Source organism: Lissotriton helveticus, chromosome 12 (genome assembly GCF_964261635.1).
Source record: "Lissotriton helveticus chromosome 12, aLisHel1.1, whole genome shotgun sequence".
NCBI classification, from domain to species: Eukaryota; Metazoa; Chordata; class Amphibia; order Caudata; family Salamandridae; genus Lissotriton; species Lissotriton helveticus.
In genome coordinates, this window is record NC_136073.1 from 20,216,242 (window position 1) to 21,222,194 (window position 1,005,953).

Here is a 1,005,953-nt window from a genome sequence, read left to right on the forward strand (position 1 = left end):
TATATCATCCGCAACTAGAAAAAGATCCACAGCCTTTAGCGTCACGAAAGGGCTGCTTCCGAAACTGGAGATTACAGAGAGATCTTGCTGTCTCGGTATCTTTCTTAATGGCCTGAAGGGCCTCATCCACATGTTGGCCAAACAGTGATTCACCATCAAACGGCATATCAATTATCTTTGCCTGAACCTCCTGGCGAAAAGATGTCAATTTTAGCCAGCCTTGCCGCCGTAGTACTGCAGCACCTGCTAGTTGTCTAAATCCTGTAGATGCGACATCCACAGCCAAATCTATGATTTCAGCAGAGGTACGCTCTCCTTCTTGCAGGATTTTTAAAACTTCCGATTTAGATGGTTCCGGCAACATGTCGATGTAAGGAGAGATGTCCGACCACATCTGTCTATCGTACTGGCCTAAAATGGCCAGTGAATTAGCAGCACGGACGGTCGTCGCTCCCATGGTGGAAACCTTTCTTCTAATAGTGTCTAATCGTCTGCCATTCCGATCCGGAGGAGCTGTGACCGGAGAGGAGGGGTTTCTAGCTCGTTGTTGCGCCGCTTGAGCAATAACAGAGACAGCTTTTGGTTAACCTATGAGGCATGCAGGCGAGTTATCTGGTGCCTTATATTTTTTGTCGAGGCGAGGCAGGACTGCAGGAACAGAAGCAGGAGCTTTCATGACCTTCAATCCCTCTTTCCAAATGAAGTCAATGGTTGGAATAGTCTGTACCTGCTTCCTCGGCTGATCTTTAAAGTCGTATAGGAAACACTCATCCTTTTTTGTTTCCATATGCAGGAGGACCCTTTGTGTTGCCCTTTCCATAAGAAGATGAAAACCTCTGATGTCAACTGGAGGAGAATCGACGGGAGCTGGAGTTGAAGGAGACGGAGATTGTATCTGGTAACTGTCCCACTCCGTAAGAAGCGATATGTCATCCAATTCTCCTTCCTCCCTATCGTCGTCCGAGGTGTGAGCATCATGGGAATGATGAGAAGGCACTGGAGAAGGTGGTATGGGTGACATCAACGCAGAAAATGAAGTTTGAGGTACAGGTGTCAGTGGCATGGACGAAGCAGATTCAGATGGAGAGAAACAGCGATAATATTAATCTAACATGCATTGTAGATTGTTTAATAGAGCCAAAGGCATTTGTGCCATCAGGATCGCATCTGGAGCTGGACCCACAGTCTCTGGGGAAGGATTATCATCCTGATCCTCCTTGTGATATTTAATGAATAATTCTGAAAGGCTCCTGGCAGTGTGAAATCTGTCATCCTCTTCGGACTCCTCATCATCCTCCTCATAATCCAGTAATTGTTCAGGTAACTCTAGAGGTACCACAGTAGGGGAAATATGCAGTGGAGAGAGGGCCTCCAATGAAGAACCACGTCTGTGCAGCAAGGAAGATGCTGTTGTCAATGGTGGCAATTGTAGACGTCGTAGACGGTGCAGAGGGTGCCGTGGCCGTAGACGCTGACCAAACCAGCAATTCTGTGCAAGAAGATAACTGTAGCGTCGACGAGTGAGCCGTCGACTGAATCGTCGTCGATGGAGCTGGCGTTAATGAGGTAACCATCGACGACGACGAGGCGGCCGCCGAGATCTTTCTAATCTTCGTCGTCGAAGGGACGTCGATGGTAAATCTAATTTCCTTTGTCGACGAGATTGGCCTCACGGACACGGAAACCAGCGTCGACGGCGATAATGCCAACGACATGATCATCTGTGGTCTCGGAGAAGGTGGCAGTCGACGTCGTCGTAGCGTCGACGGTGTGTTTCGTCGACGAAGAAGTCATTGTGACTTTTTTCTGAGGTAAATCCTTCTCAGAAAGTCGTTTTGAAGCCAGAGACTTTGCAGTTTGTCTCAGGGGCGTAGTAGGCAGAGGCTTACTTTTAGAAGGTGGAGGAGCCTTTTTTGAGGTGGAAGGCAATTCAGCACCTTTAGAGGTTTGCGGTTTTCTCTACACCTTAGCCCCGGGAGAAGACAAATCCTCCTCAGCAATCCTCTTCCTAGAGGACATAGCTGAGCCCGATGCAACACACCCGACATCAGATATGGGGTTGTCTTGATCCTTAACCGCATCGCTGCTAGAGCGATTCTGCTGCTGTGCTGGACAGTAATAAAAACGGGTGTGGTCATGACGAGCTCAGCTCGTCATGAGCAGAGGAGCACTGTACTGCATGACGAGCTGAGCTTGTCATGAGCATGGAAGGGGTTAATCTTCTGTAGCCACAGAAGTAGACGTCCTTCTCTGTCTCAGAGTTTTTGAGGGAAGGTCCTACAGATCTTGCAGTCTCACCTGGTGATCAGAATACAAACAATAAATGCACTTCTTGTGGGGGTCCTCAGAAACAGCCGGAGCTTCCCATAAGACTCACAAGGTCGAGAGAGAGATTTCTTAGATGAAGACATCCTAAAATGAAGAAAATTCCTGAAGAAATAGAAGAGTACTGAGCAGAGTTCAGGGAGACTCCCTTCACCTAACGTGCGGTAGGAAATCTGAGAGCCTGAGCCTCTGAGAACGTTCTGAAGGGTGCGGTCGCCTGATTGGCTGCAGTTTGGACTGTATATAATGACTTGGACAAGTCATAAATGTGGAAGTTTTTTTCCTTGTAGTTTCTGGCTACTTTACTTCCTGGTTCTATGTTACCTATGTTATGGTTATTATGTGCATAAATATTGCTTTTTTTATGTACCATGGGACTTCCACTCCGACGACGGGGAATGATTCAAGCATGTGAATCTATGAAAGATACCCCAATCCTGGAGAATTACTCTTCCACTTCCTGCTCCAATTCCTCCCCAAGTCATTTGTCTTGTTTTTACAGAAATTTAGTAGGAGCATAGTATTTTATCAATGTTATTTTTCGTATAAAAACAACCAACTCCACTTCAGTCTTTATTTTCTGGCTTCAATGGCATTTTCGTCGTCTTTTTTTTTCTTTCTTACCTCCCTCCGAACCTAATCTCCTGTTGAAAGTTAAGTCAGAGATTGAAGCCTTGTCCACACTAGTGTCTTTTTCTTTCAACCCATAGGCCTCCTTATTAAACATTGGCTATAGATAACTTTAGCTGTCTGATGCAGACATATTGTTTCTAATACACAAAACATATCTAACAGCAGCTGGGTTTTGAATCCATCCATTGCTCAGGATCAGATAGCTTTGTTGTCCAGTTCAGATATCGACTCTTAAATTAATGGATTTGCTCTCCTATCTAGTGTTATTGCTGCCCAGAAACATTTTGGTGTCAGTATTCTCACTGGATGCAGCGTAGACTATCACAGCAGTCTCAAGGGAACTATTTTTCTTTGCCTTTCAGCAATTCACATGGTGATATGTCTCACTGATCTCTCCCTGTCTTGGTCCTGCTCCAATCTTAGCACTCCTATCTTCTGTGTTCTCTCTTTACTAACTTACCATACTCCCGATGCTCCACATTTTCAATCTACTTTATTTTTGATGGCTCAGCAGCTGGAAAGTGGTATCATTCAACTCGTTTCCTTTTTATGTGGGTTGGCAGCCATTTTAGAATGATCTTTCTTTAATAGAAAAACTATTTCAAGATGGTCAGTCATGTGTTTACATGTATTGTGATGCACACCCTACATATAAATCAGTCTCTTGATCCTACTTGGACAGCTTTTATGCTCTCAGGGTGTTGGGGATCCCCTTTACACACAACTCTCTGATTCAAAGACTAGTTTTTTTTAGTTATATACACTTACATACTTCGATTTGCAGTGTGTGCATATTTTTTTCAACATATGTATGACCATTGAATCTATTATATCTATATAAATATATATTTATGGTCATGTACATCATGTATAAAAAAAATAGTTACTTGTAACTACAGTTCTCCAGTATCTTTAATGGACTCATAAGCTTGAATATTCCCAGTCAGGATGGAAATCCTCAGTGGTAAATGTTAACATAGTAGTGTGTATACTCTTACTCAAAATACATTAAGAAGAACCATCAACTATCTTTAGCACCTTCACCTCATTATGTGATCTGAACGCTGTCCAACGTGTAGGGAGTCAGAGCTCCAACTACTCACAGAGACTGAACAGCTCAGACTTTCTACTGCAGTCAAGTTGACAACATGGAAATCTTTGAGCTCTGCTCATCACATTAGATGTATACTTTTTACTTGGAATTCAACGGTGTCCTATGGATCCCTTTCTCCGCCATCTGAAAAACTAAGCCGTATTTTCTCCCCCTTTTTGTATTTGGCTGGCTGGCTGGTCACTGGAACTCTGTTGAGAACGACTGACCCCTGTCTACTGACAGAATATTTGAATTTTAACAATCCTCTGATGTCAGGAAGATCTACCTTGACAATCCCCATATAACATGTTTCTCAAGTCTTCATTGGATTTTGAGGTTGTATGGGACGTCATAAACTCTCTTCACCCTGGGTGTAAAACCTCAGATCTTTACCAGGTGTCTGAACTTTTCAGTAGAAGATTTTAAAACTATGTTACACACTGGAAGGTACAGATTGGTCTTTTCCTTCCACAGCAGAGTTTCAGTTAAACAGGTGGACTCTTTGCCTGCTCAGTCACTTAACTGCTGTCAATCGTGCATCCAAAGCATCTGCATGTGGACTCCAACTTGTATTGTTCCAGACATCAGTTTGTTCCTCACCGTCTTACCATAACCCCCCTGATTTAGTCTTCCTAGTCTGCCTCCTTGTGAATCTGTATTTTGAGGATTGGAGGTGGTGTTTCAGTGGTGGAAATAACTGTGCTCTACTTCTTTGCAATTACAAAATTGCCTCCTCATAAGTAAACTTCGGTTTCGCTAAATCGACCATCAAAATAAAAAGTGTTAGGTTTTGATGGTGGATGTTGTACCACACGGTGATCAGTTTCTGTTCATCAGCGTATCCTCCATTTTCTCATTCATTCTAACTATTTATAGTTTTAAGACTAAATTATTTTTGGGGTTGATCTGAAAAATCAATCCTTTGGAGCTCCCTCTTTCAAGAAGGTTCATTGAGTTCTTCAAGAATTTTTATCTCTAGGAACGGGTCTCTCTGCTTCAGAAGGTTAGCTCTGAGCCTCCTTATCCAAATCAATCATAATCAATGGTTCTGTGCCCCTATTCCATATTGACATCTTTCAGTGTTTTGATATTTTTCCTCATACACCCCTTGAGGGCTCTGCTTGACAGTGTGCCCAACATACATGGTTTTTACATTTTATTTTCTTGCACAAAGATGCATGATTACACACAAACATCATCATCTATGTAATCACTTGGCAAGCAAAGCTTGTGATCATCCCAAGGGAAACTTGTGTAGCATGGGGTTTTCAATATTTCCCCAATCTTTGAGGCATTGTCCTGCGACAAAGTTAACATCTAGCATCCAAACGTTCTCAGAGTATCCTCCATAGCAATTTGTTTTTTTATGTCTTTTTTTCCCGTCCATCTCAACATGCCGGTTAATGCACACAAAAAATAATCTGCGATGGAGTCTTTGTCCCTGGACATGCTGGGTTTTAGACCACATCAGCATTCCCAAACACAAGGGAGTCACTAGCAGGTGTAAAAACAAGGTTTTATTACTATGCTTAATCTTTGGCTATACCCCGTCAAACTGTTTTTGGCATTAGCACAGTGGTTGATTGTAAGACATTCAATCAGGTATGTAAAACAAAAAAAAACACCACTTTCTTCAATTTCTATTATCTTTGCAGCTTTCAATGCTGCAGGAACTCACTCTGTCTTCTGCAATGCAGTGGCAACCATGTAAACTATTTTCTAGATCAGAAATGTCTTCAGTTCATCTGAAGAGGATGGGTGCATTAATCGGAGCAAGAGTCACTAAATACAATACTTCAATAAGCGTCTACAATTTCAAGTTCTACCTTTACATCCTGTATCACCTCACTCTGTTTAGCAAAGTCAATAACCCTGAGAAGCGATGACATTGTCTAATATGGAGAATGAAAAGGACAGGTTTAGACCTAGGCAGGAGACATTTGTAACGCATAATCTACAGGCAAGAACATTGCAATTTGGTGACATTTTAATCATCGATTTCTTTGCAAGTAAATATCCAGTTCGAGGTTAATAGTCTGGATCCAAAGTAACCTTTCAGAAATGAAATCTATCGATATAAAAGGGATATTAACAGGATCACATTTGGATCCGAAGCTGTTCAAACAAAGAACTGTGGTAGAGAAGAAACTGGTGCTGTTTGTCACAAATGAATGAATCATGCGGATTATGGCAATGCCATAAAACATCAATGCTGCCGTTACTAGTCATGTCTATGGGCTGAAATGTACTTTGTTAATGTAACTGTGACGCATGCAGGTAATGCATGCAAACCAACTTTTTTTTTTTTTTAAGAACCTTGAAATTGATTTAAATGCTTCAAATTAGCCAGGGACAACGAAATATAAATGATGCAAGTGAAGGCAGACATTTTTGTGCTTGTGAATCAAGTTAAAGTGGACAGCTTACTTAGTGAATTCAAAGCTCAGCGTCAGTAAATTCCGCCTCATTCTGTTCTCTCACCAGTCTTTTCTACCTTTGGAGACGTACCATACTAGAATTCAGGGAGTAGTTCTTGATCTACTATCATCAAAAGAAAAGATTTAACCTCTTCAATCCATAGTGCTGGTGGTCAAATACGGTATAGAAAGCATACCTAATGACTAGGAACTTTACCTATAAAGTCCCTTTACGTTACTTGTCAAGTCTGAGCACCTTAAAGGCATACTCTTTCTACCTGGATAAATGAACATGTAAATTAAGGTTATTTATGGAGGTATTTTCTGACTAAAGCAGATGTAAGCCAGCCCATTTCACTCCACTCAAAACATTGAAATGACACGCATCAACTCTCTAACACGACAGACCTGGCTCATATTTGCACAGGTCCCCTCTAGAAATGAACATAGCAGCTTTCACCATGAGACAAGTATTTTAGTCCAGTAACAAACAACCTCCTTTCAAAAAAAAAAAAAAAATACAACGTGCCTGAATTCTATTAATTTCTCCACTCTGTCAGATACAGTAACGTTTTCTACACATGAAGTGCGGTTTTGTGCAGTATAAGACCTACTATAAAATTCTGCACTCAGATTTCCAATTTACAGCCTCCAGTAGAACGGACTTATCTACACTGCATTGCATTTAGGCTATATACTTTTTCATTTATAAATTCTGGTCTTTACGCTGTACACAAAACAAATTGGAAGGAAGTCAATAGTAATATAGAAATTCTGAAAATGCATTTCTATAAGATAAACATGTACACTCAAACTTAAGTCACGAGAGAACAAGAAGGAAGAAGTGCTGCCTGGCCACTGCCTTGCTCAGCAGGCTAAACTACATTTATCTGACATACTGCTGCTAGGGGCCTTTCTGCGACGTGCTATCTTGGGTGGGGGTGAAATATAATATCTCAGTGCTGTGCGTCTGGTGAGGTTTGAAAAGGATGCATTATTTTCACCCATGCATAAGAAACTCTGCTACGGTCATTTATAATGGGCTGCCAATATAGGACCCATAACGGGTGCTCAAGAAAGCTGACAAAAGCAAATGAGATTTTTGTGATGGACAAAATTTCCTCAAACAACAAAAGGCTTCTGGGATGAAAACTTGCTTTTTATGGCAAGGGCTACATTTATGCGTAACCATGATAGGGCTCCCCCAATGGGCCAGTTGTAACTTGCTAAGTATGTCAAACCTGCGGCTTCCATACAGCAGCACCTCTAATTAATGAGATCCACCCCTATCAAACAACTTTTTCCTCAGGAAGGAAAGCCTAAGTCTTTTTCGCTTTATAAAGTACCTGGAGACTCTTTTCCAAACATAGTAAATCTCAACAGATGCTTCAGAGCACAATGTTTAAATGATTCCCACATGAGTAGCAATTTTTGGAACTCCTTTCTATAGCGGTCTCTTTCACCTTTTAGCAGTGCGACGATTAAAACCCCACATACTCTTAACCTCAGCAGTAAGTGCCTGTGAAGTTTAAAGTCAGCTTCAGATAACAGGGCGAGTTAACCTGGGCATAGAAAGAACAGGCTAGATCCCTCAGGAAACGTGACCCCAATAAGGGGAAGGTGGGTCCAATATAAACTCTTACTTTTGCTCCCTTACCACCAAGGCTGTGACTTCCTCGCAGTGTCATGAAATAGTGCTTTTACACATCAAGGTTTCAGGGGCCATCTCGCCAGGACTTAAAATGTACCGCTATCTAGACTAGTCTGACAGTCAATTCTAACAAGCGTCCAGACAAAGGCAAGTATGCAGCCTTAACAGAATGCCAGAATAACTAGCCATGCACCTTTGGACCGCCCTCCAGTTTTAGTCCCACCAAGCTCAAGAAGGTGTTTTAAGGTATAGCTTAATCCTCCTCAGGCACTACACCCGGTGTCTTTCTGAACAAGAAATCTGCAAGAGTAGAGTTTAGAACACGTGGTACACAGATTTCATCCGGTTTACTATGGTTTCTCGAAGTCCAACTGAATTCTGAAGGATTGCAGGTCATCAGATTCCAAGCCTTCTAATTGCTTCAGGATCCTTTGTACATTGACAGTTTTATCGTTTTCTTCAACTATGATCAGCCTAGGCTGTCTAACAGGAAAACCCAGACAGATGTGCACAATTAGTTTTGTAGTTGGAGGATCGAACAGACGGGTGTAAATCAGCCCATCCAAGAACAGTTTGGCAAATACCACATCAAACGAGTTCCATAATGAAACATGGCCTCCAACCTAAGAAGGTTCCGACATTGGTACTCAGACCGTAAAGGATGAAAAGATCTACAAGTATGGGAGAAGGAATTAAGTCCAATGCAAATTGCAGCGACTCCCTCTTCGAAGAAAGGTTCGCTTCACAGCAGCTCCTGGAATCCTATAACAAGTTTGGCATTGTATTTTTTTTTTACATTCTCCTAGACAGAAAGTCACTTACAGGCCATCAACAATGAAATTCCAGATATGGCAAACATTTCACATGTATCCCCCAAGGAACTACTACTGGCTTGCTGCATATGGCCAGTTAAAAGAGCTGCCAGACAGCAACATATCCCTGATCAGTGTTTCAATCGGTGTCTTGCCAACAAGTCTCATGAAGAAAAGTTGGGAGATTAAAGCAGCTGGTACAGCTCGTAGTGCGGGGAGTCGCAGCAATAGGCGTCCAAAGCGCTGGGGCTGAGAAGGATACTGGGCACGAACATACTCCGTGAGGGCAACTTGAGCTTTCTCCTGCAAACTCTCCACATGTACAGGATCTGTAAGACCGCAAGCATCTGTAAAACAAAAGGTGGATGAACGTGATTTGAAAGAAAATAAATTACACATTTGCTATAAAATTCTACAAATAAAGACATCCATGGCAGAAATATAGCTAGCAGCCATTCCAAGCGATCTAGGAGTTACCAACTATTAGTAGGCAGTCTCTCGCCCCTACAGCCAAGATATTCTTCCTCTCTGCAACAGTGGAAAAATAAATGGGGGTGATACAAGAGAGCAGTTGTGGTAACCAGAGGCTCAATTCAAGATCAGGGCGGAAACGGCTACAAAGTCATAACAAGTGGTAAATGTTTTGTAAATAAAGCACGGCTGGTTTCTAAAGTCACAAAATCGCCAATAAAATTTTCTGTTGTGATTAGTTCTTGCAGGAAAGACAGAGTCCGAACTTTGAACAAGAAAGAAAGGTATCTAATTGCCCATATGCACTCTGGAATTGGGAACTAGAAAAATGCAGGAAGCTATGCTGCCCAGGTGGGATGATATGGGCATGACTGATGGAGCTTCTGCTTATTTCAGACAAATAATTTTTGTGCGTAAAGATTATAGTCATTTTTCCGAAGTAAACACTTGTTAGGAGCATGTCTATCATGGCTCCAAGGTACAGTGTAGTCTGCACTGATTGACGAATGGTTTAGAAAAGTTAATGTGGAAACTAAGCTACCAGACAATGGCTAGGATATTCTCCATGTCCTGCTGATGTCAGTCGTCCAAGTATGGAAGGCAAATGATTCCACTTTTCTGACATACATCTGAGAAAGATCCTGGAGGCTGACCTGACCAAAAAGAAGGACACAAAATTGACAATGAGTGTGCCACTCTGAGGCTCGTAGATGTGGCAGTATGCATCTTGCAGGTCTACTGTTGCCATTCAACCTCCTCTTTTAAGAGGGGGACAAAACTGATGGAGAGACAGAATTCCAAATATCACTCTTTTCACTCATTTGAGATCCAGGAGGGACACAAAGAATAAACAGTAATAATTTAATAATTTCACTTCTTCTTCTGTAACTTTCATAAGAATGAACCTTATCTCTCGAGTCGATCCTTCAAATGCAGATATGTACACATCTTTTGTCGCTTTGCAGACAAGAAAGTACCCAATCTGGTTTCGTAAACGATTTGACAATATTTAGCACCCAGCGGTGAAATGGTTGCAAAGGTCTCCCCACCAGAGCAATCAACGAAGGTGGCAGAGAGAAGGAGTCACAGTTTCGCTGAGAAACCTACATCTGTGAGAAGTTGTTGGGAGCCCCTGCTTGTCTGAGAATTTTGTACTGGAAAAAAAACACAGGTTTTGCGACAGTTACTCTCATCATTGTAATTGCTGGTGTCTTTACCAAGAGTAAACAGGGGTCACCGATAACCCTTAAAACAAACCTTTTGAACTCCCTTCTGCTTTCTAAACCAACAGATTTAAAGAAATCTCCGTTCTGGAACTCGTCATCAGCATGAGAACCAGGGAGAACAGATCCACAAACTGACCAGGAATTTTTGCTGCTCCTGAGTTAACGGTGCAAGTCTAAGCCGGGAACTGCGTATTAAAGAGATGCCTTGCCATAACAGATGTCCCATGCTGCCAAATCAGCAGATTCCTTGGATGCATTGATGATCTGGCCTAGTATGATCATAGTCTCTTGAAGGACATCTTTTGATCCTCCTCAGGAACCTGGTCAAGAACACTTCTAAGCACCATAAAGCTTAGAAGTGTGGTGGAACTTGCAACCCTCAGGTGTGGCTAAAGTTGTACATACTCTCTTTCCAACAGAGTCTACTGTTCTACTTTCTTCGTTGAGTGGAGAATGATGATCCAGGGGCATTAAAGCAATTCTGTCGGGCAGACAATATCAATGAATTAGCAGATGATATTGCTCTTAAGAGGATACAATTCTGGAGGCCTTTTATTTTTTCCATAAGACAGCGGTCAACAGGCTTGGTAGAAATAAGTGCCAGAAAGTTATGCATAGTGAGTTCAAGAATATCTGCCACAAGAGCAACCATAGGGGGTCTTTCGAGTCTAGAAAATAACTGACATCTCAATTCAGTTTTTGAGCTACCCGGTCTATAAACTCATGAAAAGATAAAATAACAAGTAAACTCTGAAAGGTAGAGAGCTGGGCGACCTGACACAGTCCTCGAATCTTCGATCATGAAGAGGAGGAGATTCTTCTTAGAGAGGTGGGAATCTGGAGCTGCATATCCGGTTAGAAGGCTCGCCATTCTAGACACTGTGGAGAGAAGCTCTTTTTTTCTTTGCTGGCTCATCCTGTGATACACTGCAACTGCCATTTCTCTTCTCCTTTTGCACAGCTGTAAAAGGTGGCATCAGAGTTTTTCAAACGTGCTTGCGATTTACTCAAGCAAGAAAAGCCAAGAAATTTCAATGATGAAAATAGTGTTCAGAGTTAGGAGACGCTATGAATAACTGTGCATTGAGTCGAAGGGTGTACAAATAAATGTCAAAACCAAGCTAAGGTCTCATTCGGGCATCACAAACTGTTTGGCAGGGAACAGGTGTCAAACCTTTAATAAATCGCATTGCAACTGGTGATTCAAACAAGGAGACCTTCCTCTTGAACAGGAGTCAAAAAGAGATGGCATTTTGAGATGTAAAAAATGCCTAAAACTACCAAAAAAGGACAGTTCCTTACTTAACAAGGTGGCAAACGTCGAAGTAAGGTAAAAAAGTTGTGAAAAATAAAGGTTATTTCTGACTAAAATCAGAAAGAAATTGAGCTGTGTCACCAGGATCCTTCCTGAAGGAGCCGGAAAGAACAACTGACCTGTCACCCCTGAGGCATGATGGGAAGCTGGGGGTCATGAGTGCCTTAAAGGCACGTGTCAGTTTATCTCTATGGTGCTATGAGTTAGCTTTTCAGTCTTTCTAGACTGTGTGTTTGTAATGCAGCCTGGGAGCTTTCTATGCTTTCAGTCCTTTATGAGAGTTTTCTGCTTACTGCTGAGCATTAAAACGGTTTCAAAACATGTTTTATTGTTGTTTTTCCCTATTTCCAATGCATAATTTCATGTTATGTTGGGAATTCCTTACAGCATTGTTCAGCTCTGATGTGTATGAGGCTGCATTTGCTTATTTTCATATGTATATATATATGGAGATATATATATGTGTGGCACATATATAAGTGTGTTTCTGGGGTCCCGCGCATGGGCGGGAATATTCTAGTGCTTATCACTATTGATGAGGATCCCTTGGAAGAGAACTTAAGGTAACACACTTGTCCAAGCATTAATGGAGTTCATAGGCCAGCGTCTGGCAGCAAGGATGACATCTACAACCTCAGATGGTAACTCAAATGCACTAAGTTGCAGTCGCTAAATCTTCATACATGAAGGTGCAAGCTACAGGGGGTTTGGATGAAGGACCTTGCCCTGTTGCTGAGATAGGACATTCTCTCGAAATGGTAGCCCGATTGGACAGATGCTCATGCTCACAAGTTCTGGTAACGCACTCTCTTGGCCCAGCCTGGGACAATTAGGATGAGCTGGGCCAAACTGTTCTTGATCTTCTTCAGAACTCGGGCAGGAGAGTTAGTTGCGGGAAGTCATACACAAGTCCTCATTACATTTACACTCATTCCCGAATACTTTTTCTCATGGAAGCTCCAATTTGCTAAACCACTGACACTGTGCGTCAGACAGTAAGAAATAGGTCAGTCAGTATACTCCACCAATTAAACATGCCGCACACAACCTTTGAATGCAGTTGCCACTAATGATCTGCTAGGTGACATCTGCCCAATTTGTCCACTCTGGAATTTAGTGACCGAGGCAGGGGGCTGGCCACTAAAAAGTTGTTCTGCTACTCCAGCCAGACCTAGAGATGTAAAGCTTTTTACTACAGAGCTTAGAAGCGCATTATGCCCTGCTTGTTGCCGTTCCACATGGTGGTGGAGCTATCTGTGAAAACCTGCACCAGTTTTCCCTTGATGGATTTGTCGAAAGCCTCCATGGCCAAACAAATTGCCCGAAGCTCCATTAAGTCAGTGCAGAGCTGGCTCTCTGCTGGAGACTAGGAAAATCGGATAGCCACCTCCCCCAAATGACACCCACAATAAACTTAGTAGTGATACGCCCATCACCGCTGTCACTTTTGAGGGGGGAAAAGACAGCAGTGTACAGTAGGATAAATTGCGAGAGGTCAGCCACCCTGTAGATCTTGGGCAGTTTCTTTCTAGACCTCAATAGAGGGAGCCTTGATGCTGAGCCCACTGGTATTTCAGGTTTTATTAGAGAACCCACACGTGCACAGGGCCTAGAGACCAATAACCCCGAGCAATCCTCAACGAGATTGAGGAGTGACTGAAACATTGTATCATAGCCTTCATGTTCAGGACTCGCTGAGGTGGGGTAAAGGCACCTCGCCGCATCCAGGATCGCTGTACTTGGATGCCTCTGTGAGGAAATCAGACAAGACTTTGTCATATTTATGGTGACACTCAACAATGTTAAGGGTTCCACCATCATCCAGAGGTCTATTCCTCCCAGCGCGCACACCGTTAGCAGTCAGTCGGTCATTTAAGTATGGAAATATAGGAACTTCCAACCGCCAAAGTTTGGCAACAACCTCTGCCATCACTCTTGTGAACACTCAACAGGTGAAGGTAAGGCCCAAGGACAGCAAGGAAAACAAAGTGTTTCTGGCTCACAGTATAGAGAAAGCTTCTAAGGAGACTTTATTTGAAACCCTGAGAGGCTACGATGTGCCCTGCACTGCTTATGAAAGGTACTGCACAACTTTCAGCTCAACAATGTGGATAAAGCAATAAGGGGACTATGATAGATGCATTGCTGGAGAAAGTTAATCGTGATATTGTTTGTCTGTATTTGCACTACTTTGCCAGTTACATATCTCAAAGACCTTTAGTGCTAAGTACACAGTTTGGAGTTCTGCTTCTTCCTGTATCATACACCCTCTGATTAATGGAAATTCTCCAAATGTGCACGCCCTCCCTAGAGCGATACACCTGTTGCAATGGTCAGTGTGGAGACTGGGTGTTTGAAATTTCTGCTCTTCTTCATGTGGCGTACTGTTCACCATTCCAGGTCTCTCTACCTTCTTTGTTACGACCACTAGGAATATCACAGTCTCACGACACTTCTGACACTTTATTTAGGAGTGATTCCTTTATGGATCTTGTATAATCTGTCATGAAAGTATAATACCTTTTCAGTTGATACTGTACTAGTATTTGCTCATTTGGAAAAGACCTGTGGCTAACCGGCATCTGCCAGACCAACAAAAAGAGAACCGGTTTGTTTCATTGAAGCAAAAGAGCGCATTTTCAGCTTTGCTTTACATTCGGACCATCAAACTACTCGTCTTCCTTTGTCCAGCCTTGCACAGTTGACCATTGGATTATTCATTGCTCTGGTGTGAGTGGATTGTGCTGTTTTAGGAGTACAATCGCAAATTGGGGGGAAACAAAGGCTAGCATGCATAGGTTATACAGGTGGCCATTGCATATGAGAATGCCAGAATTCATATTTGTATAAAATACATTTCACATACTAATGTGTGGCCTGGAAGGATAAGTTACTTACCTGTAATCCTAGTTCTCTTCCAGGGGTATCCTCATCAAAGTCATAAGCACTGAATATTCCCGCCCACGTGCGGGACCCCGGAAACAATATAAAAAATATATATGTAAAAACACATATATCTCGCTCCACATATATGTACGTACATATATTATTTTTCTCACACCAATGCAGCCCCTAAACTGAGGCTAAACAATGTAAAAGCATGTACATGTACTGCAATTAGTAAGGAAACAAAAAACACATTAGGTCAAATATCCCTTGAACTTTGTGTTTTAATGAGTAAAAACACTCATAAATCCTGAAAATTGCAAATAAATAGACATTGTTAGCCCTCAGGCTGCATTGTAAACCAATAGCATAGAAAATGAAACCATTTTCAACAATAATAATAATAATAATCCACATTTGTAAAGCGCACAATCACCCGTAAGGGTCTCTAGGCGCTTGGGGCCGTTGGGAAGATTAAGCAAGCTATTGCCCAGAGTCACATGGTGCTGGGCTAATCTGCCGCCGGTGCCGGGGATCGAACCGTGATCCCCAGATTCCGGAGTCAGTTGCCCTAGCCGCGGCGCCACACCTCTTCCCACAAAAACTGACACCGTGCCTTTAAGGCAGCCCTGACCCCAGGCTTCCCATCATGCCTCAGGGGTGACAGTTAGGTCAGTTGTTCTTTGCATAACCCTGAAGATAGGGCTCAACCATAAGATTGTAATAGTACCGAATCTCATTTACCTGGGGAGGAGGGTGGGTTGCTTTTGACTTTGATGAGGATACCCCTGGAAGAGAACTAGGATTACAGGTAAGTAACTTATCCTTCTCTTCCAGGGGATCCTCATCAATAGTCATAAGCACTGAATAGAATAGCAAGCCCATCAACCCCCTGCAGGTAAATGAGAAGTACATGACCCAACTAAATCATACCAGCTAAGAAAACTCAGCTGTTAAACAGATTCCTCAGGGAGGCCTGGCCCACCTGGGTATCTGCTCTCGTGTCAGAATCTAGACAGTAATGTCTGGTAAATGTATGGACAGACCTCCAGGTCGCCGCTTTACAAATCTCAGACATTGGCACATTATGCAGGAAAGCCGCCGTCGCAGCTCTACCTCTTGTGGAATGCGCTTTAGGGGAAAAACCCAGAGGTTTTTGCGTCAATTGGTAAGCAAGTTTGATACACGAAACAATCCATCTTGAAATGGAACGTTTCGACGCTGCATGCCCAGTTCTGATCGATCCATAGTTGACAAATAAATGATCAGAATGACTAATAGATTTGGACCTGTCCAGATAGAATTTTAAAACGCTTTTCAGGTCCAAAGAATGCAAAGCCCTCTCAGCTGGAGTAGAGGGATTGGGAAAGAAAGTGGGCAGAGAAATCGACTGATTGACATGAAAATCTGATACCACTTTCGGCAGGAAAGAAGGGTGCGTTCTCAGCACCACTATTCAAATGAAATACTGCATACGGTTCATTGGTACAGAGAGTCTGTATCTCGCTCACCCTACGAGCTGACGTAATCGCTACCAAAAAAAAGCCGCTTTCCAGGAAATATGCTGTAAAGTAGCTTTATGAATGGGCTCAAAAGGAGGACCCAACAACTTTGATAGTATTAGGTTCAGCTCCCAGGGAGGAGAAGGAGGACGTACTGGAGGGTACACCTTTTTCAGACCCTGCAGGAAATCTTTTACCGCTGGCAACTGAAAAAAAGAAGTTTGTGAAGGTGATCGCCTATAAGCTGCTATAGCAGCTAAATGCACCTTAATGGAATTGAACTGCAACCCTGCCTCAGCCAGGTACAACAGGTATGGAAGAACTGTTTCTTCCTGACCCTTCACAGGATTATGCCCATTCTGCATACACCACATATAAAACCGCTTCCACTTGCATGCGTAAGAATGTCTTGTGGAAGGCCGTTGTGCTTCCTTCAGAATGGATATGCAGTCCTGCGGCAGTCCTAGATGGCCGTATTGAATGACCTCAGGAGCCATGCTGCCAAGCTCAGTGACGGAAGGTTGGGATGGTGAATCCTCCCGTTCATCTTCGATAACAGGTCCGGCCTGCATGGAAGCCTCTTGTGAGGAGACACTGACAGGTGAAGTAGGTCCGTGTACCACCATTGTCTCGGCCAGTCGGGGGCAATCAGGATCATTGTTGTGCACGAGTGGTTCAGCTTGCTCACCACCTTCGGGATCAGCGGAAGGGGTGGAAAGGCGTACACAAATTCCCCTGACCAGTCGATCAAAAGAGCATTCCCTCTCGTTCCTGGTCGGTAGAACCTTGAGGCGAAGCTTGGGCATTTGGTGTTTTCGTCGTCCGCGAAGAGGTCTATGGAAGGACGACCCCAAGACTGGAATATGTCTTCTAACAATTCGTCGTTGAGAACCCAGTCCTCTTTGTCCTCGAAGTGCCGACTTAGAGCGTCCGCCCTCACATTCTGTTCTCCTGGGAGATGGACTGCTTGAACGGACAACTTGCGAGCCAGAAGCCAATGCCAGATGCGCTGGGCTTCCAGTGAGAGAGTCCTTGAGCGTGTGCCTCCCTGCTTGTTCAAGTAGTACATCGTAGTGGTGTTGTCCGTTTGTACTAGAACCGCTGTCTCCTGAAGCGAGGGAAGGAACGCTTTGAGGGCCAGGTGGACTGCTCAATTCCAAGAAGTTGATGTGGTAGGTGCTCTCTTTGGAAGACCACAGACCCTGCACTTGGAGAGGGCCCATGTGCGCTCCCCAGCCTTGTAGAGACGCATCTGTGATTATCGTTTGTGCAGGAAGAGGTTGATGGAAGAGAACTCCCACCTGCATGTTCTGTTTCTTTGTCCACCACAGAATGGAAACTCGCGCTACCTCAGACAAAGTATTCTGATCGTCCCAGCGAGCTGATTGTTGGTCCCATTTGTCCTCCAGATCCTTCTGAAAAGGACGCATCCGAAGTCTTGCATTCGGTACCAAGAAAATGCATGACGCCATCGACCCTAGGAGGGAGGCTATTTTCCGCACTTTCTGAGTCCTGCTGCGAAGAACTTGCTGGCACTTTAGCGTTATAGAAAACTGTCTCTCCTCCGAAGGAATCACTTTTCCTACTTCGGAGTCTAGCAGAGCTCCTAGGAAGTGAATCTTCTGAGTGGGTTGGGAGACAGATTTGCTGTAGTTGACATGTAGGCCTAGCCGCTGACAGAGTTCTATGTAGGTCTGGAATTGATTCCTTACGTTGTCTGGGGAAGGACCTTTCAACAGCCAATGGTCTAGGTATGGGTATACGAAGACCCCCCCCTGCGGCGTAGAGCTGCCGCCACCACTGCGACACACTTCGTGAACACCCGGGGGGCCGACTTCAACCCAAACGGGAGGACTTTGAACTGGTAGTGGGAGGTCCCCACCCGGAACCGAAGGAATCTCCTGTGATTGAGTCGTATTGGAACATGAAAGTATGCATCTTGAAGGTCCAGCGAACACATCCAATCCCCCTTCATGAGATGTGGATATATTTGATGACGAGCCAACATGCGAAACTTTTCTTTTCCGATATATAGATTGAGTGTTCTCAAGTCCAGAATGGGCCTGTATTCTGCCTTCTGGCCCTTTTTTCTGACCAGAAAATACCTTGAATAGACTCCTTTCCCCCTTTGAGCCACCGGCACCTTCTCGACGGCTGATTTTTCGAGGAGTGTCGCTACTTCTTTCTTTTGCAGTTGTAGCTGGAGGCTTGACATTGGCATCGGAGGAACGGATGGAGGTAGACGATGAAAACGAAGACAGTACCCATTCTGCAGCGTAGACAACACCCATTGATCTCTTGTAATGGCCTGCCACTCTGTCCTGTGATGTGCAATGCTTCCCCCCACTGGAGTGGACAACGGCGCTGGGGGAAGTAAAGACGCATTGCTTCTGCTGGGATTTATTGAAGTTGTTGCCTTGGCGTTGATTCCCACCTCCTTTGGAATTGCGCTTGCCTTTATATTGTGATTTTTGTTGGCCTTGCTGGTTCTGACCCTTCTGCCAGTGAGGGGTTTGAACCCTCTGCTTCGAAGAGCCCTTGTTGTCCGAGCGGAACTTCTTCCGAAACTCCTTTTTCTTTTCAAGCCCCACGGCTTTAAGGGTGTCTAACTCCATTTTCATCCGTTGCATCTCCTCATCAGCACTCGCCCCAAAGAGAGATGTGCCCGAAAAAGGAAGGTTCAGGATTCTGGCTTGAGCCTCAGGTTTTAAGGCTGTCAGGCGCAACCATGAGGATCTCCTCGCTCTGATCCCATGCGCATATCCATGCGCAGCCAGAGTAGCTCCATCTGCTACAGCCCCTATAATCTGATTGGAGACCTGACTGCCCTCCATCAGAATTTCTTCAAAGTCCTTTCTATCTTACGGAGGAAGCTTTCCTGAAAACTTCTGAAGCGAGTTCCACAGAGATCTATCGTATCTGCCCAGTAGAGCTTCCACATTGGAGACCTTGAGGAAAGAGGCTGAGGTGTTGCACACTCTTCTACCCCATGAGTCTTGCAACTTGCTGTCCTTATCCGGCGGTACCGTGGATGAGGAGGCCACCGCACTGGATTTTTTAGCCGCCGCAATGATTACTGAATCTGGTGGTGGGTCTGACTTGAGGAACAGAGGATCCTCTTCAGGCGAGCGATATTTTTTAAGAATCCTCGCTGGGACAGACTTCACCGTAGCCGGAGTCAGGAAGACCTAATTCACCGGATCCATGATGCCCGGGACCAACGGCAACAAAGGTTTTGGTGCCGATCTGTGCTGCAGGGTTTCAAAGATTACAGTTGTCTTGACCTGCGGAGCGGTCATAGGCACTCCTAGCTTTAGGGCTCCCCTGCCCAATAGGTCTTGAAACGAGAAAATATCCTCAGTTGGAGATATTCTCGATGGTGGGCTGTCTGTTCGAGTCGGAGAGTAATTCCTGTGAGAATGGGTTCTCGATGAAGTGGAAGACCTACGAGAATGACCTGTGCTCCTGGACCTAGATCTTCTCCTACTGGAGCGCACTCTAGAGCGCGACCGCTCTCTGGGGCGGGAGACTTGTCTGTCTCGATAATCCCTCAAACGGTCCGCCACTTCCTTGTCCTTGGCCCAGTGGTGAAGAGGTCTGTACCACCTTGGGGAAAGACGAACAGTAGGAGACTTCTTGGTGCGATCTCTCACTGGCGAACGTGTCGGAGAAGTTTGATCCGCTTGCCCATGCTGCGACCTTGCAGGCGAATGCCTGGACCTCTCGCTGTCCGAGGAGTTGACTTCTCCATCCGAAGATCTGTCACTGCGAGATGCCGAGGAGGATGAAGACAGGCTCACTCGAGACTGTCTAGAAGAAGACCTCGAACGACTTCTTTCGCCTGAGACCCTTTTCCTTTTGGCGGGAGGGTCCACTTGCCTTGGGGACTGTTCCACTTCCGCAGTTGAGGCTGATCTTGGGGACTCATGCTGGGACGCCAGGGCGTGAGGCTGATCAGAGGGTTGACTATCCATCTCTTGTACCAACTGCCTCAAAGGAGACCTTCCCTGTGTTCTTGAAGGGGAGACATGCCCTGAATTCGAGCCACGCTGTTCCCTGGAACCCCGCTGTCCAGTCGACGGTGGCTGCTTCGACGTCGAACGTCGATGTCATGTAGATGACTGACGCCCTCTCGACGTCGACCGTGATCTCCTCGACGCCGATCGCCGGTGTCTGGGCGACGGCGGAGGATGCTCCGACGGCAAGCGCCGCTACTCCGACGTCGAATGTTCCCTTGACCTCGAGTATCGATGACTGTCCCTCGACGTAGAATGTCTCGACGTCGAGTGCTGCTTGCCAGATGTCGCCGGAGGCCGCCTCGACGCCGAACGCCGATGACCAGGCGACGACGGAGGACGCCTCGTCGTCGAGTGCTGCTGGGCCGACTCCGACAGAGGCTGCCTCGACGTCAAACGCCGTTGACTGGTCGTCGACGTGGGCTGCTTTGACGTCGAACGATGACTGATCGTCGACGGAGGCTGTCTCGACATCGAACGCCGATGGCCAGGCGTCGACGGAGAGTGCCTCGACGTCACAGCATGACGATGCTGCTTCGACGCCGGTTGGTTCGCCGTCGAGCTCCTCTGCTCTAACGGTGACCTACTCCTCGACGCTGTATGTAGCGGAGGTACCTTGCCTCTCGATGCTGAAGACTTCTTCTTCGTCGCCGACTGCCTCTTCGACGCCGATCCCGACGCCGATGGTGAACAAGTCTGGATTCCTCTCGACGCCGACCGCGTCCTGCGACTTTTCTGCTTCTTGGGAGATCTTCCTCTCTCAGAGAGCCCATAAATACGGCTTCTCTCTCTGTCTTTGAGAGTTCTGCTAGATAACACCTTACAGTGTTCACAGGAACTTGAAGAATGAGAGTCTGGCAGACACAGGATACACACTAGATGAGTGTCAGCCTTGGCCTTCTTCCTTCCACATGAAGGGCAGTTGTCAAAGAGGGAAGGCATTTTGACAGAAAAAATCACCTTTTTAAGCCTAAAAAAGGTAGCACTAACACCCTAAGTCCAAAGACGTCGAGTGAAGGCAAAAACTGTAGATAAACTGGAATATTTTTTGACAGAAAGTCAAAAAGAAAGGGAGCTGTTTCACCAGGGTCCTGACTGAAGGAGCCGGAAAGAACAACTGACCGAACTGTCACCCCTGAGGCATGATGGGAAGCCTGGGGTCAGGGCTGCCTTAAAGGCACGGTGCCAGTTTTGTTGAAAATGGTTTCATTTTCTATGCTATTGGTTTACAATGCAGCCTGAGGGCTAACAATGTCTATTTATTTGCAATTTTCAGGATTTATGAGTGTTTTTGCTCATTAAAACACAAAGTTCAAGGGATATTTGACCTAATGTGTTTTTGCTTCCTTACTAATTGCAGTACATGTACATGTTTTTACATTGTTTAGCCTCATTTTAGGGGCTGCATTGGTGTGAGAAAAATAATATATGTACGTACATATATGTGGAGCGAGATATATGCATTTTTACATCTATATTTTTATATTGTTTCCGGGGTCCCGCACGTGGGCGGGAATATTCAGTGCTTATGACTATTGATGAGGATCCCCTGGAAGAGAAGTGTTCCATATATACTATGTCCGTTACTATCAATGAATATCCTATGTTTCAGAACGTTACCAGTGGACAGACTATGGTGCAAGATATTACAGAATTTTGTACAAATTATGTTAAGAGTAGAAATGGTTAGCTTAACCGCTAGGAAAAAAACTGCAACGTAGGAAGAAAAATCTTTTAAACTGTTAAGAAAAAGCACAGGAAGTAGCAACCGCGACCCATCCGAAAGGTCAAGACAGACTAAAGCCGTTCTACTTGCGAAAGCTCTGTACTCCAGTGGCACCAAAAACTATGCTCATCGTGTTCCACAGGGGAACAAGTTGGCTCGAAGAGGCAATGTTCCAAATCGCTGCGATCTGGTAAGAGTCAAGAAATAATTATGCGCCGTTCAATTTTTCAGGGCTGCGGGTAGTTCTATAAAGAAGCCACCAGGGTGCGCTGCAGGATTTCCATCTACGTTTTCAAGCGTTAAAGCAAAAGGTGAGCACGAGTTGAGAAGCATGCGTGCTTCTCGGGGCTCCTAGCATTGCGCGATTCTTGCAACTATTGATTGGTGGCACCGGGTTTATATTCAACGATCTGCAGGTGTAAACCAGAAGAATATTTAGAGGACGAACGGATCTAAGTTGACTGAAGTAGAAAGCTCTGCGCGTGACTCAATGAACTTTGCCATACTTACCGTGTCACTTTTGGACAGATGAGCTCACATGATAAACAGATCATAAGTAAACCTTTGGTTTAGACAGTATTCATGCCACGCCTGATTGACTGAGGAAGTGCATTAGTTGCAGCATAAAGACAATCCTAACAGATGTAAAAGTAATTTAAGCAGGGTAGGACGAATGCTTCTTTGGCATAAGATGTTTCGGTGACGATTGAAGCAAATTCATGTTGCACGACAGACTCGTTAACGTAGCAGCCGTTTCGAATTAGCAACCCGAATCGAAGAAAGCCCACATTTGACTTCTCTAGAAACCTTGCAGAGTATCCCACTGAGATGCTTCCAAAGTAGCCTGATCCTGCTGCCAGAGAATGTGCAGCACATTCGGACTTGGTGCTCGACTGCCACCATCATTCCAGTGTTCACTCCACGACCAGAGCGGCTGTGGCACTTAATTCCAAGAGACGGCAGCAGCAAGCACTGACCCGCCTCCCAGCCACAAGCCAGAGGTTAACCATGAAATCTCAAATGAGTTCCATTGATCTATCTCCGTGCAGAGGGTTCACACGATGACGTTTCAATGCCATTGCCCAATAATGTAAATGATGCTTCAGCGACAATGACATTTCAATGCTTATCCCCCATCATACAATACATTTACCTACAATGACTTTACCCAATGATGCTTTAGTGACTTGTCTACCCAATGATGGTTTAGTGACTGCATGGAAATAATTCATAATTTGTAGATTATTTTTTTTAAGGGCATCACTCTTAATTTTAATTCAAAATTCCACTAACCTGGCGTAAAAAGTGCAATGGCTTTTAGGCAGCTGTATTCAGCAGAATCCACCTGCAATCTGTTGAGTTTCTCCACCTGATCCTGAAAGATTCGAATCTGGTCCATAAAAGACACTACACGGTCTGCAGACATAGGAGAGGCATGGAAGCCGGCGGCTGCCAGTAAGGGCGCCATGTGGAGTGGTAGTGCCGACTGTGCCGCATTCAAGACAAACAGCTCGCTCCAGCTCAAGCGCAGCAAGGCCACCTGGTCTGAGACCGACAAGTCAGGAAAGAAGGGGATGTTCCTTGCCCACTCCACAGTACTGAAGAGTAGCCGGGCTGCCAGCTCACAAATATTGTCGATGCCCATCACGCTGCCTTGCTGTGTGTACTGGGTGCCGTAGCGTGCTGCTGGGTAGGGCTCGGCGCGCAGGAGCTGGGATATGAGTTCTGAAACTTGCTGCCCATTGAAGTAATCCGAGCCCGGTATTGGGTTTGGGCTCATGCTGGCATGTGAAGGTGGAATTCGGCCTCTCTGTACAGCTTTGGGAGGGAAACGAGATTTGAAAATAATTAATATATTAAAAAACAAACCTAAAGTTTCTTACAACTTAGCACAACTGACCATGGTTAACAAATACTAAAAATCCTGTTTTGCACAGAGCTTGTCTCACTTGCTAGTAATATCCACCTTTAACAACAGAAGAAAATACATTTACCTATAACTGTAGTTCTCCAGTATTGGAATCCTTCATAGATTCACATGCTTGAATCATTCCCTGTCGTCGAGATGGGATTCTCATGGTATATTATAGTAGCAATGCAAAGTAAAACAGACTAGCAACCCCCCTTAATTTTCCAACATACCATTGTTTTAAAAAGATGCCAAACAGATTTGAACCACACAGGTAGCCTTACCCTCTAGAACACACTGGTGAGAAGCTCCAGTACCTCAGATTTCTAAAGCATTGAGTGTAGGAGATACACCCATAAAACAGAGAGAAATAAGGTGAGCTTCCAAGTGGAGGAGGGTGGATTGCATGTGAATCTATGAAATTCCCATACAGCTACATGTTTAACTTATTTTCTTATTACAGTATTGGAACTTTCATAGATTCAAATGCTTGAGTCAGATTAGATAGCGGTTATCAAGCACATTATTATTTTTTCCAAGTGTCGAGTATGTGCAACATACATAAACATCTTAACTCAGTAAGTACACATATATATATATATATATACACACACATACACACACACATAACTAACTAGAATACAGTGCAAAGAACAAAAAGTGCAAAGCTAGAAAAGGATGGTCGAAAGAAAAGGAAATCTCAGAGTTACTGGATAAGATGTCACAGAACCGCCTGACCCACTGCTGTGTCGCTGCGATCGGCAGAGTCCAAGCAGTAATGCCAGGCAAAGGTGTGCGTATTCTTCCAGGTAGCTGCACAGCAGATCTCCTGGAGTGACACCAGCAAACAGTGCAGTTGAGGAAGAAACAGTTCTGGTAGACAGGGCGTGCCCTAACGCCTGTAGAGGTTTACCCGCCGCTTGATGACGATAGAGAATGGTACTGGAGATTCAATGGAAAGTACCTTACTTAAAAAGAGGATAACCTTTCTGTGGTGCGCAGTAAGCCACAGAGTTTATTAGACTTGTGAAAGTGTTTAGTCCTTTCCAAATATAATTTCAAACATCTCTTTATGTCTAAAGAATGAAAAGCGCTCTCAGCTGGTGTTGCAGGAGCTGGAAACAAAAAATTCAGAGGACGAGAGGCTCATTTACTTGAAAGTCTGAAGGGACTTTAGGAATGAACTTAGGGTTCGTACAAAGAACCACTCTATCATCCGGGAATTGTAGGAAAGATTCCTGAATGGTGAGGGTTTGAATTGCGCTCACTCGTGTGCGTCTGGCAGATTTTAAGGAGAGCAACTTTCCTGGAAATTAACTTCAGATCAGCTCTATAACGGGGTTCAAACTGGTGTATTATAGGCTGTGAGAGAACAGCTTTGAGCTGCCAAAGCGTGGAGTAGGTCTTACTGGTGGAAAAGACCCTGAAGAGACCTTTGAGGAATTGCTGAACAATTCTATCGGACCATGAAGAAGACAAAGTAGATCTCCTAAAGCAGGAGGTAGATGCCAAGTGTGCCTTGATGGATGAGGACGCCAATCCTGATCTTGCCAAGTGCAGGAGATAAGGGAGAATCTCTTGAGGCAAGGAAGAGAGTGGATGTACGTTAGCTTATGGCACCAAAGGCAAAAACGCTTCCACTTAAGACGTTGGGTCTCATTAGTACTCTCCACTCAGGCTCTGGATAGTATTTTCCTGCAGTCTGAAGATAAGCTCAGATGGGTTCTGAAGATAAGTTCAGATGGGTGAACTCAATGTGCTCAGGAGCCAGGCCGATAAATTAAGGGATTTTGGATTCGGATGCAATACTTGGCCCTGAGACATCAGTAAGAGAGATGGAATCAGTTCAAACTGAATGTGTGGTTTCTCCCAAGGAAGGGGTGTGGCCAGGACATGACTATGAGACTCATCCTGCATGGTTCCACCTTTATCTTCATGAGGACTCTTGGGAGGAGAGGAATGGGAGTTAACACCTTTAGTGCTGTGCAGATTTACACTGTGTGCTGAAGATTGCAAAAACCCATTGTTCATGACGAGCTCAGCTCGTCATGAGTGCACGAGAGGTGTACCTCATGACGAGCTGAGCTCGTCATGAGCATGGAAGGGGTTAAGGCGTAAGCAAAGATGCTAGACCACAACATCGAAAATGCATTCCCCCAAGATCCAAGATGGTGACGCCAACTTGCAAAGAACTGCCATTTCGGGGAGGGGGATTGGTAGTAGCTAAAAGGTGGACGCGTGGCTTGCCCCACTTGAGAAAGATGCTGTTGAGCATTTCCTGATCGAGTTCCCATTAATGACAGGATGACCTTTGTCTACTTAATGTGTCCGTTATCGGGTTTTGGATTCCAGGTACATGATCTGCTGTAAGGACACTCGGTTGCAAATAGCCCACTCCCAGATGCACTGCGGCTTGAGAGAAGAGTCATGATCTAATACCTCCTTGCTTGTTGATGTAGTGCATTATGGTTGTTCTGTCCAGCCAGGTGGGTACCACCGAGTACCTGATTCTTGGAAGGAAAGCCTGTAAGGCAAAATGGACTGCCTTGAGCACCAATAAGTTGATATGCAGAAGATGAGGCTTCTGCCAACAGTTATTGACTTGCAAGTCCTGAAGGTATACTCTCCAACCTTCGAGGGAGGCAGTGGTAGTTATGACCAATGGAGAATGTATGCTCAGGTTGAAGAGACAGACTGACACATTTTTTCAAATCATCCACCATGATAGGGCATTAACCATGGCTGGAGTGACGGTGAGTAGATCATCGAAGGGTCCTGTTGCCTGTAGCCACTGCTTGTCGAGTTGCTCCTGGAGAGGAAGCATCCTTAGACCGGGGAATGGAACTAGGGGGAAGCAGGATGACATCATCCCCAATAGGGATTTAAAGCGAACTGAAAGATAAATTTTTCTATCAGCTTTGCTAAGGACATTAGTTTTAATTGTCTCTCCAGAGATGGATATGCTTTTGAGGGTTGTCCCTAGGGAAGTGATAGTTTCTGAAGGATACAAGACTGACTTTTCTGGATTCAGGGTACGGCCTAATTCGTTGAACAGTGTTGTGCAGGGCACAGTAGATGCTTGTGCTGCACAAATGGACAGCGCTTTGACTAACCAATCGTCCAAGTACTGGAATACTTTAGGTCTTTATTTTCTTTGAAAAACTGATACCGGGGGCTAGAACTTTATAAATAATTCAAGCACAGTACTGAAAGAAACAGGTTGCATCGGGTCACTGTTTGTAATTACTCCTTTATCCCATTCCTTTTACAGTCAAAGCGGTTTGCCTAAACACAGGCTTCACCAGGGTGAAGTCCTACGATAGATGGTATATTGTTTACGTCCACCACTTTCGTGTGGTCACTAATCAGCCCAGCAATTATTATGTCACTAAGGCCAATATCAAATTCCGTAGTACTACTATCCTTATTTTCAATCAACAGGTTCAGTACATTTTGCAAATTTGGAAAGTGTCTACCAAACGGCATGTAGAGAAAAGACCGTCTCCCGGACCGCAGTGAGAAAGCCTATGTTTAGGCGAAAGGAGTTGGCTGCGCTTGCTGAAAAGAAATGGAATTAAAAAAAAAAAATTACATATGGTGAACTGATTCAACTATTTCAAGTACTGGTTTGAATTGTTGTGGTGGAGGATTGTTGTTGCCTCTTAATTCAGGTTCTAAAAGTCAGTTATGTGTGACCGATTGGTAGCTGGCCATTTTTGAGGTGGCCCACTGCGGTTTGATAAATTGATTAACACTTCAGGGGGTGCAGCAAGAAATCCCCTGGCATCCATTCTCTGTTCCACATTGTAAATATCTGGGGAGATGGTAATGGCTCCTTGCGATTGTAAACCATAGAAATTTCCTGTGGGATAGGCGGATGAGGATGTGGACACATGCATCGTGAAGGTCAAGGCTCGATTTAAGAGCAAGAGAATGTCCTTTAAAGTCACCACGTGGAAGGACTGTTTCTTGAGACAGGTGTTGAGGAACTGGTTCTAATGCTACTTTTTGGAGGATTGTCATGAATGAGTACTGTGGACAAAATGGTTGTGAGGCAGAAGTGTAAGCGGGGTATGAATATTGCTGGTAACCTCCCCTGTAGGGTGGAAGTCTTCTTCCTCGGGCACCGAAAGGGCACTTTCCTGTACTGAATTGTCCCCCCAGTGACTTAGCTGTGTACCCCTTGTTGTCGCTTCGATTGTAACCTTCATGTTTGATGTGCACATTTGATTTGTTTGGGTTGTTATCTATTTGATGAATGTACTGCAACTTTTACCTTCCTCGCCCTTCAATTGTAAAGCGCTCCGATATCCTTTGGGATCATGTTCGTGCTAAATAAAACTATAAATAAATGTATCTGTTTTGATATCTTGTAAACCCTCCTCCACGTGTTTGTCAAAAAGAGCTTCCTCATCAAAAGGGAGGTCTAGTATCTAGTTTTGGACCTCGGGCCTGAACACAGTAGCCTTCAGCCAACCCTGGCAGCATAACATAGCAGCACCTGCAAGTTCTAAATACTGTAGTGGCAATGTGCATAGCACAGTCAATCACCTCAGATGAGGTGTGTTCTCCTTCCTGGAGAATCTTCTTTGCCTTAGATTTACTGTCCTCCTGAATTTGATCCAGATAAGGTGCAATACTGGAACCACATTTGGAGGTATTAGCAACCAAGAACAGCGCGTGAATTTGTTGCCCTCACTGTAAGCGCCGACATAGATGAAAATCTTTTCCCTGTGTTGACAAGGCACCTACCTTCTTTATCCAGAGGCGTTGTGATGGGTGCAGATGGGTTTTCTGATCTGCACTGGGCTGTCTGTGCGATAAGAGAATCAGGCTTTGGGTGACCAGTCAAGCAAGCAGAAGTCCCACCTCTCTGCTGCAAGCCAGTTGTGGAAACCTCCAATGACTTCTGTGCGAAAACCACTGGAGTTGGAGAAGGAGACAATGGCGTGGGTATGAGATAATCATCCTATACTTGGTAGGGGTCTAGGAGTTCACTCTCTTCCCTGTCTTCAACAGAAGTCACAGGGTCCAGAAGAAGAACAGGTTGTGGTGAATGCCAGATGGAAATAAGCAACAATAGCGGTGTTTGTTGTGGAGTAGATGGAGGTATATTTAGAGATTTTGCTGGTGGAGAGACTGGCATTGTGATAGCAGGATTTGGAGGAAAACGCTTCCTATAATCAGAAAGCATAAATTGTAAATCGGTAACAAGCAAGGAAAGCAGGCATACCGTTTCCTCCTGATATTACACCTGAGGGGCATAACCTTGGCCCTCATTCTTCCTTATCATAATCTTCCTCTGGGCACTGGACGTGTAAATCTGAAGGGCTGTGAGAATACCGAAAAGGACCTTTTTCCTCAGAATCTTCCACCTCTAACAGCTGGGCTGGAATCAGTGGTGACACCTTCCTGGGATGAGGTGTTTAAGGGTCAAATGCCTTTGTTTCTCTTGTTTCTGTAGTATTTGCAGTTTTCCATCGTAGTCGCGGATGTGTCCAATGACAGAGAAACCTGGCGTCCGTCGACAGACAAGACTTCGTCGCTGTCGTGGTGGAAATAAATAATATCAGCGGAACGGCTATAGTCGACAGAAGGTAACTTTGGGCAGCGACGGGTTAGGCACAGGTGTCGTCGACAAGGATGTAATCTAGGAAGCAGCCAAAGGCAGAGACAACTTGGATACAGGATCATCAGTAGTTGTCATCGACTGAATGGATTTCTTCATCCGTGAGCCTCTCATTGGTTGGTGTTTTTTTTCAAGTGGAACTGAAGGTATCTTGAAGCAATGGCACACCCGAGGGTGTGATCTAGGCGCTAAGACTTCGATTTTTCTGGTCTTTTAGAGGAAGTATGCCTTTCCTTCTTGTCCTTTAATTCTTTTTGAGGAGATTTAGAAGGGCTGCACCAGTAAGACCCATGGGTGGTTTTTTAAGGCTTATTTTAGGTCACTCAAAAGAAGAGTGAGGATTATGAGACCTCTCCCTCTTATGTAACACCTGGTGGATGATACTGGTTCCTTCCTTGCCTTAAGTTTGTGAAGCCGTAGGACTAGCCGCCTTTCATAGTCTTTTTAAGGTCTTATAAGAAAAGGAATGACATACTTTACTTTCTTTAGCCTTATGATCCAGATAAAGACAATATATGTATTCTTTATGATGGTCATCTGTATGAATAGGCTCCTCTTCTCCTTATCAGACATAGCAAAGTCCAAATATAGGATAAAAAAATACAGACCCAATATGAAGCAAAAAGTAATCTGTAGATATCTCGAAGTAATAAAAGGTGTTTGAAGCCTTGAAACACTTGAGGAGCAAGATAACTGTGCAGAGCTCAGTGAAGACTCGTAGCACGACATGTGGTAGAAAACCGGGGGTACTGGAGCTTCTCACCGGAATATTCTAGAGGGTTTGGCAATCTGATTGGTTTAAGCCTATGTTTTATCCTTTTTTTTTAACAAAGACTATCTATGGTATGTTGCAAATTCAAGAAGCCCAGGGCCTTACTAGCCTCTGCTTAACTTTGCATTGCTAAAATAAATAAAAAGAATTTGTCTTTCTTTCAATTAACAGAGAACCATGGAAAATGTCCCTAAATAGATGGATGGTGGGAAGATAGGGGTGGCTCAATTGTGAGATTTCATGATTCTTTTACCTTCTCCGTAAGAGCTTTGAGCTCAGGAGTCCACCAAGGATCAATTTATTTTATCCCAACTTCTCTGCAACCTTCATATGATTCATTTGAGTAACCAGAATCAATTTTGTGACTATGATCTTTCCTCTGTCAACCACCATCAGATCTTTCAAAAAAGAAAGCAGAGAGGATGTGAATATCGTTAAGGCTCATTTATTCAATTGTTTGTCACATGCTGAGACCTGGATGAGCTTTCACCATCGGAAATAAAGACCGGGACAAAATGGAAATTCTTTACCACGTCTTGAAACATCTAAATAACATTTCAAAACCAATAGTGGATGTACTTTCTCTGCTGTGGCAATCAAGGTGAACACCCCGCAGTTCTACTTTCAACAGCAAGACAGTTCACTTGAATTCAGGAAAGCATTACAAACTTGGCTGTTACCGTCACTTTGTCTAAACATCTTGTCCTGGATATTTTCTATAGCAGACTGTGTGGATCACTTGGTCGGTCTCAGCACCAAGACACCTCTCGAGGTGAACACTGCAGTAAAGAAGTACCCAACCTAATCTAACAAGACCCGTATTTTCAGAAGTTAGCAAAAGAGTGAAGAATTTTCTCTGACAGATTCATCAAAAAGGAATTGCACAGCGAGTCCGGTTCCCATATTCTGAATGCCAAGTTTGGGCAAATGGCAAACTAGGAGTAGTCTTCCACTCAATTTTACATCTATCTGCCATCCGACACCAACCCAAAAATACGAGCAGAAAGGCGTGCTATCTAAACAGCCTTAAGTGAGGTAAGTAAGTATTAAACTTATACAGCGCGAACTAAGCCCAAGGGCGTCAAGACGCTAATGCAGCTAAACGAAGACAGCAGAGTAGGCAACACACTCATACTGAATTATGTGAGAAAAGCCAGGTTTTTAAGCTCCTGCGAACGATGGAGTGAGAGGGTTGACCAGAGAGTTTTTCCTGGGAGGGAGTTCCACAGCCTTGCCACAGTAAGCGAGAAGGCTCTACCTCCCCGCCTGGATTTTCTAAACTTAGGGAGCACTAGCAGATTTTTATTGGAGGAGCGGAGAGGCCTACAAGGAACATATCGCTGAAACATCAACCTAATGCCATCAGGACCTAAGCCATAAGAACAATAGTTACTTACCTGTAATCTGTGGTTCTCCAGTATTGGTGTCTTTCATAGATTCACATGCCTGAATCATTCCCCGTCGTCGGAGTGGGAGTCCCACGGTACATAAAAAAGCAATAATATGCCTATAGAAAAACCAAAACCTTGGTAATAACAAACCAGGAAGTAAAGTAGCCCTAAGCTACAGTGCACAGAACTTCCACACTCATGACTATCCTAGTCATTTTGTTAGTCCAAACTGTAGCCAATCAGGCGACAGCACCCACCAGAATGTTCTCCGCAGAGGCTCAGGCTCTCAGATTTTCTCGCACAGGAGTGAAACCAAGTAATTGCCTGATCGAGCCTCTGAGGGGAGGGGGGCGGGTGCATGTGAATCTATGAAAGACCAATACTGGAGAACCACAGATTACAGGTAAGTAACTATTGTTCTTCTCCAGTATTGGGGTGTCTTTCATAGATTCACATGCCTGAATCAGAGTAGATAGCAGTACAAGAAAAAACAACATGCTTGTAAGACGCTTACAATATACAGTAGATATGCAATAAAGGTAATAACCAATAACATGTTAGAAGCGTCTAAACAAGAGCATAGAGGAGGAGGGAGAACAGAGGCTCACCTTATCTGAAAAGATTGCGAAGAACTGCTCTTCCCACCGAAGCATATGTATCACTTGCTGAGTCCAGACAGTAGTGCCTTGTAAAAGTGTGCCTGCTGGACCACGTTGCCGCCCTGCAGATCTGAAGAAGAGGCACACCAGCGAATAAAGCGGTGGAAGAGGATACCGCTCTTGTAGAATGCGCTCTTGGTAAGGACTGCAAGGGTCTTCCTGCCTGTTGATGACAGAGTCCAATTGCTGAAGAGACCCATCTGGCTATGGTCTGCTTGGATACAGGGCACCCCTGGAGCAGTCTTCCATAGGCCACAAACAGTTGGTCTGTCTTGCGAACAGTTGCTGTTCTTTGAAGGTAGAACCTGAGACATCTTCTGATGTCTAAAGAGTGTAAAGCTCTTTCAGCCGGTGATTGTGGATTTGGAAAAAATGTCTTGACGATCACCGGCTCATTTAGGTGAAAATCTGATGGAACCTCGGGCATGTACTTAGGATTGGTACGTAGCACCACCAAATCTGATGTAAATTGTAAGAAAGGCCGTTTTGAAGTGAATGCCTGAATGTCACTGACCCTTCTAGCTGATGTTAAAGCCAATAGCAAAGAGACTTTCCAAGTAAGAAACTTGAGATCAATCTTATGGATAGGCTCAAAGGGGTGACGCATGAGTTGGGCTAGCACCACATTCAAATGCCAAGATGGAGGTCGCCGAATTGGAGGGAACATACGAAAAAGACCTTTAAAGAATTGCTGGATTATTCTTGAAGAAAACAGAGAGTTTGACCCGTCCTGACGAAATCTGGAAATGGCCGCTAGAAATACTTTAAGGGTAGAATGTGCCAAACCCGATCTAGCCAAATGCAGAAAGAAAGGCAAGATTTGTTCTGGCCTAGCATGAATGGGATGCAGACCAACAGCTTGACACCAGGCACAGAAACGCTTCCATTTGAGTTTGTAGGTCTTAATCGTTGATGGCGCCGTAGCATTAGCAAGAACTTCTTGACAATCTTGAGGAATTTCTAAATGGGCGAATTCATTGTGTTGAGGAGCCAAGCTGATAATTTCAAAGAAACTGGGTCCGGATGGTATACTTGGCCCTCTTGAATTGTCAGGAGATTCGGTATTTGAGGCAGCTGTATTGGCCTGCACTCCGAGAGGAGGAGAAGCTCGGTGAACCAATATTGTCGGGCCACCTTGGAGCAATCAGGATTAGACGACATGGTTGTCTCCTCGTCTTCCCGATGACCTTGGGAATTAACCACTTGCATGCTAATGACAAGGTGAACTCGTCATGAGGCACACTGGAGCTGTGCTCATGACAAGGTCAACTCGTCATGTATAATGGGGTTCATAAATATGCAGCACAGGAGGGGAAAGCCCCTTAGTAGCCAAGTGGTTAAAGGAATTGGCGGAAAGGCGTATGCAAATATCCGACACCAGTTCATCGAAAGGGCATCCCCGCATGAGTTCCTGTGGGGAATCCAGCTTCCAAAGCGTGGGCATTTCTGGTTCTGACTCGTCGCAAACAAATCCAGGTCGGGATGACCCCACTCCTGGAATATTTGATCCAGGGTAGGCTGATGTAACTCCCATTTGTGATTGCATGCAGTAGACCTGCTGTGGGAGTCCGCTAGCACATTGGCAACCCCTGGAACATGGACCGCCGACAGATTGATGTTGTGATCCAGGGCCCAATTCCAAATCTCTTGTGCTTGATGGGATAATCGGGCCGACCTTGTGCCTCCCTGTTTGTTCAGGTAATGCATGCTGGTTGTGTTGTCTGTTCGAATTAGAACTGTGGAACCTTCTAAAATTGCTTGAAAAGATTTCAGGGTGAGAAAAATGGCTCGTAACTCGTGGAGGTTTATGTGCCACTTTTTCTGCTGCATGTTCCATTGGCCACTGATTGCCATTCCCTGGAGGTGGGCGCCCCAGTCCTCCAGAGAAGCATCTGTTGTTACGATGAATCTGGGTACCTCTGTCAGGAATGCACATCCCACCTGTAGGTTGCACTTTTGCGTCCACCATTGGATGGAGTTCCTCATCCGAGGGGTTATGTTGATAACATCTTCGAATGAGCCTACTATCTGTACCCACTGAAGACTGAGTTCCTCTTGCGAAGGCCTCATTCTTAGGCGACAGTTGGGGATGAGAGGAATACAGGACGAAATCATCCCTAGAAAGGATTTGAACTTGCGAACAGAAACGCACTTTCTTGTTAGTAATGTAGAAGCCATCTTGTGAATCTTTATCTGCCTTTCTCTTGAAATGAAAACTTGGGCGAGCTTCGTGTCCAGCGTCGCTCCCAAGAAAGACTTTCTTTGGGATGGAGTCAGATGAGACTTCTCGAAATTCACTGAGAAGCCCAGGCTCTGAAGTAGTGATAGACATCTTTGAACGTGGGTTCTTGCTGAGACGAAAGAACTGGCCTTGATAAGGCAGTCGTCCAAATATGGATAAGTTTGAATTCCTTCCAGTCGCAGATGGGCCGCTACAGGAGCTAACATCTTTGTAAACACTCTGGGGGCTGAACGCAGTCCAAAGGGAAGAACTTTGAACTGGAAATCCCTGCCAGCCACTCTGAACCGTAAGAACTTCCGGTGTCTGGGAAAAATGGGCACATGGTAGTATGCGTCCTGAAGGTCGAGTGTTGCCATGTTATCCCCTTCTGAAAGAAAGTGGAGGATTTCTTGAAGTGTTAACATCCGGAAGGATAATTTTTTGAGGTATTTGTTGAGGGCACGCAGGTCGAGGATGGGGCGCCATGCCCCCGACTTCTTGCGAATCAGGAAAGATCTCGAATAAAATCCTTTCCCTCTCTGATGTTGAGGTACCCTTTCTATTGCTCCTTTCCGAATCATGGAATGTATTTGAGAGAACAGCTCCTTGAGATGAGCTGGCGGTGGACCCTTTGGGGGAGAATTTGGAGGGGTTTTGACGAATTCTAGAATATGACCCCTGGATACCACGTCCAGGACCCATCTGTCCGTAGTAATGTTGGACCAATTTGAGAAGTATAGGGATATTCTTCCTCCAATTTGCTTCAGGTTGGGTAGAAGTGGTGGCAGGATGTATTTCTCACTTACTCTTGTTGTTGTCTCTTCCTCGATAAGAGGTCTTTCCTCTCGACTGTGAGTAATTACCTCTCCTCTGACCATACGTCTGTTGTCGGTATGGTTGGTATCTTTGGTTACCTTGAGAGTTGTTGTAGGAACGCTGTTGTGAATAACCTCCTCGGTTAGAGAAATTGCCTCTTCCTCTTGCTCCACGAAAGGAAGACTTAAGAAACTGAAGAGATCCCAGCGATCGTGCGGTCTCAGTGTCTTTCTTTATGGCTTGTAAAGCCTCATCCACATGTTGCCCAAAAAGGAACTCTCAATGATAGGCCATGTCCATGATCTTAGATTGGACCTCCAGGCGAAAGGATGTAGATTTTAGCCATCCCGGTCTCCTCAGAACAGCTGCACCCGCCAGCTGCCTGAAACGTGTGGCTGCCACGTCCACTGCTGCATCGATAATTTCAGCTGAAACACATTCTCCCTCTTGTAAAATCTTTCTAGCTTCAGCTCTATCAGGATCTGAAAGCTTTTCAATGTAAGGCGATATGTCCGACCACATCTGCCCGTCATATCTCCCAAGTATTGCAAGGGAGTTAGCGGCACGGACAGTAGTTGCCGCAATAGTTGAAACTTTCTTTCCTATTGAGTCGAGGCATCTTCCCTCTCTATCCGGGGGAGCAGTGACCTGCGTAGCTGGATTCTTAGCTCTCCTCTGAGCCACCTGGATAACCACTAAGTCCGTCTTAGCCTGGCCAATAAGGCATGCCGGTGACTTGGTAGGCGCCTTATATTTCTTATCTACCCAAGGTAGAACTGCAGGGAGAGAGTTTGGCGTAGCCATTATCTTAAGACCCTCCTTCCAGATTTTAAAATCATATAGGAAGCACTCATCCTGTTTTGCCTCCATTGTGATGAGGAACCTTTTTGTTGCCCTTTCCATGATTTGGTGGAATGTCGCAATGTCAACCGGCGGAGAATCCGCTGTAGGTGGGCCAGCTGGAGAAGGAGTTTGTGCTTGATAATCATCCCACTCCGACGATACTGACTTGTCGTCCACTTCGCCTTCTTCTCGTTCCTCCTCCAAAGTATTATCACCCTGTGTATGATGAGATGGCACTGGCGAAGGAGGTATCGCAGATTGTCTCTCCGTAGTTGGCAGCGGAGAAGCTGGTCTTGGAGGTCTTAATGCTGTCTTAGATGGCCTGGGCACAGTTGTAGAGACGTGAGAATCACCTGATTCTGATGGATGAAATCGGCGATAATAATCGCATAACATATATTGGAGATTATGCAAAAGGTCTAGTGGCATTTGCGTGGTAGGCGCAGACACAGGAGCCCGACCAGAGGGCTCAAGGAATTGTTCCTCCTCTTCATGCTCCTCATCCTGGAGCTTGATCAGCAGCTCAGATGGCCTTGTGGCTGCACGGAAAGTGTCATCCTCATAGGATTCCTCTTCCTCAGAATCCAGCAACCTTTCTGGCCAATTTAAAGGAGATAGAGTTGTTAAAGATGAACCACGCCTTTCTAAAAGTGAAGCTGTGGTAGACGGCGAAGGCAGCGGTATTGTGGATGGCTTGGCTGACCATACTTGCATTGCCGTACAGGTTGACAATGGGGGCGTCGACTGTGCCGCCGTCGACGGTAAAAACCCTGTATTCAGCTGCAGAGCAAGAACCTTCGTCGACGGTGTGCCCGTCGACGGTAATGTTATCGTCGACGATGATGTCGTCAACGTGGGTGTCTTCTTCGTCGACGATGGCGTCGTCGACGGGAACGTCTTTTTCGTCGACGATGGGGTCGTCGACGGGAGTGCCTCTTTCGTCGACGAGGATGTCGTCGACGGGCGTATCTTCTTCGTCGATGGTAACGTCATCGGCAAGGCTGTCGTCGACGGTAATAAAATCTTCGTCGACGAGGATGCCGTCGACGGTGGGACTATCTTCGTCGACGGCAAGATATTCATCGACGCTTGTGTCGACGACTGAGTACTCGTCGACGGTACCTTCAGGATCCTCGTCGACGGCGGGGCATCGACGATTGATGGTACTATCTTCGTCGACGAGATGGGTCGAACTTGGACGTTAACAAACATCGACGGTGAGGAGGCTGCAGACATCACCGTAGCTGGTTTAGGTGAGGAGAAAGTCACCGTAGATGTTGAAGAGGTGACAACATGAAGAGATGGCGACGGTGAAGCTGTCTTTGACGCTGAAGTGGTCAAAGGTGTAGTCTGAGGTAACTTATTATGAGAAGCTGCGTTGGAAGATGTAGATTTTCCAGTTTTCCTTGAGGACGTAACAATACCAGATTTAACAGGTGGAGAAACCTTTTTTGAAGTAGGAGGCACGCCAGAATTGTGAGAAGTTGGCCTGATATGCAGTGCTCACTATTCTAGTGATCACTATGTATCAGTCCAAACAACCCTTATTGATGATTGGTTGTAAGTCAACCTTATAGACCAGCTATCCTAGTAGCATGGATACGAGCAGTCTAAGGCTAAGACTCTAGAGGGCGTGTTAAGCCAGCTGTTTTACCATCACATTACCCCTTGAACACCCAGTGAAAGGACACCACACAAGTGTTATGAAAATAAACAATGTATTTATTAGAATCACAACAACCCTGTACTCTTTATGAGGACAGGGTGCTAAGCACACAACAAAACTCTTATGAAAATACTTAAGTTAGCACGTTATACACAAATGCCCGAGGGGCACGAAAAACCATATATTCTAAAAGTGGAATGCGAATTACTAGCAGGTAAGTAACTGTACTAATAGGCTTTGGAATCGCTAGGACTTGACTAGGGAATCGTTAGATTACTTCTAGGAGACCTAGGGGACTCGGGTGCAGAGTGTGCACTCTCACGCGGGATGCGGGACAAAGTCTATGGAGGCTAGTAAAGGCAAAGTTAGTGTTCACGGGCGAACCCGACCTGGTAGGGAGAAAACGACAGTGGATCCTGACCCTTGGATAGTGAGGCTATGCTGGGACACCGAAGTGCCGAAGTTACCTAGCCCAGGGGCTGCAGCTGCATAGGTCTGAAAAGACGTCGGGAATCTCGTTGCCGGACCAGGAGCCTGGAAGAAGGAAGTTGCTGGCAGGCGACCAGTGAAGGAAAGTTCGATGGATCCAAGCCTGGATCAAGGAAGAAGGAAACCTGAAAGCAGAGGGGACCAAGTTCTTGAATCACTAGCCAGTGATTAAGTGGGCACCAGGATGGCACCGGGCGAAGTCACCGCAGTCAGGTGAGTGGGCGCTGCTGGGCTCTGCAGTCTCTCGGACCAGGAGGCGTTGTCGGCGACCAGGATGGAGGTGCGAGCTGCCCCACGAAGGTTCTTGCTGTCGACGTCGCTGGACCCAGGATTGGGCAACAAGTCTTGGCAAATGCAAGGTCCACGCGGTGGACCTAAAATGGCGTCTTGGGCGGACCAGGAGGGTCCAGGGTACTTCTCCGATGGAGGGAAGCAAGGGCCAGTCTGGAGCAACCAGACCAGCAGCAGTGTTGTCGTCGGGCGTCGTTCGGAAGGCCACAAGCCAGCGGGCTAGTAGCCAAACAACGCGGTGAGCAAAGCAAAAGCAGAAGGGCCCCACGCCGATCGTGGAGATGCTGGGGGGCTGCTCTTCGGTGCTGGAGCTGCTCAGGGTGGGGGCTTCTCGGACCCCAAAGCACTCACCAGGAAATTACTCGGTGGGCTTGCTGTGCAGAAGTCGTGCAGTCTTGGCGATGGCCGGTCCCTCGAGGTCTCGTCGCACCCACGGTTCTCAGCTGCGCTGTAGAGGTGGGTAGAGGTCAGAGGTGCCAGGGAAGCCGGGTCTCGTCGAGCTGGGCAGTCGGATTCCGGAGGAAGGACGTGCAGCAGACCGCAGTGTTCTTAGATGGTGCCTGCGGATGCAGGGTGACTACTCCTTAGCCACAAGGGAGAATCTTGAGGAAGAAATCGTGAAGTCCTTTCGTGGAAAGTGGTATCTTGATTCCAAAGATGATCTGATTTGGAAGGGGGCCAGTCCCTACCTTTATCTGGGAAAAGGGGGCTGGCACGCGACTAAGTCCTGCCCTATGGGTGGGACCAGGAGGGGGGTGGTTACACCCACTTCCTTGGCGGGCTTTTCCCCAGCACAGGGTCTGGAGTGTCCCTGGAACTGGTTCCAGCCAGCCTATGCACAGTGAGCACCGGGGTGCCACGTGCAGTCACCTTCCTCTAAAGCCCTGCCTACCTACAATACACAAAACCCTGTCTGGGACGGTGCTGGCACCGCCCCTGGCAGGAAACCCTTTGTCCTTATCTCCTGCTCTGGGAGGACTCCCAGCAGCAGGAGGGCAGACTTGTGTCTCGGTGGCAGCATCCATTTTGTGGATGCTAAGGCTCTGTCTGACTTTTAACCGGGTTATAGGCTACATGCATGTCGTGTCCCTCTAGAAGGGTGGAATGCTAACCCCGTCGCCAGAATTGGCGAGGGGTTAGTATTCCAATTCGTATGACACCTTACTCGACATGTTTTGATAAAGCGATACCAGAGTTGGCATTTAACCGCGAGGATTATAATGCACTTAAGAGTATATGGTATGCGATATCATGGAAACGGCTAAGGGATAGATCCCGAAAGCCGCAGACAGGCTCAGCTCATGCCAGAGCACCATCTCACACGATTCCAAGCACTCTGCCTTCAGGATTGTTAAGGCCTGCCATAGGAGTGACTGATAGGAGATCTGTGTGTCCATTTTAGGGTTAGATATAGGTATACTATATCTAAAGCAAAGGGTGAGTACACCACCTTGCCCCAGCTGTCGTGCAGCCAGTTGTGTCAGTTTTAGTTAGTCAATCCAGGGGTGGCATAATACATGCTTCAGCCCCTGGGAGACTTCTGGGTGCACCTCAGCCCTGGGTACAGGGACTTGGAGAGGGCCCAGTGCCAATTCAGTACCTGAGTACAATTTGGATAGAGAGAACAGCTAGGCTGTGGGTCTGATTAGCAGGCCCACAGCCAGGGAAAGTCGTAAACCAGTGCAGCAAAAAGCAAAAATCTGGGTGATCATAGGATTGCAGACCCTACTCTCCTACATGACCCCCCCCCAAACTTTGGGACAATAAACTAACCTTGACCAGGTGAGTCTTCTTGCTCTAAGTGGAAATACCTGGAGAGCCCATCAGCATTGCTCTGATCAGTACCAGGTCTATGCTCCACTGTAAAATCCATCCCCTGTAGGGAAATGGACCACCTAAGCAGTTTGGGGTTTTCACCCTTCATCTGATTTAGCCACAAGAGGGGCTTATGGTCTGTCTGAATGGTGAAGTGAGTGCCAAACAAGTAGGCCCTCAGCTTCTTCAGGGCCCAGACCACAGCAAAGGCCTCCCTCTCAATAGCTGACCAATTTTTCTCTCTGGGTGTCAACCTTCTACTAATGAAAGCAATAGGCTGATCATTACCATCAAAATTCGGTTGAGACAGAACAGCTCCCACACCCAACTCAGAAGCATCTGTTTGGACAATGAATGGCTTGGAGTAATCTGGACTCTTGAGGATAGGTGCTGTGCACATGGCCTGTTTTAGGTCATTGAATGCTTTCTGACAGCTTGCTGTCCACTGAACTTTCTTTGGCATCTTCTTGCTTGTCAGGTCATTAAGAGGGGTCACTATGGACCCATAATTTCTGACAAACTTCCTATAGTACCCAGTCAGGCCCAAGAAAGCTCGAACCTGAGTCTGGGTGATTGGAGGAGTCCAGTCCTTGATGGCCTGTATCTTACTCTCCAGTGGCTGAACCTGACCTCCACCTACAAGGTGGCCCAGGTATACAACCTGTGTCTGCCCTATCTGGCACTTTGTGGCCTTGATAGTGAGGCCTGCCTTTTGCAGAGCCTCTAACACTTTCCTCAGGTGGACCAGGTGATCCTCCCAGGTGGAGCTAAAGACAGCAATATCGTCCAGATATGCTGCACAGAAGTCATCCAGCCCAGTGAGGACTTGATTCACCAACCTTTGGAAGGTGGCAGGCGCATTTTTCAATCCAAAGGGCATTACCACAAATTGATAATGCCCTCCAGGGGTAGAAAATGCTGTCTTGGGTTTGGCTTCCTCAGCTAACCTGATTTGCCAATACCCAGCTGTCAAATCAAATGTACTTAAGAAGTTGGCAGAAGCCAATCTATCTATAAGTTCATCTGCTCTTGGTATTGGGTGGGCATCAGTCTTAGTGACTGCATTGAGGCCTCTGTAGTCTACGCAAAACCTCATCTCTCTCTTACCACCCTGGGTGTGAGGCTTTGGCACTAGCACTAGAACTACCGGGCTAGCCCAAGGGCTATCTGAGGGCTCAATGACTCCCAGTTCCAACATTTTCTGCACTTCAGTTTTGATGCAGTCTCTAACATGATCAGGCTGTCTGTAGATTTTACTCTTGACAGGCAGACTGTCTCCAGTGTCAACATCATGGGTACACCAATCAGTTTGGCTGGGTGTCAGAGAGAACATATGTCTGAAGGATTGCAGAACTTGCCTGCAATCCTGTTGCTGATGTTCAGTGAGGCTGCCACAAAAGACAACACCATCAACTGACCCATCATCAGGATTCTGAGTGAGCAGGTCTGGGAGAGGGTCACTCTCTTCCTCCTGTCCCTCATCTGTGGCCATGAGCAAGCTCATGTCCTTCCTGTCAACATATGCCTTGAGCCTGTTAACATGGAGCACTCTGAGAGGGCTCCTGGGAGTTCCAAGGTCCACCAAGTAGGTAACCTCTCCCTTTTGCTCAATGATGGTGTGGGGCCCAGACCATTTGTCTTTCAGAGCTGCTGGAGCCACTGGCTCCAGCACCCACACCTTCTGTCCTGGCTGGTACACAGTCAGAACAGCCTTTTGGTCATGCCAAGCTTTCTGAAGTTCTTGGCTGGCCTCAAGGTTTTTGGATGCCTTTTCCATATACTCAGCCATCCTGGAGCGGAGACCAAGTACATAGTCCACTATGTTGGTTGCAGGCTTTTTGAGAGGTCTCTCCCATCCTTCCTTCACCAAACACAGGGGTCCTCTTACAGGATGCCCATACAGAAGCTCAAAAGGGCTGTAGCCAACCCCCTTCTGTGGGACCTCTCTGTAAGCAAACAAGAGGCAGGGGATCAGGACATCCCATCTTCTCCTAAGAGGTTCAGGTAGTCCATGAATCATCCCTTTCAGGGTCCTGTTGAATCTCTCAACAAGCCCATTGCATTGTGGATGATAGGGTGTGGTGAACTTGTAGTTCACACCACACTCTTTCCACATGGCAGTCAGATATCCTGACATGAAGTTTGTACCTCTGTCAGAAACTACCTCCTTTGGAAAACCCACTCTGGAGAACACTCCAACTAGGGCTCTTGCCACCACAGGAGCTGTGGTGGTCCTCAGGGGAATAGCTTCAGGATACCTGGTGGCATGGTCCACCACCACCAGTATAAACTTGTGCCCTGATGCTGTCTGGGGTTCCATTGGACCAACAATGTCAATCCCCACTCTTTCAAAGGGAACCCCCACCACAGGTAGTGGTATGAGGGGGGCCTTTGTTGTGCCACCTGACTTACCACTGGCTTGGCAAGTGACACAGGAGCGACAAAACTCTTTGGTATTCTCATTCATATGGGGCCAGTGAAAGTGTGAGACAAGCCTGTCCCAAGTCTTTGTCTGACCTAAATGACCTGCAAGGGGAATTTCATGGGCCAAGGTGAGAAGGAAACCTCTCAGAGACAAGGGGATGACCAGCCTCCTGGTTGCACCAGGCTTGGGGTCTCTTGACTCAGAGTACAGGAGTCCATCTTCCCAGTATACCCTGTGGGCACCTGTGGCATTCCCTGCAGCCTCAGCAGCAGCCTGCTGTCTGAGGGGTTCAAGGGAAGGGCAGCTCAACTGTTCCTTCCCCAGGTCTGCTCTGAAGGGTCCCCCTGAGCCCAGAAACTCAACTTGATCAAGTTCAAGCTCTTTAGGCTCAGTTTCCCTCAGCTCTTCTAGATCAGCCTCCTCAGAGACTTGATCCTCAACCTGGGGCAAGGGGGAAGGCAAAGCCTTACCCTTACTGCTCTTCTTCTTGGAAGGTGTCTGGTCCATAATTTCAGGATCCAGCACCTGTTCAGTGGGGCATCTTCTGGCCTGTGACCTAGTCACAGCAAGCACATGTGCTGGCAAGCCTAACATCTCCATGTGAGTCCTCTGCTCCACTTCTGACCATTGTGATGACTCCAAATCATTGCCCAACAAACAATCAACTGGGAGGTCTGAACTGACTACAACTTTCTTTTGTCCCTTCACTCCACCCCAGGAGAAAGCCACAATTGCCACACTATGACTAGTAGTGACATTGCTGGCATTGGTCACCAGGAAATCAGTACCTGGCATGATCTGTCCAGGGTCCACAAAGTTAGGTGTCACCATGGTGACACTGGCACAAGTGTCCCTATAGGCCTGAGCCATTTTGCCATTTATTAAAGGTGTCTGTCTGTATTTGCCCAAAGTATTGGGACTGATTTCAGGGGACATATCCATATCCCCTGTACAGACAAGGACAGCCTGAGTGAGTGTGCCAACTAAGTTGTCAGACCCCTCAGTACCCAAGGTTAACCCAACTAATGCCTTGGGAGGTACACTACCACTACTGACTGTACTACGGGGTGCAGTTGCCTTAGGGGCTGTAGTGGCAGGAGTTTGTCCTCCTCTTTTGGTGCACTCACTAAACCAGTGAGATTTACTTTTACAGTACTGGCACCACCTTTTTGACTGGCCTTCTTGAGTCTTCTTCTTCTGGGAAGCCTGACCCCTACCCTCTTTGGTTTTTTGGGGACCTGGTGAAGACTTCTGGTCATTTTGCTCATTCTTAACATTACCCTTCTGGTCTGCTTTCTTCTGACCACCCTGGTTCTGGTTCTGGTTCTGCTTGATCCTTGTCCTGACCCATTTGTCTGCCTTCTTTCCCAATTCTTGGGGAGAGGTCAGATCTGAATCAACAAGGTGCTGGTGCAGCAACTGGTTCTGACAATTGTTTAAAATTTGTTCTCTCATCATTAGATTATACAATCCTGTGTAATCTGTAACCTTGCTACCCAGCAACCAGCCCTCCAAAGCCTTAGTGGCACAATCCACAAAGTCAGACCAGTCCTGAGACTGAGTTTTCTGGGTGTCTCTGAACAGCAACCTGTACTGCTCAGTGGTTAAACCAAACCCATCAACCAGTGTATTCTTCAGGACCTGGTAATTGTTAGCATCCTCTACTCTTGTAGTGAGGAGCTTATCTCTACCTTTACCATCAAAGGAGAGCCACAGTATAGCTGCCCACTGACTCTGGGGAATGCACTGCACAGTGCAGGCCCTCTCCAGAGCAGCCATCCATTTCTGGATATCATCCCCTTGCTTAAAGGGGGGCACTATTTTAGTCAGGTGTTTAGTATCTAAACCCTTCTCTCTATCTCTTGGGAGATTGCTGCCACCAGTGGGTGCTAACCCACTCATCTGCTGCTCTCTAGCAAAGGCAAGCTTCTCTTTGGCCAGGGCAAGTTCTTCCCTTTCAATCCTCAGTTCAGCTTGTCTCATCCTAGCTTCATGCTCCCTTCTCTGAGGGGAAGTAAATCTCCTCTGTGGAGGATTCCTTCTCCCCTGAGAAGAGGCATTAGAGTGCAGAGATCTATTGGAGTCCCTAGAAAGAGATCTATCTCTCCTAACTCCAAGGTTAGGCCCACTTCGGGTTAGTACTGGGGGTCCCCCAGATCCTAGCCCAAGTAAGTCTAAGTTGGCCCTGGTTAGCCTTCTGACTACCTCAAGACCTTTGTCTACCTCATCCCCAGAGAGTTCCTCCTGACCCTCCTCCTCCTCAACTGCAGTATCAGTGTTGGGGAGGTCTGGATCCCCAGAGGTTCCCTCTAAGGCTGGCATATTCTCATGTAACTGAGAAATCTTTCTGGCATCATATGTCTCTAAGAGACCTATCAGAAAGGGAATTGTGGGGTTAGACCCCTGCTTCAGTTTCCTGGAGACACAGATCTGTCTCATCTCCTGGAAGCTGAGAGCTGCATATCTTGAAGTGACCTGTGGAGGGTCATCACTGACCAGGGGAGTCTCAGTAGAGTCTCCCTGAGTCGACATGCTTTTCTAGTGAGGTGTAAGTGGTGCACTTACCTACACTATATGTTTGCCTACTGATCCCTTGCTAGAGTTGTAGTTTAGGGTGTGCTAGGCCCTAGGAGCTACAACAGCTGGTTCAGTAGAACTCAGAGTATTCTAAGCTAAGTTATATGTACCTTTAGTACTTATGTGATCTTTCACAAGATATTCTTAGGGCATGTGTGGTAAAACAACAGCAAGCTCAAATCCCAACCGCTGCTCACCAATGTGAGAAGTTGGCCTGATATGCAGTGCTCACTATTCTAGTGATCACTATGTATCAGTCCAAACAACCCTTATTGATGATTGGTTGTAAGTCAACCTTATAGACCAGCTATCCTAGTAGCATGGATACGAGCAGTCTAAGGCTAAGACTCTAGAGGGCGTGTTAAGCCAGCTGTTTTACCATCACAACCCCTTGAACACCCAGTGAAAGGACACCACACAAGTGTTATGAAAATAAACAATGTATTTATTAGAATCACAACAACCCTGTACTCTTTATGAGGACAGGGTGCTAAGCACACAACAAAACTCTTATGAAAATACTTAAGTTAGCACGTTATACACAAATGCCCGAGGGGCACGAAAAACCATATATTCTAAAAGTGGAATGCAAATTACTAGCAGGTAAGTAACTGTACTAATAGGCTTTGGAATCGCTAGGACTTGACTAGGGAATCGTTAGATTACTTCTAGGAGACCTAGGGGACTCGGGTGCAGAGTGTGCACTCTCACGCGGGATGCGGGACAAAGTCTATGGAGGCTAGTAAAGGCAAAGTTAGTGTTCACGGGCGAACCCGACCTGGTAGGGAGAAAATGACAGTGGATCCTGACCCTTGGATAGTGAGGCTATGCTGGGACACCGAAGTGCCGAAGTTACCTAGCCCAGGGGCTGCAGCTGCATAGGTCTGAAAAGACGTCGGGAATCTCGTTGCCGGACCAGGAGCCTGGAAGAAGGAAGTTGCTGGCAGGCGACCAGTGAAGGAAAGTTCGATGGATCCAAGCCTGGATCAAGGAAGAAGGAAACCTGAAAGCAGAGGGGACCAAGTTCTTGAATCACTAGCCAGTGATTAAGTGGGCACCAGGATGGCACCGGGCGAAGTCACCGCAGTCAGGTGAGTGGGCGCTGCTGGGCTCTGCAGTCTCTCGGACCAGGAGGCGTTGTCGGCGACCAGGATGGAGGTGCGAGCTGTCCCACGAAGGTTCTTGCTGTCGACGTCGCTGGACCCAGGATTGGGCAACAAGTCTTGGCAAATGCAAGGCCCACGCGGTGGACCTAAAATGGCGTCTTGGGCGGACCAGGAGGGTCCAGGGTACTTCTCCGATGGAGGGAAGCAAGGGCCAGTCTGGAGCAACCAGACCAGCAGCAGTGTTGTCGTCGGGCGTCGTTCGGAAGGCCACAAGCCAGCGGGCTAGTAGCCAAACAACGCGGTGAGCAAAGCAAAAGCAGAAGGGCCCCACGCCGATCGTGGAGATGCTGGGGGGCTGCTCTTCGGTGCTGGAGCTGCTCAGGGTGGGGGCTTCTCGGACCCCAAAGCACTCACCAGGAAATTACTCGGTGGGCTTGCTGTGCAGAAGTCGTGCAGTCTTGGCGATGGCCGGTCCCTCGAGGTCTCGTCGCACCCACGGTTCTCAGCTGCGCTGTAGAGGTGGGTAGAGGTCAGAGGTGCCAGGGAAGCCGGGTCTCGTCGAGCTGGGCAGTCGGATTCCGGAGGAAGGACGTGCAGCAGACCGCAGTGTTCTTAGATGGTGCCTGCGGATGCAGGGTGACTACTCCTTAGCCACAAGGGAGAATCTTGAGGAAGAAATCGTGAAGTCCTTTCGTGGAAAGTGGTATCTTGATTCCAAAGATGATCTGATTTGGAAGGGGGCCAGTCCCTACCTTTATCTGGGAAAAGGGGGCTGGCACGCGACTAAGTCCTGCCCTATGGGTGGGACCAGGAGGGGGGTGGTTACACCCACTTCCTTGGCGGGCTTTTCCCCAGCACAGGGTCTGGAGTGTCCCTGGAACTGGTTCCAGCCAGCCTATGCACAGTGAGCACCGGGGTGCCACGTGCAGTCACCTTCCTCTAAAGCCCTGCCTACCTACAATACACAAAACCCTGTCTGGGACGGTGCTGGCACCGCCCCTGGAAGGAAACCCTTTGTCCTTATCTCCTGAACTGGGAGGACTCCCAGCAGCAGGAGGGCAGACTTGTGTCTCGGTGGCAGCATCCATTTTGTGGATGCTAAGGCTCTGTCTGACTTTTAACCGGGTTATAGGCTACATGCATGTCGTGTCCATCTAGAAGGGTGGAATGCTAACCCCGTCGCCAGAATTGGCGAGGGGTTAGTATTCCAATTCGTATGACACCTTACTCGACATGTTTTGATAAAGCGATACCAGAGTTGGCATTTAACCGCAAGGATTATAATGCACTTAAGAGTATATGGTATGCGATATCATGGAAACGGCTAAGGGATAGATCCCGAAAGCCGCAGACAGGCTCAGCTCATGCCAGAGCACCATCTCACACGATTCCAAGCACTCTGCCTTCAGGATTGTTAAGGCCTGCCATAGGAGTGACTGATAGGAGATCTGTGTGTCCATTTTAGGGTTAGATATAGGTATACTATATCTAAAGCAAAGGGTGAGTACACCACCTTGCCCCAGCTGTCGTGCAGCCAGTTGTGTCAGTTTTAGTTAGTCAATCCAGGGGTGGCATAATACATGCTTCAGCCCCTGGGAGACTTCTGGGTGCACCTCAGCCCTGGGTACAGGGACTTGGAGAGGGCCCAGTGCCAATTCAGTACCTGAGTACAATTTGGATAGAGAGAACAGCTAGGCTGTGGGTCTGATTAGCAGGCCCACAGCCAGGGAAAGTCGTAAACCAGTGCAGCAAAAAGCAAAAATCTGGGTGATCATAGGATTGCAGACCCTACTCTCCTACAAGAATCCTGAGAGGATTGGGCTTTCTTCAACACCTTTGCCCCAGGAGAAGCTAACTCAACCTCAGCTTTCCTCTTCCTAGAGGATATAGAAGACCCCAAGGCTATGCTCCCTACCTCAGAAATGGGGTTATCCTGGTCCTTTATCTTCTGGAGCCACAGGAGAAGACAACCCTCTCTGTCCCTGAGGGTTCTCTGAGGAAAGGTTCTGCAGATTTTACACTCCTTCACCTCATGATCTGGATACAGACAATATATGCATTTTTTGTGTGGATCCTCCTTAAACAGCCTTAGCTTTCCACAGGAATCACAAGCCCTAAAAAGGGATTTAGAAGTAGACATCTTTAGAAGGTAAAAAACCAACCAAAGTAAGAAGAAAACTGAGCAGAGTTCAGGGAGACTCCCTTCACACGACGTACGGTAGAACATCTGAGAGCCTGAGCCTCTGGGGAAAACATTCTGGTGGGTGCTGTCGCCTGATGGGCTACAGTTTGGACTAACAAAATGACTAGGATAGTCATGAGTGTGGAAGTTCTGTGCACTGTAGCTTAGGGCTACTTTACTTCCTGGTTTGTTATTACCAAGGTTTTGTTTTTTCTATAGGCATATTATTGCTTTTTTATGTACCGTGGACTCCCACTCCGACGACGGGGAATGATCGAGGCATGTGAATCTATGAAAGACACCCCAATACTGGAGAATAGGCCTTATGAGTCAAACACAGGAACTTGAAAAGGATCCTTTGATCAAGAGGCAACCAGTGCAGTGACCTGATTGCGGCAGTGACTGGATGAATTTTTGGAAGATTCATCACCAGTCTAGCTGCAGCCCTTTGTACCAGATACAGACGTTGCACAAGACCCTTGTTAATGCCCAGGTATAGGGCATTACAATAGTCCAATCTGGACGTTACCAGTGCTACCACAGCCTGCTTGCATGCTTCAAAGGAGAGGAAGTGAAAACATTTCCGAAGGACCCTAATAATGCCAAAGTAGGTGGAAATGGTCTAACTAACCTGGCGCTCCATGGAAAGAGAATTATCAACAATGACACCTAGGTTTTTTCCATGAAAAACAGGACAAGGGCAGGCACCTAGGCTAACAGGTCACCAGTCCGTAGACCAGATGTCCTGTCTACTACCGAAGACAAGTACTTCTGTCTTGTCTCCGATTAATTTCATGTAATTTTCCACCATACAGGAGGAAACAGCCTGCATGCAGAGTTTGAAATTAAGGGCAGAGTCCCTGATGTTATGGGATATGGAGACCATGATTTGGGTGTCGTCCGCATAGGACAACACCTCAAGTCCAAATGATCTCATGACCTTTGCCAGGGGTGCCACATAAATGTTAAAAAGGGTTGGGCTCAAAGAAGAGCCCTGAGGCACACCACAAGACAGGGATTTAGAGGCGGAGTAGAAAGGGCCAAATTTCACGGTTTGGGCCCTATCACTGAGAAAGGAGGAAAGCAACCTCAAAGCCGAGCCTCCGATCCCAATCTCCCTGAGGCGTTGAACCTTCATCTGGGGAGACAGGGCATCGAAGGCTGCGGTGAGGTCAAGACGAACGAGCAAGGTTGTGTGCCCATCATCCACTTTAGTACAGATAGTATTAAAGACAGGAGTAAGTGCAGTTTCCGTACTGTGATGGTTTCTAAATCTGTGCTGAGAGACATCCAGCAAAGAATGATCCTTAAGAAAAGTACTAAGATGGGCGTTTAAATGAGTCTCCAACATCTTAACAGGGGCTGGCAGGAGAGAAATCGGTCAATAATTTTTCAATTCTCCCGGGTCTAAGGAAGGCTTTTTTAGCAATGGCTTTACTAGCACTGTCTTCCATATGGTGGGATACAGCCCTTCGGAAATGGCCTAATTGAGAACAGCCGTAAGGTGTGGAAGAATGAATCTGCAGGCAATTTTTAGCACCTTAAGAGGGCAAGGATCCAATGGAGAGCCTGATTTGACTAAGTCTGGGAGGCAGTCCGTCTCCTACCGCAGCAAACTAGGAAAAGTAAGGAGCCTAGGAGAAACTTCTGACAGACAGACAGACTTTGCTAGAATGAAAGGCAATCTGAACAGAAGGGCCGACCCTAGGGTTGGAGGCTTCCAACAACGAATAGATGTCTGTGATCTTAGATAGGAAGAAATCCGATAATTTATTGCAGAACTCTTGGGAGAATTCAGAGGGATCTGCCACATCAGGAGATATAAGGGAGTTAATTATTTGAAACAGATCCCTAGACGATTTCAGGGACCCTGTGATCTTTGAGTAGTATTTTCCTTTTTAGAGCCGCATCTGCCTGTTCATAAGCGGACTGTATAGTTTCACTGCGAAGGCGGGAGACCATAGCCTCCACAGGAAGTGGAGTGCCAAGAAGTTACGGTAAATTCTGACCGACTGCAGGAGATCTCCGCCTTTGGCCGCATCATGGAGAATTTAAGCTTTTGTGGTTGGGCAGCACTGATCGGAGCCTACGTAGGCATAGAGCATGTTATGTCCACACAACAATAACCGAGAGCCGAGCCACTATAAAAGAAATTACACAAGGTAATGGAATCCTTGTAGCGAGGGCTTCTTTCTCATTCTACCTGATCAGAGCTAACCATCTCCCTCTCTCTGATCTTGATTCTAGACAGTCCGGTTCACCAGTCTCAAGATACACCACGTTAGTAAAGTTAATGTTAACTTCTCTGGAATACACACAGTGGAGCACCCAGGGAGAGTCGGTAGCGAATGGTACAAATGTTGCTTGTTTTCAGTGACTGGTGCATGGCTGATCCATCAAGTCTATCCGGGTATTGGATGGGCTACATTTTGGAATGAATAAGATAGAAAGTGCCGCTTTTGAAGCTATTTTTTAGCGGATTACTAAGTGCCCCAATATAACTGAGCTTCAAAGATATGTAAACATCTACAGACCTTATGAGGGAGTAAGACCTTGCACTTCCTATCTATCTCCGAGCGGTCTCTTGAGGGCCATTAAAGGGTGTCTTAAAGTACAGCCTTTACCTCCAGAACCGGCACTTCAGCAATTTGCCGTATAAACCACTGTGGTTCCTTTTTCCTGCAGATCACCAAGGAATTCCAATGACGCCGTCTGTGGTCCTCATAGGCAACATCGCAACCCCTCTAAAAGCATGCCCTGGTCAGTCTCGCTGCCTCCAGCATCAGCAACTTGAGGGGAAGTACCTCTCAGACTACTGTTGGCCAGTGGATGGCCCATCAACAAATCCCAGAATCATCCAATGCAACTTTTGCCACATGTTTTCCACTTTAACAGTTGACACTAACACTTGGCAGCAGGCATCTTGGTACAGCCTGCTGCTCTCCAACAAGACGAAGAGAGGCATCTCTTACTTTGCTACTTTATGTGGCGGACTCGTGCCAAATCATTGATAAAGTAACACGTGGGAAGTACAAGTAGGGATTAAGGGAATAATGCAGCCTGCATCGGTTGGGGCACAAAGACACGTATATTAATACAAAGATTGTATTAGTCATGGCGCTTGCGAAGGAAAGCAAACGTGATTAACAAATTAACCAGTGGGTTCCAGAACACCTATATTTACTTTTTCCAATCTATGACTGGTGCCACTGCACTTTAGAGCATTCCCTAGCTCTGGCCACGCCCAATGGTTAGACAGCCATTTCCATCCATGGCTCCATAACACTGAGGCGTTTGCTCCTTTATCTGGAGTCTGCGCTGACCAGATACGTCACGCAAGACAAAAGTGATGAAAGAGTTGGAGTCCGTCAGACCTGTTCGTCAAGAGTGCAGTGTGTTTACACAACTATCCAGCCGCCACAGCTGTACTCTGCTCACATTACCTGCTTTATTTATTCATGCACTACGAGTGGGTGTCAGTGCGCTGTACATACAAGAGACTGAAGTTACACACTTCAACAACACACATAAAGACGCTCCCACGAATCAAGCATGGGTGATTATTATTATGAGAACAAGCTGAGGCAGGGAGATAAGCGAAACAGAAAGCAGCTTAGTATCCGGGCTGTGAGGAGACCTGGGAGGGCGGGGACTGCTCGCGCATGCGCACCATTTCTAACTTTCGTTATGAAGGGGGAGCCCCGGCGCCAAAGCGAAGTGTGGGAGCTGAAGTCCCGGGTCCCAGGAGGGTGCCCAGGGGAAGACCAGCTGATAGGCATGGGAGCCCCGCAGTGATATCCACTAAGGGGTGGGGGTATGTGTGTGTATAGATGTGTGTGCATGTGTGTTAATGTGTGTGTGTGTATGCATGTATGTGTGTATGCGTGTATGTGTGTGTATGCGCGCACGCTCTATTGCAGGAGGCTGACTTACCTCATAAGCGGGACAGGATGGGCACAGCGCGTGGGTGTGCGTGCGAGTGCCCATCCCCTGTCCCACTTCCAGAGCAAGTCGCTAACAATAGAGGCTTCGCTTACACCAGCTCGACCTAAAAACTTTCCCACTAGCATGCAATTTTACTTATAAAACTATATAGTGTATAAACAATCTGCGGAAATAGGGTTTCAGCAAGTATATTTATCATTTGTACATCATGAAGTAAATTGTGCAAATTTGTTTATACTATTGAAATACTTTTTTTATCACACAGAACAACAAAACAAGGGCTTCATAACAACTGGAATTTATTTTGAAATGCTTGTTCAGTTCCCTTTTTAGCTATTTAAACGTGTGTTCGAATAAAACATGACATCCTCCAGACTTTCATTTCACACTTTTTGTACAGCACGTTTTTCAGACAGTTCACTTAACAAAATTCTTGAACTTTGCAGAGAACGAAAAGATATGGTAGATATAAACTGACTTTTGACCTCTGTCTTGGACACAGAATAAATGTGACAAGATAAAACAAGATTTAAAGGCATCTTTAATGCTCTACAGAGGTGAACAGAACACCTGTTTCTCAGCTTACTAGTTACTGAAGGCAAATTCTTAGGCGCCAAATAATTGACTTATTTTGTTTGGTGTCAACAGTCCCTGATGACCTCATGGAAGTTGAGGGAAGGGGGTTAGATTTGACAGCAGCCCTTACTGGTACATGGTGTAGAGATGAGCTTCGGCTTAGTGAAGTCCCTTGGGTGTGCGTACGTGCAACCTTTACCTGTGGCGGCTCAGCGGCCTCTCCGTTGTTTTTCTGTGAGCTAAAGGTTTGTGGGTCACTAGGGAAAAGGTAAAAAACTGATCCTCTGTGGTGACGTGCAGTTCACAGGTCATCCACACCAGGCAGGTGTGCAGGAGTGCGCGGCAATGTTGGATCAGGAATCATCATTCCGCGGGTATCTAGAGTTTCAATCTATGACCTTTAAGTTACATACATGTTTTTGTGGTCCACAAGCTCCGGGTGAGTCACATGATGCTTCAAGCCACAAAGGGCTCTGTACTCTAAATAAACAGCACCTGTTTAACCAGCGTGACAGCTGCCTCGGGCAAGGTGGAGCAGGACAGGAATCTGCAATTCGCAAAGACACCACCCTCGCTGTGCAGGCCGAGGACATACATAAGCTGTATTCCCAACAGGTCTCCAGGATGAAACACTGGACACCAGCAGTACATCTACAGCAAAAAGAAACACTGCTACATTAGCCGCTACTGAAAGCGGGATTCTCTCTTAGGAGGCTTTTACCCATGTACTCCAAAATGTATCTGGAGTATGTTTTTATTCAGCGGGATAGACATCAGGTGGCTGAACTTTTAGGCAGGTAATTAAAAAATACATAAATAAGCATCAAGATGCTCAAACACCAGTAGTAAACACCTTTTTCCAAACCCCCTGTAGCTGCAACCTCAGAACGTTCTTTGAATACTTTAAAGTCTGTTTGTTTTGCCCATATTTACTCATTCTGTTTGTACATCATTTAATAAATTCAAGTAATTTAAACAAGAGATTACTTTACTCAAAACAACATTCTTGGTTATAGTTTTCCCCACACTTATTGATTTGAATGTTTTACTTTTTTCACTTCTCTTCGCACCCCTGCCGACTCCAGCAGAAACATTTGTCTACAAGTCTTCGTATAAAGCAGGCTTCTTAATAAGTAACCACGAGAGGCCAGAAAATAGAGTTCTGCGTGAACAGATTATCCCAGTCACTTAACTTATGTGATTGACCAAATATAAGTTGGTTTCTTCAGGAGGTGAAATGGAGTAGGATACCAAAAAAATTAAAAAAGCACTAGCAAAAGCCAAAAGGTCTGGCTCATCAATAAAAATGCCCTTTTTGTCATTGATGGGCTTAGGTACTTAATAAGTCATCATACATGCACCGTTTCATTAATCTTTGCAGGCATGCATCGAGGCATTATACGGATTACCCTTCTATCCTGACTGCGAGAATGTGTTAAATGGGAAGGGACCCAAAAATCCGTACCTCCCCCCTTGCTAATAATCACACTGTGGATACTTTCACACGTTAGTGAGGCGTACTAACAAGAATAGTATGTTTGGTAATCATGTATTTGGTCGCATTGTTTTAAATGGTAACAGAATTTACCTGCAATGTTTAAATAACTGTAGACATTTAAACATGCTTGTTTAATAAAATATTTGGGAAAATATTTTTCAGGGGGCCCAAATGAATTGTTTTTCACGGGTTGAGCCGCACTGAAAAGTTTAAAGACCACTGATCTAGAGAGATTTATTTTCATTACAGTGGAACTCGTCAACCCTTAGAATGCCAGCAAGGGTAATCATAACCAAAACTTCCCTGCAAAGATAATCTGTGGCATTTCATGCTACAAAATACATCTCTGTAGGCTTGAATATAGAGTAACAAACAATTCGTTAAATGCATGCAGACTTTAACACATGTTTTCACAATGTATGGTTTACCGAGAAATTCAGTGCAACAAACTACCTGCCTACAGGCTTTCCAAACAATCCACCCCTAAAAGGCCGATTGCCTTTAACCACATCGATGCTCAGCATATTCCCCTCCTGTGCTGATATTTGTTGATTCCCATTGTTTCATGACGAGCTGGGCTCGTCATGAGCGTGCGAGGAGGCTACCTCATGACGAGCCCAGCTCGTCATGAGTGTGGAAGGGGTTAAAACATGATTTTAACAATATATATGTCAAACAGACCTCCAAGGAATCTAGACCAATGATTTAGAATAAACATATAAAGCCTATGGCTTTTACCACAGGCTTGACGACATAATCAACACAGGCTTAATGAAGTGTGCATAAACTGGCAACCATCATGCAGCTATAAAATTTCAACCATTTTCAGAATTGTTGGCAAAACAATAGACAACCCCTCTCACTAGGACTCAACGAGAACTGCAGTGAAAAGCTTCTACTCTCGGAGTTTGACAGTGTGTGAACAATACCAAAAGATTTGCTTTCTATGGTAATCGGGAAACGGCCTTTACAACGAGGCCGTTTCCACGAAATCTTTAACCACGCATGCAGTACAACGCATGCGTGGTTACCACTAATGCCTTTACCACGCATGCCTTTACTACGATGTTTGTAGTAAAGGCATATGTGCTAAAGGTTAAAAAAAAAAAGGGGGGGCTTGGGGGGGTCTCCCCCCCAAATAAAACAACTCACCTGAAGTCACGTCGGCATCAGAGTCGATTAAGAGAAATCGGGAAAAAATGCCGTTTTCTCTTAAGGACGTATGACGTCACCACGCAAATAGTCGAGGAAATGTTTATGCGTGGTAAACGAATTCCGTTGTAACGCAAGCGTGGTAAAGGCATGCGTTGCAACGGAATTAGTTGTATCGTCATATATTCATGGTAATCCATGAGATTACATGTACCCAAATACCTTTCTATGGCCTGTAATAAAGTGATAACAACCCACTGCTGGAGGCTTACGGTGTTTAGCAAAATGCTGGTCGCAATATATAAGCCAGGACTACTGCTTTTGTCATAACTCTTCATAATAAACAGACGAGACCTATGGCACCTGGCATAATTTTCCTCAGGTACGCCAATTAGGTCTTTGTGTTTTTTATTGGCTTGTCGATATAACCAACTTCTAGCTTGATCACTTACAGTGTCGGCAGCACTGTCAAGCCAGACCTAACAAGGCGTGGCCTGTGAGAAGCTGGTTATAAACCGATTATCTCATAAGAAAGGCAGCAAACAATGAATAGAGTATCAGCTCTTCACAGTGGGCCTTTGACTGCCTAAGTTTGATAAAAACATCAAATCCTAATTGCACAATTATGTCCAATAAAAGTCAGAATAAAACCGGCATAAAAACTCCTGAAGTAGGTCATAGTTTGAAAAAGATTGTAACTAGTCAGGGATACGGAGCTTGGAAATGCTGAATATCGATGCAATTCTCTAATAAGCCTGATCAGCAGTTTTCACAGCAGCTACAATTCTTCAGTTAGATTTATTCTTATACAGTTGGCAGGTAGACATCCTTTAGCAGTCTGTTTGTGAAAGAACTATGGTGCACCATCCCAAAACTTTACAGAAGGCTCTGGGCCAGCAAACTGATTCCTACTAGATTGCTTTTTTCTGTATCGATGGTTTTGCTTCGTCTGTTTTTGTTTGTCCTGCTCCTGGAACATAGCGTCTTTAACAGGTTTGACTTAGGTACTTGCTCGGCTCTTATCCAGGTACTACTGTTTTTCCTTTAAGGTTTCCATAGCAGTGGTATCTTGCCGTCTCCTGCTTCCTCTCACCTCTCCACCCAGCCACATTGTTTCTCAACTCATCTGTTGCTACTCCTGTGCCTCCGTCTCATTCTACATTTTCCCTCCTAATGCCTCCCCTCGTCTGTATTTTCAAAAGAAATAAGTTACTTGCCTTTAACTGTAGCTCTCCAGTATTGGAAACTCTTAGATTTACAAGCTTAAATGCTTCCACGTCGTCGAGATGGGAGTCAGCCGGTACCTTAATAAAGCAATGTACTGATAGTTCTAGCCTAGAAAAAGGCCTAGGCCTCTTAGTTTAGTAACCAATCATAGTATTTTTTTTTTATAAAGAGACCAACCTTAGACCTTTACCAATCAGGATGTATCACCCTTTAGAATTCTCCTGTGAGTAGCTCCGGTCCCTCAGATGTTTAGAGCAAAAGTGCAAAACATAAGAGTGAAAGGTGAGATTCCTAGGGGAGGAGGGTGGGTCGCATGTGAATCTAAGCACAATTCCAATACTGGAGAACTACAGTTTCAAGTAAATAACGTATTTCTTACTCCAGTATTGGAACTTTCATAGATTCACATGCTTTTCACAGATTAATCAGCAGTTGAATGGTACATTTGTAAGACAAACCAACGCGTACCAAATAAAATGCATATACGTAAGAGACGGAGACCAAAGTTATGAAGAACATAGCAGTATAATAAGGAAATTAATTTGTCTTTTTTTCACTAAGCATAGAGAACCATGGAAAATGTCCCTAAATAGACCGATGTGAGAAGACAGGGGTGGCTCAATTTTTTAGGAAAAGATGTTGAAACACTGCTTGGCCCACTTCCTCATCTTTGTGAACTGCTGAGTCCAAACAGTAATGATGAGTAAAAGTGTGTCTGTTCTTCCATGTCACTACCCGGCAGATTTCAGGAACTGACATCCTTGCAAACAATGCCATAGAAGTAGAAGTCAGTCAAGGGTCTGCCATCCTTCCGGTAATAAAATTGAATGATGCTAGAAATCAATCAGGAAATGCTTTGCTTGGAGAGTGGAAATCCTTTCCTCGGAGCACTGCAAGCGGCAAATAGTTGAGGATTTGCGGAAAGCTTTAGTCTTTGCCAAGTAAAATGTTAGGCATCGCTTGACGTCTGTCACAGGGTTCAGAAAGAAAGTCTTGAGAATCACTGGCTCATTCAGGTGAAAGTCTGCAGGGACCTTAGGAATGCATTTAGGGTTTGTAATGAGAATAACCCTATCATCCCTGAAATGGAGAAAAGGATGTTGCATGCTAAAGGCCTGAATCTCACCAACTCTTCTGGCGGAGGCCAAGGCGAGAAGAAGAGCCAGCTTCCAGGAGAGAAATTTGAAATCTGCTTTGTGGATGGGCTCAAAGGGAGCTTTCATCAGCTGAGATAGAACAGTGTTCAGTTGCCACAGCGGAGGCCTTTTACGGGACGGAATGTACTGAATAAGCCTTTGAGGAACTGTTTACTAATCCTGGAAGACCATAGTGATTGAGAAGTAAGAGATCGCCTGAAACGGGAAATTGCTGTCAAGTGGACTTCGATGGAAGCATGAGCTAGATTAATTTCTTCCGGAGAAGAGGAGAGAGGATGTATGTTAGCCCAGTGACACCAGATGGAAAATCTTTTCTATTTGAGGTGATAGGTTTTGATGGTATTATAAGCACAGACCCTGGCTAAGATGCCGGACCACGCAATCGGAAAGGTATTCCCCCATGATCCCAGTTGGGGATGCCAGCTTGCATAAAACCAACATTTGCGGTTCTGGGGGGTTGCAAAGAGATCTAGAATCGGCTTGCCCCAGCGGAGAAAGATGTTGTTCTCGGCATACTGGTGTAGCTCCCACTCGTGGCAGGATGTTGGCAGCCTGATGAGTGTGCCTGCTATAGTATTCTGTTTCCCAGGATTATGTTCCAATTTGTGGCCCAAAAAGAAACTGGCCATCATAGGGCATATCCAAGATCTTCGTTTGTATTTCAGGTTGAAAATAAGTTGCCTTCAACCAACCGTGTCTTAATACTGCTGCTCCAGCTAGCTGACGAAATCCAGTCGACGCGATATCCATCGCGCAATCTATTATTTCCGATGCTGAGCGTTCACCTTCAAGCAACATCTTCTTTGCCTCCTCCTTTGAGTTTTCAGGCAAGGCTGCCAAATATGGGGCTATGTCTGCCCATAACTGCCTATTGTATCGCCCCAATAGTGCTAAAGCATTGGACGCTCTTACTGTCAAAGCGGACATTGAAGAAAAACGCTTTCCGATGTTATCCAACCTTCGACCTTCCTTATCTGGCGGAGCTGTTAATGGGACAGAAGGATTCTTGGACTTTTTCTGAGCCGCCTGTGTTATAACCAAGTCCGGCTTGGGATGTCCTACTAAGTAAGGTGGAGCAGTATCAGGCAGTATCAGGCGCTATGTATTTTTTATCCAGGCGAGGCAATACCGGAGGCACCGAGGAAGGATTATGCATAATCTTGACACCCTGACCCCATAAGTATTCTATTATGGGTATAGATCTGACCGACTTCTTGAAAGGCTCTTTAAAATCATACAAGAAGCAATCCTGTTGATGGAAAGTCATGGGTATTTGAAAACGTTGAGCTGCTCTCTCAACAACGTTATGGAGCCCCCGATGTCTTCAGGTGGTGAGTCAGCTTTGCAGGCACTGGAGAAGCAGGACAGGGAATGACGTAGTCGTCCCATTCATCATGGTTAGACTGGGTGTCTTGAAGTTCCCTCTCTTCATGCTGATCTTCCTCCTAGTCATCATCAGTAGATGGAGGATGCGGCAAAATGACCGGTTCCGGCTGTAAATTTAAAGGTGGTGGCCGTGGTCTTGGTGGTGGAGATACCGCTGGAGGTTGAGGTTTAAGAGTTGCTGGAAACCTCTGTTTGTAGTCTGCAATGAGTTATTGTAAGTCCGAAACCAAGGAGGCTGGAAGGCAAACCATTGGTGGAGGAGGCGGTTGATATTCTTCCTCCTGATCCTGGTCCTCCTCATCTGAACTTTCTTGATATTTTACATTAAATTCAAAGGGGCTTGTCACTGTTTGAAACATGCTACCCTCATCCGAATCCTCCTCTTCCAGAGACATGCTGGAGGCAGTGGTTGGACCCTACTTGGAGATGTTAGGGCCGGCGTCAAAGTTTTCTTCGTAATTTTTATATGCACATATGTGCTTTTCAGATTTGGATCCGTCGTAGTCGTCGAGACCGTCAACGGTGAAACGTCGACAGGTGTCGTAGCGGATTGAGTTATCATCAACGGAGCAGTCGTCGACACGGTCGTCATCACAGGTGGAGATGGAGTGGACGTTGACGGGGCGGTCTTCATCGTCGAGCTAGTCAACGACCCAGTCGTCGGCGATCGCAGCGTCGACGGTTGCTTCAACGTCGACAATGTCTTTTTGATCTTTATCGTCGACCACGCGGTCTTACCTGACGTCGACGATGGAGTCGTTGTCGTCGACGAGGTTAATGACGACGACGCCACAGACGTGGTGACAGTTGTCGTTGACGAAGTGACACATAAGGCCGTAGACACAGATCTTCTCGTCGCTGAAGTTGTCGTCGACGGAGTGGAAGAAGGCTTTTTGAAGGTGGGAACTTCCTGAGAGAACACCTTCGATGGTAGAGCCTTATAATGGACCTCTGAAGACTTTTTAAGTGTTTTCTTTTGAGGAGGCTGTGACGAAGGGCCTGAAGAAGCCACCCTTGGTATTTTTTGAGAGGATTTAGAGGATATTGAAGAGCCTTCACTCTCCTCCGAAAACTCCCGTTGGTCTCGGTCTTTAAACCTTTGTAGCCATATTAAAAGGCGTCCCTCCCGATCTTTGAGGGTTTTAATGGAGAAGGTACGGCATACCTTGCAATCTTTAGAAGAGTGGTCCGGATAAAGGCAGTAGAGACAATCTTGATGTTGGTCATATACATGTAGTCTCTTTCCACAGGAACCATAAGGGCCTAAAAAGTCCTTTCTTAGGTGTCTCAGCCATGAGGATACCAAGGAACTTCAGTCAGAAAATGAAATATAAAGCCAGAAAAACACTGGAAAATCAGATGAGAAGTAAACTGAGCAGAGTTCAGAGGAGACTCCCTTAGCACAACGTGCGGTAGAAAATCTGAGAGACAGGAGCTCCCTCCAGGAGGGCTCCAGAGGGAGGCGACAGCTGATTGGCTCCTCTCCAGAGCCCGGTCCTTTCCACAAAAGGACAGAGATACATCACCAATGTGGGGCCCTTGGCCCACCACTATACATGTCCAATGGGACACCACTTCACCTATGTACCGGGGACTCCCATCCCGACAACGGGGAACGACCCAGGCATGTGAATCTATGAAAGACACCATACTTTCATAGATTCCCATGCTTGATTCAGAGTAGCAAGCAGTCATAAGCATATTTCTTTGTGTATAACAAATTCATCTTAAACCAACAATGCATTAATAAGAGTAAATTAAACATTGGTTCAATAAAAATTGTAGGCTGGCTAAAAACACCCTGATAAAGGAGGTAAAAATTGTTTCTACTATCGACCAACTGTTTAGATTACAGTTGGTCTACTAGGAGACGGTTTCTATTGGGCTGGTAGCTTGTATATGATCTTTGTGGACCTCCGGTCTGCATTTGACCTGGTTCAAAGGGATAAGCTTTGGGCAATATTGTTGGAGATGGGTGCCCCGGCCTACCTGTGCCATCTATTCAAATGTATGCATCAAGGTACATACGCAAGGGTGAGATATGGGAGGAGTGGGGAGTTGTCGGCTCCGTTCCCGGTGGAAAAGGGAGTGAGGAAGGGGTGCGTCTTGGCCCCCACGCTCTTCTCCCTCTTCCTCAACGGGCTGACAGACCACCTATTGGGAGCAAGAGATCTGGACTCCCCTAGTTTAGCGGGGCGCAAGATACCTGCCCTAATGTTCGCTGATGACACCCTTTTACTGTCAAAATCATCTACGGGCATACAGCGTACATTAGAGGCATTCTGCTCCTTCTGTAGACTGAGGAACTTGGAGATTAACCTCTCTTAAACCAAGTTCATGGTTTACAACACCAAACTAGCCAATTGTCCCCACCCCTACTTGGATGGAACAGTGTTGGATCGAGTGTCCACCTTTGACTACCTGGGGGTTACATTAAGCGACAGAATGGACTGGGGGTCTCATATGGTTAAGGCTAACCTAAAGCTGGCTCAATCATCTGGCGGGATTTTAAAGGTTTTTAATGACACCCCGCTTAAACTGCTGGGTCCGCCTGTGGAAATGTATAAAGCTCAGGCGAGAGGGGGAGCGCTTTATGGTGCAGATGTATGGGGTTATGTTAGTGCTGCTCCCCTATCCCTAACTGAGAATAGCTTTATTAGGCGTCTCTGAGACTCCCCATGAGCACCCCCCCGACACCCCTTCGGCTGGAGATAGGTTTGGTACCTATCCAGGAGATTGTATCTAATCGTCCCCTCCTGTATTGGAGACGTCTTTGGTCGACCCCCGAGCACTTGAGCTATAGGGAGGATTTGGGGGATCTTCTGTCCATGGGGCGTGTGGGGAAAATCCCCTGGCTAAACCACATCAAGCAACTCTGTCACGCCTTAGGAAGGGGGGACATCTGGTCGTCCCCCGAGGAGATCTGTGCCCTGTATTCCAAGAAATCATAGAGTGTGGAACTTAAGCGCTACCGAATGGAACTTATAACAACAAACTCTTCCATGGGTAGGCTGACCAACACTTTTCTGGATATCAAGGCCTATCCCCATTTTGAGAAATGTTTGGATGATATCCAGCCCCCTCTGGCTAAGAAACTATACATTCAGTTTAGACATGGTTCATTGCCCCTTAGGGGCGTAACACACAAGTGGTCAAATGCCCTATACACCGCGAGTTCCTGCCCTGGGTGTGTGAGTAGCAGAGAGACAGATCTGCACGTTCTGCTCTTCTGCCCCTCCTACTCTAAGGCAAGAGCTAAATGGATCATCCAACTTTGTGTCCAGGGGACTTAGGGACTACAGGGAGGTATTCAGAATCCTCAAATACAACATCACGCCCCTGATAGTCTTCGCAACTGCTAGATTCCTTTTGTCCATGTGGTACTCAAGGTGTGCAAAACTATAAATTGAAAGCCCACAAACTACCAACCCTGTAGTAGCTTAATCACTGTAATGAACGTGGTTCCCTATTAACACTATGGCTAGGGATTGTTAATTGGGAGCGCTATTTCATTTTAACGCATTTAAATAATCTCTATGATTTACTTTTAACTATTTTATGAATTTACTGTGTTCAAGGATTGTAATGTATGATCTCTTAAATATCCTCCTTTTTTAGCTGCACTTGTGTATTTGTATCTGTAACCATGTATATATGTCTTTATATGGTTTTTTACCGATAATAAAAGCTTTTGACTGACTGGGTAAATCAAACAAATATCTAGTAAATATCAGTTTAGACTTTACCGCTTTTTTTTTTTAAGATGATAATCTTAAAATCAGAGTAAATAACATCTGTATGCATTCAGAAATAAGTATTCATATTAAAATCCAACAAAATGTGCAAAGAAAGCATAACGAAAAAGGAAGAAATAGGTTCCTCAGGACTGCTTGACCCACTACAGCGCCGTTGCGCATTGAAGAATCCAAGCAGTAATGTCTTGTGAAGCTAGGAGTGTTCTTCCAGGTTGCTGCCCTGCAGATGTCCCAGATAGGCACTCCCGCAAAGAAAGCTGTAGAAGAAGAGATCGCCCTCGTGGAGTGAGCACGGGCCTTACCCTCAAGGGGCTTCCCCACTGCTTGATGACAATATTTGATAGATCTTGAAATCCAACGTGCAATGCTCTGCTTGGATTGGGGAAATCCTTTACAAGGAGCACAATAAGCCACAAAGAGCTGAGGTGACTTTCTAAAATCCTTAGTTATCTGAAGATAGAACTTCAGACAACGTTGAATATCCAACGAGTGAAGAGATCCTTCAGCCGGAGTCGTAGGCGGAGGGAAAAAAGACTTAAGTATTACTGGTTAATTTAAGTGAAAGTCTAAAAGGTACCTTTGGGATGAACTTGGGGTTGGTACGTAGTAGAACTGTTTCATTCTTGAATTGAAGAAAGGGCTCTTGACTAGTGAGTGCCTGTAACTCACTGACTCTTCTAGCTGAAGTCAAAGCTAGAAGAAGAGTCCCCTTACAAGAGAGGAATTTCAAGTGTGATTTATGTATAGGTTTGAATGGATGCTTCATGACCTGGAACAAGACAAGATTTAGATGCCATAGTGGTGGAGGATGCTTCACTGGAGTGAAAGCTAAAAAAAAGGCCATTCATAAACTGCTTAACAATCCTTGCAGACCAGAGCAAAGAGCCGGAGGATGTTCTCCTGAATCGAGAAATGGCTGCGAGATGAACTTTAACCCCTTAATTGCTGCCGTCGGCCAACGGTCGTCACGGCCACTACCTCCCCAGTGCTGCGTGCGACCGCTGGACGTCCAGTTCAGCACCGGATAATGGACAGCGCAGCACTGGGGAGGAATTTACAACGCTCCTAAGGAGTTAATAGATGAATGAGCCAGACCGACTTTCGCCAAAGAAAGAATGTGCGGAAGAATTTCATGAGCAGAGGAAGAGAATGGGTGAACCCCCCAGACATGGGACCAGTGGCAAAACCTCTTCCACTTCAGCTTGCAAGTCTTGTTTGTACTTGGAGCACAAGCTTGAGAGGGGAGGTATCTACATTCCGCAGAGTCTTACATCGAGAAATTCTCTGCTCAGGAGCCAAGCCGATAATTGCAGGGATCAGGTATCCGGATGCAACACTTGGCCCTGGGACATTGTCAACAGAGATGGGATCAGCTCCAAAGGCACTGGATGCTCCCTGGATAGAAGCAGCTCTGTGAACCAGTACTGGCGAGGCCAAGACAGCGCTATTAGAATCATCTTGCATGGCTCCGTCCTCAACTTCTTGAGAAGTCCTGGGATCAGCGGGATGGAGGGAAAAGCGTAAACAAAGGCACCAAACCATGCATCGAAAACGCATTCCCCAAGGATCCCCGATGGTGATGCCAGCTAGCATAGAACCAGCATTTCTTGTTCGCCGGAGTAGCAAAGAGATCTATGGCTGGACGATGACATAGATGAAAATTTTCCTCTAGAGTCTGCTGATCCAACTCTCATTCGAGGCTGACTGATTTCAGTCTGCTTAGTGAGTCTGCTGTCTCGTTTTGTGTCCCTGGGAGATGCTCCGTCTTCAGTGCGACTCCATACAAGATCGCCCATTCCCAGACGGCTTGAGCCTCCCTTGATAGCAGACAAGATCTTGTGCCGCCCTGCTTGTTGATGTAATGCATGGCCGTAGTATTGTCTGTCCTTATTAAGACTGATGAATTTATTTTCCTTGGGAGGAAAGCCTGCAAGGCCAGGCGAATTGCCCTGAGTTCCAGTAATTGATGCGTAACCGCTATTGGTGGTCCAACCACGGCCCACTTACCTGGAGGTCCTGGAGGACCGCTCCATAGCCCTCCAGCAATGCGTCTATTGTTATAATTTGAGGAGCTGGGGTGACCATGAAGGAGACCTTAGCAAATATTCTCCTCACAAGTCCACAATGAGGCGGCTTCTCTCATTGGCGCAGTGACAGTGATCACATCTTCCAAAGATCCGTCCACCTGCCCCCACTAAGTGCAGCTGTCCTTGAAGAGGGTTCATTCGTAACCTGCAGTGAGGAATCAGAGGAGTGCAGGATGAAATGGATCCCAGGAGCAACCTGTAGAGGTGAACTGAAAGTGACCTTTTTTGAAGCAGGTGGGCCATTGATCTTAGCTTTGCTTGCCTTTCCATTGTAGGGAAAGCTTTGTTCTGAGACATGTCCAATATGGCTCCTAGAAATTTGGGCATTTCTCGAAGGGAACACATTTAATTTTTCTGCATTGAGTGAAAGACCCAGGCTCTTGAACAGCTGTGTACAAGCTGTGACCGACTCCTCTGCTGCTTCTTTGGTAGGAGCCTTTAGCAGCCAGTCATCCAGGTAAGGGAAAACCTGGTACTACTGTTTTCTCAGAAAAGATGCCACAGTGGCTAGCATCTTTGTAAAGACTTGGTGTAATTATGAGGCCGAAGGGGAGGACCTTGAATTGAAAGTGGCTCTTGGCTACTGTGAAGCAAAGGAACTTCCTGTGGGATGGATGAATGGGAACATGAAAATATGAATCCTCTAGATCTAGATTGGCCCTGAAATCTCCTGAATTTAAAAGACGAAGAATGTCCTGTAAGGAGACCATTCAAAACGGCTGTTTGATGAGATAGGTGTTAAGCTCTCTCAGATCTAGAATAGGGCGCCACTTCTCCAGTCTTATGAACCAGAAAGAACCGGGAGTAGAATCCCTTTCCCCTCTGCAAGATGGGAACCGGTTCTATCGCCTCTTTCTGGAGCATCTGTTGGACCGCCAACTGCAGGAGACGAAGATATTTTGTTGCTGGGTTTCGAGGGGGTTTGTGGAGGAGGATGGACAACTCCAATGTGTAGCCAAATTGGATGACATTGAGAACACAATCATCTGATGTTATTTGTTGCCATTCCTGCAAGTATTGCGATATCCTGCCCCCCACAGGTGTTACATGAGGGGAAGGGCAAGTAGATAGAGCCAGGCAGCCGCTATTGGCGCCTAGAGGACTCCTTCCCCTGGCATCCTGCTCTTCCTTGGTTCGTGGATCTTGAGTAAGAAGAAGACTGACCCTACCACTGGTTATATTGCAGACGGTAGGACTGCGAGGCAGGCGTATATGAGGAGTACCGGTATTACTGGTAACCTCGTCTGTACGAGGGAAGGCCTCCTCTTGCACCCCGAAAGGGGACTTTGTGGTATTGCAGCGTCCCGAACGAATGCGCAGTGTGTCTTTTTTTATGTCCTGCAAGGCACCATCTATATGTTTACCGAATAACGCCTCACCATCAAAGGGAAGATCTAAAATCTTGCTTAGAACCTCCAGTCTGAAAGATGTAGCACAAAGCCTTCCTTGGCGTCTAAGGACTGCTGCTCCTGCCAGGGAACGGAACGCAGTTGTTGAGATCCATTGCACAGTCGATTACCTCCGATGAGGCTCTCTCTCTCTCCTTGGAGAATCTTCTGAGCTTCAAGCTGGTCTAAATAGGGGGAGAGGCCACAACACATCTGGCGGTAGTAGCGCCCTAAGATGGCTAAGGCAGTAGCTGCCTTGACAAGCAGACTGGACATCAATGAGAACCTCTTGACAGCATTGTCCAAGCATCTGGCTTCTTTATCTGAAGGCGTTGTTGAAGGTGCCGCTGGATATCTGGATTTCCTCTGTGCTGCCTGGGAAATAACCGAGTCTGGCTTTGGTTGGCTCACCAGGCAAGCGGAGCTGTCCTCCAGGGCCCTTGTATTTCTTTTCCAAACGAGGAAGCACCAGGACTACCGTAGCCAGGGTCTTCATCACCTTGAGCCCCTATTCCCAAACGTGACCAACAATAGGGACTGTCCTCTTTTGAAAGGCTCTTTAAAATCGTACAGGAAACATTTCGACTGTACCGATGGCATAGGCAAATCAAACCTTAGCAGCCCTTTCCAACAAATTATGGAAAGCACCAATGTCCCCAGGTGGAGAATCAACTGGCACCAGTGAAAGTGAAGCTATTAATTGCAGTGAAGGTGGTGGTACCCGAGGAGTGGAAGGCAAAGCTGGTGGAAGAACGGGAACTGAAACAAGCTCCTGAACCGGAGATGATGTTGGAAACCTCTTTTTATAGTCAGAAAGCATGAACTGTAGGTCCGAGATCAAGGAGGATGGCATACAGATCCATTCCTCCTCATAACCTCCATGATAGTCTTAAGGAGGATCATACTCCTGCTGGTCATCATACCCTTCCTCGGACTCCAAGTCCTGGCACTTAACGTGCAGTTCAGAAGGGCTATGAACATAGCCATACAGACCATCATCTGAATCTTCCCCCTCTAGAAGGTGGGTCGGCAGAAGAGGAGTCACTTTGCTTGGGGAAGGTATTCTCCGGAGTAATGTGCCGCTATCTGATGGTTATAGCAGAAATTGTATCCGTCAACGGTGTCATCAACAATGTAGATGTTGTCATAGACGGTCCCGTCGACGATACTTTAGTCATGACTGTCGAGGCAGTTCGTCGGAGTCACAGCAGTCGACATAGTCAAAATCGTCGACAATACGGTCAGCGTCATTTTCGCCATGACTGATGCCGCCGCATCAGACTTCACCACCGTCGACGATGAAGATAAGGAGACTCTCGTCGACGATTCAGTCAGAGTCAAAGAAGAATGAGATTTTACCTTCTCGCTACGTGTTGACGAAGACTAGGATGAGGATTTACTAGTCGACGCTGTTGTTGGCAGGGTCGTCAATGGCGGAATTTTCTTCACATGTTTTTCCTCAGATGGAACAGAAGAGGGCTTTTTGAAGTTCTTTTTTTCTGTGAGAAAATGGAGGAACAGAGCTAGTTTTCCTCACTGCAGTTTCCCCAGTAGGAAGTCCTTCCCTTGCCTTTACACTTCGGTGAGGAGATTTGTCTGGACTTTGCTGGTCAGACCCCAGAGAGTTCTTTTTAGAGGCTTTCCCAGGACGGTCTTCAGAAGAAGGGTCTGATCTCACCCTTTTTAGAGAACTTCTAGAAGACGCAGCTGATGACCCATCACGGTAGTCGCTGGAAACAAGCTCGCTCCTGTATTTCAACTTCTGGAGCCAGGTCAGGAGACAACCCTCACGGTCCCTCAAGGTCTTTGTTGAAAAAGTACAGCATATCTTGCAATTCTTGGCCTTATGATCTGGATACAGACAATAGATGCAGTCCTTGTGAGGGTCATCTACATAAAACCTCTTTTGAGAGCAGGTGGCACAAGCCCAAAAATTGCCTTTTTTCTCCTTCTCAGACATGTTAGATAAAGATGAAAAAAAGCTCTTGAAAAAACTCTAGTAATAAAATTAATGGAAAAAACTGAGCAGAACTCAGTGGAGACTCCCTAGCACAAAGTGCAGTAGAAAATCTGAGGGTCTGAGGTGCTCTCAGGAAAGTTCTACAGGGTGAGGCTAATCGGAATGGTTGTTACAAAACTAGGCCTAGTTTCTGAATTGTACTACTATTTTTATATATACCAGGGACTCCCAGCTCGAAAACGGGGAATGATTCAAACATGGGAATTTATGAAAGTTTCAATACTGGAGTAACTATAGTTCTCCAGAATTGGAATTTTTAATAGATTCGCATGCTTAAATCCTTCACTGTCGTCAAAATGGGAGTCCCCTGTATATCAGAACAGCAATGCAAAGTTACAATAAACTAGAAAAATCTGCCTAGGCACATTTCAGTTTTAAAACATATCCATCTCATTTTTGTAAAAGACACCAAAAGAAGGCCTTAGCCAAACAGAACACCCCACCTTCTAGAACCCTTGAACCTCAGACCTTCCGATTTTCACAGCACTAGTTCAATAAGCATAACCGTAAGGTCTCAAAAGGTGAGCTTCTCAGGGGAGGAGGTTGGGTCACATGTGAATCTATGAAAGATTCCAATACTGGAGAACCACACCTTTACCAGGCACTACTGCTTTGACTCCTCGGTTTGCAGTGACACTGCGGTGGGCCATGCGGTACTAAGGAACCTATTTTAATGACTGTGAGCTTTCTTTTTCACCCCTCCTTCCTTTACGTATTAAAGACCTCGCACATTCTATCTTAAATTATTTTTCTTATTCTATTCTTTCCTTTTTCATCACCACTATGGGTATTTTGACAGTTATATATCGAATATGCTACTTACCAGTATGCATCTGTTCTTGGCATGTAGGGCTGCTGACATTCATATCTTGTGCATAGATTGCCGCCTAGTGTTGGGTCCGGATGATTGCACATTGTTGTCCTGGAAGAGTCTTCGAAGTATCACGAGATAGGTGGCTCCTCCCCTGGGCTACAGTGCGCATGGGCATCGACTCCATCCTCAGATTGTTTTTCGCCATTGTGGCAAAGATGGAGTGCAACACCGTGAGTGATGACCATGCTAAGAGTAATTGTAAGTGCTGCAGCCGCTACAGGCGCCGGGGAGGAGGGCGGGCGATATGAATGTCAGCAGTCCTACATGCCAAGAACAGATGCATACTGGTAAGTAGCATATTCGGTTCGAGGCATGTGGGCTGCTGAATTCATATCTTGTGCATAGAATACATAGCAGTCCCTCCATTAGCGGCGGCCGCCCGTGCCAGCTGCAGCAGATTGAAAAAGTGTTTTTAGAACAGCCTGCCCTACAGCTGCCTGCTGTTTGGAGTGCACATCTACACAGTAGTGTTTTGTAAATGTGTGTGTGGTAGACCATGTGGCTGCTCTACATATGTCTTCTAAAGGAATATTTCCAAGGAAAGCCATGGAGGCCCCCAACTTTCGCGTGGAGTGGGCCCGTGGGGGAACCGTTAATGTGCGCTTGGCTTTGTGATAGCAAATTTGAATGCACTTAACGATCCACCTGGCTATACCTGCTTTGGAAATGGGGTTGCCTTTGTGTTGTGGCGAAAAGGCAACAAACAGTTGTTTCGTTTTCCGAAAATCTTTGGTCCTATCTATGTAGAACATTAGAGCTCTCTTGAGTGTGTGGAGCTTCCTCTCTGCCACTGACTCTGGATTTTGGAAGAACACTGGTAGTTCTATAGTCTGACTGATATGGAACTGTGAAACTACCTTAGGAAGAAACTTAGGGTTAGAACAGAGTACCACCCTGTTGGAGTCAATCTGTATGAATGGCTCCTGGATAGTTAGTGCCTGGAGTTCACTAACGCGTCGCAGCGATGTGATTGCTATCAGGAAAGCCACTTTCCACGTCAAGAACTGAATCTTGCATGAGTGTAGAGGCTCAAAAGGTGGACCAATCAGTCTGGTGAAGACCACATTTAGATTCCATTCCGGAGCTGGTGGATTCCGGGGAGGAATAACCCGTTTGAGTCCCTCCAGAAAAGCTTTAATGTCAGGTACACTGAAAAGCGAGAGATGCTGCCTGTTTTGGAGATAAGCTGCTATTGCGGACAAATGTATACGAATGGAAGCATAGGCGAGATTGCATTTGTATAGATGTAACAGATAACAAATGATGTTGTGAGTAGAGGCATCTAGCGGGTTGATGTTGCGGTCTGCACAATAAATGACAAACCGCTTCCATTTTGCCGCATAACATGCTCTGGTGGTGGGCTTTCTTGCCTCTCTTATGATATTCATACAGTCGGGAGGCAAGTTGAGGTAGCCAAACTCTAAGACCTCAGGAGCTAGATCACCAGGTTTAGCTGTTGCGGATCTGGATGCTGAATGTCGCCATGGTTCTGCGTCAAAAGCCTGGGTGTGAGGTGCAGCCTTTGATGCGGTACCACGGATAGTTCCAGAAAAGTGGTGTACCATGGTTGGCGTGCCCACGTTGGAGCAACCAGGATGAGTGTCATCGAGTGTTGCTTCAGCTTGCGTGCCACCAGCGGTATTAGAGGTGCTGGGGGAAAAGCGTACGCAAATCTGCCTGACCAGTTCATCCATATCGCATTTCCCTGCGACTGTGGGTGTGGAAACCTGGCGGCAAAGCTTTGGCATTTGGCGTTTTCCTTTGTGGCGAACAGGTCTATCTCTGGATGACCCCACTGCTGGAAGTACGGGTGGAGTACAGATGGATGTATCTCCCACTCGTGCAGTTGGTGGCTGTGCCTGCTGAGCAGGTCCGCCATCTGATTGTCCTTGCCCGGCAGGTGTTCCGCCATGAGGAAGATGTTTCTCTGAATGGCCCACTTCCACATGCTCTGAGCCAGATGAGACAACTGTGGAGAGTGTGTACCTCCCTGCTTTTGTATGTAGTACATGGTCGTCATGTTGTCCGTCCGGATCAACACAACCTTGTTGCACAGATGTACTTTGAATGCTTTCATTGCCAAGAAGATAGCCATCAGTTCTAGAAGGTTGATGTGCATCTTCTTCTGCTGCGCTGTCCATAGTCCCTGCACTGTGTAGTGGAGTACATGAGCTCCCCATCCCTGGAGAGATGCGTCCGTAGTCAGAATAATCTGTGGCACAGGCTCCTGGAACGGTCGGCCCTTGCAAAGGTTTTGTGGAGTCCACCAATGCAAAGAGATGTATGCACGACCGGTCACCAACACTAGGTCTTTCAACTGTCCGTGAGCCTGGTTCCACTGACGTGCTAAGCACTCCTGAAGCGGACGCATATGTAGTCTCGCGTGCGGGACTATGAAGATGCAGGAGGCCATCATGCCTATCAACTGCATGAACACTCGTGCCGGAAGCGAGTGTTGTGGTCTGAATTTCTGTATCAGCAATTGAATGATGTTGATTCTCACTGAATTTGGCTGTGCTTTGGCTGCCAGAGTATTTATTGTCGCGCCCAGATACTGCCGTACGTGGACGGGCTGAAGGTGGGACTTTGGATAATTCAGTGAAAATCCCAGATCGTGAAGAAGGTGAATGGTGTGGGACATGTGGGCGGCACACTGCTTGGCCGACTTCGCCTGGATAAGCCAGTCGTCCAGATAAGGGTAGACGTGAACATTCTGTCTCCGTAGGTGTGCAGCCACCGTCGCCAGGCACTTTGTAAACACCCTGGGTGCCGTCGTTACTCCGAAAGGGAGGACCTTGAATTGATAATGTTGATTTTGAATGGTGAATCTGAGGTATTTTCTGTGTGACGGGTGTAGCGGAATATGGAAATATGCATCCTTCAGATCTAATGTTGCTAGGAAATCCCCCTGACTGAGTAACGGTAGAACCTGCTGCAATGTGAGCATGTGAAAGTATTCTGATAGGATGTACTGGTTGAGGGGCCTGAGGTCTAGTATGGGTCTGAGGGACCCGTCTTTTTTGGGGATTAAGAAGTACAGCGAGTACACCCCTGTACCTCTTTCCTCCAGAGGCACGAGCTCTATTGCTCCTTTTTGCAGCATGACGAGTACCTCCTGCTGCAATAAGTGCAAATGCTCTGTGGACATAGGACGGTGTCTTGGGGGTATGTCGGGTGGAGTGGATGTTAACTCCAGACAATAACCGTACCGGATAAGCTTTCTCACCCACCTGTCTGTAGTGATGGATGTCCAGACAGGTAGGAACTGTTGCAGTCTCCCCCCGACTGGTGTGGCATGGTCGGGGGGCAGTGACAAGGCGTCACTGTTTGTTAGTGGCGGAGGATCGGGAGCTGTTGTTTCCACGACCTCTACCCTTGGTGCTGTTTCCATGATAGCCACCTCTACTTTGTTTGGTGTAGGTGGTCTGTGTGCCTCCTTTATTGTATTGTGTCTGCTGTGACAGCTGGCCTCTGGAAACTCCTCTATTGTTTGAGCGACGAAAAGAACCACCCCTGAACTGCTGGGACTGTAGAGCCCCCATAGACTTTGCAGTCTCAGTGTCCTTTTTTATCTTTTCCAAGGTGGTGTCCACCTCTGGTCCAAATAAGTGGTCAGGGTTTACAGGCTGATTTAGTATGGTGGTTTGTATCTCGGGCTTGAAACCGGAGATTCTCAGCCAGGCATGTCGGCGCAACATTACACTGGTGTTAATTGCCCTGGCCGCGGTGTCTGCCGCGTCCAGCGCACACTTGATAGATGCATTTGATATAAGCTTCCCTTCCTGAATGAGCATCTCTGCTGCCTCCTTATATTCATCTTCAGAAAAGGGGGTGGTGATGAACAGAGCGTCTGCCAAGCCAATTCTTCACCAGAAAGGAGACAAGCTTCCGGGGACCGGTTTCTGGCATTTCAGCCGTCGTCGGCCCGGCTTGCTTGAATCCTGATGGAGCAGTGAGCAAGGGACTCATGTCTGAGTATACCCTGCCACACCTATAGTGGCCAAAAACGATTCAGAAAAGGGGGTGGTGATGAACAGAGTGTCTGAATTAAGCAGACCACTCTTACCCAGTCCAAAGATCAGGGCTTGATCCATCACCGTTATTTAGCTCACTGCCCCATCCCAGCTCAGAACCTGGCTATATGCAAATTAGTCTGTCCCTGGCCCAGTGCATCATGGGAACAGGGCAGACCAAACTACCAAGCCAATTCTTCACCAGAAAGGAGACAAGCTTCCGGGGACCGGTTTCTGGCATTTCAGCCGTCGTCGGCCCGGCTTGCTTGAATCCTGATGGAGCAGTGAGCGCCAAGACACTGCTCCTATCTCGCCAACTTACTCGGATGTGGAGACAGGGGAAGGTGACAATGAGGAGTACAGTTATCCTATAGACACTGATCCTGAAGATCACAATGAACCCTGGGCAGACGCTGCTGACCCAGGAGATCCACACACTGCCCCAGACAGTCAGATGTATGCTGTGAAAACCTCGCCTACTGAAGACTCAGCAGCGTTTAATGCGCTTATTGAAAGGGCAGGCAAAAATCATGATGTCCCGCTCCATGCTGACCCTATTGAAGTGGATTTTTTGTTTGACACCTTCTCCACCTCGGAGAGAACTGTCAAGACTCTACCAATGCTAAAGGGTGTCTTAAAACATGCTGGAGACATTTTTAAGGAAAACACCAGAGCAAGGGTGATAAACCCCAGAATTGAAAAAAGGTACAAACCAGCACCTGGGGACCCCACCTATATCAAGGGACAGTTGCCGTTGGACTCTCTAGTTGTTTCTAATGCCCGGAAGAGGGCAAACTCGCAAACAACGGGTGATGCTCCTCCTCTGACAAAGAATCTAAAGTGCTAGAAACATCAGGGAAAAGGGTGGCAGCTCAAGCGGCCAATATCTGGTGCATTTCCAACTCTCAAGCACTCTTAGCCAGATATGACAAGGCTCATTATGATACACTTGAAATCCTGTTACAACACTTGCCAGATGAATATAAGGATTCAGAAAAGGGGGTGGTGATGAACAGAGTGCCTGAATTAAGCAGACCACTCTTACCCAGTCCAAAGATCAGGGCTTGATCCATCACCGTTTTTTAGCTCACTGCACCATCCCAGCTCAGAACTTGGCTATATTCAAATTAGTCTGTTCCTGTCCCAGTGCATGATGGGAACAGGGCAAACCAAACTACCAAGCCAATTCTTATACTGGGAAGGAAACAAGCTTCCGGGGACCGGTTTCTGCCATTTCAGGCGTCGTCGGCCCGGCTAATTTGCATATAGCCAGGTTCTGAGCTGGGATGGGGCAGTGAGCTAAATAACGGTGATGGATCAAGCCCTGATCTTTGGACTGGGTAAGAGTGGTCTGCTTAATTCAGACACTCTGTTCATCACCACCCCCTTTTCTGAATCGTTTTTGGCCACTATAGGTGTGGCAGGGTATACTCAGACATGAGTCCCGTGCTCACTGCTCCATCAGGATTCAAGCAAGCCGGGCCGACGACGGCTGAAATGCCAGAAACCGGTCCCCGGAAGCTTGTCTCCTTTCTGGTGAAGAATTGGCTTGGTAGTTTGGTCTGCCCTGTTCCCATGATGCACTGGGCCAGGGACAGACTAATTTGCATATAGCCAGGTTCTGAGCTGGGATGGGGCAGTGAGCTAAATAACGGTGATGGATCAAGCCCTGATCTTTGGACTGGGTAAGAGTGGTCTGCTTAATTCAGACACTCTGTTCATCACCACCCCCTTTTCTGAATCGTTCTATCTCCAGGCATGAAGGTGTAAGCTCTGGAGGTGGGGGTGTAGAACCTGCTCCTGCGACTGCGACTGGAGGTCTGCCCTGAGAGGGAGACGGAGCGGAGGGTGCGATGAGAGGAGAAGTAGGTCTGAGTACCACATCCTTCTTGGCCAATACGGGGCGATCAATATAACTTGGGCCCAGTCTTGGCGAATCTTCCTCAGAAGCTGAGGAATCAAGCGTATTGGAACGCGTAAAGGAGTTGTGAACTCCAATCTATCTGAAACACGCCCCCCAACGTTCCCTGCATCGGATACTGGAGACTGCCGAACGGGCAGGGCGCGTTCTCACGAGTGGAAAACAGGTCCAACCGAGGAAATCCCCATATCTGAAAGATGCGATGGACCACCTCCGGATGAAGCCGCCACTTGTGATCAGCCAAGTAACGCCGACTGAGACCGTCAGCATGAACATTTAGCACACCGGCCAGATGATTTGCACACACACAAATCCGTTGGCCCTGAGCCCAGGACCAAAGTCACAGAGCTTCTCGGCAGAGACGATACGACCTTACACCTCCCTGCTTGTTGATGTACCACATCGCGGTAGAGTTGTCTGTTAACCCCTTCCATGCTCATGACGAGCTCAGCTCGTCATGCAGTACACTGCTTGTGTGCTCATGACGAGCTGAGCTCGTCATGAACAATGGGAATCATGGATCTGCAGCACAGAGGATGAATTGCTGTAGCATTCATGTGGTTAAGGTTCTGAACTGACTGACCGCGAAGGGAAGGAAGGAAAGCCTTTAGTGCCAAACGTATTACCCGCAATTCCAACAGGTTGATATGAAGCAACCTTTCCTCTGAAGACCAAAGATCTTTGACCTCCAGATTCCCCAGATGAGCACCACATCCTTGAGTGGAGGCTTCCGTTAACACTGTGGCCACTGGCGGGGGAGACTGAAAGGGCTTTCCTTGCGAAAGATTGCCCTGCACACTCCACCAAGTCAGCTCCAGTGCAGCTTCTCTGGAGATTCTGATCTTCTCCACGAGATCTCAGTTGTGATGATACCACTGCCTGCGGAAGCACCACTGGAGTGCCCTCATGTGCTAGCGTGCATGGTTGACCAACAGAATGCAGGACGCAAACAGACTGAGCAGGCGTAGAACCTTCAGGACTGGAACAACCGCTCCATCATGAAATAAAGGATTCATCTCCTGAATGTCGAGAATCCTCTGCGGAGGCGGGTATGCTCGACACACAGTAGTGTCCAGTCAGTATTGCCCCTATGAACAGGCTGAACTGAGAAGGCAACAGGTGAGATTTGGGTACATTTATCGAGAAACCCAATTTGAACAACAGATGAGGTGTTAGCTTTAAGTGACGTGAAACCAACTCTGGTGACTGTGCTTTCAGCAGCCAGTCATCCATGTAGGGGAAAATAGGGACCCCTGACCTTCTGAGATGAGCCGCTACCACTGCCATCGCCTTTGTAAAGACTCGAGGTGCGGAAGTAAGAACCGAAAACTGGTAGTGTTGCAACCCCACCGTGAACCGGAGATACTTCCGATGCGACTTCAGGATGGGAAGATGAAAATACACATCCGGTAGATCGATGGACACCATCCAGTCTTCCTGGAGCAGCGCAAATAGAACCTGAGCCAAGGTCAACATTTTGAACTTCTCCTGCCTTAGGTATTGGTTCAAAATGCTGAGGATCAAGATTGGTCTCAAACGACCGTCCTTTTTGAGGGATCAGGAAATACCGCGAGTAGCAACCCTGACCCCTTTTCTGCTCCAGAACAACCTGGATCGCACCTTTTTGAAGCAATATAAGAACATCCTGCTGTAAAAGCAGTAAGTGGTCCTCTGAATAACCACCAAGGAGGGTATGGAGGAGGATACTCCAAAAAGGGAAGGGCGTACCCATTCTCTACAGGATTCAAGACCCAATCTTGTAGAAAGTGGGACACCCGACCTCCAACTGGAAAAACATGTTCTAAGATGGGGGATCTAGAACTGCTTCCCTGTTGTACAAACGGTGGCGGGGGGGGGGGGGGAAGAAGAGGAGGATTGCTGACGATTTGCTCCCCTGAGGCCTCTTTTATTCTGCCCTCTGTATGATTTGTACAAGGGATTCTGTTGTTGCTGGCCCTGTTGAGATTGCTGGTGGCCACGAAAGGAAGCAGATCTCCCAAAACCATGATACCGCTTGTAACCATATCCTCTGGACTGCACCTGGAGACCTAGAGACCTTGAAGTAACTCTTCTGTCTTTAGAACATTCTAAAGCGGAATCCGCCTTTGAACCAAAGAGCTTTGATCCATCAAAGGGCAAATCCAGCAAAGTTGCCTGAACATCAGCTGAGAAACCAGATGATCTAAGCCATGCCCGTCTCCTTTCAGCCACAGAAGACCCCATCACACGAGCTACAGAGTCAGCAGTGTCCATGCCCGATTGAATCACCTGACGTGCCACAGCCTGAGAATCCGTAAGGACTTCTAGAAAATTGGCACTATCATCTTCAGGCAATTTAGGGGCCAATTGCACAACTGAGTCCATCAAAGCATGGATATATCGTCCAAGAAGGCAAGTTGCATTAGTGGACTTTAGAGCCATACTTGCAGAAGAAAACCTCTTCTTCGCAGCTTGCTCCATCTTCTTAGAATCCCTATCACCCAGAATAGTAGGGAAGGAACCAGTAGACTGCGTCGAACAAGCATGAATAACCAAACTTTCTGGCGTAGGATGCGATGACAAAAAAGCCGGACCTCAAGGGGCAGGACTGTACCTTCGAGATAGAACGAGAAATAGCCTTAGCAGATGAAAGCTTCTGCCACACCTCCAAGATTGGTTCTGTTAAAGCATCCGTAAAAGGAATCAATGGCTCAGAAGTTAATGAAGACGTGTTTAAAACTTGTTCGAATATTAGACTTTATCTCAGCTGAGGGAAGCTTGAGACCCAATAAATTAGCTGCCTTCCTTATAACCACATGGTATGGAGCAATGTCCTGTTCAACACCCCCACTTGCAGATTGATTATATTCAGGAGAAGTATCTAGGCCACTAGCTTCATGCAGGCCTTCGAACTCGTCCATAGAGTCCACAATCTCCACTTCCTCCTGATTATGTAAACATTACTCTTCAAGGAGCCTCTGCGCCTCTCTCCTAGAGCATTGCTTAGGTAACGGCGTCGGTGGAGCCACACGCGGCACCGGTGACAACGTCAACGGAGTCGATGGAGGAACCTAGCCTTCGATCGAACTAGAGGCAGCGCCGACTCAGCAGCCGAAGGAGTTCGAGGAGCCGGAGTGGAGGATCTCGGCGCCAGGAAATGCTAAGCAGGAGTCGACAGTAAAAATGGTATGAAGGGAGCCTGGGGATAAAATTGAGGAACACCCAGGTTAAAAGCCAAAGGTCCCACGGGGCCCGAAAGGGCAGGTTGGAGCCGAACCCAAACATCTCATTGAGGAAATGCGTAGCAACAGACCCAGGAGCAGGAAAAGGAAGATATGGATCCGTACCTTCCTGAATAGGAGTCACCTGAGGTCAAACTGGAGCCTGCGGAGCCGGCACCTGCACAGGTGAAGCCACACGGCCTGGAGAGGACTAACCAGGCGCCGGTGTAGTCGCTGAAGCCTGTGAATCTTCATGTTGTGAAGAATCATTCAGAGCCGGCAACGCCGCAACCGGAGATGGAACCTGCGTCACTTGAGGAGATGGGGATAGAGAGATAAAGTCCTTCCTTCGAGGTTGCTCAGTCTGAGTCGGCGACCTCGAAGCCCTGGCCTTTAAAGAACGATGTAGAGAGCCATGTCTTCTCTTGGACTTCTTATGCTTCTTCGACCTTGAAGAGTGAGAAGACGAAGACTTCTCCCTCTTCCTACCCCTCTTCTTCTTGGCTTTGGCCATGAACAACTTGGCCTCACGTTCCTTAATTGCTTTCGGATTCATCTTCCTGAAGCTTCGCCATTCCTTGACATTGTGATCTGAAGATAGATATCAGAGGTAGTCATCGTGCGGGTTCGTGATTTACATATGCCAGCCAAACACCCTGCAGGGTTTAAATGCCGGCTTCCTAGAAGTAGCCATCAGGAACAATCAAGAGATACTGATTCACATATACCCACCAAACACTCTGCAGGGTTTAAATCCCGGCTTCCTAGAAGTAGCCATCAGGAACAATCAAGAGATACAAAGTTTTCTTTGAAGAAAATGGAGAGCCCCTAGAAAAAACGTTAAGCGTCGGCGGCGCGGAAAAAAGGGAACAGACATCAGCATGCCGACAAGGTCCTTTTGTGGCTCCAATGACGTAAAACGGTGCTGCGAGCGGAGCCTGTCCATTGTGACGTTTTAGTCGACGTGGGAGAGCTAGAAAATAATGTTCCTGCGGAATGCTGGCGCAGGGGGTATTCAAAAGGTGATGAATCCACAGGCAGTAGTATCCATAAGAAATTACTCTTTAATCCTTGAAGAAAAGACTCCTGGATATTGAGAGCCTGCATTTCACCAATTCTTCCAGGAGATGTCAAAAGCCAGAAGTAGAGTCGGCGGTACTATAACCGCGGTGCTTGAAGTCTTCAACGACGATCCTGTAGTCGATCGTGTCTACGTAGGAGGTAAAGACGATGACTGTTTCTTGACTGCAGATACCTGGGAAGCATCACTTCGCGTAAACGATTACTATGGTCTCTTCGTCAACGACAATGATTTAGTCAACGGTAAAGCTTTCGTCTGCTGTTTCTCCTCAGGGGGAACAGAAGGCCTTTTGTAGGCTTTCCTGCCCTCAAGAGGTTTTGAAGGAGGCACAGAACTTGCCTTTTTAACCCTGCTGTCCCTTGTAAGATTTTCCTTTCATCTCCTTCTTACCTCGGTGAGGAGATTTTGTAGGACTACGCCTGTAAGACCCAAGGGTGGTCTTTTTTCAGGCTTTACGAGGGCGCTCACCAGATGAATGAGGTTCAGATCTTTCCCTCTTGTGAGACATTCTGGAAGACGAGGCCTCATCACGATCAACACTAGATGTAGGCTCTTTTCTGGTCTTCAGTTTTTGGAACCAAATGAGAAGGCGCCGCTCCCGATCCCTCAGCGTTTTGGTGGAGAAGGTACGACATACCTTACAATCCTTCGCCTTGTGGTCAGGGTACAGGCAGTAGATACAGTCCTTGTGAGGGTCATCAACATGCAGTATTTTCTTTGATCAGGTGGCACAGGCTTTGAAAAGACCCTTCTCCATGTCCGACATCAGGATTGTAGATCAAGCAAGCCAAATAACTAGAATTCTGAAGAAAAGGTTAGAACAACTGTGCAAGAGAGTAGATAAGGAAAAAACTGAGCATAGCTCAGTGGAGACTCCTTAGCACAACATGCAATAGAAAATCTGAAGGTCTGAGGTTCTCTCAGGAGTGTTCTAGAGGGTACGGTGTTCCGATTGGCTAAAGCCTAGTTTTTGGTCTCTTTTACAAAAAGATGGATACGTTACAAAACTGAAGTGGGCCTAATCCTGTTCAGTATTACATGACCCCCCTCCCCCCCTCCCCTCCTGCCCAGTCTTTTATGTTATCACATCAGGACACTCATGAAAGGTATACACCTGGCAGTTCCATTTGCTTCACTTCATTCAGCCTTATTTTCTTCCTGTGGCCCAGCGCCAAATGCTACGGTTACATCCTGAGTACTGGACTTATGCCTGTTATTTCATGTACTTAACGTCAATTGTATTTAATGACATTGGTGTACACATCATTCAACTGCTGGGTGTCAGATGTTTAATCTTTTCTTCTCCCTCCTTGTTTCCTCTGTATTACTTATAAAAAAAATTGAACTAATAGTTTCTGAACAAAAAAAAGTCACAAGCAAATAAACTATTTTTTAATGAGGGCAAACGTACTGTCAAGGAAAAGACGACGCCAGACGGTACACTGTGTTAAAACAAAGTGTAAGTAGACCTTGAAGTACAGATGCACTCGCAAATTGTTATGTCAAGGCAGACAATTAGTATAATGTATCAAGCTCTTGTTAAGTAGTTTTTGAAGTCACAAGAGCCTATGCAAGATGGCTGCCCCTAATTGGTTATTGATTACAATCGCTTTTTTTCAATGATGGAAGATTCTGAGCAGTTGTTGCCAGTGTGAGTCTACGGAGGCTTCCAAGCAGGGCAATCCCAGAGCTGCAAAACTCAGCATCAATGAACTTAAAGGCTTACTCAGTTCACCAACTAGGCCTCCCACTGTTACAGACAAAACAGCCCAGAATCTGCTTTCAAAAAACGGTATTTGTTCTACCACAACTGCGGTAAAGATATTCTAGCATTCACCAGCCTTTTTGCGATTACGTCCTGCAAGCCCTCACTGTCACCCTCAAAAATCAAACATAATTCACGAGTCAGTTTTCTTCCAAACACCACCTTCCTACCGAGAACTTAAGACAGTGAATATCCATTCTTCTCTGCCACACACACTTGTCACATATGCAAGTGCTTACATCTCTAGTCAACGGCATTTGAGATGCTGCCCCTGGTCTCTCAAATATTTAACTTTTTGCATATTTTATGGGGAACTTTGCCAGAGACGTTATTTTGGTGATCTAAGATCAGGCTCTCCCCTTTTTAAACCTTCACTGTTGTTTTTAGCTGCCATAAGCCCAATGGTGTAGATTTCAAGAAATATTACTCCATTAGGACAGGTTTAGGAAGCAGTCAGAGCTCCGGTAATAGGATATTGAATAGAATTAAAATGAACTGGACAGCCTTGATCCACAGCACCCAGTGTGAATGAGGGAGGCTAAAAAACTTGATCAGATTTCAAACAGAAAATTAAGCCCTGCGTTTCAGAAGCGAAACGGGGCCTTACACAGCTAATCAAAGCTACAAAATATTGAAATAAAGGGGAAATGTTGCAAGCTTGTCACAGAAACAATGTGTATGCCTGTTACCCAAACCAATTAGATAGGGTGAGGAAAGATACCTTCTTTGCGCATCCCTACACGAAAGCATTTCTTCAGCCGGCAGTACTGGCACTGATTGCGATGGTGCTGATCAATCTGGCAGTCACGGTTGGACCTAAAAGGAAAGCATGAAAACAAATAACTAGAGCAGCTCCATATGCCCACAGAAACACAGCACAGCAAAAATGTTTCTATCACCATCGTTGCTTGTCATCGGAAAGTCAAAGAACAGATACACAAAATCGGCCAAAGATGGGACAAATACCTATAAATTATCAACCCAAGGTTTCCGCCAAAGGATTGGACAGGTTTCTGCATTTAGGGGATTAAAAAGACATGCCCAGAACCACATACAAGATTCTATTTGAATTGAAGATTTCCATGCATACACTTCCAGTCTTATACTTGCTCAATACTCAAAAATTCCTTCAGGTCTACTTCCAGAAAATAACGGGAGTTGGGAAAGGGGCAGATGGGGCGGGGGCACACCAAATTTCAACTTTCTTGATATTAAGATTAGTCACTAACTTGGTGTGGGAAACCACTGGAAAGTTGCATGTACACCAACAAGAAAAACAAGTTACTTACCTTCGGTAAAGCCTTATCTGGTAGAGACTAAGATTGGTTACCTTTTGAGTTTACCCCCAGGAATCAAAGCTGGATACGGAAACGTTTGTGAGCAGTACCCCTGTGCGCCAGTAGGTGCCGTGTATCGGCTCTGCGTTAGTCTTTGGCCGCACCGGAAAGTGCATTGAAGTACAGCACACCCTAGCATGCCGTAATTTTTTTATTTTTTTTTACGACTTTCCACACTAGAATTGTGTACCCATGAAGAACACTTACCACTAGAGTGGAAAACTAGGGCCCTGAAAGGGTTCAGCCCTATTCCTAGGAATTCATTCGCAAAACAGGGAGGATGGGTGGGTCAGTAAGGAATCTGTGGCTAGATATAGTCACTACCAGATAAAGCATTACCAAAGTGGAGTACCTCGTCCATTTGATGGAGACTACTAGCCGCAGATTACTTACCTTTGAATAGATACCCAAGCAAAACCATCCCCAGTGGTGGGTGTTCGGACAAATTTCATACACGAAATCCTGCAGGACTGAACAGTAAAAGTGCCCATCTCTACAGACCTGCCTGTCCAGACAGTAATGTTTGGTGAACTTGTGCAAGGCAGAACATGTTGCTGACTGGCAGATATCCAGGACCGGAGCTCAGCGTGCTATCGCAGTGGTGGCCGCTTTAGCTCTGGTGGAATGAGCCCACAAACCTTCGGGAGGCTGCTTCTTGGCCAGTGCGTAGCAGATTTTGATGCAGAGTATGACCCATATGGAGATGATCCGCTTCTGCACTGCCGGACCCTTCCTCACACCAACATACCACACAAAGAGGTGGTCACCACCTGGAACTCTCGTGTGCAGTCAAGGTAGAATGCGGTTGCTCTTTTTGGGTCCAGATTGTGGAATCGCTCCTAATCATGAGAAGGATGTGGAGGAACATAAAAAGGTAGGCATGGTGATAGATTGGCCTACATGAAAAGGAATGACCACTTTTGGTAGAAAGGAGGCCCTTATGCAAAGCACCATCTTTTCAGGATAGACTGAGCGGTAAGGCGGCTTAGATAAGGCCTGCACCTCACTTAGTCTGCAAACAGATGTAAATTGCCACAAGGAAGGCTGTTTTCAAGGTGAGAAGCCTGAGGGGACAATTGTGTAGAGGCTCAAACCCTCCCCTGCTGCTGTGAAATAAGATCTTCCCAAAGGAGCAGCCTGACCAGAAGATTGATGGCCATGCTCAGTAACTCAGGATACCAGACTCTCCGCACCCAGCCCAGTGCCACAAGGATAACTTGGGACCAGTCACTTGAAAACTCTGGGTAAGAGTGGTATGGGCAGAAAGGAGTACAGGAAGACTGAGCTCCACTCGAGACTAAAAGCATCTCCAAGCGAGTGCTGCCTTAGAAAGTACATCAAGCAAAATTATTGGCATTGCACATTCTCGGTGAAGACAAAAAAATCTAACCAAGGCTCTCCCCCATGCTCAAAGAGACCGTGCGCCACCTCCGGGTAGAAAGGGCATTCATAATCCGCTCTAGCATTTAGAGAACCCACCAGGTGCTGAACCACCAGGAATATGCCCTGTAGCTCCAGCCATGTACAGAGATGGAGTGCCGCCTGACAAAGGGTACACAACCCCACCCTGTTTGCTGCAGTACTACATGACGGTAGTGTTGTCTGAACACTTGTACCAGCCGTCCCCTGATCGAGGGCAGAAAAGCTTTCAATGCCAGTAGGATCACACAGATCTCCAGAAGGTTGATCTGGACTGTGGATTTCCCCGGAGACCAGAGTCCTCTGAGCTCCACCTCTCCCAGATGGCATCCCAATCCTAGGAATGACGCACCTGTCACTACTGTGCGATCTGGTTGGGGAAGGGAGATGGGTCTGCCTCTGACCCACCAGCGGTTCGTTAGCCACTACTGCAGACCGGTCGCAGTTCCCTCCGAGAACTGAACCAAGTTGGAGAGATTCCCCTGATGCTGCACCCACTGGAACTTAAAGTCCCACTGCTGTCACTAGCAGGATGCAGGAGGCCATGAGGCCCAGAAGCCTCATGTCAGGAACACCACCACATGCATCATGAAAAGCTCACCAAGGAAGAAGATCCGTTTTGCCCTTTACCCTCTCTGGTATTTGCGGCATTCTCCATTCTAAATTGTTATTGCAGAGACTAATGCGTAAAACTGCCTGCATAAGGTTTTCAACCCCTCAAGATGGCGCCCGCCATTGTAATCGCCTTGGGCATTCTAGTCTTTCGTTCAGTCCTCGATCTGAAGTGTTGTAGTGTAGTTCCTATTATCCCAATAGGCTCTGCGCATTGGAATAATACCTTCAATAGTATAGGCCTAGACCAGACGTTAACTAGGTCTACTACTGTCGATATTAGACTTAAAGTTTTGGGTTTGCCAGCTAGCTCAGAGTTCACTAGAAACTTTCTCGAATAGGCAAGGAGGAGTTGAACCTCCCTGGATAGACAAGAAGGGATTTAGTTTCTGACAACCATAGAACATGACAACTTTGCTCTCCCCTAATCAAGAGTGTATCTCTAGAGTCGTGTGAACAAAAGGCAATCTATTTTACTCAGTCAGTACGTGCATTCTTAGTCTCATCAGATTGTAGAGAAAAGGAAGAGACGGGCGTGTTCAATAAAAGATGTTATTTATTGATCAGTCTCTTTTCTCATACAAGAGAAATGGATCGATATTATTGCAATACTTATGGTTAAGTAAAGTGCATACATTAAAAGCAGAAGTATAAAATAATACTGTAAAAACATTGATATGGTTTCTAAGCCATAAGATGGTTTAAAATGAATAAAATATATACATACACATTTACATTTGACTAATCGTACTCAACTGGTGTTTCTAGCTACGCCTACCCCGTGTACCTGACCTAAGCCTAATACGTGGGCGGGAGTAGAAAGTTACAGTTTAAGTTAGGTTTGTTTTGCCAAGTGACTGACTAAAGAATTCTCTGCGAGGGGTTATTCAGTTCTGTACCTGGAATCTAGGATGAATGAGGGATTGTATCTCTCGTCTCTGGTCTCGATATTCCAGGCTGCCTGCGAGGGCTACCCGGAAGCGCCGGTGCTGGATTTCTCGGCAGGAGAAAAACGGCTTCTCGTTCTCAGCGCGTCAGGAAGGCGGGGCTGCGCCAGCGGGGTCTGCTCTGCTCTGGGCTTCGGCAAGTCTGGCTGCTCCGATCTCGTCACCACCGCGTGTGTTTGCATAGGGCAATATCGGTAATATTTATACCTTTAAGGTGCCGAGATTGACGTAAGGATGGACATAGATACGTCAATAAGGATGTCATACGACCAGGTCGTTAGCACATTCTTTTGCTGAAGTTCTCGGTGAAATCAAAACAATGGCCGCAGGGTTTTCCCCAGGTCTGTCATAGGTTTGATTTGTTTTGAGAACTCCGTATGCCTTATCAGGGGCTGGAGGAATATCGCTTGTCTAATTAGATGGCAAGCGTTATGACCTAATCAGATAACACGTTCCTGTGCCGTAGTGTGGCTTTATCAGATAACGGTTCCTGCATCATGGGGGTTTTCTGCATCATGGGCTGGCTGCTAGTTAACTTGTTAACCAGAATAGGGTCAGGAATAGGGGGATCGATTCAGAACCTATAGGAATACATCACAGTGTATTAACCTGCCCTAAAAGCCGTGCACTTCGACTGATTTCCTTGTCGAGTGAGCAGCGTCCAGTAACGCGCTCTCTCTGAGGAGAATTTTCATGAGGAGAATTTCGTCATCCCAAGCTTTCCTGGTAACGCCGCCCTTTTTCTGGAGTGGTGTGCACACCGGGAATCTCCTCCTTTTGGAGGTTAGTGTTCCTTTAGTCTTTTCCTGTATCGCGGCTCAACGAGAAGATTTCCTGTGGAGAAGGCTACAGGACGGTAAGAATCTTCTTGTTTTTTCTGGAATATTAAATATAGTGGTCAGAACTAAGGATAATTAGACAACCTGAACTAAAACACGTCCTCGTGGAAAAAAAAACACTATTCTGATATTCTTTGGTTTAAACTAACTTTCTTCATCAAGTCTTTCAACCTAGTAAATGAAAATCGAGAGTAGAAATTATAAGAAAATAAATTAAATAAGATACTCTCAACCCTTGAGGCTTTGGCTAGTCTTTCAAGAGACAATGGTCCCAAACTTCAATTCAAGTATCAAAACAAAAATGAATATAGACCAAAATTGAAATCTATATTAAATGTCCAGCCGGACAAATTTAATGGTTGTTATAATCAGATGTGGTAAAGTTATTCAACAATTTCCAAGTGGGACACAGCCTGTGTCCAACTACAACATGAGTGGAAACATATAAATGCAAGGCAAAAGAAAACAGTGTGTAAATTGTTCACAGTTAAAACAGACAATTAATAATTAGGTACACTTTGTGTGATTTCGTAATAAAAAGATTTTCAAATCATCAAGTGTAAGCTGTCGACGACGTTTCGATCCCTTTTTAATATGGGATCATCATCAGGACATATTGATTAATGCCTTTACTATTTTAGAGAGATTGCCAAACATGGTACATAACATAAAAGTTACATGAAACAAGCAAAAACAATTATAATAGGAAAAACAGAATGGGTAGGGAAAAAAGGAGGGGAAAAGAATTACATGTTAATACAATATAAAAATATACGTTGGACACAATACTAACGCAAAAGAGATCACTCCCTGTGAGCTTTAGTCTGTACACCTCAGAATTTGTGACCAAGCAGCGACCAATATTTCAAAGCGCGTTGTGGCGAGGGCTCATGCAGCGTATTTAGGTGATCTAGCAAGTAAGTTGTGGGCACTGTGGGAAAGATGATGCAGCGTATTTAGATGATCTAGCAAGTAAATTGTGGGCACTGTGGGAAAGATGATGCCACACACGGTCAACTAAGGATCTCGTTATAATTATGGGCATCAGTGCAACAATGGTGATAAAATGGTTTAAGACAGATCATAATTACAGGCGCCTTACCTCAATGTGGAACAGAATCATCTGTACGTGCATGGCAGAAAGACCAGTGCATACAACAATCTGGAAAAATTGGACATAAGACATTAGGGCCTTAAACCTAGAAAGAGTGGGAAATCCAAAGGAGCTGCTTACCACTAATAAGATCTAAATAATACGTAGGAATCAACAAGGGTAAGGCAGATGATGGTAAAGATTTACCTATAAATAAAAATGAGGGATCGAAAAGGGGTGTTAACCTTTATTATATTTTAATAGTAACAGTCATTCTAATGAAGCCAGATTTAGGGAGGTACTCACCAGCGGTTAAAAGTTGCTGGTAGCTCTTAGGTCAGTTCCTGCAAGATAGAACAAGGTATTGCTCAGTTTGTGCAGAACGGAAAGGTAGCGGCTATAACGATATGTATAGCAAGGCGTCTTACCAATAGGTCTTCATAGAGGCTCCGAAATAGGGAGTCTGGCGCGGCGTGCGAGTAATTACTCGGAGAATCCAAATGGAGAATGTGGTGAGCGCCCGAGTCAGTGCTCGATCTAATCAGGGCGGAAAGTATGTCCACCATAAAAACGCCGTAGGTACTAAAACAGTATCACACGATCATGGTCATGTGATCGCCAATGTGGCAGCGATTCTATAGCAAATCTGGGGGCCATCTTGAAAGGGAGGTTGATATACCATAAAAATAATAAATGGAGAACCTAGTATCAACCGCATAGGTCACTCAATAGCAAAAAATATATAACAAATATATAAACATAAAACAATGTCTATGTATGGGCCAAAGACGACATCTTAATTTATTTAAGAGTCGAGTAACTGGCGATCCTAATTTATGCGAATATAATCGCTGTTTTGCTAGGGTGAAATGTGCATGAAGGCTGGGTGCTTCTAAACTAAAAATACGGTTTACAGTAAGCAAGCTCCATAGGTAAAAGAATACAATGTGTAAGCAACAATGTTGTTTACTTAAAGGTCCGGTAACTAGAAGACATAATGTGTCCAAATGCGGTGGCCATTTTGAAGAGGTAAATTAAACATGAAAGCCCGATTGACATGCCTTCAGAGAATACAATTCTACAATCACAAGGAACAGTTCCATAAAGAAAACAAGTTCAAAAATTGTATCAAACAATAATTAACGTCATAATCGGCTAGCTGCACGAGAAAAAAATCAAATAAAGCACAATAATTCAAATAAAGCACAATACTAGTAAAGAACTAATGCTTACAAGAGGACCTTATTTTTGTATCAAAAATCCATAATCACAGTGGGTCGGTGAGCATACCCTTTTCAATAAATTAGTTAAAAACCAACCTCATGAATACTATTTCAACAGTACAACATCCCATAGCTTATATAAGTTACATACTAACAGTGTAACTGAGAATTGATTCATAGGGAGCAGAATTAGAAAGCAAACTCATGTTAAGCTTAATATCAGACAATTAAGTCCAATAGATATCAGAGCAATGAGGTCCAGTCCTCCATGCGATTCAAGCCAGTATGAATACTTTTGGTCCTCAGAATCCATTTGAATTCTTCTTTATTGAGCAGGGTGCCCACATCACCTCCTCTTGGGGGGCTTTTGACTGTGTCGATAATTGTCCATTTGAATTCAGAGTCACTGTGATTTTTCTCAGAAAAATGGTCCACAAGGGGTGCATTAGGTGTCTTGCACCGAATTCGGCTCTTATGTTGTCCAATACGGAGGCGTGCCTTTAGTGTAGTTTGTCCTATATATATTAGTTCACATGGACAAAAAATAGCGTAAATTACATTCGAACTGTTGCAATTTGTGAAATGTTGTCTGCGAAAGACCACCTGTTGAAACAAAAAGTCTTTTCCTTCAATTGTGTTTACACATACACTGCAAGAACCACATTTTATATGGCCTGTTAATCGTGGGAGGCCCCATAGGTCTTCCAGTGTGTTTCCAGTATTTACAACTGGCAATGCTGCCCTCACTAGATGCTCTTTAATGTTTTTAGATTTTTTTAAAGCAAATAGCGGACGCTCTAAATTTAGGACACCTGCATTAAGTGTATGCCAATGTTTACTAACACTTTTTTTCAAAGCATTTGAAATGGGTGAGAAATTGGTAACGCATACAATGCGATTATGTGTCACTTTCTCTTTTGGCTCAAGCAAGGATTCTCGTGGGCAGTACCAAGCCCGCTTAAGAGCCACATTCTTCATTTGGATTCTCCGAGTAATTACTCGCACGCCGCGCCAGACTCCCTATTTCGGAGCCTCTATGAAGACCTATTGGTAAGACGCCTTGCTATACATATCGTTATAGCCGCTACCTTTCCGTTCTGCACAAACTGAGCAATCCCTTGTTCCATCTTGCAGGAACTGACCTAAGAGCTACCAGCAACTTTTAACCGCTGGTGAGTACCTCACTAAATCTGGCTTCATTAGAATAGACTGTTACTATTAAAATTTAATAAAGGTTAACACCCCTTTTCGACCCCTCATTTTTATTTATAGTTAAATCTTTACCATCATCTGCCTTACCCTTGTTGATTCCTACTTATTATTTGGATCTTATTAGTGGTAAGCAGCTCCTTTGGATTTCCCACTCTTTCTAGGTTTAAGCTACGCACTGGCCCTAATGTCTTATGTCCAATTTTTCCAGATTGTTGTATGCACTGGTCATTTCTGCCATGCACGTACAGATGATTCTGTTCCACATTGAGGTACGGCGCCTGTAATTATGATCTGTCTCAAACCACTTTATCACCATTGTTGCACTGATGCCCATAATTATAACGAGTTCCTTAGTTGACCGTGTGTGGCATCATCTTTCCCACAGTGCCCACAATTTACTTGCTAGATCATCTAAATACGCTGCATCATCTTTCCCACAGTGCCCACAACTTACTTGCTAGATCACCTAAATACGCTGCATGAGCCCTCGCCACAACGCGCTTTGAAATATTGGTCCCTGCTTGGTCACAAATTCTGAGGTGTACAGACTAAAGCTCACAGGGAGTGATCTCTTTTGCGTTAGTATTGTGTCCAACATATAATTTTATATTGTATTAACATGTAATTCTTTTCCCCTCCTTTCTTCCCTACCCATTCTGTTTTTCCTATTATAATTGTTTTTGCTTGTTTCATGTAACTTTTATGTTATGTACCATGTTTGGCAATCTCTCTAAAATAGTAAAGGCATTAATCAATATGTCCTGATGATGATCCCATATTAAAAAGGGATCGAAACGTCGTCGACAGCTTACCCTTGATGATTTGAAAATCTTTTTATTACGAAATCACACAAAGTGTACCTAATTATTAATTGTCTGTTTTAACTGTGAACAACTTACAGGCTGTTTTCCTTTGCCTTGCATTTATATGTTTCCTTGTTTGTACTCATGTGGTAGTTGGACACAGGCTGTGTCCCACTTGGAAATTGTTGAATAACTTTACCACATCTGATTATAATAACTATAAAATTTGTCCGGCTGGACATTTAATATAGATTTCAATTTTGGTCTATATTCATTTTTGTCTTGATACTTGAATTGAAGTTTGGGACCATTGTCTCTTGAAATACTGTATAATCCCAAGGTCCCAGGCCTATTGCTACTTTGGGTTTCCCTTGTTTTGTATAATATCATAGTCTTTCAAGAGAGTCAGGTGCGTGGGTGTGAAATTATAGAGATATTGATGTTAAATCTTAATGTAATGAAATGTTTAGCTCTAATGTTGATGTACTAATGTGTTATATAGGTCCTAATATTTCTCTACTTCTCTACGTGATTGAAGGAAGAACCCAAACTAGACAACAGAAGTTACAGACGGACCACTGGATCTGGAGGGGGTCTCTCTTTCTTCCACTTCCCCTTTCTCCACCGTGGAAGAGTTGTTTAGATTTTGGATACAATCAGGGCATTTGCCTTCTGAGGGGAGTTGGGACCTGGCATCTGCTCCTGTGGAAAATTGGGTCAAGTCCAGTGTGCCTTCTGATACCTCAGAGTCACTCACTAAAACCAAGGATAGTGGCTGAAATATCAGTATCATAGCCTGAATATCCTGGGCTCGCCGTTAGGGAGGATAAGCTCGAAACTGCACTTAAAGAGAGCATCAGAGAGGGAGTAAAGTGTTATTTTGGCATGTTGATAGTAAACCCAAGCGAGTGCAGGTGGTTTGCTGTAGTTTGGAGGTGGAAGACAACAGACTGGGGTGAGCCAGCCTTCAGCAGCCATCGAGGTAGGGGAAGACTGACACCTCTGACCTCCGCAGATGAGCTGCAACTACCGACATCACCTTGGTGAACACACAAAGGACGCTGGTAAGGCCTAAAGGAAGCATGGTGAACTTAAAGTGCTCGTAGCCTACTGTAAACCACAGATTGAGCATGGTGGGCGAGCATGATGGCAATATGAAAAAAAGTATCCTGCAAGTCCACCGCTACCATCCAGTCTCTTCGGTTTAGCAGACAAGACCTGAGCTAGAGTGAGCATCTTGAACTTTTCCTTTTTAAGGAAGAGATTGAGAGTACAGAGACTGAGAATAGGGCGAAGGCCCTTGTCCTTTTTGCAAACCAGAAAGTAGCAGGGTAATCACAGCCTACTTCTGGTACTGGAACCCTCTCTATTGCTCCCTTGGCTAAGAGAGCTGAGGCCTCCTCACGGAGAAGGGACAGATGATCCTCCATCAGCCGATCATGAGATGGTGGCATGGTGGGGGAGGGGTTGTCTCGGAGGGAAGTAGCCAGATCGGACAATCGGCAAAACCCACCTGTTCGGTGTTATGGACTGCCAGTGGCATGTGATGGAGACTCCTGCAAAGTGGGTGCCCATTGTGGTAAAGGGGCAGACTAGGAGGGTTTAGAGGACACTGCAGTGGGGGTGAGGGCGGTGGACTGGCCACACCGCTGGCCACATGACCTACAAGGTTTGTGGGTACTGCTCCTTCAGCCAAACAGAGGTTGGGGGAGCCTGCAGTGCACAGTTGCTGGGCGGGAACTAGCACAGCATGAAGCCCCTTCTATAGCTGTGAAAGGCAGATTAATGTGGGAGTGGGGTAGTAGAGAGACAAAAGGATCTGGCAGTAGCACAAGAATCCTCAAAGCGCACAAGCGCCGAATCTGCCTCATCTCCGAAGAGAGTGGGGGCCATCGAAGGGCATGTCCATATGGAAAGCTTGGGCATCCCCTGAAAAGCCAGTAGTCTTGAGCCAGGTGTGGCTCCTAAGGGCCAGGGTGATGGAAACGACTGTGTCTAGTGAGTTGATAGTGTTAAGAACTCATTGAATAGTGAACTTTGCTGCATCTCTACCGTCAGTGACCACTTGGGAAAGTACAGCCCAGGACTCCTCCGGGACCTGTGGCAGCACTTGCAAAACTGTATCACACAATTTATTAGAATAATGGCCCAAAAGGCATACAGCGTTCACGGCCCACAATGCCAGGCAGGCAGAAGAAAACATCTTCCCAAATGAGTCCGGGCTCTTGGATTCTCTATTGGGGGGAGTGGTAGGGAAAGCGTCTTGGGAGGTGGAGGCATGGACCACCAAGCTCTCAGGGGTAGGGTGCTGCATGAGGAAGTTTGGGTCCCTTGGTGTGGGGAGATTGGGGCAGGCAATCGTCCTATTCACAGGACCGCCTGTGCTGAGTTTGGACCAGGTAGCCAACAGGATGTCGGTGAGGGTATCATTGAATAAATATAAGGATTCTGATGTGGGGATTTTTGGTTGCAGCTCCTTTCTCAAGAGATTAATTTTGACTGCCACCATGGGTAGGTGAAAGTCAAGGAAATCAGCCGCCCTATGCGCCACCACTGAGCAAGAAGCTCCTTCCAGCGTAGCCACGGAAGGAGGAGCAAGACCAGCATCTGGGGACATATCCAGGCCGCGAGCCTCACTCCTTGCATCAGCCCACACACTGTCCTTTCTCATAGGTCTGGTATTCTAAAGGGTCCAGCGAAAAATATTTTCAGGGCCAGATTCTGGGATTAAGGATTCTCCATTCACATCAAGACCGATTGAATGGGGAGAAAAAAAACTTTTGATTTTTTAATTGGGATTTCAAATAGTAGAAAGCATCGGGTGGGACAGGCATGGCATTAAAATACCAACAATTACAATGGTAGCAGAGGGAAGGAGAGTTGCACATCCCATAGGGAACCGTATGGCTAAAGTCTTGTTTACACCGTATAAAGATCAATAACAGTAATTGTGTTATAGAAGTGCTCACCATGCAAACAACCTGCTACCCAAAGGTGTTAATGTTTGAACCGATAAAACAAGATGATATAATAAACGGAAATGAGCACAGCAAATATCTAAGACGGAGCAATTGATTCTTGAAAAGCCCATAATGAGCCAACAGTGATTTCTCAGTGAGCAGAAACCGGAGGTCACAGGTAATGTCGACTGTCGGAAGGCCTTTCGTACCGGCTGTTGAAAGAGAGGTCAATACCAAAAGAGCATCAAACAGATGTTCCTGGCTAACAATGCTGTTCAAACGCGGATGACGCAACATTACCCTGACCTCGAGATTGGACTAAACTTCTTGGCTGTTACGAGAGTGACTATTTTTCACTTGGATACGTGATCTATGGCCATCAAGAATCATTAAATACCCAAGATAAATCGCTTTTGGCTTATTATTGACTTTTCAAGAATCAACTGCTCCATCTTAAACATTTGCTGAGCTGCCTTCTGTTTGCTTTGTATGAAATTAAAGTACTGCACAAAATCATGCACGAACATTTAAGGGAGTTCGAGAACAATTGTGGGAAGTAACCGCATTGTGGCAGAGAAGGTGGAGACACTAGTTGGAGAGTTGTGCAATGCTTCCAATATGGCGTACACGTGAACACATCTTCATGACACATGATGGTTATCTTTCCACCACAAACCAAATTCTAGCACAAAAGCTGGAATTATCAGGAGGGAGTAGACCTTCTCGGAGTGCTAACTCTCTCATCCTGAAACCACAGATCTTTCACAAAAAGGGAACGTGTCAAGAGCCTTCTCTGGCTCTGCACCGAAGATCTGGAACTCTCTCCCACCGGAAATACGCAGAATCTCCTCCAAGACTACCTTCAAATTGGAAGCCAAAAGATTCCTCATGAACAAGTTCCTACCTTAAAAGTTTTTAGATCGTCTGCTCTAATGCTTTGGACCTTCACCCTAAGGCCTGCGTTTGATATTATTCTGCTCTACTATTCACTTGCTCCCCTCCCAGTTCGCTATGTTCCAATCATTATCTTACCCTTGTTGTCGCTTCGATTGTAACCTTCTTGTTTGATGTGCATATTAGATTTGTTTGGGTTGTTATCTCTTTGATGATTGTACTGCAACTTTTACCTTCCACGCCCTTAAAGTGTAAAGCTTTGATATCCTTCGGCACCATGTTCACATATATATAAAACTTTATAAATAAAACAAAAATAAACAAAATAAAAGGAAATTGATGGGGTGTGGGGAGTCAATGCTGCGTGCTATGCAACACAACACAGTAGAGTAATCTGAAAATAGGCAAGAAATAGGTCAGAACAAAAAAGAATTTGTTCAAAAGCTAATGGGCCATCCTTTTGTGCCCAACCATTCTTTGCTGGCTACCTGAAGTACTGAAGTTATTTCCAAAGCACAACATGAGCCATTTCCAGGCACACGACATGTGAGCCTCCAGCTTGCAAAGCTAGTTTAACTGCAACACAAACACACACAAAATTGTCCCACGGCGTCGGTTTTATTTACTTATTTCACAATGTTCCTTGATGAATTCAGCATTACGCCAAGCGGCCATTTGTCTGCACAACAACAAACAAGAGCGGGGTCAGCTGCAGCTTTCCTCTCGGTCCGAGAGGGTGAGGCACGCACAACACAGTTAGCTGGCATGAAATAATCACCCGTTTATTGTTGCTTTTTGCTCTCAGCTCATCCCTTGCTAAGGGTCTGTTTCAACAGAAATGTAATAATGAATGCCTCAGAATGGGTATGTGCACAAGATGACGGCCAACTCCAAACTAAAACATTGCAAAACTAACTGTATGTTGGAAGCCCCTAAAACGACTGATTGTAAGGCTTGTAAAGACACGGAGAAAAGCAAAACTGCAACTTAAAAACAAACTACAAAAGGTTACGGGTGCAGAGCATTATTAACCGTTGTGTGGAGATTCAAATATTTGGAGCTTTCACAAAAGCATTCCAACAGGATGCCACGGAGTTGCGAAGGAGAAAATTAGATTAACGAAGCAAGAAAACGAAAAACAATCTTTAGCAAGACCCCCGATGTTTGTATGCAAAGAGCCTTACAGCTGTGAAAGAAAAATATCCAGGGGTTTAAAGATACCGACTGAGCAACTCACAAAAGGCTTTGCCGAAGAAAAGTCGCAGCGGAAGAATGGAATTAGCATGAAAAAACGCTTCTCCAAGACACTGCTACCAGTAATCAGTAGCCAACGCAATGCCCAATTATTCCAACTCGTGAAATACCCGATTAGCGCTTGGTTTAACCCGTGTCGAGAATGGATAGAGCTTCTAGGGCCCCCACTCTTCATCGAGGGCTCTGAAAGGCGCCCCTTTCCATGATAGGCAGGATGGGGGCTAACTCTCAGCCTACCCACAACCACGGCCAGGTTAGTTTTTTGTGAATAATTAAAACGGCAACTTCTGTAAAGTGTCTTTTAAGAGGGATACTCCGTTGTCTTTCAGTCTTCTTTACGGACTCTTCCCACCACCCATCCCATCGAAAGATATTGAGACCTCTCCAATGGCTCTGATCACAAGAGAGCAGCAGCAGATCTTAAATGTCTGAGACACGACTTGGGAAGAGGTCGCGGCAGTGCTGGTCTACGCAGATCACACTATTCACAAGAACAGAAGGATTCACTGGAAGACCCGGCTCAGACAGAGTCGAAAGCAGAATAGATGGAATAAAAACTGCAGCTTGCTGGGTGATGGAGATTTACCAAGACAGTTCTAAAAAGAGGTTTGCCACCGGCTCCTACACCTGAAGATTCGGGCCTGTACACAATCGGTATTAGCCACCTAACATATGAATGACCTCTTAATGAAGCAAACAAGTCTGAAGTCAACCTGTACAAAAGTTCATCCAACTACCAATCAATGACCAATGATGCATTTTTGCTGAAGAATGTGTGGAAGCATTGAGCTTGTATTTGTACAATTCAGGACCCAGCAAGATCCTCAGCCTTCAAGCTACTCATACGATTGAAGTGAGAGTTTTGTCATATTCCGTTGTGTGATGCTAGGAACCACCCTGCACACAAAAAAGGAGTATCCAGTTTGTTACCCTCGACACACGCCACTGCTCTGAGGCTTGGTGTTGCACCACTTGACCCTGGTTCAATTTGAGAACATGTGAACTGATGAGCCTGCATAGGGCGATGGCTACACTTAGCAAGCTCACTTATGTTTTGCTCCCTCAAGCAATCGCATTGCCACTTTTACTGTTTATATGCTTGGTTTATTCCAGCCATTATGTGGATGAAGCTGGCATATCACACCCATTGTAAATGAGCGCTCACAGTTTGGTTCTCCCACCCAACACCATCACCACAATGAATTTCAGTCCAACACTACATATGCACGTAAATGCTACCACTAGGACCATAATGATTGGCTGTTGCCTACCGATTGAAAGTGTGCCTTCAATTCGGACCCCGCCATCTTGGTATGAAGAGTAGGTCTCTGGTGCTTAGAAGTGGTGTTTCTAAATACCCATCTTCAAAGATTCAAAACAGTTAAGATCCTGGTGCCCAATTGTCTACTTCACACATCTGCCTTAAGGATGACATGCAAATCATGTGGGCGCTTATGCCCTGGTCTCGACTCAAAAGCACCCGTATTCAAGTATTAATAAACATTAGGAACCAAAGGTTCACATTGTTCATTTATAGATACCAAATCTAGTGCCAAAAAGGAACAAGAATCTTTTACCCATGTTGATCACTGCAATTTCCTGGTAACCCTAAACCACACTTAGTTTTATAGACACTAATAACACCTAAATAGAATCTCTGCATGGCCTGCTCGATCCAGCATACAAAAACAAACAAAATAATATGCAACCATAACGGTGCATGAATGATAGAGACATGTGAAAGGTACGAACCAGCTACGCAGCTTTATTTAGTGTGGATGTAGCAGCTATACGAGGCTTGTCACCATAAAAGGTAGAATGCATCGAGCAGTGGAGTCAGAGTTGAGTATACCTGTTCTGACAGAGCAAGGCCAGGACGAACAAGGCCTGGATGAAGAAGACCTGGAACGCTAAATGTACCTTAAACAGTGATATCCTATACGCAGGACGATGAGGTGCTAATAACGATAGGAAGTGCAGGCCTAAAACCAAAACTATGTCAACGGTGCTCAAAAGGCAACAAATCCCCTCCCACAAGCATTCTTTATTTGTACGCTTAATAGTTGCCTCACTTCCCATCTCTCCCACCCTCATACTTCCCACTCTCGCTTCACAGAATTTGCACCACAGGTATAACAAAACAAGCATTGGCATAGCCAATAGGTCTCGCTTTTTGGACCTTATAAGTATTTCGTTATGCAACATAATATCCTTGGTGCAACAATATTAATCGTTGCATGGCTAAACAGTTATAATGTCCCCAAGGCGAGACCTATTGGCTATGACGATGTTTTTTTTTTGGGTGGGCATAAAGAACAGGACGGTGAAGGTTCGTTAGATATTTAGTTAAGAGTGTGTGAGAAAGTGAGTGAGAAAGTTAGTGAGTTATTTAGTGTGAGAGTTAGTGTTTTAGTGAGAGTGAGAGAGATAGTGAGAGTTAGTCAGCAAGTAAGAGTTAGAGAGCGATAGTTATTTAGTGAGTGAGGCATTTAGTTATATAGTGAGAGTTAGTCAGTTAGTGAGAGTGAGTTAGTTATTTAGTGAGTGAAAGAGTGAGTTAGTGGGATAATAAGTTAGTGAGTGAATAATTGTTTATGCGAGAGTGAGTTAGTTTTACCGATAATTATTTTTTTAAGCGAGTGTCATTTTTTTTGCAAGAGTTAGTGACAGTTATTGAGAGAGAGTCACTGATAGTCAGTCAGTGAGAGAGTTTGTTAGTGAGAGATTTAGTAAGTTCGAGAGTGATTTAGTGAGAGATCATTAATGATTTTTTGAGAGTGAGTTAGTTATTGAGAGTGTTTTGAAAATGTAGTTAGCGAGAGTTTGGGAGAATCAGAGAGTGAGAGGGAGTTTATTAGTGAGAGTATGTTAGTGAGAATGAGTGAGCCATTTAGTAATTGAGAGTAAGTGAGTGGGTGATTTTGTAAGTGAGAGGCTGTTACTGTGAGTGAGTAAGGGAGAGTTAGTCAGTTAGTGAGAGAGAGTGGGAGAGTTAGTGAGAGAGAGTGGGAGAGTTAGTGAGAGAGAGTGGAAGATTTAGTTAGTTAGTGAGAGAGTAAGTAAGTACAGTAGTCCTCGTTATTATAGTATATGTTTAATATTAGAAACCTGAGCAGACCACGAGGGAGTAGGTTCAGTGATTAGTGGTGTTTTTCACAGATGAAACGGGGCAGTCGACAGAATGAAGAGCAAAGAACTGCCATAATCCTGAACTGGGTACATGAGCTGCTCGATATTTCGCAAACATTTGTAAAGACAAAATAAGCAAAACCAGTCCTAGTAATTAACGCCTTAAATGAAGACTCTGCAATCCTGTAACACAGCTCAGTGGGTTAGGCATGCGCGGTTATGATCTCCGTGCTGCATGCTGGTTTGAATCTCAACAGAACTCATTCAGTGTCTATATGTTCATTAGTATCAAGGTGTCAAGCCCTATATTAAAAACACCTCGCAACAATTTAAAAGTAATCGTAATACAAACAGAATGAATACTACATGAAAAATTAGAGTAGCACAAAGAGGAAACTGCCAGAAGACAGGTCTTCTCAAACTATGCACCTAGCTTCCGGAATAACAAACTTCCGGCGTTAGAGCAGTTTGCCACGTCTCTGCTGCTCCTCAGAATGGAGATGGCAACTCAGCCCTCTGAAAGACATCTCGTCCACCATCGCCCACACCGTCTATTCGGGCGGGAAGAAAACTAGTTACTTACCTGTAACTGTAATTCTCCAGTATTGGAAGCCTTCATAGGATTCACATGCTTGAATCATTCCCCGTCGAGACGGGAGTCTCCGGTACATAAAATAGCAATGCTTAGTAGTATAGCAAACAGAAAAGAGGCCTAGGCCCATTTCCTTTTGGCAACCCATAACCTTTGTTATGTAAAAGAGACCAAACTTGTCCCTGAACCAATCTGAGCTCCTCACCCTCTAGAACACTCCTGAGAGAACGTTTTGCCACTCAGATTTTCGTGCACTTGTGCCATAAATACCTTTTGTGCTAAATCCAAGGTGAGCCTCTCAGGGGAGGAAGGTGGGTTCGCATGTGAATCTATGAAAGCTTCCAATACTGGAGAACAACAGTATTGGCCTACCAAAACAATGTTCAACTGCCAGAGAAGTGGTGGCGGTCTTATGGGAGGGAAGATCCGAAATAATCCCTTCATGAATTGTTTTATAATTCTTTCCGACCACAAAGATGGACCTGAAGAAGTCCTCCTATATCGAGAAATCTCCGCCAGATGCACCGTAATAGAGGCATGGGCCAAACCAAATTTCGCTAGCATCAGAATATATGGAATAATTTGATGTGCCGCTGAATTCAGAGAATGGATATTGTTTTCCTGGCACCACAAAAAGATTCTTTTCCATTTAATCCTATACGTTCTGTTTGTAATTTCCGCCCTGGCATTTGACAGTATAACCCTGCATTCTGCAGAAATATCTAAGTGGTGAAATTCGCAGTATTCAGGAGCCAGGCCGCTAAGTGCAGCGATTTCGAGTCTGAATGGAGCACTTGTCCCCGGGACATTGTCAAGAGTGATGGTATCGGTTGCAGACGAATTGGATGATCCTCCGACAATAGGAGCACCTCTATGAACCAGTGTTGCCAGGGCCACCACGGAGCTATCAGTATTACTTTGCACAGTTTCTTCTTTATATTCGTGAACACCCATGGCAGGAAGGGAATCAGAGAAAAGACATAGGCAAAGACACCAGACCATGCCATCAAAAAATCATTCCCCTAAGACCCCAGTTGCTGAGGCCAGCTTGCGAAGAACCAGCATTTTTTGTTTTGAGCTGTCGCAAACAGATCCACTGTCGGTGCTTCCCATTTGCAGAAAACACTTTGTAATATGCTCTGGTTCATTTCCCACTCGTGGCAGGTCGATTTCAGTCTGCTGAGTGTCTCTGCTTTGATGTTCTGATCTCCAGGAAGGTGCTAAGCCTTTAGAGATACCCCGTGCTCTACAGCCCACTTCCATATCTTTTGGGCTCTCACGACAGGGAGAGTGATCTTGTACCTCCCTGCTTGTTGCGATAGTGCATCGTGGTTGTGTTGTCTGTCTTCACCAAGATGGACGCTCCCTAAATTCTTGGTAAAAAAGCCAGTAGTGCTAAGCCTACTACCCTGAGCTCCAGCAAGTTGATGTTAAGTTGTTGTTCCTGCAATTTCCATCGACTGCTGAACTGCAGATCCTGAAGGACTGCTCCCCATCCTTCCACAGACACATCCGTGGTAATTACCAATGGAGCTTGTTCGGTCAGGAAGGAAAGACCCACCGAGATGTTCCTGCCTTGGATCCACAATGTTACTGCTTGCACCATAGCCGGCGTGACTTTCACCTTGTCCTCCAAGGATCCCTCTGCCTGGTGCCATTGTCGATCCAGCGCCTCCTGCAATGGACGCATTTTTAGACGGCAAAAAGGAATAAGAGGTATGCAAGAGGACATCGTCTCTAGCAGCGACTTGTACTTGCGTACTGAAAGACACGATCTTGCAAGTCTAGGGAGGTCATATGTTCCCCTGGGTTTAAGAGCACCAGAATGTCTTAAAGGGTCACCATCCAGAAAGACTGCTTCTTGAGGTAAGTATTCAGAGATCTTAGGTCTAGAATTGGAAGCCATTAGAGTGCTTTCTTCTGGACCAGGAAGAAACGGGAATAAAATCCCTTTCCTTTTTGGGAGATCGGCAACGGTTCTATTGCTCCCTTTTGAAGCATTATCCGAATTTCCAGACGCATTTGAGATGAATGTTTGATCTCTTGATAATAATTAACAAAAGGGGGGAGGGAGAGGGAATAGTGGATTCTGTCTCCCCTGGCAATACTCATAAACAAAATGGAATCCACTCGGTGGAGTACGGTTGTTACCACAATGGTGGGGAGCAACCATTGTTGTATAAATACCCCTCACACACCAACAGGCCCCTTGGTGTCATGCTTCATCATCGGGGTCTTCGCAAACCTCTACGGGATGCGGCGTGCTACGACTCACGGCTACGTAGGAGCACTATCTGTGAACTATGTGTTGGTGTGTGTGGATAAATAATGTGAGTGGTGAGGTGAAAGTGAAAAATTAAAAAATACCTGGCACGTGAGTACTGAAATTTTTTTTAATTAGTCTCCGGCTGGTTTTGTTAAAAGAGTGCTAGAGTGGTTGTTATCTACTGGTTAGGGTAAAACAACCATGTTAGTGCGTCAACATGTTTCGGAGTTAAAAAACTCCTTCTTCAGGACGAGGATGTGCACTACTTATCCCCACCTTAGTCACATGTATGTAGATATAAAAGTGTGCTCTACAAAAATAAGATTAGGTGAAAATGTACCTATCTGTGTTAAATGTTGTAAGGTCCGTTGCGCCCAATTGGCGGATAAGGACACCTGTAAATAGAAAGGGTCTGGTAAACCATAATGTAATACACTTATTAAACTAGTGCTGTGTAAATACACAGAAGGGTAACAAGGAAAAAAAAATGAAGGTCCAGGAACCCTATAAAGAAAAAAGAAAAAACGAACAACAAAAAGACTGGGACACACATTCATGATCTCTGGTAAGGCCCTTAGAGGAGAAGATATGACACTGATGTATTGCTTACTTATAGTAAAAGGTCAAATGGCCTCATGAGCCAAAACGTTCAGAGGGGGTCCGTTCTACCCGTTATGGCAACCTGTGAGGTATTCAAGGAAATGAGTCAAAGCATTGTAAGTCCTCGATCATAATAAAGGTTTTCACACCATCCATTGTTCCCATACATTCAAACACACTCACGGTTACTTCTAGGGCTGTCTGGCTTCCTACCCCTCCACGCGGCTCCGACGAGTGATTGTTTGGTCAGAGGTGAGCCTTTTTTATAGTCTTCCTTTCTCCCCAATTAACCACTAATTGAAAGCGGAATGAGACCATATCAGGGCCTAACCCTTCGTTTCTATTCCGCATCTGCGCGCATCGGGTAGGGCGTTCCCGTGAAATGCGCATGTGCGGAAGAGCGGTGACAGCCAACAGCGCCTGTGTATCACGGTGGTGTCTCTCTGAATGCGCCGGCACAGTGTCTGCCGTTAGCGCATGCGCGAGAGAAGTTAGTACCTCGCGTGTGTCGGCCAGGATGTTTTTAAATGGTCATAATCTTGGATATAAGGGCTAGCTGCCAAACAGAATAAGGGCTTGAAATGAGGCTTTAAAAATATAATCATTTTGGGGGAATTATGATCATAAATTTCCTCGTTATTGAAAAGATCTCTTTAAGTAGCAAGAGTAGTTATCACTGCATGGTGATTTTTAGGTTGATATCGAGGGCATTTTGATTGACAGGATTTTTTTGACACAGGTCACTTACAATAGGAAAGTGAAGAGAGGAGTTGCCTCATATTGCTCATGGTGGGGAAAAAAAGGTTACAGAAGTTCTAGAAAATGGGATATAATGCAATATCAGAGTGGTTTTGACCATAGGGTATCAGGGGGTTTTCAGTTATTAACGTAGTTGGCTCCATGGAATGGAGTCGTTCAACCCAGTTACATCTGAGCCCAGACGGAACACCCATCTCTGTTCTTTCTCGAATAAGCCTCTTTCTGAAGGCAGTTGTTCAATAACCGTCCAATGTATATCATTTACACAGTGCTGCGCTTCAAGGAAATGGGATGCCATTTTTGTTGTCTGTTTTTTGCATCTCACATTACTCTTGTGTTCATTAATTCTGATTTTTACAGCCCGTGTGGTCATTCCCACGTACTCTTTTCCACAAGGGCATGTGATGAGATACACCACATTGCGGCTGTTGCAATTCGTGACAGCACGTTGTTCCCACTTTGTGCCGTTTCTGAATTCAAGACTCAAGCTTTTTTCAGTCAGGTGGCAGTTGTTGCAATTACCACACGGGTAATGCCCATGTAGACCTTGCAGCCTTGTTTGCTGTATTGCATTGGTTTGGGGTCTTGTATGGACCAAGATGTCTTTCAGGTTCCTCCCTCTCCTGTGAGCAAAGATGGGTTTCTCCAGATCTAGATTCCCACTTGTCAGGATACACCAATGTTTATTCACCAGCTTAGATACCTGGTTCGACACAGGGCTGTATGTTGTGACACAGACTGTTCTCTCAGTTTCCTCTTTTGGTGGATTGTCATCCAAAAGAGCTTCCCGGTTGTTGTTCCGGGCTCTTTTCATAGCCTGGTTGATGATCTTATTTGGGTATTTCCTTTGTTGCAGTTTTTTACTCAGATCCAGTGCTTGGATTTTGTACTTCCCCACATCGCTGCAGTTACGACGCAGGCGTAGGAACTGCCCATATGGTAAGTTTTCCCTTAGGTGACGTGGATGAAAACTGTCGAACCTAAGGAGGCAGTTCCTAGCTGTCGGTTTAAAGTGTGTCTCGGTTTTCAAAAGGCCTGCTTCATGATAGATGTTTAGGTCTAAAAAGACCATTGACTCATTGGACATTTGGTGGGTAAACTTCAGGAAATCATTCTGGCTGTTAATCCATTGCATGAAATCCATGACAGATTGGTTATTTCCTTCCCATATGACCAAAACGTCGTCAATATAACGTCTCCAGGAGAGAATCTTACTCCTGAACGGATTGTCTTGGTGAAGGATTTTAGTGGTCTCCAGGTGGTGTACATAGAGACCTGCCAGGCTTGGAGCAAATGTGCTCCCCATGCTGGTCCCATGGCGCTGCAAGTAAAGGGTTCCTTCATATTCGAAGAAGTTCTTAGTGAGGGCCATCGAGATACATTCCATCACTACGCCTCGTGGGGTATGGTAGTTCCACTGTTTGCTGTATAGTACTTCCTCAATGATGTTGAGAGTTTCATCGTGTGGGAGACTGGTGTAAAGGCTCTCCACATCGAGGCTCAGTAAAATTTGGGAGTCAGGATTGAAAGGGTGGTCTTTTAGCAATTGGAGTACGGCTTTAGTATCCTTAAGATACGTATCGGTGGCCTGTACCAGTGGTCTCAAGAAAGCATCTGCAAACTTGGAGAGGGGTTCCAGTATAGACGCGATGCCAGACACGATGGGGCGACCCGGGGGGTTCTCTAGATTCTTGTGAACCTTGGGTATCGTGTAGAAATAAGGTACTCGCGGGTTTTTTTGTGTCAGGAAAAGAGCCTCCTTCTTCGAAAGCCAATCATGGCTGAGAGCTTCTTCCGTCATTGCTCCTACTCGGATGCGTATGGACTCTGTGGGGTCCCCATCAAGAACCTGATAGTTCCTTCTATCTGCGAGGAGTCTCCTGCATTCTAGGTCGTATGCCGTCGTTGTTTGGATCACGACAGCCCCGCCCTTATCCGCGGGTTTTATGACGATCAGTTTGTTTTTAGATAATTCCCTCACAGCTTCGTTCTCTAGTCTGCTCATGTTTTGATAAACTCTAGAGTCAGTATCCATTTTGCCTAACTCCGACATGACTGCTTTTTCAAAAGCTAAGACCTCCACTGGAAGCTGATTATCCTGTGGTGTGAAGGAAGACTTTGGTTTCAGGCCAGTGTCGGATGTCTCGACTCTGGGTGCTTGGTTGTGGAAGAAAGCCTTTAGCTTAATAGTCCTGACAAAATCCTGGACCTCTTTGTGTAGGAGGAATATATCTGGCTTGTTCGTAGGGACGTAGCCTAGGCCTTTGTTCAATACTTGTTTCTGCATGTCAGTTAATGGCCAAGGGGATATGTTTATAACTAGGTCCCTCTCTTGCTGGTTGACGCTTGACCCGCTGTCATGCTCCTGGTGTGCATTCTGGGGTCTGACTCGGTCACCGGTTGCCAGGTGACGTTGTTCCCTCTCTTGTTCCTGCCCCTGTTGGATCCTGGGCCCCACGATAAAAAAGGCTGTTGATTTTGTTGTGGCATGGTGGACTGGTCTTCTCCCCATTGTGGGTACATTGGTCCCATTTGTGGTGGGCCGTACTGGTATTGAGGGAACTGAAAAGGGCCCTGGAAAGGGTTGAACATGGGTGGCCCTTGGAAACCTCGCCATCCTCTCTGGCGTGGATACTGGTTTCTTTGTTGGCGGTAACCGCCCCTTTGTTGTCTTTTGTTCCTGAAACCCCCAGAGTTGGTACTAGATGAGCTTCCGTCCGAGTTGACGCTGTCGGCATCACTTACGTTCCCACTAGCCACATAGTCTGCTTTGGTGTATGGGTAGGCCCACTCAGCTGTGAAACGGTCTTTGTCTTTTTTAAATTTATTAAATTTACTTTGTTTCAAAGTGGCCTCAAATTCTGACATTTGTTTATTGAGTTCTTCCAACCCTTTCTTTAGATCAGCGGGTTGGATATATCCTTTTAGTTGGACCTCTAATCTCTGTATCTCAATCTTCAATTCTTGGGATTTTTTACTTGCCGTCTGTACTATTAGTACTAACCAGTCCCTGGTACAATGCCAGGAAATCAAGGACCAGGCTTTTTTGAAGGCGAGGTCATCTTGAAAGATAAAAGGTTCATTTTTCACCAGCAAACCCTGAGGGGCTAGTTTGTTCCTTAAGTACTCCCTCATTAATAGACCATGTAGGGCAGCTCTGATCTGGACTTTCCGTACGTTCGTCAATTCATCCCAATCCCCTACAGTAGGAGCTGGGTTGTCAGTACTTAAACCCTCGAATGGATTATCCTGCGCCAAAATTCTGTCAATCTCATCCTCAGTAAAGGTTAGCCCATGTTCATCCTCCATGATGGTTTCGGTGGATGGTCAATACAGTGTTGAGTGTGAAGTGTGTCGCCAAAAAAGTGTTGCTCAGTAAGGGAGGGGCTCCCACAGCTATGCGCTGTCTACAAATAATAATTAACAAAAGGGGGGAGGGAGAGGGAATAGTGGATTCTGTCTCCCCTGGCAATACTCATAAACAAAATGGAATCCACTCGGTGGAGTACGGTTGTTACCACAATGGTGGGGAGCAACCAGTGTTGTATAAATACACCTCACACACCAACAGGCCCCTTGGTGTCATGCTTCATCATCGGGGTCTTCGCAAACCTCTACGGGATGCGGCGTGCTACGACAAACGGCTACGTAGGAGCACTATCTGTGAACTATGTGTTGGTGTGTGTGGATAAATAATGTGAGTGGTGAGGTGAAAGTGAAAAATTTAAAAATACCTGGCACGGGAGTACTGAAATTTTTTTTAATTAGTCTCCGGCTGGTATCGTTAAAAGAGTGCTAGAGTGGTTGTTATCTACTGGTTAGGGTAAAACAACCATGTTAGTGCGTCGACATGTTTCGGAGTTAAAAAACTCCTTCTTCAGGACGAGGATGTGCACTACTTATCCCCACCTTACTCACATGTATGTAGATATAAAAGTGTGCTCTACAAAAATAAGATTAGGTGAAAATGTACCTATCTGTGTTAAATGTTGTAAGGTCCGTTGCGCCCAATTGGCGGATAAGGACACCTGTAAATAGAAAGGGTCTGGTAAACCATAATGTAATACACTTATTAAACTAGTGCTGTGTAAATACACAGAAGGGTAACAAGGAAAAAAAAATGAAGGTCCAGGAACCCTATAAAGAAAAAAGAAAAAACAAACAACAAAAAGACTGGGACATGCATTCATGATCTCTGGTAAGGCCCTTAGAGGAGAAGATATGACACTGATGTATTGCTTACTTATAGTAAAAGGTCAAATGGCCTCATGAGCCAAAACGTTCAGAGGGGGTCCGTTCTACCCGTTATGGCAGTCTTTTTGTTGTTCGTTTTTTCTTTTTTCTTTATAGGGTTCCTGGACCTTCATTTTTTGTTCCTTGTTACCCTTCTGTGTATTTACACAGCACTAGTTTAATAAGTGTATTAGATTATGGTTTACCAGACCCTTTCTATTTACAGGTGTCCTTATCCGCCAATTGGGCGCAACGGACCTTACAACATTTAACACAGATAGGTACATTTTCACCTAATCTTATTTTTGTAGAGCACACTTTTATATCTACATACATGTGAGTAAGGTGGGGATAAGTAGTGCACATCCTCGTCCTGAAGAAGGAGTTTTTTAACTCCGAAACATGTCGACGCACTAACATGGTTGTTTTACCCTAACCAGTAGATAACAACCACTCTAGCACTCTTTTAACGATACCAGCCGGAGACTAATTAAAAAAAAATTCAGTACTCACGTGCCAGGTATTTTTTAATTTTTCACTTTCACCTCACCACTCACATTATTTATCCACACACACCAACACATAGTTCAAAGATAGTGCTCCTACGTAGCCGTGAGTCGTAGCACGCCGCATCCCGTAGAGGTTTGCGAAGACCCCGATGATGAAGCATGACACCAAGGGGCCTGTTGGTGTGTGAGGGGTATTTATACAACACTGGTTGCTCCACACCATTGTGGTAACAACCGTACTCCACCGAGTGGATTCCATTTTGTTTATGAGTATTGCCAGGGGAGACAGAATCCACTATTCCCTCTCCCTCCCCCCTTTTGTTAATTATTATTTGTAGACAGCGCATAGCTGTGGGAGCCCCTCCCTTACTGAGCAACACTTTTTTGGCGACACACTTCACACTCAACACTGTATTGACCATCCACCGAAACCATCATGGAGGATGAACATGGGCTAACCTTTACTGAGGATGAGATTGACAGAATTTTGGCGCAGGATAATCCATTCGAGGGTTTAAGTACTGACAACCCAGCTCCTACTGTAGGGGATTGGGATGAATTGACGAACGTACGGAAAGTCCAGATCAGAGCTGCCCTACATGGTCTATTAATGAGGGAGTACTTAAGGAACAAACTAGCCCCTCAGGGTTTGCTGGTGAAAAATGAACCTTTTATCTTTCAAAATGACCTCGCCTTCAAAAAAGCCTGGTCCTTGATTTCCTGGCATTGTACCAGGGACTGGTTAGTACTAATAGTACAGACGGCAAGTAAAAAATCCCAAGAATTGAAGATTGAGATACAGAGATTAGAGGTCCAACTAAAAGGATATATCCAACCCGCTGATCTAAAGAAAGGGTTGGAAGAACTCAATAAACAAATGTCAGAATTTGAGGCCACTTTGAAACAAAGTAAATTTAATACATTTAAAAAAGACAAAGACCGTTTCACAGCTGAGTGGGCCTACCCATACACCAAAGCAGACTATGTGGCTAGTGGGAACGTAAGTGATGCCGACAGCGTCAACTCGGACGGAAGCTCATCTAGTACCAACTCTGGGGGTTTCAGGAACAAAAGACAACAAAGGGGCGGTTACCGCCAACAAAGAAACCAGTATCCACGCCAGAGAGGATGGCGAGGTTTCCAAGGGCCACCCATGTTCAACCCTTTCCAGGGCCCTTTTCAGTTCACTCAATACCAGTACGGCCCACCACAAATGGGACCAATGTACCCACAATGGGGAGAAGACCAGTCCACCATGCCACAACAAAATCAACAGCCTTTTTAATCATGGGGCCCAGGATCCAAATGGGGCAGGAACAAGAGAGGGAACAACGTCACCTGGCAACCGGTGACCGAGTCAGACCCCAGATTGCACACCAGGAGCATGACAGCGGGTCAAGCGTCAACCAGCAAGAGAGGGACCTAGTTATAAACATATCCCCTTGGCCATTAACTGACATGCAGAAACAAGTATTGAACAAAGGCCTAGGCTACGTCCCTACGAACAAGCCAGATATATTCCTCCTACACAAAGAGGTCCAGGATTTTGTCAGGACTATTAAGCTAAAGGCTTTCTTCCACAACCAAGCACCCAGAGTCGAGACATCCGACACAGGCCTGAAACCAAAGTCTTCCTTCACACCACAGGATAATCAGCTTCCAGTGGAGGTCTTAGCTTTTGAAAAAGCAGTCATGTCGGAGTTAGGCAAAATGGATACTGACTCTAGAGTTTATCAAAACATGAGCAGACTAGAGAACGAAGCTGTGAGGGAATTATCTCAAAACAAACTGATCGTCATAAAACCCGCGGATAAGGGCGGGGCTGTCGTGATCCAAACAACGACGGCATACGACCTAGAATGCAGGAGACTCCTCGCAGATAGAAGGAACTATCAGGTTCTTGATGGGGACCCCACAGAGTCCATACGCATCCGAGTAGGAGCAATGACGGAAGAAGCTCTCAGCCATGATTGGCTTTCGAAGAAGGAGGCTCTTTTCCTGACACAAAAAAAACAGCGAGTACCTTATTTCTACACGATACCCAAGGTTCACAAGAATCTAGAGAACCCCCCCGGGTCGCCCCATCGTGTCTGGCATCGCGTCTGGCATCGCGTCTATACTGGAACCCCTCTCCAAGTTTGCAGATGCTTTCTTGAGACCACTGGTACAGGCCACCGATACGTATCTTAAGGATACTAAAGCCGTACTCCAATTGCTAAAAGACCTCCCTTTCAATCCTGACTCCCAAATTTTACTGAGCCTCGATGTGGAGAGCCTTTACACCAGTCTCTCACACGATGAAACTCTCAACATCATTGAGGAAGTACTATACAGCAAACAGTGGAACTACCATACCCCACGAGGCGTAGTGATGGAATGTATCTAGATGGCCCTCACTAAGAACTTCTTCGAATATGAAGGAACCCTTTACTTGCAGCGCCATGGGACCAGCATGGGGAGCACATTTGCTCCAAGCCTGGCAGGTCTCTATGTAGACCACCTGGAGACCACTAAAATCCTTCACCAAGACAATCCGTTCAGGAGTAAGATTCTCTCCTGGAGACGTTATATTGACGACGTCTTGGTCATATGGGAAGGAAATAACCAATCTGTCATGGATTTCATGCAATGGATTAACAGCCAGAATGATTTCCTGAAGTCTACCCACCAAATGTCCAATGAGTCAATGGTCTTTTTAGACCTAAACATCTATCATGAAGCAGGCCTTTTGAAAACCGAGACACACTTTAAACCGACAGCTAGGAACTGCCTCCTTAGGTTCGACAGTTTTCATCCACGTCACCTAAGGGAAAACTTACCATATGGGCAGTTCCTACGCCTGCGTCGTAACTGCAGCGATGTGGGGAAGTACAAAATCCAAGCACTGGATCTGAGTAAAAAACTGCAACAAAGGAAATACCCAAATAAGATCATCAACCAGGCTATGAAAAGAGCCCGGAATAACAACCGGGAAGCTCTTTTGGATGACAATCCACCAAAAGAGGAAACTGAGAGAACAGTCTGTGTCACAACATACAGCCCTGTGTCGAACCAGGTATCTAAGCTGGTGAATAAACATTGGCGTATCCTGACAAGTGGGAATCTAGATCTGGAGAAACCCATCTTTGCTCACAGGAGAGGGAGGAACCTGAAAGACATCTTGGTCCATACAAGACCCCAAACCAATGCAATACAGCAAACAAGGCTGCAAGGTCTACATGGGCATTACCCGTGTGGTAATTGCAACAACTGCCACCTGACTGAAAAAAGCTTGAGTCTCGAATTCAGAAACGGCACAAAGTGGGAACAACGTGCTGTCACGAATTGCAACAGCCGCAATGTGGTGTATCTCATCACATGCCCTTGTGGAAAAGAGTACGTGGGAATGACCACACGGGCTGTAAAAATCAGAATTAATGAACACAAGAGTAATGTGAGATGCAAAAAACAGACAACAAAAATGGCATCCCATTTCCTTGAAGCGCAGCACTGTGTAAATGATATACATTGGACGGTTATTGAACAACTGCCTTCAGAAAGAGGCTTATTCGAGAAAGAACAGAGATGGGTGTTCCGTCTGGGCTCAGATGTAACTGGGTTGAACGACTCCATTCCATGGAGCCAACTACGTTAATAACTGAAAACCCCCTGATACCCTATGGTCAAAACCACTCAGATATTGCATTATATCCCATTTTCTAGAACTTCTGTAACCTTTTTTTCCCCACCATGAGCAATATGAGGCAACTCCTCTCTTCACTTTCCTATTGTAAGTGACCTGTGTCAAAAAAATCCTGTCAATCAAAACGCCCTCGATATCAACCTAAAAATCACCATGCAGTGATAACTACTCTTGCTACTTAAAGAGATCTTTTCAATAACGAGGAAATTTATGATCATAATTCCCCCAAAATGATTATATTTTTAAAGCCTCATTTCAAGCCCTTATTCTGTTTGGCAGCTAGCCCTTATATCCAAGATTATGACCATTTAAAAACATCCTGGCCGACACACGCGAGGTACTAACTTCTCTCGCGCATGCGCTAACGGCAGACACTGTGCCGGCGCATTCAGAGAGACACCACCGTGATACACAGGCGCTGTTGGCTGTCACCGCTCTTCCGCACATGCGCATTTCACGGGAACGCCCTACCCGATGCGCGCAGATGCGGAATAGAAACGAAGGGTTAGGCCCTGATATGGTCTCATTCCGCTTTCAATTAGTGGTTAATTGGGGAGAAAGGAAGACTATAAAAAAGGCTCACCTCTGACCAACCAATCACTCGTCGGAGCCGCGTGGAGGGGTAGGAAGCCAGACAGCCCTAGAAGTAACCGTGAGTGTGTTTGAATGTATGGGAACAATGGATGGTGTGAAAACCTTTATTATGATCGAGGACTTACAATGCTTTGACTCATTTCCTTGAATACCTCACAGGTTGCCATAACGGGTAGAACGGACCCCCTCTGAACGTTTTGGCTCATGAGGCCATTTGACCTTTTACTATAAGTAAGCAATACATCAGTGTCATATCTTCTCCTCTAAGGGCCTTACCAGAGATCATGAATGTGTGTCCCAGTCTTTTTGTTGTTCGTTTTTTCTTTTTTCTTTATAGGGTTCCTGGACCTTCATTTTTTGTTCCTTGTTACCCTTCTGTGTATTTACACAGCACTAGTTTAATAAGTGTATTACATTATGGTTTACCAGACCCTTTCTATTTACAGGTGTCCTTATCCGCCAATTGGGCGCAACGGACCTTACAACATTTAACACAGATAGGTACATTTTCACCTAATCTTATTTTTGTAGAGCACACTTTTATATCTACATACATGTGAGTAAGGTGGGGATAAGTAGTGCACATCCTCGTCCTGAAGAAGGAGTTTTTTAACTCCGAAACATGTCGACGCACTAACATGGTTGTTTGACCCTAACCAGTAGATAACAACCACTCTAGCACTCTTTTAACGATACCAGCCGGAGACTAATTAAAAAAAATGTCAGTACTCACGTGCCAGGTATTTTTTAATTTTTCACTTTCACCTCACCACTCACATTATTTATCCACACACACCAACACATAGTTCACAGATAGTGCTCATACGTAGCCGTGAGTCGTAGCACGCCGCATCCCGTAGAGGTTTGCGAAGACCCCGATGATGAAGCATGACACCAAGGGGCCTGTTGGTGTGTGAGGGGTATTTATACAACACTGGTTGCTCCCCACCATTGTGGTAACAACCGTACTCCACCGAGTGGATTCCATTTTGTTTATGAGTGTTTGATCTCTTGACCTGTAAGTGGAGTCAAAGGGGAGAATTGATGGAATTCTAGAGTATGTCCGAATTGTATGAGATTGACGACCCATCTGTCCGTTATTTTCTGCCATTGATGTAGATGGGAGGCAACTTTTCCACCCAGGGGAAATTGTGGAGGGGAATGAATACATGAGGCCAGATACCGGAGGTTGTCATTGTCTCCTACCATTGTCTTTTCCCTGACAACCTCCTCGTCCTCTAGGAGCAGCTTTAGCATAGCTCCCTGACTGTCTTTGCCCATACTGTTGACGGTATTATTGTGATGAGGAATAAGAGGGCTATCTTCCCTGTAGGTAACCCCCTCTATAGGATGACTGGCCTCTTCCTCGGGTGCCTCGAAAGGGCACTTTACGGTACTGTAATGTACCAAGGGCCTTCTCAGTGTCTGTATCTTTGATACCCTGAAGAGCCTCATCTACTTGCTTTCCAAACCAATCTTCTCCGTCGATTTGGATATCTAGAATTTCATTTTGGACTCCGGTCTAAAGGCAGTCGCTCTTAACCAACCTTGACGTCGCAGAACCGCCGCACCTCCCAGCAATCGGAAGGCTGTGGTCGCGATATCCATTGCACAGTCAATGACTTCAGCTTAAGTCCTCTCTCCCTCCTGAAGAACCATCTTCGCTTCTAATCTACTGTATTCCGGAATGAGGTCTATGTATGGTACCATATCTGTCTGTTGTATATGCCCGCAAGGTCATTCGCTGCTTTAACGAGGGGAGCATGGAGGAGAACCTCTTTCCCGGATTGTCTAAGCGTCTCCCCTCTGTCAGGAGGTGCAGATATAGGTGCCAATGGATTTTTTTATTTCTGTTGCGCCGCCTGAGAAATTACTGAATCCGGTTTAGGATGGCCCAGTAAACACACTGGTGCATCCGATGAGCCTTATATTTCTTTTCCAGTCTAGAAAGCACAGGTGTGACCGTCGCTGGTATTTTCATCACCTTTAAGCCTTCTTCTCACACATGGTTGACAATTGGTATAGCTCAAACTGCCTTCTGGCATGGCGCTTTAAAATCATATAGGAAGCATTCAGTCTGTGTTGTAACCATTGGAAGCTGGAATCTCTTTGCAGCTCTTGCCATTAAATTATGGAATCCACCAATATCCACCAGCGGAGAATCAGCAGGTACTGGTGTGGGTGATGCCGGAGATGGAATCAGTTAGTCATCCCATTACCTTTTGGGTCCTGTTATTTCCTGCTCTTCCTGGTCATCGTCGTCCGTGGTGACAGGGTCCCCGTGGTGCTGAGTTTTGAGGAGTTGGAGGCGTAATTTCCAGTAGCGATTCCCTTCTTCTAACTGGAGTAGCAGGGATGGAACGTGGATGCGAGACAGGGATTTCTAGAGTAGCTGTTGTCGGTGGAAATCTCTTATAATCCACCAGCGTAAACTGCAGCTCCATCATCATGGAGGATGGCATAGCAACCGTCTCCTCCTGGTACCCTTGGCAGTAGTGTTGTTGCGGGGGGTTCTGGTACTCCCCATATCCCTCTTCATAATCATCCTCCTGACATTTTACATGTAGTTGTGAAGGACTACTGGCATAACCAAAGGGTCCGTCATCCTCCTCTTCTGAATCCTCCTCCTCCTCTAGCAGGTGTGATGACACCAGAGGAGTAATCTTGCTAGGGGAGGTGACCTCTGGCATAATGCCCCTCTTTCGGACAATCACCAGTGTTTCCGGAATTTCCTTCATCGACGAGATAGCTGTCGACAGTATTGCCGTCGATGCCGTCGTCAACACCAGTTTTAGAGCGCTATCAGTCGTCGACGACATAGTAACCGTCGATGACCCCGTCGTCGACATTGTCGACATAGTCGTCATCACGGTCGTCGTCGATGCCGTCATTTATGTTACCAGCGTACACCACAGCCTGCTATAACGCCGTCGATGGAGAGGATTCTGCAATAGGCAATGATGGTGACTTTGAAAGTTTCTTTACCTCTATCTACGTCGTCGACAATGATGGTTTCTTTGTCCCGTCGACGATGCAATTTTCTTAGATTTTTCCTCAAGAGGCATAGAAGACGGCTTCCTGAAGGATTCTCGGACCTGAGGTGACTGATGGCGCAGAAGTAGATATTTTAGATGATTTTTTACAGAAGTATGTCCTTTACTCTCCTTTTCCATAGATTGAGGAGATTTTAAAGGACTACGCCCAGAAGACCCAGAGTTGTCTTTTTGAGAAATGAGTATGAGGAGATTTTCTGCTCTTGAGATCTCCTAGATGTAGAGGATGCATCATCACTGTCGATAACCTCCTTTCTGGTCTTTAGCTTTTGAAGCCATATCAAAAGGCGTCCCTCGCGATCTCTCCGAGTCTTACTTGAGAACGTCCAACATACCTTGCAGTCTTCGGCCTGGTGATCCGGGTATAGACAGTAAATGCAGTCATCATGAGGGTCATCAGTGTAGAGCCTCTTCTTTGAGCAAGTGGAAGAGGCTCTAAATAGACCTCTCTTGTCTTTTCCAGACATTCTTTAAAGAATGTACTTGAAGACAGTCCAGAGTATTACACAATCCAGGTGAAGATGTAAGAACAAAGTTCCTGAAAAGGGTTGAAATTATCAGAATTTGAGCAAAGCTCAAAAGAAGACTCCCTAGCACGACGTGCGATAGAAAATCTGAGGGGCAAAAGGTTCATAACCTACCATCAATAAGGGTTGTTTGGACTGGTGCAAGGTGCCCACTAGAATAGTGGACATCATATACCAAGCCAACTTCTCACAATACCCTCCCCACGTAGGGCGACAAAAGCAAAAGAAACAAATGATGGACAGAATGCTGAACAATGCAAACATTCACCCTCAGTCACAAAGAACTGGGTTGAATCCATCGTTCTTTTGCTCACCATGCCACCCCAGTTTAGACCCAGCCATATGGAAATCAGTTTTGACCCTGTTCGAATGGGAACAGTCCAGCCCGAACTTCCAAACCAGGTCCCCACTGGACCTGACACAAGCATCCTAGGACCAGTTTCGGAGCATCATCCCACACCAACCAGGCTAGCTTGAATCCAGTGGCGCAATGAGCACGGGAACCACGTCTGGGCCTCCAAAACAAAAAAAAGTCTAAATCTTTTACACGTCTATCTCTCCAATATTCTTTTCAATGAAAATAACTGATTAACATGTCAACTTCTCAAATTTCATTGTACTAATTAACCACTAATCCTTTATGGGTTCCAGGGTGGAGTGCTACTCGCCGAAAAAGCGCTTCAACATCTCATCAGGGGTAGCAAGCACTTTATAAATGCAAAACGTTTCCCCCTCTTCTATCGCTCAGCTACCCATCTCTATCCAAATAACTAAATAACATATCCACCACGCAAATTACTTTCATATTTCACTATACTAATTCAACACTAATCCTTTAGGGGTTCAGGAGTAGCGTGCTACTCTCCAAAAAAGCGTTTGAACATCCCATCAGTGTTAACAAGCGCTATATAAATGCAATTACAATGATTAGGAGGTGTCTGGGTCCTGCAGCTGCAAAGCAGACCCAGACCACATCTCCTCCATCATCATGTTTGGCGGCTGGCACAATATATTTTTGATAAGTTTTATTTTTGTCAAATGCCATGCATTACGGCCAAACAACCCACTGAGGCCTTGATCTGCGACAGGGACATTGTTACAGAAGTACTGTGATTCATAGAGGTGCAGTTCTACAAACCATGTAGCAATGATTTTTTGGATAATAGTTTCTAAAGGTAGGATCAAGAGCTATAATGTTCACCGTATTGAGAAAAACCTGCAGACCCTTGGATGCAGCTTTCACATTATTTGATCTCTAGGATCGTGATACTCTGATATGCAGATGCCGGTGACGCCCACACTTGAACTTTCACCGATTAAAAAAAATAAAAAGGTGTTTTACTATGGAATGACGGATTTATCGTTTGGAAATTGTTTGAAGCTCAGTCCCAGATCGATGAGCAATTCTTTCTCTGCGACGGTCACATCTCTTTCGACTAGGCAAGTTTACAAGAAACTCAAATTCTCCAGATCAAGCTGAAAACATTTCTGATTTGATATACAGATGGAGGTGATCGTAATTTCCGGCAAACTAGTAACCATGTGCACTTGTTTGGCAGAATCAGATCCAAATAACAAACATGGGTGCAATAAACGTGAATTTTTCTACAAGCCTATTGAAGTGGACTGATTTTTTTTAACAGATCATGAATGCCATGTGAAATTTATATTGTGGTTACACTTTTCCGTTAGTACTTACTTTGGGATGGCAAGATGAAGTCTGGCGCGGTCTTACTATGTAAAATCATAGAAACTTAATGGTGCTTTAATTTTTACAGCACCTTACATCAAATCTGTTTGGATCAACTGAAAAGCAAACAGGACATATCGAGATTGAAATCAAATTTTCACTAAACTTGTCAACTATGGTGCTAGGAATATGATGGAATATGACGGCTGAAGCAGATGGTTTGACGACCACCTGAAAGAGCTTAAACTGAGCACCCGACGGGCGGAGAGGCAATGGAGGAAAAATTACTGTCCTTTATCTAAAACTCACTTCCTCACATCACTGGCTAAATATAAAATAGCAATCCTCGCCGCAGACTACCTACTTCTCTGCTAAAATAGCGTCTGCTGAAAACAAACCAAGGGCAATTTTTGGCATAGTAAATGACCTGGCATTCTCAGCTCGAACCTCATCCCAGATCCCTCCCTCCCAGCTTCTTTGTGATCAACTTAACGCCTATTTTCTGGACAAAATCGTCACCATTAAGGCCAACATCCCACCACCCTCACTTGCATTTATCGATCCTTCCTCCCCTCCTGTTCAATGCCCCCTCACCTCCATTCCCCCCTTACTCAGGAATCTTTTCTGGCGATCCTCCCCAAAGTGAAGTCAGGGTCTCCGGCGGATGTCTGTCCGGCACGTATCCTGCAGCAAATTTACTCCTGCTGCCCTGAACCCCCCATTGCCTTTCTCAACAGCTCCCTAGCACAGGGAGTAGTTACCCCTGCGCTAAAGGCAGCCGCTATAGTACCCATCTTGAAGAAACCTGGCGCGGATCCTTCCATCTTGGCCAACTACCGCCCCATCTCCTTGCTGCCCTTTTTGGGCAAGGTGATGGAGCGCCACGCCACTGCGGTACTCAGCGCCCATATTGAGACAAATGGGGGGCTGGCATCTTGCCAGGCCGGTTTCCGTCCCAGGCACTCAACCGAATCGGTTGTGGTCTCAGTCCTAGACAACCTCAGAAAGGGTATGGATGATAACAAATACCAGGCTCTGGTCCTCCTTGATCTATCCGCCGCCTTTGACACGGTGGACCACACCATCTTACTGTCCCGTGTCAGGGCGGCCGGAATCGGGGGATCAGCCTTGGTTTGGCTCTCCTCCTTTCTGAGGGACCGCACCCAGGCAGTGCGACTAGGCAATTTCTCTACCACCCCCCTCCCAGTCACTTGTGGTGTTCCCCAGGGTTCCTCTCTCTCCCCCTTACTTTTCAATCTCTACATCTCTCCTCTTATTTTCACGCTCCAGCAGCTGGAGGTCACCGTGTACAACTACGCGGATGATCTCCAGCTCATCTTCGATCTGTCCTCCTCTCACCTTTCGGTCTCTAATTTTCAGTCCACTATGACATTCATCAGGGACTGGATGAACCACAACCACCTTAAGCTGAACCCGGACAAAACCGAATTGGTCCTCACTGGTGGTTCATCCAGCCCCTGGAACTCTCTCTTTGGGCCCCCCTCTCTTGGGCCTGCACCTTCCCCCTCAACCACGGTCAAAACACTGGGTGTTAAAATGAATCATCAGCTCACTCTCCATTCACAAATTAGCTCCGTGGTCTCCTCCTGTTTTCTCACTCTCCGCACCATCCGCTCTGTTTCCCGCTTCTTTTCCACTCAGGCACTCAAGATTATCATGGCCGCCCTGGTGATATCTAGGCTGGACTATGCCAATGCTCTCTATCATGGCATCCCAGCATACAGCCTGCGAAGACTCCAGTCGATCCAGAACCAGGCGGCCCGGTTGGTGTATGGCCTCCCACGCTATCACCATTCTACCCCCCTTCTCAGGCAGCTTCACTGGCTTCCCGTAAAAGAACGTTCCCTTTTTAAGACGGGCTGCATGGTCTTCCAGGCCCGTCAGGGCACTGCCCCCGTTTTTATTTCTTCTTTAATAAAACCCTATGTTCCCACAAGAGAGCTCCGGTCCTCCTCTAAATCTCTTCTTCAGACCCCCCGCTTCAAACGTAAAAAGTGGGGTGGGGCCAACTTCTCCACCTTGGCCCCAACATTCTGGAACTCCCTCCCTGACCATCTCCGCTCTGCTACCCAGTATCTCTCCTTTCGGAAAGATTTAAAAACCTTCCTCTTCAATCAGGCTTTCCCCGCTTAGTTTTTCATTCTTACCACTCCTGTCTTGTCCCTCAGTTGCCAATCCTATTTTAAATTAGAAATTAGAAGCAGGAAGATGGTGTGAGGGGGCGAGAGTAAGCTTGCTGGAGGCCAAGTTGGGAACACGAGGATGGCATGAGCAACCAAGAAAGCAGTGCATCAAGGAGTCAGTGAAAAGATATCAATGGGGCAAGTCGGAAAAGGTGACTGATTTTCACAGATATGTTTCAGACTCTTGCTTTAGTGGTCTTGTAAGAGTTGGAAACAAAGCAGCAGAGACTCTGCAACATATAGACTCTTTAAGGCAGGCATAACATACAGCTGTCTGAAATACTGATGCATCAGTAAGCATTGCATTGTAGTCTTTCCCCTGCTACGGTGCATATAAATTACCAGCAGCCTGATCCTATTTGTTCATGGATTCTCTAAATCAAAAGGCAAAAACTCAATTCACTAACTGATTTCTGCACAACAAGGTAAAATAATGGTGTGGATAAAAACATAATCAAGCACTAAGTCGCTGCTATTAATCAGTTGTTCCACTCTCCCTTATTCGCTTTGCTTCCAACCTAGAGGCTACAGCCGTGCAAACAAGCCTTACTTTTTAAAGACAAACCTCCACAATGTAAGCAATGCTCGGGGAACGTACCTTTACAACGGTCAACTTGCAAAAAACACCTTATATAACTTACCTAACTTGAGCATCACTCCGGGACACTACGGCTGTTGGTTGAAGGTAAAGCATACCGAGATCAAAAATGTGACACAAGAGTGAAGATCACAACAGCCCATGCTTTATTAGGTCTCGCCTATTCTATCCCGTAGGGGTTGATAGGCGAGTAATATAGTAGGCAGTCCGAAAAGTCTACCTAGCTGCGTATCGCGTATAGTTCATGTGAGGCAGGTGCGTGCACATCATCACCAGCCACATCCCACACCATGCCTCGGCATCAGACTTCAAAGGAAGCCGCTCCCACACCACCATTTGTCTGAGCCTCGGCATCAGACTTCAAAGGAATCCGCTCTCAAGCTGCTTCCCCCCCATCAGATTTCAAAGGAATGCACTCCCACTCCCCCGCCCCCACCACAGCAAACACAGTCTCAAACTTACTTTCCCATTTGGTGTACTCTAACACTGTTCTCATGATGATGTAAAATGATGTTTCCGGTGTTGTGATGTGGTGGTGTGTGCACCGAACAGTCTATGCAGAGAGCTTATCTCCTTTCTTTAGTAAACTGAGTATGCCACTGAATGCACTAACCCATTATAGAAATGTATCCAGCGTGGCTTTTAACCCCTTCCTTCCTTAGAGTTGGTCTGACTGCAGGAGACTTCCAGTCCACAAAGGCGAGGGACTGCTAAAGTCCAGTAGGACTGGCGCAAAGTCAGTCATAAGCACAGTCTGCAACCGGCCTCTATGATTAGAGAAATGCAACAACTGATCATGCGAGCCAGCTGGCCCTGTTTCTAAGACACTCCCACTTTGAGACCTGAAACTGCCTTATAGTTCACTAGTGAACACGTGTTTACTAATGAATTCAGTATGCCATCAGTTTTTATTCCAGGCAGTTATCCTTCCGCACGTCTTAATGCACTTCGTGTTTATTTCACAAGAGTCCATTTTTAAATTGCACACTCACGTCAGTACTTGACAATGCTAAATATGTGATATTGAAACAATGCTAAATATGTGACATTGTGCATAATGTGACGTGTCCTTGAAACAAACAATGCTGCATATGTCAGTGCCAGGACCCTCATCAAGAGGTCACTGCAGCCTGCACCACACATTGCCCCAGCTCCTTTCTTTAGTAAATGAACTGAGTCCGCCTCTGAATGCACTAACCCGTTTCAGAAATGCCTTTGTGTTGTTGTCCTCCCCCTCCCTGTCTGGGCCTCAGTCACCTCCCTCTCTCGGCATCGCTGCCCTTTCCCCTCCCGCTCTGTTATGTGCTCCTGATGTGTCTGAGCAGCTCCCCACCCCCTCCGTCTATTTCTCTTTCCAGCCAGTCACTCTGCATGTCCCAGGCGTACAGCCTCTCCCCCTCCCAATCCCACATGTCTTTCCCTGCTGCTGAGCTCTTTGGGTCCAGCAACGTGGGTAATCCACCCATGGTAAGCAGGAAACCCCTGCAAGGTGTTTTCCTGCCCCACTACACACAAAAACAATCATTCCTTATCGATCCCATAACCCCTCTCCTAAAATACTTTACACGATTTCTATCAAGCCCAAATGATCATGTTTTTAACCTAAAAAGACAAATGCGCGCCGCCTGAGTGATACCTTACGAACTCCACGTTTGTGTGTGCCAACACCCCTAAACTGCTCTACAAAATACTTTCATCTCTCCATTTAACTTCTTACTGGCTCTGTCCATGGTCCAGTGCTTCAAAGCCTCTCTTCACACTCTTTTAGGCTGAGCAGAGAGGAAGCCGGTTCACGCGGGGCAGCCCTAAAAAGGCTTTGATGCTGGATCCTCATTGCACCGCCAGGGACCCCAGGAAGATAGTCCGCGCGGGCCAGAGCGGGCCATGGCTTTGGAGGTTCTGGGGCTGCAGACCCGGGGCTACTCCTGATACTTTGATTACTAGGCAGCCCAGCTTGTTGGTTTGGAAGGAAACTATGCCTGTTCCAGGAGAGACGGACCAACCTGTGTCCCAAAACATCAGTGGTGAGAGACCATGCTCTGGGTCCTTGAATGCAATGGTCGCGCTTCCAGTGGCAGCACTACAGCTAACGGGGCTTTAAAAGGACGAGCACTCCGAGGCAAACTGATCTTTTACTGCAGTTTGGAGCCTCCAACCCCCTCGGATCTCAGATAAGTGCCTCTGCACTCCATTCTCACACTGCGCTATCAAGGCTTTTCCAGAGACTAGTGCCACTATATAGACCGGGCCCCCTCACATTGGATGCTTTATCTAGATACTGTACACTGGGCGGATGGCTCAGGCCCGGGCCCGCGCACACAATTCAGCGAACCCATCGCCGACTTCATCAGCCCGCACGCCCTAGCCTCACCAAAATACATCCTCCTTGGGGACCTGAACTTCCACCTGGAGAAAAACAGCAACAACAACACCACCACCACCACCCTGCTCGACAACCTCGCCAACCCCATCTTCTCCGCCAGCAACCACGACTCCTTCAGCCACTCCTCCTGACTACACTGGACCGACCACAGATGCATCCACTTCACCTTCAAAAAGACTACATCCCACCACGGCACACAACAAATCCCCCGCAGATGCTGGAGCAAAATCACCACAGACCAGCTCCACTCATCGCTGAACCAGAACCTGCCAGCCGTAACCGCCGACACCAACGACGCAGCCCACAACCTCGCACAGTGGATCACCAACTGCGCCGACGACCTCGCACCACTGAAGAACCCCCCCAGGCACGACCAGCAACAGGAAAACTTCATGGTACACAGACGCCCTCAAAGAATCAAAGAAAACCTGCAAAACCCTCGAAAAAACCTGGCGCCACGAACGAACCACAGAAAACAGAACAGCCCTCAAGACCGCCACCCGCAAACACCACCAGCTGATCCGCACCACCAAAAGAACATCATTGAAAGAGCGACTAGACGACAACAACACCCACAACAGCAAAGAACTCTTCAACATCGTCAAAGAGCTCTCCAACCCCAGCAACAACGACATCACACAGTCACAAGAACTCTGCAACTCCCTCGCCACGTTCTTCTACCCAAATATCGCAGATATACACGACAGCTTTGGACCCCAGACTCCGCCTCCGGTCACCAAACCAGTGACCCCCACCATCACCCTCAACGCCTGGACCCCCACCAGCACTGAAGACACCGTCATGAACTCCATCCACTCCGGCTCCCCCTCGGACCCTTGCCCCCATCATATCTTCAACAAAGCCGACATCATCATTGCACCCCATCTCCGGAACGTCATAAACATCTCATTTGCGTCAGCATCCTTCCCCGAAAGCTGGAATCCCGCAGAAATCAACGCCCTTCTGAAGAAACCCACAGCAGACCCTAAAGACCTCGAACTTCCACCCCATCTCACTTCTTCCCTTCCCGGCCAATGTCATCGAGAAGACAGTCAATAAACAGCTGACAGCTTTCCTCGAGGCAAACAACTCGCTCGACCCATGCCAGTCCGGATTCCGAGCCAACCACAGCACCGAGACTGCCCTCATCACAGCCACCGACTACATCAGGACCCTGATGGACAACGGAGGAGAAACAACCGCCCTCATCCTCCTAGACCTCTCAGCAGCCTTCGATACCGTATGCCATCGCACCCTAAAGGCCCGCCTCTTCAACACTGGGATCCAAGGAAAGGCCCTGGTCTGGATCACCTCTTTTCTCTCCAACAGAACCCAGAGAGTCCGCCTCCCTCCCTTCCGCTCGGAGGCCACCAAGATCTGCGGCGTACCCCAAGGCTCCTCGCTCAGCCCAACATAAACATCTCCTACAACACACAGCTGATACTCTCTCTCACCAAAGACCCAGCCACCGCCAAAATAAACCTACAGGAAGGAATGAAAGATGTCGCAGAATGGATGAAGCTCAGCCGTCTGAAATTGAACTCAGACAAAACGGAGGTCCTCATCCTCAGACAATCCATCCGCCTGGGATGACTCCTGGTGGCTCTGGGCTCTGCGCCAACACCCTCGGAGCACGCACGCAACCTAGGATTCATCCTGGACTCCTCCCTCAGATGACCAAGCAAGTCAACGCCGTCTCGTCATCATGTTTCAACACCCTGCGCATGCTCCGAAAGATCTTCCGGTGGATTCCCACCGAAACCAGAAAGACAGTCACCCAGGTCCTCATCACCAACCTTCTGGATTACGGAAACGCCCTATACGCAGGAACCACCGCCAAACTTCAGAAACGACTACAACGCATACAGAACGCCTCCGCACTACTCATCCTCGACATCCCTCGCCATAGCCACATATCCGTCCACCTGAAAAACCTGCACTGGCTCCCCATCAACAAGAGGATCACGTTCAGGCTCCTCACCCACGCACACAAAGCGCTCCACGACATGGGCCCCGAATACCTCAACAACCGCCTCTCGTTCTACACTCCCACCCGCCAGCTCCGCTCAGCCAACCTCGCCCTCGCCACCGTCCCACGGATTCGAAGAACCACCACCAGAGGATGATCGTTCTCCTACCTGGCAGCCAAAACATGGGACTCCCTCCCCGCACACCTACGTATGACCCAGGACCATCTCAACTTCAGGAAACACCTCAAGACCTGGCTCTTCGAGCAGTAGCAGCACCCCCCCCCCCCCCCCCGTCCCGTCCCAGCGCCTTGAGGCCCTCACGGGTGAGTACCACGCTATATAAATGTGTTGATTGATTGAGGCAACAGGGACACTAGCTTTAATCTAGGCCCTTCTACAGAAACAGAATGCCCGCGACTGGACCGGAGCATCAAGGCACTAATTGGCAAAGCTGAACAGCCCAGAGGACCGGAGGCTTGTGGTACATATTACCCAGACTGATACTTGGAGAGGTAAAAGTGAGCACCTGAACATTTCTCCTGCTCTGCACACTAACAACGCTCCTCTTTCAGCTAGCACCTACAGGGGTTGGGGAATTCTCCCTTCCACAGGGCCCCATACGTCACTAGCTACAAACTATCCGAGATATCTTTTTCAATGATTTCGCCTATCTTTCAAAGAAAAATCAGGCAGGATAGACTGGGGACTTTAACTTACGATGATCCTGTAGCTGCTTATGAGGTGAAGTCATCATGGCCACTGGAAAGGGGAAAAATAGACCGCACGCTAAAGGACATGCTCATTAAAACCCCAGGATCCCAATTGGAAGGGTCCCCCAGTGACCTTGGGTACAGACCTCACACCAAATTCTGTAGGACATGATGATCGCCAGGCTATAAAAAAAATGTGCTCTAATGACTTAAGGGAGGTCCACCGCGACAGACAGCCTTGGTGACAAAGTCTCAACACTTGAAGATCAAGAATCAAGCCGGGGAGGGGGGGCCAACAGCATGGCCGGTTAGGACGCTTACCTCTACAGCTCCGGAGAGCTGATCATCATCCAACGTTTCTATCACCTTGGAAGGCCCAGATTCCTTGAATATCAGGCAGCGGAAAGTCCAGGTATCACTTAGAGAGTCGCCGGAGCTCTCGGCCAGGAACAGCGCAAGCACGGCTGCCCCGAAATCCAGCTCTGGCGCGGCTGACAGGCCAAAGATGGCAGCGAGACGCTAGGAACGAAGGGAAGCTCCAGGCCCGGACGCACCTGTAAAGAAGACTACACTTTGCGAGTCCGGCCTCACCATCTAGCAGTGATAAAGCGGTGGTGCCCCAGAGACAAAGCCAGGGGGACGAAACAGCTGCTCCGGAGCCATAAGCAGAGCTGGAGACTCGAGTTGCGCCCCGGGAGCACTACACGGAACGGAAGCAGCCGGAGCGTGCGGCAGGCCCCAGACACCCTAGTACAGATCGGAGAAGCGGCAGAGGTCAGTGGCTGGGCCCAGACACGCGGGGGCAGAGGGGCTGCGGCAGCGAGTGCGGTCCGGAGGACGCCCCATCAGGAGACTGAGGAGAGGTGATCCGGCAGAGCGCCCCGGGGTCACAAGGCGGCGAAACCTCCCGACGGCAAGAAAGACCCAGGGAAAAAGCCCGGCGGACAGACACAACATCCCTGTCCCGGGCAGGCGCCCTACAGCCACGTCGGACACGGTTCCACGGCGGCGCCTGGGTGGGGACAGGCGACCCACTCCTCCGAGCTACATAGTGCATTGCCACCAAGCAGAGAGGCCCGGGGACCGGAGGCTGGGCATAGAGGCACTGATGTGTGGAGCCACAAGAGAGGAGGTGCGCACTGGGGACCCCGGCCTTCACGCCACAGGCGCAGCCTAAAGAGGCCCCAAATGCCCGCAGGTGGGATTGGGTCTCGGCAGGGGGGCACACCGCTAACGAGAGGTAAACGCCACAGACCTCTGCCCTCTGGGGACCCCACAGGGCCACATTTGACGGTCAACCTAGAGAGCGAGAGGAAGGCGGGCGGGGACACTGGGGCATACGTAACTCGGACCCCGCCCCCTCCCCCCACTGAAGGATCGCGGAGGGGGCTGCCCCCGGATTCGGAGGGGACGCACGTGGGGAAACTGTGGGACCTGGCCGCAACACCAGATTCGTGACACCCCCGCAAAAGCCACCGCGGGACTGTGAGAAAGCGATGGTCGTGCAGCCGGACATACGCGGGCTCTGACGCTACAGGCAGGCACACTGAGCGACTGCACAAACGAGGCCAACTTCCTGTCGGTGCCAGACAGACTCTTGTGCACGCCTTGGTTATATCAAGATTGGACTATTCCAACCTTCTCTATACGGGAATAACAGCAAAAAGCCTCAATCGCCTCCAGGTACTGCAAAATGCCACAGCCCGGCTGGTGCTAAGGCTCCCAAGAAGAACTGCCTCTAGAGTCGCTTTGAAATCCCTCCACTGGCTTCCGGTAAAGGAGAGGATCACTTTTAAAACATTATGCGTCTGTCATCGTATTATCAATGGCAAGGCGCCTAATCCTCTACAATCCCTCATCACTCCCTATAGTCCAGGTCGCAGGCTTAGATCCTATGGTACCGGGCTACTTGTAGTCCCCAAAATTCATAAAACCCGAATGGGAGGTAGATCCTTCAGGCTACTGGCGGCCAAGAGCTGGAATACGCTTCCGATGGAGATGCGTCTCGAACCTTCTGAAGCAAAATTCCGCAGAGCTCTAAAAACGTATCTTTAAAGGCTCAGCTCTGATGTAAACTCCACGTTTGGTCTCCTCGCTCTCTCTCTCAGCGCGGGGGACACGCCGGTGTGCGTAATGCCATGCGCTTTATAAAACTCCTAAATAAATAAAACAGGGACGATCAAGATGGGGAAAAAAGACCCGGCCCCCAAAACGCCGCGCCAAGAAACAATGGACCACTATGCCGAGACCCACACCCCTGCGGGGACGGCCCTCCCAAGCCAACGCTCGGAACGCCTACTAGGAGCCATACAAGCATCGAGAGAAGATATACAGGCGTCCCGAGCAGCACTGGAAGTTAAAATCGGGGAAGTGGGCTCGGAAGTCACGCTGCTCCGACAGGACTTCTGCAACCTGACCGAAAGGGTGACCACGGTGGAAAGCAGGGTCAGTGAGACGGAGGACTCCCTCTCTACCCTCAAGAAAGACATGGCGGAACTACAAGCTTCCCACCGCCAACTGCAATGGAAGGTGGATGATGCTGAAAATAAGGCCAGGCGAAACAACCTACGCTTTGTGGGCTTTAGGGAAGGACTCGAAAAGGACGACATGGTCGCGTGCCTATACTCATGGATTACAAAAACCTTCCCGACGACGCATTTCTCCAACTGCTTCCTGATTGAAAGAGCCTACCGTGCGCTGCTGGCGAAACCACCAGTGGGGTCAAGGCCGAGCCCAGTCATTGCAAGATTTCTGAACTTTGCTGACCGAGACATGCTGCTGAGAGAGGCTAGAAAGCTAGGAGAAATACGGCTTGAGAATGCACAAATGATCTTCCCGGACTACAGTCAAGAGGTACAAATACAGAGACGCTCGTTCGACCCGGTGAAGGCCAAGCTGAGAGAACTCCATCTTCAATATATGCTGCTCTTCCCGGCGAAACTCAAAGTAATCTACAAGGACAAGGTACATTTTTTCACACACCTGGATGATGCATGGCAGTGGATAGAGGAACGCCCTGCGCCTCGGAGACCAGACGGGGAAGGACACGTGGTGGCTACAACGCCTCCCGATGGCGGATCCCAATGGGGGCAGCATAGGACTCAAAGATGAAGAGGCCTGAGAAACAAAGGCACCTGCAATCGACACCATACCCCCCCTCGGGAAGCAGTGGGCAGGCAAAGAAAGGACTATCTCACTGGGAAACAACGGTACGGCGGGGTCCAGATTCCGCTGCCTAGAGAAAGCAGCACGATCTGAAGGAGAGGAAGAAATGGAGGGCCACACCTCTGGCGATGAGGCACTGGACGCACCATCCCTGCATCCCTTGGTAGTGGCAATCCACGAGTTGGAGCAGGACAAAATGCAACGGCCTGGGAGCACGCAGGATGAGACCCAGGACTCGCACTCTAAATCTGGGACAAACAAGGTGACGGAGATTCCAGCTCGTCTCCGGACTGCACGCAAGTTAGAAACAACCCTCTTTTTTCACTGTTACACTAGGGGGGCGGCTGTGTTCCATGCTTCATCCCTAGGTTGTTGAAAGAACTTTGTAGGGAGGGTACTAGTGGGGGGCGACAGACCTTCCTTCACCAGAAAGTCCTAGAGGCAGATAGGGTAGCTGATGGGACTGGAAAGGGAGGGCGGTGGGGTGGGGGCAGTTGGGGAAACAACAGAATTTATGGGGGGGGGGGGGAGAAGGGGGAGGCGGGGGGTTTGTTTTACCATGTCATGCCAAGCACACACACGCCTTTCATAACGACTCCCACCACAGGATGCGAGCTGCCATCAGATTTCATTCCAAGATACACTCATGGGTAGCCCAGAAAGAGGAACTGTGCCTACAGAAGGTTTTAAGGTATTGACCTGGAATGTAATCGGCCTGGGTTGTAAGATAAAACGGGGACTAGTTAACAACTACGTGAAAAGATCCGGGGCGGATGTGATATTCTTCCAGGAAACGCATCTACAGGGCACTAGATGTGCCTTCTTGGCAAGAGGGCAGTACAGGGTCCTGGCTCATGCAGGGTTTACCTCGGGCTCCAGAGGGGGGCAATTTTGATTAAAAAGCATCCTCCTATGAAAATAGCGCAGGTATGGACGGATCAGCAAGGGACATATGTAGGAGTGCGCGGACAGTGGGGAAGGAAGGAATACACATTTGTCTCAGCCTACGCACCACCTAAACTTCAGGCAGGTACACTGAGGGGAGTCCCCGATATTTTCCTAAACACGATTCAAATCCTTGGAGGAGACTTTAATGACGTAATGAACCCCACAGTGGATAGGACAGGTGAACGTGATAGACCCCAGAGTGTGACGCCGCTAGCCAAATCTATGACGGCGCTCGGTCTACTTGATGTCTGGAGATGACTCCATCCGGAGGCCAAGGCATTTTCCTTCTTCTCCGGAGCACGCAAAGTGTTCTCCCGACTGGACTATATCTCTATCGCGCGGCAGACGTCCGATACAGCAGAGTTCTGTGCGCGTGGTGTGTCCGACCACTCACCATTACTGCTGGTGGTGGGTAGGAAGAGGAGGGAGGGGCCCAAGACGCTCAGACTGTCGGCATGGGACCTACAAAATGCGGAAATCCCAAGGGGCCTAAGAGCGGACGTGAAGGTATACCTGGCAGAAAATATAGACTCTGTGGACTCACGGGTAGTCCTTTGGGAAGCACTTAAGGTGGTACTCCGAGATAGGGCACAGTGTAGACTGGCGGAGGATAGGAAAAAAGTACAGGCTGAGATCCAGGAACTGGAAGCACAGATACTGACGATTGAAAATGCACACCTGCTTACCAGGGACTCGGGGAAACTTAGATGTCTCTCCTATCTGCAAGCCCAATATAAGCATTTAGTGACAGGGGAGGCAAAGTCACAGGCGTTGGCGACTCTGCACCGTCTTTACGACATGGGAGACAAATCCAGGAGGCTCCTGGCATGGTTAAGCAGGAAGGAGAGGGATGACCAGTGGGTGGAAAAGGTGAAAGATGGCCGAGGGGGATGGGCCCACACAGACGCCAGGATAGCAGATACACTCGCTGAGTTCTATAAAGCCTTCTATGAGGAACGAGAACCAGGGTCGAAGGAAGATGCGTTGCAATACATGGCCAATATCAACCTCCCGAGGCTGGAGGAGGCAGACCAGAAAGACTTAGAGGAGGATATAACTGAGGAAGAAATTAGGATGGCACTGACCAAGCTCCGCGCGAGGAAGGCTCTGGGCCCAAACGGCTTCCCGGCGGAATTTTTCAAAAAGATGGCGGATCTTCTGACCCGCCACCTACTGGGCCTCTTTCTAGATGCTGAGGAGGAGGGACAATTCCCGCTAGACCTCCGACAGGCCACAATCGTCCCAATCCACAAGCTGGGGAAGCCAGCAGATGACTGCTCGTCCTACCGTCCCATCTCCCTCCTAAATGTGGAGGCGAAGCTTTATGCAACGATTCTGGCTCTCCGCATGCGACGGGTCATAACGGGGCTGGTCCACCTTGACCAAACGGGGTTCATCCCGGAAAGGGCAACTAGATATAACCTGCGGCGGACACATAACTGGCTCCAAGAGGTAAGAAACCGGGCGGGACCACATTGGTTTCTATCCCTAGACGCAGAAAAGGCATTTGATGCTGTCCACTGGCCTTTCCTAGAGGGAGTGCTAGAGCACCTGGGATTTGGACCCAAGTACAGACACAAAATTAGTCTACTATACAACAGCCCTAGTGCTAGAGTCAGGGTTAACGGGACACTGTCGGAGGCCTTTCCTATACTACGGGGCACCAGATAGGGAGGCCCCATGTCTCCCCTGTTGTTCGCCCTCTCTATTGAAGTAATGGCATGTGCAGTTAGACAGAATGTAGGGATCACTGGATTTCGGATAGGGCAAGCAGATGAAAGCAACGAAAAACTGTCCCTCTACGCGGACGATGTCCTGCTTTATATTACGCAGCCGGAAACTACTATACCGGCACTGTTTACTGAACTGGATCGATACGGAACCAGGTCTGGATACCAGATCAATTGGCACAAGTCGACACTGTATGACCCTCAAGGAGGAGATGAATGGCCCGCGTTGCCTGAGAGACTGCAGACAACTAGAGAGCGCTTCATGTATCTGGGGATCTTGGTCACGGCTGATGGTGCTCTCTCATACGAGAGAAACGCAAGCCGCGTCATACGCAATTTTACAGAAGACGCAAGCAGATGGCAGTCGCTACCCCTGACGATACTGGGACAGGCAGCTAGGTTTAAAATGATCTCACTTCCAAGATTCTTATATGCCTTTCAGAATGAATACTTCCCCATGAAGTGTAAAGTCTTCTGAGACATCCATGCGGAACTGAGGTCCTATTTATGGCTGGGAAAGCAACCTAGAGTGGCGCTCTCGACCCTACAGAGACACCAATAGGTTGGGGGGATTTCGCTGCCCGACCTAGAGGCCTACTACTGGGCGGAACACCTGGCCCCCATTAATGAATGGATACACGCGCCCACCGCACACCCCACCTACGCACTAGAAAGACACACTATGGGCACCCACACATGCATACATTACATATATGGAGGAAGGGGGCAAGCCAGACTGTTACCGGCTGCTAAAATCACGCTGGGAGCATGGAAAAGGGCGACAAAGGCAATTAAATGGGAACACAAACCAACGAAGCACACCCCGCTGTGGAAATGCACTTGGCTGAAGGAACGTAGCTAGTTGAGAGGGTTCCAGGGATGGGACACCATAGGTATCTCTACTCTAGGAGATGTAACTAAGAATGGGACACTGCAATCCTTCCCATCACTACAAAAAGAATTTGGGCTCCACCGCTCCCAGTTTTTTAAATATATGCAGTTGAGGCATGCATGGCGGGCAGAGGGGGCACTCCCTGAATACGCCCGCTGGAAAGCCGCCTGCTACAGGAGCAGATCCCCAGGAAGGCAGTGTCTCTGACATATAAAACTATCATGAATAACAGACCAAACAAATGAGAGGGCCTCAGGGCCACGTGGGAACGGGAAGTAGGGGACATGGATGACGTGGACTGGGGTATGGTACTCCTGCACCATAGGGAGGTAGCGATTAAATCACGCTTCCATTTGATCCAGTTTAAGATCCTACATAGGTCCTATTTTGATAGAATACGGTTGCATAAAATAGGAAACATACCCGACCCCTGCTGTCTGCGCTGCGGACACGATAGAGGAGATTTCCTGCACACGATCTGGTCATGCCCTCGCATTCAATCATATTGGGGGAGCTCCTTGTCGAACTAGGAGAGGTACTGGGGGCGGACATTCCTTCGGACCCAAAGCTAGTACTCCTGAGGATGACCAATGACGTAGACTTGGCCCGCCCACTGCTGATTTTTCTAGTACTAGCCTTGGTAGTGGCCAAAAGAGACATAGCCAAGAAATGGGGGGCGCCAGACGTACCACAGATAGAGGAGTGGAGGAGGGGAATGGACCTTTACTTGGCAGCCGAAAGGGTCAAATACAAAGCGAGAGGATGCCCACAGAAGTTCCGCAGAGTGTGGGGCAAATGGCGACAGTATCATGGATTGGATGGGGGGCTCAAAGGGGTCGCAAACGCTTGAATATATGATTGCCATGGGAGGGATGGGCCTACGAGACTTGGAGACATTGCCGCAGTGGACTTGGAGGACTGCAATGGCTGTTCATTTGAACGATGGTACTTGGGTCCTGGACCATGAGGGAGGTGGGGAGGGTGAGGAGTTGGGGACGTGGGAGTGTTGCTCGATAATGACATGCTTGTATGTTTTTCATTGCTGCAAAAATACTAAAAATGGTTTAAAAAAAAAAAAGAATCAAGCCAGAATGAAGAAATTGAAAAACTTCAACAGAAGTCAATAGTCTCCATGACCAACATTTAGACCTACAAGCCCACGCAGAGGATTTGGAGAATAGGTCAAGGCGCAATGATATATGCAGAGACATACCATCAAATGCAGAGGGATCACAAATTACATATTTTGTGACCAAGCTTTTTCGCTCCATACTAGTGGTGTCTCCAGAAACTGAAATCAAAGTAGACGGCACTCACCAGGTAGACCAGAAAAGACCTGCTTCAGCACCTCCAGCTTCTATCTTGACATGTGTCCACGAGTTCCTGCTGAAAGAATGTATTCTCCAAGCGACTCAAGACAAACATCCGTAGTTTCAGGGACAATCCAGATTTTTTAATCAGGTCCTCGCAGTATCTACTCTCCAGAAACTCAGTGTCTTTCACCCAGTTACTACACACCTCAGCTCAGCTGACTTATTGTAATCATGGGGCCACCTCTTTAAAATAATCTTTCGTTTTGATGGAAGATTATACCAGCTCAGTTCACTGGAAGAGGCGTGTCAATTGCTGGACATTAAGAAAACCTTCCCAAAACATTCGCAAACAGACAGGCACGATCGTGGAGGCCGGAGAGATTGCAGATGGCGGAACACATATCTTTATCCCACAGAACTGCACCCAGAGACTATGACCAAAAAGGTTTGAATCTGGTATTTGATTAATGAGCTTGAAAGATCGTCTCAGCGTCATTTTCAAGCTGGAGTACTTTGGCTGAGCGACATAGGTCTAACGGACATCTGGAGAACCCTCCATCCACAAACATGGGATTACACATTGCATTCTCATGCACATAAAAAAATGCTAGACTACACTCTTTTTTTGGGTTCGCCAGAGATTACTTCTATGGCCCTGGCCTATGAGATTGAACCCTGCTCCTTGTCAGATCATGCAGCAGGGACGATTACACTGGCCATTCCCCATCATGATCATTCCCCAGAACCTGGTGGCTGCAGGAAACCCGGTTACAACATCCTGAGGTTGGTAAGATAATAGCTAAGGGGATAGAGAACTTTCTAGCCATCAATAGCACATCCGAAGTTTACATCTTTACTTTATGGGAAACTCTAAAGGCTATAATTATGGGTGAGCGGATAGCAATTTCTGCTTCAGACAATAAGATACGAATGGACAAATGGGAGTCCTCAACCAGTTCGGTCCAAGAGCGTGAACGCATTCATACATGTACAGATACCTCTTCCTCCCCACCAGAATATGGCGACAACTAGAAGCAGACGGTTCTCAATTAGCCGGTATCAATTTAGACAAGCGTGCGAGTATGCAACACTTCATCTCCTCCACATGTATTACATTGGCAGAGATAGATGTGGATGCCTTCTTGCTAATAGGCTAGTTTGCAGCTCCAGGCGATGGGAGTCCAGACAGTGCAATTCTGGTGGTCAGGAATGGCAAGATGATTCGCACATTGCAGAGACTTTCCGAAATTTCTATAAAGAACTCCACACGGAACAAACCTTGGTCACAGAAAAATTGCGTGCATATCATCAGGGCTCGAAAAATCCACTCGACCGCTCGCATATGCGAGCTAAATTTAACAAGGTCGAGCTGCTTTTAGGTCCTACTCGCCCTTTCTGGCAAGTAGGAAGACAAACTAACTTTTGTCCTCTGTGAAAATGGAGCAAATGTGACAAGATGACAAGATTTAAAGGCATTTTTATTGCTCACAAAGGTAATGAGCAATAAAGATGCCTTTAATTCTTATCTTGTCACATTTGCTCCGCTTTCAGAGGCGGAGGTCAAGTAGGTAGGAGTTAGGTCGAGGAGATTTTTCAAGGTACTAGTCCTGCAGGACTAGTACCATTTTTGGGATTTTTCGAGCCCTACTCCAGGAGGCCTTAACTCAAAAATTAACATTGGACAAGCGGCTGACCTTGACCGCCCTATTCAAGTGGAGCAAGTCATATCAATTATAACCCAGCAAAAACCACTCAAATCCACAGGTCCAGATGGTTCCACGCAGGACAACTCACACCTTTATATAAAATATTCTATAATGTATTCTAGCTTCCACCCATTGAGAAGACAAGTGTCAGCAGATGACAGGATAGGACTCATGCAGTATGACGAACCTTTGTATACCTCCACAACAGTGCATGATTAAGCTTGCAATTGAGGTGTACTGTGTGTGCTCATGCTGAGGGGGTGGGATGGGCAAAGCATAAGGACAAATGTCAGCCAAGTTTTTTTTTTATTTGTATTCAGTTTTCTAAATTATATGACAAATATTACACTAAAAAAATGTATTCTTTTTTTTAAATGACGAAAATCAATATTTACAGGACAGACATGCCCATGGCTTCTAAAGCTTATTTGGTCCACGCGTCTTAGATCTTATCTGTTGAGACATATATACTGTGTTGGTCAGTCATAAATGGAAGCACGAATCTTCTTTTGTTCATCCCACACTGCTCGAGGACCAATCACTGAGTGCCCCTTCTACGCTATGAATGGCCTCATACCCTCAGATCTACAGATGCACCTTTACTGCTCACTTTCTGCCACACGGCCTTCCTTCCCGGTTGGAACTTGGCTTACCCTAAAGCATTATAAAAACGTATTCTACCAACAAGGTGATTCTTAACTCCAAGTCAGGCCTTGTCTAGCTGCAGATGTGTGCCTGCTGGCTGTTCCCATTCCCTGAACATTGATTGGTATACCAATACTGGAAATATAGCACCAACCAAGAGCAACTGAAACAAGCACTGGTAACGAAAATAGGTCCGACCTTGACCTAAGGAGTTGCTTTTTGCTGCAGGTATTAAAAGTGAAATGGTGACATGCACATTTGCAAATGTAAAAGTAAAGAACGGACCATTACAAGAGGCAAGAATACATATTAAAGAAACCATTAAGTGAAATCAGAAATTGCCCTACCAGCCCTGGCACTTAAGTGGACAACTACTACTTTTTTTTTTTAGGTGGCTGTGAAAGAGTAAAATGCTACCACTCACAGAGAAAAGAGCCAATGGCTGAAGTGGGCCAACACACTGCCCATAAACTGTGAAGGCAGAATCGAAATGCGAATGCCCTCTTCAGTCGTTGATCAGTTTCAGTGCCAATCAAAATCCCATCTTTACAAATAACATAAAAACACAACAAATATTAAACTTAACTCATAGTTAGGTGTTTATATGAGACCCGAGCCAGTAGTGTTAAGAACTGAAATACAGTTATACTTTAGTCAACTAATTCAACTTGAGCTCCGATTGTGCACTGCTTATGACCTCACATACTACATCAGTTATGACATTAAACATCATTGCTGACACCCCTAATTATATTTGAATATCACTGGTGATATTACCAGTGAAATCTTTAAATAATTTTGAGAGCAGGAGTAATACAATATACACTCATGGTTAAACAATCAGCTAGGCCATACACCAACCCTAGCTGTGCACAGCAGCGGTTGGCCAAAACACCCTGTATGCAGCTAACACAAGCTGTGAATGGCATTCAGCAAGGCCCTGCACCCAATCCATCATGTATAGCCAAAAACCACCACATTGTGTGTATGCCCAACCTGTTTGGCTCTGCAGAGGAGGGGTTAGCCACTGGACTTTGCCTTCGAGCAGGAACTGTGCCCCCACTTATGCTTGCAGCCATGTGCTGCATGGGTTACCCACAGGATCTTGCATTTGGCCGCGCCCCGATAACCTTTACTCCACAAGCATCCAACTCGCATTCTTCTCCTTAACATGTCATAGGTAAGGCAATATGTGAAGTCCTAAGCAGTACACAATGGGGGGCAAATTACAGTTAGTTGACTAAACTACAGCAGGTGCATTTCGGTGGTTTTTGTCTTTTTAATGGTTACCTCACCTCCCATACCAACACTGAACTATGTCACTTTAACATCTTTTTTGTAAGCGATTTATTTTTATTTTATGTAAATTAAGGCCTTTGAGACTAACCTAACTATAACGTCGATTTAGCCTGCCTTCGGCTGTAACCATCCCCCTACTCTTCCACCCCACCCCCCTTCGTGTGACCCACCATGTAATCATCCAACAAATGGTGCGGAGGTACTATGCACACTTCCTCAAGCTGGCATGCACAGTGGGTCCCGGAGTACCTTAGAGGAGGTAATCAAGGGAGGTGGGATAAGATCCCACAAGAGAAGCCCAGTACCCACACCCCCATTTTTTTATTTTTACTCTGTGGGTCCCACTTGGTGATGGGAGAAAAGGCTCTCTCAACCGATGGGATTGAAGTCATATCAGTCCTCAAATCAGTAACTTTACTAGACGAATCCCCTTATGAACACAAATTCTCAACAATTACTGAACCTGCACCAAATAATAAAAAGCACGCTTTCCGAGTAAAGTTCCAACATTCTGTCATATCTGATATAATACTGGTCAGCCATTTTTTTTCTATATCAAAGTTTCCTATGGGAAACGAAAGATAACTTTTTCCTCCTGGAGTTTTGTGCAGATTCTAACATCGACAAAGTTATTAGTTGCTAAGTCAGACCGAATTGCAAAAGCTTGAAAAACAAACACCACAAAAAGAGTTATTGTCTGGCTCAAACAAGACAAACCACAGAAATGTATCAAGTATTATTTCTGGGGAAAGCATACCTCGTGCCGCTTCTTTGTGCTATATTTGATATCATACAACATAATTGATTACATAACAAGTGTCACGCACTATATCCCATAAATAAATTCCCATAATCCACATCATTTAGTTGGTGTGCACTGCTGTACTGTTTTCCCACCTTCATTTGAAGTTTCAGCAGGTCTGAAACCGCGACTAACAATGGTGCTACATCACTCGAAGGCACATGGGGAATTATCTGCGCCCCAGAGCAGTCCTTTACGTGCAGCCTAACTTGAAATAGCTGCCCACAGCACACTATCCAAATGTACTTGCTTTCAGAAAGTGCTCTGGAAGATTCAGATAAGACTTACGCCAAACTAAGCGTATTTGCTTCCAATAGTCCATGGCACTGAGAACCTTTAGACATGTGCTTGTCTTTGTCCACCAAGTTCCTACTTTAGCCATGCATGAGGAACTTTAGGGAGCACCTTGAAAGAATCCTTTGCTAACCCCCTCCGGTACTATAAATGCCCCTCTTACTTCTTTTCCACTCAGATAAAGCCGGATTAAGATGCTGGACCAGTGCAAGCAAACTTTGTAACCGTGTCTTAAGTAGCAAATGCAATACTCCTACCCCCCAAACAACAACAAAGCTATGCCATCACAAAATGTTCAAACGCTCTTGTTCCACACCTGCCCCTTCCGTTGCATCATTAGCCTAGCTTTAACTATCTGCAAAATCTAGCTCTCCATAAGTTTTTAAACCTCATCCTTTTCCGTTCTGTGAGTATCATCACCCTAACTCGCCAATTTCATCTTGCGTCTTGCATATTGCAAACCTCAGCAATGTTCACAATGAAAGCACTGCTTGGTTACCCCTAGCCACACAGTCCAGTCTGGGGCCCGAAACCCTGTCATCTGTACCTTTGATTTCAAACACCATCCCCTGGATATATGGACACCAGCATTTCTGCCCCAGTTAAGGGGTCTCAATCACCTGGAGGTGCACCTTGCCCCACAACATCCACTCCCACACTCGGAGAATCAACCTGAGTTCTGCTTTCACCAGTACAGAGGCGGATCAATATTAAAGGACTTTATGTTGCCCCAAACTGTTCAGTTGCACGACCCTCCCCTCTCTCACTCCAGCACATTCAATGATTTAAAAGGAAATACAAAGTGATGGCACTCTTCTGCTCAGAGTACCCAATTGCTTCTGTGAAGTGTAGGTACTCTCCCACCAAATGTCGCAGCAGTGCTAAGAAGTACAGGTACTTTCACTTTCAAATTTAAAAAAGGTGCAGCTACTCTGTACCTGCCCAATTAAAGCACTTGAGTATACACAGTCAATGTCAGGTATTTAAATAGTGAGTATCTTCTATAGACAATGCATTTCTTATAGAGATGCACCTCAAACCAACTAAATACAAACACAAAGCACGTATCTGGCGCTTCACGTCACCTGAAATAAAATGAAGTTACAGGCTTCAAGCACAAAAGGCCGTGAAAGTCGCCAAAGACCATTATAAATTGTTTGTGTAATCCTGACCTTTCCAAACAAGGAAATGCAAGGTACTATTGTGCAGTTAGAGATATGGTGTACTGGACTGAAATGTTCCACACTGCATATTAAAGCAGCCTGGATGGGTTCAAATCCCCCTTAAGAGAGCATGCTGGAGCTTCATACTTGAACTCGGCCTTTCTTGTTTAGTCAATATTTACTGTACAATGAACATAGTGGGGGGGGGTCACTGTGGCTCTTGCAGCCAGCAATGAACATATAACAAACGGGGTGACTCAATATAGGAGCTCATAGGCCGGAATCATATACTAAAATTCATAAACAAAATAACTAATTCCATTGATCACACTATTTCTTTTGGCCACAGAAGTCCTTTTTATTGACTTGGGGCATCAATTCGTATTTGTTATTTACTTCATAAACTTTTTTACTTTTGGAGAATTTCCTTCATCAAATATATTTACACTTCTATTGTTGTATTGACACATGAAAACATTTATGTACAAAAACACATATATAAAACATACAAATATGTTTTAGACACCAAATTAATTGGACAAAATATATATACAAAATATTTGGTTCACAAACTAAATTATCATTCTCTTTTGTTGTCCTATACTCTTGAATTTTCACAAGCTAGTGTGTGTGTGTGTGTGTGTGTGTGTGTGGGGGGGGGGGGGGGGGGGGGGGACACAAGATGATTTCCACTGGACTGCCCAGAAATGATCAGTCTCTCCTTTTCCTAGTTTGCTCCGAACCGCTATCTAATCAGTGCCGACGCGTTTCGACCTCGTGTGGGTGGGACCAAACACTTTGTCATAAAGGTCTTCTTCAGGGCTGGACTTTATTTGTGATAGTACATCTTTTGCACCCGGTTAGTACTACAGTACATCGATACAATGGCTTCCTGCCAGGCTGTTGTAGATTCAATCCTTCCAGTATTCGTGCTTCTATTCTGGGATGTACTTCCTTTTGTCTCGGACGTTTAGTTTGAGGCGCTTTCCTTTACTGCTCCGGGTAGCTGAATTCTTCGGCGTCTACGCAAACAGTCGATTCCTCAGGCGGCGGAGATGGCGTGTAAATATATTCGATTAAGGAAATTCTCAAAAAGTAAAAAAGTTTATGAAGTAAATAACAAATTTGAATTGATGCCTCAAGTCAATAAAAAGGACTTCTGTGGCCAAAAGAAATAGTGTGATCAATGGTATTAGAGGTATTTTGTTTATGGTTTTTCTAGCAGCCACCAAGGAACTGCTCCACCAAAGCTAACGTTCAGGAACATATTTAAATGTGTGTGTATATGTGTACATAAATGCATTTATTATACATACAGAATATTGACTCAAATATTTTTTTAACCACCTCTCCCTTCACTCTAGGCCTCCTAACCATGCTTATGTGACATCAGTCTTTCCCGAAGTAGTTATCCCTCCAACAGCCGCACACAACTTTCAATAACATCCTACGTCTCCCCTTTTATTAAACCGCTTCAATTAAACAAACCCTGTTCAAAAGAGTAGGGTAAATGCACAAGATGTTGTCAGGTTTGTGCCCTCAAATCCTAGAACAACTTATCCTACTAGGAAAAGGAACCCGAGAATCTGGAGTAATGTGCTACTCTGCTAGTAATCACTATGTATACACCATTTAAAATAGAAGCAAATTAATGAACTCATCAAATGCTAAAAACCTATCAAAACAGTTCAGATTTTAATGTGGTTCAGCAAGTAGCATCCTTTGTACTGCGAGATGACAAAACGCATGTCTGTAATAAGTGGCAAATCAATACTTCAACTCAGAGTAGCTTTCCAAACCCCCAATATGCAATTTTCACAAGAAAATATGAGGATGAAATCAATGCCTTGTCCCTGGGGTGAGGGGCGTCAGCTGTTAAGTATACAACAAGCTTAGTGCCCCTTCCCTGTGAAAGGCCTTTGTATTCACTTAAAGAACCAACGATGTGCTGTCAAAATAAAGAGTTGAGCTTTCCAAGCCACAGGAATCACCTCCTGTAACGAAGATAACATTAGTTACGAAATCAAATTAGAAGAAGTGTTAGAATTACTGCATTATCAGGTAAAAAGTGTTTTTTAAGTGAACTCAAACGGGAACAAAAACCAAAAAGCATACTCGTCGCAAGCAACAGTATCATTGTAGAAATGTCTAGAAAACACTGGCAGCATGTTTAAAAGATATGCACGTGCTGCTCTTTGGGGTTTTCATTTAAAAGAACATCCTTCATTTGCACACCAGCAACACATTACTGAAGTGCCCTGTTGTACTGCGCCATTTACAGGAGCTGCTTAACTGTAGCTCAGCCGCTGCTTTAACACATCGGAGATCAAAACGGGACGCATGGATGCACAAAAACAAAAGCGGCCACTCTTTTGTGCTCGAGTGAGGCCCATGCAGCGGAATTGTCAGCTGGACAAAACAAAAACGTGCTCTAAGCAGCCGGAAGACTCCCAAGTACTGCCAATCTCCTGGAAACCGGCAGCACCAGGATTCAAAATACTTAAAAATGAATCAGTCTTCTGTAAGCTCGAATTAGTAAGGGTTTGTGCTTCTGTCTCTTGATCCTCGACTGCATGGCTCTGTACCCCGCCTCCTCCTCCTCACTAACTTTTAACTCCACTAAATCTGCTTACAATAGAAACGCTCTTCCAGTCAGCGCTCAAAATCAGGATGAGGGAGAGTGGCATATCTGAGACTAAGACATCATTTACTGCCACAGGTCATGGCCAGCATGGATTGAAGCCAAACCCTATATCCAGTCTTAAGAAGCCAAGAGGCAGACCTGTGGCTACTGCACGGTGTCATGGCATGGGCCATAAACTGTGCACCGACAGGTGTGCCAAGATCCGCACCGACATGTGTGCCAAGATCCGCAAACATGTATTTTTTAACCGGTGGAGGTTTAACTACCTCGTGTAAGCAGCGGAGTAAATTGCACTTCGCTAGGTTGGGTATAAATAAGAGTGACCTTCGCACAACTCCTGCTGTAGCGTGAGGAGCCCATCATCCGATTGACTTGTGCGTCCTGCCGTCGCCCCGCTGATGCTCGCGGTGTATGTCCGTCTGAACGACAGCATGCGGCACCGTTCGAGAGGTCGGCCCGGAAGGTGAAGGACGGGCCCGACTCCGCAGACGCAGCTGAATGACCTGCAGCATAACCCCGGCCTCTGTGCTTCGGAGCCCCGCCACCTGTACAAATGGGCAGAAGTCGCTTCATGCGGAGGCGGAACAAAACATACAATCCAAGGCCGCAGCACTTCCACAACCCAGCAACGGGATTTACCCTCTTACAAATTACACATTACCATTCCTTACTGATGCTAATTTATATGTATATATTTTCCAGTGTGCGATTCGATAGTAAACCAGGATGTCATTTTTCTTGTGAAGCATAAGGTCTAGTGCCTTGGTGTATTCTATACCGCATGTGACAAAAACCAATGAAATGCAGAAAAAAAATGTTTAATGGGTGATATCTTCTAACAAACCCTAGCACACGCCGCTACTGGTGTCCATGTTGCACAACAGAAGCTTTCTGTTAAACACAAAGACAGTTCCCTGCTGCAATATTTAGAGAGCGTAATTTTGGTGTACAGAATGCGGTGCAAAACAAATATCACGATGGTGGGGAGGTGAAGTAAAAAACTGTTACTCTGGAGAGGAGCTCCCACATCTCAGGCAGACCTATTCAACCCCACAGGTTTGGGTTCAAATCCGAACTTGCTAATTTGACATTGCTGGTCGTTCGGGATGATCTCTGGTCTGCCACGACTGTGGGAGCCTAGACACGGCCCTGGCAGAGATAGAAACACTGAATCTAGACAAACACGGCATGATCCTGGTCCACTCAGTGACACACACCCCCCCCCCCCCCCCCCAGTGCCCCATCTCGGTCGCTCCATTACCAGCACTGCATTTCCAGGTCCGTTACCTGCATTGTATGACCACCGAGGGCCCTGCCATGGTCCATTACCTACAGGACCCCTGTCGGCACTGCCATGACCATTACCTGCAGGACACTCAGGGCCCATCCCTAGCCCATTTCCAGCAGAACACTCGGGGCACCTCCCTTGCTCATTACCTGCAGGGCACCCGGGGCCCCTGCACTGCCCATTACCGGCAGGGCACCCGGGGCCCCTGCACTGCCCATTACCGGCAGGGCACCAGGGGCCCCTGCACTGCCCATTACCGGCAGGGCACCAGGGGCCCCTGCACTGCCCATCACCGGCAGGGCACCAGGGGCCCCTGCACTGCCCATCACCGGCAGGGCACCAGCGGCCCCTGCCTTAACAGGCCCATTACCTGCAGGGCACCAAGGGCCCTTGCACTGCCCATTACCTGCAGGGCACCAGCGGCCCCTGCCTTAACAGGCCCATTACCTATGACCCTGCGAGGTCCATACCCGAGGACCCCGGACTGCTCCATTACCTGCAGGTGTAGCTGAGGTTCCTGCGGATGCTCCTCTTGAAGAAGCTCTTGCAGCCCTCGCAGGTGAAGACCCCGTAGTGCTTGCCGCTGGACTTGTCCCCACACACCACGCAGTCCACCTGGATGCCGCTCTTGTCCTCGTCCCCGTGCTCCTGGTCGCTGGCACCGCCTTGGGGGGAGGTCTCCTCCTCCTCGGAGTTGCGGGGGTAGCCCTTGCCCATGCCGTTGGTGTCCCCGTTGGGGTCTCCCCAAGCCACCATTGCCATATCTCCCTGGACCACCAACTCCCGGAGAAAATGATGTGGCCTCGCTTCAGGAAAAAAAATATACCCGGCGGTGGGCGGGGATTTCTGCACGAACTATTAATGTTCAACTCTGGCAGCACAGTCCGGCCGCTTTCTCTCCGAGGTGAAAAAAGTGTATTAAAAGGTGAAAAGTTCACAGATGAAAAACGTGCTCCTGGAGGCAGAAGGGATCGAAAAGGGCGCTGCAGCAGCAAAATAAGCTCAACATTTTAGAAGTGAAGGGGTCTCTCGCCCGACAGGCTTCCTACACGCTTCCAAAAGAAACAGTGCATAGGGGAGGGAGGAGGCCACGAAAGGGTGAACAAAACAGGCTCTCAGGCCATCGGTGTCAGGTCCCAGAAACACGTCCGACCAGTTCCTGTGCCTGGGAGCGAAAACTCGTCGAGGAGCTGTTGAACCGAGGAGAGAAGTCACAAAAACAAGTTCCTGGAGCAAAGGGAAGAGGGGGCAGGCTCAAGGGGGGGCAGAAGCATTCTGTAGAAAGAAACTGGAGCAGGCTTGCGCGATCCGAACAGTAGGGATGTGGGTCGAAAAATAATGCACATTTTGGGGTGACCAGTTCTGGTGTGGGTAAGAAAACGAGCAGAGCTGAAGATCATGGATGAGGGAAGGTCACGTCACCCGTTTCGATGCACCCACAGCACCTCAAGGAGATATTAGAAAACAACACAGTGCCAAGGGGCTGGCAAGCGTCATCACATGTCCCAAACTCCAGCCGTGGCAGAGGTTTCCAGTGACTAGTTCGGTTCAGACCTGGCAGATTCCGTATCAAATTAGTTCCGATCTTAGTACCATCACGAGTATTACCTTTCACGGGACTGCCCGATCGGCATTCACGGATTATGTGGGTACATCCTTTAAAGTTCTAGGTCCCTCCTTTCTTTATGGATTTCTGCCATTCGTTCTCCTTATTCCTTCTCCGACACTAGTTGACTCCAGGTTGGCACGCGTGTCCTTTTCCCTTTCTGCTACAGGTTGTGCTCGATTCTGGTCTGAGATGCACCCCTACTTTGTCCACACTACGGGGATCGAAAGGCAGTTCGGTTCTGATTAACCTGCGGCACTGGGACAAGTTCTCACCGCTTTCGGCCGTCCTTTTAGAGGTTAGATTTTTGGGTAGTCGTCCGTCTGGTTTTCGATGCCGCCCCGTTGCACAGTAGGATGTGGGCGCTGCGGATCCTACGTGTAGACCTACATGTAATTTCAGAGCTCACATCTCCTCGGGGTTGATGGGCATTTTCCCAATGTTTGTGCCCGGAATTCCCCCCATGTTCTGGGTTGGAAATGCGTTGCTTCTGTGCCCTTTGCCTGTTGCTTCGCAGGGCCCCTCCAGCAGCCCTTCCTGGCCCGTCCTTACGCCTTCTGCGCGAGGGGAGTCTGGCCTGCCCCGGGGAGTGACACTGGACACCCCCGAGAGGGCGGGAGGAGGCGAGGAGAGGGAAAACAACCCTGTGCGCAGCTCTCCCGGGCAGCGAGGAGCAAAGTTCAGACCAGGCCCCCCTCCCGCCCCGGGCCCTGAGAGGAGGGGTGGGGGTGAGAGCAGGGAGGGGCGAGTCAGAGGGCAGGGTGTGTGAAGGGCGGGAGAAAAGGGATACAAGAGAACCTATGAAGAACAAGGAGAGGGACTGGGCAGTGTGCAGGGAGACCACTCTTACCGGTGGGGATTGGAGGGAGTGGAATATGACGGGCCAGATATTTAATGTTTGGCGTCTGTGGAGGGGGTTTTCAGTCGTGTACGTGGGCACAGGGTGGTCCGGTAAGCAGGCCAAGCAAGGATGTGTACCTGGACAGGTGTGGTCAAGCTGGGTATCTTAAGTTTTCAATTGGGCATGAAATATGAGCTTTCAATCAAAAAGGAAAAGCAGTCGAGGCGGAGAAAGGGAGGAACCAGCCCCCTTGACCAGCTGAGTAGGACATTATACAGAGGACAGGTAGGAAGGGCTGAACCAAGAGTGACCTGTGCCCTCTGAACGTCCTTGGCTCTACCATCACCAGGGAAACGTCAGACTTGAGACAAAGTGGGAACTTTTAAACGGTTAAGAGGGCAAGCGTGCAGACACCAGCAGTAGCATGGGAAGGAAGGATAAAGGCCCAGAGTAGTGTGGGGAGATACAGAGTACTGCTCCATGGGCCCAGCAGGCGCCTCTTACAGAAGGACCTTCACCCTAATGCTTAGAAGACCTCCCCAGAGGAGGGGGGGCAGAGTTACCAGAGAGAAGCAGGGCCCAGAGGCCTCCCCCCGAGGACAGAGGGCTCGAGTCATACCCCACGGAGTAGGAGGGCGGGTCAAGGGACTGTGTTGGGGGCCCCTAGTGCTCACAGTGCTGTGCGTGTGACCATGTCTGGGGTATTCGCGGGGGGGGGGCTGTCTGGGCCTTGGCCGAAGTTAACCCCTGTGGTAGGAGTCCGCCAATCTAGCTAGCTTTGGCCTTAAGTTATGTGTGGAGAGGGGCTTCTGCCTCTAAATAGCGTGGGGGGGTGGCTCCCTCCGGGTCCCCTCCTCAAGGCCCGGGCAATAAGCGCGGGAGTCGGTCAGGGCTGCGGGGCAGGGAGAGGCGGCCGGGCCTGCGTTCCCTTTCGGCGCTGCTGCTGCGTGCGCTGCCCAGCTCTCCCTCGGCCCCCTGCAGGAGGCTGGGAAGGGCGGACAGTGCCGCACCGCCCCCTCTCTGACGCCGGGTCAGGCCCCGGCCGCCTCTCCCGCCCTCCTCCTCCTCCTCGCCAGAGCGCGCGCCGCCCCCCCCCTTCACGAGGTAGTGAGCCTGCGCGCGCCACGGCTAACCGCCTCACAGGGCCCCAGCGCCTGCTCACAGGGCAGCGCACGCAGCCTCGCGCCAGGCAGCGGACGCCTGACGTGTTGCGTCAGCTGAGTGCGCAGCCTCCCCGTGCCACTTGTCACCCAACAACTTTCCTGTTCTAGAAACGACCGAACGCGTTGGGGGTTACAGTGGCCGCCATGTTGGAAAGGAGTGATTAGAGACAGCGCCATTGATTTATTCCCACCGTCTCAACGTGCAATGTCTGTGTTGAGATGGCATACATGCCAACATTTTGGAGCAGGTAAGTGGGAGATTAAAAAAAAAAAGTCTTCAGAATGCATTTTCTTCACTGACCTACTGGAGTGACAGACCATCAGCATTTCAATTTTGGCAGTTTAATAACAGAGCGCAAACAAGCATTTACAATGCAATGGTCTCGGCATTATTAAAGGTAGAGCTATTGGCATTGCTCATGACATTTATTTTTATTTATTTTTTAAATCATAAATAAATGGCATTGTACTAACTTAATCGTTAAATAAATGGCATTGTCATTTACAATGCCAATAGCTTAATAGCTCGCAAATGCATGACCTATTGCATTTACACCCACACAGAGCCACACATACAGAGCCACCCACACAGAGCCACATACACACACACATAGCCACACACACAGAGCCACACACACACACACAGAGCCACACACACACAGAGCCACACACACACAGAGCCACACACACAGAGCCACACACAGCCACAGCCACACACACAGAGCCCCACACACACAGAGCCACACACACACACAGAGCCACACACACACACAGAGCCACACACACACACAGAGCCACACACACACAGAGCCACACACACACACACAGAGCCACACACACAGAGCCACACACCCAGAGCCACACACACCCAGAGCCACACACACACCCAGAGCCACACACACACACCCAGAGCCACACACACACACCCAGAGCCACACACACACACACCCAGAGCCACACACACACACCCAGAGCCACACAGACACACAGGAGAGCAAGCACAGCCAGGGGGCAGGGAAGCAAGCACAGCCAGGGGGCAGGGAAACCAGGGGCGGGAGAGCAAGCACAGCCAGGGGGCAGGGAAGCAAGCACAGCCAGGGGCAGGGAAGCAAGCACAGCCAGGGGGAAGGGAAGCAAGCACAGCTAGGGGGCAGGGAAGCAAGCACAGCCAGGGGGCAGGGAAGCAAGCACAGCCAGGGGAGCAAGCCATGGCAGGGAAGCAAGCACAGCCAGGGGGCAGGGGAGCAAGCACAGCCAGCAAGGGGGGGTCAGGAGAGCAAGCACAACCAGCGAGGGGGGGCAGGAGAGCAAGCACAACCAACAAGGGGGGGGCAGGAGAGCAAGCACAAGCAACGAGAGGGCAGGACAGCAAGCACAACCAACTAGGGGGCAGGACAGCCAGCACAAGCAACGAGGGGGCCGGACAGTAAGCACAAACAACGAGGGGGCAGAAGAGCAAGCACAAGCAACTAGAGGGCAGGACAGCAAGCACAAGCAACGAGAGGGCAGGGCAGCAAGCACAAGCAACGAGGGGGCAAGACAGCAAGCACAACGAACGAGGGGGGGAGCAAGCACAGCGAGGGGGCAGGGGAGCAAGCACAGCGAGGGGGTCTGGAAAGCAAGCACAACGAGGGGGCAGACGCACAACGAAGAGACAGAGGCAAGCACACGGGCACAATCAAGGAAGAGAGACAAGAAAAGCGAGCACTCACCGGAGGACTCGCCAGCTTTTCGACTTCTTCCGGCGGCAGTCGGGCAGAAATGGCGTCAGAAAAGCTCCGCCATTTTCGCATTCGGGGGCGTGGTTTTTGCTGATGAATGACGAATGACGTCACAGAGTTAAAAACTGCAAAAAACACACCCCGAATCCGAAAAAGACGGGGCTTGAACGGAGTGATGCCCCTCTCCTCCAATGGCTGGCCTCCGTTTAGGAAGCCAGCCAATGGAGAAGAGGGGCAGGGTTCAAGCCCTCAATACTGTTAACATAAAATCTCAGCTGCGCAACACTGCTGCGCAGTGTACGCTAGGCCGAGACCTAAACATGGGTACGAGTCAAACTCACGCAGAGTACTGCGACAAAAAAGGTGTATACGAATCAAGGGCTTAAACAAAGTGATGTATTTTGGCACCTCTACTTTTTAACTTATATACTAAAGACCTGGGTAACTCCTTATCATCTGCTAATTTGTTTATCCCAAAAATCGGGCGGACTAGATTGTTTTTAATTCAGTACGCAGACGACATGGTCCTCATGGACCACACACTCGATGGGGCTGCAGAAAGCACTTCATGCGGTAAGCAAATACAATATTGCTAATGAATTAATGGCCAATGCGAATAAAACAACGTTTGTGATTTTTGGAACATTTGCTAACAAATTCAAGCAGCACTGGAGAATGGGCAATCTGAAAATCAGTACCACCTCCAAGTACAATTACTTGGAATTGTGGTTTACAAGTAATGGTACGCCCAACCAACACATCACCTCCATAGAAGCCTAGGCCAAAGCTCTGACTTACGTCATGTGCAAGCTGAACGCTAAAATGTACAGCCCATATACTGTAGCAATGCGAAAAGTAATAAAGGCCAAGTAACTCTCCTCAATTGCATATGGACAATTGGTTTTTCCAGAGGCATTGGCAAATAAGATGGTGACTGCCCAAAGCCGTACATTCAAAAGGATTTTTCAAATCCCCCCCCATACCGCCTTGGTAAGATTAGAGTGCGGCTTAAATAAACAATCGTATGAATACTGGTGCTTCCATCATCCGATATTATCGCAGAATCTGTGCTGCTCCACCAAACAGAATGAAAGATATTTTGAAGTAATCCTTTACAGAAGGTCAAAAACCCTGGCCAGACTACTTGTCAACCGCCAGCAGTAAATTAAATCTTGACATGGCAAATTGGAGTACCTTCATCTATCAACCAGGAATATTAAAAACAGTATTGAGGAAACAAATGAGAATTTTATCCAGGCAAGAAGACATGCGCCTAATCTGAAAGTAATATCCAGGTTATAATAATTAACTCCTACAGAAATAAATTATGCCAACCTTATTTAAATAGTGCACTGAATAAATCAATTTTAAAACATATTTTATTAATTAGGCTCATGGCGCTCCCGATAAATGACATAAATGCCCATTGGAAACATCTTGAGATAGTTACCTCTTGCAGACTGTGCAACCTATATGAGGAATCCTTGGCCCACTTTGTCTGTATTTGCTCAAATCTGAGGAATGCACACTGCACTTTATTAAAACCACGTTTTTTAAAGTATGGCATTCACACTTGCACAGAAGCAATGGGCTCCATTTTAACCTAGAAATTCCAATGGAACTGGCATGGCTAGCCATATTTGCACGACAACTCCAAAGGTCATTAACTGAAAGACAAGCCCATACTGATGAACTCTGATGTAATTTATCTGTCATTTTAGGATAGTATATAAACCCATCGTTTTGACGATTCGATTCTCGAAATATTGTAATTAGTATGACATGAATCAAATTAATTGAAATGTTGACATTTTTAGTAATAATATAGAATGCGTAAATATGATAAATTATGTAGCTTTGTAACAATTTTTATTAATTGAAACAAATAAATTCATTCACATATAAAGAAAGCCACGTGTAACTTTCTGGTTTAAATGCGTTTTGCTTGCAGTAAATGCAAACACATTATTGTGGTAACAAGTAAAGCAATACTCCATAACATTAGAACATTTGAAAGAAATATATTACAACAGAACTTGAATTGAAAAAAAGAGGATTATTGGGTGTCTCAAAAGGTTAGGGGTATGCCAGAACTTCGGAATAGTCATTGCTTGATTGCCAGGATATAGCCAGTATGATGGCCACATCTCGTTTGTGATGTTTCCTAGATGTTGGTGCTTGGAGTCACATGGTCTTCTTAATGCACAAATCCCTCACAGACACAGAGATATGGGGTTGGATCTCAGTTAGATCTTTACTCTGAAACTTCGAACATAAATCTCCTTGGTGATATTTTGACCAAATGTTTGCTTTGGGCAAAAGCTGTGGCTTGGTTTTTTAGGTTTTGAGGAGGGGGTGAAAGTGTTGATTTCCCTAAGGCAGGAAACATAATTTGCCACAGCTTCCTTTGACGTGTCAGTGTGGCAGAGACCGTAGGTATGAAGGGATCTACAAAGAAGACACACCCTCTACAAGCACAGATGCAGCCAAAAGTCACTCCAGTTACCACTGTACATCTACTTTAAAATTATGTTATTCCACTGGGGGTTGCGAACAGTGGCATACGGACACTCTCCTGCATAAATGAGACGCATGCTTCCAAAGAGAACGTATTTGTGGGCCGAACAAGGCTTGTATAATTGAACACGCTTTCATAACCGAAGATTCCAGACTGTGGTACCTAAACCTTAATTGTACCTAAACCTTAATTTTAAAAACGAACTATACGCTCTGGTCCACACACCTCACATAGCTGCCAAGGTTTCAGATTGCTATGTGTGACATTTTCATAATGTCAGTGTAATTATGAGTGACATTTCAACCACTATGAGTGACACTTTCTCGCAAGCAAAATCAAGCAATGAAGATGAAGGAAACATAAATATCAGACATTATACCTATTTGAGCAACGAGGAACTCTAAGAAGATCTTTAAACGGCTGCAAAGCACCTGGGATGGAAGGGCACTACACTAATCTAGTGCCCTTATAACCTGATTGTATGTACTGGTACTGTTCAATCCGGTAAATATCAAGATGGTCTCCACAACTCAATGCTGGACTTCCCTCAAGCCTACAAATAGCCTCCGTAGAGCCTCTGCCATCCTGTTTCCGCCACTTTACCCTGTGTTTGGAACAGACTTTCTTTCCTTCCATCATTCAGATGTCTCCCCTCCTCTCCACCACGCCCCACCGCGACCGCTCGAGCCTGTTCCAGGTGAGGTTGCCCCACCTCCGCTGCTCCTGCCCGCCGTGGCCAGGACCCTGCCCTGGTGAGTGCCGCGCACTGCCTTCGCACACCCCCGCTTTCACCGCTGCTTGTCTGCTGCGGCGTGCCTGTTCCCCCCCTGTGTTTTCTGTGCGCCTGCTGCTTTGTACTGTCCACTAGCTCCCCTGGTATTTTCTCCCGTTTTTGCCTCCACTCGCATCTTCACCTATTCCCCCCGCTGTGTATCTTGCCTCCTCTTGTTATTTCTCCTGTCTCCCCCCCGTTCCTAACCTGTCCCCCCTCGCCTTTGCTCACTTGCCTCCCCCCCTTTTGCCTTCTGTACCCCTTGCCCCCTTACCTCCTGTCCGCTCCCTCGAGCCGCCCTCCTTCCCGCCACTGCCCCCGGCGTCTCCACCCCCCCCCCTGCCCATTGGCCGCCCCGCTCCCGCCACCCAGCTGACCCGCCCTCCCGGCTCCTCACTTATGACGCCCCCAGAGCGACCGCGCAGCGGACGCGCGCAGCGGGAGCACCGATTGAGTGCCGAAGGTGCGCCAAAGGTAAGCCCGTCTGCGCCCGTCCGCGCCTGGACCGCGCCTAGTGCCAGGACCCCTGCCCTCCACCGCCGGAAGCCGACCCGATGGACCTACGACGCCACCGACCTCAACGCACTCAACACCGGCCGAACCCCGGGCTGTTACCGAGCCACACCGAGACGCACCCACGGACCCTTCAGCTGCCACTCCTGCAAGTTCACCTGCAACCGGACCCACGCCACACCAGCACCCACCAAGCCGACCTCCAGCAGCACCCACCTGAAGTGCATCCTGCTCAACACCCGCTCCGTCCACAGACACGCCGTCGAGCTCTGGAACCTGCTCGACACCACAGACCCAGACGTCGCCTTCCTCCTCACGGAAACCTGGATGAACGCCTCCTCAGCGCCCGACATCGCCATCGCCATCCCAGAGGGCTACAAGATCACCCGGAGAGACCGCGCCAACCAGACCGGAGGAGGCATCGCCATCATCCACAGGAACACCATCTGCATCACGGCCAACACCGACGACACCCTCGCACCCGCCGAACACCTGCACTTCCAGATCCACGTCAACCCCAAGACCACCCTCAGAGGCACCCTCATCTACAGGCCCCCGGGACCACGCACACAATTCAGCGAGGACATCGCCGACTTCATCAGCCCGCACGCCCTCCTCTCCGCCGACTACATCCTCCTCGGGGACCTCAACTTCCACCTGGAGAACAACAACGACCGCAACACCACCACCCTGCTAGACAACCTCGCCAACCTCGGACTCAAGCAACTGGTGACCACTCCCACCCACTACGCCGGACACACTCTCGACCCGATCTTCTCTTCCAGCAAGGACACCGCCTTCAGCCATGCCACGGGACTCCACTGGACGGACCACAGCTGCGTCCACTTCAGCTTCAGGAGGACCACGCTCCACCATCACCAGCAACAGGCTCCCCGCAGAAGCTGGAACAAGATCACTGCAGACCAGCTCGCTACTTCCCTGAACAAGAACCCTCCCACCAGCACAACAAACCCCAGCCAAGCAGCCACCAACCTCACGAAATGGATCAGCGACTGCGCAGACGACCTCGCCCCGCTGAAGACCCCGCCGAACAGACCCGGCAGCAAGAAAGCCCCATGGTTTAACGACGAACTCAAGAGCTCCAAGAAGAACTGCAGAGCACTCGAAAACCTGGCGCAGAGACCCAACACCGGACAACATGACTGCCCTCAAGCTCGCCACCCGAAAACACCACCAGCTGATCCACGCCACCAAGAAAACCGCATTCAAGGAACGACTGGACAACAACGCACACAACAGCAAGGAACTCTTCAACATCGTGAAAGAGCTCTCCAACCCCAACGCCGGAAACAACGACATCACCCCTTTGCAAGACCTCTGCAACTCCCTCGCCTCCTACTTCCACAACAAGATCGCGGACATACACAACAGCTTCAGCACTCAACCGACGCACGCCACGACCGAACCACCTCCCCCCACCACCACCCTCTGCACCTGGACCCCGATCAGCACCGAAGACACCATCCGCACGATGAACTCCATCCACTCCAGATCTCCGACAGACCCCTGCCCTCACCACGTCTTCCACGTCTTCAACAAGGCCGACGCTGTCATCGCACCCCACCTGCGGGACATCATCAACACCTCCTTCGACATCGCCACCTTCCCGGAGAGCTGGAAGCACGCCGAACTCAGCGCCCTACTCAAGAAACCATCAGCAGACCCAACCGACCTCAAGAACTACCGCCCCATCTCGCTGCTCCCGTTTCCGGCCAAAGTCATCGAGAAGACCGTCAACAGGCAACTGGCCGCCTTCCTCGAGACGAACGGTTCCCTCGACCCCTCGCAGTCTGGCTTCCGGGCCAACCACAGCACCGAGACCGCCCTGATCACAGCCACCGATTACATCCGAGCCCTGCTCGACAACGGAGAAACAGCGGCCCTCATCCTCCTGGACCTCTCCGCGGCCTTCGACACTGTCTGCCACCGTACCCTAGTACAGCGCCTCAGCAACGTCGGCATCCAGGAGAAGGCACTGGAGTGGATCACCTCCTTCCTCGCCGGAAGGACACAGAGAGTCCGCCTCCCCCCGTTCAGATCGGAAGCCACCGAAGTCATCTGCGGCGTTCCTCAAGGCTCCTCGCTCAGCCCACCACTCTTCAACGTCTACATGAGCCCCCTCGCAGCCATCGCACGCCAGCACAACCTGAACATCATCTCCTACGCCGACGACACCCAGCTGATCCTCTCCCTCACTAACGACCCCGCCACCGCCAGAGCCAACCTGCACGAAGGGATGACAGACGTAGCCAAATGGATGTCGAACAGCCGCCTGAAACTGAACTCGGACAAGACGGAAGTCCTCATCCTGGGATCCTCACCCTCCGCCTGGGACGACTCCTGGTGGCCCCCCGCCCTGGGCAGCGCACCCAAACCAACAGACCACGCACGCAACCTGGGCTTCATCCTGGACTCCTCCCTCTCCATGACCAGACAAGTCAACGCCGTCTCCTCGTCATGCTTCAACATCCTGCGCATGCTACGTAAGATCTTCCGATGGATCCCCACGAGACCAGGAAGACGGTCACCCAGGCCCTCGTCACCAGCCGTCTGGACTACGGCAACTCCCTCTATGCCGGAACCACCGCCAAACTCCAGAAGAGACTCCAGCGGATCCAGAACACCTCAGCACGACTCATCCTGGACATCCCCCGCCGCAGCCACATCTCCGGACACCTGAGAGACCTGCACTGGCTCCCGGTCAACAAGAGAATCACCTTCCGGCTCCTCACCCACGCACACAAAGCCCTACACAACCAAGGACCAGGATACCTCAACAGCCGTCTCAACTTCTACGCTCCCAAACGCCAACTTCGTTCGACCAGCCACGCCCTCGCCGCCGTCCCCCGCATCCGAAGAGCCACCACAGGAGGAAGGTCCTTCTCCTACCTGGCTGCCAAGACTTGGAACTCCCTTCCGACCCACCTCCGCCTGACCCAGGACCACCTCGCCTTCAGGAAGCAGCTCAAGACCTGGCTGTTCGAGCAGTAGCGGACCCCCCCCCCCCCCCCAGCGCCTTGAGACCCTCCGGGTGAGTAGTGCGCTATATAAATGCTCTGATTGATTGATTGATTGATTTACCTTATGAGACTTCCCTTATATTCGGTTCACTTCCACCTCTTGGCAGACCTGGTAAGTATTTCAACAAGAACTCATTGCTACAAACATTTTCGAACAGGCTCTCATTTAACCAAATTCACAGCTGGGCTCAGGCATGGTAACAATGTTCAGCTCCCAGAGCAAAATGATGTTTATGCCCTTAGCCTTCATATTTGAGTCTCTTAATGCTCACCAAAATAACAGTTTGCATTTCCTTTCGTCTAACATTTCAATTTCACATCCTGAAAAAATATATCCATCCTGGCTGTCTGCGGAGCACTGCCAGTGTCTGGGCAAAAACAAGAGAAGCTCTGCCAGGCTCTGGGGGCATTGAAGGGAGAGGTAATGCCAGTATCGGAGCAGAACAAAAATATGATGAGTTGAGAATGCTCCAGTCCATCCTTGCTCGCCCTCGCTACAAAGAGTCCAGTTAATTACAAATCAGCCTTGGTGCTTTCCCAAAGGAAACAGCCAGGCCTAGAACCCTACAGTTGGGAGCACACCTAAAAGTGACCTGGCCTGGCAGTGAGAGGAGCGGCTCTGTCATGGTCGCTTGGAGAGAGATAAACTATTCTGCCAGGGTGTCCCCAGAGAAAGAAGAGCTGTGGTGGATTCTGGGGCTCATAGAAGCACTTCCACAATGTGTGCGGTGAGAGGAAATGCTCTGCCAGGCTCTGGGGCCATAGAGGGAGATGTTATGTCTGTACCGCCGGATTTAAATAATGTCAGCCACAGGTAAATTACTCGGGCTGTATTCCAATCCATTTTATGCCCATTGTACACAGAGTTCAGCCATATGTTGGAATGGGAGGTCCCAACAACATGAACAGTTGCACACGGTCTAATCCACCTGTGTCACCTGCGAAGTGTTAGAGTAACTAACACGACCGCCCCCCACTGACTGCAGGCAGCCTCCTGATCCTGCGCTGCCTTTCAGGAATTTGTGTTATTAACACACACACACTTGTCTCGGGGGCTGGTGGTAACTTACTTCAACTTCATTGCTGCTTGACTCACCTGTGCCAAACCAGAAATGACTGACCGGGATGGCTGAGTCAGTAGATAATCACGTTCTGCAGTGCACCGATAGTAATAGTGTGTGTGCAGCCCTTGAGTGTCAGGCTTCACTGCAGGCTGTTTTCTAGAGTTGCTACCAGGCCCCAGTAAGGTCACAGTAACTGCAGTGGCCGGTGTGACTGTCTGACAACCAGCCTTGCGGCGCTCATAATTCTGCAACATTATGGATTCCAGAATTCTCTCAACCTACATATAAACACATGGCTGGGTTTCGTTTCCAATAGTTGCCTCTTAGTACACAATATAAGTTGCAAGCTGCATTGATGCAGAGCACGACGTGCACTGCAGTGACATTTACATAAAAAATAACTAAGTGCTGCCACCGGCGTCGCGTGCGCAGCGCTGCGTGGGGGGTGCTCGACTGTTACTTGACTGACCTGCTGCCCAGCCACGATTGTGCAGCACAGACACTGCCTGCTGCCACCATACTGCCAGTCAGTGGCTGTCTTCATCCACTCTGAGGCTGGCAGTCAGAGCTCAGGTCAGCTGCTGTGGCAGTCCTCCACTCTAGTCCTCGCTGGCTTCTACTACCGCAGCGCGGCTCCCCCGCTGCAGCCGCGCTCGTCCACCTGTGGAGACATTCGCCGGCTCAGCGCAGTGGTGCCGCACATGGGGCCGGACGGTCGGGACCCCCGCTGCGGCCGGCCCGGCCTGCCTGGTGCCATGATGATGAGCGCCGACCGTACTAACTTCATGTTTGGCGGCAGGTCCTCAAACGAAAGTGTGATCTTTACAGATTAAAATGCATTTTACAGCATTTGTAAGATCGGTGTGCACAAGGCAATGTGAAAATCTGCCAGTCAGATGTGCATAATGAACCATTTCGTTACCAATGACTTCTAACCCTCAAATCCCGTCCCATGCTACGTCATCGTTTACCTGGTGCCACGCGCGCTCCGGTGCAGGAAAGGCCGCGAGAACTCGCTGGGCGTGTAGTGCGCATGTAATATTAAATCCAAGAGTTCTGCGTTCCTCGAGAGTCCCCTGAGGCGTGAAACGAGCGGGACAGAGGGAGAAAACATGGAATCTCCACATAGCAGCTGGTAGAGCTCATTTCACGCAGAGGAGCATCGAGAGCGCGATGGGAACCGGCGGCAGTAATAACGCGCCAGACTGCACTAGGTTCGTTGGATTTCATCCACAGAGGTTCAGCTCTTTAATATATTTACACTTTATCTGCACCAAATTTTACCTGTTCCTGATAATCTTGATAACTGTAGAACCCCATTTCTCGAACTTTGCAGCCAGGGCTGGCCTTTGCAATGAAAATTGGCGCCTCCGCTCTCCTGCCGTCTTAATTGTCTGCATGTTAAAAAATTGTAGGGGTGACGGGGCACATATTAGAAGAGTCAGGAGAAGAACAAGCCGTGAGCGTGCAAGCTCCCGAACTTCCGGTTTCGGGATGTGCACGCTCACCGCTGTGCTGGGGCGGGACTTCCGTCTTTGCGAGAAGCCCACGGTGGATGGCTCAGAGGACCGGTGAGAGCAGAAGTCAGGAGTGGCGTCTGAGGCCGCTGATGCGGTAAGTGGGGCTTGGGGGGCTCGTGTGTGTGTGTGTGTGTGTCTGCGCGTGTGTGAGTGTGTGTGTGTCTGCGTGTGTGTGTCTGTCTGCGAGTGTGTGAGTGTGTGTGTGTCTGCTCGTGTATGTGCGTGCCTGTGTGCGCGTCCACAGACCCTGGTCGGCTCGTGCACCGCTCTGTACTCCCTTGCGAGCTTACTCGGCGACAATAGTTCTCGTTGCCGAGACCTAACAAAAACTGGGTTCTAAATTCTGTTTTTGTTTGCGCTTTGTAAATAAAATGTCTTGGCTTGTCAGGTGCTCTAATCTCTCCTCCAAGAATTAAGGTCAAAGCGGTAACCTTTGATGTCAGAGGTAATTCTTGGAGCGGGAGATTGGAGCATGTGTGGCTGGTATCAACATTTTATTTCTGGCAGCGTTACACAACTTCAAATCGGGTTTCTGCATTCAGGAATCGGGAGGCGGGAGACTAGCCTTAAAATCTTTAGTTTCCCACCTGAATCAGGAGAGTTGGCATGTATGAGATGGGTCCACTACAGAAACGTCATATTTCAAAGTACGTTTAGTTCTGAACTTTTTCATTGCTCTTAATTATTGTATAGTGAGTAAAAATAGTTTTATAAAAACTCTGTTTGCGTGGGGGCAAGATGACCGCTGACGGACCGTAGGAGGACAGTCGCACACTCCTCTCCCGTCATTGACTGAAACTATGCTCTGAGTACCATGAGCACCCTACAAAACCCAGGCACTGATGTGTAGTATACAGAGTATGCAGTACGTTTTACAGTGGAATGCAGAACGAAGATTCAGGCTACAAAATTTTAACCGAATAAACGCTTACCTGAGAGCAGCACTCCGAGGCTGGGAGTGCCTCGTAGCAGGCAGATCACGGCTGTGGTCGGAGGCCAGCAAACTGTGGAAGCGGAGTAGGACTAACAAGACGCAGACAATGGCGCCTCGAGGAGCAAAGCCGAAGGAGTCTAAGGAGCAGACGATGGCTACTGGAGCGGGAGCAGGAACTGTAACCCCAGTGTGTGCCGCCGTCCCTACACGAGTAGGAGCAGTGAGTAAGAAACCGAAGGCCAGTGGCGAAGCTCTGAAACTCGCAAATCGCGGCACTGAAGGAAAGGAGGCAGCGCCCGAGAACATCAGGAAAGGCGTGAGAGGTCGGGTACCTGCAGCTGGGAAGACCGCAATGGGAAAAGACGCGCTCCGGCAACCGACGCTGCATGAAGCCTTCCCTTCTGCCAGAACGCTGCCAACACTAAACCCAGGGGAAAAGTCGGCTCAGAATCGGCAAGGCATCGAGAAAGAAGCCAGACAAGAGGAGCAGAGCGATGTGGATGATGATTCTAGGGATGCCGATGCGGAGAGGCTGAATGAGCCACATCCTGGGGAGGAAACAGAAGTGAGAGCAATGGTAGCGGAGGCAACAGACCAGCGGGAGCAAACGGGAGAGTTAACTCAGCAACAAGAGGTAAGGGGGGCTGCAGAGGAAACAGAGACTGATAAAACAGGTGCATTCAGAGTGCAGCAAACCCCACAGGTGCAGGAAGATGAGCAGGAGCAGGCCCTGCCAGCAACCACAATAGAACTACCCCGGGTTAGCGAATCCACATGCATAACTCCCCAAGTCCAGACATTAACACAGGGGAAGCCAGAGAACAAAGGCACCAATTTAGAAAAGACAAAGACAAAGTTCTAGACCCCACTGAGTCCGGAGAAAGGGTGCACACGAAGTTAAAGGAAGTTGCTAACCGCTTGGGGGTCCTTGTAGGCAAAAACACGTGAGCTCAAAGGCTATAACAAACACAGTGCCTGGAAATAAGGAGCCTGGGGGAAGGCTGGGGAAAACAATACCCGGTTCACCGAGCGATGACTGTTTTTACTCAGTAAATGAGGACACAGGTACCTCAGTCTCTAGTAGGGGTAGCTATACGGGGGAGTCAGAGTTTGAGTCTGAGTCTGGTACAAATTCTGACCCCGAGACATCCACTGAAGAGAGCGGCTCCGACCATAGAGGGTCTATTGGGACAAGACAACATCGAGGAGGGTCCAGGCCTAAACAGAGGAAAAGGATCAGCCTACAGCAAGGAGATGTTGCTAAAAAACTGGATTGGGACTACGCTGCTACATTTCAGCTGTATGTAGAGAATGGAGGGGCGGACCAAAAGCAGAGCGCTGCCAATAACACTCCCAATAATACTGCCAATAATGAAGCCACAAATTCAGCCTCAAATCCAGCTACTTTAGATCTGTTGTTTGTGACCCTTAAACAAATGCAGGGCGAAGCCAGGGCTGAGTCAAGAAAAGCTAGACATGAGTCGAAGAAAATACAGGGGGCTATCAGGAAGATGAACAGACTCTACACAGAAGTGGTAGGAAGAGTAGACCTGGTGGAAGAGCGAACAGGAAATCTAGAAGACGAAGTATCTAAGTGGCAGCAGTTTAAGGAAGACCAGGAAAAGTTGGCTGAAGATATGAGGTGGAAGCTCGAAGACTTTGAGAATCGCCAAAGGCGAAATAATGTAAGACTCTTGGGAATAGCCGAAGGAGTGGAGGGGCAAGATGTTATGGCTTTCGTGATCAACCTACTGGAAAAAGCGCTCCGTGAACTGAAAAACTGGAACTGGGAAAGAGAGGTACAGAGGGCGCATAGGTTCCCCTTGTTTCAAAAAAGATCTCTGCCGGCGCCGGTGGCAGCAAGCCTAGGGCAATCTTGGTCTTTCTCGGGAACTACATTCTGCGACAGGAGGTAATGGATAGAGCAAGACCAGAAGCAAAAAGAACAGTTGATGGGGTTACCTTTTTCGCATGACCGGACTTCTGTCATGCGACGGTTGAAAGGAGATGGAGACTAAGACAGATGATTCCGACGTTCTAGGCTTTGGGACTCGAGGCTTATTTACTATTTCCGTCAAGGCTGAAGGTTTTGATAAATGGGTAGACAGCATTTTAGTAAAATTGACATAAGGAGCTCAAGTAGGATTAAAACAAGAGGACTTGGTAGGGTACACATATGGTACAATATGGTATCAGGGACTCAGGGATCTGAAATGGAAATATAGATTTTGACGGGAGGGGGGATGCGACTACCTGCGGATACACAGCAGCTACACATAGGTCATGTATGACCTATTTGTCCGTAGGGGGTGGGGGCTCTGTGGGTGGGGGGGCCGGAGGGGAGGGGGCTGCATGGCACATTTTTGGGGTAGGCACTGGAGGGGTTGAACACTTCACAAGTAAAAAGATGCTCAGCAGAAGGACACTAAGGGGTGAAACAGGGGCAAGAAGAAGAGAAGTGTCGGAAGTACTAAATGGCTGGACAAGACGCAGATGGGTTAAAAAAAAGGGAAACAAAGATGAGTACTAGAATACTTACTATTAATGTATGTGGGTTGAATGACCGTGTGAAAAGACAGCGTGTGGCCGCCTATCTAAGAGCATCAGGAGCGGACATTTTGTGTCTACAGGAGACACATATAGAGGGTAGCAAGGGGTATCTTTTGGATCAGCTAGGTTTTCAGGTGCTAGCATGTTCCAAACAAGGCGCAAAGACAAGAGGAGTGACAATATTGGCTAAAAGAAACCAAATCGCAGTCAGGAAGAAAATAGAGGATGTATGGGGCAGGTGGGCTTTAGGGGAATGTCAAGTAAATGGGGAATGGATCACGATAGGCTCGATTTATGGATCAACAGAGGATGACCCAGAGATATTCTCATTCTTAGACACTGAATTACCAGCATGGGCCCCAACAGTAATCTTGGGGGGCGATTTTAACATCAATGGCATAGGAGGGCTAGGTCTAGGGGGGTCAGGGAATTACCAGGGGCGGAAGAAGATGATATGTAAGGCAATTGTTGAGATGGCAAAAAAATAACTCTCTGGTAGATGTCTGGGATACAATCAATCCATTGGATGATGGACCAACATACTTTTCTGCACCACATAGAGTTTTTGCAAGACTAGACTACTTCATAATATCCAATAGGTTGATAGGGAACGCTAAGGTGGAAAGGGCACCCCGTATTGTATCAGATCACAACCCGTTGTCACTTATATTAGAGAATACAGTAAACGCCGGGTTGATACGAAAATGGACATTCAAACAAAGATTATTAAAAGATAAGCATTATATTGAGCACTTGGAAAATTGGATAGAAACTTATTGGGAGACGAACTGGCACAGCACTACCACGGCCTTTACCTGGGATGCTTTTAAGGCGGGGGTACGCAGAGAAACTCTCAGCTATAGCTTGAAAAATCAAGAAAAAGAAAGGGCCAAGGTGATCAGCCTACATCAGAAGGTTGCAGAAGTGGAGGCAGAACTAGTGGCACGACTTAGGGTAGGGGCAACAGTAGAGCAGACCCTGATAGATCTAGCTAGAGCAAAGGCAGAAGCAGGGGAAAATATGGCAGCAAAGGCAGTAGAGTTATATACGGCAAAAAAGGAACACTGCCATGAGTATAGTGAAAGAGTAGGACACACATTGGCGGTTAGAACTAGGCAGATTGAGGCAAGGGGGGAGATAAAGGAGATTATGGATAGCAACGGGAGCTTGATTACTGAAGCAGCTGGAATTAGAGAGGTGTTCAGGCAGTACTATACTAGACTATATAATGAGGATCAGGAAACAGATGAGGATTTAACCAAGGAATATCTGGCAAATGTAGTAGCGCCATATCTCACCCAGGAAGATAGGGATGATCTGGACTCACCAATACGGGAAGAAGAGGTGAGGGATGCTCTGGCAAGCCTACCAGCAGGGAAAGCCGCAGGACCGGACCAACTGCCAGTGGAGTTTTATAGAACTTTTCAAACAGGAATTTTTAAGCACATGGTGGAAACACTTCAGCAGGCACAGAAGGGTCAGTCAATACCAAAATCATGGGCAGGGGCAGAAATTGTAATTATTCTTAAAAAAGGTAAGCCACCTACAGAGGCAGGCTCGTATAGGCCAATTATATTGTTAAATGCAGATGCCAAAGTATATTCCAAGGTTCTGGCCACTAGGCTCTCAAGAGTAATAGATAGCATAGTGACTCAGGCGCAGCATGGTTTTATCCCAGGGAGGGGCACGACGGAACATATACAAAGAGTAATTACACTCTTCGATGCCACAGAAGTCACAGGGGACCCGATGTCGGTTATGCTTCTAGACGCAGAGAAAGCGTTCGATCGAGTCTCCTGGGACTATCTGTGGACATCTTTGCGGTGGGCTGGCATAGGGAATAACTTTATAAAGGCCATCCTGGTGCTTTACCAAGCCCCAACTGCACGGGTGAGGGTTAACGGAGACTACACAAACATGTTAGAAATAAAACGGGGCACCAGGCAGGGATGCCCATGTTCCACGCTGCTCTTTGCTGTATATTTAGACCCACTATTGCGTAGGTTAATAGGGAATAGGAGAATTGCACAAGTTAAGTCTATGGGGGGCGAAGACAAAGTATTGGCATATGCCGACGACGTTGCGGTTATCTCATCAAATCCTACGGAGGCAATAAGGGAAATAGAGGGAGAAGCCGCGCGGTTTGGTAAAATAGACGGCTATTCTTTAAATAAGGCAAAAACACAGAATATTATAAATAAAAAGGTACAGTGTTTAGATAACAGAGTGGTAGAATCAGGTATATATTTGGGGATAGAGATAACAGCGAACCTAGATACAGTGGTAGAAAGAAACATTGCACCAATAATTAAGAAAGCCAAAAGGGATTTAGACAGATGGCATAACCTACATTTTACATTAATAGGGCGAGCCAATGTAGTAAAAATGATGTTGTTGCCAAAATTGTTCTACATCTTTCGGGCAATTCCATTAACATTTGATCAAAAATGGTATGTCTCTCTGGAACAGATGGTAAATAGGTTCCTATGGGCACATGGGAGTACGAGGCGAGCCCAGAGATTTATGGCACTCCCTAAAGATAAAGGTAGATTGGGAGTCCCAGATTTTAAAATGTATCATTGGGCGGCAGTTTTTCAATATATGGTGGAGTTAATTGGTGGAGTATCAGCGCAAGTGGGTGGGGGTAACTCGGTATATGCAGTACTGTTAGGGGTGGATGATATAAAAGACTTGTTTTTAAAGTACACTGAGTTTAGCTATTATAAAAGAACGAAATTTAAAACCCTAATCGCGGCATACAAGATATGGGCTGCATTTAAAAAGAAATATGGATTAGGAAGATACAGCGCATACACACGATTATCAGACAATAAAACGCTACCTCCGGAGATATTTGCGGATTCATTATTCAGAGAATGGATACAGAAGGGCATTGTAAGAATCAAGGATTTGATGGGGGAACATGGTATATACCAATTTGCGGAATTACATCAGAAATACGGGGTGGAGACAAGAAGTTTCTATAAATATCTGCAAGTGAGGAGCTTTCTTGCTACAAAAAAGGGTGGCCCAGCTGGATTTAGTGAGAATGTGGTGATAGAGTATGTGGAGAAGCAGGGGGGCTGTACGATTAAAAGAATCTACTTTGAATTGATAGAAAGTAGAGAGGATGATTTAATGAAACAAGGAGACAAATGGCTAGGGAGACTGGGGGTAGGACAGGAGCTCTTTCAGATATCACTGGAATTAGGCAGAAACATCCTATGCTGTGCAGCCTTGCAGGCACGGCACTACAAAACCATCTTCTCACTCTATTACACACCAGCAAAAATTGCGCAATGGGGAGGCACATCTGGAATCACATGCCCGCGCTGTAATAGTTTTGAAGCTGGGATGGTGCACATGTTCGCAACCTGTCCAACACTGCTACCACTACACAAAGAAATAGAAACGTTTTTGGAGAACGCTATGGGTATCATTACAGAATTGAAACCAGCAAGGCTGATCCTGGGAGTGGATGGGCACTGTGTAGCTGATACATTTTTGTTCGTAGCTATGGCGGTGTTGAGACTTTGTGTGACATCAGCTTGGAAAGATCCAGCACCACCCACCTTTCATCAATGGCTGGCAAGGCTACTTTATATATATAATTTGGAGAGGGAGATATATGCAAGGAAAGGTAAAAGAGGGAGAAAGCTAGGTTTAGAAATATGGGAATCTATGGAAATTTGGAAGAAGGGATGAAGGAGGGCAATAGGGTATGGGTCTATTAGTAGCCTTCCCGTTCCCTTACCGTTATCTACTAGGAAAATCTCATGTATTTTTTTTTTTACTAATTTCTTTTTTTTTAAGTTTGTATCTTCTTTTTCCTGTCTTCACTGAGCTTTTTCAATAGAAATACTGAAGTTTGTATATGTAAAACAATAATTGCGATATGTTACTTGTAAAGTGTCATGCAGTCAGGGGGGAGGGGGGGAATGAGGGGTAAATATCTAATAAAAATATATATTTTTTTAAAACTCTGTTTGCTATTTGGGTATTATGCATTGTGTATTTTCTTGTCACAAGCCCTGAGGTCAATTAAATTGCAGGGTTTGCAACAAGAAAATGTGGTTATCAAAAGTACTAAACCAATTTAGCAATTTGGTAACGTTACTGAATCGCCAAATGGGTTTAGTTTAGGAAATCATGAGGAATCACTATTTGGAAGGGATGTGTTTAGGGCATCCTTTCCAAATAGCAATTCCCTATGGTCTGTAATAGTGTTTTGTAACCGAAATGAGGTCACAAAACATTAATATTTTACTGACAACTCAAAGGTGGTGGTAATCCATTCGTATACGAGTAGGGGTCCCCAGGGGCCCGTTCCCCTTTGTGTATGATCCAACATCAGCGCTGCCAAGTACCACGCATCAGGCATAAGACAAACGCATTTCAGTGTGGTGGTCCACATCACAGCACTGAAATGCATAGTCACGCATAATAGTTATAGCGCATTGGCTGTCAAGCCGTTATCGCTACTATACTGACTAAACAAAGCTGGAGTGGCTCGTAGCGCTGCTCTCTGCACTGGGCTTTGGGGATGACTGAGCTAGAAGCTGCTAACTGGCGGCTAGTGCTACAATGTATCAATAGAAATGTTTAAGAATCCCCCCACGGTGCTGCATTATATTCTGATTGACGGCATTGGTGCCGGCGCCACGCCTCGTTATGTCCGGCTGCCTGTAGTTAAGTTTGTGGGAGGCAGGCCACCCTAGGCTGCATTATAGCAGCCCTGCTCGTACTGCCGTATAGCGATAAATTAAAATCAATCATGACTGCGCAGGACCCAACCCCACAGGACCGCAGCGCATGTGGAGCCCACTGTGCAGCAGTGGGGCCTGCTGCTGAGCCTGAGTGAATATGATGCTGGGGACGGCGCATGGTGCACGTTTGCCAAGGGAGTCTTGAATGACTGTTTCAGCGGCCAGGAGTCTGAAGAGATGGGCGGGGGCAGGGCCGCCTTAGGCATGTGCAAGCTGTACACCTGCACAGGGCCACCAAACCCCAGGGGCCACCACACCCCAGGGGCCGCCACGCCAATATGACCCTCCCTCTTCACTGGCCTCTGCGCCTCTTCCGGGGCCTCCTCTTCCGGGGCCCCTTACCTACCTCCCTGCCCAGGGCTACCATGAGCCTAGAGCCGCCCCTGGCGGGGGCTAGCCCGTAAACCGAATTGCGGTGGCAAGCCTCACAAGTAAGTGACAGTGTCACTGTGAGACTCAGTGCCACCCCAGTGTTAATCCACAAATTTGCTTTTTTAGCCGCAGCGCAATCATTTGCCTGCGGGTCAGTGTCTGGACTGGAGTCTTCATTTTCTGTTTTAAACAAAATGAAGACTCCAGTACAGACACCAACCCGCAGTCAGCTGATCGCGCTGCTGCTAAAAATGCGAATTTGTGGACTAACACTCGGCTGTCACTGAGCCTCACAGTTCATGTAAAATAGTCAGAAAATGAGACTCCAGTCCAGAGAGGTCTGTGACCTTCCATATATCGTCTTTCTGAAATGTTTTCCCATTAATGCTTTGCAGCTACACACAAGCATTTATGCATATCCAATTAAAAAGCGAATTCATTATTTCACTTTCTCTGTTTTTAACTTGTCTGTAAACATAAAAACTATTAAAGTTTATAACTTAATCAGAATACAAAGAAAATTACACATGTCCAGGATGAAAAGCAAGGTAAATGCAACTGACCACACACCAAAACATATTAAGAATTATCATTGTTTTTAACCATTCGTCTAAAAAAATGCGAGATTTTCAGTAAAAAGAAATATTTAAAAGTATTTATTTCAAGGTAATATCTTTGTATCTTAACCCGTTCCTTGCTCCCGTCGGCTCACTCCCTCCCTGGTACTGCGAACGACCGTTGGCTGACGCAGCCCCGCCCACCCTTTAGAACGCCTGCACCGCGGCAGAATTGCTGCCGCGGTTAAGGCGTTAATCCTTTCGATTTGTAATTTTCAATAGTTGTATTTTATTTTGGCTCCTTGCAACTGCACTCTGTTTCCCTTGTGGGGGTTGCTCTGCAGAGATACTACACTTTTGTGTTCATTGTTTGTTAGAACAAGACACAGTACCATAACATACAAACACCATGGCCACCAACCTGGGTTTAACCTTCACAGAAGATGAAGTTGCAAACATCATGTCATCATTGGGCACCTTTGAGGGTCTTAACACAGCAGAGCCCTCTACAAGTAACAGCGATTGGGATGAAATAGAAGAACTGAGAAGAACCCAATTAAAGACTGCCCTACATGGGTTACTAATGTCAGAATACTTGAAAATCAATGCTGCCCCACCGGGCTTGATAGTTCGCAATGAACCTTATATTTTCCAAAATGACAAAAGTTTCAAAATCGATTGGTCACAGATATCGTGGCATTGTACGAGAGACTGGATCGTGTTGATCATAAAAACTGCGAGCAGATTGGCTCAAGAATTAAAAATCGAAATACAGGCAATCGACGTATGCCTGAAGAGTTATGAAACACCTGCCAACTTGAGGAAACACCTGGAAGAACTGAATAAAACCCTTAACGACTTTGAAGCAACTCTCAAGCAAAGCAAATGTAACAAGCTCAAAAAGGATACCAGTCGCTGGAGCCATGAAAAAACATATCCATATATCAAAGATGACCACAGACCAGCAGGTGGAGAAGCAACTGACGATGAATCATCTGATACAGGATCTAACAGTTCTGACTCTAGTAGAGGCAGAAGCCCGAAATACCAAGGCACGCGCAACAATTACAGACGTCCATATCAACACGGACCAAGAGGATGGAACAATTTTCAAAGCCAACCAATGTATCCACCACAACAATATGGACCCCCTCCTTTTTCGCACCCCCAAGAAATGTATCCACCCTGGGCCTATTCGCCTCAAGAATACCCCTATTATGACCAAATTCATTTTTTAGGTTCACGCCAAGGGAGGAACAAAGGCAGGATTCGGAGAGGAACAAACGTACATTGGACACCAAGAGAGGACGACCAGCGAGAGTATCAACCAGGAGCATGACGGGGGCGTCAACAAGCCGAAAATGAATCTAGTAGTAAATCTAACCGATTTCAACATCTCTGATGCACAAATCACTATGTTAGAAAAAGGTCTGGGATATGTACCCACGTGTAAGATGGACAAGTTCCTACTCTTCAAGGAGGTTCAAGAGTTTATGAGAAGACTCAAACTACAAGTCTTTTTCAAAGACAAAGAAACAGAGACACAACAAGGCGTCACTACCCATAGAATTGCTCGCTTTTGAAAAAGTGGTGATGAAAGACCTCAATGACCTTGACTCACAGAACAAACAGATCTTTCAGAACATCACCAAAGAAGAAAGAAAAGCCATACAAGAACTCAGCAGCAATCCCAAGCTAGTAATCAAACCAGCGGATAAGGGAGGGGCAACGGTCATACAAACTAGAAAACAATATGACCGGGAATGCAAACGACTCCTACAAGACCAACGCAATTATGAAGTTCTCAGAGATTATCCCACAGAAAGGCTCAAAGTCAAACTCACCACAATGGTGGAAGAAGCACTAGCACACAACTGGGTAACAAAAAAGGAGGGTGAATTTCTGTGCCAAGAAAATCCTAAAATACCATACCTATATACAATACCTAAGATTCACAAGCGCCTAGACAATCCACCGGGACGCCCAATTGTATCCGGCATCGGATCAATCTTAGAGCCTGTATCTAAATTTGCAGATGCTTTTCTAAGGCCTATGGTACAAAGAACGTTCACCTACCTCAGAGACACCAAAGATGTCCTGAATCTTCTGGATGATGTCACATTTGATCCCGACATCCAACTATTAATTAGTTGTGATGTCGAAAGTCTTTACACAAGCCTTCCCCACAACGAGACATTGAGCATCATTGAAGATGTCCTATTTGAGGATGACTGGGAATATCAAACCCCAAGGAATGTTATCATGGAGTTCTGCAGTCTGGCCCTCAAGGAAAATTTCTTTGAATATGAGAACACCTTATATCTTCAGAAACACGGGACCAGCATGGGGAGCACATTTGCTCCCAGTATTTCTGGTCTCTATGTCCACCATCTGGAAACAGCAAAAATATTACACCCCAGCAATCCCTTCAGAAAACACATTAATACCTGGGAAAGGTATATCGATGACATTTTCATCATATGGGATGGGGAAGAAACCACTGCACAGCAATTCACCACCTGGCTCAATTTTCAAGATAACTTCCTCAAGTTCACCAGCACTATTTCCAACAGCAACCTAGTATTCCTAGACCTCAACATTTTGCCAAAAAATGGAAGATTCTTGACAACAACCCACTTCAAAACCACATCGAAGAACTGTCTCCTTATGTATCAAAGCTTTTATCCCAAACATTTGAGAGACAATCTTCCTTATGGTCAATTTTTGCGGTTGAGGCGCAATTGTACGGAGATTGCCAACTTCAAATCTCAATCAAAAGATCTGCGGAGAAAACTAGAGATACGCCAATACCAGGACAAAATAATCAACCAGGCTTACAAACGGGCACGCAATAACTGCAGGGAAAGCCGACTCGAAAAGGCCCAGCCAAGAGAAAAAGAAAAAAGGCCATTTTGTATCACCACATACAATACCAACTCCAACCAAGTGACTAAAATGGTCACGAAACATTGCAAGATTCTAAACATTGGGGGTCTAGACATCCCAAAACCCATGTTCTCGCACAGAAGAGGTAAGAGCATTCGAGACATGTTGGTTCACAGCAGACAGTGTAAAAAGGAAGACACACCCCTATCAATTGGCATGGGGAACCTACAAGGACACCATCCCTGCGGGAGGTGCAAAGTCTGCAATCTCACGAAAAAGAGCAAGGAACTGAAATTCCAAAATGGTACCACATGGGAGCAAAGGAAGTTCACCACATGCAACAGCCACAATGTGGTTTACCTAATTACATGTCCATGCAGACTAGAATACGTCGGCATGACCATCAGACCTGTAAAAACAAGAATAGGTGAACATAAAATCAGCATCAAATGCAAGAAAACTAGCACAAAGATGGCCACCCATTTCCTAGAAAAAGGCCATAAACCAGACGATATTTCTTGGACTATCATTGAGCAAGTGACCAACGACAAATACCTTTTTGAGAAAGAACAGAGATGGGTGTTCTGTCTCAAAACTAATCTCCAAGGTCTAAATGATGAAATACCGTGGGGACAACTATAATCCACATGAGCGTACTGTGAAGAAAAAAACAGCTCCCCCCGTGTACAACATCTGCACCAGATCCACAAAAGGCAAACACCAGCATCAGCCCTGCACCGTGATGGTTGCCCTTTTTTCTTCAGAATTGTACTTATCAACAGCATTAAGCCTAACAGCCTATACAAGTCACCAGCCACGTGCAAAAACAAAAAAACACAATTAAGATTGGAACAATTTTTGATGTAATACTAATGTGACCGTCCTGACCCCTCTGAATAAATGCACAGCCCTGAATATGATAGGTGAAATTAGCCCCCCCGACCCCTACCCGTTTTTTATTTTATGAACATACGCACTTCAGGGCAAGTTACACTTTACGGGCCACCAACCAGGTGCCTTTTGGAAGTGATTGATCAAGATTGAGCCCAACAAGTACAAAAACAAAATCACGTGTTCATTTCCGTGAATTTATGTGCTTTCTCTGATTGAAATAATCACCTTTATTTAATTTTTAGAACTAAAATCCCACTTCGACTTTTTTCGCCTTTTTTCCATCATAGTAACGATAATTATTTTATCATCGTGACGATATTATTTCGTTTACTACCGTTTTTAAACACATAGTTTTTGGGCAAGTTACAACTAACAGGCAGCTTAAGTTTGATCCTATTGACATAGAAGAAAGATTCACGATGTTGACAACCCAAGTGTTGCCAAGAACAGCGGCCATTTTTGTTACCGCACCAGCTCTTTAGGTGAATCAATATACTTCCGGTTTTATCAGGAGCAGAGCCCCCTCCGATGCCGGCAATTTCGCGGTCTTTTCCGATTATCTAAATACTATAAATATCCAAGTGCTAGACACTCCAAAGTATCCCACGGAGCAGCACAGAGGTGGAATGGAGAGGTATCGTCAGCGGTAAAGTGAGTAAGACTACGGGCAGAAGTCTCTAATATATGGCCATTTCTAAACGTCGCTAAGACTGAATCTAGACCCTTATTTTTCACAGTGACCGTAAGAATACACCTCTGATGCCGAGCTCATGGGGCACAATAGCTTTTGAAAAATGTATGTATATTAAAAGACTCCCTTTTCTAGATTGCACAATAAGATTGCATCGTGACATAGTTGTCTCTTTCTACCACCGCCTTACTTTACTATGTGCAGCCATTTGAAGTAATACCGTCACAAAAAGCACGTAAGAGTCTGTTGTTATGGACAGTTATAATACTGAATATGGCAACAATCGTCAGAACTTGTATTGATTACTTTGCAACAACAACCATTACCAATTCCTTTTTTTCTTGTTCCTAATAAGTATGAATGAACCATGTGTGTGTGAATGCTTGGATGCAATTTCTTACCGACAAATATATCACCAACAATGACGAATATTGCAAATTGAAATATATGAATTATACAAACAGGAAATCCATAGCAAGAAAGAAAAAAGACTATGAGAAAAATATATCACGTCTCTCCACAGGTCTAATTGAGAACCACATAACAGGGATGTGTCACTTGGAAACAAGTTTCAGAATATTGTTTTTATTCTGTGTTTTTCTATTTTTTCCTTTTCATTCCCATTTCTTCCAGAGACCAGACTGGGTCATCATTTTTTCTTCATAGGGCCAACTCAAGCATTGGTTTAAATAGACTAGCCTATTTTTGCTAATCTATTTTAGGAAAGTAGGTATAATATACAATATTTAGTTTCTTGAGTACAGTTGGGATTAACAGAGGTCCTGATGAGTAAAGCAGTGGGGGACTGCTTACGAAACATGTTGACCAAGTAGGGCACAATGCATACCCCTACCACAACCACTTTTTAATATTTCCAGCAAGAGAAGTGAATGCATTATTTTTTCTACTGGCCAGGAAATTTAAAATGTTTCATATTTTGCACTTAAATCCCTACACCCCCTACCACTCACTCATTTGTCACACCACACATAGCCTATCTTCAAAATAAAAAGTGCTCCCACGTAGTTCGTAAGAATCATAGTGTGTGAGGGGTATTTTAAAAACACATAGTGCTTGTTTTTGTCATCCACAAGGACCAGTAAACACACACTGGATTTACTTCACATTATATACTAAAAATAAAAATACCATTTGATAGAATCCTATTGTTTGATTAACTAGTACGGGAGGTTGATTCTATCACCCTAACCTCTACCCTCCCTCTTTTGTTTATTTAATTGAGATACTCGGTGTGAGAAGTTGGCCTGATATATGATGCTCACTAGTTCTAGTGATCACCTTATATCAGTCCAAACAACCCTTATGGTGATTGGTTGTAAGTCAACCTTATAGACCAGCTATCCTAATGGTAGCATGGACAAAGCAGTCTTAGGCTAAACTCTTTTGGCATGTGAAGCCAGCTGTTTTGCCACATATAACCCCTTGAATACCAGAAGAAAGGACACCATACAGGTTGTTATGAAACTAAACAATATATTTATTAATAACAAAACACCTCTGAATTCTTTATGAGATCAGAGGGCTAAGCACATGACAATCTCTTAGGAAAAATACGATAAGCTGCACAAAATTACAATGGTGCCCTAGGGGCACGGCAAACCATATACTAAGTAAATGGTATAAGGAAATCGATAGAAGGAATGGAGCTGTCCAGAGGCTGTAGGTTCGCTGGGACTACACTACCCTAACTTTAGGTAAGTAATAGGAGGCCCACGGAACGCGTGTGCAGAGTGTGAACTCACACGCGGGATGCGTAACAACGTCTATGGACAGTACAGTTCAAAAAAAAGGTGAGTACGGACAATCCTGACTGGTTAGGACTAAAACGACTGTGAATCTAGACACTAGGCGAATCAATCTACCCTTGAGCACCGAAATGCTCTTGTTACCTCACCCACGGGCTGCGGGTGCATCGGTGCGAAGTCGTTTCGGGTTTCTGCGTTGAAGTCTATGGAGCCTGAAAGAAAAGATGCTGCAGGCGACCAGGAGGAAGATGTCCGGTGTGATCCAAGGGTGGATCTGGAATGCTGAAGACCTGAAAGCAGAGGGGACAATGTTCAAAGTCACTAGCCAGTGACGGGAGTGGAACCAGGAAGGAACCAGATGTCGTCGTCGCGATCAGGTGAAGAGTGGACGCTTGTCTCTGCAGCCACGTGGACCAGGAGGTGTCTTCGACGACCAGGATGGAGGCACGAGCTGTCCCACGCAGGCTCTCGCTGTCGGCGGTGTCGGATCCGGATTAGGAGTCAACAGGCCTTGGCAAAGGCAACCCACGCGGTGAGTGGAAACGGCGTCTGGAGTGGACCAGGAGGGTCCAGGGTACTTCTCTTTTGGAAGGAAGCAAGGGCCAGTCCGGAGCAACCAGACCAGCAGTGTAGTTTTCAAAGATCGTCGTCTAGGAGCTCACTAGCCAGCCGGCAAGTGACCAGACAACGCGTCGAGCAGCAAACAGGCAGAAGGGCCCCACGCAGATCTCGTGGATGCTGGAGGGCTGATCTTCGGTGCAGGAGCTGCTCGGGGCTGGGGCTTCTCAGTCCCCAAAGCACTTCGTCGAGGTTACCTCAGAAGTCGTGCTGGAAGTGAAGTGCAGTTTCTCCAAGATGGCCGGTCCCACGTGTCTCGTCGCACCCACGGATCTCAGCTGTGCTGCAGATGTGAGTTGAGGTCGGAGAGGTCTGGGAATCCGGGTCTCGTCGGGCTCTGAAGTCTGGATCCTCGAGGGAAGACGACAAAGTGAAGCCGCTGGACGCTTGATGGTGCCTGCTGGTGCACGGTGGACACTCCTTGCCCACAAGGGAGATTTCTTCAGTCTTCTGTGGAGCAGAACGTCGAAGTCCAGAGTTTCTTCTTGTAAAGTTTCAGGTCAGGATTAATCTAATCTGGAATGTGACCAGCTCTTACCTTTATCCTGCTAAAGGGGGCTGTACTACGACTAGGTGCCTCCTATGGGTGGGACCAGGAAGGGGGGTGGTTACACCCCCTATCCTTTGTCCGGTTTCGCGCCAGATCTGGGGCTGGAGTGCCCCAGCAACTGGTTTGAACCGGTGTATGCACAGGGACACCTTGTGTGCCCCAGGCATGTCTCATTCCTTTCAGGCCTCCCTACCTCAATACACAAAATCCTGTCTGGGGTGGTACTAGCACCTCCCAAGGCAGGAAACCCTTCGTCCAGGCCTCCCTCGCTGGAAGGTCTCCCAGCAGCAGGAGGTCAGACTTGTGTCTGTGGTGGCAGCATCCATTTTGTGATGCTGAGGCTCGGGTTAACTTTAACCGGGCTTCACAGTTACATACATGTCGTGTCCCTCTAGAAGGGTGGAATGCTACCCCCGTTGCCAGAATTGACGAGGGGGTAGTATTCCAATTCGTATGACACCTTACTCGACATGTTTTGATAATGTTATACCAGAGTTAGCATTCAACCGCGAGGATTATAATGCACTTAAGAGTATATGGTATAGCGTTATCATGGAACAGCTATAAGGACTTGGTTCCGCAAGCTGCAGACAGGCTCAGCTCATGCTAGAGCACCATCTCACATAATTCCAAGCACTCTGCCTTTAGGATTGATAAGGCCTGCCATAGGAGTGACTGATAGGAATATATGTGTCCATTTTGGGGTTAGATATAGGCAACTATATCTACAGCAAAGGGTGATTACACCACCTTTCCCCAGCTGTCTTACCAGCCAGTTGTGTCTGTTTAGATGGCCAGCCAGGGGTGACATAATACATGCCTTCAGCCCCTGGTAGGCCCTGGGTACACCTATGCCCTGGGTACCTAAGGTACACTGTACAGGGACTGATAAGGTGGCCCAGTACCAATTGGTAAATGCACCTAAAGTACATGGATGTCAATTTAGAGAGGGAACAGCTAGGCTGTGGGTCTGATTAGCAGGCCCACAGCCAGGGAAAGTCGTAAACCAGTGAAGCAAAAAGCAAAAATCTGGGGTGACCATAGGATTGCAGACCCCACTCTCCTACATAACCCCCCCCCAAACTTAGGGACATTAAACTAACCTTGACCAGGTGAGTCTTCCTGTTCTAAGTGGAAATACCTGGAAAGACCATCTGCATTGCCATGGTCAGTCCCTGGTCTGTGCTCCACTGTAAAGTCCATCCACTGTAGGGAAATGGACCACCTAAGAAGTTTGGGGTTTTCACCCTTCATTTGATTTAGCCATAAGAGGGGCTTATGGTCGGTCTGAATCTTGAAGTGAGTTCCAAACAAGTATGGCCTCGTCTTCTTCAGGACCCAAACCACAGCAAAGGCCTCCCTCTCAATAGCTGACCAACGTTTCTCTCTAGGGGTCAGCCTTCTGCTTATAAAAGCAATGGGCTGGTCATGACCATCAATATTCAGTTGAGATAGAACAGCTCCCACACCCAACTCAGATGCATCTGTTTGGACAATGAAGGTTTTGGAGTAGTCAGGACTCTTGAGAATAGGTGCAGTACACATGGCCTGCGTTAGGTCATCGAATGCCTTCTGATAGCTAACTGTCCACTGAACTTTCTTTGGAATTTTCTTGCTTGTCAAGTCATTAAGTGGTGTCACAATGGACCCATAATTTTTGACAAACTTCCTATAGTAACCAGACAGGCCCAAGAAAGCTCTGACCTGTGTCTGGGTGGTTGGAGGAGCCCAGTCCTTTATGGCCTGTATCTTGCTCTCCAAGGGTTGAACCTGGCCTCCACCTACAAGGTGGCCCAGGTACACAACCTGACTCTGCCCTATCTGGCACTTGGTGGCCTTGATAGTGAGGCCTGCCTTTTGCAGGGCCTCCAAAACTTTCCTCAGGTGGATCAGGTGATCCTCCCAGGTGGAGCTGAAGACAGCAATATCATCTAGATATGCTGCACAAAAGTCATCCAACCCAGTGAGGACTTGGTTCACCAACCTTTGAAAAGTGACAGGTGCATTTTGCAAACCAAAGGGCATCACCACAAATTGGTAATGACCTCCTGGGGTAGAAAATGCTGTTTTGGCCTTGGCATCCTCAGCTAACCTGATCTGCCAATAACCAGCTGTTAGGTCAAATGTACTCAAGAAGGTTGCAGAAGCCAACTTGTCTATGAGTTCATCTGCCCTAGGTATTGGATGGGCATCTGTCTTAGTGACAGCATTGAGACCCCTGTAGTCTACACAAAACCTCATCTCTCTCTTACCATCCTGGGTGTGAGGTTTTGGCACTAGAACTACAGGACTAGCCCAAGGGCTCTCTGAGGGTTCAATGACTCCCAATTCCAACATCTTTTGGACTTCTTTCTTTATGCAGTCCCTGACGTGGTCAGGTTGCCTGTAGATTTTACTCTTGACAGGCAGACTGTCACCAGTGTCCATCTAATGGGTGCACCAGTTTGTCTGACTGGGTGTCAGTGAGAACATTTGTCTAAAGGATTGAAGAACTTGTTTGCAATCCTCTTGTTGATGCTCAGAGAGTCTGTCAGAAAAGACTACACCATCAACTGGCCCATCATCATGGTTCTGAGTGAGCAGGTCTGGGAGAGGGTCACTCTCTTCCTCCTGCCCCTCGTCTGTTGCCATGAGCAAGCCCATGGTTTCCCTGTCGACAAATGCCTTGAGCCTGTTAACATGAAGCACCCTGTGGGGGCTCCTGGGAGTTCCAATGTCCACCAGGTAGGTGACCTCTCCCTTTTGCTCAATAATGGTATGGGGTCCAGACCATCTGTCTTGGAGAGCTGCTGTGGTCACTGGCTTCAACACCCACACCTTCTGTCCTGCATGATAAACAGTTAGGACAGCCTTTTGGTCATGCCAAGCTTTTTGAAGTTCTTGGCTGGCCTCAAGGTTTTTGGATGCCTTCTCCATGTACTCTGCCATCCTGGAGCGGAGACCAAGTACATAGTCCACTATGTCAAGTTTAGGCTTTTTGAGAGGTAACTCCCATCCTTCCTTTACAAGACATAGGGGTCCTCTTACAGGATGCCCAAACAGAAGCTCAAAAGGGCTGTAGCCAACCCCCTTCTGTGGGACCTCTCTGTAAGCAAACAGGAGGCAGGGTAAAAGGATGTCCCATCTTCGCCTAAGCTTTTCAGGTAACCCTTTTATCATCCCTTTTAGGGTCTTGTTGAATCTCTCAACAAGCCCATTGCACTGTGGGTGATAGGGTGTGGTAAATTTGTAATTTACACCACACTCCTTCCACATTGCAGTCAAGTATCCTGACATGAAGTTTGCACCTCTGTCAGAGACAACCTCCTTAGGAAACCCCACTCTGGAGAAAACTCCAAGTAGGGCCCTGGCCACAACAGGAGCTGTAGTGGTCCTAAGGGGAATAGCTTCTGGATACCTGGTGGCATGATGCACTACCACCAGTATAAACCTGTGCCCAGATGCTGTTGAGGGTCCATTGGTCCAACAATGTCTACCCCCACTCTCTCAAAGGGCACCCCCACCACAGGTAGTGGTATAAGGGGGGCCTTTGTTGTGCCACCTGATTTGCCACTGGCTTGACAGGTGACACATGAGCGACAAAACTCTTTGGTGTCTTCAGACATATGAGGCCAGTGAAAGTGTGGGGCAAGCCTGTCCCAAGTCTTGTTCTGGCCTAAGTGACCTGCAAGGGGAATCTCATGGGCTAAGGTGAGAAGGAAACCTCTAAGAGACAAGGGGATGACCAGCCTCCTGGTAGCACCAGGCTTGGGGTCTCTTGCCTCGGAGTGTAGGAGTCCTTCATCCCAGTATACCTTGTGGGCACCTGTAGCATTCCCTGCAGCCTCAGCAGCAGCCTGCTCTCTGAGGGGTTCAAGGGAGGAACAGTCTAACTGTGCCTGTCTCAAGTCTGCGCTGGAAGGTCCCCCTGTCCCAAGAAACTCAACCTGTTCAGGTTCAAGCTCTTCTAGGACAGTTCCTTCTGGGATCTTTGGGTCGGCCTCCTGAGAGGGCTTATCCTCAACCTGAGGTGGGGGGAAGGCTCTGCCTTAACCCTACTGTTCTTCCTCTTGGGTAGTGTGAGAAGTTGGCCTGATAGGTGATGTTTCCAATTCTGGAACCACCTGTTATCAGACCAAACAATCCCTTATGGTGTCTGGTTGTAAGTCAACCTTATTAGACAAGCTATCCTAGGGGTAGCATGGACTAAGCAGCCTAAAGGCTTAACTTAAGAGGTCGTGTTAAGCGAGCTGTTTTACCACATACAATCCTGTAATATCAAATGAAAGGACACCACACAAGTATATATTATAAAAATATATGTATTTATTACTAAAAACAATCCCCAGTATTCTTTATGAATAAAGGGGCACAAGCGTTAAATCAAAAGCACAGTTTAAACATACAAAGTTGCACAATTATGGATGAGGGCGGGGGGCCACTCAAACCATATACTAAACAAGTGGTATAAGAGATACCAATCGAACAGTGGTTAGGCCTAGGGCCTAGGGAATCGCTGGGAGCAGTCGGGACAAGCAATGCTGAAGTCGGGAGAGGCCCACGGGATTCGGGTGCAGTGCGGAAAGCGCACGCAAGCACCAATGTTAACCAATGGTGCGTAAAAGTTGTAAAGTTAAAGTTTAAGGACACTTCCGCTGAACCTAGAGGAACAAAACTTAAGACACAGACCCTAGAGATGTGTACCAGTGTGGGAACACCGGCGGAGCAAAGTTACCTCACCCACAGGAAGCGGGTGCACAGGGTCGAAGTTGAGTCGGGTTTCGTCACGCAGGCTCTTGGTGCTTGAAGCTGAAAGGGCTGCAGGCGGGGTGAAAGAGAAGTGTCCGGTGGAGTCCAAGGGTGGACTCAAGTCGAAAAGTACCTGAAAGCAGAGGGGACAGAGTCTGGGTCACTCAGCAGTGACCAGGGTGGAACCAGGACGGAACCAGGCAATGTCGGGCGCAATCAGGTGGTCGTCGAGGAGCTTCTCTCCGCTGTCACGTGGGCTCTAGGGCATCTACGACGTCCAGGAGCAGGTCACGATCTGTCCCACGTAGGCTCTCGCCGTCGGCGCTGTCGGCTTCAAGATTGGAGCAAACAACACTTGGCAAAAGCAATCCACGCGGAACCGGGAGATTGCTTCTCACTCAAACCAGGAGGGTCAGAGTGGGGGCTCCTTTTCAGGGGAGCTGGTGCAGATCTGGAGCAACCAGATTCGCAGGTCGAATTTCAAGTTTCGTCGGCACAGGGGCCACTAGCCGGCTGGCAAGTGACCGGGCCAACGCGTTGAGCCAAAAGAAGCAGAAGGGCCCCACGCAGCACTCGTCGAGTGTGGAGGGCTGAACTTCGGTGCAAGTGTGGCTCAGGGTTGGGGCTTCTCAAACCCCGGTGTACAGCTTCGAGGGTCACTCGTGGGCTACACGGTCAGCGTCTCGTGGTCAATTCAAGATGGCGTGCCCCACGCTTCCGGTCGCCTCCACGGGTCTCAGCTCTCCAGGGACTGTGCATCGGGCTGTTGGAAGGCAGGCAAGCTTGATCTCGTCGATCTCTGTCGCTCGAGTTCCGGCGGGAACTGCAACAAAGTAGACGTCGATGGCTGGATGGTGCCTGTTTGCACAGGGTGGTCACTCCTTGACCACAAGAGAGATTCTTCGGGCTTCTACATCGAGTAGGATGTCGAAGCGTCCAGAGTTTCGTTTCTTATGTTTCATCAGGATAATCTGAAGTGCATTGGCACTGCTCCCACTCTTATTCGAATCTGGGGGGCTGGATTACCTGCTAGGTCCCCTCCTATGGGTGGGACCCAGGAAGTGGGTGGATACACCCCCTTCCTTTGATCCAGGCCGCCCTGGCACGAGGGCTGGAGTGCCCAGAACCGGTTTGGCCGGATTATGCAAGGGGCAGCCTTGTGCGCCCCAAGCAGTGTCTGGTTTCTTTCAAACCTCCCTGCTACACTCCACTATCTCCTGTCTGAGGGGGTGTAGCACCTCCCTGCGACAGGAAACCCTTTGTCCAGGCCCCATTTGGCTGAGTTTCGGTCAGCTTCAGGGGGTCAGACTCGTGTCTGTGGCAGAGGCATCCATTTTGTGGATCCAAGGTCCTTTTAGAAATTAACCGCATTTAAGTAAAGTAACATGTCTTACCCCTCTAGAGGGGTGGAATGCTATCCCCGTCGCCAGAACTGGCGAGGGGATAGTATTCCAAATCGTATGACACCTTACACGACATGTTTTGATAAAGCCAAACCAAAGTTGCTATATAACCGCGAGGATTATAATGCACTTAAGAGTATATGGTATGGCATTATCCTGAAACAGCTTAGGGAGTTGTTCCCGACAGCTGCAGACAGGCTCAGCTCATGCTAGAGCTCCATCTCACATTAAACCACGCACTCTGCCTCCAGGATTGATGAGGCCTTCCATAGGAGTGGCTCACAGGTTAATATGTGTCCAGATATAGGTTTAGATATAGGTATACTATATCTAAGTAAGGGGTGATTACACCACCTTACCCCAGCTGACTGATCAGCCAGTTGTGTCAATTTAAGAACCAGCCAGGGGTGGCAAAAGATATGCTGCAGCCCCTGGTAGGCCTTGGTGGCCCCTATGCCCTGGGCACCTATAGTGCATTACACAGGGGCTGACAAGGAGTCCATTTCCAATTGTGGTATGTACCTAGGGTACATGGAATCCATTTTACAGAGAGAGCAGATGGTCTGGGGCCCTGATTAGCAGGGAACCAGGCCAACTAAGTCGAAAACCAGCTAAACACAAGGAAACAAATCTGGGGTAACCATAGTCAGGTAGCCACCTTTCTACAGGTAGTGTCTGGTCCATTCTTCCAGGATCAAGCACTTGTTCAGCTGGGCATTTCTTGGCCTGTGACCTGGTCACCGCAAGGACATGTGAGGAGAGACCTAACATTTCTACATGAGTCCTGTACTCCACATCTGACCACAGTGAGGATTCCAAATCATTGCCCAAGAGACAATCTACTGGGAGGTCTGAACTAACTACAACCCTTTTGAGGCCAGTTACCCCAGCCCAGGAGAAGTTAACAACTGCCATACTGTGATTGGTAGTGACGTTGCTAGCATTGGTCACTAGGTAGTCTGAACCAAGCATGATCTGATCAGGGTCCACAAATGTTGGTGTCACCATAGTGGTACAAAAGGGGGTGGTGATGGACGGAGCATCTGAATCAATCAAACACTCACACCCAGTCAAAAGATCTGGGTTTAATCCATCACCGTTCTTTAGCCCACTCTGCCACCCCAGTTCAGACATGGCTATATGCAAATCAGTCTGACCCTGTGCCTCATGGGAACAGTCAAGCCCGAACTGCCAAGCCATGTCTTCCCTGGACCGGAAACAAGCTTCCGAGGACCGGTTTCTGGCATTCCAGCCGTCATCAGCCCGGCTTGCTTGAATCCAGTGGCAAAGTGAGCAAGGGACTCATGTCTGAGCATACCCTGCCACACTTATGGCGGCCAAAAGCGGTACAAAAGGGGGTGGTGATGGACGGAGCATCTGAATCAATCAAACACTCACACCCAGTCAAAAGATCTGGGTTTAATCCATCACTGTTCTTTAGCCCACTCTGCCATCCCAGTTCAGACATGACTATATGCAAATCAGTCTGACCCTGTGCCACTGGATTCAAGCAAGCTGGACTGAAGACGGCTGGAATGCCAGAAACCGGTCCTCGGAAGCTTGTTTCCGTTCCAGGGAAGACATGGCTTGGCAGTTCGGGCTGGACTGTTCACATGAGGCACAGGGTCAGACTGATTTGCATATAGCCATGTATGAACTGGGGTGGCAGAGTGGGCTAAAGAACGGTGATGGATTAAACCCAGATCTTTTGACTGGGTGTGAGTGTTTGATTGATTCAGATGCTCCGTCCATCACCACCCCCTTTTGTACCGCTTTTGGCCGCCATAAGTGTGGCAAGGTATGCTCAGACGTGAGTCCCTTGCTCACTTTGCCACTGGATTCAAGCAAGCTGGGCTGAAGACGGCTGGAATGCCAGAAACCGGTCCTCGGAAGCTTGTTTCCATTCCAGGGAAGACATGGCTTGGCAGTTCGGGCTGGACTGTTCCCATGAGGCACAGGGTCAGACTGATTTGCATATAGCCATGTCTGAACTGGGGTGGCAGAGTGGGCTAAAGAACGGTGATGGATTAAACCCAGATCTTTTCACTGGGTGTGAGTGTTTGATTGATTCAGATGCTCCGTCCATCACCGCCCCCTTTTGTACCGGTGTCACCATAGTGACACTGGCACATGTGTCCCTGTAGGCCTGAGCCATTTTTCCATTGATTAAAGGCGTTTGCCTGTATTTGCCTAGAGTACTAGGACTTACAGTAGGGGCCATATCCATGTCCCCAGTACAAACAAGAACAGCCTGAGTAGGTATTCTGACTAAGTCAGAACCCACCTCAGTTCCCAGGGTTAACCCTACTATAGCCTTGGGGGGTACACTACCACTACTAACTGTACTAGGGGGTGCAGGTGTCTTAGGGACAGTAGTGGTAGGAGTTTGGCCTTTCTTGGTGCACTCACTAAACCAGTGAGTTTTACTTTTACAGTATTGGCACCATGGTTTCTTTGGACCATCATTCTTCTTCTTTTGGGAATTCTGGGACGCACCCTCCTTAGATTGTTGGGGCCCTTTTGAAGACTTCCGGTCATTTTGCTTATTCTCATTATTACCCTTCTGGTCTGCTTTCTTTTGGCCACCACCCTGGTTCTGGTTCTGCTGCTTGGCCCTTGTTCTGACCCATCTGTCTGCCTTCTTTCCCAATTCTTGGGGAGAGGTCAGATCTGAGTCAATCAGGTGCTGATGCAACAACTGGTTCTGACAATTATTTAAGATTTGCTCTCTCATAATTAGATTATACAATCCTGTGTAATTAGTAACTTTACTTCCCAGTAACCAGCCTTCCAAAGCCTTTTTTTTTTTTTTTTGGAATATATTTTTATTGCAGAATCAGGAATAAACACTTCCAACAAGCCAACCCATACACCATCGGTACCCAGCAGACAGTGCAACAGTAATACAATACACAGCCGATTAGCCCACATCCCGGAGGCTGGGCGGCGCTTCAATGAGTCAGTTCACTGGAGGTACCTCGGGACACAGGTCTAGTGTAATACTTCGTATCCGCGCATTCGTAACACACTCTCACAGCTCGACCACTTCACCAGTTCATTCCTCCATCTCCGTACAGACGGCCCCTCTTTAGACTTCCAATGCCAAGTGATTTCACGCTGTGCCAGTACCAGTCCCATCCCAATGAATTTGCTCGTAACCTTGGTCTTTTTGGTATGCGGGAACCAAAGAAGCAGACATGCGGCCATGTCAAAGTCCACTTCCCGATCCGTGACCGCATTCAAGAGGTCCCCCACCTCAGACCAGTAGTCCCCCAACTTTGGGCAACCCCACAGCATGTGGTCAAGATCCACCTCAGGCTCTAGACATCGCGGGCACATGGCGTCCAGCACCCGGAAGTGTCGACGTAACCTCTCCGGGGTCAAATATGCCCTATGGAGCACAAAATAATGCACCTGTTGGAATCTCGCATTCCTCGTCCCCTTCCAAGTCCGGTGTAGCACCTGACCCCATACGGAATCCGGGATTCGTCTTCCGATGCTGGTCTCCCAACGCGACTTCAACTCAACCAACGGGGCCAGACCTTCATTTAACATCCTATTGTGGAGGCAGGTCACCGCCTTGACGGTGCCCGCTGCCATCACCACATATTGGCACACCGTCGTCACCTCCGGTTCAGCCAGTCCACCCCCCCAATGTTTCTGCAGAGCCGCGACAACCGCCGCATGCAGCAAGAAAGTGCCACTTGGCAGGCCGAACTGCTCTCGTAGGGTCTGGAACGGGGCCAGCGTCCCGTCCACATAGAGGTCTCCTACCATCTGCAAGCCCAGGTCCTCCCACTCTAACAATTGGGACCAATCACCCCCGTGCGGTAAGGCAGTGAGCATTCCCAGCGGAATCTCCGGTGCGTATGGCCGGCGCTTCCCAGCCCTCTTCAGGTTCCTGTTCCAACACAACCTAAGCGTCCATTCCTCCATCGTGAGGTCCCTACTGGCCAGTCTCTGTTGCATCACGATAGACGACAAGACATGCCTCTGAATGCCGATCCCCCGTCCTTCTACAGGCCCCCTGAATTCTCTGGCCACGTTCTGCGTCAGGACCTGGAGCTGCGCTGCCAGATAGTATAGCTCATAGTCCGGGACAGCCACCCCTCCCTCACACTTGGGTCTCAGCAGGGTGGTCAATGCCACCCGTCTGCGACCGTGGCCCCAGAGAAAGCCAGTCACCAACGTCTGCAGTTCCCTAAAGATACCCTGCGGGATCCACACCGGCAGCGTTCTAAAATAGTAGAGGAGCCTCGGGAGTGCCACCATTTTCAGCAGCGCCACACGGCCCAGTACAGACAGCGGAAGAGTGGCCCAGAAGTCCATACTGCCTCTCAGCGCCCTAATACAGCGCCCCACATTCCCCTCAAGGATGTCTGCCGCGTCATGGTAGATACGCACTCCTAAATAAACAAAACAAGAGGGCTCCCACACCACCGGCCTCGTGAGCCGCGGGCAGAGTGTGGTCTTTCGCAACGGAAACACACAAGTCTTAGTCCAGTTCACCCTGAGGCCTGAAAGCCTCCCGAACCTGCCCAACATGTCCACCGCGCTTTCTAGAGCTCTTCCAGAGTCCGCCAGGTACAGTAACAAGTCGTCGGCGTACAACGAGATATAATGCGAGTCAAGTCCCTGCGCAATCCCGTCGAAAACAACTCCCGTTCTCGCCTGTGCCGCTAGTGGCTCCACCGCTAGTGCAAAGAGCAGAGGGGATAGCGAGCAGCCTTGCCTCGTGCCCCTACAGACCGGATAAACCGAGGAGACCAAGGTCCCCAGCCGCACCCGCGCCTTAGCCGAGGAATAGAGCACTCTCGTCCAGCCCCGGAACCCCTCCCCAACCCCGAACTTCAACAGCACGCCATCTAAAAAATCCCATTCCAAGCTATCAAACGCCTTTTCAATGTCAACCGTCAGCACTACCGGGCCTGGATCCGCCATGGCAGCACTATCAATGACCCCAATCAGCCGACGGATATTCATCGAAGTGCTCCTAGAGGGGATGAATCCCGCTTGATCCCTATGCACCAAAGAGGTCATCAGTGGCAGGAGCCGGGTGGCCAAGATGCGGCTCAAGATCTTATAATCTACAGTCAGCATAGACAACGGACGAAAAGAAGAGACATCTAAAGCGTCTCTGCCCGGCTTCAGCAGGGGCACCACCAGCGCTTCCGTCATAGAGTCAGGCAACCGTCCCAATTGTTTCGCCTCCGCATACACAACCTGCAGTCTGGGCGCCAGCACGTCCATAAATTTGGCGTAGAACTCGATCGGCAACCCATCCACCCCAGGGGTTTTGTTCCTCGCCATATGACTAATCGCCCCTCTGATTTCTGCCAGGGTGACAGGGCCCCCCAGATCCCGGGCCTCCCCCTCATCCAATATCGGCAAAGGGATCTGATCTAAATAATCGCCAATGTCCGTGGCTTCCACTTCAAGGTGGCTGGTGTACAGACTCGTGTAGTAGGACTGAAAGCGCCCCAGGACCGCTGACTGCGAATAAACCACCTCCCCATCTTCCTGTCGCACACTCATAACCGGACAACCTCTAGGGTTCGGATCAGCCAACTTCGCTAAAAGCGTGCCCACCTTATCACGCTCCTCATGCACTTTCACCGCATACAACTTGTAATCATAGCACCGCAATCGCTCCGTCTCAGTTGCCACCGCCTCCTTGGCACGTAACAAGCGGTCCTGCAGCTCCGGCTTCTCTGGTCGCTGCTGCTCCACCCCTCTCAACACTTCCTCCGCCTTCGCGAGGTCATTCAGCACTGTTCCTCTCACAGTCAGAAACCGTCCCATGCATACCCCCCTCACCACCACTTTCATCGCATCCCATTCATTCGCTCTAGTCGCTGTCGACCCAGCATTGATCGTGAAATAGTCGTCTATGCCCTGTCGGACCGTGTCACAGAACGCCGGGTCTTCCAGCGTCTCCGGACGAAGTCTCCACGTAGGGACCGCCGATCTCGCCTGCTGCCATTGCATAGAAATCAGCAGTGGGTTATGGTCCGAGATGGTTCTAGACAAGTACTCAGAGTGAATCACAACCTTCGCTAGAGACTCGCAACACAGCACCGTATCCAATCTAACATGCAGATCATGCAGCGCCGAGAAGTAGGAGTAGTCTCGAGTTTCGGGGTGCTGCGCCCTCCATACATCCACCAAGCCCCACTTCTTTTGCCAGTCCCGCCTATGGGTCGCAAGCCTGCGCACTGGGGAGTCTACCAAGGGCGGGTGTGACCTGTCCAAGAGCACATCTGAAATGGAGTTAAAATCCCCCGCCAGCAATATAGGGCCCGCCAAATAATACGCCAGTGAGCGCGACAAACCCTCAAAGAAACGTGCTTGATCAGCGTTGGGGGCATAGATGTTACACAGCACCACTTCCCTACCACACAGCCTCCCTTCCACCACCACATAACGACCCTCCGGATCAATCCTCTGGCTCGTGACTTGGAATGGCGTGCCCGCTCTGACCCATATTAACACCCCTCTAGCAAACGCTGAGTAAGTCGTGCCAAACACCTGACCCCGCCACCTCCTCTGTAACGCCCCACATTCCTGCTGTGTTAAGTGAGTCTCTTGAAGCATTGCTATCTGGACGCCCCGCCTCACCAAGTAGGCATGTACCTTGTGGCGCTTAACCATAGTACGAATACCCCGGACATTCCATGTGACACATTTCAAATTAGGTAACGTCCCCATAGAGCATCAATCCCAACAGTGGCGTACACCAATAAATGTGACCCGCATCGCAGCAATCGTACAACCCCTTCAAAACATACCCCACAACTCCCACCCACCCCCTCCCCAGGACAGGGCCTAGTAACCCAGCTTCAGCCCCGTTCCAAACCTCAAACACCCAACACATCACCCTAATCTGTGGTCGACACCACAGAAGACCTTAAGGGTCTATCGAGGACTATGGAGCCCCGAACCAGGACGACAGAGCAACCACCCCGCGCCCACAGCCCCATACTGCCACTGCAGCCCCATACCTGGCAGTCCAATAGATGTCAGGAGCGTCCAGGCCTTACAAAAAGTTCAGCGGCCACGAGCTTCACCCATTAAAGATACCATCTGATGTTTGTGGGGTAACCTCCGGCCCCTGCGCTCCCCCCACCTCCGAGTCTTCATCGCCGGTCTTCTCACCTTCGCCCTCCGAAGCCGAGCCCCTGGAGGCGTCCTCTCGCTGCGAGCCCGTGATGTTCGCCGTGGCCTCCAACGCACTCTGTCTATCGGCCAGCATTTGCGCCTCTCGCTCGGCCCGTTGGCGCCTATTCCGGGAGCGGATACGCTGCGATTTCCTGACCCTGACCAGTTGCTCACGATCCCTGGCGGGCCTGTGTGCTCGATCCGTCCCTGCACGATACAGTTCCAGCCAGGACCATGCTTCATCAGGTGTTTGGAAAAAGTGGGTCCGTTCGTCAACGATGATCCGCAGCTTGGCCGGAAAAAGCAAGGAGTATTGAATCCCTTCCTCTCTCAGCTCCTTTTTCACCGACAGAAAAGAGGCCCTGCTCCGCTGCACCTCCTGCGTATAGTCCGGAAATATCGTCACCTTGCTGTTGTCCACCTGGAAGGGCCCACGATCTCTCGCCCTTTGGATCAGCAGGTCCCGATCCCTATAGTGCAGCAGCCTGGCCACCAGCGGTCGGGGCAGTCGGCCCTCCAGGGGCGGCTTCGCGGGCACCCTATGCGCTCTTTCCAGGGAGAAGAAGGGGGAAAGGCCCTCCGGCGCCACCACTGTGCGGAACCAGTTCTCCAAGTAGGTCACCGCATCATCCTTCTCAATTTTCTCCGGAAGCCCCACCACCCTCACGTTGTTCCGGCGGTTGCGCCCTTCTGCGTCCTCCACGCGACGCTCCAGAATCGCCAGTCGATGGACAACGTCATCAAGTTGATGTTCCGCCGTGACCACCGCTGGTTTCAGCTCCTGGAGCAGTTGCTCGTTGGACTTCACACGGTCAGAGAGCTTGGCATGGTCCGCCCTCAGCAGGCCGAGCCCGGACGCCACCTGCGCAATATCCTGGTGCAGCTCATCCTTCGTAGCAGTGATCGCGGCCAAGATGGCATCCAGGCGGAGGTTCAGCCTCTGTTCTTGTGTTGTGGGCTCCGTTGGGAAACCGCCATTCGTGTCTTCCAGCCTCCGGCCTCCCCTTTCAGGCGGTTCGGCGTCGCCATTTCCCTGCGCGGCCATCTTGTGTGCAGGTAGTCAGCTACTCGGGCAGCTCCCTTGGACAATGGCCAGGCCCACCTGAAATGCCCAGCGGGGTATCCCAACCAGCGCGGCTCACCAATCCCCAGGTCAAGCGGGAATCCGCGGCGCCAGCTGTACCCCACACTCGGACATCCGACAATATCCAGTCCGGAAGTGCCCTCTGTGCTGCCCCACAGTTACTCGTGGAACGCCCTCAAACCCCACCTGGGCCAGGGGGAGCAAACTCCACTGAAGAGGTGGCCAGTAAGTCAATCAAGGTCCCGGGCAAGCTGAGCCCACTGCCCCCGGCAACACTGGTCCCCGTGATGCACAACGCGCGGTGGGGCCCAGTACCACACTGTATCCTCGCCCTCCACTGGGCGGGTCCCCTGCCACGGATCGGGCCGACTGCCACCTCCTTGTCAGCCCGCGTCCCGGGATGTGCAGGCGCTTTGGGCGGCCGCCCCCCTAGTGTCCCACCGTCTCACCGCACCTTTCTGTGTCCCGTCGGCCCCCACCGCTGTTCAGCCAGTGGGTGGGCGGCCTCTCAGTCCGACAGTGCCGCCGCCGGCGCTGCGCAATGCCAGGCTTCGCTGTCCCAGGGATCGGGTGGGGGAGGGGCGCCACTCCTGCCGGTAAATCCCGGCCGCCCTCCACCGCAACTCGGGGCCCGCTCCTACGGCTCACCGCTCCACTCGCCGCAGCACTAGGGTCCCGCAGGAGCCTGCAGGCACTCCGGCACCACACACCGCTCCGCTCCCGGAGCCCTTACGCTGTCGGCGCCGCCATCTTCCTTTGTCTGTGCGCCAAGGCGAGCCGAGCACCAGGGTCACCCGCGCTCACCAGCCAGGGCTCCGACCGGGGTCAAACGCTCCCCAGAACGTCAGCGGCCCCTCCGGACCACGATTCCGGCCGCCAGGCGACACGGGGCGACAATCAGCAGGAGGCAAGACGGGACCTGGCGCGGAGCAACTCGCTCACGCAGCCATCCCGGTCGGCGCTGTAGCCACGCCCCCCAGCCTTCCAAAGCCTTAGTGGCACAATCAACAAAGTCAGTCCAATCCTGAGCCTGAGTTTTCTGGGTGTCTCTGAACATCAACCTGTACTGTTCAGTTGTTAAGCCAAACCCATCAATCAGAGCAGTTTTCAGGACTTGGTAATCATTAGCATCCTCATCTCTAACAGTGAGGAGCTTATCTCTACCTTTACCTTCAAAGGAGAGCCACAATATTGCTGCCCACTGACTCTGGGGTACCTGCTTTACTTTGCAGGCTCTTTCCAGAGCAGTTATCCACTTGTGGATATCATCTCCTGTCTTATAGGAGGGCACTATTTTAATCAGGTGTCTATTATCAAAACTCCTGTCTTTATCCTTAGGGATATTGCTGCCACCAGTGGGTGCTAACCCACTCAACTGTTCCTCTCTAGCAAAGGCAAGTTTCTCTTTGGCAAGGGCAAGTTCTTCCCTTTGAATCCTCAGATTAACTTCCTTCATCTTTGCCTCATGCTCTCTCCTCTGAGGGGAAGTCATCCTCCTCTGAGCAGATGCATGAGAGGCATGGAAGTGAACAGATCTGTTGGAGTCCCTAGAAGGAGATCTATCTCTCCTGACCCCAAAGTTATGCCTGCTAGTGGATGGCACTGGGGCTCTCCCAGTTCCTTCCCCATGTAGGTCTAAGTTGGCCCTGGTAAGTCGACTGACTAAAGGTTGGCCATTTTCTGCCTCATCCTCAGACAAGTCCCCTTCTTCCCTACCATCTACATTCTCTGTTTCCGGGAGGTTATTTCTGGGTCACCTTGTTCACCTTCTAAGGGGGGCATTCTCCCATCTGGATTAGAGGGGCCTGTATTAGCAGCCCTTCTAGCTTCATATGTCTCTAAGAGACCTAACAGAAAAGGAGTGGTAGGGTTAGAACCTTGTTTCAGTCTCCTGGAGGTACACAATTGTCTCATCTCCTGGAAGCTGAGGGCTGCATAGCTGGAAAGGACCTGTGGAGGGTCACTAACCACAATGGGAGTCACTGAGGTCTCTCCTGTGGTAGACATGCTTTCTAGTGAGGTGTAAGTGGTGTACTTACCTACACGATGGGTTTTCCTACTGATCCCTTGCTAAGAGTTGTAGTCAGGGTGTGCTAGGCCCTTTCTACTACAACAGCTGGTTCAGTAGAACTCAGAGTATTTCTAAGCTTGTTATATGTACCTATGGTACCTTATGTGATCTTTCAAATGATATTTCAAGATTATATTTGGTAAAAACAACAGCAAGCTCAAATCCCAACCGCTGCACACCAATGTCAGAAGTTGGCCTGATATATGATGCTCACTAGTTCTAGTGATCACCTTGTAGCAGTCCAAACAACCCTTATGGTGATTGGTTGTAAGTCAACCTTATCGACCAGCTATCCTAATGGTAGCATGGACAAAGCAGTCTTAGGCTAAACTCTTTTGGCATGTGAAGCCAGCTGTTTTACCACATATAACCCCTTGAATACCAGATGAAAGGACACCACACAGGTTGTTATGAAAATAAACAATATATTTATTTTTAACAAAACACCTCTGAATTCTTTATGAGATCAGAGGGCTAAGCACATGACAATCTCTTAGGAAAAATACGATAAGCTGCACAAAATTACAATGGTGCCCTAGGGGCACGGCAAACCATATACTAAGTAAATGGTATAAGGAAATCGATAGAAGGAATGGAGCTGTCCAGAGGCTGTAGGTTCGCTGGGACTACACTACCCTAACTTTAGGTAAGTAATAGGAGGCCCACGGAACGCGTGTGCAGAGTGTGAACACACACGCGGGATGAGTAACAACGTCTATGGACAGTACAGTTCAAGAAAAAGGTGAGTATGGACAATCCTGACTGGTTAGGACTAAAACGACTGTGAATCTAGACACTAGGAGAGTCAATCTACCCTTGAGCACCGAAATGCTCTTGTTACCTCACCCACGGGCTGTGGGTGCATAGGTGCGAAGTCGTGTCGGGTTTCTGCGTTGAAGTCTATGGAGCCTGAAAGAAAAGATGCTGCAGGCGACCAGGAGGAAGATGTCCGGTGTGATCCAAGGGTGCTGGAATGCTGAAGACCTGAAAGCAGAGGGGACAATGTTCAAAGTCACTAGCCAATGACTGGAGTGGAACCAGGAAGGAACCAGGTGTCGTCGTCGCGATCAGGTGAAGAGTGGATGCTTTTATCTGCAGCCACGTGGACCAGGAGTTGTCTTCGACAACCAGGATGGAGGCACGAGCTGTCCCACACAGGCTCTCGCAGTCGGCGGTGTCGGATCCGGATTTGGAGTCAACAGGCCTTGGCAAAGGCAACCCACGCGGTGAGTGGAAACGGCATCTGGAGTGGACCAGGAGGGACCAGGGTACTTCTCTTTTGGAAGGAAGCAAGGGCCAGTCTGGAGCAACCAGACCAGCAGTGTAGTTTTCAAAGATCGTCGTCTAGGAGGTCACTAGCCATCCGGCAAGTGACCAGACAACGCGTTGAGCAGCAAACAGGCAGAAGGGCCCCACGCAGATCTCGTGGATGCTGGAGGGCTGATCTTCGGTGCAGGAGCTGCTCGGGGCTGGGGCTTCTCAGTCCCCAAAGCACTTTGTCGAGGTTACCTCAGAAGTCGTGCTGGAAGCGAAGTGCAGTTTCTCCAAGATGGCCGGTCCCACGTGTCTCGTCGCACCCACGGATCTCAGCTGTGCTGCAGATGTGAGTTGAGGTCGGAGAGGTTTGGGAATCCGGGTCTCGTCGGGCTCTGAAGTCTGGATCCTCGAGGGAAGAAGACATAGTGAAGCCACTGGACGCTTGATGGTGCCTGCTGGTGCAGGGTGGACACTCCTTGCCCACAAGGGAGATTTCTTCAGTCTTCTGTGGAGCAGAACGTCGAAGTCCAGAGTTTCTTCTCGTAAAGTTTCAAGTCAGGATTAATCTAATCTGGAATGGGACCACAGCTCCTACCTTTATCCTGCTAAAGGGGGCTGTACTACGACTAGGTCCCTCCTATGGGTGGGACCAGGAATGGGGGTGGTTACACCCCCTATCCTTTGTCCCGTTTTGCCCCAGAGCTGAGGCTGGAGTGCCCCAGCAACTGGTTTGAACCGGTGTATGCACAGGGACACCTTGTGTGCCCCAGGCATGTCTCATTCCTTTCAGGCCTCCCTACCTCAATACACAAAATCCTGTCTGGGGTGGTGCTAGCACCTCCCAAGGCAGGAAACCCTTTGTCCAGGCCTCCCTCGCTGGAAGGACTCCCAGCAGCAGGAGGTCAGACTTGTGTCTGTGGTGGCAGCATCCATTTTGTGATGCTGAGGCTCGGGTTAACTTTAACCGGGGTTCACAGTTACATACATGTCGTGTCCCCTAGAAGTGTCCTAGAAGGGTGGAATGCTATCCCCGTCGCCAGAATTGGCGAGGGGGTAGTATTCCAATTCGTATGACACCTTACTCGACATGTTTTGATAATGTTATACCAGAGTTAGCATTCAACCGCGAGGATTATAATGCACTTAAGAGTATATGGTATAGCGTTATCATGGAACAGCTATAAGGACTTGGTTCCGCAAGCTGCAGACAGGCTCAGCTCATGCTAGAGCACCATCTCACATAATTCCAAGCACTCTGCCTTTAGGATTGATAAGGCCTGCCATAGGAGTGACTGATAGGAATATATGTGTCCATTTTGGGGTTAGATATAGGCAACTATATCTACAGCAAAGGATGATTACACCACCTTGCCCCAGCTGTCTTACCAGCCAGTTGTGTCTGTTTAGATGTCCAGCCAGGGGTGACATAATACATGCTTCAGCCCCTGGTAGGCCCTGGGTACACCTATGCCCTGGGTACCTAAGGTACACTGTACAGGGACTGATAAGGTGGCCCAGTACCAATTGGTAAATGCACCTAAAGTACATGGATGTCAATTTAGAGAGAGAACAGCTAGGCTGTGGGTCTGATTAGCAGGCCCACAGCCAGGGAAAGTCGTAAACCAGTGAAGCAAAAAGCAAAAATCTGGGGTGACCATAGGATTGCAGACCCCACTCTCCTACACTCAGAAGTGTATTTGTCTTTTGAAATGACAAATACGCAGTACACAAACCCTCCTAATGAGGTGACATTTGTGTCAAAAAGGTGGCTTTGATTGCCACATGGTACAGGAGGGGGATATACTGTTTGTGATGGTTCCTGATGGGGCATCTCAGCACAGTTTGATCAGTTCATGCAGAGGGAGGATGAGACATGTGGTTTTGCTTAAGTCCATCCATAGGAGATCTATCCTGTTTTTGTGGATGGTGGAGTGGACGGGGCGTTATGAAAGATGAGGATCATTTGCAGGCAGTATGGCCTCTCATCCTGTTTGGTATAGTCAGGTCCCACTGTGTCCTTGCATTTCTGGTGTTTTACTGTGGTTTTATAATCTTCTTGGAGTTTCTCATTGCTCAAATGGGTGTAATTTCTGATATTAATAGGTTTCCCTCGTCTTCATTGCTTGATTTTGCTCGCGAGAAAGTGTCACTCATAGCTTTTGAAATGTTACTCCTTATTAAACTGAAATTAGGAAAATGTCACACATAGCAAGCTGAAACCTTGGCAGCTATGCAACATACATTTTTTAGCAGTAGGTAGAGGTCCATGGGATGCCACACCCTACTTGGAAAACAGTGTTTCTAGTTGCTATAACAACAACACATAGAGTCAGTAAAATCCAGGCTCTATGTACTAAAGAACCATATCTGATATTTCATGCGAAAAGGGTGTTCACAAGGACACATCCAAGTTTTCTTCCCAGGGTGATTTTGATTTCCAGATTAATCAGACCATTTCTCCTCCACCATTCTTCCCTAGCCCTTCCAAGCCAGCGGAGAGGGCTTTACACTCATTAGATCTTAAGCGAGTCCTTAAGTTCTACTCAGACAAACCAAAATATATGTGATCATCTGTTTATCAACTATTGTCCAATGAGAACTGGTATAGCTTCTTCCATGCAAATCATTTCTAGGTGGATAGTTTCCTGTATAGAGCTTGCCTGCCAGTTAGCCAACAAACGCTTAACTTCTAGACCCAAGGCCCACTCTATGAGGGGTAAGGCAGCTACTGCTGCTCTGCTAAGAAATGTATACAGATAATACAGTATCCCAAAAGGTAGGATTCAAAAGACAATTTTTGTTGCATGCACAAAGCATTACACGGACAAGAGAAAAAGGAGACACTTGTCCAGATAATTTTCAAGTAGAAATTAATTTTGTATTGTAATATTTAAAGGAGGGTGAGGTCATATTTGAACAGTTTGTACAGCACAAAGTTAGAAAATTCATATGACAACCGACAAGACTGGGTGCTCAATATGTACAAGTGGTATGTGGCGACGCAAGTGAGAGCGTGAACAGCGAGAACGGCGCAAAGTGAGCAAGGTGAAGTATTTATACAGTGAGTGGCTCGAGATGTGACAAAGTTATAGTGACTATTCTTCACAATTCACAATTTCAATGGAGCCACAACGAAAGATGCGCCTATAGTTGCGCTGTGGAGTCGACGACGTTTCGGTCCTTGATCAATGTGGACCATCTTCAGGACATAGTTATCTCGTTTTCAGTGCTGTGGGGTGAAAAGGAAATGTAAGGGGGGCGTAGGGAAGAAGGTACGCAATGGGCAGCGGGGCTGTGGGTGTAGGAGGGGTAAGAGGGGGGAGGGGGGAAGGACCAGGCCTAATGCGGAAGGCCTAAGGTAGTGAGCCAGTGAGCCCGGTGTGGAGTCTAACGCATAGGGCGGGGCAGCTCTGGAGGAATAGCAGGACCTCGAGTGGCGTAACTAAAGGAAGTGAGGCACGATTAGACAGTTAGGACCAGGATAGAATGAGGGTCTAAAGAGAGGCTGGGTGCCGGATGACTCCAAGGGAGCTAGTGGACCGCAATGAGTGAAAGCGGAAAGAGGTAGTCGCGGTGGAGATTGTGGTACGGGACCGGAGTCTGTGAAGTGGTGGGCGCACAAGTAAGGTCACGTGCGTGTGCCGGTAATGCCCATCCATGTGTCCACTGAATCGGGACGTCCGGGGCGGAAAGGGGGGGATTGGTGGGGGTGGCGAGGCGGGAGGGAGTGATGGAAGAGTCGAAGGGGCGGCGAGCAGGGTAACTAGGGCTCATAGGAGTGGGAACGTGCTATAAGGCTATCAAAGGAAGACCCCCGGTGGAAGCGAGCATGAGGAAAATATATGTGATCATCTGTTTATCAACTATTGTCCAATGAGAACTGGTATAGCTTCTTCCATGCAAATCATTTCTAGGTGGATAGTTTCCTGTATAGAGCTTGCCTACCAGTTAGCCAACACACGCTCAACTTCTAGACCCAAGGCCCACTCTATGAGGGGTAAGGCAGCTACTGCTGCTCTGCTAAGAAATGTAGCCATTGCAGAAATTTGCATGGAAGTAACATGGGGATGAGTACATACGTTTGCTAAGCATTATTAACTTTACTCAGTAACTCAGGAAAGTGCTCAAGGAGAAGAGGCTGTCTTAAGAAATCTGTTTGTAAAAAAATTTTCAGCTGCTATTCAATTGTTCTCTTCGTCCGCAGGGGTATGAGATGAGCTGGCTATTCTATTCAGTGCTTATGACAATTGATGAGTATCCCCTAGAAGAGAAGGGTATGGTCCTTACCTGTAATCCTAGTTTTTTTTCCAGGGGAATACTCATCAAAGACATAAGCAACCCTTCCTCCTCCCTGGATGAATACTTAAAACAGCAGCTGTTATATGGTTTATCCTCTAAATTTTCATGTGACCGTAAAAAAAGACCTGGCCTAACTGTCACCTGTGGGGCATGATGGGATTCAGGAGGTCTAGGAGGTCTTAAAGGCACAGTGCCAGTTTTCTCTGTTATGGTTTTCAGTGCTGCCTATTGGCTAACATTGCCTTCCATTCACTTGCTTTTTCCTTTCAAATAAAGACTATGGTTTACACTTTAAAGTTTAATTTTCCTAATTGCAGTTTAATCACCAGACTGGGACGAGAACAGGCCCCTCTGAAATCCCCGAGACCCCCGGCCACACGCACTATCATCCCCACTGTCCCCCGAACTAAATACCCCACAACAGAGACGTCCCCCACAAACTGCATGCTCATAAACTGCAGATCAGCCACCAAACATGCCACAGAGCTAGCGGAATCCATCCTCATCCACGACATAGACATAGCATTCATCACTGAGACAAGGCTTAATGATTCCTCATTTCCACTCTTGGATACTCTTGTCTCCCATGGCTTTGTAATCACCAACAAGGATAGAAAAGATCAAGGAGGTGGAGGCATAGCTAACATCCACAAAAACAATATTTCCGTGACGGAAATAGGCTTTTTCAACTACAACACCTTTGACTGCCTAAAGGCCAACATCAACACAAGCAACAACAAAACATTTATCTGCCACCTTATTTACCACTCCCCAGGCATCACCACCACCTTCACTAAACACCTGTCCGACCTGATTGCCCACTGCTCTCTCCGGGACACGAACAACCTTATTCTGGGCGACGTCAATCTACACTGGAATGAACCAATCAACCTGCTAATCCAGAACCTGAAGGAGCTGCTTCATAGCAACAACATTACCCAACACTGCTTAGAGGAAACCCACAACAAAGGAACGATCCTAGACACCATCATCGCCCAGCACAACACTGTCACGATAGACTGTACCCTGCCCGTGGACTGGTCCGACCACCACTTAATCCTTTTCCACCTCACTCAGCCAATCACACTTAAACCCCCCACCCATGACCCTCCAAAATGGACTAGAAACTTCACTCAAATTAACATGACTGCCCTAGAGGGAAGGGTTAACTCTCTCCTCACTGCCTCCATGGATGATCTTTCCACAACATAATTCACCTCCCACTACAACACAAACATGACATCCATTCTAGATCAAGTAGGCCCCTTGAAAATAAAAAGAACCAGGAACATCCCTTCCAGATCTTGGTTCAACACGGACATTAATAACTAAAGAAGACAACCAAGAGCTACAGACAGAAAGACTATGGAGGAGCAACACCTCATCAAGCCTACTCAAACAACTCAAAGCAGCCTGAAGGAATTACAAAAAACACATCAGCAGCGAAAAATCCACCTTCTTCTGCGCCGCCCTGGACAACGCAAAAAACAGGCCCAACAAACTGTTCAAAATCATCAGGCAACAAACCTCGGAATCCTCCCTGCAGGCCTCCAAGGACTTGTGTGAAAACTTCGCCAACTTCTTTGATGAAAAAATCACCAAGATTGAGCTCTCACTGGATCATCAGCGTCAACCCCGTCTGCAAAAGCCTGCCCCCAGTGATAGTAGATAGCACGCCCAAGCTCCCCACAAAAACCTGGAAGTCCTTCAACCCCATCCCGGAAACTGAGATCCTCAAACTGAACTCCACCTCCAAACCAGCCTCTCACGTTCTTGGCCCGATACCCACCAAACTAACTAAAACACTGAAACTCTCCATAGCCCCGTTCTGGTGCAAGATCATAAACAGCTCCCTGAGATCCAGCATCATACCTGAATGCCTCAAAGTTGGCTAAGTCACGCCACTACTAAAAAAGCCAGGCCTTGACTCCAAGGAACTGAATAACTTCAGACCTGTCTCCAATCTCCCCCTCCTATCCAAAATCCTTGAAAAATGCGTCCTCCGACAACTGACTCAGCACATAGATAGCATCAACCTTCTTGACCCCCACCAATCGGGTTTCAGAAAAGGCTATAGCACCGAGACAGCGAACATTAACATCACAGATGACATTCACAAGTCCCTCGATATCGACCAATGTTGCCTCCTCATTCTCCTAGACCTATCGGCAGCCATTGACACGGTTGATCACCAACTTCTCATCAAGGCTTTACAAGAAAGGATAGGAGCTGATGAGGTGGTCCTTCGATAGTTCTCCTCCTTCTTACACAGCCGCTCACAAAGGATTAAAAAAAAAACTTTACCTCCAACCTACACCCTGTCAACAGGAGTGTCCCCCAAGGTTTAGTGCTCTCACCTCAACTCTTCAACATATACATGGAGCCCCTCACCACCCTACTGAAAAATGCCAACAACCCTTTCCACCTCTATGCAGAGGACACCCAGATCTATCTAGAAACCTCCTCTGTTGATGACATTCACAGACTAAATGTCACTCTTAAAGAAATCCAACATTGGCTGTCGCTTAACCACTTAAAACTCAACCAAGACAAAACTGAAATACTCCTTATCTCCAACAAAGAAGAGAACCCTCATATTGCAGAATGGCTAAAAGCTTTGGACGCTCGTAACAGCAATCACACTCTGCCCCACTCTGTCAAATCATTAGGAATCACCCTAGACTCAAAACTTGACATGGCCAAACACATCAAGAACTCTGCAAAGAGTGCCTTCCTCAACCTGAAGCTACTTGACAAAATAAAACCATTCACCCCAATCAATGACCTCAAACAAGCCACCCAATCACTGGTGCTATCCAGACTCGACTATGGGAATGCCACCCTCACTGGTACAACAAAATCTTACCTAGCTTCCCTCAAAACTACTCCCAACACAGCAGCTAGAATGGTCACTGGAATCAGGAAATACGACCACATCTCACCACCACTTACTTTTAATCTATTATATTGACAAACACATTTATACATAAAACAAGATCACATTATTGTTTCAATTAGAAAAAAGACATTCTTTAACTTTTCTTATCAGTGATTTGAACTATAGCAACCCCCAAATTTACACCATCATCCTTCCATTCTCACCTTTCATTCTACTCATACATACCAACTATCATACCACACAAACAAATTCACAATTAAAACCCTCTGAACAGGAGTCCTACTTGCTATTTCTGTTTGTCTTAGTCATCAAGTTCAACAATTTTGACAAACACAAGTCCATCAGTTTAATTATGGCTAGTTCTTCTTTTGGCTTTGTTCTTGAGTAGGGCTCTCAGATGCGTGTCATTGGCCTACGTACGTATTGGTGAAAACAATTTTGTATCACCTTCTTCAGGAACAAAGAAGTACATTTTTCATCTGTGTAGTGGTCTGGGGGTCTATATGTCTCTCAAAGGGCTGGAGGTATTTTTAATCCTCAAGGGTATAGAGCAGTCCAAGCGGTTATTAAGTACAAAAATGATTCCTTAAAGGATGTATTCTTCTATTTTAGACATGGAATGTTGAAAACCAGGTATTAAGAAGCTACAATCAATGCTTTTCCTCCCTATTATGAGGTTGTGATAGCTCCATCTGCAACCTAGTTTTAAACGGTGTCTGAAGGTATCTTGATATCGTATTTATTACTGTTTTGTCTTGGGAAGGTTTAAAACTCCTGGGTATGGTATTCGCAAGGAGCCGATCAGAGTCTCTTTGCTCACGCTTGAGGATTAAAAATACCTCCAGCCCTTCGAGAGAACCAAGCCAAAAGAAGAACTAGCCATAATTAAACTGATGGACTTGTGTTTGTCAAAATTGTTGAACTTGATGACTAAGACAAACAGAAATAGCAAGTAGGACTCCTGTTCAGATGGGTTTTTATTGTGAATTTGTTTGTGTGGTATGATAGTTGGTATGTATGAGTAGAATGAAAGGTGAGAATGGAAGGATGATGGTGTAAATTTGGGGGTTGCTATAATTCAAATCACTGATAAGAAAAGTCAAAGAATGTCTTTTTTCTAATTGAAACAATAATGTTATCTTGTTTTATGTATAAATGTGTTTTGTCAATATAATAGATTAAAAAGAGTTTGAAAACAAAAAACAAAGATATAAAAATATTTTTGATAAATAAACAAACCTAAAAAGAAAGGTATTTTTGTGTTGCGATTCTATGCTATGAGAAAATGTTCTGATTGAAGTTATTACCGTTTTAGAAATAAGAAAGGCCAGGTAAGACGTTGTTCTCTTTATAAACATAGACACATGCAAGATGAAACAGGTGAAATTATTTCTAATGCTATCTAGATTATCCCTAAACCATTTGTAAAGCAAATAGTGCAGTGATGCTGGGACTAATATTAGATTATGGGAGCTGGGAAGTAATGTGACCTGGCACAGGGGATATGTGTCAATCTGTCTTTGTAAACATTTGAAATGTTGATAGAAGAAACACAATTGAATAGCCCTTTTATTGTTCATTCCCATCTGAACTTCTTCAGTTTTGATGGGGGTGCTGCAGCACCCCTTGAGGTTCAGCACCACTTCAAGAAGGGCAGACTTGCTGTGTCAGAAAACAACGCAGAAGATTTTCAAAAACGTATATTCAAGTAGCTGTTTCCACACTCAACTTCAGCGCTGCTGAAGCTCTGTAGGCAAAGAACGGGGATCCCCATTTTCACAAGCTGAGGATATTTGTGGGATCAGACCTGATGAGGTACAGGGAACCCCATTTTCCCGCTAAGTATACGAGTTATCTACATGTTATCGGGGACACCACTTACCAGCCCTATTCTGCCCTCTAGCAACCTACGGTATTATTCCGACCCTCCAGGATATTGCAGCATGTATTAGCAAATTTTGCGGCACAAATATGCAAATGCATTTTTTCCGGCCTTTTATTGTGGTATTTCGATTAAAAATAAATTCCCCCAGGGCCTACCGTTTGCACCGTGGGCGGCGGGCCCTAGCCAAAAAGAATATTGCCCCAACACATGCACACAACATTTTTTTTTACAGAAAGTTCAACACTGGAGCCTCGTATCTCTGATGCCGTGGTCATTTGGTATCCTACCCATGGATACCACAGTGCTGGGATGATTGAGGCACTGGAATCAGTTTCAGACCAGGACCCTCCCCTAGAATAGGGGCTTCTCCCTAACACATTCACTGAGTGTAGCTTGAGTGAACTTTGGGTGCTCAAAGCCTAAATTGTCACAATGGATGCTTCTGGAGAGCTGTGTCCTCGGGTAAGAAAATTGCAGGACAAACAACCCTTCGCGTTTCACCAGAGGTTGCATGATGGCAGATGTTCGAGACCTACTCTTTTGGCTTCTGGCACTGGGGTAGAAAGGGGGGCAGTGGAGCACCATTCCAGATCACATAGGTCCTTCTTCACTCATTTCAATTTCATTACATTTGGAGGAACAGCCATTATTTATACTCAGGATGTCTTATTGTATAGCATTTTAGGACCCTAGTGTAATTTTCCGATTCATGCCCTTATATAGGTATAAATCACCATGTCCTTATATAGGCATAGAAATCATAAACATATTTAGACATAGCTCATGCAGTCCAAATACGGCATGGCTACTTCCACTAGTTCTGAAAATCTACAACGATTTCCTGGAAAACTCGGCTTCAGCAGTTAGGGACTTCCCCTTACTTGAATATTTATTTGTCCAAGAACTCATGGAGTTTTCAAAGAACTGAGACTATTTGATGACGTAATTATGTCCACCTTTACGTCAAACTCGGCAACTTCAAGGTATACATTTGCCCACACTTGCCATAGCAAAAACACGGTGGTTTGGAGCAGTTCGACTATCTACTTGCCCGACGCATCTCGCTACAGCAAGTTATAGGAGAGTAGGGTCTGCTTCCTATGGTCACCCCCACTTTTTGCCCTGATTCACTGGTTTTTCAACTCTAGTGTGGCTGTGGGCCTGCTAATCAGACCCACAGCCCAGCTGTTCTCTCTCTAAAGTCATACCATGTACTTTAAGTACATATCCAATTGGGTATTGGGTCACCTTTGTGAGCCCCTGTATAGTGTACCATAGGTACCCAGGGCATAGGTGCATCCAAGGCCTACCAGGGGCTGCAACATGTATTATGCCACCCCTGGCGGCCATCCAAACTGACACCACAGGCTGATCACTGAGCTTGGGCAAGGTCATGTAATCACCCCTTGCTTAGATATAGTATACCTATATCTACCCTTATATATAGACACATATATACCTATAAGTCACTCCTATGGCAGGCCTTAACAATCCTGGAGGCAGAGTGCTTGGTTTTATGTGAGGTGGTGCTCTAGCATGAGCTGAGCCTGTCTGCAGCTTTCAGAACCATGTCCTTATAGCTGTTCTATGATATAGCCATACCATATACTCTTAAGTGCATTATAATCCTCGCAGTTATTGCTAACTTTAGTTTGGTTTTATCAAAACATGTTGTGTAAGGTGTCATACGCTTTGGAATACTACCCCCCGCCAGTTCTGGCGACGGGGGTAGCATTCCACACTTCTAGAGGGAGAAGACATGTAAGTTCTACTTTACCCGGGTAAAGTTAAACAGAGCCTCAGCATCACAAAATGAATGCTGCTGCCATAGACACGAGTCTGACCTCCTGTTGCTGGATGAAACTCCGGCAGGGGAGGCCTGGACAATAGGTTTCCTGCCTTGGGAGGTGCTAGCACCTCCCCAGACAGACTTAGTGTATTGGGGCAGGGTGGTTTGAAAGAAATGAGACTCTGCCTGGGGCACACAAGGTGGTCCACGCATAGCCCGGTTCAAACTAGTTGCTGGGGCACTCCAGCCCCAGCTCTGGCGTGAAACTGGACAAAGGGAAAGGGGTGTAACCACCCCCTTCCCATGTTCCACCCACAGGAGGGACCTAGCAGGTAATCCAGCCCCTTAATTTGGTATAAAGCTAGGAGCTGAGTCTAGAGACTTTAGATTTATCCTGGAAAGAAACTCTGACACGAACTCTTGGACCTTCAACGTTCCATATCGACTGGAAGACTGAAGACATCTCCCTTGTGGTCAAGGAGTGACCACCCTGTGCAAACAGGCACCAACAGTAACTTGCTGGTTTGCTTTGTCGCCGCTCCAGCCGGATCCCGAAGACTTAGCGACACAGCCTCTGGACTTCCAGACTTCTCTGACTCCGATTCACATCCACAGCAAAGCTGAGACCCGTGGCAGACACAAGAGACGTGGGACCGGACATCCTGCAGTACCTGCTTTTTGCTACTTGTGCAGCTTCTGAGGCGTCCTTGAAGTTGTGCATTGGGGATTGAGAAGGCCCAGCCCTGAGCAGTAAGTGCACTGAAGCTCAGCCCTCCACACTCCACGAGTGCCGCGTGGGGCCTGCGCCTGCATTTCTCCTCGACGCGTCTTCACGGTTGCTAGCCCGTTGGCTAGTGGCCCTTCTGAAGACATCCTTTTGAAACAACACCACTTGCCTGGTTGCTCAGGGCTTGCTCCTGCTTTCCTGTAAAGGGGAAGCTCCCCAGACCTTGCTGGTCTGAGCAGAAGCCGATCTTCCCTTTCTGCGTGGGTTGCCTTTGCCAAGGCTTGTTGGGTCCAATCCGGATTCCGACACCGCCAACAGCGAGATCCTTTGTGGCACAGTCGATATCCAGCTCCTGGTTGTCGTTGACGCCTCCTGGTCTACGTGGCTGCAGAGACAAGCTTCACATCCTCACCTAATTGCATCTCGACATCGCCTGGTTCCTTCCTGGTCACTGGCTAGTGACCCAGACTCTGTCCCCTCTGCTTTCAGGTTTTTCACTACTCTGATCCACCCTTGGATCCATCCGGACATCATCTTCCTGGTCGATTGCAGCTCTCCATAGGATTGATCGACGAAACCCGACACAAAAGAACACCTATGCACCCGGCTTCCCTGGGTGAGGTAACTCGAGTACTCCGGTGCTCCCGTGGGTAACAACTATCCAAGTGTCCTAGATTAACAGAGTTTTCCCGTAGTCCACCCAGAAGTGTCCGAAATCAACTACTTGGTAACTTTTATGTTCCCATTGATTCTCTATGGTAACACACGTGTGTGTTTAGACACTGCCCACGCATCCTGTGGGTCTCCTACTTCCATTCCTGTGGTTGATCAGCATAGCCCCAGCGATTTCCTAGGTGCTAGGCCTACTCACCTTTCCTGAAGTGGTTCTTATACCACTTCTTTAGTATACGGTTCGTGAGGCCCCTAGGGCAGAATTGTATTTGTGCAACTTATAGTATGCTTATTGAGTAACTTGTGCTGTATCTCGAACTCTGACCTCATAAAGAGTGCAGAGGGGTTGTGTTAGTAATAAATACATATATATTTGATATATACCTTGTGTGGTGTCCTTTCATTTGGTATTCAAGGGATTATAATTGGTAAAACAATTGGCTTCACATGCTCTCTGAAGTATTAGCCTAAGACTGCTTTGTCCATGCTACCACTAGGATAGCTGGTCTATAAGGTTGACTTTGCAACCATCACCATAAGGGTTGTTTGGACTGGTGCAAGGTGCTCACTAGAATAGTGAACATCATATACCAGGTCAACTTCTCACATTGGTGTGCAGCGGTTGGGATAAAAGCTCGCTGATTGTTTTACCATATAATCTTGAAATATCTTTTGAAAGATCACATTAAGGTACCTACAGGTACATATAAATCAAGTCTTAAATACTTAAGTTCTATTGAACTTAGTTGTTGTAGAGCAAAGGGCCTAGCACCCCCTGACTACAACTCCTAGAGAGGTTTAGTAAATAACACTTAGTGTAGGTAGGTGCATACACCACACCTCACTAGATCATGTCTCTGAGAGCAGAACCAAGTGGATCTCTCCCAGTGGAGGTAGATCCTTTCAGGATACCTTCCAGAAATGATACCCTTACCTTCCTTGAGTTGAGACACCTGTGTAAACTAGGAAGTTAAAACAGGGTTCAAACCCTACCCTTAAGAACCTGATATGTCATGGTCTGGGATGTTTCTACCTGCAGGCAGCGTTCTGGCGTCCATACGGAGAGGACGCTACTCCGTAGTTGGGCGATGCACACTTCCAGCGCTTCCGGGTCTTGAAGTCAGCAGTCTAGCTGTTCTTCGAGGCGGCCTGCATCACAGAAGTGCTTCCGGAGGAAACCACTTAAGACCCGTGGTTTCCGCCCGCTCAGCGCTTTGGATTCAGGATCCCTCGGCGTCGGAGCTCCGAAGCCTTCGTTCTTGTCCTGGACCGGCCTCATTTCACCCACGCTGTCGGGTGAGGCTCTCTTGAATTCCCCACCGCAGGAAGCGTGAGTACCCGACTGCCCTCAGTCGAGCTCGCGCTAAGGGAACCGATTGTGCTTCGCCCCTTGCTGGTGTCCTCTTCTCACACCACTTCTCGGGGGCCACTGTTGTTTGTTTATACGCGCTACATGCGCTCTGCTGATTTTTGGTCACAGTGCAAACGCGCAGGAGCGCTTTCTTTTACATTAATTCTCCTTTCTGATTTTGTTTATGGGCACAGTACAAACACGCAGGAGCGCAGCTTTATTTCCTTTCCGCGCCATTGACGCTTTGCTGATTTTTTCTTCTGCCACGCTGGGAGCCTTATTCTGGCGGTCTCCTGGACTTCCACTACAGGTACTTGACAATTGGGTATATGTAAGCAAACAAGAGGTTTGACTGTATGCTGGTGTCCTATAGTAACAGGAGGCTCTTGTTTCCCTATACAGTGGTCGTGTACATGGTGGTACTCAAACAGAGGAAGACTCAGTCTCAAGTCGCCCAGCTCATCCCAGTGTACATATTTGGCTGCTTTCCCCGTGCCCATCAACGTCCATAAACCTGTGGTTAGCCAGTTTGGGAGATCAGGTGGGTACTGTGGTGGTAGCTCGTATCGTCTCTGCAGGATTACCTTACAAGTCACAGGTAAGACCTGTGGGGCCATTGACTTGATAGAAATAATTGAAGAGTATGATGCCAAGAAAGCATCTAACCAAGGTCCTTCAGGTAGTGCAGAAGAGGGTCAGCCCTCAGCAGAAGATTCCCCTGACCTCCATCTAAATGATGATAGTGAAGTGGATGAGGATGCTGAAGAGGATGAGGACCAGGTCCAAGTAGGAGTACTTAACCAGGTCAACCTAAGCTCACATGGGGCTGGAGAGGACTTAGCCTACTTCAGACCCCTAAGCAGGCTTAACCCTGAGGCCAGAAGGAGGAGATCCCTGTCCAGGGAATCTCACCATTCTAATGTCTAATTAGGGTCTGATGCCTCTGCTCAGAGGAGGATGACTTCTCCTCAGAGGAGAGAGCACCAGGCCAGAATGAGAGAAGTCAATTTGAGGATTGAGAGGCAGGAACTTGCCCTCACCAAATAGAGACTTGTTCTTGCAAGAGAGCAAACGTTAAGTGGGTTAGAACTCACTGGTGGTAGCATTATCCCTAAAGATAGAGAGATGTCTTATGACCATAAAAATCTAAATAAGATTGTCCCTCCCTACAAGAGTGGGGATGACACCCACAAGTGGATAACTGCTTTGGAGAGGGCTTGCAAAGTACAGCAGGTACCCCAAAGTCAGTGGGCAGCAATCTTATGGCTCTCCTTTTCAGAAAAAGGAAGAGACAAGCTCCTCACAGTTAGTGATGAGGATGCTGACAACTACACTGTCCTGAAGAGTGCTCTGATTGATGGGTTTGGCTTAACCACTGAAGAGTATAGGTTGCTCTTCAGAGACACCCAGAAGACACGGACTCAGGACTGGACTGACTTTGTAGATTGTGCCACTAAGGCTCTGGAAGGCTGGTTACTGGGCAGTAAAGTTAAGGACTATACAGGATTGTATAATTTGTTCATGAGAGAACAAATACTTAATAATTGTCAGAACCAGTTGTTGCACCAACACCTGATTGACTCTGATCTGACCTCTCCCCAAGAATTGGGAAAGAAGGCGGACAAATGGGTCAGAACCAGGGTGAGGCAGAAAACCCAGAACCAAGGTGGTGATCAGAAGAAGCAAGACCAAAAGGGTGGGGATCAGAAAGCAAAAGACCAGAAGTCTTCACCAGGTCCCCAAAAAGCTTCTAATGAGGGGGGTTTCAAGAAATCCAAGAAGAAAGAAGGTCCAAAGAAACCCTGGTGCAATTTTTGTAAAAGTAATACTCACTGGACCAGTGATTGCACCAAAAGGAGGCAGCTCCAACCACCATTGCCCCTAAGGCAACTGTTCCCCCTAGTACAGCTAATAGTGGTGGTTCTCAACAGAAGGGTGTAGTAGGGTAAACCCTGGGAACTGAGATGGACTCTGGCCTAGTCAGAGAACCAACTCAAGCTGTCCTTGTCTGTGATGTGGACATGGCTATGTCATCTACTGTGAGCCCCAGTAACCTGGGCAAGTACAGACAGACACCTTTAATCAATGATAAAGTGGCTCAGGCCTACAGGGACACATGTGCCAGTGTCACCATGGTGACGCCTAACTTTGTGGACCCTGGACAGATCATACTAGGTGATAATTACCTACTGACCAATGCTAGCAATGTCACTACCACCCATAGTATGGCAGTTGTTAATTTCTCCTGGGGAGGGGTAACTGGCCTCAAAAGAGTTGTTGTAGGTTCAGACCTCCCTGTAGAGTGTTTGTTGGGCAATGATCTAGAATCTTCAGTCTGGTCTGAAGTGGAGTATAGGACTCATGCAGAGATGCTGGGCATATCAGCACATGTCCTTGCTGTGACCAGGTCACAGGCCAAAAAGTGCCAAAGTGAACAGGCCCTGGATCCTGAAACTAAGGACCAGTTGCCTACCAAGAGAAAGAGCAGTAGGGTTAAGGCAGTGCCTTCCCCTCTGCCTCAGAGTGAAGATAAGCCTTCTGAGGAAGCTGATAGTGAGACCCAAGAAGGAACTGTCCTAGAAGAGCTTGAGCCTGATCAGGTTGAGTTTCTTGGGACAGGGGGACCTTCAAGTGCAGACCTGAGGCAGGCGCAGCTGGACTGCCCCTCTCTTGAACCCCTCAGACAGCAGGCTGCTACTGAGGCTGCTGGGAATGCTACAGGTACCCATAGAGTGTATTGGGATGAAGCGCTCCTTTATTCAGAGGCTAGAGACCCCAAGCCTGGTGCTTCCAGGAGGTTGGTCATACCTTTGACATTTAGGGGCTTCCTTCGTACCTTAGCCCATGATATTCCCTTAGCAGGACATCTTGGCCAGAACATGACTTGGGACAGGCTTGTCCTTCGCTTTCACTGGCCATACATGTCAGAAGATACCAAGGAGTTTTGTCGCTCCTGTGTCACCTGCCAAGCCAGTGGCAAATCAGGTGGTACCACAAAGGCCCCCATTATACCACTACATGTGGTGGGGGTACCCTTTGAAAGAGTTGGGATTGACATTGTTGGTCCAATGGATCCCCATACAGCATCTGGGCATAGGTTTAGTCTGAAGGTAGTGGATCATGCCACCAGATACCCAGAAGCTATTCCCTTAAGGACCACAACAGCCCCTGTTGTGGCAAGAGCCCTCCTGGGAGTTTTCTCAAGAGTGGGATTTCCGAAAGAGGTTGTCTCAGACAGAGGTGCAAACTTTATGTCTGGATATTTGACTGCTATGTGGAAGGAGTGTGGTGTAAACTATAAGTTCACCACACCCTACCATCCACAGTGCAATGGTCTAGTTGAAAGGTTCAACAAGATCTTAAAGGGCATGATCAAGGGACTCCCTGAAAAGCTTAGGCGAAGATGGGATATCTTGCTGCCCTGCCTTTTGTTCGCTTACAGAGAGGTCCCACAAAAGGGGGTTGGCTACAGCCCTTTTGAACTTTTGTTTGGGCACCCTGTAAGAGGACCCCTGTGTCTTGTGAAGGAAGGATGGGAGTTACCTCTCAAAAAGCCTAAGCATGACATGGACTATGTACTTGGTCTCCGCTCCAGGATGGCCGAATACATGAAAACGGCTTCTAAAAACCTTGAGGCTAGCCAGGAACTTCAAAAAGCCTGGCATGACCAAAAGGCTGAGCTGACTGTGTACCAGCCAGGATAGAAAGTGTGGGTGTTGGAGCCAGTGGCCCCAGCAGCACTCCAAGACAAATGGTCTGGACCCCACACAATTGTTGAGCAAAAGGGAGAGGTAACCTACTTTGATTGACCTTGGAACTCCCAGGAGCCCCCACAGGGTACTTCATGTCAACAGACTGAAGGCATGTGTTGACAGGGCAGACATGGACTTGCTCATGGCTACAGATGAGGGACAGGAGGAGGAGAGTGACCCTCTCCCAGACCTGCTTTCTCAGAACCCTGATGATGGTTCAGTTGATGGAATGGCCTTGGCGGGCAGCCTCACTGACCAATAGCAACAGGACTGCAGACAAGTTCTACAGGCCTATAGACATATGTTTTCCTTGACTCCTAGTCAGACAACCTGGTGCACTCATGAGGTGGACACTGGTGACAGTCTGCCTGTAAAGAGTAAAATCTACAGGCAACCTGACCACGTCAGGGACTGTATCTGGACAGATGTCCAAAAGATGTTGGAGTTGGGAGTTATTGAGCCCTCAGAGAGCCCCTGGGCCAGTCCAGTAGTCCTTGTGCCAAAGCCTCACACCCAAGATGGTAAGAGAGAGATGAGGTTTTGTGTGGACTACAGAAGTCTCAATGCTGTCACTAGCACAGATGCCCATCCAATACCCAGGGCAGATGAGCTCATTGACAGATTGGCTTCTGCCAAGTTTTTGAGCACATTTGACCTGACAGCAGGCTACTGGCAGATCATACTAGCTGATGATGAAAAGCCAAAACAGCATTTTCGACCCCAGGAGGTCATTACCAATTTGTGGTGATGCCCTTTGGCTTGAAGAATGCACCTGCCACTTTCCAAAGGTTGGTGAACCAAGTCCTCTCAGGTCTGGATGACTTTTGTGCAGCTTATCTAGATGATATTGCTGTCTTCAGCTCCACCTGGGAAGATCACACGATCCACCTGAAGACAGTTTTGGAGGCCCTGCAGAAGGCAGGCCTAACTATCAAGGTCACTAAGTGCCAGATAGGGCAGAGTAAGGTTGTGTACCTGGGCCACCTTGTAGGTGGAGGTCAGGTTCAACCACTGGAGAGCAAGATCCAGACCATAAAGAACTGGACTCCTCCAACCGCCCAGACACAGGTCAGAGCTTTCTTGGGCCTGTCTGGTTATTAAAGAAAGTTTGTTAAGAAGTATGGGTCCATTGTGACACCACTTAATGACTTGACCTCAAAGAAAATGCCAAAGAAAGTTCAGTGGACAGTCAGCTGTCAAAAGGCATTTGATGACCTGAAGCAGGCCATGTGCTCTGCACCTATTCTGAAAAGTCCAGATTACTCCAAAGAATTCATTGTCCAAACAGATGCTTCTGAGTTGGGTGTGGGAGCTGTTCTTTCACAAATGAATATAGATGGTCAAGACCAGCCCATTGCTTTTTTTTAGCAGAAGGCTGACCCCTACAGAGAAACATTGGTCAGCTATTGAGAGGGACGCCTTTGCTGTGGTTTGGGTCCTGAAGAAGCTGAGGTCATACTTGTTTGGTACTCACTTCAAGATTCAGACAGACCATATGCCCCTCTTGTGGCTGAATCAGATGAAGGGTGAAAATCCCAAACTACTCAGGTGGTCCATTTCCCTACAGGGGATGGACTTTACAGTGGAATATTGACCTGGAACTGACCATGGCAATGCAGATGGACTCTCCAGATATTTCCACTTAGAACATGAAGGCTCAACTGGTCAAGGTTAGTTTAATGTCCCTGCGTTTGGGGGGGGGGGGGGGTTGTGTAGGAGAGTAGGGTCTGCTTCCTATGGTCACCCCCACTTTTTGCCCTGAATCACTGGTTTTTCGACTCTAGTGTGGCTGTGGGCCTGCTAATCAGACCCACAGCCCAGCTGTTCTCTCTCTAAATTCATACCCTGTACTTTAGGTACATATCCAATTGGGTATTGGGTCACCTTTGTGAGCCCCTGTATAGAGTACCATAGGTACCCAGGGCACAGGTGAATCCATGGCTTCACATGCTCTCTGAAGTATTAGCCTAAGACTGCTATGTCCATGCTACGGATCACTGAAAGAATATCGACTACCAAAATATCGACTACCCAAAATATCGAGGAAAAAATATCTACAGCAAAAATATCGAGTTTGTATGTACAAACAGGTAAGTACAAAAATATCGAGTACAAAATATCATTTACAAAAATATAGTTGTAAAAAATATCGTATTTACTAAAAACAGTGTTAAATTAAATTAATATTAATAATTAATTACTAAAATATACTTAAAATTACTTAAATTAACTTATAATAATTAAATAATTAATGAAAGTTAAATAAATATTTTTTTATTTCATATTTATTAAACATATATATATAGTAATAAAATATAATAAAATAATACCCAAAAACTGAAAACTGACCCTGAACCCTAAAAATACCCCTTTACCCAAAAACTGAAAACTGACCCTGAACCCTAAAAATACCCCTTTACCCAAAAACTGAAAACTGACCCTGAACCCAAAAAATACCCCTTTACCCAAAAACTGAAAACTGACCCTGAACCCTAAAAATACCCCTTTACCCAAAAACTGAAAACTGACCCTGAACCCTAAAAATACCCCTTTGCCCAAAAACTGAAAACTGACCCTGAACCCTAAAAAATACCCCTTTACCCAAAAACCCAAAACTGACCCTGAACCCTAAAAATACCCCTTTACCCAAAAACCCAAAACTGACCCTGAACCCTAAAAATACCCCTTTACCCAAAAACCCAAAACTGACCCTGAACCCTAAAAATAAAAACGATATTACTTCACTTACCTTAAAAACGATATTACTTCACTTACCTTAAAAACGATATTTTGGCTGTCGATATTCTGTCCTGTAGATATTTTCTCCAAACGATATTTTGGAGTCGATATTATGTCCAAACGATATTATGTAGTCGATATTATGTCTGTGCACCCCATGCTACCACTAGGATAGCTGGTCTATAAGGTTGACTTTACAACCATCACCATAAGGGTTGTTTGGACTGGTGCAAGGTGCTCACTAGAATAGTGAACATCATATACCAGGCCAACTTCTCACACAAGTGCCGAAGGAAGCCGACCCTCCTCCAGACGCACTGAGAGACTCTGTCTTTTCTCTTGCCGAGAAATCCAGCTCCAATGTTTCCAAGCTACCCTTGCAGGTTGTTGGGAAATCGCGTCCTGAGACTGACCTCCTTCATTCTAAACCAAGGTACGGAGCTGATTAGACCTTAAGAGAAATCTTGGATAGATTCTTGGCAAAAGAATAGTAAACTTATGCTACACCACACTTACATCTTCCCTCATACTAGGCTTAGGTTAGGTACATCGGGGTAGGCGTATTTTAGAAGCACCAGTTGAGTACTTTTTAGTCTTTATTTATTTATGTATGAATTGTATGGCTTAGAAACCATACCATGCTTTTACAGGATTATTTTATAATACTCTTCTTGCTGTACGCATTATACTTTACAGCCAGTATTACGATTGTAGCAGTTCATTTCTTCTGCATGAGAAAGGAGACTGTTCAATAAATACTTTTATTGAAAACGCCCGTCTCTCTATTTCTCTGCACCTCTGATGAAATTAAGCATGCACGAATGACTGAGTAAAATATCTATCTATTGTTTCCACGACTCTGAAGATCAGTTTTATCTTGGGGAAACAAAAGTTGTCATGTTTATGCGGTTGTCAGAAACTAATCCCTTCTTGTGATTTCAAGAACGTTTCTAGTGAACTCTGAGCTAGCTGGCACTCACAATTAAGTTTAATATATTCGATAGAGACCTAGTAGACATAAGTCCTACGTCACATCTATATAATATATTATTCCAATGCGCAGAGCCTATTGGGAATATAGGAACTACACTACAGTCTGACAATTCATCAAAGCCACGGTAAACGTCCAGATAGTCACTTCAAAGACAAAAGACCAGTTTGTCTGCCCAATCCGTCCATACTCTCATGTTGGACGTGGCTACCTTTATGTTGTCAGGACCCCACAAGTCTCACCTGTTACTTGTGGAGCTATCTTGTTGGGACGACGTGAGCAACCTCCTCCGTCCCCCTCCCTACCTGATCCGATTTAGAACGTCCAGACCTAGGCAAGGATGGGACCAGGGGAAGCTGTCATTGGCAGGGTAGGGATGTCGTAGTGAAGACCGGAATGGATGTCCCATCAGACCGAGGACTTACCCTGGGTGTCGCCAGCTGGATAGGGATAAGCAAGCGGGTTTAGTAAACCTATAGCCCTACTGCCTGGGTCACACACACAACAACATACAATAAGACAAGAGCGTAAACAAGAATTGCAGTCACCTGGATTGTAGGCGTGTGCTCTTGATAGAAAACCGTCCAGGAATTGTATAGGATGAGCAGGTAACTTCTGCTTTAGAGGCTCCCCATGGAGGAAGGATAGATGCCAGTACTTCCTATGTGTAGATGCTTCACAAACAGTGGCTAGAACGCGATCACGCTTCCCTGTGCGTGTCGCTGTTCTTGAGAATAAGGCGCTCCTGCGCTGGACCAGACAGCATCCAAAAAAGAAAGGAACACAATCATGCTTCCCTGTGCGTGTCGTGGGAAAAAGGAGGCACTCCTGCGCCGAGAACAAGCAAGCCGTGCCCACGCTATCCTAGCGTGACACGGGAATGTAGGGGAGGTAAAGCGCTCCTGCGCTGTGACCAAAGTAAGCCGCATCCACGCTATGCAAGCGTGACGCAGTAATTGAACAGAAGGCGCTCCTACGCTGTGAACAAAGTAAGCCGCGTCCATGCTATGCAAGCGTGACACGGTAAATGAACAGAAGGCGCTCCTGCGCTGTGACCAAGCAAAGCCGTGTCCACGCTAACCGTGCGTGACACGGGAATTGAGGAAGGCCAGGTGCTCCTGCGTGGGTAACCAGCAAGGTCGCGTCCACGCTAACCCAGTGTGACGCGGAAGAGTGAAAGGCAGCGAGGCGTCTCTGCCGGAAGAACACAGGTATTTGTACAGGCTCGTCGGACTCTGGAACATACGGTGAAAGGCAGCAGCGCCAGTTATGAACAGTACGAGAAGCAATGACGGGTCTGTGCGCCGCGGCTTTAAGCGGTCCACCCGGAAGTGCTGCTCGAGTACTGGTGCGCTTCCTGTTGAAGACTAGACTGCTGACTCGTCTAGCGGCGCCAGCTTGCATACAAACCGGAACTCACTGCATGCACACCGTAACCTAGGGAGAACCATGACATATGTGTTGTGAACTCCTCGTTCTATTTTCTACCACAACAAATAAGGGTTTCAGTGTTTTTAGGTTTTGGATCAAAACCACAACAACGCTAGAAATCAAGTTTTTTCAGGGACGAGGTATGTAGTGTTGCAGATCTTTGTGGATTTAGGTACAGGCCACCAACATATATAAGCAAGATGTTCAATTGAGTTGGTGCCCTACGTTATCAGTTTTAGGGATGTTTAAAACTAAATGAAAACTAGTTATTACTTCTGAGTCTTTGTTAGTGTTTATTTATTTATTTATTTATTTTGAAAGTTTTATATAGCGCGAACAAGATCTTTGCAGATATCAGAGCGCTTTACAAAGCCGGGAATGCCAGCAAGAGAGTGGGGTTACACATAATGAGTGGGAAGGGTAGGTACGTGAGGGAGCAAAGTAGTACAGCACATCAATAATACAAATATAACAGTTAAATGTGTGCATAGATAGTCAGTAGCGTCAATAATACAGGTGAAATAAATAGTATAGAGTTCGAACAGAGTAATACAGGTCGGTGTAGAGTCTTTCCAGGTCCACGCTAATAGGTCAAGTGTATTTGGCCATAAAAATAGCTTTTACTTCTTTCTTAAAAAGTGTGAAGGAGGAGATGAGCCTGGTTTCAGGAGGGAGGGAGTTCCAGATCCTGGGTGCCATTCCTGAGAAAGAGCGTTTATAAGTTTTTACCTTCCGGAATCTTCGAGGTTTTAGCAGAAGATTGTTTGTGCCTCTAGTGTTTCTAGAGCCGCCGGAGATTGACAGCTTCTGAGTGAGGTATCCGGGAGAGCTCAGATGTAGAGCCTTGTGTGTCATGCAGGCGATTTTCAAATGTATTCTGGCTTCAAAAGGCAGCCAGTCCAGTGTTTTCAAGTCAGGGGTGATGTGCGAGTGTTTTTTTGATCCAGTGATGAGTCTGGCTGCAGCGTTTAGAGAGGCTCTTAGGGGTGCAGTGCTGGTTAACGGGAGACCGCAGAGGGCGGTGCTGCCGTATTCAATTCGCGGGATTACTAGTGCTTGTACTGCAGTTTGGAAGTCTTTGGCTGGTAGGAAGGGTTTGAGTTTCCTCAGGGTATTGATTTGGAAGTTCGCTCCCTTAGTAGCCTTGCTGATATGATGCTGCATGTTGAGGTTGGAGTCGAGGGTTATGCCTAGGGATTTCGCTGAGTCCACTATGATGGGTTGGACATTGAGTGCAGTTAACTGTTTAAGCCAAGTTTGCGTGGTGGGGATCTTCGCGGGAGGTGTGATCAGCAGGAATTCTGTTTTCAGAGCATTGAGTTTGAGATGATTATCAGCAAGCCAGGATTGGGTGCTTCTGATCGTTGAGTTCAGTAGTAAGATGTCATTGGGGGATTGTAATTTGAGATATAGTTGGGTGTCATCTGGTTACATGTGAAAAAGTACATTGGATGCTTGAAGCAAGGTGGTGAGAGGTTCCATAACTAGGTTGAACAAAGTTGGTGATAGGGAAGATCCTTGGGGGACGCCTAACGAAACAGGTATTGGAGAGGACATCAGGTTGTTACTCTTGAATTTCTGCGACCTGTTGTGTAAAAAGGAGGTGAACCACTTGAGAACAGTCCCAGAAAGACCCATTCTTGTGCTCAAAAGATCGAGTAACTTCTCATGTTTGACAGTGTCGAATGCTGAAGAGAAATCAAGCAGGATGAGGAGGCAGGTATCACCTTGATCTAGGATTTGAAGGGCGTCGTCAATTATGTGAGTCATAGCAGTTTCAGTGCTGTGTCCTGCTCGGAAGCCTGATTGATGAGGGTTGAGGAGATCAAACAGATCGATGTGTTTAGTCAGTTGAACCAGCACTGGACCATTGTAGAGGATGAGTGAAAGCTTTAATGTGCGTAGCCTATTCTTTTATTTAACGGTCTGTGCCATTATTTATACCAAGGTGCCCTATGTAGGTCCAAGCCTGCCAGATCCATGCCTGATCTTGAGGATGTCCAGATGAGATACATTTACATGCAATGGCTCCATGTGAGACTATTCTGCATGGTGAGGGTTGTTTGTTAAATCTGGCAATGCATTCCAATCAGCAGCAGTGCCTGGGGGCTTCTGGGGTTTCCAGGTGCTCTGAACCTGCTTTGGCCTTCTACAGCGGTGTGAATGTCAGAAGTAGTGACAGAAGAGAGGGAGCGATCAAGACACCCTGGGAGTATTTGTCTAACACACTCCTTCAGACCACATTAGCACCTGTGAAGCAGTGGCCTCTTGTCTGCCTTCCAGATCAGTAATACTTTGGCTAAAATCTATGTTTTTCATTGTTTTCGCTGAATTTGGCTATCACTGAAGATTTATAAAGCCTGTAATTTGAGTGATGTTGATTCTTTGATCGATTCATGCATGTCACATCAAACTGATGAATACGAAAGGCACTAGAACAACATCAGGCGGGCAACTAGAGCCAAATTTCCAATTCCGTGGGGGGGTGGGGGGGGGCGCTAATTCTTCCAACCATAGACAGGGTGGCTGTAAAAAGGGGTGAACACACAACAAAAGCCTCATTTACAAGTAAATGGTCTTTTAAAGACCTGTTAAGTACTCGGGTGCGGCTGCAATTAGATGCTCGCCAGCCCGCGAAGCTGTCTCCGCCCGGGCTGACACACGACGGGCGGCTGAAGCCCCATGAGCCCAATGGGTGTTGCGCGCCTGAACAACATACCACCCATAACTCACTTGCTTGCTTTCGTGTGACTGCAGTCCTCTGGTCTGAAGTCTCAGCTATGGCTTGTAGGCAAAGACAGAGCATTCCTGAGACTCCGGACTCTGGGCCTTTAGTTCTAGGTCGGATTCACACAACCCAAGAAGACTCTTGACTAGTTTCTTCCTCACCAGAAACTAAAGGAAGATTCATTTCCCCTTACCTTCCATTTTTAACCTTTCTCTCCCTTGTCCTTCTGATCCCTTAACTCCCCCCTCCCACCCGACCGCACCCCTTCTCTTTGCTTGGATGAGGTTGTGAGCGGAGCACTGTGGGATTTAAGGTTCTGTGTGTATCTCTGTTCGCGTGAATCTCCTAGTTCTTCCTGAGGGCAGTCAGGTTACACCAAGATACTTTTGCATTGTTTTGAATAATAAGACACCTGTCAAGGCTCCTATGCGGTAGTTCCCATGATTTGCATAACGGGTTGACCCAGGGTTCAAGGACCTTATTTGAGGTACTTGGACCTGGCGTGAAAAAAATATTCACCAAGGTATTTTAGGACATAAACATATCTTTATGACTGAATATATGGACATTTCCACCTTCCAGGAATTCACAAGGATTCCTGATAATTGTCAATGAATCTGCTAAGTGGATTTCTCCACCACACGTCTGGATAAATCAGTATTTATAAATCCCAGACGGCCTTTGGAGGGGGCTTTACAAGGCATAGTTTCCCTATGACATTGGGGAAGGGCTCACAAATGTAAGTAAGTGGGCATTCGCAAACTCCTCTTTAACCCCTTCACACCCTGAAAATAGTCGTAAAGTCACTTCAACCAGTGCTGGGCGTAGCTCCACTTCCAAGGAGAGATGGGAACGGATCACACCTACCCGCGTCTCAGTGCTGGGTTAGCTCCACTTCCAAGGAGAGATGGGAACGGATCACACCCACCCGCTTCTCAGTGCTGGGCGTAGCTCCACTTCCAAGGAGAGACGGGAACAGATCACACCCACCCGCGTCTCAGTGCTGGGTGTAGCTCCACTTCCAGGGGGAGATGGTAACGGATCACACTCACCCGCGTCTCAGTGCTGGGTGTAGCTTCACTTACAAGGAGAGATGGGAACAGATCACACCCACGCGCGTCTCAATGCTGGGCATAGCTCCATTTCCAAGATGAGAAAGGGAACGGATCACACCCACCGCGCCTCAGTGCTGGGTTAGCTCCACTTCCAAGGAGAGATGGGAACAGATCACACCCACCCGCGTCTCAGTGCTGGGTGTAGCTCCACTTCCAAGGAGAGATGGGAACGGATCACACCCATCCACGTCTCAGTGCTGGATGTAGCTCCACTTCCAAAGAGAAATGGGAACAGATCACACCCACCCCCGTCTCAGTGCTGGGCGTAGCTCCAGTTCCAAGATGAGAAGGGTAACGGATCACACCCACTGCGTCTCAGTGCTGGGTTAGCTCCACTTATTTATTTATTTTATTTTGAGAGTTTTATATAGCGCGAACAAGATCTTTGCAGATAACAGAGCGCTTTACAAAGGCAGGTGGAGGGTAGGGGGACAAGGGGGCATAGTAGGGAGGTAGATCAACATGATCATGTACATAGCACCAATATAGTATATAACATAGTACCAATATAACGTATAGTACAGGTATGAGGTAGCAGGCATAGTTGGAGCGTAGGTCATCAACAAGTTCATGTACATAGCACCAATATAGTATATAACATAGTACCCATATAACGTATAGTACAGGTACGAGGTAGCAGGCAAAATTGGAGCGTAGGCCATCCACACGCTGTAAATAATACAGAGTAATATTATTATACAAAATAGTATGTATAGTACGCATAGTACAGGTATGAGGTAGCAGTGCATAGTTGGAGCGACGGCCATCAAAACGCTGTAAAAATAAAGAAGGACTAAAATACGTCAAAGCACACGTGCATAGGAATATATAGGCAATATCATAACACAATACTGGTAATACTGTTCTTAATGTAAATCAAGCGAAATTGTTCAAGTGTGAGTCTCAGTGCTGGGTTAGCTCAACTTCCAGGGTGAGAAGGGGAATGGATCACACCCGCCCGCATCTCTGTGCTGAGTTAGCTCCACTTCCAAGGAGAGATGGGAACGGATCACACCCACCCGCGTCTCAATGCTGGGTTAGCTCCACTTCCAAGGAGAGATGGGAACGGATCACACCCACCCGCATCTCAATGCTGGGTGTAGCTCCACTTCCAAGGAGAGATGGGAACAGATCACATCCACCCGCCTCTCAGTGCTGGGCATAGCTTCAGTTCCAAGATGAGAATGGGAACTGTAAAAACCAGGTCAGGGACAATCAATATTTGCCCGGCGGTATCGCCTCTTTAACCCACAAAATATTAATCAATGAAGAGGCAGGCGCTGGAGACGGGAAGGCAGGAAACAAGGTTTATTCTCTCCGGAGGAGAACACATCAGTTCAGACAGCCAGTATCGTCACGAGGTGCTCTAACCGCATCTCTGAGGCCTGGCCTCTTATACACATTTTCATGATCTTTATTGTAGGTAACATATTCTTGTAATGTTTTGAAGTATGAAAGGACATCCTCTGAATCTCCCCTTCAGGCCCGTTCCCACACACATTTACAGTTGAAGTCCCCACCCCGGTCACAACAGGTGATGATTATCGCGCAGCTGGACATTCCGCCGATTCACGGAATGTGGGGGTTTGATCGGATCTCATAGGGTGGGGGCTTTGATCAACTCGTGGGTCCTTTGATGAGGGAAGCTTCCTACTGTACGGGGGGGGCAATAAACAGTATCCGCAGAGCTAGGTGGCGGCCTGGGAACGAGGAAGACAAACGGGCACACAGGAAAAGGGGGTTTGTATCAAAGGGCCTGGGACCATGAAAGGAATGAAGGGAGGTGTCGCGCTGGGAACAGGATGGGGTTCTGAGGCAGAGCTGCGCTGAAGAGGGGTTTATGACCCAAGGCATGTGCGAGCGGGGGGTTGTCAGCGCGCGGCCTTTGTGAGGGCGAAGGGCTATGCTGGGGGCCAGTGGCGTGCAGAGGGTGGTTCTGATCGAGGCACCTAAAATGGCGGGTGCGCACGACAAAAAGTGTGGCATCAGGGGAAAAGGCAAGATGGCGCAGATAATGTTTACCAAACCGTACTAATTTTCCACAGTCCTCCCTTTAACATATCCAAGACATCTTGCTGGCCTATTTCCTATCCATGTCTACTGTGGTGGTCATAAGTAAAGATGTAGGAACCCAGGTGAAGGAGCTATAAACATTACATTTAAAATCTTTCGTCTTCGGAGGCGGGTCTATCGATAAAACTCGTTTGCAGGAAAGTCATAGTAATGCAATATCGGACAAAAACGATTCTGTAGTGAGAGCATTGAGTACATTTCATAGAAGCTTATAATCATTCGGAATATGAACTGATAGGCTATTGCATATGTAAATTCTTTTCGCATTCGGTTGGAGTATAATCAATACAATGGTGGCTGGGAGAGAAATGAGACATAGTAAAAAAACGATAATCAAGGGTGTCATTGTTCGAAGTTAGTGAGTTCTCCGCTTTCTTTGTCGTCCTCTGTTGGCACTGTGGAGCACGGGCGGTGGAGCTATGGGTCCAGCTCTATTCTAGGTCCCGCGTTGCAGGGCATGACCTTTTCCTCGCTTTTCTGGTCAAAAAGGTCCTTTTCGCCCTGTGTCCTTTTGAGTCGATTGTCAAAAAGTTCAGGTGGAAGAAGTGTGTGTGTGAGTAGTCCTTAGGGTAGGTCGGAGAAAAAGGGGGATGGAGCAGGGCCAGATCGGGAACAGACCAGGGGGACGGAAAATTTCAGGTAGGCGGGCTCATGACCGAGTTCAGAGAGCGGGGACTTTTCGGCACACGTTGAACATCGAGCAGGGGCATCAGGTCAGCCCTTTCCTCTCATTTTGTCGGAAACAGTGCCTCGTCCTGCAACTCCTTACTGTCGCGGTCTCGCCTTGGCCAATGTCGCAGATGTTCCACGGTCTGTAGTCAGGCCGCGTGCTCCCACATCCGGTCTCTTTCTCCTCCGACAGTGGTACCCTTAAATGAGTTTGAAAAGACAGTCTTTAGAGAATTGGCAGAGGAAGGTAATCACATAAGTCTATTTCTCTCCCAGCTCCAAGCAAATGAGAAACATCCGTTACATTGGGGTTCACAACCAACATATAAATAATTGATGATGGGCTTGTTGGATTTCCTATAACTTTCCTTCGTAACTATTTCTTCGGTGTTTGTTGGTGTTACATTCATTGTCGAGGTACGAGATCTGGTACCTTTTCATTGCATCTTGTTTATCACAGTTACGTCAGTTCTTCTGACAGAGACCCACCTTCCTAGTACGAGCTTTACAAAGCTATACCGTTCTCCAGGGCTTTATATTTTACGAAAAAGTGCAACGTGCTATCACCATGGTCTGATAGGTATCTTTCTGAGGGACGAACATAGGCTAAACAAATTTCCATTCTATCAATGCATCCTACCTTTCAGCTAAACATTTTACTTTCAACAGGGTTTATTGCAACAATTTCTTCATTTCGGTCTAATCTTAACTTTGCAAACATCATTCTAGTTCCTACATAGCCTCTTATAACCTGACTACTTCATTAAAAAATCGGGGTCTTATGGAAAACAACTAGGGACATAGCAAACTGTGGTAAGGGACTATCGTCTTGCTTTATGTCATAAGGGCGTTATTTAGCAGAAGGCCACAGTTCAGTTGGTAAGCGTTCAGTGACATTTCTCGAATTCTAAACTCTGTAGCTTGCTTATCAACAAATCATTTCTAGGAACAACGGTTGGCCTGTGTTAGTCGTAAGTCGACCCATCTCTTGCAACCGGGGGTGAGGGACATTTTAAAAAATCTCGTCTGGGGCAGCTGATACAAAACTGGGGGCGTTCTGGGAAGATGGGGATGTTTTGATCACCTTTACTGTTTGGGGATTGCAACAATTCGGGACGGGGAAGGTCGCGTTATCTGAGACATTTTTTTTTTTTATCATAGAAGCCGCTGACATGTAGTTCCCTTATTACGGGTCAGATTAGGGAACCTCAGTCGTCTTACCTGTCCTTTCCCTTTTGGCCAATTCTCGGTTTCATCAATTTTTAGCAGAAAGGAGAGGTAGTGACACGGCATCAGGGTGATTTTATTTAAGACAAATTTGGTGCAAATACTTGCGGTATTTGGAGCCAATTGGGTGGTGCACTAGGGGTGGCGGTTTGCCAATTTAGGTGCTAGTCGTTTGGAAGAGTGAGAGAGAGAGAGAGAGAGAGAGAGAGAGAGAGAGAGAGAGAGAGAGAGATGTGCAACAATAGGCTAAATAGTACACGTGCGATATTGGGGGTGGCAGTGTATTAAGGTAGGCTATTCAGCGCATTACACAACACGAGACATTACGGGTCTGTGTTAGAATTTCGAAAGCATGCAGTTTGGGACGGACGAGCATTAGGCCGGGTACAGGGGACATGCATTGAGTAAAAAAAAAAAAGGGCACCATTGTGTCGCACTTCTTGCATTCTCGGTCCTTTGACCAGTTAAGTCAAAGCTTCAGTCACACAAAAACATTTTCTCATAGTTTCAGACATACGTGGCATGTGCCCATTCACGCAGCGCGGATTAGGGGTGATCGTGTTTCATCATATCATACAACTTATGGGCTCTTTCGTTACAAGAGCAGTTTGTGGGTGTGCTTAGGTGCCACCTTGCAGCGTTAGTCCGCTTCGTGTATCAGACATGGCGAGGCTTCAGATCTTCACCATACCTCAGTCGCGATTCCAATGTAACCTGCAGAGGGAGAAAGAGAGGGGAAGGGAGGGGGACAACATTCGAGCATATCAAATGCATGGGTACGAAAGTCCTTTACTTACCTCATACTCGTCTTATCTCCTCGGGATAGAATCCCTGGGGTCTTGATTTCTGGAACCAGGGGGGGGTCGTGTGTAGGGAATCGTAAAAAGAATCAGAGGCACTTAGTGAGGTATCTAGTTGGTAGATGTATCTAGCTATCGCGGGTCCTTAAATCTTTTTCAACGCTGTGATGTTCTAAGGCTTATCAGTTCTTCGGTCAACTCTGTTCCCTAGTACCTTTGAGTGCCGTACCTTTATAACATTCTATCATTTACACCGCTTCACTTTACCCATCCTCAGAAGTCGGGGTCCTTCTCCATGCGTTAGTTCCTGAGCCAGTCGCATACTTGGAGGCAGAGTATCGTGTCTTAGATTCGATCCTCCATCCGGGGCTGGGCAACCATCTTCTAATAACCTTAAAGAGAGAGCAAAGCAGGGTGCACAGAAAAAAACTCTCCCGCTGATCCCACATTTAAATAAAGCATGCAATACCTGTTCATTGTTTGGAAAACCTTTATTTGCACAATCGTTCAGCATGTAGATATGAGGGTGCAATCGTATTTGGCCGGACATGGCGATGGCTGAAGTACGTACAGTAAGGGGGGGCTATTTTGCAGCATTAAAAAACATTAAAAAGGTTTTATTTAGTCATTTTGCAGGAAACTAAAAAGGTCTATCAAAAGGTGAGGGATCAAGGGGCATTTATTTCATAATTGGAAGCACAGTCAGGCTAGTTGCAATAAAATTTCCTATATGCATACCGTGGGCGTGTGTCACCAGCGAGGTGATGTATCGGCTACAATAATATCATAATAAATCGTACATTGAAAACAACATTTTTCACGGGGTCCTTTTACATGTTCGTCGAGTGAACCCTCCCTCGTTTTCGTCAAGTGTACAAAGGATCACATATATATATCTCAGAACATCGAGTCTTTTTAGCTAAAAACACCACGAGGTGTTCGTAAGTTCTCATTGATACCGGCGCCATTTTGGGCGTGTAGGAGAGTAGGGTCTGCAATCCTATGATCACCCAGATTTTTGCTTTTTGCTGCACTGGTTTACGACTTTCCCTGGCTGTGGGCCTGCTAATCAGACCCACAGCCTAGCTGTTCTCTCTATCCAAATTGTACTCAGGTACTGAATTGGCACTGGGCCCTCTCCAAGTCCCTGTACCCAGGGCTGAGGTGCACCCAGAAGTCTCCCAGGGGCTGAAGCATGTATTATGCCACCCCTGGATTGACTGACTAAAACTGACACAACTGGCTGCACGACAGCTGGGGCAAGGTGGTGTAATCACCCTTTGCTTTAGATATAGTATACCTATATCTAACCCTAAAATGGACACACAGATCTCCTATCAGTCACTCCTATGGCAGGCCTTAACAATCCTGAAGGCAGAGTGCTTGGAATCGTGTGAGATGGTGCTCTGGCACGAGCTGAGCCTGTCTGCGGCTTTCGGGATCCATCCCTTAGCCGTTTCCATGATATCGCATACCATATACTCTTAAGTGCATTATAATCCTCGCGGTTATGTGCCAACTCTGGTATCGCTTTATCAAAACATGTCGAGTAAGGTGTCATACGAATTGGAATACTAACCCCTCGCCAATTCTGGCGACGGGGTTAGCATTCCACCCTTCTAGAGGGACACGACATGCATGTAACCTATAACCCGGTTAAAAGTCAGACAGAGCCTTAGCATCCACAAAATGGATGCTGCCACCGAGACACAAGTCTGCCCTCCTGCTGCTGGGAGTCCTCCCAGAGCAGGAGATAAGGACAAAGGGTTTCCTGCCAGGGGCGGTGCCAGCACCGTCCCAGACAGGGTTTTGTGTATTGTAGGTAGGCAGGGCTTTAGAGGAAGGTGACTGCACGTGGCACCCCGGTGCTCACTGTGCATAGGCTGGCTGGAACCAGTTCCAGGGTCACTCCAGACCCTGTGCTGGGGAAAAGCCCGCCAAGGAAGTGGGTGTAACCACCCCCCTCCTAGTCCCACCCATAGGGCAGGACTTAGTCGCGTGCCAGCCCCTTTTTACAGGATAAAGGTAGAGACTGGCCCCCTTCCAAATCAGATCATCTTTGAATCCTGAAACTACTTTCCACGAAAGGAACTCAAGACTTCTTCCTAAGATTTCTCCCTTGTGACTAAGGAGTAGTCACCCTGCATCCGCAGGCACCATCTAAGAACACTGCGGTCTGCTGCAAGTCTCTCCTCCGGATCAAGACTGCCCAGCTCGACGAGAACCGGCTTCCCTGGCACCTCTGACCTCTACCTGCATCATCAGTCACGCTGAGATTCGTGGGTGTGACGAGACCTCGAGGGACCGGCCATCTTCAAGACTGCACGACTTCTTTCCAGCAAGCCCGCCGAGTAATCTACTGGTGAGTGCTTTGGGGTCCGAGAAGCCCCCACCCTGAGCAGCTCCAGCACCGAAGAGCAGCCCCCCAGCATCTCCACGATCTGCGTGGGGCCCTTCTGCTTTCCGCTGCTCACCGCGTTGTTTGGCTACTAGCCCGTTGGCTTGTGGCCTTCCTGACGACGCCCGACGACATTTCTGCTGCTGGTCTGGTTGCTCCAGACTGGCCCTTGCTCCCTTCCAGAAGAGGAGCACCCCGGACCCTCCTGGTCCACTCAAGACGCCATTTTGAGTCCACCGCGTGGGCTTGAATTAGCCAAGGCTTGTTGCCCAATCCTGGGTAACTTCGACGCCAACGACTTCATCCTTCGTGGGACAGCTCGCACCTCCATCCTGGTCGCCGACAACGCCTCCTGGTCCGAGAGACTGCAGAGCCCAGCCGCGCCCACTCACCTGACTGCGGTGACTTCGCCCGGTGCCATCCTGGTGCCCACTTAATCACTGGCTAGTGATTCAAGAACTTGGTCCCCTCTGCTTTCAGGTTTTCTTCTTCCTTGATCCAGGCTTGGATCCACCGAACTTTTCTTCACTGGTCGCCTGCCAGCAACTTCTTCCTTCCAGGCTCCTGGTCCGGCAACGAGATCCCCGACGTCTTTTCAGACCTATGCAGCTGCAGCCCCTGGGCTAGGTAACTTCGGCACTCCGGTGTCCCAGCATAGCCTCACTATCCAAGGGTCAGGATCCACTGTCGTTTTCTCCCTACCAGGTCGGGTTCGCCCGTGAACACTAACTTTGTGAATTCTAGCTTCCATAGACTTTGTCCCGCATCCCGCGTGAGAGTGCACACTCTGCACCCGAGTCCCCTGGGCCTCCTAGTAGTAATCTAACGATTCCCTAGTCCAGTCCTAGCGATTCCAAAGCCTATTAGAACTGTTACTTACCTGCTAGTAATTCGCATTCCACTTTTAGCGTATATGGTTTTTCGTGCCCCTCGGGCATTTGTGTAACGTGCTAACTTAAAAGTATTTTCGTAAGAGTTTTGTTGTGTGCTTAGCTCCCTGTCTCATAAAGAGCCAGGGTAGTCTTGTTATAAATAAATACACTGTTTATTTTCATAACAACTTGTGTGGTGTCCTTTCACTGGGTGTTCAAGGGGTAATGTGATGGTAAAACAGCTGGCTTAACACGCCCTCTAGAGTCTTAGCCTTAGACTGCTCGTATCCATGCTACTAGGATAGCTGGTCTATAAGGTTGACTTACAACCAATCATCAATAAGGGTTGTTTGGACTGATATATAGTGATCACTAGAATAGTGAGCACTGCACATCAGGCCAACTTCTCACAGGGCGGGGCCGGGTTAGTCCGGAAGTAGCATCAGGGACAAAAATGTTTCCTACAACCGGCGGTTGGACCAGAGTCCTTTTCGGCAGTTCAGAAACTCGTGCTAACAGAAGGGGTGGCTATGTCGTGGTTATTTCGTTAGCGACCAAGGCAGTTGTTCCTCACCGGAAGCCTGCAGGGGCCGAGGGCTCCGGGGACTTTTGTAGAATCTTCAAGGCTGTGGAGATGCTGTCGGAGGTGGGGGCTCGTGCCCCGGTGGGCAAGCGTCCGAGTTACATTGCTGGTCAAAGTTACTCTAGCGGCCTAGACCCGCCTTCCAGGGGGCCCAGACGCCATTTTGAGGCCCTGCAGCAGCCGCCCTTCGTCGAGTCTGCAAGAGTGGAAGAGACCTTTTGGGGTGAAAGAAATGGAACTCCGTGTTGTGGGAGCAGGACATTCGGCTAGGGTGCAGCTGTGGCGCCCCCACCTGGGGGGGCGAGGGAGACTCATTCGCGCCGTCTCCCTCTCCCGGTGCACTCCACGCTGCCCTCTTTCATGGGCATGCATGATGGCCACTCTACATCCCGTGCTCCACAAGTCCCATGTCCCGTGCTGCGGAAGTATGGCCGCCTGCAGTGCACGTCCTGTACTGCGGAAGTATGGCCACCTGCGGCGTATGTCCTGTACTGCGGAAGTATGGCCACCGTTGCATGTTCTGTGCTACGCAAATATGGGCGCCACCGTTGCATGTTCTGTGCTGCGCAAGTATGGGCGCCGCTGTTGTATGTTCGGTGCTGCGCAAGTATGGGCGCCGCTTGGCTGGAGGAGTTCGGCGCCGGGCCGGGGGCTGGGAAACCTCCTATCCGGGGAGGTGGGAGAGGCCCGTTCGCGTCGCCTCTCCCTCCCAGCCCACCCTGTACCAATTTCAGCAGAGGTATTTGTGATGGCCGGACCGGGGCTGGGAAGCCTCCTATCCGAGGAGGTGGGAGAGGCCCGTCCGCGTCGCCTCTCCCTCCCAGCCCACTCCGCGAAGAAGAGGATGGGACAGCCATTTCATGCCGGGCCCGTGGTGCCTCCTGGACATCCCACTGGCGATTCGATCGACGGTTGTCAGCAGGCCCCGCCCCACACGTGCTGTGTGGTTCACCTTCCGGATGGGCGTGACCGGTGACCTGCGGCATTTCGGGAACTTCCGGAGTGGGGGTAGGTATTTTGTTTGGACAGGCATGTCTGGGTAATGGGGGGTTGTCTATGCATGCCTGTAATCGCTCCTTTCTTTTTACAGAGTGGGGGGGGCAGCAGAGAGTAATCAGTCCCATTGCACTCGAAGTTTGAGTTCATTAATGGAATGTATACTAATCTGTCCGAGACTACTCTGTGTATTGTTTCTGTAAGTTATCTGAAAAGGGTGGCTTTTCCTTTTTTTTTGTTAGGGAACAGTAGCGGTAGTACAGGGTTCGTCACCGGGTAATTTAGAGCTAGACTGGGTTTTCCGTCTTAGCGTTGTTTGATCTATGAGGACTCAAACATGTCGCTAAAATTGGTCTGGCGAAATCTGTGCCATCGGGCATAATCAAACGTGGTGGTTCTATCTGGCCTGTCCATGTCAGTCTGATTCATCTTTGTCTCACGCCTTTTCCCTTTCTGCCGGCCTGTTTTTCCTGTCGGCCCTCTGCTCTTACCCTCGTTCAGTAGAGTCGGGCATTGGGCTTTCCAGTGCCCGGCATATTTACAAAAAGCACATTGGTTTTGCCCTAAGTCTGGTCGTCCTGTGCGTAGTGTCGGGGGATTACTTTCGGGTCGTTGTGTCCTGGGGTTGTCCTGTCGATATATTCGTTTACCTACTCTGTCCTCGTCTCTTTTCTTTCGTTGTATTGCTTCTTTGTGCCACATACCGAGACTGTCAAGCATAATAGGCGTTGTCTTATTATTACGAAGGGCTATTTCTAACGTTTCTATTTTATCAAGATCGAAGGATCCTATCAGTGGCCACTGTTTCTCTTGATTTTCTTTGGTATACCTGTGCCACAGCTTACTATAGGCTATGGTAACTAATCCATAGTTTATGAACATGTCTTTATTAGGGGTGCCTTCCAGCGGAGCTAGATGGTCCACCTCTAATAAACGGTCCGGGCTGAACCAACTACCAACCAGTGGGGAGAAGACAGACATGACGGCTCGCAACGAGGACAAAAAGTCAGCACTGCCTATCTTATCACTGCGTGCAAAGACTAGACAGAATATTTCTATTCTACGTTGATTGCAGGCAGTGAATACCTCATGAACCAATATCAAATAATCAATAAACAACCAGTGGGGAGAATAAGTAGGCCCGCAAAAGGTCTGCGTCCTCTACCCTTTCACTATCTGCAAAGGGGAACCTGTTCTTTCCTGTTTGCAGACAGAGAATCTCCAGAAAACAATCCGCGAACAGTAGTTCGGGGTAAAAACAATTAATCAGTGTGGGAGAGGGAAATCTCCCAAAAACAATTCGTGAACAAATGATCAATCAGTGGGGGAGAAAGATAGGCACGCTGGCTGCGTTACCTATCCTTCACTGTTTTCAAAGAGAAAGAGCCTATTATTTCTCCGTGTGCAGACAGTGAATCTCCAAATAAGTCAACAAAGAGTAATACTAGTATTTTCCGGTCAATTAAACAATTATTTCGCAATTCGTCGTGTTTACACGACCTTACCCGGACCGTATGGACAGTTTCCTATCTTCCGAATCCAGCGCCCGATCGTCCTCTTTTCCTCGTATTCCTCGCGGCACTCCTGATGGTTCCCAGTCAGGACCGTAGATCACTCGAGAGAGGTCTGTTCGGAACTAGTGAAGTTCGGATGATCGGCTGCCAGACGAGGGTCTATTGGGCAAGAGCTCTCCCGATCGTTGCAGTCGTTCACTCTGTCGTCAGGACCTCTCCCACTGGATCCACGTGTCGCTGATGGGCCCCACGCTTGGGACGCCAATTGTAAAAACCAGGTCAGGGACAATCAATATTTGCCCGGCGGTATCGCCTCTTTAACCCACAAAATATTAATCAATGAAGAGGCAGGCGCTGGAGACGGGAAGGCAGGAAACAAGGTTTATTCTCTCCGGAGGAGAACACATCAGTTCAGACAGCCAGTATCGTCACGAGATGCTCTAACCGCATCTCTGAGGCCTGGCCTCTTATACACATTTTCATGATCTTTATTGTAGGTAACATATTCTTGTAATGTTTTGAAGTATGAAAGGACATCCTCTGAATCTCCCCTTCAGGCCCGTTCCCACACACATTTACAGTTGAAGTCCTCACCCCGGTCACAACAGGTGATGATTATCGCGCAGCTGGACATTCCGCCGATTCACGGAATGTGGGGGTTTGATCGGATCTCATAGGGTGGGGGCTTTGATCAACTCGTGGGTCCTTTGATGAGGGAAGCTTCCTACTGTACGGGGGGGGGCAATAAACAGTATCCGCAGAGCTAGGTGGCGGCCTGGGAACGAGGAAGACAAACGGGCACACAGGAAAAGGGGGTTTGTATCAAAGGGCCTGGGACCATGAAAGGAATGAAGGGAGGTGTCGCGCTGGGAACAGGATGGGGTTCTGAGGCAGAGCTGCGCTGAAGAGGGGTTTATGACCCAAGGCATGTGCGAGCGGGGGGTTGTCAGCGCGCGGGCTTTGTGAGGGCGAAGGGCTATGCTGGGGGCCAGTGGCGTGCAGAGGGTGGTTCTGATCGAGGCACCTAAAATGGCGGGTGCGCACGACAAAAAGTGTGGCATCAGGGGAAAAGGCAAGATGGCGCAGATAATGTTTACCAAACCGTACTAATTTTCCACAGAACAAACCACACCCACCCGCGTCTCAGTGCTGGGTTCGCTCCACTTACTTCATAGATGAGAAGGGTAACAGATCACACCCACCGCATCTCAGTGCTGGGTTAGCTCCATTTCCAAGATGGGAAGGGGAACGGATCGCACCCACCCGCGTCTCAGTGCTGGGTTTGCTCCACTTCCAAGGAGAGATGGGAACAGATCACACCCACCCGCGTCTCAGTGCTGGGTGTAGCTCCACTTCCAAGGAGAGATGGGAACGGATCACACTCACCACGTCTCAGTGCTTGGTGTAGCTCCACTTCCAAGGAGAGATGGGAACGGATCACACCCATCCGTGTCTCAGTGCTGGGCGTAGCTCCATTTCCAAGATGAGAAGGGTAACGGATCACACCCACCGCGTCTCAGTGCTGGGTTAGCTCCACTTCCAAGGAGGGATGGGAACGGATTACACCAACCCGCGTCTCAATGCTGGGTGTAGCTCCACTTCCAAGGAGAGATGGGAACGGATCACACCCACCTGTGTCTCAGTGCTGGGTTCGCTCTACTTACTTCATAGATGAGAAGGGTAACAGATCACACCCACCGCATTTCAGTGCTGGGTTAGCTCAAGTTCCAAGATGGGAAGGGGAATGAATCACACACACCCGAGTCTCAGTGCTGGGTTAGCTCAACTTCCAGGGTGAGAAGGGGAATGGATCACACCCGCCCGCATCTCTGTGCTGAGTTAGCTCCACTTCCAAGATGAGAAGGGGAATGGATCGCACCCACCCGCATCTCACTGCTGAGTTAGCTCTACTTATTTAATAGGTGAGATGGGGAACAGATCACCATCATCACATCTCAATGCTGGGTTAGCTCCACTTCCAAGATGACAAGGGCAACGGATGACAACCACTCACGTCTCAGTGTTGGGTTAGCGCCACTTCCAAGGTGAGAAAAAGAACGGCTCACACCCACCGCGTCTCACTGCTGGGTTAGCTCCATTTCCAAGGTGAGAAGGGAAACGGATCATACCCACCCGCATCTCAGTGCTGGGTTAGCTCCACTTCCAAGGTGAGAAGAGGAACAGATCACACCCACCCGCATCTCAGTGCTGGGTTAGCTCCACTTCCAAGGTGAGAAGAGGAACAGATCACACCCACCGCGTCTCAGTGCTGGGTTAGCTCCATTTCCAAGATGAGAAGGGGAACGGATCACACCCACCCATGTCTCACTGCTGGGTTAGCTCAACTTCCAAGGGGAACAGATCACGCTTATCCGCCTCTCACTGTTGGGTTAGCTCCACTTCCAAGGTAAAAAGGGATACGGATCACTTCCACCTGGGTCTCAGAGCTGGGTTATGTCAGAAGGGGATGGATCAGACCCACAAGTGTCTCAGTGCTGGGTTAGCTTCACTTCCAAGATGAGAAGGGGAACGGATCACAACCACCTGAGTCTCAGTGATGGGTTAGGTCAGAAGGGGACCGGATCATTTCCACCCCTGTTTCAGTGCTGGGCGCTGCTCCATTTCCAAGGTGAGAAGGGGAACGGATCACACCCACCCGCATCTCAGTGCTGGGTTAGCTCCACTTCCAAGGTGAAAAGAGGAACAGATCACACCCACTGCGTCTCAGTGCTGGGTTAGCTCCATTTCCAAGGGGAACAGATCATGGGTATCCGCCTCTCACTGTTGGGTTAGCTCCACTTCCAAGGCGAGAATGGATACAGATCACACTTACCTGTGTCTCAGTTCTGGGTTAGCTCCACTTCCAAGGTGAGAAGGGGAACGGATCACACCCACCCGCATCTCACTGCTGGGTTAGCTCCACTTCCAGGGGGAATGGATCACACCCACCCGCGTCTCAGTGCTGGATTAGCTCCACTTCCAAGGTTAGAAGGGGAAAAGATCACACCCACCCGCCTCAAACCAAGGGTTTCTCTACAAAGGAAGATGTATTTCATGTAGAGAAACACAATGTGTGCATGTGCAACAGGGATACTGGATACCATGGAAGACACATTAACGTCATAGATGTTGAAGCAAACATGAAAACCTTCAGTTTCTACAGCTTTCTCCATACACTTCTGGGAATGTTTGTAAATTGACAAAAAATAAAATATAAGTATGCTGAGAAGGAGTTATTAGTCTCCCCCCCCTACTTTTATACGTTGTTTGTGTGTTTCTTTTCCTGACAGCGTGGTGTTTTCACCCAGGAAAAAAATCCGAAATGAGGTCCAGGGACCTTCTTAGGTCTCGCCTAGCTATCGCGTAAGCGATGCTTTGCGAGATATTAAGTAAGGGGCTTTTAAAAGTGCTCCCAAAGGCTGCAGGCGGATCAGGTACAGTGCATGTGCGCCGGGCGTGCGCACCATTTGTCAGCCTGCGTGATCACTTTCGCGGCTGCTTTGATGTTCTCAGTGAGCCGCGCGGCCACTGAGAACATCAAAGGGGCCGCGAAAGTGATCACAAACAAAGTGTATCCCCAAACGATGAGGGCAGCCTTCGCCTAATCATTGTCCTGAAATATTCAAACCCAGCATCCTCAAAAATGGCTTGGTTTTTTTTCCGCCCGCCTCCCATGGTCCGTATTACCTTTGCTCCTGCCCGTGTTGTCAGTGTTATCTTTCTTACACCATGCCTGTTCCTATACGGAAATGACCGCTGGAACCCCCATCGACCTCCCTTCATAAAACCCTTATGCCATCGTATCCTACTAACACTCGGTGTATTTGCACATTAAAATGTGGAGCCCGTCTTACCTGACTATTCACGCCAATCACACTCGGAATTCCTGTGTAGTCACTATTTTGTCATCTTTAACTTCCTAAAATGCTTATGCCGCCTTATCCTAATAACACTGGATGTATTTGCACATTAAATTGTGGAGCCCGTCTTACATGACGATTCACACACTCACACTCTGAATTCCTGACGTCATCACGCAGGCACGCATACGTTTGAAGTTGCTTCAGAATAGCCAAAGGAGGAGTATGCCTCTTGCTGCGACTCACCCTTACTCTGTTTGTCTTCAGAAGAGAGTGAACAACGTTTAAACTGTTGGATACCCACACGTATCTCTTCTTTTTGCCGTTTTCCCAAGCTGGTTTGGCAAACGTTTTTGGACTAGTGAGCTCATAAAACTTTCGTATGCCACATTCATCACAGAATACCCTTGCACATGTTGTCCTGTTACAAGCTATCTCTCCTGATTTTTTGGCGAGCTTCTTCAGCAATTACTATTGAGAATTATGACAATGACGAGAAGGCACTAGGCAATACAGTCTTGGTGCTCTGTAAATATACCCGTTATTTAATCCTTCAAGCCGGAAATGTGGAGTAGTGAAAAGTGTTTGTGCATATTTTTTTTTATGACGCACGCCATCGTTTCACATGTATCTCTTCTAAGCAATGTATTCTCTACATGTTCATTTTTGGGAGTACTTCATGAGAAATGCGTTACTTACCTGTAACTGCAGTCATCCAGTATTGGTGTCTTTCATAGATTCACATGCCTGAATCATTCCCCGTCGTCGAGATGGGAGTCCCCGGTACATAGAAAAGTAATGTCCTATAGACATACATAGAGAAAAGTAGGCCTAAGGGCCTTGCCTTCGTAGCCTATCTATGTCCTTTTGTAAAAAGGACCAAACTCCAGAAAGTAGCCAATCAGCTACCACCTCCCTCTAGAACCTTCCTGTCAGGAGCCTCAGTCTCTCAGATTTTCGTACGCACCAAGCTAGGTAGGCGTAATATATGTTAGAGAGAGAGATGAGACCTTCCAGGGGAGGCGGAAGGGTTGCATGTGAATCTATGAAAGACACCAATACTGGATAACTGCAGTTACAGATAAGTAAAGCATTTCTTATCCAGTTTTATGGGTGTCTTTCATAGATTCACATGCCTGAATCAGAGTAGCAAGCAATACATTATGCACATTTCTGATGGAACATCATATAGCAGTCTGTAGATAATACATATCATGTGACTAAGAACCATCAACAAATAACAAGAAATAAGTAAATAAATTTGCCTACCAGAAAAGGATGGTGGGAAGGAGGAAGACTCATCTTACTGGAATAGATGGCGAAGCACAGCCTGGCCCACAGCTGCATCCTGCATCAGTTCCGTATCCAGGCAGTAGTGCCTGGTAAAGGTGTGCGGCGACTTCCAGGTCGCTGCCCTGCATATGTCCAGAATTGGCACCCCAGCGAATAGTGCTGCCGATGTGGACACAGCTCTTGTAGAATGAGCTCGTACTTTGGATTGTAATGGCCGTCCGGCTTTGTCATGGCAAAAGGCAATTGCAGAGGATATCCATCGTGAAATGCTTTGTTTGGAAAGTAGTATAGGCAAAATTGCTTACAAGGGAATTTTTTAACAGAGAATTTTTTTGAAAATGTATTGTGAAACAGGAGGTTGATCAATCTTAACTGAAAGAAACTTAGGACCAACTTAAAACAATTAAAACCTGTTTCTCATACAGTTCAACACTTGATTAGTCAATAAAGTGGTGACAACTCACTGTAGAAAAATGCTACACGGGAAGTAGTTTTTATGAAAAAAAGTTTTTATGTATCAAATTTTCATTTCATGGGGTACAATTTCATAAAAAAACAGTGAAAAAAATCAACAATAAACAAGTGGATAAGACATAGATTAGTTGTTCTTTAAAATCCACTTGCGTCGTAGTCCACTCTTTTAAGTAATATCACAACGAAACGTATTCACTGTGTAATCTTCCCAGGACCTCGGGATCGAGGATACACAAATGACCACAAACAACAATGTTTAAAGTAGGTTTCCTTGCCACCTTTATTAAGGAAAGAATATAGAAAAACGCAATCAGCGATAAACAGTCTCGTAATTCAGGGGAGCCCCACTATCGGTAGTCAACCAAGAACTAAAATATAAGCATAACGATACCCATTAGCCACCCTGTTCCTTCGGTAGGGCTTTGATCCAACCGTCCTCGGCATGAATATCGGTCCCGGTATTCCCCAACGGAGGGCACTGTGCAGATCAACGGCCGACAATACCGTTCGAATGGCTATGGTGGGGACAAGGACTCGTTACACCGAACAGTAGCGCAGGATGTCTTGGCTACACCCCCTCGGGAATGCCCAGCCGGGCACTCGACCGTAGAGCACAGCGAGCAAGGAAGGGAACAGCCACTCTACCTTCAACCAATACTCACTGCGACTTGAGTGCGTTGGTCTTTTCAGTGTCATGCGCTACTCCAGTGTACACCGAATCCGAAAACCCAAGCAGAGACGCTGCAAACACCTCCTCGGTGTGCGTCTCTGCTTAATCCTGTCTTGGGAGCGTAGAAACCAACACTCTACCAAGACTCCTCGTAATTGTCGGGAAGACGTGCAGCCGCGCGTCTTACCTTGGTCAAGAATCTGTTGCTTCGAAGAACGGGTTCATAGGAAACACGAACAGCAACGGTCCGGCGTTCAAGCCAGCAAGGTCCAAAACAGGAAACAAGGAGGCCGGCAAGGATCTCAATATCCGACGCCTTCCCTTGCTCCTGTGCGCCTTAAGTAGGCGTCTCCAGTTCGCTCGTCGGTCGCGCTACGCATGCTGGTACTGGTAGTCCTGGATCCACGTACTACCTCCGGTCTTCTCCGCCTATCTTTGCGTCAGTACCACCTTTGTGCCACTGGTGACCGGGAGTTCCTTGACACACTGTCACCAAAGATAACATTGTATGAAGTTAATCTGACAAACAAGGAGAGATGTGGACTGATATGTCGGCGTTTCGGCCTTATTATTGACAAATCCTCAAGGCCATCCTCAGGCCTTTCAATCTTTTGTATAGTATGACCCCCTGAGTCTCCAACTGATCGGCTTCAAATATGTGTTTAGTACGGGACCTTTGGTTCAACCGTTCCTTAGCTGTTGAAGCTTGTATTTGACAATGGTTTTATGGCGTCTTTTATCCGCTTCCACAATAAATGCTTCTTCTTACAGCAAAACTTCGTACGGCGTGGCTCAGTCTCATGGGAAAAAGTTAGACTGAGCCACGCCGTACGAAGTTTTGCTGTATTGGCCTCTCTTTACAGGCTTTTAGAATGACTGGGAAAGAGGTTGTTAGTTCCCTTATTATTAACTTATACAATAATGCTTCGAGAGTTGACCAATCACTTTTTATAGAGCTTCTGTCCAAACTTATAAAGAAGGGCATGGGAGGGTCCTGTTTGGATAGACGCATAGTGATTCTAGGAGATTTTAACTGTCACTTATGCCCACATAGTGGAACAAGGGTCTGTGATCTAAGAGCCCCCAATGGTGATTATACCACCCACTTTGAGCATACAACCGCGGGTTCCCAATTGAATAACCTATTACACGAGTGGGATTTGGGCTTTTTTAATGATTTAACTGTGCCCTCGACTGTCTTCTTACCCACATTTCACGGTAGGGGGTCGCTTACGACAATAGACTTCATCCTGTTGTCCAATAGTCATCATGGCGACGCTCTGGAAACCAGGAGAGAGGACCTAGTCATGAGCGATCACTATCCGATCAGTGCTAGAATACACACCCCTTCCAGTGGAAACAAACCCGGGAGCATAACAGGAAATCTCTATTCTCACTCAGTATCCCTATCATCGAGTAACAGCTACACCATTAAATGGGCTAAAGTTGACACAACCAAATTCCTGGAAAAACTGATAATGTCTGACCCCGACCTATTCCAGATCTGCCTTGAACACCCTCCCAATTCACAAGCAATCATTCGTGCTTTTGACCAAATTGCAATACAAATTAGGAAAAACCTAAACAGAAGACATAACAAAAGTACTGTGTATAAGAGTCCCGGTTGGTTTGACCATGATTGTTCAAAAACTCATAACATTTTAAAGACTACATTACACAAATCTCCAAAAAACCTATTGGAATTAAGATCCGCTCGTGCCGCCTACCAACAGGCAATTAAAAACAGGAAAAGGGATCTGAAAAATGCCGCCTGGGAGGCATTGCTAAAAGCAAGCACCTTAAGGGACAACACGGCCTTTTGGAGGGAGGTCAATGCCCCCTTCTTCAATGACAGGACGTCTGACCGCATAGAAATCGCGATTACGGAGGAAGTTTGGACCAACCACTTTACTGATCTGTATAAACTAGATGAGCAAATTGAACCTCTCAACCCTGAAACTCTACCAGTTGAGAGTAATGTCACTCGAAGAAGCCAGCCAGAGTCCTTTCCGCTTCTCATCCATTTTAATTATTCAGATGTGGAATTGCCCATTCTTGATAGCTCCAACGCCAAAGCTCCGGGCCCGGACGGAATTCCTATTGACTTATTCAAAGATAATATTCAAGTGTGGGCACCAATTATTACAAATGTTCTTAACGCTTATGCCCTTGAAGGATTCCCAGTAACATGGCAAGAAGCTATAATAATACCTATTTTTAAAAAAGGTGAAAGAATGGATCCAAAATGCTATAGACCAATTTCCTTACTGGATTCTATGATGAAGGTGGCCGGGAGAGTCCTGCTGAACCAACTACAAGCATGGGCTCAGGAAAATGACGTTTTGTCCAAATTTCAATATGGTTTTGTTTCTGGCCTTGGGACAGTGGAGCAATGCCTCAATTTAGCCCTGATCATCGACAAATATCTAATGGCAAAGAAGAGTAACATATTTATGACCTTCGTAGACTTAAGCTCTGCTTTTGATTGTCTCAATCACAGCATACTCTGGTCCACCCTCACCGACCTGGGAGTCGACCCTAATATACTTGCTTTCATCATGGAATTGTATCGAGGAGCTGGGGCCAAGGTTCGTTATGGAAAGGATGGAACCTGTACGAACAAATTTCCTATCAGAAAGGGGGTTAGGCAGGGCTGCATCCTCGCCCCCTTTCTTTTTAACCTCTATATTAACAGTGTTGCTGACTGCCTGGCGAAACTGGGCGTTGACTATCCCAAAATAAATGGCCATGCAGTACCAATTCTTTTATATGCGGACGACGCTGTTATCATGTCCAGGACCCAACTAGGTCTACAAAAAGCGTTGTCAGCGTTTTCAACATTCATGGCCGCAAGAGGCCTTAAGATCAATGTGAGCAAAACTTTCACTATGTGCTGTAGCAATAAAAAGACCATTTCATGTAACACCTTTATCAAAACAAATAAGATTAGCCTTACGAAAACTTTCAGCTACATGGGCGTTCTTTTTAACAACAAAGGGACATGGAACACTGCTATTCATACTCGCAATTTGGCTTTCATCAGACAAATCGGAGCCCTAAAGAAATTTGCCACAAAATTAGGAGGGAAACCGGTTGGGATTTTGCTGGACATTTATGTAGCCAAATGTGTTTCCACAGCAACATATGGAGCTGGAATCTGGGGCGTGGGGGACTGTCGAGAGATACAAACCAGCGAGAATGCTTTTCTGAGATACTTGCTGGCCGTCCCTCGTTCCATCTCCACTACAGTCTGCCACAATGAGCTTGCCCGGCCTCACATCTCGGATATAATTTAAGTCACACCAATTTTGTTATGGCACAAAATATGGACTTCGGAAAAGACAGTCCTCAATCGAGATGTTATCAAGGACTGCATGGCTTTAGCTAATTCAAGGAAAATACCTTGGCTTGCTTACGTCAAGAAATTTCTAACATCACTGGATTTAGCTGATCTATACGATAATCCGATCCAATGTCAATCAATTTCTAAAAAAGACCTTAAGTCTCGTTGTCTAGGTCTACTTGTAGATAGGCGATCCTACCTTGAAGGTAACAAATCAACGATTGCCCACCACAATCTTTTACTCCACGATTCAGGCATTCCCTTTTATCTTTCGCCGACCCTTTCAACCTATATGAGAATGCTGCTAACAAGGTTGAGGACAGATTGTTTCTTTCGCTTACTAACATTCCCCACTACAAACGACTGGTCTACCAACCTGGTGGCCTGTCCTTGTGACAATGTCTCCAAGCAATCCAACATACACGTTGTTTTGTTTTGTAAATTTTATGACTGGGGAAGAAAGAAACATCTACTTCCACTTCTGAAGTTGTGGGGCTTAAGACAATGCAGGCCAGCCCTACTCAAGCTATCCATGCTCGAGGAAGAACTCACGATTACTGCAGCTGCCAGTTTTTTTAAATTTGCAGTAAGGTGCAGAGCGTCCATGAATTGACTACTTTTTTGATCTCTGATAGTCACCTTTTAAACAGTTTAAAGATTTTTTCTTTCTTCGTTCTTAAGCTTGAGCTCTGAACTCAATTTTATGTTGTATTAACTGCGCTTTTATGATTTTCTTTTGCAAAAATCGAATAAAGCTATTTTTGAATCTTGAATCTTGAATTGAATTCCAATGAATGTCCGTATTGGATTAATTGGAGCACCCACCGATCCGTTGTTATTGATTTCCAATTGTGGAGGAAGTGTGTTAGTTTTCCTCCAATTTTGGAAAAACAAGATGGTGGACGGACTGGCTGCTGGAAACGGTCATTGGCGTCCGCCAGCGGGTTTCCTTTGGTTTTTTCCCCTGAAGTTTGATCTCCCGTAAGAGGTCTGGCGACCTTGCTGCTGTTGCCTTTGCTGGTATTGTGATCGGCCTTGGGTATATGAGTATGAGGATTTGCCCTGGTATGATCCTCTGTAAGAGGGCTGACCTCTACCCCTGTTCCCTCGAAAGGACTGGTTTTTGAACTGCAACGTGCCAAGAGCTCGTGCCGTGTCTGTATCTTTCTTGATTGACTGTAAGGCCTCGTCTATTTTTTCACCAAATAGGTGTTGGCCGTCATAGGGCATGTCGAGAACTTTAGTTTGGACTTCTTGGCGGAAGGATGTTGCTTTGAGCCACCCTTGTCTTCGTAAGACCGCGGCACCTGCCAGCTGTCTGAAGCCCGTCATTGCGACATCTACAGCACAATCAATAATTTCTGATGCTGACGTTTGTCCCTCCTTTAGGAGTGATTGAACTTCCTCCTTTAAGTCTTCAGGTAGTTCGGTCAGGTATGGGGCAATGTCCTCCCACAATTGTCTGTTGTATCGCCCTAGTAGCGCAATGGCGTTGGCTACTTTGATGGTCATGGCTGACGTGGTTGAAAAACGTTTGCCAATTCCGTCTAGTTTCCTGCCTTCCTTGTCTGGTGGTGCTGACAATGGAGAGGACGGATTTCTAGAGTTCTTTTGAGCCGCCTGGGTGACCACAGAATCTGGCTTGGGGTGCCCATTAAGGCAGGTTGGTGCATCTGTGCTTTGGCATTTTACAATGAGATCTGAAGGACTAGTAGTCTGACCGTACTGGTCATCATCTGATTCGTCGTCCTGCAGAAGAAGACAAGATGGGGGTAATTTTTGTACCCTACTTGGAGATGTTAGATTTGGCGTAATTGGATTTTTAGTACTCTTTTTGGGCGGAATCAAATCTGATTTTTTCCATGGCGTCGACGATGTCGTCGTCGACGGCGTCGTCGATGGTGCTGACGTCGACTGTATTCCTATTGGCGATGGTGAGGTCGTCGACGGTTCCTTCGTCGACGGTCCCTTCGTCGACGGTCCCTTCGTCGACTGTCCCGTCGTCGACGGTGCGGTCGTCGGCGGTGTCTTCGTCGTCGACGGTGCGCTCGACGACGATGTTTTTGTCATAGATGTAGCGGTCGACGACGGTGTCTTTGTCGTCGACGATGTCTTCACCGTCGTCGATGTCTTCGTCGACGGTACGCCAGATGTCGATGGCGTCTTCGTCGTCGGTGTTGGCATCGACGGTTTTGGTTTTGCCGTCGACGCTGTCGTCGTCGTCGACGTCGTCGACGGAACCTTAAGCAACGTCGATTGCTTTTTTATGAGAATAATCAACGACACAGGCTTACCCGCCGTCGACGATGGAGTAGTCGTCGTCGTCGATGAAGAAGCTGACAACGCCATCGTCGTCGATACCGTCGTCGTCGATGTGGAGACATAGACTGTAGAGACTGTTTTTCTCAGCACTGATGGAAGCGTCGACGACTGCGCTGGTTTCCTGAAGGCAGGAACCTCCTTGTCAGACGTGGCAGATTTTACCTCAGAAGACTTTGTGGCAGTCTTTTTAGGAGGAATGTCTGTAGGGCTAGGGGAAGCAACCGTTGGCCTCTTCAAGGATAATTTTGAGGAAACTGAAGCCACTTCACTGTCCTCAGAAGACAAAACGTTGTCTCTGGTTTTAAGTCTGTTCAACCAGAGGAGCAGTCTTCCTTCCCTGTCTTTAAGTGTCTTTGTAGAGAATGTTCTACAAATTCTACATTCCTTTGGAGAATGATCAGGATAAAGACAGTATAGGCAAGTCTCATGCTTGTCATCGACGTGTAGTCTCTTCTTACCACAAGATGAGCAGGCTCTGAAGAGACCTTTCTTCTGCTGATCAGCCATTGTTGATTTTTGAAGGAAATGTCCAATTTCTGTGAGGAAAAGAGATAAAACTAGGAAACCTGAGGAGAACTCAGGTGGAGACTCCCTAGCACAACGTGCGGTAGAAAATCTGAGAGACTAAGGCTCCTGACAGGAAGGTTCTAGAGGGAGGTGGTAGCTGATTGGCTACCTTCTGGAGTTTGGTCCTTTTTACAAAAGGACATAGATAGGCTACTAAGGCAGGGCCCTTAGGCCTACTTTTCTCTATGTATGTCTATAGGACATTACTTTTCTATGTACCGGGGACTCCCATCTTGACGACGGGGAATGATTCAGGCATGTGAATCTATGAAAGACACCCATAATACTGGATAAGTGCCGGCACTCGCATGGTAATAGTGTACGGTACTGGTGTTTACATATGCAGAGTTTCTACCCTGCAAGTTGTAGGAAGGACCCAACTATTCCTTTCATCTATACATTTTCTTAAGTGGTACATGAGTGGTAATACTTGCATCAATCCCTTCAGTGTAATGTGTATTGTTTATATTGCATTGTTTTGTGTGTGCTAAAACATGATAAATGTTTTTCACAGAAAGCGATATGTTTATCACTGTAACATAGTTCATGTAAACATTTGTGTTAAAACCCGGAATAAAGCCACAGATATTTAGAATGAAAAAGGTTATTTCATTTTAATTTATTCTCATTCTTATTTGTTTCCCTCAAATTATTTGGCTCCATCAGATCCAAGCTAACCAACTAATTCATTGCATATTCACATGAATTATTGCAAATTAATTTGGAAACAAAATCAATGAAAATATTTTAACCGATAAACGGTACCTAACCCGTGGGTAACAGGAAAAATGCCCTGCGCTTCACTCTCAGTACACTGGTACCCAACCAATGTTGATATGTACTATACATAAAAATTATACATAGAAAAGAATAACTGTGTGTGACAGCAGAATTTCTTGTGATAGACTTTTATTCATACATGGTTTACATTCTTGAACAGCCAACACGTGTTTTGCGCACATTGCGCTTCTTCAGGGCTGTTACAAACATAGAAAATATGTACATCAGTATTTTTATATAAGAATACTTATCTGCAATTTGCTATGCATTCTTATCGAATGCATTCATGAATTCCAAATCAAAATATAGAACTGTGTCATTCTTAAATGCCAGTGTATGAGTAGAAGGTTTTACAATGAAATGTGTACGATATAATGTAATGTGTCTGTAATGAGATTTATGCAATGAAATCAGCTATATGCTAAATTCATAAACGTCACATCATAATCCCGGTCACTGGAATTATGAGGCAGGGTTGGACCAAATTATGCAATAAGAAAACACAAATTATGCAGCGTTATGCGGCGCGTAGTTTTTTATTGTATTACTTAATTTTCTTGTTTAAATTGATTCTTTCCCAAACCCATCAACTTCTTACATGCTACTTATTTCTAGCCCTCATGGCTTTCATTGGCTAGCTCTACTATATGGGAATGTTTAATAATTTCAATTTGGGAATATGCCTTTGCCTACAAATAGGTACATGGATTAATGGTACCACAAGTATATTTATCGATCTGCCTCTCAAGGGTTACATCAATACACCTCATACATCGCAATCTGCCTTGCAGTATTAGACATAAATGCTAAAAAAATAGATGATGTACTCGTGTCCAAAATGTTGAACACTTTATTTTGTACAAATATTCTACACCACGTCACTAAGCTGATGTTATTTAAAGCACCAAACCTAATTTACTTTGTGTTCTGTAGCGTAATTGTTAATGATAAACTAATTGCCCGCTGCACTTTCTGTGTGTGTGTGTGTGCGTAGCAGTAGAGGGATACTGCACCCCGGCTCCACCCGCGCTTTTTAACACAACACAGCATTATGCTGCTGTGCAAGGTGGTGATGCAGAACCCATTTGTCCTCAAGGAGCCAAGGCACATACATAGTTACACTGCTCATTAGACATTAATACATAATTACACTCCACATATATCCACTTGTCCCCAAAACACACAACTACACTCAACAAAATTCAACTCAGCAACGCGCCCCATATTTACACTCCACATAATTCCACACCATGCCACACAGTTCCACACAATGCCACACCACACAATTTAATGCCACAAAATTCCATACCATACAACAAAATTACACTCCACTCCATAGCACATAATCACACCGCACATAAATCTACTCCATGGCACACATCAACACTCCACATAAACACACTTCTCACCGTGCCACATAATTCTACTCAACATAATTTAACTCAGTCCCACACAATTCCATGCAACACAATTCAACTCCACACAATTCAATTCCACAGCACACAATTCCACTTCACAACACAATTCCAATACACACCGCATACATCTAATCCACACCACAGAATTCCACATCATGCCACATAATTAAATACCACGTCACATAATTCCACTCAATACATGACACTTCACAATGCACAATATCACATTAGTCCACTCCAGTTAATACCACATAATTACTATCCACATAATTCCATTGCACAAGCATACTATCAACCGACATTTCTCATATTGGTTCACTTCAGGTCTTACAGCACAGTTTCTTCACCATAACTTTTCGAAAAATCCAAACCGCAAACACACACTTTCCTCCACTTCTTTCGGTGTGTACACAAACACAGCCTCTTTATGCGTCTATAACCTTCTCTCCCATTCATTCTCTCTAACACACTCTTCCTACTACTCTATCTAGTCTTCATTCACCACTTCATACACAAACTACCTATTCCTCTCAATCTTACTTGCTATCTATTTTATATAGCTCTCACCCCATTCTATTCACCATACCACATAATTCCACGACATAAATACACTACACATTACACAATTCAACCCCACACTATTTCAAAACTAACAATTCCAATCTAAACCACATAATTCCACTACAAACAACATACATCCACTCCACTACAAACAAAAAACATAATTAAAAAACAATGCCATTAACAATGCCAATAGCTCCAACTCTTGCAAAAGCGAGACCTATTGCATTGCAAATGCTTCTTTTAAAGGTCCTCGCAAGAACTTCATAAGCGAAAATATGTACTTTCTGGCTGCCAACCAGATGACCAGACCAGATTCAGAGTTTGTATGTATAGAACTAGCATCCATTAGATTTTTGCACTGTCTTAAAAAAAATCCACTTAAAAATTGTTTTGATGCCCTTATTTATAAAAATTACATAATTACTATAGGAATTTGAATGTGAGTAATAACTTTTGCCACTCCATTCCCACTGTTGGCCAATCAACAGGTGCAAACATAGGCGAACACATTTGTTTTTTTTGGAAAGTTTTGTGAAGTTTCGTTAAGATTGTATTTAATGAGGCACCGAGTCATCAGAACATCCCCTGAACGCATATGACAGGAGATGCTGAAGCGGCTTGCAGGTAAATTGAGCTGCTGATACAAGGGTGTAGCTGAAAATAGACAAAATGTGATGTTGGTGTGGCCTTTGCAGCAAACAAAATGAGTGTGGGAGACACGGAGGGTACGTCCTTGTATCCCCTCATATGATCCTTTGCATTGACCTGCGTGCAGGACGCTACCAGCTAGTTAATAGTTAACCAGTTCAACCTAGCCTCTGTAAACACCTCTCTGTCTAATACCGAGGTTTATGAGCTCAAATAAAAACTGAACTTGGAAACTCATTAACCAGCACTTACTGTGTACATTTGACCAGCCAGCAGAGGAATTCCTACAACCTGTGACTTCCACGCAACGACCTGCCCTTAAAAGCCTGCTGACATGGCCAGTGCCACGTTAGGGCAATTCGAGGCCATCGACTGGTGAACCGGGGCAGAGGCCATGCGTCGTGACCCTCCTCCCACGTTAGTGAGCGGAGGAGGGCGGAAAGAGACTCTACCTAGGGAAGTAACTGTAGGAAGGTAGATCCCTGACTATGGTTGCCCCCAACTTTTTGCCTGGTGTTTAGCTGGTTTTCTGACTTAGTTGACCTGGGACCCTGCTATTCAGGGCCCCAGGCCTACTGCTCTCTCTGTAAAATGGATTCCATGTACCCTAGGTACATATCCAATTGGATACTGAGTCACCTTATCAGTCCCTGTACAGTGTACCTTAGGTACCCAGGGCATAGGTGTACCCAGGGCCTACCAGGGGCTGCAGCATGTATTATGCCACCCCTGGCTGGCCATCCAAATCTGACACAACTGCTGCTTGACAGCTGGGGCAAGGTGGTGTAATCACCCTTTGCTTTAGATATAGTATACCTATATCTAACCCTAAAATGGACACACAGATCTCCTATCAGTCACTCCTATGGCAGGCCTTAACAATCCTGAAGGCAGAGTGCTTGGAATCGTGTGAGATAGTGCTCTGGCATGAGCTGAGCCTGTCTGCGGCTTTCGGGATCCATCCCTTAGCCGTTTCCATGATATTGCATACCATATACTCTTAAGTGCATTATAATCCTCGCGGTTATATGCCAACTCTGGTATCGCTTTATCAAAACATGTCGAGTAAGGTGTCATACGAATTGGAATACTAACCCCTCGCCAATTCTGGCGACGGGGTTAGCATTCCACCCTTCTAGAGGGACACGACATGTATGTAACATATAACCCCGGTTAAAGTCAAACAGAGCCTTAGCTCCACAAAATGGATGCTGCCACCAAGACACAAGTCTGCCCTCCTGCTGCTGGGAGTCCTCCCAGAGCAGGAGGCAAGGACAAAGGGTTTCCTGCCAGGGGCGGTGCCAGCACCGTCCCAGACAGGGTTTTGTGTATTCTAGGTAGGCAGGGCTTTAGAGGAAGGTGACTGCAAGTGGCACCCCGGTGCTCACTGTGCATAGGCCGGCTTGAACCAGTTCCAGGGGCACTCCAGCCCCTGATCTGGGGAAAAGCCCGCCAAGGAGAGGGGTGTAACCACCCCCCTCCTAGTCCCACCCACAGGGCAGGACTTAGTCGCGTGCCAGCCCCTTTTTGCAGGATAAAGGTAGGAACTGGCCCCCTTCCAAATCAGATCATCTTTGAATCCTGAAACTACTTTCCACGAAAGGAACTCAAGACTTCTTCCCAAGATTCTCCCTTGTGACTAAGGAGTAGTCACCCTGCAGCAGCAGGCACCAACCAAGCATCGCGGTTTGTTGCCAGTCTCTCCTTCGGATCAAGACTGCTCCAGCACGACGAGAACCGGCTTCCCTGGCACCTCTGACCGCAACCTACATCATCAGCCCAGCTGTGATCCGTGGGTGCGACGAGACCTCGAGGGACCGGCCATCTTCAGAACTGCACGACGCTTGTCCAGCACAACCGCCGAGTGACCCTCGACTGAGTGCTTTGGGGTAAGAGAAGCCCCGACCCTGAGCAGCTCCAGCACCGAAGTTCAGCCCCCCTGCATCCACGAGATCTGCGTGGGGCCCTTCTGCTTTTTGCTGCTCACCGCGTTGTCCAGGTCGCTTGCCCGTTGGCTAGTGGCCCCCTCACGACGCTCCACGACGACAAAGACTGCTGGTCTGGTTGCTCCAGACTGGCCCTTGCTTCCCTTCTTCAGAGAAGCACCTTGGACCCTCCTGGTCCACTCAAGACGCCATTTTAGGTCCACCGCGTGGGCCTTGCATTTGCCAAGACTTGTTGCCCAAATCCTGGGTCCAGCGACGTCAACAGCAAGTACCTTCGTGGGACAGCTCGCACCTCCATCCTGGTCGCCGACAACGCCTCCTGGTCCGAGAGACTGCAGAGCCCAGCAGCGCCCACTCACCTGGCTGAGGTGACTTCGTCCGGTGCCATCCTGGTGCCCACTCAAATCACTGGCTAGTGATTCAGAACTTGGTCCCCTCTGCTTACAGGTTTCTTCTTCCCTGATCCAGGCTTGGATCACCACGAACTTTCTTCACTGGCCGCCTGCCAGCAACTTCTTTCTTCAGGCTCCTGGTTCTTCAACGAGGGTTTCCGACGCAACTTCAGCCCTATGCAGCCGCAGCCCCTGGGCTAGGTAAACTGAGTACTCCGGTGCTCCAGCATAGTCCAACACCCTAAGTGTTCGGATCCACTCCCGTTTTCGACCCACCTAGTCGGGTTCGCCCGAGAACAGTAACTTTGCAATTACTAGCATCCATAGACTTTTTCCCGCCTTACGCGTGAGAGTTCCCACTCTGCACACGACGTCCACAGGCCTCCTGCTCCTAACTTAAGTGTTTATTATTGTAGGCCTAGCGATTCTAAAGTCTAGAAAAGTATTACTTACCTGCTAGTAATTTCGCATTCCACTTACTGAGTATATGGTTTTTCGTGCCCCTCGGGCATCTGTGTAAATTGTGCGACTTTCAGTGTTTCTTTAAGAGTTTTGTTGTGTGCTTAGCTCCCTGTCTCATAAAGAGCCAGGGTAGTCCTGTTATAAATAAATACACTTTATTTGTGTGGTGTCCTTTCACTTGGTGTTCAAGGGGTAATGTGATGGTAAAACAGCTGGCTTAACACGCCCTCTAGAGTCTTAGCCTTAGACTGCTCGTATCCATGCTACTAGGATAGCTGGTCTATAAGGTTGACTTACAACCAATCATCAATAAGGGTTGTTTGGACTGATACATAGTGATCACTAGAATAGTGAGCACTGCATATCAGGCCAACTTCTCACAGTAACCAATCTTCCGACCTGCAGAAGGATGGGTGCCCACGCAATGCTTCATGATAATAAGCCAAGTATTGTATTGTATTGTATTGTATTGTAATTGCATTTATATAGCGCTTACTACCCCTGACGAGGCGTCAAATCGCTTTTTCGGCGGGTAACACGCTACTCCGGGACCCACAGAGGATTAGTGTTGAATTAGTATAGTGAAACATGCAAGTACATTTTAAGTGGTGGATAGGTTAGTCAGTTATTTGGATTTGGAATGATAGCAGAAGGATAGAGTAGGACAAAGGTTTGTATTTATTTATCGCTCGCTTGTTGACGCATTAATGCAAAGGTTACTCTTGCCTCTTACATGTCTACAAGAGCCACCTCCCCCCAGGTCATTATAGACGCTGTTTCCAGTCCCGGGCTTCTGTGTTACAGCCTAATGCATTCTGGGTGTTGTACTCTAGTTTTGCTTCAACTGACTAACACGCCTGAAAGCAATCATTTGCAGATGAAAAGTTCAGGACCGGAGACCGTGTCTGTAATGGGAAACAATGGGTTTACACCGCAATACCTTTACAACGCGGGTATTACAACGTATGTCATTACAATGACTTGCGCTGGATGGCGCTCTAACCTAAGGGATAGTGTGATTTACTATTCCAACACCTTCCCTACGGTACGTAGATGGAGTTGGAATAGTAAACCATACTATTCCTAAGTCCAGCGCCCTCCAGCGCAATTCGTTGTAACGACTTGCGTTGTAGTGCCTGCGTTGTAAAGTTATCGCGGTATAAACACCGTGATGTAACGTCATATATTCGTCTGTAATGCCTCGAGGGAGATGATCACTCTAAACATGTCTGCCATTACTTGGAAGGTGTTTCTAGAAGAGTGAAATTGTACTAAAATAGCTGCCTGTCAAATGTAGGCCCAGGAATGTTGAAAAAACAACAATTGATGGAGCGAATCAGTGCTTTAAAGTACCAGCACTTTTTTATTTTGAGAGGGAGTCTACCTGCACTTCACAAGAGTGACGTAATACTTTAATAACATAACATAACAGGTGTATTTGTATTGCGCACGTTCACCCAGAGGTATCTTGGCACTGAAGAAAACAAGTTACTTACCTGTCTCTGTAGTTCCCATAGGCACAAGTTACTACTTGTGTAACAATATATCTGTAAGAGACATTCGTTAGTGATAGATTCCTTACCTTAGAATATCCCCAGGTGTCAGACTTAATACGGAAACTTTTGCGTAGCAGTACCCTTGCGCGTTGGTGGGCGTCGTCTGCGGCTCCGCGTCTGTCGTCGGCGTCGTTGGCGCCGGGATGACGTCGCCGGAGTACTTAGACGCCGCCCTCGCGCGCTGACGTCAGTTCTTATACATAGCTTTTCCGCGCCAGAAACGCAGAGCCATGATAAAAACCAACCCTGGTGCCATGAAACTAGGGCCCTGAAAGGGGATGACCTTAACCATAGATATCGGTTCGCAGAACGGGGAGGATGGGTGGGGCGGTAAGGAATCTATCACTAACTAATGTCTCTTACAGATATATCGTTACACAAGTAGTAACTTGTGCATCTGAAAGAGACACGTTAGTGATAGATTCCTTACCTTAGAATAGATACCCCAGCAATACCAACCCCGGTGGTGAGTCTGCGAACCAATATTCACACCAGAAAATCCTGGAGGACGGAACGGCCAAAGAAGCCATCCCTCCGGACTTGGCTGTCCAGGCAGTAGTGTCTTGCGAACGTGTGAAGCGAAGCCCACGTAGCTGCCTGACATATGTCCTGCAAGGGGACCCCCCCGGCCCAGGGCAGTAATAGCCGCCGTGGCCCGAGTGGAATGGGCCATCAGCCCAACAGGAGGTTCGTTCTTAGCCAAAGAGTACCACGTCTTGATGCACAACACGACCCACCGAGAGATGGTCCGTTTGTGCACCACCCGTCCCTTTTTAGCGCCCACGTAACCAACAAAGAGTTGGTCATTCACCCGGAACTGGCGTGTGCGATCCAGATAGTATGAGAGCGCACGTTTTGGGTCCAGACGGTGGAGCCTCTCTTCCTCTTTCGAGGGATGCGGAGGCGGAAAGAAGGTGGGCAAGGTGATGGACTGAAGGCTGTGGAAGGCTGTGACTACCTTGGGCAGGAAAGAGGGTCTTGTCCACAACACAACCTTGTCCGGATGGACAGAAAGGAAAGGAGGCTTAGAGGAAAGAGCCTGGAGCTTACTCACTCTCCTGGCAGAGGTGATGGCAACCAGGAAAGCAGTCTTCAGAGTAAGAAGACGGAGAGGACAGTTATGAAGCGGCTCAAAAGGAGCGCACATCAGGTAAGTTAGAACCAGGTTCAAGTCCCACTGGGGCATCACAAAAGGAACAGGGGGGAACATATAAGTGATACCCTTCAAGAATCTGTTAACAATCGGGGACTTGAACAAAAAAGGCTGATCAGGTAGCCTCAAGAAGGCGGAAAGGGCAGAAAGGTAGCCCTTGATAGTGCCCAGAGCAGAGCCCTGCTGGGCAAGAGAAAGAAGGAAGAGGAGAACCTCAGAAAGGGGGGCAGAGAGTGGATCCACAGCCTTTGCCGTTGCACCATGCCACAAATCTGTTCCACCTGCAGGCGTATACCGACTTTGTGGAGGGACGCCTGGCTGCCAGAATCACATTACAAACTTCAGGAGGCAATCCAATGGCCTCAACTGTCGCCGCTCAATCTCCAAGCATAGAGGTGGAGACTGGACAGGTTCGGGTGGAGGACCGTCCCCTGCTGCTGCGACAGAATGTCACCCTGAAGAGGCAGACGAATCGGGGGATCGACAGACATGCTGAGTAGCTCGGGATACCAGTACCTTCGTGCCCATTCCGGAGCCACAAGGATAACCTGGGCCCGGTCGCACCTGATCTTCTTCAGCACTCTGGGCAGAAGTGGTATAGGCAGAAAGGCGTACAATAGACCGCAACTCCACTCGCGACGAAAAGCGTCTCCGAGCGAGTGCCGCCTTGGAGATTCCAACGTGCAGAACTGATGACATTGCGCGTTCTCTTCTGTGGCGAATAGATCTAACCCAGGCTCTCCCCACTGCTGAAAGAGGCCTTGCGCCACGTCCGAGTTCAGACGCCATTCGGGATCCATCATGCACCGACGGCTGAGTTTGTCCGCCCTGGCGTTCAAGGATCCTGCCAGGTGTTGAACCACCAGGGTCACGCCCTGATATCCCAGCCACTGCCAGATGCGCAGAGCCTCCTGGCATACGGTCCACAACCCCACCCCACCCTGTTTGTTACAGTACCACATGGCGGTGGTGTTGTCCGTGAACACTTGCACTACACTCCTGCCTTCTACAGAAGGGCGGAATGCCTTCAATGCAAGCCGGATCGCGCGCAGCTCCAGAAGGTTGATGTGGAGCCGGGACTCCGCCGGAGACCAGAGGCCTCTGATCTCCACCTCTCCCATGTGGCCCCCCCAGCCCTAGAGGGACGCCTCAGTCACAACCTACGTGCTCCGGTTGGGGTAGGGAGAGGGATCTGCCGCTGACCCAATCGCGGTCCGTGAGCCATCACTGCAACTGTCTTGCAGTGCCCTCCAAAATCAAGACATGGTCGGACAAGCTGCCCTGATGCTGGGCCCACTGAAACTTCAGGTCCCACTGCAGAGCCCGCATCCGCCACCGGGCGTGATGCACCAGAAGGACGCAGGAGGCCATCAGCCCCAGAAGCCGCAGCATCAACCTGACCGAGACTCGGGATAAAGCTTGAAAGATCGGAATCAGAGCCTGAATATCCCGAACCCGCGGTTCGGGAGGATAAACCGGAAACTGCGCCAAGTCTAGAACCGCTCCGATGAAGAGGAGCTTCTGAGAGGGACACAGGTGTGACTTTGGCACATTAATGGAGAACCCCAGCAGGTGTAGGAGGTCGGCTGTAGTCTGGAGGTGGCTGACGACTGTCTGGGGCGAGCCCTCCTTCAACAACCAGTCGTCGAGGTAGGGGAAGACAGAAACCCATAACCTGCGCAGATGAGCTGCGACCACTGCCATCACTTTCGTGAACACCCGTGGGGTGCTGGTAAGGCCGAAGGGGAGCACGGTAAACTGAAAGTGCTCGTGGCCTACCGTGAACCGCAGGTAAAGCCGGTGGGCCAGCAGGATGGGGATGTGGAAATAGGCGTCCTGCAAGTCCAACGCTGCCATCCAGTCTCCTGGGTCTAGGGCAGCTAAGACCTGAGCCAAAGTCAGCATCTTGAACTTCTCCTTCCAGAGGAAGCCGTTGATGTTCCGTAGGTCCAAGATAGGGCGTAGGCCCCTTTTGACCTTCTTGGCTACCAGAAAGTAGTGGGAGTAACAACCACACCCTACTTCTGGCCCAGTAATGCGCTCGATGGCCCCCTTGGCCAAGAGGGCTGTAACTTCCTCTTGCAGAAGTTTCAAGTAATCCCCCGACACGCAGTGGTATTGAGGTGGCATGGCTGGAGGGGACGCCTCGAAGGGGAGGGAGTAGCCTCTTCGGACGATTTGCAGCACCCACCTGTCCGATGTGACAGTGCGTCACATGGGCCTGAAAGCACGGACTAGGAAGGTTTTGAGGTGGATGCTGCAGGGGCAGGTGTGGACTGTCCTCGCCGTTTGCTGGCGCGGGGCCGAGAGGCCCAAGGACTTGGCCGTAGCCCTGGAGTCCTTAAAGCGCTCAACTGCATGGTCTGCCTTGTCGCCAAAGAGGCGACGGCCATCAAACGGCATGTCCATATGGGTGTTTTGGAAATCAGCCGAAAAGTTGGCGGACCTCAACCAGGCGTGGCGACGAATCGCCACCGTCGTTGCCATCGCTCTTCCCAGTGAGTCTGTGGTGTCCAGTCCACACTGGATGGAATACCGCGCTGCATCTCGACCCTCCGCAAGGGCTTGGGTGAGTTTAGTCCGGACCTCCTCCGGGCATTGTGGCAGCACGTCCGCGACCGTGTCCCACAGAGAGTGGGTATAACGGCCCAAGAGGCATGCGGTGCTGACTGACCGCAATCCCAAACTCAGGCAGGAGAATACCTTTTTTCCGTATTGCTCATACCTCTTGGATTCCCGATCGGGGGAGCCTCCGGGAATGCGGTCTGGGAGTTAGAGGCCTGGATGACCAGACTCTCGGGAGTGGGGTGGGTGGACAGGAAGCAAGGGTCGCCCGGAGCCTGGCCATGTTCCTGTTTACAGGCGGACCTGTAGCGGGCTTGGACCAAGTGCCCAGAAGAACTTCTGACAAGACCTCATTAAACGGCAGCAGAGGCTCGGCCGAGCTTGCCTGCTGCTTAAGGACCTCAGTGAGGAGTTTAGTCCTCACGGCTGCGACGGGGAGCTCAAGGCCCAAGGCATCGGCAGCCCGCGTCAGCACCACACTATAGGTAGCCCCCTCCTCCGTTGCCACGGTAGGAGGGGAGACAAAACCAGTGTCGGGTGAAGTGTCCAGACCACTGGCCTCCCCAAGCTCACCTGTCCAGTCCTGGGAAAACTGGCACTCACGTGCCAGAGGGTCCTCGGACTCCTCCCAATCCCCCTCGTCACCCATCGCCTGGTATTCAGGTGCAAAGGATGGGGCCGGGTCGTAGAAATAGAAATCTCCAAGCGGCATTGAATGTGGCGCCGAGCGGCGCTGCTCCGACGCCGGACCTGAATCGAGGGTAGGACCAGGGTGTGAGAAGTTGGCCTGATATGTGATGTCCACTATTCTAGTGGGCACCCTGTATCAGTCCAAAGAACCCTTATGGTGATGGCTGTAAAGTCAACCTTATAGACCAGCTATCCTAGTGGTAACATGGACAAAGCAGTCTTAGGCTAAACTCAAGAGGGCATGTAAAGCCAGCTGTTTTACCATATGTAACCCCTTTAATACCAAGTGAAAGGACACCACACAGGTTATATATAAAAATATATATGTATTTATTACTAACACAATCCTCTGAACTCTTTATGAGGTCAGAGGCATAAGCACATAACAAGATACTCAACTATCATACAATAAGTTGCACAAAATACAGTAGGGCCCTAGGGGCACGTAAAACCATATACTAAAATAGTGGTATAAGAACCACGTCACGAACAAAGGATAGGCCTAGGGCCTTGGGAATCGCTGGGGCTACGCTGTACTAACCAGAGTTAGGGAGCAGGAGGCCCACGGGAGGCGTGTGCAGTGTCTTAACACACACGCGAGTTACCAAAGAGTTAGAATGGGAAAGAAAGAAATGGAAACTAGTTCTTTTAGGACACTTCCGGATGGACTAGGAGAAAGCTACTGAAAACTAGGACACTAGGATAGTCAATACCCACAGGAGTACCGAAATACTCGCGTTACCTCACCCACAGGAAGCGGGTGCATAGGTGTCAAAGTGTGCCGGGTTTCGTCGCTGAATCCTATGGAGTCTTGAAGAAAGATGCTGCAGGCGACCAGGAGAGAAGTGTCCGGGTGGATCCAAGGGCGGATCGTGGATGAAGAGTACCTGAAAGCAGAGGGGACAGAGTCTGGGTCACTAGCCAGTGACCAGGAAGGAACCAGGCGATGTCGCGAAGCAATCAGGTGATGTCGTGAAGCTTGACTCTGCAGCCACGTGGACCAGGAGGTGTCGACGACAACCAGGAGTTGCATACAGACTGTCCCACAAAGGATCTCGCTGTTAGTGGCGTCGGCTTCCAGATTGAAGTCAACAGGCCTTGGCAAATGCAACCCATGCAGGAATCGAATATTCACTTCGGGATAGACCAGCAAGGTCTATGGGGCTTCTCCTTTGCAGGGAAGCAGGGGCCTACCTGGAGCAACCAGGCAGGTGGTGTAGATTCAAAGGTTCGTTGTCACAGAGGCCACTAGCCAACGGGCAAGTAACCGGACAGACGCGTCGAGCAGGAAAATGCAGAAGGGCCCCACGCAGAACTTGTGGAGTGTGGAGGGCTGATCTTCGGTGCAGTTGATGCTCGGGGCTGGGGCTTCTCAATCCCCAATGCACAATTTCGAGGGTGCCTCAGAAGCTGCACAAGTAGCAATGAGCAGGCTTTTCAAGATGGCCGGTCCCACATCTCTCGTCGCCTCCACGGGTCTCAGCTTTGCACGGACTGTGGATCGGGGTCAGAGAAGTCTGGAAGTCTGGCTCTTGTTGGACTCTGTGCTCGGGCTACAGCGGGAGCGTCGACAAAGTAAACCGCAGATTGCTGGATGGTGCCTGTAGGTACAGGGTGGTCCCTCCTTGACCACAAGGGAGATTCTTCAGTCTTCTAGTTGCAGTAGAATGTCGAAGGTCCAGAGTTTCGTTTCAAGTTTCAGTTCAGGATAAATCTAAAGTCTCTAGACTCAGCTCCTTCGTATATACTAATCTGGTGGGCTGGATTACCTGCTAGGTCCCTCCTATGGGTGGGATCAGGGAAGGGGGTGGTTACACCCCTTTCCCTTCGTCCAGTTTCGCGCCAGAGTTGGGGCTGGAGTGCCCCAGCACCGGTTTGAGCCGGACTATGCATGGGACACCGTGTGTGCCCCAGGCAGTGTCTCATTTCATTCAGCCCTACCTGCCCCAATACACTATGGCCCGTCTGGGGTGGTGCTAGCACCTCCCAAGACAGGAAACCTATTGTCCAAGCGTCCCTCGCTGGAAGGACTCCCAGCAGCAGGAGGTCAGACTTGTGTCTGTGGCAGCAGCATCCATTTTGTGATGCTGAGGCTCTGGTTAACTTTAACCGGGATTAATAGGAACAACATGTCTTCTCCCTCTAGAAGGGTGGAATGCAACCCCCGTCGCTAGAACTGTCGACGGGGTAGGATTCCAAAACGTATGACACCTTACACGACATGTTTTGATAAAGCCAAACCAAGGTTAGCAATAACCGTGAGGATTATAATGCACTTCAGAGTATATGGTATGGCTATATCATAGAACAGCTATAAGGACATGGTTCCAAAAGCTGCAGACAGGCTCAGCTCATGCTAGAGCACCATCTCACATAAAATCAAGCACTCTGCCTTCAGGATTGTTAAGGCCTGCTATAGGAATGACTTATAGGTGCGTATGTGTCTATATATAAAGGTAGGTATAGGAATACTATACCTAAGCAAGGGGTGATTACACAACCTTGCCCCAGGTGAGTGATCAGCCAGTTGTGTCAGTTTGGATGGCCAGCCAGGGGTGGCATAATTCATGCTGCAGCTCATGGTAGGCCTTGGATGCACCTATGCCCTAGGTACCTATGGTACACTATACAGGGGCTGACAAGGTGACCCAACATCCAATCAGGTATGTACCTAAAGTACATGGAGTCCATTTTACAGTGAGAGCAGATAGCCGGGGGCCCTGATTAGCAGGATCCCAGGCCAACTAAGTCGAAAACCAGCTAAACACAAGGCAAAAAATCTGGGGTAACCATAGTCAGGTATCCACCTTCCTACACAGGGATGGCATCGTCCTGTGATGGCGCCGGGGGTGACACCCTGAGGGCCAGTGTCGGCGAGGACGTAAGGTCGACCGGCGACGACTCGGGTCCGGAACCGGACCCGGCGGGACCCTGCGGCGTCGGGACCTAAGTCGCCGATGGCGCCGGGGCTGAAGCACCCGACGGCACCGGGGCCAAAGCCCCCGGCCCGCGTGGGGACCCAGTTGGGACCGCTGGGCCCGAACTCGCCTCGGAACTCGACGGAGGAGTGAGCAACCTCATGGCCATGAGGAAGGCCTCGATCTCCTCCGACGTTGCGTCCTGCCCAGGGACTGGCAGGTGTGGAGCAGGCCGCGACACCTGCGGCTCCGGCGTTGTCGCCCGAACCCCCGGCCGCGTCGCGTGAGCATCGGGGGAGTCGGAATAGCGATGACGCCTCTTCGACTTCTTGTGCCTCCTACCTGAGGACTTCGAGCCCGAAGACTGGTGACGACTCCCGGAGCTATGATGACTCCGACCCCGTGACCGGTCCCTCGACCTCCTGGTGGACCGGGACCTCGAGGGGAGCGGGGCCGACTGCCGGAGCTCGAGTCGCTTGCGGGACCGCTCCTGTCTAGCTTTGGACGTCAGGGCCCGGCAGTCGGAGCAGGACTTGTCCTCGTGGTTGGGGCCCAGACAGTGACGGCACCGGCGATGGGGGTCGGTAACCAACATCAGTCGGTTGCAGTCGACGCAGGGTTTGAACCCGGGCATCCCTATCGGCACCCTCGGAGTCGAGAGACTTCGAAAAAGGATCAAAAAGGATCGAAAAAGTTAGTCATAAATTGACTAAGGGTACCACTTTTTCTGGATCTGAGCTTGCTGGCGCAGAAAAAAGAAGAACTGACGTCAGCGCGCGAGGGCGGCGTCTAAGTACTCCGGCGACGTCATCCCGGCGCCAACGACGCCGACGAGGGACGCGGAGCCGCAGACGACGCCTACCGACGCGCAAGGGTACTGCTACGCAAAAGTTTCCGGAACCAGTCTGATGCCTGGGGATATTCTAAGGTAAGGAATCTATCACTAACGTGTCTCTTTCAGATCCTTTGTTATGTAGAAAAGGCCTAAACTTTTCCCTGAACCAATCAGAGCTCCTCACCCTCTAGAACACTCCTGAGAGAACCTTTTGCACCTCAGATTTTCGCGCACCAGTAACGGTGAGCCTTCTTTCCATCCCTCCATCCTTTTTTCTCTTGTTTTACAAAGTTACATTTCTTGTATTTTACTATGCTTAATATTCATGAGGTATTACATGATGCTGACATGTAAGAGATTAATGTGCTTTGTAATATCACTGCTCTCTATTCTGATTCAGGCATGTGAATCTATGAAAGCTTCCAATACTGGAGAACTACAGTTACTGGTAAGTAACTTGTTTTCTTACTCCAGTATTGGAACTTTCATAGATTCACATGCCTGAATCAGAATAGAGAGCAGTGATATTACAAAGCACATTAATCTCTTACATGTCAGCATCATGTAATACCTCATGAATATTAAGCATAGTAAAATACAAGAAATGTAACTTTGTAAAACAAGAGAAAAAAGGATGGAGGGATGGAAAGAAGGCTCACCGTTACTGGATGATATTTCGCAGTACCGCCTCTCCCACCGCCGCATCCGATTCTGCAGCTGCTTCCAAGCAGTAGTGCCTGGTGAAGGTGTGTGGAGATACCCAGGTCGCCGCCCTGCAGATATCCTGGATTGGCACTCCTCCAAACAAAGCAGTGGATGTGGCCACTGCTCTCGTGGAATGAGCACGAACTCGTGCATTTAGAGGTTTCCCAGTAAATCCACCTGTCAATCCCCCTTTTTGATAAAGGGAAACCTTTCCTGGGTGCGCTGAAAGCGACAAAGAGCTGTGAAAATTTGTGAAAGCTCTTTGTTTCCTTTAAATAGAATTTGAGACATCTTTGAACGTCCAGTGAGTGTAACACTCTTTCCGCCGCTGTTGTTGGTTGAGGAAAGAAACGCTTTAACACCAATGGCTCATTCAGATGAAAGTTAGTTGGTACCTTAGGAATAAACTTTGGACTAGTCCTAAGAATCATTTTGTCTTCCTGAAACTGTAGGAAAGGTTTGTGAACTGTGAGAGCCTGCAGTTCTCCTACTCTTCTCGCTGTAGTTAGTGTAATGAGAAGAGCCACCTTCCAAGACAGGAACTTAAGGTCTGCCCTGTGTATAGGCTCAAAAGGTTGTTTCATCAATTGTGACAGCACTACGTTGAGATTCCAGAGTGGTGGTGGAGGCTTTACTGGAGGAAAAACCCTGAATAATCCCTTCATAAATTGTTTGATGATCCTTGATGACCATAAGGACTGGCCTGAGGAAGACCTCCTGTAGCGAGATAATGCAGCTAAATGCACCTTAATCGAAGCGTGAGCCAATCCTGACTTGGCTGAAAGTAAGATGTATGGGATAATTTGATGAGGTGCTGCAGTAAGAGGGTGAATGTTATGCCTCTGACACCATAGACAGAACCTCTTCCATTTCATCCTGTAGGTTTTGTTGGTACTATCCGCTCTAGCCTTGTACAAGATTCTCCTACATTCGTCCGAGATATTCAGGTGACTAAATTCACAGTGTTCAGGAGAAAGGCCGCTAATCGCAAGGATTTCGGGTCCGGGTGGAGCACTTGTCCCTGGGACATTGTCAGAAGTGATGGAATTGGTCGAAGATGATCTGGACGGTTCTCCGACAACAGCAGGAGTTCTGTGAACCAGTGTTGTCTGGGCCATCACAGGGCTATCAGGTTCAGTCTGCACGGTTCTTTTTTGATCTTCACAACCACGCGGGGCAGAAGAGGAATTGGAAGAAAAACGTAAGCAAAGACGCTGGACCATGCCATCGAAAACGCATTCCCCCAAGATTCCCTCTGGGGAAGCCAGCTTGCGAAGTACCGGCATTTCCTGTTCTCGCTTGTGGCAAAAAGGTCTACTGTTGGTGTCCCCCACCTTTGAAAAATGTTGTCCAGGATCCCCTGGTCCAGCTCCTACTCGTGGCAGGACGATTTGAGTCTGCTGAGAGTATCCGCCTTGATGTTCTGATCTCCCGGGAGATGTTCTGCTGTCAGTGATATCCCTTGCCGTAGTGCCCATTCCCATATTCTCTGGGCCTCCTGAGACAGGGAGAGTGATCTTAGTCCTCCCTGCTTGTTTAAGTAGTGCTTTGCCGTAGTGTTGTCCGTTCTTACTAACACCGGCGAGCCCCGTATTCTTGGCAGGAAAGCTTGCAATGCGAGGCGGATCGCCCTGAGTTCTAGCAGATTTATGTGTAATTGCTGCTCGCGTACCTTCCACCGACCGCTGACTTGAAGGTCCTGAAGTAAAGCTCCCCATCCTTCCAGGGACGCATCGGTTGTCACCACTAATGGAGCTGGTCTTGAAAGAAACGACAGACCTTGAGAGACATTTTCTTTTTGTGTCCACCATGTCGCTGCTTAGCCCATAACTGGTGTCATTTGGACTGTGTTGTCGAAGGATCCGTCCGCTTGACGCCACTGAAGATCGATCTGTTTTTGCCGCGGGTGCATTCTTAATCTGCAGTGAGGCACGAGGGGAATGCAAGATGACATCATGCCTAGCAAGGATTTGTACTTGCCCACTGAAAGATACTTTCTTTTTACAAAGTTTTGAAAGAGAGATATGATCCTCAGTTGCCTTTCCTCGGAGGGAAACGCCTTGTTGCTGTCCGTGTCCAGTATTGTTCCCAGAAATGTGATCAGTTTTGTCGGTTGAAGGTTTGATTTTCCTCCGTGAAGGTTTAGATGGTCCTTCCCTCTCCTTTACACCGTGGTGAGGAGATTTTACAGGACTTTGGCCCTCAAACTCACAGGGGGTCTTTTTTTAGGCCTTAACTGGACGCTCCACAGAAGGTGAAGGGGAAGCCCTACCCCTTTTGACTGACCTTCTGGATGATGTTGCTGAAGAAGAGTCCTCACTGTCGCCTGACACCGTGTCTTTTCTGAACTTCAATTTCTGGAGCCAAGTGAGGAGGTGACCCTCACGGTCCCGGAGGGTCTTTGAAGAGAATGTGTGGCAGATCTTGCAGTCTGCAGCCTTATGATCCGGATACAGGCAATATATGAATGAATGAATGAAAATATTTGTAAAGCGCGCGATGGCCAAAACGGCTTCCTGGCGCTGGGAGCTCTAAAGAACCGGACAGACAGGGCCAGGAGGATTAGCGGGGGTAGGCCAGGGCAAACAGAAAAGTTTTTAGCGCTTTACGGAAGTGTGAAAAGATAGGGATCGAGCGCATAGAAAGAGGAAGAGAGTTCCAGAACCGGGGGGCAAGAACAGAGAAACGGGTTCCACCAGTGCGAGATTTGCGAAAACGGGGAACAGTGAGGAGGGCAGAAGATGATGAACGGAGAGTGCGGGCAGGGGTGTGAAGGGAAATCAGAGAATTGATGAAAGCCGGTGCAGAGTGATCAAGGGCCCGATAAACAAGGCACCCCAATTTGAACAAAGATCTCTGAAAAATGGGCAACCAATGAAGGGATTTGAGGACGGGAGTGATGTGATGGGTTTTGGGCAAGTGAAAGATGAGACGGGCGGCCTGATTTTGGATAGCTTGTAAGCGGCGGGATTCATAGGCAGGAATGCCAGTGAACAAGCTATTACCATAATCAAGGCGGGAGGTAATAAGGGCAGAAATAATGATTTTAAGGGAGTCAAAAGAAAAGAAACGAGAGATTTTCCGGATCATCCGGAGGGAGAGAAAACAGGAGGACACCACGGCACTGACCTGGCCATGCATGGACAGGTCCTGTCTGACCTTGATGCCCAGAGTTTTAACGGAGGGGACGGGGGTGGGAGGAGGGCCAAGAATGGAAGGCCAGAAGGCAGGGGACCAAGGGCTGGATGAGCCGCCAATCAGGACAAGCTCAGTCTTATCTGGATTGAGCCTGAGGTGGTTGGCGCTCATCCACCCAGAAATAAAGACCATGGTGGAGTGAAAAAAGGATAGAGAGTGAGAAGAAGAGGAAAGATCGAAGACGAGCTGGAGGTCGTCAGCGTAGTTATACACAGAGACCCCCAGCTCAAGAAGGGAAGAGATAAGAGGGTGAATGTAGAGGTTGAAGAGAAGGGGAGAAAGGGAGGAACCTTGGGGAACCCCACAGGGCACCGGGAGGGGGGAAGCAGAAAAGCCAGGAAGGTGGACGGCTTGAGAACGACCTGTCAAAAAGGAAGTGATCCAGGAGAGGACAGAGCCTCGTATGCCCGCTGCGCTGACACGGTCCAAAAGAATGTTATGGTCGACCGTGTCAAACGCAGCGGACAAATATATACAGACTTTTCTTGCCACAGGTGGAACACGACTTGAAAAGGGCCTTCTTCTCCTTGTCAGATATTTCAGAAGAAACACCTAACAATCCCGAAGAAAAAAGTTGAAGAAATTCTCAAAAGAGTAGAAAAATGAGCAGAGCTCAAAGGAGACTCCCTAAGCACAACGTGCGGTAGAAAATCTGAGGCTCTGAGGTTCCTTCAGGAGGGTTCTATGGGGTGAGGCTCTTCTGATTGGCTGATGCTTAGTTTTGGTCTCTTTTACAAAAAGAGGCGGATATGCTACAAAAGGGAATGAGGCCTAGGCCTTTTTTCTTTCTCTTTTGTACCTACTGCTATGTTATTTTTGTTACCGAGACTCCCATTCCGACGACGGGGAATGATACAAGCCATGGGAATCTATGAAAGTTCCAATACTGGGGCAACACTAAGTTCTTAGTTCAGTATATGAAAGAGTACTCAGTTCGCAGAGCGTGGTGGATGGGAGGGGCATAAGGAATCTGCGGCTAGGTCCTGCCTCTATCAGATAATGTGTTACCAAAGGTAAGTAACTTGTTCTTCTAATAGAGACATCTAGACGCAGATTCCTTACTTAAGAAGCAAATACCAGAGCATACCATCCCCGGAGGAAGGTCTGCGAACTGAGAACACTAAAAGCCTCTAAATAAAACAAAACCAGTCTAGAACCAGAGAAAAAAACAGACAATCATAATAATGTAGGCTAGTAATAACAAACTTTACAAGTTAAAAAACTGTGGAAGAACCACAGCTAAGTAAAGTCACAAGACATTCAAAAAGTATAGGAATACAATTTTCCATGTTAGCATAGCAACTGTGGTAAAAGCCAACCAACAAGATGAATAGAAAACTAATTGCATCCTTAAGTGGAACCGAACCCATGCATGCTCACTGCATAAGCACTGCAGAAGGGACCGCAGTAAGAAAGGTCATAGGGCCAGATGTATGACCAGTGTAAATTTCCACTCGCAATTTGCAGTTGATTGTGAGTCGCAAATTGCGAGTCACAAGTTACAATGTACAACAGTCTCGGAGACACTGATTGCGATTCCCAATGGGGTAGCAAAATTCGAGCCTCATGTATATTAATGAGGCACTCGCAATTTGCAACCCCATTGGGAATGGCTGGCCCTCACAGGGATGGTGGCCTGCTGGGCTCAGCAGACCTCGATGTCTGGGACTGCTTTTAAATAAAACAGATTTTTTTTAAATGCAGCCCGTTTTCTCCCCTAAATTGGTTAAGGTGAGTACTTGGGTACATCCCAGATTGGCTACTGGTGTACCCTTATAAGTCCCCGAACGGCAAAGGTACCCCAGGGGTCCCCCATGGGCCAAAGCATGCATTATGCCACCCATGGGAGATCACTCGATCTATAGCTACAGGCCTGCCATTGCAGCCTGTGTAAGCTGGTGCTAGCACCACTTATGACACATATAGGTTTCCCTATAACTATGGTCACTGCACTTAAAACCAATAAGTCACCCCTAAGGCAGGCCTTTTAATTCTGAAGGCAGGGCACTCGGTTCTAAGTGTGAGGGTGCCCCTGCATGTGCAGGACACCCCTACAACCTTCAGAGTTCTTTCTCCCGGGTTGTAAGTGCATCAGCCATTAAGATACATGGAGTGGTCATGCATCATTAGGCAATGACCATCTCTAAAATGGCTGTAACAAACCCTGTCATGTTTGGTATCAAACATGTTGGAATCATCCCCCCGTGGTATGGTTCCATGCACTGTAAAGCTCCTTCGGGAGGCCCTCAGTGCTCCCAGTACCGGTCTTCCAGACCCAGACAGCCAGCCAGGGCTGCTGCTTACCAGAGACACAAGTCTGCCCTCCTGCTGCTGAGCCAAGCTCAAGCAGGAGTAAGCAGAAAAATAGATATCCTGTCACCTCCCAGACAGGGTTTTGTGTATAGGGGCTGGGTGGGAGCGCTTGCCAGTGCAACTCAGTCTGCTTGAGGGGCACATTTGGTGCCCTCCTTGCATAGTCCAGTTCAAACCAGCTCGGGGAGTCGTTGTCTCCTGCTTTAGCGCGAAACAGGACGAAGGACATGGGAGTATCCTCTCCACTGTCCAACCCCTGCCCTGGGAGGGAACCGTGAACCGTTCCAATCCTTTCTTTAGGGTACTTCAGGGCTTACCTGTAGGTGGGACCCTAGATTTGTCGTGGGACAAGATTAATTTCAAGATACCACTTCTTCGACGGTCTTGGCCCTTTGAACTTCGCTGGACCTTGCTCTGGACTCTGAGACTGCAACTAGGAAAACTCCTGCTGCTCCTGGTCTCGTCGTCCTGCAAGTCTGCTGCAACGTCTGTGCCCATGCTGCATACGGGAACCTTCCAAGGTATGTGGACATCCAAGACACCTGAAGGAATCTCCCTTGAAGTGAAGGAGTCACTTCCCTGCATCTGCAGGCACCGCAACAAAGCTGACCGGTTTGCCGATTTCGAGCTCCCACAGAGTCCGAAAGGCTCAGCAATACAAGTGGTGATTCTTCACATCCCTCGAGGCCTGAACTGTCCTCTCACCAAGTTTGAGGCTTGTATCCCTCGTCGGAGCTGCAGGAACCGAACCATGTCGACTTGCCGTTGCAAAGGCTTGATGGCTTCCTTCCGCCAAGATTTTCTGGCTTCCAAGAGCCCCAGCCTCAAGCATCTCCGGTGACCAAGATCTTTGTCCTCACTACATCACTTGCACCGTGGGCCTGCATCTTTGGTGAGCTGCTCGAGGTCCTTTTGTGACTCCAGTGCCTCCGGCATGTGGGTCCTCTTAAGGGTCTTCTTTGATTTCTGCGGGCTCCCCTGATTGCTTTGGGGCCTAAGGTTGTCTAGGACTACTACAATCACCACAAGGGTTGTCAGGATTAGTGCATGGTGCACCATATACTAGGCCAGCTTCTCACACATATGGTCACCGCAAGGGTATCATGGCACTGAATAACAGATGTTTCATGTTTTCCAACTAAAAGGTTCTCATGTTATTGTCCTCAGGATGATGAAAGTTGAGTCGCCAAGATATGAGCCTGTGACCAAATGGGTAATCACAGGCCCCTACAGTGGACGCGTAGTCCACTAAGCCACCAGACCCAACAACAGCAACTAGTGGCATGGAAGCAGTTATATCCCTAGAGAGATAATACTAAGACCGCTAGGGTATCTCTAAGAAATGCACTGACATAGGAGTAAAATAAATAACCACCTATGTACAGACCAGAGAAAACATAACACATAGAAATAAAGTAAAACCGAATAATCCGCCAGACAATGTGGACATAATCGTATGGAGACCATTGAAGCCATTATACCATGTAGGAAAGCAACAGCAATCCAAAACATCAGCGTATAGCAAATTGCCTGAGATAGCATCAGCAAGCAATAGAGTATAAAGTTGAGTAACATATAAAGTATGAAAAAGAAACCTTGAAGCTGAGCGAAACTCAAGGTTAGTAAGTGATCTTACAACATGAATAGACACCCATCTAGAAATTATGTAGAATAAATCTCTCATGCTGAAACCGGAGAATTGTAAAGGATTCCATAATAAAAGAATCAGAGCGATCTATAAAATAAACATCAATATATATGCCATCTTGGGACCACAGTTTGCAAAGTGCGAATATAACTACAACAACTAGAGTTAGCTAAATGATGACAGGAGTTGTACCCTAGAAGAGCAACAATCCAGTAAGAAAATAATAAAAGCCATGTACACAAAGTAGAAACTATGAGGCAAACGTCTAGTCCCCTCATGGTTACGTGTAGGAATACCTTCATAGAGAAGAAAAGGTACACTATTAGAGGGAAATGAGCTTCAGAAAGAAGAAATCTTTAGCAATAACACAACTCGTTATAACAACCCCAAAAGAGTCAAGAGTATTAAGTGCTCCTCATAATAGAAGGAACAGAATCGATGGAGAGACATGTTTCCCTGGAGGTCAATAATAGCATGACATAATCCCAGCAAAAGAAACAATCATGACCAAGAGACATGTACAAACCAACCTTGTCTTAATTGGAAAAAGGACAGCACTGGGCAAACGTGCTACATATTCATCTGTGCAGCAATTGTATCATAGATATCCAAACATAAATATATTTCCCACATGTATATTACAAAAATATATCTTTTTTATTTCTTTTTTTATCTCAAGGTTTATAGTTGATATCAAATTCTATTAAAAAAACGCACATACATACAATATTGGAGTTCTATGTTTGGTAAAACCTTCACAAATCTTTTTCCATATGAATATAACCACACAAAGAAATTAACAAGAATAGCATCTGTTTGTAAAGTAATAGGAAATAGTCTTTACAATAATGAAACTAATTGTAACTTCCAGATATTCAAAGGAAACACTGGTTATAAGACATGGTTGTCACCATGGAAGAGGAGGTGGAAGAGGTGTGGCGCCGCGGCCAGGGCGACTGACGCTGGAATCTGGGGACCACGGTTCGATCCCCGGCTCCGGCGGCAGGTTAGCCCAGCACCATGTGACTCTGGGCAATAGCTCGCTTAATCTTCCCGACGGCCCCCAGCGCCTAGAGACCCTTACGGGTGATTGTGCGCTTTACAAATGTGGCCTTTACCTTTTACTTTACCAACGCGTTTCGGTGTTTAACCTTCCTCAGGGTGTTCCTACCAGTGAGGTACTAAACAGAAAAAGAATCAATTTAGACATATATCCATGATACAAAAGCAAATATGTCTACAGGAAGGGGTGTAAGAGTCAATCAAACAGCAATGGCTATAAGACAGAACCTGAAGAGCAAAACAAAAAAGTGTCCTAAGGCTCACAAGACGATAATGTTGTAGCCAACAATGATCATATGTACTGAGACTCCCATGGAGATATAAATATCAAAGGTACCTCACAAGGGGTACCAAACTTTATGAATGTATGATATTATAAGTCAGAGAACATCAGAGAAGTAACCCAACACAGAGGGTGGAACTCTGGACCCTCAAATGAGGGTCCCATAGTGCACAAGCTCGGAATCCCAATACTCACACAGCATACAAAAAATACTCCATATAGAGTAAGAAACGTACCATGAAGGTATCGGCTCTTGAGCTTGAGCTCTTCTGCATAATAAAGCAAACTGCATACCTGTGTATCAGGTATCAATCAAAAACCAACCACAAATAAACAGTTGAAAAACTGTCAACGACAGATCTGAAGGAGAAAGGCACAATGTAGGAAGCTGGCACTGCATATACTATACCAAAGTAAGGTATATTGTGCACAGAGTCTAGGGGATCCCCAGCGGTATAGCAGTGGCTAAATTAGATAATCACTAACAGCTCTATTTGTGGTAGTGTGGTCGAGCAGTTAGGCTTACCAGGAGTGTGTGCTAAGCATTCATTGTATTCACTCAATCAAGGCTGATGTCACACACTCAGAGACAGAATCCAGACCAATTAGGTAAGTATAAAAAAGGTATATTTATGGCTTATTTATAGAACCAAGCAAGACTTGGTACGGGTAGGTACTAAGACTGTTCAAGGAAATGCAGTTGTTTTTATAATTGTAATAGTTACAGGTTGATATCACTTTTCAGAATACTTGACATAATAATTACTCTTGATTGCTTTCGGATTATGTTACAATAGTGCTGACTTTTCCCCATACAATATCAATTCTACATGGAAGACTTTCTAGACCCAAAATCTCATATTATGAGTCCCTGTGGAAGTAAAAATGGTTTTCAAGGTCGGAGTTGGAGGGTGGAGTTGGAGTTGGAGGGTGGAGTTGGACTTGGAGGGTGGAGTTGGAGTTGGAGGGTGGAGTTGGAGGGTGGAGTTGGAGTTGGAGGGTGGAGTTGGAGTTGGAGGGTGGAGTTGGAGTTGGGGGTGGAGTTGGAGTTGGAGGCTGGAGTTGGAGGGTGGAGTTGGAGGGTGGAGTTGGAGTTGGAGGGTGGAGTTGGAGGGTGGAGTTGGAATTGGAGGGTGGAGTTGGAGGGCGGAGGTGGAGTTGGAGGGTGGAGTTGGAGGGTGGAGTTGGAGGGTGGAGTTGGAGGGTGGAGTTGAAGTTGGAGGGTGAAGTTGGAAGGTGAGGGTAGAGTTGGAGGGTGGAGTTGGAGGGTGGAGTTGGAGTTGGAGGGTGGAGTTGGAGTTGGAGTAGGAGGGTGGAGTTGGAGTTGGAGGGTGGAGTTGGAGTAGGAGGGTGGGGTTGGAGGGTGGAGTTGGAGGGTGGAGTTGGAGGGTGCAGTTGGAGTTGGAGGGTGGAGTTGGAGGGTGGAGTTGGAGTTGAAGGGTGGAGTTGGAGTTGGAGGGTGGAGTTGGAGTTGGAGGGTGGAGTTGGAGTGTGGAGTTGGAGTTGGAGGGTGGAGTTGGAGGGTGGAGATGGAGGGTGGAGTTGGAGGGTGGAGTTGGCGTTGGAGGGTGGAGTTGGAGGGTTGAGTTGGAGTTGGAGTTGGAGGGTGGAGTTGGAGTTGGAGTGTGGAGTTGAAGGGTGGAGTTGGAGGGTGGAGTTGGAGTTGGAGGGTGGAGTTGGAGGGTGGAGTTTATTTCTTCGGTGAGAAGTGTGTATGTACCTTTAAAAGCGTCACGAAAGACCTACTGATATCCAGTGCACTTTAAACTAGCTGGGAGAAACAAGAGGGTTAGACATGAGGAGAGTCAGCTGGTAACGGTAAGGCAACCTTTCCAAAGTAGTGGTGAACAGATATATATTACAACAGTGAGCGGCAAGTAATTTACGTTTCTTTTATTTATGGAATGAAGTTCGGCGTTTGAATCTATGTATGAACGGTACGGAAACACCCTATTGGTCAGGCATGGTCAACGCAGAACACAGTGTTGATTTGTAATGCCTGTATAAACTACGATTAAAAACATTGTTTGTTGGTAATGTTTTTAAATCACTCGTGGTCAATGTCAAAAATCCCCTCGCTCTAATCTATGAAGCAAATTTTGTGGCGGCCATTTTAATCCCAGTCAATTCTATTACATGGGTTGTTAATTTTGCACAGCAAAACTCTCACAGGCGTGCTAATCTGGAGCTGGTTTGGGATGAGAATGAAAGCTCCAGGTAAAAGTAAATAAAGGCTCACGAGAGCGAGGCCAGCAAGTTCGGGAGCGCATTCCTTTGAAGTCTGATGGGGGGAGCGGCTTCCTTTGAAGTCTGATGCCGAGGCTCAGACAAATGGTGGTGTGCGAGCAGCTTCCTTTCAAGTCTGATGAGCGAGGCGGGGGAGCAAATGCGCGCCGGCGCACATGCACTGGCCATAGTCCGCATTTCAAAGCCCTCTTGTTAGGCTTTCCTGGAGCACCTCTATTTCTCTCGCATAGCGATTGCTTACGCAATAGCTAGGCTCGACCTAAAAATAGGGTTCAGCAAAAATCCAGTGTACCCTGCAGAACAGGCAAATTTCCAACAACTATCTTATGATGCAATTAATACATGTGCTGCTACTTACATCACCCATTGGGTACAATTTAGTTGTGTAACCCTTGTAAGGTTGCAATTCTCTATCCAGCGATGTGCTTAGTGGCACAGTGCTCACTTTGTAAAGGGGTACTAGTTGTGAGGAAAGTGTGCCCCATTTGTTTTGCATCATCGCTCTGTGTGTTGAGTACCACTGCATAAAGTATTGGCCTGCACAAGAATGTGTCTGTATACAGCAGAGAACTTACAGTTCTACCTTGCACGTTGTCTCTCCAAGCAGCCCTCCCACCAGCCTGTGCATAAGCCTATGTGTGCACGGATAGTGTCTTCACTGTTAATTATTACCACCCACTTCTGGGTGCTGGTATACTACTAACAGTTTTTTTACCACAATTCCAGTTGCAACCCATTGTCAGAGTCCATTGCAACACCTTATGAAGGGGAGAAGCCTGTTTGACACCCTTTTTTCGCAATTATTTTCAATAGGCTGCAGGGTGTAGAATGAGACTTCGAAAATCATTTTCAAATCACAGTGAGTATTTCATGCATTACCATATTTCTTTAAAAAAAAAAAGAAGTATGCAAAACACAGGCTCTGCGACCAAAACCCCCATTAGTACATCAAGCACTATTTTGATGTTCTCTCCTCAATTTCTCAACGGTGCACATATCAAAAGAAACAAAGATGTATTTCTTGAAAGATGCCATTGATTTTGTTATTATTAGGAGCAAGCTGATACTCTGTCTTAAAATAAAATGTAGCAACATGATATTCGATTACTTATCAGAAAAATAATATCCGTAAGGAATTTTTGTTTTCTGTGTTTGTACGAGGGCTAACTGAGATGTAAGTTCCTAGAATCAGTGAGAAGAGGTACTTCATTTCCATCTTTTCTCTCTGACTATAACATATTACCCATCTCTTGCTTCATTGCAGCTGGTTCTGATTGTAGCACCTTGAGACAGAGCAGTGGCAGAATCCATCACTCAGGTTGATGCACATATGCAATCTGTCATGTGCTCAGAATGCAGAAACCTGGCCTACAAGTTTAGGCTGGACTGTTCCCTCTGGAGCAGGGCCAGGGGTGATGCAAGTTTTAACAAAAAGATGAGAGGCGGCAATGCAATCATAAGAGAGGTTCAGGGCTGATATGCATAGGGATGGTTCCTGTTGTGCAGCGATGGTGTGCAGAAAACAATGCACTGGGTTGTGTCCCAGTGGCGGGCAATGAATTTGAGCAGTCCGCTCTTCACTTTTCTGTGTTCTTCAGAATCCAAGGGAAGCAGTGCACTCACCCCTCCACCTCTCACCGCCTTCACTGGTGGCTCCACTTGAGGGAAGGAATATAAGGGCCAGTGATAGGGATGGGAATATGATAAGGGACGGAGGAAGCAGAGACACTGGTCTTCCTCCATGGGAATCATCCTTGCTGTTGATCAAAGATGTCTGCTGGATGTAGTGAATCTCTACTAGGTAAGGAGATAACTTAAGTTACTTGTCACATATAGTTCTGCACATTACTGCTCCCTGGAGAGGTGCAGTGTCTTCCGGCGTATGGCCCAATCCTTCTCAGGCAACGCGGTGAGAATCTGGAACTCACTTCCGCCTCAACTCCGGACCACCACATCCTCCCAGGCCTTCAAAACGGACCTCAAAGTTCTCCTCCTTCAAAGACACTTACAAATTTAATTCACACCCTCTCTATTGTCTGAAGGAAGAACTTCCAATATAGAAAATTCTATTGTCCTTTGACTCTGAAAGTGCCTTCCCAGTGTGTTCTTGCGGTTTGAGCGTCTGCCATTTATTGCAGTATTATCCTTCTACCTGTGTTTGCTACTCTTTTGTAACATGCACACGTCACTTTTCTCCTGTAACATGCTGGTTGCTACCTCTTACATTTTGTTTTCTTTAGACACTTGCACAAGTGCCCCCATTGCCTACGTAACGTTTGTTCTTGTGCTTGAGTGTCTGCCATTTATTACAGTATTATACCTCTACTTGTACTTTGTACAAGTTTGTAACTTGCACACAGGCCACTTTTTCCTTCTGTAATGTACCGTTTGCTACCTCTTGTATTTTGTTTGCTCACAATTGTCACTTTTGCCTCATGTAACTTAACGTTTGCTTTTGTGAAATTTGTTCTCATGTATCATTACTGTTCCTACTGTTCAGCGCTCTGACACCTTCGGGTAAAGTCCGCGCTATATAAAAACGCATAAAATAAATAAATTAAATAAATAAATAAAAAGACAGACTGACAGACACCTTGGGTGGTGTGTGCGATGTGACGGTTTGAGTACTCTGGTCTCCTGCCCGGGGACCTGTCCTGTGACTGTGCACACTTGTGTGCCTCTAGAATTCGGGAAAGTAAAGAAAGTATTTGTCCTGCAGCCATGGCCTCTTTTCGTCGGACCCGGCAGATACCCTGCCGCTGGACAGACACACTGCCCCGTTTTGCAGGGGAGGCCTGAGTCAGTGCCAGTGCAGGAGGCAGGGACGTGGACGGGCCTCATCTGCTCTCAACATGTCTGCTCTTCTCGAGTTACAAAAACAATTGGGTCGAACGAAGCGTGGAGGCCCGTTTGGAAATGCTGAGAGCTGTGGGGTCTGTCGCCCCTCCTGGTGAGCCTGCGTCTGGGACTTTTGCTGTTTACAACATAAACAATCCTTGGAAGAAACTGGATCCCACCCCGCAGCAGCCCGTGTTTATTCCCGGCTCTGCTGTCCAGTGGGCCGTGCTGTTTGATCTTTGGCTGGGCGCCTGCTGGTCAGCGCTCTCGGGGGGGGGGGGGGGGGGGGGGCAACCCCTGGGACCTTCTCTCGTCCTAGAGACCTTTGGCCCCACGGTGTTGTTTTTCCTACACGCGAGGGCTGCATTCTTGCCACAGTCCAGCCTGGTGCTACCTTCCCACTGGAGGATCTGCCTGTGAAACAGCAGGAGACAGAAATGCACAAAATGACACGAGGGGCAGCACGGCTAACATTCAGACAATGTACAAATTGTACATCATAGACGGTTTGTGGAGGATTTATATGATAACAAGGCCGATCATCCTTGATGAGAATTGGAAACTCCCCAAATAGTATATTAACCTGTTTGTGCAATTTCCATATCGTCTAAATTAAGAGGTGGCTGTCTTTGAAGGAATTCGGGCATGTACTCCAGGGCGGTGCATAACTTGAGACTGACTGTATCTCAGCCTCACCTTTCTCCAAGCCTTTATCTTGTCATGAAATCTCCCAATTTTCTCCATGTTGAGTGGTATTGTATTTGCATTTATATAGCGCTTGCTACCCCTGACAAGCTGTTGACGCGCTTTCTGGCAGGTAGCACACTACTCCGTAGCCCAAAGTTAGTGGTTAACCAAGGGAGTGTAAATGATTGTTGTGGCGTGTTTTCTGTAGCGTCTTTAGGCACTGTTGGTGTCTTTGTGCTTTACTCCTAATGAAGGTCCTTCCAACTCTAACAGGATTTACAAATGACCCCCCTGCTCGACTGGTTGTTGCTACAACCAGTTTGTCCCTCAATCAATCACTCAGGTGACCGCTCAGCCCTCCACAGGGCTTGGTCGCCCCACTCACTGCTGCCGCTCCTGCCTGCCTTTGCCGCCTCCTGCCTGCAGATTCCTTCGCTCGCTGCCCGCTGCTCCTGGGAATTTCCCGCTCCTCCTGGGAATTTCCCGCTGCCCGCTGCTTCTTGGAATTTCCCGCCGCTGCCTCCCTGCGGCCCCGCCCCCCTGTGATTCCATTCGCCGCCCCGCTCCCGCCACCCAGCTGCTCCTCCCTCCCGGCTCCTTACTTATGACGCCCCCAGAGCAACCGCTCAGCGGACGCGCGCAGCGGGAGCGCCGATTGAGCGCCGAAAGTGCGCCAAAAGTAAGCCCGTCTGCGCCTGGCCCGCGCCCAGCGCCAGGATCCCTGGCCCTCCCTGCCGAGACAAGACAACCCGACTGACCTACGACGCCGCCACTCTCAACGCACTCAATGCCGGCCGGACCCACGCCTGCTGCCGAGCCACCCCGAGACACACCCACGGACCCTTCACCTGCTGCACCTGCAAGTTCACCTGCCTCCGAACCTGCCCCGCACCCGCCAAGACAAACACCAGCAGCAACCACCTCAAGTGCATCCTGATCAACACCCGCTCTGTCCACAGACACGCCGTGGAACTCTGGAACCTCCTCGACGCTACATCACCGGACGTCGCCTTCCTCACGGAAACCTGGATGAACGCCTCCTCTGCACCCGACATCGCCATTGCCATCCCGGACGGGTACAAGATCATCAGGAGGGACCGCATCAACCAGACCGGAGGTGGCATCGCCATCGTCCACAGGAACACCATCCGCATCACGACCGACGCCAACGACTCCTTCGCCGCAGCCGAACATCTCCACTTCCAGATTCACACCAACCCTAAGACGACCCTCAGAGGCACCCTCGTCTACAGACCCCCGGGACCACGCACACAATTCAGCGAAGACATCACAGACTTCATCAGCCCGCACGCCCTCCCCTCCACTGACTACATTCTCCACGGGGACCTCAACTTCCACCTGGAGAACAACAAGGACCGCAACACCACCGCCCTGCTGGAAAACCTCGCCAACCTCGGACTCAAGCAACTGGTCAACACCCCCACCCACTACGCCGGCCACACGCTTGATCCTGTCTTCTCTTCCAGCAAGTACATCACCTTCAGCCACGCCACCGGACTCCACTGGACCGACCACAGCTGCGTCCACTTCAGCTTCAAAAGATCCACGACCCACCACCACCCGCAACAGGTACCTCACAGGAATTGGAGCAAGATCACCGCAGACCAGCTCACCACCTCCCTCAGCCAAAGCCCACCCGCCAACACAACGGACCCCAACGAAGCAGCCCGCAACTTCACACAGTGGCTGACCGCCTACGCCGACGACCTCGCGCCACTAAAGGACCCTCCCAGCAGACCCAGAAGCAAGAAGGCATCCTGGTTCACCGACGACCTCAAGGACTCCAAGAAGACCTGCCGCACCCTCGAGAAAGCCTGGCTCCTCGACTGGACCACCGACAACATGACCGCCCTCAAACACGCTACCCGCAAGCACCACCAGCTCATCCGCACCACCAAGAAGAAATCCCTGAAGGAACGACTGGACAACAACGCCCACGACAGCAAAGAGCTCTTCACTATCGTCAAGGAGTTCTCCAACCCCAGCACCGGCACCAACGACATCACTCCGTCACAAGACCTCTGCGATTCCCTCGCCTCGTTCTTTCACCGCAAGATCGCCGACATCCACAACAGCTTCGGCGCCCCACCCACGCACCCAACCGTCGAACCAACGCCCCCCACCGCCACCCTTCGCACCTGGACCACGGTGACCACCGAAGACACAGACCACACGATGAACACCATCCACTCCGGATCACCGACCGACCCCTGCCCACACCACGTCTTCAACAAGGCTGACTCCACCATCGCACCCCAACTCCGGAACATCATCAACGCCTCCTTCAACACCGCCACCTTCCCGGAGAGCTGGAAGCACGCCGAGATCAGCGCCCTCCTGAAGAAACCTACAGCGGACCCCACCGATCTCAAAAACCTCCGCCCCATCTCGCTCCTCCCTTTTCCTGCTAAAGTCATCGAGAAGATCGTCAACAGACAGCTGACCGCCTTCCTCGAGACGAACGGATCCCTCGACCCCTCGCAGTCCGGCTTCAGAGCCAACCACAGCACCGAGACCACCCTCATCGCAGCCACCGACGACATCCGGACCCTACTCGACAAGGGGGAAACAGTGGCCCTCATCCTCCTGGACCTCTCCGCTGCGTTCAACACGGTCTGCCACCGCACCCTAGTCCAGCGCCTCAGCAAAATCGGTATCCAAGAGAAGGCACTGGAGTGGATCATCTCGTTCCTCGCCGGAAGAACACAAAGAGTCCGCCTCCCCCCGTTTCGCTCCGAGGCCACCGAAGTCATCTGCGGCGTCCCGCAAGGATCTTCACTCAGCCCCACCCTCTTCAACATCTACATGAAACCTCTCGCAGCCATCGCACGCCAGCACAACCTCAACATCATCTCTTACGCCGACGACACCCAGCTGATCCTCTCCCTCACCAGAGACCCCGACACCGCCAGAACCTGCCTACACGAAGGGATGAAAGACGTCGCTGAGTGGATGAAGGACAGCCGCCTGAAACTGAACTCGGACAAGACGGAAGTCCTCATCCTGGGATCTTCGCCCTCCGCCTGGGACGACTCCTGGTGGCCCCCAGCCCTGGGCACCGCACCCAAGCCAACCGACCACGCACGCAACCTGGGCTTCATCCTGGACCCCTCCCTCTCGATGACCAGACAAGTCAACGCCGTCTCCTCATCGTGCTTCAACACCCTGCGTATGCTTCGCAAGATCTTCCGCTGGATCCCGACCGAGACCAGGAAGACTGTCACCCAGGCACTCGTCACCAGCCGACTGGACTACGGAAACGCCCTCTACGCCGGAACCACAGCCAAGCTACAGAAAAGACTCCAGCGCATCCAGAACGCCTCCGCCCGACTCATCCTGGATGTCCCCCAACGCAGCCACATCTCCAGCCACCTGAGGAACCTGCACTGGCTCCCCGTCGACAAGAGGATCACGTTCCGGCTCCTCACCCACGCACACAAGTTTCTCCACGACCTGGGCCCCAAGTACCTCAACGACCGCCTGACCTTCTACACGCCCACCCGCCAGCTACGGTCCACCAGCCTCGCCCTCGCAGCCGTACCACGCATCCGAAGAGCCACCGCCGGAGGAAGATCCTTCTCTTACCTGGCTGCCAAGACTTGGAACTCCCTCCCCATCCACCTTCGGCTGACCCAGGACCATCTCGCCTTCAGGAAACAACTCAAGACCTGGCTGTTCGAGCAGTAGCATACCCCTCCCCCCAAGCGCCTTGAGACCCTCCCGGGTGAGTAGTGCGCTATACAAATGGCATGATTGATTGATTGATTTATAGAGCGTAAGTTGCTTTCCCGGATCGGGTCTTAAAACGCTGAGGGAAAGGGGGTTGGCGGGTGGGGCGCCGCTTCTGGAGATCAATCAATCAATCAAAGCATTTATATAGAGCACTACTCACCCGGAGGGTCTCAAGGCGCTGAGTACCATCGAAAAGCCAGGTCTTGAGGTCCTTTAGGAACTTAGGGAGCAATGCAGTCTGTCGGAGGTGGAGAGGTAGGGAGTTCTATGCCTTGGCCGCGAGGAGGGAGAAGAGGCGCCCTTCTGTTCTGCTTTTCTTGATCTGAGGAACCGTTGCGAGCAAGAGCTGGGCAGAGTGGAGAGAACGATGGGGAGCGTGGAAGGCGATGCAGTGGTTCAGGTTGGCAGGTTCAGTGTTGTGGAGGGCCTTGTGTGCATGGGTGAGAAGCTTGAAGGTGATTCTCTTCTCGACGGGGAGCCAGTGTAGGGTCTGGAGGTGTTGGTTGATGTAGCTGTGATGCAGTGGGTTGAGGACTAGTCTCGCGGGGACATTCTGGAGTTTGCGGGTGAGGCTCTTGTCCATGTCGAGTTGAAGGTAGCTGTTCTTCATCCATTTGGCGATGGCTTCTATTCCATCTTCAAAGTAGCGTTTGGTGATGTTGGGTTCGTCTGTTAGGGAAAGGATGAGTTGGATGTCGTCTGCCTACAATGTGATGTTGAGTCCGAGTGCTCTGACCATGGACGCGAGTGGGGCCGTGTAGATGTTGAAGTCGGATCTGAGAGAAAAGGAGGGAGTCAGACTCGTTGCGATCTGCCGGAGAGGAAAGAGAGGATCCAGTCGAGGGCCTTGTTCCGGATTCCCACGTTGTGGAGCCTGCGGGCTAAGGTGCTGTGAGAGACAGCGTTGAAGGCCGCGGAGAGGTCTAGGAGGATGAAGGCCACAGTCTTTCCTCTGTCAAGGAGGGTGCAGATGTCATCTGTTGCTGCATGAAGTGTGGTTTTGGTGCTGTGGTTCTTCCTGAAGCCTGATTGGGAGGAATTGAGGATGTTGTTTTCGTCGATGTAGGCGTCGAGCTGGCGGTTGATTGCTTTTTCCATGACTTTGGCCGGATACAGGAGAAGGGAGAACAGTCTGAAATTCTTGAGGTCGGTGAGGTCCGCTGAAGGTTGTTTCAGGACAGGGTTAATCTGGGCGTGTTTCCAGTCATAGGGAGGGGAAGGAGGCGGTTTCAAAGGAGCGGTTGATGATACTTTGAAGCTCAGGGCGATGATGTATGCGGCTTTGCAGTAGATGTGGTGGGGGCAGGGGTCCGTGGGGGCCCCGGAGTGGGTGGACTTCATTATTCTCAGAGTGTCTTCGATGCTGAGGGCGGATCAGCTGTCTAGTGTCGGCTGCGTGGTTGAAATGGGGTGAGATCACCATCACCAACAAAGCCACATGAGGAATTCTAACGGGTAATTACCAACTGAAACCAATGGAATTCAACTAGAAAACACATTTACTGTTAGTACAAATCAACGAGGACTTGCAACAGAAGTCAAATGGGAGTATCCCAGTTTGAATATTATGGTTCGAGAGACAGGTGGGGGCTTTGTACCGGCAGGGTGGGACCATTCACCAGTTGTTTACTTTTTCCGATTTTGTAATTATCAGTAAAATCACAAGATCTGTCAGAAAAATGAAGAGATTATTCCATTTAAAATCCTTTTTTTTTAAATTTAATCAAATTCCAATAATCTGTGTTTTGATTCAAATCAATATTTACCATATGCTCAATTGCTTTTTATATTTATGTTTTTGTGTTGTTTTGTATAACTATCTTAACTGCATGTGTTGTACGTCAGATACATGGCTTAGAAGGATACTCAGAAAGCGATAACTTGACGAGTAGGCGAATTTCTAACAATGCTTCGAGAGGTAAGGGTGCCACTCGATTTTGTGCAAAAATATCAGGCATTCTGCACCCACAACCAATTTGAGAATTCAATCTAAACAATTTCCGCCATGTGTTACCTGCTCAATGTGCCTTTTGACCAGGGTTCGAAACGACAATGAAAATACTCATCATCTTGAGTCGACCGTAATGATCTTCGAGTGGAAATCGCAATATAACCTACGAAAAGCCTGGCATCACGAGCAGGCAAGCACTTAGCTAAAAAGGCACATCTGACACCTAGATAGTCTTGCCTGAATTCGTGGCTTCTTGTCTGAAACAATTGTATCTCATCTGGAACTGAGGAAGCCCAGTTAAATCAGCTTTGAATCCAACATAAGAAAGCACAGCTCGAGCAGAGCCCTCTGGTTGGCCAAAAATACACTTTTTTTGTTGGCAGAATTTCCCCAACGTCCAAACCCTTGCAGAAGATGCACACATTTGAAATCCTCAGCAGTCGGTTCAAGCTTCTGAATATTGTTGTAGACAGGACATTTAAATAATCCGCTGCACGCCTGCACCCATGGGCTTTTGATTATAAACATTAGCCTAGATTGGCTCCTTACATATTTTGAATGGTGACGTAGACTGGCCCCTTGCTGTCAAGACTCCACTAACCTGAGGGTCCAAATCTGCAGGTGCGAAGATGGACCAACCAATCTCCGGCAGAGCAAGTCCCAACACACGACTCAAAATGAGTTTTGGCAAAAGTTCCCAGGTAGAAAAGAATTAAACGTGGGACAGAAGGACATCTCTGGACGGATAGGGTTCTTTGGATATCATCACTACCAAACATCAAGCTCCTCACTCTATGATTCCCCCCTCATTCCTGTATAGGGACCCTAGAGTAACAGAAAGACACCCATTAGTAATCAATTGAGTTCATAAAACTAAATAACCAAGTTAAAATATCTCCGTGCCAGATCCCTCCAAGTTGCACTGAACAAATAAAGACTAACAAAGCCATTACAGAGAGAAAAGTTAATATCACTCGCCAAACCACAAATTCAGGAATGATTTATAGTATGAATTTTGGTAAGGCTTCACTAATACAAATTCTCCACAACTTGATCGGCGCAATATCAACAGAAATAATAGCTCCATTTGAGCAGGGGGAGAAAAGAAACAATAATACAGTCATGGATATTCCTCTCAAGCTTCCACAATCCATTCATCAGCGCACTGAACTTTATGTGGTGGAGATCTGAATATCCAAAAGAGGGAATAACTAATATAACAAAGTAAAGAAATGAGGGAGATGTGAAACGCCAATGCACGACTCACCAGAGCCGAGAAATGCCGTCAGGAAAGCACTGGGGCTCCGGCACAACACGGCAAACAAGAAAACAAGTTACTTACCTGAAACTGTAGTTCTCCAGTATAGGAAGCTTTCATAGATTCACATGCCTGAATCATTCCCCGTCGTCGAGACGGGAGTCTCTGGTACATAAAAAAGCAATGCTTAGTAGTATAGCAAACTGAAAAGAGGCCTAGGCCCATTTCCCTTTTGCAACCCATAACCTTCGTTATGTAAAAGAGACCAAACTTGTCCCTGAACCAATCAGAGCTTCTCATCCTCTAGAACACTGCTGAGAGAACCTCTTGCCCCTCAGATTTTCGTACACTTGTGCCTTAAACACCTTTTGTGCTAAATCTGAGGTGAGCCTCTCAGGGGAGGAGGGTGGGTTGCATGTGAATCTATGAAAGCTTCCAATACTGGAGAACTACAGTTACAGGTAAGTAACTTGTTTTCTTACTCCAGTTTTAGAGCTTTCATAGATTTACATGCCTGAATCAGAATAGCGAGCATTAGAACAAAGCACATTTATTTATTTATTTATTTAAATCAAATGCAGATCTAGTATAGTTACATAAGACATCATCTTTCTATACATATTGAATTTGAAATTCTGCATATTAGTATTGTAACCACTCTTACCAAACATAACAATTAAAAAAAGTGCATCTGTAACCAAGAAACAAGGACGGAAGGATGTAAAAGAGGGCTAACCGTTACTGGATAAGGTTTCTCAGCACCGCTTCTCCCACCACCACATCTCTCTCTGCGGCTGCATCCAAGCAGTAATGCCTGGTGAAGGTATGTGCACTCTTCCAGGTCGCTGCCCTGCAGGTGTCCTGGATCAGTACTCGCGCAAACAAAGCAGTGGAGGTGGACACTGCTCTTGTCGAATGGGCACAAACTCGTGCATTCAGAGGCTTTCCAGCTGCCTGATGACAGTACTCTATCGCACTGGAAATCCATCTGGCAATTCCTCTTTTTGACAAAGGGAAGCCCTTCCTGGGTGCGCTGAAGGCGACAAAAAGTTGTGAAGACTTGCGGAAGGGTCTAGTCTTTTGTAAATAGAATTTGAGACAGCGTTGGACATCCAGCGAGTGGAGAGCTCTTTCCGTCCGCTGTTGCTGGTTGAGGAAAGAACTATTTGAGAATTAGTGGCTCATTCAAATGAAAGTCAGTTGGTACTTTTGGAATACATTTCGGATTAGTTCTGAGTATCATTCTGTCCTCCTTAAATTGTAAGACAGGGTCTTGAATCGTGAGAGCCTGTAAATCCCCCACTCTCCTGGCTGAAGAGAGCGCGATGACAAGTGCCACTTTCCACAATAGGAATTTTAGAACTGCCCTGTGTATTGGCTCGAAGGGCTGTTTCATTAATTGAGAAAGAACAATGTTCAAGTGCTAGAGAGGTGGTGGAGGCTTTACTGGAGGAAAATCCCGGAACAATACCTTCATGAATTGTTTGATGACTCTTGCTGACCACAGAGATGGTCCTGAGGAAGTCCTTCTGTAGCGTGATATTGCGGCTAGATATACTTTTATAGATGCATGAGCCAAACCAAACTTTGCCAAAAGTAAAATGTATGGAATAATCTCATGCGCTGCAGAATTCAGAGGATGAATGTTACATCTTTTGCACCATGAACAGAATCTCTTCCACTTCATCATGTATGTTTTGTTCGTACTATCTGCTCTGGCCCTCGATAGGATGTCTCGGCACTCCACTGAAATCTTCAGATGTTGAAATTCGCAGTGTTCAGGAGCCAGGCCGCTAAGTGCAGTGATCTCGGGTCCAAATGGAGCACTTGTCCCCTGGACATCGTCAGAAGTGACGGTATTGGCTGGAGGCGATTCAGATGGACCTCCGACAGTAGCAGAAGCTCCGTGAACCAGTGTTGCCTGGGCCACCAAGGGGCTATCAGGATTATCTTGCACTGCTCCTTTTTTATCTTCGTAAGGATGAGTGGCAGGAGGGGAATTGGAGGAAAGGCGTAGGCTAGGACGCCTGACCATGCCATCAAAAATGCATTCCCCCAAGATCCCCATTGGGGAAGCCAGATTGCGAAGAACCGGCATTTCTTGTTCTCTGCTGTTGCGAAGAGGTCTACTGTCGGTTTCCCCCATCTTTTGGAAGTTGCTGTCTAGAATCCCTTGGTCGATCTCCCACTCATGGCAGGTGGATTTGAGCCTGCTGAGGGTATCTGCTTTGACGTTCTGGTCTCCTGGGAGATGTTCAGCTGTTATGGATATCTCGTGTTGCAGCGCCCATTCCCTTACCTTCTGGGCTTCTCGAGACAGGAAGAGTGATGTTGTACCTCCCTGTTTGTTTAAGTAGTGCATCGCTGTTCTGTTGTCTGTTCTTATTAATACAGCTGATTCTTGGTAGGGACGCCAGCAATGCCAAGCGGACGGTTGTGAGTTCAAATAAGTTGATGTGCATTTGCTGTTCATGCAACTTCCAGCGGCCGCTGGCTTGGAGGTCCTGAAGGAATGCTCCCCAGCCTTCTAAGGACGCATCTGTAGTAATCACCAGTGGGGCTGGCTCTGTAAGGAATGAAAGACCTTGCGAGAAGTTCCACTTTTGGGTCTACCATGTTGCCGCTTGGATCATGATGGGCGTTACCTTGACTACGCCATCGAAGGATCCCTCCGCTTGATGCCATTGTTGATCTAGTTGCTCTTGCAACGGATGCATCCTTAACCCGCAGAAAGGTACGAGGGGAATGCAAGAGGACATTGTTCCCAGTAATGACTTGTACTTGCGTACTGAAAGATACTTTCTTCTTGTAAAGCCCTGGGATAGACATATTATTCTCAGCTGCCTTTCCCTGGTGGGGAACGCTTTGTTTACCTGTGTGTCCAGTATTGCTCCCAAGAAGGTGATGTTTTGTGTCGGCTGCAGGGATAACTTTTCTTTGTTTAAAGTCAGAACTAACCTGGCGAACAACTCCACGCAAGCCGCTGTTGACGACCGGGCCAATGCTGCTGATGGAGCTTTGACCAACCATTCGTCGAGGTAAGGAATTACTTGGTGTTTCTGTTTCCTTAGAACAGCTGCCACTGGCACCAGGCATTTTGTAAAAATGTTCGGGCCATCCTTGCCGGCGTAGGACTGCCACTCCACCCAAAGATCTGAAGGCCGTGGTCGCGATGTCCATCGCGCAATCAATGACTTCAGCCGAAGTGCTTTATCCTTCTTGGAGAATCTTCTTGGCCTCCTGTCTATCCGCTTCTGGAATGCGGTCTATGTAAGGCGAGAGGTCACACCACATCTGCCTATCGTACCTGCCCAGAATGGCCAGGGCATTCGCCGCCTTAACTAGAAGGCAGACATGGAGGAAAACCTCTTCCCCGCACTGTCCAAACGCCTACCCTCTCTGTCAGGAGGTGTCGTAATAGGAGCTGATGGATTCTTCGATTTCTGCTGAGCCGCCTGGGTTATAACTGAGTCCGGCTTGGGTTGGCCTAGTAGACAAGCTGGAGCATCCGAAGGCGCTTTATATTTCTTGTCCAGTCTGGCGAGTACTGGAGTCACCGTTGCCGGTGTCTCCATGACCTTTAGGCCCTCTTCCCATAGATGACTGACAATCTGGAGAGACTGAACTGCCTTGCAGTATGGCTCCTTGAAATTGTACAAGAAAAGTTCCGTCTTGTCAGATGACATGGTGAGCGCAAATCTGCTTGTAGCTCTCTCCATTAAATTATGAAACCCCCCCGATGTCCTCCGGTGGTGAATCACAGTTTTCGGTGAAGGAGATGAAGGCGACGAAATGAGATAATCGTCCCAGTCCCTGCTAGGGTCCGTTATCTCTCCCTCCTCTTGTTCATCATCAGTGATCACTGGTTCTTGTTGAGATCTTGGTAGTAGTGATCTAGGCAAGGGCTCTGGTAAAATCTGGCGTACTTGGAATAGAGCGTGGGTGAGGCGTAACCACCGGTATCGCTTGAGAGGTATGAGGTACAGGATGCCTCTTTTTATAATCCTCCAGCATAAACTGCAGATCCTTTAGTAATGAAGACGGAACGCTCACCATCTCCTCCTGATACTCCTGGCGATAGTGTTGCTGGGGATGATCCTGATACCCCTCATATTCGTCCTCCGAGTCATCCTCTTGGCACTTTACATGCAACTGCGACGGGCTACTGGCGTAGTCAAAAGGGCCGCCATCATCCTCCTCCTCCTCTGACTCTTCCTCCTCTAACAGGTAGGATGGTACCAGAGGTGCCACTTTACTTGGAGAGGTAAGTTCCGGGGTAATTCTCCTCTTCCTGGCAAATTCCTGTTTTTCTGTTTTTTTTTCTCTCTCGTCGACGATATTGCAGTCGAAACCTCTGACGAAATTATCATCGTCGATGCTGCTGTTGACGCTGCTGTTACTGTTGTCATCGTTGCCGTCGACGATACCGTTGTCATCGACGATCCCGTCGACGAAGTGATCATAGCTGTTGTAACTGTCATCGTCAAAGATCTCGGCGTCGACGCTGTCGTCGACAGTGACACCGTCGACGGAGATATAGCTTTAGAAGTAAGTTTTACCTCATTTTTCGTCAACGACGACACGATTTTCCTCGTCGACGCTCCCGTCGACAATGCAGAATTTTCCAATTTTCCCTCAGGAGATGTAGAGGCCGGCTTCTTTAATGAATGTTTGACCTTAGGGGGTGATTTTGAGGGGTCTGAGATTGTCCTCTTTGTATGTTGTACCCTTGAAGCATTACCCTTGATCTCCTTTTCTTTACTTGGAGGAGATTTAGAGGGACTGCACCCAGAAGACCCTAGAGTGGTCTTTTTAAGGGCCTTCTCAGGTCGTTCCCCTGAGGTATGTGCCTGAGGAGATCTGCTTCTTTTCTGAGATCTCCTCGAAGTTATAGACGCCTCATTACTGTCACTAGACATGACTTCTTTCCTGGCCTTTAGTTTTTGAAGCCATTGTAAAAGCCTTCCTTCACGATCCCTCAGTGTTTTATTTGAAAAGGTATGACATACCTTACAATCCTTTGCCTGATGGTCTGGATAAAGGCAGTAGATGCAATCCTTATGAGGGTCATCTGTATAGAGCCTTTTCTTAGAACAGGTGGCACAGGCTCTAAATAAACCTTTTTTCTCCTTGTCAGCCATTCTCAGGAGTTGGTGAACAAGTAGGCAGTAATCAAAATTACCAAATCAGAAGAAGAACTATCAAATCCAATCCAGATTGAATAGAAACTGTAGAATTTGAGCAGAGCTCAAAGGAGACTCCCTAGCACAACGTGCGGTAGAAAATCTGAGGGCAAGAGGTTCTCTCAGGAGTGTTCTAGAGGATGAGAAGCTCTGATTGGTTCAGGGAAAAGTTTGGTCTCTTGTACATAACCAAGGTTATGGGTTGCAAAACGGAAATGGGCCTAGGCCTCTTTTCAGTTTGTTATACTACTAAGCATTGCTTTTTTATGTACCGGAGACTCCGGTCTCGACGACGGGGAATGATTCAGGCATGTGAATCTATGAAAGCTTCAATACTGGAGTCATTTGAACTGTCCGGGGATGAGAGGGGGGTGCTAACAAATAAGTGCAGTACAATGTAGTTAACACAGGACCGGAGCAGGGAAAATCACAGACGTGGAACTGTATCCTCTGCACCGGAGAAAATACAGGAAGTCCTGTAGAGCTGCCAAAGGCTAGACCGCAGTTCCAACATGGAAGTACAGCAGGAATTCAGAAGAGCAAAGAACAATCATACAGCAAGGTGGCAGGGACAAGGTGAACAAGAGACTTGACGCCAAACACAGCTACGAGCATGGGCACAGCTTAAATACTGAGCTGCTGCCCTCCCCCCAGGAAGCCACACTTCATGACTCTGTTACCAACAGGAGACTTACTGTGCAAGAAGCACGAGGCATAAAACTTACATATTCTGAATGGTGACCTAGACTAGCTCTTTAAATATTCCTTTAACCCCTTCCATGCTGGTGACGAACCCCAGCCGTCACGCGCCACGGTGCTCGTGTGCGGATGACGGCTGGGGTTCGTCACGGCCCCGCCCTGTTCGTTCGGCGGCCGCACACGAGGGAAATCGCGGCCGCACGGAAGGGGTTAATATTCTGCTTCAGATTCCATGTTAGAAGTGTGCAGTGTGTATTGTAGGTGGTTGGAGTACGTACTGAGGATGGAGGCCAATGGATGAGAAGAACCCGATAGAAGAATCTGACTCTACCTCCTTGGGTAGACGGAAGAGAGCAAGGTAGGACTGGCCTATAGAGCAATCAGGCAGTTCCCAATGGGCTGGTCTGACGGACAAGTCTGTGGGCCTTTTTTAGGTCGAGCATAGGCAGCCCGCATGTGCCATCTCTCAACATGCGGTAAGTACTTCTGTGGGCTTTCACCACGCCCATCACACGCCCATTGCTTTCACTTGTTCCTTGGCGTGCACATATCCCAGAGAGTGAGTGAGTGAGTGATCCAACCGACTGTAAATGCAAATATTGTAAAGTCACAACCTGTGAATTAAAAATATATTTTCAATGTTTACAGTCTACAATAATGTTTTTTCTATCATCCAATTGCTAAGGAAACCTCTATTTATGTTACAGATATAATTCAAAGATAACCATTAATGAGCAAACCATGCATAAACAAGCATTGGCCATGCGGCCAGGCCGCAAAGAACAAAAAAAAACGCGAGAAAAAAACGCGAGTGGTGTGCACGCGCATCACCGCAAATGCTACTTTGCCGGCGATCAGCTTGCATGCGCACGCGCTCTTGTGCTCGTTCTAGCAAGCTGATCGCCGGCAAAGTAGCATTTCTGAGAGCCCCAAAATGTCTCGGCCGAGACCAGCGCATGCCTTGGATCAGGCCGAGTACTAAAAACTGTTTCATAGAGACATCAGAAGAGGCACAATAGTCATAAAAAGCATGACAAATGCTTATTATCAACGAGCTGGCAGAAGGGTCTGGATTAAAGAAGGAAAAAGATAACAGGCATGGTTCAGGTCAAAAACACTTAGGCAAAGCTTCACGGGGCTTCAAACTGTGAAAGACTGAAGGAAGGTCCCTCGCTCTTAGTGAGGAAACTAATTCTCCTCCATCCCCAGGTTCCTTTGAAGATGGTACTGCGAAAGGACGTGATATTCACACATGAGAAAAGCAGGTACGGCGTTAAAAAAAAGAAAACAAGCCGTGAGCGTGCACATCCCGAAACCGGATGTTCGGGAGCGTCATGCCTGTCGTGGGGCGGGACTTCCGTCTTCTGCGAGAAGCCAGCGCCCACGGAGTGGATGGCCCAGGAGCAGTGGTGACATGGGCTCCCATGCCTGAGGGAGAGCCCCGCGGTGGCAGCAGAACTCAGGAGTGGCAGGTGAGGCCGCTGATGCGGTAAGTGGGGCTTAATTGTGGGGGGGAGGGGGCATGGGGGGCGGCGGTGTATGTGTGTGTGTGTGTGTGTGTGCGTGGGGGGGGCGGCGGCGGTGTGTGTGTATGTGTGTCTTGTGTGTGCGTGTATGTGCGCGCGCGTGTGTGTGCATCTGTCTGTGTGTTTGCGCGTGTGTGCGTGCCTTCAGCCGGCCACAGTAACGCTGTGTGTGTGTGTGCGCGCGAATCGCGTCCACAGACCCTAAGCGGCTCGTGCACCGGTCTGTCTCCCTTGGGAGGCAAAACAACAACAATAGGTCTCGCTGGCGACAGCGCTTTCGCGCTGGAACGCCAGGCGAGACCTAAAAAAGTGGCCCCTGTTTGCAATTTGGGGAAGTTTTGAACTTGTAAAGACAGGCTTGTGCACAAAGTGGAGAATGAACTCCAGACTGAGGAGCAGAAAGAGTGAGAAAGAAAGAAAGAAAGAAAGCAAGAAAGAAAGAAAGTAAGAAAGAAAGAAAGAAAGAAAGGGAAACTGTGCTCGAAGACCTGAAGTAAACCAATATGAGAGAGACAGGAAGAGTGCATGAGAGAGCAAGAGAGAGTTGTGAGAGAGATTATCAGAAAGGGAGAGACGAGTGGGAGGGACACCTGACAGGGAAGCAAACTAATTCCCTCACTCCCCTCTTACCTATGTAACCTGTGGACTCCTGGAGGGATTCTGTTCCCATTTCTAGCTCAGGATGTGAGGAAGTGGAGGAGTCATTGAACAGCCTCAGACTGGCATGCTGCCTCCTCTGAGAAGAGTAAGGTGGGCTGTGGCCAGAAGATGCTCATGAAAGAGGCACTGTTTGTGGTGCGATACATCAGCGGATCTACCATATGTCAGGTGTGAGGGTCAAACCATTGGAAGCTAAATGCCTACGAGTAAAAGATGGATCTCCGAAGGATCCAGAGGCCGCGAGCTCGGAAACAGGACCTAAGGAATGCAAAGAGATGCTCCTAATAGCTGCAGCCAGGGCAACTGACCAGCTCGAGCGTGGGGACCAGGCCGGCAGAGGAGACTACTACAGAATGAAATTGAGAACGAGCTGTTGGTGAAATCAGTGATGACATTTCACCTCTGTAGAATCGTCCATTTATTTATTTATGTTATTTATAAAGGTTTGCATAGTGCAAACATGACCCTAGAGGGTATCTGAGCATTTTACATGAGAGGATGGCAGGATATAGTTGTGAGAACAAAAACTCCTCATATATATGAGCGGAGAATAGTAAGTTTGACATCAATAGAGGATCATCAATGTAGTAGTCATACACCAAACCCGAGTAGTAGGCAGGTATATAGTCAATAAGATATACGCTGTTATCAATAGAACATAAGGTGATTGTCTTAGGGCAGAAATGTGCTTATCAGAAGAGTTTTCAAATTGTTTTTGATGGAGGAGGTAGATGAGATTCGGCATACATCCAGCGGCAGAGAGTTCCATATCGCCGGGGCGATACCCAAGAAGGCTCTGAAGCAAGTTGTGGAAAATCTGTGGTTTCAATAGCAGGGAGCTCGCTCTTCGTGAAGATCTGCCCCCTCACCCCAATAATTCTAACTTTTGTGCCAAATATCTAGGGGTCTTGAAATGTAGGGCTTTATGAGTCGTGCAAGCAATCTTTAGTTGTGTTCTTGCCACATAAGGGACAGTTCAGTGATTTTAGGGCCATGTAATTCCCGCAGCTCTGCACGCATCCCAGACGTGCACTTGGGGCTGCAGATCCGTGCAGACTGGAGTGGTAGTTAGAAATCGTTGTGCACCTAACTGTATGTCTCACTCGGCAAGGGTGCTGCCCAACAGAACACAATAGACAGGAAACAGAACTCGTACAACACAGCTCTTTGTAGTTATCACCAAGATCACAACAGTACCAACCATGGTGACAATCACAACATCCAACACATTAGACAACATAATGTGCTCACCTCCGGAGGCACCATATACCAGCATCTCACTGGGCTCACAGCTTCAAGCCACTCTTCTGAACCAATACACCTCCCTGAAGAGAACACAAGCACGGTAGTCCAACACCTCACAGCTGGACTGACTCAAAGGGAGGCTGTGGACTCTAAAAGGACACCACATCCTGAGCCATTTTAAGGCACGGACAAAGTAGGCAATTGCCCAGGACCCCCACCTTCCAAGGGCCCCCCTGGGAAAGTGAACGTTCCTTCTTTTCTGCTTTTTCCTTATCGTAACTCCTCTCCTTCTGTTCAGGCTGCTCCTACCCCTGAATCTGTCTTTCACTACCTGGTCTCATCTTAAGTATTTTGTGACTTGGGCAAGACATATACTAACTGTTTTGTGTGACCCTTATACTGAACGTTTGACATAGGATTAAGCGTTGTTTGGCATAATGTGGGCTTGTTTTTTGCAGAAAACGGGTAATACAATTCAAAGTCGTTGTGCACATCAGCCTTTAGAATATCCCTTTCTAGGACCCCACCCAAAATCCTTGAGAGGTCACTGGCCACACCCCCATTTACTTCATGTAGGCAGGGCACAGTCTAATCCTTGTGCTAAAGATCCGCGTATGCGCAGACCACACCAAACCACCCTCCACCCAAAGTTATGCAGAAATATTAACAGACCCCACAGGTGACGTGATCAACTTAAAACAGGAAACAGACCCGGTCTGTGACAGAATCATCGCCATGTTGGTATGGGTCAGCGCTGCGTGGGGACGCAAAAGGCCTTACAGCGCTATACACGTCAAGTACGTGAGGTATGTGTGTCTGTGAGTGGTGTGTCCTGGATGGAGCAGCCCGAGTGACTTCTCTCTGACACCGCCTGTCTGTGTGCTGGGCCGCCCCTTTAAGTATTCTGCACGTTTCACTGGACTGGCCCCTGGACTTGTTTCGCAGCCACTTAGCCAAATTCCTGAAAGGGCTTGGCTCTGGAAGGAGGGGGGGGGGGGGTACACAGGCCTCTTTCGCCCCCACCCTCGCCCTTTCCGCAGAGCTAGGTCAGCTCAGGTTTGCTACAAGATTAGAAACATGGGGTGAGGCAGGTGACACGTGTTAAGGGACGTGCAAGCAGCAGTTGGGGCGTGGGAGGGGTGGGCGCAGGGGGTCTGCGGGGGCTCGGCTGAGAACTCTACGCTCTAAAGAAGATCACGGCTCCTATCCAACATTTGTGCTTGGCCGAGCCTGGCGGAGCCAGTGGGGCTGGAGCAGAGTCGGTCACTTGGGCTCTTGGTAATAGCGAACGATTTTATCAAAATATTCCAGTGAGCGCGGCCTGCAGCCTAGGGTTGAAACCCTCATAGCACCTACTCAGGCTCTTCTTTCAGCAAGATAAAAGGAGTACCACTCGGCAGCTAAAAGTAGCGCCAGTCACTTACATTGCTTCAAACAGCACCAGAAAATTGCTATTTTTTAGCGATTTCTTGATATTCCTTAATTGCGAATTCGCCAAGAGGCCCATAGGAATGAATGAGAAGTTATTCTCAATTTGTGATTTGCAATTTGCTAATCGCAAATTGAGAATAATTTCAAGGGTGCAGGGGTGTCCAAAGGACTCCCTGTTGCACCCCTGAAATATGCATGGGTGCACATGTGGCGCACATACATGCCCTTTGTGCGTCACATGGCACTTTGAAAAATGCAAAAATGTGCATTTTTCAAGGAATTCGCAACTACCTCCAACTAGAAGTTGGTGGTAATTTACGATTCCTTAAGGTCATTTAGCAAATTTTTTTGGCTTCTTACATTGCATTTAAGGAATCGCAAAATTTGCGATTCCTTAAATGCAATCGCAAAATAAGGAATCGCAAATTTTGCAATTCCTTATTTTGCATGCAGATTTGGGTGATACATACCATTTTGCGAATTTCGGCGTTTGCAAATGCATTTGGGCATGATACATATGGCCCTATGTCTGTAGGAAGCACAATTTTAACAAAAGATTAAAAGCAGATTACAGAATTTTTTTTTTTAAAGAACCAGAAGAGTTGCTGGATGAAAGGCCAAGACGGGCTCTAGGTGACACACAGGACATTGGGCCAGTTGGAGGCTACGTTTCTGTCTTCTTTATGGCTCCTTGACGCAGACTTTCCAAGCCCCTGCTGGTTGCACCAAAGGCCACCCTCAAACCTGCCACTCTCCTGCAAAACCCATGACAGCAAGTTCAGGCCTGAACTCCAAGGGCACGGGAGAGGGCCCTACCTGCTGCACATCTGTCACTGGCCGACTCGTCACCAGGAGATCAGGTCCCCAATCCTAGTGTTTCAGCCAACAGCACAAAGCATGGTGGTACTTGTAGGCCCATCCGTATAATAATAACATTGAAAAAGTCCCATCATGCTTGTGCCTTTACTATATGGTCCAACCTCACTCCAGTGGGTCTCTCAGCCAATCTGGTGTCTCTCGGTGACAGTCCAGCGGAATGAGGACTACCCAGGGGAATCGCCGTAGGAATTATTGACTTTCCAGTAATTCGTAATTTCTCAGGGAACGCTGAGGGTCCTAAATTTGAAATCCAGAAAGAACACCTCTCTTGGAAGGGCCCATGCCCTAGTATAAGTGGTTACCAGGGCACTCCGAGCGAGGTTCTTCCTGTTGAACAAGTTACTTACCTTCGGTAACTCCTTATGTGGTAGAGACAATATCTAGCCGTAGATTCATTACCTTTGAATTTCCCCAGGTGTCAGACTGCATATGGAAGATTTTTCATGAGCAGTTCCCCTGTGTGCCGGTGCGTGGTGTGGATAGGCTCCACACTGCAGCGGCAGAAGTGATGTCCGCATCACCTATGGAGGCGCCAACTCGGCACGCTAACCTCAGTTACTTTTCAAGACTTTCCACACCAGAAGCGTGGATCCATGAATTGCAATGACAGTGTTGAGTCCAAGCTAGGGCCCTGAAAGCGATCACTCCAGACCGCAGAAATCTATCTTCAATGCAGGGAGGATGGGTGGGTCGGTGGGTCGGTAAGGAATCTGTGGAAAAGTAAATTTTGTCATGTTCTGTGTCCCTACGTGTCATCCATCATATGTTATGTGTGCATGACCAATATGCATATGTTATTCCCCATGTCCGATTCAAGACGCAATTATAGTTGTGTCCACCTCTGATATGCCATTTCCTAGTCCTCATGAGTAATATGAGTGTCAGGCCTATGTAAAGTTATGTTGCCACGTTTCTTAGTGTGCACGTTATTTCATTATAAAGTCCCCGTTTCTAGGCCTCAACAGGGCCCGGACATCAGATTCAGCTCCTGTCTCCTGAACCCTCGCTGAGGAGCGATCCAGCCCCCACCTGTATCCTCAACCTTTCACTTACTTCCTGCCTCGCAGTGCCTGGTGCAGCTTGGCTCTGCCTCTGAGTCTGCCAAGACTATGTTATGATTCCAGCTATCAGTTTAGTCCTCCTTCTCTGCATTCCTAAGCTACTGAACTGCATCAATAGTTTCCGTCATTGTCTAGCCTATTCGGCTCCATGTAAGAGAAATACTGGATTTAATGGTTATTTAATATTCTTCATCACGCACTACATGTAGAATAAATGCATGCTCTAGCCTTAGAGTCTGTTAGCTTCTCCCCTCATGACTTCTAGTTTATATCAACATGTTTCCCTAAACATTAGATACCAGATAGGGTCTAGGTACATGTCGCTCCGACCCTCCAGACTTTAGTCTCTGCTCCTAGCACAGAGTTCATAGCCCCCAGCTTCTCCTAGTAACACGTCATTGTCAGTTTGCGCGCACCACCAGGTTAGAGGTCCCGGCTCCTTAGGTAGCCCCCTCCAATGTTTCCGCCCATTTCATGACATATTCTATTACGTTTGCATCACATGTCTATGTATACGCCCTGTTACACCTCCTTTGTACCCTTATCTTTCGCGACTGCTACACGTCACACCTACTGCTCCACCCACTGCTACGCCCATTGCAATGTAATGCTATGTGTTTGCGTTATGTATATATGCTCATGTAATGTTATTAAATGTTAGAGCTAGCCATTCCAGATCCGGTCCCCGGCAGCTGCCGGGCCATGCTAGTCCTTGCCATTCTGTTCCTATGCAGGTTATCCTGTCCCTGTCCTTTATGCTGTAATAAACCTGCAAAACTCCTACTACCTCGAATCTTGACTCTTATTTTATTGAGCTATCTGTTATTCATTCATTCATTCAAAAATAGATCCGGTATTATTTATTTATATACCACATAATGGCGCCCGAACAGGGACTTGCCCTTTCCCCACGCGTCGGTGAAGCCACGCCGACCCCCTGACCCTCTGCAGTCGTGACGGAACTCTTCTGCGCAGTGGCAGATATTTCTGCTCAAGTATCCCTCAGGCCCACGGAGGAGACGGAGGAGGCGGTCCAGCATCCAGACGAGACGGTGGAGGAACGCGGCGAGTCCCGACCAGAGCCCAAGCCAAGAGTCCAAGGTCCGAGGTATCCGGAGGTCCACCCGTAACTGAAGTCCGAAGTTCGTCGTCCGTCGTCGTAGCAGTGCAGTCCAGTCCGAGGCCTTCCGTTCTTGCTGCCCGGTGAGTACCGTTACTGGGGTGGTATCTAGACAGGGTCAATTTAATTGACTCTGGTCTGTGGGTTGGTGGTACACAGTCCCACAAACGAAGTGTCCACTTCGGTGGATGCGGGTCCTGACGTGTCTCATTAAGAGACCGGTAAGTTTCGTACTGTTTCAGCAGTGCATCTAGTTCCTGTTCTAGTCAGTTCTGTTCTCGAGAAAATTCATGTATTCTGTGTTCCGTATTCCAGGTAGTATTCTGTTCGAACTGTTATTTTAAATGTTTTTCATGTATTTCAATGTCGTGGTATGAATGGGGTATAAGTATCGTGTTTACTGTGTATTATATTGTATTGTATTGTGTATTGTATTGTGTCTAGATTACAGTTCAGTCATGCCCATATTTTCCAAGTTACGTCAGTTAAAAACTAGAAAGGGTCTGCTGGAAGCAGCAGTTCCCGTCCCGCCTAGGGACAGTCCAGGTCACTTTATGTATCAGAAACATGGCATAAGTGCCATATTGTATCTAGATTTATGGGTAGAGTATACCAAACAGTTAGAAGAAAAGTATAGATGGCCCGTATCAGGTACGTGGGATGCCGAGTGCATCATGAGAGTAGAGGAGGCATTATGGAAAAAGAAAGCCAGACAATCACAGAAAGACGCCATCGAGCTATGGCGCAAAGAAGCTCATAAAAGAACCGAAAAAGAAATCAGAAAGTCAGAACTAAGTAGAGAATCCCAAGAACGAGCCCAAGAAAGAGAATTAATCGAGATAGGTGAACGAGTCAAAGCTGAACAATCAGACAGACAGAGGAATGCCCTCATTAAGGGTATGTATCCTCTTCTTGCCGAGGGCTTGCCAAAAGCGACCCTGGAGGCATCCAGTAATTTTCCGCCACCATTAGTTCCGACCAAGCTACGTCACAAACCGACCGCAGCTGATATTTTTATTTCGTCCTATCTGGACGACACAGTCCCAGAATATGCAAATCCTGTTCGCACTCCGCCCGTCCCTGTAAATCAGGTAATTCCTGCTCCCCCAGACACCGGGGTGCCCTTAACAGCCCCCCCGGGTCAGCCCGCCATACAAGTCCAGCCCACGTTACAATTACCCACCCTGCCAGGACGAAAAGCATCAGTTGATGATTCTAGTTTAGGGGCCGCAGGAGGAAGTCTTCCTCAAACCCCGCCGCCATACAAGCGTTTATCAGCACTCGAATTACATGCTCAAGCATCACAGCGTACTCCTAAGAATAATAAGTCCGTTGCAGAGATCAGGCAAACCCTTGGCGAATGTGCCTATGACCCAGTTCCAGGCGAGTTTAATATGGTTTTATATTCAGTACGCGTAAGGAGGGTGACCGAGTATCTAGTCACCCTACCAAACATGAAAGAAGATCTAGACAGAATATATCGTTTCATCCGTACAGGGGATGACCCACAAAGTATTAGTGATGCCATGTCTCAAAGGAAAGCCGAGATTCAGCGCATGATATTAAAGTTCTTAATTAACTGTCTAATAAGAGAACAGGATTACCCGTCTAAAGACCCGGAAGAAATGAAAACTCTAACAAAGTGGAGTGATAATATAGCCGAAGGAAAGCACAATACCATTAGTGCCATGGAAAGTATGTACAGGAAAATCCGTAGAGAGATAATAAAGATACACGAACAGCGTAAAGCAGCACAAGTAAGCGAGAAAGAAAGTACCTCTGATCCTGAAGAGGAAGACGACGAGAATACCGCCAGAATAGCGTATGTAGGAAAACCTAGATTTCCAGATCGCCATTTACGCCTAGAACACAAGTCCATTTTCCATCATTCAGCACCAGAACAAGGTTCCATAGAACAAGTATTCCAAGCTACCGATCACATTCTGAAATCACGAATCGGTTACAGTGAGTTAAGTACCATGCATGAACAAGAAATAGTTCGGTCAGCAGTCCGATGGATTACTGATTCTACCACTTTTCCAGACGAAATAGTGGCACAAATGTTTCTGAAAATGCCCCCAGCCGCGCAGCGACTGGTGGGTATGTATATGATCCAGCACCTCATTATTCTGTATGAGGGTCAACATTCTGATCCAGGCCCGCTACATGATATCCTGAACGAGTTACTCCAGTATAGATGGAGAGGTCTAAGTACCGATTTAATTAGTGTAATTCTAGAACAGCGCCATAAATATAGAATGTTTTTGAACCCGCATTTTGTCCATGTCCCACCCCCAGAAAGTAAACCCTTTTACATAGACAGACAGAATCCATTACGAGAAGTCCACCCAGTCAGAGGAGCGGGTGGCGAAATGCAGCGAGTGTTTGTATACACTCCGATCACAAAGATGGAACTTCTAGAGATGAAGAAATTAATTCCCTGTCATGATAAAGATCCAGCAGGGTACCATAGAGAATTAAAAGACATGCTCCGTATGGGAGAATACACATACCCGGATATAATTAAGATGTTAAAGGTCCTGTTGCCCGCAGGGGTGTATGAAAAGCTCAAAGAGAAAGAATGGGAGGTGGGAGAGAAAAAGATAGATTGGGCAGTCCTAGAAGCAGAAGATAAGATACGTGTACCAGGTACTGGTCTCGGAGATAAATGTAAAGAATTACCAGAATTATTGATTCAAGTTTTACCAAGATTATTAACAACGAAAAAGGAAGACTGGGATGCAATCTCAGCCTGTAAACAGAAACAAGATGAAGATATTAGTGATTTTTATTCTAGGTTTGAAAAGTGCTTTAGTATCAACAGTGGCCTCAAGACCAGTAGTGAGTCATACCCTCACCTGTTTGTTACTAAATTAGTCGAGAATTCAAGTCCACCAATTAAAAACCGAGTTCTGAAAGTCGAAAGTACCTGGCAAGCAAATACTCCGTCCCAGATGCTCCAGATGCTTCAGTATCACCAGAATAGAATCAGGGAAGAGCAAGAACACGAGAGAAAACGTATGAAAGACACGAAAATGAAAGTGCTAGTTGCACAATCTGTTCCTCAAGACAGTCAGAAGAGGGGTCCAAATCAAGCCAGTCATCCTGCAGCACCCGTTAAAGGGAACTGCAATTATTGTAAACAGCCAGGTCATTTCATAAACGAGTGTACAGTTCTGAAACATAACATAGCTACTGGTAAGACTAAAGAAAGACCACGTCCGCCCAGACAAGAACAAGTTACGCAGATTCCTCAGTCACAGAATGCACCACAGACAGTTACAGCACCGCAGCCTGTTGCTGCAACACAGCATGTTACATCGCAGATGTACCAGTATGCACAGTCTGAGTATCCAGAGTACCAGCCATATTCATGAAACAGCCTAGAGAGGGAGGTAGGCTTGCCTCTCATCGAGATACCTGTAGATCAAGAGGGTCCCTATGTTCACAGTCAAGTATTAGGGAAAGACAGAAAGTTTTTGATTGATACAGGGGCAAGTAGGACCACAATTAGTCACGCCGAAGTTCCAGGGGCTCCGCTCTCAGGCTCTAGAAATGTTTCCCTTGGATTTTCAGGAAAGCCTATCGTGAATGAGATTTCAAAGCCAGTCACTCTAGAAGTAGGTCCATTGTCCCGCACTACTGATCTGTTACTTACTAAGTCATGTCCAGAAAATCTATTGGGCATTAAGACATTGAAAGAGTTAGGTGCAGTTATTTGTTGTTCCCCCGAGGGAATACGACTGTTCCTACGTGACTTTAAGGGTCACTATGTATTACGAGATTTTGATCCCAGACTGTCTAAAGTTCCGCAGCATTTATGGGCGCAAGGTCCAACTGATGTAGGTTACATGCAAATCACACCCCATCGTGTGACTCTCAAGCCAGGTGTAGTGTTACCCCGAATCAGACAGTATAGATTGCCACCTGAGGCTGTAGCAGCCTTATCCAAAATTATAGACGAGCTCATGGCTCAAGGAGTAGTTGTAGAAACTGACTCCAATGTATGTAACTCTCCGATCATTCCAGTCATGAAACGTACTGATCCAAATGCACCCCCAGTATATCGATTAGTGATTGATTTACGAGAGCTTAATAAATGTATTATTCCTCAGTACCCAGTTGTCCCAGATATCTCTTCCCTATTGACAGCCATTGATTCCGAAGCCATGTTCTTTACTGTAATCGATCTTAAGAATGCATTTTTTAGTGTTCCAATTCATCCAGACAGCCAGTTTCTTTTCGGATTTTGTTTAAATGGAAGGAGCTATATGTTTACACGAGCTCCTCAAGGTTTCACAGAAAGCCCTAGTATTTACAGCCAAGCACTTAAGAGACAACTTGACAACATTCATATGCCAACTGACACTGCCCTGCTCCAGTATGTCGATGATCTACTGATCACAGCCCGTTCTGAACGTGACTGCGAGCGAGCGTCACTGACGGTTCTGTATTTCCTAGCCGAGATGGGGCACAAGGTGTCCCCTTCGAAGCTTCAATTCTGTGTCCAGCAAGTGGTCTACTTAGGACACTTACTGTCCAAGAGGGGTAGGCAGTTGACACCAGACCGTATCCAGTTGATAGCGAGTCTTCCTCAGCCCAGAACCCAGAAGGAGGTACGTGCTTTTATTGGCCTTACTTCTTATTGTAGACAATGGATTCCACAGTATGCATTTCTAGCCAAGCCACTGATACAGTTAACGACACAGGAGGCAGCCGCAATGACTGTCCTCCCTTGGACATCTGAACATACACTTAGTTTCAACGAGTTAAAGAAAGCTTTATGTCAAGCTCCAGTCCTAGCTACACCGAACTACAGTAAGCCTTTTACACTCTTCGTCACTGAACGCGAAGGTACAGCATTATCTGTTCTTACACAAGATCAAGCAGGACAATACAAGCCGTGTGCTTACTTTTCTAGCACATTAGATCCGGTCGCCCAGGCTCTGCCTGCGTGCCTCAAGTCAGTTGCAGCCACAGCACTAGCTATCAGACAAAGTGATTCCATAGTTTTAGGACACTCCTTGACAGTACAAGTTCCACACTCCGTGGAAGTTCTTTTAAATCGAACACAAACACAGCACTTGACAATTGCACGTCTAACAGGTTATGAACTGACACTATTCCAGCCACACATAGAAATCAGACGCTGCAACGTCCTGAACCCTGCTACACTGTTACCATCCGTTAATTCAAATTCTGCCACACACGACTGTGTGGAAGTAGTCAACATTACGACAAAACCAAGACAAGACCTGACAGACATTCCGTTACCAGATCCCGACCTGACACTTTATGTGGATGGTTCATGTATGAGAACTAGTACAGGAGAACTAGTAGCCGCGTATGCAGTGACTACTGACACCGAAGTTATTAAGACACACCGCATTGATACCCTGTCCGCTCAAGCAGCAGAGCTAGTTGCTCTGACACAAGCCTGTATACACGCCAAGAACCTGAAAGTTAATGTTTACACAGATTCACGCTACGCATTCGGAGTTGTACACGACTTTGGAGTGCTCTGGCAGGAGAGAGGTTTCATGACTTCTCATGGAACCAAGATTCAGCATGGTCTCCTTATTCAAGCTCTGTTAGATGCAATACATTTACCGACATCCATTGCTATTATGAAATGCAAAGCACATACGAAAGTTACTGACATTATTTCCCAGGGTAATGATCTAGCAGATCGCACAGCCAAGCTTACAGCACAGACTCTAGACATTCAAGTTAATCCGACACAGACACAAACCCTAGATCCGACTACATGTATGACAGTTAAGGACCCTACACAAGATGTCATAGATATCCAGTTACATGCTACTCCCGATGAAATGAAGAAATGGTCCGAACAAGGAGGGGTCCAGACAGATCAAGGATGGGTGACGAAGGGAAGAACCGCATGGTTTCTCCCCGACTCTATGGTTCAAGTCATTATTAATACCGCACATAGTCCAGCACACTTAGGAGAAAAAGCAATGTTAGACAGTATCCAGAACATTTGGTTCAACAAGCATTTACGAGCTGCAGCCAAGCAGAAAGTCCGTACCTGTATGATATGTTGTCAGTTTAATCCAGGTAAAAGTGTCCCGGTGGAACAAGGTGGATTCCAGCCCCCTGACCACCCTTTTGAGGTCCTCCAGATGGATTATATTCAGATGGAGCGATGTCGAGGTTTCAAGTATGTCCTTGTAGTTGTATGCGCTTTGTCCAGATGGACAGAAGCATATCCAGTCCCAGATTACACAGCCGCGACCACTGCCAAGCAGTTGGTTCGTGAGTTTTTCCCTCGATATGGACTCCCTAGAGTCGTATATTCTGATAACGGTCAGCCATTCTCATCTGAACTCATGAAGCACGTTTCCCTGTTGTTAGGGTACCAGTGGAAGTTTCATTGTGTACGCCATCCTGAAGCAGCCGGTCTAGTCGAGAGACATAATCAGACTCTGAAAATCCGAATTGCCAAAATATGTAAAGACAAGGGTGTGGACTGGCTAGTAGCTCTGCCAGTTGCTTTGTTTTATATGCGCATGGTCGCACATTCCAGATCAGGTCTGTCCCCGTATGAGGTCGTATTCGGCCGCCCCCCTAACATGTGGGGTACTCCTAGACCCCAAAGTATTACTGATGTTTCATGTAATATGCTGACAGATTACCTAGCTTCCTTGATGTCTGCCCTCAACTCATGTCGTTCACAGGTTGCCGCCGCATTTCCAGACAATACCGAGGTGGCACCGCATGAGATCGTTCCAGGTTCGATGGTACTCGTGCGGAACTTCGACAGATCAAGTCCGCTGGAGCCACGTTGGAAGGAGCCCCGTCAGGTCCTCCTCACCACCCGTACAGCCGTGAAATTGGAAGGACGCCGCGGCTGGGTGCATCTTTCGCACGTCAAGAAATTCTACGGATTGAAGCCGGTCTCCAAGAACATTTTCCAAGATCCCAAACATTGTCAAAACATTGTTCCTAAGGACTGTCCCGCAAATGACATTGATACAACCCCTCCCTTGGTAGAGAAAACTCCGCAGCAGGAGTATAAGCAAAAACTCCGGTCTAGTAAAATAAGTCAGTCAGTTTGATTGTATAAGTCCTCCCCTAGGTGAAACGGTTAGACTGTTTCTGACATGTATAAAATAGACCTCCATAGTGAGAGAGTCAGTCAAAATTCAATCCGATGTATCGTTTTTCTAAGTTTCATATTATTTCTCAGCATTATGATTTCCTGCACCAGTTACGCATTTTACCTGTGTTTTCCGGTTCCTCATGTAAATAAGCATTCTAATGTTACAGCAGAACACACGTTTAGTGATCTGCCTCCTCATGAATATTCATACCGCCTCGCGATGCGTAACAATACATTTATCCGCATGTTACATTATTCACACCAGACCAGCAATGCCACTAATTGTTGGGTGTGTGGTCGACTCCCCCCTTTCCAGACACCGAAGGGAGTTCTGCCACTCTTTCCTTATCCTTTTTCCCATAATGGTTCGTGTGGAGCATGGTCCACGTTAACGTCACCCTCGACAGATATGTCCTTTCTTAACAGCACATGTTTCCCAGACAAGAAAGGTCTCCCCCACAGAACAGGTTTAGATCTAGAAAATGAAGTGTACAATTTAGGTAACTATTCGTCGAATTTCATGGTCCTGAATGTTCAGTCTGATACTACTCCAGACTCACCTGCTATTTCAGTATTACCAGTCAAGGGCGAATTATGTGTTCGTAATTATGGTTCCGTACATGTAGGACATAGTGATTGTACTACTATTATCAAGTATAGTGACAGTGGGAAATCTATTTTTAAAGCTTCACGTCATTCTTATTTCGTTTGTGGTCAAACTGCATATGTTCGTCTGCCCCTCGATTGGGAGGGAACCTGTTACATTGCCTTCCTACTGCCACCTGTTTTTCTAGCCCCACCTGACTACCATAGGAATTCCTACCTAGTACACACTAGACACAAGAGAAACCTCCCGATTGTCGATTATACTGAAACTGCTGCAGAGCAATTCATTGATATTGATAAAGGTGTTTTCCCTTATTTAGGCACAGTTGTAAATAGTAAGCTAATTCGTAGGTTAACAAGAACCCTTGAAGCTGTAGTAGATGAGACTGCCTCCGCTCTAGGTAACTTAACCGAAGAGCAATCCTTTATGAGAATTGTTGTGCTCCAGAATCGTCTCGTCCTTGACGTCATACTGGCCGATAGGGGCGGGGCCTGTAGAGTCATCGGATCCAGTTGCTGCATTTTCATTCCAAATAACGCGCCGTCTGTTTATTCAGCTATAACCAGACTTCACAAAATTGCCCATCTGTTACACCAAGATCCAGGCACCTGGACATGGTCCGGTTGGTTCTGGAATATAATTTCTGCATGGGGATGGAAAGTCCTGTCTTTTCTAGGTATTGCAGTAGCGATCATATTCAGCTGCTGCCTCTGTATACAATGTGGCCCTGCGATTTGCGGCATGTGTGCTACCTCTTGTATTCCTAGTCCCAAGCCCCGTTCTAAATCTCGTTCCAAGACAATTCGAGATGAACAAATGGTATTGTATGAAATGATAGATGGTATCATGAATATTGATGTTTCCTGATGGAAACGTAGTGACAAGGAGGGAATGTGGAAAAGTAAATTTTGTCATGTTCTGTGTCCCTACGTGTCATCCATCATATGTTATGTGTGCATGACCAATATGCATATGTTATTCCCCATGTCCGATTCAAGACGCAATTATAGTTGTGTCCACCTCTGATATGCCATTTCCTAGTCCTCATGAGTAATATGAGTGTCAGGCCTATGTAAAGTTATGTTGCCACGTTTCTTAGTGTGCACGTTATTTCATTATAAAGTCCCCGTTTCTAGGCCTCAACAGGGCCCGGACATCAGATTCAGCTCCTGTCTCCTGAACCCTCGCTGAGGAGCGATCCAGCCCCCACCTGTATCCTCAACCTTTCACTTACTTCCTGCCTCGCAGTGCCTGGTGCAGCTTGGCTCTGCCTCTGAGTCTGCCAAGACTATGTTATGATTCCAGCTATCAGTTTAGTCCTCCTTCTCTGCATTCCTAAGCTACTGAACTGCATCAATAGTTTCCGTCATTGTCTAGCCTATTCGGCTCCATGTAAGAGAAATACTGGATTTAATGGTTATTTAATATTCTTCATCACGCACTACATGTAGAATAAATGCATGCTCTAGCCTTAGAGTCTGTTAGCTTCTCCCCTCATGACTTCTAGTTTATATCAACATGTTTCCCTAAACATTAGATACCAGATAGGGTCTAGGTACATGTCGCTCCGACCCTCCAGACTTTAGTCTCTGCTCCTAGCACAGAGTTCATAGCCCCCAGCTTCTCCTAGTAACACGTCATTGTCAGTTTGCGCGCACCACCAGGTTAGAGGTCCCGGCTCCTTAGGTAGCCCCCTCCAATGTTTCCGCCCATTTCATGACATATTCTATTACGTTTGCATCACATGTCTATGTATACGCCCTGTTACACCTCCTTTGTACCCTTATCTTTCGCGACTGCTACACGTCACACCTACTGCTCCACCCACTGCTACGCCCATTGCAATGTAATGCTATGTGTTTGCGTTATGTATATATGCTCATGTAATGTTATTAAATGTTAGAGCTAGCCATTCCAGATCCGGTCCCCGGCAGCTGCCGGGCCATGCTAGTCCTTGCCATTCTGTTCCTATGCAGGTTATCCTGTCCCTGTCCTTTATGCTGTAATAAACCTGCAAAACTCCCACTACCTCGAATCTTGACTCTTATTTTATTGAGCTATCTGTTATTCATTCATTCATTCAAAAATAGATCCGGTATTATTTATTTATATACCACAAATCTGCGGCTAAATATACAATCAATCAATCAATCATATCATTTGTAAAGCGCACTACTCACCCGTGATGGTCTCAAGACGCTGGGGTGGGGAATGATGCTACTGCTCAAAACCCAGGTCTTGAGGAGTTTTCTGAAGGTCAGCAGGTCTTGGGTCTGCCGTAGGTGGATGGGGAGGGTGTTCCAGGTCTTGGCGACGAGGTGGGAGAACGATCTGCCGCCGGAGGTCGCTCTTTAGAAGCGGGGAACTGTGCCGAAGGCGAGGTCGGCGGAGCGGAGCTGCGGGGTTGGGGTGTCGAAGCTGAGTCGCTTGTTGAGGTACGTTTATCCGGTGTTGTGGAGTGCCTTGTGTGCGTGGGTGAGGAGCTTGAAGTTTATCCTCTTGTTGACCGGGAGCCAATGCAGGTCTCTCAGGTGGGGTGTGATGTGGCTGCGGAGAGGGATGTCGAGGATCAGGCGTGCAGAGGCGTTCTGGATGCGTTGGAGCCGTCTCAGGAGTTTGGCCGAGGCTCCTGTGTAGAGGGCGTTTCTGTAGTCTAACCTGCTGCTGACGAGGGCCTGGGTGACCGTTCTTCTCGTTTCAGTGGGGATCCACTTGTAGATCCTGAGGAGCATGAGGAGGGTGTTGAAGCAGGAGGAGGAGACGGCGTTGACCTGTTTAGTCATGGAGAGGGTGGAGTCGACGATGACCCCTAAGTTACGTGCGTGGTCGGTGGGTGTTGGGGCGGTTCCCAGTGCAGTCGGCCACCAGGAGTCGTCCCAGATGAAGGGGTGGATCCGAGGATGAGGACCTCTGTCTTGTGAGTTAAGCTTCAGTCGGCTGTTCCTCATCCATTCATCGACGGCCTTCATTCCTTCGTGAAGGTTGGTTTTGGCGGTGTGGGGGTTCTTGGTGAGGGAGAGTATCAGCTGGGTGTCATCCGCGTAGGAGATGATGTTGAGGTCGTGTCGACGGCCGACGTGGGCGAGCGGTGCCATGCAGATGTTAAACAGAGTTGGGCTGAGGGATGAGCCCTGGGGTACACCGCAGATGATCTCGGTGGCTTCAGAGCGGAAGGGGGGAAGATGGACGCTCTGTGTTCTGCCAGAGAGGAAGGAGGTGGTCCAGTCCAGGGCCTTCTCTTGGATCCCGGTGTTGTGGAGGCGTGTTCATAATGTGTGGTGGCAGACTGGGTCGAAGGCGGCTGACAGGTCCAGGAGGATGAGGGCCGCCGTTTCTCCGTTGTCCAGCAGGGACTTGATATCATCAGTGGCGGCGATGAGGGCAGTCTCGGTGCTGTGATTGCTGCGGAACCCGGACTGGGAAGGGTCCAGGATGTTGTTCTCCTCGAGGTAGTGGGTCAGTTGTTCGTTGACTATCTTCTTGATGACCTTTGCCTGGAACGGGAGCAGGGAGATGGGCCAGAAGTTCTTGAGGTCCTTGGGGTCCGCCTTGGGTTTCTTGAGTAAGGCGTTGATCTCGGCGTGCTTACAGCTCTCCGGGAAGGTTGCTTTCTCGAAGGAGGTGTTGATGACTTTCCGGAGATGAGGTGCGATGGCTGTGCTGGCTTTTTTGAAGATGTGGTGTGGGCATGGGTCTGACGGAGATCCGGAGTGGATGGTGTTCACGATCTTGATGGTGTCATCGTCGTTGATGTTGGTCCAGGAGAGCAGGTGGTTGGAGCGGATGGTGGTCGTGGGGGCTGAGGTCTCAGTGTTTGTCGGGGCGGTCGTGGTGTTGAAGCTGTCGTGGATGTCTGCGATCTTGCGGTGGATGAAGGTGGCCAGCGGGTCGCACAGGTCTTGCGAGGGTGGGACGTGGTTGGTGTTGGAGCTGGGGTTGGAGAGTTCCTTCATGATGTTGAAGAGCTCTTTGCTGTTGTGCGCGTTGTTGTCTAGGCGGTCTTTGAAGGAGGCCCTTTTGGCGGATCTGATGAGGTGATGGTATCTGTGGGTGGCGTTCTTGTGGGCTGGTTGGCTGTCCGGTGTTCGTTCACGGAGCTAGATCTCTCCAGCTTTCGGCAGATTTGCTTGGAGGCCTGGAGGTCTTCAGTGAACCAGCTGGCTTTCTTGCTTGGAGGGTTTCTTCATCGGGGTGAGGGTGTTGGCGCAGTCGTTGATCCACTGTCTGAGGTTGCGGGCGGCGGGGTCGGGGTCGGCGGGTGGGCTCTGGGCAAGGGTGGTGGTTAGCTGGTCTTCAGTGACTTTGCTCCAGCAGCGGCGAGGCATCTGTTGGGTGTGGTGGTGCTTGGTGGGTTCCTTGAAGGTGAAGTGGATGCAGCGATGGTCGGTCCAGTATATTCGGTGGAGTGGTTGAAGGAGACGTGGGGGCTTGCGGAGAAGATGGGGTCAAGCGTGTGACCGGCGGAATGGGTGGGTGTTGTGACAAGTTGTCTGAGTCCGAGGTTGGCTATGTTGTCGATCAGGGTGGTGGAGTTGGTGTCGTTGTTGTTCTCGAGGTAGAAGTTCAGGTCCCCGAGGAGGATGTAGTCCGTGGAGGTGATGGATTGTGTGTGCTGACGAAGTTGGCGATGGAGTAGCTGAACTGTGGTCGGGGTCCGGGAGGTCTGTAGATGAGGGTTCCTCTGAGGGTGGTGTTGGGGTCGGTGTGGATCTGGAAGTGCAGGTGTTCGGCGGTGCTGAGGGTATTGTCGGTGTTGGTCGAGACTCTGAGAGGGTTCCTGTGGACGATGCCGATTCCTCCTCCTGTTCCGTTGGTGCGGTCCCTGCGGGTGATCTTGTAGCCTTCCGGGACGACTATGGCTATGTCGGGTGCCGAGGCGGGATTCAGCCAGGTCTCCGTCAGGAAGGCGACATCTGGGGAGGTTGAGTCCAGTAGGTCCCAGAGTTTAACGTCGTGTTTGCGGGCGGAGCGGGTGTTGAGAAGGATGCATCTGAGGTGGTTGGGTTCTTTCTTGGTGGGCAGCATGGTGGGGCGGATGCTTATGAAGCTGCAGTTCCGGCAGGTGAAAGCTCAGTGGGTGCGCTTCGGGGCGGCCAGGTAGCAGGTGTGTGATTGTCCGGTGTTGAGTGCGTGGACGGTTCTGGCATCGTAGCGGTGTCGGGCGTCATGGCGTTCGCTGGGTCCAGGGGTCCTGGCGCTGGGCGGCCTCCATATGAGGGGATGTGGGAGGGAGGAGTATCTGGGAGGCGGGAGCGGGGCAGCGAATGGGATTGCAGGGGTGCGGGCGGCGGGGACGCCGTGACGGGAAAAACGGGCGGGGGCCGTGGGAGAACTGGGCACAGGAAGGAAAAACAAGTTTAGGCAAGAAAACAAGTACTGGCACAGAGGAATAAAAACAAGTCTGGGCAAGAAAGCAAGTACAGGCACAGAGGAATAAAAACAAGTCTGGGCAAGAAAGCAAGTACAGGAACAGAGGAATAAAACAAGTCTGGGCAAGAAAGCAAGTTAGGCACAGGGGAAAAATACAAGATTAGGCAAAAACAATGCAGGCAGAGCCGTGCAGCAGCGTGTGGAGCGACCTGCCTGTGAGCAGGGTCAGAGGCCACTCCTTTCACCGCTGCGCAGCCTCCATATGAGGGGATGTGGGAGAGAGGAGCAGCTGGGAGGCGGGAGCGGGCGTGAATGGGATTGCAGGGGGGCGGGGCCGCAGGGACGCAGCGGCGGGAAAAATGGACTGGCCGCGGGAGAGCTGGGCATAGGAAGGAAAAGCAAGTTTAGGCAAGAAAACAAGTACAGGCACAGAGGAATAACAACAAGTCTGGGCAAGAAAGCAAGGACAGGCACAGAGGAATAAAAACAAGTCTGGGCAAGAAAGCAAGCACAGGCACAGAGGAATAAAAACAAATCTGGGCAAGAAAACAAGTACAGGCAGAGAGGAATAAAAACAAGTCTGGGCAAGAAAGCAAGGACAGGCACAGAGGAATAAAAACAAGTCTGGGCAAGAAAGCAAGTTAGGCCCAGGGGAAAAATACAAGATTAGGCAAAAACAATGCAGGCAGAGCTGTGCAGCAGCGTGGGGAGCGACCTGTCTGCAAGCAGGGTCAGAGATATTGTCTACCAGATAAGGCATTATTGAAGGTAAGTAACTTGTTCATCTGATAGAGACATCTAGCTGCAGATTCCTTGTCTTTCAATAGATACCCAAGCAATACCATACCAAGTGGTGGGTCTGCGGACACATTTAAAATAGGAAGTCCTCAGGACTGGATGGGCAAAATTCCCATCCCTGTGGGCCAGACTGTCGGGTAGTAATGCTTGGTAAATGTGCAGGGAAGTGCCCGTTGATGCCTGGCAGATGACCAGGACTGGGAATGCTCGTGGTAATGCAGCGGTTGCAGCTTTAGCTCTGGTGGAATGAGCCTGTAAGCCTTCAGGAGGCCGCTTCTTTGCCAGTGAATGCACTGATCTTGATGCAAAGAACAACCCATCAATAGATGGTTCATTTCTGCACTGTCTGACCTTCCTTTGCTCCAGCATACCCCACGAAGAGTTGGTCGTCCACCCAGAACTCTTGTGTGCTGTCAAGATAGAACAACAATGCTCTTTTTGGGTCCAGATGGTGGAGTAGCTCCGCTTCCTTAGAGAGATGTGGAGAAGTATAGAAGGTGGCAAGGTGACAGATTGGCCAACATGAAATGGTGTTACCACTTTCGACAGGAAAGAGGCCCAACTGCATAGCACCACTTTCCAGATAATCTGATTAGAATGGAGGCTTGAACGATAAGGCTGCAGATCGCAGACCCTCTGGGTAGATTTAAATGCCACGAGGAAAACTGTTTTAGTCATGAGCTCGAAGAGGCTCAAAAATTGCGAAGAGGCTCGAAAATAGCACACATCAAGAATGTGAGAACAAAATTAAGGTCCCACTGAAGCACAATAAAAGGAGAAGCGGAAAACATATATACAAGGCCCTTCAAAAATCTATGTACAACAAGGAATTTAAATAAATAAAGAGGGTTGGTGAGGCAGCTGCAAGGAGGCAGACAGAGCAAAAAGATAACCCTTCACCGTGCCCAAAGGAGAGCCCTGCTGGGCAAGGGTAAGAATAAAAAGCAAAATATTGGAAAGGGAGGCAGAAAGTGGGTCAATAGACGTTTTTGTACAATATGATACAAAGCGACCCCTCCCATTCCTCCCTGAGGCCTAGCCATTCGGAATAGGGTCAGGCTCTGACCTAGGACATGGCAGTCCTGTTGACTATGGAATTGGCGTCGGTCGATGCAACTCTGTGTCAGATTCGGGATCACTATGGGGCCGGCACTGCCGGTAGGCGCCCGGCGCATCAGCATCTGAGCCAGCACTGTGGAAGGCCAGAGTGGTACGACCGGTCTGGATCCATGACTAGATCCATGGGAGTCCATCGGAGCCGGGGCCGGAGCCGGCCTGGATGGGGCTCCCCCAACCCCACGGGACCTCAAGGCACACAGGGGTCGAGGCACTCACAAATGAGACGCATGGCCTCATAAATCTCCTTAATTTGAGCGGGGGGTCACTAGGCTCCCAGAAAACTGGGGAGGCGCAAAGTTGGTCCAGGCTCCGAGGAACCAGGCCTTGAAAGCTGATGTTCCTTCATTGCATCGCCCGACGAACAAGGAGAAGTTGAAGCGCTCTTTGACTTATTGTGTTTTTTGTTCCTCTTACCTGAATGCCCCAAAGATTTAGAGTGGGACAAAGAGGACTTTGGATTCCTGGAATGGTCCTGCGACCTTCCTCTCGTGCGGACTGGGATCTCCATGCGGAGTCACATGCCGGGCCGCTAGCAGCTTCAGGGCCCGCTTCCTCAAAGCCTTCGGCGCCATGGCCCAGCAGTTGGAGCGCGACTCGGAGTTGTGGTCGTATCCAGACACCACAACCATAAGAAGTGTGGTCTGTCACTGACATGGTGCAGTGACAGGCACCACAGGGTTTTAAACCTGTCTTCCTTGACACACCAGGAGGAAGAAATCACAAAAAAGGTCAACAAAATGATGCACAAATCCTGCTAGAAACTGACAGCAGGGTAGCTCTTCTCTTGTGTCAGCGCTGTCTGGCGTGGAAAGAAAATAACTTACTGTAATCCCTGAATGCCCTCGGGATTGGGTGTGGGAACTGAACTCTAGACCTTGACCCAGAAACACTAAAATAAGGCAACCAAAACCCAAGGTATGTGGAATAGGTTTTATGATTTAATCGTATACTTCCTCAAATTGTTCCTTTACAATCCAGTAAGAACAACAAGGGTTATCACCACCCTAGATGCCTTTAGGTTTTCATACCGTCCTCCGCATGAGTGCCAGTCCTGACACTCCCCAACGGAGGGCACCGTGCTAAGTAGTGGCCGACAATGCCACTCGAGCCTTTCGCTATTCACACACTGTTTATGCAGCCAACTAAACCGTCCCCCGCAAGAATGCCGGTCCCGACACTCGCCAACGAGGGGTACACTTAGGCCTGGGCGTATAGTACCAGAGGACTATAGAATTATGGGCTTCCGTTCTGGGGTGTCCTCAAATCCCGTCTTGATTCGGGTATCACGTTTGGAGTCACAGGGTGAGCTGTTGTCTTCACGGGCTCCCCTATGATAAATGTCAAAACCTACAGGGTAAGTAGTTAGCCTCACAGGCTCCCCTGTTGCTCAGTAGTCTGGCCGCACTGTGCGTGCGCTGTGGGACGTGGTACAACACGGGAGCTGCCGCTCTCGTGTTTCGAGTGCACCAACTCCGTTCCGGGAGGACCTTTGTCCATAAACAATGTTCTCTGAAAGCGAGCGTAATCAGAAACGCCTAGCAGAGCGGCCGCTTGTATTCCGCTTCTGTACGTACACACCGGGGTCCAAAAGTGCAAGCGAGAACGGATCGTAGTCCCTAACCTTGCGGTGTTTCCCCGGCTCGATGGTTCTGCTTGAATATCCGACGGGTTCCGCGGGTGCCGCCATTGCTTAAGTACTGCCCCTTAGTGTGCGCATGTGCCGCGCAGCGCCTCACGGGAATGGTAGTTCCTTCCGGGGTCGTGAACCCGGAATTGTAGCTCCTTCCGTTTTCGTGATCACGATGTCGTGTCCTCCTTCCCGTTGCTGTGCCTTCGTTCCGGGACGTGTGACAGCACATCCCTCCTCACACGGGTTCCACCGACGGGCCCGGCTTCGCGGGATACTTCTTGTGGAACGCCGCAACCAGCCGGGATGCCGAGATGCCTGCCACGGGTTCCCATGACTGTTCCTCGGGACCATACCCCTTCCAGGCCACCAGGTACCATAGCTTGCCTCTTCTCCATTTCGAATCACGGATACCCTCCACTTCGTATTCACGGTCTGCCTCCACCCGAACCACCAAGGGAGCAGGGGGGGTCTTGGATACGGAGGGTTTCAGAAGATGGATGTGGGATTCTGGATGAATCCGCATTGTTGAGGGTAAGGAAAGCTTCATGTTCACCGGGCTGATGCATTTCTCAATACGGAACGGACCAATGTATTTAGGATGGAACAGGCTATGTTTCCTGAAGTGCATGTTGCGGGAAGAAACCCATACGTAATCACCCACGTTGTACAAGGGACCAGGTCTTCTGTGTCTATCTGCCTGTGACTTGTACCTGGCCTTGGCCTCTGCCAAACACTTCTGGGTACGCACTACCAGTTCCTTTAGTTGGGCTGTTTTCCTGGTCGTCTCTGGTAAACCCTGATTCCCTGTTGGGTTTGCCAACGGGAGAAACCTGGGATGGTGTCCATAGTTGCCGTAGAATGGTGACCTTTGTGGAACTCTGCGTGGCGTTATTGTACGCTATTTCAGCAAGCCATAGTTGTTCCACCCATTCCTCTTTCCCTTGGTCAATGAAACATCGTAGGTATTGCTTGTGGGTTTGGTTGAGCCTCTCCGTTTGGCCGTCCGTCTGCGGGTGGTAGCTGGTGGACAGAGCAGACTTGACGTGTAAGGAGGAGCACCAGGTTTTCCAGAACCTCGCCGTGAACTGGGACCCCCTGTCTGACACTATCACACTGGGTAACCCATGGATACGCTCCACCTCCTTCAACAGCACATAGGCCAGCCTCCCTGCCGATGATACCCCTTTACAGGCTATGAAGTGTCCCATTTTTGTAAGGTAATCGACCACTACCAGAATAGCAGTCATCCCTTGATCCACAGGCAGTCCCACTATGAAATCCAAGGATATGTTTTCCCATGGCCTTGAGGGCGTGGGAAGGGGTTGCAGCATTCCTTGGGGTTTCCTGTGATCGGATTTCATGGAGGCGCACACCTCGCAGGAAGCGACCCATTCCGCCACGTCCGGGCGCAGGCTAGGCCACCAGAAGTGTCTCAGGATGTACTCTCCCGTTTTCTCCGACCCTAGATGACCTGCGCTTGGCGACTCATGGCACCATTGGAAGGCTTGTTTCCTCAGTTGTGGGGTTGGCAGCAGCATGCGACTCCCGTTCAGAGGAATGCCGTCCTTCGACTGCCACTCTGGGTGGTCACGCAACCACGTCTTCCACTTGTGCATACGAACTCCCTTCTGAACCTTTCTCAAGAAGCTGTCGGGTTGTATCATCCCGATTACCTTTTCGGGTTGAATGATGGAGGTTACCGGTGCTGGGGGTTTTGTTGGTTCCGATGACTGGCGGGAAAGAGCATCAGCCTTGCGGTTCTCCACTCCGGGTCTATAGGTGATGAAGAAATTGAATCCCGAGAAGAAAAGCATCCAACGCATCTGCCTAGGAGAGAGATGTCTGGCCGCAGTCATGAATTGGAGGTTTCTGTGATCCGTGTAAACAGAAACAACATGATTAGCCCCCATTAGAAGATGCCTCCACTCCGAGAAGGCGTCTTTGATAGCCAGTAGCTCCTTCTCGGCTATGTGGTAGTTGCGCTCGACCTCATTCAGCTTCCTGGACATGAAGGCCACAGGGTGGAGCTCTCCGGTACTCGGGTGTCGTTGTGACAGAATGGCTCCCAGAGCCACATCCGATGCATCTGCCTCTACTATAAACGGAAGGTCTGTATTCGGGTGAGCCAACACCGGTGCCGATCCAAATGCCTTCTTTAGGGCCGAAAAGGCCGTCTCCGCCTCAGGGGTCCATAGAAAGGTTTGCGACTTCCTCAATAAGTGCGTGATAGGGGCTACCAGCCCTGAAAACCCATTTATAAAACGTCTATAAAAGTTGGCAAAGCCGATAAAGCTTTGCACCTCCTTGACGTTCCGAGGCGATTGCCATTCTTTTATAGCCTTGACCTTTCGGTCAGCCATCGTTTGGCCATCAGGGCTCAACATCACTCCCAGGAATTCCACGGATGTGACATGGAAGTCGCACTTGCTGAGTTTGCAAAACAACAGGTGTTCTCGTATGTTGGAATTGGGGGTCTCTGGTTGGCGCAGTGCAGCACTGGCGACAAGCAGGGACCCTCTCTTCCAAGTCAGGGCCAAGGATTACCTTCAAGAACAACCCCTGCTTACCCTCTAGGTAGTGTGGCGCAAGCAGTCTGGGCTAATCTCTGGGGCACATATGGTTAAACATTTGCAGTATCATAACAATCACCACCAACCCACCACACAATGACACCGAACTGTATTTTAGTAAAAAAAATATCTTTATATAAGTTTCTTCACGCAGGCTTGTAAATACAGTCTTGGTTATTCAATAGCGGTTCCAGTTACTTGTAAATAGGCTTTGTAGACTTTCTAGTGGCCACAGTTCTTTAAAATGCAATGTTTGGGGCCTTCTGCCCAGTTTTGACAAGGTACAGTACTTTCCTGCGCTTCTGTGCGCTTCCCCACGGCTCCGTTCACTTCTTGTGAGGAAATCGGGCCCGGCCTGCCAAAGCTCACGCTTCTCGCGTGAGCGGCGAAAGGCACGGCCGGGTCTGCTCCTCGAATGAGTCACACTTCTGTGCGCGGCTCGAGGCGGAGGGGGCGCTGGCCACAGGGAGTGTTAGGGGGGGCCTCGGGGGCCAGGAGCAGTGCGAGCCTCTGTCACAGGGGTGGCTCGTACTGCAGGGAAGACTGCAGCTGCGGGGCTCCCGGGGTGGCCGAGGATCACACGGAGCGGTGCGAGCCTGGATGGCAGGACGCTCGCACCGCGAGGGGGCAAAACACAGTACCTTTGTAACTTTGGTGATCCTTGAAGCGGACGGCTGGAAGGGGGGCTGTCCCACGTCGCGTTGCTTCCCTGGAGGGTGAGGCGAGCTGCGGCTCGAGGCTGTGCAGGTCACGAGTCACCCGGGGCGGCGGTGCTTAATGGGGTCAGAGGTCCTTCTCTTCAGTGTTCGCTTCAGCCGTGAAGGAGGCGGCTGAGTGTGACGACAGTGGCAGTACGGTCCCCAAGTGCGGGACGTACCCAGCCAAAGTGCCGATCGCGGTGGTGCCCTTTCAGCGGGGCTCTCTGGCAAGACGCCGATCAGAGGGGGATGACACAGGGCGGTAGTCCGTCTTTGCTGAGGAATCTACGGCGCGGGGCTCAGTAGATTTCGGTGCTTGGACCGGACGGGTCCTCCTTCGCTTTGTTCTCTTGGGCTCAAGTGCAGGCGCAGTCACGGTGCTCGGGCCAGCGGCGGGCTGGGCCTCACGTTGTTAATGCGAGCTGCTGAGTCCACGGTCACGGTGCTCGGGGGGGTACAGATGTCCTGGGTCACAAGGAGCGTGGCAGGAATGCACAACCCTCTCGGTCTCCTCGATCAGCGCTGCAGCGATAAGCAGCACACACAGCAGTTCCTTGGTCAGGGGGGTTAGCGCCCACTGTTCCTGGGGCGCTGGTCATTGGGCAAGTTCCACAGCAAGCCCTTGGAGATCTTTAGTAGAAGTTTGGCACAAAGTTCAATTAAAGCAAAAGTCTCTTTCAGTCTTACCTTTCTCTCCTTCTGCAGCAAGGCACCCAACACAGGCCAGAGTCAGCACTCCTCCTTGTAGTCTTTCCAGGTCCTTCTCTTCGGGCAGAGTGTCTTCTGTAGCGCAAACAGGATCTAATTTACAAGGAGCAGGGCTCCTACTTTTATACCCCATTTACTTTGTCTTTCCAGGCCAGGGGGGCCTCTGCATAATCCCTTTCAGTCTCTGAGCACTTGTGGGGTGTACTTGGGCTGTTGCTTTCAGTGTGAGGGCAGGCACATCAGACGCTCCCCAGGGGGGCGGAGCCAGCATTGTGGGGACAGGGGCTGCCAGGAGTACCTTGTTGACAGTGCTTCGCCCTTCCTGGGCCAGGTGCAGGCTGAGTCATCAGTCGCTCCCCAGGGGGGCGGAGCCAGCATTGTGGTGGCAGAGCACAGCCTGAGGAGAAGTCCAGGGCCACTCCTACCTCCCACTAAGGTGTAATCCTTCCATTCACCACCTGTCATCCCCCAGCCCTGTCACTCACACATCCCAGACAGCCAGATACACATACTGCAGAGGCGGACTGAAATGGTTAGGCAAGCAAATGCTAACTTTCTAAAAGTAGCATTTGCAAACACAGGATATTAAAATAAACTTTACTAGAAGAAGTATTTTATTATTCTGAGTTCAGGCATACTAAACATTATTTTCTACCATGTTCCCTGAGCCTGCTGGGGTTATAGAGTGTAATAATTCCAGCAGCCCATCTGGCCTAAAGGGAACAGGTAGCCTTACAATAGTGAAAAACGAATTTGGCTGTAATTCACTATTAGGACATGCCACACTCATCAGAGCATGTCCTACCTTATACTTACAATGCACCCTGCCCTGGGGCCTACCATAGGGGTGACTAATAGGGAAGGTTTAGGGGCTGGCAAGTGTGTGCACTTGCCCAGCCAGCATGACAGTACCAGACTGCACGCAGGTTCTGCAATGGCAGACCCTAGACACATTTTAAGGCTGCTTCTGTGGGTGGCGCAACCAGCGCTGCAGGCCCACTAGCAGTATTGGCATTCACAAGCCCTGGCACTCCTGGTGCACTTTACTGGGGACTGACAGTAAATCCAATAAACCAATCAGGTATACCAATCACAGTTATACTTTTCATAGGGAGCACTTGCACTGCGGCACGGGTTGGCCGTGGCGCAGTGCCCTGAGCGGCGGACACCAGCAAAAACATCTGAGGCACCTCATCAAAAAGTGGAAGGGAAACTGACGCCAAGGTGCCAGGTCTAACATCGTAGAATCTGTAAAACCCTAGAAACATGCTGTACGTGTTCTTCTTCGTTGTTGGAATACACCAAGATATCGTCGATGTATACTACGACGTATATGTCCAGTAGTTCTCGTAGTACATCGTTCAGAAAGAACTGAAACGCCGCAGGGGCGTTACAAAGGCCATACGGCATCACCATGTATTCGTACAGCCCAAACCGTGTCTTAAACGCCGTCTTCCATTCGTTTCCTGTTCTCATACGCACTAGGTGGTAGGCCCCTTTCAGGTCGAGTTTGGTGTAAATCTTGGCCGTTTTCACTTGTTCCAACAACACGTTTATAAGGGGCAGTGGATAGCGGTTCTTTACGGTTATGGCATTGAGGGCCCTGAAGTCCACACAGGCGCGGAGTTCCCCGTTGGCTTTGGGAATGAAGAACAGGGGAGACGCGGCTGGGGATTTCGATGGGCGTATGAACCCAAGGCGTAGCATGTTGTCTAGGTATGCTCGCAAATGCAGGTTCTCCGGTTCTGACAATGCGTATAGCCTTCCGCTTGGTACGCTTGCCCCTGGGACCAAGTCTATCTGGCAATCGTAGATCCGATGCGGGGGTAGCTCTTCGGCGTGTGCGTCATCGAATACATCAGCGTACTCCTGATAGACGTCGGGGAGTTCAACGCTTTTCTCCGCCGCAGTGGCGATAGCATGCGGCCCTTTGCACCCAGCCTCTTGATGAGAAGCGGTCACACCGCAGTTGAGGGCACAGTAACCAGACGTCATGCTAACCTCGTAAGAGGCCCAGTCGATCGAGGGGTTGTGTTTCTGGAGCCAAGGTAACCCCAGAATCACTCCGTAGTGGGGTGCTTGGATAATGTTGAAATCGATGACCTCCAAATGCTCCTTTCCGTACCTCACTTGGACATTGCCGGTGTGTTGACTGATGGGCCCTGATGCGAGACGTCGCCCATCCACCGCAAAGACATCCTCTGCCACATCCTTGGATGCAAGCCCGACGGATAAGCATTTGGCTTTCTCTACATCCATGAAGAGATCCGTGGCACCTGAGTCTACCATGGCTTCGACTGGAATCCACTCCTCCCTGACATGGAGGTGGATGGTTATGAACAGATGTCTCTGGTTGGGCGGCGTTTTCAACTGTACGGAAGGGATTAGACAACGACTCCCGGAATCCCCTTCTCTTTTCCTGGAGTCCCTCAGTTTTCCGCAGGGTTATCAACTGCTGCGGTTGTCATCCTGGGGCTCTTGAAGCGGCCCCTCTTTGGCTTGACCGGACACTCCCTCACGAAGTGGCCTTTTTTGCCACAATACAGGCATAGGCCCTGTTTGCGGCGTGATTTTCTTTCCGTGGATGTTAAGCTAGCCCTTATCGCCCCTACATCCATAGGCTCTGAGCGTGCAGTAGTGGGTGTCTCCGTGGCCCCAGAAGGCACGTGGACTGGTAGGGTTTTGTCCTTTTGTTATGATCCCCACGTCGTTCCCCCAGTCTGTGGTCAAGGCGAAGGACCAAGCTGATGAGATCCTCACACATGGCCGGTTGGGGGTCGATTTGGGCTATCACGTCCTTTAATTCGTCGTTTAGGCCTTGATGGAAGAGCGCTGCCCTTTTTGCTGTAGGCCACTTGGTTTCGACACCAGCCGACGAAATGAGTTCATGTACTGCACCAGCCCGTTGTTACCTTGGCGTAATTCTAGCAGCTCTCTATCGGCCGTAAAAGAATCCGCTCTCCTATCAAACACTTTTATGAATTCCTCCTGGAAATTGTCCCAATCATGTATGAGAGGTTCGTCTCTGCTCACCAACGGTACTGCCCATTGGGCTGCATTTCCGGCAAGATAGGAAATCAAAAAGGCGACTCTCGCCTGGTTCGTGGGAAATGACCTGGGCTTGCATGAGAAATGCAGGGCTACTTGTGTTAAGAATACTTGCACGGTGCTTGGATCACCGCTATATCGCTCAACGTAGCAAGCAGTATAGACACCGGCAACTCCACGACCACCGCAGCCGGCTGAGCCACCATAGGCATTCCGGCATCAAACGGGTTCCTCTGGAGGTGTTCCAACCTGGCCCGTATATCCGCGGTTTCCAACCTGGAGGCCGCTAGTTCGTTCTGCACAGCATGGAGGGCGGCCAACACATCGTCCATGTCGGCCATGTTCAACAACCCAACCGGGAGGCTGATTAAGAAGTATAAGGTCAGATATTATGTAATCCCTGAATGCCCTCGGGATTGGGTGTGGGAACTGAACTCTAGACCTTGTCCCAGAAACACGAAAATAAGGCAACCAAAACCCAAGGTATGTGGAATAGGCTTTATGATTTAATCGTATACTTCCTGGAATTGTTCCTTTACAATCCAGTAAGAACAACAAGGGTTATCACCACCCTAGATGCCTTTAGGTTTTCATACCGTCCTCCGCATGAGTGCCAGTCCTGACACTCCCCAACGGAGGGCACTGTGCTAAGTAGTGGCCGACAATGCCACTCGAGCCTTTCGCTATTCATACACTGTTTATGCAGCCAGCTAAACCGTCCCCCGCAAGAATTCCGGTCCCAACACTCGCCAACGAGGGGTACAGTTAGGCCTGGGCGTATAGTACCAGAGGACTATAGAATTATGGGCTTTCGGTCTGGGGTGTCCTCAAATCCCGTCTTGATTCGGGTATCACGTTTGGAGTCACAGGGTGAGCCGTTGTCTTCACGGGCTCCCCTATGATAAATCTCAAAACTTACAGGGTAAGTAGTTAGCCTCACAGGCTCCTCTGAGAATGAAGTAACTCTCAAACCCTGATAGTATCGTGAAATGATCAACGCGAAGTATGCGCTGTACGTATTGCTCCCGGGTCACCGTGTTCCTGGTTGTGTCCAGGGATTGAGAGTTACTTCATTCTCTCTACCCTTCCACTCGAGACAACTGACTTACCAAGAGAACAAGCTTGGAGTCACTCGCTCCAATCCTTGCATCACTAAGAAAAGCTCCCGGGGTTCCTGTCGATTTACACAGTTACGACAGTGTCTATCTTGAAAATCCGTATCCTTACTTGAATTGGTCAAGGGCCCCACCGGGTCGGAAGTTCACCGGTAGAGCGACCTTTGGCATAGACGCAGTCATTCAGAGCCCTGAAGATTCACGCAAGCGATGAAACACGTGTCGGCTGGCTGCTATTTTTTACATGAAAATTAAAGATCAGAAGATATCTCTTTTTCTCTTCCTTTGTGGATACGATCGTCTTTCTGCAGCTTTACCTATATCTCATGTTGCATGCAATACTACCAACGTTGATTTAAGATTTAATATACAAATGTGTGTGCATAGGGTGTGTTTTTCTATGAGCTGTGCTAATAGGGCCACCATTTAGGGTTGCCTGTGTAACATGATGGCAGACTCCATTGGCTTATAACAAAGAAGACCTCCTGATAATGGGTCTTGGCACCTGTGAGCCTCCCGCCACCCTTGATAGCTTGTCACAGTCACTAACCTTGCCCCACACTTCATGCGCAAATGGGTGGACAACTGAGTAGCACACTTTCATGTAGTACACCTCAAGGCGCTGAAGAGGCTGAGGTACCAGTCTTTGTCCTGGAATTAATCCCCTTATGCCTGATCAGACACCAGGAAGTGTATTCAACTAGGTTCCCTTTTGCTTCCCTTCCCAAGGCCTATCTAAGCCTCCTCTAGGCACTCTGCCCCTACAGGGCCAGCCAGAGCTGGCAGTATTCGTATGCTCCTTCCAGACACACCCGTGACTTGGCAAAGCAACAGGGAGTCTCCATTACACACAGCCTGCTCGGAAGGGATGACCTTACATCACCCTCTGAAGATCGTCCAGCTCTTGGTCCCACACCAACATTCACTCTCAAGTTGACACCATAACTGACAAGTGACCCTGTGTCCTTCCTTGATTTCTTCACCCAGCCCTGACCTTTTACCCAATAACACTTGAGAAGCAACTGGCACAGAGGAGCCTGGGAGGACAGCCTAGGGTGTTACAACCAATTAAGAAAGTTGGGGTAGGGGTTTATTTACAAGTAGGAATTAGTCTCTTGGTACTCAGAAGAGAGTGCAGGGTGCATACTTCACGTCAGATAAGAAAATCTACAAAAAAATCTTTCTGCAAGCTCATAGCCTATAGGTAGATAGCTAAATAGTCTTGGTCAGTGCTGCAGTTCTTGGCGTTTGCAACCACCTTAAATACCAAAAATGTGCATACTGACCAGGCTCCAGTCCGACATACTCTGCTAAAATAGTATTACTTTTCTTATTTATTGAAGTGATTTTCAGAGTCCTGCCTGCAGCCTTATTGTTACTTCAGAGCGCTAAAAAGATCCATATACGGTACAATGGCTTAGAGAGTCCAGTCAGTGGTGAGGAGTCTCCAAAAAAGTAATTCTTCATTGCAGCCCCCATGGCCGGGTGCCTCATAAGCCATCCCTCTAGCAGGGTGCACTAACCTCAGGTGAGGGTACAGTGGCATGAGCCCCGTACCCCTACAGTGTCTAAGTCCATACTTAGACATTGTAAGTGTAGTAAAGTCATAAAGAGTACATGGTCTGGGAGTTGGTCATTACGGACTCCACAGCTCCATAATGGCTTTACTAAAACCTGGGAAGTTTGGTAGCCAACTTCTCAGCATTTTAAATCCACACTGATGCCAGTGTGTGATTTAATGGAAAATGCACTCAGAGGGCATCTTAGAGACGCCCCCTGAAAACCGACCAGCCCTGTTGTGGTTCCTGAATTGCTGCTCGCAATTTGCCGCCACCAGGCAGGTTTCTATACCACTGGGTAGAGAGACTCCACTCTCGGGTCCTGAAACAAAGCCTTCCTTGGCAGAGGTATGATGCCTCCTCCCCCGTGATGAGCTGTCCCTGCCTTTTGCTGCCCCAGCAACTGGCTCCCACTGGTTCTACCCCCCACTCTAGGTGGGAGAATAGGCAGGAAAACCAAGCTAAGAGGAGAGGAATGCTCTTACATTTGCCAACTCCACCCCTCAGATGGGGAAGGGGAGGTGAAGCACACATCTCAGTCCTCCCCGTCTTGAAGATAAGGAGACCCAACCAATCAGGAATAGGCTCATGCCCCCCTCTTACTGGAGGGTGGCGTACTAGGGGGTGTACCAACCCCAAGGAAGGGACCCATTGGTCTCAACCTGCACACTCCTTTAAACGCCCCTAAATCTAGTATTTAGGGGCACCCCTGAACCTTGCCTCTTCAGATTTGAGGAAGAAAGAAAGAGCTGTGCTGACCCAGGAAGAATATGACACCTACTGCTTTGGCCCAAACCCTCCCGGCCTGTCCTGACTATGACCTGCCTAAAGCGAAGACACCGGCATTTCCAGCAGCCAGCAGCCCCCAGAGCCCAGAGGATCAGCCCTGCACTCCCCCTTCAGACTCTGTCTACCGTGAGCACCGAATTTGCTCCACAAAGACTCCAGGGCCAGAATCTGGATTCCGGTGACTCCGTGATTCTGCATCTGACGCCCACGGCCTGAGTTCAAGTTGCCCAACATCATGAGGAGGTTCCCCAGCGATCCAGACTTGGGATCTGGTGATCCCCAATCTCCCTCATTCTCCAAGATGATGCCTGCAGCCTTAATTTGAAGTATTACCCTGACCGCAACTGGAGTTCGTAAGAAAACCTGATGACCAGAAGACACCCCTGCACCCGACGCCACATGGCCTTGAGTAGCCCAACCAATGGTGTCCGGGCATCCCCCTAGAACCCACCTTACCTCTTAATCCAGAGGTCACCTTCAGGAAGCCTCCCTGCCCGAGCCTGCAGCAACTTTGCCGAACCAAAGGTCTTCATTGAGAATCACAGGGTCCCTGACGTCTTCTTGGTACCCTGCACCCAGTCGCGCCAGTGATGCTGGTGGTGCATCTCCTGTGCTGATTCTTAACCCCTGAAGTGCTGACCTTAACCCGAGGAGTTTTGCTCCCACACCCGAGTGGCCTGCTCGTAAGCAGTCCGTAACCGAAGGCCCTCTTGGCCCCATTGGCTAACATTGGGCCTCGGCATTCTTCACCCAGCTGCCCCAGTGCCACGGGTGGTGCAACTTGAGTGCCTACCTAAACCCAAAACTCCCACTTGTAAGACGTTTACTTACCTGTATAACTGATAACCATTTTTCTCCCATAGGAATCCATGTTATGAGATTTTTGGCCTAAAAATTTTCTAAGTGTAGAACTGTTGTTTGTAGGGGAAAAACAGTAACTATTATTCAAGCCAAGAAAAGTCTTACTTACCTTGTATTGTGGGATCCTTAGGTGTGGTATCTAGGCATACCACCCACACTACTCTATGTAATCTAAAAGTAATCAAGAAGTAGCCTAAAAGTAACTACTGTGTAATTCAAACTGCTTTTTTAAAGTTACACCAACCTGTAACAAGTACAAATCCATTCCCAATTGCATTTCTCTGTAAAAGTGTACCATTGGAAGTATATTTTACCTACATGTACCAAATTCTCCTTGGTTCTAGGAATAAAATACAAGTATACCTTTTTGATACTTACCTAATTGGTCTGGATTCAGTCTCTGAGTGTGTGCATCAGTCTTGATTGAGTGAATACAATAAATGCTTAACATACCCTCTGGATAAGCCTAACTGCCCGCCCACACTACCACAAAGAGAGCTGTTGGTGCTTACCTAATTTAGCCTCTATTAAACCTCTGTGGAGTTCCTGGACTCTGTGCACACTATACCTTACTTTGGTATAGTATATACAGAAGCCATCTTCCCACACCAGCCGGTAAAATTCATCTTAATTTGACTAATGCTAAAATTGTGTTCATCCTTTTTAAACTTTCGAAGCTTGTGAGAGTTCCCTCGTGGTAGAGGATAGGGATCTGAACTCCCAGCCATCGATCGCTGAGTCCAGAATCAGAAAGACACTTTTGTCCTGTTGGAGCTCTCCGCCTCATCAGTGCCTCGTCTTCGATGTTTCAAGCCCGGCATATCAGAGTTTGACATCATCAGGTTGGAAACCACAACCCGCTTCAACTGATTGGACACTCAGCTATTTCCTGTGAGATACCCAAACATCTATGAGATGACCGTTTGATTTCTTCAAACGAAGTTCTGGATCAAGTGGCATCCAAGGGCAGAGCCAAAGGCTCAATGTGCCCTTGTGTTGGGCAGGTTTGAGCCTGTGTGTATTAAGAACCTAAATCCAGGCAGAAATAAGCAATCGAGGAACAAATAATGTGACTTCTGGTGGTGCAGAAAAGGGCAGTGCCAGGGGTGCTGGGGTGGCCTTTAACCACCCGGATGAGGCTTGCACGTTGTATCATACTCACAGAGTCCTAAAACGATACCAACTTTACTGCTACCCAAAGTCCTAAAAAGGTTACCAACCTTACTGCTGTCTCAAAATTCTCTACAGACACCACATGGCACTCAGAGAAGATAGAAGGGTCCCAGTCATGAACGATTCAGCCAAACTGTCAAGGGGTACAAGACAAGAGGTACCCAACCCCTGGAATCAGTTACCAATTGCCATCAACCAACTTTCCAGGTCCTGGTGAAAAGGCAGTAGCATTCTGCATTCTAAGTGAAGGTAGACTTTAAGTGAATCCTGTGCAGAAACTAGACCTCTACTAGAGACAGCAAACACAGAAAACAAGTGAGAACCTCCATCGGCATGAAAGGCGTCTCCATAAACACAACAAACAAATGGAACCTGAAGCTTGTCATGCCATGAGTGACCTTAGACACACCACAATGCGACTGCCTCCGGAATGTGTAATACAAGAAGACCAGTGTAGACATTCTAGGCAGCCTGAAGATCCTGCCGGGGAGGTTTGGGAGGAGAGCTGCCCAGACAGTCAAACAGGTTCAGCCCAGGCCTTTGGTCTAAAGCGAAGTTCTGACCTGGAAAGGTTTTTAACTCTTTCAGGTGGGTTAGAAGGCTTTTCACGGGGATGTGACAAGAAGAAGGACAAGACCACAAAGTCAACCGGGGGGCAAGCTCCATCTTCTGCTGCAATAGTTGTGTCTTTGTAGAGCAAGCCATGGACACAAAAGCATGTAGCATATGCCAGACTGGGGTGAATGTAAAGGGCATGGGGCGTAATCCAGGGCCTGGGACAGGCTGATTAATAACTGCACACCAACACCAATACTTGCACTGTATGGACGTAGCCTTGAGCAGTGCATCGCCCTTTCAGTTATCCCTATCGGCCGCACGCAGCCGCTAGGGTGGGTGCATATACTTTGCGAAGGTAGAGGCCGGGTGGCACTCTACAGTGAACATAGCTCTTTGTGTCTATATGGGGATAAACAGATCATTGTGTCCATGAATGCAGCAAATATCTTTATTCCATTGTCAGTGTATGCAAAATGTACCCATGTAAGTCTACGGTGAATGCGTTATACCGTGTCATGGTAGCGGTATAGTGGACATCTATCAGTTGAATGCCCTCCCAGTGGCTTGGTTGTTGGTGCTTTCCTACCATAGGCCAGAGTATGAGTAATAAACTGTTGGCGCTATGTGTTGCACTTCAGAATGTGTAATTTGAGTTCTTGTGTTTGCTCGGTTGCCAGTCACCTGTGAGTAGCCGAGTCATACTAGTGTCTGTACCGCAAGATTTGGTGGTACAGAGTAAATGTTGTATCTGTGCTGGTAGTATGTGCTATTTTGTTTGGTACCTTGAAAAGGGCTCCATTGCCACCTGTACCGTCATTACTCTTTGGTGCCAACTTGTTGTAGGCATTTTTATAGCTCAAAATGGGCACAAGCAAGTGCCCTGCGAGTTTACACTACGAGAGCATATTAACAATCTTGACCCAGACTGGAAAATGAGCAGGACCACCAAGCTCTTGAGGGCAGATAATGCCTCCTGATCTTCATTTATCCAAACTGAGCAGTATAGTCGCTACGGAGGGGCAAGTGGTAACATGTGCAGCACTGCTACAGCTCTTAAAGGCACAGGTTTCATGTCTCTCCTTGTAGGCATAGGTTGCATGTCTATCCTTGTAGGCATAGGTTTCATGTCTATCCTTATAGGCACAGGTTGCAAGTCTATCCTTCTTTTAGGCATAGGTTTCATGTCTATCCTTCTTGTAGGCATAGGTTTCATGTCTATCCTTTTAGGAACAGGTTTCATGTCTATACATATAGGCATAGGTTCCATGTCTGTCCTTCCTGCAGGCATAGGTTTTATGTCTATCCTTACAGGCATAGGTTTCATGCATATCCTTATAGCTACAGGTTTCATGTCTGTCCTTAGAGGCATAGGTTTCTTGTCTATCCTTACAGGCATATGTTTCTTGTCTATCCTTACAGGCATAGGTGTCATGCATATCCTTATAGCTACAGGTTTCATGTCTATCCTTCTTGTAGGCACAGGTTTCATGTCTATCCTTAGAGGCATAGGTTTCTTGTCTATCCTTACAGGCATATGTTTCTTGTCTATCCTTACAGGCATAGGTTTCATGCATATCCTTATAGCTACAGGTTTCATGTCTATCCTTCTTGTAGGCACAGGTTTTATGTCTATCCTTACAGGCATAGGTTTCATGCCTATCCTTATAGCTACAGGTTTCATGTCTACCCTTCTTGTAGGCACAGGTTTTATGTCTATCCTTATATGCATAGGTTTCATGCCTATCCTTATAGCCACAGGTTTCATGCCTATCCTTATAGCTACAGGTTTCCTGTCCATCCTTCTTGTAGGCATATGTTTCATATCTATCCTTAAAGGCACAGGTTTCATGTCTATCCTTAAAGGCACAGGTTCCATGTCTATCCTTATATGCATAGGTTTCATGTCTATCCTTATAGGCATGTTTCATGTCTATCCATATAGGCATAGTTTTCATGGCTATCCTTCTTTTAGGCACAGGTTTTATGTCAATCCTTCTTGTAGGCATAGATGTCGAGTCTATCCTTATAGGCACTGGTTTCATGTCTATCCTTAGAGGCATAGGTTTCATGTATGTCCTTCTTGTAGGCATAGGTTTCATGTCTATACTTATAGGCACATGTTTCATATCTGCCCTTATAGGCACGGGTTTCATGCTATCCTTCTTGTAGGCATATATTTTGTATTTATCTTTATAGGCAAAGTTTCATGTCTATCCTTATAGGCATAGGTTTCATATCGATCCTTATAGGCACAGGTTTCATGTCTATCCTTATAGGCAGAGGTTTCATGTCATTCCTTCTTGTAGGCACAGGTTTCATGTCTATCCTTAAAGGCATAGTTCATTGTTGTAGGCACAGGTTCCTCGTCAACCCCTTTTAAAAGCACATGTTTCATGTACACTCTTTGCCAGGGAGTGAACACTTTGAGTAGGTACCAACCTTCAAATCCATTTCATGCTCAAGTGGCTCCCAGTGATAAGATAAGATATTTTATTTTGCTTGATTAATTAAAATTGTTGCAAATACATAGCAAGAATTATTCCCATTATACACAATTAAATACAATTAAAACAGTTAAAAGATGCGTAATCTAAAAGTCATCAATTGCATGTTCTATATTTATACATTATTTACATAGGCTCTTGCATCGCATGTAGTGCTATCTGCCAATAACTACAACAACTTCCCAGATCGAGTGGCACAGCTTGATCAAGACCACTGTCCAGATTAAAGATCTGATGATTAAAATACTGATGCTGCTAAAACCAAGTATTGAGTTAATAGTATACTTTCAAAGTTTATCCCCATGGATCGGAAAGCGGCAGGGTTTTAAGTCTCTTTGTTACAGTCTCAAGAAATTTTGTTAGCGGGTTTGAAGCATAGCTTCACTGCCTGCCTACAGGACCGGATGCCGTAAAGCCTGAAAAAAGGGTGCATCAAGGTGCATCTTATATCCTTTAAGTTGGGGCAGTTGCAGATAACGTGGATGATGTCTTCCTTCCCACTTTCACATAGGCGACAAGTCGGAGAGCCACCTTTCCTTTCCCATGGTGGAAGATGTGGCTTAATCGCAATTACCCCCAGCCGCAACCTCAAAAAGTTTTCCTTCTTACTTATCTTGATTCCGGTACTCAAATAGGCTTGGGGTTTCAGCCTTACATAATCACTGAGCACTATCCAGCCGTGTGCCTTATTAGTGAGAATTGCTTTGTCTTCTAAGACAGATAGCATTGATGATGTTTTTCGTGCTGCTTTTTTGAAAGAAAGATGGTCCGTTGGAACGGCCCAGAGATCAGACAGGCCCAGTAACTCAATTGAATCGAGCAAGTAATCCCTGGCTGGGCATTTTTCTTGGCTGACCAGGGCTTTCCAAAGATGGAAGTTTAAGGTTCCTGCCTCGGCGCTTCGGATTTTGTGCCAACTTTTAACATAGATGCTCCTCCTTTCCACCGTTTGTCTTTGAATTCCAAATTCTAACCGTATTTGAGCCGAGGAGACATATTTTGGGAGGTGGAAAATTGCTCTGTAGGCGTTAGCTATTACGACATCTAAAACTGCTGCATCTTTCCCTTTTAGAGCCTCACTTCCATATGACAGTGACGGCAGCAGTTTGGCCCTCAAGACCTGTAAGAAGGGTTCAAGCGTGAGGTCGGGGAGATGTCTCTTCAATGATTTCAGGGCTAGATACGTGGTGGTCCCCTTTCTTCGGATGGACTCTTGCTGGGGTTTAAATGTGTTTTTATGATCCATTAGGATTCCCAGGTATTTATAGCTTTGTACTTGGTCCAAGCATTGGCCGTCGAGGAACCAACTATGGGTCTTCTTTTTATGATAGTTGACTGCCATCATTTTCGTCTTCTTGAGGTTTATTTTTAGGGAGTTCCGTTTAGAAAAACTGCTTGTCGTATTTATCAAATGCTGAAGGCCAATTGGTGTCCTACTAATTAAAACCAGGTTGTCCGCATATAGCAAGTTTGACATTAGCTTGTTCCCCAAGTTGGGAGCATGGGAAACACAACTGTCCAACTCCCCTGGCAGGTCGGCCAAAAAAAGATTAAAGAGGGTCGGGGCCAGGACGCACCCCTGCTTGAGGCCCTTAGAGGTCTTGATGCGTTTTGAGATGTAAGCCCCTTCACCTAATTTAACCCTGATCCATGTGTCTGTGTGCAGCTGTTTTAGCCGATCCAAAAGAGTAGTTGGAATACCCCAATTGTCCAGTTTTACCCAAAGTTTGGAACAGTCGACATGGTCGAAAGCGGCTGTATAGTCAATAAAACAAAGGAAGAGAGGCACCTTTGAAGTTTTGGCTGCATCCATTAGCAGTGTGAGAGCCTGTATGTTTGTTATAGTTCCTTGGCCGCTACGGAACCCGGTTTGATTGATAGGGATGATGGAATGATCTGAAGCCCAAGATGTTAGCTCGTCTAAGATTGTTCCAGCATAGTATTTGGCATCTACGTCGAGGAGGGCGATCAATCGGTAATTATTTGGATCATTTCTTTTGCCTTGCTTGAATATTGGGCTAATAATAGATCCTTTCCAAGATTCCGGAATGGTAGCCGTGTTTTTTAAGCTCTTGAAGACTGGTAATAGAGCTTTGCTCCAAAAGTTGGCATCATATTTATACAATTTCGGTGGTATCCCATTAGGGCCGGGCGCTTCCAAGTCTCTGCCCTTGGTTATTAGGCCTTTTATCTGTTTTTCTGTGGGGGCGTACCCTTCCTCTGCTATAGGGTCTGTGGGGTCTGCATCCCCGGCCATCGGGGTCCCCTGTTGCTTGTGGAAGTTGGTGCTGCTGACCAAGTGTGTCACTTTTCTCTTGTTGGGGGATTCGATGACAGGTGTCACGTTATCTGCTCCCTTGTTGGGGGATTCGATGACAGGTGTCATGGTATCTGCTCCCTTGTTATTAAAATGAGCGGAAAGGTAATCAACCCAGGTGTTCTCTGCTATATTGGAGCAGATTCCAGGGTGGTTCGGACGATCTATCTTATGAATTGTTTGCCAGAACTTGGCACTATTGTGTTGCTTGGCATCGTGCAATAATTTAGCCCACGTTTCGTCGTTCTTTTGCCTTGTTTTTCTCCTCTTCCTCTGTCTAAGTAGTGTCTTCGTTTGTCTAAGGGATGACTGCATCTCCAAATTCCCCGGTGTTTTTCGCAATTGACGAAGGGTTCGGTTTATGGTGCGTTTGAGGATCTTAGTTTCTGGACTGGAATTTACTTTTTTTAATCCGTCTTCTAGTTGTCTTGAGTTGACCCCTGTCCTAGTTGCAAAATGACAACTGAAGGTCTTGATAAAGTTTTCCCATGCTGTTGCAATTGGGATACCATTTTCTTTTTCCCTCTCAAACAAGGTTTTTGCAGAGGCTGAAAGGGCTTCAATATTGTTGACATTACATCTTAAACGCGTTAAATTAGAGACTTCTTCGATAGCAATTGGTTTCCAGATGTCTAGTGTAGTGGCAGATGTCGCTTTCAATGTTATTTCCTGTGGGAGGTGATCACTCTGGGCCATGTCACCCACTTTGAAGGTTGATATTTTATCAAACATGGCTAATGTTACAAACGTGTAATCCAGATAGGAGGATGTTTTTGACGAGTGAAAAGTAACAACTGGTGGAGTATCCTCAGGAAAGCGTCCATTCAGTGCTCTTAAATTTAGATGTTCTAGTTCTTGTAACAGCTGTCTAGCCAATCTTGAGGGTTTGCTATTGTTTACTTTACCCTGAGTCGGTATTCCCCAACGTGAAGTGAGTTCGTGCACAGGGCCGTCATCTTGGCTTGACCCAAGGAGGTGTAGGTTGAAATCGCCAGAAACGATAATATGGTCAGTTTCCTGCTCATCCATAATCCGTTTTATTTCGTTTGACAGCTCCTTTACAGCCAGTTCTTTATGTTTTGGATGCACGTAGGTGTTAATTATTATTACTTCATGAATCGCGTTGTTAATTTTGAGCCTTATCAGTATTGCATGAGCAGCATTGGGTGATGTAATTTTTACCTCAATGGGCTTTGTTGAGCCCACTGCATTAATTGAAGTCAACATCATTAGTCCCCCAGAACAGCGACCAAAGTTTGACCCCTTTGTTGCCGGGACAAAGTCTGAGCAGTAACCTTGGAGATCCTTGGCATTCTCTTCCCAGGTTTCCTGGAGAAGTATTAAGTCAAATGTTTTCAAATAGTTGGCTACTTCCTGGTCGTCTAGTTTGGCCCCCAGGCCGTTAATGTTCCAAATGCAAAGTTTAGTTTGTTCTTGAAGAAGTGAGGCGATCCGTGGGGTTTCACTCACTTGTCACTTTGGACAATTTGTTGATATTGTGCGTGTAATTTGCGGCCGAACTTCTGGACCCGGCAACTCAAATGGAATTAGTTGTCCTGAGTTTCTGCTTAGCTTAACTCCTCCTGTTCGGGCCGTGGGCATACCGGGGGTTCTGCTTCTTGCCCCTCTTAATACTGAGGTGGTATTTTGGTCTCGGGCGGGGGTTGGATCTTTTAAGAACAGAGTTGGATAAGGAGATTCCAATTCGAATAACATTACTATACCCCAGTGCTTGAACATACTTTGCTCTTCCTTGATTTTATTTGCGATTTCACTTGAGCTCCATTTTGTCCTCGTCACCTCCTGGCCCAGGGGGTTATTATTTGGAAGGAATTCTATGGAAAGTAAATCCTTTGAGTTTATATTTCCAAGACTCTGGATAGAATTTAAGAGTCGTAATACATTCCCTCTATTTAATATGTCGTCTCTTCCCCGTGATATGTATTCCAGAATGAAAGTGATGCTGACCACTTCATCGGTTATCCTTTCCTTAATTTTACTAGTAGGGATTACGACCTGTGAAATAGGGCATAATTGCAGAGAATTGTTCTTTTCTACTCCTTGGATAACAGATTTGGGGGAAGGTGGTAAAGGGTCAGATCGAGACTTGGTTTTGCAGGATGAGAAGCAGTCCTTTGCCGGGCCCCCTGGCGGCAGTTTTTGTTGGTCCTCATTTTCTGACGAAAGGACTTCGGTGGATAATCCCCCCTGGGGTTGGTTTTCCTTGGTGTTTTTTGAGGTTGCCGAGTTTTTGAAATTTTGTTCTAATAGTGTTGCCTCCTGCCTTTTATTCGTTATTGTAGGGGTCCTTCTTACTAGCTTTTTTGCAATTTGTGGTGTGTCCTGCCCCTCAATCACTATTGGGGACGTCTTTCTTTCTGGACTTGACGGTGGCCCCGGGGCGACAGCCATAGTTGTAAGGGGCTCTTCAATGGACTGATCCAACCTGCCAAGCAGCGCTGTGCAATGGCTGGGCCCGGTTTCATGAGGGACGGGGACTGGTTCCTCTGCTGAGAAAGATGGTTTACTCAATGTGTTTAGAACTTGGGGTAGTGGCTTCTTATTACGACCCTTCCGTTTTTGTTTTTTAGAAGCTTTCTGTGCTGTAGGGTATTTGTTTGAAGGAGCTGTTTTTTGAGGGCCTAATATTGGCATTGCATTGCTAACTTCAGTGTTATTGGGAGGGGTAGATACTGTTGGTTTAATTTTTTGAGATTCGAGCAAGGCGGTCCCTTCCTTACGCTGACCGTCTGGGGTTGTAAACGACGTTAGGGTGTTCCCTTTTATTTCTGATAGTAAGGACCCTAGCATAGTTGGTAACGTTGTGAGCTTATCAATTATTGGTGCACAGGTGCACTCGTGTTGGATGGTTTGGCTTCCATGCAGTGCTTCTTGACCCCGCTTGATTAAGTTGTTCAGCTCTGATAGTTTGTTATCGATCCCTGACGTGAAATCGGCCAGCATCTGGAGAATTGTGAGTTGTAAGTCCATTTTATGAGGTTGATATTGTAATGCTGTAGTTGAATATTGCATTGAATTTAAAATTGCAGCCCAAATTGAGTCGGTGGGAGCAGTATTACTAGGATTGCTTCTTTCCTGCAATGATGTATTAAAAGGTACGGCGGGTGTAATGTTTTGGGCAGGTTTTAGATTATATGAGGCGACAAGCTCCTCCCACTCCTGTGAGGCCAGGAAGGACAGGTTGATATATGGGAGTCTTCATAAGGAGACATTGTATGGCGCTCTGGAAGATTACCAGCCAAAGTGTTGTGGGGGTCCGTGGAGTGATATGAGGCCCCCGGTACACCTGACTGAGGATTTTCCCGGAACAGTTGGGGTCTGTTTTTTGGAGACTGCAAGAAAGCTGTTCCCAATCGATCTTTGAGCGGATTCTGGGGGGAGCCCCCTGATGCATTAATTCCAGCCCGTGCCTCTGATCCCTCTTCTAAGACATTTCCAGCTGAACTAGCATCAACAATGCTTTGTAGTTGATTCTGATGCTGGTCTTCTACGGTGGGTATGGTCCTTTGTTCGGTTTTGACTTGGATTACAACTTGATTATTGGGTTGGTGAGGTGAGGATTGCGGTTGGGATTCAAGTGACTTATTGGGCGACATGGAGTGAGCCTGACTGGCTGGCCGAGTGATTAACTGAGTAGGCTGGCTGATCGGTTGACTGATGACAACGGTGCTTTTTGGAGAAGTCTGGTCATCTATTGTAGATGTGTTCCTTTGGTCGGTTTTAACTTGGTTTTCAACATGGTTGTTAAATTGGTGAAATGGGACTTGAAATTGGGGGACAAGTGACGACGAAGATGGCTTGAGAAAAGCCTGATCGACTAACTGGTCAATTGGCTGTTTGCTTAACTGATAAGTTAGTCCAGACTTCTCAGGCTGTAATGGCGGTTGCAGCCCTTTTACGTTCGCACTCTTTGGATAGATTGCTGTCCCTGGATCTTTCAAAAATGTGAATTTCGTATAAATTTTGGGTTGGAAGGTGCAAGGCGTATTTCTTTGAAAGGCCCCGTCGATGTTTATCAGTGTGCAGTCACCTTGTCTTCCTAAAATACCTGATAATTGCGTTGGGTTAACTGATATACTAGAAGTGAATTTACCCGTTCTTGAATTTGGGTTAAGCACGTCGTCATTAATAGAGGTATTTACAGAAGAATTTGTGTCAGAGCAGATAGTAGTAGTCACCATTCCTGGTGTGCCCTCTGTTCCTTCTTTAATAGATACTGATGCCCGTCGAGGGCCACTGGGCTGATCTACTCTCGCTGTTGCGTTGTCTTGTTTAGACTTGGACTTTGCCTTTGACAGGGACTTCGACTTCGGGGGTGTCCTTCTCACTCGGCCAGATCTCATGACTGGATCCACAAACGGCAGACCAACCGGGAGAAACTCAGCTTACCCTTGCCTCAGATCTGAGCGCCCAATGTCAAACAGTCAGCATACAGCACCGCTCCAGCTGGCAAAGCTGATGGAGCCCAAGGGGACCCTAGGAGTCCGGGGAGGCGCAGCTGATGCCGGGGGCGGGGGGCGAGGGCGAGGCGTGGGCAATTAACAATTTTAGTTACATTTTTTTTTTTCTTTTAACAGATCACTGCTCCTCTCTGCCAGAAATGGTGAGGCGCGGGCACAGTCTGTCCTTGTCCATCAGCCACCCCTCGGCACTGCCAATCCCACAGCAGACCCACGAACCCGCGTTACCTTAGGTCACGTTAGGTCAGCCTCCACTGTGCCCCCCCCTGCCGCGCTGCCCCCTCACCGTAAATGTTGACTTTGGAGGGTGATTGGAAACCCGTAGGTTTTTTCCACTGTGGCAGCGTTGGGGCCCCAACTGGAGGCGGTGGTAACAGCAGCGGAGCCTGGGAGACCCAGGAGAAGCCAGGAGAGCCGGGGAGAACCGGCGGCAGTACAGCCCCACAGCAGTAAAGGAGGTCCGGTTTGGCTGGTTTGGCTGGTTGCGGCGGCGGCAGTGATGAAAGGAGCAGTCCCGCTTGCCGCCTTCTGCACCGCTATGCCCCGCAAGCTCTCACCTCCCGCACTCCGTGGACCAAAGCTCAGAGGACACCAGGGGGCGATGTCCGCCGGTAGATGCTGGCCAGCCGCGGTAGCAAGGCGGCGGCCGGCTCCCGCAGGGAGAAGAGCGTAGGAGGAGACTCAGCGAGCCAAACGAGTTTACTCCTCACAGCTGTGGACTCCGAGCGGTGAGGGGGCGAAGTCCAATAGATGCTGGCTGGTCGGCCGCGGTAGCAAGGCGGCGGCGGCTCCCGCAGGGAGAAGAGCGTGGGTGGAGACCCAACGAGCCAAACATGTTACTCCTCGCGTTACTCCTCGCAGTTGTGGACTCCGAGCTTCGGCAGCAAGCAACCAACGGGAACAGGAACTGCAGTCTCCCAATGGCTCCCAATGTCCGCTGCCCCTGACTACCCAGAGGTAGACCGGCTCTCTATCTAGACCACTGGAGCAACTTTTCATGGTGGGAATTTAGTTCTCTCTATGTTATTCTGTGGAGAATACACATCTTGTTTCTTATAAAACTACTGGAACATGGAGCACGTATACATATACATGCACATCTATGGGAACTATACATTTCTTTCTATATAACCCAAAAAATCTTTGAAGACTGTTAACACAGCTCTTCTGATGCACACCGATACAGAATATTCTGTTTTTTTTTTACTAAAAGTCTATTAAATTAAATATAACTTTTCTAATAATGATACAAGGTATCAGTTTTGTTCTATGCATGAAGAATAACAGGTTTTACTATTTCTTAATTTAATGGAATATGTTATGTCTATTTGAATAATGCACTTTTCACCCGTGAGGGTATCTAGGTGAATCAGCAAGTGCGTAGGTGAGTGCCCTCTCTTAGTAATCCGAAGAGCCAGGCCTTCAGCTTCTTGTGGAACTCAAGCAGTAAGCAAAATGATCTAATGTGTTGTGTTTTGGTAGTACTGTCACTAACGGATCACTGAAAGAATATCGACTACCAAAATATCGACTACCCAAAATATAGAGGAAAAAATATCTACAGCAAAAATATCGAGTTTGTATGTACAAACAGGTAAGTACAAAAATATCGAGTACAAAATATCGTTTACAAAAATATAGTTGTAAAAAATATCGTATTTACTAAAAACAGTGTTAAATTAAATTAATATTAATAATTAATTACTAAAATATACTTAAAATTACTTAAATTAACTTATAATAATTAAATAATTAATGAAAGTTAAATAAATATTTTTTTATTTCATATTTATTAAACATATATATATAGTAATAAAATATAATAAAATAATACCCAAAAACTGAAAACTGACCCTGAACCCTAAAAATACCCCTTTACCCAAAAACTGAAAACTGACCCTGAACCCTAAAAATACCCCTTTACCCAAAAACTGAAAACTGACCCTGAACCCCAAAAATACCTCTTTACCCAAAAACTGAAAACTGATCCTGAACCCTAAAAATACCCCTTTACCCAAAAACTGAAAACTGACCCTGAACCCTAAAAATACCCCTTTGCCCAAAAACTGAAAACTGACCCTGAACCCTAAAAAATACCCCTTTACCCAAAAACCCAAAACTGACCCTGAACCCTAAAAATACCCCTTTACCCAAAAACCCAAAACTGACCCTGAACCCTAAAAATACCCCTTTACCCAAAAACCCAAAACTGACCCTGAACCCTAAAAATAAAAACGATATTACTTCACTTACCTTAAAAACGATATTACTTCACTTACCTTAAAAACGATATTTTGGCTGTCGATATTCTGTCCTGTAGATATTTTCTCCAAACGATATTTTGGAGTCGATATTATGTCCAAACGATATTATGTAGTCGATATTATGTCTGTGCACCGTCACTAACAGCACTGGCAGGGGCAATGAATGGCTGGTATAAGTTGCAGTGGCTTCCTGACGAGGGCTCCTGCACTTATATTTTTAGAAATGATGGTCTTAGCTGCACACAGAGTGGATAAAACAGGTGGTGATAGCAATTATAGGCAGTGGCATGGAGTGCAGTGGCATGGAGTGCAGTGGTGTAGAGTGCAGTGGTACATTGTGGAGTGGTGCAGAATAGACGGCAGTGGGGTAGAGTGGCGTGGCAAAAAGTGGCGTGGAGTGCTGCAGAGTAGAGTGCATGGAGTGGCGTAGAGTGCAGTGGAGTAAGAAGATTTAGATGCAACAATCAAGAGTATTGGGGTCTACCTGCTCAGGACTGAAGTGAGGTCGTTTGGATAGAGCTAGTTATATCTTCGACATCCAGGTTCAGTAGATTGTAAAGACTCAGTACTTAGCTGGCAATCCCCTAGCTCAGTAATGCTAGTCTGAGGTAGGAGTGACTTTGGAAAGATTGTGAAAGGACGTTGTAGCAAAGCTTAGGACTTTATCCAATGGGGCCAAAGAGTATATGATGAAACCCATCAGAAGGGAGACACGGCCTAGTGACTATATTATGTTATGCAGATTTGTAAAGGGCACTATCACACAGTATGGAATATGCTGCTGTTCCTTGTATGTGAATTTGTGTGGGGTACACAGATATTTCTCAAAAAGTCTATGGGAAATACACAGCTATTTCAGAATACGCCACTGGGGAACATCCAGCTCTTTTTTTGTATACATGTTTGCAGTAACATAGTTCTCCTTATGGATGTCTAGGGGGCACAGATGTATGTGAGTATGTAATGTAGAGTGCAAACCTAGCTGGGAAACGATGCAGCACTGAACACAGGCAGTGCTTTAAATGAAAATATATAAGTACGGGTAATCACGAATTAGAGTACCTGTTTACTCCTGAAACGTGGTGGTACTCTCCCATAAAGCGTACTGCAGCAGTGCTGAGAAGTGCCAGAACTCTTCTATTAAAAGTACTACACCAGTGCTGAGAAGTGCTACTACTCTCCCATCAAAAGTATTACGCCAGTGCTGAGAAGTGCCGGTACTCTCCCATTAAATGTATTGCAAAAGTGCTGAGCAGTGCAGGTCCTCTCCCTTTCTAATGAAAGAAGTGCAGGTACTCAGTACCGGACAGTGCCTGCCCAGTTATAGCACTGAACACAGGTCAAGAACCCAAGAGACGACCCAGACCATGTACAAGGAGGCCGTTGCAAGTGGCTCTTCCGGGTAGGATGGCAGTGCACTTTCAGAAGGGCCTTTAGTTTCGTCCTGAATTGCAGGGGCTTGGAGTGGTTCCCATGATCATAGGGTGTTACTCCATCCTTGGTGTGTAGAGAGAAAAAGTCTGCCTTGTATTTATTTCATTTCTGTATTTATCATCTCTCATCGGGTGGTGTTGTGGCTCCTGGTGTGGTGCAGCCTGAGGGACACGTGCCCAAGGAGCTGTCTTGAAAACGATACTGACCCGGAGGGGAAGCCAGTGCAGTCCTTTCAACATTGAGATGATGACATGTTCAAACTTCTCCAAACCCTTGATTAAACATGCACCAGCATGGCGAATGTATTTTGAGGTGGCGTAGAGCAGAGCGTTGCTTCCGTCCAGGTGAAAGATGGCCAGGGTTGGTGGTGTTGCTCTAAACCTGGCTTCACTTTCACTTTTGGAGGGAGAGCCGGCACCACGCTGTCTTGGTTTTCTTGGACACAGGATCCTTGAAGGCGAGGCCAACATCCAGAGTGGACCCAAGAGATGTGGCTCAGTCTGTCAGCTGGAAGATAACACCTTCTAGGGTGCACCTGCAGAGCCACACTAGACTCTGTGATTACCCTGTGCTGTTCCCAAAAAGGAGAAATTCCATCTCTGTATGGTCAGCTTTTAGGTGGCTACACAACCTTCAGTATTGCGTTTCCTTGAGGTAGGTTTGTGTCTCATTGGTTGAGGATATTTTGAGGTGGAGTTGTGTCTTGTCCTACTGATGAATATTGATCTAGTCTGTGAGTGTGCTTACAGGGAGTCCAGGCAGAGATTGGGGAGAATGAAGGAGGGTAACATCATGGGGGATACGGGGAGGTTTTGGGGTCTTGAAGCTCTCATGTGTCGGCGCAGATGGTGGTTGGAAGGTAGGAGGTGAACCATTGCGGGAAGGTGTCGCAACCGCCCGGTCCGGTTTCCAGGGTGCAAATCAGTCCTTGATGGCCGACGGTGTTGAGGACTCAGGAGAGGTCAGGCGGGATCAGGAGGCGGAGAAGGTGGGATCTGTTTTTGAGGAGGAGGGTGTCTCATCTTTTTTAACAACATGTAGGAGGAATGTACACCTCTTTAAATGGTCGTCGAGGAGGAACCTAAAGCGCCTGACACTGACGTTTAGGAGGAACTTACAACTCTGAGGTAACAAAAAGCTAGATTTATTTCTCACATTTGCTCCTCGATATAAATAAAATTAACTATACATTTTCATGGAACATGAGGGGAGAAAATACAAATAATTCAGGCAGGGTTGTTGTAAATACAAAACTCTTTGTAACTCAGCGTTGAATAAAAAAAAGGGATTCAAATAAAAACTTTTTTTCAGAAAATACAATAAAATAAATAGTACACTTCAATGATAAATAAAAAAAAATCTGTAATGTCGAGAATGAGAAATATAGCGTGACTTATTTTAAGTCATGAAATTAAACTCAACGTGGTTAAATAAAACAGGAACTCATTAAAAACCGAAAATTCAAACGCAAAAATGTGCGAATTACAGAAGAATTTCACAAACGTTTGTCTCAGGTGAAGTCGTGGTGTGAAAAGACGATTTCGGATGAAGGGGAAAGGAGCCCTCCGCTGAGCAGCGCCTGGAGTCGGATCTCGTGTTTCTCAGCAGGTTTCCCCTGGCTGACCAGTTCACACTCTGACCTTTGGCCTGGCCATTCCTCTGGGGCTGCCTTAACATTTGACCTTGTTTGGAGAGGCCCGGCCAGCTCTGTGCTCGTGTGCTCTGTACATTGTACAGAAGCGGCACGGACGCGCACACACACAAACACTCACTGTGCACAATGGGGCGGGCCGGCCTCGGAGGTGTCAGGGCTCAGAAAGAGGCCATCTGCCGCCCGCCCCAGCCCGGGCCTGGCCCGTGTGAGAAAGGCCTCGGAGGCCTGTTCTCAGTGCCCAGGCCCAACTGGGGGGCGCCCACAGTGCGCTCCGTAGGAATGCGCCTCCAGCCCCCGGGCATTAACAGCGATGCCACCTGCCTGGTAACTGTGGCGAGGACAGAGAGAGCGTTAAAGAAACAAAGAGAGCGTCTCATGAAATCAAGGCGCTGTGCGTAAATCACGGCTGGGTTGTCTTCTAGGGAGGACAGGCCGCCCCTTGCGCAGGACGCGGAGAAGCTCTGGTTTCCAATCCCTCGCACAGACCGCAACTAGAAACACTGTGTACACTGTGCGATCCTCAGCAAATAGCGGTTCTCCAAATAAAGCGCCTGGAGAATCGGAATTTAATCCAAGACAGGGAGGCCAGCAATATGCCTTCATCTTTTCATGCTCTCATTAACTCTAATCACTAGTTTATGCAGGAGTCCGCTGTGCTCTCTACCATTCCTATGTGACTCTTAGAGTATATCCATGTGTATCCCCTCCCTAAGTAGATAGAGATATCACTAGTATATGCCTAGAGTTTATCCATTTGTATCTCCTTGTGTGACTTTATCTCTTGTACATTTGCAATTTTTTCTGTTTGTACCTTTTTTATAACGCATGTAATCCTAAATCCGTATGTTTTCAACTGGTTCTTATGTAAGTCAAAAATTTGCAATTTTTTTTCCGCATGTAACCTTCAGTCCTTATGTTTGCAACTGGATCCTATGTAAAGCGCACTGACACCTTGTGGTAAAGTTCGTGCTATATAAAATCGCACAAATAAATAAATAAAAATAAATGCCATTCCATGTAGTCACATTGCATCATAAAAAACATGAACAATCCAGAACTAGAGCTTTCCTCCACATATACATAGCCCCTTCACAGCATCATTTTACTCTTTTAAATGCTGCTCCATATACAGATACGTAGCACATTTTTATATACATTCTATAATTTTTAAAAGTGAGGATTGTTGTAGTTCTTAATGGTTTCCAATTTACGGAAACAAGATAGGTATGAAATTGTCTGGGGTGATCATTTAGGTTGTAGTTTGGTTTTAGCATGAAGTTTAAAAAAAATGCAATATTAAGTGAGAAAGAAAAGACAGCTTATTTTTTAGAATACTAAAAGTCTCACAAGGCTCTTTACTCCAATTCCCCTGCATTTCTCGCCCAGAAACCCGTGATATCCGGAGGAGCCAGAAACTCCCGATCTGCCAGAGAACTTTTGCTCCAACCAGCACGCTTCCGGAAAAAAACAACCTACAATCGGGCCATCTCTGGGGCCGCTCCAAGAATTTGGAACTCTCTCCCACCCGCCATCAGAAGACTTCCGTCTTTGGCACGCTTTAAAAAGGAGACCAAAACTTTCCTAATGGGCAAATTCCTTGTATAACGATCATATTACAATCACTTTAACGATCTGTTCCACCCACCACTTTGGCATTATCCATGGCTTTTACGGTTGATACCTACCCTGCACTCCTGGACACCCCACCCAAGAGTTTGACACTGCGTGCCTTCTTGTATAATGTAGCTACCTATTTATTTTATTCCAAAAGTATCCGGGACTTTGTACTATTTGTTTTTGCTTATAGATTGTATTTACCTATTTTACCCCAATAGTACCCTCCCTTCCTAAATCTATTGTATACGACCCTTCAATCTTGTAAAGCGCTCTGATACCCTTACGGGTCTGGTTCGCGCTCTACAAAACCTTAAAATAAATGAAAAATAAATAAAGTGGTATTTTTAAACTGTGTCAGATACACGCTTCACATGCGGCAGCTTAGAGGTCTAACTTGTATTTTTTAAATTGTGTCAGATGCACGCTCCAAAAGCGTCCTCAAGCTTCACTTTGATCCTGTGGCTAAATGTCTCCTTGAGGCCGGACAGGCCTCAGCGCGATCAGCGCATTCTTGACGATCATTCCGCACTCTTGAGATACTTACCTGTAACTGTGGTTCTGCAGTATTGGTATCTTTCATAGATTCACATGCTTCAATTATTCCCCATCGTCGAAGTGGGAGTTAGGACACCCACTTCGATAACAGGGAATGATTCAAGCGTGTGACCATATCAAAGATCAAGTGCTGGGGAAGAAAATAAGTTACTTCCCTGTAATTGTGGTTCGCCAGTATTGGTAGCTTTCAAAGATTCACATGTTTGAATCATTCCCTGTCGTCGGAGCTGGGAGTCCCAACTCAAGCATGTGAATCTATGAACGATCCAATGCTGGAGAAGTTAAGGTATTTGATTTATAAATATTTATACATCAGAATAAGAGAAGGCAGATTACATTAAAATGGTTGAGAAGGGAAAAGATTTAATTGAAATTCCTGAGTAGAACGTGAATGAGGAAATAACAGAGAAATTAATAATACATGAATTGAGAAGTTGTATTCAGGAGACTATTGACAAGGTCACAGAGAACAGAAAAAAGAAAGTTCAGATAATGAGTACTGGACCTTACCAGAGGTAGAATCTGATAATAATGGGAAGAAAGGGAAAAAGAAAAGGAAGACTAAACATATTGAACAAGGGCTAAAACCCTTAAAAGGAGTAGTAGGTCATAGCACCTTAAAGGAGAAAGGTGCCCTTAGTGGGATGCAGTCTATAAAGAAGGTTGTCCTATGCGGCACGCAAGAGAAAGGTGTCCTAAGTGACCCACAAGGAATTGACACTCAGGATGATGGGTTTTTAGTGGATGATTATATCAAAGGGGATGAGGCGTTCGTAGACGAGTATGTCTTAGATCTCCTGGAAGAGGATGATGAAGGAGATGATCTATTTGGAGTAGAGGTATTTACCTCCACGTCAAAAGATAGTATTAAAACCCTTTAGGGAATGAAATGTTTTCCCATAAAGCACCCTAGGAATGCAGAATGATGGTCCTTGGAGCTCGTGGACAACTTTATTAAGAAATAGATTTGAAATCCTCTGGCGAAAGAGGTGAGAAAGATATTAAAAGCAGAATGATTAAGACCTGTTATTGATGATAAGGTCTGCCTCCAAATCTGGATACAGAGTTTTTTTTGTTTTTTTTAAAAAACCTTTATTAGCGTCAAAAGGATATACAAGTCTAGGCCTACAACCAAATCGGCCGGCCTCAATATGTAAAGCGGTCAGAGGTTCCAAGGCAAACATTACAGATTCAATCAGCAAGAAGCAGAGGCATACAATCGTAAAAAGGGAGAAAACACATAGGAACCAGACAGCCAAGAAACAGGAGCAAAGAAGGTTAATTTTATAATATGGGGATGAGGAGTACGATAGGCTCACTTTCAATATAGAGGAGTCCGAAGTCCCAAAACCATCCTCAGCGACAATAAGGGGGTATGGGGCCGTAATACAGGAGAGGCAACACAATATACACAGGGAGATAGGGATAATTTAGACATAATCGACACGTGATCATTATCATCTTTACATGCCCACCACCCAAACCACAGCCGAGCCAGAACAGAGGGATCGGACAAACATTACATCGAAACTAACCCGTCATAGTGACCTCTAGGAAAAGGGGGGGGCGGGGAAAAGGGGGGAGAGGGGGGAAAGAGGGGGAGGGGAGGAGGACAAGGCGGAAAAATGATAAAAGGAAATGAAATACAAAAACGAAAGAAAGAAGACCACGCCGAAACAGGCGTCCCGTGGCAAGAGTACAGGAGAAAACAGGAGTATCAGCAACAAGGAGGGTACAGCAATCGAGATGAAAAGCAACCGACCCATAAGAGGAGGATCAACGACGCCACACACCCCACCCCGAACATACCACGGGAGGCAAGGACAGACGCGGCATTACTATAAAGAGATACAAAAGGGCCATAGAACTATAAAACAAACAACAAATAGAACCCAACCCACCCATCCCACCCTGCACCCCTGTAGAAGGCTATGGCCTACCCTTCAGACAGCGTGCCTGTCGCCCTAAACCAGAACCCGAAATATAGCAAGAAAGAAAGAGAGAAGAACGAGACAAAAAGAAACAGAAACATAAATAAAGAAAACAGGAGGGAGGAGCATGAGAACAGAAATCAATACGGTCGGCCGCAGCCCTCCGCCCAACCAGACAATCGCAGCTAAAACAGACCAGGACAACACCATTTCAAGCGCCATAAAACTTACAGAGGAGGGGACCTCCCACCGCGCTATGGGTACAAACAACCGCGCCACGAAATCGTACACCAATAATCCACCAGGAGTCGTGCATATCCCCCCATCCCTTCCGAACCACAAATCCCACCCACCACATGACAATGTAAAATGAGCTACTCAATACAAGACCAGCACACAATCGAAAAAAATTATGACTACTATGTAGACAAGGGGGGTCAATCGGTCCGCAAGTGAACAAAAGTCCGAGTAGAGAGTTTAAACGCATCAGCAATCGCAGCACGGGTGGTGAAGAACAGGAGTTCAGTTTCGCCGTTTGGGAAAGCGAGGGGTTCTCTGCAATAGACAAATGCGAAGGCATCGATGCAGGTGCAGGCGGCAGTCCACCAATATTTCTAGGCATCCGAGCCGAACAGGGCCGCGGCACAATGTCCAAGTCCCCGTGGTCAGAACCTCGAAAAGCAGGGAGCTCCAAAGTCACCGGCACACAAAATGATCGTCGATCAGCGGCAGCAACACTTGCAGCAGTCGAGGGGGGCGAGGCAATGGAGTCTCTAAAACAAGAGGGGGGCAAGAAGAAACGGCTACTCAAAATGGCGGCAGATCGTGGCGGGCTCACAGGGACATCGGGGGCCAGGGATGCGCGCAGGGATTCCAGAGCTTCCAGGATATCTCTGACTGTAAGCTCACGCTCACCAGACCGGACCCCCGCGCAATCAGGCAACCCAAGCCCGCCGCCACGAGGCGATACAAGTTTCAGAGGGTCAGCCGCCATTTCGCGAAGTCAGCCCAGTCGCCACCCTCCGCGACTCTCAAAAAAACAGTTAAAAAATGTAGGACTTTACAGAGCTCCGGGGGGTTCCCAGCAATGGCAACCTTGGTGCAGAAAGGATGTCCTCCCAATGCGGGTCTCCGCCTACACCAGCACCGGCGCCCCCAACAAGCAGAGTCCGGCCGCAGAGGTCCAGGGCCGCCGGACACAGCAGCGGCGGGGGGGAACCCCTTCACAGAATCAGTCCCCGGTGCATCTCACCCACATCAGCCTCGTGGCCACCAGGGCAGGCCCGGATCAGGGTCGCCGGGATGTTAGCACAACGGCTCTCATCATTGGTTCACTCTCTCGACCGGGGCCGACAGTCGTCGGATCCCACAGGCTAGGTCCCGGTCCAGGTTCCACGGAGGCCCCGGTCTTGCGGAGGGCACAACTTCGGAACCGCTGCACGTCGAAACCTCCGGGCCAAACGGTGAGTACAAGCGAGGTGTTTCGTCTCCAATTCTCCGATAATGTGTCGTCTCCGGGCAGGATATGATACAGGATATATGATCAGGCCGGAGGGCTGCGGGAGCCGAGCTAAAAGGCGACCATTACGCTCGCGAGCTTGGCTCCTCCCCTGGATACAGAGTTGATCACTTTTTTATTTAAAATGGGCAGAGATTCCAGAAAGAACTGGAGAGATCCTTAAAACAGTGCCAGGATAGACTCTTGGATATGGTTGGGCCGTTTGCATTAATAATTGATATGACAGAGGAGGCATATATAAAGGGCCGTCCATAACACCTGGATCTGTTAAGAGAATGAAGCCAGACAGCTCTTTCTTTTTTGGGCCATGCTAATACAGGCCTTATTGCAGAAAGGAGAAAAGCAGTTTTGATGAAGATTAACCCTAAGGTAGGTGGGATGTATGACATTACAACGCATGCTTTTACATCGCAACTTTTACAACGCATGCCTTTGCAACGCATAGCGCTTTGGGGTGCTGGATAGTGAATAGTTTAATTTACTATTCCAACTCCAGTCCCCGTGGATAGTAGGGAAGGTGTTGGATAGTAAATTAAATCTATTCCTTATCCTAGAGCGCCCCCCAGCGCAATGCATTGTAATGGTTTGCGTTGTAAAAATTGCGATGTAAAAGCATTGCGTGGTAAAAGTTGCGTTGTAAAGGATGTTTCCCGGTAGGTGACATAGCGGGGAAAGAGGCTAGTGAAAATTCAAAAGGATTAATATTTGGTGAGGACATGGTTAAGAGCCTAGGAAAGTACTTTGTCACCTTCATTGTCTTAGTTAAGGCTCAAAATAATATGAGGAGAGTGTTTAGTGGAAGTGTTTTTGGCAGGGCTAGTAAAAGTAAACTATTTGCCAGCTGGTGATTCCAGAGATCCCACTACAATTATGGGCAAAGATGAAGTGGAAGAGGCAACCAAGCCGGATCATCCTTCTATCCTCAGACTGCATGCTTTCGAAGAGGAATAGGAAATAAGGCTTGCAGAAAGGGGTCTTCTGGATTTTAAGGTGAGTACAACTATTTCTTTTCAAGGAACAATAGATGGTCAACTAAAATTTTTCAGCAAAGTATGGGAGAATATAACACAGACTCCGTGGGTTTTGGGGCCAATTCAGGGTTTCAGAATAGAATTTATGGAGATACCTATTCAGTACGACCTACCAAGAGAATAGGTTTTGAGCAGAGATCAACAGAGCGTGGTGGAATAAGAGACAAAGAGTATGTTAGGAAAAGGTACAATGGTAGAAATAACAAAGAGAACAAAGTTTTTGCGAGTGCTCTATTCTTGGTAGAGAAAAAGGGCCAGGGAGGGAGACCTGTTATAAACTTAAAATACTTCAACAAGTTTCTAGTGTACAGACATTTCAAGATGGAGGGTATCCATCTTTTGAGGGATATGTAGTTGAAGAACAACTGGTTGGTGAAGTGGGATCTGAAACATGCTTACTTTACAACCCATGGCAAAGAACAATGAAGATCTGTACCTTTTAGAAAGAGTTATTTCGACAGCTCACACTGCAGATTTTACTCTGCAACAGTCAGAGCACACAGAGAAGGCCTGGAGCCATGTTTCCAATGTCACTCTAGTGGATAGCACAATAAGAGCTGAGCATGAGTGCCCTTTGGTGTATTCCGTGCAGTAGCAGCCAGTGTTTGTGACGAGGGCTGGGTGGTGGAGTGGTAAGAGGGGGCATAGGGGTTTCAAAGGGAGGAGGGCAAAAAAAAATAGAAAATAACTTATCTTCAGCCGATTATGTTGTGTGTCACACTCCTCTGCGCCTCTACTTCAGCACAGGCTCCCAGAATACCTTGTGGCCAATCCTGAAGCTGCTCTCACATGAAAGCAGCTGCAGGATTGGCCTGAGCGCCCGCGAGCAGCGCTCCGGGACATACTGGGCGTCTGTGCCTGCTCTCTCTAACCCCAGCAATGCACCTGCGGTTGGCAAGAGCTTCACTGCCTATGACGGTTTGACGGGCCTGAGATGGGCGGCCAAACAGTCATGTGCAGTGAAGGGAGTGCACTGCAACGCTCCTCCGCCATAGCAGAGGAGCCTTCGCTGATTCTGTCACCATAAGCTGTGGCTGTACAGGAAAATTAAATGTGGCCATCAGGTTTTGAGTCAATTTTGATATGTGTTACGGGTCACAGCACATACACTGAGCACTGGATTGCACTGTCTCAGTGTTAAAGTTCAAGATTACCAGCTAGTGAGTACCACAAAAATAAAAACTGCGAATGTTCACCTTAACCACATCCGTGTGGCTCATTTCCCCGCGGTGCGCTGAAGATTTTAAAACCCCGCGGTTCATGACGAGCTCAGCTCATCATTAGCATACAAGAGGTGTACTTCATGACGAGCTGAGCTCGTCATGAGCGTGCAAGGGGTTAAAAGGGGTCCATTTGCAACAATAACAATTTAGGAAATTACAGTGCTGGAATTCTACCAAATCTGAAAAGTAAAATCTATTTTGATTTTTCACTTTTCCTTTGTATTAGTACATAGCCTCCAGTGAGTCATCTGTGGAGGTGCTGTTTGAAAACCAGGTGAAGTGTGAAAGATTATGCTTTCTACTGATTAACTAAACTATTTAATTTAAGTTAAGGTGTTAGTTCTGGATTGTTAATGTTTCATGATGGAATGTGTTCTTTAAAGTGCTGCGTGGAACAGCATTAAAAGATTAATGCATAAGGCTGGCCTCCGGTCTTGTAATGAAATCACAATCTCACTCTGACTGCGCTGTCATAGTGGAAGCTACACGAAACCTCAGCACATATATGTAATCGCAAAATGAGTGTCCTCCAAAAAACCTTACGGCCAGATTCATCAATGTCCCGTTTTGCGAGTCCTTAATAGCGATTATTAAGGAATCGCTATTAAAGACTCGCAAAACGGGAATCATGTAGAAAAATAATTGCGATTTCTACAGCTTCCTTATTTGCGATTAGCAAATTGCTAATCGCAAATAAGGATGCGATTTCAAGGGTGCCAGGGGTGTCCAAAGGACACCCTGTATCACCCCTGAAATGGTGATTGACACTGGTGTTGCGCACACACATGTCCAAAGGACATGTGTGTGTGTAACATAGAACTTAGAAAAATGCACTAAAGTGCATTTTTCTAAGTTTTCGCTATTTACCACGAAGTCAGACTTCGCGGTTAATAGCGGCCAAAAATTGCGATTTCGCAATTCTGAAATGGTTCATGAATTGCATTTAAGGAATCTCAAATAGAGATTCCTTAAATGCAATTCCTCGCAATGTAGCGATTTCGCAATTAGCGATTTTTGCATTTGGGATGATGAATCCCAAATGCAAAAATTGCGCTCGCAAAGGGCCAGATTCTCAGAATCTGGCCCTTTGCGAGCCGGGTTTCCTTTCATGAATCTGGCTGTTAGTGTGCTTTGGGCATGAGTCTGAAAAACGAAATCTGCATCTCTAGGATTAAACCGTCGCATCAGGCCCGGTTCTAGCGGGTGGGCCGGGTGGGCCAGGCCCACCCAAACATGAGCCTGGCCCACCCAAACAGGATATTTGGCCCTCGCAGTGAGGGCTTGAATGCAGGCGTCTTTGGGATCGAAGTGCTTCAACCCTCCCCCGTCGCATGTGTCAGTCCGGGCCCAGGGGCGTGCACACACAGACCGTTTTAGAGATGATCGCAGCCGCCCCCGAGTACTTCACTGGTCTTTACAAGACCATGTACATGTTAATGAGGCTTTGTTTATTTTTTCACCCGTTCATCTCTGCATGGCGAAAGGCGGCAAATCCTTTCTTTGACAGGACTATTGGCTTTGTCAATGGTTGTTAGTTGCATAAGATAAATAGCAGCAACTATGGCTTGTATATAATTGCAAAAGCTTCCACTTAAAGCACTCTTGACATCAAAACAATGTTGCTGCTCCTGAGTTTCAAAAAGAGAAGGGAAATCCAGAGAGAAAATGACTCTCTTTAAGGGGCTATGGGGAGATGAGGGGCACTTGTGGCGTGTGGCTTTGAGGGAATCCGAAGAGGAGGTCAATAGAGGGGGGCATTGGGAGATGAGGGGCACTGTTGGAAGGTGGGAGTAAAGGTATTTACGGAAAAAGAGGTTATTGGCGCAGCGCCAAAAAAGACTTTCGCATCAGCGCTGAAGCCGGCCTTTCTGTTTTTGTTTACTTAATTAGCAGTTGGGTCATAAGGGCTACTGGGGAAAATACTTTAAAATGCGTGATAATTATATTTACTGCTATATTCAATGTTTTAAGTTTCAAGGTGATTTTCCTAATGGTTTGACTGGGAGAAATGAAAGTGGAGCCCGATGGTGCCTGATATGGGGCTGGGACCCAAGGTCATCTGTGAGAAAAGGTGCACTGGATAGGAGTAGTGCATAATCAAGACTGTTGCAGAGTCCGTGGTCAGGTGGAGGTAGCAATGAAGAGGGATTCTCCCTGAAGGCTCGCACAGAGGGAGGCCGAGAAGTGTCACTTGCCTGATACTCTCACCTCAGAAACCTCCTCTTCCCATCTAAGGGACATTACCTGGAAAAAACACTTTTTGAGAGTGATCACATTTAGAAAGAGATTTGGGAAAGAGTGCATTTTACTGGGCCTTGTAAGACTAAGAAGAGATAAAGGAGGGCCCTGAAGCAGACCTGCCCAGACATATATGCGAAAAATCGAGCTCGCAGTGGCCCACCCAAATGCACCCTGGGCCCACCCAAATAAAAATTCCTGGAACCGGGCCTGCGTCGCATGGGCGCAAATGTACGAAGTTTCAGAATTGACAAAGGAAATTATCCCTACATAAATTTACACAGTTGAGAAATGCACTCGGTTTAGAGTAATTGAGTATTTTTTACAACATCTTTTCCTCACAGGGAAAATATATTTTTTTGTCCTAGGAGAAAGCCGTTTACATACAACCCCATCAGCTGTGTGACTGTTCCATGCTCATTCCCTCTCGGGAAAGACATTGATTCCTGGCACTAACAGGAGTACATTTCTGACAATTCCCAGTGTGAGAATGGGGATAAATATCCACGAATTCACACGTTTTTCTGTGGTCACAAACTTTACAGGGGACCATGTTGAAACACCCATTCCAACTCCTGGAAAGAGATTCGCACATGCATAATATCACACCAATATGCATGTTCACATTAATTTCCAGGTGCAATCTCATGTTCTGGAAGTTGCAAAAGTGAGTCTGCACTCATCTCAAGCCACTTTTGCATTTACATTAGCTAACATTCCTAAAAATGTTTTGTGAATCGGACCCAGAAAGGCCAATTGATCCATTACAAGCATCCGTAGTTCACCCGCTCCTATGTTTTTGAAGTGACCGGCACTGGTGTTTTTAATTGTGTGTTCTCAAAGACCTATTGTCTACCATACAACACACAGAGTGGACTTTGGCTTAGTCCCTTGCACATGATTGGATGGCTTTCTTGTCTGTCTCAGTTCTATGCTCCTGATTTGATTGCTGGCTCCGTGTTCTTGTTTGTGCCCCGCCCAGGAACATAGCTCCTTTTCTAGTGTTTTGATTGGATGAGATGTAGCCTTCTACTACTGACATCGAGGAACTATTTTATAATTTCTGTCTTTCCATTCTATGCGAGTGCACCATTTTTTTCGCTCTTTTTCTGTCTCTGCCTCTCTGTTTTAACACTCCATGTGATTGCATCGCTACCCGTCCCTCTTCCCTTGCTCCTTTATTTTGCATTCATTTTTGCCTATTGGTTTTTTGTGAGGGCCTGGCAGGTGCACACTGCGACTGGGCTGCTCACTTCTCATTATTTTTGTAGCATTCTTTGCATACTTTATTGTTTTATTTACTGTTTGTTAGTTGCCATTGGCCCTCTTCAAGATGTGAACTATTACTAAAGCACTTCAAAAAATACTTCCAACATGGCCACTGCATGTAAAGATGCATACAAATGGGATGAATATTTTTTCTTTTTATTTACCAAAAATCATTCAATGATGGCTTCCATGCTTGCATGTGCAGGCACAACAGCAATCTGTGGGAAAATAAGCTTTGGCAAAGCCAATAGGTGTCTCGGTCAAGATATATTGACTTTGATAATGTTTAATTTTCTATGCAATCTGACGCTGGTGTTTCAGTTTTTACTCACTATGAATGTTAGACTGCAAGTTAGATGCTTTGAGTTTTCTATATCGTTCACTAACACCTTAACAGGCTTCTTCTTTGTGCTCTCAATTACAAACTGAATCCAAAAAGGTGAAAGGTCTCCTTCACTGATTGGGGAGCCAGGTTTGAAATGGACTGTGGAGCTTGAAGGTGGTAGTTTCTGAGCAAAGAGAGTTGGCGGTGAATGCAAAGGGACTGAAGCTGAAGGGACTCTGAGACTCCTACAGCTGAGCTCAACGGAAAGGTAACATTATCAATAGACCACTGGAGAGGGTCTGAACAAGAATTCTGGAAAATATTTGGAAAACTGGGGCTAAAAATACTAAGGTCCACTGTAGAAATCTTCTCAAGACACTCTAGACAGAAACTGTAACTACTCGCTCCTAACATGGGACAACTTGAGACTGCCAACCGCGGTTTCAGACTAAAATGTCCTTCTTCAGGGCACAGGAACACCATATGATTCATGTCAAGATTGCAACATTTTCAGATAAATTATCTGATTATAAATCTTTCCTTTCACTTGTGATAGTCCAATGGTCCTAGTTGACCTACAACAAGGTCAAAATTCTCCAAGTACATTGATAAGATGAACTTAAATCCACAGCCCTCGTTACAACTTGGGTGAAATATTTACTACATTTGGTAAGCATAATAAGTAACTCATATTCTGAGTTTGCAACTTAAAAACGAGGTATAGCATTCCAAATTGGTTTTTAACACACCAAATTCTGCATGTTTTGTCTTTATCCGGGCCTTTGCTCCCTGATAAATTTCAGCAGTTTTGACCTGACACAATCTATAGGGAAAATTTGATATATTGTGATAATTATGAAACAATTCATAATTTCGGGAACCTCATGTTATAAGATGATCTATTCTTATTGATGATAAATTGGAGGACTGGAGGCTTTTTGCCATCCTGATGAAGGCAGTAAATAGTTCAAAGCCAAAACGTGTTAACCACGTCCACGAGGTAATGAACTTATCTAATTGAATTGGAAGGATATTTCAAATTGCTAAAGAGTTATTAGTTGCTCTGGAAAAGTTTTTAGGACAATCCTGAGACCCCCCCCCATTGCCTCTGCAGGGGCCTGACTCTTGGGTGCTGCGAGGCTTGCGTCATGATGTGGAGATTAGGGAGTTGTATCAAGGAGGCATCCAAAATGTTCTGTAGTTTGCCAATTAACTGGACAAAGCCTCCAAGTTACATACAGCTAGTATGGACGGTGTAGACAGGCCACTGAGTTAAAAGTGACTTGTGTCCTTTGATGGAAACCTAATTCAATGGAAATTGTGCAGAGGTCTTGCATTATGTAGAAGGATCCTTTGTTAACTTGACTATTTTGTGCTACAAACGTGAGAGTGGCCTGAATCACCCCAGATTTCTTACATGGTCTGAGAGGTTTGGTCTACTGAAGCTGAGTTGACGAGGAGTATTGAAGGATGCCCCAGGCTGTAATCCATGGGGCTTCCACGCCGTGACCCGGATGGAATCCTGTTTCATAATCAGAGAGAAGGCTGTTTCACTCAATGAGGTTTATCTGCAAATCACTCTATCTAGGTTAACCTTTGTCCCCGTCTACGTGTCTTTCACCCCAAACCTTTCAGCGTTCTCCTCCTGGTTCTGAAGGTAGGTCAGGACCCTCATTGCAGCATTTCCCCCCTGTCACCGACCCCCAGCTCACAAAGACACGCTGCATCACCACCCCTGGGCACGTCTGACCTCCCCCGGGCCTGCCTCTCACACAACACGACGCGAATGTTAATGGAAGCCCGAGCGCTGCGAATTAACCTTCAACCTGCGGGTCGACCTCTGCACATGCCGCCCCCAGGAGCTGACCTGCTCCCCGAGGCCTGGGTGCCGAAGAGGGGGGGCGCAGGGCCCAGGGGCCTGCTGGGGCCACAAAATGGTTTTCACGTGAGCCGGTGCGTGCCTTAAATGGTAGCTTGTAGTGTGTAGGGCCGGCTGCACGTGTGAGCGTGCAGTAGGTTCACCCACGTGTCCCTCTGGCACCGGGTTCAGAGTAGTTTGTGGGCGTGGAACCCTCAGCTGGAGTTAATGTGAGACATGAGGCGGCTCCGGTGCAGTGCACTGTGTAATCCTCAGCAGAGCCTCGCCTACTCTCAAGCGTTCATCCCTCTGCACCTCAGCGCATACCCCTTCCCTCTTTGGGAAGTGTTTGACCCCCACCCCCTGCTTCGTTCGTGTTCCTGGCCTGGGGTATTTGCCCTCTGTAGTGATGTATTTCCCCTTGCCAGTGAAGTCTGTTTCTGCTGCTCACCAGTGCAGTTTTTGCCACCGCCATCTTTCATATTTCAGCCTCACTGGAGCAGTGCTTGATGTCTTCTTGTTCTCTATGACATGAGTGAGCAAACGCCTGCTCTTCTACAGGGTGTTTTGCTTCATAGGGTGAGTTCATAGACTTGGCTGAGTTTTCGTGGTGGGTGATGTTTATTACTCGACAGGGCGCCCTTGCAAAGGATCTTTTTATAGTGATGGGTTGTATGCATGGTGATTTCCATGGTGGTTGATGTTTTTACTGGAGTGAGTCTTCTTCAGAGGTTGCTTTTGTTGATGGGTTTGGGGGTTTTCATAAGCTCGATGGGAGGCTGAATGCTCGTGAAAGATGGTTTTCTTGATGAGGGTGTGTTTTGAACAAGGATGACAGTGTTTCGTGGTGGGTGATTATTTCTTTTTTTATCACGTAGTACACATTGTGGTGAAGGCTGCTTTGTTGATTGGTTTTTGAATAGAGATGATGGTGTTTCATATCAGGTAATCGTATTTTTATTGTGATGGCGGTTTCATGTGAAGGGCGGTCTCCTAAAAATCAGGATTGGGCAGAAATATGGAGTATTGTAGAACAGTCATGTATTCTGTAGGATGGAACGCTCCAAGGCTGGGAATGACTGTTTTACAAATACTGAACCGATGCCTACTCGGATTGAGTGATTAGCTTTGTGGGCTAGTAACGCAAACCGTGATCGAGGTCAAGCGATAATGTCTGTGGTTGAACACTGGTCGCTCAATGCATTTCGAAGTAGACGGATGGATTCTGTGGTCACACAACACGTTTTGTGGTGGATCGATGCGTTCAGTGGTGGTGGAGACGGGGTTTGTGACGGAGCAGTACTTACTGACACCCAGAAACAATACAATCATACAGAAATACCTCTCTGGCAAAATGAAGGATTGCTATTCATTGAAGAAATCAGAAAATTATTGTTCGTGAATAGGAAAAAACATCTAGAGCAGTTATTATTGGATGTAGTATTCACAAACTCTTTGCACTTGTCTGAGTATAATCCACATATAAAAAGTATGTGTGATTGCCTCGTTATGTACTAACCCGCAGGCCCTCCATTTAGACAAGCTGGTATTGGTGCATCTAGACAAATAGAAAGAAAAGCACCTTCTAAGTCAGTTGAAGTCCCCCATATCAAGATGGCGCCCCCATGGCGGGCTCTGTTCGGAATGCTTGCGGGTTGGCTGTATCTGAGTCATCTCATGTTGTGGCTGTCTGGCTGACAATGTTGCCAGCTGCCTGGCAACCTTACAGGTTGTACAGGTTTGCTCTCTTGCTATCTAGTCCACACCGGCACTTGAGATGTATACGCTTTTAGTGTTTTTGTTCCTTTTGTTCCCCTCGTGGCATTTGACTCTAACCCTGTTCTACCACTGGAACCATTCCTGGAGATCTACAGACTGTACGTCTTCAGGAAGGGGGCAGGTCGCTGCACAGCCTTTTCATTTTTATAAAAAGTGGTTGGTCGCTCACAGACCACAGCCTGTACTAGAGCCCTACTTCTGAAAGAAGGTCTACTGTGTTGAATCCCAGGTTACAATTTCTCTTTCTCTAACCTACAAGTTTCTCCACTTTTGGTGTTCAGATGTCAGTGTTCGGCTTCTCACTGGTGTTTTCTGCTGGATAAGTTCCTTTGCCACCAGAGCCTTCCATCCGACATGGGCCTGACGGAGGCCAATTTGAGGCCCATTAGTGGGGGACATTGGTTCTTTGACAAGGGGTGCTAAGGAATTGGGTACATTTACAAGTTGATGGGTCTCTGCTTCCATATAGTGGAGAAGAATTGCTGGGGCTCTTTGCAGAAGTCATGGACCTCGGTGTAAGATGGTCGACTCATTCGACTTCCGGACTAGGTATTTTTTTTATAGAAACTTCCTTTCCATACTAAGATGGTCGACTCATGGGAATTCATGACTGGGTATTTTTTTACAGAAGGATCTTTACATATGAGATGGTTGAGTGATGCGACGTCAGCACTTGGTGTTTTTTGCAGAAGGTTCCTTTCCATACTGAGATGGCCGACTCGTGCAGCTTCAGGACATGACGTGTTTTGCAGAAGGTTCCTTTCCATATATATCGATGATGAAGCCGACAATAGAATCCCTGTTATTGTTTCGGTTCATCCCTCTTCATTATGGTAAAAGCTGAATCTAAAGATAGGTCAGAATGGCGCCCTATCACTCTGACCTCAATTCCACCTCCGTAAAGAGGGCCTGTACCCAGGGTTGGACCCCTGTTCATCAAACTCGTGCCAAGGCTCATTCATGTCCATCTTGTCAAAAAGCATGTCTTGTGCAGAGGACAAAAAAACCCCACAAAAATCAGAATAATGCGCCCCCATCCCCGCTAATCCCCAGCCGGTGTGCGGCTGGATACCATATGCGCAGAGGCGAAGGCCTGGCCTCATCAATAGTGTGGCGTCAGCCGTCCCCCCATTCATCTAGACCCCAGATTCGATAAATGTGTCAGAAATAAAATTCTCTCCCCAAGCTCAACCCCCCACGACCCATCCCATCACCAGCGTCTCCATACATTGCAGGAGAAAGGCCCACGACCTTGGTCAGCTGCCCCCTGACCCCTGGACTTTGACACTTGGCCTTTCCCAGGGCTTGGAGGGAGGCACTTGGTTGCATTGTGGGAATTAATAGCAGTTCTCGGGTCAATTACCCCAGAAATGCATATGATTAAAAAACGAGATGGCCATTAATGTGGCGAGCAGAGGCCTGCCTGCCTCGAGAGACTTTTGAGTGGAAAGAAGGCGATGTGGGGGCTTGAATGAAGCAGTGAGGAGTTCAAAGGGTCGGCCATGACCCCCCAGCTCCCAGCGATCTAGGGGAGACATGTCACCGGGTGAATTTAGGGCCTGCTGCCCGGCTTTCTCTTCTGTGTGTCACCCTCTCTTGCACTTTCTCACTGTTTGCAGGAACATGAAATGTAAATATCAGATCAAATTGTATCTCCAGCACCTCCGTTGAATGACTAACAATATAGAAAAATTGCAAACACTCCATCAGTCTTTCACCGGATGGTACCCCAAAATTGGGAATACACTTCCAGTGGCACCCATAAAGTCACTCACGCCCAGAACCGCGGGCAAGACACTAAGCTGATCAAAGTATATCAGAGGGGCCAGCTCTGAAAAGCCGAGCTGCTGGGCTTCTGTATAGCTCCTAGAAGCCTTCCTCGCATCTATTTCAACAAATCTACAAATAGAAAGTAATATTCCTTATGCACTGTGCTCAGTGGCTTAGGGTGTGTACCAGTGAGCTGTGTGTGACCCTCGGTCACAGGTTCGAGGCGTGGCAGCCACTGTGAAGCCATTGATACTTCTATGCTTGCTGAAATGAGTACCCTTTAAAAGAGGGATAACGCCTGGTATTTAAGCACGAATGGAACAGTTTGGGGTGTGTTGGGCTACATAAACGAGTTTCATAATAGGTGCTTGAATGAGAAGGCCCAGCCCTGCCCTGAGAAGGGGCCTCTCGCGCGTCCGACGGGTCAGCGCTGAGAGGGGACGCGGGTGCGTTTCCAATCCCGGCGCTATTGAATATTCATCGTGACCTTGCTGTTTGCCCTTCGTCACCTTTGATCTCTGTCAGCATTAAAAATGGCCACATCTGTGGTCAGGTGATGCTAGGGAGGAGGCGGCCATTGTTCCAGGCCAGAAAGGAGCACGAGGCCCGGTGACGGATGTGCTTTTAGCGCCTCGAGACGCGCAGCGAAGGCTGGGGGTCACCGGCAGCCCCCCCTTCAGCAGGACAGGCCTACCCGAGGGATAACAGAGATGAACAGATGAAATCTGAGGGAGGGAGAGGAGGCAGGAGTGAGGCATGAACACACATTCAGTATGGCAGGAAGGCCGGAAGGGCTGTGGCAGAGTCACTCGCATACCAGATCGAGACAATGCTGGGTAGGTGCGGTTGGGCCTTCACCCTTCACCCTCCAGCCAACTTCCTTTCGATTGGTGGGAAAGAAACTTTCTCTCGTGTCTTCCTCCTTGTGTGTCCCGGGGGAGTTTAAGGTGTGAGCCTTTTAACAACTGTCTGTACAACTGCTTGGCCGCCCCTTCTGTGTGTCTGTCCATGGGCATAGCAGTCGTCTTGTCAGCCCACAGCCAACTCTTTATCTATATTTTCACCAAAGTCTGTCTCCTTAACCCCACGTCTCTGCTTCAATGGCTGTAACTATCTTCTAACTTTCAGAAAATCACGTTTTACTGATTCATTTAGGATGTGTAAGGCCCTGCTTTGTTGCTGAAAGGTCGGTAGCTTTCTACCCGTCTCTCATTTTACCTCTGTCTACTCATCACTCTCTTTTTGCTTGTCTCATCTATTGAGCCTGTAGTTGAGAGGGGATTTAGCTAACATTTATCGTATGTTGTCACCAGCGATGTTTGTTCCAATGTTGATAACTTTCAGCACCACAGTAAGTGCTTCTCATGGTCGCCAAGTTAAGAGGAAACTACCTAAAGTAGGTCTGTCCATCCTGCAGCCACCTGGCTTAATGACCAAGTGAAGGAAGAAAAGAAAAGCACTAGACAATCTGAAGATCCTGGCACATGCCTACCACGACAGGAAAAGTGGAATCTTAAAAACTCCACGCAAAGGTGTATAAACAAGCAATAATTAAGTCCAAACCGGGGTCCCTCAAGTCTCAGACTATGGAAGCACAAAATGTCCCCAACAAGTCTTCTCTGGGCTCAATGCCTTCATTAGCCCCACATGAAATGTTGAAACCACTTGGTCATCTCAGGAGTGGGCAGTTTTCTTCCAGACTAGCGTGCAATTGATTTATTCACCTGGAGTAGTATCCCAACTCTCTTAGATCCTCCAACTGGCATGTCTTCTCCATCCAATACTCCTGCAAAGTGGTAATTCTTTTAGTAAACCAGACAGACAGTGGAATCTTTCATTTAGTGTCTCGCTCCCCACTGGTTCACTGCCAGCATCCATCGGGCTCTCCACATCACTGGATTCAAGCTATCCAGGCTGATGAAGGCTGATAGCCAGAAACCGGTCCTTGGATGCTTGATTCCGGTCCAGGAAAGACATGGCTTGGCAGTTCGGGCTGGACTGTTCCAATCAGGCACAGGGTCAAGGCTGATTTGCATATGGCCATGTCTGACCTGGGGTGGTGTGGAGTGCAAAAAAACGATGGATTTAGGCCCAGATCTCTGTACTGGGGTGAATGTATGACAATGTTCTGCATTCTGTCCATCAACTGTTGTTTTTGCCAGCATCCATCAGGCAGCACCTTAAGTCGGTCATTTCAAGTCGGTACTGCAATGCATTCAAGCACCTTCCCTTCCGGGATAGTGCCTCAGAGCTGCAGAAGAAGAGTTCTATCTCCCCTATTGAAGTAACCTTAGCTAGAACTAGAAGATGGAGCCAACCAACATCCTTTTCTCCTCATTCCTGCTTTGGGTAGAGTTTATGAGATTGGTGTGGCTAGGTAACTGTCTGCTTGTTTAGAAGGACACAACATTCTTAGTTGACAGGCAATTTGGTCTTCGTCCAAGAAGAGGCACCAAAACGGCCATGTTTCTTGCTGGGAAAGAGTTCTGTCACATTGTAGACGTGGGAGACCCAAGGGATTGTTTCTTCTTCCTCCCCAATGCCTTCAACACGATTGACCATACCATATTACCCAATCATTTGAGGAGGTAGGAATAGAGGTCACAGACCAGAGTTGGCTTCTCTCATCTCTTGAAAGACAGGTGCAATTCTTTAATTTTATATCCGCTAACACGTAGACTTTCCTGGGGACTCCATGGGGTTCATAATTGTCACCTATGCTTTTTGAGCAAATATTCACTCTTTATTCAACCTTATTCATTCTTTTGTTTTCACTGCTCTTTCATGTGGTGGGTCCAAGCAGTTCATTATATACCTAGGCCATCGTGCCCTGGCATCTATGTCACATATCCATGAGATGATGGAGACATCAGGTAAAAGTAACGGAAAGGGCATGACGGGTTACATCCCAGTCCATCCATCAAGCAACGCTCTAGGTGGGACAGATGTGCCCAGACGTGGGTCCTGTACCTGTGGCGGCTCCTCCGCTAAGGCGGAGGAGCGTTGCTCCACTGCTTTGCAGCAGTGAAATAAAGGAAAAATAAAAGGATAATAACTCAATGTTATTATTATTTTATTTTGTCCTGCTGCTGCAGCTTTGTGGGACGGGGCAGGGCTGCTCAGCTCTCAGAGCAGGGGGAAGAGTGGTGGGCACACTCTGTAAGTGTGAATGAATATTTTGCCGGGCGTCTCGGGCCGGTCAAACGTTTATGCGCATTTTGCATGTTCTCCACCCAGGCCTTATTGCAGCCAGCCTTGGTGGAGAAATGCCCAGGCTCCCACTGCCTGTTTGATTGTCGAACCACAGTGCTCAGACTAATCACAATGCAGCATTGAAGAGTTGTGCTTGGGTATGGGGAGCCTGGGTGTGCTTCCTGTTCCGGCCGGAGTGAGAGACTATGGAGGAAAGATGCAGAGAGGAAGTGGCAAGGAGGTAAGTTTTTTTCGTTCTTTTTTAAACCATCGCCCCCCCCCGCCTCACCACCCCCGATCCATGCTGGCCGCCACTGTCCTGCGCACACTGTGCCACTGAAACAAAGCTAAATCCGACTGTTGAGCCCTAATAAGGGCGAAACCAGTCTTGGGTTGCTTGTGTGTAGTTTCAGGGAGGGCTTGGCATTTCGGGCTGGACTGATCCTATTGGAGCAGGGTCAAGACTGATTTGCATATGGCTGGGCCCAGTGCTTGATTTGTAAAACAAAGAGTGCAGCTTCCCAAAGCTCTGCTCAGAAGTCAGCAGCCAGTGGAATTAAACATTAGTGCACGGAACACCAAGGCTGGTAGTCTTAAAACCACCTCATGCCTTTTTAATTCACTACCAAACCAGGCTGCTGCTTTCTCCTTTTGTGATGCTTTTTCCGTCTTCTTCTTTCTCCGCCTTTCCTATTTGTGTTTTTTCCTCTGTTGCTCTTGAGAAACATTTGATTTGGAAAAATAAGTGTCAGTCCTCACCAGCAACCACTGGCTCAAATTAACCAATGGCTGCATCCAGACTGAAGAAGGAGGCATGATATGCAAAATACAGATGGACTGGAATGCGGCTGAGTGATTACCAATGGCTGAGATTAATGCAAGCATTAAATCCATCACTTTTTGTATACTTCAATGTGATGCCCTAAGTTGGACAGGTGTGCCCAGACATAGGCCCCATGCACATGAGGCCTATTAAGGGTGAAACTGGTCCTACACTGCTTGTGTCCCGGTTCAGACAGGACCTGGTTTGGAAGTTCCAGCAAGACTGATCCCACTGCAGCATGGTCAACACTGACTGGCATATGACTAGGTACGAACAAACTAACATTTTTATTGGGCTTTGAATGGACTGAAAAGAAGTAACCTCTGTAAAAAGTGAAAGAGGTTCAGACACAAAGCCAAGTTGTTTCACCCCTGAAGGAGAGACATGCTTCAACTACCGAAGGCGCACCTAAATAGGGGGCGCAGCTCCTATGGCGGTGTCGCTGGTCCAGCCCATTGTGTGCCTGGGTGGGTTGTGTTCCGTAAGAGACTGAACACTTCCGGGTCACCGCTGATCCGATTTGCACTGGATCTCACCCATCAAGGGAGAACAGAGCAGTGAAGTGGTTTCTTTGCTGCTCACCGCTCCAACAACCGGACACTGCTGGTGCCCCTGCAGAGGACCAGACCAAGTTATTTAGTTTTTTCTTGCAGCCCCATCCAGGTCGTGACGTCGCGAAGGTTGGCGCTATCCATCGACGGAACCGTTTCGCCCGTGCCAGCATCGGGCCCATTGGGCTGGGAGCCGCATGGGTTTGAGCTATGCTCGCCCGACCCTCGGTGTATTGCGTGCGGGAGGGGCTCCGGCTCAGATCGGCCAGGTGAGGAGGGGGCACGGTTTTTGGGTGGAGTTCTTTAAAACGTTTAAAAGTTTGAGCACTCCATCGATCATCTCTTTGTGTTTGCTTTGATCACCCTACATTGGCAGGGTATGCCCAGACGTGGGTCCCTTGCTCACTTTGCCGCTGGATTCAAGCTAGCCTCGCTGATGAGGGGTGTTACCCCGAAACCGGTCCCAGTATGCTTGTTTCTGGTTCAGGGAAGACATGGCTTGGCAGTTCTGGCTGGACTGTTCCCATGAAGCACAAGGTCAAGACTGATTTGCATATAGTTGGGTCTGAACTGAGGTGGCAAAGTGAGCTAAAGAATGATGATAGATTCAACCGAGATCTGTGACTGGGGCGAGTGTCTAAAAAGTTTCAGCACTCTGTCCATCATCCATTTTTTCGTTAAATGCTCCCCATGGTGGTAGCGATCTTTCTTTTATGTCATTCTATGTTCACTACGCCGCCTGCGCCGGGTGATAGCCACAATCTCTTGGCACACAGATCTATAAACTCCACTACTGTACCAGGCATCTTGCACAGCCATTGACTTCGTTGTCTACCACCCACCATCAAAGTCAGGCACAAGCATGCTGTCTACGCCTTGATTTAACAGTGCCAATATAAGTAAGTCACCAATTTTAATCTACTTGCTATAATCACAAAAATGCATTCCTGTCACGATTGGTCTTTCAACACATGCCTAGCAACATAATCTCAATGTTTTCCCTCTTCTTCCCCCCTCCCTCATTTTTTGTCTACTATGTTGATTGTTTGTAGTATGAAAGGCAATTGTTATTTATTTCCAAGACAAACATGACTTATATACTTGTCCTGAAGATGATGCCATGTATCTAAGGTTTCGGCATCGAAACGTCGTCGACACACTAGTACCATATGTTACTAAATGCTCTTAAATACTTTGTACAATGCTACCCTAAATGCAATCAAGTCTGTTCACTGACTACAAGTATACAGACCGCCTTGTTCGCTCTTGCCTGAATTCTGTTGTTTTGTCTTGTTCATTGTGGGTCACAGGCCGTACCCACTTGACATTACTTTAAGATTCATTGTTTATTGTGTGCATTTTTCAAATAAATTCCTGTCCGGCTGGACAAAGGACATAATAACTATTTAGTGTATGTCTATTCTTACCCTGATCTCTCAAACACTAGGGTCCACTGTTTTTTGTAATAAGATGAATCCAAGCTGATCATTTCCTCATGCTTCCCAAGTTGGCTGTTTCTCCCTTTTCATTTGATGCAGATTAAACGTGTGCCCTACTCACAATTGTTCTATGCTACAGCACAAACCTGCTTCAGGAGGTTTAGGGTTCTTCCAACCTCCTGCAGTCTGTGGGCAAGTTATTCTTAATGACTTCCATTCGGATGTATGTTGTTACTACGCATGCATTTACAACGCATGCCTTTACTACGCAACTTTTACAACACATGTCATTACAACGACTTGCGTTGGGGGGCGCTGGATAGTGAATAGTTTAATTTACTATTCCAACTCCAGTCCCCGTGGATAGTAGGGAAGGAGTTGGATAGCAAATTAAACTATTCCCTATCCTGGAGCGCCCCCCAGCGCAAGTCGTTGTAACGACTTGCGTTGTAAAAGTTGCTCTTCAAGAGTATGGGTGTGCGAAGTTACCAAGTCTGAAGTGCGAAGTGTGAAATTCAAGGCTTAATGAAAATGGATAGCTTCAGTTGCAACAATGAGAAATCATTCTGCAGACAGACTGCTGCATGAACCTCATGGGTTGTTGGGAGTGGTTAACTTTAGCTGGGAGGATACTAATGTTGTGTTCCGGCCTGTTTATTAGTCCGATACCAATTGAAGCGGGGTCGCCTGTTGGCCTGCATTGGTTACTGGCCGCTGTGTTGCTGTCTAGTGTTTTGTCCCCTACCTCTCATGGTAACCGCAGCTGTGGTAATATTTCTGACCTGCAGTTGACTCCTGCCTCCGTCATCCTTCCCAGGTGGGACTATCTGGCTCATTGATTGCATGGTTCTGCTCTGGTCTTGGCAGGCATGTTTGTCAATGTGCACAGAGGTCCTGAATGGTATCCCACTCTTGACAGACAAATCAAACTTGTGGTGATCGCAGCCAGCCTTCTGAAGTTTGTTGGCTTAAGGAAGCTTTCTCCCTTGGCTCTCTAAGGGGCGCTAAAAGTAGGATTCCCTTTGGCAAGAGGGCAGGAAGGATATTGGTAGTGTTTAGTAGATGGCAGTTAGGCACTATAAACAAGGCTCCCCTTGGCTCTCTAAGGGGCGCTAAGAGTAGGAGAGCCTTTGGCAAGAGGGCATGAAGGATATTGGTAGCATTTAGCAGATGGCAACTAGGCACTATAAGCATGGCTCTTGAGGTCAGGATGCCGCTAAAATGTTTCCCATTTGCCGGTGGGCACAGTAAACCTTGGGGGCAACAATTTGGACCCTAGGGAATATATTGGGTTCATTGTTAGTTTGACGCCATCCCTGGGATGGCAGGCAAATGGGTGGTGGGACAAGCCGCAAAGGAGAGACTGGTACTGGTACTGTCCAGTTCTTATAAGCATTATTGTTAAGATTGAGCATGTTCTGCCATTTAATTATCACCTTTACAATATTTCCCTCTCAATACAGGTGAAAGGCAGGATACGGCGGTGCGTCAGCTGGGAAGCTAGAATGTTCTTGTTTCCTGTCATCACAGGTATAGTGGTGCTGGAATTGGGATGCTCGTTCGTGAGCATTCAATGTTTTCTTATGCATCTATTATGTGCTTGGATCAAAGAGGACCAGTTGGCAGCTGCTATACTGCAAGCAAGTGGGGCGGCGTGGAGCCACCATGGAATTGCGTTGGACCAGATTATGCCCGGGAAGTTTTCCGCATCCAGGGATTTTTTCATGTCCTGTGACGCTGTTGTTTTTTCTATCAGTGATGCAGGGGGAAGCCTGGGAAGCCAAGACTCTTGCCAGATCCATGTGTAACTCTGGTGCATGCCGAGCTGATAGAGTGATGGAGGTGTGGGTGATAGGGCATGCTTAAGCCATACGTAGGTAAAGCATGCCCAGCATGTTTTTTGCACAGGTGGGTTTGAGGACCAGGCCAACCAACCGGCCTACCATGTTGATCCACGGGCAAGGGGGGCTACACTTGGTAAATTCGAGGAGTATGCTTGAAACATGGTTACGCAGGGGGGTGTCCGCCCCCTGGGGTCGTGGTGGTGAGCTAGGAGCTGTAGCACAGTGGTGTAGACTCTGGCTTGTGGCTGTGCAGATCCCTGCAGCTCAAAGGAGTCAACAGCAGCAGTAACATAAATAATTATTTGCATCTGGGTGACAACGTTTTGGTCCAACTAACCAGAAGGGAGTTTTTTGAGTTACTAATCACAGAAATATGCTGTTTAGCTCAAACTCTCGCACTCAGTCATCGCTTGGTCCTTTTCATCCTGAGGTTACAATGGAAAGGGGGTGAGTCGGTCAGGACCATGAAGGATTAGTTACTTACCTGTAATCCTAGTTCTCTTCCAGGGGTATTCTCATCAAAGTCATGAACACAAGAATATTCCCGCCCATGCGCGGGACCCCGGAAACACAATCATATATGTGATTACTTTTGCCTTTCATCCGTTTTTTAGGGTTGTTATGGCTTTTAACACACTTTAAATGCAACACCTACTCCTGACGCGTCATGTGATCAAGCTCCGCCCGCGGAGCGAAACGCGTCAAGGAGAGCACTTGCTCTGACTATGCTGCAAAATAAATCTTCACTGCAAACACGATTAACGGTGTGATGGCGTTTCTTTAAACTCCGTTTGAAGCAACTTTAAGGGAGAGGTGGTCTGCGCCTGTGCGGCGATAGCGGTCGGGACTTTCTCCATATATATATATATATATATATATATATATATATATATATATATATATATATATGCAGCAGAACTCCTTCTTTCGAGAGAGCAGAGACCACACGGGGGAAGACTTTGGAAGCAGCTTTTATTGCTTATATGGCGAATGCATTTCAGCTATGTGTAAGCCTTCGTCAGCACCCAAGAGTCCAGGAGGCTTCCAACATCACAAATGCAAGTCTTGCCGCCCTCTTATTGGCCGAAGGCCCGCTCCACCCCCTGATGTTGTTGGTTCGCCTGCTGTCGAATCACACTGTGTGTGTGGACCACAACACCCAGAATGCACGATGTTGATCCCAGGTAAGTGTTACAGGGAGAGTATGTCACCGAGTGGTCTTGCGGCAATGCCGTTTATGAGTTCCAGCCAATATCCTGTTTGTTAGAGAGCCAAAAGCGCCTCCTCGGGTCCCCAAACCGCTTCAGCCTTGGAAATCCAGGGAATCATATCGCGGGGGCAACAGTGGCAATCCACACCGCCCAGCATGAGGTCCAATAACCTCAAAACCGCTTCAATTTCTCCCCAAAGTCCATGGCGGGCCCCAACCATCCAATTCCTTAGATACACACGAAAACCGCCGTAGCAGCAAAGACAGTGACGTCGGGGCCGACTTGTGAAACGGGGGTCTCTGTAGCGTGTCTCTGGCTGACACGCAATTGTATGCAGCAGAACTCCTTTCGAGAGAGCAGAGACCACACTGGGGAAGACTTTGGAAGCAGCTTTTATTGCTCATTTGGCGAATGCATTTCGACTATGTGTAAGCCTTCGTCAGCGCCCAGGAGTCCAGGAGGCTTCCAACATCACAAATGCAAGTCTTGCCGCCCTCTTATTGGCCGAAGGCCCGCTCCACCCCCTGATGTTGTTGGTTCGCCTGCTGTCGAATCACACTGTGTGTGTGGACCACAACACCCAGAATGCACGATGTTGATCCCAGGTAAGTGTTACAGGGAGAGTATGTCACCGAGTGGTCTTGCGGCAATGCCGTTTATGAGTTCCAGCCAATATCCTGTTTGTTAGAGAGCCAAAAGCGCCTCCTCGGGTCCCCAAACCGCTTCAGCCTTGGAAATCCAGGGAATCATATCGCGGGGGCAACAGTGGCAATCCACACCGCCCAGCATGAGGTCCAATAACCTCAAAACCGCTTCAATTTCTCCCCAAAGTCCATGGCGGGCCCCAACCATCCAATTCCTTAGATACACACGAAAACCGCCGTAGCAGCAAAGACAGTGACGTCGGGGCCGACTTGTGAAACGGGGGTCTCTGTAGCGTGTCTCTGGCTGACACGCAATTGTATGCAGCAGAACTCCTTTCGAGAGAGCAGAGACCACACTGGGGAAGACTTTGGAAGCAGCTTTTATTGCTCATTTGGCGAATGCATTTCGACTATGTGTAAGCCTTCGTCAGCGCCCAGGAGGCTTCCAACATCACAAATGCACGTCTTGCTGCCCTCTTATTGGCCGAAGGCCAGCTCCACCCCCTGATGTTGTTGGCTCACCTGTTGTCGAATCACACTGTGTGTGTGGACCACAACACCCAGAATGCACGATGTTGAGCCCAGGTAAGTGTTACAGGGGGAGTATGTCACCGAGTGGTCTTACGGTAATGGCAGTGCAGTTCCAGCCAATATCCTGTTTGTTAGAGAGCCAACATATACACAATAAAAAAGCAAATGCAGCCTTACACACACTAGGGCTGAATAATGCTGTAAGGACTCCCCATTATATCCTAAAGAAAACATTAGAAACAGGGAAAAACAACAGCAGAGCATGTTTAACAACTGTTTTAATGCTTAGCACTTAGCACAAACTCTCAGATAGGACTGAAAGCATTGACAGCTCCCAGGCTGCATTGCAGAAAACATAGCCTAAAAAGGTTGAAAAGCGAACTCATAGCAAAATAGAAATAAATTGGCACTGTGCCTTTAAGGCAGTCATGACCCCCAGCTTCCCATCATGCCTCAGGGGTGACAGTTAGGTCAGTTGTTCTTTGCGGTGACTCAAAAGCCTTAGCACAAAGAGTTGAAATTACCTTTAAATTATCCTTTGCCCGGGGAGGCGGGAGGGTTGCTTATGACTTTGTTGAGGATATCTCTGGAAGAGAACTAGGATTACAGGTAAGTAACTAATCCTTCTCTTCCAGGGGATCCTCATCAATAGTCATAAGCACTAGAATAGAATAGCGAGCCTCACCTCATTCCCCTGCGGGCAAAGGAATAAAAGAACGGCAAATTAACCAAACAGCTCAGATAACTAAGCTCGGACAGACATCTTACTATCCGAATAGATTCCTCAAGGAAGCCTGGCTTACTTGAGTATCCGCCCTGGAATCGGATTCTAAACAATAATACCTTGTGAAAGTGTGAACCGATCTCCAGGTTGCTGCCTTGCAAATCTCTGCCATTGGAACATCATGCAAGAAAGCTATTGTAGCCGCCTTTCCCCTAGTGGAGTGTGATTTAGGAGACAACAAAAGGGGTTTATTTGCCAACTGGTAGGCCAATTTCATACAGGACAGTATCCATCTTGAAATGGATCTCTTGGAGGCTGGAAAGCCTGTTCTCATGGCACCATAATTAAAAAACAATTGATCCGATTTCCTTATACCCTTCGTCCGCTCCAAATAGAACTTGAGCACTCTTTTAAGGTCTAAGGAGTGGAGAGACTTCTCCGCAGGAGTTGTGGGATAGGGAAAAAAAGACGGTAGAGAGATTGACTGGTTAGTATGAAAATCAGATACAACCTTTGGCAAAAAAGCAGGGTGAGCTCTTAACACTACCTTGTTGTGGTGAAACACAGTATATGGCTCTTTAGCACACAGCGCTTGGATCTAACTTACTCTGCGCGCTGATGTTATTGCCACCAGGAAAGCGGTCTTCCATGTCAGGTGCTGCAACGTGGCTTTATGAACGGGCTCAAAAAGAGGCCCCATCAATCTAAACAGCACCAGATTCAATTCCCAAGGAGGATAAGGAGTTCGAACCGGGGGATACACTTTCTTCAACCCCGGTAGGAAATCTTTAACCGTCTGTAATTGGAAAAAGGAAGGTTGGTTGGGGGATTTTCTGTACGCCGTAATGGCTGACAAGTGAACCCTGATCGAGGAATATTTTAAACCCGCTTTGGCTAAATAAAGGAGGTAAGGAAGAATTACCTCCTCCTGCCCCTTTGTAGGATCAAAATGATTATGAACACACCATAGGTAGAATCTCTTCCACTTAAAAGCGTACAACACTCTCATGGAAGGCCTCTTAGCCTCTTTCAGGATGAGCATACAGTCCTGCGGTAGTGTCAATGTCCATATTGCAGGGCCTCAGGAGCCATGTTGCCAAGTTCAGTGAAGGAAGGCTGGGATGGAGAATCCTCCCATCCATTTTGGTCAGCAGGTCCGCTCTGTAAGGCAGCCTCTTGTGGGGGAGTACCGACAACTGCAGCAGGTCCGGGTACCACAACTGACGCGGCGAGTCTTGAGCTATCAGAATCATCTTCATGTTGGTTCTGATGAGCGTGGACACCACCTTCGGGATCAGAGGCAGAGGAGGAAAGGCGTATGCAAATGTTTCTGACCAATCCATCAAAAGCACATTCCCCCTTGTCCCTGGATGGTGGAATCTAGATGTGAAGGTGTGGCATTTTTTGTTTTGGTCGTCTGCAAATAAATCTATTGACGGATGACCCCACTGTTGGAAAATATCTGCCACCACCTCGTCGTGTAGCACCCAGTCTGGCTGATCTTCGAAGTGCCGACTGAGCGCGTCTGCTCACACGTTTTGCTCCCCTGGAAGGTGTACTGCTGTGATGGAGAGGTTCCGAGCCAGAAGCCAGTGCCAGATCACTTGAGCCTCCAGGGAGAGCGCGTACCACCCTGTTTGTTTCGATAATACATGGTGGTCATGTTGTCGGTTTGGATCAGAATCGAGTTGGGCGTGATTGATGGCCAAAAAGTTTTCAGAGCAAGGTGGACTGCCCGTAGCTCCAACATGTTTATATGGTAAGACTGCTCCTTGGTGGACCACCGGCCCTGCATCTGAAGGCACCCCATGTGTGCCCCCCATCCCTGCAGAGATGCATCTGTTATCAAGGACTGCACCAGAACTGGTTGATGGAAAGGGACTCCCACCAATAGGTTCTTCGGCCGAGTCCACCATATGACGGACGACTTTGCTGCTTGAGAGAGCACAATTCAGTTCTCCCAGCGACCCGTTGCTTGGTCCCACTTGTCCTCTAGATCTTGCTGCAAAGGTCTCATTCTCAGCCTGGCGTTGGGAATGAGAAATATGCAAGAGGCCATTGATCCCAGCAGAGATGCCACTTGCCGGACTGTTGGGCGATCTGTCTGGAGCAGAGTTTTGCATTTCTGCTGCATCGAAGAAAGTCTCTCCTCTGAAGGAAACGCTCTTCCTTTGTTTGAATCCAGAGTGGAGCCCAAATAATGGATTGTCTGGGTGGGCCGGTGAACCGATTTCTCCATGTTCACATAAAGCCCTAGTCTGCGGAGTAGATTCAGACAAATTTGAAAATCGTTCCTTACTTTCTGAGGAGATGGCCCTTTGAGGAGCCAATCATCTAAGTAAGGGTAGACAAACATACCTTTTCTGTGGAGAGCCGCCGCTACCACTGCCATGCACTTGGTAAAGACTCGTGGAGCAGATGTCAGTCCAAAGGATAAGGCTTTGAACTGGAAATGCTTGCTGTCGACCACAAATCGAAGGTATTTGCGATGACGTGGAATGATAGGTATATGGAAGAATGCATCTTGGAGGTCCACCGAACACATCCAATCTCCTGCTTGTAGATGTGGACATATTTGATGAAGGACCAACATGCAAAACTTTTCCTTCACAATGACTTTGTTTAGCAAGCGATGGTTCAGGATAGGTCTGAATTTGTGCTCCTGATCTCTTTTGGGCACAAGAGAGTACCTGGAATAAACTCCCTTCCCTCGCTGCGCGGAAGGAACCTCTTCTATGGCCTTTTTTCGCAGAAGGGTTATCACTTCCTGTCAAAGCAACTTTAACTGGTGAGGACGAGATCTTTTCGGAGGAATGTCCTTTGGAGGCACACCAAAATGTAGTGCGTATCCATTGCACAGTATACTGAGCACCCAACGATCTTTTGTTATGCTGCACCACTCTTCCAGTTGATATGAAGCACTTCCTACCACAGGAGTGGGCAACGGCGCCAGAGGAAGCTCCTGCTCATTGCTTCCCTGCTGATCTGGCTGTGTTACAGGACTGCTGCTGATGACCTCCTCTGTTGGACTTAAACCTTGAAAATGCAATTTGCCTTGTTTTTTGTTCTGGGACCATTGAGGGGTTTGAACCCTCTGTTGGTAGCCCTTGCGTTGGTTGGGTCTGTATCGTCGTTTAAACTCTTTTTTCTTTTCCAATCCAACTGCTTTGAGGGTATATCGAGCTCGGCTTTCATCCTACCCATTTCCTCATCTGTATGGGTGCCAAACAGGGAGGAACTGGAAAAAGGGAGGTTTAGGAACCTCTGTTGAGCATCTGGCTTGAGAGCTGTTAGTCTCAACCAGGAGGACCTTCTGGCGCAAATCCCATGCGCATATGAGTGCGCCGAGAGTGTGGCACCATCCGCTGCTGTGCTAATCACTTGGGGCCAGATGTAGGTAAATAGTATTTACCGATTCTAAAATACCGAATTTTACCGATTCAGTATTTTAGAATCGGTAAATGCTATGTAGCAAATAATTCAGTAAAAATTACCAAATCGTTAAGATTCAGTATTTACCGAATCGGTATTTACCGATTCGGTAATTGCCATTCATTCCTATGGGCCTGGAGGCCCATAGGAATAAATGTCAATTACCGTAAAATAGGGAAAGAGTCAAGGGTGGCAGGGTGTCACATTGACACCCTGTTGCACCCCTGAATAGTGCTTGTGTGCACATGTGGCACACAAACAAGGCCTAAGGGCATGCATGTCGGCCACATGGCACTGGTGTAAATGCACAGATTTGCATTTACAGAGGTATTCGTTATTTACCACCAACTAATAGTTGGTGGTAAATAACGAATCCTTAAAGCACAGAGGCACTCTTCAAAGTGCTTCCTACATGTCATTTACCGATTCTTTAAATACCAAATCGGTAAATGATGATTCGGTAAATACAGAATCGGTAAATACTGATTCGGTATTTACCGAATCTCCCCTGCATAGCAAATGGCTCAATACCGGTCGGTAAACCTGAAATTTACCGAATTTCAGGTTTACCGACCGGTAATGGGCCACCTACAACTGGCCCTTGGTTGGCTACTAGTGACCCTTCCTTGATGACCTCCTCAAAATCCCTTTGATCTTCTTTCGGCAATTTTTCCTTGAAGCGGTCCAAGGAGCCCCATAAGGCTCCGTCGTAGCGACCTAATAAGGCTGCTGCACTAGAGACCTTGAACGATGATGCTGCAAACCCACAAACCTTCCCGCCCCAAGAGTCCTGGGACCTACTTTCTTTGTCCGGCGGGACTGACGAAGACGCAGCTACTGTATGAGTTTTCCTTGTTGCTGCAATTATAACGAAGTCTGCAGGTGGATCTGATTTTAAGAACACAGGGTCTGTTGCTGCAGGTTTATATTTCTTTTGAATCCTCGCCGGTGCAGCTTTAATCGCAGCTGGTGTGAGAAAAATGTCCATCACCGGTTCCAGAAGACCGGGAACCAGAGGAAGCAAGGGACGAGATGCTGCTCTCTGATGTAGAGTCTCAAAAATAACTGTTGTTGCCACCTGAGTAGACATTTCGATCTTCAGCTTCTGAGCCCCTCTCTGAAGCACATCATGATACGTGTTAATATCATCTATCGGTGATACTCTTGACAAAGGGCTATCCGATAGAGTGGGAGAATAGTCCCTCTTGGAGGATCGGGTGGAAGAGGAAGACCACGTAGGTGACCTTCTCCTCTTGCGATGGAAACTAGGTCTGTGCTCCCGTGACCTGCCAGCGCGTTCCCACGTCTGGGCGAGGGCGATCTAGCCACTTCCTGCACCAATCTTTGCAGAGGTGATCTGTGAAGAGGACTGGTGTATTCTTCCTCCTGTTGGGATGCTCCTGTATCTTTACTCCAGTGATGGAGGGGAAGGAGCCATCTCGGGGACAAATGAACAGCAGGGGAAGCCTCCCTCTGAGGTGAAGGGGATCTATGACATGGTTTGTCTGAGCGCCTTTCTGGCGAGGCAAATGTAAATGTAAATGTAGTTGAGCTTATATAGCGCACAGCTACCCGCAGTGGGTGTCCCGGCGCTTGCTTAGGGAACCCGTCCTGGTATTCCCCTGTGAGATAGCAGGGTATCCACAAGGTGAAAGTCAGGCATCCCGCCGCGAGGGGCCGTTGTGGAGATTAAGCAAGCTATTGCCCAGAGTTGCAGAGTGTGAACCCGTGAGTCGAGGAGGCACCGGGGCGAGAATTATCGAGTCCGTGGAATTTTTTTTTTTTTTAGCCCAAGTCCCGCCGAGGCGGGGAATTGAACCCTGGTCCAGGACCGATCTCAGCTTCCGGGTCTGCTGCCTCTAACCCCTGAGCCACACTTCTCCACGGCGGATGGTGAATGCTCCACTGAAGGGTGTCTCGAGGAGGGAGACGAGGAGTGTTGTGATGCTGATTCTGTCACTAGAACCACAGAGCCTTCTCCAGACCTCACTGATGTGGGCCTTGACGTGGGCGTGTGACCTGCTCTGACGAAGCCCCTTTCGATGTTGACCTGGACCTCCTTCTCGACGTCGACTTCCGGCCTGGTGTTGGAACCGGTCTCGACGTCGACTCTCTGTTCCTCGACGTTGAGTGCCTTGCAGAAGATGCCGGAGTATCTCTGCACCTCGACGTCGAACGTCGGTGAGCCGACGACGGCAGAGGGGTTCTGCTCCTCAACATCGAGCGTCGCTGTGCTGACGAAGACGAAGGGCCTCTGCTCCTCGACGCCGATCGTCGCCGTGTTGACGACGGCTGAGGGCTCTTCTTCCTCGACGCCGATCGTCGCCGAGACGACGGCGAAGGGCTTCCGATCCTCGACGCCGATCATCGTCGAGACGACAGCGTAGGGTTCCCGATCCTTGACACCAATCGTCGCCGGGTTGACGACGGCAGAGGACTCCTGCCCCTCAACGTCGATCGTCGTTGGACTGACGACGGCGGAGGGGTACCTGCCCTCAACGTCGAACGTCGAGATGACGACGGCGGGGGACTTCTGCTCCTCGATGCCGATCGTCGCCGGGTTGACGACGGCGGAGGGCTTCTGCTCTTAGATGCCGATCATCGTCGGGTTGACGACGGCGGAGGATCACGATTCTTCGACGGTGAACTGAGAGACGTACCTGAATGACGGTGTTCTCTCGACGGCGAGCCCGCCGTCGATGGTCTTTTCTTGGACAAATGAACCACCGGTGGTAGTTTTTTCAGCGCTGAGCCCGACACTGAAGCAGAAAAGCAAGGGACTTTGCTTCTGGATGAAGATCTCGCCCTCTTGGAGCCCTTCCTCACCGGTGACCTGCCTCTGGAAGATGCCTTTTCTGCCAGCCCATAAAGACGGATCCTTTCTCTGTCTTTTAGAGTCCTTTTGGATAGGGACTGGCAATGAGGGCAAGTCTTGGGGACATGGACCTTAGGCAAACAAAGAATACAGACTGCATGAGAGTCTGACCTGGCCTTCTTTTTTCCACAAGAAGGGGTCAAAAAGAGATGGCATTTTGGAGTGGAAAAAATGCCAAAAACTGTCAAAAAAAGACAGAACCTTACTTCAAAAGATGAAAGACGTTGAAGTAAGTCAACATTTTTCAAAAAAGTGAAGATTATTTCTGACTAAAATCAGAAAGAAGTGGAGCTGTGTAACCAGGATCTTTCCTGAAGGAGCCGGAAAGAACAACTGTCCTAACTGTCACCCCTGAGGCATGATGGGAAGCTGGGGGTCATGACTGCCTTAAAGGCACAGTGCCAGTTTATTTCTATGTTGCTAAGAGTTCGCTTTTCAGCCTTTTTAGGCTATGTTTTCTGCAATGCAGCCTGGGAGCTGTCAATGCTTTCAGTCCTATCTGAGAGTTTGTGCTAAGTGCTAATCATTAAAAGTTTTTAAACATGCTCTGCTGTTGTTTTTCCCTGTTTCTAATGTATTCTTTATGATATAATGGGGAGTCCTTACAGCATTATTCAGCTCTAGTGTGTGTAAGGCTGCATTTGCTTTTTTATTGTATATATATATTTATTTCACCGTGAGCTGAAATAAATCTTAAGCTCGCTACCGTGAGTGCTGGTCTTTTGTGGTTGACACTACGAAAACTTGGAACAGATATATTATATATATATATATATATATATATCAAAGCTCCTGAATGCCCCCTGGCGAAAGCGCACTCTTCAGCGTCTCGCACACTGGCGTTTGTCGGGTAAGGTGGGGATATATCTCCCGATAAGATTGCAGTTCTCTTGTCGACCATTAAAAAGCCTGACGCGTTTCTGAGCTACTCGCTCGTCTTCAGAGGCTTCGACAAGAGGATTGTGTACGTGACACGCCCATAAATACTCCTGTTCGCCCTCCATTGGGCTGCCCAGACAGTTTTGAATTATTGTGCATCCATCCAGGATTTATTAAACGTGACACGGACACGGACCACAAGGCCCAGAGAACCTTGCGTATCACACAGCTGGGCAGCCCAATGGAGGGCGAGTATTTATGGGCGTGTCACGTACACAATCCTCTTGTCGAAGCCTCTGAAGACGAGCCAGTAGCTCAGAAACGCGTCAGGCTTTTTAATGGTCGACAAGAGAACTGCAATCTTATCGGGAGATATATCCCCACCTTACCCGACAAACGCCAGTGTGCGAGACGCTGAAGAGTGCGCTTTCGCCAGGGGGCATTCAGGAGCTTTGATATATATATATATATATATATATATATATATATATATATATATATATATATATATATATATATATATATGTATATGTATGTACATATATATATTTGTTCCTATTCTCCACAGAGATTTGCTCCTGCACTCCAGATAGGGTATGTACAACGATTCACTCCCAGTATGTGGTTAGGTTTTCTTTAATTCATTACAGCTCAGCCAGCAGCAACTCTACACGTTTCGGTCTTTACTGAGATCTTGCTCACGAGTCTCAGTCTCGTGAGCAAGATGGTACACAGACATAATATCGACTCCAAAATATCGTTTGGAGAAAATATCGACTGGACAGAATATCGACAGCCAAAATATCGTTTTTAAGGTAAGTGAAGTAATATCGTTTTTAAGGTAAGTGAAGTAATATCGTTTTTATTTTTAGGGTTCAGGGTCAGTTTTGGGTTTTTGGGTAAAGGGGTATTTTTAGGGTTCAGGGTCAGTTTGGGGTTTTTGGGTAAAGGGGTATTTTTAGGGTTCAGGGTCAGTTTTGGGTTTTTGGGTAAAGGGGTATTTTTAGGGTTCAGGGTCAGTTTTCAGTTTTTGGGTAAAGGGGTATTTTTAGGGTTCAGGGTCAGTTTTCAGTTTTTGGGTAAAGGGGTAGTTTTAGGGTTCAGGGTCAGTTTTCAGTTTTTGGGTAAAGGGGTATTTTTAGGGTTCAGGGTCAGTTTTCAGTTTTTGGGTAAAGGGGTATTTTTAGGGTTCAGGGTCAGTTTTCAGTTTTTGGGTATTATTTTATTATATTTTATTACTATATATATATGTTTAATAAATATGAAATAAAAAAATATTTATTTAACTTTCATTAATTATTTAATTATTATAAGTTAATTTAAGTAATTTTAAGTATATTTTAGTAATTAATTATTAATATTAATTTAATTTAACACTGTTTTTAGTAAATACGATATTTTTTACAACTATATTTTTGTAAACGATATTTTGTACTCGATATTTTTGTACTTACCTGTTTGTACATACAAACTCGATATTTTTGCTGTAGATATTTTTTCCTCGATATTTTGGGTAGTCGATATTTTGGTAGTCGATATTCTTTCAGTGATCCGAGCAAGATCTCAGTAAAGACCGAAACGTGTAGAGGGCAGGGGGCACCAGGGCCCCCTGCACAAGAACTCCTGAGGTGGGAGACCTCCAAGTATCAATGGGAGAGGGATGGTGGGGACCTCCTATAAGGAGGGCCCCATCCTTTGGGACGAAGGAGGGGTAAAAAGAAGGGGCACAGAGCCAGTCTTGATCTCACTCGGACCAGTTATGAATTTTTTGTTGGTTGCACAGGAACAGACTAGTTATGGTTAGATGATTCCCATGTACTAGAGTATCTGTTAAGGCTAGGTCTCACTTGTAAAGAGATGTAAATAATGTGGTTACTGTGTAAAAATGTGATAAAAGAACGAGTTACTTACCTTTCGGTAACGATGTATCTTGTAGACATAGTCTAGCCGCAGATTCCTTAACTTAGACTATCCCCAGGTGTCAGATTGCATCCAGAAAACTTTCCGCAGCAGCACCTCTGCGTGCCGGGTGCGGCGCCGCACGACTCCGCCCTGGCGGCGTCCACAGACATGATGTCAGCGGAGCCATATATGTCCCTCCTGGCGCGCTGGGAGACATTTCTTTGCTTTTTTTTCAATTGTAGCTTTTAGCATTTTTTAAAAACTTTTCGGACGGTTTGTTTTTAAAGCTGAACATGCCAGATTCTCAAACATTACATTGTGCGAGTGCGGATTTTTCTGTGCTGGATTTGGTCACTTAGTGGATTAATTAATCCACTCTCGGGATCTTTTTGGTCACAGGTTCAATCCTTGCAGGATCCACTCCACCTTTCATCCTTATTTGGTCAATAGTATGAGTACCACTGCATTGTGTGGCAATAACACTTATTTATTTGTTAACAGTCCCCACCACAATGAGTTAATAAACTCTGCGCTTTTATGCCAACATGAGAGTAAATGACGGCCACTTTTAGCGACGAATATTCCCACATATCGATGTCCGGGGCTCTAATCCAGGTACAATGTTACAGCAGGGAGCAACAGAAGTTGTGATGCAACGCGATACGGATCTCCGGGCCTGGTATATCAAAGGTTTTTCCATTCAATGTCAATGATAGAAAAAGATTTGCTACATAAAGCCTCAGTGCTGTACCGCAAAATGTTTTTTGGTGTGCTCACTGGCAGACTCGCATGAACAAAGCCATATCGCTTTCAACACTTCGAGGGGCTATTGAGCGCTATACGAGTGCTATTTCGGTACGGCTGCCAGCAAGTGCGGCGGCATGAGTCTGTCACTGTGAGGCGAGAAGGCCCACTCCGCCTTTAATTTGGGTCAGAGAGAGGCCCCTTGGAGGCGCGCCTTGTACCGTTGCCAAACTTGCATACTGACCAGTTTCAAATGGTTTCTACAGCGGAAGTTTGCTGCGTCTTTTTTGTACACATTGGCTTTTATATGCCCTCCCCTCCAGGCGGGCAACTAGAGCCAAATTTCGGGGGGGGGGGGGGTGAAAAATATTTGGGGGGGGCTAATTCTTCCAACCATAGACAGAGTGGCTGTAAGAAGGGGTGAACACACAACAAAAGCCTCATTTGCAAGTAAATGGTATTTTAAAGACCTGTTAAGTACTCGGGTGCGGCTGTAATGAGATGCTCGCTCGCCCGCGAAGCTGTCTCCACCCGGGCTGACACACAAGACGGGGGGGGGGGGGGGCTGAAGCCCCGTGAGCCCAATGGGTGTTGCACGCCTGCTCCCCTCACTAAGCAAGGTCGTGGACCGGATGTTACACTCCATCTCCAAGGCAATACGGAAGTCGACAAGATTGGGCCTGAACCTGTCAGCCTTCAGAACACCAGGGGACAAAGACCTGGGCTCCGTGTCCACCCAGAGTTGTTCACACAAGCAAGCATGAGAGAGGGTACTATAAGGCACGGTCTGTTACTAGAGTGGTTTGGTATTACATAAAGTGGTAGAGCCACTATAGCTCTATGCTCACATCTTTGGCAGTGGTTGTGATTTTACACTGAACCTTTAATGGAATGTGCTGTTTTAGGTCAAAGAGGTAACAGACAGTATTTGTTGGAGTCTGCAATAGACATTCCCACATATACTTCCAACACAACCACAACAAAAAGCATATTGCAACTCATTGTCCTTCGTAAATGCCGACTTCTGATTTGTTAATAGGCTTGTTAGTCCCCCCTTAGTGTTGCCCTATCTTCATTTGTAACCTCCCATGAGGACTGGCCCCTTTACTTCTGTTGTTACGCCGCAAGTCTTTTTTAGGTTTCGCCTGTCGAAAGCTGCGCAGCAGCCTTTCGCGCAGGCGAAATCTTATGGCTTTACACTGTGTGGCTTTGTTCCGCCTCTCTGTTCCATTGGCTAGCTCCATAAATGGAGGCTAGCCATTGGAACAGACATCTGTCCTTCATTGCCGGAGCAGATTTGTGGGCGTTCCCGAGTTTTTTTCGCTTTTTGCCCACGTCATGCGTAGGCGGGGCTTTTTTTTTTTGTCTCGGCATCCTTCGTCACACCAGCCTGCTCGCTCTCCCTGTGAGGACGCAGACCCTACCCGCTCCCTACTCCGAGCAGGGGTGGGCTGCGCGATTTCACTTTCCTTGCAGGTAATCGGCATTTTCACAATTTTTTTTATCCCGTTACCGCCCCCCCTCCCGCTGTCCGTGTGCCCGTTTCCGCCCCCCGTCCCGCTGTCTGTGTGCCCGTTAACCCGCCCCCTCCCGCTGTCCGTTTGCCCGTTCCCGCCCCCCCTCCCGCTGTCCGTGTGCCCGTGCTTAATGCTTGTTGTTTTGTGACTTTTTAAAAAAAGTGTATTCATTACAAGTCTCCCACCGAGATATTGTCTGTTAGCTTATACCATAATAATGATTAATACCACCCCCTATAGACCCGATCCACCTATGGTCATATTGGTGCCCATCAGAAATATCATCCACGTCGTTCCGACATCAGGATTGGTCAAGCTGTCTCCCATGGGTACACGCGACGCTTTTTTCCTAGAGCTATGTCAATTCCAAATGAATGAACCAAGCAGACAAGAGCGTAAGAGACATTGAAAAGGTACTTGAAGTAGAGTCCGAAAGAGTGCGACACACAGACATCCAGCAGAGCGACCATGTTGGAAAATACATTATTTACAGGAAATTATAGTAGACTAATGAAATGTTAGTAAAATGCAGTTCTTTAATGAGATATAGTTCTGTAAGATACGTTTTTTTCTCATGAATCGCTTACTTTGTACAAAACATCTGTTTCCACATAACTAATACTCTCTCAGTAATATAAACACTTTAGCATCGTACAATAAAAAATATTAACATGTTGTACCTTATAGAGATCTTAAAACAAAAATCTGCAGCTGACGTTGTGCAAACTTTTCATGACTCCTTTTAAAGATGACCGCTTTGTGGTCAGTCATCAAGACAGCAACCAAGGCATGTCCATTTTCTATGTTTATGGCTCGGCCCGGATGACCAGTCTCGTGTTTCCGCTGCTCTCCGTTCGGGGTGACCTGTCTGTGTGGCTCCGCTCCCCACCTGCGTGCCAGAGCCAGCCCTCCTCTCGCCTACAGCACCATGCCGGAGTTTGACATGTTCGGCTCGGCTCCACTTAAGGTGGGGAACGAGGTCCCCGAAGAGGATCCCCCTGCCGCTTTCCTCGCCCAGCAAGAGAGCGAGATAGCAGGTATCGAGAACGACGAGGGCTTCAGCATCCTGGAGAGCGGCCAGGTGCCTGACTCTCTGTCTGCCGGCGGTGGAGGTATGTCCATCTTCGCACCCTTCCTCTATATTCTAAGACTCCTTCGCATTTAATGACTGATCCGCCCTCCCTATACTACCAACTAGTCCCTTCTCGCCTATATCCACTGATCGAACATCCTACCCTTTCACATTACCTCCTGACCCCACTGTCCACTAATCCTTATAATCCACTGACTTACTCCCACATCACAGAAGCACACTTCCGCTTTTGTACCTTGGCCTATTATGCAACCTCTATCTTTCATTTCAAATCCACCCCCCCAACATCACTGGCAACTAGCTAGCATATAATGCAGACCTGTCATAGCTAACGGTCTATAGGTGTTAAGTTTGAGAAATGTTTGAAAAACCTTGCACCCTTGCTGCCCAAAGTGTGGCAGTTATAGGAAAGGAGGATTACGTTTTTTTTGGTGCGCTACAAAACTCCAAAATAAACAAGCTGTATGCAATGCAGAATCTTGAAGTAGCAGCACCACCTATCTACCCCTATTCCTTTTTTACAGCGCACGTGGAAACGTGTTAACTTATCATGGCCTGTACTGACAATAATTAGCATTATCGGTAGATTCAGTTTAAAACCACAGACAAGTGCTTTTAATTTGTAGTAAATCTAGAAGTAGCAGATCTTAGACTAAAGGATGTGTGGCTTTTGGCTTCCAACAGAAGTCTTTATAAAGTGTTGAATATCAACGTGCTTACATAAATACATTACTCAAGTCTGATCCACGTAAATACTTCTGCGTTTAAAAATCCACAAGCAGTGAGAGGAGTTTAGGCATTACCTTGAAAGTTCGTTCCTACATGTTTTAAAGTTCGTTCCTAGGTGTTTTAAAGTTCAAAGTGCAAACCTATTTAACAAACTGCTGGAGGTGTCTGCCATGTGCACTTTAGTTTTCTCATATAGGAGCATTGGTTAGAAAGAGGAAAACAAGCATTTGCATAGCCAATAGGTCTTGCCTTTGGGACCTTTTTAGTATTTGGAAATTGCAACACATTATCCTCGGTGCTACAACATATCAATCACAAAAGTGTCAACTGAGAGGCAACAATGCAAACCAGCAACATCACCGACAATAAGTGTCACTCAGTTAAGTTTGGTTGTATGCTTTACTAACTCACATATCAATCATTGTCATCTTAAGATTCATGTGAACATGTATCGGTCCTTACCCACCACACCTCTGTCAATGAACGTGGTCCCCTGGTTAGGTTGTACCGATGTAAAAGAAAGAAGAGAAAGATCAGAGAAGAGACATAAAGAGTAAAAGAAAGAGGAGAAGGAAACAGAGAGATAGTTAAATGTCTAGACATATAGGCATCAGGACATCAATTGAAGTCATTTTTTTTTGTCAAATATGTTTTTAGTGCAGGGAAGAAAAGTGAGCACATTATTGGCACCTAGTAGAGAATATGAGTCAGTAGGATGTTGAAATCAACAATTCTATACACGGCCATTCAGCCCACAACCCGGGGGTCGGGCGGCGTGTGCCATTAGGTCACGGGTAACATCCCTCCGTTCCAGCAGTGTTCAGTAGGTGGAAAAATGAAACACTTCTGTTTTTCTAAACAACCCAACAAAAACATCCCTTTTTCCCCTCCCCGAACTTCCCGTTCCCCTCAGAGGAGCAATTCGTCAGTCACATTGGTACATTATTCTAGTGTACATGGAAGCCGTTAGCGCAACCTTCCTCTTTCCCCCCTCCCCCCTCCCCTCCCGTCATTGGTAGAGTATCGTGCGGTCTATCAGAGTGTTATAAGAGACTTAGGTCTTCTTCGGAGGTCCAACCCACTAGTAAGCTGTTATCGGGATCCCGGCCGCTCTCCTTCCGTACTATCAGAGTCAGTATGTGTATTGTGATCGCGTAGGGCCTGCACCAGTGTGACATCAATTGAAGTCATATATATCAAATGTATTACCCAGTCAGTAACATGTTACTAACATAACATAATAACAGTTGGCTTATACCCTGCCAAACCAGATTTGACCTATCTTGTCAGAAATTTGCGAAAGATTAAGCTATTGACATTGTAAATGACAATGCCATTTATTTATCTGTTTTCAAAACCAACACATAAATAAACAATTTGTCATTTACAATGCCAATAGCTCTAACTTTGTCAAAGGCGAAACCGTTGCATTGTAAATGCTTGTTTATTTTGTAAGCACTATTTTCTTTAGATAGTTTCTCCTAATGCAGGCACAAAATGCTTCCCGGGAAAATTGCGTCCGCTTCTTTGAATAAAAAACATATAAATGAAAGGCATTGTCAAATACAATGCCAATAGCTGAAACTCTCGCTCATGCTAGACCTAAGGCATTGCAAAAGCTTGTTAGTAGAAGTTAAGAAGACAGCCTAAACATTCATGTAAATGTTCTTATTTTCAGGAAAAGGTTAATATAATTTTTGTTTATTTATTTTTAAATCTTCATACTTCGTCCAGCTGATAACCTTAAATTTGGAACCTACCTCACTCCAGCTGGAAAGGCTGCTACTGAAATTACTTTTTCAGCTGTTTAGAGCACGTCTGTTCATGGTGTGTTCTCCGACGCCCTCCATTGGCAGGACGTGGAACTGCACTGGCTCTAATGACCTGAATAAACAGTGGGGATGCTTTAAAAGGGCAAGTATTTCAGCCTAGCTCATGGGGACCCTGCTCATCAGACAACAAAACATTAAAGGGGGTTCAGTGTGGAAAAACATTTGTATTCCTATGGAGAACCGCTACCCTCCGTCCCCTCAACTCCAGTGAGAGGCCTTGGAAATGAGTGCAGTGACAGGGAGTACATCCAAGATTCAGTATTCGTGGGGGGTTCACTCTTAGTCGACTGGAGGGACATCCACACTCACAGGACGAGGACCCTAGGGGTCGTCGGTCCCTGATGAGGCTTCCACTCTCACACCCACCTCTAGGACGCCGCAGGACTGGCGAATACACCCACTCGCTGGCTCCTACGGTGACTTGGGACCTGAGGGCCCCACTCCCAGGCCCCTAGAGAGGCTCAGCAACTAGGAGAGACCACCCCCGGGCCCCTACAGGGACTCCCACTCTTGGGACCCCATGAGGACGCAGGCACCGACGAAACCTCCAGGTCCTTAGGCAGACTCGGACCTGAGGTCCCGTGCCACAGGCGTCTAGAGTGACTCCGGGCCAGGCGCCTAGGAAGGCCCAAGAATTGAGGACACCCCGCTCAAAGGCTCCTAGAAGACTAAGAACCTGAGGAGGGCCCCACTCCCAGGCCCCTGGGGAGAGGAAGACCCTGACGAGGGCCTCATCCAACAGGCACCCAAGAGACTCAGAGACTGAGGATGCTCCACTCCCTGGCTTCCAGGGGGACTCATGCCTAGGAAGACTTAGGACCTGAGGAGGGCCCACTCCCAGAAGACCCCCCACTCCCTGGCTTCCCGGGGAACTCATGCCTATGAAGACTTGGAACCTGGAAGGGCCCCACTCACAGGAGACCCCTCACCCCCTGGTTTCTAGGGGGACTCATGCCTTGAAGAGGGCCCATTGGAAGACTTAGGACCTGAGGAGGGCCCACTCCCAGTCCCCAGAAGACCCCCCACTCCCTGGCTTCTAAGGGGACTCATGCCTATGAAGACGGAACCTGGAAGGGCCCCACTCACAGAAGACCCCCCCTCCCTGGCTTCTAGGGGGACTCATGCCTTGAAGAGGGCCCCTAGGAAGACTTAGGACCTGAGGGAGGGCCCAGTCCCCAGAAGACCCCCCACTCCCTGGCTTCTAGGGTGACTCGTGCCTCGAAGAGGGCCCCTAGGAAGACTTAGGACCTAAGGAGGGCCCCCTCTCAGCCCTCAGAAGACCCCCCACTCCCTGGCTTCTAGGAGGACTCGTGCCTCGAAGAGGGTCCCTTAGCAAACTTAGAACCTGAGGAGGGCCCTCTCCCAGCCCCCAGGAGACCCCCCACTCCCGGGCTTCTAGGGGGTCTGAGGTGGGCAGGACGCATAGGCCCAGACACACTCCCTCTCAGGCGCGCAGAGGCCTATGCACCGACGAGGGCCCCGGGGAAGCCTGGGCCACGCGGGCGCTCCAGCTCTGCCAGAAGCCGGCCCCGGCCCTCGGAGAGGCTTCCAGGCGCACCCCTGCCCCTTTGACAGCACCGTGAGAACCCGCGCCCCTCGCCCGGGCCCCCATTCACTGCTAATTAGCGAGTCGGGCCCTAATGAGCCGCCTTTGGCAGCGCCCCTGCTTTATGACTTTATGGGGGGGCTGCCCTTTGTCTGCCGCTAATGGAGAGCGCGACACTCCCGGCTTTGTTTGCTTGGAGTGCGGCCTGAATGGGCGATAAATCCCCGCGCTGTCCCTGGCGCCCCGCCCCTGCCCAGCCCCGGCCAGTCCCCCCACCCCACCCCTCATGAGTGGAACCCGGCCAGCCCTCCACCCCCGGCCAGCCCTCCACCTCCGGCCAGCCCCCTCTCCAGAGTGGACGCCCTGTGCTCCTCAATAAAGACCCCAGGGTGGGGCCCTGTTATTTTATTTATTTTATTTTATTTATGCGTTTTTATATAGCGCGGACTTTACCCGAAGGCGTCAGAGCGCTTCACATTAGGAACAGAAATGAAACATAATGAGAAACATTACAAAAGAACAGATTGCAAAAACATACGTTACTGACATAAGGTAATAGTGACAATTGTGAGCAAACAAAATACATGAGGTAGTAAAAACTGTGAGCAACCAAAAATACATGAGGTAGTAAAGGTAATAGCGACAATCGTGAGCAAACAAAATACTTGAGTAAAAATTGTGAGCAACCAAAATACATGAGGTAGTAAAGGTAATAGTGACAATAGTGAGCAAACAAAATACTTCAGTAAAAATTGTGAGCAACCAAAATACATGAGGTAGTCAAAAGTGCACAAGAGGAAATAAAAGTGACAAGTGTGCAGTTATAAGAGAAAACAGAGTATAATTAGAGGTATAGTCCTGCAATAAGTGCTAGACACTCAGGCTCAGGAACAAGCGTTACGTGGGCAAGGTGGCACTTGTGCAAGTATCAAAGGTAAAGACATGTGAGAGGTAGCAGCCGTGTGTTGCAAGGGCAGAGTGGTGTGTGCATGTTACAAAAGGGCACCGAACACCAGTACATGGAAAATACTGCAAAAAGGCAGACCCTCCAATCACAGGCATACACTGGGAAGGCACTTCCATGGTCATGGAAAGTAGAAATTATCAGTAGTGGGAAGTCTTCCTCACAAATAGCAAGAGGACGTGAACTGTTCACCCGCCCGTCACATTAACTGAGGGCCATTCCGGGGCCACGATGAACGGACCGTCAGGAGGGCCCCTTCCATGAACGCAGAGCCCTGCTAGGGTCCCTGGCCTCTTGCTTAGCTAAAGGCACATCTAGGGTCAGTGTCACTGTGCACCCCCCTCCTGTGAGTGGGTACCAGGGCCCCCAGCCGGCTGCTGAACGCTGGCCGACCCCACCTCTCAGGGAAGCCCCTGCTAAAATTAGCTGCCGAAAAGCCATGTCAGCGGCGAAATCTTTTTTTCTAGCTTTTTAGGCAACAGGACTTTGCCTTCTGTGAGTTCGTGTGTTGAGCGAAACTACAAGTCCCAGAATGCACACTGCTTTTGGTTAAAAACCTAAGTTTGGACCAAGTTGTCACCCATGCCCTGTGCCAGTTGGCAGCTCCAGCACGTCTCAGGGAGCCCCCCCCCTCCTTGTCCTCAACAGAGATCACTTGCCACGGGGCACACTAAATGGTGACCTCGTTTTTAGGTCTCGCCTGTCGATGCGCATGCGCATCGAGCAAGCGAGACTATAGGGGCTCATCGACTCTTTATCCACACTGCAAGGAATCGTGGCGATTCCTTGCAGTGCCCGTGACTTTTAAGCTCAATGCGCATGTGCATTGAGCTTAAAAGCGCGTGCACAGCCGCCCGCATTCCTCCGACACCTTTGAAGTGAAGCTTAGCTTCACTTCAAAGGCCCGGCTTCTTCACACCCACATGCCGCTCTGCCCCGCTCCGCCCCCTCCCCTGAGTCATCCTGCCTGCCCTCGACGTTCCCCCCGCCCCCTCCCGCCACGCAATGCCGAAAGCTTGTTATTTTTGTTGCTTTCCCTTTGCTCGACTAATAGCACGGCGTCTGTGAAGCAGACGCCATACTTCATGTTTTGGACGGCATTTATATTACGGCCGCCTTATCTTTCCTTTCCATCGCTGCCTCTATATTTCTGGCTTTCTCCCTCCCTCCTTGCGATAGGAGCCCTCCTCCCACCCTCCGAGCACAAATGCAGTTTACACAACCATTCATTGACATGTGAGGTGACATTGTAATTGAAAACAATTTAGAATATGCATTTTCATGCCTATGTAGGCAATATCAGCGTCATCTACCACAAAAGAAGAGTTATTTGAGAGAAAAAGTGTGCAGTTTAAAAAAATATATATTAGCGTGTTGCAATAGTTTATTTTTACTTCAACGTATTACGGCTGCCTTATCTTTCCTTTCCATCGCTGCCTCTATATTTCTGGCTTTCTCCCTCCCTCCTTGCGATAGGAGCCCTCCTCCCACCCTCCGAGCACAAACGCAGTTTACACAACCATTCATTGACATGTGAGGTGACATTGTAATTGAAAACAATTTAGAATATGCATTTTCATGCCTATGTAGGCAATATCAGCGTCATCTACCACAAAAGAAGAGTTATTTGAGCGAGAAAGTGTGCAGTTTAAAAAAATATATATTAGCGTGTTGCAATAGTTTATTTTTACTTCAACGTATTAACTAGAAGCAGGGCCTGGTTTTATATAAAATAGCCGGGCGCCAAGTCTCTGCTGTGCTACCTCAGTGCTGCGGCTATCCTGCCGGGTGATCACTGTGTTTTAAAAAAATCCTAATGGGCAATAGCTCGCTTAATCTTCCCAACGGCCCCCAGCGCCTAGAGACCCTTACGGGTGATTGTGCGCTTTACAAATGTGGACTTTTTTTTTTTTTTTTTTTAATGGGTAAACTATAGATTTCACGTAAATCTGTTACTGGTGTAGCATCGCGCTACTGAAGGACAAGCTAGTGCACTTTCGAAAACACATGCACCAACCAGTTTAGAGTTGTTTGGGATTTTGCAAACAGAACAAGTAATGACCCCGCCAGCCAAACTTCGACCAGAGTATGGATGTCATTCTTTCGGGCTGTGTGCTTATTCTTTTGTGCTGCTTTTTAGACTTGCGGACTTTCAAGACCTATTGATGATTTCATTTTACACCGCCTTATTTGTAATGGGAAGGATGGTGCGCAAAGCCTGTTTGTCAAATCCTGCATTACTCTACGTGCTTGCGTGTGAGGGCCCAGAACAGAGAAAGGGTGCATGCTTCGGATGGCGAGTTTCCCTACTCCGTTACCCTGCTAATGAATCCATTTTGTCCTCGGAGGGTTTCGGACGGGGCAGAGGTCAGTGGCGGTGTCGGGGCCTTATAACACGAGCCCGGTCACAAGCTCCTCTCCTCTCTTAGCCTCTGCTCGGAGGTCGTCTGATAAACTCCCCACCCGCGCACCCCTGTCACTTGACCTCTGTTAACAGCCTGGTGCGAAACGACCACCTTCCTGGTTTAGAGACAAATCCCGTCTCGCCCCGTGCGTCCGACCTTCGTCGTGTTAACAAAGGTGCACAAAGCCCAGCGCCGCAGCGTTGAGTTTTAAGATCGCTAAAAAGTCAGAACGCATCTGCTAGTCGCCCTGGCCGCCCACCTCAATCAGTTTTCAACAAGGAGTAGTTTAGTGTGTGGACGTATTCAAACACAGCCTGCCCTCTCATAAAAGTATTGTGCATTATTTGTGAAACATATCACATGGGGCTACTTACTGGCACTATCTGCAGTTCGACACAAGATTTAATCACACCAGAGGAAGTAAATGAGGTGCCGCTCCAAATTCCATGAGCAGGTTTCAAAAGAAGCTCTCAGATTGCAGCTTGGCTCATTAGCACAATAAACCTGCAGATAAAACTGTTCAGCTTCTTTTGAAACATGCTCGTGCAGAAAAGAGTGGGGATAATTATTTGTTTTATCTCTGTGCGCAGAGTGACGTCTTTCAGCTTCACCATTTCAAGAGATAAACAAGCGCTCAGTTTCATCTGTGTATGACCTGCCGGGATCTAGGCAGAATCCTAGCATGTCGTCCTAAACATTCATCTTTCCAATGTTGGTACATTGCTCAGGGCTCTCCACTGAATAAGAGAAATGTTGAATAAATATGTTTTATGTGAAGAACTTTGGATTACACGATAGTAATGTAGTTGAGCTCCTCCTGTGTGGCAGCATATATCCCGGTTGGTGCAGACTGACTGTCGTCATCTGTGCATGCCATGCAGCACCTCTCAGGTTTTCCCCATCAGACTCTCTCCCTCACACACATGTTTGCACCGCCCCCTGTGACGTCACGTCTCACTCTGCAGACCTGCATGGCCAGGCTCCTTTGCTCTTTAAAACTTGTCCTTGCTGAAGTTGCATCTGCCAACACCTGCTGAAAGGGGGTGCGCACTCCGAGCAAAGGTATCACTTCATCGCCACTGTTTGCAGCAAATGGACACTTTTAAAAAAATCCAACCCTGCTCTCTAGAGATGTGGCCTAACGACCAGAGCTGCCATCTAAGTCACGTAAATACAAAACATGTTGCATTCCAAATGCTATAGGTGTCACATTCGCGAAAGTTATAACTATTGGCATTGTAAATGACAAAGCTATCAATTTAGCAATTTTAAAAACCAAGAAATAAATAAAATATTTGTCATTTACAAGACCAATAGCTCCAACTTTTCTAATGCGAGACCTATTGCATTTCCAATGCTTGTTCTGAAGTGGTACATATCTGGGCACGAACAAGCTTCTTAAATATTAGGTGTATTTAATGATCAGATTCGAGGCGCCACAGAAGGTTGAACTCTGCCGTACACACTCCCATGGTCCGTAAAAGGAGTTCTTTAATATTGGACACACCGAGAGGCAATGCCGTCTGTGTGCGGGGTACACGGCGAATATCGTTATTATGATAGTGATCATTCTTGGCAATCGGACGAGAAGACACGCCCTTGCCCCCATGGACTAACTGCGTCTGGGCGACAAGTCAAGCATCTCTGTTCATACAATACAATAACCTTTATAAAGTGCGCAGCTGCAAACAAAGAGGCGTGCCGGTATTAGCCACAAGATTCAAATAACGACCTGGCCCTAATAAGAATCCCAAAACACTTAGGGGCAGATTTATGTTAACTGGCGCATCCCCAGGGATGCGCCAGTTAATGTGCGCCACAGCTCCGCCACCCATGGTGCGCCGCATTTACAATGCAGCGCACCATGGGGCAAAAACGGCACAGATGCGTGACGCATCTGTGCCATAAAGGTGGCGCATTGCTGGAGTTGCGTCGCAAGCGTGACGCAGCTCCAGCAAGGCTCGGGGGGGGGTGCCCCATCTTCACAATGCTGCGTCAAGACCTACGCCTGCTTCAAGCAGGCGCAGGGTTTTGACGCAGCATTGGCCTGAAAGTGACTGAGTGAAATCTTATAGATTTCACTCAGCCACTTTCAGGAGGCGTTCCTGCGCAGGAACGCCCCCCCCCTTGCGCAGGAATGCCTCCTTATGGCGCAGGGCTTTACAACGTGACGCATCTCTTAGATGCGTCACGTTGTAAATAGGGCGCATTGTTTGCGCTGCCGTTGCTTCAAATAAAGTGACGCAATTGCGGCGCAAAGAGGCGCAAGGGCCTCATAAATCTGCCCCATGGGCTCGAATTACGATACCGACCGAGCCGCTGCGGAATGGGAACCAACCGACCTCAGGTAGGCAGTTCCGCCCGCATTATTTGAATGAGACTACACATGGTGCGGTCGCAAACTGATATTTTTCAATCAGAGCTTGTATGGCGGACTGAAACCGCCCGCAGCACAAGCTTTCATTGAAAAATTGAAGTTTTTCAGCAACCCTGCACCGTGGGACGGATGTATAACGTTACAACGCATACCTTTACAACGCATTTTTTACAACGCAACATCCATTACAACGCATGCCATAACAACACATTTTTGAAAACTACCTTTACGACGCATTCCATTACAGCGCATACTAACTTTACAACGCATACCATTACAACGCTTAACATTACATTGCATGTATGGTAAGTATTGGATAGTGTAGGGGTAAAAATTACTATTCTAACTCCAGGGGGTGCAACTGTAGGGTAAGTGTTGGACAGTGTAAGGGTACTATGCGTTGTAATGTTATGCGTTATAATGGTATGCGTTGTAATGACATGCGTTTTAGTAGTATGCGTTGTAGTGTCATGCGTTAATGGTTGCGTTGTAATGGCATGCGATGTAATGGATGTTGCCTTGTAAAAGTTTTGTTCTAATAGTAGTGCGTTGTAAAAGTTGCGTTGTAAAGGTTGTTTCCCCCGTGGGACCCTGCTAGGGGCCCTCAATGTTGCTTTCTGTCAACCTTTCCATGTCATTAAGGCAGGATTGGAAAGGCTGTCGGAAATAGACATCATAATCCCGATGGCGGAAACACCGTCTTTAAGAGATTATGAGGCCTTTCCAATTGACCGACGAGTGTCAGTCGGTCTCTCCGACTCCTGTCTCCGATCGCACACATCGTAATGCGTAGGCCCGGTGGCAGCAGTAGATGCAGTTCAGACCACAACCGTGTCGGTTGTGGTCAGAAGTGCATCGTAATGAGGCACTTCGTCTAGGCAGCAAAAAGAAAAGTCTTCAGATGTTTCTGAAAGACTGATACAGAGGGGGCAGAGAGCAGAGCAATCGGAAGGGGGTTCCAGAGTTTGGCAGTCAGGAACACAAAGCATCTCACGCCCCTCATCTCGTCCTGCGCATCCTCAGGACTTGCAGAAGATTTAAACCATTAGATTGGAAAGCTCTACACTGGCAATACACTTTAAGCCTTCTCAGATACAAAGATCCCTTCTACTGAAAGGCTCTGCGGGCAAAGATGAAAGCCTTGAATTTAATTCGGCTAATAATGGGCAGCTAATGCAGTTCTCGCAGGTAGGCAGAGACTGATAGGCATGCCAGAACCTTCAGTATAAGGTGTGCTGCTGCATTTTGGATAATCTGCAGACGTTGCATCAAGGAAAACAGCAGGCCCACTGGCCCAGGTTTAAACTGTTCTCGTAATCTAACCTGGATGTAACGAAGGAGTGTACAATGGTTTTACGATTAGCTTCAGGAACTTGATGGAGCATCTTCCTGAGTAATTTCGTAGTCAAAAAGCAAATTGCATATATATACTTAACCTGTAGTTTAAAAGACTGATTCAAGTCAAATTTAAAACCTACTTTTCTTACACATGAAGATAGCACCAGGGGGGCGCCGAGCTCAAAAGGCCACCAGTTATGGGAATCTGGGTGGTGGTGGTTCCAAAGAAGAGAATTTTTGTTTTTTCAGAATTCAATTTGAGACAATGGGTCATCCATCCATTCCCATACAGCTTTCAGACAGTGTTTGAAAGAGTTCAACGCTTTCACCTCGTTATTCTGAAAGGCCAGAAGCAGCTTAGTATCACCAGCAAAAGAAATCATGCGCAAACCCCAGGCTTACACCAGATTAGCCAGAGGAGCCAAGGTAGACATTGAGGAGGATTTTATTTTGAAAGTTTTATATAGCGCGAACAAGATCTTTGCAGATATCAGAGCGCTTTACATAGAAAGGGGGAACATGAGGGAGCATAGTCAAACAGATACGTCAGTAAAGCTAATAGTACACATAAGTGGGAACATAGTAAATCACGTAAGTCGATAATACAAGTAAAACAAATGAACAAAGGGGTCCGTAGAATGACCCTGTCCTGTTTGAACTGAAGAAATGGGTCTTGAATAGAGAACGCCTGCAGTTCACTCACTCTCCTTGCCGACGTGAGAGCCAGCAAAAGAGCGGTTTTCCATGACAAGTATTTGAGATCTGCTTTATGCATTGGCTCAAAGGGGTGTTTCATCAATTGAGCCAAGACCACATTGAGTTGCCATGTAGGTGGTAAAGGTTTTATTGGAGGGTAAGTCCTGAATAAGCCTTTCAGAAACTGCTTGACCAGTCTATTGGACCATAGGGAAATTCCAGACGAAGAGCGCCTGAACCGAGATATGGCTGCCAGGTGGACTTTGATTGAGGCATGGGCCAATCCCGAGTTGGCCAGGTGAAGCAGGTAAGGCAGAAGTTGAGCCGGAGATGACGAGAATGGGTGCAGGTTGTTAGCTTTACACCACAAACAGAATCTCTTCCACTTAAGGGAATACGTTTTGATGGTACTGTCCGCCTGGGCCCGGGCTAAGACAACTCTGCAGTCCTGAGGAATATCTAAGTCCTGGAACTCTCTGAACTCAGGAGCCAAGCCGATAATCTGAGAGATGTCGGATCTGGATGTTGGACTTGCCCCTGGTTTATAGTGAGGAGATGCGGGTAAGGCCTGAATGGAATCGGAGGCTCCAGTGACAGAATGTGTAGTTCTGTAAACCAGTGTTGGGGCGGCCACGCTGGGGCTACCAGGATCAGGGTGCAACGCTCCGCTTTCAGTTTCCGGATGACCCTGGGGATCAGGGGAAAAGGAGGAAAAGCGTAAGCAAAGACGTTGCACCATGCCATCGAAAATGCATCCCCGAGAGATCCTTTCTGGGGATGCCAACTTGCATAATGTTGGCATTTTGCGTTGATCTTCGTCGCAAATAGATCCAGTTGAGGTCTGCCCCATCGGGAGAACACTGTCGAGAGCATGTTGGTCGAGCTCCCACTCGTGACAAATGGAGCGTTGCCTGCTTAGTGAGTCCGCCAGGGTGTTGTCCGCTCCTGGGACATACTCCGCTCTCAGCGCAATGTTGTGTTGGAGTAGCCACTCCCAAATTCGCTGTGATTCTTGAGATAATGTCATGGATCGAGTTCCCCCTTGCTTGTTTAAATAGTGCATTGTGGTGGTGTTGTCCGTCCTCACAAGCACTGGGGAGTTCCAGATCCGAGGCAGGAATGCTCGAAGTGCCAGGTATACTGCCCTCAGCTCTAGCAGGTTGATGTGGAGCTATTTTTCTGCCAGCGACCACTGACCATGAATTTGAAGTTCCTGCAGGAACGCACCCCATCCTTCCAATGATGCATCCGTTGTTATCACGTGTGGGGAGATTGGAAGTAGGAATGGAAGGCCCTGGTTTAGGTTTTTTGTTTGAAGCCACCAGTGCAGGGCCCTCACCATGAACGGAGTGATCCTGATCAGATCGTCGAAGGATCCCGTACACTGGATCCACTGAGAGGAGAACGCCTCCTGTAAGGGACGCATACGGTGGCGGCAGTGTGGTATTAGGAGGATATTGGAGGACATCATTCCTAGTAATGACTTGAAGAGTCGCACCTTGATGGTCTTCTTGACCTGAATGTGGGCTGCAAGAGACCTCAGTTTGACCTGACGCTCTTCGGACGGGAAGGCTTTCTCCTGATACATGTCTAGAGTTGCTCCCAGGAAAGTGAGGCGTTGAGAGGGCTGCAATACTGACTTTTCCTGGTTGAGCGTAAGCCCCAGGCTCTCGAAGAGCTGAAGACAAGCGTTGGAAGATCCTCTTACGCCTTCTAGAGTAGGAGACTTGATGAGCCAATCGTCCAGGTAAGGGAATACCTGGTGATGGTGCTGTCGAAGGTACGCTGCCACTGGAGACAGGCATTTTGTAAAGATGCGTGGCGCCGACTTTAGGCCAAATGGTAACACTCTGAATTGGTAGTGTCTGCCCGCCACTACAAACCTTAGGTATTGGCGGTGACTTTTGTGGATGAGTATGTGAAAATAGGCGTCCTGGAGGTCTAAGGACACCATGAAATCTTTGGAATTGAGTAGTTGTAACACCTCCTGAATGGATACCATACGGAACGATTGTTTCTTGAGGTATCCGTTGAGGTTTCTTAGATCCAATATAGGTCTCCATTTCTTCTCCTTTTTCCGTATTAGGAAGAATCGGGAATAGAATCCTTTCCCCCTCTGACCTCTGGGAACTCTTTCTACGGCTCTTTTCTGGAGCATTAGTGAGAGTTCCGCTTGAAGGAGATGCAGATTCTTGTGCTGCATGGGACCTGGGGGGTTCGAAGGAGGAGTTTCCACGAACTCCAAAGTATGGCCGAACCGAACAAGTTGCAGGACCCAACGATCCGTCGTTATTTTTTGCCAATTGTGTAGGAAGTTGGAAATCTTTCCTCCAACTACGTAATGTGGAGAAGAAGTGGAGGCCTATAGGTGAAAGAAGTCATTGTCTTCTGGTATCCTTCTTACCTCCCCTCCCTCGAAAGGAAGACTTATTGTATGAGGACTGGCGTTGTTGCTGCCTCTGTTGGTATTGAGGCTTGTATTGCTGGGATGAGCCGTAGGAGGATTGGTATCCCTGATAGCCGCCTCTTGTCTGCTGGCCTCTTCCTCTGGAGCCCCGAAAGGAAGTATTTCTGTACTGGAGGGTACCCAATGCTTTTGCGGTCTCCGTATCTTTCTTGAGAGGTGTGGCGCCGCGGCCAGGGCGACTGACGCTGGAATCTGGGGATCAGGGTTCGACCCCGGCTCCGGCGGCAGGTTAGCCCAGCACCATGTGACTCTGGGCAATAGCTCGCTTAATCTTCCCGACGGCCCCCAGCGCCTAGAGACCCTTACGGGTGATTGTGCGCTTTACAAATGTGGACTTTTACTTTATGAATATGCTCCCCAAAGAGCAGGTCTCAGTTAAACGGCATGTCCAGTACTTTGGACTGTACCTCAGGCCGGAAGGACGTAGACTTAAGCCATCCCTGGCGTCTAAGGACCGTTGCCCCCGCTAGCTGCCAAAATCCTGTTGAGGCGATATCCATCGTCACGTCAATCATTTCCGAGGCGGACCGCTCTCCCTCAAGGAGGATCTTCTTTACCTCTTCTTTCTGCTCTTCTGGCAGTGTGCCTAGATATGGGGCAACATCCGCCCACTTCTGGCGATTGTAACGCCCTAGAAGCGCTAGCGAGTTTGCCGCCCTGACCGTAAGGGCCGACATCGACGAGAATCTCTTCCCGATGTTATCCAGTTTACGGCCCTCCTTGTCCGGAGGCGCAGTCAGCGTAGCAGCTGGGTTGTTGGATTTCCGCTGCGCGGCTTGGGTGATAACGGAGTCCGGTTTGGTATGGCCTGTAAGGCATGCCAGAGCTGAGTCTGGGGCCTTATACTTTTTATCAAGCCTAATCGGCACTGGTTGCAAAGATGCGGGGTTTTTCATTATCTTTATCCCCTGGTCCTTGATGTAATCGATAATAGGGATTGACCGAACCGTCTTCTTGAATCGCTCTTTGAAGTCATATAGGAAGCAATCCTGAGGTTGCGTGGTCATCTCTATTTTGAACCTCGCTGCTGCTCTTTCTACGACATTATGAAATCCCCCGATATCTTCTGGGGGTGAATCCGCCTGAGCCTGGTCTGGGGAAGCCGGACGTTCAATGACCTATTCGTCCCACTCGTCATCCTGTATCTCACCCTCCTCCTGTTGACCTTCTTCATCTTCTCCTACTGCTTCCTCCTCCTCTTCATCAGAAGACGGTAGAGGAGGCAAAGGCACAGGGTCCTGGCGAATGACCAGTGGTGGCGGTCTAGGGCGAGGAACAGGAGCTGGTGTCACAAGAGTTTGAGGCACCACTGAAGGAGGCGGAGTAGGTGGAAACCGCTGCTTGTAGTCCGTTATGAGGAATTGAAGGTCCGAGACTATTGAGGCCGGGAGGCACACCATAGGCCAGTGGTTCCCAAACTTTTTTGACCCGTGGCTCCCTTGACCTAATTGGCAGTTGGCCGTGGCTCCCCACCATTTTTTTTACCGGTGGGCGGGAGTTGGGGTGTAAGCACGACCTCGGGAGTACTTCCTGTCAGCTTCCTAAAGTAATTGGGATGCAATGAAGGTATTATAATCATATTTGTAACAAAATAAAAAGATAACAGTGGCAGGCTTGTGGCAGGTTTCTTCTTCTAGCTCAGTACCAAGAAGGCATCTTTGGAATGTGTGAGCATCCTTTGGTAAAATGGCCTGTATCCCAGAGTAGGGGGAATGTTAATGTGATAGATCCCTGGCTCCGAGTGACCACTGACTGTGACACCTGTTCTACTGCAATTAAGATGTTTTTTTCTCTTTTTCACCTTGTGTCACCCCTAATTAGCAAGCCATAAATGTAACACTCTGGACCACCAGAGCGTTCACGTACACTCCCCAGCCTGCAGCCATGTCCTTGAAGTAAGGGCCCGACGATGGGACATTGTTTACATCTTTCAGAACTCTAATATATGATTAGTTTCATTTTCAGTGTGTGAATTCAGTAAAGTTTCCTTTTTACCAGTCATGATACTAGCCTTTGTATCCACACCCCCTTTCTTCAGGTGCAGTCATTTTCAGAGATTGAGGCGCCTATAAGCTTGTCTGGTCCTACCTGAGTAAAATGAGTTAGCGGGGTGTGTATGAGGCAGCTCTGCTGACAGTTTGCACGTGGAGCTGAATCAGAAGGGGCCACTCGCCTTTCATTATTTATTTATTTAAAACCTACAGACTCCTATTGCACCCAGGCCTAAAAGTTGAGGTTTTGAAGCCTCACAACTTCCCCCAGTTAAAGATGTAAAACAACACCCATTACAAACTCCTCAGGACACTTGATGATAGAGGTAGAGGTGAGCTGTCAGATTTTGGTTGTCAAACAGAATTCAAAGGCTCAAACAACACAACCATGACATGAAACAACGTGAAGGGACCGACAGTCTCAGATGCAACATATTGAGAGTATGGAAAGAATTTATTAGCATAGAAATAGAAGAGAGACATGTCTTTCAAGTTGAATTTACATTCACCATCAAGAAATTCCGGACTATGTAAAAGGATAATAAAAGCACCATGATGCCATGGATGTCATTTAGGGGTCCCCAGGAGCCGCAGCTGCAAGCCCTGTCTTGCCCTTTGCATACCCTGCCACTGCCTTTGCGACCCCTGGCCCCTCGCAAATTCAGTGCCTGAAATACAGAAGCAGCTCACCCTAATGGACGTGGTTTGGAGCTCAATTTTCATGGGTTTCTGTCAAAACGTTTATTACACAAATAGTTAATAATATCATTCATTATTAGTATTATAAAAAATGGAGTATAATTAGCTGGAATATGACCCCATTTGACAGATAAGGTAAGAACTAATGCTTTTAAATGTATGTTGTATGCATGTTTTTAGGTGAGTATGTTTATCTGAGAATGTGTAAATGTGTGTGTGTATGTTTAGGCATGTGCGTGTGTGTGTGTGTCCCATCCACTCCATCAAGTAGTTAAAAGCCTGCCATGGTAATTTCAACACCAACGTACTTTGAAGCAGAGGGATAAATAACGTAACGTTTAAACACTTTCCGCAAATGCCAGCATAGATTTATTAAAGGAAATCCGGTTACTTCCCCAGCAACTTGTGGATGTGCCCTCCAAATAATCCACTTCTTCATTCAGGCACACGTGGGTTTGGACTGGGTTAGGGAGTTTAACTTGTCACCACAGCGTTGTAGTTTATGATAAGGCACATCACACTTACACAGGATCCGAACCAATTGAAGTTTTTTGAACAGCTGCCCAGTGCAGCCCTCAGTAGCATCCTCGGCGCAACAACTGCCAGCAGTGCAAATCCCAACATTAAATGAGCCCATATGTCCAGCGAGCACGAGTTAAATTTTAACACTCACTCCGTGGAGCCCGTCTTTTTACAGTACAATTATTAATCAAATGTCATGCCGATCTTCGCACAACCTCCGTTTTACACCCGTATCACCAACATTATTTTTACTTACAGTAACAATAATGATCGTGATACGAGTATAAAACGGAGGTTGTGCGAAGATCGGCATCACATTTGATTAATAATTGTACTGTAAAAAGACGGGCTCCACGGAGTGAGTGTTAAAATTTATCTCGTGCTCGCTGGACATATGGGCTCATTTAATGTTGGGATTTGCACTGCTGGCAGTTGTTGCGGGGAGGATGCTACTGAGGGCTGCACTGGGCAGCTGTTCAATAAACTTCACTTTCCTACAACGTGAGCGCGGCGCCCCTGGCACCTCATAATGGCGCACCGGGGCGCCGCGGCTCACAGTTTGGGAACCACGGCCATAGGCTGTGGAGGTGGTTGATATTCCTCCTGGCATGGCACTTCTGCCTGACCAAGGTCCTCATAGTCCGAAATCTCTTGGACCTTTACATTGAGTTCTGAAGGACTTGTTGCAGTGTGGAACAAGGCACCATCATCAGAATCCTCAGTCTCCAGAAAGTGGACCGGCAGCAGTGGCTGGACCTTGCTAGGAGATGTAGTCTCTGGCGTCAGCGTACGCGTTGACATCTTGAAGTGCGTATAAATACACTTCAGCTTAGGAGATCCTTCAGTCGACGGGCCCGTCGACGGGGTGGTCATCAGCGGTGGGATGCTGTCAGCCACAGCAGACATCTCTGTAGTCTTCGTCGACGTCGACGACGGTAGCGTCGTCGACGATGGCTTCTTCGTCGACGCTGGTGCTGCCGTCGACGGCTTCGTCGACGATGGCTTCGTCGATGCTGGAGTCGACGTCGACGCCTTCGTCGATGGTTTCGTCGACGATGACATCCTCGACGAGGTTGTTGTCGACATCGATGGGACCTTCGTCGACGTCGATGGGACCTTCGCCGACGACGATGACGATGGTTTCGACTCCGTCGACGCTGAAACTACCGTCGACGGAAGCGTCGTCGACACTTTTTTGACAGGAATTATTGAGGAAATCGACCTACCCGTCGACGACGATGCTGAGGTAGTTGTCGACAAGGTGGTGAAGGTTGAAGCTGTCGTCGTAGAGATGGTTACTGTCGACGTTGTCACAGGCAAGGCAGAAGACACCAACACAGGCTTCTTAAAGGTGGTTTCCTGAAGAGAAGGTTTAACTGTCATTGCCCTTGAAGGACCCTCTGAAGACTTTGGCGTCTTCTTTTGAGGTGGCACCTCAGACGGACCTGGAGATGTCTGTCTTGGCCTTTTGGCAGAGGAGTGTGAGCTCCTGAAGGAACACTCACTCTCACCTGAGGAGACTGTTTGATCCTTGTCCTTTAGTCTCTGAAGCCACAGGAGCAGGCGACCTTCTCTGTCTTTTAAAGTCTTGACAGAGAAAGTGCGGCAGACCTTACAATCCTTGGCAGAATGTTCAGGATAGAGATAGTAGAGGCAGTCTTCATGTTTGTCATCCACGTGCAGTCTCAGCTTACTACACGAGGCACAGGGTCTAAAGAGCCCTTTTTTAGGAGTGGTGGACATAGCTGCTCTAGCACTCCTCCACAAGAATAACCTTGAAGAGAAAAATATGGAAATAATCCAAAAATACCAGAAAACTGAGCAGAGCTCAGTGGAGACTCCCTTAGCACGATGTGCGGTAGAAAATCTGAGGGACCAGGGCTCCCTCCAGGAAGGCTCCAGAGGGCGGCAGCAGCCGACCGGCTCCTGGCCAAAGCCCGGTCCCCCCACAAAAGGACCTGGATAGGCCACCAATGTGAGGCCCCTGGCCCACCAGCACTCACATGTCTCTACGACATCACTGTCCCCATATACCGGCGACTCCCACCCCGACGACAGGGAATGACTCAGGCATGTGAATCCACGAAAGATACCCATAATACTGGATAAGAATCACTTGCACAGGGAACCTGGTTGGCAGGAACCCTGTGCATTACAATCAAAACCACATCATTTTTCAGTCAAAAATTGGGGGGCTAACCATATCAAAAGAGGTACTTTCTCACATCTATTCCACCAAGGCAGCTCAACAGCATTTGAAAGGATCCTGAAAAATGTCCTCAACACTTAACGAATACCCCAGACATTATTGATTATGGGAAAAGTAATTTAAAAGGGGTAGAGGGTCTCCGGATGAGAATGTAGATGCAGAGATGTACGTTGAACTAACTTCTCAAGTGTTGTGTATGGTTTCTTTCTTCTACACACGTTAATCAGTATTAAGAAGCTAGTTTATAATAAAAATAACCACAGTACTCATAAGGGCAATCTGAATACAATAAACACTTTCACTTACTTGTCCGCCAGTAGACATCCATAAAGTCCTGTTGTGACTGCAGTGAATCAGGCTTCAGTACCCAAAGTCGTATTTATTAAGTGAAAACTGCAAATGTATTGGATTTCGAAGGCCCTTGAAGCATTAAGGTGGTCTGCATCTTTTCTTTACATTAAGGTATTTTCTCTGTGGGCACTCAGACTTTGTATGGTTTTCTAACATAAAAGGTCAAAACAAGTGGGAAAGATATAGGTACACTTCCCTTTTACTGAGAGACCTTCAGGAGCACACATTCATGCTCCAGTTTGGTCTGTAATTTGCATGCCTGGACTTCAGGCACACATTTCAGGAATGGAGGCAGGCATCCATGATTTCAATGTCATGAATATGTACTTAACTAAAGCACGTCACTCAAGGTAGAGCCTTGAGGCACCCCACAGTCAAGTGGTTTAGTGGTTGAAGTAAAAGGGGCAAGATGAACCCTCTGTGTCCTACCTTCCAGGCAGGATTTAAGTCAAGGCCACACCTGGCCTTGAACTCCCACACTCCATAGCATGTTAAGAAGAATTGAGTGCAAGAATGTGTTGAATGCTGATGACAGATCCAATAGAACAACCACTGTCACACCATTCTGGTCGGGATTGTCCTTTAGAAATTCAGAAACCTCCAAGAGAGCGGACTCTGTGCTATAACCTGCCTGGAAGCCAGATTGCATATCGTGTAGAAGGTGATTAAGTTCCAAGAAGTGGAAGAGTTGTCTACTGACCAACTTCTCCAGCATTTTCGCTACTGCTGGTAATAATGAAATAGTTCTAAAGTTACTAAGCACCTTAGGGTCCACATTGGGTTTCTTTAGTAATGTGAGCAGGAGGGCCTGCTTCCAACTAACTGTACTACAGTGGACACCAAGGAGAAATTCATCAGCTTGCTCAGAATGGGATTGAAAAGCAGAGCGGGCAAGTTCAGCGCCAGCCTGGGAACCCACCAATGACTACGCCACATACGGAGCTTAGTATTACACATCTTTATTCCTCTGCGTGTAACTGCGAACATAATATTCTAAATCAGCCTTAATTGCATTCCGCTCTAACACTTATGTCAAAGTTCTACAAAATCCGTCAGGAGTCAAAAGAGTTCCATCATTTCTAACTCTCAAAACACTACCTCTCCCCCTGTTAAATATATATTTTTTTACAATCTATATAAAGATAGACGTATATAATTAAATCTCTTCAATCTCTTTGGAGCTGTAATTGATGGACCTGATCTTGTTCTTTGAAACTGGGAACTGTCATCACCAATGTCCAGGATCTACGTCGACGATGTAGAGGCAACAGCAGTCACTGATATTTCAGACCAAGTCTCTCCTTCAACAGTTAGATCTGATTAACTATTACTTAAGTGCCTAAAATGAGAAGCGTCTCTGGCAATATACTTCCCAGGGCACTGGACAGTCACCATGTGTCCCTTGGGAGACACCACTTGAAAAGGTTCTGCATCAAATGGAGCATCAGATTTTCTTCACTTCATCTGTCGTACGAGCACTTGATCTTCTTTCTTAAAGACTTTTGTTTGTTCACCAAGTCCTTCAGATGAATTGTTTTCTCTTTTTTCTTTCTCTGATTGGTCCATTGAGTTAACTCTGTGTTTATTGCTCTCACAAAAATCAATGTCGCAGCACTTTCACCTGTAGTTGAGTGGGGCGATTAACGATAAGCTCTCAAGGTAGAATTTAACAGTTTACAAAGCGAGCTTCTCAAGAGTAGTACGCTGCACTGCTTTCTTTAGAGTACTCATAAAGAACAAGTTACCCACCTTCAGTAACACTTTATCTGGTAGAGACATGATCTAGCTGCAGATTCCTTACCTTTAAATTTCCCAGGCATCAGGCTGGATCCGGACGTCTTCTCCTCGACCAATACCTTTGCGCACTGAAAGGTGGCGTTGGTCGGCTCAGAGTGACGTCGTCCGCACCGGAAGTGACATCTGTGTCACCTATATAGGCGCCACTTCGGCTTGCCGACGTCAGTTAGTTTTCCCGACTTTCCACCCAGGAGCCCAGAGCCATGAAGTACACTGACAGTGGTGGGTTTAGAACAACTAGGGCCCTGAAAGGGATCAGCACTGACCCTAAAAACCTGTCCACAGTGTGGGGAGGATGGGTGGATCGATAAGGAACCTGCGGCTAGATATTGTCTTTACCAGATAAGGTGATACCGGAGGTAAGTAACTTGTCAGCCTGATAGAGACATCTAGCCGCAGATTCCTTACCTTTGAAGAGCTATCCAAGCAGTACCATCCCAGTAGGAGGGGCTGCGGAGAAGGTTAGACTAGGAGGTCCTGCAGGATAGAGCAGTCAAAAAGGCCGTCTCTTTGGACTTGACTGTCCAGGCAGTAGTATTTGGTAAACATGTGCAGGGATTTATTTGCAAAGTTTTATATAGCGCTGGCTAGACCCGGAGGTATCAGAGCGCTTCACATGAGGATCAGCGAGTTACAGGATACATAGTTATATCAGTTGAATCAGCGAGTTACAGGTGACATAGTTACATCAGTTTGAATCAAAGAATCATCACAGAGGGAGGAGGAGGGGAGGGAAGGAGACATGAATAGGGAGACGAGGAAAACAATGTCAGATGACCGGCTGGGTAGGTGACGGCCAAGGGGCCGGACTCCTCTATAGCTGTACAGGACAGCTCCACCGGGCATCTGCCAAGGTTGCTCGGGCTCCGCGGTAGGGAAGAACAGTTTTGGTATCCCCCCAGGGGCTTCGTCATAGTTCCATAGAAGGGGGAGGGGAAGAGACACAGACGGGGAGACAAGAAAATAACAATGTCAGATGACCGACTCGGTAGGTGACGGCCAAGGGGCCAGGCTCCTCTATAGCTGCATAGGACAGCTCCACCGGGCATCGGCCAAGGTTGCTAGGTCTCCGCAGTGGGTACAAACAGTTTGGGTATCCGCCCAGGGATGCCTACAATGCTGCCTGGCAAAGGTCGAGGACTGGGACTCCACAGTACAATGCAGTTGCAGCAGCCTTGGCTCTGGTGTAATAAGCCCTTAAGCCTTCAGGAGGCGGCTTTTTGGCCAGAGCATAGCAAATTTTGATGCAGAGGATGACCCATCGCGAGATGGTCCTCTTCTTCACCGCACAACCATTTTTCGATCCAACGTACCCCAAGAAGAGTTGGTCGTCCACCCGGAACTCTTTAGTGCGGTCAAGGTAGAACAACACTCTTTTCTGGTCCAGATGGTGGAGTCTTTAGAGAGGTGCGGAGGAGCACAGAAAGTGGGCAAGGTGACTGACTGCCCCACGTGGAATGGTGTTGCCACTTTCGGTAACAAGGAGAGGCCTTAGTGTGAAGCACCAACTTATCAGGAAAGATGGTCAGGTAAGGAGGCTTGGATGACAGAGCCTGCAATTTGTTCACCCTCCTGGCAGAAGTGATTGACACTAAAAAGCTGTTTTGATGGTAAGCAGCCAGAGGGTGCAATTGTGCAGAGGTTCGAATGGAGTACACATCAGGAAGGTGAGAACCAAATTAAGCTCCCACTGAGGCATGATAAATGGGACAGCTGAGACACACCTTTACAAGCCCCTTAAGAAATCTATTTATAATAGGGGATTTAAATAAAGAGAGTTGATGTGGCAGACTCAAGATGGCAGACAAGGCAGAAAGGTATCCTTTGAGAGCCCTGCAGGACAAGGATCACAAGAAACAACAAGACTTGAGAGAAGGGAGCAGAAAGAGCATCAATAGATCCTTCTGCACAATATTCAACAAATTTGTTCTACTCACAGGTGTATATGGTCTTGTTAGAGGGATGCCTGGCTGCCAAAATAACATTACAGACTCCGAGAGAAAGGTCAAATGCTATCAACTGTCACAGTTCAATCTCCACAGAAGAAGGTGTAGAGTTGACAGGTTCGGGTGGAGGACCCTCCCTTGCAGCTGCAACAGAAGATCCTTCCGAAGTGGCAGCCTGATCTAAGGATCGATGCTCAATTGGAGAAGCAGACTCTTCGCGCACAATCTGGAGCCACAAGAAGGACTTGGGCTCAGTTGCTCCTGATCTTCTTGTCCACTCTGGGCAGGAGTGGTATCGGCGGAAAGGCTTGTAGCAGGTCTGAGCTGCACTCAAGACGAAAAGCGTCTCCAAACGACATACGCCTTGAAAACTCCATCGTGCAAAACTGCTGACATTGCACGTTCTCTGCAGAGGCAAACAGATCATACGGAGGCTCTCCCCACCGCTGAAAGAGAGCTTGCGCCACTTCCGGATGGAGCTGCCACTCATGATCCACTAGGCATCGACGGCTTAGTTTGTCTGCCCTTGCGTTCAGGGAACCTGCCAGGTATTGAACCATGTGGGATAAGCCCTGCTGTTCCAGCCACGTTCAGAGACGGAGGGCTGCTTGACAAAGGGTCAACGACCCTGCCCCGCCCTGTTTTTTGTAGTACCACATGGCGGTGGTGTTGTTTGTGAACACCTGAATCAGAATTCCCTTGATGGAAGGAAGAAAAGCTTTCAATGCCAAGCAAATCACTCAGAGCTCTAGCAAGTTGATGTGGAGTTCGGGTTCCGCCAGAGACCAGAGTCCTCTGATATCCACCTCTCCTAGATGGCCGCCCCATTTCAAGAGTGAAACGTCTGTCAATACTGTGTGATCTGGTTGGGGAGGGAGAGGGTCTGCCTCTGACCCAATCACGGTTGGTCAGCCACCATTGCAGGTCCTGTGCAGTTCCCTCTGAGATCTGGATCATGTTGGAGAAAATCCCCTGATGCTGCATCCTCTGGAACCTCAGGTCCCACTGTAGAGCCCGCATATGCCATCTAGCATATGTCACTAGCAGGATGCAGGAGGCCATGGGCCCCAGCAGCCTCAGAGTCAGTCTCACCGAAATCCAGGAAAGGGCTGAAACATCGATATCATAGCCTGAATATCCTGGACTCGCCGCTCGGGAATATACTCCTGAAACTGCACTGTGTCCAGACAGCTCAGATGAAAAGGAGCATCTGAGAGTTGTTAGGTGACCTTGGCAAATTGATGGTGAACCCCAGGAAAAGCAGGAGGTTTGCCGTAGTCTGGAGGTGGGAGACGACAGCCTGATGTGAGCCCGTCTTGTGTTAGGGGAAAACTGGCACCCCTGATCTGTGCAGATAAGCTGCAACCACCGCTATCACCTTGGTGAACAGCCAAGGGGCACTGGTAAGGTCAAAGGGGAGCACTGTGAACTGAAAGTGCTTGTGGCCTACCGTGAACTGCAGGTAACACCGATGAGTAGGCAGGATGGGAAAGTGAAAATATGCATCCTGCAAGTCCAACGCTACCACCCAATGCTACCATCCAATTTCCGGGGTCTAAGGAAGACAAGACCTGTGCCAGAGCGAGCATCTTGAACTTTTCCTTTTTGAGGATGTAGTTGAGGGCTTGCAGATCTAGGATAGGACGAAGGCCCTTGTCCTTTATCGGTACCAGAAATTAATGGGAATAGCAACCACAGCCTACATGTGGCGCCGGAATCCTCTCTATGGCTCCTGTACAAGAGAGTCCTGACTTCTTCTTGAAGCAAGTTCAAGTGGTCCTCCATCAGCCGGTCGCAAGTTGAAGGCATGGGGGGGACAAGTATTCTTGAAGGGGAGGAAGTAGCCACTTCAGACTATCTGAAGAACCCACCTGTCTGACAATATGTTTTGCCAGTAATGGAGGTGATGGCTGATCCTGCCATTAACCAGCTGCCCATGATCTTGATGGGCCGGACTAGGAAGGTTTGGATGCTGCAGTGGGAGGAGTAGACTGACCCGATTGCTTGCTGCCTGACCCATGGGTTCAAAAGGAGCAGTGCCCAAGGCCGCACAGAGGTTGCTAAACTTGCAATGTCTTGTGGCTGGGATATGGCTGGCGCAGCTAAAAGCCACGTGGCCACGAAAGGGGTTAGAGGCGGACGGGTGGCCACTGGGAGGCCGAAGGACTTGGACGTAGCCCATGAGTCATTAAAGTGCTCCATGCCCATGTCTGCCTTGTCTCCGAAGAGACGAGTGCCATCACAGGCAGGACCATAAGGGAAACCTGGACAGCCCCAGAAAAGTCAGAAGTTCTCAGCCAGGTGTGGCATTGGAACAGTCACAGATGACATTGCTCTGCCCAGTGAGTCGACCGTGTCCAGGCAACAACGAATGGTGAACTTTGTTGCATCTCTCTAGTCTTATACTGCTTGGGAGAGAATGGCCAAGGCTTCATCCAGGACCTGTGGCAGCACTTGCACAACCGTTTCCCACAATAGAGGGAGTAGCGCTCCAATAGGAATGCCATGTTCACTGACCGCAATGCAAGGCTGGCGGAAGATAAACAATTCTTGCCCCAACCATCTAGCCTCTTGGATTCCCCGTCCGGGGGTGCGGAAGGAAATGCTCCTTGTGAGGTAGAGGCTTGGACCACTAAGCTCTCAGGGGTAGGGTAGTTGGTGGGGAATTTTGGGTCGCCTTGGTGCAGGGCAATGGCAGGAGGTGATTGTCCTATTCACTGGAGCTCCTGTGCTAGATTTGGACCAGGTTCCCAGAATGACGTCAGCCATGGTCTTGTTCAAAGGCAGAAGGGATTCCAAGGAGGAGACAACCGGCTGCAGGACCTCTGTCAAGATGTTTGTCTTTATTTCCACAGAAGGAGCTGAAGGTCCAGCACCTCAGCTGTCCTTCTCACCACCATAGCATATGAAGCTCCCTCCTTTATAGACACAGTAGGGGAGAAAGCAAGCCAGAATATGGAGAGGTATCTAGCCCACCCAGTTCCTCATATCAGTCCATTTCATGCTCAGGCTGGTCAGCGACCCCTTTCAATCTTCCCTCATTCCTAGCCCTTCAAAATAAGGCTGAGGAACTGACCTAGGACCAAAGGGTGCAGTCAGTGCTAGAATCGGCGTCGTTTGGCACTGATCTGGCTCTGGGTTGTCGGGAATAAGAATGGGGCTGGTGCCGCCGGGGGTGCAGTCAGCGTCAGGAGTCTCCGCGCGTAGGCCGATGCCGGGGAAGGTTGTAGTAGCACGACCGGCACCGGTCTGGATCCACCACCGAATCCATTGGGGGCATCGGTGCCGGGGCAGGAGCCACATGTGTGGAACCCAATGGAACCCCCTCTGAGCCCACTGTGCCCGAAGGCGCAAAAGGAGGGTTAGGTTGCCTAAATATGAGGCACATGGCATCATAAATTTCTTTAAGCTGGAAGGGGGTCACTATGGCTCTTGGAAAGGAAGGAAGCGCGGAGACGAACCAGGTGCAGGTTCCGCAGAACAAGGCCTAAAGTATTGAGACTCCTCCATCACGGTCGATGGACAGGGAGAAGTTGAAGCACGCTTTGAGTTCTTGTGTTTTTTATGCCTCTTACCTAACAGAACTGACCTTTTTGAGTGGGAGGATATGGACTTAGTACCCCTGGAGCGGTGCTTGGATCTTCCTCTCGACCAGCACTAAGAACGAGACATCCGGGACAAAAGACATGGTGCCGAGTGCTAGGCCACAAGCAGCCTTAGGGACCTCTTCCTCAAAGCTTTCAGAGCAATGGCCCAGCAGTCGGAGTACAACTTTGAGTTGTGGTTATGCTCCAGGCACCAGGAACAAATCCCTCATCGTCATGGTGCGATGGCAGGTGCCGCATGGTTTGAATCCAGAAGTCTTCTTCGAGTTGTTTGGAAAACCCATACACCAAAAATTGTTGACAAAAAAACAAAAAAAAAGCCTGGTAAAAAGTGACAGAGGGAATCTCTTTTCACAGATCTGTGCTAGGTGGCACAAAAAGAAAAGAACTGATGTTAGCGCACCCAGGGGGCACCTATATAGGTGACGCGGACATCACTTCCGACGCGGATGACGTCATGCGAAGCCGACCGATGCCACCCACCGGTGTGCAAGAGTATTGCTCAAGGAAAAGTCTTCCTGATCCAGCCTGACGCCTGGGAAATTCAAAGGTAAGGAATCTGCGACTAGATGTTTCTATCAGATACGATAAACAAGTCAATTGCCCTGAGGCCACAAAGGTATGCTCTTCTGATGTTTTATATTTAAATGCTCCAAGAAATGTTTTAATTCTCGACTGCTGAAAGAAGGGCCATTGTCAGACTTCACCATGGCTGGAACACCCATGTTGCAAAGATGCCCTCTTGTCTTTTAATGACTCGTTCTTGAGTAGTAAATTAAAGATCTGCAATTAATGGAAATTGTGAGTATAATGATGTCCGTTGTTGAGTGAATCAAAAAAGGCAATGGCTATTCTCTCCCATGCATGCTTTGGGAGTTCTGACATGTTCAAGGTGTGGTGAGTAGTTTTTGTAGAAAGCCTGTTGCATAGATGACAGGTCTTTTAATGCTTTTTCAACCCTGTCATTAAGATAAGGAAACCAGATTCAGACTCTGAGAGCTCGTTTTGTGGCAACAATTCCACCATGTCCTTAATGGACTACTTCAGTTATTTTCTGTTGCAGACTCTCCAGAATCAGGATTCTTGGCCCCTGTAGTATAACTCCTTCCTGACTTATGGACAGTTCATCCTTGACATTTTTGTATTTTTGATATTCACCATCGCGATCAAGTGTGTTGGCCCCATGACTGATGTGTAATTATATCTTTTAACTTTAACATGTCACTATCATGGCTCCTGGCAGTGATAATTGGGCTAACATAATGGCAACTGATGTATTTGATTTTACAATGAAGTTGATATAGGCCTCAGCCATCTTGGATGGAGTACTATGACTTGGATCAGCACTCTGGAAAAGTAGTCGGCAGGGTTCTGGTCCTTCTCTGGATGATGCACAATGGCATAATTATACTCTTGTAACCATAATCCCCATTGTTCAATGCAAGGAGGTATTGTGGCCTTTGGATTGCCAAATATAGTCAGTAAAGCTTGATGACCAGTTACCAGTGTAAAAGGTTTTCCGTACAGGAATACATGAAAAGTTCACAAGCCGATACCACAGCTAAGCTTTATTTTTCAGGTTGTGAGCAAGCAAATTCTGTTTGGAAAAACTTCTACTAGCATATGCCACAATATGCTTTGTAAAATTCTGGTGTCTGCTGTGCAGTGCACAGATAGCACCTAACCCGACTGGGCTAGCATCAACAAGTGAAAAGTGCTGTATGAAACTATGGATTGAAGTATGCCATTTCAGCAGCATTCTAAATGGCTTAATTCTTTTAAAGCTTTTTTCACATTCATGTGATCAATGAAATTAAACATTATTTTTCATCAAGTCTCTTAACGGAGCACTTACAGTGGCAAAGTCTTGTATGTATCTGGAAAAATAACTGGCCATGAGAAGAAATGAACATACCATAGACACATCTTGTGGGGATCAGCATTTGACAGAGCTTGTATTTTAGCAGGATCTGCTATCGCAACCCCATCAGAAAGAAAATGGCAAAAAAATGTTAGCTTTGTCTTGTGGAACTCACATTTGTCTGCATTCCAAGTCAAACCTGCTTCAGCAAGTAAGCAACATACTCGTGTAAGAGTTTTATTGTTTTCTTTTTATGCAGCTACGAAAACCAGCATGTCATCGCTGAAATTGAACGTATTCAAGACAGGATGTATGATACGCCGAATGACATCTTGAAACAGTTGTGCAGCGGATGACACACCAAAATCTAGTCTTTTGTATCAAAACAGACCAAGGTGTAGAAAAGGTTGTAATATGCCTGCAATCTTCTTAGAGTTATAACTGATGATAACCTTTATTTAAATCAAGACAAGAGAAGACCTTTGCACCATTTAATTGCATTATCATGTCAGCAATGTGTGGACCTGGATGTTGTTCTCGTTCAATTGCCTTGTTTGCCTGACACATGTCAATGCTAAGTGTACAGCTCCTTAACTGTCCTTTTTAGGCATTACTACTATGGGAGAAACCCATGGCGGTGGACCAGTTGAACACTCAATAATCAGACCCTCCAGGATTTCGCAATTTCCCGCAAAATCGGCACTTTTGTAAAAATGCCGCGATTTTTACAAAAGTGCACGCTAAATCAGCACTTTTGTAAAAATGTAGCAATTTTTACAAATGTGCCCACGAAATTGAAGGAATGCAGGGAAATAGTTAAGGTTGTACCTTCTATGGTAATTGTAATTCTTCACTTGCCTGCATGGATGTTACAATATTACAAGCAGTGAAAAATGTTTAGCATTTGTGTTTTCTGTGTCAAGACTACCTTATGCATCATTCACAAACAAGATGCCTTGTTTTTTGCATTTGTGTCAACAGCACTGTGCGACTACTTCACTATATATCGTTAATCACAGTAGAGGTCTACATTTGATGTGTATAAGTGAAGGAGAAGTGTGGCTCACTGGTTAGAGGAGGCAGACCCTGAAGCAGAGGTCAGACCCGGGACCAGGGTTCAATTCCCGACGCGGCAGGGTCTTGAGCCCAAATATCCACGGACTCGATAATTCTCGTTTCGGTGCCTACTCGAATCACGGGTTCACACTCTGCAGCTCTGGGCATTAGCCTGCTTAATCTCCACTACGGCCCCCCCGCGACGGGATGCCTGGCTTTCACCTTGGGGATGCCCAGTACGGGTATCTCACAGGGAAAAAAGCCAGGACGGGTTCCCAAGGCAAGGGCCGAGATGCCTACGGGTAATCGAGCGCTATATAAGAATGCATAATAAAAATGTGTAGTTTTAATTTTCCCCACTTACATATAATGATCATTTTACTGTGCAAACTGTGATGTCCTTATGTTTCAAGTTTGGAATTGTATATCTCTCATCTACTCGTTCCATCAGTCGCTGTGGACTTAAGAAGCAGCAGTTTCCACATATGCTTTTTCCAAAGTCCGTTCCGTAAAAGATCATTTTTGATTTATTCATTGAGCCCCATGTTAAATATACAATGTTGCTACTACTGGCATTTTTTATTATCTTGGGAATTTGTTTTTATGAGTATACATTCCTTCCTGATCGGATAAGGCCGGGATGCCGTAGGTAGTGGCACCCGGGTGTGTTTTCAGCCGGCACTGCTAACAGCTGATTCATGCTAAATGTCAGCCCGTTATCTCCCGGCTTGGCTGTAACCGAGCTGCTGCATCTTGATGGGCATGCTTATGCCGGGCCTACCAGCTGATTGGGAATGCCACGTTAGCGGGTCATTATCTGCTGATGAATACATGACGATTTACCTCTCACCATGACGCAGCCTTTAGCGTAACCCCGGGTTTTCTTGATCTCCCCCAAACTGCCACCCATTGTCTGCAACTGTTAATTAATGGCATAAATAGACTTAAGTAAAAAAACACAATGCGTTATAGCCCTTGAAAATAGTGGAAGGCCCTGCCTTTTGTAAGTAGTTTAAAATCATTCACATTAATAGCAAATTGTAGGAAGTCTGCTTATTACAAAGAAAGCTTTGGTCACAAGCGAGATTCTGGCTCAGCAGCTGATGAAGATTTCCCTGTGCTGTGAAGAGGCTAAAGACACCAACTCCCATGGAGGTAGCTAGGCTTGGCAGTTGGTGATGGCGCAATGACTCAATGGCATTTTGAATCAATGAGGTAGCCAGGCCCCAAGCTTGGCAGTTGGTAATGGCATTGTGAATCAATGAGGTAGTCCGGCCCCACGCATGGCAGTTGGTAAATGCATTGTGAATCAATGAGGTAGCCAGACTCAATGCTTAGCAGTTGGTGATGTCACAATGATTCAATGAGGTAGCCAGGCTCCTCGCTTGCCAGTTGGTGATGGCACAATGATTCAATGAGGTAGACAGGCCCCACGCTTGACAGTTGGTGATGGCACAATGATTCAATGAGGTAGCCAGGCCCCACGCTTGGCCGTTGGTCATGGCACAATGACTCAGTGAGGTAGCCAGGCTCGTTGCTTGGCAGTTGCTGATGGCGCAATGACTCAGTCAGGTAACTAGGCTCCTCGCCTGGCAGTTAATCAGACCCTACAGGATTTTCGCGATGTGCTAGGCCTTACCTGCCGTCAGTCTCTGGGTACGGCCCAGAGTAGCATCCGAGTACCTCTGTAGTGTTTCGTCATCCTGTGATTCTGGGCAAGTCACCTACTCTCCCTATGCCTATAAACAATGCATGTGTTTGTGTTATAATTGTGTAGTGTGACTGGTGCGCACATGAAGCGCTTCAATACCTTCGAGTCAAGTTAGAGCTATAATTAAAAAAAACTACTCCAGAATGCACTAGGAAGTTAAAACTAAAAACAGAGTCTTAACATAAGGAAAGACAAATAGATACCCATGTACTTGCTGATTTGTACAGAGTGAAACCAGAAAAACTTTCATTAAAACCAAAACCCTTTTTCTTCACTAACCCATTTTCGCCCCCCTTTCTTTTCTCCTCGGGGCAGGCTGGTTAAAACCATTACGTTATTGTTTTGCCCACGTTAGAGTGACTGTGGGGGTTTAGCCAGAAACCGTATATGCGGCAGTTTGACAGCCCAACAAATTGGCCCACAGAACCTGGTTTTGTGACGGTAATTCCTTCAGTTGATACCGATTGGCTGAGATCCACACGCCTGGAAGGAAAGTAAATGACCCGAGACACAGAAAGCCTGACGCCCGGTTTGTAGGTACTGGAATGCCATTTCCTATGGGATGCTACCAGGCTACCTTTGAAGGACTTCTCAGAACATGTACTAAAGCAAATGGAGGATTGCATTTCCAAGGGATAACAGACTTCACCTGTGGGCTGCTTCCTCTGTTCCATATCCCGGGATGCCTATTTCCAAGTGGAATACTCTGCTAAAACAGTTTCCATTGATTTAAGGCTGAAAATTAATGATTAGGAGTATAATAAAGTGCAGCAAAAATGCCGCTAAATTGCCATATTTGTGCCGCTAAATTTCCATATTTGAGCCGCTAAATTTGCGAATCCATGTCACTATATCCTGGGGGGTCTGTTAAGCTTAAGTAACACTTCAAATTCTTTTCAAACAGCTTCTTGCAAATGAAAAGCAATTGTCAATGTTTTCTGAGCAACAGGACAGATGTCCTCATTAATATGTAACTTTACTTTCATAGTCTGAAGCTTTCCTTGTTCATGAAATAATGAAGGGAACTGTCTTACTATTTCGTGGTGTACATTCAAGTTGTAATTCATGGAAATCAGTCCCATAACAGCAACTGTGCTGAAACTGAGAAGAAATGCACTTCACAGTGTGCCTTGAAGCACCTGGATGGGTGCTTGTACCTTTGTGTTTCATTGTGGCTATAAATGAACCTTGACTTTTTAAGGGCGTCAATGTAGCCCATGTATACACTTAAGTTTTTGATGGCATAAGTTGCAGCAATGGAGATAGTTCTTTATATTTCTCCTCAGGCATAATGTGTATTGATGCACCACTGTGGTAATGAAAGATATTAAACAACCATTTGCTTTCAGTGTAATCTTTGAATAATGTTTGACTAGCTTTATGTACTTTGTCATTTCGATCTTTCTTTGGCTGACATTTTTCTTCACAAGTGGCCAAACCTACATGCACAAGCTTTTCTGACGTAAACATCAACATGGCACAATCATTTTCATCACTTTCACTTAATACTGATACAGAACAACTGTTTGACAATGAGTGAGATGTTGATCGACTTAGTTCAGTGTCAATTTGTCTTAACTGATGTCGCTGTTTGGCTTTGTGGGTGTGCGTCGAACTTTGATTCTGGAGCCTTTTGGTGGCCTTTATGTCTTTTTGCCGTAACAACCTTACTTTTTTCTTTGCTTTGAAAAACCGTCACAAAATGGTTCTCCTTCCCACAGCCTTTACATATCTGTCCAAGTGCAGGACATTGCCTTCGTGTAGAAACGAAAATCCACATCTAAAACACAACTTCTTTTTATGGGTATACCACTTTGTGTCGGTCAGTCATTTGTTTTGGCTTACTTTTCACACACATAACGGATTCATTCTGGGCACCTCCGGCATCCATGTCAGCAGCTTATCTATCAGCATGCTTATCAATTCTGGCAACCATTAACACTCACTCCATACTGAGAGTTTCTCAGCATTCGTCTTCTGAATGAATCTGACAAGCATGCATCAATTACTCTACGACGCACAGCTTCTACATTATTAAATTCATTGAACTTACAATGTCTAATGAGTGTGTTGAGTCTCTCCACAAATTCATCAATGGTTTCACCAACTTTTTGGCGTTCTTGGGCGCTAGAGGGCGCATGAAAGGAATGGCCGCTTTTAGGTGAGGCTCCCGTGGCTTGGATCGATAATCCTTCAATAATCCTTTATAACTAGCTACACCACAGGACCCACGACCCGTATGAACTGCTGACAATTATGCCCAGACTCGGTGAAAATTTGAACCTGTTTGGACGCTCCCAGCCTGAGAAACGCGACTGATCGCATTCCCCCGGAACGGGCATGGAGCGCCAGAGTGTGCAGAGAGCGGCGACCAGAGGCAGGAGAGGCCGCGTCTTGACACGCGGCAAGTAGGCCTGGGGGGCTGGTGGCAAAACACAGGCATTCACTAGAGTTCGTGATCCAGTCCGCGTTTTGCAGTTCGTCATCGGAGCAGAGCAGAGCAGAGTAGAGTAGTGAGAGGCGAGGCGGCGTGGCGAGGCGGCGAAGGAGCGGCTGAGGAAAATTGCGGCCATAGCACTCTACAGTACCCCTTACCTCCTGCTCAATTGCTTTGCTGCTTTGTCCTGTGGTTCCGCGGCCCTGCGGTCGAGGCAGGCGGCCCATCTCTGCGGCCTGATCCTCCGTTCTGCCCCTCCGCGCTGTGGCCGCTCAGCAGGGGAGCTAGAGTTCGGGGTCGGAGTTCAGCAGCGGACCTCTCAGCAGTAGTGGCAGAGAGCTGAGAGCGGCGTGAGAACGAGTTGAGCTGGGGTCGAGCCGTGAATTCTGCTCTTCTACTCCCCCGCTCCTCTGTTTCTCCCCTGCTTCTCCGTTCAGCCGCATCCAGCCGTCTATCACTCCCCGCCACTGACTCTATCTCCAAGGGGGAGGAGAGCTAGAGAATCGTGCAGCGGAAGCTAGTCCAGAAGGTGAGAGGCGCCCCTTCTGTCCTTCTGCCCTTGGGGAGAAGTTTCTTGAGATTACAATGGATTAACAGAAGGCAGTGTAAGAGGGGGAGCCCATCAACAGGGTCCAGGCCAAAGGGGCCGGGGAGTGCAGTCCCCCTCATATCTATCCGCCAACCCCGTCCTGCCCCAACTTTTACCTTGCAGGAGGGGGAAAATCTTCAGTCTGGGCCATATCAAAATACAAGCAAAAGTATTCCAGCGAAAACTGAACAATTCCAACACCCGAACAGCAGCTAACTGAATAATACAGTTCAAAATCTACAATCTACAATCATACAGGAACAAAAGTAATAATCAGCCGTCATTACCCACAACATCAGAATTAATTATCATCAAATTAGGAAAAAAGGAGAACTAATAATTCAGACAAATTAAATAACTAAATTACTAAGATACAACCAAGGAACAACCAAAGAAACCCTGTGCTAAAACACAACAGATTAAAAGGATACAAAAGGAAAAAACAAGGTAAAAACCGGGAAATATAATTCACAACGTCTGTTTGGGCTTCTAGAAAACCGGATACCCAAGAATCCTTCCGGCATTGGTAAACCTTTTCAAATATTTAATAAATTTCAACATAAAAAAACATTAAAAAAAACAAAGGCTCACATCAATTTAATTTGTTGCCCCAATCCATTAACCCGGACCACTCTTCAAATTATCCAACAGGAATTTTTTTCGGACCAATCGGAAAGCCTTGGGGCACCCGGGATGAGGTCAGGACGAACAAGGACAGCTCCACCAAAACCACCCAAAAAAGGTGTAAAGAAGATGGACCTCTGTGATCCTCTGGCTGAACCCTCGGTGGTACCCCTGCCTCTCCAAACACCAGTAAACCAAAGGACAGTGTCCGATCCAGGGTCAGAATACCCCTATTCAACTGTCCAGGAACAACTGTCCGGCCCCAAAGAACAATTCAAATCAACAAACATTAAACCCACTCTAAGGGATTACTTTAGGATCACAGTCCCAGCTACAGCAAGAAAGAACCATACAAGCACTCAGGATAAACAACAGGCACTTGCCCCTCGGCAGGTGCTCGCCTTTGCAGCCCCTGAGCTAAGGCCACACCAAACTACGGTTTTGCCAATGATCCACAGTGCTGATGGAGGGCACTTCGACCTAGGGCAACCTAACACTATATCATCAGTAACAGAATCCCCCTGCAAAAGCGGCCTAGAAGTCCTTGACCTCAGTCCACCTCAAGAGCCCCTTCTTCAACCATCAGCCCATGATTTAATTCCGTTAGAACAAGCCTCATTCAATGTAACATTGCACAGCAATATTGATCCGCCAACCTTCCAACCATTACTAAATTTAAGCCTGTTTTCTCCGACCGTATTTTACCCCTCAACCGATCCTAAATTGTACAAGCCTCAAAAGAGCCCAAAAGCCTCATTTGCACAGGCCGGGGCCCAACCACAACGAGATCCAGATCACTCTCTGGATAAGGAAAATCAAGGCGAAGAAGCGGGTCAAAAGGTCACGCGAGAGGGGTCAAATACTAATATAATCAATACCTCTCTGGACTTATCGTTTTTTAATACTGAATCAAAAGAGCCCGAAAGGCAGGACAGTTACCCTTCGGCTAACCTCAACAATCTATGGTCCCAATTATTGCAAACCTTCCAAACAACGTCAGCGGCACTAACATATCACTCCGATAAGATGGACATGCAGGTTCACCTACTGAACACACTTGCGGTGTACACTGCCGGGATTGATCAAAAATTGGAGGCGCTTAACGCCCTTATCAAAAAAGAAAGTCCAATTGGTCGCACACTGCTTGTCCTACCAGCGTGTTGCCCCAAAGCATTGTGGTCCATGAAGTAAGCATCAGCGGGTGCGCCTCTGCCAGAGTCTTGAGCAAAAATCACTGTCGCATTGGCCATCCCTGGACACGTGTTTCGAGGTTGTTACCTCTCGTCAGCAGGGAATAGGCATATATGTAGGGGTGCTGAGTAGGCTGCCAAAAAATATTCTCAGGTCCGGTACCGCTCGTGGCACGCAGGTGCGTAACCCGGGCTCGTCAGCCCCACCAACTCAAGGGAGCTTGAATATAAAAGAAAGTCCAATTGGTCGCACACTGCTTGTCCTACCACCGTGTTGCCCCAAAGCATTGTGGTCCATGAAGTAAGCATCAGCGGGTGCGCCTCTGCCAGAGTCTTGAGCAAAAATCACTGTCGCATTGGCCATCCCTGGACACGTGTTTCGAGGTTGTTACCTCTCGTCAGCAGGGAATAGGCATATATGTAGGGGTGCTGCGTAGGCTGCCAAAAAATATTCTCAGGTCCGGTACCGCTCGTGGCACGCAGGTGCGTAACCCGGGCTCGTCAGCCCCACCAGCTCAAGGGAGCTTGAATATAAAAGAAAGTCCAATTGGTCGCACACTGCTTGTCCTACCACCGTGTTGCCCCAAAGCATTGTGGTCCATGAAGTAAGCATCAGCGGGTGCGCCTCTGCCAGAGTCTTGAGCAAAAATCACTGTCGCGTTGGCCATCCCTGGACACGTGTTTCGAGGTTGTTACCTCTCGTCAGCAGGGAATAGGCATATATGTAGGGGTGCTGCGTAGGCTGCCAAAAAATATTCTCAGGTCCGGTACCGCTCGTGGCACGCAGGTGCGTAACCCGGGCTCGTCAGCCCCACCAGCTCAAGGGAGCTTGAATATAAAAGAAAGTCCAATTGGTCGCACACTGCTTGTCCTACCAGCGTGTTGCCCCAAAGCATTGTGGTCCATGAAGTAAGCAACAGCGGGTGCGCCTCTGCCAGAGTCTTGAGCAAAAATCACTGTCGCGTTGGCCATCCCTGGACACGTGTTTCGAGGTTGTTACCTCTCGTCAGCAGGGAATAGGCATATATGTAGGGGTGCTGCGTAGGCTGCCAAACAATATTCTCAGGTCCGGTACCGCTCGTGGCACGCAGGTGCGTAACCCGGGCTCGTCAGCCCCACCAGCTCAAGGGAGCTTGAATATAAAAGAAAGTCCAATTGGTCGCACACTGCTTGTCCTACCAGCGTGTTGCCCCAAAGCATTGTGGTCCATGAAGTATGCATCAGCGGGTGCGCCTCTGCCAGAGTCTTGAGCAAAAATCACTGTCGCGTTGGCCATCCCTGGACACGTGTTTCGAGGTTGTTACCTCTCGTCAGCAGGCAATAGGCATATATGTAGGGGTGCTGCGTAGGCTGCCAAAAAATATTCTCAGGTCCGGTACCGCTCGTGGCACGCAGGTGCGTAACCCGGGCTCGTCAGCCCCACCAGCTCAAGGGAGCTTGAATATAAAAGAAAGTCCAATTGGTCGCACACTGCTTGTCCTACCACCGTGTTGCCCCAAAGCATTGTGGTCCATGAAGTAAGCATCAGCGGGTGCGCCTCTGCCAGAGTCTTGAGCAAAAATCACTGTCGCGTTGGCCATCCCTGGACACGTGTTTCGAGGTTGTTACCTCTCGTCAGCAGGGAATAGGCATATATGTAGGGGTGCTGCGTAGGCTGCCAAAAAATATTCTCAGGTCCGGTACCGCTCGTGGCACGCAGGTGCGTAACCCGGGCTCGTCAGCCCCACCAGCTCAAGGGAGCTTGAATATAAAAGAAAGTCCAATTGGTCGCACACTGCTTGTCCTACCAGCGTGTTGCCCCAAAGCATTGTGGTCCATGAAGTAAGCAACAGCGGGTGCGCCTCTGCCAGAGTCTTGAGCAAAAATCACTGTCGCGTTGGCCATCCCTGGACACGTGTTTCCAGGTTGTTACCTCTCGTCAGCAGGGAATAGGCATATATGTAGGGGTGCTGCGTAGGCTGCCAAACAATATTCTCAGGTCCGGTACCGCTCGTGGCACGCAGGTGCGTAACCCGGGCTCGTCAGCCCCACCAGCTCAAGGGAGCTTGAATATAAAAGAAAGTCCAATTGGTCGCACACTGCTTGTCCTACCAGCGTGTTGCCCCAAAGCATTGTGGTCCATGAAGTAAGCATCAGCGGGTGCGCCTCTGCCAGAGTCTTGAGCAAAAATCACTGTCGCGTTGGCCATCCCTGGACACGTGTTTCGAGGTTGTTACCTCTCGTCAGCAGGCAATAGGCATATATGTAGGGGTGCTGCGTAGGCTGCCAACAAATATTCTCAGGTCCGGTACCGCTCGTGGCACGCAGGTGCGTAACCCGGGCTCGTCAGCCCCACCAGCTCAAGGGAGCTTGAATATAAAAGAAAGTCCAATTGGTCGCACACTGCTTGTCCTACCAGCGTGTTGCCCCAAAGCATTGTGGTCCATGAAGTAAGCATCAGCGGGTGCGCCTCTGCCAGAGTCTTGAGCAAAAATCACTGTCGCGTTGGCCATCCCTGGACACGTGTTTCGAGGTTGTTACCTCTCGTCAGCAGGGAATAGGCATATATGTAGGGGTGCTGCGTAGGCTGCCAAAAAATATTCTCAGGTCCGGTACCGCTCGTGGCACGCAGGTGCGTAACCCGGGCTCGTCAGCCCCACCAGCTCAAGGGAGCTTGAATATAAAAGAAAGTCCAATTGGTCGCACACTGCTTGTCCTACCAGCGTGTTGCCCCAAAGCATTGTGGTCCATGAAGTAAGCATCAGCGGGTGCGCCTCTGCCAGAGTCTTGAGCAAAAATCACTGTCGCGTTGGCCATCCCTGGACACGTGTTTCGAGGTTGTTACCTCTCGTCAGCAGGGAATAGGCATATATGTAGGGGTGCTGCGTAGGCTGCCAAACAATATTCTCAGGTCCGGTACCGCTCGTGGCACGCAGGTGCGTAACCCGGGCTCGTCAGCCCCACCAGCTCAAGGGAGCTTGAATATAAAAGAAAGTCCAATTGGTCGCACACTGCTTGTCCTACCAGCGTGTTGCCCCAAAGCATTGTGGTCCATGAAGTAAGCATCAGCGGGTGCGCCTCTGCCAGAGTCTTGAGCAAAAATCACTGTCGCGTTGGCCATCCCTGGACACGTGTTTCGAGGTTGTTACCTCTAGTCAGCAGGGAATAGGCATATATGTAGGGGTGCTGCGTAGGCTGGCAAAAAATATTCTCAGGTCCGGTACCGCTCGTGGCACGCAGGTGCGTAACCCGGGCTCGTCAGCCCCACCAGCTCAAGGGAGCTTGAATATAAAAGAAAGTCCAATTGGTCACACACTGCTTGTCCTACCAGCGTGTTGCCCCAAAGCATTGTGGTCCATGAAGTAAGCATCAGCGGGTGCGCCTCTGCCAGAGTCTTGAGCAAAAATCACTGTCGCGTTGGCCATCCCTGGACACGTGTTTCGAGGTTGTTACCTCTCATCAGCAGGGAATAGGCATATATGTAGGGGTGCTGCGTAGGCTGCCAAAAAATATTCTCAGGTCCGGTACCGCTCGTGGCACGCAGGTGCGTAACCCGGGCTCGTCAGCCCCACCAGCTCAAGGGAGCTTGAATATAAAAGAAAGTCCAATTGGTCGCACACTGCTTGTCCTACCAGCGTGTTGCCCCAAAGCATTGTGGTCCATGAAGTAAGCATCAGCGGGTGCGCCTCTGCCAGAGTCTTGAGCAAAAATCACTGTCGCGTTGGCCATCCCTGGACACGTGTTTCGAGGTTGTTACCTCTCGTCAGCAGGGAATAGGCATATATGTAGGGGTGCTGCGTAGGCTGCCATAAAATATTCTCAGGTCCGGTACCGCTCGTGGCACGCAGGTGCGTAACCCGGGCTTGTCAGCCCCACCAGCTCAAGGGAGCTTGAATATAAAAGAAAGTCCAATTGGTCGCACACTGCTTGTCCTACCAGCGTGTTGCCCCAAAGCATTGTGGTCCATGAAGTAAGCATCAGCGGGTGCGCCTCTGCCAGAGTCTTGAGCAAAAATCACTGTCGAGTTGGCCATCCCTGGACACGTGTTTCGAGGTTGTTACCTCTCGTCAGCAGGGAATAGGCGATCCGGAGGAGGGGCTAGCGGTGTGCGCTCCATTGCGATTGCCCTTATCAAAAAAGCTCAAGCCCAAACTCAACTGGTGCAATCAGTGTGCTGTTGCTCCCCCATAATTGACTCCCTCTCATCTTTGCCCCAATTCCTTTCAGCCGTCCTAACGGAAATAAAGAAACCCTTGGAGTCCAAGTCATTAGCCTCTTCAACTGAGGCGCCAAGCCAGGCACATGAGTCACCCTGCCTGAAAGCCCACTCCAGTCCATCCTCACCAAACACCGCAGAATCAGTTGTAGCTAAACTACCCACCATCGAACCATCTAGAAATCATAATTTACATCGGTTGCCAAAAAGGGAAAAGAAAAGACAATGAAAAAGCCGTCACAAATACAAAATTGACATAACAAACTCAAACATAAGCAACTCTCCCAGAAGCGACGCAGTACGTTCAGGAAACGTTCCACCGGCCGCATCAGCATTATTTTTGAAAGGAGATCTGACAAGTCCACAACAATCACTGAACTTGCTGCCCACTCAGACAGATCCCTCAAATAGGACCACCCAGCTGTCAGTGCCACCTCGAGTTCCTGGAAACCCTCTCTTGCCGCCCTACAAGTAAATTTTAGCTCTATACAACCATTTTTCGAGCACCCAGTATCGGAAGCAGAGCAACAGTCTCGCAATTATTCACATGCCATCTCAGGAAATCAGCTTCCCTCATCTTCCTATTGTCAAGGAGAACAACTTATGCACGCAGAGCACAGCCACAGAATCAGGTCGCAAGCACGTCGGCAATCCAGCAAGCTGTCGCACGTTGGTGCCCCCAAACAAAAGCCAAGCCCCACATTCCTCAAACACTAACTATAAGGAATTCCCCCTTTTATCATTCACCATATCCACAGAGTCAAGAAAGCACTCTGAGGAAAAACTAAAGCAAAAACAGTCAGTAACGGTCAATGAATCCAGCAAGTCCCAAAGCAGGAATGAGAACACCGAATTGTTGCTTATCCCAGAATTTACATCAAGGGGCCCCCATGACCTCCTTAACCGAGGGAATATATTAAAACTTTTTAAAACCCTACCAGATTTGAATCATCTGCAATCGAGAGATATAATTGCTATCAAATTTGTTCCATTCATCGGTTACAACATGGGCGAAGCTACACTAGTAACACTGGCATCACCGGCAACCCGGGATTTGGTTCTGACGAAAATCAACCAATTTAAAACATGGGGAATAATAATAACAATACCAAGTGCCCCTCGTTACCCCTGAATACTGGAAAATAACCAGGCAGATACTCCTAGTTCCTCCTCGATCCCTTATTCTGTATTGAGGTCCGCAAGAGGCATCTCTCAAACGGGAACCACCGACCGAGCAATTAACCATCGAAATCTTGGTGAAGCAGACTGGTTATGGCTGCCGGGGATTCTATCTAGAGACCAGTCCGATTGAACCACCATTAACCATAGTCTGACGATATGCTCCTGGAACATTAACGGATTTGGTCGGGAAAAACAATCTCCCGCCATCTTAGATTTTTTAAAAGAATACGACATCCTCCTTTTGCAGGAGACATGGGCAGGAGAAAGTATCCCAATAGTGGGCTATCTGGAGTTTATGACCCCTGCCACCAATCAGTCCAAGTTCGGTAGACCAAGCGGCGGTCTCTCGATCTATGTATCGACAAAAATAGCCCAATGTATCGAACAGATTAAATTTGAAGAGGATTGGCTCTCTGGAACAATCCTAGGAAGTTCACTCACGGACCCCCAGCTGCTCATTATCAATGTTTATATATCCCCCTGCACCAATAAGAAAAAATTCAAAATGGATACCCTGATCAATTCCATCTGTGATCTAATTGGCAAGTATGGCAGTATACCAGGCATAATATCAGGTGATTTCAACACTAATCTTTATTGCAACCTTGCCGACGACCCAGGATCAGACCCTCCCAGTATTCCCCCACATTTTGCACCCCCGACAATTCCTGTTGGAAACAAATCATCAAAATTGGGTGAATACGTGGTAATGCAGTTTAACAGCCTAGGATTTACCATACTGAATGGGTGCTTCTCATCTGACATCCCTCACGCATGGACCCGGTCAGACGGCAGATCCCTTTCTTTTTTGGACTTTACCCTAGGGAGCAGAGAAATACTGCCCAGGATTAAGAACTATCGAATTGCTTCACAAGGAGAGAGCGACCATCGGGCACAAATAATAACACTCTCCACCAGTAACTCATATCACCAAGAACTGCCCCATCCCCATTCAGGGAGTCATACAGAGGATTTAAAGCGGATAAAGTGGTCACAATCCTCGGCTCTATCCCTGACGGAAAAAAGCAGAGCCCTACTACAAAATTCTTTAGCGCTAAATACCCATGTTGTCAGTGGCTGGACCTCTCTCACAAACCTCCTTCTCCAGGAACTTCCAATAAAGAGGGGCCAAAGAAACCAAATCTCAGAATTCTACATCTCAAAAGCCACAAGGAAATTAAGAACTGAGAGGAATCGAGCACTCCGTCAATCAAGAAAGTTCCCCAGCAGCAAAACCTATTTCAATAACTATAAGCAAGCTCAAGCCGCCTTCAGAATCGCCACACAAAAGGAAAAACGAGTGGCATCGGATCAATTCTGGATGAAGCTTATCCACGAAAGTAAAAATCCTAACCCAAAGCAATTCTGGTCTCTCGTAAATAGGAGTAATCAAAGTGCAAGTGGATATGGTAGCGCAAACATCAGCGAAGCAGTTTGGTGCAAGTTTTTATCTTCGCACTTCAGAGTCACCAACACAAACGAAGCTTGCACGGACTCTGCCAGCCCTGTCAACTCCACGAGATTTCTTCCGGGACTGGAGAGTTTGAGGCGGGCTCGCCCTGCAGCTATTCCATCTGAAGATCTGACACACAAGGAACTAGCGAAACGGAGTGACACTTCACTGGAGTCCACGGCGTCGCTGGTCGCCTTAAAAAATAAGATCTCAAGCTGCATAAGGAAAGGCAGAGCCGATGGAGCCCCAGGCCCAAACGTCTCCCTCAAGCTATGTTTAAATCCGACATCAGCCTATGGTCAGAATACTTGACCCCTTTATTTCTCTACTGCAGTTTAAACAACACGATCCCAGAATCCTGGCGAGGCGCAGTTATCCATCCAATCCACAAAGGCGGGAAGAGAAATGAGCCAAAAAAGTACCGAATGGTAGCGCTTCTTGATGCGGAGTCCAAGTACTACGCAAATATTCTACTGGAGGAGCTACAGGCTTGGACCGAATCAACTGAACTCCTTCCTTTCAATCAGACGGGCTTTGTGGCTAATACCGGTACCACAATCAATCTGCTAACGCTAACCGTCTTGCTGGATAAAGCGACCTGCGACCCGCTGCACTGCTGCTTTGTAGACTTCAAAGCAGCCTTTGATCGTGTGCCTAGGGGCCTGTTATGGCAGAAACTAAAATCGTGGGGCATTCCGCAGTCTCTTCTTCAGGCGATAATTCAACTCCACACGGAAACGTGGATAAGAGTTAAGCTAGGCGAAGGCAGCCATGTCTCCAGGAAGATCCAAACCGAAACCGGCGTCAAACAAGGGTGCGTATTGGCCCCACTTCTCTTCAACTTGTTCATATCTGATCTCTCTCCAGTTCTCGACAGTGTAAACTGCCACCCTCCTCAACTTGACGGAACTCGCATCACTAACTTGCTTTATGCCGACGATCTGGTGCTTTTAAGCCACACAAAAGTGGGTCTCCAGAGATTGCTGGATGAATTGCTTCCCTATACGACAAGTAACCATCTAGAGCTCAACTTGTCAAAAACCAAAACCATCTCCTTTGGGAAGCAAAAAAGGTCAACAGAAAGGTGGTATTTCAGCAAAACAAAGTTAGATTCAACTCACAGCTACAAATACCTGGGCATCTATCTGGATAGAAGAGCCTCCTTTATCAAGCACAAAGAAGCATTAAAAATCAATGCTCTGTCGTTAGAGGTGGTTGCTGCAAAGCTGGCAAAACAGCTACTAGGTCCCAGCTTAATACCCATGCTGAAAGTAATGAAAACCAAAGTAATCAACTCCCTGACGTATGGCCACAAAATCACCAAAGGCGCAACCAGTACACTAATAAACAAGTTAATAACAAAAATCTTCAAAAGAGCCTTTGGGTTGCCAAAATCTGCCTCGCCAGCTCAAGTGAGACTTGAATTGGGGCTCCAAGACCAGCATGGAGTGGAGGCAGGTGCATTCATCAAACTGTGCCATAGACTGCGCCGTGCCGAGGAGGGTTCCTTGAAGGGCCGACTCTGGCAGGAAATACAGCATAAACAGACCAGCCACAAGCATCGGCAACTCCTGGACTACAGCCTACAGTTATTAGGCGCAAAAGATCTCTGGGACATAAATCCATCTGTCCCGGTGCTAAAGTCTGCTATCAAAAAATCTGTTAGATTGTGGTCCTTCCACTCGGACAGGGCGATCCTTTCAAAGAGGAGACATGCCTGGGCTGTAATCGCCAATCTTAAAGTGGGTGTTCCGCCGCTCTACTTGTCAAGCACATACGCACTTTATTGGAAACGCAAGTTTTTAGCCCTGAGGATGGGAGAATGGCCCTTTCTGAAGAACCTCCCGGAATGGCGGCGGCCGAGAAGTTGCACGAAATGCAGATTGTGCGGCTACCATTCAGAATCAATTGAACATATCGTCTGTGCATGCCCTGCACTGCTTACAGCCAGACGGTCACTGTTGCGAGGCCAATGTATCCAGTTGGAAGTTCGATCTTGCCGCCAGGCAATAATGGCCGCTCTCGACCCTGACAACGTCAAGGTAAACATTGGGCTTTCAAAATTTTCCATAAAGCGATAAAATCCCTCGAAGCCACTCTCCAACCCAAAGTCTCCCCATTATAGCAGAAGGTGGTGTTAACAGACACAATATCCAAATCAGTCTACAAGTAATCCAGATTTAAGTACTGTACCGGAACATTACTAGAACTCATTGGCCCCCTGAATCCCAGGTTATTTTAAATTAACTGTTTTAAACTCCTTTTATCACATTCATTTTTATTAATGTTTTGTCATGTCGCAAATTGTAAATGTTTTTTTTAACCAATCAATAAAGAAAGACTATGGCTGCAGGAATATCGCTGCTGGGGGAACATCCTTTACAACGCAACTTTTACAACGAAGTACCTTTACGACGCAACCATTACAACGCAACTTTTACAACGAATTGCGCTGGGGGGCGCTCTAGGATTGGGAATAGTTTCCAAAACCTTCCCTACTATCCACGGGGACTGGAGTTGGAATAGTAAATTAAACTATTCACTATCCAGCGCCCCCCAACGCAAGTCGTTGGAATGACTTGCGTTGTAAAACTTGCGTCGTAAAGGCATGCGTTGTAAAAGCATGTGTTGTAACGTCATACATCCTCGCGGCTGCCACGGCAGAGCGGGGGCACAGGGGATTTGGAAATAGTGTGCGCTCCCCGCATTGATAGGCAGCGGAGTGCATCAGGAAGGTCTATCTCTGCCCACGGAGTGAAGCGGGATCGGGCCGGGGGGAGGAGGAATACGAGACATTGTAATTCCGGGCACGGCCTCATTGGAGTGGTTGCCTGGACTTCCGGAGCTCCGGGCAGCACAGGCTCGGCCCGACCGGCCAGGAAATACGGCAAAGGGCGGAGAGCTGCAGCAGGTGGGGGAACCCACACCGAAGGGTCACTGACCCTGGTGACCAAGCCTAGAGTTGATAAAGGAAGTGAGAAGGGGGCCCTACATTGAGAGCAGGGATTAAACCGGACGCTACAGAGCTCGTTGTCCATTGGTGGTCACGCTGATAAGCTAGAGACTGGCCATATTAATGGAGACTGCATAACAGAGATCACGCATCGCTGCAGCATATAAGAGGAGTGCGATAGCATTGCTGACACACATATAAGTGGGCCGCTGCTATTTACAAAGGTAGTGTATCAGAAGTGTGGAAGTGCAGTCAGTGGTTCGGGGCTGGAGGACACCCTTTGAAGATTGCCTTGGCACTGGTGGAATTGTGAAAGCATTAAGACACACCTGAAGAAACCATGGGGAAGCTAGATACTCCCCAGTCGAGACTAAGTTTTGAGGCACCTAAAAAGGGACACAAGGCAGGCACCACGACGGCGGGCTCGCAAGCTGCGGAAGCGGCGCAGAGGGGAGAGACGTCGGCGGATAGTGACCTGCGTCAAATCTTACAAGAAATGCGCAGGGATTTGCCACAGTAGTGGATAAAGTGGACAGGATGACCTCCAGAATGGATGCCCTGGTACATAAGGTCGATCTACATGAGGAACGGCTGACGGAGGCGGAATCGGATGACGCCACCGCCAGTCATGCAATGAGACTGGCACGGATGGACAACATACTTCGGACAATCGCGGCGAAAAATGAGGATTTGGAAGGCCGTAGCAGACGGAATAACATATGCGTAGTCAATATACCTGAATCTACCAACACGGGACGCATGGAGGACTATATTGAGAAGCTGCTACAAGCCGCAATTGGAGCTGAGGCCTTCTCGGCGCAATTTATAGTTGAGCGTGCTCACAGGTCCCTGGGGCCCCAACCAAAGCCTGGATAGCCACCCAGGCCGATCATTGCACGCCTGCTGAACTATCGAGACCGCGATGTGGCTCTACGGGCTGTACGCACGAAACAGAAATTGGTGTATGAGGGAGTGACGTTCTCGATCTACCCGGATTTTACCCCCCTAGTCTAAGAGGAGCGTCGGAAATATCGGGAGGTGAAGAAGAAACTGCGCGCGGCCCAGATTGACTATGCGTTACTATATCCTGCGAAGCTGAGAATAACCCACCAAGGCAAGCAACGCTTCTTCACTAATCCACAGCACGTTGAGGACTATTTGCGGCAATGGAAGAGGGCACAACGTGGAGCTGCCGAGCGGTGACAGGACCAGCATGAACAGCTTCTGGAAGAGGGAGAAAATGAATGATTACTCATAAATGAGACTGTGTGATGCTCGTGCTGGTGGGGTTCCTGGTTGGCCAGTTGGTCATCTGTGAATTGAATGGGAGCAAAGGGACTGGGGACACTACCCATCCGGCTGGAGGTGGAGAACTGTGGTGTTCCAGTGGTAACGTATTCCAGGCCCCACCATACCTCCTAGACTAAGAGCCCAGAGGTTGCAAAAGATCCGGGGCTTGGGAGGATCGGTGGTCGTGTGCCCCTCTGAAGTGTTTCCTCTACGGCAGTTCCCCCATTTTGAGCTTAACCTTTCTGTTATGTGGGTTGTTGAGTGGGAGGGGTGGGGGGGGGTGGGAAAATCGTCTGGCAAGTTGGGATTGCTTCAGTGGGTGGGGGGGGAGAGGGGGGAAGGGGAATGGGGCGAAAGTTGCCTGTTTCTTGACAGTAGGGGGGGAGGAAAAGGGGGAGGGTGTGGGAGGGGGGCGACCTAGTTGGTGGCTGTTGGTGGGATAAGTTGGGGAGGAAACTTTTGAAGGACACACAGGGGGGGAGGTTTGGTAAAGGAAGGTGGGAGGGGGGTAGGGGACAAGGCCAATTGTTTTTGGTGGCCACACAGTTCACAGGACGTAGCAGCAGTGGAATGAGATGGCTAGAGACATCAAGTCAACAATTGTGGGTGTATGATGCAGGCATGAAGTATATTTCTGATGGGTTATACTGTCACTAACTATTGCACGATTCTGTCATAGAATATTAGAAGCCTTAAAGACCCTCGTAAATGCAGACAGGTGTTGGTCTATTTGGATAGGCATTACGTGAGCATAGTATTGTTGCAGGAGACTCATATAGCCCCACAGACTAATCCTACATTTGCCAGTAGATGGACGGGCACCAGAGTTTTTTCCAATTATTCTTCCTATGCCAGGGGCACTGCTATACTGATACGACGTTCGGTCCCCTTCACAATGCAGGGTCAGCAGGTGGACAAGGAAGGACTCTATGTTATACTATGGGGAAGACTGGGCGGGGACTCTGTTACAATTGTCAATTGCTATGCACCGAATACGGATGAACCAGGGTTTTTTATGATGTTATGGGGCAAGATAGTAGAGGCGGGACCCCGAAGGGTTGTCTGGGGAGGTTACTTTAACGTGGCCCTGGTGCCGTCCACGGATAGGACTGATGGCCAGACGCACTATCACCCTAGAATGCGGGAGGCCTTGGGGGGCGTTATAGCAGAGGGAAACCTTGTGGACAGTTGGAGACACACACACCCCTCAAAGCAGGAGGGCACACATTTTACGTCCTACACGGGTACATGGGCGAGACTGGACTATTGTTTTTTAACTAAGGAATTGGCCCTTGGGGTGGTGGATGCTCGGCACCTTGCTAGAACCCAGTCTGACCATTGCCCTGTCTTGGTCACACTGAAGTTGCCTGGCTACGATCGCCCTAAGCGCACATGGAGACTTCAGCCCACAGCATTGCTGGACTTAGTATTCCGCGAGGAATTGAGGGAGGACATGGAGGACTTTTTTCCTCGGAACAAGAATTCGGTGGATAGTGTGGAGACGATCTGGGAAGCCTTTAAAGTCACAGTGCGGGGGTGGTGTATGGCCAAGGGTTTTGGGGTTCTTCGGGACATTCGTCACTCTCTCGACAAACTGGAAAGGGAGATGCAAGCGCTGGAGAGACAGATGACGGGTCGGGATTGTGGGACAGCTCATCAGCAGTTCCGTACAAAACTGACTTAGTATGAAGAAGAGGCGAAGAGAGAAGCCAAATTTAGAGGCAAATACTGGGTTGCTCGACACTACAATGAAGGAGAACGACCAGGGTAAGCACTGGCAGAAGTTTTGCGGTTCGAGAGAGGTACCAATGTCATACTGGAACTTGTTGATCAGGAAGGGGAGACCCGACGGGACAGCGACCAGATATTAGGGACACTTCAGGCGCAATATGCGAAATTATACACTTCGCAAATCACTGGTGAGGTAGATTTGGATGGGTTCCATGGGGAACTGGCGTTATGCTGGTTAAGTGACGTGAATAGAACCTTCCTGAGCGCGCTGTTCGAGATAGACGAAATCAAAGATGCTATAATGTCACTGGGGAATGGCAAAGCGCCAGGCTCCGACGGCATTCCCGCTCAGTTTTACAAGTGTTACCTTGACATCATGGCGCCCGTGCTGAAGGAGGTTTTTGAAGAATCCTTGGAGGTGGGGATGCTGCCCCGATCTATGAGGGAGGTGGTAATCACGTCCCTATTGAAGCCGGGAAAGGACCCAACTCGCTGTGACTCGTACAGGCCCCTCTCTCATCAATTGCGATAAAAAATTCTGGCTAAAGTGATGGCCACAAGGTTGTCCCTGCTTATGACCAAAACCATTCTCCCTGATCAATCGGGATTCGTCCCGATGAGAGCGACGTCTCATAACTTACGAACACTATTCTCCCTCATACAGACGGTGGCGCCAGAATTTCCTTTAGCAGCGGTATTCTTGGATGCGTCCAAAGTTTTTGATTCTGTGGAGTGGGGATATTTATTTACCGTGCTACACAAAATGGGGTTTCCTACAATGTTTATATCATGGGTGAAGTTACTGTATACGGCGCCAACTGCGAGAGTACTTGCGAATGGGCTCCTCTCGGAAGCAGTCAAGATCACTAGAGGTACCAGGCAGGGTAGCCCGCTCTCCCCTCTATTGTTCGCCATTGCGATTGAGCCGCTGGCATGCCGGATACGTCAGCTCCATCAGGGGAGTGCGTTCCGGTGCTTTCAAGGTCAGATGTCCATATCTCTAGATGCAGATGATGTAACTTTATACGTTGCAGACCCTGAACACAAACTGAATGCACTGTTGCAGGAATTCATTACGTTCAGCAGACTTTCCGGAGTCGCAATTAATTGGGGGAAGTCGCAATTCTTCCCGCTGACCCCAGCAGTGCGGGAGTTTTCGCTGGACTTCCCTCTGGAGTGGTGCAGTGGTGACCTGCGCTATTTGGGGATACAGATTTCAAAGGATAGGGACGAAACACTGAGACTAAATTATGGGACGGCCATAACAAAATTGACAGATACCATTACGAGGCGGATAGCAATGCCACTATCAATGGCTGGCAGAGTGTCCCTTGTCAAAATGGTAATACTGCCACACTTCCTATATTACTTCCTCAATATCCTGTACTATCCCGGTGCTTTTTTCTTTAAAACAATGCAATCCGAATTAATTAGACTGGTCTGGGGGGGAGGCAGTCTAGGCTAAAATGGGCGGTCTCGACACAACCATATGATAAGGGGGGGTTTGACGTTCCGGATTTTGAGGCGTACTACCTTAGCGCGCAGGCTCACTACTTATATCATTGGGTGAAGCCCACTCGCTATATGCCCCAGATTGCAGTGGAAGACTGGATAGCACACCCCATCCCACTAAATGGCGTGGTATATGGACCCACGGCAGTGTTGGATACTCCCCCAAACACAGTGACCTGCACCATAGACGCTTGGCAGAGGGTGCAACGTAGGGTTCGGGCACCCATGCTGTATGCACCGTGTATGCCTCTTACTTATCATCCGGAGATAGTATTATTGCAGGAGGCCGGATTCCAGAAACTGTGTCGGGTACTGCAAATAACAACTTGGGGGGATCTGTTTGTAGCAAACAAATTTCGCACACGTGAGGACTTTTTTGGGGACCACGATCCCAGCCCACTAGAGGTGTTTTATTACATAAGATTGAGGGAGATCATGAGAATACTCCTTCCAGAGTACCCGAGAGAGCCAGAAAACTTTGTACCCCTGAATGTTGTGGTGAATAGCAATGATGGTGCACATATGGTATCTAGGATATATGAAAGTCTCCGTACACACACACCCGCAATTATGAGTAAGGCACGGGGGCACTGGACCGTAGACTTTGGAAGTGACATAACAGACGACCAGTGGGAGTACTGCTGTAGCCTTACAGGGCGCATGACAGCCAGCTGACGTTTTAAGATTATACATTATAAGTATTTACATAGAATGTACTATACCCCGATGCGGAAATACAGATATAGATTAATTGACAATGACTGCTGTGAACGATATGGTCGGGCTGGGGCTGGATTCTTACACCTAGCATGGGAATGTCCACAGGTGGCACAATACTGGGGGGAGGTGCACGATGCATTAGAAAAAATGCTGGAAGTGAGAGTTACTGCTGACCCATTGCTGTATCTATTGGGGTACACTGCAAAAATACCGAAACCTAGCCGCAAATTTCTAGATGTGGCGTTATTGCTAGCCAAAAGGAGAGTTGCTTGGAGATGGGGAAGAGGACGTGCCCCTAAATTTAAAGAATGGGTACGAGATATGATATATTGCCAAGACCAAAGTAAAATACATGCAGAAACACTGCCGCTGACCACTAGACCTAGAGACATATGGGGACCCCTACAGAATTACTTACTGCAACAAAGCGTAGCATAAGGGGGACATGCTAGTCCAATGGCGCTGGAGGTTGCTGACAATGCTAGAAATGGAGTGATGGCGTAATGTGTGGTAGAGTTTATCACAGATGGGTTGTAACACGAGTGTCTGCAAAAAGATTTGAAACGAGATGTCACCTTTTGAAAATGCACTGCATAGAGGGAGGGAGATGAATACTGCTGATGCTGGAGATCTGAGGGTCCGATAATATGATGTGTATCACAAAGTTATACTAGAGATGGGAACTGTTGTCACTACTAATTATGCCATATATAATGTATATACGCCAAGATGCACTGACTTAATGGGTATATCATGCTGCTGCTTGTCGTGAACTGTGAAATTCAAGGTTGTTCTACACAAAATACCAAAAATAAAGTTTAAAAAAAACAAAAACTTTTTGGCGTTCTTGGTTGAAGATGTATAGTTCGTAATCAACATTTGGCATCAAATTAAAGTTGAGATTCAACACTTATCGGAAGATATGTGACTTCTTCGTCAATTTGTTGCATTTTCTTTATGATTTCTTTTAGACCAGCAAGATAAAACTAGTTACTTACCTGTACACTATGGTTCTCCAGTATTATCTTTCATAGATTCACATGCTTGTATCTTCCCCGTCGTCATGGTGGGAGTCTCACGGTAACAGAATGACTATAGCAGTATCATAGAGTAAAACACTGCATAGAAAGTCCCATAAGGGACCATAATATTTGGTTGCCAAACCTCCTCATTATTTGGACCAAAACTCAGCCAATCAGCTGCCAGCCTTGACATCACACTCCCCAGCAGAGCCATCATATCTCAGATTTCCAGCCCTGAGTGAGAGCCAAGGATATATCCAGAGATAACAGGTCTACCTGAGTAACGGGGAGGTGGGAGGGCCGCATGTGAATATATGAAAGATAATACTGGAGAACCATAGTGTACAGGTAAGTAACTCGTTTTTAGGTCTCGGTGAAGCGAGCGAAGCTCGCTCTCGCCAAAGACCTATAGTCAGCGTGTCAGCTTTCCAGGAGGAGGACAGTCCTGGCCGCGCGCAAGGCGATTTGCGCCGGCCACGCGCGCGTGAACGCGCTGTCCTCCTCGGAAGCTGAGACGCTAGCAATACCTCCCGCTGCTTGCGCATGCGCCGTGCCCCATGGAAGGTTTCGGCTTTACGCATGCGCCGTGCCCCTTACTGCAGCACCGTCAGTGTCCTGTTCCTTGTACTCAGACTGGTGTTACCGCTGCCAGGACAGACCGTTCTCTTCATGCTCTTGGGCACAGGACACACTCCTTGCATTTAGGACACAACCCCTGCCCCTGCTGCTGGGCCATAGGACAGGCTCCTTATTCTTGTCTGTGACTCACCTGTCTGAGCCTCGGTTCCTGCTCCTGTTTCTGGCCGGTGACTTAAGAATATGCCTAGAGGAGCTCTGCACCGAGTCACCCGGGTGTGCACAGGCCAGAGACACCCACGCTCTCCACAGGCCAGTGGCACAGCTCGTGTGCATACATCCAGGTACTGTCGGGGAGTACAGGTCGAGGCACCCCCCATAGTGTACACTGTTCCAGTAATCAGCAAAGTGCACAAGTCCGGTGAAGCACTAGGACTGTGCGTTGGGTGCAAGCAGGTCTGCCTCTTACTGGCCAAACTTGGGGTCGATGTGGCGAGCGGCGCGGCCCACACAGTGTCCACAGTGGATGGAGAGTGGGCGGACTGGTGGCTCGCCTCCCGGTTAGTGATGGCGAGAAGCAGGAGAACCCCCATGTGCTGGTGCTGCATGGAGGTGCAGAGGTGAGTGCAGTTTTATCAATTTAAGTCGCCATTTTATTTTGAATAGCGCTTTCCATGACGAGCAAGGCTTCAGAGCGCTTTTTAGGCAATTGGGTAACAGTTACTCTTTTTTTGTGCTTAGTTGGTAGAATCAGTGTTTTCTTGGGTGTCTGTGGAGCTTATTAGGATGTGCGTGAAATGCGTCGAGCATGGCATGAAGCTGAGCTATGTGAGAGGGGCAGAAACACGTTTCCACAACGCTTTAAATACAACAGTGCACGTAGTGGGGCAATCTAGAAAAATCATTTGCACACACTCTAGTCCCTGGCCCAACCCCGCTCATAGTCTGGCCTCGTATACAGAGAAACATTTTAGTATCTTTAAACATATTTGAATGGAGTTTCTACAGTATACAACCTGAAGAGAATCACTTCTGGTTGTTCCTAAATTTGGCAGTGTAGAAACATGAGGCACTACACTGTAGCGTGGCTTTCCCAGGATCACACAATTTGGCTAAGCGGGGACGCTGGGATTTGAGCCTAGGTTTTCACTTGGCATTATTCAGCCACACGAGGTATCTGCACCGTCTCTACTTTTGCAGAAAAAAACATTGTTTAGTGTATTAATAAAGAGTGGTCATTAAAACTTGCATGTCGAATTTGGAACCACATGCTAACCAACCTGATACTACATAAGACATGGCTGTCCAAATAGTTAGATAACCCCTATGTTATTCAATCGCAAAAGAGCAAGAAAACTCATTTTTATGTTGGTGTAACTGGCATTCAGTGACTTATTAAACAACACTTGTGTATGCCGCCATGCACAGTAAAAATAAATCTACAGATAAGCTTCCAATAGGACTCCGTGTTACCAAGGACGGAATGCTTTACTATTAATCATTGTTGTTTTCAAATAGGAGTTCAATTGCAGCAACTGAGGAGAACCAGGACACCCTTAACAACAACAACAAAAAGCATTTTCAATGCATAGGTCCCGCTTTTACCACAGTTTGAGCTATTGGCATTATAAATGACAATGCATTTTATTTGTGTTCAGAAAACCTACATAGTGTGCGTTTATGCACAGCTTGCAATTTTCAAAACATATAAATAAAATGTATTGCTATTTATGACGCCAATAGCTCAAACTCACGCAAATGTGAGACCTATTGCATTGCAAATGCTTGTACTATTAGCTCTGGTGCAGGTAAAATAACTGCACGGACATCGGGACATAACCTGTGTACTTTTCCTTGGACAAAGCTTGCAAATGCTTGTATTTAAAAGCATTCCCAGCTCGAGGCGCACATGCACGCCTGTGTTGTGTGTGCCTCCTGGGGGACATGCGCTCTAACTCTATGGAGTCTCAAGGCAAGAACGGCAGGTCCTGTGCCCTGCCCCAGCACAGTCTGTGTGTGTGTGTGTGTGTGTGTGTTTGTGTGTATGTGATGTGAGAGTGTGTGAGAGTGAGAGACAGTATGTGTCTATGTTCATACCCAGAAGCGCACACTGCACCAGTGCAGGCGCCTCTCCTTTTATTTAAAAGGATTCACAGCTCGAGACGCACAACCACACACACAGCCACACACACACAGCCACACACACACAGCCGCCACACACACACACACAGCCACACACACACACACAGCCACACACACACACACACACAGCCAACCACACACACACAGCCAACCACACACACATACACACAGCCACACACAGCCACAGCCACACACAGCCACACACACACAGCCACACACACACAGCCACACACACACACAGCCACACACACACACAGCCACACACACACACAGCCACACACACACACAGCCACACACACACACAGCCACACACACACAGCCACACACACACAGCCACACACACACAGACAACCACACACACAGACAACCACACACACACACCACCACACACACCACCACACACACAGACAACCACACACACAGACAACCACACACACACCACCACACACACAGCACCACACACACACACACACAACCACACTGTCAGTGCACACTTTCACCAGGCACAGGCACCATCAGTCATCAGTGCACGCTTTCACTGGGCACAAACACCACCAGCCGTCGGTGCACGCTTTTACCAGGCCCAAACACCACCAGCTGTCAGTGCACGCTTTCATCAGACACACACCACCAGCCGTCAGTGCACACTTTAACCAGGTACACACACCACCAACCGTCAGTACACGCTTCTACCAGGCACACACACCACCAGCCGGTAGTGCACACTTCCACCAGGCACACACACCACCAGCCATCAGTGCACAATTTCTACAGGCACACACACCACCAGCCATCAGTGCACACATCAATTGTTAACGCATCCACAAATAACTATTGTAACAATCGCAGTATGGCGCACTTTACTTTGAAACATATTCATCTAAAGCGCAGCATGCCACCACTGCTACAAAAATAAATACACATTTTTTTGGCCTACAATTTATAGACTTTTGGTGCAATTGGTGTTGCAATATTAGGCAATGCCAATAGCTCAAACTTAATTAACCCGAGACCTATTGCATTGTAAATGCTTGTTTCTCCAGTATTGAATCTTTCATAGATTCACATGCTTGTATCAGAATAGCGAGGAGTACTTATTACAAGGAGCGTTGCTCAGGATAAAACCTCACAGCCTTTGTGGGCTCTGCTCAAATTTTCATATATTAGCCCCATCCGTTCGGGGGAAATTCCCCCGCTGTGCTGGGGGGGCGCACAGCGCCCCAGTGCTCATGACGAGCTCAGCTCGTCATGAGGCACGGCGCTTGTGTGCTCATGACGAACTGAGCTCGTCATGACCACACCCGTTCCCGTGGAACGCTCAGCACCGCAGGGGAATTATCCCCACGTGTGAGCGTTCCACGGTTCATGACGAGCTGAGCACCGGAGCGCCGTGCCTCATGACGAGCTCAGCTCGTCATGAGCATGGATAAGGTTAACAATCATAAAAATATAATATTTCTAAAATGTTACACAAAGCATGTCTATTGACCAGACAGAATGTAAATAAAGCAAGAGCATGACCTTGAAATACATGCAAACATATATATATATATATATATATATATATATATATATATATATATATATATATAAATCTATATAATGAAATATATACTTTTGAACAGTACCTTATTGAAATAAATGGCGTAGAACTGCTTGTCCCACTGCTGCGTCATTTTGCCATGCTGTATCTAGACAATAGTGTCTAGTAAAAGTGTGCACATTCTTCCACGTTGCCGCTCTGCAAATGTCTGGCAGTGACACTCCTGCAAATAGGGTCGTAGAAGTTGCCATCTTTCTGGTGGAATGTGCATGTACTCTGGATGGAAGAGGATTACTGGCTTAGTCATGGCACAGAGAGATAGCTGAAGAAATCCATCTAGAAATACTAGATCTGGATAGTGCCAAACCTTTTCTTGGACCAGAAAATGCTACAAAAAGCTGGTTTGTTTTTCTGAAGGACTTTGTTCTGTCAATGCAGAACTTTAGACACCTTTTGAGGTCTAGAGAATGTAGAGATCGTTCCGCAGACGACGAAGGATCTTTAAAATATGTAGGTAACACCACAGGTTCGTTGAGATGAAATATGGAGGGAACGTTAGGAATGAACTTCAGATTTGTCCTCAAGATAACCTTGTCAGGACGAAATTGGAGGGAAGGTTCAGAAATCGAGAAAGCCTGAATTTCTCTTACTCTCCTTGCTGAAGTGAGAGCTAAAAGTAAGGCCGTCTGTAGGAGAGTAGGGTCTGCTTCCTATGGTCACCCCCACTTTTTGCTTTTGCTTTACTGGTTTTCGACTTAGATGTGGCTGTGGGCCTGCTAATCAGACCCACAGCCCAGATGCACTCTCTCTAAATTCACACCATGTACTCTAGGTACATCCAATTGGGAATTGGTTCACCTTATCAGCCCCTGTAGAAGTGTACCCTAGGTACTCAGGGCATAGGTGTAACCAAGGCCTACCAGGGGCTGCAGCATGTATTATGCCACCCCTGGCTGGCCACTCAAACTGACACAACTGGCTGATCACTCAGCTGGGGCAAGGTTGTGTAATCACCCCTTGCTTAGGTATAGTATTCCTATATATACCCTTATATATAGACACTCAGTAACCTATAAGTCACTCCTATAGCAGGCCTTAACAATCCTGGAGGCAGAGTGCTTGGTTATGTGTGAGATGGTGCTCTAGCATGAGCTGAGCCTGTCTGCAGCTTTCGGAACCATGTCCTTGTAGCTGTTCTATGATATCGCCATACCATATACTCTTAAGTACATTATAATCCTCGCGGTTGAATGCTAACTTTGGTTTGGCTTTATCCAAACATGTCGTGTAAAGTGTCATACGCTTTGGAATACTACCCCCTCGCCAATTCTGGCGACGGGAGTAGCATTCCACCCTTCTAGAGGGAGAAGACATGTTAGTTCTGACTATCCCGGTTAAAGTTAACCAGAGGCCCAGCGTCACAAAATGGACGCTGCTGCCACAGACACAAGTCTGACCTCCTGCTGCTGGGAGTCCTTCCAGTCACGGAGGTTTGGACAATAGGTTTCCTGCCTGGAGAGGTGCGAGCACCACCCCAGACAGGACTTTGTGTATTGGGACAGGGAGGGCTGAATAGAATGAGACACTGCCTGAGGCACACAAGGTGCTTTATGCATACCTCAGTTCAAACCGGTTGCTGGGGCACTCCAGCCCCAGCTCTGGCGCGAAACTGGACAAAGGAAAGGGGGTGTAATGACCCCCCTTCCTGGTCCCACACATAGGAGGGACCTAGGAACGAATCCAGCCCCTTCTAGCTGTATAAAGGTAGGAGCTGTGACCCTAGATTTTAGATTTGATCCTGAACTGAAACTTGAACGAAACTCTGGACCTTCGACATTCTACTGAAGCTGAAGACTGAAGAATCTCCCTTGTGGCCAAGGAATGACCACCCTGGGCAACCAGGCACCATCCAGCAAATCAACGGCTTGCTTTGTCGACGCTCCCGCCGGGACCCGAGCACAGAGCCTGACAAGACCCAGACTTCCAGACCTCTCTGACCCTCTCTTCACGTCTGCAGCATAGCTGAGATCCGTGGAGGCGACGAGACACGTGGGACCGGCCATCTTGAAAAGTCCACGACTTGCTAACTGTGCAGCTCCTGAGGTATCCTCGAAGCTGTGCACTGGGGATTGAGAAGCCCCGAATCCGAGCTCCACCTGCACTGAAGATCAGCCCTCCACACTCTACGAGTTCTGCGTGGGGCCCTTCTGCTTGTGTTCTGCTCGACGCGTTGTCCGGTTGCTGGCCCGTTGGCTAGTAGCCTCTGTGACGACAATCCTTTGAAACCAACTCGCTGGTCTGGTTGCTCCAGACTGGCCCTTGCCTCCCTGCAAAGGTGAGGCACCTCAGACCTTGCTGGTCTGCATCGGAAGCCTTCTTTGTATCCTGCGTGGGTTGGCTTTGCCAAGGCTTGTTGACTCCAATCCGACGGTCGACCCCTCCATCTGCGAGAACCTTCGTGGGACAGCTCCTGTCCAGCATCTGGTTGTCCTCGACACTTCCTGGTCCGCGTAGCTGAAGAGACAAGCTTCATGACAGCACCCGATTGCTCCACGATGTCGCCTGGTTCCTTCCTGGTTCCACCCGGTCACTGGCTAGTGACCCAGACGCTGTCCCCTCTGCTTTCAGGTCCTCTTCATCCTCGATCCGCCCTTGGATCCACCCGGACATCTTCCTCCTGGTCGCCTGTAGCATCTTTCTTCCCGGGCTCCATAGACTTCAACGGCGAAACCCGACACAGCTTCACACCTATGCACCCGCTTCCTGTGGGTGAGGTAACGCGAGTACTTCGGTGCTCCCAAGGGTTATGACTATCCAAGTGTCTAGGTTTTTAGTTGTTTCCTTCTAGCTAGCCCGGAAGTGTCCTAAATCCTTCTTTTTCTAAACTCTAAGTTCCCATTGACTTAACATTGACTCACGCGTGTGTGTAAAGACACTGCACGCGCCTCCTGTGGGCCTCCTACTCCTAAACTAAGGGTCAGATAGTGTAGCCCCAGCGATTCTCTAGGCCTTAGGCCTTTCCTTTTCTCGTGACGTGGTTCTTATACCACTTACTTAGTATATGGTTTTATGCGCCCCTAGGGCCTAACTATAAATTGTGCTATTTAAAGTATTTCTAAGAGTAACTTGTTATGTGCTGTTGCCTCTGATCTCATAAAGAGTTCAGAGCAGTGTGTTAGTAAATAAATACATATATATTTTATCCTGTGTGGTGTCCTTTCATTTGGTATTCAAGGGGTATCACATGGTAAAACAGCTGGCTTTACACGCCCTCAAGAGTCTTTTAACCTAAGACTGTTCTGTCCACGCTACCACTAGGATAGCTGGTCTATAAGGTTGACTTACAACCATCACCATAAGGGTTGTTTGGACTTGTGCAAGGTGTTCACTAGAATAGTGAACATCATATACCAGGCCAACTTCTCACACCGTCTTCCATGAGAAAAATTGTAAATCAGCTTTATGTATCGGTTCGAAAGGAGACTTCATGAGCTGTGCCAGAACCGTATTAAGTTGCCATGAGACTGTTAGACGGTGAACTGGGGGAAACATTCTGAAAAGTCCCTTGAGAAATTCTTTATCACTCTTTGAGACCAGAGAGATGGACGGTTAGGATCTCTTCTATATCTTGAGATAGCTGCCAAATGTACCTTTAGAGAAGCATGTGAAAGATTCGCTTTAGCCAAATGCAAAAGATAAGGTAGGATTTGTTCTGAAGAGATATTAATGGGATGAAGATTTTGGGAAGCGCACCATTGACAAAACCTCCTCCATTTTGCCGTATAGGTCTTGTTTGTAGAGATTACCTGTGATTTGGAGAGAATATCTCGGCATTCCTGAGAAATATTCAAAGATTGAAATTCATTTTCATGAGGTTCCATGCTGATAAATTGAGCGATTTCAAATTTGGATGGAGAATTTGAACTTTGTTCATGAAATCAGGTTCTGAGAGAGTGGGAACTGAATCCTGGGTGCCACTGACAGCTTGAGGAGATCGGAGAACCAAGCCTGTCTTGGCCATGCTGGGGCTATGAGAATTAATTGGCACAGTTCCGATTTCAATTTCCGAATCCCTTTTGAAATTAGAGGGAATGGAGGGAAGGCATATGCAAACATCCCTGTCCAACACATTTGAAGTGCATTGCCCCTCGATCCTTTGTGATGAAATCTGCTTGCTTGGTGCTTGCTTTTTGAGTTGTGAACAGACGCGAAAAGGTCCAGTGATCGGGTCTCCCATAGGCGAAAGACTTGGAGAAGTTGATCTTGAAGTAATTCCCACTCGTGGGAAACATTTGGAGATCTGCTGAGGGCATCTGCTCTGATGTTGTTCAAACCCCGGAAGGTGCTGAACTTGCAGCAAGATGTTGTGGAGTTGCAACCACCTCCAAAGTTATTGCGCTTGTTTTGAGAGAAGTTCCGACCTTGTGCCCCCTTGTTTTAGTAGGTAAAACATGGTAGTCATACTGTCGGTCCTGACCAGAATCGTGGAACCTCTGATCCTGGGTAAAAACGCCTGTAATCCCAGCAGGAACACTGCCTTTAACTCTAGTAGGTTGATGTGAAGATGAGTTTCTTCTTCTGACCAATGACCTTGTATTTCTAATTCTTGGAGATGTGCCCCCCAACCTTGCAGAGATGAGTCTGTCATCATTACATAACTGTAACGCTGAGGTTCGAATAGCAGGCCTTTTGTTAAGTGTTTTCTGATTGTCCACCATGACAGGGCCTTTTTTATCTGAGGAGAGATAGACACTCGGTCTTTGAAGGATCCTTGAGATTGAATCCACTGTTTGTCCAGAAACTCTTTAAGAGGCCTCACGTGCAGCCTGCAATTGGGAAGCAAGGGGATACAAGAAGACATCATCCCCAATAGTGACTTGTAGATTCTCACCAAAGTGAACTTTCATGTTTGAAGATGAGAAGCCAGATTTATTATCTTTTGTACGCGTTCCTCTGATGGATACACTTTCGCTTCTCTTGTGTTGAGCACGGCTCCCAGAAACTGAAGAGATTGCAATGGGATAAGACATGACTTTTCCAGATTGACTCTTAGACCCAGACGACTGAAGAAATCCATGCAACACTGCAGAGAGAGCTGTGTTTCCTGAAGCGAAGCACCTTTTATGAGCCAGTCGTCTAGATACGGGAAGACTTGGAGGCCTTGAAGTCTTAAGTGAGCTCACACTGGCGCCATACACTTCGTAAAAACCCTTGGGGCTGATTTCAGACCGAATGGTAAGACTTTGAATTGGTAGTAGCGCCCTGCCACCATGAAGCGTAGGAATTTTCTGTGACTTACATGGATCGAGATGTGAAAATAAGCATCTAAGAGGTCCAGGGATGCCAAGTAGTCTCCTGTGCAGAGAAGAAGGAGAATTTCCTGAAGGGGTAACATGCAAAAAGATATCTTTGTGATGAATTTGTTCAAACTTCTCAGGTCCATTACCTGTCTCCATTTCCCCGTACGTTTTTTCTTTATTAGAAAGAAATGTGAATAAAAGCCTTTCCCCCGTTGAAGACGTGCCACTTCTTCTATTGCCTCCTTTTGCAAGAGAGATAAAACTTCTGCTTTGAGAGCGGACAGGTGCAGTTGCTTTCTGAGAATAGGAGGTCGATTTGGAGGCTTCTGTATAAATTCCAGGGTATGGCCCTGATGAATTATGTCCAATACCCATTTGTCTGTTGTAACAGACTTCCATTCGTGATAAAATAGAGCCAGATAATGGTTGTTGGAGCTTGAACAAGTGGCGGGCGCTGTGTTGAAGTCACTGTCTTCTAGTAGGCTGTTGAGACTTGCCTCTTGCCGAAGATTTTCCTTTTGACTGTTGCTCATACGAGGTACCTGAGGATCAAAACTGCTGTCCACTTGAAAACTGGCGATAGCCCTGCTGATTGTAAGGCTGTCTGCCTGATTTATATGGTTGTCTTTGAGAATACTGTCCTCTCGACCCCCTCCTTCAAAAGGACTGAAACCTCCCCTGTTGCAGAGAGCACAATGCACGCGCTTTGTCGGTGTCAGCCTTGATGCCTTGAAGGGCCTCATCGATGTGCTTTCCGAACAGATTTTCTCAGTCGAACGGCGGTATAACAATTATCTTTGCTTGGACTTTTGGTCTAAACGAAGTGGCTTTAAGCCATCCCTGTCTTCGCAGCGCCAGCGCCACTGCCATTTGACGAAATGAAAGAGAAGACATATCCATTGCTATATATACAGACTCAGATGCTGCTCTGGAACCATCCTGGATTATGGCGGCTGCCTCTTCCTTTTTATCCTCTGGCAAATGTGACAACAATGGAGCTAAATCCGACCACATTTCGCAATTGTATCTACTGAGGAGGGCTAACACATTTGCAGCTCTAATCGCTACTGCCACTAACACAGCAAAACGCTTTCCTTCTCCATCCATACACCTTCCCTCCTTGTCTGGAGGGGTTGCAGTTGTTGAAACCGGAATCTTTGAATTGCGTTGTGCTGCCTGCATCACCACTGACTCTGGCCGTGGGTGCCCAATTAAACACGCCGGAGAGGATTCTGGTGCCCTATACTTTTTATCTATCCTAGGCATCGAGGCTGTGACGGAAGCTGGATTTTTCAGCAGTTTCAAACCTTCATTCCAAATGAAGTCTATAATTGGGATTGATCGGATAGATTTTCTAGACTCCTCTTTAAAATCATAAAGAAAACATTCTGCTTCTTGGACTGGAAGCGGAAGCTCAAATCTTCTTGAGGCCTGTTCCATAATATCATGGAATCCTCCAATATCCAGAGGAGGGGAATTTGCTGGAGACGGCGATGGAGAAGGCGTAGTAGGGATAATATATCGATCCCATTTTATCCCAACTGGACTTTCCTGAAGAAGTTCCCCTTCTTCTGGTCTGTCACTGTCCATTAAATCATCTCTAATAGTAATAACAGGGGGTGATCTAATTTTTTTAATTTATGGTGTAGGTGGAGGCTGGGGTTGAGCTACCTGAACTTGAGCTGGACTGGATACAGGCTGTGAAGCTGGAGCATTAGCCTCTGGGAATCGACGATAATAGTCGGTTATCATATGGCGAAGATCCGTTACAAGAGAAATTGGCATGGAAACAGTTTCCTCTCTTACCTCCTGCTGTACTTCCTCCTCCTCCTCATAATCATAAGAATGCTGAAATGACTCATATCTCTTTTCAGTCACTGGACGGTCCTGAAAAGAAAACACTTCTTGAACTTCCTGGTACTCATCATCGTCAGTGTCCTGACTTTTTATTTGAAGCTGCGAAGGACTATAAGCTACTCCAGATTCCTCATCCTCTGACTGCATCTCCAGCAGACTTGATGGTGGCAGCGGTGAAATCTTAGTCCAGCTAGTAAAATCCACAGATTTCTTCGCCGTCGACGAGCCCGTCGACGGTGGTAAGGACTTTAAATATGCGGATGACTTCGTCTTCGGAGACTTAAAAGGTGTCGTCGACGGAGTTCCCGTCGACGATGTTCCCATCGACGAAATTCGAATTATCGTTGTCGATGATGTCGACGTCAATGGAGCTGTCGACGAAGATGACGTCGACGAGGCTGTCGTCGAGGCAATCGTCGATGCGGTCGCGATGGTGTCGACGCTGATCTTCCCGTCGACGGGATCGTCGACGAACCCTTCTTTGACAATGTTGTCTTTGTCGTCGAGGTCGACGCGGCTGTCGTCGTCGATATCGTTGCCGTTTTCACAGGGATTAAAGCCGGTGAAACTCCTACCTTAGACGAAGGAGCAGAAGACACCTCCCTTGAACCAGATGACTTTCTTAAGGGGGTTTGAGGTAAAGAAGATGAAAAAGCTTCTTTTTCTTTGGTCTTTTGCTTTTTTGGATCTATTTTTTCCTCAGGAGCAGAAGACTTCCTCTTCTTTGATGACTGATGTTGGAAATGGGATCCCCGGCTGGCCAGGGCTTTCGCCAAAGTCAGTCAGAGACCACCACCCCCAAGTCAGGGCAAGGGAGTTACACGCCAAGATAACCCCTACTCACCCTCTAGGTAACGTGGCGCGAGCAGCAAGGCTAAACTTGGAGGCGATGTAAGTTAAGTATTTGCGCATGCACCCCAGCAACAACTCCCAGGGCCCACCACAAAGGAAACTCCACACAAGGTTATATAAAAATAGCCTTTGTATTACACCAAAACACATTAGATAAAACACACACTTTACAATGTGCCAGAGGCACGGGCAGAATTTACAAGGGATTATTTACAAGACAGGGCCACCTGGACCACTGTCAGGAATCAGAAGTAGCACTTTCAGAAATAGCACTTAGTACATAGAATATGGCACAAAATAGCACACAACCAGTATTCACTGGTAACCAGGACCTCACTAGCACCACCTGTACTAGGGAGAAAACAACCACCTACACATCACAATACCTGTGGGGGTGGAAGCACATAACACATGATGCAATGCATAACATTCATTCAGAGGTGTAAGGGAGGAAAACACATGATGCATCACAATACATTCAGAGGTGCAGAAAAAGTACAGTTGCGCCAAACTCACGTAAGTCACCACCTGTGACTGTCCCTAGGCCAACTGGCCTCTCTGGGGCTAGGACGCCCTGTGTCCAAAGTCAGGGGGGCCTAAACGTAGCAGTTGCCCACAAAGTGCTGGGCAACTGGTGCAACAATGTTTGAGCCTGCCAGGGCTCAAGAACAACAGTGGGGGCTCAAGAGCCTCTCTGGGCCCTTCACAACCACTTTGGCGCCTGGAGCCTCTCTCCGGGCCCTAAGAAATAAATGTGGCCCTCCAGAGCCTCACTGGGCTCTAAACACGAAATGCTGCCTTGGTGGAGCCCCTCACGGGGGACTCAACTTTGCAAATGCCCCTTGAGCCTCCTCTGGGCTCGCAACAACAATGGAGTCTTGGAGCTCCTAATCACTGATGCGGGCGGTGGAGTTCCTCTCGGGGAACTCTGGAACCAAGCAGGGGTCGCCTTGAGCCCCTCTCGGCTCCTCACCACGTGGGGCACTTGGAGCTCAGCACTTCAGCCCCACCGGGGCTCTGATGAAGGTCCGGGGGCTCCTCTCTGTGGAGCGGCCCCACCCTCAACGGGGGCCGCTCGCAGGACAACACGGAACCGCCCCTGCACTCACCGGCTGTCTGGGCTGCAGGGCGGATCCTCTCGCGCTGCTCCTTGGTTTCCCTCCTCCTCGCTGGGCTCCGGGGCTCTCCCTCGTCCTCGGGAGCCCCGGGGGCGGGACGCAGGCTACAAGGTGGGACTTCCGGTCGGCCTTTCCTGGGCCGCGCTGGGATTGGTCAGACCCCCAAACACTTCCGGGTCGCCGCGGGCAGCGCGGCGGCTCGCTTCTTAGGCAGGCAGGCGGGCTCCCATGATCCGAGGAGTGGGCTCCCTCGTGATCCAAATAAATCACGGACCTGGGCAATGCCGGGTGGGCACCGGCCTCCTAATCAATTATAAAGCGAGGTAGGCACTCGCTAGGCAGGCAAAGCGCTCCTCAGCGCTTAAAAGGCAATTTACAGCGCTCCCTGCGCTAGGCGGACAATCACAGCGCTCCAAGCGCTATAATCAAAAACAAAGCGCTTCCAAGCGCTAGAGGGCATAAAGCGCGCTCCTAGCGCTACAAACAGGATAAAGCGCTCCCAGGTGCCCTCAGCAAGCAGGGCAGAGTTCCAGCAAGTCCTTGGGCAGGCAGGGGGCAAGGCTGGGCCCAGAGCCAGCACACTGGGTCTCCAGGCAGGGAGACACCCCAAGTGGCGGTCCTCTGGCCCAGCAGCAGCAACAGCCCCCTCTGGATCCTGGAAAAAGAACAACATCTGTGGGGACACAGCCCCATTTTTATACAGTGCATTCCTTTGTTCAAGGGTGCAGAGTGGGGGCGGAACCAGTCGCAGCTGGTTCTTGAGTACTCTGTTTACCTCAACCACCCTCTCTATTCACTGGCAGGGCTTGGGTCATTAGACACACCACAGGGGGGCGGAGCCAGCATTGTGTGGGGAAAACCCAGCCCATCCAGGACACAGGTACACTCCTCCCACACATCACTCATGCTAATCTCCCACTCACCACCGGGCAGACCCATCCAGACTTCCTGGAGCCTGGCATGCCAGCCAGCTCCAGCCAATCACACGCCAGCACCCTCACAGCACACGTACAGCCATGTCTAGAAATGGCGCTTCGCTACTAGACACATACATGCTGCATACACCATCTCGCAGCATTCACTCTCACGAGTTCACACATACCAGACTCAAGCCTGTACACCCCACGCATCAGGAACTACCAGGGACACATACATTCCCCATGCATTCCTATGGGCGGGCAGGCCTAGCTCAGCACATGCACTCAGAGTGCGCACGCACTTTCCACTGGGACACAGTGAAAGTGCGCAGAATCCAAAAATCACCATCTCCAGGTCACCATTTCAAGCAAAAAGTCTAGGGGTGAACCTGCCCTAAGGGCCAAAGTCCAACATAACCCCCTTCCAGCCAAAACGCAGGGGAGACCAATCACCACCGTGATGGACTTCCCTGCTTGGGGCGATAGAACACGGACGCAGGCCCGCAACTGCAGGGACACCCTCCTGTTCTACGCCACGGTGAACCCATGGGATTCCTTCTAAACACACTGTCTGGACCAACTGGGCTACCCCACTGGTACTCCCAAGTTGTCCGCGGCCAGGACCAGGCCCTGGGCCACCCAGGTGCCACTGGTCCATGCCAATTCGCAGAGCGGGGGGTAGTAACCCCTGGCACATAGGAGCCATTCTCCACTCTTCCTGTCTGCAAGACAGGACTAGACTGCCACTGGTTCTCCAGCCTAGGGCCTACAACCTCAGGCGGACCAGGAGTCTCAGGGAAGGCTCTCCTCCCCTTACCTCTTCTCCTAGGGTTCCTCCTCCTCCGGCGAGGGGTACACCTAGAACGCCATTCCAACCCAGGGCTTATCCACTCAGGTTACACCGGGGTCAGAGGTGGGCTCTCCCACCCTCTGCACCCCCTTCCAGAGGTCTGCCCTCTCCCACCTGGAGAAGTTCCTCTGGAAGAAGAACCGGTCAGGACACTGATTACAGTCGTCCTACCCTTCAGGTCAGGCTGACCCTGAACCTGGCCTTCCAACCTCTGGTCTAAAACCTTCGGTGGAACAATTGCCTGGCACTCCAGGACTTCTGGGGACTTACACTCCATCCCCCTGAGGCTAACAAATGTCACATCTGTTGTGTGACTGTCTGTCTGGCGCAGATCTCCCGCCCTCTGTCCACCTGACAGTGCGTGACGATCCCCCAGACCAGAAGTGGCACCACCCGGGTCCCTCCAAGAAGATCTAGCCCAACTGGCTAGTCCCTGGTCCACTGGTGCATCCACTGGGACACTCATCCCCCAATCACTCCTCACGCTGGACTCCTGTACCCTCCCTACCGGAGCGGTACTGCCAGCCTCTAGAACCACAGGAGCTCTGGTTACAGACACTCCAGGTCCTCTACTCACTAGGAGATCCTCCTCAAATGGACTAACAGGACAGCCTAGGTCCCCAACCTGGTGTTCCCTCAAGAAACCATCCAAGTCCTGAGGCAGGGCTTCGGGCGTCTGGGGAACCTCGGTCTCCCCCTCACTCCTGCTCCACTGAGCCAGGCAGTGAGCCCCTACACCCTCCTCGCTATCCTGGGACCTAGCTGGGCTACACTGAGCCTCCTCCACCACGCTGGGCTGGAGGATACCTGAACCACTACTTTTGGAGTCACTCACTAGGGACTCTAGAGAACCTCTGGCCCTCTCCCAGCGGTCTGCTTCCGCGGCAAGCTGCTCTGGACAAGGAGACCCATAATCCAACAGGTGTTGGCGCAACTCTGGACACAACCACTGAGCACCTGCTCTTTGACAATCATATCAAACAGTTTCTCAAAATCAGAGTCAGTGTGAACCTCTACCCAAGCCCACAGTGCTCCATGACATTCATCCTCAAACTTCTCCCACGACTGGTGAGGCAGCTTCCTACTGCCCCTGAATTTCACCCTTAACTCTTCCTCTGGGGAAACAGGTACCAGACTGGGGGAACTGGGACTGGGATTTCCTACACTGAAATCTAAATAGCTGCCACCACTGGACTCAACCCTCCCTGGGGGATCCAGACACTCAACACTGCGCGCAGGGGATAGTCTACCCTCCAGAGCTACTTTGCCTCTGGTGGCGGCCCTCTCAGCCTCCTCTATCCTGTCCTGCGCTAAGACCCTCTCGGTCTCCAGCTGTTGCTTCTTAACCTCCAGCTGTTGCTTTCTAATGCCCAGCTGTGCCATAGCCTGGGCATGTTCCAACCTGAGCTTTTCTAAAGCCAGCTGGTGCTCCCTTTCTCTCCTCCTATCTTCCAGCTCCTCTGGGGACAGGTAAAGGGATGAGGCGCTGCCTCCTACGCTGGACCCAGCAAGGGACTCCCTATCTATGGGGTCCTCACTATCTGCTGGCGTCCCTGTGCTATCATTTTCTTCCTCCTCCTCAGACTCTTCAGGGCTCCCCTCTGACCCACCACCCTCATGGTGTGAGACCCGGGCCCTCTCCGCACTGTGCTCACGCTCCAAGTCATCCTTCTGCCATTGGATCAGGTTACCCCTAAGTTGGGACTGGGTGTCTGACTCATTCACTGCAATGTCTCTCTCTTCGCAAAACTCTCTCAGTTCATGCAAAAACAGACCCCAGACATTAAAAGCAGACTCCATCTTGGCAAGATGCTTACAGACACGTGCAACACAGGGGACTTAGCAATCTGAAGTAAGAGTACACAATTCCAAAACTTCCACACTCTCCTTATCAAAGAGAACTCATACTCATGCATCCAGGAAAACACACTATTCATCCACACACACCCTCCCCTCGGATCGGTAAGGCAGTTTCTACCACCCCTGACTTCTCAACCTGACCAAAAGCGACACAGGTACCAAACTCTGGAAGCAGGGCGGGGGACAAATGTACTGAACACAATTATCAAATGACACTCTTCAGGAGAAGAAAATATGAAACTTCAAAAAAAACAATCCCCTAAAATGTGGTCATCTAAAATGCAGAGTTTTGTGGTGCAGCCAGCTGCTACTAAGGTACAAGGCAAACACAAATCCTTATCCTCACCGCTTGCCGCCAATGTTGGAAATGGGATCCCCGGCTGGCCAGGGCTTTCGCCAAAGTCAGTCAGAGACCACCACCCCCAAGTCAGGGCAAGGGAGTTACACGCCAAGATAACCCCATCTCACCCTCTAGGTAACGTGGCGCGAGCAGCAAGGCTAAACTTGGAGGCGATGTAAGTTAAGTATTTGCGCATGCACCCCAGCAACAACTCCCAGGGCCCACCACAAAGGAAACTCCACACAAGGTTATATAAAAATAGCCTTTGTATTACACCAAAACACATTAGATAAAACACACACTTTACAATGTGCCAGAGGCACGGGCAGAATTTACAAGGGATTATTTACAAGACAGGGCCACCTGGACCACTGTCAGGAATCAGAAGTAGCACTTTCAGAAATAGCACTTAGTACATAGAATATGGCACAAAATAGCACACAACCAGTAATCACTGGTAACCAGGACCTCACTAGCACCACCTGTACTAGGGAGAAAACAACCACATACACATCACAATACCTGTGGGGGTGGAAGCACATAACACATGATGCAATGCATAACATTCATTCAGAGGTGTAAGGGAGGAAAACACATGATGCATCACAATACATTCAGAGGTGCAGAAAAAGTACAGTTGCGCCAAACTCACGTAAGTCACCACCTGTGACTGTCCCTAGGCCAACTGGCCTCTCTGGGGCTAGGACGCCCTGTGTCCAAAGTCAGGGGGGCCTAAACGTAGCAGTTGCCCACAAAGTGCTGGGCAACTGGTGCAACAATGTTTGAGCCTGCCAGGGCTCAAGAACAACAGTGGGGGCTCAAGAGCCTCTCTGGGCCCTTCACAACCACTTTGGCGCCTGGAGCCTCTCTCCGGGCCCTAAGAAATAAATGTGGCCCTCCAGAGCCTCACTGGGCTCTAAACACGAAATGCTGCCTTGGTGGAGCCCCTCACGGGGGACTCAACTTTGCAAATGCCCCCTGAGCCTCCTCTGGGCTCGCAACAACAATGGAGTCTTGGAGCTCCTAATCACTGATGCGGGCGGTGGAGTTCCTCTCGGGGAACTCTGGAACCAAGCAGGGGTCGCCTTGAGCCCCTCTCGGCTCCTCACCACGTGGGGCACTTGGAGCTCAGCACTTCAGCCCCACCGGGCTCTGATGAAGGTCCGGGGGCTCCTCTCTGTGGAGCGGCCCCTCCCTCAACGGGGGCCGCTCGCAGGACAACACGGAACCGCCCCTGCACTCACCGGCTGTCTGGGCTGCAGGGCGGATCCTCTCGCGCTGCTCCTTGGTTTCCCTCCTCCTCGCTGGGCTCCGGGGCTCTCCCTCGTCCTCGGGAGCCCCGGGGGCGGGACGCAGGCTACAAGGCGGGACTTCCGGTCGGCCTTTCCTGGGCCGCGCTGGGATTGGTCGGACCCCCAAACACTTCCGGGTCGCCGCGGGCAGCGCGGCGGCTCGCTTCTTAGGCAGGCAGGCGGGCTCCCATGATCCGAGGAGTGGGCTCCCTCGTGATCCAAATAAATCACGGACCTGGGCAATGCCGGGTGGGCACCGGCCTCCTAATCAATTATAAAGCGAGGTAGGCACTCGCTAGGCAGGCAAAGCGCTCCTCAGCGCTTAAAAGGCAATTTACAGCGCTCCCTGCGCTAGGCGGACAATCACAGCGCTCCAAGCGCTATAATCAAAAACAAAGCGCTTCCAAGCGCTAGAGGGCATAAAGCGCGCTCCTAGCGCTACAAACAGGATAAAGCGCTCCCAGGTGCCCTCAGCAAGCAGGGCAGAGTTCCAGCAAGTCCTTGGGCAGGCAGGGGGGCAAGGCTGGGCCCAGAGCCAGCACACTGGGTCTCCAGGCAGGGAGACACCCCAAGTGGCGGTCCTCTGGCCCAGCAGCAGCAACAGCCCCCTCTGGATCCTGGAAAAAGAACAACATCTGTGGGGACACAGCCCCATTTTTATACAGTGCATTCCTTTGTTCAAGGGTGCAGAGTGGGGGCGGATCCAGTCGCAGCTGGTTCTTGAGTACTCTGTTTACCTCAACCACCCTCTCTATTCACTGGCAGGGCTTGGGTCATTAGACACACCACAGGGGGGCGGAGCCAGCATTGTGTGGGGAAAACCCAGCCCATCCAGGACACAGGTACACTCCTCCCACACATCACTCATGCTAATCTCCCACTCACCACCGGGCAGACCCATCCAGACTTCCTGGAGCCTGGCATGCCAGCCAGCTCCAGCCAATCACACGCCAGCACCCTCACAGCACACGTACAGCCATGTCTAGAAATGGCGCTTCGCTACTAGACACATACATGCTGCATACACCATCTCGCAGCATTCACTCTCACGAGTTCACACATACCAGACTCAAGCCTGTACACCCCACGCATCAGGAACTACCAGGGACACATACATTCCCCATGCATTCCTATGGGCGGGCAGGCCTAGCTCAGCACATGCACTCAGAGCGCGCACGCACTTTCCACTGGGACACAGTGAAAGTGCGCAGAATCCAAAAATCACCATCTCCAGGTCACCATTTCAAGCAAAAAGTCTAGGGGTGAACCTGCCCTAAGGGCCAAAGTCCAACAACTGAGAATCAATATCTTCCTCAGAGTCTGAATCTGAAGTAGCCTTCTTCTTTTGAAGCCACAGTAATAGATGTGCCTCCCTGTCTCTCAAGATTTTAGCTGAGAAGGTTCTGCAGTGCTTGCAGTCCTTAGGGACATGTTTAGGGTGGAGGCAGTACAAACAGTCCTTATGTGGATCCTCAGAATATAATCTAGGTTTTCCACAGGATCTGCAGGGCCTGAACAGCCTCTTTTTAGAGCTTTCAGGCATTGTAGGTAAAGTAAGTAACAAAGTACCTTAATCCAGTATAGAGAAGACTTTCAGTTGAAAAGGTGAAAAGTTCACAGAAACAAAAATGAGCAGAGCTCAGGGAGACTCCTTCTCACACGAAGGCGGTTGGAAATCTGAGGTATGATGGCTCTGCTGGGGAGTGTGATGACAGGGCTGGCAGCTGATTGGCTGAGTTTTGGTCCAAATAATGGGGAGGTTTGGCAACCAAATATTATGGTCCCCTATGGGACTATCTATGCAGTGTTTTACTCTATGATACTGCTATAGTCATTCTGTTACTGTGAGACTCCCACCATGACGACGGGGAAGATACAAGCATGTGAATCTATGAAAGATTCAATACTGGAGAATATTGAGATATTTGAAAATATTTTTATTATCAGTCTCTTCAAGTGCATCAATGAAATCATCAAATGCCTCTATCTAAGCAGTCCATCTATCGCCAATATTTTGCTTTGTGGCAGTATTGAACAGTGGTGGTGGTTTCAGGAAAGCAGCTGCGTTGTAGCCATTTATGGAAGTGGTTGATACTGAGGGTGAAGCTTTCTTCAGCTCCTGTGGCTGTTCATTTTGAACCTGTTTGTGTGAGCCATCTCTAAAGGCTTGGGACGTACTGGCCTCTGGATCATCCTTAATGATCTTCAGAAAGACGCCCTCGGTCTTTGACTCCATTTGAAAAGCAGTGTTTCACTATTACTAAGATTTCGGAGATTGTGTTGATTATCGCACACTTGTCAAACACAGCTCCTGTGCTTGGTCTGGGATGTGGTGCCTAGTTCTAAGGTAATACCATCTCACTTTACTCAGGTTCTGGCGGGTAATTAACTGATTTTTCGGAAGTATGACGTTACAACGCATGCTATTACAACGCATGCCTTTACGACGCAAGTTTTACAACGCAAGTCGTTACAACGACTTGCGTTGGGGGGCGCTGGATAGTGAATAGTTTAATTTACTATTCCAACTCCAGTCCCCGTGGATAGTAGGGAAGGTGTTGGAAACTATTCCCTATCCTAGAGCGCCCCCCTGCGCAAGTCGTTGTAAAAGTTGCGTTGTAATGGTTGCGTCGTAAAGGTACTTCGTTGTAACAGTTGCGTTGTAAAGGATGTTCCCCATTTTATCCTTAGGCGGCTCTTGTCATGCTCTTTGTCTTCACCACTTTCTAATTGTAACATTATCTTGGAATTCATGATTATCAATAGCTGCTCGTTGAAAACCTGGTTATATCTGCCTTCAGTATTAATGGTCCGGATTACGTACTACTGTATATCGCGTAGCAGCGCAGTATCTTTATGTACGGTCTGACCAGCAGGTTATCGGTCACCGATATGTATATTTCTTGCAATATTTTTGTTGATTTTAACTTCGCTACAGCAGCTGGAGTTGTGCTTTAACTGCACATGCGATAAGCATCAGTTCTGTACTTCGACTGCAACACATGTGGCACGCACGAGCAGTTTGTTGGACTACCACAAACTATCCGGGAAAGCATTGTCGATCTTTGGATTACTTATCCCCCCAACTCGTCACCAGTTGTAGCATCCTCCCCAGCCTGGGTACCCACCAATGACTATGCCACTTACAGAGCTTAGTATTACACATCTTTTATTCATCTGCGTGTAGCTGCAAACTCAACAAAACCAAACTTGATTGTATTCCACTCTAACACTTTCGTCACAGTTCTATGAAGGCCATCAAGAACCAAAAGGGTTCCATCATTTTTAACTCGCAGGACACTACAGTTGGGAGAGCATTGGTCAAGGGGCCACACAGATTTAGAGTTGGCCAATATGGAAAATAAGTCGTCCAGGGAGATTGGTTCAAACTTGAGCAATAGCCGGCCATATAAAGAAGAAGCTTTCCAGGATAGTTGGCAGCGCGCTGTGTGTGAGAAACTGGTCATAAGTCCTTTTGATTTTATACAAAAGTAAGTCAGAGATCCTCGCATAGGCTAGCCGAGGGAGTCAGATGGCGCTGGAGGACAAAAAGGAGTTAACCACCTCAAAAAGGTGAAGGAAATCATAATTAAGAGGCAATTCGGGTGTGCCGACTCCCAGTGGAGTAAAGAGCTCTCCTGAGGTGGTGCCATTCCTCAAATGTGGGAGGGTGGAGCTAATTGTACGCCATGTTCTGTGGGTACCGACTCTGTTTAAGAATACCACAAGGCGCAATGTTATCTTGAAGATTTGAGGGCAAGGCATATTTTGGGGGCGGCTGTTCAGAACAACGTAGATTTTTTTTTGTTGCTAATTTGATGCCACGTGATACCATACAATGCTTTCACCATATGCTAGCCTTTCAGTGAAAAGGTTACACAAAAAACAATGAAACATGTCTTGTTAAGAAGACACTAGCTAGAAATAGGCAGAGCTAGAGGTAGTCAAAGAAGAGGGAGATGTTTCGCTTTCCGAGGGGGCTCCTTGGATGGTGGGGGGCCTGGCCAATTGTCAACTTTGCCCATGCCTTAAAATGTCTCTGACTAGCTGCACTCAGAATGGTGAGATAACATTATGCTGAGGTCCCATTGGTGGTAGGAACAGCTGGTCGGCAGGAGACCATTTGTCCTCATGCACCCCAAAAGGCAGAATGTGGTGTCCTCCTTCCGGCAGGCAGGTAGTTGTAAGCCACAAAAGGAAAATAACTATTTAGTGCACATCACATGATTGAGTATGTCTTTTTATTTTTTCAACATTGTGACATGCCTTAACCTGTTGCCATCAGATACTAAAGAGAACTACAAGTTGTTCTGTCGGGGAACACAAACACATTTCTTTGATACATGTAAGGCAATGGCCGGCAAGATACAAGTCTAGTAAATGCTTTAAAAACTTTTTGGAAAATGGAACACAAAAGCGAAAGTTATTTCAATGCTTAATATTTACTCATTCATTTACTGGCTGTCAAATATAAACAGTTTAAATTTTCAAAAAGGTGACATGTAATTAAGGTGAAGTACGTGAACAAAGTGATATCAGTTGCAATGTGATATATTATATAAAGTGTACAAGTATTTCTTCCCCTGTTCCAGCCTCTTGGTCTGTCCCAGTTGTGTTCCTGCCCACCCCCTCTGTTGTTGTGCATCCATGTTGTATTTCCTAAAAAAGAAGAGAAACCGTGTGCGTCTTGGTATCTAGGTCCCTGACCTTGTGGGTGACTAGTGGTGGGTCTATCCGAGTCACTGTCTGACCCACTGCCGAACGAAGAGTCACAGAATGTGGCAAATATCCTTGGGCCTTGTCTGCCTCTGTTCGTGTAGTACCCTTGGCTTTCTTGCTGGTAATACTCTTCAGCTCAGTTGGGGCAGGTGACTTTTTTATCATAGGTACGGAAGTCTTTGCCTAATTTGTTGAGTTTCTTGTTGAGGGTGGTAGCGTTAAATTCACTGATCGCCTTCTCTGCATGTTCCAGTGCCTCTGTCGCATTGCTTAAAGCCCTGTCCTCCAAAATCTCCTGTTTTAAGTCTGATATTTCCTGTGCTAGTTTCTTGACGTATTCAAATGCAGTCTCTATCCCTAGGGCCATCCAGTGTCTGCTACAGTTGCTGGCTACAAAGCTAAAGCCCTACCTGAATTTCTGGATATCTATAAATATGGCAGGTTCATTCTTGACCTGTAGGCCCTTGGGAATGATATTTGATTGCAAATACTTAGTGAGCAAGTGAACATGTAATCTGGATCGTATTCACTTTAGGGCAGATTTATGTCGGACTTGCGCCACGTTTACGCCGCCGTTGCGTCACGCAACGGCGTGGAAACGTGGCGCATCCCTGCGACCTATTTACAACGTGACGCATCTAGGCAGATGCGTCACGTTGTAAAGCCCTGCGCCACATGAAACCTGCGTCAGGTTTCATGTGGGCGTTCTGTCGCAGGGTGGGCGTTCCCTCGTAGGAAAGCCCCGTAAAACTGACGCAGTGAAATCTACAAGATTTCACTGAGTCAGTTTTACGACACTGCTGGGTCAAATCCTTACGCCTGCTTGAAGCAGGCGTAAGGAGTGACGCACCACGTTATGTATGGGTGGCCTCTGTACATTGCAGGAGTTGCGTCGCACTTGCGACGCTACTCCAGCAATGTGCCGCCCGTACACCACAAGATGCGTCACGCCTCTGCCCTTCCTTGCACCATGGTGCCTCGCATTGTAAATGCGGCGCATCTGTGGTGCCGCAAGGAGGGAATTGCGTGACGCATCAGTTCTGGCGCATCCCTGCTGATTTGCAGAGATGCGCCAGAACTCATAAATCTGCCCCTTTATCTCCAACCTTTCTAGTTTGGCAAGTTTTTCGTTGAGGGTAGAGTCTATCGGTATCGAGCCTAGTCCTAGAATGTTAAACTCTCCTTGGTCTTGTATCAATGTATTGATATATTCTTCACTATAGGAAAGCCTGTCCCTTTCTGACTTAGCTCAAATATGAAAATCTGACAGGTCTGAGAATGACACAATCTTAGAAAATTAATGAAGTAAAATCGAATAAAATTAAAATTAAACCTTGCAGGTATCACCTGCGCAAGTGAACTATTACAGACAATGGGGTAACCCAGTAACCCTCAGAACCTGGGAATTATCAAAAAGAACTACAAGTGGTTCTGTCGGAGAACACAAACATGTTCCCCAACTACAAGTGGTTCTGTTCGGGAACACAAACCTGTTCCCCAACAGAAGCACTTGTAGTTCTTTTTGATAATTCCCAGGTTCTGAGGGTTACTGGGTTACCCCATGGACTGTAATAAACCATCAGATACCTTAAGAACCTTCAATCCAACAATACTCATTATACAACATCCTTATACTTACGTTTACAATTTACTTTTCTAAAATGGTACACAAGGCAGAGTCGCGAACTCCATCACTTACAGAACAGTGCACCAGAGTCATTCAGTTGTGAAAACTGTGCCAACACAAAAGGAACCCCCTCACCACAGCAACATACATCATACATACATACATATAAACATACATACAACAGAATCAATTCAATACAAATAGTCTAAAACATACCACAGTACATGCACAACATTGCAACCTAGCTGTCAGCCTGCCTAAGTAAGCTGCATATACAACAATGCACACAGGTAAGGCAGTGACCAAACAACCACCGGGCTCAGTGGAGAACAGCAAAGACCATCAGTACAATATATGTACACAAAACACAGTACAAACAACTTTAGCAGACTCACCATACGTTCACAATAACCAACACAAAGCATTAGTAATCGAGACATTTAACAAGTGTTGACTAACCAAAATTGCTGAAAGCCTCAGAATGTACAAAAAGGGCATCTAGATTAAGGAATCGGCTGGATGCCATTTTAAAGGTAGAAGGCAATATACTGATGTTTGTAATGTAACACAACTTAACACCTCCAACTCGAGGCATGACACTGACTCCCATCATTCTTGTGGGTATCTTCATCTGTCTCGAGGAGGGCTCATATCTCATCTTTCTGCAGCGTCCGGTAGTTCTTTCTTTAGGGTGACCAGGGGTCCTCGATTTGCTGGGGCAGTCCCAGTTTTGCAGTAGCTGCTACGGCAGATTTCACCAAATTTAGCACATGTCCCGGTTTTCAGAGAGGATTGACTAAAAACAGATAGAGGCACGTTTTGCGTGTTTCAAGTCAGGACTAGTAAGCAGCTTTTATCAGAAAGCAATTTAACATGCATAATACTGATCCAAAAGCTGCTTTTAATTTGTTTCGTTAGTGCCTCGTTATCCTTGTTTCTATGTTGATGAGCTTTGGCATGCAATCCATTCTTTGCCTCTTGGTTGATATAAAATTGTGGTCCTAATATTTTTTATGAAATTTCCTAGTTTATGTTTTTCAAAATCTGGTCATCCTATCTTTCTTGTGTTTACTCCAAAGTTCTAGCCCTGGGGCAGGCCTCACAGTGAAGTTTCGCCTTGGACCCTCACAGCACGACCCGCTTCCAGTTGCTCGATTCTCTCTTGCAAGTTCCGCGCTTGAACCAGGTGCCACCCAGACATCATCTCCACCTGCTTCTCCAGTTGCCACAACTGGTCGGCCTGCTTCTTCCTTGAGTTCTTAAAGGACGAGAGAAGGTTGCTGCAAACAATAAACACATTATAGTCTGGTCAGCCTTTCATGGAATCTTCCAGCGACTTGGATTGGGAGGCTGGCTCTGCCCTCATCTGAAAAACTTTGAGATAAAGCGCTCAAGTAGACCCCACATGTGCCCGATTACTCTCTCACCTTGGTCTTATGCCATTCAACACCTAACCTCTAGGTGTCGCTGCTGCACTGTTATTTGTTTCCTCCTTTATAACATCCTGCGCAATTCCATACCTAGACGTCTCTGCTATCTCCATAACCTTCTACCGCCATTCCATAACTAGCCTCTATGTGTCCCTGCTGTACTATAAAATGAGTTATTTACCTGCAACACCAGTTCTTCTCCGCGCTACCTGGCGAATAAACTGAAACTCTCTGGAGGCTCTAGACCATCACGAAATGCGGAAAATCTACTGCTTGAACCTCCCACTTTCAAGAAGGAAAGATCGATGGCCCAAACCTTTTCAGGCAGCGCAGTGAGAATCTGGAACTCACTTCCGCTTCAGCTCCGGACCACCGCCTCCTCCCAAGCCTTCAAAACTGACCTCAAAGTTCTCCTCCTTCAAAGACACTTCCAAATGTAATCCATGCCCTCTCTATTATCTGAAGGAAGCCCTTCAATTATTGAAAAATCTACTTTACATGACTATGGAAGTGTCTTCCCAGTGGTTTGAGAGTCTGCCATTTATTGCAGTATTATCCTTCTACCTGTGTTTGGGACTCTTGTGTAACATGCACCCGTCACTTTCTCTTGTAACACACTGTTTTCTAGCTCTTACTTTTGTTTGTTTTCGATACCTGCACAAGTGCCACCAGTGCCTACGTAACGTTTGTTCTTGTGCTTGAGTGTCCTCCATATATTGCAGTATTATACCTCTATGTTTATTTTGTACGCTTTTGTAACCTGCACACGTCACTTTTTCCTCCTGCAATGCACTGTTTGCTACCTCTTGTATTTTGTTGGCTCACGATTGTCACTTTTGTAATGCACCGTTTGCTACCTCTTGTATTTTGTTGGCTCACGATTGTCATTTTTGCTTCATTTAATGTAACGTTTGCTTTTGTATTTTGCTCACTTGTAATGTTCTCATGTATCAGTTCTGTTCCTATTGTGAAGCGCTCTGACACCTTCGCATAAATAAATAAATAAATTGGTACTTTTCATATATTCACACGTAACCCTCCTTCCTCTCCTGCCAGAGGCTACATTATTAGGTACTCTACTCACAAATTGCGCTGTGGAATACAAGCTATGGTGGCCTCTGGTTGGAGTAGGAGAGCTTAGAACTTCACCTCACTAGCTGAAGTTTGGACTGTTTCACATGAGGTGGCTGTGCTACTAAACAAACGCTGTCATTGAGGCCTATGGCCATTTGATTGTTTATTGCTATTTAAAATTTATAGGGAATCCCAGCCTGACAACGGGGAATGACGAAAGCATGTGGCTATACAAAAGATTCAAATGCTGGTCCTCTTTGTTGTGTTTTAGACACTTTCACACCTTGCCCCTAGGTGTCTCTGCTGCTCTGGTAGCTCCTCTCGCCTTGAGTTATTCTTATTTATCCTTATGTGAAATAATGAGTCATTAGGTGGCCTTCCTGTGCTCGTAATATTTCCGTACCCTCCCTTAGAATCTTATGTAAGGCCATGATACACAACTAGGTGTCACTGCAGGGCAGTGTGTGTGGCCTTTGAAAGCTCACACTGATAAAACAGTTACCACTTTATGGCTTAAAGCTAGAAACTAAAAAAAAATGTTTTGCAAAAGATAAAAACACACAATATATATTGGTACTATTGGGCCATGCACCAACTAAAGTACTGTTTGCAGACCTCTTCTTTGAACATATTTACTTTGTTTTTCGATTGGACAATAGTGGCCTCAGTTGGTGGTAGGTGCACGTGCTACAAACGGGTTATGTGCACATGGCTGCAGGTGATGATCGGCAGCATACATTTTTGGGGACCAGGTCTTATTTTTCATCATCAGACTTTGAGGCGCAGCAAGAGAGGGAAAGGCAGAAAATGGAGAAAGAAGGGAGAGCAAGACCAAACAAGCATTTGCAATGCAATAGGTCTCGCATTAGGAAAGTTTGAGCCATTGGTATTGTGAATTACATTTTTTTTATTTATGTGTTGGTTGTGAAAATAGCTATAGTAATAGCTAAAGTAATAGCTTTGTCATTTACAATGCCAATAGTTTTAACTTTCACAAATGTGACACCTATAGCATTTGTAATGCAATATGTGTTGTATTTTTACGAAAATCCAAGAACAGAAGTGAAATATTAACATTTTTTTGTGACATTTATAAGACAGACGTCATTGTTGTTCGAGTACTTTACGCTGGTGTTTGGATTCCTGTAAATCCCCAGTGTTGCAGGGTGCTTAAGAATTTTGTGATCACAGTGGTACTGTATTCCGGGCTACCTTTGATACTTGCACAAGTGCCACCTTGCCCATGTAACGCTTGTTCCTGAGCCTGTGTAGAGAGAAGAGCCAGTGTGGAAATCAGCATATTCAGGACAACGTCGGCAACCTAGCGGCCCATTTTACTATCCCTAATACAAACAAAGTTATCCTCCAAACAAAGTGATAGTCAGCAAACTTCTAATAAACAACACAGGTGGAAACAATCATTTTAAACATGCGGCGGAGTTAATCTAGAAACACATAACTGCAAGCTGAGCCAAGAAATAAAAGAAATACGTGACTCTCTGCAGTTATACTCTGCTCATTCACTATGTTTAGTACGTGAAAATGAGACCAAGCACAATGCAAAGGAAAAGTGATAATCACAACAATTGTAGAAAGCCCAAAATGCAGCGATTCCTGCCTAAATTAACAATAAATTATAACCTTAAACCTGATGATGCAGAACGCTCACAATCTCAATTCAAAATATAAATGATGAAAAGTCTTTGGTAGTGCGTCAGACACAAATGTTTAAATGCACCCTTTTGTTGAAAACAAAAGGAAAAAGAAAAATGAAACAATGCCCCATGCATAATTATTCACCATTTGCTGTTGTATTAAGGTGACTCCTGCTTATGCACAGAATACAACTCGAGTTTTCCAGGAGGCATCTGATGTTTCGTAATATGTAACTGCTAGTTCAGCTGCTCTGGGTGCTACATAACCAGGCGAGACAGAATAAGAATGAATGAGGGTCAAAGGTCGAATACGCTAAATTTTACCCCAAATTCTTTTCCTATATGCTAAAAGGCACGAATTTCAGGAAGGAGACCCCAGCATACCGCCGGCGGCCAGAGACCAGCCGCCCGCCTCCTAGGAGGCCACTACCCTGCATGCAGCAATCACACACAGGGCAGCGCGCCTTGCAAACACAACGACGACAAGCTGCAAAAGATAGCCTTGCTTGGATGTGCTGTCGATGATTTATTCATTCAACAGGCTTCGCTGCGCTCCAGTTCTCCATCTATTCACAGTCAGATACAGGCACGTTTTCTATAGCACAGTCAGCTTGCTGTTGCAGCTGGTTACAGCATGCCTGGCGGTGGTCCAGAGTCCCTAACTATGCGTGACGAATGCATTTACTGCGGTAATGCGGACACCAGCACTGCAATGCCTTGGCGTCACGCCTGATGCGTGACACTTGGCAGGGCTGCCGACGCCTTCGGGTAAAGTCCGCGCTATATAGAAATGCATAAATACATGAATAAATAAATACCGCCTTCGGGTAAAGTCCGCGCTATATAAAAATGCATAAATACATAAATAAATAAATACCGCCTCCGGGTAAAGTCTGCGCTATATAAAAATGCATAATTAAATAAATAAATAAATACCGCAAAACATCCTCGTTACTCTGCCGGCCTGCGACCAGGAAGTCAGGCAGGCCGGCGCGACAACAGGAAACAGGAAGTAGGAGGGCGGGAGCCTACCCCGCCTCCCACGGAAGAGCCGCGACTGGAGCCGTGTTTGGAGCACCGGAGCAGGCAGGAGCCTACCCTGCGCCCCGGTGCGAAGGAGGGAAGAAGAGTCCTGCTGCCGGGCCTTGCAGCTGAGGAGAGGAAGCCGGTGAGTGCGTTGCTGAGCGGCGGCCGGGGCGGGGCGGGGCGGGGGGGGAAGCATGTACGCGCGCGCGCGGGCGGGCGGGGGGGGAAGCATGTACGCGCGCGCGCGGGCGGGCGGGGGGAGGCGGCCTGTGTATGTGTGTGTATGCGTGCGTGCGTGTGTGTATGTGTCTTGGAGTGCGTGTGTGTGACTGTGGGGGAGGGGGTGTGTGTGTGTGAGCGAGTGAGTGTCTGTCTGCGATGTGTACGGCGCGGGACGCGACGTGCGAGTTCGCGCACACGAATCCAGGAGAGAAAAAGCTCGTGCACCCTCTGGTCCGTCATTCCCCCCAGAGTGATCGCTACTGGTCTCCAGCTGGATGCATCCTACGGATGCATTTCCAGCGAGACCCAAAAACTGCGAGAAAGGAGAAAGTTGGTATAAAAAAAAAAAAAAGACAGTAAGTGTATGGTGTTGGAACAAAGACACGTTAGGTGGACTCAAAACTATTCAGCCTCGTCTTTCATGAGCTAAAGATACAGGAGGCGTAGTGTGGAGGAAGAAAGAGGTGTGAGGTGGAATCAGGACCAGGCAGCCTCGGTATTCAAGAGATAAAGATACAGGAGGTGTAGTGTGGAGGAAGAAAGAGGCATGAGGTGGAATCAGGACCAGGCAGTCTTGGTATTCATGGGATAAAGAGACAGAAAGTGGGGATGGAGGAAGAAAGAGGTGAATTGAAGAAGATGCAGCCTTGATATTAGGTGACATCATCACTTGGCAGTAGGATGCTAAGTAAAGACTTGGAGCTGCACTCTTGTTTTAATGATGCACTTGTTTGTGCCAATTTTTGGGTCTGTGCCAGTTACTGGTGCCTGCCTTCAATTGGCCTCCATTACGAACCCTCTGTTATTTGTTGGGGAGATACATAGGCCGGACCTGACGATTCCAGCCAGTGTTTCACAGTGAATGAACAAAGATCATGAGTTAAACTCCCCACAATGGCGATTAACCTGACAATCCTACCAAGGTTCACCAATGCTGGAGGGTTTAACGCAGAATGTACCGCCTGCTGTAAGTATCTCTGGGAGGCCTGGGTGGGGGTGCGTGTGATGGATGCGGATCGAGGAATATGGAGGGTGCGCACCCTCTGGGGTAGCACTGTTTGCCCAGCCACAGTGTGCCTGGAGGGTTGGGTCCGGGCATTGCCTCTGCCCATAACCCTGTGTTTCTCCCACCCATGTGCTTTCCATGTACATATCAGAATTCGGTCACATGGGGCCAGAGCTTCGGGCAATGGCGACTGGCAGGAAACAGGGGTGGCGGAGCAGCGGGTTTTAAGAATACAAAATATAAAAGAAAACACCTTTTCATGGCCGCCATCTCTCCTCCGTCACTGATTCTCTTCCTGGCGAATCCAGGAAGCAGGAAGCACACAGGCTCCGCTAAGCTAATCACAACACTGCTGTCAGCAGCACTGTGATTGGTCTGAGTGGCGAGGTTCAGCGCTCAGATGGGGACTGGGGGCCTGTACATGTTCTCCACCCAGACTGTCTATTACAGCCCAGTGAAGAACATGCTAAGTGCGCATGACTGTTTGGCCAGCCCAAGACAGCAGGCCAAACTATCATGCACACTTATTGTGAATAAACCACTCCTCCTCCCTCTGACACCAGCCCCGCCCCAACCCAGCCTTGTAACTACGAAAAATAAAATGATAATAACGATGTTATTATCATTTAATTTTTTCCACGGTTCTGAGGGCAGTGGTGCGAAGCTCCTCCGCCTTAGCGCTGTGTCCCAAAACACTTCCCATCAGCACTTCAAACACTCAAATGCTTCCCGCTGAAGCTAGCGCTTCTGCTTCATGTAAAGCGCTGTGGGTCACTCAGAAGGACAGTGCTTTAAACAGACAGGTACTGTTGAGTATTGAGTACCTGCACTTGCATTATGTAAAGCTTGTGTAACATCATGCTCTTGTGTAGCTTGTACTACATGTGTAACTCCACAGCTGAATGTACTGTATCCCTCAGCGTGTAAAGCACTCTATAGCCCTCAGTTATGTCCCACCAAACAGCGGCGCGCACCGCCACTTGCATTCTCGTTTTATTCAACACTGCCCTCTGCAGACCGAATCGGAAACCTACGTGGTCCAACTTTAAACCCTACTCCTTAATCTGCGCAGTGTCGCCCCCTGCAATTCCGCGCTGACAATGCCTGCGGTAGGCGCTACAGAAATAACCCCCCACAAGCTCTTCTTCATGTCCCACCTGTATGCTCTGAAAAAATCCCTGGTAAGGTCGATAGACTGCCTTTTCTTAGCGCCGTCCTCTCTGGTCGACTTTTCAAGCGCTACCGACAGCATCTGGATTTGGGCATGCAGCTCGTTGCACCTGCAACATAAAACGGACAGATGGATTCAGGGTGCGTGTGTTATGCAGGATGGAGGCACGAAACCAGGGCACAAGTCTTAAAAATAGAAGTGGGGGGACTGACCTAGTTTGGCAGTATGCAAGTGACATCACGGCGCGCGACATCACAGAGCGTGACATCATGGCACGCGACATCAAGGCGCACGACATCACGGCACACAACATCACACATGGCATCACAGGAATTGACATCATAGAAAGTGGCATCACAAGCCACGACTTTACATGAAGTGGTGTCACAAGAAGTGACATCAGATCAAAAGGGTGAACAACCGTTACAACAAAACTATTACAACGCACTACCATTACAACGCGGTCATTACAACGCAAACCATTACAACGCATTGCACTGGGGGGCGCTCTAGGATAGGGAATACGTTTAATTTTCTATCCAACACCTTCCCTAGTGTCCACGGGGACTGGAGTTGGAATAGAAAATTATACTTACCACTATCCAGCACCTCTAAGCGCTATGCGTTGTAGAAAGGTTTGCGATGTAAAAACCGCGTTGTAAAGGCAGGCGTTGTAATAGCCTGCGTTGTAACGTCATACATCCGATCAAAAGCCCTCACATTTTTGTTTAGCAGGTCTATCGAGTACCTTTGAGCGCACTGCGAGGATAATAGCACAGTGAACTATGGAAGATGATATGTGACTTCTACACGTTGCAATCCCCCAGTTTTATGTAACACTTCCTGTACATTCATTTACAAACTTATATAATGTATTGTTCATGTAATATGCACATGTTGAGGTAAAGTGCTCTGACACCCAGCATTGGAATGAGTAGGGCTATACAAGAAAAAATAGTGGTACTTAATTTATTTCAACGCCTCCTCAGGGGAAGTAAGCTCTATATAAATGCAATTTGATTTGTGTAAATACTGGGAAAGACCAACACATCTGATATTCTTGCAGTGCATGCATATCTGATAAACAGAGACTGAACCAAGTGAAAAGCTCCCTTTCTAAAGTATGTGTGAAGTGCTAACAAGGTGTGAGCCTTTGTTTCACCTCCACTTCATTTGCATCAGATGTGAGGCTCCTGACTGTTCCCAGCCAAGGGACTCAAACAAAAGGAGGCCTGATGACCCCTCAAATTCAGCCTTTGCTATGGGCCCAGCAGGAGTCTTATATTAGAAAGCCCCGTCCCCGTCTGCACGTTGTTGCTTGTTGGAAAGAAACAACGTGCAGGCACTGCTGAACGTGTCCCGGTGTTTGGAAATAACACTGGGACGAGTTTAGCACATTATTCAGTGGTGCCTTGACACTGATCTGAGTGCAAAAAACCGATGGATTTAGGCCCAGTTCTGTGTACTGGGGTGAATGTATGACATTGTTCTGCATTCTGTCCATCAACTGTTGTTTTGCATTTGTCACCCCGAGTGGGATGGGTAGGCTCAGCGGTGAGTCCCATGCTCTCTACACAACTGGAGTCAAGCTATCCTGGCTGAAGACGGCTGATAGCCAGAAACCGGTCCTAGGATACTTGATTCCGGTCCAGAAAAGACATGGCTTGGCAGTTCGGGCTGGACTGTTCCCATGAGGCACATGGTCAAGGCTGATTTGCATATGGCTATGTCTGAACTGGGGTGGTGTGGAGTGCAAAAAACGATGGATTTAGGCCCAGATCTGTGTACTGGGGTGAATGTATGACATTGTTCTGCCTTCTGTCCATCAACTGTTGTTTTGCATTTGACACTGATCTGCAGCATTTGCTCTAAATCGAACCATGGAAAGAAGTTGAACAGGTCAGTGTTGTACCTCTCCTCAATGTTGATGCTCTCAACCGAGACCAATGGCATTTTGTGCCGTTTTCTTCTTGCATGCAGAGACAGATGACTGAGCCCTGGTATAGGTCTGACCCTCTACTCGCCCTGAGGTCCCACCTTCAGGCTGAGTCTGTAGACTTCTTCCGTCATTGGTACCCATGAAGGTGAATCTTCTCTTGGTCTCGCAGGGTGCCTCTTGAAAAGGACCTGCAGTGATGGGAAAACTCAGGAACATGCTGTTCTGGGAAGCACAGTATACGCAACTCATGAGGATCTGTCTTGACCTTTTTTCTCTCACAGGCTGGGCATTTGTCAAAAAGAGATGCCATTTTTCTGTCAAATTGTCTCTAATTTCTGTCATAAAAGACAAAAAAGCCAGGTAGAGTCCAAAGATGTCAAGTGAAAAGGTTGACAGCAAATGCAGTTAAGAATTTTGATTAAAAAAGCCAAAATGCTCAATGCTCCAGAGTCCTGTCAGCAGGAGCCGTAAAAAGAACTGATGTGCATAATGAGATACTAGCGGTATCTGGGTCCTTAAAGGCACAGTGTCTTTTTCAGACATGTAATGACAGCCTATGAGGCTAATCTGTCCTGCTCTCCTTCATCACTGTCATAAAAAAGGGTTTGTGAGGGATATTTACATTGTTTGTAAATCATCTCAAATTATCTCATGATGAAGAGTCTGGCCATTGTAGCCTAGGTATATAGGCTGCATAATCTGTCTCTTTCGTAAGTGTCTTTGCAGGTCTTCCTGAAGAAAGGCGAAACTCTACACTTCAGAAGATATATTGAACAATTGCTCCAGGATCCCCGCACGTTAATGGGATTATTCAGCGCTTATGACTATAAATGGAAATCCCCTATGAGAGAATGCGCTTAACATCCCATTATGCGCTAAGTACACACCGCTTTTCCTGCGGCTGTGTTCTGTGCTACATCCGCACTCTTATAGTCATAACAATGTTCACATTTTAGGTACTGCCTATTGCTTGTACTCAAAATCAAAAAAACTTCAGATCACTTTAATCGCCTGGGGTGCTGCAATACCAACAAACAGCTTTTCGACCAAAACACACACACCAACCCTCCCAAATCGTGCAGGAGATTTCCAAATGTTACCCTTACCTCCCGGATCACGAGCGTGCCAAAAAAATCCAATTGCTTTTGCCTCCCTGCTGACTCTAAACAACTTCAGTAAGTGAAACCAGGAGGATAACATCGGAAAGCTAGTTTTATGATTGACAGGAGACGGGAAAGTGATAGGAAAGCACTGGTGTCCATAAATCCTACGATTGGTTAGAAAAAATACCCACCTCTAGAAAAAATAGCCCGTGTTGTCATGCATGCTTCTGGTAAGTGATATAGAGCTCCTTTCATACCGCTATTTTTTAAAATTATTTCGTCAGTTGCCTGTTGACGTTTTTGAGCTACTTTAGTTCCAGAAGTGTTTTTAATGGCTTATTATAAAACATCTGATTTATAGCAGCAGTTTGTGACAGACAGCAGCTACCACAAACTGGTGCTAGTCATCCAATAACAGGAGAGCTTTACAAGCTCTTGACCAATCACTGACAAAGGGTATACCCAGGGGTGGTACCACCCATTAAGAAGCGCTGTGATTATGAGAAGAGCATCCAAAACGAATACAGTCAGCAAAACAAAACAAGAAAACAAGTTACTTACCTGTAACTTTGGTTCCCCAGTATTGGTAACTTTCATAGATTCCCATAGCTTGTATCATTCCCCGCTGTCGGAATGGGAGTCTCGGTAACAAAAATAACATAGCAGTAGGTACAAAAGAGAAAGAAAAAGGCCTAGGACTCATTCCCTTTTGTAGCATATCCATCTCTTTTTGCAAAAGAGACCAAAACTAAGCATCAGCCAATCAGAAGAGCCTCACCCCATAGAACCCTCCTGAAGGAACCTCAGAGCCTCAGATTTTCGTAGCCGTTGTGTAATAGTGCCCACATCTGCTGAAGGCTGAGCTTCCCCAGGGGAGGAGGGTGGGCGCATGGGAATCTATAAAAGTTACCAATACTGGGGAACCAAAGTTACAGGTAAGTAACTTGTTTTCTTGCCCCATTATTGGAACTTTCATAGATTCCCATAGCTTGTATCAGAGTAGCTAGCAGTAAGCAATAAAGCACATTTTGTGACATAAATAAAGAGACATGTCTGTATCCGTACTTTCATAAGAGAATAAGTAAACCACAAATTGAAATAACAATCCGTACTAACAGTAAATACAAAATGTGCAGAAATAGGAAGGAGGGATAGCAGGGAAAGCTCACCAATCAGTGGAAGAGGTTCCTCAGGACTGCCTGGCCCACAGCTATGTCTTCCTGTGTCAAGTATTCCAAGCAGTAATGCTTCGTAAAGGTGTGCGCGCTGCTATAAGTCGCAGCCCTGCAAATGTCTCTGATGTGTACTCCTGCGAAGAGAGCTGTAGAGGAAGCCATGGATCTTGTGGAGTGTGCTCTGATCCTGCTGTCCTGCGGCTTACCCGCTGTAGAGAGGCAGTATAGAATGGCACTGGAGATCCATCTCGCAATAATCTGCTTTGACAGTGGAAGGCCCTTGCGAGGACCACCAAAAGCGATGAATAATTGAGAAGATTTACGAAACCCTTTGGTGCGATCTAAATAAAATTTCAAGCACCGCTGTACATCCAGAGAATGGAGTGACCTCTCCGCTGGTGTGGAAGGGTGAGGAAAGAAAGACTTGAGAATCACAGGTTCATTGAGATGAAAGTCTGAAGGCACTTTTGGTATGAACCTCGGATTAGTTCTTAAAATCACAGTATTTCTATTGAACTGGAGAAAAGGTTCCTGTATTGTGAGAGCCTGCAATTCCCCAATGCGTCTTGCCCATGTGAGAGCAAGAAGAAGAGCCAATTTCCAAGAAAGAAATTTCATGTCTGCCCGATGAATCGGTTCAAAGGGATTTTTCATGAGCTGTGCGAGAACCAAATTCAAATGCCATGTGGGAGGCGGAGGCCTCAACACAGGAAAGACTCGAAATAAGCCCTTGCGAAACTGCTTAATAATCCTGGATGACCAGAGAGAAGGTCCAGATGCAGTGCGTCTGTAGCGAGAGATTGCTGCCAAGTGAACTTTTATGGATGAATGAGCCAATTCTCGCTGCTCAGGAGCCATGATGTCAGGTGTAAGGAACGTGGATCCGGATGCCAAATCTGCCCGTGCGACATCGTGAGAAGATCCGGAATCGCCCGTAAATGGAGTGAAGGAACCAGAGACAGAAGGTGTAGCTCCGTGAACCAGAACTGCCTTGGCCAAGCAGGAGCTATTAAGATCATCTTGCACGGTTCCGCCTTGATTTTCCTGAGCAGCCTCGGAATCACTGGAATGGGGGGAAAGGTGTACACAAATGCTCTTGACCAAGCTATCAAAAGCGCATTCCCTAATGATCCTCGATGGTGAAGCCTGCTTGCGTAAAACTGGCATTTTTTGTTGATCAGAGTGGCAAAGAGATCTATTGAGGGTTTGCCCCACCGATGAAAAATGTCGTCCAGTATCGTCTGGTTCCGTTCCCATTCATGGCTGACTGACGACAGACTGCTGAGTCTGTCTACCTTTTTGTTTAGTACTCCTGGTAGATGTTTTGCCTGCAGCAATATTCAGTGTAGAATAGCCCATTCCCAAATCTTCTGGGCCTCTTGAGATAACAGAAGAGATCTGGTACCCCCTTCCTTGTTTATGTAGTGCCTGGCCGTGGTTTTGTCCGTGCGGACGAGATTCGCTGACCCCTGCAGTCTTGGGAGAAACGTCTGTAGTGCCAGCCTGATTGCCCTGAGTTCCGGGAGGTTGATGTGAAAATGACGGTGCTGGGGCAACCAATGCCCACTGACATGAAGATCCTGAAGCACCGCACACCAGCCCTCCAGTGAAGCATCCGCCGTTACCACTTGAGGCGCCGGAATGCTTACGAAGGATAGACCTCGGGAAAGGTTTTCTTGCTTCGTCCACCACAAGGCTGTTTTTTTCATTGCCACGGTAATCATCACCTTGTCGTCGAATGAGCCGTGAACTTGCCTCCATTGTATGTCTAGCTGTTCCTGAAGAGATTGCATCCGCGATCTGTACTGAGGTATCAGAGGAATGCATGAAGAGATCACTCCCAGAAGGGATTTGTAACAGCGACTGAAAGACACTTTCTTTTTCTCAAAAACAGCGCCATGGATTTCTGTTTTTCCTGCCTTTCTAGGGATGGAAAGGCTATGTTGAGAGTTGTGTCCAAGATGGCTCCCAGGAAACGCGCCGGCCTGGACGGGTATAGAGATGACTTGTCTCTGTTGAGAGTAAGACCCAAATTCTGGAATAGGTTTGTACATGCGTTGATTGTTTCTCTCGCAGCCTCCCTGGACGGGGCCTTCAGCAACCAGTCGTCCAGGTATGGGAAGACCTAAAAATGACGTTTCCGTAGTAAAAATAAATAAATAAATAAAGCTGCCACCGGTGCCAGCACCTTGGTAAAGATCCTTGGGGCAGAGCGAAGTCCGAAGGGTAAAACCGTGAACTGAAAGTGGCTCTTGGCAACTGTAAATTGAAGAAACCTCCTGTGTGCTGGGTGAATGGGTATGTGAAAATACGCATCTTCGAGATAGAGACTGGCCATGAAATCCCCTGGATTGAGGAGACGTAAGATATCCTGGAGTGAAACCATCCAAAAGTATTGGGAAATGAGATAGGTGTTTAGCTCCCTGAGATCTAAAATAGGGCGTCATTTCTCCAGCATCTTTTTTACCAGGAAGAACCTGGAATAGAATCCTTCTCCCCTCTGAGTTAAGGGGACCAGCTCCACCGCTCCCTTGAGGAGCATCTGATGAACTTCGAGCTGCAAGAGACGCAGATGTTTTGAAGGAATAGCCGCAGGGGGCTTGGACGGTGGCATCTGAGTAAACTCCAAAGCATGGCCCTTTCGAATGATGTTGAGCACCCAACGGTCTGATGTTATCCGTGTCCAGTTGTGGAGGTATTGAGATACCCTGCCTCCTACAGATGTTGTTGTGGAGGTGGGTACAGCAGGCAGAGCCAGAACGCCGCTATTGCCTCTTGGACATATCACGTCCCTGGCAGTTCTGTCCCTCTGCAATTCGATCTAGAGAAAGACGAGGCTTGACCTTGCTTTTGGTGGTAGGGTTGCCGATGAAGAGTATCTTTGCTGCTGGTACGAGCCTCTGTATGACATAGTACTCCTTCCTCTGGCACCCCTGAATGGAGCTTTCCAAAACTGAAGTGTACCGAGAAACCTAGCCGTCTCTGTACCCTTCTTTATTTCTTGGAGGGCATCATCAATGTGTTTACTGAATAATGCCTCACCATCAAAAGGGAGGTCCAAGATCTTGTTCTGGACCTCTGGTCTGAACCACGTTGCTCTAAGCCATCCTTGGCGACGAAGAACCGCTGCACCAGTGTCACAAAGTAAGGCAGATTGACTAACCTTGAGCATCAGGTACAGCAGGAGCGATGTAGTTGCTAGTTTCTCTCCTCCCTAGGAACGGTGCCTCACGTGAGTCATAGACATGAATACTCCCTATGAGGACCTCCCCCAGGGAAGTGGAAAAGTGGAGAAATAAAACATAAAGGACTGGTAGCCAGAAACCATCTACAGAGCGCGGCGACAGGAGAGACACCATACGTTAGATCTGTGTTCTGGTTCCTGCAGAGAGACACAAGAAACACACATGAATGCATTCCCCCCCCTGACTACAATACTGGTTATACATACCTATGTGTTTATAATCACTTACTTAGTAAAGCTGCCACAAACATTCCAGTAGAAAAGGGCACAAAAATGTAAAAATAAAGTAAATGCAAAGGAAACAGGAGCTATTCAAGAACCACGGTTCTGGAAAGCAAAAAGTTGTTTGGCTATAATGGTGAAAAGTCATATGAGTGAAAAGCTACTTAGCTTCATGAATGCAGTCTCTTTCTGCTCAGCTGCACGGGTCTCGAAATCCCAGAATATCGCTTCGAGTCAATACTTCTTGCTTCTGTAGCGATTCACTAGGAATAAATCCGAGCCTCTCACCAGATGAGGTAAGCCAAAACGTGCAGCAAAATGTTGATTCCCAAAAATAATTGCCAAGAAACAAATAATATATAAGCAGAGAGAACACTCTCAACGGTAGCGCTCTGCTAACATGTGTCCGGTATTTCTTTATGTATATACAGTCCAATGTCAAGTTCAAGTCCGTACCTTCCCGTTCGCAGAGAGCTCTACTCTCTGTTCTTCCAACGCGGCTCCAGATGGGGTCAAGGGTCAGTAAGCATCGCGAACGCTGTACCAGAGAGCTTCTCCCTCGGCTCTCACAGCGCGAATCCAAGATGTAGACAAAGTTCACTAAACACCGCGAAGACAGCAAACGGAAGGCTCAGATCCCTAACGCGCTCCACAGCGCGGCTCCAGATGAAGAGATTAAATCCGAGGTAGAGTGGAACAGCACTCTGATTTGCAAGGTTCCAAATCCGATAAGGCACTAGAGAAGGGCAACACCACAGGTGACAAGCACCGAGGGCTTACTGAGGTGGACAGATATAGACAGCGGGAGCATAGCGGATAGAGAAAGAGAGGAAGGACTACACAGCAGGCATTCTGGGAGACGTAGTCCATCACTAAACACCTAAAACGTGACAACCAGCCAATGAACGAAAAGCCGTAGTGGCAATGTCCATGGCCCAATCTATCACCTCTGCCGATGTCGCTTCCCCTTCTTGTAGTATCTTCTTGGCCTCTCCTCTTGACTCCTTGGAAAGTTGTTCCAAATAAGGTGATAGGTCATACGGACCATAATTGGCGATCATACCTGCCCAGTATCGCCAAAGCATTTGCCGCTCGCACTAGAAGACTTGCCATAGAAGAGAACCTCTTCCCTGCGTTATCAAGTTGCCTGCCCTCCTAATCAGGAGGAGTTGTAAGGGGTGCCGAAGGGTTGCGGGACTTCCTCTGTGCCGCCTGCGATATCACAGAGTCCGGTTTTGGCTGCCCAGTCAAGGACGCCGGATCATCTTCAGGGGCCTTATATTTCTTTTCCAGGCGTGGTAAGACTGGAATTACCGTAGCTGGGTTTTTCATCGCCTTTAGACCCTCTTCCCACACATGGTCCACAATGGGTATAGATCGGGTCACCTTCCTATAGGGCTCTTTAAAGTCATAGAGGAAACACTCCGTCTGTACGGAAGGCATAGGCAGCTTGAATCTACTAGATGCTCTCTCCATCAGCTTATGAAAACCCCCAATATCTGCTGGGGGAGAATCCACTGGGTCCGGACTAGGTGATGCTGGATCCGGGATCACATACTCATCCCATTACAAGCCCTGATTAGGCCTGTTATCAACATCCTAATCCTCATCCGAGGAATCATCTTGAATGTCCGGTAGTACTGGAGGTATATTTGGAGCAGGTGTTTGTGGCTGAGAGAACACTTGGGTCGGCAACTCCGGAGAAACCATCATTGGAGTCGTGGGGGCAGGCGTAGGCTGAACTGCCGGGACAGAGGCAACCTGAGTTGGAGCCTGAGAAAACCTGGTTTTATAATCCTGCAGCATGCTATAGAGATCTGCCAAGAGTGAGGAAGGAACAGACACCATCTCCTGGCCTGCGGTCTCCTGACGTTGATAAGAGTGTTGGTAAGAACATTCATGAAGAAACTCGCCCTCAGAGCCCGGTTCCTGGCATTTTACCAACAGTTGAGAGGGACTGTGAGCATACCCAAAAGAGTCCTGATCATCCTCATCAGAATCTTCTTCTTCTTCCAGTAATAAAGCGGGAGGCAAGGGGGTAAGGATTAGTTACTTACCTGTAATCCTAGTTCTCTTCCAGGGGTATCCTCATCAAAGTCATAAGCATTAGAATATTCCCGCCCATGTGCGGGACCCCGGAAACACAATATTATATGTGCCCCACATATATATATACTCATATATATATATATAAATACATATATATATATAACATGCAATAGCAGCCAATAGAAACAGAGCTGAAATATGCTGTGTAGAATTTCCACCATACATGTAATAATAATAAGCATTAGAAACATGAGAAACAACAACAAAAGTTTGTTTAGAAATTGTTTTAATGCTCAGAAAGCAGTAGAAATTCCTATAACTCACTGGAAGCATAGAAAGCTCCCAGGCTGCATTGCAAACACACAGTCTAAAAAGACTGAAAAGCTAACCTGTAGCTGCATAGCAATAAACTGACACCGTGCCTTTAAGGCACTCATGACCCCCAGTATCCCATCATGCCTCAGGGGTGACAGTTAGGTCAGTTGTTCTTTTCGGAGACTGAAAATAAACCCAATAACAAATAGGTTAACAATATCTCCTTATTAAAGAATGTCCTTTGCCCGGGGAGGCGGGAGGGTTGCTTATGACTTTGATGAGGATACCCCTGGAAGAGAACTAGGATTACAGGTAAGTAACTAATCCTTCTCTTCCAGGGGATCCTCATCAATAGTCATAAGCATTAGAATAGAATAGCGAGCCTCACCTCATCTCCCTGCGGGCAAAGGAGTAACAATACAGTAATAAACCATATTAAGCCTAGTAAACACTAAGCTCGTATAGGCCGTAGGCTACCCAAATAGATTCCTCAAAGAGGCTTGTCCTACTTGAGTATCGGCCCTGGAATCAGACTCGAGACAGTAATGTCTCGTAAAGGTATGAACTGATTTCCAAGTCGCAGCCTTGCATATCTCCGACATTGGAATGTCGTGCAAGAAGGCTACTGTAGCAGCCTTCCCTCTAGTGGAATGCGCTTTAGGTGACTGCAACAAAGGCTTGCCTGCCAGCTGATAAGCCAATTTAATGCAAGAGACAATCCATCTCGCGATGGACCTCTTGGCCGCTGGAAAACCTGTTCGCATTGAACCATAGTTCACAAACAGTTGATCCGTTTTCCTAATCCCTTTGGTCATTTCCAAATAGAACTTGAGCACTCGTTTAAGATCTAAGGAGTGAAGTGACCGCTCAGCTGGGGTCGTAGGATTTGGAAAAAATGACGGGAGGGAAATGGACTGATTTATATGAAAATCAGAGATGACTTTAGGTAAGAAAGCAGGATGAGCCCTTAGGACTACCCTATTGTGATGAAAGATAGTGTATGGTTCTTTCGCACAGAGAGCTTGAATCTCGCTGACTCTGCGAGCAGAGGTAATCGCCACCAAAAAGGCCGCCTTCCAAGAGAGATGTTGCAAAGAGGCCTTGTGGATGGGCTCAAAAGGTGGTGACATTAACCTGGATAGCACCAGGTTTAATTCCCATGGAGGAGAAGGATTTCGCATAGGGGGATACACTTTCTTCAACCCCTGGAGGAAGTCCTTAATCACTGGAACCTGAAAGAAAGAAACCTGATCTGGTGATTTTCTGTATGCTACTATGGCTGACAAATGCACCCTAATAGAAGCGTATTTCAAACCAGCAGTAGCTAGGGAAAGGAGGTATGGCAAGATGACGTCCTCCTGTCCTTTAGTCGGGTCAAGGTGATGATCTCTACACCATAGGAAAAACCGCTTCCACTTAAACGCATAGGACGCTCTCGTGGAAGGTCTCTTGGCCTCCTTTAAAATGTTCATGCACTCAGGAGGCAAGTTCAAATGCCCATATTGCAGGACCTCAGGAGCCATGCTGTTAGGTTCAATGATGGGAGGTTGGGATGCATGATCCTCCCGTTCAACTTGCTCAACAGGTCCGGCCTGCAAGGGAGTCGTCTGTGTGGACACACAGACAGATGTAGAAAGTCCGGGTACCACCACTGCCGCGGCCAATCCGGAGCTATCAGGATCATGTCCATGTTCGACCTGCAGAGCTTGGAAACTACTCTCGGAATCAGAGCCAGGGGAGGAAACGCGTAAGCGAATGTCCCTGACCAATCCATCAGTAGAGCATTCCCCTGAGTCCCTGGCCAGTGGAACCTGGACGCAAAGGCGTGGCATTTGGAGTTTTCGTTGTCTGCAAACAAATCTATGGTTGGACGACCCCAGCAACGAAAAAGCTCTTCCACCACTTCGTCGTTTAGCACCCAGTCTGGCTGATCTTCGAAGTGCCTGCTGAGTGCGTCTGCTTTTACGTTCAACTCGCCTGGAAGGTGCACCGCCACTATCGTGAGGCCTCGAGAGAGGAGCCAATGCCAGATTGCCTGAGCCTCTCGAGACAGAGGGCGAGACCTTGTGCCTCCTTGTTTGTTCAGATAGAACATGGTGGTCGTGTTATCCGTCTGAACTAGGACTGAGTTGGACTCTATCGCTGGTAAAAAAGCTTTGAGAGCCAGGAATACCGCTCTGAGTTCCAGCATATTGATGTGGTATATCTGCTCCTGCGCAGACCACAGGCCTTGAATCTGAAGCGGACCCATATGTGCTCCCCAACCTTGCAGAGAGGCATCCGTCACTATCGACTGGTTTGGAAGAGGCTGGTGAAACCGAACCCCCACCAGCAGATTCTTTCTCCGTGTCCACCATTTGATGGCGTCTTTCGTCGCTTGGGAGAGCTTGATGCGATCCTCCCAAAGACCTGTCGCCTGGTCCCATTGATCCTCCAGGGCCTGCTGTAGAGGCCGCATTCTCAGCCTGGCGTTTGGGATGAGAAAGATGCAGGATGCCATGGAACCCAGCAGGGATGCTACTTGTCGGGCTGTTGGAAGCCGAGATTCTAGCAGAATTCCACATTACTTGCGATGTTGTTGAGCAATTGGGATGTGAAAGTACGCATCTTGCAGGTCCACCGAACACATCCAATCTCCGACTTGAAGATGTGGGCATATTTGGTGAAGAGCCAGCATGCGGAACTTTTCTCTGATGATGATCTTGTTTAGAAGTCGTAGATCGAGTATTGGTCTGAACTTGTCCTCCTGATCTTTTTTGGGGACAAGAAAGTACCTGGAGTAAACTCCCTTTCCTCTTTGAGCGAGAGGAACCTCCTCTATCGCTCGCTTTTGTAGTAGGACTTTTACCTCTCTTCGGAGCAAGCTTAGTTGGTGAGGGGAAGCGCTCTTTGGAGGTATGTTCTTTGGAGGAGCAAGGAAACGTAGTTTGTATCCATTGCGCAGTATATTCAGCACCCACTGATCCTTTGTGATGCTGACATACTCTGCCAGGTGTTGTGAAGCACTTCCTCCCACTGGAGTGGGCAACGGCGCCAGAGGAAGCCACTGCTCAGGCTTTTCCTCCTCTGGTGGTGTTAGAGGATTGTTGATGACCTCCTCTACCTCTGCCAGGTTTGCCTCGAAACTGGGGTTTGCCTTGGTTCTTATTTTGGGACCACTGAGGGGTTTGAACCCTCTGTTGAGCCCCTCTCCCCCTGTTGGTCTTGAAGCGGCGCTTGAATTCTTTCTTTTTCTCCAAGCCCACCGCTTTCACTGTGTCCAGTTCCGTCTTCATTCGGGTCATTTCCTCGTCAGCATGTTCCCCGAAGAGAGCGGAACCCGAAAAGGGGAGATTAAGGATGCGATGTTGAGCATCCGGCTTCAGGCCTGTCAGGCGCAACCATGCCGATCTCCTGGCACAAACCCCATGAGAATAGGAGTGCGCCGCCAGGACAGCACCATCTGCAGCCGTGCTTATCATCTGATTCGCCACCAGACATCCTTCAGTCACGGTCTCTTCAAAATCCTGCTGGTCTTCTTTTGGCAGCTTGGCTTTGAACCTTTCCATAGAGTCCCATAAGGCTCTGTCGTATCGACCCAGAAGTGCAGCCGCACTAGAAACCTTAAGAGTCGACGCAGCTGAGTTGCAAACTTTGCGACCCCAGGAGTCTTGAGTCTTGCTGTCCTTGTCTGGTGGGACTGAAGAAGAACCGGCAACTGCGTGTGTCTTCCTCACCGCCGCCACAATAACCGAGTCTGCTGGAGGGTCAGATCTTACAAAAACCGGGTCAGAAGAGGCCGGTTTGTATTTCTTCTGGATGCGGGCTGGCACAGCTCTGATAGCCGCCGGAGTTAGGAATACCTCCTTGACAGGATCCATAATCCCCGGGACTAATGGTAGTAGAGGACGGGTGATCGCCTTTTTGTGCAAAGTCTCAAAAATGACTGTCGTTGTAACCTGAGGGACAGACATCTCAATGCTCAGCTTCTGAGCTCCTCTTTGCAAGACATCCAGATACGTGCCAATGTCATCCACTGGGGAGGATCGGGACGTAGGACTGTCCGTCAAAGTAGGGGAGTAGTCCCTCTTGGAAGACCTGGTAGAAGAGGTAGATGAAGTAGACGGAGTTCGTCGACGTCTACAGTGAGCACTGTGCCTCCTCTCTTTTGATCGTTTCGAACGCTCTTCTCGTCTAGGAGAGCGAGACCTGACCCGCTCCTCTGGTTCTTTTCTGGGAGATCGGGTCCTTCTGGGAGATCTGGTAGGTGTTCTCACAGGAGATTTGCGCCTGGGAGGGCTATGCTTGTCCATCTCCTCCACCAGATCCTGAAGAGGAGACCTGTGCTGCGAGCTGGCATAGTCTTGCATACGCTTTGCAGCCCCAGAATCTCTCCAATGGTCCAAAGACCTGTACCATCTAGGTGACAGTCTGACTTTATCCGCCCAAGGGTCCGTCCGACGCTCGGGTGATTTGCGTACCGGACTTCTGGACTTTGAAGATGCAGTTGAGGAGCCAGAGGACCTTGAGGTGGAATGACGGGAAGCTGACTCCGTTACCATCACCACATCTGAACATCTCGACGTCGAGCGAACTTCCCTCGTGGTCGAGTGCTTTCGGGGAGTCGGCGGATCAAACAATCTTGTTTTTGCATGTCTATGCGAGGATGTGTGGTCTCTCGACGTCGAGCGGCGATGAGCAGCCGCCGACGGAGTTCCATGCCTCGACATCGAACGGCGAGTACCGGCCGTCGACGGAGCCCTCTCTCTCGACGTCGAACGACGATGCCCAGTCGTCGACGGAAGTCTCGACGTCGAACGACGATGTCCTGTCGTCGACGAAGCCCCCTGCCTCGACGTCGAGTGACGATGTCCAATCGTCGACGGAGGTCTTTCTCTCGACGTCGACCGGTGGTGATCAGCCGTCGACGGAGTTTTCTGCCTCGACGTCGAATGTCTGTGCGACGACGGTGGAGGGGTATTGGACACCCTCGACGCCGAGAGCTGACGAGACACCGACGGAGACTGCCTCCCGGACGCCGTTCGACTCTTCCCTGTCGACGGCGGAGGGGTCTTGGTCCTCGACGCCGAACGTCGCTTCTTCGACGACGGCGGAGGAGTCACACTTCTCGACGCCGGTCGACGTCTGGATGACGACGGCGGAGGGGTGACCTCCCTCGACGCCGGTCGTCGCCTGGTTGACGACGGCGGAGGGGTCTTGGAACTCGACGCCGACCGTCGCCCGGTTGACGGCGGCGGAGTTCCCTTCCTCGACGTCGGACGTCGCCCGGTTGACGCCGACGGAGGGGATTTCGACGATGGAACTGGATCCTTCGACGTCGTCGACGTACCTGGTCTTCTCTTCGACGGCGAGCCCGCCGACGGTAGTTTAGACGATGAATGATCCACCGGTGGTTCTTTTCTCAGCGCCGAGCCCGACGCTGAGGGTGAGGGGTGTGAAGACTTCTTTCTGGAAGATGAATGAGTCTTCTTGGAGCCCTTCCTCACCGGAGATCTTCCTCTTGATGACCTATGAGCTAGGCCATAAATGCGAATCCTCTCCCTGTCTTTTAAAGTTCTTCCTGACAGGTGTTCACAATGAGGACAGGTGCCTGGATCATGTTCCTCAGGCAGACACAGGATACAGACGTCGTGGTTGTCTGACTTGGCCTTCTTGTTGCCACAAGAAGGGCATTTGTCAAAGAGTGAAGGCATTTTCAGGAGAAAAAGCTCACCAAAATGACTGAAAAAGACAGTATCTTACTTGACTAGATGTTAAATGTCGAGTAAGAACAAAAAAATTTCAAAAGTGAAGAGTTTTCCTGTCAAAAAACAGGAAAATTAGTGGAGCTGTGTAACCAGGGTCCTTCTCTGAAGGAGCCGGAAAGAACAACTGGCCTAACTGTCACCCCTGAGGCATGATGGGATACTGGGGGTCATGAGTGCCTTAAAGGCACGGTGTCAGTTTATTGCTATGCAGCTACAGGTTAGCTTTTCAGTCTTTTTAGACTGTGTGTTTGCAATGCAGCCTGGGAGCTTTCTATGCTTCCAGTGAGTTATAGGAATTTCTACTGCTTTCTGAGCATTAAAACAATTTCTAAACAAACTTTTTTTGTTGTTTCTCATGTTTCTAATGCTTATTATTATTACATGTATGGTGGAAATTCTACACAGCATATTTCAGCTCTGTTTCTATTGGCTGCTATTGCATGTTATATATATATATGTATTTATATATATATGAGTATATATATATGTGGGGCACATATAATATTGTGTTTCTGGGGTCCCGCACATGGGCGGGAATATTCTAATGCTTATGACTATTGATGAGGATCCCCTGGAAGAGAACCCTCCTTGGAGACGTCATGTCCGGTGTTATCCTTTTCAAGGATATAGTAATTTTCTCCGTCGATGACTGCATTGTCGACGGTACAGTGGGCGATGGAGTAGTTAGAGGAAAACTCGTCGACGAGAGGGGCGTCGTCGACACTGCTGTAGACGAGACCGTGACGCTCCCCCCGTCGCATGGTTGTCGTTCGAAGCTCTCGTTGACTATACCGTCGTCGTCAACATCGTCGACGAAATCCTCGTCATCGTTGCCGTCGTCGATACCCCAACCAACATCCTCGTTGACGTCGCTGTCACCGTCGTCGACAATCCCGTCGATGCCGACTGTACCGTCGACGGTATAACTTTCGTCACCTTAGATTTAGACGCCTTCATCGACGGAGTCTTCTGCAGCGCTGTTGACGACTTGGAGCTTTTCTCTGACGTCTCAGATGACCGAGAAGATGGTTTCTTAAAAGTTGTGGCAGTTTCCACCACTGCTGAAGGCGGAGATGGTCCTTCCCTCTCCTTTACACTGTGGTGAGGAGATTTAACAGGACTTTGGCTCTCAGACTCACGGGGGTCTTTTTTGAGGCCTTAACTGGACGCTCCACAGAAGGTGAAGGGGAAGCCCTACCCCTTTTGACTGACCATCTAAATGATGTTGCAGAAGAAGAGTCCTCACTGTCGCTTGACACAGTTTCCTTCCTTGACTTTAATTTCTGGAGCCAAGTGAGGAGGCGACTCTCACAGTCCCGGAGGGTCTTTGAAGAGAAGGTGCGGCAGATCTTGCAGTCCGCAGCCTTATGATCTGGATACAGGCAATAAATACAGTCCTTATGCCTGTCTTCCACATACAGCCTTTTCTTGCCACAGGTGGAACATGACTTGAAAATAACTTTTCTCTCCTTGTCAGACCTCTCAGAAAAAATACCTAACAATCCTGAAGAAAAAAGTTGAAAAAATCCTCAAATAGAGTAGAAATGAGCAGAGCTCAAAGGAGACTCCCTTAGCACAACGTGCGGTATAAAATCTAAGGCTCTGAGGTTCCTTCAGAATGGTTCTATGGGGTGAGGCTCTTCTGATTGGCTGATGCTTAGTTTTGGTCTCTTTTGCAAAAAGAGGTGGATATGCTACAAAAGGGAATGAGGCCTAGGCCTTTTTCTTTCTCTTTTGTACCTACTGCTATGTTATTTTTGTTACCGAAACTCCCATTCCGACGACGGGGAATGATACAAGCTATGGGAATCTATGAAAGTTCCAATACTGGGGCAAGTTTGCTTTTCAAGTTAGCAATTCTGAACGTCTGCTTCCTAATGCACAGAAACTGATATTGCCCAGAGGTAGTTAACCCAGGAACAAAGCACTACACGAAAACAAGGACATGTTTAGACGAGAACAGAGGCAGGAGGAGATTTACGGGCTGCTCGAAGACTGTAAACTAAGCAACCATGAATCCAAGCACCGGTGAAACTGGCAGTTAAGCAATCACTTTGAAGTCAGAGAATAAACAGCATCTGACATTTGATCTCAGTCTGAAGAGATGTGTCGTAACATCCAGAGATGCTGACTTTGGAACTGGGGAACCGTGCGAGTCTCGGCGTCAGCTTTCCCCGTGCCTAAAAAAAAAAATGCCAACCATAAACAAAATAAACCAATGGCAAAACCTCCCAAAAAGCAGATTGAAAACCAAATACGGAACGGAAATAAAAGGAAATGCCAAATGCCGATAAGTACGTTTATTAGAACTGCGGCAATCATGGCTGAACTCCCGTCGGGTAAAAGCATATAGGAAGAAAAGGCGACAATTTGAAAACATGGGCAGAAACAAAAGAAAAGAACAATTGTTACTTACCTGAAAACAGGTGGTTCTCCAGTATTGGTGTCTTTTATAGATTCACATGCTTGAATATTCCCCGTCGTCGAAGTGGGAGTCCCACGGTAAATAAAATAGCAATAATGCTAAATATATATAAATATATATAAACATAATACAAGAAAAAGAAAGGAAATACAACTGTAATCCTCTAAAAACGATTCCTACATAGGAATGCAAGGTAAAGAGAAAAAAACTATTTGTAACACATTAGTGTCATTATGCTAGTCCAAATTACAGCCAATCAGAGCCAGCACCCTCTAGAACCTTCTCCTCAGAAGCTCAAGCCCTCAGATTTTCGTAGCACAAAGTAACCGAGAGTGTATGAGGAGAAGAGAGCCTGAGGGGAGGAGGGTGGGTCGCATGTGAATCTATGAAAGACACCAATACTGGAGAACCACCTGTTTACAGGTAAGTAACAATTGTTCTTCTCCAGTATTAGGGGTGTCTTTCATAGATTTACATGCTTGAATAGAATAGAAAGCAGTAACCTCCGAGAACTGAGATTGCTAGGCATATAAAGAAGAAATCAAGACAGTACTAATAATAATACAGTCATATAACACATCATAGCAATCTCAGGAAAACACTAAGGAGGAGGGAACAGAGGCTCACCTTACTGAAAAAGATGGCGAAGCACTGCCTGTCCCACTGCGATATCCGCTTCATTGATGGTATCCAAACAGTAATGTTTGGTGAAGGTGTGCCTGCTGGACCATGTCGCTGCACGGCAGATCTGATGAAGTGGCACACCAGCAAACAAGGCGGTGGATGAAGACATCGCCCTCGTAGAATGAGCCCTCACTGAAGACTGCAATGGTTTGCCCGCTTGTTGGTGGCAGAAGGCAATGGCTGAAGAAAGCCACCGGGCAATAGTTGGTTTGGAAACTGGATGTCCCTTGCGCAGTCATCCGTAGGCAATGAATAGTTGGTCGGACTTGCGGAAGGGGGCAGTTCTGGCAATGTAAAATTTAAGGCATCGTTTGATGTCCAAAGAATGCAAGCGTTGCTCCGCTGGAGACTTTGGGTCCGGAAAGAAAGTCTTGAGGAAAACAGGTTCATTCAAATGAAAATCCGTAGGGACTTTAGGTAGGATGGAGGGGTAAGTGCGGAGCGCCACCCCGGTAGGTTTGAACTGAAGATACGGCGGCTTGATAGTGAAAGTGTGAAGGTCGCTCACGCGACGAGATGAGGTCAAAGCCAGAAGAAGTGCAACCTTCCAGGTGAGGAATTTGATATCCGCTTTATGGATAGGTTCAAATGGTGACTTCATAAGCTGAGATAGTACAACATTGAGGTGCCAAGATGGAGGAGGGCGCCGAACAGGTGGGAACTTGCGGAAGAGCCCTTTGAAGAATTGACGTATGATCCGTGATGAACAGAGGGAAGCAGAGCCATCATGTCGGAAACGAGATATTGCCGCTAAGAAAACTCTCAGAGTAGCATGAGAGAGCCCTGACTGAGCGAGGCTCAAGAAGAATGGAAGAAGCTGCTCAGGAGTGGAATGAATGGGATGGATATTGGTTGTAGCGCACCAATGACAGAATCGCTTCCACTTGAGTTTGTAAGTCTTGATGGTAGACAGAGCCCTGGCATGAGCTAGGATGTCTCTGCATGCCTGGGATATGTTCAAGTCAGCGAATTCAAGGTACTCAGGTTCCATGCCCACAATTGTAGCGTGGAGGGGTCCGGATGACACACTAGGCCCCTGTCCATAGTTAGAAGGTCCAGACGAGGACGTAGATGGATGGGCTTGCACAGGGACAACAGAAGCAGTTCCGAAAACCATGCCTGCCTGGGCCAACGAGGTGCGATCAACAGGATGTGGCAGGGCTGCCTCCGCATTTTCCACAGTACCCGCGGTATCAATGGGAGCGGCGGAAAAGCGTAAGCGAATAGATCGCACCAGTCGATCAAAAGGGCATTCCCGCAGGATCCGGGGTGGGGATGCCAACTTGCATAAGACGGGCATTTCCGATTCTCCGGTGTTGCAAAGAGGTCTAGATCTGGGTGACCCCACTGGCGAAACACAACATCTAGAGTCAGTTGGTGCAGTTCCCATTCGTGTGTTGTGGAGGTGGACCTGCTCAAAGAATCAGCCAGGAGGTTGGACACGCCCGGAAGGTGGACGGCTGTCAGGTGATGTGATGGCGGAGAGCCCAATCCCAGATCGACTGGGCCAAGTGGGACAGATGTGGAGACTTGGTCCCTCCCTGTTTGTTCACGTAGTGCATACTGGTGGTATTGTCTGTTTGGATTAGCACTGACTCCCCGTGAACAACCGGGAGGAAGGACTTGAGCGCTAGGAAGATCGCCATCAATTCTAGCCTGTTGATATGCCACGTGCGTTGCGTCGGCGTCCACTTGCCCTTGATGGATAAGCCCTGGAGATGAGCGCCCCACCCTTCCAGGGAGGCGTCCGTCGTCAGCGTAAGATCTGGAGCGTGAACGAGGAAGGACATTCCCCTTTTCAGATTCGTGGGCTGCGCCCACCAAAGCAGGCTCTTTCTCATGCGGGCTGTGACGGCAACTAGGTCGTTGAAGGACCCGGAGACCTGACGCCACTATAAGTCCAGTTCCTCCTGAATGGGACGGGTGCGCAACCTGCAATTTGGGATCAGTGCGATATAAGATGAAGCCATTCCCAAGAATGATTTTAACGTTCGAACAGAAACGGACTGTTTTCTTCGAATGAGGGAGACCAGACGAAGGATCTTCTGACGTCGCTCGTTCGAGACAAACGCTTTTGAGAGCTGCGTGTCTACGAATGCTCCCAGGAAGGTTCTGGTTTGCAGAGGCGCAAACTGTGACTTTTCGACGTTGATGGTCAACCCCAGAGACTGAAACACTTGCTGGCAAAGGTGAGTGTCCTGACCTAGCCGATGGTGGCATTGAGACTTGAGAAGGCAATCGTCCAAATATGGAAAGATTTGTACTCCTTGTAGACGCAGGTGAGCCACCACAGGTGCTAGTACCTTCGTGAACACAAGAGGAGCTGATCGCAGTCCGAAGGGCAGAACTTTGAACTGAAAATGCACTGGTCCCACCTTGAAACGCAGGTACTGGCGATGTTGTTGGATTATTGGGACATGAAAGTATGCGTCTTGAAGGTCTATGGTGGTCATGAAATCCTCGCTGGATAGAAGACGCAGGATTTCAAGTAACGTCAGCATGCAGAACGATTGGGACTTTAGGAACTGGTTGAGAGCCCTCAAATCCAGAATGGGTCGCCAATCTCCGGTCTTCTTGAGTATGAGGAAGAATCGAGAGTAAAAACCCTTCCCTCTTTGATGTTTCGGGACCACTTCGACTGCACCTTTTAAAAACAAGAAGACAGACCTGATGGTAAAGCTCCTCGAGATGTGGAGGAGGCGGAGTGCAAGGAGGAATCTCTACAAACTCCAGGGTATGACCCCGTTTGACAATGTCCAAAACCCAGCGGTCTGAGGTGATCGAGGACCACTGAGAATAAAACAGAGAGATTCGTCCTCCAACACTTTGATGGTGACAAAAGTCATTGGAGTTTAGGATTGGATCCACGATAAGAAGACTTTCCTCTGTATGGTCTGGAGGACTGCTGACGAGGTTGCTGATTGGGCGTGTAACGTTGGCCGCTCTGATTGTAGGAGCGGTATTGTTGCCCACCTCGAACAGTGGAAGAAGTGCCGCGTCCACGCGCACCTCGAAAGGACTGCTTCCGAAATTGCAACGTGCCCAAAGACTTTGCCGTATCGGTGTCCTTCTTAATGGACTCAAGGGCGTCATCGATATGGGATCCGAATAGCGATTCCCCATCATATGGCATATCCAGTATTTTGGATTGGACTTCCTGCCGGAAGGAGGTGGACTTCAGCCAGCCTTGTCGTCGGAGTGCAGCCGCACTTGCAAGCAGACGGAAACCTGTGTTTGCGATATCGACTGCACAGTCGATCATTTCTTCCGATGCCCTCTGACCATCGCGAAGAATCTGTTGAGCGTCAGCCTTGGAAGCATCAGGTATGAGTGCCATGAAATCTGAAATGTCTGACCACATCTGCCGGTCATAACGTCCCAAGATGGCTAAGGCATTGGCTGCCCGGACAGATGTTGAAGCCATCGTTGAGAACTTGCGGCCAATAGCATCTAAGCGTCGACCCTCTCTATCCGGAGGGGCTGTGACCTGGGACGCTGGATTCCGTGCTCTACGCTGTGCGGCCTGAGTCACCACAAAGTCTGGCTTGGGATGAGAAATCAGGCAAGCTGGAGAACCAGTTGGGGCCTTGTACTTTTTCTCAAGGCGCGGTATCTGAGCAGGTAAGGAGTTTGGAGCATTCATGAGTTTAATTCCCTCCTTCCAAACGAAATCGATGATAGGAATTGTGTGTACCTGCTTATAAGGTTTATCTTTAAAATCATGAAGAAAACAGTCCTCCTCGCGTTGTGATCGTGGTAATTTGAAACGCTGAGCCGCTTTGTCCATTAAAAGATGGAAACTGGCGATATCTACAGGTGGGGATTCACCCGAGTTCCCAGGCTGAGGAGAGGGCGTCTGTGCCAGATAATCGTCCCATTCAGCCATATCCTGGTTGTAGGAAGGTAGATCCCTGACTATGGTTGCCCCCAACTTTTTGCCTGGTGTTTTGCTGGTTTTCTGACTTAGTTGACCTGGGGCCCTGGTATTCAGGACCCCAGGCCTATTGCTCTCTCTGTAAAATGGATTCCATGTACCTTAGGTACATATCTAATTGGATACTGAGTCACCTTATCAGTCCCTGTACAGTGTACCTTAGGTACCCAGGGCATAGGTGTACCCAGGGCCTACCAGGGGCTGCAGCATGTATTATGCCACCCCTGGCTGGCCATCCAAATCTGACACAACTGGCTGCACGACAGCTGGGGCAAGGTGGTGTAATCACCCTTTGCTTTAGATATAGTATACCTATATCTAACCCTAAAATGGACACACAGATCTCCTATCAGTCACTCCTATGGCAGGCCTTGACAATCCTGAAGGCAGAGTGCTTGGAATCGTGTGAGATAGTGCTCTGGCATGAGCTGAGCCTGTCTGCGGCTTTCGGGATCCATCCCTTAGCCGTTTCCATGATATCGCATACCATATACTCTTAAGTGCATTATAATCCTCGCGGTTATATGCCAACTCTGGTATCGCTTTATCAAAACATGTCGAGTAAGGTGTCATACGAATTGGAATACTAACCCCTCGCCAATTCTGGCGACGGGGTTAGCATTCCACCCTTCTAGAGGGACACGACATGGATGTAACCTGTAACCCCGGTTAAAGTCAGACAGAGCCTTAGCATCCACAAAATGGATGCTGCCACCGAGACACAAGTCTGCCCTCCTGCTGCTGGGAGTCCTCCCAGAGCAGGAGGCAAGGACAAAGGGTTTCCTGCCAGGGGCGGTGCCAGCACCGTCCCAGACAGGGTTTTGTGTATTCCAGGTAGGCAGGGCTACAGAGGAAGGTGACTGCAAGTGGCACCCCGGTGCTCACTGTGCATAGGCCGGCTTGAACCAGTTCCAGGGGCACACCAGCCCCTGAGCTGGGGAAAGCCCGCCAAAGGAGAGGGGTGTAACCACCCCCCTCCTGGTCCCACCCATAGGGCAGGACTTAGTCGCGTGCCAGCCCCCTTTTCCAAGATAAAGGTAGGAGCAGGCCCCCTTCCAAATTAGATCATCTTTGGAATCAAGACACGACTTTCTACGAAAGGACATCAAGATTTCTTCTTCAAGATTCTCCCTTGTGACTAAGGAGTAGTCACCCTGCATCCGCAGGCACCATCCTAAGAACACTGCGGTCTGCTGCAAGTCCTTCCTCCGGAATCTGACTGCCCAGCTCGACGAGAACCGGCTTCCCTGGCAACTCTGACCTCTACCCACCTCTACAGCCAAGCTGAGAACCGTGGGTGCGACGAGACCTCGAGGGACCGGCCATCTTCAAGACTGCACGACTTCTTTCCAGCACGACCGCCGAGGGATCCTCTGGTGAGTGCTTTGGGGTCCGAGAAACCACAACCCTGAGCAGCCCCAGCACCGAAGTTCAGCCTCCCAGCATCTCCACGATCTGCGTGGGGCCCTTCTGCTTTTTGCTGCTCACCGCGTTGTTTGGCTACTAGCCCGCTGGCTTGTGGCCTTCTTAACGACGCCCGACGACATCACTGTTGCTGGTCTGGTTGCTCCAGACTGGCCCTTGCTCCCTTCCAAGAGAGGAGCACCCCGGACCCTCCTGGTCCACCCCAGACGCCATTTTAGGTCCACCGCGTGGGCTTGAATTTGCCAAGACTTGTTGCCCCAATCCTGGGTCCAGCGACGTCGAGAGCATCATCCATCGTGGGACAGCTCGTACTTCCATCCTGGTCGCCGACAACGCCTCCTGGTCCGTGAGACTACAGAGCCCAGCGTCGCCCACTCACCTAGTCGAGGTGACTACCATCCGGTGCCCTCCTGGTGCCACCTGACTACTGGCTAGTAGTCACGAACTTGGTCCCCTCTGCTTTCAGGTGTCATCTATCTTCGATCCAGGCTTGGATCACCCGAACAATCTTCACTGGTCGCCTGCCAGCAACTCCTTTCCTTCAGGCTCCTGGTTCGTCAACGGAGAATCCCGACGTCTTTTCAGACCTATGCAGCTGCAGCCCCTGGGCTAGGTAACTTCGGCATTTCAGTGCCTCAGCATAGCCTCACTATCCAAGGGTCCAGATCCACTTTCGTTTTTGACCTACCTAGTCGGGTTCGCCCGAGAACACTGACTTTGTGAATTCTAGTTTCCATAGACTTTATCCCGCATCCCGCGTGAGAGTGCACACTCTGCACCCGAGTTCCCTAGGCCTCCTGCTAGTAATCTAAAGGTTCAGTAGTCCAGCCCTAGCGATCCCAAAGCCTCTGAGAATCGTTACTTACCTGCTAGTAATTCGCATTCCACTTTTGTAGTATATGGTTTTTCGTGCCCATCGGGCATTTGTGTAAATTGTGCGACTTGAAGTATTTTTATAAGAGTTTTGTTGTGTGCTTAGCTCCCTGTCTCATAAAGAGCCAGGGTAGTCTTGTTATAAATAAATACACTGTTTATTTTCATAACAACTTGTGTGGTGTCCTTTCACTGGGTGTTCAAGGGGTAATGTGATGGTAAAACAGCTGGCTTAACACGCCCTCTAGAGTCTTAGCCTTAGACTGCTCGTATCCATGCTACTAGGATAGCTGGTCTATAAGGTTGACTTACAACCAATCATCAATAAGGGTTGTTTGGACTGATATATAGTGATCACTAGAATAGTGAGCACTGCACATCAGGCCAACTTCTCACATTGGTGAGCAGCGGTTGGGATTTGAGCTTGCTGTTGTTTTACCACACATATCCTAAGAATATCTTGTGAAAGATCACATAAGTACTAAAGGTACATATAACTTAGCTTAGAATACTCTGAGTTCTACTGAACCAGCTGTTGTAGCTCCTAGGGCCTAGCACACCCTAAACTACAACTCTAGCAAGGGATCAGTAGGCAAATGTAGGAGAGTAGGGTCTGCAATCCTATGATCACCCAGATTTTTGCTTTTTGCTGCACTGGTTTACGACTTTCCCTGGCTGTGGGCCTGCTAATCAGACCCACAGCCTAGCTGTTCTCTCTATCCAAATTGTACTCAGGTACTGAATTGGCACTGGGCCCTCTCCAAGTCCCTGTACCCAGGGCTGAGGTGCACCCAGAAGTCTCCCAGGGGCTGAAGCATGTATTATGCCACCCCTGGATTGACTAACTAAAACTGACACAACTGGCTGCACGACAGCTGGGGCAAGGTGGTGTACTCACCCTTTGCTTTAGATATAGTATGCCTATATCTAACCCTAAAATGGACACACAGATCTCCTATCAGTCACTCCTATGGCAGGCCTTAACAATCCTGAAGGCAGAGTGCGTGGAATCGTGTGAGATGGTGCTCTGGCATGAGCTGAGCCTGTCTGCGGCTTTCGGGATCTATCCCTTAGCCGTTTCCATGATATCGCATACCATATACTCTTAAGTGCATTATAATCCTTGCGGTTATGTGCCAACTCTGGTATCGCTTTATCAAAACATGTCGAGTAAGGTGTCATACGAATTGGAATACTAACCCCTCGCCAATTCTGGCGACGGGGTTAGCATTCCACCCTTCTAGAGGGACACGACATGCCTGTAACCTATAACCCGGTTAAAAGTCAGACAGAGCCTTAGCATCCACAAAATGGATGCTGCCACCGAGACACAAGTCTGCCCTCCTGCTGCTGGGAGTCCTCCCAGAGCAGGAGATAAGGACAAAGGGTTTCCTGCCAGGGGCGGTGCCAGCACCGTCCCAGACAGGGTTTTGTGTATTGTAGGTAGGCAGGGCTTTAGAGGAAGGTGACTGCCCGTGGCACCCCGGTGCTCACTGTGCATAGGCTGGCTGAAACCAGTTCCAGGGTCACTCCAGACCCTGTGCTGGGGAAAAGCCCGCCAAGGAAGTGGGTGTAACCACCCCCCTCCTAGTCCCACCCATAGGGCAGGACTTAGTCGCGTGCCAGCCCCTTTTTACAGGATAAAGGTAGAGACTGGCCCCCTTCCAAATCAGATCATCTTTGAATCCTGAAACTACTTTCTGCGAAAGGAACTCAAGACTTCTTCCTAAGATTTCTCCCTTGTGACTAAGGAGTAGTCACCCTGCATCCGCAGGCACCATCTAAGAACACTGCGGTCTGCTGTAAGTCCTTCCTCCGGAATCCGACTGCCCAGCTCGACGAGAACCGGCTTCCCTGGCACCTCTGACCTCTACCCACCTCTACAGCCCAGCTGAGAACCGTGGGTGCGACGAGACCTCAAGGGACCGGCCATCTGCAAGACTGCACGACTTCTTTCCAGCAAGCCCGCCGAGTAATCTACTGGTGAGTGCTTTGGGGTCCGAGAAGCCCCGACTCTGAGCAGCTCCAGCTCCGAAGTGCAGCCCCCCAGCATCTCCACGATCTGCGTGGGGCCCTTCTGCTTTCCGCTGCTCACCGCGTTGTTTGGCTACTAGCCCGTTGGCTTGTGGCCTTCCTGACGACGCCCGACGACATTTCTGCTGCTGGTCTGGTTGCTCCAGACTGGCCCTTGCTCCCTTCCAGAAGAGGAGCACCCTGGACCCTCCTGGTCCACTCAAGACGCCATTTTGAGTCCACCGCGTGGGCTTGAATTAGCCAAGGCTTGTTGCCCAATCCTGGGTAACTTCGACGCCAACGACTTCTTCCTTCGTGGGACAGCTCGCACCTCCATCCTGGTCGCCGACAACGCCTCCTGGTCCGAGAGACTGCAGAGCCCAGCAGTGCCCACTCACCTGACTGCGGTGACTTCGCCCGGTGCCATCCTGGTGCCCACTTAATCACTGGCTAGTGATTCAAGAACTTGGTCCCCTCTGCTTTCAGGTTTCTTCTTCCTTGATCCAGGCTTGGATCCATCGAACTTTCCTTCACTGGTCGCCTGCCAGCAACTTCTTCCTTCCAGGCTCCTGGTCCGGCAACGAGATCCCCGACGTCTTTTCAGACCTATGCAGCTGCAGCCCCTGGGCTAGGTAACTTCGGCACTCCGGTGTCCCAGCATAGCCTCACTATCCAAGGGTCAGGATCCACTGTCGTTTTCTTCCCACCAGGTCGGGTTCGCCCGTGAACACTAACTTTGCCTTTACTAGCCTCCATAGACTTTGTCCCGCATCCCGCGTGAGAGTGCACACTCTGCACCCGAGTCCCCTGGGCCTCCTAGTAGTAATCTAACGATTCCCTAGTCCAGTCCTAGCGATTCCAAAGCCTATTAGAACTGTTACTTACCTGCTAGTAATTCGCATTCCACTTTTAGTGTATATGGTTTTTCGTGCCCCTCGGGCATTTGTGTAACGTGCTAACTTAAAAGTATTTTCGTAAGAGTTTTGTTGTGTGCCTAGCACCCTGTCCTCATAAAGAGTACAGGGTTGTTGTGATTCTAATAAATACATTGTTTATTTTCATAACACTTGTGTGGTGTCCTTTCACTGGGTGTTCAAGGGGTAATGTGATGGTAAAACAGCTGGCTTAACACGCCCTCTAGAGTCTTAGCCTTAGACTGCTCGTATCCATGCTACTAGGATAGCTGGTCTATAAGGTTGACTTACAACCAATCATCAATAAGGGTTGTTTGGACTGATATATAGTGATCACTAGAATAGTGAGCACTGCACATCAGGCCAACTTCTCACAGCAAACATATAGTGTAGGTAAGTGCACCACTTACACCTCACTAGAAAAGCATGTCTACCCAAGGAGAATCTACTGAGACTCCCCTTGTGGATATTGACCCTCCACAGGTCAAATCAAGATATGCAGCTCTCAGTTTCCAGGAGATGAGACAAGTGTGTACCTCCAGGAAACTGAAACAGGGGTCTAACCCCACCATTCCCTTTTTAATAGGTCTCTGTGAGAAGTTGGCCTGATGTGCAGTGTTCACTATTCTAGTGATCACTATATATCAGTCCAAACAACCCTTATTGATGATTGGTTGTAAGTCAACCTTATAGACCAGCTATCCTAGTAGCATGGATACGAGCAGTCTAAGGCTAAGACTCTAGAGGGCGTGTTAAGCCAGCTGTTTTACCATCACATTACCCCTTGAACACCCAGTGAAAGGACACCACACAAGTGTTATGAAAATAAACAGTGTATTTATTAGAATCACAACAACCCTGTACTCTTTATGAGGACAGGGTGCTAGGCACACAACAAAACTCTTACGAAAATACTTAAGTTAGCACGTTATACACAAATGCCCGAGGGGCACGAAAAACCATATACTTTAAAAGTGGAATGCGAAATTACTAGCAAGTAAGTACAGTACTAATAGGCTTTGGAATCGCTAGGACTTGACTATAGACTCGTTAGATTACTTCTAGGAGACCTAGGGGACTCGGGTGCAGAGTGTGCACTCTCACGCGGGATGCGGGACAAAGTCTATGGGAGCTAGTAAAGGCAAAGTTAGTGTTCACGGGCGAACCCGACCTGGTAGGAAGAAAACGACAGTGGATCCTGACCCTTGGATAGTGAGGCTATGCTGGGACACCGAAGTGCCGAAGTTACCTAGCCCAGGGGCTGCAGCTGCATAGGTCTGAAAATACGTCGGGAATCTCGTTGCCGGACCAGGAGCCTGGAAGAAGGAAGTTGCTGGCAGGCGACCAGTGAAGAAAAGTTCGATGGATCCAAGCCTGGATCAAGGACGAAGAAAACCTGAAAGCAGAGGGGACCAAGTTCTTGAATCACTAGCCAGTGATTAAGTGGGCACCAGGATGGCACCGGGCGAAGTCACCGCAGTCAGGTGAGTGGGGGCTGCTGGGCTCTGCAGTCTCTCGGACCAGGAGGCGTTGTCGGCGACCAGGATGGAGGTGCGAGCTGTCCCACGAAGGTTCTTGCTGTCGACGTCGCTGGACCCAGGATTGGGCAACAAGTCTTGGCAAATGCAAGGCCCACGCGGTGGACCTAAAATGGCGTCTTAGCCGGACCAGGAGGGTCCAGGGTACTTCTCCGATGGAGGGAAGCAAGGGCCAGTCTGGAGCAACCAGACCAGCAGCAGTGATGTCGTCGGGCGTCGTTCAGAAGGCCACAAGCCAGCGGGCTAGTAGCCAAACAACGCGGTGAGCAGCAAAAAGCAGAAGGGCCCCACGCAGATCGTGGAGATGCTGGGAGGCTGCACGTCGGTGCTGGAGCTGCTCAGGGTCGGGGCTTCTCGGACCCCAAAGCACTCACCAGGAAATTACTCGGCGGGCTTGCTGTGCAGAAGTCGTGCAGTCTTGAAGATGGCCGGTCCCTCGAGGTCTCGTCACACCCACGAATCTCAGCGTGACTGATGATGTAGGTAGAGGTCAGAGGTGCCAGGGAAGCCGGTTCTCGTCGAGCTGGGCAGTCTTGATCCGGAGGAGAGACTTGCAGCAGACCGCAGTGTTCTTAAGATGGTGCCTGCGGATGCAGGGTGACTACTCCTTAGTCACAAGGGAGAAATCTTAGGAAGAAGTCTTGAGTTCCTTTCGTGGAAAGTAGTTTCAGGATTCAAAGATGATCTGTTTTGGAAGGGGGCCAGTTCCTACCTTTATCCTGTAAAAAGGGGCTGGCACGCGACTAAGTCCTGCCCTAGGGGTGGGACCAGGAGGGGGGTGGTTACACCCACTTCCTTGGCGGGCTTTTCCCCAGCACAGGGTCTGGAGTGTCCCTGGAACTGGTTTAAGCCAGCCTATGCACAGTGAGCACCGGGGTGCCACGTGCAGTCACCTTCCTCTAAAGCCCTGCCTACCTACAATACACAAAACCCTGTCTGGGACGGTGCTGGCACCGCCCCTGGCAGGAAACCCTTTGTCCTTATCTCCTGCTCTGGGAGGACTCCCAGCAGCAGGAGGGCAGACTTGTGTCTCGGTGGCAGCATCCATTTTGTGGATGCTAAGGCTCTGTCTGACTTTTAACCGGGTTATAGGTTACATGCATGTCGTGTCCCTCTAGAAGGGTGGAATGCTAACCCCGTCGCCAGAATTGGCGAGGGGTTAGTATTCCAATTCGTATGACACCTTACTCGACATGTTTTGATAAAGCGATACCAGAGTTGGCATATAACCGCAAGGATTATAATGCACTTAAGAGTATATGGTATGCGATATCATGGAAACGGCTAAGGGATGGATCCCGAAAGCCGCAGACAGGCTCAGCTCATGCCAGAGCACCATCTCACACGATTCCAAGCACTCTGCCTTCAGGATTGTTAAGGCCTGCCATAGGAGTGACTGATAGGAGATCTGTGTGTCCATTTTAGGGTTAGATATAGGTATACTATATCTAAAGCAAGGGGTGAGTACACCACCTTGCCCCAGCTGTCAAGCAGCCAGTTGTGTCAGATTTGGATGGCCAGCCAGGGGTGGCATAATACATGCTGCAGCCCCTGGTAGGCCCTGGGTACACCTATGCCCTGGGTACCTAAGGTACACTGTACAGGGACTGATAAGGTGACTCAGTATCCAATTTAGATATGTACCTAAGGTACATGGAATCCATTTTACAGGGAGAGCAGTAGGCCTGGGGCCCTGAATAGCAGGGTCCCAGGTCAACTAAGTCAGAAAACCAGCAAAACACCAGGCAAAAAGTTGGGGGCAACCATAGTCAGGGATCTACCTTCCTACATAACCCCCCCCCAAACGAAAGGAGATAAGGCTAGCCTTGCCAGGTAAGCCTATATTGCCTGAGTGGCCATATAAGGAAGTACCAGCACTGGCATGGTTACCCCCCATCTCATGGTCCACTAAGCAATCCCTCACCCTAAGGGTGTCTGAGGGTCTCCACCATAGGGAATCTCTACCTGTGGTGTGTTTTGGCAAAGTAAAAGGCTGGTGCTGAAATGGAGTACTGAAGTGAGGCTCCACTAATTTTGGGCTCAGCTTCCTCCAATCATTTCCCACCATAGAGGCCTTTCTTTCCAAGACTGAGTTGTTTTGGGCTCTCAGGGTCAACCTCTGGCTACCTACAGCTGGAGGTTGGGTCCCTCTGTTTGGCTTACTGGAGGGACAGGTCAGGTTTGGGGCCCTCAGGTCCCAGGTTTGGCTGTGCCCAACAGTGTCCATCTGTGGGAGGTCCCTAACTAAATTTAAGGGGGATCCCTCAGGAGTTGGTTTTATTTTCACTTGGCTAGGATTACTAGCTTCAGTGCCCTTAATCTGCTGATTGGGGAATTCTTTTGGACAGGGGTCCTTTGGGGTCCACCACTGGCCTCCCTGACCTCTACAGCCCTGGGCTGACTGAGGCAGGGTAGAGAGGGGCAGGTTACCGGCTCCAGACTGGGTCCCACCTTGGAAGGGTCCACTGACATCAGAGGCTCTGCCAGGCTAGGCCTGACTACCTCTGGGGCAGTTCCTTCACAAGGGGTCAGATCAGCTCCCTGAGGAGGCTGATCCTTTCCTAAAGTCTGGTGGGAGGGAGATTTCTCTTCCTCCTCAATGCTCTCTGTCTGAGTGGAGTGATCCATAGTTTCAGGCTTCACAACACTATTATCTGTCTGAGTTTGAGCTGTGGCCATCACAACTCTCCCAACCTTTTCAGGAGGGGGCTCAGTTTGGGTGTGGGCTGTTACAATGACAGCCGTGACAACCTGTTCTGGGAAGGAAGTTGTCTGAGATTGGGTTGTGACTGGCACAACCCTCCTGACCTGTTCAGGGAGGACATCTTGGACTGGGGCTGTGACTAACACTGCCCCACTAACCTTACCATGGGGGTTTACCATTCTAGAATGGGTTTCTTGCTCTACCTCAGCCCAGGCTGAGGTCTCTAAATCATTCCCCAGTAGGCAATCTACAGGCAAGTTGGTTGACACTGCCACTCTCTTGGGGCCAGTGACACTTCCCCAGCTGAGATTTACTACTGCCATGGGATGAGTTTTCTTCACTCCATCAATGTTTACCACCTGGTATGTGGCACCAGGTAAAAGTTGCCTTGAGGGGACTAGACTCTCAGTCACCATGGTGATGCTAGCCCCTGTATCTCTATAGGCCTCAACTTTCATTCCATTGATGAGGGGCTCCTGTCTGTACTTGTCCAAAGTGTTGGGACAAGTTGTGAAGTTGGCAAACCCCATGCCAGTCTCACAGACAAGAGTATCTAAGTTTGGGGACCTGGTTAGGCCAGAGTCCCCAGGAACTCCCAAAGTAAATGCACCCAAATTCTTGGGGGCACTCCCACCACCTGGGGGATTACTACTAGTAGTAACAGGAGGTTTGGGAATGTTACTTGGGGGTATGTTTTCCTTATTGTTATTCTTTGGGCAACTGCTGTCAGTCTTTAAATGACCCACCTGTTTACAGGGATAACAATAAGGTTTCTTCTGGTTGTTGGAAGGATTCTGGGACCCACCCCCCTCAGAGGATTTTTGGGGCCCTGATGTGGTTTGATCTGTAGATTTATTCCCACCCTTCTCTTGAGGCTTGGTTGATTCCTTTTTCTGGTCACCACCTTGGTTCTTGGGCCTAATCCTGGTTCTGACCCATTTGTCTGCCCTCTTACCCAATTCTTGTGGAGAGGTCAGATCAGAGTCTACCAGGTGCTGGTGTAATAACTGGTTCTGACAATTATTTAAGACTTGCTCTCTCATAATAAGATTATACAATCCTGTGAAGTCAGTAACCTTGCTACCCAGTAGCCAGCCTTCCAAAGCCTTAGTGGCACAATCAACAAAGTCAGACCAGTCCTGAGACTGATTTTTCTGGGTGTCTCTGAACAGCAACCTGTACTGCTCAGTGGTTAAGCCAAACCCATCAATCAGTGCATTTTTCAGGACCTGGTAATCATTAGCATCCTCCACTCTTGTAGTGAGGAGCTTATCTCTACCTTTGCCATCAAAGGAGAGCCACAGTATAGCTGCCCACTGACTCTGGGGAATGCACTGCACAGTGCAGGCCCTCTCCAAAGCAGCCATCCATTTCTGGATATCATCCCCTTGCTTAAAGGGGGGCACTATTTTAGTCAGGTGTTTAGTATCTAAACCCTTCTCTCTATCTCTTGGGAGATTGCTGCCACCAGTGGGAGCTAACCCACTCATCTGCTGCTCTCTTGCCAGGGCAAGCTTCTCTTTGGCCAGGGCAATTTCTTCCCTTTCAATCCTCAGTTCAGCTTGTCTCATCCTAGCTTCATGCTCCCTTCTCTGAGGGGAAGTAAATCTCCTCTGTGGAGGATTCCTTCTCCCCTGAGAAGAGGCATTAGAGTGCAGAGATCTATTGGAGTCCCTAGAAAGAGATCTATCTCTCCTAACTCCAAGGTTAGGCCCACTTCGGGTTAGTACTGGGGGTCCCCCAGATCCTAGCCCAAGTAAGTCTAAGTTGGCCCTGGTTAGCCTTCTGACTACCTCAAGACCTTTGTCTACCTCATCCCCAGAGAGTTCCTCCTGATCCTCCTCCTCCTCAACTGCAGTAGCAGTGTTGGGGAGGTCTGGATCCCCAGAGGTTCCCTCTAAGGCTGGCATGTTCTCATGTAACTGAGAAAGCTTTCTGGCATCATATGTCTCTAAGAGACCTATCAGAAAGGGAATGGTGGGGTTAGACCCCTGCTTCAGTTTTCTGGAGACACAGATCTGTCTCATCTCCTGGAAACTGAGAGCTGCATATCTTGAAGTGACCTGTGGAGGGTCAACACTGACCAGGGGAGTCTCAGTAGATTCTCCCTGGGTAGACATGCTTTTCTAGTGAGGTGTAAGTGGTGCACTTACCTACACTATGTGTTTGCCTACTGATCCCTTGCTAGAGTTGTAGTTTAGGGTGTGCTAGGCCCTAGGAGCTACAACAGCTGGTTCAGTAGAACTCAGAGTATTCTAAGCTAAGTTATATGTACCTTTAGTACTTATGTGATCTTTCACAAGATATTCTTAGGATATGTGTGGTAAAACAACAGCAAGCTCAAATCCCAACCGCTGCTCACCAATGTGAGAAGTTGGCCTGATGTGCAGTGTTCACTATTCTAGTGATCACTATATATCAGTCCAAACAACCCTTATTGATGATTGGTTGTAAGTCAACCTTATAGACCAGCTATCCTAGTAGCATGGATACGAGCAGTCTAAGGCTAAGACTCTAGAGGGCGTGTTAAGCCAGCTGTTTTACCATCACATTACCCCTTGAACACCCAGTGAAAGGACACCACACAAGTGTTATGAAAATAAACAGTGTATTTATTAGAATCACAACAACCCTGTACTCTTTATGAGGACAGGGTGCTAGGCACACAACAAAACTCTTACGAAAATACTTAAGTTAGCACGTTATACACAAATGCCCGAGGGGCACGAAAAACCATATACTTTAAAAGTGGAATGCGAAATTACTAGCAAGTAAGTACAGTACTAATAGGCTTTGGAATCGCTAGGACTTGACTATAGACTCGTTAGATTACTTCTAGGAGACCTAGGGGACTCGGGTGCAGAGTGTGCACTCTCACGCGGGATGCGGGACAAAGTCTATGGGAGCTAGTAAAGGCAAAGTTAGTGTTCACGGGCGAACCCGACCTGGTAGGAAGAAAACGACAGTGGATCCTGACCCTTGGATAGTGAGGCTATGCTGGGACACCGAAGTGCCGAAGTTACCTAGCCCAGGGGCTGCAGCTGCATAGGTCTGAAAAGACGTCGGGAATCTCGTTGCCGGACCAGGAGCCTGGAAGAAGGAAGTTGCTGGCAGGCGACCAGTGAAGAAAAGTTCGATGGATCCAAGCCTGGATCAAGGACGAAGAAAACCTGAAAGCAGAGGGGACCAAGTTCTTGAATCACTAGCCAGTGATTAAGTGGGCACCAGGATGGCACCGGGCGAAGTCACCGCAGTCAGGTGAGTGGGCGCTGCTGGGCTCTGCAGTCTCTCGGACCAGGAGGCGTTGTCGGCGACCAGGATGGAAGTGCGAGCTGTCCCACGAAGGTTCTTGCTGTCGACGTCGCTGGACCCAGGATTGGGCAACAAGTCTTGGCAAATGCAAGGCCCACGCGGTGAACCTAAAATGGCGTCTTAGCCGGACCAGGAGGGTCCAGGGTACTTCTCCGATGGAGGGAAGCAAGGGCCAGTCTGGAGCAACCAGACCAGCAGCAGTGATGTCGTCGGGCGTCGTTCAGAAGGCCACAAGCCAGCGGGCTAGTAGCCAAACAACGCGGTGAGCAGCAAAAAGCAGAAGGGCCCCACGCAGATCGTGGAGATGCTGGGAGGCTGCACTTCGGTGCTGGAGCTGCTCAGGGTCGGGGCTTCTCGGACCCCAAAGCACTCACCAGGAAATTACTCGGCGGGCTTGCTGTGCAGAAGTCGTGCAGTCTTGAAGATGGCCGGTCCCTCGAGGTCTCGTAACACCCACGAATCTCAGCGTGACTGATGATGTAGGTAGAGGTCAGAGGTGCCAGGGAAGCCGGTTCTCGTCGAGCTGGGCAGTCTTGATCCGGAGGAGAGACTTGCAGCAGACCGCAGTGTTCTTAAGATGGTGCCTGCGGATGCAGGGTGACTACTCCTTAGTCACAAGGGAGAAATCTTAGGAAGAAGTCTTGAGTTCCTTTCGTGGAAAGTAGTTTCAGGATTCAAAGATGATCTGTTTTGGAAGGGGGCCAGTTCCTACCTTTATCCTGTAAAAAGGGGCTGGCACGCAACTAAGTCCTGCCCTAGGGGTGGGACCAGGAGGGGGGTGGTTACACCCACTTCCTTGGCGGGCTTTTCCCCAGCACAGGGTCTGGAGTGTCCCTGGAACTGGTTTAAGCCAGCCTATGCACAGTGAGCACCGGGGTGCCACGTGCAGTCACCTTCCTCTAAAGCCCTGCCTACCTACAATACACAAAACCCTGTCTGGGACGGTGCTGGCACCGCCCCTGGCAGGAAACCCTTTGTCCTTATCTCCTGCTCTGGGAGGACTCCCAGCAGCAGGAGGGCAGACTTGTGTCTCGGTGGCAGCATCCATTTTGTGGATGCTAAGGCTCTGTCTGACTTTTAACCGGGTTATAGGTTACATGCATGTCGTGTCCCTCTAGAAGGGTGGAATGCTAACCCCGTCGCCAGAATTGGCGAGGGGTTAGTATTCCAATTCGTATGACACCTTACTCGACATGTTTTGATAAAGCGATACCAGAGTTGGCATATAACCGCGAGGATTATAATGCACTTAAGAGTATATGGTATGCGATATCATGGAAACGGCTAAGGGATGGATCCCGAAAGCCGCAGACAGGCTCAGCTCATGCCAGAGCACCATCTCACACGATTCCAAGCACTCTGCCTTCAGGATTGTTAAGGCCTGCCATAGGAGTGACTGATAGGAGATCTGTGTGTCCATTTTAGGGTTAGATATAGGTATACTATATCTAAAGCAAGGGGTGAGTACACCACCTTGCCCCAGCTGTCAAGCAGCCAGTTGTGTCAGATTTGGATGGCCAGCCAGGGGTGGCATAATACATGCTGCAGCCCCTGGTAGGCCCTGGGTACACCTATGCCCTGGGTACCTAAGGTACACTGTACAGGGACTGATAAGGTGACTCAGTATCCAATTTAGATATGTACCTAAGGTACATGGAATCCATTTTACAGGGAGAGCAGTAGGCCTGGGGCCCTGAATAGCAGGGTCCCAGGTCAACTAAGTCAGAAAACCAGCAAAACACCAGGCAAAAAGTTGGGGGCAACCATAGTCAGGGATCTACCTTCCTACAGTCTCTTAGAGACTTATGATGCGAGAAAGATTTCTCAGCTAGATGGGAATATGCCAGCCTTAGAGGGTACCTCTGGGGATCCAGACCTCCCCAACACTGCCAATGCAGTTGAGGAGGAGGATCAAGAGGAACTCTCTGGGGACGAGGTAGACAAAGGTCTTGAGGTAGTCAGAAGGCTAACTAGGGCCAACTTAGACTTGCTTGGGCTAGGATCTGGGGGACCCCCAGTACTGACCCTAAGTAGGCCTAACCTTGGAGTTAGGAGAGATATATCTCTTTCTAGGGACTCCAATAGATCTCTGCACTCTAATGCCTCTTCTCAGAGGAGAAGGAACTCTCCCCAGAGGAGATTGACTTCCCCTCAGAGAATGGAGCATGAAGCTAGGATGAGACAGGCTACTCTGAGGATTGAAAGGGAAGAACTTGCCCTGGCCAAAGAGAAGCTTGCCTTTGCTAGAGAGCAGCAGATGAGTGGGTTAGCTCCCACTGGTGGTAGCAATCTCCCAAGAGATAGAGAGAAGGGTTTAGATACTAAACACCTGACTAAGATAGTGCCCCCCTTTAAGCAAGGGGATGACATCCAGAAATGGATGGCTGCTTTGGAGAGGGCCTGCACTGTGCAGTGCATTCCCCAGAGTCAGTGGGCAGCTATACTGTGGCTCTCCTTTGATGGCAAAGGTAGAGATAAGCTCCTCACTACTAGAGTTGAGGATGCTAATAATTACCAAGTCCTGAAAAATGCACTGGTTGATGGGTTTGGCTTAACCACTGAGCAGTACAGGTTGCTGTTCAGAGACACCCAGAAAACTCAGTCTCAGGACTGGTCTGACTTTGTTGATTGTGCCACTAAGGCTTTGGAAGGCTGGCTACTGGGTAGCAAGGTTACTGACTTCACAGGATTATATAATCTTATTATGAGAGAGTAAGTCTTAAATAATTGTCAGAACCAGTTATTACACCAGCACCTGGTAGACTCTGATCTGACCTCTCCACAAGAATTGGGTAAGAGGGCAGACAAATGGGTCAGAACCAGGATTAGGCCCAAGAACCAAGGTAGTGACCAGAAAAAGGAATCAACCAAGCCTCAAGAGAAGGGTGGGAATAAATCTCCAGATCAAACCACATCAGGGCCCCAAAAATCCTCTGAGGGGGGTGGGTCCCAGAATCCTTCTAATAACCAGAAGAAACCTTATTGTTATCCCTGTAAACAGGTGGGTCATTTGAAAACTGACAGCAGTTGCCCAAAGAATAACAATAAGGAGAACATACCCCCAAGTAACATCCCCAAACCTCCTGTTACTACTAGTAGTAATCCCCCAGGTGGTGGGAGTGCCCCCAAGAATTTGGGTGCATTTACTTTGGGAGTTCCTGGGGACTCTGGCCTAACCAGGTCCCCAAACTTAGATACTCTTGTCTGTGAGACTGGCATGGGGTTTGCCAACTTCACAACTTGTCCCAACACTTTGGGCAAGTACAGACAGGAGCCCCTCATCAATGGTATAAAAGTTGAGGCCTATAGAGATACAGGGGCTAGCATCACTATGGTGACTGAGAGTCTAGTCCCCTCAAGGCAACTTTTACCTGGTGCCACATACCAGGTGACCAATATTGATGGAGTACAGAGAGATCATCCCATGGCAGTGGTCAATCTCAGCTGGGGAGGTGTCACTGGCCACAAGAGAGTGGCAGTGTCACCAAACTTGCCTGTAGATTGCCTACTGGGGAATGATTTAGAGCTCTCAGCCTGGGCTGAAGTAGAGCAAGAAACCCATTCTAAAATGGTAAACTTCCATGGTAAGGTTAGTGGGGCAGTGATAGCCACAGCCCCAGTCCAAGATGTCCTCCCTGAACAGGTCAGGAGGGCTGTGCCAGTCACAGCCCAATCTCAGACAACTTCCTTCCCAGAACAGGTTGTAAAGGCTGTGATGGTCACAGCCCACACCCAAACTGAGCCCCCTCCTGAAAAGGTTGGGAGAGTTGTGATGGCCACAGCTCAAACTCAGACAGATGATAGTGTTGTGAAGCCTGAAACTATGGATCACTCCACTCAGACAGAGAGCATTGAGGAGGAAGAGAAATCTCCCTCCCACCAGACTTTAGGAAAGGGTCAGCCTCCTCAGGGAACTGATCTGACCCCTTGTGAAGAAACTGCCACAGAGGTAGTCAGGCCTAGCCTGGCAGAACCCCTGATGTCAGTGGACCCTTCCAAGGTGGGACCCAGTCTGGAGCAGGTAACCTGCCCCTCTCTACCCTGCCTCAGTCAGCCCAGGGCTGTAGAGGTCAGGGAGGCCAGTGTTGGACCCCAAAGGGCCCCCTGTCCAAAATAATTCCCCAATCAGCAGATTAAGGGCACTGAAGCTAGTAGTCCTAGCCAAGTGAAAATAAAATCAACTCCTGAGGGATCCCCCTTAAATTTAGTTAGGGACCTCCCACAGATGGACACTGTTGGGCACAGCCAAACCTGGGACCTGAGGGCCCCAAACCTGACCTGTCCCTCCAGTAAGCCAAACAGAGGGACCCAACCTCCAGCTGTGGGTAGCCAGAGGTTGACCCTGAGAGCCCAAAACAACTCAGTCTTGGAAAGAAAGGCCTCTATGGTGGAAAATGATTGGAGGAAGCTGAGCCCAAAATTAGTGGAGCCTCACTTCAGTACTCCATTTCAGCACCAGCCTTTTCCTTTGCCAAAACACACCACAGGTAGAGATTCCCTATGGTGGAGACCCTCAGATACCCTTAGGGTGAGGGATTGCTTAGTGGACCATGAGATAGGGGGTAACCATGCCAGTGCTGGTACTTCCTTATATGGCCACTCAGGCAATATAGGCTTACCTGGCAAGGATAGCCTTATCTCCTTTCGTTTGGGGGGGGGGGTTATGTAGGAAGGTAGATCCCTGACTATGGTTGCCCCCAACTTTTTGCCTGGTGTTTTGCTGGTTTTCTGACTTAGTTGACCTGGGGCCCTGCTATTCAGGACCCCAGGCCTACTGCTCTCTCTGTAAAATGGATTCCATGTACCTTAGGTACATATCTAATTGGATACTGAGTCACCTTATCAGTCCCTGTACAGTGTACCTTAGGTACCCAGGGCATAGGTGTACCCAGGGCCTACCAGGGGCTGCAGCATGTATTATGCCACCCCTGGCTGGCCATCCAAATCTGACACAACTGGCTGCACGACAGCTGGGGCAAGGTGGTGTAATCACCCTTTGCTTTAGATATAGTATACCTATATCTAACCCTAAAATGGACACACAGATCTCCTATCAGTCACTCCTATGGCAGGCCTTGACAATCCTGAAGGCAGAGTGCTTGGAATCGTGTGAGATAGTGCTCTGGCATGAGCTGAGCCTGTCTGCGGCTTTTGGGATCCATCCCTTAGCCGTTTCCATGATATCGCATACCATATACTCTTAAGTGCATTATAATCCTCGCGGTTATATGCCAACTCTGGTATCGCTTTATCAAAACATGTCGAGTAAGGTGTCATACGAATTGGAATACTAACCCCTCGCCAATTCTGGCGACGGGGTTAGCATTCCACCCTTCTAGAGGGACACGACATGGATGTAACCTGTAACCCCGGTTAAAGTCAGACAGAGCCTTAGCATCCACAAAATGGATGCTGCCACCGAGACACAAGTCTGCCCTCCTGCTGCTGGGAGTCCTCCAGAGCAGGAGGCAAGGACAAAGGGTTTCCTGCCAGGGGCGGTGCCAGCACCGTCCCAGACAGGGTTTTGTGTATTCCAGGTAGGCAGGGCTACAGAGGAAGGTGACTGCAAGTGGCACCCCGGTGCTCACTGTGCATAGGCCGGCTTGAACCAGTTCCAGGGGCACACCAGCCCCTGAGCTGGGGAAAGCCCGCCAAAGGAGAGGGGTGTAACCACCCCCCTCCTGGTCCCACCCATAGGGCAGGACTTAGTCGCGTGCCAGCCCCCTTTTCCAAGATAAACGGTAGGAGCAGGCCCCCTTCCAAATAGATCATCTTTGGAATCAAGACACGACTTTCTACGAAAGGACATCAAGATTTCTTCTTCAAGATTCTCCCTTGTGACTAAGGAGTAGTCACCCTGCATCCGCAGGCACCATCCTAAGAACACTGCGGTCTGCTGCAAGTCCTTCCTCCGGAATCTGACTGCCCAGCTCGACGAGAACCGGCTTCCCTGGCAACTCTGACCTCTACCCACCTCTACAGCCAAGCTGAGAACCGTGGGTGCGACGAGACCTCGAGGGACCGGCCATCTTCAAGACTGCACGACTTCTTTCCAGCACGACCGCCGAGGGATCCTCTGGTGAGTGCTTGGGGTCCGAGAAGCCCCAACCCTGAGCAGCCCCAGCACCGAAGTTCAGCCTCCCAGCATCTCCACGATCTGCGTGGGGCCCTTCTGCTTTTTGCTGCTCACCGCGTTGTTTGGCTACTAGCCCGCTGGCTTGTGGCCTTCTTAACGACGCCCGACGACATCACTGTTGCTGGTCTGGTTGCTCCAGACTGGCCCTTGCTCCCTTCCAAGAGAGGAGCACCCCGGACCCTCCTGGTCCACCCCAGACGCCATTTTAGGTCCACCGCGTGGGCTTGAATTTGCCAAGACTTGTTGCCCCAATCCTGGGTCCAGCGACGTCGAGAGCATCATCCATCGTGGGACAGCTCGTACTTCCATCCTGGTCGCCGACAACGCCTCCTGGTCCGTGAGACTACAGAGCCCAGCGTCGCCCACTCACCTAGTCGAGGTGACTACCATCCGGTGCCCTCCTGGTGCCACCTGACTACTGGCTAGTAGTCACGAACTTGGTCCCCTCTGCTTTCAGGTGTCATCTATCTTCGATCCAGGCTTGGATCACCCGAACAATCTTCACTGGTCGCCTGCCAGCAACTCCTTTCCTTCAGGCTCCTGGTTCGTCAACGAAGAATCCCGACGTCTTTTCAGACCTATGCAGCTGCAGCCCCTGGGCTAGGTAACTTCGGCATTTTGGTGCCTCAGCATAGCCTCACTATCCAAGGGTCCAGATCCACTTTCGTTTTTGACCTACCTAGTCGGGTTCGCCCGAGAACACTGACTTTGTGAATTCTAGTTTCCATAGACTTTGTCCCGCATCCCGCGTGAGAGTGCACACTCTGCACCCGAGTTCCCTAGGCCTCCTGCTAGTAATCTAAAGGTTCAGTAGTCCAGCCCTAGCGATCCCAAAGCCTCTGAGAATCGTTACTTACCTGCTAGTAATTCGCATTCCACTTTTGTAGTATATGGTTTTTCGTGCCCCTCGGGCATTTGTGTAAATTGTGCGACTTGAAGTATTTTTATAAGAGTTTTGTTGTGTGCTTAGCTCCCTGTCTCATAAAGAGCCAGGGTAGTCTTGTTATAAATAAATACACTGTTTATTTTCATAACAACTTGTGTGGTGTCCTTTCACTGGGTGTTCAAGGGGTAATGTGATGGTAAAACAGCTGGCTTAACACGCCCTCTAGAGTCTTAGCCTTAGACGGCTCGTATCCATGCTACTAGGATAGCTGGTCTATAAGGTTGACTTAAAACCAATCATCAATAAGGGTTGTTTGGACTGATATATAGTGATCACTAGAATAGTGAGCACTGCACATCAGGCCAACTTCTCACACTGGTCGCCTGCATCGTCATCCGAGTTGTCAGGGACCTCTCCGTCCTCACAATCTGGGACCCCTTCATCATCCGCATCCTGCGGGTAAACAGTGGTATGGATTCTAATGGACGTCTGAACCTGAGACGAAGTTGTAGATGGTAAGATAGGCGGCAAAGAAGGTGGAGGTAGTGCCACAGGAGCAGGAGATTGTACAGGTGTAGTCTGCTTTGTTGCAGGAAAACTGCGGTTGTAGTCATCCAGCATATGTTGGAGATTAGAGATCAAGGTTAATGGAATGGTAGCCATAGGAACTTGGACCAACTGCTCTTCCTGCTGAGACTCCTGGTCTCCGCCATCGTCGTCAGAATCAGAGTCTTGACATTTAATTATTAAGTCAGAGGGACTATGTGCCGCCCCAAACGCGTCCCCTTCATGCTCCGAGTCTGTGTCATGCTCAGATGTAGTTGCAAACATCGGAGAAGGTGGTTGTGGCTCTGGATCAGAGATCTGTTGGCAGGGAACCGTAGTGCGACGATGTGAAGATTCAGAAGTCTTCAACGGTACTAGCGGCAAAGAGGCAAACGAAATCGGTGCCGCCGTCGACGGTGCCGTCGTCGTTAACGTCGACGAGACTGACTTGGCTGTCGACGAAGGTAATTTTGGAGAAGTCGTCGTCGATGGTTTAGCCGTCGACGGAGTCGTCGCCAGGGTCACTGTCGACGGGCGATCCACTGTAGGTGAAGTCGTCGACGGGGTCGTCATCGACGGTGCCGTCGTCGAAGCTGGTAGAGCCTCCGTAGACGGTGTCTTCATCGACGGGGCTGTGGTCGACGGTGTCTTTGTCGACGAGACCTTGGTCGACGGTGTCTTCGTCGACGAGACTTTGGTCGACGGTATATTCGTCGACGAGATCTTGGTCGACGGAGTCGTCGACGACGACGATTTCTTCGGGTCTTTCGTCGACGAGGATTCTCTCTTCTTCGCCGACGAGGAGATGGGAATCGTCGACGGAACAGGCTTAGACGGCAACAAAACCCTCGTCGACGTGTAGGCTGTCGACGACACCGTCGTCGACGACGAGAAGGCTGAAGTGGTAGTCAGCGTTTTCGTCGAAGATGCAGGCAATGCTGTTCTCGTCGTCGGAACGCTCGTGGCAGAAGACACCACAGGAGCCAGAGACAAGGCCAATTTAGGCTTTTTGAGGAAAGGAGATGGAAACTCCTGAACACTACCACGCTTAGAGGCTGCTGTAGAAAGACCAGATTGTAAACTTTCTGCATCAGACAGTGCAGAATCCTTGTCCTTAAGACGTTGCAGCCAAAGGAGAAGACGGCCTTCTCGGTCTTTAAGAGTCTTAGTAGAAAAGGTTCTACAGAACTTGCAGCTGGCAGCCTCATGATCAGGGTATAAACAGTAGATACACTTCTGGTGGGGGTCCTTTTCAAAAAGGCGCAGCTTCCCACAAGAAGAGCAAGGTCTGAATAAAGACTTCTTACTTGACATGTTGAGATAAACACTGGAAACTAGAAGAGTAGAGATGAGAACTGAGCAGAGCTCAGGGAGACTCCCTTCACACGACGTGCGTTAGAAAAATCTGAGGGCTTGAGCTTCTGAGGAGAAGGTTCTAGAGGGTGCTGGCGCCTGATTGGCTGTAATTTGGACTAACATAATGACACTAATGTGTTACAAATAGTTTTTTCTCTTTACCTTGCATTCCTATGTAGGAATCGTTTTTAGAGGATTTCAGTTGTATTTCCTTTATTTTTCTTGTATTATGTTTATATATATTTATATATATTTAGCATTATTGCTATTTTATTTACCGTGGGACTCCCACTTCGACGACGGGGAATATTCAAGCATGTGAATCTATGAAAGACACCCCTAATACTGGAGAAAAATAGTGAGCCTAAACAAACCTTCATGCACAAAAGGGCAAGACTACAAGTAATATAGCCATGCTCAATGGGAGGGGATTTTTCTTTGTTTGTATTCTCACTAATTAGAGAGATAAACTACTGTAAGGGTCAGCAATTTTGTTGTTTATTAGTTACATTAGGTCCAGCTGCCCCTTAGACCCAGGACCAGACTCCGTTGCTTCTCAAACTTTAGAGCGAGTGCACACTCGCGAGAGTTCCAAGGGCACTAGAATCTTCCATGCTGTAAAAAAAAAATTCCCACTCACGGCGTGGAGAGACTTTTTTGTCCCTCCAAAGTAATGGGCGAGAAGGACACCCTTTCATTTTCTGAAAGCCATATTCAAAACTTGTTGGCTACATCCCCCTTTGCTGAAGTCACCTTGAGCTCTTCAGCTCAACAGCAAAACGAAACTGACAAACTAACTAGACTTCGCAAAAAACAGATTCGTACTGAATTGCACGGCCATTTTCTCCTGAAGCACCTAAGGGGTGGGACCATCCCTTGGGGTCTCCAGGTGAAGAATGTCCCTGTAATCTTTACCGATGATGCGGACTACAAAAAGGGCTTTAGCTGCATAAATACAAAATGCAGTAGGGACTTAATGGTCCACACGATAGAAACAGCTCAGAGATTATGTGCTAAGGAATTACAAGAAATTGAGGAATTAACTACGGCCATTAGGGACAGTCAGGTGGTCCTAGACGCTAAGGCTCTGCTAGAGAAAATAGACAAAGAGATACAGTCTTTTAAAGACAACACTATCAATAACAAGACAGCCCAGTACGAAAGGGACTCTAAATCCTTCACATTAGAAAGGGCTTACCCCTTCCTTAAAGACGATTTTTACTCCCAACCAGAACCTCGAGGAGCACTCTCAAATTTCCAAGGAAGATCTAGAAACAGATTCAAAACTTTCTCTGAGACCTCGTCTTCAGAGTCATCAGGTTCTGACTCAAGAGGTGGTAACAACAAAAAACAAAATTCTTTTTTAGAAAAAGGCCAACAGTCAAAAGTAAAATTCAAAGCACCTTGGGAAATGCGAACCAGGAGGAACTTTTACAAATCGTAAAAAGCCCCTCCACCATAGTGAACTTATCCGCTCAGACATTGACAAAGGACGAAGAGTCAGTCCTCAATTTGGGGCTCAAATTTGTTCCCTCGAAAAAGACAGATTTCACCAAGATCAAGTTGGAAGCAATTGAATTCTGTCGGAAGATCAGATTGAAAGCATTCTTTGCCAACCAACCGTTAATTAGTAATATGGAGACCACGGGTCTTAGAAATAAGTCTACTTTCCTGCCAACTCAAAACATTCCCAAACAAATATATGCATTCGAACAAATCCTGCTGTCATCAATTAATAAACTTGAACGTCAGCATAAATTTGTTAAACCAAACATCACCAAGGGACAACGGACAGCATTAAAAAATCTAAAGGAAGACCCCTCATTGGTGATCAAGCAGGCCGACAAGGGCGGTGCCGTTGTTATCTGGCCAAGAGATAAATATCTAGCGTAAGGTTTTTCCCAGGTAAATAATCAGGAATGGTATCGAAAATTGACAATAGACCCTCTACAACAAATACAGTCCCTTATTTCGGAGATTGTGCAAACTGGCACAGAAAGTGGCTTTTTGGGTCCCAAAGAAAGTGACTTTTTGATTAAAAAATTCCCCAGAGCTCCTGTGGCATATTTTTTGCCAAAGATCCACAAAAACTTGTGTAAACCCCCGGGGCGACCAATCGTCTCGGGCTGCGACTCGTGTCTCGAGCCACTGTCCAAATATGTGGATTTTTTCCTAAAACCCTTTGTGTCAAAAGTAACAGCTTACCTACGGGACACCACTGACTTTTTAACGAAAGTTGAGGGGGTCGTATTTGACGAAACATCACAATTAATGGTGTCTTTAGATGTGACGTCACTTTATACGCAAATCCCGCAGGACGAAGCGTTAGAAGTTATTGAACTCTACCTTGACTTGAGGGAAAGACCTCATAGAGTGCCCACATCATTTATACTGAGACTGGCAGAAATTACGCTCAAAAAGAACTATTTCCGTTTCAATGATGATTACTTTATGCAAATTAAGGGCACCGCGATGGGATGCCCTTATGCTCCTGAGATGGCCGTTCTTTTTATGGCCCAATATGAGAAAAAATTTGTTGAAGAAAACAACCCTTTCAAACAACATATAGTGCACTGGTATCGTTATATCGACGACGTGTGGCTCCTGTGGCAGGGGAGCCACACCGAGTTGAGCAACTTTCACCAGTGGCTAAACACAAGACACCAGGATATACAATTTTCACTGGATTCAAGCAATGAAAAAATGACTTTTCTTGATGTGGAAATTAGAAACGCAGGTGGAAACTTAAATTCGTCACTATTCAAAAAGGCAACGGACAAAAATACCATCCTGCATTATGGCAGTTTGCATCCTAGAAACCTGAGGGCGAACTTGCCTTATGGGCAACTGCTCCGCATTCGGAGGAACTGTTCAGAGATTGGACAGTTTGAACATCATGGAAAAAAGTTTTGTGAAGAATTGGTTCAACGGGGTTATCCCAAAAAATTATTGAAACATTCCTTGAAGAGAGCTCGATATACACCTAGAGAGTGTCTCTTTGAGACAAAAATAAAACGGGAACTCCAGAACCTGGTCTGCGTCACGACATTTTGTGCAGAGACCCACAAAATAAAACAAATGGTGTTGAAACACTGGCATTTGCTAGAGGAACTGGAAATACCATTTCCTCGCCCGATATTTGCACTAAAGAAGAATCAAAATATTGGTCAGCAATTAGTCCGTGCAGACATCCGGACCATTAAGCCAAAAAGTGATTTATTGTCCCAATGGCATCTCAAACCAATTGAGGGACACCACAGATGTGGGAACTGTATTGCATGCGATACAACCATTGAGGGTAAAACCCTCCAACATACTAACATGACGTGGACCCATGTAGGTTTTACCAATTGCAGAACAAAGAATGTGGTTTATGCCATAATTTGTCCTTGTCAAAAAATCTATATAGGCAAGACGAATCAGCAAGTGAACACACGCATGACACAACATAGGTCACGCATCAAAAACAAAGTCCTCACTGCGCCTCTGGTGCAACATTTTATTGACAACAAACATGGTGAGAACAAGTTCCAATGGACTGTCTTGTTTAACATTAATCAATCCAAATCTGGGGTGAATACTGAACAAATATTATTAAGGAAAGAGGCCTACTTGATACTAAAATTTAACAGTACCCAAACTGGTTTGAATTCTTTGTCCGAGATCTCTCGTCTCTAGAATCCAAAAGCGTCCTATAATGACTCAACCACAATTACCATAATGCCGAGCGGTACGTTTACTGTGAAGTAGGAGCTCACATGGCAGCCTCCCAACCAATGGGTTCGCATTTCCTGGTCCGTTATCCCGAGAGTGAGGTGAGTGCTACAGAGACCCCGGCCATTGTCAAATACATTGTAGCGCATGTCGCTCCAAACTTAATAATTCCCGATATTTCACCCTTTGACTTTAGCGCGATTAAAGCACGCACCTCTACACGCCGCTGAAAAGCCTAACGTGCGTCCCGCTTCCAGTGAAACACACGGCGGTGTTCAGAAAGACGACAATGTGACCGGCAAATAAAACTTCGCTTCTAATCCCTACAGGTATGCCAGGCATCATGTAAGAACTCAAATGTAGAAAATCTAAACGTACTGTCTGCATTTAAAATCTATATCAGTAAGCACAATTTACACTTGTGCTTCACAGATTCCATCGGCAGCGCCCCGCGAGCAGAATTATTTCAAGGTGCAAACACCAGCAGCTTTATCGCTACAACGTGCGAAGGTATGGAATATGAGCCTTAGTTATAGAGATAACCCAACTGTCCTGTAGTGGATGGCCTTGTAAACACCACGTATTTTTTCCAAACACAGATTTCTCTACTAAATTTAAAAAGCCCATGGCCCCCGTCCTTTCCTGAAATCCACGAACGACGGGACCGTACCATACACTAGTGAAGGTAATCTAAACAGTGACTGTCAGTTTGACATAGGGGAATATATATTTCTAGATCTTAGTAATTAAAACGAACTTCCTTTACTTTTATAGATTACCACAATGACAGAGCCCTGAGGAGAATCTGTGAATTGTTTCCAGATTCGAAACGCGTCGGCAGACGGCAAATAGGCAGCATAACTCATTAGTCTTTGAGTTGATTATTCATTTTCTTTAAACTACTTGGAAAGAGTTTAATTCAATTGCTTGTTGCCTTGCTTGTTCTTTGACCTTGTTGGGCACTACAGTGGTGTCATTTTTCACAAAGAATAATCATTTGTGGAGATGTAATTGCTATTGTTTTCACTGAAAAGGAGTTTGTATATAAATGTGGATTTATTTGTATATATGTCAGTTGTATGATAGTTGTAAATATTGTAAATGTTTTTGTGTAAAGTGTTTTTTCTCGTTCATGAAAAAAATTTATAAAAATGATTTAAAAATTCAAATGGGTTGAAATAAAATAACCCCAACAAACCGAAGATTTTTCTTTGTTTGTATTCTCACTAATTAGAGAGATAAACTACTGTGAGGGTCAGCAATTTTGTTGTTTATTAATGGGAGGGGAAAGCACACATAAAGGAGGGACATATAACAAACACTGACCACAGAGAAGCAAGCCTTTGCGAAGAACACGCAAAGCAACACATTAAAAGTGATGGGCAGGCTGTAAACCCACAGAGTAGATACAGCATGTCTCAAAGAGACAGTACTTGCACTGCCTAGGCAGTCCTAAAAATCAATGACCCCCACACTCTGGGAGTTCTCTCCCTGTGTGTTGGGGCCATTATTACTTTTTTCTGTCCCTCACTGCCATGTTTTGCCTGGCATTGACAGCCAGAAAAAAAGATATTACACCGTCCACTCTAAATAGGACAGGCAGTGTAATGGCTTTCCTCTCGTGCCCCTACTCCGTAAGGCCTTCAGAGGATGTTTTCAGTCAACAGAGTGTCAAGTAGGGCTCCATGAACAAAAAAGTTAAGGTTGCCCATCTTTAAATGAGGCAGGCAGACTGAGGGATTGGCAGGAAATGTGACTGGCAAACTAAGTCAGGCTCAGTGGAGAGAAGCCTTAGTGGTCTGTGAGGAGTCCTCTATTAAAGGGGCTGCAACTGTGTTGGCGTTTGGAAGCATGTTTAATTGAAGTACAGTGGTGACACCAGATAATAGACATGGTGGAAACTTACCGAGCCACAGACCTCTCAAGGTCTCGCATCGTGCTCGATCCCTGGTGGCCGTCAATCTCTTCATCAGCCTCTGGCCCACGGTCAGAGGCTGGCACCTGGCACGAGAAACAAAGCCAACATGTGAATGCATCCTGTTGACATGGTCACAGACGTCACAGAAATAGGCTTACAGTGTTTGAACTTCAAAATTGGGAGGAATACTAAGGGAAAGAAATATAAACACAAAATCTGAAAGTAACTAAACAAATACTAAAACCAAATAGAAATGGGGAGAGGGGTTGGCCTAACGGCTAAGGCGCTCGACCTCGGACCTGGGGATCTGGGTTCGAGTCTCGGTAACGACGCCAAAAACCCCCTGTGATTCTGGGCAAATCACTTAATCTCCCCGTGCCTAAAATGAAAGTGTGTCCTCATGTAACATAACTGGTGCTATGTAAAGCGCTCTGATAACTGATTCGGTTCGGTTCTAGTTCGCGCTATATAAAAAACTCTGCAAATGTCAGTAATAGCATTCATTTAACAGGGGGAAAACCGTTTTGCTCCACTCCTAATTATGCAAAGAGTAAAAGTGGTGCTAATACAATCTTCACTTAATCAGGTCCTAGACAGGTTCAATATTTGAGTAATTGATCATACTCTTTTAATTTGTTTGGCACAGAGATGCTATCCTCTTAACTTATTGTCTTGATTATTTTTCAGAGTTGCAAGCTGAAGGGGGTGAGCAGGAAGTGGCTGGGGGTGGAGGCTGTGTCTGTATCTTCTGAAAATATTTCTTGTGTCCTCCGTGGCTTATTTGCAATGCCGGATTAAGGATGGATAAGTTACTTACCTGTAATCCTAGTTCTCTTCCAGGGGTATCCTCATCAAAGTCATAAGCCCTGAATATTCAAGCCCATGTGTGGGGACCCCAGAAATAATATAAACAATTATATATGGAAATCACAAATATACACCTCCACATATATGTATGGACATATATCATTTTTTCTCACACCAATGCAGCTCCCCATAGGAGGCTAAACAATGGAATTACCCATATAAAGATCATTTGCAAACATATAAAAAACACCTGAGGGCAAGTAGCACTTGAACCTTGTTTTTTAATGAGCAGAAAACACTCATATATCATAACAAGCATTTGCAATGCAATAGGTCTCGCAGTTGTTAGAGTTTGAGCTATTGGCATTGTAAATGGCAATGCCTTTTATGTATGTCTTAAAAACCAACACGTAAATAAAAGGCATTGCCCTTTACAATGCCAATACGTTAAACTCTCGCAAATGCGAGACCTATTGCATTGCAAATGCTTGTTGATATAGTGCATGCACAGTTTGCAACAAATGTACAGAGCTGCATAAGCAACTCTACAGGCACAGACAGCATACATCAAAGCATGAAAGCACAAAAGGCAACTCCTAAAAGTACAGATGCGCACAGACTAGTATCCTGCATATGGCAAACACAAGACTGATGCATACACAGAACCTCGCGAAAGAACACGTATCCAGTTCACGCGTTAGGAAAGTCAGTACACACAGGATAACACATACATGCAAGTTTCGTCTTTACTATGGAGGGCTACGCACTGTGCAAGAGAAAATAAGCTGTCATAGCCCACAAGAATACAAAAAAAGTTCTAATCCGCAATACCACAGAGGAGCACCAAGTAAAAAAAGGACATACACAAATAGTTTTATTACATTCAAAGCAAGGACTCTGAACATGTACCCGATGTAAACCTCTTCCTGGGCAGCTCCATTTTCATAGCCAATGATGATTTGCTTTAGAAAGAGTGGGAAAAGCCATCGCATTATGGGTACTATGTACGCAGCAGGGTGAGGCAAAGTGGAACTATGTTCTAGAGCTGAGTAAGATAGCGGGTTCTTCTGAACAACAGAATACCCGCCTTCTTGGCTGAAGGCTCTGAAGGCTCTGATGAGGACACAACTGCTCAGGCCAAGGGATCTAATCGCTCACACTTGACCAACAGAGGGGCTGTTATAGGATGAATAGGTGGAATGATGACAAGAGCAGCACAAGTAACAGGCACCGAGATGTACATGACTCCCTGGGTGCACACTGCTAGCCTCGTGCCACCCACTACCACTCCTTGGATCTCCCTCCTCTCCTACTGCCTCAGGTCACTCTCCCTGAAGCTATAATGTCTCCTGTGGATGGATAAACAAAACGGTGGCAAAGAGTGCTCATACAATTCCAGAATGTCTGCCCTGGGCCCCCAGTGTGTTGGCACACCTGAGACTTCTCATGATCTTCAATATGTGCCGAGTCGTGAGCAACTCCGACAGCAGAGTCTGTAGAGAAAGCTTCACTGTTGTGGCAAAGAAGTAGAGAGCCCCATTGTAGAGGCCTACCTGTCCAGAAATAGAAAACACCTCAGCTCGTATAATATCTGGGATGTTACAAAGCTGAGCCCCATCAAAAAGCTCAAGCAACACCTACTGCAATTAAAAGATTATGGTGAAACTGCAACTCGGCCCGGGTCTCTACCAATCTACTAAATTGGACATAAAATAAACATTACATATATGTCAGTAGTATTATTTTCATGGTACTGTATAACTACTCATCCCTTTTTCCCCGTAACACGGTCATGTTGGTGGTTTTAAACCATTCTTATATACAGACTGCTCCACTTCCGCAGAAACTAGGTACAGCCTTCCTGATCGGGTAACTTAATAAATGAGCAGAAATGAAAGAAATCAGCTCTGGCTGTCCATTATTAGGCGTCATCGAGCGCTGCGAGGCAAAATGCTTCTTACAGACATTTGAAACATAAATGTTCATGAAGCGAGCCTGTTAGCTGGCTAACCGGAGCCTGATCGGATTGGCCGAGCATGGGATGTGACGTGGACACCCTCTTCAGAGTAGTACAATGGGCAGTGCTGAGAAGCAGGCACTCTTCAGACAGCCCTGCATGGCCAGGAATAGTTGCAAAGCTGAGCAGAGGGCCTAAAGGGACTGAAATGGGTCATGTGCACCATGCACCAGCCTCTGCAAAGCAAACACAGCACAGAGGGGTGCCCAAAGCCCACTATAAGAATATTATACGCAAATGGTCCAATCTTGACCTAAAATGGGAACCAAAACAAGTGAAAAAAGTGGAGCACGGGTTTGTGCGCGCACTTGCTTCCCCTTCACAAGAAAGGAAAAGGAAAATAAAAAATAAATTTATGAGAGGGGAACTAAGGGACATCATTTGAGGTGGTAGCGGGGAAATCCGTGAAGAAGGTTATCTTTGGGGGCAGGGGGGCGTCATCAAAGATTGCTGTAGTGGGCGCAACAAACGCTAAAGTCAACCCTTCATTCTGACAGCGTACGCTTCAGCCAGAATTGTAAACAACATATCTGCTGCTCCACTGACATTGCCGCCTCCACAGCCACTAAAACTCTGACACCCGTGCAGATCGACTGCTTGTAGGTGCACTTTTTAAACAAGTCAAAACGAAACCTAAGAGCCGCGCGCGTGAGCTTCTACCGTAGACAGCTCACGTCGCGCGGCTCTTAGGTTTCGGTTTCCAAGGTGCATGGCAGAGTCGGATTCCGACGCGCGTGACCCAATCCCAAGGCGCGCGTCAGAATCCGACTCTGCCATGCTTCTTAATGTTGCGCGCGGCCACCTCTTGTCTCCACTCGTTAGGTCTCGGCTAGAAGCTGAAACGATCACTATAGTTCTCTGGTGAGAACACGCTTCACGCGCTTCTAGACGAGACCTAAAAAGTGCAAATAAAGTAGACATTGTTAGCCTACAGACTGCATTGTAAACCAAAACCATAGAAAATGAAAGCATTTTCAACAAACTGGCACCGTGCCTTTAAGGCAGCCATGACCCCAGCTTACCATCATGCCTCAGGGGTGACAGTTAAGTCAGTTGTTCTTTGCATAACCCTGAAAGTCAGGGATCAACAATATCCATTAACACTTTGAACGTGTCTCATTTACCTGGGGAGGTGGGTGGGTTGCTTATGACTTTGATGAGGATACCCCTGGAAGAGAACTAGGATTACAGGTAAGTAACTTATCCTTCTCTTCCATGGGATCCTCATCAATAGTCATAAGCACTGAATAGAATAGCAAGCCCAACAACCACCTGCAGGTAAATGAGAAAAAGCATGATCCAACCAAACTACAACAGCCGAAATCAGCTGTTGAACAGATTCCGCAAGGAGGTCTGGCCTACTTGGGTGTCTGCTCTGGTGTCTGATTCTAGACAGTAGTGTCTGGTAAATGTATGGACGGACCTCCAGGTTGCCGCGTTACAAATCTCAGACATGGGCACATTATGAAGAAAAGCTGTAGTAGCCTCTTTTCCCCTGGTGGAATGTGCTTTGGGAGAAAACCCCAGGGTCTTCTGCGCCAATTGGTAAGCAAGTTTGATACATGAAACTATCCATTTGGAAATGGAACGTTTCGAAGCCGCATATCCAGATCTGATTGAGCCATAGTTGACAGACAGCTGATCAGATTTTCTTATAGATTTGGACCGATCTAGATAGAATTAAAAAACCCTTTTCAGGTACAGAGAATGCAAGGCCCTCTCAGCTGGAGTGGAGGAATTGGGAAAAAAGGTGGGCAGAGAGATGTTCTGGTTCACATGGAAATATGACGCCACCTTAGGAAGAAAAGAGGGATGTGTCCTCAACACCACCCTATTTAGATGGAAAACTGTATAGGGCTCTTTAGAACAGAGTGCTTGAATCTAAGCAGCCTTCCAAGAAATATGTAGCAAGGTTGCTTTGTGATTGGGTTCGAAAGGCGGACCCATCAATTTCGATAGCACCAGGTTAGCTCCCAGGGAGGAGACGGAGGGCGTACCGGAGGGTAGACCTTCTTCAAGCCCTGCAGAAAATCTTTAACAGCTTGTAATTGGAAGAAATCAGGTTGAGAAGGTGAGTGTCTATAAGCCGGTATAGCTGCTAAATGCACCTTAATGGATTTAAATTTCAACCCTGCTTTCGCCAGATACAGTAGCTAAGGGAGAATGACCTCTTTCTGACCCTTGATAGGATGACGATTGTTCTGCATACACCACATATAAAAACGCGTCCACTTGCATGCATAGGAATGCCTCGTGGAAGGACGTCTTGCCTCTTTCAAAATGGACATGCAGTCCTGCGGTAGTCCTAGGTGGCCGTATTGTAGGACCTCAGGAGCCATGCTGCCAAGTTCAGTGAGAGAAGGTTGGGATGATGAATCCTCCCGTTCATCTTGGATAGCAGGTCCGCTCTGCACGGTTGTCTCCTGTGAGGGCACTCTGATAGATGCAGAAGGTCCGGGTACCACCATTGCCTCGGCCAGTCCGGGGCAATGAGTATCATCCACGTGGACGAATGAATGAGCCAGCTTGTTCACCACCTTCGGGATCAGCGGAAGTGGTGGAAAGCCGTACACAAATGCCCCTGACCAGTCTATCACAAGGGCATTCCCTTTCGATCCTGGACGGTAGAACCGCGAGGTGAAGTCTTGGCATTTGGTGTTTTAGTCGTCCGCGAAGAGGTCTATGGTGGGTCTACCCCATGACTAGAAGATGTCTTCTACGACCTCGTCGATGAGGACCCAGTCATCCTTGTCTTCGAAATGACGGCTGAGAGCGTCCGCTCTCACGTTCTGCTCTCCTGGCAGATGGACTGCTGTGACAGACAGATTCTGAGACAGGAGCCAATGCTATAGATTCTGAGCCTCCAGGGAAAGGGTAAGTGAGCGTGTTCCCCCCTGCTTGTTCAAGTAGTGCATTGTGGTGGTATTGTCCGTTTGTACTAACACTGATGTCGCCTGAATCGAGGGTAGGAAAGCTTTGAGGGCTAAGTGGACTGCCCTCAACTCCAACATGTTGATGTGGTAGGAGCGCTCTTTGACAGACCACAGTCCTTGAGTCTGGAGATGTCCCATGTGGGCCCCCCAACCTTGCAGCAAGGCATCTGTGATCAGTGCCTAGACAGGAGGAGGCTAATGGATCGCAATTCCCACTTGTAGATTTCGACTCTTCATCCACCAAGGTTTGGACTTTCGAGCCGCGCTTGACAAAGTTATTTTGTCATCCCAGCGAGCTGACTGTTGGTCCCACTTGTCCTCCAGATCCTGCTGAAGAGGACGCATCCGTAGTCTGGCATTTGGGACCAGAAAGATGCAGGATGCCATCGACCCTAACAGGGAGGCAATCCGACACACCGGCAACTTCTTGTTGTGCAGAACCAGTTGGCATTTCTGAATGATGGAACACTGTCTCTCTTCCGAAGGAAACACTTTTCCTAACTCGGAGTCTAACAGAGCTCCTAAGAAACTTATTTTCTGTGTCGGTTGTGGAACTGATTTTCTGAAGTTCACTTGTAGACCTAAATGGCAACATAGTTCGATGCAGCTCAGGAAATGGTTTCTTACGCTTTCCGGAGAAGGACTCTTCAACAGCCAGTCGTCCAAGTACTGGTACAAGAAGACACCCCTGCGGCGCAGAACGGCTGCCACCACGGCTATGCACTTCGTGAACACTCTGGGGGCTGACTTCAACCCGAATGGTAGGACTTTAAACTGATAATGTGCGGATCCTACCCGGAAACGCAGGAATTGCCTGTGATGCTGAGCAATCGGGACGTGGAAGTATGCATCTTGCAGATCTAACAAACTCATCCAATCCCCCTGCCTGAGATGTGGATATATTTGATGAAGCGCCAACATGCAAATATCCTTCTTTATTTGCAGGTTGAGTGTCCGCAAGTCCAGAATGGGTCTATACTCTGCTTTTTGGCTCTTTTTCTTGACCAGAAAGTATCTTGAGTAAACTCCTTTCCCTCTCTGAGATATCGGTACCCTCTCGATGGCTGATTTTTTTAGAAGGATGGTCACCTCTTTTTGCAGGCGTTTTAACTGGTGACTTGATGTTGGCATTGGAGGGATTGAAGGAGGACGATGTTGAAAAAGAAGAGAGTATCCATTCTGAAGCGTAGCTAACACCCACTGATCTTTTGTGATAGCTCGCCACTCTACGATATGGTGTGTGATGCTTCCCCCCACTGGAGTGGTAGACGGCGCTGTGGGAGGGAGTATTCATTTGGATTGCGTCTTGTTGGACTTGTTTCCCTGACGCTGATTTCCTCCACCTCTTGAGGAGCGCCTTCCTCTGTATTGTGACTTTTGCGCCCCTGTTGATCTTGAATCTTCTGCCACTGAGGGGCTTGAACCCTCTGCTGGGAAGATCGCCGATTGTAGGGGTGGAATCTTTTACGGAACTCTTTGTTCTTTTCCAGGCCAACGGCCTTAAGTGTGTCCAGTTCCGTTTTAATACGCTGCATTTCCTCGTCAGTGTGTGAGCCAAACAAGAATGACCCAGAGAAAGGCAGGTTGAGGATACTTGATTGCGCTTCTGGTTTTAGTGCAGTGAGGCGCAACCAAGATGATCTCCTTGCACATACCCCATGAGCATATCCATGCGCCGATAGGGTAGCTCCGTCAGCTACAGCGCTAATGATCTGATTGGAAACCTGGCTGCCCTCCATAAGAATTTCTTCAAAATCCCTGCGAACCTCTTGAGGAAGCTTCTCAGTGAAGCGTTGTAGAGAATCTTACAGGGATCTATCGTAGCGACCCAGGAGCCAATGGAGATCTGTGCTGGGGACTGGAGTACTCCCGTGCTGTGTCCTTGTCAGGAGCCCAGTGATGTAATGGTCTGTACCATCTAGGTGACAACCTGATGGAAGGCGACTTCTGCCCTTCTCTCCTCTCAGGAGAATGTGCCGGAGGAGATGGGTTCACCTCTTCATGAACTGGCCTTGCTGGTAAATGTCTTGACACTGCGCTCTCAGAAGACGAGGAGATCACAAGCTCCGGGGACATGGATGTTGACCCTCGTTGTGAACCCTGAGAGCCTGAAGGTGATGACGATAGGCTCACTGGTGGAGAGGCCTCTCCTGAAGGGCACTTAGACTGAGATCTAGAGCGTCTATGTGCTGCCTGGGACCTGGTGGGAGACTTCTGCCTTGAGGAAGACCTCCTCTTATTAGAAGGGGGGCTTGAACGTGTGGTAGAATGCCCCCTTGACTTCGAACGCCTCTCCAACGCCGATGTCGCCTCCTTTCTCGACGTCATTTCAGCAGTCTTCTGTCTCGACGTCCACCGGTGATGGCCCGGCGACGGAGTTGTCAATCTCGACGTCATTCTCATAGGCGTCTTCTGCTGCGACGTTGAGGTATGCTGCTGCCTCGACTTCGAAGGGGGTGTCTTGTGCCTCGACGCCGGAGACCGGTGAACTGCCCTCGGCGGAGAACTGTGACTCGACGTCGAACTCGTTGAGACGACGACGGAGTAACCTGTTTCGACATCGAACGCTGGTGATGAGGCGTCAACGGAGGTCTGTGCCTCAATGTTGATTGCCAGTGCGACGCCGGAGCGCTGTGCCTCGACATCGATCGCCAGTGCGACGATGGAGCTTTGTGCCCTGACGTCGATCGCCGTGGTGATGACGGAGTGATCTGTCTCGACGTCGTATGCCCACCTGGCGACGACGGAGACCTGCCTCTCGACGTTGAACACCGCCTGGTTGACGTCAACGGAGGAACCGGTACCTTCGACGACGAAGTCTTCGCCGTCGAATGATGTTGCGTCGCCATCAAAGTCTTCGATGTTGTTTTCGTCGTCGTAAGCAGCTTCGACGCCGATCCCGACGGAGAACAGGTCGGGACTTCTCTTGACGTCGACCGGGTTCTCCTCTTCCGCTGCCTTTTAGGAGACCTACCTCTTTCAGAGAGGCCAAAGATACGAATTCTCTCTCTGTCTTTAAGGGTTCTCCTTGACAAGTTCTTGCAGTGATGACAGCTGTCTGAAGAATGTGTCTCAGGGAGACAGAGGATACACACAGGGTGTGTATCAGTCCTGGCCTTCTTCTTGCCACAGGAAGGGCAAGGGTCGAAAAGGGAAGGCATTTTTGACAAAAATAAACCTTTTCTGTAACACAAAAAAGGCAGCACTAGCACTCTGAAGTCCAAAGACGTTGAGTGAAAGTGAAAAACTTCAAGATTAACAAGATATTTTTGACAGAAAGTCAAAAAAGGTAGGAGCTGAAAATCCACGGACCTGACTGAAGGAGCCGGAAAGAACAACTGACCTAACTGTCACCCCTGAGGCATGATGGGAAGCTGGGGGTCATGGCTGCCTTAAAGGCACGGTGCCAGTTTGTTGAAAATGCTTTCATTTTCTATGGTTTTGGTTTACAATGCAGCCTGTAGGCTGACAATGTCTACATTATTTGCACGTTTTATGATATATGAGTGTTTTCTGCTCATTAAAAAACAAGGTTCAAGTGCTACTTGCCCTCAGGTGTTTTTATATGTTTGCAAATTATCTTAATATGGGTAATTCCATTGTTTAGCCTCCTATGGGGAGCTGCATTGGTGTGAGAAAAAATGATATATGTACATACATATATGAGGAGCTGTTTATATGTGATTTCCATATATAATTTTTTTATATTATTTCTGGGGTCCCCGCACATGGGCGGGAATATTCAGTGCTTATGACTATTGATGAGGATCCCCTGGAAGAGAAATATGGTCTATTGTGACCTTCCAGCGTATACAGTTTTATATTTCGGACGAGCCTCCACGCTGGAATTTTTAAATGACATGCTCTTGGATTTTAAGGTTATTTCTGGATATTTGTAATATCTACTGATTTATGAACACGATGATTAGGATACGTTTTTCTTTTGCCCTGATGAAGTAAATGGCCACACAGCAGCATAGACGAAACACGTGTTGGCATGGTTTGTGACTTGGATTACAAGAGTGAAGAAGATTGAAAATATGAATATATACCAGTTGAGCTTGGAATAAAGCAAGAAGAAAATACTAAGGACTGACATTTGGACTTTATTTGTTGCTTCTACTTTTGTGTTTTTTGCTCAGGTTGCCAACTGTGTTTAAATTGGCTCTTTGTTTAATAACTCTCACTGTGTAGGGGCCGAATTAAGTTTCCTGGTTATTTGCAGTTTTATACTAGAGGAGGTGCAGAATGTAACATCACTAGCAGTTTCAATCTTATTATTATTATATTTTACATATACTTTGTACGGGGTTCGAGTTACTAACTATATTTAGTCATTGCAGTTGTAAACTATCTTCATGTTGACATCCAACAGTGATAAGTTAGGCAAATCAGTTAAATTCTCCTTTTAAACCTTTCTGCCTTATACCTCTAACCAACAATGAGTTCATTTTAGTGATCAGCCATACTGATGTCAGCCCCATTACCCTTTAACTAATAGGAACATCATATTGATCCTAGTTTCAAAATGGCTAATCAAACAAATGCCCAGTTTGCTACTAGGGAGTGTTATCAAGTGTAAAAGTCCCCTCCACAACCTTTACTCCCCATCAGAGAAACACCCTAACATTTTTTCCAAGTGACTCAGGCTGGACAACATCTCCTCGCTCATCTTGTGGTGAGATGACAGCTACGCTCACCTCTCTCCCCGAGCTGCTACCACCTGTACTTCTTCTCAAGCTCACTGGTGACGGAAGCCTTTCACTTCCATCTTCTAGCTGCCACTTCAGGTGATCTGTGAGGAGTACATACGCATTCTCTTGGTGCACTTGGGCCAGGGCTTGCAGCTCCAAGACCCTGTTTTCCTTCTTCCGCAGGTGCAGCTCCGCCTTCACATCTGCCAGTTGCTCCTGTTGGACGAAGACACAAATTCCTACATGACGTGGGAAAACAAGCCTGTTTGCACACTCAGTTTGTCATCTGATGGGCTCACTACTGTTTCGAAGAAGCAAGGAAACACAGAAACCTATACTATATGAGAGCCCATGTGGAGGGCTGGAACTTACTTTAAAGCAACATAATTGTAGATGAAAGTTGTCCATGTTGTCTTCACAGCAGCAGTCAAAAGAACAGCAGTAGTGTTTGTAGCAGTAAGGATAAGGAAAATGCTACTTACCAGTATGCACCTGTTCTTGGCATGTAGAGCTGCAGAGTCGTACACTTAGCATTAGATCGCCACCTGGTGTTGGGCTTGGATGATTGCAGGTTGTTGTCTTCTTGGAAGAAGTCTTTGTAGTCACGAGATAGGTGACTCCTCCCATGGACAATACTGTGCATGGTCATCGACTCCATCCTCAGATTGTTTTTCGCCATGATGGGAAATGATGGATTTAGTAGAAGTAAAGAGAAAGGATGTCCATGCGTGTGCATCTAAGTAAGATGAGAACTGGAACGGATACAAGTCCCGGGGAGGGCGTGTACGACTCTGCAGCTCTACATGCCAAAAACAGAGTAAGTAGCATTTTCCGTTCGAGGCATATGAGCTGCAGAGTGTACACTTAGCATTGATTGTGCATCAGTGTCTCCCCTAGCGGTGGTCGCTTGTATCCGTTGCAGTAGTTTGAAACAGTGTTCTAAGGACAGCTTGGCCCACTGCAGCTTGCTGCTTGGCCTGCACATCAACACCATCAACACAATAGTGTTTAGTGATGGTGTGTAGTGTAGACCATGTTGCTGCCTTGCATATGTCCTCTAGTGGTATATTTTCTAAGAAAGCCATAGAGGCTCCTAGTTTGCGAGTGGAGTGCGCTCTAGGAGGAACTGTTAGTGTACGTTTAGCTTTTTGATAGCATATTTGTATACACTTTACAATCCACCTGGCAATCCCTCCCTTAGAGATGGGGTTGCCTTTGTGTGGAGGAGAGAATGATACAAATAATTGTTTTGTCTTTCTAAAGGATTTAGTCCTATCTGTATAGTATAACAGAGCTCTTTTAACATCTAAGGTGTGTAAGGCCCTTTCTGCAACAGAGTCTGGGTTTTGGAAAAACACAGGTAGCTCTACAGATTGGTTTAAATGAAAAGGAGTGATAACCTTAGGTAGAAATTTAGGATTGGACCCAAGAACCACTTTATTAGGATGTATTTGAAAAAATGGTTCTTGTATTGTGAATGCTTATATTTCACCAACTCTTCTGAGAGAGGTGATAGCAACAAGGAAAGCTGTTTTCCATGTTAGAAATTACAATTCACATTTGTGTAAAGGCTCGAAAGGGGGTCCCATGAGTCTTGTAAGGACAATGTTTAGGTTCCATACAGGAGCAGGTGGTAACCTAGGTGGGATTATTCGTTTTAATCCTTCCATGAATGCTTTTATTGCAGGTATTCTGAAGAGAGATAGATGTTGCCTATTCTGTAAATAGGCTGCAATTGCTGCAAGATGCAGGCGTATGGAAGAATAAGCCAAATTGGACCTTTGTAGATGTAAACGGTAACAGATGATATTTTGGATGGAAGCATCCAGTGGATCAATGTGATTATTTTTGCAATAAATTGCACATATTTTCCATTTACTGGCATAACACGCTCTGGTAGTGGGTTTTCTAGCTTCCTTAATAATGTTCATACAGTCTGGTGGTAGGTTTAAGTAACCAAACCCTAAGACTTCAGGAGCCAGATCGCCAAATTCAGTTGGTTTGGTTCTGGGTGTCTGATTTCTCCATGGTTCTGTGTTAACAAGGAGGGTGTAAGCTGTAACTTTTGGTGTGGAACCAGCGAGAGATCTAGTAGTGTGGTGAACCACGGCTGGCGTGCCCATGTGGGAGCTACTAGTATTAGTTTGAGAGACTGTTGTCTGAGCTTGCGCACTACTAGTGGAATGAGTGGGAGAGGCGGAAAAGCGTACGCAAATCTGCCTGACCAATTCATCCATATCGCATTGCCTTCAGACCGTGGGTGTGGAAACCTGGAGGCGAAGGTTGGGCATTTTGCATTTTCGTGGGTGGCAAACAGATCTATTTGTGGATGCCCCCATCTTTGGAAGAATGGCTGAAGAACTTGTGGATGTATTTCCCATTCGTGAATCTGTTGTGACTGCCGACTCAACGATCTGCTATCTGATTGTGAACTCCCGGAAGGTGTTCTGCTGCCAGATGTATGTTTTGAGGATTGGCCAATCTCAAAATGTTCTGTACGAGCTGGGACAGTTGCAGAGAGTGTGTCCCCCCCCCTGTTTTTGTATATAGTACATGGCTGTCATATTGTCCGTCCGGATTAATCCAGCTTTGTTCTGTACTTGTAATTGAAACGTTTTGCGTGCTAAGAATATTGCTAGCAGCTCTAGCCTGTTGATATGGAACAGTTTTTGTTGGTTGTTCCATTGGCCTTGTGTGGTATAATGTAAGAGATGGGCTCCCCATCCTGTGAGGGATGCGTCTGTCGTGAGCACTATTTGTGGAACTGGGTCAAGGAACGGCCGTCCTTTTGTCAAGTTTTTGATGTTCCACCATTGCAGAGAGCGATATGTACGGCTGTCTACCAACACCAGGTCTGTGAGCTGACCTTGAGCCTGATTCCACTGTTATGCTAGACATTCTTGTAATGGGCGCATTTGCAGTCTTGCATGTGGAACTATGAAGATGCAAGATGCCATCATGCCTATTAGTCTCATGAACACTCTGGCTTGGAGAGACTGCTGGTGTTGAAAAATGGAGACTAAGGCCTGAATGCTGTGTATCCTGGCTGGACTGGGATACGCTAGAGCTGTAGATGTGTTTATGGTATCTCCTAGATACTGAGGAACATGTGAAGGCAGCAGGTGCGACTTGGTGTAGTTTATTGTAAACCCCAAGTTGTGCAATGTTTGAATTGTCTGATTTGTATGTTGGACACATTGACTGAATGATTTGGCTTTTATGAGCCAATCGTCGAGGTAAGGGAAGACATGTATCTGTTGTTTTCTGAGATGTGCCGCTACTACTGCTAAGCACTTTGTGAACACTCGTGGTGCTGTTGTGACCCCAAATGGAAGGACTTTGAACTGATAGTGCTGTCCTTGTATTATAAACCTTAAATACTTCCTGTGAGTAAGATGTATAGGAATGTGAAAATAGGCGTCCTTTAGGTCTAGTGTTGAGAGAAAATAGCCTTGTTGCAGCAGTGGGAGTACTTGTTGCAGAGTGATCATGTGAAAATGATCTGATTGTATGTAATGGTTGAGGGGCCTGAGGTCGAGAATTGGTCTTAGTGTCCCGTCCTTCTTGGGGATTAGAAAGTACAGGGAGTAAACTCCTGTTCCTTGTTCTTCTAAAGCAGAGTTATTCAAACTGTGGGGCGCGCCCCACTGGGGGGGCGCAACGCCATCTCAGGGGGGGCGCGCACTCCACTATAAAATTTCACACTTTCATTGTTTCCCACGGCCGGAGAGGCAGAGTGGAGCTGCAGGGGCCCTTAGAAGGGGTGAAGACCACCAACGCCTCATTAACTTGCAAAAGGTCTTTAAAAGAAGCTGAAGCTGTCTCATCCCGGGCAGCCACCCAGAGACGCAGGAGGGTGGGGGGAGTGGGGGGGCGACGAGAAGCACTTTAAATCCATTTCAAATGGGGCTTTTGGAATAGAGAACAGCAGCTGATTAGAAGAAGCAGTCCAGTCGGGCCTTTCTTATTTTGATTCTGGTACATGTAGTCTTGATTTGGTTCTCGCAGTCTTTTTTTTATTCCATTATGAACCGTGGACTACAAATATACCACAAGGGAAACAATGGCACTGGATGAGCTAGTTATGCGCGCTCGGATTAAAGCAGCCACGGCGCTGTAGACTTCAGTGCGCATACCTTCGGCAATAACAGCTCTCAGAGGGTTCGATGTGCGGGGAATAAGTGTTAAGAAAAGTTTGAAACTCCAATACCCATTTATATTCAGAGAATCCATTAAATAAACAGCACAATATCGTCGAGCACAATATGGACCATTTTAAGTAAAGCGGCACGCAACTATTTATTCCCATTTAACGTGTAGTGTAGTTACAATCACTACGAAATCACACGTAAGATTACACGAACACTTGCGGTGAAGACAGTTAAGACCTTTCCCGACAATCCTTCTGTAACCATATATTCATTCAAACAACAAACATACCTCCAGCCTCCTACCCGAAGTGCTTCTGCTTCTCCCAAATGCACACCTGCAACGATTTATTCCGGATACAGCAAGCTGAGCAGGGGTACACAGGGTAAGACTCTCTCCAGAACAGAGCTGGCTCCATCAGGGGTCCCCCTTAAATGCTGGGACCCTGAGCCAGAGCCCACGTTGCCTATGTCTTAAAACGTGTCTGCCAGGGAAGACACATGCTACATACAGCCTGTGTATCAAATAAACTGCTTACCTCAATGCCTGGCAGAGGGTGTCAACCGCTTTTTTTCATGGAAAGAGAAGCTGTGATAGGATGGGCAGTGCAGGAATGGGGAGGTGAGAATGGGGCAGTGCTGCTTAGGATGGCCAGAGTTAAAATTGTTTTTTTTTTTAATGCCATTGGACAGTGCTTCTCAGTAGAGAGCATAGTGTTTGAATGGTACTCATTTTATTGACCACAGAAGTTTCTTTGAGGAGGCTTCGCAAGAATTAAGTGCGAACCTGTAACAATTTGCACACATTTTATCTTGAAAAATGTAGTTTTGGACTGTGTAGTAAGCCTCTGTCATTTTACCACACCAACTCGAAAACCTGCAGTTTTCTAAACACTCTTACTGTGTTTAACATTATTAGCCAGATATGGACTGGGAAATGCGGATGACGGTCGATTATGTAGAATACCAGGTTCCGGAATTTTTTGTCAAGTGGTGGGGGGGCCCGACATCTAATTAAATTCAGCTGGGGGGGCTCAACCTAGAAAAGTTTGAAGACCTCTGTTCTAAAGGAACCAATTGAATAGCATCCTTCTCTAGAAGCGCTAGAACTTCCTGTTGAAGCAGAGTCAGATGGTCTGTAGACATTGGACGCTGCTTGGGTGGTATGTTTGGGGGGGTTGCTGTGAGTTCTAGGCAGTAGCCATGTTGGATAATCTGTCTCACCCACCTGTCAGTTATGATGGAGTTCCAGACAGGTAGGAACTGTGATAATCTGCCTCCTACAGGAGTGGAATGCTGTCGGGGGAGCAGAGGGAAGTCACTGTTTTGGAGTGGAAAAGGAGCGGTTGTTGTTACCTCTACCTTATCCCTTATTATTATTGCCTCTGTATCCTCCTCTAAAGTAGCCTTTGTTAGAGGAGGTTTGTGTGTGCATCTTGAAAGATGATGTTGTATCTGTTCCTGTTTGCTTGGAGCCTCCTCTATAAAAGGAGCGGCGAAAAGAACTTCTAGTCTGTGTGGATTGTAACGCTCCCATAGACTTAGCTGTGTCTGTGTCCTTTTTCATTTTTTAGGTCTCGCTAGACGAAAGCAAAAGCGAAGCTTTTGCTGTCTATGCGAGACAACTTATGTAGTTAATTTTGGGGGAATGTGGACAGCAGACTGTCACGAGCTTTTTCTGGCCGAGATTTGACCTTGTGGGCACGCACGCCCAGCACGGCGCCGTGCACGTCCCCTGAACACACACATGCACACGCAGGCAGGAAGGAAAACACACGCGCGCACCCCCCCTAATTTCCCACACTCACCGGCACCCCCCGCCGCACACACACAGGAGCGCACCTACACACACACATACAGAGCACCCCCCCGCCGCCGCATACATCGAAGCGCTCAACCCCCACCCCACGCCGCCGCCGCATACATAGAAGAGCCCCCCCCCGCCGCCGCATACATGGAAGCGCCCCCCCTCCCCCGGCCGCCGCCGCATACATAGAAGAGCCCCCCCGTCCCCCGGCCGCCGCATACATACAAGGCCCCCCCAAAGCCGCCGCATACATACAAGCACCCCCCCCCCCAGGCCCCACTTACCGTCATTCTAAAGTCTTGCAGCCTCCGCGGGGCTCTCCCTCGGGCATGGGAGCCCGCGTCACCAGCACTGCTTCTCTTTTTCATTCGCGGCCGATGAGAGGCGGGCCGCTTTGAACTACAAAATGACGTGACCAACGTAACGTTTGTAGTTCAACGCGGCCCATTCCTCAGTCGCGCCACAAAACAAAAAAACAGGGGTTACAACAACCTAATGCTTGTCCCCTGCCTCGCTCTCACGCCTTCCTGATCCCGTCTCACCCTTCCTCCTCTCCATGCCTGGCTGCACCTGGTTCACCTCGCTCCGCTGGAAGGAGGGCAGGATGGCAGAGGAGTCCAGTAAGGGCCACTGAAGGCCTGGAAGCTAAGGTAGGTTCAGTCGCCCCGCCGATGCTACACCAAAGTCTGAGTCCAGGACAAGCAGGGATGAGCTGGGCGTGCCAGGCGAGATATGCAATGTACCTCGATGTATCACGGTGTGCCCCGGGGCCTAGGCATGCCGCCCTCACACCCAGTCACAACAGCAATACAGTAGTCTCCCTTGCAGCAATACTCCTCAGCTCGGTGGAGCCCAAACACGGCTCTGAGCTCCATGCTCCTTATGCCTCGTTGCTCACATGCCCGTGCCGTGAACGCACTGTTCTCTCCCACAGTGAAGCGTTATTAACACCTCTGCAAGCAGTCCTCACCGCAAGTTGGGCAAACCTGTGTAAGGACCCCTTTCTCACACAAGCCTATAAATATCGGAAAATAGATTCATATATTTGAAAAATAGCAACCGTCAAAGTCTAAGAAAAGCTGTGCCAAAATATTTTCCCCTTTATTTTTTTATTTTAACAAGATTTCAGCTATAAAAACACTTGCTATATGTCATTAATTTACAAGCGCTAATGATAGTGAGCTAATCAAGTTCCCTTTCTACCTCGGGATGCAAAAATGACCTGTTCAGTGTCAGCTTCGTCTGTAAAGACCGTAGGCACGAAACCCATTATTAAGTAGTAGAGCCTTGCCGTGAGTTACTTCCCTTATCTCAATGAATGTCTAAATGAACAAGTACGGACAATGGCAATAGGTCTCCGTCTTTTTGTGCCATTAATAAAATGTTTTATGCATGCGTGCAAATTGCAGAGACACTATTACATAGTAGTGTAGTGCAAACCCTTTGGGGTGCTAGTGTGGGGCTATTGATTCGTTTAACAGTACTGCGAGAAATGGAAGCATGGAGGTGGAAGGAGATAATGGATTTACGTGTTGGTGGTTGTATTGTGAGGGTGATAATGTTTCATTGAGGGAAACTTACCTATTTCCAAAACTAAAAACATACATAGAAATATTGCCATTTACAGTACCAATAGCTCAAACTTTCCTACTGCGAGACCTATTGCATTGCAAATGCTTGTTCTAGTGTAGTGTCTACTTCCGGCCCAAACAATTGGTTCTGTTTGAAAGGCTGGTTAAACCCGGAAATGCGTAACCACGCATGTCGTCTGAGTATGACACTAGTATTGACTGCTCTGGATGCTGTGTCAGCTACATCTAGTGCACATTTTATTGAGGCATTGGATATTAATTTGCCTTCTTGTATGAGTTCTGTTGCCTGATCTTTGAATTGATCTGGGAGGTGCTCTAACAGTTTTTCCAATTGATCGTAGTGAGCCCTGTCGTAGCGTGAGAGAAGGGCTTGTGTATTTGCTATGCGCCATATATTTGTAGCTTGCGCAGCAATACGTTTACCTGACGCATCAATAACCTTGGATTCCTTGTCAGGTGGGGGCGTGTCACCAGAAGTCTGGGAATTAGCTCTTTTCCTTGCATTGGACACTACTAAAGAGTCTAGTGGCAAATGTCCCTTAATATAGACTGGATCAGATGGTGCTGGTCTATATTTCTTTTCTATTCTTGGATTTAACACTCTACAGGGTCTTTAAATATTTCAGGATCATGTTTAATGACTCCTTTGATCATGGGTAGTATTTGCGTAGACCTTTGTGACTGCTCAAATGTATCCAGTAAAAAATCCTCCTCAATGGCATCAGAGTGCATTGAAACCCCGTGGTAAAGGGCAGCTCTATTTAAGAGGTGGTTAAACCCAATACTATCCTCCGGAGGGGAAGGTTTTGTTGGGTAGGACTGAGGATCAGGAATGTCAGGCACATTATGTGGTGGGAACTCATATATATCGTCATCTGTAGGATAAGTGTCTGGATTGATATCTTCGTCTACAGGGTATGCATGTGGGTCTGGTATGTCATCCCCCCCACCTAGATCATACTCATCATCAGTGTTGTGTGATGATGCAGAAGATTGAACAGGAGAAACTGTAGGTGAAATGTAAGGAGGGATAGGAGAGGAAGAAGGTGAAGGAGAGGAAGGGTGCATTGGAGAAGTTGCACAATCCTTGGCAGGAACCACAGGTAGAAGTGGTGTTTCTGCTGGTCTCTTTTTGTGAGGAATAGCTTTCACATGTCCAGTTTTTGGGTTGATATAGACCCTCTTTTGTTTAGGATCTGGTCTAAACAGTTCTTCTTCCTCTACAACCTTCTTTGGCGTCGATTTTTTCGGTGCCAATAGAGGTGTTTTGGTGTCTTTTGCTTTAGGAGGCGTTACAGTGTCCTGTGGCAAATTCTTCAGTGCCGAAGGTGCTGTTGGTTTATTAGGCTTGTCTGAGGGTTTTGGGGACTCTGAATCAGGCCTTGCAGTCTACGGTACCGAGGTTGGAGTTCTTGGAGTGGAAGCAGGTCTCGTTGGCTTCGAGGTGTCGAACTCTGGTTTTACATCTTCATTTTTAGAACCGGACGGTTTCGAAGCCGGAGCTTCTTTCGGATCCGGTACAATTTTTCGCTTCGGTACCCGTGAGTATTTAGGCGTGGGTGCCGAAGGGTCTTTGCCTTTTGTTACCGAAGGGTGTTTTGGCTTCGGTTTCGAAGAATCCTTCGGTGTCGAAGGATGTTTGTGCTTCGGTGCTGATGGAAGAGGTGGAATTGGCACGTGTGGTTTGCTCGGTGCCGAGGCACCGGAAGGCATAGTCGTTTTCCTCGGAGCCAAGCCCAAAGGCGTTTGAGGGAATATTTCGGTCTCGACTGGGCCCCTTGGGCAGAGTGCTGACCGTTGCCTTTGGCTTTGGCAGTGTCTGTGGTGCAGGGGCAAGAGTACTCACGGGTTGACGAGATGGAATCGAGTCATCTGAGTCCACTGCCTCTGATACGATCTGGAGATCAGGCGAATGTTCTTCCGGGACGAGTGGAACCTCGTCATCGAAGATGTCCTCCGGTGCTGGGGCTGATCTCCTCATCTCGTATCGACGAGCCCTCCGATCCCGAATGGTCTTTTTCGATCAGAAGGATGCACAAGCTGTGCAGGTCGACTCGTTGTGATCTGGCGATAGACAGAGGTTGCAGAACTCGTGATGATCGCTATGAGGGAATTTTGCTCGACATACCGGGCATCTCTTGAACGGAGTCCTGTCCATGAGGTGTAGGCTGCACGGTGCCAATAGGCCCAACGGGCCGCGTCGATGCACCGGAATGAAGCTGATGGCGTATATTCGATGTCGATATTGTTTGTATAAAGTTTTTACGCTTCGAAGTTGCTGGAAAAGTTTTTCTAGCCGGAGCGGAACACTTTCATCCAAACCCAGTGGCGGAAAAAAACAATCTGAGGATGGAGTCGATGACCATGCGCAGTATTGTCCAAGGGAGGAGTCACCTATCGCGTGACTACAAAGACTTCTTCCAAGAAGACAACAACCTGCAATAATCCGAGCCCAACACCAGGTGACGATCTAATGCTAAGTGTACACTCTGCAGCTCATATGCCTCGAACGTTACTTACCTGTAATCCTAGTTCTCTTCCAGGGGTATACTCATCAAAGTCGCACGTGGGCAGAGATTATTCAGTGCTTATGACTATTGATGATTATCCCCTGGAAGAGAAGAAAACAAGTTACTTACCAGTAACTTTAGTTCTCCAGTATTGGAAGCTTTCATAGATTCACATGCCTGAATCATTCCCCGTCGTCGAGACGGGAGTCTCCGGTACATAAAAAAGCAATGCTTAGTAGTATAGCAAACTGAAAAGAGGCCTTTGTTATGTAAAAAAGGCCCAAACTTTTCCCTGAACCAATCAGAGCTCCTCACCCTCTAGAACACTCCTGAGAGAACCTTCTGCCCCTCAGATTTTCGCGCACTTGTGCATAAATAACACTTGTGGTGCTAAATCCGAGGTGAGCCTTTCAGGGGAGGAGGGTGGGTGCATGTGAATCTATGAAAGCTTCCAATACTGGAGAACTAAAGTTACAGGTAAGTAACTTGTTTTCTTACTCCAGTATTGGAACTTTCATAGATTCACATGCCTGAATCAGAATAGCGAGCAGTAAGATACAAAGCACATTTCTCTGATACATTTCATAATCATGTAATACAATATGAAAATGAAGCATGATATCATACATATATACATATATATAAAATGTGACTTTGTAAAAACAAGAGAAATTACAGATTGAGGGATGGAAAGAAGGCTCACCGTTACTGGATGATATTCCGCAGTACCGCCTCTCCCACCGCCGCATCTGACTCTGCGGCTGCCTCCAAGCAGTAGTGCCTGGTGAAGGTGTGCGTGGATGCCCAGGTCGCTGCTCTGCAGATATCCTGGATTGGCACTCCTCCAAATAGTGCAGTAGATGTGGCCACTGCCCTCGTGGAATGCGCATGAACTCGTGCATGTAGAGGCTTCCCAGCAGCTTGATGACAGTAGACAATTGCACTGGAAATCCATCTGGCGATTCCCCTTTTAGACAGAGGGGAACCTTTCCTGGGTGCGCTGAAAACGACAAATAGCTGAGAAGATTTGCGAAAGGCCTTAGTGTCTTTTAAGTAGAACTTCATACATCTTTGCACGTCTAGTGAGTGCAACACTCTTTCCGCTGCTGTTGACGGATGAGGAAAGAAACGTTTCAACACCAACGGCTCATTCAGATGAAAGTCAGTTGGCACCTTAGGAATGAATTTCGGATTAGCCCTAAGAATCATTCTATCCTCCTGAAACTGTAGGAAAGGCTCCTGAATTGTGAGCGCTTGCAGTTCACCTACTCTTCTCGCTGATGTCAGAGCAATGAGAAGAGCCAATTTCCAAGACAAGAACTTACGGTCCGCCCTGTGTATCGGCTCAAATGGCGGTTTCATCAATTGTGACAGTCCTATATTAAGATTCTATAGTGGTGGTGGAGGCTTTACTGGAGGAAAGACCCTGAATAGTCCCGTCATAAATTGCTTGATGATCCTTGATGACCATAAGGACGGGCCTGACGAAGACCTCGTATAGCGAGATAACGCAGCCAAATGCACCTTGATGGAAGCGTGCGCCAATCCTGACTTTGCTAATAACAGAATGTAAGGTATAATTTGATGAAGTGCAGCAGTAAGAGGGTGAATGTTCTGCCTCTTACACTACAGACAAAACCTCTTCCATTTCATCCTGTAGGTTTTGTTGGTACTTTCTGCTCTAGCTTTGGACAGGATTGTTCTACATTCGTTGTGAGATGTTTAGATGATTAAACTCACAGTGTTCAGGAGAAAGGCTGCTAATCGCAAGGATTTCGGGTCCGGATGGAGCACCTGACCCCTGGACATTGTCAGAAGCGATGGAATTGGTCGTAGCCGAACTCAACGGTCCTCTGATAGCAGCAGGAGTGCCGTGAACCAGTTTTGTCTGGGCCACCACGGGGCTATTAGGATCAGCCTGCACGGCTCTTTCTTGATCTTCACCAGTACGCGGGGAAGAAGAGAAATTGGAGGAAAACCGTAGGCAAAGACGCCGGACCATGCCATGGAAAACGCATTCCCCCAAGATCCCTTCTGGGGAAGCCAGCTTGCGAAGTACTGGCATTTCCTGCTCTCTCTTGTGGCGAATAGGTCCACTATTGGTGTTCCCCACCTTTGAAAGATGCTGTCCAGTGTCTCCTGGTCCAGCTCCCATTCGTGGCAGGACGATTTGAGCCTGCTGAGAGTATCTGCTTTGACGTTTGGATCCCCCGGGAGGTGTTCTGTTGACAATGATATTCCTTGTTGAAGACCCCATTCCCATATCTCCTGGGCCTCCTGCGAAAGGGAGAGAGATCTTGGTTCCCCTTGCTTGTTTAAATAATGCATCGCCGTAGTATTGTCTGTTCTTACCAACACTGGCGAACCTCGTATTCGTGGTAGGAAGGCTTGTAATGCCAAGTGGATCGCCCTGATCTCCAGCAGATTTATGTGCAATCGCTGCTCGTGCACCTTCCAGCGACCACTGACTTGAAGGTCCTGAACGAAAGCTCCCCATCCTTCTAGGAACGCATCTGTCGGCACCACTAATGGAGCCACTCTTGCAAGAAAAGTCAGACCCTGAGATACATTTCCTTTTTGTGTCCACCATTCCGCTGCTTGTACCATCACTGGTGTCACTCGTATTGTGTCGTCGAAGGATCCCTCCGCTTGACGCCACTGAAGATCAATTTGCTCCTGCCATGGGCGCATCCTTAACCTGCAATGAGGTACCAGGGGAATGCAAGATGACATCATGCCCAGCAAGGATTTGTATCTGCGAACTGAAATAGACTTTCTTTTTATGAAGTCTTGGAAGAGGGACACAATCCTCAGTTGCCTTTCTTCAGAGGGAAACGCCTTGTTGCAGTCCGTGTCTAGTATTGCCCCCAGAAAAGTGATCACTTTTGTTGGTTGGAGGTTTGACTTTCCCTCGTGAAGGGTCAATCCCAGTTTGGCAAACAAGTCTATGCAGGCCTGTGTTGACGCTCTGGCTTGTACTTTCGATGGTGCTTTGACTAACCAGTCGTCGAGGTAAGGAAATATTTGATGTTTTTGCCTTCTTAACACAGCCACCACTGGAGCCAGGCATTTTGTGAACACTCTCGGCACTGACTTTAAGCCGAATGGCAGTACCCTGAATTGGTAATGTCTTCCGGCTACTAAGAACCGAAGGTACTGTCTGTGTGCAGGATGGATCGGCAGTGGCACATGGAAATCCGCGTCTTGTAGGTCTAATGTAGTCATATGATCTCCTGGGTTCAATAACGGAAGGATGTCCTGTGGAGACACCAATCGAAAGATTGCTTCTTGAGATAGGTGTTTAAGGATCTGAGATCCAGAATGGGGCGCCATTGGAGCTTGTTTTTCTTGACAAGATAGAACCGGGAGTAAAACCCCTTGTTTTCCTGGGCCTTTGGTACCGGTTCTATTGCTCCCTTTCGGAGCATTGTCCGAATCTCCTGCGGAGTTGATGCAGATGGTTGGCTCTCTGATGCATCAGTGGCGTACAAGGGGGCGTCTGAAGAAATTCTAGGGCGTGACCAAATTGAACACATTTTAGGACCCATTGGTCCGTTGTTATTTTCCGCCAATTTTGAAGATGGTGAGCAATCTTTCCACCCAGGGGAGCACCTGACATAGCCGGAAGATGGAGGTTGTCATTGCCGTTGGGTGTTGTCCTTCCCCTGACAGCCACCCTTTCCTCTTGGAGCTGATTTTGTATATCCTCCTGATTGACGTTGATTGTACTGTTGACGGTAGGGCTGCCATGGGGCAGAATAAGAGGAATATCTTCCTTGTTGATATCCTCCTCTATATGAGGACTGACCTCTGCCTCTGGAGCCACGAAAAGGGGTTTTTCTGTACTGCAGTGTCCCCAAAGCCTTTACAGTATCGGTATCCTTCTTGATACCCTGCAGAGTATCGTCAATATGCTTCCCAAATAGATCTTCTCCATTGAAAGGGAGGTCTAGAATCTAAAAGCCGTTGCCCGTAGCCATCCCTGCCTGCGCAGGACTGCTGCTCCTCCCAAGGATCTAAAAGCTGTCGTCGTTATATCCATAGCGCAGTCTATGACTTCAGCCGAAGTCCTCTCCCCTTCCAGGAGAATCTTCTTTGCCTCCTGCTTCTCCGGTTCCGGCACCTGGTTAATGTATGGAGACAGGTCACACCACATTTGCCTGTCGTACCTTCCCAAGATAGCGAGGGCATTAGCGGCTTTCACCAGCAGAGCAGACATTAAGGAAAACCGTTTTCCTGCCTTATCCAGCTTTCTGCCCTCTCTGTCCGGAGGTGTCGTGATCGGAGCAGATGGGTTTCTGGACTTTTGCGTGCCGCCTGAGTAATTACAGAATCCGGTTTGGGATGACCCAAAAGGCAAGCTGGGGCATCCATAGGTGCCTTATATTTTTTGTCTAGTCTGGCCAGAACCGGCGTCACCGTAGCTGGCGTCTTCATGACTTTTGATCCTTCCTCCCAAATATGAATCACTATAGGCAAGGATCGCACCAATCTGCAACATGAGTCCTTGAAGTCGTAGTTCCGCTTTATCCTCAGTCATGGTGAGTGCAAATCTCTTAGTGGCTCTCTCCATCAAATTATGAAAGCCACCAATGTCTTCCGGTGGAGAATCTACTGGTCTCAGCGCAGGTGTTGAAGGCGAGGGGATGAGATAGTCATTCCACTCTGCGCTTGGTTCCGCAATCTCTCCATTCTCATGATCCTCATCCGAGGTATCGTGGTGTGACTGTGGCGGTGGAGACCTAGCAGTTGGCTCCGGCAACACCTCTCTCCTACGCACTGGCGTCCCTGGTACTGACCGTGGACGCGGAGTAACCTCTGGAACTTGCTGAGTGGATGGAGTTGTTGGGTATCTTCTTCTATAATCCTCCAATATGCCCTGGAGGTCTTTTAACAAAGAGGATGGTACACTTGTCATATTTTTTTTTTTTTTGCAGAGTTTTATATAGCGCGAACTAGACCCGAACTGAATCAGGTACCAGAGCGCTTTACATAGCACCAGTTACGTTACATGAGGACACGCATTCATTTTTAGGCACGGGGAGATTAAGTGATTTGCCCAGAATCACAGGAGGTTTTTGGCGTAGTTACCGAGACTCGAACCCAGATCCCCAGGTCCGAGGTCGAGCGCCCTATCTTCACCATGCTGTTGGTGATATTGGTGCTGCTCTTGGGATACTCTTGAAAACCCCCATATTCTTCCTCAGAATCGACCTCCTGGTACTTGACTTGCAATTGCGAAGGGCTACTCGCAAAACCATAAGGACCCTCGTCCTCTTCCTCCTCCGAATCTTCCTCTTCCAGCAGGTGAGAAGGAACCAATGGAGATACCTTGCTCGGCGATGTAACCTCTGGTGTAATAGGCTTTTTCCAGGGCACTAATCGATTTTCTGGTGTCTTTTCCATCGTCGACGAGCCTGTCGACGAGATTCCCATCGCCGTCGTCGACCAAGTCATCGTCGTCGACGCAACCGTCGACGTTGTAGTTACCGTCGACGCTGTCCTCGTCGACGCTCCGGTCGTCGTCGTCGTCCTCGTCGACGCTGCCGTAGTCGACGCTGTCATCGTCGATGCTGCCGTTGACGATGTAGATACTGTAACACTCACGCTCTCGTCGACGGTGAAATCGTCGACGCTACCTTTTTACCAGCTTTCACTCCTTTTTTCGTCGACGACGTTGATGTTTTAGTCGTCGACGATGATATCTTTTTCGTCGACGGTCCCGTCGACAGCGTTGAAACACTACCTTTCTCCTCAGAAGGCACAAAGGAAGTTCTCTTGATGGTAATCTTGACTTTATGAGGCGATATTGGTGGTTCTGAGGCGGACTTCACCTGTTTTACCTCAGAAGCAGAACCCTTCTTCCCCTTAGCTTTGACTGAAGGGGATTTTGAGGGACTGCGCCCTGAAGACCCTGGGGTGGTCTTTTTTGGGGCCTTCTCAGGTCTCTCTCCTGAGGAATGTGTCTAAGGAGATCTACTTCTCTTTGAGATCTCTTAGACAATACAGACTCCTCCTCACTCTCACTTGAGAGGATTTCTTTTCTGGCTTTGACCTTCTGGAGCCAAATCAGCAGCCTTCCCTCACGATCCCTCAAGGTTTTATTTGAAAAGGTTCGACATACCTTACAATCTTCTGCCTTATGGTCTGGATAGAGGCAGTATATGCAATCTTTGTGAGGGTCATCTGTATAAAGCCTCTTCTTAGAGCAGGTGGAACAAGCTCTAAATAATCCCTTTTTCTCCTTTTCAGACATGGTAGATGAATAAGGAACTCCAATAAGAAGAAACTAGAAGATGAGAGACCTTAAATCTAGTCCAAATACTGTTGAAGTAAAGAATTTTAGCAGAGCTCAAAGGAGACTCCCTAGCACAACGTGCGGTAGAAAATCTGAGGGGCAGAAGGTTCTCTCAGGAGTGTTCTAGAGGGTGAGGAGCTCTGATTGGTTCAGGGAAAAGTTTGTGCCTTTTTTTCATGACAAAGGTTATGGGTTGCAAAAGGGAAATGGGCCTAGGCCTCTTTTCAGTTTGCTATACTAAGCATTGCTTTTTTATGTACCGGAGACTCCCGTCTCGACGACGGGGAATGATTGAGGCATGTGAATCTATGAAAGTTCCAATACTGGAGTAACAATTGTTACCAATGTCAATAGTTGACATGGGTATTGCCTGGGCCAGTTGGAAACATTGTTTGTACCTTCCACGATGATCCCTAGCATAACTTTACTAACTAAAGTCTTAGGATCTTTCAGAAAATGTACCCTTGATATTCTACATGAACAGCTCTCTTCAATTATGCTTTGAATTTACGTTACCAAACCAGCTTGAAACATATTTGCATGAGTAACATTCCCCCAGTTGAAGGGTGATAATTAGCAGCACACACCCTGAGCGTTGATAAGTTCTGCAGGAGCTGAGATCGTTCCAGAATGGGTGTCCTTGTATAGTCGGGTAAGATGTCTAGTGAAGCCTCAATGGCATCTTCAACCTTGGCCTTGATGACATCACTGATGCGCACCACATCCAACGGCCGAGTGGGGCCTTTCAAAGCCAGTTCTATCAGCGTGACTTTAATGGACGCCTGGTCTTGCCTGAGTTTCCAGAGGTAATCTTTCAGACACTTCTCTTCTTCACAGCTCAACCCAAAACTGTTCCAACTGGAAGAACTAGAGGCAACAAATTGTTAGACCAAATAATTACGAAATTCACAGTACAATGTATGTTACTATCACACATACTCCCTACCACCCTATTTGTGCACTGACTCCATCTCTACCATCCATTATTATCAATGAAACAAGACTACGGCTTTTGTTGTCACAGACAGTGATGTACACAGAGAATAGTCTATTGGGTCTAGTGAATGTAAAAAACATGAAGTCCTACCTAAGTTCCAAGTGTACAAGTACCCACATACTATAAATTCTTGTCAAACCCTTTCTACAGTAACATCTGTGCGAGTAATGGTGTAATGTACCATCACAACCTCCTCTGCTTCGGCTTCCGAGACCCTTATAGGAAGACACTGGACCTTGTTCAGTTTAGTGGACAGGACACTCGATCAAAATGTGCCAGAGACCATATCTGCCATGTTACAAATGCCAGAGGCTATAACGCACTTGTAATATGGTGGATTTGAGATGAAGTATTCATTCCAACAAAATCTAAATAAGGCCCATAGCCATTATTTAGGCCTTACCGTCAAACAGAAATAGAACAGCACACTTACGTTTGCTGTAAGCCTCCTCCCGAATTTTTCCCGTCAGACATGGGAAAACCTTCCACCTCATGGAACAGTGTCCTGGCCTCTGAAAGCATGGTTTTCTTTTTGATCTCAAATTCTTCTAAGCACGACTGCCATTTTAATGTCTCATCTAGATTAGAAATACATACCGGCAATGTGTGAAGTCAACCACCGACATGCACAAAAGAGAACTAACAAGAACATTAGCAGAACAGAAATCTTCCATCAATCACCTGATGTGCATACATTTTCCACTCACCAGTACAACAACTCAATCAAAAACACAATCAATACATTTTGGAACAACACCGAAGAATGTATTGCCATTGAGAAATATTGACTACTTGGAACAACCTCAGAGAGTGACAAAAACATGAATTAAAGGCCCAAAATATAGACAGTGGTTTCATAGTACAGAGGCCTAGCCCCGAGTATCTTACAAAAGTGGAGGAGTTCCAGATTTGGACCAAAAAAGTTGCATGTTATTTTATATAATGGCTTGTAACCTAAAGAGGTTCTTCGCACTGGAAACCAGCCTGACCAGAGATGCCGACATAGGGAGAAAAAAAGAATGGAGAAACCGCTGGCCCTGACACGAAGAACTTTAGAATTCTAGCACCTTCCTATAGGACTAAGTAGGAAAGAGGTCAGGATTACCAATAAAAACCCTGATGATGAAGGCTTTTGCTTCTTGGTTTCTGGGGAGTATCCGTCATCTCAACACATGACTTAGCCCCTACAAAGTAAGTTCTGGACACCACTGCCAAGGAAGTAACAGGAGCACATAAATGGCCAAACATTAAAGCATCCATGACGGCATTCTCAGTGTGTCAAAATTACTGTTAAATTCCACTACATCAGCCCCAAAGTCTTGGCCAATAAATGCAACCAAGTCTTCTAGAAAAATCTTGCTAACTGGCTAATCACAACATTTCTGGAGCAATAACTGCAAGCTTCCACACATGCAAAGCATCATTAACATTATCTTTGACTGCCACCTAACCCACGCTGGAGGAGCGCACTCTGTTTTGCCCACTTAACAGCTGACTCTTCTCAACCAATCAATGGGCATTACCTGAATTCTCATCTGTATATGCATTTTACTCGTATAGCAAAGAGGTGTGGATTTTGTCTCTGACTGTGGCTAGGATGTATAGAAATGCTAAAATATATGACACAGACCCGAAGAATACTAGACAATGCTGCAACCATTCACCTGGTGACGCAGAGTAGTTCTTTTTTACTAGTTGTAGAAGCTCCAGCTTTGCATCTGACAGCATCTGCAGCATCTCCTGCACCGCTATATGTCTTTCACTGCCAGAGGAAACAGGCGTCATTGTGGTTGGGTCACACACATCCAAGCATGTACCACATACTGTCAATTGCTGACTACTTCATAAATAAATTATTTCTGGTATTCTGCAAATTGGCTGCTCATTGTAATTGTTATTGTAGGACCGTTCTGCTTGCATGCCTGCACATGTTAGTGGAGAATTGTATGCCTCCCATGTCTTTGCATGTTTGTGTAGTACTGCACACCTCCCATACATGTACATGTCCATGTAGAATTGCAAGCCCAACCATACCTGGATGTGTCAGTGTAGCATTCATGCCTTCAATCTAACTGAACATTTTAATGTACCACTGCACGCCTACCATACATGCATGTGTTAGTGTAGCAGTGCTCTCCCATAGTAGCTGAAGATATTCATGTAGCAATGAAGTGGTGTTTTCTGTCTGTTACAAAATATGGTTTTACTTTGTAAAAATATATTTTGCAGCACCTCAATATATCTACAGCCTTAGGTTGTGAAATTGTTTCTGTTAGCTCAAAATTGCTCACTGAATGGTTTGTCGACCTTAAGTGGCTCAACAAGCATAAACATCTGTCTTTGAACTCAGACTCTCAAATGATAAAGGGGAGTTATAGAAACAATTCGTATCAGGTTATCTGAACTCAGGTATTCCTCTTTTAGCCCACCTAGTGGTCTGCCCTAACACACAGGTGCTCAGTGGCCTCTGGCGAAATCTACAACCTAACCAGTCTGTCCCTCCCAAAGGCTGGCAGAGGACCTTCTGATCCAGTCCTAAGGGACTCCCAAAACCACTGACTTCTGGAACTCTTCATAGGGTAGCCAGTCTCTGCCAACACACCAGAACCCATACCAAACTGCTCTAGCTCCAGATCACAAGCATTCGAGAACACACTGCACCTCAGTGACTTCAGCATGGGTCTCACCTGGCCTGCACCGCCATGTGCAGTGCAGTGCTGTCTGACTCGTGCTTTCCCAGCATCATGCTCAAACTCTCGGAATCACTCTTGCACTCCTCCAGGGTCACCACAAGGAGGTCGTTCAGACATTTCAGCTTATCGATGCACCTGAAATCATAAAATACTTTAGGGGGCTTTGTTGTTAGGAGCCAGGGACTCAAAGCCCGAATTTAATGTGACTCCCCAAACAGAGTGAGATAACATCATTCCAGGAAACTTTGTCAGTGTATCCTAAGTCTGATGTACAAACGTATCTGACAGAGACCTCTAGCCGCAGATTCCTTACCTTTTAATTTTCCCAGGCGTCAGACTGGATCCGAAGATCTTTTATGAGCAGTAATCCTGCACCCTGGCAGGTGGCATTGGTCGGCTACAAGTGGTGTTGTCAGCGTCCACACTGGAAGTGACATCCGTGTCACCTCTATAGGCACCACCTCGGTGCACTGACGTCCGTTATTTTCTTTCGGTGCCCACCAGCGTTGATACAAGAGAAGAGCCACCCCTCTGTCAATTTTTGACAGGATTTCCACGAAATTTTGTCGACCTTTTTTGTGTTTCTTCCATCCTGGTTTGTTGAGGTGGAAGACAGGTTTTAAACCCTGTGATGCCTGTCACCGCGCAATGTCAGTGACGGACTTGCACCTCCTCTGTTTGTGGTGTCTGTAGCACGACCACGACTCCAAGTCGTGCTCCGATTACCGGGCCACAGTGCCAAGGACTTTAAGGGGGCTGGTCCCTGAAGCTGCCAGAGGTCCGCCATGCGACTCCGCAAAAGTCATGGCCCTGCTCAAGAGGAAGGTATCGGGCCATTCATGGAGTCTAAAGTCCTCCTTGTCCCACTCAAATTCTTCGGGGCACTTAGGTAAGAGGTACAAAAAACACAAGAAGTCAAAGCGCAATTCGACATGTTGTCGTCCATCGGCATAAGCAATAAAAGAACATTGGCATTCGAGGCATGGTTCTTCAGAACATGTGACTGGCCCAACTCCAAGCCTCCCCAGTTTTCCAGGAGCCAGAGCAACCCCACTAAAATGAAGGAGTTCTATGAGGAGATGTGCCTAATTTTTTAGCAGCCCGGCCTCTCCAGCGTGCGTTTGAGCCCCACGGGTCCAGAGGAAGCTCCATGTATTTCTGAGCCGGCAGATCCAGCTCAAATGGGCCCCCATGTTAACAGTCATGGATCCAGACCGGTGCCGGTCGTGTCACTATAACTTTCTCTGTCGCCAATGCCATCGGCGCAAGCCCCATTGTGATTCCCGATGACACAGAGCAGCGTTGACCGACGCCAGTTCTTGCACCAACAGGATCCCTCCATGTCCTAAGTCGGACCCTGAGCCATATTCTGAAGGGCACAGCCTCTGGGAGGGATTGGAGGGGGTCGCTGGACCATTTAGAATACCAGTATGATCAGGGTATGAACTGGTGTGAGGAACTGGGTGATGCCAGCAGACTGGATACGTCTCCAGATTCTGGCATGCTTTCTCCCCCTGCTGTGGCTTTGGAGGAGGGAGCTATATATGCGTTGGTGGTGCGGAGAGTGGCAGAGGTCCCCTGCCTTCAGTTGTCCTCGGTGGCAGTCAAAACTAACATCTTGATGGAAGTGCTACAACCAGGAGTATCCTTCTCTGAACCCCTACTCCCATTCCATGAAGCCCTCACAAATGTCCTTCTGGGGTACAGGTCCAAACCCAGCACAGGGGCTCCTGTAAATAGGATGATTGCCCGCTGCCACCGGCCCACTTTAGGGGACTCAAATTTCCTCACCCAACAATCTACCCCAGAGAACTTGGTGGTCCAAACCTCCACTTCCCATGGTGTGTTCCCTGCTGCTCCCCGGGACATGGAATCCAAGAGGCTGGGCAGCTTGATATAGAAAATTCTTATTGGGCCGCTATTCCCAAACGGTGTGGGAAGCGGTTGCGCACGTTCTACCACAGTTCCCGGAAGAGGCCTGGGCCATTCTCTCCTAAGCAGGTACAGAAGGGAGAGACACAGCACAGTTCAGTATACGCTGTGGCATGAACACGACTGACTCGCTGGGCCGATCGGATTCACTGATAGTGGCCCTCAGACGCCACGAATGGATGAGAACATCTGGCTTTTTGGGGGATGTTAAGGCTTCCCTCATGGACATGCCCTTTGATGGCACCTGTCTCATCGGAGACAATGCAGACTCAGCACTGAATTGCTTTAAGGACTGGTGGTATATGGCCAAGTCCTTGGGACTCTCGGCTGCCTCACATCCCTTGCCTGCCTTTCGCTCCTTTTGTTGCCACAGAAGGATAAGTTACTTACCTGTAATCCTAGTTCTCTTCCAGGGGTATCCTCATCAAAGTCATAAGCACTGAATATTCCCGTCCATGTGCGGGGACCCCGGAAATAATATAAAACTATATATGGAAATCACATATATCTAGCTCCACATATATGTATATGTACATATATCATCTTTTCTCACACCAATGCAGCCCCAAAACTGAGGCTAAACAATGTAATTACCCATACATAGACTGTATTTGCAAGCATATAAAAAAACACATTAGGTCAAATAACACTTGAACTCTGTGTTTTAATGAGCAAAACACTCATAAATCCTGAAAATTGCTAATAAATAGATATTGTTAGCCCACAGGCTGCATTGTAAAGCAATAGCATAGAAAATGAAAGCATTTATAACAAAAACTGGCACCGTGCCTTTAAGGCAGCCATGAACCCTGGCTTCCCATCATGCCTCAGGGGTGACCATTAGGTCAGTTGTTCTTTGCATAACCCTGAAAGTCAGGGCGCAAGAATAAACTATAAACACTTTGACAACGTCTCATTTACCTGGGGAGGCGGGTGGGTTGCTTATGACTTTGATGAGGATACCCCTGGAAGAGAACTAGGATTACAGGTAAGTAACTTATCCTTCTCTTCAAGGGGATCCTCATCAATAGTCATAAGCACTGAATAGAATAGCAAGCCCATCAACCACCTGCAGGTAAATGAGAAACACATGACCCAACCAAAGATTGTAACAGCCGAAATTCAGCCGTTAAACAGGTTCCGCAAGGGTGCCTGGCCTACTTGGGTATAAACTCTAGTGTCTGAATCTAGACAGTAATGTCTGGTAAATGTAAGGAAGGACCTCCAGGTCGCCGCCTTACAAATCTCATACATGGGCACATAATGAAGAAAAGCTGTAGTGGCCGCTTTCCTTCTTATTGTAGAAAAGATGATTTGAAAGCAAACCCTAGGGTCTTCTGCGCCAATTGGTAAGCAAGTTTTATACACAAAACTATCCAAGGTTTCAAGGCTGCATAACCTGATCTGATCGATCCATAGTTGGCAAACAGTTGATCAGACTTACGTGTAGATTTGGACCTATCAAGATAGAATTTTAAAACCCTTTTCAGGTCCAACAAATGCAAGGCCCTTTTTAGCTGGAGTGGAGGGATTGGGAAAAAAGGTGGGTAGAGAGATGGTCAGGTTTACATGGAAATCTGACACCACCTTAGGTAGAAAAGAGGGATGTGTCCTCAACACCACCCTATTCAGATGGAACACTGTATAAGGCTCTTTGGAATAGATCGCTTGAATTTCGCTCACCCTGCAGGCTGACGTGATTGCTACCAAAAAAGCAGTCTTTCAAGAAATATGCTGCAAGGTTGCTTCATGAATGGGTTCGAAAGGAGAACCCATCAATTTCGATAGCACTAGGTTCAACTCCCAGGGGGGGGGGGGGGGGGGGCGGAGGGCGTAACGGAGGGTAGACCTTCTTCAAGCCCTGTAGAAAATCTTTCACAGCTTGTAACTGGAAAAAAGAAGGTTGGGAAGGTGACCCCCTAGAAAGCTGTTATAGCTGCTAAGTGCACCTTAATGGAATTAAATTTCAACCCTGCTTTAGCCCGATATAATAAGTAAGGGAGAATTACCTCTTCCTGACCCTTGATAGGATGACAATTGTTCTGCATACACCACATGTAGAAACCCTTCCACTTGCATGCATATGAATGCCTTTTGGAAGGCCGTCTCGCCTCTTTCAAAATGGACATGCAGTCCTGCGGCAGTCCTAGGTGGCCGTATTGTATGACCTCAGGAGACCTGCTGCCAAGATCAGTGACTGAGGTTGGGATGATGAATCCTCCCGCTCATCTTGGATAGCAGGTCCGGCCTGCATGGCAGCCTCTTGTGAGGACACTCTGACAGATGTAGAAGGTCCATGTACCACCACTGTCTCGGCCAATCAGGGGCAATGAGAATCATCCTTGTGTACGAGTGAGTCAGCTTGCTCACCACCTTCGGGATCAGCGGAAGGGGTGGAAAGGCATACACAAATTCCCCTGACCAGTCTACCAAAAGGGCATTCCCTTTCGATCCTGGTCGGTAGAATCTTGAGGCTAAGTCTCGGCATTTGGTGTTTTCGTCGTCCGCGAAAAGATCTATTGTGGGACGACCCCATGACTGGAAGATGCTTTCGACTACCTCGTAGTTGAGAACCCAGTCCTCTTTGTCTTCGTCTTAGAGCGTCCGCTCTCACGTTCTGTTCTCCTGGGAGATGGACTGCTGTGACTGACAGATTCCGAGCCAGGAGCCAATGCCACAGATTTTGCGCTTCCAGGGAGAGAGTGCCTGAGCGTGTTCCTCCCTGTTTGTTCAGGTAGTACATGGTGGGTGGTGTTGGCTGTTTGTACTAACACTGATGATGTTTGAATTGAGGGCAGGAAAGCTTTGAGGGCTAGATGGACTGCCATCAGCTGCAACATGTTGATGTGGTAGGAGCGCTCTTTAGGAGACCACAGTCCTTGCGTCTGGAGATGACCCATGTGTGCCCCCCAGCCTTGTAGAGAGGCATCTGTTATCAGCATCTGGGCAGGCGGAGGTTGAAGGAATGGAATGCCGACTTGCATATTTTGCCTTTTCATCCACCAAGGTATGGACGCTTGCGCTGTGCTTGACAAAGTTATCTTTTCGTCCCAGCGAGCTGACTGCTGGTCCCACTTGTCCTCCAGATCCTGCTGAAGAGGAAGCATCCGTAGTCTGGCATTGGGGACCAGAAAAATGCAGGATGCCATCGACCCTAGCAGGGAGGCAATCCTTCGCACCGTCAGATCTCTGTTCCGGAGAATCAGTTGGCATTTTTGAGTGATGGAAGACTGTCTCTCCTCCGAAGGAAACACTTTTCCTGCCTCGGAGTCTAGCAGAGCTCCTAGGAAATTTATTTGCTGCGTCGGCTGTGAAGTTGACTTATTGAAATTCACATGCAGACCCAACCGATGGCATAGATCGATGCAGCTCAGAAAACGATTGCTTACACTGTCTGGGGAAGGACCTTTCAACAGCCAATCGTCCAGATATGGGTACAAGAAGACACCACTGCGGCGTAGAGCGGCTGCTACCACTGCAATGCACTTTGTGAACACTCGGGGAGCTGACTTCAACCCGAAAGGGAGGACTTTGAACTGGTAATGAGAGGTCCCCACCCGGAAACAGAGAAATTTCCTGTGACTGTGAGCTATTGGTACATGAAAGTATGCATCTTGTAGGTCCAGCAAACACATCCAATCCCCCTGCCTGAGATGTGGATATATTTGATGAAGCGCCAACATGCAAAACTTTTCTTTTTTGATGTAAAGGTTGAGTGTCTGCAAGTCCAGAATGGGTCTGTACTCCGCTTTCTGGCCTTTTTTCTTGACCAGAAAGTATCTTGAATAAACTCTTTTCCCTCTTTGAGATCTTGGAACCCTCTCGATAGCTGATTTTGTGAGAAGGATGGCTACCTCTTTTTGTAGGAATTTTAACTGATGACTCGATGTTGGCAGTGGAAGGATAAAGGGAGGTTGATATTGAAACAGAAGAAAGCAACCATTCTGAAGCGTAACTAACACCCAGCGATCTTTTGTAATGGCCCGCCACTCTTCCATATGATACGCAATGCTTCCCCCCACTGGAGTGCTCAACGGCGCTGGGGGAAGAAAGGACTCATTGTTTCGATTGCGCCTTGTTGGAGTTATTGCCTTGTCGCTGATTGCCTCCGCATCTTGAGGAGCGCCTGCCTCTGTACTGGGATTTTTGCTGCCCCTGTTGGTCTTGAACCTTCTGCCACTGAGGGGTCTGGACCCTCTGTTGGGAGGATCGCTTATTGTAGGGGCGGAACTTTTGCGGAATTCTTTTTTCTTTTCAAGCCCTACGGCTTTTAGCGTGTCCAATTCTGTCTTCATACGCTGCATTTCCTCATGGGTGTGTGAACCGAATAAAGATGTTCCAGAGAAAGGCAGGTTCATGATCCGTGTCTGAACTTCTGGCTTTAGGGTGGTAAGGCGCAACCACGAAGACCTCCTTGCGCATACCCGTGAGCATATCCATGCTCCGACAGGGTAGCTTCCTCCGCTGCAGCACTAATAATTTGGTTGGAGACTTGGCTGCCCTCCGTAAGGATCTCTTCGAAATCCCTTTGATCTTCCTGAGGGAGTTTTTCAACGAAGCGCTGTAGGGAATCCCACAGATATCTAGCATAGCGGCCCAATAGCGCCTCCGCATTGGAAACCTTCAGCAAGGAGGCTGAGGAACCGCATACTCTTCGTCCTCAGGAGTCTTGCGTCTTGCTCTCCTTGTCTGGAGGTACAGTGGAGGAAGATGCCACGGCATGGGTCTTTCTTGCCACTGCGATGATTACTGAATCCGGGGGAGGGTCGGCTCTGAGGAATAGTGGGTCCTCCTCAAGCGACAGATATTTTTTAAGAATCCTCACCGGTACTGACTTTATGGTCGCAGGCGTGAAGAATACGTCCATGACTGGTTCTATTATCCCTGGAACCAAGGGAAGCAGAGGTTTGACCGCCGTCTTGTGGTGCAGTGTTTCAAAAATCACTGAAGACTTGGTCTTGCGTGCTGTCATGGGTATCGCCAGCTTAAGCGTCCCTCTGCCTAAGATGTCCTGGAAAGTGAAGATGTCGTTCACCGGAGAGATTCTCAACGGTGGACTGTCGGTTAGTGTGGGAGAATAGTCTCTATGGGAGCGAGTAGATGATGAGGAAGAGGTAGGAGATCTGCGCTCCCTTCTACTGCTCCTTGACCTGGACCTCCGCCTGCTTGAGCGCACTGGGGTGCGCGTCCGCTCTCTGGGCCTGGAAGGAGGTCGATCCCCATCCACCTGCTGCGTTAATCGAGCGGCTGTGTCTTTGTCGGGGGCCCAGTGGTGTAATGGTCTGTACCACCTAGGAGACAGCATAATGGAAGGCGACTTTTGCCTTTCTCTCCTCTCAGGGGAACGTGCTGGAGGAAATGGATTTACCTCTTCGTGCCGCGATCTAGCCGGTGAATGCTCTGACGCAGTCAGAAAAATAGATCACAACATCCGAGGTCTTAGATGCTGATTCCCGGTGAGAGACATGAGAGCCTGAGGGAGATGACAATAGGCTCACCAGAGGAGACCTCTCCTGAAGGACATCTAGAGCGAGATCTGGACCGACTCTGTGATGCCTGGTGTCTTGGCTGAGACTGTCCTAAAGAAAATTTCTTCTTTTTTTGAAGGTGGGCTCGAGCGTATAGGAGAACGCCCCCTTGACTTGGAACGCCTCTCCGACACTAATGCCGCTTCTTTTCTCGGCGTTGACTTTGGAGATCTCTGCATCGACACTGGCCGGAGACCCGGTGACGAAGTTCGCAAACTCGACGTCGACCATACAGGGATCTTCTGTGTCGACGTTGGGACCAACGCCGGTCTCGACACTGGAGGTGGCGGCTGGTGTCTCGACACCAGGGACTGATGACCCATCCTTGGCAGAGACCTGTGGCTCGACGTCGAACGCCGTTGGGACGCCGACGGAGCAACCTGCTTCAACGTCGAACTCCAGTGATGCGGCATCGACGAAGAGTGTCCTGACGTCAAACGCCGGTGATGAGGCGGCGACAAAGCGTGCCTCGACGGCGAACGCCTGTGCCTCGACGTCGGTGCGTCGACGGAGTGCTGTGCTTCGACGTCGATCGCTGGTGCGACGACGGAGCGCTGAGCCTCGACGTCGATTGCTGTGGCGACGACGGAGTGATCTGCTCGCGACGTCGTATGCCCACCTGGCGACGACGGATGCCTGCCTCTCGAAGTTGAACGCCACCTAGTTGACGTCAACGGAGGTACCTGAGTCTTCGCCGTCGAAGTCTTCGCCGTCAAAAAATGTGTCTTCGAAGATGTATTTGCCTTCGCAGGCAGCTTCAACGCCGATCCCGACGCCGACGGAGAACAGGTCGGGACTTCTCTCGACGTCGACCGCGTTCTCCTCTTCCGCTGCCTTTTAGGAGACCTACCTCTTTCAGAGAGGCCATACATTCTGATTATCTCTCTGTCTTGAGGGTTCTCCTTAATAATTTCTTACAATGTTGACAGGTGTCTGCATTATGAGTCTCAGGGAGACAAAGGATACACACAGGGTGTGTGCCAGTCCTGGCTTTCTTTTTGCCACAGGAGGGGCAAGGATCGAAAAGTTAAAGCATTTTGACTAAAATAAACCTTTTCTGAAGAACAAAAAAGGCAAACCAGCACTCTAAAGTCAAAAGACGTCGAGTGAAAGTGAAAAAGTTGAAGAATTTCAATATATTTTTGACAGAAATTCAAAAAAGGTAGGAGCTGTAAAACCAGGGTCCTGACTGAAGGAGCCGGAAAGAACAACTGACCTAACTGTCACCCCTGAGGCATGATGGGAAGCCAGGGGTCATGGCTGCCTTAAAGGCACAGTGCCAGTTTTTGTTGAAAATGCTTTGATTTTCAATGCTATTGCTTTACAATGCAGCCTATGGGCTAACAATGTCTATTTATTAGCAATTTTCAGGGTTTATGAGTGTTTTGCTCATTAAAACACAGAGTTCAAGTGTTATTTGACCTAATGTGTTTTTTATATGCTTGCAAATACAGTCTATGTATGGGTAATTACATTGTGTAGCCTCAGTTTTGGGGCTGCATTGGTGTGAGAAAAAATGATATATGTACATACATATATGTGGAGCTAGATATATGTGATTTCCAAGTATAATTTTATATTACTTCTGGGGTCCCCGCACATGGACGGGAATATTCAGTGCTTATGACTTTGATGAGGATCCCCTGGAAGAGAAGGGGTTTTCAACAGCACGAACTCTATCCCAGCCACCGAGCCGCGCAAACTTCCCAGCCTCTGCATGTACATTGGCACGGTTCCTAACGGCCTCGTGGGTCAGATAGCCAGCGGTTAGGTCCAGCCATCACCTCCACCACTGGCAGTCCATAACATCGGACAGGTGGGTTCTACAGATCATCCGAAGGGGCTACTCGAACCCCTTAAAGACTACTCCTCCCTCTATGCCTCCATCTTACGACCGGCTGACGGAGGATCATTTGTTCCTGCTCCCTGAGAAAGTCATGGCTCTCTTGACCAATGGAGCCATAGAGAGGGTTCCGGTGCCAGAAGAAGACTGTGGTTGCTATTTGCGCTACTTTCTGGTCCCCATGAAGGACAAAGGTCTTCATCCTATTCTAGCTCTCAGAACCCATAAATACTTTTCAAGAAGGAGAAGTTCAAGATGCTCACATTGGCTCAGGTCGTCTGCCTTGGACCCAGGAGTCTGGATGGTAGCGTTGGACTTGCTGGACGCCTATTTTCACATCCCCATCCTGCCTGCCTATCGGTGGTACCAGCGGTTTACAGTAGACCACTAGCCTTTTCAGTTCACCTTGCTCCCTTTTGGCCTTACCAGCTCCTCTCGGGTGTTCACCGAGGTGATGGCAGTGGTCGCAGCTCATCTACGCAGATTAGGTGTGCCAGTATTCCTCTTTCTCAATGACTGGCTGCTGAAGGCGGGCTCGCCCCAGGCTGTCGTCTCCCACCTCCAGGCTAAGTCAAACCTCCTGTATTTGCAGGGGTTCTCTGTCAACATGCTGAAGTCACACCTGACTACTTTCAGACACTACCGTACATCAGAGCTGTTCTGGACTCAGTGAAGTTTTGGGCTTAACTTCCTGATTGGGTAGTCCTATATATTCAGGCTATGATACCGATGTTTCAGCCTCTATCTTGGGTTTCTATGAGAAACACTCTGAAGCTGCTGGGCCTCATGGCCTCCTGCATCCTGCTGGTGACGCATGCCAGATGCCACACGCATGCTCTGAAGTGGGACCTTAAGTTCCAGTGGGTGCAGCATCAGGGGAATCACTCTGACATGGTCCAGATCTCGGAGGGAACTGCAAATGACTTGCAGTGGTGCCTAACAAACTGTGATTGGGTCAGAGGTAGATCCCTCTCCCTTCCCCAACCAGGTGCATCACTCTTGGGAAGGGGTGGCCACCTGGGAGAGATGGAAATCAAAGAATTCTGGTGGAATCCAGACTCCACATTAACATGCTGGAGCGCCGTGCGATCCGATTGGCATTGAAAGACGTTCTATCCTCCATCAGGGGAAGGCTAGTGTTCACAGACAACATTAGTGCCATGTGCTCCTGCAACAAACAGGGTGGGTGGGGTCGTGGACCCTCTGTCAAGAGGCCCCGAGTCTCTGGACATGGATGGAACAGCAGGGCGTATCCCTAGTGGTTCAACAACAGGCAGGCTCTCTGAATGCCCGACGGGACTAACTCAGCCGTTGATACCTAGCGGATCATGAGCGGCGTCTGCACCCGGAGGTGGTGCAAGGTCTCTTTCAGCAGTGGGGAGACTCCTGGTTAGATCTGTTCACCTCTACAGAGAACGTGCAATGTCAACAGTTGTTCACGCTGAAGTTATCAAGGTAGGTCTCCCTTGGAGTGGATCTTAGGCCTCCTTTACGTCTTTCCGCCCATAACACTCCTGTCCACAGTTCTCAAGAAGCTCAGGAACGACCCAGGCCCAAGTTATCTTTGGGGCTCCGGACTTGGCATGGAGTGTCCATTAGGCCAAGCTTCTGAACATCAGTGTCAATCTTCCGATCAGGCTGCACCTTTGGAAGGATCTTTTGTCGCAGCAGCCGGGGAGGGTCATACACGCGAACCTGTCAACTCTCCCCCTTCTTGCGTGGAGATTGCACAGCGGCAGTTGATAGCCTTCGGCCTTCCTCACTAAGTCTACAATGTTAGTCTGGCAGCCAGGTGTCCCTCGACAAAGACCTATATGCCTGCCGTTGGAAGCAATTTGTATCATATTGGATAGAAAAGTCCATTGATCTACTTTCTGCCTCCCTTTCTGATATTTTACTTTTTATTCTTACCCTTGCCCAGCAGGGCTCTGCTTTGGGTACTCTAAAGGGTTATCTTTCTGCTCTGTCTGCCTTCCTGTGACTGTCTGACCAACTCTCTTTATTTAAATCCCCTATTGTAAATAGATTTTTAAGGGGCCTTGTGCATATATTCCCTCCTTCAATTATGTCGCATTGGGACCTTAATTTGGTTCTCACATTCTTGATGTGTGCTCCTTTCAAGCCACTTCACAATTGTTCCACCAGGGTGCTTACTATCAAAACAGTCTTTCGTGTGGCAATTACATTGGCCAAGAGGGTGAATAAGCTGCACACTTGATCTTCCAAGTCTCTATTTGTCTAAGTTTATCCGGAAAAAATGATGCTTTCCTGCCAGAAGTGGTGACAACATTTCACGAGGGACAATCTGTCACCTTGCCCACCTTCTATGAACCTCCACATACCTGTAAGGAAGATGAGAGACTCCACGGTCTGGACCCAAAAAGAGCGTTCCGGGTGGACAACCAACTCTATGTGGGGTATGATGGTGGGAAGAAAGGTCAGGTTTGTAGCAGCGAACCATCTCTCGCTGGGCCGTGCTCTGTGTGAGAAGTTGGCCTGATATGCAGTGCTCACTATTCTAGTGATCACTATGTATCAGTCCAAACAACCCTTATTGATGATTGGTTGTAAGAAAACAAGTTACTTACCTGTAACTTTGGTTCCCCAGTATTGGTAACTTTCATAGATTCCCATGCTTTGTATCATTCCCCGTCGTCGGAATGGGAGCCTCGGTAGTATAAAAAACCATAGAAACAAAAGAGAAACCTAGGCCTAGGCCTCATCTCATTTTGTATTCTATCCACCTCTTTTTGTGAAAAAGAGACCAAACTTTTGCCAGGACCAATCAGAGCAGCCTCACCCTCTAGAACCTTCCTGAGAGAGCTCAGAGCCTCAGATTTTCGTAGCCGTTGTGCAAACAGCCACCAACTCTGTAAAAGGATGAGCTTTCCCAGGGGAGGTGGGCGGGCGCATGGGAATCTATGAAAGTTACCAATACTGGGGAACCAAAGTTACAGGTAAGTAACTTGTTTTCTTGCCCCAGTATTGGAACTTTCATAGATTCCCATGCTTTGTATCAGAATAGCTAGCAGTACAGCACCATGAACACATTTTGTAAATACATGGCATCACATAACCATAGAAAAATACATAAAGTACAGTAAAAACAAACAAAATGTGCTCACCAGGATGGAGGGATCGTAGGGAAAGCTCACCTCTCAATGAAACAGATTACGCAGGACTGCCTGGCCAACAGCCGCATCATCTCGTCCTGCAGAATCCAGGCAGTAGTGTTTCGTGAAGGTATGAGTACTGCTCCACGTTGCTGCCCTGCAGATGTCTTTAATGGCAACTCCCGAAAAGAGAGCCACAGATGAAGCCACCGACCTCGTGGAATGTGCACGGACTCTGCCGTCCAGCGGCTTGCCCGCTTCCTGATGACAGAATTGAATCGCACTGGAGATCCAGCGGGAAATGCCAGTCTTTGCCAAAGGCAACCCCTTACGAGGTGCACTGTAGGACACAAACAACTGAGTAGACTTCCGAAAGGGACGTGTGCGCTCCAAGTAAAACTTTAAGCACCGTTGAATGTCCAAAGAATGGAGCGTACGCTCCGCAGGTGTAGAAGGATGTGGAAAGAATGTTTTCAGAATCACCGGTTCATTCAAGTGGAACTCAGATGGCACTTTCGGGATGAATTTGGGATTAGTCCGAAGAACCAGACCTTGTTTAGTAAATTGCAGGAATGGATGCACTATGGAGAGTGCCTGAAGCTCACTCACTCGTCTAGCCGATGTTAGAGCTAAGAGGAGTGCTAGTTTCCAGGAGAGGAACTTTAAGTCTGCCTTGTGAACCGGCTCGAACGGAGCTTTCATGAGTTGAGCCAAGACAAGGTTGAGCTGCCACACTGGTGGAGGAGGACGAACTGGCGGATACATCCGGAATAGGCCCTTCAAGAATTGTTTAACCACCCTAGAGGACCATAAGGAAGGACCTGCCGAACTGCGTCGAAACCTTGATATGGCCGCTAGATGCACCTTTACTGATGAATGTGCCAAACCAGACTTAGCCAGAGATAGCAAATACGGCAGCAACTGATGAGGTTGGGAAGTGTAAGGATGGAGACCTTCCCGTTGACACCACAAGCAGAATCTCTTCCATTTTGCCGTGTACGTCTTGTTGGTACTTGGTGCTCTGGCATGAGCCAAGACCTCTCTGCATTCTTGAGACAAAGCTAAATGACTGAATTCTCTGTGTTCAGGAGCCACGCCGTCAAGTGGAGGGATCTCGGATCCGGGTGGAAAACCTGTCCCTGACTCCTGGACAAGAGGGACGGAATGGGCCTCAAGTGAATTGGAGGAGCTTGGGAGAGCCGCAGCAGTTCTGTGTACCAGAATTGTCTGGGCCACGCTGGAGCAATTAGAATCATCCTGCAGGGTTCCGCCTTCATTTTCTTGAGAACTCGAGGAATGAGGGGAATGGGAGGAAAAGCGTAAAAGAACGCGCTGTACCAGGCCATCGAAAGAGCGTTCCCTAGGGACCCCCGATGGTGAACCTTGCTTGCGTAGAACCGGCATTTGGCGTTCTCCGGCGAAGCAAAGAGGTCGATGGTCGGCATCCCCCAAACTGAGAACACTCCGTCGAGAATGGATTGATTCAACTCCCACTCGTGAGTCACTTCCGTCTGGCGACTCAAGGCGTCCGCCTTGACATTGAGAGTTCCCGCCAAGTGCTCGGCTCTCAGAGTGATGTTGTTGTGAATTGCGAAATCCCAAATCCGTTGAGCTTCTGCGGACAGAGTCTGCGATTTGGTGCCTCCTTGTTTGTTTACATAGTGCATGGCCGTCGTATTGTCCGTCCGGACCAGCACTGAGCGATTGCCCACTCTGGGTAGAAAAGCTTGCAAGGCCAACCGAATGGCTGTCAGCTCCAGGAAATTGATATGGCACTGCCGCTGTCCTGGACTCCAATGGCCACTGACTTGAAGCTCTCGGAGCACTGCACCCCAGCCTTCCAACGAGGCGTCCGTGGTCATCACCATGGGTGAAGGAGAAATCCTGAACGTTAGGCCTTGGGCGAGATTGCTTTTCTGAAGCCACCATTCGCTCGCTGTTCTCATTGCTGATGTTACGACAACCCTGTCGTCGAACGACCCCTCTGCTTGGCGCCATTGCTTGTCCAGCTCCTCCTGTAGAGGACGCATCCTTAGCCTGCAATGCGGTACTAATGGTATGCAGGAGGACATCGATCCGAGAAGGGATTTGTATTGGCGGACCGATAGGACCTTGCTGCGGCAGAGTAGTTGAGCCGAAACCATCAATTTTTGTTGTCGCTCTTCTGAGGGACGAGCCGTACAATGCGTGGTGTCCAGCACGGACCCCAGGAATCTTGCAGATTTGGAAGGCAGGAGGACTGACTTGTGTTCGTTCAACTGAAGGCCCAGGCAGCGGAACAAATGGAGGCAAGTAGACACGGCTTGCGAAGCGTCCTGGAAAGATGGTGCTTTGACGAGCCAGTCGTCCAAGTAAGGGAAAACTTCGAGAGATTGTCGTCGAAGGAAAGCTGCCACCGGTGCCAATACTTTGGTGAACACTCTCGGTGCCGATCGAAGGCCGAATGGAAGCACTTTGAACTGGAAATGGCTCTTTCCCACTGTAAAGCGAAGGTATTGTCTGTGAGCTGGGTGTATTGGAATATGGAAATATGCGTCTTCTAAATCCAGCGACGCCAAGTAGTCGCCTGGATTTAAGAGAGGAAGAATTTCCTGGAGAGTGACCATCCTGAAGGAGAGCTTTACGAGATAGGTGTTGAGCTCCCGAAGATCGAGGATGGGACGCCAAGTGTCTTTCGTCTTCCGCACTAGGAAGAATCTTGAATATAACCCCCGGCCCCTCTGAGAGAGCGGGACCGGTTCTATTGCTCCTTTGAGGAACAACTGGTGGGCTTCTAGATGTAGTAATCCTAGATGTCCTGAGCGGATGGCGCCCGGAGCTCGTGTTGGAGGAAAGTCGTGAAACTCCAACGTATGGCCACTCTTCACGATGTTGAGGACCCATTGGTCCGATGTTATTGACATCCAACTGTCCAGACAAAGGGATATCCTGCCCCCCACTGATGTGATCGGGAGGGGAGGAACAGCAGGTAGAGCCGGGAGGCCGCTATTGTCGTTTGGTGTTGTCACGGCCTTGTCGCTGTTGACGGCCTCGCGGAGGGTTGCGAGAGAAAGATGCTGGTTGCCCTTGTCGCTGATTCGAATAATGGGGTTTATATGACTGGGAAGACTGCGAGGAAAAACGTTGTTGGTTTCCTCTGTAAGATGTAAATCCTCTCCCTCGTGCGCCCCTAAAGGGGACCTTGCGATAGGTGAGAGAGCCCAAGGACTTTGCTGTGTCTGTGTCCTTCTTGATATTCTGCAGGGTATCATCCACATGCTTCCCGAACAGCATCTCCCCATCAAAAGGGAGGTCTAGGACTCTGTTCTGGACCTCCTGACGAAACCAGGTGGCCTTCAGCCAACCCTGACGCCGTAAGACGGCGGAGCCGGCCAAGGCCCGGAAGGCCGTGGAAGCAATGTCCATTGCGCAGTCAATCACTTCTGCAGACGATTTCTCTCCTTCCGCCAGCACCTTCTTGGCGTCCTCCTTAGTGGGCTCAGGTAATAGGTCCACGAAGGGTTCCATGTCGCACCACATCTGGCGGTCGTAACGGCCTAAGATGGCAAGGGCATTCGCCGCTCTAACCAGTAAGCTGGCCATAGAGGAAAATCGTTTTCCAACATTATCCAGACGTCTGCCGTCTTTGTCCGGAGGAGTGGTCAACGGTGTGGACGGATTCTTTGACTTGCTTTGTGCCGCCTGAGAAATCACCGAGTCAGGCTTTGGCTGACCAATAAGGCAAGCTGGACTGCCTTCAGGAGCTTTATATTTCTTCTCCAGCCTGGGGAGGACTGGAATCACCGTGGCAGGACTCTGCATGATCTTCATGCCCTCCTCCCATACATGCTCTATAATGGGAATAGATTTGACAGAGCGTTGGTGTTGTTCCTTAAAGTCATAAAGGAAACATTCCGATTCCTCTCTTGAAATAGGTAGGCCAAACCTCTTAGCAGCCCGTTCCATCAGATGATGAAAACCCCCTATATCCACCGGAGGGGAGATGGAAGTGTCACGACCAGCAGCATTTGGGTCTTGCGGGTCATTGTCCCCCTGATCCGGGTCAGGGTCCTGTAAAGGATCCATCAAGGGATCCACTGGAACAACCTCCTCATCCGAAGAGGTATCCTGATGGGCATCGGGCAGTGGTACGGGATCTGGTGTGGGAACCCGGGCCAAAGGTGTCACTGGCGGTGGTGTGGAGGGTACCACCGGAACACTAGTAGCCGGCTTCACTTGCGGCTGTGGTGGAAGTGGAAAAAACGTAGTCTGTCCAGAAGGGTCTGACGGAAACCTTTTACGATAATCCTGAAGCGGATGTATGACGTTACAACGCATACTTTTACATCGCATGCCTTTACAACGCGGTTTTTACATCGCATACCATTACAACGCATAATGCTTTTAGGCGCTGGATAGTGATTTATTTAATTTACTATTCCAACTCCAGTCCCCGTGGATAGTAGGGAAGGTGTTGGATAGTATATTAAATACATTCCCTATCCTAGAGCGCCCCCCAGCGCTATGCGTTGTAATGGTTTGCGTTGTAAAAGTTGCGTCGTAATGGTAGTGCGTTGTAAAAGTTTCGTTGTAATGGATGTTTCCCTCCTGAAGCATGTCCTGAAGATCCGAAATGAGAGAGGAGGGCATGGCTACCATGCCTTGTCCCAAACTCGGCGGATGTCGCTCTTCCACAACATAAGGATGTAGTTGTTGGCCACCTGCCTGGTCGAAATACTCCTCCGTGTCCGTCTCCTGCAACTTTACGTTCAAGTCCGAGGGACTATAGGCAGGTCCATAATTGTCCTGAAACTCATCCTCGTCAGACTCATCATCTAACAGCATTGTCGGTAGATGGGAAGAGACTCGTCGCGGAGACGTCATCTCCGGCGTGATTTTCATTCTCTGAACTGGAAAATGCACTTTTTGGACCGTCGACGGTCTCGTCGACGACGCCGTCGTCGTCGGAGCATCAGTTACTGTAACCGTCGACTGCACCACAGCCTTCGTCGACACAATCCTCGTCGTCGATGGGACCACCGTCGACGGTCTCGTCGACGAACTCGTCGTGATTATCATCGTCGTCGACGTGGAAGCCGTCGTCGTCGACGTCGTCGACGTAGTCTTCGTCGTCGTTGCGGCCGTCGACAGCGGCCTGCTAGTCGTCGTCGACGTGGAAGCCATCATCGTCGACGAGCTCGGAATCTTGAACGTCGACGAAGTCGTCGTCGTGGACACCGCTACCGTCGACGAGCCCGTCGACGGAGCCACAGAAACAGCGGGAACTTTAGCCAAAGTCACAGTCGTCGACGTACCTGGTGTTCTCGTCGTCGACGGACGCTGTTTTTTCTCCGGCCCAGATCCTGAAGTGGCAGTAGAGTGTTTATCACTGGGCTTGATCTTTTTGGACGGAGGAGAATGGATCACCACCTCCTTTTTGTCCTTTAAGGCTGGCACCACTGCTGTAGCCTGTCCCTGCCTCTCCTTTACACTTTCGTGAGGAGATTGAAGGGGACCAGCCCTCTCAGACCTGTCAGAGATCTTGTGAGGGGCTTTAAGAGGGGGCTCAGATGTCGAAGAACCAGGGGGAGACCTACCCCTCTTCTTTGATCTTTGCGAGGAAGCAGCAGACACGGAATCCTCCTCATCCGAAGAGAGCACCTCCTTGCGTGTCTTCATCTTCTGAAGCCAGGTAAGTAGCCGGCCTTCTCTGTCCCGAAGAGTCTTGTTCGAGAAAGTCCTGCAGATCTTGCAGTCTGTGGCCTTGTGGTCAGGATATAAGCAATAAATGCAATTATCGTGCTTATCCTCCACAAAAAGACGTTTTTTGCCACAAGAGGCACAGGACCTGAATAAGGCCTTCTTCTCCTTGTCAGACATGACGATTTGAAGCAGAAACTTGAAGAAATAAGTAGAAAAACAGTGAAAACTGAGCAGAGCTCAGTGGAGACTCCCTAGCACAACGTGCGGTAGAAAAATCTGAGGCTCTGAGCTCTCTCAGGAAGGTTCTAGAGGGTGAGGCTGCTCTGATTGGTCCTGGCAAAAGTTTGGTCTCTTTTTCACAAAAAGAGGTGGATAGAATACAAAATGAGATGAGGCCTAGGCCTAGGTTTCTCTTTTGTTTCTATGGTTTTTTATACTACCGAGGCTCCCATTCCGACGACGGGGAATGATACAAAGCATGGGAATCTATGAAAGTTCCAATACTGGGGCAAGTCAACCTTATAGACCAGCTATCCTAGTAGCATGGATACGAGCAGTCTAAGGCTAAGACTCTAGAGGGCGTGTTAAGCCAGCTGTTTTACCATCACATTACCCCTTGAACACCAAGTGAAAGGACACCACACAAGTTGTTATGAAAATAAACAGATATTTATTTATAACAAGACTACCCTGAACTCTTTATGAGTCAGGGAGCTAAGCACACAACAAAACTCTTACGAAAATACTTTAAGTCGCACAATTTACACAAATGCCCTAGGGGCACGAAAAACCATATACTCAGTAAGTGGAATGCGAACTTGCTAGCAGGTAAGTAATACTTTTCTAGACTCAGGAATCGCTAGGCCTACAATTCTAAACACTGGGATTAGATGCAGGAGGCCTGTGGACGTCGTGTGCAGAGTGGGAACTTTCACGCGTAAGGCGGGAAAAAGTCTATGGAGGCTAGCAGTTGCAAAGTTACTGTTCTCGGGCGAACCCGACTAGGTGGGTCGAAAACAAGAGTGGATCCGAACACTTAGGGTGTTGGACTATGCTGGAGCACCGGAGTACTCAGGTTACCTAGCCCAGGGGCTGCGGCTGTATAGGGTTGAAGTTGCGTCGGAAACCCTCGTTGAAGATCCAGGAGCCTGAAGAAAGAGTTGCTGGCAGGCGGCCAGTGAAGAAAGTTCGGAGTGATCCAAGCCTGGATCAGGGAAGAAGAAACCTGTAAGCAGAGGGGACCAAGTTCTGAATCACTAGCCAGTGATTTGAGTGGGCACCAGGATGGCACCGGACGAAGTCACCTCAGCCAGGTGAGTGGGCGCTGCTGGGCTCTGCAGTCTCTCGGACCAGGAGGCGTTGTCGGCGACCAGGATGGAGGTGCGAGCTGTCCCACGAAGGTTCTTGCTGTCGACGTCGCTGGACCCAGGATTGGGCAGCAAGTCTTGGCAAATGCAAGGCCCACGCGGTGGACCTAAAATGGCGTCTTGAGTGGACCAGGAGGGTCCAGGGTGCTCCTCTTTTGGAGTGGAGCAAGGGCTAGTCTGGAGCAACCAGACCAGCAGTGTTTGTCGTCGTGGAGCGTCGTGAGGGGGCCACTAGCCAACGGGCAAGCGACCTGGACAACGCGGTTGGCAGCAAAGAGCAGAAGGGCCCCACGCAGATCTCGTGGATGCAGGGGGGCTGAACTTCGGTGCTGGAGCTGCTCAGGGTCGGGGCTTCTCTTACCCCAAAGCACTCGGTCGAGGGTCACTCGGTGGTTGTGCTGGACAAGCGTCGTGCAGTTCTGAAGATGGCCGGTCCCTCGAGGTCTCGTCACACCCACGGGTCACAGCTGGGCTGATGATGTAGGTTGATGTCAGAGGTGCCAGGGAAGCCGGTTCTCGTCGTGCTGGAGCAGTCTTGATCCGAAGGAGAGACTGGCAACAAACCGCGATGCTTGGTTGGTGCCTGCTGCTGCAGGGTGACTACTCCTTAGTCACAAGGGAGAATCTTGGGAAGAAGTCTTGAGTTCCTTTCGTGGAAAGTAGTTTCAAGATTCAAAGATGATCTGATTTGGAAGGGGGCCAGTTCCTACCTTTATCCTGCAAAAAGGGTCTGGCACGCGACTAAGTCCTGCCCTATGGGTGGGACTAGGAGGGGGGTGGTTACACCCCTCTCCTTTAGCGGGCTTTCCCCAGATCAGGGGCTGGAGTGCCCCTGGAACTGGTTCAAGACGGCCTATGCACAGTGAGCACCGGGGTGCCACTTGCAGTCACCTTCCTCTAAAGCCCTGCCTACCTAGGATACACAAAATCCTGTCTGGGACGGTGCTGGCACCGCCCCTGGCAGGAAACCCTTTGTCCTTGCCTCCTGTGCTGGGAGGACTCCCAGCAGCAGGAGGGCAGACTTGTGTCTCGGTGGCAGCATCCATTTTGTGGAGCTAAGGCTCTGTCTAACTTTAACCGGGGTTACAGGTTACATACATGTCGTGTCCCTCTAGAAGGGTGGAATGCTAACCCCGTCGCCAGAATTGGCGAGGGGTTAGTGTTCCAATTCGTATGACACCTTACTCGACATGTTTTGATAAAGCGATAGCAGAGTTGGCATTTAACCGCGAGGATTATAATGCACTTAAGAGTATATGGTATGCGATATCATGGAAACGGCTAAGGGATGGGTCCCGAAAGCCGCAGACAGGCCCAGCTCATGCCAGAGCACTATCTCACACGATTCCAAGCACTCTGCCTTCAGGATTGTCAAGGCCTGCCATAGGAGTGACTGATAGGAGATCTGTGTGCCCATTTAGGTTTAGATATAGGTATACTATATCTAAAGCAAAGGGTGATTACACCACCTTGCCCCAGCTGTCATGCAGCGAGTTGTGTCAGATTTGGATGGCCAGCCAGGGGTGGCATAATACATGCTGCAGCCCCTGGTAGGCCCTGGGTACACCTATGCCCTGGGTACCTAAGGTACACTGTACAGGGACTGATAAGGTGACTCAGTATCCAATTAGATATGTACCTAAGGTACATGGAATCCATTTTACAGAGAGAGCAGTAGGCCTGGGGTCCTGAATAGCAGGGCCCCAGGTCAACTAAGTCAGAAAACCAGCAAAACACCAGGCAAAAAGTTGGGGGCAACCATAGTCAGGGATCTACCTTCCTACATAACCCCCCCCAAACGAAAGGAGATAAGGCTATCCTTGCCAGGTAAGCCTATATTGCCTGAGTGGCCATATAAGGAAGTACCAGCACTGGCATGGTTACCCCCTATCTCATGGTCCACTAAGCAATCCCTCACCCTAAGGGTGTCTGAGGGTCTCCACCATAGGGAATCTCTACCTGTGGTGTGTTTTGGCAAAGTAAAAGGCTGGTGCTGAGATGGAGTACTGAAGTGAGGCTCCACTAATTTTGGGCTCAGCTTCCTCCAATCATTATCCACCATAGAGGCCTTTCTTTCCAAGACTGAGTTGTGTTGAGCTCTCAGGGTCAACCTCTGGCTACCTAAAGCTGGAGGCTGAGTCCCTCTGTTTGGCTTACTGGGGGGACAGGTCAGGTTTGGGGCCCTCAGGTCCCAGGTTTGGCTGTGCCCAACAGTGTCCATCTGTGGGAGTTCCCTAACTAGGTTTAAGGGGGATCCCTCAGGAGTTTGTTTTATTTTCACTTGGCTAGGATTACTAGCTTCAGTGCCCTTAATCTGCTGATTGGGGGATTCTTTTGGACAGGGGGCCCTTTGGGGTCCAACACTGGCCTCCCTGACCTCTACAGCCCAGGGCTGACTGAGGCAGGGTAGAGAGGGGCAGGTTACCTGCTCCAGACTGGGTCCCACCTTGGAAGGGTCCACTGACATCAGGGGCTCTGCCAGGCTAGGCCTGACTACCTCTGGGGCAGTTTCTTCACAAGGGGTAAGATCAGTTCCCTGAGGAGGCTGATCCTTTCCTAAAGCCTGGTGGGAGGGAGATGTCTCTTCCTCCTCAATGCTCTCTGTCTGAGTGGAGTGATCCATAGTTCCAGGCTTCACAACACTATTATCTGTCTGAGTTTGAGCTGTGGCCATCACAACTTTCCCAACCTTTTCAGGAGGGGACTCAGTTTGGGTGTGGGCTGTGACCATCACAGCCTTGCCAACCTTTTCTGGGAAGGAAGCTGTCTGAGACTGGGCTGTGCCTGGCACAGCCCCCCTGACCTGTTCAGGGAGGATATCTTGGACTGGGGTGGTGGCTATCACTGCCCCACTAACCTTACCATGGAGGTTTACCATTTTAAAATGGGTTTCTTGCTCTAACTCAGCCCAGGCTGAGAGCTCTAAATCATTCCCCAGTAGGCAATCTACAGGCAAGTTTGGTGACACTGCCACTCTCTTGTGACCAGTGACACCTCCCCAGCTGAGATTTACCACTGCCATGGGATGATTTCTCTGTACTCCATCAATATTGGTCACCTGGTATGTGGCACCAGGTAAAAGTTGCCTTGAGGGGACTAGACTCTCAGTCACCATGGTGATGCTAGCCCCTGTATCTCTATAGGCCTCAACTTTTATACCATTGATGAGGGGCTCCTGTCTGTACTTGCTCAAAGTGTTGGGACAAGTGGTGAAGTTGGCAAACCCCATGCCATTTTCACAGACAAGAGTATCTAAGTCAGGGGACCTGGTTAGGCCAGAGTCCCCAGGAACTCCCAAAGTAAATGCACCCAAATTCTTGGGGGCACTCCCACCACCTGGGGGATTACTACTAGTAGTAACAGGAGGTTTGGGAATGTTACTTGGGGGTATGTTCTCCTTATTGTTATTCTTTGGGCAACTGCTGTCAGTTTTCAAATGACCCACCTGTTTACAGGGATAACAATAAGGTTTCTTCTGGGCATTGGAAGGATTCTGGGACCCACCCCCCTCAGAGGATTTTTGGGGCCCTGATGTGGTTTGATCTGAAGATTTATTCCCACCCTTCTCTTGAGGCTTGGTTGATTCCTTTTTCTGGTCACCACCTTGGTTCTTAGGCCTAATCCTGGTTCTGACCCATTTGTCTGCCCTCTTACCCAATTCTTGTGGGGAGGTCAGATCAGAGTCTACCAGGTGCTGGTGTAATAACTGGTTCTGACAATTATTTAAGACTTGCTCTCTCATAATAAGATTATACAATCCTGTGAAGTCAGTAACCTTGCTACCCAATAGCCAGCCTTCCAAAGCCTTAGTGGCACAATCAACAAAGTCAGCCCAATCCTGAGACTGAGTTTTCTGGGTATCCCTGAACAGCAACCTGTACTGCTCAGTGGTTAAGCCAAACCCATCAACCAGTGTATTTTTCAGGACTTGGTAATTATTAGCATCCTCAACCCTAGTAGTGAGGAGCTTATCTCTACCTTTGCCATCAAAGGAGAGCCACGGTATAGCTGCCCACTGACTCTGGGGAATGCACTGCACAGTGCAGGCCCTCTCCAAAGCAGCCATCCATTTCTGGATGTCATCCCCTTGTTTAAAGGGGGGCACTATCTTTGTCAGGTGTTTAGTATCTAAACCCTTCTCTTTTTCTCTTGGGAGATTGCTGCCACCAGTGGGAACTAACCCACTCATCTGCTGCTCTCTAGCAAAGGCAAGCTTTTCTTTGGCCAGGGCAAGTTCTTCCCTTTCAATCCTCAGAGCAGCCTGTCTCATTCTGGCTTCATGCTCTATTCTCTGAGGGGAAGTCAATCTCCTCTGGGGAGAGTTCCTTCTCCTCTGAGAAGAGGCATTAGAGTGCAGAGATCTATTGGAGTCCTTAGAAAGAGATCTATCTCTCCTAACTCCAAGGTTAGGCCTACTTAGGGTCAGTACTGGGGGTCCCCCAGATCCTAACCCAAGCAAGTCTAAGTTGGCCCTAGTTAGCCTTCTGACTACCTCAAGACCCTTGTCTGCCTCATCCCCAGAGAGTTCCTCAGGATCCTCCTCCCCAACTGTATTTACAGTGTTGTGGAGGTCTGGATCCCCAGTGGTACCCTCTAAGGCTGGTATATTCCCATCTAGCTGAGAAATCTTTCTCGCATCATATGTCGCTAAGAGACCTATCAGAAAGGGAATGGTGGGGTTAGACCCCTGTTTCAGTTTCCTGGAGGTACACACTTGTCTCATCTCCTGGAAACTGAGAGCTGCATATCTTGATTTGACCTGTGGGGGGTCAAGATCCACAAGGGGAGTCTCAGTAGACTCTCCATGGGTAGACATGCTTTTCTAGTGAGGTGTAAGTGGTGCACTTACCTACACTATATGTTTACCTACTGATCCCTTGCTAGAGTTGAAGTTTAGGGTGTGCTAGGCCCTAGGAGCTACAACAGCTGGTTCAGTAGAACTCAGAGTATTCTAAGCTAAGTTATATGTACCTTAGTACTTATGTGATCTTTCAAATGATATTCTTAGGATATGTGTGGTAAAACAACAGCAAGCTCAAATCCCAACCGCTGCTCACCAATGTGAGAAGTTGGCCTGATATGCAGTGCTCACTATTCTAGTGATCACTATGTATCAGTCCAAACAACCCTTATTGATGATTGGTTGTAAGTCAACCTTATAGACCAGCTATCCTAGTAGCATGGATACGAGCAGTCTAAGGCTAAGACTCTAGAGGGCGTGTTAAGCCAGCTGTTTTACCATCACATTACCCCTTGAACACCAAGTGAAAGGACACCACACAAGTTGTTATGAAAATAAACAGATATTTATTTATAACAAGACTACCCTGAACTCTTTATGAGTCAGGGAGCTAAGCACACAACAAAACTCTTACGAAAATACTTTAAGTCGCACAATTTACACAAATGCACTAGGGGCACGAAAAACCATATACTCAGTAAGTGGAATGCGAACTTGCTAGCAGGTAAGTAATACTTTTCTAGACTCAGGAATCGCTAGGCCTACAATTCTAAACACTGGGATTAGATGCAGGAGGCCTGTGGACGTCGTGTGCAGAGTGGGAACTCTCACGCGTAAGGCGGGAAAAAGTCTATGGAGGCTAGCAGTTGCAAAGTTACTGTTCTCGGGCGAACCCGACTAGGTGGGTCGAAAACAAGAGTGGATCCGAACACTTAGGGTGTTGGACTATGCTGGAGCACCGGAGTACTCAGGTTACCTAGCCCAGGGGCTGCGGCTGCATAGGGTTGAAGTTGCGTCGGAAACCCTCGTTGAAGATCCAGGAGCCTGAAGAAAGAGTTGCTGGCAGGCGGCCAGTGAAGAAAGTTCGGAGTGATCCAAGCCTGGATCAGGGAAGAAGAAACCTGTAAGCAGAGGGGACCAAGTTCTGAATCACTAGCCAGTGATTTGAGTGGGCACCAGGATGGCACCGGACGAAGTCACCTCAGCCAGGTGAGTGGGCGCTGCTGGGCTCTGCAGTCTCTCGGACCAGGAGGCGTTGTCGGCGACCAGGATGGAGGTGCGAGTTGTCCCACGAAGGTTCTTCCTGTCGACGTCGCTGGACCCAGGATTGGGCAACAAGTCTTGGCAAACGCAAGGCCCACGCGGTGGACCTAAAATGGCGTCTTGAGTGGACCAGGAGGGTCCAGGGTGCTCCTCTTTTGGAGGGGAGCAAGGGCTAGTCTGGAGCAACCAGACCAGCAGTGTTTGTCGTCGTGGAGCGTCGTGAGGGGGCCACTAGCCAACGGGCAAGCGACCTGGACAACGCGGTTGGCAGCAAAGAGCAGAAGGGCCCCACGCAGATCTCGTGGATGCAGGGGGGCTGAACTTCGGTGCTGGAGCTGCTCAGGGTCGGGGCTTCTCTTACCCCAAAGCACTCGGTCGAGGGTCACTCGGTGGTTGTGCTGGACAAGCGTCGTGCAGTTCTGAAGATGGCCGGTCCCTCGAGGTCTCGTCACACCCACGGGTCACAGCTGGGCTGATGATGTAGGTTGAGGTCAGAGGTGCCAGGGAAGCCGGTTCTCGTCGTGCTGGAGCAGTCTTGATCCGAAGGAGAGACTGGCAACAAACCCCGATGCTTGGTTGGTGCCTGCTGCTGCAGGGTGACTACTCCTTAGTCACAAGGGAGAATCTTGGGAAGAAGTCTTGAGTTCCTTTCGTGGAAAGTAGTTTCAGGATTCAAAGATGATCTGATTTGGAAGGGGGCCAGTTCCTACCTTTATCCTGCAAAAAGGGGCTGGCACGCGACTAAGTCCTGCCCTATGGGTGGGACTAGGAGGGGGGTGGTTACACCCCTCTCCTTTGGCGGGCTTTCCCCAGATCAGGGGCTGGAGTGCCCCTGGAACTGGTTCAAGCCGGCCTATGCACAGTGAGCACCGGGGTGCCACTTGCAGTCACCTTCCTCTAAAGCCCTGCCTACCTAGGATACACAAAATCCTGTCTGGGACGGTGCTGGCACCGCCCCTGGCAGGAAACCCTTTGTCCTTGCCTCCTGTGCTGGGAGGACTCCCAGCAGCAGGAGGGCAGACTTGTGTCTCGGTGGCAGAATCCATTTTGTGGAGCTAAGGCTCTGTCTAACTTTAACCGGGGTTACAGGTTACATACATGTCGTGTCCCTCTAGAAGGGTGGAATGCTAACCCCGTCGCCAGAATTGGCGAGGGGTTAGTGTTCCAATTCGTATGACACCTTACTAGACATGTTTTGATAAAGCGATACCAGAGTTGCCATTTAACCGCGAGGATTATAATGCACTTAAGAGTATATGGTATGCGATATCATGGAAACGGCTAAGGGATGGGTCCCGAAAGCCGCAGACAGGCCCAGCTCATGCCAGAGCACTATCTCACACGATTCCAAGCACTCTGCCTTCAGGATTGTCAAGGCCTGCCATAGGAGTGACTGATAGGAGATCTGTGTGCCCATTTAGGTTTAGATATAGGTATACTATATCTAAAGCAAAGGGTGATTACACCACCTTGCCCCAGCTGTCGTGCAGCCAGTTGTGTCAGATTTGGATGGCCAGCCAGGGGTGGCATAAAACATGCTGCAGTCCCTGGTAGGCCCTGGGTACACCTATGCCCTGGGTACCTAAGGTACACTGTACAGGGACTGATAAGGTGACTCAGTATCCAATTAGATATGTACCTAAGGTAAATGGAATCCATTTTACAGAGAGAGCAGTAGGCCTGGGGTCCTGAATAGCAGGGCCCCAGGTCAACTAAGTCAGAAAACCAGCAAAACACCAGGCAAAAAGTTGGGGGCAACCATAGTCAGGGATCTACCTTCCTACACTCTGCATCTACGCACTGGCAAAGAATGAGCCTCCTGTAGGCTTAAGGGCTCATTCCACCAGACCTAAAGCTGCGATTACTGCATTAGCACGTGGAGTCTCAGACCTAAACATTTGCCAGGCAGCAACGTGGGCTTCCCTGCACACATTTACCAAGTATTACTGCATGGACAGTCAGGTCTGCAGGGATGGGCATTTCGCCCATTCGGTCCTGCAGGACGTTGAAGTTTACAGCTGTCCACAGACACATCACCGGGGATGGTATTGCTTGGGTATCTAGTCAAAGGTAAGGAATCTGCGGCTAAAAGTCTCTATCAGATGAACAAGTTACTTACCTTCAGTAATGCCTTATCTGTTAAAGACAATATATAGCCGCAGATTCCTTAGACACCCACCCATCCTCCCCATTCTGCGGACAGATTTCTAGAGTCAGGGATGATACCTTTCAGGGCCCTGGTTTGGACACACCAGTGCACTTCATGGCTCTGCACTTCTTAAGTGGAAAGCCGCGAAAAGAAACGGATGTCAGCATGCCGAGTTGGTGACTATATAGGTAACAGAGATGTCAATTCTGGCTTGGATGCCACCGGAAGTCAACCGACACCCCTACTGGCACACAGGGGTACTGCTCATGAGGAATCTTCTGGATCCAATCTGACGCCTGGAAAAATTCAAAGGTAAGGAATCTGCGGCTAAATATTGTCTCTACCAGATAAGGCGTAACTGAAGGTAAGTAATTTGTTCATCACAAAGAATCCCTCAAACCCTACAAGTTACCCAGGTCCTTACATGCTGTTTCAAAACAGGTAACCTTACTAGTGTATGCTAGACCATCCATGCGGATCCTGCCTGAGCCACTCTTAAAGCTCTCGTATTGCTCCTCCATTATTAACTCTCTTTGTGCTCAAAGTATTCAGGTAGAAGTATTTTTAAACATTGGAACAGGTGTAACAAGAACAATACGAATAAGAACAAATAATGTGACTCAAAAGAATAATAATAGGAAAATAAGTTACTTCCCTGTAACTGTGGTTCTCCAGTATTGGCATCTATCATAGATTCACATGCTTGAAACATTTGTGGTGTCGAAGTAGGAGTGCAGTTCCTAGAGGGGGAATGAAAGGGAAGGTGGAAAAGACAAATCTTTTGTCATGTTGCCCTCACACTCACACACCCCAAAAGGTGTCATGCTTCCTCATTGGGCCTTGCTCCTCGTCGGGCCGGCGCTGCAATGCTAGACGGGCTCACCGTTTCCGGGGCTCTTTGTTGGAGATCTTTTTAAGAAGCCGTTGGGTGCGTGCGGGTGTGGGGGCTGTGGGAGTATGTGTGCACATAAGTTGTCAATGAAAATAGTTAAAGGTCAGTCCTATAATCAATAACTTTAATGGTTAAGGTAGTTCCGGCCTAATTAAAATAAGAATGGACGCCCTATGGGAGTGTGATGTTCCCGGTGGGCAGTCTCTAGGGTGGGGTCGACATGTTTCGGGCCTGGTTGTTCCAAAGGAATCAGGTGGCACTTCTTCAGGACCTATGTGAAGTGTGGTGCACAGCTATATACAGGCTCTAAGTTTGTTGAAGGTAGCCTGGAGTGGGGCCCTAGTAGTCCTGCACTGGGCGTTGTGGAAACCCGAGTAGCAGGAGCTACGGCCTGACGGGGGTGTAAGGGAGCATGGTGTTGCTCCACTCAGAAGGGTGGCGGCAACTTGCTAGTTAGCCTACCCTCGCTCCGGGGCGGAGGCTTTGGAGCAACCAGGCACGAAACATGTCGAGCCCACCCTAGAGACTGCCCACCGGGAACATCACACTCCCATAGGACGTCCACTCTTATTAACGGCTTCTTAAAAAGATCTCCGACAAAGAGCCCCGGAAATGGTGAGCCCATCGAGCATTGCAGCGCCGGCCAGACGAGGAGAAAGGCCCAATGATGAAGCATGACATCTTTCAGGGTGTGTGAGGGCAACATGACAAAAGATTCACCCACGGGCTGCGGGTGCATAGGTGTCAAAGTGTGTTGGGTTTTCTCGTCGATTCCTATGGAGCCTTGGAAGAAGATGCTGCAGGCGGCCAGGAGGAAGATGTCCGGGTGGATCCAAGGGTGGATCTAGGATGAAGAGGACCTGAAAGCAGAGGGGACAGAGTCTAGGTCACTAGCCAGTGACCGGGTGGAACCAGGGAGGAACCAGACGTCGTCGAGGAGCAATCAGGTGCAGATGTGAAGCTTGTCGTTGCAGCCACGCGGACCAGGAGGCGTCGAGGACGACCAGGTGCTGGAGGAGCTGTCCCACGAAGGTTCTCGCAGATGGAGGGGTCGACTTCAAGATTGGATCCAACAAGCCTAAGCAAAGGCAACCCAGGCAGGATACACAAAGGAGCTTCTGGTGCAGACCAGGAGGGTCTGAGGTACCTCACCTTTTCAGGGAAGCGAGGGCCAGTCTGGAGCAACCAGACCAGCGATGGATTTTCAAAGGAGTCGTCGTCAGAGGGCTACTAACCAACGGGCCAGCAACCGGACAACGCGTCGAGCAGAACACAAGCAGAAGGGCCCCACGCAGATCTCGTGGAGTGTGGAGGGCTGGTCTTCGGTGCAGGTGGAGCTCGGTGTTGGGGTGTCTCAGTCCCCAGTGCACAGCTTCGAGGATGCCTCAGGAGCTGCGCTGTTAGCAAGTTGAAGACTTTCCAAGTTGCCTGGTTCCACGGAGTCCGACGCCTTCCACGGAGCTCAGCTGTGCTGGAGTCGTGCAGTGGGGTCAGAGGAGTCCTGGAGTCGAGGTCTTGTCAGGCTCTGTGCTCGAGTTCTAGCGGAAACAGGGACAAAGCAAGCCTTCGAGTTGCTGGATGGTGCCTGGTTTCCCAGGGTGGTCACTCCTTGGCCACAAGGGAGATTCTTCAGTCTTCAAGTCGGTTGAATGTCGAAGGGTCCAGAGTTTCGTTTCAAGTTTCAGTTCAGGATCAAATCTAAAGTCTCCTGGGTCAGCTCCTACCTTTATACAACTAAAGGGGGCTGGTTTACTCACTAGGTCCCTCCTATGGGTGGACCAGGAATGGGTGTGGTTACACCCCCTTTCCTTTGTCCAGTTCCGCGCCAGAGCTGGGGCTGGAGTGCCCCAGCACCGGTTTGAACTGGACTATGCATGGAGCACCTAGTGTGCCCCAGGCAGTGTCTGTTTCTTTTCAGCCCTCCCTGTCCCTATACACAAAATCCTGTCTGGGGTGGTGCTCGCACCTCTCCAGGCAGGAAACCTATTGTCCAGCCCTCCCTCGCTGGAAGGACTCCCAGCAGCAGGAGGTCAGACTTGTGTCTGTGGCAGCAGCATCCATTTTGTGACGCTGGGGCTCTGGTTAACTTTAACCGGGATAGTCAGCAACAACATGTCGTCTCCCTCTAGAAGGGTGGAATGCTACCCCCGTCGCCAGAATTGGCGAGGGGGTAGTATTCCAAAGCGTATGACACCTTACACGACATGTTTAGATAAAGCCAAACCAAAGTTAGCATTTAACCGCGAGGTTCATAATGCACTTAAGAGTATATGGTATGGCAATATCATAGAACAGCTATAAGGACATGGTTCCGAAAGCTGCAGACAGGCTCAGCTCATGCAAGAGCACCATCTCACACATAACCAAGCACTCTGCCTCCAGGATTGTTAAGGCCTGCCATAGGAGTGACTTATAGGTTACTGTGTGTCTATATTTAAGGGTAGATATAGGAATACTATACCTAAGCAAGGGGTGATCACACGACCTTGCCCCAGCTGAATGATCAGCCAGTTGTGTCAGTTTGAGTGGCCAGCCAGGGGTGGCATAATACATGCTGCAGCCCCTGGTAGGCCTTGGTTACACCTATGCCCTGAGTACCTAGGGTACACTTCTACAGGGGATGATAAGGCGAGCCAATTCCCAATTGTGGATGTACCTAGAATACATGGTGTGAATTTAGAGAGAGTGCATCTGGGCTGTGGGTCTGATTAGCAGGCCGACAGCCACATCTAAGTCGAAAACCAGTAAAACAAAAGCAAAAAGTGGGGGTGACCATAGGAAGTAGACCCTACTCTCCTACAGGGAGTCTTCACTGAGAAGATGCTCAGTTATCAGTTATCGTGTTCTACAGTGTTCCAAGGTTTGACAAGGATAAGTTACTTACCTGTAATCCTAGTTCTCTTCCAGGGGTATCCTCATCAAAATCATAAGCACTGAATATTCACGCCCGTGTGCAGGGACCCCGGAAATAATATTAAAAAACATTATATATGGAAATCACATATATACAGCTCCATATATATGTATGTACATATATAATTGTTTCTCACACCAATGCAGCTCCCCCTAGGAGGCTAAACAATGGACTTACCCATATAAAGATCATTTGCAAACATATAAAAAACACCTGAGGGCAAGTAGCACATGAACCTTGTTTTTTAATGAGCAGAAAAACACTCATAGATCATAAAAAGTGCAAATAAAGTAGACATTGTTAGCCTACAGGCAGCATTGTAAACCAAAACCATAGAAAATGAAAGCATTTTCAACAAACTGGCACCGTGCCTTTAAGGCAGCCATGACACCCAGCTTCCCATCATGCCTCAGGGGTGACAGTTAGGTCACTTGTTCTTTGCATAACCCTGAAAGTCAGGGCTCAACAATATCCATTAACATTTTGATCTGTCTTATTTACCTCGGGAGGCGGGTGGGTTGTTTATGACTTTGATGAGGATACCCCTGGAAGAGAACTAGGATTACAGGTAAGTAACTTTTCCTTCTCTTCCAAGGGATTCTCATCAATAGTCATAAGCACTGAATAGATTAGCAAGCCCAACAACCACCTGCAGGTAAATGAGAAAAACATGACCCAACCAAACTGCAACAGCCGAAATCAGCTGTTGAACAGATTCCGCAAGGAGGCCTGGCCTACTTGGGTATCTGCTCTGGTGTCTGATTCTAGACAGTAGTGTCTGTTAAATGTATGTACGGACAACCAGGTCGCCGCCTTACAAATCTCAGTCATGGGCACATTATGAAGAAAAGCTGTAGTCGCCGTTTTTCCCCTGGTGGAACGTGCTTTGGGAGAAAACCCCAGGGTCTTCTGCGCCAATTGGTAAGCATCTGGAAATGGAACGTTTCAAAGCCGCATATCCAGATCTGATCGACCCATAGTTGTCAAACAGCTGATCGGATTTTCTTAAAGATTTGGACCGATCTAGATAGAATTTTAAAACCCTTTTCAGGTCCAGAGAATGCAAGGCTCTCTCAGCTGGAGTGGAGGGATTGGGAAAAAATGTGGGTAGAGAGATGGTCTGGTTCACATGGAAATCTGACACCACCTTAAGAAGAAAAGAGGGATGTGTCCTCAACACCACCCTATTTAGATGGAAAACTGTATAGTGCTCTTTAGAACAGAGTGCTTGAATCTCGCTCACCCTGCGAGCTGACGTGATTGCTACCAAAAAAGCAGCCTTCCAAGAAATATGTTGCAAGGTTGCTTTGTGAATGGGTGCGAAAGGCGGACCCATCAATTTCGATAGCACAAGGTTTAGCTCCCAGGGAGGAGACGGAGGGCGTACCGAAGGGTAGACCTTCTTCAAGCCCTGCAGAAAATCTTTAACAGCTTGTAATTGGAAGAAAGAAGGCTGAGAAGGTGAGCGTCTATAAGCCTTTATAGCTGCTAAATGCACCTTAATGGAATTCAATTTCAACCCTGATTTCGCCAGATACAGTAGGTAAGGGAGAATGACCTCTCCCTGACCCTTGATAGGATGACAATTGTTCTGCATACACCACATGTAAAAACGCTTCCACTTGCATGCATAGGAATGTCTCGTGGAAGGACGTCTTGCCTCTTTCAAAATGGACATGCAGTCCTGCGGCAGTCCTAGGTGGCCGTATTGTAGGACCTCAGGAGCCATGCTGCCAAGTTCAGTGAGGGAAAGTTGGGATGATGAATCCTCCTGTTCATCTTGAATAGCAGATCCGCTCTGCATGGTAGTCTCCTGTGCGGGCACTCTGATAGGTGTAGAAGGTCCGGGTACCACCATTGTCTCGGCCAGTCCGGGGCAATGAGTATCATCCTCGTGGACGAATGAGCCAGCTTGTTCACCACCTTCGGGATCAGCGGAAGTGGCGGAAAGGCTTACACAAATTCCCCTGACCAGTCTATCAAAAGGGCATTCCCTTTTGATCCTGGACGGTAGAACCGCGAGGCAAAGTCTTGGCATTTGGTGTTTTCATCGTCCGCGAAGAGGTCTATGCTGGGACGACCCCATGACTGGAAGATATCTTCTACGACCTCGTCGTTGAGAACCCAGTCCTCCTTGTCTTCGAAATGACGGCTGAGAGTGTCCGCTCTCACATTCTGCTCTCCTGGCAGGTGGACTGCTGTGACTGACAGATTCCAAACCAGGAGCCAATGCCATAGATTCTGAGCCTCCAGGGAAAGGGTACGTGAGCGTGTTCCCCCCTGCTTGTTCAAGTAGTACATTGTGGTGGTATTGTCCGTTTGTACTAACACTGATGTCGCCTGAATCGAGGGTAGGAAAGCTTTGAGGGCTAGATGGACTGCCCTCAACTCCAACATATTGATGTGGTAGGAGCGCTCTTTGACAGACCACAGACCTTGAGTCTGGAGATGTCCCATGTGGGCCCCCAACCTTGGAGCAAGGCATCTGTGATCAGTGTCTGGACAGGAGGAGGCTGATGGAACGGAATTCCGACTTATAGATTTCGACTCTTCATCCACCAAGTTATAGACTCTCGAGCCGCCATTGACAAAGTTATTTTGTCGTCCTATCGAGCTGACTGCGGGTCCCACTTGTCTTCCAGATCCTGCTGAAGAGGATGCATCCGTAGTCTGGCCTTTGGGACCAGAAAGAGGCAGGATGCCATCGACCCTAACAGGGAGGCAATCCGACGCACTGTCAACTTCTTGTTATGCAGAACCAGTTGGCAATTCTGAATGATGGAACACTCCTCCAAAAAAACACTTTTCCTAACTCGGAGTCTAACAAAGCTCCTAAGAAATGTATTTTCTGTGTTGGTTGTGGAACTGATTCGCTGAAGTTCACTTGTAGACCTAGACGGCGACATAGTTCGATGCAGCTCAGGAAATGGTTTCTTACGCTGTCCGGAGAAGGACACTTCAACAGCCAGTCATCCAAGTACGGGTACACGTAGACACCCCTGCGGCGCAGAGCGGCTGCCACCACCGCTATGCACTTCGTGAACACTCTGGGAGCTGACTTCAACCCGAATGGTAGGACTTTGAACTGATAATGAGCGGATCCAACCCGGAAACGCAGAAATTGTGACGGTTAGCGATCGGGACACGGAAGTATGCATCTTGCAGATCCAATGAACACATCCAATCCCCCTGCCTGAGATGTGGATATATTTGATGAAGCGCCAACATGCAAAACTTGTTCTTCTTTATGTGCAGGTTGAGTGTCCGCAAGTCCTGAATGGGTCTGTACTCTGCTTTTTGGCCCTTTTTCTTGACCAGAAAGTATCTTCAGTAAACTCCTTTCCCTCTCTGAGATATCGGTACCCTCTTGGTGGCGGATTTTTTGAGAAGGGTGGCCACCTCTTTTTGCAGGAGTTTCAACTGGTGACTTGATGTTGGCATTGGAGGGATTGAAGGAGGACGATGTTGAAAACGAAGAGTATCTATTCTGAAGCGTAGCTAAAACCCACTGATCTTTTGTGATAGCTCGCCACTCTACGATATGCTGTGTGATGCTTCCCTCCACTGGAGTGGTAGACGGCGCTGGGGGAAGAGAGTATTCATTTGGCTTGCGTCTTGTTGGAGTTGTTTCCCTGACGCTGATTTCCTCCACCTCTTAAGGAACGCCTGCCTCTGTATTGTGACTTTTGCTGCCCCTGTTAATCTTGATTCTTCTGCCACTGAGGGGTTTGAACCCTCTGCTCGGACGATCGCCGATTGTATGGGCGGAATCTTTTAAGGAACTCTTTCTTCTTTTCCAGGCCAATGGCCTTAAGTGTGTCCAGTTCCGTTTTCATACGCTGCATTGTCTCGTCAGTGTGTAAACCAAACAAGGATGACCCAGAGAAAGACAGGTTGAGGATACGTGTTTGCGCTTCTGGTTTTAGTGCAGTGAGGTGCAACCAAGATGATCTCCTTGCACATATCCCATGAGCATATCCATGCGCCAATAGGGTAGCTCCATCAGCTGCAGTGCTAGTGATCTGATTGGAAACCTGGCTGCCATCCGTAAGGATTTCTTCAAAATCCATGCGATCCTCTTGAGGAAGCTTCTCAGAGAAGCGTTGCAGAGAATCCCACAGGAATCTATCGTAGCGCCCCAGGAGCGCTTCCGCGTTGGATACTTTCAGCAAGGAGGCCGAAGTGCACACACTCTCCGTCCCCAGGAATCTTGCGTCTTACTCTCTTTGTCCGGTGGTACATTGGAAGAAGATGCAACGGCATGGGTCTTTCTCGCCGCCGCGATTGTTACTGAATCCGGGGAGGGTCGGCTCTGAGGAAGAGTGGATCATCCTCTGGCGAACAACATTTTTTCAGAATCCTCGCTGGAGCGGATCTAATCCTCGCTGGTGTGAGGAAGACTTCCATGACTGGTTCTATGATGCCCGGAACCAAGGGACGTATAGGCTTAGCCGCTGTCTTGTGATGCAGGGTTTCAAAGATCACGGAAGACTTGCTTTGGCGAGCTGGCATGGGAATAGCCAGCTTAAGTGCCCCTCTGCCTAGAATGTCCTGAAATGTGTAGATGTCATCCACTGGAGAAATTCTCAATGGTGGACTGTCCGTCAGTGTTGGAGAATAGTCTCTATGAGAATTATGAGAAGAAGACGCGGAAGGAGTAGGAGATCTGTGCTCCCTCCTCTTGCTCTTTGATCTGGGCCTCTGTCTGCTTGAACGCACCGGGATGCGTGTCCGCTCTATGGGCCTCGAAGGGGAACGATCCCGATCCGCTTACAGGATCAAACGAGCCAATGGAGACCTGTGTTGGGGACTGGAGTACTCCCGTGCTGTGTCCTTGTCAGGAGCCCAGTGATGTAATGGTCTGTACCATCTAGGTGACAACCTGATGGAAGGCGACTTCTGCCCTTCTCTCCTCTCAGGAAAATGTGCCGGAGGAGATGGGTTCACCTCTTCATGCAATGCCCTTGCTGGTGAATGTCTTGACACTGCGCTGTCCAAAGACAAGATCACAACTTCTGGGGACGTGGATGTTGACCCTCGGTGTGAACCCTGAGAGCCTGAAGGTGATGACGATAGGCTCACTGGAGGAGAGGCCTCTCCTGAAGGGCACTTAGACTGAGATCTGAAGTGTCTATGTGCTGCCTGGGACCTGGGCGGAGACATCTACCTTGAGGAAGACCTTCTCTTCTTAGAAGGGGGGCTTGAGCGTGTGGGAGAACGTCCCCTAGACTTCGAACGCCTCTCCGACGCTGATATCGCTTCCTTTCTCGGCGTCGTTTCAGCCGACTTCTGTCTCGACGTCGACCGGTGATGGCCCGGTGATGGAGTTGTCAATCTCGACATCAATCTCATAGGCGTCTTCTGCCTCGACGTTGAGGTATGCTGTTGCCTCGACGCCGAAGGGGGTGTCTGGTGCCTCGACGCCGAAGACCGGTGAACTGCCCTCGGCGGAGATCTATGACTCGACGTCGAACGCCGGTGAGACGACGACGGAGTAACCTGCTACGACGTTGAACGCCGGTGGTGAGGCGTCGACAGAGCTCTGTGCCTCGACGTCGATCGCCGGTGCGACGACGGAGCGCTGTGCCTCCACGTTGATCGCTGGTGCAATGATGGAGCGATGTGCCTCGACGTCGATCGCCGTGGTGACGACGGAGTGATCTGTCGCGACGTCGTATGCCCACCTGGCGACGACGGAGACCTGCCTCTCGACGTTTTTTGCCACCTGGTTGACGTCAACGGAGGAACCGATACCTTCAACGACTAAGTCTTCGCCGCCGAGTGATGTTTTGATCAAGGGGAGAGAATTGACGCCCATTTGTATCGCCAGAAAAGAGTATAAGGAAAGTATATCTAACGCTAAGAAATTGTGGGACGAGTTTCACTGGCAAGAGTTAAAGGATGCTAGTGGAAAAAAAGACTCTAGGCACTTTTGGAATATTGTAAAGTGGGGTAGGGGGGGAGTATCCAACCCTCCTAATAAGAACGTACCAGAGGAGGACTGGGTCAACTATTTCAAGCCCCAGTATGCTGAAACACAGCCTGACAACCTGATGGTTGGCTTCAGGCCTGTTTATTATAAAGAAAACTCTTTCAGTAGCAATGAAGTAATGATGGCCCTAAGTACAGTGACTAGTGGTAGAGCCCCAGGCTTAGATGGGGTGCCGGCGGACCTCTTTATTAATGATAAAGAGCGATGGAGTAAGTACATCTTTCTCCTTGTCAATGTAGTTGCACACGGCGCACCTGTACCGACATTTTGGCAAGGTGCAGTCATAATACCTGTATTTAAGAAAGGAGATCGATCCCAACCAGGGAACTATAGGCCCATAAGCCTAATTGACACCATTCAAAAGGTGGTTGGGAGGATGGTTGTCAATAGGCTCCTGGATTGGGCAGAGGAGAATAACGCTTTGTCTCCATTTCAAGGGGGGTTTCGAAAATCGACCAGTACGGTGGACCAGGTCTTCCGATTTACTTTATTGCAGTGGAGGTCTGTGTTGCTGGGCAAGGGCAGCCTGTACGCGGCTTTTGTCGATTTGCGGGCTGCCTTTGACCTGGTTCCTAGGTCTAAGCTGTGGTCGGTACTGAAGAACTTGGGCTTGCCAGAAGAACTATTGTCAATGTTAATGCGGCTACACGAAGCAAATTTTGCTAAGATCCAGGGGGGGTCGGGGGGGGGGGGGGGGCAGGGAATGGTCACCGCAGACTTCCCGGTGGAGCGGGGAGTTCGGCAAGGGTGTTCGATGGCTCCCACGCTCTTCACTCTGTATATTAATGGAGTCGTGGCTCGTATGTTGTCTGCAAATGTGGATGCTCCTTCATTAGCTGGTACTAAGATACCGATTTTAATGTTTGCAGACGACACTTTGATTTTATCAAAAACTCTGAGTGGTCTACAGCGTGCACTATCTATTTTTGACCAATTCTGTGGGGAGCATGGCTTAGAAGTTAATGTGGTTAAAACTAAGCTTATGGTTTTTAATCCCCATCGAAGTTTTAGATCTAAGCTAGTCATGAATGATCGCCCGCTAGAGATAGTTAATGCCTTCACGTATCTGGGTATCCATGTAACAAATGATCTTAGATGGTCCCAGCATATAGATATCGCAGTGCTAAGGCATAGACAATTGGCTGGTGTTCTTGGTTCAGAGCATAGAAAATCTATGACTAAACCAATAAAACCAGCACTGCAGGTGTACGAGGCCAAGGTCCTCGGCTCTGCACTATACGGTGCTGAGCTGTGGGGCTTTGAGAAGCTCCAGTCACTACAAACTTCGGAAAATATTTTTTTTCGGACTATTACTGGTCTCCCTAAAAGTACTCCATTGCTGCCACTTAGGTACCATCTGTGCAGGAAGGCTGTTGTAGATCTGGCCAGGCTTCGTCCAATTTTATATTGGCGGAGGCTCTGGACTACACCTGAGCTTTTACATTATGCTGAGGGGTTTCTAGACATAATTAAAGTGGATGTGTTCCACAAAATGGCTGGTTGAATGTACTTAGAGCAACGCTGGGTGATCTCGGTCTTCAAATGCTTTGGGATAACCCGATGGGAGCCTCATTCCCAACTAAAAAAGTCCTAAAAGAAATCTACAGGGAGAAGGTGGCCGCTCGGAATTGGAGAGGTACTAGTGCAGCGTCTATGGCTGGAGGATTCCTAGAAGCAAAGCTGAATCCCAGCCTAGAACTTTACTGGGACGCTATAACTACACCAAGGGACAGGAAGCTCCTTTTCCAAATTAGAGCAGGTGCCCTTCCCCTTAGATCTCTGACAGGCAGGTGGGGAGGTTCATCTATCAGCAACTGTCCAGCCTGTGGAGCACACAAGGAAACAATTTGCCACTTCCTATTTGCTTGTACGACCTATGCAGAACCCAGGCGCATTTGGCTATCACCAGTGTGCCAGAACCTAGGTACCACTAGCAGTGTTGTAGCTTTAAGAATCATACGTACTAGCACTTTATTGCCTTTAGTAATAGCTACAGCCAAAATCCTTGGATGGGCATGGTCTATCAGACAGAGGTCTCTAGGCAGCTGATTGTCTTTTTATTGTATTATAAGTTCATCTGCTTTTTCACTTGTAAAATTTTTACCTGTAAGTTTCTATCTGTAAATTTATATTCTGTAAACGATATTTACGTTTTTAAACTATTTGATTGCTAACCAAAGTCTTATTTTAACTGAAGTGCTTTTTAAAAAAAAAAATGTTTTTATATTTGTGATTGTAAGTGCTTTTATGAGAGAAACTCAAATAAAGCAACTTTGACTTGACTTTTTTTGTCATCATCAATGTCTTCGATGTTGTTTTCTTCGTCGTAAGCAGCTTCGACGCCGTTCCCGACGGAGAACAGGTCGAGACTTCTCTTGACGTCGACCGGGTTCTCCTCTTCTGCTGCCTTTTAGGAGACCTACCTCTTTCAGAGAGGCCATAAATAAGAATTCTCTCTCTGTCTTTAAGGGTTTTCCTTGACAAGTTCTTGCAGTGATGACAGCTGTCTGAAGAATGTGTCTCAGGGAGTCAGAAGATACACACAGGGTGTGTATCAGTCCTGGCCTTCTTCTTGCCACAGGAAGGGCACGGGTCGAAAAGGGAAGGCATTTTTAACAAAAATAAACCTTTTCTGTACCACAAAAAAGGCAGCACTAGCACTCTGGAGTCCAAAGACGTCAAGTGAAAGTGAAAAAGTTCAAGATTAACAAGATATTTTTGACAGAAAGTCAAAAAAGGTAGGAGCTAAAAATCCAGGGTCCTGACTGAAGGAGCCGGAAAGAACAACTGACCTAACTGTCACCCCTGAGGTATTATGGGAAGCTTGGGGTCATGGCTGTCTTAAAGGCACAGTGCCAGTCTGTTGAAAATGCTTTCATTTTCTATGGTTTTGGTTTACAATGCAGCCTGTAGGCTAACAATGTCTACTTTATTTGCACTTTTTATGATATATGAGTGTTTTTCTGCTCATTAAAAAACAAGGTCCAAGTGCTACTTGCCCTCAGGTGTTTTTTATATGTTTGCAAATGATCTTTATATGGGTAATTCCAATGTTTAGCCTCCTATGGGGAGCTGCATTGGTGTGAGAAAAAATGATATATGTACATACATATATGTGGAGCTGTATATATTTCCATATATCATTTTTAGGGCTCGGACTCCTCCCCACTGAAAGTGGGAGGAGTTTCGAGATCCTAATGTTAAAGAAGAGAAAAAAAAGTATCTCCTAGGGCTTTGGCGAGACAAATTCCACACATTCCTTAGCGTGTTCTGTCATCTGGCCAGTGATTCGTCTTCGTTGTGTTGTCGTTTTAATAGGCTTGAAGTGATAGGGTAAATGTAGTTTTGTTCCGCCATCTTGGGCATTTTTCGTTCGTGCTCGCGCAAAGAAGTACATTAATTATAATTAGGAGCTGTCAGGGTGCCTCCGTAAGTGAATCCAGATGGCCGGGCGCGTTCACCATTCAGCAGCGCTCAGCGCGCAGCTGCTGCATGCCAGGCCGGGAAAGGGCTTCATCAGCCTCACTCATCCGGATCACAAACTCGGATCCTCACCATGATGGAACACACCCCTTGCTGATCTAAACTGTTCCAGTTCAGACTGGGCTTCCACACGCAACTCTTATTTCAAAGTTCAGGTAAGGTAAACCGAACTGCAACTCCAAGCTATATTTGTTTTTTTTGGTTTCGTAATTGAGGCCAAGACCGAACTTTGCAAAAAACACAGGCTGTGAACACATTGTGTGTGTTTTAATGTTGCACTTCGTTGTAAATCCTTGACATACCTTTTTTTGCACTTTGGCTGCAGCTTGTATAAAGAGACTCGCCATCCTAAGTGTGCAATTCATTCCTTTCTTAGTTCGTCTCACCTCCTCCCTTCTTTTCTACTCTCCCCCCGCCCCTCCTATTTTCTTGCCATCGCTGGTTGCACTCTCTCCTCTCCGCTACTAGTAATACCCGATGCTGAGTGGGGGTGCAGAGTGGCGGTTCAGAGTGCAGAGTGGCGGTGCAGAGTGGCGGTGCAGAGTGGCGGTGCAGAGTGGCGGTGCAGAGTGGCGGTGCAGAGTGGCGGTGCGGCGGTGCAGAGTGCAGAGTGGCGGTGCAGAGTGGCGGTGCAGAGTGCAGAGTGGCGGTGCAGAGTGCAGAGTGGCGGTGCAGAGTGGTGGTGCAGAGTGCAGAGTGGCGGTGCAGAGTGGCGGTGCAGAGTGCAGAGTGGCGGTGCAGAGTGGCGGTGCAGAGTGGCGGCGCAGAGTGGCGGCGCAGAGTGGCGGTGCAGAGTGGTGGTGCAGAGTGGCGGTGCGGCGGTGCAGAGTGGCGGTGCAGAATGGCGGTGCAGAGTGCAGAGTGGCGGTGCAGAGTGGCGGTGCAGAGTGGCGGTGCAGCGGTGCAGAGTGGCGGTGCAGAGTGGCGGTGCAGAGTGGTGGTGCAGAGTGGCGGTGCGGCGGTGCAGAGTGGCGGTGCAGAATGGCGGTGCAGAGTGCAGAGTGGCGGTGCAGAGTGGCGGTGCAGAGTGGCGGTGCAGCGGTGCAGAGTGGCGGTGCAGAGTGGCGGTGCAGAGTGGCGGTGCAGAGTGGCGTGCAGAGTGGCGGTGCAGAGTGGCGGTGCAGAGTGCAGAGTGGCGGTGCAGAGTGGCGGTGCAAAGTGCAGAGTGGCGGTGCAGAGTGGCGGTGCAGAGTGCAGAGTGGCGGTGCAGAGTGGTGGTGCAAAGTGGCGGTGCAGAGTGCAGAGTGGCGGTGCAGAGTGGCGGTGCAGAGTGGCGGTGCAGAGTGCAGAGTGGCGGTGCAGAGTGGCGGTGCAGAGTGCAGAGTGGCGGTGCAGAGTGGCGGTGCAGAGTGGCGGTGCGGCGGTGCAGAGTGGCGGTGCAGAGTGGTGGTGCAGAGTGCAGAGTGGCGGTGCAGAGTGCAGAGTGGGGGTGCAGAGTGGGGGTGCAGAGTGGGGGTGCAGAGTGCAGAGTGGCGGTGCAGAGTGGCGGTGCAGAGTGCAGAGTGGCGGTGCAGAGTGGCGGTGCAGAGTGCAGAGTGGCGGTGCAGAGTGGCGGTGCAGAGTGCAGAGTGGCGGTGCAGAGTGGCGGTGCAAAGTGGCGGTGCAGAGTGGCGGTGCAGAGTGCAGAGTGGCGGTGCAGAGTGGCGGTGCAGAGTGCAGAGTCGCGGTGCAGAGTGGCGGTGCAGAGTGGCGGTGCAGAGTGGTGGTGCAGAGTGGCGGTGCAGAGTGGCGGTGCGGCGGTGCAGAGTGGCGGTGCAGAGTGGCGGTGCAGAGTGCAGAGTGGCGGTGCAGAGTGGCAGTGCAGAGTGCAGAGTGGGGGTGCAGAGTGGGGGTGCAGAGTGGCGGTGCAGAGTGCAGAGTGGCGGTGCAGAGTGGCGGTGCAGAGTGCAGAGTGGCGGTGCAGAGTGCAGAGTGGCGGTGCAGAGTGGCGGTGCAGAGTGCAGAGTGGGGGTGCAGAGTGGGGGTGCAGAGTGGCGGTGCAGAGTGCAGAGTGGCGGTGCAGAGTGGCGGTGCAGAGTGGCGGTGCAGAGTGGCGGTGCGGCGGTGCAGAGTGCAGAGTGGCGGTGCAGAGTGGCGGTGCAAAGTGGCGGTGCAGAGTGGCGGTGCAGAGTGGCGGTGCAGAGTGGCGGTGCAGAGTGGCGGTGCAGAGTGGTGGTGCAGAGTGGCGGTGCGGCGGTGCAGAGTGGCGGTGCAGAGTGGCGGTGCAGAGTGCAGAGTGGCGGTGCAGAGTGGCGGTGCAGAGTGCAGAGTGGGGGTGCAGAGTGGGGGTGCAGAGTGGCGGTGCAGAGTGCAGAGTGGCGGTGCAGAGTGGCGGTGCAGAGTGGCGGTGCAGAGTGGCGGTGCAGAGTGGCGGTGCAGAGTGCAGAGTGGCGGTGCAGAGTGCAGAGTGGCGGTGCAGAGTGGCGGTGCAGAGTGCAGAGTGGGGGTGCAGAGTGGGGGTGCAGAGTGGCGGTGCAGAGTGCAGAGTGGCGGTGCAGAGTGGCGGTGCAGAGTGGCGGTGCAGAGTGGCGGTGCGGCGGTGCAGAGTGGCGGTGCAGAGTGGCGGTGCAGAGTGCAGAGTGGCGGTGCAGAGTGGCGGTGCAGAGTGCAGAGTGGCGGTGCAGAGTGGCGGTGCAGAGTGGCGGCGCAGAGTGGCGGCGCAGAGTGGCGGTGCAGAGTGGCGGTGCGGCGGTGCAGAGTGGCGGTGCAGAATGGCGGTGCAGAGTGCAGAGTGGCGGTGCAGAGTGGCGGTGCAGAGTGGCGGTGCAGAGTGGCGGTGCAGAGTGGCGGTGCAGCGGTGCAGAGAGGCGGTGCAGAGTGGCGGTGCAGAGTGGCGGTGCAGAGTGGCGGTGCGGCGGTGCAGAGTGGCGGTGCAGAGTGGCGGTGCAGAGTGGCGGCGCAGAGTGGCGGCGCAGAGTGGCGGCGCAGAGTGGCGGCGCAGAGTGGCGGTGCAGAGTGGCGGTGCAGAGTGGCGGTGCGGCGGTGCAGAGTGGCGGTGCAGAATGGCGGTGCAGAGTGCAGAGTGGCGGTGCAGAGTGGCGGTGCAGAGTGCAGAGTGGCGGTGCAGAGTGCAGAGTGGCGGTGAGTGCAGAGTGGCAGTGAGTGCAGAGTGACAGTGAGTGCAGAGTGACAGTGAGTGCAGAGTGACAGTGAGTGCAGAGTGACAGTGAGTGCAGACTGACAGTGAGTGCAGAGTGACAGTGAGTGCAGAGTGACTGTAGAGTGAGTGCAGAGTGAGTGCAGAGTGACAGTGAGTGCAGAGTGACAGTGAGTGCAGAGTGACTGTAGAGTGCAGAGTGACTGTAGAGTGCAGAGTGACTGTAGAGTGCAGAGTGACTGTAGAGTGCAGAGTGACTAGTGAGTGCAGAGTGACAGTGAGTGCAGAGTGACAGTGAGTGCAGAGTGACAGTGAGTGCAGAGTGGCAGTGAGTGCAGAGTGGCAATGAGTGCAGAGTGACAGTGAGTGCAGAGTGACAGCAGAGTGACAGTGAGTGCAGAGTGACAGTGAGTGCAGAGTGGCAGTGAGTGCAGAGTGACAGTGAGTGCAGAGTGACAGCAGAGTGACAGTGAGTGCAGAGTGACAGTGAGTGCAGAGTGACAGCAGAGTGACAGTGAGTGCAGAGTGACAGTGAGGGCATAGTGACAGTGAGTGCAGAGTGACAGTGAGTGCAGAGTGACAGTGAGTGCAGAGTGACAGTGAGTGCAGAGTGACAGTGAGTGCAGAGTGAGTGCAGAGTGACAGTGAGTGCAGAGTGACAGTGAGTGCAGAGTGACAGTGAGTGCAGAGTGACAGTGAGTGCAGAGTGACAGCAGAGTGACAGTGAGTGCAGAGTGACAGCAGAGTGACAGTGAGTGCAGAGTGACAGTGAGTGCAGAGTGACAGTGAGTGACAGTGAGTGCAGAGTGACAGCAGAGTGACAGTGAGTGCAGAGTGACAGCAGAGTGACAGTGAGTGCAGAGTGACAGCAGAGTGACAGTGAGTGCAGAGTGACAGCAGAGTGACAGTGAGTGCAGAGTGACAGTGAGTGCAGAGTGACAGTGAGTGCAGAGTGACAGTGAGTGCAGAGTGACAGTAGAGTGACAGTGAGTGCAGAGTGACAGTGAGTGCAGAGTGACAGTGAGTGCAGAGTGACAGTGAGTGCAGAGTGACAGTGAGTGCAGAGTGACTGCAGAGACAGTGTGTCAGGGTGCACATTGTGTGAGTGTGCAGAATGAGTGTGCAGGGTAAACAGTGTGTGACTATGCAGGGTGACATTGGGAGTGTGCGGGTGAGCAGTGTGTGAATGTTACGGGGCAGTGTGTGAGTGTGCAGAAAACACCACACACACATACACCACACACACATAACGCACACACAAACCACACACCTCAGTCTCTCAACACCACACACTTGTCACCACTCAACACAACACACTCACCACCACACTCACTCCCCAGGCTCACCCCCACAGACTCACCAGCACACACTCACCAGCACACAGAAAACAACACACACAACAACACACCCCCAGCCGTCAATGAATGCTTTCACCATGCACAAACACCAACAACCATCATCCATCTGTGCACGCTTTTACCAAGCACACACCCACCAGCCGTCAGTGCACCCTTCCACCAGGCACACACACCTCCAGCCGGCAGTGCACTTTTCCACCAAGCAATCGCAGTATGGTACACTTTACTTTTAAACATATTCATATAAAGCACAGCATGCCACCATTGGTAAAATTACAATTCAACCAACATACTTCCACTACACACCACATGCACACACTCCATAACACATGGCAAAAAGACATTGGCATTTACAATGCCATTAGCTCAAACTCAAATAAATCCGAGCCCGATTGCATTTCTAATGCTTGTTTTATATATTATTTCCGGGATCACCGCACATGGGCGGGCATATTCAGTGCTTATGACAATTTATGAGGATCCCCTGGAAGAGAACCCTTTTATTACTCTCATCTCGACGAAGGGGAATGATTCAAGCATGTGAATCTATGAAAGTTGAGAGTAATCTTCACTATCCTCCTCAGAGAGTGGAGCATCCTTGGCTTTACATTTTTTAAGCCATAACAAAAGCCTGCCCTCCTTGTCCTTTAGGGTTTTTGAAGAAAAAGGAGGACACACATTACATTCTTTTTCCTTATGGGAGGGGTCAAGAAAGTAAATACATTCCTTGTGAGTATCTTTTGAGGGGAGCCTTATCTTTCCACAGGGTATGACTAGTTTAACAAGCATTTTCAAAATCAAAACAAGAATCAGCAGCACCAGCACCAAGACCATCAAAAAATCAAGAACCCCAATGCCAAACAAAAAAACACAATTATAACAAGAACAAAAAGAGCAAAAACACACCATGAAAAGCAAAAAAAGCAAAAAGCAAACATCAAGAAGAGCATATAAAAAGCAAGTCAACACCAAAATTAGAAACAACACCACAAAAAACAAGTTAAATAACAACACTACAAAGAACAAAGAAACGCAGCAGCTGAAACAGTATGGACAACTAAGTGCAAGCTGTAATGAAAAAAGCAACAGGTTATATAATGGCAACCACTTGTTCTTGCACATGGTGCACATTGCTGTACTGTCGCCTTTCTATAGAGACACAAATAATTGATGGTATTAACCAACTTAGCAACTCAGTGATTCTTACCATGCAAGGATTAACTAAGGGCTGATTTAGATCTTGGCGGGGTGGGTTACTCCGTCACATAAGTGATGGATATCCCATCTGCCAAAATACAAATCCTGTAGAATATAATGGGATTTATATTTCAGCGTACGGGATATCCGTCACAGTTGTGATATCCGTCACCGTTGTGATGGAGTAACCTCTCCGCCAAGATCTAAATCAGGCTCTCAGTCAGAATCTCCAATGATTTTTAGCAGCTGCCTTTCATTCCAGCATTTTGTTTAACTGTCTTGGCAAAATTTGCCTCAGGTTACAAGCGTTCTTGTAACTGGCTGTACTAAAGATCTCAGAAGGACCTTGCTTCTTACCCTTTTTGATGTTCTATGTGACCTTCCAGCTCTTTGACTTTGCTCTCCGGTGCCAAGAGTCTTGACTGTAGAGGGAGGAGTGGGCAGAGGTGCTGGACTCTGGAGCAGTTCTGCAGGAACTTGATAAAGCTCTGAATTGTGGCAATGGGGTCTTGGGAAGAGGGCTGCTGTGCAAAAAGTAACAATAGCCTTCAGGCTTCATATATAATGTCCAGGTAAAGCCGCTGGCCTAATATGCACTCTATAGTTCTACAGGTACCCTTACCAAGGTCTATGTCCCAACCCGCTCAGTATCCAGAGTGCTCTGAAATGTACTACAAAATTAACTGGTAAATCTCAATACAGTCTAAGTATTCCTGCTGAGTAAGTCTATATCATATGTCACACATATTAACTACTATAATACCGATCTACAAATCCAAAATATCATTGGTCACCATTTGGTCAAGAGAAAAATGCATAGGAAGGTACAGATTTTCTATTCTAACTTCATAGCTGCTAACTGTGAAAACAGGGTGCAAATCTATACTGTGGAGTCGAAATTAACAAAAATAAGTTGCCACCTTCTACCTCCTAATTTGCCTTTTTTTGCTTCATAAGTGAGTCATCTTGGTGCCCAATGTGTTTTATAATTGCCGCATAAAATTCCAGTGGTCCTGTTCACAAGTCACATACATACATACATTGGACTCACGTTACACACCCAGCAGTCCTCTTCAGAGCTGGGACTGAGAGCTTCGCTAAAGGAGCTGGAGAAACTTGATGGTAGGAGTGGTGGCGACTCCACCCTCTGCAGACTGTCCTGAAGGTCTTTCACCTGATGGAGAGAAATGAGGCTCTGCTGTAATTGACGGTTACCATCAAGCCCTCATGCATGCCTTGGTTACAGAGTCCCACCAGCCGATAGCGACATTTGGAGATTTCATCACATGTCAGCACTTCTGAAAGGTGCGGAACTATTATATCACAGACAGAGATTAGTTGGCTTTTAATCACCCTGTCAGTTCAAGAGCTCAGTTCTGAGGCTTAGAGCTTTGCCGGAGTTTGTGTACAAAGCGAAGATGGCGCTGCTAGCAAGGACTTAATTGTGGTGAAGCAGGGGGGGCTCCAGGACTTCACTTACTGCAGGAAAACCTGGCAGTCCAATACAGCGGCCCAGTCCCCGGTCTTGAACTAGCATGGGTGAAATATAGCTACTGAACTATATGGGACACACTGCCGCCAAAGCAAATCAAGACTTAGATCAACAGGCAGAGCTGCACGAGAGATCAAAATATTGGGGAGGTTCAGGGCACTGCAGGCCAGGTTTGAGGTGTACAAGCAGAAGCTGTGTTCGGATCACAGTGGTGGGGGATGGTGGGGTGCTACAGGCAAGGATAGAGAGGTACAGCAGAGCTCTCCTGTAGGCCAACATTAGGTAGCACAGTCAAAGCCCTACTGTAGCGCAGGTTAGAGGTTCGCATTCACAGCTGTACTGCAGCACTTTGGAAGTATGAGGTACAATGGGCAAAGAGGGGCATGTCTGGACAGACTTGAAACAGAAAGGGAGGCTGTGGGTGTGATGGTGGTGACCCCTGTATGTGTGGGGGAGGTCCAATAGAGTAATTGGAAGAGTATCTAGAACTACAGTGCACACACAGCCTTGGGTCAGGGTTAGGGGCAGAGCTGTGTGTTGGGGAAAACTGTCACATAAGTAGCTTGTGTTGTCGTGAGTGGCATTCAATGGGAGATCTGGATGAGATGGCAGCAGTGGGGAACCATATGCTGAAGGCCTGGTAATATTTACTGGCAGATATGTGTGTGGTGGCACCAGTGGGGAATAATGGGTGCATGGCAGGAAAGAGTGTGCTATAAAGCAGCAGGCCTTGGTGGCAGGATGGTAGCTTGTTATGGTTTCTGCAGGCAACATCAAGAGTCGATGAGCTGTGTGTGTGGGTGTTGCCAAATAGCAGGAATTATACAAAATGGCAGAGCTGCATTTAGTGTCAGAAGTGGGATACCAGCGATGCTGTGGTGTAGATACTCGTGTCACTAGTTGGTCTCTGTGTGGTGTTACGAGCAGCAGTGAGATATGAGGGAAGCCACAGAAAAAAGGAAGTAAGTAATTGCCTTGTGCATGGTTATAGCAGTAGGGCATTAGGAGTGTGTAGGGGAGATATAATGAGAGGACGTGGGAAGGCCACATAAGAATGTGACATACTCATCCCTACATGCAGTATGTGGTTCACCTTTCATCCATCAATCCTCATCTTGCATACCTTCCTCTGAAGTCGATCCCTTTCTTCCTGGAAAGACCTTAGTGTGCCCTTCGACCGATTTAACTCTTCCTCCTTTCCCCCAAGTGCCTGTTTAAGAGCCAAGTTCTTCTCTCGTAAACAAGTAACCTCCGCCTTGTACCAGCTCTGCTCTTCAGTCGAGAGCTCCGACCACACGCCAAACACTTCTTCCATTTCATCAAATTCCTGTAAAAACAGTGTAACTTCAGGAATACATGATCTCCCTAGAACAGTTGACCCACTCATAAGCGAATGTACCTTTTAATGATTTCCATATCTATATTACTTTATAATGCATTGTACATTTTGGGGCCCAAATCAGAGTATGGGACTTCAACAGGTCGTGTACATCTAATAGCGTCACACAAAGCCCTTTTGAGAACTCATTTGCTATCAGTGCACCAGATAGAAAAAGTGACTAGACAAATGTATGCTTCTGTATATATTTCGAGACCTGCAGCAGCTTTTTTTGCCACTACACTGCCAAGATCTGACAGCACGGTACCGCCAGATTGCTTTTAAGATAAAAGGAGGAGCTATGATAAAAGAAGACTTATACATCAATTTCAAGGGCTTGAAGTGGTTCCTTGTCCTGAAAGGTTACTAATTGTGTATGTTAGTTTTTGGTGTGATGTGATGATGCCTTGAAAGGTTTGCCATAATTTCAGCAGCAGAGTGTAGCAAAACCTGATGAGTTGGGGCACTTTTTGATGAAACACTGTAAGGGATTCACAAATTCATTTTAGCTCCTGTGATTTCCGTCACAATCGATGTGCAGAGAGCTATAGATAAAAAAAAGAACTGGATCTGTCTCTACCATCTCAGGTAAGAGTAGAACAACTCTTGCCATGAGTGATGGGAACGCCCATAAACCTGGTCACGTGAGCGATGAGCCCCTGCAGACCTGGTCAATTGAGTGATGTGAACCCCAGTAGACCTTCTTGCATGAGTGATGTGAGTCATTATAGACTTGGTAACGTGAGCGATGGGAGCTTCCTTAGACCTAGTCACATGAGTGATGATAACTCTTGACCAGGTCAAGTGGGTGATGTGAGCTCTGGTAGACATTGTCACATCAAGCACAACACCAGGACTATCCATGGAGGACTGCATGGAAATGTTAGTGTTGAAAGTGGAAAAGAGGTGCTCTGTTGAGACATCCATCACCTCCTTGTTCACAACCAGGTGATAACATCACTCTTTACTTTATCCGGTCCTCCAAAAACAATCTTCCATATCCAAACTGCTTCAGACATGACCTGTACTGATGTCTTTAGCACAACATCCAGACAGCCATATGCAAAAGCAGTCCACCTGCGTCAGCACAGCCAAGCCTAGCAGGTACGGAGTGCTGAGGAGGGGCCGATATAGTCACCTCTTGTATTCTTGGATAAAACAGAAGTCACACAGACCAGGACCACAGGAACCTCCAAGTATACAAACGACCGGTACATGTTCCTACTCAGACAAGAAGCCATGAGCGTAGGTAGATTTTTAAATATTCTTTTGAGGGCTACAGTAGGAGAGATTCATATGGAGAATGAGACAATTTGTTGGACCTTCGACCTCTCTCCAAAACACAGTGTTCTGAAGGAGAACCATTGCACTGGTGTGTACTGCAAAGGGCACTATAATGCTGAAACAAAAAATAATCCAAATAACAGGCCCGAGACTTGAGTCTCAAAGGCCACTCTGGCAGTTTCATGAGTCCCTGGGTCATGTTGCATCAGCAGACCTCTTACTTCCGGTAGTCTCTCACCTCAAAAGGCTCTCTCCACTTCTCTGCATTGCACTGTTCCACTCTCACACCCATGCTGTGAACGTCATGGTCATTGCCACTGTCGGGACAACTCTGCAGGCTGAGGGTCCGATTCCGCCGGCAAGACACCACATTTTCTAAGGAGGACAGCACTTGTTGCAGCTCAGCAAACAGCTCAGAACTTTCTTCTGCTGTACAAATAAACAAAGGCATTAGCTTCATCCAAGAGTTAAACACTATTGACAAAATAAGGAGCAGAAGAGAACTAATAGAAGGAATGTATTTTCAACACCAGAATCACCAAACAATAGAATTGTCCCCACTCCTTTTATTAGCTCTTGGGCATCATGCACCACCCAAAGTCATAGGAATTGTCTGTGTCTGCTAAAAAAGGAGTCCCAAGTTAGAACAGCAGAAACCTTTAAATATGTGCCTGATCAGGAGTTAGTAATCAAGCGTTAACAACATCAAAAATGTGTCTTCTCCTGTTGAAGTTCTCCTACTATCTGCCTTAGAACAGTTGACATCTTTCTATGTTTTGTCTCATCTCAAGTATCTGTTCACCTCTTCCCTGGATTCTATCCCTGAGGTTCCAAAATGACTCAGGCAGTGGGGACTCATGAAGCCTCTGGTTGCTCCTACCAAGAGGCCAACTGTCCCCAATGCCGAACTTGACACTCTTGGCATTCGTGGATCACTTGGAAACCTACAATGGGTCTAACAACCTGCTGGGTTCCCCAAAGCCCGCATTTTGCTGAACCAGGGAAATAGACTCATTGGTCCAAGCTACTCTGAGCAACCTCAGAAGGGCGACTGATACTGGTGGTGTGAGTGGTCAGTACTTCTGGATTGGTCCATTACCTTTGTCACGTTCAGCCATTCTTTTCTGACGAGTGCTGCACTTGAATGGATCATGTCCCTTCTATCAGATTTGTCCCTAAATTCTTAATCTCCTGTTTCCAGTTCCGCACTCTCAGTACCCATCTGTGGGGACCCCCAAGACCCACCTTCTTCTCCCTATTTCTCCAAGCAACTGATGTCCACACGATTCTTTTGTTGAAGTGGACACCATGAACCACGGTCCATCTGTCCTTCGGAAAGTGTCCAGCCCCAGTTAATCCACCTATTTACAAAGAAGTTGGACTCCAGCCCGAGAACGGTCATTTCGCTCGCAACAGATAAAGAGATTTTACTTAAGGACTTAGGCAGCAAAGAGAAATCCAGGGCAGAGACAGTGGATAGCTAGCCTGGAAAACGACCAGGAAGGATCTTGAGAAGCTGCAGAGAAAACTTAAAGCTCCACTGGATGGGTTGCTGAACGGCAGAGAGGGAGGCTAAGAGCGAAACATGGAAGAGCATAGGGATATAAAACTGGACGACAACAGTGCAGTAATCAAGAAGTTCCACACTTGTGACAAAAGCAACATTTCAAATTAAATGACTAAGTATGGCACTGCTGGAAATCAGGCTGTGATCTTGAAGTGAATACATAGGTCACTGTAAGGTTTTGAGTTTATCAGGTGAGACGAACTAGGTGTGGATACATGTCCTGGAATCAAAAGAAGGCATGCTGAGGAGAAGAAAGACCTCAGGCAATTGGTAAAGTGGGCGGGAAACAGCACTGGAAGAGCAGCAATGATGCAGGCTAGAACTGGCTCTGGGGCAAAGCTGGAGGTTTCCAGCACACCAGTGCATTGGACAAACAAGTAGGATGTGGGCAAATGTGTTACATTCCTGCCACAGCATGACACATGACTGCTGCCCCAAAATCACAAGTGTGTCAGAAACTCTGGAACATTAATATGTTTACCTATTGGCAGTCACCATTGGCTTTTATTTTCAGGTAGTGTGTGTATGACAATGTGTGTGTGTATGTGTGTGCATATTACTGTGTGTTTGTATGTGAATGTGTCTCAGTATATATGAGAGTGTTTGTTTGTGTGTGTCTGTCAACAAGTATGTGTTCAAGTGAGTGTATGTGTGTGTGTGTATTTGAGTTTGTGAAAGTGTATGAGTGTGTGTGTCTGTGTGTTTGTGTGTATGTTTTTCCTCTACCAGGACATTAAGGCTCATTAGACATTGATGTGTAAGAACAATAGTTACTTACCTGTAATCTGTGGTTCTCCAGTATTGGTGTCTTTCATTGATTCACATGCCTGAATCATTCCCTGTCGTCGGAGTGGGAGTCCCACGGCACATAAAAAAAGCAATAATATGCATGTAATAACCAAAGAAAATCCTTGGTAATAACCAATCAGGAAGTAAAGTAGCCCTAAGCTACAGGAGCAAAATCTTCCACACTCATGACTATCCTATTCATTTTGTATAGACCAAACTGCAGCCAATCAGGCGACAGCACCCACCAGAATGTTCTCCTCAGGGGCTCAGGCTCTCAGATTTTCTCGCACAGGAGTGAATCCAACATAATCGCCTGAGGAGCCTCTGAGGGGAGGTGGGCGGGTGCATGTGAATCTATGAAAGACACCAATACTGGAGAACCACAGATTACAGGTAAGTAACTATTGTTCTTCTCCAGTATTGGGGTGTCTTTCATAGATTCACATGCCTGAATCAGAGTAGATAGCAGTACAAATCATAATGCTCATAGACGCTCCTTGTATTATAGTACATACACATACTTTGCAAAGAGAATAACATGTAAAACAAGCGTCTAAAAGAGCATAGAGGAGGAGGGAGAACAGAGGGTCACCTTATTTGAAAATATTGCGAAGAGCTGCTCGTCCCACTGAAATATCTGCCTCACTTGCACCATCCAAACAGTAATGCCTGGTGAACGTATGCCTGCTGGACCAAGTTGCCGCTCTGAAGATCTGATGGAGAGGCACACCAGCGAAAAGAACTGTGGAAGAGGAGACTGCTCTTGTAGAATGTACCCTAGGCAAAGATTGTAGAGGTCTTCCCGCTTGTTGATGACACAGACTGATTGCTGAGGACACCCAGCGGGCTATGGTCTGCTTGGATACAGCGTATCCTTGATGTAGCCTTCCGTATGCTACAAATAATTGATCTGTCTTTCGCAATGTTGCAGTTCGTTGGAGATAAAATTTAAGACATCTCCTGATGTCTAGGGAATGCAAGGCTTTTTCTGCCACTGTTTGCGGATTAGGAAAAAATGTCTTTAGAATCACTGGCTCATTAAGATGAAAGTCAGAGGGAACTTTAGGCATGTAACTTGGATTGGTACGAAGCACCACTGAATTTGAAGTGAATTGTAAAAAAGGAGACTTGATGGTGAAAGCCTGAATGTCGCTGACCCTACGTGCCAACGTCAGTGCCAGAAGTAGAGAAACCTTCCTTGAAAGGAACTTAAGATCCACTTTATGAATAGGTTCAAAGGGGTGACGCATGAGCTGGGCTAGCACCAAATTTAAGTACCAGGATGGAGGTGGACGCCGAATAGGAGGAAACATTTGGAATAGACCTTTAAAGAATTGTTGGAATATTCTAGCAGAATGAAGAGAGTTAGAGTCATCTTGACGGAATCTGGAAATGGCTGCCAAAAACACCTTCAGTGTGGAATGAGATAAGCCTGATCTAGCCAAATGAAGAAAGAACGGCATGATCTGCTCTGGTTTAGCATGAATTGGGTGTAGATTGGCAGAGCGACACCAATAACAGAACCTTTTCCATTTAAGTTTGTATGTCTTAATAGTGGCAGGCGCTCTAGCATTGGCCAAAACCTCTTGGCAATCCTCAGGGATATCTAGATGGGCGAATTCAACATGTTGAGGAGCCAAGCTGCTATTTTCAAGGAAGCTGGGTCCGGGTGACAAATTTGACCCCTTGCATTGTCAGAAGATTCGGTATTGATGGAAGCTGAATGGGATCGAACTCTGAGAGGAGTAGAAGCTCGGAGAACCAATATTGGTGAGGCCACCTGGGCGCAATGAGAATGAGGCGACACGGCTGCCTCTTCATTTTCCGGATGACTCTGGGAACCAAAGGAATTGGAGGAAAGGCGTATGCATATATCTGAGTCCCTGTGGGGAATCCAGCTTGCAAAGTGTGGGCATTTTCGGTTCTGGATTGTTGCAAACAAGTCCAGGTCGGGTGACCCCATTGGATCTCCCATTCGTGATTGGATATTGCAGATCTGCTGAGAGAATCCGCTAGCACATTGAACATCCCTGGAACGTGAACTGCTGAAAGATTTATCTTGTGATCCAGAGCCCAATCCCAAATCTCCTGGGCTTGCTGAAAAAAGAAGGGACGATTTTGTACCCCCTTGCTTGTTTAAGTAATGCATACTTGTTGTATTGTCTGTCCTGATTAGAACTGTGGACCCCTTTATTACTGTTCGAAAGGACTTCAAGGCCAGAAAAATAGTTCTCAGCTCTAGCAGATTTATGTGCCATTTCTTTTGCTTCATATTCCACTTCCCCCTGACAGTCATTCCCTGAAGGTGTGCTCTCCATCCTTCGAGGGAAGCATCCGTGGTGATGGTATAACTTGGCACTTCCGTCAGGAATGTACATCATTCTTGCAAGTTTTTCTTTTGAATCCACCAGTGAAAGGCTTCTTTCATGCGGTAAGTTATGCTGATCCTGTCGTCGAACGAACCCGAACCCTGCACCCATTGGAGGCTGAGTTCCTCTTGTAAAGGTCTCATTCGGAGACGACAGTTGGGTATCAGAGGGATGCAGGATGAGATCATCCCTAGAAAGGATTTGAACATCCGAACTGAAATGTACTCTCTTTGTTGTAAGAGGAGAGCCATCTTGCAAATCTTGAGCTGCCTTTCTTTTGAGACGAAAGCCTGAGTGAGCCAAGTGTCTAGTGTGGCTCCCAGAAACGACTTTCTTTGTGACTGAGTTAGATGCGATTTTTTTAGATTGATTGAGAGACCCAGAGATTGGAATAGAGTCAGGCATCTTTGAACATGCACTCTTGCTGCTCCTAAAGAATTGGCCTTGATAAGGCAATCGTCCAAGTATGGAAAAATTTGAATGCCTTCCAGGCGAAGATGTGCTGCTACTGGAGCTAACATTTTTGTGAACACACGGGGCGCTGAACGAAGTCCAGAACCTTGAATTGAAAATCCCTGCCAGCCACCCTGAATCTTAAGAACTTCCTGTGCCTGAGAAGGATTGGTACATGAAAATAAGCATCCTGAAGGTCGAGGGTGGCCATGTGATCCCCTTTGGAAAGATGCTGGAGGATTTCTTGAAGTGTTAACATCCGGAAGGATAATTTTTTGAGGTATTTGTTGAGGGCACGCAGGTCGAGGATAGGGCGCCATTCTCCTGACTACTTGCGTATGAGGAAGAACCTCGAATAGAACCCTCTTCCTTTTTGCAATTGAGGAACTTTTTTGATTGCTCCTTTCCGAATCATTACATTTATCTGGGAGAACAGCTCCTTGAGGTGAGCTGGTGGTGGACCCTTTGGAGGAGAATTTGGAGGGGTTTTGACGAATTCTAAAGCGTGGCCCCTGGCCACTACATCTAGGACCCACCTGTCCGTAGTAATTTTGGACCAATTTGAGAAGAAATGGGATATTCTCCCTCCAACTTTTGACCTTGGGTTGGGCAGAGGTGGTGGCAGGTGGTATGTCTCATTGCTTTCTGGAGGAATCTCGTCCCCGGTAAGAAGGCTTCCTTTTTCATTGTGAGTAATTGTTACCTCGCTATCCGTATGTTTGTTGTTTATACGGTTGATACCGCTGGTTACCTTGTGAGGACTGGTACGAGCGTTGCTGAGAGTAGCCCCCTCTACTGGAAAAAGATCCCCGTGATTTGGCACCACGAAAGGATGATTTATGAAAGTGCAGGCTTCCCAGCGACCTTGCAGTTTCTGTATCCTTCTTTATTGCCTGCAGGGCCTCATCAATACGCTGGCCAAAGAGAAACTCCCCATCATAAGGCATATTGATGATTTTAGCTTGGACCTCCTGGCGAAAGGATGTTGACTTCAGCCAACCCTGCCTTCTCAGCACTGCTGCTCCTGCCAACTGCCGAAAGCCTGTAAATGCCACATCTACTGCTGCGTCAATCATCTCTGCAGACGTGCACTCTCCTTCATGTAATATTTTCCTGGCTTCTGATCTTTTAGGCTCTGGAAGCTTTTCAATATATGGTGAGATATCCGACCACATTTGTCTATCATATCTCCCCAGTATTGCTAGGGAGTTTGCAGCACGGACAGTAGGTGCAGCTATCGTTGAAACTTTTTTGCCAATGGAGTCCAGGCGTCTGCCATCCCTGTCAGGCGGAGCGGTTAGTTGAGAAGATGGATTTCTAGCCCTTCTCTGGGCCGCTTGGGTGACAACTGACTCTGTCTTTGATTGTCCTATAAGGCATGCAGGTGAGGTAAGAGGTGCCTTATACTTCTTGTCTACATGTGGTAAAAATGCAGGTAAAGAATTTGGAGTTGACATGATTTTAAGTCCCTCCTTCCAGATAAAGTCTATTATTGGAATCGTCTTAACCTGTCTTTGTGGCTGTTCTTTAAAATCATATAAGAAACAGTCATCCTGTTTCGTTTCCATAGAGATTAAGAACCTCTTCGTTGCTCTTTCCATTATGAGATGGAATCCTCCAATATCTACAGGTGGAGAGTCCGCGGTATGAGGAGCAGTAGGTGATGGGGTTTGCATCTGGTAGTCATCCCACTCCGACAGTACAGATTTATCCTCCACTTCTCCTTCTTCTCTGTCGTCATCAGTGGTTACAGCCTCCTGAGTATGGTGGGATTGTGCCGGAGAAGGTGGAACTGTGGAACGTATTTCAGGTGCTGATATTGGAGAAGATTGCCTTGGGGGTCTCAACATTGATGCAGGTGCTTGAGGCATGGGTGTAGAAAGGAGCGACTCTGCCGATTCAGATGGAGGAAACCGGCGATAGTAGTCGTCCAACATATACTGCAAGTTGTTGAGGAGAGCTAACGGCATCTGTGCTGTAGGCACCGTGGCAGGAGCCTGACCTGTTGGCTCAGGAAACTGCTCTTCCTCCTGATCTTCATCTTGAAACTTTATAAGCAGCTCAGATGGACTTCTGGCTGCACAGAACCTCTCATCCACATCAGACTGTTCTTCATCCTCTTCTGAGTCTAAAAGTTGTTCAGGCAACTTCAATGGGGAGAGAGCCGATAAGCAAGAGCCCCGTCTTTAAAATAAAGAAGCCGCCGTAGACGGCGAGGCAAAGCAGGCAGCAGATGGTGCAGCAGACCAAACCTGGAGTTCTCTGCATGACGAAAGAAGAGGCGTCGACGGACGAACCGTTGACGGTGCCGTAGACGGAGATGGTGAATGGACTGTGGCCACCAACGAAACAATGCACTTTGTCGACGGGGCAATCATCGTCGACGATGCTTTCGACAGCGAGGCAATCTTCGTCGACGATGTCTTCGACGACGAGGCAGTCTTCGTCGACGATGCGGCCGTCGATGACGATAGAAATCTCGTCGACGGTGAGGTCGTCGACGGCAAGGTGATCTTCGTCGACGAGGAATCCGTCGACGGGGTGACTTTCGCCGACGGGCTAGGCGCCGTCAAGGTGTTCTTCATCGACGATGTGCTCGTCGGTGGGACCTTTTTACTCTTCGTCGATGAAGGCGCGTCGACGATTGAAGGCATTATCTTCGCCGACGAGATGGGTCGAATTGAAACTGAGACCAGCGTCGACGGGGAAGAAGCCGTAGACATTATAATTTTTGGTCTTGGCGATGAAAAAGGTGACCGTCGATGTAGAGGAAGCGTCAGAGATGGTGACTGTCGACGGAGGAGCTATCGTCGACGAGGTCGTTTTCGGAGGTAAAACTTTCTGTGACAGTCTTTTTGAAGGCAAAGACTTTCCAGACTTTCACGGGGGCGTACTAAGTCCAGATCTTGAGGGTGGAGAAGCCTTTTTTGCTTTAGAGGAGGAAGGCAAGCTAGAATCCTTAGTGGATTGAGTTTTTTTCGACACCTTAGCCCGAGGAGAAGATACCTCATCCTCAATCTTCCTCTTTCTAGAGGACATAGTTGACCCCGAAGCCACACTTTCTACCTTTGATAGCGGGTTGTCCTGGTCCTTGATCTTCTGCAGCCACAGGAGAAGACGACCTTCCCTGTCTCTGAGGGTCTTCTGAGGAAAGGTTCTGCAGATCTTACAATCCTTTACCTCATGTTCTGGATACAGGCAATAAATGCATTTCTTGTGGGGATCTTCCTTAAAGAGCCTAAGCTTCCCACAAGCTTCAGAAGGCCTGACAAGAGATTTAGAAGATGATATCTTTAAAGTAGGTAAAAACCAGCCAAGTTGAGAAGTACTGAGCAGAGCTCAGGGAGACTCCCTTCACACGACATGCGGTAGAAAATCTGAGAGCCTGAGACTCTGGGGAGAACATTCTGGTGGGGGCTGTCACCTGATTGGCTGCAGTTTGGTCTATACAAAATGACTAGGATTGTCATGAGTGTGGAAGTTTTTGCTCCTGTAGCTTAGGGTTACTTTACTTCCTGGTTGGTTATTACCAAGGGTTTTTTTTGGTTATTATATGCATATTATTGCTTTTTTTATGTACTGTGGGACTCCCACTCTGAAAACGGGGAATGATTCAGGCATGTGAATCTCTGAAAGACACCCCAATCCTGGAGAAGTGTCCTACCACACCAGAAGAGCAGGCTCAGCCACTAAACACAATTGCTAGTTTTTGCACCATGTCAGTTCTAGAATTTAAATTAATTGCATCCGAAGGCCTGGTGGTATTCTGAATTCTGTAGGGACCAGTGACGCAGTAGAACTACACTGAGGTACACTGTTAAATGAATGTAGAAATTACCACACATTATGTGGGAATAGCAGAGCATGGCTGGGTCGATCAGAGGTCAGTAAGTTGCAAGAGCCCAACTTCTAGGTCTTGCTGAGGAAATGTGCTGGGTGTCAGCGGACCAGACTGCAAGTGATCAATATTTCTGTATCCCAATAACTTATAATAATTTTTTTTTTACACATTTCATTATTTATTTATCCAGGTTTATTTTTTGCTTATTTTACCAATAATTCTTGTTCTGTTGAAAAAGGAAATCTGAAAGAAACATTTTAGTGTTAGATTCCTTACCTTAGAATATCCCCAGGTGTCAGACTGGATCTGGAAAGTTTTCGTCAGCAGTACCCCTGCGCGTCGGTAGGCGTCGTCTGCGGCTCCGCGTCCGTCATCGGCATCGTGATCTCCGGGATGATGTCGTCGGAGTACTTAGATGCCACCTTCGCACGCTGACGTCAGTTCTTTTTTTTGCGCGCCAGCAAGCGCAGATCCGGGAAGAGCTAGTACCCTTAGTCGCTTTTTGACAAACTTTTTGGTCTTTTTGACTATCTCTTTTTAAGTCGACTTTGACACCTGGTGCCGGTAGGGATGCCCGGTTTCAAGCCGTGTGACGCCTGTCACCAACTGATGTCGGTTACTGACCCCCATCGCCGGTGTGTCTACTGCCTAGGGGCCGACCACGACGACAAATCGTGCCCCGACTGCCGGGCTTTGACATCGAAGGCTAGGGGGGAGCGTTCCCGCAAGCTCCTCGAGATCCGGCAGTCGGCTTCGCGCCGCTCGAGGTCCCGGTCGAGGAGGAAGTCGAGGGGCCGGTCGCGGAGCCGGAGCCCTCACCGTTCGTCAGGCTCCAAGTCCTCGCATTCAGGTAAGTCGAGGCACTCCAAGAAGAAGTCGAAGAAGCGGCATCGCTCTTCTGACTACCCTTGCCGGTCGCGTGACTCGGCCGAGGGTTCGGGTGGCACCACCCGCGCGGCTCCACCGGAGCCGCAGGCGTCGCATCCGGTCCCATACCCTTCGGTCTCTGGACTGAGTGAGACGCCGGAGGAGATTTGTGATTTCCTCGTGGCCATGCGGACTCACTTCCTGCAGATCCAACTGGGGGTCCTAGCGAGCCGGAGGCTACGGCCCCAGCACGTTGTGGACTTCAGTCCCGACGGCGCAGGCCCCCGTGGGATCCAGGCCTGGATTCCGGTCGACGCCAGTTGACCTCACGACTCCGCCGCTGGTGCTGACCCCTATGGTGTCACTCCCGGCGCCGTCTTCGGACGACGACGCCCCCGGTTTCAGCCCCGTTCCGTGTCCCGCGTCGGAGCAGCGCCACTCGGCGCCGTCTCTGGCGTCGGTTGGTGAGCAATTCATCTATGACCTGGCTCCGTCATTTCTGCCTGTTTATCAGGACACGGATGAAGGGGAGGATTGGGAGGGGTCTGAGGACCCTCTGGCATGGCAGTGCCAGCTGAGTCAGGACTGGGCAGACGAGCTAGGGGGTGCCAGTGGTCTTGACACATCGCCTGACACTGTCTTCATTTCTCCTCCCTCCGTGGCCACGGAGGAGGGTGCTACATATGGTGTGGTGTTGCGCAGGGCAGCCAAGGCCTTGGCTCTTGAGCTCCCTGCAGCGGCCGTACGACTAATCTCCTCACGAGGTGCTTCAGCTGCCAGTAATCTCTTCGGACCCTCACCGACGTTCTGATGGGCACTTAGTCCAAGCCCTCCACAATGCCCCCTGTGGATCAAAACGTGGCCCGACGCCACTGCCCGGCTCCGGGCGACCCCTGCTTTCTGTCCGTACACCTAACCCCCGAGAGTCTGGTGATCCAGGCCTCTATGTCCCAGACCGCATTCCCGTCTGCTCCTCCACATCGGGAATCCAAAAGTTTGATCAGTTTGCGAAGAAACTGTTCTCCTCAGTTAGTCTGGGATAGCGGTCCATCAACACCGCATGCCTTTTGGGCATTACACCCACTCTTTGTGGGATATGGTTGTGAACATGCTGCCCCAGTGTCCGGAGGAGGCAAAGGCACGGCACGCCCAGGCTCTTGCTGAGGGGCGGGACGCAGCATGTTATTCCATCCGATGTGGACTTGATACCATGGACTCGTGGGCAGAGCGATTTCCACAACGGTGGCGATCCGTCGCCACGCATGGCTGAGGTCTGATAATTTTTCAGGGGATGTCCAGAACACGCTCATGGACATGCGCTTAGATGGCCGTTGTAGGAAGGTAAATCCCTGACTATGGTTGCCCCCAACTTTTTGCCTGGTGTTTTGCTGGTTTTCTGACTTAGTTGACCTGGGACCCTGCTATTCAGGGCCCCAGGCCTACTGCTCTCTCTGTAAAATGGATTCCATGTACCCTAGGTACATATCTAATTGGATACTGAGTCACCTTATCAGTCCCTGTACAGTGTACCTTAGGTACCCAGGGCATAGGTGTACCCAGGGACTACCAGGGGCTGCAGCATGTATTATGCCACCCCTGGCTGGCCATCCAAAACTGACACAACTGGCTGCTTGACAGCAGGGGCAAGGTGGTGTAATCACCCCTTGCTTTAGATATAGGATACCTATATCTAACCCTAAAATGGACACACAGATCTCCTATCAGTCACTCCTATGGCAGGCCTTGACAATCCTGAAGGCAGAGTGCTTGGAATCGTGTAGAAAATGGGTAAGCCGGCCCCCAACCGGACCCACATGATCCTGAATGTCGGATTTAGGGCTGCTTCTCAGGGGCAGGAGGGTTGGAGGAAGTGGAGGAGGAAGAGACCTGACGTCCACGAGGACGCACTCTTTGCTTTCCCCTGTAGGACCTGTATAAGGAGTTTTGCTGCTGCTGTTGTTGCTGCTGCTGCTGCTGGCCTTGCCGGAAATTCCGAAAGGCAGGACGGCCAAAACCTCTGAATCTTCTGCCAGTTGAAGAACCTCTCATTTGGAGACCCAGGGATTTAGCAGTCGCCTTGCAATCTTTAAACCTCTCAAGGGCCGCATCAGCCTTCTTCCCAAAAAGGCCTGAACCATCGAAAGGAAGATCTAATAATGTCGCCTGAACATCAGCCGAAAAGTCAGAAGATTTCAACCAGGCAGACCTCCTAGTAGCGACAGCAGTGCCCATAATGCGCGCCACAGAGTCTACAGTATCCAAACCGCTCTGAATGACCTGGCGAGCCGCTGCCTGAGCGTCAGAGATGACTTCCTCAAAATCCTTCCTGCTGTCATCAGGAACTTTTGGAACCAGAACATGTAAAGAGTCCATCAGAGCGTGTAAATATCTCCCCATCAAGCAAGTGGCATTTGATGACTTCAATGCCATACTGGCAGAGGAGAAGGACTTCTTTGCCACCTGATCCTGCTTCTTTGCTTCCTTCTCAAAAGGAACCTGAGGGAAAGCACTAATGTTCTTTTTGGAGCATGCAGCCTGAATGACCAAACTCTCCGGTGAAGGGTGAGAGGTTAAAAAGGCAGGATCATCAGGGGCAACCCTGTATCTTCTGGCTACACTTTTAGAGACAGCTGGAGCAGACAAAGGTTTTTTCCACACCTCCAGAATGGGCTCTGTTAGAGCATCATTGAAAGGAAGAAGAGGTTCCACCACTGAACTCGGAGAATGGAGTACTTCAGTCAGAATATTAGATTTGAATTCTGCTGTAGGCAAAGTCAACTTAAGCAGACTGGCAGCCTTTCTCATAATCAAATGATAGGGTTGAATGTCCTTAGAAGGAGTACTAGAACCTGATGGTAACTCCCACTCTGGAGAGAAATCCAGGCTTCCTGCTTCTGCCAAATCTTCAAAAGTATCTTCATCCAACTCACCCTCCTCGAGGTCAGATTGTGAGTCCAAAAACCTCCTTTCCTCCAGAAGGCGCTGAGCCTCTCTTCTGGATCTCATCTTGACCCGTTTTGCCCTCGGATCCACCATCGGCTCCGACGGATTCGGAATCGACGTCGGGATCGAATCCGCAGGTTCAGAGGGATGTGTTCTAGGTCGACCCGGAGCTGGCGAAGCCGGAACCGGCGTCGACGGCTTCGGTGGAGCCGGAAAATGCCACGGCGGCGTCGGAGCCGGCATGTAAGGCATAAACGGAGCCGGAGGGTAGGAGTGAGGGACTCCTAAGTTAAAAGCCAAAGGACCCATGGGACCCGAAGGTGCACCAGAGGGGTACCACGACCTCGAAAAGACTCCATACATCGCGTTGAGAAACGCAGAAGGGTCCTGGCCTGGGGCAGGAAATGGTGGATGAAAACCTTCAGGCCTGTCCCGAGGAGCGTTCGGATTCGGCTCACCTAAGGGCTCGGAACCCTCATCCTCATGAGGCTCCTCCTCATCTCGGACCGGGGACGGCGCCGGAGATGGATTCGGAGCCGGATTCGGAGTCGGAGACGGAGCCGGAGACGGCGCCCGTGACTCAGAAGGGGAAGCCTCACCTTCAGGTTCTGGATCCGAAACTTCAATGGTCACCACCTTCGAACGAACCTTCGGTGACCTCGACCTCGACCCCGACTCCTTACCAGAACGACGTCGGGACTCATGTCTCCTCTTCTTATGTTTCCTCTTCTTTGAAACATGGTCCGAAGCCGACTTCGAAGACGACCTTCCTCTAGATCTAGACCTGGACCTCGATCTCGACTTCGACCTCGCCCTTCGAGAACGAGACTTCGACGATTTTCCTTTTCCAGCTTTCATTTTAGCCACCAGGAGCTTCGCCTCTCTCTCCCTCAGGGCCTTCGGGTTCATTTTCTTACACTAAGAGCAGTCCTCCACATCATGGTCCGAGCTCAAGCACCAGATGCAGTCGCTGTGTGGGTCGGTAATGGACATCATTTTGCCGCATTCTCTGCAGGGCTTGAAGCCGGTCTTTTTTGAAGACATTGTCGAAGAGACAGGATACAGAGACGCAGAAAATGTTAATAATAAAGACAACAAAGTATCCGTTGGCTACAGAGATTCCCGATAACCGTTAGCGTCGACGACGCGGAAAAAAGGGAACTGATGTCATCACGCCGGCGTGGGCCTATTATAGGCGTCGGTGACGTCAGCGGAGTCGCGAGCGAGGTCGTGTCTCTATGACGTCAGGAGTCCACGTCGGCGCGAGGCTACGAAAAAAGAATTTCCGAATGTTGCTGACGCAAGGGGGTATTCACAAGGTGAGGAATCCACACGGCAGATGTATCTATCAGAAAGTGATGGCGGTGGTCACCGCTCATCTGCGCAGATTAGGGGTTCCAGTCTTCCCCTATCTCGACGACTGGTTGTTGAAGGCGGGCTCGCCCCAGACAGTCATCCAGACTACGGCCGATCTCCTGCACTTGCTGGGGTTCTCCATCAACGTGTCGAAGTCACACCTGTGCCCCTCTCAGAAGCTCCTCTTCATCGGAGCGGTTCTGGGCTCGGCGCAGTTTCGGGTGTATCCTCCCGAGCAGCGGGTTCGGGATATTCAGGCTCTGATTCCGATCTTTCGGCCTTTATCCCGAGTCTCGGTCAGGATGAAGCTGCGGCTCCTGGGGCTGATGACTGTAGGAGAGTGGGGTCTGCAATCCCATGGCCACCCCAGATTTTTGCTTTTTGCTTCACTGATTTACGACTTTCCCTGGCTGTGGGCCTGCTAATCAGACCCACAGCCTAGCTGTTCTCTCTCTAAATTACAACCATGTACCTTAGGTGCATCTTACCAATTGGTACTGGGCCACCTTATCAGTCCCTGTACAGCATACCTTAGGTATCCAGGGCATAGGTGTACCCAGGGCCTACCAGGGGCTGAAGCATGTATTATGCCACCCCTGGCTGGCTACCCAAACAGACACAACTGGCTGCACGACAGCTGGGGCAAGGTGATGTAAACACCCTTTGCTTTAGATATAGTATTCCTATATCTAACCCTAAAATGGACACATATATTCCTATCAGTCACTCCTATGGCAGGCCTTATCAATCCTGAAGGCAGAGTGCTTGGAATTATGTGAGATGGTGCTCTGGCATGAGCTGAGCCCGTTTGCAGCTTGCGGAACCAAGTCCAAATAGCTGTTCCATGATAACGCTATACCATATACTCTTAAGTGCATTATAATCCTCGCGGTTAAATGCTAAATATGGTATAGCTTTGTCAAAACATGTCGAGTAAGGTGTCATACGAATTGGAATACTAACCCCTCGCCAATTCTGGTGACGGGGTTAGCATTCCACCCTTCTAGAGGGACACGGCATGTATGTAACTGTGAACCCCGGTTAAAGTCAGACATAGCCTCAGCTCCACAAAATGGATGCTGCCACCGAGACACAAGTCTGCCCTCCTGCTCCTGGGAGTCCTTCCAGAAACGGAGGCCTGGACAAAGGGTTTCCTGTCAGGGGCGGTGCCAGCACCATCCCAGACCGGATTTTGTGTATCCCAGGTAGGCAGGGCTGAAAGGAAGGTGACTGCAAGTGGCACCCCGGTGCTCACTGTGCATATGCCGGCTCAAACCAGTTCCTGGGGCACACCAGCCCCTGAGCTGGGGAGAGACCGGACAAAGGAGAGGGGTGTAACCACCCCCCTCCTAGTCCCACCCATAGGGCAGGACTTAGTCGCGTGCCAGCCCCTTTTCTTAGTATAAAGATAAGAGCAGGCCCCCTTCCCAAATTAGATAATTCTGAATCTTGAAACTACTTTCCACGAAAGGAACTCTTGACTCTTCTGAAGACTCTCCCTTGTGGCTAAGGAGTAGCCACCCTGCACCAGCAGGCACCATCGAAGCTCTTGCGGTTTGCTGTAAGTCCATCCTCTGGATCCAGACTGCCCAGCTCGACGAGACCCGGATTCCCCGCCATCTCTGACCTCTACCTACATCATCCAGCACAGCTGAGATTCGTGGGTGTGACGAGACCCGTGGGACCGGCCATCTTCAAGACCTGCACGACGCTTCTCCAGCACGACCCCCGAGAGACCCTCGAGTAAGTGCATTGGGGTTTGAGAAGCCCTAACGCTGAGCAGCTCTAGCTCCGAAGTCCAGCCCCCCAGCATCCACGAGATCTGCGTGGGGCCCTTCTGCTCTTTGCTGCTCACCGCGTTGTCCGGCCACTTGCCTGCTGGCTTGTAGCCCTCCTGACGACGAACCATGACACTTCCATCACTGGTCTGGTTGCTCCAGACTGGCCCTTGCTCCCCTCCAACAGAGGAGCACCCCGGACCCTCCTGGTCCACTCCAGACGCCATCTTGAGTCCACCGCGTGGGCTTGCCTTTGCCAAGGCTTGTTGCTCCAATCCTGGTTTCAGCAGCGCCGACAGCAGACACCTTCGTGGGACAGCTCGCCCCTCCATCCTGGTCGCCGACAACGCCTCCTGGTCCGAGAGACTGCAGAGCCCAGCGTCGCCCACTCACCTGGTCGAGGTGACTTCATCCGGTGCCACCTTGGTGCCCATCTGATCACTGGCTAGTGATCAAGAACTGAGTCCCCTCTGCTTTCAGGTCATCTTCAACTCCGATCCAGGCTTGGATCCCATCGAACTTCATCACTGGTCGCCTGCCAGCAACTTCTTCTTTCAGGCTCCATAGACTGTAACGAGGATTCCCGACGTCTTTTGAACCCCATGCATCCGCAGCCCCTGGGCTAGGTAACTCGAGCATTTCGGTGCTCCAACGTAGGTTCACTATCTAAGTGTCCAGATCCTTTTTCGTTTTCAGCCTAACTAGTCGGATTCGTCCGATAACACTAACTTTACGAAATCTAGCATCCATAGACTTTGTCCCGCATCCCGCGTGAGAGTGCACACTCTGCACCCGATCTCCCTAGACCTCCTGCTCGTAATCTTAAGATTCAGTAGTGTAGTCCTAGCGATCCTGAAGCCTCTGGATCTTGTTACTTACCTGCTAGTATTTCGCATTCCACTTTTGTAGTATATGGTTTTTCGTGCCCCTCGGGCATTTGTGTAAATTGTGCAACTTAAAGTATTTTCGTAAGAGAGTTGTATTGTGCTTAGCTCCCTGACTCATAAAGAGTTCAGGGTAGGCTTGTTATAAATAAATATCCTTTATTTTCATAACAACTTGTGTGGTGTCCTTTCACTTGGTGTTCAAGGGGTATATGTGATGGTAAAACAGCTGGCTTAACACGCCCCCTAGAGTTTAGCCTGAAGACTGCTCGTGTCCATGGTACTAGGATAGCTGGTCTGAAAGGTTGACTTACAACCAATCATCAATAAGGGTTGTTTGGCATGATACAAAGTGATCACTAGAATAGTGAGCACTATATATCAGGCCAACTTCTCACAATGACCTCCTGCATCCTGCTGGTACATCACGCCAGGTGGCGGATGCGGGCTCTGCAGTGGGACCTGAAGTTCCAGTGGGCACAGCATCAGGGCAACCTGTCCGACCACGTCCTGATCTCGGAGGGCACTGCAAGGCAGTTGCAGTGGTGGCTCACGGACCACGATAGGGTCAGCGGCAGATCCCTCTCCCTACCCCAACCGGAGCACACAATGGTGACAGATGCGTCCCTCCTGGGATGGGGGGCTACATGGGAGAGGTGGAGATCAGAGGCCTCTGGTCTGCAGCGGAGTCCCGGCTCCATATCAACCTTCTGGAGCTGCGGGCGATCCGACTTGCACTTAAAGCATTCCTTCCCTCTGTCCGGGAAAGTGTAGTGCAGGTGTTTACGGACAACACCACCACCATGTGGTACTGCAACAAACAGGGCGGGGTGGGGTTGTGGACCCTTTGTCAGGAGTCTCTGCGCCTCTGGACAGGGCTGGAACACCAGGGCGTCACCCTGGTGGTTCAACACCTGGCAGGTTCCCTAAACGCCAGGGCGGACAAACTCAGCCGCCGGTGCATGATGGATCACGAATGACGTCTGAACTCGGACATGGGGCAAGGTCTCTTTCAGCAGTGGGGAGAGCCTTGGTTAGATCTATTCGCCACCGAAGAGAACGCGCAGTCATCAGTTCTATGCGTTGGAATTTCCAAGGTGGCACTCGCTCTGAGACGCTTTTTGTCGCGAGTGGAGTTGCGGTCTGTTGTACGCCTTTCCGCCTATACCACTTCTGCCCAGAGTGCAGAAGATCAGGCGCGACCGGGCTCAAGTCATCCTTGTGGCTCCGGACTGGGCACGAAGATACTGGTATCCCGAGCTGTAGGAGAGTAGGGTCTGCTTCCTATGGTCACCCCCACTTTTTGCTTTGCTTTACTGGTTTTCGACTTAGATGTGGCTGTGGGCCTGCTAATCAGACCCACAGCCCAGATGCACTCTCTCTAAATTTACACCATGTACTCTAGGTACATGCACAATTGGGAATTGGTTCACCTTGTCAGCCCCTGTAGAAGTGTACCCTAGGTACTCAGGGCATAGGTGTAACCAAGGCCTACCAGGGGCTGCAGCATGTATTATGCCACCCCTGGCTGGCCACTCAAATAGACACAACTGGCTGATCACTCAGCTGGGGCAAGGTCGTCTAATCACCCCTTGCTTAGGTATGGTATTCCTATACCTACTTATATATAGACACATAATAACCTATAAGTCACTCCTATGGCAGGCCTTAACAATCCTGGAGGCAGAGTGCTTGGTTATGTGTGAGATGGTGCTCTAGCATGTGCTGAGCCTGTCTGCAGCTTTCGGAACCATGTCCTTATAGCTGTTCTATGATATTGCCATACCATATACTCTTAAGTGCATTATGAACCTCGCGGTTAAATGCTAACTCTAGTTTGGCTTTATCAAAACATGTCGTGTAAGGTGTCATACGCTTTGGAATACTACCCCCTCGCCAGTTCTGGCGACGGGGGTAGCATTCCACCCTTCTAGAGGGAGAAGACATGTTGTTGCTGACTATCCCGGTTAAAGTTAACCAGAGCCCCAGCGTCACAAAATGGACGCTGCTGCCACCGACACAAGTCTGACCTCCTGCTGCTGGGAGTCCTTCCAGTCACGGAGGTTTGGACAATAGGTTTCCTGCCTGGGGAGGTGCGAGCACCACCCCAGACAGGACTTTGTGTTTTGGGACAGGGAGGGATGAATAGAATGAGACACTGCCTTGAGCACACTAGGTGCTCCATGCATACCCCAGTTCAAACCGGTTGCTGGGGCACTCCAGCCCCAGCTCTGGCGCGAAACTGGACAAAGGAGATGGGGTGTAACCACCCCCCTTCCTGGTCCCACTCATAGGAGGGACCTAGTAAGTAATCCAGCCCCTTTTAGTTGTATAAAGGTAGGAGCTGAGTCCTGAGAGATTAGAATAATCCTGAACTGAAACTTGAAACGAAACTCTGGACCTTCGACATTCTGCTGAAGCTGAAGACTGAAGAATCTCCCTTGTGGCCAAGGAGTGACCACCCTGGGCAACCAGGCACCATCCGGCGAATCAACGGCTTGCTTTGTCAATGTTCCCGCCGGAACCCGAGCACAGAGCCTGACAAGACCCAGACTTCCAGACCTCTCTGACCCTCTCTTCACGACTGCAGCATAGCTGGGATCCGTGGAGGCGACGAGACCCGTGGGACCGGACATCTTGGAAAGCCTGCAACTTGCTACCTGTGCAGCTCCCGAGGTACCCTCGAAGCTGTGCACTGGGGATTGAGAAACCCCGATCCCGAGCTCCATCTGCGACGAAGATCAGCCCCCCACACTCCACGAGTTCTGCGTGGGGCCCTTCTGCTTTTGTACTGCTCGACGCGGTGTCTGGTTGCTGGCCCGTTGGCTAGTAGCCTCTGTGACGACAATCCGTTTGAACCACATCGCTGGTCTGGTTGCTCCAGACTGGCCCTTGCTTCCCTGCAAAGGTGAAGCCCCTCAGACCTTGCTGGTCTGCACCAGAAGCCTTTGTTGTATCCTGCGTGGGTTGCCTTTGCCAAGGCTTGTTGACTCTAATCCGGAAGTCGACCCCTCCATCTGCGAGATCCTTTGTGGGACAGTCCATCTCCAGCACCTGGTTGTCGTCGACGACCCCTGGTCCACGTGGCTGCCAAGACAAGCTTCAAGACAGCACCTGATTGCTCCGCGACGTCGTCTGGTTCCTTCCTGGTTCCACCCGGTCCCTGGCTAGTGACCCAGACTCTGTCCCCTCTGCTTTCAGGTCCTCTTCATCTTTGATCCACCCTTGGATCCACCCGGACATCTTCCTCCTGGTCGCCTGCAGCCTCTTTCTTCAGGTCTCCATAGAATTCAACAACGTAACCCGACACATCTTCACACCTATGTACCCGCCATCCGTGGGTGAGGTAACGCGAGTACTTCGGTGCTCCCAAGGGTATTGAGTATCCAAGTGTCTAAGTCTCTAGTTGTTTCCTCCTAGCTAAACCGGAAGTGTCCTAAATCCTTCTAAATCTAACTTCTAAGTTCCCATTGACTTTGCATTTAATCCCGCGTGTGTGTAAAGACACTGCAAGCACCGCCTGTGGGCCTCCTACTTCTAAACTATTGTTAAGACAGTGTAGCCCCAGCGATTCTCTAGGCCCTAGGCCTTTCCTTTTCTCGTGACATGGTACTTATACCACTTTCTCAATATATGGTTTGCTTCGACCCAAGGGCCTAACCGTAAATTGTGCAACTTAACGTATAATAACTAAGTGTCTTGTTATGTACTTTGGCCTCTGACCTCATAAAGAGTTCAGAGGAGTGTGTTAGAAATAAATACATATATATTTTACATATACCCTGTTTGGTGTCCTTTCATTTGATATTCAAGGGGTTACATATGGTAAAACAGCTGGCTTTACACGTCCTCTAGAGTCTTTTAGCCTAAGACTGTTCTGTCCACGCTACCACTAGGATAGCTGGTCTATAAGGTTGACTTACAACTATCACCATAAGGGTTGTGTGGACTGGTGCAAGGTGATCACTAGAATAGTGAACATCATATACCAGGCCAACTTCTCACACGAGCTACTCAGTATGTCAGTCAATCCCCCGATTCGTCTGCCTCTTCAGGAGGACCTTCTGTCGCAGCAACAGGGAACGGTCCTACAACCCGAACCCGTCCAGTCTGCACCTACATGTGTGGAGATTGAGCGGCGACAGTTGAGGCCATTTGACTTGCCTCCTGAAATCTGTGATGTGATTCTGGCAGCCAGGCGTCGCTCTACAAAAACGGTATACGCCTGCAGGCGGAACAAATTTGTGGCATGGTGCACATCAAAGGCTGTGGATCCCCTTTCTGCCCCTCTTTCAGAGGTTCTCCTCTTTCTTCTTTATCTTGCCCAGCAGGGCTCTGCTCTGAGCACTATAAAGGCTATCTCTCGGCCATTTCAGCCTTCTTAAGGCTTCCTGATCAGCTTCTCTTTTCAAGTCCCCTGTTGTAAATAAATTCTTGAAAGGCATCCCACATATCAATCAATCAATCAATCAGAGTACTTGTAGAGCGCGGTACTTATCCGTGAGGGTCTCAAGGCGCTGAGGGGAGGGGGGGTGCTGCTACTGCTCGAAGAGCCAGGTCTTGAGGAGTCTTCTGAAGGCGAGTAGGTCTTGGGTCTGCCATATGTGGGTGGGGAGGGTGTTCCAGGTCTTGGCGGCGAGGTAGGAGAAGGATCTGCCACCGGAGGTCGTTCGTTGGATGCGGGGGACAGCGGCGAGGGCGAGGCTGGTGGAGCGGAGCTGGCAGGTGGGGGTGTAGAAGCTGAGTCTGCTGTTAAGGTAGGCTGGTCCGGAGTTGTGGAGCGCTTTGTGTGTGTGGGTGAGGAGCTTGAAGGTGATCCTCTTGTCGACAGGGAGCCAGTGTAGGTCTCTCAGATGGGGGGTGATGTGGCTGCGGCGGGGGACATTGACGATCAGTCGGGCGGAGGCGTTTTAGATGCGTTATAGTCGTCGTAGGTGTTTGGCTGGGATTCCTGCGTAGAGTGCGTTGCCGTAGTCCAGTCTGCTGCTGATGAGGGCCTGTGTCACCGTTCTTCTTGTTTCGGTCGGGATCCACTTGTAGATCCTGCGGAGCATGCGAAGGGTGTTGTAGCAGGAGGAGGAGACAGCGTTGACCTGCTTAGCCATGGAGAGGGAGGAGCTGAGGATGAATCCTAGGTGGCGTGCATATTCGGTGGGTGTTGGTGCTGTTCCCAGTGTGGTCGGCCACCAGGAGTCGTCCCAGGCTGAGGGGGTGGGTCCGAGGATGAGTACCTCCGACTTGTCCGAGTTCAGCTTCAGACGGTTGCTCCTCATCCAGTCGGCGGCGGTCTTCATTCCCCCGTGGAGGTTGGTTTTGGCGCTGTGTGGGTCCTTGGTGAGGGAGAGGATGAGCTGGGTGTCGTCGGCGTAGGAGATGATGTTGAGGTCGTGATGGCGGGCCACTTGTGCGAGGGGGGCCATGTAGATGTAGAACAGCGTCGGGCTGAGGGATGAGCCCTGCGGGACGCCGCAGATGATGTCGGTGGCTTCTGATCGGAAGGATGGGAGGCGGACGCTCTGAGTGCTGCAGGAAAGGAAGGACGTGGTCCAGTCAAGGGCCTTCTCCTGGATTCCGGCTTCTCGGAGGCGTGTCTTTAGAGTGCGATGGCAGACCGTGTCGAAGGCGGCCGACAGGTCCAGGAGGATGAGGGCTGATGTTTTGCCGTTGTTTAGTTGGCGCCTGATGTCGTCTGTGGCGGCGATGAGGGCTGTCTCGGTGCTGTGGTTTCGTCTAAATCCGGACTGGGACTGGTCCAAGATGTTGTTGTCTTCCAGGTGGCGGGTCAATTGCCTGTTGACCTTTGCCGGGAACGGGAGCAGGGAGATGGGCCAGAAGTTCTGAGTTCCTTGGGGTCCGCCTTGGGCATCTTGAGAAGGGGGTTGATTTCGGCATGCTTCCAGCTTTCCGGGAATGTCGCTGTTTCGAAGGAGATGTTGATGCCCTTCCGTAGTTGGGGTGCGATGGCTGTATCTGCTTTGTTGAATACGTGGTGTGGGTACGGGTCTGACGGAGGTCCTGAGTGGATGGAGTTCATGACCTTGCGTGTCTCGTCGTCGTTGGACCAGGAGGTCAGGCGGATGGCGCTGGTGGTGTTCACAGGGGAGGTGGAGTCTGGCGTAGTCGGGCGGTTGTGGTGTTGAAGCTGTCGTGGATGTCAGCGATCTTGCGGTGGAAAAAAATGGCTAGTGAGTCGCACAGTTCTTGTGAGGGCGGGATGTCGTTGGCATTGGCGCTGGGGTTGGAGAGTTCCTTTGCGATGCTGAAGAGTTCTTTGCTGTCGTGTGCGTTGTTGTCTAAGCGGTCTTTGAAGGAGGATCTCTTGGCTAATCTGATGAGGTGGTGGTGTCTGCGGGTGGCGTCTTTGTGGGCTACGTGGTTGTCCGGTGGGCGTTCGTGGAGCCATTTTTTCTCCAGTTTCCGGCATGAGCGTTTGGAGGTCTGGAGCTCGTCGGTGAACCAGGTGGCTCTCTTGCTGGCATGGCTGTTGGAGGGTTTCTTGAGCGGGGCGAGGGTGTTGGCGCAGTCGTCGATCCACTGTCTGAGGTTGCGGGCTACGGCGTCTGGGTTGATGGGGTTGGTGGGTGGGTTCTGGGCGAGGGTGGTGATCAACCGGTCTTCGGTGACTTTGCTCCAGCAGCGGCAAGGCAGCTGTTGGGTGCGGTGGTGTGTGGTTGGTTTCTTGAAGGTGAAATGGATGCAGCGGTGGTCGGTCCAATGGAGTTCGGTGGTGTGGTCGAAGGCGACGTGGGTGCCTGTGGAGAAGACAGGGTCTAGCGTGTGGCCGGCGGCGTGGGTGGGTGTGGTGACGAGTTGTTTGAGGCCGAGGTTGGCGAGGTTGTCTATCAGGGTGGCGGAGTTGGCGTCGTTGTTGTTCTCGAGATGGAAGTTCAGGTCCGCGAGGAGTATGTAGTCCATGGAGGCGAGCGCGTGGGTGCTGGCGAGGTCGGCGATGGAGTCGCTGAACTGAGCCCGGGGTCCAGGGGGTCTGTAGATGAGTGTTCCTCTGAGGGTGGTGTTGGGGTCGGTGTAGATCCGGAAGTGCAGGTGTTCGGCGGTGTTGAGGGTGTCGTCTGCGTGGGTGGCGACCTTGAGAGTGGACTTGTGGACGATGGCTATTCCTCCTCCAATTCCGTTGGCGCGATCCCTGCGGGTGATCTTGTGGCCATCCAGGATGGCTATGGTGATGTCTGGCGCCGATGAGTCGTTCCACCAGGTCTAGGTCAGGAAGGCCACGTCCGGGGCAGAGGTGTCGAGCAGATCCCAGAGCTCGACCGCGTGTTTGCGTGCGGAGAGGGTGTTGAGGAGTATGCAGCGGAGGTGGTTGGGTCCAGTCCTTGGAGGTTTGGTGGTTCTGTTGCAGGTGTAGCTGCAGGTGCGGCAGGAGAAGGGTCCGTTTCGGGGCTGCCTGGAAGCAGGTGTGGTTTCAGCTGGTGTTGAGTGCGTGGAGGCTGCTGGCGTCGTAGTGGAGTCTGGTGTAGTGGCGTTCGCGGGGTCCAGAGGTTCTGCCGCTGGGCGCGGTCCAGGCACGGACGGGCGCAGACGGGCTTGCTTTAGGCGCGCCAGCTGGGAGGGAGGAGCAACTGGGAGGCGGGAGGCAGGGACAGGGGCAAGCGAATGGGCGCGGGAGGCGGGGCCGCAGGGGCAGCAGCGGCGGGAAGTGAGCAGTGGACACGGGGGGGGGGGGAAGATAGCGCCCAGGAATGGGCAGCAAGAGACCAGGGATGCGGGCACAGGTACGAGTGCAGGTGGAGGGGTGTTAAATGCCAACCATTAACCTTTCGCCTGCTGCAATTAACTATTAATGAGTTGCAAACATACCTTCATCCTGCACGCGAATGTTGGAAAGAAATCGATGGAGAGCAAAACAATGAAACGCTACCTGGAGTCAGCCATAATTCTTGATGCTTCAATCGATTCGCTGCCCTCAACCTCTCTGGACACATGTTCCCTCCTGTTCCTTTTGTGATGCCTCAGTGGGACTTGAACTTGGTGCTTACTTATCTGATGTGCACTCCCTTTGAGCCACTTCATAATTGGCCTCTCCATCTTCTGACTCTTAAAACTGCTTTCCTGGTTGCCATCACCACTGCCAGAAGAGTGAGTGAGCTCCAGGCTCTTTCTTCTAAGCCTCCTTTCCTCTCTGTCCATCCAGACAAAGTTGTTCTAAGGACTCGTCCTTCTTTCCTGCCCAAGGTGGTTACGGCCTTTCACATCGGCAGTCCATCACCTTGCCCACCTTGATTCCGCCTCCGCATCCCTCAAAAGAGGAAGAAAGGCTCCACCTTCTGGACCCAAAACGTGCGCTCTCTTTTTACCTAGACCGCACACAACAGTTCTGGGTGGACGACCAGCTCGTTGTTGGTTACGTGGGTGCTAAGAAGGGACAGGCTGAGCACAAGCGGACCATCTCTCGCTGGGTCGTTTTGTGCATCAAGGTCTGTTATTCCTTGGCTAAAAAGGAGCCTCCTGTGGGACTGCGCGCCAATTCGACTCGGGCCACGGCGGCTAATACTACCCTGGGTCGGGGAGTCCTCTTGCAGAACATCAGTCAGGCAGCTACGTGGGCCTCGTTGCACACGTTTGCCAAGCACTACTGCCTGGACAGCCGGGTCCGGAGAGATGGTTTTTTCGGCTGTTCCGTGCTTCAGGACTTCCTGGTGTGATATTGGTTCGCAGACCCACCACCGGGGTTGATATTGCTGGTGTATCTATTCTAAGGTAAGGAACCTAACACTAACGTGTTTCTTTCAGATGCACAAGTTACTTACCTTCGGTAATGATATATCTGTAAGAAACATTAGTTAGTGTTAGATTCCTTACCGCCCCACCTATCCTCCCCGTTCTGCGAACCGATATCTAGGGTTAAGGTATCTCCCTTTGAGGGCCCTAGTTTCATGGCATCAGTGTCGGTTTCTTTGCATGGCTCTGCATTACTGGCGTGGAAAGCTATGTACAGAACTGACGTCAGCGCACGAGGGTGGCATCTAAGTACTCTGACGACATCATCCCAGGGATCACGGCGCCGACGACGGACGTGGAGCCGCAGACGATGCCTACCGACACGCCTGGGTACTGCTGCCAGAAATTTTACGGATCCAGTCTGACGCCTGGGGATATTCTAAGGTAAGGAATCTAACACTAACTAATGTTTTTTACAGATATATCGTTACCGAAGGTAAGTAACTTGTGTGTTAAAGCAAGTATATTTACTTACGTATTTAACTGATACGTGTAGATATGCTGTCAGCTGTCTGTTGAGTTTTAGTCACATATAACACAATGCACTCATCAGACAACATCATCATTGTAGTACAGGCGCATCTGCACATTCATAGACATTTAAGATCCTCTATCAAATGTTATTCCCTTTTTAACTCATCCCTTTGGGTCACTTAGCACAACATTTAGCCCGGCAGTAAGGATTGCTAAAATGAAGTCACTCAAAAGAAGACATACTTTCTGTCTTTCCTGTTTTTAAAATTAAATATATTTAGGAACACAGATTATTTCCTGACTCTCTTAATCGGTTTTTGCATGTAAAAGCGGAGCTTGGTGCCCCTATTTTAAAGTTTACCTTCACCAGGGAGTTGTATGCCCTCACAGTCTTCATCCGCTTGTGGCTTCACCTCCAGCCCCTTCGGCTGCCACACATATCTGGGAAGGCTGGACGTGTACTGGGAACACTGGTCGAAAAACTCGTCTTCCTCTCTGGAAGAAAGAGTGAATAATGGTAAGTGGCGTTCCATAGGTGGTATTGACACCAGCAAGACCACAAACAGATGTTTTAAGGCATGGGCAAAGAGGGCTATTGCCCTGGGCCACACCTGCCAAGGCACTCCCTGGAAAGGTGATCTGGCAGGCTCACTTCTGTGTATTCTTTTGTCTTAACCTTTAACGTATATTTAAATAATATTAGCCCGCATAGGGCTTGAATAAGCAAAAAAAAAGGGGGTAATAAAATTCAAAATTGTTTCAAACAGTTGCCCCGAAAATATTTCTTGCCTAGTGCCTCAAAATCATTAAGGTGACAGTGGCCACAACTAACGACATGTTAAAGAGCAGAAGGAACGTGTCACTAGGGGTGCAGCAACATGGGAGAGAAGAGGGTGGGGTGCCATCACAGGAGAGAGATGATATAAAAGGCTGTCAACAGATATAAGAGATGTAGGTGTCATTGCGTGAGAGAAGAGATGGAATAGGTGTGTCATGACAGGAGAAAAGTAATGGGAGATGGGTGTGTGATCGAGTGGAAGTGAAGGAAGGGGGCGTCATCACGTGGTAGAGGAGACATGGGCAGGGGTGTCACCGCATGACAGTGGGGAGGCATTGATTTTTCATCGCATAGGAGATGAGATGGGTGAGGGGTGACATCCCATGGGAGAGAATAATGCGAAGGACTGACTGCACTGGGATGTGGTGGCATCAGAAGGAGAACATCTCCTGGACAAGAGAAGGATGCTGTCACACTGGACCCGGGTACCACACCTGCCCTCACTGTGCTGTAGTGCCTCGATCCTCCCATTCAGCTCTGCAATGGTTACCAGCAGCTCGGTGATGTGTTCCTCGTACCGCAGCATCGCATGACCATCCGCCGAAGCCGCCTCCTCCAAGTCTGTAAACTCAGTGCCCTCTTCCAAGAGGTCACTGTCTTCCTGTAAGACAGACAACTAGGGTGTCACTATGGTCACTCATGGAATACAGGTTCCAGTGGGGTCATTCATGCAATACTGGCACCAGCTGGGTCACTTATGGAATGCAAGCTACACCGCGACCATCCATGGAATACAGGAGTCACCGCGGCCACCCATGGAATACAGGAGTCACGCGCTCACCCATGAAATACAGGAGTCACCGCGCTCACCCATGAAATACAGGAGTCACAGCGGTCACCCATGGAATACAGGAGTCACCGCGCTCGACCATGAGTCACGGCGGTCACCAATGGAACAAGCATTTGCAATGCAATAGGTCTCGCATTCACGCGAGTTTGAGCTATTGGCATTGTAAATGACAATGCCTTTTATTTATGTTTTTGTTTATAAAATATAAATTAAAGACGTTGTCATTTACAATGCCAATAGCTTAAACTCTCGCAAATGCAAGACCTATTGCATTGCAAATGCTTGTTTTGTTTAGTTGATGACATTTGGAATTTTTCGCTTTTCGATCTCCAGGTTTTCAGCACTCCAAACTTAAAGCAGCACATTTAAAATCAGCCCATACCACTTCAGTATTGAGTTCTTATTAAAAAGCGTTTAGGGTTCCGTTTTTCAACACGTCAAAAGTTACATTTTCTGAACATGCACAAATTAGTTGACTTTCTGGATCAATTCTTTTTATTGTGCTATTCTGCTGAACACACACCCGCCTATATCCAGTGGCGGGAGAGTGGAACTCACCTATTTAAGCTAACATTTGCAAAAATACATTTTCCTCAACCCATGTTCCCTTAGGCACCTATCTGTACTACGGGCTCTGCCTGACTGCTTCAGATTACCCAATGCTCCCTCATCTCAGTACAGTCCTTGATATTATGTTGCTGGGAGGTTCTCTGGGTCTGCCACATGCTTCTCAAGACTCTAAGGTACTTAGGGTATGCCAGCTCCCTGAATTCTGCAGTTAGAAAATATATACTGGCCACCCATATGGTCTTGCATGCCCCACAATTCTGTTTCAGGGACTGCCCAGGTCTTCTCAATACCCATCAATTCCGATTTACAATCCAGCCAGTCTCAATGTCCCGGACTCTGACCCCACCAGCGCTGTTATTGCTTTTATTTTGCTGCACCTAGAAGCAGGGAGGTCAGTCGACGCCTCGAGAAACGCAATGGAGTTGCCTGCTTATTTGCTATTTCCGAGACGACGGATTAGTTTAATCGAAACAAATTTAGACTACATCTCCCAGAGTGCTTCATTTGAGCCAAAGACTGGAAACGCGGTCTCGTGCCAATATGTTGTGAGGATTGTTCACCTCTTCCGTGGGGTTACAGTTTATTCCTTGCTTGTGGAATCGTGGCAGTCTGAGTGGCGTCGTAAACGCGCCAGTCTTAAAGATTGAATGCACCAGGCTTTATATGCCGCTAAAATGATAATGCATTTTATTAACTTCCCACTACGTGCAAACCGGCTGTGCGTTGGCTTGTCGTGCGCTGTCAAATGTTAATAGCAAATGGAAAGTGACTTGTACTGATTTCTTTAGCAGATTAAAATACAGGCTGCTGACAAAAGTGGTGCTCTCAGTGATGCCTCTTTTGGTAATTTGTTAATAGGTTCCAGTCTCCTAATTAGGTAATAAACAAAGTTTGGCAATAGGAATAATAACAAGTACAAATGCAAACAAGCTGAGGATCGCCGGGCGCGAAACTGACGTCGTCGCCGTGAGCGTGCACGCAAGCTGAGGATCGCCGGAGAAGATACGCCGAGCTCCAAGTCTGAATTGGAGCATGCTGCCGAGACTGACCCGCTGCGGAGGGAGAGGGACACACGGAAAGAGCCCGGTGAGTGGGGGGGAGGAGAGGGAGTGGATGTGTGTGTGTGTGTGTGTGTGTGTGTGTGTGTGTGCGCGCGTGGGAGAGGGACACGCGGAAAGAGCCCGGTGAGTGGGGGGGGGAGAGAGGGAAGGAATGTGTGTGTGTGCGCGCGTGTCTGTCTGTGCCTGTATGTGTGTGTGTGTGTGTGCGCGTGTGTCTGTCTGTCTGTGTGTGTGTGTGTGTATGTCTGTGCGTGCATGCACGCGTCCTGATGCATTGTGAACAGGATGCCGGAATCTGAGCGCGTGTTCACGCGCGTGACCTGATCTGATTCCGGCATGCTGCACGTGCCCATCTCTTGTCTCCCTCTAGGCTCGTTGTAAGCAGAGCTGACGGCTATAGGTCTCGCTGCGACATCGCTTCACAATGCGTCGCAGGGCGAGACCTAATAAAGGAATCACCGTGCTCACCCATGAAATACAGGAGTCACCGTGGCCATCCATGGAATACAGGAGTCATGGCGGTCACCCAAGAAATACACGAGTCACTGCAGTCACCCATGAAATACAGGAGTCACTGCGGTCACCCATGAATAAAGGAGTCACTGCGGCCACCCATGGAATACAGGAGTCACCGCAGCAACCCATGGAATAAAGGAGTCACCGCGGTCACCCATGGAATACAGTAGTCACCGCGGCCACCCATGGAATACAGGAGTCACTACGCTCACCTATGAAATACAGGAGTCACGGCACTCAACCATGAAATACAGGAGTCACAGCGGTCACCCATGGAATACAGGAGTCACAGCGCTCACCCATGAAATAAAGGAGTCACTGCGGCCACCCAAGGAATAAAGAAGTCACCGTGACCATCCATGGAATACAGGAGTCACCGCGGCCACCCATGAAATACAGGAGTCACCGCGGCCACCCATGGAATAAAGGAGTCACCGTGGTCACCCATGAAATACAGGAGTCCCCGCGCTCACCCATGAAATACATGAGTCACAGCGGTCACCCATGGTATACAGAAGCCACTGCGTTCACCCATGAAATACAGGAGTCAGCGCAGTCACCCATAGAATACAGGAGTCATGGCGGTCACCCATGGAATAAAGGAGTCACCGAGGCCACCCATGGAATACAGGAGTACAGGAGTCACGGCGGTCACCCAAGAAATAGAGGAGTCACTGCGGTCACCCATGAAATACAGGAATCACTGCAGCCACCCATGGAATAAAGGAATCACTGCGGAAGAGGTGTGGCGCCGCGGCCAGGGCGACTGACTCCGGAATCTGGGGATCACGGTTCGATCCCCGGCACCGGTGGCAGATTAGCCCAGCACCATGTGACTCTGGGCAATAGCTTGCTTAATCTTCCCGACGGCCCCCAGCGCCTAGAGACCCTAACGGGTGATTGTGCGCTTTACAAATGTGGATATTATTATTATGGAATAAAGGAGTCACTGCGGTCACCCAAGAAATACAGGAAGCACTGCGGTCACCCATGGAATAAAGGAGTCACGGCGGTCACCCATGGAATACAGGAGTCACGGCGGTCACCCATGGAATAAAGGAGTCACTGCGGTCACCCATGAAATACAGGGGTCATCGCGGTCACCCATGGAATACAGGAGTCACCACGGTCACTTATGGAATACAGGCTCCAGTGGGGTCATTCATGCAATACTGGCACCAGCGTTGTCACTTATGGAATACAAGTTCCACAGCGGCCACTCATGGAATAAAGGAGTCACCGCGGCCACCCATGAAATACAGGCGTCACTGCGGTCACCCATGGAATACAGGAGTCACTGCGGTCACCGATGGAATACAGGAGTCACCATGGTCACTCATGGAATACAGGCTCCAGTGGGGTCATTCATGCAATACTGGCACCAGCGTTGTCACTTATGGAATACAAGCTTCACCGCGACCACTCATGGATTAAAGGAGTCACCGTGGTCACCCATGGAATACAGGAGTCACTGCGGTCACCCATGGAATACAGGAGTCACTGCAGTCACCCATGGAATACAGGTGTCATCGCGTTCACCACTCTTGGAATACAGGAACCCTCGGGGTTACTCACTGAATACAGGAGCTACCGGGGTTACTCTTGGAATATAGGCACCATCACAGCCACTCAGAGAATACAGGCACCAGGGTTGGTCTGGGGCCACAATTAGCTCCGGGCAGCCCCCCAAAAAATGGCCCACATTTGCGGATCCCAAACTTTCTGAATAAACTGCTTGGTTATGATCATGGAGCTAAGTGTTGGCAAACATTTGCAGCAATGAAAGTATTGTAAGGCTAATAGGGTCAGTACTTAAATAGGAAATTAAAATTACAAAGAAAAAATCATAAATGTAAACAGGGAAACAGGAAATGGCACAGACAAGGCTGCCTTTTACACTCACCCTGGGCTTTTAGATATTTGTCTACTGTATTTAAGAGAGGCCCCCCAATGCACAGAGACTGGAGAAAGGTGTATGTTTTTCTTGTTTTACTGTTAACATCACGTATAAATTCCAATAAAGGAAATTATACTAAATGCAAAAATACATTTAAAAAATGGTGTCACTTTCCTCAAATACATGCCTTTTTATATTCCAATTTTTAAAGCACAAAAATGGCCCAGAGTCATTGGAGTGTTATACATGAGAACCAGATAACATTACAGACGGTCAGTGTCATCTTTTTTGGCTCATGTAGATGAAGGGCCTGATTCAGAGTTCGACTGACAGGTTACGCTGTCACAAAGGTGACGGATTTCCCATCCATCGTAGTCCAAGTGCCTTTGGATATAATGCACTTGTAATACAGCGGACAGGATATCGGTCACGTTTATGATGGAGTAACCCGTCCGCGGAACTCTAAATAAGGCCCTAAGTGATTTGCTCAGAATCACAGGATGTTGAGCTGACGATGGGACTCAAACCCTGTTACCCAGTATCAAAGTCGGCTAAGGCCACAATCTCCCCATGTTGAATGTGGTAATACATTTCTGGCAGGCAAAGGAGAACAGCAGAGACTAATTTATCTCTATCTGATCCATGCAGGGGAAGGAGACAAAATTAACTGAGAGCCCTCTTGCTGGCCTTCACAAACCCCTACCACCTCTAGTCCTCCTGCCTGCCCCAGTCTCCAGCCAAGCAAGCGCCAATGGCTTCCCATCAGCAGCTCCTTGAGGATGCTGTCACCTGGAGGGAGCCAGAGGGCAGGCACACCTCATGCTGTGACAGCCGCAGCAGCCCATTGTCATTCTACCTCTGACAATGGATGCCCTTGTGGTGGACACTGAGACGGCCACCGAAAAAAGGCCCACCAGTGGACCTCAACCACAAGCCCACTGGCCGATCGCTGATTGCCCGCCTTGCCAATCTGAGGTTGGGCAACACCACTATCGCTCCTAGAATACAGACATCACTCCATATTAATTTAGGGAATACGTGCACCCACACAGTCCCTTACGGAATACGGGCATCACTAGATCACTCGGAGAACTAAGATGCCACCTAGGTCACTCATGGAATTCAGGCGCTTCCGCAGTCACTCATGCCACCATGGTCACTCATGGAATACAAGCATCTCCGTAATCACTCATGGAGCACAGGCGCCACTGAGGTCACTCATGAAATACATGCATACGGGGTCACCTGGATTACTAAAGAAATACCGGTATCTCCAGAGACACTCATGGAATACTGCCATCACCGGAATCACTCATGGAATATGGGCACCAATGAGGTTGCTCCGGGCATACGGGCATCACCACGGTCGGTCAGGGAATATGGGCATCAGCATGGTCACTCATGGAATGCAGACGTCATCGTGGTCATTCACTGAATACACGTATCACCGTGGTCACTCAGGGAATACAAGTATCACTGAGCTCACTCGTCGAATACAGGCGTTGCCGCAATCTCTCATAGAATATAGGCATCAACGCAGACACTTATGGAGTACCCGCATCCCCAGGGTCACTCATCGAATGGAGGCGCCACTGCGGATGAGTGAACTCTCTGTACAGAGAATATAGGACAGGGAGTGATGGGCATACTGCATGAGTGTAAGGGGCATGAAGAAGGGAGTGATGGACATGGTGCATTGAGAGGAGTGCATGGGACAGGGAGTGGGGGATCTGATGCATTAAGAAGGGAGCAGGGAATGACACAGACTTGGTGAAAGGAGTGAGGGACATGGCAAGTAGAAGAGACCATGGGACGGGAAGTGAGGGAGACACTGCTTATAGAAGGGAGCATGGAAGAAGGAATAATTGTGTATAGAGAAAGGAACATGGCATTGGGGACATGGTGCCTAAAGAATGGACCAAGAAACAAGGAGTGAGACACACCGTGCATAGAGAAGAGATCATGGAACAGAGGGTAAGGAACATGGTATACAGAGAAGGCAGCTCGAAAAAATAGTAGTGGGCTTCATAGGGACAGGAGCACAGAACTGGGATCGAGGGACTTGATAAATAGAGACAGAGGCATGGGTCAAAGAATGAGGGACTTGATGCATCTCGACAGCAGCATGGAACAGAGAGTGGCAGATTTGATGCATATAACGGGAGCATGGAACAGGGTGGGAGGGAGGGATGTGATGCATAGACAAGGGAGCCTGGAAAAGAAAGTGAGGGAATTGATGCATAGAGAAGTGAGCATGGAAACAGAGAGAGAGGGATTTGATGAACAGAGACAGGAGCATAGAACAAAGAGTGAGGGATTTGATGCATAGAGAAGGGAGCATGGAACAGAGTGAGGGATTTGATGTATAGAGACGCAAGCATGCAGCAGAGAGTGAGGGACTTGATACATAAAGACACAAGCATTGAAGCAGAGAGTGAGGGACTTGATGCATAGAGACGTGAGCATGGAACAGTGAGTTAGGGGCTTGATGCAGAGACAGAAGCATGGAACAAAGAGTGAGGGACTTGATGCATACAGACTGGAGTACAGAACAGAGAGTGAGGGACTTGATGCATAGCCACTGGAGCATGGAAAACAGATAGAGAGACATGATGCATACAGAAGTGAGCATGGAACAGAGAGTGAAGGACTTGATGCATATAACGGGAGCATGGAACAGGCAGGGAGGGATTTGATGCATAGAAAAGTGAGCATGAACAGAGAGGGAGGGAATTGATGCATAGAGAAGGGAGCATGGAACAGGGAGTGAGGCATTTGATGCATAGAGACGCGAGCATGCAGCAGAGAGTGAGGGACTTGATGAAAACAAGTTACTTACCTGTAACTGTAGTTCTCCAGTATTGGAATCTTTCATAGATTCACATGCCTGAATCATTCCCCGTCGTCGAGACGGGAGTCTCCGGTATATAAAAAAGCAATGCTTAGCAGTATAGCAAACTGAAAAGAGGCCTAGGTCCATTTCCCTTTTGCAACCCATAGCCTTTGTTATGTAAAAAAAGGCCCAAACTTTCCCCTGAACCAATCAGATCTCCTCACCCTCTAGAACACTCCTGAGAGAACCTTTTGCCCCTCAGATTTTCGCGCACTTGTGCATATAAAACCCTTGTTGTGCTAAATCCAAGGTGAGCCTCTCAGGGGAGGAGGGTGGGTGCATGTGAATCTATGAAAGATTCCAATACTGGAGAACTGCAGTTACAGGTAAGTAACTTGTTTTCTTACTCCAGTATTGGAAATTTCATAGATTCACATGCCTGAATCAGAATAGCGAGCAGTGATATTACAAAGCACATTAATTTCTTACATGTCAGCCTCATGTAAAACATCATGAAAATCAAGCATAATAAAATATAAGAAATGTGACTTTGTAAAACAAGAGAAAAAAGGATGGAGGGATGGAAAGAAGGCTCACCGTTATTGGATGATATTCCGCAGTTCCGCCTCTCCCACCGCCGCATCCGACTCTGCGGCTGCCTCCAAGCAGTATTGCCTGGTGAAGGTGTGCGTAGATGCCCAGGTCGCCGCCCTGCAGATATCCTGGATTGTCACCCCTCCAAACAGTGCAGTGGATGTGGCCACTGCTCTCGTGGAATGAGCACGAACTCATGCATTTAGAGGTTTTCCAGCAGCTTGATGACAGTAAACAATTGCACTGGAAATCCATCTAGCAATTCCCCTTTTTAATAAAGGGAAACATTTCCTGGGTGCGCTGAAAGCGACGAAGAGCTGAGAAGATTTGCGAAAGCTCTTAGTTTCTTTCAAGTAGAACTTGAGACATCTTTGAACGTCCAGTGAGTGTAACACTCTTTCCGCCGCTGTTGTTGGTTGAGGAAAGAAACGTTTTAATACCAACGGCTCATTCAGATGAAAATCAGTTGGCACCTTAGGATTTCATTTTGGATTAGTCCTAAGAATCATTCTGTCCTCCTGAAACTGTAGGAAGGGCTCCTGAATCGTGAGTGCTTGTAGTTCTCCTACTCTTCTCGCTGAAGTTAATGCAATGAGAAGAGCCACCTTCCAGGACAGGAACTTAAGGTCCGCTCTATGTATAGGCTCAAACGGCTGTTTCATCAACTGTGACAGCACTATGTTGAGATTCCAGAGTGGTGGTGGAGGCTTTACTGGAGGAAAGACTCTGAATAATCCCTTCATAAATTGTTTGATGATCCTTGATGACCATAAGGACGGGCCTGAAGAAGACCTCCTGTAACGTGATAATGCAGCTAAATGTACCTTAATCGAAGCGTGAGCCAATCCTGACTTTGCTAAAAGTAAGATGTAAGGGATAATTTGATGAGGTGCAGCAGTAAGAGGGTGAATATTATGTCTCTTACACCATAGACAAAACCTCTTCCATTTCATCCTGTAGGTTCTGTTGGTACTATCCGCTCTAGCCTTGGACAGGATTCTCCTACATTTGTCTGAGATATTCAGATGACTAAACTCACAGTGTTCAGGAGAAAGGCCACTAATCGCAAGGATTTCGGGTCCGGATGGAGCACTTGTCCCCTGGACATTGTCAGAAGCGATGGAATTGGACGGAGATGAACTGGACGGTCTTCCGACAGCAGCAGGAATTCCGTGAACCAGTGTTGTCTGGGCCACCACTGGGCTATCAGGATCAGCCTGCACGGTTCCTTCTTGATCTTCACAAGCACGCGGGGCAGAAGAGGAATTGGAGGAAAAACGTAAGCAAAGACGCCGGACCATGCCATCGAAAACGCATTCCCCCAAGATCTCCTCTGGGGAAGCCAGCTTGCGAACACCGGCATTTCCTGTTCTCCCTTGTGGCGAAAAGGTCCACTGTTGGTGTCCCCCACCTTTGAAAAATGCTGTCCAGGATCCCCTGGTCCAGCTCCCATTTGTGACAGGACGATTTAAGCCTGCTGAGAGTATCCGCCTTGATGTTTTGATCTCCCGGGAGATGTTCTGCCGCCAACGATATCCCTTGCTGTAGTGCCCATTCCCATATATCCTGGGCCTCCTGAGACAGGGAGAGAGATCTTGTTCCTCCCTGTTTGTTTAAGTAGTGCATCGCCGTAGTGTTGTCCGTTCTTACCAACACCGGCGAGCCTCGTATTCGTGGCAGGAAAGCTTGCAGTGCTAGGCGGATCGCTCTGAGTTCTATCAGATTTATGTGTAATTGCTGCTTGTGCACCTTCCAACGACCGCTGACTTGAAGGTCTTGAAGGAAAGCTCCCCATCCTTCCAGGGACGCATCTGTAGTCACCACTAATGGAGCTGGTCTTGAAAGAAAAGACAGACCCGAGAGACATTTTCTTTTTGTGTCCACCATGTCACTGCCTGCACCATAACTGGTGTCACTTGGATTGTGTCGTCGAAGGATCCCTCCGATTGATGCCACTGTAGATCGATCTGTTCTTGTAACGGGCGCATCCTTAATCTGCAGTGAGGCACGAGGGGAATGCAAGATGACATCATGCCCAGCAAGGATTTGTACTTGCGTACTGAAAGAAACTTTCTTTTTAGAAAGTTTTGAAAAAGAGATACGATCCTCAGTTGCCTTTCCTCGGAGGGAAACGCCTTGTTGCTGTCCGTGTCCAGTATTGCTCCCAGAAATCTGATCAGTTTTTTCGGTTGAAGGTTTGATTTTCCTTCGTGTAGAGTCAAACCCAGTTTGGCAAACAAATATATGCAGGCCTTTGTTGACACCTTGGCTTGTACTTCCGATGGTGCTTTGACTAACCAGTCATCGAGGTAAGGAAATATTTGATGTTTTTGCTTCCTTAACACAGCCGCCACTGGAGCCAGGCATTTTGTGAACACTCGCCGTGCTGACTTTAGGCCGAATGGCAGTACCTTGAATTGATAATGTCTTCCGGCTACCAAGAACCGAAGGTACTGTCTGTGTGCAGGATGGATAGGTACGTGAAAATACTCATCCTGTAGGTCCAGAGTGGTCATATGATCCCCTGGGTTCAATAACGAAAGGATGTCCTGAAGAGGCACCATCCTAAAAGACTGCTTTTTCAGATAGGTGTTTAGGGATCTGAGATCCAGAATAGGACGCCACTGGAGTATGTTTTTCTTGATCAGAAAAAATCGGGAGTAAAACCCCTTGTTCGTTTGGGCAATCGGTACCGGTTCTATTGCTCCCTTTCGGAGCATTGTCCGAATCTCCTTCTGGAGTTGGTGCAGATGGTTGGCTTTCTGATGTACCGGCGGTGTACAAGGAGGCGTCTGTAGAAATTCCAGGGTGTGGCCGAATCGAATAATGTTGAGGACCCATTGATCCGTTGTTATTTTTTGCCAATTTTTGAAAATAATAAGCAATCTTTCCACCCAGGGGAGCACTTGATCTTAGGAATGTTGATGCAGCCAGAAGATGAAGGTTGTCATTGTCGTCGGGTGTTGTCCTTCCCCTGACGGCCTCCCCTTCCTCTCGGAGTTGACTTCGTATAACCTCCCGATTGTCGCTGAGTGTACTGCTAGCAGTAGGGCTGCGATGAGGCAGAATAGGAGGAATATCTCCCTTGCTGATATCCTCCTCTATAAGATGATTGCCCTCTACCTCTAGAGCCACGAAAAGGAACTTTCCTGTACTGCTGAGTTCCCAATGCTTTCGCAGTATCAGAATCTTTCTTGATACTCTGTAGAGTGTCATCAATATGCTTTCCGAATAGATCTTCTCCATTGAAGGGGAGGTCTAGGATCTTATTCTGAACCTCAGGCCTAAAAGCTGTTGCTCTTAGCCATCCTTATCTGCGCAGAACTGCTGCTCCTCCTAAAGACCTAAACGCCGTCTTCGCTATATCCATAGCGCAGACTATGACTTCCGCCGAAGTCCTTTCCCCCTCCAGAAGAATCTTTCTGGCTTCTTGCTTCTCTGGTTCCGGCACATGGTTAATGTACGGCGACAGGTCGCACCACATTTGCCTGTCGTATCTTCCTAAAATAGCGAGGGCATTAGCAGCTCCTACTAGTAGAGCAGACATTACGGAAAACCTTTTTCCTGCGTTGTCCAGCCTCCTACCCTCTCTGTCCGGAGGTGCCGTAATTGGAGCAGACAGATTCCTTGATTTCTGCTGCGCTGCCTGCGTAATCACCGAATCCAGTTTGGGATGACCCAAAAGACACGTTGGGGCATCTGTAGGCGCATTATATTTCTTGTCCAGTCTTGCCAGAACCGGAGTCACCGTAGCTGGTGTCTCCATAACCTTCAGGCCTTTTTCCCAAATATGACTTACAATAGTTAAGGATCAAACAGATCTTCGATAAGGTTCCTTAAAGTCATATAAAAAACATTCTGCTTTATCCTCCGACATGGTAAGTGCAAATCTCTTCGTGGCTCTTTCCATCAGGTTATAAAAGCCACCCATGTCCTCAGGTGGAGAATCAACTGGCTTTGGCGTAGGAGTTGAAGGAGAAGGAATGAGATAGTCATCCCATTCTCTACTAGGTTCTGCAATTTCCCCATCATCGTGGTCCTCATGCAAGGTGTCTGGGTCATGTTGAGCTGCTGGTGGCGGAGACCTAGTAGTGGGCTCCGGTAAGATCTCCCTCCTTCGCACTGGCGTACCCGGTACAGATCGTGGACGAGGCGTAACCTCTGGGATTTCCTGAGAGGCTTGAGGTGCCGGATACCTTCTTCTATAATCCTCCAACATGCTCTGAAGGTCTTTCAGTAAAGATGGTACACTTGTCATCTCCTCACGCTGCTGTTGACGATATTGTTGCTGTTCTTGGGGATGCTCTTGAAACTCCCCATAATCCTCCTCCGAATCTTCCTCCTGGTATTTTACCTTTATTTGTGAAGGACTACTTGCATATCCAAAAGAGCCACCTTCATCCTCGTCCTCTGAGTCTTCCTCTTCCAGAAGGTGAGAAGGGACTAATGGCGACACCTTGCTTGGAGATGTAACCTCTGGCGTTATTGTTCTTTTCCAGGATAACAACCTTTTTTCTGGTGTTTTTTCTCTCGTCGACAAGCCCGTCGACGAGATTCTCATCGCCGTCGTCGACCATATTATCGTCGTCGACGCTATCGTCGATGTTGTAGTGACCGTCGACGCTGTCTTCGTCGACGTTCCAGCCGCTGTCGATGATCTCGTCGACGACTCTCCCGTCATCGACGCTCCCGTCGTCGAAGCTCCTGTCGTCGACGATCCCGTCGACGATGCAGATACAGCCATGGTCGTCTACGCCCTCGTCGACGATGAACTCGTCGTCGATACCGCCGTCGACGGTGAAAGTGTTGACGGCGTCTTTTCAATAGACTTTACCTCCTGCTTCGTCGACGATGATGATGCTTTTGTCGACGACGATGACATCTTCCTCGTCGACGATCCCGTCGACAGTGTAGATCCTTTCCCTTTCTCCTCAGAAGGTGCAGAGGAAGTCTTTTTTATGGTAATCTTGATCCTTGAAGGAGATGTTGATGGTTCTGAGGCAGTTTTCTCTACCTTTTTCACCTCAGAAGAAGAACCCTTCTTCCCCTTAGATTTACCTGAAGGAGATTTTGAGGGACTGCGCCCTGAAGACCCTGGGGTGGTCTTTTTTGGGGTCTTCTCAGGTCTCTCACCTGAGGTATGCGCCTGAGGAGATCTACTTCTTTTTTTAGATCTTTTAGACGCCACAGACTCCTCCTCGCCCTCACTTGAGAGAATTTCCTTTCTGGCTTTAACCTTCTGGAGCCAAAGTAGCAGTCTTCCCTCTAGATCCCTCAAGGTTTTATTTGAAAAGGTACAACATACCTTACAATTCTCTGCCTTATGGTCTGGATAGAGGCAGTATATGCAGTCTTTATGAGGATCATCTGTATTAAGCTTTTTTTTAGAGCAGGTGGCACAAGCTCTGAATAATCCTTTCTTTTCCTTCTCAGACATGGTAGATGAATAAGGAATTCCAAATAAGAAGAAACTAGAAGATGAGAGAACCTCAAATCCCAGTCAAAATGAGTTGAATTGAAGATTTTGAGCAGAGCTCAAAGGACACTCCCTAGCACAACGTGCAGTACGAAATCTGAGGGGCAAAAGGTTCTCTCAGGAGTGTTCTAGAGGGTGAGGAGATCTGATTGGTTCAGGGGAAAGTTTGGGCCTTTTTTACATAACAAAGGCTATGGGTTGCAAAAGGGAAATGGGCCTAGGCCTCTTTTCAGTTTGCTATACTGCTAAGCATTGCTTTTTTATATACCGGAGACTCCCGTCTCGACGACGGGGAATGATTCAGGCATGTGAATCTATGAAAGTTCCAATACTGGAGTAAACATAGAGACACGAGCTTTGAAGCAGAGAGCGAGGGACTTGATGCATAGAGACACGAGCATTGAAGCAGAGAGTGAGGGACCTGATGCATAGAGACGTGACCATGGAACAGTGAGTGAGGGACTTGATGCAGACAGAAACATGGAACAAAGAGTGAGGGACTTGATGCATACAGACAAGAGCATGGAACAGAGAATGAGGGATTTGATGCATAGAGACTGGAGCATAGAACAGAGAGTGAAGCACTTGATGCATAGACACTGGAGCATGGAACACAGCTAGAGAGACATGATGCATAGAGAAGTAAGCATGGAAGAGAAGTGAGCATGGAACAGAGAGTGAAGGACTTGATGCATATAACGGGAGCATGGAACAGGCAGGGAGGGATTTGATGCATAGAAAAGTGAGCATGGACAGAGAGGGAGGGAAATGATGCATAAAGAATTGAGCATGGAAAAAAGAGAGAGGTATTTGATTAATAGAGACAGGATCATGGAACAGAGAGTGAGGGACTTGATGCAAAGACAGGAGCATGGAACAAAGAGTGAGGGACTTGATGCATAGAGAAGGGAGCATGGAACAGAGAGTGAGGGATTTGATGCATAGAGACTGGAGCCTGGAACACAGAGAGAGAGACTTGACCGATAAAGAAGTGAGAATGGAACAGAGAGTGAGGGACTTGATGCAAAGAGACAGGAGCATGGTTAGAGTGTGAGAAGTGTGGCTCACTGGTTAGAAGCGGCAGACCCTGTAGCAGAGATCGGCCCGGGACCAGGGTTCAATTCCCGACACGGCAGGGTCTTGGGTCAATGTCCGCGGACTCGATAATTCTCGCCGAGGTGCCTACGCTAACCATGGGTCCCACTCTGCAACTCTGGGCAATAGCTTGCTTAATCTCCACAACGGCCCCATCAGCGCCGGGGATGCCTGGCTTCACCTTGGAGGGGTACAGGGGGGACCATCTCACAGGGAAAGCCTGGACGGGTTCCCCAGCGGTATACAGCGCCAGGACACTTCGAGATGGAGTAACAGTGCGCTTTACAAGTATACTTACCTTACCTACAAAGAGTGAGGGACTTGATGCATAGAGACGTGAGCATGGAACAGAGTGAGGGATTTGATGCATAGAGACCGGAGCATGCAACATAGAGAGAGAGACTTCACAGATAAAGAAGTGAGAATGGAACAGAGAGTGAGGGACTTGGTGCATAGAGAAATAAGTATGGGACAGGGAGGGAGGTACTTGATGCAGAGAGAACGGAGCATGGGAGAGTGAGTGAGAGACTTGACTCATAGAGACTGGAGAATGGCACAGGGAGTGAGGGGCTTGATGAACAGAGACAGGAGCATGGAATAGAAAGTGAGGGACTTGATACATAGAGATGGGATCATGTGACAGGGAAGGAGATATTTGACGCACTGCAGCATGTAACAAAGGAAAGTGAGGAACTTGATGCATAGAGTTTGGTGCATGTAACAGAGAGTGAAGGACTTGATGCATAGAGTTTGGTGCATGTAACAGAGAGTGAAGGACTTGATGCATAGAATTTGGTGCATGTAACAGAGAGTGAAGGACTTGATGCATAGAGTTTGGTGCATGGTACAGGGAGTGAGGTGAATAGTGAGTAGAGTAGGGAGCATGGAATAAGGAATGAGGGACATGATGCACAGAGAAGGGAGCGAGGATACGGCATGGGACTGGAAGCATGTTGGACGATGGCTCGAGAACAATGAGGTGTCCTGTGGTCAGCTGGTTTTTAGAAGGGACGCCTAATAGGGTTCGACTACAAGGGCCCCGTAGCCAGTGTTGTAGAAAGGTTAGCATGGTCCTTAATATAAACAACCCCACTCCTCTCTGTTAGGCCACTGCCTTCAACCCCCACTCTGCAACGTGTTCGACAAAAATAATACATTATTCACATCTTAGGACAGTCTTGCTTCCCAACTGCACAGCGGCGTAGCTATCATAGGTGAAGCAGGAGCAGTAGCACCGATGCCCAGGGATGTGAGGTGCCAGTTGAACAACATTTAGAGCTGCCTTTTCTTACCCAACTAGGGGCAACGAGGCCTATAATCCTTGCCCTTGTTGGGGGCGATGGCACAGAGCAGCTCTTCTGCCTGTAGTCATGGCAACGTGACTAGGCCGAGGATCTGAGCCCCACCCATGCCCAGTCTTACCGTGCCTCTTTTAAGGGTGCCCTCTGCCCTACCTGCAGAAAGCCTGCTGCAGATCATGGGGGGGGGGAGTAGAAGCTGCTGCCCACTTCAGCTTGGCACAAAACAAGGGCAACAGGCGGGCACACACATCATTTGAAACGGAAACCACATGCCCCGGGGCTGCATCCTGTTTTGCCTGGACAATTTTACGCGGGCCCTTTGCCAACCAAGGAGTCCAGCCAGGGAAGGCCAAAAGCCGATTCCGGGAGTCCGCCCCCAGCCAGTGAAAAAGGCTCAGACCGGGAGGAGTGATGTTACAGCGCCCCCTGCTGCTGTCTGCGACCCTCACCTTTGAAAGTATGAAATATGGAACCGCGAGGTCTGGCTGCAGACAGTCGTCGGTCTTTGATAGCACGACATCTTGTTAAAATATTTATATCAAGAAGCAAACGACACAGAATATGTCAGTGGCATTGGCTCTCCAAGTTCTGTCTGCTTGCAAAGTCACTAGGTGTACTGTGCCTCTTCTAGAAAGCACGGCCTAGCGCCTCGAGGCGGATCGCCGTATTGCGTTTCATAAATGGAACCACTCAGTCATTTGGGTTAGAAACAGAGAGCGATCCAATATCAGGGACTCTACCCAGTCAATGGCTCGTTCTTAGCAATCACCCTACAGACGTCAAGGCTATCCTTGAAAAAGACTCTTGTTATTAGCATTATACAAAACCTTTCAGTAGTTAACTACTATGGATCGCCCCCACCTTACCCACCCCCCGGCTGCCGTCAATGTAGGGTGAAAAGGAGGGTGCTGCTCAGCAGAGATTTCCAGAGGGAGAGGAGTGTAGAATCACTCAGCGCCACCTTAAACCACAAGAAGGCTTCTAGCAGCAGCCAGGAGATGCCAAGCACCTGTGTTCAGGTATTGACCAACAATATCCAGAGAAGAGGGAACTCATTCCAGTGTCTTTGACCCCCTCAGCAAACAAGACAATAGGATCCAGGGGCTGGGGAAGGGCAGGACGACTTTCTTCAGACATCAACAGCGAGTATATATGGAAAGGAAAAAACAAAAAACAACATGCGTCCAAGGCCACAAGGTGCATATGTGGCTGTCTACTAGCCTAGGGTGTCATCCCCCAACTCACTCGCCTAAAATCAGTTAGCTTTAGTCTTCCCAGAATGCATTACGGTGCCTCACATAGATGGTAAAACTTTAGCACAATTAAACAGAACAAAAAAGAAATCGTCCCACTCCGAAGCTCTTCTCTTTCCCTTTGTACTTTTACGGCTGGACCTCTCTGTATATTCAGGTCTTGTCCTTTTATCCCCATGACTTTGAGGTCTCCATACAAAATGTAAATATGTTTAACACTTAAACTTAAGTGTGCGAGGAATCCTTAATATTGTGCTATAGTTTGCACATCCACAGAAAGAACAAGCTGTCCTTACCTGACCCAGTTCAGCGCTGTCCATTGTATCTGTGGAGCGCTGCTGCTCTCTGCAATGGTGTAAAAATGGCGACAATCTTAGACCCACCGGCTCCGGTGCAGGGTGGTCCAGAGTCTGCGCTCTTCTGCAGCGATAAACACAGGGAGAAACTGGACCGCCACTGCTTCACCTACACTGTTCCTACTGCATACCGTCTCAGCTGTAGAGAGCCACTGCTACAACTATGCTGTCACTGCTACAGCTAGACTGTCACTGCTACAACTATGCTGTGACTGCTACAGCTAGACTGTTACTGCTACTGCTAGACTGTGACTGCTACAGATAGACTGTTACTGCTACTGCTAGACTGTCACTGCTACAGCTAGACTGTGAGTGTGACTGCTACAGCTAGACTGTCACTGCTACCGCTAGACTGTCACTGCTACAGCTAGACTGTCACTGCTACAGCTAGGCTGTCACTGCTACAGTTATACTGTCACTGCTACAGCTAGACTGTCACTGCTACAGCTAGACTGTCACTGCTACAGCTAGACTGTCACTGATACAGCTAGACTGTCACTGCTACAGCTAGACTGTGACTGCTACAGCTAGACTGCCACTGCTACAGCTAGACTGTCACTGCTACAGCTAGACTCACTGCTACAGCTAGACTGTCACTGCTACAGCTAGGCTGTCACTGCTACAGATATACTGTCACTGCTACAGCTAGACTGTCACTGCTACAGCTAGACTGTCACTGATACAGCTAGACTGTGACTGCTACAGCTAGACTGTTACTGCTACAGCTAGACTGTTACTGCTACTGCTAGACTGTTACTGCTACTGCTAGACTGAGACTGCTACTGCTAGACTGTCACTGCTACAGCTAGACTGTTACTGCTACTGCTAGACTGTCACTGCTACAGCTAGACTGTCACTGCTACAGCTAGACTGTTACTGCTACAGCTAGACTGTTACTGCTACAGCTAGACTGTGACTGCTACAGCTAGACTGTCACTGCTACAGCTAGACTGTTACTGCTACTGCTAGACTGTTACTGCTACTGCTAGACTGAGACTGCTACTGCTAGACTGTCACTGCTACAACTAGACTGTTACTGCTACTGCTAGACTGTCACTGCTACAGCTAGACTGTCACTGCTACAGCTAGACTGTTACTGCTACAGCTAGACTGTTACTGCTACAGCTAGACTGTGACTGCTACAGCTAGACTGTCACTGCTACAGCTAGACTGTCACTGCTACAGCTAGGCTGTCACTGCTACAGTTATACTGTCACTGCTACAGCTAGACTGTCACTGCTACAGCTAGACTGTCACTGATACAGCTAGACTGTGATTGCTACAGCTAGACTGTTACTGCTACAGCTAGACTGTTACTGCTACTGCTAGACTGAGACTGCTACTGCTAGACTGTCACTGCTACAGCTAGACTGTTACTGCTACTGCTGGACTGTCACTGCTACAGCTAGACTGTCACTGCTACAGCTAGACTGTCACTGCTACAGCTAGGCTGTCACTTCTACAGCTAGACTGCCACTGCTACAGCTAGACTGTGACTGCTACAGCTAGACTGTGACTGCTACAGCTAGACTGTCAGTGCTACAGCTAGACTGTCACTGCTACAGCTAGACTGTGACTGCTAGACTGTCACTGCTACAGCTAGACTGTTACTGCTACTGCTAGACTGTTACTGCTACTGCTAGACTGTGACTGCTACAGCTAGACTGTGACTGCTACAGCTAGACTGTTACTGCTACTGCTAGACTGTCACTGCTACAGCTAGACTGTCACTGCTACAGCTAGACTGTTACTGCTACAGCTAGACTGTTACTGCTACAGCTAGACTGTGACTGCTACAGCTAGACTGTCACTGCTACAGCTAGACTGGCTACAGCTAGACTTTAACTGCAGTAATTAGACCACCACTGCTACAAATGAACTGTGACTGTTACACACTACACATAGTACAGTTACACTGTCACTGCTATAAGGAGGCACTGAATTCTACATCTAGAAAGTAACTACTACAACTAAACAGTCAGTGATAATACTCCGAGAGTGACTCTTACCTCTCATATAGCCTTACTGTATAGCCAGACAGGCACTGACACCTCTAGGCAATCAATTCTATAAGAAGGCAGTGGCCGCTACAATTAGAGAATCACTGCAATAGAAAACCATTGCTACAGCTTAACAATTGAGCTATTATTACAGCAACCAGACAGTAACTGCTAGAACTGGACAGTAGTTGCTACTGTGTCACAGCTACATCTAGTATATCACAGGCATGACCAGACGGTTAGGTCGCTGCTAAAGCTGGAGTATTATGGATTCCAACCACTAGTATATGGTCTACGCACAGCCTCAGTGCATCACCCTGGCCACATGCCCATCAATGAATGCACTCATTGCCAGAAGCCCGCCTGCACTGCCGTCCCAAGGCCTGCTGAAGGATGCCTGCTCTGCCCTCCGGGGCCTTCCTGAACGTCTGCAGACCTACCATCCGCAGAGTCTACAACCAGACGGCCACTGCTACAGCTAGAGAACCAAGGGTCCAAGCAGAGGGGCAGTGCATCAACCAGGCCGCTTGTGCATCAGTGAAGACATGCAGTGCTGGAAACACGCCTGCCCTGCCCTCTGCTCCTAGGGCTCCCTGGAGGCCTGCACACTTCTCTTTCCTCTCCAGAGTCTACGACCAGATAGTCACTGCAACAGCTCCAGAGTCCAGGGTCCAAGCAGAGCGTCCCTGCATCGCGCAGACTTCATAACGTGACCGCACCAGTCCTCTCCTGGAAGCTGCACGTCTGCACTGCCCTCCCAGGACCAGCTAGAGGCATGCCTGCTCTACCCTCCCAGGACTTCCCGGAGGCCTGCGCGCCTCCCTTTCCGCCCAGGGAGGCTTCCTGTGCCTGCGGAAACACGCGTCTGCGCGGGGACTCGCCCTGTTCCTGTCGCGCCGACACCAGCTCCATGTCTTTTCATAGTGGCTTGAGGCCAGAGGTCACACTGCCTAAGGCACTCGCCTAGCCGCAGCACAAGGGGGGAGTTCATTCATTTGGGGGTACAGTTCCGAGTCCGATGGCTGTAAAGAGCTTTTCGAATGGCTTCCACAAGCTGCCTGACAGAGGCTACCTCACACACCGTAAAACCACATCGGGCGCCGAGCTCATTATCGCCAGATGGTTTCAATTTCCAGCCAAGTGGGTTTGGCAAAAGAATTCCCGTTCAGAGCACCTGGAGCACCGCACAACCTCCGGATTTGGAGGCACACAACCGGTGCTTCGGTTAAAAAAGAAGCAGTTTCTGGGGCCCAAAGCATTGCTCAAAAGCTCAGGACCGGAGACACTGGATGTTGGAGTGCTGAACGTGAAGGTTGTTTACCCTTACTTCTGTTCTGCCCATATCTCTAATCCACCACCAGGCTCTCCCTGCCCTTTTATCTCCATTACTCAGGCTCCTTTTCACCCCAGCTTTCTTTCTTTGTCGCTATTTATCCGTCATTCTTAACTCCCTTATTTACAAATTTTGTGTTTTTCACTTTACTGCTCTCGGTCAATGTCTGATGTGGAAAAACAAGGGCCAGTCCCCAAACATGAGTGCCGGTGAGCCCCACTGACATACATTGCAATGTAGTCGCAGATAAACGATGTTGTGCAACAGCCTCCATTCAACATTCCTAGTCCATAAGTGGAAGAGGTCGTGGTACTCATGTGAAACTACATATTTGTTATTTATGCTTTTCCACAATGAGGTATATCTTTACTTCCTAGTGTGCTACTAGTGGTGTAACGTAAAATGATGGAGACCCCCTGCAGAATGTGAAGAGGGGCCTCTCAGTGTCCATTATCTCAAGGTGCTTTAAATGGGCCGGTACTGAGTACCAGCACTTTTTTATTTTGAGAGGGAGAGTACCTGCACTTTTCAAGAGGGACGAAATACGTCTAATTGGAAAGTAGCAGCACTTCTCATAAAGAAGCAGGTTCTCTGGATTGTTGCGCCCTTAAAGTGTCGGAGGGCTGCAGGGGCTTGCGTTATGCCCATGTCAGCTGCTGGTACGTTAGCACACATATTGCTCCTTGGCTGCCACCCCATTCTCAAAGGGGTGCAGATCTGGACTTAGTGGGGACACCCTACGGAGGAGATATGGGACAAGTTAGGGATCATGCATACAGTGCTCTCTCCCTTCATGCTTCGGCGGGATGGAATGCCAGGTCTAGCAACACATACAATACCACCATGTGTCACACTGGTGCCTTCACACAGTCACCCAGTGAAAAGACAATATCACACAGTGGATCAAAAGGTGGGTGTCCAGCTACTGTTAGGTGCCTTTGCACAAACATTATGGAGTGTGAAAACTCTCCAGGATATCGGCAGTGTGAGAAGTTGGCCTGATGTGCAGTGCTCACTATTCTAGTGATCACTATATATCAGTCCAAACAACCCTTATTGATGATTGGTTGTAAGTCAACCTTATAGACCAGCTATCCTAGTAGCATGGATACGAGCAGTCTAAAGCTAAGACTCTAGAGGGCGTGTTAAGCCAGCTGTTTTACCATCACATTACCCCTTGAACACCCAGTGAAAGGACACCACACAAGTGTTATGAAAATAAACAATGTATTTATTAGAATCACAACAACCCTGTACTCTTTATGAGGACAGGGTGCTAAGCACACAACAAAACTCTTACGAAAATACTTTTAAGTTAGCACGTTACACAAATGCCCGAGGGGCACGAAAAACCATATACTTTCAAAGTGGAATGCGAATTACTAGCAGGTAAGTAACGATTCTCAGAGGCTTTGGGATCGCTAGGACTGGACTACTGAACCTTTAGATTACTAGCAGGAGGCCTAGGGAACTCGGGTGCAGAGTGTGCACTCTCACGCGGGATGCGGGACAAAGTCTATGGAAGCTAGAAAAGGCAAAGTTAGTGTTCACGGGCGAACCCGACCTGGTAGGAAGAAAACGACAGTGGATCCTGACCCTAGGATAGTGAGGCTATGCTGGGACACCGAAGTGCCGAAGTTACCTAGCCCAGGGGCTGCAGCTGCATAGGTCTGAAAAGACGTCGGGGATCTCGTTGCCGGACCAGGAGCCTGGAAGGAAGAAGTTGCTGGCAGGCGACCAGTGAAGGAAAGTTCGATGGATCCAAGCCTGGATCAAGGAAGAAGAAACCTGAAAGCAGAGGGGACCAAGTTCTTGAATCACTAGCCAGTGATTAAGTGGGCACCAGGATGGCACCGGGCGAAGTCACCGCAGTCAGGTGAGTGGGCGCTGCTGGGCTCTGCAGTCTCTCGGACCAGGAGGCGTTGTCGGCGACCAGGATGGAGGTGCGAGCTGTCCCACGGAGGATGAAGTCGTTGGCGTCGAAGTTACCCAGGATTGGGCAACAAGCCTTGGCTAATTCAAGCCCACGCGGTGGACTCAAAATGGCGTCTTGAGTGGACCAGGAGGGTCCGGGGTGCTCCTCTTCTGGGAGGGAGCAAGGGCCAGTCTGGAGCAACCAGACCAGCAGCAGAAATGTCGTCGGGCGTCGTCAGGGAGGCCACAAGCCAACGGGCTAGTAGCCAAACAACGCGGTGAGCAGCGGAAAGCAGAAGGGCCCCACGCAGATCGTGGAGATGCTGGGGGGCTGCTCTTCGGTGCTGGAGCTGCTCAGGGTGGGGGCTTCTCGGACCCCAAAGCACTCACCAGGAATTCACTCGGCGGGCTTGCTGGAAAGAAGTCGTGCAGTCTTGCAGATGGCCGGTCCCTTGAGGTCTCGTCGCACCCACGGTTCTCAGCTGGGCTGTAGAGGTGGGTAGAGGTCAGAGGTGCCAGGGAAGCCGGTTCTCGTCGAGCTGGGCAGTCGGATTCCGGAGGAAGGACTTACAGCAGACCGCAGTGTTCTTAGATGGTGCCTGCGGATGCAGGGTGACTACTCCTTAGTCACAAGGGAGAAATCTTAGGAAGAAGTCTTGAGTTCCTTTCGCAGAAAGTAGTTTCAGGATTCAAAGATGATCTGATTTGGAAGGGGGCCAGTCTCTACCTTTATCCTGTAAAAAGGGGCTGGCACGCGACTAAGTCCTGCCCTATGGGTGGGACTAGGAGGGGGGTGGTTACACCCACTTCCTTGGCGGGCTTTTCCCCAGCACAGGGTCTGGAGTGACCCTGGAACTGGCTCAAGCCGGCCTATGCACAGTGAGCACCGGGGTGCTACTTGCAGTCACCTTCCTCTAAAGCCCTGCCTACCTACAATACACAAAACCCTGTCTGGGACGGTGCTGGCACCGCCCCTGGCAGGAAACCCTTTGTCCTTGTCTCCTGCTCTGGGAGGACTCCCAGCAGCAGGAGGGCAGACTTGTGTCTCGGTGGCAGCATCCATTTTGTGGATGCTAAGGCTCTGTCTGACTTTTAACCGGGTTATAGGTTACAGGCATGTCGTGTCCCTCTAGAAGGGTGGAATGCTAACCCCGTCGCCAGAATTGGCGAGGGGTTAGTATTCCAATTCGTATGACACCTTACTCGACATGTTTTGATAAAGCGATACCAGAGTTGGCACATAACCGCGAGGATTATAATGCACTTAAGAGTATATGGTATGCGATATCATGGAAACGGCTAAGGGATAGATCCCGAAAGTCGCAGACAGGCTCAGCTCATGCCAGAGCACCATCTCACACGATTCCAAGCACTCTGCCTTCAGGATTGTTAAGGCCTGCCATAGGAGTGACTGATAGGAGATCTGTGTGTCCATTTTAGGGTTAGATATAGGTATACTATATCTAAAGCAAAGGGTGAGTACACCACCTTGCCCCAGCTGTCGTGCAGCCAGTTGTGTCAGATTTGGATGGCCAGCCAGGGGTGGCATAATAAATGCTGCAGCCCCTGGTAGGCCCTGGGTACACCTATGCCCTGGGTACCTAAGGTACACTGTACAGGGACTGGTAAGGTGACTCAGTATCCAATTTAGATATGTACCTAAGGTACATGGAATCCATTTTACAGAGAGAGCAGTAGGCCTGGGGTCCTGAATAGCAGGGCCCCAGGTCAACTAAGTCAGAAAACCAGCAAAACACCAGGCAAAAAGTTGGGGGCAACCATAGTCAGGGGTCAACCTTCCTACATAACCCCCCCCCAAACGAAAGGAGATAAGGCTATCCTTGTCCAGGTAAGCCTATATTGCCTAAGTGGCCATTTAAGGAAGTACCAGCACTGGCATGGTTACCCCCTATGTCATGGTCCACTAAGCAATCCCTCACCCTAAGGGTGTCTGAGGGTCTCCACCATAGGGAATCTCTACCTGTGGTGTGTTTTGTCAAAGAAAAAGGCTGGTGCTGAAATGGAGTACTGAAGTGAGGCTCCACTAATTTTGGGCTCAGCTTCCTCCAATCATTTTCCACCATATAGGCCTTTCTTTCCAAGACTGAGTTGTTTTGGGCTCTCAGGGTCAACCTCTGGCTACCTACAGCTGGAGGTTGTGTCCCTCTGTTTGGCTTACTGGAGGGACAGTTCAGGTCTGGGGCCCTCAGGTCCCAAGTTTGGCTGTGCCCAACAGTGTCCATCTGTGGGAGGTCCCTAACTAATTTTAAGGGGGATCCCTCAGGAGTGTGTCTTATTTTCACTTGGCTAGGTCTACTAGCTTCAGTGCCCTTAATCTGCTGATTGGGAAATTCTTTTGGACAGGGGGCCCCTTGGGGTCCAACACTGGCCTCCCTGACCTCTACAGCCCTGGGCTGACTGAGGCAGGGTAGAGAGGGGCAGGTTACCTTCTCCAGACTGGGTCCCACCTTGGAAGGGTCCACTGACATCAGGGGTTCTGCCAGGCTAGGCCTGACTACCTCTGTGGCAGTTTCTTCACAAGGGGTCAGATCAGTTCCCTGAGGAGGCTGATCCTTTCCTAAAGTCTGGTGGGAGGGAGATTTCTCTTCCTCCTCAATACTCTCTGTCTGAGTGGAGTGATCCATAGTTTCAGGCTTCACAACACTGTCATCTGTCTGAGTTTGAGCTGTGGCCATCACAACTCTCCCAACCTTTTCAGGAGGGGGCTCAGTTTGGGTGTGGGCTGTTACCATGACAGCCTTGACAACCTGTTCTGGGAAGGAAGTTGTCTGAGATGGGGTTGTGACTGGCACAACCCTCCTGACCTGTTCAGGGAGGACATCTTGGACTGGGGCTGTGGCTACCACTGCCCCACTAACCTTACCATGGGTGTTCACCATTCTAGAATGGGTCTCTTGCTCTACTTCAGCCCAGGCTGAGAGCTCTAAATCATTCCCCAGTAGGCAATCTACAGGCAAGTTTGGTGACACTGCCACTCTCTTGTGGCCTGTGACACCTCCCCAGCTGAGATTGACCACTGCCATGGGATGATCTCTCTGTACTCCATCAATATTGGTCACCTGGTATGTGGCACCAGGTAAAAGTTGCCTTGAGGGGACTAGACTCTCAGTCACCATAGTGATGCTAGCCCCTGTATCTCTATAGGCCTCAACTTTTATACCATTGATGAGGGGCTCCTGTCTGTACTTGCCCAAAGTGTTGGGACAAGGTGTGAAGTTGGCAAACCCCATGCCAGTCTCACAGACAAGAGTATCTAAGTCAGGGGACCTGGTTAGGCCAGAGTCCCCAGGAACTCCCAAAGTAAATGCACCCAAATTCTTGGGGGCACTCCCACCACCTGGGGGATTACTACTAGTAGTAACAGGAGGTTTGGGAATGTTACTTGGGGGTATGTTTTCCTTATTGTTATTCTTTGGGCAACTGCTGTCAGTTTTTAAATGACCCACCTGTTTACAGGGATAACAATAAGGTGTCTTCTGGTTGTTGGAAGGATTCTGGGACCCACCCCCCTCAGAGGATTTTTGGGGCCCTGATGTGGTTTGATCTGGAGATTTATTCCCACCCTTCTCTTGAGGCTTGGTTGATTCCTTTTTCTGGTCACCACCTTGGTTCTTGGGCCTAATCCTGGTTCTGACCCATTTGTCTGCCCTCTTACCCAATTCTTGTGGAGAGGTCAGATCAGAGTCTACCAGGTGCTGGTGTAATAACTGGTTCTGACAATTATTTAAGACTTGCTCTCTCATAATTAGATTATACAATCCCTTGAAATCAGTAACCTTACTACCCAGTAGCCAGCCTTCCAAAGCCTTAGTGGCACAATCAACAAAGTCTGACCAGTCCTGAGACTGAGTTTTCTGGGTGTCTCTGAACAGCAACCTGTACTGCTCAGTGGTTAAACCAAACCCATCAACCAGTGCATTTTTCAGGACCTGGTAATTGTTAGCATCCTCAACTCTAGTAGTGAGGAGCTTATCTCTACCTTTACCATCAAAGGAGAGCCACAGTATAGCTGCCCACTGACTCTGGGGAATGCCCTGCACAGTGCAGGCCCTCTCCAGAGCAGCCATCCATTTCTGGATGTCATCCCCTTGCTTAAAGGGGGGCACTATTTTAGTCAGGTGTTTAGTATCTAAACCCTTCTCTCTATCTCTTGGGAGATTGCTGCCACCAGTGGGAGCTAACCCACACATCTTCTGCTCTCTAGCAAATGCAAGCTTTTCTTTGGCCAGGGCAACTTCTTCCCTTTCAATCCTCAGTCTAGCTTGTCTCATCCTTGCTTCATGCTCTCTTCTCTGAGGGGAAGTCAATCTCCTCTGGGGAGAGTTCCTTCTCCCCTGAGAAGAGGCATTAGAGTGCAGAGATCTAATGGAGTCCCTAGAAAGAGATCTATCTCTCCTAACTCCAAGGTTAGGCCTTATTAGGGTCAGTACTGGGGGTCCCCCAGATCCTTCCCCAAGTAGGTCTAAGTTGGCCTTAGTTAGCCTTCTGACTACCTCAAGACCCTTGTCTACCTCATCCCCAGAGAGTACCTCCTGATCCTCCTCCTCAACTGCTGAATCAGTGTTGGGGAGGTCTGGATCCCCAGAGGTTCCCTCTAAGGCTGGCATGCTCTCATGTAACTGAGAGAGCTTCCTGGCATCATATGTCTCTAAGAGACCTATCAGAAAGGGAATGGTGGGGTTAGACCCCTGCTTCAGTTTCCTGGAGACACAGAGTTGCCTCATCTCCTGAAAATTGAGAGCTGCATATCTTGAAGTGACCTGTGGAGGGTCAACCCTGACCAGGGGAGTCTCAGTAGAGTCCCCCTGAGTCGACATGCTTTTCTAGTGAGGTGTAAGTGGTGCACTTACCTACACTATATGTTTGCCTACTGATCCCTTGCTAGAGTTGTAGTTTAGGGTGTGCTAGGCCCTAGGAGCTACAACAGCTGGTTCAGTAGAACTCAGAGTATTCTAAGCTAAGTTATATGTACCTTTAGTACTTATGTGATCTTTCACAAGATATTCTTAGGGCATGTGTGGTAAAACAACAGCAAGCTCAAATCCCACCCGCTGCTCACCAATGTGAGAAGTTGGCCTGATGTGCAGTGCTCACTATTCTAGTGATCACTATATATCAGTCCAAACAACCCTTATTGATGATTGGTTGTAAGTCAACCTTATAGACCAGCTATCCTAGTAGCATGGATACGAGCAGTCTAAGGCTAAGACTCTAGAGGGCGTGTTAAGCCAGCTGTTTTACCATCACATTACCCCTTGAACACCCAGTGAAAGGACACCACACAAGTGTTATGAAAATAAACAATGTATTTATTAGAATCACAACAACCCTGTACTCTTTATGAGGACAGGGTGCTAAGCACACAACAAAACTCTTACGAAAATACTTTTAAGTTAGCACGTTACACAAATGCCCGAGGGGCACGAAAAACCATATACTTTCAAAGTGGAATGCGAATTACTAGCAGGTAAGTAACGATTCTCAGAGGCTTTGGGATCGCTAGGACTGGACTACTGAACCTTTAGATTACTAGCAGGAGGCCTAGGGAACTCGGGTGCAGAGTGTGCACTCTCACGCGGGATGCGGGACAAAGTCTATGGAAGCTAGAAAAGGCAAAGTTAGTGTTCACGGGCGAACCCGACCTGGTAGGAAGAAAACGACAGTGGATCCTGACCCTAGGATAGTGAGGCTATGCTGGGACACCGAAGTGCCGAAGTTACCTAGCCCAGGGGCTGCAGCTGCATAGGTCTGAAAAGACGTCGGGGATCTCGTTGCCGGACCAGGAGCCTGGAAGGAAGAAGTTGCTGGCAGGCGACCAGTGAAGGAAAGTTCGATGGATCCAAGCCTGGATCAAGGAAGAAGAAACCTGAAAGCAGAGGGGACCAAGTTCTTGAATCACTAGCCAGTGATTAAGTGGGCACCAGGATGGCACCGGGCGAAGTCACCGCAGTCAGGTGAGTGGGCGCTGCTGGGCTCTGCAGTCTCTCGGACCAGGAGGCGTTGTCGGCGACCAGGATGGAGGTGCGAGCTGTCCCACGGAGGATGAAGTCGTTGGCGTCGAAGTTACCCAGGATTGGGCAACAAGCCTTGGCTAATTCAAGCCCACGCGGTGGACTCAAAATGGCGTCTTGAGTGGACCAGGAGGGTCCGGGGTGCTCCTCTTCTGGGAGGGAGCAAGGGCCAGTCTGGAGCAACCAGACCAGCAGCAGAAATGTCGTCGGGCGTCGTCAGGGAGGCCACAAGCCAACGGGCTAGTAGCCAAACAACGCGGTGAGCAGCGGAAAGCAGAAGGGCCCCACGCAGATCGTGGAGATGCTGGGGGGCTGCTCTTCGGTGCTGGAGCTGCTCAGGGTGGGGGCTTCTCGGACCCCAAAGCACTCACCAGGAATTCACTCGGCGGGCTTGCTGGAAAGAAGTCGTGCAGTCTTGCAGATGGCCGGTCCCTTGAGGTCTCGTCGCACCCACGGTTCTCAGCTGGGCTGTAGAGGTGGGTAGAGGTCAGAGGTGCCAGGGAAGCCGGTTCTCGTCGAGCTGGGCAGTCGGATTCCGGAGGAAGGACTTACAGCAGACCGCAGTGTTCTTAGATGGTGCCTGCGGATGCAGGGTGACTACTCCTTAGTCACAAGGGAGAAATCTTAGGAAGAAGTCTTGAGTTCCTTTCGCAGAAAGTAGTTTCAGGATTCAAAGATGATCTGATTTGGAAGGGGGCCAGTCTCTACCTTTATCCTGTAAAAAGGGGCTGGCACGCGACTAAGTCCTGCCCTATGGGTGGGACTAGGAGGGGGGTGGTTACACCCACTTCCTTGGCGGGCTTTTCCCCAGCACAGGGTCTGGAGTGACCCTGGAACTGGCTCAAGCCGGCCTATGCACAGTGAGCACCGGGGTGCTACTTGCAGTCACCTTCCTCTAAAGCCCTGCCTACCTACAATACACAAAACCCTGTCTGGGACGGTGCTGGCACCGCCCCTGGCAGGAAACCCTTTGTCCTTGTCTCCTGCTCTGGGAGGACTCCCAGCAGCAGGAGGGCAGACTTGTGTCTCGGTGGCAGCATCCATTTTGTGGATGCTAAGGCTCTGTCTGACTTTTAACCGGGTTATAGGTTACAGGCATGTCGTGTCCCTCTAGAAGGGTGGAATGCTAACCCCGTCGCCAGAATTGGCGAGGGGTTAGTATTCCAATTCGTATGACACCTTACTCGACATGTTTTGATAAAGCGATACCAGAGTTGGCACATAACCGCGAGGATTATAATGCACTTAAGAGTATATGGTATGCGATATCATGGAAACGGCTAAGGGATAGATCCCGAAAGTCGCAGACAGGCTCAGCTCATGCCAGAGCACCATCTCACACGATTCCAAGCACTCTGCCTTCAGGATTGTTAAGGCCTGCCATAGGAGTGACTGATAGGAGATCTGTGTGTCCATTTTAGGGTTAGATATAGGTATACTATATCTAAAGCAAAGGGTGAGTACACCACCTTGCCCCAGCTGTCGTGCAGCCAGTTGTGTCAGATTTGGATGGCCAGCCAGGGGTGGCATAATAAATGCTGCAGCCCCTGGTAGGCCCTGGGTACACCTATGCCCTGGGTACCTAAGGTACACTGTACAGGGACTGGTAAGGTGACTCAGTATCCAATTTAGATATGTACCTAAGGTACATGGAATCCATTTTACAGAGAGAGCAGTAGGCCTGGGGTCCTGAATAGCAGGGCCCCAGGTCAACTAAGTCAGAAAACCAGCAAAACACCAGGCAAAAAGTTGGGGGCAACCATAGTCAGGGGTCAACCTTCCTACAGGCAGCAGACTGAAAAGCTGTTTTTTTCTTCTTTTTTTGAAGGGTTGAGGGGTGAATAGAACAATCATACAATTGTTGAGAGATATTTTTACAAGAATCAGAACTGCTGTCCGTTTTGTAATCTACAGAAGTCTTCAGTTTCTAAATTCTTACTGCTGTGAACGAGCAATGGAAAGGGATTTGCACTGCCCAGCGAGGAGCAAAGATCACCAGATGTCAAGGAAGACCTAAGAAGGTCATCTGACCGAAGATTCAAGAGGACCTCCTTTCCATGAGATCCTGGCAGCCAAGCGGGGCAATCACCAAAGTGACTTAGTTAAAATGATTGCTTATGTCACAGCAAGTGGCTCCCAGTCAAACTTCCCATTGTCTGGCTTTCATCACTTCCAAAAAATTTGTAATGGTGCAAAGCTGAATTCACGTAGGGCGCTTCGTGGTCCCCCGCCTCTGTCAGCAAATTTGACCAGCAAACGAGAAGATGTTATTATTTAGGCAGAAGGATATAATTTCCAATATCATCATGTTATGTTCCTGATATTTAAGAGGAGAAAAATTCTACAACCATGAGCCCCTGTTGGTGTAAAATGCATGTATACAGGCTGGTGATGTCAAGGGCAGTCAGTAGGAAATTGTCCTTCCACACTATACATTGGATGGGTCTCATAAAATCCGTAGTATCTTTAACATAAGAACTTAAATCATTAACAAAAAGTGTGGGCTATAGCAAACAAAGACACCACATACCCAGTAGCCAGGCATTCCTCCACAGATCATAACAGTGATAGCAAACTACTGCATTTCTTTTGTATGGACCAGGTTCCTCGAAATGAGAGGCGGTGACAGAGTCGGGACTCTGAGACACTTGGAGTCCAGATATATCATAGAGATGAGGACCAGAGCCCCATGGGGACTCAACAGTGATGAGGAGCTGTGGACACATATTGGATACGTTACATCCTTTTTTAAGACCTAGATACCTTTGTAGCACTTTTATCACCTTTTAATATCAATGTTCTGCACATATTTTTGCACATAGTCAATTTATAGTGGGATGTGGGCAACATGGATTCTAACTGAATAACACAGAGTTTCCCACGGAGCTCAGGCCCATGCAGGGCTTGAATGAAGACAGTCTAAATATAGAATCAATTATAGACTAGCTCATAAAGGGTCCTATGGAAATAGGAGGAATCTCACATATGATTTATTAATCATGGGGGAAATGGGGAGGAAATGAGAACAATGTAACTGGGAAAATGCATTTGACATAAAATGTAATGACAGACGCCTGTTGTAAATACCAAACATTGGGAAATAACGTGGTCATTACATGATGTACACAAACACAAACTGTCTTTTTAAATCTCTTAAATGTGAATTAATAAAGTAAATATTTATGTATTTATATATTTATTGAATGAATTTTAGAAACTTTTATATAAATTTGACAATAAGGTATACAGACTGGTTCATTAAATAACAAAGTTTGGGATAAAATCAGGTATCAATTAATTTCTTTTGACCCATTATGCTAGCTTAAAATGGCAGCCAACTTCATGTAATTTTTCATAACTGGTTTGACTGACTCCATCGTTCGTTAACCATGTCAAAACATTCCGCCCAATGATAACAGAAATTGCTTTTAAAGGGGGTGATGATGTGACTACATTGACAAAAGCCAGGGGGCCGAAACGCGACTGTTGGTTTTTAAAAGCTTTGTAGCAATAATAAATTTAGGGGCAGATGTATCAAGATTCCATTTTGCGAATTTTAAATAGCGATTTTTAAGGAATCGCTATTTAGAATTCGCAAAATGGAATGTATGTAAAAAATCGCTAATTTTTAGCGATTCCTTAATCTTCCCTATTTGCGAATTCGCATTTTGCGAATTTGCAATTAAGGAATAATTTCCCATGCATTCCTCTGGGCCAGGAGGCCCATAGGAATGATTGTGAAATAATTCTCAAATTGCGAATTCGCAATTTGCTAATCGCAATTTGAGAATTATTTCAGGGGTGTCTCAAAGACACCCTGCTGCTCCCCTGAAATGTACATGTGTGTGCATATGGCGCACATACATGCCCTATGGGCATGTGTGTGCGTCACATGCCACCTTCAAAAATGCCAAATTGTGCATTTTTAAAAGAATTCGCAAAATAACATCAACTTCAAGTTGGTGTTAATTTGCGATTTCTTATCCAAAATTCGCAATACAAAAATGCTACATACATAGCATTTAAGGAATCGCAAAAATTGCGATTCCTTAAATGCTATGGCAAAATAAGGAATCGCAAATTTTTGCGATTCCTTAATTTGCGAAAATTTGATGCATGCCAAAACATGCAAAAAGACCGTTTGCGACTCGAAAAGGCCGAAATTTTGCGAATTTCGGCCTTTGCGATTCGCAAAAGGCTTGATACATCTGCCCCCTAATGAATAAGAACTGTCCCTGGAGTGCGCAACACTTTTTGAAAGAAAGACAATATGGCAAATTGACTGGAAAAGAGCCATTTAACTGGTTAAATCTCCTTCACAAACCCTTTTCTAAACAGAAAAAAATGAGGAAGGGAGGTAAGTGTAGCCCTATAGGCTGCCATTATGTAAATGTGAAAAAAGCATCTGTGCCTTTAAGAAATCAAAGACGACCATTAACCCATCATGTCCTGCGGGTGACTGTTGCTTCAGTTCTTTTTGCCGAGACAGTGGCAGAACTAGATAGGAAAATTGTCCAATTATCGTCTCTGTTTGTGATGACATCCCTGGGAGCGCCACCCCTAACTCTGACACCCCCTTGCTAAAACCATCATGGGTGCCTTACCGTCCAACCGAGGACAACGACAACAACACTGAAATCCTGGGAATAACACCAGCCGTAACGAAATACTTTTTGTCCTCATCCCGCAGCCTGGTGAAAGGGACCCGAAAATAATCTGTCCAGGGAGAGGCGGGATGAATCACCAAAGCAGCCAATCAGAGACGCAAGGAAAAGGTCTAGCGTGGCAGAAAAGGCTGGAGGAAAGCACGCCCGGGGTGTCAGCTGTGGGGAATCAGCCGGAGCAGGAGAACGGAGCAGACGCTGGAGAACCAGAGACGATCCAGGAGGCTGATGCTGACACCTGATTCCAAGACACCGGAGACGAAGACCCGGAGGTTCCTGACAACTGGACTAAGGATTGGTGGACCCCAGAGGAGGCGCTTGAGCCGCCGCAACTCAGGAGAGTTGCGGCAGAGAGCGGTACGTAACCTGGGCAGAGGGAAAACAGTAGGGAGGGGGATAGAGGGAGCCTCATTCTCGCAGTTGGCTTTTCTGTATACATTTGCCTTCACAAACTACATGCCCTACACCCGACTATCCCCACCCAAGTAGAGTGAGTCGAAGAACGGGCGTTACTGGTCACCCCACTGAGGAGCCGTTGGTCGCCTGACCCTCCTTCATTTTTTAGTTGATAAGAAATGCGTTACTTACCTGTAACTGCAGTTATCCAGTATTAGTGTCTTTCATAGATTCACATGCCTGAATCATTCCCCGTCGTCGAGACGGGAGCCTCCGGTATATAAAAAAGTAATGTCCTATAGACATACATAGAAAAGAATAGGCCTGAGGATCTCACCTTAGTGTCCTATCCACGTCCTTTTGTAAAAAGGACCGAAACAGAGTAGGCCCAAGGGTCCCACCTTGGTGGCCTATCTGTGTCCTTTTGTAAAAAGGACCAAAGTAAAGAAAACCAACCAATCAGCTACTACCTCCTTCTAGAACCTTCCTGTCAGGAGCCCAAGTCTCTCAGATTTTCGTACGCACCAAGCTAGTTAGGCGTAAACTTGTTAGAGAGATAGGTGAGTCCTTCCAGGGGAGGCGGGAGGGTGCATGTGAATCTATGAAAGACACTAATACTGGATAACTGCAGTTACAGGTAAGTAACTCATTTCTTATCCAGTATTTGGGTGTCTTTCATAGATTCACATGCCTGAATCAGAGTAGCAAGCAATACATTATGCACATTTTTGATGGAACATTGTATATGAGTCTGTAGATAATATATATCACGCGACTGCAAACCACCAAAATGCATTGTCATGTAAATATTAGTAAAAGAAGGTGCATACCAGTAAAGGATGGAGGGATGTAGGAAGGCTCACCTCACTGGAATAGATGGCGAAGCACTGCTCGGCCCACTGCTGCATCCTTCATCAGCTCAGTATCCAGGCAATAGTGCCTGGTGAAGGTGTGCGGGGACTTCCAGGTCGCCGCTCTGCAGATGTCCAATACCGGCACTCCAGCAAACAGCGCCGCAGACGTGGACATAGCTCTTGTCGAATGAGCCTTGACTCGTGAGTCCAAAGGCCGTCCGGCCTTGTCATGACAAAAGGTGATCGCTGAAGAAATCCACCTTGAAATACTTTGTTTTGTCAGGGGCATGCCTTTTCGTGGTCTACTAAAGGCAATAAAGAGTTGAGATGACTTTCGGAAGTGTTGTGTCTTGTCGATGTAGAATTTAAGACATCTCTTCAGATCCAATGAATGCAGAGTTCTCTAGGCTGCAGTGGTAGGATTTGGAAAGAATGACCTGAGTACCACTGGTTCGTTAAGGTGGAAGTCCGAGGGGACTTTCGGAATAAACCGAGGGTTAGTTCGTAGAATGACCATGTCCTCCCTGAACTGCATAAAGGGATCTTGGATTGAGAGAGCCTGCAACTCGCTGACCCTTCTGGCAGAGGTTAAGGCTAGGAGGAGGGCCGTTTTCCATGAGATGAATTTGATCTCCGCTTTATGGATGGGTTCGAAGGGGTGCTTCATTAATTGGTGAAGCACCACGTTGAGGTGCCACGACGGAGGGATTGGTCTTGGTCGTGGGAAGGACCTGAATAGACCTTTAAGGAATTGTTTTATAAGTCTGTTCGCCCACAGGGATGGACCCTTAGAAGTCCTTGTGAATCTGGAGATCGCCGCTAGATGCACTTTGATGGATGCATGTGCGAGGCCCGATTGCGCTAGATGCAGTAAGTATGGTAGCAGCTGCTGTGGAGTGATGTGGAAAGGGTGCAAGCCTTTAGTCACACACCAAGAACAGAACCGCTTCCATTTTAGTGAGTAGGTTTTATTAGTGCTGTCCGCTCTAGCCTTTGCAAGGACGTCTCTGCACTCCTGCGGGATGTTTAGGTGGCTGAATTTGCGGTATTCAGGAGCCAAGCTGACAACTTTAGAGAGCTCAGATTCGGGTGGAGAACCTGCCCTTGGGACATTGTGAGCAGGGCTGGATAATGATGCAGGCAAAGAGGTGGCCGGGCAGAGAGGCGATGAAGGTCCGTGAACCAGTGCTGCCTCGGCCAGGATGGAGCAATTAGAATCAGAGTGCAGGGCTCTGACTTCATCTGTCAGGTCCCACTCTGCAGGATCCGGTTGTAGAAATAGGGCTCCACCTCCTTACCTCACCAACACACTGCTGTGTATAACACAGTGTGTTCGAGTGATAGGGTGAGGGAAAATAAGAAAGCAGGGAGGGAAGGAAGGGGACTGCAGGGAAGGGATAGCTGCAAGAGAAAACACACCAGGTTACAAAACATCCACAATATAAGGCTACACTCATTTCATTCTCACTAAATAGACTTCAAGTATCACCTTTATAAATTGTGTGTGTTCCACCTCTTCCCTGTCACCAGATATCGAAGATATCAGAACCTCTGGTCCCTAAACAATACAAAAAAGCAGGTTATACTCATGATACATATTATAACCACAGATATGAAATAAGCCTATCTAATGTAAGGCACCCCTCCTTTTTTTGTGGTAGTGAATTAAACAGGATAGCGGAGAATCTCTCTCAGCACTGCGTGTTCCAAGTGAATCCAAATGAAATGATAAGGGCACCGTGTTTCCTTTACCCTAACAAAACCAAAATGTCACAATCCAGAAACGGCAAGACGTAGCTTCCTACTACTGTCTTCCGCTCTTCAGGCAATAAACAAAGTTCCAATTTACGACCTCCAAACACGGCAAGGTGTAGATCCCCACAACCTTCCGCTTTGGCACTTAAACAATCCTGGGTTAAAGAGATTCTTCGTAACGGTAACGTGTAGGAGTTCCCCCACTACGCTCCGCTCTCTAAGAAAACAATACACGAAATCCCCCATGAAAGCTTGTTTCATACACATAGATAATGTCACCAGAAATTAGGAAAAAGTAATGCAGCATAAGGGTTAGCACGTTTACTCACGCACTAACTAACTCACAGGTTTCCAGCAAGGTCCGGGGTATCTGCCGGCAACTCCTCTTCGCCGCTTCTAACAAAACAAGCTGCCAGAACCGCGACCCGGAAGCCTCCGAGGCCGCGAGCAAACCTCCCAGCAACGGAAAGCGCTAGAGAACAGCGCTACTCCCTCTGGATCTCTAACACGCCGGGAATCAACCAGCACCAGCCAGGGCTTCACTATGTAATAAAGAATTACAGCGCTTCTGCAACCAAAACAATGAAGTTCATAAAACCCTGAACTTAGTCAAAATCACGAACAGGGAAATTAAGCCCCTCCCTTCTTTTATAATGTCACTCCCCCAACCCTGGAATTCTGGGAGATGTAGTTTGTTTATAGTTTAGGTAGGCGCCCAGTTGTAAATCCTGACAGTAGGTCCCCGTCCCTAGCGCCTCCTAGGACCAGGTTTAGCAGGAAACCTCCTGTGAAAAGACCTCACAGCACCGGGAGCGTGTACATCCGAACAGGCTTCCCACGAATCATCCTCCGCGGTGTAACCTTTCCATGACACCAGGTACATAAGCACCCCCCTGCGCCATTTAGAGTCCCGAATGCTCTTTGATCTCATATTCCAGCCCCCCATCACTCACCACAGGAGGAGGAGCCACCCTCCTGGCAGTAAATGCGGGCTTCAACAACTGAACATGAAACACAGGGTGTATACGCAAAGAACCCGGCAGCCTCAGCTTGTAAGCCACAGGGTTAACTTGTTTTACAATGGGGTAGGGGCCAATGTAGCGGGGATGGAAAAGACTGCGCAACTTGAACCGAATGTTCCTGGTTGACAGCCACACCTTGTCACCTACCGCATACTGGCGACTCTCCAGTCTGCGACGATCTTCCCATTTCTTGTACACCTCTTTGGCTTTCATCAAATGCACCTGCACTCCCTTGTGCACCTTTCTCAGTAACAACACCTTTTCCTTGACTGAAGGCTGATTTTGAAGATCAACTGGAACATCAACGGGCAAAGTGTTAGCATCGTACCCAAAATTGGCTTTAAAGGGAGACAATCCGATGGAGCTATGCCAGACATTATTGTAGGCCAACTCAGCCATCCATAGCAGCTCTACCCAGGATTCGTGAGCTTCTCTAGAATAACACCTTAAGTACTTCTTCAAAGTCTGATTTAGTCTTTCAGTTTGCCCATCCGTTTGGGGATGGAAACTGGTAGAAAGGTGGGATTCAATGTGCAGGGCGCGACACCACATGCGCCAGAACCGCGCAATAAATTGAGGCCCCCTATCCGAAACGATCACTTTCGGTATTCCATGCAAACGGATGATGTTACTGGCTAGTAATTGTGCTGTTTGGCTCGCAGTGGGAAGGTTTTTACAAGGGATGAAGTGTCCCATTTTAGTGAGGCTGTCCACTACCACCAATATGGCCGAGAAACCCTGATCGAGAGGAAGTCCTGACACGAAGTCTAGACTGATATTCTGCCATGGTTGTTTCGGAGTAGGCATAGGAATGAGCTTCCCCTCCTTTCTTGTGGTCACTCCTTTTGCTCTAGCACAAACGTCACATCGAGCAACCCACACTGCTATATCCTTGGTCAAAGAAGCCCACCAGAAATGTCTCTGAACAGTGCAAATGGTCTTACGAATGCCAGGGTGACCTGCTAGCACCCCCTCATGGCACCAACTGAATGCCTTTTTCTGTAATGGTACAGAGGGCAAAAATAGCCTATATTGATAGAAAGGCAACCCCTGTCTCACCTTCCTCTCAGTGACGCCGTTTGCCCATGTCTTCCAGCCTCCGGGATACTGATATCTCTTAACGTCATCCAGAAAGGATTCAGCCCTCACCACACAAAGAACCTTCCCTGTTGGTATGATGGCCTGCTTGTCCACCCCTCCTAACAGGTTTGGCATGGATTGTCGAGAAAAAGCATCCGCCTTTCGGTTTTCAGAACCAGGACGAAAAGTGACCACGAAGTTATACTCCGCGAAAAAGAGCATCCATCTCATTTGCCTTTGTGTCAAATGTCTCGCAGAGGACATGTATTGCAGGTTTCTATGGTCTGTGTAAACCGTGATGGTATGAAGAGCCCCCCACAAATACTGCCTCCACTCCTGAAAAGCCCTTTTTATAGAAAGGAGTTCTTTTTCTGCGATAGTATAGTTGAGTTCGGCCGAACTCAACTTCTTAGACAGATACGCCACAGGGTGCAATTTCCCGGTCTGGATGTCCCTCTGAGACAACACCGCCCCTATTGCTTCATCCGAAGCGTCGGCCTCTATCACAAAAGGATGCTCCAAATTAGGGTGTGAAAGGACCGAGGCTGTAATAAACGAGTTCTTTAGAGTCTGGAAAGCCTCCCCAGCTTCCCTTGTCCACACAAAAGGAACTCCCTTCCTCAACAGTCTCGTGATGGGAACTGCTACTTGAGAAAAATGCAAGATAAAGCGACGATAATAATTCGCAAAGCCCAGAAAACTCTGGACCTCTCTCACATTTTTTGGAACTGGCCAGTCCTGAACCGCTTTTACCTTGCGCTCTGACATTTGCAATCCTTGTGGACTGAGCATCACTCCCAAGAACTCTACACTGGACACACCAAACTCACATTTGCTGAGTTTCACGAATAGCCTATGCTCCCTTAATTTGGACAGTACCTTGCACACCTGGTCTACATGGCTACCTTCTTCCATAGAATACACCAAAATGTCATCTATGTAGACAACTACGAAAAGATCTATGTATTCCTTCAGAACATCATTGATAAGGAATTGAAAAGCCGCCGGGGCATTACACAGCCCGAAAGGCATGACCAAATACTCGTATAGACCATACCGCGTCTTGAAGGCAGTCTTCCACTCATCCCCCTCACGAACCCTGACCAAGTGATAAGCACCCCGCAAGTCCAAGCGGGTATAGATCACAGCTTCCCTCACTTGGTCGATCAAAACTGTGATGAGGGGGAGAGGGTATCTGTTGCGAACGGTGTTTTTATTCAAGACGCGGTAGTCCACACAGGCTCTCAGGTCCCCATTGGCTTTCGCTATGAAGAAAAGGGGAGATGCTGCAGGGGAACGGGATGGTCTGATAAACCCAATACTGATGTAATGGTCTATGTATTCTTTTAGGTGGGTGGTTTCAGGTACTGACAAGGCGTACACTCTACATGTTGGAATTGTAGCTCCATCAACTAAATCGATACGACAGTCATATTCCCTGTGAGGTGGTAATGTCTCTGCCTTACTTTCGCTAAACACATCCTGATATGCTTCATACTCTATGGGAAGGACCACTTCTTTCTCTGCAGCGGTGGCCACCATAAACTGGCACGCTAAAACCACTACAGGGGAAGACACATAAGGCACCAGATGTTCCTGACAATACCCTGATAAGAAATGTACTGTTCGGGTTTTCCAATCAATGGAAGGGTTGTGGTAAGTCAGCCAAGGCATCCCCAGTATAATCTCATATTGGGGAGCATCTATGATGTTCAATTCCAATGTTTCCACATGTCTCCCTTCCGACACCTCAATAGACAACACCACTTCCGCTGTCTTTTCAGTTATAAGACGTTACTTTATGGGCTGTCCATCAACAGCCAAAACCTCCTCTGGATTATCTCTAGGTACTCTGGGTATATCCAATCGAGAGACCAAACCATTGTCGATGAAGCTACCCGTAGCCCCAGAGTCCAACATTACCAACACTTGATGGGTCTTTTGCTCACACTCCAAAGTCATAGTAAGAACCGAATGAGACTCAGTCTCCCCGATCCCATTGGAGTATAGGGATGTAAGTTTCCAATCTGGTGATTCTACTTCTCTTGTTATAGGCCCCAAAGAACCGTCTGACTCTCTAGCTGTTGCGGAAACCGCCACTCTCTTATTACGGTTCCAACTAATGGGAGTCTTGGGCTTTGAAGGGCACTCTCTTACATAATGCCCCTTCTTCCCACAGTACATACAAAGGCCTTGTACTCTTCTACTTTCCCTTTCTTCTTTTGTCAATGGGGGTCTGATAGCACCGATTTCCATAGGTTCTGAACCATTATCTGCAGTACCCATAGCTTTTGAAGGGAAACTCATATAACGATTTGAACCTTTGTCCCATTTCCTTCTGTCTCCACCCCTCTCCGTTAACCTACTGTCAAGCCTTAATACCAAATTCACCATGTCCACACAGGTAGTAGGTTGGGGATCAATCTGCGCCACCACATCCTTTAAGTCGTCCCTTAACCCCTGATAAAAAAGGGACATTCTTTTTTCTTCTGGCCATGCTGACTCGGCCACCAGGCGATTAAACGCGGTGAGATATGTTATTAAATCGCCTCTACCCTGTCGCAAAGTTAACAATTCTTTGTCAGCGCTAAACGTGGTGGCCCTCCGGTCAAACACCTTTTCAAATTCTGTCCTGAATGCGGACCAATCGGACAGAATAGCGTCATTGTTCTTTACCAATGGCACCGCCCAGCTGGCCGCATCCCCCACTAAATAGGAAATAGCGAACGCTACCCTTGAATGGTTAGTAGGGAATGAGGCAGGTTTACAGGAGAAATGAAGCAACACCTGAGTAAGGAACACCTGTATTTTGCGAGGGTCTCCCGAATACCTTTCTGGGGTAGCCAAAGGAATGGGGGGAGGAACAGTGACTTGAATTTGTGACTGACCCGTCGAAAACGGGTTCTTCGATAACAGTTCTACTCTGTCCTTGAGCGCGGCCGTCTCTGCCTTAGAAGACGCCAGCTCCTGCTGTACCAAAACCAGAGCATGCAACACATCCTCCATGGTAGCCATATTAACAACAACCGGACCAGGCAGAATGTAATTCGTGGGTTCGTGATTCTGTCAGGTCCCACTCTGCAGGATCCGGTTGTAGAAATAGGGCTCCACCTCCTTACCTCACCAACACACTGCTGTGTATAACACAGTGTGTTCGAGTGATAGGGTGAGGGAAAATAAGAAAGCAGGGAGGGAAGGAAGGGGACTGCAAGGAAGGGATAGCTGCAAGAGAAAACACACCAGGTTACAAAACATCCACAATATAAGGCTACACTCATTTCATTCTCACTAAATAGACTTCAAGTATCACCTTTATAAATTGTGTGTGTTCCACCTCTTCCCTGTCACCAGATATCGAAGATATCAGAACCTCTGGTCCCTAAACAATACAAAAAAGCAGGTTATACTCATGATACATATTATAACCACAGATATGAAATAAGCCTATCTAATGTAACGCACCCCTCCTTTTTTTTGTGGTAGTGAATTAAACAGGATAGCGGAGAATCTCTCTCAGCACTGCGTGTTCCAAGTGAATCCAAATGAAATGATAAGGGCACCGTGTTTCCTTTACCCTAACAAAACCAAAATGTCACAATCCAGAAACGGCAAGACGTAGCTTCCTACTACTGTCTTCCGCTCTTCAGGCAATAAACAAAGTTCCAATTTACGACCTCCAAACACGGCAAGGTGTAGATCCCCACAACCTTCCGCTTTGGCACTTGAACAATCCTGGGTTAAAGCGATTCTTCGTAACGGTAATGTGTAGGAGTTCCCCCACTACGCTCCGCTCTCTAAGAAAACAATACACGAAATCCCCCAGGAAAACTTGTTTCATACACATAGATAATGTCACCAGAAATTAGGAAAAAGTAATGCAGCATAAGGGTTAGCGCGTTTACTCACGCACTAACTAACTCACAGGTTTCCAGCAAGGTCCGGGGTATCTGCCGGCAACTCCTCTTCGCCGCTTCTAACAAAACAAGCTGCCAGAACCGCGACTCGGAAGCCTCCGAGGCCGCGAGCAAACCTCCCAGCAACGGAAAGCGCTAGAGAACAGCGCTACTCCCTCTGGATCTCTAACACGCCGGGAATCAACCAGCACCAGCCAGGGCTTCGCTATGTAATAAAGAATTACAGCGCTTCTGCAACCAAAACAATGAAGTTCATAAAACCCTGAACTTAGTCAAAATCACGAACAGGGAAATTAAGCCCCTCCCTTCTTTTATAATGTCACTCCCCCAACCCTGGAATTCTGGGAGATGTAGTTTGTTTATAGTTTAGGTAGGCGCCCAGTTGTAAACCCTGACATCATCTTCCTGAGAACCCTGTGTATCAGTGGAAATGGCGGAAAGGCGTACGCAAATACGTTGCGCCATGCGATGGAAAATGCATTTCCGAGGGTTCCTGGGTGGTGATGCATGCTTGCGAAGCTTGGGCATTTGGCGTTCTCTCTGGTGGCAAAAAGGTCTATTCGCTGGGTTCCCCACTCCGCGAACATGTGCTCCAGCACCTCCGTGTCCAGCTCCCATTCGTGGGATGGAGACCTCTCTCTGCTCAGAGCGTCCGCCAAGACATTGTCCTTGCCCGGGACGTACTCCGCTGTCAGCGTTATTCCATGTTCCAGAAGCCAGTTCCAGACTCTTTGCGATTCTCGAGATAGTGAGAGCGATCGCGTCCCCCCCTGTTTGTTCAGGTAGTGCATCGTCGTGGTGTTGTCTGTCCTGACGAGCACTGGGGAGTTTCGAATGCGTGGTAGGAACGCTTGCAGAGCTAGGAAGACCGCTCTTAACTCCATTAGATTGATGTGGACCTTGGTTTCCTGTGTCGTCTACTTGCCGTTGATCTGGAGGTCTTGGAGGACCGCTCCCCAGCCTTCTAGGAATGCGTCCGTTGTTATTACGTGTGGTTCTGCAGGAAGCAGGAACGGTAGTCCCTGTGACAGGTGCTTGAGCGATCTCCACCACTGTAAGTGGTTGACCATGGTTCGAGTGACACGTATGCGGTCCTCGAATGATCCCGCAGCTTGTGTCCATTGCTTCGTTAGTTCCTCCTGGAGAGGGCGCATTTTGAGGCGGCAATGGGGAACGAGCATGATGCATGAGGACATCATGCCGAGGAGGGACTTGAAGGTGCGGACCGGTAGAGTCTTCCGTGATGCCACTGACGTGGCCAGGGAGATGAGTTTGACCTTTCTCTCCTGAGAGGGGAAAGCTCTGACGCGTTCCGTGTCCAGAGTTGCTCCAAGAAATGTAATGACCTTGTTGGGTTCCAGTGCCGACTTCTCGCGGTTGAGGGTCAAACCTAGTCGGTGGAAAATATTCAGACAGGCGCTGGAGGATGTGGCTGCGGCGGTCGCAGATGGTGCCTTTACCAACCAGTCGTCCAGGTATGGGAAGACCTGGTGACCCTGTTGACGAAGGAAGGCTGCCACAGGGGAGAGGCATTTGGTAAATATCCGTGGAGCAGATTTGAGGCCAAACGGAAGGACACGAAATTGGTAGTGTTGTCCTGCTACCGCAAACCTGAGGTACTTCCTGTGCCCTTTGAGGATAGGAATATGGTAGTAGGCGTCCTGCAGGTCTAAGGACGTCATGTAGTCCCCTTCCTCCAGGAGACCCAGGATTTCCTGTAGTGTTACCATACGGAACGATTGTTTCTTTAGGAACACGTTGAGTGCCCTGAGGTCGAGGATTGGCCTCCACTTTTTCCCTTTTTTGTGGATTAGGAAGAAGTGGGAGTAGAAACCTTTCCCTGGGCCTGTGGAACTCTCTCTATCGCTCCCTTTTGGAGCATGGAAGCGATTTCCTGAAGAAGCAATCGTAGGTGCCTGTGGGACTGTTTGCAAGGTGGTGTTGTTGGGGGAATTGAGACAAATTCTAGAGAATGTCCAAATTGAATGAGTTGGAGTACCCACCGATCTGTTGTTATCCTCCGCCAATTGTTTAGGAAGTATGCGAGTTTCCCTCCAAGTTTTAAAAAATGCAATGGTGGATGGACTGGCCATTGATACGAGTCATTGGCGGTTGCCAGCAGGCCTTTTTTGGTTTTTCCCCCTGTAGTTTGACTTGCCGTAGGAAGTCTGACGTCCTTGCTGGTTTTGTCGCGGTTGGTATTGCGTTTTGCTCTGGTTGTACGAATAGGAAGACCTATTCTGGTAGGTGCCCCTATATGAAGATTGTCCTCTTCCTCTGTTTCCACGAAAGGACTGGTTCCGGAATTGCAGAGTTCCAAGGGCTTTGGCAGTGTCCGTGTCCTTTTTAATAGTGGTGAGGGCCTCATCAATCTTTTCGCCAAAGAGATGCTGGCCGTCGTAGGGCATATCGAGAATTTTCGTTTGCACTTCCTGGCGGAAAGAGGTGGCCTTGAGCCAACCTTGTCTTCTTAGTACGGCAGCACCTGCCAGTTGCCTGAAACCGGTCATGGCGACATCCATTGCGCAGTCAATGAGCTCAGAGGCAGATGTTTGGCCTTCTAAGAGAAGCGAATGAGCCTCCTCCTTTAAATCCTCTGGCAGATTAGATAGATAGGGTGCAATGTCTGCCCAGAGTTGACGATTGTAACGGCCCAGAAGTGCTATTGAATTCGCCACTTTCACCGTCATGGCCGACGTGGTGGAGAAACGTTTGCCAATAGTATCCAGTTTTCTGCCTTCCTTGTCAGGTGGCGTCGACAGAGGCGATGCTGGATTACGCGAGTTTTTCTGTGCCGCTTGGGTTACCACAGAGTCTGCCTTGGGGTGACCTGTGAGGCATGCTGGCGCCGATGAGGTTGCCTTGTATTTTTTATCGAGCCTGGACACTACCACTGGGATTGAAGCTGGCGTTTGCATTAGTTGTTTGCCTTGTTTCCAGATAAAGTCAATGATGGGGATTGACCTGGTTGTCTTTTTAGTGGGCTCCTTGAAGTCGTAAAGGAAGCATTCAGTCTCCTGAGTTTCCATAGACATATGGAATCGTTTGGCAGCCCGCTCTACAAGATTATGGAATCCACCGATGTCTGCGGGTGGTGATTCCGAAGACTGTGGTTCTGGAGAGGCCGGAGAATGTGCAACATAGTCCTGGTCTACATCTGGGTCTGACTCGTCGTCACGGACCTCGCCCTCTTCCTGATCTCTCTCCTCGGCGTCAGACGAGTGAATGTCTTGTGTTGGCTCCTGGTCTTTACTAAGCACCAGTGGAGGTGGCTTGTTTCGAGACAAAGGAGTAGGTACCTGTGCAGCCGGAAGTGTAGGCGTAGTGGGTTTCTCCGGAAACCGCTCTTTGTAGTCCTTTATTAGGAATTGCAGGTCTGAGACAATGGATGCTGGTAGGCACACCATTGGTGTAATCTGTGTGTGCACTTGAGTGTGGACTGATTGCTCTATATGTTCCTCCTCTTCCGGCTCCTCGTCTGTGCTTTGGCACTTAAGCACCAAGTCTGATGGGCTAGTGGCTTGTGTATATAACTCTTCCTCCGACTCTTCACCTTGTAATAGGCAGGCTGGAGGTAGTTGTTGCACCTTACTGGGCGACGTCAGGACTGGCGTAATTGGCCTTTTCGTGATCTTAACGGTGATATGGGATGTCTGAGGCGGGAAGGCATCCATGGCATGCGATAGCAGCTCAGTCTCTTTCCATGTCCCTGTGGTCGTCGACGCTTGTGTCGACGTAGAAATTACCTTCGTCGACGGTAATTTACCCGTCGTCGACGGTGTCTCAGTCGACGGTGTCCTCGTCGACGCGGCCTTCGTCGACTGTAATTTCTCTGCCGTCGACGGTTTTCCCGTCGTCGACGGTTTCCCTGTCGTCGACGGAATGCTCCTCGTCGACGAGATAGGCTTCGCCGACGGTATGGTCTTCGTCGACGGTGTCGTCGTCGACGTCTTCGACGTCGATCTCGTCGTCGACGGTAGTATCTTCGTCGTCGATGGAGTGACTGGGATGGTCGACGGCACAGGCTTACTCGCCGACGACGAAGGCGTCGTCCTCGTCGTCGAGGAGGTGGCCGACGATGCTGTTGTCGTCGACGTTGAAACTGTTTTTAGCGCTGAAGAGACCATCGACGCTGTCGTCGTCGTCAAGACCAGCGGCTGCTTCCTGGTGACAGGAAGATCCTTGCCAGACACTGAGGTTTTGCCCTCTGAGGACTTTTTGGAAGTCTTCTTAGGAGGGGTGTCTGAGGGGCTAGGGGAAGTAACCCTTGGCCTCTTCAAGGAAAAATGCGAAGTACCAGAAACACTCTCACCGTCTGACACCAAGTCGTCTGTTCTGTTCTTCAGCCTGTTTAGCCAGAGTAGTAGGCGTCCTTCTTGGTCCTTGAGGGTCTTGTTTGAGAAGGTCCTACATATTTTGCAGTCCTTGGCTTGATGTTGAGGGTAGAGGCAATATAAACAGGTTTCATGTTTATCCTCTACATGGAGCCTTTTCTTGCCACAAGAGGAACAGGCTCTAAAGAGACCTTTTTTCTGGCTATCAGCCATAATGATAGAAGTTGAATACATTTGTTTTCTGAAGTAAGAAGAAAGATTCCTGAGGAGAACTCAGGTGGAGACTCCCTAGCACAACGTGCGGTAGAAAATCTGAGAGACTTGGGCTCCTGACAGGAAGGTTCTAGAAGGAGGTGGTAGCTGATTGGTTGGTTTTCTTTACTTTGGTCCTTTTTACAAAAGGACACAGATAGGCCACCAAGGTGGGACCCTTGGGCCTACTCTGTTTCGGTCCTTTTTACAAAAGGACGTGGATAGGACACTAAGGTGAGATCCTAAGACCTATTCTTTTCTATGTATGTCTATAGGACATTACTTTTTTATATACCGGAGGCTCCCGTCTCGACGACGGGGAATGATTCAGGCATGTGAATCTATGAAAGACACCCAAATACTGGATAATCTTCCGCTATGCTTTTGTTCCCATATTTGCTCAACCTTTTGGCAGGTCCTTCACGTGTTGTGGTGGAAGTTGTAAAGGTCAGGTAGGACCTGTGTGCTGACCGCTACTTTTTGTTTTCTTTTGAGAGAGCGCGCTGGAACTTCGGGAGACAACCAGACTTCCTCAAGAAGCGACGAGTAATCCCTCCCATGTTCCGGACCACAGATCCAGGGTGGACCCCGTCCAACGGATGATATATTACATTTGCCTGTGCTGACTCAACTGGACACTTTGTTTTTTTTGTTTGCTTCCCTCCATCCTGACGTCGCCCAACTGAACTCTGTTTTGCCTAAGTTCTTAAACCCCTATTTGCGTCTCATACCAAAAATAAACACCATAGTATTGATCCAATACAGCCTCCTCACTTCTGTTTCCGACCGACCCTCCAACACTGTTATTTCTACCGAGAAGGTGGGAGGGTTCTTATGATTTCAATGGAGACTCCCCTGAGATGGAACTGGGATTACATGTAAGAAACCATTCCTTCTCTCTCTCTCTCGATAGAGTAGCAGGCCCATCCCCACAACATTGTGGGGGAAAGGGAAAAGACACAATTGACAGACCAGATTAAGCAAATAGATTCCTCAAGGAGGCCTGTCTTACTTGAGCATCTGTTCTAGCATCTGAGTTCAAACAATAGTATTTGATAAAAATTTGAACAGATCTCCATATTGCAGCTTTACAGATCTCAGTGATGGGTATATTTCTCATTAAAGCTGTAGCTGTTTCCCTCTAATGGAATGAGCTTTAGGTCTACTGGACAGAAACATATTTGCCTTCTGAAAGCATAACTGAATGCAAGACACTATTCTCCTGGATATAGACTGCCTGGACGTGGCTAAACCCATACGGACCTGCCCATAGTTTAGAAATAATTGGTCCGCTTTGGGGACATCTTTTGTTTTGTCCAGATAATATTTTAAGACTCACCTGACATCTAGAGAATGGAGAGACAATTCAGCTGGTGTAGAAGAGTGTGAAAGTAAGTAGGCAAAGAAATGGTATGATTAATGTGAAAATCCGAATAACTTTTGGTAGGAATTTTGGATAAATCCTCCTGACCCCCTTATTAGAACAGAAGACCGTGTACGGTTCGTGAGAATATAACATCTGAATTTCATTAATCTACGTGCTGAAGTGATGGCTACAAGGAAATCAGCTTTCCAAGATTTTATGAAGGGCCTGCATGAGGCGTGGAAGCTCTATATTCACCTCCTAGGGAGGGGATGGACGCCGTATGAGAGGAAAAACCTTTTTAAACCCTTTAAGAAATCTTTGAAAATAGGAATTTTGAAAAAAGATGTTTTGGGGAAGAAGTTTTTTGTAGGCAGTAATTGCTTCCAAATGAACTTTTATAGTAGAGAACTATAAGCCTGAATTGGCCAGATGGAGCACATATGGAAGAATCGCTTCTTCTTGACAGCTTGTTTGTTCAAATTTCTTGTCAGAACACTAGATACAAAATCTCTTCCATTTAAATGAATAAACCAAATGCATTGAAGGTCGTTTAGATTCTTTGAGAACGTTCATGTATTCTTGTGGAAGGTTTGAATGCTCTTATCGTACTAGCTCAGGAGCAATGCTGCCAAACTCAGAGAGGAGAGGTTGGGGTGAACCATCTGACCTCTGAACTTCGTGAGAAGGTCCGGTCTGCACAGCAGCTTCACATATGAACACTCCAACATGTGGAGAAGGTATGTGAACCACCATTACCAGGGTCATTACGGAGTTATCAAGATCATTCTGTTCCTTGAGTAAGACAGCTTGATGGAACTGATGTAATAAGGGGGATCAGAGGAAAAGCGTAGAGAAATTTGCAGGACCAGTTGATCCATAGGGCATTACCCAGTGTCCCTGGTTGGAAGTATCTCAAGGCAAAGTCTGTGTATTTTTTGTTTTCTGCTGTGGCAAATAAATCTATGTAGGGAGTACCCCACCGGCTGAAAAGACATTGCACGATGGTCCTGAAGGATCCACTTGTGGCTTTCCTGTAGAACCCTGTTTATGGAGTATGCCTGAACATTTTGAGCACCTGGTAGATCAGTTGCAGTGATTCGCAGGTCTCTGGCTATCAAACATTTCCAAATTGTCTGGGCTTTGTGAGACAATGGCCTGGACCTTGTTCCCTCTTCCATGTTCAAATAGCACACGGTGGTCGTGTTGTCTGTCTGACCAAACAGGGATTTTATCTTAAAGGACGAGAGAAAAGCTTTCAACGATAGGTAAACCGCTCAAGGGGATTGATGTGATAAGTCATTTCTCTCGGAGACCATGTTCCCTGGATTTGAAGATGATCCAAGTGCGCTCCCAAACTCTAACAGAGGCATCTGTAAATATTGTATGAGAGGGAACATCCTGATGAAACATCATCCTTTGAAGTAGGCTTGCCGGAGGGCACCATCATTTCAGGGACTGTTTTGCTTTGGGAGAGAGTGTGCTCTTGTCCTCCCAATTGCCTGAGTATTGATCCCACTGATCTTCGAGACATTCTTGTAGTGGGCTCTTGTGTGGAGTCAGAAAAATGCACAAAGCCATTGAGCCAAGGAAAGATGACACTGTTCTCACAGTGGGATGTAAATGTAAATGTAAATTGATACTTGTATAGCGCACTACTCACCCGCCAGGGCCTCAAGGCGCTTGTACGAATACCGCTGTGGAACCCATCCTGGCTTTCCCTGTGAGGTGTCCACTCCTGGGCACCCCCAAGGTGGAGGCCAGGCATCCTTAGCGTTGTGGGGGCCGTTGTGGAGATTAAGCAAGCTATTGCCCAGAGTTGCAGAGTGGGACTCCATGATTGGAATAGGCTCCGAAGCGAGAATTATCAGGTCCGTGGAATTTTTGAGCTCAAGACCCGCCGAGGCGGGGAATGGAACCCTGGTCCTGGGCTAGACCTCTGCATCAGGGTCTGACTTTCATGAAAGAGTGACACTTCAGGCAGATTAATAAGAGTCTCTCATCTGAAGGATACACTCTTGCTTGTATGGTGTTGATGGTGGACCTTAGGTAATGCAAACACTGGACTGGAGTAGAGTTTGATTTGTTGTGATTGATATGCAGTTCGAATCAGTGGAGAAGATTGCTCGTCAACTGATAATGAAGTAGGGCTTGTTGTGGTGTTGGCCCCTTGATCAGCCAGTCGTCTAGATATAGATAAATAAATATTAAATAAATATTCAGAGTTTTTGAGACATGCAGCGATCATTACCACACATTTTGAGAACGTTCTGGGGTGAGAGGCCAAATGGAAGCACTCTGTACTGGTAGTGACTGTGACCTGCAACAAACCTCAAGAATTTGCAGTGTTTCCCTAATATTGGAATGTGACTTTACACATCCTGAAGGTCTATCAAACAGCAGGTCCCCTTGGTGGATTTGGGAATACATTTGATGCAGTGCAAGCATTCAGAAATGTTCTCTCCGAATCCATTTGTTGGCTAGCACATTGGGACATGAAGACCGAACACATACACTGGTGCTGCATACACCATGGATTTTGGTGCCACAGTGGGGTAGATGGACCCCCTGTTGTATGTCTCTCTAGGATCCAAAGCTCAGAAATCCACTGACTTACTCAAAAACAGGTTTATTACTTGTCCCATCTTGATACACCCGGATCCTGAGTTGCCCTTTTATGTAGAAACAGGTGCTTTCCAATACACTGTGGGTGGGGTTTTGTCCCAATGTGATAGTGAAACAGGCTTCATGCATCATTGTTAGACTTGGCATCTTTTGGCATGTTTCCCCTGAGTTCTTGCTTTCGGACCTTCCGGTTTTGACTCAGTTTTTGCCGGCGTAGTGTGTTTGCACACTTTTCTCACTGCTGACCAGTGGTAAACTGCAAGTGCTCCTGTGAGAAGTTGGCCTGATGTGCAGTGTTCACTATTCTAGTGATCACTATATATCAGTCCAAACAACCCTTATTGATGATTGGTTGTAAGTCAACCTTATAGACCAGCTATCCTAGTAGCATGGATACGAGCAGTCTAAGGCTAAGACTCTAGAGGGCTGTTAAGCCAGCTGTTTTACCATCACATTACCCCTTGAACACCCAGTGAAAGGACACCACACAAGTGTTATGAAAATAAACAGTGTATTTATTAGAATCACAACAACCCTGTACTCTTTATGAGGACAGGGTGCTAGGCACACAACAAAACTCTTACGAAAATACTTAAGTTAGCATGTTATACACAAATGCCCGAGGGGCACGGAAAACCATATACTTTAAAAGTGGAATGCGAATTACTAGCAGGTAAGTAACAGTTCTAATAGGCTTTGGAATCGCTAGGACTGGACTAGGGAATCGTTAGATTACTACTAGGAGACCCAGGGGACTCGGGTGCAGAGTGTGCACTCTCACGCGGGATGCGGGACAAAGTCTATGGAGGCTAGTAAAGGCAAAGTTAGTGTTCACGGGCGAACCCGACCTGGTAGGAAGAAAACGACAGTGGATCCTGACCCTAGGATAGTGAGGCTATGCTGGGACACCGAAGTGCCGAAGTTACCTAGCCCAGGGGCTGCAGCTGCATAGGTCTGAAAAGACGTCGGGGATCTCGTTGCCGGACCAGGAGCCTGGAAGGAAGAAGTTGCTGGCAGGCGACCAGTGAAGAAAAGTTCGATGGATCCAAGCCTGGATCAAGGAAGAAGAAAACCTGAAAGCAGAGGGGACCAAGTTCTTGAATCACTAGCCAGTGATTAAGTGGGCACCAGGATGGCACCGGGCGAAGTCACCGCAGTCAGGTGAGTGGGCGCTGCTGGGCTCTGCAGTCTCTCGGACCAGGAGGCGTTGTCGGCGACCAGGATGGAGGTGCGAGCTGTCCCACGAAGGTTCTTGCTGTCGACGTCGCTGGACCCAGGATTGGGCAACAAGTCTTGGCAAATGCAAGGCCCACGCGGTGGACCTAAAATGGCGTCTTGAGTGGACCAGGAGGGTCCAGGTTACTTCTCCGATGGAGGGAAGCAAGGGCCAGTCTGGAGCAACCAGACCAGCAGCAGAAATGTCGTCGGGCGTCGTCAGGAAGGCCACAAGCCAGCGGGCTAGTAGCCAAACAACGCGGTGAGCAGCAAAAAGCAGAAGGGCCCCACGCAGATCGTGGAGATGCTGGGGGGCTGCTCTTCGGTGCTGGAGCTGCTCAGGGTGGGGGCTTCTCGGACCCCAAAGCACTCACCAGGAATTCACTCGGCGGGCTTGCTGGAAAGAAGTCGTGCAGTCTTGAAGATGGCCGGTCCCTCGAGGTCTCGTCGCACCCACGGTTCTCAGCTGGGCTGTAGAGGTGGGTAGAGGTCAGAGGTGCCAGGGAAGCCGGTTTTCGTCGAGCTGGGCAGTCGGATTCCAGAGGAAGGACTTGCAGCAGACCGCAGTGTTCTTAGATGGTGCCTGCGGATGCAGGGTGACTACTCCTTAGTCACAAGGGAGAAATCTTAGGAAGAAGTCTTGAGTTCCTTTCGCAGAAAGTAGTTTCAGGATTCAAAGATGATCTGATTTGGAAGGGGGCCAGTCTCTACCTTTATCCTGTAAAAGGGGGCTGGCACGCGACTAAGTCCTGCCCTATGGGTGGGACTAGGAGGGGGGTGGTTACACCCACTTCCTTGGCGGGCTTTTCCCCAGCACAGGGTCTGGAGTGACCCTGGAACTGGTTCCAGCCAGCCTATGCACAGTGAGCACCGGGGTGCCACGTGCAGTCACCTTCCTCTAAAGCCCTGCCTACCTACAATACACAAAACCCTGTCTGGGACGGTGCTGGCACCGCCCCTGACAGGAAACCCTTTGTCCTTATCTCCTGCTCTGGGAGGACTCCCAGCAGCAGGAGGGCAGACTTGTGTCTCGGTGGCAGCATCCATTTTGTGGAGCTGAGGCTCTGTTTGACTTTAACCGGGGTTACATACATGTCGTGTCCCTCTAGAAGGGTGGAATGCTAACCCCGTCGCCAGAATTGGCGAGGGGTTAGTATTCCAATTCGTATGACACCTTACTCGACATGTTTTGATAAAGCGATACCAGAGTTGGCATATAACCGCGAGGATTATAATGCACTTAAGAGTATATGGTATGCGATATCATGGAAACGGCTAAGGGATGGGTCCCGAAAGCCGCAGACAGGCTCAGCTCATGCCAGAGCACCATCTCACACGATTCCAAGCACTCTGCCTTCAGGATTGTTAAGGCCTGCCATAGGAGTGACTGATAGGAGATCTGTGTGTCCATTTTTAGGGTTAGATATAGGTATACTATATCTAAAGCAAAGGGTGATTACACCACCTTGCCCCAGCTGTCAAGCAGCAAGTTGTGTCAGATTTGGATGGCCAGCCAGGGGTGGCATAATACATGCTGCAGCCCCTGGTAGGCCCTGGGTACACCTATGCCCTGGGTACCTAAGGTACACTGTACAGGGACTGATAAGGTGACTCAGTATCCAATTTAGATATGTACCTAAGGTACATGGAATCCATTTTACAGAGAGAGCAGTAGGCCTGGGGCCCTGAATAGCAGGGTCCCAGGTCAACTAAGTCAGAAAACCAGCAAAACACCAGGCAAAAAGTTGGGGGCAACCATAGTCAGGGATCAACCTTCCTACATAACCCCCCCCCCCCAAACGAAAGGAGATAAGGCTATCCTTGTCCAGGTAAGCCTATATTGCCTAAGTGGCCATTTAAGGAAGTACCAGCACTGGCATGGTTACCCCCTATGTCATGGTCCACTAAGCAATCCCTCACCCTAAGGGTGTCTGAGGGTCTCCACCATAGGGAATCTCTACCTGTGGTGTGTTTTGTCAAAGAAAAAGGCTGGTGCTGAAATGGAGTACTGAAGTGAGGCTCCACTAATTTTGGGCTCAGCTTCCTCCAATCATTTTCCACCAAAGAGGCCTTTCTTTCCAAGACTGAGTTGTTTTGGGCTCTCAGGGTCAACCTCTGGCTACCTACAGCTGGAGATTGGGTCCCTCTGTTTGGCTTACTGGAGGGACAGGTCAGGTCTGGGGCCCTCAGGTCCCAAGTTTGGCTGTGCCCAACAGTGTCCATCTGTGGGAGGTCCCTAACTAACTTTAAGGGGGATCCCTCAGGAGTGTGTCTTATTTTCACTTGGCTAGGTCTACTAGCTTCAGTGCCCTTAATCTGCTGATTGGGGAATTCTTTTGGACAGGGGGCCCTTTGGGGTCCAACACTGGCCTCCCTGACCTCTACAGCCCTGGGCTGACTGAGGCAGGGTAGAGAGGGGCAGGTTACCTGCTCCAGACTGGGTCCCACCTTGGAAGGGTCCACTGACATCAGGGGTTCTGCCAGGCTAGGCCTGACTACCTCTGTGGCAGTTGCTTCACAAGGGGTCAGATCAGTTCCCTGAGGAGGCTGATCTGTTCCTAAAGTCTGGTGGGAGGGAGATTTCTCTTCCTCCCCAATGCTCTCTGTCTGAGTGGAGTGATCCATAGTTTCAGGCTTCACAACACTCTCATCTGTCTGAGTTTGAGCTGTGGCCATCACAACTCTCCCAACCTTTTCAGGAGGGGGCTCAGTTTGGGTGTGGGCTGTTACCATGACAGCCTTGACAACCTGTTCTGGGAAGGAAGTTGTCTGAGATTGGGTTGTGACTGGCACAACCCTCCTGACCTGTTCAGGGAGGATATCTTGGACTGGGGCTGTGGCTACCACTGCCCCACTAACCTTACCATGGATGTTTACCATTCTAGAATGGGTTTCTTGCTCTACTTCAGCCCAGGCTGAGAGCTCTAAATCATTCCCCAGTAGGCAATCTACAGGCAAGTTTGGTGACACTGCCACTCTCTTGTGGCCAGTGACACCTCCCCAGCTGAGATTGACCACTGCCATGGGATGATCTCTCTGTACTCCATCAATATTGGTCACCTGGTATGTGGCACCAGGTAAAAGTTGCCTTGAGGGGACTAGACTCTCAGTCACCATAGTGATGCTAGCCCCTGTATCTCTATAGGCCTCAACTTTTATACCATTGATGAGGGGCTCCTGTCTGTACTTGCCCAAAGTGTTGGGACAAGTTGTGAAGTTGGCAAACCCCATGCCAGTCTCACAGACAAGAGTATCTAAGTTTGGGGACCTGGTTAGGCCAGAGTCCCCAGGAACTCCCAAAGTAAATGCACCCAAATTCTTGGGGGCACTCCCACCACCTGGGGGATTACTACTAGTAGTAACAGGAGGTTTGGGAATGTTACTTGGGGGTATGTTTTCCTTATTGTTATTCTTTGGGCAACTGCTGTCAGTTTTTAAGTGACCCACCTGTTTACAGGGATAACAATAAGGTTTCTTCTGGTTGTTGGAAGGATTCTGGGACCCACCCCCCTCAGAGGATTTTTGGGGCCCTGATGTGGTTTGATCTGTAGATTTATTCCCACCCTTCTCTTGAGGCTTGGTTGATTCCTTTTTCTGGTCACCACCTTGGTTCTTGGGCCTAATCCTGGTTCTGACCCATTTGTCTGCCCTCTTACCCAATTCTTGTGGAGGGGTCAGATCAGAGTCTACCAGGTGCTGGTGTAATAACTGGTTCTGACAATTATTTAAGACTTGCTCTCTCATAATTAGATTATACAATCCCTTGAAATCAGTAACCTTACTACCCAGTAGCCAGCCTTCCAAAGCCTTAGTGGCACAATCAACAAAGTCAGACCAGTCCTGAGACTGAGTTTTCTGGGTGTCTCTGAACAGCAACCTGTACTGCTCAGTGGTTAAACCAAACCCATCAACCAGTGCATTTTTCAGGACCTGGTAATTGTTAGCATCCTCAACTCTAGTAGTGAGGAGCTTATCTCTACCTTTGCCATCAAAGGAGAGCCACAGTATAGCTGCCCACTGACTCTGGGGAATGCCCTGCACAGTGCAGGCCCTCTCCAAAGCAGCCATCCATTTCTGGATGTCATCCCCTTGCTTAAAGGGGGGCACTATTTTAGTCAGGTGTTTAGTATCTAAACCCTTCTCTCTATCTCTTGGGAGATTGCTGCCACCAGTGGGAGCTAACCCACACATCTGCTGCTCTCTAGCAAAGGCAAGCTTCTCTTTGGCCAGGGCAAGTTCTTCCCTTTCAATCCTCAGTTTAGCTTGTCTCATCCTTGCTTCATGCTCTCTTCTCTGAGGGGAAGTCAATCTCCTCTGGGGAGAGTTCCTTCTCCCCTGAGAAGAGGCATTAGAGTGCAGAGATCTAATGGAGTCCCTAGAAAGAGATCTATCTCTCCTAACTCCAAGGTTAGGCCTACTTAGGGTCAGTACTGGGGGTCCCCCAGATCCTAGCCCAAGCAAGTCTAAGTTGGCCCTGGTTAGCCTTCTGACTACCTCAAGACCTTTGTCTACCTCATCCCCAGAGAGTTCCTCTAAGGCTGGCATGTTCTCATGTAACTGAGAAAGCTTTCTGGCATCATATGTCTCTAAGAGACCTATCAGAAAGGGAATGGTGGGGTTAGACCCCTGCTTCAGTTTTCTGGAGACACAGATCTGTCTCATCTCCTGGAAACTGAGAGCTGCATATCTTGAAGTGACCTGTGGAGGGTCAACACTGACCAGGGGAGTCTCAGTAGAATCTCCCTGGGTAGACATGCTTTTCTAGTGAGGTGTAAGTGGTGCACTTACCTACACTATATGTTTGCCTACTGATCCCTTGCTAGAGTTGTAGTTTAAGGTGTGCTAGGCCCTAGGAGCTACAACAGCTGGTTCAGTAGAACTCAGAGTATTCTAAGCTAAGTTATATGTACCTTTAGTACTTATGTGATCCTTCACAAGATATTCTTAGGGCATGTGTGGTAAAACAACAGCAAGCTCAAATCCCAACCGCTGCTCACCAATGTGAGAAGTTGGCCTGATGTGCAGTGTTCACTATTCTAGTGATCACTATATATCAGTCCAAACAACCCTTATTGATGATTGGTTGTAAGTCAACCTTATAGACCAGCTATCCTAGTAGCATGGATACGAGCAGTCTAAGGCTAAGACTCTAGAGGGCTGTTAAGCCAGCTGTTTTACCATCACATTACCCCTTGAACACCCAGTGAAAGGACACCACACAAGTGTTATGAAAATAAACAGTGTATTTATTAGAATCACAACAACCCTGTACTCTTTATGAGGACAGGGTGCTAGGCACACAACAAAACTCTTACGAAAATACTTAAGTTAGCACGTTATACACAAATGCCCGAGGGGCACGGAAAACCATATACTTTAAAAGTGGAATGCGAATTACTAGCAGGTAAGTAACAGTTCTAATAGGCTTTGGAATCGCTAGGACTGGACTAGGGAATCGTTAGATTACTACTAGGAGACCCAGGGGACTCGGGTGCAGAGTGTGCACTCTCACGCGGGATGCGGGACAAAGTCTATGGAGGCTAGTAAAGGCAAAGTTAGTGTTCACGGGCGAACCCGACCTGGTAGGAAGAAAACGACAGTGGATCCTGACCCTAGGATAGTGAGGCTATGCTGGGACACCGAAGTGCCGAAGTTACCTAGCCCAGGGGCTGCAGCTGCATAGGTCTGAAAAGACGTCGGGGATCTCGTTGCCGGACCAGGAGCCTGGAAGGAAGAAGTTGCTGGCAGGCGACCAGTGAAGAAAAGTTCGATGGATCCAAGCCTGGATCAAGGAAGAAGAAAACCTGAAAGCAGAGGGGACCAAGTTCTTGAATCACTAGCCAGTGATTAAGTGGGCACCAGGATGGCACCGGGCGAAGTCACCGCAGTCAGGTGAGTGGGCGCTGCTGGGCTCTGCAGTCTCTCGGACCAGGAGGCGTTGTCGGCGACCAGGATGGAGGTGCGAGCTGTCCCACGAAGGTTCTTGCTGTCGACGTCGCTGGACCCAGGATTGGGCAACAAGTCTTGGCAAATGCAAGGCCCACGCGGTGGACCTAAAATGGCGTCTTGAGTGGACCAGGAGGGTCCAGGTTACTTCTCCGATGGAGGGAAGCAAGGGCCAGTCTGGAGCAACCAGACCAGCAGCAGAAATGTCGTCGGGCGTCGTCAGGAAGGCCACAAGCCAGCGGGCTAGTAGCCAAACAACGCGGTGAGCAGCAAAAAGCAGAAGGGCCCCACGCAGATCGTGGAGATGCTGGGGGGCTGCTCTTCGGTGCTGGAGCTGCTCAGGGTGGGGGCTTCTCGGACCCCAAAGCACTCACCAGGAATTCACTCGGCGGGCTTGCTGGAAAGAAGTCGTGCAGTCTTGAAGATGGCCGGTCCCTCGAGGTCTCGTCGCACCCACGGTTCTCAGCTGGGCTGTAGAGGTGGGTAGAGGTCAGAGGTGCCAGGGAAGCCGGTTTTCGTCGAGCTGGGCAGTCGGATTCCAGAGGAAGGACTTGCAGCAGACCGCAGTGTTCTTAGATGGTGCCTGCGGATGCAGGGTGACTACTCCTTAGTCACAAGGGAGAAATCTTAGGAAGAAGTCTTGAGTTCCTTTCGCAGAAAGTAGTTTCAGGATTCAAAGATGATCTGATTTGGAAGGGGGCCAGTCTCTACCTTTATCCTGTAAAAGGGGGCTGGCACGCGACTAAGTCCTGCCCTATGGGTGGGACTAGGAGGGGGGTGGTTACACCCACTTCCTTGGCGGGCTTTTCCCCAGCACAGGGTCTGGAGTGACCCTGGAACTGGTTCCAGCCAGCCTATGCACAGTGAGCACCGGGGTGCCACGTGCAGTCACCTTCCTCTAAAGCCCTGCCTACCTACAATACACAAAACCCTGTCTGGGACGGTGCTGGCACCGCCCCTGGCAGGAAACCCTTTGTCCTTATCTCCTGCTCTGGGAGGACTCCCAGCAGCAGGAGGGCAGACTTGTGTCTCGGTGGCAGCATCCATTTTGTGGAGCTGAGGCTCTGTTTGACTTTAACCGGGGTTACATACATGTCGTGTCCCTCTAGAAGGGTGGAATGCTAACCCCGTCGCCAGAATTGGCGAGGGGTTAGTATTCCAATTCGTATGACACCTTACTCGACATGTTTTGATAAAGCGATACCAGAGTTGGCATATAACCGCGAGGATTATAATGCACTTAAGAGTATATGGTATGCGATATCATGGAAACGGCTAAGGGATGGGTCCCGAAAGCCGCAGACAGGCTCAGCTCATGCCAGAGCACCATCTCACACGATTCCAAGCACTCTGCCTTCAGGATTGTTAAGGCCTGCCATAGGAGTGACTGATAGGAGATCTGTGTGTCCATTTTTAGGGTTAGATATAGGTATACTATATCTAAAGCAAAGGGTGATTACACCACCTTGCCCCAGCTGTCAAGCAGCCAGTTGTGTCAGATTTGGATGGCCAGCCAGGGGTGGCATAATACATGCTGCAGCCCCTGGTAGGCCCTGGGTACACCTATGCCCTGGGTACCTAAGGTACACTGTACAGGGACTGATAAGGTGACTCAGTATCCAATTTAGATATGTACCTAAGGTACATGGAATCCATTTTACAGAGAGAGCAGTAGGCCTGGGGCCCTGAATAGCAGGGTCCCAGGTCAACTAAGTCAGAAAACCAGCAAAACACCAGGCAAAAAGTTGGGGGCAACCATAGTCAGGGATCAACCTTCCTACATAACCCCCCCCCCCCCCCAAACGAAAGGAGATAAGGCTATCCTTGTCCAGGTAAGCCTATATTGCCTAAGTGGCCATTTAAGGAAGTACCAGCACTGGCATGGTTACCCCCTATGTCATGGTCCACTAAGCAATCCCTCACCCTAAGGGTGTCTGAGGGTCTCCACCATAGGGAATCTCTACCTGTGGTGTGTTTTGTCAAAGAAAAAGGCTGGTGCTGAAATGGAGTACTGAAGTGAGGCTCCACTAATTTTGGGCTCAGCTTCCTCCAATCATTTTCCACCAAAGAGGCCTTTCTTTCCAAGACTGAGTTGTTTTGGGCTCTCAGGGTCAACCTCTGGCTACCTACAGCTGGAGATTGGGTCCCTCTGTTTGGCTTACTGGAGGGACAGGTCAGGTCTGGGGCCCTCAGGTCCCAAGTTTGGCTGTGCCCAACAGTGTCCATCTGTGGGAGGTCCCTAACTAACTTTAAGGGGGATCCCTCAGGAGTGTGTCTTATTTTCACTTGGCTAGGTCTACTAGCTTCAGTGCCCTTAATCTGCTGATTGGGGAATTCTTTTGGACAGGGGGCCCTTTGGGGTCCAACACTGGCCTCCCTGACCTCTACAGCCCTGGGCTGACTGAGGCAGGGTAGAGAGGGGCAGGTTACCTGCTCCAGACTGGGTCCCACCTTGGAAGGGTCCACTGACATCAGGGGTTCTGCCAGGCTAGGCCTGACTACCTCTGTGGCAGTTGCTTCACAAGGGGTCAGATCAGTTCCCTGAGGAGGCTGATCTGTTCCTAAAGTCTGGTGGGAGGGAGATTTATCTTCCTCCCCAATGCTCTCTGTCTGAGTGGAGTGATCCATAGTTTCAGGCTTCACAACACTCTCATCTGTCTGAGTTTGAGCTGTGGCCATCACAACTCTCCCAACCTTTTCAGGAGGGGGCTCAGTTTGGGTGTGGGCTGTTACCATGACAGCCTTGACAACCTGTTCTGGGAAGGAAGTTGTCTGAGATTGGGTTGTGACTGGCACAACCCTCCTGACCTGTTCAGGGAGGATATCTTGGACTGGGGCTGTGGCTACCACTGCCCCACTAACCTTACCATGGATGTTTACCATTCTAGAATGGGTTTCTTGCTCTACTTCAGCCCAGGCTGAGAGCTCTAAATCATTCCCCAGTAGGCAATCTACAGGCAAGTTTGGTGACACTGCCACTCTCTTGTGGCCAGTGACACCTCCCCAGCTGAGATTGACCACTGCCATGGGATGATCTCTCTGTACTCCATCAATATTGGTCACCTGGTATGTGGCACCAGGTAAAAGTTGCCTTGAGGGGACTAGACTCTCAGTCACCATAGTGATGCTAGCCCCTGTATCTCTATAGGCCTCAACTTTTATACCATTGATGAGGGGCTCCTGTCTGTACTTGCCCAAAGTGTTGGGACAAGTTGTGAAGTTGGCAAACCCCATGCCAGTCTCACAGACAAGAGTATCTAAGTTTGGGGACCTGGTTAGGCCAGAGTCCCCAGGAACTCCCAAAGTAAATGCACCCAAATTCTTGGGGGCACTCCCACCACCTGGGGGATTACTACTAGTAGTAACAGGAGGTTTGGGAATGTTACTTGGGGGTATGTTTTCCTTATTGTTATTCTTTGGGCAACTGCTGTCAGTTTTTAAGTGACCCACCTGTTTACAGGGATAACAATAAGGTTTCTTCTGGTTGTTGGAAGGATTCTAGGACCCACCCCCCTCAGAGGATTTTTGGGGCCCTGATGTGGTTTGATCTGTAGATTTATTCCCACCCTTCTCTTGAGGCTTGGTTGATTCCTTTTTCTGGTCACCACCTTGGTTCTTGGGCCTAATCCTGGTTCTGACCCATTTGTCTGCCCTCTTACCCAATTCTTGTGGAGGGGTCAGATCAGAGTCTACCAGGTGCTGGTGTAATAACTGGTTCTGACAATTATTTAAGACTTGCTCTCTCATAATTAGATTATACAATCCCTTGAAATCAGTAACCTTACTACCCAGTAGCCAGCCTTCCAAAGCCTTAGTGGCACAATCAACAAAGTCAGACCAGTCCTGAGACTGAGTTTTCTGGGTGTCTCTGAACAGCAACCTGTACTGCTCAGTGGTTAAACCAAACCCATCAACCAGTGCATTTTTCAGGACCTGGTAATTGTTAGCATCCTCAACTCTAGTAGTGAGGAGCTTATCTCTACCTTTGCCATCAAAGGAGAGCCACAGTATAGCTGCCCACTGACTCTGGGGAATGCCCTGCACAGTGCAGGCCCTCTCCAAAGCAGCCATCCATTTCTGGATGTCATCCCCTTGCTTAAAGGGGGGCACTATTTTAGTCAGGTGTTTAGTATCTAAACCCTTCTCTCTATCTCTTGGGAGATTGCTGCCACCAGTGGGAGCTAACCCACACATCTGCTGCTCTCTAGCAAAGGCAAGCTTCTCTTTGGCCAGGGCAAGTTCTTCCCTTTCAATCCTCAGTTTAGCTTGTCTCATCCTTGCTTCATGCTCTCTTCTCTGAGGGGAAGTCAATCTCCTCTGGGGAGAGTTCCTTCTCCCCTGAGAAGAGGCATTAGAGTGCAGAGATCTAATGGAGTCCCTAGAAAGAGATCTATCTCTCCTAACTCCAAGGTTAGGCCTACTTAGGGTCAGTACTGGGGGTCCCCCAGATCCTAGCCCAAGCAAGTCTAAGTTGGCCCTGGTTAGCCTTCTGACTACCTCAAGACCTTTGTCTACCTCATCCCCAGAGAGTTCCTCTAAGGCTGGCATGTTCTCATGTAACTGAGAAAGCTTTCTGGCATCATATGTCTCTAAGAGACCTATCAGAAAGGGAATGGTGGGGTTAGACCCCTGCTTCAGTTTTCTGGAGACACAGATCTGTCTCATCTCCTGGAAACTGAGAGCTGCATATCTTGAAGTGACCTGTGGAGGGTCAACACTGACCAGGGGAGTCTCAGTAGAATCTCCCTGGGTAGACATGCTTTTCTAGTGAGGTGTAAGTGGTGCACTTACCTACACTATATGTTTGCCTACTGATCCCTTGCTAGAGTTGTAGTTTAAGGTGTGCTAGGCCCTAGGAGCTACAACAGCTGGTTCAGTAGAACTCAGAGTATTCTAAGCTAAGTTATATGTACCTTTAGTACTTATGTGATCCTTCACAAGATATTCTTAGGGCATGTGTGGTAAAACAACAGCAAGCTCAAATCCCAACCGCTGCTCACCAATGTGAGAAGTTGGCCTGATGTGCAGTGTTCACTATTCTAGTGATCACTATATATCAGTCCAAACAACCCTTATTGATGATTGGTTGTAAGTCAACCTTATAGACCAGCTATCCTAGTAGCATGGATACGAGCAGTCTAAGGCTAAGACTCTAGAGGGCTGTTAAGCCAGCTGTTTTACCATCACATTACCCCTTGAACACCCAGTGAAAGGACACCACACAAGTGTTATGAAAATAAACAGTGTATTTATTAGAATCACAACAACCCTGTACTCTTTATGAGGACAGGGTGCTAGGCACACAACAAAACTCTTACGAAAATACTTAAGTTAGCACGTTATACACAAATGCCCGAGGGGCACGGAAAACCATATACTTTAAAAGTGGAATGCGAATTACTAGCAGGTAAGTAACAGTTCTAATAGGCTTTGGAATCGCTAGGACTGGACTAGGGAATCGTTAGATTACTACTAGGAGACCCAGGGGACTCGGGTGCAGAGTGTGCACTCTCACGCGGGATGCGGGACAAAGTCTATGGAGGCTAGTAAAGGCAAAGTTAGTGTTCACGGGCGAACCCGACCTGGTAGGAAGAAAACGACAGTGGATCCTGACCCTAGGATAGTGAGGCTATGCTGGGACACCGAAGTGCCGAAGTTACCTAGCCCAGGGGCTGCAGCTGCATAGGTCTGAAAAGACGTCGGGGATCTCGTTGCCGGACCAGGAGCCTGGAAGGAAGAAGTTGCTGGCAGGCGACCAGTGAAGAAAAGTTCGATGGATCCAAGCCTGGATCAAGGAAGAAGAAAACCTGAAAGCAGAGGGGACCAAGTTCTTGAATCACTAGCCAGTGATTAAGTGGGCACCAGGATGGCACCGGGCGAAGTCACCGCAGTCAGGTGAGTGGGCGCTGCTGGGCTCTGCAGTCTCTCGGACCAGGAGGCGTTGTCGGCGACCAGGATGGAGGTGCGAGCTGTCCCACGAAGGTTCTTGCTGTCGACGTCGCTGGACCCAGGATTGGGCAACAAGTCTTGGCAAATGCAAGGCCCACGCGGTGGACCTAAAATGGCGTCTTGAGTGGACCAGGAGGGTCCAGGTTACTTCTCCGATGGAGGGAAGCAAGGGCCAGTCTGGAGCAACCAGACCAGCAGCAGAAATGTCGTCGGGCGTCGTCAGGAAGGCCACAAGCCAGCGGGCTAGTAGCCAAACAACGCGGTGAGCAGCAAAAAGCAGAAGGGCCCCACGCAGATCGTGGAGATGCTGGGGGGCTGCTCTTCGGTGCTGGAGCTGCTCAGGGTGGGGGCTTCTCGGACCCCAAAGCACTCACCAGGAATTCACTCGGCGGGCTTGCTGGAAAGAAGTCGTGCAGTCTTGAAGATGGCCGGTCCCTCGAGGTCTCGTCGCACCCACGGTTCTCAGCTGGGCTGTAGAGGTGGGTAGAGGTCAGAGGTGCCAGGGAAGCCGGTTTTCGTCGAGCTGGGCAGTCGGATTCCAGAGGAAGGACTTGCAGCAGACCGCAGTGTTCTTAGATGGTGCCTGCGGATGCAGGGTGACTACTCCTTAGTCACAAGGGAGAAATCTTAGGAAGAAGTCTTGAGTTCCTTTCGCAGAAAGTAGTTTCAGGATTCAAAGATGATCTGATTTGGAAGGGGGCCAGTCTCTACCTTTATCCTGTAAAAGGGGGCTGGCACGCGACTAAGTCCTGCCCTATGGGTGGGACTAGGAGGGGGGTGGTTACACCCACTTCCTTGGCGGGCTTTTCCCCAGCACAGGGTCTGGAGTGACCCTGGAACTGGTTCCAGCCAGCCTATGCACAGTGAGCACCGGGGTGCCACGTGCAGTCACCTTCCTCTAAAGCCCTGCCTACCTACAATACACAAAACCCTGTCTGGGACGGTGCTGGCACCGCCCCTGGCAGGAAACCCTTTGTCCTTATCTCCTGCTCTGGGAGGACTCCCAGCAGCAGGAGGGCAGACTTATGTCTCGGTGGCAGCATCCATTTTGTGGAGCTGAGGCTCTGTTTGACTTTAACCGGGGTTACATACATGTCGTGTCCCTCTAGAAGGGTGGAATGCTAACCCCGTCGCCAGAATTGGCGAGGGGTTAGTATTCCAATTCGTATGACACCTTACTCGACATGTTTTGATAAAGCGATACCAGAGTTGGCATATAACCGCGAGGATTATAATGCACTTAAGAGTATATGGTATGCGATATCATGGAAACGGCTAAGGGATGGGTCCCGAAAGCCGCAGACAGGCTCAGCTCATGCCAGAGCACCATCTCACACGATTCCAAGCACTCTGCCTTCAGGATTGTTAAGGCCTGCCATAGGAGTGACTGATAGGAGATCTGTGTGTCCATTTTTAGGGTTAGATATAGGTATACTATATCTAAAGCAAAGGGTGATTACACCACCTTGCCCCAGCTGTCAAGCAGCCAGTTGTGTCAGATTTGGATGGCCAGCCAGGGGTGGCATAATACATGCTGCAGCCCCTGGTAGGCCCTGGGTACACCTATGCCCTGGGTACCTAAGGTACACTGTACAGGGACTGATAAGGTGACTCAGTATCCAATTTAGATATGTACCTAAGGTACATGGAATCCATTTTACAGAGAGAGCAGTAGGCCTGGGGCCCTGAATAGCAGGGTCCCAGGTCAACTAAGTCAGAAAACCAGCAAAACACCAGGCAAAAAGTTGGGGGCAACCATAGTCAGGGATCAACCTTCCTACAGCTCCTGTGGTAAAATGTGTTATGGATTGGTGTTTCCATGATTGGCCTGTTTGATTTATATGTCAGTCCCTAGTAAAGTGCACTGAGTGTGCCAGGGCCTGTAAATCAAACACTGTTAGTGGGCTGCAGCATTGGATGGTGCCACCCACGCAAACAGCCTGTAAATGTAACTCGGCCTGCCATTGCAGAGCCTGTGTGCAGTCTGGGACTGCCTTGTCGACTTGACAAGTGCACACACTTGCCAGGCCCTAACCTTCCATTTCTTTACATTTCATTCACCCCCAAGGTAGGCCCAAGGTACCCCTGTGGGCAGGGTGCAGTGTATGTGAAAGGTAGGACATGCCCTGGTGTGTGTGTGGCATATCCTGATAGTGAATTACAGCCCATTTCCTTTTCACTATTGCAAGGATAAATGTTCCCCATAGAACAGAATGGGATGTTTGTTTATAACATCTTATAAACATAACTGGCCCCAGAAACTAGGCAGGAAAACCGAGTTTAGTACGCCTGGACTCAGAAACTAAAGATGCATCTTTTAGTAAAGGTGATTTTTACATTCTGTGTTTGAAAATACAATTTTTAGAGAGTAGGTACTTTCTTACCTAACCATCCAGTGTGCCTCTGCTGGGTTTGTGGATTGACTGTCTGGGTTTTGGATGACAGGGGCTGGGGAGCAGGAGTGGCTTGGGATAGTCTAGGTGGGTCAGGAAAGGGCTGAATATACCTGGGCTGCATTTAGAGTAGGGGGAGGAGATTTCCTTGCACCTGAATGGCCTAGTGTACCTCTGACAATGCTGTCTCCCCCTCCTGCCAGGAAGCCACACCAGAGAGAGCAGAACTGGTTTTGGCCAGGTACAGATACTCTCTGCCTTCAGAGATCAAAGGATTTTGTGGTGTAAATATTGCGACCCAAACCCCTGAACCTTTGAACTCTTTTGGATCAAGAAGACTGCAGAGAAGAAGAGCCGGTGAAGCTGTGAGGAGGAACAAACCACTCTGCTGTGTGCTTTGCTGTGTTGATCTGCAGTGGTTGCTTCTGTCTTGGGCAGTGAAAGGACTGGACTTTCGGCAATCTACTTTTGTGAGTTTTCTCCAAGAGCTTGAGGTAGAGCTTGCCCCCCCTGTTCAAGAAGTCTCAGAAACAGCAAAGACTTCACGTTCTTCTGCCCTCAGCACTGGGGACTGTGTGTTTTGTGCTGCAACAGAAGAAAAAGCAACTTGACGTTGTCTACGACGCTGCTGTCAACTCCGTGTCCTGAAGGCACTGCCGCAACGCCGCAGAGCGACCCTGGTCTCACTGACGACGCCTGCTGACGCCGCCACCTAGCCGCTGCTTGCACCGCGACCTTTGAGAACCGCACTCAACACCGCCTCGCTTCACGACGACGCCTTGGCCTACCCGACGACACAGCTCCATGCCGAAATCGACGCCGCTGCTTGCACCGTGGTTCGAGGGCACCGCTCGTAAAGTTACACGACGCACCACCCTCATCCCACACCGCAGCCTTGGCCTACGGACGCCTGTGCCATCGACTACAGTGCGTCAGCCCACGACAGCGCCTCAGCAACGACGATGCTGCTGCTTACACAGTGACCTGCCAGCACCGTGACAAGCCCTGCATCACTTCGCACTGCGACCCTGGTCTCACCGACGACGCCATCTGACGCCGCCACCGAGCTGCTGCTCGCACCGCGACCTGAGAGCATGGCACGCCGCACCGCTGCACTTCGCACTGCAGCACCTGATGCCTGCCGACGCCAGTGCTCCCGACTTCCACAGAGAGGAATTCGAACTGAAAAGCCTGTGACTTTGAGGGCCAGACGATTCCTGCACCGACCTCCGGAACCGACGCCGTGCTTTCGGAAGCTCGAGAGGTTGCCTACACCCTGCGTTTCTACAGGTACTGTTTTGCGGGTCTTTCTGACACGGTAGCTGCCCTACGATGCCGCGGTCAGCCAGAACTGTTTGGATTTGTTTGTTCACGACGCCGGGATAGCCCCCGGAGGAGCTATCGACATCAAGGAACTGTTTTTTAAGGATATTTTGATAATTGAAGATTTTTAAGTACTGTATTGTGGATTTTTATCATTTTTGGTCTTTTATATAAAAATATTGGATATTTTTCTAAACTGGTGGGGTGTCCTTTTCGTAGTGCTTACACTGTATTACTGTTGGTTATGTGCAAATGCTTTACACACTGCCTCTTGAATAAGCCTGACTGCTTGTGCCAAGCTATCAAGGGGGGGAGCAGGGGTTATTTTAGAAGTGTAACTCCCTTATCCTAAATGTAGGTATACTTGTAAAGCGCACTGCCGCCCCATCTCGGGGCATCCTGGCGCTGTATACCGCTGTGGAACCCTTCCTGGCTTTCCCTGTGAGATGCTCCCTACTGGGCACCCCCAAGGTGAAGCCAGGCATCCCAGCGCTATTGAGGCCGTTGTGGAGATTAAGCAAGCTATTGCCCAGAGTTGCAGAGTGGGACCAATGATTAGAGTAGGCACCGAGGCGAGAATTATCGAGTCCGCGGACATTGAGCCCAAGACCCTGCCGCATCGGGAATTGAACCCTGGTCCCGGGCCAGACCTCTGCATCAGGGACTGCCGCTTCTAACCAGTGAGCCACACTTCTCCATCTGACTAGGAAGAAGCATCCCTATTTGGACAAAGGTGCAAGCCCTTGCCAACTAGAGACCCCCATTTCTAACATTCCTATTGCTTTCTTCTCTAAAGGGAATTACTGGCTAAACCGTTGGCATTACAAGAATGGATGCATTATCTATGGGGGCCCGACATCCAATCACGATATACACTGAACATAAGAACCTTGAGTTTTATCGCTCTGCACGAGCTTTAACACCCCAACAGATGAGGTTGCTTTTATTTATTAACGAGCTTGATTTTGTGATTACCTACCAGCCCGCTGCTGAGCAAGCAAAAGTTAACACCTTTTCACGTAAGCATGTCTCTGATTTGCACCATACCCACGCTTCGGATGCAATACCAATGATTACCAGGGACAGGGTGGTGGGTTGTTGTTCTAGTAGAGAGTTCCTGATTGAGATCAAGAAAGAGCTGAAAACAGTGGATTTGACTCCCTTAGTTGTCAAATCCATTGTATACAGCTAAAGATGGGCTAACAGATTCAGTTCTGAAATGCTGTCATTCCTCTGCTTTGGCTGGTCATCCGGGAATAACAAAGACTCAAGAACTATGTCTTTGATGGTTTTGGTGGGAAACCTAGGGACATGACATACAGGCGTATGTGACTTTATGTTGAACATGTGTCACTAATAAGGTAAATACGCTCCTCCGGCAGGTCTTCTTCAGCCACTCACAGGACCACCCTATCCTTGGGATACTGTTAGTATAGATTTCGTCACTGACCTCCCGAAAGATCTAGGTTATACCACAATCCTAGTAGTGGTAGACTTTTTTTTCCAAGATGGCCAATTTTGTTCCATTACCCATGATTCCTACAGCCAAAGAATTAGTATTAACATTCATACAAAATGAACTAAGACTCCATAGTTTCTAACGGGGTCCTCAGTTTGAGTCAAGGTTTTGGCGGAAGATCTACTCTACACTACAGATGGAACTGCGAATGTCATTGGCTTATCACCCACAGTCTGATGGGCAAACGGAGCGTACTAACCAGTGAATGGAACAATAATGGCATGTCACCTTTTTATTGTTCTATGGGCTTCCACCTGAAACACATGCCCATACAGGCTACATACAGAGTGGCGGCAGTTGGCACACTTTGAACCACCTTAAAACAAATGAGGAGAACCACACACATTCACCTGCAGGCTATAAAACAAAGCATGAAGAAACAGACAGTGCGTTTGTTTCATGACCGTAATCCCTCTAAACATTGTCCGGTTTTGCAGCCTTTAGAAGGGGGTACTGTCATGTTTTGTGCTAATTGTTCCATAAGTTTCTCCCTGGTGTATCCCGTTTGCTCGCCAGAAAGCTGAATAGCCGCATATGACTTATGCAATGCTTGTTAGTGTTTTCATCTGTGTGCTGGGCTAGTGGTATCTATAATATTAGGGCTCGCCTTTTATCGGCTTTCACATGTACTCTTTTTGCCCTCATACACTTGACAGTCAGTCCTCGACTCACTGAGCCTGTAGGGAGAAGAGCGCTGCAGCGGCCCTGTGGGTGGCGGTGCAGCAGTCATGTGATTTGTGATGCCTTTTCAGGTCACGGAGGCACTGATAATTCATTGCGTAGATGCTTGATTTAGTTTCTCTGTGTTTCCGGATGTTGGAAAGGATTCTGGTTCCAACTGTATTGCCTCGCTCCCTACCTTTCCCGTGGGGTCCGTTCATCTGAGCGGGCCATCAATTTCTTGAACTGTTCGCACCGCTGAGACCCGTTCTTCACGAACAGCCGAAAGTGTTTTGTTCTCAGCTGTTTGGTCCCACCATTCACCTCTTACATACGGCCAGAAGCGTAAGACTGCTCTTGTATTCCTTGTGGTACATTGTCGCTCTGTATCCCCATAGGTCAATGCAGTGTACCACAGGTAGTTTTACCTCACCGTCATTTCTTCTGTGGTCTGAATTTGAAGGTTACGAGACTGCTTTTATTTACCCATGAACTACCCTGTTGTTAAATATTGCAGGGATTTGTTAGCATGAGCTGAAAGCCATTTTGTATTTCTGGCAGCCATCTTGTTTGCCATGTTCTGCCACATGCTCACCATGTGCTCTGTCCTCCCTCAGTGTTGACTGCTCTTGTAATCTGCCTAGAAACGAACTATATTTAGCATCTTCCACCTTCGCACATGCTCAGAAGGGCCTAGCTAGTAGAATGCACCTGCTTCTCTAGTATAACTGTCAGGCTATTTTTGCTGCTGTATGGAGAAGTAACTCTCCGTCCACTTTGTTGAGCAAGCACATCTTGCATGCCCATCTTAGGCATTTTACATGCTTACATGAGCCAGGACTGCCCCTTGGTCTTATGCTGACTATGCAACCATAAGCATATATAAGGCCCCTGTTTTCTGTACTCCTTAGACTGCCTCATTCAGTTGCTAAGGCTTCTGTGTGACGTAGTCTCCCTCATCTGAGGTGAATAAATGTATTCTTTTTATATTTCAGCTTCTGTGCCAATTTCTACTTTGTTGGTTTAAAAGGACCAAGTATCAGTGGGACCCCATAGAAGGTTTCTATTTTCTACACTGTTTGCTGTCATACCTTCTCTGAGGTTTGGGATATATCCTGGGGGGATAACCCTATACAAGTACCTACTGTGGATGAGCCACTTCCCGCCAGGTAGAATAATTCTCTTCATTTCCCTTTTTCTCCCTCTTTCCCCACATGGTTTGCCGCCCACGTCTGTGCTCCAGCCATTGTTGCGGGTTAACTACAAGGTGAGAGGATGAACTATCTCCGTTTCCGCCGTACCTAGGCTTCAGACGAGTGGGATCGGGATAAGAAATATACCTTTGTCGATAAGGCCAGATTTGAAAATGGAATTAAACATCAGGATATAGAAGAAACAGAACTGTCAGAGTAGTTATCACCTGTTGTTTTAGCCTGGAAAGGAAATGGCAAATTGTTACATTGTGTTGACTTGGGCTATCTAATTAAGTATGTATGGATCAGCGGCCACTTGTTGCCAAATGTAGGGCATATATTGAAGTGTGCTAGTGTTCAGCATTCCAGATTTATAGTTGGTGCACAAAGGCTGGAAAGCACTGAAATCCTTTATCACACTGCTAGGAGTGTATCACAATTAACGTATATCTTCTGGTCTAGTGTCATCTGTTTTCCCAAGAACCATGCACCAGTTATTTAGGAATACAAGAAACGTCAAGTATTTATAATACTATATACTTGTTTTTGGTAATGTTGGGGAGGACCATGTAAGCATGCTGAATGAGGTTTTGACCATATTACACTATAGGGGGCTGAAGATTATAAAACAGAAACGTAAAATAGATGTGAAAAGCATGGCATATTAGGGGGCATTCCATAAGTGTGGAAGGTGTGGCAGCAAAAATTAGTTTTGTTAAGGAGAGGGTTGATGTGGCTGGTCCTGAGAACAAAGACTAGTTATGGGCTTTTCTAGGGAAGGCCGATTACTCCATGTACACTGGAGGTAAAATACTCTACATCAGGAAGCTCTTGAGGAATAACACTACAGAGGGTTTGTAGCGCCTAGCTCTGGCCTGTTCTCGCAGGAGGGAGACTGCTAGTGAGTTAGGGGGGCTGGGCTGTCAAGCATGGCCGTAGAAAGTGTATGAGATGGGAGCATATACCCCCCCCCAGTCGATAATTCGACTAGTAGTTGTCTCTTTTAGGTGCATTTCACAATCTGTCCCTTGCACAAGCACAGTGAAAAACTTAGTGCCTAACCCGGCATTTACTGTCTTTTGTTTTTCCCTTTTCGTCTACATCTAAAGTGATTTCATAAAGGAGCTTAATTTGTAAAAAAAAGAATAAATAAAAGTGTGCTGCATGGCAACATACTTATAAGGTCCCAAAGGCACAACCTATTGGCTATGCCAAAGCTTGTTTATTAGAGATATTTGAGTTTTTTCCAATAAAACTTACAACTGATATCAGAAATCACATAAACAACATAAATAAGAGAACATTTTGCACAAAGTGGAATTTAAAATATATATACATTGTTTTTTTACCCCAAAAGTAATGTGGAGATTGAAAGACTGAATTGTGAGTTGAAGGAAGAAATACAATTGCCTCTGCATGAATGAAACAAGTGGAAGAAAGCAGTGAGTGAGTGTGGTTACTACTGGCTGGAAAATGGCACTAGCTGGTTGGAACTTACTGACAAGCAGCACAACTCTTATCATGATGCCTCTTTCTTGGGTAGAGACCACAAGAATTCTGGCAAATTGTGCCCTCTGAGAAATGGCCTGTGCTTTGTTTTCACACTGGCACAAAAAATATGTATGTTTGATTCCATGTATGTATCCGATTGTTCATTTTCCACAATGGAAAATCTGAAAAAATAAACTTATAGATGTACATCTGAATAGCTCTTGGTACTTTGAGATTAATTTCCGGAAGAAAACAAGTTACTTACCTGTAACTTTGGTTCCCCAGTATTGGTAACTTTCATAGATTCCTATGCTTTGTATCATTCCCCCGTCGTCAGCCTGGGAGCCTCGGTAAATAGAAAATACCATAGCAGTATGTACAAAAGAGAAAGGAAGGCCTAGGCCTCATCTCATTTTTTAGCCTATCTACCTCTTTGTGTAAAAGAGACCAAAAGTCTGCAACCACCAATCAGATCAGCCTCACCCCATAGAACCCTCAGGAGAAAGCAAAAGTAATGTGGAGATTGAAAGACTGAATTGTGAGTTGAAGGAAGAAATACAATTGCCTCTGCATGAATGAAACAAGTGGAAGAAAGCAGGGAGTGAGTGTGGTTACTACTGGCTGGAAAATGGCACTAGCTGGTTGGAACTTACTGACAAGCAGCACAACTCTTATCATGATGCCTCTTTCTTGGGTAGAGACCACAAGAATTCTGGCAAATTGTGCCCTCTGAGAAATGGCCTGTGCTTTGTTTTTACACTGGCACAAAAAATATGTATGTTTGATTCCATGTATGTATCCGATTGTTCATTTTCCACAATGGAAAATCTGAAAAAATAAACTTACAGATGTACATCTGAATAGCTCTTGGTACTTTGAGATTAATTTCCGGAAGAAAACAAGTTACTTACATGTAACTTTGGTTCCCCAGTATTGGTAACTTTCATAGATTCCTATGCTTTGTATCATTCCCCGTCGTCAGCCTGGGAGCCTCGGTAAATAGAAAATACCATAGCAGTATGTACAAAAGAGAAAGGAAGGCCTAGGCCTCATCTCATTTTTTAGCCTATCTACCTCTTTGTGTAAAAGAGACCAAAAGTCTGCAACCACCAATCAGATCAGCCTCACCCCATAGAAGCCTCAGGAGAAAGCCTCAGAGCCTCAGATTTTCGCAGCCGTTGTGTCACAGTAACCACTTCTGCTGAAGGCTGAGCTTTCCCCGGGGAGGAGGGTGGGCGCATGGGAATCTATGAAAGTTACCAATACTGGGGAACCAAAGTTACAGGTAAGTAACTTGTTTTCTTGCCCCAGTATTGGAACTTTCATAGATTCCCATGCTTTGTATCAGAGTAGCTAGCAGTAAAAAAAACCATTTACATTTTGTTACAAGCGTATTACAACATTTCAGAATCAATATACTCATATAAGCATCTATACTTAGTAACAGTACATGTAGAAAACGTATGCGATATAAAATGTGCACTCATAGGAAGGAGGGATAGAAGGGAAAGCTCACCTCTCATTGGAAAAGATTCCTCAGTACAGCTTGACCTACTGCCGCTTCGCTCCTCATGAAAGAGTCCAGGCATTAATGCTTTGTGAAGGTATGGGCGCTGCTCCATGTGGCCGCCCTGCAAATGTCTTTTATAGGGACTCCAGCGAAGAGAGCTGCTGAAGATGAGACAGATCTTGTGGAGTGAGCTCGAACCTGTCTCTCCAGTGGCTTTCCTGCCGCCTTGTGGCAGTAATCAATTGCGCTTGTAATCCAGCGTGAAATCCCTTGCTTTGAGAGAGGAAGTCCTTTCCGAGGTGCACTAAAAGCCACAAAAAGTTAAGATGATTTTCTAAAATCCTTCATCCTTTCAAGATAAAATTTGAGACATCTCTGGACATCCAAGGAATGAAGAGAACGTTCTGCTGGTGTTGTAGCACGAAGAAAAAATGATTTCAGAACCACTGGTTCATTCAAATGGAAATCCGAAGGAGCCTTCGGGATCAATTTTGGATTGGTCCTTAAAAACAGAGAATCCTTCCTGAACTGTAGAAAAGGTTTTAGGATGGAGAGAGCTTGCAATACTCCTACTCTCCTAGCTGAGGTAAGAGCCAGCAGAAGAGCTAATTTCCAAGATAAGAGTTTCAAATCCGCTCTGTGAATTGGCTCGAACGGAGGTCTCATCAGATGAGCCAGAACCAGATTAAGATTCCAGGTCGGAGGTGGCGGCCGCACTGGTGGAAAAACCCTGAAAAGACCTTTCAGGAATTGTTTGATAACTCTAGCTGACCAAAGAGATGGACCCGCAGTTGACCTTCTGTACCTTGAAATAGCCGCCAGATGAACTTTGATGGAAGAGTGAGAAAGGCCCGATTTAGCCAGTGATAGAATGTAAGGTAGTATCTGATGAGGAGCTGAAGAAGATGGATGCGCTCCTTATGACACCACAGACAGAAACGCTTCCATTTAGCACAGTAAGTCTTATTTGTACTTGGTGAGCGAGCTTGAGATAAAATCTCTCTACATTCCAGAGGAATATCTAGAGTGTGGAATTCTCTGTGCTCAGGAGCCAGGCTTTCAAATGGAGAGAGCTCGGATCTGGATGTACCACCTGTCCCTGGGACATTGTCAACAGAGATGGGATGGGACAAAGGTGATATGGATGATCCTGGGATAGTAGGAGGAGTTCTGTGAACCAGAATTGGCGAGGCCCGCCGGTGCTATCAAGATCATCCTGCAAGGTTCCATCTTTATCTTCCTGGGAAGCTGTGGAATTAGGAGAATTGGAGAAAAGGCGTAACAAAATGCGCCTAACCAGGACATCGAAAGAGCATTCCTCAGCTATCCTCAATGGTGATGCCTGATTGCATAGAATTGGCATTTCCTGTTTTCTGGAGTCGCAAATAAGTCTATCGTTGGAGTTTCCCAACGTTGAAACACTTCCTTCCTCCAGAGTGTTTTGATCTAATTCCCACTTGTGACAGGCAGATTTTAGACGACTTAGGGTGTCTGCTGTTGTGTTGAAGAGTGCCTGGTAGGTGCTCCGCTGAGAGCACTACATTGTGGAGAATATCCCATTCCCATATCTCCTGGGCTTCTTTTGAGAGGAGAAGGGATCTTGTACCTCCCTGCTTGTTTATGTAATGCATCGCCGTTGTGTTGTCCATCCTGACCAGCACAGTTGTATTTTGAATCCTCGGCTTGAAAGCCTGCAAGGCTAGGCGAATCGCCCCGAGTTCCAAAAGATTTATATGAAGACCACGCTCTTCTGCCTTCCAGTGATTGCTCACCTGGAGATCTTGCAAGACTGCGCCCCAGCCTTCCATTGAGGCGTCTGTGGTTAGAACCAGAGGGGCTGGAAACATTCTGAAAGAAAGACCTCTTGAGATATTGCATATCTAGTTGTTTTTGCAAGGGGCGCATTCCTAATCTGCAATGCAGAACTAATGGTATGCAAGATGATATCAATCCTAGAAAAAATTTGAAGAGACAAACTGATAGGGATCTTCTCCCCTGTAATCGGATTGCTGAGGAGATTAGTTTCTTCTGCCTCTCTTCTGAAGGGAAAGCTTTGCAAAACCTTGTATCCAGAAGGGAGCCCAGGAACTTGACCCTCCTGGATGGAACAATGACTGACTTGTCCCTGTTGAGACATAGACCCAGGCCTTTGAAAAGTTGGATGCAATTTTCGACTGCCCTGGACGCTGCCTGAGAAGACGAGCCTCGATCAACCAATCGTCTAGGTAAGGGAAAACTTCTAGAGATTGTTTCCTTAAGAACACCGCTACCGGGGCCAATAATTTTTTGAAAATCCACGGAGCGGATCTGAGCCCGAAGGGCAGGACCTTGAACTGAAAGTGGCTCTTGGCTACTGTGAAATGTAAAAAATTTCTGTGAGCTGGGTGGATCGGAATGTGGAAATATGCGTCCTGGAGATCCAGAGTCGCCATGTAATCCCCTGGATTTAGAAGACGCAAGACATCCTGAAGAGAGACCATTCGAAAGGAGAATTTTATGAGATCGGTGTTGAGCTCCCTCAGGTCTAAGATCGGGCACCATTTTTCTTCCGTCTTCTGAATGAGGAAAAATCTGGAATAGAACCCTTTTCCTTTTTGTGAGAGTGTCACTGGTTCTATCGCTCCCTTGGTGAGCAGATGCGAGACTTCGAGATGGAGAAGGTGCAGATGTTTTGATTATGTGGCACGAGGGGCTCTTGGAGGTGGTAAATTTTGGAATTCTAATGTATGGCCAAAACGAACGATCTGTAGGACCCACTGATCTGTTGTTATGATCTTCCAGCAATCGAGAAAATTCATAATCCTTCCCCCTATCTTTGAAACAAGAGGTGAAGAACCAGTAGGCAGAGCCAGGGAGCCGCTATTGGCGTTTAGAGGTGTCTCTCCCCTGACACCCTTGTCTACCTCTGGAAGATTGGCGAGAGAAAGACGCTGATTGATTTTGCCACTCAGAGTACTGAGGCTTATATGATTGAGAGGATTGCGAATAAGAGGAATATCGTTGTTGATAGCCACCCCTGTATGTAGAAAATCCTTTGCCTCTTACTCCCCGGAAAGGCACTTTTCGGTATTGGAGCGTGCCGGAGGATTTTGCCGTCTCGGTGTCCTTCTTAATGTCCTGCAAAGCATCATTTATATGCTTGCCAAACAGCATGTCCCCGTCAAAAGGCAGATCCAGAATCTTGTTCTGCACCTCCGGGCAAAACCAGGTACATCTCAGCCAACCCTGACGTCTCAGGACCGCTGATCCCGCTAAGGCACGAAAAGCCATAGTAGCAATGTCCATTGCACAATCTATAATTTCCGAGGAAGATCTTTCCCCCTTCTTCTAGAATCTTTTTGGCTTCCATCTTGGCACTCTCTGGAAGCTGATCAATGAAAGAAGAGAGATCGCACCACATTTGGCGATCGTATCGTCCCAAAATTGCGAGTACGTTCGAGGCCCGAACAAGGAGACTAGACATCGAAGAGAACCTCTTCCCAACATTATCCAAGCACCTGCCTTCTCTATCTGGCGGTGCCGTCAGGGGTGCCGCGGGGTTCCTCGATTTTCTTTGTGCTGCCTGGGAAATAACCGAGTCCGGTTTAGGTTGACCAATAAGACATGCAGGACTGTCCTCCGGGCCTTATATTTCTTTTCCAGGAGTTACAGTAGCTGGAGACTGCATCACTTTTTTGCCCTCACTCCAAACATGTTCCACAATTGGGATGGAACTAATCAATTTCTTGCAGGGCTCTTTGAAGTCGTAGAGGAAACAGTCTGACTGCATGACAGGAACCGGAAAGGCCAAATCGTTTAGATGCCCTTTCCATAAGATTATGGAAGCCCCCTATATCCATTGGAGGCGAATCCTCAGGGTCCGGAGATGGCGATGCCGGATCCGGGATAACATAAGTCATTCCATTCAGTGTCAGGGTTTTGACTATGCTCCCTATCTTGGTCTTCATCAGAAGAGTCATCATCATTATCAGGCACTGTAATCACATCATGCCTTTCAGTAACAGGATGTTCACATTGTCTTCCTTCCTGGTCTCTCAGAGTCTTAGTTGAGAAGGTCCTGCAGATCTTGCACTCAGTGGCCTTGTGGTCTGGATATAAGCAATAAATACAATCTTTATGCTTATCTTCCACATAAAGTCTTTTCTTTGAGGAAGTAGCACAGGCTTTGAATAAAGCTTTCTTTTCAGACACCCTGAAGAGAAAAAAGGTTGTAGAAATCCAAATGAAGAGAAATCTGAGCAGAGCTCAAAGGAGACTCCCTTAGCACAACGTGCAGTAGAAAATCTGAGGCTCTGAGGCTTTCTCCTGAGGGTTCTATGGGGTGAGGCTGATCTGATTGTGTAAAAGAGACCAAAAGTCTGCAACCACCAAAGAGGTAGATAGGCTACAAAATGAGATAAGGCCTTACTTTCTCTTTTGTACATACTGCTACGGTATTTTCTATTTTCCGAGGCTCCCAGGCTGACGACGGGGGAATGACACAAACCATGGGAATCTATGAAAGTTCCAATACTGGGGCAATAAATGTAATTATTAGCAGATATGAAATGTAAAATTAACTTGTAAGCTGTTTCAACTATGGGTTTCAAAACTTGCAACTAAAGTATGCGGTTCCTAGCAGTGACTTTCTAAAATACATTCAGGTGTATACTACTCTTAATCAACTTTTTCCCAAAATTTTGTTGGATAAGGTCCCCTTTTTTGAAATTATAGGGAAACAATCTACCAGGATAGGCACCATCTATGAGCTATTGACACTCAACCGTACAGATGATTTGAAGTATACCGAAAGAGAGTGGTCGAGCAAATTGGCTGATCCCAATGTTGATATCGATCTATCGCTGTCGTTATCATCTAAGATATTCTTAGCCTCTAATCTAAAGGCCCAACTTTACAAAACTATATATAATTTATACTACACACCAGCAAAATTGTATGCACGGGGCAAAAGAATAAACAACAATTGTCCAAGATGTGGGCTGGGCCCTGCAGACCTAATACACATGTTTGCAGAATGTCCTAAACTAGACTTATGTAAAAAAATTATTGCTGATTATTGGGAAAAGATTTTTGGGCACAGTATTAAGGTATCATCTACATTGCATTTATTAGGTCAGGATAATACCTTGGGCCATAACAAAGAAGAATCCACATCTTTATTTTTGGGGACAGCTGTGTTTCGGATCATATTGGCAGCTTGTTGGAAAGAAGCTGAACCCCCAACTTTCCAAATGTGGCTAACCCGTCTCCTGGGAATTTACAAGCAAGAAATAGCTATTTATGGAACTAGAGGTAAAAAATCTAGAATACGGGGTGCCCAAATCTGGTCTCCTATTACTGTCTGGTTTCAGGATACAAGAAATGCTTAAATCTCTGATGTAATTCTGTTATTTTAGAAAGAATCTTGTTTTCTTCTTTTTTTTTCTTTTCTTATATATCTCTCTTTAAATAGTGTCTTTCTGTAATTTGAAATGTTGGTTTCTATAACTTGTATTCTATGTTTAAGATTATCAATTATGTAATTATCTTTTCTATTATCGGAATTTTTGCTCTAATAAAAAAAATAAAAAAGTAAGCTGTTTAAACTGGAAAAGGCTCCAACTGCCTCCTGTAATGCATTTGCGCTTTTATGCTGCATTCACCCGGAAAAACGGATCCGAGTTACAGTCCTTGCTCAACTTACAAGGTTAGGGGGACTAAACTGCTTTTCTTGCACTCTAGGGGCCACTTAGAATGTCTCCTACACCTTCATAGAATCTATTCCTGTGCGAAAAGTAGGACATGTTATACCGAAGCTTCTTTCCATCTTTTTTTTAGAATGTTAATGGTAGTTGAGAGAGCATTGCCATTACAGAGAAGTGAGAAAATGGAAAAAACTTATAGAGACCATCTAGTGAAAAGAAAAAAAACGTTCTCTTTGCCCGGTCCTGTATCCCTAACAATAACCAACAAAAGGCACTTAAGGATATTGCATTATGACTACATCAGATTAGGTTTGAGATCTATTGTGACATAATTCACTGGATTGCTCCCTTGAAGGAAATCCACATCAAAGGAACTGGCACAGATAAGCAGGGCTACTGAAATTTTGCAGCAGGAAAGGGCCAAATTATGCGGCAGGGTTGACTAGATTACGTGGCCAGATAAGGCAAACTATGCGGCATATTTTCTGATATTATTACTTTGTCATTTTGTATTTTTATACTTCACACTGTCTGGGCATAGGTTACTCCTCATTAGAAGATCCTTTTCGTACCTCGCCGCCAAAACCTGGAACACCATGCCTCTCCACCTCAGGTTATCCCTGTTGCTGACCCAATTCAGGAACGATCACAAGACCTGGCTCCTCGACTGAACTGCTGCGCCAATCGGACCTCCCACCCCCCAAGCATCTTGAGAACCTCACCTGTAAATAGTCGCAATTAACAAGTACTGATTGATTGATTAGTAGCAGTTTAACATCCAAGCCTAGTAGTGAGCAACACAAAGGTGATCAGTGAACCTTTGCAAAAGGCTTTCCACAGAGCTGGAAGACGCGTTGCTGGGATTTTAGCAACTTTGAAACCATTTGAGCTGGAAATATTTTTTTTGTTTTGTAATTTTTTTGCAGAATTATGCGGCAGATAATGGATAATGTGGCAAATGAGGGTGTTCTATAATGAAGCAAAAAAACGCACAGCCGCACTACCACATAATTCCAGTGGTCCTGCGTACATGACAGGAGGCAACTTCAATGCCAATATGTGCTGTAAAATTGTAAAATTAAAGAGCAGTCGGAGCCCCATATCAGAAATAGAACACTGATTGCATGTTACGGGCATTTGTTATAGTGCAAATGACTCACACCCGGAAGTGTATCTTGGCGCTTAGCAACTAAAATGTAAGGTGCAAAAAGACCAGTTAGAACATCCACATCTTTAGAAGATTTTAGAATTTTGAACGATCCTGGCACAACCGAATTTTCCGAGGAAGCTTGTTCCAATAAAGTGGGGCCAGATATGAGAAGGATCTGACACCAAATCTGGAAGCGTGGCTATGCGTGGTCTTTAATAAAGCTTGATTCTGCGATCTAAGCACTTGTTTAGGCTGGTATTGGCGGAGTCTGACGTGCAGGTAGGTAAGTTGCTGCTTGGTTAGTGCCTTATGAGTCAGGCAGCATAGTTTGAAAATGGCTCAATTCGTGACTGGTAGCCAGTGAAGGGCTTTCAAGATAGGAGCAGAGGACGAGCAGGAAGAAAGGTTGCAAATTAGTCGAGCCGCCGTGATCTGCAACACTTAAAGGTTGGCCAGCAATTTAGCATGTACTTCTACTATGAGTGCATTCCAGTAGGCCATTCGACTCGTAATCAGTGCCTGGACTAGGGTCTTTCTGTCTTTTTTCTCAACCTATTTCTCTTCGGTAGCACATTCTATGGCTATGCACACTTCTCCATTATATGTTATGTAGAGAGCTCTGTGTATAGCTGCCATGCAGATCCAAGCTTGCGCAAAGGCGCCATTTAGAATGCAAAATGGTTGCAATTGGCATGCAGAAAGCAAGTTGTGCGAGGGACAGGCGCAACACCCATTGGGGGCCCACCGGGCTTAAGCCCCCCCCCCACCGCCGTGTAAGCCCGGTCGGAGACCGCTTCACGGGCTGGCGACCATCTAATTGCAGCCGCACCCGAGTACTTCACAGGTCTTTAAAAGACCATTTACTTGTTAATGAGGCTTTTGTTGTGTTTTCACCCCTTTTTAGAGCCACTGCCTATATGGCTGGAAGAATTAGGCCCCCACCTCGAAAACTGGCTCTAGTTGCCCGCCTGGTGAGGGTACCATGAAGAATGCAACCTGTGCATGGTTCCATGCAAAATGTGACCTGTGCGAGCGTGTCAAGAACAACGCAACCGATATATGCGTGCCCGCATAACTTAACTTGATTACGGGTGCCAAGCTGAGCACGACCTATGTGCGGGGCTGCGGGTGCCATGAAGAAAGTGACCCGTGTATGCATGCCATGCAGAACAGAACCTGGTGACGGATGCCATGCAGAAGGAAACGTGCGCTACACAACCTGTGCACAGATTCCATGCAGAACGTGAGGCGAGCACAGGTGCCATGCAGCATGTCCCTTGCATGGGTACCAAGCCTCAAACGTCTGCATGCTGACACATGCCAAGGAGCAGCTGCTTTCAAATCTAACCCCTTGTCACATCAAACTGAAATAACCAGTGTCCGTAAACTATGCTCGCATTGGCACAATTGCTTTTAAAGAACGGCCACCGGGTGCCTGGCGCCCCCCGTGGGGCTGACATGCCCTTGTTGAACCTCAGAAACGTAGGAAGCAAGCACTGCAGCCCGCCCAGCTGTCAGTAGTGCACAGGCGGTGACGGAGACCGCCCACTGCTCACTGTGCTCACTAAGGCCCTACTCTGGCTGCCTAGGGGAAAGTATCATAGCCTACCCAGCCAGATACAGCCTTCACCGACACCTGCACGACTGAGACACCCCTGCTTAGCCCCGACCAGAGTACCGCCGGCTGTAGGAGAGCTCGCAGAAGGCACGTGTGGACTCCGCAGCCAATCAGCACTTCGGACTCCTGTGCGGTGGCCTTGGATTGGCTGAGAGCAACGCAAGGCTCCAATCCTCGGCCCCCGTACACATTAGGAGTACCGCCCAGAGTACGTTCAGCCGTGTCATTGGTTGTTATGCGACCCGGAAGTGCTAACACCTGTTAAAAGATGAAAGTGAGATATTAGACTGGATTCGGGGTCTGTCCGTGCAACTAGCGGACCTCAGAAGCCGGGATTATTGGAGGTGAGATCTGCAGCCACTGCCCGGGGTGGGGGTAGCTCCTGCTGAAGCACCGATGAAGGCACTAGGGTTACCAAAGTGAGGCGTGTAGGCACAGGGGGATAGGTTAGTAGGTATACCGTGCAGAAGTGTCCCAGTGACCTGCACCCCACACCTCTAACCCCAGCCCCCTCCAGCTTCTGGGTATACCTTGCAGAAGTGTCCCAGTGACCTGCACCCCGCACCTCTAACCCCAGCCCCCTCCAGCTTCTCATACCTTCCGGGCCAATAATGGGACTGCTCCCAAAGCCTGCGCAGTAAACACTGTTGACAACTAGTGAACCGAGCATGAAACCACACATCAACTCGGATGCTGTTATTTTGTCTATTACTGCATCTTCTAAAACAATGTGTTTTATTCACTTATATTTATTTTCACCCTAACATTTGTTTTCCAAAAATTAGCACCTGATGATTTTAAGCATCCCTTTTACAACATACTTTCATAACCACTTTTCAGTAGTTATAGTGGGATAAAATACACCCTGTGGCATAACGATGCAATTCAGGGAGTATATAGAGGAACGAGGTCAAAGGCCGAGCTTATTTATAAGGTGAAGGAACTCCGAGGAGACTTGCAATGTTCCTAAACTGTACGGCAGTGGTTATTTATAATAATAAGACATTTCTAGAGCGCCTGGCTGCACAAAAACAGTGTCCCCCCCACGCTATACCATGTAATACGCCGTGACTGCATCTCCCTTCCTGGTAACCGCCTCAAGTCTTGCTGTCTTTCTTTTTCCTGTTCATCGCAGACAAGAAGAATAACACGCATTTGCAATGTAACGGATCTCGTATTTACGCGAGTTTGAGCTAACAGCATTGTAGATGACAATGCCTTTTGTTTACGTTTTGGTTTTGAAGCATAAATAAAACGCATTGTCATTTACAATGTCAAACTCGCGTAAATGCGAGACCTATTGCATGCAAATGCTTGTTGAAAAGAGAACAGCTTCTGAAAAATGTGTTTAAAACAAATTGCCTCCGGAAGGGCAGCTTGGGGGTGGGGACAATTGGGAGGTGGGCAGGGAAGCAAGGGAGCAGCTTGAGGTGAGTGCGGTGGGGAGGAAATTGATCTAAAAAAGGAAAAAAGCCCATGTCATGGACACAACGGAGCTCCGGGCTGGGGGAAGACTTAGCAAGACTGAATGAGCGGGTTTGGATATTTGAGGGGAGGAAGCCAGAGAGAACTAGATAACATATGCAGGCTTCCATGCGGGCCTTGTTAGGTCTCGGGACCTGTCAATGCGCATGCGCATTGAGTGGAGCGAGACTATAGGGGCTTAAACAGACTTTAACTAACTGGCGATTTGATGCTGTGCCCGTGCGCTTTTAGGTCAATGCGCAAGCGCATTGACTTAAAATGCGCGTGCACAGCATCAAATCGCCAGCCATCTGTTCCCCTGCAGCTCTTCCCGCTCCGCCCCACAAGCTTCCCCCAGCGTGCGCTCTGGCTCAGCCGAGCCGCACTCCTCCCACACCTTTGAAGTGAAGCTTCACTTCAAAGGCCCCTGCTGCTTCACACTGTGTCGCATTTCTCCTCCCCCCCTCCCCACAGCAATCAATCAATCAATCAATCACTGACACTTATAGAGCGCGCTACATACCCATAGGGTCTCAAGGCGCTTAGGGGAGGGGGGGGGGGTGCCGCTACTGCTCGAACAGCCAGGTCTTCAGCTTCTTCCTGAAGGAGAGGTGGTCTTGGGTCAGGCGCAGGTCGGTCGGGAGGGAGTTCCAGGTCTTGGCGGCCAGGTGGGAGAAGGACCTTCCTCCTGTGGTTGCTCTTCGGATGCGGGGGACGGCGGCGAGGGCGTGGTTGGCTGAGCGGAGGTGGCGTTTGGGAGCGTAGAAGTTGATCCGGCTGTTGAGGTAGCCTGGGCCTTGGTCGTGTAGGGCTTTGTGTGCGTGGGTGAGGAGGCGGAAGGTGATTCTTTTGTTGACGGGGAGCCAGTGAAGGTCTCTCAGATGTCCGGAGATGTGGCTGTGTCGTGGGATGTCGAGGATGAGTCTGGCTGAGGCGTTCTGGATCCGCTGGAGTCTCTTCTGAAGCTTGGCGGTGGTACCGGCGTAGAGGGCGTTGCCGTAGTCCAGTCGGCTAGTGACGAGGGCCTGGGTGACGGTCTTCCTGGTCTCGGTGGGGATCCACCAGAAGATCTTCCGTAGCATGCGTAGGATGTTGAAGCACGCTGAGGAGACGGCGTTGACTTGCCTGGTCATGGAGAGGGAGGAGTCCAGGATGAAGCCCAGGTTGCGTGCATGGTCTGTCGGTTTGGGTGCGGTGCCCAGGGCGGGAGGCCACCAGGAGTCGTCCCAGGCGGAGGGTGAAGAGCCCAGGATGAGGACCTCCGTCTTGTCCGAGTTCAGTTTCAGGCGGCTGGTCGTCATCCACTCGGCTACCTCTTTCATCCCTTCGTGTAGGTTGGCTCTGGCGGTGGCGGGGTCGTTGGTCAGGGAGAGGATCAGCTGGGTGTCGTCGGCGTAGGAGATTATGCTGAGGTTGTGTTGGCGTGCGATGGCCGCGAGGGGGCTCATGTAGATGTTGAAGAGGGTGGGGCTCAGAGAGGATCCTTGAGGGACGCCGCCGATGACTTCGGAGGCCTCTGACTTGTACGGTGGTAGGCGGACTCTCTGTGTTCTTCCGTCGAGGAAGGAGATGATCCATTCCAGCGCCTTGTCCTGGATTCCGACGTTGCTGAGGCGCTGTACTAGGGTGCGGTGGCAGACCGTGTCGAATGCCGCGGAGAGGTCTAGGAGGATGAGGGCCGCTGTTTCTCCGTTGTCCATCAGGGCTCGGATGTCATCGGTGGCGGCGATGAGGGCGGTCTCGGTGCTGTGATTGGCTCGGAAGCCGGACTGTGAGGGGTCGAGGGATCCATTCGTCTCGAGGAAGGCGGCCAGCTGCTTGTTGACGGTCTTCTCGATGACTTTGGCCGGGAACGGGAGGAGCGAGATGGGACGGTAGTTCTTGAGTTCGGTGGGGTCTGCTGTTGGTTTCTTGAGTAGAGCGCTGAGTTCGGCGTGCTTCCAGCTCTCAGGGAAGGTGGCGGTGTTGAAGGATGTGTTGATGATGTCTCGCAGGTGGGGTGCGATGACCGCGTCGGCCTTGTTGAAGACGTGGTGAGGGCAGGGGTCGGTCGGTGATCCGGAGTGGATGGAGTTCATCGTGCGGATGGTGTCTTCGGTGCTGATCGGGGTCCAGGCGTGGAGGGTGGTGGTGGGGGGAGGTTGTTCGGTCATGGTGTGCGTTGGTTGTTTGTTGAAGCTGTTGTGTATGTCCGCGATCTTGTTGTGGAAGTAGGAAGCGAGGGAGTCGCAGAGGTCTTGCGATGGGGTGATGTCGTTGGTTCCTGCGCTGGGGTTGGATAGCTCTTTCACGATGTTGAAGAGTTCCTTGCTGTTGTGCGCGTTGTTGTCCAGCCGGTCTTTGAATGCAGTTTTCTTGGCGGCGCGGATCAGCTGGTGGTGCTTCCGAGTGGCCAGTTTGAGGGTGGTCCTGTTGTCCGGTGTAGGTTCCCTTCTCCAGACTTTCTCGAGGGCTCGGCAGTTCTTCTTGGAGCTCTTGAGTTCGTCGGTGAACCATGGGGCTTTCTTGCTGCCGGGTCTGCTGGGCGGGGTTCTCAGCGGGGCGAGCTCGTCCGCGCAGATGCTGATCCACTTCGTGAGGTTGTCGGCGGCCTGGCTGGGGTTCGCTGAGCTGGCAGGAGGGTGCTGGCTCAGGGAGGTGGCGAGCTGGTCTGCTGTGATCTTGTTCCAGCTTCTGCGGGCGGCCTGTCGCTGGTGGTGGTGAGTCGTCGTTCTCCTGAAGGTGAAGTGGACGCAGCTGTGGTCCGTCCAGTGAAGCTCTGTGGCGTGGCTGAAGGCGACGTCTGTGCTGGAAGAGAAGACTGCGTCGAGTGTGTGTCCGGCGAGGTGGGTGGGGGTGGACACCAGCTGCTTGAGTCCCAGATTGGCGAGGTTGTCGAGCAGGGTGCTGGTGTTGCGGTCGTTGTTGTTCTCCAGATGGAAGTTGAGGTCCCCCAGGAGGATGTAGTCAGCGGAGGGGAGGGCATGCGGGCTGATGAAGTCGGCGATGTCCTCGCTGAATTGTGTGCGTGGTCCCGGGGGTCGGTAGATCAGGGTGCCTCTAAGGGTGGTGGTTGGGTTGGTGTGGATCTGGAAATGCAGGTGTTCGGCGTTGGTCAGGGTGTTGTCGGTGCTGGTCGTGAGACGGATGGTGTTCCTGTGGATGATGGCGATGCCTCCTCCCATCTGGTTGGTGTTGCGGTCCCTCCGGACGATCTTGTAGCCCTCTGGGATGGCGATGGCGATGTCGGGGGCTGAAGAGGCGTTCATCCAGGTCTCCGTGAGGAAGGCGACGTCAGGGGCTGTGGCGTCTAGGAGGTTCCAGAGTTCGATGGCGTGTCTGTGGACGGAGCGGGTGTTGAGCAGGATGCACTTGAGGTGGGTGCTGCTGGTGTTCGACTTGGCGGGTGCTGGTGCGAGGCAGGTCCGGATGCAGGTGAACTCGCAGGCGTGGCAGCTGAAAGGTCCGTGGGTGCGTCGTGGGGTGGCTTGGTGGAAATCTGGGAGTCGGCCGGTGTTAAGTGCGATGAGGGTGGCGGCGGAGTACGTCAGGCGGGTCGGTCGGGGTCTTCGTGGGCCAGGGGTCCTGGCACTGGTCGCGGTCCGGTCGCGGACGGGCGCAGACGGGCTTACCTTTGGCGCACAATCGGCGCACCCGCTGCGCGTGGCCGCTGCGCGTTCGCACGGTCGCCATATAAGGCGAAGTGCGCGGGTGGGCGGAGCAGCTGGGAGGCGGGAGCGGGGAGGGAACAGAAGAAAAAAGGGGCGGGGTCTGCGGTGGTGGCGGGAAGCGGGGAGCGGGGAGGGAAGACGGGGGGCGGCGAGGAGGGCGGGAACAGAAGGAGGGCGCTAGCACGGGCAAAGCTATTGCCAAACAAGCGCAAATGTAGACAAAAACAATCTAACACGGGCCAAGCGCTAGGGATAAAAATACAAGCACAAGTTTAGCGCAAAACAGGGAAAACGGGCTAAACACAATGAAAAAAAAATACAAGCACAAGTTTACAGCAAAACAGGGAAAAACGGGCTAAACACTATGAGAGAAAAATACAAGCACAAGTTTACAGCAAAACAGGGAAAAACGGACGACTGCAGGGTCAGCCGGCCGCGAGGCAGGCAGCGAGGCAGAGAGCGAGGAGAGGGGGCACACGCAGCAGCTGGTGGCCGTGCGGCGCGGGGGTGTCCCACAAGTGGAGCGGGGGTGTCCCACAAGTGGAGCAATGCCCTCCGCCGTCCGTACTTTCACTTTGACGGCCGCAGGCCGTCTCTCGTGTTTCTCCTCCCCCCTCCCAGTGTACTTTTCTTTTTTTTAAACTTGTTCTTTTCAGTGTGCAGCACACATGCCCTTACAAATCTGCAACATATTATGCTTCACTTCAGAGCATTGCCACCGTTTTAACTTTTGAAAAACTTTTGCAAGCAGGAGAAAGCTGTAAACGAACATGGAGGGAACGTCGATCTCATTTGGTCAGTCATCAGCAGTATGGCACTTCATTGTTAGAAACAGGAAGTACGGTGCTACTTTCCTCAGACCTCGGCTTGGTGGCCGGAAGTTTTTTGTATTACCATAGAGCGCTATAGTCCATGCGAGTCTCTATGGTTATGTTCGGAGCTAGCTCAATGAGTAAAGAAGGGAACAGATGCTGTAGCATAGTCAGCGCATTCAAGCATGTTGTGTTTAATAAATGTAACAAGATTTTGTGCGCTCCATGATGTACAGGCCGTGATTCTGAAAAACAAGCACTTGCAATGCAATAGATCTCGCGTTTACACGAGTTTCAGCTATTGGCAATGTAAATGACAATCCCTTTTATTTATGTTTTAAAAACCAAAACATAAATAAAAGGCATTTTCATGTACAATGCTAATACCTCAAACTTGAGTAAATGTGAGACCTATTGCATTGCAAATGCTTGTTTTTCAGTTACTTGTTCAGTTCCTTACCTAGTGGGTCAATTGGCTGCTGCAAGATGCTTGACTGTCTGATCAAAGTCAAAGAAACTTTATTTCGATTGATTTTACAATCATAAAAGTACATTATAGAAAATATTTGCAACAATTTTATAAAAATTTTCATAAGTACAATATTAACTAATACATAAGGAAAATGTTAAATTAATCTTTAAAAAAGAATCGTCTGGACAATGATGCCATGATTAGCAAAAAGCTATATACATAGAAATTATGCACATAAAATTTACAATGCAGAAACCGCTAATTGAGATCGAATTTTCAGACATGCCTTTAGAAAGCAAGCTATACATTTTGCAACAAATTGGGTGTCTAAAAACTGTAGTGCCAAAAGAGCAGGTCTACATCTTCTCAGACCTATTTGTCGGAGAAGTGGGACCAGCCACCGTTTACGCGGGGACTCGTAGAAGCTACAGAATAAGATTACGTGCAATGTAGACTGAGGGGTACAGTCGTCACAGGGACATCTAATTAATTCACGTTGCCAGTCTAAGGGCTCTGGAAACGAGACAAGTCGATAAAAGGAATCAAAACGAAATCTTGTTAAAACGTATCTGTCATAATTTGACAAATAAAAAGTCAGATAAGGTTGTATACCAGGGGAGGATTGAATCGCCATTAATTGGGTATTTGATTGTTTACCAATTTCTGAGCACATGCGAAGGTCTTTTAAATGGGTAACACATAGGTTCTTCAAGGTCTTTCTGGGTATGTCCACTAGTGAGGGAGGAATGGTGAAAAAAGCTAGACAGTTCAAATCATTCAGAAAATTAAAAACATAAAGTAGCCAGGGAATCTTTTTCCAGTGGGTCAATGACAGAAAATCGGTTATTAGCGACCGTGAAAGATGACATTGCTCCTTGGTCCATATACGGTGCCAAAGGAGGATCGGTTGGTATCTAATGGTGTCAGATAGATAATCCAAACCGAGCTCGATATGACTGCCGTAATTAGGAGCGCTTCGAGGGAGAGCTAATACATATTTCAAGAAGTCGTTTTCGGTTACTTGGAGCTCACCAGCAGGAGCATGGCCCCATACGCCCGCTCCATAGGTGGCCACACTTAAGCATTTGGCTTGGTAGATTTTAAGTATCACAGCAGGAGCGGGCTTACCCAACTTCCTGGAAAAAGAAGTCAACGCTGCTGTTGTACGCTGAAATTGCATTTTTTTACTGGTGATGGCATTTTTCCAGGAGTTTTGATCATCGATAAGGATTCCCAAGTAAGGATATTTCCTGGCGTTTTCTAATCTGGTATTGTCGATATAGAGAGGTTTGCATTTCTGAGCTTTCTTGCCAGTATGCATAACGAAAGTCTTGGATTTATTTACTTTTAAACCAAGAGAAAGCATATATTGACAATACTTGTCCAGTTGGAGTTGGAGCTGATTTGGTGTTCTAGCTAGAATGACGGAATCGTCAGCATATAGTAGTGCTGGGATTGGACGGGTGTTTATGCAGGGGAGATCCTTGCCGCCTACCAGCATAGCTTGCTCCAGTCCGTTTGTGTAGATGTTAAATAAGAATGGAGCAAGGACGCACCCCTGTCTGACGCCTTTTGCAATGCTGAATGAATCCGATAGCTCTCCATTAATGCCATACCTCACACATGCTTTGGCATCCGTGTAGAGCTCTCGAAGAAATTTCAAGAGTGGAGGATCTACTCCCAGATTGCTCAAGATCTCCCATAACTTGGAATGGATTACGCAGTCAAATGCGGAACTTAGGTCCACATAGACCAGATAAAGGTTTCCGCTTTTAGCCCTAGCATATTTACCCATAAGTAGTGTCAAATTAAGGGCCTGTTCTACAGTACCCAATCCCTCCTGGAACCCAAACTGGAGGTCGGTTATGATCTTCTTCTCTTTGGCCCAATCCTGGAGTCGCTCCAGGATGAGCCTCCCGGCGACCTTGCCCAGCGAGTCCAAGAGGGAGATGGGTCTGTAGCATGCTGGGTTGTCGCGTTCTCCCTTTTTAAAAATGGGTAGAAGCACAGATGTAGACCAGGAGTCGATTAAGCCGGCCTGTGAGGCTGCGGACATGACTTGCGTAACAATTGGGGACCATAAGTCTAGATTACTCATGAAGATGTCAAGTGGAACTCCATCTGGGCCGGGAGCTTTTCCGGTCTTCGAGGAAGTCAGTGCAGCAGTGACCTCTGTGAGGTCGAAGTGGAGGTCAATAGGATAGATATTATCCGTGGTAAGGACCTCCTCACCGGTTCGAGAGGCCAAAGTTGCAGAGGAGAAATCCCCGAAGATCTGTGAGTAGTGAGCGACCCATTTTTCAGCAGGTACAGCCACATCAAGGTGACGAACAGCTGTAGCGTCCGCTACAAAGGGGGACTTGACTGTTCGCCAAAATAGCGAGCTATCCTTACTTCTTGTGCTCTCATGGAGTTGAGCCCAGAGATTGTTTTTTATTTCCCTTTTACGGGTTTTTTGGGCCAGTTTATAATTCCTTCTTAATGAGGCTATTAGGGCCGTGTCCCTATCTTGACTATGGAGTGCTCTTTTTAGCGCACTAAGGGCTTTGCGGCAACGGGAGTCAAACCATCCCCGGCAGTCCTTATCATGTGCCTTATGTTGGCGAATTAGCTCCTGCCGGATAGCTTCTAGGATATTGCCAAAAGTGGAAAGGATCATATGAGGAGGTGAGGTCTCCTCTAAACAGATGTATATTAGGGGAAGAATTTTTTGGATGATCTTATTGGTGACCTCCTTGGGGTTGATCTTTGACCATTTTACTGTGTAGCCATTGGTTTTGTCCATCACCAGAGATTGCTGGGTTAGAAGAGTGGACTTACTGTTAGTTAAAGAAACTGTGTTAAATGTAATGGTAATACTGTTAGAGTAGTGATCACTTGAAGGATCAGTGCCTGTTATGAAATGTTTTAAACGGTTCTTTAGGGTTTGCGAACACAGGATGTAGTCGATGATGGAGGACAGGCCTCTACCATGAAAGGTCGGCTTGAACTCGACAGCAGGACATACTGATTCATTCGCAAACTCGAGTTCTAATGAAAAAAGACAGTCGTTTAAAAGGCTCCCAGTGCTGGAGTGTATAAAGTGGGTGATAGGGGAATCATGTTCATCTTGGAGGCCGCAGATGCCTTTTTTATAGTTGCTGCACAGATAGACATTAAAATCCCCACCCCACACAACATAGCATTGCAACTGCAGTTTCTTAGCTCTCTGTTCATGCAGATATAAAGTGATTTCTGACAAAGACTTTGCACAATCAGCAGGTGAGAGATTGTTATACATATTGATAAAATAATAAACAGAACTTTTATCAGAGGCTAGCTTTAAAATTTGGATGGATGGAGACACTAAAGGTACCTTTATAGACATAAACGAAATTTGATTAGAAAGATAGATAGCTAAGCCGCCCTTTGATCTACCATGGATGGACGGACTGGCGGGGATGTGAAAAGTTTTGTATCCCTGAATGTGGATGGGGTCAATAGCCCAGGTTTCCTGGAGGCAAACTATATTGTGTTTGTTAATCACATCAATCCATGACTGAAGATGTATCTTAGATCTGAGGCCCGCCACATTCCAATAAATGACTGGAAGATCCCAAGTTGATGGTAGAATGGAGTTAGAGTTCTGTGGTTGTGCAAGAATTATTGAATCGTCGGTCTGTGTGATTGGGAAAGGGGTAAAAGAGGAAAGTTGTAAATCACAGGAGATTGAGGAGTTGTGTTGTTGCCTCGTGTGTGGTTCTTCAGAGAGGGATGGGTGAACGTGACTAGGGTCTTGAACCAGAGGAATTTTCGGATAGAAGGATAAATCCGACAAAGAGGTATTAAATTTGGAAAGTGAGCCGGACGGGATTGGCGGAATTTGGATGTTATTACTGACTTTGTCGTTAGTGAAAGGGACGGATGGTCAGTCGACCATATCCAGGCATTCATATCTGTTGGTTAGAGGTGGGCCTCTCCAATTAGTAAAATGACCAGGGGCTGGATTGCTAAATCCATAGCCTGCCCAATGGCCTCGGTCTATATTCCCACCCCAGTTCCCCACGTTTGTCCAGGTCCAAGGGGGACCGGCATTATGTCGTGGGGCCGGGGGGTAGAAATATGACAGGCTGTGAGTGGCTATCCCTTCAGTAGTTGTGTGGTCTCCCCAGGAGCAAATGTGCTCTACTGTATTAGGATCGGCGAAGTTCACTATGACACAATCGCCCTGGATAGTTTTGGGCACGGTACCTAGCCAGGGGACTCTTCGCACAGTGGTGACTCTGTTGTCCAAATAAGTGGGTAGAGGTCTGTTGTTGGACAACCAGTATATTATTTTGTTTTTTAACGACCAGACCGGTTCGTCCTGGTTAGGTGAAAGTTCCGGGACACCTGTCATGATTACTACATAGGGGGATGCCTCAGGCGGAAGATGGATAGGATGGGTCCTCCTCTTTCTATTTCTCGGAATGGTGTTAAATCCAACAGGGTGATTAGGGAGGGTGGGGACCGGGGTGGGTAAGGCAGGGGGAGGTTTTGGTTGGGTGGACGTCTGTTTCTTGGAGTTGGTTGGCAGTTGGTTCAATGAGGGATTGGGTAGTTTAGGTGGTGCTTGGGCCTTGGTTACAGTTGATAGTGGCTGTTTTTGTAATGGTTCCTGTGGGACCTTCTGGTTCGTTTTAGAGGGATTCGGTGCGATCGGGTCTAACTTAGATGTTTTTGGATTCGGATTAGTAGGTCTCCCTTGTGCTGAATTGGAGTCTATGGTGGGAGCTTTACTTGAATTCAGGGCTAGAGACAGTTGGGTTAGTCGGAATTCAACCTGTTGGACTGACTTTTCTATAGGTTTTAGATAAAACCTAATTAAGTCTCAGATTTTGCTAAGCAGTAAGCTGTCGTTGCTACAGGTGTTAGTAGTTAGATTACCGTCGTCAACCATACCACCTTCACTGTCGTCGCTACTAGAACTACTAGAGCTAATATTTAAATTATCTGTGGTAAAGTTAGTTATGTGTACAAGTGAGGAAGGGGGTAGATGGTTGGGAGTTTGAACAAGGTCAATGGACTGCATGGGGGGATGGGACGTAAGGGGGGTAATGGGGATAGTTGTAGGAAGGGAGTTGGCGGAACGGTGAGGCTTATAAGTTTTCCTTCTATTCTTTTTTTTGGGTATTGCACCTTCCCGTAAGCCCCTGTCTGCGGTTGGAGGGGGGGCAGCATCGGTTTGGGTTGCAAAAATAGCTGGAGATTTTTCTAGGGACTGTAACAGATGTGATTGAGAAAGATCTAGGGATGCGGACAGATCCACTGTGCAAGGGACTGTGTGAATCTCCGCATGCTCTAGCAGTGGAGAGGGTAGCTCTACAGGGCGCTGGGGAGTTTTTGCAGTAGCCAGTAAGCCCAATGAAGAGCGTCTGGCAATGTCCAGGTCCTGAGAAACTCTCCGATCCAACAGGATGATGCCCTGCTCAATGGCCTCGTTGGCTTTAGTTATAAATTGGTCTATCGGCCCGATAACTTGAGCAGCAGCCTGGGCCTGTTTTTTAACAGTATTCCTGGTGGTTCTGGGGGACATCATACAGTGTACTCCGTAACAATGATGACAATATTGGGGGTACTAACTATAAACTAGTTTCAGCTAGGTTGGATGTACATACAATAACAACAATGATGGAAGGGGGGAAGCAGAAGTAAGTAGGGTGGCCCAGTCCAGTCTTGCCCGGTCTTGAACGGGCTTAAACGGGCCCGCCCTTGGCCCGGGCTTCGCCCGTGCTTCGACCCGCGCGCGTCCCGCGTCGCGGGGAGGAGTCCGTCAGTAATGACCGTGAAGGCGGTGGGCGTGGCCGCCGGGGGAAGAGGCACCAGCTGCGCAAGTTTGGGATTGCTGGTCCTCGCAGTCCCCCGGTCGGTGTAGTTCTAATGGCCCCTCAAGCCTCAACCCACAGTGCTCTCAGCTGGGAGCAGTGAATACTTCTGCCGAATGCAGAAGGCGCTCCCACCAGCGAGTGCAGACGAGTGGGGAGGCGAGCAGTTCCACAGGGCGAGGGAAAGAGTATTTTACACCAGGTCCTCGTGTCAGTAGTCAGATTCCAAGTATGAGCGGCACCCGCGAAGCGGGTGTCGCGAAAGGTAAAGGGCTGCAAGCAGTGGGCGTGGCCGCCGGGGGAAGAGGCACCAGCTGCGCAAGTTTGGGATTGCTGGTCCTCGCAGTCCCCCGGTCGGTGTAGTTCTAATGGCCCCTCAAGCCTCAACCCACAGTGCTCTCAGCTGGGAGCAGTGAATACTTCTGCCGAATGCAGAAGGCGCTCCCACCAGCGAGTGCAGACGAGTGGGGAGGCGAGCAGTTCCACAGGGCGAGGGAAAGAGTATTTTACACCAGGTCCTCGTGTCAGTAGTCAGATCAGACTGTCTGATCACCTGCAGTGATCTGGCAGCGTCAACTGCTGCCAGATCACGTCTTGTTTCTTACTCTCCTAATGGACTAAAGGTAGAGCAGCGTTCCTTGCGTGCAGGGCCCATGGCACTCTGGCCACACCACAGGGATCTGGAGCGGGCAAGGACTTTGGAGAGTCAAGCAATGCATGTCCATGTAAATTTGAGGATGGCCTAGACAGGCGTTATATATTTTCGATATTCAGTCGGTAATGGAGATGTGACTTTAGCACAGAAATGTTTGTTTTGCTTCAATGACTCTCGCTTGCGTCCTACTTCTCGCACTTTTTTTCATTAGTGGGGTGCTTGTTCGCTGAATATAAATGTTTACCTTTTACCACGTGCACCCTGGATCTTGTATGCATTACCCTAAGTTCACAGTGTTATCTGCCATGATGTTGTCAGAGTAGGTAGGATCTCCTGTCTCCAACAGGAGAAGGTCTGGGTATGGGAGCCACTGTATGCAGGATGTGATGGAGAACACAGATCGAGTAGCAACAAGTATTGGCAAAGCAGATCCGTCTCACCCTTGGGACTTATTGGATTGCCAATGGTGTTTAACGATGGTCTGCAGCATGGATAAAGTGGACCCCACTGCGCCCCCACTTAAAAAATTAAAAGCTGCACTCAACAAGGGCGGTTCAACACTGAGGGCAGGGAAGAGCAGAAGTAACACGGAGTCCAGGGAAGGGCAGAAGGAACACTGAGGGCAGGGAAGGGCAGAAGGAACACTGAGGGCAGGGAAGGGCAGAAGGAACACTGAGGGCAGGGAAGGACAGAAGGAACACTGAGGGCAGGGAAGAGCAGAAGGAACACTGAGGACAGGGAAGAGCAGAAGGAACACTGAGGACAGGGAAGGACAGAAGGAACACTGAGGGCAGAGAAGGACAGAAGGAACACTGAGGGCAGGGAAGGACAGAAGGAACACTGAGGGCAGGGAAGGGCTGAAGCATCACGGAGGCCAGGGAAGAGCTGAAGCAACACTGAGGGCAGGGAAGAGCAGAAGCAACACGGAGGCCAGGGAAGAGCAGAAGCAACACGGAGGCCAGGGAAGGGCAGAAGGAACACTGAGGGCAGGAAAGGGCAGAAGGAACACTGAGGGCAGGGAAGGGCAGAAGGAACACTGAGGGCAGGGAAGGACAGAAGGAACACTGAGGGCAGGGAAGGACAGAAGGAACACTGAGGGCAGGGAAGGGCTGAAGCATCACGGAGGCCAGGGAAGGACAGAAGGAACACTGAGGGCAGGGAAGGACAGAAGGAACACTGAGGACAGGGAAGGACAGAAGGAACACTGAGGACAGGGAAGGACAGAAGGAACACTGAGGACAGGGAAGGGCTGAAGCAACACTGAGGGCAGGGAAGGGCTGAAGCAACACTGAGGGCAGGGAAGGGCTGAAGCAACACTGAGGGCAGGGAAGAGCAGAAGGAACACTGAGGGCAGGGAAGGGTAGAAGGAACACTGAGGGCAGGGAAGGGCAGAAGGAACACTGAGGGCAGGGAAGGGCAGAAGGAACACTGAGGGCAGGGAAGGGCAGAAGGAACACTGAGGGCAGGGAAGGACAGAAGGAACACTGAGGGCAGGGAAGGGCTGAAGCATCACGGAGGCCAGGGAAGGACAGAAGGAACACTGAGGGCAGGGAAGGACAGAAGGAACACTGAGGACAGGGAAGGACATAAGGAACACTGAGGACAGGGAAGGGCTGAAGCAACACTGAGGACAGGGAAGGACAGAAGGAACACTGAGGACAGGGAAGGACAGAAGGAACACTGAGGGCAGGGAAGGGCTGCAGCAACACTGAGGACAGGGAAGGACAGAAGGAACACTGAGGACAGGGAAGGGCTGAAGCAACACTGAGGGCAGGGAAGGGCTGAAGCAACACTGAGGGCAGGGAAGGACAGAAAGAACACTGAGGGCAGGGAAGGACAGAATATCCACATTTGTAAAGCGCACAATCACCCGTTAGGGTCTCTAGGCGCTGGGGGCCGTCGGGAAGATTAAGCAAGCTATTGCCCAGAGTCACATGGTGCTGGGCTAATCTGCCGCCGGATACGGGGATCGAACCCTGATCCCCAGATTCCGGAGTCAGTCGCCCTGGCCGTGGCGCCACACCTCTTCCACCGAAGGAACCAGAAGGAACACTGAGGGCAGGGAAGGGCTGAAAGAACACTGAGGACAGGGAAGGACAGAAGGAACACTGAGGGCGGGGAAGGGCTGAAAGAACACTGAGGACAGGGAAGGACAGAAGGAACACTGAGGGCGGGGAAGGGCTGAAGCAACACTGAGGGCAGGGAAGGGCTGAAGCATCACGGAGGCCAGGGAAGGACAGAAGGAACACTGAGGGCAGGGAAGGGCAGAAAGGAACACTGAGGGCAGGGAAGGGCAGAAGGAACACTGAGGGCAGGGAAGGACAGAAGGAACACTGAGGACAGAGAAGGGCTGAAGCATCACGGAGGCCAGGGAAGGACAGAAGGAACACTGAGGGCAGGGAAGGGCTGAAAGAACACTGAGGGCGGGGAAGAGCAGAAGCATCACGGAGGCCAGGGAATGACAGAAGGAACACTGAGGACAGGGAAGAGCAGAAGCATCACGGAGGCCAGGGAAGGACAGAAGGAACACTGAGGACAGGGAAGGGCTGAAGCAACACTGAGGACAGGGAAGAGCAGAAGGAACACTGAGGGCAGGGAAGGGCTGAAAGAACACTGAGGACAGGGAAGAGCAGAAGGAACACTGAGGGCAGGGAAGGGCTGAAAGAACACTGAGGGCAGGGAAGGACAGAAGGAACACTGAGGACAGGGAAGGGCTGAAGCAACACTGAGGGCAGGGAAGAGCAGAAGGAACACTGAGAGCAGGGAAGGGCTGAAAGAACACTGAGGACAGGGAAGGACAGAAGGAACACTGAGGACAGGGAAGGGCTGAAGCAACACTGAGGGCAGGGAAGAGCAGAAGGAACACTGAGGGCAGGGAAGGGCTGAAAGAACACTGAGGGCGGGGAAGGGCTGAAAGAACACTGAGGACAGGGAAGGACAGAAGGAACACTGAGGACAGGGAAGGACAGAAGGAACACTGAGGACAGGGAAGGACAGAAGGAACACTGAGGGCAGGGAAGGACAGAAGGAACACTGAGGACAGAGAAGGGCAGAAGGAACACTGAGGGCGGGGAAGGGCTGAAGCAACACTGAGGGCAGGGAAGGGCTGAAGCAACACTGAGGGCAGGGAAGGGCTGAAGCAACACTGAGGGCAGGGAAGGGCTGAAGCATCACGGAGGCCAGGGAAGGACAGAAGGAACACTGAGGGCAGGGAAGGACAGAAGGAACACTGAGGGCAGGGAAGGGCTGAAAGAACACTGAGGACAGGGAAGGACAGAAGGAACACTGAGGGCGGGGAAGGGCTGAAGCAACACTGAGGGCAGGGAAGGGCTAAGGCAACACTGAGGGCAGGGAAGGGCTGAAGCAACACTGAGGGCAGGGAAGGGCAGAAGGAACACTGAGGGCAGGGAAGGGCTGAAGCATCACGGAGGCCAGGGAAGGACAGAAGGAACACTGAGGGCAGGGAAGGACAGAAGGAACACTGAGGGCAGGGAAGGGCTGAAAGAACACTGAGGACAGGGAAGGACAGAAGGAACACTGAGGGCAGGGAAGGGCTGAAAGAACACTGAGGACAGGGAAGGGCTGAAGGAACACTGAAGGCAGGCAAGGGCTGAAGCATCACGGAGGCCAGGGAAGGGCAGAAGGAACACTGAGGGCAGGGAAGGGCTGAAAGAACACTGAGGACAGGTAAGGGCTGAAAGAACACTGAGGACAGGTAAGGGCTGAAGCAACACTAAGGGCAGGGAAGGGCTGAAGCAACACTGAGGGCAGGGAAGGGCTGAAGCATCACGGAGGCCAGGGAAGGACAGAAGGAACACTGAGGGCAGGGAAGGACAGAAGGAACACTGAGGGCAGGGAAGGACAGAAGGAACACTGAGGGCCGGGAAGGACAGAAGGAACACTGAGGGCCGGGAAGGACAGAAGGAACACTGAGGGCCGGGAAGGGCTGAAAGAACACTGAGGACAGGGAAGGGCTGAAAGAACACTGAGGACAGGGAAGGGCTGAAAGAACACTGAGGACAGGGAAGGGCTGAAGCAACACTGAGGGCAGGGAAGGGTAGAAGGAACACTGAGGGCAGGGAAGGGCTGAAGCATCACGGAGGCCAGGGAAGGACAGAAGAAACACTGTGGGCAGGGAAGGACAGAAGGAACACTGAGGGCAGGGAAGGGCTGAAAGAACACTGAGGACAGGGAAGGGCTGAAAGAACACTGAGGACATGGAAGGGCTGAAGCAACACTGAGGGCAGGGAAGGGCTGAAGCAAAACGGAGGGCAGGGAAGGGCTATTTTGTATTTTATTGTAAATATGCGGACGCAGAGGGGCGGAGCTAGCCATGCGCGAATATGGCCGCGCTCAAGGCTCCTTCGGCTGCTACCTAATGAACAGCAATATGCTGCGGCAAACGAAATAATGAGAATTTAGAGAAGCTGACCTGTGCTCGGTGGGGTGTTGAACACTCAAAATAGGCTTGCCACCGTACAAGTGAAGCAGGCGTGGTCGCGCTGCCTTGATGGAGGCGGCAAGGACTGCCCTGCAGACGCTGTGAGAGGCCGTGGCCGCTGCTGTGAGCTGCTCCTGTGCAGGCGGGCACTCTGTGGAGCCGGTCAGCGCCTGTGAGGCTGTGCTCTGCAGCTGGAGGGCGGGCGGCACCGAGGGAGCTGCGACCGGCCTGCGGGAATGACTGGCAGGATCAGTGTGCCTGCAGCCCGGTAGGTGAGCCTGGCTCGCGGCAGACTGAGACGTATTCTTGCTGTAGGCTGCGGTTGCAGGGCCAAGGGTGAGCCCGCAGCGCTGCAGACGAAATGCTGAATTATGCCGGGCCCGGAATGTACCACGTGGGGGATCTGCTGCGGAACAAATATAAACGGCGCCGGTCCCTAGTCAAAACAATCTGCACTGAAAGTGATCGCAAAAGTGATCGATATAGTAAAAAAAAAAACACACACGCCCGCGAGTGGTGCGAACGCGTGCCACTATGAGGCATATGTTTCCAATTATCGCGCCCATGTCTGGGCACGATAATTGAAAACATACGGGCTTTGGTGCGCGTAACAGACACCAATAGGCCGTGGGCAGAGCAATGCGCCCGCCATTGGCCTATTGCGTGCTCTGTTTAAAAAATACACGCACTGAAAGCCCAATCACAGAAGAGCTAACTAAAAACACACGCACAAGCGTGTTCAATTCCAGGGTCCATTTCAGAACCACAGTGCATCGCCAGGCGCAAGACCTAAAAACGGAGTCTGCACTGCAAAATTAAAAACCCTAAAAGGCAGTTAGTGTAGAAACATGAAGAGATTCTATCATTCCTATAAAGACCCAAGGAAGGAAAAAGTAGACATTTTGCCATAAACATCTACTTCCTTCTGATCCCTTTTTTTATCAGAAAAATATTTCAGAAGAAATAAGACAATTCCCATTTTCCTTGTTTAAACTCTAGCTGTAACCAGGCTTAGTGACATGCCTATCCACTCTACTGCTGGCTGTGTTAGCAGGCATTGTGAATTCTTAACTGTAATAACATATTACACTGGAGCAGGTACATCATTTCTTGCTAAGGGGCGACAAGGGGCATCACAACTCGCCTGTAACAATGAAATTAGAAACTGGCTTTTACACAGGGAATGCAGGGTCCCATGTATTATGATCCTATTTCGTCAAGTGTTGTTTACTCCCTGCCTTCATAAGCATGTCACGCAGTAGTGTGCTGTTTAAGGCACTTTTGACTGCTAAAGTTTTTTTCAAGTCCAGGAGTACTTGGGTGAAATATGGGAGATGCTGTGTTCCACCCTGACCGAGAGGCTCCAAGCGCCTGCAGTACTTTTCGAAATTCTTGCACCATCTATGTTGTGGCTGAATGGTTTCCACTTACTGTTTGTATCTTTTAAAGGGACCATTCATACTTACTGAAAATAAAACTGAACTCTTTGCCCATTCCTGCATGCTAACCATCCAGAATGCTCCATTGTTCGATGTCTGCTTGGATTTTGGTACAAACTGTGTCTTCATCCACTGGCTGGACCCTTTAATGGGGACAGATACCGCAGTGGGTCAGCAATCAATAGGAAGTTGCCTAAGGCTGAGGCACCCATCTGACTGGGCAAGGTGGCTTAAGATTACATGGGTGCACTCCTGAGGAGTCCCTGAAAAAAGGTAGGAGTTTTGTCTTAAGAGTTGAGATTTTCATACCTCTGCAGCACTGTATGAAGGTGTCAGTGTCAGGAAGTTGTTCTGTAGTTTAAGTGGAGTGGCAATGCAAATTCCCCAGGTGTTGGGCTTTTTGGATTTGAAAATATTTTTTGGGGCAGCCTGGCAAAGTGACTGGCCAAGGCAGAAGCAGACGCTAGATTGTTGCTTTGCTTTCACATTTTTTGCTTTCCACTGAATTGCTCCAAGCAAGTTGAACCTCAATCTCCACCACCATAAAAGTTTGATTGCAACGGCAAATTGGTGTATTTTATCCTAACTTTTAGGACTTGTATCAATTTAATTGCTCTACTATTTACTGCATAGAATAATTCACTTGCAATCAGATGAGCACACATTTGTAGCACAATCCTTAAACATTTACCAGTGATGCTCCATCAAGACTGTAGATGGTACAATAGTTCAAGAGATTCTTTTCTCTCTGGGCCTCATTGACTGAACTCTTTGTAAGAATCTCTTTCTAAGAAACCTCATTTTGCCCCAATGGACTGCAATTCAGTACTAGATCTAAACGTTGTCACCACTATCAACAGTTAGATCAGCAACTGTGTGCCTAGATGAGAATTTATGTACTATCTTTAATTTAATTCTCCAACTGTGGCCTTGGTCTTTCGTCGATACATCAATTATAAAAACGTCCACTTAGTGATTCTTTTCACTTATATCATCATTGTCACTACAAGTATGTAATACTTGTTTTCTATTGTCAGGTGCCCTAATTTAATTACATTTAAATTTGAAAATGGAGTTAAGCTGCAGTTTCTATTTATCTAACAGATTATTGCTTTGAATGGCATGAGATGATAGATTCACCCTCTAATGATTTAATTTTTTAAGTGTTTTCTTTGAACGTGCCTTTCCCAGGCAAGATTGACTCAAGGATATTACAGGAGGTATGAGATGGTAAAAGATGTTAGTCACTGAGGTAGGCAGCCTCAGTAGGTTTGCTTATACGACAAATCCAATCACATTCGTTTTTTTGCTGTTTATAAAAATAGGATTTCTGTGACGCAAGGAAAGCTGGAGTCTGCAGAGGAGCCCGGATGTGCCATGGACACTTCAGAACCCGGGAGCGCCCCTGACGGTGAGGAGCAAACCGTGGAGCAGAGACTGCGAACCCGCTCCAACCCTGAGGGGGCTGAAGACCGGACCGCCAATGCTCTTACCAGCGTGGGAAGCCGGAGTGAGGGTGAAGGAGAAGCTGCCCGGGTCAGTGACGGACAACCTGCTGCAGCCCCTTCCAATGGCAAGGAATGGCAGGTGCCTGTGCAGACCCTAGATTTTCAAGTCCGGACACCCAGGGTGAACTGTCCTGAAAAACTGGTAAGAAAATTGCCTAGATGGAGCACAGCCTCTTAGGAGAAAAGATTTCAAAGCATCAGCTTTGGTGTTGAGTGAAAGTCCCAACACCCAAAACACATATGCATAATTTTTTTTACGTCGATCAAAACCCTATCACACGCCCTTGTGCTGACGTGACTTTAAGTGAACACATTAGAAGTGTTAACATTTGACATCAAATGTTAATTTTTCTGAGAATTTTTCTATTGTGTTAGCAGTGGAACAATCTTCAGCGGGTATTAAAACATAGTTCAGTGTACATGCTGAACCAAGACTTTCCTGACCTCGGATCAAAAGTTATAGGTCATAGAGCAGTGAAGAGATCCCTGCATTTCTTAAGTCAAGCATGCATAAAGTGAGCGAGAGAGAGCTTCCCTGTTAAGATCTCGGTAACACAAGACTCTCAAGCAAATGGCTGAAAAAGAGCTCGCTTTAGAACTTACAGTAGCACAAGTCATACTACGTTGGGTAGAGAGGGTTTCTTTGACCGCTCACAGTAACACTTCTCATGCAGGATTCGTGTCAGCAAGACATTTTTCTAGGAACTGAAGCGTGAGGAAGTTAGTTGTCTTACACAGTTTAAATCTATACTAATATAATAAAGAGAGAGCCCAAACCTTTGAGGCGGGTAATCTCAGCAACCACAGCACCAATCACAACACCCAATATAGCGTTGGAAAGGGCAGTTGCAGCAGAAGGACATAGGCTATGCAGACGCCCACCATATACATTTAAAAGGTAAAAGAACCGTGCCAGCAAAGTAGTCCCTTGTGGGCGTGCCTGCGTTGTGCTGTGGGCGTGTGCTGGGGGCGTGACAAACGCTGGGGGCGTGTGGTACGTTCCGCCCTTCATGCCATGTCTCATATCATGTGCTGTGGGCGTGTGCTGGGGTCGTGGACGTGTGCGGGGCGTGGGATTACGGGAAAAAAAAGCGAGCGTTGTGCCCAATATTTCATTGTTTTTTCTTCCCAGGTTCTGTACATTCCAGCTCCGGGTGTCCACCCTGCTCCCTTTAAATACCCGTGTACCCCATAATCCTAACCCACCCTCACTCCTTAAAATACCCCAACAACCTTAAACACTAACCCATCTTAACCGTATAAATATACCCTGTACCCCAAAATCCAAACCTATCCCTAAACCCTAAAAATACCCCTGTACCCCAAAACCCAAACCTAGCCCTGAACCCTATAAATACCCCGTACCTCAAAACGCAAACCTACCCCTGAACCCTAAAATACCCCTGTACCCCAAAACCCAAACCTAGCCCTGAACCCTAAAAATACCCCTGTACCCCAAAACCCAAACCTAGCCCTGAACCCTAAAAATACCCCTGTATCCCAAAACCCTAACCTACCCCTGAACCCTAAAATACCCCTGTACCCCAAAACCCAAACCTAGCCCCGAACCCTTAAAATACCCCTGCACCCCAAAACCCAAACCTACCCCTGAACCCTAAAAATACCCCTGTACCCCATAACCCAAAACTATATCTGAACCCTTAAAATACCCAAACACCCCAAAACATATACCCCAGTACCCCAAAACATATACCCCTACACCCATACTTACCTTATCCAAACATTAAAAAAAGCATGCTTTTACCATTCATGCATTTACAACGAATTTCATTGTAAATGTATGCGTGATAAAAGCATATACAATGTAATGCCATGCGTTATAATGGCATTGCGGAGTCATGGTACTTTCGTAATGAAAGTATGCGGAGTGATGGTATGCGGAAAGAAAGTTGCGGAATAATGGGTGTTTACCCTCCCCTGGTAAGTACATTGGTGGCTAGGCGGCACACATCTCCAGCAACATACTCATATTTTTTCACCACCGATTTGAAAAATGCAGAGGTCTCTCTCATTGATGGCCAGCACCAACATACACTTTTAGACACACCTCCCGCCACAAGTTCTAGAATTGCGAACTTTAGAGCTGGGGAGCTACGTTCGAATCTCGGCATCAGCTCAACATCCTGTGATTCCAGGCAAATCGCTTTGTCTCCCCGTGCCTACCACAAATGAATGTGTTCTTCTGTAATGTAAATTGTGCTCATGCAATGTTGTCGAGTTCGCGCTATATAATATTGCAAGGAAAAATAAAGTAGGGAAACTCGAGTTCACACACTATTGAACGCGCACTCTTAAGTGCATCAGCAGTGCACTGTGAATCGGAGCGTTTCACAGGCCTGTCACAGATAAGAAATGCTATCAAAACGAAATCCTATAAAACAATATACTACTGGCCTGCAGCAATTCATACCCGGACAACGTCGGGACGGGCTGCTAGTAGAACATATCCCACTGTAAAAGCGAGAAAGCACCATGTTGCCGTCCAGTGTGTGCAATAACTTTTGTATTAAAGAACCCTGACCAAACACTCTTACATTGACTGCTTCTTGCTTTTTACAGGTTATCTGCCTGGACCTGTCTGAAGAAATGGCTTCCCAGAAGTTGGAGTCTTTTAATGGGTAATCTAGGGTTTTTTGTATGCATCATGTTTGCGTAGTTTGTTGCACAAAATGCAGTTGTTTAAAAACCCACACTTCACAGGGACAACTGGATTCAGGAAATATTTTACAGATGAAAGTGAAATATGGAAAATGTTTCATGGTTCCATGTGCAATATGGATTTCGTCAATCTAATAACCGTTACAGAAAACCTCACCATTCAATTTCTGATCAGGGCTCATTTTAGCTACGCCTTGCACCGAAGAGCCTTACAGTCTCTCCTTTCTTCATCAAAAAGTATTAATCAAAACATGTTTTTCCCCCTAAAATTCAACATTTGAATTTACATAATTAGTTCTTATTTTTTTAAGAAGACAACCAAACAATATAGTTCATTAATCCATCTAGTATTTTCAGCAACATTTTCCTGTTTAAAAATGCACCTATTTCAACCTAACTGCTTCAAAATAAACATATAATATAAAACCATGCATAACTGGTAAGAAAACAAGTTACTTACCTGTAACTTTGGTTCTCCAGTATTGGTAACTTTCATAGATTCCCATGGCTTGTATCATTCTCCGTTGTCGCAATGGGAGTCTCGGTAACAAAAATAACATAGCAGTAGGTACAAAACAGAAAGAAAAAGGCCTAGGCCTCATTCCCTTTTGTAGCATATCCGCCTCTTTTTGCAAAAGAGACCAAAGTAAAGAAACAACCAATCCGATTAGCCTCACCCGATAGAACCCTCCTGAGAGAACCTCAGAGCCTCAGATTTTCGTAGCCGTTGTGTCACAGTAACCACATCTGCTGAAGGCTGAGCTTTCCCAGGGGAGGAGGGTGGGCACATGGGAATCTATGAAAGTTACCAATACTGGGGAACCAAAGTTACAGGTAAGTAACTTGTTTTCTTGCCCCAGTATTGGAACTTTCATAGATTCCCATAGCTTGTATCAGAGTAGCTAGCAGTAAGCAATAAAGCACATTTTGTGACAAATATATAGAAATCCCTCAGTATCCATACTTTCATAAGAAAGAAAGAAATACATATTGAAACAGTAATCAGTATTATCATTAGATACAAAATGTGCAATCACAGGAAGGAGGGATAGTAGGGAAAGCTCACCGCTCAATGGAAGAGGTTCCTCAGGACTGCCTGGCCTACAGCCGTGTCTTCCTGTGCCAAGGATTCCAGGCAGTAATGCTTCGTGAAGGTGTGCGTGCTGCTCCAAGTCGCAGCTCTGCAAATGTCTTTGATCTGCACTCCCGCAAAGAGAGCTGTAGAGGAAGCCATGGATCTTGTGGATTGTGCTCTGACCCTGCCTTCTAGAGGCTTGCACACTGCAGAGTGACAGTACAGAATGGCACTGGAGATCCATCTAGCAATACCCTGCTTTGACAGGGGAAGGCCCTTGCGAGGAGCACTAAATGCGATGAATAATTGAGAAGATTTACGAAATCCCTTGGTGCGATCCAGATAAAATTTCAAGCACCGCTGTATATCCAGTGAATGTAGTGCCCTTTCCTCTGGCGTTGAAGGATGAGGGAAGAAAGACTTGAGAGGTCTGATGTTATCCGTTTCCAGTTGTGGAGGTATTGAGACACCCTGCCTCCTACAGATGTTGTTGAGGAGGTGGGTACAGTAGTCTGAGCCAGAACGCCGCTATTGCCTCTTGGAATTATCACGTCCCTGGCGATTCTGCTTTCCTCTAGCATTGGACCTAGAGAAAGACGAGGTTTGGCCTTGTTTTTGCTGGTAAGGTTGTCGATACGATTGGGACGTTGATCCATAAGAAGAGTATCGCTGTTGTAGGTACGAGCCTCTGTATGAAGTAGTGCTTTTTCCTCTGGCCCCCTGAAAGGAGCCTTCCGATACTGAAGAGTACCGAGAGACCTAGCCGTCTCCATATCCTTTTTTTATCTCTTGGAGGGCATCTTCGATGTGCTTGCCGAACAATGCCTCACCATCAAAAGGGAGGTCCAGGATCTTGTTTTGGACTTCCGGTCTGAACCAGGTCACCCTGAGCTATCCTTGGCGATGAAGAACTGCTGCGCCAGCCAGCGAACTGAAAGCCGTAGTGGCAATATCCATGGCACAATCTATCACCTCTGTCGATGTCGCTTCCCCTTCCTGCAGTATCTTCTTGGCCTTCCTCTTGGACTCCTGGGGAAGTTGGTCCAAATATGGTGATAGATCACATCATAATTGGCAATCATACCTGCCAAGGATCGCCAATGCATTTGCCGCTCGCACCAGAAGACTTGCCATAGAGGAGAATCTCTTCCCCGCATTATCAAGGCGCCTGCCCTCTTTATCAGGAGGAGTTGTCAGGGGTACCAAAGGATTACGAGACTTCCTCTGTGCCACTTGCGATATTACAGAGTCTGGTTTCGGCTGCCCAGTTAAAGACGCCGGACCATCCTCGGGGGCCTTGTACTTCATTTCCAGGCGTGGCAAAACTGGAATTACCGTAGCTGGGTTTTTCATCGCCTTTAGACCCTCCTCCCAGACATGGTCAACAATGGGTATTGACCGGGTCACCTTCCTATAGGGTTCCTTAAAATCATAGAGGAAGCACTCTGTTTGTACAGAAGGCATAGGTAGTTTGAACCTACTAGATGATCTCTCCATCAGCTTGTGAAAACCCCCAATATCCACCGGGGGAGAGTCCACTGGGTCTGGACTAGGAGACGCTGGTTCCGGGATTACGTAATCATCCCATTCCACACCTTGGTTAGGCCGGGTATCCTCATCCTGATCTCCATCCAAGGAATCATCATGAATGTCCTGAATCACTGGAGGTAAACTTGGAACAGGTGTCAGTGGCTGAAAAACACCTGGGATGGCATTTCCGGAGAAACCACTATTGAAGTCGTGGGAGCAGGTATAGCTTGTACTGCCGGGACAGAGGGAACAGGAGGCGGAGCCTGAGAGAACCTGGCCCTATAATCCTGCAACATGCCATGGAGATCTGCCAAGAGGGAAGAAGGAACTGACACCATCTCCTGGCCTGCGCTCTCTTGACGTCAATAAGACTGCTGGTAAGAGCATTCATGAAGATACTCGCCCTCAGAGTCAGTCTCTTGGCACTTCAGCAACAACTGAGAAGGACTATGTGCATAGCCAAAAGAGTCCTGATCATCTCCATCAGAATCCTCCTCTCCCTCAAGTAACAGTGCGGGAGGCAAGGGGGTAACCCTCCTTGGAGAAGTCATGTCCGGTGTTATCCTTTTCAAGGAAATAGTGATCCTCTCCGTCGACGAAGACATCGTTGACGGTACCCTCGGCGATGGTGTTGTTAGAGAAAAACTCGTCGACGGAAGATCCACCGTCGACGGTTGAATTGTCGACGACGAGATGGGTGTCGTCGACACTGCTGTCGACGCTCCCGCCGTAGTCGTTGAAGCTCTCGTCGTCGACCCCGTCATCACCACCGCCGTCGACATCCTCATCGTCGTCGCTGTCATCGTCGATTCTTTCGTCGGCAGCCTCATCGACGTCGCCTTAACCGTCGTCGACGCCGACTGCACCGCCGTCGAGCCCGTCGACGGTGTAACTTTTCCCACCTGTGATTTAGAAGCCTTCGTCGACTGAGTCTTCTGCAGCGTCGTCGACGACTTGGAACCTTTCTCGGACTTCTCAGATGACAGAGAAGAGGGCTTCTTGAATGTCTTAGCAGCCTCCACCACTGCTGTAGATAGTCCTTCCCTCTCCTTTACACCGTAGTGAGGAGATTTACTAGGACTCTGGCTCTCAGACTCACAGGGTTTTTTGAGGCCTTAACTGGACGTTCTGAAGAAGGTGAAGGGGAAACCCTACCCCTTTTGACTGACCTTCTAGATGCGGCTGCAGATGAAGAGTCTTCACTGTCACTTGACAGAGTTTGCTTCCTTGACTTCAAATTCTGGAGCCAAGTGAGAAGGCAACCCTCACAGTCCCGAAGGGTCTTTGAAGAGAAGGTGCGGCAGATCTTGCAGTCCGCAGCCCTATGATCTGGATACAGGCAATAAATGCAGTCCTTATGCCTGTCTTCCACATACAGCCTTTTCTTGCCACAGGTGGCACAAGGCTTGAAAAGGGCTTTCTTCTCTTTATCAGACATTTCTAGATGAAACACCTAACCATCCTGAAGAAAAATTCTGGAAAAAATCCTCCAATAGAGTTGAAGTGAGCAGAGCTCAAAGGAGACTCCCTTAGCACAACGTGCGGTAGAAAATCTGAGGCTCTGGGGTTCTCTCAGGAGGGTTCTATGGGGTGAGGCTAATCTGATTGGTTGTTGCTTTACTTTTGTCTCTTTTGCAAAAAGAGGCGGACATGCTACCAAAGGGAATGAGGTCTAGGCCTTTTTCTTTCTCTTTTGTACCTACTGCTATGGTATTTTTGTTACCGAGACTCCCATTCCGACGACGGGGAATGGTACAAGCCATGGGAATCTATGAAAGTTCCAATACTGGGGCAACTTGTACCTTCAATCAATCAATCATGGCATTTGTATAGCGCACTACTCACCCGGAAGGATCTCAAGGCGCTGGGGGAGGGGGGGGCGTCACTGCTCGAAGAGCCAGGTCTTGAGTTGCTTCCTGAAGGAAAGATGGTCCTGGGTTAGCCGGAGGTGGATGGGGAGGGAGTTCCATGTCTTGGCTGCCAGGTAGGAGAAGGATCTTCCACCGGCGGTGGCTCGGCGGATGCGTGGAACGGCGGCGAGGGCGTGGTTGGTCGACCGTAGCTGGCGGGTGGGTGTGTAGAAGGTCAGGCGGTCGTTGAGGTACTTGGGGCCCAGGTCGTGGAGGCCTTGTGTGTGTGGGTGAGGAGTCTGAACGTGATCAGGTGGCCAGAGATGTGGCTGTGTCGGGGGATGTCCAGGATGAGTCGGGCGGAGGCGTTCTGGATGCGTTGGAGTCTTTTTTGCAGTTTGGCTGTGGTGCCGGCGTAGAGGGTGTTCCCGTAGTCCAGCTGGCTGGTGACGAGTGCCTGGGTGACCGTCTTCCTGGTTTCAGTGGGGATCCATCGGAAGATCTTTCGGAGCATGCGCAGGGTGTTGAAGCATGATGACGATACGGTGTTAACTTGTCTGGTCATCGAGAGGGAGGAGTCCAGGATGAAGCCCAGGTTACGTGCGTGGTCCATTGGCTTGGGAGTAGAGCCTAGTGCAGGGGGCCACCAGGAGTCGTCCCAGGCGGAGGGAGATGGTCACAGGATGAGGACTTCCGTCTTATCTGAGTTCAGTTTCAGGCGGCTGTTCTTCATCCACTCGGCGACGTCTTTCATCCCTTCGTGTAGGCTGGTTCTGGCGGAGGCTGGGTTGTTGGTGAGGGAGAGGATGAGCTGGGTGTCGTCGGCGTAGGAGATGATGTTGAGGTTGTGTTGGCGTGCGATGGCTGCGAGGGGGCACATGTATACGTTGAAGAGGGTGGGGCTGAGGGAGGATCCTTGTGGTACGCCGCAGATGACTTCGGTGGCCTCGGATCTGAACGGGGGGAGGCGGACTCTCTGGGTTCTTCCGGCGAGGAACGAGATGATCCACTCCAGAGCCTTCTCCTGGATACCGATGTTGCTGAGGCGCTGCACTAGGGTGCGGTGGCAGACGGTGTCGAACGCCGCGGAGAGGTCCAGGAGGATGAGGGACACTGTTTCTCCATTGTCGAGTAGGGATCTGATGTCGTCAGTGGCTGCGATGAGGGCGGGCGTGCTTTATTTCCGTCTCTGCATTGGTAATGCATACAAGCCACTGATCGTTCACCCTACCAAAAATAAATATTGTGCATGCTCTGTCTTCTTAGCTAATTGTATTTTTTAATTGATGGATTTTCCCACTAGTAGTCGAGGGTTTCTACCAATTGGAGCTGCCAGTACTGAGCGCATTTTTCCCCATCAACAAAGATTTTAGGTGCGAGGCCTGAAACGACAAAAAGAGAGCCTGTCCATAGTGGGTTACTGCAGAGGTTGCCATAAAAATTACTGGGAAAGTACTAAGCGAATATTCTATATCACGGCGTTCACAGAAATATTAGATTCAATGTCTGCAAAGGCTGCAGAGTGCCCAGGCCTGCTGTTGCCATGAACTCTGTTTAGAGATTACACATCTTGTCTGGTGGACCTTGGTTTGCCATCATGTAGGTTCAAGATTCTCCTTTCCTACATATCAGACCTTTTGCAAACAATGACCCTTATTTATGCAACATAAGAGTAGTCCCAATCATACAGTGAGGAATGGTATGCCTTTTCAGTCAATTTCCCTAAAACTCTTAAGGATCCTTAGGGCCTGGTTGGAGGGTTAATTATTTTAGGCCTTTGCTTTTAGCTCAGAAATAGTCTCCTAGCACCACATCAGTACCGCCCCAAGGATATATTTATTAAACCGCATCTCTAAACACAGTTAATGATTCATTCAGCTGCATGAATCTCTGTGGTACACATGTGCTCTCTGAATTGCATAAAATTGCATAAAAGTAACTAATCCAAGCAGTGATGTAAAGCCTATGGTACCAGCTAAAGGGCCTAGTGATATCTGGGACATCTTTACTACCTTCACTTGTGCCCTGGGGCTACTCGTGAACCTCCTTGATGTCCAGGTGAGCACTTATCAGTTTTTAAAAAGTTATGCTGGTTTCCAGTGGGAGCCAATGAGGCTTAAGAAGGGTTTTATATATTTTGTTTCGTAACTCCTACTATACAACAGGCTGAAGCGTGTAGGTTCGCTTCCACTGTTCTAATAAGTATTTCTGAATCGCTAGAGGAAGCGAATATTGAACATCTGACCAACCTATGATAGAACTGCAACTCTGGAACAATGATTGGGTAGAAGGTCGTTTATGATTTTTTTTTAAAATAGGGGTGAAGAGAGAGGCGGGGAGAATCCAAGGCAAATAAAAAACCTGAGTAGGTATGATTCCAAATGAGGCATATTATTGAATCAAGGTTTCGTGGGAGATTTGTCAGCTGATAGAGAGAAATCTGTTTTGTATAGGTTAAACTGAAATGAGAATGAAGCATCTATAATATTATGTCCAAGTTCTGACTCAATGAGAAGAAGGGTGTGACCTTCAGATGATGCCGAGAGACCTCTACATACTGATGGAGACATTTGGCACTGTTAGATGCTCCCATAGTGTCCATGTTGATCTTTTATATATTGAGTGACCAAATTACCCATGGGCAACGCAACAAAGGTGTATCTCACCAAACATAGCCATGAAGCTGTTATGCCTTCCAGTCATGCCCTTCTAAGCTGGTTAAAGAATGTTTCCTATATAAGTTTTAAGTTCTATGTTTGTTGCGGCTGGAGTGCGAGAATTCGGAAGCAGGTCATTTATATGTTGGCTGGCAAAGAAGGACCACGCTCGGGGTCACAGTTCCAATACATTTTCTGTTTAACCCTGCCAGTTTGCTTTGAAAATAACATGATTGTAGCAATGAGCTGCAGGCAGTGCAAAATTCAGAGACCCAGGAGGTCGTATCCATCCAATCCCAAAACAATATTTTAACGGATATTATCTTTAACTAGAACTTTGTTGACTTGCACGCTAGGGTGAGCCCAACCTGACTTGCATACATTTAGGGTTTGTTCTGCCCACTCAAGGCTACTCTAAATTGTTACTGTTTATGTTTAAGTCCATATTGCATTTTAATGCACATGCATGGTCTAGGCACACATCTTTAACCCTCACTGCAACAATTTCAACAAGACTACAGCGAGGCCCTTATCTACATGCAGCGCTGTTAGAACACCTCAACAAGGCTGTCTCCACCAGATTATGATGATGCTGATATCCGTGTCGAGTTCCACCTCATCCAATTTTTTTTATCTATACACAACGTGACAAAACTACTGCTACAAGCATATCTAGGAGTATCATTGGAATTATAATGTGGCAATGACCTGCTTGCAATATCCATTTGAGGAACTTATTTATAAAGAAATGTTAAAAATGTATAAACAAACTCACCATAAACTTTTCTACATTCATGCAAGCCCCGACAGCAACACTTGTCTATTAATCTGTTCTTTATCTGGACCGGAGTCGGAAGCGCCATAGAGCACGCATGCACAGCAAAGGACTCTGCATTTTCTGTGAAGGTTAAGAGGAACGTTAGAAACAGCCTGCAACAGCAAAAGATTTCCTAGAGAAACCGCTTTCTTTACGCATTTTGTACTTCACTCGTCAAAACACACTGTTGTTCAAAGACCCCAGGACCTTAAAATAAATATGTAATATTTAACATGGTTTGTACGCTCAATATGGTATGTTCAGCTATAATTCTACCACCAATACTTTAAGCACATCCAGCCAACCCACCAATAGAAACTGAAGAGTTTGAGAAGTATTTGGAGTCCTTAGATGGCCAAGATTTACATCCCAACAGAAAAAGCATTATTGGTTAGTGTACTTGGGAAAGAGAGACAAATTGTCTTTAAATACTTACGATTGGCTCCTGACCAAGATTTTCAGCGATGCTTGTTGTCTACAAGGAAACAAAAAGTTGGGAAGGCGATTGTTGAATTGGTGGCAAGGATGCGTGAACTGTCGGTCAAATGTTATTTTGGAGTTATGACAGGTGGGTTAATTCTGTTACTAGTACAACGCAGTAGACTGTTGGTGGCAGAAAACATAATTAAAAGATGTCATTGAAAGTGAACGTAGTTGAAAAAAGAATATTGCATGAGGGAGAGGCAAAGCAGTATGAGGAGTGAAGGTGAAATAGCAATTTAGAATAAGAGTGATGGGGGTGAAGCAAGTATTACGTCATAAGTATTAGTAAACCTTGAAGAACTTAAGTGCAAACAGAACAACAAAATCGGCAGCAGTAGTTACCATGGTTCAGACTCAAACATCGTTAACCTACAGAGCGTGCAGTGAATGGGGACCAAGGAATACTGCATGACTGTGCAGGGAAAATGCCATACAGCAGTAATATTAGAGTTGTCAAGTGAACCTAAGTCTGACAGAACATTAAGCCTGGGAGATAATACTAAGGATAAAGGCAGGTGATGTAAGCCTACAGCTATTGATGATCTTGTCAAAGGAACAATGTTTATTTTTAGACAAGACTTAGGTGAACGTAGTAGGTATGTACATAACACTGGGGTGAAACCAGATGCTATTACAGGTCTGTATAAAGTTGGAAGAATATTGACACTAGTGAGGGCTGAAATAAAGAAAATGTTAAATGACATTGTGAAAGAGGAGATGATTGAACTGACAAACGTCAAAGTGGATTTCACCAGTGATCGTCACAGAGAAGGCTGACGGAAAGCCCAGCTTAAACACAGTGTAGGAATTAATTTACTTTGGGCAATGTGCCTAGGAAGCAGTGGATCCAAACTTGAATCGACGAGTTTTCCTTAGAAAGGAAGCTTGGACAAAGCTCTCTGGTTTTCAAGGCGGGTTGCAGTCATAAGGTTTCTTGAGTTTAGAGCTGCCCAAGGAATTTGTAACTGAAAGTCTAGGTCCCGTACATCAAGATGACATCAGTGCTTGATAGTGCAAGGAGCAGGAACACCTATTAGCTGCAAGGCTGGGATGATTCATCAGTAAATGAGTATGGTTTAATAGGTGAGACGAATGGCTCAATGCCAGTGGACCACAAGACCATGAAGGTGGACCAACAAAAGGTACAGTTGGATGGCACAATCTGTGGCAAAGTCTGTACAGTCATTGTTTTCTGAGATCATATTCTTAAACTTTTTCTTAAAAGTTGTGATTATTAGAAACAAGGGATCACATGGCTTGGTTTCTATTCCTGCCTCCGGCACCAATTTGTCACATGCTTCATGTACTTCGACCAAATTAGCAGTGCTTAAAAAAATTGGCACAGCTGTGGCATTAACCCCAATCTGAAGCCTAAACTGAAGTATTAAAATCAATACCATTACTTGGCTGCTTCCTTGTAGCATCATATGTGCAAGCCTCGAAAAATCATAAAAATGTTACTGGACCTGCAGGTCTAGTGACTTAAATAATCTACTTGACCTAATTATAATGCTCTTGACGCATAAACTGGTTTCAAATTATGTGATCCGGGGCAAATATTTCAATTCACTGAGCTGTCATGTGGTTTTACTGATAACAATATATAGTGTATAATGTTTGGAAATCGAGTTTCTGCAAATATTTGTTATTTGTACATCACCATGTAAAGTGTTCTAATTTATTTTTCTCCTATTTAAATCTATGTTTGCATGAAGCTACTGAATTACAAAAAAAGTTTAGTAATTACTGATATATTTCTAGAATATTTGTACTATTCATTTACAAGCTATTTAAATGTGATAGAAAAAAAAACTGACATCTTACAGCCTTTTGGTTCACAATGATCATCAGACAGCTAACTTGACAAACAAATCTAACTGTAATAAGAGAAAGAAAAGTAAACACCATTTTCAAGGATAATGTAACAATTTGTAAAAAGACAAACTGACATTTGACCTATGTCCTTGAACAGACAGCAAATGTGTTAAGATAAAAACAAAATTTAAAGGTGTCTTCATTGCTCATTCACCTTCTGAATGAACAGAACACCTGTTCCTTCCAGCTTAAATTCACTTTCCATCGTGGAAGAGTAGGTGCTACAAATAGCTTGCCCTGACCAAAACTGAATCGCCCTAGCGAGTGGGTGAGTAGATTTTTCAAGGCCTGAGATGTTGAGTGTTTCATTTGCTCAAGTGCTCTGCCCATCATCCCCTTTGGTATCGCTTTGTTCGCCCTAAGTTGGCAGGGTATGCCCAGACGTGGGTCCCTTGATCACTTTGGCACTGGATTCAAGATAGCCTGGCTGATGAGGGCTATGAACCCGAAACCGGTCCCAGGATGCTTGTTTCCGGTCCAGGCAAGACATGGCTTTGCAGTTCGGGCTGGACTGTTCCCATGAGGCACAGGGTCAGACTGATTTGCATATGGCTATGTCTGAACTGGGGTGGTGGAGTGAGCTAAAGAATAATGATGAATTAAACCCAGATCAGTTGACTGGGGGTAAGTGGTTGATTTGCTCAAGCGCTCCGTCCATCATCCCCTTTGGTATCAAGATGGTGTTAATGGCATAACCTGCCTTTCCAGGCCCCTTCGATTCTATAGAATCTGTGGCTTCACCAAGCTGCTTTAGAACACCTGCTCTCCTTAGAAGTATGTTGGCTGTCTACAGCCTCTCTCTTGGAATATTGTCTGGGATGCAGTCTTGGGCTGCTTACATTATAATGGGTTTGAAAACTAGCTTAGTTTTTTCAGAGCATACAGTCCAATCTTGGGTGTCTGTTTAAGTATGTTTTTATTTTTTCACCAGGTCTAAAAGCAATGCCCTTAATGTCTCACAGAAGATGATTGAGATGTTTGTGAGGACCAAGCACAGGATAGACAAGCGACATGAGTTTGCCCTGGTGGTGGTGAATGAAGATGCCATGTGGGTGAGTAAGATTGACTAAACATTGAGGCTTGGCACTGTTTTTGGGATATTGAACTCCTAGTTTGAGCAGTTGTCAGGATGGCATCTTCCTGACTCTTTGAGGTTTGTTCCTTATTGATGAGGGATTGAAAATTACATTGAAGATTTAATTTCCTATCAGTAGATCGCTATTGCTTAATAAGATGAAGCGGGTGGTGCAATGATGCCTGAGTATAATGCGGAATGTTGTCTTTCTGTAAAGAACTAGCAAAATCCTGTACTACCTGGCATGTCACCTTTGCAGAGGTCCTTGGAGAATGGACAGAAGAGAACCAAAGTGCATTTATCACCAGTGAGATCTGTTCACTTGCTCCAGGAGTGTGCAAGATAACTGAGAGGATTAAAATGGCTTATGCAGAAATCAGTTAGTTAGCTACTGGAAACAGGATTGCAGCCTAAGATGCACTTTCAGATTTACATCAAGCTTGGGCCAATCAAACCAACTGTTAGATAGGGCACATGAACACCAATTACAGATAGTGACTGAAAGCAAAAACGAGACTGCGGCAACTGTATAAACTGAACATATTCAAAGAAATAAATGAGAGAAGGACAAGTTACTTAACTTCGGTAACGCCTTATCTGGTAGAGACATGGTCTACCCGCAGATTAACGACCTTTGAACTTCCTGGCGTCAGGCTAGATTCAGAAGATTTTTCTTAGCTGTACCCCTGTGTGTCGGTCGAATCGGAGTGATGTCCTCTGCATCGTGCCGTCAATATAACCGACACTCTGGAGTGCTGATGTCAGTTCTTTCACAACTTTCTACGCCAGAAGTGCAGAGCCATGAGGTTACTGACTATGGTGTGAAAAAATGTACTAGAGCCCTGAAGGGAAGTAGCCCTGACACTAAAAGACAAGTCCGTAGTGCGGGGAAGATGGGTGGGTCAGTAAAGAATCTATGGCTACATCATGTCTCTACCAGATAAGGCGTTCCCAAAGGTAAGTAACTTGTCCATCTGGGAGAGACATCTAGCCGCAGATTCCTTACCTTTGAGCATATAACCAAGCAATACCTTCCCAGGATGTGGGACTGCGGAAAAGCTTTAAACCAGGAAGTCCTGTAAGACAGAGCGGTCAAACAGGCCCTCATGGCGAACCTGAGGATCAAGGCAATAGGGTCAGGCAAACGTGTGCAGAGATGCCCACTTGGCAGATATCAGAAACACTAACACCACGCTGGAGGGCTGTGGTAGCTGCTTTTGCCCTGGTGGAATGGGCACTAAGGCCTTCAGAAGACTGCTTCTTTGCCAAGGCATAACATTTTGATGCAGAGGATAGCCCGTTGTTAAATGGTTCGCTTTTGGATAGCACGCCCCTTCTTTGCTCCCACGTATCCTATAAAGAGTTGATCATCCACCCGGAACTCTTTAGTGCGATCAAGGTAGAACAACCACGCTCTTTTTGGGTCCAGACTGTGGAGAGGCTCCTCTTCTTTGGAAGGGTGTGGAGGTGCATAGAAAGTGGCCAGAGTAACATACTCTCCTAGATGGAAGGGAGTTACCACCTTGAGCAAAAAAGATGTCTTAGTTCTTAGTACCACTTTGTCCGGGAAAACTGTCAGGTTAGGAGGCTGTGATGACAGTGCGGGTAGTTCGCTTACCCTTCTGGCAGAGGTAATTGCCACCAAAAAGGCTATTTAGATAGTGGACCTGCTGGGCCTAGAAAAGGATAAAATTGAGAATATCGGCTAAAGAAGCAGATAAGGGTGTCATTGGACTGTTCTGTACAATATTTACTAAATTTGTTCATCGGCAGGCGTATACAAATTTCATGGAGAGACGCCTGGCTGCCAGAATAACTTCGCATGGAGGCGGAGAATGGCCAAAGGTTCAGGTGGAGGACCCTCCCCTGCTGCTGCAACAGGAGATCCTTCCGAAGGGGCAGCCTGATTGGAGGTTCGATGCTCATTGCCAGAAGCTCGGGATATCAAATATCAAACTCTCTTTGTCCAATATGGAACTACAAGAATGACTTGTGCCTGGTCACTTCTGATCTTCTTCAGCACTCTGGGCAGAAAGGCGTACAGGTGGCTTGAGCTTTACTCACCACGAAAAGCGCAGCCCAGCAAGAGCCCCCTTGGAAACTCCAACGCGCAAAACTGCTGACATAACACATTCTGGTTGGGGGAGAACAGATCTAACCAAGGTTTCCTCACTGCTGAAAGAGACCTTGTCCCACCTCCGGATGGAGACGCTACTCGTGATCCGCAAAGCATATTCGGTTGAGTTAGTCCGCTCTGGTGTTCAGAAAACCGGCCAGTTGTTGAACCACCAGGGAAATGCCCTGTTGTTCTAGTCAAGTCAAAAGGTGCAGGCCTCTTGACAGAGGGTCCACGACCCCACTCCGCCCTGTTTGTAGCAGCACCACATGACGATAGTGTTGTCCGTGAACACCTGAACCAGCCTTCCCTTTATGGATGGTAAAAAGGCCTTCAGTGCCAGTCTGATCACACGAAGCTCTAAGAGGTTGATGCGGAACTTGGCTTCTGCCGGAAACCAGAGTCCTCTGATCTCCACCTCCCCCCAAAATGGCCGCCCCATCCGCCACAACTGTTAGATCCGGGTGGGGAAGGGAGAGGGTTCTGCCTCTAACCCAATCGCCGTTTGTCAGTCACCACTGCAGGTCTTTCGCAGTGTCCTCAGATATCTGAACCAGATCGGTGATATTTCCTCAATGCTGTGCCCATTGGAACTTCAGGTCCCACTGCAGAGCCTGCATGCGCCACCGTGCACGAACCATCAACAGGATACATGAGGCCCAACAGCCTCAGTTATTCTCATTGAAATCCAGGATAGAGGCTGAAAAATTAGTATCATAGCATGAATATCCTGGACTCGCCGTTCGGGAGGATAGGCCCGAAACTACACCGTGTCCAGAACCACCCCAATGAAAGGGAGAGTCTGAGAGGGAGTCAGGTGTGACTTCGGTACATTGATAGTGACCCGAGCATTGGCTTCCTGCAAGTCCAGCGCTACCATCCAGTCTGTCGGGTCCAGGGCAGAAAGGACCTGAGCTAAGGTGAGCATCTTTAACTTCTCCTTTTTGAGGAAGTAGTTGAGGGCTCTGAAAGAAGGCCTCAGCCCTTCTTTGAAACCCGAAAATAGTGGGAATAACAAGCACAACTTATTTCTGGCCCGGGAACCCTCTCTGTCGCTCCCTTGGACAAGAGAGTTTTGACTTCCTCACAAAGTGGAGCAAGGTGGTCCTCCATCAGCCGATCGTACACTAGAGGCATAGATGGAGGAGTAGTCTCGACGGGGGTAGCCCCATCGGACTAGTTGCAACACCCACCTGTCCGAGGTAATATTTCGTCATTGGTCGAGATGATGGTGTATTCTGCCATCAACTGAGTGAAAATGATCCTTGCGGATCGGACTACGAAGGTTTTGCGGTGGATAAGGGGATCGGGCTTGGCTCAACTTCTGGCCTCCTGACCCACAAGGCTAGGGTGAACCGCAAACATGGCCCCGCAGAGGTTGTTAAACTTGCTGGGTCTCTGGCACATGTCGACTTCTTGTGCTTTTTGAGGTGCCTCTTACCTGACTTCAAAGAAGAGGACTTTCCTCTCGGCCAAGACCTGGACCGGCGAGGTGACCTCTGTGGTGCCGGATGCTGGGCCGCGATCAGCTTTAGGGACCGCTGCCTTAAAGCCATCTGCGCCATGGGCTGGCAATCAGAGCACAACTTTGTGTTGTGGTCGCGCTCCAGGCACCAGAGACACACTGACAGACACAGCACTGTTACAGGAACCGCACTGCTTGAACCCCAAGATCTTCTTACCGGACATCCCTAGCACACCAAAAGGAGTCGACAAAAATTCGAAAAACGTGGATGTCACAATGGCTAACATGACGCCACGTGGAGTCGACTGACGCCACCTACTGGTGCGCAGGGTTACTGATCAGAAAAATCTTCTGGATCCAGCCTGATGCTTGGAAGTTCAAAGGTAAGGAATCTGCGGCCAGATGCATGTATCAAATATTTTGGCTCTTTACTAGAATTGCAAAATAATGCAAGTTGCAGGAAGCCATAAATATTTATGTCAATCAACTACTCTATAGGAGTGTGTGATTGCTATCTAAAGCAAATAGCCTCTGAAATGTGTATAGTATACTGAACTAGGCCACAATAGCCCTTGCCCAAGACACTGCTTATAATATCACAAATGACATCGTCCATTACATTACTGGTAACCATTGACCTAATCAATGACATCACGGAGGTCGCAATGCTTGCTTGCAAGATAAGTATGCAGTCAGTGATCTAATTATCTGTGTTTTATTTTTATCATCCTTGTTTAACTTGTTGCTCTCTTGCAGCTGTCAGGATTCACCTCAGATCCACGAGAAGTTTGCAGCTGCTTGTACGACTTGGACACGAATATCTGTGATCACTTCAGTATCCTTTTAAGACTGGGCACAATGGAGACACAAGACTTAGCATTTCTGGATTTCATAAGAGTATGGATTTGCCTGTATACTCCATTAAATCTATTTTAAATTCTGGTATTTATGTCACATTGTTCACATAGAAAGATAGGGGTGGTGCAATCTTCTTGCTGCTAAAGCCTCTTCAGATGCTTTGATTAAATGTGGTTAGTCAATGTATGTGAGGGTGTAACTGTGCGTTCTCTCAATCCCATGTCATTGTTAGGTTTTCAAATATAAGAGTATTACCAACATAAAAATAAATATGAAAAAGAAAGAGGATACTCCCAGGCAAATATAATCAGTCACACAACTACTTGTTTGTTCAGAAATGTTTAATTGGCAAACGGCATCTTGAAAAACCTCCAACACAAGTTAGTACTTTTTTTGTTTCTTTTTTTGCGGTTTTAAAGCTTCTGCATTGTACAAATTCTTTGACATGAGCCTAATTCGGAAACCTGTCTAGACATTGTGTAAATTATGTATTTATAAAGGACAGTGTGGTATTTGAGAATGGAAGTCTAGTCTGTGCTATTAAGGAATGTTTGTGTGATCAGGTTGGAGATTCTCTGTGAGAACAGTAACGTTTGATTCTGAGAGGGCTGATAGATGGAGCCTCTTGTAAATAAATGAAATACCAGCATTTGTAAAGTGCACAGCTACCACTGGAGAGGTGCCCCACCGCTGGGGGCCGTCGGGAAGATTAAGCTAGCTATTGCCCAGTCACATGGTGCTGGGCTAACCTGCCACCAGCACCTGGGATCGAACCTTGAACCCTGTGGTCCGGAGTCAGGCACCCTGGGATGCGCCACACCTCTTCCACTCTTGTATTGAATAAGTATCACTTAATTTCTCAAGGGAGAAGGGCTTGGATGCGGTCTTTAAAGTAGAGACGAGAGAGTAAGCGTGTAACTTTGGTGCCTCATGGGCAGTTAGGAATACAGAGTAATTGCTCCACGATTGTAAATGAGACATTGGCTGTATTTTGGGCAATCAGAAAGTTTAATGACTTCCTGTAGGAAGAACATTTTTGGGTTTTCTCTGATAATATACCCTTCAAGAGATTTTTTTCGAGAAAGGGGTTAGTTTCCTCTAACTTGTAAATTGCCAGGATTACCAGTTCGATGCCAAGTACATTCCCAGTGTCTCCAACAATGGTGCTGCCTGTCAGTGCAGGACAGTCTATTCTTCAGAGGAACAAGACTAGTTCCTCCTGTGAATTTGAGGTTAAGATTGATTTATATGACACAGTTGATCATCAGGTAGTGTGCACAACTAAGGAGTGGCCAGCAAGGTGTTTATAACTGAGAGGTTCAGGAGTATTTACTTTTGGCCTGGTTTTGGATCTGCAGGTAGAGAAAGTGTGGTTAGGAAGTGTGCGGATTGCAGCATGAGAATGCGCAAGAAAAATAGGCCATTGCTACTGCTGTGCAGTTAAGTTTCCAAGGAGCCCCGGTAGAAAAACTGCTTTTAAAAGTGTGGGGCCTGTGTCTTAGAGGGCTATGCCATTGTTTTTCAAGGTTTTGAAGGATCTTCATTCTCGTTGTCCTGAGATCGCTATGGGGAGAGAGGTGACCGCATGTGTGGTGATTAGGTTTTTAGAACATGTATTCTGCCCTGAAAGCAACCCCAATGCCATCCTGCAAGGCAATGGAGTGCAGTTGACCTCTAACAAAATGGGATCTTTCCTTAATAATAGGAATTGTGCCCAAGAAGGTGTGCTCTATTGCTTTTTATGAGTAGGTGCACTGGTTGTTAAAAGCCATGTAGTCAATGCAAGCATGCTTGCAGGTCCTCTAATGTGGAAGGTGAAATCCATGGGCTATATATTTGCGGTTTATGTGCTACATTATGGTCTGTAAAGGGATAGACTGGGATGTGGGCTGCTGTTTCAGTCTGACCAATTGATGGGTTATACTGGTCAGATGTTGAAAGACGTCTTGTGGTCCATACCTAAAACTTACAGTGGGTTTGTGTCAGAACATTTCTTAGTTCTTAAATCTTAGTTTCTCGTTTGCTGTCTTGTAACTTATTTACTTGCCTCTTATTCACTGCTTTCCTTCCTGGTTTGTGTTTGTCCCACCCCATGAGCCTAGTTTCTTAAACATCCTTCTAATGTATGACTGGTATCCTTCAACTGCTCACATCCAGGGAACAGATTTTATTTTGTTTCAGCACTTCATGAGTGTTTGTGATTTTTTTCTCATTCTCATGTGCTGCCCCCCTGCCCCTCATATACCTACCACCAAACTTTCAGTGGTACTCTCCACCCTGCCAAGCTTGTCTGTAAAAGCACAGCAAAATGTATATGTTCGAGGCATGTGGGCTGCTAACATTCATATCTATAGCATAGATCGCCGCCTAGTGTTGGGTCCGGATGATTGCACATTGTTGTCCTGGAAGAGTCTTCGAAGTATCACGAGATAGGTGGCTCCTCCCCTGGACTACAGTGCGCATGGGCATCGACTCCATCCCCAGATTGTTTTTTTCCGCCATTGGGTTCGGATGTGATTTCGACAACTCCTGTTCGGAATCGTTATAGAACTTTTTCAAGGCCAGAAGGCCTTCCTTGAACCGTCTGGTATTGTTTGCGTTCGGTCCCGACTATACTCCAACTCGTCGAGTCGGATATCCGGGGAGTCGTGTGACTCTTCGGTGATCGCGGCCCAGTCGACGCAGCAAGACTTCGACGGCATGGAACGGAGTCCGTTCAAGAACTGTCCCGTGTGTGGTTCCAAGTACCCACACATTGACGTCCATCCTCTGTGCAACAAGTGCCTGTCGCCGGACCACGACGAGGCCAGCTGTATGGCCTGTTCCAGATTTCGATCGAAGAAAACGATCAAGATGCGGCGCGTGGCGCGCCTCGAGGCCCAGCGATCGGCTCCAGCGCCGGTGGACATCTTCGACAACGTGGAAGCAGACGAGCAAGAGCTTCAACTGCAGATTTCACCTCCATCGGTGGACGTCGAGTCCGACTACGATGCGGACGTCGAAGGCCAAGACCTGGAGGAAGTCGTCGAGGAGGTAGGGGACGACGACGAAGCATATGGGGCCATGGAAGATAGCTCGGAGGAAGAGCTATGGCCCGTTCGTACTCTTACAAAGGCTCAGGTCGAGGGATCGCCACACGGCCTTACCCAAGACCTTACACCAAGATCCACGGCCCCGCCTTCCGGCCCGGCTACGGACACCTCAGCGGAACCGCCATTTTCTAAATCGAAACTGAAACTGTCGATGTCGACGAAAACAAAGATGGCCGAGCTGCCATCGAAACCGAAGACGACTGCTCCACCATCGAAGCCGTCGTCGTCGGAGGCCTCGAAGCCGAAGAAAGCTGTCGACCAGGCAAGGGTGCCGAAGGTGGTCAAGGAGCCGAGCTCGAAACAGGCCGTCGAGCCGGTGGCAAGCAAGGCGGTCGAGCCAAAATCCCAGAAGACTGTCAAGCCTACATCAGGCAAGTCTGTCGAGCCGAAAGGCAAACGGCCCGTCGAGACAAAGTCAGCCAGCGGCGCCGAGCCGAAGTCTGGGGTCCCAACGCCGAAAGTCAAGGCCGCGGATCCGACGACGTCTGCGGCCGTGGACAAAGATCGACGCGCACCGGTCAAGGATGCTCCTGCGCCTCGAACAGACAAACAGAAGTCATCGACGCTCGGGTCTTCCCCTGGGGGTGGACCGAGGTCATCGGTCGGGTCGACGAAACCGTCCGCTTCCTTTGCGAAGCAGGTCTCGGACTCCCTCAAGCGAATTAGGGACAAGGCTTCAGCGTCGGAACCAAAAACGCCTTCCACACCGAAGCCGACTACCCCACCGAAGAAGACTTCGATGCCGATCCTCTACACGTTACCGCCTAAGGTGGCGCCGAAGGCCTTCGCACCACGGACGGTGCCCAAAGACTCTGAAGTGTCGAAGCCAACTCACCCGGGTGGGAGTTTGAGTCATCGACAACCTTTCTTAGAAGAGGGGTCGGAGCATTTCATCGACGCCGACACCGGGAAGCTCACGCTTTACAAGAGGAAAATAACATCACAGCCTTTGGAGTCGTTTACAATTCCTCTAAAGCGCAAAAAACCTGCACCAGAAGCACCAGTACTGGTTGAACAGATTATTCCACAGCCTAGGGGAAGTGCAACAAGTATCTTGCGCCCAATCAGGCAGGCTTCCGCCCTTGTCATTCAACTGAAGCAGTTATGCTTTCGGTGCAGAATACTTTGAGGCGGAATGCCGATGAGGGGATCCACCAGGCTCTGGTGCTACTGGACCTTTCGGCCGCGTTCGACACGGTTGACTATACCATCTTGGTCAACCGTGTCGAGCAGGCGGGTCTCAGGGGCCCCGCGTTGAGCTGGATTCGCTCATTCATCACTGGCCGCACTCAATCTGTGAGACTGGGTACTTTCACAGCTCCTACTATATCTACCATCTGTGGAGTACCTCAGGGTTCATCTCTGTCACCCCTGCTTTTTAATTTATATCTACGCCCCCTTCTGTATTCTCTTAGGAAAGCTAGAGTCACCATCTTCAACTATGCAGATGACTTGCAGCTCATCTTTCCCTTAAACACCAAGGACTCAGTGGAAGAGTTTCAAAACACCATGTCTCACATCCTGAGTTGGATGAGCTGCAGCCATTTGAAACTCAACCCAGGCAAGACTGAATTGATCTTGCCTGGGCAGAGTGTACTTAGTTGGAATCCTAGCTTCTGGCCATCGAGCATGGGAGACCCTCCGCCTAAGTCATCTTCAGTCAAGAGCTTAGGAATTTTTATCAGTGAGGATCTCTCCCTGAAAAGGCAGGTTGGCGCAGTTGTCATCCAGCTTTTTTCAGCTGAAGAAAATCAGGAAGATTGCCTGCTTTTTCTCCCTGGAGGCCCTCACTCAGATCGTCATCTCCCTGGTCCTGTCTAGATTGGACTTTTCCAACAGTCTTTATCTTGGGCTCCAGGCTGGAGAGCTAAGGCGCCTCCAGCTGGTTCAGAACCAGGCAGCCAGACTCATTCTCAATCTATCAAAAAGGCAATCTGTCAGATTAGGGCTAAAACAGCTACACTGGTTGCCTGTTGAGCAGCGGGTAGCTTTTAAAACCGGGTGCATTCTATTTAAGTCCCTACATGATTCTGGCCCTCTATTTATCAGAGAATTGTTTAACAGATACAACCCTTCCCGCAACCTTCGGTCCATGCACAAATCCCTTTTGACTGTCCCTTCTTACAAGAGGAAACGTCTCGGAGGTTGCTGCTTTGACTATCTTGCAGCTACCTTCTGGAACTCTCTCCCTCTTCACTTAAAACTCTGCGATAACATCCTCAGTTTCAGACACTCCCAAGCGTTCTGCTGAGCTGCGTTGTTCCTACTTTTGATTAGCGTGTTGCGTTCCTGCCTATAGCGCCATGAAGCCCCCGGGCGTACGAGCGCTTAATAAATATATATCAATATCAATATCAATATCAACACCTTCACCCACTTACTCTGATGGGGATGAAGGGGAGCAGGATGAGGAGTACAATTTTCCGGCAAACGCAGAGCCTGATGAGCAACAGGACTCCTGGATGGACACAGGTGATCAAGGGGACCAGCAAACAGTCCCTGACCCTCAAATTTATAACGTAAAGACGTCTCCCACTGAAGATTCTGCGGCATTTAATGCCTTAATTGAAAGGGCAGCTACAAACCATAAAGTGGAGATGCATGCTGACCCTGTGGAAGTTGACTTCCTTTTTGACACTTTCTCCACTGCTGAAAAAACTGTCAAGACTCTTCCAATGCTAAAAGGGGTCCTTAAGCATGCGGCAGACATTTTCAAGGAACCCACCAGATCAAGGGTTGTCAACCCTAGAATAGAGAAGAAATACAGGCCGGCACCTGGCGACCCAACCTACATAAAGGGCCAGTTGCCTCTGGACTCTCTGGTGGTCTCGAATGCCCGCAAGAGGGCGAACTCCCAAACCACGGGTGAAGCTCCTCCCCCAGACAAAGAGTCAAAAGTGCTGGAGGCATCGGGGAAGAGAGTAGCAGCTCAGGCGGCCAACATCTGGCGCATCTCAAACACGCAGGCTCTGTTGGCCAGATACGATAGGGCACACTATGACACCCTAGAGCAGCTGTTGCAACACCTTCCAGACCAGTTTAAAGAAGGAGCTGAGATGCTTATCCAGGAGGGAAAGCTCATCTCCAACGCTGCTATAAAGTGTGCGCTAGACGTTGCGGACACGGCAGCGAGAGCGATCAACACTAGTGTAATGTTGAGGCGCCAGGCATGGCTCCGCATCTCAGGGTTCAAGCCTGAGATACAAACTACTATCCTCAACCAGCCCGTTAACCCAGACAGGTTATTTGGTCCAGGTGGACACCACCCTGGAGAAGATCAAGAAAGATACTGAGACTGCAAAGTCCATGGGTGCTCTCCAGTCACAACAATTTAGAGGGAACACTTTTCGTCGCTCAGGCAATCGAGGTGTTAACAGAGGGCACATGTCGCAGCAGACGCCATTCACTAAAAGTGGTGCGCAATCCTCGTACACCAAGCAGGGCAGAGGTGGATACAGAGGAAACAGTGCCAAGGGTAGAGGCAGAGGCAACAACAGTTCCCGTTCCTCTGCCACCAACAAACAGTGACTCCCTGTCACTGCCCCCCGACCATCCAACACCTGTCGGGGGGAGACTCCAACAGTTCCTGCCAGTCTGGAAGTCCATCACCACAGACAGGTGGGTCAGGAAACTTATCCAGTTCGGCTATTGTTTGGAGCGCACATCCACTCCACCAAACATACCCCCAAGACAACGTCCTATGTCAGCAGAGCACTTGCACTTATTGCAGCAGGAGGTTCTGGTGATGCTGCAAAAAGGCGCAATAGAGCTCGTGCCGGTGGAGAAAGAAGGCACAGAGGTTTATTCCCTGTACTTCTTAATCCCGAAAAAGGACGGCTCACTCAGACTGATTCTAGACCTGTGCCCCCTGAACCAGTACATTCTCTCGGAACACTTCCACATGTTAACACTGCAGCAGGTTCTTCCATTGTTAAACCAGGGAGACTTCCTCGCAACCTTGGACCTCAAGGATGCTTACTTTCACATACCACTCCATCCATCCCACAGGAAGTACCTCAGGTTCACCATCCAAAACCGCCATTACCAGTTCAAGGTCCTCCCCTTCGGAGTCACCACTGCCCCCAGAGTGTTCACGAAATGTCTGGCGACAGTAGCGGCGCACCTCAGAAGACTGAGCATACACGTCTACCCTTATCTAGACGACTGGCTGGTTCAAGCCAAGTCGGCCCAGCAGTGCGCCGCGGACATGTCCCACACCATTCACCTCCTTCACAGTCTGGGGTTTTCACTAAACTATCCAAAGTCGCACCTTCAGCCAGCCCATGTGCGGCAGTATTTGGGCGCGACGATAAATACTCTGGCTGCCACAGCTCAGCCCAACCCTGCGAGGATCGACAACATCCAGTCGCTAATCCAGAGGTTCAGACCGCAACACTCACTCCCAGCGAGAGTGTTCATGCAGTTGGTAGGCATGATGGCCTCCTGCATCTTCATAGTCCCGCACGCACGGTTGCATATGCGTCCGCTCCAAGAATGCTTGGCACATCAGTGGACTCAGGCTCGAGGACAGTTAAAAGACCTAGTGTTGGTGACCGGTTGGGCATACAACTCTCTGCATTGGTGGAATCCACACAACCTTTGCAAGGGCCGACCGTTCCAAGAGCCTGTGCCACAGATTATCCTAACAACGGACGCATCTCTCCAGGGGTGGGGAGCTCATGTGCTCCACTACACAGTGCAGGGACTATGGACGACGCAGCAAAGGAAGATGCACATCAACTACCTAGAATTGATGGCAATCTTCATGGCGCTCAAGTCCTTCAAGGTACATCTGTGCAACAAGGTCGTGTTGATCCGAACGGACAACATGACAGCCATGTACTACATCCAGAAGCAGGGAGGTACGCATTCTCCTCTGTTGTCTCATCTGGCTCAGAGCATGTGGAAGTGGGCCATTCAGAGGAACATCTTCCTCATGGCGGAACACCTCCCGGGCAAGGACAATCAGATGGCGGATCTGCTCAGCAGGTTCAGCCACCAGATGCACGAGTGGGAGTTACATCCATCAGTGCTCCACCCGTACTTCCAACAGTGGGGTCTTCCAGAGATAGACCTGTTTGCCACAAGGGAAAACGCAAAATGCCAAAGCTTTGCCGCCAGGTTCCCTCATCCACAGTCGCAGGGCAATGCGATATGGATGAACTGGTCAGGCAGATTTGCGTACGCTTTTCCCCCAGCGCCTCTCATTCCGCTGGTGGCAAGAAAGCTAAGGCAACACTCGATGACGCTCATCCTGGTTGCTCCAACGTGGGCGCGCCAACCATGGTACACCACGTTTCTAGAACTCTCCGTGGTACCGCATCAAAGGCTGCGCCTCACACCCAGGCTCTTGACGCAGAACCATGGCGACATTCAGCATCCAGATCCGCAACAGCTCAATCTGGCGATCTGGCTCCTGAGGTCTTAGTTTGGCTACCTTGATTTGCCTCCTGAATGCATGGACATCATCCAGGAGGCAAGAAAGCCCACTACCAGAGCTTGCTATGCGGCAAAATGGAAGCGGTTTGTCATTTACTGTACAGAACACAATATCAACCCGCTAGATGCATCCATTCCTAATATCATCTGCTATTTGTTACATCTTTACAAATGCAACCTAGCATATGCTTCCATTCGGATACACTTATCCGCCATAGCGGCTTATCTCCAAAACAGGCAGCATCTCTCTGTTTTCAGGGTGCCTGCCATTAAAGCATTCCTAGAAGGGCTGAAGCGGGTCATCCCTCCCAGTACCCCACCAGCTTCTGTGTGGAACCTCAATGTGGTCCTCACCAGATTGATGGGTCCCCCGTTTGAGCCTCTGCATTCATGTGAGATTCAGTTCCTAACATGGAAAGTGGCTTTTCTCATTGCCATCACGTCTCTCAGACGTGTTAGTGAGCTACAGGCGCTCACCATACAAGAGCCATTTATACAAATTCATTCAAACAGGGTGGTGCTGCGCACTAACCCCAAGTTTCTTCCTAAAGTGGTGTCGCAGTTTCACGTCAACCAAACCATCGAACTGCCCGCATTCTTTCCAAACCCCGAAACAGTGGCGGAAAGAATGCTCCATACGCTTGATGTCAAAAGGGCGTTAATGTACTATATTGACAGAACACAGCAATTTAGAAAGACACAACAACTCTTTGTTGCCTTCTCAGCCCAGCACAAAGGCAACCCCATTTCCAAAGCAGGAATAGCCAGGTGGATCGTTAAGTGTATTCAGATTTGCTATCAGAAAGCTAAACGCACTTTAACGGTCCCCCCCAGGGCACACTCCACACGCAAGTTGGGGGCCTCCATGGCATTCCTAGGTAATATTCCTTTGGAAGACATTTGTAGAGCAGCCACATGGTCTACACCACATACGTTTACCAATCATTACTGTGTAGATGTGCATTCCAAACAGCAGGCAGCTGTCGGACAGGCTGTTCTTAAAACACTTTTTCAAACTTCTGCAGCTGGCACGGGCGGCCGCCGTAAATGGAGGGACTGCTATGTATTCTATGCTATAGATATGAATTTAGCAGCCCACATGCCTCGAACTGAATATGCTACTTACCAGTATGCATCTGTTCTTGGCATGTAGGGCTACTAACATTCATATCGCCCGCCCTCCTCCCCGGCGCCCGTAGCGGCTGCAGACATTTCTTGCATTCAATCTTAAGCATGGCCATCGCTTACACTATTACACTCCATCTTTGTCACAATGGCTAAAAACAATCTGGGGATGGAGTCGATGCCCATGCGCACTGTAGTCCAGGGGAGGAGCCACCTATCTCGTGATACTTCGAAGACTCGTCCAGGACAACAATGTGCAATCATCCGGACCCAACACTAGGCGGCGATCTATGCTATAGATATGAATGTTAGCAGCCCTACATGCCAAGAACAGATGCATACTGGTAAGTAGCATATTCATTTTGCAGTAGTTTGAAAAAAGAGCAACCTTTGGCCTTTTTTTCTGTTTTAACCTGGGCTTCCTACATTTTGCCTGAAAGCCCACTGCCTAGCTCACTAATGCCTTTATGGCTCATGAGGTAGGGGCTGTCTGCTGCTCTCTCTCAGCCGCTATTTGAGGCAGAAGGTAAACTTTGCATGATTAACAAATATATATATTCTTGGGGGCCCAAACATCTGCTCCCTGGGCTACTGCAGAGGACCAAATGGATGAGCATTTGTTTCAGTTCAGAGTCCTTTTGAAAGTAAATTAGGAATCGGCAAGCATTTTCTTTTACGTTTTCACACTTTTTCTCTATTGTTTTTAAATTCTGTTCAGTTTCTGCAGTGAAACGTATCTGAAAAGTAAACAGTGTCTTATACAAAGATTGAAAATAGTTAATCCAATGTACAGTTTTGAGATATCTAAAGGTGTTTTTGCTTTTTCACATGTATTTTGAAATGTTTATTTTCTTATACAATGCTTTACAAACAAGCTCTTGTAAAGCCAATAGCTTGGCTCTCACTTTATAAAGCAATACTGATTTGTTTTGCCACTGCCTGTTTTATAGTTTCCTATCCACTGCTTTTTTTCAGTCTTAGAAGAAATGAAAGATGACTGATGAAATCAGTAGTTGCTAAAGTCATTGGGGTCCTGGTCATCTTCCTTCTGAAGTGAGAACCTCTGTAGAACAGGCTTCGTCCATTGTAAACAGCCAGCTTTGAGGATACTAATGAATCAATCATCTTCCACTGGTATTAGAAACCTTTGTGGGCAGCTCTGCACTATCCATATTGTGCATTAAATGTATAACTGTTGACATAGCTTTATTTAAAAAAAAAAGTGATTAAATATTAACCATTCTGTTGCATTACACAGTGAACCAACTTGCTAAAAATTAGACCTGTCTGAACTGAATAGCTTAAGTTTTGTGGCATCACCTTTTTGATACACAGGCTACTTTTTTTGTGTTGACCTTTGAATGCTAGCTGATTTGTATAGTAAAAGCTACTGCACTTAGTTATCTTTTCATTCCAAGAAGCATCTCTTAAGGTGGACTTCACAAGTCTTTCCTTTTTTGAGATAGCTTTTTAATCATTAATTGAAATTAGTTGATTTTTGTCCTCGATCCATTACTGCTCGGTCAGGCCTACCTTCCCACAGGTTGATGTACTGGAAAACCTGGAATAAGGATCACAGTACAAAAGTAAGGGTGGGCGTAATATGTTGTAGCTCATTACGGCAAAAGTATGCAGAATTAGGCAGAATTATGAGAGGCGCGTAACCCAGTATTTAGCGCTATTTTCCTAGTGCCAAATGCACCTTCGCATACAAAAAGGAACAGAGGGTGCATTTTGCACTAAGAAAATAGCGCTAAATGCAACTGAACAGCTGCTCATGCTTGCCAAGTTTGTTGTTCCTGTGCTCCTTAAGTGGGATTTTTAGGCCAGAGTACTGATAATGACGCAAATGGGCTTTATCCCGCTATTTTAGGTAATTACCTGTCTAGAGTAATGTAAAATCCCCGAAATTACTCCTGCATAATTCAAATTTCCCCGACCTATACAAAAGTCGTTAAGAAGAGTAACAGGCATAATTATTGAAAGGAATGTTCTATTTACCTGCAATTTGTGGCTTTATCAGACATATTTTTGTACAGATCCAAAAACCCCTCTCTAGGCATATGTAAGGAAGGGGGTTCAATAAAAGATGCTTTTAATGCAACTTGTGTGTATTATGAGGAATGCATTTTCTGTGGCCTGCAGGTATTCCTATTGATCAGATTGCTTGATTACAATTTCTAACCTTAACTCATAATTAACAAGATCTGGAAGGCCTGTTCAATTTAATGTAAGCATGTGTGTTCAATTCCTTTGAGGAATGCCTGTAAGAGCAAAAGCAATTCAAATGTCTGTTTGTTTAATATGCACCATGAAATGTGTAATTGGAGGACCAGCTGTGTCAAAGCACAAGTGTGTTTTGTGGGATGGTCATATGTTCTTAAAGCGAACAAAAGGGTTGTGCCTGCTTGCTCTGTCACTACTTTCAATAACATTTGTCACCTTCCCTCTCCGACTGGCCTCTTCTTGTCCTTTTCTCCCATCCCTCTGTTTAGTCACTGTCAGGCCACCACCTCATTCTCTCCCCTCTGCAACTCTGCCTCTATCCCCCATCTCAGTGAGTCATTCTCAAACCCAGTAACATTCAAGCTCCACGCAGTGCCCACATCAGTCGTCTCTACTGTTACAGTCCATTACCTTACTGAAAGATGTTCTTTCTTCCCTACAAAGACAGCAGAAGAGTGAGTTCCCGGTCACAGAGAATGTGCAGACTATACCGCCGCCCTACGTGATACGGATGATCCTCATATACAGCCGCACAGCCTCTCAGCCACAGCTCTCTCTGACCGAACCCATGAAGGTAATTTGCTACTCTGAAGTAAGCTGCAGGGTTATTGGGGCGTGGGAGGTAGCGCTGAGCTGGACTTCTTGGGGGGAGGTATTAAATTACATCTTTAAACTTAATTCACAATTCAATCCAAATGCACCATGCCTTAAAAAGTAAAAAACTGCAGTTCTGTATAAATGCCCTGAAAGAACATGTAGTCCCATATATAAAGTGCCAGGCATATGAAGTGGACTATATGTACTGTTTATACTTACCTACATAAATGAATAAGTATTGAGTTTTATCACTGCTTAGTAAGTATTATTGTTCCAGATGTCCTTTAGACCATTTAGGGTCTTTGTCCTTTTTTTCCTTCTTATCATGCACTAGGAAAGAAGATAGGAAATATATTTAGCAGAAGACCTGAACTACCAGAGTCCCACTCAGTGGTTTCTGGAATACTGCGTGTTAACCCCAAAACCACTCCACTCCGCAGTGTCTAGCTCTTTGCCAGTCACGGGTCAAAACAGGGGTGTCAGACGTACCATGTACTTGGCAGGCATGAATAAACGGGTGCCTAATCTTCTCTGTCTGTGATCAAAAGTTATCTACTACAGCAAGATACTTCATAGTGCTATCTTAAAGAACAAGACCTTAATTGTAAGTGCTGTGAAAGTTGTCATTATGTTTAGTTGTCCTTGCTTCATCTGATATTAAATTCCTTCAGATTCTGAGCATGATAGCTGCACTTGGACGCTGCTTCTGAATAATGTCCGTGGGTACGCGATGATTTGCACAGTTTGAACTGGTGGAATATACATATCCTTGTGCTCCTAATCAATCCCTTTTCATTTCTTTACAGAAAATGCTCCAGTGTCCATATTTCTTTTTTGATGTGGTTTACATCCACAATGGCACAGAAGAAAAAGAAGACGAGATCAGCTGGAAGGTAAGAGAGAGTAAAGGAATCCATATTTTTATTGACTTATTCTAGCATTTAAACAGAAAAAAAACAGTTTGGTAAATCGCTGCGATGACCCCACGCCTCCATGAAGAAAGTCTGTGTGAGAGCAGGCGAGACAGTGCATAAGTTCTATTGAGAAGGAATTGTTCCACTTGGCACTTGAGATGAGGAGCCTAAGAGAGAAGACCTGCCGCCTCCCATAGAGCATCTCTTCACTTACCTGACAACCATCAATAAACTAGTTTTTCTGGAAGACCAACCACAAATCTGTAACAGGATTTCTTACCACAACAGAAATGTTCACCTATCTAAGATGGATACACTGGCTGAGAAAACGGTTTGGAGCAGAATCGCCAAGCCAGACAAATAAAAGTAAAACCCTATCTTTATGAAATAGTTTGAAGAAAACAGTTGCTTACGTCCGAAGACATTCAGTGACCCCCAAATAACTCTTCAAATGATAAATGTGGCAGTCCTTTTTTTCTGAACCAGAAAGTCAACTAGCTAACTGATGAGGCACTGCAGCTTCTGCAAGCAAAGGCGGCCGGGCCCCTCTCCTTAAAATTCCCAGATAGTGAAAGTCTGGCCTACGTGTGGTGCAACCTTTCAGTACAGCCTGACAAGGTTAGGAACACTTCCAAGCCCTGAATCAAAAGCTCACAGTGAATTCTGAAGAGATTTATAGACATGGCTTTCTCCTCAACTCTTTGAGCAAACAAAGGTTAGCAATTACACGACAGGCACAAGAAGAAGGTTCTGTGACAGAAGAGAGCTTTATGCAATGCTCCTTACCGAACCATATGTATGGTATGTACTAGAAACTCTCTTCCAACTGCCACCACCCCTCCAGGAAAAAAAACAGGCCCCGCTGGCGGGTGCATCTCAACTTTCCCCTCTGCTGTGACAAATAAGTCCTTTGCATATCTCCAAATTTACAGTGACACGATAGGAGCACCTCTCAGGTTCTCATGCACAACACCCAAAATTCTAACATTTTTCACATGACGACCATAACCTCCATCAAGCATGCAAGCTCCCCTACCCATCAAAACAGAAACTATGGTTCTCGCATGTAAAGCACAACTGGAGTACTACTACTGCTTACTGTGCAATTAGTGTCAGTAGGCAGGCAGGCTAACTCCATGGGAGAGGGCCTGACGAGGCGCAAAGGATTACCACGGACAGCTCGCCACCAGGTAGAACAATCAGGGTGCTGCTAACAAGATACACCAAGCACGTTTATAATAATTAGTGTTCTTTTGCAGTTTGATGGTAGAATAGTTGGCTACAAAGCATTATGACTGCGATTTGAAGAATAGCTTATCTCTATATTAAATTATCATTTATCACTTCTCCTTTGCCTCAAGTTCAGAATGTGTTACTTCGTCAGGTTCCTGGTAAGCAGACCTGCTAGAAGCCACTGCTGTCTGCACACCTACATAGTTGTGTGAAGTAAACCACACACCTTTTGTAGTAATCCGAGGGGAAAGGTAGAAAGAGACGCACTACACTGGAACCTGCTCTCAGAATTGATTTGTCATGGGAAAGGATTGCTCTGGATTACCTCAGTGGTAGAGTACTGTAAAACACTGAACAGTCTGTAGGAGGCAACTGGAAAATATACTGCATAAACAAGATTGAGAGAGCATTAAAAACTCAAGCTTACCAGTGTTGATAGCAGAAGCAGCGCAGAATAATCCTGAGGAGTATACTCGACATGAACCCAAGTCTGCCATTGCAATCAGACCGTAAAGGATCTGAGAAGGTAAAACAAGATAGGATAACTGACAGTGTCGAGCATAAGCACAGCGAGGGAAGGAAAATATTGGGAATACTGAATGTGAGGTATCCAAGAAGGATCAAAATTGTACGCATAAGGGACTAATAAAAAGGTGCAAACTAGTGTGCAGCAAAGAACCACAACTAACACCTCTTTGTTAGGCAGACTCCATATCAGTTTTGCCTTGAAAACTGGCTCTACCTATCATGCCCCGGAAGTGTACTGGAAACGAAGAAGGGAGCGTGTAGGTGTACTAGTCTTTTGAGTGATGTACTGTTCAGGACTTTTCAGTTTCCACTGTCCCTTTTGCTAAGTCTCGAAACGAGACTAGTACTAAGCCTGCTGTGTTGAACCTGAAACATGACACCTCTGCGTTTTGAAATAGCGTGTGCTTCCATTTCTTTAAAGGAAAACTACCAGTCCTCAATTTGCTATTTTGGTTACTAAAAAGCGGATACTGGTTGATAGTGTTGCATACGTTGACTTTGCTGATGCTTCTTGTTGATGATGAATGACATTGGTAGAAAACATTTTTTTTTTAAATCAAGAGCTGGCCCAGTGATGACATTTTCGTCTCCAAACTTTTTTTATGTTATTATTTTTAATGTACTGTTCCAAAATGGAGAATGTCAATCTTGGAGCAATAAATTAAAAAGTGTAAAGTCTTTCTTCTGAAATGAAATATTCAGTCCTTCATACAATACCAATACTATTCCCCCATCCTCCTGTCAATCTGCATAAGTGGGAGGGGGTTCGGTCTAAGTCATAGCCCCCAATGGCACAGCCTTACAAAACTCGCTCCTTCAGCCAGACCCGCCCTTTTGGACAATACTCTTTGCATTACATTACCTAAATACTTCATGGATGTTGCAGGTGTAGTAAGACTATATCGAGACTTTAAAAGTAAACAAAGGGGGTTTATTTCTGACGTTATTGCTTTTCTGTACTCAAGATAAAGTTTCACTCTGTCAAACATAATACATTGAATAACTCTGAAACCTGGAAATATCACACACAGGTAAACGGACAATTTGGCAGCTATGAGTAAGAGCAAGGCTTGAGGCTGCCATATAGTAAGTGAGACACTGCCCAAACCAGGGGATTCACAAAGAGAAGCGGACTAAGGTGTGTGTCGAGTGCCAGTATGCCAGTTGAGTAAGACTGCTGGGAAGTGAGCACCAAATGAGTGAGACTATTCTCCAAAAAGTAAGATCTCTAGACAGTAACTGAAATTCTGCTCCAGCATATCAAACTCGCACCCAATGTGAGACTGAGTGACACTATGTTTAGTATATTAAAACAAGTGAGTGGCTCCCTTCTCACTTTTTATATTTTTCTTTTGCCAGAACCCGAGAGTTGCACATTGCTACCGGGCCACTGGATCAATTATTTTTTGCACTCTTTGTGTTTTGGTAATTTAATTTACTGTTCAAAAATAGCCATTGGCCATCTATGAATGGTAAACTAAATTAACGAAGAAAAGACAAAATGACTGCTAGTGCATTGTGTACGGATGGGCTTTCAGATTACTTATCCACACATTTTTGGCCATGTTGGATGTTTTATCATCCACGAACCTGCTTCAAAACCACTACACAAGGCAATAATATATATATATATATATATATTTTTAATCTTTTACAGCTGCTTTACATATGAGCATTGCCAAAGACAATATCTCATCCCTCTCATTTTATTGATTAGCCCTGTTGGCTTTGCCAATGCTTGTACTCTGATCTCTTGCCAGCCACCTCTGAACTCCTGCCTAATGCTTTTGCTGCTTTCGGAAGCAACTGGACCTAGACGCAGGCCCATAAAAAGCTTATTTTAATAGATGATGATTTGTATTCATGCTGTGATGTGGGAAATAATTGTGAATTAGCATTGGTATACTGATTGCCCAAATGGGTATATTTCCATTAAGCAATTCATTGTGACAGGCTATTCCAGCAGCCTTTTCTGAAAATAATTTCTTTGTATTCCCAGGATATGTTTAGTTTTTTCGGGAACTTGGACACTAAAGGCACCAACTACAAATACGAAGTGTCTCTGAGCGGCCCTGCAGTGGAACTCCACAACTGCATGGCCAAGCTGCTTGCACATCCTCTGCAGAGGCCTTTCCAGACACATGCCTCTTATAGCCTCCTGGAGGAGGAGGAACCAAGCGAAGTAGAAGCAACGGTCTGATGGCCGGGACGGTGCAGCCAGAATGCAGCGCGGATTGGCACACCTGTGGACTCTTTAAGCCTTAGAGTGAAAGTAGCTTCTTTCTGGCGTTTTGGGCATAGTTCAGATTGTTACAGATATGGATTGTTGGTAAAAAGGCGATGATGCACCAAAAGAAAAGCAATGACTGAAGCCTAGAATGTAAAGAACTTACTGGGAACAAGGTGTCCTTGCACTTCTCTGAAGTGACACATTGTTTTGCATTATGTACTTACCACAGTCTGTTTTGCTCATTCAGTAGTCTCCACGCCACAATATTGCTCACACCAGCTATTTTACCAAAATCTTTTTTTTTTTTAAACAGACTCGAAGCTGAAAGGATTATTTTGCCACTTCTGGCCTGCAAAAATCGGCCTCCCCTACTAGACCCGTCTTCGGCGTTTGTAAAGAGCTTTTATGTGGCATTGCAGCTTTATCTTAAGCCTCACCCTAAATTACAGTTTGCAGTTGTACTCCCCAATCTCCATCTTTGCCTCTCTCCAGCCGTGGGCAGTTGCTGTTAAGCCTGACAGCCTAGACTGCTTGACTCTATGCAAATAGTGGCAGCTGAGAAAGAAAGTAGACACACGTCCACTAGAGACTGAGAACACAGAAAATGGAAATTTGAGCACTTAAGACCTATTTAAACCCAATGAAGAGAGATGATGCACACAACTGTGCTCCAGTCTGTTGAATTTTCCGATTGATCACAATTGGCCTCCTCACATTTTGCAGGTTTTTTTTCTTTTTAAATAGGACGGCATGCAAATATACATTCAATGTTCTCTTAGGTGGGCATAAAGGCATTACATTTGTGTGAAGGGACATCTGTGATTCTTCTTGAAGTCTGGATGATGTCCAAAGATATAATTAAGTTAAACAAACATCAAGAGCACGATAGTAGGTGCAGAAACAATATGTAACAAATGTTAAAGACCCCAAAATCCAATTAACTCATTTCAAGAATACCGATGGTGTCCAGGAACGCAAGAACTGGTTGTTACCATAATGAAAGGGTGATGTAAGCTCGTGTGACACTGTAGCAGATGTCCGGAAGTCAAATTCAACCGTATGTAAAGTATCATGTGGCAATATGTAAGTAACGGCGTCTGAGGAGGATCTTGTTGATGAAAAGTTCTGTTTTGTTGGTTTCAGATTGAATCAATAAAGTTTGGATGTTTTTGTAGTTTGTTACATTGTCTTATTGGCTAATTAGGACATTTTGATAATGCTTCTTAGCGTGGTAAAAATACACCACCACTCACACTGCGTTGTGACTTTCTCACTTTGGGTTTTTTCTGTGAAAGTGCTTCTTTGGTATCACATTGTGTCCACAGAACGTGGCCAGTTTAGCATCTGGTGAATGCTATGCTGATAGCAGTTGGTGTCCTAGGTTTTATCCACTGTTTAGAAGATCATGTTCTTCTTTGGTTTAACATTCTAAATCTGTGAAAACAACATCCCTGGTTGGGATGATTTCCTACACACGGTCAGAGCTGCTGGTCATAGGGCAAACGTCCAAAGGAGATGCGTGTAAGCCTGTGGACCCTTTAATTGGCCCATACAGCTGCGCCTGTAATGGCTGGTCTCTTAAGAGCCCTACTAAAATATGCTCCTTGGAGAATGCCGCCCCAACCACACGATTACGTGTTGCATCGCGAGATCCACGTATTTGGTGCCTTAATGTTAGATCACTTGTTAAACATCACTTGTCTATCTATGACCTGATAGAGAAAGAGGATCCCGATCTTTTCTTAATGACAGAAACTTGGCTCCAGGACTCCGACTCTGCCATATTGAATCTTGCATTCCCTCAGAACTATACCATCTTCACTTCTAACAGGACCACAAGAGGTGGCGGTATTGCTATGGCAGTCAAATCCTGTTTTCCGGCGGAATGGAAGCCGTCAGGGCTACCCGCTTGTGAAAGCGCCATTTTTAAAGTTGCCTTTTCCCATCAATTTACTTTCAGTGGCCTCCTTGTATACCGCCCCCCCGGCAATGATTCGGTTTTTAGGTCTGCGCTGGCAGACATGGTCAGTCCTATAGCACTCGGCTGTGCCAATTTTAATATTTTGGGTGACCTCAACATCCATTTTGATAATGGATCTTCCACTATCGTGAGCTCCTTATTGGCGGATCTGGAAGCTCTCCAACTGACTCAGCTCGTTACCCTTCCAACCCACTCGGGAGGCCATATTCTTGACCCCTTCTTCTCCACACTAGATGGGTTAAGGTTGTCAGAACCGAGGCTGATGGGGTGGACTGATCACCTGTTAATAGAAGCTTTCTGTCCAGTCCACGATAAGCCTTTTATATCCACAGACAGGCCTATCTTTAAAAGGCCTTGGCATAAGCTTACGTTGGAAGAGTTCTACGGTATACTAGAGCGAAAACCGCTGAGTACCTTCACGAATGTGGATCAAGGATATCAACATTTCTGCGCTTGGATTACAGATGCCTTGGACGCTCTTATACCTTTGCGGTGGTCGAAAGGCCGGACAAAAACACCTAGCCCCTGGTATAATGAATCTCTCGCAGAATTGAAGAAATCCTGCCGTAAAACAGAGAGGGAATGGAGACGTTCCTATGACCCCGCGCTGAAAACTCGATATTTCACTGAGCTGAAGCTCTATCATAGAGCTATCTGCAGAGCAAGAGCTGCATTTTACGCGCAAGAATTTGCTACCAGCCCCAATCCTTCAAAACTGATTTTTAAGGTATTGAAGGATCTTATGAAAAATAGATCCTCATCAGAGGTGATTTGCACAGACTTGCACTGTGACAAATTGGCCTCCTTTTTTGTGGAGAAAGTGGCAAAAATCTATCGTGGGTTTGACACACTCCACAAGGACACACTCCACAAGGATCGATTGGCTTTTACCCCTGTCACGGCAGATTTTGAGCCTCTGGCCATTCTACCTGAATTGTCTAGTGAGGCCTTTGACAGGTTCAGCCTTAAGGTCAAGTCAGGCTCTCCTGCGGACCCGTTAAAGCCAGCCTTCATTAATACACTTTCCCCGCTTTGCCGTGACCCCATATTGAACCTTATCAATATGTCACTGTCTTGTGGAACGGTACCGGTGGCATGGAAACAGGCAGTGGTCACTCCGATATTAAAAAAAGCCAACTCTGATCCCCGACTGCCAGAAAACTATCGACCTATCTCCCTGTTGCCTTGGATCGCCAAAGTAACAGAAGCCCATGTCAACTCTGTTCTGTCCGAACATCTGGCTCGCAACCAGATTCTGGATTCCAGTCAGAACGGCTTCCGGTCAGGACACAGTACCGAGACGGCATTACTTTACATCACGGAACATCTTCGCCAGGTACTTGACTCAGGTCATACTGCAGCGCTTATACTATTAGATCTAAGCGCTGCCTTCGATACTGTGTCCCACCATATACTTATCCAACGCTTACAGGAGGCGGGAGTGACGGATGTCGCTCTCCAGTGGTTTCGGTCCTTTCTGGCAGACCGCTCCTTTAAAGTGGCTATACCACCTGGTCAATCTGCCACCTATCCTTTGGAGCTCGGGGTACCACAGGGATCTTCGTTGAGCCCAACAATGTTCAACCTCTATGTGAAACCGTTGGCTGGTGTCGTCAAACAGTGGGGTCTTACGATGACCTCATACGCTGACGACACACAGCTAGCGGTGACACTTAGTGAAGACCCTGAGGTGGAGGCCCCCAGATTCCGTGCGGGTCTCTTGGCAGTAGCCGGCTGGCTCCGCACCAACTGCCTCCAGTTGAATGCCCCCAAAACGGAGGTATTGGTTCTAGGGAAGCACGCGGAGCAATGGGGAAATCAGTGGTGGCCTTCGGAGCTTGGTGTCACTCCTATTCCAGCTGCTGGAGTGAGAAATTTAGGAGTATGGGTAGACTCTGCGTTGACCTTCAGAGATCACACCATGAAGGTGGCTGCCACGTGCTACGGAATTCTGCGTGGTACTAGGCCGGTCCTAAAGTACTTTGATCCCCCTACCAGACAGCTTATAGTCCAAGCCTCAATACTTTCTCGGCTGGACTACGGCAGTTCACTGCTATTAGGGGTGAATCAAGCGGAGGCCTCTAGGCTCCAAAGAGTACAAAATGCCGCGGCACGAGCCATTGTGGGCCTTCCCAGACACTGTTCAGTGTCTGGTACCATCACGGCCTTGCACTGGCTCTCGGTCAGACAGCGCATTAAATTCAAGGCGCTGTGTCTGGCCTTTAAAATTCTAAAATTTTCGTCGCCGCCGGCACTTGCTCCTCTTCTTATACCCTACAAGCCTTCTAGATCCTTGAGATCAGAGGGGCTTCATCTAGCCATCTGTCCACGCTTCAAGCTGAGCAGAATGGGTGGCCGATCCTTTAGGGTGCTAGCGGCAAGTTTATGGAATTCGCTCCCTGTTCACATTCGAGCCCTTGAAGATTTGCTCACCTTCAGGCAGGCGATTAAAACCTTCCTGTTCCCGGCATCTAGTTAATTCCTTTTCTTTTATTATGTGTTATGTTACAGCATCTGTCAGAGCGCCAGGACGCCCCTTTGCTGGGGCAGCTGTGCGCTATAAAAATACCAAATAACATAACAAATAACATAACAAATACCCCCCCCCCTTCACATCACTTCTTGCATAGTGCACGTATGACTATTTCACTATATGAAGCTACATGCTCAATCAACCAAAATTCACATCATTTATGCTTTTATTAAGAGTCAGTGGCGGGTCCAGGCGTATTCTGATGCTGTTTTATTATAAACGTGTGCGTGCCTATACCACTTGTACATGTGATAGGCATGCACATCATGCCACCGTTTTGATGTATATGAAAGCCATTGGCAGTCTTCATTTTGGAAACCACGGATCAGAGATTGATTCTCTCATATTCAGCAAATTTCTTACGTGGCAGATAGCCCTGATTGTTGAGTCTCCATTCAATGCCTATTACAGCTTCCTCTGGCACAATTGTCACTGCTATATGCTAATGCTCCTAACTTGGCCAAGAAGAGTAATGGTGCTTTCTAAAGCAAGTCAAAGGAAGCAATGTAGCAGAAGCGGCTGATTTCCAGGCACTTAATCGACAGTTCTATCAAAATCATGCCAGTATTGCCATGCAGCAGCTCAAGGAATAGGAAAAAGTCTTCAACTGCCACTCTGATGGAAGCACTTATTTGATCACAAGATGTTAGATGCCAATTTGCTATCATTTAGACTTAACCAGCCAGCCCTTCTGTTTCCCAGCAAACACATTTTTCAGATTTAGGGAGGTATTTTGATCCAAGCCTTTAGCTAACGCCTTCCTGGTAGGCAAACAGGAGATGCTACAGTGGGATGTAAGCAATCCCTGTTTAAAAAAAAGCCTGACTCTAATTTCTTAATTATAGTCAAGTTGTGATGTCACTCGTCACCTGTAATAGAGAAATTACATAGCTGCTCAAATATATTGGGCTAATATAGTTGACTTCTGAAGTTACAATGCCTGGGGTCTGAGCCAGAAGCCATGGTGACCGGTAGTTTGCATAAGATTACAGCAGTAGTTTAAACAGTGAATATGGGAACTGATCTTTCCTCCTGATGTGTATATTAAAAAAGATAATGTGGTCAGTAGAAAGGAGATTTATGGCAAGGTTGTAACTGGAAAGGTAGAATTTCTGCATGCTTCTAAAAAATCCAAGCTACAGCATTTTTTAGCCTGATTGGCATTAAACCGATTCTAATACTTTAACAAAAAATATACTAACTGCTTTTTGATCCATTTAATCTTGCAGTACATATTCTGCTTTTATTCTTCATATCTACAATGATCATAAAAAAAAGTAAACTACCAAATATTGAAGTGGTTTGTGGGAAGTGTAATGTCTGCCCTTGTATAATAAGGGATAAAATATCCTCTGCCATGTTAGTTCCTGACCTTACAATGGTCATGGAACGTCTCATAACATGCAGTATTTTTATAATTATATTAGAGGTACTTTATCCCATATATACATATCTCTCAATACCATCCTTTGGGTTACAATTGTGTGATTATGTAGGTAAAATATTAGGCTATTTTCATCTATCACTTAGACTGTTAATCATAAATAACCCTATACCTTATGAAGAATTTTAAACACCTACTTGCTCACGGTAATGTTGCAGAATTGCGCAAAGCAACAAGGGTGCACCGGGGTGTGTAGCACCATAAACAGTCAAGAAAGACGTTAGGAATTTACAATACTCACGGCTCGTAAAGCCCTTGCCTCATACTGACTGATCTAAGGAGCACAACGATTAAGTCCACTGGTAGCTCCTGTGGAGGTTTCTCCTCAAGTTACCAATATCTTAGGTACCTTGATTCTAACAGCACCAGTGATAATACCGAATACAAATCAAAGTTGGTAGCACAGCATCAAAGATGTATTGATTTGTCAAAATAAAGTTCAAATCGGGAATATGAGTGTGTGTGTGTGTGTATATATATATATATATATATATATATATATATATCTCTGTTATATATATATATATATATATACACACACACTTCATGGGTGAAGGATGCTCCATTGCTATTACCGCTTTGCTGGTCTTACACCCAGCCTGTTCACTTAGTAGACAGTGGAGCTTCTGTCAATCCAAAGCTAAACCTAGCACTTGGATCTGTTCTGCAGGAAATGAATGCAGATGTCCGGCTAGTGCTCCCAGGAATTTATGTGGATAGAAGACAACTCTAGAGAACTTGTTTCCCTGCTGCATCAACAGAGAAGGTCATCGACCTAGTGAAGCTTAGTAGTAGTGCACATGGCTTGAAAAGGTGGTGTGAAAAGAAGTTCCTCAAAGCTGAGAGGCTCCCGTGACGGAAAGCTGGAATGATCTAGTACTGGTAATTCATAGGAGGTTGTCCTGAGGCGCTTCTAAAGGCAGGTCAGGGAGAGTATAACAAATACCAAGAACCTGAAATCTGATACAGTGTACAATCCAACCTCCTTAGGTTGATTATGAAGCCCAGAGTCTAAAGGTTTATTATCTTGGAAGTTTCCTGGGCCATTAGAAGGATACTGTTAAGATACAGAATTAGGTGAATGTCTGAGTTCTCAAGAAGGTAAAATGGTCTAGAAAAACTTTTAGAAACACCAAAGATAAAAAAAAGTATGACAGATGGGAAGGCAGTGAAGATGCTACATCTCGTCATAACAGAAAACTTCAAAACCTTTTGAAGAGTAGGGTGGATTGATATTGAAAAGTAAGTGTCAAGCGGGTCCAGCTAGACTATGCAGTTACCTGGTAGCAGACATTCCACTCCAGCTTGACACCATCAGGCCCAGTACGTTCAGGTGTCTCGAGTTTTTCACAGGCACCTATCCACCTGGCCTTCTTGGGCACAGGGAAGCAGGAACTAATCAACAACCACCCTAACATTGAAGCTGGTAAGATAGCACACTTCATGCCAGTTCCTAGACCTTCTCATATATGTCAAAGGGCCCTCTGCCAAGTAGGGCTGGGTAGAGGTCAACACCACTGAACCAGTCACAAAGTCTATGTATCCTTGGTCAGTGTAAAAAACCCAATGTATTGGGCTTGTTCCATTCTGTATCCCTTTTCTACTCTCACAGACTCTTCCTATGATCTTACATTCCAATGTAAGTAGATGGTAAAATAAATCTACTGATGTTTGCTTATAAATCTTCCTCTTAAGATTTTCCAGATCTTTGGGTATATTTTGGCTGCCCAGACACCTTATTTTTTAATTCAAAATGTCTTGGTATTTGCTCCTCACTCTTAGTAGGACAGTGTAGAACAAACTGGAGCAGAGTGGGAAACCTTGAGTAACTTGGAGGGGTTATTGCTTTTCATTCTTACAGACTGACCATGAGCAGTACATTGAGGCCAGTCAGAGTATGTTTACAGGGTAAATACAGGAAAGGTGATGCAGACTTGAAGGTTACCTGCTAACCACAGTTTTAGGACACACAATTTAATCTTCTAAAATACTACACAATTAATATCAGCACCTACATTGTATTAGTCCCAAACAAGCAAAGTGCTCACAAAGCCTTAACGCAACCCATGGTCTTCCAACACCCCGGTGGAGTTAACAGCCAACATAGACAATAGTATGTGTCCCCTTTGTTAAGAAAAGTAATGAGTTTTATTTTTTTCATAAAAACTGAAGTAAGGTAAAGCAGTGAGACTTCAGGGATCTTTGGAAACCATTTTCCACAACTCTGAGATGTGCTGGAAGACTGATGTCTTTGCACACCGTCGGTGTAACCCTTATATAAGAAGAATGACTCAACTGGAGTCAAAATATTGTGCCATGAATTAATAATAATGAGGAACAATCACTCAGTCCATCAGTGTACCTAATCATCCCTATAGGAAAGTGACCCTTTTTGACATGGTCACCTCACCACCTTTTGCCTGGAAAATTATGCAATTTTTACAGAATTGCAACGGGTTCCTGCTATACAGGTCCTCTGTGCCAGATCTTGTTCCCTAAAACTGTATACTTGTTCCCCTAACTGGCAATACCTTTAGCACCCCCTGTAAGTCCCTAGTAAATGGTACGGGCAGGGAGACTAAAGAGGGGCCCTAAGGGCTGCACCATGTATTGTGCCACCCTAAAGGACCCCCACCAAACTCATGCAAGACTGTCATTGCAGGCTGCATGTTTTGTTGCAGACAAAAGTTAAAACGACATGACACACATCCCCTAATACTACATTATATTACATGTGAGGACATAGATGCAGGACCAGATATGACCCCCCCCCCCCCTGTGATGGCCATGTTGAGGGCAGAAACAATGCCTAGTCCGGCCAGGAATGTTGTCACCTCCTCCAAGCAGGATGGCTAATAGTCAGCATATGAAGGCAGGAGGCGTCAAAAGCATCTGCTGCCTTTGATATGAGATACAAGCTTCCCCCAGACAAGCGAAATGCCACCCCCTGCACTGGGCCTGTTCACTATCAGGCCAGTTCCTTCCCTAAGGTGGGCTACCTGATTTAAACACAAAAACTAGAATTCTACCATCTTTGTTTTTGGTGGAATTAGGTTCACTGGGTCAGGGTTATGCCCTCTTCCCACAGGATGTGTTCATATATGGAGTGTAGTCACCCTAAAGGGGAGTATCCCATTTGCTACCACCTGTCACTTACCTTAACACACCTAAATTGAGTATTTAGGTGGCACCCTGGATGCCAGGAACCTCGATTCGACTCGCCCAGAAGAAGAGGATGAAGAAGAGCTGCGAAAATCAGAACTGAAGACTGGTGGACTTTTGGGCGCCAAACCCTGCCTGCCTGCACCAGTCTCGACAATTGTGAATAAACTGACTCATCCTGTAGCTGAACCTCTACCAAAAACCCAGGTAGACTGTCAGCCCTTTGCAAATTGCCAGCAAACTCCCTTCGAGTAGAGGAGCTACTCACTTGCAGTCCACATGCACCTCAACAGCAGAGTCCGGTTTACCATGCTGCAGCTCCCTGGCCGTACCGACGCAGTAGCCACCCATGAAGAGGTCACTGTGCTTTTGAAGGTCGGAGCTTTTTCCCCATCAAGTGAGAAGACGCCAGGACCAACCAGTCGAGGGACGTCAGCACGGCAGGGGCCCACTTCCAGAATGGCATAGCTGTCCTGATGTTTGCACCCTCAACTGGTGGGACCGTCAAGCACAAGGAACTTCGACGTACCAGCTCTGTTGGCCTCACCATTCTGCACCCAAGCACTCCAGCCAGAGTTTGAGAACTGACTGAGCTGCCCTGCTCCCAAGATCCTTGTAAACTAAGACCCCCGTTGGGAGCTTCCAGACTTGTCCATAAGTCCCCTTCTGCAGCATGGTTGTAGGTGGGTTCCCTCTTTTCTTTGATGTAGCAAGTAAGGCTACCCACTTGACTAGCACCTCTGTACCCAAACTCCCCAGGACAGGTAAACTAACTGCAAGTAATACTTTGGACCTTACCCCTTAAGTCCAGAAGGGACCCTCGGAAACCTACCTACTGTATATATTTTTCTTCCATAGGCATTACGCATAAAGGAGCATTTAAGTGAACATTTTACTTACCTGTGAAAATCAATATCTTAAAAAGTACTTACTTGCTTACGAAGTTCATGATATGATGAAAATGTATATAAAAATTAGTTACTTCTGTAAATTGGACTCCGATTTATTCTTTGAGGCGTTTGTCTCATTTATCGCCTCTGAGTACAACAAATGCTTATTAGCATTAACCTATGAGAAACCAGAGCATTTAGCATCAATTTTGCCTCTGTAAACCAATAAGGGTTGCCTGGACTCTACACAGTGTATCTAGTTTTGGTCCACTATATATAGAGCCAGCTTCCTACAAGCCTGTACCCATTTAGCCATAAAAATATAAAATTCTAATCCTGTCTGAATGGAAATCACGGTGGCTGCCTGGCCAGGGAATAGGTCTTAGTGGTCATTTTCTGTACCGAACCTTCTTACCAAGTACTCACATTACGGAATAAAGAGACTGAGGACCATGTAGATCATGAAGTAGAACTTAAACTGCAATACTGGACTATTTGCTTTAAAACGTAACATTTTCACTACAGAAATTTTCACCGAATAGATTAACTGGGTACTGTCTCCCCTGTAGTAATATCTTGCTCATGCTGTATCTAAGCCCAGTTCTGAAATGCTTTATTACGTGTATTTGCACGGTGGACAACCAACCCTATAGGGTATTATGGAACACATTGGAAGCACCTTTTAACCTGTTTATAGGTAGCCCCAGTCTTGACAAAAATACTGATGGAGCCTGATTAGTGAAAAAAAACACACAGTAGGGTCGGTCATAGGGAAAGCAGGGATCAAAAATCATGCATTTTAGTTTCTAAGTTTATTTGAAAGGGGTTAAGGAGGGCATTTTTTTTTTTAAAGGCTTGCCTATATTTAATTTAGCCCCTTTTTTCCCCATTTCCCCGCATACATAAATAAATAAATACAAATCTTTTTACTCTACCTCAAGTGAATCCTGACTGAAGGCTTCGTTCGCCTCAGGGCCTTGCGAGGCCGGCTTCCCTCCAGCAGGGGGCCCTCACACGCCTTTCCTCGGCGGAGCCAATGATGCGGCCGAGGACGCCCGGCCCCCTCCACCACAGAGAGGGAAGTTTGAAACACACGGACCGGCCGGGGCCAGGCCTGGGAGCGCAGATGGCGCCGGCGGCCGCGAGCTGACAGGAAAGCCAGGGCCTAGAGCGTCGCAGAGCCCCCCACACCATGGGCGGCCCGGGGCGGCTGCTGGCCCGGAGGCTGTGCGAGGCGCTGGAGAACGAGGACGCCGAGTAAGAGAACCGAGGCCGCCGCGCGCCGCCATCCGTGAGGGGGAGGCTCGCGCCGGGCGCTAACGAACGAACGGCGTCACGGGCAGCGCGAGGGGTGCGCTGCTTGAGAGGAAACATCCGGGGACCTGGCCGCGCGCGGGGGTTCGGCTCGTGGGTGCGAGGCGTCCTAGGGGCGCGTGTTGTCATCGGGGGCGCGTGCCCCCTCCGCACAGTGCGTGACCCCGCTACGCAGCGACCTCCGAGCTGCGCCACAGGTGCGGGTCATTCACCTCAGCACGGGTGGGCTCAGCAGGACGGGGGTTAAAACAGTTGGAATATTTTGAAGGTCTCGTGACCAGCTCCTGGAGTCTTAAGGGTTGGTATAGAGCCCGGCACCTGCCCAGGCATGCCCCCGGCTCTGCCCTCATCACTCCTCGGGCTCTGCCCTCATCACACCTCCTTCCACAGGTAGTTCTTCTGCCTCTCAGAATGATAACATACCATACCAGGAGTGTTGCGCAGGGATCTTTCTTCTTTCTACTTAAACCTGGTTATCCGTGGCTGCTTGTGTGTGTTTTGTCTCTATGGTGCATCTGGTTCAGGTTCAAAAATAAGTTTATTTAGACAATTGGCCATAAAACATTCTAAAAAGCACACTTATCAATTAAAACCTTTAAATGACCCCCCCCTCGCCCCCTCACCCCCATTACATTTCTTTTTTTTAAATTCTGTTAAACAGATCGTCAGAACCGAGCAATCCCAACTGCCACATCTAAATATCGCATCTCAGACAGTAACTCCACCGCTTTGTTCCTATGAAAAGCATCATATTTAAAAAACAAAGGTCTTAAAAACTTGATCCAATTGTGCGTCTGAGTGACAGTCTCCTGTCAAATGTGACACTTTGAGTGACTCTTCCTCAAGCATAAGCCGAGAGTCTGTTTGAGAGCCCCTTTCAGTTTTCTGTTCGTGGTCTGCATTCAGACATGCCGCAGAGCAATGAACATAAGCCTAAAAGTAAGCCAGACCTATTGGCATCGCCAATGCTTATTAGCAGAATCAGATCAGTGAGTAACAACATTGGTTTTGTTGCGAATAATTTCAATTGAAAATGTTTATGTTCTGAAAATATGAACATGAATTCCTAGGTCTGTGCAAGGGGCAGAGGCCCACAGAATGTCTCAATAACTCCTGTTCTCCCCTTCACAACATTTCATTTGAGTACTAGTCCTCAATGGTATTTTAATATTTCAGTAAACTTTACAGGGCAGTTACTAATGATTTTATGATATTCACTGTGAGTGCTGCATCGTCTGAAATTATGGGTTGCTTGACATCAAGAATTTTCGGTCATTAAAGTAGCTAACATCCCAAAACTATAAAGAAATGTGGCTGTTTTTTGTTACATTACAACATGGCTTAAAACAAATGAGCGCCTCTTCCTCAGTTACCATTTGATGCTGGTAATAGGCCATATTGAATACATTTGTTGTGTCGTTCCACAGGGCATCATGCAAGATTATCTGAAACAATTGCCTTTGTTATGTTGTGTTAGTAGCCTCTGCATAGTGTTTACTCAGCTGGTAGTAGGAGCCTTAGCATCATCAGTTGACCAGACCACCTTACGCCTGTTCCAGAAGTAGTTGTCCTATGAAATGGTCTTTGCTTGTTGAACAGCTATCTCAAGTTTTGGTGGCAATATCTAAATAAGTACACTATATGGGTGTATGAAACATTGCAAATGTTTATTGTGCATAATCTGTTCAAATTAAGTTGAAGGAAAATTAAAGTATACCTACTAGCCGTGGGTGAAGGCCCCACCTGAAAAAGATGCTAAAACACATCTTTTCCAACTACAAAGTGTGTGCAATGAATGTGTGTTTATATTTAGTGGTGGAACAAAACCACAACCATTAAAAGTAGGGCTGTGTGGCTCTTGGCCCAATTTTAACATCTTGTATGTTCTGCTCAAAGCCACTTTAATCATGTGCCTCTGTGGTCATGGAGTTTTCTGCACAATTATAGATTTGCAGCATTTAGCACTGAATCCATTATCTGCTAAATAATCTGCAAGGTTTTAAAAAAACCACTAGATTCTACCTCCTTCGTATCAAAACAACCAAAATGTGGTGGCACATGATCCCGCACGGTGAAAGACCCTTTACACAGGTTGGTTGGCAGGTAATCAAGTTGTTTATTGCTGCATTTGGTAGTTAAACTGGTACTAATGAGGTAAAATCTGCTTTGACAGTGATACCATGTGTTAAAATAACTATTACAAAATGTGTCACATTACACTGCATAATTGTTCTTTTCTCGCCTCTTCATTTGGGCCTCCCATGCCACATACTTTCAATGACCCTGGTTAAGATACACACGACAACGACAGGAAATGGAATGGAAACATTGCTGTTTTTAACTAACTAGAACAAGCGAATGCAGAGCATGGAGTCTGAAGTATACAACTGCAAAACCACTTATTGGGCAGAAGTTATAGGAGGCAGTCCAGGCATTGCGGTTGTGTATATGTGTTCTTTATACATTGACATCAAATATTGCCACTGTTGGCTCCAGAAATGCCATGTTGAGAACAGAAAAGGGCCCTTGAAGAGCAAATTTGCAGGTCGTCAAGGCTGATGATGGGCAAGTGTTTGGCGTGCCGCATCTCTTGAATTCCTCGATTGACAAGGTCTCAGCTTCCTTGTTCACTTCTCACTAAAAAATTCTCAATATTCAGTTTTAGGGATATTGTCGAATACAAAGGTGAGTCATTTGTGGTTTTCTGTATATTGTCAAGTAATATTGGCGAAAGCACAATTTGTCCACAACCCTTCAAGCAGCATATCTCTTTGTATAATATCACAATTTTATTTCTAGTTGTGGAAGGGGAGGAAATGGCCGGTCCACTAGTTTAAAATAGCGCTGATAAAGCTGTAGTTGTTTGTAGTAGAATATATTTTGAACCATTTGTTGGAATATGTTGATTTTTCAACCCAGTATGCCCAATGCTCTGCAGAAAAAAAAACACCTTACACACGGTATAAAATATATTTTTAAAGAATAAGATGGAAACATGGTAAGGCAGAGAATACCAATGATTAATATTACTTAATGAAAAATAACCTAAAAGAAAGTCATTATTTTTGTCATAATATTTCCTAACATCAAGGGAATTTTGGTATAGGAGTGCCGCTTTCAGGAGTGGATTGCTTTTTGAAGTTTTAGATGAAGAGATGCAACCAGTAAAATGCAAGTTTTAAAATCTTTTGAATTATTTCATTTGGTGTCCATCTTGTAATTGAGATGTGTGTAACACCATTAGCTGTTAAAAAAAATAGATAGGAGTTGTTAAGGTCCACATTGAAAGTAAACTGGCCCTTTGAGCTAACAGAACTGTTGGGCGTAGTAGGTGTGAATAGTGACACAATACGCTTGTCGAATGTGTGACTGCAGGGACATTTCCCACACTCCTCCCATGTAGCCTCTTGGCTTAACATTGCAGGGACCCAGGAGGGGGACCCCACTTGAACAAGGTCAACCGTGTCCTGCTACATACCATATATATGTTGCATGTTTATTTGTTGTCCTGACTAAGTTAAGTTAGGTTTTCTGGCAACTTTTCACTGACAGTGTTCCAGGGCAAAAGTAAACTAGTCCTGACGAAAACCCTGTGCTCTATGGCCATCACATTTTAGGCCTAAAACATGTTAACATACACAGGGTTTAGGATCATTATCTCTGTAAACGCCCCCATTATATAATTTTAATCATACCAGGAACACCATTAATAAAAGGACAGCTAAGTGTTCCGTGGGATTTTGTATCTTAAAGACCCCACAGTATAATATCCCAAGTTCCACCTGGAATATGTTCAAGCCCATCCTGGTGTTTAGGTACTAGGATGCAACCAGATGATGAAGCATGACACATGTGGGGTCTGCGAGGGTCTAACAAACAACACTAAGGTCTTGTTAGATGGTTAGGGTCAAGCTTCACTTGGTTTTGTGAGTAATCCCAGTATGGATACCGGGAATGTGATTAAATTCATAGCATACTTTTTGATGGAGTGGGCCGATTAACGAAACCTGCACATAGTGAAATAGACCTCCAAAAATGTGCAATGGTTTATTGATGTGTATTTGTCAAATCTTAGCAATACCTGACAACCTGTCACTGATTGTTGATAAACGTTTGCTCATCTAGAAATGTTTCTATTTGCAGAGATGTGGAGGCACTGTTAAAAGGGGGAGCTGATCCCAACCTTCTTTTACCTGAGGGAATTGCTCCTGTCCACCTGGCCTCGGGAAAGGAGCGAGAGAGTGCACTGCGCTGCTTGAACCTGGTCCTGCAGTACGGCGGAAACCCAAACACAAGGTACTTTGCTCAGTTGTACCGCTTCATAATTGGCGTTAAACCAATACAAGGCTGAAAGGCCCACTTCCTGCTGGGTGGCACAGTGAAGGATATTCCATATAATTTGGTAGTGTGATTTTCCAGATAAGCCAAAAATGAATTGGGGCTGTCAACAATCAACATTATGGTATTGTAGCAAGAGTGGGGGGAAAGCGTATATGCGATACACTTTCCCATCTGCCTCAAACTTGTAACTGGGTTTTGTTTCTTTTCCATTTATCCACCCACCTTACCTTTAAGAGGGATCACATCAGCCCTTCAAAGTGTCATGCCAGCAACACAAGTTTGTCTCTGAACCTCTACACAGGTCACTCCCAACTTCGTGGACAAAGTACCATGAAGTGGCTGAAAGGAAACATGCTACTGCTATAAAACATACCTATAATAGAATAATTTTGCCCACAAGGGTTCTTTTGCAATGCAGGTTTTCAGGAAGGTAATTTAGGTGCACGGCTGTCGGAATAAATTGCAGTGTTGTTTTTCTGACAAATGGACCAACTAGAGTATGATCCTTTCAGGTGTGATTTAGAGTCCCTCATACCTTTTCCGGCCCAGCACATCCTTTCACAGTACTGCTTGTTTACAAAACAATGGGTTGGTTTCCATTGTAGGGCTTCAGAAGATGTCAAGCTGTCAGAACGTTTATGAAACTCTAATCGGAGTTGATTTAGGGTTTCTGATTTACTTCAGAGGTAGGTTGCTGGTCTTCTCTTGAGCCACCCCATCTTACAAGTCACTCACTTCGAGTGTACTTGAAGCCTGTACATGCCTCAGAGAAGCGTTTGTGTTTACCAGGCAGGCTGAACGTCTGAGACATAATTGGCTGAAACAGTATGAAAAGATAGGAGCACATATCATTTTGTTAGAGCAGTTTGAATGTAGACACCACAAAACAAATATGGAAACTTTAGCCAGCATAGCAGGCTACCTAAAAACGTCTCGGGTGAAATCTCATCTATATAGTTTTGTTTTCCAGATCCGTTGATGGACTGACACCTTTACATGTAGCAGCATCTTGGGGCTGTTCCAAGTGCCTGAAATTTTTGCTGAAGAAAGGAGGCGACCCCACGCTTGGAGATCAGGTGTGTATAAGTTCTTGTCCTCCACAGTTGTCTACAGCCATGGTTTACCAGTGTCCTCATTGAGTATCCATATGTGGTCTTTATTGTACTTGTGTTCCTAGTAAGGATATTCCCATCCAAACAGCTTATTTTCTATACACTTAATAATAACTGCTCACAATTTAGTGCTTGGCCAGCTACTCATCCTATGATTGTGGAATCTTGAAGGAAATGATTGTTCTTTCTGCAAATGAAGGTGAATAGAACTTACTGGAGTTGTATTGCGATTGTATGCCAGATCCTCAGTGCATAGCAGGTGAATGCGTCATCTTGTCTTTTTCCTGCGCTTCATGCTCTCCAGTTTTGCAGTGTAGAGCCAGTAAGTACTTTCTTCATGACTGGCAGCACTGTGGCCGGTGGTATTTAGAAAGAGTGGTGTAAGGGCAGGTTGCTCGCTTTTACAGCAGCTCATTGCTTCCTTCGAAATGTGTTGGACAACAGGTCAGAAAACCAACTTCAGGATGTGACAGTAGCTGGAAGACAATTATTGGTTGTCTTGTTTGCATTGTGGATTTTAAAGCTTGGGATGATGTCCAGGTGGAGGACCAGAAATTTGGAGCTGATGGGTAGTTGTGACAAAAAGCAATTGAGAATCATTTCATAGAACTAACCTTTCACCAAATATTCATTCTTGTCAGACCACGTTTGGTGGGCCACAGGGTAAATGAGCTACTGGGCTCCAACCTTGGGGTTCATCCTACTATGGCTCTTAAAACTTCTCCAAATACAACCTCTTCAGCACTTAAATATCAAGGTAGAGACGGCAAGCAGTCACAGGCTTCTCCTGGAAGTAGGGTGGGTTGGGGGTACAGCAGTACTCAATACTAAGCAATTAAGACCAGCATACAGGGTGGTACACCTGATCATAACTCTCGTGACTGTTACATCCCCCATACCAAAACTCCCTTTTGTGCTCTCACTTCTATGGGTGACCCAAGTTTGATCTGTCCCTTAGAAAAATTATGGTAGAACCAATGAAAAGGCTCAGGAGCAGCTTACGTAGCGCCGCAAGTCAAATGCGGCGTCACACTGTTTACTCAAGCTCTCCGTGTTGTGTGGTAATGTAAATGCAGCCCTCCTCCGAATGATGTGTGCATGTTTGTAGACTTTTGCTGTACTTGATTGGAACTGCGAAGACATGGAGACCCTTTGCAGCATTGGTCAATCATGGCTTCACATGCTCAAATAGTCTTCTTCTCTTGGTGCTTTTCAGGCCAGGCTGATCTTCTTTTTCTGGACAGACGCTTCTTCTTCAGGGCCAGACGGGTTTGTCCCTCCCTCAGCAGGCAGGCCTTTCTCATTGGACCAAAACCCGCAGTGCTCAGTGATGTCACTTAGAGACCAAGGAAACATATGGAGCATTCCACAAAAGCTTCCTTACCAGAACTCTGCAGGGGTAGCCAAACATTGTTCTGGAATGTATTGTATCAAAACATTTGTGTTGCTCTTCACTCCTGAGAAGGCAGTGAAGGACCTCCATTTTTAGGTCGCAGCTAGAAAGTGCTTGCGCTGCCTTGAAGAGTATGTTGTATTAAGTATGTGGACTTCAGCCCGCCTATAGTCTTCCCATTTGCTGGCACCATAGTCGCACTCATATTCTTTCTGCCCATTTCTCCATGGCATGCACGCGTCATGCCTCTTCCTGTGTTTTGCCTTCCTCAAGAGCATGGGCCAATTACTACTATCCATTCAATGTTCCCATTTTAGGAACTATTTTAGGAGGCACTTCTCTTTTTTTTTTTTTTTTTGATAAAGAGCGCTTCACACGAGCGCTAATGTTTTCACACGCTCAGAGTGAAAGCTTGCAGACCACGCACACCACATAAAGCAAAGTGAGCTGAATCCCTGACCTCCACATCAGCAATACTTTTCCCCAGAGAAGTCCAACACTCCCCCACTGTACCCTTGAACATACCCAAGCTCTGCATTTCTGGTCTTCTCTCCAAGCGACATTTGGTAACCACTGACGTCACTTCCACAGCCATAGGTTCCGAGACATCTGGGCTCTCAGGACAAGCTTGCCTACAGCACCCCTTTGTAAAGTACACAAACTGAGATAAATCAAGAATAGCAACTATTAGGTAATTAATGTTGAGACATTTAAAATGTTTGTTTTATTTTTATAATTGTCTACAACTTCTTTTTTATAGCAATTCAACTGCTAGCACCAAAGCTGTTAATGAGCTTTCGTATTTACTTTTTGTGATCAATGTTCACCATTCCTGATAAGAAGATGGAGCCCTCAAATGCATACTATCCCGGCTATTGACTGATCCTCCCTCCCAGTGTTGTCCTTTGTCTCTAATGACTGCATGATATTGCTGCTTCAGTCCTGAGTTATAACGTGCCATACACATGTAGTTTCAATGCATTTTCTCATGAGAGTTGCAGTTTACTAAGAGCTTGTTTGAATGTTAGGCAGCTTTTAACCAGACTTCATGAACCGACGTTCCCCGCGTGGAGACAAAGTGTTGTTGCTTTAGATATTCTCATGTCCGTGAGTAGAGGCAGTAATATGAAGAGAAATGGGGAACAAGAAAAAGAGAAAGAAGCCAAGGTAAGTAAAAATTGTATGTGGTGCTTTATTCTCCTGTTGGTGAGCTGCATTACTTCACTTGCTGTTTCTGTCTGAGCTGCATTAAGCCCAAACAGAGTAGGGAATTCTAATAACTTTGCTGGCCAGCTGTCTCTTTTTATGTCACCCTGTCTCTTTTAGGGTGTCTTCATCACCCAGCTGGTGCACAATGCCGAATATCTTGACTTTTTACTCCTCGCACATAAAGGTGTCAAGAACGATTATTAAGGAGGTAGTGACACACGGAAATTGACCGGGAAGTCTTGGGATGCTGCCCATCAGACCCTGCACACTGTGAACATGAGGTGTGAGGCAGAGGGACCAGTTTTTACTTAAAAGTTAAGTAAGAGGAAGGGCCTGCAGCAAAAAAAGGTGCAAGTGACAATGCAGTTTAGAAGCACATGTTCCTATTGTAGTCTTTATTCGACACCTGCAGTGCTGAAGCAGTCGTAAAACATTTAATGCAATTAAGGTACTATAAGAACCCAGTTGAATTCATTTCTGTTCCGCTGTGGAAGCCAAGATCAGCCTAGGAGTCTCTTTTTAGGTCTCGGCTAGACGGCTCATGTGCTCTCTCAAAGATACTGTTGTATTCAATATGTAGGCTTCAGCCCTCCCATAGGCTCTCCGTTTTCTGGCTCCATCATCGCTTGCATATTGTTTCTCCCCCCTTGTCCATGGCATGCACGAGTCATGCCTCTTTCTTTGTTTAGCCCTCTCAGAGAGCATTGACCAATTGGTACTATCCATCCATTGTTCCCATTTTAGGAACTGTTTTGCCAACAACTTTTTTCTTTGTTAAAGAGCACTTCACACGAACGTTCATGTTTTCACTCGCTCTGAGCTCCGTTGCTGTAAACAGGCCGATAAATCTTGTTCGTATCTCGTCACATTTGCTGTGTAGTCAAGGACCAAGGTCAACTATTAGACGCTGTTTTCCGAGGGCTCCTCTTAACTCTCTTGAATTGACAGACTGATTCCTTGCTTGAGATGTGTACTGAACAAGTAATTTTTATGACTAACGTTCACATTTGCCACTGCTTCCAGACATTCCCTATTCAGTGGGCAACAGCCAAGATAAATACCCTGGTTGCTTATTAGCCTGTTCACAAATGGTAGGAATTTTTATGTCGGTTTAACAAGTAGCATGGGCCTTGGTTAAAGACCTTCCGATGCTTCAGTAATTGCTTTGATTTTTAATCAGAAGTGTACACTAAAGCCTTTCAGTGTGCAAACCTTGGAAGAAGATTCGTCCAATGAATGAGGCGGCCACTTCTGCAGCAGGTATTGTTGTTACTTCTGGGGCGATTGGCTTCATATTTTGCGGGGCAGGATATTACTTTCTATCCAATTCGAGGCGTCATCCGGTAGTTGAGCCAACCTTATCTCTGCAAGTGCAACCCTTCAGCTTGTCAGTCGGTATAAACGTTTTCGATTGGCTCCCTCTGCCTTCAGTTTTTAAAACTTGTAAGCAAAACAGAAGGTAGTAGATATTTAAGACCAGTGGCCGAGGGATACATGGTAAGTTTGTAGTTCGGGACTCTTGTTGACATTCCAGTAGTGTGGTTGTTGGTATTTGTGGCTGCATGGAATATATGGAAATATGGCCATGCCACGCAAAATGTGGTTACCAAGCGTATAGTATAGTAGTGTGTACTCTGTAACCTTTTGGTCTATGGTGATTGTTATCCCTTTGTTTTTCTCTTTTAGTGCTCCCTCGTTTTTTAAAAATAAATATGCATTACTACCAATTCTTGACTTATTCTCCTTTTTTTTGTCTACCCAATACATTGCCAGCGCCATTGGTTTCATCCAGGGATTTAAAAGTAAAAGTATTGTCGTGTACTGCGAACCTGCACTTCTTTATTTTCAAAACCCAGAGTACCATCACTTCTAGACAGAGTTGCAATACTTTTATTTGGAGAGTGATGCCACTTTTCAAAAGCAAGGAATTATTCTATGCCAGGATACCTGCTTTTTTTCCATTTGAAGCAATGGTTTGAAATAACTAAGTGCCCTCGTTCCAGTACTTCCTCAACTCATTACTTGTGCTACAACCTTGCACCTACATGCTCTTGATAGACCTAGTCTTTTAAACCCACTTTCGAAACAAGAGAATCTCAACACCCCTCACTCTCGAGAGTCCTCTCTTTAACTTCCAACCCAATGGCTTTCCATGTGCCTTTGCACAAGACTCACAAAGGCATGTCCTGCCTGCACTCTAAAATCCTGTGAACCCCTACTCTCCCTCCTACCCTCCACTATAACACTTGCCTGGTTCCTTCTCTCTTCTCATCCCATCGCTCTTTTTGACCCCTCTCCTCTCGCACTTCCTTCAGTTTTCCCTCTCATCCTCTGTCTCCCTTTCTTTTCTTATATATAGACCCTTTGATGCCGCAGTGCTTTGGCCCGTTATTCAGTTTCAGCTACAAAGGGATACTCCCGATAGAGAGAGGGCTAAAATACATTAACATTGACAAAGCCAATAGCTCTCATATTACTGAGACTTATTGGCTTCGTCATGCTTGTTATTAGTTCCTGGTGGCCCTTTCGCCAGGTGTATGGTTCGAAGGGTGTTGTATGGGATAAGGCCTGTGTGGTAGATGTGAGTTGAGGTGCATTGGATTACGAAGAAATGCTCCATACATGGTGCAGGATAATTGCCAGCACATTTGTATGAAGTGGTGTGGAGAGTATGAGAGTGGGCGCGGCCCAAAACTGCCGCAGACCATCAACCATTGCTTTTTGCATAGATTTGGAGGTATAACTGTACGACTCTCTGTGAGATACGTCAGCATATTTAAAAAAATCTCCATGCGGTACCATAGTTCCATAGTGTATGGCTTCTCATGCAATTTAGGCTGATTATGGCATAGTTGCAATTTGTCCATCTATGCCATTAAAAAGAGTTTGTAATCCTTTAGAAAACTGTACTGGAGCACTAGCTTATATACTGTCTCCATTCCACTGGAACACGTGGGAAAGAATATATTTTTCAAAATACACTCCTATTAAGGAGAACAAGAAAGGGCAATAATGTTTTAAATGTATAAAACATGCAGAGCAATTTCTTGTATCACTAGGTTCACGATCAAACTAGTAGTTTCAATTGGTCATTCAGCGGTTCAGATCATTGCCATGGATAGCCTTATCCTTTAAAAAAAAAAAAAACGAACTAAACCGCAGACCGTATATAGATTTCTATACCTCTGTCATTGCACCCACTTATTTCAATGACACCCTGTCATTTTTACATTTTAAGCTTAAATTCTTGCTGACTGGTTTCGTTCGCCCTGCTTTAGCCACACGTTTCACATACCTTATTCAAAATCTATGAACTTATTATAATGTACTGCAATCGGTATTTTAAAAATAATATATATTTGTGGGGCATTCTAGCTTTAGAATGCAACAGTAATAGGAAATTCATCTTTAGTCACTTGTAATATACTATGTCACCCGAACTGCACTGGAATCATTTGACAGTGGCCGAATGGATGAATGAGCAAGTATATGGATAGAAGAATAATGGCCAATCGCACGAGTGCTTAGGCATATAACTGCCTGGGGGCATCATTAGGTCAGACGACATATTATTTGCCTCTCTTATGGTCTGCATGGTTTATGTTGAGCAAAGAAGTGGTGTTTTTAAAAAAAAAATGTATTTAAAATGTGTAAAATTTGTATTTAACAGGATTTTGTGCTATGCATTAGTAATGCAATTTTTTGTAGTTTTATATTTGTAAAATCCTTTCAGGGCTGGTAATATTGTTAACATTTGTTATTCCCAAGTATTTGTTATTCCCAAGGTCAAAACATTAAACTTTGTTGGCTTATACATCATCGTCCGCATCTGGTGTTTACAATGACACATTGTTTTTAATGCCTTCCAGAATTCGAGGTGATTGTCATTACTAACTATTCAAGGAGTCATTGTGTTCCATGAAGGGATCCTTTGGGATGGAGGTGCAGTCAATAATGGCTCATGTTTGAGCTCAGCGTTTTTGTGTAACAATGTGTGATGTTGTTGTTGCCGAACAAGTAATCCCGTCCCTTGGTGATCCCTCTGGCTAAATGGAGCCAGTGAAGGGGAAAATAACCTGATGTTGTGTGTCAGGTTGAGCATCGTTTTGGCAACCATGTTACGAGTTCCATCTAGTTCTTGATTAGTTAACTGTTTATCAAGTGACGTCTGTCCTTTACTGCCACAAAGACTCAGTGGCGTAACACAGACCCCCGCAGTGCGGGGGGGCCCCGCGCTCCTGGGGGCCCCGGCCGGGCCCCCCTCCTCACTCACGTCATAGAATATACACTAAGTGTGTGTGGCTCTAAAATGCTAAAATGTTGCGCAGCGCGGGCCCCGGGCCGGCCGGTGGGCCCCTGCGACACAGAAGTGCGACTTTTGAAATGGGGGGGGGGGCGGGGGCGGCGCCGCGGCCCCCGGCGGGCCCCTGCGAGTGTTTGAAAATGATGCCGGGGCGGGGGCCCCGGCCGGGACAGTGTGGGACAGTGCAGTGGGACTGGGGACTGGAGCAGCAGAGTCTTCAAATGCGGGGCCCCAGCCGTCGGGCGGGCCGCCCCGAGTCTGAAATGGTGCTGTGCATTGTGCACCGTGTGCGGGGCCCCGAGAGAGCAACAACTGAAGTCCGGTGGGTGGGGGGGGCGGCCCGGGGTGTGAGTGTCTGAGTGAGTGAGTGTGGCAATGCACCAATGCACTGCATTTATTACTTGTCCACAGTCTTGACCGTTGACCCGCCACTCCACTGCCTGGTCTCGAATCTATGAAATGGCGGACAGGGACAGAGTAGACTTTCCTTCAGTTTCACTTTCCATTCCTGGTTCGGCCGCCGCGTATGCGCGTGCCGTGTGGGGGGCGGGCTGCTGGTGTCTGGTGACCCAATGCCAGGCATCCGGCCCCGGGCCCAGGGGTCCAACACTGTCGGGCGGCCCAATAAGCACTACGGTCAGGTGTGACTGAGGTGTGGACAGGGGCAGGGGGCGCGCACGCACGTCGCATAGCCATAGTGTGATGTGAATAAGTGAAAGTGAAGACCGAGAGAACTGAACAACGAAGTCGAACTTCGAAGACAAAAAGCGGAAAGCCAGGCCCGCCCGCCCACGCTCAGCCTCAGGACTCACTCGAGTGTGTGTGTGTGATGTGACTGACTACCCTCCAGTCTCCGAACCGGCGAACTCCGAAGTAAGTCCGTCACCGGGGCTGCTGCTGCCGCAGCCTCCAGGCTCCAGGGGTCCTCTTGCCATCACCTCCGAATTGCACTGACTGTACAAGTCAAGAACATGATTAATACTTTTGATATGAAGAGGGCAGGCAATATAAGATGTTTGTACTGTAACTTGACTGGAAAACATGTTTTAGCCAAATGTATTGTAGGCAGGGACTGGACGGAACCGTTTTCCCCGAGGCTCCGAAAACTAGGGTGCGTGCGTGTATGCAGTATGGGAGAGTCCATAGGAAAGAAACCCCAGGCAAAATGCAATTGGTGTTTACTGAATGTTGTGGGCACTGGGCAGGCTACGGTACATACCACGGGCTACGTGGTCTGGAACTGAGGATGAATTGAATTCCATGATATAAACGTTAAAAGAAAGAATCTTCAGTCTTCTAATCTATCTGTATTAATTACATGAACAGCACTTTGGCGACGTATTCGTGCGCAGAGGAAGGCCATTCACAAAGCTTAACTGGTCTTCTTTCATTTATTTCTGCATTTGGTTGTTAAAATGTTAGAAATTGAGTGAAATCTTGGTGCAGACAGTATAACTATGTTTACAAATTACAAAACAATGATGCAATACTACCAAAATATCTGCCGTATCATGCCGCATAATTTGGCTTTTCTCGCAACACAATTTAGTCATCCATGCCGAATAATTGGGAGCTCCACTGCCGCTTAAATCCAGTGCCCCTGTCCTAGATGCAAGGCAGAGGCCGCTGCTCATTCACAGTACATAGCAAGCACATCATGCATGGCAGCAGAGCTGCGCAGCGCGTACTAACACCCAAGGAGATGAGGCGAGGAAGGATCATTTCAGCTTAAGCTGCCTTTAGTGCGAACTCGGAGATAGCCAGGGCTTTAAGTGGGCCGTCGCCGAGTCCTGCCTGTGCTCAGCTCCGGCGGTAGTTCTAAAAAGCTGATGCTGAGACTGTCCCTAATGGGCTCTTTATTTTTGTCCACTCTCATGGTGAAAAAAATATTATCTGTGCAGCGGGCAGCGGCACCACCCTTCAAAGAGACTCCTTTAGTTCTTTCACAGTCTAATCATTTCAAAATGGAAGCGTTTTCGATTCTGTATACGGCAAACCCATAGTTGATGCTACTTTTATATTATGCAACTAACAACCATTTGCAAAGCCAATAGTCCTGGTCTGTATGTGAAATGTTACTTCTTGTATTGTATTATATATCCGGATGCAATGATAGAAACAGCAAAATACCAGTCGGGCGGCACACTATGCTAAGCACAGGTTTTTAGCTTGGGTGTTTTTAAGCCACGCCATTAAATACATTAGCCACGCACCTTCGAGGCACCCCCCCCCCCCCCCCCCCAGTTTTTTCATCCCACTTAAAGCCCTGTTACATGCAATTTACATTTTGCTGTGTGTTGCACAAAATTACATCCTGCCTATAGCCTTTCGTTTCACACTCGTACTCCTGAAAACTGTCACATAAATCACTTAACTTTTCTTTCTCTTACTACAAAGTGAGAGGAGTTTGTAAACACCAATCCCCATGTTATTCCTGCAACTATACTGCTGATCCCCTTTCCCTCTGGTGCCTTTTTCTGTGACAGTGCGTTGATGCTTATTGGTGTTATGCGCTTTATAAATTCAGATTGAAATGTTAAAAAAATATAAACAACAGTTTGTTAGAAGACCAGGCCTGACATTTGACCTCTATCTTTGAAGCGCAGCAAATGTGACCAGGTGAATTCAGAATTTAAAGGGTTCTTTATTTATTGCTTGGACTTTTATGACCCACAAAAAATCGGTCTGCAACCCACTAGTGGGTCATAACCCACAGCTTGAGAAACACTTTTCTAGGACTTGATGTGGAAGCAACTATTTTCAAACGAAGAAGTGCAATTTTCACACCGATTAGTTTGCAAACAAGCGTGCAATTTGCAATGTGACCTATGTACTAATAAGTCGCATCCAGGCAGGTTGTACGGTCATAGGGGGTCTCAAAATGACCTGCATCATGTCATGAAGATTAATTAAGCAGGTTGCAGTAGTGACCCTTGTGACTGGCGGCAAATGCAGGGATGAATGCCTGTAAGGGACAGCAGATCTCTGTCACTGCATATGCAGGGCAAAGTGGAACATGGTGGGCCGCGCCGCCGGGGAGGCATGGTGGGCCGCGCCGCGGGGGGGGGGGGCCTCCATGTGCTTTGCAGGGGGACCCCCTCAAGTTTCGTTACGCCACTGCAAAGACTTCCAGGATTCTGCACTTGTTGATCTGTTTCTAGATATTGAGAATATAAAATACCAATACACTGAATTAATGATGAATTACTCACAGTAGTAACTGTTGCTCTAACTTTGAGGGTTCTCCACCCTCATTGGCAACACCTGCCAACTCCCATGCGTCCCCCAACCCCGCCTTTCTACACATTGCAGTTGGTGACGTATTGAACACATGGGTATTATTGAGACCAAATTAATGAGATGTGGGTGATGTGCTGTAGGTTGACATGCACATGCCATATTTCATTCCGCCACCTCACACATTTTATAGTGTTACTGCGAGCTTGCCATCCTTGAGCGCAGATCACGATTACTGTTGACCATTTCTGTGGCCTCACCACAACCCTCCGCACCTTCACAATTGATGCTGGACCCAACTTTAAAGGTGGAAATTTGGGTTGGTCCTGTGGGTATTTTAACATGTATCCCGTCATTTTAAAAATGTCTACCTATTAAGCACATAACCCGCTGAGAGATTTTACCAGTGCTTGACTCCAACACGCTAACTGAAAGGACACTATGTATTTTTTTTACCGTGAAAAACCATTGGTTTGGGACTAAAGTTTGTCTTGCCTTTTTACCTAAAGGATGGAAACTGCGCTATTGACCTGGCCATTGAGCAGGGAAATCGAAGATGTGCCCTCATCCTCCAGCATTACGATCATTGCAGCAGCCCCCCTAACCTTAATGGCATGTGTGATGGTAAGTTCCAAAGCCTTCTGTGCCTTACTGACATGTATACCAGTGAGGTTCAAATGTATCTATCCTCCAAGTGTTATTGGCTAGACAAGCCTCTTCATAAATGGAATCCGTTTTATAACGTCTAAGTTAAACCCTCTGTGATGAATTCTCTTATATACTTTTCAAATGGTTTCAGTAATATGGGAAGAACAAGAAAACAGTGGAAACATGTACTCTGATTTCCCTGATGTAGACATCTACACATGCCCAATTTAGTAGCTTCGTTAGAGCGCAGTAAATTTCCCTGTGATTTCTTTTATTTTTATGGCCACCAAAAGTGGGAGTGCGAGGACTCTAATCAGCGCTTGACTCAAATCATTCCTTTCTAGGTCTAATTTTTTAGCCAAGACCTTTTCTTGTTTTATCCAAATTCTTGAAAAAATAAAAGCACACAAACTTTTCAGTGCTCTTCATACATTGATGTATTCACGTGTCATTTACTTTGATTGCATTAAGCCATCCCATCTTTTGGAAATAGTTCACCCCATTTCATCCTTTGGTTATGACCACTGCAAGAGGCAGAATATATTAAAAAATATATATATTTTAGTGCCTGGGCTGGTGGGCCGGTGTCTTGTTTAATTTCTTGTACAGTTGTGCAGTTCCATTTCAGAATGGTTCAAAGATGGCTGGCCCTCCATGCGCATGCCTTACCATTCCCAAGTAGCTATTTGTGATTGATTTGTAATGAAGTATAAAACACAAACATTCACATAGCTCCCCATGCATGCGCGTGCAAGAGCGACCATCTTGTAATTGTTTTTGGTATACTTGATAACAAAAAACTTATGATGTTAGTGCATGTGTGCACGGACAGCCATCTTAGAATGTTTTTTGCCAAAGTATAACAGAAACTATTATGAGATGGCAGCTTGTTCATCTGAACACATGAAAATGCATACATAGCCAGCCGTATTTGAGTGGTCTTACTTGTACCTCACTAAACCTCTTCAAACAAAATACACACTGGCAAAACCAATAGGTGAGAAGCCAACACCAGACCTTTTACACTCCATCATTCTTTTTGAGTCCTCTGGGAGAGAGGCATCTTTCCAGACTTAGATCCCGCATAAAATGGAGAAGTCCCTGTCATGCCTTAGATACTGTGCGGTGTAAAGATTCTTTGGAAAAGACATTAGGTGTAGCTAAGGATTGTTACACTAAATGCCTCCGCTAAAGCGGGAAGTTTCCTTTTTCCACTGATGACAGAATGAGGAAGGGGGACAGTTATTTTGTGGAGCCAGGCACAGAGCTTTGTTTTCAACCAGGAAGTCTTCCTTGATTTCGAAATGCCCCCAAAACAATGTTGCTATAAAATATAGAGGGTCAAGGCTTTTTTCTCCCTATTAGGAAAAAAAGACCATGAGTATTTTTTTTTGTTTTTTTACGTTTACTAAGAATTTGTATTCAAAGCAAAATTTGTTGTCTTTCAAATTTTTCCTCAGGAGTGGTCTTTTTTTTAATCTTTCCTTATTTGAAGCATACACCATCTTGTTTTGATAGCAAGGTCTCTTTAAAGATAATATTTAATGCTAAAGATCAGCATTGTATAAAAGTGAAAATCACAGGCCTGTGCTTTACGGATCTGATTTGGGCGATTTACACTTTGCGAGTGTCTACAGAGTTCACACATTCTTTAACTTTCTGTGTAGTTTGCTATCCTAGTCGTAGAACTGTTTGGGGAGATTGAAGTTGCTTGCTTGCACCCTGGGAAGTATAGTGAGTCTTTGAGGCTATTAGTAACTGGATGCTTGTGTTCTTTACAGATGGATATCTGGAGGAAGAAGACAGTAATAACACCACGGAACTCTCAGAAACGCATGCTATAAGATACTCAGATGTTGGCCCCCTGAATAGCACCCGAATGTCCCTTCAGTGCACCCTTCCCAGCCGACCAAACCTGAATAGCCACCTCAGCGACACGGTCATCGCTAGTCATAGCCAACAGCCAAGTTTTGTGGAAAGCCTGCCAGAAAGTTTGTGTCACTCTGATGTTTCAGTATCGTCTGGACTCCAGGTGCCTCCCCTGGGGACAGAGCCTAGTTTACCAGTGAACTCCGATAAACCAGCCTCATATCCATCTGAACAGCTTTTTGGTGCTCATCCTCTAGTTGCCCACCTTAGTGTTGTAAACACTGTGCGCACATTGAATTCTAGACACATTCCTGCCAGAGACGATCAGTCAGTCAGTGTCTCAACACAACAAATCGCCTCAAGTATCATTGACAGTTCAGTAAAACGTGACTTGACAAATGCCTCTCAGAACATTAGTACCTCACCAACAGTGTTCACTGGACCCTTCTCTGAATGCAGTGGCTACGCTGAGGCACATCATAACACCACCGATTCCTCAGCCGGTGGGGAGCCCCACACACCCTGGGAAATATCTGGAGTCTGCACTTTGAGTTCCACCTCTGAAGGCAGCCACTCTGCCATTGACACAGACACAGTGTTGAAAACCTGCTTTCGAGGCTCTTTCTTGACACCAGAGTTTAATAAAAGCCAAGGTCTGGATGTCACGTCACCATATCACATCTATGTATACTCACGTGAAAACTCTGAAGCTTGTGATTTAGAGAAAACCATGCTAGATCCAAGGCTCACCACAGATGATGACAGATGCTTGCATTCGGATTTACATGATCAGAGCGTTAGCTCAAAGAGTGATCATTACGACAGCTGCCACAGCGAATGTTATGTCAGCACAGGCGATGCTTCTAGCTACGACAGCAGCCACAGTCAACACTTTGAAGAAAGCGAAGCCGATCTTGCTTCGGAGACTCAACAGGGCGCCTCTTCACTCTCAGGAAGTAAGAGCAATGTCCATGAGAAAGACCCTGTTCTTTGTAAAGTGGATTTTAATACTCCCAAGTGGCATTCCCACCCAGGGCATGACTTCACTCCACAGGATGTGCATGTGATGTCTGACACCTCCCCACTCACATATATGTTTGAGAAAGAATCTGAGATCTGTATTGCTGTCGAAGGAGAATATACAGAAGGTTTTTCTTGTTGTGATGGGAATCGACAGGAAATACAAACTGTATGTACAGCACCTGGAGAGTCTGAAAGTGGGAGTGAGCCCCAAACTACAGAGAGAAATTTCTCTGTAGCAGATTCTGCTTCTGCAGTGAGTGGAAGGAAAGGAAACCCTACAGTTACCCCTGTTTCACAGGAGACTACTTCTCCTGCTTTACAGGAGAATACTGCCCCTGCTTCCCAGGACAATACTGCCCCTGCCACACAGGATGCTTACCCTGCAACACATGATACCCATACCTCAGTTGTCTCCAGTCGAGACGGTGTCCTTGTTCTTAAAGACTTTGATATGTCCGCACAATTAAAAGCTATGATGCTTTCCACAAAGAAGTACAAGTCATCTCTTCTTTCTGAGCATTCATTGACAGAACGTGCTCAGCCAGGGCAAATTTCCAATGGGGTGCTGGTTATGGGAATGTGTGGCAACAGTGTTGATGTTCAGGAGGCCAGTTCCACGTCTGAGGAGGAGATACATTGTCAGAATCCAGATACCTTGTCAGTGGATGTGTACCTCTGTAAAAATGGCGCTTCTCTAGATGAAAGATCTGGCACATTAAGCAATAATTTCCAACAAAGTGTACTGTTGGAGCGAGAGCAACAACAAGGGAATCCAGTTGTTGACACACTGCAAGGCGACTATTCTTCAGGGCAGGATGCCTCTCCTGGAAATGCAAACTATGCTAGCTTGTCTTCAGAGCTCAGAAGGATGATGGTTGCCACTAAAATGGCGCAGTCGCCTTCGTCCCAGCAAAGCAAAAGTCCCTGTTATATTACGCCTCGAACGAAGAGCCGTGTTAATTCGTCCTCATCCCGTAACAGCAGCTCTTCACTTTTTGATGAGTCTTTAGAGATGCCTCAAAGGGGTCCACGGATTTTCAGCCCATTTCGAAGATGTAAGTCTCCTCGTGCATGTGGTGGAATGACAGATGCCAGTTCCCAGGATGAAAGGCCTCTTTCCCAAGATGCAGGACTCTTAGGACCTTTTCCAGAGTCATCTACAAAAGAACCGGAAGCACACAGCTTGGACGATACTGTAATCATTGACGAAAATGTTGTGCCTCTAGGTACATTGTGCTGTAAAACTGGTGCCCCAGAGACTAAGGAGGATGTGTCAGAAAATCGAAGCTCTGCTTTGTTCCTTGACTCGCGGGGCAAAGGAGAAGGGGGGTGTTCTGGGCTTGATCATCTCAGTCAAACAGTGATGCTCCGATCTCAGGGAATTGGTCGAAGTGTGGAGAATCGGCTTGAGGACTCCAACCCAACATTGCTGCTCCGATCTCCGAGCGCTGGTTCTAATGGAAATCATTTGCTAGCCGATTCCCCTGCGACAGCGCTGCTTCGATCACAGGGTTTTGTTGGATCTGGGGGTAATGAGCCCGATGACTCTGATGCCACAGTGCTGCTCCCGTCTGGTGGAGTTGGGGGTAATGAACCAGACGATACCATTCCAACCGCATTAATTAAACCTCAGGGAAACTGTAACTTCACCGATTTCTTCACTGATGACAAATCTTCCTCGTTCACAGATGAGCGCATGCCCTTTGCTGTCCATACTGCCAGGCCACTAATTTCTCCACTGATTGCAGAACCAGACAGCAACATGTCGGATAACACTTGGATGACAGAAGATGGAGACCACTCTGGAGCTGCTCCTCATCTGGGTATGGGCAGTTTGAAGTGTCTCAATGCTGAAATTGGACCAAATAAAAGCAGGGACATATGTCACAGCACGCTCTTGTATCCTCACATTTCTTCAGAGGAGGAAGGATCACCTCTCAGGCCAAGGTACAGTTTTAGTAGATTATCCACTATCCGGCCTTCTCATCCGGTGTCCGCAGTGAGTAAGAATTTGGATACGTTGTACCCAGTTCAGGACTTTCCTAGTTTCACCCTGTCTCCCGGGGGACGCCCCGTGAGCACGAATGTGAATGAGCCAATTGAGTATCTGTACATGGACCCCGAGGAGGGACATGCATTGATAGAGCGGCACTACCCGTGCACAGACGACTCTACTCAGGACTCTACAAGCTCCAACGATACCATCATCTATGACTGGACGATTTACAAGAGGCAGCTGTCTGAGCCTAATGTGAAAAGAAAAAAAAACCTGAAGGTTAATGGCCACAAAATTTCACCTGAACTCTATAGACTTTCCAATGATGACATCATGGCAAAGCTGAGGGAATTTGGAGAGAATCCGGGGCCAGTCACCAGCTTGACCCGACGCGTCTACTTGGCACTTCTAGACAAGTTGATGAAGGATCCACAGACAAAAGGGGCTCAGTCAGGTAACATTTGGGCCATTGACTACATATTTTTTCTGGGTACAATGCTCATGTCTGTTGTTTTAATTTTTTCCCCATCTTTCTTTGCTTTATTTTTTTGGGCTACCTTGCGTCACTCAGAGTACAGTCCGGAGCTGACCTTGGCTCTGCGGAATTTTCATATTCCCGACTGCACAGAGGATGAGATGATCCTTTCCAAACAGTTTGACAAACCGGATAAGAATGCAAAGTGGCGTGAGGGCGTGCTGAAGTCTAGCTTCAATTACCTGCTCCTGGATCCCAGGTACCAGTCATTGCCGAAAGGTGTCGCAGTTATTCTAGGCAGTCTGTCAGACTATGCTATGACTGGCACTTCAGTTGCAGATTCACTTTGTATCAGGTTTTATTCTCTTGTTTTGTACAAAGCTTTGTTGAAATATTTTAGGTGAATGTTCATGAGTTTTTGGTAGATTAAAAATAAAATGTTAGTAGTGTTTGGAGCCCTTCAAATGAGTGACAGACCAAGCTAGATCTTTTTCTTGAGATAGGCAGAAAAATGTCTCTTGCTCTACTGAGAATAGCCCAAGTGTTGAAAGTATAACATCTACCAGTGTTTTCCATTCTAACCTGCTCTGTGGATTATTGTTAAACGCCCCTCCTTGTTTGTACCTTTAAAGCATTCATCCATTTCCTATAAACTCCCCCACTTTCGTTTCTTCAAACCCATTTGGTCCCCATTGACTTAGGTGCTGCTAAGACATGTTTACAAAACCAGATTATTTTCTGACCGCAAGTAAAGAGCTGTCAGTAGGCCTATGAGGTGTCATTTGTTATTAGACGGTGCCATTGCAGGTTTTGTTTCTTGGAGTTGTATCCACATTAACCAAAGAGGTGAAGAATTTAGTTGCAACAGTGAGAAATTGCAATCAAATAATTGATGCTTCTCTACTACAGATGAACTTGAGAGGTTTCACATGAACTGTATTTTGATGGAGAGTTGCTGACTGATGAATGTCTGAGTAAAGGCCTTTGAATTCCAGAGCATTTTGGCTAGTTTATTAGAATCTTGAAGGTCCACATGAAGAGGCTAGAGAGATTAGAGCTGTGCAGAGAGCAAGGAGAAAATTAATGAAATGCAAATGAGAAGATACCATAAGTCAGAGTTTGGAGAGATTTGAAGACATCATAAGAACCTCAATGTGAGGCAAACTGAGAAGGAGATTTGAACAAGGGAAGGCGAGGCAGGAGAGGTGTTGACGTATACGTGAACTGAAAGACAAAATGAATGGCACAATAGTGAATAAATTACAAAGAGCAGTTGAGATGGGGAAGAAGGAGTAAATGTATTTGCAGAAAATTGATAAATGACATATTTTGTAAAGCATAGAGTGGTCTGAGTGACAATATAGAAATGGGCCCAGAGAAAGAAAGGTAAACTTGCAAGATGTTTACAGGCAGAGAAAGAAATGGAAGAAGAGTGGATTGAAGGGAAAGAAAGGAAAGCACAGCATGATCACATTTCTTGCTAGAGAAAGGACTCTTACCGACTAATTGTATTTAGCAATTTTTAAAAAGTCTTTTTGACAGTTCCCTGTTTCTCAGTTCTTTTTGGGATCTTAAAAATTGCAACCTAAGGCCACTTGCATGAAGGTGGAGTCACTAAGGCCCCTTCATAGTTTGACCAAAGCCAATTGAAAATGTTTCTACATGGTACTCCATTGTTTTCTTATCTGCAGAAGTCTGGCGTTCTCAGATGTCAGCTCACCGCCATGTCCACACTTGAAATGTTTTTGCCTGTTTGTTTTATTTACACATGAATATATCTTTATGATGGCATATTCTGTGTTGCTCTTCTTATTAGTGTTTCAAAACCTCATATCCAGAAGCATCACTGTCTAGGATAAATACTGGCATGTGTTTCGCTCCTTGGAGGTTGTAACCCTGAAAACCCTTTTCAAGACTTTATTGATTACACTTTTGCTTAAGTATTTTAACGCATTTCGTTTTGGTCATATAGTCGCATCTCTTGTCCCAAAATGTTTGGTTTTAATTTTATTTTACTTCCTGCTCAATTCTTTCATGCTACGAGTCACGGTAGGATCTGATTTGATGTGATTTTAATAATTTTTTTCTTCACGTTCATTCTAAAACTTTCCTCATGGCTTATAAATCCGGTCCCTTGGTGTATTTTTGTTTCCTGTTCTCTGTCTTCCCTGCAGAGTGACCCGGAACCTGCCTTGTCGTTGCCTGAACCTGAGTCGGGCCGAATGTTTTCGTACCTTTGTCAGTGCTGTCTTTTATGTGGGCAAAGGCAAGCGATCGCGCCCCTACAGCCATCTATATGAGGCACTTAAACACTACAAGACCAGCACGAAACAGGTATGGCAACACTGCTGCAATCTGTAGCTGGTAGTATGGGCTTGGCAAACCGACACGTGGACTAGTTCACGTATCTGGGGGACAGTTGCAGCTAGTAAAGTTAGAAGAAGGAATTGGTTACAAAATGGTATGCAAATGTATCTCAGTCTTTTTATTGAGTAAGTTAATTGAGCTCTCTACAACTTTAAATATGAGATTCATGCGAAGAGGTTCGATATTGGGTGAGGAGCAATGGTCGGGCTTTATATATAATAGTAATCTATTGTTGAAAGTCTGGTTTCAGGGTGGGTGTCTGGGTGTTGGTACGATGACCCAAGGTTTCAGCTAAAAAAGGAAAGCAAGTGTACATGCAAGATGTAATTTGATCCATTTTCAAACATTTGGTTTCATTTTGTCTTGAGGCACAGGCAAAACAAATAATGTAGGGGTCAGCCTGTATAATATATAGACCATGGGTGAGACTCCTACACCTGTATTTCCCTGTCCGCATTTTGTATTAACTCTGATCTGTGAACAAAGAAAGTTCCAGAAATGGCAATCAGCATTTCTACATAAATTTATTATATCAGAAAAAAACACACTTGTTAAAACTATTGATATTTGCATAAAATTGTTCATAGTTTTCAATAAATGGCCTCTCAGTTTTTCTAATTCATCCATTCAAAAATTAATGCTGTATAACAGCCGAGAGGATCGTTGGTGAGAATTTCCTGTATCCTCGTCTATTTGTTATTCAGAAAACTGCACCTTTAGCAAAAGAAATAGGAGATGAGCTGCAATCACGTTGTTTACTTGTGTGCCTTAACTCTTATAACCTGTATCTCCATGCTGCCTTCTCTTTGCAGGCATGTTCAAAAGTGCAACATATCTTGGATATATGGCAGACGGGTCTCGGGGTGGTATCCCTGCACTGCTTCCAGAATGCTATCCCAGTGGAGGCATACACGCGGGAAGCATGTATGGTAGATGCCATTGGTATGTTATGAGTCACATTTATGGCAGTTTGTGACTAATGGGCAGAAGTGGCTTTTAGACACCAGCTCTCTTTGGTTTGATGCTACTTGGCACTCTTTTGTGTTTCTCTCATGGACATGTGAATCACATTATTGATGTTAACCCACAGCAGTACTCATTTAAATGTTTCCTGAATTTCTTCCTTGGGTATGATGACTTTTCCCATTTTACTCCCGAACCATTCTTTCTTTATTTCCAAGCACCACACCAGATAAGGCCTATCTCATAACCCCTTACATTAAAAACTGCCTCTCTACTCGGGTGTGCTGAATTCCTTCTTTATATTGATACTGACTGGGTATTTGGAGTCACTTCTGGCATCTTCTGTCTCTTTTCCAGACTTCACTACAACTCCATTCATCAGGGTTGCATGGGTATTCCTTTCCTTTAAAATCTTCTTCTAAACTATCTCCATTCGATGTTTCTCCCTTGGTACAGATGTAAAACAGGTGTGGTCTTTGACACAATTGTATTGAAAACTGACTGTTTCAAGCTTCATACCTATGCCACCCTTTGTTATAGGTATCTTTCCTGGCATATAAGCAGCTGTCTGACCCATTCTAACATGCTTCCTCCTCTTAACTCTTCAGGGATCAAGATGTTGACCAATCAGAAGAAAGGGAATTATTACGGCTACTCTCAGGATTGGCCGATGAAGCGGCGAAGGCAGCTTGGGGTGCATATGCTGCAAAGGGCAATGCAGATCTTTCTGGCCGAGGGGGAGAGGCAGCTGCGTCCAGCGGATATCCGGATCGGCCAGTGAGGGACAGGAAGTTTTGGTTTCTCCTGGTAGTCATTACTACGACTAGATAAGTCTCCTTCATCTGATGTCGGAGGAGTGTGCCTGCTTCCTCGGGAATAAAGGGATGTGATGCTCCACCTTTCAATGCCAGATGTCCGTGAAAGCCCAGCACAAAGTATACTGCATGCTTGCCGAGTCCGCTGCAACGGAAGAGCTTGGATGGCTAATCTGGAAGCTGCTGATCATGTTACTTTTGTGTGCTTTACGGATAGGAAGAGACCTCTTCCATAATGTGTGACTGACGGGAAATGATGGTCTTGGAATTCTGTATTCAGATTTTTGGTCATCCATGCTTGCTGCTCAATCTTCCGTGGAACCAGACAATCTTGACGTTCATAGTCTAGTGATTACGTGTTAAAAAGCAGCTCGCTTCTTTTCTGTGTGTCCTGGCGTACCGTGAACCGAAAATGTGAATCTGTTTAAAGGGCAAGATTTGTACAAACCTCACAAAAAGGAGTTCCATGACCCCATGTTCTCAGCATATCACACATTTTCCTCTTCATCCTCCTGACTGAGAAAAACTTGTAGAGGAATTAGAGGGTAAATGGACAAGTTCTCAAAGATGATGAAAGGAAGGAGCACATTGGAATGAATTTTTACTGCATTTGCACAATATTTTTATTATTTTTTACAAGCGTCTACCCTGATGCTGACAATCGTGAATAATGTTTTAATATTTATGATGACACTGCATATCTGCAAAGGCGATCTTGGTTCTCCATGGGCATTTGGAAAGACTCCAAATCACTTCTTGTGAACAAAACTTCAGAAACACTGGTACCACACCTCAACGAGGCAGGATCACCTCTTCTGTTTGTATTTTATGTATGTGGACCATAGACTTTAGAAACCCTGCAACACTTTTTTGTTGCAAGGAATGGCCTCCTCTTCAGCCTTTACATTCTCGCTGCACTTTGAGCATTGCTGTAAGAAGCCCTTCTTGTCTCTTCTCAGGGCAACCTGATTGTCCTTTTTTGTTTTACTTTCTGTGAAATGTTTAAATGTTTAGCTAGCTTTCAGTCTTCCTAGTTAAGAGGGTTTGTGGACTTGTTTTCTTAGGCTTATTTGTTTGCCCCTATGTCCCTTTAGAGTCAAAACTCAAAGACAAAACTTGTCCTCCTATGCAGTCCGCTCTATGATAGCAAATACAGAACAAAGGGTGACACCTGTGGCAGGGCGAGAAGGTGCAGGCCGCCTGCTTGTTTTCAGCCAGTGCCATACTATGGACTGCCCATGAGGTGTCACTGCTACACCATTAAACTTGCTTTGTCTCTATTGAAACTTTGTTTTCGCTGAACCAGTAGCCCAATGCTACGTACGATAAAATACATTGGTTGTTTATAAAACACTAATGTAGGCCTGAGGCCACCACCAAACCCTGCGAGTGGTAGAGGAAAAAAGGGCAGTGAATAAGCTGTAAGATAACAGCCTTGTAAAGAGAATGAGTGGCACGAAAACACTTGTACCAGACTGGCTCGCAATGAAACAATTGTTTGATCTGTAATACCTTCAGCAGGCCCCTCCTTACTTTTTTTGTTTGTTTTTAAGCCAACGTGGATTTTCATTCTGAAACTTGTAATTAACGTGTTAACATTTTATGGCTTAATCCCAGCACTCATAGGGCTGAAAAGCCTGGACTGCATCCTACACCATGAGGTTACTTGGCAGCCATGATGGGGATATCATTGTTCTATTCAGTATGTCTGCTATTGTACAGTCTACAGTTACGTCTCAGACCTGTAGGTGTACCAAAGCGACTATGTTCTTGCTGCATAGCTCTAGGAAGTATACTGTGCATCTTCCTGGTGGTTGTAAACCGAATAGGTGTCAAATATTTTAAAAACATGGATTTTTAACGTTTATGAATTGGAGGGAGGGAGGGCATTCATTTCAGATTTTCTGATAATCCACATTTACACAAATGAATTTATTGCCATGAATTAGGTGGTGCACATGGATGCCTAGCATGAATCACATGCCCCATGCATCAGTGCTGGTCTGCTTTTGGTGGACGTTTCTGTAATCTGATTCGAGTAAAGTCGTAGGAGTCTGAGAATCAAGCCTGGCTGTGATTTTTCTCTGTGCCTTTGTTCCTGGTTGTGATGTCAAGAAGCTGTGCATGAATGGCTTTACCATTAACCCCAACGAAATAGTTTAGTTCAGTATACAGCTCTGGAAAGAACATGTTCGCTCCCGCACTCACATCTTACTCGAGGCGTGGCATGTCCAGTGACTTCCCCATCAGGCTTGGGACGGTCTGTTTCGACGTCTTTAAAGGTCACGTAGAAGCTGCTGGCCTGAAAACCAACTATAAGTGGATACATCCATTTTCGAGCATGGCTGCTGTGAAATGTAAATGTACCAGTTAGTCATTTAGCTGCCTTTACTAGTGTTAAACAAACCTTCCTTCATGTTTCATTATGGCAAGGTGACCAGAAACTTCTGTCTGATCAGTTAGTTTATTTCTCTACCAGCCCTGTATGCTTCTCCTAAAATTACCATCAAAGTTCTCCGTAAACCTTGGATACAAGAGCAACTGAAATTTCTATCGTGACTGATCAACGGTCAGTGGAGCGTTGAGAGAATTTTTTCCTTTATACACACTGTGGACAAAGCAGCATTGAAATGAATTCTGTTCCACTGGATAGGAACATGCAGCTAAAGATTAGCAAACGGCAAATTCTTGAAAAGTGTCTCAAGGTAGAGGCCGCAGCTGTTGCAAAAAATCTGCTAAAATGAAATCTGCAAACAGCCACATGGTTTGAAGTGCACACATTCCTGATGAACCGATGCAAGGATTCCAATCGCCCGCAAGAAGTGCTAGTAACTCAAGTGGTGCTTGAAAACCTCTTCTGAAAAGGCAAAATTCCTTCCACCAAAACCTTTGTAGACTCAATGCCTTGCTTGGGAGTGTATAAAAGATCCATTCTTCAAAGTAAGCAGTTATGCACCTGTAACAGTGTTTTACAGCTTGGTGTCTGTTATAGTTCAAGATGGCTCTCAGCCATCCTTCCCATGAACAAGGATGGCAGAATAAATGGCCTTTTAGAGATCAGTAGAGGGTTACTCTTATCTATTGACCTTAACCACCTGACTGCTAGATGTATAGTGTTTTGAAAAGTATTAGAGCTATACTCTATCCAACCACCAGATGGCAGGAGTATGCCAAGCAGGTGAGTTATTGATGAATAATAAACTGAAAAAACAAGGTTTCAGGTAAGTAACTTTTTCTCCCCAGCCAGAATTGATGGACACCTTGCCTACTGAAACCAGGGTCGCACTTGTTTCGTAACCCCCCCCCCCCCCCCGTCTTTCTTTTATGTTTTTAATGTAATGTGATTGCTTCAGTTTCTGGCTTGGATGAAAGGCACATACCTCAGTTCAGCTTTGTATACTGGTCTGGAGACCTATGAAAAGGGAGAAGGATGTTAGGGACGTGGTGGTATCCAGTGTATGACATTCGCATTAAGCAGTTACCACTGCAGGATTACCTCAGTGGTGCACATTACGCTTGCACTTAGAGGTGTAGCAGTTTTATCAGGTATTCCCCGCAGTTGTAAACTGGGGATTTTAATCAACTGGAATATCATTCATTGAACGAATATTCAAGGTTTTGAAAACTAATGTTTCTGAAGATAAAAAAAATGAATGTACCGTTTTTTGCACTATGTAAACTCCTGGAGAATGTTGCTTGCACATATTTTTTAAAAACTACAAACCTTGCGGAGTAAATATGTTTTATATATCTAAATAAAAAACATAAACTGGCATTAGCCCCTTCCCCAAAACCTGTTCCGTTGCATATATTTGCTTCGCTCGTGTTAATTTTGTTTTTCTTATCTTTACTTTTGAGGTGCAGATGCGGTGGGGGGAGGGGGTGCGGATACAGGGCCTTTGTAAATACTAAGAATTGTTGTCCTTTCTCATTTCCTTCGGTTAGAGCCACACAGTGAGATGACCACGAATTACCTTGTTAGTAGATGCTTAGACTCCTTAAGTCTTTCTCCGACTCTTTGAAAGATGTACTGAATGCTCTGCTGCTGGTATTCGTTGCAGAATCTTGTCAAACAGTCTCACTTCTGGCTTTTTACTCATGTCTTCCATATAACCGCCTTTGTTTTGTTTGCTTTCTTGAAGTCGCAAGTGTACCTTTCAGACAGTTTCTCAGTTTAGCATTTGTAAAGTCCAACCAGTAAGACCCAACTGTTTTGTTCAGTCTTCCAAGCGCACTTTGAAGTAACTGAGAGCTTTGCCTACTGTTAAACAAGCATTTGCAATGCGATAGGTCTCACATTTGCGAGAGTTTAAGCTATTAGCATTGTAAATGCAATGCCCTTTATTTATGTTTTAAAAAACAAAACCTAAGACAGACATTGTCATGTACAATGCCAAAAGCTCAAATGTCGCGTAAATGCAAGACCTATTGCGTTGGGAATGTATGTTTAAATGGTTAGCAAAGACCTAACAAAACAAAAATGCTTACATTTCAACTAGGAATGCCATAAGCACCAATAAAAAACCTTAAGATGTCCGCTCCTCTGCAAAAAAGAGTACATCGTGCTTTCTGACTATTAGCTTTGCTTTTAGCTTTGCTCTCATTTATTGAGGTATGTCTTTATCACATACCAGGCGAGGCCTGCCTTTCCCTTCCTTTTATTCATTGGAATAGAAAATGCTCCAACATCTCTTGCGGGACAATTGTCTGCGCTATATAAAACCCCTCAAATATATAGCTAAATAAGAGGTTTCTGAATCATATGAGTTGCCTCCATTCCCATAAAGGATGTTTTGTTTCCTACTATAATAATTATGCCCCCTGGTGGGGGCAAGGCCTTGAAACTGATTTTGCGTCACCACAGATCCAACCCAGCAAGAATTTGATGCAATGAAGCACCTCGTTTTGTGATAGCCATTATAATTGGCTTAGGTTGGCTTCTAATGTACCAGCTTTCCTATTGTACCTGCATCATCCACCTAATTGTCAGGTTTAGGTATTGCCTGGGTTGGTGTTCTGATTTTGCTATTTTGGTAGCATTCCAGTAAAAAGAGGTAGTCTGTGGTGCATAGTGTATACTGCCCATTCCATGTTGCTAATGCCGTTCCTATAAGAAGGTAGAGAGGAGGGTTATCCAATATTTGGGTATCTTTCATAGATTCACAAGCCTGAATCATTACCCGTCGTCGAGATGGGAGTACCACGGTAAAATATAGAAGCAGTGCCATAAATAATACATAGTCTAAAATGGCCCAAGGCCCTCTAATAGCCTATCTATGTCCTTTTAAAAAAAGGACCAAATGTTGGCTTCAGCCAATCAGCTGTTAGCACCCTCTAGAACACTCCCAGCAGAGGCAAGTTCTTGTCAGATTTTCACCGCACATTGTGTGGAAGGGAGTCTCCCTAAGTGCTCCTCAGTTTTCTTCTAGTCAGAAAATCTAGACATCATGTCAGACAAGAAAGGCCTTTTCCACCCTTGCAAAACCTGTGGGAAGAAGAGAGTCCATGTGGATGATCCACATAAAGAATGTATTGCATTTATCCCAGGCATGAGGTGAGCGACTGTAAGATTTGTTGCACCTTCTCTAACAAAACCCTCAAGGACAGAGACGTAAAATTGCTATTGTACTTCAAACCACAAAACAACAATCTTGTTCTTCTGATGAGGAAGAGGATGTTGCTTCAACATTCCACAATAGGGCTAGATCCCAGGACAGATCCTCAGGTGAGGGAAGAAAACATTTTAAATCTTCCTATGAAAAGCCTGCAAGCAAGGAGAGGAGTAGCAAACATTCCTCTGAACCAACACTTTCTGTGCCCTCTACTCCTGTCAAGAAAGAAAAAGATCGTCTGAGATCTTCCTCTTCTAATACTCTGAGTAAAAAACAGTTGGAAAAGCTATCGTCGACGACAGTCTCTCTCGTCGGTGACCAATATGCGTAACATAGTCAACGGCAACTGTGACGATGGTGATCCAGTCCCCTATTCTATCTACTAAAGTTTCTATCTTGATGATGAGAGCCTCGTTGAAGACCGTTGATGCCCCGCTGTCTACTACAGAGACACCATCGATTAAGACAGTCAACAAAGACATCACCATCGACTAAGGCAACACCGTCAACGTCTATACTTGCGATGATATCACAGTTGACGACAGCACCATGGACGACTGCACCGCCGACTAAGGAGATCCCTGCAATAAAAATGTCTCCACCGTCGACGAGGATTACTCGGGTCACTACAGTTACAAAGAAATTTTTACACCTGTCTTTGTAGGACTATAGCATGGTGTCGTCTTTGCCCCCATCGCATCTTTTGGAAGGGTATATATAGAGGAGGAGGCTGATGATGACGACGGCCCCTATTGGGTAGCTTACAGTCCATCTGAGCTCCATGTAAAGTGTCAGAATGATGACGAAGAAGATTATCAGGAGGCACGATATTAACAGGAACAGTATATGGGTCCACGTCATAGCTATCAATTTAACCTCCGATGGAAACCGTGCCACAGATATGTGGCTCATCTACTGCCATCATTAATACAAGATCTTCAAGCCATGGTAGCGGATTACAGACACAGATTCCCTCCTCAACAAAATCCACCAGAAGACCAGGTTCCTCAAGTGGAAGAACCTAGAGGCGCAACAGGTCCTCAAGTGCCTAGCACACCTGTGAATGTAAAAGGCTTGGTGCCAGCTGACCCTGAAGAACAGAACACTTCCTCTTCAGAAGAAGAGGAATGTGAATTACCAGACCCGACATATGTTTCTGCTTCCTTGGGATGATTATGTGATTCCAACACCATCCCCTCCTACGCACTTGCCTTCATACTCTTCCCCCAGAAGATATCGTGGGATTTCACAATTTAATGCAAAGGACAGCCAACAGGTTTCACCTGCCCATTACTGTTGAAACAAACAATGTTTTCTGTACAATTTTGAATAGGTCTTAAAGAAAGTGGTACGCTCCAATCCTATAATCGACCATATATGGCAACGTGTAGTAAAGAAATATAGGGCTCCGGATGACTTTTATGCATCCACGACTACATTTCAGTCTTCAGCACTCGCTTCTTCAGGCTCCCTCTTTCCTCGTCTTTCTTCGGCATGCCTTCTCCATATCATAGTGTGGAGTCATGCTTATCAGCAGGTTCAGATGTATTTTACATTTGTAATATTACTAAGCGAAAACCCCTCCTCTCTTTTGTGGAAGCTGTCTCCATGGTGGGCTGTATCTGTTACTTTTGGATTGCCCCTTGCCTATTATCGTACTATCCTTCAGGCACACTTTCAATGCCTGTAGTCCTTCGAATCACTTGTACTTTTTAAAATGTGCACTTTACCACTTTATCATAATACATTATAAGTGGATCTTGAGAGCCATTTAAAACTGCTTTTGCACAGAATTTCATAGGTGTGCATAATGGTTTCTAATATCTTTCACCTATGAAATGTTGCCCCGTCATAATCTCCATGCTATTTGTTATTTAGGTGAGATATTTGATGGCTGTAAAAAAAAAGTCTTCTTCCAAAAATCTTTGGGATTTAAACACGGCACTCTCAACTGAGTGTGCATCGCGACAGGGAGACGCGGAAGCCCGTGCAGCTCACCCAAGACCTGAACATTATTCGTTAAATTGAAGACTAATCTTGGAGCTCAGTCTGAATGCTGTGGCGTTTAGATGCACAGCCTTTGTTAGCATGGTTATTTATATTCAAAAACCAAAAATGGCAAGTGCAGTATATTGGGTGAAATGCAGAGTGCGCGGCTTTGGGGTGCACTGTAAAGATAGTATCTGTTTATTCTGACCTGAAGAAAATGAGCAGTGATAAGAAAATGTAAGATGCAAATAAGCACTGAGGATTCTTGCTGTATATATGTGGCTTACTGTTTTCCTTAATGGACAGAAACGTTCTTAAACACCATGATATTTATTCCTTTATTTGGGGTTTCAGAGCATTCCTTCCTGTGAAGGGACTCACTTCCAGTCATGTTGGCAGTAAACCGACATCAAACTTCCAATAATCCAACCGCTATCTCAAAATTCACCACTAGATGGCCACAATGCCCTCTGTTTATGCCTACAAACTACTTAATATCCCGAAAGACTGCAATTCAGTGATAAAACAAGGTTGCGAGGCAGCTAGTTTTATACCTCTGTTAAATAATAAACTTTAATTCCCTGTCGAAATCTCCCCTCAAAAGGATTTTATAAATCAGAGTTTGTTGCTGTTGTTTATTACCTTGGTGATACCTAAACAAGAACAATCTAGAGTGAATGTTTTTTTTCTAAAAGCAATTTCCTCTTCAGTTACCTGTTATGGATATTTCCGCAATGAGATGGGTAGAAGGCATGAACTATTTGGTTAGTTAAGGAAATTGGTTAGAAAATGAGAAACCTGTCACACTCATATGACTGTGTTGAGGGCGGTCCACGGAGCTCTTATGTCTATTTTTCCCCTCAAAAACATTGTACACAGTATTGATGCAAAGAGAAAAGGCGATCTATTTGTGGCGGCAGGTTGTTGGGGGGACAGGGGGAGAAACAGACACAAGGGCAACGGAGCGAGATTAAGCAGTGACTGGGTGGGTGGGCGATTGAGATAATGCCGGGTGCCCGTGTTAAAGTGAAAGCGGGCGCCCGTGTTAATGAAAGCGGGCACCCATATGCTGCCTGCAGTAAGAGAAAGTCATTAATGAAAGTAGTACTCGCAGGTTTAAGAAGGCGGACCGTGTAACAACTGAAGTAAAGGTGCCATTCGCCATGGGATGTTACAAATGAAGACATGGCAGTACTAAGGAGGGCCTAACAAGCCTCTTTACCAATCAGAAGCCAGCATTTACGAAGGACAATGACACAAGCCAATGACAAATATGGGTGGGAAGTGGGCAGGACTTCTATTTCATACTCCACTACAACAAGTCTCCAAGAGCAGCGCATGCGCGCTGCCTCTAGGCTCAACCTAAAAATGACTTCGGTTTTCAGCTCTAGAGCTGAGAAAGTTCAAGCTCAGTTCAAGTGCAAGCCCAATTTCACTGCATGATTTTTTTTTATTGTTTCAGAAGAGCTACGACATTGCTTTTGGCTGAATTGTGGCACTATATTAAAAGGCGATAAATGAATAATTTCAATATTAAAATTAATCCTTCTGTAAGTGACCTGTTAATCAAGAAAGCATCCCATTGGTAATATACCTTTGTATTTGTGGCACGGGTGACAGCAAGGATTATGATAGGATGGCAAAAGAGGAAAGGTGAAACCTTTTCATAATTTCTGAGGTCAGAGCTTGCAGGAGTTCTTTTCACTGTATATTTAGATGTTTGTTTCCCTCCATGTAGTTCTTAAATCACTGTACGCAGCTCTCGTTTCCACTGCATGCAGTTGTCCTTTTCACTGTACGCAACATCTTGTGCTTTTTGTTGCACACAGCTCTTCATTTCACTGCACAGTTGTCATTTCCTCTCTACACAGAGCCGTTTTTTACACTACATACAGACCCTCTTTTCGTTGCTCGCATCTTTTTTTCAATTGTGGGTCCTCAAATTCCAGTAATGATTTAGTGGGGCTCCACAGAAGTCAAAAGGTAAACAACCACTGACTGAGGTGGTCAAATGATCACTTTTTGTAGACCCAGCTTTGACTGAAACTGCTCTTGCGACAAAACAGACAAATTTGACATGACATTTTAAACTTGCCTATCAATATATAAGCTGATGGACACCTGGAGTCTGTGTTGTATATCTGTTACCCAGAGCACCAGCGTCTCTTGACTCATACAAGGTTTGGATGCTCAGCGCGCTTCAGGAGAGCTGCTGTCAAACCGCAGTAGACAAAGAGGTTGTCTGCTCTACAGTCGTATACGTTAATGTTGAGTTTCTAACTCAAAATGTAACTGCAGAAAATGAACCACCTAAATTTCGTGAACTTCTTCAGTGTTCATGTACCTAGACGTCCAAATACCCTCCACCAAAATATCAACTCTACATAAAAATCTTCCTACAAAAATGTCGGCCTGCTTGAAATGCCTACATTCAGCCAACGTTCCTTACCAATATATTTTAGGACTGGGTTAATTAGTCTTAACTCAAATCCTAGCATATTTGGGCGATACTGGATTTACGAGCAGGCTGAAATTGTTTCAGGGAAACATTTATGTAACATCCATATTGTAGTTGTCTACGATTTAATAAAAGGCTTTGATCCACTTTATCAACCTGCTACCAATGTAAACAGTAACTTCTAGTTTAAACTATGCGCAATATTCAAACCTGTAGTGGGATTTTTTTTACTTGCAGAGTTGTTTGTTGGGGATACATTTGCAGTGTAATTATCATTATTATTTTTAAATATTCATGAGCTTGGTAGTTTGGAGGGTAAAAGAGTGTGGGTACAGTGCTTCCAGCGTGATCTGTACTTTTCTCATCACCAACATGGAGGAGCGAGAAGCTATAATTGGATAAGAACCCTCGGCCTCCCAAACTATCTGAAGTAAATACATTATAGAGGGTTAACCTTTCTTTTTAAATCCCGTTATGTTCGGCGAGATAGTTGTGTAGCCCTTAGTATATCTCTTCAGAATGTGAGATCAACACCCAGGTGAATCAGTGTGATCATCCAAGCCTTTTATAGAGTGCACAACTGCCTCTGTTGAGACGTCCTGGCACTAAAAGCGAGAAAGACCAACTGGAAAATCTATGCCTGACTGAAGAGCCAAGTTTTTAAGTCGTTCCTAAATCCCTGTTCTGTCTCCGCCAAGCATAGGTGGGTGGGCAGAGCGTTCCAAAGCTTAGCTGTCCTTACCGAGAAAGACCTGCCACCTTGTCTAGCTTTGGCATATCTTGGCATGCGAAGAAGTGCAGATGGTTAGATCTCAGGGCTCGCTCCTGATGATACAAGCTAAGCCTGTATCTGAGATAATGTGGCCTATGCCCCTAAAGGCTAAAGTCAGGGATTTAAACTCAATCCTCTTAGCCACAGGGAACCAATATAGCTGCCTCAGATGGGGGAGATATGGCGAAAAGGACCCGGTGAAAGATCCTCGCCACCCCGTTATGAATTATTTGCAATCTGAGAATCAGATCAGCACATCTCTGGGATATATTTGTTGGGTCGTCATCCACAAGTACCACCTGTGGCCTGCTTAATCATCGGGCCCACACACTACTCACCTAGTGTAGGTGGGTGGGAGGGCGGTCTAGTGTTTACAGGGAATCAAGTAGGTGTGTTAGTGGACGTAGTCCGTTGATAAATGTGTGACTACAGGGACTGTCTTATCCCCTAATCGTATAATGCATAACTAATATGTAGGCCATTTCAGACAATAAGGGAAAAGTCCAAATAATGTTTTTTGTAGTTGCGGCACGCTTTACTGAATTTATGTACGAACGCACGTAATATTGCTTGAAATTAGCAACCACACCACATAGGGATTATTACACTTATTGGTCCTGAGCAAAGCAGACTGACCCACTGGGCTTTAAAACAGCTGAAACATGTTGACCGTAGATGGTTTAGGGTCATTGTACCCCTGTGGCATCTCACCACTAAAGGACTTTCTGATTAAACAAGGTATTAGGATCCGCAGGCAATTTAAATGCTGATCACATCGATTCACCTATGTGTAGATCTCACACTCTGAAGAGATATTCTGTGGGCCATGCAACTATTTTGCAGAACAGAACGGGATTTAAAAAGATAGGTTAACTCTATATAGTGTAATTGCTTTTCTTATGAGCCCCACGGACCTTGGAAGAAGGTCATATGATAAAGGAAATAGCATACTTTATTTTTATTTTTATTTAATGAACTGGTGTAATTCTTCTCCCATTTAAGAAGCTCCGTGATATGGATTTCAAGAAAGGGCTTGTGGTAAGGACACAATTGATTTTCAAATGTAAGGGTTTCTTAAATTAGTTTGGGTGCAGAACAGCCACATTTGAATAACTGAATGAGAATCCAATTATTTTAATGTTGTCAAAAATATCCTGAAGAATTTTCTCTTTTCTTTTTGTGCCTTTCGTTTCAGCCCAGGCAAAAAAAAATCATAGCACAAGCAGAATCTTGCAAAAAATATTAGAAGATAGTTGTGTGTATTTTGCACACACATTCTTTCAAACATGCCATTCTTTACTGACATGGTTTCCGTGTCCCAGGGCTTTTGTTTAATTTATACACCACGTTGAATGAGATGTCCTGTGAATATTGTGTACTCTTAGGTGCTGGCAATACATTAAAATCTTGAAAAAGCTAAGTCAAGGCTGAGAATTAGAATACAGCTCTTACAGTGCCATGAAGACTTTAGAGCGCTTAAAAGGTGATTAAATAGGTTACTGTCGATACCAGTTTTTGAAGATGTTTATTGGACTCCACCAACAATTCTGTTACTAATTTCCCGGCATGGGAACAGGCTGACATCCGTCTTAACCACCAAGCAAACTTCGATTCTAGGAAGTGGTGACCAACATATTAAATCAAATACACATTTGGTAGATGGGAGGCCTGCTTTTCAGACCTTTGATGCTAGGGAACCACTATTAGCAAGCATCTGTGCCTTCGCCAGCTGCAAAATGCAATTCTGTAAATAGTATGACCAAGAAATGTAGATTAAGACAAAGTCAGAGGAGGGAAATGTTACTCTCCCTCCAGTAAGACAATGACATTTTTTCATAAAATATTTGTTTAATATGAAACAATTCAACTTGAAGTTAAAACATACTTTATTTAATACGTTAACATTGCCACCTGTAACTGTTCTCATTATGAGACGAGCATATGTAGTCCGCGGTAGATCATTCGTTGTTAAACGAGGGTGAAATGAGTCGTCCAGGATTCTGCTCTTCTTTACCGAATAACGAGAAAGTCGATCCAGTTCAGTGGTTGCCCGGCTAAATCAACACTTGGAAATAGTGTTCAATAGATTTTGTTGATAACCCCTCGCCACCATAAGAATAGCTCATTGCTCGGACGAGTGGATAAAAAGGCAGTATTCGCTGTGTATAATACTTTGCGTCCTCCTAATTTCCCCATTTCTCACCACATGACAATTTTTTTTACCTAAAATGGCAATATTCATAAGCTAATTTGACCATCCTAGATAGTAGCTACTTTAAATGTCCATTACACTCTCTTTCAGATATGGAGGTGCACTGATCTTTTTAATGGCTATGAATATGACCCCCGCCTTGCTCCCTCTCCCTGGACAAATACTCAAGGCTCTTCTGTTAATCCCACCTCTCCTCCCCGCGGACATCTTTTTCACACATCTTAGAATATAACAAAGAACAACTAGATAATATATGTGAGTTACAAGTTTCTTTTTCATCAGGCATCAACAGTACATTTCACCAGCAGCACATTAAGTTAATCGATTAATACATTCATCATCAAGAACAACCAGGTTTAAAGTGTAACGTGAAGCCATACTTCCATGTTCCGGTGTACAGATGAAAATACACTTTGCCCAGGTCGGCCATTCCATACACATGGAAATATGTATACTATGAGAAATCTGTGGTTGATATTTTGAGTAGCAGGTCCTATAAGAAGAAGCCGCTTGCATGTCTTCGACAATAGGAATTTAAGCTGATACAGTACATGTTGACTGAAATCCTTAGGGTGAAATGATAGTCTTTCACAATAGAGTATTTTTTGTATCCCCTCCACCCCCCCCCCCCTGCCACTTGCTTGTGATTTGAAAGTGTGTGGGTGTTTATATGAGAATGGATTAGACAGACCCCCTCGTTTCCAAAAACAATTGTTTTTGCAGCAATTATCATTTGTGTTGTGGATGTTACAGTGATATTAAACATTGTAATGGTCAGAAATGTAAGGATTTCAGTAATTATTTGATTTTTACTTAAGCAGTGTTATTACTATAAATAGTTGTACGTTTTACAGCATAATTTTTCACTTTTCAGATGATATTTTGCTGTCCACTCAACTCCAATTACATTACATGAGCAATTTTTGGTCATTACAGTTTTTATTGTGTTCCTATCCTTACATGGAGTATATATTTATTTTTTGCACAAATTGTAATATTTTTTGATAGGAGATCTTTATTTAATTAATAACAATACTTAACCCATCCCTAGTTTGTATCGTAGCCTTCCATTAAATGTTTGGGCTGATACTTTGTACGACACTCACTGACTCCTAAAATAAAGCATTTGGTGTGAAGTGGGAGTTTAATTGGTGTTTTCCCACCTACATCCGCCTTCTTTTAATCCTCTCCCTATCAGGCTGCCTTCAGAGTCCTGATGCATACTCCTCCCATGAGTAGATTTTGCTGCAGTGGCTTTTCCTCTGAATTATGTTTAACTAGGCAATTGTTAATGACCCAATTTTCAGCCAGCTACTTGGACATCTTTTTAAGTTTAACGGGAGAGGGAAAGGCTCGTAAGTTAACTAGTGCAGGCACATTTCATGTGCCCAATGGAAATGCACTCACAAACTAATTTGTTTAACCCACAGTTCACCTCGGGAGGACTACAACCTAAGGAACAGTTGAATACTGTGTCCAACCGGTCGACAAGGCGCGGATCTGGTCTCTATGACTTCAAAACGAAGGTTGCAAGTGATTTAACAAAAAAACCTAATTATCAATATCATGAAATTTTGTATTCTGAATTGAGCCCGTTAGACGTTTGGGAGTTCTAATTTTCCACATTACTAGCAAGAATGACCAATTACCAGAAATCCAAAAAAGATTTAATTAAATGAATTTCATCTTCTTCACCTCACCCTGTACTACTGTTGTAAGTAGTGCTTTCAAGTCGTTGTAAATGTTTATAGATGGTAGAAGAATTTTCAATAATGCAATAGATTGCGGGTTCTTTTTCTGCAGTTTACTAGAAATTATCCTACTGTATAGCAGGCGCAAGGCTAGGAAAGAAAAAGCTGATCGCTGCTAACAACGTTTAGTTCGATAAAACCCATCTTTTAACCTGTTGATAATCCAATAATTTGCTGATTATGGCTGCTTATAAGGCTGCATTTCCTTAAAGCTTTGGTAGTAAAAAGCTGGGCCTTTCAACTGAAGAGTGCTGGACCAAGCTAAGTGTTTTGCAATGTAATTTGAATTAAGGGACACCTTTAACATGACCAAAAAAGCACCACCACTACTCATTTAAGACAACTATAAAACTCTCAATGCACGTCAAGGTGCACCAGAGGTAACCACGTGGAATGAATATAGGTACTCTTATCGTCTCAGCACTACGTAAGCAGCAACTTTACAGCATCAAGTAGGGGACAAACAACTTTCACACCTCAACACTTTTGGTAACTATGGAACGATAGCTTATGTATTTATATCTTATGGTATGATTCCTACTACAATCAATATATTATTTTAAAAAATGTATTGGCATTTTTTGTCGATATATTCAGTTAAAAAGTGCTTTGGTTCCAAGAGGTCAATATAACTAAATGAAGGTGACGAAGACCAAGTAGGTTGTCTGTGACCGGACTCTTGATTATTGTCTCGGTCCTCAAATGCAAACAGTCTAGTAAGAGTTAAAATGATGACCGGGTTTAACTCTACCTAAAGGCTTTGTGTTAGAGAGAATCGTGTCACTTCTATCATCCGAAGTGAAGCTGCTACCCGAAAGCTGGTCTTGGATTGTATGTTTTTAATATTAAATATTCGGCCGTGAGGCTATAAAAGACACTTTGGAAACTTGGGTTCCTTCTCCGTGTCCAAAATGTAGAGTTGTGAAATCTTATAGCCCAAAGTGAGCTTCAGCAAGGTTTGCATTGCTATAACAGAGCAGACACTACTTGTATGTCTGAAAACTAAGTTCACTATTTACGACTACATTACTCGACTGTGGTTCTGCCTGCAATCGGATTGCTTAGAGGCGCACCTAAGAAAAGCAAGGACTGTGGGGAACGTTACTGTACCTGCAACTGAGTTAGCGAGACAGGAAAGGTTTGTCTAGAGTATTTCTAAGCTGTTCATCGAGTGTGTGGGAAGCCTCTAGTCTTCTACTGCTATCCTGCCATTACATAGCAGAGGAACGTAGAAGAGCTATATTTCTCTATAACACATTCACAAAGTACAGTAAGGGACTAGATAAATGCTGTATCTTCAAAATATTCGCTCTGGAATAAAGTAGGAATTTGACTGTAATTTGTAACCCATTTTCCTTTACTATCAATGAAATTGTCCCCCTCATAAAATCCTGTGAACACCCAAGTAATCTGACTGGCCCAGCGCCTCCCTAGTAAAGGGGTATACCCTTGTACAGGAGCAGTGATATTTTGCGGAAGCTGCCATCTTGGTAGTTGTGCCTTTCCCTGCATCTGGTTGCTGAAACAACACTACTCAGTAAGCAACTAACATGTGCCAGTGAGGCCTACACAGTCGTTTCACCTACAAGTCTTCAGTGATTAAATTACTAGATCTACTCCATTTGCCAAGATCTATGCAGCATCCGGCTTAGTATGTGCAACCTTGATTTCTTTACCCACTGGGTCCTGCAAGAATAGATTTGAGTAAAATACAAATCAAGGCATGTTTTGTGGAAAAGAGGATCCCTTCCCACCCGCTAAGCCACTTTATGCCTTGCATGTTTATCAACCTTCTTGGACATGTATTGCGACACGATCACCAGCCCCCTGGAGGCTTACTTGCTTCCATTTGTCTAGCACAGGGGATGTGACAAACCTGAGATTTCAAACCCTGCCACACGTAGAGTTCCAGAGCACCTGTATTTATCCACATTGCGCCAATGTCGCTATTCCAATTTAATATTTGGGCTATTGCACATAAAAAAGCTGTCCCTCCCAAGCCCAGCACCCTGTATTGCAAGGGTTATTCTGCCGGAGTGAGTCCTGGCACGAAGGCCCACAGAAGCAAGAGAGGTTTAGCGTCATTGATTTTTTTTTTCTTTTCCTTATCGCCTTTAACTTTCAGTCTCTCACTGGCACTTAAAGGACGGCAGAATTGCGCTGCTAGTCCTTTTATTGAGGCAGGAGTGGTGCTGAATATTAGATCTTAAAAATGTCATCATTGTATCTGCTTGATGTTCTGTTCTCAGCAACGTGGTGGGATGGTCGTGCTGTAGAATATTTTACTCTAGGCATATAGAAAAGAGCAACAATTAAAGAAAGTACAATTCCAACTCCAGGAACTGGTTTTGTCCCCAGAAGCATTCTTTGCAAATGTCTCTTCCTGGTTGCCCCACTGTGGTTGGTATGAACCTCCAAACTGTCTCTCCGTTGAGAAGACTTCCACAAAATCTCCTTCTTTGGGAGGAGGCATCATCAGCTGGCTGAAAGGCTGGGCACGTGGCCCATCTGCCTATCTCTTCTGCCTGTTCTTCTCGAGAAGAAGGGCTTATCAAAGAAAGAAAACCAATCGCCACATTTTTATTTGCTTTCTGCTTCTCCGTGAGCGGCTTCTGTCACTTTAGCTGGCATGTCCGGCTCCCAGAGGAGGAACTCATGCAGCAAGGTGTTGACGGTCTCCGGGCACTCCATCATCACCATGTGGCTGCCTTCATCGATGATCTTGAGAAAGGCGATGAGAAGTATCTGGTTCAGAGAGCAGAAATAAGACAAGACATTAGTAAACGAACCACTGTAACACGCACAAGACCAAACCATCACGCTTTCAAGTCATGCACCCATTGGGCATATAGGAAGCTGTTTAAAATCAAAGTGCTTCATTACTTGTTCAGAGCCTCGAAACACTTTATATGTTATACATTTGGAGTAGCTACATACTTGACAATCGAGATGGTGACCAAGACAAGGCAAGTGTTATGGAAAGCATTATATGGATATGATTGCAGTACTGCTGCGTACAACTTTTTTGAGTATCCCCCTTTTGCAATATTTCAGAATCCCATCGTGGAGGGCTCCCTGCAGATTCAGAAGGGGATCTGTTCACCAATAATTTCTTGGGATCAGCAGTGCCCTTAGCGAATGTTTACAATTCAGTTATCTCACCTCCATGATAAAAAGTCATAAGTGGTGGTGGGATTTCGTAGATTCGCCAGGATGAGTTTTATTTTACAACATTTGCCATCTTCGTTCAGATTTTTAAAACAAAAACAAAAAAATACTGTGCATTTAAACATGGTATCTATTATTACTACCAATATACCTGTGTACAAAGAGCACAGAGGTGGCACTTGCATGTTTAAACTAGCTTATCTTAATGGTCGAAAGACACATGCCAGCGTAGGGAAGTTAAGCGTCCCAGTTTTGTATTTTTACTGATAAATACAGACGAAAAAACATATATTTTTCTGCCTGTCTTTAATTATAAATATGAATAAAAACTGAAAAAAATGTGCTTTAAATGGTTGTTGTTAGAGCCAGGCAAGAGCTATGGTTCTTGTGTTTTCAGACGAAAATATTGATGCATTATAAATGTGTACGTGTAGTGTCCGAGCCCATTTGGCGTTAAAGGAAGAATGTACATTTATCAGTTTACTATATACAGAAATATACTAGTTTCGGCTTCATTTTGTTTACAAAAAACTAAATAAAGGTATATAAACACTAAAACAAAAAAAGAGTGAATACAGACAGAAATGCAAAAAAGAAACCATTAATTTGGCAGCCCTAACTATACCACAGGTTAGTAGGCAGTGGTTTACTACTATATGGTTCAGCTGCTGTGATGTGGCGTTAAGCACCTCGGGGGCTCTGCCTGGGGTGTTCTATTGGGTAAAGACAAATTACAAGTGTAATTGAAAAGGGCATTGAATTGTTGATATGTAGGTGCAGTTTGGTGTTTGAAGCCATCTAATTGTGGCATTTCTGGTTTGTTGGCCGTGTGTGCTGAGGGCTCTTGCACACCTAATGGGCTGGTCATTTGGCGTAACGTAGCTTTAGCTCAAGACTATGTCCAGGAGAAAAGTGACTATGGTAAATTTGCTCTGTGTGTTATGGTTTATGGTGCGTCATGTCAAGAATGGCTCAGTAATTGGTCATTTATGGGAGAGATACAAGTCAAACAGTGTGGAACAGCACAGGCTTTACAATCCCCTGCGTAGAGCAGACAATACAGAAGACGCAGCCTTTAGGTAAGGGGTGGTCTTAATGCAGCCCCCTTGAGTAAATACAAATCAATGGTTCTCCCAAGAATGACAGCATAGTTCCTTTATAATTATTCTATAAAATTGAGAGTTCTTAACAAATCACACATTACAGTTATGTTATTATCCCTTTTCAAAAATGCAATCAAATACTAGATTGCCAACATGCTAATCGCAGCCAGCCTCGCCTCCCTAAAAGTGTGAATATATCTGCTACGTGATAATTGTTTCAGAATTAGGGTGAGGGAGTTTAAGGGTTATTCTAACCTCTCCATACGCACTCTTGGACACCTACTTCCAGCCAGGACATGAGTGGAAAAAGACTGTACTGATGGCGTACTCCCTGCCAAAATCAACTCTGGCTTCTCCAGTCTGAAGACCTCTGCTTGTTTTGTGGAGTGTGTGTGTGGCAGGAGTTAGTCTTTGTTGTGGTGGCGGGATATATCCTATGCTCATTGTGGTAGCTCAATGCCGAATGTATATCATTGTCCTTCCGGGTTACGTACGGAAGAGAATTCTGGGAAACCCACCTCTGCCATCCGCTGATCTTCTTCGATGGGCACAAATTTGTCGTGCATGCCGTGGATGAGCAGCACCGGGACGGTCAGCTCTGCGTGGTACACCTCGTCGCCCTCTGGCCAGTACTGCCCACTCATCATCGCTCTCAGCACAAAGGATGACACGTTAAAGGCGTTTCCAGCCTTCAGAAGTTGCTTCTCCTTAGCACCCTGACGAGCGAAGCCAGCCCTGTGGAACAAGACATGGGTTACAACCGAAGGACTGAAGCTTTTTCTACAAGTTTCAGGTCCCCCCTGAAGAAATATGTATTGTGTGTCCCCGATTGCAAGTAAAAGAGCTCCTGCGGTACCCTGTTATCTCTACGGGTGGGCCTTTATTTTTAACCAGCAATATTTAGCAAATTTATTTTCTATTTCGTCTTTAAGACTGTAGAGTTGCTAAGTTTAACTTCGCATTCGATCAGACAAAGGTTTTTGGCACTATGCGGGAAAATCATTTTCAATCTAATCAAACACGGCCAAATTGACAAATGCATGCAATTGTCTCCTCAGTATAATTACTTTGTGTCCTTTTTCTGTGAACAATGGCAAATTATGCAAAGTAAATGTCTACAAGTTTACCTTTTTTCAACATAAGTTGTCACAAAAGTCCAGCTATTCATGCAAATCGTAGAACACAAACATTTTCCATAAAGGTTCTTGATAGTTTTGAACATCCCATGTGATTGTGCTAGGGCTACTGCTCTGTCATCAGTCCTCTGAGGGCTGGTATTGTTTGCCACAAAGTGTACGCAAGGTGAAGCAAGAGAACACACTAGCATTATCTGAGCGTGTGTCTATGCCAAACAAAGTTATTTTTGGAGGTTTGAGTTATCAGTCTGTCCAAGACTATGCTATTTGTCATTTTTATTCTTTTTTCCACCCAAAATTTGCTTCAAATTACTTGGGCGAATTTTTAAGTCAGCATTTGAGTGACAATAATTGGTTTGTAGATGCAATGTAGAGATTAAAAGTTCTGTAACAACTATGGCCCACACCGTACAAATAGAATTGTGAAATTTCGTCACTTAAATTGTAACTTAATTTGTCTATTGGACTCTCAAAGTGATACTTTTACATGTACTTCTACTACCGCTTACACAATGACTGCACTCTGCTTTAATGCTCTGAACGTAGAAACACAAATTGTTGTTCTAATCCTCGCTTCCCCACTTCTGTGACCAAACAAATGGGAGATTGTGCAAAAGAAGTCATTGTCCATAGATATGATATTCATTCTTTAGAAAAAAGCACATGCTTCTAAATAGTCTAAATCATGACTTTGTTCAACCAACTATTTTGTTAAAAAATTTAATAGTTCTCCTTAAATACTATAATAGTTTTAATACATTTCTTTAAAAGTAGGCATAGATTCCTTGAACGGAATGCCAGGGGGCAAAGGAAAATAACTGGAGTAAATTCCCAATGCGTTCATTAAACTCAAAAAATCTAAAAATAACTCTCACTTAAATGTATTAAATATTAAATGCAAGTAAAGGAGGGATTTTTTTAATTTTGTAAAAAAAATTATCACTCTTTAAATTAATATATTTTATGTATTACATTATTTAACAGTTAATTTGATTTGGTGTGCTGTAACATTTTAATTGTTTTATTTTATTACAATTGTATTAATTTTAAAGAAGGGAAGAAGGCAATCTCTGCCTATGAGTGAAAAGTTACTAGTGCTAATATTACGCTCTTAATAGTCTTCTATGTCAACAGCCCCTAGTTTCAGGATTGTAGACTGGAACTCTACATTTCAGTGCAAAACTACAATTGGAAATGGTAAATAGCAAAAAAGTGTAGGTGCAAGAGTAACATTTACACAAGTCTTTTCTTTTTTTGTACAAGTCCAGGGATGGCAATATGCATCTCGATTCTTAATGGTCATCCTGTCTGTACCTCCTGCACCCTAAAACTGATAAGCCAGCACTTGCGTGGAGCACGTTGCCCCTCAACATGCCCATGTGCAAAGTTTAAGACAAATCCCTACAACTTTGAAAGCGCACCTCCCTCCTGACTGCAACATGCCTTCTGTTGAATAACAGGACCCATACTGCTCTGTCAGTGTACCTCCTTTCTACATTTGCCTAGACAGTGATAGACCTTCACACAGATGAACCCTGCAGTGTACACTTTTACCCTGCCAACCTAAGATCAAACAGCCTGTCAGCGGGTGCCCGGGACTCAACTCAACTCACCATCATCCCAGGGGCATATGTACTCTAGCCCCCAGCTGTCCCCCACACCCGTGCTCCTATGTCCACTCTATGCCAAGCACGACACTAGTGAGAGGCCACTTACTTGAGAAAGCTCCAGGCTAGAAAGGGGGACAGGCAGTGCAACACACAGGTGGGCATGTTGAAGATGGAGCACAAGCTGGGCTCCAGCGCCGTTGGTCCTCCGCCGTTGATCATCACTACCTTGTGCACCTGGTCCGGGTACTCGTGTGCAAGAAAAGTGCAAAATGAAACCCTGTGCAAGGGAGACAAGTAAGACCAGTGGTTAGGCAAGGAAGGGTGGGGGCTCTAGCAGCAGAAACTATCACAGAACGAGGAAGAGCCAAACAGGGCCCAAGGTGAACACAGCAGAGACAATGCAGCACTAGATAAAATAAATATGAGTGTTTGTGATACGCTTATCATACTGGAAGTTATTCAGCAAGATACATGTGGTCCTAATTTTCTGTAGCCTCTGTAATGCTAATGGAAGCAAGCCTTTGCAACTTGCTCGCCTCCTAGGTGTCTGAAAGGAGAGAGATTTTGTTAATGGATATGCCAAAGGTGAAGACCCGGCACAGTAGAGTCTTGCCAACCAGTGCCACTTTGTCCACAAGAGGTAGGCGATCTGCAAATGCTTTGCTATAGGGCGAAGGTTGTACGTAGTTGGTTCTTGTACAAAGAGGCTTGTGTGTCTGGAAGGAGTGGGGTCTGCCTGAGAGGTTGTGCATAAGGACAAAGACAGCACAGCAGGTAGTTGGCCACCCATGTGTGCTTGATTGCCCACAAGAGGTCTGCTATCCTCGAAGGGTTAGGCGCAGTGTGAAGGCTGTGCACAGTAGGAGCTTGGCCTCCTAATGGGGCCTTGTGTTTGGTAAGTGAAATACTCCTATATTGTTGAACAATGTTCTAATATTCCATATTTTCCACAGAACTTTTGTACAGAATATCTACATTTTATAAAAACTGCCCTGAATATCCCACCTGTTTAAAGCACGACATGACTACTCTGATCAATAGTATGAAGCAAGAAACAGCGAACCGCAGTAGCCGCACTTCCCTGCTGTACTCCTCTTTTAGTTATCTGAAAGTGATGAGAGTTGGTGGGCACATGCAACTCCTGCACCTGCCATTGTTGGGTGCCAACTGCCAGGCAGAATAGGAAATCAGGTTGATTTTCTTTACATCAAATAATCCTTTATTTTCAATGTCATCCGACAACATCAGCTCCAGCCAACGCGTTTCGTTCATTAAGGAATTAACTTCTTCAGGGCATCGATGAATATACAATGGCTGGGGAGCAACGATCATTAGTTCCCCAAGGGTTGAAATTCGTAGCATAAAGTGCGTATGACAATTTTGCTCGTAGTGGTCGTCCCAGAACACAAGTGTGCTGTAGGTGCAATTTAAAGCATCATGTTTGGCCTCCTTGATAAGGGCCTGGAACCGTGATCCTGAAAAGCTGCATGTCTAGGCCAGTCCTTCTCGAGTCACCAGATCTGGTGCAAAATTGTCGTACACTCTTCATTCCACGAATTTCAACTCTTGGGGAACTAAGAATCGTCACTCCCCAGCCATTGTATATTCACCAATGCTCTGAAGAAGTTCATTCCTTGGCTGGAGCTCATGTTGTCGGATGACATTGCAAATAAACGATTAGTTGACGTAAAGAAACAAGTCACCCTGTTTTATTGAAAAGACCTTTTGGGAGTACACCACGCCAAGTTTGTTCAATGACTACTCGATAACACCTTGTTCACAGAAATGTACGGGTAACTACTTTATTGAAAAGAGAAGTATTACTTTTTCTCCTACATTTTTTAGAACAGCCCTCTGGTTTAACCCCTTCGGTGCTGATGACGGCTCCCGGTCGTCATCAGTTACGGTGGGCGTGTGCTGATGACAGCCGGGAGCCGTCAAGACCACGCCCGCGATCGGAATGTGACGCACAGGCGCAGAATTCCGGCCGCAGCCAGGGCGTTAATATACTCCCTGTCTGAACCGTATCTCTGCAGCTCTTACTTTATGTGCATAGTGTTTACCTTGTATTTCTGAAGTGTTGTTTTGATCAAACGTTGTCTGGGAGTTATAATGTACACTGTCAAACTTTTTCACAGTGAATTACACTTGTCCTCTCAATCCAACACTATTCGTATTTAGTACATGGAAACATGTTCTGGTAATTTATGCTTTACGTAATTCCACTCCGGTTAGTACTTACTTTCTTATCTTAAATGCTGTACTGGTTTATAGAGTAATTTGAACAGCAGTAGGTTGGATGATGTCTTCACGATGTCATTAAACATGTCATGAGTGATGTATGTAAAGTCATAGTTAACTCAAGTATAACATGAGAATTTCAGTGGTTTTTGGGTTGGAAGTCTCACTTTATGATTAATACTGTCACCTAACTAACGCTGGTTCAGCCTTTTGTTTTTTTCCAGGGAATTACTAGGGGTGTTTGTTTGTATTCCTGCCTATAACGTCACATATATATCTATATATAGAGATAAAGAAAGATTGATTATTTGATTGATTAGAGGGCATGGGGTCTCCTCCCTCCATAAAAGTGCAAGTGTTCATAAAAATAATCAAAGGGAGGGGGTACTGAGAGTGTGAAGCTCCTCCCATAAAAAATTGCCAATAATAGATAAAAAGTAGACGAAACATCATTACCACTCACTAGTTAGGATAAAACATGGCAATAGTACTGTATTAAAACAAATTTACAAAACAGGAAAAAGTATAGGATCCTGAAATTAATTACCCTGATATTAAGCTCTGTAGATGAAAAATGCATTCATTAATGCATCCGAAAGAATAACATGGAACATAATTTTAGGAGCTGGGAGGCCACCATAAAGTAAGTTAACGTAGGCAACATTTGGGCCTTAGAATGGAGCCTCACTCTTCAGTTAGACTGAAAGAGGCGCTTTAGTAATAAGTCTCAATTTGTAATAGAAGGATCCTGTGAGCTCTAATGCAAACAAGGGAAATGGGGTCTGTCCACCTTGCTTCTAGTAAGGGCACCACTGCACCTGCTGCACTAATGGTAGCTACACCCGTAACGTTGTGCCTTTGTGATTACCACGCACGCCTGGTAAAGGGTTGAGAGCTCCGCGAGAAACATTACCGCAGCAATAATTTACAGTGGCTACTTGTGTTAATGCCACATCACTGGTGTCCGCTTGCAGCTATGGACATGTGATGAAACTTTTAGGGTGTGTTCTCCACATGGCATGCTGCTTATACCTCCTTCAGACAATATTTGGTATATTTGACATACCTTGAGATATTAGTTCTGTTCCTAGGTCCGTTCTGCAGTACGCAGACGAGGACAAGGGAGGGATGGGGTTCAATCTGGACGAGCAGCGAGTGTTTACAACCTTGTCTGTCTGAGAGCGCATATGAATATTAACAATGTCCGCCCAAGTTTAGTCGCTCTTTCTCAATTGCTGGCTTCTGTCTGAGTGGAATGGCTAAGTGTCTGACTTAGAGTTTGACGAACAGAGTACTTGGTCACAAACATGGTCTATTACCCTGTCCACCAAACCCTCAGTCCACCCATCCAATGTTAAGTTGGGTGAAGCATCCGTTTGCTGACAGGTGAGCCAGAAGAGGCCCCCCCCATCAAAAAAAGCATGCTTCACCCAACAACATTGGATATAGCTGGATACTATGGCCCTAATATAGATGATCCTCTCCCATTGCAAAATTTGTATTCGGAGTTTCTATCTATCTCCGGACCTATAATACTAGGTGGCGATTTTAACATCCTATTGGACCCCAAAATGGACAGATCACCACCTAGCAAACATGTGAACCTTCCTAAGATGAGGGAATGGCTAGGTGTATACAAAAAAGACTTAGATGTGACAGACATCTGGAAACAAAAGGGGGATAACAAGCAACCATTTACATATAACAAAAAGTTGGGCCATAGATCCAGGATCGACTACTTCTTGGTAAATAAGAGCCTATCAGAAAATGTCAACAGCGTTGAACACATTCCAGCGCATTTATCTGACCATTCCGCAGTCCAATTATCTCTACATATTACAAATAACTACCAACCGCCAAGATGGACAGTTGACCGGACCATACTGTCTGACCCACGAAGCATCGAAGAATTAATAATGGTCTCTGATATCTTCTTTGAGGAGAATCAAGTCGGAACATCAAAACAAATTATATGGGACACATATAAGGCGGTGGCTAGGGGGAAGCTGCTAAGCTTGGGAGCTTACAAATCTAAAATTAAGAAGCAGGAAATCAGAAATATGGAAAACGACATTAATAACTTAGAAGAGCAAATTATGATTGGAACGTCCACAGAAATGAAAGATCTATTGGAAAAAAAGGTCCTACTACTCAAGGAGAAACTAACTGATTATTTGGAAAATATAGTGAGGAAAAAATGGGAGGCAAGCAAGCTGTCAAATCACGAGTATGGGGAAGGATGTGGGAAAATGTTGGCGTGGAGAACCAAAACAGATCAGACAAGAAACACAATATCCTGTATTGAGAACAACCAAATGATATTGAGCTATGATGACTCCGCGATAAAACATGAATTCACATCTTTTTTTCCAAAACTATATTAAAAAGATATAAACCCAACTGACGAACAAATCAGTAAATACTTAGATACTATCTCATTACCATCACTAACAAAGGAGGAGGAGAGTGAATTAAATAGCGAAATCAAAGTCGAGGAAGTGAGAGCGGCTATAAAGAATTTGAAAAGGGGTAAAGCGGCTGGCCCAGACGCGTTGCCAAATGAATTTTACCTAGCACTGAAAGACTCAGTAGTAGTCCACTTAACATATCTAATGAACAAGATATATATGAACAATGAAAATGTTCCAGGCTCCTGGAATGATGCCACGATTAGTATCATACTGAAACCTGGAAAAAATCCAAAACACTGTGAATCCTACAGGCCTATATCATTGTTAAACTGTGACTACAAAATCTTCATGCAGGTCATAGCAAAGAGATTATCTACAGTCATACCAAAATTAATCCACCCCGATCAGAAAGGTTTCACAAAGGGCAGACAGCTTCACGAAATAACACATGAACTTTTTGCAACAATCGACATAGCCATCAGTGAAAAAATGCCGTTAACCATAATCACCTTCGATGATGCCAAAGCATTCGATAGAGTTAACCGGGCCTTTTTAAAACAAACCATCAAAATATACAACCTAGGGACAAGATTTGGTTGCATGATAAAGGAAATTTATAAAAAAAAACAAGAGCAAAAATATTAATCAATGGATCACTCACAAACAACATTGAAATACAAAGGGGGACAAGACAGGGGTGTCCCTTATCCCCTCTCATTTTTAATCTTTACATCGAACCACTGGCTTGTTCCCTAAGAAAGCATATTTCAATATCTCCTTTCAGCTATCATATGTGGTCAAAGAAAGTGGCTCTATACGCAGATGACCTGATGATATTCACAGATAACTATGACAACTCCTCCAATGCAATAGATGACACGATCTCTAAGTTTGGCAAAGTATCTGGATATCTAACAAATCAAACAAAAACTGAAGCCATGGGTTGGAATATACAACCTAATACGACATACTCCAGAAACAAAATAAAATATTTGGGGATCAACCTGGTCAAAGAGCTTGGAATTCCAGAAAAACTCATTGAAGAAAATCCAAGGAGAATTAGCCAGCTTCATTTGGGCTTCTAAGAGCACGCGGATAGCATGGAGTAAACTAAGGAGGAAGAAAAATCAAGGAGGAATAGCCAGCCCAGATCTTTTCGAATACTACAGGGCTTTTCATTTCAAGAACATGAGACCCTTACTAAGAAAATATCAATTTTACCCAGACTACTTACAGAGTATGACAGACAAAGTGGATCACTTTTTATTCAAATTCGGCCATCCAAAATTTTAAAAAAAACTAAAATGAAAGATGTGGTACCAAATTAGGAACACAGTAAATATACCTTACTATAGTAATATGGCACCAATCTGGGACTCCCCGGCCACACCCGATTGCCTAAAAGACTCTCTGGCTTTACCACTTAAAGCAGTCAGAATTGAAACTTGGGGGCAACTTCTAATAGATAATGCCTTAATTACATGGGACCAAATCTCTTTAATCACTAACTCCAAATTATCTAAGTTTAAATTCTACCAACTGGATAGCTGGACCAAATCTTTAACGGAAAAACAAACGGGAAATGAAAACCTGGAGAAAGAAATGGCAAAATCCTCAACAATAAAAAAAAGAAGTATCGAAATGGTACTGGGCACTTGTAGAGGCTGGAGAGGAAGACTGCCCAGTCTCGGAAGCAATTTGGAGGAAAGATATGCCCGAATTAGATCTTCGTACGCTCTGGCAAAAATCTTTAGGGATTTGTTGGTCCAGCCTGAAAGCAGCAGCCCTGAAAAGAAATCACTTGTTTACAGTCCATAGATCTTACTGGACTCCAAAAAGATTATCGAAATATAAAGGAGCTAACATAAAATCTTGCCCTAAATGCGGATTGGAGAAGGCGTACGATATCCATATGTTCCAAGAATGCCCCCTACTCACAACCTTTTGGCATGAAGTCGGTAAGACGATAACTATGGTCTTGGGTCATCAAATAGACGTAAGTACTACTTTAATTATTTTTGGGGTCCACCTTATAAGAGAAATGGAGATAAGTATTTTGACTAAAAATCAGGAAAAGATATTATTTGTATTAATACTGCTGGCAAGGAGAGAGATTTGTATTAACTGGATTAAACCAACTCCTCCTTTACATGCAAACAGACTGAATTCTATACTAACAACGAATAAACTGGATAGGAAAGAGAACATAAGTAAAAAGTCAAAGTTTTGGGAAATATGGGAAAAACGTTTCCGAACATCAAGTTAACACCTTAGTAAGACTCGCCAACTACATCCAATGATTAAAGCGATGACAATAATTCAGGTAGAATAAGTTCTGCCGAGTAGCCAGGTTGGCTAGCTCCCCTCCTATACAAAACCAGAATTATTGGTAATGATAAAGGAAAACGAGAACTCTGTTTATAATCAACACCGATAGGGATACTCCCCAACCCAGTTTGAGTTACACGGGGCAGAGAACGTTGATATAGCAGATTCCCGAAACTCCTTATACATACAATCGCAATATGAGGATAAAAAAAATATATATATAAATAACCAAAATAACGTAAGAGGATTTAATTCCTGGAAGACAAAAAACCTGAAAAATAGTGATTTATGTATTTAATTAATGTAGTCTAGCAGCAGATGTGCTTACGGCCACTTGACAAGATGTACATTCTGTTTAATAATGTTTGTCCTGTAAAACTTGTCTTCGCCTATTTTACTCCTTGGATTAAAAAAAAGACGAATGTTTTGCAAAATTGATGGCACTTGCACTGTTTTTCACACAGTATCAAAAGGTGTGAAGAAGTTACATCACACAAGGGTTCAGAGTGTTGTAAAAGTAGGATAAATGTAGTGACTAAAAGGAAGCATGATAGAAAATGTGCAGCTTGAGGATATCTGTCAATGTAAACTGCTCCCCGTAAAAATTGTGTTTCTAAAGTCCAGAGTTGTGATGTGTAACTGATAACACAACACAAACAATTAGTCAACCATTGTGGACTGTTTGAAAAACTGAAATCCATTGGGCAGTGACAACCCAATCACTGCCATTTACACTAATTGTTGTGGATAAAATACAAAACTAAAGTGTGCTCTTCCTCCAAGAGCTGTCCTTCAGCCTTCAAACAGACGCTGTCTTCAAACCAGTTTTCCACCACTGATGTCTGCTACGAGTGGCTCAACCACTTCTTTATCTATCTAAAAACATCCCCTTATGCTTGGGGACATGGTTTCCCGAAGATATCGCTCTCCCACCTGCCCGGGTTGGGATCATGCAGCTGGTCTCCTGTTTGGCCTGAAACGTCACACTCGCATCACACCAGCTCTAAAGTCTCATGATTAGCTCCCAGGAAAGGAAAGATCAAGGGTTTAAATCCCTAAGTGTCATCTAGAAAGTGTTAACAGGCCACTCGTTAGTCTCGCTCTGTAAGTTGTTGAACCCCTACCTTCCAACTGCAAGTTTAATTTCTAGTAAGGAAAACCTGCTCTCCAAGTGATTGATTTGTTCCTAGAAATACGGGGGACTAGTCGTATCCAAGGCCCACCTACTTGGAAGTCTCTACGAATGATCCTTACGCTGGAATCTGGCTTTTTCAGATTCATGACATTGCCGAAAACCCATCTCTTCCAGCGGGTCTATGGTTTCCAGAACCCTCATCAAGTGCTATCTTCATCTCCTATTTGAGTTACCCACTTCTGGGCTACCATGGGCTCTGTTGTCCCTATGCTTCTGAGGTACTGTAGGTTCTGTTGTCCCTCATCCAAGGAGTCACCCGCTTCCGAGCTACCGTAGTCTCTGTTGTCCCTCATCCAAGGAGTTACCTGCTTGTGAGCTACTATAGGCTCTGTTGTCGCTCCCCGTCTGAGCTACTGTAGGCTCTGTTGTCCTTCAGCCAAGGAGTCACCCGCTTCTGAGTTCCGAAGGCTCTGTTGTCCTTCATCTAAGGAGTCACCCGCTTCTGAGCTACCATAGACTCCATTTTCCCTCATACAAGGAGTCACCCACTTCTGAGCTACCATAGACTCCATTTTCCCTCATACAAGGAGTCACCCACTTCTGAGCTAATGTACGCTCTGTTGTCCTTCATCCAAGGAGTCAACCTATTCTGAGTTACCGTAGGCTCCGTTGTCCTTCATCCAAGGAGTCACTCACTTCTGGGCTACCGTAGACTCCGTTATCCCTCATAAAAGGAGTCACCTGCTTCTGAGCTAATGAACGCTCTGTTGTCCCTCACCCACTGAGTCACCCGCTTCTGAGCTACCATAGGCTGTGTTGTCGCTAATCCAAACAGTCACCCGCTTCTGAGCTACCATAGGCTGTGTTGTCGCTCATCCAAACAGTCACCCGCTTCTGAGCTACCATAGGCTGTGTTGTCGCTCATCCAAACAGTCACCGGCTTCTGAGCTACCACAGGCTCCGTTGTTCCTCATCCAAATAGTCACCCTCTTCTGAGCTACCATAGGCTCTGTTGTCCCTCATCCAAGGAGTCACCCTCTTCTGCGTGACCATAGGCTCCATTTTCCCTCATACAAGGAGTCACCCACTTCTGAGCTAATGTACGATCTGTTGTCCCTCATCTAAGGAGTCACCCGCTTCTGAGTTACCGTAGGCTCTGTTGTCCCTCATCCAAGGAGTCACTCACTTCTGAGCTACCGTAGACTCCGTTATCCCTCATAAAAGGAGTCACCCGCTTCTGAGCTAATGTACGCTTCTAAGCTACCGTAGGCTCTGTTGTCCCTCACAGAAGGAGTCACTGCCCTTCTGAGCTACCATAGGCTCTTGTCCCTCGTCCAAGGAGTCACCCGCTTCTGAGCTACCGTAGGCTCTGTTGTCCTTCATCCAAGGAGTCACCCGCTTCTCAGCTATCGTAGGCTCGGTTGTCCTTCATACAAATAGTCACCGTCTTCTCAGCTACCATAGGCTCTGTTGTCCCTCATCCAAGGAGTCACCTGCTTCTGAGCTACCATAGGCTGTGTTGTCCCTCATCCAAGGAGTCACCTTTTTCTGAGCTACCATAGGCTCTGTTTTCCCTCATGCAATTAGTCACCCGCTTCTAAGCTACCGTAGGCTCCGTTGTCCCTCACAGAAGGAGTCACTCACCTTCTGAGCTACCATAGGCTCGTGTCCCTCGTCCAAGGAGTCACCCACTTTTGAACTACTGAAGGCTCTGTTGTCCTTCATCCAAGGAGTCACCCGCTTCTGAGCCACCATGGTCTCTGTTGTCACTCATGCAAGGAGTCCATCCGCCTCTGAGCTACCATAGGCTCTGTTGTTCCTCATCCAAGTAGTCACCCCCTTCTGAGCTACCATAGGCCCTGTTGCCCCTCTTCCAAGGAGTCACCCGCTTCTGAGCTACCATAGGCCCTCTTGTGTCTCCACTTCTGATCTACCATAGGCTCTGTTGTCCCTTATCCAAGGAGTCCCCTTTTTCTGAGCTACGTTTTCCCTCATGCAATTAGTTGCCCGCTTCTAAGCTACCGTAGGCTCCATTGTCTCTCACAGAAGGAGTCACTCCCCTTCTGAGCTACCATAGGCTCTTGTACCTCGTCCAAGGAGTCACCCGCTTTTGAGCTACCGTAGGCTCTGTTGTCCTTCATCCAAGGAGTCACCCGCTTCTGAGCTACCATAGGCTCTGTTGTCCCTCATACAAATAGTCACCCTCTTCTCAGCTACCATAGGCTGTGTTGTCCCTCATCCAAGGAGTCACCTTTTTCTGAGCTACCATAGGCTCCGTTTTCCCTCGTGCAATTAGTCGCCCGCTTCTAAGCTACCGTAGGCTCCGTTCTCCCTCACAGAAGGAGTCACTCCCCTTCTGAGCTACCATAGTCTCTGTTGTCACTCATGCAAGGAGTCCACCTGCTTCTGAGCTACCATAGTCTCTGTTGTCACTCATGCAAGGAGTCCATCCGCCTCTGAGCTACCATAGACTCTGGTGTTCCTCATCCAAGTAGGCAACCGCTTCTGAGCTACCATAGGCTCCATTGTCCCTCATCCAAGGAGTCACCCGCTTCTAAGCTATTGTATGCTCTGTTGCCCCTTATCCAAGGAGTCACTGCATCCATCAGCATACCTGAACATGGGTTCCATCCATCGGACTTCACCCTTCAGCTGGCCAGCTGCTTGATGTTTCTTCTCCACAACTAATATTTGTTGATCCACTTATATGTATTCCATCCCTAAAGCTAAATGTGGCTGCCACAGGGGGGTATACAACGCTTTACAAAACCCTAAATAAATTAAACAAGTATTTGCAATGCAATAGGTCTCGCATTTACACGAGTTTGAGCTATTGGCATTGTAAATTACAATCCCTTTTATTTATGTTTTTAGTTTTAAAAAAACATAAATAAAAGGCATTGTCATTTACAATAATAATATCTTAAACTCTCGCAAATACGGGACCTATTGCATTGCAATAAAGGGCCTTTTTGACCGCTTGTTAGATTGTAAATACCAGAGGACGAGACTGGCCTACGATGTCTGAGTAGCACTAAAAAGTGCAGTGAAGAAGATGTGTAAGTGTTGTAAATTACACAGACACAAAGTTTGAAGTGAGAATTACATATGATCTGAGCTATAAACACTACCAAAGCGCTCCAACACCTTTTGCTCTGTGATTAAACTGTTGCGGCTCAGGAGGAACAGCGGGTGGGGGGGGGGGACTATTTCCTGCCCTCTCCGTGATTTGAGTGTGCAGTGTGGCATTGCGTAATATCATTGCTATCTTTGGCCTAATAAAAAACACTCCAGCTGTAGAAGGGCCCTGGCTTCACCTCCTGGTGCAGGGCGGGCTGTGCTTTATGGCAAGCATGGAGAGAGGGAGGGATGGTCTTGGCTACAGCTCCGGCCTCGTACAGTGTCCCTGGTATTACTAGTGAGCGAGAGGCGCTGAGGTGGTGATATTGGTGGTGGTGGTATTAGTGGTGGCGGTATTGGTGGTGGTGGTATTGGTGGTGGTGGTACTGGTGGTTGTGGTACTGGTGGTTGTGGTACTGGTGGTTGTGGTATTGGTGGTATTTGTGGTGTTGGTATTGTACGGTGGTGGTGTTGGTGGTGGTGGTGATGATGATGGTATTGGTGGTGGTATTGGGGGTGGTGGTAATGGTGGTGGGGGTAGTGGTGGTATTGGTGATGGTGGTATTGGTGGCGGGGGTAGTGGTGATATTGGTGGTATTGGTGATGGTGGTATTGGTACTGGTGGTGGTATTGGTGTTGGCATTGGTGGTGGAGGTATTGGTATTGGTGGTGGTGGAATTGGTGGTGGTGGTGGTATTGGTGGTGGTGTTAGTGGTATTGGTAGTGGTGGAATTGGTGGTGGTGTTGGTGGTGGCATTGGTAGTGGTGGTGGTGATATTCATGGTGGTATTGGTGGTGGGATTGATGATGGTGGCATTGGTGGTGATATTGGTGGTAGTGGTGTTAATATTGGTGGTACTATTGCTACTGGTGGTGCTATTGATGGTGGTGGTGGCATTGGTGGTAGTGCTGGTGGTGGTATTGGTAGTGGTGGTGGTGATATTCATGGTGGTATTGGTGGTGGTGGAGGTGGTGAGATTGATGATGCTGGTGGTGGTATTGGTGATGGTGGTGGCATTGGTGGTAATATTGGTGGTGGTATTGCTACTGATGGTGCTATTTGTATGTGTGGGGCGATATTATTGGTGGTGGTGGTATTGGTATTGACGGTGGTGATATTGGTGGGTGTGGTATTGATGGTGGTGTTGGTGGTATTGGTTGTATTGGTGGTGGTAGTGATGATACTGGTGGTGGTAGTGGTATTGGTGGTGTTGGTAGTGGTGGTATTGGTGGTGGAGATGGTATTGATGGTGGTGGTATTGGTAGTAATGGTATCGGTGGTGGTGGTGGTGGTATTGATGGTGCTGGTGGTTGTATTAGTGGTGGTGCTGGTATTGGTGGTGGTATTGGCATTGGTGGTGTTGGTATTGTTGGTGGTGGTATTGATGGTGGTGATATTGGTAGTGGAGGTGGTGGTATTGGTGGTGGTGCTGGTATTGGTGGTGGTGCTGGTATTGGTGGTGGTGCTGGTATTGGTGGTGGTGGCATTGGAGGTGGTATTGGTGGTGGCGGCACTGGAGGTGGTATTGGTGGAGATGGTATTGATGGTGGTGGTGTTGGTGGTAGTGATGGTGGTGTTTATAAAACAGGATTTTGAAAACAACCCATTAGGTGGCTTTAGTACAGATTACATGTAACACAAATGTACTGTTGTCAGCTTCAGCCCATTAGCACACGATTATGTGCTACCTGGAATTCTCATGGCTTAATTCGCTAATCATTTCTAAATCCTTGGGGGTTTGAAACAGACACAAGATAATACCGGGTTAAAGTGATTGAAAGCAGGCGCCCTGTTACGTGGGCGGACCTGCTGGTTAAAAAAACACAAGCGGTTTCAGCTGAAGCAGCGCATGTCCGGCCTGGACTGCTGTAAGAGAAACTCAATAAAGTAAATGGTGCTTACAGGCTAAATAACAAGTCCCATGTAACAACTGAAGTAAAAGGGCCAGTCGCCATGGGAGGGTACAAATGAAGACAAGGCCATACTAAGGAAGGACTAACAAGCCTATTAACGAATCCAAAGGCAGCATTTACTAAAGACAATGATACAAGTCAATAAAAAATATGGGAGGAGAGTGGGTGCTGCTTCTCTCCCATACTCTGCTACAGCGGTCTCGCAGAGCGAGTAGTGCATGTGCGCTGCCGCTAGGCTCATCCTAAAAATTAATTAAAATATTTTGTCACACCTTGTTACATGATCTGATGATAACAATATCCTTCCTGCATATAAGCTTCTTTCTAGATTCTTTATTTTAAATTTCTAGCATTCGTCTCAAAGGACGATATTGTTATATAATGAACCGTTAGAAAAAAAATTATAAACTGGTATTGTTACAAACCCTGAAAGTGATTTTTTTTAATTGGAAAGATGAACGGCTGAGTGGGCCCTACCTCGATTCAAACCCTTAGCCTTCAGCTTCTGCAAAGATCTCTGCAGCAGGTGCTGAAACGACTCATCTTTCTCACTTTCCAGGTCAGCAGAGATAAATGAGTGCGCACTGTGCAATGGGGGCTCTGAGTCATATGGCGCCTCCAGGAGCTCCCCCCACTGCCCCTCCCAGGCTCTCTTTCCTGTGTCTTGGTTCTATTTATAGTGCTCTGTCGATCTTACAGGTCAGAGCCCTGAATCACCAATAATCTGTCCTGGTCTTTATCTGCAGTGGCTGCAACCTGTGGCGCCTGGACTCAGCTGGGATCCCTGCTAATTAAAGAGCAAGCAGTGCAGGGGGGGAAGGGGTGGGGCAGCAGGGTGATCTGGAGGGCAAAGGGAGGGAGAGGGAGAGTAAATCTCTGCCCAGCTTAGCTGCAAACAGATCAATACTGTATCTCGAGGCTCCCAGCAGAGTGCAGAGCACGGCTCTGGATACAGAGGGCGGTCACACAGATCAAAATACAGCAGGTCGCTCTTGTTGTTGCCCTTAGATTGACTTATACGGGAAACATCCTTTACCACGAAATTTTTACAACGCGGTACCATTACCAAGCAGGTTTTACAACGCAAGTCGTTACAATGACTTGCGCTGGAGAGCGCTGTAGGATAGGGAATAGTTTAATTTACTATCCAACACCTTCCCTACTATCCACGGGGACTGGAGTTGGAATAGTAAATTAAACTATTCACTATCCAGCGCCCCCCAACGCAAGTCGTTGTAACGACTTGCGTTGAAAAACCTGCGTGGTAACGGTACGCGTTGTACCGCCATACATCCACTTATACACACACAGCTTAATGTCATATGATAGTAATAAAGGTAGTAGTAACGAGAAGTCCAGAATGCTTGACTGTATGCTAGCCCTTGATGCTAGCCCCAGTGCCCACCAAGTGACCCCACTTCTGCTGCTGTCCAGTGTACCTCCTGTCTGTATCGTCATCCCCAGCCTGGGAGCATGCAGATTAATGCACCACACACGGAGCTCTGTAGCAGACGTAATCGCACACTTATTCACCATGAGCGTTAATAACCACACATGAACACCTCCCAGCAAGTTACGTAATTCCTCTGTTGAGTCTACCCAGATCTGCAAGGGTCCTAGCGCACAATAAGTTGTTGAGGCGTTCGCACTAGTCAGCCAGATTGAGTGCTATGAAACGATTGAGAGGCCCTCTCATTGGGCACTCAAACTATAGTTTGCTTGTGGAAAATATAAGTTCGCAAAAATGGGCATGTCTCTCTCAAGACGAAGGTATTCCTCGGCCATTTATTTGTGTGATGTTTTGTAGTAAACAAAATACTCAAATTGAAGTGTACAAAATTGTGCTGACGCTTTATAAATGACAAGTGCTTGTTGAAAGACAGAGTTATTGGCATGCACTATCCCCTCGGGTGAAGGAACTACTTTGTGTGTACACAGGCAATGCATGGGCCAGGGAAGCAAATTGCCAAACTGGCTCGGGTACAAAACGTCCTTGCACCCTCCCTGGGAGGAGGTAATCCCTTCAGATCCTCTCTGACCCTCTCAGAGACAGGAGGGGCTGGTTGTTAGTCAACCCTTTGGCTGAAACATCCATTTATGTTAGGCAGGAGTTAGAAAGTTGGAACTGTCTCTCCTTAGTTCAGCAACTTCCTACAAAGATGAACATAAGATTTTTCCATCTTTATGAAAATAACCATAAACCTCCTGCTTTACGTTACACACATGAACGTTTCTGTGTCTGACTTTCAGGTTTGTAAATAAGAAATGTTATTTACCTGTAACAATAGTTTAAATCTGGCACTAATAATGTGAGGAACTACGAGTATAAGGCTGACATCATGAGTCATTCAGGCTCTGACATTGGTCGAAATCCCAAAAACATTTACCTGCTTCTTCTCCAATCCAACCACTAGATGATTTATAAAGCACCACACGCCACTCTACAATTATTTCTCCTTGCAAAATTTACAGGTTTGATTATTTTGGAAAAACTCTAGATATTGATAGTTTTTAAGAAAAAGAGCTGGTACAGGGCTCAAAACTCAGGATTGATAAAACTATAACAATTTCTAAAAGCCAAGCAAGGAATGGAATGCTACAGATTTAAAGGGTGATGTAAAAGTGTGCTGGTCTTTGAAAATATCTGAGGACAGCTTCTGATGAAAGAAAGGGGCATATTATCAAGGGGGTTTATCTCCGCTTTTTTGGCTTTATAGGCCAAGAAAGCGGAGATAAAATTATCTCCCTATTACCTAGCTGTCACTAACACCAGTTAGCGACAGCTAGTAGGAGATAGCGACCATCTTGGGCCCCGCTTTGCATGTCAGTGATATTTATCACTAATGACATGCAAAGTGGGCGTGCCAAGATGTTAGCGACTGGAAACAGTCGCTAACATCGCTATCTCCTATTACCAACTTTTGGAGATATTCGCGCTAAGCGCGAATATCTCCAAAAGCTAATACCTGCCCCAGAGCAGTTCTTAGCCATGTTATCCAATGGGAGGTGGATAACATGGCTAAGAGCATTAGCTCGGTAATGCATGAATATCGCAGACTTTTCAGCGATATTCATGCATTGCGGCCGATTTTTATCACTTAGGAGATAAACCTTGATAATAGCAAGGTTCCTAAGCGATAAAAATCACGGCAGCTCGGCGATAAAAATATCGCCGCTAAACCAACATAGCGATAATTATCGCTAGTTGTTGGTAATATGCCCCAAAGTTCTTAAACAACTTTGTGCATCTGTCACAAAGAGATCCACACTTTGGATTTTTAAGGCTGAAACAAATAATCTCTACCTAAAAAATATTCAATCAGCGGCATTTTAGATTAGGGCCATTTTTCATCGATGTTGTGCCTGAGTGGCATATTTAGAAGTGGACTAGTGTGAAGGTGCTTTGAGGCATTTTTAATGCCAGTATGTCGGATTCACATTGCTTTGACATTGCAAAGAATAACCTCTTTGGACCTAACTGAAATTCAGTCCTATTGCCCCACTGATCCTGAATGCATAGAACTCATTAACCTCCTGAGCTATTCTACTATATTGTATTAAGAAGATGGTTTGTTAATGCTATCATACAAAATCTGCTGAGAATCTGTTAGGGAAGGCTTGGGAGTAAACATTGGCAAACTCTGCGGCTCACTCACCCATACGAGTGTCCCACCAAAATGTTCCTTTTCTTGGCGTAGCGCTTGAAGATACACCTCATGTCCTCGGCTAAGGCATAAAAGGTGTAAGCGGCACCTATCTGAGGGCTGGAGCTGGCACCATGCCCTGCAAGGTCCGGTGCCACCACCTCGTAGCCCAGCTTGGAGAAGAAGTCCAGCTGCTCCTTCCAGATGTCCAAGGAACCTCCCACCCCGTGGATAAAGAATAGCACCACATCGCGTTGGCTGCCCTTGCAGCTCGTCACCTTCCTCGTGCAGTCAATGGTGATGCTCTTCTTTGGTTTCCGCTTCCTTTTCCGGCTTTTGCCAGGTGTCATGTCTTTGGCGCCAACGGAGGGATTGATGCTGCCATTGGCCTGAGTAGTCGTGCTGGTGAAATCAGACAGCTCTACCTCCAGAGTAGTGTTGGGCTCCACATTGCCATTTTGGCAGTGGAGGATTTCCGAGTGGATGACATCTCCCAGGTTCTCGATCACCATTTGGCCATTGCGGTAGACAGTGATCTGGCGTTTACAGTGCACTATACCCTTCTCCGACGGCTGGCTGTCCGACGGAGGACACTCCGAAGCAGCCCGCGATGGCAAGGTGTGTTTGACCCGAAGCACTCGGCCTGGTTTTACCTCCATGTAATTAAAACCGTCGCTGGATTCCACACTGTCCAACGGGCCAACCGAATTGGTCATCTTGCCTGTTAGGCAACACATGATTCTCTCTGCAATACTGGTCAGCATAGTGCGTCCTGTAACAACAGTAAAGAAAGAAGTTGAGAAAAACAATATTTAAAGCGAAACCGCAATACAGTCAGCATTACAGGTCCAGAAAAACTGCAGGATTAGGAAAGCGACAACAAAATCAGAATCTGCCATCAAGGGATCATCTTGTTTTTAAGATTTCGTGTTCATCTAGCTCCTTGAGTGGTTAAGGACGCCCTATGACTCTAGAAAACGTGGCAGCATTGTAAGTCCTTAGCAGAAAAAAAAATACGTTTATGATGGAAACATTAAAAACAGATCTTCATGTCGTTTTGTTGTGTACACATTTCCAATCTTTGCCATTTATCAGTTTCATATTGACAACCGTCAGTTATTGGTCAAATAGTGGTATGGACATATCGATGTGTTCACTGTATGTAAATTTATTTCAAGAAAGCATATAGGGAATGCAGAATTGATCACTAATACTACTCGCTTATATGTATTTAAAAATAAATAGGCAAACAATATGCTGTGTCTTGCATGATATACGCGTTGTAATAGAGGAAAACAGGATGCTACAGAAAGCAAGAATGAAAGCAATCTGTTTCTGATGCTAGACTCAATCTTGAACTTGCAAGATAAAAAATAAAAAAGCAAGACTAGATATATTTACATCAGTTTCTGAGTAATACACTTAAATGGGGACCGCCTACGAAAAAGCTGGGGTGAGGGGTGGAAACATTCGGAAACCCACAGATTTTGGTAGCCTTACTTTTCGATATGTGTGGCAAGAGATTATTTATGGTTACAAGGCAGCAGTAGGAGTTCTGTTTTTTTTAGAGCTGGCTTCAGTGAAATGTTAAGCTCCTTCTTAGTGTGGGCGATTGCTAATGTAGTTCATGAAATATCACTCGAGTTGTGCCATGCAGACCGTAGCATTATGAAGTCGAGAAGCAGAATACAGACCATGAACACCGGGGGGTATAAAGGATTTAAAAAAATGTAGAATGCCTTCTTCGCATTTTTGGAGAAAATCCATTTCGTAAAAAAAAAAAAATACTGATTCCAGCAACTCCGAAAGAACTATAGAATGGAAATAATGTAAAAATAAACTTGTTATACTAACCGATGAAATGATGGACTATCAGCTAGATTCATGAAAGGAAATTGCGCTCGCCATTCCTATGGGCCTTTGGCCCATAGGAATGAATGGGGAGTTATTCCTTATTTGCGATTAGCAATTTGCTAATCGCAAATAAGGAAGCTGTAGGAATAGCAATTTATTTTGCGATTCCTACATGAATCCCGTTTTGCAAGTCCTTAATAGCGGTTCCTTATGAATCGCTATTAAAGACTCGCAAAACGGGTCTTTGATGAATCTAGCCGTATATTCTTAACCCATGCTACTGAGAGCTTTAATTGATCCATTGCTGATCACTGCGAACATTTTGAGAAACTCTCTTCTGATAGGATAATATTATTATCTGATCCTGATCTGACTCGGCTTTCATGTCATGTACCTCTTTTCCCTTACTTGAATATGTTCTGTAATATTAGAATCACTCCATTAGGTGAACCACAGGCAGAATGAATATTAGTTGTGGAAAACGTATGGTTTAATGTGCATTGCAAAAGAAAAAAAACTGTGTCTGAAGCTTATTTTGTGATTTCTTCTAAAAAATGTTTTACCTTGAGTGTCATTGAATTGCTTTATTTTTTACAATGATCCACTTTTTAGATCATTACCTAAAGGTTACAATAAATACAATTATCTTTTTGCCAATCATGCTTTCTCAGCATAACTGCATCCATTCCTATCGATAAGAAAAACTGTTTTTTAACTTATAATTAAACTTATCGCTTTCCATCAGATTAATTTCCTTACCCTCCCGAATACATCAATTATTCTTTATAGGTGAAAAAGCCACGTGACCTTCGGTTCAGCTGTCTTGATCAAAACGTTCCTCGAGCCTCAAATTACATCGCATAAATAAAACTCTTTCTAAGAAGAGGCTTGCATATGGTTTCGGCTAATCGGCTTTACATCGGCTTTGACTTTCTAGCAGTTGTTCTGATTCCAGACTGCAATGTATTTTTCATGGAGAAACCCCCTTCCTCCTCTGAAAACTTTGCAAGTATACCTCTGCTGATGCTGAAGGGCAACTTTAGAGAAGGTGGAAAAAATATATTTCAACTGCATAGAATCATAAACATAAACCTGACCCAAACCTGTTCTTATTTCATATGAGGCTTTAGATATGTTTTACATTTTATTTTACACTAGGATGAGGAAACAATATATAAAGTTTAAATAAAGATGTCCTATTTCCTGGTGTTATGAGGGTATTCAAAAACATATGGAGCTGGATTCCAAAATCCCAGGCCCCAAAGCTCTTTAATGTCTCTCTCTTGCTAGTAACCTCCATCTTCGACATAAATACACACAAACTTAAATTTTACATTCTCCATTCCTCTAACGGCCATCGTAAAGATTGTTCTGATCGTTCACCTCTCACCCAAAAACAGAAAATGATCATGTCTTCAACATCCCACTCCACACCAACCTCCTGGCACAACAGACCTGTTCTTGAGGAGATCACAAGCTCCTGCAAACCCCAACTTAGGAAGAGAGTTCTGGTCTTCCATCTTATCCCGCAGTCTCAACTTCAGTGAAGCTTTCTCCATCACATTCGACCATCAATCAGAACACAGCTTCATTTATATCACCAAAGTTATTGAAACAGAAACATAAAACTGTCAGCACTGGAGCTAGAATGTGTTCCAAAAATCCAAATTGTATCCATGGACTTCTTTTTGTGTCATCAGAGGGCTGTGAGGGCTTGTGATGTCTTTTCCTTTCAGGACATTAGTGAGGAGCAGATATGTCTAAAGGCAATCTGGCAAACGTAGGGTTTGTGGAGTTGACATCGCAATCTTTGGCTACAAAGGCTCTAGCGGTTCGTCATCTTGCCGAGAACAGAGTAACTGAATGAAATGAAAAACTTTTCGCCCCCCAGGAGGATCCTATTGCCCTGTGTGAAGCTGCAGAAATGCTTCCTGGTCAGTAAGTTTAACTTGCTACGCTACACAAATAGCCAAGGTACACAAATAAGTTATTTACCTGTAACTGCAGTTCTCCAGCATTGGTATCTAGTAAATAATCACAAGCTATTTGATTCCCAGCTTGATGCAGGGAATATTCATTAGTGCAAATCATCGAAAACCACTTACTTCTCTGCTAATGCTTAAAGTAAACATAGATAAGACTGCTTTTCAAGGAAACAACGTAAACCAATGCGCGGAAACATCTGGTATTAACAGAAATGGTGCAAGACTTAAATCAGACATCAAGGGCAAAAGGAGCATAACTTGATTATTAAATGGCCCTGAATCGAAGACCTCAGACATAGGTATACATTTCAATAACTTGAGAACATTTTTGGCCAGGCACACTAATTCAAGCGCCTGGATAACCTCTGTGGTGATTAGTGCGCTATACAAATCAACCGAACATTCTAACCACATACAGGAACAGCCTACTGCGCGCTCATGTCCCTACTCACTGAGCAGTAAATAAAGGACTGTTGATGACCTAAGGGCAAGAGATGAGGTCAACCCTATGACACATCGGATGTGAAAGGACATGCAACATAATTTACTGCCGATCCCCTTGACATTTTTGTGAGCTGACATTTACGTGAGGGGCCAATGTACGACCCTGTGGGTTTCGAAAATATATGATCAATGTGACATTTAAGATTTGTTGATATTCATTTAGGTGCATAATTGAAAACAACTGCATTAATATAGCTTACCCCTGAGGGCACTACATAACACAACTCAAATGCAGAACATTTACTACAAATTCTGGAGGATATCCCGCTCTTCGCACACAATGCAAAAACTAAAACCTATCTGAAGGACGCGTTCATGTGGGACACGCACTGAAGATATTAAATATCAAAGTCCAAGACTCAATTTCTAATGTTTGTATTTCTGTAAATCTACTTACAACTAGAAGTTGAAGGCAACACATCCACCAGTGGGTCTTTGACATAACAAAAGACTCCACCAATCAGAGAACAGGTTCATCAAATGTGCCTAAAGTTTCTTATGTAGGGTGAAACCTTATTGACAGTTACGGAATCACAAATTCTATGGTTAATTATTAGGGGACTTCGCAACACTACGTTACACTTTTCCTGAAGGCGATTAACACTGGTGTTTATTAAAACAAGACAAACAGAATACCACTGAATGAGTTCACCTCCAACAAATGAAGGCGGGAGCTGAAGGCCGCGCGTCAATATAATTTGAAAATATCATTCGGCGACTGTGACAACGGAATGGCTCCTGTTGGATCTAATGTTCTTGCACCATCAGGAGTCACATCGCGTTGAAGAGTCGTGATCCAGGCACCTTGTCGACGGTAGGGATGCGAAAGAGTTCCTGTTCATCCTGTGACCTGCGCATCTTGGTGTAATGTTTGTAATTGAGGCGCAAGGACAAAAACAGGCTCAGGGAGAGAGAAAGGAAGAGAGAGGAGGAAGAAGGGTGCAGTCGGAGAAAGGGCAGTCAGACGGTTCTCAATTTCTGCGCTGTGACCCCATCTCACGACACTAAAATGCGCGTCTACCTCCAAATAGTGGGCACCACTTGTTGATGAAAGACATCAAGCCGAACTCCCAACTGCAAGAAGGGAACTGTTCTTGGCCCTCGTATGATGGGAAAGGTTTAAAGATTTGGAATAATAAATTACTAGTTTGACAAACGTGACCTAAAATACTACGACAATGGAAATAAACATATGATATAGCCTCGTTGAAAGAGAAGGTTGCATCTCTCCTGAGCTGGTCTTAGATTTACCTCTTTTGCGTGTTCAAACCACCGGAAAGAACTCCATGGCATGAGCACACCAGCAAGCAGCCACCTCCCCCCGACACTTCACTCCGAACCCAGCAACACGTACTTATTTTTCCAGTAAATGCTCGCCCGCCGCAGCTCGTGTCTGTTATTAGAAGCAGACTGCCATTATCTTATTTTCTTATTGCATTTCGTGAGCCCGTGCCTGCAGCAGCATCCTTGGCCTCGCGCTCCACGGCTGGGGACGCCAGCCAATGGCTGCTCTCCGTCAAGTCACGACAGTTGCCTAGCGACGGCGCCTGCTTCTCGCTGGGGTAGCACTTGAGACATCCTGCCGGAGGGGATGAGAGGCGGCGGTGTGTGAGGAGGGGGCCCCCCACTGGCAAGCACGGCGGGGGGCCCCAAAGAGGGCACATGTGCTGCAGCTGGAGGTCGGGCCCAGTGAGGGGCACCACTGAATGACCCCGGAAGGAATCACATGCCTAAGTCCCTCCCCTGCAAGAATGTCTCGTTCACCTGGATGCGCTGGACTGCAATCCCACAATCGAATCCACAACATCCCTTGGCATAACACTCAACAAAAATATCAACATGCAAGCTGACATTAACATATCTGCACAAGGTGCATTAGGACAGCCCAGACTCCTGAAGAAATTATAACCAGCAAAACACACAAGATGATGGACGGAATGTTGTACTATGGCAAAACATTCACCCCCAGTCACAGATCTGGGTTTAATCCATCGTTATTTTGCTCACCAAGCCACCCCAGTTCAGACATGGCCATATGCAAATCAGACTCGACCCTGTGCCTCATGGGAACAGTCCAGACCGAACTGCCAAGCCATGTCTTGGCTTGGCAGTTCGGGATGGACTGTTCCCATGAGGCACAGGGTCAGACTGATTTGCATATGGCCATGTCTGAACTGGGGTGGCGGAGTGGGCTAAAGAACGGTGATGGATTAAACCCAGATCAGTTGACTGGGGGTGAGTGTTTGATTTGCTCAAGCGCTCCGTCCATCATCCCCTTTTGTATCGAAATTATAACCAGGGCACAAGTCCTAAAATGAGAAAGTGGGGGGGCTAACCTAGTTAGGCAGTATGCAAGTGACATCACGGCACGCAACATCACGTCGCATGACATCACGGCACACAACATCACACATGGCATCACAGGAATTGACATAGAAAGTGGCATCACAAGCCACGACTTTACAGGAAGTGGCATCACAAGAAGTGACATCAGATCTAAAGCCCTCACATATATGTTTAGAAGGTCTATCGTGTACGTTTGAGCGCATTGGGAGGATAATAGCACAGTGAGCTATGGAAGATGATATGTGACTTCTACACCTTGCAATCCCCCAGTTTTATTTAACACATCCTGTACATTCATTTACAAACATATAATGTATTGTCCATGTAATATGCACATATTGAGGTAAAGTACTCTGACACCCTGCATTGGGATAAGTAGGGCGATGCAAGAAAAAATAGTGGTACTTAAATTATTTCAATGCCTCCTCAGGGGAAGTAAGCTCTATAATATAAATGCAATTTGTTTTGTTGTTAATACTGGGAAAGACTAACACATCTGATATTCTTACAGTGCATGCATATCTGCTTAACAGGGACTAAACACAGTGAAAAGCTGCCTCTCTTAACCCCTTCGACGCTCATGACGAGCTGGGCTCGTCATGCAGTAGCCTCCTGCTACGCTCATGACGAGCCCAGCTCGTCATGAATGTGCGAGGATCGCGAAATCCCAGCACAGCAGGGGAATTCCCATAGCATCCAAGAGGTTAAGTATGTGTGAAGTGCTAACAAGGTGTGAGGTTTTGTCTCCCCTCTACTTCATTTGCATCAGGTGTGAGGCTCCTGACTGCTCCCAGCCAAGAGATTCGAACAAAAGGAGGCCTGATGAACCCTCAAATTCGGCCTTTGTTATGGGCCCATCAGGGTGATAAATAAGAAAGCCCCCTCCCCGCCTGCACGTTGTTGCTTGTTGTTGCAGATGGAAAGCAGAAAACGTACAGGCGCTGCTGAAAGTGTCCCGGTGTTTGGAAATTACACCGAGACGAGTTCAGCGCATTATTCAGTGGGGCCCAAATTCGTGGTGGGGTGGACTGCGTTCACCCTGTGAAAAAAGTAGGTGGACGCCGTCCACCTGCGTGTACCCCCCCCCACTCGTGCCCTGATTTTAACCATTCATGCTGGCTTCCGACCTCAAAATACCAACCAATCCTTGGTTTTATCCAGGCTTAACTACGGAAATGCGACACTGTCGGGAATTCCCAAATCACGACTCGCACCGCTAAAGGCAACCCTCAACGCCGCAGCTAGACTGTTAACGGGACTGAGTCCCTTTGAACATATCACACCATCAATAACGTCCCTACAGTGGCTTCCAGTCGAAGCTAGGATCATCCTTAAGATAGCCCTGCACTGTGGTACGCCTGCGTACCTAGCCCACCATCTGACTTTATCATGAGATAGTCGACTTCTCAGAAGCTCAAGCTCCCTTCTACTAGAACCAGTGAGATTTTAAGAAATCACTAACACAAGCTTAGAACTGGTGGGATTTAAGAAATCACTAATAAAAAGCTTGTGCTTTCTCCAATTCAGCCCCCCAAAAATAATACTCTCTACCACCGGAGACTCGGCTGAACCCAATGACCAGGGTTTTCAAAATGGAGGTCAAAGGAATTTTATTTAATAGATTCTTCCAGGACTGAACTAACCTTGAGTCAGCAATGTAACCACCCAACAACACTTGGTTTTCTCCATCACAAGCCTGCAACTTCATCGCAGGGGGGCCATGATCAGGCCATGAGGACAACGATCCCAGTAGTGTTGATACAACGTACTCCCCATAAGGTGAGGGCGGACATCTTTTATGTCAATAAGATACTTTCAGCACTAGGATGCTCATGGGTAGCCATGCGCCTTATAAATCCCTAAACCTACTCCTGTTATTTTAGTAAGATGTATGTAACGGCAGCTGCCTTTGCTCTGTAAAGTGCTCCGATAACTTTGGGTCACATAAAAGAAATAAAAAACATATAAGCAAGGTCAAGCTCGCACACATTACCTGCTGCCTGTGGGACGGGAGGAAATCAAGGTTAAATGGGGCGGGCGGTGGATGAAGGTTCTACCATAGGGTTTCAGATATCAAACCTATAGGTTCTGGTGTTGGGAACACACACTACATCTCCCATAATGCACTGGACTTGGACTCGGGCATAGTGTCCCCTATGGCGTCATGTGGTGGCCTCCCTGCACTTCAAGGAAGTTCACTCACACTCACGTTGTAGGCTTGGGAAGTTTGGGTTCTAATCAACAAAGTCACAAAATCAACCAAGCACCTCATCAATGTGCTCCAGATGGGAAGATAGCTCAGTGGGTTCACCACACTTCACTCCTCAAACATGTTGTCTCTCTATTTTTTCTTGTTAATCAAGCTTCTGAGAGTGAATGCACCAAAGTTCAAAGGCTTTTCTCTTGCCCCTTGGACCACCCAGAGTGTCGTAAATTGCACACAATTACCTTTTTCTCACATGAATATATCACTGAATACTCAAGCTGTGAATCGAGGCGCTTTTGGGTCTGAAGCGCCTCTCGCTGCTCATGAGGAACCCTTGTCTTGTTTATAACTGCCTCTGGTACAAGCTTAGAAACCTGCTTCTTCCCACATTTTCTATCCTCACTTTGAATTCTAGATTCTCAGGACATATTTTTTTTGGAAATAGAATATATTTATTTTGTCTTTCATGTGTATTCTTTTTTTAAAGTGTGCACTGCTTAACTTAATTGCTTTTAGGCGCTGGAGAGAAAGGAAATTATTATAGGGGGGATATATTTTGCAGGAGGGCCTTGCTCATGCTGGTTGAAAGTCGTACAGAATTGAAAGTGGTTTTTGTGTTTTATTCCTTTGTACCAAGAGGCTGGAAGTGTTGTGTATGATTGAGGGTACTGTTCCGCAGGCGATTTAAACATTTTCTTTTTTAGAGTATTATATAGCCGAACTAGACTAGACCCGAAGATATTGGGTATCAGAGCACTTTACATAGCACCAGATTTGTGACACAAGGACACATTCATTTTTTGTAAGGCACGGGGAGATGGACAGGTACATGCATCATTGTAGGATTTTGCGATTCCTAAATTGCGATAATTAAGGAATCGCAATTTAGGAATTGCAAAATCCTATGCATCAAGAAATAGCAAAGATTTTTGCGATTTCTTAATATTCTTTATTTGCGATTCCTTAATTGCGAACCGCAATTAAGGAATTGCATTACATTGATTCCTATGGGCCTAGAGGCCCATAGGAATCAATGGGAAGGCATTCTCATTTTGCGAATTCGCAATTAAGGAATCGCAAAATGAGAATGCAATTTCAAGGGTGCAGGGGGGGTTCCAAAGGACCCCCACCTGCACCCCTGAAATGTCATGTAAGTACATTTTACTCACACACATGTCCCAAGGGCAGGTGTGTGTGTAAAATATCAGTTTCAAAAATGCATTTATTTGCACTTTTGAAACTTTTCGCAAATTACCATGAAGGTTTACTTCATGGTAATTTTTTCCTTATAAATTGCGATTTCGATAATTTTTAAAAATCATGCATTGCATTTAAGAATTCGCAAATTTTGCGACTTCTTAAATTGCGAAAAAATAAAAAAATAATGATGCATCCCAAAAAAGCTTTTTGCATTCGCAAACGGCCGATTTTTGCGATTCGCACCGTTTGCGAATGCAAAACAGCTTGATGCATGTGGCTGTTAGTGATTTGCCCAGAATTACAGGATATTGAGAGTGGTTGCCGAGACTCGAACCTGGTTCCCCAGCTTCGAGGTAGACTGCTCTACCCGTAAGGCCACATCCTCTCCCACTACTGAGAACCGCCTGCCTCCCATGGCCTTTCAGGTGGAGGGGTTGGGTGGGAGGGCAGGTGTGGAATTGACAGAGATCTCTGCTGTGATGTAAATCAGTAGAGAAGGGTACACATTACCTTAAATGGAAGGACGCAGTTACTGTAGATACCACCAAATTACCCGGTGGCCCCACAGGCTATTGAGTATTCCGTGGTATTGCAGAAAACACAAAGGTGATAGGAGGAACGCTTGCAAAAAGTTTCAGCCACCGGGAATGGCTCACTGTGCTATTGTAGACAGAGACCCGTCATATGCAAATTAGCCCTGGTGCTGCTCCAATGGGAACTGCCCAGCCCAAACTGCCAAGACATGCCCCACCCGTAACACTGTCCACAACAGCAATGGGCAGGTTTGAAATAGGGGTGGGCGTAACTCACATAATCTGCTGCAGGGATGTTACGCAAAATAATAGTAAAACTATGTGAAATGGCATGGAATTACGTGAGGAGCATATCCCAGCATTTAGTGCTATTGCAAAATGGATCTGAGGTTGCATTTTGTGCTAAGAAAATAGTGCTAAATGGAACAAACCCTGAACAGCAGCAGATGGTCGCACTCTGCTTCTGAGCTCTTGAGGTGAACAGTTTTGTCCTAAATTACTCAGAACTATGTGAGCGGGCGTAATTGTGTAAGTTACAGTACAATTGCGTCACAAGAGTAACATAAATCACTCCGGCGTAATTAAAGTTTCGCCGAGGCGTAGTTTCAAAGCTGAGGACGTCATTTGACGTGATGTTGTTGCATTCTCGGGCCATTATAGCTGTGTTTGGAACCGAAGCCAGAGATACCAGCCTCGTGTGACCTAGAACCCCCCCTGTCGCTGTACTCAGGCACACGAGGCACACTCAGTAGTCTTTCCTAATTAACAATCACCTTTATTGATCTAATCAGGAAGTACCAGAGGAGAGCTGAAATATAGAGCAGGTAATTAGTGCCTGGCGAGCTGTGGGGGGGGGGGGGGGGGGCAGGGGTGGGATCAGGAACTCTTGTGAAGGGTGGTCTCTGGAAACAACTGTGATTCTTATGCCTCACCTGGAGGTGTTATAATATTTAACATGTCTGAGAGGAGGCGGCTAAGATCTCCCACAGTGACCTCTGGCTGAGGAGCCCTTCCGCTCACGTGACTGGACCCCGGGGAGCTGATTGGTGGGAATTCTTAACCATAGCAAACTGTTAAACTTCCGAACCTGGTCAAAGAAACACATTCATGAGCTGTAATTTAATCAAGGCCTCATCAGAGACAGGCTGGTTATAAGGATTTCCATATCAGGCTAGAAACTTGGAAAGGCTGTAAGAGCTGGGGTAGATAAAGGGACAGGAAATGCGGGGTGGTGGAAGAAAGAGGAACAAGATGAAGAAAGAGGCACAAAGTGAAATCAAGACCAGGCAGCCTCGGTATTCATGAGATAAAGAAACAGGAAGTGTAGGGTACTGGAATAAAGAGGGGTGAGGTGGAATCAAGACCAGGCAGCCTCGGTGTTCATGAGATAAAGAAACAGGAAGTGTAGGGTGGAAGAAGAAAGATGTAATACATAGAATTAAGACTCGGCATTCATGAGATAAAGAGACAGGAAGTATAGGTTGGTGGAAGAAGGATGCATGAGGTAAAATTAAGACCAGGAAACCTCTGTATTCATGAGATAAAGAGGAAGGAAGTGTATGGTGGTGGAAGATGCATGAGGTCGAATCAAGACCAGGAAGTTTCGGCATTCATGAGATAAAGAGGCCAGAAGTGTAGAGTGATGGAGGAAAGAGGCTTGAGGTGAAATCAAGACCAGGCAGCCTTGGTATTCATGATAAAGAGACAGGAAGTGTATGGTGGAAAATGCAGGGGATGGAATCAAGACCAGGAAGCTTCGGCGTTCATGAGATAAAGAGGCGGGAAATGTAGAGTGATGGAGGAAAGAGGCTTGAGGTGGATCAAGACCAGGCAGCCTCTGTATTCATGAGATAAAGAGACAGGAAGTGTAGGATGGAGGAAGAAATAGGCATGAGATGAAATTAAGAGTAGGTAGCCTTGGTATTCATGAGATAAAGAGACAGAAAGTGTAGGATGGTGGACGAAAGAGGCATGAGATGGAATGAAGAGTAGGTAGCCTTGGTATTCAAGAGATAAACAGACAGTAAGTGTATGATAGTGGAAAAAAGAGATATGAGGTGGTATCAAGACCACGCAGCCTTGGTGTTCATGAGATAAAGAGACAGGAAGTGTAGGGTGGAGGAAGAAAGAGATATGAGGTGGAATCAAGACGAGGCAGCCTCGGTGTTCATGAGATAAAGAGACAGGAAGTGTAGGGTGGAGGAAGAAAGAGATATGAGGTGGAATCAAGACCAGGCAGCCTCGGTGCTCATGAGATAAAGAGACAGGAAGTGTAGGACAGTTTAAGAAAGAGGCGTGAGGTGGAATCAAGACCAGGCAGCCTCGGTATTCATGAGATGAAGAGAAAGGAGGTGTAGGGGGTGGAAGAGGCTGGTGGGGAATTGACAGAATTCCATATCTAAGCTGTGATGTAAATCAGTAGAGAGTGGTGCACATTACCTTAAATGGAAGGACGCAGTTACTCTAGATACCACTGAATTACCTGGTGGCTCGACAACCTATTGAATATTCTGTGGTATTGCAGAAAACACAAAGGTAATGGGAGGAATGCTTGCAAAACGTTTCAGCCACCTGCAATGGCTTAGGTTGCCTTGCAGTTCCTCGTTTTTGCTTACTGTGTTACTGTAGACAGAGACCCGTCATATGCAAATTAGCCCTGGTGCTGCTCCATTGGGAACTGCCCAGCCCAAACTGCCAGGACATGCCCCATTTGAAACACTGTCCACAACAGCAATGGGCAGGTTTGAAATAGGGGTGGGCATAACTCACATAATCTGCTGCAGGGGTGTTACTCAAAATAATTGTAAAACTATGTGAAATGGCATGGAATTACGTGGGGGGCATATCCCAGCATTTAGTGCTATTGCAAAATGGCCCTAACCAAAATGGATCTGAGGTTGCATTTTGTGCTAAGAAAATAGTGCTAAATGGAACAAATCATGAACAGTAGCAGTCGTTCACACTCTGCTTCTGTGCTCTTGAGGTACACAGTTTTGTCCTAAATTACTCAGAACTATGTGAGCGGGCGTAATTGTGTAAGTTACAGTACTATTGCATCACAAGAGTAACATGAAATTACCAAAATCACTCCTAGTACTCCGGCGTAATTAAAGTTTCGCCGAGGCGTAGTTTCAAAGCTGAGGACGCCATTTTTCGTGATGTTGTTGCATTCTCGGGCCATTATAGCTGTGTTTGGAGCCAAAGTCAGAGATACCAGCCTTGTGTGGCCTACAACCTCCCTGTCGCTGTACTCAGGCACACGAGGCACACTCAGTAGTCTTTCCTAATTAACAATCACCTTTATTGATCTAATCAGGAAGTACCAGAGGAGAGCTGAAATATAGAGCAGGTAATTAGTGCCTGGCGAGCTGTGGGGGGCAGGGGTGGGATCAGGAACTCTTGTGAAGGGTGGTCTCTGGAAACAACTGTGATTCTTATGCCTCACCTGGAGGTGTTATAATATTTAACATGTCTGAGAGGAGGCGGCTAAGATCTCCCATAGTGACCTCTGGCTGAGGAGCCCTTCCGCTCACGTGACTGGACCCCGGGGAGCTGATTGGTGGGAATTCTTAACCATAGCAAACTGTTAAACTTCCGAACCTGGTCAAAGAAACACATTCATGAGCTGTAATTTAATCAAGGCCTCATCAGAGACAGGCTGGTTATAAGGATTTCCATGTCAGGCTAGAAACTTGGAAAGGCTGTAAGAGCTGGGGCAGATAAAGGGACAGGAAATGCGGGGTGGTGGAAGAAAGCGAAACAAGATGAAGAAAGAGGCACAAAGTGAAATCAAGACCAGGCAGCCTCGGTATTCATGAGATAAAGAGACAGGAAGTGTAGGGTGGTGGAAGAAAGAGGCACAAAGTGAAATCAAGAGCAGGCAGGGTCGGTGTTCATGAGATAAAGAAACAGGAAGTGTAGGGTGGTAGAAGAAAGATGTAATACATAGAATTAAGACTAGGCAGCCTCGGCATTCATGAGATAAAGAGACAGGAAGTGTAGGTTGGTGGAAGAAAGATGCATGAGGTAAAATCAAGACCAGGAAACCTCTGTATTCATGAGATAAAGAGGAAGGAAGTGTATGGTGGTGGAAGATGCATGAGGTCGAATCAAGACCAGGAAGTTTCGGCGTTCATGAGATAAAGAGGCCAGAAGTGTAGAGTGATGGAGGAAAGAGGCTTGAGGTAAAATCAAGACCAGGCAGCCTCGGTATTCATGATAAAGAGACAGGAAGTGTAGGGGGTGGAAGAACGAGGCGTGAGGTGGAATCAAGAACAGGCAGCCTCGTATTCATGAGATAAAGAGACAGGAAGTGTAGGGGGTGGAAGAACGAGGCATGAGGTGGAATCAAGACCGGGCAGCCTCAATATTCATGAGATAAAGAGACAGGAAGTGTAGGATGGTGGACGAAAGAGGCATGAGATGGAATGAAGAGTAGGTAGCCTTGGTATTCAAGAGATAAACAGACAGTAAGTGTAGGACGGTGGAAAAAAGAGATATGAGGTGGAATCAAGACCAGGCAGCCTCGGTGCTCATGAGATAAAGAGACAGGAAGTGTAGGACAGTTTAAGAAAGAGGCATGAGGTGGAATCAAGACCAGGCAGCCTCGGTATTCATGAGATGAAGAGAAAGGAGGTGTAGGGGGTGGAAGAGGCTGGTGGGGAATTGACAGAATTCCATATCTAAGCTGTGATGTAAATCAGTAGAGAGTGGTGCACATTACCTTAAATGGAAGGACGCAGTTACTCTAGATACCACTGAATTACCTGGTGGCTCGACAACCTATTGAATATTCTGTGGTATTGCAGAAAACAGAAAGGTGATGGGAGGAATGCTTGCAAAACGTTTCAGCCACCTGCAATGGCTCGGGTTGCCTTGAAGTGCATTGTTTATGCTCACTGTGCTATTGTAGACAGAGACCCGCCATATGCAAATAAGCCTTGGTGCTTCTCCAATGGAAAGTGCCCAGCCCAAACTACTAGCACATGCCCCATTTGAAACACTGGCCACAACAGTAATGGGCAGGTTTGAAATAAAGGCGGGCATTACTCACATAATCTGCTGAAGGTGTTACGCAAAATAATAGGAATTACATGAGGAGCACAATAAAAGTAAAACTATGTGGAATTAAATGGAATTAAGTGATGAGCATAACCCAGCATTTAGTGCTATTACAAAATGGTCCTTTCCAAAATGGACCCGAGGTTGCAATTTGTGCTAAGAAAATAGCGCTAAATGCAACAAACCACGAACAGCAGCAGATGGACACACGGATATATGACGTTACAACGCGGACTTTTACCACGCAGACCATTACCACACATTTTTTACAACGCAGGACCCTTTACCATGCATACCATTACAACGCTGGTATTTACAACGCAGGTACTATTACAACGCATACCATTACAACGTAAGTATAGGTAAGTAAATAATATGGTAAAATAATTATTAATAATATTTTTTTAAATTAATAAATTATTATTTTAATATTTAATATTTTAATTATTTATATTAATATTTAATTATTAATTTTTAAATATATATGTTAAAAATACCCCTGTACCCCAAAACCCAAACCCAGCCCTAAAACCTAAAAATACCCCTGAACCCCAAAAACTGAAAACTGACCCTGAACCCTAAAAATACCCCTGTACCCCAAAAACTGAAAACTGACCCTGAACCCTAAAAATACCCCTGTACCCCAAAAACTGAAAACTGACCCTGAACCCTAAAAATACCCCTGCACCCCAAAAACTGAAAACTGACCCTGAACCCTAAAAATACCCCTGTACCCCAAAAACTGAAAACTGACCCTGAACCCTAAAAATACCCCTGTACCCAAAAACTGAAAACTGACCCTGAACCCTAAAAATACCCCTTTACCCAAAAACTGAAAACTGACCCTGAACCCTAAAAATACCCATTTACCCAAAACCCAAACCTAAAATATTTTAAATAAAATTATATACTTACCAATACTTACGTTGTAATGGTATGCGTTGTAAAAGTACCTGCGTTGTAAATACCAGCGTTGTAATGGTATGCGTGGTCAAGGGTCCTGCGTTGTAAAAGTTGCGTGGTAAAGGTAGGTCGTGGTAAAAGTTGCGTGGTAAAGGTTGTATACCGGACACACTGCTTCTGTGCTCTTGAGGTAAACAGTTTTGCCCCATATGACTCAGAGCTATGTGAGTGGGCATAATTCTGTAAGGTACGGTAATATTGCGTCACAAGAGTAACTTGAAATTACCAAAATCACTCCTAGTACTCCAGCGTAATTAAAATTGGTTTTTGCACAGCGCTGTGCAGTACTGCTGTTTTTTACACAGCGCTGTCGCAGCACTGCTGGTTTTTACACAGCGCTGATTTTGGTAATTTCATGTTACTCTTGTGGCAGAATATTACCGTAAACTACACAATGATACCTGCTCACATACATTATTACACAGAGCTGTGACAGTGCTGCTTGTGCACAGCCCTGTGGCAGTACTGCAGCAATACTACAGGTTTTTGCTCAGTGCTGTGGCACTACTGCTGGTTTTTGCTCAGTGCTGTGGCAGTACTGCTGGTTTTTGCTCAGTGCTGTGGCAGTACTGCTGGTTTTTACACAGCGCTGTGGCAGGACTGACGTTTCTTTGTACAGTGCTGTAGCAGTACTGCTGGTTTTTACACAGCGCTGTGGCAGTACTGCTGGTTTTTGCACAGCGCTGTGGCAGTACAGCTGGTTTTTACACAGTGCTGTTGCAGGACTGCTGTTTTTTACACAGTGATGTGGCAGTACTGCTGGTTTTTACACAGCGCTGTGGCAGTACTGCTGGTTTTTGCACAGCGCTGTGGCAGTACAGCTGGTTTTTACACAGTGCTGTTGCAGGACTGCTGTTTTTTACACAGTGATGTGGCAGTACTGCTGGTTTTTACACAGTGCTGTGGCAGTACTGCTGGTTTTTACACAGTACTGGTTTTTGCACAGCGCTGTGGCAGTACTGCTGGTTTTTGCATAGTGCTGTTGCAGTACTGTTAGTTTTTGCACAGTGCTGTGGCAGTACTGCTGGTTTTTGCACAGTACTGTGGCAGTACTGCTGGTTTTTGCACAGCGCTGTGGCAGCACTGCTGGTTTTTGCACAGTGCTGTGGCAGTACTGCTGGTTTTTGGACAGCGCTGTGGTAGTACTGCTGGTTTTTACACAGTGCTTTGCTGTCCGCTTTTAGTAAATAATGTCTCCGGTTTTTATTAAATCTTAGGGTAATACAAGTAGGCATTTATTGATGTCATTCAGTCACTCTCGTCAGTGCTGAGAGGAACAAGCCGAACCCATCTGCAGGTGGAGTGGACATGTTCACCTTTCACAGGAAGAGTTTTCAAAGAAATGGCACATTAATACAGCTCCAGTGCAAGGATTATTGGAGGCCGAACTGAATGATAACTAGCAGTTTTTACATTCACTCTGGCTTAGAGACAAAGCCATATTTGAGGCCTTTTTAGGTCTCGCACCTGGCGATGCAGCGCGAAGCGCTGTCGTCAGCGAGATCTATTGTTGCTGACTTGGCTCTCAAGGGAGACAGGAGATGGGCAAGCGCAGGCTGCAGGACGGACTGGAAATGTGAACGCGCACATTCACCACGTACAGTCATGCGATGTGCCCATCTCCTGTCCCCCTTCCATTTGCAAGCCTCATGCAGCATTACTTTCACTTTCCCTCCCCCCTCCGCCGTCGGCTCCACTGCCTGTCAACGCGCACCGAAGGGATCCTTTCGGGCTATCACACCACACCTTGTTTTACATTGCATTTTACTCGCGCCTCCAAGACCGGCTCCGCCGGCCGGACCAAGCCCCCTGCCAAGAGGAAACGTGGGTACTGTAAGTGGGTGCCCAGAAAGCGGCATCATGCTGGGCGCGGGGCGGGCAGCACCAGCGGGGGCGATCAGCACGAAACGTGCAGCGGCGGCAGCTGCAGCACCAGCCGGACCAACTTCCTAATAAGCCCGCTGGCCCCCACTACCTACCTGCACCTGGGCCGCTCCATGGAGGAGATCTGGGAAGCGGCCACCCAGGACCTGCCGGCCAGCTTCACCCGCATCCACGAGCAGGGCGTGTAGTGCGAGACCAGCCTGGAGCCTGTGGTGCGCATCCACCGTTTCCCCATGGCCAGCCTCTAGCGTCGGTTGGAGCACAGAGGCGCTCCATGACGAGGCTCATCCATGTGGGTTCTCACAACACACTGACGTAGCACTCGCTACCTCCGGCTGGTTCCTCCTCCCACCTCACTGAGGGAAAGACGTGATTAATGTTTGATTTATTTTCTGTGATCCTAAGGCTGCCTTGTCTCTGGTATTTTGATAATTGTGTTTTTTAATGCTGTGTGTATAGCTTTAAATGAGCGGAACAATATAGCATTTGTTTAAACTGGAAGTACATTTGACATATTTTTCTTGTCTGCACAAACCCAACACTCACTTACCATCCCTGCTAGGAAGTCCAGATTCTCCTGGGAACAGCTTTCCTAATGTTAGATGAAAATAAAATCAAACTACCCCCTCAACTCACCTCACTTCCCTCTCTCTCTCGCGCGCGTGCAATCTCTCGATCTCTCTCTTACGCTCTCTCTCTCATGTGCTTTCTCTCTCTCGCTCTCTCTCCCTCTATCACTCTCTCCTCTCTCGCAGTGCACCGCCAGCCCTGGCGTTACTCTTTGATATGCTAGCACTACGCCCAGCCCTTGCAACTCCTGGTGTCAGAGGTCATGAATGCAGTGGCAGGGACAGGCGACACACAAGGTTTGAGAGTTCCTTGGTATTTGAGGCGTTAATACCGCCTTCAGTAAATTTCGATAACCCAGGGTGTGGTATTTCAGTGTTGCAGTGATAACTCCCCATTTTGTATTCCGCACCACAACCAAAACAAAACATTTAATACAGAATGTTACTATATAATTTAAATATGCAACACAATCAACAAATGAATCGATTCCATTATTTAAAATGAAATTAAAATACTACCCTCTCAATGTCCCAACATACTACCCCAAAGTAACATTTGACATATCATTTTTTTTTAATTAATCATTTAGACTTACCACTAAAATAGATATAAATGAAATAAGACCAATTTTTGAAGGGCTGGGGCCTACTGTTGGCACCCCTGTCACTTTCTCGAGCTCTCCGGGAACATAAGAGTAAGAGCTGGAGAAAGGGAGAAAGATCACAGAGGGAGGAGGATCCGAGAGGGTGAAACGAGGGAGAGAAGCGAGAAGGTCACGGATGAGAATGGGTGAAAGGAAAGAGTGAGAGAGAGAGCACAAAGGGAGTGGAACCAGTTTGAGCATTTTTGCCAGGGCTGCTTTTAATTCTCAGTCTCACCATGATGATGTGGTAAAATAGCTAATCAAAGAATTTAGAATATCCTTATCACCGGGCGTTTTCATGGTGGGCCAGAAGGGTGGGGGCCGGTTTCTGAGCAGTGGGGGCAGTTTTGTTACTGGGGGCCGGTTTTGCAGCAGTGCTGCAATTTTGGTCCCCAGTAACAAAAGTGACAGCAGTGCTAAAGCAGCCAGCAGTGATTCTCACTAGCACTCCCCCGCCCCCCTGTATTGCCAGGGCTGGTTGTGTACCCAGACCGGCCCTAGGGATGTCAGGTCATCGGTCACATGGCTTCAGATTCCACAGAAGCGGACCATTCAGTGAAACCCAGAGAGGCATTCCATACTAGGCAGGCCAATATCTCCTGAGTACATAGCCCCGCGCCTAGGACTAGGCTGGCTGTTTATTTATCCTGGTACTTTCCCCGGATTGGGCAATTAAGCCATGCTGGGTCTTGCATGCCACAGCTGCCCCTGTCACTTCTGACCCTCTCCCAGTTTCCCAGGGTGTGTCCCACCAGGCACAGCAGGGGCATCAGGGACATCAGGGAAAGATAGAGGTGACTGAAAGAGAGGGACCTGGCCTACAGGGCAGTCATGCGGTGCCCGATGGGCTGGTCTGACAGATCAGTGTTTGGACCGGCTTTTAGGTCGAGCCTGGGCAGTGCATGCACTGCTCTGCGAGGCATGCTGTATGCAAGTATCTACTTGAAGCTCCACCCACTCTCCGCCCTTATTTTTCATTAGCTTGTGTCATTGTCCTTTGTAAATGTTTACTTCTGATTTGTTAATAGCCTTGTTAGTCCCTACTTAGTGCTGCCTTGTCTTCATCCGTAACCTCCCATAAAGACTGACCCTTTCACTTCAGATATTACACGGTATATCCTCTTTAGTTTGAAAGCACTATTTTCTTTAACGAGTCTCTCCTACTGCAGACACAACATTGCTTTTCTGCAACATTTAGCTCGCCATGCGCACTTTCACTTTCTAAGCAGCCCAGTACAATGGCGGCCGCTTCTTTGAAATGAAATAGGTCTTGCCTTTAAAAGAGTTTGAGCTATTGCCATTGTAAATGACAATGCCTTTTATTTATGTGTTAATTATCAAAACAGATAGGGAAAAGGCATTGTCATTTACAATGCCAATAGCTTAAACTCTCGCAAATTCGAGACCTATTGCATTGCAAATGCTTGTTTTTAATTGAGTGCCTCCTCGTGGTGGCGCTCTAAGGCATCTGCCTCCTGTCGCCTTCATGTTATGAAGCGCCAAGAAATGACTACCGTGCGATAGCTGCGCTATAAAAGTTATAAACATCTCCTCGGCCTTCAACACAGGTCTTCAAAGGCCCAATAAGGAAGAGAAGAGAAACCTGCCCTGCAGAGGGACAGAGATACCCGCCAAGTCCGCAGCACCAGGCACCCCAGTTCACTTAAAGCATTAGGGGCGGTAAATTATTCATACAGATGGGCTGCTGCAGCAGAACACATGGGCGAGGGCAGACACAAGGAAGACAGTGTGGAGGCTGGGGGAGTGTGGGATGAGGGTGAAGGGTGTTACAGCAAACAAATGATGGACGGAATGCTGACATTGCAAACATTCTCCCCCATTCAAAATATCTGGGTTAAATTCATCGTTCTTTTGCCCACTACGCCACCCCAGTTTGGACCATGCAAATCAGTCTTGACCCTGTGCCCCATGGGAACAGTCCAGACCCAAGTGCCAGGCCAGGTCTTCCCTGGACCGGAAACTAGCATCCTGGGACCGGTTTCAGGGTATGGCACCCTTCTTCAGCCAGGCTAGCTTGAATCCAGTGGCACAGTGAGCAAGGGACGTGGGTGAAGGGCCTGGCAGGTGGCAGTTGAGAGGGAGGGCAGGCCCAGGGTACCCGCATGGCACTGGTGGTGGCACAGAGACAGAACAGGCTCGGGGGAGATGTGAGACTTCACTCCAGTGAGGGTGAATAACAGGGCGATAATGAGTGAGCTTCCACTGAATACAAAGAGGCCAGAGATAGTGAGTGAGTATGCCAGATTGCCTGTCCTGGTGATTCAGAAGTAAAGTAGCATTGCTGCTTCTTACCTACTGCAGTGACATATAAATGTTTTGAGACTGCAGTTACAGTCTCAAATCATGAATGATATACCGACCCCTCAAAGCACTGATACAGGTTTTGCAAAGCTGAAGGCGGACAAGTGGAGAGGTCCCATTTTCTGATGGGGGGCTCAGGCATTGGACGGAGCACTTGATGGTCCTTGGGTGATGCTCACCTTTAAGACCTTTGCATCAAGCCATTTTTAGGTCTTGCCTACCAGACAGCACAGGCTGTTTGTGGGTAAAAATATCTATTGTCAGCTTACTGTGGGCTTACAGCCCGCCCATCGTTTATCATTGTTTGGTTGATTTGTCACTCACATTTGCTAGGTTTTTTAGACCTCGGCTGTAGACAGCTCATGTAACTGCTCGAACCTCTGACTTTCAAAAGGGAAAGACTTCTGGCACAATCTTACTCAGGTAACGCGGCCAGAATTTGAAACTCGCTTCCCCAAAACCTTCGCACCACCACCTCTTTCAGCATCTTCAAAACATACCTTAAAACTCTCCTCTTCCAAAGACACTTTATCAATAATTCTCCTTGCCCAGCTCCCCACCAGGCACACGCCCTCACATCACTTGGCGTGACTATGTCTGTTTCATTACACTCACTGGCCTCAAAAATGTAAATATGTAAAATGTACGGTTGCAACCCCAATCGCTCGAACTTCAGTATGCAATTTATAATTTTTTCGGGTGGACATGTAACTTGTAAATAGGTAACTCTCAACATGAGTAACTGTAGTAGTCATACTTTTTATCACCTCTACCATGTTACTTGGAGTTTCTTATGTAATGTACTTCACACTATTGTAAAGCGCTCTAACAACTCTAGGTAAAGAACTTGCTATATAAAAATGCATTTTTAGATAAAAGCTGTACCTACTTTGTGGGTTTCAGCATGCCTATATGCTTCTAATTTGCTGTCTCCGTCGTCGCTCTCCTATTCGCTCTCCCCATTTATTTATTGAATGCATTTGTCATGCCTCTTCCTGTGTTTACCCCTCCCCAAGAGCAGGGACCAAGTACACCATCCCTTATTTTATGACCATTTTAGGAACGTATTTTTTTTCTCGTTTATAAGCCCTCCTCAGGAGTGCTTCTGTTTTTATTCGCTCCGATTTGCCGTTTTTATTCTCATCTCGTCCCACTAATCATTCGCTTCGAGCGCCGTATCACTTCCCTTTCAATGTCTTGCTTTACGAGCCCTCCTCAGGAGTGCTGCTGTTTTTATTCGCCCAGAGCAGTTTTTTAAATTCTTATCCCATGTCACGCCCCCATGGCTGCTTGCCCTGTGCTTCTCCATGATCACTTACCCTTTAAAAATGGTGCTCAAACAGAATGCTGTCCAAACACCAGAAGTCCAAGGTTTATGTTTTTTACAACATTTAAAGTTTCCGTACCAATTAAATCATGTGTGTATTGCAATTTCTCCTCTGTCTGAATATGCTAGATCATATTTGATTTGCTTAAACCTACATCACACTAAATAAGCACTGTGCATTCATGTGGTGTATTTTGACAATATCACTCGTGCTTGATAATTTTCACCAAAATATGCTTCTGTCACTTTGCTTTTATCCCATTGTAACACAGTTTAACAAGTGTTAAAAACATGTCTGCCACGTCATGCAAAACCTTAGCTCGCAGTCTGAGTAAGGAACGTTGTAGTGTAAAAATACACTCGCAAGCATTTGTTTGGCGCTGAGCACCGAATAAAGGCTGACATGCCTCATCACGGTGAAAACTGTTGTCGTGTTCATTCAGTGCAATGCTAATTGCAGTCGGATATGCATTCATGAGGACTCAGGGCAGGGGCTTTTCCTGAGCATCTCTCAGAATGCCTAGTGATGTCGTGCATTGATTTCGCGCTTTCCAGGCTAGCGTGTCTGTCTACTCACGCATGTTCAAGCTGTCAGAAAGCATTGACTGCCTGGGTTGCACCCAGAATGTTAAAACATTTTGAGATATGCAGGCTACAGCTGCTGGTCGGTTTTCCGTTCCTCCTTGGCTGTCGTTCGCAGTATGTCAGGCGCGGTTGTGTCAGTTGTGCATCCGTGTGTGCTTGTGCAGAGCAGTTTGAAAACTTTTTTGGCCCACCCATGGAGAGGGTGGTTAAGAGTATAATAACTCTATTGCATGACTTAAAAAAACCATTGCAAGTACAGAATTTAGAAGATATCAAAAAGTTTCATTTAAAATACATTAAAAGTTCGTTTAAAAGAGGAGGGTGGTTGGGTTTGTGATGGTTTCGCTACAGTTGGCAGTTGGCGCTTTTCCCACCTCTCCTCTTCCCATGCCCCACCCTCCCTCCCATGGGTGCTTTATTCCTGCTTCTACTTGTTTACACTTCTAACTAAAAAAGTTTTGAAGGCTCTATGTTTAATAGCATTCCCAACTAAAAAAAAAAAACAGCACTCGCCCGAAATTATTTTAATTATTGTAGCATTTTTGCTAGTCTTTGTCCGCAGCTTGCGTTAAAACTGGTTGATTCCCCGCCACAATACCCCTTTTGCCGTCTCTGTAGTTAGGCCGTCCCATTGCAGAGACCGATTGGCTAAGCCTATGCTTGTTATTAGAATGTGTGGGCTTTACTTCCTCATCATCTGTTTGTCCCTACTCTCAAGCATGGACGCTTTACTTGTATGCATTCACTGCTCACTTTTGAAGCACTGTTTTCCTTTTACTTAAGCACTCCATAGGAGTGCCTGTATTTTAGAGATGTCTGCTCTTTTTCTCTCCGCTGCCAGGGCCGGGTTGGTACGGCAGGCGCTCGGGCAATCAGCAATGGGCCAGGATCTGAGTTGCAGCTGTGGGTCGCTTTTTTGGCCAGCGTGGTCGCCTATTTAGGCTGTGACTATACTGTTCAGATGCAGCCAGCTGCCCAGTGGGTCCTGAGCAGCCTTTCTGGGGGCAGATGGGCCTTTATTACCTCCCTTTTACCAACGGGGCAGAGGGGTCATTTCCACTCTCTGGCGGAGCTAGCCCATAAGTGAATGCAGACTGAGCAGGGGCGGGGCCTGAGCAGAAGTGGACTTATATTCAGGTGTGGGTCACCAGTGTGAACTAATCCGTGCACAAAGACTCCTTGCAGCATTTGCATTTTTTTATCTCATAAGAAGAAAAAAATGCTTTTGCATTACTTCTGATTGTTTTTTATTTAATGATCCAACTCAAATCAATAAAAAACAAGCATTTGCAATGTAATCAGTCTCGCCTTTGGGACCTTATATGTATTTAGCTATGCAGCACATTAGTCTGGGTGTTTAAACATCTACTGTTCTTTAACATGGAGGGAAAGTAAGCACCAAACTGCATGACACTCCAGGAACGGGAACACATGGAGAGAAATATTGCCTCACAGCGGGAAATTAAAAAGTCCAAAGCTCTGTTTTTAATATAAAATCAGGGCCTTTGGTGATCATATCAATGAAAGAACAAGATTTAAAAAAAATATTATTGTCTACGGGTTCTCATTGAAGACAATTTTTATGGGCTGGGTCTAGAGAATGCTAAAGTGATTCTGCTATTTTACTGACCTATGCTGGCCGTTTTCTATCAAGAATGTTAAATAGAGGCAGTTGCCAGGAAATTAAAAAGAAAGTCCCTCAGTAAGAAAGCAATTCTGGTACTTTACTGATCTCTACTTGTCGTTTTCTATCAAGACAGTTAAATAAAAGACACTTAAACAAGCAGAAAGCAATTCTGGTATTTTACTGACCTCTACTGGTTGTTTTCTATCAAGACAGTTAAATAGAGGTAGTTGAACAAGCAGAAAGCAATTCTGGTACTTTACTGACCTCTACATGTCGTTTTCTATCAAGACAGTTAAATAAAAGGCAGTTAAACAAGCAGAAAGCAATTCTGGTATTTTACTGATCTCTACTGGTTGTTTTCTATCACGACAGTTAAATAGAGGTAGTTGGACAGAAAAAAAGTCCTTTAGTGGAAGCAGACAAGTCCTAGGGCTGATCTCCAGAGCCCACAAAGTACATACAAATATAAGTATATACTAAAGTATATACAAGAGGTCTCGAATGCTTGACCTAATAAGCATATACTAAAGTATAAACAAGAATGCTTGACCTAAAAAGTGCTGGGGTATTTTTGTCGGTCATCATGAGTTTTGCACATGCCTACAAAATGACGTAGGCCGAAGCGTCATAGTGCCTTTTGTTGTTTACTGTTTAGCCATGCTGCACAGCATCGGGAATGCGGTCCATCATCAGTAAAAGCAGTTGCATATTCAATAGGTTACCAATGCTTTTTTTTATTGCACACCCAGTTCTTTTGTTAGTGTGAATGCACAGGTTCTGCGACACTCAATCAATCAGTCAGTCATTTGTTAAGCGCACTACATACCCGCGAGGGTCTCAAGGCACTGGGGGGGAGGTGGGGGCCAGTACTGATCGAACAGCAGGTCTTGAGTATCCTCCTGAAGGTCAGCTGGTCTTGGGTCTGTCGTAGGCTCAGTGGGAGGGTGTTCCATGTCTTGGCAGTGAGGTGGGAGAAGGTGGTTGTTCTTCGGATGCGCGGGATCGTGGCGAGTGCGAGGTCGGCGTAGCGTAGCTGGCGGTTGGGGGTGTAGAAGGAGAGCCGTCTGTTGAGGTACGTTGGTCCGGTGTTGTGGAGGGCCTTGTGTGCGTGGATGAGGAGCTTGAAGGATATCCTCTTTTTCACGGGGAGCCAGCGCAGGTTTCTCAGGTTGGGGGTGATGTGGCCGTGTCACTGAGCTTATAGCCATGTTTTTCTGAGACGAAGTAATATTTCTGTCAAAGCACAACAGTGTTCTCAGGGCACAGCAGCTGCTGTGCAACCTTGAGAAAGATACAACAGGCGCATTCACCGTTAATGGAACCTGCGGTACCACAAGTCCCAGAATCCTTGGTGCAGGACCGGCTGCAGTGGATTCTGGGAACTGGAGCGAACTTTGTAGAACCCGCCAACACGTGGCAGCGCCTAGAAGGATCCACTCATCATAACCACAAGGCAGACTAAAAAGATGAAAAATGTAGGCCAAAGCGGAGGAAACAGAAAGTGCCGGGCTGCTGGGAACTTTACAGGGACTACTGTCACCATGGCAACAGCCTGGCAGGAATTTTCCACTCGCATCACAACAGCAGGCTGCGTGCAGCGGATGCCAGCAGGCAGGGGCGCTGAGATGGTTGTGTCACAAACAAGAAAACTGGGGCACAGTCACAAGCGGGAATCGGGTTATGGGGCCAACGAAGAAAACAAGAAAAACAGTGTGACAGAACCAGAGGCGGCCTTGAAAGCGCCTAGAGCGCCCCATCTTTAACCCCCACCCAGTCAATCTGAATCCTGTACAAGTGCCTTAACACTAGGGGCCTTATTTATGAAGGACTTGCGCCACCGGTGCGTCACTTTTTCCCATGTTAAAAGTGACGCACCGGCGGCGCAATTCCTTCATAAATGAGGCCCTAGGCTTCAAGGAGCTTCATTGGGGGGCGGTCACAGAAACATGCAGCGCAAAAGTACCACGTGGTAATTTACATTAGCGCCACAAGTGCTCGCAGTGCGTAATTTATGGATTGGGGGGTTTGACCACCTTGAGAGCACAGTGGGTTTTACGCACTCATTTCCCTCTGTTGCATGTTGGCGCTAAACTGGGTGTAAATACCGCTAGGCCCCATTCCATCTCTGCCACCCGGGTCCAAAAGAATTCAAGATAAACACCCCGGTGTTGTGTATGAGCCGAGGAGCTCCATGTTTCCAGCTGTCTTGGAAGAATGCCCTGCTTACCATCCTAAAATGTAAAACAAAAAGATACATATATAGTCCTGTGGTGCACGTGAGCACAATACATCTAGGTCTCAGCTTTCAACGTGAAATAAAACTGATTTTAGGACATCAAAATAAAACGAAAGTGATTTATGGGTCATTGTGGTCGTTTGTGACATAAGTGCAGAAGTTCAATAGCCATTAAGGTCTTAATACCCCACCCACCTCCTCGGTCGTGGGGCGAACCTTTGCCCAGGACCTGAGGTGGCGCCTCATGACCATAGCAGAAGGGGTCAGTGCCCACTACCAAGGATGCTACAAGCCAGGAAAGCTTGGCACCAGGGGACGTGGCACTGTGATGCAGGGTTCGGTCCCCACTCCCAAGATGCAACAAGGAAGGAAATCTGGACACCAGGGGACGTGTCACTGTGCTGCAGGGGTCAGCGCCCACTCCCAAGGATGCAACAAGCCAGGAAAGCTTGGCACCAGGGGACGTGGCACTGTGATGCAGGGTTCGGTCCCCACTCCCAAGGATGCAACAAGGAAGGAAATCTGGACACCAGGGGACGTGTCACTGTGCTGCAGGGGTCAGCGCCCACTTCCAAGGATGCAACAAGCCAGGAAAGCTTGGCACCAGGGGACGTGGCACTGTGCTGCAGGGGTCAGCGCCCACTTCCAAGGATGCAACAAGCATGAAAGCTTGGCACCAGGGGACGTGGCACTGTGCTGCAGGGGTCAGCGCCCACTCCCAAGGATGCAACAAGCCAGGAAAGCTTGGCACCAGTGGACGTGGCACTGTGATGCAGGGTTCGGTCCCCACTCCCAAGATGCAACAAGGAAGGAAATCTGGACACCAGGGGACGTGGCACTGCGATGCAGGGTTCGGTCCCCACTCCAAAGGATGCAAAAAGGAAGGAAATCTGGACACCAGGGGACGTGTCACTGTGCTGCAGGGGTCAGCGCCCACTTCCAAGGATGCAACAAGCCAGGAAAGCTTGGCACCAGGGGACGTGGCACTGTGCTGCAGGGGTCAGCGCCCACTCCCAAGGATGCAACAAGCCAGGAAAGCTTGGCACCAGGGGACGTGGCACTGTGATGCAGGGTTCGGTCCCCACTCCAAAGGATGCAACAAGGAAGGAAATCTGGACACCAGGGGACGGGGCACTGCCCTGTAGGGGTCATCGCCCACTTCCAAGGATGCAACAAGCCAGGAAAGCTTGGCACCAGGGGACGTGGCACTGTGCTGCAGGGGTCAGCGCCCACTCCCAAGGATGCAACAAGCCAGGAAAGCTTGGCACCAGGGGACGTGGCACTGTGATGCAGGGTTCGGTCCCCACTCCAAAGGATGCAACAAGGAAGGAAATCTGGACACCAGGGGACGTGGCACTGCGATGCAGGGTTCGGTCCCCACTCCAAAGGATGCAAAAAGGAAGGAAATTTGGACACCAGGGGACGTGTCACTGTGCTGCAGGGGTCAGCGCCCACTTCCAAGGATGCAACAAGCCAGGAAAGCTTGGCACCAGGGGACGTGGCACTGTGCTGCAGGGGTCAGCGCCCACTTCCAAGGATGCAACAAGCCAGGAAAGCTTGGCACCAGGGGACGTGGCACTGTGCTGCAGGGGTCAGCGCCCACTCCCAAGGATGCAACAAGCCAGGAAAGCTTGGCACCAGGGGACGTGGCACTGTGCTGCAGGGGTCAGCGCCCACTCCAAAGGATGCAACAAGCCAGGAAAGCTTGGCACCAGGGGACGTGGCACTGTGATGCAGGGTTCGGTTCCCACTCCAAAGGATGCAACAAGGAAGGAAATCTGGACACCAGGGGACGGGGCACTGCCCTGTAGGGGTCATCGCCCACTCCCAAGGATGTAACAAGCCAGGACAGCTTGGCACCAGGGGACGTGGCACTGTGATGCAGGGTTCGGTCCCCACTCCAAAGGATGCAACAAGGAAGGAAATCTGGACACCAGGGGACGTGGCACTGCGATGCAGGGTTCGGTCCCCACTCCAAAGGATGCAAAAAGGAAGGAAATCTGGACACCAGGGGACGTGTCACTGTGCTGCAGGGGTCAGCGCCCACTCCCAAGGATGCAACAAGCCAGGAAAGCTTGGCACCAGGGGACGTGGCACTGTGCTGCAGGGGTCAGCGCCCACTCCCAAGGATGCAACAAGCCATGAAAGCTTGGCACCAGGGGACGTGGCACTGTGCTGCAGGGGTCAGCGCCCACTCCAAAGGATGCAACAAGCCAGGAAAGCTTGGCACCAGGGGACGTGGCACTGTGATGCAGGGTTCGGTCCCCACTCCAAAGGATGCAACAAGGAAGGAAATCTGGACACCAGGGGACGGGGCACTGCCCTGTAGGGGTCATCGCCCACTTCCAAGGATGCAACAAGCCAGGAAAGCTTGGCACCAGGGGACGTGGCACTGTGCTGCAGGGGTCAGCGCCCACTCCCAAGGATGCAACAAGCCAGGAAAGCTTGGCACCAGGGGACGTGGCACTGTGATGCAGGGTTCGGTCCCCACTCCAAAGGATGCAACAAGGAAGGAAATCTGGACACCAGGGGACGGGGCACTGCCCTGTAGGGGTCATCGCCCACTCCCAAGGATGTAACAAGCCAGGACAGCTTGGCACCAGGGGACGTGGCACTGTGATGCATGGTTCATTCTAGGAAGCAACAAGCAAAGAAAGCTTGGCACCAAGATACGTCGCTCTGTTCTGCATTAGGGAAGCCCTTATCGAGCTGGAGAGCCGGTTAGGGGCGAGGATGTCATATACACATCACTAATTGCACGGCCCTCCCCTCAGTCCTAGGGGGCGCTGGACCTCACCCTCTCGTGTACTGCCTGGCTGCGATGGTGCAGAGAAGAGCTGGCTCATAAAACTCCACCGAGTGCCCCACAGCCCTTAGTAAACAGGAAAAGCTTAACCACAATTATTCTAAATGTGCAATGACAGAGGGAGAAGAGAACACATTGTGACAGGGGAGACGCGGGCACCCAGGCTGATAAATAGACACGGCAGGGTCTGAGAGTGGGCAGAGAAAACACTTACGTTGGAGGAGGGGAAATGCATTCTCCTCCAGGACACACAAAATAATAACTCTGGACCAGGGGATACCTTGAGTGAGAGACTCTCTCCCTCTCACAAACACACACAGGATGCCACGAGTGCAACAGGGACATCATCCCTTGGGACTTCACTAAGTGAGAGAGAGAGAGTTCCTGAGTGAAGAGAAGGCCACGGATTTATCACTTCCGGGTCAATCCAGAAGTCTGCATCAACTCTTGGTGTGACTGTGTCCATGGCATTCTGCCCATGAGTTCAGGTGCCGCCCCACCCTTTTAGATGGTAATAAACAGCAAGGTGAAGAAAGCATAGAGAGGACAGGAGAGCTGCTGGCCCTTTTCCTGACACTGCGGTACGGCGGCCATCACAAGCACTATGTATTATTGTAAATGTAAATGTAAATGTATGTATACTTGTAAAGCGCACTATCACTTTTTAGGCATCCTGGCGCTGTATAGCGCTGTGGAACCCTTCCTGGCTTTCCCTGTGAGATGCCCCCTCCCGGGCACCCCCAAGGTGAAGCCAGGCATCCAAGCGCTTTCGAGGCCGTTGTGGAGATTAAGCAAGCTATTGCCCAGAGTCACAGAGTGGGACCCATGATTAGACTAGGCGTCGAGGCGAGAATTATCAGGTCCGAGGAAATTGAGCCCAAGACCCGCCGAGGCGGGAATTGAACCCTGGTCCCGGACCAGACCTCTGCATCAGGGTCTGCCGCTCTAACCATTGAGCCACACTTCTCCAATTTCTGCTGCTGGACGCAGGAGGGGCTGCCAAGAAGGTTGCACGGGCAGCAGCCGCGTCTGAACTGCCAGAGGTGTGGAGCAGGAACGCTCTGTCCTCCTTTTGTGAACGTAGACTGCTCTGCGCTAGCTGTCACACGCTTGAATAGACGCGTAGAGCGTCCCATAGTCCGGCTTCACAGCACTATATTCATTGTGATGGGATAGACCCATGTGGAATCTGATTCATCCATAGCACTGCGCCTCATAGTACTGGCATGTTTCTGTTTCAATAAATGAAGGGACAGCCTGATTGTAAACATAACTGATAAAACACACTGCTCAAGGCCACAAGCCAGACATAGGGCGACTAAGAGAGGTGGAAAGAAAACATGACCAGAGGTGCTTGAGCAACCATGGTTCTTCCAGAGAATGAGATTCACAGTCCAGGTGGCAGTTCCACTACAATTGGTGCCATCGGCAGGATCACAGCAAACACAAGGAGATGGTGGACGGAGTGCTGAAACTTTTCAGACACTCACCCCAAGTCATAGATCTGGGTTTAATCCATAATCATTCTTTAGCTCACTTCACCACTTCAGTTCAGACCCAGCTATATGCATATTAGTCTTGACCCTGTGCCTCATGGAAACAGTCCAGCCCGAACTGCCATGCCTCATGTGAACAGTCCAGCCCGAACTGCCAAGCCAGGTCTTACCTGAACCGGAAACAAGCATCCTTGGACCGGTGTCTGGGTAACTTCATCAGCTAAGCTAGCTTAAATCCAGTGGCAAAGTGGGCAAGGGTCCCACATCTCGGCATACCCTGTCAACTTAGAGCAAACAAAGCAAACACAAGATCTGGGCATACCCTGCCAACTTAGGGCGAATAAAGCAAACACAAGATGATGGACTGAGCCTGAGCGCTGAAACTTTTCAGACACTCACCCCAGCTCTGAAACTTTTCATCACCTCAGTTCAGACCCAGCTATATGCAAATCGGTCTTGACCCTGTGCCTCATGGGAACAGTCCAGCACGAACTGTCAAACCAGGTCTTCCCTGAATCGGAAACAAGCATCCTGGGACCAGTTTTGGGGTAAAAACCTTTGTCTACCAGGCTAGCATGAATCCAGTGGCAAACTGAGCAAAAGACTCATGTCTGGGCATACCCCGCCAACTTAGGGCGAACAAAGCAAACACAAGGAGATGATGGACAGAGAGCTGAAACTTTTCAGACACTCACCCCCAGTCACAGATCTGAGTTTAATCCATAATCATTCTTTAGCCCACTTCGCCACCTCAGTTCAGACCCAGCCATATGCAAATCAGTCTTGACCCTGTGCCTCATGGGAACAGTCCAGCCCAACTGCCAAGCCAGGTTTTCCCAGAACCAGGATCACGACACATGCCCGCATGGACAACAGAAGCAAAGTTACAAATACTTTTTACTGAGGTGTTCAGTACCCTGGGCTCGCACCTGGTCTTTAGGTTGGACACAGCTCTCTGCAGCAGGCGCTAAACCAGCCTCGCTCTCTCACCAGTTCCATGTCTGCAGCTTCATCTGGTGTGCAGACAGAGACAGGAGCTGGCACTGAAAGGTGCAGACTCCTTGCACAGAGGGGTGGGAGGGAAGGGGGCAGCTACCACAGCACAGTAGGCATCAGGGAAAACCAGGCACCTCTGTGCCAACTGCACGGAGACATGAAAACCAGCAGGCAGCGTGTCCGATGCTGGCGAGCGCAAAGAAATCAACAGCTGCACATAGAAGCGCTATCTTTTTAAAATGATGATTGCAGGTAAGACAGGAGAGACTCATGTCTTAAATATAAACATCACTAGCGGCACTGGTGGAGTCCTTCGGGCCCAGATCGTTTCCTACGCTGATGATACCCAGCTGCTTTTCACGTGTAGGAAAGATCAGGTTTTTGATGGAGAGAGCATTCGGGGCTGTTTAGGGATGGTCTTCAACTGGTTTCAGCAGAACAGCCTCAAAGCTAATTCTAACAAATCGGAGGTGCTGTTCTTTGGCTGTTCCTTAGACCCTGATTGGCAAGCTTGGTGGCCAGTGGATATGTGCCCCCCTGCTCAGGCTTCCCAGGTGGCAAAAAATCTGGGAGTCAAGATTGACAATAATCTGACGCTGAGATCCCATATCCTTGGTCTGACGGGCACTTGCTTTGGCATTCTTAAGATGCTCCGGAAGTTCTTGCCTCTGCTCACAGAAGAGCATAGAAAGATCACTGTGCAAGCCTTAATTGGCTCCAGATTGGACTATGCCAACGCCTCTATTTAGGTCTCCCGGACTATGTTGTTCAGCGACTGCAGGTTGTGCAGAACTCTGCGGCTCGCGCTATCTTTGGCCTTCATAGGCGAGCTAGAGCGTCCGGTTTGGTGCAGTCGCTTCACTGGCTGCCCATCCGGAAGCGGATTATGTTCAAAGCATTGACCCTGGCTCACAAAGCGCTTTTTGGCTTTGGAGCAAAGTACTTGCAGCGCAGGCTTGTCTTTTATCGCCCGGTTCGATCTCTGCGGTCGGAATCTTTGTTTCTGGCCGTGGTTCCCCGAGTGATGAAGGCCCGTATCAGGGGGCGCTCCTTTAGTTTGAGGGCCCCTCAGCTTTGGAACACCTTGCCTCTGGCCTTGCGACGTACATCTAACCTGCTCTTGTTCAGGAAGGGCCTTAAGACCTGGCTTTTTAACCTTTAGTGTGTCTTTTTGTCTCCTGTTTATGTTTGTTTTTATGGTGTTATGTTTTTTTTTCACTGAGCTGCCTATATAAAGCGCCGGGACACTCTTATTGAGTAGCCGTGCGCTATAGAAATAAAATTTAACATAACATAACATAACATCATTTTACACTGTTGATTTCTTGGGGCTCTTTCTTTTTATTCTGAAAGCATTTAGGGCAGGACTCTCCTGGACCAGGGCTTCAAGACAGATGCAATGTCTTGAACCCACGAGGAAGAAGCAATACAATGAAATGTTGGCATCGCACAGTGCCCCCCTTGCCAAGGAACCCAGCAGCCCATGCAGTCGGCATGAATTCCCTGCACATCAGGCCCCCCGGGCTCCTGAATAGCCACGTGTCCTTTTTAGGTCTTGACCTCTGTCAATGCCTCTGGCATTGCAGATGTCGAGATTATAGAGTTGGAATCAGGAAAGGTAAACCAGGCGGATTGCGCCGAGTGCATGTGCCCGTGCACGCGCTTTCCATTTGGTCTCCAAGCCGCCTGCCTCGCATCATTGCATCAGACCCGCCACAGCAATGCCGAGAGCTTCAGTTCAAAGGCATCCGTTCCCCCGCCCCCTGCTTCACACTGTAAAGGAATGCGCCTCCAGTCCCCGCAATGCCGAGAGCTATCATTTGTAAGTGATATGAATTTATACGTACACCAGAATTCTGTCATCACAATTTAGTCTCACTCACAGTTTGCCAGAGTTCTCAAGTTTTTTGTTTCAGGAATGAGTAGTTTATTTATTTATGTGTTTCAACGCGTTGTTTGTATTTTTGAATTATCCATTTATAATGCAACATTACTTGAACCAGAATGCCAAGAGATGCTCATGAGTGACACGCTGCAGCTTCAGAGCTCTGACACAGAATCCTGACTTGATTGTACTTACCAATAATAACATAGCCGCAAAGATAGCATAGGCAGGAGAAAATAACATGCCCCCTTACTACTGTGAAGCCGGGTTTTGTTTAACATGAATAATAGCACAAGGCTTTTCGTGTCTTCTTACAGTTGCCTATGGTAAACGTACAATAGGAATTCTCCTTGCTATCTTTGAAGTACAGTGATAACATACCAAGTACTCAATATCATCACTCATTTGCTCGCAATGAGGCTTTCCATACACCTAAGCTTCTGACTTTTCCGAGCTTCAGGAACAATAGGGAAGGGAGGGTTGAATGAAGACAATCTGTTGTAGGCCGTTCTTACAATGCACCATTATCACTCAGCACCACCACAGCACCATTCAGCACCACCACAGCACCACTCAGCACCACCACAGCATCACTCAGCACCACCACAGCATCACTCAGCACCACCACAGCATCACTCAACCCCACCACAGCATCACTCAGCACCACCACAGCACCACTCAGCACCACCACAGCATCACTCAGCGCCACCCCAGCATCACTCAGCACCACCACAGAACCACTCAGCACCACCACAGCACCACTCAGCACCACCACACCACCACTCAGCACCACCACAGCACCACCACAGCACCACCACATTATCACTCATCACCACCACAGCACCACTCAGCACCACCACAGCATCACTCTGCACTACCACAGCACCACTCAGCACCACCACAGCATCACTCAGCACCACCACATTATCACTCAGCACCACCACAGCACCACTCAGCACCACCACAGCACCACTCAGCACCACCACAGCATCACTCAGCACCACCACAGCATCACTCAGCACCACCACAGCAGCACCACTCAGCACCACCCCGGCATCACTCTGCACTACCACAGCACCACTCAGCAACAGCACAGCATCACTCAGCACCACCACAGCATCACTCAGCACCACCACAGCACCACTCAGCACCACCAAAGCACCACTCAGCACCACCACAGCATCACTCAGCGCCACACCAGCATCACTCAGCGCTACCCCAGCATCACTCAGCACCACCACAGCACCACTCAGCGCCACAACAGCATCACTCAGCATCACCACAGCATCACTCAGCACCACCACAGCACCACTCAGCACCACCACAGCACCACTCAGCACCCCCACAGCACCACTCAGTGCCACCACAGCACCACTCAGCACCACGACATCATCACTCAGCGCCACCCCAGCATCACTCAGCGCTACCCCAGCATCACTCAGCACCACCACAGCACCACTCAGCGCCACCACAGCATCACTCAGCACCACCACAGCACCACTCAGCGCCACCACAGCATCACTCAGCGCCACCACAGCATCACTCAGCGCCACCACAACATCACTCAGGGCCATCACAGCATCACTCCGTGCCACCCAAGCATCACTCAGCACCACCACAGCATCACTCAGCACCACCACAGCATCACTACAGCATCACCAGCACTACCACAGCACCACTCAGCACCACCACAGCACCACTCAGCGCCACCACAGCATCACTCAGGGCCTCCACAGCATCACTATGTGCTACTACAACATCACTGAACGCAACAGCATCACTCGTCGCCACTACAGCATCAATCTGTGCAACCATTCAACAACAACTGGTTCTAATATGTTCTCTCAATGTTTCAAGCTTTATTACAAATGTCACAAAAAGATGTTAATATTTCACTTCTGTTCTTGTATTTTCATCACAATAAAATACACTGAACATAATCTTCACAAAAGTTATTTACAAAAGTTTAAGCTATTGCCATTATAAATTACAATCACTTTTATTTAAGTATTAATTATTTTAAAAAAATTAAAAGCCAATGTTATTTGTAATATCAATACATCTAAGTCACGTAAATACAAAACATGTTGCATTACAAATGCTATAGGTGTCACATTTGCGAAAGTTATAACTATTGGCATTGTAAATGACAAAGCTATTAATTTAGCTATTTTCAAAACCAACACATAAATAAAAAAATTGTCATTTACAATACCAATAGCTCAAACTTTCCTAATGCGAGACCTATTGCATTGCAAATGCTTCCTCGTCTGTGATCACTCCTCTTTGTGTGCATGTTTTGTGTGGATAAAGCTTGATGCAGACCCTTCTAATCCAGGCACCCACTCAGCCAAATTAAAAGGGCGTGGCCTCCCTTCTGTGTCAATAAATGACGGGCCATTATTTAGCTGAGAACATTAACTTAGCCCAAATCAGTATTCTTGCCCCCAAGCGAACTGTACTCGTGTAATCAGCCTCATAAAGATGAAGAGCCATGCAGCCCGTCCGGGTTAGCGGCTGTGACCTGCACTTTACCCACAGTTCTCAGGAGCAGGCGCCCAGCCCTAGAGCTACCTTAGCATCTGTTCAGGTGAGAAGGCACGCCATGAATTCAGAGGACGGAGGCAGGGAGGTATCTGAGCACCGCGCGTGCGCGTTAAACCGCGCATGTACCGTCGCATAACACACACCACACCACTGTGCAACACAACACTGAAAACACGTGGCCTGAAAAGGCATTAACCAACCGGGCTACCCGCTCCAGCATCTCCTCTTCCCCAGTGCGTATCCCTCACACCTTAGTGGAGTGGTGTGGCTCACTGGTTAGAGGCGGCAGACCCGGAAACAGAGGACGGCCCGGGACCAGGGTTCAATTCCCGACGCGGCAGGGTCGTGGACCAGGGTCAGCGGACTCGATAATTCTCGCCTCGGTGCCTACTCTAACCAGGGATCACACTCGGCAACTCTGGGCATTAGCTTGCCTCATCTCCACAACGGCCCCCCACAAACGCCGGGGATGCCTTCACCTTGGAGATACCCAGTAGGGACCATCTCACAGGGAAAGCCAGGACGGGTTCCCCAGCGGTCTATAGCGCAGAGATACTCCTTCGGGAGTCGATTCTAGCGCTTTAGAAACCCACAATTAATTAATTAATTAATTAGTGCAGAATGGTATGGGCAGCAGTTTAACACGCACTTCCGTAGTAGGTGCATGAACCCACCTGCGTATGTGCTGACGATCCACCGGGTTTCGTCCCTCCGCTCCACCCCAGTAAGTACGTGCCTTGCTGCGGGTGCGTTAACCCACTTGGCTATCTGCTGGGGACGCACAGGCTACCCCGCCAATCGCTGCATACTATGCAGCAGGTGCAGGTATCTGCCTGGCTATCTGCTGAGGACGCACAGGCCCCTTCTCTCTCCACTTTCCCAGTTTCTCTCTGCATAGCGTGCAGCAGGTGCCTGAACCCAACGGGCTCTCTCCCGAGGATCCGCAGCCTCTCCTCTCGCCCTCCCCTTCCTCAATATCACGCCATACTGTGCAGCAGGTGCTTTAACGCGCTGGGCTATCTGTTGAGGATGCGCAGGGTCGGCCCTCTCCTCTTTCCCATAATGCATATAATTGTTCAGGGAATCAAAGCCGTGGCCAGCAGTTTACACCGCACTTCTGTAGCAGGTGCATGAACCCACCTGTGTATCTGCAGAAAACCCGTAGGCTCTTCTCCTCCCCTTGCCTCAATATCCCCGCATACCGTGCATTAACCCATTGGGCTATCTACTGAGGATCCGCGGACTCTGCGTCTCCAACATCCCTGCATACCGTGCAACAGGTGCATTAACCCACTGTGCTATCCGCTGAAGAGCCGCAGGCTCCCCAGTATCCCTGCAGCGCTGAGTGCGGCGGGCCTGGCAGCGCCGCGTTATTAATAATAAATAGAGGCGCTTGGCTCCCTCTGCAGAAGCGGACGATGCATCGTGCAGGGCCTGCTGCTGAGTTCAGCCCCCCCCCCCCCCTTCCGGGACAGATCTCCTCTGCAGCCTCAGATAAGACGCCTTGGCTTGCATCGGTAAACAAACACATCATGCACACAGCGCCTAGTGGTACCCAGGCAGAGGCACCATGCAGCGCTGCGTGCTACCCGGTGAAGGGTACCCTAACACTTACCTCATTTATTAGCAGAATTACCAGGGTTGGGGGGTGTCCAAGCGAAGGGGCGCCAGGTGATGGATGCAAGGTGAGGTGCAGGTACGGGGGGGGCTTGGCAGCCAATCCAGACGCCTGGAATCTGCTGCAGCCTGGGTTGGCCCCTACTGCAGGGGTGCTGCAGGCAGCTGCAGCCTCTGTCCCGGGTCAGCAGGTGAGATGCGGAGCAGCCTCTGCAGGTCTCTCCCCTCTCTCCGCTTCTTATCTTCTGTAGCCAGGGAGAATCCCTGCCCGAGGGGGCGGGCTCTCAGGGAGAGTGCCAGGGACGAGGCCCAATCAGAAGCATGTTGTCATGGCCAGCTTCCAGGCAACGAAGAACAGATGCAGGGGGTTTATGGCCCCCGCCTGTGGCAGGTGAGCTGAGCTATGTGCCCAGCTGCCTGGAGGGCTTGAATCATGCACAAAACATTTTTTTTAATTTAAATGTGTGCTTTTTTTATTTTTTTATCTCAAGCTCACCCTTGGGTGTAGTCATTAAAAACAAAAGTACCCGACCCGCCCTATGATGGTGCAATGTAGAGATCTCTTACAGGCATGTGTGTGAATAAGAATGGTATGTGCTTTTGAATAGCGCCTTACTACCATGAATATGATCCGTGGCGCTTAGGCTAACTGTCCACTTGTCGCAGATCTGTCTGTGGTGGAGCAGTCTGTTGCCAGGGGCCCCGTTTCGCATTTTTTCCATGAGTTAGTCTGGACAGTGCCCGGCTGGGGGCTGAGTCAAGACTGGATTATGGTGGAAAGTGCCTCACGGCGCTATATTCCATTTATTTATTTATTTATTTATTTATGCGTTTTTATATAGCGCGGACTTTACCCGAAGGTGTCAGAGCGCTTCACATTAGGAACAGAACTGATACACGAGAACATTACAAGTGCGCTACGTTTTGTAATATTTATAGAGCGCTTACTACCGCTAAGCGTGGAGTCGAAGCGCTTGCCCACGTGAGTAGCACGGTCCATACTCCCTGTAGTAGAGTGTGTGGTTGGAAGCAGAGGTCGAAGTGGGCAGAGGAACGTAGGAACGGCGTTCCCAAACTTTATCAATCTGCTAAAAACAGTTCCCACACTTTCTATTAAAAAAAAAAAGGGTTTTGAGCAGTTGAATTTCAGAAGGTTGAAAGGGCAGGAGGGTCTTTTTTACCATGAAGTGAGGGAAGGGAGAGGCAGATAAAGAAACACACTCTCTCTGGGGAACTTGCTACTAAAAAGACGCGTGAATGTCTGCAACTGTTAAATGACAAATCTGAAGGCTGATTGGGAGCCAGTGAAGGTTTTAACCGAATCATCAAATCTGGAATCTGTTCTTTTAAAGGAAAGCTATAAAAAGAGGTTTGCACTATCTGCAATCAGTGCATTACTAACATCATAACTATTGAATGCACTGCAAACATTTAAAGAAAATGTGAGTTATGTTATGTAATTTTTTATCTGAAAGAGACCATTAGTTAAAGATTCCCTACCTTGGAATTCCCCCAGGCGTCAGACTGGATCCGGAGAATTTTTTCTCAGCAGTATCCCTGCGCGTCGTTAGGTGGCGTCGGTCGACTCCACGTTCGTCATTGGCGTCATGATCGCCAGAATGACATAGCGGTATCTACTTAGACGTCGCATGTGCGCGCTGACGTCAGTTCTTTCTTTTTTTGGATTAACCAGCGCAGATCCGGAGAGAGCGGTACCCTCAGTCATTTATTGACTAACACTTTTTCGACTTTTGTCAACATCTTTTTCGAGTCATTCAACTCCTGGTGCATGTAGGGATGTCCCATCGTCAGTCCGGCTTAAAGCCTTGTGACTCCTGTCACAAGTTGATGTTGGTCACGGACCCGTACCTTGTGTGCCTCTGGTGCCTGGAGCGCCACCACGACCCGAAGTCGTGCTCCGATTGTCGGGCCATGAACCCGAAGTCTTTGCTGGAGCGGTCCCGAAAGCTTCTGGAGGCCCATTAGTCAGCTCCACGCCGCTGGAGGTCCCGGTCGAGAGGGAGGTCACGGGACCGGTGGCAGAGTCTTCACCATCATTCCTCCTTAAAGTCTTCGTCATCGGGTAAGTCAAGAAGAAGGTAAGGAAGCACCATCACTCCTTGGCTTTTTCCCGTCCGTCGGCTGACTCGACGCGGGTTATGGAAGGTCATCGTCCTTCGCGCCGCCAGCGGAGCCTACTGGGACTGTTCCGAGTTTCAGCCCCCCTTCCCGGGAGCCGGACCGCGACCGAGCCCAAGTCATTCTTGTGCAAAAGAAACAATTGATGGACAGAATGCTGACAATGCAAACATTCACCCCTAGTCACAAGGATCTGGGTTTAATCCATCATTCTTTTGCTCAACACACCACCCCAGTTTGGAACCGACCATATGCAAATCAGTCTTGACCCTGTTCCTTGTGGGAACAGTCCAGCCCAAACTGCCAAGCCAGGTCCTCCCTGGACTGGAAACAAGCATTGTGGGACCAGTTTCAGGGCATCACCCTTCATCAGCCAGGCTAGCTTGAATCCAGCGGTGTAGTGAGCACAGGACCCACGTCTGGGCGTACCCTTCCCACTTAGGGTGACATGTGCAAAAGAAACAATTGATGGACGGAATTCTGACAATGTAAACATTCACCCCAGTCACAAGGATCTGGGTTTAATCCATCATTCTTTTGCTCAACACACCACCCCAGTTTGGACCCAGCCATATGCAAATCAGTCTTGACCCTGTTCCTTGTGGGAACAGACCAGCCCGAACTGCCAAGCCAGGTCCCCCCTGGACCGGAAACAAGCAACCTGGGACCGGTTTCAAGGCATCACCCTTCATCAGCCAGGCAAGGTTGAATCCAGTGGTGTAGTGAGCACGGGACCCACATCTGGGCATACCCTTCCCACTTAGGGTGACATATGCAAAAGGGTCAAGACTGATTTGCATATGGCTGGGTCCAAACTGGAATGGCATGGTGAGCAAAAAGACAATGGATTTAGGCCCAGATCTCTGTACCCTGGTGAATTTATGACATTGCTCTGCCTTCTGTCCAACAATTGTTCTATTTGGATTTGTCACCCTGAGTGGGACGGGTATGCCCAGACGTGGGTCCCATGCTCTCCATGCCACTGGAGTCAAGCTATCCTGGCTGATGAGGGCTAAAAGCCCGAAACCGGTCCGAGGATGTTTGTTTCCAGTCGAGGGAGGACCTGGCCTGGCAGTTCGGGCTGGACTGTTCCCATGGGGCACAGGGTCAAGACTGATTTGCATATGGCTGGGTCCAAACTGGAATGGCATGGTGAGCAAAAAGACGATGGGTTTAGGCCCAGATCTCTGTACTGGGGTGAATTTATGACATTGCTCTGCATTGCGCCCATCAATTGTTCTTTTTGGATTTGTCACCCTGAGTGGGACGGGTATGCCCAGACGTGGGTCCCATGCTCTCCATGCCACTGGAGTCAAGCTATCCTGGTTGATGAGGGCTGAAAGCCCGAAACCGGTCCTAGGATGCTTGTTTCCAGTCCAGGGAGGACCTGGCCTGGCGGTTCGGGCTGGACTGTTCCGATTGGGCGCAGGTTCAGGACTGATTTGCATATGACTGGGTCCCAACTGGAATGGCATGGTGAGTAAAAAAAACAATGGATTTAGGCCCAGACATTTGTACTGGGATGAATGTATGGCATTGTTTTGCATTCTATCCATCAATTGTTCTTTTTGCACAAGTCATTCTTGTGGCTCTGGACTGTGCATGAAGATTCTGGTATCCCGAGCTCTTGAACTTGGCCATCAATCCTCCGACCAGACTGCCTCTTTGGGAGGATCTTCTGTTGCAGCAGCAGGGGACGGTCCTCCATCCGAACCCAGGTCCGGCTCGCGGGCAGTACGACCAGTGCCACCGCACCGGGTGCTGACTCTTCCAGGGGGCGCCGTGTTTGGAAGTACCTGGAGATGTAAAATAGTACCTCATGCCCTACAACTTAAGCACTACACAGGATATTTAATCAAATTGGGTTGGGGTTGGGGCTGAGTTAGACTCAGCTCCAGGATACTGTAGATTCAGGCATCCTCTGACAGCCCGCTGGTTGGGCTGGGTTAGAGTCAATCTCAGCTCCAGTGTGCCATCGATCCATCCATCCTGACAACCCGCTCGTTGGGCTGGGGTCGAGTCAACCTCAGCTCCAGGGTGGCATGCATCCTCTGACAGCGCGCAGGTAGGGCTAGGGAAGAGTCGATCTCTGCTCCAGAGCCCCGTTCTTCCAAACATCCCCTGAAAACGCTGTGGTCGTTTTCCCGCTCTCTGATCGATCCTTCAGCCCCGGATCTGTATCTATAAATCTGCCAGTCCCTTTGCATTGGCATAGTCCATAAATTACTTTTCAATAACTCTTGCTTTGTCCCAAGGTTGATAACCCGTCCTGACAGTGATGGCTCCATCAGGCCTGGTACAGAATGCCCTCTCCATCAGCACATTACAGATCGGGCCACGTGCCCGTCTTTTTGGATGCCGGGGCGCTTATCATCGACTAGTTCCCATATCGGGGTGGACTCTCCCAGCGCTGGACTGGCCTGAGTCTTTCAAAATGCCACCCCGCCTGCCCCTCTATCCTGCACCGCTCCGTCTACTCACCCCTCCACCTGCACCCCTCGAGCTGCTCGTCCCTCCACCTGCACCCCTCCACCTGCACCTGTCCACCTGCACCTCTCCACCGGCACCCCTCCACCGGCACCACTATGCCTGCTCACCTCTCAATTTGCACCGCTCCGCCTGCACCCCTCCACCTGCAGCCCTCCACCTGCAGCCCTCCACCTGCTCGTCCCTCCACCTGCACCCCTCCAGCTGCTCGTCCCTCCACCTGCACCCCTCCACCTGCACCCCTCCACCTGCACCTCTCCACCTGCTCGTCCCTGCACCCCTCCATCTGCTTGTCCCCCCACCTGCACCCCTCCACCTGCACCACTCCGCCTGCTCGTCCCGCCAGCTCTACCTGCACTCCTCCACCTGCACCCCTCCCCCTGCTTGTGCCTCCAACTGCACCCCCCAGCTTCTCGTCCCTGCACCCCTCCATCTGTTTGTCCCTCCACCTGATCCCCTCCACCTGCTCGTCTCTCCATCTGCACCCCTCCACCTGCACCCCTCCACCTCCTTGTCCTTCCACCTGCACCCCTCCACCTGCTCGTCCCTCCACCTGTACCACTCCACCTGCACCCCTCCACCTCCTTGTCCTTCCACCTGCACCCCTCCACCTGCTCGTCCCTCCACCTGTACCACTCCACCTGCACCCCTCCACCTGCTTGTCCTTCCACCTGATTCCCTCCACCTGCTCGTCCCTCCACCTGCACTCCTCCACCTTCACCCCTCCACCTGCTTGTCCTTCCACCTGCACCTGCACCCCTCCACCTGCTCGTCCCTCCACCTGTACCACTCCACCTGCATCACTCCACCTCCTCATCACTCGACTTGCACCCCTCCACCTGCACCCCTCCACCCGCACCACTCCACTGGCTCGCCCCTTCGTCTGCTCATCCCTCCACCTGCTCGTCCCTCCACCTGCACTACTCCACCTGCTCGTCCGTCCACCTGCACCACTCCGCCTGCTCGTCCCTCCAGCTCTACCTGCACTCCTCCACCTGCACCCCTCCCCCTGCGTGTGCCTCCACCTGCACCCCTCCACCTGCTTGTGCCTCCACCTGCACCCCTCCACCTGCTCGCCCCTGCACCCCTCCACCGGCTTGTCCCTCCACCTGCACACCTCCACCTGCATCACTCCGCCCAATCAACTCTCCATCTGTACCTGTCCACCTGCTTGTCCCTACACCTGCTCGTCCCTCCACCTGCACCCCTCCACCTGCTCATCCCTCCACCTGCTCGTCCCTCCACCTGCTCATCCCTCCACCTGCACCCCTCCACCTGCTTGTCCCTCCACTTGGACCCCTCCACCTGCTCGCCCCTCCACCTGTACCCCTCCATCTGCACCCCTCCATCTGCTCATCCCTACACCTGTACCACTTCATCTGCATCACTCCACCTGCTTGCCTCCACCTTCACCCCTCCATCTGCAACCCTCCACCTGCACCCCTCCACCTGGAGCATCGCTGTGTCTACTGCTGGGAACCAACACATGGACCTTAAAACACACCCACTCGAGGACCCAGCAGCCACCTCTGCCCCCCCCACCCACCATGACCCCAATTAGGCAATGAGCACCCTGACCCCAAACAGCAGTGTGGCAGTGATGCAGATCTGGCGACTGCTGGGACCTCCGATGTCCCCTCTGGCATACTCTTCTGCTCATGGCACAGTCGAATACACAGATGTATAGGTCCTGCGCGGGGGGTATGGGGGGGTCCACAACCCCTTCCCACCACTTCCGGAAAATGACACCAGTTTTGCTACTTTCTTGGTGACATGTCAGACTCTGGCACCTTGGACCCTTTCCCTTCAGGTGAGACCTCTCACCTGTGTGTACCTGTACCGGTGCTGCTACCATCAGTGTTACATCACTGAGCTCAGAGGAAGTGTGAACCATTCTAGCGTCGCACAAAGAGCACGCGTGGCACGCGTAATTAGCAAGAGGGCGTGGTATGTAGCTGGGGGTGTATTTTGGAGTACACTGTCACAAACATATTACTACAGCACGGTGGGGCAACGCGCTGTCATTGACAGACGGGGCACGTCCCATTGAAATAGCCACTGCATTTGAACACACCCTCATTTTTACTGATAAAACGATATAGTGCACAAAATACAATATATGGAAATCGAATTTCTGGGAATATTTATCATTTGCACATTTGTTTTGATCCAATTAAAATCTTTGCTTTCATCACACTTCAGAATTACAAAAAATAGCTTCAATTTTTGCTTTCCTAACTGCTGCTATATTCAGAAATATTTGCACAGTTCATTTACAGGTATGGAAAAAAATGATACCCTCCAGCCTTTCCTTTCACACTCCTGTACCCCAGCAAGTGTCACATTGGTCATTTTACAAAATCCCCTGACTTTACAGTTAGCCGAAGTAAACACCAATCTCCACCTAAAAAAGAATAGGCAGCAATTTGTCACAAGACATTGCCTGACATTAGACCTCATCTTTGAAATATGTCAAATGTGAGAGGATAACAAAATCTAAAGACATCTTTGTTGCTCGTTCACCTTCTGAACTCCAGCATGGTGTGTTTGGGGGTGCTGCAGCACCCCCACACCCCTATTTCCAGTGCCTATAATCCGAATTGTACACCAGCATGCTCTCCCAACTGGGCCAACCCCAGACATGCTGCCTGCACCTGGCACCCAAGGTGAACCTTGTTATCACTGCTTTTTTTTAGGTCTCGCTGAGCCAGCGCTTGCGCTGCTCTGCAAGAATTTCAGCGAGTGGCTTTTTAAAGTGCTACCACATGCTTTTCCTGGCCTCAAGCATGTGTGCACGTGTGTGTGCACGCGCTCAGCCGCCATGTGGGTTTCTTTCAAGGCTCATTAAGCCTTGTCTGCCTCTATCCGCGCTTCAATTCCCTCCCCCTCCCACACCACAGATCACGTCACTCTGCTGGCCTCCACTCCCATCCCCCTCTCTAAACTGAGCGTGAGGCGCGCGTGCGGCCAATGCTTGTTCATTTTTAGCAAGGGTTGTGACTTTCACTTGGAACCACGCTTTGCTGCACTTCATGACCATTCACACCGTCTAGCCTGTGCCGAAGACAACAAAACCAGAATTATTTTTAGATAAACTTGCTAGAGTGTTGTATATCCTCATATTTTCTAACCAAACAATCTCATACATGTCGATGGTGTTTGCTGTGCCTGTGGTGTGCGCAAGTGATTGTGGTGTTCGTGCATAAGTGCATGTATGTGTGTTTGCAGTGTTACTATTTATGCAGTCCCTGCACATCAAGGCTGCCTTTTTGAGGAGGTCCAAGCAAGAATCAAGGATTACACCTTATGCACAATAATACATTGTATGTCTACTCTTTTATTTACCATGACATCAAAAGTATTTCCCAAATTTGTGGAATTGTGGTACAAGGCTTCCGGGTGCCAGACAAAAGGGGGACAAGAGTTTGTATGTGTATACTGGTACTGGGTTTCCACTACATCTCATGGTCGGGAGGAGTACGCAATACTGATAAACACAATCTATATTTTCTCTATTCTGCGCACCCGACCTCTGAGATTCTACGAAGTGCCTATGCAGGTTGAGTAGATCAGGCTTGGCACAAACAGGACAAATGGCTTTGTGAGTTAAACGCTCACTGTTAACATTTAGTGGAACCTTCAGCCCAAGAAATGGAATCAAGCCCTTTTATTCTTCCATGGTTGATGCATAACAGCTGGGCTTTTGAAAACAGATGAGTCTTGACATATGGCAAAGTGCTCACACAAAATGTGTAATCTTGTGAATTTAAGTTCCATTAATCAATATTTGGCTTGGTTATATTTTGTATTTGTTTTTGCTGCCCCCCCATATAGGTGCAACAATTTTCTGTGGCTTTTATGCTTTGTTGAGCACGTGTTGCGAGGTTTGTGTGAGCCCTTTGCATTGACACATGACATAAATCGACACTGAAAGCAACCAAGATCCATCTGTTAGAATCACACAGTAACGGGAATTACCTTATGTTGAGAGGTAGGATTACAATGCCAGCAAGTTAGCTCAGGGTGCTGAGTCCCTGCTGCAGTGACCCAGGTTTATCATGCAGGTTAAAGATTGAAACCCTATGGGCGTCGGGGTGAATCGGACTTTCAGTCCTCAAATCCATGTTAATGGAGGAACTTTCAGCACGGTTAAAATGGTAGGGTTGTTTGGTTATTTAAATCCAGGCCGCAGACATTTAAATGTGAACTGCAGGTCATGATCCTTGGATAATAGTTGCACCGATTACTGACAGCACTTGGAAATACCAACACCAACACTATAGCCTGTGTGATGTTTGTATCAGTTTATGGCACCAATACCAGTTAACAATGCATCTTAAGAAAAATAACTATGTTGCATCAGCTGTCAAATTGGTCATTTTCTAAGGACTTTAACTCTTGTGTTCGAGTGCACTCCCCATTGGTTGTTCTGGAATAAAAACGTACACACCTTTTTCCTTCGCATCACAGCATCTTCATTTTGCAGATGGTACATCTGATCAGCTAAACAGCGGGTAAGTATGACCCGGAGAGTCCGATGAGAAACAGCATGGCTGCACTTTCATTCACTGATATTTGTAAGAGGAACAGAAGGAAGTATTGTTGTTTCCTTAATGATTTAATATTCTCCGACAGGACAGTGAATTACCCGACTACACGTTCGAGTCCTTTATGATGTCTTAAATGCCACAAAAAGTGCTTCAGTCCAGTCCTCTTTAGGCCAATGTCAACAAGCATTGGCATAGCCAATAGGTCTCGCTTTTGGGACCTTATAAGTATTTACTTATGCAGCACAATATTCTTGGTGCAACATCAACTGTTGCAAAGCTAAACACTTATAAGGTCCCAAAGTCGAGACCGATTGTTTATGCCAATGCTTGTTTCATTTCTATTTAGACACATTTTTTCCCACAAACCTGGTGCCGCTTACCTTGGGGTACTAGACGGCTGCCTCAATCCCCATATGGATGCCCCAGCTCCTCTTGCGCTCGTCTCTGAACTCCTAGCCATGTACCAGTGCAGGCCGGATGTATGACGTTACAACGCATGCTTTTACCATGCATGCTGTTACAACGCGGTTTTTACATCGCATTCCATTACAACGCATAGTGCTTCTGGGTGCTGGATAGTGAATAGTTTAATTTACTATTCCAACTCCAGTCCCCGTGGACACTAGGGAAGGTTATTGGATAGTAAATTAACCTATTCCCTATCCTAGAGCGCCCCCCAGAGCAATGCGTTGTAATAGTTTGTGTTGTAATGGTTGCGATGTAATGGTAGTGCGTTGTAAAAGTTTCGTTGTAAGTGATGTTTCCCGTGCAGGCCGCAGCGCATTGATGCTAAGGTGGCATGTGTGCCCCTCCTAAGTGGGCACACAGATCTTGGTAACTGTGGCTCTGGAAGGACGGCCGCAGGGCAGGGGCTGGCAGAGAAAGGGGACAGGCCCAGCCCAGCAGGTGAGCTGTTCCTCAGAAAACAGGAGATGGCTTTAAGCACTGCTGTGCTCACTTCACTCAAACAGAGCGATACCCGGGAAATTATTTTATCTGCTACACATATATCTTCAATGTGCATAGATGTGGAGTTAAGATTCGTAACTTTATACACCCTACATGAGCTTAACTTTCGATGTTTTGGATGCAATATTAAGTTATCATGATATGTTAAAAGTGTCACTGCACAAAAGGCTGGAATGAGGGCTCCAAGCCCCGCACCCCAGCCTGCCGTATTCCTCCAGACCCAGTCTGTGTCCACTACGTAACTGTCGGTCAGCAAACAAACCTGCCTCAGACATAGCCGACCTCGTCTTAAACCATGAAATTGACGTAACTATCCTAACTGAATCATGGCTATCTGATGCATCCTCTCCATGCCTAGATCTATTAGTCTCCCGAACTACTGCATTGTGAGACTAGATAGGCCAAAACAAAAGGGTGAAGGAGTTGCCTGTATAAAGAGAGGACATTGCCATTTCAAAAATACAATCAAACCTCCTAGAATCTTGTGAATATCTCTGTCTATTCTTAAGATACTAAGGGCCAGATGTAGGTAATTCATATTTACTGACTCTTAAATACCGAATTTTACCGATTCGGTATTTAAGAGTCGGTAAATATGAAGGGGGGAGATGTAGGTATTACAGATTCTGTAAATACCGAATCTTTAAGATTCGGTATTTACCAAATCTGTAAATACCGAATCGGTATTGCCCATTGATTCCTATGGGCCTTGAAGCCCATAGGAATCAATGGGCAATACCGATTCTGTAATTACAGAATCGGTAAATACCGAATTTGGCAAGGGTGCAGGGGGTGTCACTTTGACACCCTCTGGCACCCCAAAAATAGGCATGTGCGCCATGTGGCACACAGACATGCCCTAAGGGCATGTCTGTCTGTCACATGGCTAGGTGTGCATGCACACATGTGCATGCACACCTGAATTCGGTATTTTAACACCCAATTGGATTGTGTGTTAAAATACCGAATTTGTAGGGCCTTTGGGACTCAGAAGAGTCCCACCTACATCTGGAAGGTACCGAATCGGTAAAAATACCGATTCGGTATTTTACAGATTCTGTAAATTTACCGAATCGGTAAATATACAGAATCTGTAAAATCTGGCCCCTACATACCAATTCTTACATACCGCTCGGTAACGGCCGAAAATACCGATTTTCGGCCGTTACCGACCGACCTACATCTGGCCCTAAGACAAGCAAATTTGCAAACTTCTCGCATTTTACAACCCCCCCCCCCCCCCCCCCCCCACTCCCAGGCAAAAATACCATGTTCATAGACCAGCTGATAGAAATCTTCACAGCTAACTCTACTCCCCATTTCAATGAAATTTTCTTAGGAGACTTCACTCTTCACTGGGAGGATCACACTGATAATCAGATCAATCTACTCAAAGTCTTCCTTGAAGATCAATCGCTGGATCAAGAATACCATCTAGCAACCCATTCTAAAGGCTCTACCTTAGACTGGATCATCTCTAAAGAAAAAGCTGTTGATAAAATCGAGATCATCCAATTCGTCTGGTCTGATCATCACATCATTACCTTCCAAATGCCCCACATAAAAACGAAAACCTCCTCACAATCAATAAAACCTAGAAAATGGCTTTGTGACACCGGAGGGATCAATGTGGAAAATCTCGCAGCATGCTGTGAGAAATAATTGCAGCTGCCTAATAACCTGGTAGACGTCAGTGACCTCACGGATTATTACAACAACACGATGATGAGCATAATAGAGGATATAGCCCCAATAAAACTCAAAAGAATCCCTGACAGAGATTTTAAAAACCTGGTTTAATGGATCCCTCAATGAATAAAGACGATCACTCAGACTCACAGAGCAGAAATGCGACAACTCCCTTCCACGCCCCATTTAATCCAACTCAGACAGGCCAGAAAGGCCTACAATAAAAGCATTCTAAATTCAAAAAAAGACTTATTTAAAAAAGAACTGGATAATGCAAAAAACAGAACCCAGGAAACTCTTCGAACAGCTAAAAGATCAATCCAGCAAAAAGGCCAAATCTGGACCAAAAGCTACAAAATCGAAGATAAGCAGCGAAGAATCCTCCTCCTTCTTTACAGCCAAAGCCAAATTGATGGAGGTGGAGCTTAAAAAGGCATCTGAATGCCCTTTGAGCAAAAAGTGCTCCCCAGCTAAGCCTAAAGATCAACCAGCTCTAGAAATGCCTACAAATAATGCTCTATGATCTGAATTTAAGCCTCTCATTGACAAAGATATTGCAAAGATTATCTCGACCATAAAACCAAACAATCACTACAATGATCCTCTACCTGCAAATTGTTGGTCTACAATAAACCATTTGCTCATCCCCTTATGGACAAAGATTATTAATGCTACGCTATCGCAAGGCTCCCTACCGGACTGCCTAAAAACTGGGCAAGTCACGCCATCTTAAAAAAACCAACAGAGAACGCCTCAGACCGTAACAACTTAAAACCAGTAACGTTGATGGCTGCGTACTTGGTCTGCGACGCCTCTCCAAATCACACAAGGTACAAACCTGTTTTACTGACCTGGTGGTACTTATTGCCAAACGTGCCATCACTATGAGGTGGAAATCGGTGAGGTCCCCGTTAGTCTACACCTGGAATAGTGAGGTGGTACATTGGGGAGGTGCGGAAAGCGCTGCCATCAGGCGGGAGGAGTCCTGATGTCTACGTAAGACCCTGATATCAATGGAATGGGACCAATTAATGGGAGCCTATAAAGTCCTATAACCTACGTCAGTTTCCAGAGTAGACAATGCATAGTATTAAAGTTATGCCTGCCTCCACTTCCCACATTATTATTGACCCCAGAATGACACACATATAAAACATGGTTGGCTGCACTCCGCGGCATGTATATATTCATGTGGATACTAAATCGAAACCAAGGTGGACCCAACCGCTATCTGTCCTATATGGGGTTGAGTCCGTAAGAGGGTGGGGGGCAGGGGGCTGGGGGCCATGAAGTTGGAATGTTGTGTTATTATACAACCATTTATATATGATCTCATTATATCGTATACTCTTTTCAAACTATACATGCAATACAACCTGTGCCGTGGGCGTATGTTGTCAACAGATAGACATTACTCAATGATCGATTGATGTATGATCCATGATACTATCTGTAATGAACTGATAATTTATGCATGGCTGTATTCATTCTGTTTTTACCGAACAAAGAAAAGGAAAAAGTGTAATAAAGTGTGTTATAAAACAAAAAACTTTAGACCCGTAACTAACATTCCCATGCTAGCCAAAGTCCTGGAAAAATGTGTACAACAACAACTGAGCCAACACATCTCTGAATTTAAACTGCTGAATGACTTCCAATCTGGATTTAGACCAAACCACAGTATGGAAACAGCAATTCTGAACATCGTGGACGACGCTCTACCTGCCCTCGACCACAACCAAACCTGTCGCCTAATCCTGCTCGATCTTTCATTGGCATTTGACACTGTAAACCATGCTAAAATTCTAGCACGCCTGAAAATAAGGATGGGCTTAGAGGGTATCGTCCTAAAGTGGTTTAGGTCATTCTTAGAGAACAGATTGCAAAAATTAATAGTGAACCAAACACTATCTGCATCATCCAGAAATGTTATTGGTGTACCTCAGGGCTCAACACTATCCCCTGCTCTATTCAATCGGTATGTAGAGCCACTCACAAAAATCCTTCAGCAATCAAACTTCTCCTTCCATATGTATGCAAATGATACACAACTTTACACCAAGACCACATCGACAGAAGAGATCGGTATCATGAACCAGGCGCTAAAAAGAACTGTCCATTGGTTAACTAGTATTCACCTCAAGCTTATCCCGCATAAAACTGAATTCCTGCTGATTTCTCCCCAGAAAAGTGCTACCAATATCTCGAAGTGGACCAAACTGATCACAGCGCTAAAATGTACTCCGAAGATAGTAGATTCAACCATATTCCTGGGAATTATGCTAGGCAAAAACCTGAACATGCTAACACATATTCAAACCATGGCAAAAAACACCCGCTTCCATTTAAGCTACCTCAGAAAACTGAAACCTTTCATAAATAACTCAGACCTTAAAACAGCAGTCCAGACACTAGTATATTTCGAGGATCGAGTACGGTTGAACAACTCTAGCCGGTCTTCCCAAGATTTCAACAGCACCACTAAAAGCCTGTCTTAATGCGGCAACAAGACTCATAGGGCTCTAGAAAATTCAACCACATCACCCCTCATCTGAAAGTTCTCAACTGGCTGCCTTACGAAGCAAGAATACAACTAAAAATGGCATGTATCACTCACAAATCAATACACTACAAAACACCACTGTACCTTACCCAGAAAACCACTATCAGGTGGATGCCGAGTTTCCCGGAGTCATGGAGATATATTACTGAAACCAGCCCTCTTTCGAAAGAAAATAACTTTTGACCGAGCTTTCACTGGTGCAGCACCAAGAATTTGGAAGGCTCTCCCCCTAACATTAGAAGAATTTTGTCAATTTCTGCTTTAAAAAATGAAGCGAAATCCTTTTTTATGAGCAAATTCCTTCCATAAGTTCAGCAGACTTGCCATTATCAGGGGTCTTTTTTGTTCATACACTTGCTACTACACATCAACCATTAACCTCATTTGGATCTTGTATATTTGAATGTTAAAGCAAAAAGGTTTCTTCTCAAATTATTGTACAATTACTTATGACCTTGTAGCATAACTGTTTCTAGCAACTTGATGTACATTGATTATTTTTACGAATTCTACATGGCATTCGTGTTGTTCTAAATTTAAAGATACGTAAATGTAAAGTGCTCTGATACCCTCCTTAGGGTCATGTTTGCGCTTTATAAAACACCAAATAAATATTGTGGGATCTATTGAAGACTTTCAGTGGAGCCAGAGCTGCCTCTCTGTCACAGCAGTGTCATCCAATGCCTCTCTGCAGCAGTGTCAGTCGGTGCCCTCTGCTCCAGTGTCAGCCGATGCCCATCTCCAGCAGTGTCAGCCGATGACCCCTCCACAGCAGTGTCAGCCAATGCCCCCAAGCAGAGGCTTGCAATTGGCACTTTGTGTACACCCTGCCAGATCTTGCCCTTGGCACTCATTGTGTTCAGTACAGCAGGGCTTGGCTCTGCCGCCTGAAGGTACTTGCCCACACGAATCCCACTGTGAGTCTTTGTTAATGCCACCCAAGGTTGTCTTTGTTTTGGCTGAAAGCCACTAGGTCCTTGAACAAAACAAACCCCAACCCATTGTGTGCCAGAAGAGGGCCACGAGGTAATGGGACACACAAGGTCGTGGCTTCCATTGGCGCAGCAGGTGCAGTGGTGCCGAGCCCCACTGAACCCTGTCTATTCCTGAATTTTAGAGATCAAACAGTGGGAAGGCGGACCATTTCGTTACTTGCACGTGTGCCCATGATGTGCTGGCTACGTCACCAGGGACATTGTGCCCCCCCTACTCCTGAGGTCAAACCCCGCGCTTTGAGTTTGGGTGCAACGGTGCTGCATCTTTTAGCTTTGCTTGCTGATGGCCCTGAAACGAGACCTGAGAGACTTTAGCGCTTTAAAACAATGTGAGAGCACTTTAAAACAACGTCAGATCCTCGTTCATGGAGAAACAAAACTCTGCTTTGGAATTTTCAAAAGCAAAAGGAACAAATGATTTATGAAATGCTGAACAATGTAAACATTCACCTGAGTCACAAAGATCTGGGTTTAACCCATTGTTCTTTTGCTCACCACACCACCCCAGTTTAGACCCAGCCATATGCAAATTAGTCTTGACCCTGCTCCTCATGGGAACAGTCCATCCCAAACTGCCAAGCTTTGTCCTCCCTGGGCCATAAGCAAGCATCATGCGACCGGTTACGGGGCATCACCCTTCATCAGCCAGGCTAACTTGAATCCAGTGGCGCAGTGAGTACAGGACCCAGGTCTGGGCTTACCCGGTGCACTTAGCATACCATTCCCACTTAGGGAGACAAAAGCAAAGGGAACAAATGACGGATGCCATGTTGAACAATCCACACATTCACTCCCAGTCACAAAGATCTGGGTTTAATCCATCATTCTTTTGCTCACCACAGCACCCCAGTTTGTACCCAACCTTGGTTTGCACCCAACCATATGCAAATCAGTCTTGACCCTGGACATCATGGGAACAACCCAGCCTGACCTGCCAAGCCAGGTCGTGGACTGGAAACGAGCATCCTGGGCATTTGTCACCCCGAGTGACACCGGTATGCCCAGACGTGGTTCCCGACCTCTCCATGCCACTGGAGTCAAGCCAGCCTGGCTGATGAAGGGTGATACCCTGAAACCGGTCCCAGGATGCTAGTTTCCGGTCCAGGGAGGACCTGGCAGTTCGGGCTGGACTGTTCCCATTGGGCACAGGGTCAAGACTGATTTGCATATGGCTGGGTCCAAACTGGGGTGGTATTAGGAGCTCTGTAACTGGGTGAATGTTCGACATTGTTCTGCATTCTGTCCATCAATTGTTCTTTTGCATGGGAATTTTCAAGACAATACGAACTCCATACAAAAGACACACAGAGAAAACGAGTGAGAGATACAGATAGAGAGAAAGAGAGAGACAGCCAGAGAGAGGGACACAGTTATGAGAGAGAGAGAGTGGAGACATACAGAGAGGAGACGTGAGAGAAAGGGTAGGGAGGGGTAGAGAGAGCAAGGGGCAGTGAAGAGGAGGTGGTGTGAAGAGAGTCACAGGGAGAGGGGCACAGAGTGGAGAGACAGAGAGAGCGCAGAGAGAGGGAGCGAGAACAAGAAAGAAGAAAGAAGGTCAAGGATGCAGATTGAGACAGTGATGGCAGAGAGAGGAGAATGCAAGTAGGGATAAGGAAGGAATACAGAGGCACTCCACGGAGACGGTGAAACTGAGCTGCGTTGACATAGCTTCAAATAAAGTGCTTTCTTACTGTGTTCGAGCTCGCGTCCTCCAGCCGACCCAACCTTCCTCGGTGGATGAATGTTTTGATGCTCTCCGCATCTGGAGAGCTCCCTTCCTCGCTGCGCATCTTTTTACTCCCACCCCCGTGATTCACAGGCTCGACAACTATTGCTGGGACACTTCGGGACAGTCACTGGACAAGGCCTCTCCTCGTTGGCAGCGGCCCCAGGGAGGCTGACGTCACATCCGTGCCCTGGGCCGCGTGCCTTGACCCAGGTGAGCCGCGTGCCTCCGCCTGCACTACTGTTACACAACACTTCCGGGCGCATTACGTAAAACACACACCGGAGAAGCAAGAACAGCGGAGAGAAGTCACCAGAAATACTTCAAAGCACTACAAGAAGCGCCGAGTGACCAGCTTCGCGGAAGCCAGACCAGCTGGGGGTTCGTGTGCAGGCAGGGCTGGGGCCTTGGTTCAGCCCTCAGTATACTGACAACCACAACGAAGGCTTGCAAAAGTCCTAGCCCAGGTGGCCAGACTGTGTACCCCGGTCACAGGTGCAAGGGCTGCTTAATGTCTATTTTCTATTTCCTGTATTCGTTTTGGGGACCCGTATGTAGGTGCCAAACCCCATGTTAAGCTGCAGGCAGGGCTTTAAGTGGGATGAAAAAACTGGGTGGGAGGGTGTTCAGGGTCGCAGAGGGGCGTGTCCGATGTAAATAAGGGCGTGGCTTGAAAACACATAAGCTAAAAATCTGTGCTTAGCATAGTGTGCCGCCTGGCTGGTATTTTGCTGCTTCTGTCATTGCATCCAGAGATATAATACAACAAGCAACATTACACATACAACAAGCCAGGACTATTGGCTTTGTCAATGGTTGTTGGTTGCATAAGATAAATAAGCACCAACTACGGCTTTGTTGTATAGAATATTGAAAACGCTTCAGTTCTGAAATGAGGAGACTGTGAAAATATCTATAACGAGTCTCTTTGAAGTTACCTCAAAGGCAGTGAAGGGGGGCACCACTGCAGAGTTGATTTTTTTTTTCACTGTGAGGGTGAGGACCAAGATGAAGAGCCCTATAGGGACCCGTCTCAGCACCTGCTTTTTAGAACTGACCCGGCCCACTTAAAGCCCTGGCTGCAGGCACTACAAGAAATGAGGGGGCCCCCCCAGGGCCTGGCGGGTATTTGTGAGCCAAATCTGGGATCCAGCCCATGCATTGAAACTTGATGAATTTGTCAAGGTGTAACTTTCCAACACACAACACTATTCAGCAGCCCAGCTGCAGGTGGCTTTCTTAGTTTCACTTCTAGCTGGACCCAAAACAAAGGCTCGATTTAAAGAGCCATCATCCCTCCTTTTGTCCAGGTATCATCCTGGCTGGAAGCCATCTGGAGCCTAATACGTAAACACCAATAGAAGGAAGTAAAGGCGCACAGCGTGTCAGCACTTCACAAGCACTTTAGAGAAACTGTGATTTGGAGGCAGGGTTTTAACTTTGCTCAGCTCCCTCGCTCCATCCTTGCAAGGGACGTGTGTTGTCACTGTGAGAATGTCGGATGCCTCTGTGAGTATGAGTAATGACACAAATATCATTTGAAATGGCACTAATTAATGTTTATGTAATTCTTTTATTGTACTACTCATCCCAGTGTAAGGTGTCAGAGTTTACATCACAGCGAGAGAGGGACAACACATCATTCAAGTGTGTAGAATCAATGTACAGGAAATGTTACATAAGAAAATGAGTGTTGTGAAGTGTAGGATTCACACATCGTCTGAACTTGCAAACACTATATGTTCAGAGTGAACAGTCGGGAGAAACACAAAGTTGGGGTATAAAACGTAAGAGTGATTGGGATTGTCTGTACTAAGAAAGATATCGGTTTTGAAAGCAGTAACCCACTTCCCTGCCCACATAAAATACAAATCTGTGAACTGCATGTTACAGGGTGTGCTTTGCAGCAAGCACATTGACCCTCTAAGCTACTTTGATTCAGAACTGGCCCAAGTACTGGACTCCTTCCAGAACTGCATTAACTGCAAGAGTTATCTTACTGTTATCAATATCCCCTGAAAATTGCTGGGCACACAAAGATCTCTGCAGCAGGTGTCTTAACCCTGTAAGATATTTAAAAATGTGGCCAATTAAGCAGAACAGATTTACTGTCGCGTTTGTCCTTTTTGACAACTTCTTTTCAGCAGATTTTTGATAAACGTAAATTCATAAATTGACTGTCAGACTCTGCTTTTCCTGACTCCATCCCACGTGACTCCACCCCTGGCAGGCGCGCAACATCCATTGGGCTCACTGGGCTTCAGCCCCCCTACCCCCCACCCCTTCGTGTGTGTCAGTCTGGGCTAAGACCGCTTCACGGGCTGGAGACCGTCTAATAGCACCTGCACCCGAGTACTTCACAGGTCTTTAAATGACCGTTTACTTGTTAATGAGGCTTTTGTTGTGTTTTCACCACTTCTTAGAGCCCCTCTGCCTATGGCTGGAAGGATTCGCCCCCCCCCCTGCAATGTGGCTCTAGTTGCCCGCCTGACCTCTGCCACACCTTGAGCCCCAATTTATGGATTCTGGAGTAATTTATTTTCCTGTTTTTGCCCTGTTCTCCCTTTCCAGGAAGGACAGACACTTTTTGCTTCCCCACTGTAAACTGCTTGACCACAAGTATTGCAAAGAACGACTGAATTGTAGGAAGTAGGCAGTTTGTGAAAATGGCTGTGACTATTATTGAAGATTGGTTGGGAGCCCTGGGGGACCCCACATCTGGTGGCAGTGGGCCTAGTGGTCGGGTGTCTGTCTTCGAGTGTGTGCAGCTGAGTGTCCAATACCGAGCTGGTAGGACGAGGTTCTACTACAAGAGGGCCTTGGGGGCTATTTGTGACCTGGTTCTCTTCAAGCCTGAGCAGGGGACTTCCGGTAGCTCACACAGCCAATCACAGAATAGGTGATTGACGTCACAAGAGGTCTCCGAGCCCCCAGGATAACGTCATCAAAGAAACATTCTAGAGCGCCTCTTGTAGGGGATTGAAAGAGGTGCAGGCATGGGTGACCGGAAGTGGGTTTTCTCTACACCGGATGGAGCCTTTCAACGCTGCCTTGGGTAGAAGTTTGATGTTTTGCTAGAGGCCAAGGGATGTGCAGGCGTGGGATGAGTCATGATGACGTGCATGCCTGACGTGGGATGCCCACTTCTGGGAGATTTGGATGCAGCGCGCGCCTCTCTGGCAGAAGGCCGAGCTCCCACTGTGGTTTTTGACGCTCTTCTTGTGAGATGAGAGAGGAGAAGCCGGATCCGGCGCTGTGTGCTTCTGTGTGGGCTAGACCTGAGTGTGCGCTTCGGCCCTCGGCGTCAGAGAACCTCAGCTGATGTCTGTTGTGATGTCTACCAGGGGTGGCCTTAGTCATGTGCAAGCTGTGCACCTGCACAGGGCCACCAAACCCCAGGGGCCGCCACGCCAATATATATCCTTAATATAATAATCCTCTGAGGATGAATACATATTTGCGTGGCGGCCTCTGGTAAGGATTTGGCGGCCTCCGGCTCTGTTCCACTTCCAAACACCCTGACCCCCCTCTTCTGGGGCCCGGACCACCTCTTCCGGGGCCCCCTACCGACGCTCCCTGCCCAGGGCCGCCATGAGCCTAGAGCCGCCCCTGATATCTACCGTTCTGTCTCTGAAGGCTGGCGAGCTGGAGTGTGGCCTCGTGTCCCCCCAGCAGCTCCAGGTGACTTTCTATATTACATCATCGAGGTCAGTAGTGCCTCACCGGCACTCATTTTTGAGGACAGGTACTTAGAGTTTGACCAAAAGCAGGATGGGAAAGACACACAAACAGGAAAGAGGAGGAAGACGAAAAAACCTTCACAAAGGGAAAATGCAGGGACCGGCAAGAGTGAGATATAAGGGCAAATAGCGCCTGGAAATAGATGAAAGAGGCCCGATGTGAATTAAAAATTGCACAGACCTGGTAATCAGCGCTCCGACATTTAAAAGTGCTGGCCACGGGCTTCATAGCACAGCTTTAGGCATGAATAGCACTCGTTACAACGCATGCGTTTTCTATGCATGCCATTACAACATAAGTCATCACAACGACATGCTGTTACATTGCGGGCCATTACAACACAAGTTGTTACAACAACTTGCTGTAGGGGGGCGCTGGAGTTTGGACTAGTATAATTTACTAGTCCAACTCCAGTGTGTGCAACAGTACGGAAAGTGTTGCATTGAAAATCCAACCAATCCAACACATTCTGCCCCCCATATATACAACATGGCAACAGAGACACTGCGCAAACATCTATATCAATTTAAAAGAGATGGAATGATCTCCAAACAAGAATGCGATTTCCTTTGGAATGCTAATCCCACTATCCCCGCAATCTACTTTGTACCCAAAACCCACAAGGAAGTCAGTCCCATCCCAGGTCGACCTATCATAGCAGCCATTGATAGTGTGGGAGAACATCTGTTCCAATATGTGGATTTTTACCTTCAAGACTTGGTGCACAACCTTCCAAGCTATGTGAAAGATACGGGCGACTTCCTCAACAAGATAAGAAACATTAAGTGGGATGTGAGTATGAAACTAATAACTTTGGACATTGAGTCCTTATATACAAGTATAGAACATGATGTGGGGCTCAAAGCAATCAGGCATTTCCTTAGCCAAAGACCGGTGGAATGCTATGAACATAACAAGATATTGATCAAAAGCATTGAGTGGTGCCTCAATAACAATTACTTCATGTTCGGGACGGATGTGTTCAAACAAGAGAGAGGGGTGGCTATGGGATCCTGCTTCTCCCCCAGCTATGCCTGTTTGATGGTAGGCTGGTGGGAGGAGCAGATCCTAAAAGTGGAGCATCGGGAGGAATACAACAAACATGTCAAATGTTGGCTTCGCTTCATTGATGATGTTTTTATCCTGTGGGCTGGTAATGACGAAAGTGCGGGGTCTTAGGCTTAGTTCTGAGACCTAATAGGGTTTGGCAGATAATCTCTGCCTTCCATGATTCAGGCTCTCCTTCTAAGATAGTGTGTTTATGTATGCTGTAGGGTGTGTATGAGTTAGAGTGATGTGTGAAATTGTTTATTGACCAGGGGAATATAGATTATTTTGTATTGTATATAATTGTTCCTTTTTGTTAGAAATTTATGAAGAATATTTTTGTATATATAAAAAAAACTGTTTTTTTATAAAAAAAAGTGATGAACTATGTTGTTGTTGTAAAGAAATAAGACAACACCAGCGAAAAAAAGTTACAAAAAAGAAGAAAATAATGAGGATAATCCAAATGAAATAAAAATGAAATTATTGAATGGATCATAATAGACTACTTGCTTTTTTGGTCACCAACATTATATAATTGAGTAATGATAGAAATGTGATGTATAACTGCATGGCCGCTGAGGGAAAATCCTATTTGTCTTCCATGATACCTTCTCCCCTCTCTTTCCCTGGCCTTATTGTATATTGAGGGGGTCCCATCATTTCTGCTTCCAATGACGAAAGTGCAACATTATTTATTGACAAGCTTAATGCCAACTATGTGAATCTAAAATTTACTTCACAATTGAGTGATCATGAGGTGGAGTTTCTGGATGTCAAAGTGTATGTCAAGGCAGGGAACATCAACACTACACTTTTTAGAAAAAAGACAGCCGGCAACTCCACACTACATGCAACCAGTGCTCACCCCCAACATCTTATTGAAAGCATACCATACGGTGAGCTGCTTAGGATCAAGCGCATCTGCAGCTCCGTATCACAGCAAGAGATATGCACAAGGGAAGCCCTGGAAAGATTTCGCAAGAGAGGATACAAAACCTCCACCCTAGATCAGGCACTTAGCAAGGTCAATCTGAGAACAAGGGCATCCCTGCTAGATAGTCCATCTACTACTACTGAGCGTTTAGATGCTAACAGTGCACCCAGGCTCATCCTTACCTACAACAAACAACATCGCCAGATCCGATCCATAATCAATCGGAACTGGCCAGTAGTGCTTACAGATGCAGTGATAGCACCGGAGATGCCTGAAAAGCCAATCATCACCTACCGCAGAGGAATCTCTATGAGGTCCTTGATAGTGCGCAGTAGCCCTGAAAATGCCAAACCAATGCACCCATCACACACGTCTTGGCTAAAACCCAAAGAAGGATTCCTGAAGTGCTCATCATGCAGGGCCTGTAAATTTGGTATTTCAACGACCAAATACAGAACCCCATTTAGCCCACTTGAAACCAAAATCCTGGGGTCATATAATTGCAAAACTGAGTACGCCGTATACGTTCTGACATGTACCTGTGGCCTCCAAAATGTGGGCAGTACCAAACTACAGGTACATGTCAGAATACTCCAACATCTGAGAGCGATTGTAAACAATGATACAGCGTACCCAGTGGCTAGGCACTTTAGAGCAGTCCATGACAATGACTTGAAGTGCCTAAAATACTTTGTTATTGCAGCCATTCCCAATAACCCTAGGGGGAGCGACAAGGAGAAGGCACTAAGGAAATTGGAGTCAAAGTTAATTCTTGAACTTGACAGCAAGCACCCTAAAGGGCTCAATAACACTGAAGATTTGCACAATATCCTGTAAAAATTCTACCCTGCAGCAATACAATTTTTAATAATGAGCTAAGTCATTAGAGCACAGAGTCTAAAAAACTTTCCATCCACGTACTGTACATTTGCTTTTCCAACTTTCCCAAATTCCCTAAAACCTGATGTTTTTAACTTTATAAATTACAATATACATTCTTTTCTTTGATGTGTATATCTTTTAACCCCTTCTAGCACATATTCACTTTATTTGCACTATTTTTGCACATAAATCACGGTACTGTACATTATGCACTTTACAGGTTATAATCCTTGTGGCTCTGTATTTAGGAGCATTTGCTCGCAGCAAACTATCTGTACGAACAGCACATCTATGGTATTCATACAGTCGGTAATATTTAGACTGGACCATTAGGAACTTATTCCGGTATGACATCTGTTCATTGCACAATAATGTATTCAACAATCGCAGGCCTTACAACATGATTGGCTTGTATGTATTTATATATTTATTTATTTATATATTTATAATATTGTGGGTTTTAATGTACAATTTTTGCAATTGTTGCAACATTTTAACACAAGTCTGTTTCTGCTGTATCAGATGTTGAGACAAAAACCTTGCATTTAAGCATTTTATTATTACCACTTTTTATGATGTGTATCATTAGTTGTACAGACAGATATTATCTAATATATCCACCTATTTAGTGTATTAATCGCAAAAGTAAGCCTCAACTGTAAAGTGTTTTTCCCATGTTTATTGCACCATGTGACTGGGGGAAACAGCATCACTTACACGAAAAAAACACAGCATATAAAAAATGAAAGCGGGCTGCATTTCCGCCAGTGAACAAGGGTACTTGGTGTCCGAAACGCGTCTGACAGTGGTGGTTCATCAATTAAAGACCTGCCTAACCACAGAATCTTTTGGTGTCCGTTTCCTGCTCTTCTTTGCGAGTCTGGCTGGAGCGCAGGAGACAGTGCGGGAGCACAACGAGTTATATATATATATATATATATATATATATATATATATATGGAGTTAGGTATAAAAAATCTATACTTACTTACCTTTCCATATTTTGAATTCAATATTTTGTCGACATTTGCTTCTCTCTGTGTTCTGGATTCAATACTCACTGTGCGCACCCCATGGTACAGTGGCAGCCGGTAACCTTAGGAGGGAGGGGGGCGGTTGGGACACACATACACATATACACATTCACAGCCATGCATTCACACGTGCGCACACACACACACACACACAAACACATCCATTGACAACACTCTTTATCAAACATTCATACATACATGCACGCATGCACCAAATAGTAATTAAAAAGAAAAACACAAACTTACCTGCAGCTCTGCCTCAGAAGACCCAGGAGGCTTGGGACCTAAGGTCAGCCAATGAGGACCTAAGGTCAGCCAGTGAGGGAAGGCAGCAGTCCCAACGTCATCACAGAGTGGGATGGGGACCCCACCCCATTCTGTTTCAATTAAATTGTGCACAATTTTTCACATATATTATATAATTTATATGGTGTGGAGGCTGCCAATGATGAAAAGTGGAACACACTGATGAGAACCTATCAGTAGCTCCCTGGAGGGTGTTTCCCGTGAGGTGCCTCCTCACCTTTCACACACTTTTTTGGTGGTGGAGTGGAGAAATTGTGTGAAGTGAGAAATACACACAGGATATTGTTTGTGGAGGATAGCACACAAAGATTTTTAAGTAAGGATATGAGCACCCAAGCTATATAAAGCTCCCCCAAAAATAAAAACCATTCATTAGACCCTATCTGACTAGGACATCTCAATTCTGAAGCCAAGGACAGGGGCGTAGCTCTGGGGGGAGGGAGGGAGGGAGGGTGTTACACCCCTCCACCTAAAAATATAGTCTGTAGTAAATAGTTGGGTACAGGTGTTTTCAGTCGGGCAATGTGAAGGTCTGTCAGATTTCATCTGGGATCCTCACATGCCCACACTGACAAAAACATACACACACTGTCTCTCTTCTATGTTTTGAAGGCCTTAAAAAAGTTGATTAACTTGGACATTTTAGTGTTTTAAGTACCCCTAACAATCCACACTCCAGTTGCTTTCCACTGCCCCGTAAGCCCCCAGCATGTCCTACTTCTCATATAATATGTTTAAATAAGATGTCCAGCGTGCTTGTTTGAAATCCGAAGCGCACACCCCCCTCAATCGTACTGACCCAGTTACATCCTTGGTCAAGGATAGTATCTGCGGAAGCCCCGCTGCCCTGTCCTATTGAGAAGATTGAAGTTGCAATGCCTTGGAGAGAAGGGTAACAGTCTGTCCTTGGAAGCAAGGGCAAGGCCCTGCACATGACCCTTGTGTGAGATACGATACAAGTGACCGGACCTGCTTTCAATCCATGAGGTCTCTGCCCCCCACCTGGCCGGACCAGAGCCCTGGAAGTATTTGTGAAGACAGGAATCATCTGTTGATAAAGGACGGAGGGTGAATAACTGCATACACTGCCCGAGACCTTCCTGACTTTGCAGGAGCCTTTTCCACTGTGGCACCAACCTACAGATTCTAGGAAGCCCAGTTCAATACTTGGTAAGCAGGAACTGAAATCTTCAGTGGATAATGGAATGTGGGCCCGGACATTGCTACACATTCCGTGAAAGATTCTGTGCAGATGCAAGGTGGATGTTTGATTTGTTCAACATTCTGTCCATCATCTGTTCTTCTTGCATTTGTTGCCCTAAGTGGGATGGGAATGTCCAGAAGAGGGTCCGGTGCTCACTACGCCACCAGATTCAAGCTAGCCTGGCTGATGAGGGGTGATACCCCAAACCAGGTCCCAGGATGCTTGTTTCTGGTCCAGGGAGGACAAGGCTTGGCAGTTTGAGCTGGACTGTTCCCATGAGGAACAGGGTCAAGACTGATTTGCAGATTGGTGGGTGTAAACTGGAATGGCGTGGCGTGCAAAAGAACAATGGATTTAACCCAAAGCTATTACTGGGAATGAATGCTTGCATTGTTTAGCATTCTGGCCATCATCTGGTCTTTTTGCAGATGAAGATCTAAGCATTATTTTGCTTTCTTGGAAGGCACATAAATCAGTGGTACACCTCCCTGTGCATCCACGGAGTGCAAATCCAGCAAGAAGAAAGGTCAAGCTCCCCCCAATATCATTCCATCAAGTGCACGCAGTGTTCTCCTGATACTAAGAGCATCGATTCAGTGCGTGAGCAGTGGGCAGGGTGCAGTTGTCTTGTAGGGACACACTCTCCTTACTTTGATGCAGCACCACACCATGACCCAAAAACAAGACTTGCTGAGAACAAAACTGTCCAGACTCACCACTGGATCCAGTAGCGTTATGTCTGCCAACCACGGTGGCAGGAGTTGGTATTGGTAAGGACTATCCATCAAATGCAAGTCGAGGAAAGCTGGAAACACTGGAGTATTGGAAGAAAGCAACATGAGACAACCTGTTACTATTTCATATGGACCGCACTCAGTTTTCCGAGATGGAATGCCTGATTGACCAGAGTACCAAGGGCAGGGGCGGCTCCTCCGCAATGGCGGAAGAGCGCCGCCCCACTGGCTCAGAGCCATCAGGTGAAAAATAAAATGATATAATATAATCGTTTTATTTTACATTTGTATGGGAGGGGCGTGGCCAGGCATGGGAGGACTGGTTTGTTCACTTATAAGTGCACATGTGTGTTTGTCCGGCCATCTCAGGAGGTTTCTCCAACCAGGATGTATTGAAGAGCCCCGTTGGAGAAACACCTGACTTCTTGTCCTGAGAGGAGTGTCAAACGAGCCCACTCAGGCCGGTCCCCGGGCTGCTCTCATAGCATGAGAGCAGCACGGGGATTGAACAGGGAGTCTCTGCTGCTGTGTGTCTGCTGGGACCAGGAAGCAGCAGAATACAGAGACGCATGGAGCGATGCGGCCGGCAGCTTCAGGTAAGTGTTATTTTCGTTTAATATCCCCCCACACTGTCCCGCACCCCCTCCACCTGGCTCACCACCCCTTCATTGTGTTGACCGCCACTGACCAAGGGTAGTGCACCTGGTCACTCAAGGCGGGTTTCAGCACAAATGTCAGCTATCTTGTTTTTCAACGTGCCAGTATACCTTTCCACTGTTGCCTGATGACTCTGGAATAGGCAAGAGATATCGTTATTCACAAATAGCGAACTCTGCAGAGGCCGCAGGCGAAGATATCGCACTATCAGGAAGGGGGAACATCCTTTTCAACGCGGATGTTACCCAGCAGTGCTTTTACGATGCGTCCTTTACAACGCAAGTCATAACCACGACTTGCGCTGGAGGGCGCTAAAGGATAAAGAATAGTATATTTACTATTCCAACACCTTCCCTACTATCCATGGGGACTGGTGTTAGAATAGTAAATTAAACTATTCACTATCCACGCCCAACAACGCAAGTCGTTGTAATGTTGTTAAAGACACGTTGTAAAGGTACGCGTTGAAACGGTACGCGTTGTACCGTCATACATCCATCAGGAAGTGTATACAAACATTACTTGAGGGCTTGAACAAAGGGGTAATACTGGGAGGAGTCCTTATCTTTCCAATGTAGAAAAGATGGCAATACAAGAGCCACTGAAGCAGGTTTCCAGGAAGAGAAAATTCAATGACAATCATCTGGAAGTATTAGTTGGAGAAAGTGTGGTAGAAAATCAAAGTCTGTTTGGCAAAACATTCGTAGCAGTAGGAGGGATCCCCCGAAAAAACAAATTTGGAGAAAACTCCAAAGCAGAATTTTGATGTTGGATGGGGTGGCTAATACAAGTCTGGAGGAAATCTGAAAAGAGGTGGCATGACCTGAGGCCAAGAACAAAAGAACTCCTAGCCTAGAGGGAGTCAGGAACAGGAAGATGACCCCCACCTATAAGCAACTGCTTCACCTTAGAGGCAACTGATAGAGTCAACTCTACAGCCTGAGGCAGCGGCAGGAGCATCGTCGGCAGATTCCCCTGACCCTACAAAAAAGAACTACAGGCATGTGGCCTAAAGGTATTTAAATAGGAAATTAAATATAATATTATATAAACAATGTAACACTTTTTAGAAAAAAATAGAAAATATTCCATACAATAATTCATGTAGGTTTTCCATTATTCACAAAGCATGATGTGAATCTAGCCCTTTTTACCTTAAAGAAAATGTTGAAAATTATGTCTTAGAAGTCTTATGAAAAACATCAATTAAAGTTCTTATTGTAGATTTCATTATTTCATTATAATAAAAGGAATAATTTGTAAGAAAATAAATAAATGTTCTAACATTCATTAACAAAAGTCCACAACAGCGTTAGACAACAGTGTGTAGTTATACATGGTAGTGCATCTAGGCAAGCAGGCACTGCATTAATAGGGAACACACCTTTTGTTTCACCAACAGCAGCTCAATTTAAGTTTTTGGAGAAAAAGGTCAATGGTTATCTTTAAAAGCAACATAAGATTATTTCTAAACTCAGCAGAACCGTTATAGAGGTTGAGAACTCAATTTCAGAGTCCAAAAAATGTATTAAGATGTGGTTCGTATGATACTAGTAAAGCTTTATACCGGCAGAGTAACAGTCAAACAGGTGCAGAGAGTGCCTACAGGCTAAAGGTTGGTCTGGAGTAAGATTCGCACCTGCTACTACTACAATGTGCAGCCGCACATCTAATATGCATGGAGAAATGGTGCATCAAAGTAGGGCTGTAGCCAGCTCTGGCACTAATCACTTGTACCCTGGGAGCAAATTCAAACAGTTGATGTCTCACAAATGTAATATAGGCCAATCAAAAAAGTAAAGATGGTACTACTGTGAGTAGCTTGTTTGTTACACATGGTCATTGCACTAGTTTATCTACCAGAAGTTAAAGTACTCAGAGAGGTGTATTTGGAACACCATGTACAATAGAAAAGTCGATTAGTACAAGTTCAGAATGAAGATAGTTGATAGTTGATCCCTTGTGTCTGGACAAAGCTATACCTCTCTGAAGAGCTCTAATGAGAGCGAAACAAGTGGCGGGGTTGCTTTTACTCATTTCAGGTTAGCTTGGATGGTATTTACCAATCCAAAGCTGCAATACTTTGCCTGGAGTGGTAAAAGGCTTTGGCCATTTTACAGCTCAGCAAGGATAGCACTGTGCTAATCCTATGCTTAAAAACTTGGCTGTAGAAATGGTAAAAGACTTTGTCCCTTTCTATCTCCGCTTGGATGGCACTGTCCTAATCCTATGCTTAAAGACTGATAGAAAAGCAGACATTTGAGGTGAGCAAATTTAGAGTGTCACTGGTGTTGAGAGTGTTCTATACGGGAGCTGCTTTCCACCTAAACTTGAAAACTACCCAGAGTTCTCTGCTTCTTTTATATATAAAGCCTTTTACTTCTTGTCATTGGAGGGGTCGCTGTGTTATGTTTGAGCACGCTCGCCAGTTGCGTGCTAAAAAGGCCCCGTTCCATCAAGAGGACGGAGCCATTCTGGCACAGCTGTTGCTGAAGTTTACACACCAAGGGATTGGTATGCTCCGGCCCGCCTCGGACTGAGGTAAAGAGAATGGGCTGCTGCCTGGAGCAGCTCGTCACTGCACGAGGAGCCAGGAATCACTGTTTCCCGACTCGCTGCCCGCTCTGAGTCCCCAGGAGAGGCTGGAACGTAAACGGGGACCCGACGAAGTCTGGGAACAGCATTTTTAACATGGCCAAACCATCGGATTAACACTCACCTTCCCTGAAGAATAGAATTTCTAACAACATTTTCCCCATGCGCTGCCTGCTTTCATCCAGGTGAATTGTGGGACTTGTAGTGAAAATACTGAACTACAGCTGGCGTGCATTAAGAGAACAGTGGGGCGGAGCTCTCCAACCAATGGGAGAGCTGCAAGAGAGTTAAAGGTGGGATGGAGTCGGACCATGCTCATTATGGCATCTGAGGAAGGCGAAAATTCGCCGAAATGCATTATGCCTGAATTCCAATAAAGACTTCGACGAGGCATTCCCCGTGTGGCCTTTTACTTTTCGTCATTGGAGGGGGTCGCTGTGTTTTATATATATATGGGTAGGACTCATGGAATATACACCACTCTAAAGAAACACGGAGCACTCACAGGGTATGTTGATTGCTGCTTTAATCCTTAACAGACGCGTTTCTGCAGAAATATCTTTATCAATGTTATTCAATCCAATGCAGCCAACACGCAAAATGCATGTTGTATTAAAATATTAAAAACCACTTCCCTTGGTCACTTAGCAAATTAAACAGTGACAAAGGACTACACATTCTCATTTTGGATGCCCATTTCATATCTGCCATGTTGGCATGGTGTTAATTTCTCACAATTCAATTAGCCGCCTTTGTATCCATGCTTAATGATTTTCAGTTTTCAGTTCAATACCTTTATACACCATCAGCTCTTTCATAGGTATTCAGATACTCCAGGCCTCTCAAATAAGTGGACATCCATGATATTACATTGGCACAGTCCTGTCACTTTCCAATGTTCTGCTCATTTTAGGTTAAAATAAGATGCACCAGGTTTTCCCAACACAGCATAACAACTTTCAGATTTTTAAATCAAGAAAAAATAATTGCACAATAGCAAACAGAATTAGTGGTGCCAGAGAGATGCCCTACCTGTCTCTGATTCTTTCACCATGTGGCTTTGGGGGCTAACCAATGACTCCAGCTAACAGAGGACTGAGAGTGATAACACCCAAACTGAATGCTATACAGAAAAAATAGTTTGCATTGGGGAAAAATAACATATGGCCGAGTTATATCCATGGTCTCTTTGGTAAAAAACTTCCACAACAGCCACATACTCTAGAACCATGACCGACAAGTAGTGGCGAAGGAAAAGATGAAGCAGAGCTAATGGCAGATTTTAAGCCTTGCTTAAGGTATTGAGTTACCATGGGGAATGGTCCACCATGAGCCAGGTTCTTACTTGCTCGAGCTCAGGCCCAATTCCATCAAACAGATATTGGAAGAACAGGAGTAAGGAACAGTCCATCTGGGTCAAAAGTATTATTGAACAAACAGCCATCTTTTCATACCACTACCAGATTCAACCTTAGACATACATCCCAGCTACTCATTTTCACATGAAAACAGGGATACGATGCTCATTCAAATACCTGAGATATGGCAGAGGGCTTGATTATCTGTAGGTCAGACAATTGAACACCAGCAGGGCAGATGAGATCTCTGGCTTTCTTAGGCCAATTACATTAGTAGTACCAAGCGCTGCTTTTTAATTACCAATAGACAATTTACTGTAGGGTGTAAGCTACTTAATTGGTCAAAGGGATTCATATTAGTATACATTTTAATAATCAAAGTAATTTAAAACAAACATTTTCTATTTTTTTTTCTTTTAATGCTCACAATTTAAATCACAATCTTTAAGCAAAAAGAGAAAGGAGCTAGAAAAGTAATGCATCCACACCGCATGTAATTCACATAACTAAACGATATCAAGATGGCTGCCGTTTTAGACCAATTTCTTGACATTCTGCAGTGGACACAATAAGGAAGAAGAGTGTACTCGTGCTTTCAACGTGGCTGCCATTCTCCGCAAAAATCCTGCAGACCCAGAAGTGCATTGTCCACATTGGGAGTCCCTGAATCAGATCCAGCAGCTGGGACTGATGTCTCAGTGTGACAATGACTTCCTGCCTTTTATCAGTCGCCGGAGGATGACCTCAATGCCGCCACGTGTGCTGATGCGCTTGAGCCAGCCATGCGTGGCGATTCTTTTTATGTTTTTAGGCTGGTACTCATTCCCACGTGCCCTGGTGCGGACTTGCTGCATTCGCCATGGTAGAAGCTGTGCAAACCAGCTCTGGTCAAAGATACCCCTTTCTGATGCTCCTGGATATCCAGACACAAGGCTGCTGCTTGGTGGTAAGCGCTGTGCCCTGGAGAAGATGACCACTGTTCGCTCTTGTGATGCAGGCTTTGTGGCACGCAGCATCAAAGGCATCCTGTGAAGAGAAGAAAAACAGCTCAAGCATAAATTCTACACACTGCATAGACCTGTCACACACACACTTCTAGTTACTATTTTAATAAGACCACACAGAGTTGGATGTAATTATACATTTTGGAATGACTGCTAAGGAGACCAGTAGTCTTTGCTGTAAATATATGCACACAACCTTAGTCACAAAATGACTCCTGAAGGTGCTGTGAGGTTTTTCCGATACTCTGCATCTACTATTGAACACATCAAGGAGCCAAACATTGCAATTTCCAGAAGGATAAGAAAAGAAAACACAAATGGATTAGTAAGTCATGATGCAATACAAACTTGAATGGGTCGCTCACTACCAGTTTAGAAAAAAACCTGCAAGGAGAATGGACTGCTAAGAGTATATAATGCTACAGCTTTGGAAACCAAATATAAATCATAACAAATAAAGTTTCATAATGGAATGGTACTTGTTTTTTTATATCGCTCTGGAATCAGAACGGGTTGTAATATATTGTTTCAAATCCTGAGACAGCACAACCTGTGCACATTCGCTGCAAAGTGCATTTGGGGAGATTTGAGTGGAAAGAACAAACTGTTTAGTTGTTGGTAGCTAAAGAACTGCCTCGCAGCTACCCTGCTTAACTACCCAGAACATATAAACAATTAAACATATTTGACTCATAAACGGAGATGTACATTTGCCTCCGGCTCTCTCTGCTGCCAGACTGGAAATCGTGAATTTCATCATACCTGTGCTCTTAATCCTAAGGTTGCACAATAACTAAACTTAGCATGAGTTTAGTTATTTCTCTTTTTCTGTGATGGGACGACAGCTCATATCTCGCTAGAAGTACTCGTGATGCCTAGTCTACAATGAGAATGTGTAAATCAGAAAAACAAAATGCAATATTCAACACTGGCTTCTTGGTACCACATCCATCTGCATATCACCCCAGATGCAACAGACAAGGAACAGCCACTTAGTCGCAGCACCCCAGGTGCAACAGTGAAGGAAGTGGCACTTAGCCATACCACCCCAGATGCAATATTGAAGGAAGTAGCACTTAGCCATACCACCCCAGATGCAATAGATAAAGAGGCGACACTTAGCCATAGGACAGAAGAACACAATCCTACAGACCTTAAAGTTAACTCGCCTAGCACAGATTCCACTTTAACTGCACACTTTAAGCATACAGAATTATTCTTTTAGTACTAACGGCATGCCCTGAATCAATACAATGCGTTTTTCAATCTATGTTCCAGTTAGGGTGAAATGCTATGTTTTTTCTTCCTCTAGTCCCTGTATTCCAGCAACATTCACTGCAGACGCCTCTCTGATCTCATACTGAAAGGGCTCTGCTGTCCTGGTGAAGGGTTTCATCTGGCTCATCTGCAGGGTCCCCCAGCACTCCTGCACCCGAGGGCACAGCAGCCAGTCCTTCTTCTATGTCCAGGCCCCGAAGAGGTCGTCAAGGACAGCCCGTACTGACGCAGCCATAACCCGCCGCTCTCACTCGGTGCACGCCACCACCCACCGGCCGCCTTCCCTCGGCCCTCGGTACCCCGCCCTTCCCCTCGGTACCTTCCACCCGCCGCCCGGCTCCAGGTAGCTCTCAGCGTCCCAAGGAGCGCCATGACTGATGCACCGACACAGGAAGTGCGTGAAACGCCACCGCGCACTGCCATTGGCTACACAGGCTTCCAATGACAGCATGTGATGACGTGCCCGCAGGGGCTGGTGGGAATCGTAGTTCAGTTGATGTGTGAATAGAAAACCTTTCCTCACTTGTCCACCATCAGAGACAGAGTACATGTATAGGAATTGTAAATATCACCACTCTAAATACTAGGGTGGTTTGTAATCCCTCATATGTCACCACGAATACTATAGCACGCTTTCCAGGAAGCACAAATGATTCTTACATTGTACTCTATAAAACCAACTAGCTACATGAGAGCTTGGAGGTGGTTGCTAGCTTGGTAAAATTCCCAATGATTCAATATATATATATGCTTGGTTATAGAAACGGGCTCCTGCAGGTATGAATTTCAAATTGTGGCAAGCGAGGGGGTGTTTATGCACACATTGGAAAGTGACAGGACTGTGCCAATGTAATATCATGGATGTCCACTTATGGCATTAGGAACGAGGTGCACAAGTTAAAGTACCCTGCTCGTAGTATTTTTTATAGCGCCCATTTTGGGGACCTGTGCACCACTCGATTGGCGGGCTAATCTTTGGTTGCATGCCCCTATTTAGGAATGGCAGACACTCAGAAGCAGATAGGGTGTCTCTCTGGCACCGCTACTTTTTTTTGCTGTTATGCAACTGTTTTTCCTTGCTTTAAAAAATCTATCTGAAAGTTGTGTTATACTGTGTTGGGGGAAACATGGGGCTTCCTATTTTTACCTAGAATTTGCAGACCTGTGGCATTAGGAGCAAGGTGCACAAGTTTAAGTGCCCCACTTATAATATTTTTACTAGCGGCTATTTTGAGGATGAGTGCCTAAGGCAAGCCTGTCTGCGCTCAACGGGCTAGGAACCCTGCCCCTTTTGGGCCAGATCTAACAACGTTTTCCTCCGAACAACTTGGAGCACTCCGACCCACGTGTTTGGAAGCCTCATGAACTTCACTTGACCCGCTTAAGAGCCTACAAACCTGCACCACTTGTAATTTCTCATTTAACCCACATGACACCCTTTTGCAATCCACCGGGCAGTGAAACCTCTATAATGACTTCAGGGAGCAGTGAGGCAACCACCCACGTGTTGGGCTAGAGTGTAAGTACCGCTTTTATAGCATTAATGTCTGTTCTTTACGTAGCCATCAACAGTACTTTTATCATTTTTTGGTGGCCCACCCTCTGGAAGCCATGTTTCTTACGGAAACATGGCTTCATGAGGCCTCCGTGCCTGATATTATTTAAGTATTGCTACAAAATTACTCCATGGTGAGGAGGGATAGGCCTAGTAAAGCAGGAGGGGGTTTGCTATTGTGTTAAAAATAAAAAACCCTATAAATGCAACATACAGGAATTATCTATATTGGCTTGCGATGCTGTGTCCTTTTAGTTGGAATTCACATCTAAATTTAGTGTTTCTGGCGCATTAATATACAACCCACCAGGATTCGCCAACAACTGGTGGATGTTGGTTCCTGCTCTACTCAGCCTAGGATCCATGACTGGTTGAGGGACTCACTGGATATTGTCCTTTCAACTTAACTTCAGACTTAACCCAATCAGGTCCCTCCCTCCTGCCACATGGTTTACCGAGGCACTATGGAAACAGGATGCAAGGGCCTGGAGAGGTCCTGGAAACTCTCTTATGATGAGGACAGTAAGCACAAATACAAAACAGCTCTAAGAAACTTATCATGGTCTTTGCACAGCCACCCGGGCCACTTTTTACTCAGAACAAATTACCTCAGCCCAAAACTTTGTTTGGAGTAGTCCAGGAACTCTCCGACCCAAATAACGTCGCACCAGCATTGTCCCAGCCTAAGTGCAAGGAACTGGTTCTTTTAAAAAAAAAAAAAAGGCATCCAACTCTCACTTTAGGCATGTCTCTCAGTCCAGCATCAGTTTGCAGTCTTCTATCTCCGAGGACCTGAACATCTCAGTCACCATACTGTCCCACAAGAAATTGTTTTTATTGGCCACTGTGGACCTGCCTTTATTTCTGTCGCTGGTGCAGTCTATAAAATCTGGCTCCCCTGAAGATCCTCTCCATTCCAGCTAAGTTCGGCACCTTGGACTCAGATAACTTGCAGCTTATGCTCAATAAATACTGGGGACCCTAATCCATATCTGTTCTCTTCCTCTGGCTACATCTGTCCGACCCTAGATGCATTCGCCCTCCCTTGTTTTTAGCCTTACTCGCCCTTTCTCCTCGTCACTTCCCCCTCCCTGTTTACCACCTTCACTCCTCCTTGCTCCCCCCTTTCCCTTGTCCACCCTCAGCCCGCATCCCCTTCTACCCCCCCCCCCATTTCTGCCCCTACCGCTTCTCTTCCTTACCAACCTAACGGACCACTAACCTTCCTATCCTGACCCTGCAATTTTCCGCTTTTTTTCAATTTGTGCCTTTTGATATTTTTGATTTATCACATCTTACACGTTTTGTTGTGCTTATTTCCCATATTTATCTTTTTGAAATCTGTCAGGCGGAGACTTTTATGTTGTTTATATACATTGATGCTATGTATGTCCCCTGTCTTATTGACCTTTCTTGTCTCTAAAATGTAAAGCGCTCTGATACCCCCGGGTCCAGCTAGCGCTATATAAAACCTCTAAAATAAATAAATAAATAAATAAAAACAACCGCTGTCCATCGTTAACACGTGCAGGGAGGCGAACAACTATAAAATTCCCTCATAACACATTGGCAACCCCGAAGCGATTTTTTCACGCTGGACATTTCACGAATTAGGGCACATTCCAGTTGTAACCTGTGAGGTCCTGATGAGAACCCCACACTATATAGGGGTTCGAAACGCGTAGACCGTTTTCCTACACCATAAGATCTTCAAATTAGCTACATATGTGATATAATCCTTAAAATTGAATAAATTACTGTCTATGGTGATAATTATATGTACCACTGTATAATAAATTGTAAATAAAGTATGTTTGTCGGGTGTGTGTGAGAGTGTATGAATGAAATGTGTAGTGTTGATCAACGAAGTATGAAAGCAAAGGCTGAAGTTTTTATGACATTGTTTTTTGTATTGCTTTTTGTATGTTAATTGTGGAATTTGGTGAAATGTAACCAACGAATGTCGCAAAAATATAAAAAATAAAAAGTGATTCATTCAGACTGATTTTCAAGTCTCGCACTTCCCCTTCCTGTCTAAAATTATGGAGAAACTTGTCACAAAACATTTCTCCAATTTTGTGGAGTCCCAAAAGTCTTTACATCCCTCTCAATCGGGGTTCAGAGCGGAACACAGTACAGAATCAACCCTTCTAGGAGTAGCAGAACACCTCAGATGGCTCCTGGATGAAGGCGAGACTGCAGCACTGATCTTACTTGACCTCAGCACTGCATTCAATACTGTGTGTCATGCCATGCAATTAGAGATGCTGGCTTATCTGGGTCTTCAAGGGACAGCCCTAGCCTGGATGACATCCTTCTTAAAGGATCATACTTTCCAGGTTTCCTCAGCCAGTGCCACTTTGACACAGCATACCCTTAACTCAGTGGTTCCCCAAGGATCAGCCCTAAGCTCTGCGATATTTATTATCTATGTACGCCCATTGGCTGACTTTGTGGAAAGCTGCGGCCTCACTTTATTCTCTCATGTGGATGATACACAACTCACCTCTTTGACACCTGCCCAGGATCACAACCCTGAGGCCCTGAATGCCTGCTTGGGTCGGGTTGCCACATGGATGAATAACAACTCACTCAAAAATAACGGAGGCAAGACTGAGGTACTGTTGCTGGGGAAGTGCCCCTCTCTCTGGCTTCTGCAGTACTAGCTAGAAACGATGGTGCCCTTCCTGTCCTGGTTCATAAGGTTAAGAACCTTGGTTTTCTACTTGACGAAAAGCTGTTCATGCAGCCTCAGGTGGCTGCTACCTGCTTGCTGTCCTGAAATGGCTGTGGAAACCATCTGGATACTCCCATTCCCTTCTCAAATAACAGTTATCCAGGCATTTATTGTGTCGAGACTGGACTATGGCAACGTACTATACATTGGGGCGGACAAAACTTCCATAAGACGGTGGCAAGTGACCCAGAATTCAGCTGCTAGGTTTCTCTACAGACTCCCTAACAGTGCATTGGCTGCATCCCTCCTCCGCAAGCTTCACTGGCTCGCGGGGAGGAACATATTCAATTCAAAGCCCTGTGTTATGTTTTTATTGCAAGTACACGGGTCAGAGTCACATAATGGCGAGATAATATCAGCAGGCTAGTCCTCCACTCTCCAATGACCAATCCCTATGCAGTGTTCCCAGAGTCAAACGGACATGCATGGGAGGATGGTCCTTCGCATACCGGGGCCCTATGTTGGGGAATGCCTTCCTGGAACCCTTGAGAAGCTGTACCTCGCTGATCATTTTTCAGGAACAGCTGAAAATCTGGATGCTTTAAGTCAGCGTGCCCTAGGTAGGCAGAGCCTGCTACTAACGCGCTGGGAAGCCCTGCGTGGATAGCTGAGCGCTATAGAAGCCTAATAATAATACTCTTTGTATCTGGCATCATACACTGCTCCGAGTAGGGTAATCTGCTTAGTGTAGTCCTGAACCCTTGCCTTGGAGAGTGTTCTTCTATTGGATATTTATGTAAAGTGATTGTAGGATCGCGAAGTATAGAGTGCTCTCAGATTCTGCCATTTCCAGACGGTCTCTGGACCCCATTAAGTGCTCTCTCACTATTAGTAATTTTATCCCCCCTTATGGCTGCCCTAGCAAAATGAGCCCAGCCTTTGTACTAAATGGAGTGTTTTTTTTAGGATTAAATTAATTCACATGAGGCAATTAGTAGCCCTTTTTTACAAAGGTAAATGTATACTTCTTTGTAAGTGCGCTCTTTTTAGGTGGTGTGAGAAGTTGGCCTGATGTGCAGTGCTCACTATTCTAGTGATCACTATATATCAGTCCAAACAACCCTTATTGATGATTGGTTGTAAGTCAACCTTATAGACCAGCTATCCTAGTAGCATGGATACGAGCAGTCTAAGGCTAAGACTCTAGAGGGCGCGTTAAGCCAGCTGTTTTACCATCACATTACCCCTTGAACACCCAGTGAAAGGACACCACACAAGTGTTATGAAAATAAACAGTGTATTTATTAGAATCAACAACCCTGTACTCTTTATGAGGACAGGGTGCTAGGCACACAACAAAACTCTTATGAAAATACTTAAGTTAGCACGTTATACACAAATGCCCGAGGGGCACGAAAAACCATATATTCTAAAAGTGGAATGCGAATTTACTAGCAGGTAAGTACAGTACTAATAGGCTTTGGAATCGCTAGGACTTGACTAGGGAATCGTTAGATTACTTCTAGGAGACCTAGGGGACTCGGGTGCAGAGTGTGCACTCTCACGCGGGATGCGGGACAAAGTCTATGGAGGCTAGTAAAGGCAAAGTTAGTGTTCACGGGCGAACCCGACCTGGTAGGAAGAAAACGACAGTGGATCCTGACCCTAGGATAGTGAGGCTATGCTGGGACACCGAAGTGCCGAAGTTACCTAGCCCAGGGGCTGCAGCTGCATAGGTCTGAAAAGACGTCGGGGATCTCGTTGCCGGACCAGGAGCCTGGAAGGAAGAAGTTGCTGGCAGGCGACCAGTGAAGGAAAGTTCGATGGATCCAAGCCTGGATCAAGGAAGAAGAAAACCTGAAAGCAGAGGGGACCAAGTTCTTGAATCACTAGCCAGTGATTAAGTGGGCACCAGGATGGCACCGGGCGAAGTCACCGCAGTCAGGTGAGTGGGCGCTGCTGGGCTCTGCAGTCTCTCGGACCAGGAGGCGTTGTCGGCGACCAGGATGGAGGTGCGAGCTGTCCCACGAAGGTTCTTGCTGTCGACGTCGCTGGACCCAGGATTGGGCAACAAGTCTTGGCAAATGCAAGGCCCACGCGGTGGACCTAAAATGGCGTCTTGGGCGGACCAGGAGGGTCCAGGGTACTTCTCCAATGGAGGGAAGCAAGGGCCAGTCTGGAGCAACCAGACCAGCAACAGAAATGTCGTCGGGCGTCGTCAGGAAGGCCACAAGCCAGCGGGCTAGTAGCCAAACAACGCGGTGAGCAGCAAAAAGCAGAAGGGCCCCACGCAGATCGTGGAGATGCTGGGGGGCTGCTCTTCGGTGCTGGAGCTGCTCAGGGTGGGGGCTTCTCGGACCCCAAAGCACTCACCAGGAATTCACTCGGCGGGCTTGCTGGAAAGAAGTCGTGCAGTCTTGAAGATGGCCGGTCCCTTGAGGTCTCGTCACACCCACGAATCTCAGCGTGACTGATGATGCAGGTAGAGGTCAGAGGTGCCAGGGAAGCCGGTTCTCGTCGAGCTGGGCAGTCGGATTCCGGAGGAAGGACTTGCAGCAGACCGCAGTGTTCTTAGATGGTGCCTGCGGGTGCAGGGTGACTACTCCTTAGTCACAAGGGAGAAATCTTAGGAAGAAGTCTTGAGTTCCTTTCGCAGAAAGTAGTTTCAGGATTCAAAGATGATCTGATTTGGAAGGGGGCCAGTCTCTACCTTTATCCTGTAAAAAGGGGCTGGCACGCGACTAAGTCCTGCCCTATGGGTGGGACTGGGAGGGGGGTGGTTACACCCACTTCCTTGGCGGGCTTTTCCCCAGCACAGGGTCTGGAGTGACCCTGGAACTGGTTCCAGCCAGCCTATGCACAGTGAGCACCGGGGTGCCACGTGCAGTCACCTTCCTCTAAAGCCCTGCCTACCTACAATACACAAAACCCTGTCTGGGACGGTGCTGGCACCGCCCCTGGCAGGAAACCCTTTGTCCTTATCTCCTGCTCTGGGAGGACTCCCAGCAGCAGGAGGGCAGACTTGTGTCTCGGTGGCAGCATCCATTTTGTGGATGCTAAGGCTCTGTCTGACTTTTAACCGGGTTATAGGTTACATGCATGTCGTGTCCCTCTAGAAGGGTGGAATGCTAACCCCGTCGCCAGAATTGGCGAGGGGTTAGTATTCCAATTCGTATGACACCTTACTCGACATGTTTTGATAAAGCGATACCAGAGTTGGCACATAACCGCGAGGATTATAATGCACTTAAGAGTATATGGTATGCGATATCATGGAAACAGCTAAGGGATGGGTCCCGAAAGCCGCAGACAGGCTCAGCTCATGCCAGAGCACCATCTCACACGATTCCAAGCACTCTGCCTTCAGGATTGTTAAGGCCTGCCATAGGAGTGACTGATAGGAGATCTGTGTGTCCATTTTTAGGGTTAGATATAGGTATACTATATCTAAAGCAAAGGGTGAGTACACCACCTTGCCCCAGCTGTCGTGCAGCCAGTTGTGTCAGTTTTAGTTAGTCAATCCAGGGGTGGCATAATACATGCTTCAGCCCCTGGGAGACTTCTGGGTGCACCTCAGCCCTGGGTACAGGGACTTGGAGAGGGCCCAGGGCCAATTCAGTACCTGAGTACAATTTGGATAGAGAGAACAGCTAGGCTGTGGGTCTGATTAGCAGGCCCACAGCCAGGAAAGTCGTAAACCAGTGCAGCAAAAAGCAAAAATCTGGGTGATCATAGGATTGCAGACCCTACTCTCCTACATGACCCCCCCCCAAACTTTGGGACAATAAACTAACCTTGACCAGGTGAGTCTTCTTGCTCTAAGTGGAAATACCTGGAGAGCCCATCAGCATTGCTGTGATCAGTCCCAGGTCTATGCTCCACTGTAAAATCCATCCCCTGTAGGGAAATGGACCACCTAAGCAGTTTGGGGTTTTCACCCTTCATCTGATTTAGCCACAAGAGGGGCTTATGGTCTGTCTGAATGGTGAAGTGAGTGCCAAACAAGTAGGCCCTCAGCTTCTTCAGGGCCCAGACCACAGCAAAGGCCTCCCTTTCAATAGCTGACCAATTTTTCTCTCTGGGTGTCAACCTTCTACTAATGAAAGCAATAGGCTGATCATTACCATCAAAATTCAGTTGAGACAGAACAGCTCCCACACCCAACTCAGAAGCATCTGTTTGGACAATGAATGGCTTGGAGTAATCTGGACTCTTGAGGATAGGTGCTGTGCACATGGCCTGCTTTAGGTCATTGAATGCTTTCTGACAGCTTGCTGTCCACTGAACTTTCTTTGGCATCTTCTTGCTTGTCAGGTCATTAAGGGGGGTCACTATGGACCCATAATTTCTGACAAACTTCCTATAGTACCCAGTCAGGCCCAAGAAAGCTCGAACCTGAGTCTGGGTGATTGGAGGAGTCCAGTCCTTGATGGCCTGTATCTTACTCTCCAGTGGCTGAACCTGGCCTCCACCTACAAGGTGGCCCAGGTATACAACCTGTGACTGCCCTATCTGGCACTTTGTGGCCTTGATAGTGAGGCCTGCCTTTTGCAGGGCCTCTAACACTTTCCTCAGGTGGACCAGGTGATCCTCCCAGGTGGAGCTAAAGACAGCAATATCGTCAAGATAAGCTGCACAGAAGTCATCCAGCCCAGTGAGGACTTGATTCACCAACCTTTGGAAGGTGGCAGGTGCATTTTTCAGTCCAAAGGGCATTACCACATATTGATAATGCCCTCCAGGGGTAGAAAATGCTGTTTTAGGTTTGGCTTCCTCAGCTAACCTGATTTGCCAATACCCAGCTGTCAAATCAAATGTGCTTAAGAAGTTGGCAGAAGCCAATCTATCTATAAGCTCATCTGCTCTTGGTATTGGGTGGGCATCAGTCTTAGTGACTGCATTGAGGCCTCTGTAGTCTACGCAAAACCTCATCTCTCTCTTACCACCCTGGGTGTGAGGCTTTGGCACTAGAACTACTGGGCTAGCCCAAGGGCTATCTGAGGGCTCAATGACTCCCAGTTCCAACATTTTCTGCACTTCAGTTTTGATGCAGTCTCTAACATGATCAGGCTGTCTGTAGATTTTACTCTTGACAGGCAGACTGTCTCCAGTGTCAACATCATGGGTACACCAATCAGTTTGGCTGGGTGTCAGAGAGAACATATGTCGAAAGGATTGCAGAACTTGCCTGCAATCCTGTTGCTGATGTTCAGTGAGGCTGCCACAAAAGACAACACCATCAACTGACCCATCATCAGGATTCTGAGTGAGCAGGTCTGGGAGAGGGTCACTCTCTTCCTCCTGTCCCTCATCTGTGGCCATGAGCAAGCTCATGTCCTTCCTGTCAACATATGCCTTGAGCCTGTTAACATGGAGCACTCTGAGAGGGCTCCTGGGAGTTCCAAGGTCCACCAAGTAGGTAACCTCTCCCTTTTGCTCAATGATGGTGTGGGGCCCAGACCATTTGTCTTTCAGAGCTGCTGGGGCCACTGGCTCCAGCACCCACACCTTCTGTCCTGGCTGGTACACAGTCAGTACAGCCTTTTGGTCATGCCAAGCTTTTTGAAGTTCCTGGCTGGCCTCAAGGTTTTTAGATGCCTTCTCCATATACTCAGCCATCCTGGAGCGGAGACCAAGTACATAGTCCACTATGTTGGTTGCAGGCTTTTTGAGAGGTCTCTCCCATCCTTCCTTCACCAAACACAGGGGTCCTCTTACAGGATGCCCATACAGAAGCTCAAAAGGGCTGTAGCCAACCCCCTTCTGTGGGACCTCTCTGTAAGCAAACAAGAGGCAGGGGATCAGGACATCCCATCTTCTCCTAAGAGGTTCAGGTAGTCCATGAATCATCCCTTTCAGGGTCCTGTTGAATCTCTCAACAAGCCCATTGCATTGTGGATGATAGGGTGTGGTGAACTTGTAGTTCACACCACACTCTTTCCACATGGCAGTCAGATATCCTGACATGAAGTTTGTACCTCTGTCAGAAACGACCTCCTTAGGGAAACCCACTCTGGAGAACACTCCAACTAGGGCTCTTGCCACTACAGGGGCTGTAGTGGTCCTAAGGGGAATAGCCTCAGGATACCTGGTGGCATGGTCCACCACCACCAGTATAAACTTGTGTCCTGATGCTGTCTGGGGTTCCATTGGACCAACAATGTCAATCCCCACTCTTTCAAAGGGAACCCCCACCACAGGTAGTGGTATGAGGGGGGCCTTTGTTGTGCCACCTGACTTACCACTGGCTTGGCAAGTGACACATGAGCGACAAAACTCCTTGGTATTCTCATTCATATGGGGCCAGTGAAAGTGTGAGACAAGCCTGTCCCAAGTCTTTGTCTGACCTAAATGACCTGCAAGGGGAATCTCATGGGCCAAGGTGAGAAGGAAACCTCTCAGAGACAAGGGGATGACCAGCCTCCTGGTTGCACCAGGCTTGGGGTCTCTTGACTCAGAGTACAGGAGTCCATCTTCCCAGTATACCCTGTGGGCACCTGTGGCATTCCCTGCAGCCTCAGCAGCAGCCTGCTGTCTGAGGGGTTCAAGGGAAGGGCAGCTCAACTGTTCCTTCCCCAGGTCTGCTCTGGAGGGTCCCCCTGAGCCCAGAAACTCAACTTGATCAAGTTCAAGCTCTTTAGGCTCAGTTTCCCTCAGCTCTTCTAGATCAGCCTCCTCAGAGACTTGATCCTCAACCTGGGGCAAGGGGGAAGGCAAAGCCTTACCCTTACTGCTCTTCTTCTTGGGAGGTGTCTGGTCCATAATTTCAGGATCCAGCACCTGTTCAGTGGGGCATCTTCTGGCCTGTGACCTAGTCACAGCAAGCACATGTGCTGGCAAGCCTAACATCTCCATGTGAGTCCTCTGCTCCACTTCTGACCATTGTGATGACTCCAAATCATTGCCCAACAAACAATCAACTGGGAGGTCTGAACTGACTACAACTTTCTTTTGTCCCTTCACTCCACCCCAGGAGAAAGCCACAATTGCCACACTATGACTAGTAGTGACATTGCTGGCATTGGTCACCAGGAAATCAGTACCTGGCATGATCTGTCCAGGGTCCACAAAGTTAGGTGTCACCATGGTGACACTGGCACAAGTGTCCCTATAGGCCTGAGCCATCTTGCCATTAATCAAAGGTGTCTGCCTGTATTTGCCCAAAGTATTGGGACTTATTTCAGGGGACATATCCATATCCCCTGTACAGACAAGGACAGCCTGAGTGAGTGTGCCAACTAAGTTGTCAGACCCCTCAGTACCCAAGGTTAACCCAACTAATGCCTTGGGAGTGACACTACCACTACTGACTGTACTAGGGGGTGCAGTTGCTTTAGGAGCTGTAGTGGCAGGAGTTTGTCCTCCTCTTTTGGTGCACTCACTAAACCAGTGAGATTTACTTTTGCAGTACTGGCACCACCTTTTTGACTGGCCTTCTTGAGTCTTCTTCTTCTGGGAAGCCTGACCCCCACCCTCTTTGGTTTGTTGGGGACCTGGTGAAGACTTCTGGTCATTTTGCTCATTCTTAACATTACCCTTCTGGTCTGCTTTCTTCTGACCACCCTGGTTCTGGTTCTGGTTCTGCTTGATCCTTGTCCTGACCCATTTGTCTGCCTTCTTTCCCAATTCTTGGGGAGAGGTCAGATCTGAATCAACAAGGTGCTGGTGCAGCAACTGGTTCTGACAATTGTTCAAAATTTGTTCTCTCATCATTAGATTATACAATCCTGTGTAATCTGTAACCTTGCTACCCAGCAACCAGCCCTCCAAAGCCTTAGTGGCACAATCCACAAAATCAGACCAGTCCTGAGACTGAGTTTTCTGGGTGTCTCTGAACAGCAACCTGTACTGCTCAGTGGTTAAACCAAACCCATCAACCAGTGTATTCTTCAGGACCTGGTAATTGTTAGCATCCTCCACTCTTGTAGTGAGGAGCTTATCTCTACCTTTACCATCAAAGGAGAGCCACAGTATAGCTGCCCACTGACTCTGGGGAATGCCCTGCACAGTGCAGGCCCTCTCCAGAGCAGCCATCCATTTCTGGATATCATCCCCTTGCTTAAAGGGGGGCACTATTTTAGTCAGGTGTTTAGTATCTAAACCCTTCTCTCTATCTCTTGGGAGATTGCTGCCACCAGTGGGAGCTAGCCCACTCATCTGCTGCTCTCTTGCCAGGGCAAGCTTCTCTTTGGCCAGGGCAATTTCTTCCCTTTCAATCCTCAGTTCAGCTTGTCTCATCCTAGCTTCATGCTCCCTTCTCTGAGGGGAAGTAAATCTCCTCTGTGGAGGATTCCTTCTCCCCTGAGAAGAGGCATTAGAGTGCAGAGATCTATTGGAGTCCCTAGAAAGAGATCTATCCCTCCTAACTCCAAGGTTAGGCCCACTTCGGGTCAGTACTGGGGGGCCCCCAGATCCTAGCCCAAGTAAGTCTAAGTTGGTCCTAGTTAGCCTTCTGACTACCTCAAGACCTTTGTCTACCTCATCCCCAGAGAGTACCTCCTGATCCTCCCCCTCAACTGCTGAATCAGTGTTGGGGAGATCTGGATCCCCAGAGGTTCCCTCTAAGGCTGGCATGTTCTCATGTAACTGAGAAAGCTTTCTGGCATCATATGTCTCTAAGAGACCTATCAGAAAGGGAGTGGTGGGGTTAGACCCCTGCTTCAGTTTCCTGGAGACACAGATTTGTCTCATCTCCTGAAAACTGAGAGCTGCATATCTTGAAGTGACCTGTGGAGGGTCAACACTGACCAGGGGAGTCTCAGTAGAGTCCCCCTGAGTCGACATGCTTTTCTAGTGAGGTGTAAGTGGTGCACTTACCTACACTATATGTTTGCCTACTGATCCCTTGCTAGAGTTGTAGTTTAGGGTGTGCTAGGCCCTAGGAGCTACAACAGCTGGTTCAGTAGAACTCAGAGTATTCTAAGCTAAGTTATATGTACCTTTAGTACTTATGTGATCTTTCACAAGATATTCTTAGGGCATGTGTGGTAAAACAACAGCAAGCTCAAATCCCAACCGCTGCCACCAATGTGAGAAGTTGGCCTCATGTGCAGTGCTCACTATTCTAGTGATCACTATATATCAGTCCAAACAACCCTTATTGATGATTGGTTGTAAGTCAACCTTATAGACCAGCTATCCTAGTAGCATGGATACGAGCAGTCTAAGGCTAAGACTCTAGAGGGCGCGTTAAGCCAGCTGTTTTACCATCACATTACCCCTTGAACACCCAGTGAAAGGACACCACACAAGTGTTATGAAAATAAACAGTGTATTTATTAGAATCAACAACCCTGTACTCTTTATGAGGACAGGGTGCTAGGCACACAACAAAACTCTTATGAAAATACTTAAGTTAGCACGTTATACACAAATGCCCGAGGGGCACGAAAAACCATATATTCTAAAAGTGGAATGCGAATTTACTAGCAGGTAAGTACAGTACTAATAGGCTTTGGAATCGCTAGGACTTGACTAGGGAATCGTTAGATTACTTCTAGGAGACCTAGGGGACTCGGGTGCAGAGTGTGCACTCTCACGCGGGATGCGGGACAAAGTCTATGGAGGCTAGTAAAGGCAAAGTTAGTGTTCACGGGCGAACCCGACCTGGTAGGAAGAAAACGACAGTGGATCCTGACCCTAGGATAGTGAGGCTATGCTGGGACACCGAAGTGCCAAAGTTACCTAGCCCAGGGGCTGCAGCTGCATAGGTCTGAAAAGACGTCGGGGATCTCGTTGCCGGACCAGGAGCCTGGAAGGAAGAAGTTGCTGGCAGGCGACCAGTGAAGGAAAGTTCGATGGATCCAAGCCTGGATCAAGGAAGAAGAAAACCTGAAAGCAGAGGGGACCAAGTTCTTGAATCACTAGCCAGTGATTAAGTGGGCACCAGGATGGCACCGGGCGAAGTCACCGCAGTCAGGTGAGTGGGCGCTGCTGGGCTCTGCAGTCTCTCGGACCAGGAGGCGTTGTCGGCGACCAGGATGGAGGTGCGAGCTGTCCCACGAAGGTTCTTGCTGTCGACGTCGCTGGACCCAGGATTGGGCAACAAGTCTTGGCAAATGCAAGGCCCACGCGGTGGACCTAAAATGGCGTCTTGGGCGGACCAGGAGGGTCCAGGGTACTTCTCCAATGGAGGGAAGCAAGGGCCAGTCTGGAGCAACCAGACCAGCAACAGAAATGTCGTCGGGCGTCATCAGGAAGGCCACAAGCCAGCGGGCTAGTAGCCAAACAACGCGGTGAGCAGCAAAAAGCAGAAGGGCCCCACGCAGATCGTGGAGATGCTGGGGGGCTGCTCTTCGGTGCTGGAGCTGCTCAGGGTGGGGGCTTCTCGGACCCCAAAGCACTCACCAGGAATTCACTCGGCGGGCTTGCTGGAAAGAAGTCGTGCAGTCTTGAAGATGGCCGGTCCCTTGAGGTCTCGTCACACCCACGAATCTCAGCGTGACTGATGATGCAGGTAGAGGTCAGAGGTGCCAGGGAAGCCGGTTCTCGTCGAGCTGGGCAGTCGGATTCCGGAGGAAGGACTTGCAGCAGACCGCAGTGTTCTTAGATGGTGCCTGCGGGTGCAGGGTGACTACTCCTTAGTCACAAGGGAGAAATCTTAGGAAGAAGTCTTGAGTTCCTTTCGCAGAAAGTAGTTTCAGGATTCAAAGATGATCTGATTTGGAAGGGGGCCAGTCTCTACCTTTATCCTGTAAAAAGGGGCTGGCACGCGACTAAGTCCTGCCCTATGGGTGGGACTGGGAGGGGGGTGGTTACACCCACTTCCTTGGCGGGCTTTTCCCCAGCACAGGGTCTGGAGTGACCCTGGAACTGGTTCCAGCCAGCCTATGCACAGTGAGCACCGGGGTGCCACGTGCAGTCACCTTCCTCTAAAGCCCTGCCTACCTACAATACACAAAACCCTGTCTGGGACGGTGCTGGCACCGCCCCTGGCAGGAAACCCTTTGTCCTTATCTCCTGCTCTGGGAGGACTCCCAGCAGCAGGAGGGCAGACTTGTGTCTCGGTGGCAGCATCCATTTTGTGGATGCTAAGGCTCTGTCTGACTTTTAACCGGGTTATAGGTTACATGCATGTCGTGTCCCTCTAGAAGGGTGGAATGCTAACCCCGTCGCCAGAATTGGCGAGGGGTTAGTATTCCAATTCGTATGACACCTTACTCGACATGTTTTGATAAAGCGATACCAGAGTTGGCACATAACCGCGAGGATTATAATGCACTTAAGAGTATATGGTATGCGATATCATGGAAACAGCTAAGGGATGGGTCCCGAAAGCCGCAGACAGGCTCAGCTCATGCCAGAGCACCATCTCACACGATTCCAAGCACTCTGCCTTCAGGATTGTTAAGGCCTGCCATAGGAGTGACTGATAGGAGATCTGTGTGTCCATTTTTAGGGTTAGATATAGGTATACTATATCTAAAGCAAAGGGTGAGTACACCACCTTGCCCCAGCTGTCGTGCAGCCAGTTGTGTCAGTTTTAGTTAGTCAATCCAGGGGTGGCATAATACATGCTTCAGCCCCTGGGAGACTTCTGGGTGCACCTCAGCCCTGGGTACAGGGACTTGGAGAGGGCCCAGGGCCAATTCAGTACCTGAGTACAATTTGGATAGAGAGAACAGCTAGGCTGTGGGTCTGATTAGCAGGCCCACAGCCAGGGAAAGTCGTAAACCAGTGCAGCAAAAAGCAAAAATCTGGGTGATCATAGGATTGCAGACCCTACTCTCCTACAGGTGGTCACAAACAATTTCATAGTGACTTTATGACTGTGGAGATTCCAGTCAGGACAGAGAACTCTGCACATAACAAGGTAGGCCTGTCTTTTTATGTTTAAAGTTCTCTGCCTCAACTGTGTTTTGTTTGGGAGTTTGGAGCTGTGGTTGGAACAGACTGGCAAGTGTGTTACAATAGGCAGTAGCAAAACCAAGAGGCCTGGATATAGTGTGATATTGCATGTGAACACTGGCACTCACAAATGCTGTTTACATGCATGCACAAATGTGCAATGCATGCACAAATGTTCTTTGTAACATCAAAGTCTGCTCTAGTTGCTTTGCCAGTGCAGAGTTGGTGCGAGAACTAGCAAAAAAAAATGCTTTCTGTATAAATTATTTATAGGAAGATAAAGAATTGAATGGCTCAAACAGTGTGATGATTGACTGTACTTAACTCATGAAAAAGTCCCTCATGTATTCCAGTGGAAACAGTCCTGGAAGGTTGAATGTCACAGCCAATAGCACGAGGTGAGCAGGTAATATTCCTCTGGGTGGAGCCAATGCCCACTCTATGTAAATTTACTTATCATAACAGTTGGTACCATTATGGCTTTCAAGCTGCTGCGCTGTTAATCTGGGTCTAACAATGTAGAGAGGCTTGTTTTTAGCAAAATAAGCTTTTAATCATCCTGGAAAACAAAATAACATGCAGAAAAATGGACAGAGAGTTGCCATCATGAGAAGTGATGTTAGCGCCCTGCGCTTTAGTTTTCGTTTGAGGACAGGAAGTGCAAACGTTTTGAAAGTCTTTACACTTTCTGCAATGTTAGGATACTAATGCACTAAAAACTTTGGGAGGCAAAGACTGTCATAATACAATAAATGGAAGCAGTGTTTAGGTGTGGGGCCTGGTGAAATCCTCTATGACATCCTGCTGACCCCAGGGAACACATGCAGTCACTTGTAAGTTTAAAGATTTATTAAGTCAAATCAAAAATCCTTGGGAGTCCACATCACCTGCGGGGCAGCGCCTGGCTCGCAGTCTGCTATCACACCAAACTCCCTAGGCAGGTATGGAGCCCAAAAGCTCTCCATCCACCCTGTAGACCTACACTTTATTGATGAAATCTCAGCAATATTGGCATTCAATCACCTCCAAACTTGCCTGGCAGGATGTATGTTATCACAACGCATGCTTTTACTATGCATGCCTTTACAACGCAGGTTTTACAACGCAAGTCGTTACAACGACTTGCGTTGGGGGGCGCTGGATAGTGAAATAGCTTAATTTACTATTCCAACTCCAGTCCCCGTGGATAGTAGGGAAGGTTTTGGATAGTAAATTAAACTATTCCCTATCCTACAGCGCCCTCCAGCGCAAGTCGTTATAATGACTTGCGTTGTAAATCCTGTGTTGTAATGGTAGTGCGTCGTAAAAGTTGCGTTGTGATGGATGTTTCCCGCCTGGCATGCCCATGTTTGTAACCAGTGCACCTGCACTGCACGATGAAGCCAAAACAGCAGCTTTACAATCAGGCCTGAAATAAATCAAGGTATGCATTGTTTCTCGACAAAGTCGAGTATAGATCTGGATTATGAGGCTATCCTTAATTCATGGAGTGTACCTCAATTTGTGGTCGCAAACTATTGATTGAACACTGACAGCTGGAAGGTGGTGTTACCCATTTGCAAAGTGGAAGCTGTCCATGAGAGAGATCCCTCTTTTTTAATGTGATCGCTCTGCATTCTGGGAGCTGGTGGTGGTTCTTCGGGGGACATCCAGCCCCTCTGCCAGTCACAGAATGTCTGGTCGTGCTGGAGTAAAACAAAAACAAAATGTATTCTTCAGAAATGTTGGACTAGTTGATGTTCCCTGGTGCACACCTCCATCCCTTATTCACAAACAGGATTCTGTCTCAATAAAATTGATTCTGCCAATCCTACCGCAATGTGCGTTAAGTTGTGGTGGAGTTTTTGTTCTGAGACAGAGCAGTGCATCAGTTGCTGCTTAAAATGAAGGTTTTCTTCATAATACAGTCTTGCAAAAACACGGATTACATTGCGAGCTGGATTTTGTACACCAAGCCCTGAAGTACTTGTCGCAGAAGCCCCTCATGTGGATTATGGCCTAACACCTCATTGGCTATTAGGACTGCAGTGCGCACTACTTTTATGAAGAAATTCAAAACAATTCTGAGGTATTTATGAACATTGGACCAATGTTAGACCATGTTATGAACATTTATTATTTTTATGTCATCTCAAATCATAAACATAAACATATTCAAAGTTTGAATTTTAAACATATACATCAATATTTACAATGTCATCAGAACCACCACCCAATGCATTTCGGGACATCTTGGTCCCTTCGTCAGGGGTTCCAGTAGTCAACTGTAAAAGTAACAAGGAAACAATATGAAAACGATGCCCATTCACAAACAATAATACCAATCATCATCATACTTCAACATTAAGTATATACTGCGGCGTTCACATGAATGTTATTAATGTCCACACTACTTATGTTTCTACTAGTATAATCTAAACCATGACCTGTATATTCAAACAACGTGAAAGGATTCATGCTGAAAAATACCCAGCCACCAATCAAGTGCCAACGTGAGAGCAAACATACCTCGTAAATATTTGGAGAGTTATTTCTGAAATAAAAAATATATCCAACACGTCACTTCACCGAACCCAACAAAAAAAGAATAAATAAAACGATCACCAAATGTTGTATTGACAGACTGCTCACCTTTTTAACCAGTATTAACACTTAATCGAAACAGCCAATCTCGTGGTCAGATGCGGACTCTAAAAAAATGCAGTAACTGAAATTAGTGCCATGAACCTTAGCCCAACAATTCCTAAAGCCTGTAGTCACCGCCGGTGGCTTACCTCTATTGTAGCAATAAATCCCAACAGAAGTCCGTGTATTTCAACCTCGAAGCCTACAACAAACATGAAGGTAACATGAATACCTTTATGATATGCCCCGCTTGTCACCTTTAACGACGAAAACCCTCCTCACGTACCTCTACATGCGCCGAGTGCCTTTCCAAATCATCCGCCTCGCTGTCTGATGCACTTCCGTGTCATCATTCACAGCTTATACCAATCTCTTCCGGTCGGCTAGCTAAACATCGACGACAGACTATGCTGAACTACAAACCAGAGTCATGGAACTACAAAAAGTCCGTTTATGCCCGCAAAAATAATAGTGTGACTATCTATGCCTTAATTTTCATCAAATATTCAAAAAAAGCGTGTAGGACGGACGGTCATCACTAATAACAAACAATGAAGTACTCACTGACCATTGATGTATCTCTCCTCAACAACAACTTTATCGAAGAAAAAATGAAAAAAAATTTTCAGACCCAAAGTCTAGATAAACCCAACAGAAAACGTGGCACAACAGAAAATAATGACATGAAGGGTAGAATAGTGTGATATCGTCAAATGAAGTAATATGATGAAAACAAATAAACTAAATGCTTCCCTGCCTGCTATTAACACCTAAACAAAAATCAACAAAAACATATACATAAACATAATAACCTGCCTGCTATTTACAACTTTTGCTTCCACAAACAATATACATCGATTTCAAAATCTTTAAGTTTAGATTACTATATGTAATGTGATCATGTGATTAAGGATTCCTTAAGGCAAACTGAGGCTGTCCTCCTGCCCTAATTATTAAAGGAAACAGCTAAATTCAAATTTGTCGTTAAGCCCCCCTGGGGTCAGAGTTTGGAGTTTTTTAATCCAGAAAGCCTCTCTCTGGAGGAGTGCCTGATCATTGTCTCTGCCTGCATACCGGACAACTGCTTCAATTATTTGACATTTCATCTGCGCGATGGTGTGTCGCTGTTCAATCCAATGTACTGCCAGTGGAGACGTGCGATTTTGATTACGTATCCTACTCTTATGCTCTGATATTCGTATTTTGAATTTCCTTGTGGTTTTGCCAACATATAATAGCCCACATGGGCATTTGATGGAGTAAACTACGAAATCAGTGTTACAATCCGACGTGTGGTGTAATGGAATTTTTTCACCAGTTCTGGGATGTAGTAGTGTGGTCCCCAATATCATATTATTGCAGTTGTTGCAATTCCAACATTTCACGGTGCCCCGAAATGAGCCACTTTTTGGTTTGACTTTTGCTGGTTTTGTTAAAAATTCTTTTAGATTTTGGGCTCTTGAGTATGCGCATAATGGTTTTTCGCTGAACAGATTTCCAAAATCTGGTTCAACTTCCAGCAGTTCCCATCTGTGCAGTAAAATCTTTTTAATGTCCCTCGAGGCCGATGAATACTTTGAAACGAAAATCATCCGGTTCGTGCTGGTTTTTTCTTTTTTAGTCAATAGTGAGCTTCTTGTCATGTTGTTTACTTTAATCAATTGACTGTCAAGTATAGGTTCTGGATATCCTCTTTGCATATACCTTGCCTTTTGTTGAATGAGGGATGCAGCACAATCAGTTTCGTTCGAAGAGATCCGTTTAATCCTCATGAATTGAGATGTGGGTAAATTGTCAATTAGATTTTTTGGGTGGAAGCTAGTGTATAACAATGCATTGTTTCTATCAGTTGGTTTCTTGAACAACTTGGTTTCTAAGGTTTGCTCCTTCAATTTTACCACAACATCCAAAAATGCTATTTCATCATGATGAATCGTAGAAGTGAATTGTATCCTCGGATCTATTTGGTTAAGACGAGTGATGTTACTCCTGAGTGAATCTTCAGATAGACGCCAAATTAAAAAAATGTCGTCAATATAACGTCGAAAAAACACAAGACCTTCTTGCCAGTGTGAATCCAACATTATATGGTCATGTTCATATTTCGCCATGAAGGTATTAGCGTACATGGGTGCCCCTGGAAAACCCATAGATGTCCCGTTCATCTGATTGTAAAAGACATCTTGCCATTCAAAATAACTGTTCATAAGGCAGAACTCAAGTAGCTGTAACACAAAACATTTCTGGCCATCTGATCCTTCTTCCTGAAGGAGTGCCCATTCAACAGCTTCCAAGCCTGACTGATGTGGAATAGATGTATATAATGCCACGACATCTATCGTGCATAATATCCAATGTTCCTGAGTTTTAGGAATCGCTGTTAAACTCCTCAAAAAGTCAGAGGTGTCCTCAATGTAGGTGGACCATTTCTGCACAAAGGACTGCAGAAAATGATCAATGTATCTCCCTGGATTTTCAAAAATTGACCCACAGCCAGATACAATGGGTCGGAATGGCGGATCCTGAAGATTTTTGTGAATCTTGGGTAGGAAATAAATCCTAGGGCGTCTTGGGTGAATTTGCTGTAGATATTTCCTGGTTTTCTCATCAATCCAATCAAGTTGTACTGCTTGCTCAAGAATCTTATCAAGAATTTGAATGATTTCACTAGTGGGGTCTTGACCCAACTGAAGGTACGTATTTTCGTCCATGACGTGTTCAGTCCCTTTCTTCATGTAAAAGTCACTATCCATCATGACAAGTCCCCCTCCTTTATCAGCCTTCTGGAAAGTAATGGTTTTATCCTGTGATAGTTTTTGTAGTGTGCCATATTCTGCTCGAGTCATGTTTCTCAACTGTCTTTTGTATTTCAGAAGCCCCTCATGGCATACTAGTGAGCGGCAAGAATTGAAGTGTGTGCCCCTCCATCGTGGCAAACCGGGGCTAAACATTGAAAGCCGCTTTAGAATGTCCTTTTTAAAATATAGTTAGTATTTGTACTTGTAAAGCAAACAACCTGCTTATTGGTGAATTCAAGCCCTATCAGAAGGCCAGGAATGGCTTTCCAAATGGTTCTGTGTTTCTCATCCAATCACAGAGTCGGATTTGTCTTGATCAGTGGCGCGAGAAGGCTTGTTCCATCTTCGGGGCATGTGTACTGAGTCACTGGGGCAGGTTTTGGTTGATTTTGTCATCCCAGTGCTTGGAATCATGTTATGGGTGAAGTGCTCATGTTGGTAGTAAGTGTTGGGTGGTGGAGTAACCCCCATGGTGGGATCCTTTGGTTTATGTTCAGTGCATGTTTGGCGTTCTCTGGTAATGAGTTCTTGGATGTTGTCTTCTTCTGAGGAGTGCTATTCTGATCACTGTGACACCAGACTGTGTGACATCTCTATGATCTGTGCATTGTAAACATACAAATCCACTTAATAAAATAATGAAAAGCCTGGTGTATGCTTAGCTGCTGTGGCCCCTGACTGTAGGCTCTCTCAAAATAATAGAGGGAGTGGCCCAACCAACCAAGGGACTGGGTACCGACACGATCAGTGAAAAGAAAATTCCCTTGTCACTAATAATCACCCTAGATCAATCAGCATTTCATCCACACCAGTGTCAAAATCAGGGATCCCCACAGTTATAAACACAAAAACATTTCAATTACAAAACCTAAGTTTATAAGAAATTAGTCAAATGTATTAATCAATCAATGGAAACTATTAAAAACACAATTATTTAAAAAATGTTATACATTCATAGTATTCAAAGCAAACAATCATAATATGTTAAAATACAAAAAGAGACAAGATTAAGTGATTCATTTAAAAAACATCATGGGTCATTAATCCGTTGGAATCTATACACAACGGCAGGCTAGTATCAGGAGATGACAACAAAATAGTTCCTCGGATTTAATTAAAAACAATGGCGTCGACGCGTTTTTAACATTGAAGAAAAGACAACCAACTACTTTGTCTTGAGAAAGGTGGTGCATATCAGGCAGCACACCGAAACGCGTCGACGCCATTGTTTTTAATTAAATCCGAGGAACTATTTTGTTGTCATCTGCTGATACTAGCCAGACGTTGTCTATAGATTCGAACGGATTAATGACCCATGATGTTTTTTAAATGAATCACTTAATCGTGTCTCTTTTTTGTATTTTAAAATATTATGATTGTTTGCTTTGAATACTATAAATGTATAAAACATTTTTAATAATTGTGTTTTTAATAGTTTCCATTGATTGATTAATACATTTGACTATTTTTCGTATAAACTTAGGTTTTGTAATTGAAATGTTTTTGTGTTTATAACTGTGGGGATCCCTGATTTTGACACTGGTGTGGATGTAATGCTGATTGAGCTAGGGTGATTATTAGTGACACTAGTCCAAGGAAATGTTCTTTTCAGTGTCCCTGACTGTAGGGTCAGGATATTTAAACTTTACTGACAACAAATGCAGAAACGAGGCCAGCTGTTCATTGCAGGCTCTGAAAACACCACCACAGCTAGCTGTGAACATGCAAAACAAAATCTGATAAAAAACAAGAAACTAATGGTTGCTGGGTGTTGTGGACACTGAAACACGGAGGTGAGTCACTTCTTCACCTCAGGGATGTGTCACAAGATTCCTGGAATGTTCTGGAACAGTGTGTTCTTGGAGGTGGTTTGCACAAGTGCCTCCTGTCTTTCCTTCGCCCAGAGGGAGTGGGTAAAGAACAGGGAGATGCTCCTCCCAGGCCAGGGTACACCCTGCAGGGCTCCCACAGACCCGCCTGGCTGAGCCCCCCCAGGGGAGAAACTATGACGTGTAGTTGCACCGGGCCCAGGGGGACAACTCCTCCATTGTTTCAGGCATAGCTGCAAAATTACACAAGTTCAGTACTTTAAATGGAAATAGAGAAGTGCAGGTACTCATTATTTTGAGTACCTGTTTGTTCCTGAGAAGGGCCGGTACTCTCCCTTTCAAATTATATATAAAACTTTATAAATAAAATAAATAATAGAGGAGCAGGTACTCAGTACCAGAGAGTACCTGTTCAGTTAAATTACTGCCCAAGTATGACTGTCTTTTACAACCAACTTTTGTAGGCACCTGTGCACGTGCTGCACTCCCTTCTATCCACTGAAAATGTAGGGGTGAACTTAGGAATAATTACTTGTTTTTATATACCACTCTGTGTCACCCTTGCAGCTTCACAGCGCTATTCGTGTAAGCTTGCGACAAAATGGTACGTTCAAGGTCACTACATCAAACTCCGCGGATGAAGGGGTTAGAATAAGTGACCTGCAGCTAGAACTAATCTGCAGAAGGCGCTTGAACCAACTGAGTTATTTCACAGGTGAAGCCTGCAGTTATTGTATACACTAAGTTGTTCCTTATAAGTAAGTACTCTGTTCAAATGTCTTCAGTGCTCACAAATGTGGACTTGACAATCACCTCGTATTGTCATTGGCATCTTAAGGATTTTGGGGGTCCTGGACAAGAAATATTTTGCAGGTCTGTTTCGAACAACTTTGTATTTTATTACTCATTTCTTTTTGTTAATTCAAGCCCTATGTCGCCTAACAATATTGGATTATAAAATAAAGATTAAGATACAAAAATACACAGATGTGAGCTAGAGACACAGCTTGCTTTCCCAGGGGACCCCTTGGAAGGAGGGGGTCCTGGGCAATTGCCCACTTTACACATGCCTTAAAACGTCTCTGTGTATTATGTCAGAAAATTTGAGGATGCTATTAGGCAACGGCGTGGTGTAGTGGTATTAGGCACTTATCTGTGATGCTTACAGGAAAATAACGTAAAATAATGCAGGCCCCTGCAGAATGTGAAGAGGGACCGCTACGTGTCCCATTTCTCACAGATATTTCTCACTGAGATTTTCCAAGTTCGAGACAAAATAAGCTCCCATTGCTGTCCCTTATAAATGCAGGAAAATGGGTCCTTGAGCGGACAGAAACGCTTGCTGAGTTTTTATGCCCAACGACTTGCATCCGATTACATCTTCAACAGATGTTCTCCAATATTTTTTTCTTACGCGTCTCATTCTCATTGTGTATTTCCTTATTAAAAGAAAGTTACCAACATCTATCGTACTAACATTTCCACATTATCAAGTGACCTCCGTCACATCAGAACCGATCAACCTTTTTCCAGTTCCACCACGTGATCGGAACTATCAACCAACTATCAACCAACCTGAACATCGCTAGACCGCACCACGTGATCGGAACTTTGTTTCATCACGTTTTTCGTCAACACTGTAATTATGTTCTATGGCTTCGTTTTCACAATATTGCTCAATACGTGACCTTTAATTCCCGAACATGCCACTAATATCGTTCGCACTAAAAATTTTCACTTTTTCAACATTGAACACATGACCTCGTCACATTCTAATAAGAATCCACCAGATAGGTTGATAAATCATTTCCTTGGCTTCCGCGTTCGGACCGCCGGCACTACACCTCACGCTTGTTACTAACAGTAAGTCTCTTGTCCTGTACGCTATTTCTCGCACAGTGATGTCTTCACGTAGCACTTAGACTCTAGGTCCTTTCAGCTGATCTACAATCTATCTTTATACTATTTTGGAACATATCGCGTATTTTCTCTTGTTTTAATATAAATTTAGAGTGATCATTTTTGCTGCATGATTTAATAACGGAAGGGTATTGAAACAGTGTTTCAGTTGAGTAAAACACAGTATATTTCCTGTTGTAACTTATGAATAATCTTCCTTTTGAATGCTAAGGTCTTGTATGTTTCCTTTTCCAATAGGCCCCCGACGAAGGGTTTCCTGTATAACCCGAAATGCATTGGGCATGATGTAATACTTTGGAGTTTTCATGAATTTAATAAATAAACCAATGCAACTGATTTCCACTAAAAATGAATTTTCTCATGAATAAAAACAATTATCAAGAACCTAATACTTTGAAAAAGCCTTTTTTATGAAAACAAGATTGAAAAATTGTTTAATGTAAGGAGAAACCATACAGGTTTCATGTTAAAGGAGCGCACCCTTTGTGATCGCGTGACCACATTTTCTACTCTTATTAAAAGAAAGCTCAGGACTGGAACGTGGCTCCTCCTGTGACAGGGAGCTGCAAAGTTCCAACTTTATAAACAACCATGTCAAGAGGCCTGTAACATGCCAATTAAGTGCAATTGTGGGGTACCTGTAATGCACCAGCACAGCACACTAGTGTCCTAGAAGGGGTTTGGACCAGGGACTTTGGAAGCCGCAAAGGGAGCTAAGAGATGGCAGTATAGGATACACACCCGCACACTCGCAGAGGGAACTCAGTTCACAGACGATACTGGGCCGCAATGGATGGCACATGTACAAACACACACAAGGAACACGGGCCACATTCGCAAGCTCGAAGAGGGCTTGTACATGGCAGTGGGTGGTACTGGCACATCCCCATGCGAGGAGCATGGGCCAAGGCCAGAGGCGCGAGGAGAGTGTCGAGTCGACCATGGGTGGTTCTGCTTCAGCGCCTTGAGACCCTCACAGGTGACTTGCTGCACTTTATAAATCCTTGAATGTTTGCTTGATCATGGACTAAGCCGGAGGCCATAGGTATGAGGAAAGCTGAAAGACTATGTATTGGGGTCATTGCGGTATATGCAGAGCCACCGGAAATATGCGGCCCCACCAATTTTTGCCTAATTAAAGATTTGCCACATAATCCATTATCTGCCGCATAATCTGCAGATTTCAACCCAAAAAAGATGTTGCCTCCAGATCAAACGGTTCAAAAGTTACCATAAATGCAGTGGCATGTGTTGCCGCGCAGAGGAGGGCCCTTTGCAAGGCTGGACTGATCACCTTTCTGTTGCTTATTGCTATATGTGGGTGTTAAACCAGTGCTAATCTTGTGCAGCTAATGCCCTGTAAATATTACCAAGTATGAAAATAATGAATTAACACTATTATGAAATGTGCTGAATTATGCTGCATACTTTTCCTTTTCTTGCCACATAATTTTACTTAATCCTGTCACATAATTTGGCCCTCTCCTGCCGCATAATTCCAGTGGCCCTGGCTATATGCTGCAGATTAAGTACATCACCAGGGCTGGACTCAGAATCCGAACCAGCCCTGTCTCTCTCTTTCCTTTCCTTCCTTCCCTCTCTCTCTCTTTCCCCTCTCCTCTCCTTTCCTTCTCTCTCTCTCTTTCCCCTATCCTCTCCTTTCCCTCTCTCTCTCTCTTTCTCTTTCCCCTATCCTCTCCTTTCCTTCTCTCTCTCTCTCTTTCCCCTATCCTCTCCTTTCCTTCTCTCTCTCTCTCTTTCCCCTATCCTCTCCTTTCCTTCTCTCTCTCTCTCTTTCCCCTATCCTCTCCTCTCCTTTCCTTCTCTCTCTCTCTCTTTCCCCTCTCCTCTCCTTTCCTTCTCTCTCTCTCTCTTTCCCTTCTCCTCTCCTTTCCTTCTCTCTCTCTCTCTTTCCCCTCTCCTCTCCTTTCCTTCTCTCTCTTTCTCTTTCCCCTATCCTCTCCTTTCCTTCTCTCTCTCTCTCTTTCCCCTATCCTCTCCTTTCCTTCTCTCTCTCTCTCTTTCCCCTATCCTCTCCTCTCCTTTCCTTCTCTCTCTCTCTCTTTCCCTTCTCCTCTCCTTTCCTTCTCTCTCTCTCTCTTTCCCTTCTCCTCTCCTTTCCTTCTCTCTCTCTCTCTTTCCCCTCTCCTCTCCTCTCCTTCTTTCTCTTTCTATCCATCCTCCGTCTCTCTTCTTCTCCCTTCTCCTTCTCTGGACTTTCTCTCGTCTCGCTCACGCTCTTTCTCCTGAAGCCCCCACCGTCCTTCTGCAATTAACCTCCAGCAGCGGGATATAGTGCCAGAGGCGCAAGCAGCGGCCTTCAAGGCGCCCTCGAGTGGCTCCGGCTCCCCAGGCATTGCCCAGCTCAGCACATTTCACGTCTCTGGAATGGGGAACTCCCTCTGGCACGGACCAGGTGCAATTGGCTTTGAGGGGTGGGAGGGGGGGGGGTAGCCTGTGTAGGTTTCGCCCCCCGCCTTCTCTGTCCCTTTTATAAGCATGTTTCTGTATTGCTTCTGGGACCAATGGAAGGGTCCTGCCTTCTCTCCCCAGTAACAGCCAATCGATGCCGATCGCCGCGCCCTTTGACCCCACTGCAGACTCCAGGACGTTCCCTCGGGGCCCCGCTCAGTTCATTCGCAGTCAATAGAGCCCGGGGCCGGTGCCAGGAACGCGCTCGCCTCGGTGACTGATCGCTGCACGTGGACAGTGTCTGCCTCCGAGCGTAGGGTGGATGCTGGCAGGCTGCACATGTCTGCAGGGGGGGGGGGGGGGAGAGGAGGCATGTTGGCTCAGTGGACTAATGCACCCACTGCAGGGGTCTGTGATCGACCTCATGGTGCTAGGTTCAAATCCCGGCGGGTCCACTCAGCCTTTCATCCATCTGAGGTCGATAAAATGAGCACCATTGAGTTAGGTAACAATAAACATCTGTTATTCAGTGCCAAGAAACCTCTGGGTGAACGTGCGCTTTACAAGTACACATGTTATGTTATGTGGGGGGGGGGGGCAATACCCCTCTGAGCCAGGGGCAGGAAGTGTCAGTAACCCACTCATTGCATCTCTCTTGCCCCAGTCAGGGGCTATGTTGCTGTACCTGAAAATGGGGAAAGGGAGTGATGACCGTGAAGGAAGAGAGGCCAGGGGGAGAGGTGGGCATGAGAGGGCAGGGGAGGGAGAGGTGGGCACGAGAGGCATGGCATGAAGAGGAGAAGGGGGACAATAGAGAGGATAGGACGAGAAAGAAAGGGAAGTGGGGTGCAGGATACAAGATGGGAGAGGATTTGAGGTAGAGAAGGGAACACTGAGAAGTGGACAAAAGGGAGAGATGGAGAGAAGGGAGAGATGGAGAGAAGGGAGAGAGGGAGAGAAGGGAGAGATGGAGAGAAGGGAGACATGGAGAGAAGGGAGACTTGGACAGAAAGGAGACATGGAGAGAAGGGAGACATGGACAGAAGGGAGACATGGAGAGAAGGGAGAGAGGGACAGAAGGGAGACATGGAGAGAAGGGAGAGAGGGAGAGAAGGGAGAGATGGAGAGAAGGGAGACATGGAGAGAAGGGAGACTTGGACAGAAAGGAGACATGGAGAGAAGGGAGACATGGACAGAAGGGAGACATGGAGAGAAGGGAGAGAGGGACAGAAGGGAGACATGGAGAGAAGGGAGAGAGGGACAGAAGGGAGACATGGAGAGAAGGGAGACATGGACAGAAGGGAGACATGGAGAGAAGGGAGAGAGGGACAGAAGGGAGACATGGAGAGAAGGGAGACATGGACAGAAGGGAGACATGGAGAGAAGGGAGACATGGACAGAAAGGAGACATGGAGAGAAGGGAGAGAGGGACAGAAGGGAGAGAAGGGAGACATGGAGAGAAGGGAGACATGGACAGAAGGGAGACATGGACAGAAAGGAGACATGGAGAGAAGGGAGAGATGGAGAGAAGGGAGACATGGAGAGAAGGGAGACATGGACAGAAGGGAGACTTCGAGAGAAGGGAGACATGGAGAGAAGGGAGAGAGGGACAGAAGGGAGACTTCGAGAGAAGGGAGAGATGGAGAGAAGGGAGAGATGGACAGAAGGGAGACATGGAGAGAAGGGAGACATGGACAGAAGGGAGACATGGACAGAAGGGAGACATGGACAGAAGGGAGACATGGAGAGAAGGGAGAGATGGAGAGAAGGGAGAGAGGGACAGAAGGGAGACATGGACAGAAAGGAGACATGGAGAGAAGGGAGACATGGAGAGAAGGGAGACATGGACAGAAGGGAGACATGGAGAGAAGGGAGACATGGACAGAAGGGAGACATGGAGAGAAGGGAGACATGGACAGAAAGGAGACATGGAGAGAAGGGAGACATGGACAGAAGGGAGACATGGAGAGAAGGGAGACATGGACAGAAGGGAGACATGGAGAGAAGGGAGAGAGGGACAGAAGGGAGACATGGACAGAAAGGAGACATGGAGAGAAGGGAGACATGGACAGAAGGGAGACATGGAGAGAAGGGAGACATGGACAGAAAGGAGACATGGAGAGAAGGGAGACATGGACAGAAGGGAGACATGGAGAGAAGGGAGACATGGACAGAAAGGAGACATGGAGAGAAGGGAGAGAGGGACAGAAGGGAGAGAAGGGAGACATGGAGAGAAGGGAGACATGGACAGAAGGGAGACATGGACAGAAAGGAGACATGGAGAGAAGGGAGAGAGGGACAGAAGGGAGACATGGAGAGAAGGGAGACATGGAGAGAAGGGAGACATGGACAGAAGGGAGACATGGACAGAAAGGAGACATGGAGAGAAGGGAGACATGGAGAGAAGGGAGACATGGAGAGAAGGGAGACATGGACAGAAGGGAGACATGGACAGAAAGGAGACATGGAGAGAAGGGAGACATGGAGAGAAGGGAGACATGGAGAGAAGGGAGACATGGAGAGAAGGGAGACATGGACAGAAAGGAGACATGGAGAGAAGGGAGAGATGGACAGAAGGGAGACATGGAGAGAAGGGAGACATGGAGAGAAGGGAGACATGGACAGAAAGGAGACATGGAGAGAAGGGAGAGAGGGACAGAAGGGAGACATGGACAGAAAGGAGACATGGAGAGAAGGGAGAGAGGGACAGAAGGGAGACATGGAGAGAAGGGAGACATGGACAGAAGGGAGACATGGACAGAAAGGAGACATGGACAGAAAGGAGACATGGAGAGAAGGGAGACATGGACAGAAGGGAGACATGGAGAGAAGGGAGACATGGACAGAAGGGAGACATGGAGAGAAGGGAGAGAGGGACAGAAGGGAGACATGGAGAGAAGGGAGACATGGACAGAAGGGAGACATGGAGAGAAGGGAGACATGGACAGAAAGGAGACATGGAGAGAAGGGAGAGAGGGACAGAAGGGAGAGAAGGGAGACATGGAGAGAAGGGAGACATGGACAGAAGGGAGACATGGACAGAAAGGAGACATGGAGAGAAGGGAGAGAGGGACAGAAGGGAGACATGGAGAGAAGGGAGACATGGAGAGAAGGGAGACATGGACAGAAGGGAGACATGGACAGAAAGGAGACATGGAGAGAAGGGAGACATGGAGAGAAGGGAGACATGGAGAGAAGGGAGACATGGACAGAAGGGAGACATGGACAGAAAGGAGACATGGAGAGAAGGGAGACATGGAGAGAAGGGAGACATGGAGAGAAGGGAGACATGGAGAGAAGGGAGACATGGACAGAAAGGAGACATGGAGAGAAGGGAGAGATGGACAGAAGGGAGACATGGAGAGAAGGGAGACATGGAGAGAAGGGAGACATGGACAGAAAGGAGACATGGAGAGAAGGGAGAGAGGGACAGAAGGGAGACATGGACAGAAAGGAGACATGGAGAGAAGGGAGAGAGGGACAGAAGGGAGACATGGAGAGAAGGGAGACATGGACAGAAGGGAGACATGGAGAGAAGGGAGACATGGACAGAAAGGAGACATGGAGAGAAGGGAGACATGGACAGAAGGGAGACATGGAGAGAAGGGAGACATGGACAGAAAGGAGACATGGAGAGAAGGGAGAGAGGGACGGAAGGGAGAGAAGGGAGACATGGAGAGAAGGGAGACATGGACAGAAGGGAGACATGGAGAGAAGGGAGAGATGGACAGAAGGGAGACATGGAGAGAAGGGAGACATGGACAGAAAGGAGACATGGACAGAAAGGAGACATGGACAGAAGGGAGAACTGGAGAGAAGGGAGACATGGACAGAAGGGAGAGATGGAGAGAAGGGAGAGATGGAGAGAAGGGAGAACTGGAGAGAAGGGAGACATGGACAGAAGGGAGCGATGGACAGAAGGGAGACATGGAGGGAACGATTGTAAAGGAGTGGGAGTGGGAGCATAAGAGACGAAAGGCAAGGGAAGGGATTGAGGCTGTGCAGTCGGAGCCGAGGCCGCTTCTAGGACAATATGGATATTGTGGGACTAGTCGGATACTCCTGAAGGGCTGGGGCAGAGTCAGTCCCTCACTGCAGTGTACCCCAACTCGATGGCCTCTCTCTAGTGCGGCTGGGTACCTCAAGATTCCCTCTCTGTATGGGCAGTGTTGCTGCAAGCTCTCCCCATGGGCCTGCTCTGTAGACCCACAGCCCCGGGCCTTTAGCAGAGGCCTGCCTTGTTTACTTTCTTCCTGACGGCCAGTTGGTCCCCAGAGGACAGGAGAAAGCTTCTATCCGCGCTGGTTGTATACTCCTGGCCCCCTCCCTGTCGGCTCGCCCTGTCGATGCTTTGTTAGGCGTAGCATCATTGCATACAGGCCAACATTTTAGGACAGGGACGTGGGAGATATAAAATGAAAAAATCGTGAGAATGAAACTTTCCCATTAACTTCTTTTATAGAAAATGCAATTTCAGGCGGGAGACAGCTCAAATAAAGCCATTTTTGGCTTGAAAAATCGGTAGTCTCCCGCCTGAATCGGGTCTATTGGCATGTATGCCAATGGCGTAGCAGGTGCAGTGGCACCAAGGCCTAGAGTTCTGAGGGGCTTACTGAGCCCTAACTATTGCTGTATTTTATAATTCAAACAGCGGTCAGTAGCTCTGCGCTAGGGCCTGTGACACTCTGGTGCTTTGCAGCAGTTTAAAGATCTTCTTAGATTTTCTTGTTGGTCAAATGGGTGGTTTCTTGGCGCTGTAAATAAGAAATGTCAGCAGACAGGGCCTTAAGCCTACTCAGGTGCTGAGACCTGTTGCTCACTTCAAAGCAGGCACCCAAGTCTGCGCGACTTGCAGAAGTTACCTGGTATTTTCCACACATGGTTCATCTGTGAGGGTGCTCTTCAAAGTGGTGCAAATGTCTTCCCAGGGTTATCGGAGGGCATCGCACCTAACGCCGGGAGAGTAAACCTTCCTTGGTGTGGACCAGAGCTGCTGCACTCATGTTCTACCGACCTTAGCTAAACAGCGGTGCTTCTATTCTCTGGTCTTAGTTGTAGCTGTGACTTGTGCTGCAAGTGCTGTGGCGGATGTATGACGTTACAATGCATACTTTTACCACGCATATCTTTACAACGCAGTTTTTACCACGCATACCATTACAACACATAGCGTTTAGAGGTGGTGGATAGTGGTAAGTATAATTTTCTATTCCAACTCCAGTCCCCGTGGACACTAGGGAAGGTGTTGGATATAAAATTAAACTTCTTCCCTATCCTACAGTGCCCCCCAGCGCAATGCGTTGTAATGGTATGCGTGGTAATACCTGCGTTGTAATGGTAGTGCGTTGTAAAAATTTCGTTGTAAACGTTGCATACCGCTGTGGCACTGAGGCGCAAAGGAGTGAGGGTTTCCCTCCACTTTTACTACTCAGCCAGGTGGTAGGCGGCTTTTCCCCTGCTTGTAGTAGGGCTCTTTGCCCAATTGATATGCTGTTGTTCTAGTCCCCTTTCAATATCAACTTTTGCAACTGGCCTCCTCATGTCATGTTTCATCTGGATTTTCTTCTCATCACATTGCTTATTTGTTGATCCTTCCATCATGAAATGATGCACAATGTGCCAATTTCTCTGCTGGGCTAGCCTGGCACCTTATACAGTGCATATAGCGGCACTACTGCAAATTATGAAGGACCCAACCTGCAAAGCTTAGAGCCAGCAAGGCTGACGTAAGGGTCAGAACAATGGTTAAGTATTAGTTATTCCCAACCCGAGCCATCAGAAAATCACTTGAGGTTCAGAACATTGGTTAAGTGTTAGTTATTCCCAACCTGAGCCAGCAGAGAATCACTTCAGGTTCAGACCACTGGTTAGGAGTTAGTTATTACCAACCGGAGCCAGCACAACATCACTTGAGATTCAGAGTATTGGTTAAGTGTTAGTTATTCCCAACCTGAGCCAGCAGAGAATCACTTGAGATTCAGAACATTGGTTAAGTGTTAGTTATTCCCAACCTGAGCCAGCAGAGAATCGCTTCAGGTTCAGACCACTGGTTAAGAATTAGTTATTCCCAACCTGAGCCAGCACAACATCACTTGAGATTCAGAGTATTGGGTAAGTGTTAGTTATACCCAACCTGAGCCAGCAGAGAATCACTTGAGGTTCAGAACATTGGTTAAGTGTTAGTTATTCCCAACCTGAGCCAGCAGAGAATCACTTCAGGTTCAGACCACTGGTTAAGAGTTAGTTATTCCCAACCGGAGCCAGCACAACATCACTTGAGATTCAGAGTATTGGTTAAGTGTTAGTTATTCCCAACCTGAGCCAGCAGAGAATCACTTGAGGTTCAGAACATTGGTTAAGTGTTAGTTATTCCCAACCTGAGCCAGCAGAGACTCACTTGAGGTTCAGAACAATGGTTAAGTGTTAGTTATTCCCAACCTGAGCCAGCAGAGAATCACTTGAGGTTCAGAACATTGGTTAAGAGTTAGTTATTCCCAACCTGAGCCAGCAGAGAACCACTTGAGGTTCAGAACATTGATTAAGTGTTAGTTATTCCCAACCTGAGCCAGCAGAGAATCACTTGAGGTTCAGAACATTGGTTAAGTGTTAGGTATTCCCAACCTGAGCCAGCAGAGAATCACTTGACGTTCAGAACATTGGTTAAGTATTAGTTATTACCAACCTGAGCCAGCAGAGAATCACTTGAGGTTCACAACATTGGTTAAGAGTTAGTTATTCCCAACCTTAGCCAGCAGAGAATCACTTGAGGTTCAGAACATTGGTTAAGTGTTAGTTATTCCCAACCTGTGCCAGCAGAGAATCACTTGAGGTTCAGAACATTGGTTAAGTGTTAGTTATTCCCAACCTGAGCCAGCAGATAATCACTTGAGGTTCAGAACATTGGTTAAGTGTTAGTTATTTCCAACCTGTGCCAGCAGAGAATCACTTGAGGTTCAGAACATTGGTTAAGTGTTAGTTATTCCCAACCTGAGCCAACAGATAATCACTTGAGGTTCAGAACATTGGTTAAGTGTTAGTTATTTCCAACCTGTTCCAGCAGAGAATCACTTGAGGTTCAGAACATTGGTTAAGAGTTAGTTATTCCCAACCTGAGCCAGCAGATAATCACTTGAGGTTCAGAACATTGGTTAAGAGTTAGTTATTCCCAACCTTAGTGAGCAGAGAGTCCGTATGATCTTCCTTCGAAAGACGAGGCCAGAGTGAGCTCTGACTCACTGTCTATAATAAGCAGCCCCTGCACTACCCTCCAATGATTAAAGGTGAACCTGACCTAAACGAGAGACTGTTCTCCCTCCCCGAATGACTCTGTTGTTACATTTATCCTCTGCATGCCTTACTCTCTCCCAGTGTACCCTCTCTGGGTTGCATGCCCGTCTGCCGACTCACTGTTATTTTATTTCTGCATATTTAGCACCTCGCCTTATAGGCCACAACGTCTCCTTTGAAGCCACAACCTTACAATAGCTATTTTCATCTCGTCGATCCATTCATCCTACTGGTCATTGCATGAACTCATATAATCCCCACTAAAGATCTCACCTAACTCCTGTTAATTTAATCTGCCACAAAGAAACTGGAATAAATGCGTGGAATTTTCCTTAATAGCGCATGGCTAATCCAATGACAACAATATCCAATAGCCGCTAAATTAACCACTAATCTTGGGTTCTGGAGCAGAGTGATACCCGGCAACACCTCTTTAACACCTTGTCGGGGTTGTAAGTGCTATATAAATGGAATTCCAATACATGGGGCTTGAGATCAATTGATGCAGCCAATATGGCTTTCCCCAAATCCAGCCTGTTCCTGATATACAGCCACTTGGCTGCTGACATCTGACATGTCTCTTAGACTAAGACTGTCCAGAAGTTGCATCTCCACCTTAATGTCAGTTAAGAGCCCACCTGGGAAGAGGTTGCAGGGGCTCGGTGCACAGTTCTCCTGAGGCAGTACTGGGAAAGAGATTCAGTATGTTAGGGACTCTTCCCATCAAGCCGTCCTCCAGTGGCGTAATGAAACTTGAAGGTCCCCCCTGCAAACATGCAGGGGGCCACCCAGACTCCAGACCCAAGTCAAGCTCTCAGGCCAGGTGATTGCCAGGGCCAGAGGCTGCCCCCGGAGGTCAGCCCTTCCCCCACAACGCAGGGGCTGCGGGGCCTTTGTTACTCCACTGCTGTCCTCCACCCATGCTGTACTTTAACACACTCTAAAGTATACAAAGAAGTGATGGGTGGAATGCTTGAACGAATCTCAGCCACTGGTAATTACTTGTCCGCATCCCAGTCCATCGTTATTTTGCAAACCATGCTACCTCAGTTTCGACCCAGCCATATGCAAACCAGTCTTGACCCTGCACCAGTTTAAACAGTCCAACCCAAATTGTCAAACCAGATCCTCTCTGAATTGAAACACCAGCAACCCAGGGCCGGTTTCGCCCTAGTTAAGGGCTCATGAGTGTACAGGACCCACGTCTAGGGATACCTGTCACACTCAGGGCAACACACTAAAGTATATTTACAAAAATTGGCATATACCTGGGTCCCAGCTAAGGTGACATGGTGTGCAAAATAGCAATGGATTGGAATGCGGCCAGAGTAATTACCAGTGGCTGAGATTAATTCAATCATCCCACCCATCACGTTTTTGTACACTTGAGTGTACTTTAACACATGCCAGGATTTGCCAGCAGTCACTAATTCACTGAGTACGTCATGAAACTAACCCTTTCCAGGGGCATTTAAGGTGGTGTCTTTTATGGCAAATTTCAACACATGTTCTCAAAAAGCCTTGCGACGGTGACTCAATATTTCAACGTTTGCATTTGTGCCCAGGGGTGGTGCAAAGAGAGCCTGAGAGTCTGTGCTCAACAGGACACTGCGTGCCTGGTGGTAAAAACACAAACAGATGAGCCAGAAGAAGACATTGTGCCCCATGGCAGGAAACCTCGTCATAAACACTGTGGTAGGACAAGTGAGGCCAATGTCAATACTATCTCCCAAGATATGATGCTACTCACCATTCCTCTATCAGCGCTTCCATCAGAAACACTGCTGGGTCAGAAGATACATTCTGTCAGAATTCACAATATTTTCCTGTGCCTCTTGCTCTCTGTCTCCTCGCTGTAAACTCGAAAATCCATGTTAATTGTAGTTTTTTTGTTGTTGTTGCAGTTTTATATAGCGCAAACTCGAACCGAAGGTATCAGAGCGCTTTACATGAGCACCAGTTGCATTAGAGACAAACGTGTGTGTGTGTGTGTGTGTATCTATCTATATATATATATATATATATAATGAGGCGGAACCCAACAGGGTAATATCTCAACAGGCCAAACAAGCCATAAAAGTATCTACTCCCACCAGATTGCGATATAAGGGCCATCATTAGAGGCTTGTGTTTCTGCTTCCACCCATTACAAGCCCGTGATCAAGGAGAAGGGATCTCCGAAACACGTAGGGCTGGTGAAATTACCCTGCTGCTTATGCCTGTTTGCCAAATAAAAGGACCGTGCTTCAGCGGAATTTTAACCTGCACTGAGTGCGTCTTCGTTTGTGGGCAACCTTGTTTTTGAATATATATATATATATATATACACACACACACACACACACACTGGAAGATTAAGTGACTTGCCCGGAATCACAGGATGTTTGAGCCCCCTGCCAAGACTCGTACCTGGTTGCCCAGCTTCAAAGTCGTACGCCCTGGCCGTTAACCACATCCTCTCCCCAGCAGTTCCTTCTTGAGATGCTTCCTTTCCCCCTCTGCCCATTCTCAGAATTTAGCACTTACTGCTCTTTCTTTCTGATTTGTTTGCTTTTAACCGTCCCAGCTCTCCATTCTTCTCTACTGTCTTAGGCAGTTGTGCGCTTGTGATCAGGCAAAATGGCATCGCTCAGTGCAGGAGAGCCAATGGCAGAAGTGGGCTGACCCACTGCCCCATGTTATTTTCTGGGGTGGGTGGAAGCAAAATTTGAATGACGGCTGAACAGACCAATTGGTGAAGATGGCTGACCAAAAATCTCTCTGTGTATGTACATAAATATGTATATGTATTTTTTAAGGAATAATGGCACATTTCCACAGTGGCTCTGAGAGGTTGTCTCTAGATACTCCGGGCACAGTCCTGTACGATAGCACATTTTGTTGTTTAAAACTTCATACCATGGATTGAGGCGTTATTTTACCCAATATAACATTACTCAATTAGTGTCTTGCGTTGACCTTACCCAATTGAAATAATATTGGGCCAGATGCAGGTAGGCTTTTACCGGTCGGTAACGGCCGAATTCGGCCGTTACCGACCGGTAAAAGCCTTTTGAGATGTAGGAGGCATTTTACCGATTCGGTAATTACCCAATCTGTATTTACCGATTCGGTAATTACCGAATCATCATTTACCGATTCGGTATTTACCGAATCGGTAAATGATATGTAGGAAGCACTGTAAACAGTGCTTCAGGGATTTAAGGATTCGTTATTTACCACCAATTATTAGTTGGTGGTAAATAACGAATTCCTATGTAAATGCATAAATGTGCATTTACACCTGTGCCATGTGACAGACATACATGCCCTTATGGCATGTATGTATGCCACATGTGCACACCTGCACTAATCAGGGGTGCAGCAGGGTGTCAAAGTGACACCCTGCCATCCTTGACTATTTTACAATTTTACCGCATCTGTATTTACCGATTCGGTAATTGACATTCATTCCTATGGGCCTCAAGGCCCATAGGAATGAATGGCAAATACCGAATCGGTAATTACCGATTTGGTAAATACCGAATCTTACCGATTCGGTAAATACCGATTCTTACCGATTCGGTATTTTTTACCGAATTTTTTCCTACATACCATTTACCGATTCTGAAATACCGTATCGGTAAAATTCGGTATTTAAGAATCGGTAAATGGAACTTACCTACATCTGGCCCATTGTGCCCATATGTGATAGGTAGGACACACCCTTACATGCAAAAGTGGATGAATCTTTATTAATCAAGTATCCATCCATGGACACGTCACATTCTTGTACCCCAGTCCGTCTTACCAAAAATTTCGACAGAGGTGTCAATAAGTACTCTAGCTGGTCCTTTAATTCATTTCGGTCGGGTTCCGAAGTTGACTGTAGGTATCAGGGTTGGTAAAGCTTCCAGGTGCTTTTCATGGGATCTTTTGGTGCCTCCGCAACCCCTCTCAAGCAGTCCCACTGCAGGCATCCTTCCTTGGAGGGGGCATCTTTTAACAGTTGTTATTGGATATGTGCATCTCAGGTTATGAAACCATAAGCCCAGGAAAGGACTATGTGGTACGTTCATGTCCCCTCCGCACCACTAACATTCTTCCTAACATTGTGTCTTCAACGCAGCTGACATGCTCATTTTTAGGTCTTGCTTGCTGATAGTACAAGCACCCCCAGGGGTATTATTAAAAGGCTTGGAGCCTGCCCATTGCTTACCATTCGTTGGCATCATTGTCACTCCTCTTCCCTGCTTCCTAATTGGCCAGTGTTTTCCGGCGGTCACTTCCTTTCTTTCTGTGGAGCATGGACCAAGCACAGATTGATGCATTCTAATTAATGTCCGTCCGCTGTTCACACTGAGAATGAGGTACTATTTCTGTTTTCTCCTTCACTCCACCATGTACTTGAAGGACTTCATCGAATTTCTGCAGGAATCATGTCTCCTTTGTCCTCCCTTCACTGACAAGGTCTCCTCCCTCCTGAATCCCAATACCCTTTCACATTGCTCTGATTCACTTATACGTACAACGCATATACTACGCTGGCCACATACTCAAGCACAAACAACATAGACTTGGATGGAATTAGGCGACGAAACAGGATATAAATCCGACTGCACAATAGTGAGATACTCCCAGCCAATGTCAAGAACTCATTTGTAGTGAGTTGAGTGAAAAAAACTTTAATTTACAGAAGATCTTTAAATGAGACATTTTCTTTTTCAGCACCAACTCCCCTTGTGCTGCGTACAGACCCCGTACCATGGTTGGGATACTCCGGACTCTGTTTAAAAGAGCTGTCCTAAACTTGGCACACAACAGCCTAGGGCTCTCAATGTTTAAATGACGTGTATACTCAGAATCACATGTTTAAGCTGTCTACCCTGGATATGAAGAACTCTATTTTGTAGTTTCTCTTTACAGCTTTCATCCTCCGATTGCTTGCTATGCTTCTAAGACCCTGCATAAAAAACTGACATTGACTTACTTTGACTTAATTTCTCTCCTTTCCTTCAGAGTGACCCTATCCTTACCTTCCATCCTCTGCACGCCTTCTATATCGGTCAATCTCATGCCTGCCGGGCTCAATCCTTCTTATTGTAATTCTGCAGTTGGTCTGGGGTAGTTCCTCCGCTACGGCAGAGGAGCGTCGCCTCACTGCTTTTAAGCAGTGTGAAGAAGAACCATAAAGTGATAATAACTTTGCGTTATTATCATTTTAGGCTGCTTCCTGCTGCATTGCAGCGTTGTGATTGGCCAGGGAAGTCTAGGTGCTTATCAATCACGCTACATTGCAGCGTTGTGATTTGTCAGTGGGGGACTGCTTCTTGTTCCTCATTGTGCATGAGGAGAGCAGGAGCAGGGACGCGGGACCCAGGCGGCAGCAGGGTAAGTTTATTTTAAAAACGTTAAAAAAAATAATGGCACCATGTGCGACCCCCCTCGTGCGATCTACCTGCACCTGCCCTGCCGCCCGCAAGCCATGCCAGCCGCCACTAAAATTGGTTGATACTCATTTCATAGATCACAACCTCTCATCCTTAAAACCGTATCCCTGTAATCTAACACTATCTAATGTCCGCCAGGCTATCTATTTTATGAACCATTCACCTGAAACCACGTCACGCTCACTAATGACCACACCTACCTGGTATTAATATATAATCTATCACAAAGTAACAGGGTTAAATGCAGGCAATTTTTTCTTGAGAGCGTATGACTAATCGCAATAGCCAAGAATATCCATGAGATTTAACCACTAACTCTGGGCTCCGGAGTAGCGTGCGACTCGCTGTAAAGCACTTCGATCCCTTGTCAGGGGTAGTAAGTGCTACATAAATCCAATTACTGACTGCCCCACCTCCCCTCTCCTCCTTTCTCTCTCTGGCTCTCTCTCCACCTTCATCACTCCCCTCTCTCTCTCCGTCTCTTTCTGTCTCTCTCACACAGTCCTGCACTACCCATAACAGATCTAAAACTCCTTCTACCCCCTCCCTAACCCCATCTACTTTCAGCTGGTATTGCACCTCTGATTTTCTTTTCCTTCGTCCCTACTCCCCACAATGTACTCTTTTGAAACTTTCGATATCTGCGAATCAATCGTCTCTCTTCTCCTTCCACCCTTCCTCTTTAAGTTTCTCTCTTTTATACATTCATGTGTTCATTCGGTGCTGTTTACTCAGACACGCTGTTATGGGGACTGCTGGTGATTCTTTTATTTCTTACCTTCTGCAGGGTGCTTGTCCAGTCTTTTCTTCCTAGTTGTACAGACTTCAGTGCCTTGGTTCTAGCTCTCCTCAAGGCTGCTGTCTTTTACCTTTCAAGTCTCCAGCCTGTCCCTCTGGCTAAGAGACTGCAACCTCATGGGAGACAAGCCCCTAAAAGGCATTGTGCCCCTCTGGGATGGTTCACTTTGTGAAGCCACCCTGGTGCCAGCACCACTTTTCACAAGCAAACAGCAAGTCTTATACCACATGGAGGGCCGCAAAGATTGCCCATGCCCCTTCTTGTGGTTCATTCAGTTGGCACGCTCAGTAACTTACGTGCCAGAGACGTAGCGTTCATTGGTGCAGCAGGTGCAGTGGCACCAGGGCCTACTGAACCCTGATTATTGCTTTATTTCACAGTTCAGACAGTGGTCACGTGCGGCACATTTCCTTATTTGCACTAGGACCCATGACACACAGGCTACGTCACTGATACATGCATGATTGCTGGGGGTCTCCTCTCTGAACCTACAGAAACACTGGGCCACTCTCAGCATTCCACAGAGGGCTAGATGGAGCTATTAGTAGGCCACAGAATGGCACCCCTATTATTGACTTGTAGTTTATACATCTATCTGGGCAGTATGCAGTGAAACCCTCTAAGCGGTCTTAAACATCTTGCGTGCCTGACTAGCCCACAGCTCAGCAGCACTAGCCACACCTCTGAAAGTGGAGGCCATCAGCAGAGGAGCCTGCATTAGCTGTCCATAAATAGCCACACAGGAGAAACCTCACTCTTCTGTTGTGCGTCGGTGAATAGAAAATACCCTCTAATCTATTCCAAATGAATAATAAATGCTGTATGCATTTGTTCTCTGGCCGCATCATCTCGCCGGAGACCAGATTCAGCCAGAGACAACCCTTCGGGTTATTTTTTATCGAAAGGAAGAAGAGTTGATTCAGTCAGTGTGAGCCAATGGAAACATCCTATCTTTACTGGTATTGAGGAATTGAACCCCTCAGTGTATTAAATAAAGGCAAATAAATCAAGGGGTAGAAGGGGAGGTCTGCATGGGGATTCTCTGGTCACCTTACTCATATTTATTTATTTATAAAGTTTTATATAGCTTAAACAAGATCCTGAAGGATATCAGAGCGCTTTACAAAAAGGATGGAAGGAGGGTAATACATACAATAGACAGCCGGGCCCTAGAGATATAGCTTCCCCTGGCCAAAATGCCAAAGCATGCCCCAAAAAATTCCACGTATGCACATACTCACACAAACATGCAGCACGAACAGCAAATTAGCCAAGTTATTTATTAAAAATAAAATATATTTTATATAATTATCTAGATCCATTAGCAAACATACATTTGTAAGGCACATGCAGGCTTCATAGCTGTTTAGAAGTGAACATACATGAGAGGCAATGTTGACAAAATGAATGAATCAAGGTATGTTTTGGGCTTCAGATTAGAAGTGGAATTGTTCAGGTGCCATTGGCAGACACTGCAATGCCAGACACTCTGTGTTGTGGCACAGAAGTTCAATTTAAAGTTGACTTTGAATTGAAATTTTGCAAATTGCTAATCATGACGTTAATGTTTTAGCACCGAAGTGTAGCAAAAATGTGCCACGCCCACTCAGCATGGCTGTGGCACGGGTGTGGTTTACAGCTGGTGGTGCATCTTGATGCACTGATGAGCTAGTGCACTGTCATTTACAGACAGTACATTTCGGATGTATGACGTAACAACGCACACTTTTACAACGCATACCTTTACAACGCATTTTTTACAACGCAACATCCATTACAACACATTCCATTACAACGAAAATTTAAAAACGACATTTACAACGCATTCCATTACAACGCATAATACCTTTACAACGCATACCATTACAACGCATAACATTAAAATTGCATGTTTGGTAAGTATTGGATAGTGTAGGGGTAAAAATTACTATTCTAACTCCAGGGGGTGCAACAGTAGGGTAAGTGTTGGATAGTGTAGGGGTAAAAATTACTATTCTAACTCCAGGGGGTGCAACAGTAGGGTAAGTGTTGGATAGTGTAGGGGTAAAAATTACTATTCTAACTCCAGGGGGTGCAACAGTAGGGTAAGTATTGGATAGTGTAGGGGTAAAAATTACTATTCTAACTCCAGGGGGTGCAACAGTAGGGTAAGTGTTGGATAGTGTAGGGGTAAAAATTACTATTCTAACTCCAGGGGGTGCAACAGTAGGGTAAGTGTTGGATAGTGTAGGGGTAAAAATTACTATTCTAATTTAATTTAATTTAATTGTGGGTTTATATAGCGCTAGAATCAACTCCCGGAGGAGTATCTCCGCGCTTCGACCGCTGGGGAACCCGTCCTGGCTCACCCTGAGAGATGGTCCCTAATGGGTATCTCTAAGGTGCGACCAAGCATCCCCGGCGGTCTGGGGGGCCGTTGTGAAGATGAGGCAAGCTAATGCCCAGAGTTGCCGAGTGTGGTCCCTGACTGGAGTAGGCACCGAGGGGAGAATTATCGAGCCCGCTGACCCTGGTCCACGACCCTGCCACGTCGGGAATCGAACCCTGGTCCCGGGCCGTCCTCTGCTTACGGGTCTGCCGCCTCTAACCAGTGAGCCACACCACTTAACTCCAGGGGGTGCAACAGTAGGGTAAGTATTGGATAGTGTAGGGATAAAAATTACTATTCTAACTCCAGGGGGTGCAACAGTAGGGAAATTGTTGGATAGTGTAGGGGTAAAAATTACTATTCTAACTCCAGGGGGTGGAACAGTAGGGTAAGTGTTGGATGGTGATGTTATGCGTTGTAATGGTATGCGTTGTAATGACTGCGTTGTAATGACATGCGTTGTAGTGGTATGCGTTGTAGTGTCATGCGTTGCAATGGTTGCGTTGTAATGGCATGCGTTGTAATTGATGTTGCGTTGTAAAAGTTTCGTTGTAATGGTAGTGCGTTGTAAAAGTTGCGTTGTAAAGGTTGTTTACCGTACATTTCCAGTCGAAATGACCTCTAAATTTGCATGGACATGTAGTTTTACTGCTAAAGCTATTTAGCGGAAAAACAATAATGTGTGGAAAACGTATTTCAGAAAATATTATCCTTGGTGCATCACCAAGTAAAGTATCTAGATTAGTTTTGATCTTACTAAAATCTTTGTTTCCATCACACTTCGGAATAACACAAAAGTGCTTCATTTCTGCTTTCCAAATTGTTGAAAAAATGTGAAATAGGTGTATATTTCATTTTCAGATATTTAAATGTGTGTTAGAGAACACTGGCACCCTGTGGTATTTACATTGCTTTCTTGGATCCCAGCAGGATTGCCACCTGGATCACTTTTACAAAACCCTATCAGAGAAATAAAAAAATGTAAAACAGTTTCTAAATGAGCAGGAATTTGTCAGAAGACAGACAGAGCCTGACATTTGACCCTGGCCTTTGAACATGCATCAAGTGTGACAAGATAAACACAAAATGTAAAGGCATCTTTATTGCTTGTTCGCCATCTGAAGCATGATTATTTCTGGGGTTGCTGCAGCATCCCTACTTCAGCGCCTATGGTTACTCGACTTTATTAAGATTAGCTTCACATTGGTGCCACCTTGTGGTGTACTGCTATACTGCACTTTCCAATTCTCAATTCGCTTTTGACCCCTGTTGCTTTCCAAATGTCTTGATTCGACTCTGAAGCAATACAACTCCTGCCCAAGATTTTTTCTTTGAATTCTGGAATAGGGTGACCAACCGTCCGTAAATTTCACGGACAGTCCGTAATTTCGGCCGTCTGTCCGTTGTCCGTGAAGGATTCTTTAACGGACGCCATTTGTCCGTAATTTTGACCGGGCACCGCTCCCACCTCCATAGAGCCGGCACAGCTTCCACTCACCTCCCTTCTTGATTTGACACGACGCATTCAGGGCTGTTTGCATCTGAATAGATGCCCCTGCTCTTGAAGCTGCAGCCCCCACCCCTCACACCTCCAGCCCTTGATGAGCTGTTAAGAGGTGCTTGAAGGTGACTGAGAGGAGAGGCTGCAGCTTCAGGAGCAGGGGCGTCTATTCAGATGCAAACAGCCCTGAATGCACCATGTCTCTGCAATTTAGAGGGGGCTCACACATCCCCTTTCTGCCCAGGGCCCCAAACATCCTAGAACTGGCCCCGATTAAGGCAGCACGTGGTTCAAACAAACCTCGGTTCTGCAAACATGCAGTCTAAAATATAATAAAATAAAAAATGGCCCAATCATACCCACACTGATTAACAAAGTATGGATGACAATCTGTTAAATCAGTTCTCTCGGAGTATCTCCTTTAAGTACTGTACATCACAGTGGGGGATGGCAAACTAATATTTTGGAAAGAGCCTGTCTTCTTGTCTTGTCCTGGAGGGGGTGAGGAGCCCTACCGGGAAACAACCAGCTCAGCGCATGCATTACAGCGCATGCGTTTACATCGCGTACACCTACAACGCACACGACGGTACGTCGCGTGCATTGTCTATACACGCCATTACGTCGCATGCGCATTTAGAACGCATGCATTCACAACGGAACACAGACGAGAGGGAGACAACGCGGGAAGAACGGCGAAACAGGTAAGGAGGTGCTGTTTTGGGGTTAGGGCGACTAGGGCTGCTTAGGAAATGGGTGCTGTTTTGGAGGTGGCGTTAGGGCTACTAGGGCTATTTAGAAAATGGGTGTTGTTTTGGGGTGGCGTTAGGGCTACTAGGGCTACTTAGGAAATGGGTGCTGTTTTGGGGTGGCGTTAGGGCTACTAGGGCTACTTAGAGAATGGGTGCTGTTTTTGGGGTTGCATTAGGGCTTAGGGCTACTTTCAGTATAGGGGCTGTTTTAGGCTTTAGGGTTGAGGTCGGAGGGTGGGCTTATATTACTGTTTAGGGCTTAGGGGTTAGGGAAAGGTTAGCATGCCGTATTGTAGGGTACAAGGCTTAAGGATTAGGGTTTAGGGTCGGGTACGTCGCGTGCATTAGGGCTTAGGGCTACTTTCAGTATAGGGGCTGTTTTAGGCTTTAGGGCTGAGGTCGGGGCGTAAATTGCTATGTAATACCATGCGGGGTGTCTGTATGCGATGTTACGGTAATTCACATGCATGCCTAAACCAATGCGACGTAAAGGCATGCGATGTGATTAGTCACGATGTAAGGACACATGCGGTGTGATAATTCCGATGTAAGGGCATGCGATGCAAGTGTTTCCAATGGATCGTCATACACCCGCCCTACCCCGCCCTGGAAGAGACCAAGATGATACTAGAATACTGCATGCCCACCCCTGTGCCCACCCCGGTGGATCCTGTTCCCCCTCCTGTGATAGCTACTGCCCACCCACCCCCCGGTGATGGCTCCTGTCCCCCCCCCCGCCTGTGATGGCTCCTGTCCCCCCTGTGGTGGATCGTGTCTCCGCCCTGGGTGGCTTCTGTCCCAGTCCTGCAATGGCTCCTGCAGCGAGGGTGAAGTTCTTGATGAGCCTCTTCTCAAAAAGGCTCAGCTCAAGATTAATATGAAAAGGTGGGCGAGTGAGTAAGTGAAGGCTGGATGAATTAGTAAAAGGGTGACTGGATGAATGAAAGATTGAATAGATGGATAATGGGAGAGGATGGATGGATTGATGAGTGAGTGGAAGGATGGAAGAGAGAAAAGGTAAATAGCTGGATGTATGGGTGGAAGGGTAGCTGGATGGGTAAAAGGGTGGATGGATGAGTGAAAGGATGGATGAGTAAAAAGGTGGATGATGAGTGAGTGGGTGGATGAATGAGTGAAATGATGGATGGATGGATTGATGAATTGATAAGTGCAAGGGTGAATGGATGAACGGATGAGTGAAAGGGTGGATGTAAAGATGGATGAGGGAGTGAAAGGGAGGGTAGATAGACAAAGGGATGAATAGATGAGTGAAGGAGTGAAAGGATAAATGGATGAGAGAAAGGATGGATGAGTGATAGGGTCAATGGATGGATTCCTGAGTGGATGAGTAGATGGATGGATGGGTGGATGGATGGATGGATGGATGGAAGGAAGGATTGCTAAGTGAAAGGGTCGATGGAGAGAGAAAGGGAGGATGGATGGGTGACTGAAAGGATGGATGGATGACTGAAAGGGTGGAAGGTTGAGTGACTGGGTGGATGGATGAGTAAGTGAAAGGATGGCTGGATGGGTGAAAGGGTAAATGGATGAGTGAATGGATGGACGGGTAGAAGAGTGGATGGATGACAGTACAAATGGATAGGGTGAAAGGGTGGATGGATGGATAATGGATGGATGAGTGAAAGGATGAATGAAGGGATGGATGAGTGAAATTATAGATGGAAGGCTACATGATGGATAGGTTTGCGACTGGTTGAATATGTTTGGATATGGCTGGGCTTACTTATATATTATTGCGCGACCTCTGATGTGTCTGTAAAACGTATCCATTGTCCTGAATTTGTGTCCTGAATTTTGACCCTTTGTCCTGAATTTGTGTCCTGAATTTTGACCCTTTGTCCTGAATTTGCGCCAAGGCCAGTTGGTCACACTATTCTGGGACTTGTAGTCATGTTTTAAAATAGAATAAACAATGCCTCAGAGGGGCTGCATGAGTAGTTGTCCATAATTAACCACACAAAGACAAAGATCACTCTCCCTTCTTTTCATTAATGAATAGGAAATCATCTGTAATCTAATCTGAATACATAATATAAACTCTATGCATTTGTTTTCTGTCCACAACATCTGTCCAGAGACATGCTCAGCCAGAGGCTTCCCTTCAATTTCTTTGAGCGAAGAAAAGATGCGTGAATCAAAGACTTGGTGACCCAAATTAGCATTTAGAAATTATGTCCTATGTATGTTTTCAGATGTGACTTTATCTTGTGTGAATATCCAGAGAATCTGGCATGGCTCTGTCCCTCTAGGATCTTTCATGGCTCTGTCCCTCTAGGATCTTTCATGGCTCTGTCCCTCTAGGATCTTTCATGGCTCTGTCCCTCTAGGATCTTTCATGGCTCTGTCCCTCTAGGATCTTTCATGGCTCTGTCCCTTGTGGACCGGTCACGGTCCCATGTTTCGTGGATCTGACATGTCTCCTTCCCTCATGGATCTGGCATGGCTCCTTCCCTCATGGATCTGGCATGGCTCCTTCCCTCATGGATCTGGCATGTCTCCTTCCCTCGTGGATCTGGCATGGCTCCTTCCCTCATGAGTCTGGCATGGATCCTTTCCTTGTGGCTGTGACATAGGTCTGTCTTTTGTGGATCTGGCATGTCTCCTTCCCTCGTGGATCTGTCATGTCTCTTTCCCTCGTGGATCTGGCATGGCTCCTTCCCTCATGGATCTGGCATGGCTCCTTCCCTCATGGATCTGGCACGGCTCCTTCCCTCATGAGTCTGGCACGGCTCCTTCCCTCATGGATCTGGCATGGCTCCTTCCCTTGTGGATCTGCCATGGCTCCTTCCCTCATGGATCTGGCATGTCTCCTTCCCTCATGGATCTGGCATGTCTCCTTCCCTCATGGATCTGGCATGGCTCCTTCCCTCATGGATCTGGCACGGCTCCTTCCCTCGTGGATCTGGCATGGCTCCTTCCCGTGTGGATCTGGCATTGCTCCTTCCCTCGTGTATCTGGCATGGATCCTTTCCTTGTGGCTGTGACATAGGTCTGTCTTTTGTGGATCTGGCATGTCTTCTTTCCTCGTGGATCTGACATGTCTCCTTCCCTCATGGATCTGGCATGTCTCCTTCCCTCATGGATCTGGCATGTCTCCTTCCCTCATGGATCTGGCATGTCTCCTTCCCTCATGGATCTGGCATGGCTCCTTCCCTCATGGATCTGGCATGGCTCCTTCCCTCATGGATCTGGCATGGCTCCTTCCCTCATGGTTCTGGACTGGATCCTTTCCTTGTGGCTGTGACATAGGTCTGTCTTTTGTGGATCTGGCATGGCTCCTTCCCTTGTGGATCTGCCATGGCTCCTTCCCTCATGGATCTGGCATGTCTCCTTCCCTCATGGATCTGGCATGTCTCCTTCCCCCATGGATCTGGCATGTCTCCTTCCCTCATGGATCTGGCATGGCTCCTTCCCTCATGGATCTGGCATGGCTCCTTCCCTCATGGATCTGGCATGGCTCCTTCCCTCATGGTTCTGGGCTGGATCCTTTCCTTGTGGCTGTGACATAGGTCTGTATTTTGTGGATCTGGCATGGCTCCTTCCCTCATGGATCTGGCACGGCTCCTTCCCTCGTGGATCTGGCAAGGCTCCTTCCCGTGTGGATCTGGCATTGCTCCTTCCCTCGTGTATCTGGCATGGATCCTTTCCTTGTGGCTGTGACATAGGTCTGTCTTTTGTGGATCTGGCATGTCTTCTTCCCTCGTGGATCTGACATGTCTCCTTCCCTCATGGATCTGGCATGGCTCCTAACCTCATGGATCTGGCATGGCTCCTTGCCTCATGGATCTGGCATGGCTCCTTCCCTCATGGATCTGGCATGGCTCCTTCCCTCATGAATCTGGCAGGGCTCCTTCCCTCATGGATCTGGCATGGCTCCTTCCCTCGTGGATCTGGCATGGCTCCTTCCCTCATGGATCTGGCATGTCTCCTTCCCTCATGGATCTGGCATGTCTCCTTCTCTCATGGATCTGGCATGTCTCCTTCCCTCATGGATCTGGCATGGCTCCTTCCCTCATGGATCTGGCATGGCTCCTTCCCTCATGGTTCTGGGCTGGATCCTTTCCTTGTGACCGTGACATAGGTCTGTCTTTTGTGGATCTGGCATAGCTCCTTCCCTCATGGATCTGGCACGGCTCCTTCCCTCGTGCATCTGGCATGGCTCCTTCTGTGTGGATCTGGCATTGCTCCTTCCCTCGTGTATCTGGCATGGATCCTTTCCTTGTGGCTGTGACATAGGTCTGTCTTTTGCGGATCTGGCATGTCTTCTTCCCTCGTGGATCTGACATGTCTCCTTCCCTCATGGATCTGGCATGTCTCCTTCCCTCATGGATCTGGCATGGCTCCTTGCCTCATGGATCTGGCATGGCTCCTTACCTCATGGATCTGGCATGGCTCCTTGCCTCATGGATCTGGCATGGCTCCTTCCCTCATGGATCTAGCACGGCTCCTTCCCTCATGAATCTGGCAGGGCTCCTTCCCTCATGGATCTGGCATGGCTCCTTCCCTCGTGGATCTGGCATGGCTCCTTCCCTCATGGATCTGGCATGTCTCCTTCCCTCATGGATCTGGCATGTCTCCTTCTCTCATGGATCTGGCATGTCTCCTTCCCTCGTGGATCTGGCATGGCTCCTTCCCTCATGGATCTGGCATGGCTCCTTCCCTCATGGTTCTGGGGTGGATCCTTTCCTTGTGGCTGTGACATAGGTCTGTCTTTTGTGGATCTGGCATGGCTCCTTCCCTCATAGATCTGGCATGGCTCCTTCCCTCATAGATCTGGCATGGCTCCTTCCCTTGTGGATATGAGATAGCTCTGGGTCTCATGAATCTGGCATGGGTCTGTTGTTTATGGATCTGTGATGGCTCTGGCTCTAGTGGATCTTGCACGGCTTCAGCCCTTGTGCTCAGTTATGGCTCCATCCATCATGAATCAGTTATGGTTCCTTCCATCACGAATGTGTCATGGCCCCGTCCATCATGAATCTGTCATGGCTCTGGTTCTCATGGATCTGACATGGGTCTGGCTCTCATGCATTGGGCATGGCTATGGCACTTGTGGATTTGGCAAGGCCCAGGCCCTCGTAGATCATGCATGTCCCAATTGTTTGCATATCTGTCATGCCTCCGGCTCTTATTACATGTCCCATGGGATCTGGCATGACTCCATCCCACATGGATCTGGCATGGCTCTGGCTCTCATATTTCTGGCATGGCTCTTGTGGATCAGTCATGGATCAGGATCTGGAGGATCAGGCACGGCTCAGATTCTGGATGATCTGGCATGGCTATGGCTGTCATGGCTCTGGCATGGCTCTGGCATTCATGGATCTGCATGGCTCTGGCTCTCATGGATCTGTATGGCTCTGGCTCTCATGGATCTGGCATGGCTCTGGCTCTCATGGATCTGCATGGCTCTGGCTCTCATGGATCTGACATGGCTTTGGCTCTCATGGATCTGCATGGCTCTGGCTCTCATGGATCTGACATGGCTTTGGCTCTCATGGATCTGGCATGGCTCTGGCTCTCATGGATCTGCATGGCTCTGGCTCTCATGGATCTGCATGGCTCTGGCTCTCATGGATCTGCATGGCTCTGGCTCTCATGGATCTGCATGGCTCTGGCTCTCATGGATCTGACATGGCTTTGGCTCTCACGGATCTGGCATGGCTTTGGCTCTCATGGGTCTGCATGGCTCTGGCTCTCATGGATCTGACATGGCTTTGGCTCTCATGGATCTGCATGGCTCTGGCTCTCATGGATCTGCATGGCTCTGGCTCTCATGGATCTGGCGTGGCGCTGGCTCTCATTGATCTGCATGGCTCTGGCTCCCATGGATCTGCATGGCTCTGGCTCTCATGGATCTGCATGGCTCTGGCTCTCATGGATCTGCATGACTCTGGCTCTCATTGATCTGGCATGGCTCTGGCTCTCATGGATCTGCATGGCTCTGGCTCTCATGGATCTGGCATGGCTCTGGCTCTCATGGATCAGCATGGCTCTGGCTCTCATGGATCTGCATGGCTCTGGCTCTCATGGATCTGCATGGCTCTGGCTCTCGTGGATCTGCATGACTCTGGCTCTCATTGATCTGGCATGGCTCTGGCTCTCATGGATCTGGCATGGCTCTGGCTCTCATGGATCTGGCATGGCTCTGGCTCTCATGGATCTGCATGGCTCTGGCTCTCATGGATCTGACATGGCTTTGGCTCTCATGGATCTGGCATGGCTCTGGCTCTCATGGATCTGCATGGCTCTGGCTCTCATGGATCTGACATGGCTTTGGCTCTCACGGATCTGGCATGGCTTTGGCTCTCATGGATCTGCATGGCTCTGGCTCTCATGGATCTGACATGGCTTTGGCTCTCATGGATCTTGCATGGCTCTGGCTCTCATGGATCTGCATGGCTCTGGCTCTCATGGATCTGACATGGCTTTGGCTCTCATGGATCTGGCTCTTATGGGTCTGCATGGCTCTGGCTCTCATGGCTCTGGCTCTCATGGATCTGCATGGCTCTGGCTCTCATGGATCTGCATGACTCTGGCTCTCATTGATCTGGCATGGCTCTGGCTCTCATGGATCTGCATGGCTCTGGCTCTCATGGATCTGCATGGCTCTGGCTCTCATGGATCTGCATGGCTCTTGCTCTCATGGATCTGACATGGCTTTGGCTTTCATGGATCTGGCATGGCTCTGGCTCTCATGGATCTGCATGGCTCTGGCTCTCATGGATCTGACATGGCTTTGGCTCTCATGGATCTGGCATGGCTTTGGCTCTCATGGATCTGCATGGCTCTGTCTCTCATGGATCTGACATGGCTTTGGCTCTCATGGATCTGGCATGGCTCTGGCTCTCATGGATCTGCATGGCTCTGGCTCTCGTGGATCTGACATGGCGCTGGCTCTCATGGATCTGACATGGCTTTGGCTCTCATGGATCTGGCTCTCATGGATCTGCATAGCTCTGGCTCTCGTGGCTCTGATGGATCTGGCATGGCTCTGGCTCTCATGGATCTGCACGACTCTGGCTCTCATGGATCTGACATGGCTATGGCTCTCATGGATCTGGCATGACTCTGGCTCTCATGGATCTGCATGACTCTGGCTCTCATGGATCTGCATGACTCTGGCTCTCATTGATCTGGCATGGCTCTGGCTCTCATGGATCTGCATGGCTCTGGCTCTCATGGATCTGGCATGGCTCTGGCTCTCATGGATCAGCATGGCTCTGGCTCTCATGGATCTGCATGGCTCTGGCTCTCATGGATCTGCATGGCTCTGGCTCTCGTGGATCTGCATGACTCTGGCTCTCATTGATCTGGCATGGCTCTGGCTCTCATGGATCTGGCATGGCTCTGGCTCTCATGGATCTGGCATGGCTCTGGCTCTCATGGATCTGCATGGCTCTGGCTCTCATGGATCTGACATGGCTTTGGCTCTCATGGATCTGGCATGGCTCTGGCTCTCATGGATCTGCATGGCTCTGGCTCTCATGGATCTGACATGGCTTTGGCTCTCACGGATCTGGCATGGCTTTGGCTCTCATGGATCTGCATGGCTCTGGCTCTCATGGATCTGACATGGCTTTGGCTCTCATGGATCTTGCATGGCTCTGGCTCTCATGGATCTGCATGGCTCTGGCTCTCATGGATCTGACATGGCTTTGGCTCTCATGGATCTGGCTCTTATGGGTCTGCATGGCTCTGGCTCTCATGGCTCTGGCTCTCATGGATCTGCATGGCTCTGGCTCTCATGGATCTGCATGACTCTGGCTCTCATTGATCTGGCATGGCTCTGGCTCTCATGGATCTGCATGGCTCTGGCTCTCATGGATCTGCGTGGCTCTGGCTCTCATGGATCTGCATGGCTCTTGCTCTCATGGATCTGACATGGCTTTGGCTTTCATGGATCTGGCATGGCTCTGGCTCTCATGGATCTGCATGGCTCTGGCTCTCATGGATCTGACATGGCTTTGGCTCTCATGGATCTGGCATGGCGTTGGCTCTCATGGATCTGCATGGCTCTGTCTCTCATGGATCTGCATGGCTCTGTCTCTCATGGATCTGACATGGCTTTGGCTCTCATGGATCTGGCATGGCTCTGGCTCTCATGGATCTGGCATGGCTCTGGCATGGCTCTGGCTCTCATGGATCTGCATGGCTCTGGCTCTCGTGGATCTGAGATGGTGCTGGCTCTCATGGATCTGACATGGCTTTGGCTCTCATGGATCTGGCTCTCATGGATCTGCATAGCTCTGGCTCTCGTGGCTCTGGCTCTCATGGATCTGGCATGGCTCTGGCTCTCATGGATCTGCACGACTCTGGCTCTCATGGATCTGACATGGCTATGGCTCTCATGGATCTGGCATGACTCTGGCTCTCATGGATCTGCATGACTCTGGCTCTCACGGATATGACATGGCTTTGGCTCTCATGGATCTGCATGGCTCTGGCTCTCATGGATATGACATGGCTTTGGCTCTCATGGATCTGCATGGCTCTGGCTCTCATGGATCTGCATGGCTCTGGCTCTCATGGATCTGCATGGCTCTGGTTCTCATGGATCTGCATGGCTCTGGCTCTCATGGGTCTGCATGGCTCTGGCTCTCATGGATCTGCATGGCTTTGGCTCTCATGGATCTACATGGCTCTGGCTCTCATGGATCTGCATGGCTCTGGCTCTCATGGATCTGGCATGGCTCTGGCTCTCATGGATCTGCATGGCTCTGGCTCTCATGGATCTGCATGGCTCTGGCTCTCATGGATCTGACATGGCTTTGGCTCTCATGGATCTGGCATGGCTTTGGCTCTCATGGATCTGCATGGCTCTGGCTCTCATGGATCTGACATGGCTTTGGCTCTCATGGATCTGGCTCTCATGGATCTGCATAGCTCTGGCTCTCGTGGCTCTGGCTCTCATGGATCTGGCATGGCTCTGGCTCTCATGGATCTGCACAACTCTGGCTCTCATGGATCTGGCATGGCTCTGGCTCTCATGGATCTGCACGACTCTGGCTCTCATGGATCTGGCATGGCTCTGGCTCTCATGGATCTGCATGGCTCTGGCTCTCATGGATCTGGCATGGCTCTGGCTCTCATGGATCTGCACGACTCTGGCTCTCATGGATCTGGCATGGCTCTGGCTCTCATGGATCTGCATGGCTCTGGCTCTCATGGATCTGACATGGCTTTGGCTCTCATGGATCTGACATGGCTTTGGCTCTCATGGATCTGGCATGGCTCTGGCATTCATGGATCTGCATGGCTCTGGCTCTCATGGATCTGTATGGCTCTGGCTCTCATGGATCTGGCATGGCTCTGGCTCTCATGGATCTGCATGGCTCTGGCTCTCATGGATCTGACATGGCTTTGGCTCTCATGGATCTGCATGGCTCTGGCTCTCATGGATCTGACATGGCTTTGGCTCTCATGGATCTGGCATGGCTCTGGCTCTCATGGATCTGCATGGCTCTGGCTCTCATGGATCTGCATGGCTCTGGCTCTCATGGATCTGCATGGCTCTGGCTCTCATGGATCTGCATGGCTCTGGCTCTCATGGATCTGGCATGGCTCTGGCTCTCATGGATCTGCACGACTCTGGCTCTCATGGATCTGCATGGCTTTGGCTCTCATGGATCTGCATGGCTCTGGCTCTCATGGGTCTGCATGGCTCTGGCTCTCATGGATTGAACACGGAATTGGCTCTAATGGATCTTGCATGGCTTTTGCTCGCATGGATCTGACATGGCTTTGGCTCTCATGGGTCTGACATGGCTTTGGCTCTCGTGGATCTAGCATAGCTTTGGCTCTCATGGATCTGGCATGGCTTTAGCTCGCATGGATCTGGCATCTCTCCCGCCATTATGAATCTGCCATATCCCTATCCTTGGTGGATCTGTCATGCCTCTGGCCGGCATGGATCTGGAATGTCTCTTGCATGTGGCTCTGGCATGATTCCATCCCACATTGATCTGGCATGGCACCGGTTCCCGTGGATCTGGCGTGGCTCTGGCATTGCTTGAGCTCTGGTGGATCAGGTGTGGCCCGGGCTCTGATGGATCGTGCATGGCTCTGGTTCTATCTCACTACTAGGATTGAGCCTGTTTCTTAGCACTCCCAATGTTTGTAGTTAAGGAAATAAAAGCAGAGGTTGTGAATCCTTTTCATTGGTGCCCGGGAAGCAGGTGGTTACTGATGATTATGATTGGCGTCGCCTGGTATTTCATTTCAACTGCATAGCCAAGTTACTCATTTTGTACGCCTGAGTCTCCAAAGTTAGCTCTATCGGGCAATCAAATCTAACTCCTAATGGTGATGAAGGAATTGCCACTCAGATAAATTATAGGACAGTAATCGCACTTGATAAATTCAATGTATGGCCATATTTGTATATTATAAAGAGACGTATGACAATTTTAGAGTAAGGAGTTATGGAACAAAACAAGAAAAAGTTGGTCACTACCCTTATAGCCCCAAAATAAACATCATATCTTATGAGCCCCTTGGCTCCAGGAAATGGAAGGTGTATTTAGGATCCTAGTACAATTCCAGTCTAGTCTTCCCCTCAAGTATCTAACAACAACAACACATATTCCACAATCGAGCAGAAAGAGGATAATTAAAAACAAAATATTGGTGTATTGTATTTTCCCCATTGACTTGCATTCAAGTGGGCGCAATTTCAGGCATGAGAAAGCTAAATTAAAAACAATTTTGCCTTTAAAAAATCCTGAATCTTTTTCCTGAATCGGCTCTGTTGGCATGTATGCTTTTGGGACTCAGTGTTTCTCTTGTTTCTCTTCTGCCTGTTTTGGCGCAGCCTTTCCAACCTTCAAACTGATTGTTGGGGTCTTTCTTTATCCTAATCATGGCAAGTATCTCCTTGTTTTTCGCCTCCTCCACCTGTTATGTCGGTACCACACCAAAGTATGTGAGATGCATTCCAAGGAGTGTCATCATTATGCTAATTAATTTCATTAAAACTGGGCATACTACTCACCTTTTTGCACAGAATGATATTGAGCATGTCACAGATCCTAGATTGAGTGTGTTCCATGTGTACCCTTTTTTGGGTTATGGTGACTCTGTAGATGGCTGCATAACTTAGTATTACAATTCTGTCAAATGCACATAAAGGGAACTTTATCTCTCCCATTGGAATATTTCCCCATTTCTCACCTTATACTATTGTTATGGTTTCTCACCTTATACTGTGGTTGACATATCAGCAGGGCCATTAGAAATATGCGGCAAGGGAGGACCACATTATGCACCACTGTTTACTAAATTATGAGGCATAAAAGGAAATTATGCAGCATAATGTGGCACATTTTGTGATGGAGTGTGAGATCACTATTTTGTCATTTTTAGGTCGAGCCTGAGCCAGCCCGCATGCGCTGCTCTGCGAGGCATTTTGTAATCCTTCTGGGCAGTTTGAAGACACCCACCAGACGCCCACTGCTTTTAATTGACTCCTCGGTCTGCCTTTATAAATGCCATACTTTTCGTTGGGGAATAGAGTATTGTTCTCCTGCCTTGGGGCTGTTTTGTTCCCACCCTAGCGACTGCCCCTGCCACATGGATCCTTTCGAAATGGGCCATACGTTGTAATAAGCGCACTACTTTTTGTTTTGCGTCGGCTTGTTTCCGAATTTCATGTTGTTTTACTTTGCTCCTGCCCCCCTTCTCGTCGTGATCACCATGCTCCTGCCCCCCTCCTGTTGTCTGCATTCCCTTTGCCTCCGCCCCCCCCATTGTCTGCCTTCCATTTGCCCCCCCCACTGATGTACTTTCGGTTGCACTTTTCTGCGTTGATGATCATAGGTGGTCGCAAGCGGGTGGTCCCCAGGTGCCTTGACCTGCTCGGAGGTGCAGGTCGCGGCACCGGCCGAGTCTGCTGCTCTCACACTTTCCCTTGCAGCGGCCCGTGAGCCACCTCCCCCTCTGCCCCCTCCACGCAACTGTTCATATTTAACTATGGCTGGCCGTGCTCTGCCCTCCCCCTGCTATCCCACAGCATGCCCATGTTTATTGTTTACGACGGCCAGTAGTGCTTTTAATGGGACAGTCCCAGCAGTTTTATGGCACTGGTGCAAAAGGCTTGCACGGTGCTTTGATAGTGTGCGAGAGGCACTTCATTCAGGGTGGGCCTAGTATAAAGTTCACAGGAGGGGTGGGGGCTCGTGTATAGTGTCCCCTTTGCGGGGAGTTCTGAAGAACTGCTCGGCTTCCGGCCCCCGTGACCCCCCCCCCCCCCCACACACTTGATTGCCAAGGGAGCATTGCATGTTTTCCACCGCCTCCTGCGCAGAGCCTGGTAGGTCACCGTGTGACCGGACTGCAGTGCATACCCATTAGTCAGCTGGGAACATCATGTGATGTCCCACAAACGTGCTGTGTGGGGGAGACAGGCTGAGGCCACTTATCATGCAACTGTTTATGTTTATGGCGGCCAGTAGTGCTTTTCATGGGACAGTACCAGCACTTTTCATCATTATATTTAGCGGAGACACACAGAGCTCTCTCAGCAGTTGGCAGTGTGGATGGCGATGGAGGGGAAATAAAACGCAGGTTGATCCCAAGTTGCAGGGCAGACAGTGCTGTGTTTGTTTTCACAGGATACACGGATCTTCACTTGTCAGAGTGCCACTTTGGGAAGGAGTAATTAGGGTTGTATGGGGAAAGCGGTGGTCTCCCATGAGACTGCCGCATCTGTGCTGCCTAGTATTAAAACTTCTGGGCCGTTTTGGGGTATGAGGCACCCTTGGCGAGGGACCAAACTTCCTATTTGAAACTGGTATCCAACACTGCCTTTTTGCTCTGTTGTGAGTAAACGTTTGGGCACGCTGGGTGTTGTGATGCCGGCATAAGCATGAAGTGATGACTAATGCACTTCGACGACGATCGGAATTCTTGTGCAACCGTGACTAGAGATCTGGGCGATAGATAATGGGGAGTCTTGCTTTGGCTCCACAGCATCTCGCCTGTCTGTACCTGTTTGCTGGTCTCTGGCCCATCGAAGTATATGCAATATGACTTGTGATACTGCTCTCATGTGTACATTGTACTCTGTTTTGAAGTTATTGTCTTAGATAGGTAGAGCTTTCTCATTCTGTCTATAAAGATAACCATGATGGAGTGCTCGTTCTATCCATGATGCTCTGAAGCTGCCTTGAGCTTCTGTGCGGTCCAGTGAGTAAAACTAATGTGTGCAACGTAGAGTTTTCTATATCCTTTATTTTCCCAGGAGCTGGAGATATGGTGTATTTGGCAGAGTTGGCCTTTAAAGAGTCATCAGACCTCTCTTATAATCTCTGCTTCAGACCTGGGTTAGGTTTGTGGTCTTGGACATATTTATTTATCTTTGCTTTCTCAAAATTACAGGATCCTAGAAACAAGTACTCATTTTTATAGCATTCTATTAGAAGGTGGGTAGTTTTCAGACTCAAAGTAATAACCATGTGGCTTCAAACCCACGATATAAAACAATCACTTTTTTCCTGTTCTCTCAGTTATTGTTTGTCTTCCGTGTGTTCTGGCATTCTCCTGTCTTTTGAGTTTGATCAGTTTTTCTTACTACTATAGTTGTCCTAAAATAAATAAATACGTTTTCTTTTTCTTGCTCCCCCCCTCTGCCTCTACCCTACATAGTGCGCCACCCTGGCATTTTGCCTCTTCTGTCCATACATTACACCTACAACAAGCCAGGACTATTGGCTTTGTCATTAGTTGTAAGTTGCATAGCAGAAATAAGCCAACAACTATGGCTTAATTGTATATAAAATTGAAAATTCTTTCTTCCTGTGAGCCAGATTGTAGGGTAAGGCTAAAGCTGCCGACTTTCGAGCTGCGAGAACAGGTTCGATCCTGATGGCGCAACAGCCTGTGAGTAAAAAAAGAATATATCATTGCGTATTGTAACTGCACCAATATCTTAGGCAGAGTTTCGGCTATATAAAACTGAAAAAAAGTGTCTCTTCGAAGTTGCATAAAAAGCAGTGAAGAGTGGTACTACTACAGGTAAGTTATTTATTATTTTCATCCTGAGGGTGAGGACAAAAATGGAGAGCCCAATAGGCACCCGCCTCAGCACCTACTTTTAAAAACTGCTGTTTACTGAGCTCCGGCAGGACAAGGCCCACTTAAAGCCCTGCCCAGGAGTATCAGGAACGCTGGGTTTGATCAATTAATCAGGCATGTTGTCAAACTGGTTCTTCTGCTCCTGTTGGAGGAAACTGCGAAATAGAACAAAATATTTTATTATTAATGTCAAATAAACATGCTCACTCAATCCTTCGTAGTTTAACCCCTTCCATGCTCATGACGGAACGGTTCCGTCATGAGCGTCGGTTGAGCTGTGCTCATGACGGAACCGTTCCGTCATGGTTCCATAAGCCCAATGGAACGTTCAGCACAGCGCAGGAATCTGCGCCGCGCTGAAGCGGTTAAAAGAACTTCTTCCATGTTTTTTCCCTTAAAACTCGCCCTGTGGCAGGTCTTCTGCCGACTCCTATGCGTGGCCTTGTTTGGCTTCGCCATTTGTGTCTCACTAATGAACTGGCTTTTTAGGTTGAGCCTAGAGTCAGCCTAGCTCTTGGTAAACACTTATAAGGTCTCAAAGGCGACACCTATTGGCTACGCCAATGCTTGTTATACATGTTTATTTATTTTATTTTATTTAATGCGATTTTATATAGCGTGAACATTATCCGAAGGTGTCAGAGGGCTTTACAAAAAAAACAGTTGTGTTACATACGGACTTTGGATTACATGAGCTACATAAGAGATATAAACAGAAAAAAAACTGCAAATGTACAAGTGGAGTGAACGTAAGAAAAAATTGCAAATGTACAAATTATAGAGTCAGTCAAGGAAGAGATACAAACAGATAAACTCCAAAATCACATAGGAATGGTAGTAAGTGCAAAGGCCTACTACATATACTAGCGATTAAAGATAAATATATATAAAAATTGCAGATTCCCTCAGGATTGCATTTTAACAGCGATTAGGCTTGGACAATTATATATTACATATTTACAGAGCAGGAAATTCTTGCCATTGTTCAGCCAGGTGTTCAGGTGGTGTTGCACTCAAGGGTGGTGGTCTTGGGTGACAAAGTCTTTAGTCTAAAAACTCCTACGATTCAATTAAAACATAAATTTGCCCCACAGTCTAACGTCTGGTGGTCTCACAACTTCCCAAATCATGTAGAGAGGGCGCCATGGCAGAGGCAGCTTGCTGAAAACTGGACCGCGGGTAGAGGCTACCCTGTAACGCTCAGATGGCGCTTGACCGCCGCCATGTTAAGGGCAGGCGCCAGTCTAATGGGGGCTTCCAATGACCATGGCAAGCTAAGCTTAGGGAGCCCCCCGCCTCTCTGCAACCGGTGCTCCACTCACCACTGGGGCCGTCATGCCCCTGAAGGTCCTCTCCAGCTGGTGGGGATCCCGGCTCAGAGCGTAACCCTCCGGTGTCGGCCGTCATCGCGAGTCGCGCTCCAGCAACGGAGCTGCAAGGGTGGCCGGTGGAGGGGGCCACAACGCAGTGCCTCGGCGTCCGCTGTCTGCTGCCTCTGTGGTTATCGCGGGGCTCCCCTAGTGACTCGGGGCTACCGCACTCGGAGCGGGAAGAAGAGTCGGTGTCAGCCGCCATTTTAGGCGTCGCTGCAGGCTCCATTCTCCGGGACGCTCCCCTTGCAGATCTCGGCCCCCGGGGGTTGCAGGTCGCCTCCGGGGAACCCCCTCGCCGCCAGTCGCCCTCACACTTCAGGTGATGCGGTTTTGGAAGCCAAGGGTGCCATATAATGAGTGGTTAGTGTAGGTCTTGAGAGGAGGCGATCAGAGACACGTCCGATTGCCTCCTCGCCGGTCTGGTTGTTAACTGTCAGGGCAAGGTTTCCACCGTATTAGTATAACATTCAAATACTACAGCAATATGCAACTGAAAGGTGAACAGTCAACCTTTGAGAAGTGCCTTCTGCTGTAAAGGAACACCTGTTGCCACATTTTAAATAACTTTTGATTTGTTTGCACTATATACATTTTTTTGTTAAATCTGCAAATTATGAAGCAGTTTATGGATTAAATGTAACATTCAGCGAATCCATAATTTGCAAAAAAAATGCTGCGGCTGTAGAATTCAAGGAGCCCTGCATATTAGAATTAGTCCACCTTTGCCGAACTGCGTGCATTGCATTAGGGGCTATTTCACCTCTCAAATGTACACTGAATCATCACAAAAAGATAGATGCAAAAATAAAAATAAAAAAATAAATATATAGAAAGCTATAATTGTTTTTTTTTTTATCATCGAACAATCTTTTAAAAAAAAAAAATATGGCGTGGCTTGGATGGCAAGGAGGCTAGAGACCTAAGTCCGGAGCTCCCGACCCCCAAGTCCAACGAGCGGCGCGCATCACAGTCCAACGCAAAGAGAAACGGGTCCAAAAGCTAGAAAGGTGTGTAAGAACTAATCAGGCACCTTATGCGAGGCTCGGCGGAACGAAAAGTGCGGGAACGAGGCGACGACGGAGGGGAAGACGAGCTGCCAGGGGGAAAGAGGAGCGACCCCAAGATGGCGGCGTGACCAAGCAGACCAGGGGAAGAGAACAAGCCGGGCCGGAGACGCGACACACAACACACAGCCCGGAACCGACCGCCCCAGCAGAGGAGAGAGGCAGTCAAGGTGAGCGATCAGTGCAGCAGAAACAACAGCCGGGAGAGACAGCCAGGCAAGCAAACAAAGCCCCGGCATAGCGAGACAGCGCGAGCAGAACAGCGAGCGCAGCAACGCAACAAGCACGCGAGTCGCCCCCTCACTGCCCACAGCCCGCAACCCAGAACTGGGGCTGGAATCTCTTAAACAGGAGAACAGTCATTCAAGTACGGCCCAGCAGCGTCTGTCCAGCGGGGGAAGCCAACAACTAGGCGGCCATTTTGGTGAGGAGAGAAGAAGCACAGGGCGGCCATCTTGCCAAAGTACCCCTACAGGGGTAGGCCCCGCAGTATAGGTCTTCAGCCCGTTTGAACAGCGCAAACACAAGGTGAAGAACAGCAAGCGTGCAAAAAGAGACCAGCGCAGGAAGACACGCGAAGGCACTGCCATAGAGAACGCACTGGCCGCCCCTCTCTCCAATTGCGAGCCAAATCTCCCAAGGGCGATCCAAGGCAAACAGCGCACAGCGCAAGCAAACAAGCAAATAGACCAGCGAGCGCCCCGGTCGCATCTCCCACAACCCGAGACCAAGGCCAGCAGCGGCGGGTCAACAGAGGTGCCAATAACAAGGCGGCCATCTTTGTGAGGGGGAGAGGCACAGGGCGGCCATCTTGCTGAAGCGCCGCTCCACCAAGCAGGTAAACAAACCCCCGAAAACAGCGGAACGGCACAGAATATCAGCGCCAACAAGCGCGCCGGTAGCCTCAGCAGCCTTGTCACCTCCTACAAGCCGCAGCTCGAAATCAGGCCCAAGCAGCGCCAGGCAGCCATCCTTGGTGAGGAGAAAGAAAGGAGGCACGAGGCGGCCACCTTGCCAAGCGCAGCGGCACACCCTCAACGACAGCCCAACGAGCAGCGCGAGCAAGTCAAGGAAGCAACGAGCAATACGGAACAGCGCAAACAGAATTAAGGCTGGGAAAGGCCAATCACGCAAAGTACAGCCCAAGCAGCGCCAATAACAAGGCGGCCATCTTTGTGAGGAGAAGAGGCACAGGGCGGCCATCTTGCCGAAGCGTCACTCGACCAAGCAAGTAAACAAAGCCCCAGGCATAGCGGAACGGCACAGCAGATCAGCGCGAACAAGCGCGCTGGTAGCCTCAGCAGCCTGGTCACTTCCTACTAGCCGGAGCTCAGAGTCAAGCCCAAGCAGCGCCAGGAGGACATCTTGGTGAGGGTGAGGGGGAAAGAAGGCACAGGGCGGCCACCTTGCCAAAGTAGAGAGGCTCACCCCAGTGCTCTACAGCAAACAGCAAATCCAGCGCAGCAAACGAGACCCCTCACCCCACGACTCAGACCACAGAGCGGCCATCTGGCGGTAGCGTCGCCCCACCAAACGAGCAAACAGTCCCGGCGCGGCGGGTCGGCACAGCAGATCAGCGCGAACAAGCGCGCCAGCAGCCTTGGTGCCCCGGTCACTTCCCACAGCGGAGCTAAGGCAGTAGTGAAGCAAACAACAAGGCAGCCATCCCGGTGAGGGGGGGGGGGAGCACAAAGGCGGCACCCCGGCCAAAGCATTCGAACAGTGCATGACAAACTCAACAAAACAGCGTAAACAGATGAGCGCTACTCGGAACTGAACTGAGGCGGTCTTTCAAAGGAGGCCAATCACCCAAGCGCAACTCTGACAACGACGTGACCACACAAGCCACATCATACGACCGCCAGAACAAAGGCAAAAGGACCAGAGAACACGGTGCAGAAGGGTGCAGAAGGCTGGCGGAATATAGAACAAAAACCAGAGTGGTCAAGTGGCCACCCAGGTTTAGAGACAACACCACACCGCAGATAAACACCCTGAGGCTCAAAGAGGGTAAGGGAGGAAACAGGGCTGCAATAGGACGACCACCAACAGAAGGGAAGCCCAATATCAACCAAGTAAAAAGAGGGACCGAGGCCATGGCGGGCAGAGATGGGAAACAAGGCACAAATGACCCGAAGAAGAGCAAGAATGAAATCCCACCGTCCCCGGGGAAGGAGCGAAACAACCAAGGGGAAGGCACAATCACGCTGGACATGCTCCTAAAGAAAATAACCGAAGGTAACGAACTAGCAAAAGCCACGAAAAAGACAGTAGACAGCATCCAAATGGAACTAATAGCAATCAGAGCGGAGCAAAGCAGAGCCAATGGCAGAATAGACGAAGTAGAGAAGAGAGTAAGCACGCTGGAGGACAACGCAAGCATAACGCACAAGGACATGGGCCTTGTCATAAAGAGAACAACGGCGCTGCAAAAGGCCATGGCGGAGCAGGAAGACAGGAGCCGCAAGGGGAACATAAGACTCCTGGGAGTTCCTGAGGAGGAAGAAGACACACCGGGGGCGTGTGCCTTGATGCTGGAGGCCTTACTACCAAAAATAACGGGACTCAACTTCGACAAACCGCTGGAAATCACCAAGGCCTACCGCATACCAGCCAGGAAGCAGATGAACAGCAACGCCCCTAGGCCCATCATATGCAAACCCCTAAGAGAAAACCAGACAGAGGCGATTTTTGCGGTAGCGAGGAAAGGCCGCCCGATTATGATAAACGGGAGCAAAGTAACCATCACCCAGGACTTCTCCAAACTAACAGTCGAGGTGAGGAAAGGCTTCCTAGCCCAAAGGGAACATTTGCGGAAAAAGAACATTGCTTTCACATTCGCAGGCCCGTCCAGGATGAGAGTGACAGACAGACACGGAAGTAGAGTCTTCGATGACCCCAACGACCTGTACCGATACCTACGAGACCCGGAACCAGAGGAGATGGAGCTGCCGAGCCCAGGGGCAAAGAGAAGGGCATCCTCTGACGAAACACACGAAGGAGGTGAATAAGAAGGAGCGCTCCTGAAGGAACACGCATAGCACAGACAACCAGGCGCAGGAGCAATAGCACCCTCCGTGACTCTTGACTGATACGAACAATAGCCTGGTAAATCAAGCATGCGCAACCACGCAAGGAGACTCTGACACCAACAACAACCTACCTCAAAAAGGGGAACCTACCTCATACGACAACAACATACTACCTCAGAGGGCCACAGAACGAGCGCCGACCACAACCACCGGATACAGAACATGCCGTGAGCCACCAAAACAGCAAAACAACCATATCTACCTCAGCAAGACCACGGTGGCCACGGGAGGAACGGGCGAGCAACCGCTGATCATATCCTTTTCTTCTGAAACTGACCATGTGGGGCGGGGGGGTTTTTCGTTCTTTTCGTTTTGGTTCTCGCTTTTGGCTAACACGCTAAGGACTAAAAGACTCAGGAAGTACTTGGGGGGGGGGGAGTGTGAGGACCCTTGCTGTCGCACACCTGGTTTACTACTGACGGGGGGGAGGGGGGAGGGAGGGAGGGGGTCGGGCCAGGGGAGGGAGCGAAGTCGGCGGGAACGTTAGTACATGGCAGAGCCGCCGGCGGCATCATGAACAAAAGACCTAGAATCTTGCCTTTCTCCACAGGCACCCTATACTTTTCCTATTCTTTTTCTCCCATCCAGCACCCCGGGGGGGGCCGCAGAACGCAAAGCACAAGCGATGAAGCGAAACCACCGTGACAAACACAACTAGAGCAGGCCTGTCCACTGATTTGAAAGTAGTGTCCATGAATGTTAAAGGACTGAACCACCCAGTCAAACGTAGGAAAATCCTGGACTACCTGTCCAAACTGAAGGGAGATGTGTACATGCTCCAAGAAACAAAGCTCTCCGAAGAGGAGGCGAAACTACTTAAAGCCAGATGGATAGGGGAGGTACTCTGCTCACCGGCAAAAGGGAAAAAAAGAGGTGTAATAACAATCCTGAGCAAGAAGGCCAACATGGCAACACTAGCAGTGGACACGGATGAAGATGGCCGCTTGCTCATAGCAAGCGTCCAGAGAGGAGGCGACACAATCCACATGGTCAATATCTATGGTCCGAACTCGGAAGACAAGCAATTCTGGACGAGAGTAGACAGCAAGCTATCAGATCTCCCCCAAGAGGACCTCCTGATCACAGCCGGGGACATGAACAAGACGATGGACCAGGCAACAGACAGACACCCAAACAGGCCAAGTCACAACTCCAACAACAACAACAACACCCTGAAAGACTTATGCACCAAACACCAACTGGCAGACCCGTGGCGGCTCCAACACCCGACAGCGCGAGAATACACCTTCTACTCACACCCACATAACTCCTACAGCAGGATCGACTACATACTAATGTCCAACACACACACGCACCTCATAGAAGACACGGAAATAGCCACAATCACCGTCTCAGACCATGCTCACATAACACTCACCCTAAGTGGGAAACACAATGAGAACCCAACGAGGAGGTGGAGACTGAATGATGACATTCTCCAGAACAGAGAGAACGTCAAGGAAATTGAGGCCACAATAAAAGAGTACCTCGAACACAACGACAATGGCGAGGTAGGGAAGGACACTGTATGGGATGCCCTCAAGGCAACAATAAGGGGGAATCTGATAAACATCAAGGCCAGGATGAACAGAGGGCGGAACAAAAAGCTCCATGAGCTCGAGGAGGAAATAACAGCACTGGAGAGAGGTCACTGTGCCAACATAACGGACAAAAACACACTCACTCTGCTCACAAAAAAGAAATACGAGCTAAACAAGATTTTAAGCGAGAGAGCGGGCTCCTGGTTGACGAAGTTCAAGTCAATCAACCTATGTGCAGCAAACAAGGCCGGGAAGCAGCTGGCGTCCTACTTAAAGGCAAAACAAAGGCAACACACGATAGCAGCGATCACGGACCGCACGAACAAATCCCAAACAACGAACAAAGGAATACTAGAGGTCTTCAGGCAATTCTACCAAGAGCTGTACACTGAGGATCACAACTTGAACAAAGATGCAGGACGTGACCTACTCAGTAGAACCAACCTGCCAAAGCTGGACGCGGCGGAAAGGGAGTCGCTCGAAGCTGACATCTCGGAGGAAGAGATTGGAATTGCCATAAGCCAACTGAAACGAAACAAGGCGCCAGGACCAGACGGTTACTCAGCAACATTCTATAAAACATTCAAGGAACACATCAAGACACTAATGGCACAAACATACTCCACATGCATCAAAAAAGGGAGGATGACGGAGTCCATGTGCGAGGCCAACATCACCATAATTCCGAAGGAGGGGAAAGACCCACAGTACCCCCAGAACTACAGACCAATATCGCTGATAAACGTTGACTGCAAGGTCTACGCAAAAGTCTTAGCAAACAGACTAAACAAGATCCTGCCGAACATCATCCATCCCTCACAAGTGGGATACATAAAGAACAGACTGTCGCAGGACAACACAAGGCTACTGTGCCACCTGATCAACCACACAGCAAACAGCAACGAGCAGGCAGTCATGATAGCGCTGGATGCGGAGAAGGCGTTTGACAGAGTCTCGTGGCCTTTCCTGGGTAACTGTTTGGGAGCTTTTGGCATAGGCAGGAAGTACACGGCGATGGTCATGGCCCTCTACAACAAACCTAAGGCGAAGATAGTCGTGAACGGGAGCGCATCCGAAACGCTCACGCTGGGCAGAGGAACCAGACAAGGATGCCCCCTCTCACCCGGACTATTCCTGCTCGCGCTAGAGCCCCTGCTAGCCAGAATCAGGGACAACACCGAGATAACAGGCGTAAAGCTCAAGAGGAAAACAGTCAAACTAGCAGCATACGCCGATGACATCCTAATTACAACAGCCAACCCCTCCACGTCGATAAAAGCTCTGATGGCCACAATAGGTGAATATGCAGAAGCCTCAGGCTACAAACTCAATAAGGAGAAATCTGAATGTAAGCCAATGAATGTCCATACCACAAGAGAGGTCCTAGGCGATTCCGGCCTAGCATGGCAAACGAAACCTCTGAAATACCTAGGACTCCACTTTGGGAAAGACCTCACGTCAACCCTGCAACACAACGAGGACCTCACACTGAAGAAGATAAAGGAGAGACTGGAGTTATGGTCGCCAAAGTTCATCAGCTGGTGGGGACGCATTGAAACGATCAAAATGATGATAACACCGGTAATAAACTACACGCTATCAATGCTACCACTTCCAATGACAGAGACATTTCACAAAAAATTGGACCAGCTCATAAACATCTTCCTGTGGAAAAACAAGAAGCCAAGGATAAGCCTACAAAAACTGAGACTGTCTAGAGACCTCGGAGGCCTTAACATCGCGAACTTCAAGACATACCAGACGGCTTGTCTGGCGAGGCAGGGTATCGCCTGGGTAGATGCCACGCAAACGTACAGGCCAGTATGGCTGGAGGTCGAACAAGACATCCTAGGAGGACTCAGGCCAATAGCACTCCTAACAGCGAACCGGCACCCACTGAAATCGAGCGCCATACTAAAACACACGAGAGAGGCCCTGCTGAAAGTGGACAGGCACATGGCGCAGAAACTGAAGGGCACTGCTTGGGAGTCCATCTGGTTTAACACGAAAGTGACCTACCAAGGGGCGACACTGCATAATGACACGTGGATCAGAGAAGGCATCAGCATGCCCAGTCAATTAGAAACAAAGGGAAAACCGCTGACCTTCCAGAACATACAACAGCTGCATGATCTCCCGAACCCAGAGTTCTATAACTTCCTTAAAATCAAGACTGCAATAACAAAGGCCAACCTATGCGGAGAAGAGCCGGGGATCATCAAGTATCTGCAACTCATCGACCTAGCAGGACATCAAACGGCAAAAATCTATAAACTACTCAGCCCATCCAAGATGGCGCAGAACAAAAAAGCAACCAACACATGGGAAACGCGCCTGGGCAGGCAACTAAATGAAAAGGAGCGAGCAATAATGTGGAGTTCAGCGACAACAAACAAAATCACCCCACAACTAGCGCAAACAAAATACTGGCTGCTCCACAACGCATACTGGACGCCATCCAAACTCCACAAGGTCGGCATAGCAGACTCAGACAAATGCTGGAACTGTCAGAAAGAAGAAGGGACCCTCGAACACCTTATTTTCACCTGCGTGAAGGTCAGGAAGTTCTGGGCTCAAATCAACACTTTCCTGAATGACATGCTCAAAACTAATCTGAAGATCAGCTTCGTCAGCCTGGCAACTGAGCACCTAACAGCGAACCTAAACAGTAAGGAAGAAAGAGAACTCCTAGACCTACTTCTCACAGCGGCCCTCAAAATGATCCTAACGAACTGGAAAAACACAGCCAAAGCAAGCTTTAAAACATGGATCAACTGGATTACCTTCCTGAGGGGAGCAGACAACATTACAGGCACCTTCTCGAAAGAACACACAGCCAAGCTGCACATGTGGGACCCGCTCGATGAGCTCCTGAGGACGACCCGATAAAGGACAACCCCCCCCCCCTCTTTCTTTTTTTCTCTTCTTTCCTTTCTTCTCCAGTGGAGGGAGAACAACAGACATACATGACCGCCAACTGTGTACCTATATCCGTATGTATATATATATTTTTGTACGACCTTCTTTTGTATACCAATAAAAAATTTCTAATAAAAAAAAAAAAAAAAAAAAAAAAAAAAAAAAAAAAAAAATATTTTAATCAGGGCTAAAAAATGCAAGCTAGATCTAATGGTTTTGGCAAGGCTCGCTTTTGTTTTCATTCCATGGTTAACCTTAGCGCTCTGAAAGATCAATCACATTTGTTTCCCATCCCAAGATGGCTGTGTCTCTTTGGCGTACGCTTTCTGAGCCGCCCGTACGCGTCTACTGCTCTGTGACGTCAGGAAACCGGACGCGCGATTTCCAGCTGCGCTGCAGTCCATTCGTCCGTGCTTTAGCCAATCACAAGTCACCAAAATAGGTGTGCCTTTTCACGCATCAACCGAGCTCTCGTTCCCTCGAAGGACTACCTTAGCAACCAATGCGACTGCGAGAAGGGTGTGGCACAAACCAATGAGCGCGTGTGTTGCTCTTCAGGCCCCGATGAGGCGGGCCGAGCTAGAGGTAATGACCAACGGGAGCGCCGTCTGTGTTGGTAGCGGGTTAGGGTGATCCTGCGGGGCTTGAAGTGGCTCTTCTGCTGCGGCTGGAGGGCCATGATGGTGAGTGCGAGGGTGGGGCCCCCGGAGGGGACACTGGGGGGCCTGTGGATCACCGGGGCTGGGATAGAAGCGGGTCAGGAAGGGGTGACAAGTCGACCCGGGCCCTGGATCGGTCTCCCTAGCCTGGGCCGCGCCCTGCTCTCCAGGCCAGGGGCCCCCAGCTTTGGGAGGGGGTGCCCCCGCCTCTGGAAGGGGAGTGGCAGCCAGGGGTGTCAGATTGGAAGGAGGGCCGAGGGAGAGGTGGTTTCATATTGGGAAGGGTGCGGGGATACAGCCACTGAGTGGTGTAAGGTGGGAGGAGGCAGGATCTTGAAGCTTGGAAGTGGGGTGAGAGGACTAGAGCCCCCCTGGCAAAGGGTGGGAGAGCTGGAGTTAGTAGGGATAACTCTAATCACTAGTATATGCAGTAGACCGTTGTACTCTCTACCATTCCTATGTGACTCTTGGAGTATATCCATTTGTATCTCCTCCTTGTGTGACTTTACTTATTGTACATTTGCAATTTTTTTCTGTTTGTATCCTTTATGTAACGCATGTAATCCTAAGTCCTTATGTTTCTCAACTGGTTCTTATGTAAAGCGCTCTGACACCTTCGGGTAAAGTTTGCGCTATTTAAAATCGCATAAATCAATAAAGTAAGGGGGGGTAGAGGTGACAGCTAGGCCTGTGAAGCATATGTTAGGCAATGGTGCATCTGTTAATGCAGCACAACCTGTATCCAGCATGCTGCTTCCTTCACCAAAAATCCTGAGAAAATCTATTGGTGTGTGTATATATATATATATTCATATAGAGATAATTCTAAACACTGGTATATGTGGTAGACCCTTGTACTCACTACCATTCCTATGTGATTCTTAAGAGTTTATCCATTTGTATCCCTTCCTTGTGTGACTTTACAACTTGTACATTTGCAATTTTTTTCTGTTTGTATCTTTTATGTAACTCATGTAATCCTAAGTCCTTATGTATTGCAACTGGTTCTTTTGTAAAGCACTCTGACACCTTCGCATTAAATAAATTAAAAAAATAAAGGAAGGGGCTGGGGGCAATAGTTTGTAAAAGGTGGCTGAGGGGATACACGCCTGCAAGTGGTCGGAAGGCGTTTATGGGGTCTGTCCAGGAATGTAGGTTTAATGGGATGCCAGAGTTGATGGGGAGAGTGTGCCCAAATCCCTTGGGAAGCCTTTATGATAAGGGTGGGATATAGATAATTGTGGGAACTTTTAGGTTCGTGGCTTTGAGTGGAAAGGAGATCTTGCAGTAAGTATGTCTTGTTAAATAATCACTGATTTTAATATGCATACCCGCCAACCCCTGAAAACGTTTAGCTGTAAGAAGAGTGACCAATCTTTGTGTTGAGCACAGCCCGGAGCTCTTCTGCCAACCCGTACATCCTCTCCTCCCAGCAAACCATAAGCTTCTTAAGATGCAGCTGATGTCCTCAGTACGTTTCACAGCCCAGAATGACCATTGACTGCCAAGATTCTCTGCACTGGTATTGTTAGTAGCAGTATATTTTGCACTCCTATTCTCAACATATCTAGTTCCCATAGAGCACAACAGAGGCAGGACACGAGGCAGAGGTCAACAGCAGTAAACACTTTATTAACATAATAAATATATATATATATAATATAATATATATATATATATATATATAGGTCTCATGCTATTGATTTATTTTGACACTGGTATCTACAACGTTATGCCTTTTAAAGTGATGGGTCACAAGAGATGGAGCACTGGTAGGTAGAACATGAAGGTTGTCTCATGTTAACAGATGCTGGTTATTTCTACCCCTGAGTGGAGGTGAGAAATGTGTTGTGTTGATTTAAAAATTCCACTGTACGGAGGTATTAGGAACTGCTCTTCAGACATGTTATAGTATACATTTCAAATATAATTTATTTCTAAGATCTTGTCTAAATTTGTTACAAATCCTAAAAAGTCGCATTTGGGACAGTTTACTACTATCTAATTAATTTACCACATATAACGAATAGAATAAGCATTACGTGTTACTCTCTTAAAATTTACCACTTTACCTTTTCATTAAAATACCTGTCCTGGACAACAGCTGCTATATAAAAGTGCATAGTTAGTGTGCAATGAAGTGACTACTTGTGTATCTAACTAATCGATGTTGAAAGCGACCATGCCCAGCGTTCTCTAGGATCACTTCTACTAAACACACCTTAATATATAAACATCCTCAAACACTCCTACCAAGTCCAGTCAAGGACCATGACTAAACAAACACCTGTAGACAAGATTAACATTAATCGAGGAGAATTTCTTATTAGACAACTTTAAAATAGGACCGTATTATTTCGGCAGAAAGAAGTGCACACCTTATTTTAAAGACCTGATCACAATATTGTGTAAACAGAACAGATCTTGTAAGGGTTTGTTAGTGTACGAGCTCCACCCTTATAATGCCAGCCTGTAAGACGTATTTGATCCAAGACCTGATCACAATATTGTGTAAACAGAACAGATCTTGTAAGGGTTTGTTAGTGTACGAGCTCCACCCTTATAATGCCAGCCTGTAAGACGTATTTGATCCAGTTGGTAACTCTTGAACCAAGCATATATGTGATTATTGATCGAGTAGGATACCTGTTCATCTGTGTTTAATGTCTGTGTAATAGTGGTGGAATAAAAGACATGGCAAGATTTTTGCAGTAGAAAATGAGGGTGCTGTGCCTTGTCCAAGGGAGTTTATTAGTAGCTTGTTATTGATAGAACAGTATTCTTCTTTTCGTTTAACAGGCATACTGGTCCTCAAACTACTATATCCATATTGTAAATAGAGTATGTCCTGCCTGTCCGACCAAAACACTGTAAAGTGATGGCAAATGTTTACAGTTTTGCGGTCCCAGTGGAAATGCCTTCCTAGCGTGTACAAAATACCATAGATTCCTCTTGTAAAGTCTGGAGTAACTTTAGACCAACTCGTACATCACGAGAATAAAGAATTAACAACTTAAAGATTTCCCTTTGTTTGTACTCTTAAAATTGTCCTTGGAGTTGAAAAATCAGCAGTATGTGCTTTTCTTTGCATGCCTTTAAGCGTCAGCCAGTGTCTTTATCATTTCATTGTGATACTAATGAATGGTCAATTGTAAAATCGTGAGGTCATTTTGAAATGGTCACTTCGATGTTGGACAGTCGACTTACAGTGGAAAGAAGTGCTTACTGATTCAAGGGACTTAGTCCTTTAGTGAGAGACTACTGTGTACTTTTGTTGTGGACCTGTTCTGTTTGCAGTGCCATGATCTTCTCTTATTGTCCCAATAGTGGCAAACAAATATAACCCTAGACAACGTAATTTTCAGAGATCCAAAGAGAAGCGGTGTAAATTACCATTGATGAATGAGGACCAGCAGGAAGCCATGTTGAGTATCAAAACCTTCTCAAAACTTCCTAATTTTGATACTTTAAAGAGGTAGTAAAACTTACTTTGGACATGAGCTCTCCAGAATGGCTGTTTGTGTCTGATCTAATTTTAGATTAATGTCGACAAACCAAATCAACAAGAATCCCTCAATGAATCATCATACATCTTATATTGTTAAATTATGGCTCAGGCTGTGATGAGTGAGGGGTCCATGAATGGCTGGCATCTTGCTTTCACTTACCAAGGGTTGGGGGTGTTTTGAATGTTACCTGACTTAGGATGTGAAAGTCGTTGGCACTTGCCTGTGACTGGCAAAACGTAAGGGTTTCCAGACCGACTAATTGATTAGTGGGGAGACAATTTCATTAAGGATTGATGACTTCATTGAAAATCTATTCGTGCATTTAACCTTTTGGCGACAAAAAATATTATAAAAGATACCAACAGGCTAGGTTATATGAGGCGATTAAAGTCTTGGATGGGCTGTGAATGCTTCCAACATTGGTGAACTTTGTTGATCGTAATCAAAAGCGGTTCATTGCCAAATAATGATCCATCAAGATAGTGATTGGCGTACCACCAGTGGCGGCATGACAGTGGCTTTTGGTATGCCATCTAAGAGAACTGATAGCTGTAGAACGAAGCAGGATAGATCAGAATAAGGGACACATTCATATGGTGGTTTTCTGGGTGAAAAAGTCCTGCAGATCACTGTTTGCCTCTTGGGTCTATTCTGTAGTTGAATGTGGGATAGCGGTGGGGCAACATTGCAGACAGCGGGTTGCCTATTATGGCCACTTTTTATATTTCTTTGCACCAGTTAGATGGGATTGAGATTGAATAATATTTTTTTTCCCTAGTCGTAGCTAAAACTTATTAGACATTTAATTGTGGTTTTGTTGAAAAGGGCAATAAAGACAACAATCTGTTAATGCAAACAAATTTTGTTTTTAACACTTGTGTTGGTCACCTCAAATCTCAGTACTATATTATTTTCAGGTTGTATGTAAATCCTTTTAAGAGTTTCTGGAGGCTAGCAAGACCATAAGCACAACCACATACTCCATTTTATCTCGAATAATTGAACATACATTTATAGTTGCTATCTACAAATTGTGCCTGGACCTTTATGTTGGGACATCCCTGATACAAATGATTTGGTGTTATCGATCTCCCTGGGACCCCTACTAACTCCTGACTCGGAATTTATGTCCTTTTCCTTTCCTGCAACTACAACTAAAAAATAATCTCCAAAGCCTCTTGTGAACTAAATCAGCTCTTGCGGCATCCTGGATTCAACCTTCCTCTGTCTTTTCTCTGATGGAGCAAGCCTTCCTTCTACTTACTTTGAGTAACATTGACATTTTGCTCCTCCTACGTTACGTTCAGAGCATTTATTAGTGTAGAGAGCGAAAATCTAACTCAGTGGTCCTCTTTTGTTTGAGTTATGTTCTATTATGTAGATTTGTACGGCGCAGCTTATTACTCCTGTGGTTATACAGGCGCTAGGGCATGAGCCAATTGAGGAGGTGCTCCTATTTGAATATCCAGATCTTCAGCTTCTTGCAGAATTCGAGGAGTGGAGTGGCGGTCCTGATCTGTAGAGGGAGTACTTTCCAGCTTTTGGCTGTGACGAAGGAGAAGGCGCAACCGCCATTCCTGCTTCTGCGAATGCGTCCAAGGGAGATAGAAGTAAGGGTGTAGATGTCTGGCGGGTTGGTGGAGTTGGTCGTTGAGATAGGCTGGTCCTGCGTTATGGTGGGATTTGTAGGCATGGATGAGACACTTGAATTTTCAGCAATTTTGGATGTGAAGCCAGTACAGTTATGTGAGGCATGGCGTGATGTGTCCAATTTTGAGAATATGGAAAGTGAGTCTGGTGGCGGTGTTCTGGATGATTTAGAGTTATACTTTCTGTAAGGATCAGTGTGTGTTTTATGCCCTTGGCACCAAAAAAATTGAGCATACGATGGGGGTACAAGTTAATTCTTTTATTTTTTAAATAACCGTCGTCCGATATTCTAGTGTGAGAGAATAACCAACATTACCATTTCACTCTGTTTTGTGTATTCTCTGAAGAGCTGCCATTTATATAAGGCAATGCCCTCCTATTTATTTCAAAAAGGTGTGTTATGTGCTAGAATATGTAAACCGTGATTACTGTAGTGCAGGTGTGAATATAATTGAAGCCGCTCCAGCTTTTACAATGGCTCCATTTAAGACATTTGGATAAAGTGACTTGTATGGAGAAAAGTTTCTTAGTTGGTTATCCTAAAAGGACTGCACACTTGCGTAACCTACAGATGTGTGAACAGCATGGCAAACAGGGCTGTTAAGAATTCTTCCACCTCTGTTCTTCCATCTTGCAGAAAGTAATTTTCAGGACCCTCTTCAGCCCCAGAAGCAGTTTAGCATGAGCCCTTTTCATTACTGTAAATGAAAGCCATTTAATTTACCAATGAAGCTAGTTTTTTTTCGCTATGTGTGTATGTATGTATTATATATATATATATAGATTTTTTAATCTTCTCTTTTTTCTTATTAGGCAGATTTTTTGAAAGGATTACCTGTATATGACAAGAGCAACTTCAGCAGATTTCACGCGGATTCAGTATGCAAAGCTTCTGTGAGTATTGTTCTCTTTGTTTTTTGGGGAGATGGGAGAAAGTAATGGTATATGCACAGGAGGGCTGTAAACTACTGAAAAAATGATCTGTGGTCTCTGGCCAGTTTGCTAGAGATGATCGCATTTGTTTGTGTGTGAATGAAGATAGCACATGGAATGTCATAATGTTATTGGAATTTAAAAATAAACCTGTAGTTAACGGTATTTTATAGTAAAAAAGCAGAAACCAGCAAGGAGATATATATTTTCCCCCCAGCAATTATTGTTTCCAGATGCTTGCTTTAAACTGTTTGTTAGTTAGATACAGTTTAATTTTGTATAACCTCATTGGTTGTGAAAAGTCTAAATTAAATACTGATTTATGTAGTTAGCTAATCAGGTTTTTCATTTGAGACCTGCATATTTAGAAAGTATGGCTTGAACAGCAGCTTCTTAGCCGTGTTAGGAGGGTTTATCTGTTTCCAAGGTTACTGATGAGTACGTTGTCGGCCCAACATTATGGTGCTGTTTTCTGCTTCTCCTACCTTTCGACGCCGGAAGCCCTTCCTTTGTTGCGTCTGCTGCTATGCCTACCAGTAACTCGTGTTAACAGTGCACTGCTGTCCAGTCCTAGGCTGCACTTCAATTATTTCTTCGTTTTGGAAGGGTTAGGCTTGGTTTACTTCGTTAATGACCCATTTAATCGACAATTTGGTTTGCATCAGAAAGATCAGGTAAGTAGAAGTGTCTTCTGCTGACATGGAGTGACCAGCCAACCCTTTTAGGAATATGCCAATAGGAAGGATATTGTATTGCAATTGCATTTATATATCGCTTACTACCCCTGACGAGGCGTCAAAGCGCTTTTTCGGCGAGTAGCACGCTACTCCGAGACCCATAGAGGATTAGTGTTGAATTAGTATAGTGAAACATGCAAGTACATTTTAAGTGGTGGATAGGTTAGTCAGGTATTTGGATTTGGAATGATAGCAGAAGGATAGAGGAGGAAAAAAGGTTTGTATTTATTTAGCGCTTGTTACCCCTGATGGGGTGTTGGAAGCACGCTATTTAGGAAGCCCATAAAGGATTAGTGGTGAATTTATATGGTGAAATATGAAAGTAATTTCAGTGGTGGGTATTAGTCAGTTATTTAGAGGGAGAAGGATAGCGGAGGGATAAAAGTGGAAGAAAGGTTTGCATTCATATAGCACTTGTTACCCCTGATGGACGCCACTCCAGAACCAATGAAGGATTAGTGTTGAAAATTAGTATAGTAAAATATGAAGTAATTTGAGTAGTGGATAGGTTATTCAGTAATTTGGGTAGAGAAGGGTTGGAGGCGGGATAGAAGAGGGAAAGAGATTTGTATTTATAAAGTGCTTGCTACCCCTGATGGGGTTTTGAAACGCAAGTAGCACGCTACTCTGGAACCCATAAGGATTAGTGTTGAATTTGTATGGTGAAACATGAGACTAATTTTAGTGGTGGATATGTTAATCAGTTATTTGGTTTGAGAAGGGTTGGAGAGGGGTAGAAAAGGGAAAAGGTTTGCATTATATAGCGCTTGTAACCCTGATGGGGTGTTGAGACGTTTTATTGGCGAGTAGCTCGCCACTCTGTAACCCATAAAGGATTAGTGGTGAATTAGTATATTTGAATATGGAATTTGAGAAGTGAACATGTTAGTCTGTTAATTTTGATTGAAAAGGATAGTTGAGGAACAAAAGAGTGAAGGATTATTTTTTATTGTTTTAGGTCTTAGCAGTAGGAGGAGGCGTTTGGATGAGTAAAAAGGAATTTTGGAGGGGAGGAGTCAGAGGGAAGAGTTTAGAAAGGTTTGTTTTAGAAGATCGGTATAGTAAAAAAAGGTGTCGGATGATGCAGGGGCGGGTACAGTAGGAGAGAGTCTAGAAAGGTTTTTTGGGGGTTCATAGTAGTGGTATGGGGTTTGGGATGAATGAGAGAGTGGATGTAGAGGATATATTGATGTATAGGATGAGAGATAGGGTAGTGCATTGGAAAGAGTAGTAGAAAGAAGTTTGAGATGAGTCAGAAGGTTGGGCTAAAAGATATATTGAGAGAAGTATAGGCTGAGAAATAGGGCAGTGCATTGGAAATGCTAAATTTGAAGAAAGTGATAAATATATAGATCCATAAGTACATTGAAAGTTTATAGATACATAAAGGAGGAACGTATATGTAGATTAAAGATACTGATAAAGGCACAGGATGAGAAATAGGTTAGTGCATTGGATATGCTTTTTTCAGGAGAAAAGTAACATACACACAGATCCAAGTACATGGAAGGTACATAGATGCACAATAGAAGTATTTACATGTAGACCAAAGATGATGTTTATTTATATTTTTATCCTCAACAACATAATTATTTGACCTGTTTATACAAAGCAATACACAAACATAGGTACATATCTGTAGGGAAAACAAATGCTTGTATACAGAGGGATATGCTGTGAATTTCTGTTTGCGTATGGTGCCCTTTGCAGCCTGTGATAGCCTTACTTGATCTGTATAAGTGGATGTTTTTCTTTGGACCTTGATTAAACAACCTTCAAATACCTCTTGGGAGTGTTGGCATTCCTTATGCAAAGCATAAGTATCTATGGTAAATTAATTTATTTCCCATGATATGTTGATTGAGATTCATCATAGTCTGGAGATGAAATGGATACATTGATGGGGCATTTCACCTCTCTTGATCATTTGGAAGCGGATATTGCTACAATATTCAACCGTAACTTGGGTAATGTAAATAAATGTGGCTAGAATTCCTCATCTGTTTATTTTCTCTCTGTAGACGCACTGAAGTATTCAGGAAAATTGATGTCTTGAAGGAAAGTGCATTGTTTTGAATTCCTTCACCCCAATGTTTTGGTTGTATCACTCCCCAAGGGCCTGGCTGTTCATTTATAAAGTTTCACTGTATATTGTGTTATTTTTCTGGCAATGCAGAAAACGTTTGTGATAAAGCCACAATTATTTTCAATCCTCCGTCAATTGGTGATGCTGGTTTTCCAGCCCTACCTCTAATTACTTTATTTTGTTTTACAGAACAGAAGGCCTTCGGTATACTTGCCCACAAGGGACTACCCATCTGAACAAAGTAAGTTTCGTTGATCGCTTAACTTTTATAGAACATTAGTCCATCTGATTTTCAGTCTTAGTGTATGCAGACACTTTCTACATTCTGCAAGTTACAATTTTCTTGAAAGATCTGATTTTGTGCGATTGGATCATTTCGTTCTAAATCCGTTCCAGCTTTTCTTAGTGAATCCTAAGCCCCCATATAAGCCACTTTATTGTGTGTATGTTGGAAGAGGTGTGGCGCCGCGGCCAGGGCGACTGACGCTGGAATTTGGGGACCACGGTTCGATCCCCGGCTCCGGCGGCAGGTTAGCCCAGCACCATGTGACTCTGGGCAATAGCTCGCTTAATCTTCCCGACGGCCCCCCAGCGCCTAGAGACCCTTACGGGTGATTGTGCGCTTTACAAATGTGGACTTTACTTTACTTTATTGGATCATTTCGTTCTAAATCCGTTCCAGCTTTTCTTAGTGAATCCTAAGCCCCCATATAAGCCACTTTATTGTGTGTATGTGTGTGTGTGTGTATATGTATGTATATATATATATATATATATATATATATATATATATATATATATAATATAAACACCACAGTCCTGAAAATGATCCTTTTCCCGATCCAAAAGCAGGTACTGACCAGAATGTGGAGAATTTTTATTTTTGCAGATGAAAACGTGCAAGTACATATTCAATTCAAAGCAAGTGTCCAGCCCGACACGTTTCGAATGCCGAACAGCAGTCTTGATCACATGACGCGCTGGATCTATCAGTGTGTCGCTTGGTCACACTTCTCAATTCCCCTCCCCCTTTTTATGTCTCGCCTACGCAGCGCGCATGCTCTACATAGGAGGTCCTTTAGCCGTTGCTTTTCACTTATTCAAGCACTGCATCTGTGCTTGTGATGGTATCCACATTGCGGGAGCGCGCAGGGGCGCGCCACTAGCATGAGTGCATTGCTTGAAAAGTAAAGAGACTCCCCAGGGCGTGCGCACCAACTCGCAGGACCACCTCTCACAACTAACTTTCGCTGCTGCGCTTGTGTGTCCGCGCTTGTTTAAGGGGCCTAGGTTGGTTGATGTTAAATCTCTAACAAACTTAAAGCCAGTGTTGCAGGTGAGTCACCTCCGTTTTATGACCCACTTTTCCATGTTTTTTTCAAGTAATGAACCTTTGGCTTGTGTGTTTTTGATTTTTGGGTCTCGTATACCAGACCGCGTAAACGGTCTGGTTACAAAAGATTTATTGTGAGCTTACAATTGGATTTCCAAGCGCGCCCATTGGCTGGCTTGATTGTCACTCTCAATTGCTAGCTTACTTATTTTCTGGCTTACCTTCCCCTTCTTGTGTTTGTCCCTCATTTGGAGCATAACCCCGTTATGATCCTTTTGATTTTCTAACTTGTATCCTTCTAATAACCACATTTCGAGAACCACTTTTTTCTTTTCTGTTTAGCACTCCATGAGAGTGCATGGTTTTTTAGCTCTGCTTCTAGTGTCTAGTGCTTCTCCCATGCCCCACACCTGGTTTGTCTGTAAAAGCACAACATAGGGGATATTTCTGCTGGGGTGTTGCTAAAGAGTCAATTTTAAGGTTAGTTGTTTCTCCTGCATTCCGCATATTGCATGTAAGCACTCGCTCTGGCACACACAGGCTTTTTTTGGTGCTCCCAGAAGGCTACTGTCCTCACATGGCTTGTCTGAGGCAGGAGCTGTTCTTAGCATGGCACTTCTCGTGGAGGCTTATGAATCTGCTCTTTGGGGTACTGCAAGCGGCCAAATAGCTGAATCCAGTGGTAAGTAAAATAGTTCTCGTGAGTTTCCCTTTACTTTCTGACAATTCCTTTAGCTTTCTAATTCTTTTTTGCATTTCCTGCAGAAAATGTACTTGAAAAAAATAAACCATTCTATTTATAAACACTGAAAACTCTGTACAGTTTTGCGATACCATAACATATGTTTTCTTTTCCTCCAATATTTTGATTTTGTTTTTTCTTTTGCTTTTATTAAACTATACTTTACATACAAGCCACCAACGCAGCTTTTCCGGCATTTTTTTTTTACTAAACCAGCATAGGGTGCTGCCCTGGAGTTGGATAGACTTTTTTTTTTGGGAAGCATTCCGTATGTTGAAAGACATGAAGACGTTTGACCCTTTTAACCATGAAAAAGTGTGTGCATGTAAAAGTGGCGTGCTGGCTTTATAGTCCCCTGTAACTTTTTTTCCTCTTCCTTTCGACAGTCATCGTAACAGAAAAAACCAACATCCTCCTACGCTACCTTCACCAGCAATGGGACAAAAAGGTACATTGATGGCCTTCAGCGGTTGAAATGTTTATTGCGGTATCCCTTCTCGGCTAGAGTTCTCTTCCTATTCATCTGCATCCTGTCCACTCTAGATTATTTTAGATGCTCTGCATTTTATGGAGATTTCGTCCACCCACCCCACATAGGTGTCCAACGTTTCTCTAGGCGTTTTATAGGCATCCTCTCTACGCGCCAGAATTTTTTATAGCTGACTGGAGAATTATAGAGAATTAATCTTCACTGTAAAATTACTCCTTGTATATTTTCCACCTTTTTAGACATCAGTCCCAGGAACATGCCTGTTATCCTCTAAACCAGAAATCCGAATTTAAGGCACCGGTGTAAGACTGCAACACTTTCAATATGTTCAACTGAAGCAGTCTCAACCTGTGTGAGATGACCTATATAGTGCATACATTAAGACACCGGAGTTCATTTTCTCTCCTTGCGCGTAGTTACGTATTTGAGGCCTTACTTGTGGTGCTTGAATTGTACCAGTTTGTTTACAGTGATTGTTTCAACAAAGACTGAATTATTTCAGTAGACAGTTCACTTCCTGTTGGGAAATGGCTTATAGTTTGCCACCATGTGCTTGAGTATTCAAACAAAATAGTTTAGACAGTATTATTATTCCTTTTAGAGTGCAGCGGTGCAAATCAGTTTCCTGGTGCCCAGGAGGAAAAAAGTCTGATTGGCAAAGCACTAAGCGGTGTGTAGTAAATGCAGCATTCATATTAGAGGCCATTCTTTTATTGTTGGTACTGAGGAAGACAAAATGGCTGGGTTGAAAATAATTGTGGAACAATTTAAGTGCTGATGTAATTGTATAAAACCTACAAAAGAGAAAAGTAAGGCAGCCTTCATGTTTCGAAGCCCCAATCCACCAGTACTTTAGAGACGGTCTCATTGATTTTACGCATGGTACTGATTTTGCTTTTTTCCCCTCCCACCCTCCTGTTCACCGCAGAATGCAGCAAAGAAGCGAGACCAGGAACAAGTGGAAATAGAAGGAGAAGCTTCTGCGCCGCCGTGCAAGATCGCCAGGACGGATAGCAGGGAAATGAACGAGGACACTTAAAGACACTGCTTTATCACACGCCCCTTCTGCGGTGCCCCCCCTTCTAGCCTCATTGAAACGTCTCAACTTTGCTCCTCTTTACCCTGCCTCTTATGCCATGCCACCCTGTTCTGCCGTCCAAGCCCACTTCAGGAGACATAGGAGCTGTTTATATTTATTTCCTGGAGATTTTATTTATGGTGTACAAAGTTTATGGAAGCGAAGGGAAAAGCAGGTTGGCCAAAAGAAATTGTAGTTCACTTCAATAAACATTTTTTTTTATAAAAAAAATCCATATTTAAATCTAGGCATCTTCAACTCCCTTTTCTCGATTTTGTTGCATTTTTTTACTCTTGCAAAAGTGGGCGTGAAATCTTGTGTGGCAGACCCCATCCCTGCGTGGGATGGGTTTACAGAAACAGGGTGATTAGTTTTGTTGATTTAACTCTGCTCGTTCGAGCTAGTGCTTCCCCTAGGGCACAGGCCCGCTGGCATTGTCTACCTGTTGTTGCCTTTGTGCATGCATATGAGGGGCTCACGTTGAGCAACCGAGGTGGGTGGAGCAGGTACAATATCTGCTGCTTCGAGTGGTCTGATTTTTTTTTTTTCCGAGCTTTGAATTTGACGGCGCCTGGATCTTGCATCTCCAGGTGACCTGCTGCTGTATTCTGAGCTGCTGCGTCAGTCACTCCGCTCTACTAATCTGTGGGTGACTGGTCAGATGGACAGTTCGGGAGTGTTGCTGTCCTGTCACCTGTAACCATTTTTTCTTCTTTTTTTTTTTTTGCTACCAGATAATTTGTTTAAATTTACCAGTCGACCGTCATGTTTTGATCCTTAAATGCTTAGTTCCCTTTCATTCCTAGAACGTGCCCCAGGGCCACAGATTTCCACATGGTTGCCAGATCATAACTGATCTCGAAGGTGGATGGTTTCCCTGTAGATCGTGCTCAATCCATGCGCCTCCGCTTTGAGTCTTTTAATAACAAAATTGGGATCTGGGTGCAGTGGAGGCACGGCGGTAGATTCGTGTTAATGAAAAAAGATGCAGGATTCTACAAGGGCAAAATCGGAACATGATGCAAGGGAGAACGAGGAACCTGGAAAGTAAGGGCAGAAGGGGGTTAGTTGGCAAGCTGAAAGTTTAACCGGCGGAGAGTGTGCATGGTCAAGGGTGCCACAAGTAGAGGGTGTAGGAATGTTGAATGAGCCATGGTGGAAGCTGTATTGTTGGCAGCTCTACAGTGCCAGCCTGGAAAAATGCATGCTAGGCCTGTTGTTGGCCATCAAGCTAGACCACCAGGACACTAGCTGTGTTAAGGCAGTGAGAACATTGTGGCTTAGAACAAGTTGAGTCTTGAAGGTGCAGAAGGACATCTTCAATGCTGGGGGAAGCCCAAATCCAAGCATTCACGCTTGCAAGAACTGACAGATGGCTATCTATGGTGTTCGAGTCTTTTATGGTAAAAGTACCAAGCATTGTATTTATTGACACAGAAGCAAGGATTGTCCTGCTCAGTAGCCAACAACCTTCACTGAAAAGCTTGTCTCAGTCCTTGATAGTTGTGGGTCACTTATTTTGGATGATTATCCACTGCGGCCCCAGGAGGCCACCTTGGTTGGGATGGATTTTTCTTCCAGTTTGTAAACTGGGTTCTTGAGACATGTGAACCAGAGACAAACAGGGTCTTGATTGTCTCCAGTGCAACTAAAGACCAGATGCTCAGTATACATTAAAAATAAACTGTTAAAATATCTTTGTGCGTGCAGAGTTCTTATCATTCATGTCTTCATTCCATGCTAAGGTTGTGTATATTTTATTTTTGAAACCTCCAAGTTATGTTATTTTTTTACTATGCATTTTTTGGTAAGCCTGGAATCATTTGTCTGCTGGTTATAGTTTAAGCAGAAACTAGTAAGCAAATAGTTATCTTCATTATCACTACATCTGTATGTGGGGAAGTTTCTTGTATTTGTGTGGTCGCTTTGACCTTAGAAATACCAATTTTCTGAATTTCCCCATGTTGTTGCTTTTGAGAGCGTGCACTAAGAAGCGTATTATCTTTTTCTTATGATCCATCGGGGTGTCTGCGATCACCATTCAGGAGTGTCCGCTTAGCATATTAAAAAAAGCTGGGATATGATCACTATGGCCAACTGGTGTTTCATATGGTGAGCTAGATTGTGTGCTGAAAAAATAAATGTAGAGGATTTCAGCTTGAATCAGTCACTCTGATGGAACATGGCTTCAGGAAATATCTGTGGTATAGCAATGTCATAACTGCCTTGTTAAAGAAGGGTTTCTTGTGAAGTAAGCCATTGTGAATACCGCTAATGCATCCTTGGAAACAGGTGCAATGTACAAGTGTTGGTACTTTGGGGCTAAACAAGGGGCAGAGTTTTTATAAGATGTTCTCCCCTGTTAACACAAGTACTTTAAAATTACTTTCAGCGGTCACCAGATAATTAAAAGATTTTTTTTTTTGGTACATACTGTTTACTTGTGTTTGCCTCTTCTGGAGACCAGACAAGTTTTTGAGGCTCGCTTTTCATAACCTATCCAAGTGCTCAGAAACTCAGTGATGTAAAAAGTTGGAGACTATCTTGAGTCAAGTAGCTTTGCTGGGAAGTGGCAGACTGTCCCCAAATTTAGCACAGAAGAGTAGTCTTTCTATGAGACTCTTCTAGCACACAAATCAAGGAATTTTTTAGACAGCGCAGGACTAATCTTCAGAACCAAATTTGCTGTTGATCCATCTGGATTCGACCCTTAGATAGTGGTCCCCTTGAAGGCTATGTATGCTAAGAATGTTGAACGTGTGCTCTAATTAAACGTCTATTGAATTTTACACTACCTCCACCTTACTCTTCCGTAGATGCAAGGAGCTGATGATCAGTTTTCTTTACATCTAATGTTATTTGAGAGGCACCTCGATTAATAGTTAAACACGCATATTGGTGGTTTTTTTGGTCTCCATGTGCACTGGTCCTATAGAATCAGCACCTGGGTGCAGTGATGTGTTCCTTGTTCGATTTACTCGGTCAGTCTTGTGTAAGGATTCAGTATTAAAGTTTGTATATTTAATGGAAAATAGTGTATGCTAATTGATACTGCAAGATAAAAAAGGTCTTTTGGTTATCTCCAATACCCTCCACTCATAAAAATCAATATTAACTGGTTTCTACCAATGTTTGTATCCCAAAAGAAAAACACTTTTTGAGATATTCGAATCAAGCTTGCTCAGTGGTATAAGTTTTACACTTTATTTTACTGCTGTAATCTAATCCCTTAAATCCAAACATCCTATCTGATGCAGTTTCAAATACGTTGAGCCTCCAGGCAGAAGGGGAGAGGAAATGCATTGGATGCAAAATATATTCTTTGTTTAAAGATTTCACTCGATTTTGGGGGTTGCGGGGAGCTCAAGCCTGAAGGAAACCACCCCAGCTCGCTCTCTTGGAGTGTGATTGTTATTTTTTTCATTAAAGAGTTGAGAACCGGAACAGTCAGTGCTGTCCGTTCATTTTCTATTGGGCTACTAAGAAATTTAAGTAACTCCTATTATATGTAATTTTTCTAGATTTTCCGGGGTCCTGTAAAAATTAATAATAAAAAAATTGCAGAAAGAAGGATGTGGAATATAGTTTTCCACTAAGTGCAGAAACGGTGCGTTGTCGCACCAAAATACTGCTGCATACCAACTTGCTTCGTTTTTTCCCCCAGTGCTTTCATTTTCCGAACTAACTTGGTATTTTTAATTCAAATATGGTATTTTAAGTATATCTAATGGTCAAAGTTTTATTTTTATTTTGCTATTATACCTAGTTTGGTTTAGCCATCATTCAGAATCTTGTGTTTGGCGACCGTTTGTAAAGTGCTTCAGTACTCGAGAGGTTTCTAAAGAATATTTATTTGAAGGGGCTGGAGGGGAAGGTAGTGGATGCCAGGCAGAGCATTCAAATACAAAATGTTCTTTACAGCTGTCTAGCAGTGGACTTCAAGGTGATGTGCACCCAGAGGAGTAGCTCAACCTCCTTTAACTGCCTCCCTTGAACGTACGCTGGATTGGGCTGCATGAGTCCGCGCCTTCCGGGTGTGGAAGGCATGGAATGGTGGAAGATCCTTTGGTTTTATGGCAGCTAAGGCCTGGAATGAGCTCCCTGTAGATCTTAGGATAACTGAGTCGGAGTCTTTGTTTCGCAAGAAATTGAAAACGTGGCTTTTCCGTCTCCCCGTGGTGGGCTAAAGTGGTAAGGTGCCATCTTTTATGGATGCCTGCGTTTTTCTTGGTGGCCAGCTTGGGAGGGTTTGGGGTTCAGCTACTTCCTAGCGCGGGGACACTCCGGTTGGTGTAACCATTGCGCTTTATAAGCTTCTTAATAATAATAGCATGAAGGGATGTATCCAACGTTGACCTTTTTGATTATATGCCCCTCTGCTCCTGCTCTCCCAAAAAACTCAGAGGATTCCAGGGACTTGCTGCTGCTGGATGTTTTGAACAGAGCTGCGATTGAGAGGGGATTTACCCCCTAAAATATAGGTCCTGTGCCGTACTCCAGGCAGGTGGATCTCATCATACGTGCTGGATATTAGGACTTTGTACAAACATCAGTCATTCACAATTCATGTAATAATGACCACATTACATGACAAGGTCTCTTTCAGGTTATTAATATAAACCTGATGAGCTTCTGGACAGTGCTGTGGTTCTTTTACCCTTAAATGGGCTTTTTTTTTAACCCCTTCCACGCTCATGACGAGCTGGGCTCGTCATGAGGTAGCCTCCTCGCACGCTCATGACGAGCCCAGCTCGTCACGTAACATGCGCTTTACAAAATCTCAGCGTGCGAGCGGAATTCCGCACGCATGCGGTTAAGGAATATTTGTTCTTCCTGAATTAAAGTATATTAATAGTTTGTTTTTCATGTTTCTACTTGCCAAACGTTTACTGTCTTCAACCTTTTCTAATGAGTGATCTTCCACTAGAATGTTGTCCTTTTGCCATCTGATTCAAGTTGTTTGCAGTGGCTTTACAAGCGTCAGCATGACCATAGAGCTGGCTAACCAAAGTTTTCAATTAAAAAAAAAAAGAAAGGAAAATACATTTGTATGAAACAGATGGAATTGGTTCTAAAAACTAGTGATATGTGTAGTGAGGAGATGGGCAAATGCATCTTGTACAGTGAAAGTTTTGCACAATATACTACAAAGATAGCTTTTAAGGAGAACGCGAGGCCACCTTCTCCCATACTAACTTGTACATCTCAACCCTGTTGGGTCAGTTGAGGATTTTCCTCTGGTTTAATCCATGCATTGGCCAACTTGACCAACTGTTAACATTTCACTATACTTCCTATGGGGTATATGGAGTTTGTTGACCTATTTTAAAATTAAATCTCCTTTTTTAAGGCGATAGAACAATTAGTTTCTGATTGAAAGGTGCACATCATGAATGGTTTGGAAGATTTTTTAGAACTGTAATCCTATTGGCAACATGTTTTTGCAAGCACTCTTTCAGCATGGTTGATTACGTTGCATGCTGGGTGGTGAATTGTTGGAACATTGGATAGCTGCAGGTTTCAGGATAATTCATCAGTCGGCTGTGCCGGGTGCCGTTAATTGTTCGTGCTACTTCCGTTCCCTTTTTGTCATCTTTGATATAGAAGAAACTCTTTGCCCATGCCAACCCACCTGACTTGGAAGTCACCAGAAAAGATGTCTGCTTTGAGATGCTGCTCTTGTCAGAGGGTGTAAGATTGAATCAAGCTGGGTTTCAGTGTCAGGCACCCTCAAGCCATGCTCAACAAACCGTTTTCTACTTGTATGTAGAACAAAATACCACAACAAACGCAAAGTTTTCTTCAGCTTTACACAGCGGTCAGAAAAGTTCCCCTCTTAGTATTTCTTATATGTAAATTCAGTTTTTGGTCTGAGGATTTCCACAATTGGCTTTCACTTTAAACAATATTAGGATTCATTGAAGGCCTGACTTGATCACTTTGACTTTCAATTTTTGCGTATTATTATTGTGGCTTCCATGCAACCTCGGGAGTAGGGTTGAGGAGCAGAATTACATATGTAGCAGATGTTCGCAGATGTTGGAGGGGGTGATGCAATTAAATTATCTGAAGTATTTTTAGAGCATGTTGTGGAGATGGTCGCTTGCCACTGGGTGACCTGTCTTCTCTTGTTGTGCACAAAAAAACATTGTGCTTGGTTTTCCTTGGAAAGCGCACAGTGTAGGCTGAGCGTTTCCGCACTCCCTTGCGAGAAGTTCACCAGCTCTAAGGAGTGAAATGCATGAAACTGATTTCTTTGTTTTAACCATATCAACTATGCAAGAGAAGCTTTTTGCCACTAAGCATGTCATCTCTGCAAAAAACAAACCTTTATTCACTTGCATTTTCTTGTTCACATTGAGCTGTGTGCTTCTTTGGGAGCTTGGTTTAGGCATCATCGCTGTTTCCTAATTTACAAGATGTTGATGTTTGAGTAGACGGTTTCAGAAGTCTATAAACCCGGTTTGATCGCAGTAATGTTCATGGGGCTGGATGGAGAAGTTACTACTGAACACTCCTGGGAGTGAATCTTCTGGACGGCTAACTATACTCACAACCCGGAGGACCATGGTTACCAAGGGTTTCCGTGCTGATGTTTAAAATGTAAAATAGACTTCCTGAGGTTAACAACCAAGTTAAGCAACACGTTTATTATGAACACTACTGCATCATTTTCATTATGAAGCAATGCTTAGGTTATGTTTTGACAATTTGGGTTGGGTGGTTTATGAAAAAGCACCAGTGGGAAGAAAAATACAAATTATGAATGTTGCAGCTCTCGAATTTGTTATATATTTTTTTTTTTGTAAAACTATTTCTTGTTTAATACAATGTATAATAAACTTGCACACGAAGTGCGTTTCTTTCACTTTGCCGGTTTCTTTCATTTTGCCTTTATAGCTGCCCCTTCATTGATCAATAGTGGAATTCGCTCAGGTCCTAGGTCTCTGGGGTAGAGGCTTCCAAGTCTGCTTGTGAGCTGTGTTTACCATCAGACGGTCAAACTGGATAACCTAGTACTCCTCTCCAGCACTCAAGGAGGTGGGGTGGGGTTAGACATTCAGAATACAGTGCACACTGTACTACCAGCTGATAAACTCAATGTCCAGTCAGTGCTTTACTTTTTATAAAAGAAAAGTACTATAATACACACAAGATAATTATATTAAACATAAAACTAGGATAAACAATGAAAACCAGATGTCTCTACAACCCTCTGGGCCAGAGTTCTGACCCCAAACCGTATTATAGTGCCTAGACGCCAAGCACTATAAAAGCACAGTTCACATGAAAACACACAATTAGTATTGCATATTACAGACCATGGTTCACAGGGCTGCTCTCGGTCGCTAGAGCCTTGAAACCAATCTTTGCATTGAAAGGATATAATTTTGGCATATGATGTGAAGTCAAAGGTTCTTGATCAGCCCCATACCCTCACCCCCCAAGCAACAGAAGTGCCCTGCCGTCCTGAGTGAGGACACTACTCTAGTGGTGTCAGGGATCTGATCACAGGTGCCTGATGTCTTGGCACGGTTTACTTGAGTCCCACTAGTCACTGGCTAACTGTAGGAGGGTAGTGGCTGGACAGAGTGCTAGTTCACCCTGATACCCCCAGAGATTACAAAAAGAAAGGTGGGGCCATGTTTCACTGGCCTCTATTCCCAGCTACTGTTTGTGCAGGCTCCCACAGCGCAGGGGACTAGAATCAAGCTTCCCACCTCTCTGGCTCCCTTGATGTGCTGCAAGCTTCCTTTCCACACTAGCTTTCTTGATGTGCTGCAAGCTTCCTTTCCACACCAGCTTCCTTGACGTGCTGCAAGCTTCCTTTCCACACCAGCTTCCTTGTTGTGCCACAAGCTTCCGTTCCACACCTTGGGCAGCTGTCTGCAATTTCCTTGTTCAAAAGCGCACGCTCCACATGTCTCACAGAAACAGCTGGCTTTCTCCCATGCTGCTGATGCCCTGGATTCTCATTGAACTCTTGGGAGCAGACGCCATCCGTCATAGAGAAAACGTTCTTAAGTTCCAGATGCAGTGAGCAAGTGTCTTATCTCCTGCATTCACACTGCGGGTCGCGCCTGGCTACCTTCAGACGGACCTGGTGTGGCCGACTCTTCAGTCATAAAACCAGTCTTGAACGGCAGCTGACCACTCAGGCCAGACTTTTATCACCTCTGATTGATAGGATCATCCAATCAGAGGGTCTGCTACTTTTGCATCCTCCATACACCTTCAATCACAAACCATTCATAGCATGTTCAATGCATGGCTAAAGCATGCAGAGATGACCTACAGTCGATCCTGGTACCAGCCTGTGCAATTCCCTAAAGAGTAATTTTAATTAACTCCAGCCAAGGAGGCACTTATCAGTGGGGGAGGGTCCTCTTAGAAGAGTTAGTGCAGCTAAACCCAGATAAGAGTTAAGTGTCGGGGGCGTGGCTACGCTGCATACTGCGAAGGCCGATTGATAGGGTAGCTCCGTCTTACCTCTCCCATCCCCGTTCATCTATCACACAGATCCGGTCCCTATGATCACCGAACGACAGTTGAGTGTCTGCTGACTCTGCCGAGACATAAATCGCAGCCCAAGACGGCCGGGAACCGGAGTTCTCGCCACTGAAGATCTGCGGCCTTGAAGGAGTGCAGCCGGGCGGTGAAGTGCCCCTGGCAGCCGCCGACGTAACGACACACACCCGGAATCATTAGGCGTGCAGCCGGGATCTGAACTGGAGCCTTCGCTTGCTGCGGAGAACGAAAACCGAGAGGAGCGACAGAAAGACCCAGTGCGGTGTGCCTGTCACGCAGGTGGGAGAGGACCGGCAGGAGGAGCCACACGCGTCTAATACCCTGACTCCGGGCACGGAGCTGCGGCCACTGGGAATTACCAGACGGGCCCATACACACTTAATATAGACCCTCCCGGTTCCAGATGAGGGAGCGGTGCGTGGAGAAACCCCCCACCCCCCCGGAGCAACACCAATATAAACTCCGCTACCGAGTTGAGGAGACAGATCACTGGAGGGGTGTGGGCTCCGCTGGGCCTACATCGACCTACTTCGGGGAGGGCCTGATCCCCTTGTGAGCCCTCCAGAAGGTCGTCCTTTCGGTGGTTGTTCTCTTTTTCCTCCGCCATCCACCTAACCGGGGCACTGTTCTGCCCGCGCGATCTTTAGGGCTTCATGCAGTGATCCGGACTCAGCCTGCCTGGCACATACAGACTGCACCTGGGGGATATAAACTCTTTGCCACAAGTCCTGAGAAGAGATCTGCTTTGGCGTCCCTGACGCCTTGTGCTTGGGGGGGGGGGGGTGGACCCTGCAGGTGTGCACCAACTAGATTCCTGGTGTTGGGGCTGTCAGCAAAAAGGGTCGGGCTGCTCTGTGGCTTCATTAGGGTGGAGAGTGAGTTCTTGCGACCTGCAGAAGTCAGCACATCCTGGTGACGGACGACACGAGTGCCGGCCGCAATGTCTGGGACAAAAGGGTCAAAGGTGAGCCAACAAAGTAAACTAGACCGCTTTGTGATTCCCAAAACGACGCCCCCGGATCCGTCGGTGAGAGACAAGGCGGCGGGCGAAACGGTAAAAAATATGGAGGTCAAAGCAGTGAGCCTCATGGAGGGCACTTCACAACATCAGAATGAAGTCCGAGAGCTTCAGAATTTCAGAAATTTGGCAGAAAGTAAGCTGGATGACTATGAAGGCCACACACACCGCAACAACTTAAGAATCCTGGGGGTGCCGGGATGGGCAGAGGGACAAGCGCCGGACCTTTTCGTAGAAGACCTAATCCTTAAACACATGCAGCTTAAGAGTCTGTCCAAATTCTTTGTGATAGAGAGGGCACATTGAGTCCCTGGGCGGTGGCCGAAGCCCGTGGCTCCCCCACGACCACTGCTCGCTCGAGTACTGAACGTCCGCGATAGATATGTGATTCTGCAAAATGCCAGCGTGAACCCGCCACACTGGCTTGAGAACGCTGAAATCTCCTTCCCTGATTTTACACAGACAGTTCAGAAGCAGCACAGATCCTTCCTAGCCATTAACAAGTTGCTACGCGATAAAGGAGTGAAGTACGCCATGCTCTTTCCAGCACATCTCCGGGTGGAGAATGAGGGGAGGACCTGGTTTTTCAACACCACGGAGGCTTGCGAGGAACTGGAGACCCTAACCCCCGCTTAGTCACCTGAAAGACCCTGTCGGTGAGGACGCGGTGGGACCCTCCTGCCGGGAGATCGTTTGATGGACTCAGAGTCTTTTGCAGCTACCGGAACTCAAACTCCGCTGCTTACTAACTGGGCTTCCAAATGACTGTTTAAGGCACAACTCTTTGAACATGGTACTTATGTAAGGGGCTATAAATGATCGACTGCATGGGGGGAGTTGAGGGTGGGACACCTATCTTCACCCCGCAGTTCTACTTTTAGTTCAAGTTGGGACAACAGGCAGCCTGCATGGTTGTGTTTATGGGCCGTTCACTGTGCAGGGGAGCAGGGAGGGGGGGTTGTTGGGACAAGGTTTTTAAGGTTAGTTCTGTTCTTGTCAAATCAGCACACACACACACGGAGGTAGCAGCATTAAATTATTGAGCTGGAATGTTAACGGGTTGGGGGACAAGGTTAAACGTTGGGTGGTTTTGCAATATATCAGGCATCACGCTCTGGATGTGGTCCTCCTCCAGGAAACACACTTGATTGGGAATACTTTCAGACCACTGAATAGGTGGGGGTACAAATTGATTGCACATGCGGGATTCACTACTGGCTTACAGGGAGTGGGGATCATGATGCGAAACTCCTTTCCCTTTGCGGTCCATTCTACATGGTCAGATGACCTAGGGAGATACATCGGCGTCATGGGACAGTGTGAGGGCCACAAGCTCACTTTCATGTCAGTTTATGTGCCACCGGGTTTACAGAGCCGCACGTTTTGGGACCTGGGGGGTGTGCTGCCATCTCTTTCGGAGGGATTATAATGATGGGAGGAGACTTTAATGCTGTGGTTTCTGGTTTATAAGACCGGCATTCCCCCGCGAGACATTGGGACATCGACCAGATGGCTGCCTGATCTCCTGGAGGCTCTGGGCCTCGCAGATACATTGAGGGCATACCACCGGACACTATCCAGCATATGTTTTATTCTGGGGCGCACAATAGCCTTTCTTGAATTGACTACCTAATTGTCCCAGCCTCCCAGATCACACACATCCAGGCGGTTAGGCATTTGGCGAGAGGCATCTCTGATCTTTCCTCGCTCTGGGCTCATTTGGCAATAGGACGGGCAGAGTGGCCCCATTAATCCATGGCATCTTTGCGACCTGAAAATATGTAATGCCCTGCTTCAAGCTATAAACCACTACTTTCAGGACAACGAGGGCACAGTGGACTCGTCCCAGACATTGTGGGAAGCATTCAAAGTTGTCATACGGGGACAGGTACTATCCCTGATAGCTGGCGCCCGAAAGGAGAAAATTAAAGACCTGGTTGAGATTGAAGAGGCAGTCCTCAAATTGGAAGAGGAAGTCACGCAAGAAAAACTCCACCCTTTACAACTCAAAAGGGACGAATACAAGGCCATAGCAACAGACTGGGCTAAATCCAGGGGGAGAGAAATGGCGGATAGAGTGTATGACCCAGG

The 1,005,953-nt window shown here is 47.4% G+C and overlaps 6 protein-coding genes across 17 annotated transcripts; 3 read left to right on the forward strand and 3 right to left on the reverse strand.

Annotated features, from left to right (window-relative positions):
• Positions 1-5,549: 5,549 nt before the first annotated feature.
• LOC144798327 (nuclear receptor subfamily 2 group F member 6-like) lies at positions 5,550-773,637 on the reverse strand. Of its 10 annotated transcripts, XM_078669149.1 has the most exons (21): positions 773,395-773,637; positions 760,119-760,209; positions 737,630-737,668; positions 737,152-737,274; positions 729,422-729,527; positions 623,805-623,971; positions 622,894-623,027; positions 596,711-596,901; positions 594,934-595,137; positions 593,370-593,492; positions 592,676-592,842; positions 545,783-545,923; positions 544,760-544,857; positions 543,529-543,673; positions 542,686-542,965; positions 525,750-525,959; positions 515,281-515,375; positions 465,107-465,229; positions 82,631-82,725; positions 23,367-23,891; positions 5,550-9,278 (listed from the first exon to the last, which is right to left on the reverse strand). In XM_078669149.1, exons 5-21 carry the CDS (start codon positions 729,422-729,424, stop codon positions 9,004-9,006), a joined length of 2,976 nt encoding a protein of 991 aa, XP_078525275.1. In that variant the 5' UTR covers positions 729,425-729,527; positions 737,152-737,274; positions 737,630-737,668; positions 760,119-760,209; positions 773,395-773,637; the 3' UTR covers positions 5,550-9,003. The 10 variants fall into 10 exon arrangements, with proteins under 10 accessions (XP_078525275.1, XP_078525269.1, XP_078525270.1 ...); XM_078669143.1 differs by lacking the exon at positions 729,422-729,527 and having other exon boundaries at positions 773,395-773,635; XM_078669144.1 differs by lacking the exons at positions 729,422-729,527; positions 760,119-760,209 and having other exon boundaries at positions 773,395-773,635.
• On the forward strand, positions 706,510-763,626 carry BABAM1 (BRISC and BRCA1 A complex member 1). The gene is made up of 9 exons (XM_078669152.1): positions 706,510-706,645; positions 726,403-726,727; positions 729,166-729,224; positions 740,483-740,603; positions 744,964-745,042; positions 756,927-756,951; positions 757,392-757,521; positions 758,351-758,437; positions 762,219-763,626. The coding sequence occupies exons 2-9, from the start codon at positions 726,455-726,457 to the stop codon at positions 762,417-762,419; spliced, it is 975 nt and encodes a 324-aa protein (XP_078525278.1). The 5' UTR covers positions 706,510-706,645; positions 726,403-726,454; the 3' UTR covers positions 762,420-763,626.
• On the forward strand, positions 773,578-803,297 carry ANKLE1 (ankyrin repeat and LEM domain containing 1). 3 transcript variants are annotated; one of them, XM_078669138.1, is made up of 9 exons: positions 773,578-773,716; positions 777,917-778,069; positions 779,085-779,190; positions 789,878-789,992; positions 791,798-795,358; positions 795,476-795,638; positions 797,554-797,713; positions 798,559-798,688; positions 799,318-803,297. In XM_078669138.1, exons 1-9 carry the CDS (start codon positions 773,652-773,654, stop codon positions 799,488-799,490), a joined length of 4,626 nt encoding a protein of 1,541 aa, XP_078525264.1. In that variant the 5' UTR covers positions 773,578-773,651; the 3' UTR covers positions 799,491-803,297. The 3 variants fall into 3 exon arrangements, with proteins under 3 accessions (XP_078525264.1, XP_078525265.1, XP_078525266.1); XM_078669139.1 differs by lacking the exon at positions 773,578-773,716 and adding an exon at positions 773,945-774,163; XM_078669140.1 differs by lacking the exons at positions 773,578-773,716; positions 777,917-778,069; positions 779,085-779,190 and adding exons at positions 781,663-781,786; positions 781,946-782,176.
• A 12,172-nt stretch (positions 803,298-815,469) lies between these two features.
• On the reverse strand, positions 815,470-877,409 carry ABHD8 (abhydrolase domain containing 8). Its single transcript, XM_078668421.1, has 5 exons — positions 877,320-877,409; positions 838,141-838,900; positions 821,442-821,612; positions 819,108-819,324; positions 815,470-817,063 (listed from the first exon to the last, which is right to left on the reverse strand). Exons 2-5 carry the CDS (start codon positions 838,890-838,892, stop codon positions 816,899-816,901), a joined length of 1,305 nt encoding a protein of 434 aa, XP_078524547.1. The 5' UTR covers positions 838,893-838,900; positions 877,320-877,409; the 3' UTR covers positions 815,470-816,898.
• A 31,922-nt stretch (positions 877,410-909,331) lies between these two features.
• MRPL34 (mitochondrial ribosomal protein L34) lies at positions 909,332-911,610 on the reverse strand. The gene is made up of 2 exons (XM_078669555.1): positions 911,536-911,610; positions 909,332-909,960 (listed from the first exon to the last, which is right to left on the reverse strand). Exons 1-2 carry the CDS (start codon positions 911,586-911,588, stop codon positions 909,630-909,632), a joined length of 384 nt encoding a protein of 127 aa, XP_078525681.1. The 5' UTR covers positions 911,589-911,610; the 3' UTR covers positions 909,332-909,629.
• Positions 911,611-981,658: 70,048 nt separating this feature from the next.
• On the forward strand, positions 981,659-996,012 carry DDA1 (DET1 and DDB1 associated 1). Its single transcript, XM_078670853.1, has 5 exons — positions 981,659-981,781; positions 987,730-987,810; positions 990,862-990,913; positions 993,134-993,195; positions 994,166-996,012. Exons 1-5 carry the CDS (start codon positions 981,776-981,778, stop codon positions 994,274-994,276), a joined length of 312 nt encoding a protein of 103 aa, XP_078526979.1. The 5' UTR covers positions 981,659-981,775; the 3' UTR covers positions 994,277-996,012.
• Positions 996,013-1,005,953: the final 9,941 nt, after the last annotated feature.

Bases quoted from the DNA above. Each gene is read 5' to 3' on its own strand.
- LOC144798327 (XM_078669141.1), bottom strand. From the start codon at position 641,076: ATGGACAGCGCTGAACTGGGTCAG. The intron at 515,376-525,749 runs GTGAGCGTAGCT...TTCTCGTGCCAG, and splicing joins GTAGCAGCTCGGGGAGAGAG to GTGCCAGCCTCTGACCGTGG. The intron at 23,892-82,630 runs GTATCTTTCCTC...TCCCTCCCAAAG, and splicing joins TGTAGGGATGCGCAAAGAAG to CTGTACAGAGAGGCCGAATT.
- ANKLE1 (XM_078669138.1), top strand. From the start codon at position 773,652: ATGGGCGGCCCGGGGCGGCTGCTGGCCCGGAGGCTGTGCGAGGCGCTG. The intron at 773,717-777,916 runs GTAAGAGAACCG...TTCTATTTGCAG, and splicing joins CTGGAGAACGAGGACGCCGA to AGATGTGGAGGCACTGTTAA. The intron at 797,714-798,558 runs GTATGGCAACAC...TTCTCTTTGCAG, and splicing joins ACAAGACCAGCACGAAACAG to GCATGTTCAAAAGTGCAACA.
- DDA1 (XM_078670853.1), top strand. The intron at 990,914-993,133 runs GTAAGTTTCGTT...TCCTTTCGACAG, and splicing joins GGACTACCCATCTGAACAAA to TCATCGTAACAGAAAAAACC. The intron at 993,196-994,165 runs GTACATTGATGG...TGTTCACCGCAG, and splicing joins ACCAGCAATGGGACAAAAAG to AATGCAGCAAAGAAGCGAGA.
- ABHD8 (XM_078668421.1), bottom strand. From the start codon at position 838,892: ATGCTGACCAGTATTGCAGAGAGAATCATGTGTTGCCTAACAGGCAAG. The intron at 821,613-838,140 runs GTGAGTGAGCCG...TCCCTTGCACAG, and splicing joins TTGGTGGGACACTCGTATGG to GGTTTCATTTTGCACTTTTC. The intron at 819,325-821,441 runs GTAAGTGGCCTC...CTTGTTCCACAG, and splicing joins CTAGCCTGGAGCTTTCTCAA to GGCTGGCTTCGCTCGTCAGG.
- BABAM1 (XM_078669152.1), top strand. From the start codon at position 726,455: ATGGACACTTCAGAACCCGGGAGCGCCCCTGACGGTGAGGAGCAAACC. The intron at 740,604-744,963 runs GTGAGTAAGATT...GCTCTCTTGCAG, and splicing joins TGAATGAAGATGCCATGTGG to CTGTCAGGATTCACCTCAGA. The intron at 745,043-756,926 runs GTATCCTTTTAA...ATAATTAACAAG, and splicing joins GAATATCTGTGATCACTTCA to ATCTGGAAGGCCTGTTCAAT.
- MRPL34 (XM_078669555.1), bottom strand. From the start codon at position 911,588: ATGGCGCTCCTTGGGACGCTGAGAGCTACCTGGAGCCGGGCGGCGGGT. The intron at 909,961-911,535 runs GTACCGAGGGGA...TTCTCTTCACAG, and splicing joins AGCCGGGCGGCGGGTGGAAG to GATGCCTTTGATGCTGCGTG.